General features: G+C 41.2%; 11 protein-coding genes and 2 long non-coding RNA genes across 49 annotated transcripts in view; 5 read left to right on the forward strand and 8 right to left on the reverse strand.

Annotated features, from left to right (window-relative positions):
• PKP4 (plakophilin 4) overlaps nt 1–3,595 on the forward strand; it is a 222,781-nt gene extending 219,186 nt beyond the window's left edge. The window contains exon 22 of the mRNA XM_075829313.1: nt 2,577–3,595. Coding sequence (XP_075685428.1) covers nt 2,577–2,825 — 249 coding nt within the window. The 3' untranslated portion in view covers nt 2,826–3,595. The remainder of the gene's footprint in view (nt 1–2,576) is intronic.
• Nucleotides 3,596–41,366: 37,771 nt separating this feature from the next.
• On the forward strand, nt 41,367–49,454 carry DAPL1 (death associated protein like 1). Its single transcript, XM_075831094.1, has 4 exons — nt 41,367–41,496; nt 46,499–46,595; nt 48,253–48,313; nt 49,243–49,454. Exons 1-4 carry the CDS (start codon nt 41,442–41,444, stop codon nt 49,360–49,362), a joined length of 333 nt encoding a protein of 110 aa, XP_075687209.1. The 5' UTR covers nt 41,367–41,441; the 3' UTR covers nt 49,363–49,454.
• Nucleotides 49,455–53,970: 4,516 nt separating this feature from the next.
• On the reverse strand, nt 53,971–54,622 carry LOC142656211 (uncharacterized). Its single transcript, XR_012849623.1, has 2 exons — nt 54,423–54,622; nt 53,971–54,340 (listed from the first exon to the last, which is right to left on the reverse strand). It is a non-coding gene; the product is annotated as an uncharacterized LOC142656211 (long non-coding RNA).
• A 17,503-nt stretch (nt 54,623–72,125) lies between these two features.
• TANC1 (tetratricopeptide repeat, ankyrin repeat and coiled-coil containing 1) lies at nt 72,126–253,862 on the forward strand. Of its 3 annotated transcripts, none has more exons than XM_075829316.1 (27): nt 72,126–72,193; nt 141,049–141,118; nt 156,806–156,994; nt 174,367–174,471; nt 179,836–179,966; nt 181,384–181,573; nt 189,781–190,041; nt 197,107–197,232; nt 197,921–198,202; nt 199,057–199,208; nt 199,443–199,674; nt 201,484–201,650; nt 204,653–205,260; nt 207,455–207,563; nt 209,660–209,782; nt 213,760–213,996; nt 224,320–224,505; nt 228,132–228,210; nt 240,739–240,872; nt 243,405–243,528; nt 244,874–245,049; nt 246,190–246,322; nt 248,590–248,681; nt 249,599–249,745; nt 250,822–250,893; nt 251,079–251,179; nt 251,780–253,862. In XM_075829316.1, exons 2-27 carry the CDS (start codon nt 141,061–141,063, stop codon nt 253,110–253,112), a joined length of 5,547 nt encoding a protein of 1,848 aa, XP_075685431.1. In that variant the 5' UTR covers nt 72,126–72,193; nt 141,049–141,060; the 3' UTR covers nt 253,113–253,862. The 3 variants fall into 3 exon arrangements, with proteins under 3 accessions (XP_075685431.1, XP_075685429.1, XP_075685432.1); XM_075829314.1 differs by having other exon boundaries at nt 72,151–72,863; XM_075829317.1 differs by lacking the exon at nt 250,822–250,893 and having other exon boundaries at nt 72,151–72,863.
• Nucleotides 253,863–257,838: 3,976 nt separating this feature from the next.
• Nucleotides 257,839–278,233, reverse strand: WDSUB1 (WD repeat, sterile alpha motif and U-box domain containing 1). Of its 2 annotated transcripts, none has more exons than XM_075829319.1 (11): nt 278,154–278,233; nt 271,436–271,843; nt 269,943–270,127; nt 268,416–268,508; nt 268,241–268,334; nt 265,628–265,661; nt 264,324–264,364; nt 263,087–263,193; nt 261,351–261,530; nt 261,114–261,254; nt 257,839–259,233 (listed from the first exon to the last, which is right to left on the reverse strand). In XM_075829319.1, exons 2-11 carry the CDS (start codon nt 271,831–271,833, stop codon nt 259,055–259,057), a joined length of 1,452 nt encoding a protein of 483 aa, XP_075685434.1. In that variant the 5' UTR covers nt 271,834–271,843; nt 278,154–278,233; the 3' UTR covers nt 257,839–259,054. The 2 variants fall into 2 exon arrangements, with proteins under 2 accessions (XP_075685434.1, XP_075685433.1); XM_075829318.1 differs by having other exon boundaries at nt 261,351–261,536.
• A 5,031-nt stretch (nt 278,234–283,264) lies between these two features.
• Nucleotides 283,265–525,261, reverse strand: BAZ2B (bromodomain adjacent to zinc finger domain 2B). 19 transcript variants are annotated; one of them, XM_075829323.1, is made up of 40 exons: nt 524,951–525,261; nt 455,691–455,732; nt 413,380–413,452; nt 398,774–398,876; nt 369,570–369,716; nt 351,797–351,976; nt 343,934–344,092; nt 343,394–343,578; nt 342,427–342,615; nt 338,862–339,254; nt 329,979–330,591; nt 328,450–328,719; nt 325,055–325,115; nt 323,331–323,439; nt 319,836–319,937; nt 312,036–312,246; nt 311,247–311,339; nt 311,079–311,140; nt 310,066–310,131; nt 308,501–308,566; nt 305,641–305,685; nt 305,009–305,041; nt 303,087–303,152; nt 302,342–302,482; nt 301,303–301,557; nt 300,783–300,997; nt 300,626–300,700; nt 299,593–299,827; nt 298,058–298,120; nt 297,820–297,964; nt 296,674–297,329; nt 295,127–295,394; nt 294,780–294,935; nt 293,430–293,587; nt 291,101–291,411; nt 290,563–290,698; nt 287,123–287,269; nt 286,623–286,882; nt 285,656–285,799; nt 283,265–284,855 (listed from the first exon to the last, which is right to left on the reverse strand). In XM_075829323.1, exons 5-40 carry the CDS (start codon nt 369,712–369,714, stop codon nt 284,702–284,704), a joined length of 6,567 nt encoding a protein of 2,188 aa, XP_075685438.1. In that variant the 5' UTR covers nt 369,715–369,716; nt 398,774–398,876; nt 413,380–413,452; nt 455,691–455,732; nt 524,951–525,261; the 3' UTR covers nt 283,265–284,701. The 19 variants fall into 19 exon arrangements, with proteins under 19 accessions (XP_075685438.1, XP_075685436.1, XP_075685435.1 ...); XM_075829321.1 differs by lacking the exons at nt 398,774–398,876; nt 413,380–413,452 and adding an exon at nt 377,628–377,757; XM_075829320.1 differs by lacking the exon at nt 398,774–398,876.
• On the forward strand, nt 334,627–342,614 carry LOC142655331 (uncharacterized). 2 transcript variants are annotated; one of them, XR_012849476.1, is made up of 4 exons: nt 334,627–334,708; nt 339,056–339,169; nt 340,774–340,868; nt 342,444–342,614. It is a non-coding gene; the product is annotated as an uncharacterized LOC142655331 (long non-coding RNA). The 2 variants fall into 2 exon arrangements; XR_012849477.1 differs by lacking the exon at nt 340,774–340,868.
• A 36,753-nt stretch (nt 525,262–562,014) lies between the features above and the next one.
• Nucleotides 562,015–591,825, forward strand: MARCHF7 (membrane associated ring-CH-type finger 7). 5 transcript variants are annotated; one of them, XM_075829344.1, is made up of 12 exons: nt 562,015–562,190; nt 573,091–573,257; nt 575,651–575,809; nt 578,329–578,509; nt 582,976–583,125; nt 584,180–585,106; nt 585,206–585,284; nt 585,819–585,988; nt 586,851–586,960; nt 587,359–587,472; nt 589,954–590,002; nt 591,732–591,825. In XM_075829344.1, exons 2-12 carry the CDS (start codon nt 573,099–573,101, stop codon nt 591,764–591,766), a joined length of 2,133 nt encoding a protein of 710 aa, XP_075685459.1. In that variant the 5' UTR covers nt 562,015–562,190; nt 573,091–573,098; the 3' UTR covers nt 591,767–591,825. The 5 variants fall into 5 exon arrangements, with proteins under 5 accessions (XP_075685459.1, XP_075685458.1, XP_075685456.1 ...); XM_075829343.1 differs by having other exon boundaries at nt 584,180–585,284; nt 587,359–587,466; XM_075829341.1 differs by having other exon boundaries at nt 562,016–562,190; nt 584,180–585,284.
• A 2,718-nt stretch (nt 591,826–594,543) lies between these two features.
• On the reverse strand, nt 594,544–603,226 carry CD302 (CD302 molecule). 2 transcript variants are annotated; one of them, XM_075829348.1, is made up of 6 exons: nt 602,943–603,226; nt 601,768–601,875; nt 599,833–599,955; nt 597,706–597,873; nt 595,670–595,696; nt 594,544–594,880 (listed from the first exon to the last, which is right to left on the reverse strand). In XM_075829348.1, exons 1-6 carry the CDS (start codon nt 603,070–603,072, stop codon nt 594,699–594,701), a joined length of 738 nt encoding a protein of 245 aa, XP_075685463.1. In that variant the 5' UTR covers nt 603,073–603,226; the 3' UTR covers nt 594,544–594,698. The 2 variants fall into 2 exon arrangements, with proteins under 2 accessions (XP_075685463.1, XP_075685464.1); XM_075829349.1 differs by lacking the exon at nt 601,768–601,875.
• A 15,119-nt stretch (nt 603,227–618,345) lies between these two features.
• LY75 (lymphocyte antigen 75) lies at nt 618,346–697,739 on the reverse strand. 2 transcript variants are annotated; one of them, XM_075829346.1, is made up of 35 exons: nt 697,559–697,739; nt 686,554–686,922; nt 676,967–677,137; nt 674,631–674,795; nt 663,138–663,248; nt 661,237–661,380; nt 660,915–661,100; nt 660,131–660,285; nt 659,709–659,819; nt 656,510–656,598; nt 656,237–656,403; nt 651,222–651,418; nt 650,021–650,163; nt 648,755–648,833; nt 647,573–647,641; nt 645,729–645,852; nt 644,150–644,185; nt 643,782–643,969; nt 642,402–642,460; nt 641,154–641,227; nt 640,343–640,485; nt 639,289–639,394; nt 634,733–634,893; nt 634,513–634,642; nt 632,942–633,168; nt 632,642–632,804; nt 632,022–632,177; nt 631,752–631,871; nt 626,136–626,330; nt 625,326–625,549; nt 624,679–624,850; nt 624,034–624,192; nt 621,385–621,507; nt 620,335–620,502; nt 618,346–618,756 (listed from the first exon to the last, which is right to left on the reverse strand). In XM_075829346.1, the coding sequence occupies exons 1-35, from the start codon at nt 697,668–697,670 to the stop codon at nt 618,593–618,595; spliced, it is 5,160 nt and encodes a 1,719-aa protein (XP_075685461.1). In that variant the 5' UTR covers nt 697,671–697,739; the 3' UTR covers nt 618,346–618,592. The 2 variants fall into 2 exon arrangements, with proteins under 2 accessions (XP_075685461.1, XP_075685462.1); XM_075829347.1 differs by lacking the exon at nt 686,554–686,922.
• Nucleotides 697,740–712,653: 14,914 nt separating this feature from the next.
• PLA2R1 (phospholipase A2 receptor 1) lies at nt 712,654–757,784 on the reverse strand. Of its 3 annotated transcripts, XM_075829350.1 has the most exons (28): nt 757,613–757,784; nt 752,721–752,885; nt 750,385–750,498; nt 749,474–749,617; nt 747,998–748,186; nt 745,455–745,615; nt 743,500–743,604; nt 742,142–742,248; nt 741,075–741,244; nt 740,104–740,312; nt 737,877–738,022; nt 736,746–736,830; nt 735,983–736,115; nt 735,525–735,560; nt 734,199–734,356; nt 733,611–733,672; nt 730,029–730,144; nt 727,917–728,071; nt 726,213–726,321; nt 724,178–724,308; nt 723,161–723,290; nt 721,498–721,736; nt 720,461–720,629; nt 719,390–719,521; nt 718,455–718,568; nt 717,098–717,274; nt 715,613–715,651; nt 712,654–714,519 (listed from the first exon to the last, which is right to left on the reverse strand). In XM_075829350.1, the coding sequence occupies exons 1-28, from the start codon at nt 757,695–757,697 to the stop codon at nt 714,311–714,313; spliced, it is 3,789 nt and encodes a 1,262-aa protein (XP_075685465.1). In that variant the 5' UTR covers nt 757,698–757,784; the 3' UTR covers nt 712,654–714,310. The 3 variants fall into 3 exon arrangements, with proteins under 3 accessions (XP_075685465.1, XP_075685467.1, XP_075685466.1); XM_075829352.1 differs by lacking the exons at nt 749,474–749,617; nt 750,385–750,498; nt 752,721–752,885; nt 757,613–757,784 and adding an exon at nt 748,433–749,458; XM_075829351.1 differs by lacking the exons at nt 712,654–714,519; nt 715,613–715,651; nt 717,098–717,274 and having other exon boundaries at nt 718,461–718,568; nt 720,461–720,571.
• Nucleotides 757,785–760,245: 2,461 nt separating this feature from the next.
• Nucleotides 760,246–810,116, reverse strand: ITGB6 (integrin subunit beta 6). 2 transcript variants are annotated; one of them, XM_075829354.1, is made up of 12 exons: nt 809,923–810,116; nt 807,817–807,982; nt 806,374–806,535; nt 805,349–805,444; nt 797,072–797,161; nt 782,693–782,827; nt 779,809–780,217; nt 778,555–778,777; nt 774,026–774,121; nt 771,583–771,704; nt 762,158–762,321; nt 760,246–761,364 (listed from the first exon to the last, which is right to left on the reverse strand). In XM_075829354.1, exons 1-12 carry the CDS (start codon nt 810,099–810,101, stop codon nt 761,281–761,283), a joined length of 1,926 nt encoding a protein of 641 aa, XP_075685469.1. In that variant the 5' UTR covers nt 810,102–810,116; the 3' UTR covers nt 760,246–761,280. The 2 variants fall into 2 exon arrangements, with proteins under 2 accessions (XP_075685469.1, XP_075685470.1); XM_075829355.1 differs by lacking the exons at nt 774,026–774,121; nt 778,555–778,777 and having other exon boundaries at nt 771,583–771,702.
• Nucleotides 810,117–897,498: 87,382 nt separating this feature from the next.
• RBMS1 (RNA binding motif single stranded interacting protein 1) lies at nt 897,499–1,148,136 on the reverse strand. Of its 6 annotated transcripts, XM_075829360.1 has the most exons (15): nt 1,026,066–1,026,406; nt 1,021,980–1,022,058; nt 983,987–984,162; nt 953,213–953,271; nt 947,156–947,247; nt 933,136–933,293; nt 932,852–932,931; nt 922,764–922,879; nt 921,143–921,201; nt 919,084–919,177; nt 914,159–914,209; nt 908,900–909,010; nt 904,526–904,606; nt 904,046–904,130; nt 897,499–898,436 (listed from the first exon to the last, which is right to left on the reverse strand). In XM_075829360.1, the coding sequence occupies exons 2-14, from the start codon at nt 1,022,034–1,022,036 to the stop codon at nt 904,053–904,055; spliced, it is 1,212 nt and encodes a 403-aa protein (XP_075685475.1). In that variant the 5' UTR covers nt 1,022,037–1,022,058; nt 1,026,066–1,026,406; the 3' UTR covers nt 897,499–898,436; nt 904,046–904,052. The 6 variants fall into 6 exon arrangements, with proteins under 6 accessions (XP_075685475.1, XP_075685476.1, XP_075685472.1 ...); XM_075829361.1 differs by lacking the exons at nt 1,021,980–1,022,058; nt 1,026,066–1,026,406 and adding an exon at nt 1,147,820–1,148,136 and having other exon boundaries at nt 921,155–921,201; nt 922,773–922,879; XM_075829357.1 differs by lacking the exons at nt 1,021,980–1,022,058; nt 1,026,066–1,026,406 and adding an exon at nt 1,147,820–1,148,136 and having other exon boundaries at nt 922,773–922,879.
• Nucleotides 1,148,137–1,153,433: the final 5,297 nt, after the last annotated feature.

Below are 1,153,433 nucleotides of genomic sequence, written 5' to 3' on the forward strand. Positions count from 1 at the left end.
ATGTATTTGAAACGGCCTGTGTTGCAAATCTTCGTATAACACTCTCTAGGCTTTGGTGGTGGTCCCAGCAAGACTTTTTCTGGCATATCCTATCTGGTGGAAAAACCTCACCAGGGGTTGTCCAGTCTAGAAAACCCATTTTCATACAATTTATTAGGGAATTATGAGTTAATAAAGGGGTGGAAGTCCTCTGTTCAGGATCCTCATCCCTTCACCAGAGTAGAGAGCGGTTACAAAAAGAGTCTTTTGCTTTGGAGGACCTGTCCTGCACTGCGTTACACAGACAACCCATTGATATGAAAGGGCACTGTGTAATGCTTAATTTTCCCTAGGGTGGCGCTGCAGGGAAATTGAACACTTAATGCCGGGTTTCCCCACAGATTACATCTGTTTGCTGGGGGACACTTTGTGATCAACTTTATTGTCAAGGGGCCCTCCTAACAAGTAGGGATTGACTAAAGAGAAGAACCCCTTTAACACCCTATGGCCATCTTAGAACTACTGTAACATGCTGGGTGTACATGCATTTTGTACTGAGTTGACAGCAAAGAAATGAAAATGCACCTAGCAGGCTCCATGAATACAATAGTAATATCATGTACACATCAGTATGTAATACACAGCAGAGAGTTGTAAGAAGTGCCCTGATCCAATGTATAATGTTATCCCCTCCTGAATCATTCACAGTGAACATGAACGTTCTTCTCACCCACTGTTTCCCGGTGTAGGACGTTAACATTTTTACAATTGGACCAAGTTGAAACTTACAGGGGTCAGCTGAACGAAGAGGCCGCAGCATGTGCTGGAGCGCCACAGCCCCTTCATTCTACTCATTAAACAACTTTTAAAGTGCTTCATAGGAAAGGAGTCCGCAGCTTTGTAGAGGCCTTTAAAGTCATCTCTAGTATTTGTTTTGAGCAGTTTCAAGTGAAGATTGACATTTGAACATCCATTTTTATATTACTTTTCACTTGTCCGTTCATATTGTACTGATCCTGGGGTTACCTCTTTTTGTACGCTAATTCCACGGCATTCTGTAAATTTCTGTTCTTAGCGCTGACCTCACATTTCTCTCGTGCCCCCTGCTGGTTCAGTGTCTATACAGAGCACTCTGGTTTTGCACTCATGTAATGATGTAGTGTTTATATCAACCACTGTACCATAAATAAAGCTGTATGGATTTTAGCTAGAGAAATAGAGCTCCTGTAAATAGTCCCATTTTCAGTCCGTGTTCGATCAGCATATGTGAAAGATAATTTGTACCATGTAATTCTTCACTTCCCCTGTGGGGGCACTGCAGAGAAATTGAACACTTACATTTTAGGTAACGTGAGGTCCCAGCAGCGGGACACCCTATGATCAACATATTTTTAGAGGGCCCTTCAATGGGCTTGACTGTTATTAGAACAGCACTTATACGGTAGTAGTCAGGGTATGGGAACGTGTGTATTTTTCAATTGATGTCAGCAGGTCTGCTGTCCGCTTGAAACTAAGATGTGAAGTAAACCAAATTTATAGATTCTAAAATTCTAGCTCTGTTTTTATACTGCCTGGAGCGATCATTAACTAATATCACTGCTACATACTGCCGCTGTTTAATCATTAAACAAGTCGATAAAGTTATTTTTGTTTAAGTTGGATAATTGAACCGCCTTCAGCACTTCGAAATCATCATGTTCCTTGTCCTATAATACAATTACCGTAGATATGAGCTCTAGTTTTGGAGGTATATGGTCGGCTAGGGCTATGCAGAGCCGCATCACTCCCATATTTAAAAAGACAGTGCATTTCTCCCCTAACTTGCTGGAGATGCTGCTTAAGGCTCTGTTCACACTTGCGTTATACACGGAAACCAAAATACATAACCGAATCTGTCAGATGGCCGGCGGACCTCATTGACTTACAATGGTGTCGGTCAGGATTTCATAGTTTTGACGGGAAGAATAGTGTTAAATTCATTACCATTCGTGCAGACGGACGCTCTGAGAACAGAGCCACTGACGGCAGTGTGAACATAACAGAAAAATAAACACAGCTTTTTCTCATTTATTTTCTCACCGCAGAATAAACTGAACCAAAAAAATTCAAAATATGAGGCCTTAAGCATCTCAGGGGGGCAGAGCTAAAGATTTCTAATAGATGATACGGTGCATGGCTCGCTATTGTTCTGGGAATCCGCTTTCTAAAATGATGAATCAATATTTTTATGGGTTGCCGCATATGAGCTGTAAGAAACGTTCAGCAAATATCTGTCATCTGTGATCATGAAAGGACGCTGGCGCTGTCGGCCACAACATAGAGCTTTTCTTAGCGCCATCTAGTGGGGACTTTGGGAACGTGCGGTCATTTTATGAAACTACTGAGTAATATATTCTTTCATAAAACCAAGATCAGCGGAGGATATTCTGCAACATTTCAATCATAAAACAGAGAGACAATGATGACTTTTGAGGATGCTAGAGCTTTACCAGACACCTCAACCTCCATCCCACTCTATTGTTTCTAGATAAAGAATTCAAAACAATATCCGCTTCCATCTCTTACTCGAATAACATTGTGTTTTTTTATTCTCCCAGCCTCACCAGCTGTATTATAGCCCTGAAGATTCAAATAGGAAAAATTATGACTCCTACCGGTTGTATTTGCAGTCTCCGCACAGCTATGAAGACCCGTATTTTGATGAGCGCGTTCAGTTCACGTCAACAACCGATCAGAATGCACAATATGGACTGAAATCAACCACAAACTATGTTGACTTTTATTCCACTCGGAGACCTTCCTACAGATCAGAACAGTACCCGGGGTCTCCGGACTCATGGGTGTAAGACCTGGGGAGGGCGGTCAATAGACTCCGTACTAGTAATCATGCTTGACTTGATTTTTTTGAATGGCCTTATTTGCAGTTTTTTACGGTTGGAAATAGAAAGTGGAATAAAAAAAAGAAGGACCATGTTGGACGTGGTAATTTTGTTTCAGAAAGTTTAGCCTGGACGAAAGGAAATGAAGCAAGAAGGGTGTTTTTTGTTTTATTTTTTTATATATATTTTTTTTTTTTTACTTTTTTTTTTTTTTTGCGGTTTTGGTTGTAGCTCTTGCTGCTTGTAGTTCTGTAGTTTGGTGATGGTGCAAGCTATGTGAGGGAAGGTATGCGATTGATGAAAAAAAATGATTTTTGGGGGAAATGTCTATGGTCAAATGAAATCTTGATATTTTTTTTAATGTGAATAAAGTCTCGTTCCAATTAGTTTGTACAGAAATATGGATCCAATGAATGCTTCTTTGTTTTACTGTTACTCAATGTCGACCTTGTATGCTATCCTGTCTTGTAAATTATTCTCTCACCATTGTAAATACAGCAATGCATTACCAGTCACGGCTGCCATCATTTGTATTGCAGAGTGTCATTTGGAATCACTGAAAATCCAGAGTTGTAAATCACGATATTAAATGCTAACATTTTTACACATAGACTCATTTAAGAATAGAAGATAATCTATACGTTTTGTCCATTCCCTGCTCTTTCATAAGTCTCACTGCCATTTTCTATGCACATGGAAGATGAAATAAATGTGGAGATATCATCCACGTAAAATCAGCCTGTGTATCTGTCTGCTCCTCTGTTGGTCAGAGTCTTGTGTATGTGTTCTGTGTGCCCGCTGATGGCTCTGTCTTTCTAATGAGGTCTAGTAATTAAATGTTCATTTTACATCATGTGACCGCATGTAAAGTTAAAGGGATTCTGTGAATGTCTGCTTTTTATCACCATTTTGTTTTTGTTTTTTTACATTTAAATAGGTCCAAAATGTTGTCCTGAGAAATCTACATCTTCATATGGGTTGGAACAGAACGCCAAATGCCCAGAATCCTTTTACACAAACAGTTAAAAGATAACATTCTCACTACCTACAGCCACCACTAGGTGGAGCTTACTGGATATGCCTCCCATCTAATGTGACAATAAATCTGTATGCAGTAAGCTCTTAGAGGAACCCTAAATATGGAAAATGCTGAAAATTCCTCCCTTAATCTTCTCATTTCTTTTGATCCTGTGTTGTCTTATATTGCAATTTAAACAAGTATAATTAAAGACATTTTCTGTGTTCTAGGAGATCAGCCATTTCCCACCCTCCATCTCCGTACAAACTGTTGTGGTAACGATAATAGCAGCCATCTTTGTCACCCAGCTTTCCTTGGTATCTCCCCCCTCCCTGTAGTACGGGACATCACACATCACATGCCTTTTATCTCCACTGCTCCCTGCTCTCCCCCTCCCTTCTTGTCTCTGGAGGGATCATGTTTCAAATGCTGGGCAGCAGAGTATACCGATAGAACAGCAGAGAGGTTTCTTTGGGCTCATTCAGGCGAATGTAATACTCGTCCGTTAATCGACCCATTAATTTCAATGGGGCTATTCAGACATGCGTGAGTTTTCACGCAGCGAGTGTCCGTTGCGTGAAACTCACTGCGTGTCCTATATTAGTGCGTTTTTGCGCACCTTGTTGCCCATTGAAGTCTCTGGGGGGGGTGAAAAACAGCACATGACATCCATGTGCTGTCAGTGTTTCACGCATCAGCTACAAAGAAATGCAGAGAAATGAAATTTAAAAAAAAAAAGAATGCTTGCACGGACGTGAAAATCGAATGCCACACGCATGCCAATACGTAACACACACTGATGGTATAGGTCCTTATTTTCTACTTTTCTTAATTTTTAGATCCGCTAAAAGCTGCTTATGTAATTTCCATCAGGACCCCTGTGCATAAGTCCTATTAGGTTTCTGGCGGTCCCAGCCCACTCATGCATTAATTGGTCGCCCATTCATTCGACTGGCTGGCATGTAATGCTACATTTGTACTGCAGAGACCATACATGGCCAGACGTCGCTTCCCCCGGATCGCCATCCTAGCTACTCTTTTAAAAGGGTCGCCTTCTTGAGAACTCCTTTAAATTGCTGGTTTCATGATCGTACAACTTCAGGCCGAACAAAGTTTACTCATATCTTCTGACAAAGACTACAGTCACATGATTTCAGAACAATGAAGTTCTATGGGTGTATTCACGTGGCTGTTTTTTTAACGGCCCGGGAATATTGGCCGTCAAAAAAATAGGACATGTCCTATTTTTGTCCGTTTTCACGGCCAGGCGGCTCCCATAGAAGTCAATAGATCAGTTTTTACACATCACAAGATCTCTAATCGGGGACTTGTAGTCTTGTAGATAGCACCCCCCTGCCTGATGATAGCAAGCCCCTCGCCCATCCCCCGTAGATAGCGTGCTCCTGTAGCTCCCTGTAGGAGCGGAATCCCCTGTGCCAGACTCCGCTCTCCTGACGTCACTGTTCATATATGGACAGAGACGTCAGGGGCTTCGTCTGAGGATTCCGCGGCCAGAGGGATTCTGCTCCTACTGTGAGCTATCTACAAGGGGGGGGGGGGGTTATATGGGGGTTGTGGCACGATCTACAGGGGACACTGGCGCTATCTACACGGGCTCTGTGGCACCTGGCACTTTATATGTGGGCAATGTGGCAACTAGGTTGGCTTTGGCACTTTATATGTGGGCCATGTGGCCCTATGTGGGCATTATCTATGGTGGGCACTGTGGCCCTATCTACATGTGCACTGTGGTGATTTCAGGGGTTTGGGACAGAAAAAAAACCTTTTTTTTTTTTAACGGCCATTAAAAACGGACTGACGGCCTGGAAATGGATAGAAATTTAGAGACCCCACTGCAAAATGGCATGAAAAACTGACAGTTGATGGCCATTTTTTTTTCCACTGTCGTGTGAATGTAGCCTTTGTGTATTTACATAGTGTGTTCACGCCTGCAGATAACCCTGATCTCTGCTGAATGTTGGGGATGTGCAGTTCCAATAAAAGATGTGAATTTGCAGAATTCTATGGATGACTAGACAGGCTGCCCCCATACATATTAGAGAGTCAGGGATATGAGATTTCATGAGTTCTGAGCTGGCCATTTACATATTGGAATATATATGTATATGTACATGTATTCTTAACCCCTTGGCAATGCATGACGTAACTGGCATACTCGGCGGATGTCGGCTGTATGTTACACTTTACTGCAATTGCCAGGATCAGCGATAACTCTGAACCCAACCGTTTCACCACTTCGATGCTGTGGTCAATAGCGACCGCAGTATCTAAGCAGTTAGAAAGAGGTGGGGGCCATCCAACGCCCTGACGTGATTGCGGTGTGCCGATGGTTGTCATGGCAACCTGGGGCCTAATGAAGGCCCCCTAGGTCTGTCATCATTGTGTTTCTAGGAAAAGGAGCCAGTAAAAATGACAATACACTGCATATAAATATGGTATCGCTGTAATCATATTGACCCATAGAATAAAGTTAACATGTAATTTTTAGCGCAAGGTGAACAATGGTGAAAAAAAAAAAAAAACAATGGAAAAAATCAGTTTCTACCACATAAGCATTTTTTTTTTTTGCCGTTTTCCAGTACATTATATGGTGCAGTACCTTTCTCCACTTATCAGACACCTTTCCCCCTCCTTCTTATGCCCTTTTTGTAATTGTTCACAGACTCTCAATTCACTAAAGAGATACTTCTTCAGTGAGGCAGTGATGAGACGGATTATCAGCTTCACCGAAAGATCAGGTTACATCTGCTGCCCATAGATGTCTATGGAGAGCGGAGGAGGGACACACACGCTCTGCTCTGCTCGTATATCACCCCAGTGCTGGATTCTAAGCTATGCTTCTCATTGCTGCTGTCTCATCTACTCCATGCTGCTGTATCTGAGGGTGTGCTAAAGAGAGAAGAAGGATTTGCTGGCAGACAGGAGAGGGGGACGAAGGATCTTCAGAAAACACCCCCCCCTCTTCTGGAGTTGAGCTCATGCAAAACTGACAATTGAATATAGATCCTGCAGAGGGGGAAAACTGCTAATAAATGCAGGATACAAGTCCTATTGTGATCAGAGACTATTATTACTCATGAACACACACGGTGACTTATTGTGAGAATTCATCTGAAACAAAAATGACACTAACTCAATTCAGATCTGCTACATCTATAGATTGTGAACGCTGCCCCCCCCCCCCCCCACGCACTGCATTAAACATTTCAGAAACTACCAGCTAGCATCCGTCGCTCAGGTTTGAACTTGCTTGAAGTATGTAACATACAGGCGCGTCCTGTCATCTCCAGTCAACTGTGATTAGAAATTGGAAAACACTGACGATAAAACACACAATCACCTTTTAGCACTAAGCCACAGCTTCTTAGTCACGTTTGTTAGAAGAGGCCTGTGTACTGACACGTTCCTGGTTTTCATGCTTTGTTGTGTCAACTCAGCTGCACCTCTTAAAGAAAAGCTAAAGCAGAAAAAAAAAAATCCTCTTCTGATTTCATTGCGCCAAGTCAAAAAAAACAAAAAAAAAACATCTCACTCTGGATCCAGACCTGGGAATTTCCAATCAATTGCTGGGGGCACATCATCAGTTTGCACCACTAGGTGACATTGCCACCTTATCCAGGAGTAAGGAGCTGCAGTATGGTCATACACTCCCCGCAGTGCCTGTTCCATTCTCAGGTGCTGCCTAGCAAACATAGAAATTCAATAAATATTATTTGGGAAAGGTAATAATTACAATGGGGGAACTCTGATTAATTTACTTTAAGAATATTGACACAATAAGAGGCAGTTAAAGATCGCATGAAGTGTAGATATGAGAAGTGTGGGTGTGAAAATTGCTACAACATGAGAAAACACATCCTAATTAATTCAGATCAGTATCAAAGGGGCTCTCACTGAAAGTAAGCCAAGCACAGAGTGTACCACTGCTGGGACCCCAATGATCAGCTGTAATCTGCAGGGAAACAGGCAGCAAGGGTTCAATTTCCCTGCAGCGCCACCACAGGAGAAATGAAGCATTACATGGTGCTTACAGAAAGCAATGGGATGTTCATGTAACACACAGACGTGCTGGGTCCTTCAGCGGGAGAGACGCACTTTGTAGCTCATCTGAACGCTGGCTAATTGATGAGGGACTCCCATCTATTAACTCAAAATTTTCTGATATGATATTATGGGTTAAAACGGACAACCCCTTTAAACTTGCTGTGCAAACTTTTTATCAACTCACTCATTGTTTCTGGCGGTCTGGATAAACGTGTTCTATGCTGGTTACCCATGAGCCCACATACACTTCAATTTTAACTTTTTCTGGAGACATTCTCTGCCTTGAGTATATCCCATCCAGCACATCCTATTGTAAAATCCAAGATTTCATTATCACTGAAATTCAAATCTTAGGGTATGTTCACACGCAGTGTTTTCAGGCGTATTTTGGGGTGTAAACGCTATTGAAATGCCAACAAACACCTTCCCGTCGAAATGAATGTGAAAAAAGTTTGTTTAGTTCAGATGGGGCTAAACCATAGGTTTCTTTTTGTTTGTCAGGGTTCCATTCATGGGTTCCCCTGACGGAAAGATCCAAGAGAACCCATAAACGGAGTCCCGACTGTCACGATCTGTGGGTATGTGGACCCCCTGGGCCGTAGCGGGATAGCAACTGGCCAAACAGTGTACCAAGTAAAGACCATAGTCCAAGCAAGGGTGCCTGTGGTAGTACAGACAGTAGTGGTGGCTAGGCTCAGATGGGACCTTGGCAGCAGACACCAGGCGTGGTGTAATCCAACACGACTCCAACTCTTTTAAGGCACAGGAACAAGGTAGCACGGGATACAGGTAGCAGGAATGGGAACAGGAAAACACTAAGGGACCATTTGCTAGGCTGACACGGGAAAACAACAACGCTCAGGCAATGAGTGAAGGAGCAGGGTCCTTCTTATAGTCCAGGGTGATTAAACAATTCTAAACATGTGTGCGCGTGCGCACCCTAGTGGTCACTGCAGGCCAGGACAGCCGCATGAGCTGGCATCTACGGGAAGGCGTCGGCAGGATGAGAGGAGTCTGCAGCTGCGGACGTTACACCGACGCAGATGTGAAAGAAGCCTTACTTTGTCCTCAACTAGGGACCTGATTAGGACATGGGGTTTAGGTAGATAGGACATATCTTGTCTTGCTAGGTCTCCGTTGCAGCAAAACCTGTGAGCATGCAAAGGTTGTTTTTTTTTACCTCACAGTCATAGACAAATCAGAGTAAGCTCCTCCCCTTTTTCCAATTTATTGTTTCATGTGCACTAGCACTGGAGAGAAGGGAAGGAGGGAAAGAAAAAATGGATGCATCCTAGGATACGTACTAAATGTATTTTTTTATAAAATGTACTAAACAAGATGAAGTAGGATATCATGGTAAGTAGGTTGGAGGTTTTAATTTTATCTTTAATACCCCTTTAAATAAACTTCCTTAGTGTACATGCAAGTTGTCTTAATGTGGTAATCCAGACAGGTGGTAACCCGTTAAACATGCTAAATGGTGTTTCTAACCTCCTGGGAGCAAGTCTGGGAAGCAAAGTCTATAGACCTCCTGCTGGAAAAGAAAGAATAACATTATTCAGGACTGCAAAAATCTGTATAAATTAGATTTTACCAGAAAACAGTTTAATGCTAATCATTTAATTCAGACAAGGTGGAAAAATAATTGGGAAAATATGAAGCAGAACACTGTGTTCCAGGTGAGATGGGTCACAGATATGTAGTTGGGACGGATGAAAAAGCAGAACCAGCTAGATGTAAGAGGCATATAGGTAGACGATTGAATTGATCTTTCATTGGTCGATTACCTAGATAGATAGATAGATAGATAGATAGATGTAATGCGTCCATACGTTTTTTTTATAATGAATTTTAATACGTTTTAGTCTCAATTATAGTGCCATGAATCTGAAGCATCACAACTTTTTCTGCTTTGAGGTAAAGATAGGGGAGTGTAATGTATCTAATGCCCTATACAATGCTCAGCGGCTACCTGTTTGGATTTGATAGATGGCTCTATAGGGAAGTTCAGATTGCCAACATCTTTCCCACTGCTGATTCAATTTATTCTCTTTTTAAGCAGATCATAAAAATAACATAAGAAAAAAGAACAATAAATGTAGCAAAATTTATAAGAAACTATGTCCTCCATCAACAAAAACTCTTAAAAGCTACATTCAGATTTTATTTTTTTCCTCCCAATACATCTCAAAAATCAATTAAAAATTTCCTATTACTTTGTGTCCACAGCATCCATGCAGACCTATGGGGGTAACAGACTACAAACAAGCCCTGTGTAGTCTGACTCTATAGTCACACTGTCTTCCATTTGTCCTTTTGCCAATTTATCCAATGTATGTGAGCAAGAAATAGGGGGTCGATGGATGAGGGTATGACTGCAAGATCAGACTACACATGGTTTGTTTGTAGTCTGGAACCATGGAGACACATAGGTCTTAGTAAGAGCTGTGAACACAAAACGATGAAATAGAGATGTGGTGGGAGGCCATAATAGCGGCAGCAAGGGGACAGTCAGAAATACTAAAGGTAAAAAATATATTGGGAACTTTATTGTTCTAGTGTTTGGGGCAGAGTATAATCTGCACGTGACTCGTAGCGTGACACTCTTCTCTGCCTTCGGCTCCATTAAGCATAATTTGCATTGGCAGCAGGAAGGATTTTGTGGCTCCATTTTACTTTAAGCTAGGGTGAAACAGAAATGCCCGCCGTGATTTGCTGTAAAATCACTTCATTGCTACAGTGCAAGTTCAACTTCAATGTTTACCAATGGGATAGAAAGTTGAAGGAGCCTTATAAAAATTGCAAAAAATCCAACATAGGCAAACGTCAAGTCTTCCGTGAATCACGGTAATGTCATGATTACAATATAGAGCAATTATAGCATTGTTTAGAGGACGTCCTATATTTATTTCATCATGGAGAAAGTGGTATTGGGTCTTCTTTACTACATTATAAGGATAATTTGATGTAGCATTACATATTCACGTAGTATTGTCTAAAGAGAGGGGGAAAATCGGAAATTCCAACCTGCCCATTTCTACTGCATTCAACGGAGATAAGTGTCGCCAGTAGTGTCTGGCAGCCGATTATCTCCGTGTTTTCATATAAATAACATCCCAAACCAAATGTGCACGTTAATGTGTGGAGCAGTCAGGGAAGATATTTGTTGAGAGAATGTCTGCAATTAATAAGGTTCCCTGAGAAACTACTGTATATTTTCCCTGAAATGCAAATCTGCCTACATTATGCATGGCAGCAATATTGGTTCACACACAACTTTCTCAAGATCAGATAGAATGAAAAATATATTGTATTTTAAAGCACTTAAAAGAAGAGAACTAGTCAAAAAAAGTACTGATTTATTGTATTTTAATTTAAGGTGGTAATCCTCTTTTAATTTAAGGTGGATAGGCAATTTAGTATAAATAAGGATCAGATATTTGGCCAAATCAACACAATCTCAGTAGATAGATGCAGTAACTTTTGACTTCCACGTTTCCAGGCAGATACGTTCTCGTGTCTGCATGACTGAAAGATTTCTGTACCTTTAAGTTCTTGAATAATAGAAATTCCCCAACCCTTTTAATAATCATTGGTTATTCTGGGCTTCCACATACAGTAGATATAATGTGTAAATGATCAAAATGATTGAATCCATTGGACCTGATCATTATCTGATAGGTAGCAATTTATTTCTGTTCTGATCACTGCTATTTCTATGATCACAGTGACCGCATGAATAAACCCATTTTTAGCACCATTTACCTAGTATAATATGTGAATGACCATTAGCTAAAAAGAAAGGTAGTACTTCAGCACTATGGAAATTCAGAGACAACGCGTGACAAGTCCAGTTCTGCTACATCTGTAAAATTCTAATTTAACATAGAAAAATACAATTATTATCCTGTGACGTTGCATCGATTGTGAGTAAATACTAAAAAAAGAACCTGTAACTTTATAGCCTGTAAATAGCGTGAAGATTCTGGTCGGACACATCCCAAATGGACATTTGGTCACAAACAATAGTCAAGTAGGTCTTTGCACAGAGAAAGAGATTGGTGGGTCAGCTTTCTCTATGTGATTGGCTGCCAGGGATTGTTGAGGGAGGGAGAGGACACTTTGTGACTGAGTGGCAAACCAAAGCAGCTCGTGAGAGCTAAGATGGCTAACACCGGTGGCTTTTAGACCGCTTCTACCTATCCAAAAAAGAAAAGGCAACAGAAGTTTTGAGATCAAGCAGCTAAGCTTACAACGTCTTTTGGCCCCATAGAGATTGCCACTACCATGAGCCCAAGTCAAGAGTCAAGTAGAAAGCCTTCGCTGGCTAGGAGATGTTTAGTTCTTTAGGGGTATTTTAAGGCGTTTTTACTGGTGACTGCATGCCTGTTTAAATACACTTTGAGTAGAACTAATCCTCATAAAATAGTAAATCAGTCTGTAGCCGGCAGTCAAACAAAGCAGAAAACTGTCACTACAGACAAATGACTGATAGACGCCACATTCATCTTCTTAATCCCACGAGGAGGAACCCAGCAGACAGTCATTCGGTGAAGATGCTTTCATGAGGTGCAGTCATTTGTCATGGGGATACATATTGCATGTTGGAGTCTACTAATACATAGGTTTAAAGGGTAACTAAACTTTTAAAAAACTTCTGACATCATAGTGACATGTCAGAAGTTTTGATCGGTGGGGCTCTGAGCACTGAACACCCAAGCACAGCCGATCAGAAAATAAGCGGCTCACCCTAGCGCTTCTGCCCCTTTGTTTTATCTTAGTGCTTAGACCCCACTAATCAAAATGTCTGACATATTACTATGACATGTCAGAAGTTTTTTGAAAGTTTAGTTACCCTTTGAAGGCTTTATTTTTCTTACTAAAACAATGTATTATAGTGTTTAGTGCATCTTTGTAATTGGTTTTTATTAAAAATTACTTTTTGAGATACAGCTTCTCTGTATCCTGGGGGAATGATGGATTCTGTGACCTCGGGCTCTGCATGCTTCTGAAAAGCAGAATCCAGCTGTTATCGATCACATCTAAGTTCATAACTTAAAGGCTGTGTAAACCTTTTTTTTTTTTATGTTAAACTTTACATTACCAACCTTAAACTGCACCATTATTCACGTATATATCTAAGTGAACACGTTAAATGAAGAGCATACATGAGGAGCATTTTCTTTGTGTGTGTAGATCATGACATAATGGGAATGGTAAAGCAGCAGAAGAGGTGTGAGCTGACCTTGTGGGAGGCAGTGACCTCTCCTATTGTGCCATTGTGTTAGCCTACCCATCAACATTTGTAACCTGCATTCCTGCCCTAGAGCAAGAAAATGGAGCACAATATTTTGTATCGTAGTTTTTATTGGCCCCAACGTTTCTGAGAGTAAAGGCCCTTTTAGACCGGCCGGTGCAGCGAGCGACGATAAACGAGACATTGTTGATTGGCGCTCGTTTGCTCCTGTCACACGGTGCTATGGATAGGTACGTGCGGTCGTTACTCCGATCACTCATCCCCATACATTATTATCATGTCGGCAGCATGTCTCCCTGTTTACACAGGGGGATGTGCTGACGACAACGATAATATTTTACTTTTTTAAAATTATACGATCAGCAGATGATCAAGCGTTTGCTCGTTCATCTGCTGATCGTTCCCCTGTTTACACAGGGAAATTATCGGAAACGAGCGTTCTATGAACACTTGTCTGCACGATAATCTGCCAGTGTAATACCCCCTTAAGGCCACTTTCACACAGCAGTATTTTGGTCAGTATCTTGCATTAGTTTTTGGAAGACCAGGCGTGGGTCCAAAACATAGAAGAGGTACAAACCTTCCATGATACTTTTTCTTTATGGGTTCGACTCCTGGTTTTGGCTTCCAAATACAGATGCAAAATACTGACCGAAAAGCTGCTGTGTGAAAGTGGACTTAGCCACAGAAGCACCCTTAACAATCTGTGCCAGCCACAAGTGTGCCCCATTAAGTATTTTAGTCTCAGTTTAGTGGTATGGAGTAAAGAAAATTTGCATACTTAGAGGGTGTAAGTTAGTGAGGACAGGTCTGTATGTGACGGGCAGTGTCATGTCATACCTAGGAGAATGGTAGCCCATGTCTTGAAGAGTATATATGTCTGGCCACACACCTGCTCATTCGGGCAACAGATATATCTCCCGACTAAGAAACACTACTTTTGCAATCTATTGGGGCATCTGTAGTGGTTAAAAGGGTTTTCCCACAATTGACATTCATCCCCTATCTGCAGGATAGGTGATGAATGAGTGATCATTGGGCCACACACCGATCACTAGAACCGGGGTCCCGAGCCTCCCGTTCATCCTTACTGCACAACTGCAGTGAGGAGGAGTTTGACTGGAGCGACTGTTGAGCATGCACCCTGCCGCTCCTTTCAATGTCTATGGTGCAAGCGGAAACAGCCGTTTTAAGTATTACCATTGCTCAGTACTAGTAGATCCGGAAATGTTTTCAAATAACCTTCATACACATTATTCAGCAAACAGCAGCACCACGCACCATTATTATAGGTGAATAAAAGTATACTCGCATTAATAATAACCTTCACTATGAGAATTCTCAAACTGCACAATTATTTTCTCCACAACAAATTAGAAGAACACTTCTTACAATATCACAAGGTGCCAGGCAGTCTCCCCAAGCCGGGGATAATTGCTATACAGAATATATTGTGTGCTGACTGTTTCCTTCTGGAGAGGAAATACCAGTTTGAAACCATAATTACATATTGCATCTTGGGCACAACTTATTAATTGAACACTTTATATTCACTTAATTTAAAAAGATTAAATAGATGTGAACTAATATTCCAGAAAATCATAGAGTACCTGCAAGAATACCAGTTAAGGGGTTGTCTGGGTTAGAAAGACCCTTGTAAAATACCCTTAGGGTATGTTCACACGGCCTATTTACGGACGTAATTCGGGCGTTATTGCCCCGAATTACGTCTGAAAATAGCGCCTCAATAGCGCTGACAAACATCTGCCCATTGAAAGCAATGGGCAGACGTTTGTCTGTTCACACGAGACGTATATTTACGCGCCGCTGTCAAATGACGGCGCGTAAATAGACACCCGCGTCAAAGAAGTGTCATGTCACTTCTTTGGCCGTAATTGGAACCGTTATTCATTGACTCCAATGAATAGCAGCGCTAATTACGTCCGTAAGGGACGCGGCGTTCAAGCGCCTGCACATGACGTTACGGCTGAAATTACGGGGATGTTTTCAGGCGGAAACATCCCCGTAATTTCAGCCGTTACGGACACCCTCGTCTGAACATACCCTCATAGGGAATTCTGAGTTAATTCAGGAGGTCTCTTGATAAAGACCCTCATCCACTAATCAGAGCAGAAAACAGATACAAATAGTCTCTCTTTTCTCTCTCATCTCTCTTCTAATTTCTCTTCTCTCTCATCTCTCTCTTCTCTTCTCTCTCTCTCATCTCTCTCTTCACTTCTCTCTCTCTCTCTCTCTCTTCGCTTTCTTCTCCCTCTCTTCAGCTTATTTTCAAGGGACCCGTCTAACAAATAGGAATTGTCTAAAGCGGACAACCCTTTTAAGCAGGGGCATAATGATCATGGTCGTAGGGGCAGCGACCAGGCCTGGAGGGATAGGAGGGAGCAGCCAGCAGCACTCTCTCACGTCTGAAATCAAGCACAGCACCGTCGGCCGTGCACGCAAGCGTGGCGCTGTTCAGTTGATGCTAATGAGTAACACACCGTGAACCATGCCCGGCCGGAGGGTAGGGAGAACTCTGTCACCACCGCATGGCACATCTAGCAGCTGCCAGCATGAGCACCACTCTCTCATGCACAGCCTGCGTTGGATAGTGATGGGATGGTAGAGGGTCACGCTCTCTGTAGGCTGGGCAGCTGGCCCTGGGCTAACTATGCTGGAGACCTCCAAGTCTTTTAGACTGTTTCTAGCTGATCTGGCTGTGCAGGGCGGCATTAAAGATGCATACGGCATATATTACCATGCTTAATCCACAGTAATATAACTTTGTGGTGCGTCCAAGGCGGGTTTTTAAATTTTCTTTCCTGAACAACCTGCCTGCAATGCCCAGCTGACTTAAGCAGCCAATAGGAGCAAAAGTACTGCAGGCTGTTGTGTCTGTGGAGCAGACGGGGGAGGAGCAGCTGGCACTGGGAGAACGCCGCCATTGTGGCACCTTTCACGCTTCATCAGAAGAGCACCGCCTGTGCTAGCCTGGACATGAGATATTTTCTGAATCAACCACTGATCATGGATTTAATAAAGGAGGGGCATTTAAAAAGTCACTTATATTTACTAGGGGTAGGACATCAATTATATTATAATGCACAGGTGCAGGGGATCCGGTCCAATGTTTTCTCTGGGGCCCATTGGATTCTAGTTACACCACAGCCTTTAATTTAGTGAGTATTGCCCTTAGCCCCCCACCATTCAGATCCCCAAATAATACACAGAACAACAAACTTTCGGGTTTTTTTTTGTGTTAGGGCTCATTCACACAGCAGAACTGTATGCACGGAGCCCTTAGGTCACACACTCTACAGCGCTGTATTATTACAAAGTCACTGCGGTCTTGCATAAGCTGAGATATGACAGCAATGTGTGAAGATAGCCGCCGGGAGTATTCCTGCCTACAGGAGTATTCTATGATAGTGAATGATGTCAGTTTCCAAGGATATGCCATCACTTACTAATCATTGTGGGTCTGAATACCGCAACCCCCACCATCCCCAGAATGAAGAGGCCATAGCAATATTTAAAGAGGCTCTGTCAGCACATTATAAGTGGGCAATATTGTACATGATGTGATCGGCGCTGTAATGCAGATTACAGCAGTTTGTTATTTAGAAAAACTGTCATTTTTGACGCAGTTATGACCTATTTTATCTTTATGCTAATGACTTTCTTAATGGACAACTGGGCATGTTTTACTTTTTGACCAAGTGGGCGTTGTGGAGAGAAGTGTATGACGCTGACCAATCAGTGACCAATCAGCATCATGCACTTCTCCCCATTCATTTACTCTGCACATAGTGATCTTACTAGATCACTATGTGCAGCCACATACACACACATTAACGTTACTCAAGTGTCCCGACAGTGAATATACATTACCTACAGCCAGGACATGATGTCTATTCAGAATCCTGACACTTCGGTAACGTTTGTGTGAGATTTACAGCAAGGCAAGCGTAATCTCGTTTTAAATGACAGTTTACAGCGTAATCTCGCGAGATTACGCTTGCCTTGCTGTAAATCTCACTATGAGATCTCACTACTAGATCACTATGTGCTGTGTAAATGAATGGAGAGAAGTGTATGACGCTGATTGGTCACGGATTGGTCAGCGTCATACACTTCTCTCCACAATGCCCACTTGGTCAAAAAGTAAAACACGCCCAGTTGTCCATTAAGAAAGTCATTAGCATAAAGCTAAAATAGGTCATAGCTCCGTCAAAAATGATCGTTTTTCGAAATAAAAAAACACTGCTGTAATCTACATTACAGCGCCAATCACATTATGTACAAGATAGGGAACTTATAATGTGGTGACAGAGCCTCTTTAAGTTCTGCTGCTGCTCCTTCACAGTATTTTCTTGCACAGTGATGCCCCCGGCCACCTAATGTCATCCTTTCGTTCTAATGATTGTGCGGGTACTAGAGGTTGGACTCCTACTGATATCCTAGTGATATGCCATAACATTAAAAGATGGGAATATCCCTTTAACTGGTGGAAAATGCTTACCTAAAGGGGCGTGGCTCAGCTTGCATGACTTGAAAAACAGAGTCGAGAAGATTCTGATAAAGCTAGCTGCCTCCCAGCCGGACATTTGTCTGATCTGATGACAGATAAAACAGATGCCTTCTGAAATACATATGGTCTTGTGTTGTTACTATTTTTCCTTTTAATGGATGGATAAACATACTTGGAAGGGAAGGTTTTATTTTTAGTGAATTAATTAAAAAATGATTGTATTTTAGCTATCGATTGTCCAAATAGTATCGATTTTTATTGTCAATAAAGAAACTTTGCATCTGATTACAAAGAAGTAGCAGTAATTTAATGACATAATGATCAATATTGCGTGAATTACAGAGAAAATTGATTAGTAAAATGGAACAATCCATATCAGGAAGGTAATTCATTGTGAGACCCCAGCTCTGAAGTATGTTTTTTTCTGGCTGTCATTTGTACCTGTCTAAATCTTGTCAATCATTATATAATATAAAGTCTAGTAAATCACACTTGATTACACAGCGCAATCAGAACGCACGGCGGACGTGTAGAACACTTGTGGTCGAACTAAAAAATATCCAAATAGACTTTTAGCCACAATTTAATACATATCAGGAAGGTTTCACTGAACGACTTCTTGTACAGATCACTTGGAGAAAGTGTTCATTAAAGTTCTATCAGGAATTCCTAAATAAAGTAACATGTTATTTTATGTCCTGAAAGTTTTTTTTATTATTGTAGACGAAGTGGAATGAATTTAACTCCTACATTCTTATCTATTTAACTGTATGGGTTAAGGCCTCATGCCCACTTCAGTCATTTTCTTCAGGGTGCTATCCGTTTTTTTTAACGGATAGCACACTGACACATTCATTTCTATGGTCCATGCACTCATCCTTTGTTTTAACGGAACCGTGTGGCCGTTCCGACAAAAATAGAACAGGTCCTACTCCCGTCCGTTTTTGACTGAACAGTCTCTGCCATTCCATTTATTTGGTCCGATGAAACAACGGACTGCACACGGAAGCCTTCTGCGTGCAGTCCGTGTTTCACAGATCCGTCATTAGCGGCCGTACGACGGGCAACGGAAGTGTGCATGAGGCCTTAGGCTGGGTTGGTTCCCCTTTATAGGTGATAGGAGTCTGTGTGTGTCAATGGTGTATTTGCAGAGAAGGAAATGGCCCCTTTTAAGGCAATTTAGCATAAAATTAAGCCCTTTTGTTGTTTAAAAAAACATCTTGCTCTTATGTGTTTTAGTAATGTACTATGATCTGTGTTTATATGGTAATGATGCGCCCGTTACCACCATATGTAATTGTACACAAACCAAGGACTCCTGGTTACAGACTACAAATAAACCATGTGTAGTCGGACCCTGCAGTCTTAGGCCTGATTTACACGAGCGTGTGCGTTTTGCGCGCGCAAAAAACGCTGCGTTTTGCGCGCGCAAAAGGCATTTGACAGCTCCGTGTGTCATCCGTGTATGATGCGCGGCTGCGTGATTTTCGCGCAGCCGCCATCATAGAGATGAGGCTAGTCGACGCCCGTCACTGTCCAAGGTGCTGAAAGAGCTAACTGATCGGCAGTAACTCTTTCAGCACCCTCGACAGTGAATGCCGATCACAATATACAGCAACCTGTGAATAAGAAAAGACGTTCAAACTTACCATGAACTGCCTGCTTCCTCCAGTCCGGTCTCCCGGCCGTTGCCTTGGTGACGCGTCCCTCTCTTGTCATCCGGCCCCACCTCCCAGGATGACGCGGCAGTCCATGAGACCGCTGCAGCCTGTGATTGGCTGCAGCCTGTGCTTGGCCTGTGATTGGCTGCAGCTGTCACTTGGCCTGAATTGTCATCCCGGGAGGTCGGACTGGAGGAAGGAGCCGGGACTTATCGGTAAGTCCGAACTTCTGTTTTTTTTTTACACGTATATGTATATGGCGATCGAAAGTCACTGTCCATGGTGCTGAAACAGTTTAAGTCTTTCAGCACCGTGGGCAGTGACTGTCTCCTGACGTCGCGTACCCGAACAAAACGAGTTTGGCCGAACCCGGTGAAGTTCGGTGCGCTCATCTCTAATTTGACACTCCGTTTGGATGTTTGTAAACAGAAAAGCACGTGGTGCTTTTCTGTTTACATTCATCCTTTTGACAGCTCTTGCGTGATTTTCGCGCATTCAACGCAGTAGCGTCCGTGTGGCATGCGTTGTTTTCACGCACCCATTGACTTCAATGGGTGCGTGTTGCGTGAAAAACGCACGATTATAGAACATGTCGTGAGTTTTACGCAACGCACTCACGCTGCGCAAAATTCACGCATCGTCTAAACTGCCCCATAGAGTAATATAGGTGCGTACGACACGCGTGAAAAGCACGCGCGTCGCACGCGCGTATATTACGCTCGTGTAAATGAGGCCTTACTCCCATCTGTTATCCTATCCAATTAAAGAAAACAAAAAGTAGGAAAGTAGGAAATAGATGGAATAGAGTTTGACTGCAGGATCAGACTACACAGGGTTCGGTTGTAGTCTGTAACCATGAAGACGCATATGTGGAAAAAACTTTTAATCAAGATTATATTTCCACTTACACTTTTTAATTAACGGGGTTTTCTAAAGGGGGTTTTACACAGGACGATTATCGCGCAGATGAGCGTTCATATAATGCTCGCTGCCGATAATTGCCCTATGTAAACAGGGGAACGATTAGCAGTTGAACGAGCAAATGCTTTTGCTGGTCGTATCGTTTTAAAAAAGTGAAATATTATCGTTGTCGGCCGCACTTCTCGCTGTGTAAACAGGGAGACGTGCTGTCGACATGATAATAATGTATGGGGACGAGTGATCGGAGTTACGACTGCTCGTCCCCATCCATAGCTCTGTGTGACTGGAGCAAACGTGCGATGTCTCGTTGATTGGCGCTCGCCTTATCGGCCGGTGTAGAAGGGCCTTAAGAATAAAACATTGATGGCAGCTGCCCAATCAGCAGAATCTACTTGAAAGGGGCAGGTCTGCAGTACCAAAAAACATGAAGCGGTCCCTTCTTTGTAAGGCTGGGTTCATACGACCTATTTTCAGACGTAAACGAGGCGTATTATGCCTCGATTTACGCCTGAAAATAGGGCTACAATACGTCGGCAAACATCTGCCCATTCATTTGAATGGGTTTGCCGACGTACTGTGCAGACGACCTGTAATTTACGCGTCGTCGTTTGACAGCTGTCAAACGACGACACGTAAATTGACTGCCTCGACAAAGAAGTGCAGGGCACTTCTTTGCAACGTAATTTGAGCCGTTCTTCATTGAACTCAATGAAGAGCAGCTCAAGATTTACGAGCGTCACAGACGCCTCGCATAATACGAGGAGCTTTTACGTGTGAAACGTGGCAGCTGTTTTCTCTTGAAAACAGTCTGTCTTTTCACACGTAAATGCCTGCTATCGTGTGCACATACCCTAAAGGTTGGACCTCCATTCATCAAACATTAATTGTCTATCTCTAAATGTTTTAGTCCTGGAAGACCCATTCAATTTTAGGACTATCAGCTTCATTTACAGTGAGAAGTTAGCACAGGTATGCCCCTTTTAACACACATTTCTGTATGAAGCTACAGCTACTTAACCTTATTTAATATATGGACCAATTACACACCAGCTAATACTCAGGACGCAGGCAAAACTTATATCCACAAATGTAATATGTATTAATTGCATGTTTGTTATTTGAAAATACTAAATGGGTGCACCGTGCAAAATGCAGAACTAACCCAAAACACAGGTGGGCAGCGCAGGTGCCTTGTTTACAAAGCAGCAACCACTGGGGATTGAAACGAGAAAGCAGGCGTGGTGCATCTGACAGTGTCTCATGGTGTCACATTGGGGTTTTTCAGCCTCTCAGACCCTTTTTGTCAGCACCATGGACAATATGATTTATCAGTAGAGAAAAATGTGGTAAAATAGATGCAACTTATGGCTACTTAATAAGGCCTGGGCAACACCGAGACTTTTTGTAGGGCTAGTAATGGTTTTAACTATTGAGTGACAGCTGCAGTCCACAAGATTGAATACAGCTCAATAGATTCCTTTGGACTGCAGCTGTAGCTTGATAGTTAAATTCAATCAGTCACGCTACAAAAACTCTCAGTGTAGCCCAGAGACAAGACAACCCTTCGGCTAACAATCAACTGATCGCCGCAAGTCTAGTTTCTACCAGAAAGGTAGTATTATGTGTTCTTTCAAGGACCATGTAATTCACGGCTTCTTCCAGTTCACCAGATCAGGAGCTGCTCTTTGTTTGTGGCTCTCCCCTTAGGGTTATAGATGGGTTTCCCAAGCAGGGAACCCCCACTATGAAGTCTATATGTCCTAATAGGGCATATGGACAGGGGTTGTCTTTATCAGCTGCCCCGTTTCATTTTGCAGAGTCATGTGAAGTTAGTGTCAGTTCTGATAGAAACCTCTGAATGTTCTAAATCTTCTCACAAATATACCTTTTTTGCATTTTTATAACAAAAATATAACATAATAATGAAGTCATACAAACCAGTCACAACGTACACAGCAATTATATTCAGGTTGAATATTAAAGGCATGGTGTCGCCCCAAAAACATGTTTTTTTTTTAAAATTTAAACATTTAGTGTGTGGGTGATTAAACATTGTTCAAATTTTTTTTATTTTTTTCGCGAGTCAGGAAATATTATAAATTTTTTCAAATTTATTATACTACCCATTTTTGGTCACTAGATGGAGCTGTTTGGAGCTAGTTCCCAAAATTGCAGCATTGCAACATTGGGTTAAAAGCTATCGCTCTAGTGAGCTCTCAGCAATCCCCCCTCCTTTATCCTGGCTAGTGCCGGGATAAACGAGGGGTTTGAAAGGTTTAACCTCCTACACTGTGTGTCGCCATTTTTTGAGGTAACCCACAGTGTAGTAGGTTTACATGCAGTAGTAAACACACACAAACACTAACATACATTGAAATCGCTTACCTGCTCCTGCCGCCGCGGCCCGTCCGCTCCCTTTGCTGCCGCTGTTCCATGTGCACTTGTCCGGAAGCCGCGACCGGAAGTAGTAATATTACTGTCCAGCCGCGACTTCCGGTCCACGGGAAAATGGCGCCGGACGGCGCCAATTTCGAATAGGACTGTGTGGGAGCGGCGCATGCGCAGTTCCCACACAGACGCCGTACACGGCAGTCAATGGGACGGGAGCCGTTCGCAGTCCCTATGGGACTGTGGCTGCCGTATTCCATGTCTGTGTGTGTCGTTAATCGACACACACAGAAATGGAACAAAAAATGGCAGCCCCCATAGGGAAAAAAAAGTGTGAAAATAAGAAACAGTAAAACACAAACACACAAATGAAAATAAACGTTTATATTAAGGCACTAACATCTTTAACATATAAACAAATTATTTGTGATGACACTGTTCCTTTAAGCTAGTTGTCAGGAAATCTGCTCTTCTTTCTGTCTTTACCAAAATTGGGAATATTGAAGTAAGAGAAAAAACGGGATAAACGGCGCTGCTTGTAAAGGTACGGTTTATTAGAAGGATGCTACGCGTTTCGGCGCCGGACCGGCGTCTGCATCAGGCATGTCGCAGGGTTAAAAACCACATGTATATATACCAAATACCATAGGGTAAATTACAAACTGATTGGACCAGTTCAGACCAGCCTCCTGGCCAAAAACCGCCAAAAACAGCAGGTCAAAGTTCAGAAGTTGATACAAATAAAGAGAGAAAAAAAAAAAAAAAAAAAAGTCAAAGTTCAGAAGTTGATACAAATAAAGAGAAAAAAAATAAAAATATATGAAAATAGGGAAATGCAATATGCAAACATATAACAAGGAAATAACAATATATCACTAGGATGATTACATAAAAGACATGGATCACAAATCAGAGTGAACTACCAGCTAGTTTACGATAACAGAAATAAAAAATATATATAATTATAATAACAAACATTGCTGAAGTACATACGTGATGGTAGTTTAAGAAAAGGGCAGCGGCCGTTGTATGTTGCCAGGAAACACATACACAATACAATCCGGAAGAGGTAAAGCGGTCTCAATGGAACGCATGGTGGAACGTTGTCAGGGAAACCACTGACAACAAAAATCCCGGAAGTGAAGCACAGTGATACGCATAATGGACCGCAGATACGGGCGATATGCTGGGATTATAAAAACAGGATTTACCTGATTAATACAGTAATGAATTACAATAGAAGATTTAGAAGGACATAATAAAGGACCTAACTCGGGGACATATAGACAATTAGGACGGCAATACCAGATACAATAGCCGAAGAAATTCAATATTGATTTAGACATGCACGAACTATAAATAATAATTAATAATATTATTATAGAGCGTAAAGAAATATATATATATAAAAAAATATATATAGTATGAACAAGCCTCAGCTAATAAAATTCACATAAAATGTTAGGGTAAAATTACATAGCACAATGATAATAATACTTACAACAAAACTGCATAAATGAAGATAGAAGGGTTATTGTAAAATAGTAACATAACGCTTATGAGGAGCAAAATCTAAAAGCAAGGTTAAATTAATCGTCAAGACTTCTATATCATTAATCCAATACGGGAGTATGGTTAAAAAGGAAGGTCAACAGTTATATAAACATAAACATAAGATCATTAATCCAATGCGGACTCTGTAATATCGTTAAGACCATTGGGGTATAACGTTCCCAATTTATATATCCAGAAATTTTCCCTTTGCTTTAATCTGGTAAATCTATCGGGTATATCGATAGGTATTCTCTCTATAGGAGTTACAGTAATAGCGCCAAAGTTACAGTTATGTACAGTGGCACAATGGCGAGATACACTATGTTTAACGAAACCAGTCCTGACATTAAATCTATGCTTATTGATCCTATTTCTAAGGGTTTGGGTGGTACGACCCACGTATTGACGGTCACATGTGCATTGTAATAGGTATATAACATAGTCGCTCCCGCAGTTGAGGAAGTTTTTAATCGGGAAACTTTCCTTGGTATTTACCGATATAAAATTAGTTATTTTGTTCGCAATATTGGAACAACAGAGGCATCTTGGTTTGCCGCAACGATATGAGCCATTAGATGTTAAAATTGTTTTATGAGGGTCACAATTAATTTTCCGTAATCTACTAGGTGCAATTAAATTCCTCAATGTTTTAGCCCTTCTATAAGTGATCTTGGGTCTAGTGGGAATAATACTTTTCATATATTGGTCGTTCTTAAGGATATGCCAATGTTTATTAATTGTTGAACTAATTAATTTGCTTCCTTTGTTAAAAGTAGTAATAAAATTGCAATTAAAATCTGTGGATTTCTCTATACAAGCACTCGGATTAATGCAATCTAATTGTGTTAATGCCTTTGCTCTCGATTCTGCTCCCATAATCAGGCTTGCTGGGAAGTTTTTTTGTTTAAACCTTCTTTTTAATAAATTACATTCAGTCGAAAAATCTTTGTCATTAGTGCAGTTTTTTCTTATCCGCCTGAATTGGCCAAAGGGTACGTTTTTTAGCCAAGGTTGGTAATGTGCACTTTTAAAATCCAAGTAGCTATTCACATCAACTTCTTTAAAATGTGTTTTAGTACTAATGAGGTGACCATTTTTCATAATTGTAAGATCTAAAAAATCAATGTATTCACGGGAAGATGTGTGTGTAAAGGAGATACCATAACTGTTATCATTAAGATGCTCGATAAAATCTGAAATAACTGTCGCCTCACCTTTGATAATAAAAAAGAGGTCATCGATATACCGTTTATAAAATATAATATTGTCCCTAAATTTATCATTACCATAAATATAAAAATCTTCAAAGGCCCCCATGTACAGATTGGCGTACGATGGGGCAAATCTCGACCCCATCGCACAGCCCTTTAACTGCCTATAAAAACTCCCTTCAAATGTGAACACATTGTGTTGAAGTATAAAATCAATGCACTCCATTAAAAAATTGATCTGGTTGTTTGGTAATCGTGGATCAGACATTAGGTAGGTTTGTGATGCCTGCATACCAAGGTCATGGGGGATGTTCGTGTATAATGATGAAACATCTGCTGTTAAAAACCAAAGATCCGTAAAATCATGAATGGTTTGTAAGTGGTACAGCTCTCTAATTAGATCAGTTGAGTCTATAAGATGAGATGGTAATTTAGACACATGTGTCTGGAGATGAATATCTATAAAGTGGGATAGATTACTTGTAAGGGACCCTATTCCAGATATGATGGGTCTACCAGGGGGATTAGATAGGTATTTATGAACCTTAGGTAAGTGGTAGAGGAACGGTGTGGTAGGAAATGGAACAGTTAAAAATAATTTTTCTTTTTTATTTAAAATCTGATCCCTGAAAGCGGTTTCAATAAGATTTTTATATTTAGTTTGAAACAAGGGTATTGGATTACATTGCAGTTTCTCATAGTAATTAGTATCGGACAGCAATCTATAGGCCTCATTGGTATAATCCAAACGATCCTGGATGATAATCCCACCACCTTTATCTGCGGACCGTATAACAATATGGTGGTTCTTTTGGAGATTCTTTAATGAAATACGCTCAGATCGCGTAAGGTTATCCAGAGAATGTATGGGTTGTTCTATTGTTTTAAGATCATTACTGACCAGGTTATAAAAAGTTTCAAGAGCTGGTCCACGGTGGTGGAGGGGATAAAACGTAGATCTAGGCCGAATGTCTACACTGATGGGCTTAGGACAATGGGGGGATAGGACCATTTGGTGTGGGAGCTCAGGTAGAGAATTTTTGGGTATTAGTGCAAAATGTCGTAGGAGTGTTAGTTTACGCATAAACCTATTAAGGTCCATAAAAATTTCGAAGCCATCGGCAGAGGTAGTAGGGCAAAAAGAAAGGCCCTTGGACAGTAAACTTGTTTCATCAGTATTAAGATTATATTTGGATAGATTGAACAATTTTATTGTTTCTGTCTGTGCTTTTTTGGAAGCAGGGAGGGGCTTGTGTCTGCCCCCTCTACATCCTCTGGTTCTTCCTCCAGTTTTCTTTTTATTGTAATCTTTTGTATCCTTTTTTTTTTTTTAAATCAAACCAGTTTTTATTGATAGTACAACCTACATTATAAATCTCATGTATATCTAGTCAATTCCAACAATCAATACATTTTCAGTTTTGTACAGAATATTCAGTTACATTTAACATAACTCCCCCTTCCCTGCAACCGAACTCCCCCCCCCCCCCCCCGCAGTATGTCCATCTTTCCCTGGCTCGTACATTTTCTCTCCCGCATGATACTAATATATTCATAAGCGATCTCCTGATCATGTCCCCTCAATCTGCCTCCTACCTCCCTGCCGTACCATAGTTATGTATCCACTTTCCCCATTGTTTATCATATTTGTGCATTGCCCCACGTTTCAGATATATCCGATGTTCTAACGACACCGTGTGATTAACATATCCTACCAGTTCAGACACCTCCGGGGGATCCGCGTTCAGCCAATATTTTGCTATCAGCTTCCTAGCATGGTATAAAACTTTTTTAATAGCCAGTAATTCCGCCCCATTTCCTCCCTCCTCCCCCATACAACCCAACATAAAGATCTTAGGTTCCAACGGGAAATCCCTCCCATATACTCTCGCTACCATGCCTCCAACCTCTTTCCAGTAGTCATTCAGCATCGGACAGTCCCAGAACATATGCTTTATGTCTGCCCCATCAAACGAACACCTGGGACACGCCTTCGTTGGCCTAAGCCGCATTTGCCATAACACCTTAGGTGTCCTATACACCCTATGCAGGAGAAAAAGTTGTGACCGCCTATGTGCTACATTAATGGACAGCATTTTGGGCGATTCGAGTATCTCCTCCCACTCTTCATCTGTTATAGTCCCCACATCTTCTTCCCATTTGCGTCTGATCTCCCCCATCGGATCTCCAAGGAATTTGGAAAGTAATGTACTATATATCACAGAGATAATCCCCTTAGTGTCCTTTGCCCCCAATACCTGTTCCATCGCTCCCATAGTGGAGCAGCTCAAGTCCACCGACCTACCCTGGGCCTGTGCTGCGTGACGCAACTGGAGATACTGATAGAACATCCGATGTGGGAGCCCAAACTCCTCCTGCAATTGTGAGAACAATTTGAGACTTCCTCCCTCGTACAACTGGTATACATATCTGACCCCTGCTTGTTCCCATTCCTGGAAGCCAGCCAAGATACTAAATTCCCATAGGTATGGATTGTCCCATAGAGGCATATAGTTGGAGCACCCTGTAACGCCAAATATTTTCTTGCATTCCCACCAGATCCTATGTATCAATAGCAAGGTTGGTTTCCCTTTCGCCTCCCTCCGCAACTTATGAGACTCCATGGCCTCTAGTATATCCGTGCATTGACTCAAATAATACACCAGTTTCCCACTAGAGTCCCACTCTTCCCTATTCTTCCAACCTTTAAAGTGTTGCACTTGGGCTGCTAAGTAATATATCCACGCATTTGGAATAGCCAATCCTCCCTGGTCTGTTGGTAATTGTAGTTTTTCCAATTTAATCCTGGGGATCCCCCTTTTCCACACCAAGTCCCTAAACAGATTATGTATTCTCCTGAACCAGTACTTAGGCAACCACACTGGGGCATTATGCACAACATAAAGAACCTGAGGCATCAGAATCATTTTAATCAGGTTTGCTCTGCCTAGCGCTGAAAGTGGTAGTCCTAGCCATATTCTAGTCTTTTCTTTTAGTTTGTCCAGTAATGGTTTTACATTCAGTGCGACAAAATCCTGCACCCTCGCCGAGACCTTAATCCCCAGATATTTAAATTCCTTAACACAAGGTATATCAATTCCCCCCCCCTGCAGTGGCCCCTCTAATGACTTGAGTGGCAATAATGCCGACTTGCTCCAATTAATTTGCAACCCTGAAAATTTACCAAACCGTTCCAATACGGTCATTATCATAGGCAATGATCGATCTATCTCTCCCAGGAATAGCAAAATATCATCCGCATATAGTGCAATGCGTTCCTCCAGGTCCCCACATCGAAACCCTTCTATACCCGGATGTTGCCTTACTATGTTTGCCAGAGGTTCGATCGCTATAGCGAATAGTAACGGGGAAAGTGGACATCCCTGACGCGTCCCCCTCCCTAATCTAAAAGAGTCTGACATCCTTCCATTGGCTCTGATTCTAGCCACCGGTTCCTTATACAGCAATTTTACCCATGTTATAAAATTTCTCCCAAAACCAAACCGCTCCAAAACAGCCCACAGATACCCCCATTCCACGCTGTCAAATGCCTTGGCAGCGTCTAAGGACAGCACTGCTCTACACTGTGTATCTGCAGCATCTGTCTGCAAATTCAAGAATAATCTCCGTATATTAATCGCTGTAGATCTTGATGGCATGAATCCCGATTGATCCGGGCCCACTACTTTAGTTACCACTCTTGTCACCCTGTTAGCCAGAGCCTTTGCCAGAATTTTAACATCAGCGGGCAGCAGGGATATTGGTCTATAGGAATCTGGCTTTGTTCGATCTTTCCCGTCCTTGGGAATGACCAATATTGCTGCTTCGTACATAGTCTGCGGTAATCGCCCCCTGGTAAAACTATCTTGGAACACCTCCAACAACTCTGGCAGAAGCTCCCCCCCATATGTTTTGTACAGCTCAGTGGGTATTCCATCCATCCCTGGAGCCTTTTCATTTGCCATAGAACTCACCGCTTCCTGCAGTTCCTCCAAAGTAATTGGCTCCTCAAGCCACTCTCTCTCCTCCTCCCCCAGAGTAACCCACGTCATTTCCGCCAAATAGTCTGTCAGAAGATCTTCTGGATAATCTACCCTCGTGCGATACAGCTCAGTATAAAAGGACTTCAACACTTCCAGTATATCCCCTGTTTCTCCCACCAGTGTCCCGTCTTTATCCTGCAATTGGTGGATGAACGCACCCTCCCGCTGAGGCCTAGCCATATTTGCCAACAATCTACCCGTCATTTCTCCCTCCTCATAGTATTTTTGTTGCAAAAACAACCTTTTATTAGCTGCTTGTTCCAGCTGATGTTCCTTTAGTAGTTTTTGGGCGACCTTCCACTGGGCCAAAGTTTCTACTGTACTATTAGCAATATGATTCTCCTCAGTTAACGTCACCCTTTCCCTCAGATGTTCTCCCACCTGTCTTGATTTATTCTTTATGATCGTGATCTCCCGAATATACACCCCCCTTATATTTGCTTTCATAGCGTCCCATAGGATATCTATAGGAACCGTACCTTTATTAAACTCAAAGTACTCCTGCAGGCTCGTATTTATTATCTCCTACCCCACTAGGTGTATCCAGAACGGATTTAGCCTCCAGTGCAGTCTTAGCCCCCCCATCTGTGGGCTGGTTCGAACCTTCAGTATCATCGGGGAGTGGTCAGACAATGACCTTGGTAGATATTCCACCCCTTCCACCCCCTCAATCCCTAACCCGTTACTAAACATCAGATCTATTCTGGATAATGACCCATAGGTAGATGACACACAAGAATATTGCGTAGTAGAGGGCCATTTTGCCCGCCAAATATCTGTATATCCAACCTCCGTCATGTATTTCCCAAACCGCGTCAGAGCAGCCTCTCCTACCCCCCCCCCCCTTTTGGAAATTTATCACACCTTTTATCCATTACGTTGTTGAAATCTCCCATTAGTATAGTCGGAACCATAGGCCAACTAGCCAACCTCTCCAACACTTCTCTTATTGGAACCACAGAGTATGGGGGAGGTACATATAGTACCACAATTATACATTCCCAGTTAAACAGTTTACAATGTACCCCTACATATCTGCCCACTCCATCTCTAAAGGAAGCCAAACAGCAAAAAGGTACATCCCTATGAACCAGGAGACTAACCCCCCTCGAGTATGTGGAGTGAAAGGAGTGGAAACTGTGCCTAATCCAAGCCCTATGTGCCTGTTGCACAGTATCAGCGGTAAGATGCGTTTCCTGTAGTCCCATCACTCCAGCAGACTGTCCTTTCAGGAAATCGAATATAGCTCGCCGTTTTGTTGCCTCCCCCATACCTCTCACATTCCATGACAAAAGATTTACCCTACCCCCCATCTAGCCATTTCTTTTAACTGACAGTGGCAATTACCGTTGAATCCAGTGTTAATCAGAGCATACTGCATTTCAAACTCCCTTTCCCTCCAAAACATTTTCCCCCCTCCACCCACTTCCCTAACCCACCCAACTTTACATAAACTTACCCTCCAAAGAGGGCCCGGGCTGGCGAAGAAACCTCCACCAATGTGACTATTCAGCTTCCCATTCACATTGCAGAAATACATCTCTTCCCGCAATATAAACTTAAGAACGTCAAACCTCCCGCCACCTTACCACAATAGACATATAGCATTTCTGTGACTCAAATACCTGATGCTTCAATTAAACTGACATCTCTGTCTCCTCCTCTCACCATTATAGACATATAAACTGCAGACCCACATTAGAACAACAAATAAATGCAGAAAACAGTGCCTTATTCCTCTGCGCAGCTCATCCTTCTCTTTTTTTCATAAAAATCAGAGTCCCCCTTTCAGCCCTCCACCTGATGATCACGCCGCATCTTCCCCTCGATCCTGACGAAGGCGATCTTCGTGACTATCCAGCCATCTCAGCGCATCTTTTGAGTTCTCAAAAAATTGTACGGATCCCAGCGCCGCAACCCGAAGCTTCGCCGGGTACAGCATTGAATATTGAACACGCAGATTCCTCAGTCGTCGTTTAATATCCATAAATTGCATCCTTCTTTTCTGAACCTCTGCAGAAAAATCTGGGTAAAATGACACTTTCACACCATTCACCCGTATATCTTGCTTTTCCCGGGCTTGCCGAAGAATTAAATCTCTGTCTTTATAATGAAGCAACTTTACCAACACAGGCCTTGGCGGCCGTCCAGGTGGGCCAGGGCGAGTTGGTACTCTATGGGCTCTTTCCACCGCAAACAGTGGGGTCAGCGACTCCTTACCAAACACCTCCAATAGCCATTTTTCAAAAAATGAATCCGGGTTGGACCCTTCTACTTTTTCAGGAATCCCCACCATCCTCACATTGTTTCGACGTAGGCGATTTTCCAGATCATCAGCTTTAGATAACAGGTAATTAACATCCACAGCTACCGCATTTACATCCCTCCTCATGGGCAGCATTCTGTCTTCCAATTCGCTGACCCTGCCTTCCACCGCTGTTGTTCGTTCCGAAACTTTCTGTAAATCGTGACGTATGATGGAGATATCCTCCTTAATTCCGCCCACCTGGCAGGTAAGTTTAGCTAGCGTGGAATTACACAGGCTCACCACCGAAAAAACATCCGCCAGCGTGGGTCCCGGCTTATTCAAGCTATGCGAGCCTCGATCCAGCCCTCCTCCTGAGCTGCCTGCAGCATCTTCTCCATTCTCTTCCTCCTCTGACTCCATCTGTGCCCTCAGCGGTTCATACCTAGACCCTGAGTGGCCTGTCTGCTTTTTCCCTCCGTCTGACATCTCTCCATCAGCAGCTGCCTTCATGGGCATCTTTCTGGCAAAACGCTCCAGCCGGGATGCCGCCGCCCCTCTCAAGTCCCTGCTCTCTGCCATCATACACGTGTCGGCGCCATCTTGTAAGCGCAGCTCACCTTCCTCTGCCGCCTTAGACTTTCTGGAACGGGTCATTACAGCCTCCAACAGCTCCAAAGTCGTGTCCACAGATTCTCCTCCTTCTCCCCTCTCCGCACAGGTATGTCTCCGTTAGGATAATTCAGCCACAGGATATGTACCAGGATATCGGCAGCGGGAGCTCCGGTTCCTGCGTCCGCTCACATATGCCGCTAAGCCACGCCCCCCCCATCTTTTGTATCCTTGGAAAAAAGGCAGTGATGGTTTGGGATTTTGGACTTTTTAAAAAAGGCAGAAGAATATCTTGTGATCGGGATATCGGAGTGATCGGGGGTCGGGTGAACTGCGATGGGAGTCCTAAAAAAGACACAGTTCCCAGGGTATTATCAAAAATAGGTTCTAAACCATCCGTGGTCATGTTCAGTGGGTGTGTCCTCGTATGTCGATTGTCCAAAGGGACCGGTAATTTGCCACTGAACAGGTGAGCATTTATGTACCGTTTTTTTTGCTCCTTATACTATTGATCACGCCACTTGGCGTCGTGTCTCCCTTTTTGCTTTTTTTCCTAGTACTAATTTTCGGGCCATTGCTCATACCCCACCTGGGTGGCTTGGATCCCGTTTTATGAGGTACTCCGTGCACTCTTGCCCCATATGAATTCAAGGATAACCGTGCTGGAGACCCTCTGACACTGGCAGCCTCTATTCTACCTTCAACTACTACTCCGGTTTTGCCTTCAACCACTACTCCGATTAACAACGAATACCTTTTTTCGGTGATGGATTTCATCAGAGAAAGAGCTACCACTCGTGATTGTCTTTTCACACAATTGACATCCATGGACTCCCATGGGGATGGGACTGTGCCTGTAAATAACCCCACCAATATTGAGGAAATGAAGAAAATGACTAACTTGTTTCTACAATTGGAGGATCTATTGAAAGAGGAATCCTTCCTAAGCATTGACTGTCGTTTTTTGGACATGTATCTGTCAGAAAAAATAGCCCCTAGGGGCCTCAGGGTCTATTTCAATACCCCGTATCTAAATGATGAAGATTTCTTTATTGAATGGGTTAAAGCTCTGGAACTGAGCAATGCAGGGCTTATCAAATGTCTGCACAAAAAAAGATCTGACATTTGTGCTGGTCTGTCTAGAACTATAGAGGACCTGAGTGAGCAGTTATATTGTTTTTCTGATTTTCCAGATTACAAAAAACTGGAATTATCTACTATTGAACGTCTGCATATATTTGAAAAAGAAACCATTAGCAGAAAAATGAAAAAACTCAAACGTGATAGAGATGATTATGTTGACAACAAGTTGGGGGACTGGACATCTAAACCCCCTCCCACCATACGTCCGCTCATGGACCGTTATAATAATAATTTTAGAAATAAACCTGATACTCCTCGTATTAATTTATCATATTCCCGCAAACGTTTTAAATCAAAACATGGCCTAATTAGAGACGAGACATCTACAACTAACCTTAGCATTAATTTGAATACACCCACCCCTGTAGTCAATCTGAATAAAAATAATGGCACATGTAATCACACCATTCCCATGGCCCTCATTCATAAGTCTGTACCAGCCCAGATTCCTACCGGCCATGCATTGTCCCAATATCCCAATCCCACTAATTGCATAGCTCCTATGAATCTTACTACCACAAATACCAAAAATATGTCCAAAAATAATAACCTATTGGGACAAATACCTCAACATGCATTCAAGTCCGCCAATTTGGATGCTCATCTTAAATTATTTAACCTCATCCCTGACACTCCGCCTAGTCTTACCTCTGATTTATTTTTTGAATCCCCTGTATTTAATGATTCTATTGATGTTGATGTAGCATCACCCCTCCCATCATGCTTGCTGAACATTTCTGTACACGACAATCCGGTCCCTTTGGACAATCGACATACGAGGACACACCCACTGAACATGACCACGGATGGTTTAGAACCTATTTTTGATAATACCCTGGGAACTGTGTCTTTTTTAGGATATTCTTCTGCCTTTTTTAAAAAGTCCAAAATCCCAAACCATCACTGCCTTTTTTCCAAGGATACAAAAGATTACAATAAAAAGAAAACTGGAGGAAGAACCAGAGGATGTAGAGGGGGCAGACACAAGCCCCTCCCTGCTTCCAAAAAAGCACAGACAGAAACAATAAAATTGTTCAATCTATCCAAATATAATCTTAATACTGATGAAACAAGTTTACTGTCCAAGGGCCTTTCTTTTTGCCCTACTACCTCTGCCGATGGCTTCGAAATTTTTATGGACCTTAATAGGTTTATGCGTAAACTAACACTCCTACGACATTTTGCACTAATACCCAAAAATTCTCTACCTGAGCTCCCACACCAAATGGTCCTATCCCCCCATTGTCCTAAGCCCATCAGTGTAGACGTTCGGCCTAGATCTACGTTTTATCCCCTCCACCACCGTGGACCAGCTCTTGAAACTTTTTATAACCTGGTCAGTAATGATCTTAAAACAATAGAACAACCCATACATTCTCTGGATAACCTTACGCGATCTGAGCGTATTTCATTAAAGAATCTCCAAAAGAATCACCATATTGTTATACAGTCCGCAGATAAAGGTGGTGGGATTATCATCCAGGATCGTTTGGATTATACCAATGAGGCCTATAGATTGCTGTCCGATACTAATTACTATGAGAAACTGCAATGTAATCCAATACCCTTGTTTCAAACTAAAGATAAAAATCTTATTGAAACCGCTTTCAGGGATCAGATTTTAAATAAAAAAGAAAAATTATTTTTAACTGTTCCATTTCCTACCACACCGTTCCTCTACCACTTACCTAAGGTTCATAAATACCTATCTAATCCCCCTGGTAGACCCATCATATCTGGAATAGGGTCCCTTACAAGTAATCTATCCCACTTTATAGATATTCATCTCCAGACACATGTGTCTAAATTACCATCTCATCTTATAGACTCAACTGATCTAATTAGAGAGCTGTACCACTTACAAACCATTCATGATTTTACGGATCTTTGGTTTTTAACAGCAGATGTTTCATCATTATACACGAACATCCCCCATGACCTTGGTATGCAGGCATCACAAACCTACCTAATGTCTGATCCACGATTACCAAACAACCAGATCAATTTTTTAATGGAGTGCATTGATTTTATACTTCAACACAATGTGTTCACATTTGAAGGGAGTTTTTATAGGCAGTTAAAGGGCTGTGCGATGGGGTCGAGATTTGCCCCATCGTACGCCAATCTGTACATGGGGGCCTTTGAAGATTTTTATATTTATGGTAATGATAAATTTAGGGACAATATTATATTTTATAAACGGTATATCGATGACCTCTTTTTTATTATCAAAGGTGAGGCGACAGTTATTTCAGATTTTATTGAGCATCTTAATGATAACAGTTATGGTATCTCCTTTACACACACATCTTCCCGTGAATACATTGATTTTTTAGATCTTACAATTATGAAAAATGGTCACCTCATTAGTACTAAAACACATTTTAAAGAAGTTGATGTGAATAGCTACTTGGATTTTAAAAGTGCACATTACCAACCTTGGCTAAAAAACGTACCCTTTGGCCAATTCAGGCGGATAAGAAAAAACTGCACTAATGACAAAGATTTTTCGACTGAATGTAATTTATTAAAAAGAAGGTTTAAACAAAAAAACTTCCCAGCAAGCCTGATTATGGGAGCAGAATCGAGAGCAAAGGCATTAACACAATTAGATTGCATTAATCCGAGTGCTTGTATAGAGAAATCCACAGATTTTAATTGCAATTTTATTACTACTTTTAACAAAGGAAGCAAATTAATTAGTTCAACAATTAATAAACATTGGCATATCCTTAAGAACGACCAATATATGAAAAGTATTATTCCCACTAGACCCAAGATCACTTATAGAAGGGCTAAAACATTGAGGAATTTAATTGCACCTAGTAGATTACGGAAAATTAATTGTGACCCTCATAAAACAATTTTAACATCTAATGGCTCATATCGTTGCGGCAAACCAAGATGCCTCTGTTGTTCCAATATTGCGAACAAAATAACTAATTTTATATCGGTAAATACCAAGGAAAGTTTCCCGATTAAAAACTTCCTCAACTGCGGGAGCGACTATGTTATATACCTATTACAATGCACATGTGACCGTCAATACGTGGGTCGTACCACCCAAACCCTTAGAAATAGGATCAATAAGCATAGATTTAATGTCAGGACTGGTTTCGTTAAACATAGTGTATCTCGCCATTGTGCCACTGTACATAACTGTAACTTTGGCGCTATTACTGTAACTCCTATAGAGAGAATACCTATCGATATACCCGATAGATTTACCAGATTAAAGCAAAGGGAAAATTTCTGGATATATAAATTGGGAACGTTATACCCCAATGGTCTTAACGATATTACAGAGTCCGCATTGGATTAATGATCTTATGTTTATGTTTATATAACTGTTGACCTTCCTTTTTAACCATACTCCCGTATTGGATTAATGATATAGAAGTCTTGACGATTAATTTAACCTTGCTTTTAGATTTTGCTCCTCATAAGCGTTATGTTACTATTTTACAATAACCCTTCTATCTTCATTTATGCAGTTTTGTTGTAAGTATTATTATCATTGTGCTATGTAATTTTACCCTAACATTTTATGTGAATTTTATTAGCTGAGGCTTGTTCATACTATATATATTTTTTTATATATATATATTTCTTTACGCTCTATAATAATATTATTAATTATTATTTATAGTTCGTGCATGTCTAAATCAATATTGAATTTCTTCGGCTATTGTATCTGGTATTGCCGTCCTAATTGTCTATATGTCCCCGAGTTAGGTCCTTTATTATGTCCTTCTAAATCTTCTATTGTAATTCATTACTGTATTAATCAGGTAAATCCTGTTTTTATAATCCCAGCATATCGCCCGTATCTGCGGTCCATTATGCGTATCACTGTGCTTCACTTCCGGGATTTTTGTTGTCAGTGGTTTCCCTGACAACGTTCCACCATGCGTTCCATTGAGACCGCTTTACCTCTTCCGGATTGTATTGTGTATGTGTTTCCTGGCAACATACAACGGCCGCTGCCCTTTTCTTAAACTACCATCACGTATGTACTTCAGCAATGTTTGTTATTATAATTATATATATTTTTTATTTCTGTTATCGTAAACTAGCTGGTAGTTCACTCTGATTTGTGATCCATGTCTTTTATGTAATCATCCTAGTCATATATTGTTATTTCCTTGTTATATGTTTGCATATTGCATTTCCCTATTTTTTTTTTTTTTTTTTTCTCTTTATTTGTATCAACTTCTGAACTTTGACCTGCTGTTTTTGGCGGTTTTTGGCCAGGAGGCTGGTCTGAACTGGTCCAATCAGTTTGTAATTTACCCTATGGTATTTGGTATATATACATGTGGTTTTTAACCCTGCGACATGCCTGATGAAGACGCCGGTCCGGCGCCGAAACGCGTAGCATCCTTCTAATAAACCGTACCTTTACAAGCAGCGCCGTTTATCCCGTTTTTTCTCTTACTTCAATATTACTTTGGCATCTCCACGGGGATTGCGTCCGGGATTGGCAGCAGCTATTGATACAAATTACATGCCGGTAATTTGCCACTGAACAGGTGAGCATTTATGTACCGTTTTTTTTTGCTCCTTATACTATTGATCACGCCACTTGGCGCCGTGTCTCCCTTTTTGCTTTTTTTCCTAGTACAAAATTGGGAATGGATAACACAGGGTATGAGGAAAGTACTATATTAGCAAACTTTTCCTCGGAATATTTCCTACTTTTGTGTCCTGAAACGCGTTTTTGTCGAATATGGAAGGCTAAAAATTCTCCTGAATGCCAATCTGAACAAAGGCAATATGAAATCTATTCTAAAAATAATGAAAACATTTGGGGAAGAAACTTGCTACAGAGAAATTAGTGAAGTTTGTTTCGCATTCATAATATTTGCACTTTACATTTCCTGTGATTCTTGTTTTAATGATGGTGAAGAGGTCTCTGTGCCTGAGGGCTCCTAAGAGATTGCCTGGAGTTGGGAGTGTAGATAAATACAGTTCACCTGTTATGTTACTAATCTGTTCTGATGTTTGTAAACTGAAGGAGAAGCAGCCAATCAGATGACCTCAACAAACTTTAACCCCTTAATACCGAAGGTATTTTAAACCTTAGTGACCAAGCAATTTTTTAAGTTTTTCCATCGTCGCATTCAAAGAGCTATAACTTTTTTATTTTTGCATCGACACAGCTGTTTAAGGACTTTTTTTTTTTTTAATAGTCCCATTTTGGGGTACTTTTAATTTATTGATTAACTTTTATTAACTTTTTTGGTAGGGAAATAGGAAAAAATACTGAAATTTCGCGACTTTTTTGTGTCTTAAATTTACATAGTTTACCTTGTGGTATAAATAGTATAATAACTTTATTCAGCGGTTTGTTACGATTGCGGCGATTTTATATAGGTTTTTATGTTTTACCACTTTTACGCAGTAAAAACACTTTTTTTTTTCTAAATTATTTCTTTTTGTGTCGCCATATTTTAAGAGCCATAACTGCTGACATTTTTGCAGAAAAAGAGGAGGCAGCGGTGCCACTGAAATCAGCCGCCGCCACTCCCTCCTGCAGTATAATTGTACCTGCATCTATAGGACACAGAAACAATTACATACAAAGTGCGCTGAATAACGGGGCACAGAACGTAGCCTTTCAATGATGTAAGTGGCATGATGTCATTGCATTGCTTGCGTCGTTGATTGACGGCAAGGTAGTCTGCCAATCAGCGCCTTTCAATGACGCAACGTTGAAAGGCACTGAATGGCCAGGCAGAATGACTTGCCCTGCTGCTCAGCGCCTTTGTTCAGCCCCAGTAGACCTGCTCAGAAGAGAGCAGGCCTGCATTGCACGAGGACGGCACAGGAACGGGTTTAAGTAAGTATGTAAAGTTTTGTTTTTTTCTGTTAAAAGTGTGATGGGCTATATGTGGAGCACTTCCTACAGGGGGCGGTATATGTGGAGGCTATATGCGGAGCATTATCTAAAGGGGGCACTGTCTACAGGGTGCTCTATATGGGGCACTGTCTACAGGGGGCTCTATGGGGGGTACTGTGTGTGCGTGTGTGTGTGTGTGTGTATGTGTGCGTGCGTGCGTGCGTGCGCCTGTTGTTTATTTTTGCAGACGAAAATCAGACACGCTCATCGGACCTTAGGTTAAGGTCAGATCACACATGAAGTTTTTGGTGCAGTTCTGTCAGCCAAACAGAGATGTAAATACAAAATCAACGTATTAGGACTTGTTCACACAGTGCGGATTTAATTATGATTGTGCATGCTTTTATTTAATCCAAAACCAGAATTGGATATAGGAGAGCTGATCTTTAAGGCTTTACTGTTTAGGTTGCGACCCTAAGGCTACATGCACACAAGCGTGACAGATTTACGTGCGTAAAAAGCGCACGTAAATCTGGTCCGTGTGCGTTGCGTTATTGCATCAGTGTGCTTAGCGAGTGGTATGTCTTTTTATTTTTTTCAATGAAATTGAAGCACAAATTACGCATGTGATCACATGTGCATCCGTCTGCTGTGTGTGGTTTTCACGCAACCATTGACTTCAATGGGCGCGTAGTTGCGTGAAAACGCAGCGATATAGGACATGTAGTGAGTTTCACACAACGGACACTTAGAGCTTATTTACACGAACGTGATATACGTCCGTACAACTCGCGTGATTTTCACGCGCCTCGCATGGACCTATGTTAGTCTATGGGGCCGTGCAGACTGTCCGTGAGTTTCATTCAGCGTGCGTCCGCTGCGTGAAACGCAAGACATGTCCTATATTTGTGCGTTGTTCGCGCATCACGCACCCATTGAAGTCAATGGGTGCATGAAAATCACGCGCACCACACGGAAGCACTTCCGTGTGACACGCATGATTCGCGCAACAGCAGTAAGAAGTATGATTGAAAACAGACAAGCACCACGTACTTTTCTGTTTACAAACATACAAACAGAGTGTCATAATGATGGCGGCTGCGCGAAAATCACGCAGCCGCGCATCCTATGTGATGACACATGGAGCTGTTAAGTGCCTTTTGTGCGCGCAAAACAGCGTTTTTTGCGCGCGCCAAACGCACACTCTCGTGTAAATCCAGCCTTACTGCGGGAAAACTCACGCATGTGTGAACAGCCCTATTGAAATCAATGGGTCAGTGTGCTGTGAGTGATTTCCACGCACAGCACGCGGACGAGTTTTATTCTCGTCTGAATGAGCTCTAAAAAATACATGCAAAATCTGCATCAGATCTGCACTGTGTTAACAAGGCTAAAAGTTAAGACGGATTTGTCTCCTCTCTTTGGCATGCACTTCTACATTTGAATGCATCAAAAAACTGCATCAAAACTGCATGTGTGAATTCAGCCTTTAGATGATCAGACTTACGATCCTATTTTGATGATTGTGTGCGCTTGTGCATAGAACGTAAACATCTCCGTTAACGTGCATGGGCCTGCTTGGCAATTCACATGCACCGATTACTGTTCGATGAGATTAGATTTGTCGCAGTGCACGAAAATATCATAACATATAAACTAAACCGTAGTGTCCTGCTAATAACAATAACACACGGCCTGAAGACGAGTGCAGTTATTGGGCCGTCACCTGCGGCGGCCGCTTCACCTCACCCTTATTTCCTGTATGAGATACTTTTATTTTCATCAGTTCGACTGTAGAGCAAAACACGTAGGGCCCCACTCAGGGGGGCTCCCAACATTAAAATCCCCTTTAAAGTCTTACAGAAATTAACCTGGTCACATTGCATTCCTGTCATTATATGGTTAATGCTCTTTATTATCTTGTATCAGAATGAAATGAAGATTAAAGAATCAGCTGATCCTGAATTACAATCAAAACAAAGCAAAGGCCACAAACCCCTGGAGCCCCCGCCCTTTCCTGTATAAAAGCCCAGGGCCGAGCTGAATGTGAGCAGTAAACAAAGTGTAAGAGAAATAGCAAGACTGAGTGACGATGGCTAAAGAGGGTGTGCAGGTCGCCGAATTAAAGGGAGGTCACCTTCCTGCAGGTAAGTAGGTGCTGCCGGCCCGGCCACTGCGTCAAGTCTTCATTTACTGGTGTGTTTTTGTTTTGCTACTGTCGTGGATTGACTTCATGTGCTAAATTTACCTAGACGGACTCTATTTAATGTGGCTTTGGAGCTTCTACACCCTCCACTTTTGGGTTATGTGGGCTTTTACAAAAATAAAATAAAAAATATTTATATATATATAGTAGAAATGAATATGCATTTAAGGGCAAGAGGGGGGTCAAGTCAATAGTTGTTGCATGTGTTAACCTAGACACCTCCCCCCAGCCCGCCTTGTTTCTGCACACACAGGTTCTCATTTGTTGTGTCAACACACACACACACACACACACACACACACTTTTTTCCTACAACTTGACTGTCCCTTGCTCTTTTGAACAGCAGTAAATCGTGTCTGTGTAAAATGTGACCTACAACATTTTTAAATCTTGAATGCATATGTATTTAGCCCCACCCCAATCAGGAAAATAAAGTGGAGCTTGGGGTTATTCTTGCTATGAGATGCTGTTTTTATCCAGGAACATGTATAGATGAAACGTGGACAAATATTCAGCTCTGTAAACAAGTCCCGAGTTGGCGATCCCTCTGTTGTGGCGCTCAATGAAGCTGTTCGCAGGCCATCTGTCACTGTGATTCCATCAGCTAAGTGAATCCCATTCACAGGCATTGGTGATGTGGATCTAGACTGACATGCGGCTCAGTCTAGGATCTGCAGAGGTCATCACTGACTGATGCAAAAATAACTCCAGTCCCGTGTCTGTAAAGCAAATTTTGTTTTTTACTATTTCATAACACAACTTTATGGGGTTTTTTTCTGAGCGATTACACCGTCCTCATAGCCGGACCTTTCATATTGTGTTTTCAAAGAACACAATCTATTCAGCTATTCCCAATAGTTTGCAAATTGCTGAACCTTGCATTGCAACCGCAACGTAGCAGCTGCGGGGCAGGCTTGTATATCACTTCAGATATGAGAACATTCTGTATCCCAAGAAGCTGCTGTAAGGCGATATGTAAATGTGTAGAACGAATGGAGTTACTCTAAGGATAGGCTCTACTCTAACTGTGAAGAAGGGTGGAGTAAAGATTGTGGAAATATCCTGCAGGGTTGTTGTGGAGAAGCCTGAAATGAAGCCGGAGTTAGTGCCATCACTTGCTAGCACTTTCAAATCTATACCATTTGCAGTGCAGATGGTGCACGCAACCATAAGCAATATATACAGTTCTTCCCCCTCTGAGAGGCGCACTTTAGTTATGACCCAGATGACTGGCAGATACTGGGGTAAGGGCACCTTTTCTTGATATAATGGCTCTGCTTGGACCTAGTAGACCTTATACTGCGTACTTCGGGTCTTGTTCCCCCTTAATCTGCTGGCTGCTCTGTAGATCGGGCCTATAACCCACTATGTGGACTGACACTCCCTTAAGTCTTTCACTAGTGCTGGTTCACCTCTTACCTGACTGTCTTGGATGGTGTTTTCTTTCTTGACTGCCCTGCTATCCTTGCCATGGGGTCTCACACCTACTTGCTCTTCAGGATCTGTTACCACCCCAGACCCAACGGTTACTGACTAGGTCAATCTTTACCAGTCCAACTATGGCTCCTCAGGTCCAGCTCTAAAGCCGTCAATCCTTTGCTCCTATCTACAACTCAATATCCGCTTTTACAACTTCCCCCTATTTGCAGCAACGCCGCTTAAAGAGGCTCTGTCACCAGATTTTGCAACCCCTATCTGCTATTGCAGCAGATCAGCGCTGCAATGTAGATTACAGTAACGTTTTTATTTTTAAAAAACGAGCATTTTTGGCCAAGTTATGACCATTTTCGTATTTATGCAAATGAGGCTTGCAAAAGTACAACTGGGCGTGTTGAAAAGTAAAAGTACAACTGGGCGTGTATTATGTGCGTACATCGGGGCGTGTTTACTACTTTTACTAGCTGGGCGTTCTGATGAGAAGTATCATCCACTTCTCTTCAGAACGCCCAGCTTCTGGCAGTGCAGCACTGTGACGTCACTCACAGGTCCTGCATCGTGTCGGCACCAGAGGCTACAGATGATTCTGCAGCCGCATCGGCGTTGGCAGGTAAGTCGATGTAGCTACTTACCTGCAAATGCTGATGCTGCAGAATCAACTGTAGCCTCTGGTGCCGACACGATGCAGAACCTGTGAGTGACGTCACAGTGCTGCACTGCCAGAAGCTGGGCGTTCTGAAGAGAAGTGGATGATACTTCTCATCAGAACGCCCAGCTAGTAAAAGTAGTAAACACGCCCCGATGTACGCACATAATACACGGCCAGTTGTACTTTTACTTTTCAACACGCCCAGTTGTACTTTTGCAAGCCTCATTTGCATAAATACGAAAATGGTCATAACTTGGCCAAAAATGCTCGTTTTTTAAAAATAAAAACGTTACTGTAATCTACATTGCAGCGCCTATCTGCTGCAATAGCAGATAGGGGCTGCAAAATCTGGTGACAGAGCCTCTTTAACAGCACTTCAAGCTCTGGTCATGCCAACTTTCTCCAAACATTGAACATGGCTTGGTAGGCTAATCAATGCTCTACTAATGGCAAACACCCACCTGCCCCTATTGTCGTGATGATGCATGCTTCTGCCATAATCCTGTTACAGAACGGTAAATGCATTCTTCAAAATGGTGACAGGGCCATACATTCCGGCACCCTAAACTTAGATGTGAACGAGCCAAGCACAAAGCATTACCTATTAAAAATAAAACTGTCAAATGCAGAAAGATGTAAGATGTACACGACTTGTTTGATGGCCAGAATAACCACCCTCTTCTCCAATGATGGCATACATTGCCAGTCGCTGGCCAGTTTCACCGCTGCACTAAATGCCACCTACTGGGGGATAAATTAGATAGCAGCACCAACAACACTCTACTGATATATTTAATGTACAATGATGACCATACATGCACGGCTTCCCTTTTTAATGTTGGGGATGTTGCATTGAGATGTACAGCCCGTTTAGGATTGACATTTTGCCAACAATTTTTTTGCAACCCACGTTCAGGGCAGATTTGCCCCCCAAAAAGTTTGTACATTAGCTTATTCCAAAGCAAATTACTTGACCTGCATGATGGCCGTTCAAACTCCAATGTCTCTTACCACGTGGCTAAAAGACGATTCAGACGTTGCAGCAAAATAGGCTACCTGACCGGTCTTTCTGGTGCTGCTTTTGTTGAAATGTAGGTCTGTGTAGAAAACGCCCTTAAAAGCACCACACCTAAACATGCTACACTTGAAATAAAACCCCACAGGGGTCAAACTACAAAAACCATCACAAACAAAAAAATGCGATGTATAATTATCCGTACGAAACTTTGAAGTCTAACACAAACCTCTGGTGGCCGGCTGTGTTTAGTGGCATTTTGCAACTCAAAAGTGTGAAATTGTGCTTTAGGGGTATAGCTATAGGGTATGCAGAGGTAGCAGTTGCACCAGGTGCAACTGCTACCTCTGCATACCCTATAGCTATGCCCCTAATGCACAATTTCACACTTTTGAGTTGCAAAATGCCACTAAACACAGCCGGCCACCAGAGGTTTGTGTTAGACTTCAAAGTTTCGTACTGATAATTAGGTTAGTGGCATTTTGCAACTGCGGTACATGTGAACGGGACTCCTGGCATAATAGACATTTTATGATGCTAGGAGTCCCTGTAGGTCTATACTTCTGTTCCGTTCTGAACAAAATGGTACAGTACCCTTTGCAAACTCAGTAGTGTGCAAGGGGTGTTAAAATGGCGCATGTAGTCTTAAGGGCATGTTCACACTGCTTATTTTCGGGCCGAAAAACTGCTGAAAAATCGGAAGAACGAGCGTATAAATAAAACACCTGCAAAAAAGTGCATGTCGCCTCTTGAGCCGTTTTTCATTGACTCTATAGAAAAACGGCCGTAAAAACACCACGGAAAACACGAGTTGCTAAAAAAACTGCTGAGAATCAGGAGCGGTGTTTGACTTTTTTTGCTAAGTGTGTGAACATACCCTTAGATTTTGCATTGGGACCAGGAGCTTTAAATTATACTTCAGGTGTGTATCTAGGCTTAAAGGTTTTTTTCATGGCAAAAATTCCTATCACCATTTCACAAGATAAATGTTAGATCTCAGGGACCCCCACAGATCATCTGTTGGTGTTGTACACATGGCAATGTGCATGTCTGTCCGCTACTCCTCACCTTGGATGTGCTAGTGAGGTGAAATGGGATCTAATGATTTCTGGGGGCCCCACTGATGTAACACTTATCATTTACAAAAATAGATCAAACTGATCTGTGAACCAGGCGTAAAGGTGGTTGTCTGATTTGGGAGCCTTCTAATAGCCAATTATAATGGGGCATACAAAAGGGATATTTGTCATTTTAGTCACATAAGGCACGCTTGGTCAGATGTGACTTCGGCCAAGTTTCTTGCTGAACTAATTTTCAATGGCTATTCATTCGTGTAAGCTGATTTAGCTATGTTTACGGTCCCAGATCAGATGTTTGGCTCTTTATCTTATGATGGTCTTTTTGGGCCAGCACGTGGGGGATTTTGTTGGGTCTGAGGGCCAAACTGAATAATCTTTGTTCTGCTGTGGCACTACAGTGTCCCCCTTTTTAACGCAATCTACTCCCCACCGATATGTTAAAACCATGCTGTGGAGATGTTGTAGCCAACTTGTCTATGTAGATGCTTCCAATAGACAACCAGTCGCTGAGGCTTTGACTTGCATCTCGTGAAATATGGGGGTTATCAATCTCTCAAATCCCAGTGGAAAAGTTTTTCAGGATGTCCATATTGAGGCCACATGAGTATAATGTGAGACCTGGCACCTAGTCCAGCAAAACCAGCTAGATGCCATTTTTAAAGCATTGGTGTAAGGAGTCCATTATCTATATGGCTGGAGTTCTAAACTTGGAGACCTCCGACTATAATTCATCGTCTTCAGACTGTCTTTGTTCTCTTTGCAGTTAAAGCCGGGGGAATGAGAGTCTCCAAAAAACAAGGAAATGAAGAAAATGTGACACCTGAGAAAGCGGCAAAGAAAACTCTGTCTGAAAAACCAAGGTATGGTTATGCACCGAAAATTTAATTTTCAAACTTCCCAAGGTGTTACCTGGCCTCGTGCACGTTATTTAATGTCTCCATGCCAGTAGTATGGCGGTGATCATCACACAACCATATGAAGAAAACATCTTGATGGAGTCACGGGGAAAGGGCATCGGTGTAAGCAGATTTTATGTAAAAACCACCATACATGTCGGTATTCTCCCCCCCCCATGCTACTAAACGACTGATATGAATCAACAAATAGTCCAGAACTCATGCAGTACCCATATGGGGAATTAATACCGTACTATACAGAAATTTACAAATGCAGGTTATGCCGCCTGGTCATGAGCATGAGGCCTTATGCGAGTGGTGGCGTTCAGGAGATTCTCCTAGAGCCACCTTCTCGGGCTGGGTTGAAGGAGCATCAGAACGTGCAGGAAAGTCTCTAAGGCCGGGTTCCCACGTAGCGTAATGCGGAGTTTCCACAACTGAATTGTGCAGAAATTCTGCAGCATTTGCTTCAGCAGCAACGTGGGTGACCTTTAGAAAATCATGCCCGCGCTAAAGGGGAAGAAAACGCAGAAAAGGTGTTCTGTGCGAAGCTGCTGCATGTTTGGCCCATATGCTTCATCTTGCAACAGATTTGCCTTGTTGCAGTTTTTACAGTGTTTATGCAGTGGAAACGCAGTAAAAAAAAAACCACGAAGTCCGCAGGTGCCCATATACTTTGCTATAATCAATGTTTAACACTAAAACCGCAGCAGTACTCAGCAAATAAGTGCTACTTGCTGTGGATTTCTATGGAGATTTTTAAACTTTTTTTTTTTTTTTAAGATCCTGTTGCAGAAATTCTACAGCGTATCCTGTGTGTGGGAACATAACCTTAGGCAGGATTCCCACATAGCTTAAATGCTGCAAAATTCTGAGGAAATTCCAGCAAAAAAATGATAGATTGACCTGCGGAGTAGGATCTAAATCCGCAGCATGTCAGTTTATGCTGCTTTTTCTTTTCTGTTGCGGGTTTTCCAATTCAATGGGGATGCAAATAGCCAAGTGTTTTGACTTTTGTGGAGGCATCGCAGCGATTCTGTTGCAAAGACTGCAACTCCATGAAAAAAATAAAAAATTCTACTTGCCCAGAATTCCCTGCTTCCTGGGATGATATTTCATCCCATGTGACCGCTGCAGTGGTCACATGGGCTGCAGCATCATCTAGGGAGGCCAGACCGGACCGCAAAGGAGGAACACGTCACCATGAAAGGCCGGGGTAAGTACTGCGGGTTCCCGGTCGGATATATTGCGTGGTTTTATGCAGTGTATCCAACCTGTGGGAAACCAGCCGAAGGGGCAAATGCACAGCAGGATGCAAGGTATATTATTACTAAGTGATCTTTGCATGTAACGTTGGGGCTTTAAGAAGACTAAGCAGGTAGATGTCCAGCGTAACTGACAGTAACTTAAGATCCACTGTCTTAACTTGTTACAAGAAAGTTCTTGTGTTAATAATTGGCCAATTACATTAGAAGTTCTGCACATTCGAGCCTGTTCTGCAGGATAACGTATCATGACTGCTCATTGAGATGTTCCAGTTCACTGGTCCTTATTAACTAAGGAAAAGCTGTTCTAAAACCTAGTACAATGTCTCTTCTTCCTTCTCTCCCTCCTCTGACAGCTCTGCGGTGAACCTGACAAAGATGCAAGCTATGAATTTCCTTGCTGGAGCTCTAGAGAAGGTCTGTATCTACGAGTGACCCTTGTTGATCAGCACTGGAGGAAAATGCAGGCAAACCCCCCCCCCCCCCTATTTTATTCCATAATCCATCTTCCATACGTGTACGGATGTCCTGGTGAGATCCGATCCTGTGTTTTGGTTCAAAATCCATATGGCAATAACTACTTCCAGCTTTGAATAGTATAATATATACATTAACCTGGTGCAATAGATGTATACAGCGGCAGTCAGCGCTTCTGTTGTACGTAAAACAGGTCATATTGTGACCCTGGTCAATCGCCCATTACCCAGGGAAGATTGGATTTGCTCTTCATTGTGAGCTGTCTGGATTTTGTCTAGTGTAATATATCAAAGATAGAACAGAGAGAAGGCTCCGCCGTTATATTTATGGAGTGAAGCCGCTGTACTCAGATGCTGGAAGGGCAGACTGCTTGATAAGGCCTCATTCACACAGTGTAGTTTTTGAATGCATTTTCTGTAACCAAACTCAGGACTGTATCTTAGATGGAGAAGTATAAAGGAAAGGCTTGTTGGGGCAGATTTATTATTCAAATTGAGCAAGACTTCCGGTGTACGTGTTGTGCGCCACACTTATGAACTGGTTTAGTCACGTGCGTTGATTTCTGCAAGGCCCGTTCAGGGGAATTAAACTAATTTTCAGTCACAGAAAATGTCTTCAACAAAATCTGCCGTGTGACTGCGCCCTTAGGGCTTGTTCATACAGGGCAGATTTTGTTTTTCTGTTTTTTTTTTTTTGTTTTTTTTTTAAATCTGCTACCGCCCCTTCAGGATAGGATTCAATATGAAATTGAACCCTGAAAAGCTATACACTAGGGACACATGAAGAGGACTTTCCCTATACAGTAAAGCTGTGGACAGGAGGTAATTCCTGATTGACTTAATAATACTGAGTTTTCTTTGTTCCTGCAGCTCAGCCATGAATTTCCTGCAGAAGCGGCACAAATAGCTCACCAGAAGCCGCGACCCACAGTGGAGAAGGCCATTCTCCCCAAAAGACTGCACGTTATCCAGCAGCCACGCAGATGTTAGAGCTGACATAGCGGCAGTCCACTAAAGGGTCAACCTTTTGTATAAATCTAGTTTTTGTATCTGTCAATAATAAAGCACTTCAATTTATAAAAGTTTTGTCCTTCCAACCATTCGCCTCAAATACAATATTCTGACATTTGGAACCATGAAGCTCTTGGCAGTATCCCAGCATGGCCGCCATACAGGGAAGCAGAAGACTCTGTACAGGCAACGGCCACTGCAGAACTTCTGGTGGTCTGAGGCAGCCGGAACAGCTGATCGCGCGGGATCTGGCGTCGGACACTCACCGATCATGTACTGATGACCTACCCGCAGGATGTGTCCTCAGTATGGAAAACCACCCCTTGCCTGGACAACCCCTTTAAATGTTATCATTCAGTTTGATTGAGGAACAAACACCAGACATATCTGTAGCAGCCAGAATTGTAACATATAAAGGGACATTCCCACTCGCATGTCCATTGCACCTATGTGAAGAACAGGGGCGTGCGGGTGTGGATCACTTAATTAATCAACATATAATTGTTTTGTTTTTTTGTGCTATATGAAAAAAAAAAATCATGACATAAGATTGCTTCAGGTGGAATATCTCCCTATATGCGGCGTCCAACAGAGCCTGTACGCCAGTGCACCAAGTCTGCGCAGCTCTGTACTAATGACCCGTACAACTCATACTGGGCTTTGCCATGTGCATGAGCCCTAGCTGTATTGCTACACACGAGACCGGTGCCTCTATATTTTTGTTAGGGATATCCATCTCTCTAGAAGATCTAGTCTAAAATGAATCACATTCTTTGGGGATTTGCATATTATAAAAATTGATGCATTTCCCCATGAATGGAAATGTCTCGTTGCACTTCTTCAATATCACCAGGCCCTTTGAATTAGTGATGAGTCCTGTAGCTTGTATTGTGATACCTCAGGAGTTGGGCAAAGTCATTAAGCGAGTGGGTGCGATTATGCCCGCTGAATGCTGTTACAATGTCTGGTCAATGCGCATTATCCTGCTGAAAGAGGCCACTGCTTTAGGGAATACCGTTCGGAAGGGGTGTCCTTGTACCATCCACCTAAATATTGCTACAAATGTGTCCACGTGAATGCCAGGACCAAAGTATTCCCAGCAGAACATTGCCCAGAGCATCACCTTCCTCCACCGGCTTGTCTTCTCGTAGTGCATCCTGGTGCCATCTCTTTCCCCAGGTAAGTGATGCACCCGGCTGTCCACATAATGTAAATATGATTCCTCAGATTTTTCTGCCGCTGTGTTCTAGCGATTTGTAGGGGGGGTCCTCAGTGCTCGGGCCCCCACTGATCAAAACTTCTGACGTGTCACTACAACACGTCAAAAGTTTGAAGGTTTAGTTACACTGTGTGTGTGAGACACCTATGGCTGCTTTCAGACCGTTGTGATGTGACTTCGTGCAGGAGCTATTAATCTATCAAGTATGGAATTGTGTCACATCAGGATAAAGCAGGGAAGCCTAACCAGATGTGAGCCCATTTTCAGCACTAAATATAAAGATTCTGCATGGATCTGTACAGGGCCAGCGGGGATGTGTGACCTGTGCCATTGCACAGGCCGCATCACTCCAACAGGTGGAAGAGGGCGCTGCGCTGGCTCTCTTCCCCTGCTTGTGTTTTTGAAGCGCCTGGGCCCGACAACTCAGCAGCTGCCTATCTGCTGGTGCACTTCTCTCATTGGTGTCGCTACAGTTGTAGTGGTGACGTCGGGCATGAGGGCGCCTGTGCCACCTGCCAGGATGGCCCCCATTGGCCAGCGGCCGCTGTGACTGCTACAGTGGTAGCAACACCACATTCAATAGAATCTACTTCCTTAGGACGCAGATAATATTGAACACTATAGCAGAGCAGTGAGGTATCGCCGCTGTGGACGGGGATTCTGCTTCAGGAGTTGCCCCTGATGTCACTGTGGACAGAGACATCAAGCTCTCTGTCCTGAAGTGGAATCCCCGGCCACATGGGGATTGCGCTCCTTCAGGGAGGGGAGGCTACTTACAGGGGGGCTGTGTGGCGCTACCTACGGGGAGCATCTGTGAGTGGCAGGCTGATGGTCATTTTACTGTGAGTGGGGGGCCGATGGTCTTCAAGTGGTTTCCATCTCTGACCTCTAATTTAAATTAATAGGAGGCAGAAAATACCTGCGGCGCTCGTTTGGAGCTTTTTTTTTGCCTGCGTCTTTTGCATTTGCTTCAGAGGCTTAAAAAAACCCGCAAAATAAATCGTCTAACACTGTCAATTCAAAATGTACTTCAAAATTCCTGAAGGAATTTTGTGGCAGATTTTTTCTGCCTTCCAAAAAAACAATGTGTGTAAACATACCATACGAGTGTAGTGCTTGTTTTTAGCCGTTTTCTGTCTTTCTCTAAACAATTTTTGGTAGGCGTGCCCTGAGGAATCCTACAGCCTATCAAGCGCAGGGACTGGATACCTGCGCAGGCTGGTGTGATGACATCACTGGATCATGCCGGCCTACGCAAGGATCCCGTTGTAGAGCATGTCCATTCATCAAGGGAATGGGGCCTAGGTGAGTAGAATTTTTTTTGGGGGGCTGTATGGCACTGTCTACAAGGGGGAGGTGGGGGGGGGGCATTCATCCAGGCCGGGGTCCTGGGATGATGTTTCGTCCCATGTGACTGCTACAGCCAATCATAGGCTGCAGTGGTCACATGCAATGGGCTGTGTTTTTTCGTACGGAATTCCCTGCGGCGAACAAGGCGGAAACGCTGTTTGCTTTTATGCAGCATATCTGCCCTGTGTGAACATACCTTAAATGAGAAGATTCAACTCTGCTTCATGTGTTATTTGTGAATAAGCTCACTATGTTATAGACATGGAAATTAAACCGGTGCTGAACACAAAGTATGTAATAAGGCGAGTGTCTGAATATAAGGTCATCCAAATATATGTGTGTGTGTGTAATATATATATATATATATATATATATATATATATATATATATATATCTCACACGCTGAATAGTACATGTGCTGCCCAGAAAGTAGGGGCAAATTAATCCATGTACCTGGCTACACACTGATTTTATCGTCTTTACCCAGATCTGGTGGTCATTTGTCTCTTCTTTTACTGGACTGTTCTGACAGCTAATGACCACTAGAGGGAGAGCTAGCCCAACAAATCTATTCTATCTGCTTCTAGTGAGGATGTAACTGCAAATATCCTGTTGTCTGTTGAATTCAGGACTAGTTGTACAACAACAATGCGTCTGAGGCCTCATGCACACGAACATATTTTTTTTCCTCCCGTTAATACGGTTCCTTGGTCACAAGTATTCGACCCGTATTCCACCAGTATTTACGGACCTGTGCCCGTAAATACGGGGTCCGGTGTCACCAGTATTTCACTCGTATTTACGGACCCGTTTTCCCTGCTCTAATCGGCAGCCCCTTCTCTCTATAGGTTCTGAATAGAGAAAAGGGAAAGACCTTTCCGGCAGAGGTTCCGCAGCGATTGAAAGTAAAATAAGTAAAGTAAAAGAAGTTCATACGTCCCTCTTTTGACATCCAGTCCGACCTCCCTGGATGACGCGGCAGTCCATATGACCGCTGCAGCCTGTGATTGGCTGCAGCGGTCACATGGGATGAAACGTCATCCCGGGAGGCCGGACTGGAGGAAGAAGCAGGTAAGTTAACTTTTAATCCTATTAACTCCAGCGGTAGTCACTGTACCGGGCGCTGAAAGAGTTACTGCCGATCAGTTTACTCTTCACAGCTCCCTGGACAATGACTATCCCCTGATGTCGCCTAGCAAAGCTCCCGTAATTACGGGAGCACTATAGACTTCTATGGGCCTGCCTGTGCCGTTATTACGGCCTGAAATAGGACATGTTCCATATTTTTCAACGGTAAGCAAACAGGAAGGTACCCATGGCCAATAGAAGTCTATGGGCCCGTAATTACGGGCGTTTTTACGTTCATGTGCATAAGGCCTTAGATTGTTTTTTTATACCCCCGTATGGTTAAATGAAGATAGATATATATATATGACCAATGGAATTCTGGTTGGAATACTCCTCTGAAAATATATTTTTTTACCTTGATGATAATAGTGTGCAAATGAAGAGGAATAGTAGTTCAAGAAAATGGACAATCGTAAGGCTATGTTCACACGCTTAACAAAAAACACCTTAAACTACAGAGCTGTTTTCAAGGTAAAACGGCTCCTAATTTTCAGCCGTTTTTTTAAGTAACTTGCGTTTTTTGCAGCGTTTATTACGGCCGTTTTTGGAGCTGTTTTTCTATTGTCAATTAAAAATGGCTCAAGAAATTACATGCACTTCTTTTTACGAGGCGGTTTTTACGCAGCCGTTTTTAAAAACGGGCGCGTAAAAAACGCCCTGTGGGAACGGAACGCCATTTTTCCCGTTGAAAAAATGGGCAGATGTTTGGAGGCGTTCAGCAATTGCATTTTTAGCTGTTTTTGGGGCGTTTACAGCCCGAAAAACGGCTGAAATAGCCCGTGTGAACATACCCTGTATATTGTGGTCATATGAAATACAGATTTTCACCAGCAGAGGGCGATTGTAATAATTTCTGACTCCATTAAGATAGTGTTGTATCACCGATCTATAATATTGTGTCTGCTTTTATTATGTATTTGCCATCTATTCCAACAACAGGGAATTGTCAAAGATAAATATTATTTACATCGATTTCTCAGAGCCGGCCTGGTGGCTCAGTGGTTGGCACTACTGCCTTGCAACACTTGGGTCCTGGGTTTAAAACATCTGTATGAAGTTTGTATGTTCTCTCCATGTTAGCGTGGGTCTCCTTTGGGTAGTTCGTTTTCCCACACTCCAAAGACATACCAATAAGTTAATTGGCTTCCTATGATATTGGCCCTAGTGTGTGACAGAGATTAACTGTGAGTCCCATTGGGGACAGGAACTGTTGTAAATGGTGATGATCTTTGTACAGCGCTGCGGAATATGTTGGTGTTCTATAACAGAAAATAAATCTGAGATAAATATTATTAATCCACATCCAAGACACAAACAATAGAATTGTTAAAGAGAACCTGCCTCCTCTCCTGACATTTCTGTTTTATTAAATACTACCGTGTTTCCCCGATAGTAAGACACCCCCGATTGTAAGACGTATCGGGGGTTTCAGGGGGGTCGGCTAATATAAGCCGTACCCCGAAAGTAAGACATATGTCTTACTTTCGGGGAAACACGGGGGTATTGCCGCCTCCTGCCCACTTCCACTCCCACTTAACGCCGAAGGACGGATATATCCGTCCTCAGCAGCTGCTAGTTCGCGCCGGAGGACGGATATATCCGTCCTGTGATAGCGCGGGTACTGAGACTGTACCCACGCGATCAGCGGCAGGAGCACGGCTGTTATACACAGCCTGGCTCCTGCTGCAACTGCCGGAATCGAAGCGCGCGCCGATTCCGGCAGTTTAACCCATTAAATGCCGCTGTCAATAGTGACAGCGGCATTTAATGTGTTTGACAGAGGGGGGAGCTCCCTCTGTCACCCGATCGGCGCCCCCGCAAACAAATCGCGGGTCGCCGTCGGGTTTCCATGACAGCCGGGGGTCTAACAAAGACCCCCAGGTCTGCCTTCAGCATCTGCCTGTTAGGCGATGCCGGAGGCATGACCTAATAGGTTGCCTGTCAGTTTTACACTGACAGGCAATAATGCTTCGGTATACTAAGTATACCAAAGCATTATATATGCGATCGGCACATCGCATAGTGAAGTCCCCTGGTGGGACTAAAAAAAAAAAATGTAAAACAGTTAAATAAAGTTTGTGAAAAAAAAAATAAAAAAAAAAAAAAATATTTTTTTGCCAATGTAAGACATACCCCGAAAGTAAGACATAGTGGGGCTTTTGGGGATAAAAAGAAAGTAAGACACTGTCTTACTTTCGGGGAAACACGGTAGTATTCCCCATGAAATACTGGAGCATCTTTTCTTAGAACTCTGCGTTGTGCCGTTCCTCTGTTATTCCTCATACTAATTTATGAATGATTTGACAACTGGGTGTTAGCAGTTGGGTGTGTCCCTACACAGCCTGACAATGTCCAATCAGTGCTGACAGTGAGACTTTGTAGGGACACGCCCCTTGGACAAGGGGAAAGATAACACCCAGTTGTCAATTTCCTCATAAATTTCTAGAAGGAATAACAGAGGAACGGCACAATGCAAAGTTCTAACAAAATATGTTACAGAATTCTTATTTTATAGGGAACACAAATCTTTACAAAAAAATAAGACATGTCAGGAGAGGTGACAGACCTATAAAAGTTTAAGATAAATAAAAAAAAGCCTGTTTAGTGTAGTGCGTCCGGAGGCTTGAGGTAAATTCTCATTTAGGGCTTATTCAGACGAACGGGATATACGTGATTTTCACGCGCGTCGCACGGACCTATATTAGTCTATGGGACAATGCAGACAGTTGCGTGATTTTTCCGCAGCGTGAGTCCGCTGCGAAAAAGTCACGACATGTCCGTTTTTTGGGCGTATTTCGCGCATCACGCACCCATTGAAGTCAATAGGTGCGTGAAAACCACGCGCACCACACGGAAGCACTTCCGTGGGATGAGCGTGATTCGCGCAACTGCTGTGAAAAGGATGAATGAAAACAGAAAAGCACCACGTGCTTTTCTGTTTACAAACATCCAAACGGAGTGTCATAATGATGGCGGCTGCGCAAAAATCACGCAGCCGCGCATCATACGGGGCTGACACATGGAGCTGTCAAGTGCCTTTTGCGCGCACAAAACGCAGCGGTTTTTGCGCACACTCGTGTGAATCCGGCCTTAATGTTTTAAAAACACAGATGTAGTATTATAGTCGGGTGGCCGGTCGGGGGCAGTGTAAGGGTATGTTCACACACAAACTGAAAAACGTCTCAAATTACGGAGCGGTTTTCAAGGGAAAACAGCTCCTGATTTTCAGACATTTTTTAAGCCACTTGTGATTTTCGCTGCATTTTTTACGGCCATTTTTGGAGCTTTTTTCGATAGTCAATGAAAAACGGCTCCAAAAACGTCCCAAGAAGTGACCTGCACTTCTTTTTCGCGCCGCTTTTTTTACACGTAAAAAAATGCCGCAAAAAACGAAATGAAATCAATGGGCAGATGTTTGGAGGCGTCCTGCTTCCGATTTTTCGGGCATTTACGGCCTGAAAAATGGCCGAAAATAGGTCATGTGAACATACCCTAATAGGGCATTCAATAACTGGTGATCTGGGAAAGCCAGAGGACAAAGGCTGGAATGATCTGGCTTGTGTGATAGCAGTGCGGACACTGCAATAATGCGGGTTCAGGCCTGCGTACAGTAAGGGGTGATGCAGAGTTGCAGCCGCGCAGCTTTGTTTACTAGGAAGCGTCCTCACAGTTTACCTTTCTGTAAATCTTTGAACATTTGGCCAACACAAATTCCTACAATAGTCCAGCTCCAGATCATATCTCTGAACAAACATAAATCTGTTTCCTCTTGATATAAATTTGTTCCGAGCTTCACATTGAGAGCTGAGCAAGAAGAAGTTCTACAAATAAAGAATATGCAAACAACCCACTGGTCCGAATCCAAATAATCCCGCAGTGTATACCAGCAATGAATCCTTTATTGGAAGCTGCTAAGAAAAGTTAGTTGTCCACCCCGGAGCTACAATCCATGAAAAATGTTAAAAAAATCATAAATACTTACAGAATGGAGTTTTTCATTTTAATGCATATCCCTTTAAATCGCAGTGATATATAACAGGCCTCATGCACATTGCTGTATCAAAGCTCTGTAATATGGGCCCATATTGTACATACGTTGCAATAAATCTATGAAAGCAAAAATATATAGAATGTGCCTACCGGAGCTTGATTAAGGTTGGTAGAGACCATAAGATGGCAGCTCCCCATCCCACCTCTTAGTCATGGACTCCTCATGACCCACCAGATGTGGCCACGCATACTTGTGGCCCTCTCCAGTGATGTATATAGGATTTATAGAGCCAGCGAGGCCCCATGCACACGACCGTAATTATGGATGAAATTGCGGACCCATTCCTTTTTATTGGCCACTGACGCATTTTCGTATATTTACGGATGTGTGTCCGTGCCGTAGAAATGATCTGCAAAATATAGAACATGTCCGCCATTGTGTCACAGACTCGCCCATAGAAGTCTATGGGTGGTTCCGCAATTGCGGACGGCTGCGTATCCGTAGCCGTCAGATCCATATTTGCGGACAGTAAAAAGCCTTACGGTCGCATGCATTAAGCCTTAGACTTCAAAAAAAAGAGTACCAAATGCATACGTGGCTACCTCACCACCTCGCCTGAATAGGATCACCAGTCATCAGGGAGGGTGCGTGGTGGAGGCTCCAGGGGTACATGCCCTACCTATAGTCTGGCCCTGGTATTGACCCTAGGGGAGAATATGGCACTTCAGAGGCACCATACGATGGTACAGAGAGTGCCTAGAGGTCCATCCCTGGCAGTTTATTGATAGCGACCATTGATCAAGCTCCTCAAACCAGACACTCTCCCGAGTCAAAGGCTGCGCTTTTCTTGCTAATTGTAAGATATGACACAGTAAATATTTAAAAGTACTGCCGGATTTTTACCGCTTTATGTTGCTGCACTCCGCCAGTTTGGAACGTTGAACACTATTCTAATGATTATATATTAAACTTTAACAACCATGTAGACAAAGTAAAGGGGAAGTGTTCGATGACGTGACATGACTAACCTCTGAAGATGACACCATGTTTCCGTGTAATAGTTCGCCAGTGACGGGGAGGGGTATTTCCTTTATGCTTTCATGAGTCACTTAAAATGGTTATGGGTTAAATTTGGCTGAATATAATAAAGGAAGTAAATACTATTCCCTACTCAAACAAATCTTCAGATCTGATCAATCATTTGTCAATAGACATTGAAAAATGAATTAGTCTCTAAAATTTGCCCATCCGCTGATACGTATATGTAATATAAAGCCCTATTAAGGGCTTGGCCACATGTAACGGTTTTGCTGCAGAAAATTTTCGCAGCATTTACGCATCAACTAGCAGACAATACGCTGTGGAAAATCTGCACCATTTCATGCGTCTTTAGGCTGGATTCACACGAGCATGTTACGTCCGTAAAGGACGGAACGTATTTCGGCCGCAGGTCCCGGACCGAACACACTGCAGGGAGCCGGGCTCCTAGCATCATAGTTATGTACGATGCTAGGAGTCCCTGCCTCTCCGTGGAACTACAGTACCATACTGAAAACATGATTACAGTACGGGACAGTTGTCCCGCAGCGAGGCAGGGACTCCTAGCGTCGTACATAACTATGATGCTAGGAGCCCGGCTCCCTGCAGTGTGTTCGGTCCGGGACTTGCGGCCGAAATGCGTTCCGTCCTTTACGGACGTAACATGCTCGTGTGAATCCAGCCTAACTGTGGAAAATAGTGCAGATTTTGCTGCGTTTTTTTAGTGCGTTTTTTCAAGCGCTATGTGATGGTGACATTTCTTCTTCCTGTGATGTAATTTCCACTCCCTGTAAGAATTTCAGCCGCGTTTCCGCAGCAAATTACGCAGTACATCAGAAAAGCGCAGGAAACAGTTCACTTTCCAAAACAATAATTGACATGCGGAAATAAAATTACACGCCACAGGTGAATTTCTGGACAGAATTTTTCAGCAGCAGGTGGGTGACATTTGTTAAATCCTAACCCAATTTACTGCTACTTTATTTCGCCGCGTATTTTCCATCCGCAATTCCGGACAGAAAATACACAGCAATTACGTTACGTGTTTTCAAGCCCTAAAGGTGAACAGCCCTAAAGATGAACAGCCATTCAGGTTCTCTGATCCTGCAGTCATACTCTGTTGCATTTGTTCCGTGCTTCTTGGTAACCTACCACATGTACACAACCAAGAAGCAATGAACAGATGCAAGGAAGTGTGACTGCAAGATCAGACTACACAGGGCTTGTTTGTAGTCTGTAACCATAGAGACACATGGGTATGCTAGGAGCTCTACAGACAAAGGCATGAGATTTTTAATCAAGATAATTTGCAAATGTGTGCAGAAAAGAATGATTGAAAAAGTGACTGATCACTTGTCAAGGTTTAGTATAGTTTACTTTATATTAAGTATCTTCTACTTCATTTTTAATGCTTAGCATAGTATATATTAGTCAATAAACTATAGTGCAGGTAGCATATTCAGAGATACATGTTGCCTTTTTAGGTGTGTTATCAATGTCCTCCCAAAAAAATCAGATCTTGCTTACTAGTGGATGACAGGATGCGACTGACACATTAAGAGCTTTATGTTCCAGTTGCGGCACAAATGAGACTCCAAAGGAAGATTGACACCAGGCCCCAGTGCTACAGCATGGTTTTCTATGTAAGTTGTTTCTTTTTTGTTTGTTAAAATGAGGTGCTGTGGAATTGGACCATAGGTACTACAAGGAGGTTTTTAACCTCCAGACTGTTTTATTTATTTTACCTGTATTTACCAGTATTAGAGCTCATTCATACAGCAAAGCCACGTGTATCGGCCTTGTACAGTGGCGCATGAAGTCCCTTTTGGTTCGTATCTGTAAGGGCAGGGGGTAGGGAGACGGACAAGTGAGCCCTAATCTACCCGCCACTCTGTCCCTGCCTACTTGCAACGACCCGCCCTAGGCGACGGGGTACAACTGGGCGGCGGTCCTTGCGCTCAGTAAGTGCACGACAAACATACAAAGGAACACAAGCAAGAAAAAGGGGCCGTTGCCCACGGCAACACCGTGAGCAACCAGAGTGGTGAACGAGCCGAGTCAAGCCAGGAGTGTGCGAGGTACAAAACGAAAAGCAGAAGAGTAGTCGGTAAGCCAGGGTCGGTATGGAGCAGGATCAAAAATAGCAGGAGCTGAAGCTGGGCCAGGAAACCACAAGGAAAGAATCACAAGCACCGAGGGACAGGAAGGGCAGGCTTAAATAGACCGAGGGCGGGAGCTAGCTGAGTCTGGCCAGGTTACGATAGGTTCTCCCACTCCTAAGCCTGCCAGCCTGAATGGTGGAAGCAGGAGTCAGTCTCAGGGATGTATTCTCAGGTGCTGACTGATTAGTTCTGGGAGTTAACCCCGAAGCTGTGCCTGGCAGATCCTTTACAGTATCATGAACCAACATACACTTTGTCACCGTATGGTGCTTCCATGAGGAACCATATTCTCCTTAAGAAGCAATGCTTTTAGGTGAGAATACCTCCATAATATGGCATATTTTGGAACATGCCACAATTTTTTTTCAAATAGATTCCATATAAAATGTCTTCCATTAACATGGAGGCATGGCATGAAGTCCTTTTTACTGATGACAGATCCATAATACGGCAGTGTGCATGTTCCTTTACACATACTATGTAGTTTTGAAGCTAACGTGAACATCTATTTTCCCGAACCCTGGAACGCAACAGCTGATTCTGCCTCACTCAGAGCAGGAAATCTCAGCACAATCCAAATCACCTGTCAGTTACTTGCAGTCAATCAGCTTTGTTTCTCTATGTGTGCAGGTGAGAGAACTTCCTCAGGTTTTGTTTTTAATACCACCTTCCACACACAGATTTAATCCCTTAATCTCACCCTTTCCGATGATCCTATGTTGTCTCATATTGCAATTAAAATTCCATCCTATTTTTAGCTTCAAGAACTGCATAAAAAAACTGCATCAAAACAGCAGGTAAGAATGGACCCTTAAAAGGTGCTAGTATTCTGTGCTATTCTTGCCGTCAAAAGTGTCGGAAACCATGACGGAACTGATGACAGGCCAAATCCAGTTGTGGACATAATCTAAGTCTTATTTTGCCATGTTCATCTCGGCTTTACTCATTTCACATTCTAACCTCACCCTCATATCTCCCATCCTTTCTTTTGTTTATAGGACCTAACTCTGCTCATAATCATAGAACAAAAACAAATTCCTGGCGCCCCAAGAAGACGATTTGCAAGCACATTTATTTTACTGTTTGTTTTGCTAGTTACCTCATTAGTGATTGCTTGGCAGAGAGGCTCCGCCATTAAACAAAAACATTCAGAGAGGTTTTAGTATATAAATGTAGTCATATGAATAAAGTCAAGTTGAATTTTGGATCATAGGTTGGCTGTCTCCACTAGTGAGATGTAAGTAAGTTTATAAAGCGGTTTCATTTGTCTGTTTTCTTCCCCTGAGAGCCACATTGTAAGCTCCAGCTGCTGCACTGAGACATTACTGGCATCTCAAACCGCAAGATTTTGGGATAACTCGGTCGTTTCTTATTTGCAGAGATGTACTTTGATCTCCATACAAGTTATCTGCTCCTGGCTGTTTATCTAACAAAGCGTAGGTAGTAAATAGAGAGCGCGCCGTCAATGTGCTCTGAGGCCCTGTCTGCACTGACAGATGTAGAACTCATTAGGCAGAGATATAGTAAGGCATTGCATGCCACATCTGTAACAGTTCCAGAGTTTGAAGAGCTAGCGCTATAGTACCGGTACATAGACGACATATTGTGTATATTATACATACAGCGTGTATTTATATAAAGGAATAAAGAGTGGCTGCTTTAGAAAGTTTGTAGCAATACCATGAGGCCTCTGAGCAGTCAGTTTCATTATCATGAGTGATTTATGTATTTTGTTTTAGTCTTTAAACTAACTTTTTACACAGTTTATGGAAAATTCGATTATATAGATGTAGTGTGCCGTACACAACCTGGAACAGATTGCTTTATATATATAGTAAGGGTAAATGCATATTGAGACAAAAATGTAACGTAACGGAGCCTTGTCCATTAGGAACATTCCATGTAAAGCTGATACCCTGTGTTTGCTGGAGGCAGAGGGGCATGATAAGGGGTACTCTCTTAGGCCCCATGCACACGACTGTAGATTTTGTCCGTAATTACAGTCCCATTAATTTCTATGGCCGATGAACACCTTCCCGTATATTTACGGGAAGGTGTCCGTGCCGTAGAAAGGCTCTGCAAAAGATAGGTGATGTCTATCTTTTGTGGATATTGTAAAGTAGAAACCATGCAGAACGGCACTATACCTCAGTTGTACTATGCAACATAAATGACTTATTGCTCTGCTCTTTACTATATGTCTTCCAAGTTTTAGCAAAATGAGACCGCCAACTATCACAAGCGCACCTACTAACAAAACAATTAGAGCATGTAGGTGTGCAATCTTTTATGCTCTTACCTAGGGTGCACCATCCATGAGAACAGGTGAAGCATTCCCCCAATTTGGACAGGAGAGGTGCGCCATTTCACTTTTTGTTTCAAGGTGACCATACACATAATTTATACAATGAGTAAAGGAATGTACTGCCTATCATCTTTCTGACAACGGCTTGATTCCCTTAGAGCAGATGGAGCGGCAGTCACCTGGCAGCTGCTTCATTCTGTATGATGTGTAGGTGCTCTTTCATTGGATATTGGACTCACGATGTGTCCCATTGCCCAGCTGCCTTAATACACCATGACCCGGTTTAGTTCAATAGGAAATCTTGAAGACAAGAAATAAGAATGGGACTTGTCCTGCAATTTCCAAATATCCAAACAAAATCAGCCGCTATAAACAAACACTGAGTGTTCACCATATTTAGTAAACTTGTGGAGCTCTTTTCATGAATTGTACTAGTTGGTAAGAACTTATATGCTTATGTTTACTCCGTTTATATCCATCGCCTCATTAAGTAATCCATCCTGCTGCTCAAAGAATAAACCTTATAACTGGGATCATTGGGCGGACTACTCCCTCCTGCTTATCTGGACTGAAATCTCTGCAAAGACAAATATAGCGATAGGACACTGTCAATGATATATATTCTTTAGCAATAACCTATGGAGCATGACTGGATTTGGTTTTGATTTTATTAATCGGTTTATAATGTTTTGCCTACTTCTGACCATATTCCCTACTATCTCCACTCTTCGGGTAGAAACACAAACGATGTAAACACTGCAGATTTTCCGCAACGGATTAATTGCGGAAAATCCACAGCGTATTACAGTAGCAGAAGTGTAGGTGAGTTTTCAACAAATCTCGTCCCCACACAGCGGGAAAAAGCCACGAGAAAACGCACATAAATGGAATTTTCTTCTGCCGCAGCATGTCAATTAATGCTGCGGAGTCGCTGCACTTCTATTGCGGGTTTTCCCCATTGAATTCAATGGGGTGGTTAAACCCGCAACAAAGTGGCTTGTGTTGTAACATTTCCACTGCAAAAATCATTAGTAAGGAAAAAACAAAAAAGTTATACTTACCCAGAGTTCCCTTCTTCTTCTCCAGTCCGGGATCCTAGGATGACGTTTCATCCCATGTGAATGCTGCAGCGGTCAAATGGCCTGCAACGACATCCCAGGAGGCCGGACCACGCACAGAGGCGAGGGAGGGCGAAGTATGAACGTTTTTTGTTTTTTTCCAGCGCTGCTTTCCACTGCGGAAATTACACCAAATAAACGCACCACAATCTGGTGCATATTTTCTGATGGCATTCCCTGCAGTTTTCAGTGCGGATACACGGTGCAGCTGAACACGTCGTGTGTTTGTTCCTACTTAGGCCTTATTCACACGAACGTTGAATACGGCCGTTAAAAAATTGGGCCTTCAGACATGCAGTGTTTTTTACGCAGCGTTTCCGTTGCGTGACACTCACTGTATGTCCTATTCTTGTGCGTTTTTTGCGTATCATGCACCCATTGAAGTCAATGGGTGTGTGAAAATCACGGACAGCACACGGACGCACATCCGCGTGCTGTCTGTGATTCACGCACCAGTTCCTCGAAATGCAGAGAAAAAAAAAGAAATGTGCACCAACACTAACATCAACAACTGATGGCACACGGAACAAACACTGATGGCACACGGAACAAACACTGATGGCACACGGAACAAACACTGATGGCACACGGAACAAACACTGATGGCACACGGACACAAAATGGAAAAGCTTGTGTGAATCTGGCCTTAGGGGTGAAAAACCCTAGCAATAATCCTATTGTCGCTGACCAGCGAGGCTACCAGCGTCTTGGGAAACTGACTTGCTTACAATTCCTTAACATTTGCTATTTTGCTGCCCATACTGGGTGTTTTGTATCTTATGTGAGTATGTGATTTGTCATTTATTAGAAAAATTCAATAAAAACATCTAAAACCGACAGTATATGGATCAATCATATCTGATAAAGAAAAAAATGGAACACTAATTATTAGTTACAATTTAACTAAACTTGTATACTTTTTATCTATGATGTTTTAATTTATGTTGTACAGTACATACGTTATCTAAAAATTTATAAATACCTGGGTCTAGGTACCAGATTCCATGACATAAATTGGTAAATGGAGCATCATCTGCAAATCTAGACACAGGATTAGAAAAAAGAAAAAAGTCTGCTCCTTTGCCAGAAATAGTGCCACTGCTTTCCAGTGGCTGTTTCTGGTAATGCAGTTCATAGACCCTTTATTCTAATCACATACAACTCCTTTACAAACTAGATTTTCCGCTTCTTCACGAGCACTCTTGCTGGTGTTGATTGGCAGTGACTAACAGATAGGGTCAGCTCACACGATGCGTAAATCCTGCGGCTTTTCCGCAACGGAATTCATTGCGGAAAATCCACAGCAAATACAGTAGCAGCAAAGTGGATGAGATAAAACAAATCTCATCCACACGCTGCGTAAATACTGAGCGGAAAATCCGCTCAGAAATTTACCTGCGGTACGGAATTTTATTCCCCAGCATGTCAAACCGGCAAAACCCGCAACAAATAGCAGTTGTTGCGTTTTTTTGCTGCGGGTTCGCAGCAATTCCGCCGCAAAAAATGCAATGCTGCTACAAAAAAAATAAAAAAAAATATTATACTTACCCAGGAATCTTTGTTTCTTCCTCCAGGCCGGCCTCCTGGGTCGACGTTTTATCCAACTTTATCCCAGGAGGCTGCAGTTTTTTGCAGCAGACATTCTGTCCAAAAGACGACTGCCCCCACAGTGTGGTGCGGTTTTTCACCCGGAATTCCCTGTAGCGCACAGGGCGGATACGCTGCGTGCTTTTACGCAGCATATCCGCCCCTTGTGAACTCGGCCATAGGGTTCCTGAAGGCAGCTGTGGGGCACCTGAATTAGGGCACAAAGGCACAGTGCATGTACTGCAGTGCATGGAGGAGATACATCGGGAACCCCATGTACAAAAATATTCTCCCCTAGAACCCATGCAGATAAAACCTCTGCAACAAAACTAAAAGATAGAACCCCAACTAAAAACAAAAAAACACATTTTGCCATTAAGACCCATGCGCATGCCCCCCTACACTGCTGTACAGCGTCAGAGTCTGCATGTATGTAGATATTCTTCCCTGCAAAGTCCGATAGAACATGCCACAATTTTATTTCCTGCACCTCTATGGGAGCCCTATTAGGGTAAGGTTACAGGCATCAAATTTGATGCAGAAATCCATGCACCTGCTGCAGAAATAACCCCATTCGGATGTATGGAATTGCCGCGTGTGACGTAATACCAGCAGGTGTGTCAATGTATTATATGAGGGGAAAATGTCTTCGTAACGTTGAATTTTTACAGATTTCTAGCGATATAATTTTTTTCATACATCTAAATGGGGTTTTTCCTGCAGTATGTGCATGGATTTCTGCAACAAATCTGCTTCATGTGAACATACCCTGAAGTTTTTTTGCTTTGATCTAGTACAAATGACTTCTATGATATAAGCTTGTTTGGTCCAGAGTGACAGGTGAGCAAAAATTTGGAATTCTCCTAGAAGCCGTCAGCTCGCCCCAGACTGACCAGCCTGACCTCTGAGAAAACACCACAGATCTAAAGAGCATTCAGTACACGTGAAAAACACTTGAGAATTTGTACCCAGAACAGCTGAAGTTCCCCACATAGCTGCAGTCTATTTCAGGAGCGCGGTCATTCATTGCAGACCACGGCGGACAGTTTTCCTCTCTGTATACATATGAGCCTCATATTGTACCCTCTAACACAAACCTTATGTGTAAAATCTATGTGGCCTCTTCATATGGTCCAGAGCCGTAAACATCACGCTAATCCAGCGAGATAAAATAAAATCATGAGTTTAATCTAAAACTTAATCCTAAAGAATGCTTTGAAATATTAATAACAAGTGAACTGATCACTTACAAATGGTATTTATTCATCATTTTAAAAATAAGGACACTTAAAAGAGGAATTAGAATGAAAAAAAAAAAACAATAATAAAAAATATATATATATAAAAATAAAGACCACAGATCTATCAGTAACATTAGTTGGGTAAGACTTTGCTCCAAGCCAAATTTTAACCCCCTTCGCACCATTATATTGGCATCTGCTGTAACTAATGATTTTATCAGTGTCGGACAACTTTTACCAGGGCAGTCTGGTTTAAAAGAAAAAAAGAAAAAAAATAAATAAATATATATATATATATATATACAGTACTGTATATCAGCTATATAGGATGGGGATACAGAGAGAATCTTGCGCTCTGGAGGACACAGTCGATGCATTACACAGACAGCCCATTGAACTGTATTATACTTCGTTTCACCTGTGGTGGCGCCTTCTGACAATCCCTTTAAATTAAATTGAAATTGGCAATCTTTCCTATTTCTGGCACCCAGTAGACATATAATAATACATAATACTCAAAATGGGGCCCCCTTCCTAGAGTATAGTCACATCATCATCATCACATCCCTATTTCTAGATTGAGTGCTTTTTTTTTTAATAAGGTATGCAGACTTTTTGATGGGTTGTCACTTTTTTACATATGAAAGTCATCATGACTCTAAATAGGTGGTTCAGTCTAAGGGTATGTTCACACGGCAACGCCAATTACGTCTGAAATTACGGAGCTGTTTTCAGGCGAAAACAGCTCCTGAATTTCAGATGTAATTGCAAGTACTCGCGTTTTTCGCGGCGTCCAGTACGGACGTAATTGGAGCTGTTTTTCTATGGAGTCAATGAAAAATGGCTCCAACTACGTCCCAAGAAGTGTCCTGCACTTCTTTGAGGTGGCCGTCTTTTTACGCGCCATCTTTTGACAGCGGCGCGTAAAAAAAAAAGCCCGTCTGCACAGAACACCGTAAGACCCATTGAATTCAATGGGCAGATGTTTGCAGACGGTTTGGAGCCGTTTTTTCGGCCGTAATTCCAGGCGTAAAACGCCTGAATTACGTCCGTAAATAGGGTGTGTGAACATACCCTAATAAATCCTAGTCAAATTATAACGTGTGCTTAAGTCATTTCCCTAGTCTGACAATGCCTATGGCCATCTTTAATAAAAATTGACGCAAAATATGCAATTGTAAGGAACTATACAGGACAATGTAGTTCACATGAAATGCCCAGTTTAAAAGTAAAGGGTTTTTCCTTCTAAAGTAAGTGATGACATATGAATGGAGTTGGGTTGCAGTTCCTTGCACAGCGGGTGGCCGGTAGCGCCGCTGTGCAGAAGAAATGCCATAGAGACCTCTCTCTTCGAGTCAGCGGAGGTTCCAGAGGTTGGATCTCCACTGATAATAATGTATATATCCTGGTGATCTGCCATAACTTTCCAAGGTGGGAATACCTCTTTAAAATTATTCCACCCCTATACATTCCAACAAAGCCAGAAAGTAAATGCATTACTTTGCAATTCCCAGTAGGGGCACAACATCAGTATCTCCAACTTTCCCAGCTGTTTTTGCAGAATATTTAATTTCTGAGAAGTTCTTTGTGTAGATGTTCATGCTTATTAATGTACCACTTCTGTACTTTTCCATACTAGTATCCATTTATTTTCATGTCAGATATGACACATGGCCAACCCCTGTCCAAATGGCCTATTAGATGTGATAGAGGGGGTCCCCAGTGCTGAATCCCCCTCTGTTAGCCAGAGCGGAGAGACGATTGGAGGAGTCATACATTCATTTGCTTTGGGAAATCTTTTCCAGATTTCTGATGCCGTTTTTGCCTCCTATACTGAGCTGAAATATGGCCGTATGCATGAGCCCTAAGGCCATGCTTACACATGCAGTTTTGATGCAGTTTTTGGCTCAGGTTTTTTTAACCAAACACAGAAGGAGGCACAAAAGAAGATGCATCAGTCTTTTCTTTATACTCATCCTTCCTTTTGGATTCACTTCTGGCAAAAAACGGCACAAAGACGGCATCGCAACTGCGTGTGTGATCCTGGCCTAAATGTTCATAGTGGTAATAGTAACCTTTAAATCAAATTTAATAAAAACTTATCCTGCTTTATAAATCTTCAGGATGGAATCAGCTGACGGCTTTATTATACAATATGATGTTATTTACTGTGATATTAGATCTTGCCTCCATACTTAAAAGTCAATGAACTGCTGACATTTCTGGGTCCATTGTTCTAAGCAATGGTAATAGACCGTGACCACCCACTATCTTTTTACTGACACCATCCGTATACTGAGAGGGCTTTGTTCTGACATGTCATTGACCCTGGTCACTATGCGTGGCTGCGGAGACATGACTTTATGTCATTGGGGTCACTGTCAGATTCAGCGTCACATACTCATCATAACTGCAATTCCACCCACAGATCCAATATGTACAATCTACTGAAATAGGGGATGTTCCTGTGCAGAGGAGGCTTATAGCAGATCATCTGTGTCTGAGATATGGAAATCAGATTGTGAGCCTCATTGTGGACAAGGACTAATGTGAACGGTGACAGCGCTGTACAACGCTGTGGAATGTGCTAGCGCTATATAAGCAATGGGAAATAAATATTTACATGAGACTGGACAAGGGAGGGCATGGGGACTCTCAGCTCTGGAAGACCAGCAGCATCCATTCAAGAAAATTGACAGTCGACCCCTTCTTCACTGATGGCAGCTGATAAGGTTAGGACTAGACCAGGGGTCAGCAACCTGTGGCACCGGTGCCACTGCCGGCACATGGGGCGTGATTTTCTGGCACACTTCCCTCTCTCGGCGTCCACCGCGGTTGTGTGATTGGAGGCAATGAACACAGGGAGAGAGGGTGGCGCTTCATTATGCATTTGGCGGCGCTGATCGCCAGGTGAGATAGCAGTGCTTCATTATGCTTGTCGCTGCTGAACACTCGGTAAGCACATAATGCAGCACTGCTCTCTCTCTTAATGTTCAACGTCACCAAGCGCATAATGAAGTTCTGCTCTCTCCTTGTGATCAGCGCCACAAAGACAGAGTTCAATAACTGCTCTGTAAAAGAAAAAGTTAGCAAAAGTTTGCATGTCTCTCCTATGTGCACCCCTACCAAGCTGATGTCAAGTCGTGGCTCTCTCTCCTGTGTGCAGCGCCCCCAAGCTGGTATTCAGTAGCCGCGGTCTCTACTATTTGTACCCCCTATCAAGCTGGTGTTCAGTAATCGCGGTCTCTCCTATGTGCTTCCCTCCAGCTGGTGTTCGGTAGTCGTGGTCTCTCCTATGTTCCCCCCTAGCTGGTGTTCGGTAACCGTGGTCTCTCCTATGTGCTTCCCCCCAGCTGGTGTTCGGTAGCCGTGGTCTCTCCTATGTGCTCCCCCAGCTGGTGTTCAGTAGCCACGGTCTCTCCTTTGTGCCCCTCCAGCTGGTGCTCCATAGCCGTGGTCTCTTTTGTGCACCCCTCCAGCTGGTGTTCAGTAGCTGCGGTCTCTCCTTTATGCATCCCTTCAGCTGGTGTTCAGTAGACTCGTGTGCACCACAGATGGATCATCTTTGAAAGATAGACAGGGATAAAAGTCACACTGAAATGTAAGTTTAATGAACTGATTAACTGATTTATGTCACATATGTGGTAACCATGGGTGCAGCTAGGGTGGGGGTAGGGTGCCCCGGGCGCAATTAAGATGGAAGGTGGGCTGTGTTGCAGTATCTACAAGGGCGGGTATGTGGCACTATCTACAAGGGGGTATGTGGCACTATCTACAAGGGAGCAAGGGGAGCTGTGTGGCAGTATCTACAAGGGAGCTGTGTGGCACTATCTACAGGGGAGACTGTGTGGCACTATCTACAAGGGGTGTGTGTGTGGCACTATCTATAGGGGGAGTGTGGTACTATCTACAGGGGGCTGTGTGGCACTATCTACAGAAGGGCTGTGCGGCAGTATCTACAAGAGGAGGCTGTTCATTATTTCACCATATATTCTCATTAGCCTCAGTTATATAATCTGTTTTAGTCCGACACTGACCTCGTTAATTTATTTTCTTTAAAATTTCTTGTTATGGTAACTCTCTTATAGAACTATATTGCTTGTAAAATGTACAAATGGTTTTATGCTCGAGTTACATTAAAAAAAATGTGGAAAGAAATTGACATCTCATTGACTGGTAGAGAAAACAAACATGGCGAGGGGGAAGGAGATGTCGGGAAAGATGTTCAGGCGGGGGGGTCGCCAAACTGAATCTTTGCCCCGTGTGCTGGATAACCTAGCTACGCCTCGTGGTATCAGTTTGTCTTATATGACTTTCACGTTCGCATGGCACACTGAGAAGTTCATCATTGATTATTTTTTTTTATCGACACACCATACACAAAAGGTAGCCTACCCCTGGACTAGTCTGATGTTTGTGCCAAGAAGCGTGCACCTTTCATGATAACCAAGTCCCACAACCTCCAACCGTAAAAATCACGGACTGTCTGCACGGCCCCGTAGACTAATATAGGTCAGTGCGAGGCGCGTGAAAATCACACGCGTTGCACGGACATATATCACGTTTGTGTAAATCCGCCCTTAGGCTGTGTTCACACATCGTGGCCAAAATGCTATTTTTGCTGCGAGGTGCGGCAAAACCACGTCATTATGATGTGATTTGCAGTATACAAATGCATTTTTGACCGGGACATGTGAACCCAGCCTTACACAAGCAGACGATCGGCTGAATAAGTGCTCACACGAATGCTCGTTCACCTATCAATACCCTGTGTAAACATGGCAGCAATCAGCCGACAAACGAGCATGAAATCTGCTGGTGTTAAAGGAGCCTTAATAGATGCCATATTGCGGATGCATTGAGACACATCCCTTGTCCCATGCAACAAAGTATCAAATTGACACAGCCTTTGTCTCCCCTAAAAATAATAATTCATGTACTTTCTATACAGTTACCTTTGGGGAACCTACAATTTTATCTTAGGGAGTTGCATAAATAGCAATTACCTAATACACTAGTATTATTGAAGTTGCACCTTTTTAGCCACAGGAGCCTTTTAATACTATAGGCACAGGGCTGTGGAGGATGTCAAACCCCCACATTGTCCTGTGGATCCTTTAGCAGATGACAGGTTGCTGTTTATGGCAGTCTGTGTTCTGCCAATATACTCTGGACTGTCATAAACCAATCTGTGTCTGCTGACAGGGGTGTTGGATGCTGACAGGGGTGTTGGATTTCCTTTAGCTGCCCTATGCTGTAGCTTCTAAGGGCAACAACTCTGATAAACTGTAATGTATTGCGGGAATTGCTATTTAAGCAACTGTCATTGATAGTGCACATTAAGGGTTAAACACAGATATTTTAGACAAGGTCGTTTAATAGTATTGTAAACAATACAAATAGCTGCCATTATTATTCCTTTCGCTGAGATGATGATTCTTCTGGAGGGAGTTCACTTTCCTTCCCGTGTCCTTGTTCCGTTCCTTCAATTCTCACCAGATGTCTAACCCGACGTCACTGCGCGCCATCTAGTGGCCGCTGGGAGTACTGCAGGGAGGCGGTACTGAGAAAATCCCTCTCACACAGAGCTGCTTCGTGGGACAGAGAAGCCGGAGGGAGAGTGTGGGATCCCGGGGGTCTGTGCTGACGGGGACGGGAGAGCTCCACAAGGTGATGGTAACTCACAGAGAAGCTGACACTGGGCCGGTGGGAGCAGGGGATCTGTTCCATTAGCAGCTGTGCTGGGAAGTTTGTAAGGACTCTGGAAGTTCTAGAGTGTCTGGAAATCCGAATTGTCTAGGAAGTTTGCAGAGGAGGAGTGGAGTTGCAAATAGACAGTTGGAGTGTGTTGTATTGCTACAGAAGAGGAGCTGATTTGACATAGAAGTGAAGCATTAGGGGGGGGGGTCTTTCTGGGGGTGCATCAGACCCTTTGTTGTGGACCCCTTAATTAGGATCATCCCATAAATCTTCCATTCATTGTGACAGGGCTGAATGTTGTATATTATTGGAAGTGTGTGATGCTATAGAATAGGATCTGACGAAGATACATAGAAGTTATTGGGGTGTCCTAGTAAAACTTCACAACTAGTGTCACCCCCCTCATTCATTTCCTGGGAGCAGCCTCTGTGTATTCATTCAGGAGAGAAGGTAGAATTTATTGGGGTGCCCTAGGAAGTGCATCAGACCCTTTTGTTGTGGGCTTATCACCCCAGAAATCTTCCCTTGTGAGCTGGAAGTCGCAGAGCTCTCCCTCAGGGTGAGACATGCCCCGGCTGAACTCCATCTGCACCTCTCTCCTGTGACCCTCCCTTCTTCAATCATCCGTATCCAGCCCCAGGTAAGACTATGAAACCTCCAGTGCAGGTGCCTTGTCCGGGCAGATTCCTATGAACACTTCTTCATAATTCAATCCTCAGGTGGTAATAGTCTTTCTGCATGGGGGGCCGGGGGTCATGCTTTCTATGCGTCCCAGTAGGGGGTTACGTTGGGTGATTAAACTTAATGATTTGTCGTTTCTGTTACATATTTACTACTGAACTGCTTGTTTTTATGTGTTTAATCTGTTGTGGCATGTTGGGAGTTGTAGTCTCACAGCAGCTGGAGGTCCAGTGGTTGCAGACCACGTTCGTACGTGTGAGACCATCTGTCCTTGAAAACAATAGGCTGCGTAGATTCTTTCCGTCACGGGTTTTGTGTTACATGCTCTGGAAATTCCGTGACATAATGGACCTCAAAAACCGAATGCAAAAATAATCTGCTACGTGTGAATGAATTTTTAGAAATTCTGTTCACGTGTTTTTATTGTGAGTACTGTAGGGAGCAAAAATCTGCAACAAATCCAGCATCTATATATGGCCCAGAAGTTACAGAAACCTGCAATTAAGGCCCTGTTCACATCTGCACCGTGGCTTCCATCAGACGGATCCAAATGGCGGCCAACAGACCCTGTAGAATAATCATAGGTACCGTTACGGTTTCTGTTGTTTTGACGGCAAGAAATCAGATCTCGTTGATAGTCGTGTTATTACACTTTTCGGTTCCTAAAATTGTAAAGTCCGCTTTTGTCCGGCCAGAAATAGCGCCCCTCTTGATTATGGGTTGTGTCTGGTATTGCAGCTCATCTCCATTGAAGTCAATAGGGAACTGCAATACCAGACACAGCCCAAAGTGGTATTATTTCTAGAAAAAAAAAGCAGACCCTTTTTTCTAACCCCAGACAACCCCTTGAAGAATAGTGTGTCAAAAATAACCGCTGTCTCCAATTGTCCGCCAGGCTGTTTTCAAACATCTTGGTCGATATGGTGCAGATTTGCTGTGGTTTTGACCGCAATGTGTGATTACCACGTAAGGCCCCGTGCACACGACCTTGGTCGTAATGACAGTCCATGATTTACAGGCACGGCCAGCCGCTGACAGCCACAAAGTATGGGAGCACGGTCCGTAAAAAGCAAAAAATAGAACATGTTCTATCTTTTGCGGAGCGTTTCTACGGTAAATATACGGGAAGGTGTCGACCTGGCATAGAAATTAATGTCTGTAATTATGGACGAAATCTACGGTCGTGTGCATGGGGCCTAACTTTCATTGATGTGCATCAATAGAAATGATCGCTGGGGCCCTTTTGTTCAGAACAAGAAGCATTGGACATAACACAGGTTATCGGTTTTAGGCTGGGTTCTCATCTTGCAGTTCAAAACCGTAATTTGCCGCACTTTTTGTAAAATTGTGGCAAAATTCTGCATTTAGCGGCACAAACACATAACTGCGACGTGAGAACCCAGCCGTGGGGGCCATGAGATGTTCTGATTGCATTCTCCTAGGGGATTTTCATTGGTTAGTTATTCTTAAAGGGATTGTCCAGGATTTCAAAAACATAGCTGCTTTATTCCAAAAGCAGTGCCTCACCTGTCCACAGGTTGTGTATGGTATTGCAGCCCGGCCCTATACGCTTCAATGGAGCTGAGCTGCAATGCCAGACACAACCCATGGACAGATGTGGCGCTATTGTTGGATTCAAGCAACAATCCTGGATGCAACTTTTGTTCTAATCCTGGTCTATCCCATTTTGTTTTCTTTGTTACACATCCTATCTTAACCCTTTCACCGCTAATCCCTGCCAGCCCTGTATTCCTGACCTCTGGGTAGAAGGGGTTAATCAGTAGTCACAGGTTAATTGCTGCAAGATGTGAGTAATTCCGCCTGTAGGCAACGATCTCCACAAGTGTGACATGTCAGTCTTTTATCCCGGCTGTGGAGAAGCGGAGATTCCTGACATTCCTCCCCGGTGATGATGATGATGATGATGATGATTAGTGGGCAGTTAATATTTTTGAAGATTTAATTGCCCTGTTAAAGCGCTTAAAAGTAACCTCAGTCTTGGCATCAAATAATCGTAGATTAATGGCTGAACTGTGCAATTGTTGGATTATAAACTGAAGGTTTCAGATTACGTTGCAGTGACCGAATTACTGAAGACTTGTTGCTGCATCACGTGTGACGCTGAACGTAAAGGAAACTGACCTTAAATAAAACCCTTGTGTAGTATTTCAATCAGTTTTGCTCTACATTATGTCAATTTTGCAGGTGGCATTTGCTGTACGGCAGTGATGTGAGACTTGCAGCGTTGTTTTCAGTGTCGGGAAGAAGCACCAAATGGGAAGGAAGGAGTGCGCTTATTGAATTGTGTGTCACTTACAGTATTGCACAAATACAGTCATACAATACCAAAATAGTACCGCCATATGGTGCCTATATAATACCACCTAAGGCTTTGTTCACATCTGCGTTGGGGTCCCGTTCTGTCGGAGCTTTCCGTCAGAACGGGACCCTGAACAGACACAAACTGACAGACGGAAACCAGAGGTTTCAATGGTGACGGATTCGGTGCCCGTGGTTTCTGTTTGTCTCTGTTGTGCACCGCTTCTGCCGCTTTGTTTTAGCAATGGGTGGGGGTCTCAGTGCTCAGACCCTCACTGATCAAAACTTCTGACATGTCACTATGACATGTCAGAAGTCTCTTGAAAGTTTTAGTTACACTTTAATTGACCAAATGACATCTGCTCATGCACATGGTAACACAAGCGCCACCCAGCCTTCCAAACACACATACTAAAGACCAAGAGACAATGCAGATGGAATAAAATGGCCGCGGTTTATTAAGGGGTTACATAATAAATAAATATTAAACTTGTAATAAATACCAAATGTTTTAATAAATATTATACCAATAACTCATGACCTTGTCCACCCATAAACTGGGCGACTAACAAGATACCGCGACAATAAAAGGGAGGGGGCGGGGCGATGATGTTCCTCTTCTTCATCCAACTCGGACAGGCAGCAGACCACTCCAAAACCTGGGAATATATATTCAAAATTCCCGCCTTTTTACCAAAGGGAACCAATGACACCAGATTTTACCGCCACATAGGAATTTTCCAGAACTTGTGCGTACCACGACCAAGTGGGTGGGGCATCACTGACATGAACCTGACCTCAGACAGGTAAGTACCAAATAAAAAGAGGGTTAAACCAAATTACCTTTAATTAATGACCATAAAAGGAACTGAAGGAAAAAGGGGGGGGGGGTCGCCGTGTTACCATGAGGGGCTACGCTGTAAACAGGCTAATAGCCCCTATTCATGGCTGTGATACAGAATTCTATGGGCCCATACTGTGCCTCAGATTATTACACGGATGCTGAGAGTCTTTGTTTTTTTCATCATTGATTCTGGAAAGGGTAAGTTCACACGCGACGGACTTGTTGCAGAAATGTTTCCAACAAAAAATATGAATTGGGTTGTTTCTGCATCCGGTATATGGATTTCTACAAGTTCATTCAGATGAATGGACTGATTTTTTTAATTTGCAGAGAATTTTTGCAACAAAATCTGCTGCATGTGGAAATCCATGCAAAACCCAAAAATGTGTTGGTATTCTGCATAGCACACTGTATTACATAAGTAATTGTTATAAAGATGGTGCCACACAGAAGAACTCAGAGTACCTATGGGTCTGTTCACACGTCATAGACGTTCACATGAACCATAAGGCCCGGTTTACACATTGCGTATTTGTTGCGAAAACCCCCACCAAAGTACAGTACAATGTAAGTTAAATGGTTTTAACCTTTTAATTCACCCCATTCTCTTAGTGTAAAAAATCTGTAGCGAATTCTAGACAAGCTGCGGATTTTCCAACCTGTTTCATTCCCTATATATTGCGGAAATGGTGCAGTGAGTGACAGCCACAACAAATTCTGCATCCGGATTTGTAGGCCAGTTCAACAATGTAATATTTACATGATATTTGAGCCCCGCATAAAGGACACGTGGGCGTTCGAGCTGTAGAACTTCTCATTGGATATGTAATTATTTGTAAGTGGCTTCTAACTATATCGTCGTGAGTGTTCCATTTCCTTTGACTTCCTGTCAGTATTTTCATGGCCGCTCGATGTCTACAACACGGCAGATGTGAGTGGATTGTGGAGCATCACGGCTTCTGCCATGTTGTGCCACCATCTACATGTGTTCTATAGGCAAATATTTACACTTTGCCCCTAATGGTCACCAGGTATTTCCTCTTCTCTCTGTGTGTATTCAATAAGCACGTCATACACTCCGATTGTTGGCAGATTACATTGAAGTTTGAATGTGTATTTGGAGGGCCAGAGGTCATCGGGCATCTGTTCTCGGGGGGAAATTATGTTGTTGGCAGATTCAGCTTTGGCAGCCATTCGCCAGCCCCTCTCCTCTATAGGAGGTAATATACATGCTCGGCTGTGCTAAGCTTCCCCCCAAAAAATTCCCCATATCTGTAAGAAATAACAGAATAAGGTTTTGTAATATACTTCGTCCTGAGATGCCACTGCTTGCCTCTGGTCCCTGTTGGGACTGTGAATACACTAGACCTCAGTTAAATGTCACAGGACCACGTTGTCCAGTCGCTGTAGGCTGCTGTGAGTGACATGACATCCCATGGTGCGTATCTTAAGCTGGCCATACACATGGGGTAGCTGTCATCTAAATGCTCAATCGGCTAAGAACTATTCCTTCTGACTCCACTATGGCTATGCAAACATGTTTTGTTTAAATGGTAAAGGCGTCAGTGGTGGATTAAGTAGAACATGGGCTCTGGGCGGTTCCCCAAATTTAATGTGGCCCCCCCTTCGCCGCCACCGATTTGCCTCACCGTGTCTATAGTCAACACCAACTTTTCGGAGATAGTATTGACAACTGAGTGTCTTGTCAAAGGGCTGTGTCCCTACATACTGACCGTTTCCAATAATCGCAGACAGTATCACACTGTGTAGAGACACATCCTCCTGAAAAGGGGAATGGTAACACTCAGTTGTCTATTAGTCTATAACTACACAAATAAATTCAGACCAAAGACCAGACTTCTAAATTATTCCATACCGCAGACCAAACACCTAAATTAAGTTCAGATCCTAGGCCCATACATTAACTCCGATCCCTTACCAGACCCTAGAATAAATACAGACCCAAGACATACCTTAGTCCCGAAACCAGACCCCCTAAACTAATACGGACCCCAGACCAGATCCCATACACTAAGGGCCCCATACACCCGACCGAAAAAATAGTTCGTAATTGCGTTCCGGAATTAAGGTCCTCCATTACGAACGCATTCACTTCTATTGGTCACAGACACCTTCCCGTTTATTTACGGGAAGGTGTCCGGGCCGTAGAACTGTACTGCAAAATATACTTTGTATTTGAGCATGGGCCGACAATGCGGTCGGCCGCCGGCCGTGCCCACAATCGTGGCCCGTGATTACGGGCAAGGCCTTGTGCGTGAGGCCTTACATAGCAGCTCACACTCTTCTCTGTGTAGTATTGCTGCTCCACTATTTGGATTCAAGACCTGCACACATATGGTCATATGACTTTGTCTGCAGGTCCTGCACAAAGCAATTTTGTCACTGTTTTTGATGGGATTTGGGGTCAAAAATGCGTCAAAGCTGCAATGTGCGTTTACACTTTAGCCACCCATGGGTCCCCTAGGAGCCTTGGGCCCTTGTCGGCTGCCCCAATTTCCCCTATGGGAACCTGCCACTAAAGGGAGGAATAAGTCGCTTGTTGTCACTGCTGGCGGAAGTTTATCTCCTGCAGGAAAAAGGATTTCAACATGCCCAATCCTTCTTCTTTCCCCCGACATCTGGCATTGGGGGAGAGTCGGAAGATTTTCATACACATAAGAAATCAGCGGGTTCGGTCTTTTTTGGTCAGCTTTCGTTTGTTAGGAAGCGGAGTAATAAATGATGCTTGTTGGTCAGTCTCTCTTAACCATAACCAAGTGCCTTCTTGACGTCTTCTGCTTCCACTTGGACCATTTACCATCAAAGGCTCGCTTCTGTAGCCGACGACACAATCTGCAGTCATTGCAAAAATATTTTGTGCGTCCCGAGTTATCTGCTTTGTCCTTTAGACGTGTTCCTGAAGGCCTGATGTAGTGGTGACATGCAGCATTGTCTGATATCGCATCGTGATGTTGAGTCATAGAACAATATTTTATTACGACTAAACTTTTCCATGGGATCTCTGCCAGATGTGGGACTGGATCTGCCTTATCCTGTCAACACATATTAAGGAGATGTCCTGACTGGCAGAGGAAGCACGGGATGTTGGTCAAGTACTTAAGGTGTCATTACCTGTAGTGTCTGTTTACTGAAAACATTGTGACGAGGTCAACCTGTTCTTTTTATCTAAAATTTGTGTGAAGTCTTGTCTTAACATGTTCTGGAAGTTGTTTGCAGAAACTAAGCAATGTAACCTGTGTATAGGGTCAGGCCTATATGATAAGCCATAGTATGCAATGATGATGGGCAGACTTACTATTGGTATTGCGCAAGAATTCTGGGTTAAATTGCACCTTCTTTATGGGGCAAATAATTTTAGACAAATTTATCAATGACATGCGCCCAAAAAAAAAAAGTTTGCATCTTGGCCGACTAGGGTAGAAAGGGTGCGTGACTAAAGTAAGGCAAGCGTTGGTATAAAGCTAGAAAGAAGTATCTAAAGATGTGCCAAATTTATTATCCAGCATGAGCCACTATGATAAATTTGGCGCATCTAGTCTAATTCTAAGTTATCTAAATTTAAAGGGGTTGTCCACTACCGGACAACTGATGACCTATCCACCGTTAAGCTGCCCCGGCTTCCTTCTGGCAGCGGACGTACATGCCGGAAGCAGTTGGCTCTGTACATAGCATAGTGGCCGAGCTGCAGTACTGCAGCTCGGCCGCTATTCCGTGGCTGGAGCTAACTGCTTCTGGCATGTACATCCGTTGCTTGGAGGAAGCCGGGGCGGCTTAACGGTCCAGGTGTCTGACCCCTAGAGATCATGTACTGATAACCTATCCGGTGGATGGGTCATCAGTTGTCCGGTAGGGGACAACCCCTTTAAGGCAGTATTATTAAATCTTCCCCATTGTGGCTGAAGTAGCTAGGAAAATTTTCCTTGTGACATTTTGGCGCCAGAAGTGCGTCATTCTCTCTACCTACTTAGGAGCAGATCTGTCCATGAATACGCATAGTAAATTTATTCCCGCCATGAAAAACAAATTGAAGGGGAATTTATTTTGACGCCAGTCTTAATAGACGGACCACTGGAGTAAAATGTGCCTAATTTATTAAGATTAATAACTTAAAGGCAAATCCACAGAAGCTACGAACTGGTGTAAATTTCCGCTATAATTTACATTAGCTTCTGGCATGAACTATAGTAAATTCGACAGGCTGCGGGTGGCCATTTTATTGCAATATAATCCTTGATAAATTCCCCCATTATTTTCAAAGAAATAGAATGTTTTTTGTCGGGCTTGATTTTTTTTATTTTTTTTGGGGGATTATTTTTTTTTTTTATAATATTAGATGTTTTAGTCATTAGTGTGGATTTTTTTTTCAGCTTTTTTGGCTGGTGGAGTTAGATGAACTCTAGACATGGCTCTGTAACCTTCTGCATAACTGTTTCTTGTTCCCACATTTTGCATTTGAATTGTGTGGAGTGGCTGGGAAATGTAATGTATTCCCGTAGACTTGGAGCTGGAGACTGACCTTGTGCCATGTTCTTCTTGAGGCTGTTTTAATACAAAGTGAAAGACCTTGAGCATCTTAATACATGTCAAATAACTGACTCTTTCTGGGGACTTCTTTCTTTTGTATACTGCTCTGCTTTTCTAATTTTTTTTATTTTTTTAGTTGTTTTTTTCTCGGATCACATTCATTATGACATTTGTTACATGATATTTGTTTCTCGTCCTTGGTGCATTCGCAGATATTTTGAAGGTGATGTTGCCTCCTATGCCGTTGTTTTGACGTCCTCTGAATGATGCAAATATCCTTAGATTTCAGCCACAATTGATTTTACCATCAATGTCACAGGAAACATTTCTGAGTTTACTGGTAATAACGTTTATCACAATATAATTTGCTAAATTCTATCTTTAATTCTCTACCCTGAGAGGAGCTTTCTTTCGAGCTCATTATTGCCACCCCAATGGGGGAAGCTACATGCAGCCACTCATTTCTTTCAAGGCAACTTTAGTATTAGCAGAGCCGTGTGTGGGAGGCTCTACGGCGCCATCCGAAGTCCTGTGCAGGTTTATACTACGGAGCCTCAAGGACTCTGCGTGCCGCTGTACCATGCTCTATTGAGTGACGTATGTGCCAACGCTCCTTAGAAGTAATAGTTCCATACATTCGACTTATAATGTATACTCTCTTCTCCGGCTCATAGGGGGTTCCCAAACAGGGACCCACCCTTATGAAGTCCATATGCATTATAAGGGCCCACATGGAACGGCTCACTCTCATATTGTGTGACCATGAATCTGGAATTGCGGTGCCAAATTCGTGGTCTTCAGCTTTTTCTAACTTTCTTGAGGAACCTCTGAAGAACGTTCTTCGTGTCTCCGATAAAACACAGATGCTTGGCTCCTAATCTTCAACACCGGAAGCTGCTGATTTGATAGCTTGCCAACAGACCGATTTAGATGAGATTTATATGAAGTCACATGGGAGATGTAAGGTCTGATACATAGAGGACAAGTCACTACGTCTAAGTGATCAAGCCCATCAGTGAGATCATTCAGGTTTCCGCCACAAATCGTCGTCCTGGTCTGTTTCTGATGATCACTTATTTTACAAGCTTGTGACCATGTCTGTCTGCTACTTTTTGAGTCACTGGAGACTTTCGGTGTAGGGTATAGTAACCCTATGATGTACGGCTTGGCAGTAACATGTCCGTACAAGAATGCAGGTCGGCTACAGTTGGTATTCAACAAAGCAAGTAACAATAAGGTCTGTTACTGCAAAACTCCCTCCAGCAGTATTGAATTCTGTTTATTTTATCACATCTAAAATATTCATGAACTACCTCATAGCAATATAATGCATCACTTCTCACTTGTTGGGTGCAAGATGAGACTTGGACTCCTGGTTTTGTCAAGATTGTAGACAGAGGGAACTTCTGCCTTGGATGGAAGACCTTGCCCGTGCTAGGGGACAACTCCATATTCCTACTGGGGGACACTCTATGAACCAGAATGAAGTCGCTGTTTTTTTTGTTTTGTTTTACGCACATTATAACGTGAAAACCGCAGCGTCTCTAGCCCGTGTATATTAACCGTTTTGGGACCAGGCCCCGTTTAGCCATTTTTAGAATGCGTTCGTTAGATGGCTATAACTTTTTTTGTTTGTTTTGTTTTTTTCTTTTTTTTTTTCTTGGGCTAGCGACAGGAGTCCTGCAATGGTTTTTGAACACAACATTTTTGTTTTTTTATTGTTTTGGCGTTTTTTCAGCTAATTGTTTGATAACATGGGGAAAAAATATATATTTTTTACTATGTAATACTATGGTGTTACCCTTGTACAGAATTTGTGATTGGCATGGTCTACCGTAAATTTTGATATATTACATGCCTGCACAGCAGTTACAGTGGAAATCCGCCCTGTTATAGTGACTACTGTCACAGTTAGAGCTTATTCAGACTAACGTATAATATGTCCGTGCTACGCGCATGATTTTCACGCGCGTCGCACGGACCTATGTTAGTGAATGGGGCCGTTCAGACTGTCAGTGATTTTCACGCAGCGTATGTGCGCTGCGTGAAACTCATGACATGTCCTATATTTGCCCGTGTTTCGCGCATCACGCACCCATTGAAGTCATTGGGTGGGTGAAAACCGCACACGGACGCACTTCCGGGTGACGTGCGCTACAGTAGTCAAAACTATGAATGAAAACAGAAAAGCACCACGTGCTTTTCTGTTTACAAACATAAAAACAGAGTGTCATAATGATGCCGGCTGCGTGAAAATCACGCATCATATGCTGATGACACACGGAGCTTTTGCGCGCGCAAAACACCCACGCTCGTGTGAATCCGGCCTTAGGGTTGTGCTGGATCTAGGTAGAGGCAGTGCTATTCTATACCCATATTGTGTACGTGAATACGGAGAAGACGGTAGCGATGAAAACCACTTTTGTCTCTTCTCCACTGTCTCTGACTTCCAGGCAGCTGAATGTCAGCTGCCCAATTGCTCTAGTAGCTAGCCTAAACCTGTGATAGAGATATATATATATATATATATATATATATATATATATATATATATATATATATTATACACACAGTGGGTGGTCCTCAACCGATTATCAAGTTGTCTTTATTTTGCCGCTGTCTGCTGCTTTTGGTTATAGTGAGGCTGGGTTCACACGACCTATTTTCAGACGTAAACGAGGCGTTTTATGCCTCGTTTTACGTCTGAAAATAGGGCTACAATACGTCGGCAAACATCTGCCCATTCATTTGAATGGGGTTGCCGACGTATTGTGCAGACGACCTGTAATATACGCGTCGTCGTTTGACAGCTGTCAAACGACGACGCGTAAATTGACTGCCTCGCCAAAGAAGTGCAGGGCACTTCTTTGCAACGTCATTTGAGCTGTTCTTCATTGAAGTCAATGAAGAGCAGCTCAAGATTTACGAGCGTCACAGAAGCCTCGCATAATACGAGGAGCAGCTTTTACGGCTGAAACGAGGCAGCTGTTTTCTCCTGAAAACAGTCTGTCATTTCAGCCGTAAAAGCCTCTCACCGTGTGCACATACCCTGAATGTTTGGCAGCAAAAAACTGCTGGTATCCCAATGAACAGTCATTAGTCTGTCCGCCAGCCGTCCAATACAAGTATGCACAAGACAACGAATCTTCTTTGCAAAACTTCTTTCTTTTTAATATATTTTCAAAACAGCAGTAGACACAGTATACTACCAGTGTGATATACTATCACCCATAGTGGCAAAAGTCCATAGAACATCCAGAGTTGTGTTTACTCCATGGAAGCTCGATTAAGCGCAAAGACTCCAAGAGAAGGGGAATTTGAGTGCCACGCCGATGAAACGTTTCTGCTTGAGAAAAGGGCTGGTCCCTGGAAACGCTGCAACGGCGTGGTAAGACATGAATTCCGCCTCTTGTGGCGTCTTTGCGCTTAATCGAACTTCCATGGAGTAAAACAACTCCGGACATTCGATGGACTTTTGGAACTATGGGTGATAGTTTTTTTTTATATACTGTGTCTACTGCGGTTTTGATATTCTATTATAATGAAATAAAAAAGTTTTACACAGCATTCGTTGTCTCGTGCATACTTGTATAAAACTCATTGCGTTCATAGAAGACTGGGAGTTTCCTCTTACCGCACGATACTTTATAGTTGCTACGTATAAATTGGGTCTTGATGACTACTGTTATATTGGCGCATCCGCCACAGGAAATATTGAGCGCATGTTGAGGCAGCACTTAGGCGCACTGCACAGGCAGAGTATACAGAGACCCGTTGCTTCACGCTGCAACCACGAGTGGCATACATAGAAGGGTGGTAGTTACCACACCATAGATCAAAATGCCCCTTCCATTATGGTGCCAGTTTTTACCACCCAGAAGTGAAGGGCTTGATGTTTTGAGCTTTTCATAATCCTTGGGTCAAGTTTGAACCCCCTCCATGTTTACCAACAATGCAGTTCCTCTGGGGAGCAGAGGGGTGGAATTAGGATTGGTCCCCGTCTCTCCTAGTGCCACACAACAACCGCATGTTTTGCCTCTATGTACTGTATGTCCTTGACCACCACTTACACTACAGTATAGGTGATGCGGGTAGTTTAAGTTACAGCGGGCTCTGTATTACAACTTGTAGCCATGTCTTCATGTTCATTATAATAGAAGATAATCCTTTGAAGCTCCAGAAAAGTTCTGATCAACTCTAATTATGTGGGCACTTGTTGACTTTTTGATAAATGTACTAAAATATAATATCCTTAAAAAAAATGCTCAATGAGTTTATATTAAAAAAAATTATTCGCTTTGACAGAAACAAACTTGGTTGCTTTTAGATAAGAGACAGGGTTACGTTATGATGGCCAGACAGGTTTCTTAAATAAGTTCCTCTGAAAAAAAAATGTCTGAAGAATATGACGGACGAGTGTGTGTGACCTGAGGTAGATCAGAATGCGAGACATAAATACATCGCAGCCCATTTTAGCACTAACTGGATTAAATATAGCGGCCGTCTGACCTCGTGGAACAGGCTGTTTTCTCGTTCTTAATCCACTTTGCCCACACAGAAAACTCACATTATATATTCCGAGATATCCACATTTCTATGCTGGATGTGTTTGTTTTATGCCAATGGTATGTCTGGTTATAAATATGAATTGGAGAAAATCTTAAGGCCCTTTTACACGGACATATGAACGCTCGCTCTCGATCATTGCCTTGTGTATACAGAGCAATGAACGCTCGTTTATCGGCTGGTCACAATTAAGCAGCATTAAATATTATCATTGTCGTGATGGAAATGCATGGGAACGAGAGGTAGTTGTAACAATCGCTCGACCCCATACATTACCTGTCAATGCTCCTTGTAAAAGGAGCAAACCAGCGCCGATCAAGCCGCCTTCTTCATATATTTAAGTTGCAAGATAATCGGTTCTCATGGCATGTGTATGTTAGTAAATACTTGTATTCCCCATGAAATTACAATGCTAAAGAATCTTTTTTTTTTTTTTTTTTGTGGGAGAATGACACATTGTGCCTCTGTTATTCCTCCTGGAAATGTATGAATAAATTTGCAACTGGGTTTTACCTTTACCCTGTGTACACACTCTCTGTTTGGACAGTGTCAGTGTGTAGGGACATGCCCTATTGACAAGGGGAATGGTAGCACCAAGTTGTCTATATATTCATACTTTTCCAGGAGGAATAACAGAGGAACAGCGTAATGCAGCGTTCTAAAAAAATAGATGCTTCAGATTTGTTTAGTTAGGGGGAATGCAAGAATTTACTAAAACAAGTAGTTACCCTTTAAAGAAATATCCTGGCGTTTCACCTCTTTAATTCCCCCGTTAGCTCCATCCGCTTCACCACTGGTCTTTCACTGCATGTCCCCAGATGCCTTACAGCAATATAGGAGCTCTGTCTCCTTACAGAACAGTAGATCCAGCAAAGTATGCTGGATGTTCCGCAGCAGCTGGAGTCCTGTGGGTTGCCGCCCCTTGTAAATATTGCAGAGGCAGAAGTCATTTAAAATGAGTGCTTGAATAATTGAAACCCTCCATAATAGAGATGTTTGGCACATAATCAGTGAAAGCGTTTCATTCGAGAGTCTCAAAAGTAATTGGATTTAATAGAAAAAATGTGCAACGGTGGCTATGGAGAAACAATGGGCCTCAGCTTGACTATTTCCATATCTCCCATGTCACTTTAATGGAGACTAGTTGCACCCTCTACTCTGCCAGTAATGGGGACTGGGCACCCCCGTTCTTGGGATTGGGAGTCCCAGCTGTCAAGAATCCCACAAATCAAACCTTTATGGCACATCTAGTTGATATGTCGCAAGTCTATGAAGTTAATGAATAACTTTTTTTTTTTTTTCCGCCTAATAGGCCACTTTAGGCACCCAATTTTAGGAAGTGCCTACATGGAATGTCCCTTTCTTAGCAGCTAGTGCACGTTCTTCTAAATTTGGAGCACGACTTTGAATTCGCATGGTATTGGTGATGATGCATTATGTAGCTTATTAATGACTCAATGTTTTCTGTTTGTGTTTTTTTTTGTTTTTTTGCTACTTTGCATCTACGGCCACATGTACATGACTTTTAGGCCTCATTTACACGAACGTATTATACGCGCGTGCGACGCGCGTGCTTTGCACGCATGTCGTACGCACCTATATTAGTCAATGGGGCTGTTTAGACGATGCGTGAATTGCGCTCATTGCGTGTGCGCAGAAAAAAAACTCACGACATGTTCTATAATCGTGCGTCTTTCGCGCACTCACGCACCCATTGAAGTCAATGGGTGCGTGAAAACCACGCATGCCGCACGGAAGCACTTCCGTGCGAACTGCGTGATTCGCGCAAGAGCTGTCAAACTCCTGAATGTAAACAGAAAAGCACCACGTGCTTTTCTGTTTACAAACATCCAAACGGAGTGTCAAATTCGAGATGAGCGCCCCGAACTTCACCGGGTTCGGCCAAACTCGTTTTGACCGAAACCGGTAAAAAATGTTCGGGTACGCGACGTCAGGAGACAGTCACTGTCCACGGTGCTGAAAGCGTTAAACTGGTTCAGCACCATGGACAGTGACTTCCGCTCCGAAAATCCATGAACCTGTAAAAAAAAAAAGACGTTCTGACTTACCGATAACTCCGGTCCGACCTCCCGGGATGACAGTTCAGTCAAAGTGACAGCTGCAGCCAATCACAGGCCAAGCACAGGCTGCAGCCAATCACAGGCCAAGCACAGGCTGCAGCCAATCACAGGCTGCAGCGGTCTCATGGACTGCGGCGTCATCCTGGGAGGTGGGGCCGGATGACAAGAGAGGGACGCGTCACCAAGGCAACGGCCGGGAGCCCGGACTGGGGGAAGCAGGAAGTTCTTGGTAAGTATGAAAGTCTTTTTTTATTCACAGGTTGGTGTATATTGTGTTCGGCATTCACTGTCGAGGGTGCTGAAATAGTTACTGCCGATCAGTTAACTCTTTCAGCACCTTGGACAGTGACGGGCGTCGACTAGCCTCATCAATATGATGGCGGCTGCGCGAAAATCACGCAGCCGCGCATCATACACGGATGACACACGGAGCTGCCAAGTGCCTTTTGCGCGCGCAAAACGCAGCGTTTTTTGCGCGCGCAAAACGCACACGCTCGTGTAAATGAGGCCTAAGGATCGGTCCTTAACGGATCTCCAATATGGTGGTATTGCATTTCAATGGGCCAAGTAAAGGTACATTGGTATACTGAGATGTTTTCTATGCAGAGTCTGCATAAACATTTCGGAACATGCTCCGTCCGGATGTCGTGTATCAAACCCAGTTGGTACAAATTTGGTCCATAGTAAAACACCCCACATGGATCTATGCTAGCCGCAATACAGTTCTGTTGTACTATGGCCTGAAATGCACTTGGATGTGTTCAGGAGGCCTTAGACACCGGCAAGAGGTTGAACGTTCTGTAATTCTAGTGCGTTTTGTGTGTTCTGTTAATTATATGTTACGTTTTGGTTTGCTTCTGAGCTGGTACCAAGTTTCAGAACATAAATTTGATGGTTTTGAGGCTCAGAAGTAATCACTTTACACGGATACTTCTATTAGTCTTTTCTTATAGTGCCACTATTTTTTCCATCCAGTCTATTTATATTTCAAGTGGCTCTGTCACCACATTATAAGTGCCCTATCTCCTACATAATGTGATCGGCGCTGTAATGTAGATTACGGCAGTGTCTTTTTATTTAGAAAAACTATCATTTTTTATGACCTATTTTAACTTTATGCTAATGACTTTCTTAATGGACAACTGGGTGTGTTTTTACTTTTTGACCAAGTGGGCGTTGTGGAGAGAAGTGCATGACGCTGACCAATCAGCGTCATACACTTCTCCCCATTCATTTACACAGCACATAGTGATCTAGCTAGATCACTATGTGCAGTCACTTACGCACATATTAATGTTACTCAAGTGTCCTGACAGTGAATAGATATCACTACCAGCCAGGACGTGATGTCTATTCAGAATCCTGACACTTCGGTAACGTTTGTGTGAGATTTACAGCAAGGCAAGCGTAATCTCGCGAGATTATGCTGTAAACTGTCATTTAAAACGAGATTACGCTTGCTGTGCTGTAAATTGTCAGGATTCGGAATAGACATCACGTCCTGGCTGGTAGGGATGTCTATTCCCGGTCAGGACACTTCAGTAACGTTAATACGTGAGAAAGTGACTGCACATGTCATACACTTCTCTCCACAACGCCCACTTATTCAAAAAGTAAAACACGCCCAGCTGTCCATTGAGAGTCATTAGCATAAAGCTAATATAGGTCATAACTCTGTCAAAAATGATCGTTTTTCTAAATGAAAAACTGCTGTAATCTACATTACAGCGCCGATCACATTATGTATGAGATAGGACACTTCTAATGTGGTGACAGGTTGTCCTGTTTTTAGCAATCGAATGTTGTTGTTTTTTTTTGTTATTTAAAAGTTACACAATTTTCCAATAGAATTTCTATATTCCTCATGGTTCATAAAATCTCTGCTTGTTGTTCAGTAGAAACATTGATTCTTTACTTCCAGTGGATACAATTCTATCCATGGTCATGTGATGGACACACAGGTACTGGGATCATTACAGGGTCATGTGATGGACACACAGGTGCTGGGATCATTAGAAGACACAGCTCTGATATACATACTGTAACGAGTCGTGCACCTGTGTGTTCACGCCCCTTGTTGGGTGTGTCGAAAAGTGTCTTAAAACGTTAATAAATGTGGCACATAGTGTGTTTAGTGCATGACTGTCTGTATGGGTTCTCGCATGTTTTGTTGGATCTTTTAGAACACAAACCCAACTATTGAATGTAGCGCAATGACAAGTTTCACACCCACTGATTCAGATTTATTTTTTTCCACGCAGCTCTCTTATTTGCTGACTAATAGGCTAACGACTAACGAGTTATTCTATTGTTACACATTCACTATGGGACCTTATGCACTGGCTGTATTATGGATTTATGTTTTATAGATCCATATTCTGGCAATCTTTGGACCCATACTGTACTATTTTGTATTTCTCACAGGTTCATACAAAATCTGTGAGGAAAAAAATTGTGGCATGTTCCGTCACATGCTGTATTATAGAGGTATTTGCTTCTAGGAGATAATACAGTGCCATACAGAGGCACCATAAGGGAGCACAGTGTGCCTACAATCGCATGTACTGCCATACAGGCTCCTGTACATTTTAATCCCACAGAAAAAAATGAGGAAAGCTTTCCCCAACCAATGATCACTTCATGTCTGTCTAATTGATTTCTATGTAAATGCATCTATTATAGGGGCAGTATCATTCCACACAAACAATAGTCAGCTGCAACTTTTAACAGCCGCCATTGTGTCGTAGACCTTGTGCTGCTCAGTACATTAGTGTGGAAGAGTCGCTGTGAATGTTTCAACGTTTTTTATTTATCAGATAATGTCACAATTTTGGATTTGTTACTCCTTTAGATCGGCTCATACCCATTATCATTTAAAAATTTTGGACGAGTCCTTCACCTTCTCTAAACAAAGGTCTATTTAATGAAGAGCCAATGAGTGGGATTATACGAACCAAACAAGAACACTATACAAAAGTGTGTTTTATATAAACATTCCTTGTTGGCATGTCAAGGTGATGAAAAGTTCCAAAACTTCAGTCCCTGGGGCATAGTAAGAGCGCTCTTCACTGTTTTACCTGCATTTTTCACATACCCCTGAGATCAGTCCTTGAAAAGTACTATGTGATAAGAAAGCAAATCCTCTCTTGTATACAATGATGTCAGTGTCTTCCTGTCCAATGATGATGTCATTGCATTTGTGCTCTAAGCATTGACATATGTAGTGATTTACAAGTGGTTCTGTCATCTAAATAGATATTCGTAATGATACAATTATTTTAATTCACTAAATGACCTGGTATGTGTTTTGTTTTTTTTTTGATTGGGTCTTCTTTTGGGACACTATGGAAACTGATCTAATTGGGTAAATATCATACTTTCCAATTTGGTAAAGAAACATAGCCCCTCTAGTTAGTACGCTGAGGAGTGACACCTCAAAGGCTTTTTCCCACTATTACAACTAATGGCATATCGTAGCAATATGTTAATTGGTGGGTAGTATCTTCTGTCCTTTCTTAGTGTTATGCCATAACTTACGCTACGCTTTAACATTGTGATAGGAATACCCTTTTAACTAAATCAAGATGGCCAATTCCATCTTTCCACTTTACTACAAGGTAGGTTTACTCACCGGGGACAGAAAAAGGATGGAGGTTCGTCTCTGATTCGCCTCCTGACCCCACCCTTGTTGTCCCCATAGCATGGTGTGGCTTAAATTTATGCCATATGCCCCAATGATTTCATCTATTAAGTATGACTAAGAACCATTGGTTTGAAACGCGTAAGCGTACTTCCTAGAAAAGTTTCACTTGTTCTTTTAATCGGGTGAAATGAAAAGATTTGGAATAGTGTTCCAGATATTGTCCTTCTATTTCTTCCTTACCTGCTGCCGACACGGAGTCTCCATCCAAGCTGATCGGATCAAAACTTGGTGTCCAAGGATAATGCATGGTGAGCGGACTATAAAAAATTTTTTTCTTGCTACATTAAAGAGGCTCTGTCACCAGATTTTGCAACCCCTATCTGCTATTGCAGCAGATAGGCGCTGCAATGTAGATTACAGTAACGTTTTTATTTTTAAAAAACGAGCATTTTTGGCCAAGTTATGACCATTTTTGTAGTTCTGCAAATGAGGCTTGCAAAAGTCCAAGTGGGTGTGTATTATGTGCGTACATCAGGGCGTTTTTACTACTTTTACTAGCTGGGCGCTCTGATGAGAAGTATCATCCACTTCTCTTCAGAACGCCCAGCTTCTGGCAGTGCAGACACACAGCGTGTTCTCGAGAGATCACGCTGTGTCGTCACTCACAGGTCCTGCATCGTGTCAGACGAGCGAGGACACATCGGCACCAGAGGCTACAGTTGATTCTGCAGCAGCATCGGCATTTGCAGGTAAGTCGATGTAGCTACTTACCTGCAAACGCTGATGCTGCTGCAGAATCAACTGTAGCCTCTGGTGCCGATACGATGCAGGACCTGTGAGTGACGTCGCAGATCTGCACTGTCAGAAGCTGGGCGTTCTGAAGAGAAGTGGATGATACTTCTCGTCAGAACGCCCAGCTAGTAAAAGTATTAAAAATGCCCCGATGTACGCACATAATACACGCCCACTTGGACTTTTACTTTTAAACACACCCACTTGGACTTTTGCAAGCCTCATTTGCATATCTACAAAAATGGTCATAACTTGGCCAAAAATGCTCGTTTTTTAAAAATAAAAACGTTACTGTAATCTACATTGCAGCGCCGATCTGCTGCAATAGCAGATGGGGGTTGCAAAATCTGGGGACAGAGCCTCTTTAAGAATGACAACCACTTCCCTATACTCTGAGGTTAAGGAACATGAGGTTTGCACAGCGCAGTCCTTACTATTTTATTACTAGAATCTGTGCCAATGGCTCTGATCGTTCTGTTTTTTGCATAACACTTTACTGATGTTTGGTCAAATCTAGTATTTCACTAATTGCAAATGCTATTTGAGGAACATTTGCATTGTTACCTGTGTAGTATCTATAATAGAGGAGCCCCAGTAAGACTAGTTGCAATTCAGGTGCTAAAAAAACCCTACCCATGACCACCCACCCCAAAATCAGGCTAGTCGTAACCTCAAGACAACTTATACATCTGTCTTAGTGCCTGAATCGTGCTAAATAACAGCGCTCGCCGCAAAAAAATAAAAATGTCCTACTCCTAGATGTTTCCCATTGTAGTACCCTTGCAGTAGTTCAAGTCAAGTAGTAGCGCCAATACTGTAATTACATCCACATAGAATTAATCGTAAAATAAATCTTGATAACTGCATAAAGTCCATAAAATCTTTCTGATCCTGCAGCAGTGCCCGTAGAAGAGCGCAGAAATCATCCAATCGTGCGTCTTCATAGAAGTGCCTGGGGAGTAGCGCGATAATATCAGTCCCCATACGTATGTGCTATCCACAGCAGTGGCTATATAAATGGGCCAGCCATAGTAATCTCCCTAAAAATGTGTCTCCGTATTTTGTAGACCCAATATCAACAATGGCTTTTTATTTTGATAGACCATGTTTTTGGGTTGCATCTTAATGTGATGGTCTCGCCTCCCGCTTCCCTGATAGGCAAGACAATGACTGCTAGCAACGGGTCAAATAATGGTATTTTTTAGCACTTTTATTATTGCTAATGTAATTCTAAGCCTAGAAATGTTCCTCCAGTTCTGTTTGGGTGATTTGTCGTTGTAACGTCCATCTGTGCTCTCCTGGTTAAGGGAGATTTACAGTGTGTTATGAGGTAGACAAGGAAAGAGCCCAACACCACATGATGTGGTAAATCTAAGCCATATGGGACCAAGAAAAAAAGGAAATCTTAACTGTTTTCAGTAAAACCCTTGTCCCACATTCCTCATAGACATTTCACGATGATTGCTTTTCATTACTCGCACACTGAAGTAATATTTTTTATGATTCTAGGGAGTACTTAACTTGCAGGGAAAAAAAAAAAATTCTACTCAAGCTAAAGACAATATGAAAAATAGTGAAAATAAAACAAGGAAAAATGTTCGCAAATGATTTTTATTTCCTTTTTATAAATCCTATAAATACAAAGTCGAGACTATTATAGCTTCAAGAATTTTAAGTGTATCCTGCACTGCGTGAGGCTGTTCTCCCTGCAGGAAGGAAGTGGAATGGTCCATTATAGGCCTTTGGATCGAGCTCAAGGTTGAGCGTTTTAGCGTTCGTAACTATTTTAATCGTCCCAAATTGTTGGACAATAGAAGCCACGCCCTGGGATTGCCCTAAACACCGGAAATACCCTTTTTAAAGCAAATTAACATAAGCCCACATTTGTTTCCCCCCAAAATGGGGACTGTTGACAAGTATGCAAATGTAGAGTATGTATACTACAAAGGACATCAAGTGCTCAGTTATTAAAAAATTATGAAGCCCCGCATTCACCTCACTATTTTCTAGTCTTCATTCATATTTTCATCAATATCTTCCCACATTTTACAGAGGCAAATAAAGATCTGAACTTTGCAGGCTCCTTGCCTTCTGTCGGGAGTACATGTCCATAATCCGACATCCAATGAAACATAGTGCATTATTGAAAAATTTAGAAAGTGTGCACATATTCGCCAGTATAGAAATAACGATTACATTCGCTCTTTATTCAGGACCTACTCAGAACTGACAGAATACAGAGGCCTAAGATGGATATTGGCTTTGACAATTTGTTGACCTACACCAACTTTTTTGGTAGAAGTTATTGACGTCATCTACAAACTTCATTTTGCAATTTGGGCTGAAATGGGCTTGTGCAGTTATATGGCCTTTGCTTTATAGCTGCTCTAAAACCAAGACCATCATGGTCTTAGATTAGTCCTAGAAGTTTGCTGCTGGAGCTTAAAGAGGCTCTGTCACCAGATTATAAATGCCCTATCGCCTACATAATGTTATCGGCGCTGTAATGTAGATAACAGTGGTTTTTATTTTGAAAAACGATACATTTTGAGCAAGTTATGAACAATTTTAGATTTATGCTAATGCCTTTCTTAATAGACAACTGGGCATTTTTTACCTTTTCACCAACTGGGCGTTGTACAGAGGAGTGTATGACACTGACCCTCTTCATTTATTTTTAGCTGTAATCGCAGCACAGCGTGATCTCGCGTGATCATGCTGTACTGTCACATACTCTCACATTAAGGGCCAGTTCACGCAGTTTTTTTGATGCGGCAACCGTTTTAGAAACCGTGTCGGGAAACGGGCGAATATGCCTCCCATTGATTTCAATGGGAGGCGGAGGCGTTTTTTCCTGCGAGCGGAAAAACCGTCTCGCGGGAAAATGAAGTGACATACCCTATATTCGGGCGTTTACGTCTCTGACCTCCCATTGACATCAATGGGAGGCAGAAAAAGCATATTTCACTGCGATTTTTGCCTACGGCGGTCAATGACCGCGTGCAAAAAAAACGCTGCGAAAATCGGCATGCAGGCAGTGCAAAATCTGCCTCAAAATTCCAAACGGAATTTTGAGGCAGATTTTCCTCCTGCAAAAACTGTGTGAACCCAGCTTAACTTTACTGAAGTGTCTTGAGTGAATAGACATCGCTTTCAGCCAGGATGCAATGTCTATTCACACTCCCGACACTTCAGTAAAGTTTCTGTGGGACTTACTCACACAGCACAGTGTGATCTTGCGAGATCACGCTGTGCTGTCATTCACAGAATCTTTACCGAAGTGTCGGGAGTGATGAATAGACATCGCATCCTGACAGGAGGCAATGTCTCTTCACTCTCAAGACATTTCGGTAAAGTTAATGTGGGCGTATGTGACAGCACAGCATGATCTCGTGAGATCACGCTGTGCTGCGATTACAGCTAAAAATGAATGTGGAGAAGTGTATGATGCTTATTTGTCCGCATCATACACTTCTCTTTACAAAAGCCAAGTTGTCTATTAAGAAACTCCTTGGCATAAATCTAAAATTGCTCAAAATTGATCGTTTTTCAAAATAAAAACCACTGTTATCTACATTACAGCGCCGATCAGATTATGTAGGATATAGGGCAATTATAATCTGGTGACAGAGCCTCTTTAAGGGCTTGTCCACACATAGCGGAATTTCTGTGTATTTTCAATCCTGAATTGCGGACTGAAAATGCGCAGCAGAATACAGTATGAGCAAAGTGGGTAAGATGTAACAAATCTCATCCGGACGCTGCGTAACAATTCCGACCAGGAATTGACCTGCGGTGTGTATTTTTCGTACTGTAGCATGTCAATTCCTGCTGCGGGAAGTGGACTGAATTGCTGCGCACAAAATACGCACTGTTTTCTGCAGTAAAAACCGCAGGAAATGGTGCGTTTTTTCCAGAGCGGAATGTCTGCTACTTTCAATAGAATTGCTACAGAAATTTTCTGTAGCAATTCCATTACACATGGACAAGCCCTAAAAGGGTTGTCCAGAATTCGAAAAACAGGGAAGCTTTCTTCCAAAAAACCATGCAACACTTGACCACAGGTTGTGTTATTACAACTCAGCCCCGTTCTCTTAAATAGAGCTGAGCTACAATACCAGACGCGACCCATGGACAGGTGTAGCGCTGTTTTTTTGTTTTTTTTTTTAAAACGCAGCCATGTTTCTAATCCTGAAAAACGCCTTCAACTTTTTTTTTTATATTGATGTATATGAAAGTTCTTATCGCCTGGTTACTAAAAAAAAAGTAACAATGGCTCCTTAAAGGGGTTGTCTCACTACAGATTGGTACGAGTAACCCCCACGGCGAACAGCTGATATTGCTGGTCGCGGACAGCTGGAAGTTGCTGCAGCGGAAACGTAGTATTACGTGGTGACCTGTCAGGTGAATGGCCTGGTGGGACAAACTATGTAAATTCTACTGTAAGGAACACCAAATTAGTTTATTTGATAATAATAAAAAAAATTATACTTTAAAAAAATAATAAAAATGGGTCGTTTTAGAATATTTTTTTGCATGTGAATTGGCTTTAGCATTCGCTTCCTCTAATGACCAGCAAGGGACTGATCTATTATCATACACATCATAGTCAGAGAGGCAGTGACAGCTGCACACAATTGAGAGAGTGCTGTCTGGATGTCCTGCATTTTATCATATCATTAAAATTCTTCCCCAGTTTTGTGCCTATCTTTACCTTTTGTAGTTTATCTTTAGAATGAACTGTCATCTACAAGTCACCTTGATGTTTGTAATGCAGAGAAGATTAAAAGGAGCCCGCCACTGTGTAAGATACTGTGACTTAGAGAAAATTTACAGCCACAGCCGACTCTGGAGAATCTTGTCTTCTGTGATAGGGGGTAGCAGTTACTTGTATTTGAAGCAATTGGCGGGACCAATATGATAAGTAGACAAACTGCTGGACGTTGCCTCAGCCGTGCCTATAATTAAAGGGTAGCTCTTCCTAAAATGTAATTTATGTCCAATATTCAGAACGCTTCTTTTGCATATTAACAGCTGTTTTTTTTTAAAAAAAAAGTGCCACGTCAGAAGTTTTGATCGGTGGGGGGTCCGAGCACAAGGACTCCCACAGATCGCTAAAATGTAGCGGCAGAAGCGCTCTGGCTTTGAAAGCCAAGCGAGTTGTGTACGGGCTCATAGACTTTCTATTGAGCCCATACACCTTTTCAAGGAAAGCCGATCCGAAACTAAGCAGCACAGCAAGACCGAGCGCGTCTGCCACTTTGTTTTAGCGATTGGTGGGGGATCTTAGTGCTTGGACCCCCACGATTCGAAACGTCTGATGTGTCACTATGACATGTTAAAAGTTTTTGTTACACTTTAGGGCTGGAGCGTCATGTTGACACACTGTCCACGAGTCATAACAAAATGTATCCCTATGGAAAAAAAAAGATGACCTGGCAAACCAAGCAAAAAAATCTGACCTAGTTGCAAGGTCAATTTTATTATTTTTTTCTTTATTTCTTACATTGCGTTACATTGAGACACAATTTTCCTTCAACTCCAGCCCTAGTCTAAATGTGGCAGAGCTGGTGCTTACCACTTCCCTCTAACTGTAAAGGCCCTTTTACACTGGGCAATTATCGGGCAGTCAAGCGTTCATAGAACGCTCGTTGGCGATAATTGCCCTGTGTAAACAGGTCCGCGATCAGCAGCAAACGCTCGTTCATCTGCTGATCGTATCGTATTAAAATTTTTTAAATATTATTGTCTGCTGCACATCTCCCTGTGTAAACAGGGGGACACGCTGCCGACACAATGAAAATTGTATGGGGATGCCCGATCGGAGTAACGAGATACATAGCTACTTGTGACCTGAGCAAACGAGTGCTGATCAACGAGCTGTCTCGTTGATCGTTGCATCTGCCAAAATTAGCCGGTGTAATAGGGCCTTAAGCATCCAACAATATAATCCTGGTGTTTTTTCTGTACTCTATCCCAGTTGATAAGAAGGCGACAAAGGTCATCTCTGAAGTTGACCTGACGGATGCACTTGCATTAGAAGAAGTGTTAGGGGTCATGTGTGAAATCCTCAGGCTTGTGCTGCCTCAAGTTTGGGGTAAAGGTCATTGAGAGAGGCCTCACCCGTGGCACATGTTCTGCTAAGCTTCTGGGAGGTTGAGCACTATTACAATATAAAAATTTAGAGCTCTGTATTTAAAATTTAGAATTTTTTTGTTCTTTAAAGGGTTTGTCCACTTTAACAAAATGTTATTCTTTTTTTGTATATTATAAGTTTAGAACTTTTTTCAATATATTTTCTGTATTAAATTCTCATTGTTTTCAAGATCTCTGCTTGTTGTTCAGTAGGAACATTCATTGTTCCCAATGGATACATTTCTGTCCATGGTCATGTGATGGTCACACAGGTGCACAGCTTGTTACAGTATGTGTATCAGAGCTGTGTCTTCTATAGATTCCAGCACCTGTGTCCATCACATGACCATGGACAGAGTTGTATCCACTGGAAGTAGGGCTGGGCGATTAATCTAATTAATTCTCCTTCAAGTACTCTCACGATTCCGTTTTTTTAACAGAATCGTTGAATCGATTCTTTAGTGCCACCGTGCTGCAGGAGGAAGCTCCTCCTCGTCACTGCCTGGTCCGCCCCGATCTGACTCTGCTTCCCCACGGTACTGCTGTTTTGTACTGAATAAAATGATAAAGTATGGAACAGCAGTTCCGCGGGGAAACAGTGACTCCTCGTGTGTGTGTGTGTGTGTGTGTGTGTGTGTGTGTGTGTATAGCGATTCCGCCCTGCTGTAGATAACCCCTCCCTTACAGATCGACCATCACCACCCCTTTGCAGATCACACCACAACCCGCCACCCGTGCCCCAGCCAAAGCGTCGGCAACCTCTGGCCGGGGATTCAGCTCCTAGTGGTAGCTACAGTGGCGATATCTACAAGGAAGAAGGGGGGTGCGATCTACAAGGGAGTGGGGGTTGTGCTGCAATCTACAAGGTGGGTGAGGCCTATATGTGGGGTTACTATCTACACAGGAGGAGGAGTGCTGCGCTCTACATGTGGGGGTGCTATCTGTGAGGATATGTGGCACGATCTACATGGGCACTGTGGCACTATATTGGTGGGCACTATGTTACTATATGTGGGCACTGTCACTATATATTGGCAGTGGCACTATATGTGGGCACTGTGGCACTATCTACATGGGATATTTTTTTTTACTATTGTGTAACTGAAGCCCAAATGTCTATGATTCCAGGAGTCCCGTCACATGTACCGTGATCGGGCTGGGAAATCGAGATTCAAATCGAAGATCGCCCGAAGTGTTGAAAAAAAAATCTAGATTTTATTTTTTGCCAAAATCGCCCAGTCCTAACGAAGTAAACAACGAATGTTCCTACTGAATAATAACAAGCAGAAATCTTCAAAACCATGAGGGATCAATACAGAAAGTATATTGAAAAATTGCATAACTTTTTTAATTATACAAAAAATAGCTTTTATTTGCTAAAATCTGACATCCCCTTTAATTTTCTCCATAAGGAATCTTTGTTTTTATTTTTTATTAAGATGTCTATAAATTAAATTTAGAATCTGACCAATTTATGTGTTAGGTTCATACCATTATCAGACATTTACGTCAGATGCTACGGAGGAAGCCCAAACAAATACATAAATCAGGCACTTATCGATGCCGGCCCTACAATCTCCTGTCTAGTTGAATGCAGTACAGTTAATTTGTATGAGTGTCCTGCCCAGTAATACGCAGAATGATTACTGGCTTCCTCTCCTCAGTAATCAGATTACCCAGCTCCCTGAATTCAGATAATGCTTTTTGTACTATATGAAGATATATCATAATGGAAACAAACTAGAAAGAATTCCGCTATGGAGACCAATATTGAGCCCACTATTGGCAATCTTCGATTTAAAAAGTGATTTGGTGTCAAGCTGCGGTTTATAAAGCTCAAATATATTTGTCGTCTTTGAACTCCCAAGGGTCATGCACACTACTGTATTATGGCTCTGTACAAACTGAGGCCTGATTCAGACGAACGTGTCAGTTTTGCGCCTGCAAAAAACTGACCGTATTTCATTCATTTCAGTTTCGTGTGGCATCAGTGTTCCTGTTTTTGTTTTTACTCATAATTTCTTTAGCAACTGGTGCGTGAAAAACACATGCAGCACATCGATGTCATCAGTGTTCTGTCCATGTTTTTCACGTACCCATTCACTTCAATGGGCGCCGTGGTCCGCAAAAACAGACCAAAATAGGACATGCAGTGAGTTTCACCTAACGGACACATGCTGCATGAAAAACCACGGACGTGTGAATAGCCCCATTGAATTGCATAGGCCCGTGTGTGTGTGTGTGTGTGTGTGTGTGTGTGTGTGTGTGTGTGTGTGTGTGTGTGTGTGTATATATATATATATATATATATATATATATATATATATATATATTTATTTTTTTTAACGGACAGCGCACAGACGTATAATACATTAGTCTCAATAAGGCCTTTAAGTTGTACAGCATCATAATATGGCACCTATAGTCAGGCCCTACGGTTCCTCTGGTTTCTCACGTGTCGTGTTCTATTGGACTTCTTATTACAGAGCTGTTCTCCTGCTACAGTAGTAGTCGCAGCAAGTGACCAAAAAAAGTATAAGGAGGTCTGTTACATTTTATAAGCAATTGAAGAGATTTCGGTCAGAACCACTTATGTTGTCACCAGAGATTCGCTAGATGAATCTACAACCGCTCCTAAATGATTGGACTGAATTATTCCATGTCTTTGGTCACCTTCACCATGATCAAAGTTTTATTTTTATCCTTTTTTTTATTGTTCAAGAACTGCGTTTTCTTGTGATGTTTTAGTGGAAAAACATTTTTTATGTTATTTTTGTGGAGACCGAGACTGGAATTTTGTAAAATGAACTGGTGAATTCCAGCCTCCCATGGTGAACAGCCACAAAAGGAATGCAAAGCCACTTCTAGTTGTAAAGTAAACAATCCAAGCACAGTAGAGAGAAGTTTTTAATAGTCCCACAAAACTGAACCACAAAAGGGGCAAAGTTTATGCAAATTTTCTTCTAAAAGGGCGTGTTCTAGGTGTGGAACTGGGGGAAGTGCTTAAAGGGGTTTACCTACAGCCCCAAAAAATTGGTTAAAGGCAGGGCCTGTGATAAAATAACTCACGTGGTATATCCCCAGGGCGCTCCATCTGTCCCGCCGGTCTTTGTAACCTGTCCTGCAGTGATGGCGTGCCTACTATATTCACTGACCATTGAGGCGAGTGATTGGCTCCAGCAGTCACGTTCAGGAATCCGGCACGTCATCATTGCAGGACCGCTAACACAATTTCGGGACCACTGGATCGGCGGCGCTAGCGCTGCGGGGGGATATAACCGGTAAGTACATTTATTTTAGTACATTCCCTGCCTTTAGACAATATTTTAGGATGAATATATTGTGAGTAATATTAGCAGCTCTTCTTATGCTGTGTACTTTTGGACGAACCACTCCTTCTAAATAATAATTTTGGGATAGTTTCCTCCATATGATGTTGCAGCTACATGGAATGTGGAATATGCAGTATTTCGGACATATGTTGAAAATCGGGGTATATTTTACTCTCTGCACATAAGGGGTTACCTGTGCAGATTATACATCTGGGAAGAGCTTTTTACGTTGGTCAGTGGAATTAACGAAGAACAAAGCGTTCTCTACGCTTTATGCCAGAAATACCTTAACCTTCAGAGAAGCTTTGTATAGCCTTCTGGTATGTGAAGTCTTCCCTGGGTTACGGGGTTACTTGGAGATGATGGAGCCTGCACAAAACATCAAAGGTGTCAAAGAGCTTTTTATTGCTGGCCTATGCCATGTTCATTTATGGCCAGACAGCACCATAACGTCTACTAGGATATGAGACGTAATTATTTGTAATAACTTAGTGCTCTTGTATTGGAGTCGCTGATGACCCTCACATACAGTATTCTACAGGAATCCATATTCGGGCTTAATTCCATGCATATTAACAATCCTCTATCTGGGATGTGCACTGCTCTTCCTGAGCCTCCTTCTTCTGAATATAATGACAGAACTACACGGACAGTAAAGCTAATCATATAGATTGGATGAATGTTGTTGAATCATACAGAATGTGGATCGAGGGGGAGAGGAGGATCAGGCATGTTCAGCGAAGTATGCATGTTTATAGGGAGGTTGGGGGAAATGGTGGTCGGCCAAATGAGCGTTTGCCCCACAGTGTATGGCCAGCTTTACACATGCAGTACAGTAGGAGAGAAGAAGGGGCAATTTAACTCTGAATAGCAGATTTATGCACATTTAACGTACTATTACACGGCCCGATATAGACCATAAAAGCGAGCACTGATGAACGAGACCGCTTTCACAAGGAGCTGTGATTGGTTATGTATGAAGACCAGCAATCGTTACTACATTCGTCCCTGTGCATTTCCATCATGTCGGCAGCACATCTCGTTGCCGGATGTGCCGCCAACGATGATAATATTTAATGATGCATAAAAGATGCAATCAGCCGATGAACGCTCATTTGCCCAATAATTGGCCCGTGTAAAAGGGCACTGAGGCCTCATTCAGAAGTATGCATTGTAGCCATTTTGAAATATCCATACTCTGAATCTAACACCCAGACTACATGTGGTTCTGCTGAAGCAGACTGCGGACTTGCAGCACCATATGGTTCTATGGTGCTGTAAGTTTGGTTCGGTAGAACCATTGGAGGCCAAGGGTTAACATCTGGAATACAGATAATTAAACATGGCTACAATATGTACTTCTGAATTAGGCCTTTGTCTGTACTTTTTTCCCCAATTTAAAAATTATCACCTATCCACAGGAAAGGTGATCGTTTTCTGATTGCGGGGGGCCCCACCGAGTGTGAGAATGGGCTGCCCAAAATCCCAGATCCTCTGCAGTGAGAAGAGCCTGGCACTATGTTCAATGTCTGGGAGACTGGCGGAAACAGCGGAGCGCTGTACTTGGCTATTTCTGTCAGTTCTATAGACTTTGAATTAAGCGGCAGCGCGCATGTTCAACCGCCGCTCTATTCGATATCCTCCTAACTGCGGTCGAGCATTTTGGATTCTGGTACAACCCCATTAACAGGCAGTGCCTTGAGAAAAAAAAAAAAAGGCAGTGCCTTGAGAAAGCTGGGTGACAACACCATTGACATGAGGCGGGCATTCACAATATGTTCTTACACAGCACTACGATTACTATATGAGGTATGTACTTCCAAGGAGAAGGAATGCTTTGTGGGCCTCTGCTTTCACCCACATACCAGGTCAGTGAGATTTATAGACCTTTTGGAAGTCTGGTTGTTCATTACTTCACATTCCATTTTCATAGTGCGACGACGGCATGACTGGCTAGAGAGCCCACGGCATTGCATTAACCAATGTGTTATTTAATGGTTTTATTAAAGACCGTCTCAATTATTCGTCAGCAGGCCTGCGCGTATGTATGTTTGTTCATAAACCTTCCTTATTTTACCTGATAATACATTATTAGAAATGGGGGAAAAAAATCCATTCTGCAGACAGTAACTCGTGTACAGTATGGACAGCAGACATTGTAATGTGTATGATCCTGTGAGAATAGTAGGGACTGACTTTTATTTACATCTAACACGACGTAATGCTTCTAAGAATGGCTTTAGGCAGCTTATTGACACGCCAGCATCAGGTCTGATTCTTCTCTTGTTCCTGTGAGAGAAAACACGGCTTCCAAATTGTAATTTGATCATTGAAAACACGGGGAACTTGTCTGCATTTTTTTTACAGCCTGTAATTCTCATCCTAAGAAAACTTCTAGACGTGTCAGAGACTGGTCTGGAAATAGCCATAGACCGACAATTAATAGATTTGTTTTTGTACCTCTTAAGCCTCGGCTCTGTTCTTGGAGCGTGTACGTTTCACCTTAAAGTAAAGCCACCTGCCATATGGTGCTTCTGTGTGGTACCGTGCGTATGGAAAATCAGAGGTACAGTATGGAATTTATGTGTTTGAGGACAAAACCAAAGGTTGCTGCAAATAATATATATGGTTAGTGACCGGCCTTCAGTTCTTATGGACCGCAGCATAGAATATACTGTACGTACCATATATGTTACATTGTAGAGCCGGTGTTGGCATATTACATTTATATAGGCCTTTTTTTTTTATTGGCTTTTATGTATATTTTTTATTATTCCACTGAAGTGTGTCTTGATCTCTGACATACTGTATATTCTCTCTGTAAATTGCTTATGTAATTGGAATTATTTTAAACCTCTTTGGAAGTTGAGCAGTCAATCATAGTGATGCCTGTTAGGCTGGGTTCACACACCCTATTTACGGACGTAATTCGGGCGTTTTAGCCCCGAATTACGTCCGAAAATACGGCTCCAAAGCGTCGGCACACATCTGCCCATTCATTTGAATGGGTTTTACGATGTTCTGTGCCGACGGTCATTTTTTTTACGCGCCGCTGTCAAAAGACGGCGCGTCAAAGAAGTGCCTGTCATTTCTTCAGACGTAATTTGGAGCCGTTTTCCATTGACACAATGGAAAAACCGCTCCAATTACGTCCGTAATGGATGCAGCGAAAAGCGCCTGCACTTGCCATTACGTCTGAAATTGCGGAGCTGTTTCCTCCTGAAAACAGCTCCGTGATTTCAGCCGTAACGGACATGTAAGTGTGAACATACCCTTAGGGTGTGTTCACACTTGGCGGATTACCTAGGGATTTTCCACAACGGATTTGATTGTGGAAAATCTGCATCATATTACAGTAGCAGAAATGAGAATGAGGTTTGAACAGAAAAAATCCGCAGAAAAAACATTCATAAATTGACCTGTGTTTTTTTTTCTTTTTAATTTGCATCATGTCCATTCATTCCACAGAATCGCCACACTTTTGTTGCGGGATTTCGCCATTGTAATCATTGTACAAATAGCAAATGTTGCGAGTTTTCCAGGGAAAACCTAAGATTCTGCTGCAAAAATCACAAATAAGAAAAATATATATATGTTTTGTTTAAATAAGAAAAGTCTCTATACTTTCCCCAAGTGTCTTTACGTTCTCCGTCCAGGCCAGCCTCCTGCTCTGGGATGATGTTTTATCCCGTGTGATTGTTGCGTCGCTATTGCAACGGCTTGGGGTAGGTATAGATATAATTACTTTTACGCAACGTGTCCTCCCCGTGCATATAACCTTAAAGTGACATTTTGATTGACCGATCTCCTATTTCAGAGGTTCCAAGGTTACCTCATGGGTTCTGTTCACAGTTGGACGCCCTATAAACCTGTCTAAAGAAGCCTCGTTGTGACTTAATAAAATGAATTCCTTGTGGAATGCCATAAATTGTACAGTATGTGAGGTAAATTCTTGGGCTAGTGATACGATCTACAACCAGTTGTTTGTGACATCTGACATAGTGGCGCCATTGTGAAATACATGCTCACTGACTACATCTAGATATAGTTACCTTGTAAAAAAAAAAAAAAGCAAAACCCCTAATATAGATGTAGCAGAGCCGGGTGTGTTATTTAACTCCTTATTAGTCCATCATTATAACTCTGTGCAATAAGTTGAACTCTAGTCCTATTTAAAACTACAGATAGTACATTATAGCGAATTCTACCACATGACAAACTCAGCTCTGCTACTTATTTGTATACTTTTACGCTCTGTCTGCAAGTCACTTGTTATAGCTCCATCTTATGTGTCTTCTGCTACTATATACAGTATTTTGAATTCATCCCCTGGGACTATGGGGGATGATTTTCCTATTTTTTTTAATTTTTTTTTCCCCTTTAATTGGAATTTCCGTCTAGAATCTGACTTGTTAGCTCCACTGGAAAGTTTGTTTGATGTGTGGGATCCGCAGTTCAAAGGTCAATACTTTGATTTGTTTTTTTTTGCAATTCCATAAAAACAGGTTCTGTTTAAGTTGAGGATGTTTTACTTCATTAAGTGTTTCAAGTTAGATGAAAGTCTTTAGGAGTTGTTTAGATTGTCAGCTCCTAGGTTCAATTGTCTTTTGTTCTTCTTGCTTTTCCATACTGCACCTTCAGGCCGGGTCCACACGGGACAAATACTGTGGATTTTTCCTGTGGATTTGTGCCGGAAATATCCGCCGCAGAATACAGTACAAGGCAAGTGGATGAGATTTGACCAAATCTCATCCAGATGCTGTGGAAATTTTTTGAACTGGAAACAAACCTGTGGTGCAGAGTTTCAAATTGGCGATATAATCCTAATGTTTTGCTGCGGTTTAGCTGCAGACCTGCAGCAAATTCCTCAAGTGCAGATTTTAAATGTGTGTTTTTGTTTTTTTTGCTCTTTAGGAAATCTGCAGAATTCGGTTCGTATTTTAACATTGAAAAGGCTGAACGCTACAGTGAAGATCTGCCGCAGAAATTAACATGCTGCGAATCTTAAAACCTGCACCGCAGGTTCAAATCTTCTCCTAATTCCTCTGCAGATTTTCCATGTGCAAATCCACATGGAAATTCTGCAGCATTTCCATGACGTGGGCACTTAGGCTGTGTTCACACATTGCGATATGTTGCAGGATTTTGAGCCAAAGCCAGAAGTGGTTTCAAAAGGAATGGGAAATATAAAGGAAGAACTTTATGCTTCTTCCTCCTGAATCAACTTCTGGCTATGTCTCAAAAATTTGCAACAAATCGCGTTGTGTGAATATAGCATTATCCATATTGTGCGAATGTTATTGAAATCGTAGTGGCGGTGAATATTTTTGGTCTACGGAGAGTATTAATAGATGTTTTTACGAGAAGAACGTTCTATCTCCCCCTTGCAGGGTAAAAATAAAGTCCAGTTTATAAAAAGAACTGGTAATATAATTTACACCTGTGTATGTGAATGTTTCTGGAGGCTCCCAAAATTTATTTCTGTTGCATATATAGCGCCAACATAATTCTGCAGAGCTGTACGGAAGTTGTCATCACTCACTGTCCCCAATGGGGCTCATAATCTAAACTCCCTATCTGCGTGTTTTTGGAGTGTAGGAGGAAACCAGAGGAGCTGAAAGCCAACAGTGCTACCAAACTGAGCCACCATGCTGCCACAAATGGGGTGACAATGGAGCAACCGTTATTTTTGACTACTATTTTAGTAATCCCCGGGGCTCAACTTTAGGAGGTGCATAGGTACCAGTTGCACCCGGGTCCTGGTGCTTGAGGGGATTTAAATTCCCCTATGCCACATAAGAAGACCTTAGTATTAAGAATGACACTTGGTAGGTGAAGGGACCTGTTACAGTTTTTACGTTGGAGCCAGGAGCTTCAAGTTACACCTCTGAGTAGCCCCAAGTGTTAAAGAGGCTCTGTCACCACATTATAAGTGCCCTATCTCCTATATAAGGAGATCGGCGCTGTAATGTAGGTGACATCAGTGCTTTTTATTTAGAAAAACTATCTATTTTAAACCACTTTATTAGCGATTTTTAGCCTTATGCTAATGAGTTTCTTAATGCCCAACTGGGCGTGTTTTTACTTTGGTCAGCGTCATACACTCCCCTGTACAACGCCCACTTGGTCTAATCAGCGTCATGCACTTCTCTCCATTCATTTACACTGCACTAGCGATATAGTTGTATTGTTATGTGCAGCTTCATACACACACACTAACATTACTACAGTGTCCTGATAATGAATATCCATCACTACCAGCCTGGACGTGATGTTTATTCAGAATCCTGACACTTCTGAATCTTTTCTGTGAGATTCCAGCAAGGCAAACATAATCTCGATTGAAAGGACAGGTTACATTGTAATCTCGCGAGATTACGTTTGCCTTGCTGTAAATCTCAGAGACGCTACAGACGTGTAAGGATTCTGAATGCACATTGCGTCCAGGCTGGTAGTGATGTATATTCATTATCAGGACACTGCAGTAATGTTAGTGTTTGTGTATGTAGCTGCACATAGCGATATAACTATATCGCTAGTGCAGTGTAAATGAATGGAGATAAGTGTATGACGCGGATTGGTCACTGATTGGTCAGCGTCATACTCCTCTGTACAACGCCCAGTTGGTCTAAAGTAAAAACACGCCCACTTGGGCATTAAGAAACTCATTAGCATAAAGCTAAAAATCGCTCATAAAGTGGTTTCAAATCGTTTTTCTAAATAAAAAGCATTACTGTCACCTACATTATAGCGCTAATCTCCTTATATAAGAGCTAGGGCACTTATAATGTGGCGACAGAGCCTCTTTAAAGAACACTACAGTCAACCTCTTCCCAGCCTGAAATAGCTGATAACACAGAATAATAGATTGTATACCACAGGGATGGACAAATTACTAAAATCTTTAGAAACTTTAATATTCAGACAAGACTTTGAAAACGTCAATCCAGTATCCAATTTCTTGGCGCATTGGCTACTTGAAATCTTGGATTTGCTCAGCCTTGGTATAGCAGATGTGGATAGATTACTCTTTGGGAATTGTTCCTTTAGTGCAGGTTAGTTGGTTTTAGATCTAAGTAAATGCTAATTGCGAAATTCGTGAACCTAAATGGACTTCTGATCTTTACTAAAATTTGTTTAGGAGTAAAGGGGGTTTTACACAGGAGGATTATCGGGCGGCGAGTGTTCATATATAACGCTCGTTGCCGATAATTGCCCTGTGTAAAAGGGGAATGATCAGCAGATGAACGAGCAAACGCTCAATCATCTGCTGATCGTGTCCTTTTAAAAAAAGTAAGATTATCGTTGTCTGCAGCACATCTCCCTGTGTAAACAGGGTGACGCGCTTCCGACATAATGGATGGGGACGAGCGATCGGAGTAATGACCACCCGTCCATGTCAATAGCTTCGTGTGACAGGAGCAAGAGAGCGCCGACCAATGATGTCTCGTTAGTTGGCGCTCACTGCACCGGCCGAGTGTTGGCTGGTGTAAAAGGGCCTTTAGTAGTCTGTGAGGAGATTCCTACGATGATTTCATGTCCTATAAAGATTGTATCTGGTTAGAAGACCTTCTGTCTAATTCTAGTTAGTTTTGTTTTTTTTTGTTTTGTTTTTTTGGAATACCTATATGACCAAATACTACATATGGCCTCATGAAAACTTTGTTGTACCGAAGATGTGCTCCAACAATGCAATATTTAGGCTAGCACGGATCTGTCACCTGTAGGATCTGGAAACGTGCATAGAATACTTTTGTATATCATATGTATCACAAGCCACTGGATGAGATGTATGTAAACCAACACCCCTCCATGTAGTCAGCTGAGCCTACATTAGACCCCGGAGATCTGCTCTTTCTATCATTTCCTTAGAGAATGTTTCCCCTTTCCCTTGTGCCAAGGTCAGATCCTCATTTTTAATTAAAAAAAACAAAAAAAAAAACGTATGGAAGATCGGATCTCGTGAATGTGATGTGCATGGGGCCCTACAGTTGCATCTAATTGAGGCTTTTGATTCAACCAAATCCCTGTACAAGTGGAACAATGTGAACTTGTCAACAGGACTGCCTGTCCCGGATTCGGATACCTATGTTTCCTATGTCTTTATGATCCAAAAAACATCAACAATTCACCAACTGAGACTTCGTCCTCAGGCAGGAGGTTATGTCTCATTCTGTATAATCAATTTATGCTGAGAAATACACAATAAAACGTTGTTTCACTCTGCAAATATTTATCCTGCCTGTTTGATTAGGTTTTCTGTTTTGGTTTTATCGCACTTATTCGAAGGCCGATGACTCACACTTAGAATATTCATCTCAAAAGAGAAAGGGATTTTTCTAGGCATTGCGGTGAAATGTTTATTTTTGAGTCAAAAATGTTTAGATCTTCTGCAAGAGCCAGTATGGAGCCCTCGGGACCTATTTTAGACGGGGATGCAAGGAGATTCTTGTTCTACAATTTATCCTGACGCCAGTCGACATCCCAAAGTTTTTCAAGTCCGCAACCAGAGATTTCGGGTGTGTCGGTTCTTCAAAATAGAGCCAATAAAGTTGTAGACAGCTGCTGCCTGACCATTATAGTCCTGCCGCAGCTGCTTCCACAGAGGGAACTTTCACAACAGACAGTAAACCTATTTGTGTGGCTTTTTTTGGGGATATTGAGAGAGCGATTCTGCTACTGTGGATGGGTCTTTGACATTTTTTCTGTACAAGCACAGATGTTTTTGAGTGCACAGAATAGAATTATTTTCCTGTATATAATAAGAAGCTGCTGCATGGAATTATTTTCATGGTGGGAATGATGGTGTCCGGTATGATGGCTGTGGTTTCATGGTTCATGAAACAATCACCTTAATTGTTTTCTTCTTATTTTAAGGCGGGCGTAGAAATTAGATAGCTAAGGTGTCAGCCATGACCCCCATCATAAACATTTGGCTTGGCCAAACATGCAGCTGGTTGGAGATAAGTGGCCGCCTCTTCTGCTGCTCTTTAAAAAACACAAGCCTGACCTACGATTCCCTCAATAGCAGATGACGACTAACCACTTCATCTACATAATATTGTACTGGTGCAAAGAAAAGGAAATGCACTGTGTAAGTAGATTTATGACAAACTCCTACATCCAACGTCCAAACCGTATCGGGGATATTGAAGTGGGGAATTTTTCCACTAGGCATAAGAGGCGTGGGCGATCTTTAGAGAAAAAGAGCTTGGTCCATAGGTGAAGGGCTCTTTCAGACGAGCGTGTATCACGTCCATGTGATGGCCGTTAAAACAACGGCCGTCACACGGACTCATGTATTTCAATGAGGTCGTTCACACGACCGTTGTTTCAGAGGAGCATGTGAAGGGTCCGTGAAAAAATAGGACTTGTCCTATCTTACTGCGTGGCACGCATCCCTTCATAGACTCCAGACCACGCGTCGCACACGGGTGCACCTCGGACGTGAAAAACTTTCGTTTTTCACGTCCGAGGTTGCCGACCCTCGTCTGAATGTAGCCTAAGGCCTTATTCACTCAGTGCAGATTTGCATGTTTGTTTTGTTTTTTGAGCCAAAAACCTGAATTGGATCCTGGAGAGGAGACACGAAGGTCTTTTATATATTATGTTTAGGTTCCGCTCCTGGTTTTGACTTTTAAAAATACCTGCAAAATTTGCATCAAATCTGCACTGTGCGAACACGGCCTAATAGCCAGATTTTAGCTCATGACATGGGAGTTGGTGCAGTAGTTCCCACTTCCCATTTGATGTGTGGCAGCTCTGTGTTTCAATGGACAACCCCTGTCCATATGCCCTATTAGGGTCCTTGGACATCATAGATGGGGGTCCCCTGCTCGAGATCCCCTTCTAGATCCACTAATCGGCTATTTATCTGAATGGCCGCCATGTAATGCCACATTTCTCCTGCAGCGGCCACTGCAAGGGAAGTGTATAGCCAGTAATCTTTTTTTGTAGTCCTGTCTCACTTAGGCCTAATGCACATGATCGTTGTTTTTTATCCGTGTCTATTCTTAATTTTGCCTATAGCACACAAACCCGTTAATTTATATGGCCCCACGCACACGACTGTGACGTTCGCAGATCTCTGTGTGGCCCCGCCAAAAACTCAGGATGTGCAATTTTACTGTCTGTTTTTGCGTATCATGTGAGGGGGGGGGGGGGGTTGGGACAAACTGGTAACATAAGTTATAGCCGCCCTTTTTATTTTATTTTTTTTATTTTTGCGGATCTGTGAATACTGATGCCACATGGATACACTATGGATGTTTTTTTGCTGACAAATGGACCTCAAACACTGTCGTGTGCATTAGGCCATTTATACTGGCTGCTCAGAAACCGGTTAATCACTTTGTCGAGGATTTACTTTCCCTCCTGGCCTTGTCGGCCATGAATCCTTTTTCATGAACTGCACGTGCTGTACTTCCAGCTTTCCTCTCCAGTTGTGCAATCACTTCTGCTATTGTTTTCTTGGTATCTCAGGCTTGAGGCCTTGTCTTATAACCTGTGCGAACAATGCTGGCCGGGGAGGGGGCTTATCATGTGTTTACTTGTCTAATAATAATTTCCTTTCTGTAGCTTTTCACAAGGCTCCGTAATGAATCTTGTTAGAGGAGAGGTCACGGGAGCAGAGCAGACAATCTGTATATACAGACGCGTTTCATTTGTCAATTTTTTATTTTTTATAATCCTGTTCCAGTGTTTGCACACTTCTTGCCTGCAACATGTACATAAACTAGCCGCCGTGCGGGAAATACGAAAATAATTCTAAAAAAAAGATACATATTTTTCTGTCTCCATATTCTGAAACCATAACCTTTCGCTGGATGTTTTTCCTCGATCTCACCAATCGCTATATACTCTCCACATCATTGTACAAATAAAAACTCCACAAGGTTAACAATTTTGCTCAATTTTACAATTCTAATGTGCATTGCCACTGAAACTGATCCACGGAAAACATTCTCATTTGTTTTTGTGCTGTACTTCCGGGGGCACATGTCTAATCTGCATACAGGGAAGCTCCAGTTGTGTGAGGGCAGGTATCTCTAATAAAGGGGCATTCAGTGTATATAGGGGAGGCAAGCCAAGCAAAGCCTAAATTGCTACAAAACCCCTGTGCGATATACCATGGTGAAGTTCAACACCCGTGCCACCAATGAGATCTGAGGTCCTGCATGTGGTGCACAACAGGTGGGAAAACAGACAAAAAAGTTAAACTTGGGCTACATTCAGACGAGCATGACTGATTTGCGCACGTAAAAAAATCGCAGCGTTTTTCCTACATGTCCTGTCCGTGTCGTTGCGTGTGGCTTGCGTTTTTCACGTCTGTGCAAGCACTTGTTATTTTTTTATTTATTTCCCTGCATGTCTTTGTAACTGATGCGTGAAACACGGACAGCACACGGATGTCGTCCGTGGTTTTCACGCACGCATAGACTCCAGTGGGCGACTAGGTGATCAAAAACACACCAATATAGGACATGCAGTGAGTTTCACGCAACGGACACTCGCGCATGTCTAAATATCCCCATTGAAATGAATGGTTCAGTGCGCTGTGAGTTATTTCTGTTTCAATATGTCTTTATTAAACAGTTGAGACATCAGAAAATATATGTGAACAGTTCTACTCGCACACGGACGAGTATTACGCTCGTCTGAATGAGCCCTTACTCTGTTAGTGAGACGGCTGACATTTTATGGCCACCGTGAGTAGTAACGAAAAAGCAGAAATCCCTCATTCCAGTGTTGGGGTAAAGCCACGTTCTCCTATAGATCTTCTGAACCTTATTGTGGTCACTTTTGTAGTTATTAATTAGGATGTTCTATCACACTTTTTTAATATTATACAATATAGTTCATATTTATTGCTCAATTAACCGATTAGCAAAACTTGGACTTTGAATTGTATAAGGGTCCTGGAGACACTAAGGCCTCATTCAGACGAGCGTAATTCTCGTCCGTGTGCTGTGCGTTGAAACAGCACACGGACCCGCTGATTTTTTTGGGGCTATTCACACATGCGTGAGTTTTCATGCAGCGAGAGTCCGTTGCGTGAAACTCCCTGCATGACCTATATTGGTGCATTTTCACGCACCTACTCACCCATTGACTCAATGGGTGCATGTAAACCACGGACAGCACACGGACGTGTTTCACGCATCAATTACATGGGGAAAAAAAAGTGCTTGCAAGTGCGTGAAACACACATGCCATACGCAAAGCGCACTGATTCATAACGCAGCGCACACTGACATTTACACGCGTTCTTTTATCTGTCATGCTCGTGTGAATGTAGCCTTAGTTGTTGTAAACAGCGTCTGGTCAGTAAAGTCAACAGATCTGGAAATTCAATCTATATGTGTTGGTTATGCCTGGGTACAATGATAAGGACGTAGAAAGAATGGGCGCAACGTCCAATTCGGCTACCTCCTTTTCTTTTCAAGTGTTCACTTGAATTGTTTATAACGGCCATTTGTTTGGTGTCTCCATTGTTCATATGAATTTATATTCCACGTAGGACTTTCTATCTAGAGGCATATACATATTGTATGTCAGATATAGTAATTTGCAATATGCATAAAAGCTCTAAAAATTTAGCTCCTCCTCCGTTTTAACTTTTTCGTGCAATGTGGTAAATGTCTTACTGATTCTAGTTACGTCATGTCTTTTTAAATGGTGTCTACATCCCAGCATACATTGCACTAATACAGCTAATTAGGTCAGTCATCAGATGGATCTGTCAGCACCGTGTTGACAGATTCCATGCGGCATACCGAAGAATTTTGAATGCATCATTGAGGCTTGGTTCACACACCCTATTTACGGACGTAATTCGGGCGTTTTAGCCCCGAATTACGTCCGAAAATACGGCTCCAAAGCGTCGGCAAACATCTGCCCATTCGTTTGAATGGGCTTTACGATGTTCTGTGCCGACGGTCATTTTTTTTACGCGCCGCTGTCAAAAGAAGTGCCTGTCACTTCTTGAGATGTAATTGGAGCCGTTTTCCATTGACTCCATGGAAAAACAGCTCCAATTATGTCCGTAATGGACGCAGCGAAAAGCGCCTGCACATGCCATTACGGCTGAAATTCCGGAGCGGTTTTCTCCTGAAAAGTAACGGAGGCTGCCGTGTGAACATACCCTGAATGTGAATTGGCAATATGACCTGATATAACTCAGATCTGTGAGGTCACTCATTATATGTAGGATTAAACTGTAAAATGATCTTCAATAGTAGGACTGCACTTTAGTCAAGCCATAACCATAATAATATTTTAGAACTTCTTATAGATGTTTGATTTGGTGTTTAGTTTTGGGAACCCTAATGTTGTGCCAAATTAGCAGATGTTCATTGCACCATATGTATTGATGAGTATGAATGGATTATTATATAACAGACATATGTACCAGATGGTCTGGAAAATTGAGATGTTTGCTGCTGTATCTGCACAGACCGAGAATACTCTTGCATGCATAGTAGCTAAACCACTTTTGGGACTGAAGGATGTGGAAATTTAATTTCGCACAGGAATCGGAAATCAGATTTTTTTTAAATGCTAAATGTCAGAAAGACCATCTGTTCTGGAGAATGTCTACGATGTATGGTGTTGGGATGAACAGTATTGCAATAGGGACTAGGTTTTATCCAGAGGCTAAAAAATTAAAGGGGTTATCTGATCATGATAAACTCTACTTGAAATTAAGCTGGAAAAGCAATCGCCTTATCGTGTCCGGCTTCTGAAACCCCCAGCGCCAAGTTGGAGCTGAAGCCAGGGTTTGTCAGCAGGTGTGCACTTTGGCAAATAGAGGGGGGTCTCCAGTAGAAGGATTCTCCCCCCCTGACCTCACGCCTTAATAGGGCATATGGAAAGAGGTCATCTTCATGAGACAACCCCTTTAAAGGGATATTCCCATCTGAAGACCATGGAGTATGCCATAAATACCTGATCGGAGTCCCACTGCTGTTTGCGCTGCACTTTCCGTAAAGGCCCTTTTATACACTGGGCAATTATCGGGCAGACAGGCGTTCATACGTTCGTTCCCCATAATTGCCCTGTGTAAATAGGGCAGCGATCAGCACATGCTCGAGCAAACGCTCATTCATCTGCTGATCGTATAGTTTTAAAAAAACTGAAATATCATTGTCGGCAGCACATCTCCCTGTGTAAACAGAGACACGCGCTGCCGACATGACAATAATGTATGGGGACGAGTGATCGGAGTAACGACCGCTCGTCCCCATACATGGCTCCTTGTGACAGGCACAAACAAACGCCGATCAACGAGCGGTCTCCTTGATCGGCGCTCGCTGCATCGGACAATTTTGACCAGTGTAATAAGGCCTTAAATCTCATAGACTTCAATAGAGCGTGCCATGAGCAAGCGCAACAACCAGTCCAATGAATTTTATAGGGTAAGCAGCTGCTGTGAATGGGGGTCACAGCACCCCAATTCTCCGCATAGGTGAAGGTCCCAGTGATGGTCCTGTGGATATTCCATAAATATCACCATGACTGTTTTTGATCAGTAGTTCATTGGCGCCCGGATGTTGCCCTTCTATCGCAGGTCAGGTCTGACCTCTTATGACCGATCTGATGACTTTTATTATTTAAATAAGTTTCTATGTAACATTTGTTTCTGGCTGCATAATTGGCCTTTCTTTCATCTCGCATGTCGGTGTAATTAGGTCATGCCTTAGTCATTAATTACCACAAATTTTCATGCTAAGTTTGGCAATCTTATTGGACTGTGACCAACAGGCTGTTCTGACAAACGTATTAACCTTGTCATTTTTGTCTTGCAGTATTTTACGTACTTGTATAGATGAAAATGTTTATTGGTTAAATCTAAATTTGATAAACGGTCGTAATTTTATTTATTTTTTTTCTAATGTCAATTTTGAGGAAAACTGTAAATGACTTTCACATGCCAAAATAATCTCAAATTGCATTAGAAGTGAAGCATGGAATGTGCTCTATAATGTACAGCATATAGATGTCGTCTTGTTTGGATTTGTAGTGCCAGTGCTGTATTTCATTAGTGAAAATAAAAAACAAAGGCAAACTCCATTTTACTTCTTACATATAGATATAATCTATGTAACAAGTTGTAGAACTGTAAATATAATTATTGATATTTCCTATATTGAATAGCAGTAACACCCTTTATTGCAGAGCTGTATTCACAGTTCTGCTGGTTGTCGTTGGAAACAGTCAACATTCTTGTCCTTCCTATCCGATTAGCGGATCTCCTATAATGCAGGGGAGCAGCTTTTTATTTATTTTTTATTTTTTTGTGTGCGCTGTCTGGTGTAAAGAGAAAAATTCCTGGATTGCAAATAACCATAACAAGCTCTGTGCAGACCCTGAACAAGCAGGGAATACGGGACGATTTAAGTTCAGAGGCTTACAATGTAGCTCCGGACTATAATACAAGTGGTAACTCAGGATTACTGTTCTAAATAATGCAAGGTATTTACAAAGATACTTAACTTGTTAGGGCCCATGCACACGAACGTGTTTTTGCGGCCGCAATTCACCCGAAAATCTGCACGTGAATTGCGGTCCAATTAATTTCTATGGACCCATGCACACGGCCGTGGTTTCCACGGTCCGCGCATTGCCCGGGAGCCTGGATCGCAAAAAGATAGGACGTGTCTTATTACGGCCGCATTTTGCGTTCCAGGCTCATAGAAATGACCGTACATGGCCATGTGCCCGGCCCGTGATTTGCAGGCGAACCACGGGTGACACTCCGTGGCCGTCCGAGACGCAAATCACGGGCCGTGCACACAACTACGGTTGTGTGCATGAGCCCTTCGCTAGATGAACTTCATATGTAAGATGTCGTTGGAAGGTAGACAATGACATGGAAACATAATAATGCACAATGTTAAGCAACATTTAAGAATAAATAGGTCATTCAGTCTATTGATGTCGTTGTCTAGGATAGAAGAAAGGTATCAAGGTTTAGTTTTTTTTTTTGTTTCCCCAGAAACCGCGCCACATCTGTTTATGGGCCATGTCTGGTATTGCAGTTCAGCCCTATTCAATTGCATAATGATGCGCTGCAAGACCAGGTCCTGTTTTTAAAAAGAAAAAGCAGATCCTTTTTTTTTTTAATCCTGGACAATCCCATTAAAGAGGACTGGTCGCCTCTCCTGACATGTCTATTTTAGTAAATACTTGTATTCCCCATGAAATAACAATTCTGCAGCATCTTTTCTTAGAACTCTCTGTTGTGCCGTTCCTCCGTTATTCCTGTTAGAAATGTATGAATAAATTGACAACTGGGTGTTACCATTTGTGTCACTGCACAGACTGACACTGTCCAATCGGTTCTGACAGAGTAAGACTTTGTAGGGACACACCCCATTGGCGAGGGGAATGATAACACCCAGTTGTCCATTTATTCCTAAACTTCCAAGAGGAATAACAGAGGAACAGCACAACGCAAAGTTCCCAAAAAATATGTTCCAGAATTGTTATTTCGTGGGGAATTAAAGTCTTTACTAAAATAGACATGTCAGGAGAGGTGACAGCTCCTCTTTAAAGAGGCTCTGTCACCAGATTTTGCAACCCCTATCTGCTATTGCAGCAGATAGGCGCTGCAATGTAGATTACAGTAACGTTTTTATTTTTTAAAAACGAGCATTTTTGGCCAAGTTATGACCATTTTCGTATTTATGCAAATGAGGCTTGCAAAAGTACAACTGGGCGTGTTGAAAAGTAAAAGTACAACTGGGCGTGTATTATGTGCGTACATCGGGGCGTGTTTACTACTTTTACTAGCTGGGCGTTGTGTATAGAAGTGTCATCCACTTCTCTTCACAACGCCCAGCTTCTGGCAGTGCAGCACTGTGACGTCACTCACAGGTCCTGCATCGTGTCGGCACCAGAGGCTACAGATGATTCTGCAGCAGCATCGGCGTTTGCGGGTAAGTCGATGTAGCTACTTACCTGCAAATGCTGATGCTGCTGCATAATCAAGTGTAGCCTCTGGTGCCGACACGATGCAGGACCTGTGAGTGACGTCACAGTGCTGCACTGCCAGAAGCTGGGCGTTGTGAAGAGAAGTGGATGATACTTCTCGTCAGAAAGCCCAGCTAGTAAAAGTAGTAAACACGCCCCGATGTACGCACATAATACACGCCCAGTTGTACTTTTACTTTTCAACACGCCCAGTTGTACTTTTGCAAGCCTCATTTGCATAAATACGAAAATGGTCATAACTTGGCCAAAAATGCTCGTTTTTTAAAAATAAAAACGTTACTGTAATCTACATTGCAGCGCCTATCTGCTGCAATAGCAGATAGGGGCTGCAAAATCTGGTGACAGAGCCTCTTTAAATCTCTCCTGATAGACGGGGCCCTGTTACACAATTGCATTGGGGCCCAGAAGCTTCAAGTTACATCTCTGTACTTGGATAAGTTTTTATCCAACATACTTTACTACATTGGATTGCCAAGTTAATATTTAATACAGAATATCACAATTTTTATCTCGGGCATTCTACATGGTACGCTGCCCCTCCTATTTAACGTGGCACGGGATGAATACAGTATTACAATTCTACTGTTTCACAGCAGGTGGCCAAAAGACATAGTTGGCCTAATGCCATTGACTTTCTGATGTGAGGAGATGTGATGGGTGTTATACGCAGAACCTGGATTTTAATTATTTCAGTCTTTTTATTTCTTTTTGAAGTAACAGTCTGAAGGGGGAGGGGGCACTGCTTAGAAGCTGATCAAGAATGTGGCTCTTCTGTGTCTTTGCTTTCAGCATGTCGGTGTAAACTTTGAGGTATTGCGAGGTTCATGAGTCATCTTCAGCATGAAAGTCATTAGTTACAGACTGTGGACAGTAAAAAAAGACATCAGATGTCAGACAGTGACACTTATTCCTGACCGCTAATAAATGTGTTATTTTCTAGTATTGGTTCTAAATACGTAAGTTCTATCATGAGTATCTTTAAATCTGTGCGGAGGTGGTGGTGAACTTAAAATGTAACATGTTGATCTATGCATCTCCATGGTAACAGACTACTAAAACTCTTTGACCCACATTAATCTATCAATTTATTTTTTTTAAATGTTGGCGTGTTTTTATTGCAAAAATGTGGGAAATTAATGTAAGGCTTATGGCACGGCCAGGGTTTATTAACCATCTGCGGCAGAATTTTAGATTTTAGTGAAAAGTGGGTGTGGCTTACTGCCTGGCCAGGATTTAGACAATTTTATGAAATGCAACTTTAAAAAAAAAAAAAAAAGTCGCAAATAAAGTGCCATTCCTACCATTTTTTTCATTATTTTTTTAAGATGCTTTGGAAATTTAAAAAAAATAAATATTCTAAGTTGGATGCAAGTGTGTTGTATATGTATAAAGTATTCACATTCGGAAAACCGTTTCGCTCGATAAGGACCCCCTAGCAATCTGGGTAGTCAGACAGCTGCAGGAGAAGTGCAGATTTACATAAAGCCCACTCAAATGAATGGTCATCCATATAATACCTATAATACATGGTTGTGCTGAGTCTTCTAGAGTGGAAGTCACGGCTAATGGATGAGGGAACCCCTATCTATGAGGTCACACCTTCCCGAATAGGGATTATGGGCAGGGATTGTCCCAATGGGGACTGCATCTATTAACTTGTGGTGTTTGCAGCAACTTTTCGGACTACTGTCTTATGTGGATGTGCAGTACCCATACGATTCATTCACATGGTTGTATTGGAAGCCATTGTTTGGGCCAAAATCAGAAAAAAGTTTGTTGTTTTTTTAGAGTTTTCTCATTTTAAATGATTTGGATTCTGTTTTTGCCGCCAAATACGCTGCAGTGTTAATAAAGCCAGAGGTGATCGTATTAGTCTATTTGAATGGCCATATGTTAATGAGTAGCATGTATTAATGATCCAAGCTATCCGAAGTACATGAATTATGCTTGGCGTTAGTTGTAAAGAAATGTCAACAGCCCCCAACCTGCTCATTGATGGTTTCCATCCTGTAATGGTTTTATTTTCTCCACTCCAACTAGTAAAAAAAAAAAAAAGGAAAAATAACAAAATAGTAATAAGGATACATTATGGAGAAGATATATTTTTATATTTGCTAACAGTATAATTAAGGTTAATCAAAGCTGAAGCTTTAATATTTAGGTGGAGATCTTGAAGTGTTCTTTTTTTTTTTTTTTTTCCTATATAAGACAATTTCTGTTTGCCGCAGTCGATGGTAAACGTAAAAGGTCAAATGGGAATTGTGTGATCATGAATTTTTCACCCATGTAAATTAAAACCTGTAGACCATTTAATAAATGTGAATCTTAAACCGGTATCTTCCAACTATCTTTATACATTGCTCAGCTTCTTTTGCTACGGGGTAGGGATGGCCGCCTCTCCTTTGTGCTGTTATAATAGTTTGAGTTTCACTGGAATGTGCTATATCTTCTGTCAGCTGAGATGTCACCTATTCAGCGACATGATTTTTGAAGAAAGGTCTTGACACTCGATGATGGTCTTGTCACTGGGTGATTGAATTTATGAGGCTTTGTATCTGTTTTTGCAGCTTGCCATCTATCCCTTTTTTTTTTTATTTCTTTTTCTCAATATAAATAGAAATTCTAAGACCTGAGAGTAGATATTGTGCTATACGCCCATGCATAGTCTATTAATAAAATATTTTTTTATGGGAATAATAGTCATCCTGAAAGAGATATATATATATATATATATATATATATATATATATATATATATATATATATTCTAAGGTATAGCTTTAACTTGCTGCATAAGGCTATGTTCACACTGCTGGGTCCGTCATACAACAGAACCAAATGGCGCCCGACAGACCCTGTTAAGTTGTAATGGGGTCTGTCAAGATTTCCGTTGACAGCAGGAATAGCGCTGCATGCTATTAAATTGACTGAACCCCCCATGTAGGCTCACATCAGCAGTGTGAACAGATCCTAACACATTTGTTCTAACAGCACTACATCCCCAGGTGGGATTGTGGTCTACTTTCTCGATCTCTCAAATCTATCGCCTCTTACTTGAGAAATATGTAATATATGTAAAGTTCCTGAATTTTCCGTCTTTGAAGTTTTTCCGTTTTCTTGGTCAAACTGATTCGGAATGTACAAAGGAAACAACCACTTAAGGGTTGTCATCCAGCATCATACAGACCATTCAAGGAGTTGTCCAGGACTAGAAATATGGGACTGCTTACACCCCCCCCCCCCCCCAGAAACATGGCCCATGGACAGTCCATGGACAAGATTCGTGGTGTTTCTGGAAAACAAAGCAAATATATGAATAAACCACAAATCGTTCCTGGAACATTACTTCAGAATACAGTGTGTCAATATAAGGGTATGTTCACACGGCCAAATTTCAGACGTATACGAGGCGTATTATGCCTCGTTTTACGTCTGAAAATACGGCTCCAATACGTCGGCAAACATCTGCCCATTCATTTGAATGGGTTTGCCGACGTACTGTGCCGACGACCTGTCATTTACGCGTCGTCGTTTGACAGCTGTCAAACGACGACGCGTAAAAATACAGCCTCGTCAAAAGAAGTGCAGGACACTTTGGACGTTTTTGGAGCTGTTTTCTCATAGACTCCAATGAAAACAGCTCCAAAAACGGACGTAAAAAACGGCGCGAAAAACGCCGCGAAAAATGCGAGTTGGTCAAGAAACGTCTGAAAAGCAGGGTCTGTTTTCCCTTGAAAACAGCGCTGGATTTTCAGACGTTTTTGTTGACTACGTGTGAACATACCCTAAAGGTTTTTTAACAAAGACACTTTTTAATTCTTTTTTCGTTTTTCTGCCATGACACTCAGGCTAACGCACACTGCCGTATCATGAATCCGTGTTGTACAGATCCATAATATGGCTCCAATAGCCTGCCATGTATCTTGGCATGCCTCTTTTATAAAAAAAATATATTGTAGCGTGCTCCAGTGGATATCTTATTATGGAGGTATCCTCCTTTATGGACCCTTATGGAGTCCATGTGCTGCTCTGTGTAGTCTGTGCGCATAGGTTTACTATTTTATGAGCCCATAAGCTGGCATTGGACATTCAATTTCCACTGGGGTATCCCATACGTTTCACCGACAATCTAATGTCTATGGGTACTACCATTGGGTAGAGACAAGAGTCGGCCAACCTCTACTATAAAAGATCTATGGCCAGCTATAACCACCTCATGATGAAAACGACAGCACATAAGACGTTGGTAAATTAAGCAAAGTAAACATTTCCTTTTAGTCGTTATTGTCTTCTGTTTTGGTAACGTTTAATATACTTGTAATATTCAGTCCTCTATAATTAAATTGTCTTTTTTGCTACTTTTACTTTAATATAATTTCTGACCAATACCCTTTTCCCTCTTTGTGACATATGGGCCTTAGTAGATCCAGATCTATACAGGGCTGCCTAGGAAAATAAACCACAATAAGGTCTTGTTAGGTATCTCATCAATCATGGCAGCGCCAACCGATGATTGGCGTTACTAATCCACCTGCAATGGAGCAGCTAAACAGATGCTGGATGTAATCCGCTACGAAAGTTTATCATTTCTTTAAATGTGATCGATGATCATGTTAACGTATGTGGTCGCGTGTTTACATGTGATGTCACGAGTGCAGTATCACAACATTGTAACTTGGCGTTCCCAAATTCCTGAATGGCAAACCTGGCAAGCGATGTAGTTATACATCTCATTTGTATAACGAGGCAGATTTCGGGTTCAGGACGCTGGGAAAGTTGTAAGACGATGAATGTGGGATCTGTAATGGGGGCTATAGTAGTTGACAACGGCCTTTCTCAGAATGAGATGGAATGAAGTAACGGCTGAATAAAATTTGAAACCACTAGACAGAAGAGGACTATTCCAGGACTTTCATGTACCGATTTTATTTTTAGTGGAAAAGCTTCTAGAACAAATATTCTGAATGCATGGGTTGTAAATGCATGGAGGTGTCGATCATGATGGTAGAAGTAGGTTTACAAAATAGATTATTTTGGGATTGAACGTCCCTGGGAGGTAGAGGGCTCCATGTGTGAAGCTAAATGTGTTTGTTTAGTGAGGTGGACCTTGAAATTGCTTTCAGCTCTTACCAAATCCTGCAGATGTTTTAGTGTTTGCTTTAGGCCCTGGTCACACAGAGTTTTTGCAGGCAGAAAATCAGCTCAGTTTTTTTTGTTGCGTTTTTTTTTTTTTTACCTATTTTTTCAACAGGTAAAGGGAAAAACGATGAGCGGTTAATGACATAAACCACGTGTCTTTTCAGTCTCCCATTGATTTCAATGGGGTTTTTGAAGCGGAAAATGCCTCAAGATAGGGCATATCGCTTCTTTTTCCCGCGAGCATTTTTTTTTCTGCACGCCGGAAAAAAACGCCTCCATCTCCCATTGAAAACAATGGAAGGCAATTTCGGCCGTTTTCTGCCGCGTATCAAAGAAGGTGTAAAAAAAAAAACCTCTGTGTGAACAGGGCCTTAGAATCTTTGGGAGAATTCTGGATTGGGTCTTGACAAGTCATGCAGTGTGAGTGCCCTGTGATGTATATCTTATCGCAGTCTATTATATAAACCAATGTCTTCTCCAAACTGTATAGTATATGCGCACGATATTTTAGTTTATAGGGGTTTTAAAATTACTTTTGAGTTGATCGCAGCCAAGTGGTGGTAAGTTTGTCACGAAGTATATCTTCTTTTTTTTTATCCGCTTAAGTCTGTCCCATTCCTATTTAGTATTTGGAATATCGTCTTGGATATTTTTTGGGTTTAATTCTACAACAACAGCTTTTGCACACGACCGAGATCGGGCCATGAAAAACGTCCCTGTGTTGTATTTACCCGTACGACCCCGGTACAGATGAACAGGACTCCTGGCATCCTAGACATTTGTAATGCTAGGAGTCTCTGCCTCCCTACGGAACTACTGTTCCCTAGAGTATCATTTTGTTCAGTACAGAACAGCAGTTCCGTGGGGAGGCAGAGACTCCTAGCATTACAAATGTCTATTATGTCAGGAGTCCTGTTCACTTGTATCATGGCCGGCCCGGGAAATCCGGCAGACTAACAGACTATTTTTTTACGGCTCGATGTCCGTTGTGTGCAAGAGCCGGAAAATAAAGTTCATATCTCTTATATGCAAGCCATTTGGCTAATATGAGGACTAATAATGTATGGGCTGCTCAGCCGGCCCCAGACGCTACTTTAGTGTTTCACACAGGCCAATGATTGGGCAAACGAGCATTCAAATGTGTAAACAGGCCAACGATCAGCCAATGAATGAGCAAACGCTCGTTCATTGGCTGATCTGCTTGTTTATGCAGCCAATAAATGGGTCGCTTGTTGGCAGCACATCTTCCTGTGTAAATAGGGAGATGTGCTGTCGACATGATGAAAATGTATGGGGACGAACGATTGTAGGAACGATCGTTCGTCCCCATACATTACTGATCGTTGAGCCTCACTCATTTTCACAGTCCATATTGGACTGTGTAAAAGCACCTTAGTTGGAGGTGTGTACAGGACTCTCTCAGAACACAAACGAAAAAAATGTCAAGAAGGTAGCGTTGGGTTAACTAAAACTATGTTAATATGTTTCTCCAAGGTATGAAAATGGAGTGGGGACCCTGATAGAACTCGGTTCTCATGTCCTGGGATAGGGTGTTGTGGTGGCTTGAACCAGCAACTGGATAGGAACTACGTTTTGGGTTTTGCTATGGGCTTCCCTCTTTCATGTATACCCATGAATTAAATAATCCCAGATACAATGCATTCGGAAAGTCTTCAGACCGTTTTCATTTTTCCCACATTTTGTTATATTGAGGCTTTGTGCTAAAATAAAAAAAAAGAGTGTTTTTCTCCATTCTACACGCAATACCCTATAATAACAAACTGAAAACAGAATGTTAGTAATTTTTGCTAATTTATTGAAAAGGAAAATCTAAAATTTTGCATTGACCGAAGTATTCAGACACTTTACTCAGGACTTAGTTGAAGCACCTTTGGCAGTGATAACAGCCTCCAGTCGTCTTGGGTATGATGCCACAAGTTTTGTACACCTGGATTTAGGGGTTTTCTGCCATTATTCTCTGCAGATCCTCTCAAGCTCTGTCAGGTTGGATGGGGACCGTCGGTGGACAGCAATTTTCCGGTCTCTCTAGAGATGTTCAAGTCAGGGTTCTGTCTGGGCCACTCAAGGACATTCACAGAGTTGTCCCTAAGCCACTCCTGTGTTGTCTTGGCTGTATGCTTAGTGTGAACCTTCGGCCCTGTCTGAGGTCAAGAGCACTCTGGATCAGGTTTTCATTAATAATATCTCTGTATTTTGCTCCATTCATCTTTCCCTCAACCGTGACCAGTCTCCCTGTCCCAGCCACTGAAAAACACCCCACAGCATGATGCTGCCACCACCATTCTTCACTGTAGGGATGGTATTGGGCAGGTGATGAGCAGTGCCTGGTTTCCTCCAGATATGACACTTAGAATTGAGGCCAAAAAGTTCAATCTTGGTTTCATCAGACCACAGAATCTTGTTTCTCACAGTCTGAGAGTCCTTTAGGTGCTTTTTTTGCAAACTCCAGGCGGGATTTCATGCATCTTTTTTACTGAGGAGAGGCTTCTTTCTGGCCACTCTGCCAAAAAGCCCAGATTGTTGGAGTGTTGCCGTCATGGCTGACGTTCTGGACATTTCTATCTGCACACAGGATCTTTGGCACTCAACCAGAGTGACCATTTGGTTCTTGGTCACCTCTTACCAAGGCCCTTCTCCCCCGATTTAATTAGTTTAGTGGGGCGGCCAACTCTAGGAAGAGTCCTGGTTGTGTTAAACTTCTTCCATTTAAGAATTATGGAGGCCACTGTGCTCTTGGGAACTTTCAGTGCAGCAGAATTGTTTTTGTACCGTTTCTCCGGATCTGTGCCTCCACACAATCCTTTCTCTGAGCTCTACAGGCAGTTCTTTCCTCCTCATGGCTTGGTTTTTGCTCTGATACGCATTGTCAGCCTAGAGACCTTATATAAGGGTTCGTCTTTACAAATCTTGTCCAATCAAATTAATTTACCACAGGTGGACTCCAATCAAGGTGTATAAACATTTAAAAAATAATCTAGAGAAATGGGAGGCTCCCAGAGATAAATTTCAAGTGTCATAGCAAAGGTTCTGAATACTTACGTCCATGTGAAATTTTTGTTTTAATTTTTAATAATTTTGCAAAAATGTCAAAATTAATTAACTATCATTATGAGGTGTTGAGAGCAGTATGATGGGGAAAAGTTGTTGTGTTTTTTTTTTTATTCTAGTTCCATTCCTCAACATAACAAAAAGTGAAAACCGTGAAAGGGTCTGAAGACTTTCTGAATACACTGTAAGTGCAATGTGCTTCAGTGTCTCGAGCAATGTTTCCAGAACACAGTAAACAAAAAGATTTTATCTTGTAATTAATGGAGTATTGACTGAATTATTATTCTAATAGAGGTGCTACAAAAATATAATGGCAACAGAGATTAATAATTCATTATATAAACTGTCGAAACCAGCATCCATTTATTAAGACTTTTCTTTTTTCTTTCATGATAAAATTAAAGCATCCAAGTGCAATCAAGTAATTACCAAAATAAATAAAATAAAAAGTACACTATTGTATGGTCTATAATTTCTCTCTAAAACAAGATGGGTCCCTTGGCACATGCCATAGTGTGTTTTTTTTTAGTTTTTTTTAATTTTCATCCTAAAGTTCCAATTGTAAAAAGATTGACAGAATTGGATTAACAGTCTGAACTCAAAAACATGGTTAGAAGAGAACATAAAAGATCAATAACCGTTTTGCATCTTGGAATAGGCTGTGTACGAGGATTAAGACTGAAACATTGTATGATCTCCGTCCTGAGAATTTTGGAGATAGCTGGCTCTTGGCAGGTAATTTGATAATTCCATCGGTGATCTCCTAACAGAGTACTTATTGTCAAAGAAATATGATCTGCATTGGAAAATACTAAAGAAATAGGTTTTCAAATTATTGTTGTGTTAACAGAGCAGAAAATGACCCATTGTCAACTCGAAGGTAGCTGTTCGAATGTGCCAAGATCATAGTTAGATTTTTATTTATTTTTTATTATTATTTTGCCTTTTTTAAGTTGTGAAATGTATGATTTATATAAAAATGCAAACAGTAAAAGACCTTCCTTTGTTTCATAATTAGGTTTGACATTTTATTAGCAGATTAACCTTCTGCTTTTCTTACAGGTCTCCAGCCTCGCCCTGCTAATAATTACTTTTTCATTTTTAATGTCCTGTTTCTAAAAAAATTTCACATCCTAAGTAAACAAATTAACAGTTGAAAGACATCGCTTGAACTTTTACACTTGCCCAAAGCTTTATGTTTTAAGGAAAAGTTGGCAAATATTTAAACTAAGGATTTAGGGGCATTGAATTATGGTCCTTGGGGATAAGTTTATTAAACAGAGAGCTCTGGAGTATGAAGATGGGGCCTCTTCGAGGAATCTTTTGCAATTTAATATATATATATATATATATATATATATATAATATAAAATTGTTTTGCACATTTGGATGTGGTGACGGAGCAAGTAATGGTGTACTGGACGAGATTGCATAGAGAGACGCTGCAAAGGATTCCTTGAAGTGTTAACATTTTTAAGGATTTTCTTGTGGTTTTCAATGTATGACTGGACCATAATACCGTCCATGGATGAATATTTCCTCAATGGACTCTTTAGGGCCTGTTCACATCAGCGTTGGGCTACGCTATTGTTTCTGCTAAAAAAAAATAAAAATAGAATCTTTACAGAGCGGAAACAAACGGAAACCATGCAATGGAGGCATTACCATTGAAATCAATGGTAATGCAGACGGAAGCTATGGTTTCCGTTCATCGGTACCTCCGGTGGAAAAGTTGAACGGAAGCCCAACGCTGATGTGAACACATCCTTAGCAATAGGATAGTTTCGTAAATACATCTTCAAGTAAAGCGTATTGTCAGTCCAGATTCTATTCTTACTATTCGTACAATACTTAAGATGACACGTTACCTATGTGTGAGTGAAGCTTGTTTGTATGCGTGACATTTTCCATTGTGTATGATTGTCTAGAGCTATTTAGTCCTAAATAAATAAATTTTAATAATTTTTGTTTTTACTGTTAAGGTTTAATGATCCTTTATAGAATGGTGCTCTGTGAGGTATAATATAAAATTTACATTTGCTCACATTAGTGTTTTAGTAGTCTGGAGAGTCGCCTGGTTTCTGTGTGACACTGTGCAATAATCCAGGACCCTTTTATCGGAATGTCGGGGCGGAGTGTGGTCTGGATGTATTTTTAGCAATGATAAGAATGGTATGAAAGATTATCAGGGTAGATATTGTACTTGCTGAACATATGGGGAAAAAAAGGAAGTGAAACAGTAGGGATGGTGACCCTCTGATATTAAAACAAGAAGCTGCTTAAAAAAATAAATAATAAATAAATAAATATATAATTTTTTATTTTTTTTGTCAGGTTATATATGGCCTGAATTAGTGAGGGTGTGTGTGTAAATAATTTTGGATTCTCCTTCTTTTTCTTCTTTGTCTTTTTTTTATTAAAAAAAGAGCATAAAATTTTGATTTTTAGATGAATAATGATGGTACCAAATGAAAAATTTGCCAATTTGAAGTTGTGGCGTAACAGTACGACAGATTCAGATTATTAGTACATATTATTTTTTGTGTATTCCGCACTTAAAAATTAAAGCAATTTGCAGTACGATACATGTGGATGAGGTTTTATAAACCTTATCAACATGTAGCGGAACAAAGTGGCACCAAAATCCAAAGTTAACATGTGGATTTTATTAGACTTTCTTTGAAATCCGTGATGGAAAAACTCTGCACCATGTGGTTTAAGCCTTAGTATTCATAGAAGTGGTAATGGGGTTTCCATAGACTTGAAGGGAGAGAGGCCGATGTGGTGGCTGCCTCACCTGGCGGAACAGAGGTCAATATTTCAGAATTTTATTATCGGCATCCTCATTACAGATCAGCCCTTTTCTTAGAAGGTCACGTTACTATCTCAGAAATGTATTTTTTGGTTTTCGACATAACACCTGGTCTTCTGTGTAATAGTTGAATTTTATAGGAATACATTGTATCTCACAATGTGTCTTTTTCAAAGAGTCCACTATGTGTCCGTCATCAAAACAAATTTCTTGCTATTCAAAAATGGTCATAAAAATGGCGTGAAAAAGGGTTAGGCCCTTTTTCATGCCATTTTTATGACCATTTTTGAATAGCAAGAAATGTGTTTTTTCTTATCGCTTAAAGGGGCCTTGTAAATAGGGTGATGCTAAAGGGAAGCCTTGTTTACATTCACTCTTGTGAAATTTCCGCTTCTCTGAAGATCCGGATTCCCTGACTACTTAGATTTTCCATTATTGCTTCCTAAACCTCTTACTGACAACTTGATGACTGCTGTATTTCCTGGACGTAAATCTCAGAAATATGGTAAAAACTAATTCTTCATGAAGCCCAGAAATAGATCTTCTGTTTCTGTGATATTTACACCTAGGGACCCATACACTGGTCTCCTCAATGCCAATGGTGTGTTGGATCACGGATTCCGTTTTTGTTTTTTTAATAGGAAAATTTGCTTAGTTTATTATTGAGTTATAAGCATAACTTGAAGCCAGTGGACTTTGGTACAATATCTATAGCGGGGTCCACCATCTAACCAACTATGACCTTGCATATACCGTATGGGATCTCTGTACACTAAAACTGAAGTACTTATTTTTTGTATAATATGGTTGGGCTGTCGTTAGCACCATTTCCTTGCGGCACTGGGGTCCTGAGTTCTAATCCGACCAAGGCCAACATCTGCATGGAGTATGTACGTTCTCCTGTGTTTTGCATGGGTTTCCTCCCACAAGGTAGATAAGGAAATTAGATTGTGCGGCTCTGTGGAAGCCGGGACTAATGTGAATGATCATTTCTGTACAGTGCTGGAGAATGTCGGTTTTATATAAGCAATAGAATATAAACACTTCAATTGAGTGTAAATACATTTTGGGCATACTGTATGTCCTGCCTATTTATAGAACCTTTGTGCCAGATTGGTCTAGAGCCCCCATTTTTTTTGGCCCAATTATGATTGCTGCCTCTCCTACCCCTATTGTGGCACTACTGTATTAAACTTTTCCAATTGTTAGAATTACCCCACATGCCCCCTACATGGCCTAAATCTCAAATAATGGATATAACAACTAGGCAAAGATTAATTATCAACTATGGGTTTTATGCACAAAATGGTTACTATGAGAAAAGTTTGAGACATGAGGACCTCTAAGTTTTGGAATAGATAAGACATTGCATCTATTATTCGGCTCTGTTTACATCACGTTTTGACCCTATGTTTAGCGTGTACTTTAGGAAAGCCCCTGAAGTACACGTGTCCATAGGGCTCCATTGTCAGAGGCCAATAGAGTGTCCTTTTGGCCTTTGTCTGGTCGGTATACTGAAAAAAGTATGAATTACGCTATCCCGACGAGAACTTTTCATGATGTATCTGCTAAACAGATGCCATTATAGCCTATGGGTGGCGGTTAAGTTAAACGGATGCCTAACAGTGACATGAGTCACCCATAGCGTAGAATGGTCTCCATTTAATGGATACGTCATTAACTCCCTCGTGACTCGTTTTCATGACGTATACGTTAAGCTGATACCCTTCTAGCCTATGGGTGACGATGCCACTGTTAGGCATCTGTCAAAGCCAACATTTAACGTAGCTTTTACCGGCGCATACGTCAAACCTAGGCAAAAAACATCATGTGTACACAGCCTTAAAGGGTTTGTCAGATGATGCAAACCACCATTCAGTCATCTATTTTAAGGTAATTAAGCACTTTACTAATTTTTATGTTGTCTTGTTAATGTACAGTTAACCCATTTGGTCCGCTGGTCATGTGATGCAGCTTTCTCAAAATCCAATTGTTCCGCTTACATAACACACACATCCCCCATAATGCTGTTCATTGCTGGGTACGTCATCGCTAAGTACACCCACAGACTAGGTGGAAAAGTTGGGCACGCGGAGGTGGAGTAGGTGGGCAAAGTTTATTGAAGTGGATGAGCCGGCCGGCCTTACATTTCACAGGTGTTTGGCCGGATATGAGGAGGGAAGAGACACTAGTGCTGCCACATTAACTGAAATTGACGCTGACCGGAAATGTGCAAGATAGACAACAGAACCGTTGGATGGTATCATAGAAAGTGTCAGAACGGGTTAAATTGCATTTGGGGAATGTCCGGGTGCCTGTACAGAGCTGGTAGCAGTTTAAGGCCTTATTCACACGAATGTGTCCGTTTTGCGCGCGTAAAAAACACAGCGTTTTTCCTGTGTTGCAGTACCGTGTGACATCAGTGTATGGTGCGTGTCTGCGTTTTTTACGCAGTATGTCATGCGTTTTTTACGTCAGCAAACTAAACTGAAGGAGGCGTTTTTCTTTTTCTCATCATTTCTTTAGCAACTGTTAGGTGAATCACGGACAGCACACGGATGTGCGTTCGTGTGCTGCCTGTGATTTTTACGCAACCATTGACTTCAATGGGTGCGAGATGCACAAGTATAGGACATTCAGTGAGTTTCACGCAGCGGAGACACGCTGGGTGAAAACCACAATGTCTAAATGGCCCCATTGAATTGCATTGGTCCGTGTGACGTGCGTTGTTTTAACGCGCGTAACACGGACGTGGAATCCGCTCGTCTGAACAAGGCCTAAACGAAAATTTGAAAACTTTTGGAAAACCCCTTGAATTGGTTGTGCTTGGATTCTACCAATGCTTTACAGATTTGTTTATTCCTGTTCAAGGATTCTAGTCCATTCTGCCCATATGTTCTTTCCCGAACATCTAAACATTTACGGGTTAAAAAAAAGTCCACTTAGTCTTCACATTTGTTCTTTTATGTAAGTTTATGATGACTTGCAGATAGGAAACAGGATATTGACTTTACATGTTCGGTGCTGCAGGCCATCTCTGCTTGTTTCGGATATTTTACAAACTTTTTATATAATTTTTTTTTTTTTTTTTTATTCCTTGTGCTATGATTCACTGTCTAATCAACAAGTCGTTTTTAATGATACTCAAGCAAAACTGTCGTCAGGCTCATATTTATAGCCTGGCCCCATTGTGAATTCCCTACAAATCATAAGTTTTCATGTTCATTCTGTCATAAAACTTTATCAAGCTGCTGTTTTGTTTTATTGCGTCTAAACAGAGCCTGGCTTTTGGTATTTCTATTGTTTTACGTTTTTTATATTTTTATTTTCCCTCTTTTGTGGATTAAATATAAAATATACTAGAATTTCAGTAGACTTTACTGTAGCATTTAACGCTTTTCACTAGGTCTACATGTAATTTTTTTTACATTTTTTATTTTTTATTACATAGAAGTATAAAATATTTTATTACGCTTGTCTCTGCTCAATCGCATTGAGGAGGACATTGATTGGATCTGCGGTACACGAGTACAGCACTCTGCTGTTTCCGTCATTTTCATAGACCTTGAATGGAGCAATGGGCACGTGTTTAAATGTGGCTCCATTCAAGCTCCTCCTCACTGAGGGTGAGGAGATTCTGGGGGTTCAGGGCCCCCGTTCTCGTGATCGGTGGGGGCCCTAGCTTTGGTACCGCCAACTATCAGAAATTCAGTCGACCAGGTAATTTTTTAAATCTGAGAATACCCCTTACGGTTTAAAATGCGCCAAATTTATAACCGTGGCTCATGCTGGGTGATAAATTTGGCACATCCTTAGACACTTCTGTCTAATGTATACCTCATCTTGATTGGCTTATTTTAGTTTACCAAAATGTTTGTGCAATTTGGCGCATATTATGCCACGCCACTTTTCCACTGTCATGCCCCCTTGTCTGTTTTTTTTTGGCGCATTTCACTGATAAGTTTGTCTAAAAGGAATTGTGCCAAAAAGGGGCAACTTAGTCCAGCATTCTGGTGCAAAGACCATAGTAAATCTGCCCCAGTGTGACTGCAGCTTGGTGGTCACTGAGCTACAACATCTCATGTTGCCTGGAAACAAGTGTCCCGGGAATCCCCTGTTTAATGCTCAGTTCATGCAAGAATTTAAAGAGGCTCTGTCACCAGATTATAAGTGCCCTATCTCCTACATAATCTGATCGGCGCTGTAATGTAGATAACCGTACCCTATGAGTACTCTTTAAAGTGTAGCTACCTGTTTAACAAACTTCTGACATGTCATAGTGACATGTCAGAAGTTTGTATTGGTGGGGGTCCGAGCATGGAGACCCCCACCAATCGCTAGAACGAAGCAGCTGAAGCGTTTGTGGGAGCGCTCAGCTGCTTCGTTTTTGTTTGGCTTTTTCCAAAAAGCCGATGTATCGGAATACGGGCTCATAGACTTTTTATTGAGTCCATACACCGATACATTTTTTTTCCGGAAAAAGCCGAACAGACATGAAGCGGCTGAGCGCTCACACGAGTACTTCAGCTGCTTTGTTCTAGCGATTGGTGGGGGTCTCCGTGCTCGGACCCCCACCAATACAAACTTCTGACATGTCACTATGACATGTCAGAAGTTTGTCGAACGTTTAGCTACACTTTAAGTACTCATACGGATTGTAACACTAGTCCGTGGTATAACTGATGCTCTATGTGTATGTATCAGTTATGACTTCTGTCCTCCATGAGGGTGGTTTCACATACAGCTTATTTAAAAAAAATAAAAAATTTACTGCATTTTTTTTTCTGCAGGTTTGAGCCAAATCCATTAGTGGATCCAGCATGAAGAAGTATAAGTCATTCCTTTATTTTTCTCATTCCTTTTGAATCCACTACTGTGTTTGGTCTAAAGAAAAACTGCATGTAACATTTCCACAAAAACTGCAATGTTTTTCTCAAAAAGGTCACTTGTAAAAGTCCTCATTTAGGACAGATGTACCATATTTGACTGGTGTGCATAAAATTCCATATGGTGTTTTAACTGGGCATTTAAGAACATGAATATGGGAGTCTTGTTTTCCCAAATCATTGACCATATAACTTTGTAAATGACCCAAAACCTTTTCTACAGTGAAACCATGCGCAATAAAACCCTGGCCCAGTCCACGCTTGTTTAACGCCTCCATGTGCTAATCGTTGTATTGTTTAGCTATCATTAATCATCTGTATATTTATGTACTATTCCAGTATAAGGTCAACGGCGTGTATATCCTGACCCACGTATAACTTTACACAATCTGTAGTCCTTCCTGCTTACCATACACCCGCCAATTATTTATCTGGACGACAAGAATATAATTATGTATAATACCCATCATGCTGGTCTAGGAGTCATGTGGAAGCCATATAATGCCCCAAAAATACTTCACTTAAATTATATTATTGTCGTTTCTTTGTGTGCGTCCTCTATAACCAGAGCAGATTTGGCTCAGGAAGTCTAAATTACCTTTAGTATGTTCTCCCTTGAATTACAGTTTTCCTTGTACCAAAGGGCAGTTGCCAAGCATGAAAACATAATAATACAACGTGACTCAGAGCACCGGGCGCAGCCTTGCTGATTCAGCCTTATTGTCACTTATATATGTTCATATTCTTCAGGCCGGACCTCTGGAATCCTTGTAATTATAGTCTCCTTGTCCTGCCATTCTTAATTATAGTTTGTGAAAGAGTCCTGCCAACTCGCCTGTTATTCAGTTAAAGGAGCAATTTTTTCTAAGGCCAAAACGTACCTGCCTGTGCTGTAACATGGGTTTCCAAAGAGCTGCATTGTCTATCGCGTTACGTTATATATCCAGGTGTAGAGTGGCTAGGAGCTAGATTTTTCTTTTATAACTATAACATTAGTGGGACTCTACCCAGTTGCCCCATTCATTTGAATGGAAGATATGTAGAACAAGGAGATGCACTTTATCAACCCTTTTCGTATAGAACTTGGTTTTAAGATGGAGGTGGCGAGCCCAACATAGGGGAGAGTGGGTTGCTGTAGCAAGGGCAAAATAGGGCTCCCTTCTGGTGGTGGTGGTTTGTCACTATGCCATTCCACACAATGTTTTGCGACAGTCAGTTTTGTGCTGGTCGATCCTCCTATCCAATGGACCACTTTCCCCTTCCCTTATTTGCGGACACCACTGTCGACAGGGAGCATTGTGCAGGAATGGGGCAAATAGATTTGGACCCCCCTTCAGTCATCGACCCCCCCCCCCCCCCAATAGCAGCTGCCTTGTCTGCCTCTATGGTATGTCCCCCCTTGGGCTCTGCCTTCCAATGAGTTCTGTACAGCATAAGCAGCGAGGAAAAAAATCTGCATCTCCAGCCCAGTTGTTTACCCTGATGTGCAGCTATAGACCCCAGCAGTCCTTGAGTTTTGACCTTGTGAAGGGCAAAAAGAGGCTGGCAGCCAGCTGCTGCTTGGTGCTGCTGTTACCAGGAACTCAATAGTTCCTATTGTCTGTTGGTCGTCTCTGCAAGAGTTGAGTGTAAAGTATTTCTAGTATTCGGCCTGTTATGTATGTGCATAAATGTAATCTTTTTGTGTGTTTACATATATTCCATCTGTTACAGTTGAAGAAACTGGATGAGGTCCAAGGTCAAAGTGTTTAGTCTTAAGCCACCGGCTATTCTTCTAGACGGCTCTGTTTCCATATTCTAATTTGTTCTGTAAAATATTGCATGCATTGCTTTGCACATACTTAGGAATATCCGAAAAGGAAGTTAAAGTACATCCATGACTGACTGAGGAGCAGTAAGTGGACATCCGGGTCTGATCTCAGTGACTCTATTCTATGGAAGTTGCGAGTCCAGATGTATTTGCTTCAGGGTGCGGAGTAATCACAGATGATCCTGAACAGCTAAATGTGACCTGGTCAGGGCTTTCCAAACAAGCCATGACAAACCAATGTGCATAGGAAGATATTTCTTTGCTCATTTATATCTTTAACCGCCACAAATCTAAATTCCATCTGCTCATTTTACATCATTATCGACATTGAGTTTTTGGAACTCATTGGAGTTCAGTCCAAATATTGTCCTAATGTAGAGAGACTCTCTTTATATACCCCAAATTCCTAGTTTTTTTGGGGGGTTTTGGTGATCTTTTTTCCATGCTTATTCCATTATCTCCAAAATTTCCTTCAAGTGCCTACAAGCCAATATTTTATTACTCAAGCTGACCCATCTATGACCATTCTAGAGTCTTCTCAAATTTCAAGAAACTTTTTGCTGGGCATGCCCATTTAGGTTTTTAACCCTAATCCTCCTGAACGCTTCTATGTTCTTATAACGGCTAAAGTAATCTGGCCTAGTAATAAGAAGCAACCCTCTATTGTCATGGGTTCCATTTCTACAGGATCCACAATGGATCCGTTTTTATCCGCTCTGCAATGGACCCAGACTGATCCCATTGATTTTATAATGGGTCAGTCAGACTTCCTTTTTTACTACAAAGACTACCACAGTAGACCTATGGTATTCTGTTCATCAGGGGCAGCGGAAACCTTACAGAATGGAGCTAGGATGCAGTGTAAAGTATGATCCTTCCTTACTAACTCTGGGACCTTGATTTAAAGTAGCCTGGACAATAACAATAAAAAGTAATGGATATTTTAAAGTCCAAAAAATTACTACTTGATCTTACCTTCTAACTTTCCTCCCCAATTCCATCTTTTTTTATATCCTGGGGTATATGTTTTGCTTTGTATGCACTTACAAGGTTTTTGCCGTTTTTCTTGCCACCTTGATTTTTCAATTACCCACCATGCCACCCTGATGGTAATTTCTGCACATGTTTGAAATGTACCCCTCGGTCATTGGCTACATACATATATTAGTACTAGTATCACTATCCATCGATCAGCCATTATCACTGTCTGTTGCAATCTTAGATACAGAAGAACTGTGCCCAAGTAATAGACAGTTTCTATTTTTTTCTATCCTTTTTTTATGTCTCGTACGGCCTCATTCAGACGAGCGTATTGCACGTCCGCGTGCTATCTGTTGAAATAACGGACAGCACACTGACCCATGCATGTCCATTGGGCTATTCACACATGCGTGTTTTTTCATGGAGCATGTGTCCGTTGCAACTCACCGCATGTCCTATTCTGGTCCGTTTTTGCAGGCCACGTCGCCCTTGAAGTCCATGGGCGCATCATTTCCTAAAGAAATGCATGGAAAAAAATAAGTAAAACCAGGAAGTGCTCACAGATGAGAAAAACTGATGACACACGGAAACCACACTAACGCCACACGGGCAGAGATGTGCATGAATTTATTGCATTTTTATTTGGGCTTGGGTGTCGCCTGATGTGGATTAAAGAGAGGACATCTTTGTAATTCAAGCCCAGCACCTGCCTCTCCTGTGTAAAGTGGGGATACAGTGATCCAAGTAAACTGATATACTTGTAATAAATATTCGTGCCATATCCATGAAGGGATGAAGATTCTAGAGCTCCAGAATTAACGTTTGCTTGGTACCATTGTGTTGGTTATTATGGGTTCTTGAGGAATGGAGTCAAACTGCGGTAAACTTGCATGAGATTGAAAAGAAGATAGAATAATCCTTGCAATCCAGTGCGGCCTTAAAGCAGACGTTGTACCAGATATGACGGCGGTCACTATATGGCCTCAAGCTTTAAAGTTCCAGATTCCAACACTAAACACAGGCCGATATTCTGCTAAAATGGCGTAGGGACTATTTTATGGAGTATATTGGATAAACCAGTTTGCTGAATCAGGTCCCAGGTGCTCCTGCTTGTATATAGAGCACATCGGGGTCGGTCACATGATGAAGAGTCGTATAGTCATCAAAGAAGTCTGTGCAGCTAGACTTCCGGTCCCCCAGAAGCGCTAGAAAAATCTAGGAAAATCTCAGAATCTGTGCGACGGAGCACCGGATCTATATCTATCCCTATATACGCTTTCCCTGTATCATTGTCCTTTCATATCCCCCCAGCTATAGGTCGGTTGATATATTAACCAGATATTTTAGCTTCCCCATAAGGTTTTGATATTATTCTTTGTGTTCCCTATAGCTTTGGTGTTTTGCCAGCTTTTTTTGTCCTTCCTTAAGCACAAGACTTCAAAGTATCCGGATTTAGCCTTCAAACGCTGACAGCATGTGGGATGCAGATTTTTTTTTTTCTATGCTGCACCGCCCCCCCCCCCCCCAAAAAAAGTTTTAGAACAAAAAATATTTGGTGTATGTATGATATAAGATAATTGTAGAAAAGGGAAGGCGAGGTGCATGAAGGGGGTTCTAAGGATAGACAATATGTCATCTATTAGTGTCTGGCTGGGTTTACTCCATTGGCAAACTAGACCAAAAGAAATTAGATCCGTTCACAATATACCATTAGATTAGTGTTCAGGGTTCTTATGATCTGGTGTGGATGATTGAGACACACTTGTCAGAAATTGAGGTTATAACAACAGGTTGAAGATTAAGATTCAAAAAAATGTTGCCTGCCGGCAAAAGAGAGCCCTGTTTTCCAACTATTATATAGAAAATAAAAAAGTCTTTATTATATTTGCAACATTCAGTTAATACATAGTTAGATACTAGAGCGTCAATAGGCCTAATTAAATATTAACTCCGCCGCTCTCTGTCATTGGCCCCGATACCCCTGAAGACGCTACATCGTAGCGAAACATGTCGGGGGGGCTTCTACCTTCATTTTAATAATTGTCCTATTGACGCTCTAGTATCTAACTCTGTATTAACTGAATGTAGCGCTCTGTAGTCGTGGTACTTAACCCTTCCTAGACAGAACTCCTACGTCTGGCACTACGCTGACTGCTGTCAGAAATGGACTTTAACTTTTAAATTTTATGTAGTCTGTCCTTGTTGCAAATATAATAAAGACTTTTTTATTTTCTATATAATAGTTGGAAAACAGGGCTCTCTTTTGCCGGCAGGCAACCTTTTATAACTGTATCACGCCCACCCACTATTGGTCCTTCCCTTTGTATTTATTGAAGATTAAGATTCGGCACCGCATGCTCAAAATGTGACTTTATTGGCAAAGCCGTGTGCAGGAGGCTTTACGGCGGCACACCCAAAACCCTTGTGATTCTGTACTATGTGTTCGACCATATGGTGCTTTGTCCGGTACCATAAATGGGAGATATTCCCTGTGTTATATGGTATATAAGCGTGCTGCATTTTTTCTTTTGTGTGATTTTAAGTCTGCGGTATTAGGAGATACAGTAAGGCCCCATGCACCACTAAAGGTGCCCTATTATGGCTCCATACAACGTTGACCTGTGATACAGCCGTGTGCATGAGACCCAAATCATAATACTATAGGCAGTAATATTTCTTTTGAGCCAACAGGGGGTCATAACATAAGTAATTGGCCAACTGGTCTTAGTCTTGTCGTTTCTCGAAAAAAATATTAAATCAATCCAATTTTATTGATACGAACACAAAAATGAAATAACACATTAACATTCACATTACAATTTTCCAACATTGTATACAATTGTTACAGCATATCAAGAAATCCCCGCACAGCCCCCCTCCATATCTCTACCCTTTTGTTTCTAGTACCATTCCTGGTCAGAGCACATTTCTCTTATCAAGGTTCACCTCCACCCCTTCTTTGGTCCAGACTCTGTCACCTCAAGTTCCTCAGACGACTCTCGCCCTTAGTCTGCTCAGTTCAGGTGACAGCACCTCAGGACAGGCCAGCCATCTGCTCCATTGTTTCTCAATTTTTTTTTCCATGCCCCTTTTAGAATATATCTTATACTCCATCAGGATATTATAATTTAACATTCCTACAATTTCCCTCATCCCTGGTGGCTCCGCGTCCAGCCAGTGTTTAGCAATGCATTCCCTCGTTTGATATAATATTTTGGCAATTGCCAGACTTGCCATTCTGTCACTCTCCAATTCTCCCACCGCTCCCAACAACATAACTTTAGGGTCTGCCGCCAACTCCCGACCATACACCTGCTTTATCAGATCCAGTATTTCCCCCCATAGGGTCCTCAGGGCCTCACATGACCAAAATATATGCAATATGTCCGCCTTCTCCTCCGTGCACCTAGGACATTTAGCATCCGCTCTAATACCCATCTGTTTTAATACCCACGGGGTGCGGTACACTCTATGTATCAGGAAGAGTTGGGATCTCCTCTGCGCCAGACTGAGTGATAAGTGACATGTGGACGCTAATATCTCCTCCCACTCCTCCTCTGTCAATGGACCGACATCCAGCTCCCATTTTGCTTTTACCAGCACCATCGGGTTTCCCAGGTGTTTGGACAGTAAGCTCCTGTACGCCATTGAGATCAGGCCTTTGGTCGTGTCAGCCCGTCACACATACTCTAGGACCCCAAGAGCACAGACCGTCAGGTCCACTACATGCGCCTGCGCCTGTAGGGCATGACGGATCTGCAAATATTGGTAAAACATATTGTGCTCCAGTGGAAATAGGTCTTTCATCTGCTGAAACGATCTCAGCCCATTATCATACAGGTGTTGTAATCGCCTAACCCCTGCCGATTCCCATTTTTGCATGCCCTCTAATTGATATAGTTCCCACAAGACCGGATTATGCCCTAGGGGAGTATATTTGGTACACATTCCCACTCCCAGGATCTGTTTGCATTGCCACCATATTTTATGTATCAGGAGTAATGGTTTCTCTAAAATTTAGTTGGCCGATTACACAAGTTGGCCGGTGGGGATCTTTGGTCAACCAGACTCCTCACTTGTTCCAATAGTAGCGATTGATGCCCATCTGAAGTGAATAAGAACTAATCGCCACGTTTGATACATATGCAATACACAGGTCTTTATGTATTCATGTTTGGTTTTCATTTTATTGCAGGACTCAGAGAAAATGTTAAAAGCCGTTTTAAAGAAGAGCCGAGAGGGGGTGAAAAACAGCAAGAATCAAGGTTTGTAAAGCTGCTTGTGATTTGAACATTTGCATTATTGTGCAGAATTATTTGACTAATTGACTGGCTTGGTTATTACTTTCTCTATCCCCGGCCTTGTGTCAGTGCAGAGTTTTCCCTGAGTTGAGTTAAAGTCTTGACGAACTTAGTTGCTAGGGATGTTCTGCATGGTAACCCTATTTTTAATGGCAGTGTATCTCTAGCAACTAATCTGTCTCTGGATAATAAGCTGCTTAGCTCAAAGCTAATGACACTATGCTGGGCAGCGTAGTATTAAGAAAGTAGTTTAGCAGCAGCAACGCAATAGCATGTCCCCACCTATCTAAGGATAGGCCATAGATTTTAAAATCCTGGATAAGCCTTTTAAAAGATAACATGTTCAGTATATACAGCCACCACTAGATGGAGCTTACTGCATACGGCCTTATCTTTGAGTTCAATGTATACCAGTTTGCAGTTAGCTCCCTCTAGTGGCGGATGCAGGAAGCCATCGTTTTTTTGGATCAAAAAAATAAAGCTCCAGGAATTTGGACCAATCGTAAAAAGAAAACAAATAGTATTTGAGGATGGAGATTTACTTTAAACTTTAAAATACAGAAATTTTTTTGTATTAAACAGTTTTCCCATCAGATTGGAGAAGTTTAGTATTTATCCATCGTAGTGATAAGAATTGGATTGTCTACTCTGCGATCTTATTTTCCAGACTGAACAGTCATAACTCCCACTTGCACATAACTTACATATCTGGTATTTTTGTTTGTAAATTTTTTTTTCCCTGTCAAAGCTTTTTATTGCCTTTCTGTGTAGTAAAGAAGCAATAAATCATTATAAATCGTTTGACTTACTGTCTTTGACGCCCTGCCCCCAGCCCAATTCTTCTAAATGGCCACATCTGTCTGTCCTGGCCCAATTTGTGTGTAGTGTTTTATGTCTCTTGTGTAAAGAGAGATGTGGACGTTAAGATAAGCCTCCAGTCAAACATTCCAGTATTTTTTTAAGATATTATTATTATTATTATTATTATTAAAAAAAAATCTTTAGATATATCGTAAGATAACATTGGTGAAGGTTTTGGACCACCATTGGTTACTTATTTTTTGGTGTCTGCAACATGTCTATAGCACATAAACTCAAGGCTATGTACACCTTTTTAAGGATTTTTTATTTTTCTCTCTAAAAATGTATTACATAGTGTTTAATGCAACTTTGCAATATGTTTTTTAGTAAAAAAAATTAACTTTTTGAGATACAACCACTATGTATCCTCAATACATACAAGCTGCATCTTGCGTTGAAACCTGAATCTGTCAGGTCATTAGGACTGACAACGGGTCTTGCATGTCTCTGACACGCAGAATCCACCGGTTATCGATCACATCTAAGTTATGAACTTTGATGTGATCGATAACAGGTGGATCCTGCCTGTCAGACACGCAGGACCCGCTGTCACCAAAGCAGTCAGTCCCGCTGAACTGACAGATTCGTGTTTCCGTGCAAGATGCAGCTTGTATGTATTGAGGATACATAGAGGCTGTATCTCAAAAAGTTAAGATTTATTTTTTATAAAAAACACTTACAAAGTTGCATTAATATCTATAATACATTTATTTTAGTAAAAAAAAAAAAGTCTTCAAAGGTGTACATAGCCTTGTAGTGCAATTCCCCTTTTAAAGGGCATCGGTCACTTGTTTTTTAAGGACATCTATGATACGCTCTAGGAACCTGTTGGGTGCAGTTGTAGTCCACTAAGGACCAGAAACATTGTATCGGGGATAATAAGAAATTCTATTTTTGTCATCTTATAGCCTTTGATCATAAAATGAGGGGGGGTTGTGTTTAGTGGTGCAGATGTACCCATAATCATCTTTATTACGGTATAATACACTTTAAAATATAAGGGTCAGTAAATGAAAGATTTACTGTATGAGAAGTCTTAATGAACTATGTATAAAGTGTAAAAGCGCAGATGTATAGTAACCCATAGCAATGAAAGCGGCTGCCGGTTGAAACTTCATTGAATAAAACGGGTTACTTCATATTCGTAATTTCTTCATATCAAATCTGGTGTCTTATTCTTTTGTTTTTTTTATAACCCTTTATAATAATTATCATACATGACTGCACAGTTACAGACTCCAAAATCCACTTGATGACTTCTGCTGCCGCTTCCATGATAGATTTTAAGGTTGTCGGTGTAATAATTTTCGCATCAAGTACATGGTCTACAAATATACAAGTATTAGCGTGAAGCACAAACTGAAGATGTTCACATCTCTTCTCTTTCTTTTCAACGACTCAGACCAGATGCTAATGTGCTGGCTCAGATATTGACAGTTGCCTAGGGGCACCTGGGTAAATGCTGAAATTTTTGACCACTTTAATGAAATGTTAACCCTCTTTTGCAGAAACTTTTGCATATTTTGTATCTTGTTTGTCTGTTTTCTCCAGACGTTAGTTGTCATTTGGCCCACCAAGTAGGATGAAGGCTGAATGTCTCGAGGCCACGGGGCGTAATGCCTAGAGTGCTGCCAGTAATTATACCATGTGAGGGCCTGGTGTCAATCTGTTGGAGAATTACACTATAAACATGAACTAAAATAGACATAAAATTCACGTTAATGTGTCTCTTTCGGCTTTATTTGGCAATTGCATCAACAGCAAATGCCTAATATATTCGTATCATCTTATTATATATTCTAATTTTATGCCCCACAGCCTGTTGGCAGACACTGGCAGTTTTATGACAGGCTGCGCCTGTAGCTATAGTAGCCTAATTTGTAGGCAAACGCACAGATTTGCGACTACCATAAAAAACGTATTTGCAAATAAAGGAAATCTGTGCAGCTGCCCTGCTCTATTAGTATATTAGTGATATACAGGTGCAGGAAACTTTAACTTGTTTTTTTTCACTGGTTTTTGTTGTCCATTTAAAGTTTGCTACATGTTTGTATATAACACGCATTAAGAATAAAGTTAAAGTTTGCTACATCTGTATAAGTTTACAAAAAGGACCCAGTGCTTTAATTATAGTTGATAGAAATGTATAGATTTGCCTGTTTAGACTTTCCATGACCATTTGATAATCCAGAATATCTGATAATCTGGCACTTCTTGGGTCCCTTTGATGCTGGATGAAAGAAGTTTGACTGTATTTACTCTGACTGCGGTGAATGCTAATGAAACAGTATATTACAGTTGTAGGTGGTCTGGGGAATGTCAGATATCTTCCCTTCTATGATTATCCTAAGGCCACATGCACACGATGCATATTACGTGAGGATTTGCTGCGCCGATTTTTCTGCGGCAAATCTGCAGCGTTATACAGTACCAGCAAAGTAAGTAATCTCATCTACACGTTGCAGAATTTTTCCGCACCTAAATTGACCTGCGGTGCAATTTTGAAAAAGTTTGCAAAACACACGCCAAATTTCGCAGCAATAAACAGACCTATTTCCACATCAAAATGTCAAAACTTCACCTAAAATCTATTAAGTGCGGATTTTAGATGTGAATTTACCTGAGGCTTTGATGTGGATTTTCTACATCAAATTACGCAATGTGTGCATGTAGTTTGACACTTTCCGTCTTTTTTCCTTTATTTGTTGTTTTTTTTTTTAAATGTGCCATCTCAATGACATTATCTTAAAGGAACACTTCATGAAAAATCGTTATACCTAGTAGAGGCCCTAAAGGGGTGGTGCATGACTTCTCTCTTTGGTGTTCTCTTTATTTCTGAGTCGTGCCCCGCCCCTTCAGGTCCTGAAACTGGTGATAACTCTGTTTCAGTTTTCTTGGAGTGTTGCTTTAATTCATCCTCTAAATTATGAATGTGAACCTGGGTTTTTATGAGTTTGACAATCCTTAGGAGTTCGCGCCTTATGAACGAAGTTGAGACCTTTTCCTCCAGCCCCTGCAATCTTGACTAAGACTTTGTCCTTTAAGGGTTGAAAAAAAAAAAAAAAATGGAGACCAGACAAAACTTCTTTTGTTTAAGAAGAAGAAAGTCTCAACTGTTTGTGGTTTGTTGTGTGATGTTCTGCCCGTTTCTGTGTGGCTTCTATCAAATACGACACAACAATTATATTTCAGGCTACTCCAGATGCTAAATCATTGTGTTCCGCAAGTGATCATATTATTGGCATCAAAGATCACCCCCGGGGTTACGTGTATTGCTCCTGTTTAATTAGTTTTTTGTTCTCTTCTTTGCATTGGGTACGTCAAGCAAGCTACGACTTTCCAGCTGTTTTCGTACTGCATGTCCCAGCATGCTCTACAGGCACAAAACCCTACCTGGGGTATACAGCAACATTCTGCATTAACCATGATTAAACGGAGTATACGGTCATACTGTAAAGAGATGTTTACATATGGCTTGTGTAATAAATCTCTAGTAATACATCACTGATGATGAAAATCACATTGGCATAAAGGCACAGTAGGCCTATTCAGTACCGCTCATGACTTGCCCGCAGCCTCGGGTATTCTGAACTAATGAATGAAGTGTATGCTTAGTGTCACTGGGCTTTGCAGAACATGGCCGTTTTTTTTAGTTGCGTGTTTTTTCTTTTTGTTTTGCATTTTTGGGCTCGGTGTCATTTTCAAAATGCCGCAAGGCTTGACGTTTGTTTGTTTTTTCTAGCAGTTAGTGCCATTTTTCTGCCATAGACCGCCATAGTTTTTATTTTTCCTTTTTTTTTAAAAACGCATGTATCTTTGTACGTTGTAGTTTGGTTTTTTTTTATGCCATTTTTAGGGTCTTTTTTTTGTGTGTGTGTATGCATACACAGCAGTCTGCCAATCATCAGCCTGGGAGGCAGGGAGAGGGCAACCCTCGCGAATATATAACGAAGAATGCAGCAAACTCATAGTTCTGTATTCAATCAGGGCTCCTATTGGCCAAACGGCACAACATTTTGTGCACTTTTGGCTTCCAGGAGTACGGACTTGTATCTGTAATGTGCTGCCCTTACATAGGGGCAATATACTCAGCTGACATATCCACTTTAATCATCAAGTATATGCATTATTTCTTCTGAAAGCATCCGAAATTGTATAATGTATGTATGGAATTTATCAGCAACGTGGCGCACCAACCTCAAAGAAATTAGTCCGCACATAATGTTAGACCTTAAAATGAGCAGCAATGTCAGCACTTCGCATACCGTGTGAAAATACATGCCATTCTGTACTTTAAAATATTTTGCACCAATACATGTAAAATGAAATTAATAAAAGAACTTTTGAAAGCAGCTTAGATAAAAACAAAATCTCCTACTGTTTTGTGTTTACAGCTCCTATGCAGACCTATGTGTCTCCATGGTTAGAAGATTACAAATAAATCCTGTGTAGTCTGGTCCTGCAGTCATGCCCGCTTCCATCTGAACCCTGCTTCTTGGTAACGTATATTCTGTAGAGAGTATGACTGCACAGGGTTTGTTTGTAGTCTGTACCCATAGAGACACACAGGTCCTCATAGGAGCTGTTGACAAAACGGTAAGATATTTTTAATCAGGACCCATTTAAAAAGTGTTTTTGTTTTTATTTTAAATGCATTTGAGCAGTAAAAAAAAATTGTACAAATGTATTCATACCCTTGAAGCCGGCTATACACATTAGATAACTGTATGCATTTAATTGAATACTTAAGGATGAAAGGAGATTTTTAGTTTAGTCCCCACATAAGTTCATTGTTTTTCTATGTCATTTTTTGTAAGTGGAACCCCATGAAGTGTGAATGAAATGTAAAAAAGACTTATCACATGTGCTTTACAGAACCCAGCGGAATGAGCTGGTATTGATCATACGTAATACAAGGTTTTTGTTCCTTTTAAAGTCTATCCAGCCCCTCCTGAGTTCTGGCAGCCGGCTTAAATTACACGTCTTGCATGTTTCTTTTATGTCCCCGTTTTATTGGGACTGGCAGAAGGTCAGATGGTTCATTACAACATTCTTAGAACTTTATGGATCCATGCTTGTTCGGGCCTCGTGCAACCACCAGATCTATGGGTCACTTACTGGAGATTTCCTCTAGGACTTATGAAAAAGCACTTATTACACAGATCTGCTGAGTGTGAGAGCCTTTACTTGAGTAGGGATTTCCTGTCGATCATCTGCTAGCTCCAAATTCATTCTGTTTTCACGGGATGAACTTGTATTTTTACAGTTGTCCTATGCTTAGATCCATTTGTCTGAATAAGAACCATGTTTTTCAGTGACACTTTGTAATGGTTATATCTGTTTAAAGCTATTTTCCCCAATTTTCATATGTGACATACTGATGACTGGCGATGTTATACAGATTAAATACTACCTTTTTTGTGAAATATTTTTGTTTTTAGTTGAATAGTATGCATATAATATTTTTTCTTTTTTATTACTTTGGGTACTATCGACATTTATGGTAAACTTTGCCCTACTAAACAGGCTTGTAAGGCTGGGTTCACACACCCTATTTACGGACGTAATTCGGGCGGTTTAGCCTCGAATTACGTCCGAAAATACGGCTCCAAAGCGTTGGCAAACATCTGCCCATTCATTTGAATGGGTTTGACGATGTTCTGTGCCGACGGTCATTTTTTTTACGCGCCGCTGTCAAAAGACAGCGCGTAAAAAAGACCCCCGCGTCAAAGAAGTGCCTGTCACTTCTTGAGACGTAATTGGAGCTGTTTTCCATTGCCTCTATGGAAAAACAGCTCCAATTACGTCCGTAATAGACGCAGCGAAAATCGCCTGCACATGCCATTACGTCTGAAATTCCGGAGCTGTTTTCTCCTGAAAACAGCTCCGTAATTTCAGCCGTAACGGAGGCTGCCCTGTGAACATACCCTAAAGGGCCAGTTTAGGGCAGAAATAGCTGGACACATGTTACAAAAATATAACAATCCGGAAACTATATTTTAAAAATGTGTAACTTTCATTGCACAAAAAAATAACATAAATTGCTAAAAAACGTAAGTCTCGGAGAAACCCTTTAATTTTCCTTTACCTACTATTAATTTTTTTTTTTTATTAGTTCCTTGAAATAATCTCGGCTTGTCTGCCCCATGTGTTTTAGTTTTCTCTCCATCTGATATCTTTTGTCTTTTTAAAAATAAATATTTCAACTATTCCAGCGATGTCCTGCAGTGATTTAATAAGCTGGAATACCAGTGTAGCCTAAAGCTTTGTATCCCGATGTGGATTTATCTTATGATAACAACTATTTTGGGGTGTTCTTTTTGAACATATTAATCATTTCATTCTGGATTCAAACACATAACTACATTCTTAACAAGAATTTGTGAATGGTTTATCAGTCTAGTGGTGCCATCTTATACTAGAGTCATTCAAAATGCTTTTAAGTCCAGTTTGCAGTAGTTAATTTCATAAAAAAATGTTCCAAGAAACCTGGCAATCCATAGAAATAAATCCAACATGGTTGGCTAGGTTGCGTGAGTTTTTCTTTGACATATTGTAGTCACATGCAATTTTACTGGCCATCACTGACGATGCCACGGAGCCCTGTCGATTTTTTTTGGTTTAGTGGTGCCCAATCTATGTGGAGCACAGTCTGTCTGGTGACTATAGCAGTGCAGCACTGACAAAAGCAGAAGCAAGAAATTATGCAAGAAAGCTTCGTAGTTGTGATACTGGTTCTAGGATGAGTATTCAATTAATGGCCTATCTCTAGGGAGCTTCAGTGATCGTCCAGGCAGAGCGACGTACATACAGGCTGTAGCTGGTACTGCATCTCCGCACCGTTTATTGGAATGTGCCGAACTGCAGAACCAGGGGCAGCCACACGTGTACGGCACTGTGCCTGGATAAACCGTGAAGGGGCAGCACGGATTTTCATGGAATCTTTGAGAAAAACCCCCTATGTCACTGGGGAAACAAAGAGGTACATAGAATTTGTGGGAGCAGTATTACGACTCTGTACCACACAGATTCATGATATGGCCATGTGCATGAGGCCTAAGGTTGTGTTCACTAAGTATTTTATTTTGTTTTCTTTTTAAACTACATATAATATAAAGCTGGCCATCAAGTTTAGATTAAAGGAACAATAAACATACCTCCGTTTATCCCCTCTTTTCCCTTGATCCTATTTTGTCTCATATTGCAATTAAAACGAAGACAAATATAAAAAAATGTCCTATGTGTCCCAGGAGTTTACCCACCCCCACCCCACATCTTCCTTCTTCTGTCTGGCTGAAAGACAACTGGCTGCAGTAGGAGCCTCCCTCCTCTACCTTCTGTGCAGTAGGACATGAAGATGATTGAGCCTCGCCCCTTAGTTGTTAATCAGCCAAAAACGGAAAAGAACAGCAATTGTTCTCTGCACAATTTTTAAAAGGAATATGCAAAAGATTCTGTAGACTGACAAGCACTTGAGACACGTTTATCTCCAGTTTACTCTTAGCATTAATTTCTAGGTTCAGTGGTCCTTTAAGATCAGCCACTATATAGCATATCATATGATCAATGACAATCCTCTCATCAACATGCCAGACTGAACTAGCCGATCAGGGGAATGGCTTTTAATCCAAAATGTATATAAAGCAAAAACCAAGTCAATGTGCTTGTGCAATTAAGTGGGAACGATCTACGAGTCACCAAGCATGCTATACCCAGTTTCAGTTGTCGAATGGGCAAAAAAATCCAACATGAACAATCACCTTTTTGGCCGACAACGGATCGCAAAGGATTTCTAAATGTTATTTTCTGACTTTTTCTCGGTCTATGGCCATTTTAAAAAGAGCAAGAACATTATAAAGGTGAAATACTACATGTTAATGATTTGGACTCGTGGGAAATTGTTACCACATACTTCCTATGTCTCAGGACAACTGTGCAGTTAGTATAGATCTTCCTCATGGCGATTTTTCATACTGATGTAGCAAACTACCATGACATGTCAGCCCACAATTGTTGCTATTGAGGTTGTCGAGCAAACTTTAGGCCTCCTATGTAAAGGTTAGAGATGAGCTTTGAAAATTCGCTTTCTATTTCTGTGTGTTTTGTTGTCTCTTATGAATTGATCACTTTTTTGTTTGCAAGAGAAAAATTTGTCAGTAACTCTAAAAAGGAGTGCCACATTTTTCTTATAAAGAAGTTGACAGCCAGGTGTCTCTACAAGTTCATCGGCCTCCTGAGCACACAGTGAATGCTGCTCCATTTAGTAGACCTAAAGGGAATGCAGATTCTATTGTACTTGCATGGGTTCGGAAAATATTGACTCTGTTGCCAGAAATGTTTGCGAGGTGCGTTGCTCAGGAGATCTTTTCCTGTTGCAGCAGAGGAATGGGGCACAGATAAAATACCCTGAGATAGCAGAGCGGATGTAGTGAGCAGATATGAATAGGCCGAGCTGACACATCCCAGAGGTTGAAGGCACGCCAGTGGAATTTGTGAGGTAGCCGTGAAGTACAATCAGTCTGTCAACGTGAAAAACTAATGGAAAGCCGTCTAAGCACAGCACAAATTATCTACATCAGTTGATAATCATGATTATTTGTTGGTCAAAACATTGAGGTTTGTTCATGAACCTGTTTGATCACAGCTAACTATAATTCCTGCATGCAGCAGCGTAGCTGGTGTGGCATGTGCCGTGGATCCCGGGTGTGTGGGACATGCCAATAAACCACTCTCTCTCAGCCAAAGTATTTAAAAAGGTACCGGTCACCATGAACATGCTGCCCTTTCTGTAGGCAGCATGTTATAGAGCAGGAGGAGCTGAGAAGTATGATAATTGTTCAAAAAGCTAAAGGATAACTTGTAATTTATTCATTTAAATTCCTGTTCACTGTGGGCTAATGAGTCTAGTGGGCGGTCCTATTCTGTGATTGACAGCCTTCCCTGTATAAGTGTGAAAACAGAAATAACGGTCCATCATTGAGTAGAACCGCCTACTGGACTCCTAAGCACAGAGTTAGCAGGGATTTAAATCAATGCGTTACCGATTTATTCTTATATATCAATCTGCTCAGCTCCTCCTATTCCATAACATTCTACCTGCAGATCGGAACGCATGTTTGATGCCTTTTAAGGAGCACCTGTCACCACCCGTGACATGTCTAGCATTTTATTCTCCATGAAATAACAATTCTGGAACATAATCTCTTATAGCTCTGTATTCCATTCCTCTCATTCCTCCTAGAAATGTTTTCATATATTGACATATATATATATTATGATATTGCTTACCTATATGCTGATTAATCCCCCTATTCTGTTGTTGCAACAAATCCTTTATCAGCAGTAGAGAGCGAGCACACGTATTGCTCTGATGTATTATTATGGCCATACCATTATATATCTACACAAATAAATAAGCCTTAGCCATAATGAACAGAGGGTTTTAATTTGTAACATGGTCAGCGGGCAAGAGGCTTGCTTCTTCATTAGACATGAATTATCTTGCCCTTAGCGAGTTAGAACTTCTGAATGGCATCAATAGAAAACGTCGAGATCCTGTCACCAGGGCATGTGCCCATTGACCCAACCACCCACGAGATGGAATCATTATGCTACTAGGAAATTCAGCTCGAGCGAGAGAATCAAGACCAAATCACTGTGTAGCTTATTAATTTCCTTTCCTTGTACTTCAGAGGGCTGACATAGACTTAATGGAACATGTGCGGTTGGCCAAAATAGAACAAAAGAGTTTATAGCCCTTTATACGTTCATTAACACTCAAGATTCAAATTACTGGCTGTGTTTTTCCTATGACTTTTTCATCCAAGTCTTTTGACCATCTTTACTGTCCATGAGGTCACCAAAGAAGGAACCAAATGGATTACAACATAAATCTGGCCAGATTTTCCACTTTCTGAAGATGTTGTTGGTCTTGAAGATAGTCGTTCTGGCCAACCATGCCAAAAGTTAAAACAAAAAATGGTTGACAATTGGCAGATCAGTATTTACCTTGCTATGTGACTTGGGCTAGGCTCTCAGTGATGATGTTATGCACGTGTTTGTCACAGACTACTTTTTGAGTATCCCAACAACATAGCCTTACAATCAGACCACATTTTATCAGTAATCAATGCAGAAGTCCAGGTAATTCCAAAGGATTCACGTTTTCTAGTAGCAATATGTCCGCAGCCCAGAATATTGATCTGAACACCTTATCTGCTTGTACTGGGGACTGTAAAGTGATGATTACACCGAATAATCTGTGTAAGCTGCAGCAACTTTAAGGGTATGTTTGCACAGGTAGGATACGCTGCGTAAAAGTACCTGGCGGCCGCACGGAATTCCTGTTGAAGCTGGTAGAAAAGACTGGCCTCCTGTGATGACATTTCATCCCATGTGACCGCTGCAGCCTGTGATTGGCTGCAGCGACTACATGGGGTGAAACGTCCTCCAAGGAGGCTGGTCTGGACAAAGAAGCACAGAATTCTGGGTAAGTAAGATTTTTTTATTTTTCCGAGTTGCGTTTTTTTATTTTTTTTATTTTTTTTATTTACGGTTTTACTTCCCCATTGAATTCAATAGGGAAAGCCCACAACTAAAAAGCGATTACGCAAATACAGTTGACATACTGCAGATTAAAACACTGCACCGCAGGTCAATTTCTGAGCATTTTTCAGCTTATTTATGCAGCGTGTGGATGAGATTCGTTCAAATCTCATCCACTCTGCCGCTACTGTATTATGCTGCGGATTTTCATCTAAATACGTTTGCAGAAAATCCGTATTATTTACGATACTTGTGAACTTACTCTTAAGGAAACGGCTGCATCAATTTTTCTTTTTCCTGGATAAGAAAAAAAAGGCCTTTTACTTTTACAGACTGTTTAGAAATTTACGGATGGCCGGCAACCCTGTTGTGCATCTATTGGGATCTGGGATTTATGTATGTGATGACCATCTAAACAGCACTGCAGAATATGTTGGCGTTATAGGTGTAGTAACTAGATGTATCTAGATCTGTTGCATATATAATTCAATGGCTGCTGCATTTTATATATACAATACTATTTATTCCGGCTCCAGTATAATGTGTGAGGAACCTTGTCACTGCTCAGTGGTGAGTTACTGTAATGTTTCCTCATGCCTTGAATTCCACATTTTTTTTATTTGGGCAAAGGGTTGAAGGAGTTTTGCTTTGTAGATATTTATGACCCATTCAATGATGATTTCTCTTAGGGGTCAAGACCATGCATGCAGAGCAAACGCCATAGTGTCAGCTTGCCCCAGTGTATAAAATGTCACCGCCTTCGCCTGTAGAAGGTTTTTTTTTTATTGCCATACTGCACAAAGGTGGAACATATATTACACCAGTGAAGACAGGCCAAAGGATTGTACTGGGAATGTCTTTGTGAAGCCAAATAAAACAAGCCTAATGCGAAGAATTTCTTTACATTAAGTGCTATTTATTTCCACGTCTTCTCAAGTCCTGTAAATCTTTCACCGCTTCTTCCAAGTTCAGAGGAAAGTCTTGAATCCCGGGCTGAATTAGTTTTTCTATAAAAATGGATTTCCGATTTCCCGTTCCCCCAATTTTATATTCTTGCACTTAGTTGCAGGTCTTATAGTCCCATCCTTGCTTGTTTTACTATCCTTTTGGGATGTTTACTATGATTTTATGAGGTTCCTTTCAGGAAGAGTTTTGCAGCGTTTTAAAAAAAACAAAAACGTAATGATATACTGGAACGGGGGTTCTTATAAGAAACATTTTAGGAAATGTTTATCAGTCACTAAGTTTCTCTCTCTGGGTTTATGAAATTATATTGTAAAGACTATTAACTCTTCGTGTTGTATTATAGTCTAGATGCGCTTAAAGGGGTTATTTGAGAGTAGGAAAAAATAGTTTTCCGGAAACTGCCACTTGTATGCATAGGTTGTGTCTGTCTGGTATTGCAGTTTAGCCCCATTTACTCAGCTGCAATACCAGACATGGCCCATACATTAAAGTGGTGCTGTTTCTAGAAAAGGAGCTATTTATTACTAATCTTATACACCCCTTTTAATATATAGAGCAAAATCCCCATGACCAAGCATCCAAAGGACCATTTTGATGCCAGACTATTATAAAGCGTGTCCGGTATAAAGCAGAATTCTTTTGTTACATACTCCGCAAGATAAGCGCACATGTCCTCATACCATCCATACGTTGGACTCTCTTGGTTTACGCTATTCGCAAAGCACCATTTCGACTCCCGTTATGAGCCTTTCTCAATCTTGGCCTGTTTTGAAGTGCAAAACGAAGGTATGACTAATAAATAGATTAATTGCCACATATGTTCACTCCTTTTACAGCCTGCACCCATGAATGCAAATTCTGCTGTTCTGATGCAAGGATTTGCACTGTGTTCCTTTGGGGATATCCGACCCCAAGTTACCTGGGTTTTATGAGTAAACGGTGAAGTGATGCACTAGGTTATCAATAGAACTTCTATCGATATTTTTCCAGCCTTTCTGTGAATTCTCTGATTTCATTAGATGGGTAAATTGATTAATGCTTTCAGGCCAATCCACTCACCGGCAATGTTTTAAACCGATACCCCCTTAGAGATGAGGGCATAGACCAGATAATCTGTCCTTGTACCTCTTTACAGGAACACCCCGAGTTATACTGATACACGGGGGGAAACGTATTACTTTTATTCTATGCCAGTTTTGTGGCATAGAAAAGTCTTAATTTCAGTTATAAATTTTACTTTTGAGGCATTTGCACCCGTCTCGCTACTTTTACCAAAAGTGGGCGGAAATTCAGAAGGGGGGTGGATCCATCTACGGTCCAACATATATTTGCTATAATTTACGCCAGCATCTGGTACAAGTTATAGCGCAAATGTACGCCAGGTCATATCTGTAATAGATTTGACTTTCTGGGGCACGAGATGCACCTAATTTATTAAAAGGCGTGTACCTCTTAAACATTTTTGTGCACATCTTACTCCAGCGTGTTTTAGATTGACTGACTGGTGTAAGAAGTGCCAGTCTTAACAAAATTTCCGCCCCCCTAAGTGTTCTGGCTTGGGGTCTGAATGGGTGTCACGAGACGCGGATTATAAGGTCATCTAAGAGAATCCTTGTGTCATGCATCGGGGCGTGTATCAGTTTTTCCCGGAGTGTTCCTTTAACTGTATTCAGCATATTGTTGTGGTGAGGTGATGTTTCATTGCCTTGCAGCGTTTTGACACAGTGTAGTGTAAGTAGAGCTGGCAAAAGAAAATAGATATTCCGCCACTACAAAAAATTTTGCCAGTGTCAACCAACAAATATTTTTACAAATAAAATTATCTCAAATCTGTTAAAAAAAAAAATGGAACAGGCCAGGTTGGATTTATTCGGGCTGTTCTAGGTCACTTTTCCATGGACATTGACTTTTCTGCCTCCAGTGTTACGCACCATCGATGACTTTGATGGACAATACGGTCTGATCGATTCTTGTTTCTGATGAATGTTTTGGTTTTCTGTGAGCCGTCAACTTTCTTATGATTTTTATGACCGCGCGTTAGGGCTCATGCAAACCTTCCCTTTTACTAAGCTGTCATACGGTAACCATAGCAGTCTGAGGCTTACTGTACCTTTTGTATTACTCCTATTTCACACAGAGGGTTTTTCTGTGGCATTCTTATGGAATCTACCGAAAAAGTATAATTGAGCTATTCGCTCCTAGAAACAAATCTTCAAGGGGAGATTATCGTACAAAGGCACTATACAGTGGCACTTGGAGCCGTACGGATTCTGTGTCTTGCCCTACACGCGATGAATGATGCCGATTTCAATCCAGCTGTCTTCCGTTTTTCAAATCCATTGATTTCACTGTAAGCTAATCGGAAGCTTCTATTTTGCATCTCAAAGTAATTATTTATCTGATTTGATATCGCTTTTTGTGGTCTGAGTATTTCCATTCATTTATTCATTCTTTTGTTGACCATTGACTTTAGCAATCGATGTAAACCGTTGGTAGTATCTAGTCTAAGGGCTGACTTGTCAGAAGCAAACATTTGGCAGAATTGTCAATACAAATTACATCCACTGCCATTTATTAATCCACACTCCCCTAAAGAGGCTCTGTCACCAGATTATAAATGCCCGATCTCCTACATAATCTGATTGTCACTGTAATGTAGATAACAGCAGTGGTTTTTATTTTGAAAAACGATAATCTTGGGCAAGTTATAAACAATTTTAGATTTATGCTAATTCGTTTCTTAATCACCAACTGGGCGTGTTTTTACTTTTTACCAACTGTTCGTTGTACAGAGGAGTGTATGACCCTGACCAATCAGTGACCAATCAGCGTCATACACTTCTCATTGTTCCAGCCCAGCTTCATTCACTGCACAATCACACTGTTCTGTGGATCATGCTGGGCTGGAACAATGAGAAGTGTATGACGCTGATTGGTCACTGATTGGTCATCGTCATGCACTCCTCTTCACAACGCCCAGTTGGTAAAAAGTAAAAACACGCCCAGTACAAGATAGGGCATTTATAATCTGGTGACAGAGCCTCTTTAAGTGAATTATTCATGTTCTTGGCCTATTCATTACCAGGTCAGTGACCAGGCCATAAGACTTTATTAGAATTCTCTTTTAAATTGTTTCGTTCTGTGATCGCCAGTTTGGCCTGGCTGAGATGTATATGTCCAAAATCCATGTAGTAGCACAAAACTTTTTCTTTATGTATATTTTTATGGAGATATTTAAAAATCTGTTTATTCATTTTTACGTACTTTTATTTTTTCTAGCTGAAGAAAATACACCGCATATTTTATTCACCGGTAACAATGTGGATTATCCAATTGGCAGTCCGGGCATTCAGGAGGACCTGTACAGAATGGGATTTACCAAGGGAGTTTCTGTATCTTTGCCTTCATCTCCTCTGCTGCCCCGCCAGTCATACGCTATGCAGCAAAGAGCTCCCAAGAAATCGCCAGGTATTCGAACGTCACTATTTACTTGTGTGTTTTTGAAAGCTATTCTTACCGCAGGTGTGCTTGTACGCCATTATGGCGAGGGCTCCACAGAGTCCATCGTTATTTGCAAAAGAAATTGCGACATCACCGCTACTCATAGGCGACTACAACGCTTCGCTATGGGAAAGAAAGTTCAAGCAACCTTGCAAAAGTCGCAAAAAACAACAACTTTCGATCAGACTTTTTGCAATGGTCACAGGGCTCCATGCAACTTTTTTTTCCCTATAGGGAAGCATTGAATGCAACTGTACCCATAAGGCACCACTGCAGCTACAACATGGGTTTGTTGCCTCGTTACTGTAGATGTATAATGAAAAGCTATGCAATAACTTGTTTTAATTCCTTACAGGTTTAAAGATCTCTGCTTGCTTTCCCTGAATGGAGACTTTCATTATTTACCTACAGGAGCCAAAAACATTTACATACTTTGACCTGTTCACACAGCATTCATTTGTTACAATGTAACGAAAAAATCCTGGAGTCCAGGAAGAGAGAGATTTATTCTGTACCTGGGGTTAGCTCGCAGAGGATTGATATGTGAGCAATGTGGTCAGGATGGGAATTCAGCTTTTAAATGTAAAAAATGTTTTTGTTCACTGTCAGCAAGCATAGATGCTGAAATGGTGAGGAATTGAAACGCCTAGTATATTAGAAAGTTGCATAACTTTTCATTAAAGGTTATCCCACCATTAAAATTATATTCATCACATAGATCCTAAACATTTAATGATGTTTGCTAATTCTATGCTGTTAAAAATAACATACCCAATGAAGAGTTCTGGCATTTATTTACATAGTATGGTGCCACCTGGTGTTCAAAGTGTATAGCAATGTGCATATCCACCTCCGAGCTGGTGGATGTGCATGTTCAGTCCCTCTCCACATAGCTAGGTCTCTGCATTGTGATCTTCAGTTCACTGCAGTGCAGCCAATAGAAATAGCTTTCTTCCCTGCTTGTCAGGTAAGGAGCAGAGACTCCGCAGTAGTATGACAGTATATCTATGGAAACTCCTTCTCAGGTTGTTAGGATTGTAAAGCTCTGCATCCTGACACTGCACATGCCGATTTAGCCTTTGTTTTTTTTCATTTTTTCTTTGGTTTCTAAGGCCGAATTCAGTTGACCGTAGTACACGTTCGTGTGACGGCAGTTAAAATGTTTTAACGGACCGTGTGAAGTATCCATTGACATATAGAACGTGTTCTATTGTAGTCTGTTTTTCACGGACCCCTCGATAGACTCAAGACTATGGAGATCCGTGAAAACGGGTGCAACTTGGATGTGAAAAACTGCTCTTTTTCACGTCCGTGTTTGTACTCGTTCGTGTGAATCTGGCCTTAAGTAGTGCATAATGTGTATGTCACACAGTATATACCTTCACTACACTGGATGCCATGATTCCTATTTGCTGAGTAAGAAAGGCTTCCTCCACTTCTGCGCTAGGGAGCCGTTCCGTCGGAACAGAGCCCTGACAGACACAAATGGAAACCATATGTTTCAGTTTCCATCACCATTGATTTCAATGGTGACGGATTCGGTGCAAATGGTTTCGGTTTGTGTCGGTTGTGCAAGGGTTCCGTCGTTTTGACGGAATCAATAGCGCAGTCGATCCATTTGTACCGGATTTGTCACCATTGGAATCAATGGTGATGGAAACTGAATCCTATGGGTTCCGTTTGTGTCTGTCAGGGCTCCATTCCGACGGGAAGCTCAGACGCAACGTTCTTAATGGAGCCCTAGCGCAGATGTGAACGAAGCCTAAGAAGGGACTACATTGTCAGCTGCCAGATTGGGAAGGATATTGACTCTTCTCAGAGCCCCTCCCCCAGCAGCACAGATTAGCAGCAGCACCAAGGGTGACACAAGAAAGCAAAGCGAAGGGAAAGGTATTGTATGCTAGAAACACCTAAAATTACTTTAAAACAAATATTAATGGCATTTCTGGACTTTTGGTATAAAAATGAATCACAAGATTACCCCTGTTACAGCAGGCCGAATACTCTGTATGGAAGTTTGCACTAGTGGCACAAGGGTTGTCATAGTATTACTAAAACTTATGTGATTACAGGCACAGCCGTGTGCATGTGGCCTTTGAAAGTTTTTGAACTTTTCATTATTCATGAATGAGCTTTGTTTTCAGTAAACCCCTTGGGCTATTACCAACTCTGACATTTAGAACATATCCATATAATGCGGGTCCCAGCTCTGGTGAGGCAGCCATGGCACCCAGGCATTGAATGAATGGAGAGGTGGCTGCCCATGTGTCCAGCTCTGTCCATTTGTTTCTATGGGAGTTACAAAAATAGCCCTCGCTCTGGAGATAGTTGCGGGTTTCAGAGATATTATGGATATGCCATAAATGTCTGAGTTGGCTAATTTTAGATGTAGGATGAAAAAATGTTTGGAGACTGTAACGGTAAATTCAGACATTGTGGATTTGTCATGGATGTTTGGTGTGGATTCCGCACAAGTTTACGGTACAATACTTGTTGATCGGTTTTTGTAAATTTTCTAAGAAATTGTTACGTCATGTTGTGAATAGATATGAGGATTTTACATAAAAATCTGGATGCTACATCACAACTTTTTTCTGGATGTTTTTGTGGAATCTCAAAGTGGAGAGAGGTAAAAACTTCGTTTCAGTTTGTTTTTAGTGGAAACAGAAAAAATGTGTCCACGTGAAACTGAAATTCTTAGGCAGTTAATCAGCACTGGAGGTTTGTATTACTTCTCCGAGTCACTTGTTGAGTTTAGAAAACACGTTTAATGTACTTGAAGGTTTCTGGTATGAGGGGATTGTTTTAGATTTAAATTACGTGTAAATTTGCCTTTGGGGATTGGGATCCTCAGCTGTTAGTTGTATTATTATGGCTATAGGAGGATTTTTGGACTTTAAATGTTTTGCATCAAGTCCCAGGTCTCTGAAGTAGCAACTGTCTTAAGGTTGAGGCCGTAATGGAACAAGTCTCTTTAAGATTTAGATAGTAATGGAACAGTTTGTTTGTTTTTACAATGCTTTTTTTTATTTTACTCGATTTATAGACAATTTTTTTTTTTTTTCCTTTTTTGGGTTGGAGGTTTTTTTAAATATTTGTTTTTCCACCTCAAAGTATTTTTGTATCCTCTTTGGAATATAAAGATAAAAAATTCTTGTTATTTCCCTATAAAGGTACACATTTACCTGTGCAGGACACTAGCAGTGGTTGACCAGGTTTTTGTTTTTTCTACTTTTAGCCGCAAGGATGGACGCTACTGAAATCACACAATCCATTTTATGTTTTTGCTTTTGCTACGGTTGCTCCATCTTCACAATTTTGGTTTATCTCGCATCAGTGAGATACCCCAATAAGATTTGCAAATCAGAAAAAATACTTTTAGTTAATCATTTTCTAAAATGGCGCTTATGACCGTGTTCACACAGTGTAAAAGTACACAACGTATCCGTCCTGGAACCCGCAGGGAATTCTGCCCGAAAAGAGCGCACCAAATTGTGTTGTCGTTTTTGGGGTGGAATTACCGCTGCAAAAAACAGTGGGTAAAAAATAAAAAATATTTTATGCTTACCCCGTTCTCAGTTGTCATAGCGACACTTTCCTATGTTCTCAACCAGGCTGGCCCCCTGGAGGCCAGCCTGGACGGAGAACAGAAGAAAGTGAAGCTATGACAACGGCCTGGCTTTTTTTGCAGCGGAATCGCAGTTTTTCCCGTTGCAAAAATCGCAACATTTGTTCTTTGTTGCAGGTTTTACCTTCCATTGAATTCAATGGGGAAAACCTGCAAAAGAAAAGCAGCGATGATTCTGAAACATAAATTGACATACTACGCACCGCAGGTCAATCTATGAATATTTTTTGGGCTGATTTTTTTATTTATTTTTTCCGCAGTGTGTAGATGAGATTTTTCCAAATATGATCCACTCTTCTGCTACTGTAATACGCTGCAAATTTTCCGCTATGAAATCGGTTGTGGAAAATCCGTAGAGTTTACGCTACGTGTGGACACACTATCGGGGAGAATATGAGAATAGTTCTTCAAAGCAGGATTTCCATAGGTGACATGTTTATATTGCAGGCAGCAGCTCTGTAGGTGTATTTGGCTTGCTTCATAAGACTATTTGCTAATGGGATTTATTACCCTTAATGACTGTTGTAATAAAGACTTTAGCTTTGATGTAAAGCTGATTTTTCGCTGATTAGACCTTTATGATGGCTGCTGTGAGATAATTGGTCCAAAAGGGAGCACGCTATCTGTGTTTTTTTTCTTCCCCTGAGTGGACTTTGACCTGTTCCTGTATAACATTGGAGGAAGGGCTGGGAAAGGAGAACATGACGTTATTGTTTGTTTTGGATGGACACAGCCAAATCTGTGAATGGATATGATGGGCGGATAGATTTACCTTTTGTTTATTTGTATTTATAGCAAGTTTCTTTTTCCTGGTCTGTTTCTCATCTGCGGAATTCTGTTAATGTTTTGCCTCTGCAGTTAAATGATATTGTTTGTGTTTAATACAGTCAGTCCGCAGGCTACAATCAGAGTTAATGATTTTCCTGGTTTGAAAAAACAAAACAAAACATATGCTGAACTATTGTCGTTTAGTTGAAAATGTTCACAAAGTGGGAAACCTGGTAATCTTATTGGGTTGTTCTTTTGGAGACCGTGAGCCTTAAATGGTCACTAACTTTTCAACAAACTTTTACATAAATCAATAGGGTAAGCGAATATAAGAAACTTTGTAATAACTCCTTTTCTCCCAGTTTACTGGTAAGTGTTATATCTCACGCCAGTGCTGGATTCACAGCTACATTGCTCATTACTGCTGCATGATGTTATATATATATATATATATATATATATATATATATGTGTATGTTTATTAGAGCTGGGCAATTACTCTGGAAAAAAAAATAATTCAGTGCAGATAACCAACATCTTGCGTAGTTAGTTTTTTTTCTTTTTTTTTCTTTCCCCGGTTTCAACTGTCTCGTACCGTATACCACTGTGGCCAGTGATTGGCTGCAGCGATCACATGGGTATACGGTCACAGAATTGCTGCAGCACTGTAAAGAAGGAGCGGAGGTGAGCACTAGAATGGCTGTGCTGGGCTGCTGTGGGATTTGGCAGGGTCTTTTTATTGTTATATTGCATTTCCCACTCTTTGCCACATTTTTGCCGATCTTGGAAAACCCCTTTAATCTACATAAAAAGTTGAGTAATTTAGTAAACACATTGCATTACTTCTCTTGTACTGTGCCGTTACAGCCAATATTAAGCCTCATGCACACGGCCCGTGATAATGGCACGGACGACCGCAGAGTGCCATCTGTGGGCCGTCCGCAATTCAAGGACCATGCACACATTGATTTCAAGGAGCCTGGACCGTGGAAACCATGGTCGTTTGCATGGCCCTTAAAAATGAAGGGGTTCGCAATTCATCCACATTTTTGCGGATGGATTGTGGACGCAAAAACAGTCGTGTGCATGAGGCCTTAGAGTCAAGATCTTCATTAACAATTCCGCAGGCTTCAGAGATAAAATCTCCCAGCATGCCATGCTTATTCAGTGTCTGTACCGAGCATGTTCTGGTAATTTTGGTTTTTGACAGGTGTGTGAATTTTCAGGTACGCTAGTTGGCTTGTGTACCTCAGTGATGATGGGAACCGATGTAAGTGCATTACCAGGGCAGTTCTGCAGAATATGTTGACAGCAATGTTATATAAATTTGGCTACAATAGTAAACCACTACAAAAAAGAACCATTTTTATTATCTTTGTGTGTGTATATAGAGCGAACTTATTTTGCTGCACTAAGAGAATGTACTCATTTGCCTCTGTCCCTTTTCCTTATAATATTCACAGGGGTACACTCACGCTCCACAATACATACGAGTTTGATGGGAAGCTTAGTAACCTGCCAATATGTTTTTGGAGAGAACGCTTCATACATACTTTCCATCTTAAAAATACAGGCAAACTATATTGATGTATGCATATTTTCCATGTGTCTCACAATTGGCAGAACAATCAGATCTGCGATAGTGGCGTGCTTCAGTAAAAGCGGGCATTCCTGGTGAAGGAGCGCTATGGGAGAAATGTACTTTATTCTGGTTGCTGTTTTTTAGAATAAAAAAGGGGCAGATCCGGAGTGTGTGTGGGTGTGTGGGTGTGTGTATGTGTGTATGTGTATATGTATGTATGTATGTATATATATATATATATATATATATATATATATATATATATATATATATTATAACTTTTACTATATTTTCATTAAGAACAATAGACATAATACTTTTCTTTTTTCCACTTGTTGGTGGAACCTCTCCGAAAGAAAAAGAATAATATGGATTAATAACCTTCACAGAGGTGGACAATTTGCTGTCCCAATTTTGTTGAATGCATATCATAAGTATCATATGAAAAAATGCATGAATATTTGGCATATGAAATCACCACGTGCATATGTCTATTGTTCTAAAATTGTTCTTAATGAAAATATAGTAAAAGATATATATATATATATATACTTATACTTATACTTATACATATACATATACATATACATATACATATACATACACATACTCCGGATCTGCCCCTTTTTTGTTCCATAAATATTACGGAGAACTGTATAATAACATTTTTATCCAGGTGGTGGACTTCAAATAATACCATCAAAATGTATTTGTTTTTTTTGAATAACCAAAAAAATTGCACATAAAACAATAAAATCTTTGAAATATCCTGTCAAATTGCTGAAACCTTGACTGTGTCAAATGCAAGGACATAACGAAGGCTCTGTCCACATCTGCGTTGTGAATGGCAGTCTACGGTCCAGACACCAACAGCATCCAATGGACCGCACTGACTAAGGGTTCCATCACGGTGTCTGTTGGTTTGATGGGAAAAAAAAAATAGAACTGCATGCTGTGCAATGTTTTTCTGGCAAATACTATATGACAAAATATGCGACGGAGCCTCTAACACAGATGTGAACAGAGCCTAAGAGTAGTCTTAAACGTGCACCTTTTTTTTTTTTTTTTTGTCGCACTTTTGTACATTTACACCAACTATAAGGTGGTGTAAGAAATATGAATTTGTCTAGTATGCCTAGTGAAATCAAAAACTTGTTTTGCGTGTGGTTAAAAGAGGGGGAAAATGCATCATTGGCAGACTCTGTCCTTTTGTGCTATTGGGGCATATTCATGTCGTAGAGGGAGGACCCCTGCTTAGGACGTCTTTCTATTAGCTGCAAAGAATGGCTCCTCTAAAACAATCGACGTGACCTATGTATTACTCTGTAATGCCACATTTCTCCTGCAGTGGTTTCAGTAGGGAAGATGTGGGGTCACCTGCAGCTTCCCCTGGAGATAACAGGTGGTCGCTGTGGTTTCCGCTGCTGGGTACTGCAGGTTCTGTTCACATCTGCATCTTTCATATGACAAATCCTAACCGCTCCCGACAGACCCCCATAGACTTTACAATGGGATTCGTCGAGGTTCCGCCATGGTGTCAATTGTTTTAATGGCAATAGCACTGCAACCTGTGCTACTATTGCACTCCAATGTGACAGATCTGCCAACAGGCTGTGCAGTGTGAACAGAGCTTTACTCCAACTGGTGGTTTTAAGAATGTGATGCAGGCTGCGCAGTGTGCGTGTAGCCTGTACAGTGTCCATATTACAAACCCATGAGTACTCCATGTGCCACCGTATGATTCCCCTATGACAGGCTGTATTCTTAAGTAGAAGCAATGCTTCTAGAGGAGAATACTTCCGTAATACGCCATGTGTTGGAGCATGCCATGACGATTTTTTTCTGTCAAGTATTCCGTATGCAGCAATTTTTTGATAATTAGGGCAAAAAAAGCCACAGAATCGGCTCATGTGAATACTCCCTCTGAGTAGCCTTTAGCCAAGTGTTAGATAAAGTCAGAATCCTATAAAAGTATTGACAGTCGCAGCACATTCCGATCAAGCAGGGCAGTGAGAACGTCACCTACATGACAGACACTGATCCCTTTGATGTGATAACTCCGCACAAGGTACAGTGTGTGTTTGCTGCACACGTTTGTACCCGGAGAGCTGCGGTCAGCAGTGTTTACCCCGCTCAACCCTGCCGCCCCTCTGTGTTTGGTCAGCTGGCATGGAGAATGACTTGTCCTGCTGTGTCAGCCACAAACCGGCAGCGGCCCAGCACCCTATACTGATGTCCTGAGCTTTAAAGTGACTGACCAGAGGTAAGATTACACATACTTTGTCCTTTGAAGCAGGCGGCAGTCTAATAAAAGACAATGTGTATTTTTTTATCCTTCGTGTCCAGTATTTAACTTGTGTTGTCTGTTGGGGTTCAGCTGTTGACAGCCCTATATTTAGTCCTAATCCAAAGGCTCTTTCTGTCCCTAGCTGGATTACAAGAAAAATAGTCTGATATTCTGTAATATGTTCTTTGTATTTTGTAGGTCAGAAATCCAAAATATCTGTCTCCATATCCATTCCAGTTATTATGTCATTAATATTACACAATTCTTCCATAAGTTGGGAATGATTGTTTTATAACACTGGCCTGAAATGAAACTTTTTGCATGCAGCGATCGGGCCGGTCTGAAGGCATGATTTTTGTCCGATATTTTAATGTTTGACAACAATTATCAATTAAAAAGAAAAACAATTGTTCACTTATTCACATAAGTGTTTTATAACCAGATAAGCTGGAAAACAAGTATAATTTATACAATTATTGCATTGTGCAAAATAATTAGGCCTTAGGCGTTATTCAGCGGCACCATAGGGATCTACGGGGATGCAAGTTTGGTTCAGTACAACCATGGGGGTTCCAGGGGTTACGTGCAGAATACAGACTGTTAAACACTGGTATATTTGGCCTGTCTGAAACTTTTTGCTATTAACAGGAGTATTTATTTTTTATTTATTCATTCTTATTTTTTTAATATATAAAGTGTACTATGTTTCAACAGGTTATATGTGTTCCTTAATATGAGGGATTTGCAGTGTAAACATGCTGTATGTAGGGTTCTGTAAGAGCCAGCAATTCTGCCATCTTGTGGCAGCCATCTTATATACATACATACGTACAGCACACAAGAAAATGGTGACCGCACACTGTGAACACTAATGTTACCTAAACCGCTAAATATAAAGAAATTTGCATTGCTGCTAAATCTACTTACAAGGTTCTTAGTGCACATTTTGATCATATTGTGTTTGCCCACCTGCCACGTCAAGGCGTTCTCCATAGGTGGGGACCTACTCGGCACATACACCCAGAACTGTGACTAAGGCCCCATGCACACGACCGTAAAATCGCCCGTAATTATGGGCCCATTCATTTCTATGGCTGACTGACACCTTCCCGTATATCTATGGGAGGGTGTCCGTGCCATAGAAACATGCCCAAAAAAATAGGACATGTCCTATTTTTTTACTTTACGGACCGTGCTCCTATACTTTATAATGGGAGCACGGGTCGCTGCTAATTACATCGTGTGCATGAAGCCTAAGCCTACATATATCTGGGGGATGGTAGGAACCAGCATTAAACTAATTAAAATCACAGAGGGCAGAATGGGAGGAGTGCAAGAACAAAAAATGGAGGCAGTCACTAACCCCACATATATGAATCACATAAACACAAGTTTGAACAGCACATTCCAACAAAATGAAACAAAACGTGTAGACAAGTGCAAGAACGCCTGTGACTGCAAATTTATATAGCACACAAAAAAATGGCGACAGCACACTGCGAACACCAATGTAACCTAAGCCGCTAAATAATAAATATGCATTACTGCTAAATCTACTTATTGAGGCCTCATGCACACAGCCGTGCCCGTAATCACAGCCCGCGATTGTGAGCATGGCCGACTGCCGCGTTTTCGTGCCGTTCTCCCATACAAAGTATGGGGGCACAGCCTGTAAAAATCGTAAAGTAGGACATTCTCCATAATTTTTGGCACGGTTCTACGGCACGGACACCCTTCCGTAGCGATAGGGAAAGGAGTCAGCGGCCAATAGAACCGGGCGGGTCCGTAATTGCGGACCGTATTGCGGTCCGCAATTATGGAGTTTTTTTTTACGATCGTGTGCATGAGACCTTATATAACTTTTGACCAGTACAATTTTCCCTTGTGGAACAACTTTCTCAAATATTTATTATATTTACCTCCGTTTCTGGGAAAATTGAGCAGCATTTAAATGGCTGCAATCTTCTTGCTTTACCAGTACTGACCACTCTGATTCAGGAAATATGTGGGGACTATATTATGGGAGATGTATTGTCTGCCACCCAACTTTCTCAGAAACCGATATATTACTTAGGATGTTGCTGAATGGATATTTTAACAAGTTGACAAAAGAGGACGACCCATAGACTTATATTTAGGTTGTAATCTGGTTGAGGATCCAGCTATTATTGTTCAAGTCTTTGACGAAGATGTTTTGAGCTGTTGCTTAAGATTTGTTTTCTTATTGTTTCTTCGCTGCGCTGTGTTATGTGCACCAGATAAAGCTCCGTATCTTTATTTGTTGACCATAACGTATTTAAGCTCTTTTTGGCCAGGACAGACATTTTTGTTCCCTTTTTGTGTGAGAATCCGGTCTCCTGGCGACTGGCGTTAGGTTTCAACTTTTACATGGTACAATTTTGTCTCGCAACAGTCGTACTCCAATAAAATGATGTCTGACGTCTTTTGGACCAACAAAAACTTCACCTTCTGAAACTTGGCACTATATAGCTGGAGTCACTCTCTAGCCCACCCTAAAGGTCCAAGACCAATTCCAGACAGAATTATAGTAGTTAGTGCTGTTAGAACAAAGATATTATTTTTAGTTGGTGACCTGGAAAAGTGACAACACCTTTCTGAGCAAGAAATGCGCTTGGAGCAGTTGTCAATTTCCTTCCCCCACTCACCTTAACCAATCATGTAAGGTGCATTACTCAGCATTATAACATACGCCCAGCCCCTGGAATGGGGCTTTGTGGACACGATCATCGAAAATTCCACGAGATTTTTGGACTCCTACGCACAACGTTAAGGGTATGTGCACACGATAGCAGGCATTTACGCGTGAAAAGACAGACTGTTTTCAAGAGAAAAAAGCTGCCTCGTTTCACACGTAAATGCTCCTCCTCGTATTATGCGAGGCGTCTGTGACGCTCGTAAATCTTGAGCTGCTCTTTATTGAGTTCAATGAAGAACGGCTCAAATTACGTTGCAAAGAAGTGTCCTGCATATAATGTATAGAAGTGTCCTGCATATAATGTATATAAGTGCCCTGCATATAATGTATATGTGTCCTGCATATAATGTATATAAGTGTCCTGCATATAATGTATATAAGTGTCCTGCACTTCTTTGCCGAGGCTGTATTTTTACGCGTCGTCGTTTGACAGCTGTCAAACGACGACGCGTAAATTACAGGTCGTCGGCACAGTACGTCGGCAAACCCATTCAAATGAATGGGCAGATGTTTGCCGACGTATTGTAGCCCTATTTTCAGGCGTAAATCGAGGCATAATACGCCTCGTTTACGCCTGAAAATAGGTTGTGTGAACCCAGCCTTAGTGAAAATGCTATGTGAATGTAGCCTAATTGCATACCTCCCGACTTTCAAATATCGCAAAGCGGGACAACAGATGCGGCAGGCGTAGCAAATTTTTCCCCGTTAGGCAAAGCCTCTAACCCTGCCCAATCCCCGCCCATATACACCCGGTTCAGCCCACGCAGTATCATTCTCCCATAATGCCCCCCACACAGTATAATGCCAAATAGCAGCCCGCACGCATTATAATACCCGCATAGCTGCCCCCACAGTATAAACCAATACAGATCCCCACATACAGTATAATGCCGACACAGATGCCCCCATAGAGCATAATGCCCCAAAAGCTTCCCCCATACAGTATAATGTCCCCACAGCTGCCCTGTACAGAATAATGGCCCATACAGTATAATGTCCCCATACAGTATAATGCCCCCCCCCCCCACAGCTGCCCCATACAGTATAATGCCCCATAGTGCCTAATAAAAAAATAAATAAATACTTGTCTATCACCGTTCCCACGATGAGTGGAGGAGATTTCTCTGCTCTCTACTGTGAGTGGATCGGTGCAGACAGGCGCGATGATGTCACTGCGTCGTGCCTGTCTGTGCCAAGCGGCTCACAGGCACTTTACATAGTGAATGATGGAGCAGGGAACTGACTGCTCCTTCCTTCAGCATTGGATTCAACTTTCTCTACATCCTGAGGCTGCAGATTCAGTTGATACTGGGAAATACCACCGGCTGCCCAGGACAGCGGTACATCGGCCAGTTTATGAGTCTGTCGCGTTGAATCCGGGACGTTCGGGAGGTATGCTTAACTGACACGTGCAAAGATATGGACAACCATCCGCTTTTCCATTGCTGCATATCTATAATGCTATGTGCAAACTTGTCTCTGCTCCATTATAGCTTTTGGGCAGAGGCGGACAACAAGCAGCCAGGGAATGCTGCCGACCAAGTGGTCATTGATCTCTGCTCTTATGCTGGCTCGGTGGTGACCGACAGAGCAGAGGGGACAACTCCTTTACGTCTTGTTCACACAGTACAGATTTGCTGCAGATTTTGCATGTAGTATTCAGGCTAAACGGGAATGCAACCTTAATAGAAAAAATATATAAAAAGGCCTTAAATTGTCTCCTCTCGTAGATCCAATTCTGGTTTTGGCTTATAAAATGCATGCAAAATCTGCACTGTGAGTATTTAGTGGAGGGTATGCTGGGACTTTTAGTGCCAAAAAAAACCATTCTTGATGATTTGGCTCCTGTAGACCACAGCTGTTGTTATTTTTGGGTTTTAATCTAGTTTAGATTGAACAATTCTTTATTTTATCGTAATAGAATCGGGTAGATTTTTACTATAAATAATGAGCTCACAGTTCAGTTCGACAATGTGTGTAAAGTGGAATTTTTCCCTTTAGGGGCTGAACGATTGATGGGAGTAAATAAGTAATCTATTTAGGTTACACAAAGCACCATCTTGAGAGCCTCTCTGCCACCTCTTCTGTGGTCTCTGGTGTGTTTAACAGGCAGGAGCAGGTGTCGGATACTCGAGCCTGAGCAACTGCAAATATTAACAAGTGGGGCAATTAAATGGCTGTTTTGTTCTCAAACATTCAGAAAAGGGAACCACGTGAGCAAGTCAATAAAAGTAATCCTGAATTGTGTTGCCACGTTGGCATTTTACAGTTTGAAGAAATGTATCATTGTTCTTCGTGGTATGGGCAGTAGATTTCAGAGTAACAGATAGGGCTCTTGCCTAGGGCAGCGTTACTGGGGGGGGGAGGGAGTTCAGCGGGGGTTAAACTTCTGTGGTCCTAGATAAATGTCCAATATTTATGTGCGAGGTGGTGGGGCGCGCTCATTTGTATTTGCACTTGCTATGATGTAAAGTTCAAGAACTTTTTCACTGGCCATGAAATGGCAAAGCCTCGTTCACATAGGTCTCAATTAAACTGTCTGTTTTCAAGAATGCAACTTTTTGTGGTTGTGTTTTTTTAATATTCTAGAAATGCATGGATGGTAACGCAGTATGGCATTGGCTGCCGGGGGGTTTCTCCCTTTTTCTGCCATCAGCACGGTGCCTATCCAGCTTGGAGAACAGCTATACAGCCTTTTACTTTTGAGGTTGTTAGGTGGAGAGTCCCTAGCAACCAGGCTGTCTCAGGTCTTCAGAGCTGACTTGGCGCTCAGCTGAGCTCAGGGAAAGGTTAAAGGGGCTTGACAGGTCTACATTCACACATTTATTTATTTTTTTTTCTGCATAAAACTGCCCAATTAATCAGATTTTTGTCAAATTACATTTTTTGTAATATTTTTAGATTTGTTTATTATACCGTAGTAGTGCATTAAGGTTTAGACATTTCTTCAAGAATACACATATATTCATGTCTGAGAATCCCACTACTATTCAATTTACTGTACTACGTTTAGTAATATCAGAAAGTGTATATTGTGGAAGATTTCCAGTATATAGACCGGTGATAGTTATATTCTATCATTAGTGGCTTAGTTGCTTTATTAATTTAACCTTGCTGTAATGAAAATCTAAACTCATGATTAAATGAGCATGTAGGTAGGGTAACAGCAGACTTCCACCCAATCTGAACAAGCAGAGATGCAGTATAAAGCATGGGGATTTTAAGTTCTAAAGAGGATTGGTGACATCAATAAATTCACTTGAGCAGCATAGCTAAAATTGGACTCGCCAATCATAGGTCTGCCCCAATGGACAAGAGTTAAAAGGCAATCAGGAATGAAGGACATAAAGAGCTGTCCGCACTTCCCTATCATATTAGGATTTCGTGTTTCCATAGTTTGTCCTGTTTTATGAATATTGTCAAGTTCTCTCCTTGACCAGTAGGTGGCAGCATTACTTGCTTTACCGTGCTGCACAGGAAGACATCTTTTGTGTTCCATTTAATTGCTTCCAGTGATTGTTCCACATTCCTTTCCTTCCGACACAGTCACATAAAGCAACGTATAGTAAACTTTTTAACCATGTGATTAGCGACTGGTGCAGCTGCAGATTCATAAGGCATTGCTGCCTGTTTTTGATGAACTATTTACCATATTACTGACAAATTTTGAAATTGAAAAATGTGTTTTACATGAGATTATCGCTCTAAGGGCATTTTGTTTTTAATTAAAATCCAATAAAAAGTGTTTTTTCCATTTGAGTGAGTAGGATGTTTTGCCCCTTCAGAACTTAACTTAATAAGGCAAATGTGGGAGCTGCTACAGTTTAGCCTTGCATTTCGGTAGCGCTAAATAAATTTTATGTTTGATTTCAACTGAATGGCCACTTTAATAGAGACCCCCATCTAGTAGTGTGTTGGACCTCATATGGCCTTGGGAACTGCAGCAATTGGCGCATGCGGACAGGATATCTTCTGTATTAGGGTAAATATTGGCCATGAAGGAATGAACTTGGTCGGCCACAATGCTTAGGAAAACCCTACTGTTCATATATCCGTCCACAGGTATCTGAGAATCCAGGGTGTGCTCAGAAAACATTCCCCGCACCATTGCTGCACATTCACCAGTCTGAACTGTTGACGCCTGACAGGAGGGGTTCATCGGTTTATGCTGTTTGCGCCAAACTCTGACTCTACCATCAACACGGTGCAACAAATCTGGATTCATCTGAACCAGGCGTAATTTTTGCGCTGCTCAGTGATGACATTTTTGCGCTCTTTTTTTTTTTTTCCACTAAGGAGCAACGAGTTGTGCATTCGGACACGTTAGTTAACGTTTCAGTGTTGTATTTGGCTGCAATGTGATTGGCTGTGCACTGCCTGTTCATCAGAACGATTCCTGACATCCTACTCTTTTGCTGGCGAGTTGTTCACGTCCACAGGATCCCCTTTCGTTGTATGTTTTTCCTCAATCACACCCTTCTCGGTATATTCAACACCTTTGCGCTGGAAAACCCCACAAGGTTGGCAGTTGTTGAAATACCTACCCCGGCTAGGCCTCGTTCCAAGTTGCTCAGATTGCTTGATTTTCTAATGTGGATTCACACCAAAACTGATCCACGGAAAATTTGCTCCCTTGATTTTATGCTGCACTCTGGGGTCACACGTCTAATATCCATAGAGGGAAGCTCCAATTGTGAACGGGTTCACTACTATATTTGGCGGAAATTGGTCTGAACACAACTTTTTCCAATGCGTATGAACGTGTGAGAGAAAAAAGTAGGCGGGGCCTTAGATGAACAACGCCATGCCACGTTCATCAACATAGTGTGTGCTACTAATAATGTCTTCGTTGGGCCCCATTTAGCCAAAATGTTGAAAAGGAAAAAACAGGCCCTGTTGCCGTTAGCCACCAATCACAGAGCAGCTTTCATTTTTTCAGAGCAGTTTAAGAAATGAAAGCTGACTTGTGATTGGCTATGTGACCTGACTATGTAATGTCTGATATTGTTTGTTTCATGTTCCCTCTAAATTGTAAAGTGCTGCGTAATATGTTGGCGCTATATAAATAAAGATTATTATTATTATTGGTTGCTATAGGCAACATGGTGTTTTTCAAAACAGTCAATAGTTGGCAATCCTTTACAAAGTGCTACCTGGCTCGACAGGTATGGACATTTGGGTCAGATTTCAGTCTATATAGTCTATGTGAAATTTGTCATATTCCACGGAAAATAATATAAATGTATATCACAAATACATGATGTATTATGTAAAGAGGGGTGTGTGTGTGTGTGTGTGTGTGTGTGTGTGTGTGTGTGTGTGTGTGTGTGTATGTATATATATATATATATATCTGTTGTTATGTTGCAAATCTACTACTTCTGGGGATTTACTACTAGCAGGGTTATTTACCATTGTAAATCCCTAACAACCCATCCACTCCTACTCTTTATGGGTAATACTTGGTTGCTGGGTTACTGGATGCCTATACCATTGTGTGCGGAGCTTGTGAATGAGCCTCTGTGTTACTTTAGGCTGGGTTCAACTTCACACAGAGTTTTTTGCAGGCGGAATTTCTGCCTCAAAATTCAGTTTGGAAGTTTGAGGCAGACTTTCCTCTGCCTGCACACCGATTTTCGGTGCGTTTTTCGCCACGCCATATTACACCACGAAATACGCTTTCTCTGCCTCCCATTGATGTCAATGGGAGGTCAGAGGCGTAAACGCCCGAAGATAGGGCATGTCCCTTTCTCCCGCGAGACGGATTTACCGCTCGCGGGAAAAGGACGCCTCCGCCTCCCATTGAAATCAATGGGAGGCATTTTCGGCCAGTTTTTGACGAGTTTTGCGGCAAGGTTTCCGCATCAAAAAACTCTGTGTGAACATAGCCTTCGCATGCCTTTTTGTAAAATGTGTAGCAGCTGCTTAAACTACAACTCCTGTCATGAGCCTAGTGGGAGTTGTCACTTTACATCAACAACCAAGTGGCCACCGATTTCTGTCTCGGATACTTAGTCGCATCACCCTCTGATAAAAGATTGAAAAAGTTAAGAGCCTTTAAGTGGTGTGTTTGGACATTTGCCCTTTTCTGGAATGTGTCCAGGACCTCCTTTAGAAGGGCTAAGTAATTGCTTGTCATTTTCCTGGGCTCGTTTACATACCAGGCATGGCTCTGGATGCAGCTTGTAGACGGCTTTGAGCTGTCAGCGGATGGTGAGGGTGCTTCCTTTTCTGCAGTGATTTTTTTTCTTCTTTCCTTGAGCGTAATCTGACTGTGAGAACTCAGGCGACGCGTCATGAAGCTCTCCCACAACCCATCTGGGAAGAATAAGACATGCCCAAACCTTTTTCATTGCAGGGCCAATGAGGAAGCCCAAGTATGTTGAGAGTCCGCGAGTGCCAGGAGATGCAGCTGTAATGCCATTGAGAAAAGTCTCAGAGTTGCCGGACTCCAACCAGAATGGTAAGTGTCCTCCCGTCTTTTTATTCTGCCTCTTTGCACATTTAGGGTTAAGGAGAATTTTCTGTAGTGGAATTCCGCAAAGGAAAAACTTTCCCATGAATGAAAATGCTCGCAGGCAACTTTAGACAGCAACTTTATTAGACTTGACAGCCGTCTCCTATCTTCTGCCTTGTGGAGCATTGCAGCAATGGAAGGGTGGGAAGGCTGGCAGGTTAGACATGGCTCTTTGTTTTATTCAATAGACATTATTCATGTTTTATTTGGCTCCGTCAAAACCTCAACCTGCAATCCCCATGTATTGTAAACTGTGAGAAAAACTTGATTTTCCTGTCCGTGCGGAGATGCAATGAGGGATTAAGTTACCCTGTTGCTATTAAGAATTTTGCTACGGTTGTATTAACACATTTAGCCGCTTAAACCTTGCATGGACTTTAATGTCTGTACCAGCTGTTGCTGCAAATGTTTCCAGCCTTTCGGAACGGGTTAATTTGGGTGGTTAACCATCACGCTGCTGATTGGCATGGAGAACATGGCCTTGAATGGGTTAAGTTGATATGAATCAGACTCCAAGTAAAGTTTGGCACAGCTCAATGGTATTGCCCGGGAACTGCCTAACAACTTAACCTTGGCAACTGAAGTAATAAGGAGATTCTTGCTTTCCTCCAAGCTGTTGGCATCGAGAGCAGGGAGGGGTTAAACAGGTTTCCTGTCCTCTGGAGGCAGCTGCTATCTGTGCTGTGTAGAGGAGTGACTCATGGGAAATCTGTGGTGTGACCGCCTGCGGTGCAGCAAGGGTTAATATTCATGGTTGCGATTATGAGAAGATAAAACGGCATCAATTTTATATATTTTTTTAATTTCCCATAGACCTTTTTTTTTTTTTTTTTTTTAAGCAAAGAAATGTCTGCAAATCTTGCAGTAGTGGAAGGGGGGGGGGGGGGTATCATTTATATTTATAAAAAATGAATTATTAAGACCTGTGCGAGATTGGGGGGAAATATTCAATTGCATATACATTTGTAATTGCAGGAATTTCATTAAATGTTTCATTGGGTCCGGATTTACTGCTCTCTTAGTGTGGCCTAATGATAGTTTATAACAATCCAATAACTTTTTATTATTATTTTAGCATGATATTAGAAGGCAAATTATCAAATGCAGTGTTGAGTGTACTGGAAAGCTACAACCAGCATGTTTAATGTTCTGCGTAGTACGTTATATACTTTGCCATTTTTGCAAAAGTAACAACAGGAGGGGCAGCCATATTGGTTGTCGCCTTTTACATTTGTTGTGCGAAGATGGATGTTTACCACCTATCCATAAGACAGGTAAAAAAATGTCTTCTCTCTGGTCACTAGAATGGGGATCCCAAGCGCGACCTAAGTGAGGAGCTTGAATGGAGCGTTGGTCGAGCATGCGTGCTGCCGATCCATTGACCGTCTGTGGCGCAGACGGAAGTTGCCTGAGTACAGCAATCGTTTGAATGGAGCGGCATTCCTCATGCTCAATCGCTGCTGCATTCATACTCCTCACTGCAGTGGTGCTCAGGACCCCCGTTCGAGTGATTGGTGGGGCCTCCAGGGATCAGACATTTAACATTTACACTGTGGATAGGTGATCAATGTTGATCTTGGCACAATACTTTTAAAAGGGTTCTACAGGATTGAAAAACATGGATGCCTATGTCCATAAACGGCACCACACCTGTCCATGGGTTCTGGTATTGCAGCTCCGCTCCTTTGAAGTTAATGGTGCTAAGCTGCATTACCACTCACAACCAGTGGACAGGTGTGGCGCTGTTTTTGGATGAAAGTGGCCATGTTTTTCTAATCCTACAAAACCCCTTTAAATTGTCATCTCAGAAACTGATGGTAGACTGCTATACAATCCGTTATGAATAGTTTGCACTACTTGCTGGTACTTTTGCAAGAATAACCACAGCAACAGAATAGAAAGACAAATTTTTATAGGAAAATAAAACATTGTCACACTTTAGCTATCGCTCTAACTTTTGATTTGCTCGTTTTTGGCCAATTTTACATTGTGCATGACGGTCTTTAAAAATCTTCCTTATGTAGGATCATTACGTCAGTGGCCATCTGTCGATAACGTGGCCAGCAGGTAGTGATGGGGTGTTTTTTTTGTAATTTGCCACAGCTGGGGAGACAACTATCCAGCCTTATATCCGACACCCATATCTACTTTTTAAGCACTTCAATTTAATCAGTCCTCCTGTGTGGGGAAACACGACTTGCTGACATTCTCTATATATAATGTCTATTCTTGTTTATTGTTACTTGTTACTCTTCAGTTGGGACATGAATTATGCGGTTTACATCATCCCGTCTTTCATCTTCTACCGCTCTCATCTAAACAGCTACTTGTGTTGTGAATCCTCTCTTAAAGGGACACTTGCTGTGTAGTTGAACATAGTCTGTTGTCCTCTGTTATCAGCCGATTTGGTTTTTGACAGGAAGTCCAGAAAAATGTTTGTCCTCAGGATCACAAATTTATCTTACAACTCTCCATTTCTGAGAACCCCCTGAAACATTTACATCTAGACAAAGCGACATTAACTCTGATGCGATTATAATAATAAATCTCCTAACTTTACCCCCATTTTTTCTCAGCAGAGAATATTTCTGGTACCTGGTCCAAGCTACTTTTGTCTCTTTTCTCTCTTTCCTTGAGACACTTCTAGAGTAGAAAGTTCAACTAACTTGTCAGGACGCTTTAATCTGTGCATAATAAATATGAAATGATGGCTGGTGACAAGCCCGGGACGTCTCGCTTTCTTTGTGGCTGCTTTGAAGTCCTGGTTTCGAGGGTTAATTAATTTGCTCTTGTAAGCCAGGGTTTATGCCAGCATCACCAGATCTGACAGGGAGGCGGACGTAATTGGAATACAGCTATTGAATGGATATATGGGGAGCAGGCCGGGACAAGGTTGACAATAAGTCTGCCCCAGTTCTTGAATGCGCATCAGACCCCATGCTATCCGCTAATGAATCTCCTGCAATATACCTACAGTAGATGAAAGTGTACGCTTTCTTGAAGGACTTCTACTTGCTTAAAGAGGCTCTGTCACCAGATTTTGCAACCCCTATCTGCTATTGCAGCAGATCGGCGCTGCAATGTAGATTACAGTAACGTTTTTATTTTTAAAAAACGAGCATTTTTGGCCAAGTTATGACCATTTTCGTATTTATGCAAATGAGGCTTGCAAAAGTACAACTGGGCGTGTTGAAAAGTAAAAGTCCAAGTGGGCGTGTATTATGTGCGTACATCGGGGCGTGTTTACTACTTTTACTAGCTGGCCGTTCTGATGAGAAGTATCATCCACTTCCCTTCAGAACGCCCAGCTTCTGGCAGTGCAGATCTGTGACGTCACTCACAGGTCCTGCATCGGGTCGGCACCAGAGGCTACAGTTGATTCTGCAGCAGCATCAGCATTTGCAGGTAAGTAGCTACATCGACTTACCTGCAAACGCTGATGCTGCTGCAGAATCATCTGTAGCCAGCCTCTGGTGCCGACACGATGCAGGACCTGTGAGTGACGTCACAGCGTGATCTCTGGAGAACACGGCTGTGGCTGCACTGCCAGAAGCTGGGCGTTGTGAAGAGAAGTGGATGACACTTCTATACACAACGCCCAGCTAGTAAAAGTAGTAAACACGCCCCGATGTACGCACATAATACACGCCCAGTTGTACTTTTACTTTTCAACACGCCCAGTTGTACTTTTGCAAGCCTCATTTGCATAAATACGAAAATGGTCATAACTTGGCCAAAAATGCTCGTTTTTTAAAAATAAAAACGTTACTGTAATCTACATTGCAGCGCCTATCTGCTGCAATAGCAGATAGGGGTTGCAAAATCTGGTGACAGAGCCTCTTTAAGTCCCATGCACACAACCAAAATTTTCATCCGTAATTATGGGTGAAATTGCAGACCTTAATTTCTATTAGCAACAGATACCTTCCCTTATGTTTACGGATGTATGTCCGGGCCGTAGAAATGATCTGCAAATTATAGAACATGTACTATTCTTGTCTGCAATTGCAGCACGGACTCGCCCATAGAAGTTTATGGGCGCTTCCGCAATTGCGCATGGCTATGGATGTGTTTTCATAGCCATTGGATCTGTAATTGCGGACAGTAAAAACAGTGTTCATGAGGCCTTAGTAGGTAAAAAAGCTTAGATATCACTTGTTACTCTTGGATAGTACTGATTCTCCTTGCGGAGATTAAACCGGTAGGAAGTCTTAAGGGCAATGCTCCCTGGGAAAAGTATGCAAAATAGTTTTTTCCCTTCTGGATGACTTTCTCTCTAGTGCCACCTATAGGTAACAACCCTTTTATAGAGCCTTAAAGAGGCTCTGTCACCAGATTTTGCAACCCCTATCTGCTATTGCAGCAGATCGGCGCTGCAATGTAGATTACAGTAACGTTTTTATTTTTAAAAAACAAGCATTTTTGGCCAAGTTATGACCATTTTTGTATTTATGCAAATGAGGCTCGCAAAAGTCCAAGTGGGCGTGTATTATGTGCGTACATCGGGGCGTTTTTACTACTTTTACTAGCTGGGCGTTCTGACGAGAAGTATCATCCACTTCTCTTCAGAACGCCCAGCTTCTGGCAGTGCAGACAGCGTGTTCTCGAGAGATCACGCTGTGTCGTCACTCACAGGTCCTGCATTGTGTCGGACACATCGGCACCAGAGGCTACAGTTGATTCTGCAGCAGCATCGGCGTTTGCAGGTAAGTCGATGTAGCTACTTACCTGCTGATGCCGCTGCAGAATCAACTGTAGCCTCTGGTGCCGATGTGGCCGACACGATGCAGGACCTGTGAGTGACGTCACAGATCTGCACTGCCAGAAGCTGGGCGTTCTGAAGAGAAGTGGATGATACTTCTCGTCAGAACGCCCAGCTAGTAAAAGTAGTAAAAACGCCCCGATGTACGCACATAATACACGCCCACTTGGACTTTTACTTTAAACACGCCCACTTGGACTTTTGCGAGCCTCATTTGCATAAAAACAAAAATGGTCATAACTTGGCCAAAAATGCTCGTTTTTTAAAAATAAAAACGTTACTGTAATCTACATTGCAGCGCCTATCTGCTGCAATAGCAGATAGGGGCTGCAAAATCTGGTGACAGAGCCTCTTTAAATCATGATTAAAATGCTGACTGATTCTTCTCCAATGCCAGAGTTTCTTAGGTTTCCTTATGGCTTGATATTGATGTTTATTGTCCACTAAAATTAATATGAAATTATAAATTCCCCAACTGAAGAACATTTACTATTTGAAACTACTTGAGAAGATCTCAAAGTTACTTTGTTTTTGTGTTCTACATCTAGAAGCAGCTCTGGATAAAAACTCAGGTTGTTCTCCTGCTGCTCAGGAGCTCATGACGAGACTGGGATTCCTGTTGGGTGAAGGAATTCCAAACTCTGCTCGAGTATCTATGGATGAGAGGAATGAGACTATGGTAAGCGAGCCTCTGCTCTTTTTAGGTCTAGTGACCCAAGTGTAATGAGTTGTTGTCCGACTGGACCATAGTATAAGGCTGATTGCTATTAAGCTGCATGCTGGACCACATGGTCTATTGCTGCATTTTAGTCCGCACCGGAAGATTTGTCACGAAGAGCCTTCTAAAGAAGGAGTACTCGACAGGTTAAAGTCTCCTTCTAGGCTTTGGAAATAGATGACCGGAATGAATCAACAAATATCTTTTTACAAGGAATGACATGTGATACGTCTATAAGACATGACTGAAACAAATGCAGAGATTGGAGACAGGCTAGAATTGTAAATGAACTACGGAAGGCCTTGTCGTTTTTCACAATTAATCATTTGTACGAGTCTAAGGTTTATTTAATCCAGTAGAAAGATTTGAAAAAGAAAACCGGAACCCTTACAGTAGCGTCTAGCAGGATATATCATGCAATACCTAGATATAGATAATAGGGCTTATGGGATCAAGGCTCATTCGTTTGGATGACCTTCAAATTACTTTTGAATGACACATTTTTGGAATAGACTTTGTTTGAATGAAGTTTGCGGACAGAGTGCTACCGATGCTCTGCATTGGGGAAACCCCTCACCATATATGGACAGTGATGTCGGGAGCTTCTCGACGTATATGTTTAGCGTATGCATGTGGTGGATGCTATACAATGGCATCTGTAACCCATAGGCTCCCATGTTATAAAAAAAATATATATATTCTTTTTGCAGAATCGCTCTGTTTTTTTGCTATTTCATCCAAAGGTATTCCACACATATACCAGCCCGACTGAGATCAGAAGGACACTATTTTGGACTCCGTCGGGCTAATGGAGCCCTATGAACGGGTTTATCGCAAATGTCGGGAGCTTTCCCAACATACACGATAAACGTAGGGCACAAATGCGATGTGAAGGGGGCCTAATTGTCAGGACACCCTTCTAAAAATAAGCAATTGTCCAAAGCAGACAACCCTTTTAAAGTTTTCCCCTTTAATTAAAAAGTCCCCTACAAATTTTAGGCTATTAAATTCTTTTTTTTGTGTGCGTTTGTTTAAATTTGCCATATTAACTTCCCTGATCTCAAATCACGGTTTACTTAGGCCGATATGTCATTCAGTTGTGTGCCAACCTCTGTGGGGGCCTAAATGGCAGCTGTATTGGCTCACAAACCGGTATAACAAAGAAACCGTCTACTTTTATGGGGATTTTATGAAATCGCTTCCTGCTAAAGTTGTCCGTAGGGGCCAATACACACTTCTGTAGTTGGATATGGAAAAAATTAAGACTCAAAAATAGCATAGGTGATAAATTGGTGTTAATAAAGCAATGAGACAAGTGGAGAAAACACATCTAAGTCCTGTATATACATCATGGTAATTAGTTGTTGATTTTCTGCAGTGTACAGTGACAAGTCACGGGATAAGTCCCTGCTCAACGCTGACAAACAGCACGACCTCCCCGAGCACTGCCAGTCCCTGCTCCACGCTGAACAGCTGCATCAGTAAAACTGCCCCAAACAGAACCAGTCCCAGTGGAACCATCAGCAGCCCCAGCTCCACGCTGGAGAGCAAAGACAGCGGCATCATAGGTAAGAGAACCGTGCGTCCTCCATACTATGACTTACTGGTATTTGTTTTGTTTTAATAGTGATGTTAAGTTTATATTACTACAGGCATCATAAGACATTGACTGGAAACTCTTCTGACACCGTGATTCATATATATGGAACTTTTTATATGACGACCCAATCAGATCAAATCCCTCCATAACGGCGGATGTCTCACCGGGCAGCATTGTCAGTGACTACGTCTGCACATGTGTGGCTCTGGTTTTTCCTCTAATATTACTGGATTGATCATAGTTGATTGGCTGTTTAATTACCTCCATTGACCGTTCATTGCGTTGCTGTTGACTTCACTCCAGGCCATGTTCTTCATACATAGAACATCTCTATACATACCACAACCGTTTATTTTTTAGAGAATGGGCCAGGGCTTCAAAATGACTACGATCCTTGATCTCTGAACCAACAAGTCTTGTCCGTGCAGCTACATGTACTGTATGTGTCGCATGTTTTGCAAGGTACTGTGCCCCGTTAACTCCCTGGTGGATTTGCTGGGATCTCTTGGGATATAGGACTACTTTTCTATGGTAACTTATCTTCCACAGTATTCTTTAGTCCTGTACGTTTTTATTTTATTTTAATTACTTTTATTTTAGTAGATCGGAATTTTACGGCTTTGGTGTAACGCTTTGCCGTCTGATTGTGGTTTAGACCTGCAGCTTATTATACATCTTGATATTATAATCGCTTTTTCCAAGCCTTGTCAGCGAAGGATCGTTTAAGCAGACCGGCTAGGACTATAATATAGATTCCCCTCAGTCTTTATAACTTTTTTTTTGTAGAATAAACGTAATTTTTTCAGTGTCCCAGCAGTAGAAATTTCAATAGAAAATAGGTGGTGCTACCAAAATTCAGGTGGTATTGTTTATGTGGTTCTTGGGGTTTGTGCAGCCCTTCATTGACCCCCTCAGAAAACTTCATCACAGGAGGCATAAGGCTTCTTGTCTCTCATAACTCATGAACTGTTCAGATTCCATGTGGGCTGATGGGTTTAATTCTTATAAATTGTGCTCAATCATAGCGGTTTTAATAAGCCCACACTGGGCAGGGGGTATCAGAAGTCCAATCGTATCTCTCAAACTATTATTTCCACACGTAATATGATTTTCCTTGTAACGGCATATAGCTAACATTTGTTAATAAAACCCACTTATTTTTTTTAATTCATGATTTATGGAATGTATTGGTTGGTTAACAAAACATATGACCCGCCAATGAAATGCAAATCTCTTTTTGGTTCAATCAATGGGTAAATATTTTGAAGTGAGCATTCATATGTTGGAGTTATGAAACCTGACTTCTGTGTGGAAATCTTTAAATTATATATGGTTTATCCAGAAAGACTGTAGATCTTTCATAATACATAGATTCTCCCTTTGTCCTTTACATGTTTGCTCTCTTCACCATATCGGCTCTGGAAATTGCTAATTATTAATGCAGTCTACAGATGGCATTCTTTGTGGCATATTTATATTTTCCCACCAGGCTTATGAGGTCTTTAAATGTAGGTGTTTTCAATATAGAAAAGAACATTGTCATTCTGGAGTAGCGCAGAGGCTTAAATTTACTGGTCGGTGCCGGGTTCCTGGCCAGTGGTCCGGTCGGTGCCGGGTTCCTGGCCAGTGGTCCGGTCGGTGCCGGGTTCCTGGCCAGTGGTCCGGTCGGTGCCGGGTTCCTGGCCAGTGGTCCTGTCGGTGCCGGGTTCCTGGCCAGTGGTCCGGTCGGTGCCGGGTTCCTGGCCAGTGGTCCGGTCGGTGCCGGGTTCCTGGCCAGTGGTCCGGTCGGTGCCGGGTTCCTGGCCAGTGGTCCGGTCGGTGCCGGGTTCCTGGCCAGTGGTCCGGTCGGTGCCGGGTTCCTGGCCAGTGGTCCGGTCGGTGCCGGGTTCCTGGCCAGTGGTCCGGTCGGTGCCGGGTTCCTGGCCAGTGGTCCGGTCGGTGCCGGGTTCCTGGCCAGTGGTCCGGTCGGTGCCGGGTTCCTGGCCAGTGGTCCGGTCGGTGCCGGGTTCCTGGCCAGTGGTCCGGTCGGTGCCGGGTTCCTGGCCAGTGGTCCGGTCGGTGCCGGGTTCCTGGCCAGTGGTCCGGTCGGTGCCGGGTTCCTGGCCAGTGGTCCGGTCGGTGCCGGGTTCCTGGCCAGTGGTCCGGTCGGTGCCGGGTTCCTGGCCAGTGGTCCGGTCGGTGCCGGGTTCCTGGCCAGTGGTCCGCCGTGTCGCTCGCCAGTGGTGGGATGGGTCTTTTTATTCTATATTGAATTGGTTAATGCTTGTGTATATTTTTATACTACAGTGTCTCTTTATAAATATATTATGATTTTTTATGTAAATTGGACTGGGAGTCTCAGTGGTAACAGTCTAGTTTAAAAGAGATAACTAAACTGAGATGGGCAGGTTTCCGTTTGATTTTAAAAGCCAATTATCACCTCTATATTATTTTTCTTTATCTGTAATTATTACCGGCAGAGAACATAATAAAATATGCAGAAGCAAATAACGCTCTGCCGACCCCTGAGAGCGTAACTGCGAAACATTCCTTCAGCTAGATTAATGGCTCCTGAAACAAGACCCCTCTTTTCTTCCAGGCAATTTCTTAGTGAACAGGTCCCCTACCCTTTATTATATTGTGGTGCAATAATTTGTCTGCCCCTAAAACTTATGAAACAAGGGAACAGAACATTTGCACATAAAATCCATTTGCTGGTTTTCACAAAGCGAGGCTATAGAGCACAGGGGATTATATGGCCAGACTGACTAAATTGAAGATTATGTTTGGGGATTTGGCACATGTTAGCAGTATATTAGGATTGTAAAAAAAAAAATTTAAACTGGGGAATGAAAGCCGTTCTGTGCATGTAACAGAACAGGGGCAAACATACAGTGACACATTGTGAAGATAAATTTTCAAGTACATGTTTATTTTGCAATACTGAGTTCCCGTTGCTGGTGGACGTTGATGTACAAAGCATTCGAGAAAAATAACCAATAAAAATGATGTTATAACTCAAAGTTTTGCAATGACCATGGAATTTCCCATTTCCTAAAACCAGGCAAGCTCAAGCATAGAAATATTTTCCCTAGACCGCATTCACACTTCTGTATGAACGTGCCATGTAAGGACCATATATCTCATAGTAAAGTCCGGGACAGAATTATAAGGGGGGCTAAACGGGGTAATTGCTCAAGGGCCATAACTTCCAGGTTTCTTCAATCCCAGTAGCAAGATACGGATAATTCATACCTGCAATAATACATTCGTTTTAATATGTGCAGAAGAGGTGATTCTGTATCTTTTATTAGTATTACTTAGGACTGGAGCCCATTGTTTTGCCCACACTGCTAATTAGAAGAAATCCGGTGGTCAGACATGCTTGGTTATTGCCGTATAGACATGGGGATTAGCAGCTTCCAGATACCTTTTGGCAATGCTTATCTCCTGGATGATCAAAGAATCCGATATGCTAAAATCCAACCTGCTGAACCTAGTTTCCCCCTAACAGGAGACACAAGTGTTAATGGGCCGTCCTCATACACGTTAGTTTGTAGTCAGATTCTTTCGCTGAATCTGTTGACCATTATCTAATGCTTATGGTTAGCATAAGCTATCCATGCATTATATGATACTGTGACTACGAAAAGGTCCCCCCAACAAAGTTTTCGCCCAGAGCAACCTTGATCTGGCCCTGAAAAGCAGTATCAAAATCTTGTGATTGTAAAGCAGGGAAGATCATAAAGTTTATCAGAGATACAGTGGAGGAAATAAGTATTTGATCCCTTGCTGATTTTGTAAGTTTGCCCACTGTCAAAGACATGAACAGTCTAGAATTTTTAGGCTAGGTTAATTTTACCAGTGAGAGATAGATTATATAAAAAAAAAAAAAGAAAATCACATTGTCAAAATTATATATATTTATTTGCATTGTGCACAGAGAAATAAGTATTTGATCCCCTCCCAACCATTAAGAGTTCAGCCTCCTCCAGACCAGTTACACGCTCCAAATCAACTTGGTGCCTGCATTAAAGACAGCTGTCTTACATGGTCACCTGTATAAAAGACTCCTGTCCACAGACTCAATGAATCAGTCTGACTCTAACCTCTACAACATGGGCAAGACCAAAGAGCTTTCTAAGGATGTCAGGGACAAGATCATAGACCTGCACAAGGCTGGAATGGGCTACAAAACCATAAGTAAGACGCTGGGTGAGAAGGAGACAACTGTTGGTGCAATAGTAAGAAAATGGAAGACATACAAAATGACTGTCAATCGACATCGATCTGGGGCTCCATGCAAAAGCTCACCTCGTGGGGTATCCTTGATCCTGAGGAAGGTGAGAGCTTAGCCGAAAACTACACGGGGGGGAACTTGTTAATGATCTCAAGGCAGCTGGGACCACAGTCACCAAGAAAATCATTGGTAACACATTACGCCGTAATGGATTAAAATCCTGCAGTGCCCGCAAGGTCCCCCTACTCAAGAAGGCACATGTACAGGCCCGTCTGAAGTTTGCAAATAAACATCTGGATGATTCTGAGAGTGATTGGGAGAAGGGGCTGTGGTCAGATGAGACTAAAATTGAGCTCTTTGGCATTAACTCAACTCGCCGTTTTTGGAGGAAGAGAAATGCTGCCTATGACCCAAAGAACACCGTCCCCACTGTCAAGCATGGAGGTGGAAACATTATGTTTTGGTGGTGTTTCTCTGCTAAGGGCACAGGACTACTTCACCGCATCAATGGGAGAATGGATGGAGCCATGTACCGTCAAATCCTGAGTGACAACCTCCTTCCCTCCACCAGGACATTAAAAATGGCTCGTGGCTGGGTCTTCCAGCACGACAATTACCCGAAACATACAGCCAAGGCAACAAAGGAGTGGCTCAAAAAGAAGCACATTAAGGTCATGGAGTGGCCTAGCCAGTCTCCAGACCTTAATCCCATCGAAAACTTATGGAGGGAGCTGAAGATCCGAGTTGCCAAGTGACAGCCTCGAAATCTTAATGATTTACAGATGATCTGCAAAGAGGAGTGGGCCAAAATTCCATCTAACATGTGTGCAAACCTCATCATCAACTACTAAAAATGTCTGACTGCTGTGCTTGCCAACAAGGGTTTTGCCACCAAGTATTAAGTCTTGTTTGCCAAAGGGATCAAATACTTATTTCTCTGTGCACAATGCAAATAAATATCTAATTTTGACAATGTGATTTTTTTTATTTATTTTTTATATAATCTATCTCTCACTGGTAAAATTAACCTAGCCTAAAAATTTTAGACTGTTCATGTCTTTGACAGTGGGCAAACTTACAAAATCAGCAAGGGATCAAATACTTATTTCCTTCACTGTACATAAAGTGAAATGTGAAATCTTAGGCTGGGTTCACACACACTATTTAGGGACGTAATTCTGGCATTTTAGCCCCAAATTACGTCCGAAAATGCGGCTCAAAAGCGTCGGCAAACATCTGCCCATTCATTTGAATGGGTCTTACGATGTTCTGTGCCGACCGTCATTTTTTTTACGCGCCGCTGTCAAAAGGCGGCGCGTAAAAAAGCCGCCCGTATCAAAGAAGTGCCTGTCACTTCTTCAGACGTGAATGGAGCCGTTTTCCATGGAAAAACAGCTCCAATTACGTCCGTAATGGACGCAGCGAAAGACGCCTGCACATGCCATTACGGTGCTGTTTTCTCCTGAAAACAGCACCGTAATTTCAGCCGTAACGGACGCTGCCGTGTAAACAAGGGGCATCATGGACAACCCCTGACAGAATGCGACACCATGGACGATCAGCAGATTGCCAGGGGTGACGGCAGCCGGACACAGGGCAAACAGCTGATTTTGCCGGGGGAAGACGCCGTCAGCCAGACATTTCCCCAACAGCAGCCACTGCATGGGGAAATGTAGTATTATATGGCGACTATACAGATGATTGACCATCCTACAAGTCCTATAGATGGACTTCAAGTCTGCCAAAATTGGAGCAGCTTGCACAGTGCGGAGCCGTGTGCAGGACACTGTATGGCAGCACACGTATTTAGTACAATTTGGTGGTACGGTCTCATGCACCTCTATGGGTGACTTATTACAGCTCTGTACAACTGTAAAATATTTGCAGACCTTTTGATGTCATTTGCTCTGTGTAAAGCTAAAGATTTATTTCCTTGTGACTTTGGTTTGTGAAGCCATAACTTTAATAGGTTATAAGACCAGTTATCTTCTCTTGCTTGATGTCTTTCTACTACAACAAGGGCCCTAAAATCAGAGTTCCTAGCATGTACTTACTAAGATGTAAATCCACATCTATTTCATCCAGAGGACTAGGCAGACAAGGAGGTCCTTGTTTGAGAGAGAACGCTCCTCTTCAGTCTCATAGTCCGAGGTTTGTTGTCTGTAGTCCAAATAGCTTTAACCCTAGTCCTTTCTATAAACGCATGCCAAGCTTCAGCCCTATTCCTAGCCATGCTATTATACAATGAGTCTGATGAGACATATTTATCAGGAACCGGACACTGTATTTGCGCTGAAATAAATATTAATCTATATTGCGTGATGACGATGGTACACAGTTTACTGTAAAAGAGTGTAGAGGCGCAGAATTCCAAAGGATTTCCAGCTTGTATACAGGTCACCGTGCTCTGTGTAATGAAGTACAGTAAGTGTGGGGGAGCATGGTCCCATTTGGACTTAACAAAAACTAGTGGAAAGGGAGAGGGGATGTCGTTGTCCAGTCAGAGCTTTAATTGCTTATTGGAAAATAGTTTAACTCTGGTTGCTACAGGCATCACACACTTTTGGAATTCCTCATTTGACATGTTGGAAATGGCTCATGTGACACACGTTTCCACTTAGAATTGTAATGATTATGCTTTTTACAGCCTACAGGTGGCGCCGCTGTTACTCTTTTTTTTGGGTAGAATTATCAGGGTGAGGTTTTTGTACTTCAGCCATTTATAGTCTATTTACAGACTATGCCATAGGAGAACGGGGGTTCCCTGAAGCCAGTTTTAAAGCCAAGTCAACCAGCGGCGCCTGCATATTAGGGTTGGCTTCCTCTCGCCAATGATTTACTGAAACCGTATAGGATCCCTTCATATCAGGGTAACTGCATAACGTTAAATCATAGTAGAACTGGTCAGTGCAATGGCATCCTGTCAATGCCAGTTGCATATAGTCAAGAGTTGAGTTCTGCCCCCGACTACTTAGACTATTGACGTAAGGCTGCAGGGAAGTGTCACGTCAGCTGTCCCAGCTCTGCTGAATGGTTGAGAGGGGGGAGAGACCTATGGGATAAGGCCCCATAATGGCACTTAAAAATATTTTTTTTTTTAGCTCATCTTAGAGTTAAGTTTTAAGCAGGGAAAATGGAAAAATTCTTGCCAACAGTACAGATGTAGCCATCTTTATCTTGACTCTTAACGCAGTAAATACACCGTGGCAAGGAACTTTTTCTTTGACTCTTACAATGATTTTTCAATGGCTTTTGGTGCATGATCTCACACTGCAGCAAGTTATCAGACGAGATAAACTTGGCTACATCTGTATGTTATCAAATTTAGTTGCCACCTTGGACTGTATGATATTAGAGATTATAATATGCTTCTCGGTTTTATAATGCGCACGAATAGAAATTCTATATTGTGCGTGTATATTATACTAGACACGGTGAATGCTCATTGCCCACATAGTCTTGCTCCATAAGGATCACTATGACAAAGTGCTAAAAATGAAGGAAGATTTGCACCATTCAGATCAGAGAGAAGTTTGAAGATGAGCGAGTCATCTGGGAATAAACAACTGTATAGATTCTATACTTATTGCGTTAGCCTGAAGGTTTTACTGACAATCCCTCTTGTATCGTGAGTGTGCGTGTACAGCCACAGCCTTCATTTTATTTATTTACATTCCTGTGATGGGAGACCGGTCGTATCGCTGTGGAGGAGTGAGATCTGAATGAGTTTCTGGAGAGTGTTTCTGTTTAGTAGTAGTTATATATCTGTAACGATTTCATCAGCCTTGGATTATAGGTATTATAGGCGCTGCAACCCTGAGCGAAACCTATTTACATCCAATGTCTTGCCGCAGACACTTGAGTGTAGTTTTTCCCACTGAACATTGGATACGGTCTTGATAATGGAACAAGTTTTTTTCTTTGCTCAAACTTTTCCACTTGCCCTTCTATTTCAGCGACAATCACAAGTTCATCGGAGAACGATGACCGCAGCGGTTCCAGCCTGGAATGGAGCAAAGATGGCAGCATGCGGACAGGAGGCCATCCAGGGATAATTCATGAGCGGAGAACAGATAATTGCTCGCCAGTAGTGGAGGAGGAAACCTGTGGTGCAATAGAAAATTTGCCAAAAACGGACTCTTCTACCGTGGAAGGCCCAGTCTCCTACATGCAGAATTGCAGCTCTTTAGTAATGCAACGACCAAACTCCGTGGCAGGTAAAAACAAAGACTTTTTTTTTTTTTTTGGAGTTGTCCAAAGTTTGGGTGATCTTATTAAAGGCCTTATGATCCTAGGAATTGTGTTTCTTCAAAATCTCCTGTTTGCGTCTTCAGACTTTTTATTAGAAATTTCATGATTTCTGTGATTGTATCCATCCACGTCTTGGTCTTTCGGTCACGTTTCTCTGTAAATCGGTCTTTGTTATTAGCTTTATTGTTTTCATTTAATTATCGACTTCTGATTGACACGTTAAATCTAATGGGGTTGTCCAGGATTACAATAAGTTGTTTTTTTTTCTTCTTTTTTCCAGAAATCGCGCCACACTTGTTAATAGGTTGTGTCCGGTATTGCAGCTCAGTCTCACTTTCTTGAATAGTGTGATCTGTAATTACAAAAACAGCCCACAGACAATAGTGGTGAATGGGAAAAAAAATATTTATTCTCATTCAAGTCCATATTATCAATGGAGTTATGGCCGCTTATGCCCCCTGAGTTCTTATTTCACGGCAAACTATTGTAGTTTGGTTGAATTATCAGAAAACCATTTTTATTTAAGTGTAACTCCAAATGTTAGAATATTGGAGATATGATCTACAACATATAACCCATAGACTGGCACCCTATTGCAACAGGACAGTAAGCAAAGGCAAAAGGTATATAAGGGATAATATGGTATAAAAAAACCCCCACAAGAATTAAGACCCATTTATAATATAACTCTATATCAATAAAAACGAATATTGTTGCAGGTAAAGAAAATCTTTCCTCCTTTCTGCGTGCAGTTATTGCCTATAGATACGTTTTATTTTTCTGTAGGCTTTTCCATATTTTGATTTTATTTTAGGGTTGTGATAACAAATGTTTATTACGTGTCCTATTTATCTGTGGATAATATGATATTCGAGGGGTTTTGTCCCAAAACAGCGCCACTCTGGTCCATGGGTTGTCTGGTATTGCAGATCGGCCCTATTCACGTTAATGGGGCCGAGCTGCAATATCAGACATGTCAATGCACAAGAGTAGAGCTGCTTTTGTTTTTTGTTTTTTTTTCTCCACAAAACTTTTAAGATGATTTGTTGATTGACCTCTTTTGTGGACCTCTATATTGTGCTCTATGATATTTTCTCTTTTAAAATCTAGTCGGCTCTTTAATACATGGAATATTCAGCATCTATAGCTTATCTTGTGATGCAATTTAGTAGAATAGATCCGCAGGGCCAAACTGACTCTTCTTTCGAGCACCAGCTCCTTATTAGGCCCCTTCACATAGGGTTGAGGCCATGCACTCCCTCGTATGTGCTTTTTTTTTAGTTTTTTTTTTATCAAAACGAGAATCTGCTCTCGACACGAGAGAAATGGGAACATTTAATATTTTAGGGAATGTTTCCCCCCTCTGCCGAGATCCGATCCACATTTTAACCGGAAAAAGATGTACATGAGAGCGGATCTCTTGAACGTATGTAAAAGGGGCAGGGCGCATGATCACTTTACTCTGTCTGTGCGCCACTAAAATAGGGAATAGGCGACCAGAAGAAGGGCCTACTTTGCCCTTTAGGAGTTAAATTGTAAATTTACCCCCTTTAAAAAAAATAATTTAAAACCTAAAAATGTTTCCGTATTGTCAGTTGTCACATTTCTACTTTATACTTTAATTTAAAAAATAAATGAACGCACAGATTCAGTCCACCAGACGGCTTATGAATTGTGCCCAGAATGAATCTTCATTTAGTAGCTTGATTTTTATCTCCGCTTTTCCCGGAACAATAATTGAAGCTTCTTCAGGTTGATATGAGATAATGTATTCCACAAGGAATTGGCATTTCACGCTGTCTGCATTCTGAAATCTAATGACAGGAGGGGTTGAGGGAGGTGATTGAGTAGCGGAATTTGTTGTATTGCCCAGTTTTTAATTTTGACACTGTTACGCGGTCGCTAGAAGTGCACATTTTGAATGTACTAATTGTCCTGCATTCCTCCAGGATGAGCCAGCATTACTGGGATTCAGTGTCTCTCCGGGGAGGGGATGATGGGAACTGAGTAGGTGTGTGTCGGCCTATGTTTGTTTTCTCTCCCTAACTTATTAAACAGTAAATCTTGTCACTCCCGTACTGGACTTCTGGGCGGCTCGTAGAAAGAGGAGAGATGATTGAGGTGTTCAGGTTCTGGAATAATGGAGATAGGAAGTGGTGACTTCCTCTTTAGTGTTGATTCATGTGTCAACAGATTTAGTTGTTAGGCCTGATAAGCGTTAAAAAACCCAAAACAAAGCTTGATAAGCTGTATCTACATTAGGCTGTGGTCACCTATACATGTTTTTCCATTAAAAATCCCAGTCCTATGTTGTTGCATTTTTCATCCATTAACATTAGTGGGGGTAACATAACTGCTAGCAAGAATTTGTTTGCTGGTTTCATGTCATACTGCATTGCAGTGCATGGAGCACAATTGAAAAAAATAGAAAAAATAAACACGGGTTCGCTCACCACGTTTCCACTGCGTTAGTCCATTCGTTTGTCAAGACCACGGTATGAATGGCAAAGGTGCTCTGAGATATCCCAAAAGAAATCCTGAGTCGACAGCAGGTATACAAGGCAATGAAAAAAGAAAAATGGTGTATCCAGCACTCTTGTGAAAAAAAAAAGGTTTTATTTGGTCATTTTAAAAACAGAACAATTAAAATAATCCCGTGACCACGCTTATGCGTTTCAAACCTCTAATGTTCTTAATCATAGCACAATGATGAGATATAACTAAATCGCCATAGGAAGTATTGACCTTTTTTTTCAGCAGTTAGTAGTGGTACTGTACTACCTTGATGTACCACCTTGATGTACTGCACTTTATACTGTTTTATTATTGCATTCAATATATAACTAGTATGCAGTAAGCGCCTTCTAGAGGCAGCCAAAATAATATTTCGGTAAAAGATTTGGAGCGCTGTATAAAAAATTTAAAAAAAGCTCCAACCACTATAAAAATATATTAAGACATTAATATGCTAAAATTTTTGAATAAAGGTGGACATTTACTTTAAGTGAGCTTATTTAGCATTGTCTGGCAGCTTGTCGGGTGTGAAGACTACATCTCCAAGAACTCAAATCACCAGTGCAAGTATATATACATTAATGTGTGTATATGTATGTGATTTACGTTTAAATTCAAAACTTTATGGTCTAAAATTGACTGGGTCCAAATGCCATACATGACCATGGATATTTTGAGGTTTTTTTTATTGGACATTAAAAACACTTTTTATATGTACCATTCTGGTCCCTCAAGTGTTTGATCTAGTGAAATAGTTTTGTTTTATGTTAATACCTGACCCTAGAGCTATGTTTTATATGGCAATGGTTGTGTGATGTGTGTATGTGGTATAAATACGTTGCTTTTGATACACCCTATAAGCACCTGTTCATTTCAAAGCAGCCCGGCAATGTATAAGAATGTCATGCATGCAGCGTTGCTTCACATAGATAAGATAAGGCAATTTTTTCTACAGATGTAGGTGATTAAAACTGTTTTTAAGATGACATTAATCTTATTTAAATTCTACCCTTAGGCCATACGAGTCCTGGGAAAGTTTAATGTCGGAGAGCATGTGCTCAAAGCAGTCATTTCTGGCTAATCCCTCATAACTTTGCTGAATATGTAGCAATATTGTTGTTGTTTTTTTTACTTTTTAGGTTTGGCCTTTTAGGGAAGTTTTAAAGATTGAGGTTGAATTTTTTTTTTCTTTTTTGTCCTCCCACAATTGACAATTCATGGTTGTTCTGAATTCACCTAACACAATATATAATTTGGTCGTTGTTGGTTTTATTGCACCTTACATAGACCATCACTGACCTCTTTGTATTCTGGTTGACTGGGAGGTATTGATCATTGTCTCAAGGGTAGTGACTGGCACTTCTAAAACCAATTCTGCTGGTGTCTGCTATATTATTGGAGTCATTAAGTGTTATCTGAAGACTGTATTTTCTAGGTCTGAAATGACCTTGCAGTCAACAAAAGTTAGGCCTCATGCACACGACCGTGTTTTTGCGTCCGCAATTCCCCCGCAAATCCACGGGAGAATTGCGGACCCATTCTTTTCTATGGGGCCGTGCACACGACCGTAGTTTTTGCGGTCCGTGCACGGCCCGGGAACCCGGACCGCAGAAAGTACGGACATGTCCTATTATGGTCCGGAGTTGCGGTCCGGGCTCATTGAAAACAATGGCCCGGCCATGTGCATGTGCGGGCGGCTTGCGGCTGACAGTCCGCTGACAGTCCGCAGCCGGCCGACACGAAAATCACGGGCGTGCACACGGCTACGGTCGGGCTACGGTCGTGTGCATGAGGCCTTAGGTTGAGGAACTTGAATTCTACGTTGTTTTGGACATTCCTATTGTAACGTGACACTTGCGGTGGATCGCATTTGCTAGGTGATATCCTAGGCAGACTGTATCCGTAGGATGCAGATATGGTTTCTTTGTTTGACCATGTGGTTCACCTGTCAATATTTACTTATCTGGTTGGCTGACCAGATCTGGTGTCAATGTAATGGGAATCTGTAATCCAGCAAAAATGTGACACATATTTATTCCCCCCCCCCCCCCCTTCTCCGCTGGGCTGCCATACTTCAGATATCCTTTTACAGTCCGTTTTATGAAAAAAAGTTAACAGTGGCTGGTTGACACCTTACCATGCAATATTAAAATCTGAGCAATCCGGGTCGACAACTGAGAGCAAATAAAGTGGTTGGCATCTGTTCGGTCTCCACTCCTTACAGCTGGCCGTACACATTGGATAAAAGTTGGCCGACTGTCCTTTATAAATGCAACGCATACGATTTGTTTGCGATGGCCGGTGGCAGGCTGCTGAAAATGTGATTGGCCAGGTTGGAAACTATGGCATAATCGTCCGTATTTGGCCAATAATTTGCCACTATGCGCCAGGTATTCAGTCTAAAATTGACTCGCTGATCGGCCAGCTTAGTCTCCACAGTTGCTGGTGAGATCGTTCTTTGTTCTCTTCTTACATAACTGAAATATAGCAAAGTTTTGCTACCAACGTCATGAGGACAAATAGGTGATTAGTGGTCCTAAATGCCGAAAATATTTACAAACCGCACTCCTACGTAGAGTGGAGCAGAGAGTTGTTCCAGTTGGTTCCTATTGTGCCTTTCTTGCTGGATAGACCTTTTGTTGAAAGAACGTAGAGATTCATTGCTTACATTTTTAGAGTAACCTTACTGTAATCCCGGCAGGCGGAGTGGGGGAATGTTCAGCAAGACTGGGGCACATCAAAACATTCATCCCTTGAATTAAACAGAACACATGATACATACTTTTATGGACATATGTTTGCTTTTGTGAACAGCGACCAAGATCACAGGGTAGTTGAGGTCGATGTCAACTTGATAAATATCTGTGGATCGTGCACAGTTCAAACAGACGTAAAGCCACCTAGTTAATACAATAATAAACAGTGCACTTTCTTTAGAAGGAGGATGGAAATAACACCACTTATGACATGCTGGCCATGAGAACAGTGGATAAGTGATGAAAGATAATGCGTGAAGACCACCCACCCTCACAGTAAAGTGGGTGGTGAGAAGGAATAGCGAGGAATAGAATTGCAGGGTATGCTGGATTTAGACGGTCTAAAATGGCTTTAAATATCTTTCCGTTTTCTGCTCCCAAAATCATGGTTTTGGTTAGAGTTGGTTGACTATAATACAATAGCATAATATTATACTATTATGTTTTTTTTGTTTTTTTTTACATATACTGTCATAAAGTCAAATCCACATTAATGTATAGTGAAGGTAATAATGTGGTCAGGCCTATGATAAAAATGTGTTATTGTCAGTAATAATGAACTAAAGTACATAATTGTGTGAGAGGGATGGATGTTATGAATGTGAGGTCAACATTTAAAACTGCTACACAGATATCCCGTGGGTAACCTAACAAAACTTTAGGTGGATTATTGGGTAGAGATACTTTGGATTCACACATGTATTATTTGATACCGTTTTTTTTTAAACCAAACCAGGAGTGGATACAAAAGAGGAGGTGTATTTCCTTTACAGATATCCTTCCTTTTGGATCCACTCCTGGATTTGGCTAAAAAAAACCTATTCAAAGTCTGAATGTGAATTCAGCCTTAAAGGGAGTCTGTCACCAGAACCTCATTTTGAACGAACAGTATGCTAATATAGTTCATGCTAACCTGATTTTAAATGGGTTTTCCTTTTTCCCCAGGGTGCCTGCTTTGCATTAAAAACACTTTTACGAAGTTTATGCAAATTGGCATTTCGGTGCAACGATGGCGTCTCCATTGCACCAACATGCTAGCGCCTCATTGCCCTGTCCCTCCCTGCTGGATGTGATTGACGTTCACGCCTGTCCCCGTAGTGTAGTGAACGCGGTGCGTGGTCCTGCATCTTAGTTGGCGCATGCGCAGTGTAAACAATATGTCCGCCGTTGTAATCAGCACTACTGCCCATGCGCTGATGTTCAAAACTAAAACAAAGTTCTGGTGACGGAACATCCGATTTTTCTTTTTTATGGGCCCCATATTATGATCCCACATGATACCACGTCTGCATGCTGTGACCAATAGCCCAACAATTGTGCCGGTAAATTGTGCTCTGCAATATCCTGCCGCCATTGGCCACTACAAGCGAGCCGTGCTTTAATCCCACCTGGATTTGTATGTAGCCACAGCCTAAAACTAGCTGATCTGGTCTGTACTGGTTTTCCCTTTCGTTTCCAGTCATTGGGCTCCAGTTTACTAATATGTAATAATTATTTTAGTTGTATTCATTTTTACTCATTTTGTTTTTTTTATTTGATTGTTATATTGCATCTTTCCAGGGTCTTTAGGCCTTGTTCACTCATTGCGGTTCTGTCTTATTTATTTTGCAGTCCTGCAGCTGTTTTCATAAAAAAGCGCAATGGTTTTTAGCAAACCACAGTAATACTGCAACACAACCACAACCTGTAACACCGCCTTAACGCTTGAAATGTCCATACTGATTGTATCATGGTAGGGATTTTTTCTTTTTTTTCTTCCAGCTACAAGTTCCACAAAATTGGAAGACTTGAGTTATTTGGATGTTCAGAGAAATGCACCACTGAGGACATCGATTCGAATGCCCTGGCATAACACAGCAGGGACCCGTGTACAGCAGGAAATCAAAGGTCGGTTTTATTAGCAGTCCACACTATTAATGCACCTTCTATGTGTATGTCAGATACGTAGTTTGGATCTGTATATAAGTAGTCATTCAGAAGTTTAAATCTTTAGACGTATGTCGGCCGAACCCACCAATTTTGGCTGGACTGACCGATCATCTAATGTCTAAGGCGGCATCGTGACTCACCCCAGATGGCAGATGTCGGCGGAGAGAAGGATCAAGCTGTTGAGTTTAGTTCGAGCTGAGCATGCATGTGTATGGGAGACTGCATGGACAGATGACAGCTTATCCTAATAAAGTTCCATCGATGGGTGGTGGCATGGAAATACTGCAATGACTGTATCTTGAGTTGAATTTTATTGCAAAAATATTCTGCTTCATCCTTCCATCCATTTAGAGGGGTTCCTTGTTGGGAAAGAAACTTCACTTGGCAGATGAAACTAGGTTAGTTTTCACACATCAGGCCTTTCTTGCACTTGACTGCTCTTGGCAGTCTCAGAATAAATTGGCGATATGTACTGGTGCCCCTGTAGTCCGCAGTTTCATTTACTGGAGTTTGATCATATTGCCTAATTTTAATTTAACCTTTAACTGCCCAACTTTGCATTTACATGTTGATTTTTCCGGTCTTGTATTCGGCGAGTGAGGGGTTACCATTTCCTCCTCTATGATTATTTTTATCCTTTTTGCAGCTCGCTTTGTCCCTTACAAGCCACAGGACATTCTGCTGAAGCCGCTGTTGTTTGAGGTGCCAAGTATAACAACAGACTCAGTGTTTATTGGAAGGGGCTGGCTCTTTCAGGAGATAGAGGAAAAGCTGAGTTGTTCAGAGCTGCCGGAGAACCGTGGAGTCGTGATTGCTGGCAGTGTTGGATTTGGAAAGACGGCAATCATTTCTAAGTTGGTGGCACTCAGCTGTCATGGAACTCGAATGAGGCAGATTGCCTCAAATAGCCCTTGTACATCTCCCAAAGGTTCGTTAACTGCAATATAGACCAGTTCTCTTTAAAAAAAAAAATTTAAAAAAAAAGACATCCTTGAGGGTGTTTTTGTCCTCTTCCACCCTCCAGAGTCGATCCAGTCTAGGACAAACTCATTACTTAAGCAGCAAGAACGGAAGTGGCCCGAAATGTGTACTTAACGCCTATACATAGTGGAACCATCTATTTCTTGGTTGAAGATGGAGGCTATTAAATATATTGACTGGGCTGTATTCACCCATAAAATGGCTCACTATTGTTTCTGCAAATGCTAAATTGATTGTTGACCCGGTATATGTTGATATTACCCAGTTCCAGACATACCCTTGACCCATATACAAAAAAGTTGTTGCACTCGGCATCTTTTCATCTCGACTAGAGCTGCTGTCCACGGTTAATCTTGAGGCACCAGGCTTTGCTGTGGAGGCACCTGCTTCTGCCAGGAAAATCTCATACTGTAAATAAATGAATTCTCTCCATGGAAACAACATTAAGTTGCCAAAAGACAAGTTAGACTTTCTCCATTTTGGGATCGTTTCCTTGGCATAACTGTTTGCTCAACCTCCAGGCCATTTATTTTAGATTATTTAATAGCCTCAGTCCTTCCTGCCAGATCCGTACGAAAAAGTCCTGTATGTTTTCCTTTTATAAAGCATGTTGATTTATTAACTGCCCATCCTATATATCATACAAAGTTCTGTTTCTGCCAGTTAATGATTTCACATGGTGTTGGATGGGGGTCGGCCAAGATGTGATATATTTACGTAATGGTTGAGCCCCACGTTTTGCCCCCTTTTTCTGTGTCTTGGCTAAGAACTTCTATTCCTCCTTTATCCTTGTCTGGATAGGTAATGACCATGTCCCTGAGATTCCCTTGTCTCAGACATCTCCGCTGGGCCTTAGTATGTGTGGTGCAAACACTATGAAAACTCTGGGCTCTCGTGGAAGTCCAGAGCACCAAAAAATGATGGATGATTCCCTTAAACATCTGGCTTCAAAGGTATCGCCATTTCTTATTTCATAAGGTTATTCACGTGTTCCAAAAAATAATTACATACATCTCATCTATCGATTTTGGCTATGTCCATAGGGACTTCCATCCATATCTAGAAGACTTTTTAAAATGGTAAATTAGAGCACTACTCTATGGCCCCTTTATCATGGACTGCTGTTTTTAAAGCTCATTATAACATCTTGTTCCTCCATCCTTCTCTATCATGTTTCGTGTCCACAGGTCGTTGCTTATCATTACTGTCAGGCTGACAACACGTACACTTGCCTCGTGCCCGAGTTTGTGCACAGTGTGGCGGCTCTGCTTTGCCGCTCACATCAACTCACCGCTTACAGGGATCTTCTCATCAGAGAACCTCACTTGCAGAGCATGCTTAGTCTGCGGTCTTGTGTACAGGACCCTTTGACTGCCTTTAGAAGAGGAATCCTGGATCCAATGGCAAACATTCGTCGAGGTAGGTGGCATAGTGAAGTGAAAATTCATCCATAATGTAAAAATATAATTATTAGATTGTATATCAGCTGGCAAGAGTTGGTCGAAATTTCTTTGAGATTAACATAATACTTCCCTTAATATAAAGAGGGGAAATTTTCACAGCTCATTCACCGCATACAAGATTAGGCAATTGGAGGGGGAGTAGATATGAGCGGTGCAGAGGTAGCAGTCGCATCTGCGCCCTAGTGCCAGAAGAGGCCCAAAGGCCCTTCTGCCACATATTAAGACGTAAGTTTTATATACCGTCGAATCACATTATCATGACCACCAGCTAATATCCAGACTAACTGCCGTGTGCAGCACGGACAGCAGATAGACGGGTGGGGAGTGACTCAATAAGGTGCTGGTAGGTTGTCTCCAGTATCTGGAGCCTCGCTGACTGCATTGTATCCCACATTTGCTAGAGGGTGTGTGGGGGAGGATCCATAGAGTGAACAAGACGATCAAGGTGGTCCCACAGATGCCCAATTGGTTTCAAGCCTGGCAAATTAGAAGGCCTTGGAAGTCTTGGTCGTGCTCTTCCAACCACTGTCGGACATTTCTAGCCGTGTGACATGTCTTATTGTCTTGCTGGAAGATTCCATCTGCCTCAGGGAAGACAAAGAGCAAAACAGCATGTATGGGTGGACGTGATCTGCAACGATGGATTCATACACAAATCGGTTCAGAGCCTTCCACATGGATAAGTGGGCCCAGAGAATGCCATGAAAAAATTCCCCAGACCATAACGCTGCTGCCACCAGTTTGTGTTTTTCCAGCAATTGTTGCAGGGTGTTTGTTCTCGGATGTTTCTCGCCTGACACACCAACGTCCATCCGTTCGATGAAGCGGAAAACGTGACTCATCGAAGAAGGCAACCCTTTTACAATCATCGGTGGTCCAAATCAGATACTGTGGTGCAAATTGAAGCCTTTTTTTCCTGATGCACATTTGTTACATAGGAGCCGTGACATCCGTCTGCTTCGGAGCCCCATTCGCTGAACTGTTTTAGACACACGTCTGGTAGCCCCATGGTTGATTTTCACGGTGAGTTGCTCCACTGTAGCGTGTCGTTCAGCCCTCGCGCACCTTCGTAGCCGACGTTCAGCTCTCACATCAATGACACGTGGTGCTACGCAGTTTCCATGTCGGTTATTTCCAATAGTGCCATTTGTCCACTTAGGATACTCTTACACCACAGAACGCGAACCGTTCACAAACTGCGCTATTTGAGATATACGGCCACCCTTGGCCCGAAAGCCAATAATCATCCTTTTTTGCAACTCTGATAAATCACCCTTTTACCCATGGCAACAACGAGCGATATGTGTTCAGCCAGCCTATCGCACACCTTATATACCCACCAAGCCAGCCCACGACACATCACTTCCTTCATGGGCTACGCGCTGCCGACGTCGAAAGTAGGAGATGGTCATAATAATGTGACTCGTCTGTGTATATGACACATGGTAGTTGGGGGGGCTTTCTACAGATTTGGCATTGGGGCCCAGGAGCGCCAATTTACTCCTCTGTCCATAGACAGGCAAAAGTCGCTTGTCTACAGACCCCCGTGACCTATCTCTGCGTCCACGTCTGCTCCTAAAATCAGTGTTTCTTGCCAAATTTGTCATAAATTGATCTTTAGGAGTGCTGATAGATCTGCACTTATGGATCACATCTGTAAAACATATATTACATTTGTCCTCCTATCCCCCCCAATATTCTGGCAGGACCCCTTATTTAGAAAATAAATGATGGATCTGGATAATTTATCCTATTTACTCTACAGAGCGGAAGATTCCTGAGGAAGAATTCATTATCTTGGTTGATGGTTTAAATGAAGCTGAATTTCACAAGCCCGATTATGGCGACACCATTGCTTCTTTTATAAGTAAAATAATTCTGTCATTTCCATCCTGGTTGAAGATTATTATGACCGTGCGATCTAATTTTCAGGTAATGCAATGTTCATTTTTGTGTTAACTTTTTTTTTTTTCATTTGCTTACATGTACAGGAGGTTGGCAGCAGATCACCTTTTGAAAGTTGTCTGACGGCTTCCTACGTTTTCTTACATTTTATGAGGCATAGTTGTAGCAGAGCTGAATTTACCATTTTAGGCTTCAGCTCGGCGATCAGCTGATCGCAGCAGTTCTGACTTTAGAAACCCTCCACAAGCAGCTGCTATTAACAAGGTAGCTTAGGCTGATCATACATTGACTGTAATATTACATGGACAGGCCGGGTCTTTCACAGTTAGAGCCGTTGTCTGCAGTGGCTCTCTTCCCTGTCCATTACAATGAGTTATACCAAACGACCAACTCAGCGGAGTTATATACAGATGTAGCAGAGCTATTATTGACCTTGAAAAATGTTGCCTTGTCTTGCATCTGTTTCTTTAACTATATTCCTACTAATACCCGTATTCCTTGTGAAAAAGGTCATTAGGAGGTTATTTGTTTATGGGGCAACACCACAAACCGTAACATGTCAGAGCTTGCTGATGTAGATAAAAGTTTGTCCTGCTAAACCAGAAAAGTGAAATTAGATCAGCCCTAAATTATATTAATCTGACTGTCAAAGGAAGATTTTATTCAGCAGTACCTACAAGTTAGATCATTCATCTTGGGGATATCAGTCTGAAATGAAATCTCAAACTTATTCATAGCAAAAGCTAATTTCTGCCCACTGATTGCCACTTTAGAGACTGTTTAGTGGGTGCAAACGTAACAATCATATAATTTGTAGCATTTTATAGACCCCCCCCACCTCCTCCTATATCCTACTTTTTTCTAACTTACCAAATTTATGTTACCAGGATCAGATTTCACAGGGTTTGTTTGTAGTCTGTTACCATGGAGACACGCACAAAGCTGTAAGGCACCATGGGCACGGCTGGATGCGGAAAGCCGTCCGCATTCTCGAAACATGCTCCCATTATAAAGTATGGGAGCACGGTCCGTAAAATAAAAAAATAGGACGTACTATTTTTTTCGGAAAGTTTCTACGGCACGGACACCTTCCCGTAAGTATACAGGATGGTGTCCCTCGGCCATAGAAATGAATGGGTCCGTAATTATGGGTGATTTTATGGCTGTGTGCATTGGGCCTAAGATTTTTGATTAATAGTTGGTTCATGTAACCAGCTTCACTGCATTGGAACAATTGTTTGCAAAGGTTGACTTTGCCTTTAAAGGGGTATTCCCAACTTGGATATTAATGACCTGCTTACGCTTGCTTGACTGTTTCTGTAACTCTAATGGAAAGAAAATGCAGCCAATAATCCACTCTCCGCTTGGAAGTGGTGGCCTGCGGCTGCCTCGGCGAGTGAGGCAGTGCTTGGGTGACCCCTGTTCCACGTATGTTTGGGACCCGCATCTATCCGACATATATGGCATATCCTGTGGATATGCCATATATTTCGGAGTTTGGAACAACCCTTTAAAGGGAACTTTTCACTAGCCCATACATGTGCAGCTGAGTCACCTTGTAATAGGCACTGCTGCACAAACCTTGTGTCACTTTAAACTATGTTGCTAGCCTCCTCTGTTTTTTAGATATTGGTGCCGTTGTACTTGGTGCCCGATATGTAAATGACCCCCTGTACTATCAATGGGGGGTTTCTTTTCTTGGAAAGGGTAGGTGGTGCGTGATACTTAGTGCTCTGACACTGTCCAATCAGCTACAGACAGTGGCAGAGTGGCTTGTGTTGTGTGATCTTTCTCGCGAGATCACAGTCTTTCCTTCACTGTCTGACGAGCTGGGGAGAGGAGAGCATGCGTGCGTGCACAGCTCTGCCGCCACCACGGAACAGAAAAGGGGAAGAACAATGTGAATGTAAATTCTTCTTCAGTTCCGCAGCGGCGTCTGAGCTGTGCGTGCGCGCACGCTCTCCTCCAGCTCTTGTCGGACAGTGAATAAAAGACTGTGTGATCTCGGGAGAGAGATCACACCGCACAAGCCGCTCTTACAGTCCGTAGCTGATTGGACAGTGTCAGGGTGCTAAGTTTCACGCCCCCTTCGCTTTCCATAAAAAGAAACGCCCCATTGACAGTACAGGGGGTCATTTACATATCGGGCGCTAAATATAACCTAGTTTAAAGTGACACATGGTCTGTGCAGCAGTGCCTATTACAGGGTGCACTCAGCTACACATGAATGGGCTAGTGAAAGGTTCCTTTTAAAGGGTTATTCCAAACTTCGAAATGTATGGCATATCCACGGGATATGCCTTAAATGTCGGATAGATGCGGGTCCCACAATTCTACGCGGACTACAATACAGTTCAGTGGTTTAGTGATAAGTGATAGCAGGATTTGGTTTGCTGTTATGTTTGTATCTAGGAAAGATTTTCCAGTTCATAAGTACAGGAATACTATTAGAAATATTCTAAGTGGGGTTGTCACAATTTCGAGAAAAAGTTTCTGAACCATGGGGAAAGAGTAAAGTAATAGTTTTGCGGACATCATCTCTAGGTAGTCCTGCAAAATAAAAAAAATTCTCAGTAGAAAGTTCTCTGTAATATTGTGTCCGTTATTCTCTGAGCCGCAGATATTATTGTCTTGCTGGTAATCCTACTTCAGTTGCCAAAATACCTCTAAGTCATTGTTGATCCTGCCGATTAGATTACTTGCTCGTGTTTGGCTGCCAGGCAATTTACTAAATGCACTTTGAGGGGAATGGAAAACGGTTTGTGTAGTCTTGGAACAGACAGCAGGCAAAGTGAGCCGGGTTCGTCACATGTCTGATGTCCAACAGATTAATTTTTCATGCGGTAAAAGCAGCCAGCCATCTGCCATTTCTATAAGCCAACTTTTATGCAACCTGCGGCTGTTGATGAACTATTAATTTAAGGCTAGCTAGGCATGCTGGGAATTATAGTGCACTCATAAGTGGAAGGGTGCGATCTGTCTACTGCTATTATAAGGCATTTAACAAATGTGTGCTTATTTAATTCTAGGAAATAACAAGTTCACTGCCCTTGTCCAAGATTTCCTTAGATGATTTCCCTGAGAACAAAGACATTTACAATGACCTGACAGCCTATATACAATACAGACACGGCACTAGCCAGGAAATTGCAAACAATATCTCTTTAAATGGGAAAACAGATGCCACGAGCTTCAGCAAACTGTGCGATCACTTGGTGATGAGGAGCCAAGGGTCTTATCTTTACCTAAAGCTCACCTTGGATCTATTCGAAAAGGGCCATTTGGTCATAAAGAGTTCTAGCTATAAGGTGGTGCCGGTCTCCGTCTCTGAGCTTTATTTGCTCCAATGCAACATGAAATTCATGACAAACTCCGCTTTTGAGAAAGCTCTTCCAATTTTGAACTTGGCTCTGGCCTCCCTGCACCCCATGACGGATGAGCAGATTTTCCAGGCCATCAATTCGGGCAATGTTTATGCCGAACATAACTGGAAAGACTTTCAACAGCGCATGGAACTCCTATCTTGCTTTTTAATCAAGAGAAGGGATAAGACACGCATGTTTTGTCACCCGTCCTTCAGGGAATGGCTGGTGTGGAGGGCTGATGGAGAGAGCGCAATGTTCTTATGCGAACCACGGTAAGGCCAAGAGTGATGCAATAAAGGAATTAAGAAAAAACACTTTTTGTAAATTTGGCAAGTACCTATTTTAATACAAAAGTTTCCTAACAATTAGCTGATCACTGGGTGTCATGCTGCTATAACCCCCAGCCATCGGATGTAATCTGTGGAGGAATCCGATCAATATTCCTGCAGCGTCACCACAGGAGAAATTAAGCAATACACCGTGACCATTAAAGAGGTCCTGTCACCTCTCCTGACATTTGAAATCTGTTTTAGTAAATACTTCTATTCTTCATGAAATAACAATTCTGGAACAGATTTTCTTAAAACTCTGCATTGTGCTATTCCTCTGTTATTCCTCCTAAAAAATATGAAGAAATTGACAACTGGGTGTTAATATTCCTCTTGTCAAAGACTGTGAGCGCTGATTGGACAGTGTCAGACTGTGTAGGGACACACCCCCAACTGGTAACACTGAGTAGTCAATTTATTCATAAATTTGTAGGAGGAACAACAGAGCAACAGCACAATGTAGAGTTCCAAGAAAAGATGCTCCAGAATTGTTGTTTGATGGGGAATACAAGTATTTACTAAAACCAGCATGTCAGGAGAGATGACCGGTCCTCTTTAAAATAAAGGAGTTGTCCCAGAATCAACAATTCTCACCTATCCACAGGGTAGGTGATAATTGTCTGCTCCCTAGGAACCCCACCGATCGCAACAATGGGGGTCCTAAATTCCCACCCACAGTGATAAGTAACTTGAATGGAGCGGCAGTCGAGCTTGTTGTGCCCCCCTCTCCATCCAATGTCTATGGGAATCACGGAAACAGCCGAGCGCTGTACTCGGCTATTTCAGTCATTCCTATAGACTCGATGTATCGGCAGCGCACTTTACGGAAATGCTTTGGTCATTTTGGTCTTTTCCTCCTTTGTTAGTATGTTAAAAAAAAAAATATATATATATATATATATATATATATATATATATATATATATAGTAGCTTGACGGTTCTTCTCATAAACCTTTACCATGGGGGTACGTATGTATATACATAGAGGCATGGAAACAGACTCTAGCCATGAGGTGAGGTTGTTATAGAGGTTTATGGTCTCTTGTAGTAGTATTTGGCTGTTGAGCTGGCCCTTTCTTTACTGTAGTTCACAAGATGTTTCCTATTGCAGTTTTGCTCAGCTAATTTAGGAAACCATTATGACTGGGGCTTGAGCTGAGATCTGACGGCCATTAAAAAGTCATAGTTTCATCACTGGAGGGATGTTTTCATTTCCTTTACTGGAAATACTCTAGTGAAGATTATCCCAGAAAGTGAGTACCGGGAGGTAAAAAAGGGATAATCCCAGTGATGTATGTAGAAAGTGCTTCTAACCTGACAGCTACTATAATGTAATGTTTTCCACATGATAAAGTTTAGATGTCTTCTGTATGTTTTTACTCATTTATAAATGTTTTTAAATATAGGTATTTTTTCCCTTCAATTTGTCAGATTTTTCCATTAAATAAAAATACAAAAACACATCAACATTAATTTTATTTAGCTATTTCTTGGTCATATTTGTTTATGGGAAAGCTAGTTGGCCACTAATAGGACTGCCATTATCTATTCCACAAAGGTGGTCAACTAGCTTTCCTAGACTCCGGAGCTGTAAAAATGCGTCTAGTTATTGATACGCCCCCTGCCTCTTAGTCACTGTTCACACAGAGTTTTTTTGCAGGCTGAAAAATCTGCCTCAAATTCCTTCAGGAATTTTGAGGCAGATTTTGACCTGCCTGCACTTTCTTCATACGGTTTTCGCGGCGTTCGTCGTGGCAATTTTAGCCCGCGGCCACTGAGGACCGAGGGCAAAACACTCAGCGAAAAATGCTTTCTCTGCCTCCCATTGATTTCAATGGGAGGGCAGAGGTGGAACCGCAACAAGAAGGAGCATGCTGCTTTTTTCAACTTTTTTTTTTTTCCTACTGCTAGAGGCCATAGTGGGAAAAAAAACTACGTTTTTGGCGCTGATTCCATTGCGTTTCCACGTCAAAATCAGCGTAAAAAAACTGCTCTGTGAACTGGGCCTTATAGTAAGAATAAGCTAGTCTGGACTCTAAGAAAGCTGGGTGACTACCCCTGCGAGAGTGCAGTCATAAAACAATCAGTGAGTAATTAGTCTAATTGTGTAATTCATTTATTTGTTTCATTATTTAGAAGTGGACATGCCCTCTTAGCATTTATGTCTTCTCGACAAGAAGGGAAATTGAATCGCCAACAGACCATGGAGCTGGGCCATCATATTCTAAAAGCACACATATTTAAGGTATTTTCTGTAAAAATGTCAAATAGAAAATATACTTGTCATACTTGAGTATATGGGAGTCAGGACCCCCTCTATTAGCTGGATTGGAGAGCTGCTGCAAAGAGTAGCCCATTCATTTGAATATCACCGTGTAGTATCACATTTCTATTACGCAGCGCTTTACAGAGGTCCTCTCTTTTACTGTCCCCATTGGGGGACAATCTAAATTCCCTATTGGTATCTTTTTGGGGTGTGGGAGGAAACCGAAGTACCCGGACGAAACCCACGCAAACACAGGGAGAACATACAAACTCCATGCAGATGTTGTCCTTGACTGGATTTGAACCCAGGACCCCAGCGCTGCAAGGCAACAGTGCTAACTACTGAGCCACCGTGCTGCTCTATGTCCTATACTTCTAGTATTGCTACTATTTTTGTTGTAATGGGTTTTCACTATTATATCGTTTTTGAGCTACGTTCACGTGTCTGTGTGTCCCGTCTTAAACAATATTGTGCACTTCAGATATAAATGGCACCATTTTTTGGAATGGCTCCAATAACGCACTGATTATAGATGTGCCCCAAGTGGTGCAAAATCCGATGTATGGCTGTGCACATGCAGAACACGTATCTTTCTGTAAAGGATCTGGATATTCTAGAAATACAGCACCTTTGTTTCTAGCAAGGAAACCATTGATTGTCCATCACATAGAAATTTCAGTCCCTTTTTATATATCAAATATACAGTCAAGCCATTTTTACTTGGCTTTCACAGATATCACAGGCGCCATCCAAGCAAATTAGCATAATATATAACTAAAAATAAAGATCAGTTGTTTTAACCTACATAGGAATGCTACCATTGAGTCAGGGCGGGACGCTGGTGCGGTTTTTAAAAGCGGCACTCCCTCCTGGCAGACAGCGCTCCTTTTGTCTTGAAATCTAAATTGGTCTCAGGTACTTTTATGTATTAATTCTCAATAAGGGAAGTTAATTTGGCATTTTTGCCTTTCTTTTCATGAAAACACAATGGTGGGGGATCAATGGCCAACGCTGCAACATGTACATCAATTAATTGTTCCCTATTATAATAGAGCACATAGAGTGTGTGAGTGTGAGTGTGTGTGTGTGTGTGTGTGTGTGTGTGTGTGTGTGTGTGTGTGTGTGTGTGTTTATTTTAATTCAGTCTATGAGAACCGGAAACAAGATTTAAGTCTTTAGTTTGACATTGTGTGACTTATTATTATTACTACACAGCATTTCCAATAAGAAAAATACCCTCTTAGGGGGAGTTCACATAGAGTTTGATGAGTTTTTGGACGCGGAAACTGCACCAAAAAACATCCGAAAAAGCCTCCCATTGATTTCAATGGGAGGCGGAGGCGTTTTTTCGTGCAAGCGGAAAAACCGGCTCGCGGGAAAAAGAAGGGACATGCCCTATCTTCGGGTGTGTACGCCTCTGATCTCCCATTGACATCAATGGGAGGCAGAGAAAGCATATTTCGCAGCGTTTTTTGCCCGCGGCGCTCAATGGTTGCAGGCGGAAAATGTTGCGAAAATCGGCATGCAGGCAGAGCGAAATCTGCCTTAAAATTCCAACCGCAATTTTGAGGCGATTTTCTGCCTGCAAAAAAGTGTGTGAACCCAGCCAATAAATATAAGTGCACATGGCACAGATCTGTAAGTAGTAGTAGTCTGTTGTGGACCCATAATGTACCTCCACATGCCTCTAAATTGTACAACTTTTTTACAGAGGTATTCCTTTAGGGGAGAATACAGTGAATTACAGGGGTACATGGAGTGCCTATGGGTGCGTTATACGGACCTTTTAAGGGACCCTCTGTGCCGTTTACATGGTCCGTGCATTCAGCTTTGCCTTTGGTTTTCCGCAAATTCTGTTGAGCCATTTCTTAGCTGAACGACAGCAAGTTTTGCTGCGATTGCATTTCCAAGAACTGTTCACACTCCGCATCAGACTCCTGAAATGTCACTGAGCTTAGATGTGCAGTCATACATTCCTTGTGCGTTTAATGCTGCAAATAGAGCTCTATCTGTCAGTCTGAATTTTTGGGAATTTTATTATATTTTAATGATGCACCTTCTTGTAATGATTTTAGGGACTCGGTAAGAAACATGGAATATCCTCCAGCTCTCTGCAGGCCTTGTGGATTGGATACAGCACAGATAGTTTGTCTGCAGCCCTCGCCTCTCTGAGGAACTTGTACACCCCAAACGTTAAGGTAATGTAATAATAAATGTGTCATAAATGAACTTTGCTGCACAGTTGGAGATCAAATTTGTCCACAAGTCCGGATTTGGGGCCTGTTCTCTTTGGATGGCCGTGAACTTAAGAAATGTAACAAGACCTTAGTATATGGTCAAGACATCAGAGGAACTAGAACTGTGTGAGATCATTACTGAGCCGTTCATCCCTCACACTCTACAAAAGTTGTCTGTGCTCCTGGTCCATCCAGCCGGAGCCAAATAACAACGTGATGTATGGCCATTAAACTAAGAGACAGAAAGACTTGTATTCTATAGAAGGTGGTTATAAAGGGAAGAGAATGGGCAGATTTATTAAAAGGGTTGTCTGGTGTCACTCTTGTCCATGGGCTGTGTCTGGTATTTCAGCTAATCCTCATTTAAAGGGACTCTGTCACCAGTTTATTCATTCCCTATATACTAACTAATCTAATAGGAGCTATGATGCTGATAACTACAGTGAAATTTATTTTCAAAAACGTTTATTATTTGCAAAGTTATGAGCATTTTTCTAAATATGCTAATTTGGCTATAATGGCCAAATAGGAGGTGACTTTCTTTTTACTCTGGTCGGTGTAATGTTTTCTGTATGACTCTGTCCAATCATCATACAGATTCTCCCCCTTCCCTGCCCAACAACACAGGATGATCGTATAGTATACAGCTTCCATTCTTGACTGTGTATTCAACTGGTGATCTCTCCGGCTTTCGTATTCCACCAGAACCTGCTGTTCTAGGTGATCCACAGCCCGAGATATGGCTGTTTTAAACAGAACCTTTCACCTGCCCATACATGTGCAGCTGAGTGCAGCATGTAATGGGCAGGGCTGCACAAACCCTGGGGCACTTTACAGATTTTTTTTCTACCTTCCTCCGTTTAGATATCGGTGCCGTTATATTTGGTGCCCGATATTTAATTAACCCCCTGAACGGTCAATGGGGCTTGTAATGGTAAGAGGGCGTGTAACATGGCTGTGACACTGTCCAATCAGCTACGTACAGTATCACGGCAAGAGCTGGAGAGGAGAGCGTGTGCACGCGCACGCTCTCACTCTTCAGCTCTCGGCAGACAAGGACCAGAATGATTTCTTGCGAGAGATCACACAGTCTTGTACTTGTCTGCTGAACTGGCAAGGGGGCATGTCTCTGCTATGGACAGTGCATGCCCGCTCTCCTCTCTCCAGCTCTTGCACTGTCCGTAGCTGTGACACGCCCCCTTGCCAGTTCGGCAGACAAGTACAAGACTGATCTCTCGCAAGATCTCTCCAGCCTGGGTCTCTCACACTGTGTGAAGCAGCTTCATGCTGATAGGACATGGTCAGAGGCTGTGAGGAGGCTCCACCTCATGAGAATCGCTGCTGTTGACGGCCTTTTGTCAAGTATAGGATCATTTGCATATTTAGAAAAAGGCTCATAACTTTTAAAATAATAAACGCTTTGGGACACAATTTTCACTAGCATTATCAGTGTGACAGCGCCTATTAGATTAGCGAGGAGATGGAGCATTACTAAATTAGTGACAGATCCTCTTTAAGTAAATATAAATAAACTGCAATACAAGGTAGCTGATGATGATGGTGTTGTTTTTGGGGGAAAAACAGACTTTTTTTTTTTCTATTTTTATTTTTTTATCCCAGACAACCCCTTTAATACCTCAAAGGGACTCAATCTTGCGACTACCGGAAAAAATTCTTACACGTTGGGAATGTTTGCAGTAGATGTAAGGTAGCTTGCAACCTTCTTTCCTATAGAAAACAGCTGAAGTCATGCCGCAATTTTACTGCAATTGATCTGGTTGTTTATCCCTAGCCTAAATATGTCCTATGTCTAATACGAACTGAAGTTCTAAAACCCATACAAGTTCTCTGCAACGTGGTGCACAATACGGTTTTATTTTGCGCACCTTATTATGAGCCAGATGGCACATGATCAAGTGCATGAGGTTTGATGAGTCGACCATACGCATGAGAGCTGTCAGACAAGAGCTTGTTCGGCCATCAACTCTCTCTCGCGACTCCCACATAAACATGCAATTTCTGACACCTATCAGGTCCAATTAATGCCAGATAAAAATAATTGTACTTTATATTGCTCATCCTGGTCAGCCCTGCATGCATACTGTATACCTGTATATCATTAGGGCTGTGTAGCTATGGATTACAGAATGCATTTTACACGCTTTTCTGTTCTGCACACTGCTGAATTATCGTGTCCTCACCTGAACTAGGCGTCTCGTCTCATTAATTCAGCACTCTGTTCCTTTTTTCCTGTGCTTTCTGTACCTGTCAATGTATAGAGTTTATAATAACATGGTGTTATGCTTATGGGGGGGTCACTCCAACTGCACGTTAATTGCTGTGTTTTGTCGTCGTCTTTTCATTGGTTGGAGATTAGCAGCATCTGAAACTTTATGCCGGATTAGCTAAATCAAACAAGTGGGGCATTCACAAGGCAAAAGAGATGCCTTCCACTCCACTGGATATACCGGGTTCTGCTTTGTGTTCATCAAATATCAGAATTCGGGATAGGTTGCAGGAATCCTATAGCTATGGTTTTATTTTCAGGGTGGAAAGGCTTCTCTGTACTTATACCAAACTCCAAGACTTAATAGAGAATTCTGACGTTTCTTTGGTGAACCTATGTTCCCTTACACATATATATATTCTCACCTCTGTCCTCCCTAACATAGAAGATTATGTGAATGAGACCGGTCACTGCCTCCTTCAAGAGCAACACACTCCTCTCCTAAGTACCGTGATTTGATTGGCTACTGAATGCTCTAACCACACCCATCTTATAGTAAGGAACAGTATTTATAAGCATGAGATGCATATTTAATCCCACTGTAAAATAAAAGTATTATCTTTTGCAAACAATGGGTGGTAAAGTAATGACCGTATGCTTTAGTTTCGCTGTAGCTGAAGAGCTGTAGTTTTTTTCGCATTATAAGTTGCCCTAGGTTAAGTAGAATTTCATTGCATGGAAAAAAACTAAATGCGTATGTTGAGTATATTGTGACAAATCGTACTTCACGTTCTTTTAGCAATATCATCTGCCAAGCTCTGTAGACGTGAAATGTAAAATGCGGTGGAAAAGCCATCGGTCTTCCCCATGGTCTGGCTTCTTCTACTGGAGTAATCTGCAAAGCTGAATGTATTAAATCGCATGTGGCGACTAGGAGTCGGCGAACCTCGTTTTCCCACTTGGTGAGGGCCCCAGTGGAAGGATCTGCATCGATCAGCCATTTATGGCATATTCTGTGGATAAGATTAGAATACCCCTTTAATCATATAAATCATATAAATGTGAAAATTCCTTCAGCCTCTGCATAAGTTTAGACTTTAACCTACTGACCATCAGAGGTTGAATTTGCTCAGGTCAAGTCAATGTGGTTGCCTTCCAAACGACAGGAGTGTATCACTAAGGTTGCCACGTTTACTGCCAATAGTAAAATAGCTGATAACGGAGAACGATTGATTTAATCACCGGCCTGGACGCCTGCTCTGCTGCAGCTCCTAACTCTAAAAACAGTGCCCTTAGGTCGCATCAAACTGCAGTTTGTGAACCTGGACTTATACTGGATTTTGACAGATGGCACGTTAGTAGGCTAGAGCGCTACACTTGCTATATAGCCGCTTAGATCTCTGTTGATGTGTTCTCCAGAAGCTCCTGCATTACTCTTCAGTCCGTCAGGGGAGGATTCGGTTACTTTGCAGAGTCTTGTAACATTCTACACATTCATTGGCTTTGTTTCATTGTATAGAACTCATTTGTCAGGTCTCCCTAATAGACTGAAATGTATTCACAATTCAAGAAAAAGAGTTGAATGTATGATATCTGGCAGCACTGACTATCCCATATACATGTGTGTCTTTAATGCGTTTTGCCAGAGCTTATTTGCAAGATTCATCTACGTATCCAACTATTTTAACGTCTGCCTTGATTTTATTTGCAGGTGAGCCGACTTTTGATCTTAGCCGGGGCCAATGTAAACTATAGGACTGAAGTTTTAAACAACGCCCCTATAGCATGCGTTCAGGCTCAACTCGGCCACGAAGAGATGGTGAACCTTTTGCTGGAATATGGTGCCTTTGTGGACGGGGCATCGGAAAGTGGAATGACGCCTCTGTGCTACGCAGCGGCCTCTGGACACATCAATATTTTGTCTCTTCTTTGCAAAAAAGGAGCCAAGGTAACTCTTAAGATCATCCCTTCTACTCCTACCACCTATGTCCACCTTCCGTCTCATCTACAGGTTTGAAGGGGTGTGATTTGTGTTTCTATTACTTGCCATTTTTAAGATCTTTGTTAGCGGTGAGTGAATGGGAACATTTTAAGTTACTCTATAAGGACCTAATACTTCTCACAGTGTAGTGTTTGCTACAGTTATATCCATTCAAATCAGCTTCGTACATCAGCAGCAGGACATATCTCAATTTTCCTGATAGTTTGCTACATTAAACCTACACTGATATATTGTATCCGCAAGAAGTCCTGGCTGTTTAGCTCACAGAACACTACCTAGGCTTGATACAATTGTAGCAGCCTGTCGGTTATGAGGAGTATTAGGTCTGACAGGTTTTCCGCCACTAGATGTTATACAAGAATATTCCATTTCACTGACCGCAAACTGAGATCTTGAAAATGCTAGGTATATTTAAGAGTATCTAACAAACGTGATGCAGAGACAAGAAACAGACTGTACACCGAAGAATTTTCCTTTCACAGTAAAGTATTTTTTCAGGGTGTGCACGATTGGCTTTTGCCTACAGTGCTGGAATTGATGATGTAAAGAATTTGGAAGTGTTTTTGACAAGTTGAGAAAAGCCAAACTTCTCACCTTCTAGAAACTATGGTAATGTCTTTGCGTAATGTTCTTTGACTGTCTACGTGTTGCTAATTGCAATGTGTGCCGGGGTAGAAAGTGTTATGGAATGCTTATTTTTCCATTATATCCTATCATTGGTCCTTAAAAGAATTAAACGGGTTGTCCAGTCATAAGAAATTGATGGCCTATCCTCAGGATATGCCATCAATACTGGATCGGTGGAGCTCCGACTACTGGCACCCCCGCCGATCACCTGTTTTCGAGCAGCCAGGGAGCTTGTACCAGCTCTTCCTTTTCATTACTGACACTGCTTGTACTGGGATTCCCCGACACAATTGTAGCGCCATTCAAGTGAATACGAGAGGGCTGTAATACTGTGAACCGCTGCTACAAGCGTGTCAGCGATTCATAGTACAAGTAAATAAGAAATGAAGGGGAAGCAGCACTTGTATGAGCGCTGTAGCCCCTTCAAAACAGTGGGGGTGCCGGTAGTTGGACCCTAACTGGTCATATACTGATGGCCTCTCCTGAGGAAATGCCATCAATTTGTTATGACTGGACAAGCCCTTTAATATTATGATTATTAGTTACGTATCAGTAAGGCCCTGTTCACATTTGCGTTGGAGCCTCCATCGCAGATTCCATCAGATTTTCCAGGAGGAATAGCAATGCTGGAAAAACGACGGACACCACGATGGAACCTGATGGACCCATTATATAAGTCAATAGGGTCTATTGGGCGCCTCTGCTATTCATCGTATGACTGATCTGGCTTTCATGGTTTCTGTTATAAACGGAAACCGTGACGAACATGTGAATGGAGCCTTAAAAGTGGGTATTTTTATATTGACCTATGTGAATAATAGGAATTTTAGTGAAATTTTATCCAGCTGTTTCTTAGTTACTCCTCCTTTATAGCAGAAGCAAGATAATGACTATCTGCCATCACAGATTACACAGGGTTTTAAATACTCTTGGTTAACAATGTCCTACCATTTTGTGTCTACCGTTCCTATACAGGACTGTGTCTCCATGGTTACAGACTGCAAACAAACCCTGTGTAGTCTGATCCTGCAGCCATACTCCCTTCCATCTGTTCCCTACTTCTTAGTTACGTATATTTAGTAGGGGACAGATGGAAGGGAGTATAACTTCAGGATCAGACTACACAGGGCTCGTTTGTAGTCTGTAGCCATAAAGATACATAGGTCTGCATAGGATATTTTTAAATCCCGACTATTTGTAAAGTTGCTTTGGTGCAGTGAAGCAATTAAAAAAAAATAAAAAAAAATATTGCAAAGGTGTACGTAGTCTTTAGGCTATGTTCACACGGGGTCTTTTGCCGAGTTTTTTGACGCGGAAACCGCGTGGCAAAACTCGGCAGAAACGGCCCGAGAACGCCTCCCATTGATTTCAATGGGAGGCGTCGGCGTATTTTTCCCACGAGCAGTAAAACTGCCTCTCGGGAAAAAGAAGCGACATGCCCTATCTTCGGGCGCTTCCGCCTCCGACCTCCCATTGACTTCAATGGGAGGCAGGAGAAAGCGTGTTTTATGCCCGCGGCGCTCAATGGCCGCGGGCGAAAAACGGCGCGATAATTGCTGTTCACACGGAGTATTTTGGGGGAGGAATATCTGCCTCAAAATTCCGTTTGGAACTTTGAGGCAGATATTCCTCCCCCAAAATACTCCGTGTGAACATAGCCTTAAAGTGGAGATTTTCTAAAATAAATTGACTTATTTTTTTATTTACCTTTTGTGTAATGTTTTGTTTAACCAAATTCACTATTTTAGAGCTGAATCAATGTGTTTTGCTAATATTCACAAAATAGAACAATTATGTAAAGGAAAACGTCTGCTGAGGCATTGAGCACATAAACCAGTCATTGGTGAACGTTTGCACTTATTCTGTGGTGTATTTAGTGTATGAAGTGTGGAAGGGGACACCAACGTGAACGCCAAGTGCTGTCTATAGTACTGGTATCGCTGCTGTCCTGATTATAGTACTGGTATCGCTGCTGTCCTGATTATAGTACTGGTATCGCTGCTGTCCTGATTATAGTACTGGTATCGCTGCTGTCCTGATTATAGTACTGGTATCGCTGCTGTGCTGATTATAGTACTGGTATCGCTGCTGTGCTGATTATAGTACTGGTATCGCTGCTGTGCTGATTATAGTACTGGTATCGCTGCTGTGCTGATTATAGTACTGGTATCGCTGCTGTGCTGATTATAGTACTGGTATCGCTGCTGTCCTGATTATAGTACTGGTATCGCTGCTGTCCTGATTATAGTACTGGTATCGCTGCTGTGCTGATTATAGTACTGGTATCGCTGCTGTACTGATTATAGTACTGGTATCGCTGCTGTGCTGATTATAGTACTGGTATCGCTGCTGTCCTGATTATAGTACTGGTATCGCTGCTGTGCTGATTATAGTACTGGTATCGCTGCTGTCCTGATTATAGAACTGGTATCGCTGCTGTGCTGATTATAGTACTGGTATCGCTGCTGTCCTGATTATAGTACTGGTATCGCTGCTGTGCTGATTATAGTACTGGTATCGCTGCTGTACTGGTATCGCTGCTGTCCTGATTATAGTACTGGTATCGCTTCTGTCCTGATTATAGTACTGGTATCGCTGCTGTGCTGATTATAGTACTGGTATCGCTGCTGTCCTGATTATAGTACTGGTATCGCTGCTGTCCTGATTATAGTACTGGTATCGCTGCTGTGCTGATTATAGTACTGGTATCGCTGCTGTCCTGATTATAGTACTGGTATCGCTGCTGTACTGATTATAGTACTGGTATCGCTGCTGTACTGATTATAGTACTGGTATCGCTGCTGTCCTGATTTATAGTACTGGTATCGCTGCTGTCCTGATTATAGTACTGGTATCGCTGATGTCCTGATTATAGTACTGGTATTGCTGCTGTGCTGATTATAGTACTGGTATTGCTGCTGTGCTGATTATAGTACTGGTATCGCTGCTGTCCTGATTATAGTACTGGTATCGCTGCTGTCCTGATTATAGTACTGGTATCGCTGCTGTGCTTATTATAGTACTGGTATCGCTGCTGTGCTGATTATAGTACTGGTATCGCTGCTGTCCTGATTATAGTACTGGTATCGCTGCTGTACTGATTATAGTACTGGTATCGCTGCTGTGCTGATTATAGTACTGGTATCGCTGCTGTGCTGATTATAGTACTGGTATCGCTGCTGTCCTGATTATAGTACTGGTATCGCTGCTGTGCTGATTATAGTACTGGTATCGCTGCTGTCCTGATTATAGTACTGGTATCGCTGCTGTGCTGATTATAGTACTGGTATCGCTGCTGTCCTGATTATAGTACTGGTATCGCTGCTGTGCTGATTATAGTACTGGTATCGCTGCTGTACTGATTATAGTACTGGTATCGCTGCTGTACTGGTATCGCTGCTGTCCTGATTATAGTACTGGTATCGCTTCTGTCCTGATTATAGTACTGGTATCGCTGCTGTGCTGATTATAGTACTGGTATCGCTGCTGTCCTGATTATAGTACTGGTATCGCTGCTGTCCTGATTATAGTACTGGTATCGCTGCTGTCCTGATTATAGTACTGGTATCGCTGCTGTACTGATTATAGTACTGGTATCGCTGCTGTACTGATTATAGTACTGGTATCGCTGCTGTCCTGATTTATAGTACTGGTATCGCTGCTGTCCTGATTATAGTACTGGTATCGCTGCTGTCCTGATTATAGTACTGGTATTGCTGCTGTGCTGATTTATAGTACTGGTATTGCTGCTGTGCTGATTATAGTACTGGTATTGCTGCTGTGCTGATTATAGTACTGGTATCGCTGCTGTGCTGATTATAGTACTGGTTTAAACTCCAATGAACTAAATATCCTTTTAACCTTCTCTTATAGTGAAGATCATATTAGTTTTTTAGATCTTAATATTCATAGGGAAGGAAATAAATTAAAAACGACTACATATCGGAAACCAACATCAGGTAATACCCTTTTGGCAGCAAGTAGCCATCATTTTCCCTCTCAAATTAAGGGGATCCCGATAAGCGAATTTCTTCGAATTCGCCGTAATTGTACCGATTTCAGGGACTTCAAAAGCGAAGCACACGATCTATCTTCTCGCTTTGAAGATAGGGGTTACCCCAAGAAAATGATTAAGAAAGGATACAATAGGGCATCTAGGCAGAATAGAGAGGAAATTCTCAAGAGAGGTAAAAAAGATAATAGTGACAATAGAGTCAGATTCATTTCAAGGTATGGGTCCCATTGGAACATACTTCGGAATCTGATGATTAAAAACTGGCCACATTTAATTTTGGATAAAAGAATTAACTCAATAGTTGGGAATGTACCGAGTATGGTCCCAAGAAAGGCCCCCACTCTGAGGAATCTGTTGGTGAGTTCTGAGTTTAAGAGAAGGACCCCAAGTAATGAGAAATGGCTACAGAAACGTCCAAAAGGAATGTTTATGTGTGGTTCTTGTAAATGTTGTAAGTACGTCTTAAAATCAGACACTTTTCTGGATAGTGAACACAAGAGGGAATTTAAAGTCTATAATTTTATCAATTGCCGCTCAACCATGGTTGTTTACTCCATTATTTGCCCATGTGGGAAACAATACATAGGGAAAACGAAACGAGAATTACATGTTCGCATCAGCGAACATATTAGAGATATTACCAAGGGTGAAATGGCTAATCCTCTAGCTGCACATTTTAAAACATACCATGCCCAATCACCAACTGGCCTAAAATTCATGGGGATTTATCAATTATTCCAAGATAGAAGGGGAGGTGATCTTAATCGAATACTCCTCCAGAAGGAAACTATGTGGATTTATACACTAAGAACTTTGAATCCCAGGGGACTAAATAATGAAATTAAATTTAATATGTTTCTTTGAACAGTTGGGGTCTGAGAGACTGTCCTATGTTTCCCTCAAATTTTCAGTATCTTCGAGTTAGCTAGTTTTGGATACAAATAATCTTTGATAAAGGAATATTGGATTAAAGAATGGGACCCTTATTATGTCATCTTTTGAGAATGATCTAGAAAATTGGTTGTGAAACCTTTGGATTTAATGTACATACTCTCGGGTTTTTAATTTTGGAAACCTGATAGTAAAATTCTAATATTCCTTTATCTGGATACCATATTTTCCATATAATTATAATCTTTTTAGTGGTATGATTAGGAGCAAATTTATTCCCAATATGGAATGATCAATTAATTGGATAAATGATACCAAATGAATTAACATAATTTTCAATTTTTGTAATCTTCTATATTGATGGGATTTGAATTTAGCTCTTAATGGGTGGTGGGAATTGGGGATCTTTGGCTCTATTGATGCTGGATCCCCATTCCTGCCCCCCTCTGGAATTTCACGATGGCTCCCATTATTTACCATAGTCTGATATACGCATATGCCTAGTATGATGCAATCTAGTAGTAAAATTATCAAACTAATCTTGATTTTATAGGGATCGATTCTGCTTTGGGGGTGGTGGGGACCCGGGTCCTGATGCCTTAATAGGTAGTGGTTCTCCTTCCCTGCCTCCCCTGAAGTATTATCTGTATCCCAGTTGCTTATGTGTATGGTTGGATATATCCCATATAATATATATTTAAAGAATTGAACAGATTTCATCTTGTGTTATAATGATTTAAGGGGGGATCCCTTATTAAAGAAAAACTTCCTCTATAAATCCACTATAAAATCTGGATGGTAGTAGCTATCCGTATTTACGGAAGAATTAATATTAATAACAGAATTTAGGCAATAATTATATTATTATGTAAAATTCAACTATTGGTCTTATTGTGACCAAGTAGAGACACACCACTGATTGCCCTCCTCCGGATAAATACTGAATTTATCTATGAATTTGAATTTTTATTTTTTTTTTCTGGATACTTTAATTGTTTGTTTGAATATAAAAATACTTTTGCCTGTTATTTAAATTGAGAGATATGTATCATTGCAGTATCTCATGTAAGATTTAAATATATGATATCCATAATATCTTTGTGTGAAACATTATGTTTTCTATTATGGAACCAATGAATGAATTTGGGTCACTATAAATATAGTGGGTTTGGCAGCACTTGTCAAACTGCTCTGAAGAAATCCCGTCCAGGGATGAAACGCGTCAGCTGTTCTAATCAATGGGGCAGGTAGTGACGTCCTAACCCTGCCCAGAGAATACCTGTCCAGTGTTGAAGATCACACGTGGAAAGGAACATACGTTGGAATAATTATCTACCTGGCTGCCGGCGTGCGATTCTGTCCAGTTGGGTCTGTTCCTCTTGGAGTGCCTTTAATTTACCTGAAATATCAGTGTGCGATCCTGCATTGTTGGGCCCTTACCTCCGTGAGTACAGCGGTTATTGCCTGCATGGATCAATAGAGGAAAGTGCCAAGGGAAGCAATGGTGGAGATGTGGATGCTTTGAAATCAAATGTGTGGCCACACAGGCGAACTTCCCTCTTGAGGAGATCTGCCATTCCTTACACTGGAGTTAATTACCTCCCTGCATGGTCTTCCCGGCACTTACTGGATGTCGGAGGTGAAGGTAAAAACCCATATAAGCTTGTATCTTATTTCAAAGTCCAACTGTTTGAGGGCTATGCACTGACCCAAGGGTCTGTGAAAAGACTTCCTATCACCATTAGATTTGAATTGGAATTATCGATCCACTTGATGTAAGAAAGAAGCACGCTTATAACCACATATCGTGAGGCTACTCTTTTATATTGAGAGTCAAGTCATTTTTCATGCATATGAAGTAAAACTTGTTAATAATATCTTTACCAGTTGCTTCAAATAGGTACTTTGGCAATATTGTGATACAAATTACATATATGTTTGGAAACCGCAAGTGTGAACACAGTTCAGCGGTTTCAATTTGGAAATCTTTTTGTAAAAACGTGTAAAACATATACATCATGCTATATATCCATCAGGCAATATCACTTATGATTTGAAGGTTTATTGTATGTTCTTTTCCTGGCCAGGAGAATTCTCTTTTTAAATTGGTCTTTTTTGTATATTTATGTATAAATTTAACTTTACCAGTATTATCTGGATTCAAAAAATAAAATAATTATTTATTTTTACTGAACCCAAGAGTGCCTAGTTGTATTCCTGGATCTTTTTCTTTTCTTTTTCTTTTTCATTATCTTATATCAGGAATGGCACCGTGCCATATTATATTGCAACTTTGGGTTCTTTAGGTATGGTTTGTAATAACCACAATTTCTTTCTTTTTTTCTTTATATAGTACTGGTATCGCTGCTGTCCTGATTATAGTACTGGTATCGCTGCTGTACTGATTATAGTACTGGTATCGCTGCTGTCCTGATTATAGTACTGGTATCGCTGCTGTCCTGATTATAGTACTGGTATCGCTGCTGTCCTGATTATAGTACTGGTATCGCTGCTGTACTGATTATAGTACTGGTATCGCTGCTGTCCTGATTATAGTACTGGTATCGCTGCTGTGCTGATTATAGTACTGGTATCGCTGCTGTGCTGATTATAGTACTGGTATCGCTGCTGTGCTGATTATAGTACTGGTATCGCTGCTGTCCTGATTATAGAACTGGTATCGCTGCTGTGCTGATTATAGTACTGGTATCGCTGCTGTGCTGATTATAGTACTGGTATCGCTGCTGTGCTGATTATAGTACTGGTATCGCTGCTGTGCTGATTATAGTACTGGTATCGCTGCTGTGCTGATTATATTGTGGGGTAATTATACACTCGCCGTAGTCTCGCCCACACGACATGATGTTTACAATACTAGACGGACTGTAATTGAAGCGTGCAGAGCCTACATCCCATGTCTATGGAGCTGGCTCTGTGTATGCCCCATGAGATGTTGTGGTTGACTGTATTGCTGGATTGTAATGCGCCCCTTCCTCTCTAATAATCAGCAGATGTTGTGACTTCCCCTTTTAATGACACTCATTGACGACTGGCTTCCTGTGCTGGTGTTGCTGGTTTCTAAATACTCTTCCAGCTCTTGAAAATAGGGATTTTCTTTTGCCAACATTATTTGTAGAATTCGCTGCAGCATTTCTTGCTGCAGCTCAGACTCTGTTCACACATGCGTCCATGATGGGCATCACTCATCCATTATGATCTGTTATTTGTCCCCCGACCCACCCTCCATTGACTTGAAACCTGACAGGCCCATTAGAAGTCCAATTACTAACATGCTGCTCCTAAATTAAGGCCAGGATCACACTCAGTTTTGATGCAGTTTTTGGGTGTGTTTTTTTTTTAGCCAAAGCCAAGTGTGTTTCCGAAAGACAGAAAGGTATAAAGAAAAAACGGATGCATCTGTTGTCTTTTGCCTTGGGCTAAAAGAAAAAAACTGCACCAAAAACTGCATTAAAACTGCGTGTATGATCCTGGCGAAATCTACTTTTAGCCCTTAGACACACACAAATGTATTTCACGTCCATGTGCTGTCCGATAAAATAACAGACCGCACACTGACCAATGCAATTCTATGGGGCTATTCACACATACGATTTGTTTCAGGGAGTGTGCGTCCGCTGCATGAAACTAACGCGTTTCCTAGCTTGTCCGGTTTTGCGGATCAGACTCACCCATGGAACTCTAAGGGTGTGTGAAAAACACGGACAGCACATGGACGACCTTAATGTGCTGTCCGTTTTCAGGCATCAGTTGCTAAGAAATGTAGAGAAAAACAAAGTAAAACCAGGAAGGTGCTCGCAGAAGAGAAAAACTGACAAGAAAACGGAAACCACCCTGACTTCACACAAACAGTCATATGCATTAAAAACGGTCCTTTTTTTGTGGACGCAAATCGTACCCAGTCGTGTGAATAAGGCCTTAGTATAAGGATTCTTGATCTTAAAGGAGTTTTCCCATCTTGGACATTTATGGCATATCCACAGGATATGCTATAAATAAATGTCCAAGATACGGTTCCCACCTCGGGGACCCGCACCTATCTCTAGGACGGGGCCCCCTAAACCCTGTTCTATCCTGCTCGGCTCCCACTGCTTCCCGGCCACATTCTGATGAGGAGGTCGGGAGTTATGGAAACAGCCGAGCTGGCCGTACTACGCTATTTCTGTAACTTCCATTCTTTTCTATGGGAGTTACGGAAACCGCATAGCTCAGCGAGTTTGGCTGTTTTCGTAACTCCCGACCACCTAATCCGGAAGTGGCTGGGAAGCAGAGGGAGCCGAGAAAGGTATTAGAGTTTCGGGTTCCGCTTTCTAGAGATAGGTGCGAGTCCCAGAGGTGGGAGCCGCAACTATTGGACATTTATACAATAGCCTATGGATATGCCATAAATATCCAAGATGGGGAAAACCCCCTTTAACTTGCTGGTCTCCTTAACCTAATACATAGCGGCAGGAGTTGTGAACAAATGTTTGTCATGGGGCTGAGAAACTGGAAACAACTGAGGCAAAATTTACGAAGTAGAAAATAATACAAAATTATTTCTGACATTTATTATATTTCAGGTTAGATTGGCGTTACACCTTATGAGCATTAAAATTGCTTCTATGTAAATGGTTAAGTTGTCTCCATAGCGGTGAATGACTAAATAGTTTTGTGGCTATGTTAAAGTTTTCTGTCAGATGTTCCTTCAAGGACTTGTTGGTTTTTATCCAATCCAGGTGGATCACATAGACAAGAAGGGGCAGAGTTCTCTGGTGCACAGCGCCCTGAGAGGCCATTGCGACATACTCAAGTATTTATTGAATTGTGACTGGACGTCCTCTAACCAGCAGCCAAATTATGTGAGAAGAAGTCACGCTCTTCAGCAGTCACTGACGGCAGCGGCCAGCATGGGACACACTGAGGTACAGCATTAACCACTACTCATATGTCTTCACTGCTGCTACTTAGAAATCAAGAATTAGCTGTGTCTCAGCTTTAAATCAAAAGGTAGATGCCCAAAACCTAAGGCTGGGCTCACACGTCGTGGTAAAAATTTGTTTATTTCTGTGACCGTGGGTTACTGCAGCTCTGCTTCTATTGACTTGAATAGGAGCAGAGCTGCAGTACTGCAGCACGGCCACTATACAGTGCATGGAGCCTTCTGCTTCCGGCACCAACCTCTGCATAGCTTCCGTTGCCCAGAGAGCCGGATCATCTGATCGGTGAGTCGTCCAGGGGTCGGACCCCCACTGATCATCTACTGATGACCTATCCTTGTATAGGTCATCAGTATAAAAAACAGCCCCCCAACATGGACAACCCCATAAATCCTATTGATTTACACTGTGCATGTCACCCCAAACCTTTGCATACTTCTGAACTCCTTATTGTGGCTATGCTTTATTAGGGCACAGCTCTGATCAATGACTCCACAGTTAACTGCAATGTCTATTGGAGTCTGAGGTGTTCTGATCAAAGGCTTCTGCTCTCCCTCCCCATACTTTACACTGCAGCTATGTGTGCTCAATTTGACTGCTCTGTCTTCGCTCAAATCCAGCGCAGGCCCACTAGGACGTCAGTGCGGAGGTTTTGCCATATGCCTGTGAAAGATATGGATGAATCTGTACAGGATGTTTCCATGGAAGTGGGTGCAAACATTTTTTGGGGTGTTTGTTTCTGCTCTATAGGTTATGGGTGGCATTTTATGAAACAAATTTAAGGGCACACGGATGTATTCATTAGAGAAGGCCAAATTTTTATTTGTAATAAATAAAATTCTCTCATTACTCTGGGAAAACCATTAACAGACCGGTTCATATTTCGCACAGTAGGGATGGAGACAATGAACATTTATGGATGCTGGCAGCTCCGCTCTGAGAACTGACTGCTGTATCATTTGATCTGTTGTGTGATGCAGTTACACTGAACATAATGCCCCCAAAGCTCCAATGTAATCACGGTTTTACCGGCTAAACGAGCTTTACAATATTTATTAGGGCATGACGATAAAAAAAAAATGAAGTCCAGTATAGCACATGTTCTACACATTCTCTAGATCCCAAATCTTGAACAATGGACCCTTTTTTTCCCGGTTTGATTTTATATTTTGGGGAGTGTTGGGGTATCTCATGTGTCACTGCTTTGATTCAATGTTAGGATAAAGTTGACTGTAAGCATCCTACCAAGATAAAAACATGAAAGGGTTGTATGGGATTAGATAAAAGGATACTTTTTTCTCAAAAAGCGCCACTCTTATTCATAGGCTGTGTCTGGTGTTGCAAATGATTGCTTGAGGTCATGATGGCACTTCCTGTTTAGAGAGGGAGGAGAGAGCTGCCCCATTCACAGTCTGGACACAGAGTGTATGCACCATACACTGTGAGCACTGGCTAAAAGATTACTGTGTGAGAGGAGGACGTCTGGGTAGGTATAGGATGAAGGCTGCAGAGAAGGCTAGATGTGTTGTGAGAAGTGCACCACAAGGGTTTGTACAGGATTTGAAAACCATGGCTGATCTATCCCACAAACCTTGCCACACCTGTCTATAGGTTGTCTGGTATTGCAGTTTAGCGCTATTGAAGTGAATGGGGCTGAGCTGTTATACCACACACAACCTGGGAACAGGTTTTGTGCGGTTTGTGAAAGAAAGAAGCCATGTTTTTTCCAATCCTGGACAACCCCTTAAAGAGGTTTTCTAGAATTGGAAAAAACGATCTGCTTTTCCAGAAACAGCCTCACGTCATGGTGGTGTCTGGTATTCAAGTAAATGGGACTGAACTGCAATAACGGACACAGTCCATGGGTAAGAGTGGTGCTGTTTCTGGAGAAAAAAAAAAGCAGATTCTTCTTTGTAATCCCTTATAAGGTAGAGCAATTTTGAGCAGAGTCTAAGGCGCCAGACATTATGTGCCTATAGGCTTCTGAGATGTAGGCCAGTACCATTGCATATTTAAAGTATGTGATAAGCCTCTAAATTCCTAAGTTACCATTGTTTTTTGTTTTTTTTGCGGATCCGAACGACAATCTGTAGTCTGTAGAGTAGCCAGGCTCGCCCCAAATATCTGATGTTGGAATAGATAAGACATGTTGGGTTTTTACTGTCCATTTCTATTATATCCCTTAGGTTATCGCTAGTCTTCCACTGCCTCTAGAATTTTGTATTGAAGTACTATAGTTATCACATTAGTTACATTGATATGCATAGGATATATACATGATAAATGAACTAAATATATAGAATTAAGACGTTGTAAATACCATATTTATAAATTTTTGTTAGGCCTGTCCAAGGCATCATTTCCATTTTGTGCAGTAGGCATAAAAATAGGAGGAATTTGGATGCATTAGGTCTCCTTTTTTTCCAGAAACAGCGCCAATCAATGTGTCTGGTGTTGCATGCTAATGTAAATGTTGCAATACAGACGCTGCCCATAGACCAGAGAGGCGCTGTTTCTGGGGTAAATAAAGCAGGCCCTTTTTTCTAACCCTAAACAACCTCTATAACAGTGTATACACTTCTATCAGCTTTTCAGAAACTTGACATGATCTAGTTCCTTAAGATCACCCAGAAAAAAACAACTGTTCAACAGCAATGTGTCCATGGAAACAATTACTATAACTATGAAACTATTTTGTTTTTAATCTAAGCACATATAAATAGAGGCCCTTTTAAACTATTTGTTACCGTCTTGCGTTAATGGCTAAAATATGTTGAAAAATCCTGGAATATTTTCCATGTGGAATGTGACGGGGTCTCAGCTGTTGTATTTAACAAATGGCTTTATTTGACCTGTTACTATCCTTTCATGTTTAAAGTGAATGCCCGCCCTTGAAATGGTCCAAAATTCTTCGCTAATCATTTTTTTTTCTCTATTTTTATGACTAACTAAGCTCCATTTTTCTGTTATCGTTCTCCAAATCACCCGACAGCCCTTAAAAAATAAACCGAAGTTAAAAAATATAATTCAGGCTGCATGCAGCCACCACTAGAGGGGGCTAACTGCACACTGTTTATACATTATATCAGAAAACTGAAACTACAACTGCTATGAAAATATATTCAGAAAGTGATGAGCACAGACTTTTGGCTCTTACACCAACATGATGTTAACAGCTGGACATTCACTTTAAATCAAAGGGTTACTTTTGTGAACTGCATTTACAGCAATGCTATATATGCTTTACAAGTTAAAGCAATTCGGCTAATAGCGGCGTGCTAGTGCAGGAAAAACCGTACCTGTTTTCTGTTGATGGTGCCGGGAAGAGCAGCCACAAAGATGTCGTTTTCCTTGTGTTGCCCTGTGCCTGCACTCTCCTATTAGCTGAACTGCTCTCGGTGTATTTAGGTAATTGCTATAAATATATTTCCCTGATATATTAATGAAGCTTCCCCATGGATGAACTTTCTCCTTAATTCTGTAAATGTATTTATATAGCCACACATATATTTTTTTTATTGCTCTATGGTGAAATGCAAAGCATCAGCAGACCTTGATATTGTGATCTCTCTATTTAAACCCTTTTATTTTTATTCTCTTTCATTCTCTAGGTGGTGAAATGCCTTTTGAACCATGATAAAGATTACCCAATAGACATCAATGAGAACGATACACTGTGGGGAGAGACAGGTAATATAATTGTATTGCATTGTTTAGTTTACATACTTGGGTGTGTTGCTGTTTAACAGGTGTAATTGACGTCAATTTGTCTACCATTCTGTGCCTGTAATTTGGAGCCGTGTAGAAAAACTAGTGCAAGAAAGAACAGCGGCATTATTTAAAAAAAAAAGGTTAATGCTAAAAGCAAACCTCTCATTGGTAGCCATGGGCCAGACTAATGTTTTACCTCTATGTTCGTCGCATTGCTTTTTACGTCCTGTGGCCAATTAAATTATGGGATTGGCAAAGCAGCAGGAGATGAGTGTGTTGATCTTGTGGGAGGCAGTGACTTCTCTTCTCCTGTGATTGTGTCATACTAGCCATACACATTAGATAATTATTGGTCAAACCTGCAGGACTGGCTGCTCATCTAATGTACATGGGAGGGGGGGCAGCGCGACATCTGCCGTTGTTGGATAGAAGGACATGTTATGTTTCAATCGAGAAGATAAGCTGCTGCCAGTAGAGCGCTGATCTCCCTATTGAAATAAAGATGGCATCTTGGGCGATACAAGCGTGCATGCATATGGGGAGTTGGGAGATACAGCTGTTTGTCAAGTGACATCATTTCAGTATTCTTTATTATAAAGAAAAATGTTCATATACATAAAGTATCATTTCGCTTTTTTTAGCAACCATTCACATTTTAAATCAAACTACAAAGTAAATTGACTTTGCAAATACACTACTTTGTATTTCTTGTTCTGATCTTGAAATAATTCCTTTTCCCCTTTCATATACATGGTTTCAAAATATTGCTGGTTGCCCTTGGAAACAGACCACAGTTTATCTCCACTCTGTTGTCAGATGTGACCGAACACCTGAGCTTAAACTATGTGACTGTCATCTGAGCTCCCACAATGCGCTGCTCTCTGCTAAGAGAAAGCTCGGTTAAATAAACAAAGTATTTAGAAAGTTACTCGACATTGTCTATTTTAACCATGAAATATTGTTTATTATTTTTTAAAAGTAGAGTTTCCCTTTAAATTTAGGAAACTGCAGTTGTTATACATTTTTTCCAACCTGATGTCATAGGTCCCCAGTGATCTGTTACCCAGTGATCTCACTAAGTGATTAATTAGCATGCTAACGAGCACTGGTTCTGCCTACAGAATGGCTTCCTTTACTGTGAGAATGAAGAACAGGTGTGCTATAAACCACTATTTTGTTCTCTACGTCCACACATGTTTCTCCCATCAAACAAGCTGAAACAAAGGAAATATGTTCTGTGATCCAGGTCATCTTTTGACTTTGTCTCTTAATATTCAGTGCTGGCAAAATGTTGCTTTTCCCATGCCACACCTTGATCGGGCGCCCTGTGCTGAATGAATGGCGATAACATCAGCTGATACCTCTGTTGAAACACGACAGGACGAAACGAGTAATCTGCTGTCTACACCCTTTAATGTGCAGTTATTGTGCTGGTTTTCATTTGTTTTTATTGAAGGGATACAAAAAGGTGACGCCACTTAAATAAAAATATACGCTCCCATTATTATTATTTTATGTCTCATAATACAAAGTTATACTTGCATATAAAAATTGGGGCAGTACACAATTAGATTGGTCGGCCAGATTGGATTGCTTCAGATGACCGGACACCCAATTAAACTTCTTTGTTCTGTTTAAAGTGACCAATCCTGCAATTGAGATTGTTCTCCTCTTGTTTAGATATATTTTGCAATGAGTCGGCACAGAATATTGGATTTATTGAGATTAAATTAACATTGATCCCATTTGCTGTTCGCGGTAGAAATCTTTCTCTTTTCTTGAATCTACAAGACTGTAGTACAGACATGGCCACAGACATAAGGAAGTTGTTTGTCTTCAATGTGGCTGCTGGACACCTTTTGCTCCTCTTACATTGGGGAAAACAATAGGATCGGACGAGTCGAAGCTAAATCTGTCAAACCCCCTTATCCTCCCCATTGAGAAACCAGGCTGAATCCTTTGACATTAGATTGTCAGTGCTGAATTTGGCAGGACCCACCAATGAAGTAGCAAAGTTAATTTTCAAAGTGTGGGACTTATAAGGGTTGTCCCAAGAGGTAACATTTATCAACTATCCACGAGATAGGTGATGTCTTTTCACTGGGAGCCCCAGTGATCACTAGAACAGGGGTTCCGGCCCTCCCGTTCCTCCTCACTGCACAACCACAGATAGGAGGAGCTTGAATGGAACGGAGGACGAGAATGAGCCCTGCCACTTCGTTGAAGGTTAATGGACTGATCGAGACAGCCGAGTACAGCAAACAACTTTTTCCGTCTGCCCCATAGACATTTAATGGAGCACAGGGCCCCCAGTGATTAGATAAGTGATAAATGTTGATCTTAGATAGGTTATAACAGAATAAGAAAAAACAGTGCCACACAGGTTGTGTCTGGTATTTCCGCTGAGCTCCATAAAAGGGGTTGTCCGTACATTTATTATTTTTTTTATTGATGGCTTATCCTTAGGATAGGTATATAATATAATATCGGCAGGGGTCCAACTGCCAGCACGCCCCGCCTATCAGCTAACTGAAGGGACCACGGCATTCGTCGCTGCAGCCTCTTCAGTGTTTACCAGGCACAGCCCCGTGCACATTGGTAGCAGCTTAGTGCCACTCACTTGAATGGGTCCTGAACTGCAAACCCAGTCACAGCCGCTCCGGATGTGTACGGCACTGTGCATGTAAACTGTGAAAAGGCTGCGGCAATGTACGCCAAAGCCCCATTGATCATCTAATCGGTGGAGTGCTGGGAGTTGGACCCCCGCCTATCTAGTATGGATGACCTATCCTTAGCATAGGCCATCAATGAATAATGTCCGGACAACTCCTTTTAACTTCAATTGAGTTCAAGTGCATTAAAACACATGGACAGGTGTGGTGCTGTTTTTGGAAGAAAGCAGCCATGTTTTGGTAATCCTGTACCACCCTTTAACGCCATAAATCGACACCAGGACGTGGGGGTCTTTTTTTTTTTTTTTTCTGCTATGGGCCCTCACTTATTCTTGTAGGTAAATTAATTTTCCAGAATTGTAAAGCAATTTTTAAAATTCATTATATTGTGTAGTAATTGATTTTACTAATACAATGTTACTAAAAAATGGATGTAAGTCCCCTGCAATATAATGGCTTGTCCAGTGGTATCGTGAATTCATTGTTCAATAACCATAGCGGTTGAACCCACAGCATCCAATCAGGGCTTTACTTTGTTTCTAACTTCTGTAATTGAATTGATCGCCATGGTCAACACCACTGGTTTTATTATCCTTCGTCTCCCCCCCCCCCCCCCCCCCCCCATCTGAGTCTGGTAAATGAGATCCAAACCTTTCAGCGCAGATTTTTCCTTCCTGTTTGTTTTCCTCTGCCGTAATTTTCTTTCGACATGTATTTCCTGTACAGCTGAAACAACTTTACATGTAATGGAATTGCTATAGTTGAAATCCATTCTGTGGTTAGTACCGGTCTAATGTCCTGAAGATGCTGAATTAATGAGGAAGCCATTTCCTATTTTAGGCGGCATGACTCCCCTTCTGTGAGCAATTCTGAGTCCAGAGCTGGATATAACTAAGAAATGGCGAAATAGAACTTTGACTGATTGGACGACTGAAAGACCTAGAAGTATTTGTCTGTTTTTAGTGCAGCACTTCTAAATATTAGATAAATTTTCTGGGCCTCCTGTGATTGATTATATTGAGGATCTATAAATTTCTAGGGACCAATGTTGTCATTAAAAGGGTTTTCCCATGAGATAACATTGAATGGGAGGAAGCTGTAATACTGTGAACCGCCGCTATGAGTGAGACTGCATTTTTTACAGTATGGAGCAGCGTAAGCGATGAACCGGAAGCCGCGCACGTCTGAGTGACGTGGTCCCTTCAAACAGCTGACCCTCAACAGTCAGATATTGATCGCCTATCCAGAGGATGGGACATCAATTTTATCTTACCGAATAACCCTTTTAAAGGGTTATCCCCATCACAGAAAGATCCCTTCAGTTTTTCCTGGCCACCCACTGTGCAGGGAACTGCATCACACCTACAATTGAGGCTACATTTACGCGAGCGTGACAGATTTACACGCGTAAATGTGGTCCGTGTGCGTTGCGTTATTGCATCTGTGCTTTGCAAGTGGCATGTGCTTTTCACTCACTCGCGATGCACTTTTTTTTTAATGGAATTGATGTGCAAATCACGCACAGCACACGGATGTGCATCCTTCTGATGTGCATGATTTTCACGCACCCATTAACTTCAATGAGTGCGTAGGTGCGTGAAAACTCCTGCATGTGTGAATGGCCCCACTGAGCGCAATGGGTCAGTGTGCTGTGCGTGATTTCACACGGACGAGTTTTTTGCTCATCTGAATGAGTCCTAAGTGAATGGGGCCATGCTGCAGTTCCCTGCATAGATGGTGGGCGCACAAGTGTGCAGGCAAAAACATTAAAGGGGCCACAGCGCTAAACCAGGGTTGCGACCCATTTAATCTCAGGATTGGTGGGGCTCTTGCAGTTGGAACCCCACTTGTCAGAAAGTCATGACAAATATGCTATCGCATTCTGTGATGGGAATAACCTTTTAATTTATAGTGAAATAATATGTAGCCGCCTTGAATACAGTAGAAATCTTTTCAATCCAGTATTAGCGTGACTCGACCGATACTGTATTATCGCATTTCTGGGTTTTTAGAGGGACACACTTTGTATTATAGTGGAGAACCTCTAAATAAAATAGGAACGTAAGATCTGTTATCATTAATTGAATGAATCTCTGCTCATTCGCCTTATTAAAGTTTTGAACGAGATTCCAGATTTTTTTGCACATCTGTGCCAAACTATCAGACTTTTATTGTATTCCACGAGTATCTGCTATTTTAGCGTCTCTCTTTTATGGTCGTATTCTCTAATACACAGACTAAGGCCTTATTTACACGAGCGTGTTCAACGTCCGTGGGGTGGCCGTTGAAACATCGACCGTTCCACGGACCTTTGTAATTCAATGTGGCCGGTCACACAGCTGTTGTTTCAACGGACCGCGTGAAGGGTCCGTGGGAAAAAAGGACATGTCCTATCTTTTTACGCATCACGCATCCCTCCAGAGACTCCTCTATGGGGGATGCGAGACATCGCGTCCCGCAATGCTCAGCACGGATGCACCTCGGACGTGAAAAACTGCCGTTTTTCACATCCGGGATGCGCCATGCTTGTGTAAATAAGGCCTAAAGGAGCAGATTTATTAACTTGTTACTATTAAAGTATTTTTTAATCACTATAAGTTACTATGACCCCGATTTATGAAAGACATCTGTGTGTGGAATGTGCAATCACTGAAGATGGAGTTTATTGCATTTATCTGTTTTGGGAGGAAACCTTTCTAATCATAAGAGCTGACAAAATTGCCTTACAAAAAAACAAATGCTTTCAAAATCCATCTGACCTTTTATTTAAATAAATAAATATATATAACCACGTACTTTACAGAGCCGAAGATAAATGATCAAAGACTATAGATTGGTTACACATGTTCCATGTTTGGCTTTCGATTATTACTTTTAAGAAAATAGGATGTTAGTCGCAGCTTTCTGTATTTTAGTTTATTTTGCTTCGTTAGTTTAGAAAACGGCAGATAATTTACTGGGTTATTTAATGGGAAGTAAAGCAATGAATATATTTTCGCAGGTTTCTGACAAAGTTGCTAATAGTTCTTGCTTTTAAGTTTGTCAATGCATGGAATACATCTTAATAGATTGTGTCTGTTACAACTGGATGCCAAAGTGCCTTTAAAAGGGGCCCACAACTAGAACAAAACAAATTTTCGAGGCAACTTAACGTTCTGCTTATTCTGAATTAATATGGCTGCAATTTCATCTCTTATTTCATCTCTTATTTCATCTTTCATCTCAAGTTCATCTTACCAGGAGTCCAGAACAGTAAGGGCTTGTCCAAACGTAACACAATTGCTGCGTATTTTCCGTCCAGAATTGCGAAAGGAAAATACGCTGCGGAATACAGTAGCAGCAAAGTGGGTGTGATTTCATCCACATGCTACAGCAAAATTCAGTCCAGAAATTCACCTGCAGTGCGTAAATTTTAGTTCCGCAGCATTTCATTTATTGCTGCGGAAAGTGTACTGAATTACTGTGTTTTTCTATTGTACTGCGTATTTTGCTGCGAAAACGCTGCAGAATTTCTTACAGGGGGTGGAAATTACATCACAGGAGGACTAAATATCACTATCACACAGACCTTGAAAAAAACTGACAAAAATCCACACTATATTCCGCAGTTAAAGACGCATGAAATGGTGCAGATTTTCCATAGCGGATTGTCTGCTAGTTGATGTGTAAATGCTGTGGGAATTTTTTGCAGCAAATCTGTTGCGCGTGGACAAGCCCTAAGGGTATGTTCACACGATTAACAAAATACGTCTGAAAATACGGAGCTGTTTTCAAGGGAAAACCGCTTCTGATTTTCAGACGTTTTTTGAGCAACTCGCGTTTTCACTGCCGTTTTTGGAGCTGTTTTCAATAGTCTATGAGAAAACGGCTCCAAAAACGTCCCAAGAAGTGTCCTGCACTTCTTTTGACGAGGCTGTATTTTTACGCGCCGTCTTTTGACAGCGACGCGTAAAATGACGGGTCGTCGGCACAGTACATCATAAAGCCCATTGAAAGTAATGGGCAGATGTTTGCCGACGTATTGGAGCCGTTTTTTCAGACGTAATTCGAGGCGTGAAACGCCTCCATTACGTCTGAAAATAGGTCGTGTGAACCCAGCCTAATTCTGCATTGTTATCCTGTGATACACCCATGCTCCAGTATTGTTGCATGTCTAGCCAGATTATTGCTCTAATGCGGTTTCTGAAACTCCCATATGGTGCACCGCCGCTTCATACAAACTCCTCCTCACCCCGAAAGTGGTGGTGGGAAGGATTGGTCAGGGGCGGGGCAGGATCCCCCTTGGTCTCTAAAGTTCAAACCATTATCAGCCGGATGGTGACCGTGTCCAATTGGTTGTACAAATAAATATAAAGGCAAAGCATTTTTATTTTTTTCTCTTAATCCATCTGTTGCACGTCTTACGCAGTGGCGCCCCAGTCTGCTGCCTACTTTACCTACCCATCATCCTGGCCCTAGGATTGAGGGAATCAAACCCTCAAAGTACTAATCAGTGGGGTCCCCAGCAATCTATAATTTATCACTACCCTGTAGATAGGTGATAAATGTTGTTTGTGTTGAAACCACTTTGTTAACCAGTTTTCCCAGAAGCAGAATACAAAACTGGATAAATATTTTTAACAAATAGTCAAAAAAGGGCATCCTAAGGACTTCTATCCACTGGTGATTTCTTTTTCTTATAGAAGAAATAATCTTTTTTTAATTTTTTTTTATGCCACACCTTACAGTAAAACAATATTTTTATACTTCGTTGTACCCTTACACTCTTACACTGTGACCTTTTTTATAGTATATTTTTCTGTCTACACTCCCAGTACTTGACAATTCCTTTAATACATTTAATCCCATAATGTACATCTTTAATCCGGTAAACTAACCAGGCTTTAGTGTATTTATTCATGTTTAGTTTACACTTTAACAAATGTTTTATCTGGATTGGACGAAGAAGGAAAACCGTATGTGTTGGCAAACACTGTGTGAGAGAGTCTTTATATTATTGTAATGAGGGGATAGATTGTATGGTGTTAATCACAAGTGTTTACGTTAGACTTATTCCAGGGCTGCTAGCACCTCTCTTGATCCTTCTCAGGCTTCGGGCCTACTCAGGATACCAGTCATAGGCTTCTTATTACCTTCCCTTAATCCTGCTGTCAAACTCTTCGCCTTTCTTTCTGGCAGACAAACACATCCTCGTTTTCACAGTCATGTTTTTTTCTGTCAGATTTGTTGGTGCAAGATCAAAGATCTGTCAGATTAGGTCTTCGAGGGGAAGTCAATGTTAGTCACTAAGCAGATACCAGTTTTTATAACCAGATTTTTTTTTAAAAGCTTTTTTTTTTTTTTTACCTACATTTAAAAAATAATGCCATATCCCTATTGCCTTTTAAAATTCTATTTTTTTTCTGGCCCTAGAAGGGTTAGTGGAAATACGCCGGCCAAGAGAGTATCAGATAAGCGTTAGTCCTTAACACAAAAATAGCCGGAATTCCTGAGCATAACTTTGCCATCATACTGTTTATTTAAGAAGTCTGTGGGTAAGCCAGATTCCGAATATGGTAAACTGTATTCAGGGTGGAACTCACAGGCTGCCGCCATCATCCATGGTAAACAACAGGCCATAATTATCGGGAACATTCTTCTACTTTATTGCTGCCCCCACACACCGCCCTCCCTGTATTGCTGCTTCCTGAATTCTGCTTGATTCTTCATTACTAGTAAACCTCCCATGCACATGCCCTAGTGATAAAACAGTTAGATCAACTTCAATTATTGCACTGGTCATTGCTTAAATAGCAGTTCCTAAATAGAATATTGTCCTGCCCATAGAGGCTATTTTAGGACAGCCTGCAGTCTGCTGAAAGATTCTGTTTGGCGACAGATTTCCAATTCTGTACAACTCTTCATGTGTGTGTTACCAAGGGGACGTGGTATTTAAGAACGTCTGGTAGGTTCCCCCTATGTTTTTTTTTTTTAAAATGGGCATTCACTTTAAAACGAAGTGGAAGATCGGATGATGGGGCATTCGTGTAAACGGATTGCAGCCTCCTTGTGGTCTGACACGTGCTCCTTATATGTAGAGAAATGCAGTAGGTGTTTTCTCCATGTTGTCCATAGTCAGAGAGGAGAGGACAATTTTTATTTTTTTTTATTCTTGCATACATCATATTTAAAGAATTAAAAAAAAATAGAGCTTCTCTTTTTATGTCATTTATTTTTTTGTGATATTATAACACCCCTAATTTCAAGTTCTATAGATGTATGAATAGGGGTAACTTGGCCTAGATGCAAAATCTTTACCAGTGACTCCTAACCATTACTTGCCATTTATGGAGCATTGATCCTCAAATGTGGCCACTCATACCTGGATCCAGGGCCCAAGTATGACTGAAACCTCAGCATGAATGCCTTTTTTATTTATTTTTTAGATAAAAATTGTGTTACGGATATAGAGGAGATTATTTATGTCAATGAATTATGCTTTCATGTTTAATCCTGTGAAGAAAGGAAGATCATCTCTCTGGAATGGGGAAGGAGACAGGTTGCTGTGTGAAATTCTTTATATTTGGTTTGGTTTGCAGCCAGATATATAACAACATAGGTCCTGGGTGCACTGGGTTAAGAAAAATCAGAGGCAGTAGTCAGTGATACAAAACTTTTCCAAAATTACAAAAAAAAACTAAAATATATACTATTTTTATCTCGTGTTTTGCAAGTTGTGGCCATCAGGCCCAATGCAGTTTGCACCCTAGCTGTTGGCAGCTGCCCATACCAATGACACCTGTCGTTATCTTATTGAAATTTGATGCCAGGTTCCATTCCTTATCACTGGCAGTTGACACCAGACAAAGTACTTTGCTCCTAGATCAAGACCTTCTAACAGGAATCAACAACCCCTTGCCCAAGCTGTGCCAGTATGGATAAAACGTGAGGGTCCTATTGGGAGCTTTAAATGTGTCTATTTTATCTATGGGCGAACCAGGCCTATCCGTTTTTCACTGGACATCAGAAGCAAAGAAAGCATATACCAGCCTTATAAGCCTTATTCATTCTCGTCCCACTCGCAGCAGGGTTTTCTTCTGGTATTATGGCAGCCTACAGTGCTATCCTTGGCATCGAAAATACCAGAACACCTTGAAGGGGTTTTCCCCTTTGTGTTAGAATGGTCCCTCAGAGTTTAGATGATTACAGGTTGTCCCACTTCTGAAGCACCCAGCAATCCGCTATAATATGTTATGAAACCCAGCAGCAAGTGTTTTCCGTACAGTGCCCCCACAGGAGAAATGAAGCATTGCACAGTTATCAGTGAAATCAAATGGCTGTCTATGTAATGCATGGACATGCTGAGTCCTCCTGAGTGAAAGGCGCACACTGTAGCCGCTCTCTGCTCTGGCTAATAAATGGAGATCTAGACAAAAGACACCCATCTATTTATACAGAATTCCCTAATAGTATTTTTTAAAATGGGTTTTCTAAGCCGGACAACCCCTTTTTTAAGGGTCAATAGGGTCATTCACTAGTATCCTTTAAAAATGGATCTGGCATACCAATCATGATTTCTTTAAATATGGTAGCCATTATGCTAGTGTGAATGGAGCCTTGGCTCAGTGATCGCCAACTGTGGGTCTCCAGCCATTTTGAAACTACAACTCCCAGCAAACCCGGACAGCCTGCAACTGTATTGTAGTTTTACAATGACTGAAGAGAGAGACAGTCAATAGCTGGAGATATAGCAGACAATCGAAGCAGCAGCTTTACTTTGTATGGATCTCCCATTGTGATGGCCTCTAGCCGGACAAGCCGTTCATCTGTGGCAGCCTAGATGATTGCTATCAGAAGCACTAGATGGACCTTCTCTCCCGAAGTCAGGTCATGAATTCCAGTTCCAAGATAGAAAAGCTCTGACTTCAAAAAGTTTCAATCATCAATGTGCAGAAATGTTTTCATGTCCCTCTGTCTTCTAGGTCATCCAATACTGGTATGGAAATGAAAGACTGAGGTTTGCTAATCTGCAAACGAATAAATAATGTGAAGTCAGACACATTAACGAGTCGATTGTCTTTGGCCAACACGTTGTGTCATTCATCTCCCTGTACAATGACACCATAAAATTCTGCACTCGTACTTGGCACCGCTAAACGCGTTTGTAACACAGCCAAATGTTAGCTAAATGGCTTCTTATTGCATTGTAATAATTTGTTTCAGAACGGTGCAAGGCAAATGTTTGGCCTCAATGAACGGGGTTATTGAAAAAAAAATGTCTTCTGTATGTTCTCCAAGATCTGTATTGAAAGGGAAATGAAATGCCAAATAAGAGCACATTATTCTGAGATTGTCATTCTTGTTTGTTCAACCTCTTAACGCAAAAGGCAAAAAGACTATATTGTACACTAAATACACAACCAGTAATGTAGGCAAATGAACCCCTCTTTACCTAAAATGTACTTCCTACATTTTAATATTTAAATGATTTGAAATTATATATGACATTTTTTTGTGTTTTATGAAATTTTGCATGCTTTATGCACTTTTTGAGGATCTGTTGTGTACAGTAATTTCTAATTATTACATAGATTCCAGATTAATCCTTAATTAATCATTAATGAGTAGAAAACCCTCAATTAATTATTTGGGAATTATTGGTGAAGTAAAGGGTTTGTAGAGCTCTGTTCCCATCTACGACTTGGGTTCCGTTTATAATGGAGCCAGGACACAGTACTGGATTCGTTGTACGATGGATACCACTGGCGCCTGAAGGGTCCATCGAGTTCGGTCATGGTGTCCACCATTTCAGTATCCGACTTAATGTGCAAATGCTTGTCTGTAATCGCTGTTAGGTCGCTTACAACAATCGTACCAGTGTTCGCAAAAATTAACATCTGCTCATGTAAATGTGCCATAAAATGAACACGTCACTGCCTCTCACATGGTCAGCACAATCATCTGCTGCGTCATCATGATCTAATTGGTTACTAGATGGTCATTGTTCCTTGACTTAATGACACTGCTCTTATCACATATAGCCTTGCTGTGAGTACAGTCACATTAGTGTACAGGTCACTGCCTCTCGCATGATCAACACAATCTTCTGCTGCTGTCATCATGATCTGATTGGCTACATGGTTTTCATTGCGCCTTCACTTCATGGCACTGCTACTGTCACATATCACTGTGAGTACAATCACATGAGTGGACAGGTCACTGCCTCCCACAGGTTTATCACACAGCTGATGTCATCAATCTCTCAATCTAATTGGCTACAAAGATCTTAAATCCCTGTCTACATTAAAATGGAGGATATCCTGCTGTTTTAGACCACCCATGTGATAGTGCCCAGTACCGGGAACGAAATGCCACCATCTTTAAGTGCATCCTATTTACCTGTAATGTAACTGGTCATGACTATAGGACCTGCCTGTTATATGAAGGGGAAGGCCATACATTTACATTAATTCATACATCACGTCTAATCTCGTCATGTTGACAATTGTTTAATGACTAAATTACAGACTTTCAGAAAACATGTTTAATTCATTCCCACTTGTAATCTCTTTAAGTAGAACAAATTCTACCTTTTATTTAGCACAAGGGCATTGCGAGATTAAATATTTCAGAGCCAGACATTCTCACTTCTAGGATTTATTGAGATTGGCTTCCCACGAGGACCGTATACAAGCTACACAGCGAAAGCGTTAAAATTGTACCCTCAGGGCTCCGAGAATCGTACAACTTCTGATATTTTCCGTATATATATGTATATATTCGTGTATAGATGTATATGTAGGCCTATAAGATGTGGATTTCTGATTACTTCTAATATCCTGTTTGTGCGGTTCAGCTCTTACAGCAGCTGCGGGACGGGGGAAACTGGAGGTATGTGAGCTGCTTCTTGACCATGAAGCCATCTTGTCCCGAGTAAACAGACGTGGCATCTCTCCACTGTTTTGTGCTGTACGCCAAGGACACTGGCAGGTAAAGTAATGATAATGTTAGTGTTGATACTTTGCTAACACCTTTGGCTATTTGACAAGGGCTATTCAGTGTTGACAACCAGTGTCATATACAGTAAAGAGGGTGTCCCATAGCTAAAATCAAAATGTGCTGCTTAATACGGAGCCAGGTTTGCCATCCAGGATAGAATGGCCTGGTGTTTGTTTTTCCCTCAACTCCCTTTCCATGGCCAATTTCCCACCCCTCGTCTGCTAACAATACAGTTTCTCTGGTCTTTACAACCTAATCGCAAAGAGAATTGGCACCAACTAGGACTGTGACCCCTCTCTCCAAGGTGTTGTCTTTCTATGTTTGTATATTCGCGCTTATTGACCATTTATAATTGTGGATCTTTCGCTCAAAGCCTGATACTGATCATAGGGGGTGAAGCAATCATCATTGGAATTCCCTTCTTCATGAATTTTATTTGAGAATTTAATTCCCCAGAATACAAGTATAAATTTACGTTTGGCAAGAATAGACTATCTAGAGGACTAAGATTATGATGATCTGAAGAAAAAATAAAATTCCGGCATTCTTGAGTGTGGAGGAATTTAAATTTTTCGTTAAAGGATTTTCCAGGATTTTAAAAGATCATCTTTACGGGCTCAATGTAAAAATGACTTCTTCTACGTTATACTTGCCAATTCCACATCTCTGGTACGTCCCCATCACTCCTGTTGTTCCTCCTTGCGCACTGACATACTGTCCATAGTCATATGTCAGGTGACTACCAACGCTGGCATCTGTTATGGCGTCACAATGGATGTCCCGTTAGCGCGCACAGGGGAACAATAGGTGCAGCGATATAGCGGAATTTGTAAATATTTTAAAATCCAGGAAAAACCCTTTAATATACTTGCTAATCGGCCCCAAAGTTCATGATTCCATGCACCTCGATCAGGATTCATAGACCCAGAAAAGGGTGAGCTGTTCCTTGTTTGCTTTTTCTTTGAGGTTTAGGGTTATCCCAATAATCCCTATCTGTCTAATGTACCGGCCTGTCTACAGTTAATTCATAAGGAATATATATATATATAAAGTAACCTTGGTGTTTGCAAGTGATGGTTCCTCCTAAAAAGACTAGAGATAATGTATTCCGGTTCCCTCAAAGCTCCACTAAAAAGTGGTCAAATAATATTTAACACAAGAGGTCTCTGAAAAGACTGACAAAAGTCCCTGGAAGACACTGCCATAGAAATTCTAATGAGATAGTCTGGTTCTTTGTGTCCGTGCAGAGTCCCCTTGGCCTTTTCCTTCTTCTATTTATCCTCTTCTAGTGGAGACGGCCATTCACGCCACTTCATACAGTCCCAGGACAATGCACAATGCCGCTATACAACGCCTATAGTATGAGATTCTAATCGGGCACCCGGCCAGGTCACCATGAACATTACCAGTGCTTTCAAGAACAGCATGTCATGTTTATAGCATTTTGCTTCACTTATACATAAGTTTCAATTTCCTGTTTCTTATAAGAATATTTTACTTGGAAAGATAAATAAAAATATGTGCAGAGGTCGAGGGGGATTAGATTAAGAATAACATCCATGTTTAAATGATTTAGAATTCTTTCTTAAAGGGGATTTCAAGATAAATACAGTCTAATCTATGTCTAATGAAAAGTTCTGCCTCTTATTTTCTGTAACATGTGTTTCAACGTCAAAATTTCCAATACCACTGCTTGCTATCAGTGAATTGACACATTCCTGTTGATATCCAGAGGTTGCGGACCTAATCGTGCCAGTTTGCTACAGTTGTATCTAGTGTAGGCAATCCTTTGTTTGCTAAACAGCTTGGACTCCCAAGTTGATACCTACACTGATACATTGTAGCAATCTGCCAGGACAGGAGAGGTGATGTATTTAGTTTACAGACTAATGCCTAAACTGGGTACAATTGTAGAAAACGCTCAGGTATATTAGGTTTATATGAGTGTTCAGCCTGTGATTGTAAACAAGAGTGTCTCTAGTTATTGTCAGCAAGCAGAGATCTTGATAACGAGAATTTGAAACACAGTATATTAGAAAGTTAGCAAATGACCTATCATGCTAACTGTACAATGAAGGAGCTATCTCACTATACATTATATATAGATCCTATACAGTGTGATGTGTATCCTGCATAAATGTAAAATCATTGGCTGACAGGTAGAACCTTTGCATTGGAGCACAGTCCTCTGTTTGGATAAAAATGAGGGGGGGGGGGGTTGCAAAAATGTGAAGAGAATGTGGAGGGGGCCAACTATTCCATATGCAGAAGAGAACCTGTGTTCAAAGCTGCTGTTTCTATGTATGTATGAATGCTGAACCGTGTAATCCTCCCGGGGTCCCTAGATCTATTGTTAGCACTGTTCCTATGGTTGCAGAATACTACTGGGGTTTGTTGTATATCTGCCATATATACACCGCTACATAAAACACATCCTGGGTCAGTAATATAATACTATAGAAGTATCCACGCATTTTTCCAATTTCTCCGTCTCATGTGTCATTTCTTGGCTTCTCTCTGCAGGTTGCCAGGCTTCTCATGCAGCATGGCTGTGATGTGAATCTGTGTGACAAGCAAGGCAGGACTCCTCTCATGGTCGCTGCATGTGAGGGGCATTGTGGGACCGTGGAGTTCCTTCTGTCAGAGGGTGAGAAAATCTTATCTCTGTAAAGAAATGTAAAGCAATAGGCACAATACCGTAAAATCCTAAGTCAATTGCAGTGTTGGAATCTACAGCAGGAGAAGGGTCATGATGGGAAAATGTCTATTATATGCCGCATGGAGTCAAATAGAACTCGACTTTACATTTGCTGTAATGATGCTGAAAAGTAATGACTATTCACATCAGTAGCAAATGTACTCATTAGTAATCCCATTTAATAAGGCAGAGATCACGCTGTCACCTGGTGGTAATAGGCAGGTATTGCACTCTTCAAAGAAAATTATTTCTCATCTGTGCATAGATTTTGACACTTATGTATAAATAATGGGGTTTATTTTATTTACTTGAAAATTATTATTATGGTATTGATTGCACACATTAAAGCTTGTATTTGGGGAGTAAGGACCATTAATTTGCAATATATGTTACCTTTAAGTGGGATGTTGATTATTACTAAATCAATAGATTTTTTGCTTAACAAATGTGGTGACTCTAAAGCAAGGTGCCAAAACTTCACATCTTACAATTCGGTACAAAAAAGTGGGGGTATTACTCAAAACATCCTGTCACCTGTATAGTTAATCTGTGAAACTGTGCTAATGATGGTTAATTGTAACGGAGATGTATACTTCTGCAACCATTTTTTGTTCATCCTACATATAAAATAAAAAAAATGTGAAGCGACTTTGGAATTGGTCTTAATTTGAAAAAAAATCCTGTTTTGTGTACACAGCTGCTCTGCAAACCTGTGTCTCCATGGTTACAGACTACAAACAAACCCTGTGTCCTCTTTTCTAACCTACAGATAGTAGGAAAGGAGGCAGAGGAGTACCACAGAAACTGCAGGTTTAGACTACACACAGGATTTGTTTGTAGTTTGTAACCACAGAGGCACACAGGTCTGCATAGGAGCTGTATACACAATAAAAGGTTGATTTAAAAAAAAAATGTAATCAAGATTATTTGCTATTTTTTTTTTCTATTTTTGATGCATTAGAGAAATTTCAAAATTGGTTGCAAAGGGCTTATAGGTAACTTTTCGAAGTTTCTTCAAATGGCAATTCTACTTAGTTATGTGTTTAAATTAGAGCAGATGCCTCACTATATATACCTAGGCAGGTTTGCGGCTCAGTGGTCTAGGAAAGCTGTGTGGCAGCCATATTTGTTGTTACCCAGTTATACGAGAAACAGATTAACATAAAAAAAAAAAAAAGAGAGAATTGCTGAGAAACTGAAAAAAAAAAAAGAGGATGACCCAAGGACCTCTATTCATTTCTGCTGGAGTTTGACTGTCCTAGAAGCTAAAAAGATGTGATGTTCTTCTCTTCAGGGGCAGACATTGCAGCACTGGACAAAGAAGGTTTGACTGCTCTCAGCTGGGCTTGCCTCAAGGGCCACAAAGCAGTCGTCCAGTGCTTAGTAGAAAGGGGCTCTACTATTGATCAGATGGACCGAAATGGCCGCACACCACTCGATTTGGCTGCTTTCTATGGAGATGCTGAGATTGTAAGTAAAAAGTTAAAAATTTAAATCTCACAAATACGTTGAAAGGTTCGATTGATAGATTAGCCTTTCATCACTGTTTAGGCAACACTCCAGCGCTATAAACACACGAATCCTGCTACTGAAATGCAGAAGTAATCCTGTATGTACATATTGTGCGGATGCCAGGCCTCGGCATTCCTGCTCTAATAGATCCAGTGGTACCGGGAATACATGCCACGTATTTTAAAGAGAAATGCCCTTGATGTTCTCGTTCCGGGGGATGAGCACATCTTTTGTTAATCACGATAGAAGTTTATCTTTCTGTATTTGCGGATGTGGGAGCAGCAGATATTATGCAGAAGAATACATTCCCCACGCTGACATCACACACACGTCTACAGCTTTGGCGATTACGCCCTCCCTCCCTCACTCGCATTTGGTGATAAGAAGTGGAATTTTCTGCAGGTTTTAATAAATCTGGATGATATCTACAGATGTTTTGCCCATTACCTGTTATGATGGATGGTGGTTTGACGCTTTTATTTCATGCCATCATCTAAGAATAATGGACAGGTCCCAGGAAGGGAAGGCTCATGTAATCTATCTCCTCTACCCTGGCTGCTTCGCATTAGGAGATAGCTGCTGGCTGTGGCATTGAGTGCTGTCCATGGCAAGAATCCAATGGCAGCAAATAAAAGCTGTAATATGATTGGCTACCACACGTACGCTTAAAGGGGACTCCAGCTGAAATATCTGAGACCCATGCGATGGTAATATTGGTCGTGGTCCATGAGCTTCGATCTTCAAAACACGAGTTGTGGTGCTTGTAGTTGAGTTGGACAATTCAACGTACTCAAAAACTACCTACTGACACCGAACTACAGAGAAATTCCTTTAATCTGGCATCTGATACTTCAGAAGTCTGATAATCCAGCACTTGTTTAAAGCACAAGACCAGAAGCCGAGAGATCCAATTTACCATGTTCATTTTTGCTCTATTGAAACCCCAAACACCTGCTGTTTGTAGATTTTTGATTTTGGATATTTCCAACACAACGCCCGCACTAGAATACCATTGGAGACTTTATATCTGTTTAAAGCTGTAATCGAGTATAATGTCTGCTGTTTTTCTTCATCTCTATGGTTTTCTGATCTGTTTAGGTGCAGTATTTGGTTGATAATGGAGCGATGATTGAACACGTGGACTACAGTGGGATGAGACCTTTGGATCGAGCTATCGGCTGTCGAAATACTGCAGTTGTTGTGACTTTGCTCCGAAAAGGAGCCAAATTAGGTAACGTCTATTATGCACTATATGTATTATTGCATTACCTGGGACTGAATCCAAAGTGAAGATATGTATATACCTGCTGTTTCATTCTTTTGGATTCCATCTCGGTTGTAGGCAAAAAAAGCTATAATTCTGAGCACCCAAAAGTTGTCAGAGGGCTGGGACGAGGGGTAGGATGCTGCCTCGGGTGTCATTTGGGCTTCCTTCCAATTAAATGGCAGTATGCATTATAAATAAAAATGCTAGGGATTGGTGAGGAAGGGGGACGATGGGTCAATAAGATAAATGATTGTCCATCTCACAGCTATCTTGCTGCACTTCGTGGCCTGAGGGTGAATATCCCTTTAATGGATATGTATTAGGATGTTTTTTTGGTTATAGGTAAACTCCTTTTCTGTAAACCCAGCATGCGCCCACTATAGGGGTACCAGGGTAAAGGTCTGTTAAAGGGACTATATATGTATGTGTATGTATGTGTGTATGTATGTGTGTGTGTGTGTATGTATATATATATATATGTATATATATATATATATATATATATATATATATATATATATATATATATTTTTTTTTTTATATTATTATCCTCACTTTGTTTAGTACCAGAAATAAACACAAAGAATAAATAGAAATGTTCATGACAGATTTACAAGTGGGGATCTAACGAATGCTTGTTAATGGCCCGGCTTCCTGACGCTCCCTATAACCAGTGTTGAACGACATGTTTTATCAGGGTCTGAGACATGCAGATAGTCCCATTATACACATGATTGTATGTAGACGCTGAGCTCACTGTGCTGGAATTAGTCAAACATGACATGAAGCCTCACTTGGAGGAAGTTGATGTAATTTCCTACTCGTATTCCGTCCTTATTGTATTAGGGACATCTGTCGTATCCCTTTATACTCACATTAATGTCCTTTTCACCTCCATGTTTTTAAGGGACCATTTTATATTTAGGGCAGTTCATGCAACTTACCGTTTTTATATAGCACATTTCATGTTCTTGGTCCTGAATGTTGACTTAGGCCGCGGTGGATAAGAATTTGATATCTGGCCAGGCTTCGCTTGTTTGTAAGGGCACATTAGCTGTTCTGCAGGTCTCTATTTCAGCCTGGGTTGCACATAGTAGTTGACCTTTAGAGGTAGCTTGCCCCTCCAAGGAGGCCTACTGGGTGCATTTGGTTGGTATGATGGACCTCTATAGCAGGCAGGCTCAGAGTTGGATAACAGGTTTTGCAAATCCTAGCCAAACAAGATGAGGTGTCATGACCCACTGGAGTCCCTCAGGATTATTTATGTTAAAATATTTTAAGTTAATATTTTTTTGTGGCTGTTACCACTATTTACCTGTAAGGGAAGATTTGTCTTTTATAGGGCAATGGTTAAAGGGAGTCAGTCACCAGAAATTGGCCTATAAAAGCAGCAGCACAGTAACCTAGTGTAGTCTCACCTGAATATAACACGGTTGTTTTCATTTTTCAGATTAGTGGCTCCCTTGCAGTGATGATAACTTATTCTTCGTATGAAAATGAGCTTTATGGAGCAACGAGCGTGTCAATGTTGGTCCAAACAGCTCCACCTTCTCTCCCCAGTCCTTCTCTTCCTTCCTTTGATTGACAGGGCCAGGAAGTGTAGAAGCCGTGATCACGCCTGGCCCCGTATTCTCCTAAGCGCCCACGTCTCGACTTCTGGATCGGCGCGTGTGCAGTACAGCATCCGGGTGTAGTGTGATGTAATTGGCGCATGCGCCATAGAGCCGATTCGACCTGTGAAACTTCAATGCTGTACTGCGCATGCACCAATTCGGAAGCCGAGGCGCGGGTGCGCTCAGGAGAATACGGGGCCAGGTGCAAATACAGCTTTTACATGGCCTGATTCTGTCAATCAAAGACGGGAGGGACGGACTGGGAATAGAAGGTAGAGCTGTTTGGAGCAACGGTGACTACCTAGTTTCTCCAAAAAGCTCATTTGCATGTGAAGAATAAAGTTATTATTGCTGCAACGGAGCCACGCATCTGAAAAATGAAAACCGCGTTATACTCCGGTGAGGCTGCACTATATTACTGTACGGCTGCTTTTATAGGCAAATTTCTAGTGAGACTCCCTTTAAGCCATGCCATACACACTTTATCTATAAATCCATGTATCCGTGCTTCAGTGAAATTGCTTCCTTATCGAACATACTTTTTACTTGCAAGAAGGCAACTTCAGTCTGTGTTCTTCTTCCTTTATTAAAGCCTTGTTTTATTTCTCCTTTCTATAGGAAATGCAGCATGGGCAATGGCGACTTCCAAGCCAGACATCCTAATTATTCTCCTACAGAAGTTGATGGATGAAGGCAATATATTGTATAGAGTAAGTTGACAGTTCACTTGTCTGATTGTAGGGGTCATCCAGGATCAGAAAAAAGTTCTATACCAGTAGGGCATTCTGCGCTGTAAGGCCGGGGCTAGACATAGACTTCTTGTTTGAAGTGAGCAATAAATTGCTGTCCATGGGAATGCATTAGGCTAGGGCTATTTATCTCCATACAGAAAAATCGCTGTCCATAGGAATGCATTGAGTAACTTGAAAATCTCTTCAAAAATCAATCCAGTCAAGCCATTTGCTAGCTTTTTATTTTTTTAAATCTATAAAGCACTACATCCTGGGATTTCAGAGCTACACACTTGTCAGGAGCGATTTTGAAGAGATTTTCAAGCTACTCAATGCTTTCCTATGGACAGCGATTCATCACAGCGATTCTTCTGTAGTGAGATATACAGCCCTAGCCTAAAGCATTCCTATGGACTGAGACTTATCGCTCACTACAGAAAAAGTCTAAGTCTAACCCCAGCCGAAAAGGGGAGCCCTTCATTCGGGACCTCCACCTATTAGCCAGAGCAGAGGATACCAAGAGAGTCTGCTGCTCTGGAGGACCCCGCAGTGCCATGCACTGTCATGGACTGTTCATTGGTTTCAATGGCCCACATGTAATGCCTGATTTTCCCCTGTGACGGCGCTCTAGGGAAGCCAGGTTCCATCACAGATTACAGTAAATCGCTGGGGGTACCAGCCAAGAGAGACCCTGTGATTAGCTTATTTTCCAAGGCCCCTTCTAACAAACATATCTTTTCAAAAGATGTGAACCCCTAGAGGTACCAACCAGGCCTCCAAAATTTAGAAAATACATTTTCTGTGTGTAAAGGAACCATCAAACATAAACAAATGCTGTAAAAGCTGCATTTCATTTATTTATGACGACTTCTTGACATTGATTTTGTTCCCCGCAGAAGGGAAAGATGAAAGAAGCCGCACAGAGATATCAGTACGCACTTAGAAAGTTTCCTCGAGAAGGATTAGGAGAAGAGATGAAAGCTTTCAATGAGCTGCGCGTCTCCCTCTACTTGAACCTATCCAGATGTCGCCGGAAAATGAATGTAAGTATAATAACTTAGTGCTGTTTGCTTCCTTTTGGCAGTTTTTAAAGTATTTGCCAATTTACCCAGTGTTCTATGTAGATTTAGGCTGAGACGGCACAGCAACAGAAGTCAATCTTAAGGGTACGTTCACACGGCCTATTTTCAGCCGTCTTTCGGGCAGTAAACGGCATGAAAAAAACGAAATTTGAAGGCCTCCAAACATCTGCCCATCGTTTAGACGGGGTGTTTTTTTTTACGTGGCTATTTGAAAAAACGGCGCGTAAAAAACGCCCCGTCAAAAGAAATGCATGTCACTTCTTGAGCCGTTCTTGATTGGGTCAATAGAAAAACAGCTCCAAAAATGGCTGCAAAAAACGCATCAGAAATATTTACCAATTCGTGCATCACGACTTTTTCGGGTCCAGCGCCGCCCACATGATCACATTCTGACCTGGTCTGGAAACTGTGCTTTTGAGAAAACCGTAACTCAGAACGAGGCTCCATAGGAATGCATTGAGAGCCTGAGTGATTCCAGACCAGGTCAGAATGTGATCATGTGGGCGGCGCTGGACCCGAAAACAACGTGATGCAAGGATTGGTAAATATTTCTGTACGCCGCACCCCACTGAAACACCAATGTACAAATGGAGGGGGAAAAAAAAAGTTGAATGCTTCTTGCAGTAATGTAGTAAATACATTAGTAAAAGGAAATTTTGTTTTCATTGTGCAAAATATATGTACGTGCCTGGACATGTTGAGGTAAAGAACATGATCCGAGAGGAAAGGCATGGCTCACTATTTGCCTGTTAGAGGGGTTGTACAGGATTAGAAAAACTTGTCAGCTTTCTTTCTGAAACCGCATCACAACTGCCACCAGATTATGTGTGGTGTTGCAGCTCCACTCCATGGACATAAATGGGACTGAGCTGCAGTACCACACACAACCTGAGGACAGGTGAGGCGCTGTTTTAGAAGTTTTCCAAACTTACACAGCACTGCTAAATTTTTATTGGTAGCTACAATAAACAGCCATTGTCTGGTCGAGCGTTCTCTTTGTGGAAGGGCAGGTGAAGGTTATGCTGATTGTTTTACAGGAAGAAGCAGTCACAGAACTCTCCCATTTACAGGATCAGTCACATATCTTTTGTGATGTGAAGGGGCCTCAGGTATGAGATGCTTGTGCCCCAGTCTTTGAGACTTGCCTTGTTGCAATTGGATCGTACATTAATCCAGCTACACCTCCTACCTCACTAATATGTGTGCGCTATAATACTCCGCAGCTTGTATTACTATTGGACCTTGCGGTGGTTACAGTAAACCTAAGCTATAATATGTCTTCTCCTCTGTGTAGGACTTTGGAATGGCTGAGGAGTTTGCAACCAAGGCACTAGAACTGAAAGCAAAGTGCTATGAAGCTTATTACGCAAGGGCGAGAGCAAAACGAAACAGCAGGTAAGCCATGTTTCTATATGTAAATAGTAAGATCTGAATGAGTTGCTTTAGTAGTATTTTTTTTTATTTTACCTATACCAAAAAAAAAATTACTGCTCTAAATATTTGGTTTTTCTCCAGCTCATATTTTCCATCATAATGATTATTTCCCCTTCTGTCTGCATTAGTCATGTTCACGTCTTGGGCTGCCTATACACATAACAAGGTTTTACTGTGAATTGATACGGTTTCCGGCCAAGTGAAACACACGTTTTTGCCGTAAAACAGTGTGCGGTTATGCTACACGGTTTTCGGCTATGCTGCATACAAGCGCTGCGTGTACTGGCATCCACCAAGGGTATTCTGACAAAGTATCTTATGACATGTCCGTGAAATGTCCATTCATTCATGACACTGGTGATGGCCCCGGGCTCTTGGACCCCCACCCATGCAACTTCTGTATGATTGACTTGTCAAATTATTTTGTAGAAATATCCCTTTAACATTTCATTGGTCATATAGTCAAACCGTGATACCCCAGCCAAATCAGCCGTTGGGGTGGAATTATTTTGCATTACCGGCATGATGATGATTTCCTTTTGTTCCTCTGGCTTCTTTTAGGCAGTTTGTCGCTGCTCTGGCCGATCTCCACGAGGCTTTGAAATTGTGTCCCAACAACCAGGAGGTAAAAAGACTTTTAGCCCGTGTAGAAGAAGAGTTTAAACAGCATCAAAGGTCCCAGCAGCAGAAGCAATTCCAGCCACCTCCACCACCAAGCAATGACTCTGATCAAGAAGATGAGGCTATTGAAGAAACACCAGACAGCCATCTGGATTTTGAGGAGATTCAGGAGGAAGAATGTCCAACTTCTGATAAAGTCCCAGGAAACTCCAAACCACAGGATTTGACTAACCACAACAATAAGGTACAGGAGCAAAGTAATCAAAAATACTCTGAATCTCCTGAAGAAACTCAAGTGAGAAATATATGTCTTCAGCAAGCATTAGTACAAAGACCAACAAAACAGGCCCAGATAGTAAAAACCAACCTGCACCTGAATTCCTTGCAATCCATGTCTAGATCCGGGAACAGTTTTTCTACGCCAAAGAATTCAGTTCCTTCTAACTTGGTGCCTTCAAGCCCACTTCCATTGAGACAGTCTTCGAACCAAGCCAGTTTGAGAGGCCCTAGTGCAGATGCAACTCATTCTGTATCTTCAGGGTCTCATGGTCCTCTGTACAGTGAGAAGTTCCCACCTGGACATGCCACCCACAAGCAGCCGGGGGAAGTTATGCCGCCATACAAGTCCTCTGGTTCCTTTGTTTCTAAAACATCAGAAAGATATGTGGGTCTCTCTCCACCTCGGGAGACCCAATCAACATGTAATGAAAAACAAATTGTGTCAGAAAGCAAAAGGATAGCCACACATAGCTTAACTTCAAGCAGTAGTTTTTCTGAAGGTGTTAAAGGACCTGATGTGCGAAGCAAAGAAAATAAGACCAGCCAAATCCTTAGTGCAAGTGAGCAAAGACCACGGAACATACCGTTTATGGGAATCATGGACAAAAAAGCCAGAATTTACCAGCAGAACCCTCAGCCTAGTCGAAGTTGGCAAAACCAGACAATGGACGTAAACCCCAACCCTCCTGGGGCTATTCAGACTGGAAACTTTGACAAGTTGTCTACCAGGCAGGCAAATAGTTATGGAAGTCAAAACAAAACCATGCCAAATGTATATGGAGGCCTTACCCACAATGGTGGTTGCTCTAAGGACACTGAGGAAGGGAAGAGTCAAACATCCAGCCTTAACCAGGATCTTAGAGTGTCCAAGGCGGTCAACCAGTCATACCAAGAAGCCATGTTGAGGTCGCAATCTCTTTTGATTAAAGACACTAATTTAAGCTCGTTGTCCTCTACAAAACCAAAGCGATCTTTCATAGAATCCAATGTGTGATCCACAAATTTAGGAACTGGCAGCCACTAGTTATTATACATTGTGTATCTTGATGGAGGCAACTTTAGTCTGCAGGTGCTCAATTGAGTATCAACTTTTTTGCTGTACAATTGGCTACGTTCATTTAAACGAGAAGAAATCGCATCTGATTTACGGATGGCTGCTTAATCTTTCCTCGGAGAAGCAACGAAAAAGCTAAATTCTTGTCTTTATTGGTGGAATATAGATTTATTTTTAGCATTCTTGGTTAGCGTACTAATGGGAAAAAAAGTCTCTCATATCCTGGAAATAATACCATTAACTTGGCTTTATCTTTTATATGAACATTGTTGGAACAGGAGAGAAGATGTAGCCATCTGCTGCTGGTCAGTGTCCATGGATAGGTCTGTGATCAACGCTTTAGGTTCGGGAGCAGTTTCATAGGAAATAAACTGATCTATGTTCGGAATCAATGCACAAGATTCCATACCTTTCACTGCCGGGTGCAGCTTAAAGACTCCCAACAACTCTGGAGGAACTGTCCGCTACTTGGTCTTCAGAACATTACCAAATCTCAATGTGTATAAAATGAAAAAAAAAAAGAGCAAGTTTTGCTTTGAATTTAAAGAATAAATCACCCTTTATGCCTTTAACAAGACTATATAGAGCAAATGTTCTGTATCCTACTTTATCATGTTTGTCCTTACAATGCATCATCCTTGCTTAGCATGGGGTGTACTTTCATAACTACAATAAAATATTACTATATGACATATGATATTATTTTTATCATACCAGTAGCCCCTATTCAGTCTTCTGATTGACTGCTTTATGTCACAGTACTGCGCTATTTCTTTTATTTACTGGTGCATGAGTAAAAGGTGCTTTAATCCGTAGCGGCTGTATTTGCCATTTTAAAGGGGTTTTCTCGGAATAAAATATTGATGACCTATTCTTAGAATAGACCATTATTAATGTATGAGCAATGGTAGTCTGATCTCCGGGATCCTCAGGATGCTGGTTGGGTTGGTTGGAGCACTGCAGCCCCTTCACTCCTATCTGGGTCGGGCCTCCACCCAGCCTAAGAATAGACCATCAGTACTTTAGTCCCTGAACGCCCCTTTAAGCCCACTAACTGAATGAGTTTAGCACTGGTTGTAGACCTTACACCCGGTTTAGTCAAGGTGTCTCTCAGGATTTCAGTGTAATGGAGTTTAGTTTGACTTGTAAGTAAAGTTTCATGGGGTTGCGTAAAACGCAGTTTCCCAGAGCAGATTTGTAAAAACTGGAATATCAGTGTTATACAATATTCTCATGGTGCCTAAAAGAAAAATACTTATTTGTTTCCAGCGTTAAGTATGTAAGATTATGAAATAGCAGGGCATATTTATTGTGTGTTCAATTGGTGCCTTATATTACGGGGACGAGATAACCCAAATTCTAGTTTGTCCCTATCCAAAGTTTATAAATGTGGGTGACAGGCAGATGATGAAGGTTGTAGTCTGCATGTGGTTTGATAAACCAGGGTTAAGTTTTTGGAAAACCATTTGCCTGAAATGGAGTGGATTATGGAAATGAATGTTTTATTGAAATTACAGTCCCTGATGTTTTTTATAGAGGGGTCATATTAGGTTGTAATATAATTTATGACCATGTAGTTTTTTTGTTTTTTTTCTATAAAATAACCAGAATTTGTTTCACATGTATATAATGTATAACTTAAGCTATACAATGGCCATATATATATATATATATATATATATATATATATATATATATATATATATATATAGCATGCATTTTAAGGCTTCAACCATACTGGTTTTTGCACTGAGTTTAATATATAAATATGGCAAAATATCAGTCCTAACAGTTATTGCACTTTATTCCTGTTTTATACAAACACCTTTAAGGTGCTATCTTAGAGGATAATTGTACATTCAAAGAAAAAAAAGGTACAGGGAGTATTACATGTACAGGGGGAAGTGGTGATATTTTCGAGGGTAATAAGCTTATACAGTAAGATGTTCCCATTGGCTAAACAAAGTGAAGGCAGACTTTTTTTGTGGGTTTAACCCTTGTTAGCATCCCATTAGTTCACTAGAAACGAATGAACTCACTAAAGCCTTAGGGTATGTTCATACAGCGGTAAACGCCCTGAAAAATGGCGTTTCGTTCCCACGCGCCGTTTTTTACGTGTAGTTTGTAAAAACGGCGCGTAAAAAAAAAGTGCATGTCACTTATTAAGCCATTTTTGGAGCTGTTTTTTCATTGTCTCAACAGAAAACCGCCGTAAAAAAACGCTTGATTCTTTAAAAACGGCTGAAAATCCATCTGTTTTCCCTTGAAAACATCTCCGTATTTTACAGCTGTTTTTTGTTTGCTGTGTGAACATACCCTTAAAGGTCCAGCATTCTGAGCTAATATCTTTGTAGCAGAATAATAATCATAAAAGCTACAGAGCTCCAAAACCTCTGCATAAATATGAGTTAGGGTATGTTCACACACACTATTTACGGACGTAATTCGGGCGTTTTTGCCCCGAATTACGTCCGAAATAGCGGCTCAATAGCGTCGGCAAACATTCATTAGAATGGGTCTTACGATGTTCTGTGCAGACGGTCATTTTTTTTACGACTCGCTGTCAAAAGGCGGGGCGTAAAAAAGACGCCCGCGTCAAAGAAGCGCCTGTCACTTCTTCAGACGTAAATGGAGCCGTTTTCCATGGAAAACCAGCTCCATTTAACGTCCGTAATGGACGCAGCAAAAAAGCGCCTCAACATGCCATTACGGCTGAAATTACGGTGCTGTTTTCTCCTGAAAACAGCCTCGTAATTTCAGCCGTTACGGACGCTGCCGTGTGAACATACCCTTACAGTAACTGCACTTTCAAAAAACGTTTGAGACTTTTCAGAATTGTTGATGGTTGGTGGAGGTCTCAGCACTTGGACCACCGTCATTGAAACTAAGGTGCAGAAGTGCTCACAAGAGCACTCTACACCTTCGACTGTGATCGTCACTCTTTGTTAGGCTGAAGAAGAATCACATAGAACGCATATGAGCTCGACTTCAACCTAGCAAGGCAAGCCGGTCACAGACGAAGGTTCAGAGTTGAGCGCATCTGCACCTTTGATTAAGCGAATGTGGGGGGGGGGGGGGTAGGTCTCAGCACCCGGACCGCCACCTATTAAAACTTCTGATATGTCTATGTGACATATAAAACGTTTTTGGAATGTGCAGATACTCTTTAAATTCTAAAATTCTGGCTACCAGCAGTCCCCTCTGGGGGTTACTATATATATATATATATATATTCTTTAAAAATGAAGCTCAGACAGCTATTAAGACATTAATCAACACAGAATTCTGGACTTCATTATAAGGAAGCAGAACAGACCGGTGTTCGGGGAGAGGACATATACTTTACACTGCCCATATTTTTCAGTAGATCCTACCTATAATATAATGGCTGTGGGGGGAGGGGTGCGCCAGGTGGCTTTTTATGGTGGATAAAACAAAATCACTAATTCTCTTCGGTCCATGGCCGGCATTCGTGAGATACTGAAGCTGGAGCTGCAGATGTTGGTTAATTTAGTTTCTTATGGCGCATTTGAAAGTCATTTCTCGCATTCTTTATACATGTTTTATATGTTCACTCTCTCGTGTATGTATATAGAGGAATTGTTTAAAGTTTCTGCTACATTGTTAACACAATTCATAACTGTAAAATGTCGGTCCAGTGTAAAAATGTTAAGAAGTTCACCAGTACAGTACGTTACCATGTCCCTATAGCGCTTATTTATTTTTTACAATTGTTTCCTTTCTCCTCATTCATTGTCTGTAACTGTCCTTTGCACATCTACTGTATTTCCTTAAGGAATTAAACAAAATATATTATCATTTTATTTGATAAAACCGAGTGGCTCGATTGCTTCTGTCTGCTGACGTGAATCACTGTCGGTACTGTGGCTTGTCATACATGTACAGGGAATAGAAAGTATTGTTTAATAGTAGAATCATCAGCATTGCAAATAGTCTGTAGAGACCTGAATCTTTGTTTTCATATATTTTATATCAAATAATTCTCCATTTGTCAGTCATAAAAACCCACATATAAAGTTTAGTATCCTTGTAATAACGGATTGAGTTGCATGATATTTTCCTCCTAGTTTAGGTATAAAGCTGCATTCAGAATTCAAACGGTTATTACCAGAAAACATTGCATTGTGGGAGCTTAGATAACAATTCGGGTATGTGCACACGACAGCGCAAAATACGTCTGAAATGACGGAGCTGTTTTCAGGAGAAAACAGCTCCTGAATTTCAGAAGTTTTTGCAAGTGCAGGCGTTTTTCGCGGAGTCTTTTACGGACGTAATTGGAGCTGTTCTTCATTGGAGTCAATGAAAAACTCCTCCATTACGTCTGAAAATAGGTCGTGTGAACATACCCTCACGTTGTTATGTTTATTCCAGACGGCAGTATTAGGGTATGTTCACACGGCCAAATTTCAGACGTATACGAGGCGTATTATGCCTCGTTTTACGTCTGAAAATATGGCTACAATACGTCGGCAAACATCTGCCCATTCATTTGAATGGGTTTTCTAACGTACTGTGCAGACGACCTGTTATTTACGAGTCGTCGTTTGACAGCTGTCAAACGACGACCCGTAAATTTACTGCCTCGGCAAAGAAGTGCAGGGCACTTCTTTGCCACGTAATTTGAGCCGTTCTTCATTGAAATCAATGAAGCACGGCTCAAGGTTTACGAGCGTCTCAGACGCCTCGTAAATTACGAGGAGGAGCTTTTACGTGTGAAACGAGGCAGCTGTTAACAGTCTGTCTTTTCACACGTAACTGCCTCTCAGCGTGTGAACATACCCTTAGGGCTGCAGCTTAGGCTCCGTGTTACAGCCGCAACACATGGACCTCACACTGTTCTACTGAACCAAACTGCAGCCGTATTACAGCCATTTGGAACAGGCATTAGAGCAAAGCATTTGTATTCGCGTCTGCAATAAATCCGCAAAAACGCGGATGAATTGCAGACCCATTCATTTCTATGGGCCCGTGCCCACACCCGTGGTTTACACGGACGTGTGAGGGCCGCAAAAACTCAGGACAAGTTGTTTTACGGTCCGTAATTGCAGTCCGGCCCCATTGAAATAAATCCACATCTTCTGTGTGCATGGTCTGTGATTGCGGAGGACACTCCTCGAGCTGTCAGGCCTCATGCACACAGCCGTAGCCCAAGTCACATGTCTGACAGCAGAATAGAGATCACTATTGTCTCTTTCCAAGGACAACCAGCAGAATTTTGAAAGCAGATATTTATTTATTTCAGTTACTTATATAGCGCCAAACTAGAACTTGAAAAAAATTAGACCTGCGTTTTTTTTAGTTTTTTTTATACAGGGATGGTTGAAGTGTTGTTGCACATATTACATAAATACAAACGTGTCACCGGGACTGTAAGCCCGCACTGGTCAGTGATCAATATCACAATAATTGATTTTCTGTTGCTTATATGAACGGTGCGGAATCTGATGACACTTTATGCTTTCCCTATGTCTGGTGCACACATAGGAAGCTAAATGACCTATCCGTATGTTTTTGGAGTGTGGGAGGAAACCAGAGAATTCTGAAGTAAATCTACGCAAACAACGGGCGTACCAACTCCATGTGGATGTTCCAGATTCTAACCCAGGACCCCAGTGCTGCAAGGCGACCTGTTCTTAAATTTCAGTGTTTAGAACGATCAACTAGATGATTTTTCCAAAATATACCTGGTATACAGAGAACATGACTTACCGCTGCTGGAATGGTCATGGTTTAAACATTTTTCTTCTATGAAAAGCGGCTTCCATCTGTGAGTTCTGCATTGTAATGCCACGTACAGAAATGGCAGCTATGTTGTCAATTGTTAGTGCTGAAAGTTGCCCGTAGGTAGACACCAGCTTATTTCAGGATAAAATATGACTGTTTCTTGGCTCCGGCCTGATGTCTACCCAGCGGTTCAGTGCCATCTTTAGTGTCCTGTTGGGCGTGAGGAGAAGGTTCTCTAAGGGAAGATTGGTCATGGGACTGGTCTTCTTTGTACTGATCCAGAATTCAATAGCTTTTCTCTCATACGAATAACCATCTGCATTTTTAAGAAGATAAGCATGATTAGGTAGACGGGGCGCCGAACATCGTGGTATAATAAACACCAATGCAGCCGGTTTGTAGGCAATAGCTATTCACATAAAGCGGTTTCTTGATATTTTGTAAGATTGGTGCAATCAAACCCCCCCCCAAAAAAAAAAACCACCAGTAGAGGCTCCTTAACATACATTACACTGTAGGAGGCCCTACTAATGTTGGACTAGTTGATGCGATTGTACCGTCTCAGTGCACACTTTCTACTCTCGAATTGTCAATGTTAGGGTATGTTCACACGCAGTGACCAAAAACATCTGGAAAATACGGAGCTGTTTCAGGCGAAAACAGCTCCTGATTTTCAGAAGTTTTTTTTTTTTTAACAACTCGCGTTTTTCACTGCGTTTTTTTACGGACGTAAATGAAAAATGCCTCAAAACGTCCCAAGAAGTGTCCTGCACTTCTTTTGACGAGCTGTCATTTTACGTGCCATATTTTGACAGCGACGCGTAAAATAAAGGCTCGTGGGAGCAGAACATCGTAATGCCCATTGAAAGTAATGACCAGATAGTTGTAGGCGTATTAGGGGCGTTTTTTCAGGTGTAATTCGAGGTGTAAAACGCCTGAATTATGTCTGAAAACACGTGTGAACATGCCCTCATAATAATGTTATTTCTGGCTATTAGATGCACTCGGGCTGGGTTTTCCGACTAATATAGGTGCAGAAATGCAGCCGATTACAGTTGTGTGAATCTGGCCTTAAAGAGAGAAATTCTTGTTTCTTAAGAATTGGGTTGGTGGACATGACTGGTCCTGACGGGCTGCACTTCCTCCCACTCGATCAGTTCTAATGGCAGCCTGGCCTGGTGAGTTTTTTTTTGTTTTTTTAAATAGCTAGTGACCCCCTGTGAGTGATCAATGTGATGTATTCAGTGGACGATACTATCTTAATCTATGTGTGATAAATTTGTATCACCCCCAAAAAATATTTATACACACACCCTTTGCAAAACGGTATATTTAAGAGTTAAAATGCACCATCCCTCATGGAATAATTGCAACGGAGCTTTTGATAACAGAAAAGTTGTTTTGTGCAAATCATCCATCAGTGTGAGTCTGAAACTATTTTGTGAATTTATCACAGATCTGTCACAGGAATAATCTAAGATGCTCTCAGAAGTCCCTGGTCGGCCAAATGCTTTCATGTGTAAATAGGAAGAAAAGGAACAGGGACGTGACGTGCTAATTAATTGGGGCTGACAATCATTTCCGTTAACTTGTTTTTCAGGCAACCAGGAAAACTTAACTCCTTATGCAACGGCTATTCCTGGCTGATAAATATAATCCTGGAGCTCAAAAAAAGAAAGACAGAACTACTCAGACACAAAGCCAGAGGAGTAAAGGAAAGGATAGCAGTAGGAATGCCTCCCTATATTGCAATGTTGATACTAATTGGTGGGTGAAAAGCTGGGTGACAACCCTTATAGGCAAAGTGATGGGTAGCATTAGTGGTTGTCTCTAAAATCTACCCTTTCCATATGCCCTAATGGGACATATGGACATTGGAGGTAGGACCCCTTCCCTATAAGCCAGAGCGGAGAGTCGATAAATATCCACAGCTCCCGCTCTGGTGGACCTAGCTGTCCGTGTAATACATGGATGGGCTATTTGTTTAAATAACTGCTATGTAATACTACATTTGCCCCGCAGCTGATCGCCATGGTTGAAGATGCTGGACGCCTGGCAATCAGCTGATCGATGGGCCGGCTTAGTTTTGATGATGAGACAACACCTTTAATGGGTTACTGAAGTTTCTTTGTTCATGCCAACTGACTGAAGTCTCTTGATAACTTAAATCAGTTGATCTACTTTATGTAACGTTACCAGATGCAATGACCGGATCCTTCATGATTTCACACGTGATGGGGCAGAGCAGTTCCTCTGGGATGTTAGAAGATGCTGCTTTCATTTTGCTTTTTAGGTCTTCAATTTTCCTCAATATCTTATTTCTCATCCCTAAGGACTCTGCCAAAGCAAACATAATGATCAGGCCCAGTCACAAGTCTAAAGATAACGTCTGTTTCCAGAGAATGTTAAGTTTTCATCCACATTATGTCGTACCTATCTTGAGATCATGCAGCAGAATTGACTTGGTGAGGCCAAGTAATTCTTTACCATCGATGTTGTTTGCGCTGAAGCGCTGTTCTACCTCTGCCAGGCTCTCGTTTGCTAACCACGTTCTGACATCGTCCTCTGTCCAGGATTCAACACGAATCTCTGATTTCCTCCTTATTCTGGCAGCTGGAACTCAAAACAAACCCAACCATAACCTTCATGTGGAGAGTATAGATTTAGACATAACTCATATGTGGTTGGGAGAGAACATTGTACACTAATGGTAAGGACCAACTGCTGGTTAGAAATAATGAAAAGTCATTACCCCTAAACTTACATTTTTCAAAGACTTTAGGGCTCATGGACCTCCGATACAATCATGTAAATGAGCCCATAAAGATGACTGGTGACCATGTTGTCCCATATGTAATCAGTGAATAAGGGTATATTCAGATGTTGCATTTAAAGCCGCTTTAAAGAGCCGTGTCAAAAAAAACACATGCAGTTTTTACAGGTGAAACATGTAAAAAAGGTACTTAACCTTTCAGGTGAATTTAAGCATTGACAATAAGCTGTCACATGTATATACATGAACAATAACACTATATATGACTTGTATCCTGCAGTCTCTATCGCTAATTCTCAATTTTCCCTGAGTTAGTGAGTGGAGTCTAACTGCTATCATGTCTCCCATACACTGCACACATTGATAGATAGGAGAGCAGGATGTATACACGCACGCACGCAGTAGTAGCCTGGAGGACATTATATAGCAGTGTAGCTGTAAATTCAGCACTGTAGTGAGATATAACACTTACTAGAAGCTGTTGCCACATCTGTGTCTCTCTCTCTCACTCGTCTCCTGTTCCCTCCTCCCCACTCCATAGACTTCTATGGGCAGGTGTAACCATATCACTCTGAGCTGATAGCCTGTTTTGTCTTGACAAGGTGGATTTAGCAGTAAATTCATAGTTAGTGAACAGTTAGAAAGGAAGGGGGAGGAATGCCGCCTGATATGTGGAGAGGCTTTTTTTCCCCCTCTAATAAAAATCAATAGTACAAGCAAATATAAGAAACTTTGTAATATATCTTATGAAAAGCTTGTTGAAAGATTAGTGACCATATCATTTAATGTGTTTCACCTGTGAAAACCGCAACCGTATCAAAAACCAAAGCAAATAGTGGTGAAACCGCATGCGCGCATATATATATATATATATATATATATATATATATATATATAATTTATTTTTTTTTAATGGTTTTAACCACACCTCACCATCTAAATACACCTGAAGAGTTTACAGGTCCCCTAAGGTTACCTTTTTTCTTTGTTTTAAGTTGGCAAATATAGGCTTTTGATGTCCTGAAATCTTTCCCACTTGCAAAGCAAATTTGGATTGCAGGACTCCAAGGCAGAGAGGTGTCCTGGCTCTACTGGACATGTGTAACTTTTTAGCCAATCTCATGCCTTCATATGGGAGGAAATGATGGAGACCTGTGAGAAGATTACATTAGTGTACTTTGTTTCAAACAGGATGACGTGAAGGAGAACAATGGTGGGCACATGGTGCTCCCAGAAATGTATGGTCAAGTAGGGTGAATTATTGGCATCCATCGGTCTCCTGACTGCTCTGCTTTGGATATGAACATCCCATTTTTCAAGCTACATTGCTACGAACCAAACTCTTCAAACGCGGATGTGAAATAATTTGGGTTGATCTTGACTCAAAAGAACTAACCTGGTGAATCACTTGTTTGCCCCAATTTCCATATAGTTACCGTCTTGTCCATAGAACCCGTGGCCAGCAGAGGTTGGTTTGGAGCTAATGCACAGGCCGTCACATACCTGTTGAGAAAATGCCACCCTGGTTATATTACAAGCATAACACTAAACCATGCTACACCCTGGCGTAAGAGGTCCTATGACAACTCCATTAAAGAGAGGTCTGCTCTGCATCATGGCTGCATGTTTACCTGGTTCTCCTGCTGTTTCCCAATACAAGAAAATATGACACACACAGAACACCGTGTCTCATTATTCCCCTCTTGGCAGAAGAGCCTGGAAGCTTCTAATACGCACCTAGTGCAAATTCCTTACATGACAGTAACAAATGCCAACGCTGTTGAAATCTTCCCAGCCCTGTGTAACACCGAGTAAGGCTGTTTACATCGTACAGAACAACCTCCGCTAATAAAAAATATTTTAAAGCAATGTATTTTTCTCCATCTAGTTTCTACCCCTTACCCCCACCGATAGGATAGTGGACTCAGCTCAAAAGCTCTTCCAAAAGCTGCTGCAAAGGCATCTTACTCAGCCAACCATAACCCTACTCCATACTGATGAGCAGCAAATACTCCGAAACAGTGCTGTCTACTGATGGGTGTCTGGCTATTAACTGGAGTCATGTTTCAAGGCTCTATAAAAGGGTTGGACATTGACTTACTGGGTAGTCACCTTTAGGTGGCACTAGACACAGTTTTCTTCCTTCTGGGGGAGAGCTATTTTGCATACTTATTCCCATGGAGCATTGCTCTATGGACTCTACACCAGCTGGATCTCCGCAAGAAGAATCAATACCTTCCAAGAGTTTATCCTATTAGGCCCCATGCACACGGCTGTGCCCGTAAAATCACAGCCCGTGACGGCCGCCTGCATTGTGGGGCCGTGCTCCCATACAAAGTATTGGAGCATAGCCCGTAAAATGCAAAGGAACGGACATGTTCCATAATTTTCAGAACATTTCTACGGCACGAACACCCATCCGTAGCGATATGGAAAGGTGTCTGCAGCCAATAGAACTGAATGGGTCCGTAATTGCGGACAATTTTTACGGTCGTGTGCATGGGGCCTTACTGCTGTATTTAATGCAACATCTGTTCCTTGTGGACAAGTTTACATGTACAATGCCACAAAATCATTTACATAACTATAGTAATCACCACAGCTACAATAGTAGTTTGCTGAATTCTACTCACCGTTTGTGATGAGTTAGGAAATGCAGGATGCAACCGGTTTTCTGCAACAAAAAAAAAAACCCACACAATTTTTACATGTTTTGTGTACATATAGGATTTCAATATTTGGTTTTACCTATTATTATGAAGTAGTATAAATAGCAATTTTCTAATTTACACGTGGTGTAAAAAAAAAAAAAAAAACACGCCAGAAAATCGTTCATAAATTGACCTGTGGTGCGTTTCTTTAATCCGCAGCATGTCAATTTATGTTTTGGAATCGCTGGTTTTCTGTTGCGGATTTTCCCCGTTTAATTCAATGGGGAGGTAAAACCCTGAACAAATAGCAGATGTTGCAATTTGCGGTGGAAAAGCTGCGATTCCGCCGCAAAAGATCACAACTCGCAAAAAAGTCTATACTTACCCAGATCTCTCTGCTCCTGCGTCCACCCAGGCCTCCAGAAATGACGTTTCATCCCATGTGATTGCTGCAGCCAATCACAGACTGCAGTAGTCACATGGAATGAAACATCATCCCAGGAGGCCGGGCAGCAGGACGTCAGAGGGACACATCGCCACGACTACGGGTAAGTATGGGCTTTGTTTTTATACCTGCTGTTTGCTGCAGTCGACATTCCAGCCATAAAACGACCCCACAATTTGATGTGGTTTTTCGGCCGTAATTCCCAGCGGGGACCAGGGCAGACATGCTGTGTACTTTTACGCAGCGTATCCACTCTGTGTGAACATACCCTTAAGGGCTTTTTACATCGGCCGACAAATCGGCTGGTGCAGCGAACGCCGATCAACGAGACATCGTCCATCGTTTGCTCCTGTCACAGGGAGCTATGGATGTGGACGAGCGGTCGTTACTCCGATCGCTCGTCCCCATACATTTATTATAATGTCGGCAGCGCGTCCCCCAGTTTACACACCAAGATTCACTGCCGACAATGATAATATTTGGTTTTTAAAACGATACGATCGGAAGATGATCGAGCGTTTGCTCGTTCATATGCTGATCGCTGCCCTGTGTATACAGGGCAATTATCCGCAACGAGCGTTATACGAATGCTCGCCTGCACGATAATCCCCCAGTGTAAAAGGGCCTTTACAGTCCCACTGCTTTTACCATGAAAACACTGCTATCAGCAGGCTGGAGATACAGCGAGATAAGACTTTATTCTAGAAAATATTGGGGCCCTCATCTCACAGACCCCCTATCAATGCCATCTTCTGACATGTTCTCTATAACATATCAGAAGACAGTTGTAGATGCACATACGCTTTAAGGACTTTATTTTAAAACAGAAATAAATACTTACTGCTCCATAAATAATAACCGACTTGTCCACAGACCTGTAAAAATCAAATTAAAGTTAAAAAAACAAAACATAAAAAGCATAACTAGATATCACAGCCGAACACGAGCAAGATCTATGTGCAAAGTAATAATCAACTCTGATCTTTAGTGTGTTCATCAGACGAACAACATGTAATATTAATAAACTACGAATTATTTGACATCAAATACAGTGTTCTGCTATGTAAGCCAAAAGATTCAAAAATGTAAGTCTTTATAAAAGTAAAATAAATCATTATTCAGAAAAAGTAACATATTTCACAAAGGACTGGGTGACTAAAGCGCCTTTTACACTGGCCGACAATGCGCCGGTTCAGTGAGCGCCGATCAACGAGACATCGTTGATCGGTGCTCGTTTGCACCTGTCACAAGGAGCTATGTATGGGGATGTCCAGTTGTTACGCTGATCGCTCGTCCCCATACATTATCATCATGTCGGCAGCGCGTCTCCCAGTTTACACAGGGAGAAGTGCGGCCGACAACGATAATCTTTTCATTTTTTTAAAACGATACAACCAGCAGATGATCGAGCGTTTGCTCATTCATCTGCCGATCGCTGCCCAATTTACACAGGGCAATTATCACCAACTATTATTATATGAACGCTCGTCTGCACGATAATCGCCCAGTGTAAAAGGGCCTTAACTCTGTGGGAACTATAATGGCCGTCATATTGGTTTATACATAACTTTCATAGATTCAGATAAGCCAAAATATCAAGTATCAAAATAAAACGCTTGGATATGAGATCAGTCACAGATATAATAATACACATGTTCCTGTATACACACGTGTAATAGCTGCATTTTAAATAAATGAAAAATATGAATTGGTTGCTGCCCTCTAGTGTCCTCACACAAACCTGCATTTAGACGTTCCCCATGTTCTAATAATTTGTAATGAGGTGCTCATGAATAGATAGGACATATAGATGACTTTATCCCATGCCTCCTCACTTCCTGCTATTTTTCTCTTATAGTACCAACATATTCCACAGCACCGTACAGAGATGGTCACCAGTGCCGTACCTCCAATGGAGACAGACCGGACTACTATTACGGGCTGAGCCGCCTGCCCCACCTGACCAATTGCATGTAATGCCCATGTTACTTCTGTGGCCAGAAACGACACAAGACTCAGCTGGCTGATCAGCATAGTGGCTCGGTGATGTTTATAGCCCACCCCGCAGGCACTGTGGCTCTGCCACCTCCTTTTGGCGCTGCCACAGCCTGGAGGCCACAACAGGTGCATGATTCACTCTTCTCTGCCTGCCTGGACTGCCTGCAGGAGAGTTAAACGCACGGAAGGCGCTTTAGGCTGAGCACAACGTTTTGTGTTGACGTCTTTGTTTTTTGCTTTCCTTGGGTACTGTGTGTGCGGAGAGGGGGGGGACCTCAAGGCCTGGGGCTGCATGAAAGGAGAGATTTGGCTGGCAGAGGGGGGGGGGCCTCATATGGGGCCCAGATCTTTCTAGTTACGCCCCTGATTGGCACCATTCACATCACTCCTGGTCTCACACTCTTACTTCACTATCTCAGACACGTACGGAGTACAATTTCATAGAAAGATGATAAACTTAATATGTTTTTTGGGTGTCGGAGGAAACCAGAGAATCCACTGGAAAGCAATGTAAACATGAGGAGAACATGGAGAGAGCCTCAATACAACTGTTATCATACACGTTAGGCCAGAGGCGTAACTTGAAGCTCCTGGGCCCCAATGCAAAATCTATAACAGGGCCCCCACCTACCATATATCTTTTATAATACTGGTTCTTATGTGGCTGAAATGCTTTTAGGCCCTCTCAAGAAGCTCCAGGGCCCGGGTGTAACTGCTACCTCTGTACCACCTATAGCTTAGGCTGTGTTCACATCAGCGTTGCTTTCCGTTGAGGGGTTCCGTCTGAGGTTTGCGTCGGGTTAACCCCTCAACGGAAAGGCAAACGGAAACCTTAGCTTCAGTTTGCATCACCATTTATCTCAATGGTGACGGAAACTTTGGTAGCGGTTTCCGTCTTTCACCGTATTGACAGGGTTCCGTTGTTTTGATGGAATCAATAGCGTAGTCGACTGCGCTATTGATTTAGTCAAAAACAACGGAACCCTGTTACAACGGTGACAAACGGAAACCTGTCACTACGTTAGGCTCTGTTCCCACTTTGTTTAGGCCTTTGGGCTACGCAGTGACATTTGCCGCGATGCAGGTCGCACGACTAAAGATCGCGGTGTCGTCCTGCCTGCATCGAAGTTAATGAAAGTAAACGTAGCCGCGTTGCGACAGCCGCAGCAGATTCAGATTTTTTGCGACTGTTGTGGCAACCTGCGGGTCAGAACACAGCCACGTTCACTTCCATTTACTGTGATGCAGGCAGGACGACACAGCAATCTTTCGTCATATGACCTGTGTCGCAGCCAAAGTCGCTGTGTAACCCTAGCCTTAATTGGAGGTATACGTTGCCCACAGGACCCCAGGGTAAAAATGCATCTGCATGGTAGACTATGCTATTGCATACAGCAAAATAGATGCATACCGGCCTGGCATATGCCAAAAGGATACCCGATGAGAAAATGCTTACCCAGAGACGACGGTCTCCCCATCGCTGGAGAACGCACAGGACAGGACAGGAGCTGAATGTCCACTTAGTGTTAATTTGCATCTCATGACAAAACCTTTATTGTAAAGACAAAAACCACAAATGATGCAATATATGCATGTAGCTGCAAAGCTGTAACTACATGGATTACCATTACCTTTCTCATCCCCAAATGATATCAGCCAGATTCTTATTTCATTATCTTGACCACAAGAAGCCATCTGAAAGCACTCAATGCCACGTGCGGTGTCTGAATAAAAAGAAAAATTGGCAAAATTTAGATCATTTGTATATACACAGAACATACAGTTTGTCAGTCCAGCTAATATTCATACCTTGAAAATTTCACTCTGTGCAACATCTATACCGGGGGACCCATTTATGAGAACTGGTGCAAAGAAATAGTTCCAGATACGAAGCAGTTCACAAGTTTTAGTGTCCAACCCTCCACTTGTGTGAAGATGGAAAATAACATTTATGGCCATAAGATTAAAGAGGTTTTATGGGGTTAGAAAAGTTTCCAGAAACAGCGCCACCCTTGTCCAACAGGCTGTGTTTGGTATTGAACTCAGGCTATGTACACCTTTGATTGTTTGTTTTTTAATAAAAATGTGTATCAGTGTGATTGGTGCAACTTTCTAAATACTTTTTATTAAAATTTATTTTAACTTTTTTGAGATACAGCTGCTTTGTATACTGTATGCAGGTATTTTTTTTATGCGGATTCTCAACCTTTTATTATCATGTCGTTTTAGGCCCAACATTCTGTGCCGAGTTATTTTGTAATAACATTTTTAAAGGCGGCAGAGCTCGGTTTTCTGATGCAGAGCGTAAAATCCACTGCGTAGACATTAGGGGAAATCTCTACATTTTTCTGTGTCAGTTTTCTGGTGTAGGAAAGTGATGCCAAAAATTGGCATAAATTATAGCAGAAATCTATGCCAGCTCCTTTGAAGTAGCGACTGCGAAACGCGCCTCCGGTGGTGTGTGGACAGGAGTTTGGTCTGTATTATGTACCTCATGTTGTGGTGCATCTAGTGACTTTTTAGTCTCCTACATCTACGTATATACTATCTAGGCGGATACTGTTCCCATTAGATACTGTTTCAACTAAAGGTACTTTTACACAGCCTTATATGGGCTCGTTGATCGGCGCTCGTTTGCTCCTGTCATAAGGAGCTAGTTTTGGGACGAGCGCTCGTTACTCCGATCCCTCGTCCCCATGCATTTTTATCCTGTCGGCAGCGCGTCTCCCTGTTTACACGGACATGTGCTGCCGATAACAATAATATTTAAAGCATTTAAAATGATACAATCAGCAGATTAACGAGCGTTTGTCTTTTCATCGGCTGATCGTTGCCGTGTCGTTTTCCCGATAAAAGGACCTTTATTAAGCTCATCTGCATCTTTGACTTTACATTATATTGAACGTGATGCAGCCAGCTCACTGTTTGCCCTATTGTATGTGATGCTCTTGTATTTTAAATAGTCTGTTATGATGATGTAATAAAACGTTTGCTATTTTGCTAAATCTTGCCTATCCAAAAGACTGGAAAACCCGTCTACTGACATTTCTTTATCTCTTATGAAGTATAATATTGAACCTGCATATTACATAAAACATGAAGCTGCTCAAAACATTGACATTCTTACAACTTTTTTTTACGTTTACTTTTGTACTGACCAATTATCGGTTGTGAAGAGAAGTCGCAGCACGTCACTCCCAGATCATGAGCCTTGTCATTGTATAAACATCGCATGTTCTCATCCCAGGCTGTTAAGTCACCACAGGAGGAACCGGTGATAAAAAAGTTTCCACCAGGGGAGAAGGCACAAGCCACGAGAGAGCCGTCCTTTACCAGGCCTGATCTAGGAGAAAGACACGGAGAAGTTACAATGTAAATCTCATCATACGCTGGATACAGTGCAGGAATGAACAGAGCATTAAAAAACATCCCGACAAGCCGGAAGTTTCCACATTTTGATTATTTTTTTATTGCGAAAGTTGCCAGAATTTAGCAGAAGAGGCACAAATTAATATCCCATAAAAATATACAAAGCAACCTGAAAATAAGTAATAGACCCACTATATGACGCTGTGGTAGGACAGATCAAAGGGCCAAAATTGCACATATATGCGAATGTGGTTTCGTACTCTTCAATCACCCTCTTAGGCAGTGTTCACGTCGCGGTAGCATCACGTTTTTGCTGCAATTTTTCGCTAACCGCAGAGGAGCCTTTTGCATTTTTGCAAAAATCACCGCAAAAGATTTGGTAAAACACACACAGCCATACACTTCGCGCTTGTTGGGGAAATTTCAGAAGACTCTTAGGTGACAGATTCCCTTTTGAAGAGTTTTTTGTTTTTTTTACCAAATACAATTATGACATATAGATAGGACATGCCATAAATATCTGATTGATGTGTTTGCCCTTTTGGATCCCGACTGCCGAAATAAAGAGGTTGTGGTGCCCTTCCGCCTCAGTCAGACATACATGGCTTCATCCTGACTCTACCGTTCAGACAATAATGGTATAGTCTATCTATACGCCATAAATGTATGTGGACTAAAAGTGGTAGGTTTTTTTTCCCTCAAGCAGCTCCACACTTTTTTTTTTTTTTTTAGATAGTTTTTGCCCCATCACCATCTTCCTCAGTTTCAGAAAATGTTAAAGTGAGCAATACGTGGCATTTATAGGTGGGCCTCCCAATGGTGAGACCCTAACCTACAAGTTGAATCACCTGACCCAAAGATCGCTAAGCGGTTTCCATATCTCCCACAGGGCATAATGGAGTCGCACACTGCGGCAGCCACCTCTCCCTGGTATGTCCTCCTCTGGTGGCAGGGGTGGCCAGTGGTAGCCAACTTTTACTGCTTGTACGTTCGTCTGATAGTTGGGGATCCCTTATAACATTGGATTGACTGGGACCCAATACTAGTATGTGGATTACATTGAGAATGTCGGGGATGGACAAAACATTGTAGACTTTAGGAGAAATGTACACTACTATGGAAGCCAATGTGACTTTTTGGTGACATGAATAAAAAACAACCCAAAAAGGATCCAATGGCAAGTTTCGTGACACTTTGGTTACCTGGTTCCAACACATGGCAGATTTGAGGCTTGGTGAGGATTGTGATAAGTGTGGTTATTACATCCCTCCAGAACACATACCTGTGCAATTTCAATGATGGGACATTCCATAACACCACGGAGCCGTCCGCAGCGCCCGACGCTAAATACAGGGAACTTGGTGAAAACCCGCAGACTCTGACCGGGCTACTGCTCGGCTGCTCCAAAGAAGCCAGAATCTGCCCATTGCACATGTTCCAGACGATCGTTTTACCATCTGTTGAACACGAAGCCAGGACGGCTTGATTAGGAGAAAAGCAGCAACAATGAACGGCGTACGTGTGTCCTCGCAGCGGTGAAAACGATACCTCTTTAAAGTCATTTAAGGAATAAACCCGGATAGTTTTATCCAAGGAACATGTAGCAAGAAGAGAGTCCGAGAAGGAACAGCTGTTTACGTCGTCTACGTGATCCGCCAGTGTCCTGATTAATTCCACCATTTTACTGAATCTGGAATACAAGTACAAGAGATTTGGTTAACTAATTATTTTGTATATGCCAAGATAGAGGCCAATGGCACAACGACTATGTGGCATATGTATACCAATGGCTACAAAGCTTTCAATTAACATATTGGTACTAAGTTTTGTTTTTTTGCCAATGGTGATACAAGGACCGGCCACACTATCTAAGCTCACGCCTGGTTACTTCATGTATGATATTTAATAATGCCCGTAGCCAACAATGCCCCTACACAGTGATGTCTGGAAAGAATTTACTTGATGAAAATCCCCTCAAAGTTTCACTAGGCCTGAGCGCCCAATGATTGTGTCCCACAAGACTTTCTTAAAGGAAACGTCCACTGGAAAAACATTTTGTTTGTTAAAATAGGTCTGATTCATTTTATAATATTTTTAGAATAGTCAATGCTCCATTTATCTGATACAGAGCTTCAAATACTCTGCATAAACATAGAACTAAAGGGGATCTGTCACGTTCTCAAACATAGCAAACCAGCTGGAATCTTACCGGCCACTGCAGCAATGGTTTCCTATTACTGCCAGCCACCCACGTTCCCTGCAATCGGACCTGCTAGTTTCGGTGGCCTGTAAGAGTAGACTGTCAAGTGGGTGGTCCCCAGCGCTCCCTGTCAATCTCAGAGATGGACACTGAGCGCTGGGGACCGCCCACCTGACAGTCTAGTCTTGCAGGCCACCGAAACTAGCGGGTCCGATTGCAGAAGAACGTGGGTGGCTGGCAGTAATAGGAAACCGGCATGGCAGCGGCTGGTAAGCTATGGATTAGGCCTCGTTCACATCTGCGTTGGGGTCCCGTTCTGACGTTCCATCGGAGCTTTCAGTCAGAACGGGACCCTAAACAGACACAAACTGACACAGACGGAAACCAGAGGTTTCCGTTTGTGTCTGTTCAGTGTCCCGTTCTGACGAAAAGCTCAGACGAAACGTCAGAACAGGACCCCAACGTAGATGTGAACGAGGCCTAAATATGTTAGGGGATGTGGCAGATCCTCTTTAAAAGATAGACACCTAGCAGTCTCCACTAAGGGGAGCTAAGAGCAAATTATTAAGGCTACACGGCGACTTTGGCTGCGACACATCTCTGTGTACCCGAGTGCATCGCGTGTAATTAAAGTTAATGTGGTTGCATTGCGACCTGTAGGCTGCTACAACTACCGCAAGAAATCCAAACCTGCTGGATTTCTTGCGACTCTGTGGACAATGCGACTACAATTACTTTAATTACGTGCAGGGACACACAGGGATATTTGGCTGCGAGACCAGCCAAAGTCATCGTGTAGCTCTAACCGAATACATAAAACTCAATAATAAGTTCCCACAGTGAGAATTGTATCATTTAAAGCGACCCGCTGGTCAAAAGTGTAAATTTGACTATACATTGCAAATGTACAGTACAATCATAATACATAGCGTCCACCTTCTGAACGATCCCGCCACCGTTCTGGTCCCCCATTGTCATCTTTCTAAAATGGCCACCACAGTCTCAGACTTCGCTATGTAGAGCGTTCTTAGAGAGTCTGAGATGCCCCCGACTCCGCTGAGCTCCTAAGGACCATCGCCGATGATGCCGAGTGGGCGTGTCTCAGACTTCCTAAGAACGCTCTACATAGGGAAGTCAGACTGTGGTGACCATTTTAGAAAGATGACAACGTGGGACTAGAACACTGAAAACGGTGGCAGGATTGTTTAGAAGTAAAGCACCAGGTATGAAGAGTATACATTTGCAACGTATAGTCAAATTTAAACTTTTGACAGGAGGGTCATTTTAACGTCTATGTTTATGGAGTGAGTGATGAGGTGACATGCTCAGAGCTTCAGTAGTCGTGAGCACACCTGTGATGTACGAATATGAAACCACCAAATTTAAAAGAGAACACTGGATCAGGAGTTACCACTCACTTAAAGGGGTTGTCCGAGATAAAATGACTGTGTTAATGTTTGTAATTTATTAATGTAAATACATTTGTAATATTCTTACATTTTCCAAATTGGCCCCGTTTCCAGATCCTGCCGTGGGGTACTTGACGGGTGACGTCACTCTCTGGCCGCTGTGTTGATCTTCAATTCTTTTCCAGGTATACGACACGTCACTTGTGACGTGCCGTGTATGGGCTGTTCTGTTGTACCGCAGAACTGCAGGAACCGCGAGAACAGCAGGGACAGCGCATGCGCGTTACAGGCGGTACAGCTGAACAGCCCATACACGGCACAAGTGACGTGTCGTATACCTGGAAAAGAATTGAGGATCAACACAGCGGCCAGAGAGTGACGTCACCCGTCAAGTACCCCACGGCAGAATCTGCAAACGGGGCCAATTTGGAAAATGTAAGAATATTACAAATGTATTTACATTAATAAATTACAAACATTAACACAGTCATTTTATCTCAGACAACCCATTTAAGTGAGTGGTAACTCCTGATCCAGTGTTCTCTTTTAAATTTGGAGGTTTCATATTCGTACATCACAGGTGTGCTCACGACTACTGAAGCTCTGAGCATGTCACCTCATCACTCACTCTGTAAACAGACGTTAAAATGACCCTCCTGTCAAAAGTTAAAATTGGACTATACGTTACAAATGTAGTCATCATACCTGGTGCTTTACTTCACTTTGGAAAATGTAAGTATATTGCAAATGTATTTAAATTTATAAATTACATGCATTAACCCAGTCATTTTATCTCTGACAACCCCTTTAATGTTGTGATTTTTTTATTTTTTTTTAAATAGAGAACCACAAAAGTATACGTCTCTCTTTTCTTTAGGATCCAAAGTAGCTCCTGTCACTGTCCATGTGTGTTGTAATGTATGCACACTTGATATATGCTCTTCACCTATTCTATGACAACAGTTGCATAGGTCAACATATATCACATAACATCCCAATAAATAATGAGCAACGGCCATTAATACCCAACTTTTTCTACTGTAGGGAAACTAATTTTATTTTTCCCATTCCTAGGAAGAAACTGGCATGGAGGAGGGCGAGGCATTCCATAATTCTTTGTGACCCCTATGTTCTTGATGAGCTTGATTACTGAATTGCCTCTTTCCATTACATCTTTACACAGTGCAGATTTGCTGAAGATTTTGTATGAATTTTTTTTTATAATATTGCTTTTAGTGTGATATTAAAATAAATGTTATTTATTTGTGTTCTTTTGCCAAAAACAGAATTGGATCCAGCTGTTTTGAAGATGCCGCAGCGCTCATGCTGCTTCTCCTTCATTCCGGCGCTCTTGCTGCTTCTCCATTCCGGCGCTCATGCTGCTTCTCCTTCATTCCGGCGCTCATGCTGCTTCTCCTTCATTCCGGCGCTCATGCTGCTTCTCCTTCATTCCGGCGCTCTTGCTGCTTCTCCATTCCGGCGCTCATGCTGCTTCTCCTTCATTCCGGCGCTCTTGCTGCTTCTCCTTCATTCCGGCGCTCATGCTGCTTCTCCTTCATTCCGGCGCTCATGCTGCTTCTCCTTCATTCCGGCGCTCATGCTGCTTCTCCTTCATTCCGGCGCTCATGCTGCTTCTCCTTCATTCCGGCGCTCATGCTGCTTCTCCTTCATTCCGGCGCTCATGCTGCTTCTCCTTCATTCTGGTCACTGCTCCGTACTGTGAATCACTGAGACACTTGAAGCGGCTGCTCACAGTATTACAGGCTTCTACCATTCATAGGAGACGGCTGTAATACTGTGAACCGTCGCTACAAGTGTGTCAGCAATTTACAGTATGAAGCATGTAAGGAATGAAGGGAAAGCAGTGTCACATGAGCGCTGCGGCCCCTTAAAAAGAGCTGATCCCCGGGTGGCTTTCAGCAGCTCGCGGAAAAAAAAAAAATCAGCATGTCCTTTCTTGCTGCGGTTTCCGCCTCTGACCTACCATTGAAATTAATGGGAAGCAGAAAACCGCATCGAAAACCACGGCAATAAAACGCAGATAGGTCAAATTCTGCCTGCAAAAAAACTCAGTGTGAACAGGGCCATACAGTGGTTTGCACTGTATAGGGATCAGCAACTTTTTGTTGTGCAATATGTGCTGTAAATCTGGGATGGCTGGACACAAAGACAAACATTCTTCTATGTAATCATTCGAACAATACTGTTGCAGATGAGATGTTTTATTTATTTTGAGACATTTGTGCAACATATCAGGCTTTAGTACACACGATCCAACATACGGCACCAATTTATACATCTGCGTGCTGATTTATTTGCCAAGCGCCATTTTATCCAATGGAGATCATTTAAAAAATAAAATGTTCTATACATTTGAGGTTGGTCCATTAGGCAGATAAAATAGATGTGTCACGCAGGCACTTAGATTATCAGTATGAGAGTTTATTATCGGCCTTATTGATCATTTTTGTCTGTTCATTCATTCGTGCAACATTATTTGAGGCTTACACAAAGAATCAAGGGTCAGCAACCTGCGGCTCTCCAGCTGTTGTAAAACTACAATTCCCAGCATGCCCTGACAGCCTTTGGCAGGAATAATAAAGCTTTGGTCAAAGCATGCTGGGAGTTGTAGTTTCACAAGATGTAGAGTGCCGAAGGTTGCTGAACCCTGCTATACACGATTCAGCACATACATGTCTTCTGGCATAAATATCTATACAATTACGTAAATTCAGTCTGGGAAAAAGTGGTGTGGCTTTGATGTGCAACGTAGGCTTGTGCTACACGGCGACTTTAGTCACATTACAACATCGTACGTAATGCCTGTGAATGTGGTTGCGTAAGGTCTGGTTCACATTTTTTTTCTTCAGTTGGAGGTATAGGTCGGGAAGAGTCCTGACGCATGACGGAAGGCAGCAACATATCCCACTGTATAGGCATTCAATGGGATACGTTGTCCGAACGCCCAGTGCAGAGTGCTACTAGAAGCGCCGTGCCTGAGGAAGCTGCTGACATCACTGTCCATATATGGACCGTGATGTCAGGAGCTACCATGCCGGAGACCTTGCAAGCGCTCTGGCCGGGGACTCCGGGCCTAGAGAAGCCCTTAACTATATGGACAATGACGTTAGGAGCTTTAAGATCCTGAAATCCCTGGCTAGACAGTTGGCAACTCTCTGGCAGGGGATTCTGCTCACAGAGGATTCCCTGACATCACTGTCCATGAATAGACAGTGACGTCAGGGGCTCCTCCAGTCTGGCCAGAGCGCTACCTATGCTCTGGCTGGGGAGTCGATAGAAGAAAGCCCCTAACACCAATGTCTACATATGGACAGTGACATCAGGGGGTTTCACGGGCTGGAATACCCGGGACGGAGGCTACCTGATGCTCTTCCCAGGAACTCCTGCAATTGGGAGGCTCCCCGAAGTATACGTTTAACATATACCTTTTTGGGGGATCCCTCACGATGAAATAACCTAGTATACCACACTATTTCATCTTCCACAAAAAAGGTACCTAGTATACCACACTATTTCATCTTCCACAAAAAAGGTATACGAGCCAAAAGGACATTCTTTTGGCCTCCGCTGGGCTAATGGAGCCCTATGGACACGTTTAACGTAAACCAAAAAAACCATGATGTGCACAGGCCCTAACTACACGCTAAGTGACGCGACCACGACAAAATCTGCTGGATTTTTGGTTGCAGAATGCAAGTGACTTTTCCACTATAGTAAATCGCATTGGGGTGTTTTATGGATGTTGTAAATCCTAAATCGCATGCAACGCACAACCAAATCACACCCTAAAATAGTCATGTGACTTCAATGTGAAAAACTAGACATTCGACATCACGCAACCATAGACGCCGGGTAGCCCTGGCCTTATACAAGTCTGCAGTGACCGGCGTCAGGTACAACCAATTGCTACACTGTATTCTTTCATCAAAGCGTGACGTCTTGGAGAACGCAGAGCAAAATACACTGTAATAACCTACTAATATATCGCTACGCGCTGCGCCAGTATCAGGAAATGTGCCCGCTTGAGACCTGTCTGACTTGACTATTGCTTATTCATTATATTATCTATGCATTGGGCTCCATGTAGTTGTTGCCTAGTAACAGCATGACCTACAGACTTTCATGTGGTAAGTAGCGGGCATCTGGGGTTGCACACTACTTAGGATAGGGGTCGCTGGATTAACGATCTGGGGCTCACACACATGCCGCACACAATAAGGGAACGTTTATATTTAGCTCGGTAATGCAAAACATTCTAGCCCGGAAACGGAAAATATCGACTAGAATAAAGTAAGGAACGGGTAAATCCTGTCCCTATCGTCGCGTCGCCAAGTGGTCCAGTCCAGACCACCACTACGCAGCGCACTCACCTGACGGAGCGGTCCTCGCCAGCAGTGGGCGGGGCGTGCGCAGCAGTGAGGGACACGGAGATGACGTCACTCCCATACCTCCCTGCGTTCTGTGTCAGTATCAGTCTCTGTGATGATAGCGGAGTCACGTGGAGCTCTCCTGTGTGGGTCATGTGACTCCATGTGCGGGCAGGATACACAGCAGCCAGTTATGTAACCATTGTTTTCTTTGGAAATATCATTTTTTTTGTTTCTTTTTTTAAATTTAAGTGAATGCAGGTTTATTTATACATTTAAAGGGACCTTTCACTGTTTTTGTCTAGGAACTTGTCAACAGGTGTATGCTGCCCTAACTAGGCATTATCTTTCAGCGCCCCACCCCATCATAAAAAAAATGACCCATAAAAAAGTAAAATGCCCCATAAAAAAGTATAATGCCCCATGTAGTGCCCCCACACAGTATAATGCCCCTTTAGTGCCCCCCCCATACAGTATAATAATATTTAATAATATAATATATTATAACCCCTTCAAGGACAGTCTTTTTTCCTCTAATTGTGCCCACACTGTATTATGCCCCGCTAAGTGCCACACACAGTATATTGATCCCTCTAGTACCCCTACACAGTATAATGTCCGTTTAGTGGCCTCTGCACAGTATAATTCCCCCCTCCCCTGGCTGCCACATACAGCCCCCCTCTTGTATATAGTGCTCCCTGTAGATTGTGCCATAATCCCCCACCTCCTCCTTGTAGACAGTGCCATACATCCCCCCACCACCCCCTTGTAGATCGTGCCATACCGCCCCCCACCTCTCTCATGTAGACAGTGTCATAGAGCTCTCGACCTCCCCCTTGTAGACAGTGCCCCCAAATAAAACATTTTTTTACTCACCTAGGCCCCGTTCCTGCAACGAACTGAGCTGCTCCACGACGGGATCCTTGCGTAGGCCGGCGTGATCCTGTAGCCTAGTTCAGAGTTTCCCAACCTTTTTGGACTCGAGGCACCCCAGAAAAAAAACTTTCCTCAGGGCAAACCTACCAAAAATAGTTTAGAGTAAGACAGAAAACGAATTAAAACAATCACTACACTCGTAGGGTATGCGCACACAGCGTTTTTTTGTTGTTTTTTTGCAATTTTTTTCAGCCGTTGAAGCTAATGCAAAAGACGCAGGCAAAAAAGCTCCAAAAGAGAGCCGCAGGTATTTTCTGCCTCCTATTAATTTCAATTGGAGGTCAGAGGTGGAAACCAATTGAAGACCATCAGCCCCCCACTCACAGTAAAATCACCATCAGCGCGGCACTCACAGTAAAATGACCATCAGGCCCCCACTCGCAGTAAAATGATAATTAACCCCCCACTTACAGTAAAATGACCATCAGCCCCCAACTCACAGTATAATGACCATTAGCCCGCCACTATCACTAAAATGACCATCAGCCCCCTTGTAGGTAGTGCCACACAGCCCCGTTGCAGGTAGTGCCACACAGCCCCCTTGTAGATAGCACCCCCTTTCCTATAGATAGCGCCACTGTAGCTCCCTGAAGCTATGGCCGGGGATTCCGCTCCTGGACAGAGTGCTTGATGTCTCTGTCCATATATGGACAGTGACATCAGGAGCAACACCTGAAGTGGAATCCCCGTTCACAGCGTTGCCGATGCGCTGTGACCGGGGATTCCACTCCAGGAGAAGCACCTGATGTCTCTGTCCATTTATAGACAGTGACATCAGGGGCTTCTCCCGGAGTGGGATCCCCGGACACAGCGTCTTAGATTCCACTCCAAAAGAAGCCCCTGACGTCTCTGTCCATTTATGGACAGTGACGTCAAGGGCTTCTGGAGTGGGTTTCCCGGTCACAGCGTCGGCAACATGGACAGAGACATCAAGCGCTCCTTCGGCAATATGAACAGAGACCTCAAACACAGCGTCGGCAATATGGACAGAGACATAAAGCGCTGCGTCCAGGAACGGAATCCCTGGGCCACACAGGGATTCCGCTCCTTCATGGAGCTACAGTGGTGTTAGTAGGAGGCAGAGCAGGGAGATACCTCCCTGCTCTGCTATAGTATTCAATAGTATTTGCGTCCTAGGGACACAGATACTATTGAATGTGGCGTCGCTACCGCTGTAGCATCCACAGCGGCTGCTAGCCATGATGGGGGCCCGTCCCGACGGGCGGCACGAGTGCCCTCATGCCCGGTGTCGCCGCAGGGCAGGGGAAGGGAGCCAGTGCAGGCACAGGTCGTACACCCCTAAGACCGGCCCTGCCAGAGACCGAATTCTTGTGCAGACTCTACTCATGAGCTGCGGCTAGCCCCGCCCACCGGCCGCTGATTGACAGGTTTCTCCCCATACTGTGCATAGGGTGAAAGCTGTCAATCAGAGGCGGGAGGCCAGGGCTAGACGCAGCAAATTAATATTTTTAGGTTTTTAATTTTCATTGGAAAGCCGTAACTTTTTTATTTTTCTGTCGCTATAACTTTATTTGGGCTTGTTTTTTGCAGGAGTAGTTTTTTAATTTAACTATATAATGTACTGGGAAACTAAACGGTTTTTACACCGTTCGCCGTGCAGTAAAAGCAACAGGTTTACTTTGTTCTGCGGGTCATGGCGACATCAAATTAATATATTTTTTTATGTTTTACCACTTTTACAAAGAAAAAACTATTTGATTATATTTGTTTTTCCGTGTGTTGCCATATTCTGAGACCCATTTTTCCGTTAATGGAACAGTTTGAGGGCTTGTTTTTTGCGGAGCGAACTTTAGCTTTTATTGGTACTATTTTGGGGTGCATATGACCTTATGATCACTTTCTATTAAATTTTTTGCGGGAGATGACAAAAAACGGCAATTCTCTGATTCTTATATATATTTTTTATGCCATTCACTGTTTGGGTTAAATAACATTATATGAGAAAAGTTCGTACTTTTACGGACGCGGCGATACTAATTAATTTTTTTAAATTTTTTTTACATTACTTTAGGGGAAAAATGAAAAAAGTTTTTTTTAAAAACTTCATATTTGTGCGTATGGTCATTTTTACTGTGTCCTATTAAGCCCTGGCAGAGCAGAATGGTGGCAGACCTGGGGGGCCGTGATTGGGCTCCCAGGACAACCATCAGCATCCTGCAATCTCGCCATGATGGGCAAATGGGAGGACGGCGGGGGACCCTCTCTTTCTAACAGCATAGATGCTGTGGCCGCTATTGACCTTGGCATCTGAGTGGTTAAACGTCCAGGGTCGGAGTCATCTCCAATCCTTACTGTAACATACAGCTGACAACCGCTGTGTATGGAGCAGGCTCTGCTCGTGAGCCTGATTAATACTCCCCCTTGGTACAGTTACATCACATGTTGCCAAGGGGTTAAAATAGACATGGAGGGAAGGTGTACAGCAGACTTTCTCAGGACAACCCTTTATTTAAATGCAGCCACCTTGGCAATAAGCTGATCGCTGCATGTCCGCTGTTACCCGATGATCAGCTGTTATGTGGGATTCTGCAGGCACCCACGCATTCCCAGGCTGAAATGTAGTGTTACACAGCGCCTATTCATTCTATAATGTAATATATGGTGGCGCTGAGTCCGCAGACCATTCTAGCCATACACTGTAAGGGTATGTTCACACAATTAACAAAATACGTCTGAAAATACGGAGCTGTTTTTTGAGCAACTCGCGCTTTTCGCAGCGTTTTTCACTGCGTTTTTTACAGGCCATTTTTGGAGCTGTTTTCAATAGAGTCTATCAGAAAACGGCTCCAAAACGTCCCAAGAAGTGTCCTGCACTTCTTTTGACGAGCCGTCATTTTACGCGCCGTATTTTGACAGCGACGTGTAAAATGACAGTTCGTCTGCACAGAACATCGTAAGATCAATTGCAGGCAATGGGCAGATGTTTGCCAACGTATTGGAGCCGACTTTTCAGGCGTAATTCGAGGTGTAAAACGCCTCCATTACGTCTGAAAAGAGGTCGTGTGAACATACCCTCACAAAGCATGAGATCAGGGTTGACCTGACGGGATAACCTCTTTATGATATGGTTTTAGGGAGAAAGAAGATGTGGCAAATGTTTTATGCATAAGTCCCACAATCAAGTTCTCGGACTACTCCCTGCCACTGATGAAGGACAGAGCGCTCATCCAGCCACGCATGCCCAGTGTACAAGAAAACAAATACAAATACTCAAACCCCCGCCTTTTCTCTTCTACATTGTTGTTTTCCACCAGGAAGAGACATCCATACCACGTGTTTCACCCGCGGGATGACAAACCCTGCTCTACAGACTTCCAGCTATGTGGTATACTTTCCTGCGTGGATGAGAGTCCGAGTTGGTCTACTCTTTTTAGGAGAGGCCCCAAGACAATCTGTTATAAACCCAGTATGCGACCCCTGCTTATTCTCCCAATGTTAGTAGTCCCCTGCTTTAATTTTTATAAATTACCTGCCTGAAGCCAACACTAGGGGTATTTTTCCTATATGTTATACTCCTGGATAACTCTTTAATGACTAGAAGTTGGCTATTTGTGCCGTTATTTGCACCCAGCATGGCTCAATTGTTTGCGCCCAGTTATTTGTAACCTGTATGGCCTATGGAGGAGTTGCCTATTGTGGATGTGGCCAAGTATGCGACCACAACATAAAGTATTTGTTGTGGCTCACTACACTGTTCACACTCACCCCATAGAAACCGCAATTTGACAATGGACAAACTATATAGTGAATGGTCATCCATGGAGCCGCCAGGAAAACAGCTGAGCGGAGCCGACAACAGAAGACTATCAACAGTTGTTTGACCCCTTCCAGTTGGACATTGGTGGCATCGTAGCAATATGCCACCAATATCTGTTGTGAGACAACTCATTTAACCATTTCCTATTTGAGAATTACGTTGTTTTTTTTTAGATTTTTCTATTGTATTGACATGTGAAGTTTATGGCTTTGTTTTTTTTTGTCAGAGGAAATAATTTTTTTCTAAGTTTAAAAAAACAAAAAATAACCACAATAAGAGACTGCTACAAAAAAAACCTTATGTGAAAACAGCCTTATGTACTCCCAGTGATTTCACTATATAAACATGGACACATTTTCCGAAACACACAAAACACACCACGTTTTGCAAAACAGTCGTTTATTGTATCCGTGCCACACAAACTAGTGAAAAAAACTACCCTTTTCACAACAATTTTGTTTTAAATAAAACAACTTCAAGTACAATTGGTACAAAAAATGTCTGATCTCCTTGCCTCTGACAGGCCACCATACCACACAGTAGATAAAACACAGTGGTTACAAATGTCTTTGTTGTATTTTTTTTCTTCTTTTAATATCTTCATTTCGTGGCGAGGCGAATGACGGGAAATGCATCTATGAAAAAATACTGTGTGTAGGAAATTTGTCACACATTTAATTTCACATGGATACAAATGAGTATACTTTTTTTCAGGCCTACTTGGCTTCAAATGATATAACAAAACAAAAAATAAAATAAAACAAACATAATAATAATAATAGAAAAAAAACATGAAAGAAACCCATATAAAAAAAACAACATAAAACAACAAAAATAACAAACCACAATATATCCCCTACACCCTGTTTTGAAGGCAGGCACTACCGATATTAGGGAGACTCCACAGTGTTGGTAGAGGATACTGTACAAGTTATAGGTTAATATTTACCTAACTAAAATAAAATGCTACAATCCTTCTAAAACAAACATCATATGCGATGCCTGCAAACGATATGTACACATCATACAGATTTAAACAATACTTAATATAAACAATAGTGAACAGTATATACATAGTTCTCCGTTTGTCTTTACCATCTTGAAATACAATTTAACTATATGAGTGATGCAGCAACTTATATTTCTATAAATGTACTTGTAACTTTACAGTAAAGTCCCGTTTCAGTGCCGTTTCAGCACATCTGTGTAAACAGTTTTACTTGGCTTTTTTTTTTGCTTTTTTTCTTGTTTTTTTTTTTCATTTTACTTATTTTTATATTTTATTTCTTGACATTCTTGTATTTTCAAGATTTAAAGCAATATTCTTTAAGTCTTCCTTTTCACAGAAAACGAAGATTCGGTCTGCTGTTTAATCATAAATAATTCATAAAATTAAATACATTCACTAACAGTAAGCTACAAAATAATAAAAAAATAACAAAATAATAATATTAAACAATAAAAAATAGATATTTATTGAAAAGGAATGGGTAACCATTTCCTCAGTATAGCTCTGGTGGATGAAGAATCAGTGCGTTTTGATACATTTTATTAGCTATTGCACTATGATACCCTTTTTATTTTATTTTATGTTTAGGTTTTGACTTTAGTGTACGATACTGCACTACAAGACAGTAGTAGTTGATAAAACGCACACGCAAACACAATAAAACAAATAAAAAATAAAAAAGGGTTGTGGTCATCGTAGGATTGATGTTAGAAAATATGACTCGTACTGATGACGCCTCAGTCTTACATGGTCTCGATTTCTCGGGGTGTAGCTATCATTCACATTGCTGGTCTTGCTGTTATCAGGATAAAGTATCATCTAATGGTTTCAACTCATGTTGAAAATCTCCGTCCATCTTTTTTCAAAATGTATCCTCATTTTGTGTCCAGCTCTACCGATTTCAGAGTCGTCTTCATTGTATGTTTCACAGTTGTTAAAGACAAGTCTGATGTCAAGAGCAAAACTCTCAAAATTTGGGTATCTGTTGGAATATACAATATACTGTATCATCATTACAATTAAAAAATTTGTCTCTAAATAGGATTTCCAGTTTTAAAGGCTATGCACACTTTTTTAAACTATTTATTTTTTATTTTTTAAATAAAGCGGTATATCAGTGTTTTTGGTCCAACTTTGTAATTAGTTTTTATTAAAAACTATTTTAACTTTTTCAGTTACAGCTGTTTTGTATCCTGGTTACACAGCAGCTGTATTTTGCAATGAGACCTGAATCCGTCAGATCAGCAGGACTGACGGGTTCAGTAACAGCAGGAGAAACGCAGGATCGAGCTGTTATCGATTACATCTAAGTTCGTAACTTACATGTGATCGATAACAGGTTGCTGTGGGCAACTACTCCACCTTTCCTTTGCATCTCTTTTAATAAATCTCCCCCAGTGTATTTAATGTTTTCTTTAAAGTTGTTATATATATATATATATATACATATATATATAATTATTTATTTTTTGTCTGCTTAGACAGTATAGTGTTGATATCCAGCTGTACAATAGAGCTGCAATCTAAATAAATCCCCTGCCCTCTAATGAGATGATGCTGCTGACTATGTCCCAATATACACAGCAAAGTTTGCAACAGGAAATGCTAGCTCATTGTGAGTTCTCCATTGGCTAGTGTGAAAACTGGAATATTTCAAGATTTTCTTTTATAGGTTTACTTGTAAAAAGTAATAAAAATAAAAGATAACAATAAATGAGAATTAGAATAAAAATGTAAATCAAATTTATATAGTTGGGCTGCTGATAGCCGGACCACACTTACTGGCCATTGCTCAGCTTTTCACGGATGGTTGCAAAGTCCATAGGTTTCTTGATGACTTTTTTGTAACCAGGAACAAGTTTCAAGTTAACAGGAAGCAAAAAAGGCCAGGCGTCCTCATGAGACTCCATCTCAGACAAGATTACACTAAAAAAAATAATAACACCATTATAAAATGACACTAGTGTGTTATGTATGTAAAAAAAAAACAACAATTTTTAGGGAACTAAACCACTGGTACTAAGCCACTTTGACCTGTTGGTGTTGAGGTGACCTCTAGTTATACATTAATCAACTTTGGTCACCATCATAAAGCTTCAATTTATCGTGTCTCGTACCTAACCTGTAACGTATAACAGTTCCAGATAGTTCCTAAAAGTTAGTTATCCTGTTTAACTCAATAATAATCTTGATGCAGAAAGTTCCTAAACTCGGGAGAGACATTTATTATGTGACTTCCATTTTCCCATGATATGCCATAAATGTCACTTGCTAGAATACACCCTTAATTTTATGGAAATGTGAAGGAAAACTCTATCACAGAGCTCCGACCCTTATAAAGATATGAAATTATTCAGCGTAGCATTTTGGACAGGGATAGGGGATACATGTGTTTTATGGGACAACCCCGTTATAAGCTTTCATTCTTTCTGCCACCACTAGGGGTAGCTCACTGCTTATGAATTTATTATTGAGTGCAATAAAAAGTTGGAAAAACACCTTTGCAGTGAGCTCCCCCTAGTGGCAGCAGCAGGAAGCCATAATTCTATCATGTTACACTATGGATGTGTGAAAGGGACCAGGCGATTGGGTGCTCTTTATAAAAAAAAACAGAGCCCCAACCTTTATAAGAATTCTGGATTTATTTATTACCGGTAATTAAATTATAGGTAAACTTGCCTGTTTCTTGCCGGAGACCACCACTAACCTCTCTTCAAGTCAGTGGGAGAAGACCGATAACATTTCTTACCTACAAATAGTCAGATCCTTAGACTCATCCTTGGCTGAGGTTTTAGATTTCTTTGATGGTGGTGAACCTTCCTGTTTTGCAGGACTAACGTTCATTTCATCCGCTTTTCTTTTTTTGGAGTCCTTGCTACCTTTTTTGCTTGAACCTCCAGTTGTGTCCTCATCTTCGGCATCCCCTGACGCTTTCTTTCCTTTCTTCAATTCAGAAGCCTTCTTCACTTTTAGATTGGCCTTCTTCATTTTTAAAGTATGTCCACTTGCCTATGATAAAATGCAAATTACACACAGTCCACTGAAAGGATAAGCCAATGTGCTATGTAATGGATACTAAGCCCACGTGGCAAGTTACTGTATAGAATGATAGGTAAAGAAACTGTATTGTATTCTGGGATTTACTAATGGCAGCGAAAGCCCTTCTTAAAATGTAACTTTTATTAAATTATAAATACAATGTATTGTATTCTGTAATCATAACATCATTATGGCTGAAATGACTCGTACCTTAGCGATACAGGCAGGGCAGAACCAATCGCCTTCTGGAATAGCAGTGATTTTGGGCCGATGGCAGTAGGTATGACATCCTTTATCACAACCATCACACAAAAGCAGCAATTCTTCGTTGTCTCCTTTGCGGCATATTTGGCAGTACTGCAACACACGTACAACACATGAGGATACAAGCGATGGGACATGTACATATTTATATCTGCAGATCTGACAGCTAGTAGCACATTCATATCTACAGTATGGGCCATTTACTCCGTCCAATAATCAACAGCTCATGAATTCATCAGACTATTCCTTAGTTATAGATTTAGCAAAAACGAGTTTATCATGTCGTTTATCTGAATGTCATTTTTGTTTTTTAATTGTAAACGCTGGCAGGAACATACTTGTTCTACATTATACAGGGAAATCAAACGAAATATTAATTAAGAAATATATTGCAAAGAGGATTCATTTTAAATGGTCTGAGTACAGATATAAGGTTTATTAAAGATAGAGATCTACTTTGAAGTGAACCTACAGCCCAGACTCGCGGTATGAATTATGCAAGAGTCATTGTAAAATCGTAGGATTACTGCGATTTCAGTGTCAGATTTTCTTAAATGGTCGCAAAGTCGCTCACTACTACTTTTTCTCCCATAGGAAAACATTGAATGGATTTCAGGTTTTAAAGGGGCTTTCTAGTTTAAAAAAAATATATTTTTATATATACCCTCTAAGTGAATTCTGAGTTAATAAAGGGGGAGGGGGGCGGTCCTCAGTTCAGGATCCTCATCTCTTGGTCAGAGTGGAGAGCAGTCACATAGAGCGTATCTCGTTCTGGAGGGCCTGTCCTGTATTATGCAGACAACACATTGATTTTAATGGGCACTATGTGGGGTTGTCCAGTCATAAGAAATTGATGGCTTATCCTCAGGATAGGTCATTAATATCTGATTGGTGGGTGGTCCGACTCTTGGCAAAAGGCGATCAGCCGTGAAGTGAATTGGAGAAAGCTATAATACTGTGAACCGCCGCTACAATTGTGTTGGCAATTCACAGTATGAGCAGTGAACGGAATAAAGGGGAAACAGCGCTCGCATGAGTACCGCGGCCCCTTCAAAACAGCTGATCGGCGCGGGTTCTCGGAGTCGGACCCCACCTATCAGATATCGGTTAGATCTGATAGGCCCCCAAGCAGGGGGCCTATCCGTCAGATATTGATGGTGGCGCTGCCATGAACTTGAACACTTACTGCCAGGTTTCTCCACAGATTACAGCTGATGACTGGTAGTCCTAGCAGGGAGACGCTTTATGATCAGCCTATTGTCATGGGACCGTTCTAACAAATAAGGATTGTCCAAAGCGGAGAAAACCCCTTTAAAGCACACATCCGATTATAGAGAGCTTCTGAAACGTCTCACAGCCTAATCATTTGCACATAGCAGCTTTAGCTTTTAATGGCTTCTTCCTGCTATACATAGTAGAATTGAAGACTATAATTCTAATCTATGATTGTCTTCAACTCTCCATTTTCACCAATTTTAAACCTATACTTAACCCTTTCATGACCAAGGGTCATTGATGTTCCTGTGTCCAGGTCAAATTTTCCATTTTTGATATGCACTTCTTTATACTATAAGATCTTTGGAACCGCTTTGAATATCACAACTATTTTACTTTGTTGTTTTTACAAGACATATGAGACTTTCATTTTCAAGATTAGTTTAATTAATTCAGTGTTTTTAATTTTTATTATGAGCAGACAAATCACTAAATATTTTTACTAAAACACACTTTTTGGAAATTTTTCATGTCTATCTATCCATATATATATTTACACACTGTAGAGCTCTGTGACAATTAGTCCTCTTCTCTCTACGTCACCCTGCATCGCTATGAGGGGAGAGTGAAGAGGGCTATAAGGCTATAGACACACGACCGTGAAAAAAATGGCAGTCAACAACGAATGAACTGTCAGTTTTTCATGGCTGTTTTCAATGTGTCTCAAAATTTGAATCCATTTCCCGGCCGTCTGACCGTTTTTAACCGGCATTTGACATCCATTTTTTATGGACGTTAAAAAAATGGATGAATTTTATTTGTTAGAGTTTTTTTGTCCCCACCCCCTGAAAACACCACAGTGCCCATGTAGATAGTGACGCAATACCACTGTAGATAGTGCCCAATTGCCCGCATAGATAGTGCGAGTGCCCACATAGATAGTGCCCACTGTAAATAGTGACACAGTGCCCACATAGTGCCACAGTTCTCCCGGTAGATAATGCCCACATAGTGCCACACACAGTGCCCATGTAGATAGCGCCACAGTGTCCCCTGTAGATAGTGCCAATATAATGCCACAGTACCCATGTAAATAGCGCCACGCCCCCTGTAGATAGCAACATCCCCGCTGCAGATAGCACCCCCCCCCCCGTAAATGGCACCCCCTTCCTGTAAATAGCACCACTGTAGCTCTTCCTGTAGGAACGGAGTCCCTTTGGCTGAAGATTCCGCTCCCACAGGAAGCCCCTGATGTCTCTGTCCACATATGGGCAGTGAAGTCAGGGGTTAACTCTGCATTCCGCTCCAGGAGTAGCCCCTGACGTCACTGTCCATATATGGATAGTGACACCAGGGGCTTCTCCAGTAGCGGAGTCCCTGGCCAAAATGTCGGCTGGGGATTCCGCTCCTAGAGAGAGCCACTAACGTCATTGTCCAAATGGACAGTGACGTCAGGGGCTCTCTCTAGAAGCGGAGTACCTGGCCAGTCAGATCTGACAACGGGGATTCCGCTCCTAGAGTCAGTTCAGGTGGCGCTATCTACAGTGGGGGATGCGATGCTACAGCGGGAATGGAGAGACGGCGGGGACTCCCTCTAGGAGGGGTATCCTCAGCCAGAGCGCTGGCCGGGGATTCCGATGCTAGAGGGAGCTTAGGTGGTGCTATCTACAGAGGGTTTTGTGCTGCCTACAGGGGGTTGTGGGTGGCACTATCTACAGTGGGGGGTGAATTCCGGGGCTCTCAAAGCCCCGGCCTACATGAGAGTGCAGCGCTGCTCACACTGAAGCAGCACTGCACTCATTAAACCCGTACCAGGCTGTCAACATTTATACACGTGGTAACTGCACGGGGCATCGGCAGTTAGAACGTATATGGCAGTCGTAAAGGGGTTAAAAAGGACCTGACAGCTTTCTCCATTTTAGTAAATATTAGCATTCCAGATGAAATAAAAAATCTGGAGCATCTCTTTTTAGAGCTCTGATTTAAGCTGTTCCTCTGTTATTTCTCCTGGAAATGTATAAATAAATTGACAACTGGGTGTTACCATTCCTCTTGTTAATAGGGCGAGTCCCTACACAGTCTGACACTATCCAAACAGTGCCTACAGCATCAGACTGTGAATTTCTTCATTGATAAGCAGCAACAATAGTCAGTTTGACAACCCAACTTACAACTTTCATGATAGATTTCTCCCAAGCAATAGATTTCTGCAGCTGCTGTATGCAGAGTGATAGTTGTGCAGCACTGCGGGCCTCACAAAGCGCTGTCCTCCAGATCTTCAGACCTGGGGCAATATCATCTTCAGTCCTGCAGAACAGATAATCGAAAAAAAACACATGAGAATAATGGATTTTCCTCAGAACGGAAAATAAATAAAAATCACGTTGAAAGCCAAGCGGTGACAAAACGTAGATAAAAGCCAAGATATACAACATTAAAGCAAATTAATCAAATATAGAGCACAGGTTGCCTAAGCCAAGATACTTAGTGATAATAATATACAAGTAAGGTAGAGGCTAAGCATTGACTTCGCAGGATTTTTGACATACAGAACAAAAGTTATAGTACAAAAGCACCATGCGGGATTACGTGATTGTAAAAAGACACAAGAAAAGCTACAGAAAACAACAGGCAGGAAATAACAAGCTCCACCGAGCAAAGAAACACAGTGATTGGTTATATATATATATATTAATTTTAATGACCTACCCGTCACCATCACCACTAATAGATGGTGCAGGAGCAGGGACAGTAACTGTGCCCACATTATCCAGTTTGATCTGAATGGTGGTACTTAAGGGGCTCTTCAGATACCTTCTCTCAATGTTCCTCTCCAAGTCAGTCAGCCTGGTTACAGCTATATCTAGTGGGTTGTCACTCTTCCGTTCTATAGCATATGAATTGCATTCTTCATCTCCTGTGTGGTCTCCATCATGTTCCTTATGCCATTTGGCATCAGGTTTATGTTGGTGATAAACCAAGTCTTCCCTTTCTGAATCGAGCTCCGGGCACATCCAGCCCTAAGCAGCGAGAGAAACGTTAGAAGAAATACTACAATTTACTTTTCCGCTATATTTTCAGCTACCAGCAATCCTGGGGGGGGGGGGGGGGAGAAGTTATAAATCACAAATCAGAAAAGATGAATGAAGGAAATATCAGACTAAGGGGTGTGGACCGAATATGATATTTGGTCCACATTGTCCCCCATTTGGTTGAGTTCATTCCACGGAAAATCATTTTACCAGTAAATTCTGGTTGTATATTGTCCATGGCCGATTAGGACAACCAACAAGGAGGCTTTAATTCGTCTTCGTTCACTTTTGCAGCACAACTTTTTTTTTATTGCTCCAATGCATCTTTATTTGGAAAGTTGCTTCACTTTTTTAATTTAAGAGGCATAAAGCCATAAAAAAAAAAATGGTGTTACAAAACATACCCTTTGGATTTAAAGAGAAATATAGGCTAAAGAACACATTAATACTGACACACCCATAGAACATGTTTCAGAATATAAAGGACCATAAGGGTTCATTCACTGGAACGGGATAATAGGCCGTGTGACGTTTTTAATGGCCATGAAACGGCTGCATTAAAATCAATGCACTTTTATGGGGCTATTTACACGGCCATTTTTTTTTAGCAGACCCTGTGAACAGCCCGTGAAAAATAGGACATGTTTTCACGGATCCCTAGATAGACTCATGTCTATGATGGCTCTGTGAACTCGGGTCGTGCACGGGTACAAATCGGCCATGAAAAACTGCAGTTTTTTGTGGCCAATTTGACACCCATTCTTGGGAATAAGCCCTGAGGATGATTTAGCAGCCCTGAGGATGATTTATACTCACTGAACACCAGAAACATTATAAGGCCTCCAAGGAGGTAGAGCACTTGTTTAATTACTCTCACGATGACAACCCTTGTCCATATGCCCTATGTAAGAATGGATCCCACTCTGGCAGACTTGGACCGACCATGGTAGGGCATTCATTTGACTGACTGGCATGTAATGCTACATTTCCCCTGCAGCAGCTGGGGCCAATGATCGGGCAAAAGAGCATTCCAATAAACACTCGTTCCCGATCTTTGCCCTGTGTAAACAAGGCAACGAACCGCCGATGAACGAGCAAACATTTGTTCATTGGCTGATCTGCTTGTTTCTGTGGCCAAAAAAATTGGTTGCTAGTCTCTAAGTAAACAGGGAAATGTGCTGCCGACATCGTGGAAATGTAAATGTATAAGGGCAAACGATTATAGTAACAATCCCTCGCCCCCATACATAACCAATCATTGCTCCTTGTGAAAGAAGCAAATGAGCGCTCGTTTTCACAGTCCGTGTAAAGGACCCTTAGTGTCTTTATGAAACACCCCCTTTAAGAGTATCTTAAAGATTTCTGTGAATCATAGTGAACGTTACAAGATCGCTTTAACGGCAAGAGCATTTTCCCTTAAAATGAAAACAGAACACCAATAGTGAAAAGAAGTTCATTTACCCTTCTTTTTTTTAAGTCAGGTTTCTCCGTAATAAAATCTGTATGGGTGCTGTATAGTTTGTGTTGGGCTACGGTATCTTGGGCCGACCAGAGGAAATGATTCACCCTTCATCTATACAGAACATGTATTTCTACTTTTAATTGCATCAAAACATTTGTTGTTATCATTGTACATACAAAATATATCATTAATAAGGTTTAATAGGCTTTTTGCGAATAATCCCATAAGAAATAGACCCTGGAGGCAAGTGATTAGCTCCAAATTGGGTTGTCTTCTGATTGACATTTGGGGCCAATTATTGTGTCAGATACTGGGCCTCCTTGAGGATCATCTGCTACTCTTATAATTAAGCCCCATACCAGTGGTCCCCAACCTGTGACTTTGCAGCTTTTGCTAAACTACAACTCCCAGCATGCCTGACAGCCTTTGTTTGGATAACCACAGGTTGGAGACCGCTGCTTTATATCATACTACAGTTTAAAGCAAAACCTAAAATAAAAAATAAAAAAGCAGTCCAGTCTTTTTGACAAGGAGAAACTCTTGCCTTCACTTGCAGACTAGCGGAAGCCACTCTCCTCTCCAGATCTTCCACCTGCTGAAGAATTGCGATATCCACCTCCATCTCCTGATCCTCCATACACCAGTTCTCCACCACATCTCTTGTCACTTCACCGTGTTCTAGTCCTTTTGTATCTATGACAGCTATATGACGAACAACAGAAATAGAACTAATTGAAGGTCATCATGATCATTTGCGACATATACAGGATCATTTGAACATTTTTATTTTTTCATATTCACTTGTACAGATTGGTTAACCTCTTATCATATTACTGGAATCATGGGACATCCATTGATTTTAATGTAATCTGACTGTCCTCTACTGTACAATCCATAGCAAATGACGTGGCCCAACTGGGACATCATTTTCTATTTTTTTTTATAAGGCTTTATTTGTATTTTTGAATGGAACACAATAAAGAAAACAGTGACAACAATTTCGCTCCAGGAGGAGCCCCTGACGTCACTGTCCATATATGGAAAGAGAGGTCAGGGGCTCCCTCTAGGAGCGGAATACCCAGCCAGAGCGTCGGCAACGCTCTGGCTGGGGTTTCCGCTCCAGGAGGAACCTCTGACGTCACTGTCCATATCTGGACAGGGATGACAGTGGCTTCCTCTAGGAGCGGAATACCCGGCCAGAGCTTCGGCATCATTCTGATTCCTTTCCTGGAGGAGCCCCTGACGTCACTGTCCATATAGGATTAATGACGTTAGGGGCTTCTCCAGGAGCGGAATCCCAGGCCAGAGCGTCGGCAATGCTCCGGTTGGGATTCCGCTCCAGGTGGAGCCCCTGATTCCTCGTGCCCCCCCACCTTCCCTCCTCGTTGCGCCCAGGGCACATACCCTGCCTGCCTCCCCCTAGCTACACCACTACTTTATGTCTTAGTCTTGTTGTTGTGAATTAAAAGGATTCAACTCCATAAGAGACCACAATCTAAAGGGGTAGTCCACTTTAAACAATCCCATATAGTTAGAAGGTTCCCGCAATGATAAGCTGATCACATGATTTCCTACTGCTGAGATTGTAGAGGAATCCAGCTGGAAGTGTTAAATTCCCCTGCAGTGCCACCACAGGTGAAATAAAGCATTACACAGTTCCTATTAAAATAAATGGCAGGTCCAGGTAATGTACAAACATGTTGGGTCCTCCACAGTGAGAGACGCTCTTTGTATCTGCTGTCTGCTCTGTCTGGTAGATGAGGGTCTTGAACGGGGAATTCCACTCTATTAACTTAAAATGTTTAAATTCCCTAGTAGGCTATTTTAAAATGGGTCTTCTAGACCAGACAACCTCTTAAAGCAATAATACTGTGTGTCTACAAACATCACTTACAATCTTTATTTTTCAGGCAGGCTTGGATGATGTAGTCTAAGTGCTTCTGAATTTGTTTCTGTAAAGACTTCTCTCGTATCCCTCGGAGGTTTAATACTTTCAGTAAAGATTTCAGATCTTCTGGATCTCTGATTCTCCACCATCCAAATTGCATTTCTAAAAAAAAAGTAGAGACTATAGGGTTAAATGGATTCCATATTTTTCAATATGAAAATTATTCTTTTATATTTACTGTCTTAGAGGGATAAAAAAAAATATGAAAAATAACGTGTGTCATATAAGTTACATAACCAAATGCAGTACATGCTAATTTATGTATAAAACCCCCCACAAAACACTGAATGTACCTTGTGGAATTGGTCGAGGGCTAGGAAAATCTACTTGTTTGGGTGATTCCACAGCAGGAGATGGGGTGCACACTGACTTGTCATTTTGTGGTACAGGAGATTCACTCTTGCTGGTTTGAGCATTTGGGGTGATAAAAGTGTGCCCGTTTCCTTCAGACATTCCAAGTCCTAGACTCGCCATTGTAGAAGAAAAAGGAAGATTTCCGGGCACAACTGGTGACGGCCATCCGCAAAACTGAAGTCCCATCAGAGGTAAACCATGCTTCATCTAGATGTAAAAAAGTGGAAAAGAGAGGTGAGTATTTATTTTCTTAATCTAAACAAAAAAATTAAACATGAAAAAAAAAAAAAGACAGGAAAATAAAAGATCACACATTACATGAACGGTCTGTGGCACATTCTTCAGATGCAGTCCCTACTAGTCCCCATTCTGTCTGTCAGAGATCGAGCTACTAGACCTGTCAATCTACGGTGAGGACTGGACTTCTGATAATGTCAAAGCATTAAAGTGGTTGTTTCGGAGAAGGCGATCTGTTAGGAAAATATTACTTTCCCATTGGGTTCTGTGGCTTTCTATATAGAACTTAAAGGGGTATTCCTATCTTCAAAATGTATGACATATCAACAGGATATGTGCAAAACATTCCTGATAAGTGCGGATATCAGTTGGGAAGTGCAGTGTAAAAGAATCCCTACTGATCATGTTGCTCTGGAGAATCATTATAGCGAAGATATAAAATATGGGCTTTAAAGGAACATTCCATGTAAACTGATACAGTTAAATTCACTGAGTGCTTGAAATACCTCGTTTGTTTTCCCTAGCAAGGTTTTGATTAGTCACTGGTTTATGTCTTTAGAGATATTTACCTAAAGACATAAACTGATACAGTGTGTGGGCCAAGGGGGCGGGGCATGACACAGGATTTAAAGACCACCAAACAGAGAATACTTGTGTCATGCCCCACCCCTACAGGCCTTGCACATAACACAGTGTATCAGTTTTGCCAGGAGTGTTCCTTTAAAAGCTGACACCACTTTTACAGAGATTTTACTGCAATGACATTTACAGTTTTTCTTTGTGTGTCCTTAGAAACAGATTATAAACTTTATCATGTTCTTTTATGAAGCTGTATTTTACAGTCTGTTGCAAAGGACAAATAGAGAATTTTAAATCTCTGTGAATATGGATCTACATGTTAGGCTGTGTTCACACGAGCATGTTACGTCTGTAATGGACGGAACGTATTTCGGCTGCAAGTCCCGGACCGAACACACTGCAGGGAGCCGGGCTCCTAGCATCATAGTTATGTACGATGCTAGGAGTCCCTGCCTCGCTGCCGGACAACTGTCCTGTACTGTAATCATGTTTTCAGTACGGGACAGTAGTTCCACGGAGAGGCAGGGACTCCTAGCATCGTACATAACTATGATGCTAGGAGCCCGGCTCCCTGCAGTGTGTTCAGTCCGGGACTTGCGGCCGGAATACGTTCCGTCCATTATGGACGTAACATGCTCGTGTGAACCCAGCCTTAATGTGAACTACTCACCTGAAGCGGAGACAATGTGTATGGACTGAGTCCCAAACTATTCTGAATAGAAGAGGAGTTCACAACCGGTGATGGCATTGGTGAAGGAGATTGAGAACGTTGCTGAGACTGGCTGGTAGAAGCCAATGACGTGGAATACTCTACGTGTGTTATTGAAGTGTCATCACAGGGCGTCCGGGGAAGGAGACTGAACCATTGTCGGCTCTTGTCGGTCAGAGTTTTCAGCAGCTGTTCATTGGGAATTATGTGAGAGTTGTAAAACTTTCCAGAACCGCTGACTACAGGACTGAATGGGTTCAAGTCTGTCTTTTCAGGATTACATTGGGAAGTGCTGGCCTGCAGGTTGATGGGTGTGCTCCTAGCATTATTCTGGAAAGACACAGAGCAGCCGTTTGGTGAAACACTTGGTTTTGGGGTTACAATGTCCATCTCAGAGGGCATTTTGGCTACTTCTAGCAGTTTGCTCAATTTAGAAAAAGATCCAGGTTTTTGGAGGAATAAATTGGTGCTGTCTTTATCCTTGAGACATTTCTGCTCCCCGATACCGGCGTTCACACAGTTAGGTTTCTCATCAAAGCTTTCAATTGTTTCTTCTTTTATCTGGATATTTTCTATTTGGCGTTTCTTCTCCTTTTCTTTTGCCATTTCTTCTGGACCTATAGAGAGGTTAAAACATAAACATCATATTAATGATAAATATTGGGGTAAATACATTGCTGAAAGATTTCCTGTGTACATAAAAATGATTTCTTGATTTGCAGTATGCACACAGTTCAATTAATGTTACACACTTTTACAGAATCTATGCAGGGGTGTAGCTAGGGGGCGGTCGGTGGCGGGGTATGTTCCCCGTTGCTGAGGGACAGAGTGCCAAGAAGCCACTCTGCCCTGGTCAGGGGATTTAGATAGTTAGAGTATTTAGGTACTGGGCTGAAACTGAATATTTACCCTGGAATAAGGAAAGCCTAGCCACGACTATGGCTTATGTATGTGCAGTTAGTGTTTTCTGCAGAATGCCTTCGTTTAACCGCTTGACTTTCTCTCTTTGTGACCACAGCTTCAGTAGAAGTAGCATCAAGGGGCTATATTTATTAAATACTTTTATATTTTTCATAAAGATAGTAATAGGTTCATAATAAGCCTCACCTTCACCGCTCTCCATGCCCTCCACAAATATACCGCCACACTGGGGAAGGATCCAGTACCTACGCCGGTACCGATCTTGCCCAAACATCATAGAGCGCAAGGAATGCGATGATTCAAACAACTTCTTCCTGTACTGGTTTTGTTGCTGTGAAAACAAGATATGGATTTATGAGAACCTCTCTAGTTCTAGCATGTAAAGCCTTTGAGCAATTGGGAAGCAATGAAATCCATCAATTACCTTCAGCAGTTTTTCAATTTGTTTTTCCAGTTCCTCTACGGTAGCCGTCAGATCTCCATCGTCCTATAGTTAATAAAACAAAGTATATTGAAAAAAGGGCAGGAAATTACATTTATTTAATCCACATTTATAGTAAAGAACAGCTTAGCCATCCCACCAACTCCCCAGCCATCCCTTCTCCCTACCCACCTCTTTTGCCCTGTGGTATCTGGTTTTAATAGCAATCACAAACAAAAAAAATATCATACACATCGTAGTCACATATCTGTCTAGTCAAGTCAGCCATTAATTATTTTGCAATGTAGACTTGTAGATAAATGTAAAGTTATGTATCTGGGTACCAACAACCTGCATGCATCATATGTCCTAGGGGGAGCTACACTGGCGGATTCACTTGTTGAGAAGGATCTGGGTGTACTTGTAAATCATAAACTCAATAACAGCATGCAGTGTCAATCAGCTGCTTCAAAGGCCAGCAGGATATTGTCGTGTATTAAAAGAGGCATGGACTCGCGGGACAGGGATGTAATATTACCACTTTACAAAGCATTAGTGAGGCCTCATCTAGAATATGCAGTTCAGTTCTGGGCTCCAGTTCATAGAAAGGATGCCCTGGAATTGGAAAAAATACAAAGAAGAGCAACGAAGCTAATAAGGGGCATGGAGAATTTAAGTTATGAGGAAAGATTGAAAGAATTAAACCTATTTAGCCTTGAAAAAAGAAGACTAAGGGGGGACATGATTAACTTATATAAATATATTAATGGCACATACAAAAAATATGGTGAAATCCTGTTCCTTGTAAAACCCCCTCAAAAAACAAGGGGGCACTCCCTCCGTCTGGAGAAAAAAAGGTTCAAGCTGCAGAGGCGACAAGGCTTCTTTACAGTGAGAAATGTGAATCTATGGAATAGCCTACCGCAGGAGCCGTCGCAGCAGGGACAGTAGATGGCTTTAAAAAAGGGTTAGATAATTTCCTAGAACAAAAAAATATTAGCTCCTATGTGTAGAAATTTTTCCTCCCCTTTTCCCTTCCCTTGGTTGAACTTGATGGACATGTGTCTTTTTTCAGCCGTACTAACTATGTAACTATGTAACTATGTAACTTAGTGAATGTCAACGTTCATAAGATGATGGCAGTAAAGCCCAAACTTGAAGCTCTCCACATCACTAACATTGACAGTAAAGTTGATCCTTCTTGCCTTGCACCTGGGCCCTGGAGCTTGAGAGGGCCCATACGGCCCTCTGCCACATAAAAAGACAGCAGTATTATACAGTATTTTTCATTTTGGCCCAGAAACTTCAAGTTACACCTCTGCTTCTTACTGCTATCTAGTCATTAGGTGCCAAATCAAGGTGCCGAGGTTATTTACTGGTAGGAAAGGTCTAAAAATGGCTGTAAGATAATATAAAGGAGTTATCTATTATATAGTTGACAATATGGGTGATTAAATAAATGCATAGTTTCCCGTAAATGTCAATCCGAACAACTGGACACAAAGTTGTAGCGGCACAATTCCCATTAATGTGAATACCTCATCATCACAACTCGGAGACTTTTTCCCTTTTTTATCTTCATCTTCATCGTCGTCTTCTTCCACTGGATCATCGGTGTCATCCTCATCGTCATCATCAAAGTCACTATCTGCACCCTTCCGCCTGCGTTTTCTGCCAGGTGTGGGGGTGCCCAATGAGGGGTGCTCCTCTCCTCCTTCAGGGCCTGCAATGGAGTCACGCTTTCCAGTCTTCTTAGCATGTATTATTCTAAGCCTATGAGGTATTGAAATAAAATTATAGTAAATCTGTTCTATGAATGACTTACCATTCCAATTCCTGCGTAAGTGCACATTAATTCACGTTGCACCGTAGAGCAGCGGAATATTGCAACGTTATAATTTGAGACCGGATCTTGAAGGGTGTTGCTCCCATAATAGACTTTAATTACATGTCAATCATGTATGTCATTCGGACCATGTTGGTGGAGAACCACTGAGTATGAACAAGTCAATAGTCCATTAAATTCTATGGTAGTTATGCTGGATCCTTCATAATTCTCAACATCTGTGAAGATCGCAGATGCCAGACTCCAAACTGTGTCACTATAAAGATATTTTTATGTCATTCAAATCTGGGTAAATTCCTTTTTCTGAAGACGCTTATCAGCAGAATGCTCTGACCTCTTGCCAATCCTCCCATTTACTACCATGAGACTAAGGGCAGAGTCATATGCACTGAGCCTGTACAACAGTGCATGGAGGCTGTACGGCTACTACGGAGCTGCACAGCCTCTGTGTGCTGCCTTACAGGCTACGTTGGGGGTCGTATGTACAGAGATATTCTTCCCTAAAAGCAATGGCGTGATTTATTTTCTGCCAGATTTTTATTAAATCCATTAGAAAAAAATCTCTGTATGCCTCCGTATGTAATCAAAGGCATACAGAGGTATAGTAGAGTCCCCATGCCCTTCTATGGGAGCCCGATTACGTGATTGAGCCATAATACACATAAAATAGAAAAACATTGTAATTAAAAATTCAATAATTAAAAAAATAAATCTGAAAAACGTACTTGCGAAGCTTGCCTTCAACCATCCACTTGTCTCTCCTCAGGTTGGACATGTGGTCTAAACTTTTGTCAATTTCACTAAAATTAAAATAAAAGAAATGACTTGATATGTGACACAAGGCATAAATGTAATGAAGATAATTCATAGAAGGGCAATTACCTAACAACAATTTTGCTACAGGCAAGTTCGTTAACTAGAAAAGCAAACACTGATGCCTTTTCAGCTGGGGTATGTGCTTGGAAAGACACGGTCTTAAGACTTTCAGTAAACTCAGTCTGCCCACAATGCGCTTCCATATAGATCTGAAGGATTTCGGACACGTTGTCACGATTGATGCCAATGTTCATCAAATGTTCCCCAAGAGACGTTTTAGCCTTAAAGATAAGATCAGGATAGAAAAATAAAGCTAAAAATACAACAAATACATTTCACAATATTGCTATAAATCTAAGTAGTACATATTAAAACCCAGTTTAAACCGACTGCCATGAATAGCTTTGATAGTTCACTGGCCGTGTATAAGCCAGGTCAAGAAAAAACATGGGCACAGGTGGAAAGAAATGGCACAGATGTTATGGTGTGTATACTCGCCTTCTCCAACAAAGATGGAGAACTCATTGGCAATTGTAGGATAGTAATTGGGTTATATCTAATTGCTGACAAAGCTGTTATACTTTACCTTGTATCCTGGAGGAACTCCAGGATCACACACGGCTGCAGACAAGAGCCTTACTAGCAAATCTTGAATTTCTCCCAGGCTGTCCCCCATATTTAATAAGCCTTCTTGAAAGACGCTCAAAGATGGGATATCGTTATGGATGTCAAAGTTCAAAACTTTTCCAAAGTTACGTAGGAACTGTACCACCATGAGACAGTTGGAGAATGTGCTACCAGACAGGACCAGTCCCGGGATACGTGGCAGTACTGGCAAGGGCTAGAAAATGAAATGTGAGAAAATATCTTTTTAATGTAAGCATAAAACTCTAAATCTGGCAATTGACTGACATTTCTACTCCTTTTAAGGGAAGATCTTATGGAGATATTAGAAATAGGCTTGTGCAATATTGAGTGCTTCAGGTTGCCAGAAGTGCTCAATAGCTGGCCATGATAGGAGCGATTCTCAGCCAGATTCTTCCATCAGACCAACAAATTGCACTATGTATGACCAAGATCATGGATACAGTAACTTCAATCCACAGTGGAAAAGTAAGGACAGATCAGTCACGTTGTAAGGATAAAGCCGTACTAGACAAATACCAATTTTAGGAGACAAAATAACAGTGACCTACTCATTAAGGTCAAGTTTCTTCAAATTTTTGATCACATAGGTGGAACAATCAGCTGGCTTATTTTTTTAAATCAATAGATTTTTATTGAAATTTTACAACTTTTTCCAACAGTACAAACCAAATCTCGGTCCAATGAACACGGACCCATACGAGGAGCAGTACACACATGTAATAGCTCTCAGCTGGCTTATTAAGATGCTGCTGAAATGCAGAGAGGAAGAAGTTCCCACTCACTACTCCACCTACTTGACCAAAAACCCAATCAGGAACAACGCAGGGCTGAGTTTTGGATTGGAAGAGATCTAGAAACTAATCAGCTTCAGATATCTTCTGAAAAGAAAACGAACCTCTACAAATGAAACTGAATTCTATGGATGAAACATATCAAATGTTTGTAGGGTCTGTACTGGGAGGTCTCCATGTTCATACCTTTTGGTCGGCCAAACACATATCTTCAGTTGGCTTCTTGAGTTCCTTGGCCAGCTCTAGTTCTATTCGGCGTTGTTCAAGTTTACGTTCTTTATTCAGGCGTTTCTCATCTTGTTTTTCCTGTTTTAAACGCTCTCTCTCCTATAGTAAAAAATGACAATAAAAATTCAAACCTTTGTTAACAGAGTTCTCCGCTTAGGACTATCCCTACTTGTAAGGAGGGATAGTCCCCCTGCTGGAGTTCCCAGCAATCATCTTAAATTTGTCAGGAAACCTGTCAGTAAGTGTTTTGTTTCCCTGCAGCGCCACCACAGGGAAAATTAAACATTACACTGTACCCATTCAAATCAATGGGTTGTCTGCGTAATGCAGGACAGGATAGGTCCTTCTGGAGCGAGAGATACTTTTTGTATCCGCTTTCCACTCTGGTCTAGAGATGAGGATCCTGAACAGCAGACCCCCCTCTAATGACTCAGAATTCCTTAATAGGATATATGAAAATGGGTTTTATAAACTTATCAAACCCCTTTAATATTAAGAAAAAATATTGGTCTACCTAATAGCAAACCACTACTCCAGTGAGTCTAATAGTGGCATACAACTTTTACACAGTTTGTCCTTTCTTGAATATTGCACCAATCAAATTTTTTTTTATTAAATAACAAAACTGTAAAAATTGTATGGACTATATGGACCTGTTTGGAACATCTATCGACCTGTTTAGATATCGATCACCTTCACCTACCTCTGCCTTTTTACGAGCTTCCACAGCCTTTAATAGCATTATGTGCTGTCTCCTCCTCTCTCGTTCCTAGCAGAACAAATGCAGAATAAGATACAGAAAGCTAAAAAACACCATTAGAAAAACAACAAACAAAACACAAGGAAAATATTTGGTGGACATGAAGCTGAGAGTTGCAGATTTAGCGCTGACACTAGTCACATTGAATGCTATAAATACAAGGCACATAAGGTCAAGTTGTGCACGTTTTAGTCAAGGTTTAGAAAGCGGGTACACAATCATAAGCGGTAAAAGTAAAGCAATGAAAAATGAAGACGGTGTAAAAAAACAAAAACATTGCACAAAATATACTCATGGTCAGTTGCAGCATAATGTTCCGTTGTAAGGTCACTAACAGGATAGAAAGCATAAATACCGGCTGAAAAGATTAACGGAAATGGGCAGGTCACCTCATAGCTGTGTTTTAAAGGCTATGTCCACCTCTGAACACCATTTACACTTTATGTATAAATATATTCTACATGCAAATTTAAGTGACTTTATAAATACATTACATTAATTATCATCAACTGATCCGGAGTTAAAGCCTGTATTATAGTCAGAGCTGTATTTATAGTTCTACTGGTTGCCATTGCAAAACAGACAGCAAGCTTGTCTGTAGTCAGATCCATACCAACTTAGCTGAGCTGCTTAGATTACTGTACAGTGCCTGGTCTAAAGACTACACTTCCTGGAAGGCAAATCATTAGAGCAAGCTTAGTGCAGACATCAGCAAGGAATGCTGGAAGATTTCAGCTCTGAAGCCTGCAGAATTGTTAATGCAACTCTGGACTATAATACAGGCCAGATCAATACAAGATAATGTAATGTATTTCGAAAGCTACTCAACTTTCTATGTAGATTAATTCTATATGTAAACTCTAAAATGGTAAAGATGGACATACCCTTTAAAATATCCCATACACATCTTCATTGATATCACTTGCAGAGCTGATAAGCCATGTATGATGGTTTAGGCCACAAAGCGCCGGTGACATGTCCATTTCCAGCGCTTAAGCCCTGGTTTGTGACAGCTTATCCGACTAGGAGTCTATTTGCCTAAATTGAAGTTTCGCCCCTTAGCGCCAGTTTAAAAGATATGTTAGAAAACTGCATAGTTGGCAATTCCCTAATACAACGTTTTGACCAGAATACCCCTTTTAGCCACATTTCTGTTTTACTGGGCTGCTGGGACTTTCAAATTCCCAAGGTTTTCTCTGCAGACCTGTCAGCAGACTACAGGCTGTAGTTTATAGCAGCTTGTAAGTCTACAAAGGCTGTGTCTGCTGATGGGTCTGTAGATCTATAATAATAATAATATTATATTAGGGACTTGCTATATATATGTGTATGCAAACATGAGATCTATTTATGAAGAATATATATATATATATGTATGGCTGGTATACATGCATGAATGTAAAAATAAAAGGATTATCCAACTGACGCTCCTTTTATGCACTGCATAAAGTTAGTAACGCTGCACCTTGTTTTCTGTCTTAAAGAAGGGAGGGATTGTTTTTTTACTGTAAGTCTGCCTCTCAATAAATACATCTGGAGCAATGAATTGTTAAAAATACAGGGCTAAGAATTTCGAAAGGAAATGTTATATGGTTTTTTTTTTCTACGCAAAATGTGCACGGGCACAATAATGTAAATATATTCCTGTCAGCTTAACGGAAATGCAGCCTTTAGATCAGTTATTAGTCTATCCTGGGTTAATTAGCGGATGTATGCAATGCACTGCACTGTTAAGCCATGCAGGAGGAGATGTCATATGCCAGCAGCCAGTGCTACACTTTATGCATTGCTAGGACAACCATATCACAACCAAAAATAAAAAAAAAATCACGATGCGGTGTTAAGACGTACAAAAATAAACATACCCATACCATATCTAGTCTATGCCTCTCCAACTCCTGGTAGAAAGAGTTGGCACATCATTATGAAACAGAAATAAATGCAGATTATAAAATAACCATTTTTGAAGAAAACAAAAAAAAAAGTCAAATTACACCCAGCAGCTCCCAAAACCAAAGCAAGGAAGGTAATATGTAAGCAGGAAATACGGTGTAATTATTAAAGTAATAGTGCGGTATTTCATTATATTGCTGCTAGAAAGTAGTTCAATACATTATGTATGTGGTTTATAGGATCAATTACCATACAAAAAAGTTTACAGTCAAGTATCTGGGTGCTAGTGATGTCACTAAGGTATAAAGAAGTGAGGCTCCTTTAAGAAAATTAGAGCAAAAGAAATCAGGCATGGTTCATTGCAGCCAATAAGATCACAGCTTCCATTTTTATCCGATTGGTTATAATGGAAAATGCCTTCCTTTACACTAATTTACATAAGGAGGAGCCACAGAGTCATGTGACACAATGATGTCATTAGTTGGATGTTGAGTTTGAAAAAATGGCTGCTTCCAATAGGATATAAGCAAGTAGTACACTTTAACAGTATTAACATATGTATGAATTTTAAGGTAGTACTAATGACCATAAGAACAGTACAGACCTGGTGCTTCAAGAGAACTGCCTGCTGACGTCGCATTTCCTTCTCCTTAAAAAAATAAAAAAACAAGCAAATATTTTATATCGCCATTATAAATTATTTGATTTATTTATTATGTAATTAAATAAAATAAATGCAGAAATAATTGCATATCCCATTCTATATAATGCAAACAACACACATTGCACGTTGCATATTTTTCATAATATCTCAAACTGCCTTAGCGTTAACATGCAAGACTACAAGAAAGTCCAAATATATTCTGCATATACATTAAAATTGTGTGTAAAATAAAATATTAAAAAATAACATGCTTTTGGAAGAGTCGAGAAACAGTGTATGCTACAAGCACTTAATTTGAGTAAAACTAATAATCAAAAGCAATATTTCAGTTGTCGATGTTCCATAGCTAGCCAGCAGATGGCAGAGGAGGGCAGCATCTTACCCTGACCAATGCAGCCACTAGCCATGATACTGATGTAACAAAGCGGAATTTGTCATTTGGCGCAATGTGCTATGGTATAGCGATGCGTTATCTTTGGTTTTGTATAGGACTGCAGAAACACCTACTGAATTATTTTTATTACAGAGAATATTAGAATTATATAAGAGAAACCGGAAAATGACAAATTCAGCTCTGCTACATTTGGCCAAACCTCAAAAACATTGGACTTTATGTTTCTGTTCTTCTGTATATTCAGAAAAGTACTTTATCTGACTTAAATATATGGTAGTACTGATGGGTTTGCCATTGTTCATGTCTTCAAAACATAATTTTATAGTAAATTGAGATTAGACATTAGAAATAAAAATGGCAAAATAAAGTTATTTTTGTTCGTTAATCAATCTGCTTTTCTGCATTCAAATGCTGTACAAAATCTTCAACCCGATAGAGTGCGGCCTAGTAAATGAACAAATTCAATAATACTTTGGGCAATTATCCGGTAAACATGGACGCCATCACTAGGGTTAGAGACTATCACATTCACACGAGTGCTGTACATATAGAAATGAATGAAACTGGTAAAATATCCATGTACACACAGGCCTCATCCATTCATTAGTAAAACATATCTGTAGATGGAAAAGTATACATGATGGCCTAATAATATATATATATATACATACAGTCTACATTAGTTAGAAGTGTCGTCTTCTAGCCTGTTCGAACTCCCAGCAGGACATGTTTTAAGAATTTTCTTTCTACTCATCCAGGTAGATAGCACCCTATCCTGTTTTATGTAAATACGGCTCAAAGGGCTATTTCAAAAATTGACAATTATCACCTATCCATAGGATAGGTGATAATAGTCTAATCGTTGGGGGCCCCGCCTTCAAGACCTCCACCGATCGCGATAACAGGGTCCCCGAATCCCCTGTTCATCCTGACTGCTCGACAGCAGTGAGGACATTAAATGAAAAGGCGGTCGAGCATGTGTGCTGCCGCTCCATTCAACGTCTGTAGAAATGACGGAAACGGCCGAGTACAGCACTCAACTGTTTCCGTCAGTCCCACAGACATTGAACGGAGTGGCGTGCTCAAGCTGACGAAGATAGCGCTCGGAAGCCCCATAGAAATGAATGGAGCGGTGGTCGACAGTGCGCAGTAAGGTAAGCCCGTTCTCCTGATCGGTGGGGGAGCCAGCGGTCGGACCCCAACCGATCAGATATTTATCCCCTATTCTGTGGGAATAATGATTCTGGGGAAACCCCTTTTAAATGGGACTACAAGTAAACCTACTAGATTTATTACATTACTATTTATTCGCTATACATGCCACTCACAAGATGTGATCAGGACTTGGGACTGAAGGGTCTCAATGCTATTCTATGCTTTCTGGGGTTGGGGACACATACAATGTACAATCACTGTGTCGGTCCCATATTATTTTTGGGTTATTATTAAGCACAGACACAGTAGGTATCTGGGGGGGGGGGGCAAGACCCAAGAGAGGGCTATAGACTTGAGGCAGTAGTGTCTGTATCATTTAGTCAGGAGCTACATGATGACGTCCGCCTGGCTCCTGTGCTGCTGCAGTATATGATTCTTTCCTGGGGGTCCCATGATTTTGCTGTTTAATCCAGGATATGTGTCACAACCACATTACACCTCACCTGTTAGCAGGCAGATGATATACAGCGCTGTGTGATGCTATTGTAATAAGCTGTAGCATTTATACTTTAAAGGGGTTTTCCCACCATAAACATCGATGACAGATTGACAGGATATGCCATAAAAGTTTGATTGTTGGGTTTCTGACTAACTGCAACCTCAGTCTATTCCATATTCCTCACAGAGAATAATGGAGAGTGTCATCGCATGCATAGCCTCCTCTTTTCTGCAAAAGGGGGACATTATTGGTATGTCATAAATGTTTGTGATGAGAAAACCCCTTCAAGTAACATAAAGTGAATTGTCCACCACATTTTATTTTTAGGTCAAAAATCCTGTGCAACCACCACTAGAGGGAGCTTGGGAGCTTATGGCATAGCTGCAGCATGCCATAAGCTCCCCCTAGTGGTGCATTCAGGAAGACAGAAATGTATCAGTTAACTCAATGGCTGTGTGTAGGTAAGCAGGGGATTTGGAGCTCTGTTTCAGGGAAATTGAGCTTAGACTGCCATATAGATATATTATGAAGCTATTCAATACAAAATTTTGGACTTATGGTGATCAAAGGTGGACATTCACTTGAAGTATTATTGTGGCCCCTTTATGTAATACAATTTGACTGTGTGGCCCTGGGCCCTTGTACAGCCCTGCTCTAGATTCTAGCAAAAGCATGTCACTCAGTCTAAATGCCCTAATCAAAAGCAAATCAGAAAGAAAACGGTTGCAAATGATGCTCTTATCTAAACTAACCTTTATGCGTTTCTCGGCCTCCAATATTTTGGCATTTGCTGCGTCTTCTTTCTTTTTCTTTTTAGCCTGTGCATGCAAAACAGGTCTCAAGGTCATGCAACAGCACAACTACAATCTGAACACTTTATCAGATGCTAGAGAAAGCCTCATGTCCTACTGGGTGACAGAACAATACAGGACATACAGTAGTGCACAATAGAGCCGTACTTCTCCTGCATGCTAATGTGTATAGTCCGCTTGCCAATTAAATAATGGGTGTGCAGATAAAGGTCAGACACCCTTCATACTAACGCCCCGCCGGCACTTTCACATCATCCTAAATCAGGCATTAAATATTATGGGGTTAGACATATAATGTGTTACGATTACATAACCCGGCCTCTGCATTGTCATTCATGTACAATAATCAATCAGCCATAGAAAGGATCTTACATGAACTGCAACACAAAGTCTCTATCTTTCCAACAACAGTTTTGTCTTCAGATCACAAAAAAAGAAGACAAAATAAACACTTGACACTTCTCCTTTTTATAGGATCCCTTCCTGGTGTTTCGCAAAGGAAAACTCTTCTCTTGAATGACATTTTACAATATTCCACCGTTTACATTTACATTAAAAGGTGAGAAACCTATATATATATTATTTCAAAATTCTGCTGGACTCCTGAGACTCCCCAGAGCAGTGTATTGTGGGAGCTCAGATGACAGTAAGGGTGCCCATACACATTGGTCTTCCAAAACCGAGGAGTCTGGCAGCTGCTTATTCCCCTATCCCCAATGTAAACACATGCACTCTTGGCCGTGCACGTGTATGGGGGATACGGGAAGAATAGGTGTAGAACAAATGAGCATTCTACCGACAGCTATTGAAGGAGCATGGGTGCCGTTTAGCTGGCCATAGACATCAGATATTTATCTGCAGGTCAAGCTAAAGTTGCCCACACTCATTAGATGACAGTCGAATAAATCTGACGATTTTGACAAAGCCGTCCTACTTTCTAATTTGTATGGGGATGTCACAACTCTTCCCCTTCCCGGATGAAAAAGTCGGGGGAAAGAAGGATATGGCATGTTGGATTTCAACATGCCCGATCCTTTATTTTCACGGGAGATAAGCCACCGCCAAAGGCATCGACTTGTTCCCTTTTCCCCATTGAGTACACATGCTCGTCTGACCGAACCGAGTCTGCAAGCGTATGGCGGAGGGAGACTCAAGAGGAATAGCTGTCTGCCAAACAAGCATTTGGCCGAAGCTATCTAAGGTCTGTGACCACCTTATATTTGGTGAGTTTTGTTGACAATCTGATGTCTTTGGTGATCATACAAATAAAAGTATCAGTAAGATTGCCTTTGGCTCCGCAGTATGAACCCTCCGGCACTCCATGTACCTCTATACGGGATCTGCTGTGTGCATAAGGGCCTAAGCCTGAGTGTACCATGTAACTCAAGTACCACTGCAGTCTGTATATACCGTTCAAGCTACAATGACAGTACCCAGTAAGTGCAATTAAAAGAAAGTCATATAGAATATGGATTAGACAGAAAGCAGCGGATACTCCCTTATACCTCCAGAATTTGTTGGGCACGTAGTTCTTTTTCCATTCGTATCTGTTCAATTCTCTTGATTTTTTCCTAAGAAAGAATTATAAGAAAAAAATAGTAACATTTTTTTTAAATGATGCAAATACCTGTCACAATGGCTCTAATCACTCCAAATTAAAAGAACATTTCCACCTAAAAAAGTTTTAAAACTGTAATACCACTATTTATAATTTAGAACTTTTTTTCTCAGAAAGTAGGGTGCCAAACAATATGGCTGCCATTATTACTTTTGCAAGGATTGTTATCAAGCTTTCCCAGTCTCCTGAATGGTAGCGCTACCTAGTTTTGTAGTGAGTGGGGGATGGGGCTGGGAATGGGCAAAGTATCCCACAGTAAGTATACAACTTGCCATTTGATTTTTGGGGAGATGTTCTTTAAAGGGGTTATCCGGTTTCAGTAAATTGGTACGTTACACAATTTTCCAATATACTTGCTGTATTAATTTCTCATGGTTTACAAGATCTCTGCTTGCTGCTATACTGTGTTATGCCTAGTGCAGGACTTGAAGGGATAGCACATGACTTTCTTTGGTGTGCTTTGAATCCCTGTGTCATGCACCGCCTCCTTGGGCCCTGCACTAGGCATAAGACAGTGTATAGGACTGATGTGACCAGCACTGATCCCGAGAATGGACAAGCTTTTGATCCAGCTTCTGGTGAAGGGAAGGCCGCATATATGAGAGTTACAAAAAGTGTCATTGTCAGGATCGGTGGAGTCATTGCGGCTGGATCCACACCAATCAGTATTTTATGACATGCCCTTTCAACATGTCATACAACACTATATTGAGAGAACCCCTTTAGGAAATTGATATTTGATAAATTTGATGTTCAGGTCAGTAGGAGGACTCCACTAATACACATGGAGGACTGTGAGGTTTCCAAATTCTACATTTTGATGGTCAGATAACATCTCTATTTGGCAAAAAAAATAAAAATATTACGCTCTAATATATAAAACTTAACATAAAATGTTACCTGTTGCTTCATCATCTTAATTTGTTCCTTTTGTTTCCGTTTCTCCTCTGCAGCCATAATAGCTGGAACACAAACATGGCGGCATTTAATGGAGGCAGATTATAATGGAACATGTTGTAACATAATAAATTAGTAACATAATACAATAAATAAGTTCAACATTTGTACCTTGCTGTTTCTTTGCTTCTTTCGCTGCTCGTACTTGCTCTTGTCTCTGAAGCTTTCGCAGAAGTTTTATTTGTGCGGCCTGCCTGGCGATTTCTATAAAACAGATAAAGAGAAGACACCATGAAACAGGCAGGACTCATACTTATTTTAATTAATATGTGGTTAGAGCTTCTTATAAAGCGTAAAAGATTTGTAGTCAAGGCCTTGTTTCCAGGCACAGGTTGTGCCAGCCTGCCATTCTACACAGGCGACGAAGAGGGCACTGAATGGTTCTCATTTTGTGTGACACTATTTATCAGGATGCTACATACACTATTTATATGGATACCATGTGGAATTAACTAGGCGTTATATGAGCTATTTTTCTGGGCACTTTGTTACCGTTTGTTTGAGTGCAGTGTGACTTACGGTGACATTCATGCAGTATAGTGTTGTGTCAGTCTTGGAAGGTAAGTCACCTAAGCTAAGTCATTTTAGAACTGTCGTCAATGTAGTCAGGTGGCACAATGATCCTGAAAAAATTGTTGAGGCGTTGCCATTTTGCTTAGTTCTTGGACCATCAAGGTCATATCTATGGGTATGTTACTGGTCATAGCTATACAGATAGCAAAAGAAAGAGTAGTCACACACACACACACACAAACACTTTAGGTCACCCTAAACCTCTAACTATACGATACTTCCCAACACCCCATGGGTGTAATGACTGAACAAGCCAAGAAATAGCACAACAACTCTTGATGCCGATTACCCTGGTAATTCAGGGAGCTAAGGTTGAAAAACACTTACCTTGGGCTTGGAGCTTTCTTAAGAGCTTGGCATCATCATTTACAGCAAAGTCCGGGTTTCCCACATTTGGGGGTCGTCCTTTCCTGCGTCTCATCCGTGTTTCCTCTCTAGCAAGCTGCCTCTCTGGATTCGGCGGTCGTCCTCTACGTCCTTCCATTGCTCTGATACGTGGAACAATTTCCTCCTCATTTAGAAGACACCATTGTAGTCCCTTAAAAAAGACAAAGAAGGATCAGTGTGACTACAGGAGAGAGCCTCTGCCACAACAACTACCGACACAATGCACATGCAGTAATAAAGCTCATGTTGTGCTTATTGCAGCAAGTAACTAATGATTTTATATGTGAAATATGCTGGAAAGGAGCGTTGTATTCAATACTTAATATTCCTAAGTCAAGTTTATTTAAAACAATGAATATATAATGAAATATAAATGGGGTATTACAAATGTGCCAAGCAGGGAACCTTTACCTATGTCAGTGTTCCCCAACAAAGCTTTTCTGAAATCCTGGGGCCCTCGGAAAAGGTTTAGTGGTTTTCCAGAAGACAGAAGCAGCAGAGTTGCCACTTCTACAGTAGGGAAGGCAAACCTATTGCAGCCGGCTCAAGATGCGTAGCATGGGGGCATGCAATGCAGTGGACAAATCTTGGACAGAATATAGATTATAGAATGCCTTACCCGCCTCTACACCAAGATTTTTTTTACAATAGAAATAGGAGAAGGGGTTCCCTGGAAACAGGAGGATTTTTTTTTAGGGGTTCCCCCATGGTAATAAGGCTTGGAATCACTGACCTATGCTGAAACAAAGCAATAAATACTACTGCACTCAAAACTACTTACTTGGTTTTGGGTGGAGATAATATATAAGTGTAAGAAAACTGTTCTCACAAAGAAGGAAGATCATCATGGTGGAATTTCTTTGAGATGACATCGAGTTACAGTAATTAATATAATAATAAGAGAGACCATGTTCTGTTTATCAGTATAGATAATACCATACTACAAAACGTATCCATGGATCTGACGGATAAAGAACAGGTAACTTTTATAAAGCCCGAAAGATGTTACCTATGAAAATGCCGGGTTTACACCACTGTATTATGCAGCAGTTGCCGTTGGCTCAAAAAAGTCTTCAGGGATAGGCCAAGTAAGCGATCTTGGTTCTTCTGCTTATTGTCTAAGATGGCTCACAGGGGGGGGGGGGGGGGCTGCCGAATATTCCCATTGGCATATGTAAAGTGCTTTAACCTAGCAATCAGATCTTCACAGGGCAAGGGGCAAATGTATCCACAAGTTTACATCTATACGTTTCTGTCTGTTTTTTACCTAATAAAACGTATAAGTTTTTGTTTTTTTAAGTGAACAGTGATAGAAAAAAACCAAAACCAAAAAAAACCTGATAGATTTACTGTATGTAAACGGATACAAACGTATAGCATTACGTTTGCATGCGTCAGTTATTGGGATCAATGCTAAAAAACCTTACGTCGCGTATACCTGTTTTTGAAGTACAGAATAGCGCAGCAGACTACGCTTTTCAGTACTTTCAAAAAACAGTATTCCAATGTAAACCATGACAAACATAGACCGAATGGATGCTATTTTGGTCTACTTTTGACCCATTATAGTCTATGTATACGCCGAGCTATACGTTCTAAGTTTAAAAACGTATCTGCCCGGTGGATAGCACAAACGCAATGTGAATGGGACCTTACAGGTGTCCTGCTTTCAAGGGGTCTGTCTCAGTGACTGACTTGCTTTAAATAAAAACGTAAGGGAAAACAAAAAGTTGTAAATACTCAATAAAGATGATCAAGTCTAATAGAAGCACCATTAAAAAATTATATATATTATAGTACATATTGTTTTCTGGATCTATTTTTGGTTTGCTTCAATGATTTACATACAATATCGACAATGTCTTATAAAGAAATTTATACTGATACTAAAGGCAACAACATAATGGGGCTTGATAACAAAAACTCCTTATTATATAAGAAAATATCAAAATACCCAATGCATAGTTTAAGGGAAGGCTCACTTTTAGTGGAATCCTTTCCATTTATATATGGTCAATTCATGTTCACTGCCCATATAATGTCAATGCACATATAAGGGACACAAATATATATATATATACTCCCTAGTGAATATATACTTACTTGCCGCAAACGTGTCATCCTCAAGGCCAATTCCACAGCCTACCCAACCCCTTATGCCAGGGCTAGACAAACTTCAGGAACCAGATAGCCAATGTGGTCAAAATTTAGTTGGTGGCACCCAACTTTTTGCATTGTGTCCTATATGTCTGTGGAAGTTCTTATTGCTGAACAACTAAAAAATAAAGGGCTTCTGGAATGGTTTAAAGGACTCATAAGATCTACAATAATTTGTGCACCCCTGGTTTATGCCATGTAATCCACAAGTTAAAGGGGGTTTCCAGTCACATAAAACTTTTTAAAAACAAGTGACTGCATTACATGAACCAAAAAAGTTCAACTTTTCTTTTTAAATCAGTTACCGCTGTGGCCAGTGATTGGCTTTCGGGGTCATGAATCTGGATGAAAAGTCATTACTGGAGCAGCGCCTACACAGACTAGGGAGTCAATTTTTTGGGTTATTTTAACACATATCCAATTGATTTAATAAAATGTGCAGGGCTGCAGAAATGTACCCACCCACCACATAAGGCCCAAAAAGATTAAATACATTACAACATATATTTTTCTCTGAAATATTTTCAGCTCCTGGTCACAGAGATGGCCAAGTCTTATTTTTTATTATTTTTTTTATTTTAACCTGTTATAATATATTTTTTTCTCCAGTTAATTTCCACTTTATGAATTCATTTGGTAAATGGTAAAGCACAGGGGAGCTGACTTGTGTTTCCCAAATAAGATTTGTCTACGCAGTTAATTATTGTTCAGTGACTTGTTTTTTTTCACTGGATTAGCTGAACATAAAAATGCAAAGTGATTCTTGTGTCCTTTATGTGTTTACCGTGATCTCTATGCACTAATGTGTTTTCTATAAATTATGTTTTCAAGACTTAATGTTAAAGTTTGAAGGAAATTTGCAGTCGTCACCTATAGTAATTAATCACATCACGGCTCTTATTTACAAAAATGAGAGCTGTAATCGGATTGTAACAATATTGTAATATTGCTTTATTTGCAATAGATTTCATAAATCTTCTTCAATGGGGAAATAAAAAGCAAAACATATATGCTCAATTGTAAAAATTATTTTAGAATGGTACAGTTTCTTATAGAATGGAATCGGCAGAAAAAAATAAAACAAGTATTGGAATGTTGTATTTTTCGGTCTACAGAATTAACCAAGTAATGCCAAATGGATCCTGATGCTGTCTGAAGCTCAGTGACCCCTTCAGAGATGCTTGGCTTCAATTTGCAAAATACAATTGGATGGAACCAAAGCAAATATATGGGTCATATGAATCTTAAAGGTTAGTTTTTGAAAAAGTTTAACTTTTTAAAAATGATAAGCCTAACTGTTTTAACAATTGTATTATTAACATTACAGAAATTGTCTGCATTCGACAATCCCTTATTGTTAAAAGGGTCACCTGACAATAAGATGATCATGGTGTGTCTGTCTGCTGGGACCTACAATCTGTGGGGTAATCCAGTAGCAAGTGTGCAATTTCCCTGAAAGTCCACCAAAGGGGAAATTAAGCATTACACAGTTCCTAGTGAAAAGAATGGGACTGTCTGTGTAACGCACTGATATGCCGGCTCCTCCAGAGCGAGGGACGCTCTTTCTAGCCCCAGTCTACTCTGGCTAATAGATGGCGGTCCTGAAGGGAGGTACCCTTCTATTAACTCAGCAACCCTGACCATATTCACCCTTTATTTAATCTGCTCATAGATATTAAAGAAAAATTTCTGCAGATTTAACAATTGGGATCCTACTGCATCCTAATCTCCATATGGCTGGTACACTGATGCTCGACATCTGAAGTCATCATAAGAAAAGATTGTACAAGTAAGGATATTACTGTTCGATTCTCTTGTTATCCTCTATAACCAATGTTCTCAACCTGTGGTATGTGTACTCCGGGAGGTACATGTCATGACTCTAGGGGGTACCCACACTGTCCTCATGCTGTGCTTTGATACGTGCAGTACAGTATATGATGATAGCCTGGGGGGTACTTTGATTAAATTTATTTGAGTAGAGGAATACTTGGCTTAGTAACGTTGAGAAACATTGCCTTATAAAACCAACACTGGTGTTGTGTCACGTGCCCATCTTCCTCAACTACATAGATATAACATTCGTAGTAAGCCTCAAATGTCCACGTTAATAGATGATAGTCTTAGTTGTCCAAAATATCTATTATGGTTCAATCACTGGACAGGTTTCTTCTTCACCATTAGCTTAGTACTACTTACCCATATATTTTGTCTGCATAGTATACAAGTCCGAAGAAGAGTATGACAATTAAGAACAATAGGTGCCCTGACCATAGGGAAACAGCAACAACTGGTCTGTCACAACCTAGGGGGAATTATAGAGCCTCGTTTCCTATATTAAAGGAGTTGCCGGCTTTGGACGATCCCTACTTGTTAAAAGGGTCCCTCGACAATAAGCCGATATCAAAGTGTCCCCCATCTGGGACTCCCAACGATCAGCTGTAATCTGTGTAGAAACATGGCAGTAAGGGTATGTGCACACGACCTATTCTCAGACGTAATTCTGGCATTTTACGCCTAGAATTACGCCCAAAAAGACGGCTCCAATACGTCTGCAAACATCTGCCCATTGCTTGCAATGGGTCTTACAATGTTCTGTTCAGACGAGGTGTAATTTTACGCGTCGCTGTCAAAAGACGGCGTGTAAAATTACACCTGCGTCAAAGAAGTGCAGGACACTTATTGGGACGTTTTTAGAGCCGTTTTTCATTGACTCCAATGAAAACCAGCTCCAATTACGTCCGTAAAAGACGCCGCGAAAAACGTGAGTACTTGCAAAAACGTCTGAAATTCAGGAGCTGTTTTCTCCTGAAAACAGCTCCGTAATTTCAGACGTATTCTGCGCGGTCGTGTGCACATACCCTAAGTGTTTAATTTCCCTGAAGCTCCACAGATGATATTAGGCATTACGCAATGCGCATTCGAATTGGCTGTGTAATGCAGGAGAGGACAGATCCTCCTGAGAGAGAGAGAGAGAGAGAGAGAGAGAGACTCTCCTTGTAACCACTCTCTACTCTGCCCAAAAGAGAACGATCCTGAATCGAGAACCCCCTCTATTAACTAGAGAGAGAGACTCCCATAATGGGGCATGTGCAAATGGGTTTTCTAAACTAGACAATCCTTTTAAACTACCACAACAATACCAACATTTGCCAGTAAAAGTCTGCAGAGATGCTAAACAAGAAACTATCATACCGTGTCATAGTAGGATAAATGGAAAATGTTCTTATCACACCACTACTGCTCAGAACGATGCGAGAAAGCAGATCACAACTTATCATCCTTTACAAGGTCTTTCCTGTAATAAGCCCAGTCACTAACGATGCTGCTCACATACTAAAAACTGAAGATCAAAACATGAACTCCTATCATCTTTCCCCAAGTAGTCTTCTAATCAGGACCAGAATCAAAGGCGCAGCATCCATCTTTAAAGCTTCCGTTTCGCTTAGATGTCTTCAATATATCGTCTTTAGTTTTTTCTCTTATTATTCTGATAGTTCCTTGTCAGATCCTCCAGCATTTTCTAACTTCTAAGAAGTCTCAATAAACTATTTCACAGTGCCCTTTAAATGCTGGCCCAGCGGAGTAAAGTACACCAAGTAATTGAGTCTGCTGACCAAATGTTATTAATTGTAATGTAACAAGTAGAAATGGGAAGAAATCAGATCAACGCTATTCAAAGAGTCTGAGATCTATGGAATACAGAATTAACTAATAAAAGCTCTATTTGCTATTTACTTCATTTACTATGCAATGCCACAAGCCTATAGTATTATTGTGGAGTACTCTGAATCTACATCTAACTTTTTGTAGTCTCAGTCATGGAGGAACAATACCCATGAGATGATCACCAAGAACAGCTGATCCTGATATGTGTGTAGTGTTCATCAGCATGAATTAGCAGTAAACATGAATATTGGAAGCAAGGTCGATGGGATACCTTGCAGCAAGGATGTACGTACCAAAGGGGGACTTAAAGGCCCATGGTGAGTGGGAGCCTAATCTCAGGCTGGCTCCAACTTGGGTGATATGAGCTCCCCCTTTCCATTGGGGGTCGGATAGCAAGCATGAAACTATCTAGGATTTGGTGGCTATGGTACGAAGAGCGGATACTTTTAGATTGGTAAATTGCCTATTTTATCTCTATTTCCAGTACGGCGAATCAAAACTTTTTGAGGGAGAAATCATCTATAATTAAAATACATGATATTAACACCATAAAGGGTTGCTGCTTTTTTGTTATGTAACTTTGTACATGAGACCTTATCTCTGAACAGGTCTTTAAAGCAATGAATGGCAGCCTAGCATTACTTGGACACCTATAAACAAATACAGTATGACACATAGGTGCAGGATTTTCAGAGTCTACCGTTGCAATTACTTTATAATCTATGCCCATGATATCTCTTATTTTTTTGCCCAACACATTAAAACCCACACGCTGCCTATCTTATTTATAGGTTTATTGAATAAAAGCCCATGCTTTAATTGTACCAAAAGTATTTAGCATTTAGTTTTCCTAGCAATGAGACCACTTTCTGCTTGAGTGACTACCATCTTTGTACATGCTGAATATACAGAAGTGGTCACACAAAGTTTCATTTGCTATACAGGGAACTCCCTCTTTATGTTGTACAGACTTGTTTTTGGTCCCTCCCACTAGTCAAAAGAAAACATGAGAACATTGTACAAGGAATCATAAAGTTAAAAACAAGCTAGACAATGGAGTAAGTTTGCAGTAATAAGAAATGTAAGTTATGTGCTATCCGTCTATTCACTAGAAGGCTTTGAAAAGACTTGTAGCGTAGCAAATGGAGACAGGGTTTTATAATATTTTCAGTTGACTTTCCAAAATATTTTTCACATGTCAAAAGAAGCAGCCACATTTGACACCATTTCTTATTAGGCCCCATGCCCACGAACGTATTTTTTCGGCAGTAATTCACCCGCAAATTCAATGGGCTCATGCACACGACCGTGGTTTCCACGGTCTGTGCATTGCCCAAGAGCCTGGACCGCAAAAAGATAGGACATGTCTTATCACGGCCGTGTTTTGCGGTCCAGGCCCATAGAAATGAATGCACGCGGCCATGTGCATGGCCCGTGATTTGCGGGCGGCCCGCGGGTGACACTCCGTGGCTGTCCGAGCCGAAAATCACGGCCGTGCACACCACTACGGTCGTGTGCATGAGGCCTCAAAGTTATAAAATGAAATTGCAAACATCAAAAAACAGACACAAAACAGTACTAAAGACACACAAATAACAGCACATTCTACTACACACATGAACAAGCGAAAGATATTGTGATAATAGAATAAATATCACAATGTCAAACAACTAAGCTTATATTCCAGCACGTGAGCAATGTTCCCACTAAGCCGATCAATCTAGAAATGAAAGAGTTAAAATGAACACTGGAGAATCTGATGTTCGCCGCCGCCCGTGGTTTTAACACCTACATTAGCAGCTTGTTCAGCTTGGAGGGAACAGTGATAACGAGTAGCAGAGAAAAGCCAGATTTCTGGGAAATATGACTTTTTAGCTACATTTAGGCTAGAACTATGTGTTTTTAAGGGGATACCTGTGGTCCATCTCTGGCTTCATAGAAGTCCCCCACTCTTATTTTTGCACTGAAGCTGAAATTGTCCCTTGTGATATCCATTATTCCATTTCTGCTGAGATACTGAAAAAATCACAGATTTTTTCACTTCAGGATGTTATAGCACGACAGCCCGTTTGTTGCCCTTCTCCCGGTCACACACACAGGAACACCAAGGTAGGACACAGGAGCAGTTTCTGCATTTACCCACATATACAGGACACGATGGTACACAGAACCAAACTCATTAGGACTACACTGTGACATGTACAGGAGACACGGATACAAAATATTAGTATTTATAGTATACCTCCGTTTTTATTTAGATATGCCATCGGGACATAAGAAGTTTTCTTTCTTGGGGGTCCATGAACCTGGATCCCTCATTGTTTTCTAAAATGAAGTGGGCAAACGTTGCTCTTGCCAATGCTGAGTCCTTGAACTTTTAGTTCGGGGATCTCCGCATGAATTTGACCTGGCGCTCATAGACATTATTGGAATTGTAACGAGTATGGTTTTTAAGCGGGATTTCCAGGATTTTACATTGATGGCCTATGTCTAAGATAGACCATCAATGTGTGATCAGTAGGGATCCAACTTATGGCAGCCACATGATCAGCATATCTGCAATACCAACACAGAGATGTATTTGTCCATGTGAGCGGGTATGATACTTATGATGGGTCCCATTCATTATGATGAGCGGTAGGGGATCAGACCTTCACTGATCACACATTTATGGTCTACCCTATAAAATGTAAAATCTTGAACACTTTTAGAGCACTGGAGCCCCTTCACTCTAGAAATCAGTAGTAAGCCATAGTAGAAGCTCTTCCAGGCATACTGTGACCCATAGTTCCACAACAGGAGGAGGTTAGAAAGTTGACCAAGCCTTCTGTACAGAAGAGCTGACATAGTTGGTGATTAATTACATTTATTTTTAAGCTACAAGGAGAACTATAGGCTAATATCTGTTCAGATAAATATGTACCCCTCAGGAGGGACGGCAATGCTTGATGAGTATTAATGGAGGAATTCTGCACCAAAATACTCATCTAATACGTTCACATTCCGGATCCAATGAATGTGAATGAGTTAATTTTATACCCCATTCACGTGCAGTGGAAAAAATACGTGCAGATTTTTGTCCATGCCGCAGGAAAAAAATAAGTGACATTCTGAACATTTCCACGGATTCCGTATAGAAAGGCACAGGACTAGCCCCATTGAAATACAATAGGTCTAATTCACGTGCCAATCCGCTGGCAGATTTGCGTCAGAAATCCGAGTTTGAGCCTTGGATTTCTACTGTGGATTCTTTGTAAAATATACAACATGGGCAAATCCTGAACGCGTGAACTTAGAATAAAGGAGAACTACCAGAAAGTCTATATTTAACCCCTATAGTATCTAAAATATTTTAAATATTTTATCTCTGTGCTGAGTTATCAAAAGTTGAAATCACAGGCTGCCAATCCGTGTCCTCAAGATAATTCTATCTCCAAGTTCCCTGGCAGCTAAACACCATTCAGCCATAACATTAAAACCACTAAAAGGGGAGCATATAACATTGATTATCTCGTTACAATGGCGCCTGACAACAGGTGGGATATATTAGACAGCAAGTGGGCAGTCATTTCTTGAAGTTGGTGTGTTGGAAACAGGAAAAACGGGTCAAATGTAAGGATCTGAGAGACATTGACAAGGACCAAATTGTGATGGATGTATGACTGTGTCAGGCAGGTCTTGCGGGATGTTGGAGGTGCAGATGTAGCCGTCTTTACCTTGACTTTTAGCGCATTGAATAAACAATGGCTAGATCTCTTATAATTGACTTTTTCAATGACTTTTCAATGGCTTTTGTTGTGTCATATCACGCTGCAGCAAGTTATCAGAATCAAGTTAAAGATGGCTACATCTGCATGCAGTGCTTAGTACCTGCAAAAAGTGGTCCAACGAAGGACAACCTAAGAACTGGCGACTTGGCCATGGGCGCCAAGGCTCATTAATGCACGAGGGGAGCGAAGGCCATTTGGTCTAACCCCACAGAAGAACTACTGTAGCATAAATTGTTGAAACAGTTCCTGCTGGCTATGATAGAAAGATGCCAGAACATACAGTGCATCGCAGGTTGCTGCATTTAGGGCTGCGTAGCCCTAGACCGGTCAGAGTGGATCCCTGTCCACTGTGGGCACATGAGCATCAGAACTGGACCACAGAGCAATGGAATAAGGTGGGCTGGTCAGATGAATCATGTTTTCTTTAACATCTTGTGGATGGACGGGTGCGTGTTCATTGTTTACCTGGAGAATCAATTCCACCAGGGTGCACTATGGGAAGAAGACAAGCCGGCGGAGGCAGTGTGATGCTCTGGGCAATGTTCTGCTGGGTAACTTGGGCCCTGGCATTAATGTGGATGTTACTTTCACACGTACCGCCTACCTAAACATTGTTGCAGACCAAGTAAACCCTTCATGGCAACGGTATTTCCTAATGGCAGTGCCCTCTTTCAGCAGGATAATGTGTCCAGTCACACTGCAAACATTGTTCAGGCATAGTTTGAGGAACATGACAAAGAGTTCAAGGTGTTGACTTGGCCTCCAAATTCCCTAGATCTTGATTCGTCGAGGATCTGTGGGATGTGATTGTACATAAAACATCCATGGAGGTCCCACTTCACAACTTACAGGACCTAAAGGATCTGCTGGTAACGTCTTGGTGACAGATACCACAGGAACCTTCAGAGATTTTGTCAAGTCCATGCTTCAACGGGTCAGAACTGTTTGGTGGCACAAGGGGAACTAATTACACAATGTTAGGCAGGTGGTTTTAATGGTATGGCTGAACATTAGTGTTATCATAGCAACATTGGACTTCAACCAATCACATTTCTTCTTTCATTTTCTTAACTGTGGTAAAAAATTAAAGCTGGATTCCGATTAGTTACCTTGAGGACTAGTGTCCTGAGCTGCCAGAGCACTGGTAAGAAGTATTGTTTGGAATTTTGTAGCAATAAAGCTGCTTTGATTGGATATCCGCATTCTCAGCTGGATTCTTATTGGTTACCATGAGCACTAGTATCCATATTATAACACTGATCTGTCAGACCACTCAGAGAAAGTATTGTGGGGAATTGTGTGAAAACTCCACACAGGAATAAAATATTAACAAAATGTTTTGCCGTTATAAAACACATAAAAGTTGCTTTACGACAGATCATCTGGTAGTTCTCCTTTAAGGGTCAGCTTGCATCTAGATCATAAGAACTAAAGACCTTTCCATCACCCTCTACTGTGGTGGGTTCTGCAGGTCAAAGTTTAAGAATATACTGTTCAGTGTCAAAGAGAAAAGAGTGAAAGAAACATAATGCACGTAAATATCCAACAAGACAGTACAGGAAACATGCACGTATGGGGTTGCGCTCCAACTCAACCAGGTACGTGTGTCCCCTGATCCCCGAGTCACAGACAGTTTTACCTTCATAACTTCTGGATACTGACGGAATTTCTTTCCACACGGGGCAAAATAAGTCACTTCTCCCTGCAGCCTTCCACTGACGTTCTTTAATCTTGTTTCTCGTTGCCAGCTACAGAAATGATTCACAGTGTTACATAAGATACAGAGGTGTCATACCTAAATCAGGTCATAGGGAAAGAAAACTCAACTTTACATAGTCATATTTAATGAAACAACTGTGAAGCCAACGACAGACAAGTTCATCTTTACTCTTAGTAGCTAGCACAAACCAACACATAAAGGGGCTGTATGATTGAATCTTACTATGGATCCTTAGCACTTTCATCCTGTCTGCCTGAGATTACTTTCATCTAGCGGTTTCCACCTTGACATTTACAATTTGTCTTACTACCATAATGATAATCACATTATTATTTGCAGAAATGAAAATCAAGAGATTAAAATCACTATATTTTCAGTCTATTGTAATTAGCTTATGATGTTTTAGCATTATTTGTAATTGAAAAGATACCCCTAGGACCCGCAACTATCTGGAAAATGGGGGTCCCCCCATCTATTCATTCACCACCAGGATGCAGTGACCACCTCACTGGCAGAACGAGGGTCAGGAGATATGCCATAAATGTCTGAGATGGTATTATTATCAGAACAGAATTTTGGACCTAAAAAACAACAGCGTTAAAGGGTGGAGAAATTGGTGGCGCTCCAGCCACTGTGATTGCTTAAAAGAAGTGGCACCTGCACGAAAAAGGGCTGTGCAAAACTTGTTGGCTTCATTCATGGTTCACATGTTGGACCCACTATAGTCAATAGCCAACCATGACCGGAGATCAAGTGGCACCCAGTGATCAGCGGCGGTCATGGTGTACAGTGATGGCATATCCTAGTCTATGCCTTTAATGAATCTAAAAAAATAAAAGGTGATAATTCTGTTCAAATAAATTTGAAAATGAGAATTGCTATCAGTAGGTGTCCCATAAAAAAAATCCTTCTCCCTTACTCAGCTCTGTATTAAGGGTCTTTTACACCGGCCGACAATAGGCCGATGCAGCGATCGCCGATCAACGAGACATCGTTGATCAGCACTCGTTTGCTCCTGTCACACGGAGCTATGGATGAGGACGAGCGGTCGTTACTCCAATTGCTCGTCCCCATACATTATTATCTTGTCGGCAGCATGTCTCCCTGTTTACACAGGGAGATGTGCTGCCGACAACGATAATATTTAACTTTTTTAAAACGATACGATCAGCAGTTGATCGAGTGTTGACTCATTCATCTGCTGATCGCTGCCCTGTTTACACAGGGCAATTATCGGCAACGAGCGTTATATGAACGCTCTTCTGCACGATAATCACCCAGTGTCAAACCCCCTTTACTGTAAGTATTCACAATCATCATTATTTTGCTATTCTTCAATATGAAACCTGCTTATCTTGGCTCAGGCAGTATAATAAACTTGTCACTAACTCTTGTCAGACAAGCATTAATGAGGTGAAAACATTCAGTTTCACTGTAGGCTGTAAAACAAGATACCTCTACTAGTCTGGAGAAGAGACGCTTATGGGGAGATCAAGTGGCCAATGTAGAAACTACAATATTTATTTTTACATTTGATAAATAAAAGTATATACTGACAACAAATGAAACATAGTTGCTCTACAAAAAAATGATTTCAAATAATACGTCATTTTCTGATGATAATGTGCCTTTAAATAACTTACCCATACTCCAGTGGAACACGCAATTCATGCTCATCAGTTACTCTTCGCCTCTTGGCAGAACCTTAAAAAAAAGTTTCGTTTAGATATTAATATTAATTGTATGTATTTTAGGCTTCCATATCGATATTAAACTATATGCATGGTTTTTCTTTTATAAAATTATTATTGGCACCAGCTCCTAACGTGAATGTATTACAAACAATAACATGATTATATAGGCTGTCACCTATACTTTGGATAACGGGACCCCCCACTACAACACCACAGGTGTCCAGCAGAGGGCTCTACCTCTGGCCTACACTGGGACACCATTGCACTGAGCTAACAAGTTCATGACAAATTATCTCAAATTGGCTCTTGCTGGTTGAAAACTTTGTTCGATATGAGATGACATAGATTTTTTATAAACCAATTCATTTTAAGGGGCTTCCAGTAGCAAACATTTATACATTGTGAGGACAGTGATCCTTTAAGCATACTATATGCTTCCGACCAAAAATTAAAAGGTAATATATTTTTGTACTTTTTAATTTTTTTTAAATATTGCATGTTGCCTATCAGATTACAGCTATAGGTCATTGATAAAGACCATTCTATTTGAGGGCATCTAAAAAATAGCTGAAAAAAGAGAAGCTACGGCTTGTCAGTAGATCTGCATTCACTAAGGCCTGGGCTACACCTACACTTTTTGTAACGCTACTTATTGATTTTAACTCTTGAGTGACAAGCTGCAGTCCACAAGATTGCATGCAACTCAATGTATTTATTTGGACTGCAGCTGTAGCTCAATAGTTAAAATCAATCAGTAGAACTACAAAAAGTCTAGTTGTAGTCCTGGCCTAAATGGTCCCCAAAAAGGTTGCCTCTGTTGTATGCTAATTGTTATCCCTGTGTCTGATTGTTGAGAGGGCTGAGGGACAATACATAGCATTCAGCTTCTCTGGTGGCAGCCTTCAGAATAAGCATTTAACTGTAACTAATTTTCTATGACATTTAACAGTTTACATTTACGGTACATAATGACTTTGCAAACATTTGACTTTATTATTTTTGTAACAATTTTGAGTTTTTTTTCAGTTGTTTTCTCCATTCACATACATAGCAAAATTGTAAAATTCTGATTGGAACCCTTGGAAACAGACAGCGATTTATCATCACTTTGCTGTCAGACTTGTGACCTAACAGCTGAGCTCTAACGGTGTAACTGTCATCTGATTTCCCACATTGCACTGCGCTCTGATAACAGGAAACCAGCAGGATTCTGAATTTAGCTTCAGGCATGAATGGAGAAGAAAACACTTGTTATGTAGTCGATTTTAAACAGTAAAATGTTGAAAATTCTGTTTTAAAATGTGGAGTTTTTCTTTAGCTTTCTGGAACATTGTATCAATGGCCACACAATGGATCTGCTAGGTGTTATATGTGCTGAAAATCAGGCTAAATCAACTTTCAGGTGACTTTTCAGAATAAGCTGTCATATGTGTGTAGATGAGGAACACTATTTTTGCCCATTATATTACTTGTATTCTGCATTATATCTAATTCTCAGTTGTCTCTGAGCAACTGGACGCAGCCTAACTGCTATCGTGTCTTCTATACACTGCACACAGAGAAGATGAGACTCCTGATCTCCTATCTCTATCTATCACATATATATATATATATATATATATATATACAGTGCCCAGCCTATAGTTCCGGAACACCCTCATAACTTTTGAACGGCTCGAGGTAGAGGGTTGAAATTTGGTCAGATTTAATGGGGTCATAAATCTACCAGTTAACCCCCTAAAAAAAACACCCCTACCCCCTTGGCGGAGGTGGGGTGGACGGGGGCAGCAAAATCTTAAATGGCTCGGGGGGTCGAGTGGGGGCTCATTTGAAAGCTCTTTTCAATACAATAACTATGCTGCAAACGATTTTGAGATAGGATTATCGCTGAGATATTTAACGTTAAAGTTATCATCTTCATTATCGGCTACCGCCTGGTGTTAGCATTACCCAAAATGTACCGAGTGGGTAAAATCCTAAATGTGTGTGGGCGCGTGTGCGTGTGAGCTTGGGAATGTCACATCAAGGTGACTTTAAATTATGTATTATTACAATCAGCCTCGGCGATATAAAATGGACCTCGTCTACGTAACATGATTTCATGTGTACACATTTTGGTAGTGGCAAAAGCTTGGAAGATCTGAAGCAGCCCTTGTAGATCTACAGGTCTCAGGAGGAATAGTGAAACCTTTTTGGGACTTTATTAATTTCCTATCTGCATACGTGCTGGGGAAAGGACATTGACGGAGGACTTTTCTTCTAGGTTGTGAGTCCTTAAACTGTAAGGGTATGTTCACACGCCCTATTTACGGATGTAATTCAGGCGTTTTACGCCTCGAATTACGGCCGAAAAAACGGCTCCAAACCGTCTGCAAAGATCTGCCCATTGAATTCAATGGGTCTTACGATGTTCTGTGCAGATGGGCTTTTTTTTTACGCGCCGCTGTCAAAAGACGGCGCGTAAAAAGATGCCCGCCTCAAAGAAGTGCATGTCACTTCTTGGGACGTAATTGGAGCCGTTTTTCATTGACTCCAATGAAAACCAGCTCCAATTACGTCCGTAAAAGACGCCGCGAAAAATGCGTGCACTTGTCAAAATGTCTGAAATTCAGGAGCTGTTTTCGCCTGAAAACAGCTCCATAATTTCAGACGTAATTGGCGTTGCCGTGTGAACATACCCTTAGAGCGGTATAATACTTTTATTTTAGAATTATAAATGTGTAGCAAATCCAAGCAATAGGTAAGTTCCCAATAGGTAAGTTCCCTTTTAAAGATTTGCTAATTACAAGTGTTCCTGTCTAGGGGATGTGAGGGAGTGAAGTCTCCAATGTGAACAGGCCCTAACTAAAATAGACAAGAAACCTTCACTTGGCTCCTGTATCCTCCTGGAAGTGAAAAGAGGTGTACTGTACCTATCCCACAGTAAGGGTATGTTCACACGCAGAGTCAAAAACAGCTCCTGATTTTCAGATGTTTTTTGTGCCACTCGCGATTTTCGCTGCGTTTTTCACGCTAGTTTTGGGAGCTTTTGTCTATAGAGTCTATGGAAAACAGCTCCAAAAACTTCCCAAGAAGTGTCCTGCACTTCTTCGCGGCCTTTTTTTTACGTGTAAAAAAACGCTGCGAAAACGGCTCAGTCGGAACAGAACGCCGTTTTCCCATTGGAATCAATGGGCAGATGTTTGGAGGCGTTCTGCTTCTGATTTTTCGGCCGTTTTTCGGGCAATTACGGCCCGAAAAACTTCCAAAAATAGGCAGTGTGAACATACCCTAAAGCTACCCATACTGTAGTGGTGTCGTGAGCATGCAAAAGAAGACTATAGGAAAGGATAAATATTAGATACCACATGGCGTGTTGGGGCTGAGAGTTGCAGAGGAGCTGTGGAAGTCAGAGGATTGTGTATCAGGGCACAGGGCGGCAGGAGCAGAGCTTGGACTCTTGATCACTTGCAGGTTCAGAGGTGTGGAGTGGGCTGTGATGCTTTTTGCTGTGCTGTTTGCAGAAGAAGTCGTTTTATTAAACTTCAATTTCTCTCCTTCTGTATCACTGTCTGATTCATCCTTATCATCATCTTCCGATCCCTCCGAGTCGGATTCTGAATTGCTGTCGGACTCTGTTTGGAAAAACAAGTCAAATTAGCCAGCTCATGTTTAGACTCATGCATAGAATAGGATGGAGATGGTGAGACTGTCTGTCAAGAGAATCCAAGCTGAGCCTTGCAGCCGTCTCTTGAGAACTACTCCGATCATCATTGGCCATTTCATGGACCAGAGGACATATCAGCAGATGCGTCTGTGTACCTTATTTTCATAAATACCTACGGGAACAAGTCACAGTGCTAGCTGCAACTTATACCTATAGTACGTTTATATAAATGTGATGTATATACAAATTTATCAAGCATGATAAGGTCCAACCTAAAGCTGGCCATACACGAGATTTTGGATGACCGGAAAGGCCGATTTGGACCATTTCTGCCAACTGCCGATGCCTTTTCATGACACTGAAGACAGATATCCGTGGAAAATTTGATCTATGTTGGATTTTTCGGTCGCTCTTGTGTGCAGTCCTTGGAAAGTCATTCCTGCCAAACAATATACACAACATGCGTTGCATACACAGGGTACAACCGTTTTGGAGACCATAGTTTTTGTGGTCATTACAAAAGATTTATTAAATGAAATTGTACCCTAAAACACAAGGACTTTTTTGGTGACTAGGTCTTTTTTTCTATTGCCGTGTCATCCTTATGGGAAGCCCAAAATGGTTGGGGCCATAGCTGATTGCTTAAGTGTCCACAAGAGAACCATTTCAATGCTACTAAGTTTTTATGCACAAGTTAACGCTTGAGGCTCCATGCACACGACCGTATTTTTCATCCGTAATTACGGACCCATTCAATTCTATTGGCCACGGACGCCTTTCAGTATTTTTACGGATGAGTGTCCGTGCTGAAAAAATTATAGAACCTGTCCTATGCTTGTCAGTAATTACGGCACGGACTCTCCCATAGAAGTCTATGGGAGCTTCCATAAATACGGACGGCTACGGATGTGCATCCGTAAACAGTCTGTATTTACGGAAGCGTTGCTAGGCAACATGTTGATGAAATCATTTGCAACCTCCCTCTTTTTTTACGGATCCGTGTATACGTATCAAATACTGATGCAATACGGACCGTATTTACGGACACCCGTAAAAAAATGTTACACCATGTATCACACTATGGCCCGTGGGTCTTTTGCAAAGGCATATTTTTGGGTCTAAACAGTTCAGGAGCTTCAGACCCATGTGGATATATAATAACAAATCTTTAAACAAATATTTTTGCTAAACCCCAAATCGAATTCTAAATAAAAGTGTGTTACAAACCTGACTGACTGTCTGAATCATCGTCTTCATCATCTTCATCTTCCTCTTCATCATCTTCATCATCATCCTCATCGTCATCTTCTTCATTGGAATCATCGGAGTCCTTGCTGCTGGGGATATCAGAGTCCGTTCCTCTGAACTTGTCTAGTAAAGACTTTGCAGCATTTAAATGATCGGATGTTTTTATTGCTGATGAGTTATTATCCAGAGTTTTCGCCTTACAAAGATTGTGTAATAACGGGGAACCGCTTGGCCCGAGGACTGATTTGCTGGATGAATTCTTTTTCAAACAGGAACTCAGATTGATTGGAGTGGAAAACTGGGCGCTAGTTGAAATCGATATATTTTCACTTATTTTATTTTCCCGCTTTGATTTGGTGGTAAGCGCCAGGGGGGCATCCTGCATAACACAGGGAATGACTCCATTTGGCTGGTGATTTCCCAACAAAGCGTTTGTTAAGAAGGGATTGGAGTGATTATTCTCTAAGGATTGGTGTTGGTGACAGTTAGAAATGGGACTGGGAACTGGCGGTGATGCAATTGTCTTTTTCTGGTGCTTGGAGCCGTCCTGTAACTTTTTTAGTTGTGCAGGGAATGTCTGTTTGTGGTGATCCTGTATGGAAATAAAAAAATCTTCTGTAAAGAGACGGAGATTGGATTGACAAAAGTCAATAAAATCTAATAAAAGTCACCTACCCTCCACGTAGGGGGTCAGCGGTGGATAAAGCAATAATTAGGAGTATGTATCATATCATGGAGACATGTCAGAAGATATAGCCCACCACTGATCCCCAGATATTGGTTGGAACGTTGGATTTCGGTATTGGCATGAGCAAATCTCCAACATATCTCTTACAGGGAGCTATTTGATTTTATGGTTTTTCAGAGTAAGTGCTGTATGGGATATAATGAGCTACAGACATTTCCTAATGTTATTACTGCTGAAGAGGTTAAAAAAATGACTGAGAAACTTTTACGTTATCTTTTGAGATGTCTGACATAGCATGTCAGAAGATAAAGATAGATACTCCCTTTAGAAGGAACCGGTCACTAGAATTTAGGGCACTAAACCACCAGCGTGTTGTTAGGCTGGATTCACACGAGCACATTACGTCCGTAATGGACGGAACGTATTCGGCCGCAAGTCCCGGACCGACCACACTGCAGGGAGCCGGGCTCCTAGCATCATAGTTATGTACGATGCTAGGAGTCCCTGCCTCGCTGCCGGACAACTGTCCCGTACTGTAATCATGTTTTCAGTACGGGACAGTAGTTCCACGGAGAGGCAGGGACTCCTAGCGTCGTACATCACTATGATGCTAGGAGCCCGGCTCCCTGCAGTGTGTTCAGTCCGGGACTTGCGGCCGAATACGTTCCGTCCATTACGGACGTAATGTGCTCGTGTGAATCTAGCCTTATACTGCTGGGGGTTTAGCATCCGAAACATGTCCCTCTCAAAACTGTCCGTTTTAGCATTTTGTAAAAAAATGAGTTATGACACAGAATGCGCTATATGTAAATTTGTAGAGAAGAGTCCTGAGATGAGTCAAGGTGTACTGGTCTTGGCTTCATCTGAGCACTGAGCATGTGCAGGAAGCAATTGGACTCTTCTCTGGTAATTATTTAGTTGGACTCTCTAATGAATAAGGATTTGGTCCTACTGATTTCTAAGCACCAGATGAAATATGTTGGGTCATAACTATAGGGTTGCAGAGTTTGCAGTTACACCCAGGCCCTGAAGCTGAAGGTGGCCCAAAAGAGTAGGACTGCAAGTCCAAGATATGCAGGGTATGTTTGTAGTCTGTTACCATAGAGACACATAAGTCTGTATATGAGCCGTAAACACAAAACAGTAGGAAATTTTAAATCAAGATGATTAGCAAAGTTGCTTCATTTTTTATTTTTAGATATAATAGAGTAATAAAAAAATAATAATGGTTGTGAAGGTGGCTCTAACCTTTAAGTTGATCAATGAAGGAACCATGTACTAGTATAGTATCTACAATAAACATGTCTGTCACACAAAGCCTAGGGATGTAATGTATCTTAGTTCAGTTCCAGGAAATTCGCAAACCAAATTAAAATTCCATTTTCACAGTGATTTTAATACGCTGAGCACAATTATTACTTTAATTATCATCTTTCCTTTACAATCTGCCAAAATATTACAGTGTTTAAAAAAGAGCTGCCAGCTCTCCTGACATGTCTGTTTTAGTGAATACTTGTATTCCCCATGAAATAACAATTCTGGAGCATCTTAGAAATTGCACTGTGCCGTTCCTCTGTTATTCCTCCTGGAAATTTAGATAAATTGAGAACTGGTTGTTACCATTCTCCTGGTCAAATGTCAGACTGTGTAGGGGCATACCCCAACTAGTGACACCTAGCTGTCAATTTATTAATAAATGTCTAGAAGAAACAAGATAGGAATAGCACAATATAGAGTTCCAAGAAAATAAACTCCAGAATTGTTATTTTAAGGGAAATACAAGTAATTACTAAAACAGACATGACAGAAGAGCAGACAGATCCTCTTTAACGTAGGATCCATAAAACATTTACCAGTGAACCAGTGAATATTGCAATCTAATTTCTGTACCACATATATGCACATAAAGACACACACATACCATAGCAAGTCATCTATTCTGCCAGTAAGATAATGGAATGGGAAAAATTTACAAATGTCACGCAGATGACGCCTAGGTCAGGCAAGAATCTCACAGTCACAATGTGGCATCCACCACATCACTGCAGCATGAAAAGTAGGCAGCTTCATTATATACTTTCTGTTTCAGTTCCGCACCATTTTCAAGATTTCTGCTTGTTGTCAGTGAATGAAAACATTCTTCTTAAAAGGAAATTGTCACCTTTTTTTAGAAAGAATATCTAAAGTTCCATGGCCGTGACCACATGACTCCTCTTCCAAATCAGGCCAAGAAGAACCTTAGTTTGCATACATGAGTTCAGGAGGCTGTTCAGCAGGTGCAATAACACCCTCTGATGTGATTTAGAAAGAGCGTCTAAAAGATGTCCGTTTTTAATCAGGTCATATTTATATAGGTTTATTATATACTCCCTTTAATGTTCTGAGACTGGACACCCACACATTAAACAATGAAACCACAATGAAACTTTATTTAAGACTAGACAATCCCTTTAAGGACTTGTTCCACATGTAGGAAAGTGAGGTGTTGTCATTCCTCTTCTACCTCACCGAAGTGAAGTCTATGGGAGATCAGACAGCGTTTGGAAGATTTGACCATATGCTTCGATGCATTGGATCGTAGTCCCAGATCAGTTCCATGGTTTGGGGGAAAAAGGACGACTGCATCTCTGAAAAAATAAAATACATACAAATGCCCTAGAAGTATTATTTTACTATCTAGGACTTTCCCATAGTGTAAACACACAGATGTGCAGGTAAATACATTTACCATTGGAGCAGAGATGAGACGGAAGGAAAGGGATGGCATGGATTTTGTCCTCCCTCTCCTGCACCGAAAAACTTGGTGGTCTGAAAGCGTTGTGTAAAAATCCCTGTAGGAGCTGTAATGGTGGCCATATGGGTTGTCATCCCGCATTCCCAGAAAGCAACTTGACAGAAGAGGACGACTCAAGGAGTTTTTAATTGTAGGGAGGGAAGATCCTTAAAGGATAATCTTTAAAGGGGTATTCCCATGTTAAGCATTTATGACATATACATGCTCACCCCCTATTGGGCTCTATTGGGACTGCGGGTGCCACAAATCGACAGACTGGGGTCACTGTGGATATTTCATAAATGCTGAAAGGGTTACCATCTAAAAAGGGTAATTCTCACCCATCTCCGGAACGGGGGTCATCCGACCACTGTCCACATCCGGGCAGAGAATCAATAAAGAGGTGGCCGCACATGTGCATAGATCTCTCCATTGTTGGGAGTTACGGAAACAACTGTGCCCGCTTTCTCAGCTGTTTCCATAATGCCCATAGGAATCAATGAAGAGAGCCACGTGGCCACCTCTTTATTGATTCTCTGACTGGGTGCGGTGGTCGCCTCACAAGGGAAGGGACGATGGTCCGTTGGAGATAGGTACGGGTTCCGGAGCAACTTTTAGTAATTTATGGCATATCTCTTGGATATGCAAAATAGGAATACCCCTTTAATAATCAATTATGTCTAATTATGCAGACACTTGTACACTTATAATTTTAAATGTTACTATGCAAAGTGCTCATTGGTTTCAAATTAGACTTCTGCAAACTGTTCACTATTATAAAATATGGACTGTGTGCGTGCCTAAAAATAAGAAAATATCCTGCGTAATGTTACACGTGATCCTTCCAGGGATAAATGGCTTCTCACTATGAATAAAAAGACTTCAAATTCCAAGTTTCTATACAAGACGTGATTGCACTTAGTGATTACGAGCCCCCTTACTGATTTAGAGAACGCACAAGAGGGCAGGCTCGGTTAGGGCTAAAACACGAAATGTCTCCCACGGGGTAATTTGAGGTAACACCATGTTCCATTCAGTTTATCTTTTACAATGTTGGAATAGATGATTTTCTCAAGAGTCATTATCTGTTGAGATTATTGTGATGATTTATGAGTGTGTCACAATCATGAAGGCAACACAGCCATTTCCTCAGCAAATAATTCCCATTTTGAGAGAAATTTCAGCAACCAGCTCCTGTAGTCTGGTGTCAGCAAAGAAACGGCGTGCTACTAGGAGGCCGGTGATGAGGTAGCTTTCTGCTTTATTGGCTCAGGACAAAGGGCAATCAGATAAAGTGCTCCCTTCTCTCTTGAAATCCAGCCTTGTCCCCATCTTTTAGCAGACAGGGATAGTCATTTTCTTTAAGATGAACTTTGAGCTGAGACTTTAAAACATTCTTGTAATTCCTGAGGAAAAAATGTCCAGCATTTTCTTTTTTAAGAATCTGAATAAACCCTTAGGAATTTGTATTGATTTCTCAAGACTTCGCCTGAGGCAAACAACACTGATGACAACATTTTAGGTTAAATATTGTCGTCTTCTTCTTCACTGCTATGCACGACCGTGCCCGCAATCACGGCCCGCGATTGCGGGCACGGCCGGCCGCTGACTGACAGCCGCAATTTCGGGCCGTGCTCCCATACAAAGTATGGGAGCACGGCCCGCAAAATGCGAAAGAACGGACATGTTCCATAATTCCCGGAACATTTCCACGGCACAGACACCCTTCCGTAGTGCTACGGAAAGGTGTCAGTGTTCAATGAAAGTGAATGGCTCCGTTTTTGCGGACCGCAATTGCGGTCCGCAAAAACGGAGGTTTTTTACGGTCGTGTGCATGGGGCCTGTCCTATGTGTGCAAATGAGCTCTCCTTCCAGGAAGAGAGAACACTTGACTAGGGATATATAAAGCCTTGACTAGGGATATCAGCCAAACCAGAGACACCCATCTGTTATTTTTCATGGCTCTTTATTGGGTGGGACTTTGACTTACAGAGTAGCTACCCAATAGGTGGCAGCAGAGACACAGTTTTCTTCCTTCTGGAGGAGAGCTAATTTGCATACTTTTCCCAGAGGGCGTTGCCTGTAAGATTCCCTTCACCAGCTGGATCTCTGCAAGCAGAACCAGTACCTTAAGAGTTCTGAATGTGTAATAGCCATATCAGAGGATGTTCACAAGTGATCTGGTGACAGTTTACACACTACAGTTAAAGCTTTGCTAAGGGCCTGTTCATATCAGTGTTGGCTTTCCGTTCCGGGGTTCCGTCGGAGGTTTCCATCGGGTGAACCCCGCAACGGAAAGTCAAACTGAAACCACAGCTTCCGTTTCGGTCACCATTGATATCCGTTCGTCACCATTCCGGCAGGTTTCAGTTTTTCAGACGGAATCAATAGCGCAGTCGACTCTGCTATTGATTCCATCGTTAAAACGGAAACCTGCCAGAATGGTGACGAACGGAAAGCATTAGCGATGTTTCCGTCACCATTGATATCAATGGTGACTGAAACGGAAGCTGTGGTTTCAGTTTCACTCTCCGTTGCAGGGTCCACCCAACGGAAACCTCAGACGGAACACTGGAACGGAAATGTGAACAGGCCCTTAGGTATATTTATAATATGGTAAGGCTGGATTCGAACACATTTACTAGTTTTTGCTTGGCATTCTTTTTTTGCCCAGAAACTCTGTATGTAACTAAAATTTTTTGTGAAATATGAAAATGACTATATACACAGCATTTTGCGTTGTGGCGTTTTTTTGTAGCACTTTTTAGGTCAATGACATTTTTTTCAAATACAGCATGCTCTGGGTATAGTCGTTTTTTTCTGGCGCCTTTTCAATAGGCCTCTTTATAGGACGTCAAAAAACGGCAGGAAAAATTCCTGTACAAAATTACACAAAATAAAAAACGCCACCAAAACTGGATATTAAAAAAAACACTTGAAACCCATTTTTCAAGACTGGAAAACCATGTCTGCTTTCTTCCAAAACGCCACACCTATTAATGGGTTGTGTCCGGTATTGCAGCTCTGATCCATTAAAGTGAATGGGGCTAAGCTGCAATACCATACGCAACCTGTGGGCAAGTGATGTGCTCTTTTCTTAAACCAGCAGCCATGTTTTTTTAACCTCTTTAACCAAATAACAAGCTTATTCTAGGCCTACCTCACTACATTTGGAAGTCCAAAGAGGACACATAAGGTTTTATGAGTGTTTTTTTATACTCCCTTGCGGCCGCAATTTCCCCGAAAATCCACAGGAGAATTGCGGCCCCATTCATTTGGGCCATGCACATGACCGTGGTTTCCACAGTCCGTGCATGGCCCAGGAGCCCGGAAAGAACGGGCAAGTCTTATTACGGCCATGTTCTGCGGTCCAGGCTCATAGCAAATAATGGCTAGGAGCACGGCCCACAATTTGCGGGCGGCTTGCGGGTGACACTCCGCCCCCGGCCGACCCGAAAATCACGTCCGTGCACATGGCTACGGTCGTGTGCATGAGGCCTATGACCTTCAGTTCAGTTTTTCTGCAAGATAAGATATCGACTAGAATGGGCCTGAAAAATTCCAAATAAATTTATAATTGTGCATTGATGTAATCATGTCTCCTATACTAAACAATTCTTTATAGTGTATATAGAACCTGTGCAGCCGGATGTAATCACATATGGATGAGCGCAAAGTTGTCACCTGTAAGGAGGTCGGCCCAAGCGTAACTTTTTGCATCAGAGACCAGTAGGTTCAAGTTATGACCATAGCTAAACCTCTTGAACATATTGAAGATATAATATAGCATTTGAAAACGAAAGAACATGCGCCAAATTTATCACATTGGCGCACGCTGTATGATAAATTTGGTGCATCTAGACATGGTAGACACTTTTATCTTCCTCATGTTACCGCTTGGCTGGCGTGCTTTTATTTATTAATAAATCTGGCGCATTTAGCGACTCCTCTTAGCCACACCCTTTTTTAGACACTTTTAAAGACTGGAAAGGTGCAAAAAAAACGTTAAAAACACATAATACATTTTGCACATTTTGCTTATTAAATCTCCCCACTGTATAAAAACCAAAATTAGACCTAAAATATGTCAATTTGAAATAAAAGCAGAGGTATGCCCAAAAGGGCTCTGGGTCTTAATTGAAATCTAATATTATATAGATAAACATTTATGAGGCACTTTATGCCTCGGGCCTCGATTATATTTCCCCAGTGAATAGACAGGTTCCATTTTCATGAAAATGAATTCAGTAACCAAAAAGGCCTGCTTGGTTTATCTTCTATAACCATTGACTAATAAATGCAGAAAATATCTGAAATACCCATTTTGTCGGTAAGAAGCTATTTTTCCTATGCCAAGTTTCCTGTTGTGAGACATTGAATTGCACAGCAGGAATCTCTGAGCTATTTTAAGAGTGCGCAGAGTTACAGATATCTTGTGGCAACGCTGCTCTTTAAACATTTGTAATTTTAGGAGCTACAAGGTGCAAAATATATATTTTTATTTATTTAAATATATATATATATATATATATATATATATTTCTATCTATCGCCATACACAGTATGTACTACAAGTAATTTTAAAGTTATACATGTGTTAGAAAGCCACAAGTCTTCAGATAAGTATCACTAACACATCATAGTCCCTCATAGAACAGAGCAAATTCCAGCTTCTTAATCCAACTCTGACCCAAGATTCACCTTTTTGGATTTTGCTAAATTCTTTCATGTATTAACACATTGTGACTCTTTCTAGATATGGGATGTGTATGTAAAATGTCTTGATATAGGGATCACTGTCCTACGTATAACATCTGAGGAGAAACCCATACAGAAAATAAAGCTAGAAAAACATGCTGGATTGAACCCCTTCAGGATGAGGACAAATTTTTGGGCTTTTACCTCTTTTAGCCTTCTGTTGACATAGCTGTACGTAGGCCTTTTTTTCTGTGGGACAAGTTGTATTTTTTAATGGGGCGATTTTGCGTGAGCATTTAACTTTTATTCATTTGTTTTATTGGAAGAGAATGCTATAAAAAGCAATTCCGCCGTTGTTTTTTTTTTTTTGTTTTTTTTTTTAAATCTTATTTTATTGGGGTCTTTTTTTGTCCCACTACGGAACTTTAACTGATGATATTTAGTAAAAAAAAAATAGAAGGCAAAAATAATGCCTATGTATTCTAATTTATTATTGCCTGTCAATGTAAAACTGACAGACACCTATCAGGCGGGTAAGGCAGGGCCTAATAAGGTCTTAGTAATGGCAGCCACTGGGTTTCTTCAGTGGGGATGTATATAGGACAATACCCTATATATTGCTGACCTGCTTCAACATGTTTGTTGCAAAGATTCAATTTTATAGCAATGCGGAAAAAAAAAAAGAAAAACAGAATCATCCTACCCTTTTAATTCTCAAGTCGCTGGGTTGCGGCATGGGTTCTTCAGAGGTATTTTTGTTCCCTGGTTTGAGTCCATCAGAAGAGGTGGCTCCAAGCTTCAAGCTAGCATTCTTATTGGATTGATTGAGCAAACTCAAGGGTTTGGTAGTGGAGACCAGTCCTGTACATTGTATTACACTTGTGTGTTTGTTCACAGCCTCCTCCTTGGCCTGAGAGCTTTGGAATATAAAGGGAAGATGCTGGGACAAAACCTGAGGATGTTTTTGCTGGGACTGGAATGGTGAGCGGTTCTGGGAGTCGGGAACAAGAGGTAACTGCTGGTGTACACGTTTCTCCGGCAACTTCTCCACTTGGTTTCCATCTGTTTTCAGGTCAGGGATGTTATGAATTAGCACCTAAAAATAAATAAAGGAAATGTCCTATTTCTTAAAGAATAATGACACAAATACACAGCTGGACTCCTGACACCGGCCCCGGAATCGTTCCTGTACAAACAGAGTAAATGCAACTTTCTTTTCCATTGTATTCCAAAAGAGATTCTACATTTTTAGGACTATGCGGCGGTAGAATTTTCACAAAAGAAAGAATGATGGCTAAACAAATCACATCAAGTAAAATCTGTGTATGGGGCTGATAAAAAAAAAAAAAAAAAAAAGAGAAAAAACCTTTAGGCCCTTTTCACTGGCCAATGATAGGGCAAACAAGCATTTATATAAACGCTCATTCCCGATCATGCCCCCATTATCAGCTGATCTCCTCGTTTGCGCGGCCAATAAAATGGTTGCTAGTCGGTAGCAAATATCCCTGTATAAACAGGGAGATTTGCTGCCGTCATAATGGAAATGTATGAGGACAAACAATTGTAGTAACTATCACTCGTCCCCATACATAAACCGATTATTGCTCCTTGTGAAAGTAGCAAAGAAGCGCCGATCAACGAGCGGTCTCATTGATCGCTACTTATTTTCCTGGCCCATATTGGGCTGTGTAAAAGAACCCTTAGCCCACAAATGTCGTACAATTAATTGGTTGGACTGAAACCTTGGACATCCGGTTCTTGTAGCTGATGACTGCTCTAGAGAAGAGACTTTAGCCTTATAAGCAAATAAACTATTACATCATATGACTGTAAAATTCCTAAAATCGGAAAAGCCGGAAATACCCCATAGTCTGGTGTTTTCCATACTATTAGGGTATATGGACATTATAGAGGGAGTCCTCTCTCAGGACCCCCATCTATTATATAGAGCAGAGAGCCCCTAAGTAAGAATGGCTAACCCTTTGGCATACTTGGCCTGGCCATGTATTACATTTGAATGGATGCCATGTAATACTATATTTACCCTGCAGACAAGACTTCCAGCAATATCAGCCGGAGTTTCCAGAAAACGGATCCACAGAGATCAGCTTAATGACAAAAAGGGGTTGTCTTCATGACAGATCTACTTTAAGCCAGGTTCAGAGACAGTAAATGCTTTGTGGTTTTGCCGCTGTAGTGTTTACTGCTCAGGCCAGATATGCAATATTAGGGTATGTTCACACATAGTTTTTTGGCACTGTTTTTGACGCAGAAGCCGCAGTCAAATCTGACAGAACTGCCGACGGAGGCGCTCATGGCAGTGTGAACAAAACCTAACACATTCATACTTTTCAGGTTCTAGCAGTAAATATATGGCTCATGCACAGAGCTGTGATACGGCCACGTGCATGAACCCTTAAAGTCCGTCTGATAATCTGGAATGTTTTATAACCTAGCAATTTTAGAATCCCAGATTAAATAAAATGTACTACATGGGTACAGATTAGGCACAGAGAAATGTCAAGTGTTATGAAATACTTTTATGATTAAGGTGAGTTAAATAACGACTTATTAATATTAATTTATGGAGCATTTTCTCTAAATGACTTTGTCAGCTTGAACTCTAATCACAGACCTGGATCAAGAAGTTAACCAACAAATGGTAGTGAATTGATTAACCGATTGGGGCCAGCTGAGGAACACTATGAGGGTAATTTGCCAAATTCAATATTGATTTGCTTGCTAATGGACCAACAGACAAGGGGCTGTACCAGTGACTCCATAAATTGACTCCATAAATTGTCTTCTGAATGCTATGATTGGTGGCTGCTAGGTAACTCCTCACATCACTCAGCTTACTAAAACTAAAATGTAATGTCCTTATGTGTCTATTTGGTACGGGTTCACTAGTAGTTGCCGAGTAGGAACTGAAGATGGCCCTTTAAAGAGGACCTGTCAAAATAAATAAAACTGGCAGCATACATTAATTCCTTCCTGACTCCTGATTCAAGAGTACATTTTTTTAATGTGAGTGCCCCCATTTCTATGGCATGGCCCCCCGTTATTTATGGTGTTCAGTATGTTAATTGATAAATTAATTGGCAACTGGGAGGTCTTCCAAAAGGGGCATGAATCTGTCACTATCCAATCCACTGTCCTATTCTCTCTGTAATGATAACAGATTGCAGCGTGATGTCGTGAGATGTTGTAAATCTGACGAGATCACTCTGCTAAAGCCGCTCTGAGTGTCCAGTCAACCGGGACAATCTGACAGAGTGGCTCGGATTCATGCCCCTTTGACACTTGTCTGTGGATACTTCCCAGTTGTCAATGTATGCATTAATTAACATACTGGGAGCTAAAAATAACAGGGATCTTAGCAGAGTAATGGGGGCACTTATAGAAAACAAATAAGGGCTCTGGAATAAGGAGTCAGAAAGGATGCTGTTAGTTTTATTGAGAACCTATGAGAACAAAGAAGCTACCATAGAGGATCAGTGCTGAATCATAGTTGTCTTTATTAGACAACCCTTGTATGAGTGTTATTGCAAACTTTTAGGCCCCATGCAAACCACCATGCACGTAATCACAGTTTGTGATTACGGGCACGGCCAGCTACGGACAGTAACCCGCATTTGCGGGCCGTGCTCCCATTATAAAGTATTTCTACGACCCGGACACCTTCCCGTAAATATACGGGAAGGTGTCCATGGGTCATAGAGATTAATATTTTGATCTGCAATTACAGTCCATAATTGCGGACTAAAGTTGCAGTCGTGTGCATTGGGCCTTAGTCAATATCGGAGAGTTTCATCCACCTTGACATTTGGGACTTCCTGACAGCAGATGCCATTTAAAAACAAGACACCTATCGATTTCAGACTCTTTGTTTACCTGCAGTAGCCCTAGCTGAAAACAGATTATTATGAGGCGGAACAACCCCTCAATCTCTCGCTAAGAAGCTTTTGCTGGAGATTGGACCAACCAATCATTGTTTCCCCAAGTCTTCCTTTCCCAAGATTAGAGGGAGGATATGGTCTTGACTCCAGTGGTCCCAGTTTTAAGCCAAAGCTGTATGCCTCCTTTAGCCCTGAGCCCTACATAACAAAATACCTAGGACTGACCCATGTGAGCAATTTGTTATGTATGGAGCAGGACTGCTGGAGGTGTTATCAAGCCACTTTCTTAGGCAGGTCTTCTGAATAACCCACAGGCTGGTGGGTGTTTCACACGGATCTCATTTGGAATATAGAGTGTAAGATTTGTACCTTGCTCTTCTTTTTAGTTTGTGCTTCACTCTCAGACTCTGAGTCGTCATCATCACTCTCTTCTATGCTTTGGTCCTCTTCCTCTAAGTCATCAGAATCGCTGCTACTTGCTCCATCACTTGATGTATCGGAGGAAGACCCGGAATCGCTGGAGCTTGAACTTTCAACCGTTTTTTTCCTTTGTTTTTGCTGCAGAAAATTAGAAAAATAAATAAAATGATGAGCAAAATTATGCACATTTTAAAATTAAACATAATCCTTAGGGGTGTGACTGAAGGTGGGGGTCTGATGAGGCATGTACCCCGATGCTGGGAGCCAAAGAGAGCAACAAACCACTCTGCCTTGGTCAAGGTAAAGATAGAGGGCTAGAGCAGGGAATCGAATCTTTGCCCCAGGTGAAGGAAATTCTAGCTACAACTCTCCCTTAGTTAACTGCATTAACTGCTTTGCATTAATAATTATCCTATGCAAATGACAAACATAGTCCTATTTGCCATTTTCCTTTGTGTAGTGGTATCCTGACAACTGATTTTTATGACAAACCAGGTGTCAAGAATAATACACGGTCCCTATTTTTAATGGAAATCAATGAGAATTACTGAAATCTATCAGTTAGAGCACTTGTGAGTTTACATAATTCCCATTGATTTGGACTTTTTGATATCATTACAATTGAATTCCTGAATTTAGCCCTATAAGAAGTTTTTGGCTGCCATGATATTCTTGATGGCAAGTAAGTCTAATAAATGTTCGACCCAACTAAATCGACCATTTACACTCCATGATGCATGCATTATACTGTAGATAGGAGCGCTGATTTTCAGCCGTAATAACCGAATTACTGATGTGACCAAGGCAATCGTTCCTTTGTGGCATTACCCGATGGTGGGAGCTATGTCATAAGCTCTTACAGAAAAGGTCAGAAAACTGAAACATATTTAGTGTAATTCCCATGAGTATACCAGACCTTATCTTTATTCTTTTCATTACTGCTATCTGATTTGCTTTGCTTCTGGCTGCTTGCACGGTTCCCTGCTCCGGAGCTGGCAGTCTTCACCTGTCCCGGACTATTAGTGGTAGTGGTTGATAACATAGAGGTGCAGTTACTGGTCACTAGTGTAGGGCTACCTCCATTTATAGATCCATTTATACCTGTAAATATGAAAAAAAAACAGGTTATGATCCACAGAAAACGTATAAAAAGTTAAAAAAAATTGCTGTAAAAAGGAAATAAAAAGTCCTCAAAACGCTAAACAAAAGAGCAAACAATAACCAAGTGCAATTACATTGTAAGAAATTGATTAAATGTACTCAAGGCAAACATGAATTACATTTGTATAGTATAACTAATAACTGTAATTAGAATACTTGTGACTGATTAAACAGCAATAACTATAATTATAATGGATGTTTATTTGATAAAAACTCCCCAATTATTAATCATCAAGTTCAATGATTAACGCAGAATCACTGTCCAACTAATACACATGCACAGTTTATGCCATACCCTTCTCGGTTCCTCCACGGTTATTTTTACCAGCGCTCCGTAGATGAAAGGAGGAGTCATGATTCTGGGATGGCGGACTAAATATAGGTGGGATTCCAAGCAAAGGCGGGAAGAAAGCAGCGCGGGTGTGTGGATCTGTCGCTCTCCACCATTCTGCACCTCGAAATAAAAGGGAACTACATTAGATACAGAGATTACATGGACATCCAGATATAACTTAGAATAAATCATGGAGTTGCTAGATTCTTATTGGACCATTCACCGTCACATCAAGGCAGCCATATAGAGAATGAATGATCATTAAGGATCTATACAATGTGATAACTTGCCCTGGATAAACACAAAGTTAAGTTATGGTAGAGTTAAGGAAGCAACAGTAAGTCCACATGTTGCGTTAGTGATGGTGCGGTGGGCAGAGTTTACTGATACATAAGAGACAACTAATATGGTGACAGGTGAGCTTGCCAATGTAGCAAAATGCCAATAGCTAAATAAAATAAAAATGTATTTACAATCGACTATCACTAATTTCTCATTTACCAATATATGGCCATGTTTATATTTGGGGTAGAAATTCAATTTAAATGGAAATGTCACAAATCAATGATTGGTAGGGGTTTGCCAACGGGATCCCCACGATCTACAGATCGGGCTGCTGCAATCCCAGTTTCTATGCATTCTATTGTCGAGACTGGTAAGGATTCCAGTGGCAGCACTTCCACCAGTGATGTACATGGAAGAGAGGGGGCCCCATTGCAAAGAAGAAAATGGGCCCATTATTGTGGTGTCAGGTTTTGCCACCCAGGACAGAAAGGCTTCTGTTTTGTCTGCCCATCCACAACTCTTGGGCCAATTCCCCAGCACCTTCTGCACTACAAATGATGCACAGCTACCCAATAGAGAAGGGAATGAGACCAACCATGGCTGGACCCCTCTCTATAACAGTTGCATAGCTTGAGACTGCCATTGTCTTCAGGAAATAGCAAGGTAGAGTCCAGCGCAAAAATGATTCTTTAGAAAATGAAAGGTTTAAAATGGAAGCATGTTCCAATTTTATTTGAGATGTAGTAAACTTGGGAAACAATGTCCCACAACGAAAGGTGGATGTAAGAGGTATGCGTTGCCAACGCGTTTCAGACGGCTTCCGCGTCCTTCTTCACTGCCATTGTCTTGTCTGTTAGAAATAGGGCCCATTACTTTATCAGACCAAGGATTGAAAGAAGAGCAAGTAAGAAAATTCACATGAAGCGGGTGTGATGAGTTGGCATGTTTTATTTTACTATTACATCAAAGTAAGTTTCCTGCTGATATTCCAGGAATGGATGCATTATAATGGCTTGTGATTTGTGACACTCTAATAGAGCCTGAGTGCATTTCTATGCAGAATGTGGACAGAGAGATCACAATTTCCATAATATTTTTTTTTTTGTGCTAAAATAGGCCGGCAATGACTTCTGATCAGGACTCTGGTATTAGACAAGACGCCTCTGAGGCTTTCTATACATATAAAGGAGGATAACGGTATAGAACATAGATTCAGCCACTGTACAAAGCCTATTAGAACGAGGCTGTAGATTACAATATATACAATGGCTCCCTAAAGGGTAGTACATACTCAATGATTTCAAATGTCTTTGGAGAGCCGCAGTAACAAGTACCATTCATTTCCTCCAAAGAGGACAAAATAAGTAGCAACAACAGCTGGAGATTTGATAGCTTCAGAGATTGTATGTGTAAAACCTCTGGGGTGCCCGCGGCACAACATAATATGCCCTCCGAGGTAGAACAACAACTCCGTGTATAACTAAACTTTCTTACATAACTTATCAAACAAAAATAAGCTGTCTCGGAGGAAACAAGTAAAATACTTCTCCTGGGTAACTGAGACTAGAATTTTTATGTTCCTTACAATGATCGAGACGCTGTCTTATTCTAAATAGGAGGATTTTTTTTTTAATGATGTTTCCTTAGATGTACCGGTTTCTGTAAAATATTTTTTTTTTTCACAATATGGAGCAAATAATAAGATCTCTCTATTTTACCCCATGAAGGAAATCCATCACTTTAAGGCCTTATTCACACGAATGTGTTATACGTCCGTGATACGCACAGACCTAGGTTAGTGAATGGGGCTGTTCAGACTGTTAGTGATTTTCACGCAGCGTATGTGCGCTGCGTGAAACTCACGATGTGTCCTATACTTGCCCGTGTTTCGCGCAGCACGCACCCATTGAAGTTAATGGGTGCGTGCAAATCGCGCTCGGCACACAGAAGCACTTCCGGGTGCCGCGCGTGATGCGCACTACAGTTGTAAAATAAATTAATGAAAACAGAAAAGCACCACGTGCTGTTTGTAAACATAAAACCAGAGTGTCATAATGCTGCCGGCTGTGCGAAAATCACGCAGCCGCGCACCATATGCTGATGCCACACAGACCTTTTGCGCGCGTAAAGCGCAGCATTTTTTTGCGCACGCAAAATGGACACGTCCGTGTGAACAAGGCCTTAAGAGAACCTTTCACCTGACCATACATGTGCAGCATGTAATAGGCACTGCTGCGCACACCTTGTCTCACTATAATTTTTTTTCCTAGCTTTCTCCATTATTTAGATATCGGTGCCGTTATATTTGGCGCCCGATATTTAAATAACCCCCTGAACTGTCAATGGGGCGTGTAATCGGCAAGGGGGCGTGTAACATCGCCATGAAACTGTCCAATTAGCTAGGACAGTGTCAGAGCAAGAGCTGGAGAGAGGAGAGCGTGTGCGCACGTGTACGTGCAGCTCCGCCGCCACCATAGAACTGAAGAGAAGAAGAATGTGAACTCTTTTTCTTCTGTTCCATGGCGGCGGGAGTATCTTTGGCAGCGGCATCGCAGCTGTGCGCGCATGAAGGGGGCAGGCACGCGCTCTCACTCACTCTTTAGCTATCGTCAGACAAGGACAAGACTGTGTGATGTCTCGCGAGAGATCACAGTCTTGTCGTCCTTGTCTGCCGACAGCTGAAGAGTGAGTGAAAGCACGCGCGCGCATGCTTGCACAGCGCCGAGCTGCTAGTGCGCACGCATATGCTCTCCAGCACTTGCTGTGACACTGTCCTGTAGTTGATTGGACAGTGTCACAGTGATGTTACACGCCCCATTGACAGTTCAGGGGGTTATTTAAATATTGGGCTCCAAATATAACGGCACTGATATCTCAATAACGGAGGAATATAGGAATTTTTTTTAAAGTGCCCCAGGGTTTGTGCAACCCTGCCTATTAAATGCTGCACTCAGCTACACATGTATGTACAGGTGAAAGGTTCTCCTCAAATCATTTCCAAGTAAAATCTAGTCAGCCAAATTTCTTCCTTATATCTGTTTATGATCCATTACAGCTGCTATATGGATTGTTACCCTTGTATATAGGGATTGTTATATTATCAACCAGCTTTTTTTTTAATTTTGAGAGAAATGTTCCTTAATTAAATGTTCTATAAAGTGTAAGGCCAAGATTATGGGTCCACTACACCCCCCAATCTGACCTACCTGAGGGACATAGAGGGAATACTTCTTATATAGATTCCCGATTTCTAGAAAGATGCTTCACAGATAAGTCAAACTTTTGTAGAATGTAAGGGAGGGGGGAAGTATTTAGAGCCTTTAAGTCAAAGGGGCTTACAACTATGAGGCATCATTTACACGAGCGTAATATACGCACGTGCAACACGCGTGCTTTTCACGCGTGTCGTACGCACCTATATTTGTCTATGGGGCCGTGCAGACAGTGCGTGAATTTTGCGCAGCGCGAGTGCATTGCGTAAAACTCACGACATGTCCTATCTTTGTGCGCTGTTCGCGCATCACGCACCCATTGAAGTCAATGGGTGCATGAAAATCACGCATGCCACAAGGAAGCACTTCCGTGCGAACTGCGTGATTTGCGCAACAGCTGTCAAACTCTGAATATAAACAGAAAAGCAGCACGTGCTTTTCTGTTTACAAATATCCAAACGGAGTGTCATAATGATGGCAGCTGCGTGAAAATCTCGCAGCCGCGCATCATACGCTGATGACACACGGAGCTGTTATGTGCCTTTTGCGCAGGCAAAACGCTGCATTTTTTGCGTGCACAAAACGCACATGCTCGTGTAAATCAGGCCTAAGGCCCAGTTCATACAGATTTTTTGGCGCTGATTTTGACACGGACACCGCATTGGAATTAGCACCAAAAAGCACCCCAAATCTCAAATTTCAATGGGAGGCAGAGGCGCTTCTTTTCCCAGGCTCAGAATGCCGGCCCATTTTAGCACAAATAAAAAAAATATTATGGAAATTGTGATCTCTGTCCACATTCTGCATAGAAATGCATTCAGGCTGAACCTCCATTTAAATCAATGGGATACAGAAAAATAATGCTGGTTTGCTGCATTTTTTGCAAGGGAATTTGCATTTGATTCATAAAAAAAGCCTAAGGAAAGCGGCAAAAAACGCCGGCATTTCAAAATCTGCCTCACAAATCCTTCAGAAAATTTGGGCCAGATTTTTTTCTGCCTGACAACAACTTCCATACCTTAGGGATTTCCTCCATATACCAGATTGCATGTAAAGGACTGATGATTGCCATGGCTTATAATTTATGATGCATTACAATCCACAGAAATTAGCACAACATTTAAGGCGTTGTCCAGGATTAGAAGAACATGACTGCTTTCTTCCAGAAACAGCGCCACACCTGTCTATAGGTTGTGTCTTGTATTGCAGCCTCACTCCATTGACGTAAATGGGACTGAGCTGCAATACCCCACGCAACCTGTGGACAAATGTGGCGCTGTTTCTGAAAGAAAATTGACATATTTTACTAATCCTGGACAATTGCTTTAAAAGGAGCACAATGATGAGCGTCTCACTATTGATAAACTAGCTGTCACATAACAAAGTTCTCACATCCTTTTTTTTTTTTGAACAGTTGCCCTATGCTGTCTATGTCCACCTGGGTATTGGTTCCTTACAAGCAACCTTTCTAGAGGCCCTGAACTTAAAGTTAAATGAGCCCTAAAGAGCTATGGGGTCCTTAGACACTACCCAAATGGTCAAGTCATGCCTGGTGCTGTACGTCTTGTAATATAGTCTTTGGCACCATGTAACCCCTGAGTGCTGAGGTCTAAGATCATTCTAGATCATTCCCCCCTAGTCACTCAGCTGTTCACTCCTATCAAGTCTTTACATATCAATTCAGCCGTTTCTTTCTACAGCATATCCAAGTAATATACCGCGAGACAAGAGCTGACACTCTGCTTTCTTACAGCCCCGAACAAGTCTACGCAGATTTACTTTTTATCAATTTGAAAAAGTATCCTCAGATATAACTAAGAAATGACTAAGGGCAAGCTGCAGATTTGTTGCAGAAAATCTGTCCCATACATCTGGACGTGGTTGTTTCTGCAGCATGTGCATGGATTTCTGCAAGGCCCATTCTGATGAATGGGACAGTGGCTTAAATGTCTGCAAAAATCTGCTCCATGTGAACAACTAGGGTCTTGTCCACACGTAACCGAATTGCTGCAGAAAATTTCTGCAGCAATTCCGCAGAAACTAGCAGGATTTCCGCTGCGGAAACCCCGCACTATTTCCTGCATTTTTTACTGCAGAAAATGGTGCAGTTTGTGTGGCGCTTTTCTCAATTTTGGGAGATGTTGACATCTCTTTTGAAAAACGCAGCAATTCAGTCCACTTTCCGCAGCAGGAATTGACGTTCTGTGATACGAAAAATACGCACCGCAGGTCAATTTCTGGTCGGAAATTTTCCGCAGCGCGTGGATGAGATTTATTAAATCTCCCCCACTTTGCTGCTACTGTACTCTGCTGCGTATTTTCCGTCCGCAATTCCGCTACGTGCGGACAAGCCCTAAATGTTTTACATGTTATAAGTATTTTTTTTTTATTTAAGCGAAATCCTCTTTTACTTGCAAACTATGAATTAGAATTTGGCGGGTTGCTTTTTTTATGTACAGGTATAAATCCATGTGGCAGGGAGGTTTATTGTCATGCTGGAAGAGGATAGAGGACATGGGTGATGAAAAGAAGCAGCGGGAACACCATAGGTTTATGTCTGATGCCTCTTTGTGACTGGCATCGCTCTGTGGGCGCTCATTTAAAATCAAAACTGTAGGAGTCAGAAGCGCGACTTCTGCTTATTTCTGTCTGTTCATGTCCTATGTCCAAAAATTCACAAACCCGACAAAGCAGGTAAACTGCACTCCGGCAGGTCTGTGTGTTATTCAGGTAAGTTCACTACTCCACCCATTGTTATTAACATTGTGCGATTAAAACTTTGTTTCAACAAGAAAATGAGAAACAAAAAAGGAGAGAAACAATATGACCAATACAATGTAATAATAATTATTATAATAACACCAGGAACATTATTTCCTAATAGGCCCAATTTTATACAATAGTTTGGTAAATTGCCAGTTTAGCCCATAAACATTTTAAGGCCAGGTTCACACACGCAGTTTTGATGCAGTCTTTGGTGCATCAGTATTTTATTTTTAACTTTCCTTCCTTTAGGATCGAATTCTGGCTTTAACTCAAAAAACGAAGCAAAAAAGTGCATCAAAACTGCGCGTGTGAATCTGGCCTAAGGCTTTCCTTCACACGCACTTTTTGTGTGACTTTTTTGGGCAAAAGTTTTTTAGTAAAATTGTACATGCTGGGTTTTTTTTTGGGCATTTTTTTAGTGGCGTTTTTCAAAATAGTGTATTTTACTACCTGCGTTTCTTTATGTGCCGTTTTTCACATTGCAAATCATGTGATTCAAAGACTATGTGATGCGAAGATTCCTCTTTGTAACTCGTGCTTTTTTTCTGAAAAAACGCCACTAAAAACTCCATAAAAAACGCAACACACATTGACACAGGTTTTTTTTTAAAAGAGAAAAAAAAATATATTAATATTTATGGCACAAAAACGCCACTAAATGATGCAAAAACCGCCGAAGCCAAGCTTGCTGCAATTTTGGAAAAACGCCACTGACCCAAAAAACGCAAGATAAAATTAAGATTTGACAGACTTGACAGCAGAAGAGTCATGGGCTTATATTTACTAGTGATATTTTTTCTCTTTATTTTAGGGTTAAATGATCTTTAAAGGAGTATTCTAGCCATTATACCATGGATCATGATAAATGTTAGATCCGTGGTGGTCTGACCACTGAGACACTCATGAGCACTACATTTGTTGACCCCTGCACCTCCCCACGAAGAAAGCTGTGGTAGGGAAGAGTGTTGGCCAAGCATACGCTGTGCCCCTACACACGCTTAACAAAAAACGGCTGAAAATACAGAGCTGTTTTCAAGGAAAAACAGCTCCTGATTTTCAAACGTTTTTTAAGCAATTTGCGTTTTTTACAGCCGTTTTTTTTGGAGCTGTTTTTCTATTGAGTCAATGAAAAACAGCTCCAAAAACTGCTCAAGAAGTGACATGCACTTCTTTTTACGAGGCGTTTTTAAAAAAAATGTGGCCGTTTTTATAAACGGCCGCACAAAAAACGCCCCGTGGGAACGAAACGCTGTTTTTCCCATTAAAATCAATGGGCAGATGTTTGTAGGCATTCAGCCCCCACATTTTTAGCCGTTTTTTGGGGCGTTTACGGGCCGAAAAACAGCTGAAAATAGCCCGTGTGAACATACCCTAACGCTATAGGAGGTACGGAAATAGATATGGATAATGATATATGGAAATGGCTGGAATATTCCTTATCAGAAACAAATCTCTATATATCAGCAACATTTGCTTAGCTAGACCACCAGAGCTGATCAAAGTAGTATAAACGGTTAAGTGTTATTATATTATATACTATAATGTTTAGTTCCAATATTACCTGGGAAATGTGCTAACTGGGGATGTGCTGCTAAGGCTGTGGGTGCACCAAGCGTTCCCAAACCACCAAATTCGGAATGTCCTGAGCTGGCTGCGTGCAGGCCGAAGAGTGGGTGGCTGATCATTGGAAAGGCACTGGACAGATTGAATGGTTGATCTCCAGAAGCTCTGAACAAGTGTCCTAGAAAATCAGAGACGAATACACAAATTAATTTAAAAAAATCTCACACAAATATACTGTACAGATTTCAGCTCCATTAAGATAGTCCTCCCGAAAATTATCAGAACCTCTGTCTAAACCGTCTCTTTACACACATGGATAATCTCCATCCATAAGAACAATTATAAAGGAAAGTAAATGCCCTTAACACTACACATGTATTTTTCCATGCGATCATCATTAACGTGCCGTGATTGATTTGTAAAAAAGTTTTTGGTGGCTCAGATAAAGATTGGACCTCAGATAATGATTGCACTTGATGGGTTTGCTCATTTATGTCCATAAACTCATAGTCACTTTATAGAAGAAATTGTGACATCTAAACCCAAGTGTCGACAATGGCTCACAGACACGATCATTCTCGAATCTTCATCATCACATCGTAACCATCGCATGGAGATTGTCTTATGATTGTACCCTGCATAATATCTTTGTCTTTATTGTGCCAACATATTCTACAGGGATTTACAATCAGGGGAAGAAATAAACCTATAAAAATAACAAATGAAAACTATCAAACAATGACATAAAATTAGAGTGGGCAGTGACCATAAGAAGGGGGTGAGGCGAGTGACACAATGGGTACTAAGTGCTGATTTTGTCCAGTGGATCAGCCTCTTGTATGTAGAACAAGTGGCCCTAATCTCACCCCATCAAAGTGTCATCATTACCCAATACTAAACTCATGAGCAACTTGAATAATGATGAACATATTACTTGGCATGTCTTCTTTCTTTTCCTACGTTCTACAGCAAAATGTTGCCCATGACCCCCTCTATTTCTCTTATTTCTTTGCCTTCTCCCACCACCCAGTAGTGAATTTTCTTCAGATTGTCCAAAACATCCTGGATCCATCTTTGGATACCTTGTGCTATTACTCTAGCCATACTGATGTTTAACATTTATATGAGTATTCTTTCCACATTCATGGCTTAGCCATGGTTAAATATAAAGAAGTTGTATGAGATGTGATAAAGGGTTTGTTTGTTTGTTTTCTCACTCACAGCCCATGAACATGAGTGGCACAGTTTCAGCAAAAAAGTGGATTTTTATTTCTAATCTCATACAACTCCCTTTAAAGGGCTTTTTCCGAGAGCAAAAATAAATTGGCTTAAGGCAGGGAATGTGATCAAATAAAAAAAGAAACATGGCTTATCCGATATACCTGTGCTACAGTGGTCCCACCGGTCTTTGTTAGCTGTCCTGTACTGAACACATGCCGACTATCCACACATGATCGCTGCACCTCTGCTGAGGCCAGTGAGTGGCTACAGCGGTCATCTGCGAGTAGTAACCACGTCATCACTGCAGGATAGCTAACAAAGACCGGCAGGGGATACACCAAATGAGTAATGTTTCTTTTGTAATTTTATCACATTGCCTGTTTTAAAAAAAAAAAGAATTGACTCTTGGAAAACCCCATCTTAGGCCCCATGTACACGGCCGTACCCATAATCACGGCCCGTGATTGTGGGCACGGCCCGCCGCGGACAGCCATCCGCATTTGCGGGTCATTTGCGGGTCATGCTCCCATACAAAGTATGGGAGCACGGGCCGTAAAAAGCAAAAGAACGGACATGTCCTATCTTTTGCGATACACTTCTAAGTCCCGGACACCTTCCCATAAATGAACGGGAAGGTGTTCGTGGTGAATAGGTCCGTAATTGCGACTGTAATTACGGACGATTTTAACGGTCGTGTGCATGGGGCCTAAGTATATACTTTTTTTAAAATCTCACTTAAATTCCACTTCAATATTGAATTAAACAGACAAAAACTTTAATATTAGTGCCGCGGCGGTATTTAGCTTGCTCCTGATATCCCTGGCAGCTGAATTTGCCAGGGTAAATTGCCTTCGGCTGTTCACTAGCCAATCAAATGAATGGCTGCCCATGTAAGACGTGGGCAGCCTGAGTACACAGGATCTGCGTCTTAGTAGCTCTGAGATGTGGACACCCCCTCTATGATGTCATCATTTCTTAATAGGATGATGATGGGAAATCCCCTTTCATAAATAAATATTTGCTGCTACCAATAATATTTTGCCTGGCGAATATGCCTTACCAAAAAGATAACCTAAAACCTCAGAAGACTAAAGGCCACTCGGCCGGTGCAGTGAGCGCCAATCAACGAGAAATCCTTGATCGGCGATCGCTTGCTCCTGTCACACAGAGCTATGGATGGGGACGAGCGGTCGTTACCCCGATCGCTCACCCCCATACAGTATTATCATGTCAGCAGCTCGTCTCCCAGTTTACACATCAAGATGTGCTGCCAACGATAATCTTTTACGTTTTTTAAAACGATACGACCAGCAGATGATCGGGCGTTTGCTCGTTCATCTGCTGATTGCTGCCCCTTTTACACAGGGCAATTATCGGCAACGATCGTTATATTAACGCTCGTCTGCCCAATAATCGGCCTGTGTAAAACCCCCTTTAGTGTCCAGATATTCAGTGCCCATCATATTTTTATTTCTTAGTAGAAGTAACACTCTTACAAATACAGACACTACACTTGCAGAACGACTTTTTCAGCTTTACATTGAATATACAATATTAGAAAATGGGTATACAATACTTAAAAAAAACAAAACAGGGATGTAATCTGCAGATTTAATAGGATTAAACATTCATCGTCTTGAATGCACGCCAAGTGTGCAGAGGTTATAGTTTATTATATAATACGCCAGATAAGCAGCTGGGAATTGAAGCTCATTGTCTAAAATGCTGAAGTAAAATGCTTGCATGTAGATTATCAGATGATGAAGAAGAGCTGTAGGCTACTAATATATCATTTTATAAGCCTTATTCAATTTTAAGGAAACCTGAGCATTTCTAGGGGTTGTGGGATTACTGTAAAACTTCAGAGTGACCCCCAACATAAACTAGCATGGTGGGACCTGTAGTTAGACAGCACTAAGAAAGCCACTCATAGACATGCCTGGAGGTTCCTGAGCCTCAGTCCAAAAGTTATACTTTGGTCTGCCAACGAGTTGTCAAATCATCACACACCGTCATATAGAATGGCATCACTCTGTATAGGACCTCCAAAAACACCAAAATGCTATGCCACTGGGGTGACAAGTACTCCTTCTGCAGTACTCAGCTCAAGCTAAAACGCAAGAACAGACTCCACATCCTCTACGTGCATGCAATTTGGTAAGTGGGTTAAGCCAGTTCAGCGTTACATAAATCTTACTCTTACATTTCCATGAATAGATGCCATTAGTGTCAGTCACCCAACTTTTCACTGAATAGCATATAAATTTGCATTATATTGCATAACAATGCAGATGTATATGATATTCACACACACACACTATACAAACATACAGATTTTCCCTTTTAGAGACCAAGCAACAGTACTACCACAACAGTGACAGTCACAGTGCTCCAACAAGACAGCCAGTGCCCTCCACTGTGCCCCATTATAAAGGCTACCACAGTAGTCAGATTAGAGACTGGAAGTGCCCTCCTTGTGCCAGCCATAGTGCCTAGAAGCGTTAACCAAGATGTTTCCATAAATACCAGCCAGAACACTATAATATTCAGCCGCTGTGTCCAGAAAGGCTATCAACTATATCCACATAAGTGCCAGCCACACTAACCCCATAAACATCAGCCACATTAACCCTATAAGTGCCAGACACAGCACCCCTATAAGTATCAGCATCAGATCCGCCTTAACAGAGCAGGAATAGCCTTTTCCTAGTTTCTTCCATGCTCCTGCGCGGTGGGATGTGCTCACGCCTGAAGCTCAGAGATAAATCGGCTGAATTGAACAAAAAGGAGTAACACTTGATATGATCGGTATAGACCAGACAAAGTTAGTACAGCACCTCCCCCAATAGGGTCTACAATAATAGCTATTACCCCAAATCTGTTACCCCAGGCAAAACTTAAAGCTCTTGGGCCCCAAAGCAAAATCTGTTACAGGGCCCCCACCTACTATGTGACAGCTCAGAAAGGGCTGAAGAAAATCTATTTTCTTTCCTTTTTTTACTTGTCCTCTTCTGTTAATTTCACGGCAGCTTTTACGGCATGTCTAGACAGAGGTCTTTGCATAGGCTGAATCCTTACAAAACAACAACACTAATTATACCATGGACTCTTAATACTTCTGTCCATCTGCCCACGTTACAGAGCATTGCAGATAATGCTAGTTATACATTTATGGTGACAAAGGAAAATACCTACTTAACTTTCATAGCAATTAGCTTTCATCTTAGCCGTATTCCTGTAAAGCTCTCTCTTGCTATAATTTAGAGTTTGCAAAATAGATAAAACATCCCCAGGAAATGGAACAATAAGAGAGCGCGGCACAAATATGGTTTCAACGAGATGCTACACTGCAAAACCTGAAACAGCGGCTGCTGAATCGTTTTCAGATTTAATAAAGTGAGTGGATTTCTTATACAAAATATAATCCCAGAAAACATGCAAAACAGCAATACTTAAACAATGAGAATTCTGCGTCCATAATCAAAAGCCCCCAAAAACTGGAAAGTGCAGGGTCAGAACAGCAAAGTGTTTTTTTGATAATCTAAAATATTACTGAAGAGCATCTATAGGGTGATATGTAGGACATGATAAAATGTCAATGACTGTATTATTACACAGAGAAAAAAAAATAGCCACAGTGGTAGCAGAGCGGAGTTTTTTTGTGATCTCTCATAGAAACCCAGGAAGACAAATTGTGCAGTTGTCTAGCCCTTTTGCTGCCGGAGGTAAAAAGTGAAATGGCGCCCCACCCAAATTGGAGATGGGAAAGTGCAGGGGTGGACTGTATATGGCAAAATGCTGCCCCATTCAGTCAAGGGAGAGTACTGCGTGAGGTAAAGTTCTCGCGTGTGCTCGTGGATCGGGCATCTCTGGTCTTCTGAAGAATCTACCGTTTATAAGAATTTCAGGCTTCCGGTGGTGTCTCTTTCCAGGGAAGAAAATACAATGGACAGGTTGGAGTTTACTTGCTAATTCCATAGCTGAGCTAAACATGTATGATTATGGAGTGATCTGTGGTGGTAATTACATGGTAATTGCATAGCACTTGTATGTCTTGTCATACTGAACACTGTGAAAAAAGTTGCTGTAAGGTTTCTACGCTGTAACAACTTTTGGCTGTTATGTTCATGATGCACTTTTATCTACACCAATAAATGTGTCAGTCAAGGGCAGACTTACCATAGGTGCAACCTATGGTCTACCGGGTAAATAAAGCCTTAAAAGAAGAGTCCTACTGCCTATACAATTGCATGTAAGGAGCTAATGAATATCAATGCTTGCAATTACTGGTAGATTGTTAAAGGCTAGTGTATGTTAATGAGCTGTTGGGGAGCAAGTGGCCCATATACTGCCCTTGCACAGGGGCCCTCTGCTGTTTGTGTCCACCCCTGGTGTCAGCCATACGTCAATTGCATTTCCCTCCACAGGTGTGTGTTGGCAGGTGCATCCAAACAAAAGATTGACGGTGGGTAAAATAATTTCCCATAGTACCCAAATGCAACAAAAGGGGGATCCCAACTGGCCAGCACAGAGTACCAGTGACCCTCCATGAGTTTAGGGGCAACGGTTTCTCCAAAATGGCTTTTCAAAGGTATATATTTATACAGATTTTACATTAGACATTACACATACAGGTTATTAATACAATTATTAGGGCCTGTTCATATCACCGTTGCCCTTCTGTTGGAGGTTTCCGTCGGGTTAACCCCTCAGCGGAAAGCAAACGGAAACCTCAGCTTCTGTTTCCCTCACCATTGATATAAATGGTGACGGAAACCTAGCTAATGGTTTCCATCTGTCACAGTTGTGACAGGGTTTCGTTGTTCTTGACGGAACCAATAGCGTAGTCGACTGCGCTATTGATTCCGTCAAAACGACTGGACCCTGTCACAACGGTGACAGACGTAAACCATTAGCTCGTTTCCATCCCCATTGAGTTCAATGGTGAGGGAAACGGAAGCTGAGGTTTCCGTTTGCTTTCCGCTGAGGGGTTAACCCGACGGAAACCTCAGACGGAACCTCTCAACGGTGATGTGAACACAGCCTTCAACAATAGTAATCGCAGTCTGTAAATAAATCTTTTAACATAACAATCCAAGCACTTTTTTTTTTTTAACTAAAAGTAATCTTTAAAATTTTGTTTCTGATTTTCTAAGCGGTGCTTGAGCTTCTATTAATTAACCTTACTCCTTATTTAAGTTACACCTCAGTTCTTGTAGTCCTTGACTCAAACACATCCTTTAACGCACTTCACAACACACATAAGATGCACTTAAGTTTAAGACAAGTCTGAGGCTGTCGATAATATTCTAATAGAATACTTAATAATATCTACATAACATTTCCAAATTTGACATAAAAAAGTTATAACATTATTCATCATGACAATTTCTTATGTTTGATTGTGAGAGAATTTTTAAATTGCACCAATTATAGCCATTCTTTTAGGTGATTTTGTCTTCCTGGGTTTCGTTACACGGTCGCATCTGAGGTCCATATTCCCTTAAAAAAAAACAACATTTTTTTTGCCAAGAATAGAATTGAATCCCAGTAAAGATATGGTTCCTTTCCTTCTTTATCCTGCTTGGATCCGTTCATTTTTTAACAAAAAAAAAAAAAGGAAAAGAAAACACGAATCTCAGACAGACTTTTTAATCTGAGTTATGGGCATCGTCCTAATCCATTTCTAATCCATCATATTGTCTGAACAGATGTCTGGCTATTTGAAGACACCTTGGTCATATGGCTTTTAGGTTCAGTTATACTGTTTCTGTAATAAAAGTGATTTTTCATGAATAAAATATAAAGAGGCGCCATAGCCTCTTCATTGTACTGATCAGCAAAGATCCTGGGGGTCGGATCTCCAAGATCAAATATTGATGTCCTATCTTAAGGGTAGGCCATCAATGTTTTAGTCTTGTAAAAATTCCTAAAAAAAGGGTTGTATGCGTTGGACAGTCACTTTTTATTAGAAGGGTCTCTTGATATTAAGGGGATAACAGGGCGTCTCACTGCAGGGACCATCAGTGATCAACTGTAATCTGTAGAGGAGATCGGCAGCAAGTGTTCAATTCCCCTGCAGCTCCACCGATGGGGAAATTAGGAACTGTGTTTGAATGCTTATTAAAACGAATGGCCTTTCTATGTAATGCACATTAGTCATTATATTGCATTTGTTATCTCATGTGTTTTAATAATTTACTTTATATACCTCGTATTTTTGTAAAAATTTGCCCCATTATGGAGAATAAAAAGAGAGCTTGGCCGCCTTACAAGTTTCTTCTCATATGACACATAAATATTTATTTGTTTTTAGAACCGGGCTCGAAATTGCAGAATCCAGGGACAAGTATATATGTATATATGCGAGGACAAATTCTCTGCTGATCAATACTAGATACAACAACATACAAAACATCTAATTATATAAGTGACATATAACAAACACATGACAGCTTTAGATACGGTACATAAAATGTATAACTTCGGTCATTCAGTTTTATATCTGATATATGAAGCTGTGCACAGGTTAAGAATGAAAGCAAACCTTGTTGTGTAACTTCCCAGTTTCACGTCAAATACAGAACTTTGTTATAAGCCGAGCTATTATATGCTGTATTATTCTCACAGAGGTGGGGTCATGTACACACCCAGAGCACTTCCTCACATAGATGAATAAACAGCTTCCTAATTCCATTGCCACAATATTAAAGTCTGTGCTTGTTTAAGTATGGCAAATTGTACGGTATCCTATACACAAAAGTAAAACAGGTAAAGTGACTATAATGAAGGCCTGAGGCTTATTCACCATTACGGAATATCCGCAGACTGTTGAATATGACCAACCTATATAATGCATGATATCATGTCATAATCCGAGAGGATTGGGCATACAGTACATATTGGGTATACAAAATAACAAAACTATAACACACATGTATCACATAAGTGTAAGGTTATTATGTAAGAGGAATAAGGGAGCAGTCACATGCCGCAGATTCTGTTGCAGAAATTTCTGCAACTGAAAATCAATTCCATGAATATGGTTGGAACTTGCAGAAATCCATAGTTATTCCTTGAAATTATACCTGTGAGTTGGATTGGTCCAAATACACAAAATATGACCTGCTGAGGCATTCGGTTACCGCAGCCAGACTCGAATAATGAAAATTACTCCTCCATTCCTCACTTCACTTTAATTGAATAATTTATTTTAGAACAAAATCGCAAAATAAAAGATGTAAAAAAAAATTATGTACAGACCTTACTTTAAATAGACACAAACTTTTCAAACAACTTATGCTTATATAATAGTATACCTGATATAAAACAACTTTGCCATTTACTTTCTGTTAAAATGTAGTGTTCTATCTATGCAAGTCCTGTGTGAAGTTACTGCCACTAGGTGTCTCCTTTCCTGTAATCTGCTGCCCAACCCTTGTTGTTAAGCATTGGCCATCCCTAGTTACAGGGCAGAGGAGACGGACCGCGGAAGGTAGGGGTCTGTCATTTCACTGTGCTGCTATAACTTTCTATAGAGAGGGGAGGGGGGAGCAGGAGGATGGAACAGAGAGAAAGTTATGCAGCGTGTAAGTCTATGGAGGGCTGATGAGTAGGGAGAGGAAACAGGAGCAGAGAGAAACACACAGAGACACTGCTGCAGCTACTAGTAAGATTTCTATATCACCCTAGTGCTAGATTCTCAGCTACACTTCTCATTACTGCTGTATAATCTTCTCCATGCTGCTGCAGCTCCTATATATATATATATATATATATATATATATATATATATATATATAGCGATAGGAGAGCAGGATTCTCCTCTTCTATGTGTGCAGTATATAGAAGACATGATAGCCATTAGGTGCCACCCACTAGCTTTGAGACAACTGAGAATTAGAGATATTGTCTGCAGAAGGGAAAACTGCCACAGAATGCCACATACAAGTCATATAATGGCCAGAAATAGTGTTATTCCTCATGTACACACACGACAGCTTACTCTGAAAAGTCACCTGAAAAGTTAGGTACGCTTTACGGCACAGTCTATGACATGAACTATGATACAAGATCGTGCAAATCAATATTACAGAGGACCACACACTGAACTTTTGCATTTCCTGAGACAAGTCCAGTACCAGCAGCTGTGCCTAGCGGTCCAGAAATCCATCAGAGATGTGACTAGTGAGAAACAAATATGACTACTCTTACCCCTTTCCTCCCCCTGCCTACTGGGATTCGTTAAATTTTGAGAGGACCTGGAGAACCTTTCAGGCTCTAGCCATGACTTTAATTTATGTGTATTTTACTTGCTTTGTCTGCTGGTTTATGTGACAGCATAGTCATAATGGACAATGAATTGAGGTGTATCTTCCCCTAAGTTCACCACTCGCAATCAAACGCCAGAGGTCGATAAAACGTTACTATAGGCTTATAGGGGAATCCTGTTGTGAGGTGTCCCATTAAGAAAACAATATGAATAGGTTGAGTCCAATATAATCATCCACCCTACATTTAAAGGTGTTGTTTGGTTTAGAAAGCCTAAATACTCTATTAGGGATTTCAGAATTTATTGAGAGGTTCCACTCATTCATCTGTTAGCCAATCCGAGAAATGGCTACAAAAAGTGCCTCTCTGGAGAACCCAGCAAGTCTGTGTATTATAAAGACAGCTTATTGATTCCAATGAGTATCATGTAAAACTTAACTTCTTCTGAAGCAACGCTGTATCATTAAATTAGATCGCTCCATTGTATACACACACACACACACACACACACACACACGTTTGTAAAAGGAAATGTGTCATGAGAAAATAACCTATTGTTTAAATGAAGTTTTTATGTTAGACATTTTTTTTTAAAGAAGTTTGGGTGTTTTTTTTTTCTCTTTTATCTTTATTAAAAAAAAATCTTTAAATCTTGCAGATTTCATATTGGCCGCTGAGCCTCATAATAGACTGACCCATCATGTTCTGTAGAGATCACTTCTCAGCAGTCATATCATTATCATCACAGGTAGGATTAAAATGGCAGGTAGCACCTTTATATAGATAACACAGCATCGACCATTCATAATAGACTGATCTTTCCTGTTCTGTAGAGATCACTTCTCAATAGTCATCTCATTATCATCACAAGTAGGATTAAAATGGCAGGTAACACCTCTATATAGATAACACAGGATCCACCATTCATAATCGACTGATCTTTCCTGTTCTGTAGAGATCACTTCTCAGCAGTCATCTCATTATCATCACAGGCAGGATTACACTGACTTGTAACACCTATATATAGATAACACAGGATCCACCAATCATAATAGACTGATCTTTCCTGTTCTGTAGAGATCTCTTCTCAGCAGTCATCTCATTATCATCACAGGCAGAATTACAATGACAGGTAACACCTCTATATAAATAACACAGGATCCACCATTTATAATAGACTGACCCATCCTGTTCTGTAGAGATCACTTTTCAGCAGTCACCTTTATTATCATCACAGGCAGGATTACACTGACAAGTAACTCCTATATATAGATAACACCGGAACCACCATTGACAATAGGTGATGGATACAGCTCCCGTCCTCCACCTCACTGCACAATGACCTCTGCACAGGTCACAAAGCATGCCTAGAAAATTCCCATAGATGTCAATGGGTTCCCCCCTGTTCACAGGTTCCTATTATTAATGTTTCTGCTATAAAGCAGATCTCTAAATGCTGTTAACAGCAGCTCAGCAAGATGGCTGCTCCCATAATCATGTACAGAAAATAGAATTAAAAAAAATCTACAATCAAAAAATAAAAATAGATCAGAAAAAAAAGATTATGTTTCACTATCTGGTTTTAATTATGAAAAAAAATATATAAGCGATACATTCCCTTTAAAGCCCTGTAAACACTCGGGTTCTTCGCTCAGGCAGATATCATCTATATCTCATTCCTCAAAATGAATGAATTTACACGTTGTGTCGTATTTTACAAAATTTCCCCCGTTCTATCACAATTTGTCACAAATAAGTTGCCGGTTTGCTTTGATCTTTATGTGTATAGAATTTAAATGGCATCATTAGTCATACGCGTATACTTAATTAGTCGATATGCAGTCACTTGAAGGAGCTAAAGTAAAAGGAAAACATCAATTTTCAACAGAGGATACAAATACCATGTTACTTTAAAGGTGACTGCATCTGCTAAAAACACTACATGGAAAATGTAGGACCATTATATGGTATACAAGAATAAGAATTCGAGGTCACTTTGGCTGCATTGCATGAAAGAATCTCTTCTTTGTAAACTCATAAATTATTTGTTGGTGTAAAGATGAATACGCTACAGTGAGCCAAGATGTGTACCAGAAAAGACATATCAGGTTTATCTCCGAATCCAGCTGAGGAAATCAGCTTTAGATCACAAAGCAATCACTCATTACTAGTCCGAAATGTCAATGTTACACAAAGCAGAACTGTATGCAGAATGACTTCTACAAAGAACTGATAACATGCACGGAGTAGGAACCGACTGCAGGTTAAAGTGGCAGTAAATATCTTTATATTGGGGGTGGTCATTGTGGGAGAAAAGACTATCAGCCAATGTGTACAAAAGCAATGAAATATATAATCATACCCACAAGAATTCCCATTTGTATGTATTTTTTTTTTTTAACAACAACAATAATCAAATTGAGGGCTTGTGTACACAGGCGTATTATGGCTATTTTAGACCTTCAAGCACTATATGGGGTCTTCACTGTACCTTCTTATGCCTCTGATTTCATTCTGTCGGACAGAAAGAAAAACATGCCATATTCTATCAGACACGATATGGAAGTATTCTCTTCTAGAACATCACTTCTGCGGGAAAATATCTCCGTACGGAGGCACCATATGGCAGAAAACGGAGTGCTTACAGTTCTGTGCCACCGAGCTGCAGGGATATACACATGGATCTGCTGTGAGTCTGAGGCCTAAATCTAAGGACTTGTGTACACGACAGACTCCGTGTGCCGCCGTACAATGCCCAGTCGGTTGCCGATGTATGGATCTTCCCAACGATAAGGGAGAAAAGCTCAGCATCTGATGGAGAATGCCACAAAAACCTTATGAAATCGGAGGCATACGGAGATACATTTAATAGGAACCCTATTACAGCTCAGTACAAAACTGAGCCATAATACGGCCGTGTTCATGAAGCCTAATTCTGTATGGCCAAACACATTTAATAGCATTTTTCTGTTCAATGAAACATGTTGTCCTCCAGATTTTGTGCTTACGACCCATTGCTAGTGGCAACAACCACATGTGGTGCTCTTCCTGTCTGGCAGCATGTGCCCACAGTCGTTTCTCGAGGTCCCAATCTGAGTCTTGAGAGTATGTCTATGCAACACATATCCACAGTACGTGTAACGGCTGTGGTCACGGACCGCTGCCGTCCCTCACCTTCGGACGGTCGCGACTGCAGACTCCTGGCTTCTTGCCAGCATCTCCCTCCTCGGCGATGACCGCTCGCGCGGCTGTCCTGCTCTGAACGGTTTACTAAGTTGCACGGGCGCTCGTCCCCGGCCTTAAAGGGCCAGCGCGCGCATACTAAATGTTCCCTAACCAATCCCCAAATCATCCTGGACTATAAAAAGGGCTCCGCCCTTCCACTACTACTGAGCATTGTTGTTGTATTCCCATGTTAGTCTTGCAAATGGTCCCTTAGTTGTTATCCTGCTCCCAGTGTTCCTGTATCCTACTACCTGTATCCTGTATCCCGTAACTGTGCTTGATCCCGAGTTATATCTAGTGTTGGAGTCATGTTGTCATCTGCCACATTCCGTGTCTTCCGCCATGTCTGCTGTCATCTACCGTGCCAAAGCCTCTGCTACACCTTGTGTCTGTCTGGACTGTTACAGTAACTTCAGCATACCACAAGTTTGTGACAGTACGTCCATAGCACACCGTGTATTCAGACTCCAAGAAGCATTACTAGAGGCAAGATTTATTCCGAGAAGATAAGCAGTCAAGGGGGCACCACCTGCATGCTTACTCTATACCAACTGCACTTTACAGGGGGCAGCTCGTACTGCTTATTCACTTTAGATACTTTTATATGTGATAAATCGTTCCGTATAAACACGGTTTATCTGTAGGTGAACCAAAGATGAATCTACACTTAAGAATACCCATCCCTGCAACCAGTTATCTTGTGTACCAAAATCTAGAGCTCAGTTATATATTCCTAGAGAACCCCTCTAAGGAAGTCTGCAAATTTATTTTGTACTGGATGTCAGCTATAATCTTTAAATAACTCCATATAAATATATCATTAAAAACTCATCATTTGCAGGTTACATCTGTTCTTCGGCTGACACCAGGCATGCCTTCACACCGCTCATTTTGTTCTGTACAAATACTCTGGTGATTTAGAGATGTTTTGAATGTTTTGGTCTCCTGAAGGACCCTTGATAATGTCTGCCTGTGTGTTATCTCTGATAGTTGTAATGTACCTAGAGACCGCATTCTTTTCAGACAAGTACATTGAAAGCCACAAAGCCAGTATTGAGCCTTCATTTTCTATTGAATTCTGAATAATCTTAAAGCGACACTGAAAAAAAAACCCCCAAGAAAACAAAAATTACCCTCAAAACGTAAAGGAATAATTCAATCTTTTAAGTAATGGCACACCGCTAGACATGCTATCACTTTATGATCGGTGGAGGTACGACCTCTGGAACCCCCAACGATCCTGAGAATGAAGGAGTCACAACGTTGCAGCCCCTTCATTGTGTTTCCCTGAATAGCGGCGCCTTGGCCATCCACTTTGCAGGGCACTACAGCAGGCCCTATTCAAGTGAAGTGAAGTGATGTGCAAGGAAAAGGTAGAAGTGTACGCAGTGCTAAATCAGAACTGCAACCCCTTCATTCTCAGGACTGGTGGGGTCCAGAGGTCGGACCGCCACCGATCATAGTGATAGAATATCCTAGTGTTATTCTATCCCTTTATAAGACGGGAATACCTCATTAACATGATTCTTCATTTTCTTTTATCCTGTTCTACTCAATTTGGTAGTTACAAAAAGAGACAAAAACACAAAAAAAGTATTTTTATGTGTCCTAGGAGGCATCTATTTTTCCCCCATTGCTAGTGCAATTAAAATAATGTTTCAAAACTGGGCGGGGGTTCGTCTGCTTTGTGTGCAGCAGGAGACAGAATGCTGTAGCATATACCCACAATCAAACAATCTGAATTCCACCCCTTTTAGGTAACTCCACCCATTAACCTTTTCTTTTCCAAAGAGGACTAGTAGAATTTATGCCAGATTTTATATGAGACAGTTTCCGGAACTTGCAAAACGTATCACAGATTATTATATAGGTCAATTTTTCCCTTTTTAAAATTTATTGTAACGTTTAATGTCACAATTGTAAAAAAAATCCTTTGTTTCCCTGAATCGACAGTAACAGGAATATATATATATATATATATATATATATATATATATATATATATATTGTGACGGAAAGCTTGCTTCTTCAGTGACACTAAGTGAATTTATGCGGTTCTTCCTGTACAGGGAGAATATATATTAATGGCCATTTCCATTAAGGACTTCTGCTGACATCGGTAAGCACTTTGCACATGTCAGTAAAAAACTCAGGATCTTTTTTTTCCTAAGCTGCTAACATGTTTCTTTTAATAGAAGGTAAAAATAAAAGTAAAAAAACAGCAGGCAGAATTGCTTACATGTTCCTTTCGCAACGGTATAAAAAACCACAGTGCTCAGTGTTGTGCAAATGCACTTGCACATTAAAACAGTTAAGAGGGTGCCGAAAGTATGTTTGTTTTTCCTAAATTAGTTCTACGTACGTTGCCGTTTAATGCTGGAGTAGTTTAATGACACGTCAATAAAACGCCAAGATGTTAATATAGTACTTCTGTCTCTGAAAATGTCCTTTGAGATTAAATAAACGGCTTTTATGGTAATATAAGCAGCACAATGATAGAACAAAAACTAAAAATACAGAACCGAAAACCATACAGAATACAATTTTGAGATCAGTTGCTCAGAGGTAGATTTTATTTAGGGCCACCTGGTTGCAGAGTCATTTTTAAGATGTAGGGGTCCTTTCATCTACTATAATGACCAACATGCTAATATATGTACACACAAGTGCACAAACATAAAACCATTATACGATGATGATGATAATAATAATAATATGCAACAATGTTGGTCTAAAAAAGTGAAAAGTAAGGTGATCTTTGATCTGTCGTAAATTTTTAGAGCTCTCCATATTCTTGAATATATAGCTTCACCAAGGGAAATGACAATCATAAAATAAACGCTTATAGAAAAAGTGATTCACTGCGTTATGCCTATGGGCGCAAAGCATGACACAGGGATTTTTTCCCTCAGGCCCTGTACTATATGGAGGTGGAAGAAGGAAGAGAAAGAGACACAAACAAGCTACCCATACAAGTCTAAGGATGTGGGATAGGGAGGAAGAAACAGGAAGAGAAAGAAACACAGACAAGCTGCCCATACAAGTCTATGGAGGTGGGAGCAGGAAGAGGAAGTAGGAAGAGAAATATAAATAGACAAGCTGCCAATACAAGTCTATGGAGGTGGAAGCAGGTGGAGAAAGCAAGAAGAGAAAGAGATACAGACACGCTGCCAATACAAGTCTATGGAAAGGGAAGCAGGAGCAGAGTGAGAAACAGAGACACGGACAGAAGCTGCAGCAGCTTTCTGGTAAGTTATAGCCCATCCCACTGCTGGATTCTCAGCTGCGCTGCTCAGTACTGCTATGTAATGTCCTCCATGCTGCCTCAGCTTCTATATATATATGTGATAGATAGAGATAGGAGAGCAGGAGTCTCCTCTTCTGTGTGTGCTGTGTATAGAAGATGTGATAGCCTTTAGGTTCCACCCACTAGCTCAGAGACAACGGAGAATTAGAGATAGAGCCTGCAGAGGGGAAAACTGTTAAAAAATGCAGAATACAGGTCATACAATGGTCAGAACGAGTGTAATGCCTCATGTACACACAAATGACAGCTTATTGAAAAGTCACCTGAAAGGTTAGGTACGCTTTAAGGCTCGTTAATGTGAGAGTACTCCAACATATGAAATATACATAGAAAACCATGCTTTCTCTTTAAACACTTTAGGAAATTTTCTTAAACAAGGTAATGTTTAATGCATTTCACTTATCCATTCCAGGCGTTCTATTTAAAAAACGTCTTTATTTAAATGTAACTATTGAAATACTCCATAATCCCCGATGAAACACATTCCTGTGGGCAGAGTTTAGTTCTCAATAGGTATATTAAGCTCATGATTAATGTTCTAGCAGAGAGCTGACATTTTAAATACTGTTTTTCCTGTAACGTTGATGAGACTTATTCCCTTCTGAAATGTCACTGTGAACAGGCAGCGCACGCACAGAAATATACATAAATAGAGGTAAATAAATGATTAGACAGCATTGTGTGATAGATGAGATATATAAAACCATACAGAAGTACCAAATAGAAACACAGTCAGCGCTCATTATCTAGGCTAATACATTGTCATTATTTCATTAAAGAAAGGTTTTAGGATTTAACAGGACTGGACTGAACAGTTGGGCGATTGCTCGGCAGTATCGATCAATATGGAGCCAAGGAGCTGTTATTGGGCCTGGTAACTAAGGCGACTTCTCCATTCGCAGACAATAGGGCCCAGCTAAAAACGTACCTTGGAAAAGTAAATGCACACCCTTTAACACCGTTTCCTTTTTATCTAAACAGGTTTACAATTCTATACTGATTCATTTCTCAATATATCTTTATAGCGGTTGGAGCTTTGTTTGATAGAGAGCTCTAAATTTCCTGCATAAACATAGATTTAAAAGATAACATGCAGACTACCTGTAGTCACCACTAGATGGAGCTTAGGAGCTTATTACGTAATAAAGCTGTATGCAGAAAGCTCATAAGCTCCCACTAGTGGAGGCTGAAGCAGCCGGATGTTATGTTAAAAATAATCCTCTATGTAGGGGATTTGGAGCTCTGTATTAGAAAAATGTGGCTATGCCTGCTAGAAATATATATTAAGAAATTAATCAGTTCATAATTTTGGCACTAAAAATGACATGGTGCTAAAAGGTCAACATTACCTTTAAAGCAAACATTATTTGGGACCTAAGCTTGTATATTAGGGAATTGCTTTCTCATCAGTTCTCTAACTTGCATCAATTACCTGAATTGCCCCCTGTTGAAATGGAAGGGATTTAGGCAGAACCATAGCTATACGAAGAGTAATGGGAATGAGAGTAGCACTTAGGACTATGTTAGGAATTGCTAATAATACAATTCTATGTATTATTATATTATAGTTCTATTATTGTCTGAACGCTTCAAAAGAATTAACATGCCCAAGAACTCAGTGGTATCAGTGCTATTTATGAAATGAGGACAGTAAGTATTAGGATATAAATCATAGCCTGGGAGTGAAAATTATTATTAGTTAGCCCCTGGGTACAGTGTATCTTCAGAAATGTCTAAGAATGCTTACCACAAGCCGTAATTGAGGAGCTCAGAGGGGTGACTCCTGTGGTAAGGCCTCCTTTAGTTACCACTGATGCTACAGATGAGGTGGAAGGCGAGGAAGAAGTCACGGACGATGGGTTGGATGTTGTTATCCTCTCTGCAGACTCCATGTCTGAAAGAAAGCATTAAAAAAGATTGAATATATATTCAATAGAGTAACCTGATAATGACAATTGTCTAACACTACATAAGAACCTGCATCATGTCGAAGGAAGAAGAGCAGAAATAAAACTGGCCATAGATGTCAGATAACCAGTTTAAGAAAATGTATTGTATTATTAATAGGGGAGTCGGGGAAGGTGACTATTGGCCAAACAATTGGCCATAGACATAAAATATCCCTGACATCCCCCGTTTATATTAATAATCTACAGTGTAACCGCTTTGAGACGACCACACAGGTTGCATTAACAATGCTCTCCTAGAAGTGTCGTCCTCTCAAAGAAGATTGTTGGATGAAGAGCTAATTTCCCAGACTCCCCAATAATGTGCCTGTTCAGCTCTATTCAGCTGGGACAAAAAGTATGAGCCAGATCATAACCCAACATGTTCAATCTCTGTACCCCTTCAAAGGGAGATGTCAGGATACAGTTTGGATTCCCCATGGACATTAGATTGACAGTTGATCCCACTGACGTCGGCAAAATCCACCAACAAATATCTCATGGCCCATAGCCAGCTTAAAGGGATTGTCCGCTTTGGGCAATTCCCACTTGTTAGAAGGGTCCCTTCATAATAAGCTGATCACAATGTATCCGCCTGCTGGGACCCCTGTAATCTATGGGGAAACTTGGCAGTAAGTGTTCAATTTACCTGCAGCGCCACCACGGGCAATACTGTGTAATGCAGGATAGGACTGGCTCCAGAGCAAGAGACAGACTTTGTACCCGCTTTTCACTCTGAGATGAGTATCCTGAAAAGAGGACCTCCCTGCTATTAATTCAGAATATATGAAAATATTTTACTAATCCTGTTCAACCCCTTTAAGACTTCAATGTGAGCAGATGCAATCTCTACATGGAAGTTCGCTACTCCATAGGTCCCATACACCACATTTCTTGAGACAGTAAAAGAGTCAAAATCTTTGAAGGCTTGGTGAATGGCACAGGCAATAAATTGTGTAGATGAGACATAGTCACATAAGCATTAATACAATATCATCATACTTTTCTGATAATGGACTGGACATGCCATAAAATTCTGAATGGTGGGGTTCGAATGCTGCCACCCCCATCAATCCCATGCCTAGAGGTGCCTGGTCCCCACTGCTGGTATAGTCTACAGGAGACCAAATTTTCCATTCAACTCAACTAAACCTGTCGAGAAAGTATTTGGATGGATTTTCGTTACACAGATGACTTTTATTGACCTAAATCTGTAACCAGATAGGCCAGTATGTGGATTGGCCAATCCTTTCTTAATAACAAAAAGAAATAAATGTATGTATACACGTGCACAAAAAAAACAGATGACTGGTGACATTTCCACTTATGATTCATCAAAGTCACCGTATCATATTCCAAGGTCATCCTATAAAATTCAGTAACAAGTTAATATGAATCACCAATAATAAAATAAAACTAAAAATAAATAAACTGGTCAGGCAACTAGAGCATTACATAAAAGAATAATTAGCTAGAGTGAAATATTATTGGCCATTTTGATATTACGTGGGCAGATGATCCCCTGGTATATGGTTCATCTGTGTGTGGTCCACAACACCGTTATCTCCGTGGGCTTTGAATGTTCTGCTGTTTATACTCACGATATCTGTACGTTTTTGCTCCAAATAATCCACTTTCCTTGCATACTCTTAAAACATCCAGCATTTAGGATTATTAGCTTCCTATGAAACCCTACCATATGTGAGAACCGCTGAGATAGGGAAATTAAACTGTGATCCCTCTGGGGACAGGTACCAGTATGAGTGTACACAATATTGGATTATCTTGGCACTGTATAGATGATGAGTAAATAATAGTCCCTTATGATGATAGAAGACATTTTGCTGGTCATACAACGAACCTAGAAGGTTGATTTTATAGACATCCCTCGATACTGTTCCCCAAATCCTAGCTGGTGTTTGGCAAGTGGCCTCACATAGACAAACATATCATTCATTGATTGATCTATACAACAAAACTGTTACGTAGTACAGATGAAAAAAGACATATGTCTATCAGGTTTAACCAGGGGAGGGGTGAAGATGTGGATCAAAAAGGTTTGTTCCTCCTTTCTGATCCAGGAATGGGGAAAAAAAAACAATCCATCAAAAAAAAAATTCCTTTCTGACCCCAAGTGGAGATCAGAATGGATCACTATTCAAACATTGCATTGATTGAGGGGGACCTTGTCAACGAGCGCCGATCAACAAGACAGCTGGTTGATCTGCGCTCGTTTGCTCCTTTCACAAGAAGCTATGTATGGGGACGAGCGCTTTCTCATCTCCCCCTCTCCTCAGTTGTCTCTTGCTTTTAATCTTTCCTCATAACTACGATTGTCCATGCCTCTTTTCAGTTATGTTGCTCTTCTTTGTACTTTTTGAAACTCCAGGGCATCCTTTATTCAATGTAGAATTAGATAATAATAAGGGGAGGATGTTATTTCTCTGGGCCATGCAGCTTTGGCAATGTCATGAGTGTGATCACTTGATGGCCATGGTAATAACGTGATTATATCTATGAAAGGTGACGGTGGCTCATCTCGTGTGGATATATCATCGATGAAAGTACAACTCATGAGCCCTTACATAAAACCTCCCAAGATCAGGCTGCTTTGTTTTTTTACTGCTATGATACAAATGATGTTATTTATATAAAAAAGGACAAGTGTAATATTCTATATCTACAGTATATATGCATGATCTCCAGCAGCTGTTTAGGATATAGAGAACATAACACATCTGTCATGCTGCTTGATAGCTCAACATATGGCTGCAGTGTGGAGAATTTAGAGACAGGACTTTGGAAGGTGAACTTAAACGTCATATCATCCACAATACACACGCTTTCACCTTGTAAAGTCCTATGAGCGAGCAGCAACTTTCAAAACCATCAACTCAGAAATACTGGAACTTATTGTAAGGGAACCTAACGTTTACAAGTCTACGCTATTTTGTAGATTGAAGTTAAAATCATAGCAAATTATATATTGAATTCCAATTCGCAGTGGTTCCTATGATTAAAAAAAATTGCTGCTGTCGTTTACCCAAAAAGTTGTCTATATTTTCAATTCATAAACTGTTTTTTTTTTTTTGGGGGGGAGGCGATGTGCTCTTTGATTTTGTGTTAAAGGGGTTGTCCAGTCTAGAAAATCCAATTCCACATACCCTATTAGGAATTCATTTTGAGTCAGAGGGGGACCTCTGTTCGGGATCCTCATCTCTTGGCCAGAGTTCAAAGCAGTTACAAAGAGCATCTCTCGGAGGACCTGTCCTGTCCTACATTATACAGACAGCCCATTGATATGAATGACCACTGTGTAATGCTTAATTTCCCCTGTGGTGGCGCTGCAGAGAAATTGATCACTTACTGCCAGGTTTCCCCAAAGATTACCGCTGATCACTGGCAGTCCCAGCATGGCTATACTTTGTGATCAGCTCATGTTTAAGGGAGCCTTCTAACAAGTAGGGATTGTCCAAAGGGGACATCCCCTTTAAGAAGGCACTGTAGGTGCAGCTTGTCAGATTTGTATAAATAAGGACACATTATGTTGGTGGCATTGGTCTTTAAAAGGAGAAATCCAGTAAAAATGATACTCTGCTATATCATAGATACAGCTAAGAAGATTACATTGGTGAAGTTTTAGCCTACCACCGATTTAGAGAACAAAGGGCTGAATAAAGCACTCAAGCCCCTTTGGCTCCATTTAGAGATTTCTGTTTTTTGGAAATCTTGACAAAGTATTCTAAGCAGACGGTCATTGATTAGAAGAATCGACCTTTGCTTAGAATGTTGAAATGTAGAAATCGCTAAGCAGTGTCAACAGGGTTTAAGTTCTCCTTAGAGCCATTTTGCTCTAAATATCACTGGCAGTCTTAAAATCTGCTCTGATTTTCTGCCGCATGTGATTAGGATTTTGAGAATCCCATTTACATGCACTTTGGTGTGGAATGTCGATACAGAATCCATACCGAAAGAGTGTAAATCCGGCCATACTAATTTCTACACATTGATACTGGGCTAACACCCTCTACACCTAAAGCTGTAATTATTGCAGTAAATCAGCACTAAACTTTAAAAATAAAACTGAATGTCAGTGTCCAATTTTATTACTCTCATGTATTAATTGGGTCATTAAAAGCAACATGAACCTGTAGCATCATCAAGTAACAGGCACAGTTGAAACTACCACATGTGTCAGCTGGAATGGAATGTTTCCCTTATAATCCTATCCCTTTTTTTTTCTGTATCTCAGATTTTCCCTTGTTATATGTTTGGGAAAATGACTAAAAAGTTTAAATACTATTTTTTTTTTAACAGCACAGAACAAAATGAATATAACAAGCAGTTGTAACTTTTGGAAAGTACTGATTCTTCTTGTGGAGATCCAGCTGGTAGGGAGTCTGGGAATAGTATGCAAAATAGCTGTTCATCATAAGGAAGAAAACTCTCTCTACTGCCACCTATAGGTGACTACCCTGTAAGTCAATGTCCGATCCTTTTATGGAGCCTTGAAACATGACTTGGGTTTATAGCCAAACCAAAGATACATATCTGTAGACAGAACTGTTTCAGATTTGTTAGTCCTCATCAGTACAGAGTAGAGTTCTGGTTGGCTGAGTGAGAGGCATTTGAAGCAGCTATTGGAAGGTATTGATTCTCCTTGCGAAGATCCAGCTGGTAGGGAGTCTAAAGAGCAATGCTCCCTGGGAAAACTTTGCTAAATATCTCTCCTCTAGAAAAGACTCCTTACCAGTTAGATCTCTGTAAGAAAAAAAAACAAAACATTACCTTCCAAGGTGCAACTCACTCAGTTAACCAGTACCCTACTCTGTACTTGATGAGGAGCAAAAACTATGAAACAGTGCTGTCTGCAGATAATTGTCTCTGGTTTGACTGACATCTCTAGTCATGTTTCAAGTCTCCATAAAGGGTAGGACATTGACTTACAGGGTACCTACCTACAGGTAGCACTAGAGAGACAGTTTTCTTGCACATCCACAGGATATGCCATAAATGTCAGATAGATACGGGTCCCACCTTTGGGACCCGCATCTATCTCTAGAACGGGTGCCCCTAAACCCTGTTCTAGCGCTCTGTGCTCTGACTGACACGTGTGACTCCCGACCATGAAGAAGAAAACAGCGTAGTAGGAGGAGGAGAGCTAAGTTGTAAGACTTACACAAGCAGAAAGAGATTTGCCGTCATGATTATTTTAGTGATGTTCAATCTTTGCCAAATTAAATCAGAATATTTAAAAAAATATGTTAAAAATTAGCATTTTGTAAATCCCAATTTATAAAAAAAATATATTTTACAAACTGTTGGGGGTCTGAAATTAGAAATAATGCATTGGGCCACATTTATCAAAACTATCCAACAAAAAAGTACCCTATTGCCCATAGCAACAAATCAGAATTTAGCGTTCATTTCATCAATTGCTCTGGCGAAAAAAACACTCAAGTGAACACTCCTTTAGAAAACAAAGTGCTGAAAATGTAATAATTGATATGATACATCACCCGCTTATTAATAAGCTTCTCACATTCGCCGATCAATGAGTCAGGGTTTGTAGAACAACTTAATTTGGCTGCAAAACCATAAAAATCAGTCAGTACGTGTGGTTTAGCAGCTGTCAGTGGTTAATTGTAAGGAGCTGAATTTAAAAGCAAAAATGTTCCTCAAAACCGCACCCCTCAAACCAAAACCGCATAATAAAGGTCTCTGGGTTACGCTTAAGTTCTACGCACCGACAGTTTGTGTAAGAGAAGCGATTAATATTCAGCATTACTGAACACACAGGGTCAGATACATTATTAATGTAGTTAAATTGTTTCTTCACTTTTGAACCTAATTAGAAGATGAAATTACATGAATAACAATTCCATAACATTGAAAGATTAACAGAATAGAAGAATGCTGAAATACAGCAGGGCAGCCGAAAGTGATAGACTGTAGAAAGAAAGACGGCTGCAGGCGATGCAGTTAGTAATATTTAAGCCGGGTTCCCACTTAGCGTAAACGCTGCGGAATTTCCACAACGGAATTCTGTGAGGAAATTCCGCAGCATTTACAGTGGCAGCAAAGTGGATGAGATTTAGAAAATCTCATACCCACGCTGCGGAAAAAAACCGCAGCATAAACGGTAATAAATTGACCTGCGGTGCAGCCTGTCAATTTATGCTGCGTTTTAGTTGATTTTCCGTTGCGGGTTTTCCCCATTAAATTCAATGCAGATGCTAATCCCGCAACAGAAAGCCAAGTGTTTTGCGACTTTTGCAGCGTATTCGCAGTGATTACGCCGCAAAAATCACAACTACGTAAAACAAAACAAAAAACATACTTACCCAGAACGCCCTCTTTCTTCCTGCAGTCCGGCCTCCTGGGATGACGTTTCATCACATGTGACCATTGCAGCCAATCACAGGCTGCAGCGTCCGATGGCATGCAACGTCATCGTGGAAGGCCGGACTATGCGCAAAGAAGACCGAGGGGGTAAGTATGGATGGATTCATTCCACAACGGAAATTCCGTTGGAAAAACCGCACCCCAATGTGGTGCGATTTTTCGAACTGAACGTACTGCGGGTTCCAGGTCGGACACGCGGTGTGATTTTTACGCAGCGTATCCGCCCTGTGGGAACCCGGCCGGGTTATTCAGGTTGTCAAAAATTGATGGCCTATCCGTAGGATAACCCCTTTAATAAAAGTTAGAATCTCCACTAGTTTTTAAAAATGAAGGTCGTTTTATAAATAGAAATCAGCATTCATAGCCATGTTTTATTATAAAGTGTTAAAATAATAGAGCTATACAGTTTCCAAAACTAGCGGCAAATAGTGTCCATTATAGTATAGTGTTAACCAGGGCATGAATAATACCATACAGTATCCAAACTGAGGCGTGACTTGAAGCTCTTAGGCGCAAATGCAAAATTGGTAACAGGGCCCCCCACCTACGATGTGTCATTTATAAAACTGTGCCCCTGTGTCCAAATAATACCTCCATAACCTACAATAAATTGCCCAAGTAATACCTCCAGATCCCACATAATACTGTTGTACACTGCCTTCACAATACTGCCATACAATAGTGTAATAAAATAAATAATACTACAATTTACTACACAAGTAACAATGCTGTACAGTGCTCAGTGCTGGGGTATACTGCCAAAATAGCAATGGCTAAATAATGCTGCCATACACTTTCCAAATAAAAGTGCCATACAATCATATGAGTGCACATCTAAAAGAATCAGCCATAGTGCCCATATAATAGAACCAGCTGTGATGTAATAGCTCTATCCATAGCACACCCATACACTTGTACCAACCATAGTGGCCATATAATTGAATAGTACCAGCCATAGTTCCCATTTAATAGTGCCGCTCAGGAACCTATATAATGCCAGATATAGTGTTCATTTAATAGTGCACATAAAGTGCCCATTTAACAATCGCCATAATGCACATAGAACACTAGCCATAGTGCCCATTAAATACATACTTTGTGCTCTGAAACGGCTCCCTTCCTCTTTTACAGAAAAAAAAGTTAGAAGCAAGAGGCCGATCAGATGCTATGTCAACACTGAGAACACTAGGAAGGTTGTCAGACACTAGAGTTGAGGGTCTCGGTTCTGCAACCCCACACAGGCATAAGATAATGTTAAAAGGCTTTTATATAATGTTTCTAGTAGTTCTCTTTTAAGCAGCTGCTCTCTGAAAGGATGGATCCCCCCCCCCCCACAAACTCATCATTTCTTATGATTCAGGTTAGTGATTGCAATTTCAGCACTTGTGCTTCATAAATCTCAAGCATGACTTGACCTGCTAAGATGTCCACAAATATATCACGCATTCTAATACCTTATATATTTTTAGAGAGATTCTCAAAGTCATCAGGGGCTTGGAGTTGGTTCCTTACAAAATGCCAAGGCAATCTGTTTTTTAACTGTAGTAATCCTTCCTGTTCCAAAAGGATTACCTAGATGCTTTACTGTAAAAAAAAAACATAGCAAGAGCTAAGACCTTAAATCATCTAATGGTCACAAAATACCATTATCATTATTTAAAAAAAACAACAATGATGTAAATCAGTGCAATTTTTCACAGTTAGTGACCAAAAATAATTAGGGATAGCAATTAAGCAAATCAGGCCATTATTAGAACATTTCTTGGGAGATTGTACTAGACATTTTATCATCAGGCGTCACATTATTGTAGGAGGTCATCTATTTTCTAAAATTTGGCATCTCATTCAGTCAACCAGAACCCTATTCTGTATTGATAAGTAACAACAACTTTAAAACAGTGCTGTCTCTGGTTTGTCTATTAACCTGTCATGTTTCAAGGCTCTATAAAGAGTCAATCGATGACTTATAGCAGGGGTCGGCAACCCGTTGATCGCTGACCAGTGTCGAGTAGATCGCAGCCAGGAATCAACCAGTTGTACAGAATGATTATTTTTTTTGCTGTACTGACTGAAGAATGTCCGGGTTGCCATGGAGCAGATGCTGCGCACGTATGCGCCCACTATGGGGGAGACTATTACTAATGGGGGCACTGTGGGGAGCACTATTACTAATAGAGCTCTCTGGGGAGCATTATTACTTTTGGGGACACTATTACTACTGGGGCACTCTGGGGGAGCATTACTACAATTAAGGACACTGTTACTAATTTGGGTACTGTGGGGAGCACTATTACTAATTGGGGCACTGTTAAGAAGCACTACTACTAATGGGGGCACTGTGGGGAGCACTATTACTAATGGGGCACTTTGGGGGAGCATTATTACTATGGTGAGCCCTATTACTAATGAATTTTTCTTCGCACAATTTTTTTATGAAGCACTACTTGAGCACTATTGTTGTCAGCGGCATGAACATATTGCCAAAATTATTTTCTGGAGTACTTACTGGGCATTATTACTGTCAGGGGCACTGACATCTTGGCACAATTATTTTTGGAGAACACTATGTCTGTGGCACTATTACTATCAGACTCACTATTTGCTTGGCACAATTATCTTTGAGGGTACTGTGTGGCAGTTATTACTGTAGGGGGCACTATGTGTGGTACTAGTATTTTCAGAGTTACTATCTGTGTGGCACAAATATTTCTGTAATATAGTATTTGGGGGACACTCGGCAGCATAGAAGGCACAGTATCAGAAGTAGCAGCAGGGTGACACTAGGGCACCAGGATGGGGAGTTTGTGAGAAACCTTAAATGTCTAGAGCTCAAACGCTGCAGAGATGAATTGTGGCTGAAAGAAGCGTTCATGAGGCCTCAAAACTGCTGACAGATTTTCTTTAACTGGTTCAGGACCGGGCTATTTTGAGCCTTCAGGACAAGACACCGTTTAGCCATTTTTAGCACGCGTTAGACGGTTATAACTTTTTTTATTTGTTGGGCTAGCGACATGATTTTTGCGATGTTTTTTCCGTAGACAATGCAGGTTTTTTTTTTAATCATTTTCATACACACCCTTTTTGCTATTTTAGAATTTTTAGGCTTAAAGTTTGAAAATAATAGTAAAAAAATTTGCTTTTTTACATTTTAGCTTTTTTTTTCTGGTAATAACATAGTTTTAGCCTAAAATAGTCCTTTTATTTGTGATCGTCCTTGTCTACCGTAAATTTTAATATCTTACATGTCTATATTAGGGTAATTGGGTCAGGGCTAGCGTTACGACAATGATTGGCGGGAGGGGAAAGTTTTTTTTGGGGGTGGGTATTTTATGTGTAATTATTATAAACATTTTTGCAGTTTATTTTACTTTTTTTTACTTTTATTTTTTTATTATTATGGTCTGTCCCCCAAATGTCAGAAAAGGACTTTATTATTTTTTTTTACTTCTTTTACAACTTGCTTTCCCACTGTAACTGGGGCTGCACAGCAGCCCCAGTTACAGGGAAAATCAGCCCTCTCATAGTGACTATTGTCACTAATAGGGCTGTGCTGGGTCTAGTAAGGCCCAGCAGCAGCCTGCCACAGATCATGTGACAAGTTCAGAGAAGATAGAAGATAGAAGATAGAAGCAGCGAAAACGGTGCTCGCTCGTGCCGTAAATAGTCTATGGCGCGGGTTTTAAGGACCGGTTAATTTAAAAAGTAATATCCATCCAGGGACCTTGTCTTTTAAGACTCTAGCAACGCCCCTGATAACATACACTTCATTCCCCCCATGGTCATGTTACAACTCGGTACAAGTAGATCTCAATACCCACCCAAATTACTACAGTAGATCTCAAACTCGTTAAATTTGCCTACCCCTGACATACAGGAGTAGTAGAGAGACAGTTTTATTCCTTCCGAAGGAAGGCTATTTTGCACAATTTTTTTCAAGGGAGAATTGCCCTTAAGATTGACCTGCAATTTTTAAGAAATCCCGTTTACTACAATGTCACATCCAACCACCGTGGTAAATTACTGCAGGGGCAAAACTGCAACAAAATGTGTGAAAATACCCTAAAGAGAATATATAGTGTTATATTTAAATGTTGTATGTGAACAAGTCTTCGAGGTGATCTTGTCTAAAAATATTCTGAAGGATAATACAAAAGAATTAGCCTGACAAACTAATCAGACCAAGGACTGTACAATGGACTGCAACCTCAGAAAGAACGGATTATTCAGTGTAGGAGTAGATAGATGGTGGGATTCACTGAATAAAAGAGAAGCTAGACAAGAAGTTGGATTTGACTATCAATTTTAAATTGAATAATTAAGAAAAGAATGACATGACAGATATATATGGCGTGAGGAAGGATTTTTTTCCCCCTTTGTGGTCCCTATGGCAGATGGCTCACTGGAGATTTTGCTTTGCTTTCCTCTTAATCAACATAACACATGTCTAATTAATTACTGACCGAACTTATTGAACCCATGTCCTTCTTTAACCTCAGTACATCATTTGTGGATATTTGGGGGCACTTTGTTTTTAAACATCAGATCAAAATGGATTGGAAAACAGATAAAGGGATTTCAATCTGTTTCATAAATCCGCTGTAAAGAAAATTAAAAAATCCCAGAAAACATATCTTTAGAACCATTTGTAGTTTTGTCATTCATAAAAGATGAAAAAAAATAGGAATAGAAAAACTAAATCTTTTTTCTTTAGCAGAAAAAAACCTAAATCCCCCAAAAATATATTGAAACAGATGTAAAGTCTGGGACTTTTCAAAATTGGCAGCAGGGCAGGGGATTGCATAACATAGTAAACGAAAAGATACTCACCCCCTGAAGTGCCTACAGCGCTGAGGTCTCGTTCTCCGCCATTGTGGTCCCAGAAAATCGTGTAGTGGTCACGTTCCGTTCATCGGTCACATGACACTGCAGCCAATAGCCAGTCTCAGAAGTGATGCTGCAATGAACGGCACGTGGCCGCTGAGGCCAGCGATTGGCTGTAGCGGCACATGACCAACGAACGGCACGTGACTCGTGAAGGATCTTCCGGGAACGGAACAGCGTAGAACAGGACCTCAGCGCTGGAGTGGGTTGCACTTCAGGAGATAACTATGATATTAGGCTCAGTTCACAAGCGGCGGATATGCTGTGTAAAAGCACGAAGCGTATCCGCCCTGTGTGCTGCAGGGAATTCTGGGTGAAAAACTGCACCAAACTGTGGTGCAGTTATTCGCCCAGGATGTCTGCTGCGAAAATCTGCAGTACTTAGCCAGGCTGTGGGCAGGCCGGCCTCCTGGGATGAGGTCTCATCCCAGGAGACCGCTGCAAACTGTGATTGGTTGCAGCGGCGGTCACATGGAATGAAGGGTCATCTCAGGAGGATGAAACACAGACTCCTAGGTAAGTATAATATATTTTTTGTTTTCTGAGTTGCGGTATTTGCGAAGGGATCAATGCGAACCTGCCGCAAAAAAAACAACAACTGCTATTTGATGTGGGATTTACAACCCCTTGAATCCAATGGGGAAATCCCGCAACAAATAAGCAGCGTTTACGAAAAAACAATTGACACGCTGCGGAATAAAACTCTGCACCGCAGGTCAATTTCTGAGCGTTTTTTCCGCAGGAAAATCGGCAGTATTTGAGCAACGTGTGAACTGGCCCTTAGACTTCTACAATTCAAGATGCTTGTATGGCGGCACATGGTACCTCTGTAATACAGCATGTGATGGCACATGGCATGATTTTTTTTCCTCACAGATATTATATGAGTGCATGAAATTGGAAGCATACAAAAGGTACAGTATGAGCCTATAAATGTTTGTGGGTGGGGTATTACGGATCTGTACAGCATGGATCCGTAATACAGCCATGTGCATGAAGCCTTAAAGTGAAAGTCCACTATTAAACAATTTTTTTTATCAAACAGGCCAAAAGTCCATGCTGATTAATTTCTTAATCTATCTTTACATACATAGAATTAAAAGATGTCAGTCAGCAGCCACCACTAGAGGGAGCTGAGGAGTTAACTGTGTACTGTGTATCCACAGGGGATACATGTGATCCACAGGGGATTCCCTGTTCTCCTTATCGCTGGGGGTCCAAGCAGTTGGACCCCCAGCGATCACACCTGTATCCCCTATCCTGTGGGGATACATGTGTGACCCCTTTAATGAGAACAATATGCAGTAAGCTCAGGCATCTAGTGGTGGCTGCAGGCAGCCAGCATGTCATCTTTTAATTGTATGTCTATGCAGGGGATTTGAAGTTCTGTATCAGAAAATCAAAGCATTTAGCGGTGCAAAGATATATTAAGAAATTAATCAGCACAGAATTCTGGACTTACAAAATGACTTAGGGTATGTTCACACGCTTACTAAAAAACGTCTGAAAATTCGGGAAGGGAAAACAGCTCCTGATTTTCAGACGTTTCTTGAGCCACTCGCGATTTTCGCTGCGTATTTTACGGCCATTTTTGGAGCTGTTTTCTATAGAGTCAATGAAAAACGGCTCCAAAAACGGCCCAAGAAGTGACATGCACTCCTTTTGCACTCCTTTACGCGCCGTATTTTGACAGCGACGCGTAAAATGACAGCTCGTCTGCACAGAACATCGTAAGACCCATTGCAAGCAATGGGCATATGTTTGTCGACGTATTGGAGCCGTCTTTTCAGGCGTAATTCGAGGCGTAAAACGCCTGACTTACGTCTAAAAATAGGTCGTGTGCACATACCCTAAGTGTTAAAAGATGGACATTCATTTTAAGTGTATTGAAGGTGCATCCATATAAATGTTTTTTATTTCAACCCTCCTACAAGAAAAATAGAAAATCTAATGCAAGACTTATATTTTTCTTGGACTGAGAGGATGCTTGGAATATGTGATATTTTGAATACATATGTAAATGTGAAGTGCAAAATAGATTTCTTCCAAATAACCATCATTAAGAGGATCCCTCTATGCCGTATAATTCCTTCGGTGACTAACTATTACTTAACACCCCTTATCCCCCACCCTACAGTCCCTATTACATCTACAAGAGAAAATAAACCGTTCCAGTATTTACAGAATAGGCCGGATAAGCTTGTAACGTCATGCATTACCAATGATGTTCCACACAAGCTTCAACTTTCTTCCACTCACATTTCAAATGAATATTATTAAGTCCAAGTGTGCACAGCTGTCAAGGTCAATGGAAATATAACATTCTCAGCCAAACAAAATGTCATTTGTATGCAGCAATCTGGACTTGACGGAGAGGTGGATGAAGCTTATCAGGATGGGGCGGTGTGACATCACTTTCAAGAAAACGGGAGAGCTGACCTCTGCGTGCCTGCATTCATGATGTACGGCTTTCTTATGTGGTTTTTTTTTTTAAGACTTTACTTTTAGTATAGTGCTCTTGTCACCTCTCAACAAAAACACATTTTTAGAAGTGTATTTACACCTAAAATATATTTCAACATGAACACAATCAACATCCATGTATAAATATAGTATTAGAGGCAATGAAATATCAGTGAGATCACAAAGCTTTCCATTCAGAGACTAAACTCTTTCTAACCAGCCTATGGCAACTCCATTTACCCGGTCTTAAAAACAGGTAAAGTATTAAAGGGGGTTTCCAGTGCTAAGAAATTGATGGTTAATCCTCAGGATAGGGCATCAATATCTGATCGGTCGGCCTCCGACTCCCGGCACCCCCAACAATCAGCTGTTTTCAAGGGGCTTGTATGAGCGCTGCTTCCTTTTCACTACGGTCACAGCTCGTACTTTGAATCGCTGACACACTTGTAGCGGCGGTTCACAGTATTATAGCCGTCTCCAATTCAAGGGAAAGGCTGTAATACTGTCAACAACCGCCACCAGTGTGTCAGCGATTCAAAGTATGAGCAGGTAAGGGATGAAGGGGAAGCTGCGCGCCGCAGCCCCTTCAATATAGCCGATTTGCGGGGGTGCCGGTAGTTGGACCCCGACCAATCAGATATTGATGGCCTAACAAGGAACTAGTATGGGGACCAGCGCTCATTACTACGATCGCTTGTCCCCATCCATTATTATCATGTCTGCAGCGCGTCTCCCTGTTTACACAGCGAAATGTGATGCTGACAAAGATAATATTTTGCACTTTTAAAACGATACAATCAGCTGATGTACGAGCATTTGCTCATTCATCGGCTGATCGTTGCCCTGTTTAAACAGGGCAATTATTGGGAATGAGCGTTCTGTGAACGCTCGTTTGGCCAATAATTGGTCAGTGTAAAAGGACCTTAACTTGATTAATTTCCCTAGGACGAGGCCAATATAATCAAACATCACTTAAACTACCAGTCTATCATTTTATCACGGAAGGAAATCCGAGAATGTGGAAAAAGTATACAAACATCACAAAGGTCGCACGTGTGGTTGCGATCACATATATGGAACTCAGGGAGGCCATATCCCCAATTCCAATGGGTTAACTCTTTCGAAAACAAAGGGAAAGAAGACTCATGCCACTGCTTTCGCTTACAAGAGATGGTTTCCTCTTAGGGTATGTTCACACGGCTTATTTACGGACGTAATTTGGGCGTTTTCCGCCTCGATTTACGTCCGAAAATGTGGCTCGATAGCGTCGGCAAACATCTGCCCATTCATTTGAATGGGTCTTACGATGTTCTGTTCCGACAGTCATTTTTTTTACGCCCCGCTGTCAAAAGGCGGGGCGTAAATAGACGCCAGCGTCAAAGTAGTGTCTGTCACTTCTTCAGACGTTAAATGGAGCCGTTTTCCATTGACTCCATGGAAAAACAGCTTCACTTACGTCCGTAATGGACGCAGCGAAAAAGCGCCTCAACATGCCATTACACGCCTGAAGTTACGGAGCTGTTTTCTCCTGAAAACAGCTCCGTAATTTCAGCCGTAACGGATGCTGCCGTTTGAACATACCCTTACTCTAGATCTGGGGTCAGTGGCAGAGCCAGAGCGGGGAGAGCTTTATTTAAATTTTTGCTCAGGGTATCCTCATCCCCTTTCCCTACAACCCGATCTACAGAACCTACCAGCTAACAGACAAAGGATGTTGGCTATGATTTATTTTCTCCTGACAATAGACATAGGGATAAGATAGACAGACATATTGCTATAAAGTAATGGCGTACATAATTGTAGCAACTAATGGGAACTATGCCGGATCTGGAGAGCAATTGTAATGTCTTTAAATGTTGGTGATCCTATTCTTGTAACATAACTGAATATATTTTAGCAAGCTAAATGTCTCAGGAGAGGCTGGTCTAGTGTAATGTGTCAGTACAAAATGCAGTTTGTCATGAGAGTTTCACCAAGTTGTCAATCAAAAATAGGTAGATAAAAAAAATCAGCTATCATATGGAGTCATGAATCACAGAGTGTGTGTGGTTTTAGTTCACGTTTAGTTTACGTTCTTTACCTCTAAGGCCGGGTTCACACGTAGCGTAAATACTGTGGATTTTCCGCAACGGATTTAGTTGCAGAAAATCTGCAGCATAATATAGTAGCAGCAAAGTGGATGAGATCTCCACACGCCGCGTAAATGAATAAGTGGAAAAAAACGCTCAGAAATTGACCTGAGGTGCCTTTATTTAATCCGCAGCAGGTCAATTGTATTTGCGTAATCGCTGCTTTTTTGTTGCAGGTGTTTCCCATCGAATTTAATGGGGAGGTAAAACCCGCAACAAATAGCAGATATTGAATTTTTTCCGGCGCAAAAGCTGCGAATCCGCCACAGAAATCACAACTCAAGAAAAAAATCTTATATTTATACAAAATTCTGTGATTCTCGTCTAGGCCGGTCTCCTGCAATCACAGGCTGCAGCGGTCACATGGGATGACACATCATCCCACGAGGTCGGGCTGCAGGACATCAGAGGGACGCATCGCCATGGCTACCGGTAAGTATGTGGCGGTTTTTATAACATGCTATTTTCCGCAGCGCACTTTCTGCCCGAAAAACTGCACCACAATTTGGTGCGGTTTTTCGTCCGGAATGCCATGCGGCGTCCAGGGCGGATACTCTGTGTGCTTTTACGCAGCGTATCTGCCTTGTGGGAACATAGCCTTAGTCTATGAGAAAAATATTACACACCAAAGTTATGGCTAGAGCATGCTGAGATATCCTCAGGTAAATGTGCAATGTGTGAATAAAAAACTTAGAAATTCTCTTTCGCTAACAATGTAATATTGGAGCAGATTTATTAAGACTGGTGTTCACAGGTTTGAGCGAATTGCATCAAATCTATTGGCGCACGCCTCTTCAAAAATGTAACACATTTTGGACTGTTCTAAAATCAGAAAATGAAATCTACACCTGCTATGAGCAGGCGTAGTTTTGCATCAACATTTTCTGACTTTAGTAGTCAATGACTAGATTTACTAGTAAATCTGTCAAAAATGTGAAGACCACGCCCACTCCCAGTAAACCCCACCCACTTTTCCCAGTATTTTCAAAATTGGCAAATTCTCAGAAAGGTCTCAATTTTAAATATGTCGTGCGACATGATTTGCAACCTTTTTAAGCCAAAAAAATAGGTGCAAAGCTATCGATAAATCCCCCATTGAGTTCAGAATTCCCCCCATTAAGTTCAGACAGGGAAACAAAAACTTGATCTGTGCAGGAGTCTTTGGGTCCCTGATTCATATGCTATTTGTTAGCTAGGCCATATAAGTGAACTAAATTAAGGCTTGTTCCCGGTCATATTATGTTGTCAGGAGGAAGGAGCTCCCACCATCACCAATAGTGTCCTATCAGCTATCCTTTTTGCTAATTTTTACAAAATATGAGATATTTTCTAAGAAAAAGCAACAAAAAACGACAAAACATTTTTTACTGCTGAAACCCTCGACACCCGAAGATATATTAAATAGTTTTGCACTAGCTCTGGGGTTAAAAATAATAATAGCCACCACACATGGTACCATGATGGGAAGCCTGGCACTCACGTCTGACACAGATCTCCTGGGGTGAAAGACTCACGAAAATATGCCCTGAATATATTCTGTCTGACACTATCTAAGAATACATGGCTTTCATGAAGATTACCCGGACACGACACAGACACGTATCAGGCAGCGTTAACACATCTGATTATTAGACGTATATCTGAACTTCTACATAACAATACAGAATGAGAACAATATTTGACTGCAGCTTTTTAAAATATGATTTATATGTAAAAGTTGTATTTTTTTCTCATCTTTGGCAAATTGCAAATCAGAACAGACGGTCACCACCAAAATAATCCCTGCAGCAGTAATTAGTAAGGATGAATGGTAATTAGACATCAGACCAAATGTCGATCTATCACTAGCCTTTCTGTCAGAACGAGCCTCGTTGCCCACTGCGCTCCCCGTCTCGGTGTCAGAGAGCCTGCGCCAGTCACGAAATAACATATTCTTAAGAAAATCCTAATGAGACCTTAGCAGAAATGTCCATAAACAACCTGCAGAACCCATGTGCCACTTCATTTTCTGTATCTGCAAATGCCAAATCAGCACTACAAACAAACTTGAGACGAGAAGTCGTAATGTGATCAGAATTTCAGGAAATCATTACTGAGTGTTGCTAACTTGTTTATACCAATTTTCTCTTCATTTATTTTTAGATTTCAAGTTTCCACTAAGGAAAACCAGAGAGAGAAGATCACGATAACCATTAGGCAGAGTGGAAAATGTGTCAGGTTCGACTTTGGTGCAGAATAAACCAATGTTAGAACTAGAAATGAGACGACTTGGTTCAAGTTTTAAAATTGGGAATTTAAAATGTTTATCTTTCAGATATTTTGGATAGCCCAGTGAGTCAGTGGTTAGCGCTGTTAGCTTGCAACACTGGGGTTTTCAGTTGGACCCTAACCAGGGCAACATTGGAGTTGGAGTTGGTATTTCGTCCAGGGTGGCATGGGGTTCCTCCAGTTCTGCGATTTTCTCCTACTGACACATATACTGTTAGGCTAGGGCCACATGGCGACTTTGGTCACGACATATCCAAAAAACCACTGTGTCGCCCTCCATCACAGCTAATGAAAGTTAATTTGGTTGCTTTGCAACCCACAAATTGCCGTGCCTGCGACACCACAGTCGCAAGGAATGCAGACTCGCTGGACTTCTTACGAATGTGGTGTCGCGGCAACTTACGGTTTGCAAAGTGACCACATTCGCTTATATTACTGGGATGTACACAACGCGACACAGTGATCTGTGAACGCACGACTAAACGTCACCGTGTAGCCCTAGCTTAAATTGGCTTCCTTTGAAATGGTCCTCTGCAGGTGAGCCTCTTTGGAGACATGGACTGATGTAAGAGCTGCAGGAAATGTTGGTGTGATATAAATAACAGAAATAAATATTTCGATAAATCGAAAGACAATTGGATTAGTTGATTCTGGGTCCATAAAATACAAAAAACTAAACTGGCAATAGGAAGATCCATTGACTCATCTATAGTTAGGAGAAAGAAGGCCTCATGCGCACATCCTTCACCGTTTTCACGTCCGTTTAAAACGGATCAGTGTGTCCATTGTGACATCCGTGTGGTTTCCGTTGTCACTCCGTGTCCATTCTGTTGTTCCGTTTTAAACGGATGCTGTGCTTCCGTTTTAAACGGTCCGTTAAATTCTATCTTGTGTGTTGAATGCAGGGAACTTTGGCATACCCTGCCGTTGCTTAGCCAACGGATCCATGAAAAACGGACAGCACACGGATGCCCTCCGTGTGCCATCCATTTTTTGACGGACCCATAGACTTCAATGGGCCCCACGGTCACTGAACGACGGACAAAAGTAGGACATGCACTACTTTTGACGGAATGGACGAACGGAACCGTTAAAACAATGGAAGTGTGCATGGCCCATAGAAATTAATGGGTCAGGGTTTTATCAGTTAAAAAAACGGATAGCACCCTAAAGAAAATAACTGAAGTGGGCATGAGGCCTTAGGGTTTCTTGTTTAGAAACCAAAGCTACACCGAGTCTCAGGTCTGGTCTTGAAAATAATGAGAATGAAGTTTATCAATTCCCTGGCTGGACAGTGGCAACGAACACACTTTAGAGAGGTCTTTATTTCTTAGCAAGTTTGAAGCTGGTTATTAGTGGAAATCCCAAAATGGTGACCTCTGTATGATCTGGATCATTGGAAATAATGTGGTCATTGGGAAAGTATTGTCCTACATCTGACCCAGGAAAGGTTGTATTTATAAGGTAACTAGAACATTCACTAGTGTCCTTCATTTTCTAAACACTAAGGGCATGTTTACACAGGGCGGTTACGCTGCGTAAAAGTACACAGCGTATCCATCCTAGAACCCGCAGGGAATTCCAGACAAAAAAAAATCCCCAAATTGTGGTGCAGATTTTGGGGCTTCCTTCTGTTCTCCGCAGCATGTGCAGCGCGGCCTCCTGTGATGATGCTGCAGTCCATGTGACCGCTGCAGCAGTCACGTGGGATGAAACGTCATCCCAGGAGGCCGGGCTGCATGGAGAACAGAGTAACACGTCGCTATGGCAACTTTGGGCGGTAAGTATTGCCTTTTTTTATTCAATGTAAACAAAAAAAACGGTTTGCGCTTTTTGCAGTGGAATCGCAGCTTTTCCGCCGCAAAAATTGCAACATTTGCTATTAGTTGCAGGTTTTACCTTCCATTGAATTCCATAGGTAAAACCCGCAAGTGCAGCAATTGCGCAGCATGACTTGACATGCTGTGGATTAAAAATTACACCGCATGTAAATTTTGTAAATGTTTTTCCGGCTGATTTCTTCCTCAGCGTGTGGATGAGATTTGTTCAAATCTCGTCCACTTTGCCGCTACTGTAGTACGCTGCTGATTTTCCGCAATAAAATCCGTTGCCGAAAATCGGCATCTAATCTACCAAGTGTGAACATACCCTTACTAGATTTCTGCAGTGGCACACGGGCACTTTTTGTGCCTAATACATATTTGCCCCTGGCGTCTAGGTTGTCTAAGAGTGTTGTAATGTCGGTACTTTGGAAGCTCAGGGCAGTAATTTATCTTCTATGATCAGGACATATGTAAATATTATACGTATATATCCTTAATTTAATCTTGGGATTCTTCCTTTTAGAATTTCTGGATATTTGATTCCCGTTATTTAAAGTCCATCAGATCATTTACTATCACCCACCCCACAATCGTTAGTTGTCACCGTCACTCACACACCTAAACAGACAAAGGGTTGTATACTTTAGCACCAATGTCAGCCATCAAAGTTCCACAGCTGTCAATCTCCTTAGTACAAACCATTAGCCAATAGTCAGATAGACCAGATTACGGGAACGCAGCATGTCACAAGGCGTGATTGATGGAAGTGCAGATCGTGCAAGCTACATAGGGAACATTTTCAATACTCTCTGTAAACAGAGCTGCCGGCTTGCTGCCTCTAATTCTAATTTGTGTTTATGAGGCACTTACAGCGAAATGCAAAATTCTATAACATGAAGCAAATTTAAACAGATATAAGACGCTCATTCGAAAAAAATGAAGTACATACTGACTGACAATGTATGTGCTCTGCTTGTTCATGGAAAAACAGTAAACAGAAAGATGAACGTTCACCTTAGGTTGCTTTTCTAGTTTCGTATTTTATCAGTATCCATTCCATAAACAAAAAAAAACAAAAAACGTTTCCCGTTGTTACGTGAGACTCATTTTTTGAGTTCACGGTTTGTTAGGCTGAGTCTAAATATGCTTGAACTGTGGCTTAGTAAGAGGGGTCAGGTGACAGATGCAGATAGATCTCCATGCCCCCGTGAAGACTAGTGATATCACTTGCCACTAAGCAATAGAGCTGCGGGCACTTGTTGGTCATGTGACACCAGCCCTTCTGCTCTCAACCCGAGAGCCGGGAAGATTGGAGCGAATGCCAAGCGATAGAGTATGATAGGAAAAAATACCTGGACATGCGCAACCTTCGGGAGATCAAACCAGAACTGGAGTCCATAGTAGTAAAAAGAAGTTGTTTTTTTTTATAAAAATCTCAGAAATTACACGTATTGAGGTGGTATCACTTCTTCATCAGATAAAATGTTATCTGATGAAGAGGTCATACTACCTCGAAACACGTAATTTATGAGATTTTAATTAAAAAAACAACTTATTTTGACTACTATGGACTCCAGTTCTGGTGTGATCTCGTGAAGGTTGAGCCTATCCAGGTATTTTTGTACCTATGAGGTCTTTTTTCCTATCGTCCTCCACTGATCTGCACCTCTTACCCATGCCAAAAGCCTGATAAGCTGTTGTGCCATTTACACAAACACAAATTGGTGACCATAATCCTATCTGCAGCTATGCGCACGCACTATATACTGTTGCTACATACCGTCCTTCGGGGAGCTCTGCCATTTTGATTTTTTTCTATCCAGTACCGATAGTAATAGAGTATGGGTTCTTTATATTTATTATGCTGGTTTCAAGGTGGAATTGGGTAACAACAGAAGGGAAGTATTTGTCTTCCTGCCAGAGCGATTTTTAGTTAGGTAATTGGTTTCACTTCCAATGGAAAATGTGTCCACAATCTTATTTCATCTCGAAATGTACTAAACTCCACTTTATACTTGGGCGATGAGCCAGCAGGTGTAGATTTGCACATATCCTTTTAAAAAGTCTATGGTCAACTACAGACTGACGGATTCTCAGTTTGCCAGGTGGTAATCGTTAGAGTGGCATGGCACCTTTTTCCAAGTTGATATTGGAGTACAATGCCCCACTGATAATTTACTGCTATCAAGGTGGTCATACACCTTCAACAGCTGCCAGCCAAATGCTCACTTGGCTGACGGCTATTCCTCCCAAACTTCCTATACACATGCACGCTCAGTTTGGAGGAAACCGGACGTTGAGGTCCCCGATCGCTCAGGCAGTCAGCTAAAGCCTGCACTGTAGATATACTATGGCGCAGGCTTTTAGGACCTGGACCGCCGCCGTTTATAAACAGTGGGCAGTCCTGAACCAATAAAAGAGGACCTGTCATCTCTCCTGATATGTCTGTTGTAGTTAATACTTGTATTCCCCATGAAATAATAATTCTGGAGCATCTTTTCTTAGAACTCTACATTGTGCAATTCCTGTTATTCCTCCTGGAAATGTAGGAATAAATTGAAGACTGGGTGTTACCAGTTTGGGGTGTGTCCCTTCAAAGTCTGACAGTGTCCAATCAGTGCTGACAGAGTGAGACTGTTTGGGACAGGCCCCCCTTTGACGAGGAGAATGGTAACACCCAGTTGTCAATTTATTCATACATTTCTAGGAGAAAAAAAAAGAAAAGAACGGCACGACGCAGAGTTTACGAAAAAAAAATATGTTCCAGAATTCTCACTTCATGGGGAATACAAGTATTTACTAAAATAGACATGTCAGGAGAGGTGACGGCTCCTCTTTAAAGTGGTTATCCAGGACTTTTTAAAATCAGCAGCAGGGCAAGGGATCGTTTAAAATAATAAACTGTCAGATACTTAACCCCTGAAGTACCTCTGCTCCAGCACTGGGGCCCCGTTCTCCCCTGCTTTTATTCCCGGAAGCTCCTGCAACTTTCATGTGCCGTTCAACGGTCACGTGCCGCTGCAGCCAATCACTGGCCTCAGCAGTTATGCTGCCATGAATGGCACGTGACTGCTGAGACCAGCAATTGGCTGCAGCGGCTTGTGACGAAAAACATCAGATGACTGATGAATGGCATGTGACCTCTGCAGTAGCTTCCAGAACCGGAGCCGTGAAGAACGAGGCCTCAGCGCTGGAGCGGGGGGCACTTCAGGTAGTGAGTATCTGCCAGTCTATAATTTAATAACATACACTGCCCTGCTGCCGATTTTGAAAAGTCCCGGGTAACCACTTTAAGTCTGGTAACAATGAAAAACCTGTTAACAACCAGTGAGAACATTGATTTTAACAGCAAATCACTAGATATAGATAGATAAGATAGATAAATAGATAGATAGATAGATAGATAGATAGATAGATAGATAGATAGATAGATAGATAGATAGATAGATAGATAGATAGATAGATAGATAGATAGATAGATAGATAGATAGATAGATAGATTAGAAAAATCAAACTATGAGGCAGCATTCCAGTTATAGAGCAAGAGAATGATCCTCTTATTCATTCAAATGCAACATTTCAGCCCTACTCCTATTCCAATGTTTGAGAAAGGCCTCATGGAGTAGGGCTGAAACATTGCATTTGAGTGAATAAAAGGATCTTTCACTTTTTCACAACAATCGGGTGCTACCTCATATTTGGCTTGTTTTGCTACTACTAAGGGACACCATTTGGGTGTCTGCTAAGCATTTGAACCCGATACTACATCAGGCGGTGCTATTTATTATATATATATATATATACACACACACACACACACACACACACACACACAAGTCTCGAACATACAAAACACATTTCAAATGATATGTGCAGTATTAGCCCCTTCATGGCCAGAGGGCACAGAAACACTGCAGACTCCACTCTATGCTTACAGCAATGTTATAATTAAGACTAATTAGAAAGATGGCTGCATTGTCCTATTTTCAGGATAAGACGATTGTCCCTGGTGTTTTTCGGTAAGTAAAGGTTACAATGAAGGAGTTAAACTCACTAAGCCCCCGAGGCACTCTACTGACATGCACAGTAAAGCCTCTTAGTGACCACCAGTCAGAAGAGCCGTGTATGCGTTGAATAAGCCACTACTCTCCCAAAAGCAAGTTATCTAAAATCCCGGTGTTATCACACTAATTCTACAGTGGTTCTGATTTGTCAAAATGAAGAATACATTATAATAAACAATGGTGCATTAAATCTGGTTGAAGACGCACTCATTCATCTTGGTCAATAAAACTGTTTTTAGGAATGAAGGTGGCATTTATTATAACAAAATGCTTAGTTAGAAAAATAATCTGTACACATGATCCAATTTGGTATATTGCGTATCTGCGTATTGTGTATGTTAAAGTAACACTTCATGCAAAACTGATGCACTGTGTTATGTCTAGTGCAGAGCCTGAGGAGGCGGAGCATGACACAGTACTGTCTGCAGAATCCCTGTCAGGCACCGCCCCTTTGGCCCTGCATTAGGCTTAAAACAATGTATAAATTGAACCCAGAGTATTATTTTAATGGTCAATTCCTTTATAAGTAACTTAAGGGGAACTCCAGTTTCCCATCATTATTATTAAATAGCGAGTCCTTCAGACTCTTTAATGAGTTTTTTTCTCCTATAACTTTCATTATCAAGTTAGTTGTTTTTATTTTATTGCTTCCGTGCATCTAAAATAAAAAAATACAGCAACTTTGCGAATTGACTTGATTAAAATGATGCTACCTTTTAGTGTCTGCAGCTCCTATGCAGATCTATGTGTCTCCATGGTTACAAACTGCAAATAACCCTGTGCCATCTGATTCCATAGTAATACTACCTTCCATCTGTTCTTGTTAATACACATTTGGATCAGACTACAGAGGGTCTATTTGCACTCTGTAACCATAGAGACCTATAGATCTGCATAGGTGCTGTAGACACAAATTTTTTAATTAAAGGGAATCTATCACCAGGTTTATGTTGCCCTATTTGAGGGTAGAATAAAGTAGACTGTCACTTACTTTGAAATACTTTGTGGTTTTCATAAAATCACATTTTTCTAGCCGCAGGTCATGAATGTAGAGGACTACTTAGCACACTAAGTAGTCCTCAACCTTTGAGCTGCAGCTATCCCCGCCCACCCGTCGATGATTGGCAGCTTTCTCGCGAGATCACGCTGTGTGTCTGTGCACTGCCAGAAGCTGGGTGGTAACGATGAGAAGTGAATGATGCTGATTCGTCAGCATCATACACTTCTATTCACAACGCCCAGCTAGTAAAACAAGTAAACACGCCCCGATGTTACAAACACAAGACACGCCCAGTTGGAAATAAGAGAAAACATGCCCAGTTGTCGAGCAGAAAGGCTCATTTGCATAAATATAAAATTGCTCATAACTTTGCCAAAAATGATCGTTTTTTAAAAAAAACAAACGTTACTGTTATCTACATTGCAGCGCCGATCACATGCAATAGGAGATAGGGATTTGATCATCTGGTGACAGAGCCTCTTTAAGACTATTTGCAAAAATTGCTTTATTTGTTATTTTAGGGAGTGATTTTAGACTGGTAGGGCAGCACGATGGCTCAGTGGTTATCACTGTTACCTTGCAGCGTCGTGGCCCTGGGTTCAAATCCAACCAAGGTCAACAACCACATGGAGTTTGTATGTTCTCCCTGTGTTTGTGTGAGTTTCCTCCGGGTACTCTGGTTTCCTCCCACACCCTGAAAAAACATACCAATAGGGAATTTAGATTGTGAGCCCCAATGTGGACAATAAAAGAGGACCTCTGTACAGCGCTGTGTAATATGTTGGCGCTATATAAGTAACTGAAAATAAAAAGTAGGCTGGTCTAAGAAAAGTTATGGCCGTGCTAGAGTTTTTCCTTAAGTGTTTCTATCATGAGGATTCAAGATTGGACAACATTGTTCAGATTGAAGTGAAAATTTTAGCATGTATTCTTGTTTAAAATTACAAGATTATTAATATAATTATTAAAGGGGTTGTCTCATCACAGAGACTGAGACCCCCCCAGTGAACAGCTGGGATTGCTATGCATTGTCCCTCACTGAGGGTATATGGAGTCGTTCTGATGGGACACCCCTTTAATAGGCTTATCGTTTATGACTGAATTCAGTAACTATATAATCATAGAGATCATACAGTACCAGGGCACATCTGGTCTAGAACAAATGTAGCCAAATTTTTTTAAAATACGCAAACCTGCACATGTTTCTCCCCATAACTTGTGCATTATTGTGAAACGGCTTAGGTAATCTGAGGTCAGAAAATAAAGCTTGGATTGCATAAGTTAAATGTTTTAGGAAGTTGATGGTTTTGGCTGATTTCAAGTGAATACATTTCAAGACAATTGCAAGAAAAATGTTTTGTACTTTCAAAATGTTTGTGAAGAATGTAAAATACATTCTTTGGTTAGGACTCGATGCTCTATTAATGGACGATCCCCTTGTGAACCGCCCGACCTTATAAAGAACTATCATACATAAGTGATAAATAAGCATATTCTACACCGTAAACCAGATGAAGGGTCACGCTGTGAACTAAAAAGAAGGTAAATAGAGCCACCCTATTTCTTATTTATATACATATTATTTTATTTTTCACCTGAATGACCTCATGCACACGGCTATATTTTAGGCCTGTGTCATACAGATCAGTAATATGGCGCCCATAGTTAGTTAGATATGGGCTCACACTATATAGTGCCTCCGATTTTATGAATTAATGAGCTAAAAAATGTTGCCATGTTCCATCGTTTTTTTTGGTGCGTAATTAGGTCTCTCATTGACTATGGGAATTAGGCGCGTTTTCAGCACGTTTTACTAATTGACCGGGCGCTTCTTATTTTCACACTATATCTTTTTAAACACGAGCGCGTAAAAAAAAGAACGTGTCGTATGTACTACAATGCGCTTTCCCTTTGATGTCATTTTGACGCATTTCTTCGGCGCGTAAAACGCGTCAAAAACTCGTTAAATACACTCCTTGTGAACAAGGCCTTATAAGGAAAACTAACTGGGTGATCCTAGAACCAAACTTTAAAATATTAGGTATGTACTTGTTTAGGCCTCCAGATGTAAACAGGAATTGAAAAATAAATTGTAATACCATTTTGAGAACATTATCCAATAAATCAACTTTGCAGATACAGGCTGATGTGATTGGCTGATGGAGCATGTGTAGGGATTGATATAATACAGACTAAGATACCGCTGAAGTTTTCTGCAAAGCAGTGGAAGGAAGTGGAAACTTCGCTTTATGGCATTAAAGAACACCTGTCTTTAGGTCATATAAGTTGAACTGGTTAACTTACCTGAATCAAACTGTCTCCCCGATTCCAGTGCGGTTTTTTCTGGACTCCCATTCCAGAGATTTGGCCACTGTTGTGTTGGCTCCCTATATGCTAATTTGCTGCACTTAGCCAACAGGGTGGAGCTAGCTTCCCTGCCTCTGATGCGGACCAAATAGCGCGAGGCAGCTTCAGGGTAGCTCACGCCCTGTTGGCTAATAACAGCAAATTTGTATATAATTAGCCAACAAAGCAGTGGGCCATATCTCTGGAGTGGGGGTTCCAGGAAAAAAATAAAAATAGCGCTGGAATCAGGGAGACATTTCAGGTCAGCAAACCACTGCAACTTATATGACCTAGTGACAAATCCTCTTTAAAGGCATTAAAAACGATAAAACCATAGTATTTCAATATCAAAATACTGCTGCTTAAAGGGGTTCCTCACTTATCAAATGCTGCCTAAATCAGTAGCAAGTAGCAAAAAATATCAAATCTAAAATATACCTTTATTAAAGTGGTTTTCTGGAAGTTCTGGCAGCTGCTTATAGCATAAAAAGCACCTTCTCACCTTTCAAATCCTCCGACACTCCAGCATTGCCCGTCCAGTGTTCCCCGCCATTCTGTTTACATCGCTGAAGTGATGCCATGCTTTACGGAAACATGACCTCTGGGGCCAGTGATTGGCTGCAGTGGTCATGTGTCGGTATAACACGCCATGGCTGCAGTGATGTAAACAGTAACCAATGGGAGTCTACTGGAACGGCTGCAGTGTATAGTGTCAGCGGATTCAGAAGGTGCTTTTTTATTTTATGCTATTAGCAGCGGTTAGATTTTTATTTTTTAAGTCTTTAAAATCCTTTTGAATCTTCTGCGGTTTTCCTGCACTTTTTGGGCCTTCCGGCTGCTCTGGTATCAAAAACACTTGTTGCCTTATCTTAAGAATTGTCCTGTACAGTCCAGGACAGTCACTTTGCCTTCTCTATAAGCCAACTGTTCTCTCTGCATGTCTCTTCCCAAAATATATTGTTCCTAGGAAATAGCTCTACCCAAGTTCATGAAGTAGTACAATAAACTAATCTTTATCAAGGAGGAGCAGAGCAATAATCACATATGCAGAGGAGGAGAGGGTGCAGAAGACATCCAGATCAGGGGCGGACATACCATTGGTGTAAGCTGTGCATCTGCACAGGGCCCAGTAGGCGGAGGGAACCCAAGCTTTGGGTGTGTTAGGGGCCTGTATACTGTTCTTGCATGGGGGATCTGTGCTGTCTATGTCCGCCCCTGATAAAGACAGTGCAGGGGAATACATAGAGGGTAAAGTGACTATCCTGTAGAGCAGAACAATCCTAAGGAAAGCCTTACAAGTATTTGATAGGCTACAGCTGCTGAAGAGCACATAAGGTACAGCAAAAGCGTACAAGACTAAATAAGGCTTGGTTCACACTGTGCATTTTTGTTGTGCTTTTAGCATGCGTTTTTTTGTTTTGGCTGATGAACTCCCATTAAGAGACATGGGAGTTTATCTACCAAAACGTTAAAAAAGCGCATACTAAAAACGCAAAGTGTGAACCCAGGCTAAATGTACAGTGCAGATATGATGATTTTTTTTTGCTATTTACTATTTATTGGGCAGCATTTATGATAATTACAGAACCTTTTAATTCAACTAAATGAAAATCAAATGATACTTACTGTATCATGATAATCCTACATGAGCACTTGAGACATGTTCATGAGATCAATGCAGAAGCTTCAAATCTGTCCTGTTCCGGGGCTCGTGGCTTTACCCCTTTCTCTAAGAGGGAGAGCAGGGAGAAAAGACTCATTGACTGTCTTCTTTAAACCTCTATGAGAGCATTTGCCAACTTCCTGAAAGATTTAAGTCAATCTTATGTATTTGTAAGGTATAAAAATATTTGCACAACACCCCAGCAAGTGCTGAACATATGTTGCACAATTCGCAGCAGAATGCTAGCTGTCTACTTCTCCACATTGCAATGAGTAAGATGAAAAGTAATGCTAGCAACACTATCACTATCATAAAATGTTATATATAAAATAAGAATAAAAATTACTGTATGCAGGAAAGAATTATTGGTGGGGCCCAGATACCAATAGCGGCATCCTGGTTACATGATTACAATTCTCATTGCACAATGATCGTTTTTCCTTCCAATTCAATCTTGAACCACTGTAACCTACTTTACCACTACCTTATCTAAAACTTGGAGACAAAAAGACGCATGTCAGTTCAAAATGAGGAAATATTCCAGAAGAGATGAGAAAAGAGTGACAAAGACCTTGGGACTCCAACACACCACAGAAAGATCTATGACATACAAATTATGGTGAATCTTCCTGGGAGTGGTAAAACTGCCAAAATTACGGTAAAGCTGAGCATACACATAGAATAAAAGTTGATGTAATCCACTGATTTTGGCGGGTTCTAAAATTGTATGAGGCCTCTGTTAAAGGAAAGAGGGATCGAGAATGCTGAATTTCAATAGACCGGATTGTTTGTCTTCGCAGGGGATAAGTCGGCGCAATAGGGGTCTGGCAACGGCTTATTCCCCTCTTCCCATTGAAATAAACATCCTCGATGTTAGAAATGATAAATTATCCTAGAAGGATATCTAAAGAACTGCTGGTTTCTCTAGCGTCAGGTATGGTCATGTTCATAACTGTACAATATGAAAGGAACTGGGCAAAAATGAGATCCACGGGATAGTAAGAAAAAAACAAACTCTAAATGATGTTCTAGCCAAAACATTTCTACAAACAGATGAGTCAAAAGTGGAAATTTTTCGACAACACAGGTCCTATTGTGTTTGAAGTAAAATTAAAATACAGGCATCCACAATAACAGCATTATTCTAGTGTTTGTGTGATGGTTGGTGGAAGGCTTTGCTATCTTAGAGCTCATGTCATGGGGCCCGTAGATACTGGGACTGTCAGGGGGTCTACAGAGAATGGTGTGGACCCACTGTGTCACCAAGAGATTTGACATATGGCTAATATTGGGAGCAGAGTCTGAAATGATGACTAGGTTTTCACCATTTAACTTCCATATGGAGATGTGGCCTTGGTTGCTACCCCCAGAGTAGTCTCCCTTGGCAAAAGCCAATGTGGCAGGCGTGGTGCAGAAACAGACAATTTGCAGGGTCAGATACAGAATAGGTTAAAGGGGTTGTCCACTACTGGACAACTGATAGGTCAGCAGTACATGATCTGTGGGGGCCTGACACCCAGACCCTGCACTGTTAAGCCGCTCCGGCTACCTCCGAGCACCGGACATCCATGCCGGAAGCAGTTGGCTCCGGCCACTGAATAGCGGCTGACCTGCTGTACTGCAGCTCTGCTCCTATTCAAGTGAATAGGAGCAGAGCTGCAGTTCAGTAGCACGGCTGCTATGCGATGTACGAAGCCAACTGCTTCTGGCTCCGTACATCTCATAACGGGCCATAACATCGGTGCCCGGAGGTAGCTGGAGCGACTTAGGGGTGCGGGGTCCGGGTGTCGGACCCGCACCAATAATATACAGACAACCCCTTTAAGGCAGATGAGCACTTATGGTTAGTGGAGCCAAAGGTCAGAGAAAGCAGCAGAGGGTCGTCACAGGTAACAATCAAGAGGTCAGGGTAGGCGGCAGGCAGGGATGGTACAGGCAGAGATCAAACACAGGTAATCCAAACAAATGATAAACCGGGTATCACTAGCAAGCTGAGAGGAACCTAATTGCTCAGGAATAGTAGTAGTGTGGGTAGAATACTTTTATAGTCTGGGAAGGCTGTGTAGTAATTTTGCGTAAGGAAGGGTCAGCACGCACACACTGGGAAGAGGCTGAGATGCAAGATGAGAGCGGCCGCGATAAAGGCCATGAACAAACCGGAGAGATGGAGGGACGCAGCATTGTCCAGGAGCCAGAAGATGCCGTGGAGAGGTAAGTATACAGCAGTGGCAGGGAGTGGCCGTCTTTACAACCCAGACAACAGAAAAGAATCATGAATTAGTATCCCCAAAAAAAAAATTCTACTTAAATTTTACTTTCCTTACCCAAAATCTTCAATAAAAGAAAACAAATTAAAGAAAACAAAAATCTTTTTTGTAATAGACCCCATTAAAACTTTGGTCTCCACTACAATCATCTCTGTGACCTCTCTTCTTCTTACTTGTCCCTGGAAACCTTTATATATGGTAAGTAGCTTAAATGACCTTTTTTTTTACTTAATACAAGCTGCAACAATTCCCCCACACCCTTTCCTGACAAACGGATGATGTGTCTCTATGCCAAATGAAATATAAAAAAAAAAAAAAGTGTCAGTTCTACAGTTAAATTGTGAAATGTCTTTGTAGCTATTGTCCTAGTTAAGGAAAGCACAACAAAGAACATTTCCTGTTTCTGAGACCATACCTAAGAATTAGCAGCGATTCTCTGTACTCTACATGCTTTGAGAATCACTGATCGAAATATAATTGCTTCTACACCCTTCAAAAATCAAAATTGGTATTAGAAGAAAAAAAAAAAAAAAAAAAAAGAATTCTTTCTTCATACAGAAGCGGAAGAAACGGTGCAGCGACAATAAGACAGCAGGAGTGTGCGCTGTGATTTAGCTTTGACTTTTACCTATTAATAGTAATAATATTTAGTATTTATATACCGTCTCCCGTTTACTAAAGCACTTTGCAATTATGCTTCGCAGGCATTAATGTGGCTCCCTCTAGATTTATGTCAGCTTATGTCTACGGCTCTGGGCTGAATGGCAAATACTTCTGTAATAAACAAGGTAAGTGACCTGCCCAAATGTACAGGGAACTGTATGTCTTCATTCAGGTGAATCACTGTAGAAGCTTCTCACAGACAACACCCTCTCAGATAAACTAACAATACAAACAGTCAAAAAGACAGAAGTTTTTAAAGTGGAACGTACTACACACTTCAACTTATATCTTATGTTTATAGAAATACTGCACAGGCCAATTTAGAAGAATTAGGGTCCTTTTATACTGGCCAATTCTAGGCTGTAAAAATGAGCGCCGATCAACAAGACAGCTCGAAGATCGCAGCTCGTTTGCTCCTTTCACATGGAGCTATGATCAGTAATGTACGGGGACGAGCGATCGTTTCTACGATCACTGGTGCCCATGCATCTCCATCATGTCGGCAGCAATGATCAGGAAGGAGTGTTCATATGAATGCTCGTTTATCCGATCATTGGCACGTAAAAGGCTGTTCGCTCCAAATCCTGGCCGCAAAAAGTCAGGACATGTCATTTTACGGTCTGTACTTGCGGCACGGACTCGCCTATCGTGCATGACCGTCCCTGCAATCATTTTTGCGGATCCGTGAACACTGAAGACACACAGATACACTATGGAAGGTTTTTTATGAACCGCAACGGATTCGTGATTTTGCAAACTGCAAAATCACTACAGTCATGTGCATTAGGCCTTAAAGGGGTTGTCTCAAGATTAAAAGTTATCCCCTAACCACATGATAATAGGTGATAACATGCTGATTGGTGGGGGTCCGACCGCTGGGACCTCCACCGATCATGAGAATGGAAGTCTAGTTCCTCCAAATGAAAAAGAGCGGCAGGTCACTGTCCGAAGGACTGCCGGAGATAGCGGAGTACAGCTCGCGGCTATATCCGCCAGTGCCATAGAGAATGAATGGAGCAGCAAGCAGTAATATTATTACTTATATTCAACATATTGATATTTAACTTATCCTGCATGACCAAGGAGTCCCTGCTGCTCTGTACTACAGAGCTATAGGCACTATAGGTGCTTACATGTGGTGCTCCGTATGTGATAGCTCTGTAATACATCATTAGACAGAAAGAGCCTCCATATGCCTCCCTAGAAATATATGTGCAATGAATTATGGTTCTGTAAAACTCGAGGGCCGTAATACAGTTATGTGCATGAGCTCTTAAGTGCCACGGACTGGTTTGGATCCTGTCCTGTTGGATCAGGAGAGATTTTCCCAAAACCGTTATACGGCAATGTGCAGGGAGGGAGTTGTGGGACAAATTCACACAAAGCTAAATATCCTGTCAGTAAATTTTTAGAGTAGGAAGAACCCAGGGCACTCGGAGAAAACACACGCAAACACAAGAAGGACATATAACTTCAGGCAGATTCAATACCAGGGATCCAAATCAGTAAGGCAGAAGGGTTAACCACCAATCCATCACCATTATTAATATTAATAGACTCTTTCTTAATACATTAATTTTCTTTTAGTCTCAAGTCACTGACTTTATAGGATTTATAAAACATCATAACCACCTTCACAATGCATCTTGACATTTTTGGATGTATACGTAGACCTACCCACACGTCACAATGGTTAATCTCAGTGCTGTAGGCATAACACAGGCAAATCACCCGATTTAGAGATGTATCTTTATCTAACATATTTTTATTCTTTATCTTCAATGTATTTTGTCTTACTAACATCCTGATAATCCTTCTAACAATAATGTCAGGTACAGTTATGCTAAATAATTCTGGATTCACACATTCAGCGCATCAACAGCAACAGTGAAGACAGTCCTGGATACTCTTTTAGGTCTGAAATAAGAAACTTTAGGAACATTGTGGAGCTGGGCAACATGTTCGAGTCAGTGGCCAACTGCCCAAACATTACTATTGTTTTCTTAATTTTGTGAATAATTTTGATAGATCGATGGATAAAGATCTTCCCAGGTTGCTTATCATTATTCTGGCTTTGGCATAATCACCAACGGTTGCTAGATAAGAAGGTGCCAATAATGCAGGTCCTTGACCAACATCCACAATTCTAAGAATTAATATATATGAAAAAACAATAATTGAAAAACATTTTAATGGTAATTACCCCAAAAAATCTAAACTGAACAACTTCTAAAATTAATAAGACATTTACATGAAAGTATTTGGTTTATCCAAAAATGCAGTATGAAGGTGACGGTCCACCAACAGTTCCTATGGGACCCAGCTACAATGGCCAGTCTAATTTGTCCAGCATATCACACGGTTAGACCACCATGACCTAGATTTGCAAAAAAGGCGAAGTTCAACTGTTTATGGAATCCATTCAAATAGCAATTTTGAAGGAGGAATGATATTGGTTGGTCACCACCATGTAACTTTCCGAAAAGTTATAGTATTTAAACAAGATAAAGTCCATGCATAAGACAAACCTCATATATATCTGAATGAATATCACAAAAAGTCCATTTGCACTTAGCATATCGATAGCAATTACAGGGGTTGTACAAGATTTGAAAAACATGGCTGCTTTCTTCCAGAAACAGCACCACTTCTGTCCATGGGTTGTGCCTGGTATTGCAGCTCAGCTACATTGAAGTGAAGAAGGCTGAGCTACAATACCACACACAACCTGTGGACAGCTGTGGCACAGTTTTTGGAAGAAAGTGGAAACTATTTCCTAATCCTATACAACGCCTTTAAGTGTCTTAATAATTGCTTTGAGAGAAAAAAAATAATCTAAACGCAAGTTTTCTAATTCTTCACATTCCTTGTCTAGAATTGTGCTTTTGTTTTCTATAGGACTGCTTCAGAACGATACCTTTCTTTGCCAAATTCCTGACATTTTCGCAAATATACAGTGTGCAAAGTATGTTTATTTACCATGTGTTACTAACTAGATATTTCTGCTTGTTACTATGGAGAGGAAAGTGGAAGAAAGGAAAGCAAGCAGACGTAAATGTCCATGACACTATAGCACCAGCTGCCCATTTTAAAGGGGTTGTCCAACCTTTAATAAAACATACCAACTGAGGTCATGTCGCTCCTAAGCCAATATCTGACTGCAACGGTGAAGTGACGGGATGTCAATGTGGCACAGAAGTTAAAGGGTAACTTAATGTTTGACAAACTTCTGACATGTCATAGTCACGTCAGAGGTTTTGATTGGTGGGGGTCCAAGCACTGAGACCCCCACCAATTTCTCTAAAACGAAGTGGCAGAAGTGCCCATGTGGGCGCTAAGCCGCTTTGTGTCTGTTCGGCTTTTTCCGGAAATCAATGTATCAAAGTATGGGCTCAATAGAAAGTCTATGAGCCCGCACTCCGATACATCGGCTTTCCGGAAAAAGCCGAACAGAAATGAAGCGGCTGAGCGCTCACACGAGCGCTTCTGCAGCTTCGTTTAAGCAATTGGTGGGGGTCTCAGTGCTCGCACCCCCACCAATCAAAACTTCTGACATGTGACTATGACATGTCAGAAGTTTGTCAAACGTTTAGTTACCCTTTAAAAAGAACCGTCAGGTGTGGGAACATGAATCGAGGGCACTGCAGGCATTGTAAAGGGTGACTATAGTACATTTTGTTATTTTTAGCAATATGGAGACTCCTTTCCCACATTACTTATGTTTAGATAACCCTTTTAAAAAATATTTGCACCGAAAGGAATTGCTGGTCTATTAAAGGTGAACCCTTCCTTTCATTTTTTTAATCTGGTAATTATTAACGTAACCCAAAATTATTGAGAAACTTCTTTGAAAAATAATGATCTAACTACTGACCATTTGGACATCTAAGCAGGGCTGAGGGTCCAGGGTCAGAAGGGGCCCACAGCCCCTCAGGCAGATCTAGCACTTGGTTGAGACTAGGACACTGTCACGGTTCAGAGCGATAATTGAGAATGACTCTCATCCATTTTTTGAAGTGGCCGAGGCACAGCGTAGCACTTTTTGCCATAGATTTGTACAGTTACGTTGCGTGAAGCAGTGCAATCTGCTGCCATTTCTGCCAACTGCCATAGGCCTCTACAATAAATCGTTGGAAGGAAAAGATGTACGTGAGAATCGTTAGTATTATAGACATAGATGGCTGGTGTTTCTGCTATAGGCAAGCACATTTTTAAAGTCTTCTTTCTATCTATCTAACTATCTATCTAAGAGTTATAGTGCTGGGTCTGCAAAATATGCACTATATAAATTAGATAAATGCTTCTAAAATGCATCATATCTATGGTGATTGATAAGAAGCCAATGACCATTATTGCCCAGGTGGGTAAAAATCCCTCTCAGTCCATCCTTGGTTTAAAACCTTCTTATCCCAAGAAGTACATTTTGTCAAGACTAGGCTTATCCTAGGCAGGTCAAACTTGTTGGCTGATTGATTGTAATGAGATCAAATTAAGTTTGGCGGGCCAGATCATAGGGGCATGCTCTTTTGAACTACCGTAAAATTTTGATTCAGGCAAATGGGACTATAATTTAGTCCATTAATTTCGTTTTGATTGCCCTGGCTGTAGGTTCTCATTCCCCACGTGATGTGACAATAGTAAGACCAATGGTTTGATTACACATCTAGCTTATGACCGACTCCTATGCTTTACCTTACTATAATGTATTCTGTCAGACCATATAACTGTTCTGTTGTAGTAGCAATTGTTCTATTATTGTCTTACAATACCCAAAAATGTTCTTGATATTTTGCCTGTTTGATATAACCTTTTCAAAACTTTTTTTTATAAAAAATGATTGAAACATAAAACATCATAAAACATCAACAAATATACACAAAATATGAATTTAGATATTTGATATTTCATTTATATTAATTATGGATGAGATGGAGCATAGTCAGCATATCCTGCCACCATATGGGGGTACTTTTGTTCTTAAATATTTTCACCCCACCCCATTAAAAGGTCAAGCAGAATCAAAAGTATCCATTTCCCCTTGAAGCTAAAACTCAAGAAAATGATGATACTTTCCATTAAATATATGGTACACAACCTTCTGGCAATAAGGTGCAATGTAACCGCTATAACTCTGAGCTCTATATGTCTTGTTATTCGATAGCTACCACAAATGATTTAAGACTCAGAACACCAAATGCTACAGAATATAATAAATTAAATATAGTATAACAATGTCACAAATATGACCTCAGGAGACATTGTGCAGCCATGAAACATTATAGGCTTCATGAAAAAAAAAAAATCCTTAGGTTGCTTTATTAAATTAAAAGCTGAACAGCAAAGTGGGCAGATTAAATATGGAGTAATTATAAGTGTAAGCAACATAGAAACGTGAGATAAAATAAATCGGCAGCTCTGAACCATTAAAATTCACTGTAACCACTAATTAGATGAAAACATTAAGGCGAAGGTTACAGAAATGAAATCAAGAGGAGAATTTTTATTCTTTCTCCTATGAAAATAATTATAGTGTTATTTTCAGCCCAAAAGCACTGAAAAATAAAACCCATTAAAATATATTTGGTAATGGTTGGTAAAATATTTCTGCGCTACAGCACAACATATCGCACTTACAAAAAAATTCAAAAGGAGCTGACATATTTACAAATATTTGGATATATTGATACTGATCAATAGAAACTAGAGTGGAAAAACATGAATAATAAAAAAAAAATTGTATTGCCTTCATTCATTCATCTTTAGCTATACTGAGATTTTGCGAACATTTTATAAATTTACATTTTGTAAAGAAATCAGATTTTTTTTTCAGAATTTACATACACTTTAAGAGGTTTACGCCAGTTTTGTGGTGTAAAAAAGTAGCACATTTTGCGCTAAAATTTGTGACTTTTCAATTTTCTTGCCACTTTCTGAAAGTGGCGAGACAAGGAACTGATTTAGCCAAAGGGTTGGCGGGGCCACTGATAGAACTACAGATTTATCATAAGTTACGCCAAAAGCTGGTGTAAGTTATGGCGCAATTCTAAAGCTGTTCATAGCAGGCGTAGATTTGCATTTCTATCGCACGGACAGTCAAAAATGCACCGAATACATTAAGAGGCGTGCACGTTCCGTCTGAGCTTTCCGTCAGAATGGAGCCCTGACTGAAACAAACGGAAACCATTGGAAACCATTGTTTCAGTCAGGGCTCGATTCTGACGGAAAGCTCCAACGGAACGTCAGAATAGAGCCCTGATGGATATGTGAACGAAGCCTAAAACTGGCGTCTGAAATTATAATCTTAATATATTCCCCCCATTGTCTTCCGATGGTCAAGAACTGACCTTGGATAACGACTGGTCAAAGCTCTCTAACTTTAAAGGGGTTATTTCACTAAGACAACCCCTTTCCGACATCATAGAGTGGGATCTCTCGCTCAGGACCCACCTGTATGACGCAGAGCAGAGAGTCGCTAACAAGGAGCGGCGCTTGGCTAATTAGCTAATAGAACCGTATAAAGATTACAGCCGAGTCATAGATATGACGGCAGCCGGTCAGTCACTGGTGGGAGAAGCGGGAGGAGCGATACACTCATAAATACCGAGCACTCTGACTGTGAATACGCTGTATTCTTTATCAGGCTCGTGCCGTTTGGGCTAATAGTAGAGCAGACCTGTCCCCATACTATGCTGTCCTTACGTAATACAGAATAGTATGATGATAGATCTGCTTTAAGTTTGTAAAGGGGTTAATATCATTACTTCCACACTTGCTGTGGTAAATAAATGACATTTAATTTGATGCATCTGTAAAGTTTGAACATTTTAACTGGACACCTTCTTTCCATGCCAGCGACAAAGGAAATTTTTTATTTTTTTTGTACAATATGACACTTCCATAAATATTATACACCATTTTATCTATGTGTGTATAAACAGAAAAATTTCAGAAGAACCGGTGGTCAGTACCAAGTGTAAAAGTAGTATCATCCAATCCACTTATAATATTAAAGAGGACCTGTCACTATGTCATATAAGTTCAACTGGTTTACTGACTGTTTTTTTTCCTGGACCCCATGTTCCAGAGATATGGCCCACTGTTGTGTTGGCTCCCTATGTGCTAATTTGCTGTAGTTAGCCAACAGGGAATGAACTACCCTAAAGATGCCTCACGCTGATTGGTCAGCATCAGAGGCAGGGAAGCTAGCTCCACCCTGTTGGCTAACTACAGCAAATTAGCATAGAGGGAGCCAACACAACAGTGGCCATATCTCTGGAAAGGGGGATCCAAGAAAAAAAAAAGAAAAACAGTGCTGGAATCAGGTAGACAGCGCTATTCAGGCCAGTTAACCAGTTCAACTTATATGACCTAGAGACAGGTCTTCGTTAAAACCACTTGCTAGTAAATTATTTAACTTTTTGTCTCCCTTTAAATAGTTTTGCATTGAAGCCCCTTATTTCTTATAAAAGGAAGTAGCATTTAAGGAAAATCCCTTGAACCAGCATAGTACATGGCCCCGGAGCACCGGTCCTTCCAGTAAACTGCACTACCACTCCTAAAACCAGAACCGTGCAGTTCCACCGATACTCTTCCTGGACCACCAAGGTGCTACCTGTAGTTTTCCCACAAAGAAATCCCATATACCATTATTCTGAAGGCCAAGCAGAGGCTTAACCTGAAGCTCTTGGGCCAAATGCAAATCTGTAAGAGGGCCCCAACCTACCGGTGTCTTCCCATCTGTCGTCCATCCTAATAATGTAGATTACAGAGCTGACTTTGTAACTTTTGTGCAATGTCTGCCCTAGAAATCAATAATCTTTGCCAAATATTTTATCGTTTACAAGAGGTTTCCGATGAGAAATGTATTATGTGAAAAACCTATACATGAACAAGCTTTAGGAGTGGCGTAACAGTGTGCACATATTGTTAATGTGGGTGAATAATGATGTCATTAAATGTAACAGGAAATGGTGACACTGCTATTGCAATTGCTACAACTCATATATATGACTGTACTAAAAGTGCACCTCCTCCCACCTAAAAATAAAATAAAACAAGACTTACATTGATAAGGACGTCTTTAATATATTTAATCAGAGGATTTGATTCCATTTTAAATATATTGCAGCTGAAATCCTGAGGTTTGTGCTGCATGATGTGCAGAAATAGTTTAAAGGGGTTGTCCAGTTTCAGCAAATTAATGTGTTGTTTTTTTTTGTATAATTAAAAGTTATACAATTTCCTAATATACTTTCTCTATTAATTCCTCACGGTTTTCAAAATCTCTGCTTGTTGTGATTCAGTAAGAACATTCATTGTTTGCTTCCAGTGGATACACTACTGGAAGTAAACAATGAATGTTCCTACTGAATCACAACAAGCAGAAACTTACATTGTGATGGACACACAGGTGATGGACACACAGGTGCTGGGATCGTTACACGGTCATGTGATGGACACACAGGTGCTGGGATTGCTATATGGTCATGTTATGGACACACAGGTGCTGGGATCATTACACGGTCATGTGAAGGACACACAGGTGCTGGGATCGTTACACGGTCATGTGATGGACACACAGGTGCTGGGATCGTTACACGGTCATGTGATGGACACACAGGTGCTGGGATCGCTATATGGTCGTGTTATGGACACACAGATGCTGGGATCATTACAGTTACAGTATGTGTATCAGAGCTGTGTCTTCTAACGATCCCAGCACCTGTGTGTACATCACATGACCATGGACAATATTGTATCCACTGGAAGTAAACAATGAAGGTTCTTACTGAATAACAACAAGCCGAGATCTTGAAAATCATGAGGAATCAATACAGAAAGCATATTTGAAAATTGTATAACTTTTTATTATACAAAAAAATAACATACATTTGCTGAAACCGGACAATTCCTTTATGGGCGGATTTACACGAGCGTGTGCGTTTTGCGCGCGCAAAAAACGCGGGGGTTTTGCACGCGCAAAAGGTACATAACAGCTCCGTGTGTCATCACCATATGATGCGCGGCTGCCATCATTATGACACTCTGTTTGTATGTTTGTAAACAGAAAAGCACGTGATGTACTTTTGACTGCTGTTGCGCAAATCACGCGCATCCCACGGAAGTGCTTCCGTGTGGTGCGTGTGATTTTCACGCACCCATTGACTACAATGGGTGCGTGATGCGCGAGAACGCAGAAATATAGGACATGTCGTGAGCTTTACACAGTGGACACCCGCTGCGTAAGAATCACGGACTGTCTGCAAGGCCCCATAGACTAATATAGGTCCGTGCGAGGCGCTTGAAAATCACGCGCGTTGCACGGACGTATATCATGTTCATAGCGCACACTCTTCTCAGTTTCTACACAGCGTGCAGCGCAGATCTCAGGAGGTTCAACTGCAATATCTTGAAAACATTTTTAAACAAAGCAATATTTGCTGAAGAAATGTATAGAAAATAACTTAAGTGAGGTCTTATTTTATATATTTTTGAATGGAAGCCAAGATAGTAATGAACAGACCCTAAAACTCCTGTACACTAATTTATTACGCCTGTTTTGTACGGAGCCATAATATGGCATCCATAGAGGTGAATGGGGCCTAAGTGTACTTTTGTTTGTTTCAAATGCCATATAGCGGAGGTATTTTCACTGATGGAGCCTGTTCGGCAGCACACAGAGTCTGTACGTCTCCCCACTGGGGAGTTGTAAGGCCACCGTGCACACCGTTCTGTAGAGTACATGGGGCTTTTACCTGCAATGTGTGAAGTAATTATAGTTAAAAATAAATAAATATCAAAAGTCCCAAATTCACGGCAAGACGGTTCCCTCTATCTTTAATGATAGTCCATTTATATTAAAATGTGTCCGAAGAAAATACTCCACACAACAGCAGCTCACAGTCTGCGGTTTGAAGTTAACAAAGTTAATGATGTAGCCAATCAAAACACTAAGGGGCAGTGACATCACTAAGTGACATCACCTCAGAGCTGACATTAAAGTGGACAACTTACAAATTTAAAATGCAAAACCTGAATATTCAAATGTGGCGGCAATTAACTTTCTATTTCCCCATCTCACAGTCACAGGAAGATGAGATGTGGGGAGCTATTTGATCTGGTCCTTACACTAAAAGAGTATTGGTCAATGGTGATTTTCTTCTGAGTGAATTTAAAGGGAACCGGTCACTAGATTTTAGGACACTAAGCCACCACCCGTATGCCACTACACTGCTGGGGTTTAGGGTCCTAAACATGCCACATTTAAAGAGGTCTGTTTTAGCATTTGGGCAAAAAATAAGATATACTACAGCGTGCGTTGTATGTAAATTACCAGAGAAGAGTCCTGGGATGAGTCCAACGGCTTCCTGCACATGCTCAGTGCTCAGCTGAAGCCGAGGTCGCTACCCCTGACTCCTCTCAGGACATCCGACAAAAGTATACCTTTTTTTTTACATGTTTGTTTAAGATCTCTCACCATATATCTCGGGATATGTCGGGTTTAGGGATAAATTAAAGGGTTATTCCTATCTCAAACATTAAAGGCATATCCACAGGATATGCCATAAATGTCTGAAATATATGTGGGTCCCAGCTCTGGGTCCCGCAGCTACATTGAGAATGGTGGTCCAGATGAGGTGGAGAATTAGTGTAGAAGCGGTCATGCATGCGCGCGGCTCTTTCCATTCTGTTCGATGGGAGTTACGGAAACGGACGAACAGCGCTTGCTCCCATAGAAAAGAATGAAAAGAGCATGCGAATGCATGACCACTTCTACATTTAGGCTGGGTTCTCACGCAGTGGTTGCAGTGTGTTTTTTGCCATGACTATCACAAAATTGCAGAAAAACCGTACGTTTTCTGGGTTTTGCTGCAATTCGGTGGTAATTGTGGCAAAAAAAAAAAAAATGCACCAACAGTTTTAAATCCCAGAAAAAAAAACTTTTAAACTGAACTACATTAAAGGTGTTGTACAGGATTAAAAAAAAATGGTTATCCTCTTCTAAAAACAGCGCCACACCTGTCCATGGGTTGTGTCTGGTATTACAGCTCAGCTCTATTGAAGTGTATGGGGCTGAGCTGCAATACCACACACAACCTGTGGACAGGCATGGCACTGTTTTAGGAATAAGAGCAGCCATGTTATTCTGAACAACCCCTTTAAGATGAACATTGTAGCTCCCCTGCCGGAAGCAGCTGACTGGGGAGGTTCACAGCAGAAAGTTCACTCCCCCCCCCCCCCCTCAATCAGCTTCTGGCAGGGTGACCCATAACATAACAAAGTGTACTTTTTGTAGAAAGTCCCATAATACAGAATATGTAATAATCTGGTACCTCATATTCTCTTAACGTTGAATTAGAGGAAATAATTCGATAATAGAATTAGGTAAAACATCAGTAAAACATCACAAAAATTACATCAAAATCTAACAAAAACAAATTTCGCAGAATTCTATAGTCAAGAACAAAAAATCTAAAACTTTCATTCTATTAAGAGAAAGTATCGTAGTCCACCGCACTAGACAATACACGTCGATTCCCTTTAAACTACAACAAAAACATTCCAGTCGCGAATGATAAAGAAGAAAATCACAAATCCCCCCCCCCCCCTATATGGAAAAATATATTTCGGGTGCTTACTGTGGCCAGTGGATTATTCAGGAAGTAGCCATGACTGAGCAGGGTGAGCACTCCACAACAAGGCGAGAGAGGTCTTCAGTTAGGAAGGAAGGATGAAAGAACATATTATTATGATGTCCTGCTTTTCCTGACCCCAGAGGTCAGCAGATGTCTCAGAGAGCGTTATATTAAATGCATGAGAGCAGAAGCCATTGACAATGATCTGCTTGTTTGCACAACAAGTATGCATTTAATGCAATCCGCTTCTTGTATCTCCCTGCCTGTGTCTCTCTCTCACTCAGAACATGGCTGTCTTATTCAGAGATTAGCAATTATTGTAATGAGACACTGTCGGATGAGGGTCAAATAGTGCTTCCTGCAGTTTACACATCTTGATTTCCTGGTAAACAGACTGAAAGGCAGGTGGAGCAGTAGGATTAGCTGCAAAGGGATAGTGCTCGCATCAGCACAACTCTGCTACACGGGCGCGCCGGTGAAGTGGGCAGTTTTCATACATTGCACCGTTTTATTTAGCTAAAAGAACAGAAAAAAAAAAAGGAAAAGAAAATGTTAGAGGCTCTCGCAGCAGGAAGGTGTATTCAGGATACAGCCAGACAATGGCTACAGTCTGTGTGCACAGGGTATAGACTCACACACAGGACCAAGCCACTCAGATAGTAATTGGGTGTGTTTTACAGCCCCGTATCTTTGCCTTCTGTCTGCACTTGTGTATTTGACGTGCCAGGGGCAGCTCGGGTTACGCAAATCTGCTTCAGATACATTACGGCTGGGTTTATAGGCGACGACGTTACGATAATTTGTTTGTTTGGGTACTTTTTACAGGCAGCTTATGACACTATTGGAGGAAATTTTTGTAGCAGGTCAAAAAACATCTCTCTTCGATGGATACGGTTAATATTACAGCAATTTTTACAGCATTATTCTAAAGTCTGTAGCAAAACACGGGATGGGGTCATGCAATAGGGCCCATGTGGTATGGATTCATAATGTGACATCCACAAACGTTTCAGGGCCAATACAGAGACCGACTGAAAAAGAATTGTGGTCTATACCAATGCATGCCATGTTACGGAGGTAATCTCTTCTAGAAGCAATGTGGAGAATATGGTGGTAATATACAGCAGCACACACAGTGCCTATAGGTCCAGACTCGTAGGGACTACATGGTCTGTGCCCACGGCTTTGCCATGTGTATGGATCGTAATGCTGGGTTCCCACAGGTAACAATCTTTCGAGAGTCCTGATCAATCATTTTTTATTTAATCATGAGGACGTTCATCTAAGCTTAACATTTTCAAATAAAGATATGTTTCTGCATGAGAAGAGTTTTTCTTCCAGTGGCCATAATGAAGTCTTCTCTGCCGCTAACCACTCATGTTACAATCCTACTGGTAATGGTCATCAGCAGAAACACACTTTTGACGGCGTGATTAACTTTTTAACTGTTGGCAAAGATTGTTTGGCTGTACACTGGGCGATTATCGGGCAGACGAGTGTTCATATAACGCTCGTTGCAGATAATTGCCCTGTGTAAACAGGTCAGCGATCAGCAGATGAACGAGCAAACGCTCCATCATCTGCTCATCTTATTTTTAAAAAAATGTAAAATATTATCGTTGTCGTCAGCACATCCCCCCCCCCCCGTGTAAACAGGGAGACGCGCTGCCGACATGATAATAATGTATGGGGACGAGCGATCGGAGTAACGACCGCACGTACCTATCCATAGCTCCGTGTGACAGGAGCAAACGAGCGCCGATCAACGATGTTGATCGGCGCTCGTTGCGCCAGCCGATTATCGGCCGGTGTAATAGGCCCTTAAGACAGGAAAATCCTTTTTGGTAGTGTTAGACTAAAATTGATCTGGGTCCCCAGGGCACTAAAGGTAATGGGCTCCTTATCAACCACCATAGCCATGATACACACGATTTGGATAAATAAAATGCATTTGGGGAGCACTTAGAACTTTATAGAGGGCTTTAATGGACCAAGGGGTTATGGGCCCCTACTTTTTGGCCTAAAATTGGTGCCTATACTAGCACCATGAGATTATTTTTAGCCTGTAGTCAAACCTGACAGCTGTGTTCAATTCTCATTTTCCCTACAGTCCCAGGGAAAGGAAAACAAAGTATAACAGGACGCCCGTTGCAACAAATGTGTGTCCATCACGTCCATTATCTTTAATGGGTACCCTGTGGTTTTCTAGGGCCAGGAACTACAATGGATGTAGCTCTAACCTTTAGCCAATATGAAAGGATCCCAAGATGGGGACCGCACTCCTTTTGCCAAAGATGAGCTAATAAGCATTGTACTATTTAGTTTTTAGTGTTTTAGCTGTAGTATTTTACTATAAATGAGCATAAAACATGATAATCAATCACACAATGTATAGCATAGGGGATGCACTAATGATATCTTCAAATGCATTCTGCTAAAACGTAAAGCATGGGGGATGGTGGTCACAATGGTCAGGAGAAGAAAACAAAGACACAGAAAACACTGAGAGTATCTGAGCAGCATTAACGCAGAGGCCCTTGCTACTTAATTATCTGGAATCTCATAGAGCTCTGATCACATCCCAGTTAACGATTAAATGATAATAACACAACCTACCGGGAGAAGAACAGAAAGGCCTATTTTTATCTGGCTTGGCTGGGGACTACTGTCTGCATTGAAAGGCCTAACAAGACATTATAGGGAGTCTCAAAGTCAGTGATTCTAGATATTCCAGTTAAATTAAATACAATACTGACATTTTTTGCAGAGATAAAAAGTAAAGTAAAAGAAAACATTATTTTAGTAGAGACTTCCTTTTGTAAAGGGGAAATACATGGAGATAATGCACAGAAAACAAGTATTTATACACCCTGTCTTGCTAATTCCAGTAGGATAAATTGTTTGCTTCACACCATAAAGTAGATTTGATGTCAGCAACAGCGCCACCTGCATGCTAAAAGAATAACTGCCCTATGACACAGAATGCAGTCTGTCTGTTCACTAGCAATCAGTGGCATTATACATAATATATAATATAATATCACCTGTAAATATACATATGTTCCTAAAATATCCTCTATGGAAAGTAATTTAATATACTACATAACTATATCTGAGTTATTTTGATTATCTATACATAGCCGTCTCGCGTTATTCCAAGTACAGGGCCTGAAGGGGCAGTGCATGAAATATGGATTGAAACAACACCATAGAGAGAATCCCACCAACTACAACTACCCACTGCTGGATCACATGGGCTTAAGGTCCTTTTACAGGGGCCAATGATCAGGTGAACGAGCAAACGGCTGATCGCATCCTTTTATGTGGCCCAAAAAAATGGTCGCTAGTCGGCAGCACATATTCCTGTGTAAACAGGGAGATGTACTGCCGACATGATGGAAATGCATGGGGACGAGCGATCATAGCAACAATCATTGCTCCATTTGAATGGAGCAAATGACCACCAATCGACAAACTGTATTAGTGATAAACACTGTCCATGTACAACCACCGTAAAGGTACTTTTACATCGGCAAATTTTGGCCGATGCAACGAGCACCAATCAATGAGACAGCTCGTTGATCGGCGCTCGTTTGCTCCTTTTACAATGAGCTATGTATAGGGAGGGATGAGCGCTCGTTACTCCGACCGCTCGTCCCTATACATTTCTATCATGTCGGCAGCGCGTCTACCTGTTTACACAGGGAGATGTGCTGCCAAAAATGATATTTTGAGATTTGAAAACGATATGATCAGCTGATCAACGATCGTTTGCACAGGGCAATTATCGGGAACGAGCGTTCTTTGCCCGATAATTGGCGAGTGTAAAAGGCCCTTTAGAGTTGATCTGTGGATCCGCTGATAAGCCAGTCTGACCCTGCCGACACGTTCACCTACTTGCTACATCAGGTTGGGGACGGACAATGACTTCAGCTGTACAATGTCTGGCATTGGAGGGAATGCACATAAATTATAAGTATCAGATTATGCCACATTTTTTCTCAAGGATACAAAAAACCTCTATATGCCTCTGTACAGGTTCTACCCTAGCAGGCTATAAGCTAACATATTACAGATTCATAATACGGCCATGTATATGAGCCCTATGGGTAAGACGATTTGCACAGGTTCCCACATGGTTTATATCTGTGATCTCATATACAAAATAACCACACAGTCTTACATAGAATTGAATAAGATTTTTCTGACATGTTATTTTTTTTCCTTACCCCAGCATGCCCTATATCTGATGTTTTTGAGATGCCCCCCCCCCAAGTGGGACTGACCATATTTAAAAAACACGATCACAGTTTTTACATGCGGTACCGCAATGTCGTTTTTATAGAAGCAGTTCTAGAAATGTTTCTAAAAATGTTTTTCAAAAAATTGTCCCGACTAATCACAGCGAAGCCATTGCAAAAAATATATAAACATGTGATATGAAGCTTTTTTATATTGTTGGAAAGCTTTTGACAAAAACTCTAAAGGGTTTGTTCACACGGTGCAAATTTTGTGCTGTTTTTGCATGCAAAAATACAACATGAGACTGATTAAGTTGAGACTATAAAATATTTGAGTTGATTTTGTGTTTTATGTATAATTAATCCTTGTATATATACTGTACACTATTGTGATTTCCGGCTTCCATATTGGCAGTATGTTATCTTGTACCAGATTCTCTGCTATTATTTAGCAACCTAAAAACAAGGCAGATTATTTCGACCTCCCTGCATCATGCTGTAACGCTCTGATGTACTGAAGGAAAGCAGTGTTTGCTAATGAAAGACTTGTGTATATGAATATTCACATCACGATATGCTTTCTAGATTGTTCAAGTCCATTTCTATACAGATTTTCATTGCCGTCACCAGTCTACCACCGACTACTGCAGAGAAAGATACAGATAGCAACCCAAAGTAACCCAAAAGGCTGCTGTGCATTGTGCCCTGGTCACAAGGTGGCACTGAGGACTCTATAGATTTAAATCCAACCATGCCAATATCTACATGGGGCTCGCTGGGGGTTGGAAAATGTGATTGTAAGCTCTTCAGGGGGCAGATGTGGATGTAAATGAATACAGTCTGTATACAGCTTTGTGTAGTATGTGGAGACTATATAAATAAAGACTGCTAAATAAAATAATAGAAGAATAAGACAATAGACACATTTTTTAAAAAGTAACATGCAGCATTTTTTTTTAATTAAATCATCTATTTATTTATTTTTCAACATGTAACCAAAAAGATACACGGATATTAAATAGGACATACTAATATAACAAAATATTGTCTATTTTTTATGTTGTTTTTATACCTAAACCACCCATCTGGGAGAAGAAAGGTGAAGGGGAAAAAAAAAAAAAAGGATTACATTGGTTGGCATTGGACGGGTCAGATATTCCACGGCAAAGCGAATAAAAACAGCTAGTACCTCCCTTGTGGAGGATATTCCTTTTGACCTGTGGATGTACGTTTTGTGATACCTGTTGTTAGCTAAGGAAAATACATGATAAATATCCTTAGTATATTATAAGTAATGCAATGTATCACCATCGTACTCAACTTTGTAACAGATTGCACATGGACTTCTACATGGCCATACTGTACATCAGTATGCCTCCAATTTTCTACTAAGGCATATGAGGGCATTTTTCTGTTATAGTCCATATAAATCTGACAGGCGTAGTATTATGGAGGTATTTTCCCTCGAAGCATTGTGGATCAATTCTATATGTAAACTAAAATGGTGCTCAAACTTGAACATATAGAGAGTTCAAATATTATTCACATTATTCATAAAACACTTGTTAATGGGGTTCTGAATTCCATCTCAGAAGGATACAGAGAGATTATGAGAATGATTAACATCTGTTAAAGGGGTTATCCGGGATCTTAGTGGCTGCAAATGAAATAAATAAAACAAAAAAGCAATAATTTCCTATCCTTGCCCCCGGCGATAAAGCTCTGTCGCTCTGGCGGCAGCCCCTGGTGGTTGCTTACATGTATGTAGCATGTAACCACAGACAATCAGAGGGCTCAGCGGGGATCTCTGGTGATGAATCGTATTTCTGGCATAATGCCAGAAATACAACCTATGACCGCTGAGCCCCACGAGGAGACCTCTGATTAGCTGTAGCAGTCACATGCTACGTGCATGTAAACAACCACCGGGAGTGCCACCGGACCGACAGGGCTGGATCGCAGGGGGCAAGGATAGGAAATTATTGCTTTTTTATTTTATTTATTTCACTTGCAGCACCTAAGAAAACATTTTCACTTCCCGGATAGTATACGTTTACCTCCCTTACGTCAGAGGAAGAGAGGATCAAAAGATTAAACGGTAAGCAACGTTAGAATAACTATTGGGTTTCCGTTTTGTTTTTTTTGACGGAAGCAAAAGTGCAGTCTGCAGAACTTTTGTTTACGTGAAAAAAAATGGAAACCTAGCGAACGGAGACAAACGGAAAGCAACTGAAACAAAAGAATTACCATTTAAACCAATGGTAATTCTAACGGAAGCGTTGCTTTCCGTTTAATCTTTCGATCCTCTCTTCCTCTGACGGAAGAGAGGTAAACGTATACTAATGCTAGTGTGAACTTAGCCCAACCCCTTTAAGTTGTTGCCACTGTTACAAACAGGGGCGTAACAAGTAACCATGGGGCCTCATAGAAAAATTCATTTTTCAGAAGCAAGTTCATTGCATGGAAAGCTTAGCATTTATTTGTCTCTCTTTGTCATTCCCAAATGAACAGGGATAATTAGGGGTGTTGCTGGGGAGGGGTTGTCGGGTCATGTGTATTATCACATTAAAGGGATAATGAACTTAAAGAAGTTAAAGCACAGGCATCATGCTCACAGTAATATCACAATACATGGATACTGAACACAGTGATGTCATATCATGGGAATAATGCATGCTGCTGTAGAGGGACTGTCAGGGCATGTGATGTGCCCCTGGTGCAGTAATGTCACAGTAAAAGGATAATTGACTCTTTAAAGTTACAGCACAGGAATTATGCGAACAGTGATGTCACAGTGTAAAGATTAGCTACTTAGTGAAGTTACAGCACAAGAATTATAAAACAGTGATGTCACAACACCAGAATAATGCATACACTGATGTCACAGTACAGTGATAATGCACACAATAAAGCATTTAACATAGTTACATCACAACATAAGAAAAAAATATACACATAATGATGTCACCGTACAGATACAATGCAGTGTTGTCACATGCAAAAAGTGATGCTGTGGAGTTATAATGCAAATAACAGGGATGCAGCAAGCAACCATGGGGCTTCATAGGAAAATTTGGAATGCAATCCCACTCAGTTTCCCAATCCCCTCTGAGTGAAGATGGCCTCCCTTAGCTGTTGGGCCCCATACCAGCTGCAATGCTTGCTATTCTGGTAGTTACACCCATGGTTGTCCATGTGCATTACTGCAGATTGTTTTCAAGTCCAATACTTGTTCTGACCAATGTATCAAGTTTCCATCTGGTGAGATCAATCCTTTTAGAGCCATAGAGATGACAATTATCCTTAATCGTTGTTTAAGGTCTGATCACTATTGATTATCACTTTATCTACGGCCTGCTTAAAACAATAATGTTACTTTTGGAAGCAAGACAGTCAGCAGTCTAGAAATCCTCCAAACTGCAATGGTTTACAGTCCATCATAGTGTGCTCAATTCCCATGTGTGCTCAAATTTCCATAAGCTCCCATCCTGGGCCTCGATTAATTTACTTGGGTGCCACGGCTCACACAGACTTTGAAAACAAAGCTCTTTCATTTGCAAGTGTCTCATATGCTCTGAATTGCATTAATTATGCAACACTGGTATATGAAAGATCACCTGCACCTCTACCAACCGTGGATTTATACAGTATTAAACCGGGCGCGCTTCTGAGCGTAGTATTATAATATTTCCTTCAATTTTACTAAATCAATTTGTTTGCGCAATTATTGTATGTAATGATAACATTATTTTTAATTTTAACAGCGGATGAAAAGGCTGCACCAGCGTAGTAATGTGGTACAGTAGTTTCTTGACAACACACAACAATTTTCTTAAAGGAATTCTCTGGGCAAAACTTAAAGTGGCCATACACATGAAATAAAAGTTGGCCAAACGTTTCCGACTCAACCATAAACTTGCACGATCAGTCGAGAGAGCCAGTTTAACTTAATGACAAGAAGGGAATTAGCTGCTGCCAGTCACCTGTCAGCAGCTTATGTCCCGTGAGAACAAATAATCGGGCATGTTGAAAGCCAACATGCCTGAGCTTTCTTTCCCCCGACATTTCCCATCGTGAAAGAGTCAGGAGTCCTCCATACACATTAGATTTTTGGCCGATCTCACAGAAATCATCAGGTTCAGACAAGTTTTGTCTAATGTGTATGGGCACCTTTATAACATTGGGGCAGGTTTACAAATACTGTATAAGTTTTAGACAAGGCAGTCAGAAGATGCCACAAATTATTATTATAGTGGCGTACGCTGTATAATAAATTTGGTGCTAGACACTTTTCTCTTCCTTATACCACCTCTTGGATGGCTAAGTTTATGCCAATCTTTTGTGCCAAAATTTTTGTACCAAAATTTTGGTGTACGACGGTGCATATAACCCACGCCCCCTTTACCGCTAAGCCATGCATTTACTTGCTAATCCATACCCCCTTGTTAAGCACGGTGCAAAAATTGTCTAGAACAGTTCATAAATGTGGCGGTATACACCAGAATTTTGGCACATTTTGAATAGTAATTTTCCCCCACACAGGGATTTTCACTATTACATGGTGGAATTAAAATATCCATCCAGACGGTTCTCCGCTCTAAAATTGTAAAAAATTAATTCTGCAGTAAAAATGTATGGCAAATCCTTAGAGATAGAGAAAGGCATGAGTAATCTGAGACATACTGGTTGCTAGGGATGTGCTGCCTGACATCCTCATTGAAACGACTGTGGTTGTTAGGCATTATGTTCCTAGAAACCAGTCTGTGTCAGACATTTCTCAATTGATCAGTTTAGAGCTGGATTGGCAATGTGCTAACAGTAGAGAAGGAGAAAAGCAGCTTGGCAGCAGTCATACCATGCCTTTCCCCATCGCTGGATGAGTAATTAATCAGGTATTTCTAAAAATAAATTCACATGGAGAATCACTTTAAGTGGAAACATTTCTTGATAATAAGACTGAGCAGCACAAAGAAAATAAACAGAAAATAAAGACGTTTGCTTTTCTGTACTGCTCCATAAACTATACTGCTTATTCATAGATATATATATATATATATATATATATATATATATATATTCACACAAACACACACACACACACACACACACATATACATGTACAGCCAATACTATGTGAATAGTTGGCATGAAGCGGAGTGGTTGGTTAGCAGTTGGAAGTGTGGCACTGGAGCCATGGATTAGATTATGACAAAAGTAACATCTGCATGGATTTTGTGGGTTCTCCCCATGTATGGGCTGTTCACTTCTTGGTTGGAGGCTCCGTTAGGGGCGTCCGTCGCAGATCCGGACGAAAATCTCGGAAACAATAACGCAGCTGGATTATTTTTTGTGGTAAAACCACGTACATCATGACGGAACCTATTAAGGTCAATGGGTTCTGTTGCCCACCGGTGATGTCCTTTGTGCAAATTAACAGGTGCTTCACGTTGGGTTCGTGGACCCACTGGGCCGTATCGCCTTGGCGCTGGCCCAGGATAGTACTGGATACAGGATACAGGAACAGTGAACACTGGCAACTGTGAATCACTAGGAGACCATTTGCATAGACAAACTTAGGGTATGACAACAATGCTCAAGCGTGGAAGGAAGGGGCTGAGCCCTTCTTATAATCCAGGGTGCTATGGGCTAATTAAACATAAAAGTCTGGTGCGCACGCAGCCCCTTTAAAGGGAATGTGCCGCGAGAATTTATTTTTATTTTTTTTAGTTAATTATTATTTAAGTGATTACACATTGTTTTAATTTTTGTAATTTTTTCACAAGTCAGGAAATATTATAAATTAGATTCTAATTTATAACATTTCCATGTGCTGGTCACTAGAGGGAGCAGTTCCCAAAATTGCAGTATGGTCAATGTGGTAAAGCAACCTCATTGTTTTATGCTGCAAATTTGGGGTAGAAACACTCGCTCTAGTGTCCTCGCACAATCCCCCCTCCCTTATTCTGGCTAGTGCCAGGAGAAGGAGGGGGTTGAATCTTCAAACCTCCTACACTGTGTGCCATCCCATTTTCTGAACGAATGAACAGTGTAGGAGGATTAGATACAGTGCTAATCAGACAGTATAACACGAACATAAACGAATATAATACACACATCACATACACAAACATAACTTAGCTGCTCCGCCTCCGCTCCTATTCCTTGCGTCTTCACTTCCTTGAACATATGGCCGGAAGCCGTCATCTGACTGTCCAGCAGCAGCTTCCGGTCCACATGAGAATGGCGCCGGATTTCGCTCTGCTAACGAGCTTAGTTTTGGTCTGTGTGGGAGCGGCGCATGCGCCGTTCCCACACAGATGGCGTACGCTGCATTGAATGGAACGGCTCCCGTTCGCATTCTCTATGGGGATGTATGTGCCGTATTCCATCTCTGTATGTGTCGTTAATCGACACATACAGAGATGAAAAAAAAAATGGCAGCCCCCATAGAGAAGTAAAAGTAAGAAAATAAAAATAAGTTGAACACACATAAATAAAATGTATTTTAATATCATACTAAAAGCAATATTATAAAAAATAAAATAAAAATTATGACACCTTTCCTTTAAGAGCGGGCACGAGCGTGCGCGCGCACCATACGGGACCCGGCCGAGGTGATCGGAAGTGAGCGCTGGTGTCTCCTGAGGAGGAGACTGGGGCCAGCGCTCGCAGATCCATGGCTGCGGGCGTCAGAAGGTGAGTGAGTCTGACGGCCAACGGCCATTGGCATGACATAGGCTACTTAAGGTAGCCATAATGCGGGCACATTTAAGCATCTATATTAGGTCTACAATACCAGGAGCTTAGATCACCATAGTACACATACACAACAATATAGGGATGAACGTTGCCTCAGGCCTTCTTCACATACATTATTTTTTCTGCGTTTTTAAACACTTGTAAAAAAAACACCATAAATTTAATCTCTCTGCATGGCATCTTAGTATCGATCTCACCCGTTTAACCCCTCAGATGCGGTGCTCAATAGCGAGCACCGCATCTGAGTGGTTTTGGAGAGAGGGAGGGAGCTCCCTCTCTCTCCCACCGACACCCGGCGATAAGATCGCCGAGTGTCTGTGTCTCCCATGGCAGCCGGGGGCCTAATAAAGGCCCCCAGGTCTGCCTGTAATGAATGCCTGCTAGGTCATGCTGGAGGCATGACCTAGCAGATGCCTGTCCGTTTTAAACGGACAGGCAGTAATACACTGCAATACAAAAGTATTGCAGTGTATTATAATAGCGATCGGAGGATCGCATAGTGAAGTCCCCTAGTGGGACCAGTAAAAAAGTAAAAAAAAACGTTTAATAAAGTTAATTAAAAAAAATTTTGAAGTATTCTACCCTTGAAGCAAAACACTAGATTTACACAATGTGAAAATCTGCTGTAAGATCAGCAATAAATTGTCATATATTAACAAGAGTATTTACATGCATATTTACAGTGGATTTCACCTCTCCCAATAGAGTAGATGAAACACGTCACAAACTCTGTGACACATCCACAGCAGAATTAAAAAATCATTTTTTTTTTAAAAGGCTTTATTTTCAAAACTTGTACAAATATACAAGTTAGACATACTACGAGACTTTAAGATAGACAGCATCACAGTGAATACAGAGTCAATTCAGAACAGATACAGTATATTGCACATAGAGGATTTACAAAATTCCCATGGCTCAATGTCCCAACCCAGTCCAACCTTACATACACACGCATTCATCCTAGTGCCCCAAATCTCCCACCCGCAAGAACCTCTGCCACTCATGAAAACTGCAGCTAAACCGCAGTCTCCAGAGTCTCTAACCACCGTGACCAAATTTTACCAAATTTATCTGGACATCGTCTGCTTAGATATAATTTTTGATACATAGGTATACATAGGTATATATTTGTTCACCAATTGCTTCCAGTGTATCAAACTCGGACCTTCCGGATTCTTCCAAGCCATAATCACAAGCTTCCTAGCACAGAAAAGTACAAATCGAAAAAATATCTTATCATAATGGTTTGGTATGACTTCATTCATAATACCCAAGAGACACATCTGAGGTGTAAGGAGTCGCGGAAAATCATAATGAGCATGTAGAAACTCCACTACTTCCGACCAAAAGGGAGCCACTCTGGGACATACCCACACACAGTGTAAATAAGTACCCACATCCAACTGGCAGCAAAAACAGCTATGCGAGGTCAATGCCCCCATCCTGTGGAATCTGACGGGTGTGTAATAGATCCTATGTAAAAACCGAGACTGTATCAGAAAATCCATTCCACTTACAACCGAGTCAAAAAAAGAAAGTTCTACCTTCCTCCAATCCTCCTCCATAAAATCAGGGATATCTCCCCTCCATCGCGTAAATGCCTTATCAAAGGGTCTTTGTCCCAGGGAGGACAACAAGGTGTAGACCTGGGTAAGGACCTTGGAAAGAGCCGGAACTCTAAGAAGGTCGTCCAGCCTAGAGAAACCCACCTGAGGTGACATAGAGCCAAATTGGGCACACCAAGCATGACGCAGCTGGAGATAATGGAAAAAGGCCGTCCCCGGAATGTCAAAGCTATCCTGAAGTGCAGAAAAGGATACAAAGCCAGAGTCTGCATTACAAACCTGACCCCGAAATTTGACCCCAGCCCAGGACCACATCACCGCTCCCGGGAGGAACTCAAGATGGGACAACAAGGGATTATTCCATAGTGGAGTCCTAGGTGAGTATGAGGGAACCTCCGAGACCTTTATCAGAGCATGTACCGCCCTTCAAGCCACAACCACCGTACGAAGCGGCAGTGGCAAGCTCCCATTGGATTTAAATCTATACAGCAAGTTTGTAAGACTCTCACAGGAGGACATCAGTGCACCAGCCAGTGCAGTGGCGGCATTACTCAGATCTAGGTCTATCCACCAACACGCAATCACTAATTGAGAGGCTAAGTAGTACATATGAAGATTTGGTGCCGCCATCCCCCCCATTCTCCTAGGGGCCTGCAGTAGACTGAGACTGAACCTAGGCACGCCACCCTGCCAATAAAACGATCACAGTATACCATCAAGCTGTTTAAAGAAACGTCTAGGTAACACAACTGGACAGGTACGAAATAAATATAAACATTTGGGTAAGTATATCTTTTTAAATAAGTCAATCCTGCCATATAGTGACAAAGGGAGGTTTTTCCATGTACCAAGACGCTTCTCAGTAGCCACAACCAAAGGGTTAAGGTTGAGTTCACTATACTTTGACACCTTAAGAGAGACCCTAATCCCCAGGTAGGTAAATTGGGAAACGATCTGCAGGGGTACAGGAAGACTCCGTCCGGAGCAATAACCAGGAGTAAGGGGAAACATAACAGACTCAGCCCAATTCACCGATAGGCCAGAAAAGCTGCCAAATACATCTATCATTGTAAACAGAGAAAAAAAACCTGTTTTTAGACCCATTGTACTGTACTTGATTATGTGATTATGACCTTATACTTATAAACGCTATTTTTGCATCCACTTGTTGGAAAAAAATAAATAAATAAAAATTGCATAAAAAAACTACACTGTGTAAACCTGGTCCAATAGTCAATTCCCACTACAGCACATCACACATGAATATAACAACAAGATACACAACATAAGAATAAATATATACAGTACTTAGCATATCAATAAGCAACATTAAAAGAAAACATTGAAAAAATCAAGGCTGAACATATCTGCTGTCTAGTAAAATGCAAGGAAAATAAACCAGCTCAGGAGCATCTCCTCGGGGAGGAATACATACAATTTCCAATGAGTGTTTTGCTAGGACCAGCACATACATGGGCAGGTGGCTCATATTTCTTATTAATCACCATCACAACACAAATTTTGCTTTGGCATAAACAGAAAGAAGGCAGTGAAGGGAAAACGATCCCTCACCGGCACTGTGGTCAGAACAGAAATATTCGCAGCCAAAAATACAATGGTGAATCATAACCATATTACCGGTCGGGGATTTGTCCTCTAAATTTAGAGTGTTGAAATTAATTTGCAGTCTAGTGCGACCTATAATCTCCAAGTACTTTTAGTGGTATTTACTTGATATCAGTTGTTATAAGATTGGCCCAGACATGCAGAAAGTGGTCCTGTAAATTTACAATTGGGTAACCGATATTCTTTTACAAGAGCAGTGGAATGCTTTTGACACTGCTGATGATTAATACCATGAGTAGGTCTAGTTTTTAGGGGTCCATTGGATTTGAGAAAGCTCTCCTAGCATGGTTGCAGACTTGATAAGACCTTATACCAAGGTCAGAGACTGGTGGAAGAACATTTACAGTATTTATTGTTTGCTTTCCTTTTAATTGCTCTTAAAGTGTATCTGTAACACATAAAGACGATGCTGTATTGTACAGCAGAGGGCCACAGATTATTGGTAAGGATGGCCGGGAAGGAGATTCAGCTTGGATGGGAAGCGGATGCGTAGAGATGCCCCAGTTCCGACATGTGTGTGCAGAGCTGTTTTGCAGAGAGGGAGACAGCCCGCTACAAGAGCTGCTTTACAGAGAGGGAGACAGCCCGCTACAAGAGCTGCTTTACAAAGAGAGAGACAGCCCGCTACAAGAGCTGCTTTACAGAGAGAGACAGCCTGCTACAAGAGCTGCTTTACAGAGAGAGAGACAGCCTGCTACAAGAGCTGCTTTACAGAGAGAGACAGCCTGCTACAAGAGCTGCTTTACAGAGAAAGAGACAGCCCGCTACAAGAGCTGCTTTACAGAGAGGGAGACAGGCCGCTACAAGAGCTGCTTTACAGAGAGGGAGACAGCCCGCTACAAGAGCTGCTTTACAGGGATTGAGACAGCCTGCTACAAGTGCTGCTTTACAGAGAGAGACAGCCTGCTACAAGAGCTGCTTTACAGAGAGAGAGACAGCCCGCTACAAGAGCTGCTTTACAGAGAGGGAGACAGCCCGCTACAAGAGCTGCTTTACAGAGAGAGAGACAGACCGCCACAAGAGCTGCTTTAAAGAGAGAGAGACAGCCCGCTACAAGAGCTGCTTTACAGAGAGAGAGACAGACCGCTACAAGAGCTGCTTTACAGAGGGAGCACAGTTTTCCACTCCTTAAAGGCTGCTTCCACTTCATTTCAACCTGCTCATACTGTGAATTGCCGACACACTTGTAGCGGTGGTTCACAGTATTATAGCCATCTCCCATTCAAGGAAAGCAGTGCTCGCATAAGCGCAGCAGCCCCTTCAAAACAGCTGATCGGCAGGGTTTTCCTGAGGAAAGGCCATCAATTTCTTAGGACTGGAGAGGGAGACAGAGAGGGAGACAGCCCGCTACAAGAGCTGCTTTACAGAAAGGGAGACAGACCGCTACAAGAGCTGCTTTACAGAGAGGGAGACAGCCCGCTACAAGAGCTGCTTTACAGAAAGGGAGACAGCCCACTACAAGAGCTGCTTTACAGAGAGGGAGACAGCCCGCTACAAGAGCTGCTTTACAGAGAGAGACAGCCTGCTACAAGTGCTGCTTTACAGAGAGGGAGACAGCCCGCTACAAGAGCTGCTTTACAGAGAGAGAGACAGCCCGCTACAAGAGCTGCTTAACAGAGAGGGAGACAGGCCGCTACAAGAGCTGCTTTACAGAGAGGGAGACAGCCTGCTACAAGAGCTGCTTTACAGAGATTGAGACAGCCTGCTACAAGAGCTGCTTTACAGAGAGAGAGACAGACCGCTACAAGAGCTGCTTTACAGAGAGAGAGACAGGCCGCCACAAGAGCTGCTTTAAAGAGAGAGAGACAGCCCGCTACAAGAGCTGCTTTACAGAGAGAGAGACAGCCCGCTACAAGAGCTGCTTTACAGAGAGAGAGACAGCCCGCTACAAGAGCTGCTTTAGAGAGAGAGAGACAGCCCGCTACAAGAGCTGCTTTACAGAGAGAGAGACAGGCCGCTACAAGAGCTGCTTTACAGAGAGAGACAGCCTGCTACAAGAGCTGCTTTACAGAGAGAGAGACAGACCGCTACAAGAGCTGCTTTACAGAGAGAGAGACAGCCCGCTACAAGAGCTGCTTTAGAGAGAGACAGCCCGCTACAAGAGCTGCTTTACAGAGAGAGAGACAGGCCGCTACAAGAGCTGCTTTACAGAGAGAGACAGCCTGCTACAAGAGCTGCTTTACAGAGAGAGAGACAGACCGCTACAAGAGCTGCTTTACAGAGAGAGACAGCCTGCTACAAGAGCTGCTTTACAGAGAGAGAGACAGACCGCTACAAGAGCTGCTTTACAGAGAGGGAGACAGGCCGCTACAAGAGCTGCTTTACAGAGAGGGAGACAGGCCGCTACAAGAGCTGCTTTACAGAGAGAGACAGCCTGCTACAAGAGCTGCTTTACAGAGAGAGAGACAGACCGCTACAAGAGCTGCTTTACAGAGAGAGAGACAGCCCGCTACAAGAGCTGCTTTACAGAGAGAGAGACAGACCGCCACAAGAGCTGCTTTGAATAGAGAGAGACAGCCCGCTACAAGAGCTGCTTTACAGAGAGAGAGACAGACCGCTACAAGAGCTGCTTTACAGAGGGAGCACAGTTTTCCACTCCTTAAAGGCTGCTTCCACTTCATTTCAACCTGCTCATACTGTGAATTGCCGACACACTTGTAGCGGTGGTTCACAGTATTATAGCCATCTCCAATTCAAGGAAAGCAGTGCTCGCATAAGCGCCGCAGCCCCTTCAAATCAGCTGATCGGCAGGGTTGCCAGGAGTCAGACCCCCACCGATCAGCTATTGATGGCCTTTCCTGAGGAAAGGCCATCAATTTCTTAGGACTGGAAAACCCCTTTAAAACTAATACCATTACATCTTTCTTAAAGGTTATCAGCCATATTTCTCAGACTCATGAATGATAAATCTGCCTAGTTATGCAGTGATATAGTCCCTAGTCCCCTATCTCTCCATAACTAGGTAAATTTGTCTGATAAATAAAATTTTTACCAACTTTACAGAAGAAAACTTATTGGTTCCTATTCTAGCATGTAATGTGCTGTAATTGTCAAAATAGTCAGTCTGCCCAAAAAATGGTTGCCTCCAGTGTTTGTAAGTGTAAGGATATCTTGAACACAAAAGACAGTGTTCATCCCCGTAAAACATAGAAGAGCAAGGATAAATGCTTAGCATCTGCAGTGGAGGTGGATCAGACCTAATAGCAATAACATAGATGCCAAGATGACAAAATGATGGCTGATAAATATTGTTCAGATGCGCAAAGCAATGGGAAAAAAAACCGCGGCTACCAGAGAATTGTGTTCATTTATCTCCACACTTACAGCTCTGATGAGGTAATGGATATGGATGGACAAATGTATAAATAGAATGCAAAGAAGGTCTGTTTAGCTGGCAGTAATGTGATCTGTGACATCGAAAACGTGCAAAGCACAAATGAGAATCCATTTGGAAGACATATCACCAACAATCAATTTCTTAAAGGTCAATACCAAACGGAAAGCCAAGTTTTTCTTCCCCCCCCCAACCTCAAAGCATTGCAGCAATTTGCATATGCAAAAAATATATTTAAAAGATGCGCATAAAGATAGCAGTAAGAAGAATTAAAGACATTACCAGCACGGGAGAATTCTTTCTTTTTTTTTTTTAATCTTTAATTCATAAAGAAACAGCCAATTCCACAGAGACGTACACAGAGGCTGCAAATAAAATGACAAATGATTAATGAAAGAGGTGTCGCAGAGCTTTCATTTTCAGGTTCTTCAGATTTTACCTTCTAGTTGAGATTTTCATATGATACCTTAAAAAGGTCTAAAAAAATAATTCCTAGCTTAATATTACCATGCCATCTAAGAAAGACTTTGACTCAGGGGTGTACAGTGAAGGAAATAAGTACTTGATCCCTTGCTGATTTTGTAAGTTTGCCCACTGTCAAAGACATGAACAGTCTAGAATTTTTAGGCTAGGTTAATTTTACCAGTGAGAAATAGATTATATAAAAAAAAAAAAACAGAAAATCACATAGTCAAAATTATATATGTTTATTTGCATTGTGCACAGAGAAATAAGTATTTGATCCCTTTGGCAAACAAGACTTAATACTTGGTGGCAAAACCCTTGTTGGCAAGCACAGCAGTCAGACGTTTTTTGTAGTTGATGATGAGGTTTGCACACATGTTAGATGGAATTTTGGCCCACTCCTCTTTGCAGATCATCTGTAAATCATTAAGATTTCGAGGCTGTCGCTTGGCAACTGGGATCTTCAGCTCCCTCCATAAGTTTTCGATGGGATTAAGGTCTGGAGACTGGCTAGGCCACTCCATGACCTTAATGTGCTTCTTTTTGAGCCACTCCTGTGTTGCCTTGGCTGTATGTTTTGGGTCATTGTCGTGCTGGAAGACCCAGCCACGAGCCATTTTTAATGTCCTGGTGGAGGGAAGCAGGTTGTCACTTAGGATTTGACGGTACATGGCTCCATCCATTCTCCCATTGATGCGGTGAAGTAGTCCTGTGCCCTTAGCAGAGAAACACCCCCAAAACATAATGTTTCCACCTCCATGCTTGACAGTGGGGATGGTGTTCTTTGGGTCATAGGCAGCATTTCTCTTCCTCCAAACACGGCGAGTTGAGTTAATGCCAAAGAGCTCAATTTTAGTCTCATCTGACCACAGCACCTTCTCCCAATCACTCTCAGAATCATCCAGATGTTCATTTGCAAACTTCAGACGGGCCTGTACATGTGTCTTCTTGAGCAGGGGGACCTTGCGGTCACTGCAGGATTTTAATCCATTACGGCGTAATGTGTTACCAATAGTTTTCTTGGTGACTGTGGTCCCAGCTGCCTTGAGATCATTAACAAGTTCCCCCCGTGTAGTTTTCGGCTGAGCTCTCACCTTCCTCAGGATCAAGGATACCCCACGAGGTGAGATTTTGCATGGAGCCCCAGATCGATGTCGATTGACAGTCATTTTGTATGTCTTCCATTTTCTTACTATTGCACCAACAATTGTCTCCTTCTCACCCAGCGTCTTACTTATGGTTTTGCAGGCCATTCCAGCCTTGTGCAGGTCTATGATCTTGTCCCTGACATCCTTAGAAAGCTCTTTGGTCTTGCCCATGTTGTAGAGGTTAGAGTCAGACTGATTAATTGAGTCTGTGGACAGGAGTCTTTTATACAGGTGACCATGTAAGACAGCTGTCTTTAATGCAGGCACCAAGTTGATTTGGAGCGTGTAACTGGTCTGGAGGAGGCTGAACTCTTAATGGGTGGTAGGGGATCAAATACTTATTTCTCTGTGCACAATGCAAATAAATATATATAATTTTGAAAATGTGATTTTCTTTTTTTTTTTTTAAATAATCTATCGCTCACGTGTAAAATTAACCTAGCCTAAAAATTCTAGACTGCACCATAATTGGGGGGGCTTAGTTTAATCTCTACTATGGAGCCCCCCCTCTCTTCTATTTACACCACTGACAACGGAAGAGTGAATGGAAGGGTAGGGATGGAGGCTTGGCCCTCCAGCCCATGGCCACCAAGCAGTTGCGTGGTCTGCCTCCATTAAGGAGACACCACTGTTTTGGCTAGAGGCATCCATGCATGTGATCGAATTTCTGCGAGCATCTTTGTTAAGGGGGACATTATCCTGCAAGTGCAGCGCCACACCATTGGAGCCCCCTCCTCGATCACCTCTTGCTCCTCCTACAAGTTGATAGGCAAAAGAGAGTGGAGCTTCTCCACGCTGCCTCCTGCAGTACAAGGGTAGGTACTGTAAGTAGCGGCTAACTTATTTACAGCAACTTTCTGCATTGGATCAAGGTAGTCAAGTGGAGATGGTTCCTGACACCTAAAGAGGGCGCTCTGCCTGACACCTATTGGGACACTCTGACTGTCACTTTTATGGGACCACATCAGGTAGCTCTGCTCCTGTTCTCCTGGCCTTGGCTGTCTAGTGATATTTGACCCTCTGAAGGAATGAAAAACCCTATACGAGGCCTCCATAATGTTACCACTGATGAAGCATATACAATTACTGCACTGCAGCAATATCAATGAGCTGAATACGCACCATTAAAATCACTGGTGAGTTACGAGAGGTATTTTTATGATCTTCTACATCAATATCATACGTCTGTAAAATAATGGCTTCTATAATTATGGGTTGCCCTATTAAATTCTATACGACAATTACATCTAAAGATACAACTATGGCAGACCTAGTGTAACCTAAATGTATCTATGCATGGATGAAATCTGCATTAGGGATGCCTTCTTTTCATTGTGACCTTTATGCTTTGTGGCATTGTGTTTCATTCACTTCTGTAAGGGGGAAGTGAAGAGAAAAAATGGCGGCCCAACGCAGCTGTCCCTATATTATAGCCCTCTCTTCTGTGTAACATTCAGACTATAGGGTCTACACTATCCTGTGTAATTGCCCTTTAAGCATTAATGTTTCACCGTACATCTAACTGCCTGCGATACATACAATTCCCGGCAGCATCAGTGCAAATTAAAAAAGCACATATTATATTTTTCTAGCAGCTGTGATCAGCTCTTAAGGGCTTCTGGTAATTACAAGTAAATCCATGTTAGCAACATGCAAGAAGACATTTTGTCAAAAATGAAACAGTCAATAACTCCTTTATTAAAAGTGACCACAGAGATAATGATTTTCGTAACAATTCTGACCTTATGATTATATAGGTATGATGTTACATTGTATCCTCTTCACACAATATCTCCGCAACTGTACAATGTTAACGGCATGCTGTGTTGTCCCTATGGCTTTGTCATCATTAAAAACCATGTTATCTTCACTCCAGTGCAAGGGCGTATATACCATAGAGGCTGCCACGGTAGCTGCTATGGAGCTCATGAAGGGGTCCCAAATCAGATTATCCCATCCGTCTTTTCCGTTGGAAGTGTGAACCTGCACAAGGCTCCTTCTCCATAGGGACATACATTTTAGCAAATAAGGAAGGGGAAAGTAGCCGAAGGACCACAAGTCCCATTTGTTCTGGAGCAACAAGCACCAGACTGTCCCGTTACTGGGGTGACATGAAGAACCACCAGGTGGGTCCTCATTTTTATCTTGCTATGGGGGCCATTCATCTCTATGTCAGTCCCTGCTCCAGTGATGGGAAGTGGCAGCCATATTGCTCTTTCCCTAGAGCCGGACTTCTCCGCTGTTTCTGTAACTACTTCAATGTAGTGCTGCCAATTCTTCACTAAGTCTGCTACTATATGAGGATGAGCCAGCCGCCTTGAGTAGATAGATAGATAGATAGATAGATAGATAGATAGATAGATAGATAGATAGATAGATAGATAGATAGATAGATAGATAGAGGTGAATATAAAGACAATATGCAGCTCATTTTGTGTTTCCAGAATGTTTCTTGAAATAAATAGATGCACAGAAGTGTTAACTGGAAGGACAGTGAAGTCTATCTCCTCACATAAATGAGGGCGCACACACTCAGCCTTTGAGAATACAATATTCATTTTGCTGCAGAAGAACAGACATTGCATAACAATGAGATTTGCTAATGAAATCAACCATCAACCTGGAATACATATGTATTAAACCAAGACCTCAGTGTCATTTCCTTTTTGCATCATTTCTCTGCTCACTGTTTTTTTTCCCCCTAAACCTTTCCATATTTCTGCCTCTATTGCTCCAAGCGAGACATTTTGTAAATTCCGGGGAGTGGATGACTTTCTACATTTACAGGGACAAAATTGCCAATTGTATTTATGCATATTGCACATGGGGGAGGGGATATAACAACAATGGAGGCTGAGAAGAGAACGGGGGAGGGTCAAGATGCTGCCCAAATCTGGGTTATGTACTAAGCAGCACTCAAGTGACGGGTCCTTTAACCTTTTTTTACAACTGTGTATTATTCATATCAATTTTGAAGTCAAAAATGCAAAAACACTAAAGTTAGTAATGAATGTATCATATAATAATGACACAATACAAAAATTGTTATCATTAGTATTTTTTTATAGTATATACTATTTAAGTACACATGAAGTGCTATAAATGTTATTGTGGTTCTCTGGGACTGTATAAATAAAGTTTATTGACGAGAGCACAGGAAGTAGTCACACTTTTTAAAGTATGTCTCAGTTTGGTTCCCAAACCCTAATTTCAGGGATTCAGGGACTGTGGTTTAAACCCTTAGGCCCATTGCACACGAACGTGCTTTTGCGGCCGCAATTCCCCCGAAAATCCACGGGAGAATTGCGGCCCCATTCAATCCTATGGGGCCATGCACACGACCGTGATTTTCACGGTCTGTGCATGGCCCCGGAGCCCGGACCGCAGAAAGAACGGACATGTCTTATTACGGCCGTGTTCGGGCTCATTGAAAATAATGGACGCGGCCATGTGCACAGCCTGCGATTTGCGGACGGCTCGCGGCTGTCACTCCGTGGTCGGCCGACCCGAAAGTCGCGGCCGTGCACATGGCTACGGTCGTGTGCATGAGGCCTAAGGAGTGCTTGAGTTTACCTCTTAAATATTTACGGGGTGGGAACCCTACCCAAAGCACCCAGAAAAACCTGCAGAGTGCCACAGATTTTGATCATTATTGAGACTTTGTTATCGGCTGTGGTAAAAATGTGTACGATAATCGGAACGGTCTTACCATCTCTGATGTGTCGATGGTTTTCTAATGGGATAGAAGGGTTAAGTGGCCCTTAAAGCAATAAGGAAGGGCCAACTCCACTGTCCCTATATTACCCTTTTTGAGACCTATTAATCCCTTGGCCTAAGTGGGGAATTTACCCTAAAAAGGGCGACCCCGTCCGGAACCTGCCCTTATGTCTTGTGCGCCCTATTAAAGCCTCATAGAAGCCCCCTACACGAGTCCCTACATGTTTTGTCCGGTGATGTTTTCCAGACTCTTAGGCCCCATGCACACGACCGTGCCCGCAATCACGGCCCGCGATTGCGGGCACGGCCGGCCGCTGACTGACAGCCGCATTTTCGGGCCGTGCTCCCATACAAAGTATGGGAGCACGGCCCGCAAATTGTGAAAGAACGGACATGTTCCATAATTCCCGGAACATTTCCACGGCACTGACACCCTTCCGTAGTGCTACGGAAAGGTGTCAGTGTTCAATGAAGGTGAATGGCTCCGTTTTGCGGACCGCAATTGCGGTCCGCAAAAACGGAGGTTTTTTGCTGTCGTGTGCATGGGGCCTTACTCACTGATGTTGGGTGTTGCACAGCCATAAAAATTTTGCATTGTAAACTGCTTCATTTGGGCGAGATTAAGTACCTTGTCCAGTTCTCTCAAACGTCTGACCACACAAATCTTTATTCCAGGATAGCACAATAATCTGTAGCTCCTTGACTTCCATTTCACAAGCCGTGTCTCATACAGGATATACACATTTTATTACGTTGCTACAGGTTCACATTCTTTTTCTGTACAATTAACTGGACACCAGTTTTCTAGAATCTGCACAATGACTGCAGGAGACAACAGATTTGCTGCTATGACAGAGTTTCATGGTTAGGCCCATATGTTCAGCCTCACTCCATATGTCCAAGCGTATTATGTCAATGCTCGCACAATATGTCCCTGCACTTGCATAAATAATACATATAAGGACACTCACTAGATACTTAAAGGCTGTGTACACCTTTGAAAGTTATTTTTTTTTTAATTTTCAGTATCAGTGTGTTTGGTGCAACTTTCGAAATACTTTTTATTAAAAATTATTTTTACTTTTTGAGATACAGCTGATTTGTATCCTGTATACAGAGCAGCTGTATCTAGTGCTGAAACCTGTATCCGTCAGGTCAACGGGTTCAGTGTCAGAGGGTCCTGCGTGTCCGTGACACGAAGGATCGAATTGTTACCGATCACATCTAAGTTCATAACTTAAATGTGATCGATAACAGCTCGATCCCCCGTGTCAGACATGCAGGACCCGCTGACACTGAACTCGTCAGTGCCGCTGACCTGATGGATTCAGTTCTCAGTGCTAGATACAGCTGCTCTGTATATAAGATACAAAGCAGCTGTATCTCAAAAAGTAAAAATTATTTTTAGTAAAAAGTATTTAGAATGTTTCACAAAACACACTGATAGACATTTTTATTAAAAGGAAAAAAATAAACGATTTCAAAGGTCTACACAGCCTTTAAGAGAACTTCTAAACAAAGCATAAAGGGTTGTGCAGTTTAGACAACTCTTTCTAGAGTTCTTGATCCCTCTTCCACAACTGCATGTGGGGAAAGGGGGTTTCATAGTTGGGACCCCATGCGATCATCTGATAGCATTAGGGAAGCTGACAATGTAAATGATCATGTTCAGATCATTATCAGACACCCATCAATGGGTGTCCATGATTCTCATGGTCTTCCAGTTTAGATGCGGCTCTAACATAAGTAGACTCCTAATTTAGGGTACACTCTTTTCTATTAGTTAGGCATGTGCCATGGGAAAACAAAAAAATGAAATAAAAAAAATAATAAAAAAATAAATAAAATATATATACACACACACACACACACACACACACACACACACACACACACAAATATATATATATTCACACACACACACACACACACACACACACACACACACACGCTCGCGCTTGCGCACACACACACACACACAGACAGATATACATATAATAATCACATAAAATATATATATATATATATATATATATATATATATATATATATATACATACATACATCTACAGAAACTATGCATACACACAGAAATATACACACACATATATATATACATACACAAACACACACACAGATATACATATAAACACATACAGATATACATACATTATAAAGATACACACACTGTATACATATATACATACACTCAATGGAAGTTAAATATCAGCAACCACCCATATTACATCATTATTATCATGTACCTATGACATGTGGCAATTTTTTTATTTTTACATCAAAATAGTTTCATCCCTCTGGTTTAACCCATATATCAGGTACAGTATTTTGCTTTCACAGCCACCAACAGATATCTACATTGATCAAATCATTAAGATATTCATAGAATAAACTGGTAAATGGCTTAGTATGCAATCCATTTATGCTAAATCAGCAATAACCGTAGAGAATTGTTACCGTTAATGGCAAAAAAAACAACAACTTTATTGGGATTGTACATTAATGTAAATAAATCACTTACAGCGGCTAATATTTCCATTTAAAGAGAAAATCCTATTAAAAGCATCTGTGCTGTGTATTTCTACAAATACCAGTGGCTATAAAAGATCACTCTTAAAATAGTGGCAGTAAAACATATTTATGCCGCTTTGTAATGAAACAACTCAATTTGTACTGAATTATGGGTCTGCCATTTCTCTACTTTTAGGTGATAGAAAGGAAGGACAATTTATTAAAGCGCAGGAGAACTCTGGAACACTGGAAGGTCACAGGCAGTGAGCAGAGCTGCGAGCAAACACAGCGACGATGCTCCAAAGCTGCCATTTTTCTTCCTCGACACAGACTCCATCTGCCACAGACCCATTTGTGGCCTCCGAGTCAGAATATCAATGATATCTAACCATTCTGCTAGTCTGCTTTCACCTTGACATCACCTCTGAAATACACAGAAAGCTCAGGCTCTGCATCAAGCTCTGGGCACCGGCTTTATCTGGTAGACAGAGGATTTCAGTGTCATACACATTTACAGTGTTGTGTTAACAACGAGAATGTATGGATGGCTGAGTGAATATTAGATAGAGAGAGAGAGAGAGAGAGAGAGGAGAGAAAAAGATAGATAGATAGATAGATAGATAGATAGATAGATAGATAGATGATAGATAGATAGATAGATAGATAGATAGATAGATAGATAGATAGATAGATAGATAGATAGATAGATAGATAGATGATAGATAGATAGATAGATAGATAGATAGATAGATAGATAGATAGATAGATAGATAGATAGATAGATAGATGATAGATAGATAGATAGATAGATACAAAGCCCAGCAGAACTGTCAGCATGTGGATGCAAGTTCTGAGGAACAGACCAAAGTTCCAAATACACAGAAATCGAAAAAATGAGCAGCAACTCCTAGGATTCGGGTGAAAAAAAATGGGTACTTTATTGCCCGTGCAACGTTTCTGCTCCGTCCGCTTGAGAAAGGCTCTAGTGGACGGAGCAGAAACGTTGCACGGGCAATAAAGTACCCATTTTTTTCACCTGAATCCTTGGAGTTGCTGCTTATTTTTTGATAGATAGATAGATAGATAGATAGATAGATAGATAGAGAGAGAGAGAGAGAGAGAGAGAGAGAGAGAGAGAGAGAGAGAGAGAGAGAGAGAGAGATAGATAGATAGATAGATAGATAGATAGATAGATGTGTGAGCCTAGTGCCAAGACAAGTGCTCAAAACAACCAAACAGATAATTGCTCCTACTTTCTAATCTTCATTTGCAGAATGACAGCTGAGATTTGATGGGTGGTGATGGGTGAATTTGTTGGCACTAGACTTTATAGACAACCTTCACTATTAAACTAAACCCACTGTGGGGTGATCAATACTTTAAATAATACCAAGTGGAACCTTATTTAAACATGATGCTCTTGTTGATGGCAATGTGCCATGTACTTTAAAATGTTACACAACACTGAAAGCATCGGGCATATGCTATGAAATTGTCCTTCATTTGTGCGGTTGTGTTAGCTGTGTACTAAGCGGTGTGAGAGTGGGGCCCATTTCTATTTTGCTATGGGGCCCTATGATTTCTGTGCACTGGTTTTTTTTTTAATAAGGGAATAGTGTATCACTTTCCTAAATATTTAACATTTTATGTATTTTTGGAATCACACTCCTTTAAAATAAAAAAAACAAGAAAGAAGAATACCAGAGCAGTAAGGCGTGCTAATATGTGCAGCAATACAGTGCACATTACTAGTGCCATTATTCTGGAACATCACAGACTGCAGCACATTATAGAGAGACACATATTTGTAACATTCTAGGAATATTGCACGTTAGCAATGACAAAACAGAAAACAATGCACAAACGTGTAGTAATTATGTGCGTGATTATTAATACGACTGGAAATCTCAATTAATTTGTTAGCTTGGGGCAAATGATAAACTAAGCGTTACATGATTAATAAAATCCCTACAGCTCCAAATAAATTGTGTAAATAAATAATTGTATTTTGTCTGATTAAAAATCTCTGTTTCCCTGATGAAGTTGTGTCTTTCTCAACAAATACATTTGCATTCCTTCCTTTGTTTACTTATGTACAATCAAGGGCAAGGATTTAAGTATACATATTCCTCTATGTGTACACATAGTAAATGATTTGTATAGTAAATATGTAGCTATATCATATATATAACTGTGTGTGGGTGTGTATATATATATATATATATATATATATATATATGCATGTCAATGTGTGGATACATAGTAAATGTATATATATATATATATATATATATATATATATATATATAAAACTGTGTTTGTGTATATAGCTATATATATATGTGCATATACATATTAAATATAAAGCTGTATGTGTGTCCGTGCGTGTATATGTGCATCTATATGTGTGGCTACATAATAAAAATATATATATGTGTGTGTGTGTGTGTGTGTGTGTGTGTGTGTGTGTGTGTGTATATAGTAAATATAGCTGAATATTATATATAACTATATAGGTGTGTGTGTGTGTGTGTTTTATATGTGTATACTGTATACATAGTAGATATATAGTCATATAATATATATATAACTGTGTGTGGGTGTATATATACTATTTTCATGTATATGTGAGTATACATAGTAAATATATAGCTATCTAGTGTATATATAAGGGGATCTATATATGTGTGTGTGTGTGTGTGTGCGTGCAAATACATAGTAACTATAAAGCTATATAGTGTGTGTGTGTATATATGTGTGTGTGTCTACACATATTTAATATGAGTATATATGTTATTTTAAATGCAGGTGTCTTGGTTCACATGTATATATACATACTGAATCTCTATACGTCTCGGTTTTGTGTGTTTTTTCCTGAGCACATTCATCTATGATGTTTTGTAGGAAATATTGCTATAAAATGAGGTTAAACCGTATTTTTTCTGCTTGCAGGATTTCAGTAATCAGTGTCAAAGCAAATGACTTTATTTTGTGTCCTGTCTGCGCAAACATATACACATAAATTGCCATTTTAATTAGTGGAGCTAATTACTTGTGACTATCAGCCCCGCTCATAGATCTCCAATCAAGGGCGAGAGTCGCGGCTGGAATTTGTGGTGACATCAGTCAGACAGCTTTTGCTGGCAAATAAATCGTTTATCAGGCTTACTGTACAGATGGCGAATAGAAGGGCTTATGCTTGGCATTGTCTATTGTGGGTTAATAATATTAATAAGGTTTATAAATCTTGTATATTGTATTGTTTGAATTAAGAAAATGATTATTTATATATGGATACATGTTATAAAAGATATATATATATATATATATATATATATATATACATACACACACACACATTTACACATACAGAAATACACACACACATAAAGTACTGTACGTTCACATTATATCCACATATATATATTTTTATATATAAAAACGATATATATATATATATATATATATATACATATTCACACAACATAAAATAAGCACAGTTACATAGTTACATGTGTATAGTATATACATACACACATTAAATACATTCACATTATATGCATATACACAACACACACATATAAAATAAACATAATCACACGCACACACACTATATATATATATATACATAAACATATACACATTCTAATATATATTTCTTGGTTGAATTCAAAAGGTCTATGGATCCATTTAGTGGATTTGGTGAACATCCGGTAAAAATTGCACTTTTTAGAACTCTGATGTTTTCTATCCTATTAAAGGGGTTTTCCCATAAACAACATCTGTGGATAGGTAATAAATGTCTGACCGGTGGTGGTTCGACTACTGGAACCCCAAGTGATCACGATAAGACGGGTCCACGAGTCCCCTGTGTGAATGGAACTGACGGCTATAGCGGACTACAGCGCTCTGCTCTCTATTAGCCCTATAGACAGTGAATAGAATGGTGGTTACGCATGCACACCACCGCTCCATTCACACAGGGGACCCGCACTCTCGTAATCACTGGGGGTCCCAGCGGTCGGACCCCCAGCGATCAGACATTTATCATCTATCCTGTGGATACGTGATAAATGTTGTTTATGGGAAAACCCCTTTAAACAATAGAGAAAAAATTATCCATTGTTGATCTGCTCTTCCCACGAAAAAAATGGTAACAGATTTAAAAAAATAAATATTATATATATATATATATACACACACATACATAAATATATATATATATATATATATATATATATATATATATATAAATATAAATAATTATTGTCCAATCCAATGTCCATCAACCTTAAAGGCAAATACCCTTTTATTAGAATGGTCTGTCAATACAAGCTGGTTATGGGGAGTGCGACTGCGAGAACCCACAGCAATGAACTGTAATCTGTGGAGAGACATTTTAGCAAGTCCTCAATTTTTCTGTAGCCCCACCATAGGTTAAATTAAGCATTACATTGTTCCCATTGACATCAATAGGCTATTAGTGTAATACATGTAGAGAGAGGTCCTGCAGCGAGAGGGATACCCTTTGTAGCGGCTCTCAGCTACCCTAATAGGGTGTTTGAAAATGGGATTTCTAAACCACATTATATCTTTCTGTTTAGCGGGATGCATGTGTTCGTGTGTGGGGAATAATATTTATTTCTTCAGGGGGGGGTGTTTGTTTATTTTAAAGGGTTTGTCCACCTTCTGACAACAGATGACCTATCCACCGGATAGGTCATCAGTATGTCATTAGTGCGGGTGCGACACCCGGACCCCGCACCGATTAGCAGCTCTGGTGACCTGCGGGCACCGGATGTTGTGGCACATAATGCTATGTATGGAGCACGGAAGCAGTTGGCTCCGTACATTCACTTGAATAGAAGCAGTACTGCAGCTCGTACACTATTCCGTGGCCGGAGCGAAGTGCTTCTGGCATGGATGTCCGGTGCACGGAGGCACGGGACCAACTGATCTATGCGGGGCCCGGGTGTCAGACCCCCACAGGTCATGTACTGATGACCTATCCGGTGGATAGGTCAAGAGTTGTCAGAAGGTGGAAAACCCCTTTAATACTCTAAAATAGATGTCAACATTTCTTATAGAAATACTAACGTGGATGAGGCAAAAAAGAAAATAGTATAAATACTAAATTAATTATTCTTTAGATGCCAATCCCGTCCCTTGAATTTATCTGATCACCCCCCCCCCCCCAACTCCCCGGGACCCTTCACAACACCTTTTACAAATGGAGAATACTGAGGAGATTCTTATTTAGAAAGGTTACTTAGAAAGCTGGATACATTGTTTGTGACATGAATAAAAATTAACAATTCACTGCAATGTTAACATTTCTGGTTAGCAGAGTGTGTTTTCTTACAGCTAATGTGACTCGCATATTAAACTGACACCACAAACAGACGCACTGAGTGGTGCTAAAAGTAACATATGTATAGGTAGTGATAAATACAAACACAAATCACGGGCATCATGCACAAATATCAAGCGGAGTGTATGAACACCCAATACCCAGGATACTGGATGTGTGATCCTCTTTATGTGCTTGTATCTGTTATTTATATAAACCGGGTCCCTATGACACCCTCTGTTACCCTCTACGGCAACAATCTGTAATCTTAAAGGGGCTTTCCCACTAGAGGAATTATTGGTATATTAAATAGATATGACATCAATGTCTGATCGGTGAGGGTCCGAATGCTAGGACTTGTCCAGACAATGTCTAGAATGAAGAGGTTGCAATGCATGGTAATGCACCCTGGTCCATTCATTTTCGGCACCGGATAGGCCGCATGCACACGGCCAGTGTCATCCGCGCGCTGTCCGGAAATCATGGATCGTGTACACATTGATTTCAATGAACCCGGACCGCAAATGCAGCCCATACAATGACATATCCTATTTTTTGGCGGTCCGGGCTCCCGGCCAATGCACGGACCATGGAAACCATTTTGTGTGCATGGGCCCATAGAAATGAATGGGTCCACAATGCATCCGCATTTCTGCGCAATTTCATGTGCATGAGGCCTAAGAGTCCAAGTGTTCAGACTTCCACCAGCCATATATATACCATTAATGCTTAAACTGGTTTCCTTTTAAATAAAAAACATGATGATTTGACCATACAGAGCAGTATGCAAGTCCAGGTCAGTTATACTTACCTATAGAATGCATTGAATTGTATCCTTGATGTGAATGTTCACGTAATTTTTAGGTCCAACATTCTGTGTGGATTAATTTCTCAATATATCTTTATAGCGGTTGGAGACACATTTTTCTGATACTGAACTCCAAATTTCCTGCATAGACACCATTAAGAGGAGATTGCTGCATATTGTGTTATTACTGAGTTCAGTGTATAAACAGTATGCAATAAGCTCCCTCTGGTGGTGATTTCATGGTGCCAGAATTTTAACATTTAAAAAAGCACTCTGGCGAAGAAAAAAAAATAAATCCTGCCCATTCCTCTGTAGGTAAGCTAGGGAGGTGTTTTGGCTTACCAGACACTTTATTTGACAGTTTCCTGCTCCGTTCTGGCCTGCCGTTTGGCCATGTGTTCCCCACTCTGACTCCCTGAAACCTACAGTGTCTGCCATAGGGACCGGAGGTCAGTCTCTCACTGCAATCCTATGATAGCTTAATGTAATTCTCATAAGTCTTGCGGTGAGAGACTGACCTCCGGGACCCACAGCAGACTTTGTAGGATTTAGGTGATCGGAGTGGGGATCACGTTACCCAACGGTGGCCCGGAACAGAGCGGCTCACTGTCAAATACACCTCACTACCTTTTACTTAAATACATTTTAAAATGGAAAGGGGGGCTAAAAATAAATTTGCAGGAGACTTGGAGCTCCAACCGCCTTAAAATTAAGTAACAACCTGTGGTGGAAGCTGTGACAGCTAAGAAATTGATAGTCACCTAGATGAAACATCCTATATGTGGGTTTTTACTGTATATGTAAATTTTTCTTTTTTAGGGAACACACCGGGCTAAACTAATACAATGTGTGATGCCTGGTGCAGGGCCTGAGGGGGTGGTGCAAGTCACAGGGATACTCCTTTTGAAATTCTTTGAATCTCTTTGTCAGGCCCCTCCCCTTTGGGCCCTACACTAGGAAAACCACTATGGGGCAAATATACTAATTCTGTCTAATCTTTAGGCAATATAAACTTGAAAAAGACAGTCATAAAATGCGCAGTCAGAAATCAAAGTGGTGCATGCTGCATGTTAAATTTGGCGCATCAAGCTAGACATGCGAAATTGGTGGTGCGATTTCAGTACACAGCATTGCATTGTAAGCCCATTTCCCGCTAAAACAAGGCCCCTTATTGAGCATGTTGAAAAAAAGTGGCTAAGATAGTTAATAAATGTGACGCACAGCATGTATGCCAAAATTCTGACGCATTTTCCATAGTAAATCTGCCCCATTGCATAAGCTTTGCATGAAGTGTTCCTTTAAATATTGTTAAGAACTGTGCATAGAGGATAAACTAAACACACAGACCCATTTTAAACACCTTTGCCGAAATAACAGTTCTGTTTTGAAATGACTTTGCTAAGAATATTTTTGATGAAAGCTGTAATTGTAGCCTTGCTGCAGCATAATGTAATTCTACAAGTTAAAATAAATATACAATTACTACACCCTGCTATAATAATTACAGACTCTGAAGTTGTTACAAAGGCAATGTGAGAATTATATTCTAACAGCTTTATATCATTTCAGAAAGTCATAAATTAAAAATTAAGCTTTTTAAATGCAAGCTATTTTTATATGTGGCGCAATTCACAATGGTAAAAAATCTGGTAAGAAATTACTTTTTAAATCATACATAAGTGTGTCTGTGGCAAAATAATACAACGTTAGTTTGTGCAGCATTCAACTTTTTTAGAGCAGCAGTTTGGTCACCAGAGCTGCACTTCCTATGGAAACAAAATGTAGCAACAGGAAGCCATTTTGAATGCTATGGAGACCTGTCTTTGGTCACCAGGTCATTCATCAGTATACACATTTATAGAATGCTCTCCAGTCCGCGTCCATCAATCTTGTGTCATTTACCTTCTGGTATTGGATTAGTATTCATGAAGACAACACTCTTCCACTAAGCCTCTGTTCACATATGCGTTGGGGTCCCGTTATGACGTTCCGTCAGAGGTTTCCGTCAGAATGGGACCCTGAGCAGACACAGACTGACAACGACAGAAACCAGAGGTTTCCATTTCCATCACCATTGATTTCAATGGTGACAGAGCCGGTGCCCGTGGTTTACGTTTGTGTCTGTTGTGCACCGGACCCGTCGTTTTGCCGGAAGCAATAGTGCTAACGCTATGCAATTAAAAATCTCATTGATTTCAGTGGAATTTTTAACGGATACGTTTTTATCCCCTATTCTGATCTAAAAACGGATCAGAGTAACGGATTATACAACGTAAGTGTGAACTTAGCCTTATTTTTATTAAAAAGGAAATAAAAAAGGCGATCGGTTATGTCACCTCCCAGACAGAAATTCACATGATCAAAAACACAAGAGAAGAAAATGATTGCACAAGATTTCGTATGTGGGTTGCAGACTATTATAAGAGCCTTTACCCTAGCAACATTTTCACACAGATGACACTTTTATACATGTGTCCTGTGTATATATAGAGGCGCCTCTAGATAACCTCATTTCTTGTAACCTCATCACAATCATTGAACATTGGAAACACATACTGTAGTTGGTGTAATATTACAAGATACAGAAACATCAAGTCTATAAAACACTCAAAAGGAATTGTTCCTTATCATTAGCATGAAACAAATATTGCCTTGTCACATGTAGTCACCAGGAGTCTGCAAACAACCCTCAAGGTTAAGATAATATCTATGAAATGAGAGATCATCAGTGTTTAAAGGGGATAATACAGGAAAAAAACTAAAACAGCTGGTATTTTTTAAACAATAGTGCCACACTTGTCCATAGATTGTGTGTGGTATTACAGCTGAGCCCAATACCAGAAACAACCCATGGACAGGTGTGGTGCTGTTTTAGGAAAAAAGCAGTCATGTTTTTTTAATCCTGAACAACCACTTTAATGTGTGATCAAAGAATTACTGACTCTAGGAGCGGAATCCCCTTTGTCAGATCGCACTAGCCGGGGATTCCGCTTCTAGAGGGAGCCCCTGACGTCACTGTCCATTCGGACAGTGACGTTAGTGGCTCTCTCTAGGAGCGGAATCCCCGGCCGATACTCTGGCCGGGGATTCCGCTACTGGAGAAGCCCCTGGTGTCACTATCCATATATAGAATGTGACGTCAGGTGCTGCTCCTGGAGCGGAATGCCCGCTTTAGCAGGGGATTCCGCTTTTAGAGTTAACCCCTGACATCACTGTCCATATATGGACAGAAAGATCAGGGGCTCCCAGTAGGAGCGGAATCTTCGGCCAGAGGGATTCCGTTCCTACAGGGAGCTACAGTGGTGCTATTTACAGGAAGGGGGTGCCATTTATGGGGGGGGGGTGGCGCTCTCCGCAGAGGGGATGTTGCTAAATACAGGGGGGATGGCGCAATGTACAGGGAGGTGGCGCTATTTACAGGCGGTAACACTATATACAGAGGGTGTGGTGCTATGTACAGGGGGTGCTATATACAGGGGGTGTGGCACTATCTACATGGGCACTGTGGCATTATATTGGCACTACCTACAGGGAACCCTGTGGCGCTATCTACATGGGCACTGTGTATGGAATTATCTACAGGGAGAACTGTGGCACTATGTGGGCACTGTGGCACTATTTACAATGGGCACTATGTGGGCACTGGCACTATCTATGTGTGCAATGTGGCACTATCTACAGTGGTATTGCATCACTATCTACATGGGCACTGTGGTGTTTTCAGGGGGTTGGGACAAATAACCCCTAACGATTAAAATTCATCCATTTTTGTAACGTCCATGAAAAACGGACGGCAAATGGTGGTTAAAAATGGTCAGACGGCCGGGAAATGGATTAAAATTTTTAGACACATTGATGCAAAACAGCCATGAAAAACTGACGGTTGATCCGTTGCTAACTGACATTTTTTCCACAGTCGTGTGTCTATAGCCCTCTTCACTCTCTCCTCACAGCGATCCAGGGTGACGGAGAGAGAAGAGGACTAATTGTTTCAGAGCTCTACAGTGTACATATATATATAAAGATAGATAGATAGATAGATAGATAGATAGATAGATAGATAGATAGATAGATAGATAGATAGATAGATAGATAGATAGATAGATAGATAGATAGATAGATACATGATAGATAGATAGATAGATAGATAGATAGATAGATAGATAGATAGATAGATAGATAGATTGGTTTGAAAGATAGATAGATAGATAGATAGATAGATAGATAGATAGATAGATAGATAGATAGATAGATAGATAGATAGATAATTACCCCCAAAAAATTCTCATTTCTAGTGATTTGTCTGCTCATAATAAAAATTAATTAATTAAACTAATTTAGAGAATTAAAGTCTCATAAGTTTTGTAAAAAAAAAAACAAAGTAAAAATAGTTGTGATATTCAAAGCGGTTCCAAAGATGTTATCGTTTAAAGAAGTGCATATCAAAAATGGAAAATTTGACCTGGACACAGGAACATCAATGACCCTTGGTCATGAAAGGGTTAATTTAACTCAGCTATATTTGTAGATCGTACTGTTAGGAGCTACAGCAGAGGCTTCTTATCTATCTGTATCTATATTCACACTTTATATAAAACCACATTAGAGGCCATGTTTTGGGAGGCTTTCCCTACCAGAGTAGTTACTATATAACTCCTTATCTTGGCTTCTGTTTTTTCCTGTGGTCCACAGGATCACAGTCGAATTGGCCTTATGTCCATCTTTCTGAAATGTTGTTACCAACTATATGTCAAGGTATAAATCACATTATCAAATACTCTTGTTCTTTTAGGTAAAAAAGGATGTCACCTCCTCACATATCATTAAAGGAGTGGAACTGGTGTAGGAATCCAAGTGCACAAAGGACCAGAGTTGTTGGCCTGTAAATGTGTTAATATTGTTCCCACTTCATACGTGTTGGGTGAAAGGTCTTTTGACCTACAATGAAGATGGTTGATTTTCTCTTATATTTTCATCAGAATTTTTCCAGTCTTACATTCTAAAGGTGGCTTTACACGGCCAGATTTTCTGGCCGATTATGAGTGCCGATTGATGACATGGCACCTCGATCGGCACTCGTTTAGCTCAATTTTTACAGAGTAATGTTCGCAATGTCCCCATCCATTTGCATCTTTTTCAGGAGCACATCCCCTGTATACAAGGGAAGATTTGCTGCAGGCAAGCAACCATTTTTTTTGGCCGCATAAACGATGTTGATGAGTGAGCGTCTGCTCGCTCGTGGACTGATCACTGCCCTGTTTACACAGGGCAATGATCATGAACGAACGTTCGTATGAGCATTCATTGGTTCAATTGCAGGTAAGCAGATATACAGTACGACGGACCCTTAGTCTCCATATCTAATTGTCTGGATGATTCTAGTTGAGTGTTACATGGGTTCAGGAGAAAGGGTTATTGGAGATATCTGCAGTCACACTGTATTTATTCTGTTTTTGAGCAGAGCTAAGCTGAACATACACATAAGATAAAAGTTGTCTGAACCCTCTGATGTCGATGGGATTGGCAATTGCTTTACGTAAATGAGGGCGACCTGACAGTCCCCAAATGGGTTTCAACATGACTTAAGACCCTTTTGTACAGGCCAATGATCGGGCAAACGAGCATTCATATGAACGCTCATTCCCCATCACTGCCCTGTGTAAACTGGACAACGATTAGCTGATGAACGAGCAAACGCTCGTTCATCAGCTGATCGTATAGTTTACGCAGCAGAAAATATTATCGTTGTCGGCAACACTACTCCATGTGTAAACAGGAAGACGTGCTGCCGACATGAAAGTAATGCATGGGGACAAGTGATTGTAGTAACGATCGCTTGTCCCCATTCATTACTGATCATAGCTCCTTGTGAAAAGAGCAAATGAGCATCGATCAACAAGCTTTTTGCTTTTTTTTCTCCTGGAAGATAAACCACTGCCAGAAGTTGGGAGTGATAGCTGTCGGCCAAACAACCTAGTATAGACGTCAACAATCTAATGTGTATAGTCAGCCTTAGGCTGACACTGACAGTTTAGGCATGACACTATGGAGACAAAGGAGGAGGGTGGAAGAATGACTGTCAAGCACCTCTGGCACTACTAATCTCTAGGGAATCAATAGAGTCAGGCAGGAGAAAACACAAGTTGTCCAATTCATTTTACCCTGACATCAGAGATGGGTCTTGTAGCCACTTTAAACATTAGATTGGAGATTGGACTGGCCCAACAAAGACACGGCCAACTTCTGGTGGACTCAGGTTTTGACACTGTAAGCAGGGACGTAGCTATAGGGGATGCGGAGATATTATTCACACCTGGTCCCTGGTGTCTGAGAATACATGTGCAGACACTAATAATACAAATGGTGCATGGTAGTTGGGGGGCACTGTTACAGATTTAGCATTGGGGCCCAGGAGCTTCAAGAGCCACCTTTGAATGTAAGGCTGGCTCAACGCCACGTCTGCGGTGAACCTTCATCGTATACCTTAAGAAAATCTGATGTATTCGTAGTCTTTAATAGTCAAATATCAATAGACATACATTTGGCTCAATTTTAATGAAACGTGCAGTCGACTATGCCTTTCAAAACAACTGTATGCGAAAAATAAAATAAAAAATGGCACAAGCAAGGCATACATTTTTTTTATTTTTTTTTTAAAAGGGAGTCAATGGCGGACATATGCAACTTGTTGACAGACATTTTAGACCTTGAAGATCAATATTAGGAAAACGCTGGTTTCGCGGGCCATGGATTCAGAGTTTACAAGTATTCTTTTTATTAGACTTTTCTTGCATAGAAAATATGTTTCTATTGCATTTCAGTGTCACAGGATTGTTGAAAGGCCCATGTGCAAATATCCCTGCAGGAATCCTGAAGACATCCTGAAGAGCCCTTGTTACTTTCTATATAAGAAAGAATACAAAGCACATATATATATAGTACATATCTCTCTCTAGTTGCTGCATTCCTTAGAATATTCTTTTGTTCTTCCTAGCAAGCTTATTTTAACCCCGTGACTGCCTGCGAGGTCCTGAGTGTAATTTGCGAGCAATGTGTTATTTGTCTCTCCCTGATTAGCTGGGCCCCAGTTCTAAGCCTGGTATACATTTGTCAGCATTCATAAAAGAAAACCAGAGCAGAGTACATGTGTCTTCAATATGTCGGTGACAGAGCGCTATTTTCACTTATAGACCTCTCACCATGTAGAAATGAGGAGGAGAGGTCAGTATTGTGACACGGTGACGGTTCTACAAGTTATGACTTATTCCTGACTATAAACAAATGCATTTGGATTGAGTTAAATTATGAGATGAATAGAAAACGTACTCATAGGAATATTTATATATTCTTTACGTAAGTCATGTTGCCTCAGGTTTGCAGAAATCACAATCGGACATCAAAATTCTGTTTTTTTTAATGTTTTTTGCACCTTATTTTAGAATGGTATAATAATAGCATTGTGTACTATGTAACGGTTTACACCGGGGTCCTCCTAAATTTCATTTGTGGTTCTTAAAAAAAATGGCTGATCGCAAATATTTAATAGAGGCTCCCCCTATTTAGCAGCTTTCCCTACATGCTGACAGGCCAATCGTATGACCTGACATTTACTGCTGAGCAACACTGAAATGGATTGATCTGAACTCCCATTAAACAAGTATACAAGCTCCGCCCCATAGATTTGTTCAGAGATCGGCAAACCCCTTAGACCCATTCATACTTAAATCATATACAACCAAGTGCATATATTATAGCATGGAAGTTTTTCTATATTTAATTATGTATAATTGTGACAACAATGGAGGTTTGCGAGCTGATAACCAAACTTGTCCCATAACTTATGGACCACTGTCCTGAGTAATGCACATGCCTGACAGGAGGTTACGTAGGGTAATGGCAGAATTCCCCGCTTTAGAGATCTACAACTGGTGCCAAAGAGATTTGGGCAAATAAATTGTGCCACTGGGCCCCTTCATTCTGGGAATCTGTGGGGTCCCAGCTTACAAAAGATAATTAAATATGCTTAGGAATAACTGCTTAAAGTGGTTGTCCACTTAAGACCATCTCTGCTTCTTAGAAGGGCCCCTGACAATAAGTGGATCACAAAGTGTCCCCCTGCTGGGACCCCAGTGATGAGCTGTAATCTGTGGGGAAACCTGGCAGTAAGTGTTCAATTTCCCTGCAGCACCACCACAGGGAAAATTAAGCATTACACAGTGCCCATTCAAATCAATGGGTTGTCTGTGTGATGTAGGACAAGACAAGTCCTCCAAAGCAAGAGACACTCTTTGTAATTGCTCTTCACTCTGGGTTTGGTAGATGAAAATGCGTTTTCTAAACTAGACAACCGCTTTAATATAGACCAAAGCTCTGTGTGCACCAAAAAACATAGAGGTACAGTATGAGCCCATAACAGACTATGGCTGACTTTTTACAGATCCGTACAACACATTAAATGACCAAGTACTGCATATCTCACCAACCTTTTTATAACGTTTTGCTATGGTTCCCATTATTCAGCAGTGTTTTTTACGATCACAGTATAAACATTTTATTGTTTTTGGAAACTAACTTAATATGAACACTGTCCCTTTGTTTAAACACAAAGAGATTTAATCACATTTGGCAAACGCTTTATCTGAACTCCCATTTATTAATAAAATGATTCTGTAGTGTAGCCTACATTGTAAGGCTTGATCCCACTTTTTCTTGGAAGTTAGCAGGCTAACCGAAGACACAGACAGAGAAGGTCTTGTTGCAAAAAATTGCTTCTGCACGTAATCTTTTTTCTAAGAAAATGTCTCACTTTTCTTACATATGCATAAAAATGTGTCACGATTTATGAGGAATATGTCTCATGTTTGTCAAGATCTGGCAAATGACTGGTTATGTATAGAGCTCAAACTATCTATTTTTTATTAGAAAGCCCAAGATTGATCTTTTTTCACCCCAAGTGCGAAAAAAGTCATGTGCACCACAAAAAAAGTGCAACTAGAATACAGTCACAAGCTCTCTATGAAAGATGAAAAAAACACAAAATAACCTATTCCCTAATCCTCAGAGCCAGAATGTCCTGCAAGGGTTAAGGACAAGTGGTCACCAAAGCTTAGGGTGACCCATCTGGCTCTAGCATCTGCCTAGGCTGCCACCCAAGCATCCCACAGAGCTCAAAAGCTAGGTTTGGTTCCCCAAGAAAGGGGAGCTGGGCTGCAGTTCGGTGAGGAACCTAAAGGGCCTTTTACACCGGCCGACAATCGGCCGATGCAGCGAACGCCAATCAATGAGACATCGTGGATCTGCGCTCATTTACTACTGTCACCCGGCGCTATGGATGGGGACGAGCAGTCGTTACTCCGATCGCTCGTCCCCATACATTATCATCATGTCAGCAGCGCTGCCGACAAAGATAATATTTCTCTTTTTTAAAATGATACGATCAGAAGATGATCGAGCTTTTGCTCGTTCATGTGCTGATCGCTGCCCTATTTACGCATCGGCAACAAGAGTTATACGAACGCTCGTCTGCACGATAATAGGCCCCTTCTCCAGACCATAAAGAGTGACACGGCAGTACCATATTTTTGGGTGTATAAGTCCTACTGCAAGATAAGATAGAAGAAAACATGAAAAAGGCATCCACAACATTGCTACAATACCTAATAGTCTAAAAAAAACTATTCAGCTTAGAAGTGAAAATGCAGTGGACACATATTACACACGAGCCTGTGTCTGGGAATGGCCACCCTTGCGTTCTATATTGAGCACATCCCTGTTCCACATATAAAGTAAGTGATCTGCCTGAACACTCTCCTCTTTATCTATTTTGCATTAGAAGGGTTGCATGCCTGACTTGTGATTGTCTTATTCAGCTCACAATGAAGCAAGCGTTGAGCTGGCACAAATCCGCATAAAAGGAAAAGCAAACAGTGAAAAGCAAAAACACTGAAGGATATATAAAGGACTGGCAAATTATAGAGAACAGCTCCTTGCAGATATATCTTTTTTATATCATCAGCTGACAAAATATTGTTCAGAAGTGAGGGTTGCAATGCAATTTCAACACATCTAAATGAGCTTGGGGAAAGATGTATCATCCTCTGAAGATCCAAGACAAACATTTGCTTTGTCGCCACATCATCACTTTAGAATATCAATGCCCTTGGTTTAAGTTGCCCATAGATAATAGATTTTTATTGGCAAATCCCTTTGTTTTCAGGAGGATCTTCCACGAATCTGATGACTATGGGCCAGATGCCTGATTCCTAATATTGGTGGAAACATAAATTGGACAGGATGGATTATTTCTGTCCAATCCTGTTGGATTCTCCTGGAGATAAGTGGTGACAGCCAACCAAGTTTATGGGCACCTATAGTGTAAGCACTTCTCAGCAAATTCTCATATTTGTCACTATATAAATGTTATTGTGTAATGTTGTTAAAAAAAACAACGGACTGAGGATCGGCACGGATGAGTGGTGTGGAAACAGCACAGAATCAATAAGCTAAGTATATTGCAATCTGTCTTGTTTTCCCATTTTAGAGCTTATTTACAAATCCCATAAAACCCCTTTAAGTGATGTCACTAAGTTGGGTGGTGATGTCACCTGTTCCCATCTAGACTAAGATACTATCTGCTACTATTGAACCATATCTAACTAGAGCATGACTAGTAGATTACTGAGTCAAAACCCATGAAAGGGTGATAGTGCAAAGAACCCCCCCCCCCCCTAAAAAACATAAACAACAACTTGTATAAAATGTTTACTTACTTAAATGTAGTCAGTTCTGTGACATCACTCTTGTCTTGCACACTGTAACAAAAACATACAAGAAGATCAAGTAACTAAAGATACAGATACAGTATTTCTTGTGTTTTACATTTAGTTGTCTTAAAAAAAAAGTTTTTCATAGTTAAATGCCCCCTGAAATAAATTTATAACCCAACATTTGTGACAAAACTCTGGATGCAGCAAAACTTTAATATTATTTCATGGCCCATTGCAATATTAAACCACTATCAGCAATAGTCTATAAGTCTTCGAATAGTAAGTAATTATGGATCCATTATCATCCATACATATATTATTTTTGTCGCCGTACTCCGCACCACTGGGAGTGCTAACCACCTTTCACATTGCAGGGCCCCCCATTAGAGGGTATTGACTGAGGGTCTCGATGTTGGGAGCCTCTTCTCAGCAGTTTATTGTGATAGAGCGGATATGTAAATACTAGTCACTGAACAAATCCCTAAACTTTACCTAATAAAAGAAGAGGGGACACATATTACCTCTATTAGCTAAATATGTCTGCTGACAGTCATTTTTAAAGTGAACCTACATTTTATAGGGGTTGTCTGCTTTCAAATTAAAGTATTTCACTGTAAAATCATGTGATTTGTCACAAGGTTGCTTGAGACTTTTTGTTTTCTGCAACTTTTGGATGATGCCATATCGCGGTGCAGCTGTAGCCATAAGAATAGGGATCAAAAAGAAGTTGCGCCTGAATAACGTAGCATCATGACTTCAAGTCTTGACATGGGAGAAAAAAATTCTTAATTACCTTGTGATTATAATAAAAACTCAGAATATTTTGCTATATTTGCAAGATTGCTTGCAATTTATCTTCTCACGGGGAGCAATAGAAGTTGCATTGCAAGTTATAATAAAAAAACTTTTAAAGTGAATCTACACATTAGGCCCCTTTCACACTGCATTTTCCTTGTACGCTTGACGTATGTGCCGGGAAAACTCCCAGTGTGGATGTCAAACGTACCTGTAGGCTTTCATTACACCAACGGAGGCCAAAAGAGCGGGTTTTTTTTTTGCCTCCCTCGGGCGGCATACATCGGGGATACAGTCTTTTTGGCTGCATAGAATAGCGTATTCTAGTCATCCAGTAGCGTATACTAGGCATCCAGTAAAAAAGGAACGTATATGCTAAACGTATGTTTTTTTTAACATGGTAGCCTATGGTCACTGTATGGCATCCACCACTAGCCTCCGATAAAAGTTTACATTGGATACCTACAGTGACGTAACTGGACAGTTATCACTGGAGCTTCCCCGTGTAGCAGAGTGAGTCTTGATGGCCGCCCTGCACGCACAGTCACTACAGTTCCTCTAGGATCCTGAGCCAGAGGTGACTCCCCTCTCTTATTTCACCCGACCTCATTCCAGTGACCTTTGTGCCCCCCTATCCCGTCCTAAAATTCCAGCAGACACCTCTGCCCTGCACGGGGAACCTCTACCCACAACTGTGCCACACATATGTGAGAAATCCACACCCACCCGCACGGCGACCCAAATATGCCCCCTTTAGAGGCAAGACCTTCAAAGCAGCCAGAGTCCCCAACTCCTTTTTATCTCCGCCCAGGGTGGCTAAGTCACTGGGAATACCCCAAGGAAGCTCCAGTGACGTAATTGGCCATATATGATAAATAGCTATAGAGATTGTCATCCAGCTTTCCTAGACTCCTGAAAAGCAAATCTGCCCCTTATGCAGTAATAATGGAGAGGTGGATGTACATCTGCTTAAATACTTAGACATGTCATTCAGAAGTCTAGAAAAGGTGGATAACCAGCCATGCGGGAGCTGTATTGGATTTTAGACGGAAACACTCTTGAATTAGGAAAATGACAAGCTCCTGAGAACAATACCCTCATTTACAGTATTATACAATTGCCATCCTTTGTTTAATTTCCTAGCTATAAAACACTGTGGCTAATATGCACAAATAAATTATATTATAACCAAGCTGACATCAATTCTTTCTAATTAGCGATCCACGCAATGTCTGCAATTCAACTGTATTTAAGGCTTACAATTATACGCCAAACAGTGAGGAATGACTGTCCAACTCCCATGTAATGAAAGGGTTAAAGAATCTAATCACCCACATGATACATTTTACTATGCAAAATAATACATTTAGGGTGCACCATTAAATTGTCAGCCAACATGCCCGCTGTAAAACATGCCATAAATAATCCCAGTACATCTGCTGCACGTTAGCCAGCCCTGAAACACAGGGCGTAAAGCTGCAGAGCTGGCAGGGCACTGGACTGTCTCTATGGCGGATCCTCATAGGATAGGAAATGCGAATCAGGAAGTTATCTATTCCACTGTACAGGGCACAAGGACAATGCCAGAAAAGTTTCCAAAACGGACGTGTGAAGGAGACAGGATTGTCTCTCATTCTACATGAAAAAAAGAAATCACATTTTATTGTAAGTCTTCATTTAGAATGATAGAAAGGTAAGTGACCACTAAATTATCAGTTCTTATTACGTCCTATAAGTCTAGTGCTCCACGACGATACAGTGACCCCATAAGTCGCAGTAAAAGAAAATTCAAAGCAGAGGATTGAGCTTTCTTCCCTGTTTTGGATCCAGACAGCCCCTTTCCATATGCCCTATTAGACATATAGAAATCATAGAGGGAGGTTCTCTGTTCATGACCCCTTCTATTAATCCACTGTGGCGAACCAATGCCACTGCAGGAGGCTTTCGCAGCAATACCAGGTGATCCCTGAGGATAATAGAAGCTGGGCCTGCAGTGATCAGTTGATCGCCAGGATGGCCTCTTCTAAGAAGGGGTTGTCCCATAAGATCTTGTACACATATTACAGGTTTAGTGCAGTTTAGGTATTCTCTTCTTAAAGTTAACACCAAGAATTGATCTGAAACAGAAAAAAAAGTCTGCTTTTTCATCCAAAAAAAAAGAATGGCGCCAAACTTGTATTGTGTAGACAAGGACAAATAAAGCAGCTTGCTATTTTACATGAAGGGAAACTCCAGGAGGAATGTTGAGTTTCACAAATAATTTTTAGCCATGCCACTACCTACGTTTTTCCGCTTCTGCATTGGATAGTGAAGATCTGACTTTCATATATTTTTTTTTTATAATGCAGCTACTGTTTTTCTGTCAAAAGACCGGGATCAAATTCGGGCTACAGTGGTGCAGTAATACCACTATAGCACCATAAGTCTATAGCGTACATGTGAAAGAAAACTTTATACAGCTACATCTATCAAAAAGTACCATAAGGTACACAAATAAGCAGTGCTGTACAGAGACGAAACGGAGATCCCTAGCAAAGATCAAAATGGGACTCCCAATAGGGTGCTGAATTTTGCCACCCATTAAAGCAGGTGTTTGTTTCTCCCTCCACTCTCTTTTTATGACCCTTGGGCCAATTCAATCATAACAATACATTTCCTTTGGAAAGGTGAGTCCTGCACAGGTTCACTCATTACCAAAGGGAAAAGTACCAGATCTGGGCCAGCTCTCTCCAACGGCTCTACAGCAGCCACGTGGTCTGCCTCTATGGTATGTACGCCTGTGCAAATAAGGGAATATGAAGCCTTGTAGATGCTGGAGGCCCTGGGGTATTTGTTCCTTTTGCTCCCCCTATAATATGGCCCTCTCACCGCAACAACGTATATCTCCTATCCACAGGATAGGTGATAAGTGTTTGATCGCTGGGGGTCTCACTGCTGGGACCCCCACCAATCAAGAGAATAGGGGTACAGAGTCCCTGTATGAACGGAGCGGCAGCTCACGCTGTACTCGGCTATCTCCAGCAGTCCCATGGAGAATGAATGGAGCGGCAGAACGCATGTGTGACCTGCCGCTTTGTTCATACAGGGGCTTGGGAACCCCGTTCTCTTGATCGGTGGGGGTCCGAGCGATGGTACCCCCAGCGATCAGACACTTATCGCCTATCCTGTGCATAGGTGATAAGTTGTAGTGATGGGTAAACCGCTTTAAGGCCCTTTTACACGGGTCATTGATTGACTGAGTGAGCGCTTCTACGAACGCTCGTTCCTAATCATTGCCCTGTGTAAACAGGGAAGCAACTAGCTGATGAACGAGCAAATGCTCATTTATCGGCTGATTGCATCTTCTATGCGAACAAAGAAATGGTCACTATTCTAGAAATGTGCTTCTATTGTGATGCAAATTCATGGTGACGAACGATCATAGTAACAACTGTTTGTCCCGATGCATTACCAATGATTGTTCCTTGTGAATTGAGCTAACAACGCTGATCAACGTGTTGTATCGTCGATCGGCGCTCGTTTCCAAGGCCAGTATTGGGTTGTCTAAAAGGAACTTTAGACCTGTTTTCTATTGGTAAACACATGTAAATATATGCAAATTATGTCTTGACAAAGACTCCCTGTGTGAATGTGACCTTAAAGATAAGCCAGTTTTCAAAAAGTAGCTCTGAAGGTGGAATCTTACTGTAAATATTCTTACATTGCAGTGTCTGTATTTCAGTGGACACCAAATGCTCATTTATCTGTTGAACAACTTTATGTAGAAGCGACCTAATTTAGCCTTAACTGAACATCCGCCAAATCTCAGCCCTGCAACGGGAAATCAAAACTAAATGTCATGCCGCTGTCTTGAGAACTTTTGGCAGAGACAATGGAATATTTACTTAGAAATCATATTTATGATACTTCTTACCGGTATTAATATTATTTTCGGAGCACAACACGTCTCTTTACAGGCACACACTTTGGGCGGCAGTGTCTTTTATTAGTTAATAAACAAAATGATAATTAGGGAATTATGTATTCTCTCTGTATGACCACATCAATACAAGACAGCTAAAAATTAACTACAGATTCGAAATATTTAGAATTGAGACAATCCATCTAAATACTTCCAAGGTATCAGCCTAAGCTTAATAAAAAAGAAAAAAGTGATAACTGATGCCACGAACAGAAAATGTGTGGATGTCAATCAATTCCACAGCATCATCTTTTTACCTGAATTCAGGTAGAAATATCACAGGAACCTTTTGCTTCTTATAGGTGTCCAATAATACAGGGCTTCAAATCCACTGCATAGACATAGATCTAAAATTGAACATGCTGGCTGCCTGCAGTCACCACTAGGGGGAGCTTAAGAGTTTACTGCATACTGTTATACATTGAACTCAATAATAATACAGTAGGCAGTAAGCTCCTAAGCTCCATCTGGTCGTGGCTACAGGCAGTCGACAAATTATCTTTCAAATCCATGACTATGCAGTGGATTTGGAGCTCTGTATTAGGAAAACGAAACTCCTACCGCTATAAAGACATATTAAGAATATAATCAGCACATAAATTTGGACCAAAAAATGACATGATAAAAGGTGGAGACTCACTTTAAGAGCTTTTTCACATGGTGTTTGATCTCAACAAACAATTACACTGCTAAATATCATCTATAGCTTTTTATTGGTGAATGTACTGCTTCTCTTTCCTGTAAGAGGTTAATGCAATCAGTTGTTTGTACTGCAGGAGAATGTATACATCACTTTTCCTGGCCCGACCCGTGAATTTATTTGCCAAAAGACAAAAAAAGTTAAGAGTGGTAACAGCGAAATCTGAGCTATAACTATGGAGACAAAGCAATGTTTATATTGTAACTATATGGAATCAATTCAACACCATTGAAGTATAAAACATGTCTTCTCCCTCATACTAAAGAGTTTTCCTCTGTTTTTCTAATAATCCTTTTATGTAGGCCATTGAAATGGTTAATGCAGATCTTAGCGGAGATAATATATAATTGGATCATCATAGACGCTGCCTGTTCCCTTCCACACCGTTTGGATGTGTCTGCATTTTCAATTTAAATGATACTTTTCTGTATTCTGCTGAACCCGTCGGCTGCTCTGAATTTAAAACCATTTAAATAAGTCACCCATTGTTCTTTGTACTAATCTTATGTCTGGGGAAATACTTAAAAATAGTTATTAGTGGTTTGGACAAGCTTGGGCAACCTTCAGCTGTTGAAGAGCCACTTTTTTATTATCTGTTATTCCTATAATACCGACATATTCCCCAGCGTTGCACAGAAAGTGCACTCACGGCAGTCCCTATGCCCAGTGATACTCACTATTGAGTGATAGAGCCAGTTACATAGAAGACAGAACGTACAAGCTCCATACACATGTGGACTAGTCGATTCAAACTCAGGGCTGGAGGAGTGACCACCAAGCCCTGGTGATTGCAAAATTCTCATAATATTCTGGGCATCAGATGCCACACAACTTCTGCCACGTGTCACGAAGACAGGCTGCCTTTATAATATCATACAAGGCTCTGATCACACTGGCATGATGGGTTCTGTTTTTTTCAGATCTACTGTCACTGTTCTAACTGACCCATGAAGCTGGCCATATACACTAGATGAAAGTCGGCCAAACCCGCTGTTTTTGGACGGATGGGCTGACGATCTGAGGCTCTGTTCACATCTGGGTTGTGGCTTTCATTTATAATAGAACTGTGACTTAGGGCCCGAATTTGTCGCATAACGGATACCAGCAGCACCCCAAGTCTGTCAGGTTCCGCCATAGTGTACGTAGTTTTGACACGAAAAATAGTGCTGCATGCAGCTCTATTTTTGCAGTTAGAATGTGAACATAGCCTTATGTGTATGGGCTAGCCTGATAGTCCTCTAATGGTAGATGTTGGGAAAGAAGGAATAGGTATGTTGGATTTCAATATGTCCAATCCTTTGTTGCCAGGGGAATAGGCTACAACCTGACGTGTCTGGAACGGCTTCCTGAAAAGTGTAAACCACCCTTACCTTTGATTGAATGTGGTTAGGGACTCCAATTCTCGTGAAACCATTTCAAACCAATATCGTGAAATGCTAGCAAAACCCCTTACAAGCTGCAATTCACATCACAACCACTGGGTGGCCACACATAGACACATATAGACATCTGGTGATAAAGTTTTTTTTTAAACACATTTATCAGGATATGTTGAGATATGGGGGAAAGATAAGGAAGGACACATCTGTAGTTACCTTCCCCCACACATGTTTTAGAAACTTGGCTGCTTCTTGAAGGGAGACTTATCATAGTGACATCACGTTCTACGATAATGGTTCTGTTCTGAACTGCGTGGTTACTACGGATATACACTAAAGAATGATTACTGACCCTTAATATAAGCTCTACAGGCTGACAATCCTACAACGCCCTCCTAAATATATGATGTCACTACATACAAATGAATACAAATCTTCAGAGGGGAAATGGAAAATCTACACTACAGGAAGAGAACTATTGTGTTTTCTGTACAATGGAAGATTCTCCTACATTACTGAAACAGTACAAATTATTTATGCTACACAACCAGACATAAAGAGATATAGCAGAGCTAAGTTAATCTCATATGCTGTAGTGCTGAGTTTGTAATTTAGCATTGCTCATACTGATATCATGATATTTTATCAGTGGTTTTACATAGAACTGCTTAACACAGAGCATTTTTACAGGGACAGATTTAACTCAACTTCACCTGCACAAATATACACACTTTTATCCAAAAGTGTTACCCTCCGCATTCATATTAAAAAAAATTATATAGTAACAGGTAAATATCTATGCAAGTAGCAGGGTGGCAGCGGTGGCAAAGTGGCTTTTTCCATACATTTCTATTGGAGTTACGCAAACAACCGAGTCTCATCTGTTTCCTGAATGGTGAGGGCCGTGCATATACGGGGCCACCTCTACATTCATTCTCCGCCTGTATGCGCTCTACACCCAGAATTGGGACCCACACCTATCGGACATTAATGGCATATCCTGTGGACATGCCATAAATGTCTGATGGTATTACCTTTTAATATTGGACTGTATTCTTTACTATTTAGACCACATGCATATTACGCGTGGATTTGCTACGCAGATTTTCCTACAGAAAATCTAGAGCATAGTACAGTACCAGCAAAGTAGATGAGATAAGTAATCTCATCTATATGTTGCAGCAATTTTTTACATTTGCAGCAGGTCACTTTATCTTGCTTTTCTCATGATTGCATCTGACGAGTTTATTACAAAAACACACTAAAATCTGCACCTGTAAAATCAGCACCTAAAATGCATTAAAAACGCAATATTAAGTGCAGATTCTACCTGCGGAATTACGTGCATTTATCTGCGGTTCTGATGTGAATTTTCCGCATCAAATTCCGCAACGTGTGTATATAGCCTAAGGCCCCATGCACACGGCCGTGCCCGTAATTACGCCCAGTGACGCCAGTGGCTCCTCCTGGAGCGGAATCCCAGGCCAGAGCGTTGCCGATGCTCTGGCTGGGGATTCTGCCCATATGGACAGTGACATCAGGGATTCCCTCTATGAGCGGAATCCCCGGCATCGATCTGGCTGTGGACTCTGATCCAGGAGCAGCCACTGATGTCACTGTCCATATACGGACAGTGACGTCAAGGGCTTCCCCGGGCTCAGGAGCGGACCTTTTTTAACAGTCCATTTTTGTTAGGAGGGTCTCTGACAATAAGCTAGTCACAGAATGTCCCGCCTTTGGGACCCCCTAAAGATCAGCAGCAAAATGTGGGGTAACCTAGGATCAAGTGTTTAATTCCTCTGCAGCACTACCACAGGGGAAATAAAGCATGACGCAGTGCTCATTTATTTAAATGGGCTATGTAATGCATGGACGTGTTGGCTCCTCCAGAGCAATTTGTAGAATTCATCCACACTGGCTAAGGGTGGATTTACATCGGTAGTGTGAAAACACTTTCTTTTTTTTTCGGTTATTGACCATGTGGTTTTTACAGATAAAACACGTTTTGAGCCCCACATATTTCGACTACACGCCACACTAGAGGCTCATGTGAATCCACCCTAAGGCTGGGTTGCCACAGTGCAGATTTGCTGAAGATTTTGCCAGCATTTTGTAAGCAAAATACAGAATTGGATCTAAGAGAGCAGACCTATAAGGCCTTTCTTTATATATTTCTTCTGTTTAGGTTCCGTTCTTGGTTTTGGCTTAAAAAAACGTATCCTAAACTGGTGACCGCCGCTGATTATCTCAAAATTCCCTAATCGGGTATTTTAAAATGTGTTTTCTGAACAAGACAACACACACTCTGAACATATCTACAAAAAATAGAGAAGTTAATACAAAAAATTCTGTTAAAGGTCTGTGAAAAATATGTCATCTGTAGACACCAAATAATTCTTGGGTTGTTCGTCCATGCCAAGTCCCCCTACATTGACATACATGTTCAGCATGGTATTCTTATGAAGGTGTGAGTCACTGAAAATCCAAGTTGTACCCACAAAAAGCCCACAGATATGTATTTGCAGCTTTACTGGATCATTTGTATTTAATCTACCCTATTATATAAACCCACATATGACCGCAGTCCATCATATGGCTTACATATAGCATGACATCACTACGTTACATCACAGATAATGGGTACCCATTACAGATAATCATTTAATACAGGTTACCTGGGCACACTATTGGTATAACTACCTCAAATGTTTTATAAATAGTTTTACCTATTGGGTAGATGTAATGGCAGGAAGGAGGTGAAGGGAACAAGTGAGCCCTAATCTACCCACCGCCCTGTCCCTGCCTACTTGCAACGACCCGCCCTAGGCGACGGGGTACAACTTGGCGGCGGTCCCTACGCTGTCTAAGTGCAAGGGAGTACAAACAGGGAACACGCAAGGGAAGGGGCAGTAGCCCACGGAACGCCGCGAGGAAACGGAGCGGTGAATGAGTCAGTCAGGATCAGGATGTAGTGGAGTATACCAACGAGAGCACGGAGCAGGAAGCAAGCCAGGGGCAAAGCGAAGCAGGATAAGCGGAACTGAAGCAAGGCAGAAGCACGGCAGAAGCAGGCTGGAGCAAGGCAGCAGTGGGGCCAGGAATCCAAGAAGAATAACAAGCAATGAGGAAGAGAACACGGCAGGTATAAATGGACAGGGGGTGGAGCTAACTCCGACTGACCAGGCCGCGATAGGCTCTCCCACTCCTGAGCCTGCCACCCTGGTTGGTGGGAGCCGGTGTCAGTCTAAGAGGTCTGACCTCAGGTGTCGACTGATTAATCCCGGGAGTATACACAGACGTAGTACCTGGCAGATCCTTTACAGTAGAGCTGTCATATAATGATGACATTTTCTCCTGCTCCAGCAGCGCAAATATAAGCAAACACTGGGATTTTTGTGTCTATCATGTAATCGAGCTCACTGTATATAAAATGGGGAATTTGATAGTACCGGGGTTCTGGAGAGTGTTAGTAAATAATGCCTTGACTGCAAATGAGAAAAATATGCATAACGATAAGTGAAAAAAAAGCGAAAGTGTAAAAAGAAGATAAAAACAAATTATTTATGACCAAATATTTATATAGTGCCAAAATATACTGCAGCGCTGCACAGACAACAGACCCTGAGTCCCTTTACCCCATGAAGCTCTCAACCGTAGTTCCCTATCTCAAGCCCGCATTACACATCATTACTACGGACTTCCAACAGTTCTAAAGGTGCTTTCACACGTTCCGTCTTTTTTAATTACCGCTCATCAAAACCTTGTGTCTATTACCGCCACTTGCTTTGATTTTGCTCTGCGTTTTGGCTGCACGCTTTTACAGGTGAAACAACTCGTTTCACCTCTGGAAGCTGTGCAGCCACAAAAACGCATTGCAAAACAGCTGCAATTTTCCGTTAAACGTGCACAGTTTTGCTGAGCCGTAATTGGTCACGCGGAAAAGAGATGGGCGCATTCGGCACATATAAAGAACACACTAACTGGCGGGCTGGAGGTCTCGTTAAAATATAGGATGGGCCAGCGCCATCTGCAGCACTACTCTTGCTGTAAAAAATACTGGAACCACGAAACCCAGATAGAAACCATTATAGTCAATGGAAGGCGTCGTGACCGTTTGGATCCGTGGGAGAACGGATCCGTTACAGCATCATGACTTCCCAAGCTATGAGGCGCGTGTCGAGAGAGCAAACGAGCATCTGTCACCAAAGTGCTCCTTTTTATGGTATGGACCATATATTTTGTGCTATGTGAACAATATTCAGTACTTATTGCTTACACTGTGCTCCTCCTGAATATTTTCTGTTGTTTCTTACTCAAAATGGCCGTTGATAAATATTCATGAGAGTTTCTGCCTCTATCTAGTCCTATAAGCTGACAGCTGACTGGACTGTTACGTGACCTCACATTCTTTGCTGAGCAACAGTGAACGTGATTGGCTGAAGAGGGTTTTCCCTATAAACCTAAAAATGCCCGTATATTAATAAAATAGAGGTTCATTCAAGTGATCATCAGCATTTAGTCAAGTATGTGATATTTACGTACAGAGATATTTACAGTTTTCTGTTTTGCTGTGGTCGCCATTGTTGAAAAAGTGCAGCAATTTTGGTTGTCACTTTCAAAACATGTTGACAGCTTTCCATCAGTTTCTGATGAGATATATTAAAAGATGACAACCAATATAAGCTAAACTTCCTGTTCTCACGCTTTAAAAAATGGCCACCGCCGTACGCCTCTTTAAAGCACTCAGTGAAGCCCCAGCCTTTGGGCCTCATGCACACGGCAGACTGTGCCTCCATATAGCACCATACTACACAGGTATTTCTGAATACCTCCATAATACGACATCCGATGGAGCAGGCCACAATTTATTATTATTAATTTAAAACTCTGTACGTCTTCTATTTCAATACAGCATAGCTCCATAGACTTATATCGGCGCCATATTATGAATATCTACAACTCGGCGGTTGTACGAAGCCATATGAAGGTTATACAGAGCAACTATAAGGTCCTCTTCGGAGATATAGATCGGGAGAAACTACGCAAGCCTCTGTCGTATGCCACTGTATGCGCATACAGCGGTATATGTTGTCCATAGGCTTCCATTGTAAGAAGAAGTAAACTGCGCGGTATACGTCTTTGTACTCAATACCTACTCTACTATTCCATACAGCATAAAATAATGTATACTGATGTATACCAGCCGAACGGAGCCACAAGGACATTCTTTAGGCCTCCATTGACTGAATGCCGGACTATATATACGTTTAACGTATACGCCAGAAGCTTTCCCGGCACATATAGTAAACGTACACTGCAAACCAAGTGTCAAAAGGGGCTAACGCTCTGTTTATGCTAAGTCATAGCTTCTGTTTATAATGGAGCCATGGCAGCCATGCTGGATCCGTTATCAAATGGATACCAGCGATCCCTGACGCAGCCCATTGACTTTAATGGGGCCGGTTGGGATTCTGTCTAGTATTTTTGACAGCAAGAATACCGCTGCAGAATGCGCTGTTCTAGCCGTCAAAACTACTAACATGGTGGACAGAAATCCTGACTGCAGAATGCAGATGTGAACACAACCAGGAGATAGAAACATCTCCTCTACCTACCACCATTACAAAGTAGTTATCAACACACCACTGATCATATAGTGTCGCGCCATTCTAGATACTCCATCATGATCTGGAAACTTTTCACAATGTCTGTGAACTGAACTCTTTGTACATTGCTGCATAGTTTCAGGATTCGACATTTAAGTAGATATGTATCTTATTATTCTACAGCTGTTTATAAAAAAAAAAGGTTTCTAGGTCCTGGAATCTGCAAAAAAAAAAATATTCTGTGCCAGTAAAAATCTGATCTCAGACATTTGCAATTAAATTCACTCACATTTCTTCAGCCTGTCTATTTTGCTTAAATTATGCAAAAAACAGCGCACAGCCGGAGAACAATTTCGACAGTGCTGATAGCTGAGGCTCTGACTTCAGCTGGAATGAATGAGACTCAGAGCAAACATGGAGGCCCGGATTTGCAAAAAAAAAGGGTAATAATTTCAATATTGGCCAACAGCTCAGCTTCAAAGCATCCTAAATGGCATTTTCGTGCCTGGAACATGTTGGATTTGACCTGTAGCGCTGAGGATTTTATACTTGTCCCCAGGGTTTCTAACTCCTTATAACAATCTTCTGGCCCAGGAGAAACTATGGATACAGAATAAGACTGGCACTCCAGACACGGTGTCCCAGCCAGCTGCCATTTACATAATGCAATGTTTAAGCTCTAAAATTTAGGCCTGTTATGGAAGTAAAACGTTCAGGCAATGAAAGTTTTTCAACTCCCCTTACGTTAGGGCTCATATCCACAAAGGAGGGAGAAGAGAAACTTTTCCTTCTTCGTCCTGCTGAGATTTATTCCTGTTTATGGAGAAAACGTACATGCGGTGGTAGCTAAAATACACTAAAGCAAATGATCCTTTAGAGGGGATGTCCATTCATATGTAAATATAATTTAAAGGGATATGCCATAATTGTCTGATAGATGCAGGTCCAAGTTCTGGAACCCGCATCTATACCCAGAACGGGGGTCATCACATCAGGCGGGACGGGGTATCCCATTCCTGAGATAGATGCAGGTCCCTGAGCTGGCCACTTAAGGCATATCACCTGGATATCACATAAATGTCTTCGATGTAAATACCAAATTAATGATTGTATAATGGAGGGTTTCTAATATATGCAAAGTTTCTCATATACTTTGTGTTTCAATTCCTCATAATTTTCAAGATGTTAGTGAATACTGCCAGTGAACGGAAAAATTAATTGTTGACATTCAAAGGTTTAAAACTGGCCCTGGTCTTGTACTGGACACAGATGAGGGTTTGTTACAATATATTGATACTTATATTGATGCATTGTAAAAATCTATTTTCATTTACCAAGCAGAGATATTGAAATGGTGGTTAGCTTTCATTAAAATAAGGTTAGATAAATTACAAATGTGCCTTTAGATAACATATAATAATATATTAGGATGTTGCATAAATAGGGCATCGATAACATAGCCTTAGGCTCCGTACGGCCGTTATACGACACCCTACAAGTCATGGACCTCTACGTTTTCATATGGAGGTTTACAGAGGTATTTTATGTCAGATTAGTAGGAATAAAGTTGTGGCATGCCCACTTGGACTCCATATGTACAGAGGTTTTCTTCCCTAGCAGCATGTCTCTGTAAGTAGGACACCCAACAGGGCCCGTATGGCAGTTCATAGAGTCCATCTGGCTCCGCACTTTAATGGATCCCATTTATTTTACAAGTAGGAGACTAAGGGACCTTTTACATGGGCAAATGATCAGGCAAACGACCATTCATGTGAACGCTGGTTCCCGATCATTGCCCTGTGTAAACAGGGCAACGATGAGCTAATTAACGCTCAATTATTGGCTGATCGCGTCGTTTATGCAGCAAGAAATATCATTGTTGTCAGCAGCAAATTTCCCTGTGTAAACAGGGAGATGTGCTGCCAACATGATGGAAATGTATGGGTAGGAACGATCGTAGTAAGGATCGCTGGTACCCATACATAACCAATCATTACTCCTTGTGAAACGAGCAAATGAGCGCCGATCAACAAGCTGCCTCATTGATCAGCACTCAGTTTCACGGCCCATATCGGGCCATGTAATAGGTCCTTAAGGCCTCATACACACAGCAATCTCCTATGGCTCCGTACTATGGCTATGTACTGTGGAGAGCTGTATTACGAGGGGAGAATACAGTGTTGGATAGAACGTGACACAATTTATTTTTATGTCACATTTTTACGAAAACAGAAATAAACAACTCTGTATAAAATCAGAAGCTTACAAAAAACTGTAGAGCTCCATAGAATCCTAAGGACTTGTTCACACAGTGCAGATTAGCTGCAAAGAGCAGACGTATAAAGCATTCCTTTATATATTTCTTCTGTTTAGGTTCTGTTCCTGGTTTTGGCTTAAAAAAATACATGCAAAATCTGCAGCAAATCTGCACTGTGTGAACAAGGGCTATGAGTGTTGTATTAAAAGCTTCATACAATCCGATGGTTGTGTTATGGGAACTCCCCTGCTTTTCAATGAATCTATTCCAATAATGACATCTTAAGGTGCTACCCTCATATATTCTTCTTGCTCCACCAATGATAACCCAGCACTTTAACATCGCCATATAGTTACTCAACTCAATAACACCAACTTCCTTCAATGCCTCCTTGTCATTCAAGGAAATACTGTGAAAAGCAGAGTTGTCATCTTTTGGGTGGGGGGCACAGTTAAACATTTTGCACCAGAGCCAAACTCTTACTACTTCTTCACCTTTGGCCAACTCCACTACATAGAAGGGTTTACAGATGGCTCTCATTGAGTAGAATTGTACTGCGCGGTACAGCAAACCATTAACAAAAAATGTAAAAATCTCGCAGATTTTCAGAAAACGCATGTCGACGCGTTTTGTTGCCCGCATCTTGGCGGCGCTGTAGCCGCTACGTGTGACCCCAGTCGAAGTATTTGCCTTTACTACTTTATTCTGGAATCCCATAACAGACTTTTTTTTTTTAACAAAATATCACATATCTGACAATTAGGGGACAAACTTTTGAAGACCTATCTTTGTGGCTTGGGGAACTTTGGCACTTCGTAATGTTACCAATTATTAATCAATCGATGGCTGCCTCCGGGCATTGGCTGCACTTTCAACAGACACAGAAAGTCCATAGATATAATCTAAACCAAAATAATAATCCCGTATAATGGGTAACTATTAGAAACAGCTTGTCAGACTTGTACTTGCAAAGATTTCAAAGCACAAATCATTCCCAAACACTGTAAAGAAGTACCTGGGTGGGAGAGTCGTATGGGGGGGGGGGGGTGTATCCATCGCTCCTCAAAGTTTCTACCTTTAACAGCGGGGCCTCAACTTTACAAAAACAAGTGAGGTCTTATGAATAATAAATATCTTTCCAAGCTGAAGAAAGTTTCTTTAGGCAAAAGATATTTTCCATTTCGGCTCACAGCTGTGAAACATTAGCATGCTTTTGCATTATCGTGTCTTTTCAACAAACATCTTCCCATGCGCCAAAATTGACTATTGGGGTTTGAACTTTCACTGCTGTGTATGATGGACGCTGCAGACAGAATCCAGCCGTGGTCACGTTCTTGTAGGTTCCTCTTAAGAGTATTGCTAAAGTGTCCAAGTTGGGCTTTTAACTAGTGATTTAATGGAAGGTCAGAGCAGAATGACGGGCTTTGTTACACTGACATGTTGCCACATGAACTGTTGCTGGGAAAGTCTGGCATTTCGTACTTACCTGTGCAGATGTAGAGCTCAAACCTACACAGGGCCTAAGCACACAAATCACATCAACAATATGAGTTACACTAACTGGAATCATAAAAACCATAATCAGAAATAGATGAAGAGATCTGTATAACCATCAGTACTGACGGATGCATAGACAGTACTGACGGATCCATAGACAGTACTGACGGATCCATAGACAGTACTGACGGATCCATAGACAGTACTGACGGATCCATAGACAGTACTGACGGATCCATAGACAGTACTGACGGATCCATAGACATTCATAGAACAGACATAAGATCTATAGACTGAGTCAGGTTTCCTTTTTTTTTTTAACTGGGCAGCGAGTTATGTTATTCCGGCTTTCAAAGAACAATGGAAACTGATGGCAAAGTGTGAACAGGGCCTTGCATAGGTAAAACATGCTGGATGACAATCAATAATGGCGGTGCCCACAATCATGGAATGGCATATACAGGGTGGGCCATTTATATGGATACACCTAAATAAAATGGTAATGGTTGGTGATATTAACTTCCTGTTTGTGGCACATTAGTATATGGGAGGGGGGAAACTTTTCAAGCTGGGTGTTGACCATGGCGGCCATTTTTAAGTCGGCCATTTTGTATCCAACTTTAGTTTTCTCAATGGGAAGAGGGTCATGTGACACATCAAACTTATCGAGAATGTCACAAGAAAAACAATGGTGTGCTTGGTTTTAACGTTACTTTATTCTTTCATGAGTTATTTACAAGTTTCTGACCACTTATAAAATGTGTTCAAAGTGCTGCCCATTGTGTTGGATTGTCAATGCAACCCTCTTCTCCCACTCTTCACACACTGATAGCAACACCACCGAAGAAATGCCTCCCGATCTGACCCCCTTAGACTTTTATCTTTGGGGTCATCTGAAGGCAATTGTCTATGCTGTGAAGATACGAGATGTGCAGCAACTGAAACTACGGATACTGGAAGCCTGTGCTAGCATTTCTTCTGCGGTGTTGCTATCAGTGTGTGAAGAGTGGGAGAAGAGGGTGGCATTGACAATCCAACACAATGGGCAGCACTTTGAACACATTTTATAAGTGGTCAGAAACTTGTAAATAACTCATGAAAGAATAAAGTAACGTTAAAACCAAGCACACCATTGTTTTTCTTGTGAAATTCTCGATAAGTTTGATGTGTCACATGACCCTCTTCCCATTGAAAAAACTAAAGTTGGATACAAAATGTCAGACTTCAAAATGGCCGCCATGGTCAACACCCAGCTTGAAAAGTTTCCCCCCTCCCATATACTAATGTGCCACAAACAGGAAGTTAATATCACCAACCATTCCCATTTTATTTAGGTGTATCCATATAAATGGCCCACCCTGTAGATCTGCATTGTTATTTCGGGTTACATCTCATTGATTTCATAACCTACACTAGAAAAATGTTAGTGGGAATTTGATTGGTTGCAAAATAATTAATTGTATTTTCTCTAATGTGTTTTTTTTTTATTTTTTTTTTTCCATGAGATGAAACAGCCTGAAAAGTACACATTAAGCTTTTTCCAGAATTAGCCGCGTGCTTTGTAAGCATCAAACTCGTAAGTGCCAGAAGGTCTGTAATGGATTTCAAACATACTGTTTGTTTTGGGCTTTTATAAATGTGAACACACATCCATGCCATCACCAGTAAAGTCCTCCTGCCAAGAACAATCTCGTTATATTACAAAGATAACATATTAAGACATTAGCAACTCCGGACTGTGTGCTCGGGTAAGTGTGTGTCTCAGAAGACTGGATAAAACAGATCTATTCACAAAATAGGGATCCGAATAAACCAGACGTATGAGAAATTATTCTATGAATCAAGGTATTTTGCAATGAGGAGTCACAATTGAAAAACGAATTCTACGTCTAGTTACAGATCACCCTAAAGGCCGTGTTCACACATATTTCATGCGTATTTTTGCAGATACATAACAAAGTACAGTAAAGTGCAATTCTAAAGCGGATCTATCAGTTTTCCTATGCTACCTTATCTGAAGGCAGGGGATATATAGTTTATTATGGCATAATTCAGTATTTTCATGTATAAAGCGGCTTAAATGCTGCCTGGACTTATAGAGGAAGCCTGTGAGTCCTGCTATCCCCGCCCACATAGAGGAATTGACAGCTCTCCCTATAAACAAACTCATAGAGGAAAATCTGTCAATCACTGTGTGGGAGGGGATAGCAGGACTCACAGGCTTTTTACTGGCAGCATTAAACAGCTTTCTACATAAAAAAATGAAATAAAATCATATAAAACTATACATCGCTAGCTCAGAATCTTCCCCTCTATCATATGCTGCCCTCAGATAGGCTAGCATAGGAGACCTGACAGAGCCACCTTATTAATTGCCAAGAAAACAAAAGTGATTATTAACTGTACAGTAACACCAAGGGTCCTTGTACACAGCCCGATATGGGCCGTGAAAACGGGCGCCGATCTACAAGACAGCTTGTTAATTGGTGCTTATTTGTACCTTTCACAAGGAGCACGATCGGTATGTATTGAGACGAGCGATCGTTACTAAGATCGTTTGTCCCCATACATTTCCGTTATGTTGGCAGCACATCTCCCTGTTTACACAAGAAGATGTGCTGCTGACTAGCGTCCATTTTATTTTCTCGGTCATCGGCTGATCATTGCCCTGTTTACACATCGAGAATGAGCGTGAATTCGTATAAATACTTGTTTCCCCAGAGTCTTTGGCCCATGTAAAAGGGCCATTAGTTTACACTGCGGTCGGATATTATATTCTGAAGAAAGCCCCAGGCCTCCAGGCATACAGTTGCATGCTTCTGTCATTGACGCCCACACAAAGATACAGAGAAAGTCATTCTAAGCCTTATTGCCTTTTGCCGTTCATTGACAATTCTGCCTTGACCTGAATAATCTAAGACAGACTGGTTGCTAAGGATACGGTGCCTGACAACCCAATTGAAAAAACTAGTAGTTACGCAGTGAGTCCTTAACAACCAAATAAGACTATTTTAGCTCAAAGCTAGACCGGACTCTGCCAATAACAAAAAAGGGAAAAGCCGTTTGGCAACTAAGGCAATGTTCCTACAACAGTACCACAACTGCAAAAGAATGGATTTTCCGCTTTTTCTTTTTAGATCCAATCCCTGATTTATTTATTTTTTAAAGGGGGTGGAATATGTGCTGTACCGCAAAATTCTGTGTGGGAATACTTATATACTCTTTAGATAACTATTACTGGTAAATTACGTACAATGATTTGCTCATCATAGAAAACCCTTTAATACGAGAGCCACCAAAGTGATCACCTGAGACCGCCAGCCAATAGCTAATATAATACATGACAGCCCAAGTCCGCCAAAACGAGCGCCGTTGCTTGTAAGCTGCTCCTGATTGGACAACCTCTTTCATCACAAATACCGGCCAGACTTGTAAAAACATGATATGGTATTTGAACCAATGAGTCTAAGACTACGAAGCCCATAACAAACAGGCAATTTGGGAAAGAGTCTATGACCAAAACACAAAAGGAATCTGATGTTCTGCAGGTCCAGATATATTCTGAAAAGATGAAATAATTCTCACTTTGTAGCAAGGAACACTAAGGCTATGTTCACACGGGGTATTTTGCCGAGTTTTTTCACGCGGAAACCGCGTCGCAAAACTCGGCAAAAACGGCCCGAGAACGCCTCCCATTGATTTCAATGGGAGGCGTCGGCGTCTTTTTCCCGCGAGCAGTAAAACTGCCTCGCGGGAAAAAGAAGCGACATGCCCTATCTTCGGGCGCTTCCGCCTCTGACCTCCCATTGACTTCAATGGGAGGCAGGAGAAAGCGTATTTCTCGCTGTTTTATGCCCGCGGCGCTCAATGGCCGCGGGCGAAAAACGGCGCGATAATCGCCGCGAAAATCGGCGTGCAGGGAGAGGAATATCTGCCTCAAAGTTCCAAACGGAATTTTGAGGCAGATATTCCTCCCCCAAAATACTCCGTGTGAACATAGCCTAATACTAAAAGTCACACACCAAGAGCCTCTATTTTACTGTATGGTTGCTTGTACATTGCACAAGAGACTCGTACCTCTGAAAGCATGAAAGAAAAGTAAATCACTACGGCGAATGTTTGCTGATTTTAGCAACTCCATAATCAACGGTTTACTGCAAAAACAAGAATGAATGTCTGTCGACCTGCAACGGCATAAAGCAGCGTAATGAGCGCAGTTAATGGCCTGTGGTGTTTATCACTGATGAAAATCTTTGCAACAAATATTAATGCCGTTGGCGTTATTTTAGGGCTGGATAAAAAATATTGCACATTGTAACAAAGTATTATCGATAAATCAAATTATTATGGTTTCTTTTCTACAGCAGGAAGGTGCTGCAATATTTATAAAAGATTTGCTTCTGGTGTGTTAATGAGTGGGACATTCTACAGAATAAATATAATAATCATTTTTATTAATAATAAAATCAAGTCCTTTTTTTAGTGCACTTCACTGCCCAAATCATGGGCTCGCTAAGCGAGACCTGGCAGCATTTACAGACTTTTTACACTAAAGCACGGAATAATAAAACGATATGCTCACGCTTAACGCAACGCCCTCCAACCAATGAGGCCTCCTGATAGGGAGACGTGACAGATTCACTTTAAATTCTCTGCTACTGTGCAGCAGGTAGTGTCAGCAAACTATAGAAATATAGAGGTTCTTCTCCTATATTTATTTTTGACAAAATCAGATTTACTGGGTTTTCCACTTTGGACATTCTTTATTTTGTTAGAAACTGATCATAAAATATCCCTCGGCTGGTACTCCCAGCAATCCGCCGTAATCTGCTTGGAAACTCTGCAGAAAATGAAGAATTACACATCAAAATGAACGGAAAGTCCAATTATTGCATGGACGTGTTGGGTCCTCCACAGCAAGAGACCTTCTGTGTAATGGCTTTTCGTTGTGGTTAATAGATGGAGGCCCTATCAGAATCAGTGGACCACTTACTATTAGTTTAGAATGCCCCGATGGCACAAAAAATAGTTTTCAAACAAAATCTCTTTATTAACGCAGAATGAGATAGGGAATGGCTTGGTATTACTGATGCCAAGCTGCCTTTCCCCTTTTCTAAAGGAGCTAAGTAATATCTGACAGACTGGTTGCTAGGGATACACTGCCTAACAACCATAGAATTTTCAATAGAGTGGTCAGGCAATACATGTATAGCAACCAGTTTGTCTCAAATTGTGCTGGTCTTCAGCTCAAGAAAGATTGAACTAAGGGCTTATTCAGACAAACGGGATATACGTCCGTGCAACGCGCGATTTTCACGCGCGTCGCACGGACCTATATTAGTCTATGGGGCCGTGCAGACAGTTGCGTAATTTTTACGCAGCGTGAGTCCGCTGCGAAAAAGTCACGACATGTCCGTTCTTTGAGCGTATTTCGCACATCACGCACCCATTGAAGTCAATGGGTGTGTGAAAATCACGCATACCCCACGGAAACACTTCCGTGGGACGCGCGTGATTCGCGCAACAGCTGTGAAAAGGATGAATGAAAACAGAAAAGCACCACGTGCTTTTCTGTTTACAAACATCCAAACGGAGTGTCATAATGATGGCGGCTGCACGAAAATCACGCAGCCGCGCATCATACGGGGCTGACACACGGACCTGTCAAGTGCCTTTTGCGCAGGCAAAACGCCGCATTTTTTGCGAGCGCAAAAAGCACACGCTCGTGTGAATCCGGCCTAAGAGAAACAATCTTGTCGCACAATGGCCTGCGACTTAATGACACCACATACAAGCCCCTTGATGGTGGTCTTCATTGTGTATATACTGCCATATGGCTACATAAGAATAGGGGTTGTCTATATCCAGACTTCCCATATGCAGGTCTTTTATTATCTGAATTTACCGGACTAAAAAGTCATGTACATCTGAAAACAGAGGAATAGATGTAAACAATAATGTTCAGACTGCGCAATGATGTACATAACATATTGTTCAGGCTTTAAGAACAAAAATAAATGACATGTCGAGAATTCTAGCATCTGGCGCACAACTGACCGCAAAACTGCCCACATCTGTTGTCATATCATATGTGTTTGTTTTAAAAAGTAATCACTTCTAAAAGGGTTAACCCTTGAGGGTATCTTCACACGGCCTATTTTCGGCCATTTTTCGGGCCGTAAACGCCCGAAAAACGGCCGAAAAATCGGAAAGCAGAACGCCTCCAAACATCTGCCCATTGATTTCAATGGGAAAAACGTTGTTCTGTTCCGACGGGCCGTTTTTTTACGCAGGCGTCTTGAAAAACGGTCGCTTAAAAAAAAGGCCGCGAAAAAGAAGTGCAGGTCACTTCTTGGGACGTTTTTGGAGCCGTTTTTCATAGACTCTATTGAAAACAGCTCCAAAAACTGTGCCAAAAACTTCTGAAAATCAGGAGCTGTTTTCCCTTGAAAACAGCTCCGTATTTTCAGACATTTTTGAGTTTGCGTGTGAACATACCCTAAAGGGAAATTCAAGGAGACTTGTCTCACAGATTCAGACTGGCTTCTTTTACCATTTCAATTTTTATCTTTCAGCTTCATGAATAGGATGCCAAAACGACATGAAGACTAAGGCTTCATTCACATCTGCGTTAGGGTCCCGTTCTGACGTTCCGTCTATGGTTTCCGTCTGTTTCAGTCAGGGTCCCGTTCTGAAGGAAAACTCTGACGGAACGTCAGAACGGGACCCTAACGCAGATGTGAACGAAACCTAAGACTACATTCAGGCGAGCGTGTCCGATTTGTGCTCGTAAAAACGCAGCGTTTTTCCCACATTTCATGTCCGCGTGCGTTGCGTATTGGCATTAGTGTGCTGTGCATGTGGCATGCGTATTTCACATCCGTGCAAGCACTTCTTTTTTTTAATTTTATTGATTTCTCCTGCATTTCTTGAGTATCTGATGCATAAAACACAGACAGCACACGGATGTCGTCCGTGTACTGTCCGTGGTTTTAACGCATTTATAGACTTCAATGGGCGACTGGGTGTGAAAAAACGCACCAATATAGGACAAGCAGTGAGTTTCACGCAACGGACAATCGCTGCGTGAAAACTCATGCATGTGTGAATAGCCCCATTGAAATGAATGGGTCCATGTGCTTTGAGTGATTTAAACGCACACGACACGGCGCTAGTCTGAATGAGCCCTAAAACCTACACAAGTAAAGAAGTACAGTGGTGAGAGAGAGGAAGAAAAGCAATGTAACAATACATAATGAGTCACAAATGTTGTTCAGGGTCTGTGAAAAGTTTGGTGATACCACCAACAATGCCACTGTAATGCCTACCTATAGTGATGGTCAACTTTACAGAAATGAATAGAAATAATGTACTTGAAACAAACAAGATTATTTGTATGTGAAAATGTTAATAAAATAGAATAAATCTCTGCTGTTTATTGAAGACTGCAATATGTAAGGCCCTGTTCACATCATGTTTGGTCTTTCTGTTTGCAATACCATTGATTGCAATGGTATTTTTTTTTGTTCAGTTGGTTTCAGTTGGCGTCCGTTGTGCTAGGTTTCCGTTTTTCAGACGGGAACAATAGCGCAGTACACTACGCTATTGTTCCCGTCGGAAAACAGAAACCTAGAGCATCGAACGCCAACAGAACCAAAGAAAAAAATACCAATGCAATGATGGTATTGCAAGCGGAAACGCTAGTTTCCGTTTGTGTTTCTGTTCATCTGTTCCTCTGACGGAACAGATGAATAGAAAGACCAAACGTGATGCCTAGCCTAGTTGCTGCTGACGGATCTCTGACTGGAGATGCTAAATGCAAGTGACTTGATGTTTATCCCAAAACATTCTCAGAAACGAAGACTAAAAAATATTTGTGTGGACAACGAAATGTTATACCATGAGGATCGGCTCGGAGAAGAGGAAGTCACTGACACAATTGTGTTTGATGTGAAGCAGAGAAGCCGTTGACTTCAGGAATTTAATTCAATGCTTCCAGAATGTAGGTAGATAAACTTCTGGTGCTACAAATGTTTTGGACAATAAGTCTAAGCATCGCCTGCTATCCATGACCAGAGGGCCTCAAATTATCTAAATATTTCTGGAAAACTGTAGTACAGCATATAAAAATCACAAATTCCAAGAGGTTCATTCCTTATATTAGCATAGTAAACGGGCGCATGCAACTATGCTTGTCCTGTAGTTAACTATGGCTTCAAAATACACTACCGTTCAAAAGTTTAGGGTCACTTAGAAATTTCCTTATTTTTGAAAGAAAAGCACAGTTTTTTTCAATGAAGATCACATTAAATTAATCAGAAATACACTCTATACATTGTTAATGTGCTAAATGACTATTCTAGCTGCAAACGTCTGGTTTTTAATGCAATATCTACATAGGTGTATAGAGGCCTATTTCCAGCAACCATCACTCCAGTGTTCTAATGGTACATTGTGTTTGCTAACTGTGTTAGAAGGCTAATGGATGATTAGAAAACACTTGAAAACCCTTGTGCAATTATGTTAGCACCGCTGTAAACAGTTTTGCTGTTTAGAGGAGCTATAAAACTGAACTTCCTTTGAGCTAGTTGAGAATCTGGAGCATTACATTTGTGGGTTCGATTAAACTCTCAAAATGGCTAGAAAAAGAGAGCTTTCATGTGAAACTCGACAGTCTATTCTTGTTCTTAGAAATGAAGGCTGTTCCATGCGAGAAATTGCCAAGAAACTGAAAATTCCCTACAACGGTGTGTACTACTCCCTTCAGAGGACAGTTTTGAGAATCTGGAGCATTACATTTGTGGGTTCGATTAAACTCTCAAAATGGCTAGAAAAAGAGAGCTTTCATGTGAAACTCGACAGTCTATTCTTGTTCTTAGAAATGAAGGCTATTCCATGCGAGAAATTGCCAAGAAACTGAAGATTTCCTACAACGGTGTCTACTCCTCCCTTCAGAAGGCAGCACAAACAGGCTCTAACCAGAGTAGAAAGAGAAGTGGGAGTCCCCGCTGCACAACTGAGCAACAAGACAAGTACATTAGAGTCTCTAGTTTGAGAAATAGACGCCTCACAGGTCCTCAACTGGCAGCTTCATTAAATAGTACCCGCAAAACGCCAGTGTCAACGTCTACAGTGAAGAGGCCTTCAGGGCAGAGTGGCAAAGAAAAAGCCATATCTGAGACTGGCTAATAAAAGGAAAAGATTAATATGGGCAAAAGCACACAGACATTGGACAGAGGAAGATTGGAAAAAAGTGTTATGGAGAGACGAATCGAAGTTTGAGGTGTTTGGATCACACAGAAGAACATTTTGAGATGCAAAACAACTGAAAAGATGCTGGAAGAGTGCCTGACGCCATCTGTCAAGCATGGTGGAGGTAATGTGATGGTCTGGGGTTGCTTTGGTGCTGGTAAAGTGGGAGATTTGTACAAGGTAAAAGGGATTTTGAATAAGGAAGGCTATCACTCCATTTTGCAACGCCATGCCATACCCTGTGGACAGCGCTTGATTGGAGCCAATTTCATCCTACAACAGGACAATGACCCAAAGCACACCTCCAAATTATGCAAGAACTATTTAGGGAAGAAGCAGGCAGCTGGTATTCTATCTGTAATGGAGTGGCCAGCGCAGTCACCAGACCTCAACCCCATAGAGCTGTTGTGGGAGCAGCTTGACCGTATGGTACGCAAGAAGTGCCCATCAAGCCAATCCAACTTGTGGGAGGGGCTTCTGGAAGCATGGGGTGAAATTTCTCCCGATTACCTCAGCAAATTAACAGCTAGAATGCCAAAGGTCTGCAATGCTGTAATTGCTGCAAATGGAGCATTCTTTGACGAAAGCAAAGTTTGAAGGATAAAATTATTATTTCAAATAAAAATCATTATTTCTAACCTTGCTAATGTCTTGATTATATTTTCTAGTCATTTTGCAACTCATTTGATAAATATAAGTGTGAGTTTTCATGGAAAACACAAAATTGTCTGGGTGACCCCAAACTTTTGAACGGTAGTGTATGTGTATATATATATATATATATATATATATATATATATATATATTATAGATACATATATGCGTGTGTATATATGTATGAATATATACACTATAATAAATATATAGCATATGTTTATACACACACACATCTATCTATGTATGTATATAGGTTTTCAAAAAATAGGCAGAACTCCAAAAGGTTAAAGTAGAATAAATGGGACTTTATTAGCTCATATGTGCAAAGTTTCAGCCCACTATAAAGACCCCAGTATATTGGGCTTAAACGTCGCACATATGGTCTAATAAAGTCCTATTATTCCTACTTTGACCTATTGAAGTGCTGCCTATTTTGTGGAAACTTAGGGCTTGTCCACACACAACGGAATTACTGTAAAAAATTTCTGCAGAAATTCCGTTCAAAATAGCAGACATTCCGCTGCTGCAAAACCGCACCATTTCCTGCGTTTTTGACTGCAGAAAATGGTGCGTATTTTGCTGCGTTTTTCACAATGCAAGGTGACATCTACTCTGAAAAACGCAGCAATTCAGTCCACTTTCTGCAGCAGGAATTGACATGCTGTGGACAGAAAAAATGAAGCAATTCCGCATCGTGTGGACGAGCCCTTGTGGATTGGAAGGACATGGAGTCCGAGTCCTGACACTTGCACCCCTGCCAGAGGCTGGAAACTGTGTTATTCCCTTTTCTGTGTATATATAAAAATAGCAATATCATTCTATATAATAAAATATATACGAGGCATAGATGACAGATATTAAGAGACAAAAGCATCAAGCACAGTAAAATGCAGAAAACAGATCTAATGAAGCTGAACCAGATAATCCTTGTTTTCCGTTTAAAAACGATTCCTAGAAATATCAGCTGTGACCTAACCCATAATATCTGAAGATAAATTATGAACACTACCCTCAAAGATGATCCTCGTAAAAACCCTGTAATATACAATTTTCTCAAATGCAATTTAAAAAAAGAACGGAACAAAATACAAAGTGTCTTGTACGACGGCAGAGGCTGCAAAAAGGTTCTTCAACTGTATCTCAGGCGGTTTCTCCTTTATCCTTTTTTTTTCTTTTCGGCTAGAGATTAATGTGTCATGGTGACCTTTACATGTTACTTCTTCAAAGCCTTTATCATTTGGCGCAGCATTTAGTCAAAATTAAATATTTAAAATTAAAGCCGTCCTATGTTGCCAACACAGCTAAAATGAAAAGACCTCTCGGTAGCAGCAGTGACTAGACTTTAAATAGGTAGATCAATATAAAGGAAAAAAAAAAGAGGAAAACGGATAGAAAAAAGGACTCCGGGCATGTGTGAGGGGAATGGTTGATAATAGCTTGCAAATCACTATGTGCTAGATGTAACCAGCTGTTCTTAAATTATGAATATGCAACCAATTCATGTAAAGCGCCAACTCCCAGTACTATCTCTCCATACTGGTCCCAGTGGCTTTTGTTTGTTCAATCCGTTATCTTGGTTAAAGATACGAATAGTCTGAAGCTTTAGAACAAACAGGAGTAGAGTATTGGCATTTCGTGCGCGAGGCCCATTATCACAGCGGGGATTGTCAATCACTGGAACATCTCAGGCAATGACAATGATCTTCTAGACAAAAAAAAAAAAATCTAAATCTCCGCAGTAGACTTACAGCCTCTGCTGCCAACCTAATGCTTTTCCGCTACAGCCAATGAGATTCTGTCAGCCCTGACCCGCCGAAATACTTGCATGGAGCTTCAAACATTTAAAAACATCAATCATAAAAACAAAGACAGGACATTGAATTATACAGTATTAACCTCCAGGGTTTGCATACAAAGACCTTAGATTTATTTATGTCCCAGTGCGTTAAGAGCTTCAGTACACCGTTCTTTACACCAAACCGGCTGCCAATTTGATGAACCTCTCTGCCCTCAGCAGGAGTGCAGCGTCTTTGATTAATGAGTGCATGCTGGTGGAAAAGTGTAAGGACGCAAAACAAGGAGGGGGGGGGGGCACAATTATTTCTCTGCACAATCATTGGGCCAATGCAATATTCTCAATCTTCGCTTTAAAATCATTTTCGCTATTTAAATCCGGTGAAATGGTTTAACCCATCATTTCCCAAATTTACCTTCATTTACTCAAGGGAGCCTATGGTCTTGACACCTCATTAAATATGGTCTATGTAGGAGAATGCATAATGAAGGCCTTAAAATAATGGATGGTATGGATTAAATAAAGAAAAAAAATTACACGCATATATAAAATATACTGTATATACAGTATACAAATATACAGTGAGAGATTCTGGGGAATTATGAAGCAAAAGTCCCAGCCCATACGAATTACTCTATTAGACTGTGTTCACACGGGATGGATACGCTGCGTAATAGCGTATCTGTCCTGGGCGCCGCAGGGATTTCCGGACTAAAAACTGCACCAAACTGAGGTGCACTTTTTCGCCCGGAATTTTCGTTGCGGAAAACTGTAGCACTTAGCCGTCTTGCTAGCAGGCCGGCCTCTTGAGATGATGTTTCATCCCAGGAGGCCGCTACGACCTGTGGTTGGCTGCAGCAGCAGTCACACGGGGTTAAGCGCTCATCCCAGGAGGCCGGCCTGGCGGAAGAAACACAGACTTCTGGGTAAGTATGAGATTTATTTTTTTCCTAAGTTGCGTTTTTTGCAGTGGAATTGCTGCGAACCCATCGCAAAAAACGCAACAACTGCTATTTGTTGCAGGTTTTAACTGTCGATTCAATTCAATGGGTAAACCCTGCAACAAATAAGCAGCATTTACGTAAGTACAATTGACAGGCTGCGGAATAAAATTCTGCACCGCAGGTCAATTTCTGAGTATTTTTTTCCGCTCAGTATTTACGCAGCGTGTGGATAAGATTTGTTTTATCTCATCGACTTTGCTGCTACTGTATTTGCTATGGATTTTTCGCAACCAATTCCGATGCAGAAAAACCGCAGTATTTACGCAAAGTGTAAACTGACCCTTACAGTAAAAACTCTCTCGTCCTGAAATAAACCCGAATTTTGTTCGTTAAGGCTACATTCACACGAGCGTATGAGATTCACGCGTGTGAAAAAACGCGCGTGAATCTGGTCCGTTATGCATCAATGTACTTTGCAAGTGGAATGCGTTATTCAAGCACTCGCAAAGCACATCTTTTGTTTTTTTCAATTCAATTGATACACAAATCACGCACCGCACACAGATGTGCATCCGTGTGCAGTGTGTGGTTATCACGCACCCATTGACTTCAACGGGCGCATAGGTGCGTGATAACGCACCAATATAGGACATGCAATGAGTTTCACGCAGCGGACTCTCGCTGCGTGAAAACTCCTGCATGTGTGAACGGCCCTATTGAAATCAATGGGTCTGTGTGCTGCGTATGATTTCCATGCGCAGCACACAGACGTAATTCACGTTCATCTGATTGAGCCCTAAGTCTATGATGAAAATGGAATTCATCAAACTCACTCACTAATTGGTTCATGTGATTAATTTATATCCATTAATAAGAAATGTTTTATGAAACTGGTTTTACAGAATTTACATATTGAGCTGATAATAAATGTAAATTATTGCCTAAATGTGCTCCAGCTTTATCATATACACTATGTGGAATATCGGCCCCTGGGACTGAATTTCAGGGACTATAGCTGTGAGTGGGGTTTGGGAGCTTCATAGCAGTATATATTGAGGAGCTACATATACAGATCTATAGTAAGCACTAATGCAATATAGACATATATACAGTGAAGGAAATAAGTATTTGATCCCTTGCTGATTTTGTAAGTTTGCCCACTGTCAAAGACATGAAAAGTCTAGAATTTTTAGGCTAGGTTAATTTTACCAGTGAGAGATAGATTATATATAAAAAAAACTAAAAAAAAACCAGAAAATCACATTGTGCACAGAGAAATAAGTATTTGATCCCTTTGGCAAACAAGACTTAATACTTGGTGGCAAAACCCTTGTTGGCATGCACAGCAGTCAGACGTTTTTTGTAGTTGATGATGAGGTTTGCACACATGTTAGATGGAATTTTGGCCCACTCCTCTTTGCAGATCATCTGTAAATCATTAAGATTTCGAGGCTGTCGCTTGGCAACTCGGATCTTCAGCTCCCTCCATAAGTTTTCGATGGGATTAAGGTCTGGAGACTGGCTAGGCCACTCCATGACCTTAATGTGCTTCTTTTTGAGCCACTCCTTTGTTGCCTTGGCTGTATGTTTCGGGTCATTGTCGTGCTGGAAGACCCAGCTACGAGCCATTTTTAATGTCCTGGTGGAGGGAAGGAGGTTGTCACTCAGGATTTGACGGTACATGGCTCCATCCATTCTCCCATTGATGCGGTGAAGTAGTCCTGTGCTCTTAGCAGAGAAACACCCCCAAAACATAATGTTTCCACCTCCATGCTTGACAGTGGGGATGGTGTTCTTTGGGTCATAGGCATAATTTCTCTTCCTCCAAACACGGCGAGTTGAGTTAATACCAAAGAGCTCAATTTTAGTCTCATCTGACCACAGCACCTTCTCCCAATCACTCTCAGAATCATCCAGATGTTCATTTGCAAACTTCAGACGGGCGTGTTTATGTGCCTTTTTGAGCAGACGGACCTTGCGGGCACTATAGGATTTTAATCCATTACGGCGTAATGTGTTACCAATGGTTTTCTTGGTGACTGTGGTCCCAGCTGCCTTGAGATCATTAACAAGTTCCCCCGTGTAGTTTTCGGCTGAGAACTCACCTTCCTCAGGATCAAGGATACCCCACGAGGTGAGATTTTGCATGGAGCCCCGGATCGATGTCGATTGACAGTCATTTTGTATGTCTTCCATTTTCTTACTATTGCACCAACAGTTGTCTCCTTCTCACCCAGCGTCTTACTTATGGTTTTGTAGCCCATTCCAGCCTTGTGCAGGTCTATGATCTTGTCCCTGACATCCTTAGAAAGCTCTTTGGTCTTGCCCATGTTGTAGAGGTTAGAGTCAGACTGATTAATTGAGTCTGTGGACAGGAGTCTTTTATACAGGTGACCATGTAAGACAGCTGTCTTTAATGCAGGCACCAAGTTGATTTGGAGCGTGTAACTGGTCTGGAGGAGGCTGAACTCTTAATGGTTGGTAGGGGATCAAATACTTATTTCTCTGTGCACAATGCAAATAAATATATATAATTTTGACAATGTGATTTTCAGTTTTTTTTTTTTTATATAATCTATCTCTCACTGGTAAAAGTAACCTAGCCTAAAAATTCTAGACTGTTCATGTCTTTGACAGTGGGCAAACTTACAAAATCAGCAAGGGATCAAATACTTATTTCCTTCACTGTAAGTGAAAGCAGTCTCCCCCAGCAGCTATGGTGCGAAATGTGTAATGCAGAATCAGTTACATCAGCTCAATATGTAAAAAAAAAAACTAAAGAACCATAGGTTGCCCACTTTGGACAATCACTTTTTGGCAGAAAAGCCCCTGACAATTAGCTGATTAAATGTTGTCCCACTGCTTGGACCAGCTGTGATCTGTGATTGAACACAGCATCAAGTGTTCAATTTCCCTGCAGTGCCACTGCAGGTGGAATGAAGTATTACACAGTACCCTTTAAAATCAATGGGCTGTCTCTGTAATTCACAGACTGGATGGGTCCTCCAGTATGTCAGATGTTCTTTGTAGATGCAGTAGCTGCTGCTGTAGAGGCTTGAATAAGGGACTCACATAAAATCAGACTTCCCTAAATAAAGCGCGTGGTATAATACCTGTGCAATATACAAAAATCCAAAATAATTTCCCCATGGCTGGCCTGGAGTTGTGGTCAGCTAATTTAAATAACCAAAAGCGTTCCAAAAGTTACGAAAATATATCTCTGGCTTAGCAGAGTCTAGTCTGTTTGTTGGGTTTCATTACTCACTAGAAATTAGAAATCCTTTTGCTGACATTACAGGATTTCTGCAAATAGAAACAAATGACACAACACGGGATGTGAAAAGGAGTGTATGATCCATATTTGGAATTTGTTAAAACATGATAAAGTGTTATTAGTGCCTTTCCCTTCCCCTATCCATTAACATGCAGCACCCCCTCAGTGATTATTTTGTTATTTTTGCCGTAATTTTTTTGACAAATTCGCCGCAAAGACCGCTATTTGACCTCGATGTATGAACGCAGCCTTATAATCAGGGAATGGGTAAAAAGATAATAAAGACTCAGCAACTTATTTTAAGTCGGGCTCTGCCTTGGAGACACTTTAAAGAGAATATCTGAATTGCATTGTCAGCAATTCTCCAAATACAGATGTAGCAGTGCTTAATTTGTCATTTCACTTTCTGAGGCTGCATTGTTTTTGCATCGTGACAGCTCATATTATGTAGTTTAAGAGCCAGAAGTCCTATGTAAAACACACAAATAACACATGGTAATATCATGATGAGTTGTGCCAAATGACAAACTCATCTTAACTACATCTGAAACTCCACCCTGCAACAGCTTGCATAAATGGTGCATGCCTGTATTATGATAATGTCATCTGAAGGGCAGCACAGTGGAATCTGAAATGCCCTACAGCAGTGGCATAGTGGAGGTAGCAATCAAAACTGGAAGAAATGCCAACCTGCCAAGTGATATATGAAACCACAAGTAGGCCGAGGGAGGCGTGATAAGCTATCATGTGAACTGTACAATGCTGCATATATATAGTGGTGGGGGCCAAGATACAAGTTTTGCTGAGATTCCTCACTGCCCGAGCTTCTTTTTAACTGTGACCCCCATATTCATCCATTGCTTTCATGTAACATAAAAAAGACTATTGTTAGTCCACATATAATCCACTGAACCCTTCAGTCTTCTCAGTACAAAGTTCTGTTTTTATATAATCTTTATATTTGGATCTTTTTGTAAGAGTAAAATTTAAGCTTCTTTACTTCTGATCTGACCTTGTATGATGTATCTCCCACACTAAGTCTGCAGTATTTAGACTAAGGCCGGATTTACACAAGCGTGTGCGTTTTGCGCGCGCAAGAAACCTTGCGTTTTGCGCGCCCAAAAGGTACTTAGCAGCTTCGTGTGTCATCACCTTATGATGCGTGGCTGTGTGATTTTCGCGCAGCCGCCATCATTATGACACTCTGTTTGTATGTTTGTAAACAGAAAAGCACGAGGTGCTTTTCTGTTTTCATTCATAATTTTTACTGCTGTTGCGCGAATCACGCGTGTCGCACGGAAGTGCTTCCGTGTGCTGCACATGATTTTCACGCACCCATTGACTTCAATGGGTGCGTGATGCGCGAACAATGAACAAATATAGGACGTGTGGTGAGTTTTACGCAGCGGACACACGCTGCGTGAAAATCATGGACAGTCTGCATGGCCCCATAGACTAACATAGGTCCGTGCTAGGCGCGTGAAAATCACGCGCGTTGCACGGACGTATATCACGTTCGTCTAAATAAGCCCTAAGGATGAAACTAACATTTCCGTATTATCCATAAAATTCTGCCTTCCACACCAAGGTTTTAGTAATCTTCTTCAGTGGATGTCAGCAATTTTATGGACAATGCATAAAGCTAAGTGGAAGTCTTAGGATATGTTCACACGCACTATTTCAGACGTAATTCGTGCGTTTTACGCCTCGAATTACGCCTGAAAAAAAGGCTCCATTACGCCTACAAACATCTGCCCATTGCTTTCAATGGGTTTTACGATGTTCTGTTCCCACAAGGTGTCATTTTACGCGTCGCTGTCAAAAGACGGCGCGTAAAAAGGTGCCCGCGTCAAAGAAGTGCATGTCACTTCTTGGGACGTTTTTGGAGCCAATTTTCATTGAAAAACAGCTCCAATAACGTCCGTAAAATACTCTGAGAAAAACGCGAGTTGTTAAAAAACGTCTGAAAATCAGGAGCGGTTTTCAGGCGAAAACAGCTCCGTAATTTCAGACGTATTGTGCTACTGCGTGTGAACATACCCTTACACATAAAAATGTGCTTTTTCCCAACAAACACAACATTTCGGAAAAGTGACATCCTTAACAAGAATATTCCTTGGAAAAAAAATAAGAAACACCTGTAAATATAAGTCATTGAGTTGTCCGCAGGACAATTTTCCCAGATTCTGGAATGACAAATCTTCAAGGTTATGCAGTGATACATCCCCGGTCCCCCTGTTGTTGCATAACTTTGTACCATTTGCCTTAGAGAAGGCTATTTAAGCTTTCCTGGAAACAGATATAACTAAGAAATTCGATTTTTCTGGTGTTAGCTGGAATGTTGAGAGGTGGCCACACGTGCACTGAAGTCAATGGGAATTAGAGATTTATGTGAGGGAGGGCAATCCTGGGTTACTGTAGCTTCCAATGATTTCAATGTTTATAGATAGTGTGAAAAATACTTTTTTTTGTGGGGCGCTTTCGTACGAGGTTCTTAAATGATCCACTATAAGTATGACGAAGACCTCAGTTGGAGGTTGAAACGTGTAGCACCAGTATTTTTATGTATGTATACTAATAAATCATAATTTTTTCGAATGCTTATGATGGATCATTTAAGAACCTTGCACGAGAGCGCCCCACAAAGGAGTATTTTTCACACTACCTATCTACGAATTATTGGACCATGGGGCAAATCTCCATCCATGGAGCCAAACACCCAGGGTCAAATTCGGAGGCCTGTCGAGAGTGCCGAAATAGGGGTACAGCATCCCAACCTGCTCTAAAGTTGAGTTGTGCCAACGATCTGCACAACTTGATCAGGTGAGTCAAACCAGATTCACTTATCTTTTCCACACATTATCCCCGATGGTATTACCTTAGAGGAGCACCGTTTTCTCTCTCTTTTTGTTTTCAATGTAGAAGTCATTATACATAGGCAGCCATCTCTGCTCCTGTAGTAAGGTAACTAACAAATAATGATGGGGTGAAAGAATAAAGCTTGGAAAGGGTCTCTACTCTACCATGGATGTGAGCTTAAGACATCAAAAACTTAATTATTTTGGTCTTCACCCTCCCATGTGTCTTTCCTTCCTTTCCTTGGTGTCCTAGTGATCTGCATTCAATTTTCCACTGCCCCTCTCATCATCATCTATCATGATTGTTAACTGGACCTCCCCTCTCAGTTAAGATGGGCATTATAAGCTACTGGTTTCAATAGCAGCTACTATACCCAGGTAGTTAATGCCCTATTACACCGGCCAATTTCGGCCAATGCAACAAGTGCCGATCAATGAGATAGGTCGTTGATCGGCGCTCGTTTGCTCCAGTCACAAGGAGCTGTGTATGGGGACAAGCGGTCGTTATTCCGATCGCTCGTCTCCATAAATTTATCATGTCGGCAGCGAGTCTCCCTGTTTACACAGGGCAATTATCGGCAACGAGCGTTCTATGAACGATCGTTTGCCCGATAATTGCCCAGTGTAAAATCCCCTTAACTCTCATAGATTGACATATCATAAAAGTAAGATCAAGTAAAGTACAGTGAAGGAAATAAGTATTTGATCCCTTTCTGATTTTGTAAGTTTGCCCACTGTCAAAGACATGAACAGTCTAGAATTTTTAGGCTAGGTTAATTTTACCAGTGAGAGATAGATTATATTAAAAAAAAAAGAAAATCACATAGTCAAAATTATATATATTTATTTGCATTGTGCACAGAGAAATAAGTATTTGATCCCCTACCAACCATAAGTATTTGATCCCTTTGGCAAACAAGACTTAATACTTGGTGGCAAAACCCTTGTTGGCAAGCACAGCAGTCAGACGTTTTTTGTAGTTGATGATGAGGTTTGCACACATGTTAGATGGAATTTTGGCCCACTCCTCTTTGCAGATCATCTGAAAATCATTAAGATTTCGAGGCTGTCGCTTGGCAACTCGGATCTTCAGCTCCCTCCATGAGTTTTCGATGGGATTAAGGTATGGAGACTGGCTAGGCCACTCCATGACCTTAATGTGCTTCTTTTTGAGCCACTCCTTTGTTGCCTTGGCTGTATGTTTCGGGTCATTGTCGTGCTGGAAGACCCAGCCACGAGCCATTTTTAATGTCCTGGTGGAGGGAAGGAGGTTGTCACTCAGGATTTGACTGTACATAGCTCCATCCATTCTCCCATTGATGCGGTGAAGTAGTCCTGTGCCCTTAGCAGAGAAACACCCCCAAAACATAATGTTTCCACCTCCATGCTTGACAGTGGGGACGGTGTTCTTTGGGTCATAGGCAGCATTTCTCTTCCTCCAAACACGGCGAGTTGAGTTAATGCCAAAGAGCTCAATTTTAGTCTCATCTGACCGCAACAGCTTCTCCCAATCACTCTCAGAATCATCCAGATGTTCATTTGCAAACTTAAGACGGGCCTGTACATGTGCCTTCTTGAGCAGGGGGACCTTGCGGGCACTGCAGGATTTTAATCCAGGATTTTAATCCATTACGGCGTAATGTGTTACCAATGGTTTTCTTGGTGACTCTGGTCCCAGCTGCCTTGAGATCATTAACAAGTTCCCCCCGTGTAGTTTTCGGCTGAGCTCTCACCTTCCTCAGGATCAAGGATACCCCACGAGGTTTTGCATGGAGCCCCAGATCGATGTCGATTGACAGTCATTTTGTATGTCTTCCATTTTCTTACTATTGCACCAACAGTTGTCTCCTTCTCACCCAGCGTCTTACTTATGGTTTTGTAGCCCATTCCAGCCTTGTGCAGGTCTATGATCTTGTCCCTGACATCCTTAGAAAGCTCTTTGGTCTTGCCCATGTTGTAGAGGTTAGAGTCAGACTGATTAATTGAGTCTGTGGACAGTAGTCTTTTATACAGGTGACCATGTAAGACAGCTGTCTTTAATGCAGGCACCAAGTTGATTTGGAGCGTGTAACTGGTCTGGAGGAGGCTGAACTCTTAATGGTTGGTAGGGGATCAAATACTTATTTCTCTGTGCACAATGCAAATAAATATATATAATTTTGACTATGTGATTTTCTTTATTTTTTAAAATATATTCTATCTCTCACTGGTAAAATTAACCTAGCCTAAAAATTCTAGACTGTTCATGACTTTGACAGTGGGCAAACTTACAAAATCAGCAAGGGATCAAATACTTATTTCCTTCACTGTATCTGTTCTTATCAGTGGTCGAAAGACCATTGTGCAGGATGTATCTACGCAAAGGTCGTAGGTCGTAAGTGCTGATGTACGCTGGGGGGCTTAAAGGCCATGAGATCAAAGCCATAGACTGAAAAGTTTGGAACCCAAGGTACAGAAGTGCCCCGTGGACTTCCTAAATTTTTTAGGGATAGGGTCCTACTTTTACACTTTTGAGTGCTCGGGACATCTGGTGCGGGGTTAAAATCGAGAATTATTTTCAAATTCCAGTCACACGGCTGGGCCATAGTTTACGCAAGTTTGTCATGGTGCACTGCTCTTATGGCTTGCACTTTCTGATGGCCTGATTGGTGTGGGGTCCTTAGGTCCTTCACTCCCATGTAAGGCTTTGTTCACATCTGTGCTAGGGTCCCGTTCCGACGTGCCGTCTGAGCTTTCCCTCAGAACGGGACCCTGATTCTGCCATAAACGGAATCCAAAGGTTTCCGTTTCCATCACCTTGAGTTTCTGTTTGTGTCAGTCAGGGTCCCGTTCCGACGGAAAGCTCCGACGGAACGTCAGAACGGGGACCTAGCGCAGATGTGAACGAAGCCTAAACTGGCTCTCAATTCTGGAGGAGTCAAACCTAAACTTCTAGGTCTGGGGGATGCTTGGGCGGCAGATGCCAGAGCACACATGGGTTACCCTACGCTTCGGTGAAAGGTTGCCACTTGTCCTTTACCCTTGCAGGGCCTTCTCGCTCTATTGGTTATGTAATAGCCCTTCCCCTTTTCAGAGAGGGCTTACGATAGACATCCTAGTGCTTTTTTTTCATGTCACTTTTATTTGCACTTGGGTGGGAGAAAGTATGTTCCCGAGCTTTCAATGAAAAAACGTCACAGTCATAGGAGCACCTCTTTTTTATAAAATGTCCACTATATCCAAATACCACCGTTTTTTCTTCTGCTTTATACTTGAAGGTATATTTTTTTCTACAGAATTTGTCATTTACATTTTTTGCAGTGTCAGTTCTACTGATATTATTTCTTGTCATCTTGACTCCTATTCCAAAATGATATAGATGTTAGTAGAATTGCACTTTGAGTTAAATACAATATTGATCCTAATGAGATATCCACGGACCTAGAAATCAATAAGAGACCTGCAGACCTTCATTGAGAGGTTTGATCTAAAAAATCCTAATGTACATTTAGATAGTGAGCAAGACAAAGAAGCCCAAGATGTAAAGACACAGAAAAATGCAATATTCTTCAATTATTCAATACAAAAAGCTTCCTGAAAGCTGCGTGACTCCATTAAAAAGTAAATCCGTGCAAAATTTATCACTCTATTTTTACATTGTTATTGTCAATTTGTTTACCAGTGTAGCTTGCTCATTGTCATCGGCTGCTCATGAGAGCTACACTATGGCGAATAAGATCTTCATTCCAGTAATAATAAATTAAGGGATTGTCACAGCCCCTCCCACTAATACCATATTGTATACAGTACAATTTATTTATACATACATAATCTCCTAAACTCCCCCAAGTAGTAGCTGCAGGCAGAATTTTAACATTTAGTTCTATGTCCATGCAGGTGGACATTCACTTTATAGGGTAACTAAACGTTCAGAAAACTTTTGACATGTCATAGTGACATGTCAGAAGTTTTGATTGGTGGGGGTTCGAGCACTGAGACCCCCACCAGTCGCTAAAACGAAGCAGCGGAAGCGCTCATGTGAGCGCTGAGCCACTTAATTTGTGTTTGGCTTTTTCCGGAAATCGATGTAGCAAAAGACTATGAGCCCTTACACCGCTACATCGGCTTTCCGGAAAAAGCCAAACAGAAACGAAGTAACACAAGCTCTTCTGTCTCTTCCTTTTAGCAAATGGTGGGTGTCTCAGTGGGGGGGCCCTTGGGTGGGCCCAATCGGCCGCTGGGTGCGGTCGCTGCCGTCTTTACGGCATCACTGTCCATGTATGAAGGAGTAATAGGCAGAGCGCTAGCAGCTCTGCTTCAGGACTCCGTCTCTGGGGAACCCCCTGACATCACTGTCCATATATGGACAGTGTTGTCAGGAGCAGAGCAGTGGCCCAGGCAGAGTGCTAGTAGCGCTCTGCCCGGGACTGTGGCTCTGGGGTTGCCCCTGACATCACTAGCCGTATATGGACAGTGATGTCAGGGGCTTCCCCAGAGCTGGAGTACTGGAGCAGAGACTTTACTAGCGCTCTGCCCAGGACTTCATCTCTGCTCCGGACATCACTATCCATATATGGACAGTGATGTCAGGAACAGAGCAGGAGTCCCAGGCAGAGTGCTAGTAGTGTTCTGCCCGGGACTATGGCTCTGGGGTTGCCCCTGACAACACTGTCCATATATGGACAGTGTCGTCAGGGGTTTCTCCTGAAGCAGAATCGTCAGCCAGAGCATTGGCAATGCTCTGGCTGGGGATTCCACTCCTAGAGGGAACCCCAAAGGTGCTACCCACAGGGAGGTAGGGAGGCTGTGTGGTACTACCAGGGAGGGGGCTGTGTGGCACTACCAAGGAGGGGGGCTGTGTGGCACTACCAGGGAGGGGGGGCATGTGGCACTACCAGGGAGGGTGGGCTGTGTGGCACTACCAGGGAGGAGGGGACTGTGTGGCACTACCTGGGAGGGGGGCTGTGTGGCACTACCTGGGAGGTGTGGGATGTGTGGCACTTCCTGGGAGGTGGGGGATGTGTGGCACTACCTGGGAAGAGGGGGCTGTGTGGCACTACCTGGGAGGAGGGGGCTGTGTGGCACTACCTTGGAGGGGGGCTGTGTGGCACTACCTGGGAGGGGGCTGTGTGGCACTACCAGGGAGGAGGGGGCTGTGTGGCACTACCTGGGAGGAGGGGGCTGTGTGGCACTACCTTGGAGGAGGGGGCTGTGTGGCATTACCTTGGAGGAGGGGGCTGTGTGGCACTACCTGGGAGGGGGAGCTATGTAGTAATGCCAGGGAGGGGGTCTGTGTGGCACTACCTGGGAGGGAGGCTGTGTGGTACTATCTACAGAGGGCACTAAATTTATTGGGGTACAAACTGGGGCCTAACTTCTATATGGGGCATAAACAGGGCCTAACGTATTTATGTGGGCACAAAGTGATGTTTTCTGCCATTTTACTGCCGCCGTGAGTTCCCCCGCAAAGGGTCCTACTAAGTGTGTGTCGCCCCAAGGGCCCACATAAACCTGGAGCTGGCGATGGATAGATAGATAGATAGATAGATAGATAGATAGATAGATAGATAGATAGATAGATAGATAGATAGATAGATAGATAGATAGATAGATAGATAGATAGATAGATAGATAGATAGATAGATAGATAGATAGATAGATAGAGTGAGAGATAGATAGAGTTTTATTTTTTTCAAGCCAGTGGTATAAAAAAAACTTTTACCTAGAGCACAACAACTGTACTGATACATTTGTTATTGATTATTTCTCGGCCACTACATCTGGCAGTCTTTTTCTGGAATCTTGTTTCAGCAGTAAAACAAGCAAGAGACGCACACAAGTAATTAATGGGAAATTCTCACGCAAGCACATTCTCATCAAAATCACGGCAACATAAATATTAAAACTGTACATAAAATGTAAACTACTTAAAGGGCAAGCACTCCTTTTAATACTCAAAGATTATGTAAAGGATTTATCTTGTTAAAACACAGTCTGATTTCCTGAGCTGATCTATTCATTCTCTTCTATGTTTTTCCCTCAGTTGACAATCTTGGTCACTCACACAAACCTCAGTTTATAAATTATTTGTGCTTCTATATTTTGCACCAAATTAGGTTAGCATGCCAACACTGCACAAAAAGACTAATTTACAGATGTCCCTAATTACAAACATTATTATAAAAGAAAAAAAAGTGGTAATTGCAATAAATGCAATCTGGGGTGCACAGAACATTTACATTTCCTATAGCTTGTTGTGACAATTGGATAAAACTTAAATGGAACCAGTCACCTTCCATTTTTTCATCTCGATCAATTACTCACAGTGGCCTAGTTTTCATTTTTATATCTGTTCTTTAAATAATATCCAGAGTGGTATTTTCAGCGCCTATATAGAATGTTTCTCACCATGTTAAATACATTAACATTGAGCAGGCACGGCAACAGCAGCACTTGGCCTAATAAGCTCCTTCTCTAGTGCCCTGCTAGTGAGTGCAGGCAGGAGCATAAAGCCAGACAGTCAAAATCTTGTATAAGATTAGAACGAGGCAAGAAGAGCCAGTGGACACAGCCTCGGAGACCCACTCTACGTGAAAGTACAAATGTACATCCATGAAACCACATGGATTACTAAATAGTCACAGTCAAGAGCTTAGAAAGTAAAGAAAACCTTCAAATCTGCTGGGTCTCTGAGTGTAAAGATCCAATTTTGGCCGATGCAACGAACGCCGAACAACAAGACAGTTTGTCGATCGGTGGGTGCTCATTTGCTGTCAAAAGGAGCTAGTATGGGGACAAGCGCTCGTTACTCCGATCGCTCGTCCCCATACATTATCATTTCGCCAGCACATCTCCCTGTTTACACAGGGTGATGTGCTGCCGACAACGATAATATTTTTCATTTTTAAAACGATATGATCAGCAGATGAACGAGCATTTGCTCGTTCATCTGCTGATCGCTGACCTATTTACACAGGGCAAATATCAGGAACGCGCGTTCTATGAACGATCATTTGCCCGATAATTGGCCCGTGTAAAAGGGCCTTAGGAAAATGTTTCACTAAGGCTTCATTCACATCTGCGCCAGGGTCCCATTCCATTGATTTCCGTCGGAACAGGACCCTGACTGACTACGCTATTGATTCCGTCAAAACGACGGAACCCTTGCACAACTGAGACAAACGGAAACCATTGGGACCGGATCCGTCACCATTGAAATCAATGGTGATGGAAATGGAAACCTATGGTTTCCGTTTATGTCTGTCAGGGCTCCATTCCGAAGGAAAACTCAGACGGAACGTCGGAACGAGACCCTGGCGCAGATGTGAACGAAGCCTTAAAATGGTAATATTACCAAAGATAGGGGGTAACAATCCTCTTGATATTGAGAAGACAGTAGCAAAAAGGTTTGTTGTGGTTTGGTTTTTATTTTTGTTTTTTTTTAAAGCTTGCCACATATTAAGCTGATGTACAGCATTTCTGAAGTCAAGAAGAACACAATGTCACACAAAGAAACGTTCCAAATTAGTGAAGGCCCCATCTCACAAAGGGGAATGCAGAACATGATGGAGGGTGCAGAGGATAGTCTGAGGATGCAAAGAAATCCCACTGACCAGAGATTATTATTATTATTTATTTTAAAGTGCCATTAATTTTGGGGCAATGTAAAAAGGAAATACAGAAGGTTTTAAATACATAACATGAGGCAAAAAAAAAAACACAAGTACAATCTTAATGAAAGATAGACTGGTACAGATGGAGAGAGGACCCGCGAGAGGTTACAATCTACAAGGGAACGAGACAGTAGGTGACGGAAGAAACGGCTCATATGGTAGTGTAGTGGCAGCAGGGTTATTGTAGGCTGTAAGCTTTTTTGAAGGAGTAGCTTTCAGGTTGCTTTTTAAGGTTTTTGATGGTGGGAAAGAGTCTGATGTGTTGGGGTAGAGAGTTTCAGAGTTTGGGGGAAGCATGGGAGAAATCTTGGAGACAATGATGTGGAGCAGAAAAGAAGAGAACAAAGTAGGAGGTCTTGTGAGGACTGGAAATTACGTGTGGGTAGGAGAAGAGGTCAGACCTGTTTGAAAGAGACAGGTTGTCGACTGCCTTGTATGTCATTGTTAATATTTTGAACTGAATTTGCTAGGCAATGCGTAGCCAGTGAAGAGGCCAGTGTAAAGGCGAATGGCAGAGGTCGAACAGTTGATGGTGGATTGGAGGGGTGCAAGAGTGTTGGGAGGTCACATAGATCGAGGTTGCAGTAGTCTAGGCGGGAGATAATGAGGGCATGCACAAGCATTTTTGTTGACTCGAGGTTGATGAAATAGTGTATTCGAGAAATATTTTTGAGGCGGAGGCAGCAGGAGTTTGTAAGGGTTTGGATAAGCAGTTTGAAAGACAGGGCTGAATCTAAGGTTTTCCAAAGATTCCACATTGTCTATTATTACATTAAGTAAGAACACTTTAAGGATTGAGAGTGAAGAGTGACATTGGTGGATACATCCATGAACAAACAAAAAAAAGTCTTGTCCTTGTCTTGCACATTTTTTGGTACTGTTCCTGGAGAAGACTGTAAGACAGCAGCTCATATATTAATAAAGCTCCATGGCTCTGTGTTTACAAGGTGTTTAGTTTTAGCAACTAGAACACTTGAAGAGCCACAAGGGGTTTCAGAAAGAAATGTCAGCCAAAATATTGATAACATTACAGCGTTTACATTTAACTGATGCAAAATCATATTTACTAATTATACCGGATATAGCCCCAACATTTTGAGATATTACAATGACTAGATCAAGTAGCGTAACCATAGGGTAAGCAGATATTACCATCGCACCTTTGCCTACTTGTTCCTCTGCACGATAAGACACCAACACAGTTCCAAACGGAATTTTGAGGCAGATATTCCTCCCCCAAAATACTCCGTGTGAACATAGCCTAATTCGGCCAGAGAGGTTTTAACCTGATGTGATATGTTACACATTTTTATTTAGTAGTTTTAACGTTAAAGTACGGAAAAGCCGTTTTATTATTGGGTCCCACGCAGTATTTGTGTTTTCTGACATTCTCTGTCCAGTGGTGAAGTTGTTTTAAATAAGAGCAGGAGCGCATGTCAGCTCTCCAGCCGCAGTTGTACAAGGAAAGAGAAACAAAGCAGTCTGTGAGTTTTTGGCTCTTGGAGGCATCCGTAGTTTTAACGGCGGAGAGAACGAGCGTTCAGAAGGAATGCTGGAATGGTAGAGACAAGGAGGACATTTCAGTACTTTAACCACGTGCAGTGGTAAGACTGACAACAATATAAACTGCAGCATTTGCTCTACTGTATGGTCTCCAAATGTGACATGCTACTTAAATGTGAAGCTTTGAGTCTATCTTTGCCGAATATATTCTCCAAAGTTTTCTTGCTACCTGTCTCCAGACTATACACATTATTAAAGAGAACCTTTCACCAGCCCATACATCTGCAGCTGAGTGCAGCATGTAATGGGCAGGGCTGCACAAACCCTGGGGCACTTTAAAAAAAATTCTACCCTCCTCCGTTATTTATATATTGGTGCCGGAATATTTGGTGCCCGATATTTAAATAACCCCCTGAACTGTCAATGGGGCGTGTAATGGCAAGGGGGCGTGTTACTATGGCTGTGACACTGTCCAATCAGATACTGACAGTGTTACAGCAAGACCTGGGGAGAGGAGAGCGTGTGCGCGCGCACTCTCACTCTTCAGCTGTCACGATCAGTCATCTGACGAATCGGCAAGGGGGCGTGTCACTGCTACGGACAGTGTAAAAGCTGGAGAGAGGAGAGCGGGCATGCGCGCTCTCCTCTCTTCAGCTCTTGCGAGAGATCAGTCTTGTACTTTGTCTGCGGAACTGGCAAGGGGGCATGTTACTGTCACTGTCCGTAGCAGAGACATGCCCCCTTGCCAGTTCAGCAGACAAGTACAAGACTGTGATCTCTCGTGAGGTCAGTCTTGTCCCTGTCTGCCGACAGCTGAAGAGTGCGCGCGTGCAAGCTCTCCAGCTCTTGCTGTAACACTGTCCGTAGCTGATTGGACAGTGTCACAGGCATAGTAACACGCCCCTTGCCATTACACGCCCCATTGACAGTTCAGGGGGTAATTTAAATATCGGGCGCCAAATATAACGGAACCGATATCTAAATAACGGAGGAGGGTAGAATTTTTTTTTCAATTGCCCCAGGGTTTGTGCAGCCCTGCCCATTACATGCTGCACTCAGCTGCACATGTATGGGCAGGTGACAGGTTCTCTTTAACACTATGACAGGCTCTGTTGACACTAGCATTAATGAGCTTCTTCCAGGTTTTCATCAAGCTCGCCAGTATTTTAGATGACAAGAATGGCGTCATGAGGACACGGATATAGTTAAATGTGGCGCTTGCCTGGAGATTCAGGGCACCGGGCATAAAATACAGGGCATATGCCCCGCGTTCCCGATGCTAGTTACGCCCCTGGCCTTCAGAATTACGCTTGCCGTCAAAAATACCGGAACCCGGAAAGAACCCATTTATCAGGATTTGCCAGTATCCACTTGATAATTAATCTGGCATCGCTGTCATACCTCCGTTATAAACAGGAGCCATGATGCTGTGAACAGAGCCCAATTACAGAATTCGCTGTTGAATGTATCATGCATTGACATTGCTATTACTGTGTTGCTTTCCGTTTGTTGTAGATGAATCTAGTCCTATTGCTGCGCTATAAATGTGTACAAATTGCTGTGTCCATGAATATATATGCAGCCATACCCTGCGCCGTCTGCCTCTCCCGTTATAAAGAGATTTGCAGATTTCTAAGCCATTTAACAAACAAAACACCATTTCAGCCCAGTTGTGTGCCAAATTACTTGGAAAAAACAGCACTTACTGAAAATGTACTTTTATGCATTGATCCCACCTACCCTCGCTGACTTCAGCAAAACACCAGGAAAGTCAAATTACTTACAGAGCAGCAATTCTAGAGAGGTCGCTCCTACAAAACTTGACTCATTTGTCTGCAGCTGTAAATATTGGTTATAATGATCTACACATTCTGTAATCCACAGGACGAAAACAGAAATGATGTCAAGGATTTAGGTATGTCATTAGCTTACAACACCTCCAGGCAACTATTTTGTGGACTGCCCAAATGAACAAGCGGATTCCCTCCTATACCCCCCGATTTCTCACCTCTTCTTCACAATTGCTAGGCTACAAAAAAAAAAGTTAGGGGTGGTTTATTCATATAGTCATTGTTTTAGGGCCATAAGTATTATCATGGTGAGTTAATTTAAAGAGGCTCTGTCACCAGATTTTGCAGCCCCTATCTGCTATTGCAGCAGATCGGCGCTGCAATGTAGATTACAGTAACGTTTTTATTTTTAAAAAACGAGCATTTTTGGCCAAGTTATGACCATTTTCGTATTTATGCAAATGAGGCTTGCAAAAGTACAACTGGGCGTGTTGAAAAGTAAAAGTACAACTGGGCGTGTATTATGTGCGTACATCGGGGCGTGTTTACTACTTTTACTAGCTGGGCGTTGTGTATAGAAGTGTCATCCACTTCTCTTCACAACGCCCAGCTTCTGGCAGTGCAGCACTGTGACGTCACTCACAGGTCCTGCATCGTGTCGGCACCAGAGGCTACAGATGATTCTGCAGCAGCATCGGCGTTTGCAGGTAAGTCGATGTAGCTACTTACCTGCAAATGCTGATGCTGCTGCAGAATCAAGTGTAGCCTCTGGTGCCGACACGATGCAGGACCTGTGAGTGACGTCACAGTGCTGCACTGCCAGAAGCTGGGCGTTGTGAAGAGAAGTGGATGACACTTCTATACACAACGCCCAGCTAGTAAAAGTAGTAAACACGCCCCGATGTACGCACATAATACACGCCCAGTTGTACTTTTACTTTTCAACACGCCCAGTTGTACTTTTGCAAGCCTCATTTGCATAAATACGAAAATTGTCATAACTTGGCCAAAAATGCTCGTTTTTTAAAAATAAAAACGTTACTGTAATCTACATTGCAGCGCCTATCTGCTGCAATAGCAGATAGGGGCTGCAAAATCTGGTGACAGAGCCTCTTTAAATCAAACAGAGAAAATACTTCTCGTCGGCCCATAATTCACACATTGCTGAGAATGCAGCCTAAATCCTTTCATAGAACTATTGACGTTTCCTACTGTGCCTCATTCATTGCACTGAAAGCTCACAATAGGTCCCTATATAAGCTGCAGTGATCCAAAAACCCGCAGGGCAACTAGAGCGAATTCAAGTTCCCTACCGATGTCCTGCAGTTGCCAAATCAGAGTACAGATGTAATTTAATGCTTATATTCTGTGACTGAGCACTTAGATAGACTGTTGTGATGTACTAATAAACATCACAATAAAGATACATATCATAGACTGTTGTGACGTACTAATAAACATCACAATAAAGATACATATCATTATAGCTTTTGGAGCTCCATTCGTCTGATACAGAGCTCCAAATCCCATGCGGGACATAACGTTAAAAGATAAAATCCTGGCTGCCTTAAGCCACCACCAGAGGGAGCTTAGGAGCTTACTTTTGGTCCGCTTACCGTATACTTAAATTCAGGAAACCACGCTTGTAATACATCGGTGCTTCGGACACAGAATCCACGTCGGTAGTAGATAGTAATGCATAAAAGTAAGGTACGACCGACACATGTTCCAAGTAAAAACAACTTTATTTCATCAGGCTAAAAAATTAACTAAAATTTCCCCGGAAAAGAAGCTTACACGTCTTACTAAAGCGTCTTTTCCTGGGAAATTTTTGTTGTTTTTTTAACTTGATAAATAAAGTAACTTTTTTTTCTACTTGGATCGTTTGCCGGACATACCTTACTTTTGTGCATACTGTTTTATTATGGAGTTCAATCTAAAAAATAAAAAAAAGTCTACGGTAAACTCCTAAGCTCCCTCTAGTGGCAGCTACAGGCAAACAGAATCTTATCTTTTTACTCTAGGTCTTTTCTTGTGATAGAGAGCTCTGTATAAGAAAAACGTAGCTCCGACCCCTATAAGGATATCTTAAAAAATGAATCAGCACAGAATTTTGAACCAAAATTATGTTCAAGGTTTCACATTCACTTTAAGCTAGGCATCTGCTAGAATAAAATTAGATTAAAGCCCTCATTGGCCCACAGGGACCTACATGAGGCAGCACTAAGGAAGAGAGCAGTAATATATAATAGACACTAAAAATATTGCCGTTCCAAAAATAAATATATAAATCAACAAGTCCGTAGGAGAAATTGGTATTTTGCAGTAATAGCCTACATATATAGACAACTTATACATTTTACGAGGAATAAATAACACAAGGTTACAACTTTCTACAAGAGACCCCTACAGTATATATTCTAGCAGAACCCTTATTCAAAAAGAAGTCATGCAAGGTGCAAAAAAAAAAGAACGAAATCGTTAGCTGCCTACGATCAGTAAACAAGAATCCTAACAAGTCCTAACACCTCTTTGTTCTAACCAGGGCCATCAGCCGGAAAGAAAAGATCATTACTTTAGAATGTGATCTTCCAGGCCTTGTGTTGCTACAGAAAAAATAGCAACAAGATATTAACAATTGCAGTTCAAGCTGGGAGTGACTGTTCTGTTTCAATTCAATGACACCACTAATGGCTTCTAAGCAGCTCCCTGAAATCTAGCAGCTGTCAAGTCAATGCATCACAAGAAACGGTTATGCACTCCCATAAGAAAAAGCAACACATCAGGATGTTTGGCAAAACATCTGCTCCTCTCTATTGCAGAATCAAAATGTATAGAAACAAAATAACAAAGGCAGCAATGAAATAAAAGAAATATCTATAGTAAATATCTGCCAGGATTTATTTATATAAATGATTCACAATATTTATTCACAATAAGTGTTTGCATATTATACAATCCACGTACCAAGTAATCCTAAAGCCACTAGAAATGTGTATCTATGCAGGTATTAAAGTATTAGTGTGGATTAGGACATTATTAGGTTTTTATGGTAGATCTATATAGAAAAGACAACAAGAATGTGAAAACAATGGAAGTTTTTGGAAAGATGGAATAATCACTGTGATCCTAACGTGCATTTGTCATGTGACAGGTATTCCTTAAATAGGGGCGTCTAAATGATGCCCCTGAGTATAATCACCAGGTGCTCATGGAGTCCATTGTCATCCACCCCCATGAATATGAGTTTTCTATTTTCAAAGGTATGTATGCCCTTGAATATAAAATAATGTATCTAAAATAAAAAGTACAGCAACTTTGCAAATAGTCCTGATTATAAACCTACCGTTTTATGTATACCACTTCTATGCAGACCTATGTGTCTCCATTGTTACAGACTACAAACAAACCCTGTGTAGTCTGATTCAGCAGTTATACTCTCCTCTATCTGACCGCTATTTCTTAACATATATTCGGTAGATTAGCAAGAAGATGGGGACAGATGGAAGGGAGCATGACAGCAGAATCAGACTACGCAAGATCAGGTTGTAGTCTGTACCCATGGAGACACAAAGGTTTGCATAAACTAAACAGTAAGAGATTTGTAATCAAGACTGCAATGAGTACTACAGAGAGTCATCATCCAGCCATGTCTAGAATCTATAGTAACCCATACATCAATTCCTTCCTATTATAAATGTTTTAGTAACCTAAGGACTAAGGTATTTGGGCACTTTTTCTTGTAATTAGATCATGAAAGTCAAAATTAGTACAAGATAATTAAATCAAAGTATTCTTCCTTTATTGATCCCTGGCAGTTTCTGTAGAATGATGTTGGTACTAGAAAACTGCACACACCATTTTCTCACACTACACATGCCATAGATCATAAATTCTGTATTTGTTTACATAGAGCATGTCTACATAAGAGTTACATATGCCTCATACAGGTCAAGCATGTCCTTTCTATAACAGTTCAATTAATTTTCTATAAAATCCTATTATACTGTAACGGACATGGGGCTGTTACATACTCAGCACCATAAAGTGTAGGCAGCTGCATCACTACTGCATCTATAAAAAAACCAAAAATGAGGCGTCACTACGATTGGTGACAATGAAAAGGATCCTGGCACGTCAATTGTGCAATCCGATCTTCAGGCAGCATATTACAGAGCAGAAAGAACTGAGCAGCTAATCTGGGTTTAAGAGTCCAGTGGGCGGTACTACTCAGTGATTGGCAGCTATTTCTGTATTCACACTCATACAGGGAAGGCTGTCTATCAATGGTTGAGACCGCCCATTGGACTCTTTAAGCCACAGTGAGCAGGAATTTCAATAAATGAATTACAGGCTCTCCTGAATCTTTTTAGACAAAACTATATATCAATCTGCTCAGCTACCCTCTACAACATTCTACCTGCATTTTTACAACATGTCAGGCTCCCTTTATGATGTATGTATAGTCATGTTACCATAACGTCTGTAGATAGGCAAGAAGAGGGTTCAGAGGGAGTAACACATGACTACAGGATCAGACTGCAAAGGGTTTGCTTGTAGTCTGTAACCATGAAAAAACATAGGTCTGCATAGGAGATTTATACACAAAACGGTAGGTTATTTTCAGAGGTATACATAACCTTTCAAGATTTAGTTCTAGGGATTTTTCCTAGAACTGCATATGAGAAAATGCATTGCTGAACCGCACAGTGGTTGAAGGGGTTGTCAACTACCTGACAACTGAAGACCTATCAACCGGATTGCTCATCAGTATCAGAATGGTGGGGGTCCGACAACCGGACACCGCAACAATCAGCTTCACCGGCTGTTTTCGTGCACCGGACGTCCATGCCTGAAGCAGATGGCTCCGGCCACGGAATAGCGGCCGAGCTGTACTTCTTCCAGCTCCGTACATTGCAGGCACCCGAAGCAGCTGATCGGTGCGAGGTCCGGGTGTCGGACCCACACCAATGATATATTGGTGACCTATCCGGTGGATAGCTCATCAGTTGTCCAGTAGTGGACAACGCCTTTAAGGGCCTGTTCACATCAGCGTCAGGTTTCCGTTTATGGGTTCCGTCAGATTCTATTGAAATCAATGGTAATGCAAACGGAAGGTATGGTTTCTATTTGCCTTTCCGTTGATGGCTTCCTCCGACGTAAAGGTCTGACGGAACCCGTCAATGGAAACCGAACGCTGATGTGAACACACCCTAATTGAGATTTTCTACATGATATATTTCTTAAACATAAATATTGTACTTATTCATAATAATGTATGGATACATAAGGTTCCAATCTATAAGTATAATTTATGAATCTAAGGTATCTTTCACATAGCAGTATTTAGGTCAATATTTTGCATCAGTATTTGGAAACCAAAACTAGTAGTGGTCACCAAAATACGACAAGGGTACACATTTTTTCCATTACACTTTTTCAACTTGTAGGTTTCACTGCTGGATTTAGTAGTTTCACATACTACCATGTGAAATTGGGATGAGGGTACACATTTTTTTTCATCTATACATTAGAAACATAATGTGACAGCAATAGATGAAGGCCAACGACATATCCCTTATCTACAATCATAGTTTATAGTTAATGTTTTGTATGATATTTCCAGTTTCAGCAGGAAAGCAATGTACAATGTTTTCTATCATGTCACGGAAAGCTCTCTTCATTGTTACTGTCAAATACTGCAGAAATACACTGACACAGTTTTAACTGACGAGATTGAATAAAAGACACAGGTCCATCGAGTTCAACCTTTAATGTGTTCCCAGAGGGCACTAAACACATCAACAAAGAGCGGATTTTAACAATTTTAAGTTGTAGAAATAATTAATATGATAATTTTATTCTTCATGGATCAATATGCTGGGACACATGCAGACCTATGATGAATGTGCTGAGATTTCAATCCCTTTCTATCCGAGCTAGTAAAACCAATAAAGCAATTTCTACACACATTTTTTAAAAGAGCCTATTGGGTTTATGTAAAAAATACACACACACACACACACGCACGCACGCACGCACGCACGCACACACACACGCACACACACACACACACACACGTCTGTCTGCTCCTTCCAATCTTGATCCAACTATGGGTAAGAAATATCACAATCCAGTCTTTAAAAGAGACATTGTGTGTTTAATACATATAGCGATTTACATGTAGGTTTTGCAAATGTGCCACCAATAACTGTCACAAGCGGACTCGTCCACTGTGAGACACATATATATATATATACAGTCCAAAGGCAAATGGACACAGCACTCCAACATACCATAGATTAGGCCATGTGCTCGTTGCCAGGGGATGAATCAGTTCCCAAATTTCAATACAAAATGACCATAGAGCAAAATAACGGCACCAGGACTTCAAGGTAGATGAAACAGGGTGGATTTTTTCACCTCAAGTGAGCGATGTTTCGGCAGATGCAACTGCCTCTCTCAAGCTAGAGAAAGGCAGTTGCACCTATGGTAATTTTCTATGTATATATAAATGTATATATATATATATATATATATATATATATATATGTGTATATGTTATCCAGAATGTAAGTGTACATGGTATGAGAAACTGCATTTTTGGATCTGTGTCTGCTGTGTCCCGTAGGGTGCGCGCGCACGCTCGTGCCCGCTCTTAAAGGGCCAGCGCGCGCACATGAAGAAAGTCATCATCATCAACACACATGATTTCCTGGACTATAAGGCCCCAGCTCTTCTGATCTTTGCCTGAGCATTGTTAGTATTCCCAAGTCTGTATTGCAAATGGTCCCTTAGTGTTTCCCGTTGACCTGTGTCATCCGCCACGTCCTGTGTCATCTGCCACGTCCAGAGGGATTCGCCACGTCTGATGCAACCTGCGGCACCTGCTGTCATCCGACACGTCTGGAGTTACCTGCTGCACCCATCTCCATTCGTGCCAGAGCTGCGGCCACTGTCTGGACTATCCAGGTACCCTTGTGCGGGACTTTGTATTGCCTAGAGGGTCCACATACTCACACACCGTGACACAGGGCTTCTGTTCAGGGTGAATAAAGCACCAACCCTCACTAAATATTATTACTTGAAACTTCAAACTCACATGTCTTGTAGATGGGAACTTTGGAAAGCACTGGAGGTAAATTGGTGCTGGAGCCACTTGTGTAATTGCCCCTTTTGCCCTCCCTATAATCTGGCCTCTTTCTTACCACTAATAGAAGACCCATTATTTGTCTATATAAAACAAAATTACCTGAGAAAATGAATATTCCTTTGTATAATATCTATAATGTTTTCCTTGAAGTAGACTTACGGTCACCTCATCCAAAAAAAAAGAGAGAAGAGGGAAACTTCTAAAAATGTCTGGACTACTTTATTAGGTGTGTTCAGATAGAAGCACCATCACCTTTTGCGCTTGCTCAATGCATCTGTCATTTGTAATCTAGAGACACATTTCAGGCTCTGTGTCCCATCACTCACACTGAAGTTGTTGAATAACATTGCACAAAGACATCTATATTTCCTTAAAGAAGAAAACCAGGACACTTGTAAGACACTTATTTCCCCATCCAGCACTCCGAATTAATGTGGTTCATCTAAAATCATGCTTTGAAGATATTCACAAATAAATATATGAAAAATTTCCTAAGTCTAAAATTTTCCGAGTAAGGAAGTAGCACTCCCTTGAGAAATATAGGTCAGTCAGAAGCTATGGGAGGCCAAGATAGACTCTGAAAGCTGAGGAACATCTACACATGGGATTACCTCATACAAGCTGTCAGCGCTATAATTAATATATTTTATTTCCATTGTATATAGTGCATTAATTAAAAAACTGCTAATACAGAGTCCTGCTCAATTTGCATATTGCCCCTCCAGGACAGGCAGTCCCTGCAGGAAAACAGATGCCCTGGATCAAGTATATATATATATATATATATATATATATATATATATATATATATATATAAAAGCTCAAATCCCCCCTGGATGGAACCTCCAGATTGATCCTTAAAAGGGATCTGTAGTGGTTCATGGCCTGTTAGGGAGTAAAAGGCTCAAGGCAAATGGCTCCCTCCCTGGAGAATAAGCGCTTAATGTACTACTATATTGACTGTAAATAAAACATAGAGGGTATAGTACTGGCAGGTTCTCTTTAAACCCTTAATGAACGCCCATTCGCTTTTTCACGTGCAAAAACGTCACTGTGACTTAAGCCCATCACGGGTGTCCCGTATTGGCTAGAGTGGTTGTCAGTAAGTCTAAAGATAGCTGGGCTCCTGCTCTAATGGTCGGGAACTAAGTTACCTTCGATTCTGCCCATTTAACCTTTTAAATGCCGCAGTCAATAGCGATCGTGGCATTTAAGTGGTCTCAGAGTGAGGGGGCTCCCTCTTCCACACATTCGGCACCTCCTTGGGTTGCCAAAGGTTTGCATTAAAGAGACTCTGTCACCACATTATAAGTGCCCTATCACCTACATAAGGAGATGGGCGCTATAATGTAGGTGACAGCAGTGCTTTTTATTTAGAAAAACGATCTATTTTCACCACATTAGGAGCAATTTTAGCTTTATTCTAATTAGTTTCTTAATGCCCAAGTGGGCGTGTTTTTACTTTAGACCAAGTGGGCGTTGTACAGAGGAGTGTATGACGCTGACCAATTAGTGACCAATCAGCGTCATGTACTTCTCTCCATTCATTTAGTCAGCGCATTGTGACCCTGCGTTATTCACTATGTGCGGTCTTATACTGACATATTAACGTTACTGAAGTGTTTAGACAGTGAGTAGACATTCCTTCCAGACAGGACGGGACGTCTATTCACAATCCCTGCACTTCGTTAACGTTTGTTTGGTACTTGTTTTTTCATTATCCTCATAAAGTTAATCAATAAATTATATGAACCCCAAAATGGTGCCCTTAAAAAAATCTGAATTTTCCCCAAAAAAACATGCCTTCACAAGTTTGTCTACAGAAAAATAAAAAAGATATGGCTTTAGAACTGCAACTGAAACAAAAGAATTGCTCTGTCATGAAGGCCCAAAATAAGGCGGTCACTGAGGAGTTAAAGGGCTTTCAGTAGAAAATGTTTACAATTCTTAGAGGAACACTTCAGAAAAAGATGAATACAGTGTGTAATACCTAGTGAAGGGCGGGAACATACAAGGCATGACTTCCTGTTGTATGAGTCATTCACTGCCCCCTCATGCACTAGGTAAAACACAATCAGGGAGATCAAAGCTGGTGCAATGGAAAAGTGGAGTAGGTGCTCATAGCAACCAATTATATTCCAGGTCGCTAAATCACTGGAAACCAGGGACAGGAAATTTCCGAAAATACGTTTCGGGGCCGATTCTATCAAATCGGGCCTGAAATTCATTTAGGTCTGAATAAATTCACAATCAGAGCACTTACGATTATACAAAAATATACTCACCACCTCCCCTGGTCTTCCGTAGCAACGCATCCCTGCCGGCAGGTGAGACGACGTCGCTGCAGGGGAGGTGGAGAGTATAGGATTTTTATTTTTTTTTAATCTTCTCTTCTCAACTTTTTTTTCCTGTAATCTGAAAAACGGGGGCCGGCACTAGCAGGTGGCCGACATTTTGATGATGCGTGCGCTGCGAACCCTGAAAGCTTTGGATTTCGACTAATTCAAAACTTTTGGGAAATTGGGATCGAATTCCATTAGAGCCAAATCAGTTTGCTCATCTCTACCCGGGACACTAAACCACTGGAAATCAGTGGCCACAGCCCTAAAACTGTGGAAATCGGGAGCCGCACTACTAAACCATGGGGAGCCAGGGATTGGGCACTTAATCACTGGATACCAAGGTTTAGGACACTAAAGCACTGGACACCAGAATCAGGCCCGACATAACTGGCAACCAGGACCAGGACACAAAACCACTTGACATAATTCTGCTAGCTTTACTTTTGGTGCCAAAAGAGGTCATCCCATCTTTGATTTATAGTATATATCTCATATTATATAGATCACTTTCAGGTCATGGAAAGACATCACAGTCTAAGGGTATATCTTCTAAAGATTGGGGGAAGAAAGTCTTAATTTTAATGGTTACTGAACTAACAAAATTGAGGTTGCTAAATTGATGTCTGATTGAGTTTTTAATTCCATTTTAGAATCTCAAGTATAACTACAATTTCTTGTGATAAATTATTTACACGGATAAACTGTTCCAAACTGCACCCAGGAAACATATTAAAGCTCACTGACTTTAATCTACATTTAGTCACTGTCTGCTTATGTTTCTGCTTAACGTCAAAAATTGCCTTTCGATAGAACAACCTCCAGTATATTCACAAGTATAAAAATGCATTGTGTAAAGTTTTAAAAGCAATGTAACGGTTGTTAAACAGTGGATTTCAATGGTATTGTACTGTGGGGAGATTTCCATCACTAACGCTGAAGGGGTTTGGATGTTTTACAAAGCGGGGTGGCCCTTTCAAATTAGAAATTGGCATTCAAATTCAAAGACCATCACTGATATAATTTTTTTTTACATTTTTAAGATGGATTTTCCCTTGAATAATTTCATAGTCCAAGAAGGTGTAACACGTTCGGTGGTCATATGAACTGGTGGCCAAATATTTATGTCTATGTCCAACTTGGGAAATATTTAACACTTTTGAAAGAAGTGCATAGTGTCTCCCCCTACGGGAGCCGACTAGTATTACATAACAATCATTATATGAACTGTATGTTAGTAGCAAAAAAAAATCCATGTGGAGCTAAGTGCATGCTGTGGATTTTCAAATTCGCATGTAAAGCAAAGGTTGAAGTCTGTGGCAAATCCGCAGCAAAATCTGCATACGGATTTTGGCATGGATTTGCTGTGGATTTTGCGCCAAAATCCACTGTGGAAAACTTCAACTGCATCTGAATGTACCCACATGATGGAGCGGATATGCTTTGAAATTAGTTTGTTACATGTGGAGTTCGATGTGGATTTTAGTGCAGATTTCACCACATGCATTCAAAAGGGTGAAATTCGTTGTGAAAATCTGCAACAGAATTGACATGTTATGGAAAAAAAATCGGCAGTATATCCTTAATTCCACACTGATTCTTTCTACTACAAGTGAATCAGGTTTTTAAAACACCATCCAAATGTATTGTACTGTAAATTACTGCAGAATCCGCACTGAAAATCCGCAACAATTCCCCAGCATGTGAATTCACCCCTAGGCTTCTTCCATGTTATACTTCGGTTTCCTTCTACATTTTAAAATCATACTAATAGGTTAATTGGCTTCTTATGAAATTGAACCCAGTATGTGTTTGAGATAGGAAAGTCACATATGTGTAATCCCGGTGTCACAGAATGTTAATGTGAATTATTGCAATTTTTCTACAGAACTGCGGAATTGGTTTACTCTATAAAAATAATGGGAATTAAATGAAACTTTATTACATTGATACAAGGGTGAACTTTCTTTGATATCTGTTATCTCATGGATGTGTTTGTCTCTGGATTTTCATCCTGTCTATTATACTGTTATGGATCAGTGAGATTTTCCTGCATGTATAATTTACAACAATCTGCTCCAAATGATATTTCACTATTTAAACATTTCCCTGTATCTAGAATTTCACATAATTGGCAGAGAAAAATTATTTCTGCAACAAAAGATATTCTCCGTTTTTTTTTTCCACTCAACAGGGAATTAAAATGAAGTATCACATACATCTGGCTAAATTTAAGAACGTCAGGCTCTTCTCTTGCAAGAAACCTAATCTCTGTTAATATTTTTGCTGGTTTCTTGATTTGCATTGTATATAATTTGTATTGGATTAGAAATTCAGGGCTTCATCTGACTATATTAAGGACATTAAAAAGCAAGTGCATATGGAATACAGTGGTGTTGTCCTTGTCAACAGTCCAATATTTAATTTTATTAACCCGGACGTAGTTAAAGATTTGCCGCATCATCACTCACTACAAGGAAATTACATCCTGCCCTTCCTTGGGTTATAGCTACACAGACCCCGAAGGCAAAATCACTTCTATGCCTGTCTCAGTGATGGACAGCCTACCTGATGTACTGGGGTTGACGGTTACAACATTAACATTTAAAGAGGAGTGTGATACAATACCAAATCTATGGGTTTTATATTCCTGGGGCTCATCTATTCCTGAAGTACTATCCCTACAAGGATTCTGGTTTTACGGGAACTAGTAGTTCCTACTAAATTACTAATGTTCTGGAAAGTAAATTGTTGGATTTTTCCCCAAAAAATCCTATTTGTGTCAGATTTGGATACACTAGTAAGATGTTCTGTGAACGACTGAAGTCTCTTTGAAATCATCAGGGTCAATACAGCTTTCTTGACTTGTGTCACAAGACAATGTTGTGTGATTATTCTAAAATAGCGAAATATAGCTAATTTATATGGACGCAATCTTTTATTTTGGTGCACGAACACCCCCCCCCCCCTTAAAATAGCAAAAAGACTATCAGATATGTACATCATATCAGGGTCAACAGAGCTAATCCCAATGTATCTAGCCAAGGAGCCCACAGATCCCAAAACTTCTTGATTTTTCCTCGCAAATGTAAATTTACTTTAGCAATGTATTCATCCACTGTAACAGGTGTTAGTGACTTCCAGTGGAAAGCAATTAGTTCACGGGCTAAATATCTCGAGATAGCTAACCCGTGGCTCTCTTATCACAGGTGCCCCAGCATCACATCTAAGTAAGTAAATCAGAGGAACTCCATCTAATTGTACCGCATATGTTTTATCAATGAGGTCAAGCACATCTGTCCAATACCTCCTTGAGCGTAGGCAATTCCACATCAAGTGAATTAGTCCAGCTCTAGGTGATCGGTGGCGGATAGATCATCAGATCTAAATTCCATTCTAAACAGTAAGGCCGGTGTTTTATTCACCTAGAGAAGGTAAATATGAGATAATCGATGAGCCTCACTAACTGCTACTATTGGAGCGTTTTAAAGAGTGTCCGACGATTGGTCATCGGTAATAGGCCTGACATCACTTTGCCACTTAGGCCTCATGCACACGACCGTAGCCGTGTGCACGGCCGTGATTTTCGGGTCGGCTGGCTGCGGACTGTCAGCCGCGGGCCACCCGCAAATCGTACGACATGCACATGGCCGCCGTCATTGTTTTCAATGAGCCCAGACCGCAAAAGATGTCCGTAATAGGACATGACCGTTCTTTCTGCGGTGCGGGTTCCCGGGCTGTGCAAAGACCGCAAAAACTACGGTCGTGTGCATGGCCCCATAGAAATGAATGGGGCCACAATTCTCCCGTGGATTTTCGGGGGAATTGCGGCCTTAAAAACACGTTCGTGTGAAGTAAAATCCGATTTATGTGTGGCCGGTAATATAGGAGACAGCTGATTTTGAGAGTGTACAGCATGTCTCAGTTGAAGGTACTGACAGAAGCTATTGTGAGGCAAAGCATAATCTTCTCTGATTTGCATAAAGGACTTGAAAGTCCAATATGAATAAAGCGGAGACATATGGGTCACCTCCTTACTCGTCCAAGCCTCAAACCATGTCAACTTATTTAACTCAGATTATACAAAGTTTGGCCATATTGGAATATGGTCCGTGTATCCTTTAATACCTGTCAGAGTGCAAAGCTTCTGCCACAGTTTATGAATGGCAGATAAAGTTGGAAAATGCTCGGGCATGCCAACAGATGCATAATCTGAATCAAGTACTGAATGATTTGACCCAATGTGAATGGCGCTATCATTTCACCCCATCCTCGTAAATGCTGTAACTTCACAGCTAAATAATATAGCCACAGATCAGGTAATGCAAACCCATCATCCTCCTTTGATCTTTGTAAGGTGTCCAACTTTATCCTGGGAATACCCTATTATAATACCAGGTCTCTAAAAATAGTATACAAACAAAATGACTCATATAGCAATTAAAGTAAGGGGCTAGGTGCTATGCAAGTAAAGCATCCTCCCTAAGTACCAAAAAAAGGGCAACTCCTATATATACATATATAGACTGGGGGAGAGAAAGGAGCATAGAAGCCAAATATTATAAAAATAAATAGTTTTATTTAACACATAAATACACACAACATATTTTAAAAAGAAGGTACAAAAAGACAAGAAGACTCTGTAGTTCCAGTAAAGCACAACAAGAGAGACTCCCTAAAAGTGGTCCAGGAGAAAGTTTCAGACACTCCAGGTGATAAGTATGGGGTGTGGGCAATGAACTAAATGATATGCATGGATAGATATACCCTAACATGGTACAACCTGTATAAGCAGTGAACAGGGTTAGAGAAAAGAGTAGATCACTAGTGACCGTCACTAGTAACTTGCACGTTGCCGCTGTGTGGCCCGGCCTCGCTCCCGCCCCTATTGGCGCACTGCGCATGCTTGGGATCCCTGTACGCGTCGGGGATTCCGGACATGCGCTATGGCGCTGGGGGCTGGAAGTGGGGCATGCCTCACTTCCGGTTTTCGGCAGAGGATGTGCGCCGTGATCTCCTGGAAAGAAAAAATAGTGAGTTCACCTGTGGCTCACTGCATATAAGGCTGTCCCCTCTTAGACACGTTAACACCCCTTGAGGAAGCATACCGCGAAACGCGCGTTGGGGTTTACCTGCACGCCTGACCGACTTTCCTATTCAACGCTTTATGGGTAAGACTCTCCTTTGACAGAGGGGTGGGGCTGATTGATCAATCTGCGGACTGACTGTTACTAGTGATCTACTCTTTTCCCTAACCCTGTTCACTGCTTATACAGGTTGTACCATGTTACGGTATATCTATCCATGCATATCATTTAGTTCATTGCCCACACCCCATACTTATCACCTGGAGTGTCTGAAACTTTCTCCTGGACCACTTTTAGGGAGTCTCTCTTGTTGTGCTTTACTGGAACTACAGAGTCTTCTTGTCTTTTTGTACCTTCTTTTTAAAATATTTTGTGTGTATTTATGTGTTAAATAAAACTATTTATTTTTATAATATTTGGCTTCTATGCTCCTTTCTCTCCCCCGGTCTATATCTCTAAAAATAGTGTTGTGTCCATTGTTAACGATTATGTCTAGGTTTAGAGCTATGTTCTAGGTGATGTTATTCTACATAAGATGTTACGGATTAGGACTATAAAGAAGCATCTTACTAAATAATGGTGAAAATAACATAGGTGGACATACAATAATATCCTGAGTTGTTTCCATTGACCTTTAAAAGGATTGCTTGTTTGGACATCCCTTGTTTATAATGTGGGGCCCCTGGATATCAGCTGATATTGTAAAGGGGATACACTGGTCAAGCACTTGAATTACCTGCAGCGACATTGATTGACTTCTATGGACATCAACAGTCCCAAAGCAGAGAGCACTTGACATGCCACTAAGTGCTGGCTAAAAGAAAGGGTACTGAGCATAGGGACCAGGCCCATCATTTCGGACAATCAGTGAAGTACATTAAGCCCAGGTTCATACACATACAACATTTCTTTCTGTTCTCGAACTGGGATCAGATCTAAAAGAAAAGACGGGTATATGGTCTATAAATTCTGTCCTTGCGTGGACCTATATTCATTGTGCGAAAGATCAAATTTTGTAAAACCAGATCCATGTTCTTCAACAGTTTTCCATTACCTTTTATACATTACCTTAAATACAGCTGAATACACAAGCTTCTTAGCATCATATGAAGATGTAATAGATAGGGTTTGCGTGACTATGAAGTGTCTGAACTTTCATAACCAATACAGTACATTTAATAGTGTAGATCTAAATCCGTTCCAAAAGAAAGACAATTCAGTAGCAAAAGAGTTGTTTCAGTCAAAAGTAGGGACTTTTTCTCCAAAAGAGGGACACAAAGAGTTTTAAATTTTAAAAAAACTAATAAAACATTTCATAGTCTACTAAAATCACTGTAGATTATATATTACGATAAATAAAAAAGAGTGATTAGGCAAAAAAAACAAAAAATAACCCAAGTGTAATATTGTCCCTAGTGTTACATTTTGGAAGTACAGAGACTTGGGTTGATAGGTGTGAAATGACCACATTATAACAATTTGTGACAATAAGCATAACCTATAACATGGTATTACAGTACGTGCATGAGTTCACAAGTACATATGGAAATAAAAAATAGACAACTGCTATGTTTTTGACAAAACAGGTGTTATCAGTTTTAGATAACTCTTTATTATATGCTCTATTAGGGCATGTTAAAGTTCACCTATCTTCATTATTTGTTGTTTGTTGTTTTTTACAGAAATCAGTAGTACATATAAATACACGTAACTTTGTAATAAATCTTATTGGGGGGAAGTGAAATCTTTGTCACCATCCAATGGAATGTATTTCCCCTTTCCCTGGCTGGAAGGTAATAGAGTGAATAGTAGACAGGGAAGAGGGGGATGCTGCTGCATTCTCTTTCTGTGAGACTACATGCTGTGAGAGGGGAAGGGGGTCAAAAAGGGGAGATGTCTGATACCCTGTGATCAGCTTATCATCAGGGAACCCTTCTAGCAAAAAGGAAATGGCCAAAGCATACAACCCTTTAAGAACCATAAATTAAGAAACTATGGCTTGAGTACTTGAACTGCACTCTTTCTAGGAAGTTCGAAGCAACTGAGGATAAAACATAGTGAAATACTTGTTACTTAAAAGTAAAATTAAGCATAACTGGCGGTCCGTGCTTTCATAACATGCACTTTTCGTCTTATACCAACAGCATGGTATTCGCTGTCCTAGAGCGGTGACCACATCTACAAATGTTAAGAAACAGACGTTGCTCAGCTTAGACTTTCAATGCAGCAGAGACAAATTGGTCAGTTGGCACAATTCATGGTGATATCACCATGGGTTTCCCCAGGACTTTAGGCAATCCTACTAAGTTATCTTAGAAAGTTATCACAGAGCCATAAACAGTTCAGTGATCATTTCAGTTCTGCTGCATTATAACTAGTTGCAGTTTCGAATAAATTCTAACCACTGAAGTTACTCTAAGTAGAGAAATAAAATAAAAAAAAGAGCAAAAAGTATATAGCAGGAAGGCTTTACACGATGCAATAATATGTATAATTCGACAATTTTCAACTCATTTTGGTAGTCGATTACAATCATCTCAAAGTGTAAAGACTTTCAGACTGGCACATCTTTAGGAGTACTAAGATTAGCAAATCGCATTCAATTGTCAGTGGTCTTGCAATTAAAATGGGTGTTGCCATGCACAATGTTGACTTTTCTCCACGTGTCTTTGCCATGTGACTAAAGGTCCTATTACACAGCCCGATACGGGCTGTGAAAATGGGCGCCGATCAACAAGGCAACTCGGAGCAATGATTGGTTATGTATGGGGACGAGCAATCGTTACTTTGATCGTTCATCCCCATATATTTCCATCATGTCGGCAGCACATCTCCCTGTGTACACAGGGAGATCTGCTGCCAGTAACCATAACATTTATTACTGTATAAATGAGCAGATCAGCCAATAAACGAGCACAATTAAAGGGAACGAGCGTTCATTTGAACGCTCATGTGCCCTATCATTGGCCCGTTTAAAAAGGCCTTGAGACTTTAACTTCTTTGCAATATCGAATAATCATTACATGTAAAGGAATGTCATATGCTTCCTTCACAATCAGAAGCTACAATCGAACAAGCAGTCGAATCGCTGAATTGTAGGCATTATCGAAGCTTGTAAAGGATTACCACAGGAGTGTATTGTCCATGCATTTGCACCACTTGTCTGTGTGTGTTATTTAAAGGGGTTCTCCACTTCAGAAAATCCCTACTTGTTAGAAGGGTCACTTAACAATAAGCAGATCACATTGTGTCTCCCTGCTGGGACCCCCCAGAGATCAGCTGTAATCTTTTGGGAAACCTGTCAGTAAGTGATCAGTTTCCCTGCAGCGCCACCACAGGAAAAATGAAGCACTATACAGTTTCCATTCAAATCAATAGGTTGTCCATATAATACAGAACAGGTCCTCTAGAGCAAAATATGCTATTTGAATCCACTCCACTCTCCCCTCTGTCCAAGAGAACAGGGACCCCCTCTATTAACTCAGATTTCCCTAATAGGGTATATGGAAATGGGTTTTCTTTACTGGACAACCCTTTTAACTATCCTTTGTCAATGAAATTGCCTTTCAAAATGGGATTAGTCACCAGTTTGTATGAGGAATTTATTATGACACACCTGAATTCTTTTTTATTTTTTGCTTAATTGGTCAATTCATTTCTGTTAAAACCCCCTTTAAGGCTGGCCATAGATGGGTAGATATTTCTTTGATGCCAATGATCAGTGAAACACCCACTCTTGCTCATACTTATACCCTCTATGCCAGTGAGATGTTGTTAGCATCATGTTTGATTCTTTTCAGCACATAATAAAATGTGGAATATGGTCATTTTCCTATTATATGAATTGTTAGCAACTCCCCCTACATGATCCCAGAACTAAAAATCAGATCAAGTAGGACCAGTATAATAGAACTCTGCTAGATTAGACCCTAATGCCCAAATGTTTTGTGTGTCTGACATTTAGCCATAAGGAGATAATCCATTGGCTGCCTCTGTTCCTGTGGGCATCAGAGGCATTCACACATTGGTTTCATTGATCCCATTGCAAAAGTGATATAGTAAACAATGAGCTCTTGTTGAGTTCCATCTAGATCACCGCTTGATAGCATTGCCTTTCCAGAGAGGTCCACTACTTGTCTATACAACGTCTTACTCTTAAATGCATGTATTTTACATATTTCTAAGTTGGGCCTGAAAATTTTATCCTTTAGTCTTACCATTACAGACTACCATAGATTTTTCACCAAAATTGTAGATGGTAAATGATATGTATATTATTCCCATCACCATATGATTGTGTTAGAATAACTTAGTATCCTACAAATGCTTCGATAATTCCTAATGATATGAACAATTTCACACTTGATTAGTCCTCTACTGAAAGTCATGCACACATAGGCAACCAGATGTTAATGTTCCGCATAAAGAATTATTGTGCATCAACCACTCAGGACTAATCAGATTGACAAAAAATTTCCATTATTACAGGATCGTGACCGACAACATAGAAAAAAAATGATCTAAATTTTTTTTAAAGAAATTGCAAATATTTTTATTCAATTGGATCCTCTGATCTTGGGATCACTATATCTATGTATAACAGTAAAAAAAATTCTAACAGTGTACTATAAAGGGCATAACACAATACCAAGCAGGCCACATTGGCATTTCTGCTCCTTATAAACGGTGGTGGCTACATTACCCTTGGAGATTGAGAAAGTAAGACCTTTCAACACAGAAGAACTGTCTCCCACCCATTACTAACAAATTTTAGTTCCTTAAGACATTGAATTTCCAAAAGCTCAGTTGATCTGAGGTGATACATCTAAATGTAAATTATCCTCATCCCTGGCCTGAGGCCTAACAGAAAAAAGGGAGTATTTTGTGCTTATCGTCACCGACGTACAGGTGTATCAGACTCCTTGAAGAACAATTTCTTTACTTGAAAGATCAGGGAACACTAGACTAGGTAACCTAAGCTAGGTCACCTGGATGAAAAATACAGGAAGAATGCCAGGTGTTACTGACTCGAACTTCTTTACTCTACATGTAGATCAATATATTTATGAAATATGGTGGAAAAGTATGTTTTCCACCAAATTTGCCAAGCTGACGGCTAACATCTAGCTAACTACTTTGGCTAACACTGTAAGGCCTTGTTTACACGGCGTGTATTTGACGCGTTTTACGCGCCAAAAAACGCATCAGAAAAACACATAAAAAACGCATGCTCTAAGCTTTCCATTGACCTCAATGGAAAAACGCATTGTAGTGCATACGACGCTTTATTTTTACACTCACGTGTTTAAAAAACACGTTGTGTAAAAAAAGAAGCGTCAGGTCAATTCTTGGCACGTAAAACACACCAAAAATGTGCCTATTTCCCATAGTTAATGAGAGTCCTAATTACGCACCAAAAAACTTGAACAAAACGCGTCAAAAAACTATTCTGGGAAACTGCTCCTCAATGTTAGAAAATCTGTAGCAATACCTATTTTTAGAACAGTTTCCCTTCAGATAAGGGAAGGGTTTACCAACAAGGATTAAGGAGAAGCCTGGAACCTGGTTAGGGGTTTCCTAGAAGACAGCAACAACAAGGGCAATCACTTGAACAGAAGGCAAGGGCTAGGTGTAAGGGTTCCTTAAGGATGCCATCATTTTTTCAGGCGTTCCCTATGGTAACACGGTTGGAAATGACTGGATTAGGACATCTTCTTATTACCTCCTCCTACAAGGGCCAATCAAGAGGCTAGAAACGAGCAAGTGCCCTACCCTATAACAAAATATTTAACATCATAATACATATAGGAGCAAAAAAACAGGCTTAAAAACAAGCCTGATTAATTTGTTATGTCGTTTGAGACATTTTTTTTAACACATCAGTCATTCATTTTCATGCCAACATTTTTTATGGAAACTAGACGCTATACATGACCCATAGACTTTGTTATGATAAAAAGATGATATCATGATTGATAGAGCAGAAACCCTCTAGTAGATATTTACATTCTGTCTGGTGTCATACAGACTTCATGTTAGTATTATGTAGGGGTTCTAGTCTAAAGAGAGATCTATTTTGATGCATGGGTTAATGATAAATAGAACAAAATAGTTAGGATTAGAAGGCTGGTTTATGGGTCCTTAGGTAATACATAGACATCTATATTCAAAAATGCAGGTTTCATATTATGTCCATCTGATTTTATAGTATAGAAACAAAATCAATAGGTGCCATTATCAAAAACCCACCTTTATACTTCAATGTTTTTAACAATTGACACATTTGTCATTTAATATTAAATTCATAATTTAAATATTAATTTAAATGATAAATGTATATATTATACATATATACATTATATTTGTTTTGTTTCTTTTTTAATCCACCCACCACTTGAGACTAATATATATATATATACACATACAATACTTAAATGCTAATTCATGTATCCATTAACAAATGAATGAGCAAGGAACAAAAACATTTACGTTTTCATTATTGTCTGGTTCCAGCACTTCTTATTGATGAGCCATGGAGTGTTTTATTAAGAGCGGTCATGTGACCGGTAGAACTTTTTATAAGACAAAAAGTAGGTATTGTTCAGGAAACAATTTTAAGAACACTGAAGTTGATTGTATTCTCTTCCCACATGGGCTGAGGTAAGGCTGTGTTTTTCTAAGGAATCCTGCATGCAGCTCCCTGCTTTTAAACTCAGATTTCACAACTACCCATGGATTAACCCCTAAGTCACCGGCAAGTACTAAATACGATGAGAAAAAAGTGGATTCCCCTAAACAAGCCACTAATTATTGATGAAGTTAGTAATTATATAAATATTTGATCATTTAACGTTTGCAGCATCAGCGTCTATTCCAAAAATAAATAAAAATTATTTTTTTATATAAACACAACTATCACATGTCTCACTACAACATCACTCACTACACATGGTAAACTCAATCTCTAATAAAAAATTAAAAAAAACATTCAACAGACATGAAATAATTAAAGCCATGCATTATACATTAAATAATTCAAGGTCAGACGCAAAAAAAAAAAAAAGAAGGAAATAAGTTATGTGCAGCCATCTGTATCACATAAGCAAATACAAAGAATGTGCATAAAACAATGAAATGTAGCTAATTAGCAAATCTTATTGCATTTTCAAGCCATAAAAATTGACAGGTTTGCAAAAACACATTTAAAAAAGGACAATTTCATTTCACGTCTGGTGCAGTATTTCCACACCTGTTGTAAATGATTGAGGACGCCGACAAAAAATTATTAGGAAAAAAAAAATAAATGAAAAATTCTGAGTAAAATAGATTTTTATAAAATGAAAAAAATAAAAAAAAATAGATGAAAAAAAAATGTTCAAACTTTTTTAAATGACGTCACTTTGTGTATTGTAAACTTTGGGCCAGATAAATATGACCAGTCGTGATTCTTAGCCTCTAATTTGCAAAAAAGTCTGAGTCCCCAAATAAATAAATAAATAAATAAATTAAGGAATCTTGCATATAAAATTATACAAGATGGCGAGTAGCTTGTTGTTTAGAGGGCAGGGGAAAAAAAGGAGGAAAATGGAGGATATTGTTATATACACAAAGGGATAAATTTCAACAACTCAACCAGTCAGCAGCTGCTATGCTGTTCAAGGAAGGAACACAAAAGAGTAGGAGAGATGAAGAGGGCAGTGCAGGAAGACAGCAGTGATCAGATGCTCCATATACAGAACCCTCATTCACCCCCCTGATCCTTCCTATCAATCCACATTACTCTCCCTGGCACCAAGCCTGGAATTTGTATGGTGTTGTTGCGGTGATTTTGGCATAAAAATCACTTTATAGGTAGGCTTACCTCACTTAACCCCTGAGATACTAACCACTATGCAAAACAGAAGGTGGGGTTATTTGCTTTTAGTCAACACCCCTTTAACCCTAAGACGTGTAGCTTTAAATAGATTGGAATGAATGGGACATTTGGGGGGCTGGATAAGCCAATCGACAGCATTACCACCAGTTTACGGTTACTGGCAGATGTTCCTGGCATTGAGTTGCAAGACATATGGGATTTGTGAAAACTGAATTACACTTAAACACTGGACTGATTCTCTCAACAACAAATGCTCCCTCGATATCTGCAATTCCACGTGAACTACGAGGAATATGGACATTCACGGCGAAAATACAATTTACTTAAGGACAGGAAAAAAGACCTTAAAAGCCTAAATCATTTTTTATTAAGAATTGCTTAAGGGGGAAAAAAATGCTGAAGGGGTTACCTCCCACCGCCAAAATGCTGAAGGGGTTATAACACAACCTCTTAAGAGCAAGAAGGGTAATATAAGTGTCCTATTGCCAGAAGAGGATATGTTTAGGAGCTGGGTGCCTCATACCTTGCTGATAGGCACCTCAGGGAGGGGCGGAAAGGGAGCAGTAGGGTTAATAAGGGAATACTGAATGCAAGGTCCCATTTAGCTAGCAGAAGCCTCTGGGAAGAAATGCAGAAAAATAAACAGAGAGCAGATAGCAGAGTGCAATAGGAGAGATAGGAGAGGGGCACAGGGAGGGCACGCATTCACCTTCTCATGTGCCTCCCCCTCCTTAGACTACAGCACCCCTACTGATCCCATAGAGAACTGTATAACAACACAGGGAACCCCCCATGTATCCAAACAATCCTTCCCCTGTTTGTTGGGACCCTTATAAGTAACCCATTGATGTGATCGCCTTGCCCTGCTGCAGCTTACTGTTCACTCACCTTATGCCCAGGGTCTCCTCCTTGCCAGGGATTCAGGGGGGTGAATATTTTAGGGAGAGGTGATGGAAGGTTATCTCTGCTTTTCCTTGCCAGTCTCTTTTTGTGTGCTGTGTCTCTCCAGGAGCTGTGGGAAAGGACATAAAGGAAGAGGGTGTAATTGTGCTCCCTCTATGTGTGTGTGTCTGTTTAGTTCCTTGCAGCAGATTGAAGGAGATTCTTCTCAAGGTTTTTATTCAGCTTCACTTCAAGGCAAAGCTTCATGAACCAAAAGTGACGTCAGCCAACAAGCCTCTAACAATGAAACTTGCTGTTAACCAGAGAGCCTGCAAAGGAGGAAAAATGTTTATTTGCTTGTTTTTATTTCTAAGTTTATCCATTTAATTTACTACAGCAATCTGCACTGATAGAACGCAAGAGACCATGTCATACCCATCATCTCATCTAACGATAAACTCAGTATATAACATATGTAAAAAAGGAAATTTAAGTAAAAGTGTACAATATATCTTTAAAATTGTGATGTCAACTTTGGACATAATTCTGTTTCATTTTACTTTTTTTGTTGGAGATATGTTAAGTAATAATTATAAGCTCAGCAGTTAAATGTCACTTAGATTTTTTTTAAATAATATTTTAAAAAAATAAAAAATATATATATATATTGATAATCACAAAAAAGTTGGCCAAATTTAATTTTTACTTCAAGGTTTACATCAGAAAATATTATTACTTTTATAGTAGACATACATGTAAATAATGACTTTATATTACAATTTGTTTTATTTATTTGATTGATCTGTTGTTTATTATATTTTCTTAATTGTGTTAATAACATTTTATATTTCGGAAAATTTTAAGGAGAATAATACTATATTTTTGTCTTTATTTCTCAACTTCTAACAACTTTAATCTAAGGATATAAAGCTAGGTGGACACCACTTTCGGCAATTACATCTGCCGTTGACTCCCATTAACAAAAACGTATCTGAGCGGTAAACTTTGAGTTTGTATAGAGTTGTATTTAAAATTTTAGTCAACTATGCTTTTCAGTAGAGTTGAGAATGCGGTATGCCAATGTAGAGCAGCCAAACGTATTCCAAAAGGACAACCTTTTGACATGTATTTAACTATTTAAGTTTATGGACACGTCGGCATATAGATCGGGAGACTTTCCTGGTGCATACGCCAAACATGCCCAAGAAATGTGGTCGATTTAGCCACCTCTTCAGACTGCCTACAAGTTTATAAAGTTGCATAAATGAAAACAAACAAAAAACCAGGTCATTAAAATGGCCTGTATAACGTAAGCCTAAAACTTTCCATTTTTTTTAAACTTTCATTCCACCCCCATGGAATGGATTATATAATTGGGGTGCCCTGTTTTGCCAAAATGTCCTTTATCATAAATAAAGATTGCACTCTGCTTGACTGTTTTTACAACTGCTGTGTGTAAGTGATACTGTGGAGAAGAGAAAGCAATGAAGAGAATAAAATGAAAGGTCGTACAGAGAGAGAGGAAAGAAATACCAGTGATCAGCAAAAAAAAGCTGTGGCTGCCTTGAGTAATGCTTTTAAAGTTGATCACATTCTGTCCTATTGTGGGTATTAATGTTGTGGACCTGCAAGACTGGCTATAAATACAGTAATAACGTTTTAGTTTCTACTAAAACAGGAAATGATCCCTCCTCCATTCCTCCGTCTCAGTAACTGGCTCTTCCCAATCCATCTCTTGTGCAATTTAGTGAAATAAGGTCACACACTGCTGCACCTCCCAGTTAAAACCTCTAAACCTATCACTTGTGGTTAGATATTTTTTTTTTTTTTTAAAGTTCACACTCATGTCAGGTTAGGCCTAGGGTTAAAGTACACAAAGGTCCTTCATTAGATGACTTTAAAAAAAAAAAAAAAAAAAAAGCCCATTTATATAATTCATCAGCAAATGTCAACATCTCGGGATGAAAAATAACTAAATTATCATTTATTTATATGGATAAGTTAAATTTTTTTTTATAAATCTCATGTTGTTTTCTGTTTGGCTCTGACTGTGATTTTAATTGTGCTGGAGGATCTTCATTAGTTTTAGCACATGGGGAGATTTTACAAAGCTCCTTCATTAGAAAAAAAAAAAATGCCTTGCCGAGTAGGTCTTTTGCATGCAATGAGAATGTCAGCCTTACCTCGGTCATTTTGTAACATAATAAGTGTAAGCACAATGATTGCAATGCAGAAAGCGGGGGAAGGGCAAAAAAAAACAAATCCTGTTTTAATGGGGTCGTTTGAAAAGAAAGATTCTCATTTCCTAGTCAAAACAAAATGGAATCTCAAATTCTAGTCTGCATCGGGAGAATAGCGTTATTTAAGGAATGACTTGCACTGGTAATTAATATTCTTTTCATTTAGCTATTTATTTTTTTAGAATATTTTTTTTTTGCACTTACATCCATGAAAGTGCTCACATCTTAACAGCATCTGGGCTTGCATTTATTGATTATTTTTTTCACTGCCACATTCCCGGAATACAGATTTTAATCATTTCAGTACACCACACTCAGTAATTTCATTAAAACTGGAACCTTCCATCCCTGGAAAAGCATTTAATTTCAATGACACACGATTCCTCTCTTAGTAGCAAAACTGTCTCAACAGTAAAAGCTGGCCTAAGGTTCAAATGCATAATTTAATCCTGAGTTTCCATGCTTTGAATTCCTTTGAAGATATAATTTGACTAACTACCTAATAACTTTTAATAAGGACAACGGTTTTGTTATAATATGTCATTAGTGTATATTTAATTAACTTCTAGACCGGGCTCTGTCTATATTGCACTGGGTCAGTACTTTGCTAACCTCAAAATTTAGTAATAATCTTCCAGACTGTAAACTGAAGTCCATTGATATCAATGTCAATATAATTAGTTGTCTTATGTTCAAAACATTCTACAAGAAATCCGGAGGTTGCATCATAATCAGCCTCAGCGCACACTGGGTTTAAGTCCTTCTTTAAGTCCTTCAGTTCTTAAGGTGGCTATACATATTAGATGTAGGTCGGCCGAAGCCACCGATGTGTCAGCAGGATCGGCCGACCATCTAATGTGTGTGACGGTGTCCCGTTTCTCGTCCAATGGTAGATGTCGGAGGAGACGAAGTTCGGGCATGTTGGATTCCAACGTGCCCAAACCTTTTGTCTGCAAGTGGATAAGCCGCTACCTGAGGAGTCTTGCAGTGGCTTTACTTCTCCCTTTTGAAAGCACATGCAATCTATTCCACAAAAAAAATAAAAAATTATCCATCAAGTTCAACCTTTTATACTCAAAAACTCCAGCTGAGTTAACTTTTTGACATTGGGCTATCCCATAGGAAAGAATGGAGACATTTATCGATACATTCATAAATGGATCCATAATATGGCATTCATAGACTTCTATAGGCCCATACTGTACCTTTGTGTACCTCCGATTCTACAGACACACATATTTCTTGACAATTTGTGAGAAAAAAATTGGGTAATGCTCCAATGCATGTTGTACTATAGAGGTATTCTCAAGGAGGCACCGTAATCCGTTATGTACAGACTAATAGAGACTCTTTGTGCCGCTGCACAGGAACCATGCATGAGCCCTAAGAGCCAGTTTCCAATAAGGACCCAATGAGGTTTAAGGGCAGTCTGGCTTCTTTTTATTTATATTATGAAGAGTAGTTGAGGATTATTTAAAGTCTTATAAAGTGCTACAATATCAGACTAGAATCCTTACATTAGAGAACTTTTTAGAAAAATTTCATAAAGCAACACGTGAATCTAATTTTAGTCGTTAAACTGGATCTGTCACCATACTGCGCTGTTCTGTTTAAAGGCAGATTATTATGGGTACTGGTCCTCTTTTTTTATTAGTCCAAATAGCTGTTTAGCTATTAGCAGATAAGAGTATATAGCGGACTCATAATTATGAGTCTGCTGTATTTTATGAGGGGGGCATTCCCCCACCTCCTCCCACTCGCTTCACCTGTGACTGACGGCCGCTGTGTATCTACATGTATACACGGCTGCCATCAATCACTGTGAGGAGAAATGGAAGTCTCCGCTCATAAATATACAGCGGACTCATAACTATGAGTCCGCTGTATTCCTTGTCAGCTGCTATTTGCTAAAAAGCACAATACATTTTTGCGCCGTTTGGGCTAAGAGTGCGTTTAAACAGGACAGTACAGCATGGTGACAGATCCACTTTATATATGCAGGTTGTAAAATATGATCTTTAGCAGTTTATTCCTCTCAGGGCTCATACATTCTGTATGGTATCCTTATGGGTCATAACGGTACAGTATGGGTCCATAGAATTCAATGGGTTCTGTATTACAGATCCGTATATCATGGATCTGTAATACATTGTTGTGCATGAGGTCAAAAGCAAATGAGCTAACAGAAGGCAGTCCCATGTTCACGACTCTCATCAATTAGCCAGAGAGGACTCTAGCGGACTCGGCACATACATGCTTTACATGGACTGCATTGGCTTTAATAAAAGAAATGTGTAATTTCTCCTGTGGTGGCGCTGCAGGGAAATTGAACACTTATTAACAGGTTCCCCCACATATTACATCTGATTGCTGAGAGTCTCAGCAGCAGGACACCTTGTGAAAATCTTATTGTGGGGAGACACTTCTAACAAAAAATAAATTGTCCAAAGTGGACAACCTCTTGCTCTTTTACACGGGCCGATGATCGGGCAAACTAGCGTTTATACGAACGCTCGTTACCGATCATTGCCCTGTGTAAATGGGTCAACGATTAGCCAATGAACAGGGAAACGCTTGTTCATCGGCTGATGGAATCTTTTATGCAGCTACAAAAATTAACAATTCTTGGCAGTACATCTCCCTGTGTAAACAGGGAGATGTGCTGCCGACATGTTGGAAATGTATGGGGACGAATGACCGTAGTAAGTGCTCGTCCCCATACTAAACGATCATGGTTCCGTTTAAAGGGAGCAACCAGTGCCGATGGACAAGCTATATATTTTTTAAAGTGATAAACACGGGCGATATTTCTTCCCGTGTAAAACCACCCTAAATAAAGTGCAATACAAGAAACCTGCAAGTTAGAGCATTCCTAGGTTTCTGTAATTTCCATTTATTTCAATGTAGAGGAACCAGTATGCACAGCTCATTCTTGGGATGGTTGGGGATCCAGGTGCAGAACTCCCACCAATATGACTTTTATGACATGTCTGATGTCTGGCATACCATAAAGCGTTTTCTGGGAAAACCTTTTTTTAAATGCAAATAAAAAAGTCATGTCAATTCACAATACCAGAGTAATCTAAAGGCTTATGTCAGCTTGCCTTTATATGCTTGGGAATAAATTGAAAGGAGAAAATGACTACACTCATCATTATATGTTAAGAAGGTTGGATTGTAAAATTACTGATGCAGAATAAATCATTTTTGGACACAATAAAACAATATGATAATAAATATGCTGTCAGGAATAGTATTGATTTTACTATTATTAGCAATTTAAAGAGGAATAAGCCTTATCGTTCATTGGGATTTCCCTGGAATTGTATTAAAAATCTGATTCAATAGAAGTGCGGAAATAAAAATAAAAAAGTAAATAATAAAAAGAATAATAATAATATTTATAAAAATAATAATTTTATATATATATATATATATATATATATATATATATACACACACACAAATATATATTACTTGTAATTGTTAGGGTATGTTCACACACACTATTTGCGGACGTAATTCGGGCGTTTTAGCCCCGAATTACGTCCGAAAATGCGCCTCAATAGCGTCGGCAAACATCTGCCCATTCATTTGAATGGGTCTTACGATGTTCTGTTCAGTCATTTTTTTTACCCCCCGCTGTCAAAAGGCGGGGCGTAAAAAAGACGCCCGCGTCAAAGAAGTACCTGTCACTTTTTGGGACGTAATTGGAGCTGTTATTCATTGACTCCAATGAAAAGCAGCCCCAGTTACGTCCGTATTGGACGCGGCGTTCAAGCGCCTGCACATGCCGTTACGGCTGAAATGACGGGGCTGTTTTCTCCTGAAAACAGCCCCGTAATTTCGGCCGTTACGGACGCTGTAGTGTGAACATACCCTTAGGTGTATTTCCAATTATTTGTTAAAGGCAGACTATTACAAAAATTTATGTTTTGTTGCAAAAATTCATATTTTAATGTCGTTTTGGCTTTCTATAATATAGACAAAAAGAGGATTTAACATATCCAGATCCCAGGGTAGATGTGGGCTATCATGCGGGCTGTGCTACTTCAGTGCCGGAGTGCTTTTCCCTTGTGTACTAACTCAAGCAGAAACAGAATGAACATGACTCCAGTATTGGGAAGAGAAGGGGAGGAGAGAGCAGGAGGTGTTATTGGGTTGGTGACTGGGTGACCATATCTCCCTGGGTAAAATACAATGCAGACGAAGAGACCAGGAACAATTATGAGCCCATGCCAGTTTTATTATTTGGGCGGATATATAATACATGTTGTCTTTTATAGAATAAATGTTATGTGTATATCTTTCTAGGAAAAAAATGCTGCCCTATAATTATAATAACAGACACATTTTTACCTTCTCTATCACATACAAAATCAGGGCTATAAATCAATTTTCTGGCCTCTTTTGCATATTTTGCATATTCATTATTATAGTCATTACCATAACTAGCCTTATTTCCACTTGTGCATAATTTATGCAAGGTTCAGGGCGTCCACATGGAATATTTAGAGTGGCGCAGTTTATTTATAAAAGAGGTATCTCTACAGCCGTCACAGATGATTCTCCAAACACCTGGGGGTTATGTCGTAGAGATGCAAAATCAAACATCTACTACCCATGACCTCTTGTCGCATTTTAAGCCTCTGTAAAATTTTATAGCTCCATGTATTTTGCTGGTGACAAGAGCAGTTACACTGCATTCTAAAATATGATTTACCGAATAATATGACAAGGCCACAGCAGCAGAATCCTGTTTAAAATACAAAGCAGATGCATTACAGTAGGTTTCAGTCAAATATACTGTTCTACACATTGAATGTATTTACCGGCTATGGGGGATGTCAGGCTGTGATTCCCAGCTGTTACTCAACAACCACTCCCATGCTCCTTTGCAAGGTAAGCCTTTCTTATGTTAAAGAAGAACAAAAACATCCAAATTGGCAAGTGCCGTTTTTTTTTTTTTTGCAAAAACTTGTAGTAAATGAAGTGGTGTAATGTCCATGTTATACATGTAAATCATGTGGCATACAGTTTACAAGGAGATTGAATAGCATACAGCTAACATGGACATTTAGGAAAGATCTCCATTATCTAATTTTTTAGGAACTGTTCATAAAAAATGTATGTTTAGTATTTTTTATATATTTTTTTAACTAAAAAAAAATCAGAACTTACAAGGGTTCATATTATACTTTAAACTGATAGGTGGCATCTGTATGGGAATTTTACATTGAGATTTGTTGCCGATTTTTCCGCAGAAAAATCCATCCGTGTTGTGTATGAATTTTGCCGCGGATTCACAGCGGAAATCTGCAGCATGTTCTGATATCTGTGTGGAAAAGGTCCTGCAGCATATGGATGAGATTTGTTAAAAATCCACAGCATTTCTATCCCATGTGCAGGGAGCATTAGGACTCATGCACACGTTCCGCGATTACGGACACGGCCAGCCGCTGGCGGCCGCGGACAGCCATCCACATTTTCGGCCCTTGCTCCCATATAAAGTATGGGAGCATGGACATGTCTGCAGACATGATAGAAATGTATGGGGGCGAGTGATCGGAGAAGCGAGCGCTCGTCCCCATACATAACTTATCATTTTCTCCTTGTGAAAGGAGCAAACGAGCACCGATCAACGAGCTGTCTCGTTAATCGACGCTCGTTTACACCGCCCATGTCGTGCCGTGTAAAAGGACCTTTAGGTTCGTATCTGACTAATGGCAACATCTGAATGGAGTTTGTATGTTCTCCCCGTGTTTGTCTGAGTTTCCACTCGGTTCTTCAGTTTCCTCCCACCCTTCAAAAACATACAAATATTCCCCATATAATAACATTTCTGAAACATTTTTTCTTATCATACTGTGGTGTACCATTCCTATTACTCCTCCTGGAAATGTATGAATACACTTACAACTGGGTGGTACCATCCCTATGTCACTAGCACATGTACCTACACAGTCAACACAGATTGGACAGTATTAGACTCCCGACATTGAGAAGTTAATGGTAGCACTTAGTTTTCAATTTATTTACACGTTTCCAGGAAGAATAACAGAGGAACATCACAATGAGGAGTACTGAGGAAAGATGCTCCAAAATTGTTATTTTAAGGGAAATATAAATATTAACTAAAACAGACATGTCAGGAGAGATGACAGGTCTTCTTTGATTGTTTTTTTTTTTTATACAATTTGTTCCTAGTGCGTGTCTGAAGTAGGCAAATTACTGTACATTGTGAGTCACATTGGGGACAGCAACTGATGGCAATCTCTGTACAGTGCTCCTGAATATGATGCTATTTTTTTTTTATTATTAACCCCTAAAGAGGCTCTGTCACCACATTATAAGTGCTCTGTCTCCTACATAATGTGATCGGCGCTGTAATGTACATAAGAGCTGTTTTTTTATTTAGAAAAACGATCATTTTTGACTGAGTTATGACCTATTTTAGCTTTATGCTAATGACTTTCTTAATGGACAACTGGGCGTGTTTTACTTTTTGACCAAGTGGGCGTTTTGGGGAGAAGTGCATGACGCTGACCAATCAGTGACCAATCAGCGTCATACACTTCTCCCCATTCATTTACACAGCACATAGTGTTCTTACTAGATCACTATGTGCAGCCACATACACACACATTAATGTTACTCAAGTGTCCTGAGAGTGAATAGACATCACTAGCAACCAGGACGGGAAGTCTATTCAGAATCCTGACACTTCGGTAACGTTGGTGTGAGATTTACAGCAAGGCAAGGGGTGCAATGAGCTGTTAGAGGGGGTCGGCCCCCTCTTTCTAAAGATTTAAATGCTGCGGTCGCTATTAACTGCAGCATTTAACGAGTTAAACTAGCGGGCTCGCGCTTGTTACGCTGAAGTGTCGGCTGTAACAAACAGCTGACACAGGCATCGTATGGAGCGGGTTCACTCCGTGAGACCGTTCCATACTTCCCCTACCCGACTTTGGCGTATGGATACGTCAAATGTCGGGAAGGGGTTAAGGACACAGCCTGTTTTGGCCTTAAGGACACAGCCAATTTTTTTCAAATCTGATATGTGTCACTTTATGGGGTAATAACTTTGGAATGCTTTTATGTATCCAGGCGATTCTGAGACTGTTTTCTTGGGACACAATGTACTTTATGTTAGTGGTAAAATTTGGTTGATATATTCAGTGTTTATTTGTGAAAAACCCACTCATACCTTCTGATGTTTAGATATTCCTCATTAGATGCATAGTCATTTTCTCCTCATTTTTCTATACATCCGGGCATTGCCATTCCACATGCACGATCATTTCCCTGTGGGTCATTTGAGCGGTTTTTGACTTCCCTAGGTTGGCTGACGCTGTACGTTTTTGGTCTTTTTCATCTGACCACACTGTCTTTATCTCCTTATGTGGTCCATTCGTGTTTTATATTCTGTGATATTTGTTGTATTATTTCTTAATAAAGATTGTTCATTTTTCTATATTATATAGTTGACTATCATTTTAAGGGCTATGTCCCTTTGTTGTTCGCTTTTGGTTGTTTATTTGTGAAAAACACCAAAATGCAGAGATGCAATTTTTTAAATTTAAATGTATTTGCTTATAAGACGGATAATAATACCACACAAAATAGTTACTAGTTAACAGTTCCCATATGTCTACTTTATGTTGGCATTGTGTTTTAAAAGTCCTTTTATTTTTCTAGGACGTTACAAAGCTTCTAACTTTAGCAGCAATTTCTCACATTTTCAAGAAAATTTCAAAAGGCTATTTTTTCAGATACCAGTTCAGTTCTGAAGTGGCTTTGAGGGCCTTATATATTAGAAAGCCCCCATAAATCACCCCATTTTAAATACTAGACCCCTCAAAGTATTCAAAACAGCATTCAGAAAAATTCTTAACCCTTTAAGTGTTTCACAGGAATTAAAGCAACGTAGAGTGAAATTTAAAATTTTTCATATTTTCTTTGCCAAAATTCATTGGTAATAATTTTTTTCCTTAACACAGAAAGTTTTACCAGAGAAATGAAACTCAATGTTTATTGCCCAGAATCTGCAGTTTTTAGAAATATCCCACATGTGGCCCTAGTGTGTTAATGAACTGAAACACCAGCCTCAGAAGCAAAGAAGCACCTAGAGGATTTTGGAGTCTCCTTTTTTTTTAGAATATATTTTAGGCACCATGTCAGGTTTGAAGAGGTCTTGTGGTGCCAAAACAGTGGAAACACCCCAAAAGTGACCCCATTTTGCAAACTACACGCCTCAAGAAATGTATCTAGTTAGTTAGTTGTATAATTAGCATTTTGACCCCACAGTTTTATTTTACTAAACTTATTTGAATTAGTCTGAAAAAACAGACATTTTACATTTTTACACGGAATAAATAAGAAAAACCACCCCAACATTTGTAAAGCATCTTCTCCTGATTACGGCAAAGCCCCATATGTGGTAATAAATTGCTGTTTTGGACCCACGGCTGGGCTCACCATGGAAGGAGCACCTTTTGAATTTTGGAGAGCAGATTTTGCTGGAAAATGTTTCAGTGCCATGTCGTGTTTGCAAAACAGTGGAAACCCCCCAAAAGTGACCCCATTTTGGAAACTACACCCCTCAAGGAATGTTTCTAGGGGTATAGTTATCATTTTGACGCCACACGTTTTTTGCCGAATTTATGCCGTGAAATTGAAAATCTAAATTTTTTTCGAATAAAATTTAGTTTTAGCTCATATTTTTTAATTTTCACAATAGATAAAAGAGAAAAAGCACCACATCATTTGTAAAGCAAACTCTGCTGAGCACAGCAATACCCATATGTGGTAATATACTTCTGTTTGGACACGGCAGGGCTTAGAATGAACGGGGCGCCATTTGACTTTTCAAGCTCAAGTTTTGCTGGATTGGTTTGTGGAGCCAAGTCGCATTTGCAAAGCCCCTGAGGGGCCAAAACTGTGACCGCATTTGGGAAAGTACACCCCTCATGGAATTTATCTAGCGGTACGGTGAGAATTTTGACCCCAGTTTTTTTGCTGAATTTATTGGAATTAGGCAGTGAAAATGAAAATTTACATTCTTTCCACTAAAATGTTGCATTTTGTTCATTTTCACAAGGAATAAAGGAGAAAAAGCACCCCAACAATTGTAAGGCAATTTCGCCCGAGTACGGCAATACCAGATATGTGGTAATAAACTGCTGTTTGGACACACGGCAAGGCTCAGAATGGCAGGAGTGCTACTCGGCATGCAGATTTTGCTTGATTGTTTTTTGTGCGCCATGTCGCATTTGCAGAACCCCTGATGTACCAGTACAGGAGAAACCCCTGAGAAGTGACTCCATTTTGGAAACTATACCCCTCAGGGTAATCATCTAGGGGTGTAGTGAGCATTTTGTTCCCACAGGTGTTTCATAGATTGTATTAGAATTAGGCAGTGAAAATTAAAAAAATATGTAGTTTTGCAATTCTATTTTTTTTCACATGGGGTAATAGGAGAAAAAACACACGATTTGTTACCCAATTTCTCCCGAGTACGGCAATACCCCATGTGTGGCCCTAAACTGCTGTTTGGGCACATGGCAGAGCTCAAAATGGAAGGAGCGCCATTTGGCTTTTAGAGCGCAGATTTTGCTGGACTGGTGTACGGGCACCATGTCGCATGTGCAGAGCTCCCTTAGGTACCAGAGTAGAGTGTAAAACCCTGAGAGGTGACCACATTTTGTAAACTACACCCCTCAAGGCATTTATCATTTGCCTGGACATATGACAGGGCTTAGGAGTGAAAGAGCAAATGCGCATGTGAGGCCTATTTTGGCGATTTTCGCAGCATTGGCCCACAATTGCAGGGCTCTGGGGTTAAGTAGTAAAACAAACCCCAAGTAGTGACAATCATTTTGGAAACTGCACCCCTCAAGGCATTTTTTAAGAGTGTAGTGATCCTTTTGAACCCACAGTTTTTGTTTTTTTTATTAGAAAAGATGGTGCAAAGAGAAAATTGCAATTTTCCACAGGTATATGCCATTTTAGTGCACAATATGTCTGGTCTACTCACCTCCTGACGCCCGCAGCCATGGATCTGTGAGCGCTGGTCCCTACCACCTTCCCAGGAGACGCCAGTGCTCAATTCCGCTCCAGTCCGCTGTGTCCCGTAGAGTGAACGCGCACGCTCGTGCCCGCTCATAAAGGGCCAGCGCGCGCACATGAAGAAAATCATCATCATCAACACACATGATTTCCTGGACTATAAAGAAGGCCCCGGCCTGTGTGATCCTAAGAAGGCCCCGGCCTGTGTGATCCTTGCCTGAGCGTTGTTAGTATATCCCTAGTCTGTCTTGCAAATGGTCCCTTAGTGTTTCCCGTTCCAGTTGTTACCCGTGCCCTGTTACCTGTTCCTGTATCCCGTGCTGTGTTCTTATTCCTGTGCCTACTAGTTGGAGTCATGTCTACTGCACCTGCTGTTGTTTGCCACGTCCTGTGTCATCCGCCACATCCTGTGTTATCTGCCACGTCCAGAGGGATTCGCCACGTCTGACGCAACCTGCGGCACTTGTCATCCGCCACGTCTGGCGTTACCTGCTGCACCCAACTCCATCCGTGCCAGAGCTGCGGCCACTGTCTGGACTATCCAGGTACCCTTGTGCGGGACTTTATATTGCTGGGGTTCCCTGTTGTTTGGCCAGCTGCCTCCATGCTACGGCGGTGCGGCCTAGTGGGTCCAAATACTCACAAACCGTGACACCGCGTGGACGCATGTGCACGTAAACTGCTGTTTGGGCACGCTGCAGGGCTCAAAAGGGAGGGAGTGGCATTTGGAGCGCAGATTTTGCTTAGTGTTAGTTCTGTTTGGGGTTTCGCTGGTATTTCAGTTTATAATGTGGGGCATATGTAAGCTGTGCGGAGTACATCAGGGCATAATAAGAGGGTATAATAATGCGGTAAATAAATAATAATCCACAGATATGTGGCCGGTGTCGCACTGATAAATAAAAATCTTATCCGCTTTTGGAACGCTCTGCACATTTTGCATCGCCATATTCTGAGAGCCTGTTATTTTTTTGCCACCAGAGCTGTGTGAGGGCTTATTTGTTGCGGGACAAGCTGTAGATTCATTGGTACCATTTTGGGGTGCATGCGATTTTTTGATCACTTTTTATTTAATTTTTTGGCAAGAAAGGTGACCGAAAACCAGCAATTCTGATGTTTTTTATTCTTTTTTTTACGGCGTTCACCATGCGATATAAATGACAATGAATACGATTATGGCGATACCAAATGTATATAGTTTTTTTATGCTTTGCAGCGTCTGCACAATAAAATCACTTTTGTTTCAAATAATTTATTTTTTGTGTCGCCATATTCTAAGAGCCATAACTTTTTTAGTTTTCCGTCAAAAAAGCTGTGGGAGGGCTTGTTTTTTGTGTGACGGGTTGTAGTTTTTAATGGTACAATTTTGGGTAACATGCAACTTTTAGATCCTTTTTTTTTATTCTGTTTTGGGAGGAATAGTGATTAAAAACCAGTGATTCTGGAATTGTTTTTTATTTTAGTTTTTTACAGTGTTCACTGTGTGGGTAACTTAGCATGATATTTTTATATCTCAGGTCATTACGGACACGGTGATACCACATATGTTTACTTTTTTAAATGTTTTCCATTTTTTCCTATAATAAAAGACTTATTATAGGAAAAAAGGCTGTTACTGTTTTTTTAACTTGAAACTTTTATTTTTTTTACAAAATTTTTATTAACTTTTTTAAACTTTTTTTTTGTCCCACTAGGGGACTTGAAAGCATGAAGCCCTGATCACTATTCTAATACACTGCACTACCCACATAGTGCAGTGTATTAGAGCTGTCAGCTATTCACTGACAGTATGCCTATTAGGCTTCGCCTCCCGGCGGGGCCTAATAGGCTTCCGTACTAGGAGGCCATTGTTAGGCCTCTGTTTGCCATAGCAACCATCGGCACCCCCCGCAGGTGCCTCTGGTTGCCATTAGCAACTATAGGGTGCGATCTAACCACATAGATGCAGCGATCGCTTTTGAGCGCTGCATCTAAGGGGTTATTCAGCTGGTCGTTAGAGCAGGATGTCAGCTGTGACAAACAGCTGACACCCGCGGCCATGGCAAATATCAGGGGTGCCAACAGGCTAGAAGCCACGTAGATGCAGCGATCGCTTTTGATCACTGCATCTAAAGGGTTAATCGGCCGGATTGGAGCCTAGCTCCAGTCCTGGCTGTTACAGCGGGGTGATGGCGCTGGCTCAGCTTCTGAGCCAGCTCCATAACATACACATTCTCAAGGAGCTGTGATTGGTCAGTCTGCTGTGACTGAGCAATCACAGCGATCACCGGCAGGGGACCGCTGTGATTGGCCCCCTGCCGTCTTACTGTGTCGATCAACTGTCATAAACAGTTGATGGTACAGTTCTGTCACTTTGTCCTTTGACAGGGTGACAGTTGTTAGCCAGGACACACCGGTACGTCCTGGTGCCTTAAAGCACTGCAATACAGGACGTACCGGTGCATCCTGGTGCGGCAAGGGGTTTATAATAATAATAGGCAATAAATAAATAAAAACGCCTCTAAAGCCCTTTGGTGCTGGTCTAAGTACTTTGTGACCTGGAATCTCTGACACTGCATGAGCTTATTTCCTAGCAAACCTGTCAGGCAATGGTTTTACAGTTATACCAGAGAACAAGTTGCCATAACCTGTTTGTTCATTATCTAAACCATCATCGAGAGCTGTGTATCTCTGCAAACATTTATTTTGCTATAATTATTATTATTGTTTTTAACGTGTAAAACTTTTTTGTATTGCTGTTGCTCTCATTGTCTGAATTATTTGTATATCTATGCCTGCTTTGGAAACGCAATCTCTGAATTAAGTCTGATCAAGAGGACATCAAAAGCCTTTACGTATGTCAGTATTATAGGATTTACTTTGCAAGTAGGAATATCCTCCAATAAATATGACTACCTGGTGGCAAGGCTAAAAACACCCCCACCATTCACACATAAGATTACTGGTGATGGATTCTACCATCTAATGACTAGTGTGGGCACCAGTGACATCAGCTGGTGAAAATTAGTTGTCCATGTTGGATTTTACCAGCCAATTCTTTTGTGCCCTCCGCCCTACATTTCAACCTGAAATCAGTTGCATGAGAGGTGTTAATAAACCTCCTCCCAGGTTCCATAGAGATTGATATGTTAATGGGGGATCAGGGGTGTTAATTGCCAACTAAAAGGTCTTTCGCCTCGCAATCATCTAATGTGCATGGCCAGGTTTACTATATTGCCTCCTATTTGTTTATAGCCTGAGCTATTTCACATGTAATTGGTCTCTCTTCAATAACCATCTCTTCATTTATCCTTACTGATAATCCCACTGATCAATAGATATATGTGAAGGTCAAAGGTGTCAGAGTGGATCACTTCTATAAAATATCCATGAGGAAAAAAGAAATAGCTTGTGGGCACATGACTCAGGCAGCTCTGGACAATGCTTTATACATATTTCCTTTATTACCATAGGTCATCTTTCATTTAACATATATATATATGCTAAAAACATATGAATCATTGAATGTATTGAGCAAAATACCTATATAAATGTAATAAATCTCACAGAAACATTGGAAGAAAGAGGACAGTGCAGTCAGACCTGGCACCACTGATCACCAGAAGGCAGTAAATAATTTAAACCTTTTCATCTCTGGCAACTGCAGAACTTCTTAGGTCGGGGCTATAACATTGATGATTTTCATATGTTGTCATGCAGTAACCATATCAGGTTAGGGCTACAGATAGGGTTGCCAATTTTTTCACCCCAAAATATTGGCAAGGTTTAGGATGTTTTTACACGCGCAGTAAAAAAAAATCCCCGAAACCAGAGGATGTAAATACACCCTATAAGTGGGTGTGGTTTTAAGGGTATGACATCACACAGTGTGATATGCCACATATTCTTCTCCTCCAACCTCCGCTCACAGCTCACGTGGCTGCACAGGCCGGCAGTGTGCCCATGGCTGTAGCTGAATGGGAGTTTCTCTGGCACCAGCCTTCTTGTGTAAATACTATCTGGGCCAGTGGTTTACCGGCCTGATGGCAACCCTAGCCCGACACAGTGACATGACAGTGGCATCAGATTGTGATCTTGAGACTATCCGCATTTTCAGCCAACAGTGAAAATGCAGCTTACATGTCCAAGAGGAACAACAGATAAACATGAAATAAATATTAGCCAACAATGGAATGCGTATGGGACAGTACAACAACTGTATATGTTGGATTTAAACATCCCTGATCCTTTGTTCCACTGGGACATATGCAGTGCCCATGGTGTCACAGCGGCTCATCCCTCTCTCCCTATGGCAGGGCTGATGCAAGTTCATGGGGGAGTCAGGGTAGTTAGCTGTCGGCTGACAGTTATCTAATGTGTAAATACAATGATTGTTATGGGTATGACAATCCTAGGCTGCAGAGGACGTAGTCACAACTTATCCCTGCTGTCTGAGGGGGCCGAAAAGTTTATCTGCCACACAACACCAGAAATATAAAGAAGAAGTACAGAGGCATTTCCTAATAACAGTATAACAATGTAGACAGAGCTATCGCACTTTACAATCCATACTTCACTATGATGACACACACACACACACACACACACACACACACACACACACACATATAGATATATAGATTCTAGACACTGCACACAACAGCACATTAAGTTTGGGGTCCAGGAAGCTCAAGCAATACATATGAAATATATAATGTAAATATGCATGTATATGTGGAAAAAGTTAATCATTATTGCATAGTATAACAAAATTAATTGTCTCTGAGTATAGTGATACATTTTGAATTGTCAATTCAAAGGCCGAAGCATTTAAAGTACATCTGTCCTTTTCAGGTCAAGTAGTAGTACTTAAGTTTTTGACTGGAATACAGATGTCAAATAAAATAAGGATATCAAAAATAGATAGATGAACAGACAAATAGAAAGGGAACGAACGAAAGAAAGATTGAAGTGATTAAATGATAAGTAGATAGAAAGATAAGAGATAAAAAGATATATAAAGAGGTGATGAATAGATCATAGACAGACAGATCTTTGATAGAAAAGAGATATATATTTAATCTTTTTTCATTGCATGTCTTGCCTCAATGTGAGAGAAGCTATTAAATTAATATACAGGTATCTGGCACTTACACGCTGGTTACTCCCAGAGGTCTAGCTGATTCTCCTGGGTCCCATTGCAAAAGTGATACCTGAGCCTACTAACTAACTGGCACAACCAGTCAGTGTATTACATTCTTATGCAAGGCACCTAATTCTCCAGCTGGTGTTTTGTTGCTCAGTCTGCTTACTTTAAATACATCGGGTGCAGTTTATTAAGACTGGCGTTTATATTCTTAATAGTAAGACAAATTGGAGTAAACTGCGACACATTTATTAAAATATTGCATCTTCCAGTGAGGCCGTGCGCCATACAATCCCCCTACATCAGCGATAAAATTTAAAAAAAAACAAAACACATACTAACCTCCTCTTCTGCTCCTCTGGGTCCCTTCATCATTCTAGCGCGGCTCGTACAAGGTCCTAACGCCGAGAGTGAATTCCATTTTAATTATAATAAATTTGTCGGGCCACTGTGGTCCCGCCCCTTTCCCCTGAAGCAACGCCTCCTTGCCACAAAAGCAACGCCTCCTTGCCTTGGTGCAAAAAGTCACTATCTGAAGCGCAAATTGCGACTTTTAGGCTTGATATATTAAAGGTTGATATATTAGCCCCATAGTGTGGTCGGTAGTTGGGCTGACCACCATGAATTTTGTGCTTAGTTTAGTGACTAATTTATGCAGTGTCCAATCCCTTGTGAACAAGTGAAATTTTCTTTAGTGGTCAGTGATTGCAACAACACGTTTGCATTGCTTGTTATGGAGGCAGCTGGCACCTTGCATTGTGCCCTATATCATGGGACTTATAGTGGTTCACTATAGATTTACTACTGTACCCGGGCCTAGAAAGTGTCGGAAACTGCACCAAATGTTGGTGCAAATTGCCGCAATTTCATGTTTTCACCTCGCTAGAAACTTGTTAAAAGTGTTCGAAAAGGGAGCATAGCTTAGCTGTAAAGGGGTGTGGCTTATGGGCAAGTGGGTGTGGCTTAAGGTGCCTTATTGTGCGTTAAAAACTGTGCACAAAATTCTGGCGTAAAATAAGGGCGGATTTACACGAGCGTGATATACGTCCGTGCAACGCGCGTGGTTTTCACGCGCCTCGCACGGACCTATATTAGTCTATGGGGCCGTGCAGACAGTCCGTGATTTTTACGCAGCGGATGTCCGCTGCGTAAAACTCACGACATGTCCTATTTTTCTGCGTTTCTCGCGCATCACGCACCCATTGAAGTGGGACATGCGTGATTCGCGCAACAGCAGTGAAAAGTATGATTGAAAACAGAAAAGCACCACGTGCTTTTCTGTTTACCAACATACAAACAGAGTGTCATAATGATGGCGGCTGCGCGAAAATCACGCAGCAGCGCATCATATGGTGATGACACACGGAGCTGTTAAGTGCCTTTTGCACGCGCAAAACGCCGCGTTTTTTACGCACGCGCTCGTGTAAATCCGCCCTAAGTAAAATCAAAAGTGGTATAAGGAATAGAAAAGCGTCTAACAGGTCATGCAAGGTGCGTCAAAATTATCATGCAGCATGCGCTACTGTAGTAAATTTGGCTCATACTGTGCCTGTCTGGTCTAAGTTTACGCTGTCTAGATGGCATTAGTAAATGTGGGCCATTTTTCTTAGTTACCCTTATTGTAAAATCTCCTCCTTCTTGGGGTTCGATGTTCTGTATAGCAGCTTTTACAAACGATAGTATTTGCACATTATTTATTTGCGACATATGTATTTCATACTACATGGTACATTCTCAATTCAGTTTCCAATTTCCACTGTAAAGAAAAGAATTCACCTTTTGGCTGAATGTTAATAGCAGCAATGATACGAGACTGAATATGGCAGCAGCGACATAGATAACTTTCCATCAAAAACTCCATCGCTAGCGCAGAGACACTGTCACTTTCTAAGTAGTGTTTTTTTTCTTGGCGGTAAACCATGATTGATAGAAACGTCAAAACGCAAGTGTCCCTGTTTTACAATTAAAACTTCAAATACCAGGCTTTTAAAGGCCACATAGTTTTGGTGCCCAGGGTGGGGGAGAATTGTTTGTACTGCCGGATGCTTGTTGATTGATTATTTTACCATATGTATTCATTATTTATATACACTTGAAGAAACGTGAAGACAACGTGAAGATTGCTGGTAGGATACATAAGATACATATGGATTAGTGGATTTCTGCAGCAAGAGTGGAAATTTGAGAATGAGTCTATGCGGCAATAATCATTTCCATATTTGTTTTTTCCCCAATGGGGAAGAAGGAAAGCCTATTTCTTGATAACCAGTATGAGGGGTAGGCAAAGAAGGATAGGTAGAAGATAGATATGAGATAGATAGATAGATAGATAGATAGATAGATAGATAGATAGATAGATAGATAGATAGATAGATAGATAGATAGATAGATAGATAGATAGATAGATAGATAGATAGATATAGACATTAGATAGATAGATAGATAGATAGATAGATAGATAGATAGATAGATAGATAGATAGATAGATAGATAGATAGATAGATAGATAGATAGATAGATAGAAGGTAAAAATTGTCCTGCTCCAGTTTCACTCTTGATGGTATACAATAATTGGGTACACCTGTACTGAAGGAAATATAGCTGGTATGTTAGTTTGATGTGTCCTTAATTGTTTTGTTACTTGCAGGAATGGATTGGTTCACAGACCATTAAAGTTGAAAAGTTATTAAAAAAGTGGACTGATTTTTATTTAAAAAAATGAATAATTAGTTCATAGTAAAACCTATTTTGTCCCTTCACAGAAAAGTGACATGAGCCTAAGGCCAGATCCATCCTCCATTGTCGGCTAGCACTGTGAGCCTTGAGGAGAAAAATAACAGGATGGGGGATGGGGGAGAGGGCAACAAATGTTGCCCCTCCTCTCAATGGAGCCCATAAAGTCCACATGGGGCTTCATAAGAAACAAGATATTTGCCTTCTCCTATAGGTCCTTTCCAAAAACAGATTCAGCACGTTACACGAAAGGGATCACGGAACTTTCTTTAGATGTAAAACTTTTTGAAACTTTTTGGGGAATAGCGGAAAAAGATATTGTAACCAATAGTAAAGTGTTTTGCTATAATTCCAATGATCAGTGAGAGATTTATATGTCTTTCCTACACCCCTGACAATTGGCAGCATTTGCAAAAAAAAACAAAAATGGAAGCCAAAATCTTCCAAAAAGTGCAATAATATTCGAACTCTCACAATACTTTCACTGTTGCTATAGGAACAGCATATCTTATTTCACGCACAACAATGTAAATACTTTTTTCACCCGCTGGCATTTTTTGGCTAGAGGCGCATTGCAAAATGTAGGTTTTGTATTTTTACTGAAAGAGATCCAAAGGGGTTAAGATCAGTAGCTTCCAATGCAACTTTTGATGTTTGTAAAATGATTGCCGTTCTGGGGCACTCATCCATTTTTTTCCTACAGAAAGCTTCAGTTTTAATGTCAATTTATTCCTAGGCCTTTCTATTAAAATCAGTAACTATGGAGACAATCTTTTTTGTGCTAATTCGTCAGAAAACTATTCATCCTGAAAGGTGCTAGATGAAAAACACGAAGCATGAGGGGCATTTTTTTTTATTATTGATTTAAAGGGACAGTACAGTCATAACTGTGTATAATTTATAATCTTGATTGGCTTTAAAGAGGTCTGGGTTCTTGTCTACATTTTGTGGTTAACACTTTCCACAAAAACGTTATTTTTTGGGAAATGCCAATACATTATGAAGATGCAGCAGCTAACCCTCAGTTTTTATTCTTTGGTCACAATGAATTTTTACCATACATAGCTCTTTGTGAAAGGAGCAAAGAAGCGCCCATCAACCAGCGGTCTCATTGATCGGCACTCGTTTACACGGCCCACGATGGGCCGTGTAAGAGGACCATTATTTCTTCCGACTTCCTCATAAACCTGCACGCTCAATCTAGACCTCACTGCAAGTGAGGTCCAGATTGTGGAATAGTGGCAGGAAGCATAAGGTATACGATAAGATATACATACTAAAATACTTCGGTTCAAAGGTTTTTTTCCCAAAACACTGATTCCCGCACCAGAACTGAATATGGGACGGTTTCGGTCATAGATAACCATGGAGAGGTGGGCATGAGTTTCCTTTGCGTTATCACTCCTCCTCTTTATACAACCACTGTTTGCACTTAGCCAGTTTGGGAGTGTGTTTCTGCAGGTCTTATGAGAAGGACGTGTCAAGGTCCTTTTACACAGGCCAATGATTTTGTACGAACTTTCGTTCCCGATAATTGCCCTGTGTGAACAGAGCAGCGATCAGTCAATGATGAACGAGCAAACAGTCATTTATCGGCTGATCAGATTTTATGTCGTCAGCACATCTCCCTGTGTAAACATGAGATGTGCTGCCGATAAGATGCAAATGTATGACGACGAACGATTGTAGCAACGATCACAGCTGTTTTGTCGATCGGTGCTCGAATAGGTGGTAAATACTGGCAAAATATCTGCCTGTGTAAAACCAACTACGGTCATAAGCTCTCATCCAATCAGAGTAGCTGTGAGAATACTCGGTGACACTAATTGGTGGAGAACTGCTTAACAGGGATCTCCTCCTGAAGTACCGACCACATATACTTCTCAAAAGGACTTCAGTCAGAAGTTCCGCACCTTGAAACTGCACTTTGGGCTTCAGGGTGGGGGGGGGGGGCTTTTTTAAAAAATATTTTATTCCTTCTTGATTATGGGATCTGTGTGCTGTCCGTTTAAATAACTGACAGCCCACTGACCCATGCAATTCAACGAGGCTATTCACACATCCGTGGTTTTTCATGTGTCCGTTGTGTGAAACTCAGCGCATGTCCTTTTCTGGTCAATTTTTGTGGATCAGACTCGCTCATTTAAGTCTATGGTCGGGTTAAAAAGACAGACAGGATACGGACGACATCCGCGTACTGTCCGTTTTTCACGCATCAGTTGCTAAAGAAATGCCTGGAAAAAAAGATATGTAAAACCAGGAAGGGCTTGCAGAGGAGAAACACGGAGGAGAATAACGGATGACACACGGAGCCACACTGACGCAAATCATACATACTTGTGTGAATAAGGCCTAACACCCAGTATCCCACTACTCTCCATGTGTAAGTATAACACTAGTTTTTGATTTATAGTTTTAACCAGGAAGCTCAGGATGAACAGATCTATAGGTTTCTCCCATATAGGGAAGTACTGCAGTTAATGGAATTATTGGAGGACAAAGAAAAAGTATAATTTAAATGCAAATATTATTATTATTTGTTTAAATATCAGGAGTAAGGCCCCATGCACAGGAACGTATTTTTGCGGCCTCAATTCACTCGCAAATCTGCGAGTGAATTGCGGCCCGATTCATTTCAATGGGCCCACGCACACGACCGTGGTTTCCACAGTCCGTGCATGGCCCAGGAGCCTGGACCACAAAAAGAACAGACATGTCTTATTACGGCCGTGTTTTGCGGTCCAGGCTCATTAATGCCATCTGCCATGTGCACGGCCCCTGATTCGCGGGCGGCTCACGGGTGACACACCGCGGCCGTCCAAGCTGCAAATTACGGCCGTGCACACCACTACGGTCATTTGCATGAGGCCTAATGAAAGCTGAAACCACAGTTGCACTGTGAGGCACCCCAGAATACTTTTGTTGCAATTTGTGAGGGTTCATAGCTTCTTCCACTGTGTACCCACGACGGGTCTATTGTAATATCATTGTTTTCTTTTTTTTTTTCTCCCATGTGCCAGTCACAATATTATTCATGGTTAATAATTGCATATCTTATCTTATAAGCACCTCTTGCACATTTCAAGAGGAACACATTTTCTAATTCATTTATATAAGGTGTTTCTAAGATTAAAGCAAGAAAGTAAATATTTAGAATTCTCAGTGTGAAGAAAAGCAATCTATAATGGGGAATTAATAACCATCCCTACAATGGAAGAGAAGTAGTGTTGATATGAGGGAAGATGATAGATAGATAGATAGATAGATAGATAGATAGATAGATAGATAGATAGATAGATAGATAGATAGATAGATAGATAGATAGATAGATAGATAGATAGATAGATAGATAGATAGATTTTTTATTTTTATTAAATCAGTAGGGCTATTATTCCATTATAATATATTCTTTTTTTAATGTCGTAGTTGAAAACCAGGCTGGACTTTGGCACTGCATGGGTTAATCAGTAAACGTTTGTGTTTGGGGCCTGTGAAGTAGGTTTGTACTTTCACAAAGAGCTCAAGAATCTTTTTTTTTTAAAAATTCGTCCCCTTTGTGTCCCCCTCACTTCCCAGCTAATCCCATACAGACCTCGGCTCCAGGCTCACTGTGCTACAATTTAGTTGCAAGTTTGTTTTGCAGAAAATCAGGCCCAGACATTTGACATGTGATTGCTTTTCTGCTTTGAATGTAAATTGTACTTTGTGGACAAGTGAACACATCCCCCAGGGGCATCTGCCTCGGGCTCCCAGGAGGATTTCCACATACTGCGTTGTGCTGCCTTCTATGACACTAGGAAGTCACACACACATACAAAAATAGATAGCATATAATATGCAGTAGTGTGATCCCCTGTAAACCACAGAACATTTTGTAAATATTTTAAATCCATTATAAATCCAGTTTAAAAAAATCAAAAGAAGGATCAGGAATATCTAGGACCGTGATCGCACTACTGAAATCACCTAGGATCAATCAATCCTTTTTTGAACTGAGGGTATTTTCAAACGTTGTGGCCAAAATATGGTTGCATATGCCTTCTAGGTTTGGTTCCTCAGAACCACGGGGGCTCAGGGTCTCGCAGCCATAATTCAGACGCAAAAATGCATCTGTATCACAGCCTGAAGCTGGCCTAAAGGGGCCAGACACCTTAGATATTTCTCCTGAACCTCACCACACACATGCACGCTCAGCTCGGTGAGTGTGCACTCAATGACAAGAGAGGAATAAGACACCTTCGGCAGTGGCTTAGCTCTCATGGATGGCCAGTCCTGCCGAAATTGGCAAGTTCGGCTGACGTTCATCTAATGTGTATGGCACCTTAAGGCTGGGTTCACACGTGGCGGAATTTCACTTGAATTCCGCTGCGGACACTCCGTAGCGTTAATCCGCAGCGGAGCCGTTTCTCCATTGACTTCCACTTCTATTTAGAAGTGTTCGTTTAGACGATGCGTAAAATTCCGCTGCGGAGCATAGGCTGCGGAGCGGAATTTGGTGTCCGCAGCATGCTCTGTCTGTTGCGGAGTTGTGGCGGACTGGTTGCGGACCCCTTAGCGGAATTTCTCCATTGACTTCAATGGAGATTCTAATTTCCGCAATGAAGTCCGCAGCTGTCATGCACATGTTATGTGTGCTGCGGATCCGTCTTGCTTTTTTGACATGACATTTCTTCATTCTGGCTGGACCTATGTATTTCTAGGTCTACAGCCAGACTGAGGAAGTCAATGGGGCTCCCGTAATTACGGGAGCGTTGCTAGGAGACGTCAGTAAATAGTCACTGTCCAGGGTGCTGAAAGAGTTAAGCGATCGGCAGTAACTGTTTCTGCACCCTGGACAGTGACTACCGATCCCAATATACAGCAACCTGTCAAAAAAATAGAAGTTCATACTTACCGAGAACTCCCTGCTTCTGTCTCCAGTCCGGCTTCCCAGGATGACGTTTCAGTGTAAGTGACGGCTGCAGCCAATCACAGGCTGCAGCGGTCACATGGACTGCCGCGTCATCCAGGGAGGTCGGGCTGGATGCCGAAAGAGGGACGCGTCACCAAGACAACGGCCGGTAAGTATGAAATTCTTTTACTTTCACTAGGGAAAGTGCTGTCCCTTCTCTCCATCCTGCACTGATAGAGAGAAGGGAAGCACTTTTCCCGCAGTCCGCAGCAGCTAGTCCACATCAATTTACTGCACATTTTGGGCAGATCCGCCGCAGAATCTGCAACGTAGATTCTGTGCGGCATTGATTCGGACAGTTGCGGAGGAAAACCGCCACGTGGGGGCATGCCCTGAGGTTGCTAACATTAGCCTTGGAGGTGCATGAAATGTGTACATTTTGTTTCATGCGCCGGTGATTTTGCAGTAATAAAAAACTCGAAGTGTTTGATATTTTGCTATAACAAAATAGCGTCTGCATGTACACCTTCGATTTCATGCACCCCCATACGGTTACACCTACGGACATGACGCACAATATCATATTGCGATCTGCTGCTGCGCCACTCTTGTCTTTTGGGCTTTGTCTGGCTTTGCAACTCTATTCAAATGGATCATGCTAAGCTGCAATACCAGACACATCTTATGCACAAAAGTGGCGCTGTTTCTGGAAAAAAGCAGCCATGTTTTTCTAGCCTAATGGAACCCCTTTAATAATGGAATTATCAGGAATTTCCTAAAATAAAGCTATAACGTAAATCGCTTACTTTACGAGTGGGAGAAGCTTCTTTAAAATGACATATCCTACACTGATGAGACTTATTAGGTGAGGAAGAGTCTCTCATTGTGAGGAAGTAAAATCTTTAAAATTCTGTTTTTCAAATTTTTATTTTTATTACAAATGAAGATAAGAATACCGCTCTCATTTAGGAAAATAAAGCCTTCTAAATAGAAAAAAAGAGGCTTATATTTTCTATTTAAAATAATAGCCTTGACATCTAGGTGACACCACGGTGTTAGCACAGAATGCAGATGAATTATCTTCCAGCAAAGCAACTTATTTGCATATAGTGCTAATATAATGATAGTTTGGATGAATAATAGATACAAGGTGCCAGGTCGAGTGTAGGTGGTCAGACACAAAGACTCAAAACTGAATACAAATAGAAAGAAGAAAAAAAAGCCCACAGACCAACATAGGCCAGCCATTAGTGATCAATACAACCCCATCGTACTCTCTGGAGGGCAAATAGGTTACGTGATAAACTATTCAGTATACAATGTATAGAAATAAAATACTAAATACTTATAAATCCTTCCGTTTTCCACAATTCTGTTCAGTCCTTGTTTGTTTGTTACTGGAAAAGCTAGATGACAACCAGTATGTTCATCATTAAAGCTTCCACATGGGTTGTCACTCAGCTTTCCCAGGCTCCTGAATGGCAAATCCACCTAGTTATTCGGTGGACATCCTCTGCTCCTATGCCATTTTATAGCTAGACAGATTAGCCATTTAGGAATCTGGAAGAGCTGTGTGACAACCCTCATGGAAGCTGTAATGGTCACTATATTTGCTGTTATCCAGCTTTCCAGAAGCAGGAATAACAAGAAAATGTTTATAAAACTGACAAGAGAACTTACATCTATTAGTATAGGATTTTAGGGGTATATACTTTATGTATGTCGCATGTTCAGGTTTTATATGAGTGTCGCACTGTAGCTGCAGTTTTCATGTGCAACGAAAAACTAAAACTGCGTATCGTTTAATGCTAGAAATTGCTAGAAATCAGATTTTGAACAAATTACATACATGAGCAAAAATAGAACCAATGACATATTACGTTATCTATACTGCCACCTAGTGTTCATGTAATAAAACAGATAAGTGTAAAAACTAAGCATTTATTTACCTAACGCATGCCAAGATAAATAAGTACAAATTCAAGAGCTTTTCCAGGAAGCCCCTGTAGATTTAGGGCTCGTCCACACGTAGCGGAATTGCTGCGTATATTTCGGGCTCTTTTACATGGGCCAATTAACAGGATAATGAGCATTCACAGAACGCTTGTTCCTGATTATTGCCCTGTGTAGCTGCCTAAAATATCATTGTTGTCGGCAGCACATCACAGGGCGACGTGCTGCCGACAGGATAGAAATGTATGGGGACGAGCGATCATAGTAACGAGTGCTTGGCCCCATACATGGTTCCTTGTGAAAGGAGCAAATGAGCGCCGATCAATGAGCTGTCTCGCTGATTGGCGCTCGTTTACACAGCCCTCGTCGGGCCGTGTAAAAGAACTTTAAGAGCGCCAATCACAGCCGAAAGTGCAGGGCACTCAGCTCAGCGCTTCTGCACTTTGGTTTCAGCGACGGCGGGGTCTCAGCACCCGGACCCCCACCGATCAAAACATCATGTCTCTATGATATATCAAATGATTTTTGAAAGTGCAGTCAAAAGGGGTGGTCTTCTCAAAGAAGTGGTGTTTTGAGGAAATAGCACTGTATGTGCTTTTCTATGGTCGTAGTCTCACTGACACTAATAATGAGATAGACATTTGCTTGTCCTCTGACCTGTGAAAGAATTTGCCTGGAACTTTCTAGATTTATTATTGAAGGCTTCCGATAATATGAAGCACACGTTATGATATCCAGATTATTTGGGTAAAGCTGGTCATAGATATTAGACCCCTACAATGTTGATGGGATCCACCACAACAATCTAATATATATGGTGACTGATCGAAGTTGTCCTGAAAATAAGAAACAAGGATCTAATGGATTGGATTTTACCAGTCCGATCCTTTATTTCCAATGGAATTCAGACACAACAAGAGTGTCTGACAGCCGCTTATCTCCAGCCTATTGAAATAACAATCACTGAGACAATCGTGCATATTTATGGGGCAGTCAGTGCTCTTAGCTGACATTCACAGTTGCTCGGCTGGCAGCGATCACATCTATAGATACATTATTATCATTATTTATTTATATAGAAGAATTTGACAGACAAGACACGGGTGAAGTCATCTCTTTAGCAACGTCAACAGTTGGCAACGCAGCCATACTGAAGCGGCTACTTGTCATAGCTTTGGGTTTTTCGGCACAGGGTTGTTACGCAAGATTGCCTCGGAATGTTCTCAGCACAGTCTGTCTTATGGACTAAGGCTATGTTCACATCTGCGTCAGGGCTGCGTTCCGACGTTCCCTCGGAGCTTTCCGTTTCCATCACCATTGATTTCAATGGTGACGGATCCGGGGCCAATGGTTTCAGTTTGTCTCCGTTGTGCAAGGGTTCCGTCGATTTGACCGGATGAATACCGTAGTCGATGTATTTATCCCGTCAAAACGACGGAACCCTTGCACAACAGAGACAAACTGAAACCATTGGCCCCAGATCCGTCACCATTGAAATCAATGGTGATGCAAACGGAAACCTACGGTTTCAGTTTGTGTCAGTCAGGGCTCCGTTCTGACAGAAAGTTCAGACGGAACGGAGCCCTGACGTAGATGTGAACGAAGCCTATCATGAACGACTTCAGGTGACACATCAGCCTGAATGTCCCTTATGTTGCCACTGTACATTCTTCTGTTCATTCTCCGGGTAAGAAGTAATAATGGTCACCATATTTCTGGAAGATCCCAAAGAAGGTCAAACTGATTATCAGGCGGATGTGCGGCCGAGGTGTGCCGTTATTACAGGTGATGTGCCATCCGGCTATACAGGAGATATGAGATATATTATATATTAAAGTTACTGCCTACAGAAACAAAATGCAGCATTCCCATGTGATATTAGATTTTACAACTATTCACTACAACAGCTTGGTTATCCATAGAAGTCCGTGAAAATCTGTCATAACCACTGGAATCACACAGCGGGTGTAATGTTCATATAGCGGGTATTGAATGTCACAATTGGCTTTGTTGCTTTATGTAAATAAAACTTAAATGGACACTAACTTGTCAAAGAACTTATGCTGATCTAATAGTATACCTGATACAAATCAACTTTGTAATTTTACTGACCGTTAAAATGTTGTTTTATTCCTTCCTGTCCACCCCCTGTTGTCAAGCAAAATCTGTCCCTGGTTACAGAATAGAATTGATGGACTGCAGAAGGTGGGGGTGTGTGTCTCTTCATTGCCTGCCCATACAAGTCTATACAGAGGGGAGCAGGAGTAGAGTGAGAAAGTCACAGGCTGCTGGTAAGAATTCTATGTGACCCCAGTGCTGGATTCTCAGCTACACTGCTCAAATAGGAGAGAAGGATTTTACTCTTCTATGTGTGCAGTGTATAAAAGACATGATAGCAGTTAGGCTCCGCTCACTAGCTCAGAGACAAATGAGAATTAGGCCTCATGCACACGACCGTAGCCATGTGCACGGCCGTGATTTTCGGGTCGGCCGGCAGCGGAGTGTCACCTGCGAGCCGCCTGCAAATCGTCCATTATTTCCTATGAACCTGGACCGCAGAACACAGCCATAATAAGACATGCCCGTTCTTTCTGCGGTCCGGGCTCCTGGGCCATGCACAGACCGTGGAAACCACGGTCGTGTGCATGGCCCCATAGGAATGAATGGGGCCGCTATTCTCCCGTGGATTTTCAGGGGAATTGCAGACGCAAAAGCACGTCAGTGTGCATGGGGCCTAAGAGATAGAGCCTGCAAAATGGAAAACTGCTAAATAATGCAGAATACAATACAGTGAAATTCCTTTTATCAGGGATCAGTGGGACATGATAGATGCTGGATTATCAGATTTTCTGGATTACCAGATGTAATAGAAAACTTTTTTTCAATCAGAGGAATTCCCTAATTGCCTCTCTGCTCTGTCTTTTGCTTCTAGTAAAATTCCTTATTACATTGCAGTTATGTTCCAGAAAAATAGTGCAGACTTTCTGGATTATCGATACTGATAACATAATAAAACTAATTTTATAGAAAAATGAAAAGTTCTGCAACTTTTCAGTATAATTTATATTTGAATTTTTTGCTAATAATGTCTCTGCTGGCTATCAGTGAATGGAAACATTATTTGGTATAGCCAAAGGCTGAAAAACCTGTACAGATACTTTTCACAGCAGAGACTCTAGATCAGGGGTACTCTTGTTTTAAATGCACCTTTTTATCTTATCTTGAACAAAAAAACAGTACATTTCAACAGGATACAAAAAAACGTGACAGTTACAGAAATCGGTGCTCAATGGTCCAGAAATCTAAATAATTTGTCATGGAACAAAAAAGTCCTATTCTCTGATTTAATTATCTATTGAGTCTCCATGCAAGTGCCTAAAGACCTCCTATGGGGCGCAGGAAAGACTGCGTCATGAGACATTTCGACACACCATAGGAGGTCTTTAATAGTTAATGTAGGCCCTTGTATGAAGACTCAAAAGAAACCCTCCAATAGTCAAGTATATTCACTCATCTGGCATATATGTGGTCCAGAGGATGCCGGATTTTTTTAACATTGCTGCACAATGATTAGAGTAACTGCACTTTCAAAAAACGTTTCATATTTCATAGACATAAAAGTTTTGATCCGTGGGGTCCGGTTGCTGAGACTCCTACCCCACCGTCCCTGAAACAAAGGTGCAAAAGCGGAAAGCTGAGCGCCCAGCATCGTTGACTGTGATTGGCGCTCCTTGGAGTGGCGTAGCTATAGGGGTCGCAACTGTGACCGGGCCCCTAAGCCCCCGTTGCCACACAGCGGGGACTGCGCTGGTCCCGCTTCCAGCTGAATCTGCATCCGCAGGATGCACATTCAGTTGGGTTCAATGCTGGAGCCTTGCTCCAACATTCACTGTGCCGCGAGCGGCTCGGCGCAGGCAGTCGCTATATAGTGACGTCATCACGCCTGTCTGCGCCAAGTAACTCACAGCACAGTGTAGAGGAGGTGAAGGATCCTCCACCCGTCGTGGGAACGGGGATAGGTAAGTAATTATGTTATTATTTTTCTATTAGGTACATACATATGGGGGCATTATACTGGGTATGGGAGGGGGGCTCATATGGTAGCTTCTGAGGGGGCAGTATACTGTATGGGGGGCATTATATTGGATATGGTACAGCTAAGAGGGGCATTATCCTGTATGGGGCATTATACTGTATGGGACAGCTATGGGGGCATTATACTGTATGGGGCAGCTATGGGGGCATTATACTGTATGGGGGCATTATACTGTATGGGGCAGCTATGGGGGGGCATTATACTGTATGTGGCAGTTATGGGGACATTATACTGTATGGGGGGATTATACTGTATGGGGCAGCTATGGGGGGCATTGTTCTGTATGTGGCAGCTATGGTGGCAATATAATGTGGGGGCAGCTATAGGGGCATTATACTGTGGGGCAGCTATGGGGGGCATTATACTGTGTGGTGGCATTATACTGTGGGCAGCTATGGGGGCATTATACTGTGGGGGCATTCATGGGGTCAGTCAGGCAAGGCAGCTGGGCATAGGCGTGCGCAAAGGTCTGGTGGTGTTGGGGAGGGGTAGGAGGGCCCAAGCTGAATTCTTGCACCAGGGCCCATGAGCCTTTAGCTATGCCCCTGGCTCCTTGTAAGGCTAAAGACTGCTCACATAGAACGTCTATGAGCTCGTCTTCAGACTAACGGGGACCGCCGATCACAGCCAAATGTGCAGCGCTTTTGCAACTTTGTTTCAGTGACAGTGGGGTTCTCAGCCCCCGGACGCCAACAATTAAAACTTCTGATATGTCTCTGACTTCTAAATTTTTTTTTAACAGTGCAGATGCTCTTTAAAGTGTAAACTTAAAACGAAACTTTTAAAAACTTTTGACATATCATAGTGACATGTCAAAAGTTTTGATTTGTGCAGGTCTGAGCACGGAGACCCCACCGATTGCCAAAGTGAAGTGACAGAAGCGTTCGGGTGAGCGCTGTGCCGCTTCGTTTCTGATTGGCTTTCTTTGGAAAGATGAGCGATTGGTGTACGGACTCATAGACTTTCTATTGAGCCCATAAACTGCTCAGAGGAAAACCGATCAGAAACAAACTCTTCTGCTGCTTCGTTTGAACGATTGGTGGGGGTCTCAGTGCTCGGACACCCACCAATCAGAACTTGTGACACGTCACTGTGACATGTCAATTTTTTTTTAAAAGTTTAGTTACACTTTGAGTTTTATTTACATAAGACTGGAAAATACCAGGAACTGACATAACCATATGTGCAACCTGTGCGACTGAGCAGAGGCCCGCTACCTCCTAAAATATAAAATAATACTAATGTCATGTCTAATAATTAGTAGTGAATTGTAATTCACCAAATAAAAAGTCTTATTTGTGAGGGATTTACAGGAGGCCTGTTGGTGAGTGCGGGGCCTATATACCGTTCTTTACACAAGGGTCCACTGTGTCCGCCCCGGGAAACTTCGACGATATACTACTAAAAATTCTTTGGTAAATAGTGAAAAATAAAAACATCTTGGATTGTGCACTCTGTCAGTGAGGCCCATTTACCTCTATAAAAGAAAGTCATGATAATTATTTCACATTCTCAGAAATCATCGCTATCATCTTTGAGCTTCTCCGGGATAAAATATTTATATTTTTGTGCTGTCCTTGATGTTTCGTTGCCCTAAAATGCACATATGGCCTTGGTAAGGAAGGCATGAGTCACATGAATAATATGTATCTCTCATCTGCTATGTGTAACCTGTTGTGGCCAGCTGTCAAATGAATGTTTTTCCAAATTCCAGAGGAAAGCAGAGGTCCTGCAGAAACGTTCCCTATTGTCTCACAGATATTCTTTAATATTTATTTAGAAGATAGGAAAACAATGTCTAACTGATATAATACAAACAGAATATTACCGGACGGGGACATGAGTCAGATAAGAGGTACAAAGGGCATTTGCACCTACAATAATAATAAAAAAAAAAAACCCAGTTAATATAAGGGCCCTTTTACAATGTCAGATATATGCAGATCGATGATGTAGCAGGCCGATCGATGCGATCAGCTGACAATCGATGGATCCTTTTACACAAGCCAATGATCGGGAACGAGCGTTCTGTTCTACCGATCATCGGCTGGTGTATAATGGCCTTTAGTCATCCTGTTAACGGGTAACTAAACTTTTAAAAAACTTTTGGCATGTCAGAAGTTTTGATCGGTCGGGGTCCGAGAACTCAAACTCCCACTGATCACTAAAACGAAGTGGCAGAATCACTCGTGTTAGTGCTGTGCCAATTCGTTCCTGATCTGCTTTCCTTGGAAAGACGAGAGAGCGGTGTACGGGACTTTCTATTTGAGCCCATGCACTGCTCCGAGAAAAGCCGATCAGAAAAGAAGCGGAACAGTTCTCACCCGAGCACTTCTGCCTCTTCGTTTTAGCGATCAGTGGGGGTCTCAGTGCTCAGACCCCCACCGATCAAAACGCTTTTAAAAGTTTAGTTACCGTTTAAATATGCTTCTCAACTCCTTCTTATTTATATCTGCTTCTGGCAAAGCTGGGTAATAACTAATATGGCTGCCATTACAGCCAGGTGTCACCCACCTTTCCCAGACTCCTGAAAGGCACATGTGTAATCCTTTACATTTGTGATTTAGTGGTAAGTTTAGCACACAATCTGTGACATGTATATGTGAATTCTTCTAGGTGTGGTAGTTCTTGCATACACACGCTTACAGAAAAGTGACAGGCTGCCAGAAATAAAACAGGTTTGATAAGAATTGTTCTGAACTAAATGCAAGACGTGACTTCCCCCAATGTAAACACGACTAAAAGAAACGCACACACGATGACGACAACCAGGTCCCTGTCATTACTGGAGATCCCATCATAGAGCCTGGTACGATACTCAGGGAATGCATTTTTTGTTGAATTTTTCCCTTTTGAAGTTAATGTCGAAAAAGATTTAAAAAACTTGAAGGCTGCAATTGCGGGGGAACAGGATGCACTCAATACCACATATATGTAGTATTTTATGTATGTAGCACGTTCATACCCAGTGCTGTAAAGGGCCTATGTGTGTGGAAACAAATACGGCTGCTTTGTTACAAAAACAGTGCCACACATGTTCACAGGTTGTGTGTGGTATTGCAGCTCAGCTCCATTTACTTCAATTGAGCCGAGCTGCAACACAAAACACAACCCATGGATAGGTGTGGCGGTGTTTCTGAGAGAAGTAGCCATGTTTTTCTAATTCTGGACAACCCTGTTAACATTCCCACCCAAAAAAAAGTAAACCTCAGCTGTATGTACCCAAGGTGATGGGAACAGGGCCAAACAATAGGGATCATTGTCACAGCAGTTACCAATAGCAGCCAACCAAATTAATGTACATGTCTGAAAATGGTTTGTTATTCGCAATGCGTTCACTTTTCCTCTAAACCTGTACCATCGAATCGCACATCTTGTGTCACTTTATTCCAATGAAAAGCCGTAGACATCGTATTTTTCATGGCAGTTTATATGACAACCCGATGTCCAAGAGGACTGGCAGTGAATCCCCAACATTTCCTGTTAGGGCTCGTCCACACGTAGCAGAATTGCTGCGTATGTTCCGTCCGGAATTGCAGACGGGAAATACGCAGCAGAATACAGTAGCAGCAACGTGGGTGAGGTTTTTACAAATCTCATCCACTTGCTGCCTAAATATTCAGAGCAGAAATTGACCCGCGGTGCATATTTTGCGGAAAGTGACTGAATTGCTGCGTTTTTCAGAGGTGATGTCACCATCTCCCAGCGTTGAGAAAAACGCAGCAAAATACGCACCATTTTCTGCAGTTAAAAACGCAGGAAATGGTGCGTTTTTATCGCAGCGGAATATCTGCTACTTTCAACAGAATTGCCGCAGAAATTTTCTGCAGCAATTCCGTTACGTGTGGACAAGCCCTTAACCCCTTCCCGACATTTGTCGTAAGTATACGACATGGCAAGCCAGTGCTTCCCGCAAAATGTTGTATACTTACGCCAAATGATTGGCACCGGCTCAGAAGCTGAGTCGGTGTCATCATCCCCGGATGTCAGCTGTATCTGACAGCTAACATCCTGCTGTAACGGCGGAGACCGAACTTAGCTTCGATCCCCCCCATTAACCCCTTAAATGCAGCCGTCAAAACTGATAGCTACATTTAAGGTGTTTGCAGGTCATCGACACCCCAGCAATGAAATCGCCGGGGTGTCGGTGGCTGCAATGGCAACCGGAGGCCTAATACTTGCCTCCCGGTGTGCCTAGCACGGAAAACTTCTGTGCTCCAAAAGCCAAATGCCGCTCCTTCTCTTCTGATCCTTGCCGTGTGCCCAAACAGCAGTTTAACCACATATGGGGTATTGCCGTACTCGGAGAAGTTGCTTTACAAATGTTGGTGTTCTTTTTTTCCTTTATTTGTTGAGAAAATTAAAAATTTTGAGCTAAAGCTACATCTTATTGAAGAAAAAGGTTTTTATTTTCACTGCCCAATTTTAATAAATTCTATGAAACACCTGTGGGGTCAAAATGATCACTACACCTGTAGATGAATTCTTCAAGGGGTGTAGTTTCCAAAAAGGGGTCACTTTTTGGGCATTTTCATTGTTTTGTCCCCTCAGGGGCTCTGCAAATGTGTCATGGCCTCCAGCTAAATTTGAGCTCCAAAAGCCAAATGGAGCTACTTCCCTTCTCAGCCCCGCTGTGTGTCCAAACAGCCGTTTATTACCGCATGTGGGGTATTGTTTTACTCGGGAGAAATTGCTTTACAAATGTAGTGGTGCATTTTCTCCTTTTGGTCCTTGTGGAAATTAGAAAAAATTAGCCAAACCTACATTTTCTTTGAAAGAATGTAGATTTTCATTTTCACGACCTATTTCCAATAATTTCTGCAAAAAACCTGCGGTGTCAAAATGCTCACTATACCCCTAGATAATTTCCTCAAGGGGTGCAGTTTCCAAAATCTTGTGGGGGGTTTCCACTGTTTTGGTCCCTCAGGGGCTTTGCAAATGCGACATGTCCTCCAAAAACCATTCCTGCTGAATTTGAGCTCCAAAAGCCAAATGGCGCTCTTTCCCTTCTAAGCCCTGCCGTGTGTCCAAACATCCGTTCATGACCACATGTGTGGTATTGTTTTACTCTGGAGAAATAGCTATACAAATGTTGTGATGCTTTTTCTCTTTTAGTCCTTTTGGAAATTAAAAAAAATTAGCTAAACCTACATTTTATTTGAAAGAATGTATGTAGATTTTCATTTTCATGGCCTACTTCCAAAAATTTCTGCAAAAAAACTGTCCGGTAAAAATGCTTACTATACCTAAATAAATTCCTCGAGGGGTGTAGTTTCCCAAATGGGGTCAATTTTGGGATGCTTCCACTGTTTTGGTACCACAAGAGCTCTTCAAAGCTGACATGGTGCCTGGGTGGTCACGTGACGTCGCTATGGACAAAAGATTACCACAAAAAGTTATCATTTCAATAGGAGGGGGCGGGGGGTTTCATCAGGGCGGTTTGTATGCCATTGACTCCAATTTATATATATACACGTATTCATTATTTTTTGTATACAGTTGCAGCCTGGCATCCAGTGAAAACCATTTAATGGCCGACAATCCGGTAAAGCAGTTAGACAGTTTTGGCTGACAGTTATCACATGTCTATGGTCAGCTTTAGGCCCGACATTGTATTTTATGGCGCATAAATGGTGATTTGTGGCAGCTGTGACATTGCGACTGCATTTTGTACCATATTTGAGGACGCCGTGCGTTTCCATGGCTGCAACTACAATAATCTTAGCCGAACATATACGTTATTTCAATACAGATACGGGATAAGCGGCTTTCAGATAGCCATGACACTGATTATCTTATTGGGAAACAAAATCCTGTCAGATGCTTGTTCCCCTTACAGGATATGGCTGTTTGTATCTCTGACATTACATCTCTGAGGATTAGACCTTACATATATTTCCACTGCACTTACAATTCAGGGAGGGAGAGGTAACGTATGACTTCACTTCTCATTTCCGGGCATTTGCCAGTAACAAACATGGCGAAGGAGGCGTTTGGTGCCCGGATGTAGCAGGATGTCACGACGTGTGGTGAGAAGAAGGCGGTGAGAAACCGAGAAGGAGTCAGCTGACCGGCGTGTAGGGGCCCGTACACAATAAAACGAAGACGCCATATTATTTTTTTCTTCAGGACGGGCCGAGGTGGGTGAGATATGTTGGTCTGGGAATATTGGGGAGTATGTTCGGCTGCTGGTAGTTTAAGGGCGGGATTCCTGCCAGATTAATGTCGTGTTTGTGCATTTCTGTGTCTTCTCTAGGGCTGACTTTTACCTCATGGTGACAGCTCAGGCGAAGGAGTGTGGATCGACCTGAGTATCCCTCCCCTTCCCCCTCCATTTGGTGAAAGCCAGCTCGGGCTCTTGCCGTGGCGTGGACTACTCCACTCTTCTCTCGGAGGGGGGTTGTTACAATGTCGTAATGTCATTTTCGGATCATTTACTTATAAAATAAAAAATCACTGACAAAAAACGCTTAATAAAAGTCGTCCCTTTCCTGTCAAGTTGCGAAATAATTCTGGTCTGTTTCTTACTTTGTTAGAATTCCGGCTAACAACATGGCCGCCTATACACAACTTTCCTACAGTCCTTACAGGAATTTACGTTCAGATGTGTTATCTACTCCTGGGAAAGCTGGGTGACAGTCAATATGGCTGTCTTTATAGAGCCCACTGGGCGTTGTCACGCAGTTTTTAGCCATGTTTATGTCATTTGGCAGATTACAGTAACTTCCTGTAATGGTGGCCGTGTTGGTTGTCCCCCAAAGACAAATTTTACACAACTTGACAGGAAAGGGCGACTCGAGGACCCGTATTTATCGACCTGCTGGTTGTGGTGAACCGTCGTGCTCATAAGTTTATGTACGTCTGGCAGACTTTATTAGCATTTACAGTTTTTTTTTTAAAAATGCGTGGTCCTGCAAAAGTTTGTTCATTTAAGAATGTTGGCCAGGTGCGGCGACTTATTGCAGAATTGCGTGTACCCGTATATTATACCCTAATAAGGGTGTCCGTACGCGTAGTCGCTGTGTAGCTCTTGTACAGGTAAAGCGCGTGCTTTTAGTGTATTACCCGTGCAAGCTGCTCAGCCTAAAACCGCATCGTAAAACTGCGTGCGGTGCAGCTGCTACTTGTACGGGCACCCTAAAGGTGGCCATACATGTTCGATAAATGTTGGCCAAAATTTTGATTTCGGTGGGACAGTCTGATGTGTATGAGTGTCCCGGCCTCTACTGACGGCAGAAATCGGGGGCGAGAAGGATTGAGCTGTAGGATTTCGGCATTCTCCATCCCTTTTTTTTTTTTTCGTAAGGAGAGAAGCCGCTGACAGAACCCGTGCACGCTTTACTGAGTGTACATATGGGGGTGGGGGATCGGGACAGCGATCTAAGGCATTAACTTGGAAACCGTGCCGGCATGGTTGTCGAAATGATTTTGATGGTTGCGTGGTGTTACAGGGAAAATTGCTGCTACCTGGCAAAATGGTGCAGCCATCGGGGTCTGTTTGTTAATGGCTGCGCCATTTTGCAGGTCAGCAATTTTCCCTGCAATACCGTGCAGCCGTTAAGGCGACATACACACGTTGAGAAATTTAATGTGGAAAATCTGCATCAAAAGCACAGATTCCACAGGTAAAATTCGTACTTAAAGGGGTTGTCCGATGGCCACTAACAAAAAAAAAAACCCAACAACTTCCCAAACACATCTGAAATGTTTCCCTAGTGTTAATACCTCCTTCTCTACCTAATAAACACATTTTAGTAGCAGTAAATAACCCCCATATAACGCTCTCTTCTGGTTTGAAGGCGACACTTGGGCACCTCAGAACTACATATCCCATCATGCCTTTCACTTGTCTCTGCAGCCTAATTCCCACCCTTTATTAAATCCCCAATAGGTCCGCCCCCAGCCTGCGTTTCATCCAGGCTGCACTGACTTTGCTAGTTACTGGAGCAAAGGGAAAAAGCAAAGGATCTCTGGGCAAAAGTAGCGTGACTTTATAAATCAGGAAATGGATAAAAAAAAAAGATATCCAAATATTGAAAAATGCCAAATTCTGTTCAAACTCTGATGAAGGGGATAATTAAGGGTTCTGTGAATACGAAGCTACGGTCAGGAACACCCAGGATGTTTTCAAATATGACGGCCCGAAAAATTAGTTTAGATGCCATTAGAAACCCACAAGAATCTGCAATAAGGAGATACTAAAAAAAAAAAGCATGGAATAGTTGTCAGAAAAAAAGGGCACAAACTAAATGGCCCTCTTACAATATGCCGAAAGCCTCAGGAACAAAATTTGAGTAACGAGACTAAAATTTAAAGAGGCTCTGTCACCAGATTATAAGTGCCCTATCTCCTATATAATGTGGCTGTAATGTAGATAACAATGTTTTTTATTTAGAAAAACTATAAATTTTTGACCAAGGTATGACCTATTTTAGATTTATGCTAATGACTTTCTTAATAGACAACTGAGCGTTTTACCTTTTGACCAAGTGGGCGTTGTACAGAGGAGTGTATAATGCTGACCAATCGGTGTCATACACTTCTCTCCTTTCATGTACTTGCAAGATCACTCTGTGCTGTCACATACACCCACATTAACTTTACTGAAGTGTCCTGCCAGTGATTAGACATCACCTCCAGCCAGGACGGGATGTCTATTCACAATCCTAACACTAACGTAACGTTTGTGTGTGACTTACTCACACAGCACATCGAGATCACGCTTGCTGTCATTAGGTCCCACACAAACGTTACCCAAGTGTCGGTATTGTGAATAGACATCGCGTCCTGGCTGGAAGCGATGTCTCACTCAAGACACTTCGGAAAAGTTAATGTGGGAGTGACAGCACAGTGTGATATTGCAAGATCACTGTGCTGAGTACATGAATGGAGAGAAGTGTATGACGCTGATTGGTCAGCGTCATACACTCCTGTACAACGCCCACTTGGTCAAAAGATAAAAATGCCCAGTTGTCTTTTAAGAAAGTCATTAGCATAAATCTAAAATAGGTCGTAACTCCTATGAAAAGAAGCACCGCATCCCTACAACGAAGCATAGAAGTTTCTCTACTGTTTTTAGGGGGTGAGCTACAGCGGTACAGGAAATTTTGTAAAATTTGATGGTAGGATGAATGCAGTATCTTATCAGGAAATATTATTGGAGAATTTGGACTTTCCAACATGACCATGATCTGAAACCAGGCCAAGTCGACCCTTCAGTCGCTGCCAAAAAAAAGTTATGGTTCTGGAGGGGGTAATCAGGCTCTTGACCTGAATAGCATTGAGCTTCTCTGGGGAGAACTCAAAAATGCAGTTCATGCGAGACAACCAACGAATTCACAGGATCTGGAGGCTTTTTTTTCCCGAGAGGAATGGGCAGCTTCATCACATGAGAAAACAAATGCCAAAAGAGGCAATCTAATTTGTAAAGTCCATCTAGCGTGTGTGTCGGGAAAGCTCCCAATATATGTGCGAAACATGTCCAAAGGGCTCCATTAGCCTGACTGAGACCTAGCCTGATTTAAGGGATGGAATAGTGTAGTAGACAGGATATGCATATAAATGTTGGATAGGGGTCCCGCACATATTTTTAGAATGGGGTGGAATGACTCATCCTACCTTGTGCTGTTCCCTGGCCACTGTCTGACAAGGTGGTCGATTTTAGTACCGAAACACGAGAGCTATGCAGGTTGTTAATCTGGAGCTACAGAAACCACTCGCTACGCTACATAATTCCTGAAACTCCCATTCACTTCTATAGGAGTTACGGAAACCGTGTAGCACAGCGAGCTCTGCTGTTACTGCGCTCCCAACCACCTCGTCAGACTGCCCGGAAAGCAGCAGGAGAGGAACGTGGTAGGGCGGTAGTCGGGGATTAATGTTCGAAAGGTAGGTGTGGGACCCAGATCTATTACATATTCCTGTTATACCTTGTGGATATGCCATAAATAAGATAGGAAAACTCCTTTAGGGCTCCTTCACGCACAGAAAATGTATTTTTGTAAATTGCATCTAAAAATCGCTAGCTTTTTTCAAATGTAATGTAGTGTTTTGTTTTTTTTTTGTGATTTTGTACATGCCCTTTTTGCCTATGGGAAAAACTCCTGAAAAAAACATGCTGCGTTTGGGGAAAAATTGCCTCAAAATACCACAAACCAAAACGCGGTTGTGTGTGGTGTTTTACTAGAGACTTTAATGTAACATCTGGCTGCACTTAAAACCATGAAAAAAAAGCCACGAAAAATGTAGCAAAACGCTGTGTGAATCCCGCCTATGGGGGAGTTGACAGAGTTTTTTGATGCAGGAAACGTGCCAAATAACGGCCGAAAATGCCTCATTTATTTCAATAGGAGGCGGGGGTGGTTTTCTCCCGCGAGCGGTTTACCGCCCCGCGAGATAGGGCATGTCCCTTTTATCTTCACATGTTTACGCCTCTACGCCCCCATTGACTTCAATGGGAGGCAGAGAAAGCTAATTTTGAGGCAGAAATTCTGTCTGCAAAAAAACTCTGTGTGAACATAGTCAAAGAGGCTCTGTCACCACATTATAACTGCCCTATCTCCTACATAATCTGATCGGCACTGTAATGTAGATTACGGCAGTGTTTTTATTTGGAAAAACTATCGTTATGACCTATTTTCGCTTTATGCTAATGACTTTCTTAATTGACAACTGGGCGTGTTTTACTCTACTCGCTATGTGCAGCTACATAAACACACTATAACATTACTCAAGTGTCCTGACAGTGAATATACATTACCTCCAGCCAGGACGTGATGTCTATTCACAATCCTGCCATTTCTGTAGCGTCTGTGTGAGATTTACAGCAAGGCAAGCGTAATCTCGCGAGATTACGATGTAACCTGTCATTTAAAACATCGCTAATAGTTTCCGTTCATCACCATTCGGGCAGGTTTCCGTTTTAACGACTGAATCAATAGCTGAGTCGACTGCGCTATTGATGCCGTCGGAAAACCGGAAACCTGATGGATTGGTGACTAACGGAAACCATTAGCGTTGTTTCCGTCACCATTGATATCAATGGTGACTGAAACGGAAGCTGTGGTTTCACTTACCGTTGCGGGGTTCACCCGACGGAACCCCGGAACGGAAAGCGAACGGTGATGTGAACAGGCCCTAACTCTTTTGAATGCGACAATGTAAAAAAATAGCTTGGTCATTAAGACCTAATATAGGCTGTCACTAAGGGGTTAAATTATACCCATTTAATGATATCACATACAAGGGGGCGACTGCAGGTTTATACCACGTTAAGGCCAGTAATGCTTGAGTCCGATTGTAACATACTTATGTAGTCTGAGGGAGGAGAATGAGCTGTTTGTTCTCATGCTGAGGCTTCTGGTGTGAGAGATCAAATGTCCAGAGGCAGAGAGCGCGCCTGTCCCTACCCGGACTACAGGAAGCCGTGCGCCTGCTCATACTGGGAAGCTGTTTATATTTAACTCACCGCCCCATTCCTGACAATCCTGTCACCCTGCTCCAACAAGACGCTCAGGAAGAAATCTGCTCTGGGACTTTATACTGGTAATTTCCTAAACATTGCAGGCTCTGTGGGGGGCTAGCTGGGCTCCAAGGGCACAGGCGTGAACTTGATTGTAAGAATGTAGATGTTTTTTGTACAAGAAATATCAAAGTAACTTGTTTTTGTTATCTTGTGACCTGAGAAAACGTAACTCTTCTTAGATTAAGTGTTGTGTTACTGCCTCAACAGGAAATACAGCATTGGGGCCCGGTAACAGGAACGCTCATGTTTTACTGCGGCTTGCTTTTACAGAAGTGCTTACGTGATGCAAGTGTAAAGCTCTTATATTGCCTGGGCTCCGTGCAGCAAGGACTTTTAGAATACTGGACAGGATTTGCATTTTTGTTTAAAATTGCCTGTTTTTGTGCTGCATATTTTTCCCAAGTCATGAGACGTGATTATAGTCTAACTTCTTGTCCTTTGAGTTCTTAATAGATGATTGGTTTTTGATGTTTTAAATTAGCACTACTAAAACACCTCTCATTAAAGGGGTTGTCCAGTTCAGAAAACCCTCAAATGGGGTACCTGGGTTTTAGTTCTTCATTCCTAGAGCAGATGGTATGTTCACTGTGTAAATGCTTGAAGGGGTTGTCCTGGATTAGAAAAACATGGTTGTCTTCCAAAAACGGCACCACTCCTGTCCACAGGTTGTGGGTGGTATTACAACTCAGCCCCAGTCAATTCGGTGGTGCTGACCCGCAATACCAGACACAACACATGGACTGTTGTGATTGTTTTTTGAGGACAGCAGCCATGTTTTTCTAATCCTGGACACCTTTAATTTCCCTGGTGGTGGTGGTCTGGTTCAGTAGCTGCCAGACCCTGCTAGTACTGAATGATCACACTGAACTGATAGAAATCCAACCTGTCCAATCGCAGGAATCTCTGCAAGCGCCCATAGATCTTACGATATAAGCAAAACAGAAATCCAATCTTTCTCGCTACCTAGATTCCTTGTACAGATGTGCCATGAAAGTCTGATAACGGCTAGAGGTATTATTGACTAAAAATCCTGACTAAAAAAGGCCTGTCATGATGGCCACTACTTGCATATTAGTGGCTCTAAGCAAGTGGCAGTAATATTATGGCCTAGCCTTTCAGGATGGTAGTTGGACAGATTTGAGTTAACGTCCTATATTACTTTCCTTAGTACAGTGTAGAATTGTTACTGGGGAGTCTACATCTATTATTATATATATTTTTTTCATTCTCCTTTTTGAGTCTGATTAAAATTCTACAGTAGTTGGTTTCTCTAAAGTATGTAAAAATTGGGGTTTCAAGGCAGTATGTGCGATAGGGACGAGGGACAGAAAAGGTTTAAAGAGTGACTGCACTTCAAACTTTTGATATGTCGTAGACTTATCAATAGTTTGTGTCGGTGCGGAGACCCCCTCTGTTGCTGAAACGAAGGTGCAGAAGCACTGATATCGGTAATGCTTAAGACAAACTTGTATATGTACTATGAGAGCAGTCTTCAGTGTGATAGGCTGTGATCAGTACTCCCTAAGGTGCAAATCGCTCAGCTGAGCGTTTCTGCACCTTTGTTTCAACAATGGTAGGGGTCTCCTCATTTGGACCCCCCCTGATCCAAACTTTTGATATCTATCATGACAACAAAACTACCCTAAAGTGGTTGTCCCACAAAAAACATGTCCTGTGGATAGGCGATACAGGAGTGTGATCGATGGGGGTCTGACCGCTGGGACCCCCATCAATATGAACGGGGGACTGAAAGTCCTACCAAGTGCTCCATGGGACTACTGGGGTCTCTGTCCAGCAGCTTAATGAATGGAGGGCTGATTGCGCTTGTGGGCATGGTGACCGGCAAGCCATTAATTTTTATGAAGCTGCTGGACACAGACCCCAGAAGTCCCAAGCCTCTCATGGAGCACTTTGGGGGACTTCCAGTTCTCGATCGATGGAAGTCCCAGTGGCTGGACTCCCAGCAATCACACATGTATCCCCTATCCTGTGGATAGGTGATACGTGTTTTGTTGGACCACCCCTTTTAATGTTGCCTAACTAAAGCTATGGTAAGTAGAAGGGCATTTAGCAAGGTATATAACGCAACGACCATTGAATTGTGAATATATCCTAGATCATTGATTTCCCACAATCCAAAAACTTACTGATGGGCTTTTTGCACTCGGCCATAATACAGAACTTTAATTCAGCACCCATAAAAATAAAAAAAATGTATGGGCCCGCCCTACTGTACAGTATGAGTTTGCCACACAGGAACTGCGGTGTACAAAAGGCCATAGGGTAAGTGGCTTTTTCAGAAATTGGCCCCTGTGGGTGTCGAAGATGAGGACATTGGATCAAGGATTGATCTGAGTCATTTAGGGATGCATCGAAACTTCTATACTGTTTTGATACTCTGCATCCCCAAACGGTTTGATACCGTTATTTTGTTACTTAGCTGTGCGGCCGCACAGCTCAGTATTGTAACACATGAATATATGAGCGCGGGGCTGCGGCTGTATAATACAGCAATTGCCGTGCTCCTGAGTCCTGATAACAAGTGCGTGGGGTCAGGATGATGCGATGTGGCCAGCGCTGCACTAGTGAGCAGCGGCACTGAAGACAACATGGCGGGAGCACTACAAAACACCCCCCGTGTTCTATCTTCAGTGCCTGAACCGCCGCTCATTAGTGCAGCGCCGGCCGCATCACCTCATGCTGACCGCGCACTTCCTGTCAGGAGCGGGGCAATGGCTGTATTACACAGCCGCAGCCCTGCTGGCGGAGATCAGAGAAACCTCATCTCCGCTGTTATTCCCCTGAATGCTGCGATCACAGCTGACTGCAGCATTCAGGGGAAAATGAGAAGGGGGATGCCCTTTGGATTGCGTCACAGGGAATTCCTGTGACGCGATTGAGGGACATACCATATATGGGCAGACAGCCCAGGGTCCATTGTCCAGGGCTGTCCTACCATATTTCCTGTTAGGGCATACTTGGGTATGTCCTAACAACTGCCTGTGTACTATAATGTACTGTAATATAGATCTATGCCAGTACATTAAAGTTTAAAAACTAAAGTAAAAACATAGTAATGTTAAATAAAAATAAAAAATCCATACACCTTTTTTTACAATAAACATTCAAATAAGTCTCAATACATAAAATATACACATTCGCTATTGGCGCGGCCGTAATAACCCGCACAAAAAATTTTTTGCGTCATTTATGATGTGTACGCTGTAAAAACAAAACTGCTTTCTATCACTTATTGTGGGGCACGAGGTGTGATGAATTTAACCTCTATGTGCCTCACATTAATAGTAATTAACCCCATCATGTACCTTACATATTAACCCATTATGACTGAGAAACATGATGGGGTTAATTACTATTAATGAGGCCCATTCAAAATTCCTCATCACACCTCGCGCCTCACAACAAAATGGAAGAACTTTTTTTTATTTTTTTATCACTGTTGGCAAAGTATCGAAATCGCAATACTAAACGAAGTATCGGTATCGAAGTCCAAATTCTGGTATCGCGACATCCCTAGAGTCATTACAATCTATGTTCAGCGCTGTGGAATATGTTGTTGGTACAGGAAATAAGTTAAAAAAACAACAACTTTGAGGTTGATTTTTATAGTAGCATTTTTTTTTGTGAACTAATCTAATCCTCACGACTGCTATGAGGCTGAATAATATACGTCATGACCCTTTCCCCTAGTAGAGTCCAGCCCTGCAGCTTGCTGCGCTGATCAACACTTGACCGGCGAGTGGAACCTGCGAGGGCTGATGCAATGTTCTCCGTACAGAGCAACCTGAAACTGACACAGCCTTCTCAGTATCTGTTTTGCTCCCAATGTCCTAGATAAAATGGCCTAGGTCTTCTAACTTTAGCACTTGGAAGTTAGCATGTGTGGTTCAGGTATATACTTTAAATATATTCATACTTTGAGAAGACGCATGCTCTCCGGCTAATTCACGAACTCCAGACTTTCTCCTAAGGTGTTACCACTGGTACTAGGATGTTACCTATCTGGGTATAGAAAGTAGGTCAAAATAATGCAGGAGTGCATTGGAAGGAAGCTGTAGTGACAATTGGAAGTTGATAGCTAATGTTAAAGGGTTGTTGTTTTTGTTAATCCAGTGTACTATGACAGCTAAAATGTTATGTTTCCTAAATACACTTTATAAAAATAAAAAACAATATTCTCTCAAGCCTGGATCCCCATCTTGCTCACTAGCCCTGAAGCCGTTCAATAGTTCTGCACATCGCACGTAGTCTATGCTGCTGTATAGACTTAAAACTACATCAGGAGTTCGCACATGTTCAGAGCAGCAGTGCAATGACCTCAACCTATCGCCGCTGTCCTGAACTGTCAATCAGATTGGGCACTGCCCACCACAGAGAGGAACAAACACAAGTCTAAAGCCAGCGACTTCCCTGGAGTGAAGGTTAATTCCGAGATGGGAATACCACTTTAAGGCCATGTTCCGAGGTGGTGGTGGGAAAATTCTGCTGTGAATGAACACAAAAATCTGCAGAAGTTTGTTTCGGATTTCACCATGTGCATTGTGAAGCGGAAATGCTGTGGATTTTCACCCAACACAATGGGCATGCTGCAAACTTGAAAGTCTGAATTGTGCCCTGATTTCCACATAGACCTTTACTGCCACGTGTGTTTGGGGTTTTGGAAAATCCCCATCCACAAGTATTGTACTGTACATTTTGAGAATTTTTCATTGCGAAACTAAACCAAAAATCTGTAGCGCATCCACTCTGTCTCAGAGGCATAAAGAGCTTTTCCTGTTCGTAAAAACATTTCAGGCAGGACAAGGATCTCACACCACAGTTTCTGTGTCTCCCATATAGAATAAAGGAGAGCATGGCCTCCTATTTGTCTTTAAATTGTGGGGGTCCCAGCCGTATGACGCCCTCCTGTTCTGCCATAAAGGTCTATGGTGGGACTTACTTTATTTTTAGTATAGCGGTTGTATCGTTGTTGGGATATGCTGACAATGGCTGATTGGTGCTGGTCGGAGCAATGACACCCACCGATCACTAGAATGAAACGGCAGTGGTGTTAGAAAAAAAGGTGATCGGAGACATCCTTCAGACTAGGCATCACAGGCTTTTCTAGCACCTTATATTGCTGAATTCTAGCTTTTGGCACGCTTAGCAACATACCAATGTCTACGATGAGGAAACTTCTTTAAAGCAAATACTGCAGGGATTGGCATACAAATGTATCCGTGTAATTTTATGGGGTTGTGTTAGTGGGTCACAATTATGGAGTAAATAGAATGTAATAGGTTTACCTGTAGTCCTATGTAAAGCCACATGAGTTATTGTAACATGAGTTGTGCAAAATGAAAGCTCTGCTGCATCTGTATGTTGGTAGCATTTCTAATCCCTAGAATCACTGATCTTTATCAATGTAATAATTATCATAGTTTAACAGCTGCAGCTGCAGGGTACCAGTAGGAAACTTTTTTTATATATATTATTTTTTTTATTTTTTTTTTTAGGCACAGAAATGGAACCCAAGCCATCAAGATTGCCCCGGCGGATAACTGTTCAGCCTTCCCCTTCTTCTCCCATAAGTGCTCGAATGCTGAGAACTGGCAGATTAGGCGGCCATAATGAAACCTATCGTGTGAGAGACAGCTCACTGAGACATGACTCTGACTTTCAGGTAAATTGACGTTAATATTTAGTACTGCTGATAACACATTTCTACACTATCTACAGAGCTGTTCTTGTTTAATTTCATTATGAATACTTGAGAATCACAGATGCCCTAGACAAGTGACTGCATTACCACGAGGCAATATATCGCTGCTCATCTACTATTTATGGTAGTGCTCTTGTTGCATTTGCCAGGCTAATATGACCTGGCTTTCCTTTAGAAGTTACTTACTGTTTTATAATTTCTCACGTGTCAAAAGTTTTGACCGGTGGGGGTGTTGGTGCTGTCCTCTTCCGTTTTCTGTAATTAAAGGGGTTTTCCCAAGAGGGACTATTATGACCTATCCACAGTTTCTCTAGAATGGGGCCCATAAACCCCATTCTACCTCTTTGCGTTCCGGCTGACTTCTGACCATGAAGGTGAAAACGGCGTAGCCCGCTGAGCTACGCTGTTTCCGTAAGCCCCATAGAACTGAATGGTCATTACGGAAACCGCATAGCTCGCATGCTACACTGCTTCCGTAACTGCCGTCCACTACTATAGGAGTTACAAAAACAGCATAACTCGCTGAACTACGCTGTTTCTGTAACTCCCGACCATGTAGTCAGGAAGTGGCTGGGAGTCGGCGTGAGCAGAAAATGCTAGAACAGGGTTTAGGGGGCCCGTTCTAGAGATGGATGCGTGTCTCACCTCTGAGACCTGCACCAATCTGACATTTATGACATATGCTGTGGATATGTCATATGTCTCCGATGGGAAAACCCCTTTAAGGTTCAGAAGTGCTGAGCACTGTACCCCTTCGGCTATGATCAACCTTATGCAGTTTGCAGATATTCTGTGGCCTATATACCTATAACCCCCACCTCTCGCGCCGATCAGAGTCAAAGGGCCCAGCTGATCAAAAATGTATTTATTTCCTCTCTCCTGCTGTGCTTCTTTTTTTTTTTTTTTTTTTTTTATCTAAATCCTTTTTACTTGACACTTTGACAAACTTGCCAGAAAAGTTTTGTTAGTTCTAGTCCTTTTTGTTGACTTATCTCTTGAAGCAAGAATACACACAGGATTGGTTTCTCTTATTGTGTTCTTGGAAAAACAGGTCAGGTATTTGAAACTGCGACTCTTTCGACTTGGTACTGTAATACAGCCCTAAGTTTATGGCCCTCCAAAGGATGAATTGGTTTCTCCGTCAGTGTGGAACATTTAAAAACCGACCGCTGTACTGAAAGATACCAATTCATGTCATATAATCAATATCTGGATCAAACCTCATATCTTCTGCGTGACAGACAAGGTAAGTCTTGTTAGAATGTTTTTTTTTATTCCAACCTTTTAACCCTTGATTACATTTCTTCTGTGCTTACGTGCATTGGTTTGTTTGAAAAGCAAAAATATATGAAAATACTGTATGCTCAGGTGCATTGAGCCAGGTAGCTAAAAATTTCTAGAAATGTGCTACTGGCACCTAATGTTTAAGGCAATTCTATTCATGTATATGAAGGTGCTTATTACCTGGCCACTAAAGTCAAATTGCCCTGGAGTGGTCTACAATACAAAATGAATTATTCTGCAATATATATGGAGGCAGAACATTTGCTACTTCATGTATCCTTTTAAATGGCAAAAATCCATGGTCGGTTCACAAATCCTGGTCTGAATTCTGCGTATTTACATTACTGCAGGTGACCTAATGTTTTAGCTTTCTAGACCTTTTTTACATGGCCTTATACAGGAATGTCTTGTCTTCCATATTACATTAACACCCAAACAGCCTGCAGTTCAAACAAATCAAACTTCGGTCACTTTAGTGGTGGTGACCTAAGTTTGGTTCAATTTAACTGCACGAGGTGTAATACGTATATGGTAAAATGCCCCAGTACAATGGCCCTGTAAAAGAGGCCTAGAACTAATGCAGTTTGTTTACTGAATGGGGACTCTGGTGTCGACCGTTTTTAAAACATGTTTGTAATTGTTAGATCTCCCTTTTACTTGCATTTTAACTTTACACACATTGATGTCACATGTCCACTTCAAGGAGGATTCTGTATTGAATTTTATTTCCTACCTGTGTATATAACTTAGTTTGACTTTCAGTAAATTTGTCTAAATTGTTGCATAATTGGCTTCTAAGGCTGCATGTAGGTACAAGAGCTGATTGTCATGCCTCTCATTCCTTTGACAAGAACATTTATTTGTCCGTTCTGCAAACTACTGGAATCGTGTGCTATGAATAGTCTTATAGATCAAGTTAGTTTTTTGCTCTCCAAAAAAACTTGCCAGATCTTGCCATCTTCAACCGTCCTGATCCTTCCCTCCCCCACCAGAGTTTTCTTGTAAATGTGTAAGGACTAACATGAAGTCTCCTCTCAGATCAAATGTGACTTGTGACTCTCGTTATCCAGGATTCTTACCCATTGCGGACTTCAAGCAGAGACTGGACTATTAGAGAGAGGGATAGTCTCGAGCATTCCTGGAAGACTCCTTCTCCTACTTACCAGCGCTGCTCAGGAACATATGACCTCCCTTTATCTGGTAGTTACTTGGCAAACAGGAGCAGAATTGTAAGTGTCCCGTAATTTAATTTCTTTTTTTTCATTCCAAAAATCCGGTGTGTTGCAATTAACGCATTATGTAGAATACAGACTCTGTATTTATCATCAGGACAATGTCCCTTATAAACTGACCTCTGTACAGTTTTCTGTTGAGCTAATCTAGAGGGCACTCCTACCTCGACTAAAGCATTCCTCAAACCGGAAGAGCCTTTCATTACTTTTGTAAGTAGAGCTTAGGAAAGATGTTGTGGCCGCCTATGTGGGTCAGGGGACCTCTTTTGCAATGCCACTTATTAAGCGCTGCTTTGCTTACAATTGCACCTCATAGAGCAACTTACAATTCCCAACTGCAAACTAATACAGGTCAGTATTGTAGAACTAAACATGGACCACACACCCACTTGTTATACTTTGATTTATAGGTGCTAGGCAAAAATGTATAATCCTGAACATTAGGTTTTATTTTGATCAAATTGTGTAAGCCCACTTGCCACTTCATGGCAACCTCTTTAAAGTGGGTCCCTACTCTATTGGTCATAGCACTGCGTAGCTGCCACCAACACCTCTCCTGCAGAGGGAGCAACCCAGAGGCGCAAAAGCGAGTGGGTGAACAAACTAATACACATGTGGGGGAGTCACTTGTTGAGAAGGATCTGGGTGTACTTGTAAATCATAAACTAAATAACAGCATGCAATGTCAATCAGCTGCTTCAAAGGCCAGCAAGATATTGTCATGCATTAAGAGGCATGGACTCGCGGGACAGGGATGTAATATTACCACTTTACAAAGCATTAGTGAGGCCTCCTCTAGAATATGCAGTTCAGTTCTGGGCTCCATAGAAAGGATGAAAAATACAAAGAAGGGCAACGAAGGTAATAAGGGGCAAGGAGAATTTAAGTTATGAGGAAAGATTAAAATAATTAAACCTATTTAGCCTTGAAAAAAGACTAAGGAGGACATGATCAACTTATATAAATATATGAATGGCGCATACAAAAAATATGGTGAAATCCTGTTCCATGTAAAACCCCCTCAAAAACAAGGGGCACTCACTCCGTCTGGAGAAAAAGGTTCAACCTGCAGAGGCGACAAGCCTTCTTTACTGTGATAACTGTGAATCTATAGAATAGTCACCGCAGGAGCCGTCACAGCAGGGACATGTAGATGGCTTTAAAAAGGCTTAGATAATTTCCTAGAACAAAAAAATATTCGCTCCTATGTGTAGAAATCTTTTACTTCCCCTTTCCCATCCCTTGGTTGAACTTGATGGACGTGTCTTTTTTCAACCGTACAAACTATGTAACCCCTGGCCCATGTGACTGGCCTTGAAGCCTGTGTGTCCTCCGTAGGAAGGGCAGTCACAGTTCAAATTGTATCTGTATTATCCTTAATACAAAAAGTACAATCTGTCCTATATTTTTACATCAACGTTTAATGCTCTACTGCCAGCAAGTCAGAATGCAGTATATCTGCTCTTCTGTTGCAAGCCTAATTTATCAAGCCAAAAGTAGGAAGACCAAGTAGAGGAGCAGAGGCAAGGGCTCCAATACCATGTAGGCTTCTACTTCAGGGCTGTGTGGTGCTGCCCCACTATGGGTTGTTAGTCACTGTAATCCTTCTTAAAATATATCAAATTCACCATGTATCACAGCCACATTGCATGTCATATATATGCAGGCCCATGTAACCGTGCTTTAGCTATGATGTGGGGTTTGTATTACTCCTCTATCCCTTGTCATCTGCTTCACACCTCTGAGCTCCAAAATAGCCTAAAGAGTTTTATATAACTAAAATGAAGCGTTAAATGTGCTCTGAATTTGCCATATACGTGGGCTAGATTTTATGGTGGCCCCTTCAAGTAGTGCACACTTATTGTGGCTTTAAGACCAAAAAAAGGGAATTTAATGTAAACTAGTCTATTCCTGTGCAAAGTTCTTTATTGAATTGCAAAAAAATCCACTTTTTTTTAAAACAAAAAATCTAATGTTAGACGCTAACTATACTTTGAGGACTAACGTTAAGGATTAAAATTACCCGAAACCTCTTGTGTATTGAAGGTATTCCAAAATTCTTTCATTGCTTGCAAATATCATTTAATAGCTAAATGGTTAATACAGTACAGCTAATGCTTACCTGTATTGGCCAATGAGCAGCTGAGGTTTGACCGTATTTATTGGTCAGCATTGCCTTATTTCAGCTACATCATGTGGGTCAGACAATAGGATCTACACTAGATATATGGGATGCTTTGGAGCAGTGTTCCTGTCTCTGGCAGAATCCTGATTGGCCAGTTTTTGGTCAGTACCAGGTCTTACCAGGTGTCAAGACCATGTATTCTCTTGACATCCGATCCTGTCATAATACTCACATGTCACAATGGCCTGCAACAGAGCTGCCTAGACTAGCTGTTCACTTAAATGCCACAAACATCAGGTTTCCTCTAGTCTAAAATGTACAAAGCTTCTGAAGATGCAAATTGATCTCTAATCCCAAATAAAATCGCTAATGTAACTGACCTCTTATTCAGTCTACAGCATCAACATCTCAGCCTACTTGGTATGATCCATTGGAGAGATCTCAGAGCACTTACTCAGGACTGCATAGTCAGCAGCAAGACTGGGATTCTAAAAGACCAAAGCTGTCTTGTTCTGGACGTACCCCTCTGTCTAGTGTAAGAAGCACTAGTTCAAGCTACACTTCTGTTCCAGGTATACCACCTAAACCACTAATAGTACTGACTTTTTTGTTTTCTACTTCTGAGATGCTGTTTCTCCATCACAAATGTTGCAAGGTTTTGTCTTTTTTTTTAATAGTAGTTTTCCAGACTAACTCTTATCACGTATCCATAGATCTCGGGGAGCCCCCCCCCCCCCCCCCCCCCCCCGATACTTAAGCTGGCCATACACCTTAGATATGTTGGCTGAATCCATCAATTTCGGTTAGGCGGGCCAATCATCTAATGTGTGTCCCAGCTCTCCTGACAGCAGATTTCAGGGGAGAGAAGGGTCTGGCATGTTAAATTTCAACGTGCCCGATCCTTTTTGTTCGTTAGATAAGCCACTGCCAGTCTAATCTGGCAGTGGCTTTTTACCGGAGTACTCATGCATGCTTGGCCGAGTGTGTATGGGAGCACCCACCCGCTAATACCAGCATGACTATGGTGAGGAAGTGGCACGGTGTGGCTGTACACAACACTACGGGAGGCATGAAAACATCCAAGCGCACTCCTCCTTCTCCTTGCACAGATGTTCTGGAGGAACAGGGGCCTTGAGACACCTGCACTTGTCTTGATGGGTATTCCAGTAGTGGAGCCCTAAGTGATCTAACATTTATCATCTATTCTAGGGTTAGGCAATAAATGTTGGGGGGGGGGGGGGGGAGTCTCTCTTTTTCGTTTATCATTGGGGGGGGAGACAAAGCACCGTGGGTATAGGCTGCTGACACTAGAAACAAAGTCTTTTTTTCCACTTATGCAGACCGTATCCTACCCGCAGACTGGCTAAATTTGTTTTAGCCTAGTGTTCGTAGGAGGCAGATATCGCCTGATACGCAGGTATTCTGCTATTGTGTTTTTAATTTTCTTTCTTCGCAGGTGGAGTGACCGTTACCCCTCTGTGTGAGGTTACTGAAGAAATGGCCCTGTGCTCACCCAAAGACTCTGGAGGGTGAGTATGAAGAACTCCATCCTCCTACCCCCGCCCTGCCTCTTTTCCTGGGCATTTTGGGGGGCCTAAAAATTTGGGTGGCCTGGCAGATGTCATCCCCCATCTGGGGTAAATGTTTATTGGGGAGTGACTTTGCATCAGGAGACAGCATCCTGCTCTGTCTACATAGCCCCTGTTTCCATGCAGTGCTCTAGCATCACATTAGTCAAGCGTGCTGGCGCCCATTCCGGATACGACCTTCGGTTACCTAAAAAGATGGGTTACTTAGTCTGATTTTTGTACCCAACGAAATTGTACCAACTTGTCTGTGTGCGGAGGTTTCGCATGGAATACCTGCGGTCGGCGGTACAATTGCGATCAACTTTTGTGATGCGTACCTCCCCATTCCCATTGCAAAGTTCTCCCAGCGCTTGCTTCGTTCTGGTCATTTTACAGTTTGTCGCCCTTCTCTTCAGGCTCTCCATGGGTCTTCAATGTCCTGGCGACTCATGGCGCTTCTCTGCTCCAAGTGACTGTCAGCCCTTACCTGGTTGACCTCTTGGAGAAGGACACCCTCCTGACAGGACAGTCTTCAGTCTCCACATCATTCTGGACACGTTTTAACGATTAGGCTGGATCGTCAACCAGGAGAAATCCTCCCTGGTACCTCCTCAGAACATGGAATTTCTGGGAGTGAACTTCAACTTTATCTCCTGGATAACATGATAAAGACCCTTTTGGGCAGAAGTGATCCTCCTTTGCCGGAAAACTCCACCTTGCATATTCTTCTGCATGTGGTTACTGGGCAGGTTGGTCTCCAATTTCAAGGCAGTTTTAAATGCCTAATTCCACTGCAGGCCTCCAGGGAGTGTTCATTTCGTGATGGGACTTCTCTGGACAAGCAAATTCTTCTGACCTCTCATTCGTCAGGCGATGGGCTCTCCAGCCATTGTGCAAGGTCGGTCCTTCCTGCCCCTCCAGTGGCTTGTCATTTCAACAGAACCAGGAGCCAATTGGCTGTGTGGGTGTCTTCTCCAATTCCTCTATGGGCAGAGAATAGTGTACCAGCATTATCAGCGGTCCACATAGCAGGAGTGAACTAGCCTGCAGATTTCCTAAGTCTGAAGAAACTGGACCTAGATGTATTTTATCACCTGTGCAAGAAGTGGGGCATATCGGACGTGGATCTCTCCATGTCACTACTACAAGGATCCAACCGGTCACCAGGACTAGGGATTCTAGGACAACTGCGGTTCACGCCCTGGCCTCTCCATGGGCATTCCCATAAATATGGTGGTGCTGGACTAGTCTCGATGGGCCTGATACGCTGACCTAGTCTGCCTGCTTGCAGATGCAACCTGGCATCTTCCAAGGTCCAGTGTTCCGCCCTACTTTACATCAGCTGCCTTTAACAGCGTGGCTGAAGCTGCAGTTCTGATGGCCTGAGATCTTTCTGAGCCAGTCATTTGGATGGTGTTGAAGGCCAGGAAGCTGCAATCTGCCAGGGTATACCACTGCACCTTGAAGACTTTTTTTTTTTCTCCCACTCAGGTGGCATTGACACTGCGGCAAGCCGCAGTAGAAAAGTCTTGCACTTGCCCCCTCTCTTTTGTGCGTAGTCCAGCCTTCTATGATGAGGGAGCAGGCCATGTGAAGCTGCAGCCTGTGATTGGCTGCAGTGGTCACATGGGATAAAATGTCATCCCAGAAGGCCGGACTGCAGGAAGAAACTGAGTTCTGGGTAAGTGATTTTATTTTCCTGAGTTGCGATTATTGTGGCGGAATCGTTGCAATTCTTCAGCAAAAGTCGCAACACTTGGCATTCTGTTGTGGGTGTTGCATCCCCATTGAATTCAATGGGGGAAAAACTGCAACTGAAAAGCAATGAAAATTACATGCTGTGGATTTAAATTCCACAGCCCGAGCATGAGATTTTCTAAACCTTTGCTGCTACTGTTAATGCTGCAAAATTTCCGCAAAGAATTCCGAGGCAAATTCCAGTGTTTACGCTACGTGGGAACCAGGCCTTAAGGGACAGCTATCAATCCATTTTTCCTGAAGGGATTCACTGCATCCAAAGCCAGCATTGCACGCTAGACGCGGTCTGTTTTCAAAGGCTATTGGTACAAGGCCAAAGTTCCTGTTCTTTTGGGTTACTGCCTGTTCTACAAGGGCTGATGGGGCCACATGGGCAGGTCAGACATCAAGCCTCTGTTGCTCAGGTCTGCAAGACTTCTACCTGGACTCTGGTGCACACCTTAAAGTTTTCTCAAATGCATTCTTTGCCCCCCCCCCCCCCCTCCATGGTGCCATGTCCCAAAATCATGCAAATGAGAATTTGGATTTTTGTATGTACTGTGACATCTTTTTATGGTTTTATTCATTGGACACCCATCCAGTCCTTTTTTTTTTTTTTTTTTTGGGTTGGAACCGGTCCTGGCTCTACAAAAATCCAATTTTAACACCATGTCTTATTTAGGTCCAACATACTGTGCAGTTTCTGAATACATCTTTAGGGTAAGCACAGCACACACTGGAATCTGGACGAAGACTCTGCATAAAACTACACAGCATATCTGCCCTGGCTGCCGCTGGGAGTTATGTCAGAAAAACGACACCAAATTGTGTTGAGGTTTTTTTTAAGGTGGCATGTTCGCTTTGGAAATCCTGCGGCAGAAAAAATAAATAAAATTTAAACATACCTGCCCATAGTCACGGTGACATCTCTATCTCGTAGCCCAGCCTCCTGTGATGACTCCGTTGTTCACGTGAGCTTTGCATCAGTCACATTTCATGGGATGAAACCTCATCCCGGGAGGCTGCGCGCAGAAGAGGATCGCATCGCTTGGACTTCTGCATGGTGTAAGTATGGTCTTTATTTTAAAATTTATTTAATATTTTTACTACTGTGTGGATGCGACTTGTTCAAATCTCACCCACACTGCTGCTACTGTATTACGCTTCAGATTTTCTGCAATGAAATCCATTGCGGAAAATCCGCAGAGTTTACACGGTGTTCCTACTCTTATAGATGTCCAAGCTGTGTGGTGTTTGTTTTGGGGGTGTTTACTTTTTCATTTTTTTTAAATTCAAAGCCTTTTGCATAGTCCATAGATAAAATTATTTTAAATGTGTAAACGTACGTGTTGCAGACTGACAGACATTAAAGAAAAAAATTTAGAGTACTGCTTTTTATTTTATTTTTTATTAATTTGCACATTGAAGTATCGTCTGGCACTTATAGGCCATGTAGCATAAACACGGCAACATTTCCAACCGGACTTTCTGTGAATCCATACAGCAGTCACTTTCCAATTTTTGCATATTTTTTTCCACAGGGTGAGGATGAGATTCGCTGTGGAACTGCTGACCAGAAATCCTGCAGTGTTTAATCTACATGTGAATTTAGCCTTTTTTGCACTGTACTTCGTTAAAAAAAAAAAAAAAGATTATTAAAAAAAAATTTGCTATCCAGTTTTTTTTTTTTTTGTAATAGGCATCATCCTTAACTGTTATTTTTTCATTTTCAGATACGTCAAGCAGGTATGGGCGTTTTCCTAGGACTCCTTCTGTGATGTTTAATTCTGATCTTGCAAGTGAGCGTGAGAGAGAGAGAACAGACACCTCTTCAAATGGACTTATGGATTATGGACATCGAAATAGTGATTCAACACCTTCATGTAAGTGCTTTAATTTAAAAATAAATAAATAATTATCAACCAATTCAAGATGCAATAAAGCGTGTTCTGCATTTTGTGCTTCTCTCCTTGCATAGTAATATGGTATGTTCCCTTTTTGAACACCAGTTTACTGTTCATGTATCCTGTGCTGGGGCGACATAATGGCAGTATGTTTTAATTCTTGGTTTTCTATGCAAATTAAATTCCTTGGCGCTCGTTTGCCTTTAGGGTATAGTTTGTCATATATGTGCCTGTGGTTAATAAAATATGTAATTTTTTGCAATTTCTGGAAGAGCTGCCTCATTTTTTTTTATTTTTTTTTTTGGAGTAGCTACTGGAATTGTGGGACACTGGTCTTGTGTCCTATCAAGGCTTTTTTACACCCTATTTGATCGTTTGACAACAGTGAGATCAAAAGTGTGTGTGTGTGTCTGTCATCTCTAAATTTAGGAGCAAGTCCTTTTCTGAAAACAAAGTTAAAATAAAAAGATCATGGTGTGGATTCCAAAATAAATGGTCAACAAATGCAAAGGCTTTTTCCATTGAATAGCTGCATATACGCAGCAAAGACCATGAGTGGAAACCCCCCCCCCCCCCCCCCTTATATTTCCGCTTCAAAATTTAAAATTACTTTACTCCCCTCTTCTGGCTGGTCTCTGTGCAGCAATTTTTCTGTGACTTTTCATTACACCAAAATAAGCACGATTTTTGGCTGAAATTCTCTGGAATCTAGGCATGACTTGGCTGCAGAATCTTTGTGGCAAATCTGACCTAGTGAACATCTGCCGCCTCTGATATGAATACTAAACCACTGACTGCAAACTAATATCTAGTAAGATGGTAAGGAATTGAAACATAAAGGTTATTCTAAAGTTGTAGAACATTTTTTATTTCTACAGTGAACACCAGTTTTGTGTAAGTAAACCTTAATCAAAGGGGAACATGCACTGTATTAGTCAAATCTATCAGGTCCCAATGTTTTCTTTGGATTGTTTTTATATTGGACAAACTTAATTTACAGTTTTTGTTTTTTTTGTTTTCCCCTTTGATGTAGATCTTCAGGATCGAGTTTCTTCATATGCACAAGGCGCACGACCAAAAGAGAGTTCAGTAAGCACAGTTCGACTTAATACATCTATCAACCGCCAGTTGCCTTCTCCAAGTTCCTCATTGCTCAACAGAGATTCCAGCAGGAGTTCAAGATCTGTTACATCTAGGGACCTACGTTCCCCACAGAGAGACGGTTCACTGGACTTTCGCCATACTTCTAGTAGAAATGAAGGCACTGCAAGGACTACATCAGGAAGAGTGTCCCCTGCTCCTCAAAGGTCTAGTAGCGAACAGAATACAGATACTGAAGGCAGACGTACAACAAGGCATTTGCTTTCTCGCCTTGCTTCTAGTATGTCTTCCACCTTCTTCTCTAGGCGATCTAGCCAAGATTCCCTAAGTGGAAGGTCAACTGAAGCAGAAGATGCACATTCAAGTTTACATAACTCTTCTCCTCAGCCAGTAGCTACACCTGCCAATACCGACACACCAGAAACTAGGCCTTCAGAACAATCTCAGGGATTTGCATTTCTTAGACGGCGGCGATGGGGCTTGTCATCAGTGTCTCCAAATCAAAGTTCTGATTCTGATGCTGAAAGCTATAGATCAGAAGACTCTGAGACTCGGACTTCTGGATCATGGCTGCCTTCATCTCTTAGGAATAGATGCACACCTCTGTTTTCCAGGAGACGACGGGAAGGAAGAGATGAAACATTCAGAGCATCATCTACCTCTGATTCTAGTAGGATGCACAATCTTTTCAGGAGGGCATCTCAAGAAGATTCTACACTAGATGAAGTACACCCGGTCGCAAGATCAGGTGCAATTGTTGACCACACTTCACTGTTGTCGTCGGACTCTCGGAGCGGCAGTGCTCAGGCTGCTTCTCTAGCAGAATCCCTTTTCAGTAGGAGAAATTCAGGAATATCAGGCATGCTTCCTAACTCCTTTTTACATTTCTCAGTGCCAGCTGCACTTGGGAACTCCTTATCAGACAATGTCATGATAACCGTAGACATTATTCCCTCAGGTAGAACAAGTGATGGACAAGAAAGTGAAAAGTCTGAAAACTCAAGGGACCCTGAGAAGCTTAAGAAAATTCAAGAAAGGCAAGTGTTCCAAAAGAATATATTTGTCCGGTATTAAAAAAAATAATATTTATGGCCACCTTGCCCTATTCAAATTTAAGACATAGAAATGGAGACAGACAACCCCTCCCTCTCACATCGACTTAGTAACTAGAATTAGGGAAATACGTACAATGGAACATATGACGGCCTCTATTGACAATGAACTGGACAAGTTCAAAGTGGTGTGGGACAAGTATTGGATACAGGAATCTCTAGATTAGGTCGTTGGTTGAGCTCCGACTATCCCTTCCCCCCCCCCCCCCCCCTTTAATCCCCTGTGTCTTCTCCCTGATGTCTTGTTTGTCTATTGAAATTTACTGTTTTGCCATGTGAATTGCATGGCCCCCCCATGCAGCTCTAAGCCATATGTATATTTTGAAAATTTTCAATAAAAACACAGTTGAAACCAAATTTAAGACATAGGTTGGCTGAACCTGACCATTTCGGTGGGACTGGCCTACCATCTCCATTATTTATTTATATATATTTATTTATTTTATTTTTTTTGTTTAGCCTTCTTCTGGAGGACTCTGAAGAGGAGGAAGGTGACTTGTGTAGGATTTGCCAGACTGGTATAACCACTCCAACCAATCCCTTTATCGAGCCATGTAAATGCTCTGGAAGTCTGCAGTATGTTCATCAGGACTGTATGAAGAAATGGCTTCATTCTAAAATCAACTCTGGTCAGTTTTCTCATGTTGAAATGTTAAAAAAAAAATATATATATATATATATATATATATATATATATATATATATATATATACTCAACAGTTAGGAAGATGTTTCTATCCATGTGATTACAGAGGATCTGTAATTTATTCGTAGGTTAATAGTTATTTGGGCTGTAGCATATAGTACAAGAAGGCTTTAAAACTAAAATTTTTGATGTGCGGCATTCACAATGCCGCTCTAGAGACTGAAGTGTAACTAAACGTTTAAAAAAAAAAATTGACGTGACCTAGGAGGCTTTGATCAGTCGAGCAAAGACTCCCACCGTTCGCTAAAATTTATAGCTACACAAGCGCTTTCCTCTGAGCGGTGTATAGGCTCAAAAAAAGTCCGTACACCACTCCGAGGAGAGTGGAGAAAGCCGTACAGAAACAAAGTGGTGCAGCGCTCATACGCTATGTTTTGGCGATCGGTGGTCTCTGTGCCTGGGACCCAACCGATCGAAACTTTTGACATGTCACAAGTTTTCAAAATGTTACTACTTTAACTAGTCTGTTCAACTCTCACACAAACAGTTAATGTATGCAGGGTGAAAAATACTTTTGTCATATGGTTTGGGTGGCAGGCCCAGAGAATTTGGCATGTCCCCATCAGTGTTACCAGTAGAGCAGCCAACCTTTGCTGTGAGACTGCTGGGCATTGCAACTTACCCTCCCACACATTAAGCTGACAGGTGTTGCATTGGCTTTGGGTGACACATGAATAATCACATTGGGTTCTGTTTGACATAGGGATATATATGGCTGGAGAGAACAGATGCCGGTAGCCCCTAAACCTTGTATCACGTTTGTGTAACATCTGTATTTATTTCAGGTTCTAGTCTAGAAGCCATAACTACATGTGAGTTGTGTAAAGAGAAGTTGAATTTGAATTTAGAGGATTTTGACATACAAGAACTTTACCGGGCCCATGCAAATGAGAGGGTGAGTATTATTTATCATTTAACTTCACAGTATTGATAGATTAAATGGTAATAAGCCTATAAACACTGGATGTTGCTTCTCTATAGAATTGTCAGCCTGTTGCTGGCACTTGTACCATAAAGTGTGTAATTCCCTGTACCTGTCAAACAGAAGATGGGGTACTCAAGAGAAATGTTTGTACATTTTATATCTAACTATTGCTATATAAAGCAATCTCTCCAGAACTATTTAAAAAATTCTCCAGCCCGTGTAACATAAATATGGTCTGTACACTTTGACCTGTTCAGGATTTCCCTGAAAGTGGAGGAGGAATATGATTCGATGACCAAGTTTAGCTGCATAGCTATTTTGCACAACTTTTGCTCAATTAACCCTTGCACTTATTTATTCTTCTTTAGGCTGAATATGAATTTATAAGCTCTGGCCTGTATCTAGTTGTCTTACTGCACCTATGTGAACAGCGCTTTTCTGACATGTTGGGAGCTGCAAATGAAGCAAACACTCGGGTTAGAGTGAGTTCATATACTTCAACATTACTACTACAGTTTGTTTTAGGGTTGTGTCCATATTGGAGTTTGGACTTCGATGCCGATACTTCATGTAGCATTGCGATTCTCTATACCAAAACAATACTCTGCCAACAATAATAAAAAATGTCCTTCCATTTTCTGATGTGAGGCATGTGATGAATTTGAACCTCCCATGTCCCTCACATTAATAATTAAGAGCCTGTTCACATCAGTATTCGGTTTCCTTTGATGGGTTCAGTCAGATCTTTCCATCAGAGGAACCTATCAACGGAAAGGCGAAGTGAGACTATAGCTTCCGTTTGCACTACCATTGATTTCAATGGCAATACTTCCGCTGCAAATGGTTTCCTCCGTTTGTCTCCGTTTCGTAAGGTTTCCTTTTTTTTGGGGGGGGGGGGGGGGCGGTACCAATAGCTTAGTCTACTATGCTATTCCACCAAAAACACAGAAACCTTACGATCAGAAACCATTTGCAATGGAAGCATTACCATTGAAATCCATAGTAATGCAAACTGAAGCTATGATTTCTGTTTGCCTTTCTGTCGATGGATTCCTCTGGCGGAAAGGTCTGACGGAACCCATCAACTGATACCGAGCAGGCCGAATTCCATGTTTCTCAGTCATAATGGACAACATTAGATTAATGTGAGGTACATGATGGGGTTAATTACTACATGGAGGGTTTACTACTATTAATTACTACATGGAGGTACTAAATTCATAACACATTGTGCCTCACATTAAGTGAAAACTAATTTTTTTTTTTTACAGTATACACATGATAAATGACACTAAATTAGTTGTGCTGGTTATTACAGTTGCGACTATACTGAATGTATATTTTATGTATTGAGACTTTTTTTTAACGTGTCATAGGCACTGCTGCACAAACCCGGTCTCCCTTTTAATAACGGAGGAGGATAGAAAGATAATTAGATATCCGTGCCGTTATATTTTGTGCCTGATGTGTATGTAACCAAAAATAGATATTGGGATGCACTCCTCAATCAATTGGCGTTGTGCTAGTAAGGTAGGGACGAGAATCCCACAATATTGAAAATATACAACCCCAGCACTCACAGAGGTACGTAAAAGATCCAGATGCAAACAAATTTAAGTTTTATTGCAACAAAAGATGGTAAAGTTGAGGTGGAAAGCGACACAGGGAATATCCGGCGGACAACCCATACCAGTGATATCGTCTTACAGCGACCGTGACAAAGGCCGAGGTTCGGCCGAAACGTCTTTACCAAGTCGCTTTCCACCTCAACTTTACCATCTTTTGTTGCAATAAAACTTAAATTTGTTTGCATCTGGATCTTTTACGTACCTCTGTGAGTGCTTGATGTGTATGTAACCTCCTGGACTGTTAATGGGGCGTTTCTTAAATTGTAAATGGCAGTGTGAGTGATAAATTACACACCTCCCCCTGTCAGTAGCTGATTGGACAGTGTCAGAGCAATAAGTTACACGCCCCCCCCCCCCCCCTGCCATTTAGAAATCAAACGTCCCATTGACCGTCCAGGGGGTAATATACAGATCAGGCTCCAAATATAACGGCACCGATATCTAAATAATGGAGGAGGAGGATAGAGAAATATTTAAAGTGAGACCAGGTGTATGCAGCAGTGCCTATTACATGGTGCACTCAGCTGCACATGTATGGGCAGGTGAAAGGTTCTCTTTAAATGTTACTTTTTTTTTTTCTTTAAACTTTTAATGTATTGGCATATATCGATATACTTGTGGACATGCTTAACTGCCTGTGTACTAACGGGGAATATGGTCAGATAACCCTGTGTCCATTGAAGGACCCCTGGGCTGTCTGCCCATATATGGTATGGATTTGATTGCATCACAGGGGTTGCCTGTGACGCAATCCAAGAGGTATTCCCCTTGAATGCTGCGATCAAAGCGGATTGCAGCATTCAAGAGAATATCGGCAGAGATCAGAGGTTTCTCTGACCTCGGCTGTACTACACAGCTGCAGCCACACTAACGGCAATTGCCCCGCTCCTGACAACAAGTGTGCGCGCATGGTCAGCATGAGGTGATGCAACAGCCGCTTCATTAATGAGTGCCAGCACCGAAGACAGAACATGGGGTGTTTTGCAATGCGCCCTGCCATGTTCGGTTTTCAGTGCCTGCCCCACCCCTCATTAGTGCTCCACTAGCCGCATCACCTAATGCTGACCGCACGCGCACTTATCAGGAGCAGGGCAATGTATGTATTACACAGCCGCACCTCTGCTCTGACTACATTCATGTTACAATACTAAGCTGTCAGGCCGCACAGCTTGGTACAGAAATATGAATGAATAGTTTGAGGGTGCACGGCATCAAAATAGTATCGCTGCATCATGCAGCCCTAGTTTGTCAAACATTTCCTCAATTTGTCCAATGTCATTATTTGTCTTGTATGACTATATTAAAAATATACTTTTCTGTACATTTGTCTTTCAGTTCATTAATCTTGCTAGGACACTTCAAGCACACATGGAAGATCTTGAAAGTAAGTAGTGCCACTTATATGGCCCCAGGCAGACTAAGGACCAAATGCATGATAAAAGGCAATCATAGAAGGTTACATATCCGGATATAAAGTTTAAATTCTTTAAAGTAAGACTCCTATGCTTTTATATCCTAATAAAGAGAACCAAATCTAACCATAGCTCTTCAAAGACTTGTATTCACACACATGGTTCAACATAATATGCACCGCATGCTAACCAGCATCTCCAAGAAATCTTGGAATTGCCAGGATCAGAATATCTGGTCTATGTACAAGCAGAGAAAGTGGAATCAAACCTTATTGAAGGGGTTTGTCCATTGGGGACGTTTATGGCGCATCCACAGGATATACCTTAAATGTCAGATGCGGCCCGCACCTATCTGATTAGGGGACCCCGTTCTACTGTTCTAGTTGCCTCCTGGCCGCTTCCTGATTACATGGTTGGGAATTACGAAAACGGTGTAGATCGCTGAGCTATGCGATTTTCGTAACTCATAGACGTGAATGGCTGTTATGGAAACTGCATAACTTGCGTGCTACGCTGCTTCCGTAACTGCCGTTCACTTTTATGGGAGTTCCGGAAACAGCGTAGCTCGGTGAGCTGTGCTGTTTTCCTGATTACATGATCGGAAGTTACAAAGTGGCCTGGGAGGCAGTGAAAATGGAGAAAGGTAGCACAGGGTTTAGGGGGCCCTGTTTTAGAGCAAGGTGTGGGACCCACACCTATGACATTTATGGCGTATCCTGTGGGTATGCCATGAACGTCCCTAATGGCCAAACCCTTTTAATGATGTACCCTGGGTCTATAGTACAACAGACTACATGCATCTCTTGTGCCAGAGAAATATAACACAGAAGCCGATTACAGTTTAGTTGATTGATTTGTAGCGGGTTACTATGGAAATTCTTCCAAAACTGGTAGTTGGTTAAGCGTTCTTAGGCACGGATACTTCACTGTGCTTATATACCCATTTCTTAAAATTGCGATGGGGTCTGGTTATTGTTTTAGACCCCCCTCTTGTCTGCAGCATGACATGTGGCATAACACATCCCTTTTAGAGCTTCAACAACTTCAGGTTTGATGCTTATACCACACTGGAGGTGTAACCGATCTTAATGGTTTCCTTCTGCAATTGGTCAGTGGGAGAAATCCTCTGGTCCCACAAGCAGCTAGTTGGATGTCAACGTAAAGCTCTTGCTCATTATACAGCCAAGTCCTGGTTCGCCAGTAATTACATAATTCTATTATCCATTCGGTGTTCTGCTGGAACAGTTGGGTGGCCCAGTATTAGACACATTTTGACCTCGGGATAGGCCATGTCTAACACAAATGCTGAGTAGGTCACCTATTATACCATTATCCTATTCATAAACTGCAGGTCCCCTTTCATATGGTCCGTCACTCATGGTGAAGTGAGGAGTCCTACTGGATTTGTCAGATTTTTAACAAATTCTTTTGTTCAGCACCCATGAGGCCAGTCTTGCTTTCCGGCATTTTTACCTCCACATTGTTACTCCATCCCTGCTGGATTTTCCAGACACTGACTTTTGGGACATTGTTTCCTTCTATGAGGTTTTACCCATTCAAAAGGGCTGCCATGTGCTTGGTGGGCTCAACATTAGTCTTACAGTTCATAACATCATGCAACAAACAAAACATATAGTTCTAGGAACCTCTAAAACGACCATGACGGGTTTACAAAGTCTTATATATATTTTTTTTTTTTAGCTTCAGAGGATGATTCTGAGGATGAAAGGGTGTGAAGAACAGAACCTTCGTGAGACTTAACGACGCCTTCAAAATTAAAGTCCATTCAATTGCATATGCGCAACATTGTCTTATTTTTCTTCAGGATACGCCAATGCTTGGCATGCCTGTTGAATCATTCACTATTTTGCCCTCTTATTCACTTGTTGCACTTGAGCAATTTTCTAATACCGAATCTCTAACAAACGAATCCCGTAAAGACCCAGTACGGCATCTTGAACCTTTAATTCTTATTTCCTGCCTTTGTTTTCTTTGTATGCTAAAATCTGTGACTGTTTGCTGCAATGTGTCTTGTTTTTGTTTCTTTACATGTGATTTAGCCTGACCACCTGCTCATACCGTTTTTAATTCCGCCATGTCAGCTGCACATAGTGGAGGGGCACAGCAATTCATGAGTTAACCTAATCAGTTCTGTTGATCTGAAATGGCCTCGCTGAGACATGAGGCACTGTGACACTGAAGCCTCAGTGATATCCGTTATATTGGTAGGTCAAGCCAATATTCAGACTACCAAACTGCCTCTGCTCTATAAGTTATGGGTACTCAAAAAAAAAAAAAAAAAATTAAATCCTCTAACCTATTAATGTGATCACTATGGGATGAAGTCCCCATGCCTTATATTGCAGGCTCTTGTTTTATATGATGTCTCGCCTCCAGTGTTGACTGTTTAATATAAGAGGATTTGTACAGCTGTTTAATTATTTTTTTTTCTTTCTCGCCCTGAACTGCCTTGTACTGACTTGGTAAGAGGCAGTTCGTTGGAAATTGTGACTTGATGATGACTTTTTATTTCTTTTTTCCGGATTCAGTATATAGCACATTTTACTATAAAATAAAAAATTAAGACTTTGCAAAAATATAAATGCTAAAAATTTTAAACACTTGTAATTGCTAAAATTGTAGACCCATGTATATTCACTTGAAATGCACATTTGATGTATTAGTTGTATGATAGAAAAAATAAAGAACAATGTATGGATGTGGTGACTCCTTTTATTTGCCTATTAACAGTACTGAATTTGATTCTTAGGGCATGTTCACACGCTGTGTTTTCAGGCATATTCCAGGGCGTAAACACAGACACCTGATACGGTAGCTAGACGCTTAAAACATCTCCCCATTGAACGAAGCTTTTTTCCTACTGAATTCAGACTGGGTTTTTTTTTGTTTTTTTTTAAACGGCAGAATAAGAAAAACGGCCCAACACTTAACACCCCATAAAAAGGAGCATGTCACTTCCTGGGATGTTCTTGGAGCTGTTTTTTCATGGTCAATGTAAAAACAGCTCCCAAAATGTCTAGACAAAAACCCCTCAAATGTTTTCTGCTTCAAAAACAGTGGAAAACCATAGGCTCTTTTCTCTGGAAACTGCTCCATAATTTTCAGCCATTTCTGACTTTGCTTAAAGAGGCTCGGTCACCAGATTATCAAACCCCTATCTCCTATTGCATGTGATCGGCGCTGCAATGTAGATAACAGTAACGTGTTATTTATTTTTTATTTTTTTAAAAATTATCATTTTTGGCCAAGTTATGAGCAATTTTATATTTATGCAAATTAGCCTTTCTAATGGACAACTGGGCGTGTATTGTGTTTGTAACATCTGGGCGTGTTTACTTGTTTTACTAGCTGGGCGTTGTGAATAAAAGTGTCTGTCAGCATCATACACCTCTATTCACAACGCCCAGCTAGTAAAACAAGTAAACACGCCCAGTTGTCCATTAGAAAGGCTCATTTGCATAAATATAAAATTGCTCATAACTTGGCCAAAAATGATCATTTTTTTTAAAAAGAAAAAAAAAAAACCTGTTACTGTTATCTACATTGCAGCGCCGATCACATGCAATAGGAGATAGGGATTTGATAATCTGGTGACAGCCTCTTTAAGGGTCTGGTCACAGGGCTCAATTTCTGATGAATTTTGAAGTGCGAAACGCTCGGCTTGCACTCAAGTACACCTGCCACAGCTTCCAATTGATTTAAATGGAAAATATAACGTCTCCTATAAGCCTTTAATTCAGCAGCTAAAACTTGTAAAAAAAAAAAAAGTGAGATGACACTTGAGGCGCTTTCAGGCTGATATTTCCATTGACGCTACAAGAAATTCCTCAAAATGCACTTTAAAATAAACTTTCAAAAAACAAATGCTTTGAATCCAGGTTTTTTTGGAACTGATTTTCAGAGGCGGTCTTCTCTTTAAATCCATCTCGTATTTTTCTGCCTATTAAATATAGGGCATGTTCACACGGCCCAATTCCTCCATAAACTCTTATCAACAAACAGCTGAAGTGTCTAACTTACACAAATGGGGAGCTGCCCAGTAGACTTTTCTCAGGCTGGCACATAATACTGGCCCCCTTGCTATGTTTAATGCTAAAGCACTGCCAAGGGATATAGAGATAACATAGCTGATCATTGGAGGACCTTGCTGACTGGTTCCCTTTTTAAATTTCCCAGCATTACCTGCTGACTATTTATGTGCAGGGTTTATTCTGGTTATTTACATTCTGAGAAGCATATAGTACCTGTTGTGGTAAAACTGTCCCACCACATCTTTTACATCGGATTATACGACCTCTGGAAACACAGCAATGACCACCTGCAAAGCTTGTAACTAACCCCATCTGTAGAAAGTGGAAATGCTTTACTTGGTTACAAAAAAGGTTCTATAAACTGTATGATGGGCATATCCACCTTTTGAACACTATCGATGTGCAGTACCATGAAAGTCACTGTAGCCCTTACATCACCTAAATCAAACATCCCAGAGCTCTTGTTGATCAAAATAACCATTTGTGATTCATCTTTTATTTGCACTAGAAATGTGGACCGTTTGCTGTAGTCAACACAGCCGTGCCCTCACTCCGCCAGTATGGAGTTAGAAGACCGGTTTACTAAATGTTCCCACGATAAGTGGTTTGTTTTTTTTCAGGCATAGGCTTCTCTCTCCATTGTATCCACCAGAACCGCATCATCGCTGTATGGGAGAACTTCAGCCCTGTGTAGTCCATTGGACCAGTTCCTCCTCTTGTGAAGTAATACGACTATGGGTAATACTAGGGAAATTATGGTAAATGTAGTGATCAAAGTAATCATCATGGCTTTCTTATCTGTAAAAGAAACAATGAAAAGTTGTGTATAGTATGCGAAGTCTAAAGTCTGCCTAAATTTTTTTTTTAAATTTGTAACATTTTATTGCTCATTACGGTTTTGACTGGACCCTATGCTGGATTTTACACGCTACTGACATAGCAGGTTGTGATGAGGTCCATAACTACTGATTTCTACCTACTGCAGACAAACTGAATAGACAGCCCTGTAGATCCCATGGGCTGACTGCAGAGGGATTCCCTGCTCTTTTGATTGTGTCAATAGAAGCACGGTGACTTGTTCGAGGAGACTGCCCTTTGATCACGCCGCGGTCACAGACCGTGGCAATCATATGGTTAAACAGCTGGGGTCCAAATGTATTCAGCAGGCTGCTCTAAGATCAGAAGCTGTGAGTTACGGCTCCTGCTTAGAGGATGAGCGCCCACAGGAGTGCTCCTCAGCTTCTACAGCAACGCCAAAAGAAGTCGCTGTAGACTAAACACCGCCCGCCATCAAAAGACTGGGCGGTCGTTAAGGGGGTAAACTTCTGCAATGGAGCCATGCTTCTGAAAGAGGAAAACCGCATTCTATTCAGGTGAGGCTACACTATATTACTGTGCTGCTGCTTTTATAGGGCGATTTCTGGTGACCAAATCCAACATCTATTTTGCCTGCAGCCACCACTAGAGGGCAAAAAAAATGCCTTAACTTGTTGACCAATTATCGTAATCAAAGGTTTAGGCTAATGTGCGTCTATGTATAATTTACAATGTATTACAAAAACAGTAAGGGAAAAAAAGTGGTCTTACCAAATGTGCGGGTTTCTTTTGGGACATCTAAAAAGAAAAAGTAATTATACATTCTCACTTTTAAAATGTATATATTTATTTTTTTATTCAAATATTTCATGTACATACAGATTTCTAGTTCTAAAATACTAGGCAGCGCTGGGTGTGAATCCAACCAAGACCACCATCTGCATAGAGTTTATAGACACGCCCTCTAATTGTGTAGGTTTCCTCCAGGTAACCCTGTTTTCCTTGCACAGGATTGATTTCCTATGAAATGACAGAGACTGAGCTCTGTTGGGGACAAGGAGTAATGTGAATGGTGGCCATCTGTGTCGCTGAGGAATATGTTGGTGCTATAGAAGCAACATTAAGTTGTGAGAACTTCACATAAATGAGTGCATAATACTGTACCCACCTACCAAAAAGGAAGGGAGACAATAGTCTAACAAATGTTACAAATGAAATTTCAATGGGCTTTACGATGTTCTGTGCCGACGACCTGTCGTTTTACGCGTCGCTGTCAAAACACGGCGCGTAAAAATACAGCTTCGTCAAAAGAAGTGCAGGACACTTCTTGGGATGTAATTGGAGCTGTTTTTCATTGACTATTGAAAACCGCTCCAAAAACGCCTCAAAAGAAGCTCCAAATTTCATTTTCAGCTTCAAAAACGCCTGAAAATCAGAAGCTGTTTTCTCTGAAATCAGCTCCGTATTTTCAGACTTTTTTTTGTTAAGAGTGTGAACATACCCTTACTGTCTTCACAGTGTACTGGGGCTTGAATTCAGCGCTCGGGTGTTTTCTGACGTACTGTCTGGACCCAAAAAGAACAATCTTGCCTTCATTAGTCCATAAAATATTGCGCTATTTCTCTTTGAGCCAGTCAATGTGTTCCTTGGCAAATTTTAACCTATTCAGGGCACGTCTTTTTTTTCAACAACGGAACTTTGCGGGGAGTCTTGCTGGTAACTTGGCGTCACTTAATCGTCCTCTGAAGTTACCAGCGGGTACTGCTACAATCAGATCTTCTTTGATCTTTCTGGAGGTGATCATTGGCAGAGTGTTTTCCATTTTGGCTATTCGTTGATCCGGTCGCACGGTAATTCCCCGCTTCCTTCCGACTTTCAGGTTTTGGTTGCCGCTTCAAGGCATTTGAGATAATTTTAGATGCACTTCTCTGTTTTTCCCTCTCCAATCAACTTTTTAATCAAAGTACATTTTTCATCAGAACAATGTCTGGAACGACCCATTTTTCCCAGGATTTCAGAATGAAATGCACTATAACGAACGTGTAACATTTGCCACCCTCCACAATTGACACCACTTATTCCACGGCTATTTTTTTTGTACAATCCCCTTTAACTAATGATTGCAGCATGCACGTCCTAATTGTTGGCTCTGTTTTTTTTCTATTACACTTAGGGCTCATTCAGACGAACGTGATTTTCACGCGTGTCGCACGGACCTATATTAGTCTATGGGGCCGTGCAGACAGTTGCGTGATTTTTACGCAGCGAGTCTGCTGCGTAAAAGTCACGGCATGTCCGTTCTTTGAGCGTATTTCGCGCATCACGCACCCATTGAAGTCAATGGGTGAGTGAAAATCACGCGCACCACACGGAAGCACTTCCGTGGGACAATCGTGATTTGCGCAACAGCAGTGAAAAGGATGAATGAAAACCAAAGCACCACGTGCTTTTCTGTTTACAAACATCCAAACGGAGTTTCATAATGATGGCGGCTGCACGAAAATCACGCATCCACGCTGCTGACACACAGAGCCTGTCAAGTGTCTTTTGCACGCGCAAAACGCACACGTTCGTGGAATCCGGCCTTAGGGTATGTTCACACGGCTTAGAAAAATACTTTGTATGGGAGCACAGGCCAAAAATGCGGGTGGCTGTCGGCAGCCATGCCTGTAATCGCGGACTGCCATTACGGGCAGGGCCATGTGCAGGGGGGGGCCTAAGAGGCTTATGCAAACAAGCATATTATATCATATATAATAGAAGTGATGGATGCACTAACGCCATAATACATGTATACAAATACTCACATTTACACAGGGCTGCTGATTCAGTAAAGTTATCACAGTCCGTGACGTCCCACAGTCCGCTCTGTGTGTTCATTTTCACGCAAGTGTTTAGGTTATTATCAGCTAATTGTACCTGTCCCCAGTTGAGGAAGGTTACTTCAGACTGGTCGTACCATTTCAGGGAGTTGTCTGTAAAAAGATACAGGATGAATATTATATCCATGCAAGTAACAGCTCGTCAGAGGCGGACATACAACATGTGCAGCTGTACAGGGGCCCCTACAGACAATTGGGGCCAATTGCTACTATAAACAAAAAAAAAAAAGAGCACTGTCTATTAGATCACATGTAAGGTTCTGCACTCCTAGCTATCCATGTCCAGGCCCCTGTTCATACAGCATTTTGTCTGCGTGTATTTTGGCATGTTTTATGCGCCAAAATACACATTAAGGGTATGTGCACACACACTAATTACGTCCGTAATTGACGGACGTATTTCGGCCGCAAGTCCCGGACCGAACACAGTGCATTGAGCCGGGCTCCTAGCATCATACTTATATACGATGCTAGGAGTCCCTGCCTCGCTGCAGGACAACTGTCCCGTACTGTAATCATGTTTTCAGTACGTGACAGTGGTCCTGCAGAGAGGCAGGGACTCCTAGCATTGTATATAAGTATGATGCTAGGAGCCCGGCTCCCTGCACTGTGTTCGGTCCGGGACTTGCGGCCGAAATACGTCCGTCAATTACGGACGTAATTAGTGTGTGTGCACATACCCTAAAAAACACCTGTCTCTTTTTTTTTTAAAAAAAGCATCACGTCAATTCTTGCCGTGTTTTATGAGTCAAGTATTAGGGTATGTGCACACGAGAACTGGCTTTTACGTCTGAAAAGACAGACTGTTTTCAGGAGAAAACAGCTGCCTCGTTTCAGACTTAAAAGCTCCTCCTCGCATTATGCGAGGCGTCTGTGACGCCCGTAATCTTGAGCTGTTCTTCATTGACTTCTTTGAAACGTAATTTGAGCCGTTTTTCATTGAAGTGTCCTGCACTTCTTTGACGAGGCAGTCATTTTACGCGTCGACGTTTGACAGCTGTCAAACGACGAGGCGTTAATGACAGGTCGTCGGCACAGTACGTCGGCAAACCCATTCAAATGAATGGGCAGATGTTTGCCGACGTATTGTAGCCCTATTTTCAGACGTAAATCGAGACATAATACGCCTTGTTTACGCCTGAAAATAGGTCGTGTGAACCCAGCCTTACATTGAATTCAATGGGAGGCAAAAAAACATCATAATACATATTCAATAAAAAAACAGCGCTTTTGCTGTTTATTTTGCATATTTTTTTCAGGCTCCAAATTACGCCAGGTGTTCACAGCCCAACAATAATTGGGTGACTTGCACACCATGGGGGAGCCATAAATAAAGTAGTCTAGCACCCCACTGTCGTCAAATTAGTAGTAAGAAAACAAGGGGCCCATATAGTGTTTTTTCACTCTGTTATTGATGTCCGCCCTTGTGGCTCATGGCCCTATTATATCTATATTTAGTGCCAAGGGTGGGATCGGATCATGTCTCTGGAGCTCAGGAAAGATTTTCCTGATTTCCTAGGACTGAGATCCATTCCCGTCCTAGGCAATAAATTATATACAGCTCATAAACGGAGCCCTGAGGGCTTTTTCAGGCGTGCGTTGTAAAACTTGTCTCATTAGTGGAAAAAGTGAAGATTTTACATTCCAGTTGAATCCGTATTGTGTCAGAGCGCATTCCTTGAGTCCGTTTTTAACGTCAACGTAGAATCAGCGATCATCCATTTTTCACGTCTGTCTAAAGAAAGACTGCTTTTGATTTTCCATCATCTCGTAGCAATACACAAGTGACGCTTTCTGAGTTCGGTCCGTTTTTCAGTGTGCAGTCTGATTTTTTGAATGACCCATTGACTTGAATGGGCGAGTCTAATACGAGATTTGGACGGACCAAACTAGTTCATCTTGAGATTTATCTGCATGGCCCGCGTGGAAAATCGATCTTGTGGGTGAGTCCATTGACGAATGGGTCAGTGTGTTGTCGCTTGTCTGAATAGGCCCTAATACTGAATAATAAATGTTGCAGTGGTCAGAAGTGCGGTTGTATAAGTAACTTACCATCGCTGTCATAGAACAGGCCCAGTAAGACTTCTGGAAGGCCTTTCCATTTTGTTTTAAACATATTAACCAAGAATGAATTCTCCTCCTTTGAACTAATGCTGATAATGTCAGCGCCAATATCTGAGAGAACAGAAAGATGAACACATTTTACTACTTTATTTAAATTTTGCTATATACATTTTTTTATAGTTTTGGGGGATTGGTTTAGGGATATGGCTAAGCTTTGTACTGATTTCTTAGCTCTGAAATGCTGAGGTCTTTCAATAAATCAACAAATTATCAGAACTAATAAAGGAATCCGCTCTGCTATTACACGCACACACACCTTAGATTTACAACGTGGGTTTAACGTACTGGACCACATGCAGTAAGTTTACAATGCCTGGTCCTTAAAGGGCTTTTCCACCTTCTGACATCTGATGACCTATCCACCGGATAGGTCATCACTACATGATCTGTGGGTGTCCGACACCCGCACCCCGCACAGATCAGCTGGTCCGGTGCCTACGTGTGCGGGACGTACATGCCGGAAGCACTTTGCTTTGCCCACGGAATAGCGGCCGTGCTGGAGTACTGCAGCTTTGCTCCTATTCAAGTGAATAGGAGCAGACCTGCAGTTCTGCAGCATGGCCGCTATGCAATGTATGGAGCCAACCTCTTCCAGGCTCCGTACATAGCATTATGTGCCATAACATCCGGTGCCCGCAGGCCACTAGAGTGGCTTAACGGTGCGGGTCCAGGTGTCAGACCCGCACCAATTATACACTGATGACCTATCCGGTGGATAGGTCATCAGTTGTTAGAAGGTGGACAACCCCTTTAAAAGGGGTTGTCTGCTTTTGACAATCCCTAAGCTGATCCCAAAGTATCCCCCTGCTAGGACCCCCAGCAATTGAGCACTTACTGCCAGGTTTACCCATAGATTACTGCGAATTTCCCAGCAGCGCCACCACAGGAAAGTTTAAGCATTACACAGTGCCTATTCAAATCAATGGGTTGTCTGTAATAAAGGACAGGTCCTCCACAGTGAGAGACGCTCTTTTTAACGGCTCTTCAATTCGGCTAAGAGATAAGAGTCCTGAACAAAGGACCCCCCTTTATATATTCAGAATTCACTAATAGGGTGTATGAAAATGGATTTCCCAAACTAGACAAACCTCTTAACTGGTTACAAGATGTATCTACAGTGCTGCGGGATGCACCATGCGACTATATGGATGCTTTTTCTTTTACGTGCCCACCCCCCATCCTCTCCTCCGTTCCCCAGTTTGGTGTTTTGGGGTCAAGGGCTGTTTAGTGGATGCAATTAAATTCTGTAGGTCTGTTAGGGCATCACATTGATCATTATTTAGGTCCGTCATAGTGACAGGTTCTTTTAATGGGCACTAAAATATAAAATCATGGATTATAAGGGTATGGTCACATGCACTGTTTTTAGACGTAATTCAGGCGTTTTAAGCCTCGACTTATGCCTGAAAAAACTGCTCCATTACACCTACAAACATGTGCCCATTGCTTGCAATGGGTTTGGCGATGTTCTGTTCCCACGAGGTGTAATTTTACGCGTTGCTGTCAAAATACGGCGCGTAAAAAGAAGCCAGTGAAAAAGAAGTGCATGTCACTTCTTGGGACGTTTTTGGAGCAGTTTTTCATTGACTCCATTGAAAAACAGCTCCAATAACGTCCGTAAAATACGCCGCGAAAAACGCAAGTTGCTACAAAAACGTCTGAAAATCAGGAGCTGTTTTCGCCTGAAAACGGCTCCGGATTTTGCTAACCGTGTGAACATACCCTAACAGTGTGTCAAGTCCGGTGGCAGAGAAGTAATGTCCTTGATCCTTCTAGTGGCAAATATTTTTTTTGAAATAATATATCGTAGGGTTTGTGGGATTTGCAGTTTACAATCTGCTGCAACAACACAATATTTGTTACCTTTGCAAAGTTTTCGAGCAGACTCAATGCTTAGTGAATTCTTCTGTGTTACATAGACAAATGTATAACAACTGTTGTTGAACTGATCCCATAATGGAGAAAGACACGCTGCATAACGGAGGAAAACATATAAAACAATCAGCTATTTAATTGTGACAAAAAGCAGTAATAATTTAAAAAAAAAAAAAAAAAAGACTATATAGTTTGCTATTTGTAATAGTGTTTTTGAGGCAGAAACCGTGTTGGAAACCACACCAAAAAAACGGACAAAACCGCCTCCCATTGATCTCAATGGGAGGTGGAGGTGGAGGCGTTTTGCCACCCGGGGGTGAAAGAAAAAAATGCTCACTAGGGAAAAAGCGACATGTTCTTTTTTTCCTGCGGTTCCGTCTCTGACTTTAGGTACTCCTCCTTGGTTCCAGTGGTTTGGCGTCAGTCAACTGCCAGTGTGCTCAGGTACACACAAACACCTGCCGGCAGTAGGAATTTGTGCCGGCTCTTGCTGCTTGTGAACCTTGACCTATGTTTTACTGACCACTATCAGAGAAGGACTACTTCTCGTGACCAGTGCCATCAATTTTGGAGCGTGCAAAAGTATTTTGTTTACCCTTTAATTCCCTACCTATGTGTGTGCCAGTGCTCAAGATAATAATACTCATAGTAGTCCCCATAGTGCCATGGTCCTTATCAGAGACTGCTCAGTTCTCCACAGTCAGCAGCCAAAAAACTTGTGAGCAGCCTCTGAGTGCTGTTGCGGGTAACATCCTCTTCCTGTACCCATCTCTAGCCACACAGATATCCTTCTTCTGTGTAGATCTGGATTACCGATTTTTTTTAAGTGTGTGTGCGTGTGTATATATATATATATATATATATATATATGCTAAAATGCTGTCCCCTGCAGTCAGAAAATTCGCTGACTGAGTAAATAGCTCTTCTCATCTTCTGGTTACAATTAGGCTGCATCGTCTACAATTCCGGTCATTCTTTGGATTTTTTTTATTATAAAACTCCCTTAGACCTTGATACACCAAAGTTCAAATGGGGCAAAGGTACCGGATCATCAGCTGTATTGGTACCAAGACTATTCTGAAGGGATAGTACTGATTATATGGTGTTCTGGTTTATACAAAACATGGTAGTAACATCTAACTGAGCCATGTGGTATCACTTACCCTCTCCTCCTTGTCCAGGGACAGACTGACCAGACACACAGCAGACAGCGGAGCACAGACATAGAAGAATTGTGGTCCTGGTCTGTCTTCTACTGACCTCAGCAGCCAAAAAAGACAACATTCTCCTCATACTGGTCGAAGATGTCCCCCCTTAATCTGGAGCAAGAGCTCAGAGGAGCACAATAACAGCAGCGCAGTCAGCTGGCCGGAATCTTTCACCAAATATCAATTGCACAATAATGTGAAAAACAACTTCTACTCCGCCATTTCTGTGAGTGAACAGGAAGGAGGGGGACGGGGATGGGACACAATTACTCACTCTTTTGTAAACATTTTTAGTTTAAAGATATATTACACCTATTTGTATACACAAGTCTAGCTTTTAGGCTATGTTCACACGGAGTATTTTGGGGGAGGAATATCTGCCTCAAAATTCCGTTTGGAACTTTGAGGCAGATATTCCTCTCCCTGCACGCCGATTTTCGCGGCGATTATCGCGCCGTTTTTCGCCCGCGGCCATTGAGCGCCGCGGGCATAAAACAGCGAGAAATATCCTTTCTCCTGCCTCCCATTGAAGTCAATGGGAGGTCAGAGGCGGAAGCGCCCGAAGATAGGGCATGTTGCTTCTTTTTCCCGCGAGGCAGTTTTACTGCTCGCGGGAAAAAGACGCCGACGCCTCCCATTGAAATCAATGGGAGGCGTTCTCGGGCCGTTTTTGCCGAGTTTTGCGAAGCGGTTTCCGCGTCAAAAAACTCGGCAAAATACCCCGTGTGAACATAGCCTTAGGCTGGGTTCACACGTGGCGGAATTTCACTTAAATTCCGCTGCGGACACTCCGCAGCGTTAATCCGCAGCGGAGCCGTTTCTCCATTGACTTCCACTTTAAATTTAGCAGTGTTCGTTTAGACGATGCGTAAAATTCCGCTGCGGAGCATAGGCTGCGGAGCGGAATTTGGTGTCCGCAGCATGCTCTGTCTGTTGCGGAGCAGTGGAGGACTCATGGCGGAATTTCTCCATTGACTTCAATGGAGATTCTAATTTCCGCAATGAAGTCCGCAGCTGTCATGCACATGTTGTGTGTGCTGCGGATGCGTCTTGCTTTTTTAACTTGACATTTCTTCATTCTGGCTGGACCTATGTATTTCTAGGTCTACAGCCAGACTGAGGAAGTCAATGGGGCTCCCGTAATGACTGGAGCGTTGCTAGGAGACGTCTGTAAATAGTCACTGTCCAGGGTGCTGAAAGAGTTAAGCGATCGGCAGTAAGGGTATGTTCACACGGCCAAATTTCAGACGTATACGAGGCGTATTATGCCTCGTTTTACGTCTGAAAATAGGGCTGCAATACGTCGGCAAACATCTGCCCATTCATTTGAATGGGTTTGCCGACGTACTGTGCAGACGACCTGTAATTTACGCGTCGTCGTTTGACAGCTGTCAAACGACGACTCGTAAATTTACTGCCTCGGCAAAGAAGTGCAGGGCACTTCTTTGCCACGTAATTTGAGCCGTTCTTCATTGAAATCAATGAAGCATGGCTCAAGGTTTACGAGCGTCTCAGACGGCTCGCAAATTACGAGGAGGAGCATTTACGTGTGAAACGAGGCAGCTGTTAACAGTCTGTCTTTTCACACGTAACTGCCTCTCAGCGTGTGAACATACCCTAACTGTTTCTGCACCCGGGACAGTGACTACCGATCCCAATATACAGCAACCTGTAAAAAAATAGAAGTTCATACTTACCGAGAACTCCCTGCTTCTGTCTCCAGTCCGGCCTCCCAGGATGACGTTTCAGTCTAAGTGACGGCTGCAGCCAATCACAGGCCAAGCACAGGCTGCAGCGGTCACATGGACTGGCGCGTCATCCAGGGAGGTCGGGCTGGATGCCGAAAGAGGGACGCGTCACCAAGACAACGGCCGGTAAGTATGAAATTCGTTTACTTTCACTAGGGAAAGTGCTGTCCCTTCTCTCTATCCTGCACTGATAGGGAGAAGGGAAGTACTTTTCCCGCAGTCCGCAGCAGCTAGTCCGCATCAATTTACTGCACATTTTGGGCAGATCCGCAGCAGAATCTGCAACGCAGATTCTGTGCGGCATTGATGCGGACAGTTGCGGAGGAAATCCGCCACGTGTGGTCATGCCCTTAAAGTGGAATTTGGCTAAATAAAAGACTGAAAGTAATAAAATACATGTAAAAACAAAAACATAATAATTTAGAAATACTTAGTCCCCCAATCGCTATATAGATGTGCACTCGGCAGGGTTCACTCTTATCGTCCCTAGTTTTGTCAGTTCCATCCAATTACATCAAGGTGACCGATATAAACAGGTATCGAAGCAAAAAATAAATAAAATAAAAAGCCCTAACGTGCTTAACACTGATTTTACGGTTCTGTTCTTGCCCAAATCTTCCCTCCCACATAACTGTGATAAATTGATGTTTATGCCTCTTTCTAAAGCACCGCGGTCTGGTCTGGACATTATATCTAGGTGTGGAAATCATTAGCCGTCTCTGTAAAGGGTCGGGTTAATCTAGTCAAACTGATAATTTTGCCAAAATGCCATTCCTTGGTGCAAATTCCTTAACATTTTTTTTTGGGTCAGTTCACACGTAGTGTAAGTTCTGTGGCTTTTCTGCCACTTATTTTGTTGCGGAAAATCTGCAGCATAATACGGTAGCAGTAGAGTGGATTAGATTTGAACAAATCTCATTTACACGCCTGGTAAATAATGAGCAGAAAAAAAGGCTACGAAATTGACCTGCGGTGCAGTATTTTAATCCGCAGCATGTGGATTGTATTTGCGTAATCAATGCCTTTTTGTTGCGGGTTTTCCAAAATGACTTCAACGGGGAGATAAAACCTGCAAGAAAAAGCAGATGTTGTGATTTTTGTGGCAGAAAAGCTGCGATTCCACCATAAAAATCACAACTCAGGGAAAAAAAAATAAACCTTACTTACCCGGAATTCTGTGGTTCGTCGTCCAAGCCGGCCTCCTGGGATGACGTTTCAGTCCATGTGACCTCTGCAGCCAATCAGAGACTGCAGCGGTCACATGGGATGAAACATCATCCCAGGAGGCTGGGCTGCAGGACGTCAAAGGGCGGGTTATTTTCTTTTCTCTTCTGTTTTCCTTGTGGGACATTCTGGCCGAAAAAACTGCACCACAAAAGCGTGACTCATCGCTGAAGAGGATAGACCTCCATTCCAGTCTTGCTGTGCACCACAAAAGCCTTTGAGACCAGTGGCATGTGGTCAATGAAACACAGTCCTACAGGCCTACAGTTGGACGCCTGGCTCGTAGCCCAACGTTGTGTTAACGTCTACTGATGGTTTCTGTCGTCACTTGTTGCCACCCTAGGCTTGGGATGTGACGTCCAATTTCACTCGCAGTACAGAATGGATCACTACGCACCAGGCTTCCAATCAGACGATCCGTTTGTGCAGAGGTTCGCTTCCGCGCACCTCTTGCGGTCATTCCCGTTTGTTGTTGAACAGCACTGACATCTCGGCCTAGGTGCGTAGCGATCTGCCGGACTGATAAACCAAGGGCTCTCCCTTCAAAGATTCTGTCCTTCTCAGTTTGCGACAAGTGGCAATAACTGTCATGTCGACGAACAAGAGGAATCGCACAATCATCCCACACCACTTGATCCAATTTGAGGTTTCATGTGGCTGAAAAACGTCGACTTCAATCTGGCTTTTATGCACACAACCCCCCCCCCCCCCCCCCCCCCCCACATGCCACAGATTCGAGCTAGGTGCTTAAAAATGTGATCATTTGCAGATTTTAGTGCCAACTGCTATTTCCCCGATTTGCATAACCTTACAGCTCCTTCTTGGTGTTGCAATTTCAATGTTGAGGAGTGTATTTGGCTGGACAGATGACATGCCCATGAAGTACAGATGGCTATGACATAACTTCTATTTCATCGATAAGGTTCTTTATGTATGTTCCATATTTTTTTTTTTTAAAGTTATGATTTATATTTTTTCTTCTAAAATTAAAAATCATCTTAAAAAGCGCCACCCAATTTAAACCGCTAAGGAAAAACCAGCACAGGCGGAAATGACTAGTTTAGGGATCTCCTACCCTTTGACGTTTGCTCATACGTTTCCAGTTTTTTTTAACACTTCATCAGGTTGCAGACAGTCAAAATTAGAATTTTCTTCTCGATTTTCCTTTCTTTATCATTCTGAAGGCAGTAAGAGAAGGCACAGAGGTGTCAGGGGTCTCTCCCTAGATTTCCCCTTTTAATTATTTTTCCTAAGCGGAGCACCTGACCCGAAAGCGGCGAACCCACAAAAACATCCCTCTCTGGGCCCAGAAACACCCTAACAACCACCACCATCAACATTAACCCCTTAGTGACCAGCCCATTTTAGGCCTTAATGACCAAGCTATTTTATTCGTTTTTCTATAGTCGCATTCAAAGAGCTATAACGTTTTTATTTTTTCGTCTACATAGCTGTATGAGGACTTGTTTTTTGCGGGATTAGTTGTGCTTTTTAATAGCACCATTTTTGGGTACATATCATTTTTATATTAACTTTTATTAACCTTTTTGGGGGGGGGGATTATAAAAAAAACCTGAAATTCAGCCATTGTTCTATGCGTTTTTAAATTGACGCCGTTCACTATGCGACGTAAATAACATGTTACCCTTATTCTATGGGTCGGTACGATTACGGCGATACCACATATGTACAGGTTTTTTTATGTTTTACGACTTTTGCACAATAAAAACACTTTTGAACTAAAATTATTTGTTTTTGCATCGTCGCTTTCCAAGAGCCGTAATTTTTTTATTTTTCCATCAATGTAGTGATTTTTTGGGCTTGTTTTCTGCGGGACAAGACGTAGTTTTGAATGGTACTGTTTTGGGGTACATGGGACTTATTTATTCATTTTTATTATGACTTTTTTGGGGGGCAATGGAAAAAAATTGCAATTTCGCCATGGTTTTTTGCGTTCTTTTTTTACGGTGTTCACTTTGCGGTTTAAATTACATATTAACTTTATTAATGGAGTCATTACGGTCGCGGCGATACCACATATGTGTACTTTTTTTTTTTTTTACACTTTTACTAAATAAAACCACTTTTTATGGAAAAAAATGGTTTTATTTATTTTTTTACTGTACTTTTTATTAATAATCTTTATTTCACTTTGATGACTGATTTTATTAGTCCCACTAGGGGACTTTACTGTGCGATGTTCCGATCGCTGCTATAATGCTCTGGTATACTTCGTATACCAGAGCATTATTGCCTGTCAGTGTAAATCTGACAGGCAATCTGTTAGGACGTGCCTCCGGCGCGTCCTAACAGGCATATGTCCAGGACAGACCTGGGGGCTTTTATCAGTCCCCCGGCTGCCATGACACCCCATCGGAGACCCGCGATTGCATTCGCGGGCCGCCGATGGGTGACAGAGGGAGCGCACTCCCTCTGTAAACAAAGTTAAATGCCGCGGTCGCTATTGACGGCGGCATTTAACGGGTTAAACGGCCGCGATCGAAGTAAACTTCGATCGCGGGCGTTGGAGCAGGAGCTCAGCTGTCATCAGACAGCAGAGCCCCGGCTCCTGCCTGCACGGGAGACCCGTGCAGGACTTAGACTAGGCTGACGTGAAAAGGCGTCAGCCTAGCCTAAAGCCCATTAGTGAATCACGTAAAAAGGCGTATTAGTGGTCACTAAGGGGTTAAACTGCAACCAAGTGATTTGTCAAAAATAAACATTTCTTTCCAACGTGTTTTCACCCCCATTAACGTGACTTCCTTAGGGGACACAGTCAAAAGAAAACAGACAGTGTGTGGTATCGCGGTAGTGGGATGCGTATACCTCATTTCAAAACTGGCACCATTCAAAGCTCTCTGGTCATATGTATGTTCAAGTTTTACTTTCCAGCCCTGATCAGTGAAATACACTACCGTTCAAAAGTTTAGGGTCACACTGAAAAAAAAATGCTTTTCTTTCAAAAATAAGGAAATTTCTATGACGATAACATTAAATTAATCAGAAATACACTCTATACATTGTTAATGTGCTAAATGACTATTCTAGCTGCAAACGTCTGGTTTTTAATGCAATATCTACATAGGTGTATAGAGGCCCATTTCCAGCAACCATCACTCCAGTGTTCTAATGGTACATTGTGTTTGCTAACTGTGTTAGAAGGCTAATGGATGATTAGAAAACACATAAAAAACCTTGTACAATTTTGTTAGCACCGCTGTAAACAGTTTTGCTGTTTAGAGGAGAAATAAAACGGACCTTCCTTTGAGCTAGTTGAGAATCTGGAGCATTACATTTGTGGGTTCAATTAAACTCTCAAAATGGCTAGAAAAAGAGAGCTTTCATGTGAAACACGACAGTCTATTCTTGTTCTTAGAAATTAAGGCTATTCCATGCGAGAAATTGCCAAGAAACTGAAGATTTCCTACAACGGTGTGTACTACTCCCTTCAGAGGACAGCACAAACAGGCTCTAACCAGAGTAGACAGAGAAGTGGGAGACCCCGCTGCACAACTGAGCAACAAGACAAGTACATTAGTATCTAGTTTGAGAAATAGACGCCTCACAGGTCCTCAACTGGCAGCTTCATTAAATAGTACCCGCAAAACGCCAGTGTCAACGTCTACAGTGAAGAGGCGACTCCAGGATGCTGGCCTTCAGGGCAGAGTGGCAAAGAAAAAGCTATATCTGAGACTGGCTAATAAAAGGAAAAGATTAATATGGGTAAAAGCATACAGACATTGCACAGAGGAAGATTGGTAAAAAGTGTTATGGACAGACAAATCGAAGTTTGAGGTGTTTGGATGACACAGAAGAACATTTGTGAGACGCAGAACAACTGAAAAGATGCTGGAAGAGTGCCTGACGCCATCTGTCAAGCATGGTGGAGGTAATGTGATGGTCTGGGGTTGCTTTGGTGCTGGTAAAGTGGGAGATTTGTACATGGTAAAAGGGATTTTGAATAAGGAAGGCTATCACTCCATTTTGCAACGCCATGCCATACCCTGTGGACAGCGCTTGATTGGAGCCAATTTCATCCTACAACAGGACAATGACCCAAAGCACACCTCCAAATTATGCAAGAACTATTTAGGGAAGAAGCAGGCGGCTGGTATTCTATCTGTAATGGAGTGGCCAGCGCAGTCACCAGATCTCAACCCCATAGAGCTGTTGTGGGAGCAGCTTGACCGTATGGTACGCAAGAAGTGCCCATCAAGCCAATCCAACTTGTGGGAGGGGCTTCTGGAAGCATGGGGTGAAATTTCTCCCGATTACCTCAGCAAATTAACAGCTAGAATGCCAAAGGTCTGCAATGCTGTAATTGCTGCAAATGGAGCATTCTTTGACGAAAGCAACGTTTGAAGGAGAAAATTTATATTTCATATAAAAATCATTTTTTCTAACCTTGTCAATGTCTTGACTATATTTTCTAGTCACTTTGCAACTCATTTGATAAATATAAGAGTGAGTTTTCATGGAAAACACAAAATTGTCTGGGTGACCCCAAACTTTTGAACAGTAGTGTATATATAAATTTGTTGAGGCCCTAAGAGCCTAATTGAGGTTCTCATATTTTATTCTGAATTGGGGAATGGACTATGAAGTAGCTTACCTGGTATACATTAATGACGCTGTAGGTTAATCCCTACTAGCCTCAAGTGCATGTTCTCCAGGACTAAAGTGAATGTGGCTTGGAACTTGGAAGGATAAGGCTAAATTCACACTTGCGTTGTATAATCCGTTACTCCGATCCGTTTTTATATTAAAATAACTGATAAAAACGGATCCGTTCAAAATTCCATTGAAATGAATGGGATTTTTAATTGCATCCGTTAGCATCCATTTGCTTCCGTTGTATAAGGCTTCGTTCACATCTGCTTCGGGACTCCGTTCATGGGTTCCGTCAGAGCTTTCAGTCAGGGGAACCCATGGACGGAATCCAAACTGAAACCGAAGGTCAGGTTCACAGCAGTCAACTGCGCTATTAATTTAGTCAAAACAACGGAACCCTGTCAGAACGGTGACAAACGGAAACCATTAGCAACGTATCCGTCACCATTGAGATCAAGCGAAGGTTTCCGTTTGCCTTTCCGTTGAGGGGTTCCCCCGACGGAAACTTCTGACAGAACCCCCTCAACGGAAAGCAACGCTGATGTGAACAGGCCCTAAAAGAAGCCTTGTTTTTTTTGCTCTACCCATTTGCAGACATCATTTTGCAAATCAATTAAAACTCTATGGACAGGAAAACAAATCTCTCTGATAGCATACCTCTCAACCATCCCGGATTCTGCGGTACAGTCCCGAATGTTACCCCGCGTAGACAAGGGTATCTCCCGCTGTCAATTGTATCTGCATCCGCAGGACGATGATACAGTTAAACCAAATGTTGAAGCAAGGAACGGTCAGCTCAGCATTAGTTCAGAGCGGAGGAGCAGAGGGAGCTTCTCCGCTCGCAGAAGACTCCCTGGGCACAGTGCTATGCCCAGGGAAGCCCTTATCCATATATGGACAGTGACGTCAGTGGCTCCTCTGGTGCAGAATCCCCGTTGCCAATGCTCTGGTAGGGGATTCCGCCCCAGGAGTAGCCCCTGACGTCACTATCCATATATGGCCAGAATCCCTGGCCTATGCTCTGGCTGGGGATTCCACTCTTAAAGGGAGTCCCAATGGCGCTATCTATAGGGACGGTGGCGCTATCTTCAAGGGGGTGTGGCATTATCTACATGGGCACTATATAGGGGTGCTATCTACACGGGCACCAGCTACGTAGGCACCGGTATTAGGGGCAGCTAAGGGGACACTATACTGTATGGGGGCAACTAAGGCGGCATTATATTGTGTGGGAGGCACTATGGGAGCATGATATGGTGTGGGGTGAAATGGTGTGTATGGGCGGGGATTGGGTGGGATTAGAGGCATGGCTTAAAAGAAAAAAATGCAAAGTGCACTGCATCGGTTGTCCCTTTTTGTGACACTTGGAAGTTGGGAGGTATGGGGATAGGAAGAAACAGGAAGTGACCCCCACCAGACATTCTATTGCCATTTTGAAGCTTTGGGAGAAAATTATTTTATTTTTTTTAGCTTTGTCATAATGGTGTGAATAGATGAATGTACTTATTATACTCATGTACACTACTCATTTATAGGCCCCCAAGGAAAAAAGAAATTAAGAGCCTAGCAACAGAATATCAACTAAACAAAAAAGGGTGCCAAAAAAACAGATTCTTAATAAATTGATAAAAACTGATGCGTCTGTTTTTATTTTGATGGATGCATTAAACTAATCCTTTAAAAAAATAAAAAACTGACAATATACCATCCGTTTTCATCAGTTATTTTAATACCATCCACTAATCTGAAAACAGATCAGAGTAACGGATTATACAACGCAAGTGTGAACTCAGCCTAAGATTTTTTTTCTATCTAGTTAATGGAGAATATTCTACATCACAACGTGTACATGTAATACTTATAAATCAGGGGTGTACAGCCTTTTCTGGCTAGAGGGCCTCTTCTATAGGCCGAATTTATAGCATAGTGACAACATATGCCATAAATGTCTGATAGGTGGGGCTTCCACTTCCGGGACTCCCAACTATGAGGCTAATGAGTGTCTCCAGCTCCTTCATTTGGCACTGCAGAGAGAAGGAGACGAGGTGGCTGCACATTCCAGCTACACTTTGTCCCCATAACAAAGCCAGCCACACAGTCGCCCCCCCCCCCCCCATTAGTCCGATCTCTGACAGCAAAGATACGTTAGCATCCACCAGAGGGCGCTCACATGTATAGTTTAAGACCTGCATGAATATCTATGATCAGTGCAGGGTAGAACGGAGCTGCCCTCTAATGACGACACCGATCTCGCCACTGAAAGGACATGGCTGTCCTTAGACAGCGGTGTCTTTCTGAATCATTGGGAAACAGGCCGGCTGTTCATTGCAGACAGATTTTATTCTGCAGCATTGAATGTTTTGTAAAAGTCTATTCACTTGCATCTTTGCTGCACCACACAAATCGCTGAAAACTTGTGTGAACGTAACTAGGATCTCATTGTAATGAGGTAACATTCTGGCTGTCTGGTTTACAATGGGCGACCTTACATTCCTCCAGTACTATTATATTTGGGGTTACAATACCTTCGTAGTTATGTGGGTGCTGAAATAAACAAAATACTGCAAATTTTGGTATAAAAACATGTTTAATAAACATGGGCTTGGCATTTTTTTTAGTGCGGGGGGCACAGGATTTACTAGACACAGGCTTAATATACTGTTCTTTATACATCGGACGTACAAGTCAAATACAAGCGGACATTTCCCTTATAAAATCACTTCAAATTCAATTCATTTCTTTTTTACTGCAATAGTCTTCCACCGCCTGTTAGACTGGATTCACAGTTTTGCGGTGTTTTAGTGCGTTATTTGATGCTTTTTTTGTGTGCAGCCAGATGTTGCAGATGGGAACGGAACGCAGTTTTTCCCATTGTAATCAATGGGCAGATATTTGGAGGCGTTCAGCCCCCGTATTTTCAGGCGTTTTTCGGGACGTTTACGGGCCGAAAAACTGCTGAAAATAGGCCGTGTGAACATACACTAAAGGTGAATTCACACAGCAGATTTGTTGCAGGCATTTCTGCAACTGTTCCATTCATCTGAATGCGAATTGCAGAAATCCATTTCATGCTGCAGAAACAAACCCATTCAGATGTATGGAATAGATTTTTTAGTTGCAGCTATTTCTGCAAAAATCTGCTGTGTTAATTCGCCATTGAAAATAAAAGCCTGATCTCATTATTCAGGTTGACCGTGAAATCAGAGATAAGCGATAAAGTGCACAATTTATTATTTTTTATTTTATTTCAATGGGTCCAATATTCTGTGCGGATTAATTTCTTAATATATCGCTAAACTATAAATTCTGTCTGTCTGTCTGCAGCCACCACTAGGGGGAGCTCAAGAGCTTACTGCATACACTTTATATATTGAAAACAATAATAAAACAGTATGCAGTTAGCTCCCTCTAGTGGTGACAACTAATACACAGTTCGATTAACATGAAAAAAATACCAAGACAATTTTGTTATTTTTTTTAAACAATGGATTACTAAAAGAAAAAAAAAATAGATTAATACAAGCAGCAGTGGTGCCTCCCCAAAAGTTGTGTCCTTTGTGCAGACAATAGGTTAATTAAAAACAAACCCTTTTATTTTTACCTTTCTATATTATCTACAGTGCAAATGAAGTGTTGCAATACCAGCCTCAGACTATGTTGATGATGGCATTTCAACAATGTATAGCAGAGGTCCCCAAACTTTTGTACCTTGTGAGCCACATTAAACTTTGACGGATGGTCGGGAACCATTCAGTAAAAAAAAACAAAAATTGGATGGAGAAACAAGAAAACACAAAATTACAAACATTTCAGTGTAACATTTGACACGGTTTGGAGTAGTAGGATAGGTCTACCATATTGTCAATGTGCATGTTGTGTTTTGTTCGAAGAGGATAAGTCGCAGGTAGGGAATCCCATTCTATACTAACTGCATACGGTTTAATAATTGAGTGTAATGTATAAGTGTAAGCTCCTGAGCACCCCCTAGTGGTGACTGCAGGCAAACAGAATTTGATCATTTTAATCATGGGGGAGGGGAATCTGTATTAAAAAAAAAATTATATTAAAAAACAGCTTCTATTGATAAAAAGCTAGAAGAAATTAATCACAGAATTATGGATCTATTTGGAAATAGGTTTCACCTTAACCCATAGCTCGTATACTTTTTTACCATTTATAAGATTCCAGTAGTCCCAAATTATTTCACAACAGGAAATCAACACATCCAATTAATAAAAATACGATTTTATACAAAGTAACATATATGCACAACTTTGTATTTATTAAAAGATAAACCCCCAAACTTTTCACTGATTTGTTCTATTGGCGTGTCTTTATGTGCTTTTATATACTGGTAAGTTTATAAGAGCCCTTAGCATTACGTATCGATCGCTCTTGTAGAAAAAAGTATTAGATTTAGAGGAAGAAGTTGAAGGCTGAATATATGCATAGTGGACACGTAAGCAAGTTATGGCTTTCCATTTTTTTGTGCATTTACAAGTTCAAGGCATAGGGGGTCCTATAGTTGACCACCAGCAGGAGCTCCTCCTTTTGTAGAAGCTAAAGGGATTAAAATTGACTATTAACAGAAATTAAAAATATTTTTTATTTTTCTCCATCACTCTAGAAACAGCGCCACTCTTGTCCATAGGCTTTGTCTGGTATTGCAGCTCAGCCCCTTTTAAGTGAATAGGGAGGAGCTGAAATACCAGTCAAGCCATGTTCTAGAGTGACACTTTTTTTTTTAGGGAGATCAAAAAAAATAAACTTTATTTCTAATCTCATACAACCATTTTAATATTCCATATTATTCAACATACACATCACACCCTGCATCTACTGTATATGTTAGCCTAATTTAAGTTTGTTCTTTTGTTGGAATGAGCACTCTCTAAGCTACTACTGTGTAATCTATATAGACGGGACCCGGAAGGTATGGTCTCCATACATTGAGATATATATATATACACACACACACACAGACCACATACTAGGATATGATGTGTGTCAACAAACAGCGTGGTCAATGTCGGAAAGCCAATTGCCAAGTGTTTAAGTCAAGGCATCCTCAAATTATAGGCACTGTTTAAATATTGCACGTGTCTTACTGAAACATAACAGAGTTGTTCAAAGCTACTAAGAATTTGTAAGCAATATCCTAAAGCTAAACTCCATAATCCCCAAATCACAGCAGGTTTCCTCCTAATCTATGCTACTAATAAATATTCAGATTTACACAAAAATAAAACTTCTTCTTTTGTTGTTACAGTAGCATTAAAAAGAAATAAAATAGATTACATATTTAGAAACACACAATTTGCTATACATAACATACACACACACACACACACACACACACACACACACAGTACAATTCCTGTAATCTGGCATGGATGGGACCTGATAGGCTCCTAGAGTATCAGATATTCAATAAAAGTAATTAAAGAGGCTCTGTCACCACATTATAAGAGCCCTATCTCCTACATAAGGAGATGGGCGCTATAATGTAGGTGACAGGAGTGCTTTTTATTTTTAAAAAAATCAATCTATTTTCACCACTTTAATTAGCATAAAGCTAAAATCGCTAATAGTTTCTCAATGGACAACTGGGCGTGTTTTACTATTGACCAAGTGGGCGTGTTTTTACTTTAGACCAATCAGCATCATGCACTCCTCTCCATTCATTTCCTCAGCACATAGGGATCCTTTTAGATCACTATGTGCTGTCTTATACGAACACATTAACAATACTGAAGTGTTTAGACAGTGAATAGACATTCCACGGGATGTCTATTCCCAATCTCTGCACTTCGTTACTGTTTCTGTGGTAGTTACAGCAGAGCAAGCGTAATCCCGCTGTAAATGACAGGTTACAACGAGATTACGCTTGCTCTGCTGTAACTACCACAGAAACATTAACGAAGAGCAGGGATTGGGAATAGACATCCCGTGGAATTTCTATTCACTGTCTAAACACTTCAGTATTGTTAATGTGTTCGTATAAGACAGCACATAGTGATCTAAAAGGATCCCTATGCGCTGAGGAAATGAATGGAGAGGAGTGCATGATGCTGATTGGTCACTGTTTGGTCAGCGTCATACACTTCGCCCCACAACGCCCACTTGGTCAATAGTAAAACACGCCCAGTTGTCCATTGAGAAACTCATTAGCATAAAGCTAAAAATCGCTAATAACCTGGTGAAAATAGATCTTTTTTTTTTTTAAATAAAAGCACTGCGGTCACCTACATTATAGCGCCCATCTCCTTATGTAGGAGATAGGGCACTTATAATGTGGTGACAAAGCCTCTTTAAACCTTTAAGAAGGCCGCACAAAATAAAATGTTAACACAAAATATTCTTATATTAGTGGAATTACATAATTGTTTCTCTCTGTCTTCTTGTAAAATTCTACATTATACAGCAGTGCTCTTGAAAACATGTGCTGGATTATCAAATGCCAGATTAATGGAATTTTACTAAGAGATAGATGTAATCAAATTATCTGCAGAGTATTTCATTTGTTAGAGCATCAGTTTGTGGTGTAGGACTTGTCTTCCAACTGCAATTTTAGATAGGAAGATTATGCATTTTCTCCAATTAGAAGGGAAAAGGGGACAACCAAGTTTTGTCTTTCAATTAGTATTCAAGATGCCATTTTCAAGATGAGCTATTATACCATATATCATAGGTACAATAATAGGTATATAAACTATGGTCGGATAGTGAGGTATTTTTGAATTTATTTCTCCAAATTGTGGCCTGACAATACCCTCGATTGAAATGAATGGTCCTAGGAGGAGGGTATTCTCAGGCCACACTTTGGATAAACTAAGAAATACCTTACAATCTTACCATATTTTATATACCAATGAATTTGGTGAGCATGTGGGCTGTCATGTTTGCATCTTCTTCTCTCTGTCTGACTATGGTTGCAGCGCTCCATCTTATAAACTAGGGATAGGAAGATCAACGCTAGAGTACAAACTGCTGCACGAACATATTACTGCGCAGACTCAGAAGAGAAGGAGCAGATATTTTGTTCCGGAGGGTCAGTTGTTTTAAACTAAAAGGGGTTATCCGGTCTAAATATGATGTGCAGATGGTTTTAATGCAGTAAGATTAGTCACTAATGTGCTGTCTGTAGCTGAAATATCTCTGTAAGCCAATCTCACATGCAATCACCGGACCATGATCGTGGTGTCTACCTCCTGTTTGTGACATCCCTTAGACATGGTTATCTCCCCTCTCCCACTCCATGCAGCATGGGACTCACACATCACATGCCACTTATCACCCCTGCTTCCCCCCTCCCAGTCACTGGAGGGATCATGTTTCACAGAGCTGTTTCTCAGTAACAAACAGTGAGTAATTACAGCACTACCTTACACACCCTGTAATAGGGGGAATGCGGACAGCTGCACATAGAGGCAAATTTGTGTTAAAGAAAAGAAATCATAGGATCTGCAGTCTTTTACATGGTAATCCTGCCCACAGAAAGCGCTGACAGCATCAAAAACAGCAGTTCCTCACAGAACTGGGCAAGATAATAAAAAAAAATATAATATTTCTGAGCTATGTTACCATCACCTTGTGAGCATTCAGACACATACAGGTACTTTTCTGTATTTTTCATACCTTGGATAACTACTTTATATGGAGAGGACTATATCTCCATAATTCCACATAACTTACATTTGTAATTAATTGTACCATACAATTTTTGTTTTAGAAATATTCTAAACCATAATTGTTAAAAGTTAAAACACCTCCAATATTAAAAAAAAAAAAAAAAAAAAAAAAAGCTAAATTGTAATAACCATAAAGTTCTAGATTTGGCTTGGAGAAAAACAATTAAAATATTTATCAAATATCCAGAAAGTCCCAACACACTGGTTTTTCAGTTTCATAGCAGTGTCCAAAAACAAAAATAATAGATCTGTTGGAGATCTAGTAGTAAAAACAAAAACAAAGTTTCCATCTGTTCAAAAGAAAAATACAAGTAAAATACTTAAAACAGTCCTAAGAATAATCAATCATAGACTCCATTTGATCCTCTGCACGCCGATACCGAATTGAAGAGGAAAAAAGATTTCTCTTTCTGTAGAGATAGACAAGAAATCCGATGATGAGAACAAGAATCACGGATACTGCAAACGCAACCGCAAGTCCTATTCCACTGGATTCTAGGACGAGATGAAAAAAAAAAAAGAAAAAGAAAATAAGCAAAGTTAAACAATCCCTTGGCTTTTGCGAATAGAGGGGGGGAACCAATCTGGAGATACAACCATCTATTCTCTCAAAAAGCCCCAATATGGCATTTTTGAAGAGTTGTTTTAAACTACATAATCTCTTTAAAAGGGTTTATCATCATTTTAGAAAAAGTGATACCCCCCCCGAAACAGCGCCACTCTTCTTCAAGGGAGGTGTCTGGCATTGCAGCTCAGCCACTTCTAATCTCAGATTCTCCCAATGCTTAAAAACCTGTAAAATAAATATCCACATTTAAACACTACCTGCAGCCACCACTAGAGGGACACTGCTATACAGTGAACTCAACAATGAGGCAGTTTGTATTGAGCTCCTCCTAGTGGCGGCTGTAGGTAGCTAGAATGTTAGGTTTTAAAGAGGCTCTGTCACCACATTATAAGTGGCCTATATTGTACATGATGTGATCGGCGCTGTAATGTAGATGACAGCAGTGTTTTTTTATTTAGAAAAACTATCATTTTTGACTGAGTTATGACCTATTTTAGCTTTATGCTAATGAGTTTCTTAATGGTCAAAAAGTAAGACACGCCCAGTTGTCTATTAAGAAACTCATTAGCATAAAGCTAAAATAGGTCATAACTCAGTCAAAAATGATCGTTTTTCTAAATAAAAAATACTGCTGTAATCTACATTACAGCGCCGGTCACATTATGTAGAAGATAGGGAATTTATAATGTGGTGAAAGAGCCTCTTTAAACTTATGTTTATGGCGGTGAATTGGAGCTCAAACAGAGCTCCAACCACTATAAAGATATATTAAAGAGAACCTTTCACCTGCCCATACATGTGCAGCGTGTAATAGGCAGGGCTAAACAAAGCCCCTGAACGGTCAATGGGGCGTTTCTATCTAACTAAATGGCAAGGGTGCGTGAGGTCTTCGCTCTGACATTGTCCAATCAGCTATGGACAGTGTCAGGGCGGCTTCGCACTGTGTTCCCTCCTGCGAGAACACACACACAGGTGGTTCTGCAGCGTTCTTTCAGCCTGTGTGTGTTCTGGCGGGAGGGAACACAGTGCAAGCCGCCCTGACACTGTCCATAGCGGATTGGACAATGTCAGAGAGAAGACATCACGCAGCCTTGCCATTTAGTTAGATAGAAACGCCCCATTGACCGTTCAGGGGCTTATTTACATATCGGGCGCCAAATGTAACGACACCGATATATTAATAACGGCGGAAGATTGGAAAATAATTTCAAGTAAGACAGTGTTTGCTTAGCACTGACTATTACATGCTGCACATGTATGGACAGGTGAAAGGTTATCTTTAAGAAATTAAAAATCGGTGCAGAATTTTAGACCTAAAAACGACATGATGATAAAAAGTGCACATTCACTACACATGTAGTATTTTGGCACCGGTTTTACCTCTTCCCTCTGGTTTCTATAGAAAGAATAAGGCTTCCTAAAAAGAATAACCTGGTAAAAGAAAAATGCCAGGCTCTAAAAATAAAACCAAGAGATCAATTTTCTGACATCTTGAGAGGACTTACTCAGGGGTGATTTGCAGACAACTCTTCCATGACCTGGTGCACATGGTACTTTACTCCACGTTCCTGTCTGGGGCAAGAATATAACACAGGAGCCTGTTCTTTCATTCTGTGGGGCCCCCCAGTTGGTATACTGCATAGTGGAGCCATCGAGCCATACAGACTTTTGACCTAAGGTAAGGAGGAGAGACACATTTTAAATACTAACTTTATTTAGCAGTAATTTACAGAGATTCATTTAAACCCTTCCCCGCCCCAGAGGAGCTATAACAGCCCATGAGCTCAACTGTCCATATGTATCATTTTTATAGAAAGGAGTACCATCTTTTAGGCTCAGTTCAGAGTTTTTCTACATTAATATTGATGCAGAACCGCGTCAGAAACAGTGCCAAAAAACGTCTGAAACCGCCTCCCATTGACTTCAATGAGAAGTGGAGTTTTTTTCCGCGGCGGCTTTTAGGAAGAAAAAGCACCATGCTCTTTCTTGCTGCGGTTCTGCCTCTTGCCTCCCATTGAAAATCAATGGGAGGCAGAGAAGGCGTTTTTTTGCCCGCGGTGCTCAACGGCCACGGGCGAAAGCCGCGGCAAGAAAGTGAAGGCAGGTGAAGATCTGCCTCAAAAATCTTGAAGGTTTTTTTTTAAAGAGACTGGCATTCCATAGGGTGGTTGAGACGGGTCATTGACAAGAGGGGTGAAAATATGGAATATGTCGGCTCAGAAAAAAGATGAGATGCTTGTCGGGCACACAAGAGATGTTACACTAGGCAAAGGTTTATTAGATAAAATGGCTACTGGGCACATGGCCATAAAAGGTTTCTCCCTCAGGCAGTAAATACGCTATAAAGAAAAAAAAAAAAAGGGAAGAATTTGATCAATTCCATAAATCAGTCAAACAATAATTTTTTACCAAAACTTCCACAGGGATTTTTCATTGGAAAACTTTACAGAGTGTACTTGGAGAAAAGAAAAAGGCTGTACACTACATGAGATGCCAGTAAAGATTTTATTATAAAAGTTTTTTTTTTGTTTTTTTTAAATTTTTTTACTTCTTACCAGTCGAGGTGGAATTTACTCCAAGCCAAATTCTGCTGGTCAAATACGGATCAGCTTTCAGATATCTGCTTACAAATGCATTTTCCTCTTCATCATTTATAGTCAGAAGAGTGGCGGTGGGATCTGTAATAAAAATGACATAATGAAAAGGAAAAATAGGTGAAATAATCTTCTGATCTCCTTCTTCTGAGGGTACACTCGGCGTCCCAATGAGATAATTCAAATAATCCATCGTCCAGTTATACAGAACATGGTAAACGCTGCTGTTATGACTGATCCCACTAATGTGCCCTGTAGTGTCAGAATCGGTGATAACCAGGGGATTCTTTGGGTCAATGGGAGTCTTTCCGACCCTGGAAGATAACACTGGAGGGTCCTCATGAGCTCCAATATCCAATGTTTACCAAAACAAAGGAGCAAAGTCACTACAGAGTGTCAAATGGGGGTCCAAGATTATGTCCCCACAAAAGTCATCTTCTGTCAGGTCAACAAATTGTCGAGCTCAGTGGGCCTTTCTTTAGGACATTGTATGGGATGTAGAATACTAGAAAAAAAAAAAGGGTCTTCTTATTTCCCCAGAAAGTGACACTCTGGTCAACCCTTGGCCTCTATCTGGTATTGCTCTCAAGTGAATGGAGTTGTGCTGCAATACCACACACAGCCCGTGGACAATAGTGGCGCTGTTTCTGGAAAAACAGAAAGATTTTTCTCTAATCTCACACAACCCCTTAAAGGCTATGTACACGTTTAAATTTTTTTTCCTTTTAATAAATATTTGTATCAGTGTGTTTGGTGAAACTTTGGAATTACTTTTGATTAAAAATGAATTTTAACTTTTTGAGATAAAGCCGATTTGTATCCTGAATACAGAGCAGCTGTATCTTGCACTGAGACCTGAATCAGTCAGATCCGTGGGGCTGATGCGTTCAGTGTCAGCGGGTCCTGTGTGTCGGACACGCAGGATCGAGCGGTTACCAATCACATCGAAGCTCATAACTTAGATGTGATTGATAATAGCTAGATCCTGCGTGTTAGAGACCGGCAGGTATTGCTGACACTGATCCTGTGAGTCCCGCTGACATGACAGATTCAGGTCTCAGCGCTAGACACAGTTGCTCTGTATACAGGATACAAATCAGCTGTATCTCAAAAAGTAAAAATAAAAAGTAATTAGAAAGTTGCACCCTGCTTAGACCCCCAGAGATCAGTTGTAATCTGTGGTGAAAATTCTTAAGCAAGTGTTCAATTTTCCTACAGCGCCACCACAGGGGAAATAAAATATTACACAGTTCCCACTGAAATCAATGGGCTGTGTGTAATGAATGTGCATGTCGGTTCCTCCAGAGTGAGATTCTCATTGTAGCAGCTCTCTCTTCTGACTAATAGATTAGGGTCCTAAATGGGAGATACACATCTGTAAGCTTAGAAATCCCTAATATTGTATTTTAAAATGGGCTTTCTAAATCAGACATCCCCCAAGATCTCTTTGTTAAATCCAGCCGTAGCTCCCCTTACATCACCAGCCGATAAATCATCGTACAATAAGAAATAGAATAATATTAGTTTAAAAGAAGCTTTTGTCAATCTTAAAGGGAACCGGTCATCTATATTATGCTGTCCTCACCGATAGCAGCGTAATGTAGTGACAGGCATGCCGATTTCAGCGGTCTGTCACTTATGTGTTAATGTGAACCCTTTTTTGATTACTCACATTCACAGTCCAATAGAATCGCTAGATATGGTTACGATTCCTTTATTTGGTCAATGTGAACCCTTTTATGATAAAATTACATTCACAGACCGGGCAGCGCGCCAGATAGGAGTCTGGCGTATTCATGAGCTGCTGCTAGTTTCGACCACTTTCTACTGATTAGCAGATGTCTCTCCATTACTGTGCAGGGGGAAACATCTGTCAATCAGTGTAGAGTAGGCAGAACTAGCGGAAAGTGGGCAGAACTAGAGGCAGCTCATGGATACTCCGGACTCCTCTCTGGCGGCGCTGCCCTGGCTGTGAATGTAATTTCTCATAAAAGGGTTCACATTGACCAAATAAAAGATTAACCACAGTAACATATAAAACAGTGTTTGCACTGAATTTCATGCCCAACTGATCAAACGGCCACTTGAGCAACGACACTGCTGACTCAACAGATCTGCCTTCATCAAACTGCACAAATGAGCTGACAATTTAAAGCGGATCTACCGCAGTTTAACATAAACTATACAAAAAGTGCATTACAAAAACAACTCTGCATTGTATATACAAAAAAAACAAAAAAAACTTCTGTTACCACCAATGTTTACATTACCAAGCAGCTCAGCTCACTATAGAGTGAACCGTCATTCAGTCTATAGACGTGTGTGCGCACTTGCACTGCTCTGCTGTATACAGCCACAACCTAGTCAGAGATGCATATAAAAATATAGATTACTAGGTTCCCTACATATTGGCACAAGCATACCCATATACCATGATATATACACGAAATTGTGCAAAGGTGGCACTAGAGAAACGGTTTTCTTCCTTCTAGATTTGAGCGGTTTTGCATAACTTTTCCCATGAAGCGTTGCCCTAAAAACTCCCTACAATGGCTGGATCGCCGCTAGGAGAATCAGTACCTTCAAAGACACAGGAAATTGATAACATACCCACAGACTGGCACTTTTTGCTGGCCTCCTCATTGCTATACACAGAGTAGTTGTAAATCTTTACATCAAAACCATAGCAGAAATCCTTGTGACGGACCCAGTGCCCGATGCCCGGTGTTTTGAGACACAGCTCATCTTCGCTAACAAGTTTTGACTGCACTGGAAAACAAAAAGGATTTACATAAAACCATCTAAAACATGACAAATCTGTGTGAGCCAAAATTATTATTACTACTACTTGTTAGAAACTGAAAAGTGCGAAGAACACATGAAATCTGACCAGTGCCTTACCAACACGTTAAAAGTACGACATCAATTGTAAAAAATAAAAAAAAAGTATAGATAATTTACATAAACAATGTCATCATTTTAGGACTTAAAAGCATTATATACATTTCCTTTAAAACTAATTTTATTATACTAATGTGACCACTAGAGGGCAGTACATTATATACAATATTCTCATGCTAACATGACCATGAGGGGCACTGTTTTATTCTAGAATATCACTTTTTAAGTACTTATATCCAATCTAAAGTAGTACCAATTAAATTGCTAAATATTCTTGAGGATAAGACTAGACTGGAGATCCTTATAAACACCAGGTAAAATGATAAAAGTATTTTCACCTTAATTACGACTTACATGAAGATGCAGATTTATAACATATTGCACCATCTAGAGGCTCGCTACAGTTATTCACGTTCCAGACTCCTTTTGTATCCAGGAAAATGCAGTTTCCGAGATTGAGTTTCTTTTCAAAGTGTTTAGTTGCATAGTTGATTTCTGTACCATCTGACCATTCCATACCGGTTCCCTATTAGCCAAACATATTTATAGTAAGAATTCCAAAACTTTTTAAAGTTCCCACTTTTGAGGGCATGAACTCTGAAGGAAAAAAAAATTAATCGAGATCGGTACCCAGGAAGGCTCATGTCATACTGTTCAGCACATAAGACAGAGATCACATGTGGCATGGGTGCAGTAAATTAATGAATGGGGGCAGAAGGGAGGATTAGTGCATAAATTTGGAGCAAAAATAGATTTTAGATATATTCTTTTGGCACAAACAAGCGTTTGAAGGGATTGTCCCACGAGAATAAACCCATGACCATATGCCATTGTGACCCTCTTCTATGAGCAAGGACGGCGAACACTTTGGCTACCCATAACATCCCTCAGTGACGATAGGTGATCGCCAGGGATTTCAGAAACTGGACCTAGTGATCGACTGATCGCCATGCCAGGCTCATTTTTAGAAGAGGTAATCGTGGTGAAATTTCAGTACTTACATCATTATTCCACAGTCCAATCCACAGTGGAAACCCATCTTGTCTCACAATATGCTCCAGAAATAATTGTTGGTTCTCATGGTGTACACTGGCCAGAAGACCGTCGCTCTGTTTGCATTCCTTCACTGCTTCAAACCACGTAAGTTTCTTTTTTAGAACAAAGTATGTGGAATTCGAATAGGGTATAACAGGTGGCATTGGCGAAATGTAATCTCCATTTTGACCTGAAACGGAGAGAAAAACATTACAAATGACTGAGTTCATTGCAGATAGATCTCAATATAGTGACATTTTGTGTGTAGAGAAGACTAATGACACAGGAGCATATAGTCATTTCTTAAGGTCATTAAAGTGGAGGACTTAACAATTGGGCAATTAGTTAGTGCCCTTGAGTCTGTGAACCTCCAGCCGATATGGGCCAATGGTGGTCTTCATGGAGCAGGTCACTTTTTATTCCATTGATAACTTTTCAATACGCTTCTAGACAATTGGCTGATTATCTGAGATTAGGTGACATCATCGTTGTGCAGGCAGTATGGTCACTAGATTCAGCCCAGGGCCTAGGTAGGTCTCAATCCACCCCTGGATCAGACATATGATTGCAAAAAGGACACTAAAAAAGGGCCCACAGTTATTGCGTATGGTCACATTACTATATACATCTCCGACCCCATCCTTATTCTCCCTCTATAACTCTATTATGTAGCATTATTTAGTCACCTGCATTGGGCACACACTCAGCCAAAATAAAGCCTCCAATTCATTAACGGCTTGCAGTCTACATACAAATAAATATATTGTCGGAGTTACCTTTTTCAATTTTGCAGGCCACAATAGAATGTTGTTGAAGGTATACCAGTTGAAAATCCTTTGGATTGGGATAAATATCCCAAAAGCCGTCAATTCTCATAGCTGCGTAAAAGCTGTCATTTGTCACAGTTGGTCGCCCCTCTCTCCAGTTGGAGTATTGTACAAAGGTCTCGTCATGCCAGCGAAGACCATTGGCTGGGAAAGGAACAACGGTTTATATTGAGACCAATGAAGTTTAACTGCAAATTTAAACATAATTTGGTCTTTAGGTCCAAATTCTATTATAAATATATTTTTTATAGGGAGATGGCACTCTATTTTTCTGAAAAAGAGCTCCATGTCATCAGAATAGTCAGAGTTAAATGATAATATTCTGGCTGATTGCAGTCACCACTAGAGGGCCACCTAGTGTTGGTAGCAGGTAGCCAAAATGTTATCATTTAAAGCTACTGTATGTCTGTGTGAGTTGCTTATCAGAAAAACTATGACTACATACATTTAAAATGATTAAATAACTATAGAATTATGAATATATTTAGATTAAAAACAAAATGGAACAAACGTTAGACATTTACTTTAAAAGTGACCAAAGAGGAAAACTCTCTAGTGCCATCTAGAGAGCTCTCTATGATACTGCCTGATGAAGGAGCCGGTACGGCTCCGAAATGCGTTGCTTTTATGATCACAATTAAAACCCTTTATTTGCACAACCTCAGCGTTACTTTTGGACATTCATTACTGGGTACCATTTAAAGGATTTTCACGAGTAGGGAACAGCGCCGCACCAAGGCTTCTTTTTAGGTATAGCTTCCTAGGAATATAGCTATACAACTTTTTTCCTGTACTGTAACCGGACGAAGTTTCGCATCCGGACGAACCCACAGCTTGCGGCTTTCCTGGACTTCTTACATTCCCTTCTACAGGGATGCGGTACTCCTAGCACGACATCACCAGGTGAGCACTATTCAATAGTCTCTTATTCTTGACAATTTCAAATGAGGGATAATGCCCTATGTTTGCGCCATTGTGTATTTTTCGCTCTTTAAGTAAACCTCCATACCAGCTGTGTCTCTTTAATGAGAACCAGGACCCCTCGCGCATGAAGAAATATACTGTGTCAGATGCGAAGTACGATGAAAACTGAGACTTGTAATGATAAACTATGCAGTACTTATCAACCCCCCAGTCACAAAGTTATTAAAATGGTGAACAGATTTATGGAAAGTTTAAAACACTGATCACATCTAGGGGTGATGTTCAGGGCATACACTAGAAAATCTTCCATCGTATGCATTGTAAATGAAGCCCTATACTATACCTATACCGTACAATGGCATAAATTGTAGTATAGCGCATGGTACAAAACTTTATGGGCGGCGGCTACATTTTCCTATACAGTAACATTTTTGGCACTAAATAGCACTCTTGCCATTCGATGGGTGTATAAGGTTCTGTGAACATGTCCATTGACAAAAAGTAGTGCTGTTTTTGGTTTTTTTTTAATACTTGACAACACCTTTAAGAATGAAATATCCATATTTATTTATTATAGGCATAACAGTGCGTCAGTTTTGGATAGTGTGTCCTTTTGAAGAAGTATTCCCAACTTAAATATCCTGTGGCTATGCCATAAATATCTAATAAAAAGTCTGATACATGTGGGTCCGTGCTCTGGGATCCGCACCTATAGCGAGAACGAGGGTTACCCGACTGCAGATTAACCTAGCTGGAGATTCCAGGCATGGACTAGTGGAGAGAGGGCCGTCTATTTCCATAACTCCCATACAACAGACCGGAGAGAGCCACATGCATGCACGGCCCTGTCTCCACTGGTCATAGCCTGGAATCTGCGGCCAGCAGATTCCAGACGTGACGGGGATCGAGTGACCCCGTTCTCAATATGGTCTGTGGCTCCCACAGCTATCAGACATTTATGGCATATCCTGTGTATATGCCATAAATGTCTAAGCTGGGAATACCCCTTTAAAGGGGTTGCCCACTACCGACAACTGATGACCTATCCACCGGATAGGTCAGCAGTATATGATCCGTGCGGGTCCGACACCTGCACCGATCAGCCCCTCCGGCTGCCTCCAGGCACCAGACGTACACGCTGCAAGCAGTTGGCTCCGGTCATGGAATAGCGGCCGTGCTGCAGTACTGTTCAAGTGAATAGGAGCAGATCTGCAGATTGGCAGCACGGCCGCTATGCAACGTACAAAGCCAACTGCTTCCGGCTCCGTACACTGCATACTGTGCAATGACATCCGGTGCCAGCAGACAGCCAAAGCAGGATGTCGGACCTGCACCGATTATATACTGAAGACCTATCTGGTGGATACGTCAGCAGTCGTCCGGTAGTGGACAACCCCTTTAATTTCTTCCCATATTCTAAAAACTCTATAAACTTCAACATGCATTTTGCGCACATATTTTTATACAACCATGTGAAATGCCCCATAGCTGTTGGCAATGTATAACGCAGCATTTGAGCTGGGCTTCCTTCCAAACTCTATGAAGGAGAAAACCATAACTCGGATATTAAAACAGGAGAAATAAGCGGCGGATCCAGAATCTTCTAGACCAATATCCCTGTTTAATTATAAGGTACTGACAAAGGTGCTTGCAAAAAGGCTGCTGGCTGTGATTCGTAGCTTGATCCATGGTAATCAGGTAGAATTTATACCAGGGTCTTCAACTGCAGAGAACATTAGAAAACTATTCTGGGCCTTGCAGTGCTCTTCTACGGCCTCTGTTCTTGTGGTGGTCTCACTAGACATGGTCAAAGCTGCATCGAGTGGAATTACATTGGGCTGAAGCACCTCGGCTTTGTCCCAAGGTTTATGGCATGGGTGGTGCTGTACCAATACCCGGTAGCAAATTTAAAAATTAACAGGCAATTATCGGACTCTTTTCCATTGCAAAGACTCGGCAGGGTTACCCCCCCATCACTTCTCAATCACCTTATTTACTTTGGTGATTGAGCAGTTGCAAATCGCTCTAGACTGGATATAACAGGGTTTACATATATGGGATAGGTTCTAAAAACAATGTTATATGCTGATGACATTGAGCGGTTTTTTCCAGCCATGCTGAATAATCTCTGGGAAAGGTCCTAAAGTTAATAAAATTACAATGGCAAGATTTTGGGAATTAAGACCGATGCCAATAAATCCACAGTTCTAGAGGTGGATGAGATTCAGTCAAATTTATGTGGACTGACTGTTCAGGGTTAGGTTAAATATCTGGGAATACGGATCACTCGTGGCTTCACAAGATTATATTCTGCTGAATGTTGCATAATTAATTAAAATACTGGGTGATGAGGCCAGTTCCTGGAAGCACCTCCGCCTTTCGTTTGCCTCGGATTTTTTATGCTCTTCAGAGCTCCCAGATACGGGTTCCGGAGTCAATATTTGCTACGCTGGATTCTATTAGCAGATATATTTTACGGTGTGTGGAAAAACCCAGGATACGTTTGGAGTCATTAACAGCTCAGCCGAAGTTCCCCCCGACTTGAGATTCCAGATTATAGAAAATATATTGTAGCCTCTCAATTGTAGCAACACATTATGACTGATATGTCTAATCTCAAACACGAATATCTGAAGTTTAGTCCTAAATTTAATGGTGCATATTCGATTTTTTTCAGATCTTGAAGCAAATCTTTTAGTAAACTCTAAGGGGGTAAATCTCCCCACGGCCTATATGTTGCAGAGCTTGTGGGATACAATAAAAAAGGATTTGGAAATTACGGGTTTCAAGAACGCAAACCCTGTCTGGCATGTATCGAAGGGCGAAATCCATCTCTTCTGGTGGACACACAATTTTTTTTTATTTAGCACAAGTTACTGAGAATAAGTCTATTAACACTTCTGAGCAATTGTTGCTCATGAGAGTTCGATCGTCCAAAGATTTTTTTATTATTCATAGTTAAGGCACTCTATACAGAGAGATAAGGCATGCTCCCCCATGGTAGATTTTCTAAGTAATTCTTCAAAAACAGGAGCCATGGCCAAAATTTATGGTTTTCTACAGAGGCTTAGGGAGGGTATTTCTGCGGTGGTTTTTTTTTTAAAAAAAAGGAAAGCTATCTGTCCGGAGTTGACCGAGGCAGATTGGACTGCTGCTTTGAAAGCTGTATCTAAAATCACCCATAATCCCTCACTGCTTTCATCACAGTTGCTTATATGTTATATGGTGTATTACGCTCCTAAATTGTAGTTTTCTTGGGGTTTTAAGGAAAACTCCAATTGTCCGCACTGCAGGTCATCATCCGCGGATTTGATGCATCTATTGCGGGGATGCCACAGACTGCATCGATTTTGGCAAGAAATGTTATCTCAATTATGCTTTGATATTGAAGTTGCAGCAGATCCTATTCTATGTATTCTAGGGTCAGATGTAGATTTGGTTGGGCAGGCTGAGCAGAAGATCGTCTTATTGGGTTTACCTTTGGCTAAAAAAATGTATATTCCAAAATTGGAAAGGGCATAAACCCCCTACAGCTTCTTCCTGGGTACACCCTGCTGTTAAGCCCCTTGAACCTGAGCTCTTTAACATTCAGTGGAAGACACATTTTTAGATCTAGTTAAGTTGCAATCATTTATTGAAATGTAGATTTTGTTTTTTTCTTCTCTTCTTCCTGGCTTCTGAAGTGGGAGGGTAGATGGGTGATGTTTCTATTTTGTATACGTTGTTGGTTAAGTATTCTGTTATATTGTATAATTCTATATGATAGATGTTTTACAAATGTAAATGTGAAAATAAAAAATAACTAAAAAAATTAAACATTGAGGCTCCTATTCATTTCAATGGGAGTCGGACACATATTTTTCCCGCTAACTGATTATTTCAGCTAGCGGGAAAAAAGAAGCATCCTGCTCGATATGCGGGTGGATTCCACCAGAACGTCCCTGCCAATGGCAGGAACAATTCCGTGGAGGATTTTCCGGCGGGACCTGCCATGCAAAATCCGCCATGTGAACTAGCCCTAACTTTGGCTCTGCAATATGGACCATAAAAAATATGGATGAGACATGGATGCAAATGACACTCTTGGGAAATTGGGTTTCTACCCCTTTAAGCTATTAGGAAGCTTCCGCTACATAGTGATTGTAAAAAGTATAAAACATCATTTAATAAAAACTCAGTGATAGATACTCTGGGCATTATCTTACTTTTGCAGACACCAGTAAGAACCTGTAGGTGGCTGGCCTTAAAGAAACTCCTGCCCTTAACAAGCGCCGATATATAAACTGTAAGGGGATGAACAATCGATAATACAATAGTTCTGCCCCATACAGTTTGCATATTGACGGCAGTACATCCCGTTTACACGGGGAAATGCTTTGCCAACAACGATGATTTTATAAGCCACAAAAAAGATCCAATCAGTCGACAAACAAGCGTTTGCTCGAATGTCGGCTGCTCATGGACATGTTTACATGGGCCAATAATTGGGATTTAGCCTTCGTACAAATGCCCATTCGCCTGCTCATTGGCTCGTGTAAATAAGGCTTTACTGCTGGCAATTTTGCCATATTCCGACTAAGAATTTCAGATCATTACGATAACTTCTATGTGTAAATAGTCAAATAAATAATCAAGACTTACCACTATCATATAGAAGTCCCAACCAAACCCACTTGGCCAGATCAATGTACGGCTGAAGATGATTAAAGACAAATGTATTTTCATCCTCATCTCTGATGCTCAGGGCATAGGCATCCGGGTCTGCAAGACATTGCACTTGGTAAGCTCATCAGTGGCCAACAAGAGGACTATACAAATAAGCGAAGAAAATAGCGGCAGTGCAGTCAATAGATTTCTTTTTACGCTGCAGAGCCACTGATCGTGTAAAAAAAGATTAATGCAGATACATACGGAGAGTATGGCAGACATATCGTGATCCACTTGACAGCCATCTTGTATGTGTTAAAAGGAAAGCATAACAGCTATTTCTGTAGGGAATCCATACTGTGTCCAGAAGCCTATGAGGACAGTCAATGTGCTTGGTGGGAGTCTGATCTGCAGGCTTTTCTGTAAAATATTTACAAAAAATGAATTAGCATTAGGGGTGCAAAAAGACAAAAAATGATCAAACTAGTATTTAGTGTAAAAGTCTATGTCATGGTTCAGTTATGCAATTTTCTAATATACTTTGCGTTTGACTTCCACATTTTCATAATAACTGCCTGCTGTAAGTGAATGGAAACTTTCCTAGGTAAATCCAGGGGCTGGAAACCTATGTTGATCATGTTCAACTGACCCAGGAGCTCTGATACAGGTTGAGCTGTGCACAAGTGTCTGCTGGATCAGGAAGTTTTTAGCATCTGCATATAAACAGCAATGTTCACATTCACTGGCTGCAAATAGTGTTTTGAAAATGGTGAGAAATTTAAAATGCAAAATATCTTCAAAGTTTGCAAATTCTGCATGCGATAGTTTTACCTGTAACCAGGTAAAAGATATCACCAACATTAAAAAAAGGGACAAAAACTTACCTGGTGGAACATAACAAATGGCCCCTGGTAGCTGGATGTCACAGCCGTCTGTTTTCCATGTCCCATCCACACCAATAAAAGCGCAATCCTCCTCATAAGCTTCTTCTGACCATCGATTCAGACTAACCAGGCTCCCGTCTTGCCATCTGTAGTGGATTCCGTCCTGAGATTGTAATGCATTAGAAATTTGCAAAGTTTACAAAACAAAAATAAGAGCTAAAAGAAAAAAAAAATACAATACACAAAAAAAGTCATACAAAAAAAGTCATACAAAAAAAATAACAAAAAAAAACAACTTACATCATGGCTAGAGAGTCCTATCCACATTGCTTCATCCACTTGACTAACAGTGATTGTGAGAAAGGAAAGCTGGTATTGGTCCGTTATACTGACCAGCTCCATGTTTTTGCTTTTACATTCAGACAAAGCTTCAAACCAGGTCATACTTTTTTGAATGAACTTATACTTTTGTCCATTGTACTCCAAGTCTTCCGGAACCACAGTCTTTGCAGTTGTGTCAGTCTCATCTGAAACAGATTAAGGAAAAAAAAAAAAAAGTAAGGCCATATTCACACGGCAGGGATAGTTGGCCGTTTATTTAACAGCCGCATTAAAGACAATAGACACCAAATGCGGCTATTCGCACGGGCGATTTTTTGACAGCCCGGGAAATCGGGCTGTCAAAAAATGTAAAATCCCATAATTTGGTAAGGCTCCCATAGTAGTCTATGGGGCTATGTAAAACACGGCCGTCACATGGATGTGATCCAAGTGACTGTCGTGCTTTCTGCCGCTTGCTCTCCTCCTCACAGTGCGAAGTGCATGTGAGGAGGAGGAGATTTGTTTTGCTGTATGTAGTGCCACAGTCCCCTTGTAGATAGCACCCCCCCCTCCTGTAGATCTCCCACTGTAGCTCCCCGTAGGAGCAGAGTCCCTCTGACCCGGGGATTCCGCTCCAGGATAAGCCCCAGACATTACTATCCATATATGGACAGTTACATCAGGGGCAACTCCTGAAGCGGCATTCCCGACCACAGTGTTGTTGACGTTCTGGCCAAGGATTCCACTTTAGAAATTGCCCCTGATGTCACTATCCATATATGGACCGTGACATCAGGGGCGCTACCTACAGGGGCGCATCAACATCTGTGAGTGCTGTCCGAATTGCTGAGAAATCAGCCAAAGCTACGGTACATGGTTCAATGGTCGTGAGGACATGGAAGCAAGTACAAAATAGCAGAGAAAAGCCAGAAACCCATGCAAAGCTGAGAGACCAGACAAAGCTCTCTATACTCAAAGCAAGAGAAAATGGTGACTGGGCGATTATGTGACCTTCATGTGGGTGTTTTTAGTGGGTTTGGATCAAAATAATTGACAAATGAAACTCATCAGTTTTTTAATTGGACATTAAAAATAGAAACACGGCCCTGAATAGAAACGGAACAGATGCAAAACAGTCAAGAAAAATGTCCCAAAACGGCCGACACATGGACCCGGTCGTGTGAATAGAGCCCAAAACTTCCTATACTTAGATCTAAAGTGATTAGGATAGGTCATCACTATTAGATTGGTGAGGATTCGACTCCCGGCACAACCACCGATTAGCTGATTAAAGGGGAGCTGTGCTCCAGTGAGCTCTGCGGCCTCTTCAATGCTTACCAGGCACAGCCCCATAAATTCGGTATTGGCTGTGACTGCAGCCTCTTTGCAAATAAAATTGTTGTGAAAAATCCTCAAAAACATGCAGCATCCAATACTGTGCACATTATATGTAATTATTACCATACTTTTACGTGTCAACGGGGAGGGGAGAAAAAAAAAACAAAAACTTTTAACACGTCGCTCCTTTCACAGAGAAGTTACAATCATACCTGCATTTTTTTGGCAGACTGACACATATTGCTGATCTGAACAAGCTGTGAAGTCCCAGGTTCCAACAAATGACGATTTGGGATTATTCAGGAAAAAGAGACATTGCTGATTTTTTTCCATGTTAAAAGGCTAAAGTGAAAAAAATAAATAAAAAAATTAGAATGGGAAAAAGAACTAATCCAATCTAACAAACCCCAAACGTCTAAACACAGCCCTTACATCATACTGGAACCTCTTAAGTCTTCCTTGTAATAGCGGATGGAAGTTTGTATACGTGACATCAGCACCGTCAACCCAACTGTTCTTGTGTGCATTCAAGGCGAGTCTGAGACCAATCCAGAATTTTGGTTGCAGGCTTGGACTCAAGTGCGTGATAAAATCTAAAATAAATACCGACAACAAATCTTAAAAACCAGAGCTGTGCAAGATCCATAGGTGTACCGAAATAACCCTGACACCCCACCTCAGTTCAGGGGGGGCTGTGGATTGAAGTGAAGTGCCATATTTGCAGCCACTTTAACGAATATAGAGTAAAATGCCTTTAATTTGGCATCAATGGAACATGGTAGGTGCCAGATTATCAGAAATTCTGGATTATCGGATAGTCATAGACAAGTACATAAGCCTCACTTGTAAGGGTAGAGAATCTTCATGCAGAAAGCCCAAAATAAAATAACAAAATCTGATGCTTCGTTTTTAATTCAGAGAATGTTTGTGCATTACACGAACAAGCCATTGATTTTGAGGGACAAAACGTCACACTTATTTTTTTTTTCTCTCCCATCGGCAGAGTTTTGGAGGTGCGAGGGTGTGGTGGTTAAAATTTTTATTTTATGTTTATGTATATGCTGGATCATTTTTTTCTTCTGGATACCAATAAAAAAAAAAACAAAACGTCAAATTATTCTTTTCAACTATTAGCTGATGTCAACAGTATCTTACAGAAATCTAATGTGCATGAGATTTGTACCACTGTCCCCTGGTGTCTGCTGTTGGGAGAAACAAGGTAATGTATTTTGTATTTTAACATGCCTGATCCATTGTTCAACTGTGGGATAAGCGCCGCCAAATGTATATGACAGCTGCTTATCTGCTGAAGGGCAGTGGTGGCTCCTGTACAGGTCTGGTATGTATAGAAGGATTTAATTCATAATGGAGGCTGATCAACGCAATAAGTCATGAGTTTTTCATGATAAGTGGCGTAACCACCGCTGTAGAAGTCGCTACAGGGCCCGCGGCATGAGGGGGCCCGTGCCGCCTGCAGACATGCCCCCCCATATGCCTGGTGACACCGCTAGCAGCCTTTACGGGGCCCGCGGCGCGGAACCACTAACATTTATGGGCCGGGCGGCACGAGCCCTCTCATGCCCGATGTAGTCGCTAACACCAGAGGGGGCCCTCTTGCAGCAATTGCACCTGCGTCTATAGCCCGACCATTCAGCGCCTTACAATGACGCCGATTGGTGGGGCAAGATGACTTGCCCCGCCAATCAGCGCCTTTCAACGACGTGCCGCTTGCGTCGTTCAGCTCCAGCAGAGCTGCTCAGAAGAGAGCAGATCTGCATTGCCACCGGACGGCGCAGGAACGGGATCAGGGTATGTAAAGTTTTTTAGTTTTTTTCTACTGAAACGGTGAGTGGCATTAGCTATAGTGGGGGGCTCTATCTAAATGGGGTGTCTATATGTGGGGATGTGGCACACTATATGCAGGGGTGGGCTATATGTGGGACACTATATACAGGGGTGGGCTATATGTGGAGCACTATCTACAGGGGAGCTATTTGTAGGGCACGGTCTACAGGGGTGGGCTATAAGTGGAGCACTATCTATAGGGGAAGCTATATGTAGAGCAGCACGGTGGCTCAGTGGTTAGCACTATTGCCTTGCAACTCTGGAGTCCATATGTGGGCACTATCTACAGTGGGCTGTATGTGGGGCACCATCTACAGGGGCTTCTATGTAGGGCACTATCTACAGAGGCTCTATGGGGGTCACTATCTACAGGGGGGCTATGGGGCACTATCTACAGGGGGCACATTGTGTATGTGGGACACAGTGTATGGTACGATTATTATCATGGACACAGTGTATGGCGCTATTATATTTAGGAGGTGTTGAGAATTTTATCTTCATTTATAGGTGCAGAAATGTTTTAAAAGTCAGAAGCTGAAGACATCTGAGCGGAAAACTGCAGAAATTGGCTGTGGCCAGGAGAAATCCATCATAGAGATCTGGACCGGAGGGAGAAGAAAAGAGAAAAAGAACTAGAAACTGAGACGTCACTGGTGAGTCACTTAATGTAAATGTTTATTCTGCCTCTAATCAGTACTGTAGTCACTGTATGATTTGCAGCAAGATGATGGGTGGTAGGATTATTTTTTTTGTGAAACAGCATCTCCCAGTATATCATTACCATTGTTCGGGCCTTGCTGGGAGCTGTAGTTTTACGCCGTACAAACCTATGCGGAAGGGGTTGCATTAAATTGAGCTGTATGTGTTCTGGTGTTGTATATATGTACGGAGATTGGTTCTGGTGCTGTATATATGTATGATCTTGGCTCTGGGGCTGTATTTATGTACGGAGCTTGGTTCTGGGGCTGTATTTATGTACGGTGCTTGGTTCTGTGGCTGTATTTCTGTACGGAGCTTGGTTCTGGGGCTGTATTCATGTACGGAGCTTGATTCTGCGGCTGTATTTATGTACGGAGCTTGGTTCTGGGGCTGTATTTATGTACGGAGCTTGGTTCTGGGGCTGTATTTATGTACGGAGCTTGGTTCTGGGGCTGTATTTATGTACGGAGCTTGGTTCTGGGGCTGTATATATGTATGATCTTGGTTCTGGGGCTGTATATATGTACTGACCTTGGTTCTGGTATTGCATATATGTACTGAGCTTGGTTCTACTGCTGTATTTATGTACGGAGGTTGATTCTGGTGCGGTATGTATGTACTGAGGTTGGTTCTGATGCTGTATATATGTATTGAGCTTGGCTTTTATGCCGTATATACGTATGAGCTTTGTTCTAGTGCTGTATTTATGTACTGAGCTTGGTTCTAGTGCCGTATATATGTCAGAGCTTGATTCTAGTGCTGTATATATGTATTGAGGTTGGTTCTAGTGCTGTATTTATGTACGGAGCTTGGTTGCGGTAGTGTATATATGTATGAGCTTGGTTCTAAAGCTGTAATTATATCAAATATAATTATAATAACAAAATTGAAGGGCAGATGGAATAGTTCTCAATTCATTGTATATTTAATGGCAACCTGTCTGGTAGTTTTAACCCCTTGAACCGCCACCATGCGGTAATACAGGACCTGACAAGATTTCCAAATGTATGTTTTTTTCAGATACACAAAATCTATAAAAATCAACTTTTAAAATGGCGCACACTATATGCGAATTACTCATTAAAAGGTCATGGGGAGGTGCCGCTATCCTGAAGAGTCACATAGTCCTGCCTCCAAACACACCTTTCCATCTTTTATTGACATCCCCCTATATGACGCAACTTTCTCGGATGCGCCATTGCCTTGTACTACTTGGGGGGCTGTGTGGGTGGCACCATATACAGGAAGGGGCTGTGTGGCACTATCTACAAGGGGGAGATTGGGGGCGCTATCCACAAATGGGGTGTGACACGGTCTACAGGCGGGGCTGTATAGCACGGTCTACAGGGGGGCTGTATGGCACAATCTACAGGGAGCACGATCTATAAGGGGGGCTGCGTGTGGCACCTGGGGGGCCCCAGTCAAGAGTTTGCTATGGGGCCCACTCTTTCATAGTTACGCCCCTGTTCATGATGTATACATTAAACGGATGCCATAATAGCCTGTGGGTGAAGGATGCCGGTGACGGATACCTGACAGTGGCCTCAGTCACCCAATGGCTATTTTGGCATCTGTTTAACATATATGTCATGTTAACACTAAACGGGTGCCATAATAGCCTATGGGTGTTAAGCATCTAAAGAAAAAAAAAAGGAGTGAGGTGAAGCAGCACAGGTCCCGGTGTATGGGATGGTGTCACATCGTCCTATATCAGATAAACCCCAGCCGATCGACTACAATGTTTTCAGTGTTCGGACAACAGCACACATCTCTAATAATGTCCAATAAAAGGTATTTATTCATCAAACAGCATCAGCAAAACAGCAACGTTTCGACCCTTTCATGCATATAGGGTCTTGAGAAACACCCTATATGCATTGATGGTTTAAACGTTGCGGTTTTGCGGATGCGGTTTGACGAATAATTACCATTTATTGAACATTAGATGCATGCTGTTGTCCGAACACTGTTGGAATTACCGTTGGGCATCTGTCACAGCCCGTTTATCGTTTACGTGGGGACCCTTTGGCTACATACACACATTGCGTATTTTGCTGTGGAAAATATGCATCAAAACCGCAGGAAATTCGCAGGTAAAAAACCACCTAATTGCGCGCTTTCACGCTGCAGGTTTGGTGCGTTTTTCCTTAGAACTAGACCGATCTAATTCGCAAGTGGAAACTCAAGATAACTCGACATGCTGTGAATTTTAAAACACGCACCGCAGGTCAACAATTTATGTGTCAAAAAAAACCACAGCGTGTACATGAGATTTCTTTTGCTGGTACCGTATTGCTCTGTGGATTTGCCCGCACGTAATACGAATCGTGAGCCTCTCTCGGCATTTACGCAAAACAGAGGCCATAAATGTCAACAGGGTCTTACAACGACACCAATAATCATCAACTTGTTTAAGTACATTTTACATAGTAGTCACTCCTCACCTTGTTCGTGTTGGTTAGAAATTGAAGGAAGCGTGCCTCCAAATGTAATGCAATATTTAGATGCTTCAGAGAACGTTAAGTTTTTCTCAGGAACTTTTACAAAGCACTAAAAATAAGACACAAAACATCAGTTCGTGTTAGTCATACTGCTGTAATGATGTTCCCGGGTATAGATATAGCAGACGATGAGACAAAACATGAGGCAATCAAAACAGATTTTCAAAACCCAAACTTTGCACACTTCACTAATAAACCGACCAGAACAGGTAACGGTCCAGTCCACCAATAAGAACAAATAAAGTCAGTTTAACTTTACTGCGCTGATGGTCAGGGATATCAATCTACTCTGTCTTTTATCCACACCATGTGTCAACCGGCATCCACCTACAAGTCAACTGTGTTGAAGGAATGCCCCGGAAGAAGCCGATATCACGAAACCCAAGGCTGGGCCAGAGACTGGCACGCCACATACTTTTAACTTGATGTGCTTTTTTTATGTTGTTACTCTTGAGAGTATAATTAAAAAACAATTTTATTCAATGCGATTTGTACAGTGCTATTCTATTTAATACTTCAAGGCAGCTGGTATTTTTTTTTTATATCAAGTAATTTTTTATTTTTCAGCAAAAAGAAAAAGCATTTGGGATACAACACAACACCCCAAATACAAATTCCCTCCTTTACAGAGACGTTGTCCAGGACCCACTTAAATACCAGCTGCCTTAAGATGCGGGGCATCTTAAGGCAGCTGGTATTTAAGTGGGTCCTGGACGACGTCTCTGTAAACCAAAGTCCAGATATACCTGGTCAGAGCAGCACTGGATGCGTTCAATGCCTACCGCATGGTGTGGAAAGGCGTATTCATTTTGATATTATTGACCGTCAAATCGGTAAAAAATAAAAAAAAAGTCAAACATTTGTTTATGATTAAAACATAAGAGCTTGACGTCCTTGCCAGCAACAATTTAGTAGCAATACAGCAATATACAAATTACATAACAACCCCAATTTTTTTATTGTAAGTATCTAAGAACCCGGTCATTCTCTCGTGTACCTTGTTTCCAAATAAAGTCCATTTTTCTGGACAGCTTCCAGAAGTGTTGATTACATTGGTTTGTACCATTTCCAGGAGAGAAAAGTTTTGACTTTTGCATACAAACGGGAGTCTTTCATTGCAGTTTATAGGTTTAAATTGGTCTGTGGAATTAGAACATTAAATAGGTTAAAAAGACGACGACATTAGGCCTGTGTTTACATTAGGACATACAAAAAAAAAAAAAAAATATCAATGCCTACCTGCGGTTAGTAGAATAGAGTGCTTACCTAACATACTTAAGGAGTAACTAAACGTTCGACAAACTTCTGACATGTCAGAAGTTTTGATTGGTGGGGTCCAAGCACGGGGACCCCCACCAAACACTAAAACGGAGCGGCGGAAGTGCTCGTGTGAGCGGTCAGCGGCTTAGTTTCAGGATTTCTTATTTCTCCACATTTAATACGTCTTTCCTTCATTTTCTTTATATGAATGTGGCTCACAGGGTACTAGAGGTTGGGGACTTCTGCACTATACATATACCTGTAAAACGTTGAACTGCCTGTTGCACCACTAGGGGCGCAATCTTTATACAGATGGACACAACTCCCATTGACCTGAGCTGCATACAGGTTGACCTAGTGGTAGCAACAGGCCACAGAAAAATTCTTATAAATGTGTGCGGGAACAGAGTTGCTGTGCTTTGTGCTAATAAATGGGAGTACTGTAGTGGCTTTGCCTATTCAAGTATCTTAGAAAAAAAAAAACAACTAAAAAAACACACAGATCATTTACGCCTCTGTAAAATCGGTAGATAACCCCAAAACTTTACCTGGAAAATGGTCTAAAGCAGAAATAGAATGGCACTCTCTGGCACTTGTGCCCAACACTCGATAAAGAACAAACCTAAAATGTAAAAACCGATGATGTAAACAGGACAGAAGCAGTAAAAATCTGATTCATTTTGTACTATTCTGCATTTCAAATTATTTTTTTTTAAATAAATACAAAACGATAAGAATCTGATTGATTAAAATTAACTATATGTAAATAAATGCACATTTTACAATTAGATACACATAGGGTTTTTAGAGATCAGTAAACAGCATACAGTTAATTGTATCAACGTAAAAACAAAAAACCTACGCACATTCCGATATACTACTACATAATAATAAAAGGCACCTATACATAATTTGTGGGTTGTATAAGCAATGATCCCTGACATCTACTAGAGTCAGTGCTCTGGTACCACACTTCCGGTCACAGATGTTTGGTGCCGATGTTGATGCTAAAACCACGTCGGAATCAGCGCCAAAAAACTTCCGAAAGCTGCATGTCCTTTCTTGCCGCGGTTCCGGCCTCTGACCTCCCTTTGAAATGAATGCGAGGCAGATCAAATCCGTGGCACTTATTTCTGAGCATTTTTTTCTTACAGCCCATTAGATTCAATGGCCGCAGGCAAAAAACGCTGCGAAACACCACAGAAAAATAAATGCAGGTATTCAAAATCTGCCTCAAAATTGCTGAAGGCAGATTATTTCTGTCTGCAAAATACTCCATGTGTACAGGGCCTAAGGACTGTTTCACACCCATCATTTTTTTTTTTTGTGTGGGATCAAAAACGCTGCAGCCAGAGATTAGTTAAAGATTGATCGTGAAATATGAGAACGCCTGCATACATTTTGCTGTTATAGCATTTTTGGGGTCTGTGGCTTTTTTTTTTCCCTCAAAATGCAGCATGCTTTAGGTATGCCATTTTTTTCCATAGACTTCTCTACAGGACATCAAAAGTGCCAGGAAAATGGTATGTACAAAATGACACGAAAATAAAAAGCGCCACTAAAAATGCTCGAAAAAATAAAAAGCCTAATAACAGTGATTTTTCATACATTTTAAAATGCATAAAAATTTATAATACTGTCCCACAGAAAATTTGTCCTGTTTTGCTCTTAGCAACCAATCAGTGCCCAGCTTTCATTTATTAAATTGCTCTGGAAAAATGAAAGCTGAGAGCCGATTGGTTGCTATGGGCTTAGAAAAGAAAGAAAACAAGAAGGGATGCTGAAGTTGCACTTACGGATGGTAACCTTTAAAGTCAGATGACTTTATCCACCAGTTTTGCAGTATTGCCTGGAGCTGAGGAGAAACAAGAAACTAAAATATAAAAACAAGTAAATATCAGGAACCTCAGACCCAAATTTTTTTTTAAATAAAATAATAATAAATCACTCAATATATAAATACACACATGTTCAGGCTAGAATAGAAACATATGTGTGTTGTGCTTCTCTCCTTGCTGAACGATGTTATTTTTGGATGACACAAACCTCGGGCTGATAGTATATTTCTTGGCAAAATATTAACTTAGGCGTCATGTATATGGATCTTGAATACCGCAAGATCGCCTCCTTCGGGCTTCTACTGCGTGCCTGCGATTTTATACTGTTTTTTGTCACAGTAAGGCTACATTCACATGAGAATGACAGATTTATGCACGTAAAAAACATGCGTAAATCTGTCCGTGTGTGTTGCGCTTGGCATGTGTTTTTCACGCACTTGCAAGCACTTATTTCTTTCAATGTAATTGATGCGTGAAATACGAACAGCACATGGATGTGCGTCCATGTGCGGTCTGCGGTTTTCAACGCACAACACACAGACGAGAATCACGCTTGTCTGAATGAGCCCTAAAAAGAGGCGCAGTTCTTACAAGTTACAGTTCAGATATGCGAACGATGGCTCGCTCACACGTGTCGGACAGAGACAAGAGAACTCCTCCCTGATAAAAGGGTAACATATTATTTCCTGGCCTAGCAGAAGGTCTCAACTGGCTGCTCACTGAATGCTCTGCTCCACTCTCACGTAGGAAGGCTCCTGCCAGTCACCCACTGACCTCAGCAATGCACTGCGAACCTGTCTGTCAACCACACAGCGGTTCTCCGACTCAGCAGGAAGACATCCGTCCATTCCGCGCAACTCAACTTCCGCAAACCAACTCAGACACAGCAGCAGCTCCCGCAGCAGCTCCATTCCTCAGCTTTTGTCTGCGCAATCCGGAACTCATAATGGTTTCAGGGGTCTTCACGTGCTTTGACATTTTCGGACAGCCTAGAGATGCTCTGAGAGAAGTTCTTAGCACTTGGTAAATATCCAGGTACTCAGCTCTGAACCGCAGGGACCACTTTAGGGGAAACCTAGTATTATATGCCGTCCATTTAAATGATTGGCTGATCTTTTAATGCATGGATGGCCAGGTCCAGCCATCTAGAGTCTAGAGCGAAAGGTAGTCTTTGCAAACACACTGGCATTAGCTACTAGAGTGGGGTCGTGAGCGGGTGACCTACCTACCATGCCCATTTGTCCCCGAGGTTATTGTGATGGTATAAACCGTTTAACAGCAAAAATTGAAAGCACAAGAAAACAGTGAAATGCCAAATTTCTAGACAAAATGTTTTACCGAAAATGTTCCTTGTTTCTTCAAACGTTCCTGTATGGCTTTCATGGTGGTTAAAGAATCTATAGTTGCCAATTCACTGCCATTGCTGGCACAATAGAGGGCAGCTTCCTTGTAGCCTAGTTTTGCATCCGACACAAACCAATATTCATCACCTTCAATGATAACTGCAGAACTCATTCTTTTCCAATCTAAATGGACAAAATAAAAGACTGAATGTAAAAAAAACAAAAAAAACCCACAACAAAACCAGACAAAGCACACAAAAACAATCAAACACGCAAAAACCCCACTGTGTTTCTAATACTAGAAGGGTTTAGTGCTGGCCAATATAGTGAATAATGCTTTAGGATTAATTTGTATTAAATTACCTGGTTGATACCAATCTGGGTTTTTCAGAGGGGTACCTAGAAAATGTAAAACAATACATGAGATGCTGAATTCTATACAAATTTATAAACAAATATCATCTAGATCTAAAGCCGCGTAACTTTGTATTTCTTGTACTGCCTGTGTTCTAGTCCAGAGCTGCACTTACAATTCTGCTCATCATTATTGGAGACAGCCAACGGATACAGTTCTAACAATTTAACCAGGCTCTTTTAATGCCTTGTTCCGTACCGCACGGCATTCTGGGATCGTTTTGTTTTTTTTACTATGTCTGATTACTGTACAGTGACTTTGGCTCCATGCACACGAACGTGCTTTTGCAGCCGCAATCCCCCCGAAAATCCACGGGGAGAATTGCGGTCCCATTCATTTCTATGGGCCCATGCACACGACCATGGTTTCAGGCACATAGAAATTAATGCACGTGGCCATGTGCATAGCCCACGATTTGCGGGCGGCCCGCAGGTGACACTCCACAGCCGTCCGACCCGAAAATCACGGCCGTGCACATGGCTACGGTCGCGTGCATGAGGCCTTACTTTTACAGCCACAATTCCATGTCCAGTGTCTTCACAGACCTTTCTCTGACCATTTGTATTATGCAGAGATCAGAATCCGGATTCTGTAAAATTCAAAATCTCATGATCAGTAAATTATTATTAATGCAACATATTTGCAAAGCAGATCAACTTTTTATGTTCGGTTGATTTTATCTATGTATAGCGAACATAAGCTTTAAAAAAGGGGTTTTCCACTACACGATCCACAACACATATCAGTGCCCTGAAACGAGATGTCCCATCTCTGCTGTATACAATCATGAGAAGCCACTGATTTGAATGACACGTTGTCCACACATGCGCTAGGATATGCTATTGAAATTCATATATGATGTCTGTTGGAATGGAAATCTCCTATTAAAACTAAGGTCTGGCTGTGTATTGATTGCTGGTGTCTCTGAAGGCATCGTGTCACTTAAAAGGATTATTACATCTTCGAAAGGGATGGCATATATCTCTCGAAGAAAGTCTAATAAATCGGTGGAGGTTCCTAGAGGTTGGACCTCCACCGATCATAATGTGATGGCATATCCTAGCGATATGCCATCACTTTATAAAATAAAATACCCCTTGAAAGAGATTTTCCCACCAAATACATGTATTACCTATTCACACGGTAGGTGATAAATGCTTCAGTGCTGGGGGGCCCCCCACCACTAGGACCCCCCAACGATTATGAGAACTGGGGTACCAAGTCCCCATTCCACATCACAACTGTGATGTGAAGGAGTTTGGATGGAGAGGCAGACAAGAATATGCGCTGCCGTTCTATTCATATGACAGCCAAGTCCCACCATTCTAGTTATTGGTGGGGTCCTAGTGATGAAACATTTATCACCTATTCTGTTAATACATATTCTTAAAAAAAGAAGGTTAAAGGTTCTCTGCCCTCTGGGATCTATTCCTGCTTGTGCAAAACAAAGTAAAAAAACAAAGTGAATGGCATGTTTAAAATGTAACGTGAAAGCTCAGCATTACTAGGATTCAGCAGGAATCTTACCTTTTGGAACCTGGCACACAAAATCGAGTCGCGAATCACAGTGGAACGGTTTCAGTCTGAAATTTGTTTCAGTATGGACCAGGTCCATAAACCCCATCCAGTACATTCGTTTGGGCAGATTGAGCTGTTTTCAAAAAAAAAAAAAAAAGAAAATTGTAACTTGAAATCCAATCAAAGTATAGACAAATGGAAAGATTAAAACATAGAAAGTCTGAAGACGGACTCATAGACTTTCTATATGAGCCCGTCTTTAGGCATACTAGCATTGCCGATTGCAGCTGAAGAGGCAGAGCTTGTTCGTTTCAGTGATTGGTGGGGTCTCGGCTAGGGCATGTCAAAAGTTTCCCCAAATGACAAGTTACTCTTTAAGGAGGACCTGTCTATTTTAGTAAATACTTGTTTTCCCCATGAAATATATTTTCTTAGAACTCTGCATTGTGCCCGTCCTCTGTTATTTCTCCTATTAATTTATGAATAAATTGAAATCTGGGCATTACCATTCTCCTTGTCAAAGGGGTGTGTCCCGAAACAGTTCCACTGTCAACACCGATTGGACAGTTCAGTCTGTGTAGGGACACACCCCAACTGGTAACACCCAGTTATAAATTTATCTATAAATTCCCAGGAGGAATGGCAGGGGTACAGCACATTGTATTCGTACGAAGATAAGATGCTCCAGAATTGTTATTTCATGGGGAATATTTTTTTTTGCTAAAACAGACATGTCAGGAGAGCGACAGGTCCTCTTTAAGGCTATGTTCACACGGAGTATTTTGCAGGAGGAATATCTGCCTCAAAATTCAGTTTGAAAGTTTGAGGCAGATTTTCCTCTCACTGCACGCCGATTTCGCGGCGATTTTCGCACCGTTTTTCACCCCCCGCGGCCATTGAGCGCCGCGGGCATAAAACCCCGCGAAATACGATTTCTCTGCCTCCCATTGAAGTCAATGGGAGGTCAGAGGCGGAAACGCCCGAAGATAGGGCATGTCGCTTTTTTCCTGCGAGGCAGTTTTACTGCTCGCGGGAAAAAGCCGCCGACGCCTCCCATTGAAATCAATGGGAGGCATTTCGGGCCATTTTTGCCGAGTTTTGCGACGTGGTTTCCGCGTCAAAAAACTCGTCAAAATACTCCGTGTGAACATAGCCTAATACTGTATTTCCCCTGGAAGTCGGTATAACAAGCAATAAGCTGACAACTATCCCATTTACCCCCAGGTTTAGCATACTGAATTCAGTAGGTGGTTTCCGGCAGAAAGTCTTCTAGCCCACGATTATTTCAGCAACTTTTAATACATCATTTTATGTTTTTATGAGTTATGAAATATGTGGATATATTTTTTTTTAGGTAATTCACTTAAAGGATTTTTCTTTTTACGGTCCTGTTGCATAAAAACAACTTAATTGTGCCAGAGAGTCGCAAATACTGTAAAACTCAATGCAATGCTATGACAATTGGCATGCAGTAGTCGCCTGACTCTCCAATGCCAGCGCTGTTGGTCGCATAACCAACATGAGGATGTAGGATGGTAAAACCAGAGCAAGCTGGACAGGTGGAAAGTCTAATGAATATTCATGAAGCACTGTCGGTCTGCCTCAAACTTTTTAAACAGTAATTGCTGACAAAGTTTGTAGTCTGTTGCTAAGGAGCAACCGACAGAATTTTACACGCCATTCAGAAAATCTCAGCAAAACCAAACCTACACTTTATTAATGACTTGCATTGAGAAAAAAAAAAAAAAAAGTCTCATGGAGTAGATGTGTCTTCCGATGCTTTGCAACCCTTGAGTGCAGCCAGCATCAACATATGCAGCCAACAAGTACACTGCTCACTCATGGCTACCCACCTCAAATGCAGCACAGTCCCGGAGAGAATAGTCTTCTTCCTGAAATTCATTCAGCACTGTAGAGGAAATCTTTGGAAGAAAGATACCACATGCTTAAAATACATTTGTGAAGGAAAAGCATATACATCTAAATGGGGGGGCACGGAGAGGAGAAAAAAAATATGAAAGCCAATGGGCAGTGTGGTTGAAAATGCCCGATTTGCCTGCTGCAGGTCTTCTCTCCTCTGATGCAAGGCTCTGTTTTAATAGTGAACTTCGTAAGCAGCATATTTAAAGTAGGGGAATATCCGCCTCTAGTACTGGATTATTCGCAGAATTGGATTTCAAGGTGCGCTCACGTATATTGGGATAATGGGGTGAGGTAAGGGAGGGTTTGTAAAAAAAATTTACATTTGTAATTTTATAATTTAAAAAAAATAAAATATGAGTGTATTGTAATGTATGGTCTATATAATTTACTTTTATGTATGGGCTACTTAGTTTTCTTTTTTCTGTCCTTGTATTCTTTTTCTTGAAAAGGTCAATAAAAACTATTTGATTTAAAAAAAAAAAAGGATTGAAGTGAAGCCGCACCTCGTGCAACTCTGAAGACATTACAGCATTACGTATTGCTTATATGTTATTATGGGCTACATCTCTTTGGCAGTGAGGAGGTTCCAAGAATAATTTGCAGAACTGCAGGGAATTTTAAAACACAGATTAAGGCTCTCTGGAATTTACTTGTTGCTCCTGATAAAAGACTGTGCCCTTTCTAAAAAAAACATAGTGAGTATTGACAAGAGGCCAGTTAGTTGTCTGTTGTAAAATCAGCTGACAAATGTAAATAAAATGTGGCTAATTTATGGAAAATGTAAATGGAATTCCAGTTGAGGTCTACAAATGATCTCCAAGCCACTAACCCACGGGTTATACTGACCTGGAATTTATTTTACCAGATCATTTATTGCAGCTAAGATCATAGTAGTCTAAGCTGCAAAGCAAATCTCGGGTAGTCTTAAACACTCCCACATGCTTTACACTGCAGCTCTGATTATCTATGGTGTATAAGTACAAGCTCACCAGAAAGTCAATGCTTGTTGAGAGGTTTTCCCTTACGAAAAGATAGAACGATTAGAAACTGAGAAAAATAAGACTACAGGTTTCAGTTTAAAACATCATAGATGAGAAAAATTTTCAACTTACTGGATGACCATCACTCCATTCCCAGTTTCCCAGATTTCTTTTATTTAAGCCCAGCCAGATCCATCGTGTATTACTGGTACTAGGAAGAGAAAATGAAATATGATTAATATTATGTTATATAATAACATATAAAAATTGTACCAGACCTAAACTAAGCGCTATCTCCAGGGTGGCGGGAGGGGAAAGGAGTTATAACCCGTAAAGTTTTGAAAACTTCAGTAAAATATTTAGCGGATTAAAAAAAATATTTACATATTGCACTTTAATTAAAAAAAAAAAAAAAAAATCCATAACAAAGAGAAGGGGTCTAGCCAGTGACACCCAATGAGATGCTTTCTTATAATATGATGTCAAAACGATGGCTGGAATCAGAGTAGCGGAAATGGGTAACAGTCATTTTTCTTTGCATAGCTTTTTATAGAAAACCCCCGATGATTTCCAGCCTTCTAAAAACGTGGTTATATTACACACAGTACTGGACCTTTATGAGGAAAACACATAACCGTGCAGCAATATTATCCTATAAGAAATAAAAAGTTGGTGGTGATCTTGCGACCGTCACATAAAAACCACAGTAGTCTTTCCTTAGACGGTTGCAAGGTCACTATTTACCCACAATTCGCGAGCGACTACACTTCACTTTGGAGTGGATTGATTGGGGTCCCAGCAGCAGGATAACTGTAATCAGTCAGAAGTTGGGGGACCCTTCTATCAAAAAAGGGCTTGTCCAAAGCGAACCGTTTTAATTGCAATGTGTCATATGGTTTTCTAGTAGAGTTATATTTCCCCACCACTTAACTAGCCATGCTGATCCCTGATCGCTGCCTACAATCCTAGAAAGTCCACTCCAAATATGAAAATACGGACAATCTGAGGCACTCTCCCGCAAAGTCAAACATCTTTGTAAAGATTCGACCCAATAACAATAAACCTCATTAAAAAAGGGACGGTCTAAAATATCAGAGCCTCTACTAACTGATTTTGCCGTCAGCTGATCATTTCCCCTGTATCAGCCACTGAAGGCTAAATATAGTATAACACGGCAGTCATTCAGGAGAATGGCCGTCCATATAATAGAACATAAGCCGCTGCTTGTAGGTGGGCTCTACCCTCTTTTCCATAGAGAATAATCCTGAGCGGGGGATCCCCATCTATAACGCTCAAAAGCCCTAATAGGTCATATGGTCAAAATGATTTGGTGATCAATGGCATAGCATTTAACGGCAGGAAAACAACAGAGCTATGGATAAAAGAAGACAGACGTACTCCAATAAAGACTTAAGGAATGAATACAAGTTGTTCATGTCTTGCATATGTGAAAAACTGACAAGATGGCCGCCAAACTCTTCACAAATTCCCTCAGCTTCCTCCCACGTCCTCTGCCTCAGAAGTCTCTCTTTATGAAACAGCTGTGAAGAGAAACACAAAGCCCACATAATAAACAAGGAAAAAAGGCAACACAGATCAGTGAAATTGTTTCATTCCGCAAATTATTTTTACATTTATTCATCAATTTTAACCTAGGAGTGACAGGAGGGAAAAAAGTGAACTTCACCCTTCGGTTAGGCCATCAATATTAGATAGGTGGGGTTCAGGCTCTCGGCAACCCCACCGTTCAGCTATTTGAAGGGGCCGCAATGCTCGCACTGGAGCCGCAGCCTCTTCATTGTTTACATGGTTCTCCTTTTTGTTACATTCATAGCGGCTGTGCAAGGTATTGCAGCGTTGTCCCATTCAAGTATCCCGGCCCCTTTAAACAGCTAATTTACAGGGGCGCTGAGAGTTAGACCCCCACTAATCTAATATTGATGGCCTATCCCAAGTATCCTGTATACAGAGCAGCTGTATCGTGCGCTGAGACCTGTATCTGTCAGATCAGCAGGACTGACAGGTTCAGTGACAGCAAGTCCTGCATGTCTCTAACACGCAGGATCGAGGGGCACCGATCACATCTACGTTCATAACTTAGATGTGATAGATTACAGGTGGATCTTGCGTGTCAGAGACATGCAGGATCCGCTGACACTAAACCCATCAGTGCCACCGACCTGACGGATTCAGGTCTTCGTGCACTCTGCATACAGAAAACAAAGCACGTGTATCTCAAAATGTAAAAATAAATTTTAATAAAAACAAATTATAAAGTTGCACAAAACACCGTAATTGACCTTTTTATAAAATATATAAAAAAAAATCCCTTTCAAAGATGTACATAGCCGTTAAACTATAAAACCTAAGTACAATATAAACAGATTTGCTGACCGCGACTACTTTTAATAAACGGTGTTGAACTACAGCCGGCCATAAACTTGAGATAGAGGCGAGCCGAATGTTCGAGGGATTTCTCACTGGGATCAAATTTCTATAACATTTTTTATTTCCCCTCACCTTTATCCAAGACAGCAGACCTCATCTATTATATACAGTAGTGGAAAGATATATTCCAAGTTATAAGAAAATCTCATACTTTGTAGCAATACAAGTCTGTTCCAGGCTCCCAGCCGTCAGGGCATGTAGTAGGAGGGGGTTTTGGGGTCTCCTCCTTTTCTGCTGCTCCAATCCTTTTTTTGCAGATTGACAGAGCTTTGAACGCTTTGCAGTCTCGGACATCCCACTTTCCAAGAGATGCTCCAGTGGCCATAGCTACACAACCTCCGGCGAACGCTGCAAAACAAAATTTTCAACACCAGTTGCAACAGATCCATAGAGAAAAAAATTGATGAAGTTGTGTCATCAGGACATACATTTTTTTAGAATAAAAAAAACCCAGTGACCGCCTGATCACTGCAAATCTGACCTATGAAACCTCAGGCCAACAAGTGATAACTCCAGGGAAAGCTGCCACTTTGCCCGCTACGTAGCAAACCATGCAAAAGGTGCCCAGGACAAGTTTGCTGGTGCGAGAGCGACTCTTTGTTAGCGGCTCTCCACTATGGTTTATATAGAGGCACCCCTAGCGTGGGACCCCCCCCCCCCCCCTCTATGATGTCTGGAAGTCCTTCTATAACACATAGAAAGGGAGTTTCTTCAAGTCTATCTTCAGGGCCCCTGGTTTATTGGTTTGTTGTGACCATCCCATTTTCTCAAATCTCAACCATTGTTACTATACTACAGAAGTCTTTATATTGATCATTCATTTAGATTGTGAACGGATGATTGTCACTCATTTACATGCAGGGAGCATCATATATTACTGCCAAATCAGCACAAAGGACATAACAGAAAAATTGGAACATATCGAATAACAATATAACAAGCATATTCAGGATCCATATTGTACGGATTCCGAATACGCAGTCTATAAATGCTATATATATGGGTGCACAGAGTCCGAGAGAGAGAAGAAAAACAAAACCCCCCCAAAAAGATGCTCCACGACATGTTACGTTACAAAATATGTACGGAGCACACAGACCGCAATGTTCATATTACAGATCTGAGTTGCCTCCACACTAAGGCCCCATTCACATGAGCGTGAATCACGTCCGTGTGCTGTGCGTTGAAACAATGCACAGCACATGGACCCATTGATTTCAATGGGGCCATACAAACATGCGTGAAACTCACTGCATGTCCTATATTGGTACGTTATCACGCACCTACGTGCCCATTGAAGTCAATGGGTGCGTGAAAACCACGCACTGCACACTAATTCAGTTGAAAATAATTTAAAAAAAATGATGTGCTTTGCAGGTGCGTGAATAACGCATGCCCCTCGCAAAGCACACTGATGCAGAATGCAACACACACACACGGACGGACCCGATTCACGCGCGTTTTTCCCACACGTAAATCGGATATGCTCGTGTGAATGAGGCCTTAGTGTGCATGAAGCCCTACCTAATACTTCCACCTTCTGAAAAGAATACTTCTTTATTTCTGTTGCATGTATAGCGCCAACATATTCCTCAGCGCTGTATAGATGTCATCACTCACTATCCAAAGAGGGGCTCCGTGTCTAAATTTCCTATCTGTATTTTTTTTTTAAAAGCATGGGTGGAAACAGGAGTACCCGGAGGAAAAAACTACGTAAACATAGGGAGATCATGCAAACTCTGACGCAAATCAACAGTACTAAACGCTGAGCCACCATGCTGCCCATGCAGCGTAGCAAAAAACGTAGGGTTGCTTTGTAAACATGGATTCTGACTCCTGGGTAACTTAGAGGGAATGTGTCGCAAAATTATTATTTTTTTTTAAGCAAGTTACTTAGTTCTATTATATTTTTTAACCCCTTAATGACCGGGCCATTTTGCACGTTAATGACCAAGGATTATTTTTTGTTTTTTCACGGTCACATTCCAAGAGTCGTAACTCTTTTTTTATTCCGTCGACATAGCCGTATAAGGGCTTGTTTTTTGCGGGACGAGTTGTATTTTGTAATTGTACCATTTTTAGATGCTTATAACATGTTGATTAACTTTTATTAACTTTATTTTAGGAGAGAATTGAAAATAAGCAGCTATTCCAGCATTAATTTTCACGTTATAAATTTACGCCGTTTACTATGCAGCGTAAATAACATGTTAACTTTATTCTATGGATCGGCACGATTACGGGGATACCAAGTATGTAAAGGTTTTATATGTTTTTTCTACGTTTGCACAATAAAAACCCTTTTAGAAAAAAATTACTTGTTTTTGCATCGCCGCGTTCCAAGAGCCGTAACGTTTTTATTTTTCCGTCGATGTGGCCGTACGTGGGCTTGATTTTTGCGGGACAATGTGTAGTTTTTATTAGTACTATTTTGGGGTACATAGGACTTATAGATTAATTTTTATTTTATTTTTTATGGGGGGAATGGGAGAAAAGAGAGAATTTTGACGCTGTTTTTTGCGTTTTCTTTGGACGCCGTTCATCCGGCGGTTTAATTAATATGTTCATTTTATTGGTCAAGTTGTTACGAACGCGGGGATACCATTTATGTGTATGTGTGATTTGTTTTAACCGTTTTACTAAATAAAACCACTTTTTGGGCCAAAAAAGTAGTTTTATTTGACTTTGACAAACTTTATTTAACTGTTTTACATTTTTTTTTTTTAGTCCCACCAGGGGACTTCACTATGCGATGTGCCGATCGCATATATAATGCTTTGGTATACTTCGTATACCAAAGCATTATTGCCTGTCAGTGTAAAAGTGACAGGCAACCTGTTAGGTCATGCCTCTGGCATCGCCTAACAGGCAGTTGTGGAAGACAGACCTGGGGGTCTTTGTTAGACCCCCGGCTGTCATGGAAACCCGACGGCGACCCGCGATTTGTTTGCGGGGGCGCCGATCGGGTGACAGAGGGAGCTCCCCCCTCTGTCAAACACATTAAATGCCGCTGTCACTATTGACAGCGGCATTTAATGGGTTAAACTGCCGGAATCGGCGCGTGCTTCGATTCCGGCAGTTGCAGCAGGAGCCAGGCTGTGTATAACAGCCGTGCTCCTGCCGCTGATCGCGTGGGTACAGTGTCAGTACCCGCGCCATCACAGGACGGATATATCCGTCCTCCTGCGCGAACTAGCAGCTGCAGAGGACGGATATATCCGTCCTTCGGCGTTAAGGAGTTAAGGCCTCATGCACACGAACGTAGCCATGTGCACGGCCGTGATTTTCGGGTAGGCCAGCAGCGGAGTGTCACCCGCAAATCGCGGGCCGTGAACATGGCCATTGCCATTATTTGCTATGAGCCTGGACCGACAAACACGGCCATAATAAGACTTGCCCGTTTTTTCTGCGGTCCGGGCTCCTGGGTCATGCACGGACCGTGGAAACCACTGTCGTGTGCATGGCCCCATAGGAATGAATGGGGCCGCAATTCTCCCATGGATTTTTGGGGGAATTGCGGCCGCAAAAGCACGTTCGTGTGCATGGGGCCTAAGGTTTTTTTTGCTGTATTTTTGTTTTCTTCTACAATGTGGAAAGTATTAAAAATTATATAATAATTTCACATGTTTTCCTATGTTGTCCAACAGAGGGAGCACTTCCCATACACAGATTCACTGAAATTAGATAGTGTATGTCGTTCAATATTCAATATAGTTCACCGCCTGGAAGAACGATTAAAAAGTAAGTTTATTGGTTAAATTCATAAAATTGTGGCTCTACTAGCCGTTGATGCCAGACCAGGCTAAAGCAAGAGATTGCGACACGATAGGTGGTGTGGAGTGATAAATGTCTCCTTCACCCCAAAGAAACCACCTATCTATTTATTGTATAATAACGCTATATCTTTGCCATTAATAATTGTCTATCTAAATCCTAAATCCTACGCGTTTCATCATCACATGTAAAGTGATGCTTCCTCACGGCCAATGCATCAGTGCCGTGCATGCGTCTGGAGACTATGAATCAGCACAAAAACAGTGCTATCCAGTGCTGTTATATTGTTATCACCTCGATATTTGAAATAATCCAAATCTATCAATCCCTGAGGAAGCATCACTTTACATGTGATGATGAAACGCGTAGGATTTAGGATTTAGATAGACAATTATTAATGGCAAAGATATAGCGTTATTATACAATAAATAGATAGGTGGTTTCTTTGGGGTGAAGGAGACATTTATCACTCCACACCACCTATCGTGTCGCAATCTCTTGCTTTAGCCTGGTCTGGCATCAACGGCTAGTAGAGCCACAATTTTATGAATTTAACCAATAAACTTACTTTTTAATCGTTCTTCCAGGCGGTGAACACTTCCCATACACCTACATATCTACACCTTATCTGCAGCCAGTCTTCTCTAAAATTGCGCCAGCTTTCCCCCTAAAAACCAGCTTCTATGCTGGTCGCTCTGAACTGCGCATGCACACTACAGAGTGTGACGGCAGAGGACGTAGTAAACCCCCGTTCGCTATGTCCTATGCCCTGTAGCTGCCGTATTCCATCTGTGTATGTGTCGTTAAGAGACACATACAGAGATGAAATAAAACATGGAAGCCCCCAGTAAATGAAAAAAAAACAAACAAAAAACACCAAGTGAAAAAATAAATAAAGTACATATAAAATTGTATTAAATAAAAACAAAATAAATATTGTTTTTTATGACACCTTTCCTTTAACTATGTTTAAATCCCACCCGAGCTACCATAATGCATTGTTCTCTGTTAATAGGAAACAGCAGAAATCTAAATGTGGCTTTGAACATGAATGGAGAAGAAACAATCATGTAACCCGAAATCCAATAATCTAAATAAAGCAAAGTATTTACAACGTTGCTAAGCATATTACATAGATTTAAACTATGAAAATGTGTACAAATTTACTTTGAAGTATTACTTCAAAACTTTTTTTAAACTATATAATAAATGTTCGATAATCAGATGAAGTTGTCAGTTGTTGCCAATAATGTTAAAAGACTAATACAAACATAATCACAATGTTTTTCAGGCTTTTTTGATTTAGAACATTTAGGGCACTAGTCAGTCATTCAACTTTTCCAAAAGAGACACCCCAACTTTTGTAAGAATAAATATGAAGTGTGGGTTTACCTGGCTGATGGGTGTTCCAGTTGGAATAGGTGGGGTCTGTAGTTCCGTTCGCCGTCTCCCAATAATAATCTCCAGTACTATTCACATCTCGTAAACTTGTCCAGAAATATTTCCCCTGAACGTTATTCTGCTTTCTTATTAAGGAGTTTAGGAACTCCTGTTCAAATCTGACCAAAGGTTTAATGATAAAATATTAGTATTTAAAAGCTTCCGATCAACTTTCAGTCACATATCAAGTCAGTAATGAAAAAAAAAACCAAAAAACAACATTACCTGTTGGTAATTGTGAGGTCGCACCGCTCTTTAAATGACACTTCGGTCATGTTGATGAGGTAGCAGTGGTCTCCATGTTTTCTCCAGTTCTACAAAGCAAAATAAATAAATTCAGATTACTTTTTTGATAAACTAACATCTTCTGATAGAGATTACCCACTATGTAATGCACGTAAGCCCTGTCGGTGCTTTTTACTGGCTGAGGGGGGGGTCATGTGGCTCCTTTTCTATATTTGATAGTCAATGGACACACACACCCACGTGGTTAGCTGTAATAGGTTAGTGGGTGTCTGCTTTGGTTGGCGGGGACCCTGTGAGGATACCTTGTTGGATTTTTCTCTGACTGGCTCCCTGCCACCCCCAGCAATGTCTCTTTATATCCGAAGAACAGCCCTACTCAAATTTTGAGTGGGTTCAATAATGGGCTAGCTTCTCTTTTTTTGAGGGACAATAATTAGTTCAAGTATGTACTTGGTATTATTATTTTCATTTGATTGTATATAGTCTGTATATTCTACTTTTCTCTTTTTTTGTGTGTTTTTGTGGGTGGGGGCGGCACCTTTCTATGATCTTGATAGCGTTTATTAACTATGAGTAATGCTCAAAGTCCTATTGAATTGCTAGGATTTTCTGAATTATAAGGAATATGAAGTCCTATTGAATTAGAAGTGGGAATTCACAATAGATTGCATTTATTGCTAATTGTAACATTGGTTGCATGATTTTTCATCATAAAAGTTATGTTGCCTTTAACTGTGATACTATATAAAGCATTGATGATAGTATGGTAACTCAGTAAATCTGAGGAAGACCCAGATGGGATGAAACGAGTTAGACAATGAACATGGATGTGAGTGACGTCATCACGTCGTGTGTCAACCCGGTGTGGTGGTACGAAACATGCGGGATTACCGGCACCTAGGTGTTCACAGCCTGGACGCCTGCCACTGATCCAGAATACACATTACAGTTGGGACCCAACTCTCATTTGAAAAGCAGCAGGACGAAGGTCTAAATAGACGGTAAGAATTCATATATACCCTACTATTATTACTGTACATGGCGGACATCTCCCTTACCATCTTTCTATGGACTATGGTTTGGAATAACACATGAAATTTTTTTGCTTGGTCTTCTACAGATCTAAATAATTGGTGATATTCCCATATTTGTACACGTATGTATACGCCGCCAAATCCTTTTTGTATTGCATTACCTGGCCAGGTAATGTTTTAAATGGTTATATTATCCTACTAGGATAGTCTGGGAAATTGTATTTATATTTCTCACTGAATAAATCTCAAAGATTTTTTTCTACCCCAGTGTGTGCTGGATATAGGTCCTAGGATGTAGTTTGTTTTTTCCTTTAGGGTATGTTCACACGCTGAACAAAAAACGGCTGTAAAATACGGAGCCGTTTTTTATGCATCAAGCGTTTTTTTTTTGTCCGTTTTTGGAGCCGTTTTTCTATTGAGACAATGAAAAACATCTCAAGAAGTGACATAGTTCGTACAGTTAAAAAAAAAAAAAAAAAAAAAAAGACACAAGTCCATCAAGTTCAACCAAGGAATGGGAAGGGAAAAATTTCTACACATAGGAGCTAATATTTTTGGGTTCTAGGAAATTATCTAAGCTTTTTTTAAAGCCATCCACTGTCCCTGCTGTGACGGCTCCTGCGGTGACTATTCCAAAGATTCACAGTTCTCACAGTAAAGAAGGCTTGTCGCCTCTGCAGACTGAACCTTTTTTTTATCCAGATGGAGGGAGTGCCCCCTTGTTTTTTGAGGGGGTTTTACATGAAACAGGATTTCACCATATTTTTTGTATGTGCCATTAATATATTTATATAAATTAATTACGTCCCCCCTTCGTCGTCTTTTTCAAGGCTAAAAAGGTTTAGTTTTTTTAATCTTTCCTCATAACTTAGATTCTCCATGCCCCTTATTAGCTTTGTTGCTCTTCTTTGTATTTTTCCAACTCCAGGGCATCTTTTCTATGAACTGGAGCCCAGAACTGAACTGCATATTCTAGATGAGGCCTCACTAATGCTTTGTAAAGTGGTAATATTACATCCCTGTCCCGCGAGTCCATGCCTCTTTTAATACACGACAATATCTTGCTCGCCTTTGAAGCAGCTGATTGACATTGCATGCTGTTATTTAGTTTATGATCTACAAGTACACCCAGATCCTTCTCAACAATGGACACCCCCAGTGTAGCTCCCCCTAGGACATATGATGCATGCAGATTGTTGGTACCCAGATGCATAACTTTACATGTACCTAGATTAACCTACATTTGCCAAATGGATGCACAAACACTTAGTATGCTCAAATCCGCTTGCAATTTACGAACATCTTCTATAGACTGAACATTACTACATAGCTTGGGGTCATCTGCAAAAATAGAAATAATGCTATCAATCCCATCCTCTATATCATTAATAAATAAGTTGAATAATAGTGGTCCCAGCCGCGTTAAAAAAAACGCCCTGTGGGAACGAAACGCCGTTTTTCCCATTGAAATCAATGACCAGATGTTTGGAGGCGTTCAGCTTCCGTATTTTCAGCCGTTTTTCGTGCCATTTATGGCCCGAAAAGACGGCTGAAAATAAGAAGTGAACATACCCTTATAGTCTTTTTAGCCGAGACGTCACGTATAGAATTTGGATATACTTATTGCATCTCTATTGGATAGTCTCTATCTTTGATTAATTTTTAATCTTATGTTTCACCAAATATGATTAAATAACAAAGTGCCGAATTCTGTGTTCTCATGGGAGATAAGCCGTCGCCAGAGGCGCTTGGCAGCTGTATATTCCCCTCTCCACATTGAGAACAGATGTCAGAGCCGAGCATGAATGTGTATGGGGGAGGGAAGAGTCAGTAGGAATAGCTGTCTGCCTTATTCACATGATCGTATCAGATTCGCATCTGCAAAAAAAACAGACCATTTTTCATTCATATGACTGTCCGTGTTGTATCAGCGTGGTTTCCGTGTATCATCAGTTATTCTCGTTTGTTTTTCCCCTTTCCAAGCACTTCCTGGTTTAATTTTAATTAACTTTTTTTTCTGCATTTATTTAGCAACTGATCTGTCACGTAGCAGAAAAACAGAAAGTCGAACGCTGGTGTGAACCCAGCCTAAGGAGGGATTTATTTTTGTAACACCAGGTACTGCATTTATCTTGGCAATTTACCTGATCTTGAGGACATCCCGAGTCAGAGTTGGTGGCATTCTTTAGTATACCAGGTTTCATGCATATGGACTTAAATTTCGCCAAACAATTTCTGATGTGCCAGCGACCAGTCTGTTGGAGAAAAAAAGAAACTTTTTGCGCTAAAATTAACATATATTTTGTTTTCCTGGAAATTCTCTAGCACATTAATCTCCCAAAAAATTCATAATTATATTATAATATATATATATATATATATACACACACACACACACACACACACACACACACTTTACCATAGCTCTCCGCAGTAATGATCGCCAGCTACTGGGCACAATGTACAGTGCTGCTAAGACAAGGTCACGGGGAGGCAGAAGAATCCCTATTTGTGTACAATCAGATCATCATCCCTACTTGCTCCAGATATAAAAACAAAAACTCACCTGCCCTGAAAAGGAGACACAGTTCGGAGTCACGTTGACTACCGGTAATGGTTCATTTTGGTCCCAGTAGGTAAATTGTGCATCTGTTCCATCAGACCACTTAAAAAAGTGTGGGACTGACTGACTTTGAAATCCTGACCAAACATTTTCATTTTCTAAAAAGGGGATAAAAAGTTATAAATATTTACATGACACTTGATTAAAAAAAAATAAAAAATCCTCTATTAACTCTGAGAGTAGCGATAAGTGAAAAGTGATTCCATTGGCTAAAGTTTGTTCTTTTAAGGGTGGACCTGAGAGTACCTGTCCATTCTAATGACATGTAAATACTTGATTTTCCCATAAAACAACAATGCTGGAACATCTTTACTTATAACTCGGTTATGTCGTTCCTCTGTTATTCATCCAGGAAATTAAGAAATTGTCAACTTGGTATTGCTATTCCACTTGTCTAAAAGGTATGTCCTTACACACTGACACTTCCCAATCAGCGCTGACCTTGTCAGAGTTTGTAGGGACACACCCCACTGACATGGGGAATGGTAACACCCAGGTGTCAATTTATACATTTCAATGAGGAATAACAGAGGAACAGCACAATGCAGATTCCTAAGAAAAGATACTCCAGCATCGTTATTTTATAGGGAATACACACATTTTCTAAAACAGACATGTCAGGAGAGAGACAGATCCTTGTCGGAGCAAGAAAACAGTCACGGAGCCACTCCTAGTAGACGACGATATGCAAATGATACAGATTAGTATTCCCATTAACACCACATACCGTTTTGAAACTTTGTCACCACCAGTTCGATATCCGCCAGAGAATGAAGGCTGATTAAACTTCCATTCTCCCGATTGCAGGACAGTTTAGCTTCCTGCCACGTGTCAGGCTCTTGTAACATGTAGCAAAACCCATTGTATGCCATCCAGTTTATAGAGCAATTCGTTTCAGAGTAATGCCAATAATCTGCAGAAGAATCAGAACCCCAAAAGGAAACATTAATACAGCAAGGCAAATAAATAATAAAAAATTTTCTCATGAGCATCCCCAATTTTTATTTAAAACAAAATAGGAAAGTCCCAATTTTGTCCAAACAACGTACCCACAGGTTCAGCTTTGGTCTCATTTACTTCTTTCTTACAAACATACGGCAGTGCAGCTTCACATGGAAAGATATCATATTGACCCGAATACACATTAAATTTTCCACAACTTGAACCATCTAGAAGTGAAAATGCAGTAATTCCTAGAATAAAAGTAATAGCAAGGGTTAATGTGTTTGCTGGAAATGGATAGGTGTATGGTATTGATCGGTCATTGGCAAAGGACCAGTGCGGAAGACAACCAACTAGTCCCAAATTTTCTTGAGGCTTTAGATACATCATAAGACACAGCTTAGATTCTTTGAATACTATTGCAAATGGGATTATTCTGGGGCTTGTATGTCAAAGCTTACATAGCATTTCTCCTTAAAATATAATCACTAGTTCAGTAGTTTCTTAATCATATCGGGGGCCTGGGCACCCAACAGGGCTGCCATTTCAGCAACCAGGCAGCGGTTGCCACACAGCAGTCCGAGACTATGGAACAGCATTATGGGATATAACCTTCACTCCTGTGTATCTGCAAACATGGTCACAGATGTTACTCATGAATCTAGATAACAGCCCCAGTGAGATTGGTGGTCAACCATACACAATATAGAGGCACATGGCTGCTATGGGGTCCTTGGAGAGAAGGGACCCAGCGCTGGTTGGCCCCATCCTCTTTGCTACTGGGTAGTGAGAACCTGTGCAGGACTTCCCTCTACATAGGAACTACATTAATAGCAAACTTGTGAACAGGATAAATGGAAAGACATGGAGGGAAAAAAACAAACAAAAAAACGGCCCTTCTGTCCTGGGGAACAAAAAGGGGGGCCATTTTAATCCTTGCTATGGCCCCACTCTATTCCATGTAAGTCACTGGACTTAAGGGAACCTGTCACCAGCATTTCACCTATTAAACCAGAAATACCTGGTGGTAGTGGGTGAAAAATCATTTCTATATAACCTATAATTGTCTTCTTAGTCGGCTCTGTAGCTTTAGTATTCAGTTTTTTAGTGTTCCTGCACTGTATGCGAATGAGCATAAAAGAGTCAGATCTTCATTTGAAGAGAGTCAAATCTTCGTTTGGAAAGAGTCATATCTTCATTCCTCAAGTCTTTCCGAGTATACCCCGCCTCTTTACTTTTGATTGACAGCTCCTTCGCCTTCCCCCAGCACACAAAATCCCGCGCTTGTGCATTGATGTCCTCCTCTGGGGGGTGCGCACAAAGGGACACCGCATAATTACGATAAAAGGCGCAAAACGTTTGCAGACCGATATTTACAGTCGGAAGAGGAGTTTAGGAGCGGGGATAACGGCAATGAACTTTTTATAGCAGCGGCCAGTGAGGGAGAAGTAAAGTTCAATAGGTGAAATGCTGGTGACAGGTTCCCTTTAAAGTGTAACTGAAAGTTTAAAAAAACTTTTGACATGTCATAGAGACATGTTAGTAGTCTTGATCGGTAGGGGTTTGAGCCCGGAGACCTCCACCAATCACTAAAACAAAGCGACAGAATCACTTAGACTCAGACTTTCTATTGAGCCCATAGACACCGCTTGCTTGACTATACGAATAAAGTCGACCAGAAACCAAGTGACAGAGATTCAGTCGAGCGAATAAAACCTTAAAATAAACAAAACCAATAAAATGACTATACTGAACATTGATAGAAGCCTAAAATACAATATAGCAGAGTCTCTCTACTGTGCCATATACCATTTGATATTCTGGTTCTGTGCATTACCAGGGTCATAATTGGACTGTGTGGCCAACTGTTCACAAAAAGGAAGGATTGTGCTAATTGAGAACGAGAGGTCTAACCAACCATAATTGTTGGGTGGTGGGGGGGGGGGGGACGACGACTTGACGGTGTACGGCCGGCTTTAGGGGATACGACCTATTTCAGTTGATATACCTTCATCCCAGTTGATAAAATTCAAGGGACTATTATCGGACCATTGCCAGCCACTATTGCTCTCCAAACGATTAAGGCCGATCCATATGGCATCTGGGAGACTTTCCGCTTCTGGAATATAAAAAAAAAAAAGTTTGTTAATATATATTTTTAAGATTGCAATGTTTAAACAGAAAACAAGAATGGCCCCCTTTTAAACAATAGCTCTTCAATTAAATGTAAAATCTTTATATTTGTGTAGGGCCCAGCTAACATCACACTATGGCCCTCCGTTTGACGTATACCTCAGATGGGAGGCTATGACATATCCAACGTTATAGACATTACAGAGAGGTGTCATCTGTAGGCTCCCATTGTGAAATAAAATGCATATTGCTCAGTAACTTTTTCTTTACTGTATATCATCTCCCCTGCCAATTACGCCTCCTGAGGAGAACTTTAGTGAAACACGCGTCGAGGCGGCCGGTTACACTCCCTATATACCCTCTCTGGTAAGCCACCAAATCACTTCTTGTATCTTTTTGAAATCTTCAAATCTTTCAAAAGCCTGGTCATACCTTATTATATTCACATACCGATCATGGAAATAGTAATTTGTATATAAATCTAGACCTAATAACACTTACTATATTGTTCCACCTGGTCTTTGATTTTGCACGTGCACAATATTGCACTCACCTATAACTAGTCCTATCCAGGTACACACAGACATTCACACGTCTGTTGAGTAATAGAAGTGCGGCTACCGACATTCATCTTTCAGCCTTTTCATTACCGTTGGCATTATTGCATCATCTCTTATTTTACTTCTTCTTAATGTTACATATTCATTAGGATCATGAATCCAATAAAGATGTCACAGTATTGATGTTGCATTATCGGAGTGTGTACTGGTTCAGAGTTGTATCCATATCCTTATTCCATTCTGTATTTTACATTTCATAAATTTTATATTTTAAATTTATAATATTCTGCTCATGGTGCATTTGTGGATTTTAGGACTTCTATTTTTTTCGAGTTGGTTTAAATATATGCATGAAATTGTTCTAAACCACTGTCAAATATTTTGGGATCCTTGTCTAAGTTGTTCATGTTTATGGAATGGCATAGTCTACTACCACTATCCCATATACTGTACTCTTAGTCAGGTTAATGGAGACCTATAGACTTGGTATGATAGAAAAAAGCTCCCGGCCTACATGCTAACTCGACATGAACAGTGACTTAATCTTCATTAACTTTTTTTTTTTTTTGCCTTTACCCTTTATTTTTCAGTTCATTTTTTATGTGTAGTGTAGCAAAAAAAACAAAAACAAAAAAAAAACAAAAACCTGTTGCTACCCGAAAACTAGCAAAAAGCTAACCAGCTTTGTATACGGCCATATGCAAAATATGGTACCATACAGCACGCTTTCCAAATGTGCAAACTCACGGCTGAAAGTTCCGACAGAAAAAAAACTAATTTTTTTAAGGTGTTTTTCCCACTGTTGCACATTTACTTTAGAGGATAACAATGATCGTATGGTACCTGTAAGGATGCAGATACAAAGATTATCATTTTCTACTACTAGCAGGGGAAAACGCACGTCCATACAGCATGTGATGCAAGATGCCAGAACGGGTAAGGATTTGTAATATGGTTGTGTGCACGAGTACTTATTGTAAAGTCTCATGAATGCGGCACGGATGCTTTACGATGGTACATGGACTCCATATGCTGACATACAATGCTTAGTCAGGTGCCGTATGTACAAAGCTCAGTACAAATGGCATCTGGAGATACAGTAAAGGCCCCATGTACTTCAAACAGGTGCCCTATTATAGCGCAGTACAAAACATTGTCGTAATATGGCCGTGTTCATGTTTTGCACAGACTCGTACATGCCACAATATGGTGCCCTTACGGGCAAAAGACGCTCATAAACTAGCATCGCAGATTTTTTTCTGCCTCTTCCATTGATTTAATTGGGAGCTCAATAGCGGAAGCGGCTGCCGTTTTTTGGCGCTGATTCAGACACGGTTTTCGTGTGAAAAATCTCCTTGTGAACTGACCCTTAGACATACCAAAGTCAAAATTGCAACAAAAATAAAAGGGCATCATAAGGTACATGTGCAGCAGCAGCTAACCTTCTTATGGATGGTTTCCATGATAAACAAATAATTTTCTACACTAAAAAAAGTGTAAAAAAAAAAAAAAAAGCGTAGAAAAAAAACAAAAAAAATTAAAAATGAGTAAGAAACCGCAAAGCAGAAAAAAAATAAATAGAATATGGATAGGTTTAAAGCAATGATGTTGGATTTTACTTCCGATGAATATATGATCAGCGTTGGTGAAAAGTCCGGCTTTACATCACAATATATTTCAAAAGTACGAATGACTCATCAAGTCCAAAAGTCCCTGGCACACAACAGGATCATGAAACATCATAGCTATAAAAGTCACAAGACTGAAGAAGTTGTGGCGCAACACCCTCCATACCACAAATATATTACAGAGAGTTAGTAAAATGATATAGGCACAAAATGGCAAGAAGAAATAAAACTTGTACAGTACAGTCAAACCCCTTTCAAAAGACCATCTCTATGAGAAGACCATCCCTTTATCTAGACCAGTTTCCTGTGACAAAGTAAGTGGTAACGAGCCAATCAAACCCACATCCCATTCGGAACATTAAAGGGGTTTACCCATCTGGGACATTTATGACATATCCACTGGATATGTCAAATGTCAGATAGATGTGGGTTCCACACCTATCTCTAGAACGGGCCCCCTAAACCTTGTTCTACTGCTACGTGTTGTAGCTGAAAAGTGCGATTTCTGACCATGAATTATGGAAACAGCGTAGCTCGCTGAGCTACGCTGTTTCTGTAACTCCCATAGTAGTGAATAGCATTTTCGGAAGCAGCGTAGCATGTGAGCTACGTGGTTTCCTGAACTACCTCTCAGTTTTATGGGACTCACGTAATTCATGGACGGGAATCACGCGCGTGAGCCATAACAAAGTGGTAGAACGGGGTTTAGGGGCCCCGTTCTAGAGATAGGGGTGGGTACCAGAGGCGGGACCCTTATCTGACATTTATAACCTACCCTGTGGATAGGTCATAAAAGGTCTCATGGGAAAACCCCTTTAAAGAGGCTTTCCCAGAATCATAAATTATCACCTATGAACAAGATCGGTGATAGTATTCGGATAGATGGGACCCAGATTGTAAGGACAGGGTCCCGAACTCCCTGCTCCTCCGCATTGTGGAGGACATTGAATTCAGTGGCGGCAATTTTTCAACCTTTGAAAAGTCGCAAAAGGGCCCAGAAGTTGCAATTTGCATTAAAAATTGTAACTTTTGACCATTTTACAAACCCCTCACTTTTGTAAAAAAAAAAAAGAGAAGGAGTTTGGCTTCCCAATGGGGGCGTGCCCACAACAGCCCATTAAATTTATGCCAGCAAACAGGCGTGAATTGTAGGGAACATCTATGCCAGCTCCAAGATTGCACTCTGAGGGGCGTAGCGGGGTAGAGGCCAGTGCTGGTCTCCATACCTTGCCTTCACTCCACCTTCCCATCGGATGGTTAAGATGTGACGCAGCGCTCAGTAAAGTTTTTTTTTTCAAAAAAAGACAAGCCAATTGAAAGAAGATTGCAATGGTCTACAAAAATAAATGGTTCTATTCACATTTACAGAACATTGAGGGGATTCCTACTAAATTTCATTCGCTGGGGATATCAAACCACAACTGTAACAAGGGACATGAGAATTGCTTTCATTTTCTGGTCATGGAAAACAAATTTCTCTTTACGTGGAGGTCTGTTCTCCCACGTTGTACAAAACAAGTCCAAAGGCGACGACACAGCATCTTCCATATACAACCTTTTATTGATCTTACATCAGCATACGGGCAAAGAAGCAAGTTTCGACCCTATACTGTATGTGGCTGTTTTTTTTCTCAATCTTAAAATGGGTTGTCCAGGCACAGACAACTGATGACCTATCCACAGGATAGGTCCAGTATATGATTGGTGGGGGTCCAACACTCAGACACCGCACCAATTAGCTGCTCCGACTGCCTCCGGGGACCAAATGTCCATGCCGGAAGCAGATGGCTCCGGTCACGGAATAGCGGCCAAGCTGCAGTACTGCTCCTATTCAAGGGAATAGGAGCTTGGTTGCGGTTCTGCAGAATGGCCGCTATGTAGTGGTCGGAGCCATCTGCTTCCGTCTCTAAATACCATGCATAACGTCCGGCGCCCGGAGGCAGCCGGAGCAACTGATCGATGCGGGGTACGGGTGTCGGACCCCCACCAATCATGTATTGAAGACCTATCCTGTGGATAGGTCATCAGTTGTCAGGGTGTGAACAACCCCTTTAAGAAAGACCCAGCTACATATAGGGTCATTCCTTCTTTGTCTGTATGCCGACGCGAGATGAATAAAAATATCATATATGGAGGATGCAGTCGCCTTTAAATTCTCCAATATTGTGCTGTACAAAAGAAGTCCAGAGGACCACCCTGATTTGCCACTGCTCATCCCACTTTCCATAGCCTGGTGCTGTCTGACTCCATATTTGTCTTGTTCTCCCATGTGGTCAGTTGTCCATATTGAAAACAGAGTCATGTATGAAATGAAGTGTGAGCAAGAACTAGATGTGTTGCCGATAGCAACCGCTGACTCCTGCCTTTTTTTTTTCTCCATACATGCAAAAAAATAAAAATAATCTTGGAAACATTACCAATTTTCATCTGCACTAGTTTTTGTCCACGAGGCCCAAAATGCTTGAAGCTTTTGGGAGCACCTTTTAAACGAGACTGGACCACTGTCAATCAGGTTAAAAAGTTATATTTACATTTTTTTTACCGGACATTGTGGACAGAGAATTTCTCTCAAGAGCCTTTAAGAGTTTGTCTGCTTTGGTCAATCCCTACATGTTAGAATGGTCCCTTAACAATTAAGCAGATCAGTGTGTCACCTTGCTGGGACCCCCAGTGATCAGCTGTTATCTGTCGGGAAACTTAGCAGCAAGTGTTCAATTTCCCGCAGCACCACCACAGGACGAATTAAGAATTACACAGTGCCTATTAAAACCAATGGTTCTCTGTGTAATGCAGGACAGGATAGATCCTCCGAGCGAGACGCTATTCCTAAGAGAATTTCCCTCTGTTGACTCAGAATTCCCTAATAGGGTATATGAAATTGGGTTTTTATAAACCGGACATCCCCCTTTAATCCTGAAAATGGTTTAGGAGAATAGGCGAAATGTCACCGTGCATAAAGTTGGGTAAATAAATTGTATATTTTGGTTTGAAAATTTAGGCTGCTTCTCGCCGATCGACTTGTATATTACATATTGTTACTGTATGTGACCAAATGATGGTACGTGCGATCATTAGGGCACACTCTGTTTCTTTATCCTTGGCAGCACCCACTTTACACCAGGAGATATACTGCCAACGACCAAAGATGCGATCATTTGACATACGAGCTCGTTTGTCAGCGGATTCCTGGGCATGTTTACACGGGGCTAGGGCTGGGCGATTAATCAAAATAATTTGCCATTTCAAGTTAGCACAATTCTGGATTTGCCCAGAATCATGAAATCGTTACAGGCCCCACCGCCATAGCAGGAGAAAAAACACCTTTATTAGCAAGCAGACACGCTGCACCGAGCATCTATTTCAATGAATGCCGACAATGAACAGGAGCAGCAGTGAGAGGACTCGGGCTCGCAGACTGTGCGTTCTACTGGGAGTCCAGAGATTGATTGTTTTAGTTCCGTTCTCCCGGGCAGCTTTTTAACCCATTCAGTTACTGCTGCACTTCAAGGATTAAGAAGCTATAGCTACCCTATAGCTTTAAGGGAATGTGTCGCTGGAAATGATTACTTTATTTTTTTCAGTTAAACAATTAGTATTTGAGTGATTACACATTGATTTTTTAAATTTTTTCACAAGTCAGGAAATATTATAAATTAGATTCTAATTTATAACATTTCCATGCGCTGGGCACTAGAGGGAGCAGTTCCTAAAATTGCAGCATGGTCACTGTGGTAAAGCAACCTCAATGATTTATGCTGCAAATTTGGGGTGGACACACTCTCCTCTAGTGTCCTCACACAATCCCCCCCTCCCTTCTTCTGGCTAGTGCCAGGAGAAGGAAGGGTTTGAATCTTCAAACCACCTACACTGTGTGCCACCATTTTCTGAGCGACTGCACAGTGTAGGAAGATTAGATACAGGGCTCAGCAGACAGTATCACACACATCACATACACGGACATAAATGACCTGCCGCCGCTGGTCTACGCTCCTATTCCTTGCGCCTGAACATATGGCCGGAAGTCATCATCTTACTGTCCGGAAGCAGCTTCCGCTTCACATGAAAATGGCGCCGGATTTCGCTCTGCAAACGAGCTTCGTTTTGGTCCGTGTGGGAGCGGCACATGCGCCGTATGCTTCTGAGAACGGAACGGCTCCTTTTCGCATGAATGTATGTGCCGTATTCCATCTCTGTATGTGTCGTTAATCGACACATACAGAGATGAAAAAAAAAATGGCAGCCCCCATAGAGAAGTTAGGCTATGTTCACACGGAGTATTTTGCCGAGTTTTTTGACGCGGAAACCGCGTCGCAAAACTCGGCAAAAACGGCCCGAGAACGCCTCCCATTGATTTCAATGGGAGGCGTCGGCTTCTTTTTCCCGCGAGCAGTAAAACTGCCTCGCGGGAAAAAGAAGCGACATGCCCCATCTTCGGGCGCTTCCGCCTCTGACCTCCCATTGACTTCAATGGGAGGCAGAGAAAGCGTATTTCGCGCTGTTTTATGCCCGCGGCGCTCAATGGCCGCGGGCGAAAAACGGCGCGAAAATCGGCGTGCAGGGAGAGGAATATCTGCCTCAAAGTTCCAAACGGAATTTTGAGGCAGATATTCCTCCCCCAAAATACTCCGTGTTAACATAGCCTAAAAGTTTGAACACAGTTAAAATTAGAACGGGATAACAGAAATAAAATTTGTGTTTATATCTTATTAAAAGCAATATAATAAATAAAAATTAAAAAAATCATGACACCTTCCCTTTAAGCCTTGAAATGCAGCAGGAACTGGATGGGTAGTTTTCCTGATCTTCGGTTACGATAACGGCAGCAGATAGCAGTGTCAGTGGAGGAGCCTCAGTGCTGGTGATATACAATGCAGGGGGGCGGTTACTAGTTCTGCGTAGTACTGCTGGTAATAAATCTAAGAGACTTGCCACAGACGTTATGTCCAAAGAGCAGTCATAAGACACATGCAGACTGGAGGCAATTTATCAATCTTTCTACACCAGAAAAGTCACAAAAAGGGCCCAAAACGCACAATTTGCCAGCCAAATTCCAAATTGCCCTTTTTGCGCCACCCATGACACTTTTGTAGAAAGGGGCGCGACCTCTAGGAAACAGCATGACCTCTGTCGACCAACATATTTATTATAATATACGCCAGGCTAATTGTAACGTAAGGACACGTTAAAGACCCTATTACACCGGCCAATTTTGGCCGATGCAACGAGCGCCCATCAACGAGACAGCCCGTTGATCGGAGTTCATTTGCTCCAGTCACAAGGAGCTATGTATAGGGATGAGCGCTCGTTACTCCGACCGCTCGTTCCCATACATCATCATCATGTGGGCAGCGCGTCTCCCTGTTTACACACCAAGATGTGCTGCCGACAACGAGAATATTAAAGTTTTTTAAAACGATACAATCAGCAGATGATCGAGCGTTTGCTCGTTCATCCGCCGATCGCTGCCCTGTTTGCACAGGGCAATTATCGTCAACGAGCGTTCTATGAACGCTTGTCTGCCCAATAATTGCCCAGTGTGAAAGGGCCTTAAGCGTGTATGTCTGCATCTTTCCAGGCGTACCCGCTAACTGTAGGGAAAAAATTTATGTGAATGGGACCTGTGTATTTGACCTCAGGTCTCTCTGTTCTCCTGCTTCTCATATATGCACCACACCATATATACTGTACATTGTTTACTAGCAATGTACCATATATACCCTATCTTGGTTTCTTTTTCAGTTTAACAAAAATCTGAAAAATGTAAAATCATTCATAGTGTTAAAAAAAATATATAGATTATATTTTTGGGCAAAATCGCCCAGCCCTACACAGGGCAATGATTGGATTGGGATAGAGCGGTTCGAAAGTGCTCTTTTGCATAGTCATTACAGCTTGTATTACAGCCTAGAGCGGTATCCAAAATTCTGATGGCTGCTATGGGAAACCATCAACAAGCTTGTAGACACAAGAGCTTTTCCAAACTCCCATAATGCAGTGAAACAGCTTAGCCCACATCAAAATTATTGAATTATTATTTTTTTTACTTTGGAACCAGTCAATCGGATCAGGATATAAAAAAGTACATTAGGTGGGCTTCTGAGCACAGGGACCCTAACTATGGGCAAAAATGAGGAGCTCAAAATCTCCATTCTTGACAGGAGAAATGGGTGAGCAGGTGTTGTCCCTCTCCATAGAGATGAATGGTACTGCTGTAAATAGTCATATGCTCTCATTGGGCCGTTTCCGAAGCTCCCACTCTACAGCATTGGGGTGTTGAGGGGGTTCAATCCTTCTCACAGCTCGCTATGTGAAATTGAAAATCTGACCACATCCGGCCAAAATATTGCACCATGGGAGTTTGAATATAGAAATGTTGGTTCGCCACACATCATCAAGTGCATGTCGTCAGTCCAATACCCACACTTTAATAAAACTTCAGCAAACATTTGGGTAGATTTCTATTGCACAAACTGAAATGCGGTCGGGGAATGACTCAGTAATAATAACAAACATTTAATTGTGTATCGAAGATTTTCCAGTTGCTTATTAAGCAGATACTGGCAAGTTTAAGCAAACAGATTGACACGTGTTTTTTTAATTTTATTTTCTCCTGAGTTCACCCTGTTCACACTGTGGGTTAAAAAAATGCGGATGGTGCCAATAGGCAGGTCCCGCCAATTTTCATGGGACAATGACTACAGGCCTGCCAGACTTATTGCACATAGATCACTTAGAATCTCACTTTCCCATTCAATTCTAATGCTTTACTCAAGATGTGTTCCACGATTATAAGGGCTGTACAAAAAGAGGAAGCAAAAAAAACAAAAAACAGATCTTTAAAAAAAAAAAAAAAAAGGGAAGGTGAGGAATTACAGTAATACAGGAAGTATAACGAAAAAATGGTTTCACTTTTAAATACACACAAAACAAAACCCACATTAATTTGCTAAAACTGGACCAAAAAAAATGCTCCTGTGTCAACACAGTTGTTAATTTACTCATGCATTTCCAGGAGGAACAACAGAGGAATGGCACAACACAGTTATTAAATTAAAAATAAAAAAAGTGCTCCAGCATTGTTATTTTATGGTGAATACAAGAATTTACTAAAAACAGAAATGTCAGGGGAGATGGCAGCTAATCTTTAAACTAACCCTTGCCACCCTTGTCCATAAATATTTTCCAGAAGAGCGTGTTACTGGAGCAATAACCATCTATTACAGTTGGCAGGGCTATCAGAAGTTTTCATGTGACTCCAGCTGCACTTGACATAATAATCATGCGTATGGAGGAAGTTGTAAAAGTGAACGTTATATGGGCCGGATTCAATATAAACCAATTTATAATGGGGGGAATATTCTTTCAAACCCTCAGTTTGCAGTACTAGGGATGGCCTGAAAGTGGCTTCATTTATTGCCCATATGTGTATGTAAAACATCAAGGTGCTTAATTGGTATTCGATTTTAAAACACAATTATTGGGGGAGATCTAGTCCAATTATAAAAAATCAATTCTCTATAGGATTATTATTTCAGGAATGCAAATAAGGCTGTATTCACTCTGTGCATTTGTGTTGCATTTTTAACAGGTGTTTTTTGGTTTTGGTTGATGAACTCCTATTGAGAGACATGGAAGTTTATTTACCAAAACCCTCCAAAAAAACTCATGTTAAAAACGAAAAAAAAATGCAGTGTGAACCCAGCCTATATACACACACGACAGTGAAAACAGCCGGTTTTCAGAACAATAAAGTTCTAGGGTCATATTCACACGTACATTTTTTTTTTTTTTTTTTTTTTTTTTAACGGACTGTAAATACTGGCTGTCAAAATATAGAACATGTTCTATTTTTGGCTGTTTTCACGGCCCGACGCCCCCTATACAAGTAACCGTATCAGTTTTTCACGGATGGCCGTGTGAAAAACAGATAGTTTGATCCAATTTTAACAACCAATTTTTTCCTGGTCGTATAAAATATTACGTCATATAGCTTAATTCTAACACCTGCCAATGATTGGTCCCTGGCAACCGCTATGGGTGCTACAAAATGGTGTTCACAGGTCCTACCAGGACTATAAGGGTGTATTCACATGTGCAGAATTTGCTCATGGTTTTTTATGCAGTTTTTGAAGCCCAAAAAAAAAAGCTTCAAAAACCTGATCAAAACCTGTACATGTGAATACACCCTTACTGTAAGGAAAATACAGCCTTGGTAATTTGAGAGGCAGCACTAGCACCAATCTCTCTGCCAGAAGGAAAGAGGGATATACAACACGGACACAAGATGTAACAATTTAGTACGGCGATGGATGGTTAATTTCCTTCTATACTCTGTATTAAATTAGATTATGAATTATTGCGCAGAATGCCGGATTATCCAGAGATGTAATTTCTATTCTACCTGCAATGACCTTCTCCCCCGGTTTCAAGAAATATAGGATAACTGTGAAAGTGATTAAAATATGTTTATTGATTCCATTTTAACGAGTACGGCTATGAGACTCCCATTTTATATGGAGACTCCATCTTGTGTCTTAAAGAATCCATTTAGTGAATAAAATCAACTGTTGCTTTAAGACAATTATATTAGTGCTGATTTTTTTTTAGGTTTTTCAGCTAGCTATATGTCTCTGAGTTCTTAGCCTAAAGTTTGCTGCGGACGGTGTGTGTTTGACCTTGGGGGGTTGCAATTCTATGAAAAACGTCTTCATAGCGAATGAAGAGGAGTGAGATAATAGTTCACTCTGGCCTGGAGAAAATAAGGATACATTTAGTAGGAGAGAACAGGGCAAAGGCTATTGGATGCTCAACTGGCAATGTGGATAGAAGGTGCAGAGACGGTGTAACATCGGTTTCATGAGAATTCTAGTTTTACATTTGAAATGTATTGTATGTCTGTGATTGGCTCAATATGAAATATTCTCATTGTATGCTATTGGATGAATCAGAGTTATTGTCACATTGCCTCCGATTGGTTAACCTCACGCCTATACCCTTTTTGAAAGATATTATTGTAATTGTTTGATCAATAATGGTCAGAGGAGTATGTTTTAGCATACAAGCAGGGTCTCTGTGTCTCTCCGATATATCCTAAGATTTGGATCTGATAAGTTCCCTGAGTGAGCGTCTAAAATTTCAGTCTAATATATTTTGGGCCATGATTGCTTCAACAGTACTCACCAGTGATAAAATTTAACTCCTCTGGACTGGATATGCTCAATAAATCGGCACCCTGGCTTTGACAAGACAAATACGCTTCCTTCCACTTCAGGACAGAGTTGGCATTAAACTGGTAGCATTGCTGGAGATCTGAATTCTGGATCCAGGAGCCATTACAGCCGCTCACTACAGAAGGAACATAGTAAGTTAAAAGCGTTGTAACCCCAAATAACACCAATATATAATATCTTTCTTCAAATTTCTTGTAGCAGCTGGCTGTCCCCGCTTACGCCAAATTCATACATTGAATTTAATGGTAGATCATCCATACAGGAATTTGTTTGGGAAGTTTTATCCTTTTACTCTCCCTCTGGGATATGTTCCGGTTTCAAAGGGGTTTGTCTGAACCAGACAAATCCCCCGACTATGGTAGACTGTACAAAACTGTACGATAAAAAAAATTTTGGAAAAACATTACAAGAATAAAAAAGGAGAAAATCGTATATGCTTGCAATTAAAATTACATAGTTGTCCATCGCCGCTGGTTTACATTGGCCCGTGTATGAACTAGGCCTCAATGGATGCGGTGTCCATAGTGACAAAAATACAGTATATACATTGGCTCAATGGAGAACGGCGGTGAAGGACTAAATAAGGGTATGTTCACAAGGCTTTTTTTCAGTCTAATTTTGTAGCATTAACGCTCCGAAATACACTTGAAATAAGCCTGCAAACAGTTTCCCATTGATTTCAATGGGAAATACACGGTGCCGTTCACGAGGCATATTTTTTACGCTGCCGAATTTTTAAAAAAAACACCTTGTAAAAGGAAGTAGCATATCACTTTTTGAGCGGATTTTCCATTGTCACTGAAAAACGACACATCCCAGGATCCCCTAGAAGGTCTGGAGCATGCAAATTGAGAGGAGGTGGATGGCGCATGCGCTCTCACGCTGCCTGGCCGAGAATGACAGGAGTAGGAAGAGGGCTGCCTTAGAAATGGAGACGAAGTGGTCATGTGATCGATGACACACCGACACCAAGCGGAAGGGGGAGCAAGCCCTCAGCCCCATGTGACAGTGTTGGAGCGTCATCACTTGATAGAAAACTACAGGGATTCCGGCACCACGTCACGGGGTCCTCAATTCGTGATTCAGAATGGAATTCAAAATGACACTATTAGTAATGGAGATGTATTTTTCTGATAATATTAAACGGTTAACAATTTTTATTCCCCGGATAACCCCTTTAGTTGCAAATTAACATGAGACGGGACTAACTGGTTGCAGAATTTCTTGTATGTACCTGGTTTTAGGCCTCATGCACACGGCCGTGCCTGTAATCACGGCAAACCGATACGGAAAGGTGTCCCTGGCCAATAGAACTGAACGGGTGTTACGGTCCGCAATTACGGATATTTTTTTTAGGGTCGTGTGCATGGGGCCTTACTACATTTTTTTGCTATTCAGTTCTAGCAAATGCTTGCAAGGGAAACCACAACTTCAGAACAGAATGTGAAACCCGCAATCTTTTTTTACATGTGGTCAATGAAACAACAGCATGTCCTAGAAAGTACAAACCTCTGGGTCCAGAACACGAAAAAGGAAAAGAAAAAAGTTGAATTCTGACCTTAGACCCTTCCCGTCCTGCCATGTACTGTTATGTCGCAGTGGGAAGGTAGTTAATGCAGCGCTATTATGGCAAGTGCTCAGGAACGGAGCCGGCGCTATCGTTTGCGGGCATCAGCTGTAGAGAACTCTGATCACGTCCGTTTAACCACATAGGTGCCACAGTCAATGCTGACTGCAGTATCTAAGTTGTTAGACAGCGGGAGGGGGCTCCATCTGTCACCCCATCGGCACCACGCAAAAATAGAAAAATATGCATTCGGTATTAATTTAATCGGAGCGGCCCACAGAATAAATAAAGTGGTCATGTTATTTATACCGCATAGTGAATTCCATATAAGCAAAACAAAAAAAACAATTGGGAAAATGCTGTTTTTTTTCTTACCCCCCCCCCCCCAAAAAAAGTTAATAAAAAGTTATACAATAAATTATGCGCCCAAAAAAAACAAAAAACCTTGTCCTGCAAAAGGCAAGTCTTTATATGGCCACTTTGATGGAAGAATGTTAAAAAAGTTGTGGCATTTTCTTCAGCAATGGAAGAAAAAAAATAAAAAAATTCTGCGTCCTTCGGTCCAAAATAGCTGCCCCCTAATAGGGTTAAAGGAGTTGTCTCGTGAAGACAACCAATGTACATAATGCCCCATTACAGCACATGGACTTCACAGGGGCCCCTAGCAATGAAAAGACTGGTACCCAGATGTCTACATTGAGGAGAGAAATCCATCTAACCTGGCTTTAAGCAGTTTCCCAAAAGAACATTGTCATCAAAGTTTAGAGAGGTCGCACACCACTCCTGATCTTCATCATCATCGTAGACACAGTCGTGATACCAGTTCCCCTTATAAAGGAAAGGAAATTCACAGGGTTTTCCAGAAGAATTCCTCCCGGTTGTATACACAACTAAAAGAAGAGCAGAGAAAAAAAATTATTAGGACTTACGTTAAAGCTCGACCACTTATATACTGCAAAAAAAAATAAGAATGTATAACCACCATTGTTCAATTTTCATATGTACATATGCAAGACTGCACTATCTGCAGGGCCCCCAGTACTGCTCATCCAGGCCCTCCTGATTCATGAAAAGAAGGTTAGAACTACAGTGAAGATTGCACGCAGGCAAAGTAGCGGCAGTGGAAGAAAGGGCGACCGCTCCAGTTTGGGCTCATGATCTGGAATGTATTAGCAGTCTACATACTATATATGGAAGCTGGCAGCTCAGGAGTTTCAGGCATTTAGTACATGGCAATTATGGTTTTAAATGGAACATCAATTGGCTATGCTATAAATGCCTGATCGGTGGGAATTGCTGCAAAACCCACGGGTCCCAAAAGGGAGGAATGGCAAGTCCCCCATTCTTGGTTTAAACCCCTTTTCATTTCTTACTATGTCTTTACTGTAGTCGGAGCACTGTGCTTCTAATACACAACTTCAAATAATACGTATACACATAGATTTAAAGGGGTTATCTGGGACGTTAAAATTGCTGGCCTATCCTTAGTCCATCAATATTAGATCAGTGGAGTCCGACTCCCGTCATCCCCGTGGATCAGCTGTTTGAAGGGGCCGTGGCAATCGTACGAGCGCTGCAGTCTCTTTATTGTTATCATTTTCGTTTGTACTTGCACACGTAGTTACAGTCATAGCGGCTATGCAAGGTAGTGCAGCACCGTCCCAATCACCTGAACGGGTCAACGCTGCAATACCTTGCACAGCCACTACAAAAGTAAGGATGTGTGCTGCGTGAGCGCTGCGGCCCTTTCAAGCAGCTTATCGGCGGGCCTGCCGAGAGTCAGACCCCCACCGATTATTGATGGCTGATCCTAAAAATAGGCCATCAATTTTAAAATCTTGTATAACCCCCTTAAATAATACAATTCTGGCTGACTACAGCCACTAGGTGGAGCTTACTGCATACGGTTTCGCTATTGCGTTCAGTATATAAATAGTATGCACTATACTCCGAAGCTCCCTCTAGTGGTGGTTGCAGGCTGCCAGGAATATAAAAATATTGCTGCTCCCAGAAACCATGCTACTCTTGTCCATGAGCTGCATCTGATATTGTAGCCGAGTTCTACTGAAATAAATAGGACTGAGCTGCAATACCAGACACAGCCTATGGACAAGAGTGGGGCGGTTTTTGGAAGAACACAACCATGCCTTTCCAACCCCTTTACTTTATTAATCCCAATACATTTTTCAGTTAAAAAAAAACCCCAAAAAAACGGCATATAAAAAGCAAAGACGGACAAAAAAAAAAAATTTGATAAAAAGTGGGCACTGTATAAAGTGGGGAGGTATAAATTAAAAGACAATAAAGGAGGAGGGTTATGAGGGGGGGTGGATCAAGACATCCAATTGGCACAGAGCACTCAGAACAGCTCATGCAGCACACCAGGAAAAACCCACCCACTTAAGATAGAAAACGTACACTTACAGAACCCAGCAGAGGTGAGAAGATACAAAATATGCAGGTTACACAAAAAATTTCGGGACCGCAGCTGCACTGCACATCTACAGATGCAGTACCATTGCAGTAAGGGTTTTATTTTTTGGAACGATCAGGATAGTTGTAATTTAAGGGCCAGTTCACACTGCGTATTTTTGGCGCTAATTTTGAAGCGGAAACCACGTCGGAATCAGCAACAAAAAAAACGTCTTTTAGCTGCTCATGGGGGGAAAAAAAGCGGCATGTTCTTTCTTGCCACGGTTTCGACTGACCTCAGATTAAAATCAATGGGAGGCAGAGAAAGCATTTTTCCCAGTGTTTTTTACCAGAGTAGCTCAATAGGCACTTTATGGAAACCCGCCGCAAGAAAGTACAGGCAGATTTTTTTCTGCCTGCAAACTCTTGTGTGAACAGCGTCTAAGGGGGTGGGAGCAGGAATGTTATTGCAGTGTTGTATGTTGTACAAGTTCCACTCCCTACTCTTGTCCCTTAACTCAACCATAACCACGCTCCTACACACACATCAAAAGGTAAAGCAGTTGCCAAGAAATAGTGTTATGCAGCATCTACCAACAGTTGCTAAATAACACTGAAGCTTTCAGCAGTTTCAGCCTCATTCACACATTGCAGATCACTTGGACAGTATTTTACATCAGTATTTTAAAGCCAAAGAGAAGTAGTATAAATATTTCCATTATATTTCCTCAGTGTTTTGGATCCAGTGCTGGTTTGGGTTTACAAATAATGATCCAAAATACTTACCCAATTTGCAATGTGTGAACGAGGCCTTAGTCTTCATCTCAGGTATATGTACCAGTCTTATTAAAAAAAAAAAAATAATTAAAGGGGTACAGCACAAACTCTCCCCCCCATACTTCGCACGTAGAATTTAACTTCTAAATGCATAAAAGGTTTACTTCAGCAGCAGCCATAGGACCCAGAAGTAAGGCCTCACGCACACAGCCATGCCCGTAATCACGGTCTGCGATTACGGGCACGACCGGCTCGGGACAGCCACCCAAATTTTCAGCCTGTGCTCCCATAAAAAAGTATGGGAGCACGGTCCGTAAAAAGCAACAGATAAGACACGTCCCATCTTGTGCAGAGGCTTTCTATGGCCCGGACACCTTCCCGCAAATATACGGGAAGGTGTCCGTGGTCAATAGAAATGAATGGATCCGCAATTACAGACGAAATCTACTTAAAAAGAGGATGGGTGTCACTGACCTCACTTACATTTTAGATCACTTTATGGAAAAGGCCAGGCAACAAGTCACTTCTTTACACGGCTATTAATTTATTGCTGCTTGTAAGACCTCACACACACGGCCGTAACCGTGTGCATGGCCAGCGATTACAGCACGGACGGCCGCGGAGTGTCATCTGCAATTCACGGACTGTGCACACATTGATTTCAATGAGCCCGGCCCGCAAATCCGGGCTCCCGGCCAATGCACGGACTGTGGAAACCACAGTCGTGTGCATGAGCCCATAGGAATGAATGGGTCCGCAATTCAACAGCATTTTTGTGGATGAATTGTGGACGCAAAAACACGGTCGTGTGCAGGAGGCCTAACCTGGTTAGTAATTAGTATATATTAGGGTATATTCACACAGTGCAGTTTTTGAAGCCACAACCAGGAGTGGACTCAAAGAGAGAAAAGTATAATCTTTCCTATATTCTTACTCTCCCTTTATGAGCTACTCCTGATTTTGGCTTCAAAAACTACATAAAAAAACTGCACTATGTGAACAAGGCCCTAGAGTGTGGACATAAACTTTTTTCTTTTGTGCTCTCAATACAGTCATGTGATAGAAGATAAGGAATGGTTTTCTAGAGGAATCCTTGTAGGATTAATGATGGAGTACATTGCATTGTATATATTCCTAGGTATAAGATTTGGCATAGAGCCCATGATTTCCCAGCTATGACCTTCATGGTATACTGCATAGAATTATTTTGCAAAACATTTCTATTTTTAGAAAATACCTTGTGATTGAAAAATAATATTAAAGCATAAAAAGGAAGGGAAAACAAATGTTACAGGTTCCTCATTCCACATATGGGCTTGCAGTTTACGTAAGATCATGTTCACACACTGCACATTTTGCACGAATATTTCAAGCCGAAACCAGGAGCAAAAGCGAAATATAAAAAGGAAGGAATAATAGGTCTGCTCTCCTGGATCCAATTCTGTTTTTGGCTTAAAAAAAATGCATGCAAAATCTGCACTGTGTGAACAAGGCCTAAGGCCCAATGCAATCGACGCGTATTACGTGCGGCAAATCCGCAGCAAATTAAAGTGCCAGTATAGTCAAAAATTAGAGGAAATCTCATTTACACGCTGCAGTATTTTTTTTCGGGATGGAAATTGACCTGCAGTGCGTATTTTATAATCCGCAGCATCTCCATTTACAGTGCATTTCCACTTGCGAGTTGTATCTGCCTAGTGCAGAGGAAAATCGCAACAAAACCCGCAGCATGAAAACGCACCGAAAAATGCATCAAAACCGCACGATTAGGTGCATTTCTTACTTGCGAATTTCCGATGTATTTTCCGCAGCAAAATACACAACGTGTGCATGTATCAGAGTGCATAGCAGTTTTGGCTCGTCAGTTTCACCCAGTTTAAAGAGTCTCGGTCACCACATTATAAGTGGCCTATATTGTACATGATGTGATCGGCGCTGTAATGTAGATTACAGCAGTTTTTTATTTATAAAAACGATAATTTTTGACGGAGTTATGACCTATATTAGCTTTATGCGAATGACTTTCTTAATGGACAACTGGGCGTGTTTTACTATATGTTGTACAGAGAAGTGTATGACGCTGACCAATCAGTGTCATACACTTCTCTCCATTCATTTACACAGCACTAGCGATATAGCTATATCACTATGTGCAGCCACATAAACACACTATAACATTACTGCAGTGTCCGGATAATGAATATACATTACCCCCAGCCAGGACGTGATGTGTATTCAGAATCCTGACATGTCTAGCATCTGTGAGATTTACAGCATAGCAGGCGTAGTCTCGCGAGATTACGCTGTAAGCGGTCATTCACAGCAAGATCTCGCTGTGCCGTGCTGTAAATCACAGAGAAGTGGTCAGGATTCTGAATACACATGACGTCCTGGCTGGAGGTAATGTATATTCATTGTCAGGACACTGCAGTAATGTTATAGTGTGTGTATGTGGCTGCACATAGCGATATAGCTATATTGCTATGTGCTGTGTAAATGAATGGAGAGAAGTATATGACGCCGATTGGTCAGCGTCATACACTCCTCTGTACAACGCCCACTTGGTCAAAAACTAAAACACGCCCACTTGGCCATTAAGAAAGTCATTAGCATAAAGCTAATATAGGTCATAACTCCATCGAAAATGATCATTTTTCTAAATAAAAACCACTGCTGTGATCTACATTACAGCGCCGATCACATTATGTACAAGATAGGCCACTTAGAATGTGGTGACAGAGCCTCTTAAACTCAGGATAGTTAACCCCTTCCCGCATTATGACATGCACGTACGTGACTGATCGCACAGGCACAGAATTCCCTTGCAGAAATACTGCAGCGTTTACGCTATATGGAAAACCAGCCTAAGGTCCAGTTCTCACAATTTTTTGGCGCCGATTTTGAAGCGTAAAACGGAGTCTGAATCAGCGCCAAAAAATCTCTGCAACCGTCTCCCATTGATTTCAATAAGAAGCGGAGGCGCCGCACACTGTTCCGCCTCTTACCTCCCATTGAAATTAATGGGATGCAGAAAAAGCGTTTTTCGCAGCGTTTACCCATGAAGCTCAATGGCTGAAGGAATTTTGAGACTTTTTTTTTTTTTCCTGTCTGCAAAATACTCTATGTGAACAGGGCCTTAGGGTGCAGTCACATGTGGCAGATTTTGTTGCAGAAATTTTCTGGAAAATCAGTTAAAGTCATCTAAAATCCACACACCTGTTGCTGAAACTACCCCATTCAGATGAATGGAACAGATTTTCATTTACAGAATATTTCTGCAACAAAATCTGTCTTGTGTAAATCCAGCCTAAGGCTACGTGCACACAGGGCCGGAATACGCCCTAGCGTTTACAGTGAATTCTAGCCGAAAAAATGCATTAAATTGTGATGCAGTTTTTCGGCCGAAATGTCCGTAGAGCACCTAAAAAAAACAAAAACACATACCCTCTGATGTCCTGCAGACCTGCCTCCTGGGGTGACGTTTTATCCCATGTGACCACTGCTGCCGGTGATTAGCTGCAGCGATCACATGGGATGAAACGTCATCACAAGAGGTAGGTCTGGACGAAGAAGAGAATTCTGCATAAGTTGCGTTAATCAGCTACCAGGAAAAAGAAGCCTCCGACTCCCATTCAAATAAATGGGAGGCGGAATTTTGCGCTGGAATCCACCTGCAAAACCCATCATGTGAACATACCCTAAGATTTCCGGTTGTAGATGGAACACCTTGGACCTGGTCCTGACCCGTAATGAAATATGTATAATTAAAGTAGATCCACCCAAAAATGTCTAATTGTTGAAGTGCCCTTTGTTTACCATAAACACGCTAAGTGTTGGGGTGGAGATCGATTTCTAAGTACAGGTTCACCTTTGTTCAACTTTTTATGACTATACAGCCATTTCCTCGACAGTTTAAATGCTAAAACTCTGGCGGACTGCAGCTGCCACTAGAAGGAGCTTAGAGCATATAGTTTATACAATGAACATAATAAAACTGTAGACGATAAGCTCCCTCCAGTGGTGGTTGAAGGTAGCCAAAAAAAATAAATAAATAAATTACCATTTACTCTGATTCTATGCAGGAGGATTTGCAGCTCTGTATCAAAAAATAAAAAGTCCCGGCCGACATGAACACACATTAAGAAATCAATGGGTACATAAGTTTAGACCATAATATAACAGGGTACTAAATGGTAAACATTCACTTTAAGATTGCGTTCATAGATTGCACCTTTTGAATATGGATCCTAAAGGGGGAGGAGCTGGGTTCACACAGAGTTTTTTGCAGGCAGAAATTCTGCCTCAAATTTCCGTTTTGGAATTTTGAGGCAGATTTTGCTCTGCCTGCACGACGATTTTCGCTGCGTTTTTTGCCCGCGGCCATTGAGCGTCATGGGCAAAAAACACAGTGAAATACGCTTTCTCTGCCTCCCATTGATGTCAATGGGAGGTCAGAGATGTAAATGCTCGAAGATAGGGCATGTCCCTTCTTTTTCCGGCTTGCAGAAATCAATGGGAGGCATTTTCGGACGTTTTTTGGCGCGGTTTCCGCATCAAAAAACTCAGTGTGAACTGACCCTATACTGTTTTGGGCACAAAATACAACACTTGAACTGAACCAAAATGTCACCGTAAGTTGTGCAAGAAAACTTTTTAGCTACAAAATGCACAGTGCTAAATACATCCAGAACAAAGTTTATCGCCCTCATCACTTATATACTAATCTAGCCGCAGCCTGCCTGTGACTATAGTTTATTAAGCATAAACCGCAAATCAAGGTAAAGCACAAACCTCCTGAAAACAACTTATAAACAGCGCACCGGAGACAAAAAGCTTGCGAACAAAAGTTTTCTAAGCAATAAATAAAACGCACCCACACATATATAGACTTCTAACAAAACTGACAACAGTACTAAGGTGCAGGCAATAAAAAACGATCTGTAAACATACAAGATCACCCCGTACAGAGTCTGCAGAGGAGGCTGCCAGAGAAATTCAGGGGAAAAAAAACAATGCAACAGCATCGGAAACATGAAAACTGTCCATCGGACAATGGTCTGGCTCCCCTATAGAAATCAGATGTTTGTGACGTACGCCAGGAAAGCTCCCGATGTACACGCTAAACGTGCCCATAGGGCTCCATTAGCATGACAGAGGCCAAAAGAGTGTCATTTTTAGAATCCGTCGGGCTGGTATACAGAAGTGTCCTCCCTTACTTTCTCTATAAATTAGCCAGGATGTATGGGGGCGAGATGTTAAACAAACATGTAATAATTTTTTATTTTTTTTGAAAGTATATTGACAGGCACCATCCGTTACACGCTCACACTCGAAAGTTAAAATATACGTCAAAAGTCATCCAGTAAAAAAATGTATATGTTAAACGTTTTTGTTTTTTTTTAACACGGAAGTCTACGGGCAAAAGGCATCTGTCAGCAATCCTTCGCCCATAGACTCCCATGTTAAAAAAAACATCTGTAAGTCAGTATACCATTTTTTTGAGGTATGGAATAGTGTAGTAATTTTCACTATTCCATACAACGGGATCCTGTAAAAAAAACGTATCTGTTAAACATATCCTATAATAGTCTATTGGTGATGGATGCCACTGTAAGGGCTTATTAATACAAACGGGTGGCAAATCGAACGTGAAAAACACTCGTTTTTCACCACCGATTTGCATCTGTGCAGGACCCATTTTCACAGATCCCTCATAGACTTGTCTATTGAAAGATCAGTGAAAACGTGCAGAAAAAGGACACATCCTATTTTTTCACAGGCCGTTCACACGGTCCGTTAAAAAAAAAACAAAACAAAAAACGACAAAAAACAAACTGCCGTGTGAATAGCCCCATAGAGGTACATTCATTTTAATATAACCGTGTGACAGCCATTAGAGAGAAGAAAAAAAAAAACAAAAAAAAAAAAAAACTTCCTCCAGTAGTCACAGCAGGCTCCCCCTTCTGATCACAGCAGAGCACCGCCCTATTGTAAGCTGCTGTACGTAGCTTCCTGCATCTATTATCAGTGACCAATGCAGGAGGCGCGTACAGCTTTGTCATTATAGGTTTTTGGTGGCTTCTGCTAGGAGAGATGGAGCTTGATGTTGTCAGTGACCGCATCCAACTCCATGTAAATCAGCACCAGATGAAAGAACTTGGCCGCCGAATTAAGGGGCAGGAAGCAAGACCCGCGGATTTTCGAGTTACTGTGGCGACCTGATTTTGTCCAGATAGATTTAATCTAGAATCCGATCAGACAAGTAATGGTTTCTGGCACAGAAGTGCTAGATAATCTGGAATCTCCCACAGAAGACGGAACAGAGATAAAGGATTAGGGAGTCACATTATATTATAAAACACAGTGCTGGTAGCAGATGTGATGTAAAAGTTGTATTTGGGACGTTCTTGCCAAATTCTCTACCCCAATTTCAAATATATTTTGGCAACAAAAGCTGTCAACTATCCCAAACAAAGAAAAAACCTGTCTGTTAAAATTCACTGGAAATTATATACCCTGTGCTGGACCAAAGTTACACAAAACTTCCTTTAACTTATTAAATTCAAAAATAAACAATATAGTTATACCAAGAAATGAGACTGTGTATCGCCAACAATATAGATAAGACTTTGTTCACACCTCCGTTAGTTTTTTCCCATCAGGCTTGAGTAGTTTATTGACGGTCAGAGTAGCGTAGTATGCTGTATTGTTTCCAGCAGGAAAAAAAAATTATACCTAACAGAAACAGGACAGATCCATTATAAGTGAAAGGAGAAAAAATAAAACTGGTCTGTCAGAACTGATATCAGTAAAAACGGAAATCATCACGCATGATACCGCGTAATTGAGATTACACATGATACATATTGCTGATAAAGTGCAAGTGCATAAAAAAATATCAAAGTAGAAACCATATAATACAGCAAACACCAGACCTAAAAAAAACCAACATATATAAATAGTAAGGTATGAATCAAAAGCAAGTGCAAAGTATTGGTAAAGTCCTGCGTTCACCCACTCATTAGACAGTATATCTGTACGGTCTCTTTTTAAATTATTTTAACATTTCTGATCTGAATAAAAATATTTATCTATAACCCCAAATAACCCCACATACCATGGTAAGGAATATCACATATTGCCTCGGCTTTCCCGTTCTGTCTCCATTCATCCTTGGTCTTCATTGTTACAGTGACACTTTTATTCTTTACACTTAGTCCATATCCGGAGGCACCAGACACACTGCGACCTTCACAACGCCACCACAACATTAGCGTGGAGTCACAAGAGTCCAACTTCACAGGATCCTGAGGTTTAGAAACGTCAACTCCAAGGCACTTTTGAGTTCCCAGGTTGAAGAGACGATGACCGGAGCCCCATTTCCAGAATGAATTATTGGTTTGCGAGCAATTTGCGATGGATAGCCGATCATTCTCCGCTGTAAGGCACTTATTGGACTGATCGTGGAGAATTTCAAACGTGTGGTCTACAGAGAAAAATAATGTGGGAGTTTAATACAAATATTATGCAAAATGAAATAAGAGAGGATATAGAAAATCAGAAGTTGGCTGTGGGCCCTGGCCACCAGGGGGGGATCACCCTTGCGGGACCTGGCCACCAGGGGGAATCACCCTTGCGGGACCTGGCCACCAGGGGGAATCACCCTTGCGGGACCTGGCCACCAGGGGGAATCACCCTTGCGGGACCTGGCCACCAGGGGGAATCACCCTTGCGGGACCTGGCCACCAGGGGGAATCACCCTTGCGGGACCTGGCCACCAGGGGGAATCACCCTTGCGGGACCTGGCCACCAGGGGGAATCACCCTTGCGGGACCTGGCCACCAGGGGGAATCACCCTTGCGGGACCTGGCCACCAGGGGGAATCACCCTTGCGGGACCTGGCCACCAGGGGGAATCACCCTTGCGGGACCTGGCCACCAGGGGGAATCACCCTTGCGGGACCTGGCCACCAGGGGGAATCACCCTTGCGGGACCTGGCCACCAGGGGGAATCACCCTTGCGGGACCTGGCCACCAGGGGGAATCACCCTTGCGGGACCTGGCCACCAGGGGGAATCACCCTTGCGGGACCTGGCCACCAGGGGGAATCACCCTTGCGGGACCTGGCCACCAGGGGGAATCACCCTTGCGGGACCTGGCCACCAGGGGGAATCACCCTTGCGGGACCTGGCCACCAGGGGGAATCACCCTTGCGGGACCTGGCCACCAGGGGGAATCACCCTTGCGGGACCTGGCCACCAGGGGGAATCACCCTTGCGGGACCTGGCCACCAGGGGGAATCACCCTTGCGGGACCTGGCCACCAGGGGGAATCACCCTTGCGGGACCTGGCCACCAGGGGGAATCACCCTTGCGGGACCTGGCCACCAGGGGGAATCACCCTTGCGGGACCTGGCCACCAGGGGGAATCACCCTTGCGGGACCTGGCCACCAGGGGGAATCACCCTTGCGGGACCTGGCCACCAGGGGGAATCACCCTTGCGGGACCTGGCCACCAGGGGGAATCACCCTTGCGGGACCTGGCCACCAGGGGGAATCACCCTTGCGGGACCTGGCCACCAGGGGGAATCACCCTTGCGGGACCTGGCCACCAGGGGGATCACCCTTGCGGGACCTGGCCACCAGGGGGATCACCCTTGCGGGACCTGGCCACCAGGGGGATCACCCTTGCGGGACCTGGCCACCAGGGGGATCACCCTTGCGGGACCTGGCCACCAGGGGGATCACCCTTGCGGGACCTGGCCACCAGGGGGGGGATCACCCTTGCGGGACCTGGCCACCAGGGGGGGGATCACCCTTGCGGGACCTGGCCACCAGGGGGGGGATCACCCTTGCGGGACCTGGCCACCAGGGGGGGGATCACCCTTGCGGGACCTGGCCACCAGGGGGGGGATCACCCTTGCGGGACCTGGCCACCAGGGGGGGGATCACCCTTGCGGGACCTGGCCACCAGGGGGGGGATCACCCTTGCGGGACCTGGCCACCAGGGGGGGGATCACCCTTGCGGGACCTGGCCACCAGGGGGGGGAATCACCCTTGCGGGACCTGGCCACCAGGGGGGGGGGGGATCACCCTTGCGGGACCTGGCCACCAGGGGGGGGGGATCACCCTTGCGGGACCTGGCCACCAGGGGGGGATCACCCTTGCGGGACCTGGCCACCAGGGGGGGATCACCCTTGCGGGACCTGGCCACCAGGGGGGGATCACCCTTGCGGGACCTGGCCACCAGGGGGGGGGGATCACCCTTGCGGGTCCTGGCCACCAGGGGGGGGGGGATCACCCTTGTGGGGCCTGGAAGATTCAACACGTAATAAATAATTTACAGACACCTTAGCGATTGGTGGTTTAACCCCTTCCCGACATTTGACGTACATGTACGTCATGGAAAGTACTGACTTCCCGCATCTTGCCGTACATGTACGTCAAACGTTTGGCACCGGCTCAGAAGCTGAGCCGGTCCCATCATCACCGGATCTCAGCTGTATCTTACAGCTGACATCCGACTGTAACGGCGGGGACCGAAATTAGCTTCGATCCGCGCCATTAACCCCTTAAGTGCAGCGCTCAAACGCGATCGCTGCACTTAAGGTGTTTGCAGCTCATCGGAACCCCAGTAATGAAATTGCCGGGGTTCCGGTGGCTGCAATGGCAACCGGAGGCCTAATACTGGCCTCCCGGTCTGCCTAGCACCGAAGCCGGTCAAGATCCGCCCGGCGGCGGAGCCTGATCGGCTTCCGTAGCTGCCGGCAAGATGGCGCCGGGTCAGGAGCTGATCCGGCGTCATCAGCGGTGGAAGTCAGCTGTACTGTACAGCTGACATCCACCTGTAACGGCAGGAACCGGAGCTAGCTCCGATCCCTGCCATTAACCCCTTCGATTCAGCAATCGAAAGCGATTGCTGCATCGTAGCGGTTACAAGCAGATCGCCAGCCCTGACAGGCAATCGGGACTGGCGACTGCTGTTATGGCAACAGGAGACACAATGGTCTCCTGCTCTGCCATTACGGAAGCCGATTTAGGCCCCGCCGGGAGGCGAAGCCTAAACGGCTTGCTGTCAGTGAATGACTGACAGATCTAATACATTGCACTACATAGGTAGTGCAATGTATTAGAAAAAAATAAATCTGACCGTTGGACCTTCAAGTCCCCTAGTGGGACTTGAGAAAAAGTGTAAAAAAAGTATAAAAAAGTGTAAAAAAAAGTGCAAAAAATAAAAGTTTGAAAACAATAAAAGTTTCAAGTAATCAAATAACACACAATCCCCCTTTTACTCTTATCAAGTCCTTTATTATTGAAAAATAATAATAAACCATATGTATTTGGTATCGCCACGACCGTAACGACCGGAGGTATCAAAATATTATATTATTTATTGCACGCGGTGAACAGCGTAAAAAAAACCCGTAAAAAACGTTACCAGAGTTTGTTTTTTAGTCACTTTGCCCTACAAATATTACAATAAAAAGTGATCAAAAAGTCGCACGTATCCAAAAATGGTACCTATAAAAACTATAGCTCGTCCCGCAAAAAACAAGCCCTCACACAGCTCCGTCGACAAAAAAATTAAAACGTTATGGTTCTCACAACTTGGCGACAGAAAAAATACATTCTTTTTACAAAAGTAATTTTATTGTGCAAAAAGTTGTAAAACATAAAAAAGTTCTATAAATGAGGTATCGCCGGAATCGTACTGACCCGCAGAATAAAGGTAACATGTAGTTTATAATGCGTGGTGAACTCTGTATAAAAAAAAACCAAAAAAAGCTGTGCCAGAATTGCGTTTTTTGGTTTACCTGGCATCCCAAAAAATAGGATAAAAGGTGATCAAAAAGTCACATGTACCCCAAAATGGTACCAATAATAACTACAGCTCGTCCCGCAACAAACCAGCCCTCATACCGCTACGTCTATGAAAAATAAAATTAGTTATGGCTCCAATAAGTCAGGAAATAAAAAAATATGCAGTTGTGCCCGAGGAGAACATTTCTTCTGTTTCAAGAGGCGATTTATCAAGGACCTAAAATTAGGGAACCAGGAAGGGAGGGCCCAATCATATCCGATGGAAGCGACGGTGCCCGTATTATACCAGGATAATACTTTCCCAGCAAAATTCCCCAAACTACAAAGGCGCGGAGTGTGGACCAAAAGGGGGATAAGAAATGACACCATTTATCAGTGCGACACCGGCCTGTGCAGAAAGGATTGCTTCACAGCGTAACACACATCTATGGATTATTTTTATTTTTTTATACCACCTGACTATGCCCCTTATATACTCCGCCCCGCTTACATGTACCCCCACATTATAAAACACCAGCAATACTCAAACAAATATAGTACCAAGCAAAATCCGCTCTCCAAAAGCCAAATGGTGCTCCCTCGGCCCTGAACCCTACAGCGTGCCCAAACAGCAGTTTCCTTCAACATATATGGCACCGTCATACCCGTGAGAATCCTTTTAACAATTTTTGTGGTGTGTGTCTCCAGCGTCATAAGCTGGGCATGACATATTTGCCACTGAATGGCATATCTAGGGAAAAATATAAATTTTTAATTTGCACCATCCGCAGCGCATTCATTTATGGAAAAGACCTGTGGGGTGAAAATGCTCACTACACCCCTTAATAAATGCCTTGAGGGGTGCAGTTCCATAATGGGGTCACTTATCAGGGGTTTCTTTTTATTATTTCACATCTGAGCCTCTGCAGTTGTGAACCAATACTTTGTAAATCGCCAAATTAGGCCTCCACTCCGCATGGTACTCTTCACTTCTGAGCCCTGTCATATGTCCAGACAAAAGATTAGGGCCACATGTAGGGTGTTTCTAAAACCGGGAAACACCGCATAATAATTAGAGAGCTGTCTTGTTATGGTGGCACAAGCCGGGCACCACATATTGGCATATCTATGGAAAAAAATCCCATTTTCACTCTGCAACATTGAGCGCACACTAATTTCTACAAAACACCTGCAGGGTTAAAATGCTTACTACACCCCTTGGTAAATGCATTGAGGGGTGTAGTTTACAAAATGGGGTCACTTCTGGGGGGTTTCCACTGTTTTGGGCCCACAGGTGCCCAGAAACCAATCCAGCAACATCTGCACTCCAAATGGCGGTCCTTCCCTTCTGAGCCCTGCCGTTTGCCCAAACAGCAGTTTATGACCACATATGGGGTATTGCCGTACTCGGGAGAAATAGCTTTACAAATGTTGGGTTCTTTTTTTTCCTTTATTTGTTGAGAAAATGAAAAAATTTGCGCTAAAGCTATGTCTTATTGAAGAAAAAGGACTGTTTTTATTTTCACTGCCTAATTCTAATAAATTCTATGAAACATCTGTGGGGTCAAAATGCTCACTACACCCCTAGATGCATTCTTCAAGAGGTGTAGTTTCCTAAATGGAGTCCCTTTTTGGGCGTTTTCATTGTTTTGTCCCCTCAGGGGCTTTGCAAATGTGACCTGGCCTCCGCAAATCATTCCTGCTAAATGTGATCTCAAAAAGTCAAATAGTGCTCTTTCCCTTCTAAGCCCTGCCGTGTGTCCAAACAGCCGTTTATTACCACATGTGGGGTATTGTTTTACTCGGGAGAAATTGCTTTACAAATTTTGTGGTGCTTTTTCTCCTTTAGTCCTTCTGGAAATGAGAAAAAATTAGCTAAACCTACATTTTATTTGAAAAAATGTAGATTTTCATTTTCACAGCCTACTTGCAAAAATTTCTGCAAAAAACCTGTGGGGTCAAAATGCTCACTATACCCCTAGATAATTTCCTCAAGGGGTATAGTTTCCAAAATGGGGTCACTTGTTTGGGGTTTTCACTGTTTTGTCCCCTCAGGGGCTTTGTAAATGTGACATGGCCTCCGCAAACCATTCCTGCTAAATGTGAACTCCAAAAGCCAAATGGCGCTCTTTCCCTTCTCAGCCACGCCGTGTCTCCAAACAACCGTTTATTACCACATGTGAGGTATTGTTTTACTCGGGAGAAATTGCTTTACAAATTTTGCGGTGCTTTTTCTCCTTTAGTCTTTGTGGAAATGAGAAAAAAAATCGCTAAACCTACATTTTCTTTGAAGAAATGTTGATTTTAATTTTCACGGCCTACTTCCAATAATTTCTGTAAAAAACCTGTGCGGTGAAAATGCTCACTACACCCCTAGATAATTTCCTTGAGGTGTCTAGTTTCCCAGATGGGGTCACTTTTGGGGGATTTTGACTGTTTTGGCACCGCAAGAGCCCTTCAAACCTGACATGGTGCCTAAAATATATTCTAACAAAAATAAGGCCCCAAAATCCACTAGGTGCTCCTTTGCTTCTGAGGCCGGTGTTTCAGTCCAGTAGCACACTACGGCCACATGTGGGATATTTCCTAAAACTGCAAAAACTGGGCAACAAATATTGAGTTGCATTTCTCTGGTAAAACCTTCTGTGTTATAAAAAAAATTGTATTAAAAATGTATTTCTGCAGAAAAATATGAAATTTGTAAATTTCACCTCTACTTTGCTTTAATTCCTGTGAAATGTTTAAAGGGTTAAGACATTTTCTAAATGCTGTTTTGAATACTTTGAGGGGTGAAGTTTTTAAAATGGGGTGACTTTTTTGGGGTTTCTAATATATAAGGCCCTCAAAACCACTTCACAACTGAACTGGCCCCTGTAAAAATAGCCTTTTGAAATTTTCTTGAAAATGTGAGAAATTGCTGCTAAAGTTCTAAGCCTTGTGAGGTCATAGAAAAATAAAAGGATGTTCAAAAAACGATGCCAATCTAAAGTAGACATATGGGGGATGTTAATTAGCAACAATTTTGTGTATTATAACTGCCTGTCTTACAAGCAGATACATTTAAATTGAGAAAAATGCTAATTTTTGCAATTTTTCGCTAAATTTTGGTGTTTTTCACAATTAAATACTGAACATATCGAGCAAATTTTGCCAGTAACATAAAGTCCAATGTGTCACGAGAAAACAATCTCAGAATCGCTTGGATAGGTGAAAGCATTCCGGAGTTATTACCACATAAAGTGACACATGTCAGATTTGAAAAATGAGGCTCTGTCAGGAAGGTCAAAAGTGGCTAAAGAGGGAAGGGGTTAAAAAATCAAAAGGTGAGAATGTGATGGATATTTCCATCATTAGCATCATTGCTGCCAGCGAGCAGTAAACTTTCTTCCGCTGGGCAAGAGTTGTCAGTGTTGCTAGGCAGCAATGCCCTTTATAACTGTAAATGTCGCTACCAGCACTTACAGACTGTGCCACAGACAGCAGTAATCGTTACAATCGCTTGTCCTGGGAAATTATTATGCAATTAATTTGTTTCCAAACGATGGTAACAATAACTGCCCAGTGTAAATTGATAAAAAGATTAACCACAAACTCTAATTTTTATCACGGATCTTAATCCATAGATGCAAAAATTAACGCAGCGGGCGGTGGCATTAGCAACGTAAATGCTGTTCCAACGCGACGATCGTTCATTGGTGGTTTGAAAAGATTTTCTGTTTAAATCTGGTTTTATTGTTGAAATACCATGTGGGGAATTTGTCACGTTTTCTGGCGTAGAAAAGCTGCAAAAAAGACACCAAGGCGCAAATTTCAATGCACATTACGCTACTCTTGCCACTTTTGGAAAAATAGGGCGTGGCTTAACAAAAGACTTAACACGACCCGGCAAAGTTATTATAATGGACGTAGAAAACTGGTGTGAATTAAAGCGGAAATCTATAGATTTAGTTCTGTGGGGCATAGGAAGGTAGTAGAGGTACTTTACACCCCCATCGGACAATTAGGCCGGAATCACACGAGCGTGTGCATTTTGCGCACACAAAAAACGCAGCGTTTTTTTGCACGTTGCACTTCCGTGTCAGTGTTGGCTGCGTGATTTTCACACATATGCCATACTTATGACACACGGTTTTGAAAAATAAATGAAGTGCTTTTATTTTTTCCTTCATTTCTTTATCTACTGTTGCGCGACACACGGAAGTGCTTCCGTGTGCCGTACGCCATTATCACACACCCATTGACTTCAATGGGTGCGTGATGCGCGAAAAATGGCCATGCATTGGACATGTTGTGAGTTTTACGCAGCGGACACACACTGCATGAAAATCACGGATTGTCTGAACAGCCCCATTCACTAACATAAGTCCGTGCAACGCACGTGATTTTCACACGCGTATCACGGATGTAATACACATTCGTGTGAATAAGGCCTTATATATATGTATACTTACCTCACTACTCCTCCCCTGCAGACCCCCCTCAGGCCCTCACTACAGGCTACGGCTCATACAATGTACTAATGCCGGGCAGCGTCAGGACGATGTATGTGACGTGGAACTGAGGACGTTGAGCGCAGCGTCGCATAAACGGCACGGATGCTGCTTGGCATCAGAATTTTGTCGCGGTCTGTAGTGAGAGCCTAAGGGGAGAAGCGAAGAGGAGCGGTGAGGTGAGAATGCAATTTTTTTAAATTTTATGTCTTATGGGAGGGGGGGCGGCCAAGGTCAAATGCGACAGGCTGGCGTACGAAACGCTAGTGTTAGTAAATTTGCCCCTATAAATATACATTGTGCCATGATTGGTTTTGATGCCCAGTAAACTTGATTGTAAAGTGTAATTCTAAATACCAGATTAGCAAACTGTATTACTTCTTTAAATAGGACCGGTCACCGCCCTGCTTTTAGTAACTTCTTGCATTCTCCATAAAACAACAATTCTGGAGAATCCTTAGTTAGAACTCTGCATTTTGTCATTGCTCTATTATTCTTCCTGGAAATGTATGGGAAAAAAAAATTTGACAACTTGATGTTACTATTCCCCTTGTCAATAGTGTGAGTCCCTACACAGACTAAACTTGTCAGCTCTGATATGACAGTGCCAGAGTGTTTTGAGACACACACCTACTGGACATGGGAAATGGTAACACCCAGTTGTCAATTTATTTACACATTTTCAGGAGGAACAATAGAGGAATGGCAGAACAGAGTTCGAAGATAAAAATGCTCCAGAATTATTTCACGGTGGACAGTTGTGTGTACATATTTTCTATATTCTGACATTCTATAGAGGCACGTTAGACGATGATATAGATGGGGGTCTGGGTGCTTAAACCCCCAATGCAGTTCGAATAAAGTCTGCTGCTTTTCTATAGGAGCTCTGCCCCCCACCCAGGCTCCGATTACCACGATTCGGCTTCATGCCTTCAGTTTGGTGGTTATTGATTGATTTACCTGGTTGGATATTTGCTGAAACAACACTAATGCTTTCCCACAAGAGTTATGAACCCCAACGAATATCAGCAATGATTATTTCACTTTTTCAAGCTCGGTACTTCTATACGTTACACGCACAGCACATGTCATTACTACTATAGTGTTTCTCCTTATATCCACCACTCGGCAAACACAAGGCAAGTCTGAACAAGAAGCCTCGGCCAGGAAGGGTGTGTGTGTGTGTGTGTGTGTGTGTGTGTGTGTGTGTGTGTGTGTGTGTGTGTGTGTGTGTGTGTGTGTGTGTGTGTGTGTGTGTGAACCCGGCGTCATCATCATATTGTCGTTATTTACTGGCACGTCAGTGTCAGGCGAGGCCGGGCACTGCTGTCAGAATCATCTCCAGGGCATTACCATTTAGAAGGTGTGAGAAGAGGACTCAAGGGTGGGGCATTGAGGAATGTGGCACCACAACTGAACTTCGCCATACAACAAATAAAATGGCAGTAAACTTCTGTAAATAACAAAACTGATAAATTTCAATTCTTTTTAATGCAATTAAAGCACTGATCCGTTGCGGTCCATTTGTCCACAAAAAACTTTTGTTGTGAATCGGGTGTCATCAGGATTCATAACAAAAAAAAAATGTCACCAGTTTGTGAAGCCGCAAAACCGGACCGTAAAACGACTTGTCCTGACATTGGCAGCCCCCACACGAATCCATGATCACGTTCGTGTGCATGGGGCCATAGAAATTAATAGGTCTGTGACCCATCTGCAAAACTTTGTATAGCACAGACAAAAAAAAAACAAAAAACTATAGTTGTGTGCATGGGGCCTAAGTTCACGTTGTCTAAATCTTACCCAGTTTAGTCAATCTGCCCCATTGTCCTCCATCTACAAAGTCACAACGCTACAAAGTAGCGGTAAGTGGCATGGGCAGTATACGTTATATATCGTGTCGCATTTAAATGTTTATGTTCATTTGTGGACTAGCACCCTATGGACTGGAAACCACACAAATCTGTCATATGACATTGGCGGCGGGTGCGATGTACAGACCCATGGAAACAATGCTTAGGAACCTCTTATGGACCTCGGGACATCAGCGCTGGCGTTCCCCACATTGTCGGTATGTATGTGCTTGCACATGTATACACAAGTTATGTTCGTAGATGAAGTAGATGTCAGTCCAATAGTCCAGGATTTACGATAATGCAGCAACTTGTCTATGCCCAGGACGTCACATTACGAACCGTACTTGTGTACACACAACAGGGGGGGGGGGGGGGGACGCCCTAATTTGGATTTTTTTGGTGAGCACATGACTCAGCTATACGTCACGTATAAAAAAAACAAAAAAAAAGTTGGATATATCACACGACGCCACCATTGTCAAGTCTGCAATTGCTTCTGAAGTATTCAAACCACACATAAAGGTCATGGCGAAATAGAATTACACCAGATTTCCCATACATCATAAAATAATATTATTATATATGCCAGTAAGAACTTTCATGTTCTCAGACACATTAACCCTTCCCATTCCACTGCTCTATGTGACCTCAGGAACCGACCAGCACAACCATAACCTCTGATCCTTACAAACATGACATGACTTCTCTATCAGTGATGTAGTAGAGCTGAATTGGTCATTTAACCCTTGGATAAGAAGTGCATTGTGAGAACTGTAAAATAATATCATTGTAGTTGGTTTACCAGCAGTCCTATGTAAAACAGAAGGGCCAAATGACAAAGTCGCCTGTACTATATTTGTACCTAGAAACACAACACAAAGAGCGTGCAAGTTACAGGAGACCATGCAAGCAGGAAAGTGGAGGCAGCGCAGCGCACAAGCTACAACATACGTGAGAGATATAATGTAATACTGTTACCTCCGTGCAGAGACGAGGCAGAGCCTGGCACAACCGTCCACACTATCAGCACCAGGCACCGCAGCCGCTGCAACCACCCGGCTCCCATTATAAACCCACCCGACCGCACCATTCACAACAACAGACAACACCCTCCTCCCAGCACTTTGGAGATAGACTGCAAGTCCCCGCCCGCACAACGGCCCTGACAGCCGGGCAGCCACAGGATTTTTCTGATTGGCCACAAAAACGCGTCATCTGTTGTCATGTGGATATTTCCAAAGAGTTTGCCGACCGACTCTCCTGAGGCGTTCAGGCTTGAGGCGGCCTCTTTATCTCTAGAAATCTCTTCGCTAATACTTGTAATAAATGCAGCAATATTACACAGCAGAATGAGATGAGACATATCTTGTAAAATAAGTAAATAAATAAAAACCCAGTTAACCCCTGCCCGCCGCAGCCCCTTTTCAGATTTTCATTTTTGTTTTTCCTCCCTACCTTCCAAAAGCCGTAACTTTTTTTATTTTGCTGTCGATATAGTCCTATGAGGGCTTGATTTTTGCGGGACGAGTTGTAGTTTTTCGTAGCACCATTTATTTTGCCATATAATGTACTAGGAAACAGGAAAAAAATTATTTGTGGGGTAGAAAATTAAAAAACCAGCGATTCCTCCATTGTTTTTTGCGCGTCGTTTTTACGGAATTCACTGTGCAATTAAAACAACATGTTAACTTTATTCTCTGGGTCAATACGATTACGGCGATACCAAATATATATAGTTTTTTCTATATTTTACTACTTTTACAAGTAAAAACCAAAGTGTAAAAAAGAAAATGTATTTTGTGTCGCCAAATTCTGAGAGCCATAACTTTTTTATTTTTCCGTCGATTAAGTGGTATGAGGGCTTATTTTTTGCGGGATAAGCTGTAGTTTTCAATAATACCATTTTGGTGTAAATGCGACGGTTTGATCACTTTTTATTTCATTTTTTGTGGGAGATGAGGTGACAAAAAAATAGAGATTCTGGCGTTTACAATTTTTTTTTACGGCGTTCATCGTGCGAGTTAAATAATGACATATTGTAATAGTTCAGACTTTTACGGACACGGCGATACCAATTATGTTTATTTTTTTTTTTTTTTACTATGCTCTAGGGGGAAAATGGAAAAAGGGGGTTTTTTTGAACTGTTAATATTTTTATTTTTTTTACACAAAAAAAACCTTTATTTAACTCATTTTTACTTTTTTTATTAGCCCCCTAGGGGACTTCAACCAGCAATCGTTAGATCGCTTGCACGATATACTGCAATACTAATGTATTGCAGTATATAGTGATTCTGACAGGCATCTATTAAGCCCGGAGGCAGGGCTTAATAGGTGTACAAAGATGGCGGACCTGGGGGCCTTCATTAGGCCCCTAGGCAGCCGTAGCAACCATCGCCCCCCCCACAGCGATTGCGTTGCGGGGGGCGCGATGAGCTGTAAGAGGGGGTTGCCCCCCTCTTTCTAACGATTTAAATGCTGCGGTCTCTGTTGACCGCGGCATTTAACGAGTTAAACGAGCGGGATCGCGCTAGTTACTCTGAGGTGTCGGCTGTAACAAACAGCCGACACCGGCATCGTATGAAGCGGGTTCACTCCGTGAGCCCGCTCCATACTTCCCCTACTCGACTTTGGCGTATGGATACGTCAGATGTCGGGAAGGGGTTACGTGGGGACCAAAAATTATTAGTAGAGTACCCACTGCAGTATGTGAGCACACTCGCTAATATACATTCCGGTCCCCCGTCGCACTGATTCTGAGATTTTCATAGATTTTTATAGCGCTGCCGGGGGGGGGGGGGGGACGACCGGAAGTCTAGTTGCACAGCCTTCTTTGATGATGATACGATTCTTCGTCATGTGACCGGCCGCACTGTAGGCTATGTACTCGCTGTACTAATTCTCCTGCTCGTACATAGAGTACAGCACGGCCGGTCACATGACGAAGAGTCGTATCGTCACCAAAAAAGACTGTGCAACTAGGTTTCCGCTCCCCCGGCAGCGCTATAAAAATCTCAAAATCATTGCGACTAAGGACCGGAATGTATATTAGCGAGTGTACTCATATACTGCAGTGACTACACTGCTAATCATTTTTGGTCCCCACATAACCCCTTTAATGGGGAATTCCCATCTTGGACGTTTAGGTCACATCCTTGGGAAAAATGTCTGATAGATTCGGCTCCCACCTCTGGGACCTGCACCTATCTCTACAAAGGGTCACTCTGACCGCCATCCTACTTTCTGCCGGTGCCAGTGTCGCTGGCCTACGGCACTGACGCTGCTTCCGGAGTTCAGTAGCAATGAAAACAGCGTAGCTCGCTGTGCTATGCTGTTTCCATAACTCCAATTTACTTCTATGAGAGTCCAGGAAACAGCATAGTAACATGCACTCTGCTGTTTCCGGAAAACCCTGTCACCTCGTCAGACAGTGGCCGGAATCCAGTGACAGCGGCAGAATGTAGGAAGGGGGTCAGGGGACCCCGTTCTAGAGATAGGTGTGGTGCAGGCCCCAGAGGTGGGACATACAAGTATCAGACATTTATGGCATATCCTGTGGATATGCCATAAATGTCCGAGATGGGAATAACCCTTTAAGGGCTCAGCTACTTTGGGCGTTTAGGACGCAGCAATTTTTTTTGTTTTATCATCACTGCGTTCCGAAAGCCATAACTTTTATATTTTTGTGCTGTATGAGAACTTGTAATTTGCTGGACGAGACGTGTAATTTTTGGGGAACATATAATGTATTAAAAAACTTTTAGTATTTTTTCAGGGCGCGAATTGAATGAGCAACATTGCTGTGTTTTACTACTTTTGCACAATAAAAACACTTTTTTTTTTTTTTTAAATCATTTGTTTTTAAACTTTTTTAATTTACCGTTGGTGGAGCTTCACGAGGGCTTGTTTTTTTCAGGACAAACTATAGTATTCAGCAACACCATTTTGGGGCACATGGGACTTATTAATTAACTTTTAGTACTTTTATTGGGAGAGGATGATAAAAAAAAATTTCCTTGTTGTTTTTTTACAGCCTTTAACCTTGCTGGATAAATAATGCGTTATGTTTATAGTAGTTACGTTTGCGTCAATGCCAATTATGTGTACTTTTTTAATTTTGTTTTTATTTTTTTTACATAAACCATTTTGTAAGGGGATAAGGGTAAACTTTTTTTTTTTTTCAATAAATGGCCTTATATTGCCCTTGTTATAGAGAAATTCCAGTGAGAAGAAAAAACATAGTTTCCTTTTGCAATTATTCAGTAGGGACTTTTTTCTTCTGTTGCTAAGCAGTGGCTGTGAATAAAATGCCCCCCCCCCCCCATATGAAAGTCAACATTTCGCACAAATCCACCCTACAGCAGCATATTCAGATATTTAAAAAAAAATAAAAAAAAAAAAATATATATATATATATATATATATATATATATATATATATATATATATATATATATGTATATATACGGCGCACATAACAAATTATATGCCACTTTTTGAGTAACCCTAAAGTTCCTATACGAGAGCAAGCCACAGACAGATGACCCCATAAATGCCAGCCACAGATCCCCCCCCCCCCCCTCATAACTATGTACCAGCCATAAAAGCTCCAAACACTGCCAGTGGAGATGGGTAACTTGAAGCTTCTGGGCTCCAATGCAGAATATGTAACAGGAACCCCCCCCCATCTACCATATGCCCTTTATAATACTGGTGTCTTTTTATGTGGCAGAAGGGGTTTTGGGCCCCCTCAGGCTGTAGGGCCTGGTTATGACTGCTACCTTTGCACCCCCTATGCTATGGCTGCCATCCACAGATGCCCCACATAACAATGTGACAGCCACATATGCTCCATAAAACTGTGAGATTGCTGATGCCGCAGGGCAGGCAGTATTCAATTGTATTGGCTTCCTGTGGGCACAGATACTGGGCCAGCTCAAGGTATGGAAAATCTTAAAATAAAATCTGACCCTGCACAGATGCAATTGGATGACGTGGTACAGGGAGTTGTGCTTCTGGTTGACAGTGAGGCCTCTGCGCCCTAGGCGACTGCCTATATCACCTACCCCTTGTCTTGACCCTGCTTGGAGGTCTAGGGTGGCAGGTGAAGCTTATTTATACAGTCCTGGCTGCCTGGGAGAGTAAAATAGCAGCTGGGACCCAGCGCCAGTCTTTCCCTAAGTGCAGCGTGGCTCAGATTCATAAATACACCCTGCCCCACAGTTTCAGCAAGTCTGGCTAAACCTACATTCTTCGGATGGTTGGTTCAGTCTGGTTTTCTGTTGACTCTCCCGGTTACTGTCACATTTCATCTATATTGTGTATATATAATAAACACTAAGCTTGTACATTGCTGAGGACATTTATATTGCCACAAAACCGTCATGAGGTAGTGATTGTACATGAAAGGTGAATATACTTTTCAGCTACACTGGAGCAATGAGGCGGGCTCTCCAGCCCATCACCCGACAACGGATCGCTATGCCATAATTATGCCTCCACCTTGGAACTTGCCTTTTAAAACCTTAAGGGACAGAAAGACAAGACATTGAAAGACCACAGTAAAAAAGCGAAGGAGTAGAGGCGTGCGCAAGGGGGTTTCTACGAAGTTAAAGCTACCCCTTGTGCTCCGTTTAACTGTATCCGCGTCCACAGGATGTGAATACAGTTGAATACTATAGCGGAGCAGCCTACCGGTCATACACTTTCATAGGTTGCAGGCCACGGAAGCAAAAAATTTTCAGAATCCCTCCTATTTGTCCGAGATCCCTAAAGTGCGACAGCCACTGATGCCCTCATACACGTCTGAGCCTCAAATTGCTCTAAAACCCAGTAAGGCATGGTATGAGGGGCAGAAACAGACAGTCACTTAGGGCATAACCCAACTTTAATGAACTAATTAACACATCTCATGGTCCCCTGTCCAGGCAAGGATCAGCTTGTTACACCATATGTTCACAATTTTTTTTATACAAGCCTAAAAAAAATACAAACAAGTAAAGCTAAAAAAAATAAAAAGCTCAGAAATATGTTCAACTGCACCAGAATTGTCTGTTTGGGCGCCTTATTTTCCTGGGCCCCTAATATCAGTACCACCTGTGCTGCCCTGATGGCGGCCATGTTTGCACCGCAGAGGGCCCGATGTAACTGCATCATTTTTCCTGTGGATGAAGCGACTCTGACGACTGCACCTATAATAGTTCCAGCCATATTACCTGAGTAACCCTTTAGTGCCTGCCATGGTTTGGACTGCGCAGAGAAACTTTAGCACTGATAGGTATTGCAACAGATTTTGTGAGTGGTCCATTCACAGGATACAAGCCATCTGTATTGTAATGACAGCGTCTGCAGGATTTTTAGCAGGTTTTATTATCAGATTTATTCCCACTTGTAGAGGAAGCAATAATTATCTAAATACAATTTACTGACATGATATGTACAGTGGCTGCAAACAAGATCTTCATGTTATTATTTTCTTCCCCCTTTTCTATGGCAATAGACTCCAACAAATATCTGTGAAGACAAAGGCCTCATATGATTAAACAAAATAGAAAGTCTCTGAATTTTATAATTTTACTTAATATACAGGAAGAATTTCATCAAGATGTTTTCAATTAAAAATGTAATTTTCCCTCTTCCAGATGACAAGTTTGTTATAAGATTATAAATGACACTACCAAACATGGTTTATCCGAATATAGTCACAAAATAAACCACAACCTTTCTAAAAATTTCCAATAAAACGAGAATTGTATATTTGTCATGCAAATTAAACACATACATTTCTAGATGCAGAAGTTTGAAATCTGTCAAGTTTCTGCAGCTCACGTAACACTCTTATTCTGCAAACCTCTCTCTAGTATGGTGGTACCTCGCTCCTGCCCATATTGACCATGCTGTGCCCAAACTGTCCTGCCCAAATGTTTTAGTGGTAAGAGTAGAGGACAGAGCAGTGGCAGAGCCCAGTGGCGCCCCAGAAATGTTGGGAGGATGTAGCGCCCTGTGCACTCGCACAGGTCGCACTCCTCTAAGGCCGGCCTTGTACAGTAGGAGCGGTGGCTCAACATGTGTAGGGCCCTCTTCACTGAAGTATATGTAAATTACATATACAGCTTAGCCCACAACTCGCTAAGACTTCAATGGAGAAAGCCAGACACATGCATGACCCCCTCTTCTTGGCTGACTAGGATTGTCAAGCAGCTGTCAGGAGACCCCATTTTTCTAAGATGTTTGGTCCCAGAGACAAACAGTGTATACTGCACAATACACATATAAATAATTACTACCAGTTCCACGTGACTGGCCTGCATAAATATAGGAACAGAGCCTCTTTTGGACCCACTGGACATCAAGTTCTCTTGATCCGCTTGTGATTGTAAGAGCCAGATCAGAAGAACTGTCCTGGGCTGGAAGCCCGGGTGGTGCACGCCCCCTAGGTCTCCAAGGTAGGGGAAGCCCTGGAGCAAGTGTCCGATGCGCCCTCCCTATTCTACTAATATGCTGCAAGGTAAAAAGGCTATGAATTTGGGTGTACAAACTAAATTATAATATCATTGGTCACAATTTACACAAGAAGCAATTAGAGGCCCTACTAGGCAAGAAGATAGAGAAGACACCCAAAGCCTCTGATGGCTGATCTCCTGCTTTTTCTGAAGTCAAGCGCTTCCTGGATTGGTATATGCCTGATGGCTTTTGTTGAATAAGCGAACATGTGTTCTGTGGATATGCTATAAATGCCTAAAATGGGAATATCCCTTTAAGACCACAATTGGACATTCACCTTTAAGGCAGTATTTAAATAAAAGAAAAAATGTTTTTAATTTTAGATCAATACCAAATATAATTTGTGGTGACAACATGGTCCTGATATCTAAACAAAGTTTTGGCAGACATCTAAAATAACATTCATAACAATGAATTCATTCAGCAAATATCCCATAAAAGCAGATACATCGTCATGATGTCATGATTGTTAGTTAATTAAAACCTTGAAATGTCTGCATGCTATAATGCTTCAGTCATGAATATTATTAAAGAACATTTCCACGTTAAGTACAAACAATTGCCGGTATGAACAAACACTTGAGTGGTCTTCATATACCAAATTGTTAAAACCTCTGTTTCTTATGTTAATTTCGGGTGGGAACCAATATTACGACCATTATCACTCCCCTAGGATTTTGCAGACTACTAGATGGCAGATTTGCCAAGTTATGCAGTGATGCATCACTCGTCCCTGTGTCATGGCATAACTCTGGTCCCTTCAGAACGCTTAGAAATCTTAGTGACAACCCCTGAGGAATTTGTAATATTGGCTATATTGGTACTAATCCAGTTTTTCCAGTAGGCAGGTATAGCCAATAGAAGTTTTAACAACTTGGAATAAGACAAGTCAAGTCTTTGTTCATAAGGTAATTGTAATTATTTCAATTGTAACTAAACGTTTTTATAAAAATTGACATATCATAGTGACATGTCGGAAGTTTTGATTGGTGGGGGTCCGAGCACTGAGACCCCCACCGATTGCTAAAATAAAGTGGCAGAAGTGATTGGGTGAGCGCTGTGCCGCTAAGCTTCTGATCGACTTTCCTTGGAAAGCCGAGCGAGTGGTGTATGGTCTTGGCTTTCCAAGGAAATCTGGTTAGAAACGAAGCAGCACAGTGGTCATCCGAGCGCTTCTGCCACTTCGTTTTAGCAATCGTTGGGGGTCTCAGTGTTTGGACCCCCACCATTCAAAACTTCTGAAATGTCACTATGACATGTCAAAAGTTTTTAAAAATTATAGTTACCCTTTAAGGTGGAAATGATCCTTAATAATATTCATGCCTGAAACCTGATAACATGCAGACACATGTTAGGATATAGACACAGAAATTGCAAGGTTTTACTTAACGAACAATGATGGCGATATATCTGTTCTTCTGAGATATTGGCTGAAATAACTGAATAGAATTTGTAACGCTTTTCCATAGGTTAGGAAATATGGACGTCCTAGAGGGGATTTTTCCTGCTTAGGACCCCTCTCTATGAACCATTAGAATATCAGCGTGTTATACTACATGTTACCCTGTAACTTCCCTGAGCAAAATCAACTGTCTTTGGATCAGTAATTATATTAAAGGGGTTGTCTGTGATGAGCCTGTTTAAGAGAGGACAATGACTGAATGATATATACAAAGTTGAATTTCTCTTAACCCCTTCAGGACCAAGCTCATTTTGGCCTTCAGGACCAGACCCATTTTTTCAAATCTGACATATTTCACTTTATGTGGTAATAACTCCGGAACGCTTTTACCTATCAAAGCGATTCTGAGATTGTTTTCTCGTGACACATTGGACTTTATGATAGTGGAAAAATGTGGTCGATAAATTCAATATTTACCAGTGAAAAACACCAAAATTTGGTGAAAAATTGCAAAAATTTGCATTTTTCTAAATGTAAATGTATCTGCTTGTAAGACAGGCAGTTATACCACACAAAATTGTTGCTAATTAACATCCCCCATATGTCTACTTTAGATTGGCATCGTTTTTTGAACATCCTTTTATTTTTCTAGGACGTTACAAGGCTTAGAACTTTAGCAGCAATTTCTCACATTTTCAAGAAAATTTCAAAAGGCTATTTTTACAGGGGCCAGTTCAGTTGTGAAGCGGCTTTTAGGGCCTTATATATTAGAAACCGCCAAAAAGTCACCCCATTTTAAAATCTTCACCCCTCAAAGTATTCAAAACAGCATTTAGAAAGTTTCTTAACCCTTTAAACGTTTCACAGGAATTAAAGCAACGTAGAGGTGAAATTTTCAAATTTCATTTTTTTTTTGCAGAAATTCATTTTTATTCTATTTTTTTTGTAACACAGAAGTTTTTACCAGAGAAATGCAACTCAATATTTATTGCCCAGATTCTGCAGTTTTTAGAAATATCCCACATGTGGCCCTAATGTGATAAAGGACTGAAGCACCGGCCTCAGAAGCAAAGGAGCACCCAGTGGATTTTGGGCCTCCTTTTTATTAGAAAATATTTTAGGCTCCATGTCAGGTTTCAAGGGCTCTTTCGGTGCCAAAACAGTGGAAATCCACCAAAAGTGACCCCATTTTGGAAACTACACCCCTTGAGGAAATTATCTAGGGGTATAGTGAGCATTTTGACCCCGCAGGTTTTTTGCAGAAATTATTGGAAGTAGGCCGTGAAAATAAAAATCGTCATTCTTTCAAAGATTATGTAGGTTTAGCTAATTTTTTCTAATTTCCACGAGGACTAAAGGAGAAAAAGCACCACAACATTTGTAAAGCAATTTCTCCCGAGTAAAACAATACCCCACATGTGGTTATAAACGGATGTTTGGACACACGGCGGAGCTTAGAAGGGAAAGAGCGCCATTTGGCTTTTGGAGCTCAAATTTAGCAGGAATGGTTTGTGGAGGCCAGGTCGCATTTACAAAGCCCCTGAGGTACCAAAACAGTGAAAACGCCAAAAAAGTGACTCCATTGAGAAAACTACACCCCTTGAGGAATCCATCTAGGGGTGTAGTGAGCATTTTGCCCCCACAGGTGTTTCATAGATTTTATTAGAATTGGGCAGTGAAAATAAAAAAAATCCTTTTTCTTCAATAAGACGTAGCTTTAGCTCCAAATTTTTAATTTTCTCAACAAATAAAGGAAAAAAAGAACCCCAACGCTTGTAAAGCAACTTCTCTGGAGTACGGCAATACCCCACACGTGGTCGTAAAATGCTGTTTGGGCACACGGCAGGGCTCAGAAGGGAAGGAGCGCCATTTGCTTTTGGTGTACAGATTTTGCTGCATTTGGTTTCTGGTCGCTATGTTGCATTTGCAAAGTCCATGTGGGACCAAAACAGTGGATCCCCCCCAGAAGTGACGCCATTTTGGAAACAACACCCTCAAGGTATTCACCTAGGGGTGTAGTGAGCATGTTAACCCCACAGGTGTTTTGCAGAAATTCGTGTGCACACGATGTGGGAGAATGAAAATGGGAATTTTTCCTTAGATACGCCAATATGTGGTGCCCGGCTTGTGCCACCATAACAAGACAGCTCTCAATTATTATGCGGTGTTTCCCTGTTTTAGAATCACCCTACATGTGGCCCTAATCTTTTGCCTGGACATTCGAGAGGGCTCAGGAGTGAAAGAGTACCATGTAAAATTGAGGCCTAATTTGGCGACTTATAAAGTATTGGTTCACAATTGCAGAGGCTTTGATGTGAAATAATAAAAGAAACCCCTGAGAAGTGACCCCATTTTGGAAACTGCACCCCTCAAGGCATTTATTAAGAGGTGTAGTGAGCATTTTCACCCCACGTGTCTTTTCCATAAATGATTGCGCTGCGGAAGGTACAAATTAAATAGTTTCCCTAGATATGCCAGTTCAGTGTCAAATGTCATGCCCAGCTTGTGCCACTTTTTTTTTTATATACACCGTTCACCGTACGTTATAAACTACATGTTACCTTTATTCTGCGGGTCAGTACGATTCCGGCGATACCAAATTTATAGAACTTTTTTATAACTTTTTGCACAATAAAATTACTTTTGGAAAGAGAATGTATTTTTTCTGTCGCCAAGTTGTGAGAGCCATAACTTTTACATTTTTTCGTCGATGGAGCTGTGTGAGGGCTTGTTTTTTTTGCGAGACGAGGTATAGATTTTATCGGTACCATTTTTGGATACATGCGACTTTTTGATCACTTTTTATTTCAATTTTTGGAAGACAGTGACCAAAAAAACAGTAATTATGGCAGTGTTTTTGAGGTTTTTTTTTACGGCGTTCACTGTGCGGAATAAATAACATAATATATTTATAGTTCAGGTCGTTACGATCGCTGCGATACCAAATATGTATGGCTTTATTATTTTTTTCAATAATAAATGACTTATAAGGGAAAAAGGGCGATTGTGTTTTGTGTTATTATTTGAAACTTTTATTGTATGTTTTCCAACTTTTATTTTTACTTTTTTTACACTTTTTTTTTACACTTTTCTTTAGTCCCACTAGGGGACTTGAATGTCCAACTATTTGTTTGATGTTCTAATACATTGCACTACCTATGTAGTGCAATGTATTGGAACTGTCAGTTGTTCACTGACAGCAAGCCGATTAGGCTCCGCCTCTGGGCGGGGCCTAATCAGCTTACGTAATGGCAGACAGGAGTCCATTGTTAGGGCTCCTGTTGCCATGGTAGCAGTCGCCAGCCTTGCCATCGCATGGCAAGGCTGCCGATTTTCTACAAACCTCTAGGATGCAGCGATCACAATGGATCGCTGCATCGAAGGGGTTAATGCCAGGAATCGGAGCTAGCTCCGGTTCCTGGCGATAGATCGTGGTGTCCGCTGTAACATACAGCGGACACCCACTGCTGATGACGCCGGCTCAGCTTCTGAGCCGGAAGCTGAGCCGGCGCCATCTTGCCGATGTTACCGGAAGCCTCCTGGGCCCCGCCGACGACGGGGCATAGGAGGATTCCGTTACAGGCTGATCGGGAGGTAAGCATTAGCCCTCCGATCGCCTTTGCAGCCACCGGCAACCCAGCGATCACGTTGCTGGGGTGCCGGTGGCTATAAACTCCTCACATGCTGCGATCTCTATTGAACGCAGCATGTGAGGGGTTAATCGGTCGGATCGGAGGCTAGCTCCGGTCCTGGCCGATACCTCAGGGTGCCAGCTGTAACATACAGCTGTCACCCGGTGGTGATGTCGCTGGCTCAGCTCCTGAGCCAGCTTCATCTCCATGACGTATATTTACGTGAAAAGGCGGTAAGCCACCGATTTTAATGACGTATATATACGTGATCCGGCGGGAAGGGGTTAAACCATCTATATTTAATGTTGTATTATTATAGTTTGTGCATCTCCTCTTAAGGTGTCTGAAATCCTGTAATAAATCTTATATCATAAGAGGTAAATATGTAAAGCAGTAAAGTGTAAGTTAATGAATGACCTGATATACAACCTTTGGTGGAAGAACAAGTTTTTCAATGTTATAACTACCCAGCATGATATTGCTTTATGTTAGCTTTATATGTATTGCATCTATCTCTCTATCTATCTATCTATCCATCCATCCATCCATCCATCCATCCATCCATCCATCCATCCATCCATCCATCCATCCATCTATCATCTATCTATCTATCTATCTATCTATCTATCTATCTATCTATCTATCTATCTATCTATCTATCTATCTATCTATCTATCTATCTATCTATCTATCTATCTATCTATCTATCTATCTAACCCAGAAGACAATATTACACTTAATCCGGCACTTGTTTCTAGCACAGAACTGCAACATAATGGTTTCACAAACCCAGAAGAATGAGCAGAGAACCACTCAAGAAATTCCTTTGATTAAAAAACTCATTTAGTGTATGTTCACACAGGGCGGATATGCTGCGTAAAAGCAAACAGCGTAACCGCCCTATGCGCCATAAGGAATTCCAGCTGTAAAACCGCACCAAATTGCTGCGAAAACCGTGCACTGAAAAAAAAAAAGGATACTTACCATGGCGACGCGTCCCTCTGACGTCCTGACGTTTTGCAGCCCTGGGATGATGTTTCATCCCATCTGACTGCTGCAGCCTGTGATTGGCTGCAGCGGTCACATGGGCTTAAACATCATCCCAGGAGGCCGGCCTGGATTAAGAAACACAGAATTCTGGGTAATTATTAGATTAATTTTTTTCTGCATCGCATTTTTGGCGCAAAAAAAAAGGCAACATCTGCTATTTGTTGCAGGTTTTGCCTCCCCATTGAAACCCGCAACAAATAAGCAGCGATTACACAAATACAATTAACATGCTGCGGATTAAAAAAACGCATCACAGGTCAATTTCTGAGCGTTTTTTTCGGTTCAGGATTACGCAGCGTGTGGATGAGATTTGTTTAAATCTCATCCACTTTGCTGCTACTGTGTAAAGCTACGAATTTTCCGCAACTAAATCCATTGTGGAAAATTCGCAGTATTTCCGCTACGTGTGAACTTACCCTTATAGTGTCAGATTTTGTGTTTGGACTTTCTTCCTGAATGCTCTCTTTCTTTATTCACTTCTATGGGACTTACGGAAACAGCATAGCTGAGCGAGGTCGGTTTTTTACGTACTACCGACCACCTCGCCAGTCTGCCAGTGTGTGGCCGGAGAGCAGTGAGAGTAAAAGAAGGTAAGACGGAGGTCAGGGGGCCCTGTTCTAGAGATAGGTGCGGGTCCGAGAGGTCCAAGCCATGACAGATATGAAGGATCTTTTTCTTAAATGGATTTCACTTAAGCCTGATTTGATTTAATTGATTAACAATGTGGCCCATCATTTGTCCATCGTTGGGTTCTGGTTTCGCAAGAATAGCGCTGCAGACGGAACTATTTTTTCTGTAAAAAATATGTGAACAGCGAAAGTGTTCTGAAGAAAAAGGTTTGTTGGGGGTCTGTTTGGTAGCCATCCACCATCACATTTATTATTCCTATAGAGTCCCTTATCAATTGTTATATTAATACAGATGCCTTTAACAATATCGGTGTCAATTAAAAAATCATACAGAATTTTTGGGCATAATTACATCAACATATACAGTAACTGCAATAATGCAATATTATATCCCAAAGAATCAAACCTTGTATTATTTGCTGCATATTGTCTCTTCCAGGACTCCCTTTGGGGGATCGATAACTTACAATCTTTCTTATTCCTGCATGTTCTGCACCCTTTCCTTGAATGATTTAATTTGCACATTCTTCATGCTTAATATTTACTCAGTGGGAAGGACCTGTAGACGACAGCGTAGCATGGAGAGGCAGTCTATTTTACAGCGACGGCGTCAGACTGGCCCATTAGAGGCTCATAGGATTATTTTGCAGAATCAGGTTTTAACACAATAGTGGGGACCTAAGTGCGGACATACTGAACCCTATGTGCAACCTATGTAGCTACAAAGGGCCCAATAGGTTAGGGTGCCCACTGCTCCCTCAAAAGCAGTGTCTTACTGTCTATTAGATTGCATGCAAAGGACTTACTGTTATACCTGGAGTCACATATGGGCGGGTGCTCTATGATGAGCTGTTGGACAGCAAGGGGCCCATATACTGTTCTTATACACGGAGCCCTCTGCTGTCTGTGTCCACCCCTGGGGGCCTACCACAACTGGGACCATGAAGTTCCAACTTGATTTAAGGATTACTTACGGCTTGGATTTACCACTATTTTGGGTCAATTTACAAATAACCTAGCGGTACATATCCACTTGTAGCTGAAGAGTGCGCCCTCAAAATAATTTCCTCTTGGGGCCTATATGTAACCCATTCCCATACTGTTCTCTTCTGACCACCTCATTACATTTAACGAAATATATTGACTTCAGCTGGACATACACATTAGATAAAAGTAATCTGCACCACCTGATAGGATCAGATGACGGCTGATGCTCTCGGCCGTTGAATTTCAAAATGCCCGATCCTCTATCCTCTGTTCCTGATGGAAGAAATGCTGCTGTCAGAGGGGTCTGGGAGCATCTAATTCCCCTCTCCCCATTGAAATAAAAATGCCCGTCGGCCAAGCGTGCATGTTTATGGTGGAGTTGGGTGAAATAGCTGTTGGCCAACAGCTACTGTATGTGTACGGACAGTTTAAAGGGTAACTAAACGTGACATGTCAGAAGTTTTGATCGCTGGGGTTCTGAGCACTGAGACCCCCACCGATTGCTAAAACGAAGCGGCAGAAGCGCTTGTGTGAGTGCTGAGTCGCTTAATTTCTCTTCGGCCTTTCTCAGAAAGCTAATGTAGCGGTGTACGGGCTCATAGACTTTCTATTGAGTCCGTACACCAACTGCTTGGCATTCCGAAAAAAGAGGAACAGAAACGAAGCGGTTCAGCTGTCACACGAGCGCTTCTGCGCTTCGTTTTAGCGATCTGTGGGGTTCTCAGTGCTCAGACCCCCAGCGATCAAAACTTCTGACATGTCACTATGACATGTCAGAAGTTTGTTGAACGTTTAGTTACTCTTTAATGGTCATGCACTTACACTGCAGAATACACTAAGCAGGGCTATAAGAGAAGAAATACACATAAATTCAGTATAATATGGTTTACTAATGATGCCGGGTTCACAAATGTCCGGCGTAGTTTCTCTCCGGTGCAGTGTAGAAATGCCAGAAGAAAACTGATGCCAGAACTGTCCCCATGCTTTCCTGTGGGAGTAGTTCTGGCATCAGTTGCATCCACGTTAATGCCGGATGTCTACATTTGCCGGACAGAAAAACTGTGCATGCATCGTTTTTTTCTATTTGCGCAAAGTACACAAAAATATCATCAGTTGTGTCCAGCTCAGGCTAAAACATATGTGAAGCCAGCCTTAAAGGAACACTAAACTTCGAAAATGCACAAAAAAAAATAAAAATATACCCACAATTCCTCCCTTAGGCTCTGTTCATATCTGCATTCGGGGTCCCGTTCTGACGTTCCGTCTGAGCTTTCCGTCAGAACGAGACCCTGAGCAGACACAAACTGACACCGACAGAAACCAGAGGTTTTCGTCTCCATCACCATTGATTTCAATGGTGTCGGAGCCGGTGCCCTGGTTTCCGTTTGTCTCTTTTGTGCACCGGATCAGTAATTTTGCCGGAAGCAATAGCATAGTCGGGCCTTAGTCTTTACCTGATCCTATTTTGTATAGCACTTTAATTAAAACTGAGAAATATATAAAGAAATCTTCTTTATGTGTCCCAGAAGATCAGCAATGCCCCTCCACCTCCTCAATATCCCATCTCCGGCTGTTACAACAGGCTGGAGCAAAAGCCTCTCCCTCTGTCTTGTCTGTAGTAGGACACAAAGAGAATTAAACCTCGCCCCCTCGGCCGTTCCGCAGCCAAAAATGGTACAGATCAGTAGGTGATTCAAGGGGTGGTCTAGTTTGGGAAACCCATTTTCATAGAGCCTATTAGGGAATTCAGAGATAATAGAGGGGGATCTTCTGTTCATCTCTTGGCCAGAGTGGAGAGCGATTACAAAGAGCGTCTCTCTCTCTGGAGGTCCTGCATTAGATAGATAACCCATTGACTTGAATGAGCATTGTGTAGTACATAATTTCCCCTGTGGTGCCGCTGCAGGTAAATTGAAGACTTACACTTCGTTCACATCTGCACTGCTTTCCGTTGGAACGATACCCTGACTGACACAAACGGAAACCAAAGGTTTGGTTTGGTTTGGTTTCTGTTTGTGTCAGTCACGGTCCCGTTCCGATGGAAAGCTCAGACGGAACGTCGGAACGGGACCCTAGCGCAGATGTGAACGAAGCCTTACTGCCAGGCTACTCCAAAAATTACAGCTGATCACTAAAGGTCCCAGCAGGGGACACTTCATAACAAGACCCTTCTAAGAAGTATGGATTGTCCAAAGAGGACAACCCCTTTTAACCCTCTGCAGGTTTCCTACAAGACTGTTTATTTTAGGAACATGCAGACTGCTTACATTGTGGACAAGTGTATCTCCTGTTTATTTTTAGCATTTATTTCCAGGTTTAGTGTTCCCTTAATTTATTTATTGAAGTGGAGCTATACTTCTAACTTACCCAATATATATATACAGCAAAGGAAAATATATCAAATCTTTTTGAAACTGTGAAATGGTTTAGGTCTTCAACAACAAATTCAAACTATAATATTGAAGTGTTTCAATTGATGTCGGCAATAAATTTTGTTTTGGTAAGATCTTCTTGCTTTTTGTCTTGACTATTGGTTTTCACTTTTATTTAAGTCTGCAATAGGAATGCATAATTCTGCATCATCAGTCTCTGGGCTGGAATGTGTGCCCTGTATTCTCTGGATGTTGTGGCTTGAAAAACATCTCTTCCTTTTAAGCAGATACCATGAAAATATTAGGAGAATGGATACCACAACTGTTGATACCACAGCAGTTGGTATAATGAAATGATTTGTCGCTACAAGAAAAACAAAAACTGGATTATTATAAAACTAATAATAATAATAATAATAATAATACAAACTACGGCAAAGATGCATGCATGTCTATAAGGGTATGTTCACACGCTGAGAGGCAGTTACGTGTGAAAAGACAGACTGTTAACAGCTGCCTCGTTTCACACGTAAAAGCTCCTCCTCGTAATTTACGAGGCATCTGAGACGCTCGTAAACCTTGAGCCGTGCTTCATTGATTTCAATGAAGAACGGCTCAAATTACGTGGCAAAGAAGTGCCCTGCACTTCTTTGCCGAGGCAGTAAATTTACGGGTCGTCGTTTGACAGCTGTCAAACGACGACTCGTAAATAACAGGTCGTCTGCACAATACGTCGGCAAACCCATTCAAATGAATGGGCAGATGTTTGCCGACGTATTGCAGCCCTATTTTCAGACGTAAAACGAGGCATTATACGCCTCGTATACGTCTGAAATTTGGCCGTGTGAACATACCCTAAGTCTGTATCTGGGATCTGTAACACAGGGATGTCAAATATGGCGCACATAGCCTTCAATTCATGGGTGTTCACAGAACAGAGCCATAGCAATGGTTAAATAGGGCCCCTATTATGGCGCTGGGTTTCCCCAATCAGTACAAAAGGGCTTGCGGTTTGTTTACCCCTTCAATCTTCTTCTATGACATTTGGGCCAATTCTCTATCCCCTTACTTGCAATCGTGCAGTACATAGGTTCTTGACCCTTAATAGCAAAGAGGATGGGACCAGCTAGGACTGGACCGCAATTCTACAGCTTGCTTACAAAAGTATACATATTAATAAAATAGTCGGTGTAGCTTTAGGGGGTACACATGTTGCAGTCGGACCCAGGCCCATTATAAATGACACATTGTAGTTGGTGCCTTTATTACAGGTTTTGCATTGGTGCCCAGGAGCTTCAAGTTACGTCTCTGATTAAAATCATGGCTACTACTTCCTTGCATGCCGCATGCTCTCTGCCATGTATATGTATATATATATATATATATATATATATATATATATATATTACCACAGCTTGTAAATGTAGCAACTGTAAAAGTAGAAAAAAGAGACTTACCTTTGTAGATATTCGTCATAAAAGAGGAAATCAAATTACCTAGAGAATACACAGAAATATAATTTATAATGTGTAGAGCATAAGCATTGTATGGAACCAAAATGGGGTTTTCCCAGGTTTTTAATTGATACGATACTTTGTATTTCTATTTCTCACTATTTACAAGATCTCTGTTGGCTTACATTCAGTGGGAAGCTTTCTTGTTTACTTCCAGAGACTGAAAAATTGTCCAGGTTATGTGTTGATCACACAAGTGCCGAGCTACTGAATAAACAAATCTATAAAGTTGCTCTAGAGTGGAAAGGGCTATTGTCATCCAAGAAGATCGCCAGGATCTGCCATCGCTTCATGATCCCATAAAAGAGATGGAAGCCTCTACAGAAGTTTCTCTACACAGTGCGGGTCCTGTTCACCTGCTTTGCTGCATTTGTTGCATTACACCGCGCAGAAAAGTAGACGGGAACTGCACTGTGTAGAGCAACTAGTGAAAGGGCTTTCACTACTCCTTTCTCGGGATCTGTGGGCGTCCCAGAGGTTGGGTGGTCAAGAATTTCCTTTAATGTGTACCTGTCAGCAACTTTATGCTGCCATCTCTGAGGGTTTGTCACTTATGTGTGAATGTAGTTTTGGAGAACTTACAATTTATTTGAGAGCGCTGTGAGAAAGGCGTATTCATGAGATGCCGCACCCCCTGCTCAGCCGCTGCTGATTGACAGCTCTCTCTTTATTACTGTGCATAGAAAGAAAGCTGTTAATCAGCGGATGGAGGGCAGGGAGAGCGGTAGCTCATAAATATGCCAGACTTCTTACTCGCAGCGCGCTGCAACTATTAAACTGCAAGTTCTGTAAAAGCACAATCACACATAAGTGACGGACCACTGAAACCAGCGTGTCTGTTACCACTTTATGCTGCCCTCAGAGAGGGCAGCATAAATTCGCTGTCACGTTCCCTTTAAATTACTATACTGACAGTTATACTATATACTGTACATATTTTGTGGCATGTATTATATTTTGATATCTTCTTAAGCTTCGTTCCCCATTAGGGACCTCCATCACAGATCTGGTCAAAAATGGCCAACAAAATAGCGCAGCATCCTGCGCTGTTTTGTCCGGTAAAACTATAGGTTCCGTCAATGGGTTCCATTGGGCGCCGATGGTGTCCATCATGCATTGGATCCAGTGCTTCCAGTATTTTTATTTTTGTAGTCCTATGATCAAGCAGAGCAACGGAAACAACGAACGCAGATGCGAGCAAAGCCTTAGATTGGTTTATCTTCACATCCTGACATGTAAAAGTCATCTGACTTAGTAGTCCCTTGTGCCCTGTAAAAATTTTGGTAAAATTGGAGGAGGAGAAGAAGGAAGGATATTCCTTTTTAGCACCTTTCCACTCCTGCCATCTATTGCTTCACTTTCTGGACTGAAACTTGAGCAGCAAATACAAAGTGCTGAGTCTGATGACTTTTCAGAAGAAAAATGTACCTTGTTCTTGTTTGCAAACAAAACCTCTCCTCTCATAGCACTGGGCAATCCTCCATGTACCATCATCCATCCCCAGGCTCACACAGTAGTCACCAACTAATCCATTAACATCCATGGTCTCTTCATTCCACTTAGAATAATTTACTGATGATCCATCTGACCAAGCTACTTTTCCTTCTAGGTAAAAAAAAAGAAGAAGAAGTCTTCTTGCAGGTAATGACCACCACAGCCACAATGTCCCAGTTATTTAATAGGGCACACTAGGGGCATAGCTAGTGAGGGGTTTGCGGTGCATGTGCCTCAGGTCCTAGGCACCAGGAGGGCCGGGGTATTCGGATAGAAAGCTAGGGCAGTAAACTGATGCTTTGCCCTAGGTGAAGCTATAACTCGGGGACACTATGCTTCTTGCCATAGAGTCGTCTAGCTCTCTTCCTGCAGAGACGTTGTGGCTAGGTGGCAAGTCATGACACTGCCGTTTGCTTCCTGCGCTGGAATACCAGTGTCATTTCTGCTAGTAATATGGAGGCTGGAAGCTGGGTCACAAATATTCAACGAAATAGCTTATACTTGGGGGGGGGGGGAGAAAAAAAGTCATATAATAATAGGAAAAAGGATAGGGTGTAGGGGAGCAATCTCTTTTTGCAGCCAAAATATTTTAACTGTGGCCACACCAGAATTTTGGGGTTATTGATGGAGTTGTATAATATTAAAGGGTGATTATTTTTTAAAAATGTCATCAATCAAAATGATAAAACTTGGTGTGAGGCCACATGCATGAAATACCTGTTGGGGAAAGGATAGTTTAGCCAGCAGTTATCACCCAAAACTCCCCTATAAATAGACACTGTTGAGTTAAGGCCCTTTTATACTTGCTAATGGTCAGCAAACGAGCGATCATATGAACGCTCGTTCCTGATCATTTCCCTGTGTGAACAAAACAGCACAACGATCAGCCAATGAACGAGCAAATGCTTATTCATCGGCTGATCGCATCTTTTATGCTGCACTAAATATTGGCGTTGTCGGCAGCACATCTCCCTGTGTAAACAGGGAGATCTGCTGTCGACATGATGGAAATGTAGGGGGACGAATGATGGTGGCTCGTATAACTGATCATTGCTCCTGTCTCGTTGATCGGCGCCTGTTTTTACGGCCCATATTGGACTGTGTAAAAGGACTCTTAGCTGAAAATACCAAAGGAGGAATGGGAGCGGGTGGGGGGGGGGGGGGGGGGACAAAGGATTGGATAGATTAAACCTGCTGTTGGATAAATATTTTTGGGATCGGACAACAAATATCTTATGTGACTAGAACGACCAGCTGCAGTATTTGGTTTGAAAGTTTTGGTTCTACTTACTACCGAGGGGGATGATTCTGTTTAACCATATTGACTGCACTGAGGTCAAAGTCTTCACTTCATATCGAATAAAGGATTCTTCTTCTTCATTTAATATCGTAAGAATTTCACCACCTTAAGGTGCAACACAGAGAAATGTAAATATATAAAAAGCAAAAATAAATGGATAAATGTGATATTCCTTTGCTCTTTATTTGGATTCTGTTTACTGTTCTGTCAGTCTTACACATAAAATAATGCTTGGTGTGGGGAGCAAATGGAGCATCTCCACCAACAATACTATAAATGTACAGATCATTCATGTCTTAAAAGGAGATTTTTTTCAAAGAAATTGCATTAGATGCCGTCTTCCTAACCATGATGCTTTGTAGGGAAGTGACAACCACTCTAAGCCCAATTCTGGCTTAGACAATCAGTTTTCACCAAGCAGGAACTTTATGAGTCGATATTAATATGTAACTTGTCTGGACTAATATCCGGGTTAGTACCAGATAGGCTATGTAGAATATTCCTGGCTATTTCTATCTGATTGGGAGGCTTCATTTTAAAGTGAAACTAAACGTTCAACAAACTTCTGACATCTCATAGTGACATGTCAGAAGTTTTGATTGGTGGGGGTCCGAGCACTGCGACCCTCATCAAAGCGGCAGAAGCGCTCGTGTGGGCGCTCAGCCGCTTCGTGTCTGTTCGGCTTGTATTGGAGTACTGGCTCATAGACTGTCTATTGACAGTCTATGTTTTAGCGATTGGTGGGGGCCTCAGTGCTCGGAGCCCCACCAATCAAAACTTCTGACATGTCACTATGACATGTCGGAAGTTTGTCGAACGTTTGGTTACACTTTAACAATATGGAGTATGTATTCCATATGCAAATTTCAGCTGTACCATTTGTAACAACCACAACACAAAGGAGATAAAGAGTTCACACAAATTACCTTGTTGTTTGCAAAGTTCTTCAGCTGTATAAAACTGTTTGTTGTGTAAAGCGGTATAAAAGCTGTAGCAAAAGTCCTTGAACAGGATCCATTCTTCTGGGCATCCCACAATGTGATGATTATATTTAGTACCTGTTAGCAAAATACTCTATTAGACTAGACAAGGGGCATGCAAGCTGTGAACATAGGCAATAAAAATATGGGAACTGTAGTCATGAGTTTAGTAATCCCACCCCGAGCAAGCCCTAGTAAAACGAAAACACTGCTGTACAGAGCTGGGCATGATAATGAAAATAAAAAATAAACTTCTTATAAAATATGGTGGCATTATCTGCATAGTATTCACAGATGTATAGGTACTTTTATGTGTTTTTCATAAACTTGGAAAACCCCTTTAAGGGCATCTCTAAGCTGATAAAATTTTGCCTTCCTGAAGTTCAATGCCCGGGCTCCTAGCATCATAGTTATTTATGACGCTAGGTGTCGCTACCTCGTTGCGGGACAACTCTCCCGTACTGTAATCATGTTTTCAGTACGGGACAGTTGTCCCGCAGCGAGGCAGTGACACCGAGCGTCATAGAGAACTATGATGCTAGGAGCCCGGCTCCCTGCAGTGTGTTTGGTCTGGGAAATGCGGCCGACGTACAGACTGTATATCACGGACCAAACACGCTCGTGTGTGGGGCTCCATAGACAGTATTAGTTAATGTGGGCCAATGTGTTAACCTCCCACATGTTTCCTGAAGATAGTCCCATTTTTTCATTCAAATGCACCGCTTTTCAACAATTCACACTGTAAGTGCTAAAAACTGGAAATGTTATTCGTACTATGGTGGAATATACTTGTTCTGTTTAAGCTGAGAACAAGATTTAGAATAAATGGATATGCCATTTCGCGTCATAATAATGGAAACTAAATGAAGCAACAGCAAACTATCATGTAAGTCTGGAGCCTATTACCTAAGTTATACTTGTGAATACTCTATACACTTTGGGTGCTCTGTTTTTTGGGCCTTGATTGCTAAAAGTGCAAAAAGCTAAAAACCACCTGGACGATAATGTGATTATTACCTGATGATGAATGACAAAGTGCCCCGTGCAGTTCTGTATCACAATCTTCAGCTCTCCAATACCCAGTAGTGTCAATGTACACGCAGCTTCCACCTGATGATGGCTCCTCATCTGCCCATGATGTAAACAGAGACATTGAGCCATCGATCCACATAAAGTCATCACTAGTCTGTTGATATACATAAATAGATTTCACTTAATCCCACAGCTAGAATACATATTAAACATATTTGAAACTCTTAATCTGTGTAACAATATATAAAGAGTTTAATATGCTATTCCAGTAGACCCCCATAGATTAAAGGGCTTGACAGATCCTTAATATGCCCTGTTAAGGCATATGGACATCAACAAGTAGCGTCTCTCGCGCTGGAGGACTCAGATGTATTACATTACTACTGTTGCGGTCACTACAGGGAATATCAGGCAGCCGGTTGCATCTTCCCCAAGCAAATTCAGATGTTTTCAGGGGGTCTCAAAAGTCATCCGATCCCCACGGCGACTCATATTGTCATAGATGCAGCCTTACTGCCTAGTGATAATCACTTATTTTAGAAAAAAGTTACGCAGATGGCCATACAATTATGATAACTGTCAGCTGCTAGCGCTCTGCCTGGGACTCCTGCTCTCCTCCTGACATCACTGTCCATATATGGACAGTGATGCCGTGGCAACGGCAGCGTCTGCACCCGTCAGCCGAATGGGCCCCCCCCCAAGGGTAGTTGGCCCCGGCACTTGCCCGGGTTCGCCGGGTGCTGACGCCGGCCCTGTCCAGAACTACAGGAAGGTTATATATACTGTCACACTTACACTAGTAGAGCAGTTTGAGAAAGGAAATAAGTAGGATGCACAATAGCTCTGCACAACCATGTGGCTTTATATGCCCTTCACAGTCTGAGGAAAGCTGGATATCAATTGGCCCAGCAATGCCGGCTGAACATAATATCGAAAAAACTTCATACAAGAAGACACTCTCATATTTGCAGGTAATATATATATTTTTCTCAGACATTGATGACTACAGTATATTCACTTACATCGGTACTATAAGATCCAATCCAATGAGGATATCCCAAGCGATGAACAAGGATGGTCACAAAGGCCTGGTGATATTGATCAGTAATGCTAACCAAATTACCCCCATATTCTTGACAAGCAGTGGAGGCCTCATACCAGGACATGTTGCCAGATATTATTCTGTATGTTTTATCTCCATACTCCATGGTCTCTGATACCGGGAACATATCAGAGCTATTGACAACATGATCAAAAATGTCTAAAATAATACAAAAGTGTTTAAAAAAAACAAAAAAAATAATAATAATAAATTACTATATTTCATAATTTTGTACACCATATAAATCTATTATTACCCTAATAATGAGAATTATGATATAGTATTATATATAGTTTGTTACTTCTTGTGATAAAACAAAATAAGTCTGAATTCACACCTTGTTTTAGGAAAACAGTCAGTATCTATGCCTGGAAAATCTCCCGACATATGTGTCTAGCTTTCCCATAGACTTTTAGCCAGTGTCACCGGTATATGTCGGGATACCTTCTGTTACGTACCTCGCCCGATTCTAGCTCTGCATCCAGGCGAGTGGACGCGGCTCCTGCTGATGGCTGCATCTGGTTGATGGCAACCAGATGCTTCCTCTACTGCTACCGTTTTCGGCCAGGACCTCCCTGGATCCAGCCATGGCTCTTCTATTCTTGCCTGGCGGTGTCACATCACCAGGCAATTAAAAAAGGATTTAGTCAGCCTCCAATGGTTGCCTGCTGATTTCTTTCCTGGCTCTTGTTCCTGTGGGTTACTATTGACTACTTTGTTTGAGACTAATCCTGACCCTGGCTTTGTTCCTGACCATGCTCCTGTCTTGTCCTTCGGATTGCCTGCCTGGTACCTATTGTCTTCCTCCTGGCTATTAAACTCTATGTGAACATACCCTTACCCTTGGCTACGTTTCTGACTAAACTCCTTGTCCCGTTGCATCCTGACCTCTTTCCTGGTGGCAACCATTGGCTCCTTTCCTGACTATGTTACTACTACATCAGCGCTAATGCCGGCAATCAGTGACTATTCTGGGTACCGGGACCTAGGGATCTTCCTGCAGCAAAGTCCATACCTCCTTAAGGGTGAAGACTTTAGGATCCCTTAGAATCCAAACCCCAGTCTAGTCAGTGCCAAACCGATTACGGCTTAGAGAATACACATTTCCGGTACATGACCATAACACCTTGCCTCAACTGTATTGTAGAGCTCAGTCAACTATGCTTTTCAGTACAACTATATAAAAAAAATGAGTTTTTCTAATGGGAGCCATTGGCAGACATATGGAACTGTATAGGCATACGACTGTGGCAAATGTTTTTCCCACTATAGGAAGTGATGTCATACTACTAGGATATGCCATCACTTCACTTTGCTATAAGAATCGGTGGGGTCCTGGAGGTCGGACCTCCACTAATAAGAATGTTATGCCATTTCCTAGCGATATGCCATAACCCTTTAAATAAATGCTTTGTTTTATTTATTACATCTTGTTTACTGATTATTAGATAATAATAATAATAATAATATAAAGATTATAGTACAAAAAAAAATGCACAGCACTATGTATTTCATAAACTTCAGCTATTGATCCTTGATAATAATTAGAACATACATGTCAGTAATTACTCCTGGTATATTACCTTGTCTTTTCTCACAAATAAATCCATAGCCTTTAGGACTGCATTTTTCAAGATACCATTTTCCAGTTGGGTGAACATTATGATTTGCTGATATCAGAGCACATAGTTGGTTCTGGTCATGTACACCATTCTATAAGAAAACAATTTCACAATTTGCCATTTAATCAATGGAGTAAACTATTAATTCAAAGTTTTATACATAGAGTTATATGCTGAAAAAAATATAACAAGTAGACAAATTCTAAGATATTAGGCGTCTTTCACACTACCGTTACTTTCATTTACCTCTCTTCCGTCAGAGGAAGAGAGGATCGAAAGATAAAACGGAAAGCAACGGTTCCGATAGAATTACCATTGATTTCAATGGTAATTCTTTTGTTTCAGTTGCTTTCCATTTATCGCCGTTTGCCAGGTTTCGCTTTTTTTTCATGGAAACAAAACACCGCAAACCCAGTGGTCTCCTGGGATGAAACGTCATCCCAGGAGGCCTGCTTAGAAGTTTTCCGCAGCGGACACAGTTTGGTGCGGTTTTTAGGCAGAAAATCCCTGAGGCCAAAGGGGCAGATACCAAATACCGCGGCCCTGTATTGTTCCACGGCCCGGTAGTTTGGGATCACTGCCCTAAAGTACTAATCCAAGTAGGCAAATGGGCATGACTAGGGGAATAATGTACATTAGAGAGACCGTTTTCTTCCTTCTGGAGGTGAGCTGATTTGCATACGTTTCACAGGGAGCATTGCCTGTAAAACTCCCTATACCAGCGAGGTCTCCGTATAGAGAACCAGTACCTTCCGAGAGATTAAATAATCAGCACAGAAAGTTGTACCAGAAAACCACATGGTATTAAAAGGTGGATGATCACTTTAAAGTATAAATTGTCAGCAATCTTAGAAACAATGTCAATAGTAAGAAATTTAAACTATAAGAATTTTAGCAAGTAAAACGACGTAAATTGAGAATAGGTTCGCACCAGATACACATTGTTATTGACTGTACAGTATAGAGATGTACACTTACATGTGCATATTGAGATGGGGTCCAATTATTGTATGTTTCTACAGTGCCATTTTCCCATAAATCATAGTCATTTTTGCCGACTCCGATCCAAAAACCTTTCTTCTCCCCAAACAGCTGAATAACTATAAAAGCTAAAGGGAAAGGTCATTTGTAGCAGAGATGAGATGAACGTTTATTACTAGAATATCCACCCTACGAGTGGAAAGAATGACCAAATATATAATAATAGACCTAATTTTGCCACAATTACAAAAAAATTTAATGTTATGGTAAAAATGATATGTAGCATGGAAACTTTGAAATTTACAAAACGATTTTGTCATTTTTGGATTTGGTGTTCATTAATAAGAAACTTTTGACCTATTATTGTGGTTTCCTTATTAAAAAGACAACATTAGTAGGAGTCTATGATGCCCATTTTTTTTATTGAAAGTCTGAGATTGTGCTTTTTGTCACCCAGATGCTACGAAAAAAATAAAGGAGGAGGGCTGCGGTAAACCTATCCCCAACTCTCCGGGCTAGAAGGAACTACAAAGATCAGTGATGGGTGGCCTTCCCTCGCCAAAGCTTACAGCGAACCCATCTTGCTCCTGGACTGCGGTTGTAGGGTGGAGAGGCACCTGATGGCCACACCCGCCCCCCAAACCTCCAGGAGGGCCACCCAAAAGGGCACGGCACTCTGAAACATCTATGTGAACACACAGTGACATGAAAAATAAAGAAAAGTGCCATGCTCAGCCAGCCAAGCCTAATGGCTGGCGAGTTTAAAAATTCCTCATATTTAAGCTAGTCAGAAGCCTGAGCTAAAATAAAAATGTGTGCTCAAAAGTAAGATGGGCTTGGGGAGGTGCACCGTCAAGATGGTTTACTATCCCCAAGTGACTATCAGGTGCCCACCAGGTCACTTCAGCAGGGGCACTTCGCACCTTGGGCTTTCAAGCTACCTGACCAAATAGCATTAATCAAAAGGCCTGGGTAACCTACAGAAAGCCGTTGGGCCAACCTCTGTACACTCAGGACTAAACCTCCTTACGTGTAGTGTAACTGTCTATAACCAATGGCTACTATCAGACTACTAATAAAAACAGATACTACACTTGATCTTAGTCAAAAGGTCCAGTTCTGTGTGAGGGTTCACAGATCCCAAACATATTACTTTATGGCATGTCTCACTGGAAACAAGCTCTAGTTGGCACAGTTGAAAATGTCTAGAAGAATGCCATAAAGCAGTAGTCTTCAACCTGTGACTCTCCAGTCTATTTTTATATAGAATATGTTTAGTTTGTCTATAGACAACCTGGGCGGAGTGTTATCAATGGTAAAGAGCCTTTTACACCGGCCTACAATCGGCCGGTGCAGCGAGCACCGATCAATGAGACATCGTTGATTGGCGCTCGTTTGCTCCTGTCACAAGGAGCTATGGATGGGGACGAGCGGTCGTTACTCCGGTCGATCGTCCCCATACATTATTATCATGTCGGCAGCGCATCTCCCTCTTTACACAGGGAGATGTGCTGCCAACAACGATAATATTGAACTTTTATAAAACGATACGACCAGCAGATGATCAAGCGTTTGCTCGTTCATCTGCTGATTGCTGCCCTGTTTACACAGGGCAATTATCGGCAACGAGCGTTCTATCAACGCTCGTCTGCACGATAATCGCCCAGTGTAAAACTCCCTTAACAAAGGAGGCATAAATATGAGCAGGCAAAAATGCAAATTACACCACATTTGTCAAAAAGACGCATGTGGCAGGATATATATGACGCAACACATTTGGCACAGTGTATGTCTTTAATAAATTTGCTGCATTTTATGACTGCTCTTAGCCACACTCTTTAGTCTAGACACATTTTAAAACTGTCAAGGTAGGTGTAACATGACTCTATAACACATAATAAATTTGGCGTCACCATGTACATCTAATAATTGGTGAATCTATTTAAATCTATGTGACCTGTTTTAAAAAAAGTGTCGATATTGCATGTTATATCAAGCTGTTTTCTAACAGCATTTATCTATTAGAAATTACCTTGTTCTATTTCATTTGTAATTGTGACAAGACCTCCGCCATGATCCCTACAGAAGTTAGAAGCCGAATACCAGTCCATCATAATTCCATCTTTGTATATAAAGAAGCACTATAAAATAAAAATGATAATAATAAAATAATGGTATAAATAAATTAATGATTGAATGTATTGGTTGGGCTCTGTTCATACCACGTTTGGGTGGGGAAAATCTCCCAACATATATGCCGGGCTTATAGCCTGAACGTATTCAACAGTATGCCACATGGTTGCATTTATCCGCCATAAAAACACCTATACCGGCCAAACATATTCCAGTACATAATGCCAGGACACTCTTTGGGCATAAGTACAGAGACAGCATTGAAGGAGAAGCAGCGCTCCAGCGAGCCCCCTCGAAACAGCTGATCAACTGTGGTGCCGTAGGATTTATGTATACAACAGTAAGGGGGACGTCTGGTATAGTTTGAGGCACACAGTCGAGATGCATGGGCAAAGAGTTCTCAGTGCTGTCTATGCTAAAGGGGTAGGTCCCTTTATCGATATCAAACATTCCCTAACATGTTCCACCCAATCTTCTATGAAAAAATACTGAAATACTCTGTGTTACTGTGACCTCTCACTTGCTTCAATTCCCCTGTGTACCTAATGATACTGTCATGCCCATGGCCGCGGGCCGTCAGGCTCACTCACCTCCTGACGCCTGCAGCCATGGCTCACTTCCGCTCACCTCTGCCGGGTCCCGTGCCCGTGCTCTCGTGCCCGCTCTTAAAAGGGCAGCGCGTGCACCGGACTTATGTTTAATTAGCCAATAAGCAACCTGGACTATAAGAAGGGCCCAGCCCCTTCCTCCCACGCCTGAGCGTTGTTGTCGTACCCTAAGTTTGTCTATGCAAATGGTCTCCTTGTGTTTTCCAGTTCCCAGTGTTTCCGTACCTGTATCCTGTAACCTGTATCCCGTGCTATCCTGGTCAAGTACTGTGCTGAGCTGAAGTCGTGCTGTGCTGTATACCATGCCTGTCCTGCTACACCACGCCTGTCGTCTGCCTGCTACCTAGTCCCAGCCGAGCCTGCCTTGCTACTGTCCGAGCTGCCACATGTACCCTATACGAACTATAGACTGTAACCTGCGCCGTGTTGGCCAGCTGCAATACCGCTAAGGCGGTACGGCCCAGTGGATACACGAACCCAACGTGACAGATACTACCACAGTCACATACAGTCCTATCCGCTAACATTATTACATTAGTTGATGCAGAACCATAGTTAGGCTTTCCTTCACCTGGGACAAAGATTTAGTCCACTGTATCCTAATTCCCCAGCCTAGACAGAGTAGCTCGTTGGCTCTTGCCTGGCACTCAATCCCTGGGACATTTACCCCACCTGTCGGCCCCTAGCAATGCCCATGAGTGGATGGGTCACTGCCACAACATTAGCAAGTTCATATCATGAAATACGCTGTGCTGCTTGGGGAACCTTGTTCTTTTCATAATCTTGGTTTCTGCCTGTAACTGGCCATTTATTTTATATTCCACAATTCACATTATGACACTGCCCCTGTCAAAGAAACATTTCCTAAAACTTAAAGAAAAATATGAGCCGGTTAATCCCAGCAAGTTTGTGACAATAAAAATACATGCTATGGGGTGTACTACAACACCCAGGCATTTCCAATAATGTGCATACAATTCATGAAAGACGGCAACCTTGTTTCCATAGTACAGCCAGTCCTCAGGACATATCCCATATTCCTGGTCATGATCACTATCCACTGGGGTGCTGTGTTTTTCAATTTTGAAGATTACTGTTGTTTTACAGATGGCTGGATTCAGAGACAGACAATCTGAATTACTCCATAGCCCTAAAAAATACAACATATGGGGATCACTAATAAAATATTATACATTATGCAATCCCAACCACAGACTCATCACTTACCACCCACACTACAGGTTGGTTTTGACGAGCATCGTGTAGTATATTAAACATTCCCGTCATTGTTATCCAACACTTATAACAAAGCACGTCTGAGAAATGTTCCATGTGTTCAGATATGTGGAGGGGGCGTAATAATAATACTAAGCATATTACCATTTCATCTACACCACATGCAGTGAGTACAATTTTGTGCTTTCTATTACAGTTAAATAAGTCCAGAATTAAAAAAACATAGCTACTTTTAAATAGGGCCACACCTGTCCACAGGTTGTATATGGTATAGCTGCTCAGTTTTATTCACTGCAATGGAGATGAGCTGCAACAGCTATCAGACACAGCCCATGGACAAGTGTGGTTTCTGAAAGAAAGCAGTCATGTTTTGCTAATCCCATAAAACCCCTTTAAGGTCCCATGCATTTGGCTGTAGAACAGATCCATGTTATATGGATCTGCGATACGGCACTTATAGTCTTCTATGGGCCCATCCTGTATCTCCACATCCCTCTGATTTTATATGGAGCACTATACATATATACTATATATATATATATATATATATATATATATATATAATGTGAGGAAGTTCAAAGGTGACAACAACCATATATAGCCATCATAGCTTCATAGAGGGTTATGTGACCTTTGCAAAGTAGGCCACTGTCTGACCCAAAATACATGTACCACAAGCAGGGCCGGCGTCAGCACCCGGTAAATCTGTGCAAGTGCCGGGGCCCACTGCTCTTGAGGTGGCCCACTCGGCCACCGGGTGCTTTATGCTGCCCACTTTACATGGCGGGGTACAGTGGCGAACTGGCCCACCGGGGGATAGGAGGATCCTCTGGTGGGCACAGGCACCAAACTGCATCGGTAAGCTTTGCTTACTTATGCAGAGCAGAGAGCCATTGGCTCTCTGTCCTGCAACTCACAGACATAAGGGACATCAGCGCCCTGACATCACAGACAGGAGTGACAGGACCCATCAGCTGGTCGTGGAAACGGGTAAGGTTAGTTTTTTTTTTTAAATTGGCGCAAAGGGGGGCCTAACTTCTACATGAAGGCACAAACTGGGGTCTAAATTCTATATGGTGGCACAAAGTGGGCCTTGCTAATATATGGTGGCACAAAGGGAGCCTAACTTTTTTAGATTCGGTATCTAGTTTCTGACGTTTTACTGCTGCCGCATGAGTTGCACCTCAAAGGAACCCACTAAGGATCTGTCGCCCAAGGGCCCACATAAACCTGGAGCCGGCCCTGACTACAAGGAATGCAGAGTGATAACAGATGTAGGAAGTAATCTCTCCTACAGCAACAGATTTCTTAATTTTGCCATTTGGCCCGCAGACATAATTGAGTGTGAATGTTCACCTTCTAATATCATGTCATTTTCAGGTCCAAAAGGATGTGCTGAATAATTCCTTGATATATCTTTACAGTGGTCGAAGCTTATTTTTTCTAATACTTTGCTGCAAATCGCATGCATTGACAGAGATTTAAAAGATAATTTGTTGGCACCTACAATCACCACTAGAGGGAGCTTACAAGCACACTGCATACCGTCTTATCATAAAGTACAATTTATAACAATATGAAGTCAGCTACTAATCTCCCTGGTGGTTTTTATGTTTTTTGTTTTTTTTTAATCTATGTCTTTGCCGGCGATTTGGTGTTGCGTAACAGAAAAACACAGCTCCAACCACTATAAAGATATATTTAGAAATCAGCAGGGAATTTTGCAACTATTAAGATTAAAAAACACTAAATTATATTCAGGGTTGCAAATTCATTTTAAGGAAGTGATGGGGGGTGATGACAAGCACAGGTATTATGATTATACAAGGCAATTGACATTATACATGCAACAAGGCACAACCTATACCGACCTGTATCAGATTCTATATGGGTGCACTGCTTGTCTCCCTTTGTTATATTGCTGTTGCTATTAGTCTGTGGATTTGATTTCCAGTTAGTGTATATTACAGATGATCCGTCTCCCCATCTGCAGCCAAATATAACAAACAGAAATTACGTAAGAGGCTTTTCTCACAGTATCCTGACCTGCATGGTTTGTACATAACGCACTACATTTTCTTATATTGCAGGACTGAGTTTATTTTTGGGTTTAGCTACGACTGCACATACTGTATCAGTTCTCAAAAGTTCTCAAACTTCTAGATATTGATTATTATAAATATCTAAAATCTAGATCAGTGATGACCAAAGAGCAGATTGCGATCTACCGGGAATCTGTAGATCTTGATGTTAGGCCACAAGGCTGTTTTCTATACAGAAGTGAGAACGCTGCCTCCTTGTAGGTTTGTGTGCCAGTCTCCAGCCTTTTCCAGCCTTCTTCTTTGCATTGGTGAATCATATACACTCGAGCACAGGGGAGGAGGAGGATGGTCGCGTATGAAGAAGACATGGCTGTGGAGTAAGGGCTATTACTATTATGGGGCGACTGGGGCATCTAAAAATGGGGCATGCAACAAAAAACAAAACGTTAGCAGCGCCACATGTGCCTTTCCATAGTTTCCTGGTAGATCACCTCACTGAGGGTACAAACACACAGAACGGATACGCTGCGTAAAATTACACAGCGCATCCGTCCTGGAAGCTGCAGGGAATTCTGCCTGAAAAACTGCACCAAATTGTGGTGCAGCTTTTCGGGCAGGATATCTGCTGCGGAAAAACTGCAGGAATAAAAAAAAAACGTTTATACTTACCGCCCACGAGTTGTCATGGTGACTGATGCTGTTGTTCATGTGACCGCTGCAGCCTTTAATTGGCTGCAGCAGTCACATGGGAAGAAATGTCACCCCAGGAGGCCGGGCTGCCGCTCAGGACAGAGGATCGTGTCGCTAAGACAATGGTCTGGCGTAAGTATAAGCTTTTTTTAATTAATTTAAAATTTTAAAGAAAAGCTTTTTTTTTTTTTATTTGCCATTTTTGCGGCGGAATCACAGTGTCAAAAGTTGCAACACATAGCTCTCTGTTGCGGATTTTACTACCCCATTGAATTCAATAGGGAAAACCCGCAACCGAAGAGCAGCGATTCCGCAGCATAAATTGACATGCTGTGGCTTAAAAAAAAAAATGCACCGCAGGTCAAGTTATGAACGGTTTTCGGCTGATTTTTTCCCCTGTGAATGGATGAGATTTGTTCAAATAGCATTGACTCTGCTGCTACTGTACTATTCTGCGGATTTTCTGCAATCAAATCCGTTGTAGAAAAACCGCAGTGTTTACGCCCAGTGTGTTCCTACACTCAGGCTTCAAAAATAAGTAGATCTGACACTGCAAATGTTCAGCTACTTCTAATCTACGGTAGATATTCTGGGCAAAATCCTTTGAACTTTCACTTCCACCGTATCTACAGAAGAAAATGGTTTACAAGCAGATTCTAGTGCATTAAAAACGGCTATAATGTATAGTATAATTCTATATAAAAACTGCTGTAATATATAGTATAATTCTATAAAAATACTGCTGTAATGTATAGTATAATTCTATAAAAATACTGCTGTAATGTATAGTATAATTCTATATAAAAACTGCTGTAATGTATAGTATAATTCTATATAAAAACTGCTGTAATGTATAGTATAATTCTATATAAAAACTGCTGTAATGTATAGTATAATTCTATATAAAAACTTCTGTAATGTATAGTATAATTCTATATAAAAACTGCTGTAATGTATAGTATAATTCTATATAAAAACTGCTGTAATGTATAGTATAATTCTATATAAAAACTTCTGTAATGTATAGTATAATTCTATATAAAAACTGCTATAATGTATAGTATAATTCTATATAAAAACTGCTGTAATGTATAGTATAATTCTATATAAAAACTTCTGTAATGTATAGTATAATTCTATATAAAAACTGCTGTAATGTATAGTATAATTCTATATAAAAACTGCTGTAATGTATAGTATAATTCCATATAAAAACTGCTGTAATGTATAGTATAATTCCATATAAAAACTGCTGTAATGTATAGTATAATTCCATATAAATACTGCTGTAATGTATAGTATAATTCTATATAAATACTGCTGTAATGTATAGTATAATTCCATATAAAACCTGCTGTAATGTATAGTATAATTCCATATAAAAACTGCTGTAATGTATAGTATAATTCTATATAAAAACTGCTGTAATGTATAGTATAATTCTATATAAATACTGCTGTAATGTATAGTATAATTCTATATAAAAACTGCTGTAATGTATAGTATAATTCCATATAAAAACTGCTGTAATGTATAGTATAATTCTATGTAAAAACTGCTGTAATGTATAGTATAATTCTATATAAAAACTTCTGTAATGTATAGTATAATTCTATATAAAAACTGCTGTAATGTATAGTATAATTCTATATAAAAACTGCTGTAATGTATAGTATAATTCTATATAAAAACTTCTGTAATGTATAGTATAATTCTATATAAAAACTGCTATAATGTATAGTATAATTCTATATAAAAACTGCTGTAATGTATAGTATAATTCTATATAAAAACTTCTGTAATGTATAGTATAATTCTATATAAAAACTGCTGTAATGTATAGTATAATTCTATATAAAAACTGCTGTAATGTATAGTATAATTCCATATAAAAACTGCTGTAATGTATAGTATAATTCCATATAAAAACTGCTGTAATGTATAGTATAATTCCATATAAATACTGCTGTAATGTATAGTATAATTCTATATAAATACTGCTGTAATGTATAGTATAATTCCATATAAAACCTGCTGTAATGTATAGTATAATTCCATATAAAAACTGCTGTAATGTATAGTATAATTCTATATAAAAACTGCTGTAATGTATAGTATAATTCTATATAAATACTGCTGTAATGTATAGTATAATTCTATATAAAAACTGCTGTAATGTATAGTATAATTCTATAAAAAAAACTGCTGCAATGTATAGTATAATTCTATATAAATACTGCTGTAATGTATAGTATAATTCTATATAAAAACTGCTGTAATGTATAGTATAATTCCATATAAAAACTGCTGTAATGTATAGTATAATTCTATGTAAAAACTGCTGTAATGTATAGTATAATTCCATATAAAAACTGCTGCAATGTATAGTATAATTCCATATAAAAACTGCTGTAATGTATAGTATAATTCCATATAAAAACTGCTGTAATGTATAGTATAATTCCATATAAAAACTGCTGCAATGTATAGTATAATTCTATATAAAAACTGCTGTAATGTATAGTATAATTCTATATAAAAACTGCTATAATGTATAGTATAATTCGATATAAAAACTGCTGTAATGTATAGTATAATTCTATATAAAAAACCTGCTATAATGTATAGTATAATTCTATATAAAAAAAAAAACCTGCTGTGATGTATAGTATAATTCTATATAAAAACCAACTAGAAATGTATTGATTTTCTTTCAAATACCTTTGGAATCCATCATATTCATCCACCAGTCCAATCCACCATTTCTGCTTCTCTTTCGACATCTGCAATGTATAGTAACTGTATGCTTACTATAAATAGAATTGTCTTGTGGTCTCAAAAGCATTTTTGCAATTGGTGAATGGTTGAATAACCTGACATTGTAGGGAGAAAGTCTCAGACGTAACCCTACAGGACACAGGGTCCATAGCAAAACATAACTTCAAGATTTCATGGGACGCCCATCATTTATTGACCTCCTTTTAAAAGGACATATTGGACATTAAATAATGTCACGATATGGATTCCAGAGGAGTATATACCAGCACTAGGTATCAACCACAAGCTGTTTTCATTTATAGGATGAATAAACAGGCTTGAATATCCATGAATATTGAAGGAAAGATTACAAAAATAAATTAAGTTGTTGTTTGCAGTCACTCTTCGTTGTGGCTTATAAATGTAACCTCCAAATGTGGGAACCCCCTTTAACTCAAAATTTCCTGATTAAAATTGATTATCTAAACCAGACAACCCCTTTAAGAACTTTTTTTTTATTCTCTCTAATGTATGTTTGTTACATGTTGTTACCTGCTTTATTCTCCTATGTATGAAAGTTTGCTCAGCCTCAGTAAGTATGGAGGATACTCCACTTCGCATCCAGTCACAGATAAACTTTGCTGAAGCAAAATCAGCCTTGAAGTCATAAAAACAATAATTATTTCCCTGATGGAAAACCCATGGAATATCTAAAAGAGAAAAAGAATGTTTTCTTTTTACACATTTTGCATCACAATATACAATAACACTCTTGATTCAGTAAATACTGAGAATTACACTAATAACAAAATTTAGATGACTGAGGCCCCATGCACATGACCGTAAAATCGCGGACCGTGATACAGTACGCAGTTTTACGGACCCATTCAGTTCTATTGGCCGTGGACACCTTTTCGTATCGCTACGGATGGGTATCCGTGCTATAGAACTGTGCCGGGAATTATGGAGCATGTCAGTTTTTCCGTGTTTTACGTGCCATGCTCCCATACTTTGCGGCCGTGCCCGCAATCTTGGGCCGCAATTACGGGCACGGTCTTGTGCATGGGGCCCAACTGTAAAAAATACATTTATATACAGTAGAATTATATACATTGGTGTGGCAGCAAAATGTAACACTGGGTTCCACAAAAAATTACAGCTGATAGCTGAAACCCAGTTATCAACAAGGCTGGACTCACACACAGCATTTTGCTGTGTTTTTGTGCATTTTCTGTTTTTTTAAATGGCGTTTCTTGAAGAGGTTTTGTTTTTTTTTAGTGCATTCCAATTTATAGTAATATAGTTTATAGACGTTTTTCTTATAGGATTCTCAATGGAATTTCAAAAATGACAGAAAAAAACCATGTACAATTGCAAAAACAGGGGTCCTGACTACTCGACCACAGAGAGAAGGACTTTGAATGGAGCGGCAGGTGAGCTTGCGCATTGACTCTCCATTCAAAGTCTATAGGAATCATGGGAACAGCCTAGTGCAGCGCTCAGCTGTTTCCGTCAATCCCATAGACATTGAATGGAGCAGCAGTCGAGCAGTGAGGTGGAACAGGGGGTTCTGGACCCCTGTTTTCGCGATTGGTGGAGGTCCCAGCAGTGGGGCCACCAGCGATCATAGACAATTATCACCTATCCTGTGGATAGGTGATAATTGCCGATTCCGGGACAACCCCTTCAATTTCAGGGGAACCTCCTAACAAAAGGAACTGTCCAAAGCTGACAATGCCTTTAAAGGGGACTTGTTGTGTTTTGCTACATTTTCTTTTGAAAGTTTCCATTTGAAATGCACAAGAGATACACAACATATCTGGAAACTAATAGGGACAACAATTCAATAGAAAATAAATTATACTTTTCCAACGATACCTTTAATATGCCACTCTGGGTTCTTGGGAAACACTCCTGAGAGAACAAAAATGTTATATTATAAATAATGGTGTGGGAAAGTGAAGTGAAACACAAAAACAAAACTGAATACTTAAACAAAACATACTAAACTGCCCAACCTGATATTTTGCTGCATGCCACTTGTTGGCAATGGTGTAATCAGTGCAACTCCTCCCTTTTCCATGCCAGGAGGAGGGGCATTGACAACTAAAGGCGTGTTTGACATAACGCTCACATCAGTAGTAACAAGGAGGAATTTGCTGCTGGACTTCCCAAACTCATCCCAATGCTCTTGCGTTTGTTTACACACAAACGATATAGAAATCAATAACGTTTGCAATGATGATGGTAAAGCAGTTACAGGAACATTAGTAATAAAGTGAAATGTACATTAAATTGATATATACTGCAAATATATAATTCAATTAGTAATTTACCTTTTGGAATTTTGCAGATCCACTCTACATGGGCGTTGCAATTCAACAGCACTAACTGCTTATTAGCCCTGTATGCCGCACAGTTCCTTGAAACATCATTAGGATATATATCATGCCAAAATGACGACACAACCTGCAACAAGTGAATTATAGTATAGTAACTCATCTAAGTATAATAATCAAAAGTAATGGGCAAATTCATATCTATCTATCTATCTATCTATCTATCTATCTATCTATCTATCTATCTATCTATCTATCTATCTATCTATCTATCTATCTAATATCTATCTATCTATCTATCTATCTATCTATCTATCTATCTATCTATCTATCTATCTATCTATCTATCTATCTATCTATCTATCTATCTATCTATCTATCTATCTATCTATCTATCTGTCTATCTGTCTATCTATCATTTTTATTTCCCTCAATTCAAATGATAAAGATGCTTAAAAATACTAAAACCTTAGCATTGTGGACACATATTTCACCTTTAATACATGAATCATGTCCCCTGGCCCCCTAACATGCTGGGACTTTTTAATTTAATCTGGATTATGTATTAATAGATTTGTTTGTTTTGTTTATATGGCCATGTACTGTTTAAAACACCCATTGACTTATAATGAAGTAGTCCGTCAGGTTTCGGTTTGGGTTCCAGTATTTTTGATGGTTTGAACAGAGCTACAGTCTATGCAATTCTTGCCGCCAAAAACATACTGTTGTTGTAAGCAATTTAAATGACCCTCACACTTACCGGGGACCCATCTGACCATTCCCAAGAATCTTTAGCAGATGGATTCCGTTTATTGAACCCAATCCAAAATTCTCGTTTTTTATCTCTGCAAGGAAAGAATAAACAGATCTTTTATTATTGGTCATATCTAAAGTATAATTTCACTTATTACAACATTTCACCGTTTAAAGGGGAATTTCATCTTTAAAATGTTATGTTTATGGCTAAGCTGTGAAATCACTGCCTCTTGGTACTATGCCATTTTTTGAGGTATAAAAAAATCTTAGGGTAGATATGTCACTGCGTCTGAGTATTAAAACTGGAGTGAGACCACATCCATATTTGTCAGTAGTTGCCCCAAAATCAAAAACAGACAAAACAAATATTTTTAAAATGCTACATTTTTCATAATCATGGTTTTACCGTATGTGGTTTTCTGGCTGCATCTTTTCTTTATTAAATTCAATGGGTAAAAAATAAATAAAAAATGCTCATATGATCCATGATGACAGCACGTATTGCGGGTGGTTAATGCTCATGTAATCAAGTCATGTTGTAACACAGAAGCCCATTCTGACTCTTTGAGCAGTCGCCAGTCTAGATAATTCCCCATGTTGTTTCATAGTTCCAGAGGATCCTTCGTTGGGCCCAGGTTCTGATACATGAACGGGTCCAAAGGTCCAGCAGAAGAAAACCTCATTGAGAGCCGACTTTGGAGCCAATTTGTTGCCACTAGATTATTTTTCTTATGGGATGATTCACATATAACTAATGAGAATTTATACACATGTTCTGTATGTGCAAATAAAAGATGGATGTGCACATGTTCTCTATAGTTGGAGGGTGGGTTCTTGGAACCATTTTGGGGGGGGGGCACAAGGAATCAGCCTACAGTCGGGACCATCGAAGCTTATGTAAGTGCATTGCAGATTAAGGAATCTCTACTTTTTTAGTAGCTGCGGAGCTGCGTCATACTTGATGGGCAGAGTCTCGTTGCCTACAGACTCTTCTTCAGTAGGTGTTGTTTGCAGTCCCAAAAAAGTGTCTCATCTGTTAATAAACACTGCACAAGTCCCTGGTGACCGTCTTCAAGAACCTCCTACTCCAGTTTGTAAGTTGGGTCACAGTAATATATACTATAAATAATTTTACCTATTAAACATGGTGCTCAAGAGTTCTTTAACAAATTCTTCTTCCGCTAAGTTTGATAAGCTTGCGAGATGCGCTCCAAAATCTTGGCACAGATCTTCAGCTTCCTGCCAAGTTCTTTTCCTCATCAGTTTCTCATGATGAAACACCTGGTTTTAAAAAAAGGAAAAAGCTAAGACATCTCCTTATATAAGGCCAAGATCACACTTGGCGTCTTGCTGAGGATTTTCTCTAGTTTTCTCCCTGTTTGCAAAACTCAAGATCTTCCATAAACCTAATTGATATTTGTAAATGTCCCATACACGTCTTGTATTAGAAAACAAAACATTTGCGTACCTTCCAACATTGGAATGACCATTCGCAGGAGATTTCAAGCCCCACCCTTAATTGACGCAGAAACGGCCATAGGACATACCCCAAACACTGATTCTGAGGAGAATTAGCATAAGCCCCACCCCTATTAGGGCTTGTCCACACGTAACGGAATTGCTGCAGAAAATTTCTGCAGCATTTCCGCTTAAACTAGTAGACAATCTGCTGCGGAAAAAACGCACCATTTCCTGAGTTTTTTACTGCAGAAAATAGTGCAGATTTGATGAATTTTTTTCAAGTCTGTGAGATGGTGATATCTCCTCTTGAAAACGCAGGAATTCAGTCCAGCTTCTGAAGCAGGAATTGACATGCTACGGTACGAAAAAATAAGCACCGCAGGTGAATTTCAGGACTGAAATTTTCCGCAGCATGTGGATGACATTTGCTCATTCACAACCACTTTGCTGCTACTGTATTCTGCCCCGTATTTCCGTCCGAAATTCCAGATGGAAAATATGCAGTAATTCCGTTACGGGTGGACAAGTCCTTAAAGAGGTTTTCCCATAAGAGACATTTATGACATATCCACAGGATATGTCAAACATGTCAGATAAATGCAGATCCTACCTCTGGGACCCGCACCTAGATCTAGAACTGTGCCCCCTAAACCCCGTTCTGCTGCACTGTGTTGCGGCTGAAGCAAGAGATTTTTCCGACCATGAAGAAGAAATAAGCGTAGCGCGCTGAGCTACACTGTTTTCGTAAGTGATGGGAAAACCCCTTTGAGGTTCCTTTCGAGGGACAATCCCACAAAAAACGGGACATTCATTTACTAAACACGTCAAAACCACATGTAGTTCCTGCATTTTTTTCTGCTGTCTAAACAAGTGAACTTCACCTATGGGTGTATTCATACATGGCGGTTTTGTCACATTTTTGCTGCTGTGGTTAAATTAAGGTAGGGGTCAGATGTCACATTGTTGTGAATGTTATTTTATGAATTACCATTCGCATAGCATGTTTTTTTCCCTTAAAAAAGGAAAACCACATGTAGTAGCTGCAACTGTGGCCTCTATACGTGGCCTCTATACGTGTTACCGCAATGCTCCAGAACTGTAAAGGAAAAGCTGTATTAAAAAAATGAAGAAAAAAAGTGCGTCAATGGATGTGGCTTCAGTGCAAACACTTTCCTGCTTGAACCGGCACCTGAAACACTGTTCATCATGACCTTCCTGGTTCTTGATCAGAAAGGCAGGATTACAAGGGAGGCTGACACCACAGGCAGAGCAATAAGAGATAGGGAAGGGAGGGTGATCTTTTATTCATGTAGGAGGCCAGGATACAGGATTTTTCAGGAATAAGAATAAGCTATCAATGTGGGATTAGTGGGGGGTCCAACCGCCGGGCAATGACTGATCAGCAGAATATAGGTGCAACGCCACTTGCTGGAGGGCCACAGACTCTTCATTGTTGTTTGGGTTTTGGACCACCACTGATCACACACTGATGGCCCATCTTAAGGATAGGCCATTAATGAATATTCCTGGAAACCTTTAGACAGATGTCTGGATGCAACACTATACTAAATATTACCCTATAGAATCTGCGGTTTAAAGGTGGGGGAAGGAATTCTGATTGGACTGGGGGGTCGGGAAGAATGGGGCATGGGATGAATGGGGTGTGAATGTTGGTTTCTTGTGAGACATTGCAAGGGCGCACTTCACTATTCCTAATTCATTGGTGAAGTATGTTCTATATATGCTACATCTCTTCTGAAAATATTATTGCATTATTTTGCCTACCAGATGCTGTGTAATTTGTCTTGTTTCTATTGTTTTATTTACTGTACTTGTTTGTACTTTAACAAATTGTAAACGTTTTGGAAGAATAAAGCCTTTTAAAAAAAAAAATATATTACCCTATAGCAATGATGTAGATGTGGTTCTGTTTCCCAAGATGGTGCGCAAACTTGGTCCATATTTCCTTCATGTGGGTTTGATTCCCTCTCTACATCAGCTCCTAGAGATTTTTTGCACAGGGATTTTGCAAAGAAGTCTTCACAGTCCTTTACTTTCCAATGACCCATAGAGAGCCCACTACTCAGAACAACACAACCTTCATTATGACCTATATAAATACACAACAGAAATTTAGGGACTAAATGTAAGCTGGATAGTGTACATTTTGTGAGAACTCTTGACTACTAGTCATCAGAAATAATGTTTAGATCTAAAGTACCAATATTTTTCTTATAGCGTAATCATTGTCTCCAAATTCTCTTTTAGAAAATTAAAGTAAATGTCATTTTTAGGTCAATTTTTCTGTGCCAATTAATTTTATAATGTATATTCATAGCTTTTATAGTTTTTCTGATACAGTTTCAAATCTTTACCATATATTCTGGCTGCCTTTGCCACCACTAGAGGGAGCTCACTGCCTACTGTTATCATTGCATTTTTAATATACTCTCTGTAACGGTTCTTCGCAGTTTTCAAGATTTCTGCTTGCAGTCATTCAATAAGTACTTTCATTGATATCTTGAAAACTGTGAGTAATTGATTCAAAAAGTATGTTTTTAAAATGTATAACGTTTCATTTTACAGTGACTAAACTTTATTTGATGAGACTATAATATCCCTTTAAGTTATAGAAGATCATTTTGACTGGATTATTCAATTACATGGACAATGATGTTGTGTTATTTGCCCAGAATGGACGGCAAATGTGCAAAGTTTCTAACTTCTAAAAGAACCTTAACAGGTGATGTCACATCTCGTGTGTATATATATATATATATATATATATATATATATATATATATATATATAGTACATCAGTAGAATGGCCATGCCGTCCCATGATGTTTATTCCCCTGTAAGATGCACTCACTTGGCTCCTGGGTATCCCAGTTGGTGAAGCTCACATCCCTTTCCTCTTTACCGTTCACTAACCACCTGTACTCTCCAGTCTTGTTAATGTCTTGAAGTGCAATCCAAAAGTAAAGGTCTCCAGGTATCATCCTACTAGATATCAGGCTGTTAATAAAAGCCTGTTCAAACCTAAAGTAAAGAAAAAAACAAGTTCGGTTTCATGTTAGGTCTCATGCACACGGCCGTAGCTGTGTGTACGGTCCTTGATTATGGCACGGACGGGCTCCGGTGTGTAATCCGCAGGCCGTCCGCAATCACGGACTGTGCACATACATAATGTACATTCATTTCAATTAGCCCGGACCGCAAATGCGGACCGTATAATGACATGCCCTATTGTTTTTTTTGCAGTCCGGGCTCCGGGCAATGCACGGACCATGGAAACCACGGTCGTGTGCATTGGCCCATAGGAAAGCATGCATTTTATACTATCCGCAATTGCGTATAGTATACGGCCGCAGAACTGTGGTCGTGTGCATGACATCTTAGCCAGTTGAAAAAAGTTTTATTGCTCTCAGTAAGGGCCTGTTCACATCAGTGTTGCCCCTCCGTTGAGGGGTTCCCTCTGAGGTTTCCGTTAGGTTAACCCCTCAGCGGAAAGGCAAACGGAAACCTCAGCTTCCGTTTCCCTCACCATTGAAGTCAATGGTGACGGAAACCTAGCTAATGGTTTCCGTCTGTCACCGTTGTGATAGAGTCCAATCGTTTTGACGGATTCAATAGCGCAGTCGACTGCGCTATTTGTTCCGTCAAGAACAACGGCAATGAACCCCTCAACGGAAGGGCAACGGTGATGTGAACCTAAGAGAAACAAAATAGCAGTCTTGCAGATATTATACCTTTAAATCGCAACAAAAATAAATTATGTTAAACAACAAGCTTTCGAGACAACTTAGGTCTCCTCATCAGGCATCGTAAGTAGCATGCCTGATGAAGAGACCGAAGTTTTCTCGAAAGCTAGCAAAAATGTATGCATGCACTTAAACTTTATATTCTATGTTAGTTATGTATAGAAGTAGAGCAGACCTGTTGGTTATAGTTGCTGGGGGGCAGCTTGAATCGCTAACAACTTGCAGGAAAGTTTGATCTCGTAAGTCAGTCCCATAACAGTAAGCACCATGCCTCACCCAGTTCTGTAATAAAAATTACTTCAATGAAACAGTAAATAAAATCTTTATGCAAAAATAACTTAGCTAAAGCTGTCTGGGCGGAAGGAAATTTTGGTAAAAACACCTTAGGGGCTTTTCCACCAGAACTACCTGACCAGTGGAGGTATAACTCCTGGAACATCCACCTATCCCAACAGGGCCATAGCCCTTTTCGGACCAGGTGTTATGGAGGCGATTGCAAGACAGCCCTGTTCAATTTCAATGGTGCTAATTTGCTAAGTTTCTGCACAGTGTCAGGTTGGGAGTGGCCCAGTGCAGATATACAAAAATTATAGTGGACACTGTGGTTTACCAGCTCTGCGGTCCTTCTATTCTACAGACTGTTGAGGTCCTAGAAATTGGATAATTAATGAGTTATGAGTTATAAAACACCTTTAACTTATTTAGTAATAGTGACATCAATAAATTCAAAGGTACACTTATTGATCACATTTCTAGGGTTAGACATGTTGCACTGCACATGGTTGGCCTATAAGAATATCATATGTTTATACAGTATTTTAACCCTGGTGAAGGTGACAACTGATGCCCTAAAGATAATCTGTCATACCTCCCGTCCTCTATAGAGTACAACATCAAAATGTTGGAGTCGCAGAATTGCTCCTCTATGGTGTTTTAATGCAACACAACATAAAGTGGTTTCCAATCTGCAGGAGAATGACAGGAGAAGAAGCTATAACTGCTACGCTGTTAGGGGATGTTCACACGCTGTGTCAAAAACGGCTGAAAATTACAGAGCTGTTTTCAGAGAAAACAGCCTCTGATTTTAAGCCGTTTTCGAAGCTGAAAACATTTTTTCAGGTGTTTTTTCTGGATGTTTTTGGAGCTGTTTTTCTATTGACACAATAAAAAACAGCTACAAAAAGTGACATGCTACTTCTTGTTCTTTAAAACGACTGCGTAAAAAAACACAACGTCTGAACGAAACAACATTTTTTTCTATTGAATTCAATGGGCAGATGTAGGCAGTTAGCTACCGTTTTTTCAGGCGTATTTTGGGGCGTGTGAACATACCCTTTGAGTTTGTTTGCTTCATTCACTTCATTAAAGGAAGAGTTAGTCGCAATATCTGCCCAGTCGTTTGTCGCACATCCACCTGAACCTTACAGTCCGACAGGCAGATATAAATATAGATCATTTAAAGCATGTTTATCAAACCGGATTGGCATAAACTGGGTTTTCTGGGTTAAACATTTGCTTGTTCACCTAATTTACCTCTGCACACTGTTCATCAGTAACCTCCATTATATCAGATAGACCGGGTTTCTGACAAAGCGAAGACAGTTTTCTGCTGCAAGGTGTCACCTTCCAGTTTCCATCCTAAATCAGAATAGGAGCATTGTTTAACGATATATATATACATCACAGCCATTTCAGCAACCACATTGGGGTGGTCTCCCAGCTTTCCCAGAATGGTGGATAGCGAATCTGCCTAGTAGCTGCTGCTTTGCCTTATAAAAATAAGTAAATTTGCTGTTAGGAATTGTAGAAACATGGAGAACCCTTGTTAGATGTGCAATGAGGTTTATATGGTTTCTTATCCAGTCTTGTCATAGTCTGTGGGGTAGACTGAAGGGTTTATGTTTCAATCTTGCACCTCCCCCTCCTCTCTTTGCTAAAACTAAGAGCTGAATACAGCAAAGCTCTCAGGACTGGGGACTGGAATTTGACCCATTGCAATCAAAACATGGCACAGATGTTCAATGATTTCACTGAGATGAAATCCCATCCAGGAAAGAGAACAGCTGATTGAAAAAGTCTTTCTTGTATCAAGAAACCCACCACCCTATATCCAGCTTATCTGAGGGGGACCCAAAATCTGAAAAGGTTTTGGCAATACTGGAGGTACCTTAGACTGGGGTTACAGGGCAAAATTTGGGTCATGGTAAATTTGTGGGATGACCGTGACATAAATGTTATCCTATGTGAAATGAGGTAATAGGCGACATTGAGGCCATTGCAAAAAGTTCAACCCAGTTGCTTTAGAATTTTTTATTGACTTATATGGGGGAGTGTTGTGGGCATGCTCTGTGATGTGTGCAGTAGTTACTGTGCAGGGAGGGGATAGATGATGGTGAGCTGTCTCTATCACCAATTCTCAATGATTTGAGCCTGTATTCAGGCGTGATTGGATCCAGGGTGCACCAGGGCACTTTTTTCAGCTGCCAGGGTGCGGCAGGGTGCTCTAATTAGAGGCCCCCGGGCACTGGATTTTTTTTTTACTAAAACAAACTCCTCTGCTGGCACCCGCAGCCTAGGAGCTCTCCCGGCACTCACATGATCGCGACGCTAGTTGCTGATGAGCCACACTAGCGCTGCTGTCATGTGACATTGTGCTACATGCTTCGTTCTGTGGGAGCAGGCCTAGTCAACAGAGGCCAGGCCTGCATCGCTAGGGGACAGCATGAAAACAGGGATAGATGAGTATGTTTGTGGCTACTTTCTACAGGGGGCACAGCTTGTGGCACTATTTTCAGGGAGCACTGCGTGTAGCACACTTTTTGGTCAGCTACTATCACCCCTTCAGTTAACACTATCATTAATGAGGATGGAAGCTTCTTTAACCATGGAGGGGTCACTGCTGCTTCGGCAATAATAGCGCTTTGCTGCTCCAAAAGTATGTGCACTATTGACAACAAGCAAGACTGGCCTCAAGCATTTGTCCCTTTGATAACAAGCTACTCCTGCCCAAACACACAGCGTAGAAATCATGCAACAACTTACCACAGTCTCTATTTACACCGCCATGCCCTTTATTTTCATGAGCACACTTCCAAATATCATGCTAAATGGATAGCCCATCCTACGCTGATAGCTCTTCCTACAATGCCTCAGGCCCTAGAGCCCTAACACTTTTTTTGTAGTACTACACCCCTGCCCCCACATTACCTACCTCTAGCTTTATAATAGAGGTGTTACCTTTCATTGTAATCTTGCCCTTTAATGATAATGAGATGACTGCTTACCCTGCCTCCAGAGTACACATCTCTACAAAGCACCAAGTGTTAGCCTATTGCGAGTGCTCAGTGGCCAGTGGTCCCTGTGCAAAATGTGTCAAATCAAATCTGAGATACTGAAAATAATCAGCTATTGAGACCTTTCATGCATTTCTGCAGAATGTACTAAAACATGAAATTCTAAAAGCAAATAAAAGCAAAACTTTATCTTACAGCTCGTTGTGCCGACACGCAGAAGTCACTGCCCTCTAGGCTGATGTTGGGTTCATGTCTCTGCCAAGATGTCAAGGTCACTGCTGAGGCATTGGACCATTGAAACTCAACAGGATCCCTATTTTTAGAACTCATTCCAATCCAGATTTCATTTACGTTTTCTGGAATAATGACAAAAATTCAGCATCGCATCTTACCACGCAGAATAAGAACAATTACAATTATACATATTTGATAATAGGAGAGAGTGTGCAGGAGAATGTAAGGGCTCATACACACAACTGTCACATACAGTTAGATCCAGAATTATTTAGACAGTAACACAAGTTTTGTCATTTTAGCTGTTTACCAAAACATATTGAATATCCAGTTATATAATCAATATGGGCTTAAAGTGCAGACTCTCAGCTTTAATTTGAGAGTATTTTCATCCTAATTTGAGGAAGGGTTTAGGAATTACAGCTCTTTAATATGTAGCTGCCTCTTTTTCAAGGGACCAAAGGTAATTGGACAATTATCTCAAAAGCTATTTAATGGGCTGCATGGGCTATTCCCTCATTAATCCATCATCAATTAAGCAGGTAAAATGTCTGGAGTTGATTCCAGGTGTGGCATTTGCATTTGGAAGCTGTTGCTGTGAACCCACAACATAAGATCAAAGGAGCTCTCAATGCAAGTGAAACAGACCATCGTTAGACTGAAAAAAATTAAGAAATCCATCAGAGAGATAGCACAAATGTTAGGAGTGGCCAAATCAACAGTTTGGTATATTCTTGAAAAAAAAAAAAAGAGCGCACTGGTGGTCTCGTAAACTCCAAAAAAACTGGATGTCCACAAAAGACAATAGTGGTGGATGATCGTAGAATCCTTTCCACGGTGAAGAGAAACCCCTTCACAACATCTACCTAAGTGATGAACACTCTCCTGGAAGTAGGTGCATCAGTATCTTAGTCTACCATGAAGAGAAGACTTTATAAGAGCAAAAAAAGAGGGTTTACCACAAGGTGCAAACCATTAATCAGCCTCAAAAATAGAAAGGCCAGATTAGACTTTGCCAAACAACATCTAAAGAAGCCGCCCAGTTCTGGAACAGCATGAAACTAAGATCAACCTGTACCAGAATGAAGGGAGGAAGAAAGTATGGAGAAGGCTTGGAACGGCTCATGATCCAAAGCCACCACATCCTCTGCAAAACATGGTGGGGGCAGTGTGATGGCATGGTGGGGGCAGTGGGATGGCATGGTGGAGGCAGTGTGATGGCATGTACCTGCATGGCTGCCAAAGGCACTGGGTCACTAGTGTTTACTGATGATGTGACTGAAGACAGAAGCAGCCGGATGAATTCTGAAGTGTTCAGGGATTTACTTTCTGCTCAGATTCAACCAAATACAGCAGGTTCATTGGACGTCGCTTCACAGAACAGATGGACAATGACCCAAAACATACTACGAAAGCAACCCAGGAGTTTTTTAAGGCAAAAAAGTGGAATATTCTGCAATGTCCAAGTCAATCACCAGATCTCAACCCGATCGAGCTGCATTTCACTTGCTTAAGACAAAACTTAAGGCAGAAAGACCCACAAACAAGCAACAACTGAAGACGGCGGCAGTAAAAGCCGGGCAAAGCATCACAAAGGAGGAAACCGAGCGTTTGGTGATGTCCATGGGTTCCAGACTTCAGGCAGTCATTGCCTGCAAAGGATTCTCTGCAAAGTATTAAAAAAAAACATTTTATTTATTGTAATGTTAATTTGTCCAATTACTTTTGAGTCCCTGAAATGCGGCGGCTGTGTAGAAAAATGGTGTCAATTCCTAAATGTTTCACAGGATATTTTTGTTCAACCCCTTGAATTAAACCTGAATGTCTAAACTTCTAAAATTCTAGGAATATATGGTGATATCCTGAAATTTGGTGGCATGCTCCATCAGATGTCATATATCTGACCAAATTTACTGAAAATACTGCTTTTACGGGAAAAATTATTCTACCACACATATAACTATTGGGCCCACAACAGGGGGCAGTGATTGTTGGGGGCTCACTACTTAAACCCCAGATTCTCAAGAAGAACAGACTAGTTTTAATCCCATTTGCAATGTTAAATCAGGATGCATGTGCACGTTCTTCCCCCAGGGACTGGGACTTAAAAATACTACAGCCTCCATAATTTATAATGGTACTCAGGATTGTTGGAGCGTCCCAATGGTCGTACCCCCACAAAAAAGTTTGAAGTGATTGTAGTAGACGCAGCAGGCATATTGGGCGGTACACTTGCTGATGCAACCATACAGCGCCCAAAGCTTCACCAGTTTTAATTAATAGGATCTGTACAGGACATGGTTTTAGGCGTCAGACTGTTGCGTTGTACTGCTTGCAAATAAGTTGAAATCATAGTGACCCTTTGGATTTGACTAGTGGTGTGTATATGTAAAGAGGTCACATTGTAAATCCCATTGGGGACGATATGTATATACCTATTATGACAGATTATGTCAGCGCAATATAAATAAAGTATAAGAAATAAGAGATATATAAATTCTCACCGTGATCAAGGAAGTGAACCAAAAATTCCACATCTGCCAACGAGTTCACGCTCATTAATTCCCCTCCATCACTGTGACAGGCAGCAGATGCCTCAGACCAGCCTAAATCTTCTTTCTGGAGTTGACAACAACGCTGGTTGTAAGGGATCCAGTCAGACTCGCACTGTGTTGGGTAGTACTTCCAGTTCTCTTTGATATGTCATGAAATGCAGAGGACACATCCATTGACATCAGATTATTATATTTAATATTAATACGACTATTATCTTATATCACTTATACTTCCATGTAAAACAATAATTATAATTGATAATGATAATTACAGATAGTTCTACTTGATTCATTGATTCCCAATCCATGGTTTCTTAAATCTCAATTTAACATATTGATTATCATGGCCACTTCACCCACTCCATCCTTTTGCTGTATACTCACCTTTCTTCAATCCTCAGTCCCTTCTCTGTCCAGGCAGATGCCGCTCCATTCCTCCGGGCCATCTGGCTCACGGTCTTCTCCACTGACGCTCCCCCACTGGTCCACTGCCATCCCATATTCAACGAGCATTCTAGGGTATATAAAGTACCCCACTTCTTTGCTCTGCAATTAGGTTTCTTACTAGTCTGATAGTGCTTCTCTGCTGGATTACCATATCGGATTAACCGTTATCAACTCTGCTTAGATATGACCTCGTCCTGTGTACCGCCTGCCCTTACCTTCTGCCCGTCTTCCGTTATAACTGTACTCTGCCTGCCCTAACCCTCATCCCTAACCGTGAGTGATTGTCTGCCGCCTGCCCTGAATTCTGCTACTACTTACTGTGAATCTTTCCTACTGTTTTCGCTAATTCGTCTGTTCACATAAGCCATTGCCAACGGGACTTCTCTGGGGGCAGTGACCTGGGAATTCCTAGCAACCAAGCCCACATCTCCATACGGAGATTAAAGGGTGAACACCTGGGAATCCCTTAGACTCCACTGCCCGGATTAGCCCCAGGCCAAATCCATTAGTAATCCGTTGGCCTTGTGACATTGATTCGCCCATCCAAAGAGTCAAACTGACAAATCAGCAAAACTTGAATCTGGTGAAAACATTTGCTAATCTCTTAAAATAATGTACATGTATGAGAAAGGCCAAACTATACCAAAATGTCTTCCATAGAGGGAAGTGATGGTCGACCGGCTTGTTGCTTAACCCATCTGATCCTTTGTTTCCCCAATGAGATTAGCAGCACAAGAGATGTCTGGTAGCTGCTTATGTTATTATAAGCTCAGCTAGGCTTTCCTTCAGTTTGTTGCCCTAGCCCTGTATCTAAAAAACGGGCAATGTAGAGTGGCTTGTTGGTGCTGCCCCTGTCAGCAAGCTCTCAGAGCATATGCCCCACCAGCACCCAAGAACTTCCCACACCCAGCTACGTCCCTTGTAAACAGAAGTAGATGCAAACTAAGACAATGCAGATTATAATTTTTCAGAACTCACCATAGACTTCATGTTGTCTTGGCATGAGATACTTTTTACAAACATAAGGAAGTTTGGATTCACATTCAAAGCTGTGCCATTTGTGTTCTCCTCCTGCATAATACGTCCCACAATGTCTCCTCTCGTGGTACCAAGGGCTGAAATCTGCACCATAAACAGTCAGAAAAACAGGGTTTCCCTATACAGATATATTATGAAATGAATCAGCACCGAATGTTGGACCTAAATATGGAAGATTGGACATTACCTTCAATAAAGGTGTAACACATTTGGTGGAGGTCTCAGTGGGGACCATTCTGAGCTTTGTTATAGGGAGATTGAGAGCTATCACTGTATGTACGCGTAAACAGAGATCACTGTCAATCACTGAGTAGGACCGCCCACCGGACTCCTATTATTCTGCTTAGCTCCTCCTTCTCTATAACACACTTATCAGGTTCACTTTAACTTTATTGACCATTGACTTTTACCTTGATTTTTACTTTTTAAGTAAATTTTACTAAAAGATCTATGTATTCCAGTGCATTATTACCTGTATTTAAATAAAACTAAGGTAAGGTATATAAGGTATACCCTAATAGGCATTCTAACAAGATGGCCATAGGTGCCTTTGCTGGTCCCTGAGCTTTACAAATAAAACCATCAGCCCTAGTGATATTGATGCCGGGGCTAATAAAGCGATAATGAAGGGAGCCCACCTTGTAGGTGCCACAATGACTATTGATCAATAACAGCTGCCCCACTATGTGTAGTTGCATTAACACAGCTGTAGTGCCCACAAGATCACAATGCCACACACATATGGTAAATACTTGACGCAATAATATTTAACAATATGTCTCTTCATTGTAGAATAGGTATTACCTTATCTATTTAGTAAACATATTACTCTATATACTATGAATTCATACTTGTTTTCCAGTTAACAAATGCCAAGGCTGTTCCATCGGACCACTGCCATCCAAATAATCCATCCAATTGGTTAAGGCCAGTCCATAACATGGTGTCCACATTCTTCAACTTCTCTGCATCGGCCGTAGAGAACAAATAACAGTTATGAATTAACTTTGGAATATCTCATTTTCTAGTTTTGCTTTTTTTGTTAGCATAAAAAAAAAATGAATTAACTTAAAATAAAAGTTGAGAAATTCTGCAGAAATACTTAATAACTCTGTGCACCTTTAAAAGGGATTTTTTTTAAAAATCAGTGTGTTTGGTGCAACTTTATAATTAGTTTTTATAATTTTTTTTTTTTACTATTCTCTATACAGAGCAACCTTTATCTTTCGCTAAGACTTGAATACGTCAGTCCTGCGCACATGACGGGTTCAGTGAAGGCGGGTCCTGGGTGTCTCTGACACACAGAATCCACCTGTAATCTATTACATCTAAGTTATGAACTTAGATGAGATGGATAACAGGTGGATCCTGCATGTCAGAGACACGCAGAACCCGCCTTCACTGAACCCATCAGGTCCACGGGACTGACGGATTCAGGTAATAGCGAACGATACAGCTGCTCTGTATACAGAATACAAAGCAGCTGTATCTCAAAAAGTACATTTTTTTTTTTTGTCAATTCTTTATTTATTTAAGGGTTTTCCAAAAAAAAAAGGAAAGATACAGAAATAAAAAAGGAAAGAGAAGGGGTATCAGATCATCTTCACAATGCGAAACATCTATTACTAAAATAATGCATCTCAAACAATATAATCAGGTGTAATAATGTGTTTTGAGAAAACAATAATGTGTTGATCTTAAAGAATATGGCATTAAATCCCTTGAATCTATATATGCAAGATCTGGTGAGTAGATGGCTTGCCTCAGGAACAAGAGCTTATGAAGATGTAGATGGGGGATCAAGCTGTAGTCTTAGGTAATAATTTGGACATATCTACAGATTTATAAAATTGTATCCAATTGTCCCATATATGTTGGAATTTGTCTAGGTCGTGGTTTAAAAGCCATTTAGTTTTTTCGTACGATTGTACGATTGATGATCCCGAATATCTGCGAACTTACACCTTTCTCATTTCTCATACCAAATAAATTCAGATCCTTGAAACAGACCATTTCTGATAACCCAACATTAGCTACCTTAGCGGTAAAACATTTAATTAAAAACAACAAAATTGTAAACCAACTAACGGATTTGCCCGAGTTCAAAGACTCAAACTTAAGTGATCAAGACTCCAAAACGATCCTGGAAGCAGTCAGATTGTTTTCACCAGAGATTACTGACTCAACAGCATACAATTTATTGTCAAAATTCGGTCCCCATCCAAAACCGATCAAGAGTATGATTTTGAAATTATATAAGTCCTTATTACTAACCTCCGATCCACCTTCCTATATCTCAAAATGGGAGAAAGACTTAGATACTAAATTCTCAGCAGAACAAACCAAAATAATCTTAAACCACTCTCAATCCTTCTCAACCTCAACAAGAATCCAGGAACTTAACTATAAGATCATAGCGAGGTGGTATAAAACTCCGGAGGTTCTGAATAAAATTGATCCGTCTTACTCTCCCACTTGTTGGAGATGTGGAACAGAAAAAGGCACTCTTTTGCATATATGGTATAAATGTCCCCTAATACTCCCATTTTGGCAAAAGGTCCAAGTCATTTTAAGAAAATTTCTAGCCAAAGACATTACCCTTACTCCAGAATTAATCCTACTCAATTTAGACGTGTCGTATCAATATATAAATTGCAACTCTACTTTGCCACATCTTATAAGTGCAGCAAAGACCTTAATAGCTAGACACTGGAAAGAGGTTGATCCCCCTACAATCACTGAGTGGTTAAAAGAAATAAATATAATACAATCGTAAAAATTATTTTTAATAAAGACTAATTATAAAGTTACACCAAACACACTGATTGACCGTTTTATAAAAAAATAAAATAAAAATCCCTTTCAAAGGTTTACCTAGTCTTTGAAGGTGTTTTCCCACAAATTACACTAATCTCCTATCCACAGGATAGGCAATATCTGTCTGTTTGCTGGGACCCAACCGATCACGACAACGGAGGTGCTCTGTCCCCCTTTTGAATAGAGCGACGGTTGGACATGCAGGCTGCCGCTCCATTTAGCTATCGGACTGACGGTGCTCTCCCTCCACAGAGCAATTCCCTAGGAAATACTCTGTTACTGATTAATATTGAGTAATTAGGATTTTTTTTTTTTTTTTTCATTAAGACTTAGTCTCATCGAAGAGGATTACAGCAATCATTACACTTACTGGAAATATAGTTCTGTTCTGCCAGATTCATGATACTTAGCAAATCACCCCCTTGAGATTGACAAGACGCACGAGCTGCTTTCCATGAGAGAACAGATTGTAAGTTGAACTGGTAGCAAATATGTGTGACATTGTTTTCCTCCCATAAAAGATCACAGCCATCACCTAGGAGCAAAATAAATAAACAGGGCTTTATTTGTATTTTAGGTAAAAACCAAAAGTATATGTTAGTACCCTAATCATAGCAGCATACAAAATCTGTAACATGACCCCTACGTACCATGTGCCAATTATAATGTGCCCCCCACCTTCCATGTGCGACTGCTCATACTGCATTCCCTATAGCGCTAAGAATTGTAGAAGGATCTTCAAGAATTGTAGTGTGTAAAAGAAAAACTAATTTACCACTGTCAAAATCAATGTGTTTCTGCTTAGTACATCATTACTATAGTAAATAAATGACCCTAAGGAGGTCCAACTGTAAATATCATGTGTACCCTGCCTTTATAATTACTAGTTATATTTAAAGAGGATTTGTCACTAGTTTATTAGTTCCCTATTTCCTAACTAATCTAATTGACGCTATGATGCTGATAACTACAGTGTGATTTTTTTTTTTTTAAACGTTTATTATTTGCAAAGTTCTGAGCTTTTTTCTAAATATGCTAATTTGGCTATACTTGCCAAATGGGAGGTGATTCTTTTCACTCTGGGTGGTGTAATGTTTTCTGTATGATGCTGTCCAATCAGCATACAGCTTCTCCCCCTTCCCTGCCCAGCAACACAGCGTGATCATATAGTATACAGCTTCCATTCCCGACTGTATTTTGAACTGGTGATATCTCCGGTTGTTTCACAGCTAGATGATCCTGGTGTCATTTGAAAGATTAGAATCTCATCTTTCATATGACACACGCTGTCCTAGGTGGTCCACATCCTGAGATATGGCTATTTGAAGTGATCCCCCTTCCCTCCAGCCTCAGTCTCTCACACTGTGTGAAGCAGCTTCATGCTGATAGGACAGCATCAGAGGCTGTGAGGAGGCTCCACCTCAGGAGAATCGTTGCTGTTACCTCCCACTAGTCTAGTATAGGCTCATTTACATATTTAGAAAAAAAGCTCATAATTTTAAAAATAATAAATGTTTTGGGACACAATTTTCACTAGCATTATCTGTGTGACAGTGCCTATTAGATTAATGGGGAGATAGGGCACTACTAAGGCTTCATTCACATCTGCGCTAGGGTCCTGTTCCGATGTTCCGTCTGAGCTTTCTGTCGGAACGGCATCCTGACTGACACAAAGGTTTCCATTTCTATCACCATTGATTTCAATGGTGATGGATCTGGTGCCAATGGTTTCCGTTTGTCTCAGTTGTGCAAGGGTTCCATCATTTTGACGGAATCAATATTTCATATTTGTCAAATATTTGTCACGGATGCAAAAAAGTTTGTTTTTGATAGGGGTCCTCTGGGACTTAGGATAGGCTATCAATGTCTGATCGCTGGCCATTGGAACTCTGGAACACCAGCAGATCAACACAATGAAGGTTCCTGAGTGCTTCAACGAGTGTTGTGTCCACTTCGTTATTTACATAGGCACATCGGCTAGTCCGTACGAGCAACTGTGCTTGGTACGGCAGATTATCCTATTCACTTGAATGGAGCTGAATTGGATGGTCTCCAGTACAAGGCACAGGCACCCAAATAGATGTGACTATGTCCCTGTGTAAGTGAAGTGAACATTGTGCTGATCGGCAGGGATAGGGGAGGTTGGATACCCACTGATCAAACATGGATGGCCCATCCTGATCCTGATGAAAAAAGTTGTGGACCACATGTGATGATGGTAAGATTTCCGACGTGGTTAGAATTCTTGCATTTGTTGCGCAACTTATGACCCCATAGGGGACCGCTGAAGTTGCATGCGAGTCTCGTTAATGTTGTCATTTTAATATGTCTCAAGAGCGACTAAAAGTCATCATGGAGTCCTAGACTTAAAGCTAATAATTGGCTGCGCCATCTTTAACAGCAATAATTACAAAAATATTTCATATAATTTGATATCAGTCCTTCCCATCGCTTTTTAAGAAATTTTAGCTCACCGGTCTTTGTTTTCATTCACACATTAGAAGGTTTTTCTGCATGAAGTGCAACTTTCAAATAATGCCACAGTATCTCTAGTGGGTTCAAGACAGGACGTTCGGGTAGGTCAATGCACAACTTTAGTTTGGCTTCTCGACAGTCATTGTGCTATAGACTCTCATATCATTTTTAGATTTAAGGACCAGACATCCTCTTTTCAGCTGACCACACACATTATATAAATGGCTGATCCCACTGATTTCAGCAGGATTGGTCAGCAATCTAATGTGTGTGGAGGCAGCCCAATACATTCGATTTTAGCATGATTTTTTTGTTTTTGTGTCACGGCATTCAGAGAGTCATATGTTTTTTATTTTTCCATTGACGTAGCTGTAGAAGAGCTTATTTTTTGCGCTATGAGTTGTAATGTTTAACTTATTTATTAACTCTTTCTGGGAGGAATGGAAAAAAAACAGCAATTCTGCCATTGTTTTTTTTTCATTCGAAATTTTGTGCCATTCACGGGATAGATAACATTATACTTTTTTTCTATGGGTTGGTACGATTACAGCAATTATACTAAATATGTATAGTGTTTTTTGTTTCTTTTTAAGTTTTGCTACTTTTGCACTATAATTGTACATACAATGATAAAGAAAAAAAAGATTTCCATTGCCACATTTCAAGATCCCTATCTTTTTATTTTTTTGCGTCGATGTAACCATATGTGGGCTTGTTTTTGTGGGTCGAGACATATTTTTATCAGAACCATAAAATATGGTTCATAATTTATTATGAATCAACTTTCACTATATTTTGGGTGATGCAAAAAAAAAAAGCAATTCCAGTTTCTTTTGCTTTTTTTTAGTTTTTTTTAATTTAGCTCTCATGCAGTTTAAATAACGTTAGGCTTATTATACGGGTCATTACAATTCCGACTATATCATACATATGTATTTATATTTATACCCTTTTGCAAAATAAAACCTCTTTTAATAGAAAAATGTTTTGTAAATGCTTTTTTAAAAAAAAATAAACGTAAGGAAAATTTATTTATTTTTTAAATGCAAGTTTTGTTTTTTTTTAAATTTTACCAATAGCATAACATCTATAACAAAAAGGAGCCATTTGCTTCAAGAGACTCCTGGGGACAAATATGTATAATGGAAAATCTACACGATCAAGGTAGGGAAGTGGAAAAGGATAGAGGGAGAAGGCACTCCCCACCGGACAGGACAGGTGGAGATGCGGCTTTATTTACTTACCAGTGGAGAGAAGCGGACCAGGTGATGGTAAGGTGAGCATTGTAAAGTGCCATAGGCAGCCGGTGTATGGGCAGGTCGAGTAATTCAGTTAGTTTTATAGAGTTCTGTATAAATCTGAATTCTGGAAGTTAACCCAGTCCCACCAGGTTGAGCTATATCGTCAGGGGTTTTAGAAAATAATTCCTACATTCTGTGTAGAAGACAGATTTCCATGAACCACTCCTCCAGTTTAGGGGGGTCACGACTTTTCCAATGTCTGGGTAGAACATTCTTTGCCACCTGAATTAGTTAGCGTTCTAGCGACCGCTTGTATCTTGGGATACTGGTAGGTAACATGAAGAGAAGAAGGGCTTCGAACGTATAGGGAATAGATATGAATGTCATTTTCTCTGTCAATTTGAGAACCTGGGTCCAGAATCAATGTAGTCCCACTAAGGAACTTCCCAATATGATCATTTGATTGCTTTTCTAACGATTTGGTATACTCAGCACACCAAAGCATTATTGCTGGTGAGTAATAAACAAACAGGCAATCTATTACGCTGTGCCCTTATACAGTCATGGCAGACTTGGGGGTCTTTGTTAGGCCCATTGCTGCCATGGCAAACCATTGGCGCCTTGCTATTGCGTCGATGTTTGACAGAGGGAGCATCCTCCCTATGTCTAACCACCTAGATGCTGTTGTTGCTATTGACCACGGCATCTAAGGGGGTGAAACGTCTGGGACTCGTTACAACGGGATGTCGGCTGTATATTGCTGTGCCCGCACCATCTACTAGACTTTACTTAATATCTATTAGCAGGAAGGGGTTGAATAAAGTTTTTTTAGGCACTATATGGGGGTAATATGAGGGCTGTAGTTGGCAGTATTATCTTGACACTATATGGTGATATTATGTGGGCTGAAATTAGAAGAAAAACAGTCTAAAAAAAAACCTGTCCTCTTTATTGGGAACCTGTCAGCAGTTTTGAGGCCTCAAAATTGCTGACTGGTCGATATAGGGGAGGGGTAGGGCATTTTATACTTTTTTCTCGGTCATGCAAGTTGCATGACTGATAAAATTATGTTCGAATCCCCCGCTGAGGGAGACCGCTAGAGCCAACACTCAGAGCAGAGGGCCAGGGCTGGCAGCGTGCAGTGAAGGAGCACTTTAACATCAAGTCCCGCCTCAGTGGCACTTGCGATCGGCGGGCTGGGGAAATGAAACCTCATCTTTTTATTCATGCAATTTGCCTGACCAACAAAACAAGGTACGTAAAAAATGCCAGCCCCCTCTCCTATGTCACCCTGTCAGAAGTATTGAGACCTCAAAACTGCTGAGAGGTTCCCTTTAACTATGGCCCCATTTTTTATAAACCCGGCCCTGTGTAAAGATCCCAAATGTTTACCGTAGTAATAACAATAATTATTTACTACACTGTTAGTATAAATGTTACATTATTCACGTTTTATCAATAATATAATATAAAGAAGGGTGAGAGTTACTTTGTATATAGTAACAGATCCTTAAAATTCATGTACTTTAGTATAAGTTAAACTCACAGATCTCCATGGGGAGTTGAGCAGAAGTGTAAGGCACCAGGATCCCACATAGTAATCCAGTGATATGAAGCAATAGTGCAGACATGATTGAAGAACTGCAAACTTAACACAAACTTGGAAGAACAAATGCAACTCAACCCAATATAATAGACGCAGCAGCTTTCCCACAGACAGCCGGGGTGGAGAGGTATGCTGGAGGATGTGGGCTGAGTTATAGGGACAGGAGGAGCTGTGATACTTCTCCTATTTACTGGCTGACCGTAGTTCTTCTCTCCTATCACAATGTTTATAATTCTCATTGGCCAAATCTTGGTTATGTTTGCTTTTGGGAAAGCTGGGTGACAACCAATATGTTGACATTAGGGCTCATGAAGGGGTTGTCAATAAGATTTCCCAGGCTCCTGAATGATAAGTTTATTTACCTGTACGACTATGCAGATTCAATATTCAGGAGACTGAGAAAGCTGCATGACAACTCCTGATGATGATAAAAAAATCTCAGCAATATTCCCGGCTGGAATTGGAAAGTCAGACATACCCACGGCTGAGGTTATGTATTAGATGAAAGGATTTCTATTGTCTTGTGTCTATACAAAAGAAATGAGCTCTGGTGCCATCTAGCAGCAAAAACTATAAGTCCTTCTGCCTTCTAATGATTAGATAGATAGATAGATAGATAGATAGATAGATAGATAGATAGATAGATAGATAGATAGATAGATAGATAGATAGATAGATAGATAGATAGATAGATATGAGAGAGATAGATAGATAGATGATAGATAGATAGATAGATAGATAGATAGATAGATAGATAGATAGATAGATAGATAGATAGATAGATAGATAGATATGAATTTGCCCATTACTTTTGATTATTATACTTAGATGTGTTACTATACTATAATTCACTTGTTGCAGGTTGTGTCGTCATTTTGGCATGATGTATATCCTAATGATGTTTCAAGGAACTGTGCGGCATACAGGGCTAATAAGCAGTTAGTGCTGTTGAATTGCAATGCACATGTAGAGTGGATCTGCAAAATTCCAACGGACGGACGGACGGACGGACGGACGGACGGACGGACGGACGGACGGACGGACGGACGGACGGACGGACAGACAGACAGACAGACAGACAGGGCTGTCAGGAGACATTTTGTCTGAAACCTTTTTACGTCAAGCGGTGTACTTTTAACCAATGAGTTTTTGTCATTTACTGCAATAAAATGTTTAATTATTTGCCATGAACAAAAATACAACACAAATCATAAATATTCTTTAGTAGAGTTTATTTAAAGTAAACTAATCAACAAACAAAATAAAGACACATTACAAAAATTAGTATTTTGACTTCAAACAAGGTCCAGCCTCCAGTCAAAATGTAAAAAATATCACAAAATTAAATTGTAACACATCTACAGTAAATGATCCACGGATCACACTATAAAACAAAGTAGTCAATGCTGTACAACAGTAAGTCCAGCTAAGCTCTTATCGCTCCCACTGGCATTCATACAATCCAGTCTTATCTGTCTCTCTACATTTTACAAGGATTGATTATTTTGCAGACATGACTAAAGGTGGCCATGCGTATTAGATTAATCTCGGCCGAACTTGCCGATTTCAGTAGGATCGGCTGACCATCTAATATGTAACGGGGCCTCCCAACTCTGGATTTCAACATTCCAGATCCCTTTGTTCTCAAGGAGATAAACCGCAGCAGAATTTAGAATACCTGCACACTTGGCCATGTAGAGCGTACATGTGTATGGGGGGGATAAGGAGGAATAGAACGATTGTTCGGCCGATGTGTATGGCCAGCCTAAGGTTGCTGGTACATTAGAAACAACTGTGATATAATAACGTGTTAAACGGATTTGGACTTTTTTTTATGGTAAAACCATAAAGTGTAGCTCAAACTTTTAAATTTAAGGTGTTTTACCATAATCAATATTTATCATTTATCCACAGGATAGGTGATAAATATGTGATTGGTGGCGTCCAACCGCTGGGACCTCCACTGATCCTGAGAGCGGGCTTACCTTGCTGCTCCTGTGAGCATTATATGAATGGAGCGGTGCTGCGCCTGCTCGGCCACAGCTCCATTCATTTCTATGGGGCTGCCGAGCGCTATCTTTGTAAAATATAGTAAAATTTTGTCTATTTTCAAGTTGATTTATTTTTATTTTATATGCATCGGTTTGGCTCTTAAAGGTGGACATATCTTTTAGGCTGGGTTCACACGACCTATTTTCAGGCGTAAACGAGGCATATTATGCCTCGTTTTACGCCTGAAAATAGGGCTACAATACGTCGGCAAACATCTGCCCATTCATTTGAATGGGTTTGCCGACGTATTGTGCAGACGACCTGTAATTTACGCGTCGTCGTTTGACAGCTGTCAAACGACGACGCGTAATTTGACTGCCTCGGCAAAGAAGTGCAGGGCACTTCTTTGCCACGTTATTTGAGCCGTTCTTCATTGAACTCAATGAAGAGCAGCTCAAGATATACGAGCGTCACAGACGCCTCGTATATTACGAGGAGGAGCATTTACGGCTGAAACGACGCAGCTGTTTTCTTCTGAAAACAGGCTGTCATTTCAGCCGTAAATGACAGCTAGCGTGTGAACATACCCTCAAAGCTAATGATTGAACAATACATGGAAGTTTTCTCTGGATTTCCCTGACTTGGGACCTTGCTGTGTTAAACAAAGTGCTATGGCTACAGAAAAGCATAAATAGCTTTACCAGAAAATTAATAAACTCGACCTAAATGTCAGCCATTGAGTGAAAGTAAGTGTATTAAAGGGGTTGTATGAGATTACATAATATTAACTGCTTTCCTACAGAAACAGCGCCACTTTTGTCCATGGTCTCTGTATGGTATTGCAGCTCAGTCCCAGTCAAATAAGCTGTTACAAGATTGGTCTGTTTCTGGAAGAAAACAGTCAAGATTTTGTAATTTCGTAAACCCCCTATCAATATACACAGACAGTATATTATCCATTTAAATTAAATTGTGCACAGCTACAGACGGTTAACCAAAATTTGGCAGCATGGTCAAGAAGCTAAGAGTGAAATTGGTCAATATGACCAGTAATAAATCTGTGATCCACTCTTTACAGACTGTAAAATATTAGCCATATGTGCAAATGTCATTAGCTCTGTATATAAGGCTATGTTTACATCTGTGCAGTGGCTTCCATGCATAATGTTTCTTCTAATAAGGACCATTGGGGGACTTTCAAGGTTTCCATTGATTTGATGCCAAGAATAGCAAGAAGCACTAGCCGTCAAATCTGACAAAACTGCTGACGGAGGATCCAAACGTCAAATGGCATTATAACCAGAGTCAAAAAGAAAAAGAAGTAGCTCCTCTAGAGGGCGCCATATGAGAGATCTCAATTATATTGTTTCAAACACAAACATGCTCGAATCCAGTGGTCTCCCACCTGTAGCTCTCCTGTTGTTGACAAACTACAACTCCCAGCTTGTTCTGACATCGGCAGGCTGGAGAGCCACAGGTCAGAGACAGCTGCTCTTAACTAAGCCTTAGGAGACGTCCAGAATGCCAGTGTAACACTATGGGTCTCAGTAGTCCCTCTAGCATAAATACAGTCTTAAGCCTTGAAGTGCACAAAGTCAGCCAGGATGAAGATGTTGTCACAGCGCCCTGCTGTTTGACTGTTTGTAGGTGACATTTTTAAATGTAGTAGTAGAACCTCTGAAAAGCGGGTTGGTCCCCTCCTAAAAGAAAACAAAACAAAACAAAACACAGGTTACATCATAAAGATTTTACACTGAAAGGGACACTACACCTAAAGACAGTGATCTGTTGGCTAGATTGTCTTGATTGTTGCCTCTTGATATTCCTTGCATTAATTGCTTAATTAGTCTCAATCTTTTGGCTCCCTATATAAGCCTGGACTTTACACTTCCTCCTTACCAGACTATTGAGCTTCCTGCCTGTAGTCTAGTTCCTTGTTACCTCTCTACAAACTTGCTGCTTATTTGCGCACCAAACTTGGATTGATTCCTGACCTCGTCTCAGGCTATAAACAATTGCTGCTTATCTATGTAGTACATAACTTGGACTGTTTCCTGACCACATCTCCCTGTCTCATGCTACAAACTGTTACCGCTTATCGGTGTGCCGAACCCGTACTTTTACTTGAGCAATTTTGCTGTTATCACCGTCCTGCCTGATAATTTCTGCCACTGAACTCTGAATCTGCTACAGACCTTGACACTGTGTTACTGTATATGTGGGGAAGAGGGCTATAACTCTACATGGGTGCATGTGTTTGTCTCTGTATTTGTATATGGGGCTTTAACTGCATATCACTGTATATATGGAGGCATGTGGCTGTCTATATTTGGGGAGCTTTCACTATACAGTGTATGTTACTGGGGGCTATTATTTTATGGTGGCCCATCTCTGACACGATATATGGGGAACCTGTTGATGACATTGTAACTAATGTTCTGCTATATAGTTCTACCCAGCATATACTAAGGATTATTATATTTGTATACATACCGGCCAATGGGCTTTTGCTCTTTCTGCTTCAAATTTCGCAACTTCTTTACGATCATGATATGACACCAGTAATTTCCATATACACAGCAAAACTATACCAATCAGTGCAATAGCGATTGAGACTCCCACAAGAATCATTGGGATGTTTGGTGGGGATGGACAATCTAAAAAGAAAGACACAAAATTAAATTGTTTAATATAAGTCATCATTATAGAACACATAATATATTGTTTGGTGTCAACCGATGTCAGTAATTAGAGGTTGTTACACAGCTTTCCTAAGGTCCTGAGTGAGAAATCTGCCTAGTTACGTTGCATAACTTATAGATTTGTCATGCATACTTCATCCTATTTGATATAATAGGTTATGATTTTTCTTAATAACCCCCCCCCCCCGCCCACCGCCATGTACATCAACCTTCCTTTAGAATTCCCCATCTCTATCTTTTTCCTCCATCGTCATCTTTCTTTATGCTGAAAAGCACGGAAACCTCAACCCAACCTCTGTCTATGTGTCGTTACTCAGTGACTTTGTGACTCAACCATTGATCAGCACTTGGCACGCTCATTTGCAGCAATAATTGGGTTAGTACTGCTGGTGTGAATAGGGGAATCCCAGTGATAATCTCTCTGGGGTTTCCAGCTCACCCATAAGTGTAGCTCCGGCTGCAAGAATATCACATTGTCTTTTATTCATGGGAACGTTAATTGCAGAGAGTTTATTACAAAGGTTGCATGCTGATTCACCGGAGCCGGGTGATATCACTCGTGGTCTGACTCTATCTTAATACATAATACAGGCAGATATAACAGAATTTGCCTCCTCACCCTTAAACTGAACTTGTAAATATGAAATGTCAGATACCATGTTTTATGGATATCACCATAGATGTAGCTGTTATGGGCCTAAGGAGCCGTCCAGGATTAGGTTGGTTCCTTTACTTGCCCTGATGGGTGGTCTAAACGTCTTCCCCTCTCCACGAGTACCACAATGTAAGGCCCTGTTCATATCACTTTTTGTCCTATGTTTAATGTATACGCTGGGAAATATCCCCGACATCTACATTAAACGCAGTCTGTGGCTGACGACTTACAGTGACATCCATCACCATAGACTTTATGGTATCCATTAAACAGATATATCATGAACTAGGGCTCATGACATATACAATAAACGTATAGCACTATAGTCTATGGGCGACAGATGCCACTATTAGGCATCCATTTAACAGATCCGTTACCCATAGACTATAATGGTATCCGATTAACGTATCCGTCATGGAAGGCTATTGGAAAGCTCATAACGTATATGGTAAATGTGTACCTGTGACGTCTTCCATTCAGTGGCATACATCACCCATAGGCTCCCATGATAAACAAAAACTTATACCGGATGATATACTTTTTTTTGTAGGATCCCGCTGGATGGAAACTTTTACTACACTATTCCATCCTTCAAAAAAAATAAAATATATACACTGATGTATACCAGACAAATGGAGGCCAAAAGATTATTTTGGTCTCCGTCTAGCTAATAGAGCCCTATGAACACGTTTAGCGTGTACATGGGGAGTTTTCCAAATGTACACGCTAAACGCACATCACAAACGTTATGTAACAGGACCTAACAGGGGAAGGAGAACTTGCCTAAGGGGTAAATAAGTTCTGTCCACTATGTGGGTAATGTCATGGTGTAAATCAGCATCAGTAATGATACAGGGGGTGGGGATTTGAGCAATTTGATTCTTGATATAGGTTTCCCTACCTTCAGTGTCTGTCGTTCTACTTTATAACAAAAACCACAACGCACAATCTGATCTGAAGCGTTGATCTAGTCCGGGAGGAAGATCCACACAGGATAAAAGTCTAAATCTGGCACCTGCAGCCCAGCCCCACACTTCAGAATTCCTGTTACTTCTAGGACTCGCTAGCTGACACCCCGCTGATACATTGGTTGCTAGGCAGTTTATTTCTAGCAACCAGTCTGTCTCACATAACCAGAGAAGGAGTGACGCATCTTATTAGCAGTAGTCCCATGCAATCCCCATCCCAGGCTTTGGTGTTTTTTCTAAAAATAAATTAAAAAAGGAAAACCTCTTTGAGGAAACACGATTGGCCCTGTTATGGGGTCACTGGGCAACTAAAAATAAAAATTCTGGGTGCTGTGTGCACCTTCCCCTATTTTCCATTTACAAGAAATGCCATGGATTCATGATCTGTAATCATGATAGAATGTTTTATGCCTAGTGTAGGGCCTGAGGGGGCGGTACATGACACAGAGATTCAAATAACACCAAAGAGAGATCTGTGTCATGCTCCTCCCCCTCAAGCCCTGCACTAGGCATAACACAGTGTATCACATTTGCCCAAGGTATTCCTTTAATCAGTGGTGTGACGGTCACAGGGGTTAATACAGCGACCAGACCAGTAGGAGTAGGGGGCCTACAGGAGGTGGTCTGAGATGCTCAGCATACAATGTCCAGACACCACGGACAAGAGAAGATGAAGGAGCGATGTCTAAAGGCTTTTTATATATGTGTCTGATCTGGGGGGGATTGATTTAGCGGCGGTCTGATCGAGGGGGGTTGGCACTCCCTGGATAAGTCCCTGCCTTTAATCACTTTTTTAAATTCTTAAAGGGGCATGCATTGAAATTTAAAAGGGGTTATCCAGCAAAGGCCAAATGTAGTCCCCAGGGGGATCGACTGCTAGGGAAGAGGCTGGCACTTGAACATTTCCTCGCAGAGGAATATGATATTACACAAGGTCAATTTACGTGAACTAGTGTACAGGTCGAGGTGAGCTTGCCAGAGCAAGACACACACTAATCCAGAGGGGAACTCATTCTCTTCTTCCTAATAGGGCATATAGACATGGGATGCCCTTAGCTCGTTTTTTAAGGGTTTTTCATAAATTCACCACTAGATGTCACTAGACACTAACACAGCCACATTTAAGAGAGAAATGGTTATTTAGTCATAACTTTCTTTGGTACAAGACACATGACACATATTGTAAGTTCATTTCTTATGTTCATATATGTTATATTAATAGACCAAACAAATAATAAGAATATAATGACATCATGAAATTCTACAAACTCCATATTGGATGCATGATAGGACTACATTTCAGCTATCTAGCTATTGTTTTAAATGCTCCAATCATTCATCATAGCATTGAATATAACCCCAATGATGTGACGGGACGTGCCCTTCATTTTTCAGGTTAATGTCCTGCTAAAAATAAGACACGTTGACGATAATAAGAAACTCTTGAAAGCAATGTTAAGAAAAATATCTGTTTGATGGCTCTCGTCATTCTACAGAGATATCGAAATGCTTGCACAACATTCCATAAGCTCAAAGGGTCTCATTTCGGAGCTGTAGGAATTGATCAATGCGCCATATGACACCTTCGCTTTAAAAGACAGCTGGTGAATGCTCACAAATGAACAGACTTATGATTTCTCATGGGATTTTGTGTCAAACAATACAAGGGAAGGACTGAGATTTACAGAAATACATTTCAAAGTGCTTCCCGAGACAAATGCCGCTACAGCTAGGTGCCCGCTTAACATCAAATGTATTAATGGACGGAGTAAAAGTCAGCAGTGGGAATTATGGTATCATATGAGATGGGAATGTTGTCCTATGGCTGTATGATATGGACATGTGCGGGAGGACTGTTATGCGATATTAGTATTAACACTGTGGGTGGTCTTGCTGATGATGATGATGACTGGCCACATTATCAAAAGACTAAAATAGATTCAAAGGACATATCTTGGAGTTAGAAAATCCAGATACTTCTTTAATGGATGATGGTTAGTGTTAAATTTGACAACTGACTCTTTTGTGGGGGTAATATCCCTGAAATGAGTATGATCACGACTATGAAGGTTCACATATTGTTATGCTACTGAACGATAGGTCTGAGCAAAATATAGGTGCTGAGACTGTTACTGTAGATAATGTCTACTGCTCTGCATTAGCTAATACTGTGCAGTGGTCCAACTGATAGTCATTATGGGCAACTGTCTTATAGACCGACCGACATTAAAGGCACATTTGGGGATGTTACATTGATGCCCTATCCTTAGGAAACACCATCGATGTATGATCGGTGTATAATCGGCAAGATAACTTGGCTGTATCTGGTTCTGCAGTTCAGCCTACTTCACTTGAATGGGCTGAGCTGCAGTACCAGCCACAGCCACAGAGGGCACTGCTGCACTTTGGTGGAGCTGGACGGTGTGTGGGGGGTCCTGGGGATGGAACGCCCAGCGATCACACATTGATGGCCTATCCTAAAGATAGACCATCAATTTACAATTCAAGAAAACCCAATTATTGGGGTTCTAAACATTGATGTAAAAAATTGTGGTTTATGAAGTATAACTAGTACTGTAACTTTATAAGATGGCGCCATATTCTCCGCGGGACTGACGGGTTTAGTGAAAGCGGGTTCTGCGTGTCTCTGACACACAGAATCCATCTGTTATCGATCACATCTAAGTTATGAACTTAGATGTGCTCGATTGCAGCTCGATCATGTGTGTCAGAGACACGCAGAACCCGCTGACACTGAACCCATCAGTGCCGCTGACCTGACGGATACAGGAGTCAGCGCAAGATACAGCTGCTCTGTATAAAGGATACAAAGCAGCTGTATCTCAAAAAGTAAAAATAATTTGTAATAAAATGTATTTAGGAAGTTGCGCCAATCACACTGATGGACAATTTTATTGAAAAACAAACACAAAATAACCCAAAGGTTTTTCAAAGGTGCACACAGCCTTTAAAGGGGTTGCCTAGGATGAGAAAAACATGGCTGCTTTCTTCCAAACATCCGCACCACACCTGTCCATGGGTTTGGTCTGGTATTGCAGCTCACTTCCATTGAAGTGAATGGGGCGGTGCTACAATACAACACACGGCCTGTGGACAGGTGAGGAATTGCTTTTAAAAGAAATCAGCCATGTTTTTGTAATCCTGGACAACCCCTTTAACCCCTTCCCGCACCTTGACGTTAATAAACGTCAATGTGTGCAGTAACTTCGCGCACCTTGACGTTCATTAACGTCAGTGCTTTGACAGTTAACCGCCGCGCGGCGCTACACCGCAGCGGCGGTTAACTGTGCAGGGTGTCAGCCCTGCTCTCCCTGTTGCCGATCAGCGGCCTGTCGCCGCTGAAATCGGCAATTAACCCCTTCGATGCGGTGGTCGATTGCGATCCCCACATTGAAGAGGTTTACAGCGGATCGGCAGCCCCCCACATGTATTTGCGGGGGCTGGCGATCCTTCTCACGGCAACCAGAGGCCAGACAATGACCTCCGGGTTGCCATGTACGGAAGCCTCGGAGGATCAGCCTCCGGCCGTTCCTCCTCTGCTTCATGTCAGTGTGACAGTTACGTCACAATGACAGTTACAACACATTACACTACGTGTGTAGTGTAATGTGTTCCAGCAGCGATCAGAGCTGCAAGTCTAAGTGTCCCCTAGTGGGACAAGTAAAAAAAGTAAAAAAAAGATAATAAAAATGTTTTGAAAAAGTGTAAAAATAAAAGTTAGAAGTGATATAAACAAAGAATGCTTTTTTTCCTATAATAAGTCTTTTATTATAGGAAAAAAATTAACACGATAAAAAAAGTACACATATTTGGTATCACCGCGTTCGTAACGATCCCGACTATAAAACTGTAATATTATTTTTCCCGCACGGTGAACACCGCGAAAAAAATAAACGAAAAACAGTGCCCGAATCACAATTTTTTGGTTACCACCCCTCCCAAAATCGACAATAAAAAGTGATCAAAAAGTCGCATGTACGCCAAAATGGTACCAATACAAACTACAACCCGTCCCGCAAAAAACAAGCCCTTACACCGCATTTTTGACTGAAAAATAAAAAAAGTTGTCGCTCTCAGAATACGGTGACACAAAAAAGAATTTATTTTATAAATAAGTGATTTTTATTGCACAAACGCTGCAAAACATCAAAAAGTTATATACGTATGGTATCGCTGTAATCGTATCGACCCGCAGTATAAAATATAATGGTAATTTATAGCCCAGGGTGAACGCCATAAAAAACAGTTTCAGAATTGATGGTTTTTGGTCACCTTGCTTGCCAAAAAATTGAATAAAACGTGATCAAAAAAATTTCTAGTACCCCAAAATGGTACCAATGAAAACTACAGATTGTCCCGCAAAGAATAAACCCTCACACAGCTCCGGTGGAAAAAAAATAAAACCGTTCTGGCTCTCAGAATATGGCGATGCAAAATGTGCAGTGTTCCAAAAGCGGATAAGATCGGGCGCCTTTTATCAGTGCGACACCGGCCACATATCTGCGGATTATTATTTATTTACTGCATTATTATACCCTCTTATTATACCCTGATGTACCCCGCACAGATGACATGTACCCTGATGTACTCCGCACAGATAACATGTACCCTGATGTACCCCGCACAGATTACATATGCCCCCACATTATATATTGAGACACCAGTAAAACCCCAAACAGAACTACTACCAAGCTACATCTGCGCCCCAAAAGCCAAATGCTGCTCCCTCCCTTCTGAGCCCTGCAGCGTGCCCAAACACCAGTTTACGCCCATAGATATGGCATCGCCATACCCAGGAGAACCCCCTTAATATTTTATGAGGTATTCGTCTTCAGTGGCACAAACTGGGCATAACATGTAGTGCACTAAAATGGCATATGAGTGGAAAATTGTAATTTTTACTCTGCACCATCCGCTGCACATTAACCCCTGCGCGCACCACAACATAGCATGTCGTAGTGTGGGGGGGGGGTGATGCATGGAGCGTCTCACGTGAAAAATAAAGCATTTAAAACGGCAAAATCACTGTTTTTTGGTCACCTTAGCTCTACCTAAAAATGTAATAAAAAGTGCTCAAAAAGTTGTATGTACCAAAAAATGGTACCAATAAAAACGACCGCTCGTCCCTCAATAAATAAGCCCTCACACCGCTCTATTGACTGAAAAATAAAAAAGTTGTGGCTCTTGGAACGCGGGGAGGAAAAAACTAAAAAGGAAAAGAAAAAAATGGATCAGTCCAGAAAGGGTTAATTACTTTCTAATGAAAAACCATTTATGACCACACGTGGGGTATTGCCGTACTCGGGAGAAATTGCTTTACAAATGTTGGGCAGCATTTTCTCCTTTATCCTTTGTGAAATTGAAAAAATACAACATTTTAGTGGAAGAAATGTTGATATTCATTTTCACGGCCTAATTCTAATAAATCCTGCAAAAGACTTGTGGGGTCTAAATGCCCACTATATCCCTAGATAGATTCTTTAAGTGGTGTAATTTCCACTTTTGGGGGGTTCCACTGTTTTGGCCTCTCAGGGGCTTTGCAAATGCAACATGGCACCCAAAAACCATTTCAGCTAAATTTGATCTCCAAAAGACAAATAGCGCTCCTTCCCTTCTAAGCTCTGCTGTGGGTCCAAACAGCCGTTTATTACCACATATGGCATATTTCCGTAATCGGGAGAAATTGTTTTACAAATGTTGGGGTGCTTTTTCTCCTTTATTCCTTGTAAAAATTAAAAATGGCTACCTTTTTTCAGAAAAAAAGTAGATTTTTACCTTTACAGAATAATTCCAATGAATTCAGCAAAACAACTGTGGCATCAAAATGCTAACTTTACCCCTAGAAAAATTCCTTGATGAGTGTAGTTTCCAAAATGGGGTCACTTTCCGGGGGTTTCCACTATTTTGTTCCCTCCAGTGCAATTCAAACGCGACACGGCACTGAAAACTATTCCAGCAAAATCAGAATTTCAAAATCCAAATGGTGCTCCTTTCCTTCTGAGTCCTGCTGTGGGTCCAAACTGCAGTTTATTACCACATATGGGGTATTGCTGTAATCGGGAGAAATTGCTTTACATATGTTGGGGTGTTTTTTCTCTTTTATTCCTTGAAAAAATAAAAAAATTCTACGTTTTTTTCAGAAAAAAAGTAGATTTTCATCTTCACATACTAATTCAAATACATTTTGCAAAAAAACTGTGGGTTCAAAATGCTAACTATACCCATAGATAAATTCCTTGAGGGGTGTAGTTTCCAAAATGAGGTCACTTTTGGGGGTTTTTATTGTTTTGGCCCCACAAGACCTCTTCAAACCTGACATGATACCTAAAATATATGCTAAAAAAAAGGAGGCCCCAAAATCCACTAGGTGCTTCTTTGCTTCTGAGGCCTGTATTTCAGTAAATTAGCGCACTAGGGCCACATGTGGGATATTTCTAAAAACTGCAGAATCTGGGCAATAAATAATAAGTTCCATTTCTCGGGTAAAAACTTCTGTGGTATAGAATTTTTTTTATTACAAATGAATTTTGTAAAAAAAAAATGACATTTGTAACTTTCACCTCTACTTTGCTTTAATTCCTGTGAAACGCCTAAAGGGTTAAAACACTTTCTGAATGCTGTTTTGAATACTTTGAGGGGTGCAGTTTTCAAAATGGGGTGATTTATGGGGACTTTCTAATAAATAAGACCCTCAAAGCCACTTCAGAACTGAACTGGCCCCTGTAAAAATCGGCTTTTGAAATTTTCTTCAAAATATGAGAAATCGCTGCTAAAGTTCTAAGTCTTGTAACGTCCTAGAAAAATAAAATAATGTTCAAAAAACGATGCCAAACTAAAGTAGAAATATGGGGGATGTTAACTAGTAACTATTTTGTGTGGTATTACTATCTGTTTTACAAGCAGATACATTTAAATTTAGAAAAATGCTAATTTTTGCAAATTTTCTTCAAATTTTGGTGTTTTTTACAAATAAATATTGAATTTATCGACCAAATTTTTTCCGTAACATAAAGTACAATATGTCACGAGAAAACAATCTCAGAATCACTTTGATAGGCAAAAGCATTCCGGAGTTATCACCACATAAAGGGACACATGTCAGATTTGAAAAATCGGCTTCGTCCTGAAGGCCAAAACAGGCTCAGTCCTGAAGGGGTTAAACCGGGCAGCATAGTATGATGACAGATCCGCTTTTAACATCCAATAGAATATTTCCAGCTTTTTACCACTTAGAACAGAATTGAGCTGTAATATACGGTCGTATGAATGAGTCCTAAGGGAATTTTTTATTATTTTTTTATTTTGGTTTTAGTGTGTAGTAGAGGGTGGCCTGTACACTGATGTTTTCGTGATGTTATCTGACTTTTCTTTTATGCTGTATATCTGCTTATACTTGTTAATGAGTAAACTTGATAAAACTCATTTCTGTTCTCCGCGTCAGCAGCAAATGAGACAAGATATATGCGTTAAATGCCAGTATTGTATTTGCCAACTATTTTGTTAGGCAGAAGCCATTTGTCACATTTTCCCTCCTTACATTAAAATCCCTGACAGACAATATTAAATGCCTACCATTTTGGCGTATGTTATAAATGACTTTCTTTCCTTCCTCATCCGTCGCCATCCTAAATGTAATAGTACATTCATTTTCACCTTGCATGGTGCACAAAATAGATTTATCCTCTGAGAAATCTGAAGGGAAGAGAAGAGAAAGAGACAGGACAAATAAAATGCATGACATCAAAACAACAGCCTTGATGGATTGTCATGTCAAGGCGAGCTCGCCAATGTTTGAGACTGAAGTCCACAGACAAAATTGCCAGAGAACGTTCAATATTTTCTTGTATTTTCCTTGGGATAGAGGGAGAAATCTTAGCCTGGCTTAAATTATTCTTGTCTAAGTATATCCAGCATATGTCAGTCACCATTGACCATGTAATGTACTCGGCGGTGAGAAAATGGCTTCTCCATTCAAGAGACCTTTACTATGAGCCTTGTAAAGGGCCGGAGGCAAATAATGGCCTCATTTTGCAAACATTGTGTTCTCCATTACTTCAGAGTTACCTGAAGACACTGGAGTACAGAAATAAATTCTTATATGGAAGCATTATAATACCCTAAGGCGGCCTCTTACTATGCATGGCTTGGCATACATTGTCACAACAGTTGGAATCAGTTAAGTTAAGAAAACAAGGAATGTCAGCTCGGTGTAATTTGACTCGCTTGAAGAAAAAAGTTATTTATGGTTAGGTTCTTGCTCTGTATTGCACTTGTCCCTGTTTGGTGGCAGCTGGACGTCAATGGAATCCTGAATGTGAGAGCCTCACCTATAATAACACCTCCGTCTATAAACTACTATATGCAAAAATATGCGGGATCTATGTGTCAAGTACATGACTGGAATATCATTTTACACCGCATTAAGGTTATTTATTAAAGGGTAACTAAACTTTCAAAAACTTTCGACATGTCATAGTGACATGTCAGAAGTTTTGATCGGTGGCGGTCTGAGCACTGAGCACTGAGACCCCCACCGTTCGCTAATGAGAAACGGCAGAAACTAAACGGCTTTTCTTGGAAAGCCGAGTAGTTGGTGTACAGGCTCATATCGTATTGAGCCAATACACCAATTGCTAGGCTTTCCGAGAAAAGCCAATCAGAAACCAAGCGGCTCAGCGCTCACCCGAGCGCTTCTGCGCTTCGTTTTAGCGATCGGTGGAGGTCTTAGTGCTCGGACATTGTGGGACAGTGCTACTTAGATACTGTGCAGTATATTATTAAATATGGTGGTGGTGGCAGCACTGTATAGCTTTGTTATATAAGAAACTGTACATGGCCAACATGTGGCACTGTTATTTGGGCTTATACTGTATGGCGCCTATAATTAGGCACTGTATGGTAGGGTTATCTGTTCACTGCATGACAGCAACGCAGGGGAGATAGATAGCGAAATATATATATATATATATATATATATATATATATATATATATATATATATATATATATAAAACAGCATAGGACGTAGTAATAGCACCAGAACTTTGAGGCAGATGAAAAACAGGGTGGATTTATTGACCTCAAACACAGCAACGTTTCGGTTCAACAGGAACCTTTCGCAACCTTTCTGTTGAACCGAAACTTTGCTGTGTTTGAGGTGAATAAATCCACCCTGTTTTTCATCTGCCTTGAAGTCCTGGTGCCGTTACTACGTCCTATGCTGTTTTATATTTAAAAAGTTGGGGAATTGATTCATCCCCTGGTGACGAGCACATGGCCTGATTTCCTGGATTTGTGGAATGCTGTGTTCATTTGCTCTTGTTTCGTGTATATATATATATATATATATATATATATATATATATATATATATATATATATATATATATATATATATATTTTATTTATTTATTTTTTTCCCTCTTTTCTGCTATATTCTCCATATAAAGTAAATTTTTCAAGATTCTAATTAAAGAGGATTGGTCTGCTCTCCTGACATGTCTGTTTTAGTAAATACTTTTATTTTCCTTATAATATCAATGCTAGAGCATCTTTCTGTGGAACTCTGTTGTTCTGCCTGGAAATGTATGACTTAATTGACAACTGGGTGTTACCATCCCCTTGTCAAGGGGCGTATCCCTCACACAGTCTGACACTGTCCAACCAGTGCTGACAGCATCAGATTGTGGAGTGACAAGGGGAATGGACACACCCAGTTGTATTAATACATTTGCAGGATGAACAATAGACGAATGGCACAATGCAGAGTTCTAAGAACAAATACTCCTACATTACTAAAACACTGTTTGTTGGCCGTTTCCAGGTAGCTACTGAAGATTTTTTTCTAAACTGATTTTCTTTATATAATATGAAATAATTTTCCCGTTATATAATTATAAAGCAGTAATAAGCATTTTACACAAAAACGGGACAGTTTCCAGTTTACCAATTTCAGGGAACTGTTCTCATACTCTCACATACAATTATAGGCTTACTTTCTGGATTCCTGGATCCTTCTTCTTTGCTGATAGAGGAATCCACCAGGTCACATGTCTCTGCACATACCCCAGTTTGCTGCTCCTCTGAAAACAGATGGCATTCAACACAGGGCCTGCATAAAGCAACACACACAGTTCATTTATCTCCGCCTGTCAACAAGCACAATAAAAAGTGGATCTACAAGAGTCAAAAGTTCTGCTGCGCACTTTTTACAGACGTATAATATTCATTGTCCTGAAAAATAACTTGATAAAATCCCCCTCGTCTGACATTCCCTCCGTCCTTCCATATGATTTTGAGACAGTCCTGCAGGCTACATAAGTCAGACACTTGTGTATAATAAATTGCGCTTTAGTCATCGTACCTGAATCTCATGCATAGTCATTTTTCAGAACTCAGATGTCACGTCTTGACTTGTGACTTTGCCCTTGTCACTACCTGGAGGCTCTGAATTCATCAGACATGTATTCAACTCAACACGTTCATGAGACGATCTTGTATATTGGACAGTACTGGGAATACATGAGTGGTTTCACTGACAGGACCCAGTTATCAGTTCACGTAAATGGGGAAGGACTATAAATACAACACATCAGGGGTGGTATTTCTATGCCGCTCATGTGCATTCATGTGGTTATAAAAAAATGCATAAACTATTTTTCTACCAAGCTCTACACCCTTGTCAATATAAAATCTGTAAAATTTTAAATGTATAGCCTAGTACTTCAAGCCAACAGTTAGGGCGCTTTCGCACCCAGCGTTTAGTGACGTATTTTGCGGCGTTTTTTTGGGGCAGTTTTTTCTGCATCTTTCGGGGGGGCTAAAACGCTGCAGTCAGATGTTTTGAAGAGTCTATAGCAAAATATGACAATATGTACATGCACAGCGTTGTATGGCTTTTAGTGTTGTTTTTGGGGTCAGTAAGCGGTTTTATCAAAACGTGGTATACTGAAGATATAGCATTTTTTCTCCATAGGTTTTTCAATATAACTGCGAAAACATCTATAAAAATGCTTGTACAAAAAGACACAATTAGAAATGCCAACAAAAATGCATATAAAAAATGGCATGAAAAAACACTTCAAACTGCAGGTGGAGGAGGTCTTAACCCCTCTGCGCACTCGGACGTGCCATTACAACTTAGCTCTTAATTTTTTTTTTTCATAAAACGTGATCAAAAAGTTGTATGTATCAAAACATGGTACTGATAAAAAACGAGTCGTCACAACACTCAATCGATGAAAAAATACAAAAGTTATGGCTCTCAGAATGTGGCGACACAAAACTAAAAGTTACTAAAAGTTTTTTTTCTTTAAAAGTAGTAAAATATAAAAAAAACTATATAAATTTGGTATCACCGTAATCAAATTGAGCCACAGAATAAAGTTAAGTTGTCTTTTTTACCACACGGTGAAAGCTGTAAAAATAGAACCCAAAAAAGATCAAGGAATCACACTTTTTTCCAATTTCCACCCGCAAATTTTTTTTTTCAGTTTCGCAGTAAATTATATGGTACTTTGAATGCTACCAATAGAAACTACAATTCCTCCCGCAAAAAATAAGCTCTGAAACCGCTCTTTTGAGAGAAAAATAAAAAAGTTATGGCTCTGGGAAGGTGGAGAGTAAAAAACGAAAATCAAAAAATGACTCAGTCCTGAAGGGGGTTAAAGGAGTTATCGCACCACAGATTACCCCTATAATACAGGAGCTGCCACAGCGTTCAGCTGATTTTGCCAGGAAAGCAGTAGCCAGACAGCCATTTTCCGTGCTTTGGCCATTGTAGGTAAAATGTATTATTACATGGCGGTACTTCAGATGAAGGGCCGTCCTTTAATACAAGTCTGCTCAAGTCCACCAGGACAGTTCTCCATTCTGGCTCTTAGAGGGGGTCCCAAGTGGGGGGCCATCACCTCTATGACATACATATACCTTAATAGGTCATATTGGCTGGGGTTGTCATAAGCTAATGCAATCCAACATTGTGCCACTGTGATATTGTTGTTAGGGATCTGCCAGGTACTTCATCTAGCTATACTCCTGGGATTAATCAATCCACACCTGAGGCCAGACCTGTTCGACTGACACCATCTCCCACCAACCAGGGTGGCAGGCTCAGGAGTGGGAGAGCCTATCGCGGCCTGGTCTCTCGGAGTTAGCTCCGCCCCCTGCCCTTTATTACCTGCCCTGTGCTCTCCCTCAGTGCTTGTAATTCTTTTGGATTCCTGGCCCCACTGCTGCTTGCTCCAGCCTGCTTCTGCCGTGCTTCTGCCTTGCTGCAGTTCTGCTTGACCTGCTTTGCTTGCCCTGGCTTGCTTCTGTCTCCGTGCCCGCTTGGGTGTACTCACTTCGTCCTGGTCCTGACTGTCCGTTCGCCGCCCCGTTTCCTCGTGGCGTTCCGTGGCTACTGCCCCTTCCCTTGCGTGTTCCCTGTTTGTCTTCCTGTGCACTTAGCCAGCGTAGGGACCGCCGCCCAGTTGTACCTCGTCGCCTAGGGCGGGTCGTTGCAAGTAGGCAGGGACAGGGCGGTGGGTAGATTAGGGCTCACTTTCCCTTCACCTCCTTCCTGCCATTACAATTGTTCTATTAAATGTTGAGAAATGCTCATATGCCTATTTAATATCTATCCCTAATATCCAAGGACAAATATAAACAATATGTAGATTTTCTCATTTTAGCAAAATAAAACCTTCCTTTTCCCTATAATGGAATCATCTTTCAGATTCTCTTTATATATTACAATCTAAGAAATAATTTAAGAAAGTGGAACTTTTTAGCTCCTCGGCCCCAATGAAAAGACTGCCATTGGGCCCTCACCTACCATGTGCTATTTATAATACTGGTGTCTTCTTATGTAGGAACTGTAGACCCCTCGAGCACCAGGGCCAGGTGCGACTGCTGCCTCTGAACCCCCCTATAGCTGCACCCCTGAATAATGACGAGTGACCACCAATTTTAAACAGTGCAGATTTCAACCAGATCACACCATTTAAATACATCAAATCAGATTAATATTGGTCAGAAATTGCTGAGAAATCTGAGTATAAATAAAGCTTTATTTGTCACGTTGAATAAATGCTGGTCTTCGAATAAATGTAATATTATTACATTTACATGTAGAATCCGGACCTCCCCGCCATAACATGCCCGAAAACCCACTGATGCCATTGATTGGCTGCAGCGATCATGTGGGTATAGGAGCATGTCATCGCTGCGGCCTTATCAACAAATAGTGGCGGGGAGGACCGAATCGATACGCTTGAATGCTGGGGGTTCTTTTAGATGAATAATGGCTCTTTTTAATTTTATCGCATCCCCGCAACCACATTTTAGATTAACTCAGACAGAAAACCCCTTTAAGAAAACCCACATCACCCATGTGATAAAATAAATGCCCACCTAAACGTCTAGCAGCTAATTACAGAAAAAAAAAAAAAAAAGTGGCTCAGGATTTGCTATTAGTCTTTGAAGGGGTTGTCCCACAAAACACATGTATCCCCTATCCACAGGATAGGAGATATATGTGTATTCGCTGGGGGTCCGACCGCTGGGACCCCCAGTGATAAGGAGAACGGGGGATCGAAAGTCCCCTGCATTGCTCCATCAGAAGAATGGGACATCCGGGGTCTGTGTCCGGCAGCTCCATAAAAATGAATGAAACGCCGGTCACGCATGCGTACAAGCGCGACAGGCGCTTCATTCATTTCTATGGAGCTGCCGGACACAAGCGGGAACCAGAACCCGGATGTCCCATGCTTCTCATGGAGCAATGTGGGGGGCTTTCGATCCCCCATTCTCCTTTTCACTGGGGGGTCCCAGCGGTCGGACCCCCAGCGATCACACATTTATCCCCTATCCTGTGGATAGAGCATACGTGTGTTTTGTAGGACAACCACTTTAACGTCATTGTTGACAAATGTTTTACCACAAAGAAAACCTACTATGAGGAATCTGCCAAACTCCTCATGGTACCCTTTGAGTATGATATAAGGGAACGTGTAATCACATCTGAAAGGGATTGTCTGGTTTAGAAACCCTATTTTCATATATCTTATCAGAGAATTCTGAGGTAATAGAGGGAAGTATCCCCTCTTCAGTATCCTCATCTATTGGCCTGTGTCGAGAGCAGCTATAAAGACAAACCCATTGATGTAAATGGACACTGTGTAATGCTTCATTCACCCTGGGGTGGCGCTGCAGGGAAATAGAACACTTACTGCCATGTTTCCCCACAGATCACAGCTGATCGTTGGGGGACGAATAGGTTATTGTCAAGGAACCCTTTTAACAAGTAGGGTTTTTCCAAAGTGGTCAACCCCTTTTTTTTAAGGTTTTGACTGTCAATAGGCTTTAATTTACTTCTAGTTTTTATAGGCCTGGGCTACTTTGATATCCCACTATAACCCTAAATTATACATAGCAAAAAGTTATATTTTCAGTTATATTTTCCATACAGGACTTTAACGTTTATTTTTAAGGATATGTAAACAGTGTACAAAGATGGAATTTACCATTAAATATAAGAGAATTGGAAGGTTAGTACTTTACCTCTGTGAGTTGCAGGGATCACCACACGTTGGGCACTTTTCACAGGTATCTCCGGAAACACCTTTGCTGTTACAGATGCATCTTCCACATTCACATCTACCTCTCCCGCTACACAGGGTTCCAGTTTCAGAGATGCAGGGGTCGATATTTGATGTGCAGTTGCAGTATTGTCCAGTCCAGCCGCTTTGACAGATGCACTCTCCACAATCACAGATACCATGACCTACAGATACGACAATAATAGGTCAACTCACGGACCTATATTTACAGGCATTTTTTCCCCTTTTATGCAAATTGTTCCTTAACCCCTTAAAGATGTGGCGTACTTTAGGATTTAAGGATGCAGAGATTTTTTTTTGTTTTTTCATCACTGCATTTCAAAAGCCATAACTTTTTAATTTTTCTGTCGACGTAGCTATATGAGGGTTTGTTTTGCTGGATGATTTGTACATTTTTGAAGTTAACTTTATTCTATGGGTCGTTGACATTATGGCCATTCCAAAAATGTATATTTTTTTTATATTTTACTAGTTTTTCACAGAAAAAGCACCTTTTTATTAAAAAATTATTTGTTTGTATGTAGCCATGTTACGGGAGACATTACTTATTTATTTTTTCGTTAACATAGCTTTGTCATGGCTTGTTTTTTTTGTGGTACATAGAACTTATTGATGAACTTTTATTCATTTTTTTTGAGAAAAAACTGCCTAATACAAATATGCCAAGCATAAATATTCCCAGGAAAATGCATCCATATAAATATCCTAACTACCCTATTCATATGTGCCAGCCATAGAAGTGTATATACTGTACATGTACCCACCACAATATTACCTAGACATTAATGTAAGGCACAGTGTGGGAATGGGTTAAAGGGGTTTCCCAACCTTTGACATGTATGGCATATCCACAGGATATGGCATGAATGTCTGATAGGTGGGAGTCTAACCTCTCCCGGACCCATCTCGACCTTGTTTTTCATGACCGATATGTTACACTACAGGGGAATATTATGGTTGTAACAGCTGATTGTGGGGTTTCTGAAGCCTGAACCAGGGCAATTCAGTCTGAACAGATGGTAAGTTTAATAATTTTATTTTTACATTAGCAACAACTACAGTACTACTGCCCCAAATAGCCAAAAATATGGATCTGAAGGGTGGGACAGCTGTAATTTTTTCGTAGAATTATTTTTAATGTAGCCCCACCATGTCAATTTTTGCTAGGACATTTCTTTTAGTGATCAAAATGTACCTCCACAAACAAGTCCTCCGTGCCTCACACATGAAAAGTCATCGCATTCACAACGAGGTCCATAAACCCGTCCATATAAAGAGGGATTGCAAATACATTGTCCACAAAAACACTCCCCCCGTCCAGAACACGTATCCAGTTCTTTACAGGAGCTATTGTTCAGCGATGCTTCGTTGCATTCGCATTGGGCTCCCAAAAATCCAGGTTTACAAACACAAACACCGCATTCTAGAGTGCCGCTTCCCAGACTGCACTCGGCGCTCTCCTCTTCAGCCTCAGCCTTACAGGAACAGGAGCATTCCGACTGAATTTCAATCTCCAGGATGTCTTGCAGACCTACAGGCTTTATTATAATATGCCTTGTTTGTTTTTCACAGGTGGTTGAGCTCACAGTCACATTGAAGGAAACCTGAAAGTATACACAATATAATATATGAACTTGTACGACAGCTATACATATGAAACATGCACTAAGGGATGCTTACTACATATGGATTTATACAACTTGCATTAATTGGGAGCTTTATAAATCTGTATGCAGTGAGCTCCACCTAGTGGCGGGTGTAGGTAAACAGAATTTTATCATTCAATTAAATGATAGTGTGCAGGGAAGCAGCGGGTGCAGGTTAGCACCAGACCCCTTCTCACTAAGGGGGGCTCATAGTGTGACGTGATCTGCATCTATGTTAGGTAAGCTATAGGTTCAGCCCAGAAAAAAAATTACATATAGTTTTCTCCTTTATTTCTTTTCTATCTTTGTGATACCCTGTTCCATTGACAATGAGTTTGAACATATCAATAGAAAGACACTGAATGCTAAAATACATTACCCCAGAACAATAGTATACACCTATAGGTGGCCATAAACTAGTGATCGGCCAAAACTACAGATTTAGAGACTTGTGTGTATCACTCAGCAATTTTTTTGTGCACCGACCAACAACGACCAACTCCACGTCCATGTCTAGGACTTAATCTGACGTGTTGGATTTTTTCAGTATTTTGTCATAAGCAATCATTGAGACTATACAGAAATCATAGTTCTGTACAATTGATGATACTATATGTAAAAAACATATTCCAACAAATTATGTCATGAAATTTATTCGCAGCCAGACAAAGGCGTGCTCCCAGGCGAATGCCTCCTGGCCGAATGGTGACAAAGAAAGTGTCTGTTGGCTGAGCATGGCAAAGCTGATGTCATAAGTTAAATTGCATAAACTTTCCTGCACACAAAAGATTTTACACAGATGTAAATTTCCATCTTTTCGGTGAAAAATTGTGACATATTGGTTACGATCATTGGTTTTCTCAACCGATGCTGATCGACTACGAATGAAGAGTTGGCGAGCGTTCTGCCATTCAAAACTACTAATGTCTGGCTAGCTTAACTCATAGACATTCACATATAGGTGTAATTACTTGGAATTATATTATTTTTTGCAGTTTATCTAACTTGAGTATCAAATCCTGCATGATCACATTTTTTCACTAGTGTGAAGCCAGTATGTATTTATGCAGCAATTTGATCTGAACCTATTGATTTGTGAACATTAAATACCAGCTATATAATATATTTTCATGTATATCAAAGGCTATGTAAACCTTTATTTTTTTGTGTCCCCCCCCCCCATAAATAGATTAGTCAGTGTGATTAGTGTAACTTTGTAGGTATTTTGTATTAAAAATTACTTTTACTTTTGGAGATACAGCTGTTCTGTATTCTCTATACAGAACAGCTGTATCTTTTATTTGACACTGAATCCGTTAGTACCGCGGACCTGACGGTTTCAGTGTCGGCGTGTCCTGACTGAACCTGTCAGGTCCGCGGGACTGACGGATTTAGTGTAAAATTAAAGATACAGCTGCTCTGTATAAAGAATACAGAACAGCTGTATCTCCAAAAGTGAAAGGAATTTTTAATAAAAACTATTTACAAAGTTACACTAATCACATTGACTAATCTATTTATTATTATTATTAATATTATTAAAAAAATAAAATAATGCTCTCAACGTTTTACATAGCCTTTAATCTAGGAGTCTAGTAAGATTAAAGAAACATTCCAGGCAAAACTGATACATTGTGTTATGCCTAGTGCAGGGCCTAAGGGGGCGGAGCATGACACAAAGATTCTCTATTTGGTGTTAATTGAATCCCTGTGCCATGTACGGCCCCCTCAGCCTTGCACTAGGCATAATACAGTGAAAAAGGTTTGCATAGAGTGTTCCTTTAAGGCAACTGGAGGTGACACAGATTTATTCCCTCTCACAGTAGGTTTCCTCTTAGGAGTTATGTTTGAAAACTAATGTGGTCATTGATGTTTTATGCTTCTAGAGTTATCCCAGATACCTGGAACCAAGGATGTACAACTAAAGAGGCAGCCTCTGCAGTGGATATCTGATGGATGGGAAAGGGATGCCAAGCTCAAGGTAGACCTTACCCATTTCCCATGGGATGTGTGAGTCTGCACCAGCCTACCACTATCCTGATTTGCAGTGTTATCAAGAAAGTGAGTAGGAAATGGCATGAAGGTAATGCCACCTACAACAGGAGGAGAGGGGGCAACAAGCTCCAGGCCATCCTGTTGTGGAATGATAGGGTGTAATGGAATGAACCAGCAGGGGGACCTGCTTTGATTATTCTATGGGGCATCCTCTTTTCTATGATGGAGAGATAGATAGATAGATAGATAGATAGATAGATAGATAGATAGATAGATAGATAGATAGATATGGGATCGATAGATAGATAGATAGATAGATAGATAGATATGAGATAGATAGATAGATAGATAGATAGATAGATATGAGATAGATGAGAAATAATTAGATAGTATAGATAGAACTTTTTATATATGTTTTTAAATTGATGCCTTACTTACCCTCTCTCCGACTTTAATTCTCTGGCACTTTTTACTATGTGGGGTGTTTGTTTCATTGTTACAGTTTGCAGTAAAGAAAAGGTTAAGTCCATCTGTGTCTCCTGATACCTCAAGCTCAATTTCCGACCTAAGTTCCTAGGCAAAGAGATGTGATTCAGCAATATTGCAGTGAAACATTAACATTTAGCTACTATCTGCCAAAAGGTCAGCAATTTCTTACGGCCCCTTGTGAATGAGTATGTGAGTCACCGGTGCCTTAATCACTGCTAGGATCATGGTATTAATGGTAAAAAAAAAGAGTAAGCACTTTCCACATTGCTTGCACTGCGCTGTTTACACTGTGTAATTGAAACTCCAGGCAAAATAATGGGAATTATCCTACTACAAAAAGTCGCCATTTGGGAATACAATATACGAATAAAGCAAAATGTGTCTTTTTTCTAGACATGTTACATAGATTTTAGAAAAATCTATCTATCCATCTATCTATCTATCTATCTATCTATCTATCTATCTATCTATCTATCTATCTATCTATCTATCTATCTATCTATCTATCTATCTATCTATCTACCTACCTACCTACCTACCTACCTATCTATCTATCTATCTATCTATCTATCTATCTATCTATCTATCTATCTATCTATCTATCTATCTATCTATCTATCTATCTATCTATCTATCTATCTATCTATCCATCTATCTAATCCATTCATCTATCTAATCCATCCATCTATCTAATCCATCCATCTATCTAATCCATTCATCTATCTAATCCATCCATCTATCTAATCCATCCATCTATCTAATCCATCCATCCTTCATGAACATATTTTTGATTGCTTGAATAAAATGGTAAACTATTTACTTGTTTTGCAAAAAATACACAATAGTCAATTGATCAGGAAGGACTGTATTTGTTGCATTGCCATCATTCTTTATTCCAGGAATTCAAACGCAAAACACACAAATCCATATAGTAATGAGTCTGCACCATGAGTGTCAAAGTCATCATTCGTGATACAGATCAACAGACATTAGGTAGTAGGTACAAGAATAGTAAATGGGCAAATGCATGAAAACTTATGTGCACTGGTCATTGACAGTGCCTATAAATGTATCTTTATGTCGTTTCGAAAAAAAGATATAATAGGTCACTACAGTATATGCAACACAGACTGTAGTCAAAACGAGTTGACAAAAGAACATTGACAATACTAGATAAACTGTGTAAAATACCTGTTTTAATATTGCAGCCACTTTGAGGCTGGTAGCAGCCCTGCTGTCCATAGTAATCCAATGGTGTAGTGGCAGCCTACAAGAAGGTGATTGGTGCTGCTTGTTAGAGATGAAATCACATAGAATGTGTAGGAGCCCATCTTCAGCCTAAGGCTACATTCACACGAGCGTGACAGATTTACGTGGGTAAAAAACTAGCGTAAATCTGTCCGTGTGCGTTGCGTTTTTGCATCGGTGCGCTTTGCGTCTAACATGCGTTTTTCATCCACTTGCAAGCACTTCTTTTTTTTTTTCAATGTAATTGATGCTTTAAACACGGACAGCACACGGATGTGCGTCCGTGTGCTGTCCGTGGTTTTCACTCACCCATGGACTTCAATGGGTGGCCAGGTGCGTGAAAATTTAGGACATGCAGTGAGTTTCACGCAATGAACACACGCTGCATGAAGAACAACACATGTGTGAATAGCCCCATTGAAAACAATAAGTCTGTGTGCTTTGCGTTGTTTCAACGCACAGCACGCGGACGAGAATCACGCTCGTCTGAATGAGCCCTAAAAAGGAGTGCCTATCACATCCAAAAGTGAAGGGCCCTTCAGCTGAGTGCTTCGTTTTACTTCTGGTGGTGGTCCGGGTGCAGAGGCGCCCACCGTGGCTGAAACGAAGGTGTAGAAGTGCTCAGCTAAGGACCCTTCACTTTCAGCTGTGATTAACAGCTCATAGACACTCTATGTGATTCCGTCTCAAGCCTAACAAGCAGCGCCAATCACAGCTGAAGATGCCGGACGCTCAGCTGAGCGCTTCTACACCTTCATTTCAGTGACAGTGGGGGTCACAGCAACCGGACCCCCATCGATCAAAACTTCTGATATATCTCTATGACATAACAAAGGTTTTTTGAAGGTAGCTGGCCAATGTCTGCTTGACACATTTGCAGGGGCACCTGAATATTTGTATACATTAAGTACTTCTGTGGTAGGTATATGTGTATAGCACTACTGTGGCTGGCACATATAAATAGATATTTAAACTTGACATATTTGTATGGGCATTTCTGTGCTTGCCATTTTTTAATTTGGGCACTACTGTTGCGGCATGTGCCAAATATACCTATCCTTCTTTCATTGCTTCCAAAGCCCGGAGGTATACAAATCATCTCAACCTCACATTTTACACATAATACCACACCTATTATCTGCAGGGGAATTCTGACATCTACTTATCTCCATGGTTTCATCACTCCTTTATGGAATTGTAAAGTCTTACCCCATTAAGCTAAGCCTTGACACATTCCATAAGACAATCAGGTACATTCATATTGGTCTGAACAACGCTTATTGTACACAATATAGTCCTCTCATATGCATGAAAGAGAAGAATGTCGTTCTGTTTTTTCAATAAAATCATGATAGGAAATTCTCGGTACGGTGGGAAATCTCTCTTCATACTAGACTACATAGAATGTATAGTTGCTTTCTTTCGGAAACATCTGTAATGAAGGAATTTCTGTCAAGCTTGAGCATGTTGACCTGGTAGATTACTCAGAGTGCAATGCCCTGAGCCATAAAATTACTTGAGTTTATAGTCATCTCCAGCAGATCCACAACATAACAAAGTCTTGGCCATTGAAAATAAAGGCCCTTTTACACGGGCCAATGGGCAAATGACAGAACTCTTGTTCCCAATCAGTGCCTTCTGTAAACAGGGCAACAATCAGCCGATGAACGAGCAAACGCCTGTTTATCGGCTGATTGAATCGTTTATGCACCCTAAAATATTATCGCTTTTGGCAGGACATCTCCCTGTGTAAACCGGGAGATGTACTGCCGACATGATAGAAATGTATGGGGAGGAGTGATCGTAGTAATGAGTGCTTGTCCCCATACATAGCTTGTGAAAGGAGCAAACAAGCGCGAGCGCCGATCAAAGAGCTGCCTCGTTGCGCGGCGTTCGTTTACACGGCCCACGTCGGGCCGTGTAAGAGGACCCTCATAATATGAGCTTTAATAGTATCTCATAGCAAATAAAACATCAGAGTTGTATAGTGTATTTATTAATATTAAAAGAACATATGTACATTCAGTGGCCACTTTACTAGATCACCTGTGCACTTGCTCGCTCATACAAAAAAGAACTGGAAGCCACACAATGCACAAAAGCCTGAAGACTTGGGCAAGAGGTTCAGTTATTGTCCAGACCAATTACCAGAATGGGGAAGAAATGTGATTGTGTGGTCATGGAATGATTGATGGTGTTGCATCGTTGGTTTGAGTCAGGACCGGTACAAGAGGTAGGCAGAGTAGGAAGCCATTGAGGGCATCATTGGTAGTGGAAGCAATTGGACACTGTATCCGTGCTGCTGATAATGCTGTAGGTGTAGGCTTTGAATGGGTGCCTACTTTTAGTGCGTTAGTGAAGTTCCAATACTTGTCACACAGGCATAGATTTGACAGGCGCCCACTATAGCCAAACAGTGCTACCTGTAGAGCAAAGCGGTTGACGCACGAGAGCAAGCGTTGGGAAGCAGTGTAGATATGTATGTATAATATAATACATATAAGAAAGGTGAGGGATGAAGCAAGACAGGACCTGCAAGAGTCGGTAGACCCTACAACAATTACATCATAGGGTGGTCAGATAGATGTAAGGTGCGGAAAGGGGTCCCTTTTCTTAAGTGTGGACTCATTTAAGACTGTTGCCTTAATGATTATCGGGCAGACGAGCGTTCATAGAACGCTCGTTGCCGATAATTGCCCTGTGTAAAAAGGGCAGCGATCAGCAGATGAACGAGCAAACACTCGATCATCTGCTGGTCGTATCGTTTTAAAAAAGTAAAATATTATCATTGTCGGCAACACATCTCCCTGTGTAAACAGAGAAACGTGCTGCCGACATGATAATAATGTATGGGGACGAGCGATCGGAGTAACAACCACTCGTCCCCATCCATAGCTCCGTGTGACAGGAGCAAGCGAGCGCCGATCAACGATGACTCGTTGATCGGCGCTCGCTGCACCGGCCGAGTGTCAGCCGGTGTAAAAGGGCCTTTAAAGTAGGAAATGTTATGTGTTTGCCAGCTTCAACCCTTTCTTTGTTTCAGCAAAATACTTTATCGATGATAATGACTGTAGGGCTGTGATACTATGTTTATTGCACTGTGTTATATCTGCAGTACCTGTGGTCATGTAATCATTCTGTGCAGGTCCTCATGTCTGTGTCATACATGACATGCTGTTGTTGTCAACGCAGTGGTGATTCTCTCTTTTTTGGCGGGGAGGTGCAGCCATAACTAAGGTGGCAGGTTTTTTTAAAGTGCATCTGTCACCAGCATTTCACCTATTGAAATCTCCTCACCCCTCGCTGGCTGTTGCTGTCAAAAGTTCTTTGGCATTTTCCCCTCTACTAAACTCCTCCTCCGACCGTAAATAATGGTCTGCAAACATTATGCCCTCCCACCGCCGAAAACTGTCATTTCCTGAATGCTGAAATCTCATCTGAGATAGCGCGCATGCGCCTGTCATGTATGTTCCAACGCCCTTCCTCGCTTCGTCCAGGCCTCAAATCTAGTTACTGCGTATGCGCCGCTATGGTGTCCCATTTTGTGCCTGCACCAGAAAAGGACATTGATGCGCAAGCGCAGGATTTCATGTGTGTAGGGGGAAGCGAGGAGCTGTCAATCAAAAGTAAGGAGGTGGGGTTAACTCCGAAAGGCTTGAGGAATGAAGAAATGACTGTTCAAACAAAAATATAACTCTTTTTTGCTCATTAACGCATTCAGTGTGGGAACACTAAGAAACAGAATACTAAAGGTACAGAGCCGACTTTTATAGGTTACATGAAAACGATTCACCCACTACCACCAGGTATTGCTGGTTTAATAGGTGAAATGCTGGTGTTAAGTTAAACTCTTCAGTTTGTGGAGTGCTGAGGCGTAAGGACGCTGCACTCGCACATTTAGGAGGAGAGGAAAACTGGCAAGCATATTGTGCCTAAGTAAGTAACCATTACGTTTAAAGGGTCTTTTCAGAATAAAAGTGAGTTAAGTTGCAAAAATTCTGTTATGCTCGTGCTACACTATCCCTTCTGTGGGGCGGACACTCTCAGACCCCTTGCCCAAAGTACACGGTCACACATAAAAAATGCACATGTGTAGATGGGATGGAAGCGGAGGGAAATGACAGCCAAGTATTATAAATAAGGACATTAGGGATTGGTGTTGGAAAAAGGAGGAGTAAGGGGGAAATTTTATGAGCTTTAGGAACATTTGTATTTGAGACATGAACTACAGCTGCCTCATCCAAACAAGCCTTTCATAGTTCATATTACCCCTTGTAGCCTTTCATCTAAATACATGGAAAAGTCTTCATTTTGTGGTGTCATTCTACTGGCAAGACAAATAACAATTCTTATCTCAGCAAAGATAACACATAAAGAGCGGTAATTGCTGCACTTGAAACGTTCTCTTAACAGACTAAAAACATCACAAACCACATTTTATGATGGAGTGTCCCAGTAAAACCATGGAAAAGGATCATGCCATTCATACACAGTCCCAGAATAACTAACCCAAAATATTCTTATTATGAGAAAATAAAGGGAAACAATTGTTATAGACTGCTTACCAAACAATATTATGATCTGTGATGATCATATTTTTTAAAGGGGTTGTCCATTTTGTTCAAATTCTTTTTGTTAAGAAAGTCCTCCAAAGACAATCTGATCACAGGGTGTCCTAATGCTGAGAGCCCCACAGATCAGCTGTAATTTCTGAGGGAACTGAGCAACATATGTTTAATTCCTCTGCAGCGCCACCACAGGGGGAATGAAGTATGACACAGTGCCAACTGAAATCAATGGGCTGTTGTAATGCATGGACGTGTTGGGTACTCTAAAGTTAGACAGTGTCCTGAATGAGAGAACCCCTCTAATAACTCCGCTTCATTTCAATTTCTAGTTACACTCCTGCCACTTTATGGATAATGTATATAATTCTCATCTATGGAACCCCCACCTCTTGGAAGAGTAGGGGTCCCTTTACGGCAGTTTGCCGATATTACCAGCTGAGAATAAGTGAACAGATAGCAATGCATACATGGGGCTCACGGTTTTTGAAGTCTAAGGGCTCTTGCAGATGACCGAGTGCCACTCGGGCCGTTTTTCACGGCATGTGAGTGGCACCCGATAGTTTTCACGAACCCATTCACTTTAGGACCCGACTCTCCGATCCGTGGAAAAATAAAACATGTCCTATCTTTCCACGGATCACAGACGGGACTCGGGCGGCACACACAGTCGTGTGCAAGAGCCCTAAGTGAGTCACATAACTCCCATAAACTTCAGTGGAGAGGGCATTGTGAATGTGTGGCTACCTCCTCGATATTTGGTTGCAGCAGTAGGTCTGATGGGTTCCTGGTTCCAGGAATGAGATGGAGGCCCAAACACAATTTTGTGCCCAGGGGCCTCCATCAACCTTAATGCAGCCCTGAGTGCATCCATTCATTATACAGTCAGATCATTCAATGGGTGGTGTAGAATACACCATTATTTCTCCTGCCGTGGTACCATTGAAAAACCCTACCTTCATTTTCCTGAGCATCAGTCAACCAGAAATCCCATAATTAGCTGTTATGAGTGCTACGACTATGGCCGCAGCAGTCCAAGGAAGGATCATTAAAAAAAATATATTCACAAATACCCAGGAAAATACCCAGGAAAAAAGCGAGTGAAAGTTTCCAGTAGTAAATTATTTTTGAGTGGCAGAGATTTTGCTGATACATCCCATGTGCTATGAAAATTGACTTCTTTGTGTTATCTGCAGCTTGTTTCACACATGCTGCTTCTTTTTCATAATACTCAATGTGAAAAGTTTTAGCGGTTAAAAAATAATGTACAAGTTGTTTTTTGCTACAATCAGCGAGCTGGAGCATGCCGCGATCATGCTGTGACTCACCCTCACTACATACGTAATCATTGCTCATTGCACAAATATTTAGAAAATGAAGTCGCTTGTACTTTTTCTTCTCAAGTTTATACAACTAGAAGAAATGATTGACTTGTAAGATGTGAAGGTAAAATCAGAGTGTATCACAGTATTGTTACCTGTGTTACCTGCCAACCCCACAAAGTAAACATCCCTATAAACAATACATAATGATGAGTTGGTGAATTCATTCATAGTATGCTAATATATGATATTAACGCTTCTTCTTCCATTACCTTTATGTCTTCTTCCTGTGGTAGACCAAGTTATACTCCTGACTCCCTCTTGTAGCTAGCTCCAGAATAAAGCAGCCGTTTTTATCAGCCATGAAAATACCACTTAGGCCTAGTGTACATCACATTTTTTACTTCCGTCGCCATCGGAGGACCCGACTAATACCTTTGACGGAAGGTTGCATGGTATCCCACTCTATAGGCTTACATTGGGATACTTTGCCTAAACCCCCCGGTCAGAGCGCTATCTGAAGCGTTGTGCCCAGGGAAGCTCCTGACGCCACTGTCCATATTTAGATAGAGATGTCAGGAGCTTTACAATGCCAGAAGTGCTCTAGCTGGGGACTACTGTCCTAGGGAAGCTTTACAATACCGAAGTCGCCAGGCAGAGCATTGGAAGCAGTCTGTTCAAGGACTCTCGCCATTGGGGAAGCTTCTCTTGCCAGGACTAAAATCCCTGGGCCAAGCGCTACTTGATTCTCTTCTCCAGGACTTCGACCCTAGAACAGCTCCCCAACATATATGTTTAACGTACAAAAAATAGGAAGCAGCCCTCCAAAAGTATCAAAAATGATTTATTCACCACCACATCTTAGTGCAACATTTCACCCTCACATTGAAGGCATTTTCACGCATGTTTAATGTATATATGTGGCGGATGTCATACAGTGACATCCATCACCTATAGGCTCCCATGTTACAAAAATGTATGCTATGCAGGATTACTAAGAATGTGGGATCCCTCAGGATGAAACAGCGTAGTCTACTAATCTATTCCATTCTACAAAATAAGGTATACTGACGTATACCAGCCCAACGGAGGCCAAAAGCACACTCTTTGGCCTCCAATGTACATGATAAACGTAGGGCCAAACTATTATGTGAACTAGGCTTTAGTCACACAGAAAATAATGAATTCTCTATGTCTCCGCTGTTACATTTAATGGTAGACTGCTATGGTGGACTGAGAGTAAAACAGAAGAAAATGTGCACTTTTCGTTTTACATTTAACACTATAGTAATGGTTCAGTTCCTTTGATTAGTTTTTTGATACGTTTTTAAAATTGATTTATTCCACTCTGTCTGATCTCTATCTGGTTTCCTATAGTAGGGTGACAATCCATATAGCTGCCATTGTAGTTTTCCAAGGGGTTTTCACCTAGATGTCCTTACGTCCCTATTTGCTTTACACAACTCTAGCACCACCTCTACAGGTGCTGTAATTTCTTTATTCTATACTGTACCTTCATACGAATCTGATTTCATATGGAGGCAAATAGAATTTTCAAGTGTCGGAATCTGACAGAAAGAAAGTTATGGCATGCTCCATTGAATGCCGTATTATGGAGTTATTTTCCCCTGGAAACATTCTTTCTAGGAAAAAATAGCATGGAGCACCATACGGCATCAGACAAAGGGCCTACAGCTTCATAGTACAGAAACACAGGGACTTCGTGTATGCCATATGCATAAGGCCTTATTGTCCAGAACTGAATTCACAATTGTGATGGTTGCTACTTGAACCAGCTGATTAGCTTGTGGGCGGCAGACACATCCCAAACAGCTTAGCTGAGCTCATTTAATAATTTAATGCAATGCTCTGAGCTGTACTGCATTCTGGGAGAGAGTATTTAATCTTACATTAGATCACTGTACAGTGCCTGATGTAAAGGCTGTACTTTCCAGAATACAAATCACCAGAAATTAAGTCAGCAGGGAATGCTTGGATCGATCCGACCCTTCGGCTGCCGCTGTGCACCGGATGTTTGGAGCGGTATGCAGTAGTTGGAGTTTCAGTAGTTTGAGCCGGAAGCAGATGGCTCCAACCACTGCATAGCGGCTGTTCGGCAGAACTGCAGCTCTGCTCCTATTCTTTAACCGAAGCCACCTGCTTTCCGGCAATATCGTCTGGTATCCGAAGGCAGCCGGAGTGTCGGATCGGTGCGGGGTCCGTGTTTGGGACATTCACCGATCATATATTGATGACCTATCCGGTGGATAGGTCATCAGTTGTCGGAAAGTGTAAAGCCCCTTTAATGTAGTTCTGGGTGAAATTAAATATAATACAGGCTGCAGGTCAAGACAAGCACAAGATTAGTAAAGCAGTGGAGAACAAGTCAAGAAACAATAGGAGACTATAGGTGACCAGCTGAATGTTTTAATTTAAAGGGTAACTAAACTTTAAAAAAACTTTTGACATGTCATAGTGACATGTCACAGATTTTGATCGATGGGGGTCTGAGCACTCAGACCCCATTGATCGCTAAAACGAAGTGGAAGAAGCGCTCAGGAGAGCGCTGTGCCACTTTGTTTCTGATCGGCTTTCCTCGGAAAGCCGAGTCAGCGGTGTACGGGCTTATATACTTTCTATTGACCCTGTACACCACTTGCTCAACTTTCCGAGAAAATACGATCAGAAATGAAGCAGCACAGTGCTCACCCGAGCGCTTTTGCCACTTTGTTTTAGAGATCGGTGGGGGTCTCAGTGCTCGGACCCCACCGATAAAAACTTCTGACATGTCACTATTGAAAGTTTAGTTACCCTTTAAGATAAATTAGACATTAGAGGATAGGGATTATCCATAGTGTCTTAGGATACCTAAATTTCTGAGTGAGCAGAAATGTCGCAAATTGTGCCAAATTGATCAAAATGGCACACATGACATAACATATTTAGCGCAACTCGCTTTCGATGCTGGACATATTTCTCTTCATTACGTCAGCTTTTCAGAGCACAATCTTTATTATCACTATTTGCTATATAGTTATTGCTACTTTAAAGGGTTATATGAGAAAAGAAAAAAAGGTCTTCATTAAAGAGGCTCTGTCACCAGATTTTGCAGCCCCTATCTGCTATTGCAGCAGATCGGCGCTGCAATGTAGATTACAGTAACGTTTTTATTTTTAAAAAACGAGCATTTTTGGCCAAGTTATGACCATTTTCGTATTTATGCAAATGAGGCTTGCAAAAGTACAACTGGGCGTGTTGAAAAGTAAAAGTACAACTGGGCGTGTATTATGTGCGTACATCGGGGCGTGTTTACTACTTTTACTAGCTGGGCGTTGTGTATAGAAGTGTCATCCACTTCTCTTCACAACGCCCAGCTTCTGGCAGTGCAGCACTGTGACGTCACTCACAGGTCCTGCATCGTGTCGGCACCAGAGGCTACAGATGATTCTGCAGCAGCATCGGCGTTTGCAGGTAAGTCGATGTAGCTACTTACCTGCAAATGCTGATGCTGCTGCAGAATCATCTGTAGCCTCTGGTGCCGACACGATGCAGGACCTGTGAGTGACGTCACAGTGCTGCACTGCCAGAAGCTGGGCGTTGTGAAGAGAAGTGGATGACACTTCTATACACAACGCCCAGCTAGTAAAAGTAGTAAACACGCCCCGATGTACGCACATAATACACGCCCAGTTGTACTTTTACTTTTCAACACGCCCAGTTGTACTTTTGCAAGCCTCATTTGCATAAATACGAAAATGGTCATAACTTGGCCAAAAATGCTCGTTTTTTAAAAATAAAAACGTTACTGTAATCTACATTGCAGCGCCGATCTGCTGCATTAGCAGATAGGGGCTGCAAAATCTGGTGACAGAGCCTCTTTAAAGACACTAGGACTGAGCTGCAATACCAAACAAATCCCTAAAACAAGGGTGGCGCTATTTCTGGAAAAAAGGCAACCCCTTTTTCTAATCTCATACAACTTCTTTAAGAAAAAAAAAAATTAAATAATTGTATGCTTTATTTTCATGCCCTATCCTTGAAATCTGACTATTTCCACTGCTACACTGCCAATACACCAGGCAACTACTGGTGGTCTTGCATTTATGACAATCCAGCATCTTGGTGGTTACAAATGTGCTGGATTATCAGAATTGTACTGTATAAAGTTGTAAGAACTAAAATAAAAGCACAGAAGTAAAGCTATGTGCGCATAAATAAAATCTCAAATTCCGAGGCATCCAAATGATAAACTAAGTTAAAGCCCCCTGCCTGAGGTTTCCAGTGCTGAGTATATTACAAGTAACTGCAGTCCTTCAGCAAATTGCTAAGAAATTAAGAATATATTTCTTCATATTGTAGGTTTTTCTTCTAGTTCGATTGCAGGAACCCGGGGCTTTACAACCAAAGTAATTTAATGAACTCTTCTAAAACCAACTCTTATAGCTTCGACACTGATATTGGAGAACGCGCTCCGTGGCCTAATGTTCCTTCTTTCTCTTTTTCAGAAGCGACTTTCCTTTGCATTTCTAAATTGAATTTCCCCTCTCCCTGGCTTCATACTGACTTAACAGCATTATAATAGTCTTAGTCATGGGCAGCTTTATTTTGTAAGTCTGGCCCATTAACCAGCTGCTGCAGATAAAATACTGTGTCATATTATACAGCCATTAATGTCAAATGTGATTACATGGCCAAGATAGGAAGGAGAGAGGACCGGTGGCTAATACAAGCCTCTAAAGCAGAAGGCTTGAGTTCATTACTAACGCTGCATGATTCAACATATCTATATTGGTTTTGCCACTGTAGCACTTAAACAGAAAAGCGATTTGTATCATCTGGATCCACATGAAACCAAATAGTCCAGTAATGGAGTTTTTAACCCAGTTCTCACCAAAGTGATGAGCATAGCAATACATAGGATAAGAGAATGGCCCTCATACCTTAAGTGGAAGAAGCAACGTTTGTATTATCCTATTATATCTTTCTATATATCCTTTGAGATAACATTTATAGCTTAAACATTATGGTGGAAGGAAATCGATGTATTCCCTAAGTGTATGTTCACAGGGTGATTACTATGCAATAAAATGATATGTAACCCACAAAGCTTTTGGAGAAGGTGTTGCAACTTTTTATGTTCCTGCTAGGGCAGTCTTTTTTAATAGAGGAGGTCATCCGCTTGGAAGTCAGGACACTCATTGAAAATCACAGCCGGGGGCATAGCGAAGAGGGGACAGGCAAGGGATATGCCCCGAGTGAAGATTTGCTCACACCCCAACATGATCGTAGAGTCGCCAGGGGGCCAACTGAATAAAAAGGGGGCAATCAGCTTATTCTTTGGGGGAATTTTCAGCAATAAGACCTGCTGTAATTAACTGTTGGCAAGGAGACTTGCAATATGAGTGGGCACAACCTTTTTAAAAAGCATAGGGAACCATATCTGGTCTGTGGGTTGCTTGACGCCAGATCAAGGAGTTAGCTTGACTTTAAAAATGCATTGCAAAAAAAGATTGAAAGATTCAATCATTTATTATATGTCCCGCATTTGCATTGCTCTGATCTAATTTCCTCAGAGACCCATAGTCATCTCCGTTATTTTTCAGCATCGTGCTTCCTTAAGGGGCTGCAATCAGTTGTAATCCGTGAGCAAGAGTTCAATTCTCCTGCAGCGCCACCAGAGGGGAAATGAAGCATTACATCGTTTCCATTGAAATCAATGGACTGTCTGCAGAACGGATGTGCCCAGTGACACTCTGCCTGTTCTTCCTTATAAATAAAAGTGCTGATTGGGGACCCCACCTTAATTAACTTAGAATTCCCTATTCTGTAAATAGATTTTCTAAACCATACAAGCCGTTTAACCAACCTCAGCTTTTATATGAACCACTTAGTACTGCAAAATGAAAACATGATAGATTTGAGTACTTTGCATTTATAAGGTTTATAAAATCCAAATATGTACATGATGCACTAGTTTGGCCTAAGGGATTTTGTAATTCTGGAAATGTTTTTAATTTACTAATATACGAAACATTAGTGTCAATTACTTCTCCTGGCTGTAGAGACTGAACTATGGTGATGAAGTTCCTATAACAAGCAGTGGTAACATTTAACAACTCTCTCCAATGTATGTTACAGGCTTATTACCAAGCAATATAAAACCTACAGTATTCATTAACATCTGTACCTACTATATATTCTATTGTATATGCCTAGTGTTGCCATTAGGGTATTGATTCTTCAAATGGCAGGACAATGGCAAACTAAAAAAAGGACTTTTATGCACTGAAAACCTTTGTTGCAAAATTAGGTTCAGTTCTCACTAAGGTAAGAATATAGATCTGTCCTCACACACACATATACTGCAGTCCTGATTGTAGACATGAATATACATTTCTGTCACTAACCATAATTTTTTTTGTACGCCATATTTTATTTGCTATCTAGTGGTGGTCAACCCTCCACATAACAAGGGCTACAAATGTTGCCCTTGACTTCATCAAAGAGCCACACATCATTATCAGTCACGACAGGGGGTAGATATACCCACATATAGAGCTTGTTTACAAGGCCATATTTGTTTGTGGTGCATCCATATAATTTTTTTTCTGCCAAAATCTGGTGTTATTGGCAAAACATATGCATAGGGCCATGTAAACAAGCCATTTAATGGTGTGTCCCAATCCTGGCCCCTCCAGAAGAAAATATTCTGAGATACCTCTATACAACTATATTCCAGTAGCAAGTGACCTACTCCGCTGTCAGCTTCTTATAGGATTGTCTTCTGCTGGACCCCTGGCCCCTGAGCCTGGGCCCACCAGAGAATCCCCTGGTCCCCTGGTTGACTAGTACAATTCTGCATGCCATCAAATAATACCTGCATAGCTGGCGTTAGCTCCAGGCATGCTTGGGCAGATATCAGTGACCATTAGGCTTGGAGGTCCAATGATGATCTGAGTAAACATTCTCTATACTTGTCAAGCCAAGGATAGGTTCAACAGGTAGTCCACTGAGCATCACTTGAGGGCTCACATTCTACTAGAGTAAGCCCTGAATTTGTGTGCCATATTTTAACAATCCTGTGCACCAAGGCCATTTACAGTATCTAAACTGTCTTACAAAAAATAGAACATTATCATATAACTAGAAAAAAATCTTCAAATTACATGCTATACAATAATATAAAATCTTACTTTGTATGCCGATAAAATCAACTGTAATACATTTCCTGAATCTTTGTCCAGTAGTCCTACAGTGGCTCCAGGTATCAGTTTGGCATATTTCTGTAATAAACAAGGAAAATATATTAAGACTGAAGTGCCCACTGTAAACTTTTTACAAGAAATTACTTATACTGTATATTTAGCAGGGGTAGACTCAGCTGTCGGGCAGTACATGAGGGCTCAGTAACTGATGGGACTCCATGTAGACAATGGGACCCAGCTCTACTACCGATGCCATGCTCAACTGATTTTGACATTCACCTGGATGATCAAGTGAGCGTCTCATAAGCAACATCATGTCCCCTAGTGTGGTGATGTTATTGGTCCCATCATATGGTTCCAGGGCAGTGCCAACCCTCCCCATTACCAGAGACGTAATTATTTTGATAGTTGGTATTAAGATCATAAACCATACCACCTCCATGACTGTCCACATCCACCTCCTTCTCAATTTTCAATTTCAGAATGGAGAGGTGTTTAGTGGGTTGGTGTTTTTTTTTTTAAGTTTTTGACTTTTGTTTTGTTTTGTTGTAGTTATTCATTTAATCAGGAATCAATATGTCTTGCATAAGTAAAAAATAACGGTAAGTCTACTTATAAACATACAACATGAGTAGACCTTAGCCACACAGTGATTAAAAAGATGCAATAACAAGGTGACATCCAGTATTGTACCCATGAGATGAGTTATACAATGTGTGCGACTCAAAGCAACCACAACTTAGAGTTGTACAGAAATTTCTGCTCACTACAACTTTTTTGCCTCACAACATGGTCAAGTGACTGTCTCATTCCAATAGAATTGTTGTATGACATACATTGGTCATATGACACACTGATGTCTATTGGGAAAAATCTTTAAGTTTTTGAAAGTGTCACTATGTAGCGACTTCAGGCAATATAAAAAAAATGGAGACCCTCTCAGTCTAATTGGATGAGAGCAGACCATGTGGCCTCATACATGGCAGCTTCGAAGAAAAAAAGGAGTTGTAATGTGGTCTGCTCCTGGTCATTGAGACTGAGAGAGGTCTTTATTTTACATATTTATAAAATACTGCATTTCAGAGGTTGCCGTGTAGGCCCAACCAAACAGTGAGCTGAAGACATTGAAAAACTGGCAAAGTCAGAGTCACAGAAGATCTAACAATGAGACAATCAGCATGATAGAATATTATAAAAAATAGGTGAGAATGACTCAAATTTTTTGGTTTGGTAAGTTGCTATCTATACAACATTTTGCAAATTACAATAAAAATACTAGACATTTTTAAGAGAATCCCATCCAAAAGTGGAGTTAGCCTCATTTGGAAAGTGATGGCATATTACTAGGATATACCATTACTTTTTGATCAGTGGGGGTGGCAACTGACCAGCTGTGCATAGAACTGCAGCACGGAAAGTGTTGCAGTCCCTTCTTTCTATGGATCAGTTAGGTTCCCGATAGTAGTACCCCTACGGATCCAATAGTGTATTTGCCACTGTATCGGTTAAAAAAATTATAATAATTCATTAAAATTCACAGATACAGTCAAGGCGACATTTTGGCCATACAATGGCCTTTCTCATGCCCCTACTGATCAGAAAGTGATGTCATATCCTCATGATATGATATCACTTTCTGAGTTGGGAAGAAACCCTATGAAAATTGGCTTTGAAAGTTGGATCAGTAGACAAAGTTTGGTAATTGTTTAATTTTTATGTACACAGAAATTGGCCTTTTACTAATAAATTTTGACGGTCATTTTTGCCAAAGTAACAGCAGGAAGCGCAGCCATATTGTTTGTCACTTTTTAAATAGCTTCTCCGACACCGACTACATCTGTTATTTTGTTGTCATGTTCAATAAACAACCAAAAAAAGTTTACCACCAGTTCCTGAGAACCTCATTTCAATATGTCTGCACTTCCTGTTGTCCCTTTTCTTAAATTCTCCACCACAACTAAATATAACAATGCTAATATCTCTGTACAAAACAAAAACTTGATAATGAAACTTTGGCTATCACTCTCACTTGTGGTTTAGCAATGTATGCCCATTTATATGTTTTGGGTGGAAATTCACTTTGAGCACCTTTAAGTAACTGTATGAAAGTGGATTGTTAAGTTGAACTTGACCCAGACGATTGTTACAGATCTACAAGGAAGTCAAACATGTCCGCTTTATGGTCACATAATTGGGCATTCTATTTAGTCCGGAGTTACAGAGAATCTCATCACTGTAAAAGAAGAATTTCTGAGAAAAGAAATATAATGTGTGTCTTAAGCGATACCTAAGAATTTCTTTCTGCCAACATTCCTGGAATACTATCCCAACTAGATCGTTACTATTTGTCTTGGAGCCCTGCCTGAAGTCATATCCGAGCTACTTTGAAAATACAAATATTTCTTTATATTCAAATGCGTGTCATCTGCCCGGGCTGTCAGTGCAGGGAAGGCTGTAGATAAAATGTGTTCTACTTGAGAACTTCTCTTTTACAATCTGGTAAACGCAGTCATATGTTTGTTTCAAGAATACTTGGATATTGTGGAGCAGATGCTTCAACAAATTTGGCTGTGAAAATATTTCAATACTTTTTTTTACGGTTATTATCCCAGTAGCCAGATATGGTTTTAGAATCAGTTTCAGGATCTATCTATAAAAGAAATTCTATTTCATATCCAGACAAATACAATTCCTAGTATAACAAGTCCCATTCTGTATTACCGTATATTGTTCATTTAATATTTTTTTTCTAGTTACTTATATTTTTTTTATAGCTACATATTTTGCAGCACCATACAGAAGTTGTCATCCCAATAAAAGAAACTATTAGCCTCATGCGCACAACCTGATTACAGTCGGTTTTGTCAGGGTCTGTATAACGGCACCTATAGACTGCAATGTTCCCATATTGTAGCTCACTGTGCCCCCGATTTTTCGTTTCAAACGGTATTTATTAGTTCGAAATTGGGTATGGAAAACAAAGGATTACAGATGAAATATAATGACCCTACACAGAGTGCACACCCGTTTGTTTTTAAGGAGGTACACAGAGGTTTCTCTCGTATTCATATGCGAAAACAATAACGGTATGCCATATTGCAGAGTTTATCTCCCTTAGGCCTTATTTACACGAGTGTTGCGCACCTCGGACGTGAAAAACGACAGTTTTTCACGGCCGAGGTGCATTTGTGCACGGCGCTGCGGGACGCGATGTCTCGCATCCCCCATAGTTCAGAGTCTATGGAGGGATGCGTGATGCGTGAAAAGATAGGACATGTCCTATTTTCCCACGGACCCTTCACACGGTTCGTTGAAACAACGGCTGTGTGAACGGCCACATTGAATTACATAGGTCCGTGGGACGGCCGCTGTTTCAACGGCTGTCCCACGGACGTTTTAACACGTAAGTGTAAATAAGGCCTTAGGCGTTGAAACAACGGCTGTGTGAACAGCCACAATGAATTACATAGGTCAGTCCGTGGGACGACCGTTGAAACAGCGGCCATCCCACGGACCAATGTAATTCAATGTGGCCATTCACACAGCCGTTGTTTCATGGACCGTGTGAAGGGTCCGTGGGAAAATAGGACATGTCCTATCATTTCACGCATCACGCATCCCTCCATAGTCTCTCATCTATGGGGGATGCGAGACATCGCGTCCCGCAGCGCCGAGCATCGATGCACCTCGGACCTTAAAAACTGTTGTTTTTCACATCCGAGGTGCGCAACGGTCATGTAAATAAGGCCTTAGAGCATTGCTATTGGAGGGGAAGGGTCCCATACCGAGGCACCTTTTGGCAACTCATGGAGTGCCTACAGCTCCATAAATTTATGTGTACCACAGCTTATAACCCCTAATAACAAGAGTGTTTTAATCCTAAATGACCAGAGACGTTTTAGTGATTTTTCACACGTGGTAACAGTTGTAAAAAAAATTTGGGGGCTTCCAAAAAATATTTTTTCTTGACACAAAGGCATGTTCTTACTCAACTCTATTAAATAAAATTGTGCTTAAAGTTAGAAAAGTAATTTTTTTTGCATTTCTTTAATTTTCTTATTTAGCAAATTCACACTAAAATAACGTTCCCCACATTTTGTTGCAGTCATTTTGATATATAATATGTACAGTCTTAGGTGATCGGGGTGGCTATGAGTACGGTTTGGGTTAGTGTAGATGGTATTTACATATATATTTTTTTACAATGAACGATCTCTGGGAGACATTCAGACTCCACTCTTACTAGGGCATCCATAAAAGCCGCAGTTACAGGGTAAAACACCCCCTGTACTGACTTAAAAATTCACTTGAATAGGAGCAGAGCTGCAATACCGCCGAACAGCCACTATCCTTTTTACAGGAGCCATCTGCTTCCAGCAACATCGTCCGGCAGCCGGTGCCAGATCGGTGCGGAGTCCGGGTGTCGGACACGCATCGATCATATACTGATGACCTGTCCGGTGGATAGGTCATCAGTTTTCAGAAAGTGGACAACCCCTTTAAAAAATTCACAACAAGCAACTTTTTCTTATAAGATTTCTTCCAATGACAGCTGAAACAGCAACAGATGTAAAATAAGATAACATTTTCATTGGTGGTTGCCAAGTATGGGACATATCAAACATTAACCATATTTTTCTGATTATTTCAGAATCTCTAAAGTAAATTGAACATGACAGCTCATGCTCAAATCACATCTGCTCTATGGCTCCACTTCCATTTGTCATTCAATGCATATTACGAGATGGGTCACAGAATTATTTTCTCTGTAAAAGGAAATGGGAAGTAGATTGTTTTTGTTTTTTTTGTTTGTTTTTTAAGTAATAAATAGTAAAATTAAGTAACATTTTTTGTTGAAAGAATGTCTGTTAAAATAATTGAGTTTCCTCAATGGTTATTTTTTTTATTATATAGCACAATATTTCTTCTTGATTTGAGTAGACAAAGCATGAACTTATGGACTAAGTAAGCAAATTTCGCTGCTAGTCCTCATTCATCAAAACTGTCTCACATAAAAATTCCCAAGTTTACATAGAAACAAATCACATTGCAGCTTTAATTTTTCTAGAGCAGCTTAAAGGGGTTTTCCCACAATTATAAATTTTCACCTATCCACAGGATAGCTGATAATTTTGTGATCGCTGGGGACCCCATTGATCGCGAGAACGGTGGTCCCAAACCCTTGATCCTCTTCACTGCTTGACCAAATTGACCAACGAGGCGGAGGTAAGCATGTGCTCCTGGGTCAACCGACGGTCTAATGACCTAAACTAAGACATCATAGGGATCAGGATACTGTGACTTTGGCTCATTAGACCTGTAGTCAGGCCAGAATTTGTGCCATATTACACTCATGTGAAAAGGGTCTCAATCGTTTGGGCATGTTGACGTGACGTTTTTCTGAAAATACCCTAAGGCCTCCAGCATACAGGCGTGTTACAACTCTGTTTTGTACAGTGCCTTAAAGGGAAGGTGTCACAAATTTTTTTTTTTATATGTTATTGCTTTTAGTATGTCATTAAAATAAATAGCATTTATTTGTGTTTTTGGGTTGTACTTTTTTCTTTCTTTTACTTCTTTATGGGGGCTGCCATTTTTTTTTTCATCTCTGTATGTGTCGATTAACGACATACAGAGATGGAATACTGCACATACATCCCCATAGAGAATGCGAACGGGAGCCGTTCCATTCACTATAGCGTACCCCATCTGTGTGGGAGCGGCGCATGCGCCGCTCCCACACAGTCCAAAAGGAAGGTCTTCGGCAGAGCAACATCCGGCGCCATTTTCATGTGGACCGGAAGCCGCGGCCGGACAGTAAGATGACTATTTCTGGTCGCGGCTTTCGTCCATATGTTCAGAAGCAAGGACTAGGAGCGAAGGGAGCGGAGGCAGCGGCAACGACAGCGGCGGCGGCAGGAGCAGGTAAGTTATGTTTGTGTATGTGATGTGTGTGTATGTTCGTGTTATACTGTCTGATTACCACGGTATCTAATCCTCCTACACTGTGCATTCGCTCAAAAAATGGCGGCACACAGTGTAGGAGGTTTGAACATTCAACCCCCTCCTTTCTCCTGGCACTAGCCAGGATAAAGGAGGGGGGATTGTTTGAGGACACTAGAGCGAGTGTGTCTTCTCCAATTTTGCAGCATAAAGCATTTACCACATGCCAATGCTGCAATTTTGGGAATTGCTACCTCTAGTGACCAGCACATGGAAATTTTATAAATTAGAATCTAATTTATAATATTTCCTGACTTGTGAAAAAATTAGAGCAATGTGTAATCATTTATATATTAACAGTTTAACTAAAAAAAATAATATATTTTTCTAGCGACACATTCCCTTTCAGAGGGCAACCATAGAGGTGCATGGGGCCTTACTTTGTCTCCATATGCCTCTGATATAATTTGAAGGAATATAGAAGTTTCATCGCATGCCATATTACGAGAATATCTCCTATATATTGCATCCAATGTAGAATGATATGGTGGCATTGTGGCTTCGTAGTGCTGTGGACTCTGTGTGGTGCTTTTGTACACAGTTCTGTCATGTCTATGAGGCTGTGAAACAAGATTTTTGTTTAGTTGAGTATGAGGCCGTAGGTTGTTTGTATTTTTCCCTTTTCTTTGTTCCACACAACACAAGCAAGCTTTACTGATTACAGAGGCACAGGAAATATTGCTCATTATATTCTCATTTCAGTTTAGATCCAGCTTGTCCAAGGGAAAAAACACCATTAATCAAAGGCTAATGCAATTCTCCATATTAAATCACTGTGTAGGCTGGATGCACCAGAGCAGCACACGAAGCACAACAACTGTAGCTACCCCCGCAGAAAACATAATGTACAGTCTACAAAATCTAGGATGGTTACTATTAGAATAAAAGCTCATTCTTAAAGGCTATGTACAACATTGCAGGGCTTTTATTTTTTTTAATAAACAGGTCGGTTAGTGTGTTTGGTGTAACTTTATAAATAGTTTTTATTAAAAATTATTCTTACTTTTTGAGCTACAGCTGCTCTGTATCCTGTAGACAGAGCAGCTGTATCTAGCGCTAAATCCTGCAGGTCTGTGTGACTGACGTGTTCAGTGACAACTGGTCCTTTGTGTCTCTAACACGGGGGATCCACCTGTTATCTTATCACATCATGACAGATTACAGGTGGACCCTGCATGTCATTGACATGCGGGACCCACTGACACTGAAACGGTCAGGTCCGCGGTACTCATTGATTCAGGTAATAGCGAATGATACAGCTGTTCTGTATAGAGAACACAGAACAGCTGTATCTCCAAAAGTAAATTATTTTTTAATAAAAACTATTTATAAAGTTACACACTGACTAACCTGATTATTAAAAAAAAAATACAAAAAAATGCCCTGCAATGGTGTACATAGCCTTTAAATGTAGGACCTTTTCTGTGCGTTACGTGATGATTGTACAATAATCTGTTGAGTAAAATTAATGCACATTTTGTCTTCAAAAAATAAAAAAGGGTGGCATTTCTGAAGTAGCAGTTCCTAAGATAATACCATTGGTTTTGCTCCCTCTATAAAGTATAAGCATTTCAATAGAATAGAAACAGGGGCAGGGGCATATATATCGTAATGAGGGCCATAAATGGGGCCTCTCTCTCGGTGCTAAATCAGACCCCACACATTCCCATCTGGCCCGAAAATATTTTTGAAAAGTGAATTGTTTTGGGTCCATACAGACATTTTCGGTTGAGGTAAAACGCATCCAAAAAACGCATTTATTTTTACTACAATTTGATGCTTTTTGATGCACTTGCTATTTTTACCGCAAGCGCATTGAAAAATGCACCAAATCGCAGTAAAAACACATGCAGTTTTCGGATGTGGCTTTCCATGCAAGTTTTAACTGCACTTCAACCCCAACATCTGAATGGATCCTTAGTCACATAGGAATATGCATCATATACTGTATAAGCCAGTGACATATATAAATGAAAAGGCAACATTGAAAAAATGGTGGCCTTCACCTTCCGATTCTTTTCAGTAGGGAAGGTAGGGATGACTCTTTTGCTGATTGCACCTTCTTTGTTGCAGTAGAAGTAGAGAATTACAAACAGTAAGATATTTAGATATAGATTGAAGCCAACCTTACTTGAACCTCATATCTCCATGCCCCGAGCCTTTACAATGAGCAGGCTTCTATGACGCATCTCTAATATTTTGTCTGGAATAACAAGGGACTGTAAAATGTGAAATGCAATGTCAAAAAGTGTTTGCTATTACCTGGTAAAGTGGGACTTGTTCTTGAGTGACAGCAAATATTAGCAGAATATTATTCTCCACCAACTTCTCTATCAGCTGACCAAGTGTTGGATATTCCTGCAAGAAGTCAGAAAGCAAAATGTATTCATTCACTATTTATAAAGATATGGAAATCCTCTTACTCATTCAGATCCATATTATTGTCCATTATATAGTCGTATAGTAGTATGGGGTGGAGTAGTGAAGACTTTCAGCTGTTTGTCAGCCCAATGGCTGAAAAGATTTAAAAAGTGACAACCACTTTTCTGTGCCAGAAATTTATGCAAAGAAGTTGTCAGTTCCCTTCCCCCATTGCTCTTGTTGGGTCAAATGTAATTGAATGACAAGATAAACGACAATAAGCAACCATGTCACCACTGTACTCTACCACATCACCACTGTACTCTACCATGTCACCACTGTACTCTACCACATCACCACTGTACTCTACCACATCACCACTGTACTCTACCACGTCACCACTGTACTCTACCACGTCACCACCGTACTCTACCATGTCACCACCGTACTCTACCATGTCACCACCGTACTCTACCACGTCACCACTGTACTCTACCACGTCACCACTCTACTCTAACATGTTACCACTCTACTCTACCACGTCACCACTCTACTCTACCATATCACCACTGTACTCTACCATGTCACCACTGTACTCTACCATGTCACCACTCTACTCTACCACGTCACCACTCTACTCTACCACGTCACCACTCTACTCTACCACGTGACCACTCTACTCTACCACGTCACCACTCTACTTTACCACGTCACCACTCTACTCTACTCTACCACGTCACCACTCTACTCTACCATGTCATCACTCTACTCTACCACGTCACCACTCTACTCTACCACGTCACCACTCTACTCTACCATGTTACCACTCTACTCTAACATGTCACCACTGTACTCTACCACGTCACCACACTACTCTACAGTGTGGTCTTCTAATTGTAACCCTTACAACCAGGATTATATTTTACCTGGACAGTTGACATGGAGTATTCATTACTGCTGTCTAGATGGCATTGACAATCATTTGGAATGACAATACCGGCCAATTTGCTATCCATGCCATAATGAGAATCCGCGTCGGTCACAAATACCAGCAAATGCATTGATCCATTCCTCCATCCAATTCGGTCCTACATTAAAAGGAAGTTATTTTGATATAGTGCTAGATAAAATTTGCATAAAGTGAAACATTCAACAAAATTATTAATGGAGAAAGCAAACCAAGTATGTGCATTTAATATACCAGCTGCATTCAATTCTTTCTGCCATTGTAATGTTATAAGGTTCCAGGACAATGACACCCACACTGCAGATTCCATCAGTTGTCAAAACCATGACCCTCTTTCATATCAGGGTAAGCTGCAGCAAGTAATTGATCCCACCTTACCCAAAGCAGTGACTTCTTATAGGCAACTAAGGGATCGCCAATCACTGTCCCTGCACACTGTACACTTTTATATTGGAAACTTGCTATCCAGTACCCAATGCCCAATTAGGTTCCAGGAACAGTCTTGCACTTCCCGCCACCAATTTTCCATGCACACGACCGTAGTTTTCATTTGTAATTAGGGAATCCATAATTACGGATGAAATTGCGGACCCATTTATTTCTATAGGCAATGGACACCTTTCCGTATATTTACGGATGTGTGTCCGGGCCGTAGAAATGATCGGCAAAATATAGAACATGTCCTATTCTTGTCCGCAATTGCGGCGCGGTCTCGCCCGTAGAAGTCTACGGGTGCTTCCGCAATTCCGGACAGCTACGGATGTGCATCCGTATTTGCGGATCCATATTTGCGTACAGTAAAATCCATTATGGTCGTGTGCATGAGGCCTAAAAGTGTGTACTGCATAAGTCGAAAACCCACTGCCGTCTGAAGAAACGCATTCCCTCTCCCACCCTATAGCCTAAATAACTGGAAAAAACATTAAATTGGAAGAGTACATTATGATCAACGTTTATTTTTGTAATAACTTTTTTTTTTTACAATAATTTGTCTATTGTTTAGACTATACAAGTATGCCTATGTTCTCACTTGGGTTATGGTCCATTTTAATTGCTCTCTGACTGTCAAAATAGAGTAGCCTATAAAACGAACCCCTGACAGACTCATTATGTGTCAACAGAATCCTCCGCGATCCAGTAGGATCATTTACAAAGTGGCACAGTTGGTGGGATCTCCAGTGATCCTGAGAAGGGGCCAGCTGGTGGGGAACAGGCGGCACATGCTCAATCTTTTCTATTGGGAGTTATGGAATGGGCCCTTTCACATGCACAATGAAATGTTTGGGTATAGAGGTGCTCCTCTAAGTCCTCTTAGAAATGTCACAGGTTCCTACTGATCTGACTGTTGCTCTATCCTGAATACTGGTTCAGTAAGTATTCAATACAATAGAAAACTACTTACTTTGCAAACAGCTGCCTGCATAATGGCATCAAACCCTCCTTCGGGTGTATCAATATTTGCTGATATTCTTTGCTTTTGCACTATGTTATTAAAATTAGCTGTATTGTGAGTCAGTGATAAAACATGTTTATATCCAAAGGTTGGTAAGCAGTCCACGGATTCTCTACTGTAAAATGCAAACAGTCATGTAGTCATATGACATGAAATGTTATTTAAATATGTATTACACAATACTTCTGTATGGCAAGTCTGCCCTGGTATGCAAAGATACAATCGTTACTCTATCGCTGCATAACTTTGCTGCTCGGGACTGTAGAAAAACTTAGAGACAGCCCTTGTGAGAACTAAAAAAAATGCTACATTGGTTCTTACCCGGCTTTCTCAGAAACAAATATGAATAGAAACAGGCTAATAGAATTTAAAGGACTGCTCCAGGCAAAACTAATGCACTATGTTATGCCTAGTACAGGTCTCGAGGGGGCGCTGCATGACGCAGGGATTAAAAAGGCAAAATAAGATTAGTCGTGCACCACCCCTACTGGCGTTGCTCTCAGTATAATGCAGTGAGGCACATTTACTAATATTGTCTATATTGTAGTAGTGAAAATTAAGGTCCCATGAGGACCCATTAAGAGCTTACTGCATATGGATTCATACAATGAACTAAAATATAGATTTGTATGCAGTCAGCTTGTCCAGGCAGACATCATTTTATCATTTAATTCTACTGCTACTAGTAGCAGGACTAGATACCTCCCAACCGTCCCAGGCGGCCGGTGGCATGTTCCAGTTTCAACTGTATCTTTATCCTCAGGACGCAGATACAGATGAATACAATGTTGGAGCAGGAAGCCGTCAGATGTGAGTGGTTTGGCGCAGGCAGGTGCGATGCAGCAATGTGGGGAGACACTATGGGAGCATAATACGGTGTGGGGGCCACTAAGGGGGCATTATACTATGTGGGGGCACTATAAGTTATTATACTTTGTGGGGAGGCACTATGGGGGCATTATATTGTGGGGAGGCTCTTTGGGGTATTAAACTGTGGGGGGCACTATGGGGGTACTATACTATGTGGGGGGCACTATCGGGCATTGTACCGTGTGGGGGGCACTATGGGGGCATTATATTTTGGTTAGGCTCTTTGGGGGTATTAAACTGTGTGAGGCACTATGGGGGCATTATATTATGTGGGAGGCACTATCGGGCATTATAATGTGTGGGGGCACTATGGGGGCATTATATTTTGGTTAGGCTCTTTGGGGGTATTAAACTGTGTGAGGCACTATGGGGACATTATATTATGTGGGAGGCGCTATCGGGCATTATACTGTGTGGGGGCACTATGGGGGCATTATATTGTGGTTAGGCTCATTGGGTGTATTAAACTGTGGGATGCACTATAGGGGCATTATATTGTGGTTAGGCTCTTTGGGGGTATTAAACTATGGGGGCACTATGGGGTATTATACTGTATGGACTGAACTGATTGTGTATGGGCGGGTTTAGAGGTGTGGCTTAATAAAAAATAAATTGTAGCAACGCACTTTGTTGCGCCGCATGAGTTAACGCTATGCGACCATAAATCTACAATCTCATGCACACGACATAGCCCTGTCAATAAAGGCTGTACTGATCTATTAGTTCAGCGCCATAAAGCTCCATGTACTGCCTTGCAGAGGTTTCTCAACCCTTACAAGTAATATTTTTTTATTCGTTACTTTGACTATCTCATAATCCATCTGATACAGTAGGTATTAGTTCCCCTTAATGCCAGATTAAAGGAATTTTACTGTAGCTTAATATGGTGCATTACAACAATGAAAACAATACACTGAATAGCAAAATACTAAACAGATAAAAATCAATAAAAATTAAAAAATATTTCTTTGATAACTACAATTCAAAGTGCAACTATCATATTTGTAATTTATATTCCATATGAAAAATGTATTTGGATCTTAGTGACTATTTTGGCAATAGACGCTGTGTTCATTTTGTCATTGCTGGATAAGTCACATATGACGAACACATTATATGTCACTACAATTAATCACAATCAACAGTTATAGGAACATTATGAGTAAGGGTGAGTAAGTTTCTTACTGGCAGGGGTTCTCAATATCCTTTGGAACAGTTTTTATATACGGAGAAACTGGCTTTTCCACAAATGTCCCAAATCCCAGGCGGAAGTTACTTGTCAGATTGGACATTTCCTTAGAAAGTGTAGATCCCAGTTGTTGTATGGTTCTCAGATCATCATTCATGGAGGCAGAGAGGTCCATTAAGTAATATAAGTCTACTGGATAATCTTCACTTTGACGGACATCAACTTGAAATGTAATTGCATTCCCTGGAGGAATTAATGGACAGGGAGTTAGAATAAAAGTTTTCAATCTGTATAGGTATTGGATTTCCATATTAATAGAAATAAACAGTAAAATTCCTTTCATCCGGTATAAATGGGACCAGATGTACTGGAATATTTGTTCTGAAATCCCAAACTATATAGCAGGTTTTTAGCTGAAAGCAAATGCCAAATTATGAGACTTTTTGGATTTTTGGATGCCGGATTAAAAGAATTGCACTGTTATAATAATGGAAATATTAATAATACAAATAGTAATTATTATTATTATTACTACTACCACATGTGAACCAGTATAGGATAGTACTACACATGATATTTTTGTATTGTAGGTGGAGAGGCTGAGTTTCGCCTATGGCGTAGCTAATGGCGGTGCAGAAGTAGCAGTCGTGACAGCACCCCTACTTCAGTGGGACCCCAAAGCCCCCAATACTACATAAGATAACGGAATTGAAGAATGTGCTGAGGCTTAACTGTATCACATCCAGTAATTCAGGGGTGTAACCGGGGAGAGTATGGAGGGGCATGTCCCCTTGGAAGTGCTAAGAAGCCACACTACCTATTTATATACAGGGCAAGTGAAAGGTCCCGATGTAAAGGAAAGCCCAACTTATAGCTTACCTGGCCTCAGTTTAAGGACAAGCTTCTGTGGAGTGATCTGTCTTACATGATCATTGTTTTTCTGAGCTCCTTCTGGAAGAGGATTATTCCTGCGCGTTTCTACCTTGGATTTGGGATATTCAATATTGGTTACTGGGCATCCTTTAGAAAGTAGCACTTCAGGGGTGTCACACCGAGCAGTGACTTCTAGAGGATCTGTAAAATTCTGCAAAAGTAAATATAAACCAATAAACAAATATAATATAAAAATCTGTGACTTGCACTGCTTATAACAAAACAATATAACGACTAAGCTCAATCACTACTATCTCAATGTATTGACTATTGATGACTAAGGGTCTGATAGCAGTGAATGATCAGTAAGTCCCTGGCGCCATCACTGAACCACCCATGATGTCATGAACGCGGCTTAGATAAGAGAAGCGACTGGCACTTTTACACTTTCACTACCAAAGATATATGTAATATATCCTGACATTAAATGATTGTCACCACTAGAATATAGAAGTATCATATTAAAGTCCATAATCTTAGCTTTCAAATAAAACCAGTATCAAAGCTCTTGGGGAGTAGCACTCGTTTGAAGTCTGCGAGCAGGATGAAATTCCAAGTTCTGTGTCTGTGTAGGGGAGGAAGGAAAACTGCAAGTGAGAGCAGAAAAAAAATGGAGACCAAGTATTAGTGTGATCTCTCCCCTGTACAGTCTTCCACTCTCTGATTGTTATACTTAGGGGGTCTTTTTTTTCTACTAAATGGGAGAAAAGATGAGGAGTTGCACATCTAATCACCCTCTATGCAATTTGTCGACTCATGACTTGAATATTTACCTGCACCTGGATCACAGAGATCTTTGGTCTCTTCAGGTATGATTATTTTGTGACGATATATGCATAAATGCAAAGGCAACAAAAGAAGCTAAAATATAAAAGCTACGATATAGCTGGATCCTACCGAAATATCCAAGTAAAAACCTCTTCTCTGTAATCATAGGCTTTTATGTTCTTATTCTTTATAGCCATAGGGAATCCCAACCCTTAATAACGCATTTCCCAGAAGTACAAGGAGATGGTAAGATCCTGCAATGATGAGGTCTGGACATCTCGGGGGCACTCCTTAACTTCCGCCCAGACAATAATATTGATTCATTTTCCATTCTCTAAAGCAATCTCAATGTCTAATTCTGTTGTATTAGATGAATGATGTTTTTTTTCTGAGGCAGGAAGTGAATCTCACAGTGAGTGCCCTTAAATGGCTCAATGAATTCCTCCTACTGTTTAGTCTGACCGAAGAAATTCACTGAGGGATGCTGTAGTAAGAGGTTCATGTCGGATGATTTGCAGTCAGTAGGAATATCTGAACTGTGTGAATATTCGACAATACGGCAAAATACATTTTAATGATTTGTGTATTATTGTCAACAATATGAGAAAGCCATGTATAGTGTCGGATTGGGCACCTTGGGCTCAACTGAGAAAATGGTCTAAGGTTCAACTCTTCTACTGTACAAGAAAGTACATGATCAGTGTAATGACGGGGGGTAGGGAAACGGACAAGTGAGCCCTAGTCTACCCGCCACTCTGTCCCTGCCTACTTGCAACGACGCGCCCTAGGCGACAGGGTACAACTGGGTGGCGGTCCCTGCGCTCAGTAAGTGCACGACAAACACGACAAACATACAAGGGAACACAAGCAAGGGAAAGGGGCAGTCGCCCACGGCAACACCGTGAGCAACCAGAGTGGTGAACGAGCCGAGTCAAGCCAGGAGTGTGCGAGGTACCAAACGAAGAGCAGAAGAGTAGTCAGTAAGCCAGGGTCTGTATGGAGCAGGATCAAAATAGAAGGAGCTGTAGCTGGGCCAGGAAACCACACGAAAAGAATCACAAGCACCGAGGGACAGGAAGGGCAGGCTTAAATAGACCGAGGGCGGGAGCTAGCTGAGTCTGGCCAGGTTGCGATAGGCTCTCCCACTCCTAAGCCTTCCAGCCTGAGTGGTGGAAGCTGGAGTCAGTCTCAGGGATGTAGATTCAGGTGCTGACTGATTAATTATGGGAGTTAACCCCGAAGCTGTGCCTGGCAGATCCTTTACAATCAGTTTAATTGTGTAGTAGGATTACGCACACAGGTCACAAAAAGCGATTAACCCAGGGTCGAACTGGCCCACCAGAGACCCAGAGGACCCTCCGGCAGCCCAAGCCCTGATACAATAATGGGCCCCATAGGTCCAGCAGTAAACAACCCAACTTGGAGGTGACTTTGGAGACAATCACCTGACATTAGGGTCGTTTTCTTATGGGTTGATCCACAAATAACGTATTAGATCTTATTGATGATATGTCCTACGTGTGCAATAACAACAAAGATTATAATGCCCATAAAAAATGACAGGTGCATGTTCTGTATAGATAGAGGGTGGCCCTCAGAATAATTTCCACTGATGGGTCCCAGGAACCTCAGCCTGGCACGGGATAAACCTCAGCAACAAGTGATCTGCTTAACTTACATTTCCCTGTCAAAAGGGTATAGACACTCAAGGAAAATGTGGAAATGATTGTGAATGAACTCTTAATAGGTGACCCATCATCCCCATGTTTTAACCGGAAGAGTCTTCAATAGATAATTCAATCTAAGTTTTACATTTGTAATATTAAGGATTCCATAATTGCTGGACTATGACGTCCTGGGTTAAAGGATTTATCCTTTCAATTAACGCAGACCTCAGTCCCCCAAAAATGCAAAAAATAGCTAATACTAAACAGGGAGGAGCGGTGCTCTAGCAGTATCTCACCCTCAGTGTGCCTGTTGGATTACATGCTATGAGAGGGGAGGTAACAGGAGGGAGGGACATCTGATTGGCTCGGGGCACACAGAACAGCTCTTACATCACACCAGGAAGACCCGCCCACTCAGCAATGATGGAGAGAAAATATAAATTTCTAGAGACTAGCAGAGGGAAGGAAAAATACCCTAAATATAAAGGTTGCACACAACTTTTTAGGCTTCACTACATCTAATATGCATCTACAATGGTCTAAGGAAGGATTGTGTTTTTTTTATTTGTAACAAAACGGATGCTTTAAGAGAGCTTTGTTTGCTTGTTGTGAGATATAACATGTTAAAACACATTTAACTGTACACAAAGCTTATTAAAGGCTGTAGATGGTGGGTTATCCTGCTGCATCTAGAAACAGTCTGCAGAATTAAAAATGCCTAGGACAGCTGCAAAGAAAGCTGACAGAAACAAGGAGGCCGTACAGCAAGCATTTCATAGTAACATGATATAAAAGTACAATTCTTGTCATGCTACACCAGTTCACAGATTTACCTTTTGAGAACACCATGCACAGTGTGGTCCTAACTTCAGGCAGTCTTCACAAGTCATTGTACTTCCCAGAGAACAAGTGCCTAAATTCCGGTAGAGAAGAGAGGGACATGGAAAAAAATTTAGCGTTTAATGGGCCTAACTTTTTTTTTAAAGGGGATCCATATTATTTTTTGGTAATTTTTTTTCTTTGTGCTATTTTTATAGTAATATTTTTCTCTTTTTAGTGTTATTTGGGGTGAATATTTATTTATTTTATTTTAAATATTGCAAAATCATATTAAAATAAAACATTAAAATTAGTTACGCTTTCCATCATGGTTACTTTGACATAAGACGTATATAGTTTAGGTTTTAAGGTAAGCTATGGGTATGATGTGGCTGAATTTTTTTTAGTTTTACTTTATCAGTGTTTTTATTTTTTTCTATTTTTACTACTTTATATACTGTACATTTTCTTTATTATTTTTTTATGAAATTCAAATTTACATGGATTTTTTTTTACAAAACCTTTTCCCCTACAAATGGGTCAACCATAGGAGACCCAGTTAATGTAAAATAAATAGCCATCTGTGGTAACATTCAGAGGGCGTCTTGCAATCACTGTGTGTACAAAAACATAACACGCTGCAGATTTTCCATTCGCAAATCCGAAAAAAGAAAATCTGCAGCAATTACTCTACGTGTGAAGATAGACTTAAAGGGCAACTAAACTTTCCAAAAACGTATGACATATCATATTGACATGTCAGAAGTGTTGATCGGTGAGGGTTACTGAGACCCCACCAATCTCTAAAACGAAGTGGCGAGAGAGAGAGAGCGCTGAGCCGCTAGTGGTGTACGGGCTCCTATACTTTCTATTGAGTCCGTACATCAATTGCTCAGCTTTCAGAGAGAACCGATCAGTAAGAAAGCGGCACAGCGCTCACCTGAACGATTCTGATGCTTCGTTTTTGCGATTGGTGGGGGTCTCAGTGCTCGGACCCCCACCAATCAAAACTTATGACATGTCACTATGACATGTCAGAAGTTTTTTAAAAGTTTCGTTACTCTTTAAACTCCCCCACAAGCCCCGCATACACAGAACATAAGGGTATATTAAAGAGTTGTTATCCAATACAGTTCTACACTTATAACTTGTACAGGACAAGAGGGGGCGGTGCTTGACCAAAGAAAGAATCCCTGTGTCAAGCACCACCCACTCAGGCACTGCACTAGACATACAGTAACACAATGTATCAGTTTTGCTCCTTTAAGTAGTAACTGACAGTGTAAACGTATAGGAGGAAACCTCATGTATGCATAGAATCTCAGAAGAAGTGTCCTTGTTGCCCAAATCAGCAAAGCAGAGCTCAGCTTTGACTTTTTAAACTATCCAGGATAAATGATGACTAATATGGACAACATATGCACTTTTTTATTTATAGCTATTTTTATGTCCCAATTTAAAGTCACAATTCCTGTGTCCCAGCCCCAACAGTTTATTGATGTGGTGGGAAATTTACTTCCTCTACATGAAAGAAAATCCATATGTAAATTCCAGTTAGTTTTTAACTTCCCTTTGGCTGCTGGTTTTTGTTTTTCACATATTACAGCTGGAAATTAACCTGGTTGTGACCGGCAATTCATTGTATAAAATGTATAATGTACACATGGAAGGGGAAGTGCATACTCTCAAATTGCACCAAATCCACCGACTTAGGCCTCATGCAGTGCCGCAATAGGGCACCCATAGAAGTATATGGGGCCTTTACTGTATCTGCATATTCTTCGTCTATATTCCATAGGAATCCAACAGAAAAAAAATTGTGGCATGCTCTATCGGATGCCATATGTACAAAGATATTCTCCTCCAGAAGAGTTGCTTGTACATGGGAAACCACACACAGCATTTTATGGCGACACATGGTTACCTATACCGCTCCATAGTATAGAGCCATATGGAAGTTTATGATCCGCCATACAGCCTCCGTTCTGTGTGCATAAGGCCTTACTCAAATCATGTGGTACTGTTTTAGGAGCCTCTGGCGTTCAATTGTGGTAATATGAACCCATAAGTCAGGCAGACCTGCTGAGTATCTGATAGACATTTGCACCCCAAACAGGGGCATTATAGTAAGCACTTTTGAAAAAGCAGTGAGACAGTCATTATATGGGCACTATAAATGGCATTATATGCATTACACAGCAATATTATTCTGGGCTTCCTATGGAACTATTATTTTATCATTGTATGGCGCTATTATTTCATCATTGTATGGCACTATTATTATATCATTGTATGGCAGTATTAGTTTATAACTGTATCACACTATTTTATCATTGTATGGTACTATTATTTTATCACTGTATCACACTATTATTTTATCACTGCATCACACTATTATTTTATCATTGTATGGCACTTTTATTTTATCACTGTACAGCGCTATTATTTTATCACTATATGGCACTATTATTTTATCATTGTATGGCAGTATTATTTTATCACTGTATGGCACTATTATTTTATCATTGTATGGCACTATTATTTTATCACTTTATGGCACTATTATTTTATCACTGTATCGCACTGTTATTCTATCACTGTATGACACTATTATTTTATCATTGTATGGCACTATTATTTTATCACTGTATCACACTATTATTTTATCGCTGCATCACACTATTATTTTATCATTGTATGGCACTTTTATTTTATCACTGTATAGCACTGTTATTCTATCACTGTATGACACTATTATTTTATCATTGTATGGCACTATTATTTTATCATTGTATGGCACTATTATTTTATCACTGTATCACACTATTATTTTATCACTGCATCACACTATTATTTTATCATTGTATGGCACTTTTATTTTATCACAGTATAGCACTATTATTTTATGACTGTATGGCACTATTATTTTATCATTGTATGGCAGAATTATTTTATCACTGTATGGCACTATTATTTTATCATTGTATGGCACTATTATTTTATCATTGTATGGCACTATTATTTTATCACTGTATGGCACTATTATTTTATCACTGTATGACACTATTATTTTATCACTGTATGGCGCTATTATTTTATCACTGTATGGCGCTATTATTTTATCACTGTATGACACTATTATTTTATCATTTTATAGCACTATTATTTTATAACTGTATGGCACTATTATTTTAGCATTGTATAGCACTATTATTTTATCATTGTATGGCACTATTATTTTATCACTGTATGGCACTATTATTTTATCATTGTATAGCACTATTATTTTATCACTGTATGGTGCTATTATTTTATAACTGTATGACACTATTATTTTATCATTGTATAGCACTATTATTTTATAACTGTATGGCACTATTATTTTATCATTGTATGGCACTATTATTTTATCATTGTATGGCACTATTATTTTATCATTGTATAGCACTATTATTTTATCACTGTATGACACTATTATTTTATCACTGTATGGCACTATTATTTTATCATTGTATAGCACTATTATTTTATCACTGTATGACACTATTATTTTAGCATTGTATAGCACTATTAGTTTATAACTGTATGGCACTATTATTTTAGCATTGTATAGCACTATTAATTTATAACTGTATGGTGCTATTATTTTATCACTGTATGGCACTATTATTTTATAACTGTATGGTGCTATTATTTTATCACTGTATGGCACTATTATTTTATAACTGTATGGCGCTATTATTTTATCACTGTATGGCACAATTATTTTATCATTGTATGGCAGTAATTGATCACTCTATGGCTCTATTATATGACCACTTCATAGCTCTATTATTTGGTCACTGCATTTCACTGTTACTTTATTAGTATATGGCAGTATTATTTGAGCACTGTTTAATACTATTTTGTGGGGATTGTATAGCCAGGTTATTTGAATAGTATAAATAACGTTGTTACTGTATGGCTCTGTTACTTGGGGACTGTTTAGCACTGGGCAGTGTATGTCCTATTATTGGGGCTCAAATGCTAAAAATGTTCCAAATTCAACTTACTCGTGACCACAAATAATCCCTTAAAACAATATACAGTCACGGTTCACTTATATTATAAACAGGTTACAACGTCTATGGAACGTCAGTATGTAAACAATCTCTAGGTTTGCCTGGGGTTACCCCAATTTGTTTCGACAGCAGTTTTGTAGAACACATTCCACAATATTATTTATTATCACATGATGCCGAAAATGAAGTACAACAGAATGAAAGTCTACACGTATTGTATTCACTTCACATATAGCCTATGCACCATTTTCTGTGCCATGTCATTTTGAGATGTAAGTGCAGGGACTGAAAACAAAGTGAGAGTTTCATACAGAGCTCTATTTGTACTCATGTTGGTTTTGTATTTAAGAATGAAGATAAACATCTTGATACAGATGTAGCAGAACTGAATTTGCCTGGGCTGCAGTCCTAAGTAAGAACTCAGAAAAAAAGCACTCACAAATACATGTGGCGATTGACAGACTCTGATCTACTACATCAGTATGCGCTACTATAAAACTACAGCACATCACCTTAATAATTAATCTCGATCTTACCTTGTACATGAGATTTTCCATGCAGAAAGAAAGCTAAGAGCCAAATCCATTCAATCCCCATTCGTTTTTACTTCAGGCTAGGCAAATATAAGGAGACATAAAAGAATAAAAATAAGATTTCAATTGTCTTTAGTTGCAAATAATAGTCTTGAAATATCTATTGATGACTTTTTTTTTTTTATATGACTTACATTCCTTGTATCAGAAAAAGCAATTACTTGGAAAATTAAGTGCTCAAGAAAACAGGTTGAGCTAAGAACGTAGGTTTACAAGGAATGAAACTTTTCAAGCAGGTACAAACACCTTTCAACTTGGACGCATCCACTTCCTTGTTTTCCTTATAAGGAATCCAGGTACACTACCTAAAGAAGGTGGGGACAATCGGCCAGGTAAAAGGACACTTCTCCCAGTCCTAAAGACCACATGTTTTTTCGTAACCTGCCTCTTGGCACAGTCCTAAGGTTACAGCTCACATTTCAATCAGCACAGTCAAAACTTTGTTCTTACACTTTCATCTGCACAATCCCGGTAGGAATGTGGATTTTTTTTAACATAGTTTAGGCGTTCTCTTTACTTCAGTTCAGGCCCACAAGGATTGATAAGGGCTTCAAGTGCAAAAAAAAAAAAGGGTTAAAAGAAGATCGCATTAAGTTTGCAGTGCATGCCGAACCCTACCCAAGACTTTAAAGGATAATATTTTTTTTATATCAAGCCATAAGCAGCGATGCACAAGTAACTATTATGATTGCTTCCGTGCTTGCCAGATTTAATAAGCCGAACATGTGATGCAGATCAATTTGATTCTGTGTAAGATGTCTTTGTGGCGCTTGAGTCCTGGAGAATATTTTTCTAAACCGATATGCCAAAAAAGATTATAGGAATATTTACTGTTTTTCCTTTATTCTGCGGATGTGCCAGGTATTGATGTCAAAGTGCCTTTTAAAATTGGAGATGGCATCGTGCCCAGTGTTAATAAGATCTACATTTCTGTACGCTGCCTGAATACACAGGGATCAGCTTGAGACCAAGCACATGAGATACTAAAAATGATTAAACCTCGAAGTCTCTCCCTGCTTGGCAATTCCATCCAGCCCAATGAGTTGTAGGATCGTAGAAACCTTGGTTCACCTTTGAGTAAAATGGAAATCAAACTCTGAATAGTAAAGCAATAAAAAGTTGTGTTTCTGTAAATGATAATTTATGTACTGAGAGCAAAGGTATGGCTCTTAAAGCGAAGCCTTATCTTGGAGCCACGGTTATATATATATATATATATATATATATATATACATATATATGGGGGTATTGAAGAAATAGTAGTTATATAATATAATGTGATCCAGGCTATCATCAGGGCAGTATAAGTAGTTCTGCTTTTCGGGACCCAGGCGAATAAGGGGCCAAAACTCACCTATTGGCTGCCACCCACCTGCTACCTACCAGTTGCTGTTTTAAAGGAGTTGTCCAGTCATAATAAATTGATGGCCTATCCTCAGGACAGGCCATTAATATCTGATTGGTGGGGTCCGACTCCCATCACCCCCACCGATCAGCTGTTTTGAAGGGGATGAGGTGCTTCCCCTATTCAAGTGAATAAGAGAAGGCTGTACTACTGTGAACCGCCACTACAAGTATGTCGCCGATTCACAGTACGTGCAGATAAGGAATGAAGGGGAATTAGCACAGCGTCCCCTTCAAAGCAGCTGATCGGCAGGGGTACCGATAGTCAGACCTGCACCGATCAGATATTGATAGCCTATCCTGAGACAAGGTCATCAATTTCTAATGACTGGACAACCCCTTTAAGACTACTAAGTTTCACTTCTAAAATGAATGTGCCCTATTTAATGGGTAATTGTCATGTCCATGGCCGCGGGCCGTCAAGCTCACTCACCTCCTGACGCCCGCAGCCATGGATCTGGGAGCGCTGACCCCAGTCTCCTCCTCAGGAGACGCCAGCGCTCACTTCCGCTCACCTCGGCCGGGTCCCGTAGGGTGCGCGTGCAAGCTCGTGCCCGCTCTTAAAGGGGCAGCGCATGCACCGGACTTTCATGTTTAATTAGCCCATAGCACCCTGGACTATAAGAAGGGCTCAGCCCCTTCCTCTCACGCCTGAGCGTTGTTGTTGTACCCTAAGTTTGTCTATGCAAATGGTCTCCTAGTGTTTCCCAGTTCCCAGTGTTCCCTGCTCCTGTATCCTGTATTCTGTATCCTGTGCTATCCTGGTCAAGTGCCGTGCTGAGCTGAAGTCGTGCTGTGCTGTATACCACGCCTGTCCTGCTACACCACGCCTGACGTCTACATGCTGCCTAGTCCCAGCCTAGCCTGCCTTGCTACTGTCTGAGCTGCCACAGGTACCCTATACGAACTATAGAGTGTAACCTGCACCCTGTTGGCCAGCCGCCATACCGCCAAGGCGGTATGGCCCAGTGGGTCCACGAACCCAACGTGACAGTAATGATTGGCAAACCTGGTGCCCAATGTGGTTCCCCCTCATTTCACATAGGTGTAAATCCACAGGCCCCAATGAATATTCTGTTTTCCCTCCCTTGGACCCATTAAATATTTATTATGTGCATGAGAAGCAGAATAAAGATCATATTATTCTCCTATGTATTCACCAAATGTACATAATAGGGTACAAGATGGAGGTTGATGCAGATGACAGGGAGTTTAGGGGGACTACTTATTTGCCTGTATAGGATCCAGATCTATATAGTATAGATTTATTATTTTTATTATTATTATGATTATTATTATTATTATTATATACCTTTTCAAAATGTTCTATAAATAAATACAGTTCATTCTAATAAACTCTTTTTTTTTTTTGGGAAATGTCAATCCACTGATTTTCTTCATTGTGATCCCTTTTCTAGACAGGTTGAAAAAGGAAGACGTAAATTTGATTAACCCATTGAGACACGTATGTTCTCACTTGGAATGACCATTCACTTTTTTTGTCAGCTGATAAACTGAAAACTAGCTGAGATGAAACAGACTGTCACATTGTGAAACCCTTTAGACTGATCGTAATGATATAAAGATGAAAGGCTAATGGTTTTCTTGAGCATGTAGGATGAGATACAGTTACCGTTCACTGTTTCTCACAAACAAGACAATGCTAGAAAGTCAGCTCTGAAACTCAATGTAATACTTTGTTTCTTGGGGAAATTACAGTTCCATAGGGATTTGCAAGCATTTCCTATGGATCTGTAATACAGATTTGTAGGGGTTTCATGTCCTAATGTAAGGGCTCAATGAAGGCATTAGTACTAACTTAGACTTTCTTTAGGCAAAAAAAATAAGCCCTCGCCAATACTAAAGAAAATTAACAGCAGGTAAGCGTTACACATAATTTAAGGATTAGTATAACTTTTAATATTCAAAAAATAACATCAGTTTGCTGAAACCGGACAACCCCTTTAAACCCACACAGTGGACACTTGTTTTGTGAAATCACATGGTGCATCACATGATCCCTCTTAGCCAGTCAGCATCTCGGAAAAAGATTATGTGATGTAATCTGGGACTATTGTTTCTGGAGAGCTGTAGAGTGTATGTCAGAGCTGCTAACTCTAATACATACATCCCAACATTTAAATCCTCATTTGCAGGACTTTATTAATCCCCATCCCATTACAGCCAGGTACGCCTACAAAAGCAACTGGGTATATGTTTCATTCAGCCACGCCCCTTTGATGTCTGTTTTGCGGGACAATCACATGAAAGACGGGACAGTTGGGACAGTATGCTGTTAGGATATCACATTAGAATTCTAAAATAACGTTTGTTCTTTTGTCAGTATAAAACCCCCATCAGATCATCAGATAATGCACCCCTGGGTGGCTGAGGGGACCCAGAGGCCATGGCCCCTACTTCTTTGCATGCCACATGCTGCCCGCCATGCTTATATACATTACTACAGCTCGTAAATTTAAAAACTATAATTGCAACAACAAAAAAAAGTAGACATCTTGGTAGATATCTGTCACGAAACAGGAAATCAAATAACCACATGAGACTAAGTTTATATGCGACTCATTTTTTTCCATTACAGATCTCTGTCACAAATCTGCAGTCAAATTTGCAGATACCCAACTGCAAAATAAATCACATATGTATTTTAATTGAAAGCCCGAGCCGTGCTTTATAGTTACATAGTTACATAGTTACATAGTTAGTACGGTTGAAATAAGACACATGTCCATCAAGTTCAACCAAGGGAAGGGAAAAGGGAAGGAAAAATTTCTACACATAGGAGCTAATATTTTTTTGTTCTAGGAAATTATCTAACCCTTTTTTAAAGCCATCTACTGTCCCTGCTGTGACGGCTCCTGCGGTAGGCTATTCCATAAATTCACAGTTCTCACTGTAAAGAAGCCTTGTCGCCTCTGCAGCTTGAACCTTTTTTTCTCCAGACGGAGGGAGTGCCCCCTTGTTTTTTGAGGGGGTTTTACAAGGAACAGGATTTCACCATATTTTTTGTATGTGCCATTAATATATTTATATAAGTTAATCATGTCCCCCCTTAGTCTTCTTTTTTCAAGGCTAAATAGGTTTAATTCTTTCAATCTTTCCTCATAACTTAGATTCTCCATGCCCCTTAGTAGCTTCGTTGCTCTTCTTTGTATTTTTCCAACTCCAGGGCATCTTTTCTATGAACTGGAGCCCAGAACTGAACTGCATATTCTAGATGAGGCCTCACTAATGCTTTGTAAAGTGGCATTATTACATCCCTGTCCCGCGAGTCCATGCCTCTTTTAATACACGACAATATCCTGCTGGCCTTTGAAGCAGCTGATTGACACTGCATGCTGTTATTGAGTTTATGATTTACAAGTACACCCAGATCCTTCTCAACAAGTGAATCCGCCAGTGTAGCGCCCCCTAGGACATATGATGCATGCAGGTTGTTGGTACCAAGATGCATAACTTTACATTTATCTACATTAAACTTCATTTGCCAAGTGGACGCCCAAACACTTAGTTTGTTTAAATCTGCCTGTAATTCATGAACATCTTCCATAGTCTGAACTATATTACATAGCTTGGTGTCATCTGCAAAAATAGAAATAGTGCTATTAATCCCTTCCTCTATATCATTAATAAATAAGTTGAATAATAGTGGTCCCAGCACTGAACCCTGGGGTACACCACTTATAACCGGGGACCATTCAGAGAAGGAATCATTGACCACAACCCTCTGGATACGGTCCTTGAGCCAATTCTCAATCCAATTACAAACTATATTTTCTAAACCTACAGTCCTTAATTTACCCATTAGGCGTCTATGGGGGACAGTGTCAAATGCCTTTGCAAAGTCCAAAAACACTAAATCCACAGCGGCCCCTCTGTCTAGACTTCTGCTCACCTCTTCATAAAAACAGATTAGGTTAGTTTGACAACTTCTGTCCTTAGTAAAACCGTGCTGGCTGTCACTTATAATGCTATTTATTGTCACATAATCCTGTATATAGTCCCTCAATAGCCCCTCAAACATTTTCCCCACGATGGATGTTAAGCTTACTGGTCTATAATTACCCGGGGAAGACCTAGAGCCCTTTTTGAAAATAGGCACCACATTTGCCCTGCGCCAGTCCCTTGGCACTATACCAGTCACTAGAGATTCTCTGAATATTATGAAAAGGGGGACAGAAATAACTGAACTAAGCTCTTTAAGAATTCTAGGGTGTAACCTATCTGGTCCCGGAGCCTTGTGCACATTTATTTTATTTAATTTAGCTTGGACCATCTCTACATTCATCCAATTCAGTATATCAACTGATATATTAACAGCACTGGCACCGGCTACATCAGCTGCTCTTTCTTCTGTTGTCTTTCTCTCACCCAAGTGCATAAAAAGTGCAGAGGTGCCACACAAAAAGTGCACAAGGATGCGGTCTATCCCAGCCCTTCTCTTAAAAGAGAGAGGCCCCCGCATAACCATTCCCCGACCCTCCAAACCATAGGCCTAGAGGATCGATGATCCCCCCTCGCCGAAGCTTAGGGAGACCCAAACACACTCCAAGGCTTCTACCTGGGCTGCCACCCCAGTGTCCACCTAGGAGCCTGCATACATAACCCTGCCAAAGTCTGTAATATTCCTCATTGGTATTCCAGCCAGTGTGAAGACTCTGCGAGGGCACTATGCAAAAGGGGCTCATGATTTTGGGAGGGAAGACCTTTAACTCCTGCAGTTTTGTCTGGTATAGTTGTATAATTTTAAGCAAGGGTGGTTCTGCTTTAAGTGGAGGAGTATATATGTGCCTAATGAGAGGCCCCCCTTTAGAACGCATAGCGTGGGGGACACATGGGATCACTTCACACCCCCCCTGTTTTCCCCCTTTTTCTATCCTTCTTTTCCCTTATTTTGTTCTCTTGTTTGTTCTATATTCTTGGTATCTTCGCACACCCCTTCTGTGGGGTGTGTTTTGGTATTTACCTTGTTCTGGAAGTTTCCTCAGGTTGGGCCTTGTGACCAGGCAGATGTTGGCAACAGTCCAGGGATTGGTTTGAGCAGCTGAGCGGCGGGAAATGCTGGAGTATAAAAGGCCTTGCTGTCTGGTCCGATCAGCAGTTCGTCTGAAGAAGAAGCCGTTTGAAGCAGCCCCGCCCACCCTCCCCTTTTTTCATGGACAGAATCCCCGTCGCGGTGTTTGTTAGTGGGTTTATTTATTATTTATTTATTTAAGTTACTTATATAGCGCCAACATATTACGCAGCGCTGTACAGAGGTCCTCTTTTTTACTGTCCCCATTGGGGGACAATCTAAATTCCCTATTGGTATGTTTTTGGGGTGTGGGAGGAAACCGAAGTACCCGGAGGAAACCCACGCAAACACGGGGAGAAGTGGGTTGTCGCACAGCTAATGCTGTGTGGACAAGTGCTTATTTATTGGACATTTCAGTATTGGACATTATCTATTTAATTATTCAGTTATTCAAGTTGATTATAAAGATTTATTAATATATTTGTTACCCATAATAAACACCACAGCCTTTTATTTCCAATGATTTGTATGATTGTCTTTATTTATGGTATTTCTGGGGGTTGCGTATGTTATCCCATGTTACTGTGGGGAGCGTGGGGTTTAAGAATAGTTGTAACTTCCGGTCTCATCTCTCTTTTCCTTCTTTCTCTCACCGGAAGAACTGAAGGAAACATTTCCGTCCCACTCGCTCTGTTTTAATCACTATTCTATATCTCTTTATTTAACTATTACGGGAATAATTATGCATTTATTATTGCACCTGTGAGTTATTTGTTTGCCTTTGTATTTCCTTGTATAGTTGGTACCATGTACAATTCTATTATGTTTATGATGAGTTAAAGTTGGCTTTTTCCTTCTAAACCCAAGGGAAGGGCCATCCTTCATCCATGGTTCCCTGGTGGTTTGCTCCTTTTTTCCTCTCCTGAGTGCTGTAGGATGACTCTTCGTGAGTCGGAGGTTTGCCGTGTTTTTTCATAGCTTTTGCTTTAAAATCGAAGTTATACGTTCATGGCATTGAAGTAAGTGTACAAATAAATGGTAGACAATTTTATCACAGAAAGTATTATAAGTTTTATGGCATATTTTATAAACTTTTTACGTTTGAGGAGTCAGGTAGAAGTTGCAGGCAAGTAATTTTGGTGACCTGGTGGTTTAGTTGTTTTAGTCCTGTGATTTAAATAAAGCTGTGTCAATTTTGACATCCAAAACAATAAAAGCGTTTTGGCCATTTATTCCAGAGTTTATGTTTATGTAGTTTGAGTTGTTTTAAGGTAGAGTGAGGGTCTACCCCATATCCGAAAGTCATAATTATGCCATGAGGACCTTGTGTACGTAGTAATGTCCCATCACATGGCAGCATTGTTCAGTTGCTTCCTTAGGATGTTACATCCCTATGAACGTAACGTCACGGTGGCAAATGTCACTGCTGTCCACAGCCATTAGACAGTACAGCCGCAGTACATGAAGAATGCAACTTGCATCCGTGTGCGGGAAAACATCTAGAAAGTCTGACAGAAATGATATTAGACATTTTTTTCAAATTTTTGAAGGTGTCAGGGTTTTTGTTGTCTCATAAAAATTCAATACATATCTTTCAAGGGGTAAAATCCCCTGCCTACCTTGACGCAGCTATAAACTTTAATAGCACGGCATATAAATTGATACCGTTCTCATTGAACTCAATTTGCATTTACCAAAATGTATCAGTCATGAATCAGGACCATCAACCCTAATAATATTTTTGCACATGGATATCCATACTGTTTATTTAGCTGGCCTGTTATATACTGGTGACAATGAATAGACAATCTACTGGATAACAACTGGGGACATATGAAAACCTTAAAAAATATTACTGTTGCCCATAATTGTTTCTATCTTCTAATCAGGACTAGTGTAATGCCGGAATCTGTTGATTGATATAAGCAATACCTTTTTTTCCTCTAAATAAGCTTTCATATATATTATGATAGATCCACATGTCCTACCTACATAAGAGAACATTGGTTAGTGTTTAATGTCCCTCCAGCACCTTCAGTGCAGGTCTGGTTTTAAGGAGTTTCTAAGGACCAAAGTAAAACCCTCCAGTATTATTTAGCGGTGTATGATGGTATTATTTTTAATAGAATGTCGTATTATGGGGAAAATACATAGCAATATTATGTGGCCTCATTAAGGAAGTATTATTTGAATGCTGCATTTTATTTGGGCACTTTATATGATAGTATTGGGCTGTCTTGGCACTATATGGCGGTATTATAAGTGCTGAAGTTATAAAAAATAATTTAAAAAATGGCAAGAAAGGGGGCACCTATTTTTCTTGTTGCACTTGACCCATTTTCAATAAAATGGGCCCTTTCTGATGGAGTATTTCCTTATAATTAGAATTGAGATGCAAGGGGCAAAGCATGACACATTGTAAATTCTGCCTGAATGTGGTCAGCTAGGAAAGGCAACAACTTTTTGGAGAGTACTTCCCCTCTAGAAGGCAATTTTGGGTGGTAGTCTCAAGGATATTTCAATGTAAATTTCTGATTTGTTGAACATGCGTCCTCAAGGTCCCTTTAATCGTCGGTTTCCACTGTGACAGAAGGCCCAGAACCTTAATTGTTAAAGGTATGATGAAGATGTGTTGAGATGGAGTTAAAATTTGACTTATGCTCAGCCAAGTGTATAACTTGCACCAACCACATGAACTTTACTCTCTTCACATTGTCAAAGAAAAAAATCTGTATGCAGCTACTTCCATGTTTCTTTATGGGAATCATAGACTCCTATTTCCCATAGGGAAGCATTGAAGCTGTGCCGCGATCATGATTTTACTGCATCTTATGGGCAAAGTTGTTTTGTCATGTAGCCCTAGACTAAGGGGTAAATTGATTAAGACTGGCATTTTACTAGTCCTTCTCAATGAATTAGAATATCATCAAAAAGTTAATTTATTTCAGTAATTCAATTCAAAAAGTGAAACTCATATTATATAGATTCATTACACACAGAGTGATCTATTTCCAGCATTTTTTTTTTTTTAATGTTGATGATTATGGCAACAGTTAATGAAAACCCAAAATTTAGTCTCGCAGAAAATTTGAATGTTGGGTAAAAGTTGCAGATTGTAGACTCATGGTGTGACACTCTAATCAGCTCATCAACACAAAACACCTGCAAGGTTTCCTAAGCCTTTACAAGGACTTGTGTGTTGCTCAGTGTCCGAAGTCCTGTTATCAGATGAAAGTAAGTTTTGCATTTCATTTGGGAATCTCGGTCCCAGAGTCTGGAGGAAGAGTGGACAGCAGTCAATCCAAGTTGCTTGCGGTCCAGTGTGAAGTTTCCACAGTCAGTGATGGTTTGGGGGCCATGTCATCTACTGGTGTTGGTCCACTGTGTTATATCAAGTCCAGAGTCAACACAGCGTCTAGCAGGACATTTTCGAGCACTTCATGCTTCCCTCCGCTGACAGCTTTATGGATGGAGATGCGGATTTCATTTTCCAGCAGGACTTGGCACCTGCCCACACTGCCAAAAGTACCAATATCTGGTTTAATAACCACAGTATCACTGCGCTTCATTGACCATCAAACTCGCCCGACCTAAACCCCATAGAGAATCTATAGGGAATTGCCAAGAGGAAGATGAGAGACCAGACCCAACAATGCAGACGAGCTGAAGGCCGCTATCAAAGCAACCTGGACTTCCATAACACCTCAGCAGTGACATAGGCTGATCGCCTCCATGCCACGCCGCATTGATAACACCTCAGCAGTGACACAGGCTGATCGCCTCCATGCCACACCGCATTGATAACACCTCAGCAGTGTCACAGGCTGATCCCCTCCATGCCACGTCGCGTTGATGCAGTAATTCATGCAGAGTCGGAGCCCTGGCCAAGTATTGAGGGCATATACTGTACATACTTTTCAGTAGGCCAACATTTCAAAATAAATTTCAAAATATTTTTTACAATTGGGCTTATTTAATATTTAAATTTTCTGAGAGACTAAATTTTGGGATTTTATTAACTGTTACCATAATCATCAACATTACAAGAAAAAAAATGCTGGAAATAGATCACTCTGTGTGTAATGAATCTACAGAATATGTGAGTTTCACTTTTTGAATTGAATTATTGAAATAAATTAACCTTTTGATGATATTCTAATTCATTGAGTAGGACTAGTATATGCCAGTAATAAAAGAAAGTGCAATGGAGTAAATTGGGCCAAATTTATTAAAAGGCACAAGCCTTCTAATAAACTTGGTGCAAGTCAGAAAATAAAATCGTGCACCATCTGTCAAAAAGGTAGAGACCATGTCCACTGACAAGTGCTGGGAAAATGTTTGCGCAAATAAGACATGTGCAATGATTTACGACTTTTTATTTTTTTTAAAGCGCTATGTACATCTTTAAAATCGTCTTATTTTTTGTTTTAAATAAAAATGTCTATCAGTGTGTTTGGTGCAACTTTCTGTCAGAGACACGCAGGACCCGCTGACACTGAACCCGTCATTGACACTGACCTGACAGATACGGGTTTCAGTGCTAGATACAGCTGCTCTGGACACAGAATACAAAGCAGCTGTATCTCACAAAGTTAAAATCATTTTTCATCAAAAGTATTTAGAAAGTTGCACCAAACACACTGATACAAATTTTTATATAAAAAAAAGAAAAAACTATTTTAAAGGTGTACATAGCCTTTAACCCGTTAGTGACCTCCCCATAGTGTTTTTACGGTGGCCACTAACAGGCTTCATTCAGATGCAATAGCCTTTTTACGGCACTGCATCGGAATAAGTAAACAGAGCAGGGAGCCATTAAATTTCCCTGCTCTCAGTTGCCAGAGGCAGCTGAGGGCTGGGGACATCCCTACTCGGACGTGTGAGATCGATATTAGTATAGATCTTACCCATTTAACCCCTCAGATGGGGCGCTCAATAGCGAGTGCCGCATCTGAGTGGTTTTGGAGAGAGGAAGGGAGCTCCCTCTCATCCCACTGACACCCGGCGATAAGATCTAATAAGACCTAATAAAGGCCCCCAGGTCTGCCTGTAGTGAATGCCTGCTAGGCTATGCCAGAGGCATGATTTAGCAGATGCCTTTCCGTTTTACATGGACAGGCACAATACACTGCAATACAGAAGTATTGCAGTGTATTATAAATGCGATCGGATAATCGCATATTGAAGTCCCCTAGTGGGACTAGTAAAAAAGTTTTAAAAAAGTTTCATAAAAAGTGAAAAAAAATGAAAAACCCACTTTTTCCCCTTACAAACTGATTAATTATTAAAAAACTAAATAAAGTTAAAAAGTTACACATATTTGGTATCGCCGCGTCCGTAACGACCCCAACTATAAACTTATTACATCATTACGACATTCGTCGTAAAAAATAAAATAAAAAAACATGCAAAAATTGCTGTTTTCTTTGAATCCAGCCTAAAACATAATGTGATAAAAAAGTGATCAAAAAGTGATCAAAAAGTCGCATTTACTACAAAATGGTACCGATAAAAACTAAAAGTCGTCCCGCAAAAAAAAAGCCCTCATACAACTGCGAAAAAATAAAAAAGTTATGGCTCTTCAAATATGGAGATGCAAAAACAAATAATTTTGAAAAAAGTGTTTTCACTGTGTAAAAGTAGTAAAACATACAAAATCTATATAAATTTGGTATAGTTGCAATCGCAACAACCCGCTGAATAAAGTTATTGTGTTATTTATACCACACGGTAAATGGCATAAATTTAGAACGCAAAAATGTGTGGCAAAATTGCAGTTTTTTTTCTATCCCACCCAAAAAAAGTTAATAAAAGTTAATCAATAAAATCTTTGTACCCCGAAATAGTACTATTAAAAATTACAACTTATCCCGCAAAAAACAAGACCTTATACAGCAATGTCGACGCAAAAAAAAAAAAAGTTATAGCTCTTAGAATGAGACGATGGAAAAACGTAAAAAATGGCTTGGTCATTCAGGTCTAAAATAGGCTGGTCATTAAGGGGTTAAGCCGAATAACAGGCGAAAAAAGCTGTTGATGAATTCCCCCTCATAGTGTTTGTGATTATAGACTTATTAGATTGATATGAAAGTGTATTTATTAGGTTTAAGAACTAGGACTGGAAAATCAATAAGTCATATTGGTCCTAATGATCCTTCAAGAAATTTTAAGTCATATTTCATAATCAAACACAGGTGATGTGCTGCCGACAACGATAATATTTCACTTTTAAAAAAGAGATGACCAGCAGATGATCGGGCGTTTGCTCGTTCATCTGCTGATCGCTGACCTGTTTACACAGGGCAATTATCGGCAACGAGTGTTATATGAACGCTTGTCTGCCCGATAATCGGCCAGTGTAAAACCCCCTTTACAGTAGTCAACACCAGAGTGTATTATGTATTGTTATCAACTGATTGATAGGAGACAGCAATAATATATCATGAAAATGTCACTCTTTCACATGCTTTTGATTATGAAATGTGACTTCAAATTTCTTGAAGGATCATTAGGACCAATATGACTTATTGATTTTCCAGTCCTATTTTAAACCTAATAAATACACTTTCATATCATTCTAATAAGTCTATAATCACAAACACTATGATGGGGAATTCATCAACAGCTTTGCGCCTTTTATTCAGCAGGCTAGGTACACCTTTGAAATTATTTTTTCTTTTTTTTTAATAAAAATTAGTATCAGTGTGTTTGGTGCAACTTTCTAAATACTTTTGATTAAAAGTTATTTTAACTTTTTGAGATACAGCTGCTTTGTATTCTGTGCCCAGAGCAGCTGTATCTAGCACTGAAAACTGTCAGGTCAGCGTCACTGACGGGTTCAGTGTCAGCGGGTTCTGCGTGTCTCTGACAGAAAGTTGCACCAAACACACTGATAGACATTTTTATTTAAAATTAAATAATAACGATTTTAAAGATGTACATAGCGTTTTTAAAAAAAAATAAAAAGTCGTAAATCATTGCACATGTCTTATTTGCGCAAACATTTTCCCAGCACTTGTCAGTGGACATGGTCTTTTCGACAGATGGCGCAAGGTTTTATTTTCTGACTTGCACCAAGTTTATTAGAAGGCTTGTGTCTTTTAATAAATTTGGTTCAATTTACTCCACTGCACTTTCTTTTATTACTGGCATATACTAGTCCTACTCAATGAATTAGAATATCATCAAAAGGTTAATTTATTTCAGTAATTCAATTCAAAAAGTGAAGTTCACATATTCTGTAGATTCATTACACACAGAGTGATCTATTTCCAGCATTTTTTTCTTTTAATGTTAATGATTATGGTAACAGTTAATAAAATCCCAAAATTTAGTCTCTCAGAAAATTAGAATATTATATAAGCCCAATTTTAAAAATTATTTTTAATACCGAAATGTTGGCCTACTGAAAAGTCTGTACAGTATATGCCCTCAATACTTGGTGGGGCTCCGACTCTGCATGAATTACTGCATCAATGCGGCGTGGCATGGAGGCGATCAGCCTGTGGCACTGCTGAGGTGTTATCAATGCGGCATGGCATGGAGGTGATCAGCCTGTGGCACTGCTGAGGTGTTATCAATGCGGCGTGGCATGGAGGCGATTAGCCTGTGGTACTGCTGCGGTGTTGTCAATGCGGTGTGGCATGGAGGTGATCAGCCAGTGGTACTGCTGAGGTGTTATCAATGCGGCGTGGCATGGAGGCGATTAGCCTGTGGTACTGCTGAGGTGTTATCAATGCGGTGTGGCATGGAGGGGATCAGCCAGTGGCACTGCTGAGGTGTTATCAATGCGGCGTGGCATGGAGGCGATCAGCCAGTGGTACTGCTGAGGTGCTATCAATGCGGCGTGGCATGGAGGGGATCAGCCAGTGGTACTGCTGAGGTGTTATCAATGCGGCGTGGCATGGAGGGGATCAGCCTGTGGCACTGCTGAGGTGTTATCAATGCGGTGTGACGTGGCATGGAGGCGATCAGCCTGTGGCATGGCTGAGGTGTTATGGAAGTCCAGGTTGCTTTGATACCGGCCTTCAGCTCATCTGCATTGTTGGGTCTGGTGTCCCTCATCTTCCTCTTGACAACACCCTATAGATTCTCTATGGGGTTTAGGTCAGGTGAGTTTGCTGGCCAATCAAGCGCAGTGATACTGTGGTTAGGTGCCAAGTCCTGCTGGAAAATGAAATCAGCATCTCCATAAAGCTTCTCAGCAGAGGGAAGCATGAAATGATCGATAATGTCTGTAGCAGTGACACGCTCCCTTGCCAGTTCAGCAGAAGACTAATCTTGAAGGCTGAAGAGTATCTTCGTGCAGACATTGTGGAAAACTCCGCTGCGGACCATAGGCTGCAGTGCGGAATTTGGTGTCCGCAGCATACACTGGCTGTTGCGGACTTGATGCGTACTTGTGGCGTAATTTCTCCATTGACTTCAATGGAGTTGCAAAATTCCGCTATGAAATCCGCAGATGTTATGTGTGTTGCGTTGCGGATTGCTTTTGCGAACAGGATATTTCATCATTTTGGCTGGACCTATGTGTTTCGAGGTCTATAGCCAGACTGAGATGGAATGTTTTAAAAGAGAGCAGGATGTACTCTTCACCTGAATACGCAATGACTAATCCGCAGCATTTTACTTCACATTTTAGGCAAAGGAATCTGCAACGCAGATTATGTGCGGCATTGATGCAGACAGTGTCTGCAGAAATACGCCACGTGTGACCATGCCCTAACACTGTCCATATCTGATTGGACAGTGTCACAGCCATAGTAACACGCCCCGTTGACTGTTCAGGGGGTTATTTAAATATCGGGCGCCAAATATAATGGCACCGATATCTAAATAACGGAGGGAGGTAGAAAAAAAATGCAAAGTGCCCCAGGGTTTGTTCAGCCCTCCCCATTACATGCTGCACTCAGCTGCACATGTATGGGGAGGTGAAAGGTTCTCTTTAAGTTAAAAGCCCAAAACCGCACACAACAGATGTGTGTATTAACGGTACTATCACATAGTATCACGGCGGCAGTTTTCATTTGTAATTATGTTTTGTCCAAATTTCATCTTGAAGGCACCTCACAATTTAAAGGGAACCAGTCATTGACATTATGCTGCCATCACTGATGGCAGCATAATATAGTGATGTACATGCTGATTTTAGAAGTCTACCACTCATTTGCTTTGGTTAAGATTATCAGACCTACATGAAGAGTCCGGGCAGTCCCGCCATAGATTAGTCCGGTGTATTCAAGAGCTGTAATGAGCTTCGCCTACTTGCTGCAGATTAACATATAGGGGACATCTGTCAATCAGCGGAGAGTGGGCGGAGTTCGCGGCGGCTCATAAATACGGTAGGGCTGCCCGGACTCTGCAGGTAGGTTCTCATAAATGGCTTAACTTTATCAAATGAGTGACAGACTTCTAAAATCAGCGTGTCCTTCACTACATTATACTTTCCCTTTAGGGAGGGCAGCATAATGTTAATGACAGGTTCCCTTTAAATATTCAGATTGCTTTAGAGGGGTATTCCCAGAATTGATAGTTATTACCTATCCACAGGATTGCCTGAAAGCTGGGGGCCCCACTGATGGGACCTCCATGGATCGCGAGAACGGGGGTCTCGAAGCCGCAGATTCTCCTCACTGCTTTACCGCAGTGAGGAGAACATTGAATGGAGGGGCAGACGAACATGCATACGTCGCTCCATTTAAAGCCTATAGGAATGACAAAAACATTTTTGTCCATTCCTATAGACATTGAATGGAGTGGTCGGTTCATGCTCGACCGCTGAGAAGAAAGTGGGGGTTTGGGACCCCCATTATCAGGATCGGTAGGGCCCCCAGCGATTAGACATTTATCACCTAAGGTGTTTATAGGTGATATCTGTCGATTCTGGTACAACCCCTTTAAAGTTAAACTATATTAGATGGTATTTATAAATAAAGAAAACCAATGAAAATGAGCAAAACTGCCCTAAGTAACCACTGTATGGATTTCTTTCACCTTCCTTGTAGTATAGGTTAGAAAATGAAAGATATTGTTCTCTATAGCCATATTGAGGTAAAGTAATCTAAGGCTCTGTTCACATAGGCGCTGTCCATCACTGCATAAATAGCTTAGTCTGCAACAGAAGCGCCTGAACCCCTACGCAAAACCTGACGAAGCCATTATAAATCACAGGAATTTGTCACAGGGTCATGCCCGTCATGGCTGCCCAAGAGCAGATGTCATGATGGTAAAGGGAACAAAACCAATCTCCATGTGACTGCTTTGGGGTAATGGACGGGTAGTTTTGCAGATATAAAACAACTGCACTTATCTTCACATATATATAAGCTATCTGGTGTATATGAAGAAACTTTGAATTTACCAGATGACTCATTAGACTTTACTGATGATATTTTCTGTGTTCTGTATAGATAGGGGATGGGCCCTAGTGGGCTGAGGGTACCCCAAAACTAACACCGTATGGACAAATACATGTTTCATGTCTATATAAGTGTGTGAAAAGGAAACATATCCACCCGATTGGAAAAATAAATGCTGACCCCTCATTGTTCAGTATGGGTATGCCAATAAGGCACTCTTGGCATACGCTGGGTGAATGGGGTCCTATGAATATGTACGATGGGAGCTTTCCTGGCGCATATGCTGAAAAGGCTCTAACATTATGTAAACATTTTTGGGCATTAGAAAGGTTATCTTTTTGTTTTTGGCACAACGGGGCTGAGTTATGCTATATTTTAATGACTTTATGATAACATTATATTTGTGTACTGTGGATAAATTAATTTATATGTGGGAGTATTATTTTCTTCTTTATCTGATGGATTTATAGAACTCCTCTAGGTAAGAGATGTAACTGTCTCTTCATTATTGGTTTCAGGGACAGAACGCAGAGCGTATATACACATTTCAGTCATATTAGACAGCTTTTGGCTGGATACATGCACTTGGGTGACTATGCCAAGCAGACAATCATTACCATTGTGCCGTAAGGCATCAGTGACTAAGTCGTACACATTTCACTCTACTTGTCGGGTTGACTTTGAGAAATACTGTAGTAGGGGAAAAAAGCAAGCAGAATGGACATGTGTCAGCTGTTCTCCAGACAAAGCTCGCAGACTATATCAGAAATTAGATTTTAGAGCAGACAGACTTGTTTTTTAATCGTAAACTTGGAGACATTGGAAGCAATGGCAAAAACTTAATTAAGGGTGTATGAACCATTGTACTCCATTTTACAGTTTATATCTAAATATAATCTATATGAGTGGAGTAGCTTGGTAAATACACTGCATTACTTTACCTGTACTGATCCTGAGTTACAGCCTGTATAAGGCCACGTTCACATGTGGCAGAATTTTTCCGCTGCAAATGTTGGTGCAGATTCGGGGCAATTACGCAACGAATTTGCAGCAACATTTGCATATTTGACAGGTAATTCAGACGTTGCAGATATCACAGCGGACTTGACACAGATTTTAGTTTTTGCATTGCAAAGGCTGAAATCCGCTGTGAAATTCCATTGCTTCTCCGCAACATAATGAGCGTGCTGCGGAGGGAAAATTCTGCACCGCAGCCTGATTTCCGCACAGTTATTTTTCGCAACGTCTGAACTACGTTTCCTAAAAATGTAGAGAAACAAATGTAAAAAATGGCTGCTGCAGAATTCCACTGAGGACTGTCGGCAGCGGAATTCGGCAGCAATTCTGCCACGTCTGAACGTGGCCTTTGAGTCCAGAGCTGCATTCACAATTCTGCTGGCTGTCATTGGAAACAATCAACAAGTTTGTCGTCAGACACACCCCTAACAGCTCAGTTAAGCTTCTGCGATGCAGTTATTTTTTTTCTGTACAGTGCCTGGTGTAAAGACTATTATTCCTAGAAGGGAAGTCACCAGAATAAGCTCTGTGCAGACACTGAACAAGCAGGGGATGGTAGGAGATTTTTAGCTCTGAGACCTGCAGGGGTGGATCCAAAGACAAGGAAAAGTATTAAGGAAAGACTGATGAATCTCCTCTCTATTATATCCACTCCAGTGTTTAGCTTAGAACACGGCCACAAAAACTGCATCAAAATGAGCATGTGTGATTTCAGTCTAAAGGGAATGAATCAGAAAATGATGCATTTAAATCAACTTTTTATTATAAAATATTTTTTGGCTGTTTTTTTTGTTATTTTATGGAACTATTAACATAAAAAGCCTTGATATATACCAGTTTTCACACTGACCCCTAGAGCAGTCACAATAGGTTGACAGTTCTTGTTTTCCGTAGCTCACCTGTCAGATTTTCTGTGTAGACTGTGACAGCGACTTAATGACCGCTCTATCATGCTGCCTAGTAAAGGCTGGATAGCTACACTATACATTATATACACATACAAGGCTCTGTATGCAGCTCCAATGTCACTCTCTAGTATTTAGGGGGAGGGGGCTTTATTTCATTTGTTCCTGGTGGCTGTCATTTCTCTGTCAAACGTCCATTTGTTGAAGCTGCCATAAAGCACACAACACCCTGCTGCACTGCCTATACAGACAATACTAGAAGAGTGTGTATCCAATATGGCAGCCCCAGGGGAAGTTTACAAATAAAAATAAAATAAAAAAATAAATAGCTACAATATTAAAAAAATATATATAAAAAAAATAACAGACATATTAAGAGGGAATTTATGAAACACTCAGCGACAGTTTTCTTGTGTACAAAAGCCGCAATCTGTGGCGGAATCTGCAAACAGGGCCTAACTATGCAGGGGATGACTACTATTCTATCAAATAGATAAAGTGAATTCATGTACTAGGCTTGGCAGATCACTCTCTTGTGAATACTGTTGTTATAGGGTTAGACTGTTAGGCCACATGCACACGGCCGTGTTCAGTCCGTGATATACAGACCGCATGTCGGCCGCATTTCCCGCACCGAACACAGTTCAGGGAGCCGGGCTCCTAGCATCATAGTTATGTGTGACACTAGGTGTCCCTGCCTCCCCACGGGACTACTGTCTGCAGGGAGGCAGACTTTCTTCTGTTTAGGTTCCATTCCTGTTTTAGTTTAAAGGGCTTATCCCACCAAAGCAACGGATCATCCTATTCCCAGGATAGGTGATAAGTGTTTGATCGCTGGGGGTCCCACCGCTGAGACCTCCACCAATCCAGAAAACAGGAGTACCGAGTCCCTTGAATGAACGTTGCACACATGTGCTGCCTCTCCATTCATTCTCTATAGGACTGCCATAGAGTCCGCCGTACCCGTGTTATGGATCCTTGTTGTAGGAAAATGTCATACAACGTCCATAGACTACTATGGGCCCATACAGTACCTCTGTGTGTCGGGTATGGAGCTACACAAAGTTTTCTTTGATGGATTCATACGGAACATGAAGAAACAAAATTGTGCCATACTCCACCGCATGCCACCGGGGACCGCATTTGGGATTGCACAAAGCACATCAGCCATCTACGTGAATGGGTCACCACAGGGGGCCTGGCACCAGAGGTTTGTAATCACCACGGATGTAAATATTAATTATACAGCAGTAATATTTAGACTTTATATACAGAGCTGCTATTTGGTCACTGTAGGTAGCTGTTATTTCAGCACAGTATGGTGGTTATGTGTCACTGCTACTTAAACACTGTACAGTAAGTATATTATTTTTGCAGTATTCACTGGCAGCAGTATTTTATAGCATAGATATTTAGGCAACTGTATTAAAGTATTATTTGGCCACTATTACACACTGTTATTTGGGCACCTTATGCCACTTATACAGATGTGTCCATCCTTACCTTTTCTTGAATTTGGTTAAGGACTCATCATGAAGCAAATTCAATACAATATCGCGACATGATAGCAAAACCCTTGACAGGCTGTAATCCACATCACAACCACTGGGTGGCCACACATGGACACATATAGCAGAGACATCTCGTGACATTGTATCACAAAATCAAAGCTGGTCATCTCGCGTCACACATCTCAGGATATGTTGACAGAAGAGAAACGGTACATAGGACACATCTGTAATTAGACATTATATGGCATGGTTATTTGTACACTGTATGGCTGTACACTATATGGGTGTAGGTGGGGGGTGCCAACTGAAAAAAGCACTGCAAAGGGCATTATTCAACATAACCTAAGACCAGCATACCCCATTATGGAGATATTCTTCCCTAGAAGCATTACTTCTAGAGGAGAACACAGCGCCTCACAGAGGAACTATACAGCAACACATGGAGTAACTTTGGGTCTATGTTATGGACTGCCTAGCCGTATGCATGATCACTTATGTCTTTACACAGTCCACACTCTAAAATTACCTATGGAACCTTACTGATTCAACTCACGTGGATTGGAATCATTTTTGGCTGGCCTCAAGGGTACAATAAAATATTATTAGGATGTTTTCAAGCTGCTGGCTCTGCTCTGGACTCGCTGGTTACTTAATTATAGCGATCACACTTTCTTATGTCGAGAATGTTGAAGGCATTGATCTTCATAATACTTTATTTTAAAGGAGGTTTTACCGGGCCGCCTCATTTAGTGAAAGCTCTTTATTGTAGCCATGTTCTCTCCATGTGCAGCCTTCATTGCCTTGACCTTACTTTTTCATCGCTGAACTGCTAAAGAGACAATCAATGGATCTGACCACAACATTAGGAGTGGAGAATGTGAGAAATGGTTGCTGCTATCCATCAGTCTCCTAAAACACTTCAGGGAAATGGCGTCCCAGCTCATGAATAAGTATGCGGCTAAAGAGCAGTCTACCTGTCTGAGTCTCATCTATAACTCGCCCCCCTCTTTCATTACAGTCCCATATCTCTCTGTCAGAGTCAATGACTATGGAGGTCTCGCCGCTTTTAGTGTTTTGTCTGCCTGAATTGTTGGCTTTGTGGGAATTTAGAAGAAGATGCAAAAATAGCAAAATGATTTAGAATAGTTTGTTGTGTCTTGCAAACAAACTTCAGTTTTGCAACCTGTGAACGTGGATTTATGTGAGATTTAAAGGGAAACGCTTGTTTAGAACCACTTGGAAGAGGTTTTATGAGATATACAAAAAAAAATGGCTTCTTTCTGCCATGTACAGAACCACTTCTCTATGTAGGCGGTTTGTGGTATTGCAGCCCATGGACTAAAAAGGTGTTGTTTCAGAAAAAAACAGCCATGCAGCTCTATTGCTTAAAAGGATGGAAACCTTGATAGACCCCAACATACAAAAATATAATCAATGGGGTCTGTCAGGCACCGTTGGTATGTGAACAGAGCCCAATATGTCATGAGATGGATAAAACCACATACATAATCCATGAGAAAAAAAAGTCGGTTTGCCTCCCTATAAAATCAGGGGCACATAGAGGTACAGTATGGGCCAAAGCAGGCTATGGGCACCGCATTACTTATCCGGACAACACAAATCTTTAATACTGCTGTGTGCATGAGGCCTCAAAGTAATTTTTCTGTAGTAATAACAACATTTCTGATAATATTGATGCATGCAAATAGCAAGAATAAGGCTGGGTTCACACAGAGTTTTTTGCAGGAGGAAAATTTCGTTTGGAATTTTGAGGCAGATTTTCCTCTGCCTGCATGCCGATTCTCGCTGCATTTTTCGCCCGCTGCCATTGAGCGCCGCGGGCATAAAATGCCGCAAAGTACTCTTTCTCTGCCTCCCATTGATGTCAATGGGAGATCAGAGGCATAAACACCCGAAGATAGGGAATGTCCATTCTTTTTCCCGCGAGCTGGTTTTTCCGTTTGCGGGAAAAAACGCCTCCGCCTCCCATTGAAATCAATGGGAGCCATTTTCGGCCGTTCTTTGGCGCGTTTTCCGACGCGGTTTCCGTGCCAAAAAACGTGTATAAAAAACTCGTACACAATACAGTATCAATAATAATAATAATAATAATAATAATAATAATAATAACAACAGTAATAATAGTAATAATAATGATGCAATAGTATAATCAATAGGAATACAATAGTAAAATCAATCTTCTATCGATACCATAGACATTCTTATTCAATATGAGTCCATTAATGCTTTTCTCCCGTCTATTTCCCTTTTGCCTCCATTATCATAAAGATCATTGAGAATTTTAATTCTGTAACACAGTCTTTGCAGGCATCAGAGACATACATTGGCATGACTGACGGGTCCCTAGAGACAAGCAAGTGCTTTAGCTAATGCATCGTGTTTCAACTAGCTGAAATATTATGTGATCCGCCTGCACATCTAGAATTTATTAACTTACATATTAACTTGGGACCTGAGGAATATTGAAAAGCACATTTGAAAAAGTATAATTTGAGTTAGGGGTAGGGTTGGAGTTCGTGCTGGTCTTGGAGAATATTTCCCGGGTTTAGTACAGATAGTTCCATGAAGGAGGAATGGAGCAGTGGAGAGTTGTCTGTGGTTCATTATTTTAAATCTCGAGATGGAATTCTATCCTTAAGGGGGCTTTACAGTTTATGTCAATAAGGCCTCATGCTTCTGGGGGTGAATATGTTGCCCACAGAGACCATACGTCCGCACACATAGTGCCAGCAGCTCCCTAACCGAGAACTCCAGGGATTCCGTGTGTCCGTGCACACGTACCCAAGAGCTTATTCACCGTGTAAAAAAGTTATGCATTTTTCTAATATACTTTATTTAACTTATTTTAAGTTCTAAGAACCCTGATTGCTGTCAGGGAATTGTTAACATCCAGAGGCTGGAAACCTATACTGATCATATGCTTTTCACACCGGTGTAAGGCTTGTTATGTGCATCAGAGCTCACTAAACGCATCTTTTTTACATTGCCTGTACAGTTATATGCACTCTGTTGTTCCCTGTTATCAGTCATTTCAGGAAAAGAGGTTGAATGTGGTGGTTTTTTTTTTGTGGGGTTACTAGAAGGAAATCTAAATACGCCCTGCAATCTCCCTAATTTATCTTACATATCTCCAGTTCTGAGAAGCTCTAGATTCCTTTACATACAAATGCGTGTGACATTAGCAGCTGGTTATAAACTGTACATTTATAAACGTTATTTCGGTTAAGGGGCCGTCTCAATTAAAGAGGACTCATCATCTCTCATTCTCCATGAAATAACAATTCTGGGCCATCTTTTCTTAGGACTCTGAATTGAGATGTTCCTCTGTTATTCCTCCTGGAATTGTATGCATAAATTAAAGACTGATTGGACAGTGTCAGACTATAGAGGCACACTCTACACACAAGTGGAACAAGAATTCCCAGTTTTCAACGTATTCATATATTTCAAGGAGGAATAACAGAGGAAAATCAGAGTTCTAACAAAAGATGCCCCAGCATTGCTATTTAATGGTGAATACAAATATTTACTGGAGAGTCGCCAGATTCTCTTTCAATCTATCCACTGTGACAGGATTCTAATTTGAAAACTTGAAATAAAGTAAACTCTCCATATTTGCAAGTTATACGTTCAGTTTTATTTTGGATGGTCATGCCATAACACTTCCCCTTTAAATCTTAGTAAATGGATTTTGTTCAGGTAATATAATGATCAATTCAGCTTTCTAAATTGTTAGATTAATCTGAGTTTTCAAGCCATGAGTCACTGTCTACCGTACTCAGAAGTGGGTGGATGATAGTAGTTTCATGTGTGTTTGTTTTCTCCAAGCCTTGTGGTCTTGTAGACGTCTTTATTTGAACACGGTATCTTGGCACTGATATTGTCTTTTTACAATTTCCTCAAGAACTAGACCAGACGTCATAGATACAAAGTTGCACATTGATACAACAAATTCATCTGTCATTTATTGTGAAAATACAGCCATATAGTTGTATGTATGAAAGATACTAAACCTAAACCAATGCAATTACTATTCAGGTGGAAGGTGTTGCGGCTTTGTAATAAAATGTTATGATTTACTGGAGGCCAGGGCTACATTTCAGTACATTTTGGCTACATTTAGTCCCGCACAGGTTGCAGTGAAGTCGCGTAATTACAGCAACCGCATCAGATTTAAGTGAATGGGGCTGAGATGCGAGCTGCAGTACCATACACAGCCCATGGACAGAAGTGGCGCTGTTTCTGGGGAAAAAAAAACAGATCATGTTTCCACTCTCATTTAACTTTTATAATGTATTACGTGCCTAATGGATTAACTACTAATTACTTTGCTCATTGTTTATTTTAAGGAAGATGACCACGCCAAATGTCAAATTGACCATATATCAGTAAGGCTAGATTCAAACGGGCATTGCGCATCTTGGACGTGAAAAACGGCTGTTTTTCACGTCCGAGGTGCATCCGTGCTCTGCGCTGCGGGGTGCGATATCACGCATCCCCCATAGACTAGAGTCTATGGAGGGATGCGTGAAGCGTGAAAAAATAGGACATGAACTATCTTCTCACGGACGCTTCACACGGTCAGTTGAAACAATGGTCGCGTGAACGGCCACATTGAATTATATAGGTCCGTATGACGGCCGTTGTTTCAACGGACATTTAACACGTTCGTGTGAATAAGGCCTAAAGTTTGGTAATTATGTTTGTTGTACAGAGAACTTGGAATTTGTTTAATAAAGGGAATGCATAATCAGAGAATGACGTATTATGTGAAAGGGTAACTAAACTTTTAAAAAACTTTTGACACATCATAGTGATAGGTCAGAAGTTTTGATCGGTGGGAGTCCGAGCACTGACCTCCACCGATCACTAAAACGTAGCGGAAGAAGCACGTAATTGAGAAAGCCGAGCCAGAGGTGTATGGGCTCATATGGAAGTCTATGAGGAAAGCCGATCAGAAACGAAGTGGCACAGCACTCACTCGAGCGCTTCCGCCGCTTCATTTTAGCGATTGTGGGGGTCTCAGTGCTCGGACCCCCACCGATCAAAACTTCTGACATTATTCCGATATATGATCCAAAAGAAATTATGTGGAATTAAACTCCAACAATATATCAAACCTATATAAGACTTTCAGGAGCATTATGACCACAACAAATATGGTAAATTTAAAATAAACATTATATTGAATTCATTAAAATCTTAAATAAATGATAAACAAATGATACAACAAAAAAATCCAGGTATGGCTAGGTATCAACAGCAATGACTGGAGGGCAAAAGTGGATACAGACACAATACACAAATAGGAACTGGCCTAGTATCATAGGAATAGGCATTATTTAAAATGCCTAGAATATTATGAACCACTAATCTCTGGATATGAAAGATAGTTTAAGAAACTTTTTCCGATTCGCAATGAGCTTCCTCAGGAGGCTTGTCACTATGACATGTCAAAAAGTCTTTCAAAAGTTTAGTTACCCTTTAAATCACAGGTATATATATATATAAATAAAACAAAGAAGAAGCAGCACCATTCCTTCAGTGTAGGGTGCAAAAGTACCCGTTCAGACACACGACCAGTGTCCCAAATAACCAGCACACTCCAAAATACGAGACAGCACTCCAGTTGTAGTGAAAAATAGGATCACTTTAATCACCCCTTGCAACGTTTCAGCACTACTCCATGGGGCCTTTCTCAAGCCTTTTCACTACAACTGGAGTGCTGTCTCGTATTTTGGAGTGTGATATATATATATATATATATATATATACATATACACTATGTGGGCACTGTATGGACAAAAGGTCCATAAAGGCATGGTTGGTGTGGAAGAACTTGACTGGCCTGCACAGAGCCCGGATGTCAACCCCATCCAACACCTTTGGAATGAACTACAACGGGACTGCAAGCCAGCTCCTCTTGTCCAACATCAGTGTCTGACCGCACAAATGCCCTTCTGGATGAATCGCTAAATATTTCAACACACATTCCAAAATTTCGTAGAAAGCCTTCCCAGAAGAGTGGAAGTTGTTTTAGCTGCAAAGGGGGGGGGGGGGGGGGGGACGACGACTCTATAGTAGTACCTATGTTTTTAGAATAGGATGTCATAAAAGCTTCGGTGGGTGTAATGTGCAGATGTCCCAATACTTTTGTCCATATAGTGTACATATTGGTTTTGGTTTTTTTATTATGTAACTATCCACAAAAAAAATCTTGAAATATTGCCGTTTTGGTCAGCTGATTGGTCAGCCTCATACACTTCTCTGTACAACGCCCGGTTGGTAAAAACTAAAAACACGCCCAGTTGTCTATTAAGAAACGAATTAGCATAAATCTAAAATTGTTTATAACTTGGTGAAAAATGATCGTTTTTCAAAATAAAAACCACTGTTGTTATCTACATTACAGCGCCAATCAGATTATGTAGGAGATAGGGGACTTATAATCTGGTGACAGAGCCTCTTTAATTATCAGCTTTGCTGTATAAATTGTGACAGTATGAGTAGAGTCATCTCATTATCATTAGATGGTGGGTGAATTAATGACAGCTCTATTGTATTGCTGGAGGCCTAGATAAGGCAGGATAGCAAGACTATTCACTATGCATACAGATAAGGCTCTCCTGTGACTCTCTGGTGAGGGGCTCTTTGCCATCACTTCCTGAAGACTGTATCAATCTATGACATTTCTCTGTCAATTAACTCCCATTCATTGCAGTAGCCATAAAGCACACACACTGCTGCCCTGTCTATACAGACGGTACAGGAAGAAAATGTGTTCTTCCAATATGGCGGGGCAAGGAAAGCTTTTAAAAATCAAAAATAAATAGCTACAAGATGAAAAATACATGAAACATTCCCTTTATGTTGTGGCAAAAGTGTCTACAAGAAGTAAAGCCATATTGTTTGTCACATGTTAGTTTAACTTTACAGTCACAAAAAGTAATAGCACATCACTAGAACATGCCATCACCTTCTTATTGGTAGGGGTCCCGACAGTCAGATCTCCCACAAGTCCAGGGAAGTAAGGGCCCCTTCATTTAAGTGAATTCAAGTGAATAGCGTTGTAGCCCTTGTATTCTCAGGACTGGTAGGGGTCCCGGCAGTCGGAGCCCTACATACCGATATGATCACTTTCTGTGATAGGACAACCCCTTTAACTCAGAAACTAACAATCAATTGTCATGTTGTCCGCACTTTGTAAGTGAAAGTGATAAGAAAGTGACAATTTTACCATCAGTTCCTCTGAAAATAATTCATGTCAAAAAGTGTGTTTTATCTTTAATTAAATGTGACATTCGTTTTCATGAAAAGTATAAATAGCTGCCGGGCGCCATGACTTTAGCCTTATGATTCCACTTTGAGCATTTGCTGAGCTTGGTTAATTCAACTAAATGAAGTTTGAGCAGATCTAAAAGCTGCAGCTGTTCACTTTGTGTTATTCTAAATAATTCCATGTCTAATTTCTGTAGGACCATGAGGTTATGTACCGCTGAAGGGATAGAGATGGCGAGCGTATTATTAAATACTTGTTTTACAGTTCATGCTCTGAAATGTTATACGCCATTATTTTATTTGTTTTGTTTGTCAATACACATCTACTTTTTTTTTTCACTGAACAGTCACCATGAATGGGGATATTATGGGGTTAAAACATAACCTTTAATGCTTCATTATAAAACATAAAGCTGGAACAAATGATAATAATAATAAATATAATCTCGCCAGACTGGTCAGGACCACCTTCTTCACGCTGAGGGGCACGACCAGTATGGGATACAGGAGAAGGATGTAGGCAAATGCCGTTGATAGGTAGTTCCTATCTAAGCATATAAAATGCTGATTAATAGCAATAATGTACAATCTAGTAATTAGCAAATCTAAAGTTACGCTCTGGACAAATTTTCATAATTAGTAAAATGGTCCTAGGATTATATAACATACCAGTTACATCACTCTGATCTCTCAAATGCAAGTTTCCAAGGTGCCCTGCACACTAGGCCTCATGCACACGTCAGTTTTCTGGTCAGTATTTTGCTTCAGTATTCGGAAACCAAAACCAGTAGTGGAACATAAACAGAGAAAACCTATAAAGGAGAGATTTGCTCCTCTTCCGCGTTTTGGAACCACTCCTGGTTTTGATTTCCAAATACTGAAGCAAAATACTGACGTGTGCATGAGGTCTATGTCCTTAAATCCACACGAAATAAGAAATTGGCTTCATGTTACTGGGCTGTAAAGGAGAGGTTGTCAAAATTACACCTCAATAGCTGACATCACTTCCTGCTTTGCATCTATTGGCTAAAACTGAACCTCACAGACTTCCTGCTCCGCCCACCTCCTGCATGCCCTCTGCACATAACACTGTTAATACTGAGAGCTCTCTGCTCCATTTTAGCTGCTTCCTGCTTTATTTGGATCAGAAAGCAGAAAGAAGTACCTGAAAGGTGTAGAGAGCGGCCTCCGCCGGAGAAATGTGTTATTACATGGCACCTATTGAAATTAATGGCTGACCATGTATTACATGATCAAGTTGAGCTTTCCAGTAGAGCTCTCCACTACAGCTATGAAGTTCATATGTCAAATGTCCTAATGGGACAACCCCTTTAAAGGAATGCATGGAGTGTGCAGTACAAAAAAAAATGATCACACTTGGGGTTTGGAAAAAGACGGTTTAGGGGTGACATGACTCCTATGTACAAATATATCAATGGTTGTGCTGTGTACACTGTGGGCAGGGTCAGCAGTCAACTCATTATCATCACAGGGCAGGATTACAATGAAAAGTTACAGCTCAGAGATCTTTCTTATGATATTTTCATACCTAGCCTTGTGACATGACAAGGGGGCATCCACTACATCTAGAGGAAAGAAGGGGGTTTTTACTGTAAGAGCAGTGTGATTATGGAACTCTCTGCCACACAATGTTATGTTTTTGAATGACTTTAACAAGGGTCCTCAATCCACGGATTTATTCTGTTTACTCTATTGCAGTCAGGAAGATTTTTTCCTTATATGAGGTTATTGGCAACTACTTTATAGGTGTTGGTTTACCTTCCTTTGGATCAACACTGTAGGATAATAGGTTTTACTTGATGGAAATCACAAACTAGGTTACAATGTTATTGTCATACTGCCATCAATTTATCATCCAAAATGTTTTAAATAATGGGCCTCTTCACAATTTACTTTTGGGGTCCGACCATTTTTGCTTTCAACCTTGAAGTCCAATAGGTTAGGCCAATAGATATATGAGCTGGGGGTATCCGGGACATACAACTATATCAAATGGAAACATCTATATAAATATTTCATTCTAGAACCACATGAAAATGAATGTCAGTCACAGTAAGCTGTATGTAAGGCCTCATTTACACGAACGTATTATACGCGCGTGCGACGCGCGTGCTTTGCACGCATGTCGTACGCACCTATATTAGTCAATGGGGCAGTTTAGACAATGCGTGAATTGCGCTCATTGCGTGTGCGCAGAAAAAAACTCACGACATGTTCTATAATCGTGCGTTTTTCGCGCACTCACGCACCCATTGAAGTCAATGGGTGCGTGAAAACCACGCATGCCGCACGGAAGCACTTCCGTGCGAACTGCGTGATTCGCGCAAGAGCTGTCAAACTCCTGAATGTAAACAGAAAAGCACCACGTGCTTTTCTGTTTACAAACATCCAAACGGAGTGTCAAATTCGAGATGAGCGCACCGAACTTCACCGGGTTCGGCCAAACTCGTTTTGACCGAAACCGGTAAAAAATGTTCGGGTACGCGACGTCAGGAGACAGTCACTGTCCACGGTGCTGAAAGCGTTAAACTGGTTCAGCACCATGGACAGTGACTTCCGCTCCGAAAATCCATGAACCTGTAAAAAAAAAAAGACGTTCTGACTTACCGATAACTCCGGTCCGACCTCCCGGGATGACAGTTCAGTCAAAGTGACAGCTGCAGCCAATCACAGGCCAAGCACAGGCTGCAGCCAATCACAGGCCAAGCACAGGCTGCAGCCAATCACAGGCTGCAGCGGTCTCATGGACTGCGGCGTCATCCTGGGAGGTGGGGCCGGATGACAAGAGAGGGACGCGTCACCAAGGCAACGGCCGGGAGCCCGGACTGGGGGAAGCAGGAAGTTCTTGGTAAGTATGAAAGTCTTTTTTTATTCACAGGTTGGTGTATATTGTGTTCGGCATTCACTGTCGAGGGTGCTGAAAGAGTTACTGCCGATCAGTTAGCTCTTTCAGCACCTTGGACAGTGACGGGCGTCGACTAGCCTCATCAATATGATGGCGGCTGCGCGAAAATCACGCAGCCGCGCATCATACACGGATGACACACGGAGCTGCCAAGTGCCTTTTGCGCGCGCAAAACGCAGCGTTTTTTGCGCGCGCAAAACGCACACGCTCGTGTAAATGAGGCCTAAAGCTCATTTTTATTTTATTTTATCATCAATGTTAAAAAACACCATGTATAAAATAGCTGTGCTACAATCCGTCATGTCCATACACCCACCAGTTGTATCCCACCCTGCTCCGTATTCCAAATTCCTATTAACATTCTTATCCTCTTAAGTCTTCATTAATAAGAGTGGGCGAGCATAGTTAGCATCCCTGGCAGCAATATTATGTTATTAAATTTTATACATTTTGACACCAAACTCTGAGAAAGATCTACTGTATAATAATAAATCTCTTTCTGTGTATAGGTCTTATCTATCTATCTATCTATCTATCTATCTATCTATCTATCTATCTATCTATCTATCTATCTATCTATCTATCTATCTATCTATCTCTCACTCTCTCTATATCTATCTATCTATCTATCTATCTATCTATCTATCTATCTATCTATCTATCTATCTATCTATCTATCTATCTATCTATCTATCTATCTATCTATCTATCTATCTATCGAACTATGATATTAATTTTATGATATTCGTAAGAGGATCTGCCAGTAAGTGGGTGGTAGTGATACATCTCAAATAATAAAACTGTATATGTGCTCATGAATGTATAAATAATCTGTTCTATGTTTGCACACTGTTTGCCTTTTTAGGGAAGCAGTTTGTGCTCAGAGCTACTTTTCTTCCTCTATCTGACAACAGATTTTTGTAACCATTGTTAGGGCAAGTTTTATGGCTACCAACGTGCATACATACAGACTATTCCATGTGCTCTCCTTCAACTTTCCTCTCTTGGTGTCTATCCCTCATGTGTATGTTACTCCCACCTGTGCCTGATTTTAAAGAGATCCTGTCATCTCTCCTGACATGTCTGTTTTAGTAAATACTTATATTCCCCATAAAATAACAATTCTGGAGCATCTTTTCTTAGAACGCTCTGTTCTGTAGTTCCTCTGGTATTCCTCCTAGAAATCTATGAATAAATTTGCGACTGGATGTTACCAGTAGGGGGTGTGTCCCCAACACAGCCTGACATTGTCTAATCAGTGAAATAACAGAGGAATGGCACTCAGTGGCTGGCTCAGTGGTTAGCACTGTTGCCTTACAGCGCTGGGGTCCTGGGTTCAAATCCAACCAAAGACAACATCTGCATGGAGTTTGTATGTTCTCCCTGTGTTTGTGTGGGTTTCCTCTGGGTACTCTGGTTTCCTCCCAAAAAACATACCAATAGGGAATTTAGGTTGTGAGCCCCAATGGGGACAGTAAAAGAGGACCTCTGTACAGCGCTGCGTAATATGTTGGTGCTATATAAGTAACTGAAATAAATAATAAATACACTGCAGAGTTCTAAGAAAAGATGCTCCAGAATTGTTATTTCATGGGGAATACAAGTATTTACCAAAACAGACATGTCAGGAGAGATGACAGCTCCTCTTTAATAGTACACAATATTAAGCATTTTAACCAAAAAACAGTTGCCTATAAACTATTATACATTGGCAATAGTCTCCTAATTTAAAGAGAACCTTTCACCACCCCGGACCTGTGCAGCTGAGTGCACCATCTTATAGGCGCTGCTGCACAGACCTTGGGGCACTTTGATTTAGCTTTGTACCCCCGGATGAAGGCATTTCACCAAAACGCACGTCGGGTCTGGCGTCTCCCTCAGGTGCAGCATCATGGGTAGGTTTCTATCCTGTCTATGATGATCATATGGACGTGTTTCACAGCACTGATTCAGCTAACCTGTGTAGGCTCTTCTGACATTATAGTAGTACACATATTTTTTTAGTAATGTATGTGTGATACACCTTCTTTATTCATTTTGTTTTCACCCTTTACCTAGGGTCTCCCTTGGCCTCGCAGGTATGTTTGTGTATTTCACCATCCGCTGTTTCTCATGCTCCCGCCATATTATCCTTTGCATATACTCCTTGCATAGACAGACGCTTTTTCATGCTTTGCATGACTCATCTTTTAAACTATTTGTATGTATTTGAATAAAGCATGTTTTGAATTTTTTCATACTCCATGTGTTAATTGTAGCTCCTTTTTGTAGGCTATATATGAATTAGATTTGTAGTCTAAGCCGTCCTGGAGATATCGGTGCTGTTATAATTGGCGCCCGATATGTAAATTAGTCCCTGTACTGTCAGAGGGGCATTTCTGTAAATGGAAAGGCAGGGGGTTGCGCTAGTCAGAGCTCTGACACTGTCCAATCAGCTGCGGACAACGCCAGCGTAGCTTCTACTATGTAATCTCTCTGCTGCATGTGTGCGCAGGCGCTCTCCTCCTCTCTCGCGAGATAGCACAGTCTTATCAGTAGCAGGAGATAGGAGGAGAGCGAGTGAGCACACACGCAGCAGAGAGATCACACAGTAGAAGCCGCTCTGGCACAGTCCACAGCTGATTGGACCGTGTCAGAGCTCTGACTATCACGCCCCCTGCCTTTCCATTACAGGGGCAAATTTACATATCAGGCGCCAATTATAACGGACCGATATCTCCAGAACGGCTTAGACTACGCAGCTAATTCAAAGTGCCCCAGCAGCGCCTATAAGATGGTGCACTCAGCTGCACAGGTCTGGGGTAGTGGAAGGGTCTCTTAAAAGAGGCTCTGTCACCAGATTTTGCAACCCCTATCTGCTATTGCAGCAGATCGGCGCTGCAATGTAGATTACAGTAACGTTTTTATTTTTAAAAAACGAGCATTTTTGGCCAAGTTATGACCATTTTTGTATTTATGCAAATGAGGCTTGCAAAAGTACAACTGGGCGTGTTTAAAAGTAAAAGTACAACTGGGCGTGTCAGCATCATCCACTTCTCTTCGTTAACACCCAGCTTCTGGCAGTGCACAGACACACAGCGTGTTCTCGAGAGATCACGCTGTGACGTCACTCACTTCCTGCCCCAGGTCCTGCATCGTGTCGGACGAGCGAGGACACATCGGCACCAGAGGCTACAGTTGATTCTGCAGCAGCATCAGCGTTTGCAGGTAAGTAGCTACATCGACTTACCTGCAAACGCCGATGCTGCTGCAGAATCAACTGTAGCCTCTGGTGCCGATGTGTCCTCGCTCGTCCGACACGTTGCAGGACCTGGGGCAGGAAGTGAGTGACGTCACAGCGTGATCTCTCGAGAACACGCTGTGTGTCTGCGTTCTGAAGAGAAGTGGATGACACTTCTATACACAACGCCCAGCTAGTAAAAGTAGTAAACACGCCCCGATGTACGCACATAATACACGCCCAGTTGTACTTTTACTTTAAACACGCCCAGTTGTACTTTTGCAAGCCTCATTTGCATAAATACAAAAATGGTCATAACTTGGCCAAAAATGCTCGTTTTTTTAAAATAAAAACGTTACTGTAATCTACATTGCAGCGCCGATCTGCTGCAATAGCAGATAGGGGTTGCAAAATCTGGTGACAGAGCCTCTTTAAGTCAGTAAAGTTATGCCACATGAACTGTAGCAGGAACTGATCCAGAAACCAGTGTGATAACATTTCCAGTCATGCCTGTATCTGTACTAGACACCAGGGTGACTGAGTAGTCTATCAATCCACCAGCTCAGAGAAAGCCAAGTCACAAGTAACACTATGAGCTTTGATGTATCAGGTTCCTGCTCGCACTGTTGATAAACAATATATTGAAGTAGAATTTGTAGCGTAGGTGTTAAGTAAGATGTTCAGCGACAGGTGTGAGAGTAAATGAATGCCAGGCTTTATTCATGGATGACTTAACGATTGCTGCACAGCAGCTGCTTTCAGGGAAACCTCTATAATCCAGCTTCAATATTTCCACATATTATAGTTTAGTCCTAGTAAACTGTCTGCTTTCTGATCTATCTATCTATCTATCTATCTATCTATCTATCTATCTATCTATCTATCTATCTGTCTGTCTGTCTGTCTGTCTGTCTGTCTGTCTGTCTGTCTGTCTGTCTGTCTATCTATCTATCTATCTGTCTGTCTGTCTGTCTGTCTGTCTGTCTGTCTGTCTGTCTGTCTGTCTATCTATCTATCTATCTATCTATCTATCTATCTATTTATCTATCTATCTGTCTATCTATCTCTCTCATATCTATCTATCTATCTATCTATCTATCTATCTATCTATCTATCTATCTATCTATCTATCTATCTATCTATCTATCTATCTATCTATCTATCTATCTAGCAATCTATCTATCTATCTATCTATCTATCTATCTATCTATCTATCTATCTATCTATCTATCTATCTATCTATCTATCTATCTATCTATCTATCTATCTATCTATCTATCTATCTATCTATCATCTATCTATCTATCATCTATCTATCTATCGCTTTTCTAATCTATCAATACATATTTTATCCTATCTATTTTTCTATCTTTCTCTCTTTTTCTTTCTTTTTTATTTATCTTTCTCTCTTATTTCTAATCTATCTTTCTGTTTTTTATCTAAACTATTTATCTATCAATGTTTGTATCTAAACTGTCTGTCTGCTGTCTGTCTATCTATCGCTTTTCTAATGTATCGATGTATATTTTATTCTATCTATTTGTCTATCTTTCTCTCTTTTCTATTTTTCTTTCTTTTTTTATCTATCTTTGTATCTCTTTTCTAATCTATTGATCTATTTTTTATCTAAACTATTTATCTATTTTTTTTATCTGTCTATTGCTTTTCTAATCTATAAATCTATATTTTATCCTATCTATTTTTCTATCTTTCTCTCTTTTCTATTTTTCTTTATTTTTTATCTATCTTTCTCTCTCTTTTCTAATCTATCAATCTTTTTTTATCTAAACTATTTATCTATTTATTTTTTGATCTAAATCTATCTATCTATCTATCTATCTATCTATCTATCTATCTATCTATCTATCTATCTATCTATCTATCTATCTATCTATCTATCTATCTATCTATCTCTATATCTATTTTCTTTCTTTCATTTTCTTGAAAAGTGCAAGTCAGGGGAGGGCTGCAAGAAACTCAAACAAAATAATATAGCATAGCTGTAAATCCACCTAGAGAAGGCCATACAAAGAGGGCACTAGTACAGAAGGCCACCGTGAGGCTACCAGGAGACCTGTGAGCTTCTAATTTGGCACAATAGCCTGCAATATCATGATATATTTGGGGTTTTCCATAGTACAGCAATTAACCTACTGAGTTATCTTAACTGAATGAGTTATTATGGTGCACAAAAGACCAATGAAATGACAGCTATACATATGTGACACATGAATGTGTCAGACTACTGAATATCAGACAGCCGTCCAAAGAAACACTTGCTGCCAAATATAATCCAGAGAAATACCTGCCATGAAAAGAGAAAATGTTTTCCAGGATTAATCCGTGTGTTCCACCATAAATTTTCTAAAAAAAACCACCTGACCACATCAAATAGTTATTTACGGGGCTACAAACTTTCCCACATGAGTAGAGATGAGTCACTGTATGCAGCACCGCATGGGTCCAAGGAGACTCCTGCCTGCACATCAGGCATTCCGACACTGACACGCTCCATGATAATAAGGCACAGACCGCTCTATACATCACCCTCAAGGACTGAAGTGCTTACACTAACAGGTTATAACATTTATTTAAAAAAAGTATTGAAACGTACACAAGAATAAAGGTGCTTCTACAGTCCCTACTATCGGCATAGATTTTTGTGGGACAAATACTGCTTTCTTACTGTTCTTATCTGGAGCTGGCATATTTTTAGTGTGTAGAGAAAAAGGATTGGAAACAAAAAAATATATATTATTTTTATGTTCTGCGTTATTTACCCCAAAAATAATTTCTCCCCTTTATAACATTGCCAAAAATGTGTCTAATGTATGATAACGCTATAGTGACGAGAAAAATACAAGAGCATATAGGGCTGGGGTAGAACAGACAAAAATTGAAGGCCAGGGGTAATTTTTTTTATGTTTGGAGTGTGATATGATGTATTCTTGGGGTTTGCCAACGAACCTTATTTGCAAAACATAACGCCTGTAATGTCGGGGTAGGGAGACAGACAAGTGAGCCCTAATCTACCCGCCACTCAGTCCCTGCCTGCTTGCAACGACCCGCCCTAGGCGACGGGGTACAACTGGGCGACGGTCCCTATACTCAATAGGTGCACGACAGACAAACAGACAAGGGTACAAAGAAGCCAGGGAATGGGGAAGTTGCCCACGGGGACACCGTGAGCAACAAGCGAAGTGAACGAGCCGAGTCAAACCAGGAGATGAGCGAGGTACAAAAACGCAGAGCAGAAGAGTGGTCAGTAAAGCCAAGGTCAAACACAAGCAGAGGATCAGTAGTTCAAGAAGCTGCAGCAGGGCCAGGAAACCAGCAGAGAAGAATCACAAGCAAAGGAGGAACAGGAAAGGCAGCTATAAATAGACAGAGGGCGGGAGCTAGCTCCGTCTGGCCAGGCTGTGATAGGCTCTCCCACTCCTAAGCCTGCCATCCTGGGTGGTGGAAGATGAAGTCAGTCTCACAGACATAGAAGCAGGTGCAGACTGATTACCTATGGGTGTCGACACAGAAGTTGTGTCTGGCATATCCTTTACAGTACCCCCACTCTTATGAGGGGCCACCGAACCCTTTCTAGGTGGACCTGGTTTATTGGGGAAACGAAGGTGGAACCTTCTGGGCAACACCCCAGCGTGAACATCCCGGGCGGGTACCCAAGTCCTTTCCTCAGGCCCGTATCCCCTCCAATGGACCAGGTACTGGAGGGAGCCTTGGACCATCCTGCTGTCCACAATCTTGGCCACCTCGAATTCTACCCCCTCAGGGGTGAGAACAGGGACCGGAGGTTTCTTCGAGGGAGCCAAGGACGGGGAGCAGTGTTTAAGGAGGGAGGCATGAAACACGTCGTGTACTCGAAAAGACGGGGGCAACTCCAGTCGGAAGGAGACAGGGTTAAGGACTTCAATGACCTTGTATGGCCCTATAAACCGGGGAGCAAACTTCTTGGACGGAACTTTAAGGCACAAATTTTTTGACGATAGCCACACCAGATCCCCGACCACAAACAAGGGGTTAGCAGAACGTCTTCTATCTGCCTGAGTCTTTTGTATGCTCTGGGACGCCTCTATGTTCTTCTGAACCTGGGCCCAGACTGTGCACAGTTCCCGATGAACGACATCTACCTCGGGATTGTTGGAACTACCAGGTGAAACGGAGGAGAACCGTGGATTAAACCCAAAATTACAGAAAAAGGGGGAGACCCCTGACGAGTTACTGACCCGGTTATTAAGGGAAAATTCGGCGAGGGGAATGAATGAGACCCAATCATATTGACAGTCAGAGATAAAACACCTTAAATATTGTTCTAGAGACTGATTAGTCCTCTCAGTTTGGCCATTAGTTTCAGGATGGAAGGCAGAGGAGAAGGACAGATCAATCTCCAACTTTTTACAGAAGGCTCTCCAAAACAATGAAACAAATTGTACCCCTCTGTCAGAAACAATATTGACAGGGACCCCATGGAGACGCAGGATGTGTTTGACAAACAAGGTAGCTAACGTCTTAGCATTGGGTAGTTTCTTGAGGGGCACAAAGTGGCACATCTTACTGAAGCGGTCTACTACAACCCACACCACCAACTTGCCTTGAGATGGAGGCAAATCAGTGATGAAATCCATGGAGATATGGGTCCAAGGTCTCTGGGGAACGGGCAAAGAACATAGTAAGCCCGCTGGTCGGGACCTGGGAGTCTTGGACCTAGCACAAACTTCACAAGTGGCGACGTAGGCCTTAACGTCTTTGAGCAACCCAGGCCACCAATAGTTTCTGGCAATGAGGTGCTTGGTACCCAGGATGCCTGGATGGCCAGATAGTGTAGAGTCATGATTTTCCCTAAGTACCCTTAGCCGGAATTGCAGGGGAACAAACAGCTTGTTTTCAGGAAGGTTCCTGGGAGCTGAACCTTGATCAGCCGCAATTTCAGAGACTAAATAAGAATCAATAGAGGAAATGATTATACCTGGAGGCAAAACACAATCAGGATCTTCCTCCGAAGGAGGGCTGGCCATGAAGCTACGCGACAGTGTATCAGCCTTAATATTTTTAGACCCAGCCCTATAGGTGACCAAAAAGTTGAATCTGGTAAAAAAATAACGCCCATCGAGCTTGTCTCGGGTTTAGCCTCCGGGCAGATTCTAGGAAAACCAGATTCTTGTGGTCGGTAAGGACCGTTACCTGGTGCCTAGCCCCCTCCAGGAAGTGGCGCCACTCTTCAAATGCCCATTTAATGGCTAAGAGTTCGCGGTTGCCAATATCATAGTTACTCTCAGTGGGTGAAAACTTCCTGGAGAAGTAGGCACAGGGGCGGAGATGGGTGAAGGACCTGGTACCCTGGGACAAGACAGCCCCCACTCCCACCTCAGACGCGTCAACCTCCACGATAAATGGCTCCATTTGGTTGGGCTGAACCAGCACTGGGGCCGAGATAAAGCACTTCTTAAGGACCTCAAAAGCCTAGACAGCCTCAGGAGGCCAGTGGAGGAGATCAGCACCTTTGCGAGTGAGATCCGTAAGAGGCTTGGCGATGACCGATAAGTTAGCAATAAATCTCCTGTAATAATTAGCGAACCCCAGGAAGCACTGTAACGCCTTCAGGGAGGCAGTTTGGACCCATTCCGCCACAGCCTGGACCTTGGCGGGGTCCATGCAGAATTCATGAGGAGTGAGGATTTGACCCAAAAACGGTATCTCCTGCACCCCAAACACACATTTTTCGGTCTTAGCAAACAGTTTGTTTTCCCGAAGGGCCTGGAGCACCTTCCTGACATGCTCAATGTGGGAGGACCGGTCCTTGGAAAACACAAGTATGTCATCAAGGTACACTACAAGGAATACCCCCAGGTAGTCTCTTAAAACCTCATTTATGAAATTCTGGAAGACCGCGGGAGCATTACACAACCCAAAGGGCATTACGAGTTATTCGAAATGACCTTCGGGCATGTTAAACGCAGTCTTCCACTCATCCCCCTCTTTGATGCGGATAAGGTTATAAGCCCCTCGTAGATCAAACTTAGAGAACCATTGGGCTCCCTGAACCTGATGGAAGAGATCAGGAATCAAAGGAAGGGGATACTGGTTCCTTACAGTGACCGTATTCAAGTTTCGGTAGTCAATGCATGGCCTAAGACCACCATCCTTCTTCCCTACGAAGAAGAAGCCAGCACCTACCGGAGAAGTAGAGGGGCGAATGTAACCCTTGGCCAGGCATTCCTGCATATACTCTCTCATGGCTTCACGTTCGGGACAAGAGAGATTAAATATCCTACCCTTAGGGAGCTTAGCTCCTGGTACCAAATCAATTGCGCAATCGTATTCTCTATGAGGTGGTAACACTTCGGAGGCCTCTTTAGAGAAAACATCAGCGAAGTCCTGAACAAACTCAGGTAGAGTGTTCACCTCCTCAGGGAGAGAAATAGAATTAACAGAAAAACATGACGTCATGCATTCATTACCCCATTTGGTAAGATCCCCAGTATTCCAGTCAAACGTGGGATTATGCAACTGCAACCAGGGAAGGCCTAAAACCAAATCGGACGATAATCCCTGCATCACCAGTACAGAGCACTGCTCCAAATGCATGGAGCCAACAAGGAGTTCAAAAACGGGTATGCTGTGTAAAATAACCATTAGCAAGAGGAGTGGAGTCGATACCCACTACCGGGACAGGTTTAGGCAAATCAATCAATGGCATTGCTAGAGACATAGCAAATTCCACAGACATAATATTAGGAGAAGACCCTGAATCCACGAAGGCACTGCCGGTAGCAGACCTACCACCAAAAGAGACCTGAAAGGGAAGCAAGATTTTATTACGTTTCATATTTACGGGAAATATCTGTGCGCCCAATTGACCTCCCCGATGGTCACTTAGGCGCGGAAGTTCTTCCGGCTGCTTATTCTTACGCCTAGGACAGTTGTTCACTTAATGCTTGTCATCCCCACAGTAGAAGCAGAGACCATTCTTCCTGCGGAACTCTCTACGTTGTTGGGGGGGGACACGGAGGCCCCGAGTTGCATAGGTACCTCCGAGTCTTCCGTGGAAGAACGAAGCAACGGAACCTCGGGAGGCATCATGGGGGAGTCAGAGGAGAAAACACAAACACGTTCAAGACGTCGTTCCCTGAGACGTCGGTCAAGTCGTACCGCTAAAGCCATAACCTGATCTAGGGAGTCAGAATAGGGATAGCTAACTAGCAGGTCTTTCAGGGCGTTCGACAGACCCAATCTAAACTGGCACCTTAAGGCAGGGTCATTCCACCGAGAAGCTACGCACCACTTCCTAAAGTCAGAACAATACTCCTCAACAGGTCTCTTACCCTGACGTAAGGTCACCAGCTGACTCTCGGCAAAGGCAGTCTTGTCAGTCTCGTCATAAATGAGCCCGAGAGCAGAAAAGAAAAGATCAACGGAGGAAAGTTCAGGGGCGTCAGGAGCCAAGGAGAAGGCCCATTCTTGGGGCCCGTCCTGGAGCCGGGACATAATTATACCCACCCGCTGGCTCTCAGAACCAGAGGAGTGGGGCTTTAAGCAAAAATAGAGCCTACAACTCTCCCGAAAGGAGAAAAAAGTCTTCCGGTCCCCTGAGAACCGGTCAGGCAACTTGAGGTGGGGTTCAAGAGGCGAGGTGAGGGGCACTACCAGGGTAGCATCAGGCTGGTTGTCCCTCTGAGCCAGGGCCTGGACCTGTAGGGAGAGGCCCTGCATTTGCTGAGCCAGGGTCTCAAGGGGGTCCATAGTAGTGTCAGGGACCAGGGTAGACTAGGTATATGGGCTTGTGATTATGTAATGTCGGGGTAGGGACACAGACAAGTGAGCCCTAATCTACCCACCACTCAGTCCCTGCCTACTTGCAACGACCCGCCCTAGGCAACGGGGTACAACTGGGCGACGGTCCCTACACTCAATAGGTGCACGACAGACAAACAGACAAGAGTACAAAGAAGCCAGGGAATGGGGAAGTTGCCCACGGGGACACCGTGAGCAACAAGCGAAGTGAACGAGCCGAGTCAAACCAGGAGATGAGCGAGGTACAAAAATGCAGAGCAGAAGAGTGGTCAGTAAAGCCAAGGTCAAACACAAGCAGAGGATCAGTAGTTCAAGAAGCTGCAGCAGGGCCAGGAAACCAGCAGAGAAGAATCACAAGCAAAGGAGGAACAGGAAAGGCAGCTATAAATAGACAGAGGGCGGGAGCTAGCTCCGTCTGGCCAGGCTGTGATAAGCTCTCCCACTCCTAAGCCTGCCATGCTGGGTGGTGGAAGATGGAGTCAGTCTCACAGACATAGAAGCAGGTGCAGACTGATTACCTATGGGCGTCGACACAGAAGTTGTGTCTGGCAGATCCTTTACAACGCCATCCTTTCTATAGTGGTAAATGTAATTTGAAGCCACTTATTTTGCATTTTTTGTTAGTTTTGCTTTTGACTGGTCCCCTGCACTTCCGCTCCTTCTTCCTGCAAAGCTCCATTCTGTGGACGGCAGAGGGCTAGCGGTCACATGACCCCCAACAATCTCTCCAGACTACATTTCCCATAGTTCTTCTGTGGGAAGAGCACGTTCCAAAGACTTGCCTTCTCTCATCTTAGTAAAATGTGCTGAATCCCAATCCCCGGAGTGACTTTATGAGTTCTTCACATTTACTATTGTGATTGGCCGGGAAGACGGGCAGAATTAGTGTTTTCTGAAGGTCATGCTCTTCTAATCCAGTACATCTAGTACATCCAACGGGCTACAGCGAGGCAGGGTCACAGCGCATGTGCTGGCAAAGCACGTTCACGAGAGGGGGAGCCGGCCACTGACAGAATCTATGGTCAGCATCTATAGAAGCGACCATAAATCGAAGAAGTCATCAATGGCAACAAAAAGACACAAAAGGACTCCTGAAAGGGAAAAGTTATGTTGAAACTCAGAAACGACTGATTTTTTTTAAATACTTCTTATTGAGAAAAAGATGTACATTTACATTCCATATAAATTCAACTATGATCATGTTTGTAGGCAAACCCCTTTAATGCAGAAGCACCTGAATTGATGTTAAAGAAAAATGTATTTGTCGCTTAGGATGTCTAAGACATTTCTGCGTATTGGATCTGTTGTATAATGGATACCACCATTGTGGTGTCTATGGTTTGGATGGGAAAAATACCACCGAATGCCTTGAATGTGGATATGAACAGTGCGTAATACTAGTACATATAGGTTTGGGGGGGGTGTGTATGTCTTTATTTTGGGGGATCAAGGAGAATCAGTATATTCTGAGGGATACATACTGTATGGTATCTCACACAGCCAACTAGAATCCTACTCTATACTGATGAGGAGCAACTACTCTGAAACAGTGCTGTCTAGAGATGGGTGTCTCTGGCTTGGCTGAGAACCTGAGTGAAGTTTCAAGGCTCTATGAGGGGTTGAACACTGGCTTACAGGGTAGCTACCTATAAGTAACACTAGAGAGACACTTTTCTTACTTCTGGAGGAGGGCGTATTTTTGCATATTTTGTCCCAGGGAGCATTACCCTAAAGACATTCCCAGCAGCTAAATCTCCACAACAAGAATCAGTACCTTCCGAGAATCTCTATATATACAACAATGATATGTGATACATCTCAACATGTCTGACCTTGCATTTTAAAGGCAAAGTGGCGAAGGGGGCAGAAAAAAATAGGGAAATCAAGGAAGACTAATAACATATGGAGATTATAACTCCAGTGCTGCTTGATTTCATTGCATTTACACTTTTTTCCATGGATGTCCCCTATGTATACATGGTTTAAATTGCAAAGTTTGGAATTGTGCAGATGCTGGGATTTATTTCTTATTTTTTGCATTAGGAGCCTATTGATATGAAAGCTCAGTATAAGAGTAGGAGTTACTATGAGTCAACAAGAAGAAAGTGGAACATCTGATGACTAGGTAGACAAGCTGGAGCACAAAGGCTTGTTCTGAACTCGTGGGATGAATAGCCACTCACTAAAACCACTTGTTTATGATGAGTAACTGAACACCTGTTGTGACGGGAGAGGTGATGAGAGAAGAACCCACTATGAACCCACTGGCACTGATTTACAGCAGTCCTGACATGCACTGTAGACTGTGTACTCCTTTATCATAAGCAGGGCCGGACTGAGACAAAAAAGCAGCCCTGGCACACAAGCCCCAGCAGCCAACACACTCTGTCTAAAACCGGCCCTGGCCCTAAGCCCCCCCAGTCACAGCACACAGCGCACGTCGGTCGATTCGGTCCAAAGTGATTTCTGTTGAATGTCCAATTACCGCACTTTCTTATGAGGTGACTATGCATTCCGGTGGAGCAGCTAGCTCACAGCTAATGTGCTCAACATTCAGCTTTCCCCCTTCCCCATAGAGCAACACCTACGGGGTGACGGAACGTGATACTTGATTGAGTGATAAGTATATTGCTGAAATTTGCAATAATGTTCTGTAAAAGAGAACTGGTTCAGCCGCATAAGTTACTTATGCAGCAACTTCCTCACTACACTGCCTCCACCCAGCAAGGTATCCTCTCAGACAAGGCCACATTTCAGGATTTGAACCAGGGTCCACACAGAAGACACTGCTTAAGCACCAGACCACCAGCTCAGGGTGATCTCTGAGCTTTCTTATTGTCCCCATAAGGCCAAATGTAAACGTCACTTACAGCAGGAATAAGAACATATCATCTTTGGAAGAATTTGTTGCCAACAGTTGAAAGCAGAGGTAGCGCACTGGTAAATATCTCTGCTAATAAGTTAGAGGCGTAAGGACCATGTGAGTTCGATCTCCAGCCTTAAAAGCAGTTAACCCCCAATCCACCGTGCTGTCATGTCCCAATGTCATCCAAGGTTTTTCTTGTTGAAGGTCCGATTACCCGTTTTTAAGAGAGGTGAAAAATGTTTCCTTGTAAAGCTGCTGTGTAGCTAGCTCACAGCTTGTGTGAACTGCGTTGAGTGCAGGAATCACTTCGGTACAATGTGGGTTCTAACCCCCATGTTGTCCTCCTAGTGACCTTATGCAGCGCCCCCTTTCCCAAAGTGCCACCTATGGAGGGATGTATTATGATACCTGTTTGAGTGATGAGTATATTGCTGAAATCTACTATATAAATACGGCTGTCTCAAAAGAGACAGCTGCATAAGTAACTGTCTTTACATAATTAACTTTATTATGCAGCAGCAATCTCACTGCAATGCCTCCACACCACTATAAACACCACCCAGCAAAGTACCATTTTGGAAAATCCACACATCAGGATTTAAACCAAGGACCACACAGAAGACAGTCACTGTTTAGACACCACTTAATCACCTCACCACCAGCTCATGTTAGCATCTTAGCTTTCTTATTGTCCCCATAAGACCAAATTAAATCATTACTTCCAGAAGGAATAAGATAATGTCATCTTTGGAAGAGTTTGTGGCTGGCTCTTGACTGCAGAGGTAATGCACTGGTAATGTTCTCTGCTGATAAACTAGAAGTGTGAGGGACATGCTAGTTCTATCCCCAGGATCTCCTCCTTGTGTCTCAGTTTTGAAAGTCTTTCACCAGTGCAGGTTCACAAGGCGAAGCGTCCTTTTAAAGGAGAAATGCATTGCCCTGTTGAGCGTCAGCTGCTTGCCAAAATTGTTGGAAAAACGTCACCAAGCACAAGCAACAAATTCGTATAAGTGAGGAGACCATCACCTATCACACAAGCAGCATGCAGGATTCTTTGAACCTAGGGACATGGGCTAAATCCATAGCAAACCAGGCCTAGGCACTTAAGCCACCACGCTATCATACTGCCCCCCTCCCCCAATGTGATCTAAAGTTTTTCTTGTTGAAGGTCCGATTACCAGTTTTTAAAAGATGTGAATAATGCATCCTTGTAAAGCTGCCGTGCAGTTGATCCGAGTTGAGTGCAGGAATCACTCCTCTGCAATGTGGGTTCCAATCCTCCTGGTGAGCTTGGGCTGCTCCCCCTTTCCCAAAGTGCTATCTATGGAGGCATGGATTATGATACCTGTTTGAGTGATGTGTATATTGCTGAAATCTGCTATATATATATATATATATATATATATATACACGCATGCAGCTGCATAAGTAACTTTCTTATGCAGCAACTATCTCACTGTGCTGCCTCCACACCAGTATAAACACCACCCAGCAGAGATCTCTTTTAGACAAGGACACACATCAGGATTTGAACCAGGGGCTGCACAGAAGACACTTACTGTTTAGGGTGCAGCTAAAGCACCAGACCACAAGCTCAAGTTGATCTCAAGACTTTCTTATTGTTCCCATAAGACCAAATGTAATCATTACTTCCAGCAGGAATAAGAACATTTCATCTTTGCAAGAGTTTGTAGTGGGCGCTTGACAGCAGAGGTAGCGCACTGGTAATGTTCCCTGCTGATTAGTTAGAGGAGTCAGGAACATGCAAGCTCTTTCCCCAGGATCTCCTCCTTCCTTGTGTCTCAGTTTTGAAAGTCTTTCACCAGTTTAGGTTCACAAGGTGAAACCTCCTTTTAAAGTAGAAACGCATTGCCCTGTTGAGCATCAGCCACTTGCCAAAATTGTTGGAAAAACACTGTAACCTTCAAGCAACAAACGTGTGTAGGTAAGGAGACCACCATCTACCACACAAGCAGCATGCAGGATGCTTTGAACCTAGGCTAACTCCATAGCAAACCCAGCTTAGGCACTTAAGCCCTGAGCCACCACACTGCCATGCTGCTGCCCTCCCTATGTGATCTAAAGTTTGTCTTTTTGAAGGTCTGATTACCCTTTTTTTTAAAAGAGATGAAGAAAAAAAAAAGTCTGTGTAAAGCTGGCTCACAACTTGCGTGATCAAAGTTGAGCGCAGGAATCACTTCTGTACAATGTGGGTTCTAATCTTCACGTTCTCCTCCTGGTGACCTTGGGCTGCTCCCAAAGTGCCATCTACGAAGGGATGGATTATGATACCTGTTTGAGTGATAAGTATATTGCTGAAATCTGCAATAATCTACTATATAAATGCAGCTGTCTCAAAAGAGACAGCTGCATAAGTAAATTTCTTCATATAAGTAACTTTCTTATGCAGCAAAAATCTCACTGTGCTGCCTCCACTCCACTATAAGCACCACACAGCAGAGCTCCCTTTTAGACAAGGACACACATCAGGATTTGAACCAGGGTATGCACAGAAGACCCTCACTGTTTAGGGTGCAGCTTAAGCACCAGACCACCAGCTCAGGTTGTTCTCAGGAATTTCTTATTGTTCCCAGGAATTTCTTATTGTTCCCATAAGACCAAATGTAATCGTCACTTCCAGCAGGAATAAGAACATGTCATCTTTGGAAGAATTTGCAGCTGGCTCTCAACACCAGAACTAGTGCGCTGGTAAAGTTCTCTGCTAAGAAATTAGGAGTGAAGAATGTGTGGGTTCTATCCCTTGGATTTCATCATTGAAGGCCTTTCACCAGTGCAGGTGAGGCAGCCTTTTGAAATAGAAATGCATTGACCTGTTGAGCGTCAGCTGCTTGCCAAAATTTTTGTCACCCTGAAGCACAAGCAGCAAACTCGTATAAGTAAGGAGAACACCACCTACCACACAAGCTTCGAGCCTAGGCACATGGGTGAAATCCAAAGCAAACCTGGCCTAAGCACTTAAGCCCCAGGACACTGCTGGGTCATGCCCCAATGTGATCTAAAGTTTCTCTTTTTGAAAGTCCGCTCACCTTTGTCTTTTTTGTTTAAAAGAGGTGAAAAATATGTGCCCATGGAGCTACTGTGCAGCTGGCTCACAGCTTACGTGATCTGAGTTGAGCGCAGGAATTGCTCCTGTACAATGTGGGCTCTAACGCCCATGTTGTCCTCCTGGTGACCTTGGGCAGCTCCCCCCTTTCCCAAAGTATCACCTATTGAGTGATGGATTATGATACCTGTTTGAATGATGGGTATATTATATTACTGCGCTGCCTCTGCACCACTATAAACACCACCCAGCAGAGTTCCCTTTTGGACAAGGCCACAAATCAGGATTTGAACAGAGAAGACACTCACTGTTTAGACACCACTTAATCACCACACCACATGGATTGTGCTCAGTTTGGTCTCCTATCCCTCCTATTGTCTCCATAAAACCAAATGTAAACGTCACTTCCAGCAGGAATAAGAACGTCATCTTTGCAGGAATTTGCAGCTGGCTCTTGACAGCAGAGGTAGTAAACTGGTAAAGTCCTTTGCTGATGAATTAGATGAGTCAGGAACACGCAAGGCAAGGCGTTCGTTTAAAAGAGAAATGCCTTGCCCTGTTGAGCACCAGCCGCTTGCCGATTGTTTGGAAAACTTTGTCACCTTTAAGCACAAGCAGCTCACTCATATAAGTAAGGAGACCGCCATCTACCACACAAGTTACATGCAGAAAACCCAGGTACATGGGCTAACACCGTAGTGTTCCTGAACTCAGCACTTTAGCCCTAAGCCCCCCAGTCACAGCACTCTCATGAGACGATGTGGTCAAAAGTGACTAATGTTGAAAGTCAGATTACCGCGCTTTTTTTTATGAGGTGAAAAATGCGATCTAGTGGAGCATTCGTCCTGCAGCTTATTAGTTCAGACACAACAGTAAATTCCACTAGCACCTTATTAGTAAAACTCTTTATCGCCGGCAGCTGAAAAACATATTCGCAGGACTGACGGGCTTTTTTAAAAAAAAATTATATTTCTTGCTAAAGAATGGCAGGAGACATCATGTCTCCACAGGAGCGCTTCTTTAACGGGTGTAGGAACCTCAATATAAATCAAGTAGAAAAATAATGACACAATCAAGTTACAAAGACGTGATATTTTGTTTTTTCCTTTTTAAAGACTATCTTAAAGACTATCTTGACAGAGCAAATATAAAGCAAGAACATTTTTTATTATTTTTACATGGAAAGAAAGCCAAACAACAGGAGGCAAGATGAAAATTTTAGGCACAACTCCAAGCAGTAAAGCCCATTTAAAGTACATATGGTCTTGTCCCCCCCCCCATCACCTTCATTTATTAACCATTCTTCTCCACACTGTACGGAGCCATCTGCTTCCGGCTCCGTACATCGCATCATGTGCCATAAGATCCGGTGCCCGCAGGCCACTGTGGCGGTTTGACGGTGCGGGGTCCGGGTGCCGGACCCGCACCGATGATATACTGATGACCAATCCGGTGGAAAAACCCTTTAACGGATTACGTCTAAACCAACTTTCTGTACCACTTGTTAGAGCCGGGTCACCATAGATAACACATCTGAGAACAGTTTTGAGACCGACATAGATTTTGGTTTTCACAAATTTTTCTGCTTCAGGGTTTTTAGATCTTTTAGTCAGAAGTTTCTATGGTTACTGAAGTACAATTATAAACATTTAATAAGTTTTTAAACTTTTATTCACAAATACATCAAGTTTATGCAAAGACTCAATATTTACAGTGCTGACCCTTCTTTTTCAAGCCATCGGCAATTTGCTCTGCCATGCTGGATGTCAGCTTCCGGGCCAAATCCTGACTGATGACCAATTCTTACCTAATCAGTGCTTGGAGTCTATCACAATTTCTGTGTTTTTTTTTGTCCACCCACTTTTTGAGGAGTGACCACAGGGTCTCAATGGGATTGAGATCTGGGGAGTTTTCTGGCCATGAACACAAAAATTTAAAAGTTTTGTTCCCCGAGCCCCTTACTTTTCACTTTTGCCTTGTGTCATGGTCCATCATGCTGGAAATAGCATTGTTCATCACCAAATTTCTCCTGAATGGTTGGGAGAAGTTGCTCCTGGATGGTTGGGAGAAGTTGCTCCTGGGTGGTTGGGAGAAGTTGCTCTTGGATGGTTGGAAGAAGTTGCTCTTGGAGGATGCTGAGATACCATTCTTTATTCATGGTAGTGTTCTTAGGCAAAGTTTTGAGACAACTCCCTTGGATGAAAAGCAACCCCACACATGAATGGTTTTTAGGATGCTTTACTGTTGGCATGACGCAGAACTCATGGTAGCACCCACCCTTTCTTCTCTGGACAATCATTCTTCCAAATGTCCCAAACAGTCTGAAGGGATCTTCATCAGGGAAAATAACTTTACCCCAGTCCTCTGCAGTCCAATCCTGGTACGTCCAGGACTGTCCTCAATGTTTTTCTTTGAGAGAAGTAGCTTCTTTGCTGCCTTCCTTAACACCAGGCCAGTCTCCATAAGCCTTTACCTCACTGTGCGTGCAGATGCACTGACACCTGCCTGCTGCCATTCCTGAGCAAGCCCTGCACTGGTGTAGAACCGATCCCATAGCTTAATCCTCTTTAGGAGACGGTCCTGGCATTTGCTGGACTTTCTTGGGCGCCCTGAAGCTTTCTTCACAGCAATCAAACCTCTCTTCTTGAAGTTATTGGACATGAATGGAGAGGCGTGTATGACACTGATTGGTCAGCGTCATACACTTCTTTACAACGCCCACTTGGTCAAAAGTTAAAAAACGCCCAGTTGGGCATTAAGAAACTAATTAGCATAAATCCAAAATTGTTTATAACTTGCTTAAAAATGATCGTTTTTCAAAATAAAAAACAGTGTTGTTATCTACATTACAGCACCGATCAGATTGTGTAGGAGATAGGGCACTTATAATCTGGTGACAGAACCTCTTTAAAGTAATACTTTTCTTCTTCTGTTCTACTTCCATGCTCTGTACTCTCACGATCTCCTCCATCTCGTTTTATGTGCTCAATTTTCTCCCTCCTCTGGTCACATGTAACGAATAGTAGTTTGCTACCAGCAAAAGCAACAGTAGTAGTGGAACAAGAGAAGAGTATGGTGCTGTCAAGAGTTGCATTTTCCTACTGTATAAGCAAACTAGGTATTTGCCTATGACATGGATGATTGGAAGACAGCACCAAAACCAAACAGCCTTCATTTTATTTGCGATTATTTGTTACCAGGCTGTAGATGCAAATTTTGGGAAAATGCAATAAAGACTGCAAGTATGTCTAGTTTGGAATTAGAAGATATATATTATTGGGAGAAAATACTCACTCAGAAATTTTAAATCTAGAATTTGCAAATGATAACTAATAGATCATCCTCTACTAAAAGAAGAATATTCATTGATGTTAGATAAATGATCAATGTGTGATTGGTAAGGGTTGGTTTACTTGAATGGGGCTGAGCCGCAGTACTAGCCACAGCTGCAACAATGAAGCGGCATTGGCACTCCAGCAAGTGCAACAGCCTCTTCCTGCTGATGACTGGTGGGGTATTGTGGGTCATACCCCAACAATCACACATTGATAGCCTATCATAAGGAATATTCCAGGGAAAACCTTTTTAGTTCTATGACTAAAACAATTGACGAATGTTAACACTCTTGTTTAGACTGATACCCCAATCAGGATATTAACATGATTTGACCCAGAAAATTTCTTGCTACAAAACTGACGACTGTGCTAAAAAAATCAACTATAGATCAGGAATGTTAACCAGACCATAGTAAAACAGTATTTAGATATCTTGAGGGTCTTTAGGTAATGAATAAAAACCCCAGAGACTTCATGAGCTGTGTTTGCTAGGATTTTAGTTTTTTATTATTATTAATTTTTGATAACTAATCATCCGCCTTCAACTTGAATATAATTCTCACTACCTTGTGCCATTGGGCATCCCCTTACATGCAACCTCACTTTCAGTGGCATATTACATTTCTTTGTTCCCGTATTCACTTAATGACCCTGCCTCTGCTACATGCAGACCTTTCTTAGCCAACATAAGTGGATGGGTCACTGCCTCCCAAAGCATCAACTCACTCTCCTCTTGAAATGCTCTGAGTGTCAGGAAAAAGTGGAACACATTAGTTTTTTGACGAGTTTTTTGGTGCAGAAACCGCTCTGCAAAACTCGTCAAAAAACGCCCAAAAATGCCTCCCATTGATTTCAATGGGAGGCAGACGAGTTTTTTTACCACGAGTAAAAAAAACTCGTCGTGGTAAAAATAAGCAACATGACCCATCTTGAGGCGGTTTCCGCCTCCAAAACCCCATTTCAATGAGTCAGAAAGAGGAAAAAAAAAACCTCGACGAGTGTTTTGATGAGTTTTTGTCAAACCACTGTGCAAAAACCTACTGGAGCAGTTTTTGCAGGAGAAATTTTCCTCCTGCAAAAAACTCAGTGTGAACACAGCCTTAGATGGGAAGTTTAAGAAAACTCTATGTAGTTTGGGACCAGTATTTGTGAGTGTATGAAATATGTTGTCATAATTATATATAAAAAAAGTAAATATGGAGTGGACAAAAAGTCAATAAAAATTGCTGTACAGCAAGGACTGGTTATTATAGTCGCATCATATTTGGTTATTAGCCTCATAAAGAAAACAATGTTTACATATGGCATAACGACTGCCGTTGAATCTGAAAACCGCACGTTATTGATATTTTTGTGTCATATCTCCCAACTTTGAACGTTGGCTCATAGTATAATTATACCTTGGGTGCAAACTCTCTGTTCTTTTTTAAAATTAAGGACCTCCTAAACCTGGTCTGAAGAAAAAGTACCACTTACAGGTCTCCTAAACAAGATTGCCTGAGTCTCTCCATCATGGCATACAAATCACGTATGCATTCCTTTTCTTTTAGTCTGCAAAGTATTTTACTTGTTAGGGTATGTTCACTCGCAGAGTCAAAAACGCCTAAAAATTACGGAGCTGTTTTTAGAGAAAACAGCCTCTGATCTTCAGCCATTTTTAAAGCTGAAAACGTTTTTTTTCCAGGCATTTTTTTGGAGCTATTTTTCTATTGACACAATGAAAAACAGCTCGAAGAAGTGACATGCTACTTCTTTTTACGGGTTTTTTTTTTTACGTGCCGTTTTTTAAAACATCAGCGTAAGGTAACACCCTGAGCGAAACGCAGTTTTTCCCATTGTGTTCAATGGGAAGATGTTTGTAGGCGTTCAGCTACCATTTTTCCAGCCTATTTTGGGGCGCTTACACCCCGAAATACGCCTGAAAACACAGCATGTGAACATACCCTTAGGCTTCATGCACACGACCATGCCCGCGGGCAGCCGGACGGTTTTACGGGCCGTGCTCCCATTATAAAGTATAGGAGCACGGTCCGTAAAATTAAAAAATAGGACATGTCCTATTTTTTTCGGCCGATTTCTACGGCACGGACACCCTCCAATAGACACACGGGAAGGTGTCAGTCGGCCATAGAAATCAATGAGACCGTAATTACGGAACGTAATTATGGTCCGTAATTACGAGCGATTTTACGATCGTGTGCATGGGACCTTAGAGTAGAAAGCCTTTTCTTACTGTAGCCTTGGATTTGAAGTTGAAACCATTGTCAGCCATTTTGGAGATTATGGGAAGCTATCTTTTGTCACCATGTCAACTGGGTGATTACGACTATACACAGACTCTCTCAATCCTCCTCAAAATTGTTGTTAATCTTGTACGTGTTAACCCACCAAACACAACCCTGTGCCTATATTGATTAGTACATGAAGGGAAGACACTCCTACATTGAGTTAGTAACACCCATATGATACCTCATGGGAACTAGGAATGCACTCTACTCCTCAAACAGAATATAACTATAATAATATGGTAAGACATGTATTTTTTTTAAATAAATCGACAGCATTATTATATAAACTAATAACTGGAAATATGTTCTAATGCTATACTAAAAACTCTGATGAGCTAATAATTCATTTATTTAAAAAAATTGCAAGCAGCAAACATAAGAAAGTAAAAAAAAAGTTACATATGATATTGCAAAAGCAGAAAATACATTAATAAAATATAGAAATAACAACAATAATAATAATAATAATAACAATTATATAAAATGAAAAATAATAGAATTGAATGTCTAAAAAGACATAAAATACTAAATAAAAAAGAATTATGAGTACATATGCTCAAAAATATATCTGCCAAAATAATACAGATGGCATTGTCTCTACACTGGGCATACAATATTAAAAGTAGAATGAGCCAACTTACCTTCAAGTTCTCTAATATCAGAAAAGACTCAAATTCTGCAAAGAATCCATTCTGAGCATTTCCTTGGCGTGCGTAATCTATTATCCAATCTTGATGCAAACAGATTAAACGCGCTCAGCTACTAAGAGTTGAGATAAAACCAGATTAATTTTAATTCACTTCTCAGTGATTTTGTGATAAAACACATCATTTACCAGCCTGTCGGGATCAAGTACAAGTGAATCAGAAAATGCATGCTCAGTCTTAGGCCAAGTGCACAGTTAAAATTAGACTAGAAAATGTGAGTAGAAACCACGGACTGACAAATGGCAAAGTTATGTCAACCTAGTTTGTATTCTTAAGTTATGTGTACTGGGCTCCTCCTGTGAGCTCCCTTATCTCCCAGCCCCCATGGTCAGGCAGGAGAAGATCTGGCTTGAGCATGAAAGGCCAGGAATATAGATAAAAAAAAGTTTATTTATAACATAAGCAGTGAGAGCAACTCACATAAGATATAAATAAGTGAATACAAAATGATTTAACTTTTAAAGGGGTCGTCTCATGAAGATAACTACTGACCATTTGTCCTATTAGGGTTTGGGGTCTACCTTAGCAAATCCATTTTAGGGTGCAAAAAAAAAAAAGTATCACAAACAGTGATTCAAATAAAATGTTTCCTCCTATAAGTTGTAACTTGTAAGGACACATTACTTATGGGATACAGCTTTGGCCAAGGGGCGTAGCTATGGGGGATGCAGAGGTAGCAGGTGTACCTCGACCCTTGAGCCTAAGAGGGCCCAAAAGCCCCTCAGTCACATAAGTATTATAAATGATATATGGTAGGTGGGGCCCTGTTATAGATTTTGCATTGGAGACCCAGGAGCTTCAAGTTACACTTCTGGCCACCTCAGTATTAAAAAGATGTATCAGAGCTGAACAGACTAATTAGGTTAAAGTGTAACCGTTATTTCATTTATTTTACCATAACTCAATAGTAGAAGTGGTGATAAGAAATGTTTAATAAATCCTATTACAGAAAAATGCAGCTTTATCAACTCATCAGACTCCTCTCCTCCTCCCCCTGCCTCCTCACTTATCACTCACTCTCAATTCACTTGTAAAATCCATCTTCAGTGAAACAGAAATGAAGACTATTAGCTCACTGAGGGATCAGGTTATAGCTGCTGTCCATAGAATTCTATGGAACTGGGAGGAGCAGGAGACACAGACATGCTGCTGCAGCTAGAAGTAAGTGTTTTGTCTCACCCCAGTGCTAGATTCACAGCTACACTGCTCAGTACACTGCGTAATGTCCTCCATGATGATTCTTCTAGTAAGTGTTTTACTGTCTCAACCAATGATGTACTATAGTAAAATACTTACTAGAAGCAGCACCAGTGTATGTCAGTCTGTCTCTGCAGCTGTTCCCTCCTTATGCTCCCCTCTCCATAGACTTCTATTGGCAGCATCTGTAACCAAGCTGATCCCTCAGTGAGCTGATAATCGTCTTCATCTCTGACTCACTGAATATGGATATTACAAGTGAATTGAGAGTGAATGATCAGTGCGGAAGGCATGGAGGAGGAGAGGAGTCTGGTAAGTGGAGAAAGGCATTTTTTCTGTAATAAGATTTAGTACAAAGTTTCTGATCCCCGCTTGCACTATTGATATATGGGTAAAACTTTTGACAGTTACACTTTAATAAACGGAACAGGAAAGCTGTCAGACAATGAAAGGTTTAAGCATCAGCAGTGAATAAATAAATATTTATAAATATATACATGTCAGTCCTAGAAAATGGCATATGACTTGTTTGTCCCAAGAACTTTGCAACAAACTAGGTGACATTATTTAGTGTAGATGTTTTTATTACAGGTATAGAAAAGGGTTCTTTACAGTTAGAGTGGTCAAACTTTGTAATGTTCTACTAAGAGGTAGTAATAGCAAAAACTATATCAGGTTAAAAAAAATGAATTATAAATTGTTCTTACTGTATGTTTTATTATATCAAGATTTATAATTAATGGCAGGGGGGATGGATTCGTAGCATCCCTTTTAAGGTGAAATATATCTCAATTTCCCAGTGGATCAAATAGCTAGATCTGAGAAAGGGTTAACCTGATGGACCTATGTCCGGGGCCGGCCTTGGGTGTGTGCGAGCTGTGCGAGTGCACAGGGCGCTGCACCCTCCCAGCATGTAGGGGGCGCCACTGGGCTCTGATCTACTCTGTGCTCTGCTCTTAATTACACACACAGAGTAAATAAGAGCCGAGGAGCAAGAGAAGAGGAGGAAGCTCCACCCACAGCCCGTCCTGCAAGAAGCCTGTGATCCTTTCAGCAAGGAGAGATGGTAAGTGTTTCAAGGTGGTCTGTGTGTCCCTATGTGTATATGTGTGTGTGTACAGTATGTGTCTCTGTTTGTATGTGTATATGCTACAGTGTGTGTGTGTGTGTGTGTGTGTGTGTGTGTGTGCGTGTGTGTGTCTCTCTGAATGTGTTTATGTCTCTTTGTAAAAGTGTGTTCAATATTAAAGTACAACAGATAAAGCAAAGATATCTGTGCTGCCCCCTATATACCCTGCTGCCCCCTACATGTCCTGCTGCCCCCTATATACCCTGCTGCCCCTATATACTCTGCTGCCCCTTATATACCATGCTGACTCTATATACCCTGCTGCCCCTTATATACCCTTCTGCCCCTTATATACTCTGCTGCCCCTCATATACCCTGCTGCTCCTTATATACTCTGCTGCCCCTTATATAAGCCTGTGTGTGTGTTTATATGTGTCTGTGGGTATAGTTATCATCTACTACATTATCTGTAGTCAGAGAGTTATCACTGTGTTATCAGCAGTGTTACATAGGACTGCAGGTAACACTACTACATTATCTGTACTCAGAGAGTTATCACTGTGTGTTATCTGTGGTGTTACACAGTGCTGTAGGTAAGAACTACTACATTATCTGTACTCAGAGAGTTATCACTGTGTTATCTGTTGTGTTACATAGGACTGCAGGTAACGTCTACTACATTATCTGTACTCAGTTATTACTGTGTGTTATCTGTGGTGTTACATAGGACTGCATGTGAAATGTACAAAATTATCTGTACTGGGTATATATGGGTCTGTTTGTGAATGTGTCTTTGTGCTTGTATATATGTGCCTTTTATGTATTCGTATATGTTCCTGTCTGTGTATTTATCCGCCGGTGTGTGTGTGTATATGTGTCTGTACATCTATATATTTACCTGTATGTATATATTCCAGATGTGTGTATGTATATTTGCCTGTATGTCTAAATATCTGTCTTTATGTATGTACAGTATATATGTTCCAGTATGTGCATGTCTATATATGTGGTTAATTTTTGGTTTGTGTAGGAGGCGGCAATAAAGAGTCCCGCACAGGGCGCCAGCCAACCGAAGGCCGGCCCTGTGTGTAACTATGTAAAAGGAGGACATCTGGTAATTGATATATACTTAAAACAGGACATTGCTGTCTATGTAATTCCCTAGTATATACGTTTAGGTATTCTATATAAAAAGATATACAATTTCGTAAACACAGCTTTACTCGTCTTCTAATGGTTTCACGTTTCAATGCCCATTCACATGACTGAAAGCTTCTGAGCTCGTACCTCCCATGATTTCCTTCTAGTTGTGTCTGTGCAGCACTCTTATGATTTGTATTATAGAAAGAGTAGCTGTTACTCCTGCCACTGCACAGTAGAAACTCTGCCAGAATACAATGCAGCAGAAAGCCCTGCATAATGGGATATATGCTAAGGGTATGCCTGACATCTGGTTACAATAGCAACCTACAGAAACCCGCATTCATATACTGCATGCTGTAACTAATGTTCAGTACAATAATTCTAAAAGTATATACTGTAATTCCAAAGCTCCAAAAGGGTCATTCCCTTCTCATAAAGTGATGGCATATTGCTAAGATATGCCATCACCTTCCAACGGGGGTCTGACCTCTGAGATCCCACAATCTTGAGAATAAAGGGGCTGCAGTGCTGCAGTTTTGTATGTAGATTAATGATGTTCACAGGTGAAACACGGGCTCACAAGGGCTCATGCACATAGTTGTAGGGAGCCATAATATAGCACCCATAGGAGTATATAGGTCTCTACTTTATCTGTCCATTAACCTACTCTCCCATATCTCTATCGATCTATCTATCTATCTATCTATCTATCTATCTATCTATCTATCTATCTATCTATCTATCTATCTATCTATCTATCTATCTATCTATCTATCTATCTATCTATCTATCTATCTATCTATCTATCTATCTTGAAGGCAAAGGGTGGTCACACCAAATATTCATTTGATTTAGTATTTCCTTCTGTTCATTAATTTAGAATTTTGTTAATTGATAAAAAAATTATTAACTCTTCTATTTTTGAAAGCATTCTTACTTTGCAGCATTTTTCTTCAACTGTCTAAACATTTGCACAGTACTGTATCTGTCCTATCAAGCTATCTCATTGTGTATGTAAATCTAGCAGGGGATACATTTCCAGTAACTTGGAGTAATGTAAGGATTGTGTAATGTAATGACAGATTTTATAAGTTAATACAAGCAATGTGTTTGTCACGCTTTAGGATTCACCTGTGTTGGTTGTGGGAAATTACTGTGACTTCCTGCTCGATGTATAATCTTGTATGAGCTGGCTTACATAATGGGATTTGCATTTCTGCAGAGAGGAACACACTAAATCCGTTTTATTTTCTGCCAGATTATGAACAAACAGTAATAGCAATTGAGAAATTCCCAGGCACCATACACAGGAAATCACCAGTTACTAAATCATCTATTATCCACAAATGCTGATAATGTTGACATTCTCCGAATAAATACAGTTCACATTCATGTTGTTTATATGTGATAATATAGAACAGTTTTCCGGCACTTCTCACTGTACTCGTAGTGTTTTCATCTCAGTGGCAACCAACATCAAGGTCAAATTTGGAGATTTTTGCTGATATCCTTGATTCTTGATCCTTGATGTTATCTAAGAGTATCTGGACTATGTTAACTACAAGCACTGTTTTCAGATTACTCATCAAAGTGGGTGAACCTAACCATGTATATTAGTGAAAAGCATCTAAAGCAATTCCCTCATGTAATTCCATCACAATCTCACTCTGTAAAAGGGTTGTACAGGATTAGAAAAAAAATGGATGTTTTATTTTAGAAACAGTGCCACACCTGTCCACGGGTTGTATGAGGTACTGCAGCTCAGTCCCATTCACAATAATAGAGCTGAGCTGTAGTAACAGACGAAACTCATGGACAGGTGTCTCGCTGTTTTTGGAAGAAAGCAGCTATGTATTTCTTATACTGTACAACCTCTTGACCTGATTCTATTTTACATCCCGTATTATACCCTAGAGCTGCACTCAGTATTCTGCGTGTACAATACAGGCTGTAACTGAGGATCAGTACAAGATAAGTAATGTAATGTATGTACACAGTCACCCACCAGCAGAATAGGGAGTACAGCTCTAAAGTATAATACAGAATGTAACTCAGGATCAGTACAGGATAAGTAATGACATATATGTACGCAATGACTCCACCAGCAGAATAGTGAGTGCAGCTCTGGAGTATAATACAGGATGTAACTCAGGATCAGTACAGGATAAGTAATGTAATGTATGTTCACAGTGACTCCACCAGCAGCATAGTTTGAGAGACAGTGATCTCCATCACTACCAAGTCTGTTAGCAGAATACAGGCCACTACTTACAGTGGCCTGTATTCTGCCAATAGGGATAAAGACACAGGTCGTCCCAAAAAAGCCTCTGTCCAGTAATGCGATGCAGGGAAAATGTTAGAATTTAATTTTAAAAAAAGCAACACAGACCCCACAACCAGAGTTCTTCTGGCAGGGACTACAGGTGACCCTCGGAGGGATGGCTCTGTCATTCAACAACTCTCATCCAATCAGCGTTTTCTCAAGAATGCATTGCACTGACTTTGAGTATCCAACCAATCAGCTGAGAAGCCGCGCACTATACATATTCAGCCGATCCGAATGCCCAATTTACATAAGGTGCCTCAGAGGCAAGTACTAGCTGGCTAGTTTTTCTATGGCCATTTTATGATGTAAGTTGAAGGGTTCTGTCCTGGGGACAGATTTCTTCTTTACAGCAAGTGATTATAGGATGTTCAATCTGCTGTACAAGAGACTCAATCTTCATGCTGCACAGGCTTGTTTTAGGTCCATCTTATTCTTGTGACAAGATGTTCACACTTGAGTCAATGGGGTCCGGAGAGTTTTGTGGTCTTTTTGATGGCAAGAATAGCAGTCTGCAGCGATATCCCTGCCGTCATAAATACCGGTATCCTAGTCCGTCAAGATATGTCGGTATCTGTTTGTACACGAATCTTGCATAGCTATCATAGTTTTGTTATATATAGAAATCATGACGCAAGTGTGAATGGAGCCCAACATTTAGTACATGTGGATGATTATTTGCTTGAAATTGAACTCGGAAAGTTTTAGAACTCAGGAACACGTAGGCCCCATGCACACGGCGGACCTTGCACATACAAGATGTGCATTGACGCGAAGTAGACTTGACCCCAAACGCGGCCTGTAAAATGACTTTTTCTATTTTTTTGAGGTCCAAGCTACTGGCCAACTGGAAACCAAGTTCGTGTGACTCGTGTGCATTGGTCCATATAATAGAAGGTGTCCAATTGCGGTTAGTATGTGGACCGTAATGCAGGGCCATGTGCATGAGGCCTTATTGTTTTTCCAACTGTCATAGATACATATTTCATATGAGGGTGTAGGGCTAACATATGTGGTGCTATATAATGTAAACTTATTCAGCAGCTCTTGTACAAAACATGATTAATGTAAATTGTTTCAGATGGTCGTGGACACTTCAAATGGAAATGAGAACAGCTGAACAAAAGTGACAGAAATACCCCTCATGTCTGGGCAAATCCTCTGGTGTGAACTTATGTATAGGTCGGATATAGGACAAACATCAAAGTACAATATGACATTATAACTTTACCATAAGCACAATAGGATATTAGCTGCGGTCTCCAGTGACAACGTGAATGGGATGAACATCTGAGAATATCTTTATCATAATGAAAAATGGTTTTATATTATCCAGTTTATGGAAAAAAAAAAAGAAATAATACTTTAATTAAATACGAGATTCTCTTGTTCAAGGTCTTGAGGCTGATCTGTGAACTCCCCCCCAAAAAAGATAGAAATATTTCTAATTCCTTTCATGAAGTAGGTGCTCAGGATGGACAGTGTTAGGGTTTGTTCACACGACAGCGTCCGTAACGGGTGAAATTACGGGGATGTTTCCGCCTGAAAACATCCCCGTAATTTCAGCCGTAACGGCATGTGCAGGCGCTTGAACGCCGCGTCCATTACGGACGTAATTGGCGCTGCTATTCATTGGAGTCAATGAATAACGGCTCCAATTATGGCCAAAGAAGTGACAGGTCACTTCTTTGACGCGGGTGTCTATTTACGCGCCGTCATTTGACAGCGGCGTGTAAATATACGCCTCGTGTGAACATACAAACGTCTGCCCATTGCTTTCAATGGGCAGATGTTTGTCAACGCTATTGAGGCGCTATTTTCGGACGTAATTCGGGGCAAAAACGCACGAATTACGTCCATAATTAGTGCGTGTGAACATACCCTTTTAGGGTATGTTCACACGCAGTGTTTTAAGACGTAATTCGGGTGTTTTACGCCTCAAATTACGCCTGAAAAAAATGCCCCTAATACGCCTACAAACATCTGCCCTTTGCTTGCAATGGGATTTACGGTGTTCTGTTCCCACGTCGGTCAAAATACAGCGCATAAAAAGACGCCCGCGAAAAAGAAGTGCATGTCACTTCTTGGGATGTTTTTGGAGCCGTTTTTCATTGACTCCATTGAAAAACGTCCGTAAAATACGCCATGAAAAACGATAGTTGCTACAAAAACGTCTGAAAAACCGTATTTTCAGACGTTTTTGGTCACTGCGTGTGAACATACCCTAATAGAGAAAAGGTACTATGCACACCAATATGGAGTTATTTATCCAAACAAATAATTTATTTATAGCCAGTGACAGTGCGACGTTTCGGTCAATACCATGACCTTCCTCAGGCACTTTCGTCAATGCTTTATGCTGCGTGGATGGCGCTGTAAGCTTGGCGGCTAACCGCTATAGTGAGGCTACGCTACTAGCTCCACAAAAATTATTAAGGGCAGATAACTTTTTGGGGCACAATGAAAAATCCCAGAAGACATCCAGCAGACACACAACTTTCCATCTCTGTACCGCTTCAGCTCTGGACTTCTTTTATGTATATGGTAGTCACTGCTCTGCAGTCCGGCCATCTGTCTGCTTCAAATCATGATCCTTGAATTTTAGATTTCACGCTGCTTTCTCTACCTCTGTGCAATCCCATGATGCCTCAGCACTGTCACTCTCCTCCTGACGGACGCAGCCATGGGTCTGCGAGTGCTGGCCCCAGTCTCCTCCTCAGGAGACGCCAGCGCTCACTTCCACTCACCTCAGCCGGGTCCACAAAAACAAAACACGATAGTGCAAACATCTGCAGCACACACATCGGCTCTCAGGCCAATATAAGGTTCCACAATAAGTACAAGAAGAACAATAAGGTATATCTGATACGATAATTGAAACGGACGACCTATGCATCCTGAACCCGCAGCCATGCACAAAGTTCCTGGCAGTGTTGATCCCCATTTTTCTTTGCCACTTCCTGACCGCTATGACGGAGACGCAGGTACCTGTCGTGGATTTTTTAACCAGTGCCAGATCCACTTCAGCCTGTATTCAAGGGCATTTTCGTCTGATGGCGCAAGGGTCGCTTTCATCATCTCTCTTCTTACTGGCCAAGCTGTTCATCCAACACATCTTCCACCTGCACGGCTTGCCGCAGCATATTGTGTCTGATCGGGGGGTTCAGTTCACCTCGAAGTTCTGGAGAGCCCTCTGCGGACTCCTAGGTGCAAAGTTGGACTTTTCCTCGGCCTACCATCCTCAGTCCAATGGTCAGTTCGAGAGGATCAATCAGATCTTGGAAAACTAGTTACACCACTTCATCTCCAAGCAGCATGATGACTGGGTGCAGTTGCTCCCGTGAGCTGAATTCTCTTGCAATAATCACACTAGCGAGTCCACACAAAGACACCGTTCTATATTGTCTATGGCCAACACCCACAAATTCCTCTCCCCGTGCCTGATACGTCCGAGGTACCAGCTGCTGACACGGCTTTTAGGGACTTTCTGCAGATCGGGCAGCAGACTCGATCCTCCAACCTGCTGGTGGTCGACCGCATGAAACGGAAGGCGGACACAAGGAGATGAGAACCTCCTCAGTTTCTTGCTACTGTCCGAGCTGCCACAGGTACCCAATACGAACTATAGACTGTGACCTGCGCCCTGTGGGCCAGCTGCCATACCGCCAAGGCGGTACTGCCCAGTGGGTTCACGAACCCTATGTGACAAGCACACCATAGCATGAGCAGCTAGAGCCAATACCAACTCTGCCTGCTGGGAGGACAGTGCGATTATCCTTACCTCAATATTCGCCTATATAAGCTGAGGATATAAGTATAACAGTCAGGAGGCTGAACTGTGATCTTCTTCATTATAACTGTGTGACCGGTGTCAGTATAATCCTCCTCAGTGACAGGAATTGTGTGCCCCATGTGGAGAGCCTGTGTGTAACAGTCTATGCAATTTCATGACACAGGAAGTTCTAGTGCCTGTATAAGTTACACCGGATTATTCCCATTGACTCAAGTAGAAAAAGAATATAAACTAAGTCTGATTCACACTGTAGCTATGCAACGGCCCCAATGTCACTATTTAGTGATGGAAGTAGCACAAAAAATAAAAAAGGAACAGGTAAAAGACTGACACATGAAATTTCTAAATGGAACACGTTTCAAACTTTATTATGCTTGGTTGGAGTTTCCCTCTAATGTACTTTGTCATAGGCTGCCAGCCCTATTGATTTAGAGTGAAACCAAAATAAGAGAAGCTAACTACTTCCTCTCTCACTGATACACACTATAGAAGCATATCTCTGTACAGTGAGAGGAAGAGGAGGGAGTGCGCTCCCTCACTAAGCTTGACAGTTGAAAAGATGGGTGACCAGTTACCAGAAATGTAACATGGCTGACATTAGCTGTCAGACAGCTACTTCCTGTTCCATAAATTAAAGTGACACAAAAACTGCACATAGTTTTTAGTTTTGGCTGTAGACATATTTCAAAAGCTTATAATGCAGTCGTGTAGCAATAAGGGTTACAGAAGTTACATTAGTTTGGAGACCCACCACCTCTCTTGACAAGGATTTTGTGTTTAAAAAACGTCTTTCAACTAACACTTGTCATGAACTAGTCCATCTTTAAATGACCTGGGCACTCCTATGCTCATACCATGTACCGGTGTACCCGGCTCTGTCCCTGTTCTGTTCACAATGGTTTCCTGCTTGATGATATTCCCAGTTTTTTAGTCAGAGGACACTGGGATGTTGCAGTGTTCTGTCTTTATGACGGTTAATAAATCATTGTGATAGACAATGCTGTATGTAGATGTAACATGTGGAAGAACGTAAAATATTTTGATGGTGAGGATGATGTACGTTGGTCATGTTAAGGGTGCAGTGTTCAATATCTGTACATATTGTAATAAAATGTTTTATCGTGTCTGTGGTTTATACAATACCATCAGTATGGAGTTCTATGTCTGCTCAGGGTGTAATACATATTATTATAAATATTTATGGCGATAAATGTCAGCGGGATTGGCAGACAATCTCATGTGTATGGGGACCTTCTGACTGTCTCCCGACATTTAGGGACTGGGAATGTTGGACTTCAACATGCCTGATCTTTTCTGCGGAAGACAAGTTGCTGCCAGACTTGTCTGAAGGGAGTCGGAATTAACAGATGTTGGCTGAACAAGCGTTCGGCTGCCAGTTATCTTGTATGTATGGTCGGCTTTATTCAAGGCATGTTGTTTAAGCTCAGTATACTAAAAAAATAAAAAAAAATAAAGGGGGAGCCACATTCATTTTAGGAAGTCTAATGAAATGGCATAACATTATATTCATACTGGCTTTAATTCATGAACCGAGAGCAGTCAAGAAAGTGGAGTACATGATGTGAGCCCAATTTATCATGTGCTTTAAGCCGGATTCACACGAGCGTGTGCGTTTCGCACGCGTTGCACTTCCGTGTGTCATCAGTGTTGGCTGCGTGATTTTCACGCATATGCCATGCTTATGACACGCGGTTTTGAAGTTTAGAAAAATAATCGTGTGACCCAGAGTGTAGAAGTGCGCCCCGACGCGCGTTTCGCTTATAGCTTTCTCAAGGGGTAAACAACTATAGTATCGGCACCCCTTGAGAAAGCTATAAGCGAAACGCTTATAAGCTACACTCTGGGTCACACGATTCTCCTCAATATGGGTAAGTGCATGCACTGGATTCATAGGGACACTTGCTATTTTTCTAGGAACACTAGTTTCCTTATGCAAACGGTCTAACGGTCTGGTCTGCTGTACTCTTTGTATTTGCATCTCATTATTTATTTTTTATTGATGTACCCTGTGTAGGAGTAAAATCGATTATCAATTTAAATTGTATACTCTGATATGACTTAACATTCCGTTTAATATTGGTATTTGTGACTTAGTCAAGGATTCATTTTTAGATTCTCTGTTTTTTGTAATTCTGTGTATTTATTATCAATAAAGATGTGTAATTTCTTCATATGTGGATATATACGGACTCTTTTTCTCTGGTTTATTATGAGGAGTGGGAGAGCCTATCGCAGCCTGGCCGGACGGTTCTAGCTCCCGCTCTTGGTCTACTTATACCTTCATTTGCTGCTTGTCCTTTGCCTGTGATTCTCTTGCTTCCTGGCTCTGCTGTTCCTGCTGTTACCATTGACCTCTGCTTCATATTGACCCTGGCTTGACTGACTATTCTCCTGCTCTGCATTTGTTACTACGTACACTCCTGGTTTGACTCGACTCGTCCACTACTCTGTTGCCCACGGTGTTGCCGTGGGCAACTGCCCCACTTCCCTTGCTTTTGTGTACCCTTGACTTGTTTGTCTGTTGTGCACATATTGAGCGTAGGGACCATCGCCCAGTTGTACGCCGTCGCCTATGACGGGCTGTGCAAGTAGGCAGGGACTGAGTGGCGTGTAGATTAGGGCTCACCTGTCTGTCTCCCTATCTTGACATTACAATACTTAAGCAAAGAATAGTGCATGTAACTGTATGTGCTCAGATAGTGGTCAACTTTGGTCTATAACTCTGTTTACACTAGCATCATGGCTTCTGTTTATAATAGAGTCACGACAACTGCGCCAGATCCATTTTCCTCTGGACTTTAAATAGAGTCAGTGTAACCAGTATTTTTAACAGCATGAATAAAACTACAGATTATACTATGCTTGCCGTCAAAACTACTGGAAAGACTGACGGCAACTCTTGAATGCAAGTGTGAACAGAGCCTAATATAGCAGGGAGCTGATTCTGCAGAGATAAAGAAAGATTTTACAACATTATGTAAAACTAGTTGAACAATCTACAGCGCTGCTAAAACTTAAAACAAGAACTAAACTAAAAATACTTATTAAAATGCATGTACATGGTCCATGACTTGTAACCCAGTCTAGGTAATGATTTACTATTATTGTTTATAGCTAGCCTTACCTTCATCTGGGAAGTTTGTTGCCCAAGCCCTGTATTTTAATACCCTGGCCAATGCTGACTGGCTTGTTGCCAGTGGCAGATGGCCACAAGGTCCGTTATGGGCGGCCCAAAGACCACATCTTAGTTTTGCCATGAATTACGGCAAAAACCGCAACAAAACTGATGGCCCCTGGAATAAATTGTATCCGCGTCCGAAGGACGCGGCTACACTTGACATCACTGGCAAGGCAAGGGATCCGTCGGTTCCCTTGCCCGCCCTCCTTTAATGTAGATGGCACGATTATCTTCGGTTATAGGTGTGGAAATGATGGAAAGGTGAGGAGCCGAAGACATCGGAGTGGCAAATCCTGCAGAAATGGGTCATGGCCGGGAGAATTTGCCATGAAGTCTGGACCGGATGAAGAAGAAAAGAGGAAAAGAAAAACTACTAGAATATGAGAAGTCATCACCTGTGAGTCACTGGATTGATAGAGAATCTGTCACCTCTCCTGTTATTATAGGAAAACCTTGTATTTCACGAAAAGTCTTTGTGCAGTCCAGCACTGATAGACAAATGGGTGTTACCATTCCCTTTGTCAGGAGGACGTGTCCCTGCACAGTGTGATACTGTCAGCAATGGTTGGAGACTGTCAATATGACAGGGGGGGGCATGTCATCTAGGTGTTGGCCAGGGCTAGTGCAGCGAACTTAATCTTTGCCCCGGGTGAAGGTAAACCTTAGTACAACTCTGAATAATGTGTATATATCAATGTGGATATCCTTATAGATAATAATTACAATCATATCTAATAAAGTTCTATCTAGAGCTAACAGAATTAAGCAGACATGTATCATATTATTAGGTGCGGCAAAATCTGAACTGTGTGATTGTATGAGGTTGAGTCAAAAATTATTCGCACTCCGGTTATATTAAAACCTCTGCCGCACTGTCTTTCCGAACGAGGTCGCTGTCTCCCCAGTCACTGCTGTGCAGGTTTGAACATGTTACGTCTGTTTATTTGTGACTGCGATGCGAGAAACAATGGCTGCCCCACTTGTGATTTGCATGAAAGAAGAGCAGTATGCAGTAATTAGTTTTTTTTTAGTGGTATGAGGGTGCGTCTGGTGCCGATATTTATCAAAGACTTTGTGCACAGTATGGAGAAAGTGTTTTGTTGCGAAGAAGTGTGTATGAATGGATAGAAACGTTCAAGGAAGGTCGCACAAGTGTCAGCCCTGCAGAAGGAGCCGGACGCACAGGCCACGTCCACGACTGATGTCAACATTGAGCGCGCAAGTGAACTGATTTTATTGGAGGGACTGTCACCTGTTTGGTCCCTTAAAAGAAGCCCTACGAGGACAAAGATTCACGTCTGATGAAGAGGTGAAGACAGTGATGACTTCATGGCTCGCAGCTCAGCCTAAAACATTTTGGGAATACGACAGTTTGTTGACAGATGGACAAAGTGTATTCAAGAGCAGGAGATTGTCAAAATATGATGTATTTGTCTTTCCTGAAAGTTGATTAAAATAATTTCTACATCAGAGTGTGGATACATTTTGACTCACCCTCGTAATTGAATGCACTTTTGTAAATGTAGATAAGAAATGTATAAGTGTGTAGTTTACTATTTAATTAGTTGCTTTTATTTACTCATAGATTGTAAAATGACCATACACAATGTTATATAATCCCAAATCTCTTATAAAAGAGATAATAATTTGCTTTTTTTCACCAATGTAATACAGTCGTGAGTCAGGGAAAGCAGAGACCTAAAGAGTTATTACTTAAATCTGCATGCCCCCTAGTGTAAGCATTTAGGTTACCACACATTTAATGTACACAGAAATGATAACCAATTATTCATCAGATCATCGGAATCCTTTAGATTGAAAGCTCCTAATGGGGAGTGCTCTCGTATTGATTCTTGTAACTGTTTTTTTTTTCTATTTTAGATGTTATTGCATTGATCACTGTACGTGGCCTTTTTTTTTAGGCATTGTTCACCTTCACATTAAAAGGGTTGTCTCAGCATAGAGATTGGTGGCATATACCACGAAAGTCCGATCAGCAGAGATTATCACTAGAACAAAGTGTCAGCAGCGCTAGGAAACCATTTTACGCCTTCTCCGGACCGCTCCTCCAAGCTTTTCTTTTCTCTTCACCAAGGCGACATTGTAGAAAAGTTGAGCGGAACGGACAGTAGACAAGGTGGCACTGCACTTTCCTAGCCTCACAGCTACTTCTTTATAGGAATCAGAGGTTATAGCTGTTAGATTGCCAGTAGTTTAAGTGCTTTTATTGTTTAATCTGTTTTTAAAGGGGTGGTAAACACAGAATTAAATAGAAGCAATAAAGATGACTGTTACGACCCAGTAGCTAATCTCTTTGTTGATAGTTTCCTGGTAGCAGTAGGAGATTTTTTTCACAGTGTAAAAATTTAAATTTAAGAGTTTAAAAATATATTTCAATGGTTTTAAAGACTTAGTGGCAGCTGTAAGGGCATATGCACACATCCATTTTGCAGAAATTCTGAGGTGCGAGACTCTGTACGGCACCCATAGAAGTGTATGGGGCTATATTGTACCACTATAAACAGGAGCCGCAGGGAATCTATGCATACAGACCTGAGGGCATATTGGGAGTTGTAGTTCTGCAACAGTTAAAGAGTCACAAATTGGAGACCACTGTTCTAAGGTCTCATCCACACATAAATAATTGGGCACAATTGTTCCACAAAATCCACTGTGGCCAAAAACACCCACCATAAGTTTAGATTCTTTAAATTTTCAGTGTCAGAGAAAAGACAGCTGGAATCCTATCGGTGACGAACTGCTCCATTGTTCCCTTACACAAGTTCTGAGAAATGTTTTGTTTTTATATATATATATATATATATATATATATATATATATATATATATATATATTTTGCATTAAATTACGTGGTCTCTAGAGAATGCATAAATTGCGGTCTCATGAACATCGGCACAGACCACCGTTAGGTGATTAAGGCATTTTTAATCGAAACTGCCTGCTTTGGAGAAGTCTTCCTGAATAGAACTGGCTCAAATATATGACAAACTTAGACGTCTTTCACGAGACAGTATTTTGCTTCAGTATTTGTGAGCCCAAACCAGGAGTGGGTCCAAAACACGGAAGAGGCGCAAATCTTTCCATTATACTTACTTAGTTCCATTCCCGATTTTGGGTTACAAATCTCGATGCAAAATACGGACCAAAATACTGCCGTGTGAAAGATCTAAAAGTTGAATCTAATAATAATAATAATCTTTATTTATATAGCGCCAAAATATTCCTCAGCACTTAACAATTCAGGGGGTACATTGTACAGACAATATCAGACATTACATATTGCCAAAACTAATTTACATTTCAAACAAGAGGAGTGAGGACCCTGCTCGCAAGAACTTACAATCTATGAGGAAGTAAGGGAGACACAAAATGTAAAAGAGCTTGTAAAGTACAATGGTCCAGCCATCTTTTATACATATGGGATAGTACAGATAAAGCTAAATCAGCCAGTCGCCAGCCAGTATCTGTGTGTGACGGACATGAAGTGTATTAGCAAGGAGTGATGTTGGGAATTAACCTGATTGTCTGGGGTAACGCATTCCAGAGAACTGGTGCAGCACGAGAAGTGGAGACGGGAGTGGGAGGTTCGGATTATAGAGGATTTTAATCTAAAGTTGTTGGCAGATCTTGGAGCGCGAGTAGGGTGCTAGACAGAGATGAGGGAGGAGATGTAAGGAGGTGCAGCACTGGGGAGAGCTTTGTGGGTGAGAGTAATATGTTTGAATTTAATCCTGAAGGGTATGGGTATACAGACTGGCACAGGGTAGAGGCGTTGGTGTAGCGGTTGGTCATAAATATGAGCCTGGCTGCTGAATTAAGGATAGATTGGAGAGGGGAGAGTTTAGTGAGTGGAAGACCGATTAGTAATAAGTTACAGTAGTCAAGACCAGAGTGAATCACAGCGACAATGGAGAGTTGTGGCTGTTTCCACAGTAAAAAAAGGCCGGATTCTGGAGATGTTTTTGAGGTGAAATTGACAAGAGCATGAAAGTGATTGAATATAAGAAGTAAAGATCTGAGTTAAAAATAACTCCAGGACAGCGGTCGTGCTGCCTGGGATTTATGGTAGTGCCACACACGGAGATGGAGACATCAGGTTTAGGGAGGTTAGTAGATGGTGGGAACACAAGGAGCTCAGTTTTAGAAAGATTCTGTTTCAGATAGAGAGAGGATAAGATGTTGGAGACAGCGGACAATCAGTGGTATTTTGTATTAGAGCAAGGGTGATGTCATGGGAAGAGGCATATAATTGGGTAGAAATAGGGAGGAAACCTCCAGCTCACCGGTAGTTGCGTCTCCAGACACTTCGCACGGATCCCCGCGACGGCCAGCGGTAAAGACAGCAAGAAAAAAGAGAGGATGGTCCAGCGCAGTGTCAAATTTAAAAAGGAAGTATAATTCCCAATTTTATTGGAGATACGATTAAAAAGCAGAGGGAGACGCAGTCTCAAGGTGGATGTAGTAGCGGGCTGATAGCCTGAGGCAGCTTGCGAGAGGGAGTGGAGGAGGTGTGAGGGGATAGGGTCACTAGGACAGGTAGTGGGACAAGAAGAAGAAGAAAGGAGCCTAGAGAAGACTTCTTCTGTTATTGGGTCAAATGCTGAAAGTGAAGAAGAGGGAGTGCAGAAGGGAAGGGGATCGATGTTACTAGGGGACTGGGAGATAATATCATGCCAGATGTTGTCAATTTTAACTTCAAATAAGTGGCCAGGTCTTCAGCACTGAGATCTGTGATTGGCATCTGCACTTTAGGACTAAGGAGGGAATGAAAAGTATCAAAGAGGCGTTTTGGATTATTAGATAGTGTGGAGATGAGAGACGTGAAATAGACTTGTTTGTCTCGGTGAAGGGCAGAGTTGCAAGTTCTCAGCATACATTTGTAATGGAGGAAGTCTGCAGCCAACTGAGGGACTTGTTATCAAATACAAGTACTCCTGTGTCCTGAATGGCAAGGGGATAAGGACGTGGTGCCATCATGGTTCCCTGCATGTGTCTCATGTTACATAACACTACTCCAGTAAGACAGGTGGAGCATTCACAATAATGTTGGTGTCCGTTCCTAACTGTACATCAAATGTCCTGGGGTCTGCCTGTAGTAAAAGCTATGGAGTAAACAAAGAATGGTGAGGGTCTTGGATGAAAGGTGATGATAGAGGCAACATTATGTAGTTAAATCCATCCTTCTACTTAATCCAAATAGATACATTATGGAGGCTCAAAGAAGGAATAACATGTTAGGCCCTGTTCACACAGTTTTAATTTGCAGATGGAAAAATCTGCCTCAAAATTACTTCAGGAATTTTGAGCCAGATTTTGACCTGCCGGCAGTACACTTTCAGAACCTCTTTCTCTGGTGAATGAGAGGTCAGGGACGGAAACGCCTGAAGAAAGGGCATGTCACTTCTTTTTCCCGTCTCCTATTGAAATCAATGAGAGGAGTTTTTGGCAGCTTCTTGGCGCAGTTTCTGCGTCAAAAACAGCATCGAAAAACTCCCTGTGAACAGGGCCTTATACTGATCAAATTTTCAGCGCAATTGCTGCATGCGTGATCTTATAGACCTGGTAGCAAAGGGTGAGGCTGAAGTGGTTGAACCCACTAACGCATACGATTAGTAGTGTGAATAATATCATGTATGTCCATAAGGCATTTATGGACATGCAGTGTAGTAAAGTCAAATATAAAAGTGTATGTAGAGGCAGATCATATACTATTAATGGTGGTGGGATTTATTTATTTTTTGTTGTTGCTTATTTCCAACTATAATCTTTTGCTTTATTACACTCACACTTTTCGGTCACATAATATACTTTCATTTTATTTTTTCAGTTCTAAAATTACCAGGGTAAACTCTTCAAGCGACACCCAAATCTACTGGTATTTTTTTTTTTAGCACAGCTCATGGGAGCACCTGTCATGTCATGTGTCAGCTTCTAATGGTCTGGACAAGAAAGGCTCTTGCAGCCCCCAAGTGTCCAAAAAGTGTTATTACTACACCATCCGCCTCCGATGTACTAAACAGATTTATATTTTTAACCGTTTGATCCTCTTTAATTATTACACCAGCTAACTTGCTGAAAAAATGAACAACATTTGTAGTAGATTATCCTAAATAAATTGCGCATTGAGTGTTTTTGCTTAAAATATTTTTTTGATTATTCACGTCCCTGGTAAAAATAATCCAATCTGTACTAATTAAGATGATCATTCAAAAACACTCCAAAAAATTGGAAGAGATTTTCTTCTGCAATTTTTCAAAACTCTACAATGGATTTTTTTTTAATATTTGGTCACTTAAAGAGGCTCTGTCACCAGATTTTGCAACCCCTATCTCCTATTGCAGCAGATCGGCGCTGCAATGAAGATAAGAGTAAAGTTTTTTTTTTTTTTAAACGAGCATTTTTGGCCAAGTTATGACCATTTTTATATTTATGTAAATGAGGCTTTCTAAAGTACAACTGGGCGTGTTTAAAGTAAAAGTACAACTGGGCGTGTATTATGTGCGTACATCGGGGCGTTTTTACTTCTTTTACTAGCTGGGCGTTGTGTATAGAAGCATCATCCACTTCTCTTCACAACGCCCAGCTTCTGGCAGTGCAGACTTACCTGCAAACGCCGATGCTGCTGCAGAATCAACTGTAGCCTCTGGTGCCGATGTGTCCTCGCTGGTCCGACACGATGCAGGACCTGGGGCAGGAAGTGAGTGACGTCACAGCGTGATCTCTCGAGAACACGCTGTGTCTGCACTGCCAGAAGCTGGGCGTTCTGAAGAGAAGTGGATGATACTTCTATACACAACGCCCAGCTAGTAAAAGAAGTAAAAACGTGCCGATGTACGCACATAATACACGCCCAGTTGTACTTTAGAAAGCCTCATTTACATAAATACAAAAATGGTCATAACTTGGCCAAAAATGCTCGTTTTTAAAAAACAAAAAACGTTACTCTTATCTACATTGCAGCGCCGATCTGCTGCAATAGGAGATAGGGGTTGCAAAATCTGGTGACAGAGCCTCTTTAAGTATATATTCCAAGCTAAATGATTATCTACAGTGAAACAGAGTCCATAAAGTTTGTAATCAATACAAATAGCTTTCCAATTAGCCATTTGATCATTGTAGGCACGTAGATTATATATATATATATAAAAAAAAAAAACACCATGTATCCATCGTAGTGGTCAGATCATTTCTACGTGCAGGATCAGAAGAGGGGTAAATAATGTTAATGGCTTGACTGTTCCACAAGGTTCATTCAAGATGCCGGAAATTCCTTGGTTCCACTCGGAAGAAATAAAAGTTGCTTAAATTTTTGTATCAAAAAGGACTATTATTCACCTTCGGACATACAGTATCCAATATATTATCTGAATGAACAGTGGTGTGACTTGTATTTTATAATATAGTGGCCAGCTGTCATGAATCACCAATAGGGTGCGCTCACATGTGGTGTACTTGCATTGTATTTCCGCAGCCTAAAAATATGCTGCGGAAAACTACAATATAAGCCTATGTGAAAAATATTGTGCAATGCAAGAACTGAAGAAATCCGTCTGCGTTGCAGAATATCGTTCTCATTGCCATATATTGTGGAAATACAATGCAAGTACGCCATGTGTGAGCGCACGGTTACAGTACAACTAGATAGCAAGATCGTGAAAATGTCTAAGCAAGTGTGCTTAGCCTTTATCAGTGGGTTGTGTATTTCATGTCTATCAGCCACAGGGATCATGCACATGGCAGAACCATGTGCACGAAGCCTGTATGGGGGCACATTTAGTCCCAACAACTTTGTAGGGACTCTGTGTGCCACAGTATGGTAATGTATTACTGAGATACTCGCGTCTATGGAAAAATATCTCCATAACACAGCATCTGAGGGGACATGCCATGCTTTTTATTATATGGGAATCCGTAAAAAACTCAATATTAACTCCTACGAATAGGAGGTACTGTATGGACTTACACACTTTTGTAAGTGCGGTATCATGACTCTGTATAACTTGCAGCTTGTACCGTGCCGTAATGTGTGTGCATGAGACGGTTTGCATATATCTTTCAAATAATTAAAAAAAATTAAGAGATTTCAGCTTCAAATTCTCCACCAATTTTAATTTTTTTCCGAAAACAAAACTGGATTGCAACAGGAAGGAGAAACCACTGGGGAATAATTTCCTTCTTCCAATGTTATACACGTGATGACAGAGCTTGACAAATGTAGGATGAAGATGGATCGATATTTTTGTCTTATTTTAGTTAGGCCCATTGTACATTTTTTGGAGCTTAGTGGTTCCCCGGCCAGGTCTCCTGTGCAACATAAGTTGTTTTTTTCAGTAGTGTGCAGCACCTGGTTATTATCTACTTATGTGCCTTTTATGAACAAGAACCCCATCATTCCATACAATTATGTAGACATCGTTACAGTAACTGAATAAAAAAGCCCTTGGACAGCAATTGGTTTTGTGTTTTTTTAAATTTAAAAACACTTTCTATGAACACGTGCACTCACGTTACCCAAGCGTGAATATTTATATCTAGGCCCAGCTCCAGGTCATTGTGGTGGAAACTTCGATAATACGCTGGTAATCATTTTGTTCAATCCAGCAGACTGGATAAGTAAGATAGCACTTATAGCTGTGAAGACCGTTGTATTTAGTCAGCCAAAATTAGCCAGATTGACCGGCAGAGTGTAAGCGGCACTTTTAGGGCTCATTCAGACGAGCGTAATACTCGTCCGTGTGCTGTGTGTTGAAATAACTGACAGCACACGGACCCATTCATTTCAATGGGGCTATTCAGACATACATGGGTTTTCACGCAGCGAGTGTCCGTTGCGTGAAACTCACTGCATGTCCCATATTAGTGTACCTAGTAGCCCATTGAAGTCTATGGGTGCGTGAAAACCACAGACAGCCCATGGACGGCATCCGTGTGTGGTTCGAGTTTCACGCAGCAGTTACATAGAAAGGCCGAACAGAGAAATAAATAAATAGAAAAAGTGCTTGCTCGGACGTGAAAAACGCATGCCACACGCAAAGCACGCTAATGCCAATACGCAATGCACACGGACATGAAATGTAGGAAAAACGCTGTTTTTTATGCGCGCAAATCGGACAGGCTTGTCTGAGTGTAGTCTTACACGTGTAGGAAGTGGAGGAGGGTAGCTTCCAAACCTTCTCTTTATTCCTCTTATGTCCTATGTAGGTTTTCTATTTGAATGTTCAAGCATATGTAAACGAGTGCAGCCCCCCGCTGTAAATGCAGCCCTCAAAATATTCATACTTCAAGCACTGAATAACGGTGTGTTTATCAAAAAGTTAACTTTTTGCATAGTGCTGTTAAAGGGGTTGTCCGCTTTGGGGAATCCCTTATTAGAAGGGTCCACTAACGATTATCTGATAGCAGGGTATCCTTGCTTCTGGGACTCCTAGAGAGCAGCTTCATCCTGTGCGGGAACCAGCAACTGTTAAATTTTCCTGCAGCGCCACTACAGGGCAAATTAAGTATTACACAGTTCCCATTTAACCCCTTAATTACAGCCCATACTTCTTTTGACGGCTGTCAATGAGTGTACTTATGCCACAGCAGCGCCTTTTCACTGATGTGTGTCAGAAGGCACAGGTGTTGGACAAAGACAGCCTGGCTCCTGCTCTAACAGCTGGATCGGAGATACCACAGATACCGACCGTTTAACCCCTTAGATGCCAATAAGTCCCTCTTATCTTCTTTGGTCATAAAGGCCAAAAATAGGATGGTCACGAAAGGGTTATATCAATTGGCTGCCCATGCATGTAGTGTATGGACATACTGGGCCCTCCAGAGTGAGAGAATCCTCTCTGCTCTAGATATTAAATAATGGTCTTGAACATCGACTTTATAAAGTCAGAGTTCCGTAACAGGTTATTTAAAAATGGCTTTTCTCAACCAGACATCCCCCTTTAAGCACTCTTCATAAAATTCCAACATATAATATAAAAACAAAACATACAATACATGTGCGGGGGAGGGAGGGGACGACCACAAAATACAGGTGTTTATATAGTCTAAGTTGTATGAATAGAGAGTAATGTGTAAACTAAATCAATACTTGTAGAACATCTTCACAAAGTGTTTAATATCTTTGATGAATGTTTTGTTTCTTAATTTTTTTATATGTATGTAATACCACCCCCCTCCGCACAAAGTCATGTTCAAAGAATTATTGTGCAGTTACAGATTTTGTACATTTTATGATTTTTTTTTTACATTTCTGTAAATAAACAAAAAAAACTCAGTTTTTCTTTTGGATCTTTTTTTATTCAAAAGTTTTCAAAAGAAACAAAAAACAGAAAAAAAAGCTAACAATCTAATCAAAATTACAGTTCAAAAATTTTATTTTGGCGTTTAACAATAACTACAGAGTTGTCTTGAACCGGACAAATAAGTTACCACTGGCAAGTTTGTGGCACTAGTAAAACAAAAATAAAAAATTAACTCTCTTGATCATATAGATATCTCTATGAAAATCTTTTTTCAATCTGTACAAAAGGTCTTTCTTCATAAATTAATTTTTTATAATTTAATGGCTGTCTACTATGTGATGTTTAACTGATTTTTTATATTTTTTTTTATGTACAGAGGTTATGTTTTTTTTATGTTCCAAATCTTACCCAGACAAAGTATGGCACCTTGTTCAGACACCTGCAGCACTGTTTTATTCTCCGTAATAGATCTGTATGATGGGACTACTTAAAATATTGCAATCAATAATCTAATTGTCATGAACAAAAAACAAAAAATACATTTAGAAGAAGATTTTATAGAAGAAAAATTGCTGCATGTCTGAACGTTAATTCTTTACTGCTTAAGGGGCTGGTTTAGCGTTGGTAATTATTAAACACGCACCAAAGGTGTTTCATTAAAGCAATTTTAAAACAGGGAGCTTTGAACCAATTATACCACAACTTTTTTTTTTTTTATTCCTCTGCAAAAAATAAAATTAAGAAAAAAAAAATAACACAATACACTTATTGTGAATATGTATTTTTACTAAAATCTAAACTCAGAGCAGCAATTACTTTTGAAACTATGAAATGTCTCCACTGGCTTAAGTCAAATACATGCAGTTTTAATACTAAAAATACTTAAAATAGTAATAGAAAATCATAAAAATAAAACAAAAAATGTCTTTAAAACTGCTTAGGCCTAGCTCCAGCTAGGAGGATTTGGTCAGTGGAAACAGGCAGTGCCAGCAACCTGTCCCAATAAAAAAAAAGGAAATAAAGTTTTGAGGTAGATAACTGATCACACTGCTGACCAGGCAAGTACACAGTTTTGGAAGACAACATAATTTTTTTCCTTTACATATGCTATTAAAATAAAACCATAAAAGCCATAATAGAAGCAGTGATTGATCTAATGTGTTACTAAAATGGTGTATAATATATAGGATATACACACACAAAACTAAAATGCAGTATTTGGCCAATCGGAAATTTCATAGTTTCAAAACATGTTTTTTTTATTTATTTTATTTTTACAATTAATACTTGTAGTGATGACGTGAAGTGTGGCACTGCTTGGATCCAAGTCTTCCTTCATGCTTTTATATTGTGTCCATACATCTACTAAAACGATTAAAAAAAATGCAAATGTACAAAAAAAGGCACATTCTCCTAACAGCAAACTGGTCCGGCAAAAATAAAGAGTACAGAAAAATGTCATGCTGAGAATAATCTGGAAGATTGGTTACTGGCTCTTTGTTCTTTGGTAAAGTTACCTTTAAAAGTGCCAAGTCTCTTTTTTTATTATTATTTTTTTTCACCTAATAGAGAGCTAGTACCCAATGCATTGACGATTCCACTTATATCTCAGCTTTTTTTTTGTTTTTTTAAAGTCCTTTAGCTTTTTGCCATGATGCTGTAACAGCACTTTTTTGTTTGCTTGGTTTGAGCACAATCAACTATCTAAAGCACTATCATTAATTGTATAAAGAAACAAAAAGAGTGAGAAAGGGAAAAAAAAATAATAACACATTCACTGACAAATCCCCAATCCCATTTCCTATATTCTACTTACACTAAAACATCAAGTTATCTGGGAAAAAAAAAAGCAAAAAAGTTTTTACATTGCATCTTACAGCAGATTTCCTAAAATCGCTTAGCCTACCAGAGCAAATTATTGGCATAAGGCCTTACAAACAACTGATTTTATTAAAACATCCCAGTCAGAAAATGTGTTTCACACAAAACATTGTCCCTCCTCCCCACCCACCCACCGCTTTTCCACTACCATACATGTTACGTGAAAAAAACAAACCATAATTAAAAACATCTACTACACATTAAAAAGCCAAATTTTCAGCAATTTTATTGACTACCTTTTAAAAGCCCTATGCTGCTGTTTTACAAGGCATAATCGACCAGCTCGCTTGGTCGAAGCAATCTACACTGTTTTTTAAAGTTTTGTAATTTTTTTTTTTTTTTTTTACATATTTTTTCTAGTAATTACGAGGAGGAAAAAAAAGCTACAGCATTAAAAGTTTTAAGGCAAATTGGAATTCATTGAAAAAAGATAAGACACTTCACGCTATGAGAAAAAATTACAAGGAGTCAGAACGGACAGCAACTGCAACACTGCACTACAGCAACACTCACACTGCAAGCACAGAGGCATCACAAAAGATGCCTTTTTTTATTGTAACCAATTAAAAATTTGAGAAACCAGGAATATTTAACTTTGCTATGACCTGCTTCACTGGTTTCTTGCCAAGAAAATAGTTAACCTTCAGAAAGAAACAAAAAAAAAATAAAATCACAAACAGAAGAAAACCCAAAACATAAATCTCATCAAAAATGGAAAAAAAAAATAACACAAAAAATTTCTGTCATGCACAAGTATTCAAAGAAATGGCCACGTGTGCATACCCAGAGATAAACTAATAGTCTGTCTCTTTTTGTGTTACTTTACTTGATAAAAAATCTCATAATAAAATAAACCTGTTCAGGGGAACAGCCACTAGATGAATTGAAGGTTTTTTTTATGCACCTCATAGAACTTATAGCAAAAATAGTTCGAGTTGATTTCATTATAAATAACAATTTTTTTCCAAGAACCTGTGCAAAACTGTCAATTCATAAAGCTTGATTGTTCAGAAAAATCCGTGATTGTTTCAGCATCTGAACCTCATTTCCCCCAATCAAGGTCATCGTTCCATCTGTAAGAAAAGGAAAATAAAATGTAACAGATATTTCTATATCAGCACCTTAAGGCTGGGTTCACACATCAGTCAAAATGTGTTTTTTGCCGCGTTCGTGTCCCCCGCGGCTTTTGACCGGGATGTGTGAACCCAACCTAAATACACCAACTTGTACCAATTTCACAGTTATTAAATTACAGATCATGTAGGTAGATATACATTACATTATTTAAGGTTAAAATCAATATGACAAGGCCAGCTTCAGATAATGTAATGGGCAGAAACGCTTTATGCCTCATGCACACGACCGTTGTGCCACTCAGGCTGTTTTTGACGGCATCCAAGTGGCACCCGATAGTCTTCACGGACCCATTCACTTTAGCGGATGAATCGGGTCCATGAAAAAGGGTCCGAGTCTCCGATCCGAGGAAAGATAGAACATGTCCTATCTTTCCTCGGATCACTGACGGGACTCGGACGGCACACAAGGTCGTGTGCATGAGGCATTAGGGTCCGTGTTATAGCTGTAGCACCCGTACCCCTCGTGGTTATACGGAAGTGGATGTAGATCATCATAGAACGCATTACAGCTGCTTGAATCTGCCTAGCCAAAGGCAAAGACGTAATGAGACAACTGGTCTAATTCCCAATATTGTCCCATGTTTAAGGGCTCATGGGTATTTAATGCTTACCGCAATTACTTCTAAATAAAGCCTCTAAGGCCGTAATATGGTTGAATTCTAGCATATTTTTTCTTATGGTTTCAGCACCCGGAGCCTCACTTGTTCTACTGAACCAAAATTATATCACTGTAGGGTTCTATCGCGATTAAAGAGGCTCTGTCACCACATTATAAGTGGCCTATATTGTACATGATGTGATCGGCGCTGTAATGTAGATTACAGCAGTGTTTTTTATTTAGAAAAACGATCATTTTATGTTATCGGCGCTGTAATGTAGATTACAGCAGTGTTTTTTATTTAGAAAAACGATCATTTTATGTTATGACCTATTTTATCTTTATGCTAATGAGTTTCTCAATGGACAACTGGGCGTGTTTTACTATATGACCAAGTGGGCGTTGTGGGGAGAAATTTATGACGCTGACCAATCAGTGACCAATCAGCGTCATACACTACATTACAGCGTCGATCACATCATGTACAATATAGGCCACTTATAATGGTGACAGCCTCTTTAAGGTTTGGTTCAGTAGAAACGCTTATGGTCTGGGTGTTGTAGCCATAAGAAAAATGTTAATATGTGGCCGGGTGAAACCAAAGTTGTGGCCACAATCCAACGAACCTCCTATTTATTTTTTTCTTTATCAGAATGTTCCTCGGGAAGGGGACCCATGATTGTTCGCATCGTGGTCACTTTCGCTCAGATCTACTGCACTTTTGCATTTTCTTGGGTGATTTGTAAAGTTTATCACTTCAAATTCAGAAAATGATTGAAGCAAAAATAGTAAGTGTAAAGATCGATAGTTTGACGGAATCAATCGTTTTTGCTTCAAAAGACACAATGGTCGTTAACAATTCAAAAATCATTCAATTTGTGAAGGATTATTGTTACGTCTATGGTTATCTCAAGGGTCTACATATAGAAGCGACTCATTAGTCCCAAAACATGTCATCCAAGCTATAGCTATTTTTAAAATACCACAAAAGTTCTAAACTCTCCAGCCATTAATGGGTTAATAACCTTCTATAATTACCATCACAATTTTTGCCATACTGAATGTTAAGGATTGAATACCTTAAAATGACGCAGCTGCCAACTTTACAAACATTTAAAAAAAGTCAAGCAATGGAATAGTAAGGGTGCAGTCACACGCGGCAAGTTTTATTGCAGAAATTTCCTGCAACTGAAAATCAGTTCCATTGATCTGAAAGGGGTTCTTTCTGCAGCAGGTGTACGGATTTCTGCAAGTTCCATTCAGATGAAAATGTCTAGGATCACATATAATTATGAACAATATTCCATCACTAGATGGTGCTATTTTAGAAGACCCTCTATATTGCTAATACAATAGTTTCAAGGGGTTGGGAAAGGTTTTGAAAAAAATAAAAAAATTAAACTTTCCAAAAAGAAAAAAAAATGCTGATAGTTAGTGCAATAGTGCTATTGAAACAGAAAATGGGGGTCCTGTGACACATCTGCCCTCTCAGGGACAGTGCCTGAACAAGACAACTAGATGTAATGGGAATCGCAACATTAGCATTCGTGGTGCACTATATCACATCCCCTAATTGCCACTTTGTGGGCTGTTTAGAGGGTGCTATTGTGCCTACTATTTCAGTGCAGAAACCATAACCTAAATTGGCCTGTATATATAAACATAATTTAAGCTATTTTTTATAAGTAAAAAAATAAATAAAGAAAAAGAAAGTAGGCCTAGCTGATTTTTCTGCTCACCAGTACACTAGCGCCCCCTGTCGATGTTACTGATACTTATCTATCTAAGGAATCTTCTTTTTTTCATCTATTCCTAATTAACTAATGTATGATTATTTCTAATGAATGAATATATATATATATATATATATATATATATATATATATATATATATATATATATATGCGCACTCAAGCGAAAGATAAATTGAACTTAACACCTTTTTTTATTCTAAATTTATATTCACTAAGAATGATATCGTCTTGGGCATGTGCGCAAACAAATATTATGACTTACTAACTATTACTTCCGCTGAAATGGAATGTCTTGCAGGAAAACAAATAATTGTTTGACTATCCATATATCTGCACAAAAATCTTGAAATATTCCACTTTTCACACTGCAGAATACACAGTAAGCGAACATTTTCTGTTTTTTGCAGCTTACTTATCAGCTTTGCTGTGCAGACCGGGACAGCGCCAGCAGAGGGCGGGGGTGGGGGATTTAATGACAGATCTATTGTAGTATAGAAAAAGGAGATAAGTGTGATCCAGCGCAAGAAAAGAATAATTCAAAGTATATTAAAATGGAATCTTGTTCCGATTTTATTGAATATAAAAGTAAAAACAGGGAGAAATGGTCACTCAGCCATGACTAAGGACGAGGAGATCGTCTGAAACGCGTAGGCTACACACACCTATCTTCTTTTTATACATCCACCTTTCCTCTGTGGGAGTAATGTCTCCTTGTTTTTACTTTTATATTCAATAAAATCGGAGCAAGATTCCATTTTAATATACTTTGAATTATTATTTTCTTGCGCTGGATCACACTTATCTCCTTTTTCTATACCTACCAACGTGTGCCGACACAAGGATCCGGGCGCAACAGGCATTGGAAATTTTTCTGCCCTAAGGTGAGCTGGAGGTTCCCTCCCATCTTTTTTCTAGATCTATTGTAGTGTTGGAGGTCTAGATAAGGCTTGATAATAACACTGTGCATACAAAGCCATAAGCAGTTTCCCTGTCACTCTCTGATCTCTGGGAGACAGGACTGTACTCCATCACTTCCTGAGACATTTGTCCGTCAATTTTGTATCCATTCATTGCAGCTGCCACAAAGCACACACGCCTTGCTGCACTCTATACACATATAAAATAAAGAAAAAGTGTGCATCTCCATTCTTGTTGCCACAGGAAAATGTTCAACAATAAAAAATAAATATCTACAAAGATTTCTAAAAAAAAACGAACACAACTTTATTTCTGTTCGACAGACTTATAGGGTTATTCCCATCAAGGACATTTATGGCATATGAACGGGATATGTCGAAAATGTCTGAAAGATGCAAGTTCCAGCTCTAAGACCCGCACCTATCACTAGAACGGGAATCACCCGACTAACGTACCGCCTGGTGACGCAGCGCCACGCGCTGCATCCCAGCGGAGACTCAATGTAGTGGTGGCAGCCCACATAGTGTTTGCTCTTTCCATTAAATCCTATGGAAGTTACAAGAACAGCTAAGCCAGTTGGCAGAGTGAGCTTAGTGTTTAATGCAGCGATACTGACGGGCAGCTGGATATACTGATGTCACTTACTGGAAATGGTTTTTGCTGCTGCAAAACTTGTAGTCCTGATAAATGGGATTACTGAGAACAAACAGACTATCGCGGCTCCAGCTCACATTATCCAGAGTAATACAGCTATTTAGAGAACAGCCGTGTTGAGTGTCTGTATACAGATGGTTGCCATTGTGACAAGCAGCAAAAGGATGGACGGCAGCTCCCAAGATTAGGGCATCTCAGCAACGCTGCTCACATAAGCCATGTCTGAACTCACCTGACCCGTCTACCCTACGTGAATATTTTGCTGACAGTTACTACAGAATACAACAAAGTCAGTGCAGCTACACCCAAGCAGCATCAACAGCCTTAAAGTGGTATTCACTGCATTAATATACCTAAATAATAGAAAACCTAACATTTACTCTCCTTCTCTTACACCGTACCTTAGTAAATATATTTGGGAACCCCTTATAGTATTCCCATCATATAATGTTATGGCATATAGCTAAGATATAACATAATGAAGAATGGTGCGCATTCGACCACTGGGACCCCTCTGATCCAGAGAATGAAGGGGCAGAAGCATTTTCAGTTTTTTCCCTGCACAGCAGCGCTCCCAGCCACCCACAGTGCAGGGAACAGAAACACAGCTCAATTCAAGTGAATGCCGTTCCCTGCACAGTGGCAATCCTGGAAAAACTTTACAGCAACCCCTTCATTCTGAAGATCTATCCTAGCGGTATGCCATCACTTGTAACTGTGGGAAAACCTCTTTTAAAAAGCGATTCCCCTAATCAAGTGTTATTTGCAGAATCACTACCATTAGCAATCCTAAAACAGAGCAAGACGCCCAGGGATATCCGTATATCTCTTTCGGCTTCCCTGATATCATTCAGCAGGCCTCCATTTACAGTAAATGGGAACACAGACTATAGAATGATTTAATACGTTCACAGCTTTACTGATGGAGAGCAGAGCAACCGCTGGAAATCAGAGATTCCTCCTGGTGACCCGCTTTATTTCCAGATAGACACTGCCAGTTTCATGTATTACAGAATATGTTAAATAATTATTAGATTGACCACTAGAAGTGACGGCACATTGGTAGGATATACCATCAGCTCCTCATCGGTGGGGGTCCAACTACCATCCAAATGCCCAAAATCAACTTGGTGCTAGTAGAGCGATGTGCTGATTTATAGTTTTTCCCTGCACAGCAGCGCTCCCTTGATTCACTTGAATAGAGCTGCGTTGCAGTTCCCTATACAGCAGGTGGATGAGAGGGTCACCTTTGAGGTAAAGAGCTGAAGGGATCTCGATCTCTTCGTTCTTGCCTGAGGTTATATTTCCCTATAAGAAATTCTAACTTGCGACCGTCTAAGAAAATCAATCATATTGGATTTTTTTTAGATGGTCACATGTTCACTCACAACATTACTTACATAGGAAAACAAGGGGCCGAGGTGCGATACTATAGCAATGTCACTGCGAATCCCGGGCGATGCAGTGTCACTGTGAATCCCGGGCGATGCAGTGTCACTATGGAACCCCAGATGAATACTCCTCCCACAACCGAGGTTGGTCTCATCCCTACAGTACGTATATTAGTATGCACCTTTACACTTTCCATGTGCATTATTAAAATCCATAAACATAATAATAACCTTAGAGTTACTTGTTTTGTTGATAGGTGTACTGCGAATGATCACTAGAGGTCTCTACTGTCACTGGCTGTTGACCATTGGGCTCCTGCAAAAAGTAAAAATATATTAGCGTACGTCTATGAATGAGAGTAATATAAAACAAAGCAAATAAAAGGCACGTGTACAATGGCGGAACACGCACCATAGAAAGAACCAGATGAATACGTTTATTCTCTTTGTTATGCAGTTAAATGCAATCTATTGTCCCCGGGAGTAAATAATGGGATGTTTTAAGCCACACTCCCATTGCGTCCAGGAAGGACCACCAAAACACCCTACAAATTTTCAGAGGCCTTGCACCCCCATTAAGGCCTGGTTTCCGGGACAGTCCTGGGAACAACGGGACTGTTGGCAGTTATGGTATGATAAGTTCTGTGTATACATATCTGCTTTATGAATGAAAAGCTGTTATTGATTCCATTATCAGATGCCCATACTGACCTCAACAGAAACTGCAGCTGTCTGGACGTGTGTGTATTGTGGTATGTACGCTCCTTGCATAGCTGTTGTTGCGGGCATATACTGGGAAAACAAAATGGAGAGAAAAAAATTATAAAATCTGAAACTTTATTTGGGAAGATGGCAGCAAAGAGAAGAATTAATATATAAAAGGGGATTTCTAGGATTAGAAAAACATGTCTTCTAGAAACAGAGTCACAACTGTCTATTGGTTGTGTCTGGTATTGCAGCTTTGCTCCATTGAAGTGAATAGGGATGAGCTGCAATGCCAGACACAACCTGTAAACAAGTGTGGTGCTACTTCTGGAAAAAGCAGCCAGGTTTTTCTTATCCTGGACTATCTCTTTAAAGAGGCTCTGTCACAACATTATAAGTGCCCTGTCTCCTACATAAGGAGATCGGCGCTATAATGTAGGTGACAGCAGTGCTTTTTATTTAGAAAAACGATCTATTTCCACCACGTTATTAGCGATTTTAGATTTATGCTAATTACTTTCTTAATGCCCAACTGGGCGTGTTTTTACTTTAGACCAAGTGGGCGTTGGACAGAAAAGTGTATGACGCTGACCAATCAGCGTCATACACTTCTCTCCATTCATTTACTCAGCGCATTGATCCTGCGTTGTTCACTATGTGCGGTCTTATACTGACATATTAACGTTACTGAAGTGTTCTGACAGTGAATAGACATTCCTTCCAGCCAGGACGGGACGTCTATTCACAATCCCTACACTTCGGTAACGTTTGTGTAGGATCTATAGCAGAGCAAGTGTAATCTCGCGAGATCACGCTGTAAATGACAGTTGACAGCGAGATTACGCTTGCCCTGCTGTAAGTGCCACACAAACGTTACTGAAGTGTCGGGATTGTGAATAGACATCCCGTCCTGGCTGGAAGGAATGTCTATTCACTGTCAAGACACTTCAGTAACGTTAATATATAAGTATAAGACAGCACATAGTGATCTAGCAGGATCCCTATGTGCTGAGTAAATGAATGGAGAGAAGTGTATGACGCTGATTGGTCACTGATTGGTCAGCGTCATACACTCCTCTGTACAACGCCCACTTGGTCTAAAGTAAAAACACGCCCAGTTGGGTATTAAGAAACTAATTAGCATAAAGCTAAAATCGCTAATAACGTGGTAAAAATAGATTGTTTTTCTAAATAAAAAGCACTGCTGTCACCTACATTACAGCGCCAATCACATTATGTAGGAGATAGGCCGCTTATAATGTGGTTACAGAGCCTCCTTAAGTATATATTTATTTCTCACATTCTTGGTAGCAGAAATAAAGGCTAGAGCTCCAAAGCAACACGGCCCCGCCAGCGAATTGCGCTAAAATCATAGCATTACCACAACTCGTGCCTCAACTTGAATTTTTTCTTTAATTGTATAAATCAATGATTAAAAGTATTTTTTGCCCACGGGGGTGCAGGGAGACATCATAACTAGTCATAATAGCTTTACCTTGACGAGCAAGTTGTAGTAATATCCTAGGTGTTGTGCCAGTCACCATAATTGTGTCACCAGCTATGGGTTTGGTATAACTTAATTATATGAGTCATAAGCCAGATGGGGGAGACCCATTATACGCATAGGTGTGGTATCATTTTAACAGTACACCACTCCCTGATTGTGTCACTCAGCAAAATCTTTTTGGCTAATGACATCTCGAAGGCTAAATGAGCTCAGATTTTATAGGGAATCCTTATGAATGACGGAAGCTTATCACATTCTGCAAAGAAAATGTCAAAGATACAATGGCCTTCCGAAAATTACAAAAAATTATAAAATATATAAGGTAATTCCTGAGGGCATACAATTTTTTTATTCTATTATTTATTATTATAGTATAAACAGATTCCCATCAATGAATACGAACTGCAATGGTGGTTAACTTCAGGAAAACTATAATGTTATTTGAGATGGCTATAAGAAATGTTAAAGGAGTTGTCCAGGATAAGAAAAAATTGAATTTTATTGTTCCAGATGCAGCGCCACTCAGGGCTCTGTCTGGTATTGCACTTGAGTGATTAATGCTGAGCTGCAATACCAGACACAGCCCGCTGTTTCTGGGGGAAAAAAAAATATGACCATTTTTATCTAATCACAGACAACCCCTTTAACCCCTTAACGCCGAAGGACGGATATATCCGTCCTCAGCAGCTGCTAGTTCGCGCAGGAGGACGGATATATCCGTCCTGTGATGGCGCGGGTACTATGACTGTACCCACGCGATCAGCGGCAGGAGCACGGCTGTTCTACACAGCCTGGCTCCTGCTGCAACTGCCGGAATCGAAGCGCGCGCCGATTCCGGCAGTTTAACCCATTAAATGCCGCTGTCAATAGTGACAGCGGCATTTAATGTGTTTGACAGAGGGGGGAACTCCCTCTGTCTCCCGATCGGCGCCCCCGCAAACAAATCGCGGGTCGCCGTCGGGTTTCCATGACAGCCGGGGGTCTAACAAAGACCCCCAGGTCTGTCTTCAGCATCTGCCTGTTAGGCGATGCCAGAGGCATGACCTAACAGGTTGCCTGTCAGTTTTACACTGACAGGCAATAATGCTTTGGTATACGAAGTATACCAAAGCATTATATATGCGATCGGCACATCGCATAGTGAAGTCCCCAAGTGGGACTAAAAAAAAAAATGTAAAACAGTTAAATAAAGTTTGTTAAAAAAAAAAAAAAAAAATTACAGTCAAAGTCAAATAAAACTACTTTTTTGCCCCAAAAAGTGGTTTTATTTAATAAAACGGTCAAAACAAATCACACATACACATATATGGTATCCCCGCGATCGTAACAACTTGACCAATAAAATGAACACATTAATTAAACCGCCGGATGAACGGCGTCCAAAGAAAACGCAAAAAACAACGGCAAAATTCTCTCTTTTCTCCCATTCCCCCCATAAAAAATAAAATAAAAGTTAATCTATAAGTCCTATGTACCCCAAAATAGTACTAATGAAAACTACACATTGTCCCGCAAAAATCAAGCCCACGTACGGCCACATCGACGGAAAAATAACAAAATGACGGCTCTTGAAATGCGGCGATGCAAAAACAAGTAATTTTTTTCTAAAAGGGTTTTTATTGTGCAAACGTAGAAAAAACATATAAAACCTTTACATATTTGGTATCCCCGTAATCGTGCCGACCCATAGAATAAAGTTAACATGTTATTTACGCTGCATAGTAAACGGCGTAAATTTATAACGTGAAAATTAATGCTGGAATAGCTGCTTATTTTCAATTCTCTCCTAAAATAAAGTTAATAAAAGTTAATCAATATATTATAAGCATCTAAAAATGGTACAATTACAAAATACAACTCGTCCCGGAAAAAACAAGCCCTTATACGGCTATGTTGACGGAATAAAAAAAGAGTTACGACTCTTGGAATGCGACCGTGAAAAAACAAGAAATAATCCTTGGTCATTAACGTGCAAAATGGCCCGGTCATTAAGGGGTTAAGTAAAGAAATATAAACACAAATAAATAAATATGCATTTTATATTTTGAATGCATAATATTATATCACGGCGATCCATCCATATTGTGAAATTAGTTTGTAATTTCCCTCTTCCAGCCTGTAGGTGTCACGATTTGCAAAAAGGTCTATGGAGGTATTTCATACACAGTAGCATCATATATAAGGCAATGGACAAATACATTCAAAGACATTGCTGCACAGTGACACCTACAGGCTGGAACGAATAACACACATTATAATAATTTTAACTTATTACACCACTGTGTAAGCATCCACCAGATATTATACTGAGAATTAATTTGAAAGAATGACCCATACTATTTAGAAACGTTCCCATTTTAATAACAACCAGAGAACAACAGGTTCCCTAGTCTTTCCATCGCCAAGATGATATTTAAATGAACATGGGGGATAACGCAACAGCTGAATAAATGATAAGCTTCAGATGGAGCTTAGAGAGCAGGTCTAATTTTGGAAGTTACAATGAATTCAATCAGCCTCCCATTATCTGCTTCCCCCTCTGAATGTGCATGAAAAAGTCATAAAACACACAGGCTCAGTACAGCGTCTGTTCTGATCATTTCCGAGCCGGCAGTTATTTTGGAGACGGTGAGCTCATGGATCCCTTTGCCACGTAAATCCCACCTCTCCGAAACGTAAAATATGCATCAGATCCAACATGGCCCAGAAACAAGCCGTCTGTGTCAAGTGAATTACTACATAGAGAGCTGGAAGAGAGACGTGTAATTGAGCTTATTATATGCAGCCATGTTGGGTGAATATAATTCAGAATGCTCACAAAATGTTACGATTTTTGTATCTGCATGAAGTTAAGTATTGAGTTGGACACCTACTGTTCCACTGCTGCTTAATGACAGATGACTCATCTGCTGGGTCATGGGGCTGATCATCGATGCCGGCTGTAGTGACATGGTATGGTCCATGGAGGGAGTTAACACGGCCCCCTTAACAAGGAAAAAACAAGACATGAAACTATGCATAGACATTCACAAAAAAAACAAAAAAAACTCAGTATCCAATTCTATATAGTGATCCTGTAGAGCAGAGGAAAGCAACATTTATATAGCCAATATATCATTCACCATCCAATTTACAGTAAATTAAAAGGATACCTGCACAATTTACATCTAGATATAATATCATAAAATGCTATTCAAATACTTTGGTTTACTTGTAGTTTTTATTAATCTTTTAATACTAATTTTATAGGGTAGAACTGAATTTTGAAATCTGCTGTTATTGGAATCGGTCGACGCACTATTGACAGACACACCCCTAACAACGTAGCTGACCTGTTGTACTGCAATGCTCGGTGCTGTACTGCCTTCTGGGACAACTAGTCTTCACTATCTTATTTGTTACTGTTGTAAAGACTACACCTTGCAGAATGCAAATCAGAAGAACGTGCATTTACAAGTCAGATAAGAAGTGTGCGGAATTGTCACTAGAGCTTTGGATGATCCTGAATTATAGCTTATGTTTATATAAAAAAGGTCTCAATCATTCAGCGTTCGCTTCTTTCGCACATCTTTAAAATGTACTTCGGTCCAAAATTCTGTAGTGATTCATTTTGGAATGTTATACAAACTGATTGTCTGACTTGATAAATGATATAATTCTGGCTGCATGCAGCAGCCACTAGGGGGAGCTAATTGCAAATAGACATACATCTAGTATTGAAATCAAGGGGAGCTGTATAAATCTGTAAGCAGTGAGCTCCTTCTAGTGACAGGTAGCGGTTATGACAGTCTCACGACAAGCAAGGGAAGCAGTTTTGTGAAGACACCTGCCCACCACAAACCTCATAGTAGTCGTGTGTTTTCCTTCTGCTCATTGGCTATGAGGAATAACAAGGACTTGGTCAGCTGGCTACTTTATTAGAATGGAGTCACACCGCCGTTTAAGCGATTCTTGAGCCAAGAGTGGTGTGCTGACCACTATAAAGTGCATGCTTGTTTATAGCCCCCCACCCCCGCTCTGAAAATGTATCAGTAGATTACTTTTAGTCATTTGCATCTAACAGATTTCGTAATTTAGAGAGATGAAAGATTCTCTTCTTTTTCCTACTAAGGTTTTTGCCCAGGAACTTGTCTGATTCTTCTTTAGATTCAATCTATTTCATCAATATCTTTGTTGCAGGCGAGTGACTATTCAGTGTTTGCTTTTCATTAGGAGAGCAGTCAGTTGATATATTTAGGAATATCTTTCAGATGACATCACTGTGATCGCTTGTAGATGCCTGTAATAAAGTGTCTCGTAATAGATATTACGGCTCTGCTTATGGAGACAGTTCTTAGAATTGCCGTAATCTACATTTCCTAACACTTCATGAGTAAATCTTTCATCACCCATTGCAAAGTTATCTTAATTGGCTATTACATACATACAACACACACACACACACACACACACACGCACACACGCACACGCACACGCCACTTTCTTAGAGACCCCCATCTAGTGGTGCAGGCCTTCAGAACACAGGCCACTTTCTTAGAGACCCCCATCTAGTGGCGCATTGGACCTCCTTAGGCCTTCAGAACCGCAGCAATTAATTGTGGCAAGATTCTACTAGGTGTTGAGATAGTACTGCAGGAATATTGGCCCATGCGGACAGGATAGCTACTTGCAGTGGCCGCTAAAGTTTCTAGTGCCAAATTCTGGCCCTCCCATTAACAAGATGCGACATAAATCTGGATTCATCTGACCAGGCGATATTTTTCCACTCAGTAATTAATTGCTCAGTAAAATATATATATAAAAATACAAAGAGCAGCACCAAGGAAGAGATTAATTCCTTTTTGGAAGGATTGTGTGTGCAAGCCGGGCCACGACCTGCGGTCCCAAAACGTAGAAATCCAAATCCAAATCCAAAGAATAGGCAGAACTCTGTCTGTCTGTCTGTCTGTCTGCCTTTCAAGAAGGAAATTGTCAAAAGCATGGTTTGTTGTTTGTGATTCAAGATGAAAGTTGGTGTTTAAAATGACAGGAACTTACAATCGTACTTTTTTTTTTTCGGCAGGCTCGTCTGTAAAGGCTAATTCTTTTAGGTTCTAACGGTGTCCATTTAACAACCTACATAATCACTAATTGGGGAGCTGCAACGTGGCTTTATATTTAAAGGGCTTGCCCACTTTCGAGAATCCCTATTTCTTAGAAGGGTATTGTGACAATATGCTGATCACAAAGTATCGCCCTGCTAGGACAACTAGCAGTCCTCTGTAATCTGTGGGGGAACACAGCAGTAAGGGTATGTGCACACGATAACGGCAAATACGTCTGAAATTATGGAGCGGTTTTCAGACGAAAACAGCTCCTGAATTTCAGACGGAATTGCTCGTACTCGTGTTTTTCGCAGCGTCCCTTACGGACGTAATTGGAGCTGTTTTTCAATGGAGTCAATTAAAAACGGCTCCAATTATGTCCCAAGAAGTGTCCTGCACTTCTTTTGATGAGCCGTCTTTTGACAGCGACACGTAAAATGACAGGTCGTCGGCACAGTACGTCGTAAAATCCATTGAAAGTAATGGGCAGATGTTTGTCGTAAAACACCTGAATTACGTCTGAAACTTGGTCGTGTGAACCCAGCCTAAGTGTTCAATTTCCCTGCAGTGCCACCACTGGGGAAATTAAGCATTACACAATGCTTATTCAAATTAATGGCTTGTCTGTCTAAAACAGGACAGGTCCTCCAGAGTGAGACACGCTCTTACCATAACTTACTTAGTTACTCTTACTTATTATCGCAATCCATTCTGGCCAACAGATGAGGACGGGGAATATGGAAACAGGTTTTCAAAACAGGACAAACCCTTTTAGCTCAATTTGGCCGTTCCGTAAGCGTGGGCTCATCAGAGAATCAGCAATGATCACTCTTATGGATTTACGGAATAGATCATGCTGCACTGACTCTCTCCAATGGTGAAAGCTAAATTACCTGCCCTTTCGAGCATAGTTTAGGCGGTCTACTTTTTGCCTTCTGAAACCTGATCAGTTAAAGTAACCTGGCCTAGTAATACGGCTGATTTAAAGGGGTGTCCCAGGAAGGCAACCCCATCGATAAAGACTAATCAGTTGATCGCCATGGGTCCGGTTCCTGGAATTCCCAGCGATCAGCTTTTATTTTTGGATAAATAGGGGAAGCTCCAGTTTGCTATACATTTCCCCTGCAGCCGCCCTAGAATTCCCTCACATGAAACAAGTGGAAACTATTTAATGGATGGGATAGGCAAACCAGTCGCTCTTACTTAGCCGCCCCCTCACCATTGGTTAAAGTAGAGGGAGCCAGCCCTTTTTTAATATTGCAAAAGAACGAGGCAATTAGTGTCTTACTGATGTATTTTTTTTTCTACTGACCTACCAGGCTGATTACTGACCTAGCCCATAAAATATCTACCCCACATTGTTCGAAGAAAAGAGGTGCCCTTTAATAGTTTGCCAGTTTAAGAAGAATCCATCTAAGATCGTTTAGCTCTAGTGAGCGAATAGAACAGATGTGAAAAATGAATGGTCCCGAGGCTAAATGAATGTATATGTGATGGTGTTTACTCAGAGAGGTGCGTTCCCGGCACTTTACAAAGAAGAGCGCATGTATAAATAACAGATTCTGGGCAGGTGAAACAATCGCCTAATTTACAGTATGGTTCATAGCCAGTGGATCGCTTTGTTTGTCAGATGCAGAACTTATGTGCACAGAGTATTGTATTAAGGGCAAGTCAATTTCATTGCTATTTCATTGTTTTCCTTCTTAGGATTTCTAATGTCGTAAGGTGCATGCTGGGAATTATACTTCACCTGCGTCTGGCTGGAGAGCCACAGGCTGCCAAACCTGCGCTTAATTAGAATCTGTCACAAGGGATCCTGTTCCTAGTTTATCACCTCATTACATACTATCAAGTCTAACTATGTATCCAAGCCTAAGATACATGCGTGATATTTGGCGGCTTAATCTCACTACTAACATCTCAATCGTTCCTTCGCCTCTCCTGGTACTTATTTCTGGCTATACGTCTTGCTGCTTTACACCGTATGATCGCAAAAAATATTGACAAAATTGCTGAAGAGTCCTAATATTCAAAGCAGCCTGAGATCTAATAAATTAGGAATAAGAATATTGAATGCTGCTTTGGATGTGACTGGAGTATAATCCATGATGCAACTCCAGAACAACCCAACATAAATAAAGCTATTAAATATAATTTAAAGTGCAAAAACAGGTTTAAAAGTGGTATCCTATTTTAAAGGAAGTTGTTGTGTTGCTTGTACCATTTTTTAGAAGGCCAAGAATGGTATGAGGGATTCTTATAATTTGAGGTTGTATGAGATGGGTTTTTTCAGATACAATGCCACTCTTTTCATGGTCTGTATCTGGTATTGCAGCTCAGCCTGATCTTGCAGTAAAGCTGTTAACCGCGCTGTATTTAGAGTCAGTAGAAAAACTTGGGCAACAATGAGTCATTAGCTTGTGGAGAATTTACTACATGTCTCAGCCGGGCTCATTTATGGACTATATTAGAAGTGCAGCCAAGTTAGGTTTACAACTTCTTTAGCAACTGTTTAGTGTTAAGAACTGCTCAGTTATATTTTACGAATGACTTACAACTGTTGGCAAGTATTCAAATTAAAATAAATAAATAAAGAGAATTGACCTCTCCTATCGGTCTGTTTTTTTCTAATGGGTCCAATATTCTGTTCTATATAATATAATTCTATTGGTACACACAGTAGAGGTCTAACCCCCCCTCTTCCCTTTACTCTGCTATAGTTATATCATAGAATTCTGGTTGCCTGCAGCCACCACTAGGGGGAGCTTTCTGAAGACAGATTATTTTTTAATTCAATAGATCCATCTTCTGTAAGCTTCACCTAGAGGCAGCTGCTCAGACAGAACTTTTTATGGCTGCGTAAAGATAAACTGAAAATTAGGACCTCTGAAATAGAAAAATGGAGCTCCGATCGCTCTAAAGATATAATATTAAACAAAAAAGCAAAAAAGATGCCTGGACCTATTGATATGTGAATTGTCACAGTTATTTTCTAGATGTGTTGTAAAACGGTGTCACTTGATATTTTAATAAATTAGAAGAACTTACAGCATGCTGCATGATGTATGGCTGAGGCTGCATCCAGGAGGGACTTGGCACCTAGAAAAACACAAAAGACAAGCACTGTTGCATTAAGACTGCCTGTAAGAATTAGAATAATAGACCTCTCAGCTGTGCCCCTCACCCCAAAAAGACGTACTTTTCAAATTTACATTATCCATGTAAAACAATATCTAAAATATGACAAAGCTTTACTAGGACTACAAGAACAGAAAAAAATCCCTCTTTTCATGACTTTGCAGTTTCTTTTTATTTTTGGGGTATTTTTCCCATTATTTTTTACGTTTATGGTTGCCATTTTTTCATGGTAAACACACATGGTTTGAAAAAGTGTAAATTTCGCAACACTGAATTCTGATTTTCTTGTGTAAATCATTTTCTATTACGATGTTAGACTTAGTCACTAAAGATCACTTCTGGGGAATCATAACTAATATGTATAAATAAAAAAATCAATTCCCCGCTGCAGGCGATATATTTCTAAGGCTCTCAATTACTATGATATTTCCGTGGACAGGCACAATCATTTGCTTTCACTACATATAATGCCCACAGCAGTCTATGGATCCATACAAGACGTTTTAAGCATTTAGGAGAGTTTCCTACTTGTGTTCTTTTGAGGGCATTTACTTGTCCGCTAATGTCCCAGATTGAAAAAGTAATGACATTTATGTTTATTGCCCGCCCCCCCCCCCCAAAAAAAAAACACTCCCCCAAAAAAACACCCCAGAACTGTGCATAAATCTGCTGGATATCATAAAGCTCTTAAGATTTCCATACACATTAGACAAAGTTCGGCGGGATTAGCCAGCGATCTAATGTGTATGGGGGCCTCCTGACTATCCCCCGATGGTAGATGCGGAAAGAAGGATCAAGCATTTTCATGGGGGAATTGAGACAAATAACTATTCGGCTGACAGTTGACTGACCTAGTCCATCTTGAAGGAACATTGCATGCAATACAGGTAATAATGTAAGGCCAGATGGGAAGAACGGGTACCACATTGTTTTTTTGCCCCCATTTTATATTTATATTTTTTAAATAAGCCCTTTGTGCAGAAAAATAGAATAGTAGGAATCTTTCCTAACATACATGAAAATGCAGCATCCAAGAGTATAGATCATATATACTGGGAAAAAAATAAATAGATGAAAATAACATCCCAACCCCCTCACTGCTGTGGACCATATATTTTATTTTACGAAAGAAATCCAAAAAGTAGGTGAAATCCAAAACAAATCATTGCAGAGTGGAGTGTGGAGTTTAAAATTCAAATCCAGGATTTACATATGGCTACTATGGGGTCCTTAGAAAGGGGTCCCAACCCCGGTTAGTACCAACCCTTTTGCTACTCGGGTTTGGGAACATGTGCAAAACTTCTCTCTCCAGAGGACCCGCCATTAAAGCAAGCAAGGGGGTGAGGAATCGGCACAAAGTGCATTGAAAGGAAATGAAGTGGTAAACAAACACCAGGCCCTTCTATTCCAGTAGGCAAAACCCAGCATCGTAATGAGCGGCCCATTCTGATCTACGCTCTCTTCTATGTACGCCACTGGTAAGCCACCAAAAATCCCTGTACATTATTTCTACTTTGCCATCTGTTTTGGAGATTGTATAGTGCGGAGGAACAGAAGAAACCAAGTCTGCTCTACGTCTAGACACGGTAAATAGAACATTTTGTAATTCTTTAGCGAGGATGGTAAAAACATAAAGGAAAAAATGAACATAAAAAGCATATTGTGTCTAACATCTGCATGAATGCTACAATAATAGACAATTGAAGAAAAGGAGCACCGACACAAGTTCTATGTAAAATTCCCTTAAGGGTTTTTGTTTTTTAAATTAAAGCGGGTGTTTCATTTGTGGGCTTCAAAATGATATATGACCGTGTCTATGGGTAGGACTTACCCGCCATTTTTTTTCAGCAGTGCTGGCTGCTTCCAACCTCTACACCATTAGGGCACACATGTGATCAGAAGAAGTCTTAAATCCACTTCCTGTCTCATTACAAGCTCCCCCATGCTTTACATGGCAGCTCTGCTCTTTTAGTGTGACTACTGTACACAGGCTTACCAGGGAGTCAGTACATGGGATACTGATTTTCATCACAGTAAGGACAGAAGTATTATAAACTACAAGTAACATTACCCACCAGTCCTTCTTCCCCTTGATATTAAACAATTATGCTCCTAAACTTATGGCTATTGTGCAGCAATGTAGATTATAAAATAACCAATCTTAAAGTAACACTCCAGGCAAAACAGACACTTATGTCTAGTGACACAGAGATTCTCTCCATGGTGTTCTTTGAATCACTGTGTCATGCTCCGCCCCTCAGTTTTGCCTGGAGAGTTCCTTTAAAGCAATATTAACCCTGTCGTTACAATGACGATAGAATTTTTGTAAGTAAAGAGCTGCAATCTAATGGTTACGTGTTTTGCATGCCAAATGGCTGCCTTCATTGAGGCTATAGCAGGTACTCTACACAGGACAAACAACACAACCAAAAGGACTAGATTTAGCAATGTAGGCCACAGGCAAACTCCAAGTCTCGTGAGGAGAGGTCTAGTTGAACGCCACCCCTGCCCACATCACAGCTCGAAAAATACATATTACTGGTGGTCTGTGGCCAGTCCTTGGATCCACATTTTAATTTGACTTGTAAATACCAAAAATACCATGGAAGTTTTTAATCTAAATCATAAATTACCATTGTCTATAAGAAGAAGCTTCAGTCAAGTTCTGACCACGAGTGTTCTAGGCCAAACCATGTGGTTGAAAGCACAACCCAATCTACTCGTCTCTGCCAAGTACAGAGAATAATGAGTCTCCCTTTTTATGAGCTGCCATGGCATGGAAGCCCAGAATATGATCTGAAGCATTATTATTATAGATTTTTTTCTTTGTAAATCTCCCTATTTTATTTGCATGATATTTTAAGATTTTGTTTATAAAAAAAATGATTAAAATTCTTTAAGTGCTGTAACTGGCAGGACGAAATGTCTTTAAACTCTATATAACCGTTTCCTGGTTTGGCGTGAGAAAGAATTTTCGGGGCCTCTCAGCTTTTATTATGTTACTATTTTTTGGACTAATTTGTCTGTGTTGCATGACTATATATTTCCAACTAGACAAATCTATTGTGTGCTAAAGCTTCTTGGAATTCGACATGAAATGCTATTTCTTGGGAAGGAGATTTGCACCGCATAACTGAACTCGGTTTTTTTAGGACGGCCTTGAGGATCTATGTCATCACGCCGTAATTTCTGACATTTAGAATACACTGGTGGATTGGCAGTTTATACATTAACATATGAAGGAACTGAATTACCTGTAATTCCTTTATAAAAGTTAAATAAAATAAAATATAATATGAAAAATAATTACCTGAGCTGTCCATGTATTGCACGGACAACCATTCATCTGAATGCCTGCTATGTGGTATTACATATTCCCACTGCAGTGGAAATGCATAGCCTGCTCAATCTTCCCCCAGGAAAATCAGTTTTTTGAAGGGAGCCGATTCCGTGGCGATCAGCAGATCACCATCAAGGCTCTCCGATTAATGGGGTCTGTGATAAGACAAGACCTTTAAAGGGTTTTTTCAGGAATATCCATTGATGGTCTATGCTTAGGATAGGCAACAATGTGTGTTCGGTGGGCGTGCGACCCTTGGTTGTGTCTGGTATTGCAGCTGAGCTCCATTCGCAAATGGGTCGAAACTCGGGATGAAACGCAGTACCAGGCACTGGTAACGAATGCAAGGATGTGCCGATGTGTCTGTGTGCTAAATCGGCCTATGGGTGGGTGTCCAGGAGGCTAGGTTAGCAATGTGTATTCCTGAAAAAAAACCTTTAAAAAGGTATTGTTTCACCATAGACAACAGCCATGATGGTGATCAACTGATCGCCAAGGATTCGGCTCCCTACTAACAACTGGTTTTCCTAGGGGAAGATTCAGCAGGCTATGCATTTCTACTGAAGGAGAGATGTAATACTACAAGGCAGGCATTCAAATAATCGGCTATCCATGTAATACATTAGCAGCTCAAGTAATACTTGGTCGGCCATTTTGAAAAGGTGACAACTCTATTGATTGTCAAGCATGAAGTGCTAATTTACCAAAAATCTAATTCAAAATTGAGCTATCACAGGGACCTTATTTTTCCCCTAGCTGTTGTTCATTGAATGGCAGAATTCAGCAAAGAAAAGTAAAGAGTAAAAGGGGCGATTTGGAATCAATCAGTCCCGATTCTCATCGAGGAGGTGGCATGCAAAGTTCTTCTTTTGAGTGAATGGGGTTACGGAAACCTACAAGCGCTTTCAAACAAAGGGTTTCTGTTCACTCTTGGAATCAGTGGGAATCCCAGTTAGTAGAAATTTCTTTAACAAATCTGCCACATGTGAATATACCCTTAATCGGCCCCTGCTGATCTGACTAATCAGTCATGGATATGATTTCTGGAAAAAACAAAACCTTCAAACTCATATACTGCTCCATTATGTCTGTAATGGTAGCTCAGATACAATTACCATTATTATCTGCATTACAGATATTCCCTCACAAGAGTGTACTAGTCCGGATAGACCATTGAACATAATAAATTGATTTCCTTGTAGGACAATAATAATATTAATCACAAATTGTCCACATGCAGGAAGGGGCTGTCAGCCAACACATTGCAGGCCCAAGCAAGCAAAGAAGCTCTGGAAAGCCGAAACTGGGGCATGTAATAGATCAAAGTGAACGACTACAATGCACAAGACACGGATCTTTAATTATACCAATTTAAGTGATAATGGACTCAATCCCGCAGCCCAGTCCACCTTAATGAGAGTGATCTTTGTTATCACTGCTGAAATTAGCAACCTCATTCAAGCAATTGTGGCCTCTCAGGTTCTGTGCAACCTACCTGGTAAGTTGAGACGGGAGATGCAATATATGGGGTGATGGATGTTTGGGTAATCATCCTGTTTGTGGCAATGCTGTATGGTGGGGGATAGAACCTGCAACAACAAAATATAAATATGTCAAATAAAAAATAAAAAAAGCAGCTCAAAGGGGTTGTCCAATCATGAGAAATGGCCTGTATCTGATCTGTGGAGGTCCCACTCCTGCTGATCAAGTGTTTTGAAGGGGCCGTGGAGTGGGCGCTGATTCCCCTTCATTACGGATATTGCTCGTACTGAGACACGCTTGTAGCGGAGGTTCACAATAAGTAACATCCACTGACCCACTGTGTTATATCCAGTGCAGGTCCTGAGGGGGGGGGGGGGGTGATACACGGTACAGAATTACGCTCTTTGGTGTTCTGTGAATCCCTGTGTCATGCACCATCCACTTAAGTCCTGCGCTAGGCATAACATGGTGTATAAGGTTTGCCTGGACTGATCCTTTAAAGAGACTCTGTCACCACTTTATAAGTGCCCTGTCTCCTATATAAGGAGATGGGCGCTGTAATGTAGGTGACAGTAATGCTTTTTATTTAAAAAAACTATCTTTTTTCACAACGTTAGGAGCGATTTTGGTTTATGCTAATGAGCTTTCTTAATGCCCAAGTGGGCGTACTTTTACTTTCGACCAAGTGGGCGTTGTACAGAGGAGTGCATGACGCTGACCAATCGGCATCATGCACTCCTCTCCATTCATTTACACTGCACTAGCGATATAGATAGATTGCTATGTGCAGCCTCATACACACACTATAACATTACTAGTGTCCTGATAATGAATACACATGAAATCCAGCCTGGACGTCATGTGTACTCAGAATCCTGACACTTCTGACTCTTTTTTGTGAGATTCCAGCAACGGATACGAAATCTTGCGAGATCACGGAGCTAAACGAGATTTGGTTTCACTTGTCGGAATCTCACAAAAAAAAAAGAGTCAGAAGTGTCAGGATTCTGAGTACACATGACGTCCAGGCTGGATTTCATGTGTATTCATTATCAGGACACTAGTAATGTTAGGGCTTGTGTATGAGGCTGCACATAGTGATATAACTATATCGCTAGTGCAGTGTAAATTAATGGAGAGGAGTGCATGATGCTGATTGGTCAGCGTCATGCACTCCTCTGTACAACGCCCACTTGGTCGAAAGTAAAAGTACGCCCACTTGGGCATTAAGAAAGCTCATTAGCATAAACCAAAATCGCTCCTAACGTTGTGAAAAAAGATCGTTTTTTTAAATAAAAAGCATTACTGTCACCTACATTACAGCGCCCATCTCCTGATGTAGGAGACAGGGCACTTATAATGTGGTGACAGAGTCTCTTTAAGTGGAATCTTAGGTATCATATTAAGTGGAAATGCTCCCATCAAGACAACTATTATAGTGAGGAGTTCCAACTCTATAAGTCTAAGAGGGGAGCTTCCTTATAATGGGCACCCTGTAATACTAATGCTGGGGGAAGTTGGACGAAACTTCCCCCGGCATTAGCAGCTGGTTGCAAGGGGTTCCCGGAGTCAGATCTGTGTTGATCAGCTGATCGTTGGAGTGACTGTATTTGGAGAAGAGTTTGTAATAATTAGTGAACCCTTTTTAAGTTATCAACACAAAGCAGACGCATTATTGGCAGATCACTTCTTCAGATGGATGAGCCAGTCTCACTGAGTTTAGTGAAGTCTCATTAATATTAATGGTGTTGTTCACCTTTGCCTATCCAACAACACGGCCAAAGGTAAAACTAAAACGGCGTGGACTAAAAAAAATAAACAACAGTTTCTCCAATGCTATATTCCTCGAGGTATGCTAGTGAACCATGTCTGGGTAGAAGGCTAATCAGTGAAAACACCTTGACTTACAAGAAGAGGGAGGGGCTTCTTACAGAATGGGTGTGGCTACATGAAGAAGTGGCTGCTGTGCCATAATTGGCCTCAAGTTTGCCTTGTTAGTACTGGAAGTTATGGTACTTCACTACATGGACAAAACAAACATGAAATAAAAAGTTTAGAGTTGGGAAAATCACCTTCTGACATACCCATTTTGAATAGCAGCAGTGGGATCATAAGTCAGCGTCATGCCAGCCTGTGGAGAAGAAATACGTTCCTGTAACTATCTTGCAGAATATATAGAAATTAATTTTTAAAATTAAAATATTCAAGTAAAGACATCTAAGGATTTGCAAATTTTCTCAATTTAAAGGGGAACTAAACGTTTGACATACTTCTGACATGTCAGTGACATGTCAGAAGATTTGATGGGTGGGGGTCCGAGCACTGAGATCCCCACCAATCGCTAAAACAAAGTGACAGAAGCGCTCCTGTGAGCGCTCAGCCGCTTCGTGTCTGTTCGTTTTTTTCCAGAAAGCTGATGTAGCGGTGTACGGGCTTATAGACTTTCTATTGAGCTCGTGCGCCGATACATTGATTTCCGGAAAAATCCGCGCTTCTGCCGCTTCGTTTTAGCGATTGGTGACCCCCACCATTCAAAGCTTCTGACATGTCAGAAGTTTGCCAAACGTTTAGTTACCCATTAATCTATGCCTACCAAATATTTTGCTGGCAGTTTCTGGTGGAATCATATACAAAAGATAACTAAATTTTTGATCATTTGAAGGCCCTGTCCCCGTGTGACCAAATTTTTTTTTTAATGCTAAAGTGCATCTAAATTATTATTTTTTAATAAAAATGAATCAACTTTGCAAATAATGTTGATTAAAAATCTCCCACCGTTTTGTGCATACAGCTCCTAAGCAGACCTATGTGTCTCCATGACTACAATCCCTGTGTACTGGCAGTCATATTCCCCATCATCTATCCTTTATTTCATGCTAACCTACCAAACGCACGCTACCCATAACGTATTTTACAATTACAAACCAGCCCAAAGATTTCCTCCTGAAATCAAAAAAGCCCCAAATAACTAAAAGCGTTCCCTTCTTCTGTAAAGTGGTTCACAAACGCAAATCTGCTCAAAAGGATAAATACAATTTTGTGATGAATTTTTTTTTTTATTGCTCCAATGCATCTTAAATATAAAAAAAAGCAGCCAGTTTGCAAATAGTCTCGATTAAAAATATCCTACCGTTATGTGTATACAGCCCCTATGCAGACCTATGTGTCTATGACTCAGGCTACCAACAAACCTGGTGTGTAGTCTGATTCTGTAGTCCTGTTCCTTCTGCCCCTCTTCCTACGAACTAAAGAATCAGACACATAGCTCTGCATAGGAGCTGTATACACAAAACGGTGTTCATTTTTTTAAATTTATATTTTTAAGACTGCATGCAAAGACTAAGGTTTGCCATTCAGTAGTCTGGAAAAGCAGTAATGGGGGCCATACTGGTTGTCACCAGCATACCCAGATATACAACCGAGACATGGCTGCTTAGATTTTGCAGCAATGTAACAGAGGAGGACATTTAACTCTTGTTTGCGGAGTTAAACCTCATTGATGTGAAAAGGTCAAAGATGAGCATGAAAGGGAAGCACAAGCAAATTCCCAGTCCAAGCAGCTGCAGAGAGGAGGGCACCAGCCTGTCACACACACCCAAGCCATGGTTGCTCCAAGCCAAGACGTCTTGGGTGAGTCATGTTTTTAAGCTACTCATTCATGCCCCCACCCTGAAATTTTATGGAAAGACTTACAAGTCTCACCTCGCCCTCTCTCGGCCAGGCTCTTCCATTCTGGACGTATTTGTTCTGGGTCTGTCTTTTCTTCTGTCCTCCATCTGCAAACTTGCACAGCAGGGCTTCTGTGGGAGCTGCAGAAAGGAGCAAGGGCAACGGAAAGTTAGAGATAACCCATCTATCATGTATCCTCATCCGTTTCCCTCAGGAAAGAGACACCGAAAACTCCTCCACATGTTAAATATGTTAGCAAAGAAGAGGCAAACCATATCCCCTTATACAATTATAGCCAGACCTTATAATACTGAACTGGATCTATTATTTATTCTGCAAGTTATTTTGTAGTTCTAGCAACGGACCCTAGTTCACAGCAGTTACCCCACCCCACCCGGCCATATTTTCCCGTAGGGGCACGTGTCAGGTATGAGGTTTGACGACATCTGCAGAATAATGTTGACTAACTAGTTGCAGAAATATAAAAAACTGAACTTTTTGCAAAGGTAAAAAGTGGGGCCAACTACGTAAGACAACCTGTAAACACAAGGTCATACGTCAAGGAGCCATTGAGCAGTCAACAGTTTTCTAGGCAGAAAATGTAAGGTCATTGACATTTTGTCTCTCTCCTGGAGTTTCTCTTTAGTAAACAATTTTCTTTTTCTACCTTTTTTTATTGCCGTTTTCGCTTATTTACTTATTTTTTAGTTCATTTTTCTATGCAGAACATGTTGCTTTCTGGAAACCATCAACAAGGTGCTGTTGACAGATATGTATTTTTATTTGATACTTTAAAGGGAACCTGGCACCAGTATTTCACCTATTGAACTTTACTTATCCCTCACTGGCCGCTGCTATCAAAAGTTCATTGCCGTTATCCCCTCTCCTAAACTCCTCCTCCGACTGTAAATAACGATCTGCAAACATTTTGCGCCTTTTATCGTAATAATCCGGTGTCCCGTTGTGCGCACACACCAGAAGAGGACATCAATGCACAAGTGCGGGATTTTGTGTGCTGGGGGAAGGCGAGGAGCTGTCAATCAAAAGTAAGGAGGCGGAGTAAACTCGGAAAGACTTGAGGAAGGAAGATTTGACTCTTATGCTCATTAGCATACGGTGCAGGAAGACTAAACTGAATACTAAAGCTACAGAGCCGACTAAGAAGACAATTATAGGTTGTATAGAAATGATTTTTCACCCACTACCACCTGGTATTTCTGGTTTAATAGGTGAAATGCTGGTGACATGTTCCCTTTAAGTGAATTATGGTCTCCTGCCGTGGATGGGTTGTGGGTCTGATTGGCTCATTAACACCGTAATACCCACTGCAGCCTAGTTCATTAACAACCAATGCAAGTATTATATATTCATATGTTCTAGCAGATCTATTATGTCTCCTATGCTGTATCATAGAGCAGCAAAGGATAGAGTAGAATAAGTAGAGCTCGGGATATATAATTTTCTATGATTTTATTTAGCTTTTTTATATGTTAACACGCAGCCTACATAGTACCAGAAGAAAGCCTGTCAGTCCTGCTTCCCCCACCCTGACAGTAAGTGACTGACCGCTTTTCCTGTACGCTTGTATAAAGAGAAAGCGGTCAATTCCTCTCTTGGGTTAGCATAGAAGACCTGATAGATTTGCTTTAATCAGACTATTTGGATGTCCATGTGTTAATCAACTGAGCTGCAGGGTATATGTTCGGGTACAAAGGTCATAACTAGAACTGAAAAAGATTAATAAGATCCATCAACAGCACCTAGTCTACCTTTTGACAGTTTCCAATTAACTATATATGATTTTTCTACCCTCTACATGGTAAAATAAAAATGAGAATAATTATAAAGAAAACAGACAATTTTAGTACAAGATCAAGCTTCATTTTTAGGCAACTGCACTAGAACGTCTATGAATAAAGTCCACAAAATGCACCATTGTGTAAAAACCTATAGAAAGTGTATAGATTTACTTGGAGGTGCCCAGGACTGTGTGCCCTCAGGCTCCAGCAGTATAAATTCAGCTGTGACAGTCGTTAGCCACCTCATTTGTGAGAACCTTCAGTCAGCCCGGCCTTCATCATACTTAATTTATGGTTACAGTCAGTAAGCAGGAGCTTCCCTTGACATCAGCCTCAAAATTGTTACATAGTCAATTAACACATCAGTCAATTTGCAGATTTATATTCATGTTAGGACACATCTTGCCAACAGATCTGCTACAAAACAAAAATCTCATAATATCTTGCACCACACAAGTCATTGACAGCACAAAATAAACGAATACATTATTCATTATGAAGGGTGAGAAAGAAAAAGCAATCACTAAAAGAGTCCTATCCTGGAAAAAGAGCAAAGTGGGCGTAAAATGTTGACGTGATGGGGGTTGGTGTTATAGATGGATTCATAAAGAACATTGCAGTTCTCTTTGGGGCTAATTTAAAGCTTGTGGCCCGGTCGTCCCTGTTCTCCAGCTTTAGCTGACATCTACAGAATGCTCCTGAAATGATCCCAGTCAGGATACCTGCTGAGCGGTGTACCGAGGGGAGCGCAAAACAGCTCAACGAGACTTATTATTCCATTTTATCCACTCTCAGTTCAACCTCCGTGAATGTACTGCAACCTCAAGCAAGCGCATTTCCTAACAAAGGGCTGGTAGAGACCATGTCTACATCCTGACTCGTATCTGGCAGAGTTTTAATTGTGAAGCTATATCTAACGGAAACAAAAATCCACTGCATTCTTATTAACAATCAGTTCTTAATGGCTGCTCAGTCAGTGCTCGCTCTTATTGGCAAGAGGGGCAGCTGGGAATAAATACAGTGTCTTCAGGGAAGGATATGAATGTATTATTAGAGTGAAGTGCAATAAAGAGCTGGACCAAATTTACGAAGATGTAGGGGGGGGGGGCAATAAAAAAAAACATCGAATATTTGAAGACAATTGGCTGCATTGAATTTTTTTGTCCTAATGTATTACTAAAGCTATTGTATGGGGTAGTGAAGGAAAATGTTGTGTAAGGTTTGGAGTAAGGAAATATGATACAGGCACTTTTCAGATATTTTTTATAAATGTATCCGATTTGCTAGTTTTTATTAGTCAATGGCATATGTAGCAACTTAGTATATCATTTTATTATCAGAATCACTCCCTGTGGCAGTGGAAGTCTTCACATAATAACCTGTATGGCAGCGGTGTACATAAAAGAGATGTGACCCCCCATTGCAAAGATCATAATAAGCCCTTATTATGTTGCCAAATTTTGCCACCCAGAACAGAAGTGCCTAATGTTTTTTTCCTCCTTCACATACTTTTAATGATACTTTGGTCAATTTTCCACCCCCTTGTCTGCCAACAATACAGTTCCTCCGAGGATCGGTCCTGCAAAGGGTTCTTGTCAACCGATAACATAATGGACGGGAACAACCAGGGCTGGGTCGCCTATCTCCATAGCAGCTCATCTCTAGTCACTACTTTATCTCACATCTCTAAATTTTGTCGACCCTCAAGAAACATTTACATACGTGTGGAAGTTATTTGTAACGCTTTATTTAAAAAAGGGATGGACTCATCAAGACAACCCTGATTAACAAAGCTGGGACAGCAATCTACTGATCACTGCGGATCTGGCGATCAGCGGTCATTGTCAGGGGAAGTCGCGGACGGCCATATATTTCATCTGTAGAGTTACATACTGGCATTTCCAATAAATAGCAAAACATGTAGTTGGTGGCCAGGCAAAATCTGCTAGAGGGGGATTCCCAAGTGCAATACCCATATTGATGACCTCTATTATGCCATAATAGGACATGTGAAAAATGGTTGTCTTATTGAGACATCCCCTTTAAGTTTCATGGCCTTTCTTTCTTTATATTGGATTTTATGTGCAATTACAACAGCTTCACCACACCAAAAAAGTCTATAAGGCTATAAAAGTATCTATATAAAATTTTTATATATCCAACACGCCTCAAAATGAATATACACTTCATGAGAGGCGTTTCTGCAAATACTCAACCGGAATGAAAACATAAAAGGTTGTCTTGCGACAATTCCAATATAAATTACCCCCTATCTGTATGACAGGGTAACGCCAATAGTGATTCTAGCAAACCTACAAGAGTAATGTAATGATGTTTCATATCCTTTTTTGCAAGTAGCTCATAAATCTTTTCCCTTGCCCGGCACATGCTATAATTACTAGCAGCTCGGGTTCTCTATCTGGGAGGTGCACCTATTGATGTATCTATGGTGAATCACATACAATTACATTTATTTCTAAATTACTCATACTGCTGATTCACAGACCTGAGAAATACAGGCTTCAAATTCCCCTGGCGATGGCATTAGGAAGGTGTACAAACATAAAAACAAGTCATTATCCAGAATAATAAAAAAACTTTTTGTAAAGATAAGCCCTGGTCAAGACTCTTGAATTGTAAAAGGGAACATTTTTTTTTTTTTTACAAACAAGATGTTTGCTTTGGACAATCCCTGTTTGTTAGAAGGGTCCTCAGATGATGAGCTGATTACAGGGTGTCTTGCTGCTGGTACCACAGCAATCACCTGCGATCTGTGGGGGAACCAAGCAGACAGTGTTCAATCCACCTGCAGCGCCACCACAGGGGAAGTGAAGCATTACACAATGCCTAGTAAATTCAATGGACTGTCCATATAAATCATGGATAAGTCAGGTCCTCCAGAGTGAGAGACGCTATTTATAGCTTCTCTCCCATAAGGCGAATAGATGAGAGTTCTAAATGGGGGACTACCCTCTATTAACTCTTCCCTAAAGATGGCATTTTAACATTTTCAATTGAAAATGGTGTAATTACATCTTTCCTGTTCTGATTGGTGGGAGTCTGAGCACTGAGATATATTCCACACACGGATAGTCCCACCTCTGCCATAAAAGCAGAAAAAAGCCAAAAGGGGCACAGTGCTCCACTAAGCTTTTTCAGCCCCTTTGTTCTATCAATCAGTAGGGATCTTGGCATGCCGACCACCACCAATCAAAAAGTTTGACACGTCAACTGTTTTTTAGAATGATGGTTACCTTTTAAATATATAGCTACGGTACTTCTCTCCTACCAGGGGGGCACGAAGGCAGAAGTCATCTCTGTCTAAGTGTCATACTGTCAAAGTGTCCTGGCAGTTATACATGGCAGTTAGACAGGGTCAGTGACAGGTAAGCTGCATTACCAAATCAAACAAACTATCACACGCTCTAAATATTAGAATACTAACTATCTGTAAACAAACATGTTTGCTACCGCCCTCAGCATTATAGCTGCTCTTGGTTTACAATCCTATCGCCCATTTAAGCCTTTCCAAAAAAACAATCCACATCAGTCCCTCTCTCCTTGCCTCGCCCATGTACAGCTCCCATGCACTATTCACTTTCCTCAGTCAACTTAACCCATCTCATCCCACTGCCCAACATAAAAAAACACTCACATAAATCACAGAACCATCTGCTGTCTCTCTCCATTCTCCTGCTACTAGCTGCAGGGGACATCTCTCCTAACCCTGGTCCTCCCTTTTCTTCTGCCAAGCTTAACCACTTACCTGCCACACATAGAAACCCTGCAAATCTTCTTACCATTCCCTGTATGTCTTCTCCTGTCTCTTTTAACTGTGCTCTCTGGAACTCTCGGTCCGTGTGCAACAAGCTCACCTTTATTCATGACTTATTCCTTTCTAACTCTCTCAACCTTCTGGCTCTTACGGAAACATGGCTACACCTGTCTGACACTGCTTCCCCTGCTGCTCTATCTTATGGTGGTCTCCAGTTCTCTCATGCCCCTAGACCTGAGAACAGGCAGGGTGGAGGAGTAGGTATACTTCTTTCCCCACACTGCACTTTCCAGGTCATTCCCCCGGTCCCCTCACTCACATTTCCCTCTTTTGAAGTCCACACCCTCAGACTCTTTCACCCTTTTTCCCTCCGAGTGGCAGTTGTCTACCGCCCCCCGGGCTCACCCCGCCAATTCCTGGATCATTTTGCTGCCTGGCTTCCACAATTTCTATCCTCTGAAACACCCACTCTCATCATGGGTGACTTCAACATCCCCATTGGTAACCCAATCTCCTCATCTGCCTCCCAGTTTCTATATTTAACCTCGTCCCTCGGTCTGTCACAACTTACTAACTCTCCTACACATGAAGACGGGCATTCACTTGACCTGGTCTTCTTCCGGCTCTGCTCAGTTTCTGACTTTATTAACTCTCCTCTCCCGATTTCTGACCACAATCTTCTCTCCTTTACTATCAAATATTCTCTGCCTCCTCAGGTCATCCCTACGTATCATACATACAGAAATCTACATGCCATTAACACTGTGAAACTCATAGACAGTCTACAGTCCTCATTGTCCCCTATCTCTTCCCTCTCCTGTCCCAATCTGGCTGCCAAACTTTACAATAACACTCTCAAAAATGCATTGGATGAAGCAGCCCCCCCCACACTCCGTACCACCCGACAAAGATGACGACAACCCTGGCACACGCCTCAATCCCGCTTTCTTCAGCGGTGCTTGAGATGTGCCGAACGACTGTGGAGAAAATCGCATTTGGATGCAGATTTCCTCCATTACAAATTTATGCTCAAAACTTACAACTCTGCCCTTCACCGCGCCAAACAAGTCTACTTCACTTCTCTCATCTCCACACTATCTAACAATCCAAAACGCCTCTTTGATACTTTTCACTCCCTCCTTAGTCCTAAAGTGCAGACGCCAATCACAGATCTCAGTGCTGAAGACCTGGCCAATTATTTTAAAGTTAAAATTGACGACATCCAGCATGATATTCTCTCCCAGTCCCCTAGTAACATCGATCCCCTTCCCTCCCGCATTCCCTCTTCTTCACTCTCAGCATTTGACCCAATAACTGAAGAAGTCGTCTCGAGGCTCCTCTCTTCTTCTCGTCCTACTACCTGCCCTAGTGATCCTGTCCCCTCACACCTCCTCCAGTCCCTCTCCCCAGCTGTCACTAGTCACCTGACTAAAATATTTAACCTCTCTCTTTCCTCTGGTATCGTTCCCTCCGCTTTTAAACATGCCATTATAAACCCATTATTGAAAAAAACAACTCTTGACCCATCCAGCGCTGCCAACTACCAACCAGTCTCTAATCTGCCCTTCATCTCCAAACTCCTGGAACGCTTGGTCTACTCTCGCCTTATCCGCTATCTCTCTGCTAACTCCATTCTTGACCCCTTACAATCTGGTCTCCGCACTCTACACTCCACAGAAACTGCCCTTACTAAAGTCTCAAATGATCTCTTGGCGGCTAAATCGGACGGTAAATCCTCTCTCCTGATTCTTTTGGATCTCTCTGCAGCCTTTGACACTGTAGACCACAAACTCCTACTTAACATGCTCCACTCTATTGGCCTCCAGGACGCGGCTCTCTCTTGGTTTTCCTCCTATCTCTCTGACCGCTCGTTCAGTGTGTCATTTGCTGGTTCCACTTCTTCTCCTCTTCCCCTTGATATCGGGGTTCCTCAGGGATCAGTCCTAGGTCCGCTGCTCTTTTCTCTCTACACAGCTCCTATTGGACAAACCATCAGCAGATTTGGCTTCCAGTACCATCTCTACGCTGATGACACCCAATTATATACCTCTTCCCGTGACATCACCCCTGCTCTAATACAGAACACCAGTGATTGTCTGTCCGCTGTCTCTAACATCATGTCCTCTCTCTATCTGAAACTGAATCTTTCTAAAACTGAGCTCCTTGTGTTCCCACCATCTACTAACCTCCCTAAACCTGATGTCTCCATCTCTGTGTGTGGCACTATCATCACTCCTAAGCAGCACGCCCGCTGACTCAGGGTTATTTTTGACTCAGATCTTTCCTTTACTCCTCACATACAATCACTTTCACGCTCCTGTCATTTTCACCTCAAAAACATCTCCAGAATCCGCTCTTTTCTTACGGAGGAAACTGCCAAAACTCTCATTGTTGCTCTGATTCACTCTCGTCTTGACTACTGTAACTCATTACTAGTCGGTCTTCCCCTCACTAAACTCTCCCCTCTCCAATCTATCCTCAATGCAGCAGCCAGGCTCATCTTTATGACCAACCGCTACACCAATGCCTCTAATCTGTGCCAGTCACTGCACTGGTTGCTCATCCCCTTCCGAATAAAATTCAAACTTATTACTCTCACCCACAAAGCTCTCCACAGTGCTGCACCTCCTTACATCTCCTCCCTCATCTCTGTCTACCACCCTACTCGGGCTCTACGTTCTGCCAACGACCTTAGATTAAAATCCTCCATAATCCGAACCTCCCACTACCGTCTCCAGGATTTCTCTCGTGCTGCACCAGTCCTCTGGAATGTGCTACCCCAGACAATCAGATTAATTCCCAATATCCACAGTTTTAAACGTGCCCTGAAAACACATCTATTTAGACAGGCCTATAACATTCCCTAATCTGACTCCTTTCCATGGCCCTCCTTTTAGATTAGTCATCAGAATAAGATTCCCTCACACTCCTTCTCTTCATGTCCGTCATACACGGATACTGGCTGGTGACCGGCTCATGCAGCTTTATGTTACCACCGCATGTGTATAAAAATGGCCGGACCATTGTACAGAACAAACACTGTTACACTTTGTGTCTCCTTTACTTCCTCATAGATTGTAAGCTCTTGCGAGCAGGGTCCTCACTCCCCAGATTTGAATTGTAAATGAACTTTGTCACTATGTAATGTCTGATACTGTTTGTTTCATGTCCCCTCTAAATTGTAAAGTGCTGCGTAATATGTTGGCGCTATATAAATAAAGATTATTATTATTATTATTATTACCAGACAAGTGTTCCAATATTTTCCTTGAAGAAACCACGGAAGGTCAGCCTTCCAATGTTACTTTACCAAATCATTGAACCAGCGAAAACTTTAGCTATTTAACTTTTTAACAAACTTTACATAAATCAAAAACACCAACGAATATAATAAAATATGTAATATATCTTATTAGAGAAAAAGATCCTTCTTTCTTCACTTATCAGGCTCCCTCTCCCTTTCTAAGTATTCACTCAGTCTGAATTTCAGCTCACTGAAGGATCAGGTTACAGCTGCCCTCAGAAGTCTATGTAGTGGGGAGGAGGGAGCAGGAGCAGAGTGAGAGGGAGGCAAAGATACACATAGAAACACTGCTGCAGCTACTTGAACACGACCGAGTGCCACACGGGCCATTTTTCACAGCATCCGAGTGGCACCTGATAGTTTTCACTGACCTATTCACCTCAGTGGGTGAATTGGACCCAACTCTCCGACCCCTAGTAAGATAGAACATATCATATCTTTCCACAAATCACGGACGGGACTCAGAATATAAGTCATATAATGGCCAGAAATAGTGTTATTTCTAAGGTACACACGTGTGACAGCTTATTCTGAAAAGTCACCTGAAAAGCTAGGTACACTTTATGGACTATGTCCACCTTCGCAAATAATCTTTTAGTGCTCCAATGCATGTAAAATGAAAAATAAAAGCAACTTTACAAATAGTCTTCATTAAAAATATTCTATTGTTTTGTGTATACAGCTCCCATGCAAACCTATGTATTTCCACGGTAATAGACTACAAATGTATCCTGTGTAGTCTCAACCATCGGTGTCTTTCTTGAATCTGTCCCCTACCTCTTGCTAATGTACATTCAGCAGATCAGCCACACATTAGGGACAGATGGAAGGGGGAATGACTTCTGGATCAGACTACAAAGGATTTGCTTGTAGTCTTACTATGGAGGCACATAAGTTTGCATAGGAGCTGTAGACAGAAAACAATAATACATTTTTAATGAAGACCATTTGCAAAGTAAACTAAATTTTTTGGTTTAGTCACATTGGAGCAATAAAAAAAATAATCACATTAACGATACAAACAGCTTATTCTTACAGTGTTGCATTGATCTAAAATAGATAGATATTAATTAAATCTATAGACATGGATATATAGGAGGGGGGGGGGGGTTACCACATTTGAAAACAAAAATATCGACTCTGCACAAATTCAGTTTAGTTCAGCTACTTGGTGCGTCAGCGTCTTCAAAGCCGAGACTTTAAAACACTATCATTATTGATGAAGAATACAAACCTGATACACCAGGAAGTGTCTTAATAAACTTTCCATTAAAATGATTGATGACGGCTTCACATTTCTCTGTCGATTCCATCCTGCAAGTCAAAAAAAGGCAAAACTAATATCAAGTTGCGAAAGCAAAAAAATGTGAACTATAAAGTGTACTTGTCACATACAGCTCATGATAAATTGCAACAACGTCCCTGAACGTAATATTGGAATGTGTATTATGTAGTGGAGTACTTGTTCCAAAATTAAACTTCTATGTCCTTTTTTTGACACAATATATGAAGTCTCACCTGGCAAATCCAACCCCACGACTGGTACCACTGGAATCACGGAGTATCCTTGTAGATATAACCTGTCCGAATGGCTTTAACATATTTTCAAGCTCTTGCTCGTCCATCGATAGAGGCAAGTTGGATATATACAGGTTTGTTGGGTCTTGCTCCTGTTGCTAAGAAGACAAACAAGATCGATAGATTTAGAATTAAATTATTACTTTGAATAAAAATTAGATTTCCTTCAACAATTCAGACACTACTACCCCACAGTGTTTTTCCGAATGTACTTGTAGAATTTATAATGTTTACCAATCACTTAACATTGCCATATTTTTGGTACTTAAATTAAAGTAAGACAACCTTTAGGAAAGGATTTGAACCCAGAAAGTTCTGTGCCCCAGGAAGCAACTCTTCCCACTGAGCTAACTGGTGCTGCTGGACAGGTCCACTGCGGAATTTTTTGTCTAGTTTTTTTTTGACACTCTGGATTCCTTGCCTTGATTTCCTGATTGGTCTCACCCTTTTGGCTTCCTATAAAAAGTCTGGCCCCTGCACATCGCAATTGCCACACAATATTGATCTTCCTTCCTATAGACCAGTTCCTCTATGCCTCACGCTGCAACCTATTTCTGCTTATTCTGTGTACCAAACTTGGATTGTCTCCTGACCACGTAAGAAAAAATATTTTTGAAAGAGGCATGTCCCCGAGATGGTATCTAAATGGCTGAAGATCAGAAAAGATGGTGCATGACTAGTTAATGCTATTGATTGGACCTTTATAGAGGGTGGTCCTGAGTTCGGATCCCCATCCTATGTTAAAAATACCCTAAAAACTGTTCCAAATCACGGTTCATAGACTAAATAATAAATTGGCAGCTCAGTCGTATCAGTATAAAATCTTCTAAAGAGTTAGACATTTGAACACCTAGGATTTTCTTCAGAGATATTGCTTTGTCTGCTTTGACAGAAGTCACAACTTAAGTTCTTTAAATGGAATCTATAATATTTAAGTCATTTCTATTTTAAGGTTGTAAATGGCGCTCTAGACTACACATACCCACATATGAACATGATCAATAACCACGTAGCAGGTTAGGGGAGTTTCTGCTAAATGTATGTCACTGGAGTCCACATGGTTTATACTATAGATACATACTGTACATATATTGAAATAATAAAACTAATTTGTGGAATATAATAATGAAGGAGATTTACCAATGCAAGAAAAAAGTGGAGGATTTGTCCAAAGCAACCAATTAGATTCCAGCCCTATCAAAAAACTAAAGACCTGCCTGGCTGATCAGGGCAATCATCCTGTACAAAGTTGGAAACTTGCTCTATGACCAACGATAATAGATTGAGCACTGCTTCATCTCTAAATCCAAATATTGTCCTTCCGTTACTATAAAAGACCAGATGTTTGACCAAATTAGTTGGCATACAGTTTATAATCAGTCTGGTTTTTAGAAGGGAGATGGCATAATCCAGTGCAGATTTCCCCATCAACAGTAGTGGTCAATGTGGAGAGATTCCTTCTGCCCCATGCTCAAAACAGTTGGGAGGCAGCGATCTACACCAGCATGGGAGGCTGCGAACAGTAAGGGCTTGTCCACACGTGGCAGAATTGCTGCGTATTTTCTATCCGGAATTGCGGACGGAAAATACGCAGCAGAATACAGTAGCAACAAAGTGGGTGAGATTAAACAAATCTCATCCACACGCTGCGTAAAAATTCCAAGCAGAAATTAACCTGCGGTGCGTATTTTTCCTGCTGTGGATAGTGGACTGAATTGCTGCGTTTTTCACGGGAGATGCCAACATCTCCCAGCATTGTGAAAAACGCAGCAAAATATGCACCATTTTCTGCAGTCAAAAAGGCAAGAAATGGTGGGTTTTTGCCGCAGCGGAAAGTCTACTACTTTCAACGGAATTGCTGCAGAAATATTCTGCAGCAATTCTGTTACATGTGGACAAACCGTATAAAGTTTTTTTTTGTTAATTTCGAGTTCAATTTAACCGCGATAAACGATACGATCGGACATCTGAGACAAACATTCTGCACATTTTATTACAAAAGGCGCTTAAAGGGGTTTTCCCCACAACGGATATGTATCACCTATTCACATGAAAGGTGATAAATGTCTTATCACTAGGGGTCATCAATAGAATGGGGGTCACGAGACTCTTATTACTTCTCTCTGCACGATCGCAGTGATATAATAATTAAATTATACATATATTAATATAAGTGTATGCACACTGTTTCTGAGAATAAAGGATCTCTTTGCCTTTTGAATTATGACCGAATGTTTTATTGAACACAGATAGAAAAAATGCTCAGCTTATAGGAGGGAGAGATTTTCTTTAAGGGCATGTGATATTTCGGCAGCACGAGTCAGCAGAAAGCAGACGAGAATATGAAATTGTTTGAATTCCATGATACACAAGCCTTGTCACTTCAAGATGAAGAAGAAAACCTCAAGAGAGGGAAAAATACATTACACTGCCTAAACTCAGGTAAAAACCCTTTATACCAAGTAAAGTTAGAGCGGAGACCACCTTTTAGTATGTGTAAATTATAATACGGGAGCGCTGGGTAATTATCCTCCATCAATGCTGCAAATATCCCTTTGTACAGAGAAGTCCACACCCATTTTACTGAAGCTTTATGTCTGCAATTTATGCTGCAAGCAAAATATAGGAAAATATAATGTATAACAACGATATGACAATCAGTGCAAACCTCACTAAAACATCCGGAATATCCACCCTTGAACACCATTTAAATAGAGGCACAATCCTGAGTGAAATAATTTCTTAATATATTTTTATACTGTAGAAGCCAAAGAGTCTCATTTTCGAAAACAAAGTTAAATTATAAAATTTAAGCTGTCATCATCCGCCACTAGGGGGAGCGTAGGAGTTAACTGCATACTGTTAATACATTGAACTCAATGAAAAAAATAGTATGCAGTAAAATCTTTCTAGTGGTGGTGGCAGGAAGACAGAATTTAGGCATTTAACTCTATGCAGGGGATATCGTACTCCAACTGTTAGCCCCAAAAAACGACATGGTGTTAAATGATGGTCATTCACTTTAAAAGGACACTACCACCGGTATAAGACACCCCTGGATGGTGTCTTATTACATACCCTAATGATAATGTAGAACTATTGGGTGTAGATGGTGCCCAATAAACACTCATGAAATACTAATTTGCTCTTAGCCATTCACCAGAGCCGATAATTGAATTGACAGGCTCCCCTGCGGCTGTGATGTCTAAGAAGCAGGAAAGGCCCTGTATTTATGGAGTCAAGGGGGTGGAGCTTGCCTCTTAATTGGCATTTTGTGCCCACTAAGGCTGGATTCACACGAGCATGTTCGGTCCGTAAAGGACGGAACGTATTTCGGCCGCAAGTCCCGGACCGAACACACTACAGGGAGCCGGGCTCCTAGCATCATAGTTATGTACGACGCTAGGAGTCCTTGCCTCTTTGTGGAACTACTGTCCCGTACTGTAATCATGTTTTCAGTACGGGACAATAGTTCCACGGAGAGGCAGGGACTCCTAGCGTCGTACATAACTATGATGCTAGGAGCCCGGCTCCCTGCAGTGTGTTCGGTCCGGGACTTGCGGCCGAAATACGTTCCGTCCTTTACAGACCGAACATGCTCGTGTGAATCCAGCCTTATTCAGAAAGAGTAGGACACTGTTCAGATTCCCTAATCCAAAGAAAGCCTATCCTAATGGCATGAGACAAGCGCACTTAAGACACAGGCATTTTTCATTGGCTCCTCTACACCAGCTCTGTGCTAAAATCGAGATCAGTTCTGAAGGCTGCAGAATTATAAATGCAGCTCTGGAGGACAGTAACTCAGGATCAATGTAAGATAAGTATAGCAATGTATTTCCAAACTTACTCTACAAAATATAAATACATATGTTTTAGGATACTGATTAAGGGTGAACATACCCTCTAAACTGGTATAATTGGTATAAACTGGTATAATTGCTTTTGAGATCGTGTTTTTTTTTCTATGCACTTAAATGAAGAAGCACTTGGAAGAGAGGCCTGGATAGCGCTGCTCTGATATGTTGTTTTTATTGACTGCATACAAATTCAATGCCATTCATTTATTTGAATTTACTTTATAGCCGATGCCTTCAATACAAATATGTTAATATAATATCCTTAACTACGACTGAATTGCGCATAACTACCTTATTTCATTTTATTAATGCGTCCCGGCACATTGATTATTTTAAGTTTTAATTTTCACATCTATTTCTGTACATAAACATAGTATTCATTGCAGACTGCTGGAGGCATCAATGAGTTTGACAGATCAGGTGGTCAATGAGAGCTGGTGATTGCCATTTCCTCCTTTATGTAACATAATTATTAGTGTTGGTTATATTATCATTTAAAGCTATGATTTTCTGCTTCTTACTTAAAGACTTAAAGATTACATTGGAGGTGAAGAACAGAACTCTTGCTATTAGCACTAGCACTCTAATCTGAAATCCCAGGTGAAACAGCAATGATTTACTTCTCAGTAAATTGTTCAGCAAATGGATAAATTAACTCCTAGGAACCCACAGCACTTTGTTATAGGCTGTGTTCTATTGACATTGCTGACACTATTTTTTATGTGCTTTGTTTAATAAAAATAAATAAAAAAATAATTAAAATAAGTAATATAATTGTATGTTAGTATATATAGTATAGACGATGTATACATATTTAGGCTGGGTTCACACGACCTATTTTCAGACGTAAACGAGGCGTATTATGCCTCGTTTTACGTCTGAAAATAGGGCTACAATACGTCGGCAAACATCTGCCCATTCATTTGAATGGGTTTGCCGACGTACTGTGCAGACGACCGGTCATTTACGCGTCGTCGTTTGACAGCTGTCAAACGACGACGCGTAAATTGACTGCCTCGGCAAAGAAGTGCAGGACACTTCTTTGCAACGTAATTTGAGCCGTTCTGCATTGAAGTCAATGAAGAGCAGCTCAAGATTTACGAGCGTCAAAGACGCCTCGCATAATGCGAGGAGGAGCTTTTACGGCTGAAACGAGGCAGCTGTTTTCTCCTGAAAACAGTCTGTCTTTTCAGACGTAAAAGGCACTTCTCGTGTGCACATACCCTTACATGTCCAAAGGATGAAAATGAAAACATCCATTATTTACAGTGCTGGCTGAATTCAAAGAATTTGGGGCAAAGGTTACTCTTTTTTTTAGAATTAAAAAATCTTATTTCTTAAACAAAAAAATATAAACCTTTTGCAGTCAGTTCATATTCCTATATAAAATATTTTTTAAATGCATTTCTATTTTTTGGGTTATATAACTCTTCCATTCTAATGGAAGGACAGGTGAAAGAACAAAAAATCAAAATACAATTTGAGGGTCACTATTGCCTCCATAAATCACTGGTGGGCCTAGCCTCAAGTCAGATGCAGTCTACCCTTATTTTGATTGTTCTGTCCCCTATTATGATCAATTCCATTTAAAAGTAAACTAAAAATGGATTACAATGAAGGGGAGGGGGGCACTGTGGACAAGTTTACTATTGAATAAACAGGCTAAAACCTCGCTTGATATCCAGTTGGTTCAAATTTGTTGGAGATAAAATTGATATTTAAATCCTCTAAAGGCTCCACAAGCAAAAGAAAATCGAAAAAAAAATAGATTATAGAAACAAGTCAGGTAAATAGTAATAACCAAAAAGACGGGGAAAAAAGGTGCTTCTTTGGCCATTACAGTAACTGTAGCTGAAAAACATTTCCCGGTTCTCGTCCCATGTTCTTCCAACTCACAGCAGACTGTTACGCGGGTGTACAACAGAGCGGGTGTGTTCTCAAGAAGTAGCAGAGTGTATAGGAAGAGAAAAAGAAGTGATTCAGCTCAGTTCATATTTAGTTTCAAGACTGTGCACTCCCTCCTTCACTTTGAAGTTTTAAAGTGTAAAACTCTGTAAGGAGGTATTTCAAAGAGCCGGCTTTGAACCAGTGCCAATGTGGGAGCCAAGCCACAAAAACACGACAGGCTGAGATAGTCTCACCTCTGGAAAACATGCAAGGATTTAAAGGGCCTGACTCATTTCTCTTACACAAACTGTATTACGAAAACATCCTGAACACACCCTTTTCAGCAAAAAGTTACAAAATTCATTGAGTAGACCGTGAAGAACACAAATGCACTTTCCTTTTAGAACACAGGTTTCCTTGACATTCTGATGCGAGTGACTTACAATTGCTGCAAAATGTGAACACCCTTCCAGTCCTACGGATCAGTTCGGACTATTTAACAGACATTTAATGAAGACATGTCACCTCTCCTGAAATGTCTGTTTTAGTAAATACTTGCGTTACCCATAAAATAACAATTCTGAAGCACCTTGCCTTAGAATTTTGCATTGTGCCATTTCTCTGTTGTTCCTCCTGGAAATGTATAAATAAATTGACTACTGTGGCTACAGGGAGTTACCATTCCCTTTGTTGATAGGGCGTGTCGCGACACATTCTCACATGGTCCAATTAGCACCAGTGTCAGGTTCTGTAGAGGCACATCCTACTGCCAAGGGTAATGCCCAGCTGTCACGATTTATACATTTTCATGAGTAATAATAGAGGACGCTGTCATGTACAAACTTCCATGCTGTATGTCCTTGGTAGCAGCTACAAAAATATGTTGTATGTCATAACTAAGCCGTAATAATGCAATAACACAAAGTCAGTAGCTTATCAGAGGAGAAGCTAATATCATTCAGACATATAAGTAGGTCTCAATATTTCTGGACGTTCTCAAAACGGAAGATATGCGAGCCAAAAAGGTAAAACGAGACATTTTTTATGGACTTCTTATTAGTAATCCTATTCAAGAACACTACGGGCAGCTTTACCACAACCTCTAGTGTCTGACAGCAGAAAATAGAGATTGTACTGAACCAAAGAGAACATCAATTTTAGGCTGGGTGCCTCTTTAAATATAACTTTCTGCTATTCTAACCAGAAATGCCCTCAGAACAGGTAGATGACAAAATGCAAAACAGGACGCTGACAATGCCTCCATGGCGACTGGCAATTGATTCTATGAGCTCATGTTAAGACTTCTGAGGTGAGAACGTCTTACTACGATCAGTCATTCAAGGCCAAGGTCTCACAATACTGAAGTTCCAGCATGTTTATCATAGGAAAATACATCATCTATGAATCAATATTGGTGTACCTCGACCCAAGCCTGGAGATCAACCTGCCACAATGTGCAAACAAATGGACCTGGACAATTATTGTAGCATTGGATCAAGAGTCAATAGCCTCTGATCAGAAACATTATACTAAAATGACCGGTATGGGAGAAAATTGACTGGGGGGGGGGGGGGGATTTTTAAGCAGAGATGAACCGAATTAAATGTACTTCCAATGCTGATCACACAATGAAATTTATTTCCATCGTACATCCGATAGTACAGAAATTCTGGTAGTCCAAACATTTGCTCATTCACCTGCTGATTGCTGCTCTGTTTACACAGGGCAACAATCAGGAACGAGCGTTCTATGAATACTCGTTTGCTCGATAATTGGCCAGTGTAAAAGGGCCTTTAAACTTTCTTAGTTAACGTGGGCCATCGTTCTTAAAATTGGAGCCTGGCTAGCTAAGCTTCATATTGGGATACAAAGGATTCTATTTGACTAGTTGCTGTAGAGTAAGGGTATGTTCACACGGCCTATTTACGGATGTAATTCGGGCGTTTTTGCCCCGAATTACGTTTGAAAATAGCGCCTCAATAGCGCAGACAAACATCTGCCCATTGAAAGCAATGGGCAGACGTTTGTCTGTTCACACGAGGCGTAATTTACGCGCCGCTGTCAAATGACGGCGCGTAAATAGACGCCCGCGTCAAAGAAGTGACCTGTCACTTCTTTGGCCGTAATTGGAGCCGTTATTCATTGACTCCAATGAATAGCAGCGCCAATTACGTCCGTAATGGACGCGGCGTTCAAGCGCCTGCACATGCCGTTACGGCTGAAATTACGGGGATGTTTTCAGGCTGAAACATCCCCGTAATTTTATCCGTTACGGACGCCCTCGTGTGAACATACCCCAACAGTGCAGATTCTCAATATTTTTCGGCCATATTGTAGTTTTCCAATCACCTTGGAAAACCCAAGTGGTATTATTCCATCATTTTAAGGCATCAAAAGAGAGGACTTCTCCAAAACAGTACAGACAATAGTCAAATGTATATTATAGCTGACACCTCGCCCTGACGGCCGGAAATGGTGATCACTCTGAACCCGGCTGTTTAACCACTTAATGTAAGTTCTAAGGCATTAGAAAGAGAGAGAGGGGTGTCCCATGTTACTCCATCGGCCCTCCGTGAAGCGATTGCGGGGTGCCAATGGTTGCCATGGCAGCCTGGGAGCAGAATAAAAGCCCCCAGGTCTGCCATCTTGGTGCTCTGATTAAGCCCTGCCAGAGGAGAACAATCGCTTGTTCATATGCCCTTGGCGAACTAAATGTTTTTTATTTTTTTTAAATCATTAACGTTTTCACACACATTATATATATATAAGCATAATTAGTATCATCGCATCAGTAAAGGTCTGAAGTATTACACCAACATTATTTATCCCGTGATGGCTGTAAAAAAAATAATAAAAAAAAAATGCCAGAATAAAGAGAAGGGATCAAATCAAAAAGTCGTATGTACCAACAAAAACTACAGCTAACCCCGCAAAAAATAAGCCCTCACACAGCTCCATCGACGGAATATAAAGTCTCAAAATATGGCGACACAAAACGATTTTTTTTTATAACAAATTGTTTTTATTGTGTAAAAGTAGTAAATTTGGTATCGCCGTAATCATATTGACCCGCAGAATAAACAAAACAAGTCATTTTTACCATATGGTGAACGCCATAAAAATGAAACCCAAAAAACAATTGAGGAATCGCTGTTTTTTTTCTATTCCAATCCAAAATATTTTTTTTTCCTTTTTTCAGTACATTAAATGGAGCTGTTAAAATGACAACTTGTCCAACAAAAAACAAAGCCTATACGACTATGTCGATGGAAAAATAGAAAAAACTAACAAAACAAAAAAAAAACGAAAACTGAAAAATTGCTACGGCAGCAAGGGGTTAATGATACCATCAAAAAGGCAGTATGTCAGTCTTTTACATCAACCAAGAACTGTATGGGACTGAAAAACACAGCGAGATCTTCTCAAACTAGACGTTATTCACATACAGTACGGCCCAGCAATCTGCGAGCTAAGCATTGTGGGAGATGTAGGTCAGGATGACGTGGTAACGGTCATCAGCCTCGTGCAATCCCGAATATAATACGAGAACTAAAAAATCCCAGGCTAAAAACAGTTATTCCCGTCATAGTTGTAAAATAAGAAGCTGCAACCCCTTGGCACAGGTTAACACAATGAGGAGGAACAAATGAATGTTTAAAAATGCATAAAAAATATCCTCAGTCATCTGAAAGAAATTAACGAAACCTCCCTGTGCGTGTGGAACGGTTCCTAAAACACAAGGAAAGAAAAGAAGAAAAAAAAAAAAAAGAGCGACTTGGCACAACTGCTAAACATCTGTTTTCTCTTGCTTGGAGTAGGGTCACCAGCAACAGATCACTACTGACTATCATGTGACCGGCTCCGCTCCCTGTGGGGACGATCTCCGGGAAGATACAGAAGAGATTAGAGAAATGTCCGTGCTCTCACAGAGAAAATATGCTTCATCTCTAGATGTGTCTGCTTCTAATTTATGTTCCAGCGATATTCTACATGTGAAAAAATATCATACTGGTAACACTCAGATGTCAATGTATTCATACATTTCAAGGAGGAATAACAGAGGAATGGCACAATGTAGAGTTCTAAGAAAAGATGCTCCGGCATTGTTATTTCATGGGAAATACAAGCATTTACTGCAACACGTCAGGTCAGGACAGTACACAGGTCCTCTTTAACCCAACTGTAAATTTGTTCACGCGTGCAAAACTTTTTATTAGTGTCTGTTCACACCAGTGACATGTCTTTTGTTACTGACAAAGTCAAGACTTATGACAAATCTGTTGTGAAAGAGATCACAGTGATTTCTAAAAGATTTCTTAGGTTTTGTAGGATAAGTGATTCTCTTATGCCTCAGAGTGGACCTTGGGCGCCCACTGGGGTTGTCAGGGCAAACTTCCTTTTGCCTGTTATTTCACACCGAATAGCCACCTCTGTAAATTGGAACCTGAGGGCATGCGTTGAAGAATGATACCAAGCAGACAACTGTTGGTACAGATCCTCCCTCAGTCAAGTAGGAAGTAAGAACTAAACTTTATTGAACAAAGAACACAATCTGATCCATAGAGATGTGGGACGTGCTTAAGCCCCATTGGCTCCTCAGCTGTAAGTCCATCTGTACACTCCTCTTGCATTCCAGGGGCGGTGTCTCCATAGGCGTGTCCCTCATGCAGCCTCCATTGTTCCATAGATTCGATTTCTTTGTGTAATATACTGATATAAAAATAAGGATAATATTTTTGCAAACAATATACATGGTAATGATCCCTGACAGGGCCAGGACCTGGGTGTGTACGCACCCCCAATGGTTTTGCCCCAGCTTGGAGTGGAAAGTTCAGTACATCAATAATGGGTTTCCAGATTCGCCTACGCATTACAGTAGGCTGGAGATATAGGCATTCGTGTACATTGCTTGGTACATTAGGCATAATGCTTGGAAGTTTCTTGCAGAGGCATCATGGGGGATTCAGTCACGCTGTGATCTCTGACAAATTGTTCTGTAACAGACTCATTTGTAGTTGTGAAATGATCGTACTTTTGTACTTGAAAGGTGCTGTACAGATTAGGTTTTTTTTGTCTTTTCTGCTGTTTAGCAGACAATTACTTTGAAGCTGCTCCTTTGAAGCTACATACTCTGTATATAATGAGTAGCGGCTTTGTACAATGTGCATCTGTTGACTTATTTATGATGGCAGGTACCAGCAGCCTCCAAAATACATTGGATTCCACTAAAGCTGGAGATCTCAAGGCCATAAATGGGCAGATGTCTCACCCGCACCAATGGTTGGTGGGTCCATCTGATCCTTAAACCTCCCGCTTCACTACATATGATATCTCGAAGATCTCACATGACCAGAGAACACCATCCGTCTTTATTCTATGGATAAAAAAATGGACGTACTTTGCTCACTGCATAAAGATTTTCCAACATTTTTGAAAATCTGCATTTGCAATAATGGAACATTCATCATCTACATGGTCCCATTAGGCTAGTCAGAAATTTGGGATATGTCTGGATGACCGGCCTGATTTTCATGCCGACACCACACAATGGCTTGATGATTCACTCTGCAGAAGAGTCTTTGGCCAATACTCGGTTGCTTCTGTATCGCCCAACATGCAGTCCGTGTCTTTTCTCTGCTTTACTAGGGCACACTAGTGACTCTAGTTTAGCTACATTGTCTATTGACAGGCTGACGTAGTCTGATATTCCCCTCTTGTTCCTTCTGAGGGTAGATCTACTATTCTGTCCCTTACCCTGCTTTACACTGCAGCTCTGCTTGTTCAAATTAGATTATTTATAGAAGTATAAATCCAACACAATGTCACATAGAGTAAATGCAGTCACAGCTAATCTCCATTTCAGCAAGAAGAAAATGCTAATAAAACTAAAAGGCAAGTTAAGCACCAATGAGAAAATGTTTACCAGGTTTTTTTTTTTACCATAAGTGATAAATGCTGCAAATAAGGCGCAGAAAAGCAGGGACGCTGTTTGTAGATGCCTAATAATAGTTATTAAAAAGCTACAGATACCTATGTGAAGCATTCATGTTTATGGGGACGTCAGGAGGTAGCGGTTAGTCAATTGCCATCTTATGTGTTAGGCCAGTGTTACTTTTGCAAATCAACAAGTGAATGAGGCTCAGCTGCAATACCAGACATAGCCTATGGACATCCGTGGCACTGTTTCTAGAAGAAAAAAAAGCAGATCCTTTCTTCTAATCCTGGACAACTTCTATTATGTCGCCGATGGTTAGCTTTACTTATTACAGATATTTTTTTAACATATATTTTCCTGTGCTTTAGAATCTGACATTAAAGAAAGATGAACAAATCGGCAACTGCTTATAGTGTAATATCTACGGAAAGACTATAGATCTTGGCTGGCTTGGAGCCTGCCTTACAGATGGGCACCCATATCTCACAACACTCCACTGTAGCAAGTTCGGCTGGTGTCCAGTACAACAAACCTTGATTTATAACACCCAGATGGTTGGCGTAAACTGCAGAATGCCGAGCTGAAAATTCACATCTGTGAAGTTCATGTATTTAAGTCTATCTGTCTAGGCCTCCTCTCCCAGTGACTTACATATGGTTCTCTTTTCTGTAGTCTTGGCTGATCTCCAAGGATGCCTCTTGTATTAGAGGTTTAACACTTTGCGCTCCAACAGAAGTGTATGACAGACTTCAAATTAAAAAAAAACTAGCAAGAAATAGAAAGCTTAAAAAATAAACAAACCTGTAAAATACTAATTCTGCCCCATACATTGAAAGGAGAGGGGTGGGAGTGTGGTAATTTGTGACATTTCTTTTGTCGACCCCATTAAGGGAAGAAAATGACCTGCTGTCTAAATCAAGTTTTCATGTTAAACTTATTCTTTGAGAATTTTTTTTTCCTTAATATTCTATGTTATTACCTATATATATATATATATATAATATAAATCCTAAAATCTTGCAGTTTTCACTTTGGCCACCGAGCGTCACAATACACTAACCCTTCCTGTTCTGTAGAGATCACTTCTCAGCAGTCGCCTCATTATCATCGCAGGCGGGATTACACTGACAAGTAACACCTCTATATAGATAACACAGGATCTACCATTCATAATAAACTAACCCTTCCTGTTCTGTAGTGATCACTTCTCAGCAGTCACCTCGTTATCATCACAGACAGGATTACAATGACAGGTAACACCTTTCCAGCAGGCTCCAGCTTATATCGATCACATCTTAATTCATAACTCAGATGTGATCGTTAATAATAGGATCCTGTGAGTCAGAAAATGGCAGAACTCACAGTCAGTTTAGCTGAACTGACGGAATTGGCTGAAAGAGAACAATACAGCTTCTATATATACAGAATACATAGAAACTCTATCTTAAAAAGTAAAACCATTTTTGATAAAAGTGATTAAGAAAGTTGCCTAACAAAACAAAATTGCTTATAAAAGGTGTACATAGCCTTTAAATTTATCCTACTGTGCTAGATCACGACAGTTGACCACACAACCAGCAAATTGCTTTGGACCAAGCCTTGTGTGCATGCCTGATAATGGATAGGACAGGCGTATACGGAGTATAGTCGTTTTCTGCAAACTTGTGTTTAGGGTGTAGAAGAGGTTGCTGCCCATTACTCCGTCTTATTTTTGCAGGCATAGGCACAAAACTATCAATCGGGAAAATGGAGCAGATTTCTGTAAATTTCAGTAAACGCAAGTGCACTGGGTAACAAGGGTGCATTTTGTTACGCCAGGTTAACAGTGAAACACATGACATAGGGTATGTCTAGCGTCTGGGAGCTCATATATATCAAATGCCCACACTGCCACTTATAGTACATACACAGTAGAGTTGTATTATCCATTCTCTCTTTATAAACGATAAAGACTAATGTAGACTACTGGTTTGCGGTAAGGCTTTTAGAAAGAGCTACATTTGCTTTACTTCATATTTCCCTACCAGTCATCCATGTTAAATTTTTTTTTTTTTTTTTTTACATTTCCTAGTCAAATTTAAAAAAAAGATGGAAAAGTCAAGAAAGTAAGAAGGACGGCAGTGCCGAAAAAGTGTAGGCCGTCATTAACACAATTTAAAGAAAAGGCCAACTGGGAACAAAACACAAGGGAACGAAACATGTTTACAAAGAAAACAGAAGCAACTTTATCCCCCCGACACCTCTCCAGCAGGAAAAGATCTCGACACTTATTGAAAGGTACCTTTGCCATCTGTGCTTGGACTCCAGTCGACTTCAGAGCAGAGACCGCTTTCTGAGCAGCTGCCGGGCTGTCAAAGTCTACAAATCCATAACCTGCGGATCATAAACATGACAATTTATACACCTATCAAAAGGAAGACGACTGTGAACACAGATGCTCAATGCATCACAATTCTACTGGCGGACTGTGCAGGCTGAGGGGGAATACATTAATACTAGTCAGCTATGGAATCTAGAAAATAAATGTATCCTTGGAGTAATATACTAGACCAGTCACTTCTAAATCTGCCACAGCGAGTAAACCCCGAATTAAAGAGCGGGGGACTCGGACATGTAACCCTTGCCGTTATACTACTCGGTGAAAAAGAGACCTCAGGAGCATGTGGAAGGGTACAAAGTGTGAATGTAATTCTAAATTAGGATTTTCAAAGACTAAGTTTACACAAATCAATTGCAACTACGGTATAATGGATCATGCTCAATCGTAGAGATCATCACAAAAGGCAAATGTCCAAAATAATCAGATCCATTGAGGTAGGTCATGATTGGTCTTGTGTTGGGAAATGCAGGGCTATAAAGAGGACCTGTCCACTCTCCTGACATGTCTGTTTTAGTAAATACTTGTATCCCCCATGAAATAACAGTTCTGGATAATACTGTTATTCATACTGGAAATGTATGGGTAAAATGGCAATTGGGTGTTACCGTTCCTCTTGTCAATAGGGTGTGTCCCTAATGGACAATGCCAGACTGCGTAGGGACAAGCCCTATTGCCGAGGGGAATGACAATGGCCAGCTGACGATTTTATTCATACCTTTCCAGGATGAATAACAGAGGAACATCACAATGCAGAGTTCTAAGAAAAGATACTCCAGAATTGTTTTTTCATGAGGAATACATGTAAATACTAAAATAGATACGTCACTGGAGCGGACAGGTTCACGTTAAGTTGTTAGGTTGGAAACACTCAGGGAAATCTACTGCATCGCTGGGGACCCCTTTCCTCGGCAGGTGGGTGTTATCATTTACAATGTTGAATAGAATTAGTAATAGTTTGATGATTTTCTATTCCATTAATAGAAATGGTCAAACTGGTCAATCAAGAAAAATCGGTCTGTATCTAATTAATATTTTAGAATAATCGTTAAATTGCCAACAAATATTAGATTATTTTTCGTAGAGGCTCAGCCATAGATTTGGCTGCCATGGGCGATGGTGAATGAGGGCCATGGTAGTCATCTAAATTTTGCCTCAATGTAATGACCATACGAATAGTTAAAATACTAAATAATGGGAATAAGCATAAGAGTCCTAAATCGGAGCACTAACAACCATAATGAGCGGCTATGTATGTGACCAAGATAAGCCACCGCGGAGGCACTGTCAGGAATAATTGCAGGATCGGTGCTGACATGGTCAATTAAAGCCATAGTGCCAATTACTTGTCATTTCCAAGGACAGCAGCCAACTCTATACGGCTGGATAGAGCTGCAGCTTAATATTTAACATTCCTCTCAGAAAATGGACATGCTGCAATACATCTCAGTGCTGAGGAGGATTCTAATTAAAAGGAAAATTTACTGCAGAGGGAAGAGTAAATCTTCCGCCTCAGCTGTCTATTCCTAACAAGTTTCTTCATATAAAAAAAAAATCCCAACTATATTTGTGTATGTGTGTCAGGTCTTGAAGTCGCTGAAATTTGTGGTCATTTTCTACCGGCGTGTGGAGCCTCTTCATTAGCTCAAAAAGAACAGATTGTAGTAAAATGTAGGACCCCGCTCCTAGAAGGAAGGACAAGTTCTACAGGAGCCAAACTGTAAAAAGAAATGTTAGAAGGAACCTGCCACCGGGAGAGGCCCCTTTACATTTATTACACCATGTAGAATGTTTAAATACGTATACTATATGGATAAAAGTATTGGGACACACCTCTTCATCATTATATTCAGGTGTTTCATTCAGTCCCATTGCCACAGGTGTATAAAATCCAGCACTAGCCATGCAGTCGCCTTTACAAACATTTGTGAAAGATCAGGGCGTTCTAAAGAGCTCACTGAATGGTAGCGTGGTCCTGTAATAGGATGCCACCGTTGCAACGACTTAGTTCCTGAAATTTCTTCCCTCCTATATATTCCACGATCAACTGTGAACGTGGAAGTTTTTAGGAACCACGGCAACTCAGCCACAAAGTGCAGACCACGTAAAATTACAGAGCGGAGTCACCGAGTGCGGAGGCACATAATGCATAAAAGTCACCCATGCTCTGCTGAATCATTAACTGCAGAGATACAGCCTCCTGTGGCAAGAAGATCTGCACAAAAACTTTGCACTGGGAGCTTCATGGCATGGGTTTCCATGGCCGAGCAGATGCATGCCAACCTCACATCACTAAGTACAATGCCAAGCGTCAGAGTGGTGTAAAGCCGCCGCCACTGGACTCTGGAGCAGTGGAAATGTGTTCTGTGGAGGGATGAATGACACTTCTCTATCTGGAAGTCTGAGGGACGAGTCTGGGTTTGGCGAACGCCAGGAGAATGTTACGTGCCTGACTGCATTGTGCCAACTTTAGAGTTTGGTGGAGAAGGGATAATGCTATGGGATTGTTTTTGTGAGCCAGGCCCTCTCATCCAATATCAGAGTCTGACCTCACAAATGCTCTTCTGGATGAATGGGCAAAAATGTCCCTCGGAACCACTTCAAAATCTTGTAGAGATCCTTCCAAGAAGAGTGGAAGCTATTCTAGTTGCAATGGAGGGACCAACTCCATATTAAAGTGGTTTTCTCATCAAGGACATTTATGGCATATCCGCAGGATCCGTCATAAATGTTAGATACATGCGGGTCCCACCTCTGGGACCCGCACCTACTGTTCTACCTTTCTGCATTCCCGCTGCCACTTGTGATTTCGGACCAAGTAAGTAAAAAAACATCGTAGCTTGCTGAGCTACGTGGTTTTCAGAACTCCCATAGGAGTAAATGGCAGTTATGGAAACAGTGTAGCTCGCATGAGGTGGGACCCACATCTATCTGACATTTATGGCATATCCTGTGGATATGCCATAAATGTCCCTGATGGGAAAACCCCTTTAATGCCTATGGATTTAGAATGGGATGTCCTCAAAATCCCTGTAGGTGTAATGTGTAGGTGTCCCAAGACATTGTCCATATAGTGTATGTATGGCCTAAACGTCATATGCTTAAGCATATTATGAGATACCAAAGTCGGATAGAGCCAAAGTACCAAAGCCTGTCAACGCTGCCCAGTATGGAAAGTATTGATTCACCCGATACCGTAAGAAAAGCTGATGGCTTTCAGCAATAAGGCCTCTTCTGCATTGAATGATGGAATATCCCTAGGATCAGTGAGTGTCCGACCCCTGGCACCCCTGCTGATCCAGAACACTAAGGCAGTGAATATGGCAGTGATGCAATTCCCTTGGCCGGGAGCATCATTGTACAAGGAAATACTGAATAGAAGCCACATCGCTTATTTAATGTTGCAGCTCTTTTATTCTGAGGATCGGGGGGTTCGAGCAGTCGATCATACTGATCTGACATTACTTAATATAGGAGGAAATCGCCTTTAAAGGATAATTTTTATACAAATTTGACTGTATATCCCAAGAACACCATTCCCCTGCTATGTCAGACTCACAGGTCTTTAGAAAGCTGCGATCTGAGGAACTGTTTGATAGGTGCTCACATTGTAGAGCTGCTTCAGTAGTCCCTGTATTTTCCTGTGATCACCCTGGTCACATGTGATTATTTCTTGACTGATAGCTCCACAGGATTATTTAAGAAATTAAATATAGATTTAATTGGACTCTGCAGAACCACTAATTTACTAGTTAGGAAAAGAAATAAAAACAGCAAAATTAATCCCTCCATGTAACAGGCAGATACAGGGACAACTACAGCAGCTCTACAATCCGAGAACCCCACCTTACAACACCTCATATCTCAGCTCTCAGGACCTCCGTAAATATGACATCGGGTAGTAAGACATTCAGGATAACTGCTGTCAAACTTAAATGGTTAGGTACTGACTATAATTAGGCTATGAAGATCACGTTAAAAAAAACTTGATGAATTTGCCTTCCCCTAAAGACTACAGAAGCGATCAGCGGTGCCCGCCAGAAAGTCTGCTGCTGCTTACTCATGGGTGAGTGGTGAAATCAAAATCATCTGACTGAATTCTTTCCTGTGCCCAGTCACCCCCTCCCCTTATTGACATAAATAGCCAGGAACATGACGCCTTAGTATGTAAGGTCTCTGCCGCCCACCCATGTCACTGGGACAAGATCTGTTTAAAACATGGTTAAAGTGAGCAGCGGGTTAATGCAGAGGTTTCACGTGATGATCGCCTGGAAAAAGAGGTCTGCAATGAATACATTGCTAAGAAAAAGGAGATACCCCTGTTCCTTTTAAAGAACACAATATATAGCAATGGAGAGCCTGAGCATGTCATTAAATAGTGCTTAAATTGACCCCTTCCTCATTAGTCCAGCCAATTTGCACAATGTGTAATCCTGTCAAATTTTTAATACTGCAAAACTGTCTCCGTGAGAGGGAAAGAAACTGCCTGTGCCGTATATTGTCAGGATCTCAGTGTGGCTTATTTCTATTAAAAAAAATGAAATTTGCACAGTAGTATTTTTTATTGAATTATACTGCTATATATGTTAAATAGCGACAAAGCAAACGTCAAATGCTACTACAGTTTTTTGTAGGGGCAATATGTACCAAAAATAGGTCCCTTGTGGCACATATATGTCCGGTGCTAAGGTGAGGAATGAAGCGGCTTGCTCTGCTATTCCGCACTATAACAATATGTACAAACAACTGATACAAAACGTAGAGCAGATCTATTGAGAAAGGGAAAAGCAAAAATAAAACACACATTTTGAATCGGTTATGCGGTGTTCATGCTATGTTCCCCAGTTTATACACTGAACGTTTTCATAGGGCCCTATAAACCCGTTTACTGCCAAAGGACACTGTTTTGGCATCCGTTGGATGAGGGTCTATAGGGCTCTATAAATACGCTATGCTGCGCTTTCCACAGAAAAACATGGCAGCCTATGCATGACTTTATGGCATATGTTGTGGCTTTACGTATGGCACAAACGGGAGATATCCAAGCCCTCACGCAGTGTGAATACAGCCATAAAGTGCCGTACACATTAAAAAAAAAAAAATAGCACATGCATCAACTGTATAAGCCAAACATGCTGTCAATTAAACCTAATAGCCTGGCTGCAGGACATATTCTATAAATGGTGCCACTCACAACTAAACTGACCACATCTGGTAACGATCTTGGTCCACTTGGGAGATTTAGACAAAACATAAAATCTCATTGCACATAAGGGATTTCATTCTGCCAAAAAACTGGACGATGCGGCCTCCTTATAAGTGCCCACAGGGGTAATTCTCTTATGTTCCTACCATCCTGAAGTGTAATCTGCCTTGTTCTGTGGTTATATCGAAACGTAATCACAGCATAACTAGACAGAATTTTTTATTCAGGTGTCTAGAAAATCTGGACGACAACCGCTGTCGGAGCTGTAATGGTGGCCGTAATGGTCACTCCGCTTCCCAAAGACAAATGGAACAGCCAAATAGATTTTTAACAACTTACCAGAAGAGGACGGCTAAATAATTTTTGGTTTTAGGCGGAAATGTTTTTAAGCTTTAATTTAATCTATGGAAAAATACTTAGTCTGCATTCAGGGAAATCTGTATTCATGTTTCATTGGTCTGCTGTGCCTAGAGCATCTGCAAAGCATGTTAATGTTTATTACACCCCAGCCTGCTTCTTGCAGGTGGGTTGGCTGGTCGCCCCTTTGTGAGTAAAAATGTACCAACGTAGAACAGCCCTATAATTCCATATCACCTGGTATAGCCTGTAGGCAAAAGTCTGCAGCCAGTGCCACAAAACATTACATTTTATTGCTTTATATACACACAGTTTTTTGGGGTTTTTTTTGCGACTTTTTGTTTTTATTTCTTCTATAAAAAGCAGTGCAACAAAGTATCATCACTATGGAGACATACCTTTGCACTTGTTTGTAGTCTTATCCAGGATCGCTTTGGTGGAAACAATCTTGCCATATCTAAAGAAACAAAATAAAGTCAAATTATTAATCTTGTGAAACATCAGTGATTACATATAATATGAGGTTAGGATGATGATACGTGACCACAGAACAAAACATGAGCATTTCTGCCGTGTGACAAGATTTCCCAATCCTACATTAACATGCATGTTGGGCTTAGATAAAGATGCACTTTAATTCTATGGAGATGAGGGGTTTCCTTGGATCTATGCCGCCGCTTATCTAAGCGAATCTCCACCAGACAAGAAAAATCAACTTTTTCCAATAAAAGAATGAGGAACGCCTAACCAAAAATAGCTACATAGCAGAAGACCCCTATATAGCAAAAGGCTATGGATAAAGCCGGCAATACGCGTGGGCTTTTCATACCCACATGGAGCCACGAGTATACTGGACTATTTGTCAGATGCTTTACTTTTGTACCTATTTGATACTTTGATATTTGCCCGGGTTGTTTCCATTTATATGCATTGCCTTTATTATATTCTTTTTCTCACGTTAGGTTAGTTGGGGTAAGAGGCGTATCCTATGGTTCATTATATATTTTTTTTTTCTCCTCTAACCCAACCAGGGTTTAGGACTGGGGTCATGGACATGTTTGTGCAGCTTTAATTCTTTTAAATGTGTTTTTTTGTACTATATGAGGTTGTATAATAAAGATATTAAATTTATTATACACTCTCCCCCAAAAAATGTATAACAATTTTGACATATGGGGTCCAGCACTATTTTTTGCATAAATAAGGGCCAGAATCAAACAATAGCCAAAGAAAATAACATTTAAGCAGTAGCTACACGGTGACATTTGGTCGCAAGCAAGTTGAAGTAGAAATCCCTAGATTATCATAGCCGCGACCTTAGTGTTTCTTTATGGGAAACGTAGTCTCAGGGACCTTGCAACCATTGCCAAATGTCTGACCATTTCTGACTTTTATGTCGCAAGGTCACCCGCAACCTTATTTGCGAAAAATTGAGGTTGCACTTTTGTAATCCCAGGACTTTTCCCACAACTTGCATGTGGACATGTGTAAATCAGACTTTGTGACACGATTGTAAGGTCTCAGAGACCTTGTTTACCCTATTGATATACTAGGGTTATGTAAAGGTAATACTAGGATTTGACCGCAACTCCAATGTGGCGGTGTAGCCCGACCTGAAACCAAGAAATGTAATTTAGAATATAACTGCACTATTCGCTTTCCCTCACCGATTAATTTTGGCTTATATAAAACAATCACAGCTTCCTCAGGAACCAAAACAGACCCAAAAGCAAAAATGCAATTTGTTCTGGTACAGAGAAGTGTCCGACACATCATTAAATGGTTAACTATGTGAACAATGTCTTTTGTAGGTTTCATTTCCTCTTATTACCCATCCTCAGCAAGATAGGAGTTTGTGAGAAGGCCCGGCCCTACATTCCACGGCATGACGCCCAACCCACGTCCGCTGCTTCACTCTGGATTATATCACTGACAGGAACATGGCTTGTACACTGCTGTACTTGTCCACACTCCGGATAATCCTGAGAAACCAATAGTGATTGTTTGCTTTAAATATAATGACAATAAGAGAAGCTAATCGTACTGTTTACATTGTTCTGGTATCTGCCCTTTCAATTAAACTATGAAAGCATCGCATTTCTTTCTTCCGTAAAGGACGCCATGAAGGTAAAGATTGCAGGGTCTGGGGGAGGGGGGATAATGGAGGACAGTAAAAAAGCGACAACCACTGCTGAACCAGAAATGTGCTCATAGCAGATGTCCCCTCCCCCACATAAAGCCTGAAAGAAACACAGTTCTTAAGGTGCCCATACTCATTAGGCTTTGTTCACATATCTGTCAGGGCTCTACTCTGATGTTCCGTCTGTGCTTTCAGTCAGAATAGAGCCCTAACTGAAACAAGCGGAAACCATAGGTTTCCGAGTCCATCACCATTGATTTCAATGGTGACGGATCCAGTGCCAATGGTTTCAGTTTGTCTCAGTTGTGCAAGGGTTCCGTTGCTTTGACGCAATGAATACTGTAGTCGACTGCGATATTGCTTCCATCAAAACAAAAGAACCCTTGCACAACTGAGACAAACTGAAACCATTTGCACTGGATCCGTCACCATTGAAATCAATGGTGATGGAAACGGAAACCTATGGTTTCCGTTTGTTTCAGTCAGGGTCTCATTCTGACGGGAAGCTCCGACGGAACATCAGAACGGGACCCTGACGCAGATGTGAACGAAGCCGAAGGTGAACGTCGGCTGAACCTACTGACTATCTAATGTGTATGGCGCTGTCCTGACTCTCCCCCAATGGCTGTTGTCGAGGAAAAGAAGGATCACGCATTATGGAATTTAACGTGCCCGATCCTTTGTTCTTACACAAGATAATTCACTGCAAAAGGTGCCTGGCACCAGCATAAACCACTCTGCCCATTGAGCACACAGAAACGGTCATGTGCATGGGGGGGGGGGGGTCGCGATAGTCTTTTGTCCGACAATTTCCTGAACTTCCAGTGCATTTCAGTAACCAGAATTTGCCAAACTGCTAGTTTGGTGGGCCCATGTAACCATCCTTGTCTCCGAACCTGCCGAATTAATTAGCTAGAGCATCATATTAGTTGAAATAATGGTTTTATTCAAAGCCTAGGTTTACTTGGTAGATATTTGCTTTATTGGCATGTCCCCTTTTGGACAATAAATTGCCATAATATTAGTTAAAATGTAAAAATTATTTTAAATACTTGACTTATGTTGTACGGATTGTGAGTTGATATTTTATTCTTCATTCAAGCCCGAGGCAACACATGTGAACAAAGCCTTAGTCTATGTATGCAGGACGTTGTGTTTGTCAGCAAACAGCGTGGTCCATGTAGTCACAGTGTCTCAAGGGCTGAGCAACTGTGGCGCAAAATCCATTAGATTTGACGAGAGGAAAAGCACTGCATGTAGCACTATTCTTCCCGTCACAACGTCGGAGACCGCAATGAGATTCCAACGGACCCCATTGTAAGTCACGGCTTCCGTTATAAACAGAAGCCACAACGCAGATGTGAACAGAGCCTAAATCAGCACACAGAGACTATGCTACAAAAGTTAAAACACTTAGGCCTCATGCACAAGACCGTAGTGGTGTGCACGGACGTGATTTGCGGCTCGGACTGCCGCGGAGTGTCACTGGCGGGCCGTGCACATTTCTTTCACATTGCATTCATTTCTATAAACCTGGACCGCAAAACACGGCTGTAATAAGATATGTCCTATCTTTTCGCGGTCCAGGCTCCCGGGCAACCATGGTCGTGTGCATCGGCCCATAGAAATGAATGGGACTGCAATTCACCTGAAGGATTTGCGGGTAAATTGTGGCCGCAAAAACACGTTCGTGTGCATGGGGCCTTAAACCATTTGCTCATTTAATTTAATCCAACATACATGTGACTTTAAATATTCTGGATTATGAGATGGCCATAGAACAGTATATAACACTTATTTGCAAAGAACCTTCTGTCCAAAAGAAGCTGCTAACACAGTATATGCTCCAAACATCCCCTAATTTACTCTGCCATCTGATCATGGCCTTATAAGATTTCTGATCATCATGCAGTTCTGTAATAGAAAAAAGTGCCGGACTATTGGAATTTCTGGACTATTGGATGTCAAATTAAAAGGAATTCTGCTGTACTATTTCAATTGAGGAAAAGCTAGTATTTAAGCATGACCACCACTCCGATTGCAGTTTGCAGGGCACCGCAGCTGGATTCATGGATTGCCAGGCACACCTGCCTTCTGTTTCCAGGCCACAAAGACCAACAAGATAACACACACAGGAAAAAGCCACCTTTTCCTTCCTCCAGGGATAACATTACAGCAACAACACCAAGCCCCTGCAGTAAAAACACAACATAATGAATGCATCGGGGCCAATCACAGACGCCGTATCAGCAGCCATTTTCACTGAAAGCGTGCGTACTGTATAAAGGATCATGTAGACGGCACCATGGAGGCTGTACAGGGTGTCAGCCTCTCTGCCCTCCCCAATTGCCTTTTCCCAGAAACGAGTGCAGCTACTTATTAACAGAAAGTATATGTTCTCTATACAAGCATGACCTTCACTTGCAGTGGGCAGCGAGAGTAAGGGTATGTGCACACAACCTATTTTCAGGCATAATGGAGGCGTTTTACGCCTCGAATTACGCCTGAAAAGATGGCTCCAGTACGTCGGCCAACATCTGCCCGTTGCTTGCAATGGGTCTTACGATGTTCTGTGCCGACGACCTGTCATTTTACGCGTCACCGTCAAAAGACGGCGCGTAAAATTACGCCTGCGTCAAAGAAGTGCAGGACACTTCTTGGGACGTAATTGGAGACGTTTTTCATTGACTCCAATGAAAACCAGCTCCAATTACTTCCGTAAAAGACGCCGCTAAAAACACATGCACTTGTAAAAACGTCTGAAATTCAGGAGCTGTTTTCTCCTGAAAACAGCTCCGTAATTTCAGACGGATTTGGCGTTGTCGTGTGAACATACCCTTAGGGTAATGCAGATCCCTCACCCAAGTATAAGGACAATATGGTACCGAACAGTTATGACGCATAGACCTTACCATCACAAGAAAAGCAGTAACAAAGTAAGAAAAAACCTCCTGCACACATCTATTTTATGAATGACAAATACAAAAAATAAAATAAAATACATCACGGTTTAAAAGATCCGGGCCCTATCCGATATGCTCCGTGAACAACTTTTCAAGACTTGTCCAGTACATATTTTATCCTTGGGCTGTTTTAGTAGGTTCTCTTCTGGTCATATGCACAAATTCTTATTTTTGATCTCCCCTCAGGCAGGAAACGTGACAGATTTGTTTACATTACATCTAAGAGCCGTATATATTACCATCAATGGCATCTGTGCGCTGCAAATTCTAGGAAATGACAGAAATTGTGTCAAGGTGAAGACACAATAGAGATAGAATTTTAAATATGCACGCAAAATATCTCTGCGAAAATGGAGCCTAAGTTTAAAGCGTACCTCCACTTGTACGGATCAGACAGAATAGGTGCGAGAATTAGTTGGGAAGCCCACCAAGCACTAGAATGAAGGTGCCCATAGTGCCCTTCCAAAAAAGTTTGTCAGAAGGACTGAGGAGTTGGAGAGTCAAAATCACTTTTGGGTAAAGTCGGTAGAAATGGAACGACTACAACTCCGTCTTAAAAATATGAAATATTATATATTAGTATTGTATCATTTATTAAACGTATAGTGAGTTGCATACTTAGGCTAAGTTCACACAGGGTCTTTTGCCGAGTTTTTTGACGCGGAAACCGCGTCGCAAAACTCGGCAGAAACGGCCCGAGAACGCCTCCCATTGATTTCAATGGGAGGCGTCGGCGTCTTTTTCCCGCGAGCAGTAAAACTGCCTCGCGGGAAAAAGAAGCGACATGCCCTATCTTCGGGCGCTTCCGCCTCCGACCTCCCATTGACTTCAATGGGAGGCAGGAGAAAGCGTGTTTTATGCCCGCGGCGCTCAATGGCCGCGGGCGAAAAACGGCGCCATAATTGCTGTTCACACGGAGTATTTTGGGGGAGGAATATCTGCCTCAATATTCCGTTTGGAACTTTGAGGCAGATATTCCTCCCCCAAAATACTCCGTGTGAACATAGCCTTACAGTAATTTTAAAAAGTTTGTTGATCCTAACTTGTATTCCAATAAATATATTTTACGTTCTCTCCCAGCAACCTGATTATTTACATAGTTATTATTTTTATTATACATGAGTCATTTATAAAGGCGTCGGAGCCGGACAGTGGAAATATAGAGGAGTCAGAGTAAGAAGTTTGGCTTACCAACTCCACAGCCCTGGTCATCAGTTGTATCCAGCTCAGGGAAGAAAATAAACAAAAAACTGCCCCTTATATACAGAATTCACAGATCTGTCACCCAAAAGGGCATGGTGTTTAGAAGAGTGCCTTGGGCCCCTTCCTTGCAGGGATTAGTGGTGTTCCCTGCTGATGGACACCCCTTTCCCAGGGCCAGGGGTAACGTACAGTATTTTCCCATAAATCTCTATAGCAGCCATTGCAATATGTGATGTGAACTAGGCCTTATCCACACGAGTGGGTCCAATTTGCGGCTGCCAAAAAAATTGCCTTTTTTTTATGCATATGCGTCAGTGTGGTTTCTGTGTGTCATCTGTTTTTCTTGTCCGTGTTTCTCTCCTGCAAGCACTCACTGATTTTTCCTTTTTCGCTGCATTTCTTCTGTCACTGATGTGTGAAAAACGGACAGCGGACTGATGTCGTCCGTATTTTTCCACATACCAATAGACTTAAATGGGCAAATTTGATCCGCAAAAATGGACCATAATAGGACATGCGGTGAGTTTCATGCAACGGACACACACACTGGGAAAACACGGATGTGTGAATAGCCCCATTGAATTTCATTGCACAGTGTGCTGTCCGTTATTTGTACAAGGACGAGAGTAAGGCCAATAACATGAGATTTTTGTCAGAAAACACATAGACTAGGTCTAAAGAGACAGCCTGACTTTGGGGAAACCAGTATTTAGACAAGTGGTATTTTAACCTGGTCAATTCCATGTGATAAGCAGTGCCAGAGGGCTCTGGAAGCCACTTATCTGTCTTCTTACATAGAAATAACATGTGTGTTCAGCTGAGCTGTTTGGGGCAGGAGAAGGCTGAACAATCGTTCAACCGAAAACTCTTATGGTTACGGGCAGCTTCAAAAACATCAGCAATAACACAGGGAGGATTTAACGCTTGGTTCCTGTTCTCAGTACAAGTTTGTTTGTCTTGCTTCTTACACCACAGTTAGAGACAATACTACAAAAGGCAAACACCCATATGACTCTCCTAAGGGCAATGTTGCTTGGCAAGCGCAGATAATTAAGAAATACTATTTTGCTGTCATCTTAATGGGGCCCGCCCAATGGACCTCCAAGTAGCTGAACACTTCTCCTTATAAATGTATTGGTAAGGGAGCGTGCTTTGTAATTAAGTGGTTAAACTAGACAAAAAAAAATCCTGGAATAAAACCATAAAAAATAAAAAATAAATGCAGGCGTGGAAAAATACAGCAGTGACTCCAAATTTGTACTGATCACCACAAGAGAATGTTTTCACTCAAGTTTTTCCTAGAACAGGAAACCGGCTGAGGCCTACGTATTTGTAAGTGGGATGAGTAATATAATCAGATGTGCATACCCTTAAACGGGGAGGAAGGGGGGCAATGAACACGGATAATGAGAAGCAGAAAATGGATGTTAGAACAACCACAAATGTCTTCTAATCAAAGCAAATGAATTTATAAGTAAATTTATTTTTAAGAGCATCTCCCAGCGTCATCCGGATAGCCGGACGGGGCCCTCATGTTGACTTCAGCATGACGTGCCTGCATAAGCTCACAGTGTGGTTAGGCCTCGTTCACATCTGCGTTGAAGGCTCCCTTATAGCCCTCCATTGCATAAGGGATCCGGCAAAGCATGCAGCACTAATGTTTCAGGTAAAAACACAGACACCCCAGACGGAAACTTGAAGGAAGTCAATGGGTTCTGTCGGACGCCGGTGGTGTACGACATGCAACGGAACCACCGCTAACGGAGCACAACAATGGAAAGCCGAACGCAGGTGGGAACTCAGCCTTCGGCCTCATGCACACAGTTTTTACTGTCCGCAAATACGAATCTGCAAACACAGATGTGCATCCGTAGCTATCCGTAATTGCGGAAGCGCCCATAGACTTCTATGGGCGAGTCTGTGCCACAATTGCAGATAAGAATAGCACATGTTCTATATTTTGCGGATCATTTCTACAGCCCGGACACACATCTGTAAATAAACGGAAAGGTGCCCATGGCCAACAGAAATGAATGGGTCCGCAACTTCATCCGTAATTACGGATGGAAACTACCGTTGTGTGCATGGTGCCTTAATCATTCGATCCCTAGAATATGAGATCGAGGTGCTATATAATGGGTATAACTTTATGTGCCAACAGCTTATTTTGCTAAGCATAAAAAAATCTGCCTCCAAATCCCTTCAGATTTTTTGAGGAAGATATTGAAATACAAGCGGTTTTTTATTTAATTAAGGAAAGGCATAAAAACGGTGTTCCAAACGAACGACATGCTTTTTTTCTGCCTTCCATGGATTTCAATGGAGGTTCAGAAGTAGAAACCGCTGTAACATAGGGCATGAAGCTTTGGGGTTTTTTTCCTGCGAGTGGTCAACAAACACCAAAGGAAAAAAAGACCTCTATTGAAATCTATGGAAGAAGATTTGGGGCGTTCTTTTTGTGTGGATCCCGATGCAGTTTCTGCTTTAAAATCAGTGCAAAACAAGGATGTGTGAACTGGGTTTCAGTGTACACCGCTAAATATCTAAAAAAAAAACCAATACGGCAATAAGAGATAAAGAGCCTGATTGGAGTGAGTATCGTAGATCTGCGTTGCCCCTTACTGGGCCAAGACATCCCCTCAGATGAATGAGTACAGGCAGTCGGAAGGAGCAATCACTTGAGCCCAGCTCGCCCGATAAGAAGTGCTGGGATTGCCTACGCCGTGGTGATTCGTGAATCGAACCTGTTGGATCTTTGTTTCCTCCCAACCGGACAATCCCTATACTACATATCCTCAAGTCAGAGGGAAAACATTTTCATCCACCCCCCCCCCCCCACATCCCTTCTAACTTCTGAGTCCACACACTTTTCCTAAGACTCCCGGAATCACTGCAGAAATCCAAGAGATCTCCCTGATGCTCAGAAATAGAAAGTTAATGGTTTGAAAGAATTCATGAATTCCCGGTGCTAAATTTAACAGTCTGAACAATCAGTGGGTGCCTTCTGCAACCACACCCATAACCGTACAAAGATGCCAGGCTCGAGAGCACGGGAGGGAGCGTGGAGTGAAAGTGAAGGGTGTTTGTGCTCTCTGGTGCAATGAATGTTGGACACAAGAAGTGCATTGTTCCTGAACCCAACGCGTCTCCATGTACAATATCCTTCATTAGGAAACATTTGTGCCATTCTTGCATGTAACCGCTGCTGGGAGGAGGAAGGGCTGTGTAGCCTCTCTGTCTCTTGTGCTAGACAGTAAACAGGCTGACTCCTTTGCTCTCAAGTACAAACAGTAAAGAACATCTGAGCATGTAAGCAAGTCATTTAGAGAACATAAAATGTGGAATAATGTAAATGCCACCTGCTCCATGGCAATTAAAATAGAAAAAAAAAAAAAAAAAAGGTTTTCAAAATAGACCCTTTTCCGCTATGAAATGTGGTGAAAGAGTTTTGGAAAGAAGCATAAAACCGCATTTGCACTTAGTAGCGCAGGCCAGCTGATGAATGCATTGATAACAATAGAGAGAGTCCGAGAGATACACGAATGATGCCATGTTATAAGTAGAAGGAGATCAAAATTAGATATATATATAAAAAAAAATTATTATAGATCTCTTTTTTTATATGTGTGTGTATATATATATATATATATATATATATATATATATATACATACACACACATACACACACCGCATTCCAAATTATTATGCAAATGTTATTTTTCGCTGATTTTCCTAAATAGTCGATGCAAATGAGTCAGTATAATCTTCAAGCCATCAACCGTTGGAGTATAAAACTTAACAGGCCAAGTTACATGTTAACATAGGACCCCTTCTTTGATATCACCTTCACAATTCTTGCATCCATTGAATTTGTGAGTATTTGGACAGTTTCTGCTTGAATATCTTTGCAAGATGTCAGAATAGCCTCCCAGAGCTTCTGTTTTGATGTGAACTGCCTCCCACCCTCATAGATATTTTGCTTGAGGATGCTCCAAAGGTTCTCAATAGGGTTGAGGTCAGGGAAACATGGGGGCCACACCATGAGTTTCTCTCCTTTTATGCCCATAGCAGCCAATGACACAGAGGTATTCTTTGCAGCATGAGATGGTGCATTGTCATGCATGAAGATAATTTTCTTCTTCTTTTTGTACCACGGAAGAAAGTGGTCAGTCATAAACTCTACGTACTTTGCAGAGGTCATTTTCACACCTTCAGGGATCCTAAAGGGGCCTACCAGCTCTCTCCCCAGGATTCCAGCCCAAAACATAACTCCGCCACCTCCTTGCTGGCGTCGCAGCCTTGTTGGGACATGGTGGCCATTCACAAACCATCCACTACTCCATCCATCTGGACCATCCAGGGTTGCACGGCACTCATCAGTGAACAACACGGTTTGAAAATTAGTCTTCATGTATTTCTGAGCCCACTGCAATAGTTTCTGCTTCTGAGCATTGTTTAGGGGTGGCCAAATAATAGCTTTATGCACACTTGCAAACCTCTGGAGGATCCTACACCTTGACATTCGCTGGACTCCAGAGGCACCAGCGGCTTCAAATACCTGTTTGCTGCTTTGCAATGGCATTTTAGCAGCTGCTCTCCTAATCCTATTAATTTGTCTGGCAGAAACCTTCCTCATTATGCCTTTATCTGAACGAACCCATCTGTGCTCTGAATCAGCCACAAATCTTTTCTCAGTACGATGATCACGCTTAAGTTTTCTAGAAATATCTAATGTTTTCATACCTTATATTGCACTATTTCACGCTTTTCGGCAGCAGAGAGATCCTTTTTCTTTCCCATATTGCTTGAAACCTGTGGCCTGCTTAATAATGTGGAACGTCCTTCTTAAGTAGTTTTCCTTTGATTGGGCACACCTGGCTAATTATCACAGGTGTCTAAGATTGATTACAATGATCCAAAGAGCCCTAAGACACAATACCATCCATGAGTTTAATGAAAAATCTAATAATTAAATGTTTTTGACACAAATCCAATGTGCATAATAATTTGGAACACTGTGTATATAAAAAGATCTATAATAAAACATATGTATATATATATATATATATAATTGATCATAGATCTCTCTATATATGTGTGTGTATGTGTATATATATATAAAAAGAGAGATCTATAATAAAATATATATATATTTCATTATAGATCTTTATATATATATATATACACATACATACATACACACACACACACACACACACACATATATATATACATATACACACACGCACACACACACGTCGAGTCACATTATTATGACCACCAGCTAATAAGATCCAGACTAACCGCCGTGAGAATGCATGGACAGCAGCTAGACGGGCTGGGAGTGACTCAATAAGGTGCTGGTCGGTTGTCTCCGGTATCTGGCGCCATGCTGACTGCAGTGTATCCCACATTTGCTGGATCATCCGTCTGCTTCGGGGCCTCATACGCAGTAGGGTTCGCTGAACTGTTGTCTTAGACACATGTCTGGTAGCCCCCTGGTTGATTTTCACGGTGAGCTGCTCCACTGTAGCGGGTCGTTCGGCCCTTGTGCACCTTCGTAGCAGACATTCACCTCTCACATTAATGGCACGTAGTGCTACGCAGTTTCCACATTGGTTATTCCCAATGGTGCCCTTTGTCCATTCACGATACACTTTCACCACAGCAGCACGCGAGCAATTCACAAACTGCGCTGTGTGAGAAATACTGCCACCCGGGCCCAAAGCCAACAACATCCCTTTTTGCAACTCTGATAAATCGCCCCTTTTTCCCATGGCAACAACGAGTGATATGTGTTCAGACAGCATATTGCCCGCCTTGTATACCCACCAAGCCAGTCCACCACACATCACTTCCTTCAGGGGCTACACGGTGTGTGTGTGTGTGTGTGTGTGTGTGTGTGTGTGTGTGTGTGTGTGTGTATCTTCTCATATAATGTCTACGTATGTGGTTTCTATGTTTTTTTGTACAGTTATCTCTTTTAAAGAGGTCCCTAGGATATGTTATCAATGTATGATCGTTGTTGGTCCGACTACTGAGACGACCAAAAAATTCCAACGATGAAGCTAAGCCCCATTCACTTCACTGGGACTAAGCTGCAATACTAGACAACAACCACAAAGGGGCTGTGGCACTCGCTCTCACTGTTGTCGGCCATAAGAAGCCCATTTTACTTTGCGCAAATGACTTTTAACCAAAAGACAGTCGGTCAAAATCTGGACCTGTCCTATTGGCTTCGTTTATTGATTGATTGGCAACTAAATGGACACTATAATAAGGGTTAGAAAACCTACAGCATCCCTTACAATTCTAATACTCCAGTATATAAAGAGAATATATCTAAGTGCACCATATATAAATATATCTTCATTACATATAATTCATCACAGCAGGAAAAAAAAGAATGAAAAAAACACCTAATAAATAATTAATGGCCAATGTAAGGGGCAGTTTCCTGTGTAATTAAAGAGGACCTGTTACTTGGTCATAAGTTGAACTGGTTAAGCTGACCTGAATAGAACGGTCTCCCTGATTCCATTGCCGTTTTACTTTTTTTCCTGAATCCCCCCCCCATTCCAGAGATATGGCCCACTGTTGCGTTGGCTCCCTATAGTCAACAGGGAGTCAAACCACAATAGATAAGGATTACCCACCACACCCCATATTGGACTCCTATAACACACTGTCCAGCACCCCAACGCGCATTTCGCAACAGCTTCGATTCCTAAAGCATCTACTGTGTGGACCGGAAGTCAGTCTCTCTATTCATTCTTAAGAGAGCCTCGAAGAAAGTTTTATAGAAATAAATAGAAACAGACTTCCGGTCCAGACAACAAACTCTGTAGGATTTGGTGAGTCAGAGCGGGAGTCCGACGGAATGACAAAGCAGAGGCTGAAAATAGCAGATGTAGCGCTCGGTAAGTATTTTTAACCGCATCATCCGTTAAGCAATTGCATTTACAAACGGGGTGAAAACTATTTTTGCGAGTGCTTCTTTAAAGGCTATGTACACCTTTGAAATAGTTTTGTTGTTTAATTTTTTTAAATAAAATTGTCCATCAGTGTGATTGGTTCAACTTCCCAATTACATATTATCAAAAATGTTTTTACTTTTTGAGATAGAGCTGCTTTGTATTCTGTATATGGAGCAGCTGCATCTTGCGCTGAATCCTGTATCCGTCAGGTCAGCGGCACTGACGGGTTCAGTGACAGCAAGACAGACACGCAGGATCGAGCGGTTAACGATCACATCTAAGTAACTTCGATGTGATCAATTACAGGTGGATCCTGCAAGTCAGACACGCAGGACCCGCTTTCACTGATTCAGTCAGTGCCGTTGACCTGACGCATACAGGATTCAGCGCAAGATACAACTGTTCTGTATACAGAATTCAAAGCAGCTGTATCTCAAAAAGTAAAAATAATTTTTAATAAAAACAAATTCTAAAGTTGCACCAAACACTGACATTTTTATTCAAAAAAAGGAAAAGAAAAATCACTTTCAAGAGGTTAACGTTTTGTAGTATTTGCTTCCCCTAACGGCTATGTAAGAGAGAAAATGTAAAAGGAAAACTAAATCTAAAAATAAATGATAAAAGTAAACAGGAGATAAACTTGCAAACAGTGTTTGTCATGGTCAGGGTGGGGCTTAGCACAGTGGGTGGGGCTTAGCACCGTGGGTGGGGCTTGGGTGTCCTATTGCAGACAGAGCAGTGGGGCAGGGCTCCTGCTAGAGCCATTTGCCTTACAGTTAGACACAGGTATGTGAGGAGAAGGAGGAGAACAACTGATCTCCAGGAATTCATATAGAAGATTTCATTATATATTTCCCACAGACAGTTTTCATTGCAATGCGAGATGGAACAGGATTAAGGAGACGAGGATATTAATTCATTTTGCGGATAGGTGGAGGATAGGCTTTTAATGTTTTAGTCATGGAAAACCACTCTAAATTGAGGAAAGCCTATTTTTATTTTTTTCTAAATTTTAGTATTCCTTTAAAGAGGCTCTGTCACCAGATTTTGCAACCCCTATCTGCTATTGCAGCAGATAGGCGCTGCAATGTAGATTACAGTAACGGTTTTATTTTTAAAAAACGAGCATTTTTGGCCAAGTTATGACCATTTTTGTAGTTATGCAAATGAGGCTTGCAAAAGTATAACTGGGCGTGTTGAAAAGTAAAAGTCCAAGTGGGCGTGTATTATGTGTGTACATCGGGGCGTTTTTAATACTTTTACTAGCTGGGCGCTCTGAAGAGAAGTAACATCCACTTCTCTTCACAACGCCCAGCTTGTGACAGTGCAGATCTGTGACGTCACTCACAGGTCCTGCATCGTGACGGCCACATCGGCACCAGAGGCTTCAGTTGATTCTGCAGCAGCATCAGCGTTTGCAGGTAAGTCGATGTAGCTACTTACCTGCAAACGCTGATGCTGCTGCAGAATCAACTGTAGCCTCTGGTGTCGATGTGTCCTCGCTCGTCTGACACGATGCAGGACCTGTGAGTGACGTCACAGCGTGATCTCTGGAGAACACGGCTGTGTCTGCACTGCCAGAAGCTGGGCGTTGTGAAGAGAAGTGGATGATACTTCTATACACAACGCCCAGCTAGTAAAAGTAGTAAACACGCCCCGATGTACGCACATAATACACACCCACTTGGACTTTTACTTTTAAACACACCCACTTGGACTTTTGCAAGCCTCATTTGCATAACTAAAAAAATGGTCATAACTTGGCCAAAAATGCTCGTTTTTTAAAAATAAAAACGTTACTGTAATCTACATTGCAGCGCCGATCTGCTGCAATAGCAGATAGGGGCTGCAAAATCTGGTGACAGAGCCTCTTTAAGTGTCGGTCTATCAGAAATGCTATCAGATGCCAGACTAATGGAATTTTATAGCACAAGAATCAACTTTATTTCTTGCTTTTCTACATAATGCATAGTGCATCAAGTAACAATAATATCAATTTGAAATCAGGGTGAATTTCCCATTTTCCGAGCTAGACCATGTTTTAGGAAACGGCTCATTCACCAGAATTTCAAAGAAAATGACATCCAACCACTACAGAAAGAGAAAAGGACATTCTGCAGCTGGTGACAGCAGAGTAAATTAGCTATTTAATTTCTTTTAACGCGATCACATTGAAAGGGTTACAGAACATTGCCAGTACCAAAGCTCTTTGTCAATCAAACACAAACACTGCAAAATAGGCCTATTCAAGCCTCGAGTGTGTATTTAGTGAGCCACCGAAGTGTACACATTTAACACACTGAATGGCTTGAATGACACAAATGTGTCAGCTAGCCGTACAATGAATAACAAAAGGCGTTCAATACCCTGAACATGGACAACAAACTGTACAATTGCACATCTATAGAATGCTTTGTGTAGCGGGTCTGCGGCTCATTACATATTGGAACTGTTTAATCCACGAGTGCCAGGGCTGCTCTTTTTGGTATTCTGGTAAAATGTAGACAAAGCTGGCATCGGAGACGGAAAAAAAAAAGAAATGGTTGTCGCAATCAAATTACGTCCTAATGCTTCATTTTTGGTATGAGCGTCAGAGACATATCAGGACGGAAAATGTTTTTATTTTAAGGATAAAAAAAAATCATCAGCATGAGACCTCATGCACATGGCCATATTACAGCTCTGTTTTATATGGAGCGGTTATAGGGCAACTATAGATGTGCATGAGGCCTTTATGTATCTCCAATGAATTCGGTTCGGAACCAGCAGGTAAAATATTATGGCATGTTGTATTGCAAGCTTATTACAGAGGTATTCTGCCCTAAAAACATTGATTTCCGGTGGAAAATATCCCCGACGGAGCATCGTATGGTGGCACACTGAGCACGGGACGCTGTGTGACACCGTACAGCCTCCTGCATGAGGCCTTAGAAAAAAAATTGGCTGCTATAATGCGTTTTTCTGACATGCTCACCCTTTGGTATGATGTAACAATAAAAGTGATCAAGCTCTTTGCTCTTCGCCGTTAATGGGTCGCTCTCAGCCCAACTTACCATAAGCAACGAAACTAGACAGGGGTGCCTTTTGTCACCCCTATTATATATCTGGGTCATGCAATGCCTAGCTAGGGTCCTACGGACCAATGATCCCATTCAGGGGGTGAGGATGAGTGACTCTGTATGTAAATCTCATGACCAGACGGACTATCAGCTCACTAAGGGATCAGATTACAACTTCCCATAGAAGTCTATGGAGAGGGGAGGGTGGAGGATAGAGTGAGGGAGACGCTGAGAGACACACAGAGACGCTGCTGCTGATTCTGCTTCCTGGTAAGTGTTATATCTCAACACAGTACAGGATTCACAATACGGAATCACAGCTACACTGCTCACTACTGCTGTATAAGGTCTTCCATGCTGCAGCAGCTTCTATATATATGTGATAGATATAGGAGAGCAAGATTCTCCTCTTCTATGTGTGCAGTGTATAGACAACATGATAGTGTGTGGAGCCTAACTGCTATCTCAGAGACAACGGAGCATTAGAGATAGAGCCTGCAGAGGGGAAAACTGCTAAATAATGCAGAACACAAGTCATATAATGGCTAGAAATCGTGTTATTCCTCATGTACACACATATGATCTCTGTTCACACTTGCGTCACAATTTCCATTTTTACATGAGCCACGACAGATCTGTTATGATCCATCATGATCAATTAGAGCCTTAGTCTGAAAAGTCACCTGAAAGGTTACCTATGATTTAAGTGAGCAGATTCCAAATTTGCACATCTTGGAATGCGTCAAGCTAAGGATATTATTTAGGCTCAACTTTTTCTAATGGAGGACATTAAGTGCTCATTCAGACTAGCGTGTTCCTCGTCTATGTGCTGTCCGTTAAAATAGCGGACAGCACACAAACCTATGCATTTCAATGGGGCTATTCAGACATGCGTTAGTTTTCATGCAGCGAGTGTCCGTTGCATGAAACTCACTGCATCTCCTATATTGCTGCGTTTTTGCGGACGTGGTCGCCCATTGAAGTGTATGAGTGCGTGAAAAACACGGACAGCACACGGACCACATCCGTGTGCTGTCCGGGTTTCACACATCAGTTGCTGAGAAATGCAGAGAAAAAGAAAGAAGTGCTTGCACGGATGTGAAAAACGGATGCCATACGCAACGCACACTGATGGCACACGGACATGAAATTCAGGAAATACGCTCAGTTTTTTTGCGCATGCAAAACGGACACGCTCGTGTGAATGGAGCCTAACTTAGATATTTCTAATACGGTAGTATTTGAAATCCTCACAATATTCAAGATTTCTGCTTGCTGTCATTGAATGTTTATACCCAGAGGCTGAAAATCTGTATACAACTAATATCCCTCAGAGTGTTTGCTACAACTGTACCCAGTTTAGGCATTAGCTTCTCGTCATATAAGGATTATGTTTTATCTACATAAAACTTGTCATAATACATAATATCGAAAACTGTATTTTCAATACCTCTTGCCGGTGACAGATTCTCTAACACGTTCTGAATTTATGGTGGCAGGTGACGTTTAAACAAAGAAGGGAGAGACTGAATGACAAACTACATGAATGAATTAATGAATGACTTAAATAAACTTGGTAAAAAACAACATGTCCTCCTTTCGTCATTTGTAGGCAGAATCACAATTGTGTGTCATGTATACTCCCATTTCTTTAGTATATCTGATTACTCTAATTAGAAATCTTGTGCTCCAGGTTATTTATGTTCCCATCTTCCTTCCACGCAGGTTTTATGCCTGGGCTGTGAATCATCGAGAGTAAAATTAAATTTAGAACACTGCTTGCTTTCGGATGGCAGTGCACAAAGCAAACATAGGGTTTTGCACAGACATAATTTATCTGCTAACAAAGCCTCCTGCCTGGTGTTTTAAGGTGTATATTTGACCACGATATTGATGCACCGAGAAGGTAAGGTGGAGGAAGGGACAAGAAACATTGTTTTTGTATAATTTGTAGACTTTAGAATAAAAAAAAAAAAATAGAAAGGTTTCTAGCTCTAAAATATACTGCAATGCACAGAATTCTCTTCCTGAACAGCAAAGAATCATGGGAATAACTATTAAGGGATTGTCTGCCCTCTAGAACCAAATTTCAAATAATACCCCATTAGATAATTCTGAGTGAATAGACCCCGTATCGGACCCATACTAGACTATTAGCCAGAGGAGAGATCAGCTAAAAATATATCTCTCCCACACTGGAGGACCCACTCAATGATTGTCCATCGTGAAGTCTTTATTACTTTATTTCCCCTCTGGTGGCGCTGTAGGGAAACCATATTTAAAGAGTAACTGCAATTTCATTAAACTTTGGTATGAGACATATCAGAATCTTGAATCGGTGGGGGTCCGGGTGTTGAGACTCCAGCTAAGCGCGCTGCATCTTCGGCACTACTCATCAGTGACGGGGCTCACAAAGACGTTATGCAAGATGACTTCAGCCCAACAGTGAGCGTCATTCACCTCCAAAAATGCAGAGCGCTCAGCTGGGCTCTTCTGCATCTTTATCTCAGCAATGATGAGGGTCTAAGTAGGGGACCCCACTGATCCAAACTTCTGATATATCTCTATGACATATCAAAAGTTTGATGAAAATGCAGTTACTCTTTAAGGGTCAGTTCCCACTGAGTTTTTTCGCACTGATTTTGATGCGGAAACCGTGCCAAAAGACGGCCGAAATCACCGGAAATAACAGCAGCCGGTTTCCGCCTCTGACCTCCCATTGAAATCAAAGGGAGGCAGAAAAAGCCTGCAGCACTAGTTTGAGCGTTTTTCGCAGCATTTTTTGCTGTGGTACTTGCATTAGCGTCAATGGCCGAGGGTGAAAAACATGGGGAAAAAAAACAAAACACAGCCAGCAGATCAAATTCTGCCTCCAGATTTTTCTGCCTGCAAAAAAACTCAGTGTGAACAGGGCCTAATAATAATAATAAATGATTATGATGAAGCACCGGATGGAAAATCTGCAGTTGCATCTACTTTTTTTTAATTTATTTATTTTTTAAAGGGTCATAGAGTCCGTGTATTCATTTCCTAGCCTAGTCTTTGTACACCAGTTACATAATAGATTTTCTTTTTCCTATGGTTTTAAACAAATGGGTGCTTCTGATAAGAAAATCAATATCTTCACTTTAAATAATGCAACAAAGATCCTGGTTGTCCACTAAAGGCATAAAGTCATAAATAATATATGAGGATAATAGCCAGAGACCGGAGGAGTTGGGGGTGTTAGGGTCTTCCATTAATAACTAAGTACAGGCACTCGTGGGGGTAGCGTGGGTAAAGAACAGTTTCGGCAGATACAGATGAATTTAATTGTCCCTGAAGAAACATTACTAAATGTCATTGACTATCACAGTGGTAATTTAGAGCCTTTTATTCTAACAATATTTACTCAAGCCGCTCAATCATTAAGACAGGGGGAGAGGGTGACGGTGCTATAAAAACACACACAAGTGGGTATACTCCACATACCGCAACCTGCGGGCATATTTCTTTTGTAAAGCTCTTCAAAAACCCCTTGGCTAAAGGAATAGGACAAAAGCTAGAGGTTTAACTCTAGTCCGACTCTGCTATGGGCAACTCAATTCCAGATGTAATAATTACATATTGAAAGAACCTGATTTATTCCTATGAGCTAAGACTCTGTTCACACTCCCATCCAGAGCCTCCGCTAGGGGGGTTCCATCACTTTTGACGGCAAGAAAAGGGTAGCGTGCAAGGCTATTCTTGATGTTAAAATGGAGAAGAGAATAAAAAAAAAATGGACAAGATCACTGTCGCGGCTCCCAGAAGTATACGGATCATCAGGAGTATTTCAAATTTTCTTTATTTCAGATGCATAAGTGACACATTTCAGGTTTGTACCAACCCCCAAAACACGTAGTTTTTTTGCTCCTAAAATCAAGAAAAATTGAAATACTCCTGACGATTCGTGGACTTATGTGGGCAACAATCTCCATTTTTTTTTTCTTCTCCATGGATGACTCCTCTCAAACAAGACCCGGGGCAGGGACGGACTAGCCACAGATCCTTTACTAACCTATTATAAGGCAGCATCTGTGGAAGTAGTGCCCATCAGAACACCACCGATAGGTGAGCATATACATTCACTCAGCGCCAGCTCTTGTTCTTTGCTTTCTTTTGGTAAATATATTAAAAGATGGACAGATGTTACACAGTCTCTTTCCCACTGATATCTGCTGTAATTTAGTCTTAATTTCCAGCCACAAGTCTTCAGAATGATATATGACAAAATCACAGTGAAACTGCGCAAATGTATTATGCAAATGTCTCAGTATGGAGGAGACATGAACTTAGACAGCAAACATTACCACAGAGAGACCTTTATTCCTATAATATAGTGAAATCCAATAATCAGGCAAGACTTTTGTTGCATTATGAAGATTCAATGCTCCATCCTAAAACAGCACAATGGTCTGCAGGGGTAATTATATCTCTAATTGTATTACTTTCAACCAGCAGCTGTCCTAGTTTAATCCAATTAAATGACTATCTTCTACCCACTGCAGTGATAAAGCAACATGCAAAAAACATAAACCCAAGCACAGTATTGGCTATGAGACGACTTTATTGGAAAACAGAATATACAACAATATTGTATCACAATAACTGATCACACAACAGAATCCGTAGACAAATCCCATTCAAAACAAACAATTCGCATTAAGTACGGAGATGTCAGAAAATTTAGGTAAGAACTAGCTGAACCCTTGTGTCTTACAACATGGAAGGAGTTGTTGCACGACATTCACATTTCATAATCAAGCATGATATGTCACCATGTGTGCAAGTCAATGCAATATTGATACAACAGCCACCAAGACACTGGAGTTACCGGCCGCTGTTGTGTGGTCTAACACAGTTGCGCCAAAGTGGCACTCAAGAAAAGTGGACAGTAGTGCAGTTCCATAGATTTCTATGGAGAATAAGAAACTGCACATCTCAAAGTCACAACCTTCAATTCAAGTCGCTGCATACGGTGACCCACCTCTGATCTTATACAGGAGCTCAGATATTCCAACTCTACTAAATATGTGCATTACCAAGATAACGTGTCCAAAATAACGAATAATAGGTGTTTGTACTTGTGGATCTACTTTAAAGCTCCAAATTTCCTGCGTAAAATGATAAAACTCTGGCTGCCTGTAGTCACCACTAGGGGGAGCTTAGGGGCTTACTGCATACTCCTTATACATTGAACTCCATAATAAAGCTGTATATAGTTATAGGCCCTAAAGCCCGCAATAAACACGCATCTGAACTGCTAAAAACCTCCGATGCTGTTCATTTGTTGATTATATTTTGTATCAAGATCTGGCAGAGATCTGCTAACAATTAAAACTAGTAATTCTGATAGTATAATCATAAAAGTTAGCTAGAGATGTATGATAACATTGGAATGAACTAATTATGTTGCAAAAAGGATCTTTGCATAGTCTAGAGTGGGACATTTTCAGTGTTTTTTTGTGAAATGCTACAATTGGGGTTGGGGGGGGGGGGGGTTAAGAATAATTTTTAATTAAATCCAATACATTTTTGGACAATTTTATTTGCTCTCAAGATGATTTGATCATCACAATAAAAGATAATTGTTCAGCTAAACCCTGGTTGGAATGGCAGAATAATATTGCCACTTTAAAACTAAGCAACTCAAAAGGAAGTCGGGAACATTAAGCAGGGAGTTTCGTAACCTTTACAGTGAAGAATCCACTCTAAACAGTCTCATGAATACACCTGAAAGACCAAAAGACAAATGTAACAGTATGAGAGATTGACAGCCGTTTTTTTTGTCTCGAACAAAAGCATAATAAAAAGTGTAGCGGGACGGCGGTGAGGGAGGCAGTGAATGTGCGGGTCAGAGCTGGCATTTTATTCAGCTGAGCAAACAGGCGATGAATAGGGAAGCTTTGCAGCAACACTGGATCAGACAAGCGCTACATGGTCAGGTCACCAGCACTGGCCCCTGGGGGGGGGGGGGGGGGGCTTCAATATACTATTCCAGCAGAACATCTGCTGGCCTAAGTAAATAGGGTGAAGGCTCGGGAATTCTCAAGATGTCCCATATAGAAGAGACTAAGCTATTTGTAGAGGAGCATATAGTGCAATGTTCCTTTGTAGAGTTAGTTTCTTAATATTCCAAGGGCCATCATTACAAGTTATGACAACAAAAATTGTTAAATATTTAAGAGATTCTCATTGTAATTATTAATTTCTATCAGCAGATGGTCCTTATGTTTCACTCACATTTAGGGCTTTCAGGGCTTCCCAGTAGAAGGGCCTTCAGCACTTCCAATTCCAGCGAGGACAGATTGGAAGAAGGTAGTTGGTATTCATCATAGATTTATGGTTTTTAATAAGCAAGGTGGAAACCAACACCATGAAAAATTTTATTTTCCAAAGCTCCATCTTTGGAGGTTAATCATTCCTGAATATATATCAATTACCAAAATCAGTCCTTTGTAGGAACAATTCATGAGATCATCAGCTGCAAAATTACATTCCTTATGGCTGCCTTTTAAGCATCATGAAAAGTATCAAGGTTGGTAATGGCAGCCTATATTCTGCAAATGGTTGAAGCAAAGAGGGGTGTCTCAACATGGTCACTCAGAAGAGTGGAGGAGGAGATATAATGGGTGTTTCTGATGGGGTTGGAAAAATGTTTGCAATCCCAATCCAATTTTGTTATGGATTCAAAAATAGAGTCTTTGAGACAGGTTTATCTTTTTGGTCTGATCAGGTGAGACATCTGCCTAATAATGGCTGACCTGCAGTGCACTCATATGTCCACCCTAACGTTACAGGATCATGGCCTCATTTTGTGGTCTCTATAAAACAATTAGATGGCCATTCTATTCTTTGTTTTATATCACAGGAAAGACGTATATTAGGTTGGCCATAAAAACGAGATAGCGGTCTATTGCAGCTCTGCTCAATCCTGATAAGAGCCTGAGGATTGTGACTCACAACGCACCAGATAGACCTGAAGTCAATGACGACTGTTAGGGGGGTTTTACACAGGGCGATTATCGGGCAGACAAGCGTTCATAGAACGCTCGTTGCCTATAATTGTCCTGTGTAAACAGGGCAGCGATCAGCAGGTGAACGAGCAAACGCTCCATCATCTGCTGGTCGTAACGTTTTAAAAAAGTAAAATATCTTTGTCGGCAGCACATCTCCCTGTGTAAACAGGGAGAAGCGCTGCCGACATGATAATAACGGTATGGGGACGAGCGATCGGAGTAACGACCGCTCATCCACCTTCCATAGCTCCTTGTAACAGGAGGAAACTAGCACCGATCAACGATGTCTCGTTGATCGGCGCTCGCTGCACCGGCCGATCATCCAGTGTAAAAAGGCCTTTAGAAAGAAACACTGTAAAGCAAGACCTTTTGGTGTCATATGAACTAGGAGATATGAGGAGGGGGCTTTGATCAGCGCAAAGATAAACCTTGAAATTTTTTTTTTTTTAAAAAGTGTTCATATTTTTCTAAACTAAATGAACTGACCATTAACTTATTTGAGGATGAAATTGTGTAGCCAGGGAGAAGGGAAATGAGAAAAAACATCTAACACTGGAGGACCCAACACATCTGTGCATTATGCAAACAGCCCATTGATTTCAATGAGAATGGTGTAATGGTTAATTTTCCCTGCAGTGGCGCTGTAAGGAAATTGAACACCGGTTTCACCACAGATTACAGCGGATTGCCAGGGATTCCAGCAGTGGCACACCATGTAATCTGCTTATTGTTGGGTGAGCTTTTTACCCAAAAAGTTTATAAAAACAGACATCCTCTTAAAAAGAGGGACTGCCACCTCATGACATGCCTTTTTTTTTTTCAAAAATACTTGTATTTTCCATAAAATAAAAATTCTGGAGCATCTTTATTTAGAACTCTACATTGTGCAATGTATAAATTGACCAGTTGGGGGAAGGGGTGTTTTACACAGACTGACAATGTCCAATCAGTGCTGAAAGAGTAAGACTATAGGGACACACCCATTTAACAAGGGGAATGGTAACACCCAGTTATCAATTTATTCATAAAATTTCTAGGAAGAATAACAGAGGAATGGCACAACATGGAGTTCTAGGAAAATATGTTCCAGAATTGTTATATCATGGGACATGCAAGTATTGAGGTGACAGGTCCTCTTCAACTATGTGTGTACATTTCGTTTCAGGGCCATAAACATTGCATAATTGCACAGTTAATTGGTCTGGAAACCTCTCTAATCTGGAATGTGACAAAAATGGTAAATTAGTAGGAAATTACCTGTCCATCTCTTTGGTTCAGCAGCAGGTTGTTTAATGTGGAATGTGGCCTCGGGCCTTGGTATGATGAATTGAGAACGGGTGTGAATATTATTGATATGTTAAGGAGGAAGATAGCAAAAACCCTACTACAAACCAGGTGTAATTTTTAATAATCTGGGACTACAATGATCCTGTCCATACCAGATTATCAGAATTTTTCTATGCAATATAAAAATTACGAGAGACCTGTATTCCAGATAAATAAAACAATTACATTTGCGCCAACACTACTTAATATTAATATACAGAAAAAAGAAGGTTCTCCTTTGCAGAAACAGTTTCAACCCATAGATTTCATACTTATATTAAGTGCATAATACAATTTAAAAAAGTTGTCCGGTGTTAGAATAACATGGCTGCTTTCTTGCCAAAACAGTGCCACACCTGTCCATGGGTTGTGTCTGGTATTGCAGCCTGGCTCCATTGAAGTGAATAGGGCTGAGCTGCAATTCCACATACAAACTGTGGACAGGTATTGCTCTTTTTTTGGGAAGAAAGCAGCTATGTTTTTCTAATCCTGAACAACTCCTTTAACTCTTGACTGCAAAGCCAGTGGTTCCCACACTTTTTTTCAATCATTCTAGGACCTTTAAACTACACTAGAACGTGGAATTTCCGCTTCTGAGAGAGTTATTTTTATTTTCAAATCCTAGTTGCTTTGGGAAGTTCTTAAAGGAAAATGTAAAGGTTAACATGATACTGAATTACTAGCAAGTTCCCCTATAACCTGCTTACTGTTCTGTATCTCAAGAGCTTTCTCATTGCAAACATTAGAAACATCTACAGAGAAAAAGGTTTCACTGATCCTTAGAATAGAACAAAGAAATACCACATCTCCCTGGGGAGCAAAGGATTGGACAGGACAAAACCTATTTTGCCCATACACGTTAGACTTCTGTCCACCTTAAATGTTCTTTGGTCCAAAACTTTGTGTGGATTAATTTCTTAACATATTTATCGAGGTCAAAGCTCTATTTTTCTGATACAGAACGCCATATCCTTTACATGATCAAAATAAAATGCCAAAAAATTGGGCTGCCTGCAGCCACCACTAGATGGAGCTTAGGAGCTTACTGCATACGGTTATTAAGTTCTATGTAAGAACTGCTGTGATCTAAGCTCCCCCTAGTGGTGGCTCCTGGCAGCCAGAAACTTGTCTTTAAACTATTTATCTATGCAGATTTATTTTATTTATTGTTGTTTATATAGCACTAGTATATTCCGCATAAACGCACATTGATTATTACTCACATCAGTTACAATCCGCCAAATTGGGAAGTATGATTGTAAACCCAATTTCATAGGAAGCCAATCTATTATTGTATGTTTTTGGAGAGTGGGAGTAAACGCACGTAGATACAAGGGGAACTTACAAACTCCATGTAGATGTTGTCCTTGGCCAGATTTAAACCTAAATTCCCTAAGCCACCAGGCTGCCTCAAAAAAAAAAAAAAATAGAATACATTTTTGGATGTCAATTTCTGTAATATACTAAATATAAATAAAATCTGCTCATAGATCACCAATCGTCAAGACCTTGTTGGGGGCAAAATTTGTGCATAAAGAACATTCAAAATTTACAATATGGTGACTTTTCATAGGAAAAACTTGCTATTTTATTTTTCAAAGCCTCCTCATAAAAATGACACTACCATTAATATACCCTTCCGATAACGGTTTGATTAAAAAGTCGCAGAGATTATTTGCCTTTCTTTGTCTATTATGCACCTGACATGATCGGCTATAATTTGAGAAAACTAATTTTCTTTTATTGTCATTTCAGTCTATGGTGGATTTATTGTTTGCTTTAGTGAAGTGCTGTAGAGAGGACAGAGCGAGGGTATCTGTCCCTTTAATCATAAGCCCTTATGATCTTGTAATTAAAAAACAAAAATTATCATCATTTCAGCAATGGAAAGAACGGCAAAAAAAAAAAAAATGAATTCACAAATGTGAGCAAGGATATAACATCGTAATTCTCTGTCTAGACAAACTGCAAGGTCACTCGCTGTAGACGGTCTATGAGCTAATTTTTCATTAATCCCAATTGCTTTGGACTTTTAGGAATGAAAAATGAGGCAAAATTCTGCAATATTTAGCAAATTTGGTAAAAAACAAAACAAAAACTATTATAAGACATAGGTGGCTTATGGAAAAAGAAAAAAAGAGCGGTATTGCCGTTGCCCACCCATTAAATCCCAATTTTATGATCTGCACTATAAAATAGCAGCTAGGCCGATCGGTGGCTCAGTTATTACTACTGTCGCTATTGAGGTTCTTGGTTCAAATCAACCAAGGGCAACATCTGCATGTTCTCCCTGTGCCGGTTTTGGTTTCTACGGCTTCCCAAAATATATACATACCGAAAGGTTAATGGACTATGAAATTGGACCTAGTGTGTAAAACAGGAACATTAGACTGCGAACCCCATTAAGGACAGGGACTGATGTAAGAGATAACCGTCTCTGTACAAAGCTGCGGAATATGTTGCCGCTACATAAGCAATGGAAATAAATAAATAAATAGAATCTGGTTGCTTTGGACACTTGGCTTGTCCATCTAGGCCTAGGGCATTGCCAGTTTGTACAGAGTAATGCAAGATGGCTGAAATATTACTTCGTTTCAAATCTTTTTGGGAACGTTTATGGAGGGGAAAAGGGCTGCGTGGTGTATTTCTCCAGTCTGTATTCCTTTACCATTCAGCTGATCGTCTGGCTTCTGAAACCCCTGGTGATCAGCCATAATGGTCGACAGAATCGGTGACCATTAGTACATTGTGTGGTGGCCAAAAAGTAGCATTACATGAACGCCATTGAAAAAAAAAAAAAAAGGCAGTCCAAGTAATATATTGATAGGTGGGGTCCGCCAGAACAAGACCTGCTCCCTACTGTTGCTAATAGGTTGGCATACTGAGCAGAGCCCGCTCTCCTCTAGGATGCCCATAGGGCATATTAGAAAGGATAGTCTTGATGAGACAACACCCTTAAAAATAGAAAGGTAACAGGTCATCTTGAACTAGAAAAATCAGAGCTGGAAACCGGTCATGTACAAGTCCACGTACTAATCTGATCTACGAATTTAATATAAGACATGACTGAGCAATACATGGGGAAGGCAATTTATTGACACAAGATTTATTAAAAGAGAAGTGAAACTGTAAAACCGTATCCGGGAGGGAAACGTTAGTTTCACTTCTGCGAAGGATATATATTGTTTTCACATAGACCAGATACACCGAAGACATAACAATGCCTTGAAATCACTAACCTGCAAACTAAATGGCTGCCTTCTGCACTCCAACGAAACCGAAAGAAAACTAAATCACATTCGACGCTTGAAGTAACCACACCAATTTTTATTAATTTTTTTCTTCAGAATTTAGGAGATTGCTGAAACATTATGATCACCACTATGTCGGCTGCCTCTAAAAATCTTTAGAAAAAATATTGAAGGGGGAGGGTGGGTAGACAACCTTCGGTTATGTTCTCATGTGGTGTATCTGGCTTGTTTTTTTTTAAATGACAGAGAAATATTTTTTTGAAACACATAAAAACGTGCAAAAAAAATTATTCAAAGAAAAATCTGTGGCGTAAATTACACGGGTGAACATACCCATACAATCTGCTACATTCTAGGCAGCCATTGCAAAAAAAAAATCCAACAGATTTAGTCCACCATTATTTTTTTTTAAATGATAGAAAAATCAAGCAAATCATAGTAAGCGTATAAAAAAATAAAATACAAAACAAAATACTCTTCCTATGTGGGTTTACAATAAGCCACAAAACTTTTAATTTAGTGATTCATATCATGTAAATAACATCAGTTTACAATCTGTTATAGACACAAACAAAACCCGGAATGCTGCTTTAATTTGTCATATTTCCTGACAATTTGATTATTTTCTAACTTCTGCACACATACACGCAACTGGACAAATATCCTGACTGTAGGGAGATGCTGAAGACAGACCACACACATCCTTCTATAATGTATTATGTGGTGTACAGAATAGAAAGTATCAGACAGCACTTCAATTATCCTGCACTTAAGAAAACCCATTTTCGAATATTCCATTAGGACATTCTGAGTAGATTTAGGGAGGGTCCTTTGTTCAGAACTTCCATCAATTATCCAGAGTGGAGGGCGGTTACAAAGAGTACCTCTGTCTCTTGTGGACCTAGCAGGTCCATGAATTACCTGGACAGCCCATTGATTTCAACAGACGTTATGTAAATGTTTAATTTCTCCTGTGGTGGCGCTGCAGCAAAACTGAACCCTTGCAGCCAGGTTCTCCTGCAGATTACAGCTGATCACTGAGGGTCTCAGTAAAAAAAACAAAAAATACCCTGGAATCAGCTTCTTCTTCCATTAAATCAACTTCAACATAAACGGATTGTCCAAAGTGGACAACCCCTTTAATGATCATTTAGGACATCATAGGGAAGGTAATACATGTAAATATTCCTAGAAAGTTCTGGGTAATAATTTATAAAAGACAAACACGATCAGTTTGGCCGTGTATAAGCAATGTGAAATGGACGTTAGAAAATAGATCGCTACGCAAAAAAAAAAGTTGTCAATGACTGAAAAAACAACTCCTTTCCAAGTGAGGGGTACACAAACCAAACCACAGCAGGGGACGGCTCTCCTTAACAAATTGTAGGTTGAGCCTCACTTAACCATATGTTTTTAAAATGTGCCATCATTACTGTAAGTTTGTCAAGTTTTTTTTAGGTCCCCAGTAAAGTTTATAGGTTCCATAATATATATATGTATATATTGACGTTGCTTTTGAATGCTACTTGAGATTGCCAAAATATCACAAAATCAGCAAAAATTCTCTTTGATATCTTTTAATTAGAAGAACCAACATATTTCTCAGCAGTTTACAAAAGGTTCTCACACTGCTCAGTTACTGCTCCCAACACAAAATAAATGAGCTCTCCCTTAGGCCAAATACACACACGCACATTAGGGCTAATTACAAGGAAGCAGATTTACCGATTAGCATTGAATCCCTACTCTTAACTTTTTACTACTAAGGACTCATTCACACGAACGTGAATATCGACCATGTGACGGCCGTTAAAACAACGGCCGTCACACGGACCCATGCATTTCAATGGGGCTGTTCACACGACCGTTGTTTCAATCGAGCATGTGAACGTTCCATTGAAAAATAGGACATGTCCTATTTTCCTGTGTGTCACGCATCCCTCCATAGACTGTAGTCTGTGGGGAATCCATGACAACGCGTTCCGCACGGGTCCAACTCGGAAAACTGGAATACTGCCGTTTTTCACGTCCGAGGTGGGCTACGTTCATGTGAATGAAGCTTACAAGTTCACAAAAATTAAGTCAATTTTCATGTCATGGTTAAGTTTTATTTTTTCCCAAAAAATTGGGCCCTTTCACAAGAAGTTAAAAAAAAAATGTCTTTCCAATAAATTTGTACCACCACCAGTACCACCACTTTATTTTTTTTAACTTTACATCTATAATTTACCGTTAAAATTGCGGTTGTAGAAAGTTGTAATAATAGGGTTATAGAACAGAAACTTGCAAACTCCTGCACCAGCCCAAGAAATATTTCCTTTAATTGGTTTCATATTTATGTAGTAAAATATTTTAAGTATATAACCTCATCAGACTGGGAATAAAAGCACAGAAATTCAGACAACCAAATCTGGAAGAACAGGTGCTTTGTAAGGCCGTGCAAGGGTCTACAGACCAGGTAAACATGTGGCATTGAGAGGAACCACCCTCTGACTTATAAGCGCACAGTAAGTGTTTCCATAACTCGCAGCCTGGGAAAAAATTATTGACGTGTAAACTAACACCTAATGTAGGTACAGGGTTCGGAGTAGCGCTGGAGTCATGGAACGCGGCCATAGAGTTCTGCATCTGCATTAGACACATAACTTTCATAGTGATCAATGTAAATCATTGCTGTAATAAAGGGACAGTGTGGGGACCAGATTCAGATTAGTACTGGGCGACCAGTGTAAAAAGAAAAAAATGAAAAAAAATTATTCACGATCATTTGATGCACGAGCATTAGAAGATCTTTAGTGGACAATTATCACCAATAATCTCTCAATTATCTTTCAACGAGAGTGGGTAACTGGAACCAGAGACTTTTTAGGTTACTTGTCTCCTAGGGAAACCATAGGGATCATCAGAAGAAAAATCCAAACCCATTTCGTATGGATGTCGTGGTTAAGTCCAGGAGCTTCTGTTGGCAACTATACACACACACGCGTTTCTCAAGGTCGACAGTTCTAAGACCTCAATATGTGGTCCAGAAACGCAAAAGTACCTTGGCAATTGTGGACAATTTCGTCTCACTGGGGAGAAAAAAAATGAGCTCTGCGGAGAACAATCTAACGTCTATGGGTAATTTTACTACTGCATCAAACGACCAGTCAACATGGCATGAATTCGAATACATTGACTTCGACAAATCATAACTTATTGGGATACTTACGGTTGGCAGAGCTTGACTAGGTCCTGGTCTGTGGTATTTGGAAGGAGTCCTCTAATATACAGATTCGTTTTGCTTAATTGATCCCAACCAGAGCTGCTACTGCTACTGCTGCTGTTGTGGTTGCTGGTCGTGCTTGGACTTGGAGGAGCCATGGGATGAGCAGGCACAATGGGTTGCTGAAAAAACAAAAATATTATTTATTACATAATCCGAAACGTCATTTTATTCAATTTACCCTTTCCCATTAGTGTCAAATGTAAACCCCAACAGAAGTATTCCCAGTTTTTAGCATATGGGTGTATATATTCACATATATACACACACACACACACGCACACGCACACGCATTGCTGGGGTTATAGGGCACATGGGTTGGCAATTAAACAACAAAGTCAACTGCAATATTGTACAAATATTATCAAACACAAGTGTATCCGACTGTTTACAACATCAAAAATGATACCGGCAATTTGTCTGTAAACACCGCTAAGCAGAAAAGTACACAATCAATCTCTCTTAGTATATGACAAAAAGTAATGTGCTTATTATCCCACGGAGAAGAAACGAGCTAAGAGCGCATAGAAGTTGGCGACTTGTCAGTACGTTGCAGTATCTTGCAGCATCGCCTTCCATTTTGGTCCATAACTGATGCATTGCTGTGCACCCATAGGCTCATTGGAAGAAATTAACAAGGCCTTAACATGATGGCTGCTGGTTACAGATTTTCATCTAAGGCTGCGTGGTGCTGTTCCTCTGTTATTCCTACTAGAAATGTATGAATATATTGACAACTGTTTATTACCACTCCCCTTGTCAAAAGGGTGTGTCCCTACACAGTCTCACTGTCTGCACTGATTGGACAGTGTCAATCTGTATAGGGACACACCCCTAACTGGTAATACACAGTTGTCAATACATTCATAAATTTCTAGGAGGGATAACTGAGGAACGGCACAATGTAGAGTTCTAAGAAACAATGCTCCAGAATTTTTATTTCATGTGGAATATAATTATTGACTAAAACAGACATGTCAGGAGAGGTGACAGCTTCTCTTTAACACTCCATAGCTGGAAACCATCCATAGTTCTATAAGGGCTGCAAGGATAAAGAGAAAGCGTAAATGAGTCATGTACCATTTTTAGTAGTGGAGATGAAGAAAATGATATATGATCGGCGATACAACGTGACGTGTATGAAAACACTGTGTACCACTCTATAAAAGCAATACCCTTCTCAGAGCTAAAACGAGAGCACACACACACACACACACACACACATTTTAAAGGTTTCCAAATACAGAAATACTTAGCAATGGTCGCTGGGAAGTGAGGGAGCCGGATCTCTGTTCTAACACGAGCAAAGCGTATGAGCGAGACGCAGAGGGTCCTTCATTAGACCAGACAATGTCACAGATACAAGCAGAGGACTATGTATAGCAGAGGGAAGAAAAGGCCTGCAAATTGAAAATAATTCAATTGACTTCTGCAAGCCATGTGTCATTGGTACTAAGTCATTACTACGTGACTGCAAAGCAAAACCACTGACGAATAGGCTACTGGAAGCTGGTCGTGAAAAACGTGTATAACATGTAATAATATATACAGTAGATGGTCTACTGGATAAAGCAAGACTGGATATATTCCAGAAGGTAGGATCTAATGTACTTAAGATGGCACCTAACGTATGAGTATCATTCAGTCAGTGACCCCTTAATAAAGTGCAGTGGCCTATTTCTCGCCATACGACAGACCATGAAATGGCAAAAAGGTGGGAAATAGAAAAGCAAAAATCAACTAAGAAATTGCAGGTCTGCTGGGATGGTGGGACTACAAACAAATCCTATAAAGACACCTTCAAACTACGTGCAGTTAAAAAGACAAATAGACAAAACCCAAAGGGGGGGGGGAATAAATCTAGAAAAGTCGCAAAGTGCTGGGAAAAAGGGTGTGCAGGGCTATAAGCGGGCAAGCCCATTTGCAATCCAACACATTTCTAGTTTACGCCTGAACCTGGCATAAATTGTAGCAGAAATCTTAGCTGGCGTAGATTTTACTCTGTGGTCAGGGTTGTAACAGGGTACAGACCGCCCCTGTAGTGCCACCCTCCTCACCCATGATCGCAAAGATTCAAATAGGCTATAGGAAAATAAATTTAAGAAATCAGCCCGCGACACCTACAAGGGCCTGACGTTGGGCAGCATCAGGGCCTTATTATGGGATTCAGATTCAATCCAAATTGCCAGATGGCAAGAAAAAAAAAAAAGGCCACTCATCTCAAAACATAATAAAACTAATCTATAACTTTTTTTTATTCCTGCTAAAAGTTAGGCAGCATTTATGTTCGGTTTTAACCTGTGTGGCTAAGTCCATCCGAAAAGTTGCTGCGTATTTTCTAATATTTGCCTGCCAACCGGCAGTGAGAGCAAACATATATGTGACGCAGCACACAACATCCTGATGCTGGATGTTGTGTGCAGTGTGACTGCGTCCCATATAACGTCCAGACGCTGCTCGACTTCAAATTTTCTGCGACTTCAAATAATCTGAGCTGTAGAAATCCATGCACCTGCTGCTGAAACAAATCTATTCAGATCAATTGAACGGATTTTCAGTCACAGAAAATCTGCCGCGTGTGACTGCACCCAAACTCATTTAGTCTCCTCCGCTCTTGAATCTCAGGACTGCGCAGGCAGTGTGCACATGTCCGGCTGCTGAATGTCTGTCTCTGGCTTTCTACTGCCTTGCCTGCTGCAATCTCCCACCGGGCCCCCCGGTCTTAGGCTGGGTTCACACGACCTATTTTCAGGCGTAAACGAGGCATATTATGCCTCGATTTACGCCGGAAAATACTGCTCCAATATGTCGGCAAACATCTGCCCATTCATTTGAATGGGTTTGCCGACGTACTGTGCCGACGACCTGTCATTAAGGGTATGTGCACACGATGAGAGGCTTTTACGTCTGAAAAGACAGACTGTTTTCAGGAGAAAACAGCTGCCTCGTTTCAGACGTAAAAGCTCCTCCTCGCATTATGCGAGGCGTCTGTGACGCTCGTAAATCTTGAGCTGCTCTTCATTGACTTCAATGAAGAACGGCTCAAATTACGTTGCAAAGAAGTGCCCTGCACTTCTTTGCCGAGGCAGTCAACTTACGCGTCGTCGTTTGACAGATGTCAAACGACGACGCGTAAATAACAGGTCGTCTGCACAGTACGTTGGCAAACCCATTCAAATGAATGGGCAGATGTTTGCCGACATATTGTAGTCCTATTTTCAGGCGTAAATCGAGGCATAATACGCCTCGTTTACGCCTGAAAATAGGTCGTATGAACCCAGCCTTACGCGTCGTCGTTTGACAGCTGTCAAACGACGACGTCTAAAATAACAGCCTCGTCAAAGACGTGCAGGACACTTCTTTGGACGTAATTTGAGCCGTTTTTCATTGATTACAATTAAGAACAGCTCACAAATACGGCCGTCAAAGACGCCTTGCAAAATGCGAGGAATTACGTCTGAAATAACGGAGCTGTTTTCTCCTGAAAACAGCTCCGTAATTTCAGACGTAAATGCAGTTAGCGTGTGCACATACCCTTACACTATAAGGGTATGTTCACACGCTTAACAAAAAACGTCTGAAAATACGGAGCTGATTTCAGAGAAAACAGCCTCTGATTTTCAGGCGTTTTTTAAGCTGAAAATGAAATTTGGTGCTTCTTTTGAGGCTTCTTTTGAGGCGTTTTTGGAGCTGTTTTCAATAGAGTCAATGAAAAACGGCTCTAATTACGTCCCGAGAAGTGTCCTGCACTTCTTTTGACGAGGCTGTATTTTATGTGCCGTCTTTTGACAGCGACGCGTAAAATGACAGGTCGTCAGCACAGCACATCATAAAGCCCATTGAAAGTAACGGGCAGATGTTTGCCGACGTATTGGAGATGTTTTTTCAGACGTAATTCGAGGCGTAAAACGCCTCCAATACGTCTGAAAATAGGTCGTGTGAACCCAGCCTAACCAGTTATGACGCTGCTGACATTCCTAGAGCTGGGTGGGCCTGGCAATGGAGGAAGTAACCTGACTGCGCACACACTGTCCTATTATGCGATAAATACGGAGACTTGCTATTGCCGGTACAAGTATTTTACATTTACAGGCCTACACGTATGAATACCGGCTATGCTGGGGTTTACTAGCCTGGTGCCAACCCTAGCCCCAGTAGGCAGGCTTCATGTATCAAAACGGTCTAATACAAAAATAGGCCTTGTAGCCCATGGCAACCAATCACAGTGCAGCTTGCAGGTTTCCAGAGCAGTGCAAGAAATTAAAGCAGAGTTCTGATTGGTTGTTATGGGCTACAAGGCTAGTTTTTTCTGTTAGACAGTTTTGATAATTGAGGCCTAATGTACCTTCCGCTACTAGAGGCCTACTTGTCAGTTAAATTAGGAAACAAATGCATTTGAAATACATATTCAGATTCCTGAATAAATTATTGCAGACCACTAATGAAGAATTTCCATGCGAAGGACGTTTTATCAAATCTCAATGGAACAACCAACCAAGGTTCCTGCCGCATCTTCAGTTTGACATGAAGCTATAGGGAGCTTGCAATAGCATTCAAATGTTGTCAAATTATGCCAGCGACTAAACTATTGTATATGCAAAAGAGTAAATCCCACTCTGTAAAGGTGGGCATAAACAGATTTTTCAACTCCAAACACACACAAAGAATGATAAATGGAATCCAAACAGAAGTGCGTGAATTATCCACATAGATGTATACAATCGGTGTGTATATGGTCATCTCTAACAGCTTGAGATGCATCTGTCAAATAATCTGGGGAGGGGTGGGGTAAATTAGCTGGAACCCCACCAATGCCGTGAAGTTGAACCACAGACTATAATCAGATTTGTCATGCAAGAGGATTATTAAACTGGAAAAGCCCTATTAGACAGTCAATGAACAAGCTCAAAAGGGTTGCCTGGTTTAGAAAACCATTTTCCCAAACCCTATTAGACCATTATGTGTTAACAAAGGAGAGGTCTCTCATTCATGTCTTCCATCAATTAGCCAGATTTGAGAACGGCTAGATAGAACATCTCTCTCTCTGGAGGACCTGACATGTCTGTGCATTACAAGGGGCACCCTGTAATGCATCATTTTTCCTGCAGTGGTGCTGCAGAGGAATTGTTTACTTGCTGAATTATCGGCAAATCACTGAGGCTCCAAGCAGCAGGACACCCTGTGATCAGCTCATTTTTTTTAGAAAACCCTTCTAAAGTGATGGTCCAAAGGGAACCCCTTTAAATTTTAGATTACCTTATAAGCAATAGCTCAGTGCATTCTCAACATCAAGAACCCCCCTCTCACATACAATAAGGAATATTCTTTAATACATTTTTTTACTTTTTTAACCAGCAATTTGTACATTGCAATATTTTTCAAGTTGCAGGTCTCATGAGTAGGATTCATTCATTATACTAAAGTGTCACACTTCACCATAAAAACAGAACCTTTACAGCCAGAGGCCATCGAGACCAGATGACAATTATGATGATCCTAACAAATTTTACTTTATTGCTAAATCTAAGTGTCAAAGCAAGGTCCAAATAGATATAATCGTAAAGCACACGGATTGGATGTACTACACTAAGTAATATGTATGTTTAGAGCTTAACGGAATAAGGAAATATAATTACACGTCAAATTTGACAAATTTCTACTCGATTAACTCAATGGCGTCAGTCAGTAATTTAGAAAGACTATTGAGAGGGCACTGAACCTTCTCATTAAACTTTTTCTCATACTGCATATACAGGCGACATGTGATTTTGAATGGTGATAGAGGAGCACTTTGCATCCAGGCATTTTTCAAGTTGTCAAACTTTAGAAAGGTCATTATGTAGCTCGACTTTCTATTTCTCTACTGACCTGTTCTTTTCAGACCTACAGACCTGGTTATATCTTTAAAATATTGCATAAAAAAAACTTGCTCATTCGATTAGAAATCATATTTAACTCAAATAGTATCTAAAGGGGTATTCCCATCTCGGATATTTATGGCCTATCCGCATGATGCTGAGCTTTTAAAAGGGGACCTTCAGGGGCGATTGCAATCCCATGCGGATCAATCCTAAAAGTCAGGGATCCCTTTCTTATGGCCAATATCAGACCACATGCACGCAGCAGAGAATGGAGCCTATACAGCGACACACAGAGTCCCTACAGTTCCCCACTGCAAAACCATAGACAATCAATGCTTCTATGGGAGAATATATCTGTGTATCTGCAATATGGCATCAGATGCCACATGGTAGAATTGTATGAAACTGAAGGGCATACGGAGGTACAGATTGAGCCCCCAGACTATTATAGGTGTTGTATTACGGCTCGGTACAACGTGTATTCTATTCTACTACACTTAGTATTTTTTTAAATAAAGTACCAAGGCCCATCTAAAAGTTAGAACAACCCGCTGAAAATTATAAAGAAGTCACAATGCCATTATAAAACGCATTATTGTGATGCATGTACCCTCATTTATAGTCAACTGCTATTTTTCTTACACCTGACTGCAAAAAAAATACAAACGTCTGATAAACTAAAAAGCAAAAAAGACAACGACTAAAACCATAATCCTATATAATTTCAATAAGAGCATTAGAATTACACACAGCATGTGTTAAGTTTAATCACAAACAGGAGGAGTTTTTGTATTACAGTTATCAACCAGTTATACGCACGGTAATTAACAGAAATCACAGTGCCGAACAGCCATTGAATTCTACAACCATGCCGATATTAAAAGGGAAAAATAAAAACGTTTCGGCTTCCTGGACTACTGAGGATTACAAACACAACATGATGAGCCCCTAGGGGGTGACATGCCTGCCTGGGGCGCTTCCATTTTTAGGAATAGCTTTCCATGGTTAATATAGCTCAGTGAGGCGATCATGAGGATATTTGTTGAGCATGATAAACTAGGATAGGTTCCCTTCACATATTTCTCTATTGTATGCGCGTCTAGAATTTTACTTGACAGGACATAGCGCTCTAGCTTCCGCTAGCCTTTTGCACTGAGTGACTGCGTTCTGGTGCAGAAATGTTACTTATATAGAATACCCACATCAATTTTCTTTTGAAACCAAAGTTGGCCAACATTTCCACAGCCAGCCGTAGACAGGGATAGGGATAGATAGGGATAGGGTGGTCAAAGTTTCTGACATTTATAAATCTTTGTCTAAAAGAGATTTCCATAATCATATACAGCAACACTGGTGACCATAGACATCAGATACTTGGCAGATCCAGACAATTTTGGTCCAATCTGTTGACAATCCGAAGCTGGTCTATAGTCGAAAGGTTTTCTTTGGCTGGATCCATCTAGAACCGAACGTCGATGGTGAAGGGTAGGAGTGGTCTATGACAAGCTGAGGTGTTGTCTATGGCCAGCTTAATGTTTATGGTTTCAGCAGATCTAATGTCTATGGTATCAGCAGTTTCTACCAACAAATATATAATGTCTATGACCAACTATTTGTCAATGTAGGCAAAAGGGAGAGTGCAAATGTAAAGCTCTGGTGCTAACCAAATTTAACTCAACCAACCATTCACCATTTTCCGCCAAGATCATTAGGTTAATGCTATCTGATCCTACTAAAATTTAATGGATCAGACAATAGTCATAAAATATGTAAGAGCAGCCCACAACAGATCCTATAGCCCACATTTACGAAGGCTGGCATTTTTTTTTTTTACACCAGTCTAAGTAAAGGAGGTAGTTGGAGTGATTTGCACCAAGTTTACTAAAAGGCACACATCGCTTAAAAAATATGGCACATTTTCACCTGTCTAATAGTCCGGAAATTAAATCTACGCCTGCTATTAGCAGGTGTAGATTTGCGCCATCACCATATATCCACCCTCAACATCTGGCCTATACTATGTCTCCTTAGGCTGGGTTCACACGACCTATTTTCAGACGTAAACGAGGCGTATTATGCCTCGTTTTACGTCTGAAAATAAGGCTACAATACGTCGGCAAACATCTGCCCATTCATTTGAAAGGGTTTGCCGACGTACTGTGCAGACAACCTGTCATTTACGCGTCGTCGTTTGACAGCTGTCAAACGACGACGCGTAAAAATACAGCCTCGTCAAAAGAAGTGCAGGACACTTCTTTCAGACGTAATTTGAGCCGTTCTTCATTGAACTCAATGAAGCACAGCTCAAAATTTACGGCTGTCAGAGAAGCCTCGCAAAATGCGAGGAGGAGCATTTACGTCTGAAACGAGGCAGCTGTTTTCTCCTGAAAACAGTCTGTCTTTTCAGACGTAAAAGACAGTTCACGTGTGCACATAGCCTTAGAGAGCACACCCACTTCTCCCGTCCCTTTCCAAATTTAGTAAGTAACTAAAAGATTATGTCGCTAAAACGTCACACGTCATTTTAGTCGTGCAGTTTACAGAAAAACCTGGAGGAAACCGCTTTCTAAGTGTCGGACAATCTCTTTAGTAGCTTCTGTGTATGCAAAGGCACCAAACATTGAGGTTTTTGTCACAAGATCTTTGGAGGTCTTTGAAAATATCACCACTAGTAAACAATATAGGTCATCGATGTTCTTTAACACTTTAATGAAAAATATCCCTGCAACACAAATCGGCTGCTTCGTAGCTTAGTTATGATATTGATTGCTATTATAGTTGTACTTTCTATTAAGTATATGTTTAAGTTGAGAAGAAATCTTTGAAAAAACAAAAAAATTATAGAAGTGAATTGTTTCTTTATACGTTCTGAAAGCTTCTCGTCAAATGATTTCCCCCTTGAGGCTAAAGATAAATCATGTGTCTTCACTTTACTAGACCAGTGTTCCAACTTCCAAGTGTTATTTATGGAATAGAATGCAGCTAAAACTGAACCTAAAGAGGGATCAACGATCCCTATAAGATTTACCAGGAATGCATTTCAAAAATTTCTCATGTTAAATTAATGGAAATTCCTCTTGGGAACAGAAATTAACGCAAGATATATCGAAGATTGTTCTCACCATAGGGATCACAGATGGACTCTAAAGGGGGTTTTACACTGGGAAATTATCAGGCAAACAATCATTCATATAACGCTCGTTGCCGATAATTGCCCTGTGTAAACAGGTCAGCGATCAGCAGATGAACGAGCAAACGCTCGATCATCTGCTGATCGTATGGTTTTAAAAAAGTTAAATATTATCATTGCCAGCTGCACATCTCCCTGTGTAAACAGAGAAACGCTCTGCCAACATGATAATAATGTATGGGGACGAGCGATCGCTCGTCCCCATTCATAGCTCCTTGTGACCGGAGCAAACGAGCGACGATCAACGAGCTCGCTGCAGGGCCATAACTCTCGTCCAAAATCTATTCTGCTCTACTTAAAGCTAGATGAATGGGACACATCTCTTACTAAAAGCTCCAACGATGACCTTATCTCAATGATGGTTCTGCAGGGCCAAATGAAAAGCATAAGTAGATGGACTTGTCTAGAAAGCTAATAAGCCTATAATAAAAGTCTAGTAAAATTTGTGCTGGTCATACCAGTATAAAATGGACTTCTACAAGGACTCTAGTAGACATAATTTTTACACAGCTTCACGTAGGACTATGTTGAGTGTGTATATGACAAATACAGAAGACTTCAAGGTGCGTTTTTAGGTGTGTGCAATGTAAAATGTCAGATCTCATGCTCATCCATATCGACAGATACCTTCGAGCTTTTGTCAACCATGAAATTAGAGCATGACTAAATACCAGAACCTGACCTATATGCTCAGGACCCATCCCTGTCTTGGCTTTAACATTAAGACAGCTATATATCGTGAAACCACTTCTGGTCAGGAGTTAAATGGGTGTAAGCATGTGAATTAAACCTAAAACACAACGTTCTTTGTGTGTAATTGTTCCTGGAGGTTCCCCGAACTGGAACGTCATGAACATTCAGGCAGAAATATTTTTCTAGACTACCGGTCGGTAATCACATTGAAATAACACTACATTAAGCATCTCCCCAAGATGAAATATCTGCTTAAAGTGTAGTTCAAACTAACTTATGCCATAGACATGTCCAAAGAGAAGACCAGAGGTGAGACCCCTGAATGGCCCCAGGAGTGATGAAAATGGGTAATAGATTATAATGCATTTTAATGGCTTTTCTTAAACTATTCCGAATGAAACACAGAGGACAGCAGAAGCCAAAGGGCACAGAGCCTCACCAATGACAACGTCTGACAGGTGTCTATGTCCTTTACAGAAGTTCCCTGCTCTTTTCTAATTGCTTTACGTACTTGGCACTGAACCCTGCTCTGCTACGAGATCAGAATATGCCTTGAGCATATTGCTTTCTCCCACACAAGCAGGCGTTTCCCCTGCAGAGACAAGCAGGAAAAATGGTTGTCCAGGATCAAGTGCAAACATATACGATATGGCTTCTAAAACCAGGAATCCATTCTACATATGGTAGTTTTCCCTAGAGGATTATTTCTTCATACACAAAAATTTTTGGATAACAGATTGTAAACTCAAATACAGTCCCAAAAAGTGTTGTTTGATAACCCCGCCCTCTTTTTGAAAGGTGAAATAATAATACGAATAATAATAAAAATACAACATATTACCATAAATTAAGTCATACCATTCATCTGATCTCTATGCAAGGGTATGTTTGTGAGACCGTACTGACCTCCAAGGAAGTCATGAATACCACACCCCACGAAAGTATAAGTTAGCCGAGCATTAACCGTGCATGTTTATGGCCAGCCTAAAACTGGCCATGCACAGATCCCATTGTGATTGCCAGCCTCTTTCGTCAATCTCATGTTATTATAGTGACAGAATGGTTTCCCCCCTCCATGTCTTCTACAAGGCAAACTAGCCTGTGCATGGTCTACAGTATGTTGAGTATCTTTGACTTTTGCAAAAAAAAATAAGGAATGCAAGCCGAATATTGATCACAGATTAACTGACCATCACCATCAATCTATTTCAGATCTGAAATGATTATCTATAATAAAATGCTGATGATCTAATTATCACATTCTGCATGACACAGTGACATGCTCTTATGTATATATTAAAGCTACTCCATTCTTTGGGGATGCCAGAGTGTTCGCAACGATACTCCAGGGATCAAGAGATGGAAAAAAAGATAGGATAGAGTCTGATGCAAAAAGAGATAGATATGACAGATGACAAGTTCTTCAACAATGAGATGACTTAAAATGAGAGCAAAGGAAAAAAAATATATCTTGATTGACAAATCTTTCAAAACGCTCCGACATCTAAGCATGAATGTTAGATTAGTTTTTAAATCACCATATTATGTTATAGGAAGAGTTTAACGGCCAGCTTTATGCAAGTAAAAAAATTACTAAGTAGAAAATTAAATACATATTTTGTATTAGTAAAAAAAAAAAAAAGCAATAATAAAATAAAGTTTAAATAAAAAAAATAAATAATAATTATATATATATATATATATATATATATATATATATATATATATATGAATAAAAAGATTCGAATTAGATTGAGAAAAAAAACAAGTCAATCTAATTATTGTTATTCATTCTGGACCGGATATCCACAAACGAGTAGGTAAAACACCCAATTCTCATCCTCAACTATTGCTTCCCTAAAATTGCTTGCAATTCTCAAGGGCGGGCATATGATGGACAGCATGACGTTCTGATTATAAAGCATCTGGTCTCTGTTAACAAGGTCCTAGTTTGGCAACAATGAAATCCACCTACAATACCAGGGCTTTGTTATAGTGTCCAACTAGACTAAATAGTTTCTGCAAGTACAATTATTTCCAAGCAATTTTTTTTTCTATGAGTCACTTCCATTGAGAGAATCATGGGCGTCATACGACCATATTACTCAGTCTCAAATTCACAGCAGAGAATTACAACAGCATATTTTTTTTTGCTCTTACAGGAAATGTATATACAATTATAATTTATATTACATAATGATATCCGGTTACGGGCACCTGCGAACGAGATGTGGAATTACTGTATTACAAAAGTAGAAATTACAGCAGGATCTTTATCAAAAGAGCCCTGTGGCTAATCAATAACATGACGGCTATTATTTCCAACCTTGCAATGGATCCTCCATGGCTAAATTCTAATTATGGAAAACTGTAACCTGTAAAAGAAAGCATACATGGCGCCCAAACGGAGGGAGACCAATTGAAAATATATAAAAATATTATATATATATATATATATATATATATATATATATATATATATGTGTGTATATATATAATTTTTTTTGTATTTTTTTTATTCTTCTTGTTATAAAAATTTCAAAACCATTGATCAAATATACATATATTTTTTTTAAATCAAAACATTCTGCAGCCGTTAAAATTAAAAATATACATATTTTATTTTTTTCATATATACTAATGAGATGAACACAGGTGTACTATCACAGGTGGTCACTTTCAGAACTGTTCATCAAGGAATAAGTCAATCTACTAAATTGGAAATCCGCTACGCAAGAAAATGCACGCCTGAAAAATGAGATTGACTGAAGCAAATCCTACCTACAGGGCCTATGAACAGTTGAGTTATCCTGCCTACACAAACGCTGGGCGCAGCCTTGAGAAGAACTTGATTAATTCACTCTTCAGATAAGCGGCTGCGGGTGAACAGGATTATGATCCCATTGATGTGTGGCCATGCCTCCTCTACACTGTTTAGCCTTCAAACACACAATGGACAAAGGACAAATGACAACTTGTTTAAAAGGTCCGTAAAGATCAATGGGGGAGATCAAACGGTAAGCTGGCAAAGAATCAATTAAGATTGATAGAGAAAATGCATTTCAGTAAATAAAGATAAAGATGAGACTAGTATAGCGCAAAAACAAAAATGATATACATACCTGCGTAAGTAATACAAAGAGGCACAATATATATACACACACACACATATATATATATATATATATATATATATATATATATATGCGCGACTTAAGATTTTCACTATTATACACAGTTTACACTGTCAAAATACAAAACATGATCTTAGCGAGGGGCCCCCAATAAATTGTACCCACAGATAGAAAAGAGCTTTTTTATTTGTCTTTAATTATTTTTTTCTGCAAGCTTCCACAATTCCATGCATTACAGCGAGCTCCATCTGGTGTAGGTCAAGATCACTTTCCATTTCAAGGCTCCTGGTGTATGAATAGAATTCCAGAAGTACCAAACTGCTACACGTTTCTCCACACAGACCAATAGGGGAGAAGACACATAACAATGAGCATATATGTTTTAAATGCAGATCATTAAGGCTCTGTTCACAACTATGCCGTGGCTTTTGTTTATAACATGATCCAATGTGCTACCAGGTACGTCGAATGGCAACAGACACCTCTGAGTTTTAATGGGGTCCGTCGGGTACGGTTGAAGTGCAGTTTTGATGGAAAGAACGACGCAGCATGAAATCGAATGGAATTTGCTATGGAGGTTTTCAAACTGAGCTTCCAAAGCAAATGTGTCGACAGACGAATACGGATACAGGATATTAAATGCAAATCCCTCCTTGCGTTCGGCTGAGGCATTACCAAAAAGAGGGACCTGAAGTGATCATATGCATAGATTGTCCACAGGTGTCCGCCATTAGCAGGAACCAGTCTGAGTGGTACCAGAGATCTCCATTTGGAAACCACTGTGTTAGCCCAAAATAACCCGGAAAGGACAGAATAACCTTCAAGGACAAAAACAAAGATTTTAATCAGCGAACTCCACATAGAAGTCGCTTCTTGCAATTGGTTCCACTTTACACCACTCCTTACAAAACGTCATCATAAACATGGACTAGAGGATTTAGTCCTACAACTGAAAAGAAAAAAAGAAAATAAAGAAAGAAAAAATTCTGAGATTAAATGAATGAATGCGGGAAAAAATTACAATTTGGAGTGGATGGTTGGCACTAGAAGACCATAGCCCACACCTCTGTCTAACTACAAAAAAAATCAACTGCTAAAGAACACTGAAAAAGTGTGCGGTCACACGTGGCGTATTTGCCTTGCATTTACGCAGCGTAAAAATACGCTGCAGAAAACGTTACAATGTAAGTCTATTGGAAAAATATTCTGCATTTCCCATTGGACAGTGTACAGTTTTCTGCAGCGCATTTTTACGCTGTGCAAATACAAGGCAAATACGCCACTTCTGCCCTTAATGCTTGCTCGTTGGTTCACCCTCCCTGATCCTTTCCAAATCTGATGTGGTAAAGAGCATTAATACTTGACCCGGCTCTCTGCTTCTTGCTATTTAAGCCTTTTCTATGCTACTTCTATCTTTAAAGGGAAACTAAACTTTCAACAAACTTCTGACATGTCATAGTGACATGTCAGAAGTTTTGATTGGTGGGGGTCCGAGCACTGAATCGCTAAAACAAAGCTGCAGAAGCGGTTGTGTGAGCGCTCAGCCACTTCGTTTCTGTTTGTCTTTTTCCGGAAGCCGATGTATCATAGAGACTTTCTATTGAGCCCGTACTCCGATACATTGATTTCCAGGAAAAAGCCTAACGGAAACTAAGCGGCTGAGCGCTCACACCACCGCTTCGTGTAAGCAATTGGTGGGGTCCGAGCACGGAGACATGTCAGAAGTTTGTCGAACGTTTAGTTACCCTTTAATAAAATTGCCATAATTTTATAAATTGGATACAGGGGCCACAGGCTTATTATTATTTTAGGCTCTGTTCATATCTGCTTCGGAGGCTCCGTCAGAAGCCAGTGTCGCAAATTTAGTCTTTTCTGCAGGACAAATAGCGTAGCATCCTGAAGATGCGCAAAATTTATCACAGTGGCGCACACTTATGATAAACGCCTTCTAGACACTTTTCTCTTACCTAAACTAATACTTGGTCGGCTTGGTCTTTGTTTTGCGCATTTTTCAACACAATCTAAATGCAGACAGTAATAAATCAGCCCCATTACGCTTGAAAAAAGGAGAAAGAAAACAAGAAACAGAAAACCAGCAACAAGATGGAAGGAAAAAAAATATATTATCATCAAGAATATGCCTGCGACAAACCTAAATAGGGCTTTAAAATGTGAAAAATCCACAGCACGTGAATTTATGCTGCGGGTTCACGACATATTTGTTATGGATATTTCCTATTGAAATCAATGGGGGAAGGAAAAATTCTGCAGCAAATGGAAATTGTTGCAGAAATTGCCGCAATTGTGCTGCATATTCGCAACAAATTCCGCAAGATTCTAAAAAAAATGACACTCACCTCTCATAGTGCAACGGGTCCCAGCTATTCCAGTCGTGTGAATAGGCTGCCTCCAGCGATGATGTTTCATCACATGTGAGCTCTAAACTAAAGCCAATCACAGGCTGCAATTACAGGAGGCAGCCTAGGCACACACCGGCCAGAAGAGCAAGGACGCATTGCCATGGGAGCGTCATCAGAGGTGAGTATCTTCCATTTTACGCAGCACTACGGACGAACATCCGCATACCATTTGGTGTGAATATTCGGAGAAAACAGTCGATTAAACTCTGTAATAAGAAAAAAAACATTTCTAAATCCCAACAGAACTGTGCTGAATGTTGAACTCACAAACCTCCTATTGACCAAGCTAGAAAGCAATATTAGCGTGTGGATGGCTTCAATTTATGGTACCATTCCAGCCCATCCACATCCTCCTCCTCATACACGGAATATCAGAAACAGAACAAGTGTAGTGATGAACAAGATCTCCCTCAGACAGAGCATCTGGTTCTTTGGCAAGTGACGGTGTATTGGTGTCACAGTAATTGTTGATGGTTGTTTGTCATAGGGTTAGGCCACAGATGGGTTTTCTGGCTGACAATATATCCGGGAATTTATTTCCGACTCATTCAATCATGTTCCAAAAACAAAAAAATGTAATGCTACTATGAAACAAATATGTATATTTTTCATTCTTCCTTATAGAACTGGGTTAACATCTAATAATGTTCTGGCTTCCAAAACAAACAAAAAAATCACCTTCTGTACGATTTTACAACATTTTCATTGATTCTTCTTTAAAGCCCACTTTTGCTAAACAAAAATTGGAAAAATTAAGAATGGCTACACTTAAAGGGGGCTGCCGACTAAAACCCTGAACGATTAGCGGTCATCTGTAGGCGGCTACTTGGGAAAATGTAATATTAAAACAGCATCCATTCAAGTGAATGGGCGACTACGTAAAACACGGTCACTCCGAGTCCTCCACTGCAGCAGTTGATTTTACCAGCAGCTCTCTACTCTGGTTAAAGGAGGAGGCCCTGAACGGAAAACCCATCTCTATGACATCTCTATTCCCATATCAGAACAACCCCTTTAACTCTGATAATCCATTACGCCCCCAATGTCATTCACTGGGGTTTAGGAAGCCAAGATACAGGGACTTGTATGGTGGAAAACTGTGGAGTTCGCTTTCTGTGTACCAGTCTGCGCCATAGAGTGGCACTGGCAGGAACACCAGGGATTTTCTTTCCCCAACAAAGTACAGGGTTAATGACCCAAACATGTTCTGTAAAGAAATAAAATCCCCATTGTTCCTTTCAGGTCACAGGGAGGAAGAAATACCGCAGCTTATAGCGTGAGCACCTCAGCAAACAGCTCCCCGTATCTCAGATACCAGCAGAATTTTCAAAGCCACTTTCTAAATGATTGGAGAAAACAACCTGCACAATATGTTAGGGTTAAAAGGGGAATTAGGCTTTAACGTGATACTTAGGGGGGATTTGTAAACTTTCGACACCAGTTTTATGCTCTAAATTGTGACTATTGGCCTTTTTACACACTCATCACTTTTGTTGCAAACGGCTGGCTGGGTAAAAGGGGCGGGGCACAGAGGCCTACACTGTCTTATGAAATGCCAGCTCGTTCACGAACATTGCCCTGTGTAAACAGGCCAACAATCAGCCGATGAACGAGCAGACGCTCGTCCATCGGCTGATCGTATCGTTTATGCAGCACAAAATATTATAGTTGTCGGCAGCACATCTGCATACAGGACCCACGTCTGGCCGTGTAAGAGGACCTTAAATAAATTCCCCCCTAAGTGTAGAAACCTTATAAAAAGTGCAGCTGCAGATATGCGATAAAGTGATCTGGGGGGGGGGTGTGACGACATTTTTCTGTACTTCCGATCAATAATCCCATTAACCCCATCTTGAAATGGAGATTTCGGACAGACTTTTCACATTACCCGCATGTATGGGCCTGGTATACTTTACCGTTTTACTAATAAAAATGAATCAAAACAATAAATTGGAATATAACACACAAGCTTGAGGAAGGCTCCATGAGGAGAGGAAATAAAGTACCCCTGAATTTTCACTTAATCTACAGAGTGCTGCCCATTTCTTTGCTGTGTATATATTTTTTTTTACATTTATTTATCTATGTATCTATCCCATTAAAACTGCCTTTTCTATATTGGCATTTGACTGCATATGTAAGTATAGAAGAAAACATAAAAACAGCCGACAACATCATCTGTTATCAGAAAACATGAAAACACCTAGAGCCAAGCGGAGAGACTAATTAGTGAGATTTGCGGTCGAGTGCCAATGGATCGTTTCAGACGGAACAGATACATTCAGATAACATGCCAGAACTGTGCCATTCACACAGACGACGGAGACTGATCTAAGGTCCTTCATCAAAACATGTTATTCTGCTATGTACAAGAGCAGTCTTCCATTTTTTGGTGGCCACCCTCTAGCCAAGGCAAAACTTGCCTTTAGTTGGTTTCAGGGAGTCTAAATACGGTTGCATTATATTGTCTGGATTATGGAACACCTGAACCTCCACAGGTCTACTATACCAATCTCAAATAACAGATGAACTCCATGGAGATCTAAATTCGGTTCAGTAGAATCACGGCGGGTCCGCATCTTGCAACCATAGTATGGACATTAAAAAAGGCTGCAAGACTCTTACAGAGGTCGACAATTTAACATAAACTTTAGGAATCAGTTCGCCCCCTACAGTAGCCAGTTGTATTTTTTTCTTAGTAGCCAGGCCATAACAGAAAACAATCTAAAAAGTTGGGAGCCGGCTGTAAATTTATAGGCACATTTTTTGCCTGGGTTTTGGGATTCGTTCAGTGCAGCTTTAAAGATATCAATATCGGTATCTTGAGATACCCTCAAATAGAAAGTCTATTTTAACCATGTTTTTGGACAGGCGGGCACTAACAGATGAACAATGGATGATCGCTCTAGACCTTCGTTATCTTCTTTGGGGGCAACTCTTGCAATGACGGCCAAGGATGTTAAAAACAATGCAGATTACCAAAATTATTTCTGATAGTTGTGTCACGGTTACAATGAATCGCTCTCGTAGTACGGCTCAATACATTGAGGTGGAATAAAGGGTCTTTTTACACCGTCCAATTTTGGCCGTAACAACGAGTGACTATCAACGAGACAGCCCGTTGATCGGCGCCCGTTTGCTCCTTCCACAAGAGCTATGTATGGAGACGAGCAATTGTTACTACAATCGCTTGTCCCCATACATTTCACGTTTACACAGGGATATGTGCTGCTGACAACGATAACATTTTCTGCAACAAACAACACAATCGAGTTTGCTTGTATACACAGGGCAATGATCGGGAACGAGCGTTCAGATGAATGCTTGTTGCCTGACTACTGGCCCATGTAAAAGGGCCTTTAGTTGCACGAATAAGCTATAACAAGTCTTATCTCTGGGTAGAGTTAAAATCTTGGATAGACATTTTTACTTGAAGAACCAACTCCATGGGTTCCTTATATCCTCACCTGTATGGCCTCATACACACGACCGTAGCCATGTGCACGGCCGTGATTTTCGCGTCGGCCGGGTGGCAGAGTGTCACCCGCGAGCCGCCCGCAAATCGCAGGCCGTGCACTCTGCCGCGCCCATTATTTACTATGAGCCTGGACCGCAGAATACGGCCGTAATAAAGGCTTGCCCGTTCTTTCTGTGGTCCGGGCTCCTGGGCCATGCACGGACCATGGAAACCACGGTCGTGTGAATGGCCCCATAGGAATAAATGGGGCCGCAATTCTCCCATGGATTTTCGGTGGAATTTTCGGCTGCAAAAGCACGTTCGTGTGCATGGGTCCTAAATCCGAGCTTTCCTCAAACATTTAACTGACACTTTTTTTGTTCTTCGAACACAAATGTAAATGAACTTACCAAGACGGCCTTCAGCAGGCTAGTGGTTAAACTTGTACAATACAACCACTTTATGGTCAGAACAATACGTCACAGCATGAATCCATTTACTCGAGTGCTCAGCGGAACAGTCAGAAAACAAACCGGAATGCATTTTTCTTTTAAGATCTCGCAACATGGAACAACTGTCAAAGAATTTGCTACAAGAGTCTAGGAATAAATTTTCTTCTAATGCAGCCACAACATGAAATTCCAGCTAGTGATAGTTTCGATAAAAATTTAGGACGTTACAATCTAGGTTAGAGCTCTCATGCGTATTTGATACGAGATGCCACTCTGAAGTAAATCATAGCAGGCTGTTAAGTAATTGTTAGTTCCCCCCAAAAAAAATGAGGTTCCCAAAAAACACTTAAAAGAGAATTCCACTCAAAACAAATTAATAAACTCCCCTCGTATATGGAATCTTAAGGGTTTATGATGGTTCTATATCTTCTTATCTCTGACCTACTCATGCACCCGACAATACTAGACACAACTAATGCACCCAACCACACCCAAAGGATACTGAACAATAAAAGAACGGGAAAAGGGGCTGTAATAAGAAGGGCTAGATGTGTTACGTCCTAAAGCACAATCCGAAATCTGTCATTTGGGTTCAAATATCTTTTGTATAGTATGCAGACAATATAATCTGGACCCCAGATACAGCTAACAGGGCTATAGATGCCAACAGACGTTAGTGCCTATATACTGTGCATCTATGATAACCGAACGATCATTGACTGGGGGAAATGTGTTTCATTGGTAAAAAAATAAAATAAAAATTAGACAAGGACATTTCTCTGCAGATAATTATTAATTCTATATTTACAGCCCACATTGTATATTAGCCGGGATTTAAAGCAACCCTCCGGTCCCACAACATTTTATATATGACGGGGTATTATGGCGGTATATTATCCGGAGCCCTCCAGTTGTGTTCCCCTGTCGTGGATCCACCGCTTTGGGGTCCCCTCTGTGTTGTCCCAAAATGGCCACAGCGCTTTATAGACGAAGTCTAAGACACTCCCAAAGCGGCCGATCCCTGACAGAGGGGTGCAACTGGCGGGCCTCAGGTAATATAACTCAAAAATGTCATCACATTTATAATTTTGTCCTGCGGCCAGAGGGTCTTTTTCATTTTGCAGGGCCAATGAAAAAGTTGTATTGTGATATTGGTATGACTGCGAAGAGATAATACGGGAAGTTTATTCTTTCAACCTCGACTTTAGTTTGCAGAACTAAAAACATACATAAATAAGCACCGAGCATGAAGATTTAGGAGCACTGATGCCAGGGGGATTCCAGAACACAACCACACATGCAGGGATTCTAGAAAAATGTCTCATTGAGATGCGGAGATTCAGACTAAAAGAAGACTGATACTTTTATTCAAGGAGACTGAAACTTGGGGATTTCAGAACATTGGAAAAAATCACAACACAGTTGAATGCCATTGCCTTAAAGGGAATATGTCGCCCAGCTGATTTTTATTCTTTTTTTTTTTTCTAATTAATACCAGATACTGAAACACATTTTTTTTTCTAATCCGTTTTTTTTTTGGGGTTTGTAGATTGTGTTACGCTATTTTCTGTACATGATTATGGGGGCAGCCATCCTACAAAGAGCTGCTGCGATGTTAACAGAAGTTTACAGAAATGATTTACAGCAGCCACATAGACCAAAGGAAACAATAGTCGGGAGATGACCCATTGAATCTACACGAGAGTCTTCTAGTCACGCTCCGAGACCTATGCAGAAGTCATTATTCAGGGAGGGAGACGTGTCCGTCCCATATTGTCAATGATGGATCCCGAGTTATCTATACAGAGGTGTTCTCTTTCGTTGTAATCCTGCCTGTGAGGATAATGGGATTGACTACTGAGAAGTGATTTCTACAGAACAAGTGTCGGACTATTGTGAGTCTCTGCAGCCAGTGTAAAAACTTAGACTTCAGGATTATTTTAAAATAATAACATGAAAAATTATTTAATAAAAAAACAACCTTACAAAACATGACCTATTGTTTAAATGAAGATTTTATTTTCAGACAATACATTCCCTTTAAGTTGCCACTCCCTCCAATAGTAGAGATCGTGAGACATAGGTTCCTACTACACAGCCAGTCATGGGTCATGTAAACGAGCGCTGATTAACGAGACCGCTCGTTGATTGGCGCTCATTTACCCGATCATTGGCCCTTGTAATAGGGCCTTTACACAGGTCTTAATCGCAGGCGTTACTTTAAATTATGAGGCCCAATGCAAAATCTGTAACAGTGCCCCCCACCGACCATGTGCAAATTATAAAACTGGTGTCTTTTTATGGGGCAAAATAGACTTTGGGCTTTGGTAGAAATGCAGATGTCCTCTTCTATATGGTCATTGTGATTCTAAGTGCAGGTTATGAAGGGCATTGGCATTGAGAGGTATTATGTACACAAAAGTTTACTGTCTTATAGTGAGTTGTCCGCTTAAAATAATCCCTTTTTATTAAATTGGTCGCTAAACCATAAGCGGATTATGGGATGCCCTGATGCTGGGAGCCACACGATCAGCTATGATTTGTAACGGAAAATGGCAGCAAATGTTCAATTTCCCTGTAGCGCCACCACAGGAAAAAAGTAGAATTGCACAGTTCCAATTGAAATCAATGTACTATCCAGTTATTTCTCTTCTGAAAATTTAAATCAAGGGTCTTTCATAAAGAAGCAAGAAATGATCTTCAACAAGGAATGCCTCTCCCTTTCGACCCTTTAAACACACATTACAGAAATAATTTGCGCCACAAATCGAACACCAATCAACTAGAATTTGAAGAAGAATTCCACAACTGTTGATAATGGACTTTAACCATTAAACAAACAGTTCACTATTGTCTAGCGATCTCTATATGCAGCACTTGAGAATGTGGGGCTGCCCAGAACCGCTTTGCTCTGAACGATCCACCCAATTTATTTACTAGCAAACTGGATTACGCAAGCAATGCCAAAAATAGTTTCAATAGCGAGCAAAGCCCTCGAGAGGAATGTGGCGTCAGTTCTGGCGTACATACAATTTGTGATGTCAGAATACTCAATAGAAAAGGTGAACTGTTGCGTACCTGGCCTAGAGATTATCTTTAATGAGTAACCAATTGTGAACATTTAAAAGTAAATGAAACTAAGAAATAACCAGTAATACCAGCCAGTAATTGTAAATGAGGCATACCACAAGCTCTTAAAATAAATGGTCATACAAAACGAATAAAAAAAAAAAAGATATAAAAATATCTGCCGTCTGCACTTAACACACTTTAAATGAATAAATGGAAGTATAAAATACAGAAAAAAACTAGCCACTAAATAGTGTTTGAAAAAAGAAAAAAAAAAGGATATAAAAGTTATATAGCCAATGTGGATATATCATAGGTCTCACCCACCAACATCTAGTTGAGAAGACATCTGCCCCTCTGTGTACCCCATATTGTATATTGGCATGACCACATTACTTGACACATCCTTTAATTTCTTTAGAACAAACAAGATAGCGCTCGGTTATTACAGAAAACAACTAGTAGCAAACTCTGAATGTTTAACAACATACATTTCTGACCATTAGAAGATCCTACTGTTTCCCCATACGTGACCCGATTGTCGAATCAGGCCATCTAAAATGTCTTTATGTACTATATATCATCCGATTGCTCTTGGAGGGTTCAAATAATTTATTTTTATGCTTTAAGAACATTAGCAGAATACAGAATGACACGACCGTTTTATATTCTGCTTATGGAGCAGCAGACTGCCTCTGTGCACTAAGTGGCTGTCAGGTAAGGAACAGGGAGTTTGAGCTTCCTATTGCATCCCTGTTTTATTAAAGGAAGCGATTCTAAAGAATATATATATTTATTTAATAGGGAATTACTACTTATGCTTACGCTTTCGACACAATGTCACGTTCTGAGAGCAAAACTAACGGACATGTTTATTTTATGAAGGTTACAAGATCCCAATTGAATGAGCTTTTTCATTTTTACGTTTCTTTATCCTTTTCGAGCTTGCACAGTAAATTTACACAAAGCTGTTCCGGGAAGGTTCACATGGCAAGGCCAAATGTATAATAAATCCATGCTTACAAATTCTATACAATAATACTGTGGCTGCGGTTCTCTAGGAACCAAGGATGCACACAAGAATTGCGAATGTTCAATATTTGACAGACCTTCCCAACTGGATTAACAATAAGAGCACGGGATGTATTCCGAGTTGACAGTACACACAGGCACCGCTGTTCCTTTAAGCGAGGAACATGATATAAAGCTAGTGAGCTGGGTTTGAATCACTTCAATTCACATGATTTTCCGACATCCTTTTCACATCAAATCTGCAATCAAATCTCTCGAGTCCGGTATCTGTGCCAGCCACTCAGCAGAAGACAAACTTAAATGAGCCTGAATATCATAAATAGATTTAAAAGGCTTTCAAAACCATTTCAAGGGTCCGCGGCTCTTAACATAATAGTCTTCAAACAACAAAAAATCCCTAAAGGATAGCCACAACAACCAAAACAGGACATCAATCACCGCATGCTGGGGCCGACTGACCACCCATGATTATTCTGAATGGAAAATATGACAAATCAACATGGCCTGTATCCGAAGAGGTGACACTCCCTGAATAGTACTTACCCAATGGCCTCCAGCAATTCCAGAGGTGATGATGATCTATTCATTAACGTGATAAAACAGATGTCAGGAAATAAAGATAATTTCCTTATTACAGGGTTCGCATCTTGGAAGGTCAATTCATACTCAGCCATAACCTGTGCTGAGTAATCACAGTACATGGCAAGATAGGCTACCATACTATGACTTGGACAACCAAAGGTGACCTCCTAATAGAGGTAAAGAAGGTATCGGGGCCAATTGGCAAAGATGCGGGATCTATACAGGAGGTGACTTGGTCAGACCAAACTTTCCGCTGGTTCTATATACATTTATGATATACCGCTCCAATATATTCTGCAGCTCTGAACCGCAAATATTTTCAATAACGTTGGTCTTGATTCAAGTGGGAGCTCTGAAAACTCATTTCCCTATCTGGAGGCACAGACACACACATAGGACGCCAATTAAACCTTAAAATGTTTCTCATGATGGAAAGCAGAATAACCCACATGAACATAAAAAGGGCATACTGACCCCATACCCTGGTTAGAGTCAAACCCATGGCCCCACTGCTGCAATGCAGCAGTGCTCAACACACTGAGCAGGTATACAGCCATATACATAGGGGAATGTGGGGCTGCTAACCTAAGCATTTTCTGAAAACAGAACATTTTGCGGAATCATATAAGTCAATCAAATTATTTACGCCTAGTATGCTATCAGGGCAGGGTATGCTGGGTGTTGTAGTTCCGAAACTGCAGGAGAGCCATAGGTTGGGGGCAACTGAAGTATAGGTAGCAAAATGCTCTGGCAGCCTGTGGTATACTGACACGTACAGGGGAACAACTCACACATTGTCCGCCCCACCTTATTCCTTTGTTATCAATTATCGTTTTTAATCTCGGCAATAAAGCTGGTGAACACGGTACTACATGAGGTAACCGGCCAAATGAGAAAAAATTAAGTATCCATCCTTGGAAAATCAATAGCAGAAGCAGCACGATCTTAACCTTGTCATCGCATCAAGCCGGTATAAAGGAACAGATGACATCACCCTGTATTCACCGCTGCACACACATATTAATGACATCATCGTGCCTGTAATGCAGCAGAGGAATAAGGAATTAGTACGAAGACGATGCAGATTTGTTTCATTCTTCTACCTTGGCTATGACAGATTTACCCCTACAGTCTGTGAGGGCGTGGGTGTCAAGAAAATAGTTTCTGAAAGAAATGTCTGCATGTTTTGCCAACTTGTTCATAGTGCAACAATTATCCAATCTGCGGGGAAAGACGGCTTCTCTTGGACCATTTCTTTGTTGCAGAGACTTTTGCTTGCACAAAAGCATAAGCAGGAAGGAAGCTGGGAGTTTCCAGGACTCAAAATGAAACCTTCATTACATAGACAAGTCAGAATTTCATATAAATGTTGCATTTTATGACATTAAAAAGAGGGCGAGACATTTTTGTAACGGTAACGGATAAAAAAAAATTGCTTTGTCCCGTAGGAAATTCAGAGTACAGTTTTTGCAATACAATTTAGACCTCATTAAGACCAGTGTTTAATAATCCTAAAGCAAACTCTTATTCCTATAGTGCTGATAGTTTAGTAGAACCTCAGGAGGTCCACACATTACATCTGGAATACGAAATGTTATAGCAGATCTGTCACTATAATATAATGCATTTTTTAAGGGCATCATAGGACATGGACAGGTCTGTTTTAGCATTAGCGCAAGTGGCACAAAAAATATTGAATCTGCTGTATTCCTCCTGCCCTTCATACCAGTGACTAATGGCTGCAGTGGATCTGCATATATAAACGACGGCCATTAGTTACTGGTCAGAGGTGCGGGGAGAGGTCTTAGTCATGGAAACACATTTTGTAAATGAAGCATCTCTGGTGATTCAGGACTGAGCAAAACATTTTTTTTGCCAGTATGTTAAACATTCCACCATAATCAAAAATGCGACTTGACGATTATCGGATGTAATGGGCCCATTCTGTACGTCTGGCATGCCGCATCTCATGTTGGATTACAGAAATACTCTCCCCTAGAGTAATTGCTTCTAGTGGAAAATATGGTGACCCCCATTTGGGTACCATACTTTCTATGGGTTCATAATGCAGCTGTACAAGATCCATAGACAAGGATTTAACCTTGAGCCCTTTTCTTCACCTTTCAAGAAACACTGTTCTGGCTACCAACATAGCGCCAACATATCAAGCAGCACTGTACACAGATTGCGAGCCCCAAGGACTGACGCGATTTACTCTCCCTATCTCATGCATACGTTTAACTAGAGTCAATTTGATAGGAAGCCCATTATACTACCAGTATGTTTTTGTATTGAAGTCAATGTAGACATGCTGGGATAGAACATACAACCACCATACATTTCTTGCCATGATCAGACTTGGGTCAGCATAGCTGCCAGGTAACATCTCTGATGCCCAATACTGAATACTAGTTCTTGTGTCTCAACAACTTAAGAAAAAAAAAATATATTGTGACTTACTTGATAGGATCCCTTTAAGTGTAGATCACGGCTTAGAAGTCTAAAATTCTATATATCATTGTAGACATAAATGTATTTGTATTGTATATGTAGCATGTACCTATATCCATGAGTTAATACTTGTCCGGTTTTGCACAACCCAAAAATAACTGGGTAATACTGCTGGTCAGACGACTGTAGGTCTTATTACACCCGGTCTCTTCTGATGAAGATAGCCTCAAGCCCCGTTCAACAAGGGCCGTCACAGATTATCTTTTGAATTTCTCCTCCTGAATAATAAGGGATCCTTAGTCTGAGTGGCATTTTATGGGGCAAGATATCCATTGTATACACGGAGACGTACTTCCATATTGTGCCTATGTTGTAGTGTTTATGGACAAATTTATGCATTATAAAAAATAAAAGCATTCTTAGGCCTTGTACGCATCATGTTTCAGCCTTAAATTTGGTGTATAAAGCTCAAGGGGCACAGGGTATATACGGAATGTATCCATAGGGCTTCATTCCCAGACAAAGACCAAAAGGGTGTCCTTTTGGCCTTTGTCGAGCTGGTATAGGCCGGTATGCCTTCTTTTTTTGCTGTACAGAAAATAGTTGTCTGCTACACTTTTCTATGCAGAGGCATATCGCAAAAAAAAATAATTGTGTGGTATACATTATTTATTTATTTGACATGGGAGCTTACCGGTGACATGCCACTGAACGCCTATACAGTAGCATACTTCAGAGGTATAAGTCTGGCAATATTCCCGACGTATGGCTCAGACGCCTTATTCAAGTCATAGAAAGATCCCTAAAGTTATCGTTGGAATCATTTTAGAGTAAAAATTTCCAGATTCTGGGCATCTAAAGATGTGATAAAGATGTGATAGTAATTTTGCCCTAAAGCAACACCAAGTAGATAAAAAAAATCTATTATGCATGAACCTGTAAGTTTCCAGAATGAAGGCTAGGTAGATTCTCAATGGAAAGGATCGGCAAATTGCTCATTCAGAGAAGATTGTTCCATAATTTATATGCTGGTACAATACAAGTAATTGATAACTAATAATGTAGTACTGAGCTGTAAGTGCATCTTTGCCAAAATAATAACACTTTACATGTCCTCATAAGACGACTCTTCTCTTTTTCTGTATAGGATCTCATGTCTGAGCTCCAAGGCTGGAGACAGGCACTTACAACAATTATCAGCCATTGTGGAGCCTACGGGCAACGGTCTTTGGTCATCCAGTCAATAAACAAGTATTGAAGTATATAGAAATACGTCCTGCACTCTTCTTCCTCCTCTTATAGTCTGCCATTCGTGTATATGTTACTCCCATAGTAAAGGGGTTGTATTAGATTAGAAACAAGGCGCTGTTTTTTTTTCTAAGGGTGGATTTACATGTGGCAGATTTTGGTTGCAGAACTTTCTGCGACTGTCCCATTCATCTGAAAGTAAATTTCAGAAATCCATGTGCTTGCCACCAAACCAACAGGATTCAGATAAATGGAACATATTTCTATTCACAGAAATTTAACAAACCGCGCCGCTCTTGTCTATGAGACGTGTCTGGTATTGCACCTTAGTTCCAGTGACTTGAATAGGGATAGAACCCATGGACTATAGTGGCGCGGTTTCTGGAAAGGAAAAAAAAAAAAACTGGAACCTTTTTTTCTAATCCTGTAAAACACTCTAAGTCTGGGTTCACACGACCTATTTTCAGACGTAAACGAGGCGTATTATGCCTCGTTTTACGTCTGAAAATAGGGCTAGAATACGTCGGCAAACATCTGCCCATTCATTTGAATGGGTTTGTCGATGTATTGTGCAGACGACCTGTAATTTACACGTCGTCGTTTGACAGCTGTCAAACGACGACGCGTAAATTGAATGCCTCGGCAAAGAAGTGCAGGGCACTTCTTTGCCACGTAATTTGAGCTGTTCTTCATTGAACTCAATGAAGTGCAGCTAAAGATATACGAGCGTCACAGACGCCTCGTATATTACGAGGAGGAGCATTTACGGCTGAAACGACGCATCTGTTTTTTTCTGAAAACAGGCTGTCATTTCAGCCGTAAAAGCCAGCTAGCGTGAACATACCCTTACATTGCCCACACGCACACTGGGAGACAGCAATACTAACGCCTCTTCTTAGGATTTCCATTCATTTAAAAAGACGACAAAAAAGGTAAAGAACAACCTATAGAACGAGACATTCAATACGTACAAGAGACATCATAGTCTAAGTCCTCCACCTTAAGGTAAAGCTACCCTTTGTAAAAGTGATGTTTCCATTATAAGCGATGCCATATCGCAAGAATATGCCATAATTTCATGTTCGGTGGGCATCCGACCTCTGGGATTACGTCAATCATCCACTGTGCAGGGAACTGCAATACCAATCCATTTAAATTCTTTTCATTCTGAGGATTGGTGGGGTCCCGGCAGTCTGACCTCTACTGATCATCAAGTTATGGCATATCCTAGTTGCATGCCATCACTTGTAATAGTGGGAAGACCCCTTAAAAGAGGATATTAGAATATTGTATGAAGAGCAATTTTGTAATCCCTTGTTACTATTAACGCTCCCTATCCGAGCAGGGATTGCCCTGCAGGAGTAGTCAGCGGAATTAAGGTGACCATACACCTTCAATAGTGGTCGGCCGAACAGCTGTTCCTCCTGACCTTCCCATTTGCACTCAATTCGGCCAAGCATGTATGTGTTCTCAATGGGGAGAAGGGTATGAGTCATTGCCAGGCACCTCTGTAGGCGGCTAATCTCAATTGAGAACAAAAGATTGGGCATGTTGAAATTCAATATGCCTGATCCTTTTATTTTTTCCAACATCTGCCAAATGAACGTCGGGCAAACATCTATTACACATTAAATGATCGGTCAGTTGGCGGGTTCAGCGAACATTAGTCTAATGTGTATGGCCACCTTTAGATCTCCTGCAGAACAAGGGCGGGGAGTGTGCCCTTCAAGTAATTATTAGACTGCTCTTCTAAAGGCAACACAATATTGGAACTCTCGTGGATACAATCTCCAATAAAATCTAAAGACAAACAGATCAGGGCTGATTTCATAGGAAGCGAAGAAGCCTAACAGCAAGGTAGTCCTTAGGTTGATCGGAGTCATGTGCAGTACTTTCTATTGATGTCTCCGCTTTATGGTGTACCATATAGTGCCCAAGTAATGCAATCATACAGTGCTGAAATAACATTGCGGCAAGTGTCTTCAAATAACACTGCCATACAGTTGCCTAACGCTTTCCAATCAATCAAGTAGGCAATGTAGCTGCATCTTGTGCAGTTCCCTGTTCATAGCTGTGGGCAAGGAGTGCGGAACTGGGGTGCAAGTTCTGGCTTCCCAGGCTACAAGGCCCAATGGCGCCCCCTTTAGTAGTGACATGGACATGTGATGCACCTTGTGCTATCATACAGGTCGTGCACCCCTATGGCTGGCCAGGTCTATAAGTATGTTTTGGAGGGAGGAGACCCAAGAGAACATGGATGGACTTGAACTCTGGTCCTGCATTTCGGTAATATTACCAAGTGCGCCACCTGTGTGCTTCACATACAATATGTCCTGTCTCACAGATTAGCGCAGTCTGGCAGTCGTCCATATAAATTACTTTTTATTTCGCATACATTGCTCCTAGAAGACATTTTTCACATAGAAAAAGAAACGTATTACAGGTGCATTTTTCGCTGCCAAGTAGCTCTTATTTCTGGAATTATTTACAAAACCCTTGCGTCCGTTTCTGAATAGATGCCAAGGCAGTTTCACCAGTGACACTATATAAAATCTGTTACATCTGTAATCCTTCAATTAAAAAGGATTGCCAGGAACGAGACAGTCTCTTTATCAGAAAACCTGATTAGTCATTATTTTGTTCCTGCCGTCCTGCAGCGCGCACATGCAGACACTATTGAACACAATAGATTTATAATAAAGCTGGTAATAGTCCTTTCACACCGGCACATTTTGGCCGCAACAACAAGCGCCGATCAACGACACAGCTCATTGATCGGTGATCGTCTCATTACTACGATCGCCCGATACATTTCTATTATGTCGGCAGCACATCTTCCGGTTTACATAGGGAGATGTGCTGCCGACAACGATAATATTTTCTGCTGCAGAAATTATACGATCAGCCGATGAACGAGGGTTTGCACAGGGCAATGACCAGGAACGAGCGTTTCGTGAATGCTCGTTAACCCGATAATTAGATCGTATAAAAGGGCCTTTACACTCTATCCAAACAGACAATGCACATATAATCTGCAATTCTAGAGACTTTGAATCTGTACAGTAATACTTCCGATAATCTGGAATGTTGGGGCTGGTACAGCGAGCTGGATTATCAAAATACCAGAATGGAAGTTGCACAGATGCAAACATTTCAACAAGCGTTGAAAAGACCTGGTATTTAAAGGGGTTTTCCAGGACTTTGATATGAATGGTCTATCCATTGACTAGGCCATTAATATCAGTGGAGGCCTGATTCCTAGCACCACACCCATCCGCTGAGTGAAGGGCCCGCGGCAAGTGAATAGGAATGAGCTGCAATATCTCACAAGCGCCACAGCCCCTTTAGCCAGTTGATTGGTGGGAGTGCCAAGAGTTGGACCCCAACGAGTCCTTCGTTCTTTACAGGCACAGCGCCATACATTTTGTAGTGGCTGTGCTTGGTATTGCAGCTCAGGCTCATTCATTTGAATGGGAGGGATGTGCAGAGAACTGAAGTACCAGACACAGCCATTACAAAATGTGTAGAGTGCAGAGAATGCACAAGAATACCCAGGGACTTTCCACTTCTTCATATTGTGCATTTCAAGTAAGATATGTACCACTGCTTAAAAAATTTCAAATGATATTAGAAAAATACGGTTGCCCTATTCCAAGTGAATTTAACTCAGTTGAAAGTCCAGACACAGCCCATGGACAAGAGTTGTGAGGTTTTGATTAAAAAAAAAAAAAGCATACCCTTTTTGCAGTATTGAGGCTCGACTCCACTGAATTGAATAGAGATGAGCTGCAATACCACACACAACCTGCGGACAGGTGTGGCACTGATTTCGGAAGACAGCAGCCATGTTTTTCTAATCCTGCAGCAATTCCAGGAATAACATTATATAAGGGAGTAGCTACTTATACAATTTCTTGATGTATTGATCAAATTTCTACGAAAGCAACCCAGCTTTCCTAGGATATGCTCAGCCCCTTGTTAACTACAACATCAATGGGGATTTACCAATAGTATTGAAAAAATAAATTTAAAAAGTTGCAGAAAATGGCGCAAATTGATCATTATAGCACACGTGGCATAATATATTTTGAAATTTAGTTAGGCAAACCCAAAAACGTTGCACGTCTTTTAAGAAATTTGTTGTATCGTACGACTCCTCTTAGCCATGACCCTTGCTCAACTGTTGAGGTTGGTGTAAAAATGATCAAAAGCATATAATAAAATTTGGTGTACGCCATGGACTCCATTTGGACGAATTTTTTGGGGTAAATCTCACTCTATGATTTGACAGGATTGAACATTTGCTTGTATCTGGAACAGCTAAGTAAAAACAAGCATAACTATAACTCCGCCTAATAGATTTTTATTATTATAGTTTTACTTATTTTTTAGGGATTATTCCAGTTACAGACAAATATAAAGAAACGTACAAATTCCAAGACTCTAAACATGACACATAACGCACATTAGCCAGATTTCTAAAAACGACTTCATAAATTTTTTCACAGTCAATGACAAAGACTTCCTTTCACAGTCTAGAAGAAACAGTAGGAACCTTCACAGTAAAGAAAAAAAATGGAAAAAAATCAAACATGTAACATCGTATCTACCCACGATGTCGTAAATCATTGTCACTAGCGGCTCTGTACATCAACGTGCATCTGAGTATAAGCAAGTATCTGAGAAACTGATGATCCTTTCCCTGCTTCACAAGGCAAATTAGAAAAGAAAAAAAAAATGAAAAAAAAATCTTGTTCCGGGAAGGGCTGCGTATGAGAACATTTTAGCCTGGTCCTATGGGAATTCTACAAGCAATTCTCTGTACACTGCAGGTCTTCTTGACCGGAACGACTTCCATGATCTGCACTGGGTGGGAACTCCAGCTGCTTTGAAGAGGGATTTCCAACATCTGTTCCACAATTACACAACATAAGACAGAACAGGGCTGTGGAGTCAAACCTTTGGCCACATTTTTTTCCTTGCCAAATAGGACAGATTTTCAAAATAATTCAAAAATATATTAGAAAAATAATCCATTATTGCACACATATCAAAATTAAAACAAAATGGAAACCCACATTTCCCGATATGCAGATCACATCTGGCATTTCAAATCGCTACATGATTAAACCATTTTCTCTGGCCTAATAGTTATTATTTTTGGGGCAATTGTATGAAATGCACTGGAAATTACTCCACCGGATACAAGGACATTCATTTGGGGACATGTAACGTTGCACTTATGCTGCTGAAGTTAAATACTGCACGGAAAGTTAAAAAGTGTTTAAAAAATTATTTTGTTTTAAATTAATTGCAGGACAGAATTAGTTTTTTATTATAATATATATATATATATATATATACATACTTATTTTTTATTAATGGTGTTTATATTTTAGGCTATGTTCACATCACGTTTTTCCCTACATTTGGCGTATGGCTGTGACGAATGCGTTACAGTGGCAGCCGTCACCCATAGATTATAATGGTATCCGCTTAACGGACACGCATGAAAAAGGAGTCATCAGAGTTCATGTTGTATCCATTAAACGAATACCATTCTAGTCTATGAGTGATGGATGCCACTATTAGGCAGCCGTTTAACGTATCCACCACCTATAGGCTATAATGGCATCCGTTTAACGGACACATCATAAAAGCTATTGAAAAGCTTATTTCGTGTTTGTATAACGGATAACATACAGTGGCAATCCAGCACCAATAGGCTACCATGTAAATAAAATAAACAAAAGCAAAAAGGACACTCTTTTGGCATCCATCTGAGAAAGGAAACCTATAGACATGTTTATCCTGTACATCGGGGTGTAAGGCCAAAACAAACGTGATGTGTACAGGGCCTAAGAAGGGACTGCTCAGTGACCAAATAACATTTGTACCCACAGCACAGTGGGCGTGGCTTAGCAAGAAATGAGGTGTGGTCTAGCAAAAAGGGGTGGATCCCAAAAATGCAGTAAAATTTTGGTGCAAAAGAAAAAGAATAAAAATGGCGTCTACTAAGTCAACCAAGAGATGGTATAAGGAAGCGAAAAGTGTCTAACCTGTCTATCTAGATGCGCCAAAATTACCATACAGCGTGAACCACTGTGATAAATTTGGACATGGTCTAATAAATCGGACAAGTCTGAACATTTTTCGTTTTAGGACTGTATGGAAAGGAGGGATGAGACTACGGAGATCATAAATATTTTTTGCACTAGAACATTTATCGAGTAGAATGGAAGCCACGATCTCTGACATTTTTTAGATAATTTAGAAATTCTTCATATTAAAACTACAGTCTTATAAAACGTACACATTTCAGTATTACCATTTTTTTTTTTTTTTTAAACCATGAAATATCTTTCATGCAAGGCTTACTTTCCTGCAGGATGCCACTAATAATACTGTCTGACGTGGAACATCCGCACACTGTAAATATCCCTAAAAGCTCTTATCTGTTTAACACATATGTCAGGGTCCTGCCCTGAGTATTTCCTGCTCCCTGCCTCTTTAAATGTTATGGTTTCAGTGTTACAAATCATTTTTATTCTCTGCTGCCCCAGGTTACCATAGGAACTACAAATTGCATGGGGCACTGGGGAGGCATCCGTTCTAACTTCCCGGGAATTTAATATTTCAAATACACAAAGCGGAGCAAACTATCGGATGACTATTCTGTATGGCTTTTACACAAATTACATGAAGGGCCATAAGGCCATGAAAATAAAATAAAAATCTGAACCAAAAATTGTTCCATTAGTCGTCTCTACTACATGAAATTCTAAAAAATGTTAAAATAAAAACATTTATTACTCTTTTATTTATATCACCCCAACATGTTCCATAATGATATGTACAATATATATCCAGTCACAAGCGAACATTTCAATACATATATTTTTATTGTGCATAAAAAAAAAAAATAGGATAAATAAAATTACACATACTCTAATAAATATATATATATTTTATAATAAATACATAAGCAAAATTGGTCAGCACATTCCAGCAAATAAATAAAAAAAACGCGTACAGGTGCAAGTACGCCCAAACAATAAATACAAAAAAACAAACAAACGTGTGTATAATAATAATTATTTTTTTATGCACAATAAATTTATATATATTACTTTAAATGCAAAAATAGTTTGTGGAAAAATGGGATTATAAATCAGACGGAGAATTTACCTTTTCTTGACATACTAAATAAATGTATAATTTACCTTGACAAGAGTGATTTTTTTTTTTTTATTATTTAAAATATATATATATTTTGCTGTGTCGTGAAGTGCAAATAATCATCTTAAAAATCTAAATAGGACCACAAATACATTTTTTAAACCACCTTGTTAGATTGCTAACATTTATTTCATGTTGTCTAACCACATATTCTGCAGAGCTGCAAACAAAAAAACAATAAAATAAAAATAAAAAAAAATAAAAAAAATATATATATATATTTTTATTTTTTTTAAAGACAACCTCTTGTTTAGCCGTAATGGCTATTGCTATGTCATCATTCACAACAAGAACACTTCCAGTAGACCTAGAGAGCATAAAGATAACCATTTCCATGCGGAACTGTGTGTAAACAGAAAATTCTTCAAAGAGGGACACACAAGTGGTGGGGGCGTTAAGACTTAGTGCATCAGTTTCTAACAAGGCCAAACAGTAGGAGATACTGCAAAATTCCTCGCGTGTGGTAACGCCCAGTTAATCTGCTTGAAAGCCGGGCTAAAAAAAACACAACATAAAATCCTATCTATTCAACCAACAGTAGAACTATAGAATAAAAGCTCCAAAAATATATTCTATTATCAAGAAATAAATATAAGAAATGCAAAGGGAATTTTAGACTCTAAAGCCCCATGCACACGAACGTAAAAAATCTTCGTAGTTGCGCACCGTAATACGGTCTGCAATTACGGACCTGTTCGGTTCTATTGGCCGCGGATACCTTTTTGTATCGATACGGATAGGTGTCCGTGCCGTAGAACTGTACTGCAAAAGATAGAACATGTTCTATCTTTTGCGTTTTTTACTTTGTATAGGAGCACGGCCCAAAAATGCAGCCCGCGGCCGTCGGCTGGCTGTGCCCACAATCGCAGGGCCGTGATTACGGGCACGGCCGGGTGCATGAGGCCTCAAGCAGGATTTTTTTTTTCGCTGTTATTTTGCAACCTAGGCTTGCTTACCTTTTTATCGCCTCTTTTGAACCCTCCCCACCCCCCAACATGGGGTCAGCAACTAAGCAAACAGATTACAAAGCAAAGAAATCCAATGTAACATTGGATGTTTGCAGGGCGACAAAAGAGTTAGGGATGTTTTAGTAAAAACAGATGGAGCTGACCTTATTCCTCATGATTGCAGAAGTTTTAGATCCCACAAAGCCCTAATTGGATTTCCTGTAAATCACACAGCTATGAATGTCAAATGTGATGGATTTGGAGTATGAAGAGCCCTGTAATTCTGTTCATGTATAAATGTTTACTGCCAAACAATTTTTCCCGCCAGTCCTCCCTTCTGGGATGGGATTAGGGACATTGAATATTTTGGAGTACAGTGGTTGCTTCATTTACAGCTGGGACACTGACTAGGAGGTGCGGTGGGAGTAGTCGTCTTTCCCGGTCACCCTGGATATAACCCCATGAAATACTGTCGATTTCCACACCCTTTTGGGCAATTCACAGAATGGGATGTGTGGGACATGTAACTGCGACTACATATGGTACATTCTTGAAAAATCCCAATGACAGAGTGAATTGATCAGGACATGGTAATAAAACTTTTTCTCTCTTTTTTAAATTTACATCCTAATATATATATATATGTGGAACACTGCAGAAAATTGTTATAGGATTCACCAAAAGCACGTTAACATACGTTTCTTATATTTACAGTGTACTTGCCAGTCTAATACATAAAAATAAAAAAATTCAATGGGGAAGTTTTTTTCCCCGGATGGATCCAAACATACACCTTATGCCACACATTTGGCCCCAATGATTTCTATTGTAAAACAAAAAGGTTCTACAGAATATACATTTTCTTTGAGGTGTGAAATAAGGTAGAAGATATGCTATCCAGTTCCTTAAAAGAAAAACCAGACAAACAAAACTTTTGCCAAAATGATACTTATTTTGGCACACGTTTCCCTGCAAAGATCTTAATTTACTGCGGAATTCTTCAAAATATTCTAATGTCCCATAGACAAAGTACTAAAACACTGACAACTTTTGGATATACACTTTATCAACTACTGGAAATTCACTACTAGGACCGGTTTGGGACCATAAATACATTATTATTATTAAGGCCAGGTTTACACAGTGAAGTTTTTGATGGATTTTTGCCCAAAGTAAGGAGTAGATCCTGAAGAGTGGATGGAAAAGTATCAAAGAAAGAGGTGGATATATATATTAAAAAAAAAGAAAAAAATTGTCTGTGTGATCTATAAGTCAAAAAATAAATTCTATGGCCAACTTGGCCACCAGTAATATGACAAGGAGGAAGTAACCGCTACTCCAACTCTTATAGGATAAAAAAAATGCTGAGCAGAAAAAAAAAAATTACATAAAGATTAAATATTGCCTTTTACATAAAAATAATGTATTAGAACATTTTGGCAAGTGTGTTTTATCTCAATAGATGGCATAAACTTTAATTAAATTCTCCACAATTATTTAAGATTTATGTTTAATTAAAGAGGTGCAGCGCTTAAAATAAAAACTTGATTCAAATCAAAAAAGTTTTCTCTTTTTTATGCCACAGATTTCAAATTAAAAGCAAAAATAGACTTTAAATTAAATTGAAAAAAAATTCTCATAAAAATTCTCCAATATTGCTGACCTGTAAAGTAAGAACAGATACTTTAGCCAATGTGGCCCATTAAATATATTTCCATGTCAGTATTCCTATCTTTTTGTTTCTTTCTTTAACTAAAATAGATTTAAACATATGTTCCTATCAATAAGGAAGACAGGAAATCCTACAGAATAGAAAGGACTTCAGGGGTCAAAAAGTCTTTGGCAATGAAGTGCCTTCCAGGAAAGGATAATGTCTGTTCCCATCACAATCTGCATTCTGAGACTTAAGACACAGCTTTAACTACAGTCTGTCATGTATAACAGTGGATAAAAAAAAATAAAATAAAAAAAAAAGTATTTTTTATTTTATTTTAATAAAATAAATTTTTTTTACATTTCCCAAAAAGTCCAACGGATTAAACCTCATAAATATAAAATACATAAAGTTATTTACCAGCTTTATAAAATTCTAAAAAAAAATATATTTTTTTAATTGAATAAGCGAAACGGTATTATTATTTAGTTAAGCTAAAATGTTTAATACCTCTGGAGCAAGCTCAGCACCTGTCATCACAGGACACCTTATCCATCCAGCATGCATTATCCAAAGCGGTCACATGAAACTAGACAAAAAGACCAATATATTACAGTTATAAAGCAACCCGATACCTTCTGATGGACCTGCATCACACAATGCAAAGAGAGTCCACCCGCTAATGCATTCCCATTAATATTTGATAGGCAGCCCTCTAAAATACGACAATACTTTTCTACCACACAGAATTGAGCAGATATTTTATTATTCCGTTTTGTATTTTTGAGACAATACTGTTTTATTACGCTCTTAGGCCTTATTCACACCAAAGTGTCCGTTTTGCGCGCGCAAAAAACGCTGCGTTTTGCGCGCGTAAAAGTTCTGTGTGGCATGAGTATTTGGTGCGTGCCTGCATGATATCCGTGCATATGGCAGCGTGATGACACTCTGTTTTTATGTTTACAAACATAAAAGCAGGAGGTGCTTTTCTTTTTTCATTCATTTATTTTACTACTGTAGCGCGAATCACGCTCGGCAACACGGCCAAGTATAGGACATGTCGTGTGTTTTACGCAGCGCACATACGGTGCGTGAAAATCCCGGACTGTCTGAACAGCCCCATTCACTAACCTAGGTCCGTGAGACGTGGGTGATTTCCACGCGCGTATCACGGACGTAATACACGTCCATGTGAATAAGGCCTTAAGGTAGTATGGCTTTGATTTAAACAGTAACCTATAAGAAGCAGTCACAAGAGGCCTCACCATTATTCCCAGGCTATGTACACAGGGCAAAGCTGTCACTTCTCCCTCCCTGAATGATGAAACTCATGCACAGAGAGCTCTAAAATAAACTAGAATGTAACATTTACCTTTAGTACATCTAGAGCTATTTAATGATGTTTAGATACACATTAGATCCTCATCATTATTCTGTATGTACAAGCAATGATCATGGCCACGGAAACAACCACGGTGGAATTTTTATTTTATTTTTTCATTTACGTTATATTCTGATGTTGTCTGTTTATGTTCCCTCTGAAGTAAAGTGCTGCGTAATATGTTGGCGCTATATAAAGATTATTATTACTTTAGCAATATCTATCTTGGCTTTTACATATAAAATCGAGTTATCCCAGAATCCCTCATCTCTAAATAAAAATCCAATACAATGACCGACCATAAGAAAAAATATGGACTAGACGGAGGATGGCCATTGGTTAGGTCAGGGACTGTGGGGATAAGCCGATGTGCATTGCTATTTGCTCATTCGTTAACTTTTTTCAAAGGGGTCCCTTTTTTTTTTGCCTTTCTTTTGCTCTTCTCTTTTAACTTGGTGTATACTGTTCTTGCCTTGGAGGATATATGGGAGGTATGAAGGGGAATATTTGGGGGCATTTTGTTTTTCTATTGCAATAATGTCCTGATATAATTGTTTTTTGCTATCTTTTTTTTTTTTTTAAAAAAAAGAAAAATTATGCCGGAGAGAGTCACACGTGCCAGTTGATGTCGCTTTGTTGAAGTGTAAGCCAATATGATACAGTTGTTTGGCTGCCAATCTGACCCTTGTATACAAACTGTTAGCCAAATGGTAACAAAAAGGAGCTTTGAAGCAAACGCCGCTGGTACCCTGGCAAAATAATGCCCGCACATTCATTTTCTGCCCAGTGCAATGAATGAAAAAAGGGAAGTCTGTGTGTGCTGCTGATTCACAGGGTCTCTGAATGTAAAAGGAGGAGTGTATGCACTAAATCTTATCTGCATACACAAGGCTAGGCAGAAAACTCACATCCGCACACGGTACAGCCCTTCCAGTAAGAGGCCTCACCCTCAGCAGTTTTTTTGTTGTTTTTTTACATCTCAATGCTAACACCCTGTGGTGCACTGACAACAAACACACGCACATACACAACCCGAAGGGTGAACCACTTAATTAAGTTACAGGTGGAGTGAGAAAATACTGTACACCCTGACTAACAATGTGGCCTTTCCATTGTAGCGACGGAGGGCAGGGTGTGTGATACAATGTCATTTTATGAGGTTTCTTTGTTGCGATGAATGAAGTAACAAAATATTTTTTTGCTATTTAAAGTAAACATAACAACAAACTAAAGAAAACACAAACATATGGAAGTTACATAAGCAAAGTATGGGCATTATTGTTTGTTTTTCTTTTTAATAAATAAAAAAATATAGTAAAATAAATACCTAACATACACCTGGCATGCAGATCCAACTGCAGATGTATTAAAGCATCTGAGACAATAATATTATTTTATCAAGTGAGCCTATACACAATAAAAAAATGCTAATCCTCCTGAAGACAATTTGTTAAAATAATATATATATATATATATATATATATATATATATACACACACACACACACACACACACACACACTAAAGGAATATCACCCATCTACTGGTTTACAACTATAGGTAGAACAGATGGTTTTACAGTATTGACCAGATTGAATCTAGAAGATTGCATTGGGTCTGGCTAGAAACATTCACCAATGTCATATTATCAATTACACAAGCCTATAATACTCATTGCTGTAATACAAGACAAGGTGACCGCAGCATATGCCCTGAACATATTACTGTATCCCAGACATAATGGACTATACATCACACTGTTCATATACATTAGGGATATCAGATCACTTACAACCTCCACTGTTCATATAATGAAGATTATCAGAGCCTATAGATACCACACAGCCAGCAGGACATATGATCACAAGGATTTTCCAATGACTCAGTACAACCAAGAGAGCAGAGCGTCTTCATAGTCCCACAGAAGAGATCCCTATAGACCTGGCTCACCCATATAGAATATATATATAAAATCTATCTCTCTCGATATATAGCCCACTCAATGCATTATAGTGTATAGACTCCAAATCTATGGACCGTATATCCCCAGTGTCCATATACAGTCAGGAGTCAGGACAATATATAAAAATCTGTCCATATAGACACATGGCATACATATACCCTATTCTGCATAATCAATACATCATATTACTAGTATATACAGAAAGTTGGATTCTACATAAGATGCTGTGTCTTATATCCAGCTGCCCATGTACAATCAGGACATCAGATCTGCAGCAGACCCATCCCCTATAACACAGGATCACAAGATCGAACATGATCCCAAAAAGCCAAAGGGTTTGCATATAGACCTCATTATATTGAATATATCGTATACTATACACAGTCCATATCATAAGCAATGCATCATATTATAAAGACTCCAATTCTATGTCCCTTATATTCCAGAGTCCATATACATTCAGGACACCCCATACGATATAACTGTCCATAAATACTTCTAGCAATGTATTATACTGTATATATTCCAGCACATCAGTGCATACATAAATACCACACACAATATACAACCAGATCAATCCCCATACTAACATAAGATCACATCTGTACAATCAGGGCATCGTATCTGCAACACACCAATGAGATCATATATGTAATATTAAATCTGCAACAAATCGATTCCCTATATCAGTACATAAGATCACATCTGTGTCATTCAGATCTGCAATTTGCCCTCCCCTACAGTAATACGAGACCACATCATCAGATTCGTGACCAAACACATCTGTACAATCAGATCTGCAAAGAATTTACTCCATAATAACGCGTCTGTACAACCAGATCTACATTAGATCGCAATGTAATATCAGATCTGCTGCATATCTGTCTCAGGTAACACAAGATATCGCATCTAGATCTGCAGCAAATCACATCTGTACATCCAGATCTGCAACATAACATACCCTCTATTAACTCATGAGATCCAATATGTACGCTCAGGTCATCAGATCACATATGGAACCCAGAACAGAAAATTACATCTGTACAACCAGACTTGCAATACAACATACCCTCTATGAACCCATGAGATCCAATATGCACGATCAGGACAGTAGATCACATCTGTACAACCAGGACAGCAGATCAAATCTGTACAACCAGGACAGCAGATCACATCTGTACAACCAGGACAGCAGATCACATCTGTACAACCAGGACAGCAGATCACAGGACGACATGAAGCTTTCTCTCACCTGCTTCCTATACGGGGTTCTTACGGGATTACTGCTACTTGGAAAAATCATTCCCGGTCCGTGCTCGGATCCTGTAACCTTGCTGTGCCCGTGTGTATCCTCCAGCAGAAATAAAGGCAACTTTGTATGTAAGTTTCCCCAACTCCGCTCTCCGTGCAGCCCGGGATACAGGGCGGCCACCAACCCGGCCGTATCCCCCCTCACAGCACGTTACACAGCCCGGCCGAGCGACAAACGAAAGCCCCTGTTGTTGTTGTTATTATTATTATTATTATTAATTATTATTATTGTGTGTGCCCTGGCGCTCCGCTCAATTGGCCGACACTGCCATCAAAGCGACTTCATTGATCTGCCAGAGACTTCCCCGCAGAGCCGATCCCACCTACCACGGGATGTACCAACACACAGCGGCAGGGGTGACCTTCGTAACAATATCGCCTATTGTTCACCGTTTAATCCTCTCATTTCCTATATTCATGATGCTAAGAAATAGACAAGGCCTAACGGACAAGGCAAACTGCAGAAAACCGCTCACTCGCTCTGCCAAACCCGTGTGAAGCTGAAAGAGGCTGCCTCAACCACCCCCATGGCCGGGAATGGTAGGTTCTGCCAGGCATACCACACATTCCTCAGTGCAGCCATCACCTCCTTCCTGTACTCAGCAGTGAGAGCGGCGGGCAGGCGGCGGAGAAGGGGGGAAATGCTGGGGACTGGAGGCAGATTTATGTGAAGATTTAGGGACTCGTTCTAAGTCTCATCCACTGTACAGGACTGGTAAATCAGAGCAATTCTCCAAGTCCTCAGCTGCTGCAGAACTTCTTCAGAAGATCAAACGTGAATGCATTTGTTTAACTCTTAAAGGGTTCCTTGCATTTTAGGATTTTGCAACTTTTGATAAAAGTTGTTTTTTAGTAGTTAGGAATACCAAGTTGTGTCTGTGACGCCCAGCGCTCACTAAAAGGCCTAAAGGACACCCACAACACCCATTGAGGGAAATATATTAGGACTGGCATTAAATTAATTTACATCGGCGGAAAATGCTCCTAATATATTGAGAGGCGCACCTTTGGCGGTCTGCGTCAGAAATGAAAAGCTATGACTTATCAGCATTTGCGTCATAATTTACAACACTTTTTGGCGTAAGCTGGGATAAATCTGTCGTTCTTTCAGAGGGCCCCACCCATTTACTATAAACTCGACTCTTTTTGTGGAGCGAAAAGTAAAAGGTTGCAAATTTTAGCGCCAAATTTTGCAACTTTCCTATACCATAAAACTGGCGTAAACCATTTAATATTTCCCCTCCCATTGATTTTAAAGGAGCAATGACCACCCAGGAGTTTCATAGACTATTCTATTGTCCCATTGATTCTCCTAAATGTGAATCGCTCATTCACTACGAATCTGGAAGCTGGCAACATTTACCATCTCACTGATACCTGGAGTGAAGGTAAATGGCCGGGCATCATCAGCTCCGATGAGTAGGTTACTATAAAGTGTACGCTCCGCTCCTGAACCCCCACAAATACCCTAAAGAAAGTGATACCACTACTAATACATGAACACTATGACTGACACCCTTTTCCTTTAAAGAGCAATGTCTGCGCAGAGTCAAGAGGGCGAGTTATTTACCAAGTGCCCAAACCATGGGCATAACTACCAGGGTAACAGGTATAGCATCTGCTATGGGGCCCAGGAACTAAGGGCGGCATCACTACTTAGGCTCCATTCAGACGAGTGTGTGCAACCTCGAACGTGAAAAACTGAAGTTTTTCACGTTTGAGGTGCAACCGCGCGGGACGCGTTTTCACGCATCCCTCAAAGACTAGAGTCTATGGAGTGATGAGCGAAAACGCAAAAAAATAGGACATATCCTATTTTTCCACGGACCCTTCACACGCTCCGTTGAAACAACGGCCCCATTGAAATACATGTGTCCGTGTGACGGCCGTTGGTTTAACGACCGTCACATGGCCGATTTACACGCTCGCCTGAATGAGCCCTTAGAAGTGAGATGCAGTTAGCGATAACTCGATGATTTTGAAGCGTTAGTGTAAGGCCACATGGAGCGAACCTGATCTGGCCGCGACGAGGCCAGCAACCGCGCCGGCACCATGTTCGGCACGGCTGTCACACAGCCTGTTAATGGCCGCACGTTATTACGGGTAAAAGAGCCCTTTACTTGCAAAATCGTGCGGCTATAAACGGTGCATTAATTAATGGCCTCACGATTTTGCAGGGAAAGGGACGTTTTACCCGCAATAACGCACAGCCATTAACAGGCTATTTAACAGCTGGGTTGAACTTGGTGCCGGCATTGTTGTTGGCCGTGGCTGGGTCAGGACCGCTCCGTGCGGCCTTAGCCTTACCTCAGGGTACTCAGATTTCCTCACACCCCAAAAAGATTGATAGGGTAACTGGCTTCCTATAAACTTGGCCGTTGTGTGCGTGTCCGATATATAGAAATTAGGCCACGAGCCCCACTAGGGACAGGGAGTGATGTAAATAGTGACAAACTCAGTACAGCGCTGCGAAATAAGTTGCCGATATATAAGGAATAGGAAAAATATGATAGAAGAGGAGAGTGGGGAAAAAAAATGCAAATCACTGGGGGACAAAAAGTGGGAAAGATACGGGACAGAGTGCAGAAAAAAACAGTTATAAGCCTTACCTGATCTTTAGGACCCCATTCAAAGTTTTGCTGCAATAACCCTATTACCGGAATCCCCTTGTTCAGGGCATCAAGACCCCCGCTGATGAGGTGACACTCATTACACGCCACCAGCATCTCTGTCCCTTGATTACACAGAGGAAGATGCCTGCTGGTTTGCAGCAATGAGCAGAGACTCTAGAACAATGTTCACACGTTGAGGATTCTGTTCGGATTTTGCGCCTAAATCATGGCAGAATCTGTAACACTTCTGCCAGTATTACTGTCTAAAGGATTTTATTTTATGGCCAATTCGCGTCCTCCTCCAAAAAGTCAGCACAGAATAATGACCTCACTGCGGCAACACTCGCCATTCGTGCACCACGAAACCTAGAAGTTTTGGAATTTGCAAATCTGAATCTTTTGGGTAATTCTAACCAAATAAAATTTGTTTATTTGCTCATCTCTACCTTACGATTTTCAAGTATTTTTTATTTTTTTTAAGCAGTGCTTATTTGCTGGGAAAGGGGTTGGTCTTAATGAGATAACTGCTGAGAATTGATCTCTACAGAACAGGAAGGGTCAGTCTATTATAAATGGTGGATCCTGTGTTATCTATATAGAGGTGTAATCCTGCCTGTGATGATAATGAGAGGACTGCTGAGAAGTGATCTCTACAGAACAGGAAGGGTCAGCCTATTTAATAGTGAGCTCAGCATCATCTGTCATATGTGAAAGTGGCTCGGGATCTAGAAAAGGTTGGGGACCTCTTTACTGCTGTATTGATACTGCAATGTGGAATATCTGCAGCCCAGTTTTGGCCACATTACAGGTTTGGGCACTACAGTTTGGAGCAATGCAAATACTCAGAGCAACAGTATTATCTTAAGATTGCTACTAAGTTTACTTTTAATGTTCATTTCTAGGATTGTACTGAAATATAGGAAGGAGCGTGGGGTCACCAAGTTCCTTTCTTCTCTGCAACTTTTTGGCTTCCCCTTCTTTATCCTAGGAATTTATTGGATGGCAGCCAGACACAAACCAGGGCACAGGATCACTCCTTCAGCTAAGGGAAATATTGGTCCTTAGCTCTCAGGGCTTTCTGTCACTTTGAAATGGCTAGAAAAGAATGACAGTTTTACCATCAGTAAAATCTGAGAAGCGAATTCAAAAGGTGACAACCAATATGGCTGCACTTCTGGTTCTCAATTTTATGGTCGGTACAACTGGACAGAAAAATGCAAATACCTCTGTAAGCAAATAAAAGATTAACCAACTTTTACTATCACTCTGCCTTGTGATTTACGAATATATGGCCAATTAAATTTTTTGGCCAGAAATTCCTATTACGAGGACCAGATATGGTTGTTTGTTTGTTTTTTGCAATAAAGGTTTTTATTTGGTTTTACAATATAAACAATAAAGATATCAAGTACAAAGGATACAAACGGAAAAGAAAAAGGAAAAAGCAAACAGGTCTACTTGAACCGTGATTATCCAATCACATATATCAAAACAACAATACGTCAGTAAAGTAAAACAAGAATGGCAGTATAAATGTGAGAGACATTAGAAACATCAAGTAACTGGACCAGTACTGAACCAATTAGCTCTCGTCACCTGAGAAGGCAGTGAAACATAGTGGGAGAGCTAGAAAAGCCAAATAGAAAGAGGGGGGGGGGGTGGAGCAGGGGAAGAAATAAGAAGGAAAACATTTTTAAAAATTAAATAATTAAATAAAAGTTAAATCATACACTTACGTGGCCAGAAATTGAGATGGTGAAGAACATCAGGCCTGGGCAGCTATGAGACCAGCGTATTCAGTAGAGGAGATGAAGTGGAGCCAAAGGGACCACGTTTTGTCAACTGCCGCAGTTCGTTTCCTCCCGAAGGTTGTCAGGTGTTCCATGCGCATAATTTCGCTAACTCTAGATAACCATTGAGGACAGATATGGTTTTTAACGGTAGTTTAAGGCCTCATGTACGCTTCCGTCAGCCGTTGTACGGCCGCTAATGACGGTTCCGTCAAACACGGGCCGCACACGGATGGCTTCCGTGTGCAGGCCGTTGTTTCACAGACCAAATTCAATGAAAAGACAGAGACTGTTCCGTCAAAAACGGGCAGGAATAAGACCTGCACTACTTTTGACGGAACGGTCCCTTTAAAACAACGGAAGTGTGCATGGCCCCATTGAAATGAATGTGTCAGGGAGCTATCAGTTGAAAAAACGGATAGCACCCTGACGAAAAAAACCTGAAGTGGGCATGATGCCTTAGGGGGCCTTCCCACGTTGCAGTGGCCGCATGCTGACGTACCAGCATCCACAAACCGTTGCCTACGGTTGCACGTTTTTGCTGTAACTCGGTGGTATTATTGCCAAAATCGTACGGCCACTGCATATGGACGTGGGATCGTACCCCAACCCAGGAAAAGCACTGGTATTGTATCGAAGGAGAACGTTTAAACCCTATTCAAAAATAAAGAACGATATTCAGGGACTGGCATCAGTGCCATGTTCCAAAAGTTCAGCAGCAGCTGCAAATAGCACCCTACTCCATTGACCTCTGTCACAGACAAGTGGTCTTCATGGTGGTCTAATTGTTAAAAATCACACTAGCTGAGCTGTGGAGCGGACAATGACCACCAAAGACAGCCTGTCCTTTGTATCTGCTTGGCTGTAGTCACCTAGATACTCAGTTTAGTTTACATTGACACTACCCTCCATATGTTAGAGACTTACCTGCCATTAAACATAATGCCTAGCTACTAGTAAAAGAAATTAACCCCTTCTTGTAAAAATAGAATTGATAGGTATGAAACTAATTCCAATCTGCCTACTTCTACAGATCTATTATTTAATTTGCATAGGGCATAGACTAGATAAAATGGATTTGTGGGATCCGTAGTCAAGGGCATGCTATCCCTATTAGAGGTCACATGGATTGCTGGGCTTTAAAATCCACTGACAACAGGGATTTAATATTTTTTTTTGTGAAATCCAAAACCAGCAAGAAGTTCATGACCGAGGAGTGTATATTAAAAAAACGCACTGTATTTATAACTCATAATATGTACCTACATATTATACAACTACATGCTCTTCTTAGGCATAAATAATAATAAGAAAAATCAGACACAATGAGCAGGCTGGTAAGCAGACCTATTGGAGCTTATAAGGTCACTGAAGCTGGAAATGAGATTAGTTTCAATACGGCGTGATATGAATGGTACAGTATGGGCACACAGTCAGATATTAATAATATGGTAATAAAAAATACCTGTGGTTTTGCATGCTAAAAGGAAATCAGTTTGCAACTATTAATCTTCCAGCTCTGCAGCATTCTGGTACTAAAATCCTGAACTCATTTTTTATAGGGTACATAAAAAATTCTGCAGGAAAACGCACCTGCCGTATTGTTGGAAAGAAACCCATAGATACCTATGCAATATTATAATGTCTTAGAAAAAGTCAGGGTCCCTTACAGCGAATGGTTCGCATCTGGAGTCGGGCAAATGTCAAGTTTCAGGGGTGCTATAGATTTGGCCTCCGTCAGGCTAATGGAGCCCTATGGGTAGCCTTAGGCCATATACACACGATGCGCATTACGTGCGGATTTGCTGTGCAAATTTTTCTGCGCCAAATCCGCAGCGTAATACAGTACCAGCAAAGTAAATGAGAATTCAAGTAATCTCATCTACACGTTGCATCATTTTATGCATCACGTAAATTGACCTGCGGTGCAAATTTTAAAATCTGGAGCATGTCAATTTATAATGCGTTACCGTCTCAGAATTGTATTTGTCAAGTTTATAAAAAAAATAAAAAAGCACCAAAAGCCACTGCATAAAACCTGCACCTGTTTCCGCATCAAAGTGTAAAAAATGCACCTTAAAAATGGGTTAAGTGCGGATTTTACCTGCATTTATTTGCGGTTTTGATGCGGATTTTCTGCACCAAATTACGCAACTTGTGCATATTGCCTTAGCGTGTAAGTCGGAAGCTTTCCTGCTATACAAGCTAAATGTAGATCAAAAACGTAATGTGAATAGGGCCTTCCATTATAATATACCTTGTGTTATAATTTAGTCCCTGAATGTTTATCATGGGGATTGCAGCTGTTGAGGAGGAATTGTTTGCACACTTGAGCTCCTTGCAGGACAGATTGCCCATGTATGCTCTCTATTGATGAGATATGCAGTTAAATGGCCAAGCCGGATTTCTACAATTTTCCCTTTAGATTCGGTCCGTTAAAAGATAACTGGTAACTGCTGATCCCTCTCGTCACTGCAAACATGCTGGAATCTTAAAAAGAACTAAAGATCCATATTTGCTCCGCGTTGATCCTGTAAAACATTGCTCAAAAAAAAAAGAAGAGAAAAGAGTTGCATACTTTCCTAGTAAAGCACGGAGTCTCCCTGCATGTGTTCCTCCATGCCTGTCCTATGTCGCGGGTGGGTAGGCGGATGTGACATCACAATCCTCTGCCGTCCCCTCCGTTTTGCGGAGGCCTAATAGGCATCAGCACTCTCTTCCAGGGAAGCGGTAGTCTAAAGTCATGGTGACATCCCGCGTTACAACTACCACTGTAACTTCATTAGCCGCTAGCCCCATTGGTCTGTGAATAAAATGTCAGGGCTGAATATAAATCTGGGCTCCCGAACTGCCCTTCTCGGTCAAGTAGATACATTTCTTTTCAGCCATTTCTTAGTCTATATCGGTTTATTAGAAAACTGGGTGACAACTAATATGGCTGTTATATTTCTTGCAGAAATAGTCCTAAAATAATAACATGAATTATTTTTTTTTACAAAAAGAGAACGTTTTAAGGACTTCTATTTACTTGTGATTGTTGGGAATTAGAGTGAAATGCTCTTTATTTCTCAGTAATTGCATAGCACCAACATATTCCACAGCAAAGTACAGGGATTGGGGCCATATAACTTCTCCATATATTTTTGGAGTGCAGGAGGAACATGAAACAGCCTAAAGGCCCTTTTACATGGCCCAATTATCGGGCAAACAAGCGTCCACAGAACGCTCGTTCCCGATCTTTGCCCTGTGTAAACAGAGCAGCGATCAGCAGATGAACGAGCAAACACTTGTTCATCGGCTGATTGTATTTTTTTAAATGCCCGATATATTATCGTTGTCGGCAGCACATCTCCATGTAAACAGGTAGACGTGCTGCTGACAAGATAGAAATGTATGGGGACAAGCGATCGGAGTAATTAGTGCTCGTCTCCACACTAGCTCCGTGTGAAAGGAGCATACGAGCGGTCTCATTGACCGGCGCTCATTGTACCGGCAGCGTAAAAGTACCTTAAAGCAAGCTCGGGGAGATGAAACAGAACCGGGGACAAGTGTGCTAATATTTGAATGACACTCCACTGTATTATTGATCACATACATTTGAAAGATTTCCATAATTAATAAAAAAAACACGTCTTAATATTCCAGAATATTGTGTTAACCATCGAATAGTACATGTGCAACAGACAAGATATAACACAAGGTAAAAGCTATAAAATAAGACATGAAAAAATAGACACCGGTGGATCTGTCCTAGAACAAAACAACATTTGGATTATGGATGATGAAACAATGAGGGTGGGGGACGGGGACGGCTGCACTAACTCACCTAACAATTAGCGCCCACTAAGTTTAGCTCTAACTCCCTAGGATATAATGCTGTAACACGTTCCCTCCTTGGAGACACTCTCCAGCTGTACTCAAGAGATCGGTATAATACATGTATAACAAACTACTGTAGCACATAACACGTACATACAACAAATATACACAAATTGAATAGAAATATGGTTCAATATTTCAGTCTCCATATAAAAGTCTTTATACAAAATATAGAAAAAAAATGTAAATGCATTTCCATAAAAAAATAATAATATTATATATATATATATATATATATATATAACCCCCCCCCCTCAAATATATTGGCTTATAAAATACTGTTCAGACTTTTTTTTTTTTTTAGTTATAGCGGTTTTGTTACTCTAAAAATAACAGGAAATTGCAGTCATTACATTTCCTAAAGGGGTTGTCACCTATTTTTATAGATACATTTCATTGGCTATGCATTGATACCTTGTTTTGTCGCAGTATTGCTTGATAGATTTGTAGTTCAAGAGTCTAGGAAAAATAGAAGACAAGCTGAATATGACCTGTAACGGCTGCTTTTTCTGTTTTCTTTGCCTTAAAGGGTAACTAAACTTTTAAAAAACTTTCGACATGTCAGAAGTTTTGATTGGTGGGGGTCTGAGCACTAAAACCCCACTGATTGCTAAAATGAAGTGATAGTGCTTAATTTTAGCAATCGGGGGTCTTAGTGCTTGGACTCCCACCGATCAAAACTTCTGACATGTCAAAAGTTTTTTTAAAGTTTAGTTACCCTTTAAAGATTTTTTTTTTCAAGAAACCGTTTTAACGTAAGGCCTGTTTCCGAGAGTTTGTAACAATTAAAGATTGTTGATCTTGATTAATCGTGTCTACATTTACACAAGGTACTGCTGCCGAGCACATGGCTCTCTGTGGAGTTGATGACAGGTAAAGATTACGTTCATCCTCCAGTTCGCATCGTACTAATGGAAAGGATCAGACCCTCAACCATATTTTAAACCGCCGTTCGTTCGTCTGCTGTTTTAAGAATTGTGTAAATGGGCCTTAAGACATGGCCGAACAGATAGGCTTAAACCTTGAGTGAAATGAACAACTCAAAAGTTAATTTTTTATTGATGTTTTTATTTCAGGTGAAAAAAAGTTAGTCCAATTTAAAAAACATTTTTTTCTGTTGGGTGCTCCACGATTAGCAGTTGTCTGTAGAGTGAGCACAGCTTAAGTGCTCCAAGGAAAACACAACTTAAAAGGAATCTGTCACATTGAAAATACAGTCCGATCTGCCGGCAGCATGTTATACAGCAGGAGTAGCTAAGCAGATAGATATAGATAGATAAATACTTTTGAGGGAAAAGACTCAGTATATTACTTGTAATTTTTGTGTCTAAATCCCTGCTCTATGCTTAGGAGTCCAGTGGGCGGTCCTATTCAGTGATTGACAGCTATCTCTACATACCTGCTCATACTGGGAAGTCTGTTAATCTTTGAGCAAGACCGCCCACTGGACTCCTAGCCATAAAGAGAGCAAGGATTTACAGTATATCTATTAATTACAAATTATACTGAGTCTTTTCCCATAAAATTGCATATCAATCTAATCAGCTCCTCCTGCTCTATAACATGCTGCCGGCAGATCAGACTGCATGTTCAATGTAACAGGTTCCCTTTAAAGGTGAACAATTTGAATCCATTAAAGGGGTTGTCCACTACCGGACAACTGATGACCTATCCACTGGCTCATCAGTGTATGATTTGTGGGTGTCCGACACCCGGACCCCACACCGATCAGCCGCTCTGGTGGCCTGCGGGAACTGGATGTCATTGCACAGTATGCACTGTACGGAGCTGGAAGCAGTTGGCTCCGTACATTGCATAGCAGCCGTGCTGCCGAACTGCAGCTCTGCTCCTATTCACTTGAACAGTAATGCAGGTCAGCCGCTATTCTGTGGCCGGAGCCAACTGCTTCCGGCATGGACGTCCGGTGCCCAGACGAGCTGATCGGTGCGGGGTCCGGGTGTTGAACCCCCACAGATCACATACCGATGATCTATCCGGTGGATAGGTCATCAGTCGTCCGGCAGCGGACAACCCCTTTTATACCTACAACATCAATCTTTTTCAGTAGGTGCTCCCAGTATGGCATCACACAGAGTCCTTTCAGGACCGTATTACAGACTCATAGGTATCAGGAGGTAACAAATTCTTCCCTAGAAGTAATTTTCAAGTAGGAGAATACCTCTGTAATCCGGCATGTGATGCTATACGCCACATGGGTTATGGGTGCTGTAATAAGGAACAGTAAAATGGCATTGAGGGTTATAATTAATCAAGCAATGAATGACGTGTCATTTATTGAAGAAAGGTTGAACTTGATGGACCTGTGTCTTTTTTCAAACTATGTAAAACAAATGAGGCCTTGGAGTGTCCATATGCACTAGATGAAAGTCAGCCACCGGGAGCAACTGATGGTGGAAAGAAGGATAGGGCATGTTGGATTTCAATATGCCTGATCCTTTATTCCAGCGAGAGGTAAACCGCTGCCAGAGGTGTCTGGCAGCAAATTATTCCCATCTCTCTACTAAAAACACAGCCAAGCCAATCGCGCATTTGTATGAGGGAGTTGGGAGGACTAGTTGGTGATTGGATGAGCAGGAAGATTTGGGATATGTTCATACAGGGCGGATATGCTGCGTAAAAGCACACAGCGTATCTGCCCTGGGCGCAGCAGGGAATTCCGGCCGAAAAACCACACCAAATTGTGGTGCAGTTTTTGGGCCGGAATATCCGCTGCGGAAAGCTGCACGTAGAAAAAAAATCAACAACATATACTTACCCTCTGACGTCCTGCAGCCTGGCCTCATGGGATGACGTTTAATCCCATGTGACCACTGCAGCCCGTGATGAAATGTTATCCCTGGAGGCCAGACTGAACGAAGAAACACAGAATTCTGGGTAAGTGTAAGATTTTTTAAATTTTTTTTTATGAGTTTCGTTTTTTTGCGGCGGAATCACTGCTTTTCAATGGGTAAAACCTGCAACAGAAAAGCAACGATTACGCAAAAACAACTTACATGCTGCGGATTAAATAACCGCACCGCAGGTCAATTTGGGCGTTTTTACCGCTCATCATTTACGCAGCGTGTGGATGAGATTTGTTCAAATCTCATCCACTTTGCTGCTACTGTATTATGCTGCAGATTTTCCGTAACAAAATCCATCGTGGAAAATCTCCAGTATTTACGGTACGTGTGAGCTGATACTTGTGGTGGAAGCAGCTCTTGGCTTTATTTTATAGCGGAGAGTTCTTTCTATAACCTAAACATAACTAAACCGGGCGTATAAAAAGTGTTATCGAAAACGGAGAAACCCATGATGTGTATTGAAAAGCCATAAACTTTAAAAATCCATTCTCCCACCCGATCTGACATTGGGCATGGAGAGATGCAGGAAGCACGATAGGATCTGGGAACGATTTTTTGGGGTGTTGTATGGTTGCCCTGGCAGCTATAACACCCAGCGTGTTCCCTGCCTCTAACCACATCCCAATGGGGCAGAAAAATGGAAATTATAGGGACCCTTTAGGCGACTGATTGTCTGGATCTTGTCTAATTTGCTCATACATGTTCCAATCAAATAAAATTAGATAGGCAGCTGAATCTGGTTGTGTATAGACTGCGATAGATGTGACTGATTGAATGTTATGAGAAATTCTCTTTAAGAAGCAATTTGCAGATGTAGTTTAGTGGCCCTGAATGCAGAAAACCACAATCATTTATCAAAATGATCATACAAGCGTGCGTTCAGCTGAACTCCCAGAGGTTCTGCAGCAGTTGTAATGTATAATGAATGACTCATTAGTGTAACCCAAGGGTAGATGGCGGTGTAATCTTAGGGCAGATTTTCTCCACCTTTTTCTAAGAATCCCCCTGTAATCGCCATAATCAAGATAAGGTGGACAGTTCACTGGTGCTGCTCCATCCCATTTCTATACTTGGAAGAGGCAGCCAAGCATTTAGTGAACCACAGGTGTAGCAGAGCTGAACTTGTTATTTAACCCTTTGGGACCATGTTTTATGCATATCATTACAAGAGTTAAGATAATGTATCAGCATTCATGAGAAACCACAGAAGACAATAACTTGTGACAATCTGAGCTCTGCTACATATTTAAATAAACACTGGAGGGTCAGCACTATGTTTTCAAATAAAAACAAAAACACCTATTCAGCCAAGGCCACAACATTGTTTGGCCTTATCTAATGAGACATTTAGGTCAATGTAAGTTAATAAGAGAATTCAGAATGCAACTCATATTGATTCTAGCTGCTGTTTTATTTCTCATGCACATAATTTACCAGGAATGGGCACTCTGAGACATTTGCCATTGCCTATATTAGGGCCTGTTCACATCAGCATTGCCCTTCTGTAGAGGGACTCCGTCAGAGGTTCAGCCGACTGCACTATTGATTCCGTCAAAACAACGGAACTCTGTCACAAGGGTGACAAACTAAAACCTTAGCAACGTTTCCGTCACCATTGTGATCAAAAGTGAGGGGAACTGAAGCTAAGGTTTCAGTTTACCTTTCCGTTGAGGGGCTAACCCAATGGAAACCGCCGATGGAACCTCTCAACGAAAGGGCAACGCTGATGTGAACACAGCCTTAGGTTTCGTTCAAATCTGCATTGTGGCATCCATTTTAGTGGATCTGTTGAAATAAAAAAACAAAAAACGGACAGACTGACGGATGCCAGACAATGCAACAGAAGGTAAAATATGTTGTTTTTTTGACTGATCAGTTTAACGGATCCGTCAAAAAACTGACTTTTCTTTCCGTTTGTGTCAGTTTATCCTCAGTTATACTCAGTTTTTAACGGATCCCATTTTATCTTTGCATCTGTCATGCTTCGGGCCTGTTCACATCAGCGTTGCTTTCCGTTGAGGGGTTCCTTCGTAAGCTTCTGTCGGGGGGAACCCCTCAATGGAAAGGCAAAAGAAAACCTTAGCTTTCGTTTGCATCACCATTGATCTCAATGATGACGGAAATGTTGCTAATGGTTTCCGTTGGTCACCGTTGTGACAGGGTTCTATTGTTTTGACGGATCAATAGCGCAGTCGACTGCGCTATTCATTCCGTCAAAACGACGGAACCCTTAAACAACAGTGACAAACGCAAACCATTTGCACCAGATCAGTTCCCCTTGAAATCAATGGTGATGCAAACGGTTTTAGTCAGGGTTCCGTTCATGGGTTCCCTGACTGAAATCTCAGACAGAAACCATGAGCGGAGCCCTAACGCAGATGTGAACGAAGCCTTACTTACGTTCTTGTGGTCCTCTAATGGATCCACTAGAACGGAAGGCGCAACGCAGATGTGAACGAAAACTTATAGAGACCTAAAATATCTGCAAGACCCTTAAAGGGGTTTTCCGAGATCCCAAGAAAATTTACGGAATGAAGAAAATAGAATAAAACAATATAACCTATACTCACCTGACAATGGCGGGGCTGGAGCGGCAGTGGGTTTGTCAGGTGAGCATAGATTATTTTGTTATTTTATTCCATTTCATCCAATCAGTACATTTTCTTGGAATCTCAGAAAACCCCTTTAGGCGGAGTTCACACTGGGCGGATATGCTGCGTAAAGTCACACAGCATATCCGCCGCAGGGAATTTCGGGCGGAAGAACTGTGGTGCAGTTTTTCGCCCGGAATATCCGCTGCAGAATATTGCAGCATTTAGCCGGCCTGCTAGCGGGCCGGCCTCCTGGGATGACGTTTTATCCCAGGAGACTGCTGCACCCTGTGATTGGCTGCAGCCGCGGTCAGATTGGATGGAACGTCATCCCTGGAGGCCGGCCTCAGGGAAGAAACACAGACTTCAGTGTAAGCATAAGAACTTTTTTTTCTGAGTTGCTTTTTTAGTGGTGGAATCGCTATTTTTTGTGGATTTTACCTCCGTATTGAATTCAATGGGGAAAACTCGCAAAAAAAATAAGCAGCGTTTACGCAAATACAATTGACATGCTGCGGAATAAAATTCTGCACCGCATGTCAATTTCTGGGCAGTTTTTCCACAGCGTGTGGATGAGATTTGTTCCATTTCATCCTCTTTGCTGCTACTGTATTATGCTGCAGATTTTCCGCAACTAATCCTGTTGCGGAAAATGTGGAGTATTTACGCAATGTGTGAACTGACCCGATTGTCCTCAAATATAAAACCAATGGATCAGCAACCTGTGGCTCTCCAGCCGGGATATAACTACTACTCTCAGCCAATGGCTGTTAAGGCATTTTGGGAGTTGTGGTTTCATTGCAGCAAGCTACAGATTGCAGACCACTCGATGAGATTAAATGACCCTTTGACATCTTAAACAGCAACAATCGCTTTTTATTATAAAGATCGCCACAAGATAAGCAGATCGCAAGGTGTCCTGCTGATAGGACCTCCAGCAATCTTCTGTAATCTGTAGAGGAATCTGTCGGCATCGTGTCGGCCACATCGGCACCAGAGGCTACAGTTGATTCTGCAGCAGCATCAGCGTTTGCAGGTAAGTAGCTACATCGACTTACCTGCTGCTGCAGAATCAACTGAAGCCTCTGGTGCCGATGTGTCCTCGCTCGTCTGACACGATGCAGGACCTGGGGCAGGAAGTGACGTCACAGCGTGATCTCTCGAGAACACGCTGTGTGTCTGTGCACTGCCAGAAGCTGGGCGTTCTGAAGAGAAGTGGATGATACTTCTCTTCAGAACGCCCAGCTAGTAAAATTAGTAAAAACGCCCCGATGTACGCACATAATACACGCCCAGTTGGACTTTTACTTTAAACACGCCCACTTGGACTTTTGCAAGCCTCATTTGCATAAATACAAAAATGGTCATAAGTTGGCCAAAAATGCTCGTTTTTTAAAAATAAAAACGTTACTGTAATCTACATTGCAGCGCCGATCTGCTGCAATAGCAGATAGGGGTTGCAAAATCTGGTGACAGAGCCTCTTTAAGTGTACAATTTTCCTGCAGCGCCACCACTGGAGAAATGAAGCATTAAACTATTACCATTGAAATCAAGGAGCTGTTTATTTAATGAATGGACGTGGTTGAGTCCTCCAGAGCAAGAACCTCTCTTCGTAGTCACTCTCTGCTTTGGCTAAAAGATGGGGGCACTGAATGAGGAACTCCCCTTTGTTTAAGATTTTCTAGTTTGGTATTTGAAAATGGGATTTCTAAGGCTAGGTTCACATATGCACTAAGTCCCCATCATGGTTTTTGTCATTTTTCACTGCATCACATTTTTTGCCATCAAAACGACAGAAACCTCGATGGAACCCCATCAGTGGGCTCTGACGGTCACCCTTGGATCTGTCGTTATTACTAGTAGTCGTGACACTATTGTTAACAGAGCCTTAACCAGACAACTGTAGCTCTCATTGATTTTATTGATTGGGGAGGTGGCCATCCAATGGAGATCGGTGGTGCCCCCTGCTGCTGAAACCCCATAAATATGACTGTTTAGATGTATTGCATTGGTTTATTAAAAGTCTATTATTGGAAATCATGGATATGATGATTGCATCCAGCACAGAGTTACATTACCTAGTAGTCGCTTTTTAATCCGCCCTGATTTACTTTCACTAACACTTCCTAATTCTGTGACTAGATAAGCAGATAAGTCCACAATGCTACTTTTATCCAATTAAATGCATTTTCATTTCCTTTTACTTCCCTTATTAAAGAGGCTCTGTCACCACATTATAAGTGCCCTATCTCCTACTTGAGGAGATCGGCGCTGTAATGTAGGTGACAGCAGTGTTTTTTATTTAGAAAAACAATCTATTTTCACCACGTTATGAGCGATTTTAGCTTTATGCTAATGACTTTCTTAATGCCCAACTGGGTGTGTTTTTAGTTTTGACCAAGTGGGCGTTGTACAGAGGAGTGTATGACGCTGACCAATCAGTGACCAATCTGCGTCATACACTTCTCTCCATTCATGTAATCAGAGCATAGTGATCTTGCTAGATCATGATGTACAGTCACTTACTCACACTTTAACGCTATTGAAGTGTCTTGACAGTGAATAGACATCACTTCCAGCCAGGACGGGATGTCTATTCACAATCCCGACACTTCGGTAACGTTTGTGTGGTACTTACAGCACAGCAAGCGTAATCTCGCGAGATCACGCTGTAAATGACAGCTTACAGCGAGATTACGCTTTGCTGTGCTGTAAGTCCCACACAAACGTTACCGAAGTGTCGGGATTGTGAATAGACATCCTGTCCTGGCTGGAAGGAATGTCTATTCACTGTCAAGACACTTCAATACCGTAAATGTGTAAGTAAGTGACTGCACATACCGATCTAGCAAGATCACTATGCGCTGATTAAATGAATGGAGAGAAGTGTATAACGCTAATTGGTCACTGATTGGTCACTGATTGGTCAGCGTCATACACTCCTCTGTACAACGCCCACATGGTCAATAGTAAAAACACGCCCACTTGGGCATTAAGAAACTAATTAGCATAAAGCTAAAATCGCTAATAACGTGGTGAAAATAGATCGTTTTTCTAAATAAAAAGCACTGCTGTCACCTACATTACAGCGCCAATCTCATTATGTAGGAGAGAGGGCACTTATAATGTGGTGACCGAGCCTCTTTAACTAATACATTACAGATGCTGAACTGTTACTTAGCAAACACAAGAGAATACGTTGCCAAGTTTTATTTTATGGTGTACATCAGTAGTGGATGACCTGCGGCTCTCCATCAGTTTTAAAACGTAATTTCCCAGCATGTCCTTCCAGGTTCTGAAACTAGAAAACATTTTGTTTTTTTCTATTTCGGAAGTCACATTCACAAATACAAAGCCCTTGGTGAGCCCAGGCTCGTAGACTTTCTATTGAGCCCGTACTCCGATACATTGATTTCCCGTAAAAAGCAGAACAGAAACAAAGCGGCTGAGCGCTCACACGAGGGCTTCTGCCGCTTTGTTTTAGTGATTGGTGGGGGTCTCAGTGCTCGGACCCCCACCAATTAAAACTTCTGACATGTCACTACGACATGTCAGAAGTTTGTCAAACATTTAGTTACCCTTTAAAGTATAGGAAATTTGTCAGGTTACAATGACCCTGCCCCTTAAAAGGTGTCCAGAGCAGCGTGAAAGTGTCAAAAGTCGTACATTTTTAATTTGCTACTTTTTACCGTTACTAAAAAGTGTTGTAGACCTGTTAATAGATTCCCCCTATGATCTTATAATTGGACCACAACACTCACTGTAGATATAAACCAGAATGTTAGTCAAGAACTATAGAAGCACTGCTTATCAACCTTTTTCTAATGGGGCCTCACTATTGGTCATAGGCCGAGCACAAAATTTGTAAAAATGACCTTAATTTATCTTAAAATGTGTCTCCTAAACCCAGCAGAACATCAAAATCAGCACAAAAAGGAGTCAATGATGTTGCTAAACTAGAGATTGTAGCAGCCAGGGATCGGCCTTTGCAGCATATAATCACTTGTGAAATCTGCCTCCCCAGCTGCACCTCACCAACGACTAGGGGGTACCTCACAGTTCGAGAAGCGCTGCTTTAAGGGCGATGTCCACTTTACACAATTTTTTATTTTTGCTTCAGTGCATCTAAAATGAAAAATAAGCTACTTAATGAGGACGGTCTAAAATATCTTACTCTTTTCTATGTACAGCTCCTGTGCAGACCTATATGACTCCATGTCTACAGATTACAAGTAAACCCTGTGTGCAGTTTGATTCTGCAGTCATGTGTTCCTACCTTCCACCTTTTCTACTGTCTGTAGGTTAGCAAGACGAAGGGGCAGAGGGGTGGCTTAATACACAACTGCAGGATTTGTTTGTAGTCTGTTACCATGGAGACACAATCTTGATTAAAAATATCCTACGGTTTTGTGTACACCGCTTCTATAAAGACCTATTTACTAAGTTGCTTCATTTTATATTGTAGATTCATTCAATCTAAAAATTGGCTGCAAAACTACACATAACCTTTAACCCCATTCCAACATTTGAAGTACATGTACATCATAGTCGGGTAAGGGGGTGTATGGGGCGGGCTCACAGATGCGGTGGGTGTCAGCTGTACATTACAGCTGACACCTCGTACTAACGGCCGGGATTGGAGATAACGCCGATCTCTGCCATTTAACCTCTTAGACTCTGCGGTCAATAGCGACCACGGCATCTAAGCCGTTAGACAGAAGGACCCTCTGTCACCCCATTTTCTGCAATGTTTTTGCAAAGTGTCGATGGTTGTTGTGACATCCTGATGGCCTAGAACAGGCCATCTTTTAACCAATTGATTATATATTGTAATAGTAGTAAAGGATAAAAGAAAGACATAGATTTGTTTTTTGCCTAAATTGTATTAACCCGCAGAATAAATGTGACATGCAAGCTTTACCGTTCAGTAAACACCATAGAAACAAAAACGCAAAATGGAGGAATTGCTGTTTTTTTTCTATTCCACTCCACAAAATAGTTTTGAAAAGTTTCCCAGTACATTATATGCCACATAAATGGATCAATAAAAACTACAACTTGTCCCACAAAAAAGAAAAAAAAATGATATCACTATGGCGATGAAAAAAAAAATAAAAAAAAAAATATGGTTTTTGGAATGCGGGATGAAAAAAAAATAAAATAAAAAAAAAAGGCTTAGTTGGGAAGGGATTAAAATTTTGTATCTGCATTTGTGGCCAACACGGGTACTGGTGTTTGTTTCATGCAGCTTTTTAGTATAGGTGGCTGCATGGACCTGCTACACCCATAAGAACCCTATGTACATAGTTTAGACAGCTGTACGGATATGCTAACGAAAAGTTATCACTCCCCTATATTCATGGTCCCCATTATCCACTCTCCAGAAAGGAGTAATAAAAAGTTTTTTAAAGCTGTCCATACACGAGAAAAGCCGGCCTCTGCAAATTTAGCGGGACCGGCTGACGATCTTATGTGTGTGTGGCCTCCGGACTCTCTCCTTAGGGCACATATTAATGGGAAATAGGGATCAGTCAGATATTTTGGATTACAATATGCCTCATAATTTGTTCTTGTTCCCACGGGAGATATGCCGCTGCCAGCAGCTTAATCCTCTCTCCCCATGTTTAGCCAAAATGTTATGTTTTTCACCCCACAATAAAATGACCTAACCTAAACTGAACTTTTGATGTGTTATATAGACAGCCGAGAAGACCACATTCCCAACGTAATATTTGTGAGAAAGCACTTTTGATATCAATGGTACTATAGGTGGGTGTTATGTTGGCGATCTACCAACATCCGAGATGGGGTTTATGCATTCTTTAGAGTGGTGCAGCCCCTACATTTTATGACAAGTCATACTTTTAAGTATAACCTATGGAATCTCTGCAACTATTGTCCACAAAAAGTGACATTTTGAGTGAATTTCCCCCAAATTATGTTTAAATTACAATAAAGAGATATGAAAAAAACCAAAAACTGTTCAATTTTATATAGTAAAAGAGAATTAGTAATATGTCTAATTATAATGTATATTGAATCCTGTTCTCAGTTCACTGCACATTTTACCATAATGGTTTTGAGGAGTGTGTGATCTACAGATACCAGGTTATTTTTAGCCACTTTATTCCCTGTACAATGAATGGAATTACTAGACTCCGGATTGCAATTATTGTAAACTGCAGAACTTTTTTTTAATGAGCCAATAAAATCAGGACATCCTTTAAATGCTTTGTTATGGAAATTAGAATATATTTTATGCAACGGCATTTTCAATATCTGTCTAACAAGGTTTGGAGGGATTGAGCTAATTTGCATATTCCAGAATTTTGAATACGAGTTGTGAGGTCATCATTGTCCTATACTGTGCTGCTCTCAATGGTCTGCAGCCTATATAGATGTATGTATATTTACATTTATACATTACACAAACCACACACTGGTTTGAAACCTTAGTAATAAAAATTATTTACCACGTTGCATCTAGAAAAGATCAATTTCTACAGGGGTTATTCATACACCCCACTCACTTCACCCTACTGCCACATCCATAGCCAATAATAATCTTTTATACTTACGGCATAACTCTGCATTGCCTGTGGATAGGTCACTGTCTTCTACAAGATCAGCACACTCCTCTCCTGCTGCAGTCATCATTCCTACCATCTGATTGGCTACAGGAAGTTATAAACTATGTCACATGCAGCTCTATCATCACTAATAGAATTACATACGTAAATAGGTCACTGCCTCCCACAAGAACTTCAGCTCACTCCTCTACTGCTGCTCTCATCATTCCCATAGGCTTCCGATGACTAATAACTGACCTAAGCAACAACAGATGGGCAAAAACAAACAAAACCTCTTAATCCAAGGTGAATATTTAATTTAATATACTGTACTAAACAAAGTAGGATTTTGATATATTTATATCTGACACCAATGGTGGATGAGGCGTCTGTCCAACTTCAAATCCTCTATCTTTCACCTCCAGTATCGTATTAATTTTGCGTTGCAGGGGCCTTAAACCCACGTCAAGAAGTTGGCAGGGCATTCTGGGACTTTTAGTTCCCGAGCTAGAACGTTACAGGTTGAGGATGCCTTCATTAGATTAAATAAATGTCTGATCTTGACTATATCTTGAACCCTTTGCTCAGTCTCATTTTCATCCATGTGATGAATGATATAGTATATGATATAGTATAGCTGTCACCAACAGATATGAACTTCAGTCACAGGGAACAACGGAGTTAAGGCTCCTACTAGCGCAGCATGCCGTGTCCGTTAATTATGGTTCACTGGCTCCAGTCCCGAGATCTACTATAACTCAGCAGTCGTCTCCATTTGATTAAATTACAATCAAGTGATGCAGCTGCTTCGTGTATTGGAACCAACTTCAGCCCTGCTGTCAAAATGTCAAGGAAAATATATAACCTCATAACTAAAAACAGTATTTTTATTTATGGCAGTGACTTTATTTAATTGAAGAACTAAAAAATATACGCATGTCATTTTACAAGATATTGTTTTGTTTTTTTTAGACTTAATTTATATATATATATATATATATTTTTTGTAAACAGTATTAACAACCACACAAAGATGGTTGAAATAGTAAAAATATAGTACCAGAATAATACACAATAAAATAAAAGTCAATGTAATGGCTGAAAATAAAAACCAACATCCATTTTATGTATGTTATGTATGTAGTAAGATACTTGTCGATGGAACTTTCTGACTTGGACTGGATCCTCCATCAATCTCGCGGGTATAGGGACACCTCTAATGAACGGCGCCAGGGGTGTCCCAAAAACCACAGTGAAACAAAATGCCTGCTTAGCCAAGCTGAATAGGCATGTTTATAGGAGGAGTCGGGGAAGATAGTGGTCATCTAAATGATCGTTCAGCCAACAGCTTTTTTATGTATAACCATCGGCTTATTTATTTCCAGTGTATTAGCCTTTGACTTAAATTGGCCTCATTCTTGACTTATATCAATTAGCCACAGAAGAGAGCAGGCTACAAAGCATTTTTCTCTATGGAGGACCAAGCAAGTCAGTGCATTACATAAACATTCAATTGATTTCAATTGGCACCATGTAATGCTTCATTTTCCCTGTGGTGGCGCTGCAGGGAAACATAACACTTGCTGTCCGCCTTCTTCACACAATACAGTCGATCGCTGGACCCTTCTAATAAAAAGGGATTATCGAAAAAGCAGACAACCCCTTTAATTATAAATCTATCTGCTTTCTGATACGGGGAAATACATGACTGGTGGGGTTAGCATACATCATGTAGGGAAGGCATTGAGAGTGGCATGCCGTACAACCTTCTAAACTTCACTATGAAGTGTGATAACAACTAAGCTTTACATTCAATTAATTCACATAGGCAAAGATGGAGGATGAATATGGGACATGTATTATCCTATATGGACAAAATATATTCCAACAGCTAGTCTATTGAAGGACGCTTTCTATATTCTATTTCTTATTGTCTGAAAAAGCTAATAAGATGGAATATATAGTGTGTCTGGGAGTTCCAGCTTCTCAACAGCTGCGGAGCCATAGGTTGGAGACCACTGCTTTATGATTTTCTTGCACATTTCTCATGGTTTAACTCCATCGAATTCAACAGGGGAAAACCAGAGTATACAAAACCACAAATAGTTTATCTTAGAATAAGCTCTAGGGACATTTCGAAGACCTGCTTCTTCAGGGAAAAAAATGCCGTAAAATCATGGTAAAAAATCATGCATGGAAGTGCGGTAGCTCTCTTAAATACTCTTTAAAGCAATACAGACACACAAAGATATCGATTTTATCTGACTGACCACCTACTGGGTAGTGTCTGTGCTGACAAAGACCACTTAAAACATATTCTGTCAGTTTTAAGGATGCATTACCTTGGAATAATATAGGAAAAGTGCCAAAATCTTCATTAAAGCAAATTTTTTTTTAAAGAATAATGTCTTGTATGCAAATTAGACAGCTTTTAGGTCATGGTTATCCATATGGGTGTATCCAATGCACTAATGATATTCCACCTTTCCTCTTTGTTTTGTATTCTTTAGTCCAGAAACAAAAGTATTAATGTACATGGGGTGTTTTTACCTTACTGTAATATATTCAGTAATGTTTATTGCCCTGTTTGGTAGGGAAGCTGTAAATTCGGGATACAAGAAACGAAGGCCTCATGCACATGGTATAGCAGTATACGGACCCTGTATGTCGGTACACGGCATCCCTATGGGTCCATGTTATAGACCCATATTATAGACCCATTCCCAAACCATGTGCCTTTGTGTGCTTCATATGGAAAAAACAAACAAAAAAAAAAACCCTCTGTATCAGAGCAGAGGCACATAGGGTCACAGTATGGGTCCATATATTTTGCACGGATCCATAATAAGATTGTGTGCACGAGATCTAAAAGCCTAAAAAGTTTAATTGACTCTTCTATAAAGTAATGTAGGGCTCAGATGTTCGCACTGAACCTGACCATACCAGGGACATAAAGTTGTGTAGGTGAGAGATAAGGAAATTGGGCAGTGGGACGGTGATAACCCCACACCATTTAACATTTTTTTTATATAAAAATGACACATTTGTTGTTCCTTTAGCCACAATATTACTGTTTACCTGGGGGCCTGAATGCCATTCCTTCAGCTGTCTGCAGGATTCCAACAGCAATTAGACTTTTCATCTTTGAAACCCCCTATAGCTGCCGAAGGACGTGAATTTAATGATCATCCCTTGTTGAAATCTGAACGTTATTATATGACTAATGGGAAGGGACCAAAAACATAAATACTGTAATTTTCAGATAGGACATTGAAATAGTCTTCATTGTTACCCTCAGTTATTATGGACAACTCAACCCCCTGTTATATGTTCTGAAGGTTTCAGAACATCAATAGCAAGAAAAATAAAAAGCTTACGATTATTGTGATTTTCAATGTCACACCACTGAGATAATGCACACAGTGATGTCACAGTAAAGGGATAATGCACACAGTGATGTCACAGCATAGAAATAATGCAAAAAAGTAATGCCAGAGCACAGCGATAATGCACAAAGGGATGTCAAAGCTTGGAGATAATGCATGCAGTGATGTCACAGCTTGGAAATAAGGCACACAGTGATGTTACAGTACAGGAATAGTATACCCAGCAAAGTTACAGCTCAGAAACCAAGCAAACAGCGATGTCACGGTAAAAAGATACTGAACATAGTAAAGTCATAGTGTAAATATAATGTACAAACTGATGTTACGGCATAGAAATACAGCAAGAAAGTGACACCATAGCACAAGGCTCTTGTAAGGTACTGAGGTGGCACTAGAGAGACATTTTACACACAGTATGAGGAAAATGCATAAAATAATATCACAGTACAGAAATAATATCCTTTTCTTGCACTCCCTATGAGTGGATGTGGACCCTCTTACTGGGCCCCATAGCAGTTGCGATGTCTTGTACTATGTGATTGTACTATGTATGACTCAACCATAAATCTCATCCTAAGGATGCAACATGTAATTGATTCCAGTTAAAGGCTAAGACAAATGTTTTTTTTTATGTTAAATGCTCTTTTCCTGCAATAAAATGAGCAATTATACAATATAGTGTTAAAGATAGAGAACAAGACGAAATAAGACAGGATTGTTAATGTATCAAAAATGTAGAGGGAATCTTGTTATCTGTACCTACATTCACAGATAAAAATCAAACTGTCTCCTGATCTGCAAATACAGTAGAACAAAAATGTACAAGGACCCAACTAATTTCTTTCACGACTTAGAATCTGTCATTCTTTGCATAAGGTCACCAATTGGAAATGACCCCTGTTATTCTAGATGTCACATCAGCTGACTAAAGGTTAGAGTTGAACTGACCTCATTCATTTTTAGAATTAAATACAAATAAAACAATAGTAAATTCTAAGACATATATTTGGATCCAGTACTTAGTCATAGTTGCTCGATAAAGCTCTGTTCACACTGGCAGAATAGGCTCCATTTTTAAATGATCAATGACAGATCAGTTTAGATTTGTTTTGTAACAGATCCCACTCACTGGAACTCACGGGAGGAGTAGAATCTCAAGTGCCTTAGGCTTCATTCACATCTGCGCTAGGGCTTTGTTCCGACGTTCCATCTGAGCTTTCCATCGGAACGGAGCCCTGACGGACATAAACAGAAACCATAGGTTTCCGTTTGCATCCCCATTGATTGCAATGGTGACAGATCTGGTGCCAATGATTTCCTTTTGTCTCCGTTGTGTAAGCGTTTCGCCAACTACAGTATTTTTGAAATTCTTTATTTTCAAGACCGAAGAGGTCCATTTTGTAACAAATGGGGTACAGAGTACATAAAAATACAGAAAACAAACAGTAAATATAAATGCGGCGTACATATACTTATACATAAACAGTTGTATTATGAAAGCAAGCAGTCCCATATAAGGGAGTATTCAGGAAGACTCCAGATCTCCTACACATAGGTCTGGTTCAAATGCCCGCCATGAAGGACAAAGAGCAAGAGAAAAAACAATTAGAAAGAAAGAAAAAAGAAGGGAAGGGGAGCAGGTGAAAGTATGTGGGATGGCCCACCAATACATCCCTCGGATCAGAGAGCGCTAATCAGGCTGCCGAGAAATATTTTATTCTAGCATAATGTCATTGTAGGAGTCTGAATCCTGAAAAGCTATCCATGGAGACCAAGTTTGGCTAAACTTGGTGTTCGAGTCATTGAGGATGGAAGTCAAGTCCTCCATATGCATAAGGTCGTTGACCTTTAAAACCCAGAGGGACAGTGTAGGAGGAGAGGAATCTTTCCATCGTAATGGGATACAGTGACGAGCTGCTATCACTAAAAAGTGAAGCAGGGAATGTTTGTAGACATTCACCGGAATGTTGCAGTGATGAAGAAGGAAGAAGGCCGCGTCCAAGGTTATGTCAGTGTCTGTGACCTCAATTATCACCCGTTTAACGCCTTCCCAGAATGAGGTGAGAAGAGTACATGACCAAAAGGTGTGGAGAAGGGTACCAATTTCCCGCCCACATCTCCAGCACATAGGGGATGCTGTAGGGAAAATACGGTGTAAACGGGCCGGGGTCCTATACCAACGAGACAACAATTTGAAGCCCACTCCTTGATATCTTGTGCCAATCGAGGTCTTATGGGCCATAGTAAGGATATGCTTGCTTTGTTTTGTAGAGAAGGAAATATCCAAATCAGACTCCCATTTAGAAAGATAGTCGGGGGAGGGGGGGTAGGTCATTGGGGTCCATAAGAAGTTTGTAAATTGTGGACAACGTGTGCCGGGCTAGATCAGTACCAGCACAAAGGTCCTCCAATGGAGTCCTATCTGTTTGATAGGAAGCAGGGGGCGAAATAGAGGAGCAAAAGTGTCGGAGCTGAAGGGATCGCCAGTATCCTAATGGAGGGAGGTCAGGGACCTCAACCATTTCTGAAATAGAGAGCCAAGCCGTGCCATTCAGAAACTGAGCTGCTCTAAACTTCCCCGACGTCCGCCAGGAACGAAAGACTGGATCAGTCATACCGGTGGGAAAGGAGGGGTTGCCCAAAACGGAATACATTGGGGAATGTAATGGAAGGAAGGATGTTCTTACTGCGGCAAGGGAGCAGCATAGCAGTGTTGGACCAATGGTAGGGTGTTGACGTAAATGTTTGAGTTGGCTCCGGTGCAGCCAGGGGATGACCGTAACAGGCGCCGATGAGAAACTTTGCTCCAGGCCCACCCAAGGTTTAAAAACCGCATGTCTGCACCAGTCAACTACCCGTGAGAGATGAGATGCAAGCCAACTACAGTATTTATCTAGAACCGCTAGGTAAAGCGCAGATCCAGCCTTTAACTACAAACCCATGTATTCCAATTTGCATATACAGTAGTGTTTATGGCTATGGATTCTGTAATGTAGAGGTTAGAAAGTACCACCACATGATAATCTGTTTGGTGAGTAACCCAACCAAAAACTCAAAACTCCAGTACTAATAAACAAAAAGCGTCTGAAAATCTGAATTTACAAATTTTTGAGAGTGACTATTTTTAGCACAACGATAATGTACATAGGAATTCTAATAATCCAATTAATTTAATGGGTAGTTTTTTGAGGTCCTTTGTGTTTTGCTGTTTTTACCATGCAAATTAATATAAAATCAGCTGGACCCCTGGTGACTTTTTTAGATAATGCTGTCCTTTTTGTGAACGAACCTTACAGGGCTATTAGGGCATTGTAATGATACCTTTTGTTTCGGTCATGCAAGGACCGGAAAGATGCATGACCGAAAAATCTATTTTAAATTCCTCCGACGCTGTAGTTACAAATGCCACTAAGGTGGCCCCGTGATATGCAAGGGCTCCTAGCTTCTCCTTAGAGAACTCTGCCAGCCTCTGCCCTCTGCTCTGAGTGATGGCTCTAGGGGTCTCCTGATTGGGCGCTAGAGCCATCACTCAGAGCAGACAGTGGCACATGCGACCGCAGTGCCGGGGGAATTAAACGTCGATTTCTCAAGAGTGTAAGGGTATTTGCACATGGTGTTTTCAGGCATTTTTCGGGGCGTAAACGTCCCGAAAAACGGCTGAAAAATCGGAAGCAGAACACCTACAAACATCTGCCCATTGATTTAAATGGGAAATACAGCGTTCTGTTCCAACGGGGTATTTATTTTACGCCTCGTTTTCCAAAAACAGCATGTAAAAAGACGCCCTCGAAAAAGAAATGCATGTCACTTCTTGAGCCGTTTTTGGAGCCGTTTTCATTGACTCTATAGAAAAACAGTTCCAAAAACAGCTGTAAAAAACGTAGCGAAAAACGCGAGTGGCTTAAAAAACATTTAAAAATCAGTAGCTGATTTCCCTTGAAAACAGCTACGTATTTACAGACGTTTTTTAGTAAGCGTGTGAACATACCCTAACAGGTATCTTTACAATGCTCTCCCCTATATAGCACTGTCAGCAGTTTTGTGGAGTTGAAACTGCTGACAGATTCCCTTTCAGGAGCTGGGTCATGAATCAATAATTCCAAGCCTAGAGAAGATATCTACTGCATTTCACTCCCAAGTAAAAGGGGACAAAATAACAACCCCATTAGTCACCACAAAATGGCACCCATGCGAGTTGTCATTTTTTAACCACCAGGTGCAGGATCCATGAAGAAGCCTGGACTGTTACTGTAGTCCAATTACTGATATACTGCATGATGTTAACCTTCTCATGGTGCATATCTCATATATAGACGTAGTTGATCCATAGTATAAATCTTAAGTGCAATATCAATAATTGTACTTCACAAAGGCTTATACATTCTATACAGAAGGGCTACTCAATCCACATCCATTAGAATATTCTGCCTTAGCACTTCAATGTCATTATATGTTGGGGGACATCTGTACGCAGCTTCTTATGCAAATAAGGATGTAGAATAGCAGCAATGCTTGTAGTGCTGCCGGCAGCTAGATTAATTGAGGAAAGCATCCCCCCCTCCCTGAAAGGGGTCTCTTCCCAGGCAACATCCTGTTCACGAGAGATTCCCGGGGGACAGTTGCAGCTGTGTTACGAAATAGAACACAAAACTGGCCGCATAGTTTACACATATTGTACTATGCACAGTGGGAGTCGAAGGCTCGAATGCAAGGTTTTATGCCAAATTATTCACATTTGGTGATAGTCTATTAAGAACCTTTAATAATGAAAGGATGCTAAAAAATGATCACATAATAATGTTTATGTAGCTGATAAAAAAAACTCTGCTAGCTCCAAACTGCCACGATCTGTGGGTATGCGGACCCACTGGGCCACACCGCCATAGCGGGATGGCAGCTGGCCAAACTGCAGTGTACCAAGTCAATATATATAGTCCAAGCACAAGGGTGCCTGTGATAATCCAGACAGTAGCACGGTTAGGCACAGATGGGATCTTGATGGCAGGTGATGCAGACGAGACAGAGAACACCAAACATGGTGTAACACAGCAGACATGGCAGAACTCGACTTCAACACTATAGCGGGCACAGGAACAACTACAACACGGGATACAGGTAGCAGGGCACGGGAATAACGGGAACAGGATAACACTACGGGACCATTTGCAAGACTAATAGAGGAATACAAACAACGCTCAGGCAAAGAGCAAAGGGGCAGGGCCCTTCTTATTGTCCAGGGCCCTTCTTATTGTCCAGGGTGATCATGGGCTAATAATGATATTTTACATGTGCGCGCATTGGCCCATTGGCCCATTAAGGGATCACAGCAGCGCTCACTAGACCATGGCTGCGGCCGTCGAGGGGTGAGAAATCCCGACGGTCCGCGGCCATGGACGTTACACAAACATTATCTGATAGGATAGTCATAGGGGTGAGTCATTGGATGACATATATCTTGATTTTTCGAAAGCACTTGATACTGTGCCGCATAAAAGATTGGTGCATAAAAGGAGAATCCTGGGACTGAAAATGTGTGTAAGTGGTTAATAACGAAAATAGAAAACGGGGTGGTTATTAACGGTACATACTCTGGTACCCAAATAGTAATGGTGATCTGAGGGGTCAGGATTGGGTTCTATGCAATTTGATATATTTGTTAATGACCTTGTAGCGGGATTGCACAGTAAAATTTATATTTTTGCAGATGATACTAAACTTTGTAAAGTAACTAATACAAAGGACAGTATTATTATACAAATGGATCTGGAGAAGTTGGAGGCTTGGGCAGAGAAGTGGCAAATGAGGTTTAACATTGATAAATGTACGGTTATGCACTTGGGAAGGGAAAAATACGTGTCACCATTACATACTAAATAGGAAAACACTGGGTAAAAATGACATGGAAAAGGACTTCGGAATTTTAGTTGGTAGTAAACTTAACCGTAGCAACCAGTGTCAGGCAGCTGCTGCCAAGGCAATGATGATCATGGGTTATAAATCTCTAGTAATACTGCACACAGGATATGGTCTACAGTTTTTGGGCAACAGTGCACAAAAAAAAAAAGACATAGTAGAGCTAGAATGGGTGGGCTATAGTTCACAAAAAGATGAAAATTAGGGTTAGTTTAGAAAAAAAAGACAGCTAAGGGGTGACCTAATAACTATGTATAAATATATCAAAGGTCAATACACATATTTCTCTGATGATCTATTTAGACCCAGGACTGTTAACTTTAAAAACGTTAACTACATAGAGGAAAGAATGTTTCTACACAAACATAGAAAGGGATTCTTTACTGTAAGAGCAGTGAGACTATGAAACTCTCAGCCAAAGGAAGTTATGGTGAATTCACTGAAAGAGTTCAAGAGAGGCATAGATCTTTCTTGAGTATAACAATATTACAAGTTGTGTTTATTAGATTACTGAAGATGGGTCGTTGATCCAGGGATTTATTCCGATTGCCTTATTGCAGTTGGGAAGTATCTTTTTCCGTAGGATGGGTGAAATTACCAACACCCTGACACAGGGTTCATTAGACCAGTAGATTTGTCAGGATGTCTAGCGAAACCCGCGTTGAGGTGTCAGGCCTCCTTGCCGCTTCTCACACATAACTATGTCTAAGGGTGATTCTTTGTTACTTCCGCCTCAGCTGGCTCTTTTTTTTTTGAACTTATAGGCCATTTGAGTAGCTTTTAAATTGGATATTACACTATATACTGGTACTGGGTATTTCCTTTGGGAGCCCTATTGTATGGCTATTATTATAGACTATACAATGTGTGCATAAGCCTATAGTTTGTGTGTTATTTTCATGGAGGTGCATTCCGTGTATTTGGGGCTTGTCAACGTCGTATGCCCACTTTTTCTCCATCATTTTAACTGACTGTATTATTGTCATATTGTCATATATTGTTCACTTTTTTTTGTGTTAAGAAATTGGATATATATTATTTCAAATGATCTTTTGGGCGTTTGTATTCCCTATGGTCTATTGTAGGTTTTAATACTTGAAAAGGAGCCCCTTTACCCTCTTAAAGCCCTGTTCACACAGAGTTTTTTTGCAGGTGGAAAAATCTGCCTCAAAATGTCTTCTGAGCACCGCGGCCAAATAACACAGCGAACCCCGCTTTCTCTGCCTCCCATGGATGTCAATGGGTGGTCAGAGACGGAAACACCCGAAGATAGGGCATCTCTTTCTGATGAGCGTTTTTTACTGCTCACGTCAAACAAACGCCTCCACCTCCCATAGAAATCAATGGAAGCTGATTTTGGGCATTTTATGGCGCCGTTTACGACACGGTTTCCACGTCAAAAACAGAGCCAAAATACTAAGTGTGAACATACCCTAATAGGGTTTTTCTATAAGTCTTATGTCTTTTGTTGGCCTTACAAACTGATACTATGATATTTGAATAGAAAAATAACATAGGAGGCCACTACAGGAAATTCTCTTGTGTCAGTGAATTAAAAAGTTGAATATTAAGACTTCCAATTAATAGATCATGTTACAGTTGCAAGAAATAGTATGTGAACCCTTTGGAATTTCCTGTATTTCTGCATTGATCAATAATAAAATGTGGTCTGATAATTGTGACTTGGAAAACAAACACAATGTAACTAAACTAAAAACACACAAGTAGTTGTAATATTCATGTCTTTTATTGAGCACATTGCATAAACATCCACAGTGTAGGGATAAAAAGTAAGTGAACCCTTGAATTTATTAACCTGTAGATCCCCCTTTAGCAGCAATCACCTCCACTAAAATGTTTCCTGTTGCTACAAATAAAATTTGCACAACTTTGAGGATTTTCAAAGGTGTTTCAGTTCATCCATATTTCTGGAAAGACTTACATGCAGAGTCCTCTACACGTCATGGCACAGGATCTCGATAGGGTTACTGACAGGGCACGACTATTCCAAAACACAAATCTTTTTCAGACATTTAGTTGATTTACTTGTATACTTTGGGTCATTGTTTTGTTGTATCACCCAACGTCATCTTGAGATCATGGACTCCTGCCATTACATTCTCTTATAAAATATTTTCATACATCTTTCAATTCCCTGAATGATCACAAGGCGTCCAGGCCTTGAGGCAGCCCCAAACTATGATGCTCCCTCCACCATACTACACAATGGATATTCGGTTAAAGAGCTCTGGCAACTATGGAACCAAACCAATAGTTCCTAACTTTCTTAGCTGAATTCAGAGTATTCTGACACCAAAAATGATATCTATCCCATAGAATATCTTACATATCTGAAAATCAGGTCATCTAAAGGCAGATCCTTGAACTCTCCTTTTCTGAAACGAAATACATAAAAGTTGTATGCGGCGAAAGCCATTATAGCCGGGAACTGGAGGGAGATAAGGACACCTATCTCAGAATGGAAGAAAGAAATTAATTCAATTTGCTCTTTTGAAAAAACTAAATGGTCAATAGACCAAAATATTGATAGATTTCATAAAACCTGGGACATTTGGTTATATCTCCAAGACCATACAGCTTTAGACCCAGTTTGAAATTTGGTTCCATTAAAGCACTCCTCTTTCGGATTCTTTCACATAACAACGGCCCTTAGACTGTCCCCTATGACGAACTTGATTAAACCTTTGTAATATCAAATATTATACGATCAAAACTACAACCAGCAGCAGAGGCTAAAGTTTATGCTTTTTGATACATTTGTTTGAATGCAATGCTTTACCTTCCCCTCTCTTCCCTTCCTTTCTGTACCCACTCCCCTCATCCATCCCCATCCTAACATTTACTGTCTGTGAAAACCAAAATAAGGAATTTACAAAAAAAAACATGTTGGATTTTAACATAGGGGTATCGGAGCGGCTTATTCCCTTTTTCCCATTGAAATCAAATGTGCACGCTCAGCACGCATGTTTATGGTGGAGTCGGGGGGAGATAGCATTGCATTTGTATGACCAGCTTTAGTCAGCAATGGAACTAAGTAATTGAGGAATTTAATAAAAACTGAAGAAATAAGGGTTAGTCCATTTGGACAAGGGAGTGCATTCTGGAGAAAAGAACATGGGTTTAGCACATATCTTAAAGATGGGAGTGGTAGATTCCAGCTCTCATAAGCAGATGAAGACAACCGTCTTTCTGTGTTCTGTGTGTTTTGATCTGGGTTTTCTTCCTTAAATTGTGGTTTTGTCCAATGTAAAACTTTCCAGAGCCTTGATTCATCGCAATGGTTGTCAAACTGAACACTTTGAAGACTTTAAAACTATGAAGCTTGACATAAGGTAGACTTTTTTGGGTCTCCACATCCAATTCTTCTTGTAGGACTACAGGATTTCAGCACTCAACAAGAAGTTCATTGATGCTCTCTAGCAATAGCGATTCCTTAACACAATAAGTAGTGAGGCTTCCGATTTGCCTCTTGAAAATCTGAAAGTTTCTTTAGAAGATTCTTCACAAAATACTTCATTAGAAGAATCTTACGTCAGTTTTAAAGGGTAACTAAACATTCAACAAACTTCTGACATGTCAAAACTTTTGATTGGTGAGGGTCCAAGCACAGAGCGACCCCTACCAAATTACTAAAACGAAGGTGCAGAGGTGCTCGTGTGAGCACTCAGCCGCTTCGTTTCCGTTCGGCGTTTTCTAAAAATTAATATAGCGGTGTACGGACTCAATAGAAAGTCTATGTGCCCGTACTACGCTACCTCGGCTTTCCGGAAAAGGCCGAACAGAAACTAAGCGCCTGAGCGCTCACACGAGCACTTCTGCTGTTTCATTTTAGCGATTGGTGGGGGTCTCAGTGCTCGGACCACCACCAATCCAAACTTCTGACACGTCACTATAACATGTTCAACAAACTTCTGACATTTAGTTACCCTTTAAGGTGCCCCGGCAAAAAATCGTGCCGCTTGATGTTACCCTAAATATCATGAACGCTTATGGTAAGTTCACCATTTTGCACCTACAACTTCTGAAAAGCAATTTCAGATTCTGAAATGGTCTTGGTACATTGGCTAAACTCAAGATGACATTACACAAGCATGAACGAAATTATACAGCAATGGTATAGTCATGTCCTCCTCTAACAACATGTTCCTTAAAGGGGTAGTCCCACCATGACAACCACTTTTCAGTTTAAAGCCAGCGTGGCGTGGGTTCGGCGTCAGAACTACCTGGTGATCAGATGTTATTGCCAGCAGCTGCAGGGAAAATATAGTATTACATGCCAGCCTTTTAAATGGATGGCCAACCATGTAGTTCATAGATGTATGACTGTTGACTTACTGCTGAGACAACCACCCTTACTCCTAGTGGATTTTAATTTTGTCTGAAATAAAGTTGGAATATTACTTCCTTTTAACGAAACAGCGCTGAATCAAATTCTTCCGTTTCTGCTGTGTTTGTACCGTGTGCCGCCACGTGGATCCGTACGCAGTCCAAATCTGGACCTACATACTGGTGAGCTGGAGGAATCCTCCTAGAAGTTCACAGATGTACTGTGACTGCAAGAGCAGGAAATGTTTTTTTTTGTTAGCGGCTCTTTGTGCTGGCCCATAGAGGAGGTCCGGAGCTCGTCCATTTGCTTTAATAGGTCTTATAAAAAGGGGTGAGGCCACAAAAAAAAACACAAAACAAAATGCCTTGCGCATAGAAAAAACCTGCATATTGCATATAAAAAAAGTTAATAAAACCATTTAACTGTATTAGCAGCATTTTTAATACACGAGTCTGAATAAATCCTTAAATCTAATCTGATTTCTGCTCAGTCAGATAAATCCAGAATTAAATAAAATAAGACACATGTTTAGGTTCTATGTGGTGAGGAAATTAAATAACAAGCTCTAATGGTGACCATGTCTAAATAAATTCATAGATTGTACACAGTTGTGGGATATGGGTAATACGATGGTTTCTTGCATGGGGTGATGTGTTTAATAACTAGAAAAACACTATACAACTAAAGTATCCTAGTTCAACCAGGAGGAATAAACATGTGACTAGAGAACGCTTTAACCATTAAGAACAGAAATGTAATAATCTGACACACTAAAAGCAATTGATTTGCTGTAAAAGTAAAAAACTAAAAAATCTAAAAGATCATATAGAGAATGTTCAGTATTATTCTGAAGAAAATATAATTTGTGCTTCTTGCATAAAACAGACATGCAATCTATTAGTGATGCATGTTAACCCTTGTAACAGGAACCCTATCCAAAAAAAAAGGTCCTAATTGCTCCCAAATACGAACAGACTGTAACTTGACTCGTATGAGAATTGCTCACATTATGTCAGTGGGAAAATATGTTCACGTCAAACACTTTCACGGAGTGCCTCCTCTCAAATCTTGCTGGATATTTTCTGATGTGATGCAGGCCCCAAACGAAAGTCATACAGAGCAGAAGAGATCAAATCCAGTCGGTTACATTATACCTTAATAACAGACTTTCACGGTTGTGAGCAGAAAAGACCCCTCCAGCATAACCAGGGAAAGTTTGGTGCTGATTACATTTAAACACTTCCAGCCCATCTCCGCTTAACTCACTACAAAGTTGTCAATGTTCTAAAAAGTTTTTGAAACTTCTTAGAAATGAGCATTGACTGGATTTTAACTGATGGGAGGGGTGAGGTAACCGCTATAGTTATTTATTTGAAATGTATGATGGAAAGAGAAAAATTATTCCAAAAATATTTATACAAACTCAAAACAGCATAATTTATTGTGTGGTTAGGAAACGATGGAAATGCCTAAATATAACCAAAGATTTAAAAAAAAGCTTAAAAAACAACCTCAGACAAAACTCAAAAAGATTGCTCACCTCTCAAGTTTGCAAATCATAGGAACGGTCCCAGAATCAGGATGCTCCCTTTAAGGCCTCATGCACACGGCCGTGCCCGTAATCACAACCGCCGATACCCGCGGGCCGCATTTTTGTGCTGTGCTCCTAACAAATTATGGGAGCATGGCCCGCAAAAATCGGTAGGACATGCTCCATATTTCCCGGCACGATTCTACGGCACAGACACTCTTCCGTAGCGATACGGAATGGTGTCAGCGGCTAATAGAACCCGGCGGGTCCGTAATTGCGGACTTCATTGCTGTCCGCAATTACAGAGTTTTTTTTTCACGGTCGTGTGCATGGGGCCTAAGCGTTTGTACCATCAGGTGAGCTGATCACCGCAGGTCTGGCAGTTTGCTGGGGGAAGCCGCGATCAGCCAGGCAATAGCTGTATGGCCATCCATGTAAAACATGGACATATTGAGTCTGCCAGAACGGGAGCCGATTTTACAGAGCGGCTCTCCGTTCTGGTTTATAAAGGGGGATCCCAAGTGGGCGTAGTATGGACAGGGTTCATCTTCACGTGACAACCCCTTTAAACAGCTGTTTATTGTTATTTACCCCATACAGGACAAAATGACTTTTCCTTACCTTTTTTTCCCCCTCACAATCTATAATGTTTACATAGATTAGGGATCTTCCCTGTAATTTAACATATTCCACACCAGATAGAGGATTTTGTACTCATCCAAGAGAATCTTACTGATGTGTGGTATCACAAGGGTTCACCTGACGTGCTTCCTCTTGAGCATGATAACTAAGGGGCATGCAACACTAGGTTTTGTGTTCAGCTCTGGATCATGTTAATGAATTATACAGAGGTTGGGGTGCAGATCAGGATGCAACTCCGTGCAGGTGCTAAGGGTATAATGATCCAGAGGAACCAGGCCATGTAAGTTATGAGAGGCAGGAGATAACCCAACATAGGCAAAACCAGTATTTAATTATTTTTTTTTGGTCTGGAATCTCTGACTTAAAAGGGGATGTCCACTCTGGAAAATCATTTTTGGCTACTCATTTTTTGTTTTTTGTCTCTAGACAATAAGTAGGGTCTCCAACTACTAGAATCCCAGCAGTCACCTGAAATCTCTAAGGGAAACCAGTAGCAAATTTTTTGAACGGCAATGCAAGAAAAATTAACATGGGCTAATTATCGGGCAAACGAGCGTTCACGTGAATGCTCGTTCCTGATCAATGCCCCATGTAAACAGCACAACGATCGGCCGATGAACAAGCAAACGCTCGTTCATTGACTGATCATATAGTTTATGCAGCACTAACTATTATCGTTGTCGGCAGCGCATCTCCCTGTGTAAACACATAGATGTGCTGCCGACATAAAAGAAATGTATAAGAACGAGTCATTTTAGGGATGATCGCTCGTCCCCAAACATAGCTCTTTGGGAAAGGAGCAAACGAGCGTCGATTAACGAGCTGTCTCGTTGATCGGCGCTAGTTTACATGGCCCATCTCGGGCTGTGTAAGAGGACCCTTAGAGACATTAGAGTCTTCTGATACCATGATCTCTGAATGCTAAATATAGGCAGTTAGATTGTGTGGTGTGTGTGGCCAACATTACATATGAACGGTTGATCAAATCTGCCACATATAAGCATTTCTTGCTGTAAATACCACCACTTAACAGCTTGTGGTCATTAATAATAAGTAGCATCTATACGCAGGTTTTGATTTCAGATTTGTATTCTGCACAATGACACAGTAGTGATACAATGTGCTGCTCTTTAGTTACTATAGTGGATATAAAACACCCCCAAGCAGATAGATGTCTACATTGTCTAATAGGAAATCCAGGTCCTGCCCAGACATGCAACTCTAAGATCTAGAGAAAACAAAAATAGGAATAATTTGCATTGACAAAACCTTTTTTTTATTTTTATAGAAAAGCAAAATTACATGGAGTCGGAATTGCTTTATAATTGTTTCTATTGTTATCATCATTATAATATAACACTATAAATAAGGTTATAGAGATGTTCTAATGGTCTAAAAGTAAAGCCAGAAATATAGTTAAGAATATTCCACTAATAAATACTGTACGATAGGTAACACAACTTCTCATTCTCACCTAGGTGACCAATGCTTCTATCTATGAGAAAAATTTCTTGGATCCCAGGTCTACAATCTCCTCCCCAGTGGGTGCCCCTTTTCATCAGCAGCCATTGGTAACAATTGCAAAAATTCATGAAATCTTTATAGATAAAAGTTAGGAGTAGAACAACTTGTACTAAAAAAAACTCATAGCTTAGAGAGTTTCAATGTCGCACTGTCATAAGAAGCAACCATTCAAAAAAGCAAGTTTGACAAATCTTTGCCATGCTAGATCTACATCGACTGTAAAGGCCCTTTTACGCATGTTCATACGAAGTCTCATCCCCAAACAGGGCAAAGATCAGCCGATGATCGAGCAAACAATTTTCTATGCGGCCAAAAAAATGGTCGATAGTTGGCAGAACATGTAATGCATGGGTACGATCGATCTTAGTAACGATCATTCGTCCCCATACCAAACGATCATTGCTCCTTGTGAAAGGAGCAAACGAGTGCCGATCGACTGTATTGTTGATCTGTGCTCGTTTTAAAGGTTGTAAACACGGACAATATCTGCCCGTGTACAACGTTCTTAAGTGCAGTGATACCGTCTAAGAGACAAAACAGCTCAGCCGTGGAGCAGTAGAGCACACAAACTCAGGGAATGAGAATGCTGAGTGCAAAAGTGTGGAGCACGTCAAAATACTCTTCATCAGGATATTTATGGACTGGGTTTCCTTGGCTGAGCAGCTGCACACAAGCTTTAGTTCCCCATGCTAGGCATTGGCTGGGGTGGTGTAAAGCACACCATCATTGGACTCTGGAGTAGTGGAAATACTTTCTCTGGAGTGATGAGTTAAGCTGCGCCATCTGGCACATTGATGAATGAATCTAGGCTTGATGGATGCCAGAAGAATGCTTCTTCTCTAATTTTGTAGTATTCAGGGGTGGACTTTGAATGATCTTAGCCCCAGGCATTACATGTCATGGGCCCTTCTTTCCCATTCTTGCACCTAAAGTTTAAGGAGTTTTGTAACTGGGGGCTGTGGGTCCCTATGGGACCTTGGGCAGTACCCTAATGCTTAAATCGTCAGTCTGTTAGCTGGTAGTATCAACTGGTAAGTTTGGTTGACAAGGAATAATGATCTTGGGCCATTTTTTATGGTTTGGGCGATATTTTAATGCTCCAGTAAAAAACATTTGGGGAAGACCAGTACCTGTTTCACTGACCCATGTGCAAGAGTGAAGTCCAAGATTTTTTTTTTTTTCAGTATAGAATAATTTGGACTGGCCTGTGCAGAGCCTTCTATATCAAATATATTTGGGATGAATTGGCACTGTAATCGCAAGCAAGGCCACAACATCAGTGTCCACTTCACCAACACTCTTGCCCCTATAGGCCAATGTAAATTTTTCCCCAAAAAGTCCTGGAATAACGGTATAGGAGGGATGTAAACATATGGATATAATGTTCAGGTATAGTGCATTTGTTTTTACACCCCCTTCTATCAAGTAATGTTACAGATCATCGTCCACAGTAGTTCTCTACATTCTTAAGGTGAGACACCTTAGCCACCCAGCCATGTAATACTGTGTCACTGCGCCTCCGTAATTTCAATATTAAACATATAATTAAAAGTAAACACCTCTTAATCAGGGTGTGGCTTCCAATGTGAACATTTTTACAAGCAAAATATTGTAATAAAATCTCTTTTTAATTAAAAGAAATAAATCACGCTGGTGTGTACTTGGCTGATGTTATTGAAAGTTAAAAGTTCAATGTATAGCGTACAATGCAAAACTTTCATTTGTTTTGCATATATCAGTAGTACACGTGATTATATTAAACTTTGTAATCTACATTTTATGAGGAAAGTGACATCTCCCTCACCTTCTAGCATCCTGTAGTTCCCTTTTTCCTGACTTTAGTCTCTGGGTAACTTTTCAGAAACCTTATTAGGTCTAGGGTAAAAGGAGACAGGGAGGAAGGGGATGCAGCTGCAGTTTTTTTTAACTCCATTTCATTGAAACAACATAAGGGAAAGAGTAGAGGGGATTCAGCAGGGGGAGATATCCGATTGGCTCAGAGCCTCCAGCACAGTTTTTAGATCAAATCAGGAAAACTTAGCAAGCACAAAGAGAAAATATGAATTCGTCTATGTTCACACTGCCATTGGCAGTCCCAGCAGATTTGATGGGAAGAATAGTGTTTCATGTGAAAACACTGTTCTTCCTGTAAAACAACGGGAACCGGCGGACCCTATTGTAATCAAATAAGGCGCGTCGTGCAACAGATCCAGCTATGTGTCGTTATTTCAGATGTGTGTGAACGGGGCCTTACAGAAACCAGTAGAATGTTGGTTTTCCCTGGGTGTCAAACACTTCCTGTTCCCAACAAAGTGATCAGTGGGGGAAGAAAAGCTCTAAGATGGGTTGAGCTGTCCAGCTAGGAGCCCCTAGTATTTTGCCATATGGCCAAACTAAATAATGATAGTAAGTACTTTACTTTTAACAAACGCCTACTACAATCCTCCGAATAGACCTAGAAAAAAAAAATCTGTATATTCGAATTCACATATCTACAGCGTGAAGTAGTAAGGTAACAGTTAAAAGAGAAGTGAAAGAGAATTAACTAGAGCTCGTCTTGTGGATTGACAGGAAATCCGCTGAGAAGAATCTTGTTTCCTTATGTGTAACATTCTTAAAAGGAGCCCATGGACATTAACTAAAAGGCAGTGATGACTTATGATTTCTAAACATCCAAAAACTTATCAGACTTACCTTATGGAAGGTGCCCAAGAAAGAATGTTGCAAGAATCATCTTAACGTTTCTAAAGTTCTTAAAGTTCCTAACCACCTATGTAGGTTTCCTCCCTACAAACCATCATCTTCTCATTTAACCATCATCTTCTCATTTACATTCTCCATGACCTATCAAATGTACCTAATAGCCATTCCTCTTAGATAGGAAAGCCAACAGAATCTTCCAGACAAAGGCAAAGCACAATTAGCAAAATTGTCTCTGTTTTCAGCATCTGTATCAGATGTTTGTCATCGGGACCCCTGTATGGTTCCAATGTGCATAATATGGCATATGGATGGGCGTTGTGGTAATGAAACAACCCCTTTAATGTGTACGGTACAGCCCATCTGTCCTCCAAGATTTGCAATCAGGGGACTAAAGAATCACACATGTTGCATTTCTACATGACCAATTCTTAGTTCCCCCTAGAGATAAGCGCTGTAAGCAGGGTCGTAGCTAATGGCTCATGGGCCCCGATGAAAAACTTCTTCTTGGGTCCCCCCAACTTTTTCTCATGGCCGACGTCCTGCAGCTTTCAGCTGCATCGTTGGGTCTCCTAAGTGACCGAACAATACAGCACTAGCAGCCAGGGGTGTCGCTAAGGTCTTAAAACATCTGGGGAGACGGTATATCTAGAGCACTACGACCCTATAGCTATGGAAAGGATTAGATACAGTAGCTCAGCAGTCATTTATCACACATGATAGGATAAGATATAAGACTCCGCTCACTGACATTTCAGCTCCAGCGCTAAACCCAGGAAAGGTAAGTATAAGAATTGCTTTGCTTTTTTATTTGTTACTAATTTTTTTCTGCGTTTCTCTTTTTTTACAGGTTCGGTTGTTGGACTACATCGGATTTGAGGACTACTTCGATGACTGCTTTTCTTTTTTATAATAAAATGCTTAATGATGATTGTGTGGTGGTTTTTTATTTCAGTAAAATATTTTTCCTATGTCCTGTATTTTTTTAAACTTTATTACTAGCGCCTTAGTAATGGCCACTGGCTGATTGACAGTCTCCGTTACTAAGGCAGGAGCTTAACGTTAGCCAGTGAAAAGGCTAGCACTAACCCCCATCATTACACCGGTACCCACCGCCACCAGGCGTACCGTGAAGAGCCGGGTGCAATCCAGTACCCGACCATCTTTAGTGATGGCCGGGGACTGGGACGGCCGCCGGTACTATTAGACTGGGAAAGGCCAGAAACCTTGGCCCTTCCCACCCTGGTAATGCTAGCCTGCTGCTGCTAGGTGAATTAAGGTGAAATTAAGGTGAAAAAACCCTTCTCCCCGGCTAGTCGGCCCCAACCTGTAAAAACTAGTGTGGCTGGTGCTTCTTGTTACATCTCTGGACGCCGTTGTTCATCTGTTGATCCATACAATAATTGTCCAAACAAGGTTGACATCATTGTTCAATAGACATAAGGTAAACCACAAATCTCTCCTTTGTTTTCATAGGTGTGTTATAAGCCCTTCAACCGCTGATGAACTAATTCTAAGTATCACCCCACCAGCAAACGCTTGTTCATCAGCTGATTGCATTGTTTTAAATGCGTAAACTTTTATCGTTGTCGGCAGCACATCTCCCTGTGTAAACAGGGAGACGTGCTGCTGACACAATAGAACTGTATGGGGACGAGCGATTTGAGTAATGAGCGCTCGTCCCCATACTAGCTCCTTGTCAAAGGAGCAAACGAGCGCCAATCAACGCGCTGTCTCATTGATCGGTGCTCGTTTACACGGCCCACGTCGGGCCGCGTAATACTACCTTAACACTGGCTTAAAGCAAAAGAGCAAACGGTTATCAAGCAGGCTAGCTACTGCTGACGGATCCGGTTATGTGTCACCATCATTTGACCATCATTATCACAAATATCCTTTTAGCGTGATTAACAAAAATATGCCTTGTATCTGCATTATGTATTCATGTGTTATTGAGCCTGTGTGCCCTCGGTATTCTTGTATTAATACTACAATACAAAGAGTACTATAATGTTAATGACAATAAGACCAACAGGTCACTCAGAACACTACACCCTTGTGCACTTAAAGTGCTTAGTAGAGCGTCTAATCCAAAGATCTGTCAGCAGCTGCTAGCCTGGATGTTGATAGTTTCCAGGTAGCAGTGAAAACAGCAAAAGAGGTCATGTAGATATATTACATAGATCCTAGATTTTACACTTAGTGACTTGTAAATCAACATATTATTTCAGAAGGGAACAGTAGTCAGGATTTTTATTTTTGTCTTGGTGGGACCATTAGATCTGACAGGTTCTTTGTAATGATTGCATGCTTTGAACATCTGTGTATCAATGACGGACAGAATACTGATGAAGAACTAGTCACTACAGGACCTCCTCATCTGCGCACAAGAAGCAACGTAGAAATGATACTTTAGCTGCACCTGGATGCAGCAGACTGTAAAAGTTCTTATCTCATTGTAAAGATAACTGTAATCAACCTGAGTAGTTTCCTGCTGAAATTGTGTACATAGAAAAGAAGCTCAAGTCAATGAGAACGGGGCTTGTAAAACTCACAAGAAAGATTCCAGATAGTCTGTGTTATAACCTGCACAAACTATCACGAGATTGGCGGTATGCTTCTTTTTAATTTGATCTGGCACCATATAAACTATAAACTGGACGGTAATAGCAACACTACAAAACTGCAGTGGATCTTAGCACCAACTAGTCTTAGGGTATTCAGCATACACTATTTGCACTGGTTTCAACATGGGTGCACTTTAAAGGGGTATTCCAGCCATTAACATTTTTTACCTATCCACGGTGTCCGTTCAATGCTATGGTAAGTACAAAAACAGTAGAGGGAAAATTGACCCTACTGGATAAAAGGTGAAAAATGTTAAAGGGCAGGGATGTAACTATAAAGAGGGACAGATTTTGCGGTCGTACCTAAGACTTGGAGCCAGAGGGGGCCCAAAAGGTCCCTCTGTTATTTTTTAGAGGGAACGAGTTCTACAGCTGACCCATAATAATTGGGGACCCCGTTACAGATACCTCATTGGGGCGCTGCAGCCACTGTGCTCTAGCAATTGGTATTGCTCTGCCCTGAGTCCTTCCGACATATCAGAAGATAGATTTTCTGCACATTCACCTTAAAAGGGGTTGTCTGCTGTGGAAAATCTCAATTTAGAGATCGTGTCAATGAACAATAAGCTGATTACAAAGTGTACCCGTGCTGGGACCTCCAACAATGAGCAGTTATTTGTGGAGAAACCTGTCAGTAAGGCTACATTCACACGAGTGTGAGCGATTTGCGTGCGCAAAAAATGGAGCATATTTCCTGCATCTCATGCCCGTGTGCCATCAGTGTGCTTTGCGTGTGGCATCAGTTTTTCTTCTTGTCCGTCCAAGCACTTCCTTTTATTTTAAATTTCTCTGCATTTCTTTAGTAACTGATGCGTGAAACATGGACAGCACACGGAGGTCGTCCATGTGCTGTCCGTGTTTTTCGGACCAATATAGAACATGCAGTGAGTTTCATGCAACGGACACTCACTGCGTGAAAACTCACGAATGCCTGAATAGCCCAATTGAAATGCATGGGTCCGTTTGCAGTCAGTTAATTAGACAGACAGCACACGAACGAGCAACACGCTCATTTGAATGAGCCCTAAGTGTTACATTTTCCTGCAGCCCCGCCATAGGGAAAATGTAGCACTACAGAGTGCCCATTTAAACCAACGTGTTGTCTGTGTAATGCAGGACAGGACAGGTCCTCCAGAGCAATGGATGGTCTTTGTAACCACTCTCCACTGGCCAAAAGATGAGAATTCTGAGCTAAAAGGGGTTTTCCACCTTCTGACAACTGATGACCTATCCACCAGATAAGTCATCCGTGCATGATCTGTGGGGGGTCCGACACCCGGACCCCGCACAGATCATCTGGTCCGGTGCCTCCGTGCACCGGATGTACATGCCGAAAGCACTTAGCTCTGGCCACAGAATAATGGCCGAGCTGCAGTACTGCAGCTCTGCTACTATTCAAGTGAATAGAAGCGGACCTGCAGTTCTGCAGCACGTCTGCTATGCTATGTACGGAGCCAACTGCTTCCGAGCTCCGTACAGATAACATCCGGGGCCCGCAGGCCACCAGAGCGGCTTATCGGTGCGGGGTCCGGGTGTTGGACCCACAGCGATGATATACTGATGATCTATCCGGTGGATAGACGGGAGTTCTCTGTTTGGAATTCTTTAATAGGGTATATAAAAATAGATTTTCTGAACTGTACAACCTTTTTAAAAGAAGTTGTAGGAGTTTAAAAAACATGGCCTCTTTTCTTCAGCACCACACTTATCCATGGGTTGTGTGTAGTATTGCAGCTAACACCTATTAACTTGAATGTGGCTCAGCTCCAATACCACACAGTACATGGACAAGTGTGGATTCCCAGCTACACTGCTCCTTACTGCTGTTTAATTTTCTCCATGATGCTGTTGCTTTTGGGGGTGTGCTACTGAGAGATCGGAGAGCAGGATCTTTTCTTTTCTCTGTGGGCTGGGTATAGGAGACAAAGAAGTTAGACTCTGCCCACTCTGGAGCAAAGCTCATGGACAAATGACAATTTGAAAGAGTATACAGAAGGGAAAAACGAATGAAAATGCCATATACAAGTCGTATTATGGCCAGAAATACTGCTATTTCTCATTTACGCACATGGCAGCTTACTCTGAAAAGTCACCTGAAATTACAGTTACTCTTTAACATGTTGTGTTTTTTGACAATTTATGTTGAGCACCAACATATTCAGCAGCGCGCACTTACACAGATTTACAATCACTTCCTGTACCTAATGGGGCTTACAATCTTACTTCCCCTGTTATACCCATGTGGGACAATTTTGAAAGGAAGTCAATTAACCTACGAGTAAGTTTTGCCAGTTGGAGGAAACCAAAGTGAACACGGAGAACATACGAACGTTACTTGGATTTGTACCCCAAACCCCAGTGTTGCAAGACAACAGGGCTAAACACGGACTCAATAACATGAAGACACTAACATAAATGCAACAAACACACGACAGTAGACCTTACTGAGCTGGGGGGGGGGGGGGGGGGAGAAATTTTTTATCATTGGCCCATTACATAAATCTTTTACATGGTCTTTGCACCTCTTTCCTCTGGACTTTTGTTACTTTTTGAATACACTTAAGAGCGCAGTATGTAACTCTGTAGCATAACATAAGTACTTCATTTGTGAGTCAGTCCAGGGCAGCAAGGCATGAAATAGCAGAAAGTAATCGCTTACTTTCAGCGTTCAGTTTAGGTTACCTTATCTGTCTGACTACTGTGAGTGACACACACACACAACAATGCAACATTATGTTAGAAATGCAAACAGCTATGCAAACTGATGTCGCCTGTGCAGTTTACAAATTCCTCAGAGAATGATGACACAAAGTCTATTCTACAGCATACATGCCTCAGTTCCTCTGAGCTTCCGTTTTAGTCATTTCCTTGATTAAAACCATTTTACTGAGAAGAGACACTACAAAAACAGCATGACAGCGAGGAAGAAAAACCTAGACAGCCATTAAAACAGCGACTTCAGTTACCTTTTTAGTGGGGTTTTGGAGACTATAACCTTGTCCTAATCCTGCGTTCGGCATAGGCAGCAGCATTTGTTGTTTTTTTTCGTATTTTGGCCAAATAGCACAAGTAAGAGAACGTTGCAGGGAAAGTCTGGGCTCTCTTACAGGGAATTTGCGACTCAGCCTTTTTACAATGAGTGGGGGGAGCAGAAAATTGCTGTAGGGACATGAAGGTCAGGAACAACAAAGGTCTCAGACTAAGGAGAAGCCACCAAAACCTGGGAGTGAAATCAGCATAAAGACTGTATCTTCCATGAACCTCTCCACTGTGCCAAGGAAGGTCCGTATTAACTCCATTATATCCAACAGAAGATCATATTTGCTAAAGAGCGCTCTATGACCACTGCAGCAGAGACGTCACTTGAAACTCCTGGGACCCAATACTAGATATGACCCAGGGCACCCGACTTATCATGTGCTATTTATTATACTGGTGTTTTCTTATGATGCAGAGTGGCTTTGGGCCACTACAGGCACTAGGGCCCGGGTGAGTCTGCCATACTTGCCAACATTCCCGAATTTACAGAAACAGTCCCGGCAACTTACTGTCCCGGGGGTTGTCCCGGCAACTAATACATTCAATTGTATCTGCGTCCTCAGGACACAGATACAATTGAATACTATGGCAAAGCAGGAAACTATCCGCTTCCTGCTCTGTCATTCACTCATCCTGGAGTGCCAGAATCCTCGGCCAAAGCGTTGCCGATGCCCTGGCTGGGGATTCCACTCCTAGACAGAGCCCCGACTTCACTGTCCATATAAGGGCAGTGACATCAGGGGTTTCTCCAGAGAAGGAGTCCCAGAGCAGAGACTATACTAGCGCTCTGCTCCGACACTCCTGCTCTGGGGAAGCCCCGTTACATCTCTGTCCATATATGGGCTGTGATGTCAGGAGCAGGAATCCCAGGCAGAGTGCTAGAAGCGGATCTGCTTCGGGACTCCGGCTGGGGAAGCTCCTGACATCACTATCCATATATGGACAGTGATGTCAGGAGCAGAGCTGGAGTCCCAGGCAGGGCATTGGGAGTGCGCTATACGGGACTCCTGCTCTGGGGTTGCCCCTGACATCACATTCCAGCCCAGAAGGATCCCCTGATGTTGCTGTCTATGGACAGTGACGTCAGGGACTCCTCCAGCAGAGAAATCCCCCGAACAAAACGTGGCATCTACAGGAGGGCCCATGTGGCACTATCTACAGGAGGGCCATGTGGCACTTTCTACAGGAGGGCCATGTGGCAGTATCTCAAGGGGGCACTGTGGAATACTCTACAGGAAGCAGTGTGTGGCAATATCTACAGGGAGCAGTGTGGAGCACCATCTGCAAGGGGTACGGAGCGTGGCAGTATCTACGCTGGTTTTTACACTACCAGTAGTGGTCAGCACATATCGCCTAGCCCTAGTGATAAAGTGAGACATCACCTGCCTGTATACAACCGGAAAACCAGAGAGAGATACTGGCTACCAAAATATTTGTCAGCCAAACAAGTTGAGAATTAAGCCATGCCCCCATAAGACCCATCCACCAAGGACGCCACACCCTAAGTGTCCCTGGAATTTTTTTTTAAATGTTGGCAACTATGGTCTGCTACCTGCGCATTCCCTATAGCTACGCTTCTGAAAAACAGGTCTTATCCAGTCTTTTTTAATGTTCACCGTGTTCCAAATTATTATGCACAGTGGATTTAAGTGTCATAAACATTTAATTATTTAGTTTTTCAATTAAACTCATGGATGGTATTGTGTCTTAGGGCTCTTTGGATCATTGTAATCAATCTCAGACACCTGTGATAATTAGAAGAAGAACCGTGCCTTCCGTTGCAAAATTACCTTCATGCATGACAATGCACCATCTCATGCTGCAAAGAATACCTCTGTGTCATTGGCTGCTATGGGCATAAAAGGAGAGAAACTCATGGTGTGGCCCCCATGTTCCCCTGACCTCAACCCTATTGAGAACCTTTGGAGCATCTTCAAGCAAAATATCTATGAGGGTGGGAGGCAGTTCACATCAAAACAGAAGCTCTAAGAGGCTATCCTGGCATCCTGCAAAGATATTCATGCCGAAACTGTCCAAATACTCACAAATTCAATGGATGCAAGAATTGTGAAGGTGATATCAAAGAAGGGGTTCTATTTTAATATGTAACTTGGCCTGCTAAGTTTTTTTTTATTGAAAGAGCTTTTGATTTCTGTAAATATGACCTCCTGATGCTGCAAATTCAACAAATTAGGATTTTAGTTCTCTTTACAACATTTAAAATGTTTTGATCTCTGTTGTGCATAATAATGTGAAACAGTGCATTTTGAGTTTTTTACTTCTAAAAAAAAAATCTGTTATCATTAGGAGATTTGTTCCATAAAATTTGCATTATACTCCAACGGTTGATGGCTTGAAGATTATACTGACTGTCATTTGCATCGACTATTTAGGAAAATCAGCGAAAATTTTCATTTGCATAATAATTTGGAACGCGGTGTATAAGCTAAGCTGATCAAAAATATAGACCTAACATTTTAACTTTCAGTATTTAAGCCTTTTGAACACAGCCGATAGAGCGGCACATGGAGCCATTCTATGGTGCCTACGTGGGCAGTTTTCTCCCCTAAAATCATTGCTCAGTAATACAGCATCATAAAAAATGCGACTATTTTTTTTCCTTGGAAATATTATATAAATTTGTGAGAAAAAAACCCCTCTGTATGCAGTCATATAAAATCGGAGGTATTCGGTGGTACAGTAAGGGCCCATAGTAGTTTAAGGTGTGTCATATTACGTATCTGTAGGCATTATTCTGAATTTTCAATTTTGTGTACATAAGCACAAACAATTATTACTGTATTTGGAAGAACAGATGTCTACAGGCAGTAGATTGAAAACATAACATGAGCTAGTACGGACATAACATATAATCATGGGGCCCCTATAAAAAGATATTTGGAATGGGGCCTACCTCACAACCTGGAATTACTTATTACCGGCGGCAGCAAAGTCACTAGAAAGTTCAAAATAAAAAACCTGGTTGCGAGTTAGAAAAGGAAGAGAAAAGAGACGTGCGCAGGTTTGGGCCGCTTAATCCAGCTTCACTGCAGGTCACATACGCTACATGGATAAAAGTATTGGGTTACCTACACATTACAATTACAAGAGCTTTCAAGACATCCCGTTCTAAATCCATAGGCATTAATACGGAAATGGTCACCTCCTTTGCATCTACAACAGCTTCCACTCTTCTCGGAAGGATTTACAAGATTTTTTAGTGTGTCTGTGGGAATTTTTGCCAGAAGACTATTTGTGAGGTCAGACTCGGATGTTGGACGAGGGAGTCTGCCTCGCAGTCTCTGTTCTAGTTCATCCCAAAGGTGTTGGATGGGGTTGAGGTCAGGGCTCTGTGTGGGCCAGTCAACGTCTTCCACACCAAACTCACCCAACCATGTCTTTATGGACCTTGTTTTGTGCATTGGGGCACAGTCATGTTGTAACAGAAAAGGGCCGAACCACAAACTGCTGCTACAAAATTGAAAGCTACAATTGGCAAAAATGTCTTGGTATGCTGAAGCATTAAGATTTCTGTTGACTGGAACTAAGGGGCCTAGGCCAACCCCTGAAAAACAACGCCATTACATTATCCCTCCTAAAGGCAGGTAAAGTTCTCCTGGCATTTACCAAACCCAGGCTCGTCCATCAGACTGCCAGATCGACCAGCGTAATTCATCACTCCACAAAACACGTTTAGGGTATGTTCACACGCTAGCTGTCATTTACGGCTGAAATGACAGCCTGTTTTCAGAAGAAAACAGCTGCGTCGTTTCAGCCGTAAAAGCAGCTCCTCGTAATATACGAGGCGTCTGTGACGCTCGTATATCTTGAGCTGCTCTTCATTGAGTTCAATGAAGAATGGCTCAAATTACGTGGCAAAGAAGTGTCCTGCACTTCTTTTGACGAGGCAGTCATTTTACGCGTCGTCGTTTGACAGCTGTCAAACGACGACGCGTAAATTACAGGTCGTCTGCACAGTACGTCGGCAAACCCATTCAAATGAATGGGCAGATGTTTGCCGACGTATTGTAGCCCTATTTTCAGGCGTAAAACGAGGCATAATATGCCTAGTTTACGCCTGAAAATAGGTCGTGTGAACCCAGCCTTATACTGCTCCAGAGTCCTGTGGCAGCGGCTTTACACCACTCCATCCGGCACTTGGCATTGTGCTTGGTAATGTAAGGTTTGCATGCAGCTCCCCAGCCATGGAAACCCATGTCATAAAGCTTGTGGGCACAGTTTTTGTGCGGATGTGAATGCCAGAGGAGGTTTTCAGCTCTGCAGTTATTGAGTCAGCAGAGCGTTGGCGACTTTTATGCACAATGTGCCTCAGCGACCCCGCTCTGAGTGCACATTCAGACGTGGCGGAATTGCTGTTGAATTCCCGCTGCGGACAGTCCGCAGTGGAATTCTGCAGCAGCCGTTTTTACATTTGTCTCTATACATTTTTAGGAAACTTAGTTCAGACGTTGCAGAAAATAACTGCGGAAATCAGGCTGCGGTGCAGAATTTTCCCTCTGCCGCATGCTCATTACATTGCAGAGAAGAAGCGGAATTTCACTGCATATTTCAGCCTTTGCAATGCAAAAACTGAAATCTGTGGCAAGTCCGCTGTGATATCTGCAACGTCTGAACTACCTGTCAAAGGTGCAAATGTTGATGCAGATTCGTTGCGTAATTGGCCCGAATCTGCACCAACATTTGCAGCGAAAAAATGTCGCCATGTCTGAACATGGCCTAACTGTACTTAGTCTCCACTTTGTGGCGGAGTTGCTGTGGTTCCTAAACGCTGCCACTTTGCAATAATACCACTCACTGTTGATCGTGGAATATCTAAGGAGGGAAGAAATTTCCCAAACGTACTTGTTACAACAGTGGCATCCTATTACAGGACCACGCTGGAATTCAGTGATCTCTTTACTATTACCCATTCTTTCACAAACGTTTGTAAAGGCGACTGCATGGCGAGGTGCTGGATTTTGTACACATGGCAATGGGACTGAATGAAACACCTGAATTTAAAGGGGTTGTCCCAGATAAAACGACTATGTGTTAATGCTTGTAATTTATTAATGCAGATACATTTGTAATATACTTACATTTTCCAAATTGGCCCCGTTTCCAGATGCTGCCGTGGGGTACTTGACGGGTGATGTCACTCTCTGGCCACTTTGTTGATCTTCAATTCTTTTCCGGGTATACGACACGTCACTTGTAACGTGCAGTGTATGGGCTGTTCTGTTGTACCTCCCGTAACGCGCATCCGTGGTCCCTGCTGTTATCTCAAGAACAGCAGGGACTGCGAAAACAGCAGGGACCGCACATGTGCGTTACGGGCTGTACAGCAGAACAGCCCATACACTGCACGTCACGTCACAAGTGACGTGTCGTATACCCGGAAAAGAATTGAAGACCAACACAGCGGCCAGAGAGTGACGTCACCCATCAAGTACCCCACGGCAGCATCTGGAAACGGGGCCAATTTGGAAAATGTAAGTGTATTACAAATGTATTTACATTAATAAATTACAAACATTAACACAGTCATTTTATCTCTGAGAACCCTTTTAATTATTATGAGGTGTGCCCCTATACTTTGTCCATATAGTGTAGCTTATTGTTAGTTAATCCGGTCCAGTGACTATAAATGAGAATTTCCACCTATAGACAGGTAATACACCTCTTATTGGACTAATCAATGCTGGAAAGAATATGGTGTTCCGAAGGGTATGTTCACACGGCAGCATCCAATATGCCTGAAATTACGGAGCTGTTTTCGCCTGAATTTCAGATGTAACGGTATGTTCACACGCCCTATTTACGGACGTAATTTGGGCGTTTTACGCCTCGAATTACGTCCGAAAAAATGTCTCCAAACATCTGCCCATTGAAATCAATGGGGTTACGATGTTCTGTGCACACTGGCTTTTTTTTTTTTTAGGACCACCTGCGTCAAAGAAGTGCATGTCACTTCTTGAGACGTAATTGGAGCCGTTTTTCATTGACTCCATTGAAAAACAGCTCCAATAACATCCGTAATTGACGCCGCGAAAAACGAGAGTACGAGCAATTACGTCTGAAATTCAGGAGCTGTTTTCGCCTGAAAACAGCTCCGTAATTTCAGGCGTATTGGACGCTGCCGTGTGAACATACCCTAATTGCTCGTACTCGCGTTTTTTGCAGCGTCAATTACGGACGTAATTGGAGCTGTTTTTCAATGGAGTCAATGAAAAATGGCTCCAATTACGTCTCAAGAAGTGACATGCACTTCTTTGACACTGGCGTCTTTATACACGCCGTCTTTTGACAGCGGCGCGTAAAAAAAAAGCCCTTCTGCACAGAACATCGTAACCCCATTGATTTCAATGGGCAGATGTTTGCCGGCGGTTTGGAGCCGTATTTTCGGACGTAATTCGTGGCGTAAAACGCCCGAATTACGTCCGTAAATAGGGTGTGTGAACATACCCTAACTGTACTGCATTAAAGAGAGGACTTCCCTTTATCTAATTTTGTACATCAGTGATGATGCTTTATTCTTGAAAGGAACAACTTGCATCTGTATCGTGATTTTTTTTTTAGTTCATGTGTAAATGTTCACAATGAGAGCTACTGTAATAAACATATTTCAGTGACTGAAGTTTATTAGCAGCAATGTGCCAAAAATTAGAGGACGAAATTTTTTTCAGAAACAGTGCCACATCAGTACACAGGCTGCGTCTGGTATTGCAGGCCATCCTCATTCAAGCGAATGGAGCCGAGCTGCAATACCAGAAATAAGCCATGGACAGAAGCAAACCTTTCCTTATCCTGGACAACCCCTTTACGATAACAATAGAACAAAATAGTAATACACACGGGTCTGGCCGTTTTCTAGTGATAGTGGCCTGAAGGACAACTTTTGGAATTGCCCCCTTCTTCTGACCCCCTGACTCTGCTAATGTTGGAAGTGTACTTTGATGGCTCTTTGCTTTTGCTTGCTGAATCTCACCATGAACATTGTTGTGGAAGGTACGTACACGCACGCACGCACGCACACACACACACACACACACACACACACACACACACACACACACACACACACACACATCATAGTTTGCATACGAGTTACTATTTACCTTGCACAAGGAATACACACAACTGCCATTTATGAGAACATGTAACTACTCATTAAAAGTTTCACAGGAGGGATACATTAGGATGTTCACCAGGTGGAAGATTTATTGCAGCTAGTAAAGTTATTCTTGAGGCCGGAGCGAATGGCCACATTCTGTAAAAATACATCCACAAGAATGACCATGAAGCTATCGTTTCGTATTTATCAAGGCAATGGCGCCAATTTGACCAGTCATATTAATCGGCCCTCCCAACATTTAACACCTACGAAATAGCCATATTTGTCGGGAAATTCAGCGTGGTTTTCAGGATGATTTATGAAAGCATTCTGTACACCCGGCTGTGTGTTACTATGTGAATGTAGTGTATCGGGCACACACCGATTGAGGAATACAGAGCAGCTACTGAACTACACCTCAATTGACGTATGCCCGATACACTACAGTCACATCCTAAGGCCTCATTTACACGAGCGTATTATACGCGCGTGCGACGCGCGTGCTTTTCACGCGTGTCGTACGCACCTATAATAGTCTATGGGGCTGTTTAGACGATGCGTGAATTTTGCGCTGCGTGAGTGCGTTGCGTAAAACTCACGACATGTTCTATATTCTTGCGTTTTTCACGCAACCTGCACCCATTGACTTCAATGGGTGCGTGAAAACAACGCATGCCACACGGACGGTCCTGCGTTGCATGCGCGAAAATCACGCAAGAGCTGTCAAAAGGATGAATGTAAACAGAAAAGCACCACGTGCTTTTCTGGTTACAAACATCCAAACGGAGTGTCAAATTAGAGATGAGCGCACCGAACTTCACCGGGTTCGGCCGAACTCGTTTTGACCGAACCCGGCAAAAAATGTTCGGGTACGCGACGTCAGGAGATAGTCCCTGCCCACGGTGCTCAAAGACTTAAACTGTTTCAGCACCATGGACAGTGACTTTCGATCACAATATACATATACGTGTAAAAAAAAACAGAAGTTCGGACTTACCGATAAGTCCCGGCTCCTTCCTCCAGTCCGACCTCCCGGGATGACAATTCAGGCCAAGTGACAGCTGCAGCCAATCACAGGCCAAGCACAGGCTGCAGCCAATCACAGGCTGCAGCGGTCTCATGGGCCTGCCGCGTCATCCTGGGAGGTGGGGCCGGATGACAAGAGAGGGACGCGTCACCAAGGCAACGGCCGGGAGACCGGACTGGAGGAAGCAGGCAGTTCATGGTAAGTTTGAACGTCTTTTTTTAGTCACAGGTTGGTGTATATTGTGATCGGCATTCACTGTCGAGGGTGCTGAAAGAGTTACTGCCGATCAGTTAGCTCTTTCAGCACCTTGGACAGTGACGGGCGTCGACTACCTCATCTCTATGATGGCGGCTGCGCGAAAATCACGCAGCCGCGCATCATACACGGATGACACACGCAGCTGTCAATTGCCTTTTGCGCACGCAAAACGCAGCGTTTTTTTGCGCGCGCAAAACGCACACGCTCGTGTAAATCCGGCCTAAGGCCTTCTTTTACACGAACGTGTTAAACGTCCGTGGGACGGCCATTGAAACAGCGGCCGTCCCACGGACCTATGTAATTCAATGTGGCCGTTCACACAGCCGTTGTTTCAACGGACAGTGTGAAGGGTCCGTGCGAAAATAGGACATGACCGTTCTTTTCGCACATCACGCACCCCTCCATAGACTCTCAACTATGGTGGATGCGTGACATCGCGTCCCGCAGCGCTGAGCACGGATGCACCTCGGACATGAAAAACTGCAGTTTTTTATGTCCGAGATGCGCAGCGTTCGTGGAAATAAGGCGTAACATAAAGCCTGGTGGTATTCGAGTATTACTAAATGCATCCTATTGAGTCTTGTGACTGTTGTTTCGATCTGTCCTGCTCTCTGCTCGGGCTCATAGAGGGGGGGGGAAGGGTAGCGGCACCCCACTCTATGACGTCCATAGTGACAAGGGTGGTCTTTAAAAGGTGTTGTTTCATAATGTTCATGTGTTTTTCATACAAATTTGGGTAAATCCACCCTTATAATAAATTTGCAGGAATATCAGAGAATTTTAACTCTTGAGCGAAGCAAATATAATATTTGGTCATTGAAGCTAAACATTAACTCTTTCTTTTCTGTACTCTTCAATATAGTAGAAACATGGGTCCAAAGTGTAGTAATGACCAGCAACATTATTGGCTTGACTAGACGATGGTTTGAGTAAGCCAGGAGAAGATTAGTTCTATATTATATTTCTAGTTTAAGGTCCTATGTCCATGAGTGTATTCGGGATCCGTGTTGTAGGAGTCACAAATATGCTATATATAGTATTCATTGGGCCACTGCTAAACCTCTATTGTAGTCCCCATGAATGAGGCCGTAATTTGTGGCGTATTTTTATTCCACGTGTAAATCCACCCTAAGCCCTTGTTCCCACAGTGAAGATTTTGCATGCATTTTTTTCTAGGTCTGATCTCCTGAACCCAATTCTGGTTTTGGCTTGAAAAATACATGCAAAATCCGCAGAAAAAATTGCACTGTGGGAACATACCCTTAAGGGCTTTTTACATCGGCCGTCATCGTTGATCGGCGATCGTTGCTCCTGTCACATGGAGCTATGGATGGGGACGAGTGCTCATTACCCCGATCGCTTGTCCCCATACATTATCATCATGTCGGCAGTGCGTCTCCCAGTTTACACAGGATGATGTACTGCTGACAACGATAATATTTAACTTTTTTAAAACGGTACGACCAGCAGATGATCGAGCGTTTGCTCTTTCATCTGCTGATCGCTGCCCTTTTTACACATGGCAATTATGGCAACGAGCGTTATATGAATGCTCACCGCCCGATAATCGTCCAGTATAAAACCCCCTTTAGGCATCTGGATGTCCATGAACTTTTGCTGGAGTAGGATCCATACTACAGTTTAAGCTCCCTAGGGCCATGTTCACACAGTGCAGTTTTGCTGCAATTTTTAAATACGATTTGACACCGTAGCTAAAGACCCTATTACACGGGTCAATGAGCGGGCAAATTTTTGTTCATGTGAACGCTCGTTCCTGATCATGGTCTTGTGTAATCAGGGCAACAATCAGCCGAAGAACGAGCAAACGTTAGTTCATCGTCCGATCTGCTCTTTTATGCAGAAGTAAAAATGATCGCTGTCGGCAGCACATCTCCCTGTGTGAAGAGGGAGATGTGCTGCCGTCATGATGAAAATGTATAGGGACGAGTGATCGTAGCACCGAGCGCTCGTCCCCATACGTATCCAATTATTGCTCCGTGCGATAGGAACAAACAAGCGCCGTCAACGAGCTGTCTCCGTGATCGGCGCTCGTTTACACGGCCCATGTACTCACGGCCTATGAGTAGATGCTAAACAAAAGAAAAGTATAAAAAGGAAAAAAAGAAATCTAACAAATTAAGTAACTGCAACAAAATTGAATTGTGTGAACTAAGCCATTGAGCAGTCAGCAGTAATACTAGCAAACCAGATAAACATCACACAGGAGAAAGCCACAAACGAGGATGCACTTCATTGGATATGAACATTCTGTCTCCTACATGGACAACTCCTCCGTGTGACTACTAAATAGACAGGGGTCACAATGTCATCCCTTTAATTAGTGTCTACCAGCTGGAGGGGGGGACGACTGGAAACACCGCAGTGGGGGAGGGTAAAGGACCAAAAGGAATGCAAACTGTGTAACAAACCCTACCCCTTAACAATTTTATCTTGGAATGCCAAAAATGTGCACTTCAACCGGAAAAGCAGAAACATGCATGGAACGCATTGCATAATTATGTTTTATTCTGTGTTTACCCAGTTGGAAACCATTAAAAACATTAATTGACTTCATGATAGTCGGCCTCACACCTTTTTATTCAATGTTTTTGCAAATAAATTGCAGCAGACTGCAATTAGACACATCAAAGAGAATGACAGCATGACAGCTATACATTATGGTAATTAAGTGTCACTTATTTAATGGATATTTTCTTTAAAGGGGTCTTATACGCGCGCTAATAATTGTGAAAATTTTTATCATCTGAGCAAAGTGAGAGCATTCGAAAGGCCAATGCTAGCCATACACAAGGGATTTTTCACTAAATATTCTTAATCGTTATTTTTATTTTATTTTTATAATTTTTATCATCATTATATTCTGCAGCAGGGCCTGGATAATAACTAGTCAGACTAGGCTGCCACCTAGGGCACTATTAGAAGAAGTTGTCCACTTCCGAATACATAGCCGTCATGCCATAAAATAAAAGGTAACGAGGCTAACTAATAGCCAGTGTTAAGTTCTGTTTCCCCTGCACAATCTGTAAGGCTGAATTCACACTACGTTTGCAGTGTCCACCTGGTGGATGCCCCAACAACCTCCTAGTGCATATGTAAAACATATCCATGGGGCTCCATTCACCCAACGAAGGCCAAAAGAGTGTCCTTTTGACCTCAGACGTTTATATGTTAGTATAATATTTTACAACTACATGGAATAGTGCAGTCTGTGTAAGGATGTAAAGAAATTATTACATAAATGGGTTCCCCGAGCATTTTATATTGACGGCCTATCCTTAGTATAGGCCTTCAATATTAGATCGGTGGGGGTTTGACTCCTGGTACCCCCACCGATCAGCTGACTGAAGCAGCCACGGCTGTGCCTAGGTTTGCAGCTCAGTCCCATTCAGTTGAATGGAACCGGCACTCCAATCATAGGTACAGTCGCTACGGGAGTGTATAGCGCCGTGTCTGTAAACTGCGAAAAGGCTGCAGTGATAAATGCAGCAGCCCTATCATTTAGCTGATCAGCGGGGTGCCGGGAGTTGGACCACCATCAATCTGATATTGATGGCCTACCTAAGGATAGGCTACCAATATAAAATGCCTGCAGAACCCCTTTAACCATTGCTTCTAGATGTCTGCGCAAATACCTCCAATACTGCTGCCACAATTGCACAACGTTGTACCTTTAAAGTTTTGCTGTAGGTTATAGGGTTCAGTAAATGAATGATTGTCAATCCAACAACGGTCATGCAGAGGGTCCGGAGTGGTGGAGCGCATATATAATACCCTGCCTTGGAACCAAGAGAGTTTGTCCGGTCTGTTTTTCAGGGCTTGTACAGAGAATGCGCTCATGGTGGCCCCTGTCCCCAGTGGGGCTCAAATTCGAATTCCTTATTTCATAAAGAATGAACTAATATTATTGATTAAGGGATTCAGTCACAAATAAAAGTAAAGCTTAGGCCCCATGCACACGAACGTGATTTTGCGGCCGCAATTCCCCCGTAAATCCACGGGAGAATTGTGGCCCCATTCATTCCTATGGGCCCATGCACACGTCCGTGGTTTCCACGGTCCGTCCATGGCCCAGGAGCCTGGACCGCAGAAAGAATGGGCATGTCTTATCACGGCCGCGTTCTTCGGTCCAGGCTCATAGGAAATAATGGACGCGGCCATGTGCACGGCCCGCGATTTGCGGGCGGCTCACGGGTGTCACTACGCGGCCGACCGACCCGAAAATCACGGCCGTGCACATGAGGCCTAAGACTTCACAACATGTTTGGACCACATAGCGATGTGTTACATTAAATTAAAAAAAGTACCCTACAAAAATATGTAATATTAAAATATTTGATACATTTTGTAATTATACGCCTAAAATATTTTCATTAGGTCATTAAATATACAGTAGGTATTTTTATTTATACATGTTCCAATTGGTTTAATGCATAATTAAAAATATAATAATAATGTCAAAAGGACACTTTAGGATTTTTTGGTCCCATATATACCATTGGAAACTTTAGAGTATTCATGTGTACATTCTTTTTGATATTCAAATATATACATGTGATAAGAATATGGCCTGAAATCCTCTCAAATTCTAATAATGTAGGTAACCCCAATATCCCTCTACCGACCATGTCACTCCCACTGCAATACAGACCCGGAGTTAGGGCTTCCAAAGATGTTGTATTTCCCCTATTTTAAACGGTCTGTATTTTGGCGGTAACATTCAGCCCCCCCGGTCTTCTGAACACCACGGTGAAGGGACCTCCACGTTACGCCCATAACACAGATTGTTAAATAGGAGTACAATACATATGCCTGTGGAAGCTTTTATCAGGAGCCGTCATTTTCTAAACCCCATTTATTTATAACCTGTTGCTTAATATGATAGGTTAATAGGTTTCCGGAATACATGTAGGAATGTAGGAAACCCACAGAAACACGGAGAACATATAAACTAAATGCACATGACGTTCTCGTTTGTATTCGAACACAGGACCCCAGTGCTGCAAGGCAACAGTACTAACTGCTGAGCCACCATGTTGCGGGATTGTGGAAATCCACATCTGAATCACCGGTGGATTTATTATTAGAGTTCAGGCGGCTGACAAGGGAAGGCAGGGTGGGCTTCCTTGTGCGGCTTTCTATAAGGCATCTGTGCCGCTAAAGCCACATTTGTACATTGTGAAATGTTAGCACTATCGGTGCTCATTCTGTTTAGGGAATTTCATACTTATGCTACAACCCCTACAAGTATAATAAGGAGATCAATCCAAAAAAGGAACAGTCTACCAAAAGTAATAAACCCTCAAAAGTTCTCACGCAAATTTTATAAGTGCATGTTCCCAATCAAACATCCTTACTCTTGGAAGCTACACCAAGAATTCTAATGAAACATTGACATCCAAATGGTCAATTTATGATGTTTACCTAAATACTCTAAGCAGGTCAAATAATTAATGGTGCTAATTCAGACTTGTCAACATGGCATTTCCCATGGGAGAGACGTAAAGCACAAAGGAAGCTTTGAAAGCAGAAACAAGCTGTGGACCTGTTAATATAGACAGAGTGTAGGTTAGGAACTAATAAAAGATGTTAAGGATTATTGACTGGACTGCCTGGTCTTGTGTTTGGTGCCTCCCGCCAGGAGAACTGGAATGGTGTGCACGGACCACTAAAAATTCCATACGTGTAATAATGTATCTTCCATTTGGCTCACTAGCGATGATTTTTGTACACTTTATAAATATAGTAAAAGAATCTGTACTTTAAAAAAAATAAAAATAAAAAGTCATTATACTTCTCTTCTCATACGGAGTTATTTTGAGTTTATCGTTTCTAACACTCAGCATACAGCTACGCACTATGGCACCATATTACAGAGATATTCCTACCTAGAAGCAACGATTCTTTGGGAGAATACCTCCATGATACGGCTTCCAATAGAATGCTGCGCCATTCTATTTGAGGCTGTATTATGTACCTTTCAGTGCAATTCTGCCCGTGATGATAATAAAATGACTGCTCAGAAGTGATCGCTACAGAACAGGAAGTGTCAGTCTATAATGAATGGTGGATCCTGTGTTACCTATATAGAGGTGTTACTTGTCAGTGTAATCCTGCCTGTGATGATAATGAGATGACTGCTGAGAAGTGATCTCTACAGAACAGGAAGTGTCATTGTATTCTAAGGCTCACTGGCCAGAGGAAATACTTCAAGATTTTAGGATTATTGTTTAATACAAATAATGACAAAACAATTCTTTAAAAAAATGTTTAACATAAAAAATTTGTTGTCTCATCAAAGACAACCCCTTTTAGTTTGAAGTCCGCCGTGGCCTACCAGGTATTTTCCCTGCCGTATAACATTTCATAGCCATCTATGTAAAGCATAGATTAGGTCCGTCAGAATGTGGCGTGCTCTTATAGAGAGGCTCTCTAGTCTTAGAGGGGACCCCCACACCTATGACGTCGATATGCCCTTCTAGTATATAAACAGTAGTTGTCTTCATGAGACTCCTTTAAAAAAAGGTCCAATCTTGATTTGTCGGGGATTAATCTTCTACTTCCCGTGTAATTCAACACTCAACGTTACCGACAAGTAACCTGTACCACTAGAATGCCATTTCCATATTATACTTATAATTGTGATGCTTTTTTTGTGGAAATTTCAGTGTGTCCCCCATTCCTCTCCCCCTCTGTCTCTTCAATCAATTTAATTAAACTCCAGATCCTTGGAATATGTGCTACACAGTTTTGTTGTGTTACATAACAATGCATCTATAGCACCAAACTGTGAGCACACGGTTTTATCGTTTTAACACTTTGAAAACTTAATTTAGTTTAAGGACTGATTCGAACACTTAAAAAGTTTTTTTTTCCCCAATATGGAGGGACCTGGGAGGGGTTAATAAGAAAACTGTTAATTCAGCCAGCGAGTAATTAGGCTGCCTGATTACTAACACTCCTCCTGCTGTGTTAATTTCTCTCTAATAGTCCATAATTAATTTCCTGAACTATTTTCTGAGTTTGTGACTTAATGCACCAATATCCACACATGTGTTCAAATAAAACAGTCAGCTTAAGTGCATGGACCATTATTGCTGCATTTTGTTAATTGGACGGGGAAAGGGGAACGTGATCCTGGTTTTAGTTCGACTGAAAAAACAGAGTGGATTCTAACTGTGAAATTAAATCCCCACCAGGCAGCTGTAATCACAGCTCATTATACAATTCTAATGAGGACAAGTATTTCATATGTCGTCAAGCTGTATCCCCAAAATTTGGAGAGTGGTTCTGTATGTAAGAACTAAGTAAGTGCGGCTCCCTCTTTGGCGGACTCAGCCCATTTATGCATTACATAGCCAATCATTCATCTGAACGACCAGCATATAATGCTACATATCCCTTGCATTAGTCGCTGTATAGCCAGATAAGGCTTCCTCTGGTGAGAATAGTTGATCACTGTGGGGTCTAGGAGCCAGGCCTACTGCGATCAGTTGATTGAGGGAGCAGCTATCTTTTGATAAGGAGTTTAAAGGGATTGTCCCAAGATTAAATGTTATCCCCTAACCACACAATAGATGATAACATGCTGATCGGTGGTAGTCTGACCGCTGGGAGCCCACAAGAATGGTGTTCCCGTTCCTCTGAATGAATGGAACTTCGGGTTGCGCATACGCACAGACGGTCTATGGAACTGCCAGACATAGCAAAGTTCAGTGCTCGGCTATTTCCGGCAGTGTCATAGAAAATGAATGGTGCAGCAAGATACATGCGTGACCTGCCACTGCATTTGGAGGAACGGAAACCCCATTCCAGTGATCGGTGGGGGGGGGGTCCCAATGGTCGGACCTTCATCGATCAGCATATCACCTATTCTGTGGTTAGGTGATCACTTTCAATCTTGGGATGACCCCTTTAATAATAACAGCGTAAAGGAATTTTCCACTTTTCCAGTCATTTGATATGTTGCTAATCATAGATGTGAGGATTATAGTTCATGAACAAAAATTTTTTAGGGTTGTTATTAATAGTTACCAAAAACGGTTGGTTAGAACACTTATTCTTCATCAAAACTTTTCTTGGTCATTAGTGGTAAACACTAAAATGTAATGTTTACTTTACTATTAACGTGGGCCAATGCACAATAATTCACAGGGAAAACTGGCATTTTATCTATAGCCATAACCATTTCTCAGCATCAAGCAGGGTAAGGTGAGGAATCTCAAGACGTTTGTTTTTATATTTTAAGCGGAATGAGGTCCCGTCAGGGTCCCGTTCTGAAGTTCCGTCGGAGCTTCACGTCAGAACGGGACCTTGACTGAAACAAACGGAAAGGTTTCAATGGTGACGGATCCGGTGCCAATGGTTTCCGTTTGTCTTAGTTGTGTAAGGGTTCCGTTCGTTTTGACTGAAACAATACCGTAGTCAACTACTCTATGGATTCCGTCAAAACTACGGAACCCTTGCACAACGGAGACAAGACAAGCATCCATATTTATTAAGTATTTGTTTCATTGTAAGTCCGTCCGGAATAAAGAAATATAATTTATTTACAATAACGGCCGTCAGCCATGGGAGCGCCCCACATAGGAGCTCTTTTGTTTTATACCTGATCCTGTAATTAAGAAGGAAGACATCTTATAAGGATTTGTACATGTCAAAGGTCATAGCACAAATTGTGAACTATAGATTCTGTATCATTGTCCTCCTTCAGCCATGCTGCATCATTTCCATTATAGGCTGTTTCTATATGTGCAGTTTTTGCTGCGATTTTGCTAGAATTCTTCATTCATTTTTTTAAATCAAAATCACAGTTAAATGTTGTTTTTTTGCAATTTTTACCAAAAAGGCATCAAAAATTGCTGCCAAGACGCACATGTGAATAAACCTTATATGTACATAATAGAACAATCATAACTTATGTTAAACGTGCATACAGAGAGTTTGTATAGCCTCATGAAATGCCTGATTTTCCTTGTGGAGATCCAGCCAGTAGAGAGTCTTTGAGGCAATGCACCCTGGGAAAAATTATGCAAAGTAGCTCTCCACCAGAAGAAGGAAACCTGTGTCTCTAGTGCGCTTTAAGGGGTCAGACGTTGACTAACATGTTCACCTACGTGAGTTTGTAGAATGACCTAAATATCTCAAGATAGTGGCAGCTAATAGACCTGTCACCTATGAAGGACTTGTTAGGGCTCGTCCACACGTAGCGGAATTGCTGCATATTTTCTGTCCGGAATTGCAGACAGAACATACGCAGCAGAATGTAGTAGAAGCAAAGTAGGTGAGATTTAACAAATCTCATCCACACGCTCCGTAGAAATTCCGACCCAAAATTTACCTGCGGTGCGTATTTTTCGTACTGCAGCATGTCAATTCCTGCTGAGGAAAGTGGACTGAATTGGTGCGTTTTCTGAAGAGATGTCACCATCTCCCAGCATTGAAAAAAACACAGCAAAATATGCACCATTTTTTTGCAGTAAAAAACGCAGGAAATGGTGCGTTTTTTCCGCCGGAATATCTGCTACTTTCAACGGAATTGCTGCAGAAATTTTCTGCATTCATTTCGTTACGTGTGGACAAGCCCTATATGTGATCTTGATTGGTCACCACCAGAACAACAAAAGAAACTGTACATCCATCATGAATGTTGCATTTTTTTGTGCCCCATTGGTAAATTATTTCCTACCAAGAAGTTTGATGAACCAATAGCTAGATCAATAAGCAAACGTGATTAAAAAGGTAAAGAGGGAGGTCAACTCTCAAAAATACTCCTAAGATCAGGCCTCACAATCCTACAGTAGTCACCGGAATCTTTATTGTTTTCAGACTTTCACACAAGTTACACCTTTAGGTAGTTTTATATTTTTGATTGAGCGACCAACCATAACAGGCGCAGCACTCAGCTCAGTTTCCTTTTCAAGCGTTTTGGACTACTCTTGGAAGAATTTTCATCTGAAACATCTGGCCATTGCTTTCAATGGGTTTTACGATGTTCTATTCCCACGAGGTGTCATTTTACGCGTTGCTTTCAAAATACGGCGCGTAAAAAGACGCCCACGAAAAAGAAGTGCATGTCACTTCTTGGGACGTTTTGGAGCCGTTTTTCATGGACTCCATTGAAATACAGCTCCAATAACGTCCGTAAAATAGGCCGCGAAAAACGAGAGTTGCTACAAAAACGTCTGAAAATCAGGAGCTGTTTTCGCCTGAAAACAGCTCTGTATTTTCAGACGTATTTTGCTAAGGCGTGTGAGCATACCCTTACCATAAAGGGAATTATGTTAATAAAATAGCAGGTAGCCAAAAATGTACCCACCTAGTACTCCTGAATTCACATGTGGCGTAACTGTCACTTTACGAATGTAATGTCTGTCTTTTTAAAGCTCAGCTGTTTACTATACAGATTCTCCTGCCTCCAAATTCAGAAGCAGAAAGTGTTTTTCATATAGAAGATCTTGATAAAGTGGTTGCTTTGTTCATACCCGACTTCTTTCCCATTCTGGTGGTCACAATGCAAGTTGCGATTGATTGTCACTAAAGTACTGCTAAACAGTGATATTTCTGCGTGAAATGTCCCGGAAGGGCTCTAGTGAAGTTTCTCCTATTACAGTGTTTGAAAAGATGGATGACCAGAGGTCCTTGACCAGAGTCACTCAAAAAAAAAAAAAAAAAAAAAAGAGTCAGGTTTGATCTAGAATTTTGACCAATTAAAGCATTTTTATTAAATACCTTGTGGCACATATCCCGCTAGTTTTTTTGTTATATCCAAAAGGAATTCTTCATGGGTAAGTATGTGCTAGTAAGTTAACAAGTAGAACAATAATTTCTTTACCATTGCAAACCATATTTTTATTATAGAGTTTTTACATAGTAGAGAAAGGTTTTGTTTGAAGTATACAGCTAAACGTCTTCGGTTTACTTCATGTTGCTGGTATCAGATTTGTATTTGGCATGAAAAAAATCCAAAGGAATTTGCAGAGAAATGGACGTTTGTAATGTCGGCTTCCCAACACAGACTCAATGCCTAAAATAAACCTGATAGGTACGCTCTCAGATGTTACTTGCATGTAGCTTCTACCTGCAAGGATATTTATTTTGGATAGAAACAAACTATTATTGTTCACTCTTCTGTATATACTTTGATAGCAGGAAAATTCTGTAAAATGGGACTATCCTGCTGAATGTGGGGGATCGGTTATACATCTGTGTGGGTAGACATGTATCGGGAGACCGGGCAAGTATGAAATTACAAGACCTTTAAAAGGTTTTCAACCTGTGGCTTTTAAACCACCACAAAATTCTTTGTCCAATTTAACCATTCCCCTGTTCCAAATATTTTATATACTAAATTAGTTTCATAAACACATTTGTGGATCAACAGCCGAAGCAAGAAAGAAGATACAGAGAACAAGTTCCTTTCATAGTCCATACCAAAAAACTGCAAACTAATACTTTACATGAGATATGTTTGACTAAGGAAGGAAAATGTCTTGTTGTAAACTACATGCAGTTGTCATTTCCAAGCTCCAAACCAAGCAACTTCTGCCCACTAAATGTCAAGCTTTCCCAAATAATGAGTTCCAAGCTTTTCAGAACATATGTTCAAAATATTTCTACTCAAAACACACAAAAAAAAAAAAAGTTTCACGATTACAGAATCGGGTTTCGCTTTGAAAATCTTTCCAGTCTCCGTTGCTGAATCACATGTAGTTTCGTAAAAGTTAATTTATCCTGAAATAAAAAATATACTGAATCACAAAAATGTTGCTATTTTATACCCACTAGAAAGCATTCGTTATTATTATGTTGTACAGTTCATTAGATACATTTCTCCAGGTATCAGTTACTTTCTTTCTCTCTACTTGAACATCTCGCTGTAGGAGGAACACGCTTTTCACACTGCTATATATTTTGAAGGGAATGGGGCCTCCACAGAGGAAATGCCACAAGCTAAAATCACAGGAAGTAATCAAGACCACAAGAGACATCTACTCTAGAATATATATCGGAAAGTTTAAGAACAGGAGAAAAGGAAACAAAAAGTCCAATTATTTACTGGGTGTTCTATTGTTTAATACAAAGGCCTTGCCCTCTCCTTATAAGCAATCCAATTTTTTCCCTAAATATTTGACAAAGTTTTGAGGTTGTCTTTGTAGAAATTTTGTTCATTTAACACTGTCTTCTAACAGTGGAAAATGGGACAAGTATACAAAGAAACAATCCCAGTGACCACTAAATAACGCAGAGAACTTGTAAAAGCATTTCCACAAATAAAAAACTTGAATAAATGTAAGTCGTTGAGTTGACCTCTTTTGCAAAGTTGCTAAAAAATGTATTCGAAAAAGTTTATTAACAAAGGGTTTTCTCACTTTTGACAGTTATGTTATATGTGCAGCCTACAACTTGAACCCCCACCAATGAGGATAATAGGGGCCCTACACCACATTCTGTAAGCCAAAATGACCAGCGTGCTTGATCGGCTGTTTTTGTAATTCCCACAGACTACAATGGGGAGAGATGCATACAGGCATAGCCATACGTCTACATTTGATCGCTTCTCCTTGGCTTGCAGAGTGTGGGTCTGAATGAAGAAAAGACCACCAGAGCAGGATCAAGGTTGGCGGAGATCCCAGAGCAAATCATTTGCTTTTATTTTTATATATTATGCCTGGGTCAGTTAAGCTGGTCATACACATTACAGTAGATAATGGTCTGCAAATCCTGCCAATGTCAACACCAGGACCCACCAGCAACCTAAGTGTCCCTTAGTGTTTGCGGTATGTTGACGTACCGGATCCTTTGTTGCCCCAGAGGTGCGCAGAGCTGGGGGTATCTGGCATCTGCTTATTCTCATCTCCCTACTGCATTAAATATGAACACTTAAACACTGGACAGGGCCATCCTTTGGGCAGGGAAAGCGGGGCCCATGCCCTGGGCCACGCTCTTTCCGCAGCCTCCATACACTTCTTTCCATGCTCCTGAGTCAGGTCCTATTTGGTTCCGGGCACTGAAGAGGAAATTACAGGACCCAGCGCTGCCCCCGGAGCCAAAGAGGACCCAACTCAGGTTTAGATATATACTTACCCTCCCCACTTCTATCAGGTGTGATACGATCTGCTGGGGCCCTGTTCTAAGCCTATCATGTGTGATACGGTCTACTGAGCTGCTGTATTTAAATCTATTATGTGTGATACTGCCTGCTGAGCTGTGTATCTAAACCTATCATGCGTGATAGTCTGCTGGGACCCTGTATCTAAACCTATCAATGTGTGATACTGTCTGCTAGGGGCCAGCATCTAAGCCCATCATGTGTTTATGAAATTAATAAATCAAACGGACAGCATGGAGTCACCCCCACAAATACTCCACTAGTGAGTTGCCTGGTAGCTGTTGGTCCCCCTGATCTATTGGCAATCAGTCCGGGCTGTGTAGCGCTGGGTCTGGTGAAGTAATTGGGGGCACCCACGCTGTTCATTTAACTATTTACTGATTAATTCTTTAACAGAGCACCATGATGGTAAAAGTTTCTGCCATTCATATATTTATTTGCCTATGCTGTACTGTAAAATTCTCACAACGTTGATTTTTGTGAAGTGCAGGGAGGCCCCACAATAAACCCTTGCTCTGGGCCCCAAAAAGGCTAATGACGGCCCTGCCTCTGGAACGCTTATAGTTAGCAGTGCAGACAGATTGACTATCAGTCCTGGCTCCGATGTTTTGCTGCTTAAAGTATCTAGTAAGCACTTTAGGGAACTTAGACATTAAGGCCCCTAAGTGGTAAAGGCCCTTGGGCAATTGCCTTTTTTGCCGTCGCTAGAACCGGGTCCTGAAGAAAATCATTTGACTAGCATTAGATATTCATTAAATAGCTTAAATATTCATTGCCTGGGCACTTCTACTCTGACCAAGATGGGGTTATTAAACATAAAAGCGCTCACAATTTATTTGGTAACTCAGTAAAAAGTTGACAATTTTGTTTGTTCATTGCTCCGCTACACGGACATATCTTAATTTATGATGTATAAACCGATGACAGGTTCTCTTTAACCAGGGACTTCCTCTTTACTGCTCAGATTAGTGACATTGCTTTGTCATGTCAGAAAGAAAGGAGAATTACATTAGTCAATATTGTGAAGTCAGGGCAGAGGTAAAGTTAGGAGACTAGATCACATGGGCCACCCAGGAAGTTCTGGCATCACATTGACCTGCCGACTCACACCCACCAGTAAATACCAATGCCACTTGTTGCAAAACATTTCCCTGAACTTTAGCATGTCCAGTGATGATGCAAAAAAAACTGCAGAGATCCTGTCATCGGACTGGTCTTCAATATTAACTAATGTTGTCAAAGGCTTTTTACACCTTTGAAAACAAATTAATTTTATATATATATATATATATATATATATATATATATATATATATATATATATATTTGTGATTGGTGCCGCTTTGTAATTCCTTTTGATTAAAAATAATTTTTACTTTCTCAGATACATCTGCTTCGTATCCTGTATACAGAGCAGCTGTATCTAGTGCTGAGACCGGAGTCCGTAGGGTCAGCGGGACTGACTGGTTCAGCGACAGCGGGTCCTGCGTGTCTCTGACACGCAGGATTCACCTGTTATCGATCACATCTAAGTTGTGAGCTTTGACATGCAGGATCGAGCGGTTATCGATCACATCTGAGACACGCAGGACCCGCATTTACTGAACTCGTCAGTCCCACCAACCTGACGGAGAGTGGTTTCAGTGCTAGATACAGCTGCTCTGTATACAGGATACAAAGCAGCTGTACCTCAAAAAGTAAAAATAATTTTTATTAAAAAGTAATTACAAAGTTGCACCAAATACACACACACACACACACACACACACACACACACACACACACACACTAAGGCTGGGTTCACACGTGGCGGAATTTCACTTAAATTCCGCTGCGGACACTCCGCAGCGTTAATCCGCAGCGGTGCCGTTTGTCCATTGACTTACACTTTAATTTAGCAGTGTTCGTTTAGACGAGGCGTAAAATTCCGCTGCGGAGCATAGGCTGCGGAGCGGAATTTGGTGTCCGCAGCATGCTCTGTCTGTTGCGGAGCAGTGGCGGACTCATGGCGGAATTTCTCCATTGACTTCAATGGAGAGTCAAAATTCCGCAATGAAGTCCGCAGATCTTATGTGTGCTGCGGAGCGTATTGGTTTTACTACCATGACATTTCTTCATTCTGGCTGGACCTATGTATTTCTAGGTCTACAGCCAGACTGAGGAAGTCAATGGGGCTCCCGTAATGACGGGAGCGTTGCTAGGAGACGTCTGTAAATAGTCACTGTCCAGGGTGCTGAAAGAGTTAAGCGATCGGCAGTAACTGTTTCTGCACCCGGGACAGTGACTACCGATCTCAATATACATGTATCTGTAAAAAAACATATAAGTTCATACTTACCGAGAACTCCCTGCGTCTGTCTCCAGTCCGGCCTCCCAGGATGACGTTTCAGTGTAAGTGACGGCTGCAGCCAATCACAGGCCAAGCACAGGCTGCAGCGGTCACATGGACTGGCGCGTCATCCAGGGAGGTCGGGCTGGATGCCGAAAGAGGGACGCGTCACCAAGACAACGGCCGGTAAGTATGAAATTCTTTTACTTTCACTAGGGAAAGTGCTGTCCCTTCTCTCTATCCTGCACTGATAGGGAGAAGGGAAGCACTTTTCCCGCAGTCCGCAGCAGCTAGTCCGCATCAATTTTCTGCACATTTTGTGCAGATCCGCAGTACAATCTGCAACGCAGATTCTGTGCGGCATTGATGCGGACAGTTGCGGAGGAAATCCGCCACGTGTGGTCATGCCCTTACACACACACACACACACATGTAATATCTCACACACACACATTTTTGAAGGTGTACATAGCCTTTAAGTTGATATCACCTACAACAAGGAGGTACACTAACTAAACCAAAGTTCATATTAGAATTATATCATCTGTATTAGAAAGACATCAAAATTTAATAAAATACAAAATGTATAAAACTAAACTTTGTATGCGGAGTAGCCATACATTCATGATACAAAGAGTGACGTAGCGTTGTACATGTTTGAGGGACTTTATGAAGTTACACGTAAGCAAAAACAAACGTAAATGTCCCTGGTAGTCACAGGCTAGATAATAATAGACCGCAAACAGACCGGATTAGCAATCGCCTACCCAATATATGGGGTCTAATATGATCTAGCCTGTAACATTTGACCAATGTATGGCACGGTTATTTGAGCAACACACTGTATTGCGCTTATAATAAGGCGCTGTATGGTATTGTTATTTTTACACTATATGGGGGGGGGGTGTTAATAGAAGGTACTGCACAGGGCAACATCCAACATAAGGCCGACATATCTTTCTTTTTCTTTTCTACGGTGGTTTATTGACTTCTAATATTTCAAAGACAAGTGAGATGACTTCAATAATCCATATAACATCTATATGGTTGCTGACCCAATATTAAAGAAAACACAGTTATTGCCTTAGCACATATACGAGCGAAGCAGGTAACGTTTAGTGCAACATTGGAGCCGTAATGGGGTTCAGGGGTTTTTATGACCATTAAACCACCCTGCCCTTACATATTGTATTTAACAGTAAACAGATTCCCTTCTGCTCTGTTGTCATGGCCTATGAAATATGTTGAGCGAAGGTTTATCAAAGTGATGCAAAGAATAATTTTTTTTGGTTCTCGGACATAAATCTGCTTTCAATTTGGACATGAAAAAAAAACAACTTTATATAACTCAAAATTATATTTGGATATGGTATTGATAGCTGAATACAAGATATAAAAATAAAACATATAAGTGATAAACTCCTTGCATAACACTTTTATGATGCGGTCATTTGTCTTTCAGTTTGTTGTATGTTATATCTACCTGGAAACCATCAGTAAGTTGCTGTTGACAGATTTGTTATTCATATTATGCATCTTTATTTATTAGTTTGAGTGTAAATAGTGATCTGTTGATGTGCTGTTAGTTTGATTATGTAAATAAGGCTATGTTCACATCTGAGTCAGGGGCTCCGTTCCAACATTCTGTCGGAGCTTTCCGTCGGATCGGAGCCCTGACTGACACAAACTGAAACCAAAGGTTTCCGTTTCCATCACCATTGATTTCAATGGTGACGGATCCGCTGCCAATGCTTTCAATTTGTCTCCGTTGTGCAAGGGTTCTGTCGTTTTGACGGTATAAATACCGTAGTCATCCTGTCAAAACGACGGAACCCTTGCACAACGGAGACAAAACTGAAACCTTTGGCACCGGATCCATCACCATTGAAATCAATGGTGATGGAAACGGAAACCTTTGGTTTCAGTCTGTGTCAGTCAGGGCTCCGTTCCGACGGAAAGCTCTGACGGAACGGAGCCCTAATGCAGATATGAATGAAGCCTAACATCTAAAAAGAAGCGGTTTGGTTTAGAAAACACATTACTGTATTAGGGAATCCAAGCTAATAGAGGGATCCCCCGTTCAGGAACCTATTAGCAAGAGCAGAGAAACGCTACTAATAGTGTTTCTTACTACTGGACATATAGTCATAACTTGTTACTTATTCTGAAAACATTTTTACATTAATTTATTGGCCCAGAATTTGTGATCATGATGGTTTATTGTGGGATGCTAGATTAAAATATTCTGGTTAGGCTTTCTAGGCAAGGTAGAAGTAGTACCATGCGGGCAAAGGGAAGTGACTTTTAGTGAGAGTCATTCATATTACCAACGCCAAATCTGAACAACCTTGTGGTTCATTTTAATTTGACTTTTCCGACATCCTTCACAATATAACTTAGCCCTTTTACATGGATCAACAATCGGGTGAATGAGCGCTTGTACGAACACTCGTTCCGATCATTGTCCGGTGTAAACAGGGCAACGATCAGCTGATGAACGGGCAAAAGCTTGTTCATCAGGCTGATCAGATCTTTTATGCGGCCAAAAAAAAAATGGTCGCTAGTCGGCAGTACATCTCCCCGTGTAAATAGGGAAATGTGACGCCAATATGATACAAATACATGGGGATGACCGATCATAGTAAATATCGTTCTGTCCCATACTTAATGATAGTTTAACGTCAATGGAGCCAACGAGCGCCAATCGACAAGCTGTATTGTCGATCGGCACTCATTAAAGGTTGTTAAACACGAGCAATATCAGATTATTAAGTACAATCGGATCAATTCTAAGCTACTTCTCTTTGTGACCTTCCTTACAAGTAGACATGGAGGATAATCTGAAGCGGTGTTGATAAACACTACAGGAGAAAACAACTGGAAGACCGCCAAGAAAGGATCCCTGAAAGTGTTGCCATCACTAGTAACGTACACAGAAGAAGGACCCCATAGCAAACTGGGCCGTCCATTATGGTGTTGTGTTTTGCCACCCAGGACAGAAGAGCATTTGTTTCCCCCTCCACTCCCTTTTCAAAACCCTTGGGCCGATTCCCCACCCCCTTGTTTGGTAAAAATACAGTTCCTCTAAAGAGGGAAATCCTGCACAGGTTCTCATCATTTGATAGCTAAGGGTTTGGATTCAACCAGCTCGGGGCCCCCACTCTCCAAGAGCCCCATAGAAGCTGCATGGTCAGCCTCTATATAGTGCTACCAGACCTGTTGACAAAGTTTTACTGTCATTTAACAAATTGTTGTTTAATTACATACTTCTAACTATCAAGAGACATTTGCAGTGATTTATCTCAGCACTTACAAGGACTAGCCAAAGTGATCTACATTAATGCCTGGTTGCTTCCTATGAGTAACCACTCATTTGCGATACAATTTATTACAGTCCATACCCTCCCCCAAAACCTAAATTACATCCATTAATTCTATTTATTTATGAGGGTTCGGCAGCTGCACCTGACTCTGAAGCAAATTTGTATCTTAAAAATGAGAGTTGCTTTTCAGTTGTCTCTGTCATATATTGGGTAAATCCATTTTATGGGATGTGACAACTAAATGGAAGTTTCAATTGTTAAATCTAATTTTCAGCATGTTCATTTTGTAACGCAGTCGGGATATGCAGGTTTTCATTGAATGAATGTATAACAACTACGGGCCCATGCAGATGAACGTGTGTAAACTCGGACGTGAAAAACATCAGTTTTTCTCATCCGAGTTGCACGCGTGCGGGACCCGTTTTCACGAATCCCTTATAGACGAGTCTATTAAGGGATCCGTGAAAACAGACGAGAACATCTAATCCAACAAAATATATTGCACTATTGCTTGGCCTGAAACCCTAACTCCTTCCACAGCACTGTCGCCCTTGTAGATTATCCCTAACGCTCATCCAATAATCTGCACAGATATCCTCTGGGGTTATGATTTGATTAATACTAGGGGAAAAAAAGAAGAAAAAGAGAGGAAAAAAAAAAAGAAGAAAAGTGTAACATCTAATGACCTACATAGAAAATTAGAATGAGCCATAATGAGGATTCTAGGTTAATATTAAATTATCGTAATGGATTTTGTAATGTTAGGCCCCATTAAAATTAAATCCTCATTCACGGTTGAAATTTTTTCTTGCGGATCTCAGCGAAGTCACATCAGGTAAAAGATGGATGTAATTCGGACATCATAGAACGTGTTTTTTTTTTTAACCCTTTTGCTGCCAGGGGACTTTGCACCTGTGGTAGCCAGGACATTTTTACACTATTGACATGTACACACTAAATTTTATAATAAAAAAAAACAAAAAACAAAAACATACTAAACCCCTATACCTATATTGCCTGAAAGTAGACACCTGGAAAACACTGTCACAATGCCATTTAGCACTTTATACACATGCAACTGTGTGTCAAAATGTTATTTTTCATTAAAAAATATGATATTTGTGGCATAATGCATGACCCAAGTAGAAAATAAGATGTACCACACATACAAAAATAAGAAGTTCAAGATGTGCAGAGTTCATACATACCACTTAGGCTTATTTCTACTTATACATAACTTCATAAAAATCACCAGAATTGAAGAGACCAAATATCTGGTTTTAAGCTGGAAATTTAAAACAAGTAACAACCTGTAACATTCAGGGATTACAGACCTTAAAAAGTGAGTGCCCCCCAAAACCTATGCATTTCCTGAAAGCAGACATCCTTACGATTGCAGTTATGTTGACGTGCTGTTGGCAGCCATGTCTACCTTCACGTAAAGAAAAAAGCATTAAATATACATTTCTGCCTAAAATTCACATACAAGCAGAGGCTTACACACAAAAACAATGTCAAAATAAGAGATCAAGGTGAGTAAAATTCATATATACCTCATACGTCTATATCAACAAGTGCTTGTGCTCTCAAAAACGCTGTCAATATTGCCTGTCATCCATCCACAAATGTGTTAAAAATGTTTACTCACATGCAATCCACTATTATGCTACCCGCATCTACATTTTTTTTAAGGTGCATAGCATACCATGTATGAAAATAAAACTTTATATATATATTTTTTTCACATAACCACCTTCACACAACTTTGCATCAAGCTGTCATTATAAGCAAAAATTGCACAAAAATTCAACTTTGCAATTAAAATGCGTAGTCAAGCAGACCCCTTATGCAAACAGATTCCCAGATCCTCCTCCTCTCCCTGAATGCTGCCAATACATCCCCCTGCCACCCTCCGCATGGGCTGAAGTGAGAGCTGCAAATATATGCAGCTCCCACTTCAACCAGCTTTAACTCAGGCTAGATTGTAGATATAATTCTTATTTGGAAATTAAGATTCTAAGAAATGCCTCCCTGCTAGAAAGAACGAGATACGTATTTGGCAACCGGGAAAGGGTTAAAAAGGGTAAATATCTTTAAAAAAATTACTTTTGACAACCCCTTTTCATTAGAAGCGTTCCCTGAAAATAAGGTGATCACTGTATGTCCCGCTGTAAGGACCCCCAGTGACAGACTATAATCTATGGGGAAATCCAGCAATAAGTGTATAATTTCCCTGCAGTGCCACCATAGGAGAAATGAAGTATTACACAATCCTTTGAATTTAATCATATTATAGTGGTCCTCTGCGATCTTTGTAGCCACTCTCTGCTCTAGTTTATAAATTAAACCCTACCTATTAACTCTAAATTGCCTAATTGGTTATTGGAAAATAGTTTTTATAAGCCAGACAACGTCTTTAAAAATGTGTTGCCCCACTATTAAAATATATTAAATTGAACAGGTCAGTGCTTCTCAAACGGAGATGGGCCTCACTGGTATTATGCCCATCAGTTTTAGGTGAGGTGCAGCTGGGTAGACAGTTTTGACAGGAGTAAATATAGACAGCCAAGGCCTTGCACTGGCTGAGCAAATCTCTGGTTTAGCAAAATCACTTTTTTGTGCCTTAAAAAAAAAAAAAATTGTCATGGACTACAAATAATGGTGAGGCCCAATCATGCCATGATCTGATTAAAAAAATATTTAGAAGCCATGGTATAGATCCTCAAAAACCAACAATGTTTGTCATTTACATGCAATTAAGAAAATTATGCATTAAGAACTTATCACATTTACTTACAGAGTATGGTGCCACCTGTTTTATGCAATATGCACATCCATTTAATGAACTAAATACTAGTGGACATGCATGCTTAGTTACTCTCCCCACAGCCAGGTCTCTGCATAGTGATCTTCTGTTCAGTGCTTGGTGTCCTGCTTGTCAGGGAAGGAGCAGAGCCTCTGCAGCTGCATGGAAATATAGCTGAAGAAACTTCTTGTGCGAAGAAGTAAGAAGTGACTATATAGTCAGCTGGTAAAGAAGACTAATTCTACTCAGAGTCCATATCCCAGCAGCACAGATTAGCAGCAGCACAGAGGAGACATGGAAGCAAAAACATTATGAAAAAGGTATTTTTTTTATACTAGAAACAATGCAAATTACTTTCAAATGAAAAAAATAAATATAAAAAATGAATGGGATAACCCCTTTAACACCAGAAAAAGGTCACAAACCGTTCCAACCATGTAACATATTCACATTAATGCTATATGGTATATGAGGAATATCTTGCTCTTATGACAGTCATCTGCCATTTAACACTTACAGTATCAATGAAGAAAATTACTTTGTACCACTTATAAATAGTCCGCATACAATATGCACCAGGTGAACATCTAGGAATTATCTGCTCTAACATTACATTAAAGAGGTTGTCTGCTTTCAACCCCCCTTTATATTTTCCCTGTTATGGCATGTGGATAAAAAAAAAAAAAGAATGGGGGGGGGGGGATCTGCCTGATTGTGACTACTAGCCAGGGAGAAAAGTTGTTGCAAATAGCAGCTCTCCCTATGGAGGACCCAGTGCATTACATGGATGACCCATTGATTTCATGTAATGCTCCATTTCTCCTCCAGGGTCGCTGTAGAAAAAGCTGGCCAACTCCTCGGAAACCCTGTGATCTACACATTATCAGGGGGCCATTCCAAACTGGTCAACTCCTTAGTAATTTTATTGGACGGTAGTTAAGTACATGCTATTTTATTGGACAATAGTTAAGTACTGCGCTATTGATTCTGTCAAAAACAACGGAACCCTGTCACAACGATGACAAACAGAAACCCTTAGCAACGTTTCAGTCACCATTAACATCAATGGTGATGCAAACGGAAGCTAAGGTGTCCGTTTGCCTTTCTGTTGAGGGGTTAACAACGGAACCTTACTGCTATCATTCGATGGCAGGAACTATAATAGGGTTAATTTCCGTTGTTTAGGACTGATCCATACACATGACAATCATCGATCGTAAAATTATTTGGATTGCTTATTATAGTCTTTAAGTCCATAGCCAGATTTAAACGATTCCTGACATTATATCTTTTCCCAAACCTTCCATAGTAAATGTAATTAAATGCCCCTTCATGGGACATTTAAGCCAGAAACAGACCATAAAACATCCCAGGACCACCCACTTTGAATAACCTACACCACTTTTGAGGTTTGTTGTTCTGGTTGGGGGGGGGGGGGGGGGTTATGGCCAAAGGAAGTTGGTTGGGATAAAGTGTGGAAAGATGATGCATTGTATATTTGTGAATGAAGATACAGTAGCAGATCTTGTGTGTGAGGCAGCTTGTATTTTAGGTAGTAATGGTCCGGAAACTCCCGAAATTCTTCTTGCCGAGGCATACTGGAGAAGTAGGGTTATTACTAAAAGTTACTTACATAATATTTATCACTTTGCTCCTATATACTGTTATTTCTCCAAGAAAACATATGGTCTTTGGCTCTGTACTTAATTAATGCCATTAACTGCCGGGTCACCAGAGGTTGTGGAGGGGTTTAGACACTGACTCGGTGACTCGCTTTATTAGACATCAAAGGCATTTCTAAGACATTTGGATTTTCAGTAAGTGTTTTTATAAACAGTAAAATGTGTTGCAGAACCCTCTAGACACAAAGTAATAAAAGGCGATTTACAAACCATTTACACAGAGCGGTTATCATTAACACTCAATCTCTTTGCACTGGTCACTGCTGGACACATTCGCTTAATTCCAATCTGAAATTTATTTTAGGGACAGAAGTTAAGGAGATCCTGTCACCGCTTTTCCCCTAAGAAATAAACATCTGGAAGTATACAGCTTTTCTGGACCAGTGTTTCCCAGCCAGAATTCTTGATCAGAGATTCCCAAGAAGACAACCGCAGTAATAGCTCTCACATATTTTAATTTAATGAGTTTTCAAAGAAAAAAAGCTTTAATTGTCCCAATGTAAAAATTACACACAAAAAAAAAATCAATAAAAAAAAAAAAAAAGTATAAAATTAAGACAGGAATATACAAAAGGTTAAATGAAAATGTTATCACATATTGGGGCATATACCAATCAGAGTTAGAGCGTACCTAACTTTTCAGGTGACTTTTCAGAATAAGCTGTCATATGTGTATATATGATTAATTTCATGATTTCTGGCCATTATAGGACTACTGCATTTTTAGCAGCTTTTTCCTCTGCAGGCTCTCTCGAATTCTCAAGTTTTTTCTAAACTAGTGGGCGGAGACCAAGTGCTATCATGACTCACATACACAGCACATATAGGAGAGAACATCCTGCCCTCCTATCTCTATCTATAAAAGCTGTGGCATCATAGAGGAGATTATACAGCGGTAATGAGCAGTGTAGCTGAGAATCCAGCACTGGAGTGACATAACCTACCAGCTGCTGCATCATCTATCTGTGTGTGTCTTACTAACTTTGCTCCTGCACCCTCCTCCCCTCTCTATAGACTTCTATGGGCAGTAACATCTTTGTCTCTCTCTCTCTGCTCCCCCTCTCCTCTACATATACTTTTATGAGCAGCGTGTGTGTCTCTCACTGTTGGATTTTAACAGACCGAGTGCTGGACATTATCTTCTTCAATATATCTACCATTTGCATCTGTTACCAAAGCAGAGTCGTCCATGTCTACAAGCACCAATATGATTACAGCGTGGTGTCTAAAACAACTGAGGTGCACAGTGAGCGGACTAGTATTTTTTAGTAGGTGTGGTTAAATTTTTGGGATTAACAAAATATGGCCCACATTAGGTCAGAAGGAGAAAAGGTAGTGAGAAGAGTAGTAGTGAAAGCAATAATTTTCTTCCAACATCCATCTAGATCACCAGACATTGTCCTAGGTAGTAGAGGGGTCATAGATTCCCATTTTTGTAAATTCTACATGTAATAAGGTGAGAGCCATTATACATATGTAGGGTATTCTTAAAGAAACGAGCTGAAGGCAATTATTTATAAGACTCCGCAACAGCCTGGACAATTAATGAAGTCTCCTGCCCATTCAGTGAAAGTAGTAGGGGCTGTAGAGTAATCTAAGGGGGTATGGAGGATCTTGTAGATGCTGCACAGATGTGTTAGGTCTACTATACCAATTCCACAAGTATATATTCAACTTTATCGTTCAGGAAAGGGTAACTATGGACACATAAATCTCAGTATGGACATATCACTTCCTGCAGCAGTTGCCACGCCAAAACCACGTTGGGTAGCCACAAGCAGATTAGCCCTATTGAATGGGACTAATCAGTGTGTGGATCTGCGGCAGATAAAATTGCAACTCCGCGGCAGAAATCTAAGGGTCAGCCAAATCCAAGTCTGATTTTTCCATCCTGTGAACATAGCCTAAAAGATCAAAATGGTCATTGACCCGTAGCCTATCTACCAGTGCTGACATTGTAATTGCAACCCCAATACGTTATGTTTTCCTTAGCCTTGTACAGGTGATCTGATTATTGTCAGGACCTCAGGATTGCCACAAATGTTTGGTCATTGGGAGGTGCTTAAATCATGACCTTTTGGGGGTACGCAAGGACTGGAGTTGATAAACACTGACTTAGATCACCAGATTTATATACTGTATGTAGACTACTCAAGCCCCACAGTGGTGCTGATCTTGGAAGAGGGTGCAAACCAGCACCAGGAGTATGGACCAATATAATTTAGGGCACCCCTCATCTTATACAAAGTGAAGAGGTTGCTCACCAATACATGTAAGGCCCCATGCACACGACCGTAATTTTTCATCCGCAATTAGGGATCCGTAATTGTGGTTCAAAATACGGATCCATTCAATACTATGGCCCACGGACACCTTCCCTTATATTTACGGGAAGGCGTACGGGCCGTAGAAGTGACCCACAAAAAATAGGACAATGCGGGTTACAGTCCGCGGTCGTCCGTGCCGTAATCATGGCTACGATCGTGTGCAGGGGGCCTTAGAGCTTCATTTGAATCCGGTTGCATTCAGGCTACAGGATAACAGCCTGCATTAGTCCACGTAAATGCTTGGGAGCAGGGATTGCAATGTTGCACAGTAAAGCTCTGTTTTCTGGGTTGCTGGGTAATAGGTCTTTACGCAGCTAGAAAAGGACCTCTCTAATGTTTACTTAGCTTTTGGCAGGCACGAGGTTGCTATTTTTAAGATTTCATTTTTGTACCAAGTCTGCTATCTTAATACACAGTGGATACCTATGAAAGCACACACTGACCAGGAAAAGGAAAAATGCAGCAGTGATTTTGTAGATCGTGTGATTACAGAATTACCTTCAGCGAGAGATTCTCCATGATTACATTTCACTGTATAAGCCAATACATAATGCAATCAGAAGATACAAGTGGTTAACACAGCTGCGGAGTGAATGCTGCAATTATAATGCCTCGTAATAACAACAGTATACACAATCTCAGGAATTGAAACACCATGACAGTTTTTTCCAGCAACAACCGTTATTTCATTGGTCTTGATTAGTAGATTGTGTTATAGCTTGTGCCAGCGATATACTGTGTACGGAGTAGAAAGAGCCCAATAGCAAAATTCAAAATGGTGCCCCCTCCTGGTGCTGGATCATACCTCAACACCCTTCCTATAGTTGGCAAACTGTCCTGAACTTGCTGGGACTGTCCCTATTTTTTAAGGGCAATCCCGGCAGGAGCGGATTATTCCAAAAGGTAATGGCAGATATAAAAGGTTAACTAAACGTTCAACAAACTTCTGACATGTCATAGTGACATGTCTGAAGTTTTGATTGGTGGGGGTCAGAGCACTGGGAACCCCACCATTTGCTAAAATGAAGAGGCAGAAGTACTCGTGTGAGTGCGCAGCCGCTTCGTTTGTTCGGCTTTTTCTGTAATTCAATGTATCGGAGTACAATAGAAAGTCTATGAGCCCATGCTTCGATATCTCGGCTTTCCGGGAAAAGCCAAACAGAAACTAAGTGGCTGAACGCTCACACAAGCACTTCTGCCTCTTCGTTTTCGCAATTAGTCGGGGTCTCAGTGCTCTGACCCCCACCAATCAAAACTTTTGACATGTCACTTGGACATGTCAGAAGTTTGTTGAACGTTTAATTACCCTTTAACTACTCACTTAATATGAGCTAACAGATTTGGCGCAAATTAAATTCAATCTGAATTTACCAAAGTTTCGTATTCGCTAAAAATCCCAAAATGTTGAGGTTTGCAGTGAACGAATCTGCAAGACTGTAACTGCGGGCAAGCGTCAGCGCTATTTCACAGATTAGAGAGAAAAAAAAAAGGCACTCACCGACCGGTCTCCTAAGATGACGATGTTTTGTCTTATGTGACTGCTGCAGCCAAATCACCCTTGCGATATGCGGCAAATTTATTCGGACTAAATCAAAATTTCGGAGGTCGATACGATAGAATTTTGGGAAATTCGCTAATCTTTATTACTCACCTCTCCTCTCTCCCAGTGCTGTGGAATAGGACATCCTGATTCTGCCCAGGTTTGGGGTATGAATTATGGGTTCTTTGCTGTGGTATGGTCGTCTGAATATTGGGGTCTTGTCTGGGGGTCGGAATATTGGTGTCTAGTTTGGGGTATGGTCTGAGGCCTCAAAAGGTTTGGAAATTTTGGGGTCCGAATTATGGGGTCTGTTCCAAAAGGGCTATCCAGGCTTTATTAAAACTTTAAAGTAAAAACAGCAAATGCTATCTGAGATCACTGTTGAGAGAAATTCACTTACCCCTGTAAGGTCCTTATAGTGAGGACAATATACTGTAAATATTTGAAAAAACAAAACTCTGCCAAATCCCGCCCCATGACAAGTTACGCCACTAAAAACTGCACCCTATAACAAGCCACATCCCGACAAACCCCACCTTATAACAAGCCACACTCCAACAAACCCCACCCTACAAGAAGCCACACCCCGACAAACCAGGCCCTGTCAAAGCCTGAGTATCTCTAGAAAAGGTTTTCAAATGTTGGCAATTATGCCTTCCATCCGGACACAGGATTTCCTTGCATTAGGCTTCGCTCACATCTGCATTCAGGGTTTCTATTGTTCTTCTCAGTCATAGTAGCGGAGCAACGAAAATACTGGAAGCGCCGGATCCATCGCATGACGGAGACCAACGGAGCCTGATGAAGCCCTTTGACTTTAATGGGTTAAGTTGCGTTTCCATCTTGGTGTCCATCGTTTTGCCGGACAAAACAGTGCTACATGCAACACGCTATTTATTTTTAGCAAAATATACATAAACCAGGTTGCAATATAAATTGGAATAGCATGGCGTGACTGTTTGGATCCTTTGCACTTCTCTGCTGCCAATATAAAGCCAATCTCAGCTGTTTAACCCTTTAATTGCCGCAGTCTGTGACCGCGGCATGATCAGAGGGAATTCCCCTCTTTGATCGCATCACCGGGATTCCGGTGATGCAATCAAACTCCAGGGAATCCCTCTGCAGTCAGCCCATGGGACCTAGAAAGGACCCCAGGGCTGTCTGTTCCATTTGCCTGCTGTTCGGGCACACTATGTGCTGCCCTAACAGCAGCCTGTGTCACACAGTGTAATGTATTAGCATACAGGAGTATGCTAATACATTACAAGTAAAAAAATAAAGTTATAAGTAAAGTTATCCCTTAATGGGATTAAAAAAATAAGTAACAAAAAAAATGAATAAATAAAAGAGTCCCAAAAAAATATATTTTATTGAGTTTATAGAGTTTGGTGCGGTTTTTAGCCCGGAATTCCCTGCGGCGCACAGGACGGACACGCTGCATGCTTTTACGCCGTGTATCAGCTCCGTGTGAACCCGGCCTTACTGCTCCGTACAACTCGAGCTTGTATGAAGCTGTTTTTTTTTAATTTTATCACAGACACAAGTAAACCCAGATCACTATAAGCCCAGCTGAAGCGACAGTCTGCTTTAAGATGAAATGTATTAATAATGGCTTATGAACATTCATACAGTCTTTCCCTTGATTTTATGCTACTCAGATTCAGAGTCTATCCATACTCATTACTGGAATAATATGTTCTCCTAGCAGCGTTTCATCTGCATTCTGTCTGTCTAATGAGTATAGATTTCCTGCTGCTAATAAAACAGTTCCTACTGCGTTTTCTAATGATAATCAGATTTTAAACCAATTTCCGGCCTTCACAAATATCAGTGTTGCTGGTTAAACAAGTATTAGTATTTAGTAGTTTATGGAACCATTTTATATGTTCGCAGTTTATATGGTTACAATACCAGACTTCTGTTAGTTGTGTGTCCTCTATAAGCGGCAAACTTCGAGGCCCTTTTTGGAATATGTGTACAATGTAATATAATATATTTCATACAAATTACAATGGAATAAAATATATTCTAATTCAATATAAATTGCTACGACTACTATGGGATTTTGTCCATTTTCGAGCACTTCACGCTTCCCTCTGCTGACAAGCTTTATGGAGATGCTGATTTCATTTTCCAGCAGGACTTGGCACCTGCCCACACTGACAAAAGTACCAATACCTGGTGTAATAACCACAGTATCACTGCGCTTGATTGGCCAGCAAACTTGCCCGACCTAAACCCCATAGAGAATCTATAGTGTATTGTAGAGAAGAAGATGAGACACCAGACCCAACAATGCAGACGAGCTGAAGGCCGCTATCAAAGCAACCTTGGCTTCCATAACACCTCAGCAGTGCCACAGGCTGATCGCCTCCATGCCACGCCACATTGATATCCTCAGCAGTGCCACAGGCTGATCGCCTCCATGCCACGCCACATTGATATCCTCAGCAGTGCCACAGGCTGATCGCCCCCATGCCACTTCATGCAGTATTTCATGAAAAAGGAGCCCCGGCCAAGTATTGAGGGCATATACTGTACATACTTTTCAGTAGGCCAACATTTCGGTATAAAAATCATTTTTTAAATTGGGCTTATATAATATTCTAATTTTCTGAAAGACTAAATTTTGGATTTTCATTAACTATTACCATAATCATCAACATTAAAAGAAAAAAAATGCTGGAAATAGATCACGGTGTGTAATGAGTCTATATAATATGGGTTTCACTTTCTGAATTGAATCACTGAAATAAATTAAATTTTTGATGATATTCTAATTCATTGAGAAGGACTAGTATATATATATATATATATATATATATATATATATATATATATATATATATAGATAGAGAGAGAGAGAAAAATATAGAGCGCAGTAACGGCACCAGGACTTCAAGGTAGATGAAAGCAAAAGTGGATTTATTTCACCTCAACACAGCAACGTTTCGGTTCAACAGGAACCTTTCTCAAGCCATCATGGCTTGAGAAAGGTTCCTGTTGAACCGAAACGTTGCTGTGTTGAGGTGAAATAAATCCACTTTTGCTTTCATCTACCTTGAAGTCCTGGTGCCGTTACTGCGCTCTATGTTTTTCTCTATTGGATATTGGGGAATTGATTCACCCCCAGGTAACGAGCACATGGCCTGATTTGTTGAATTTTTGGAGTGCTGTGTTCATCTACCCTTGGACTGTATATATATATATATATATATATATATATATATATATATATAGTGTATTTGTGAATATTTGAAAATGGAACCATATAAAAAGTCTTATCTGTACATTGGAAAGTGACAGATGATAATATAAAGTGAATAGCATCAGTTCTGCTATCTCAGCGTTTGTTGCTCGGTAGCTGCCACAATAATCTTTGTAAGCATGAGTGCTACTGTGCCGAGAGCAAAATAATTTCTATGAAAATGGAAATGCTTTGTTCAGATTTTCTTTCTTTTTGTCTTTAAACCGGATATGTGACAGGTAAAGAACATATAAAATCCACTGTAGTATGGGAGTATAGGGGATCTGATGAACACCTCATCAAAATTTAAAACAGCTCCAAGGCTAAACCAAGGATGAACTAGTAAAGTAATAGGGGAATTGTGTAGTTTTAGTGGAGTTTAAAGAGAAACTCCAGCAAAAAAAATTGCCATTCACAAAGTACAGGATGACGTGCTGTATAGAATCGCTGTATTCTACTGATGCCAAGTGAAAGGGAATGTATCAGAAAATGACATTATTTAAATCAGATTTTTTTAATAAACATTTTTATTTTTTATAGGACTATCCATATAAATAACTATCCAGAATAATTCCACTGGATCACACACACACACACCAAGTTTCAGCAGCGGATTTCTTTTTTAGCTTTACTATGTAGACTGGGATAAAATTAGCAGAGTCATCTCATCATTACCAGAGGGCATAGTACTGTTGTATTGCTGAAGGCCTAGACAAAGCAGGATAGAAACGCTAGAGACCGTACACATGGATAGGGTTCTGTATGCAGCTCCCCTGGCACTCCTTTAGGACTTTTGCTCTATTGACAGTTTTCGGACCATTAATTCCCATTCACTGCAGGCACTATAATGCACAACTACATGTCGGTACTCACGTTTTTTTACCCATTGAATTAAATGGGGAAATCGCAAATGCGGATGACCGTCCACAGCCATCTGTGCCCGTAATCATGGACCGTGATTACGGGCACGGTCATGTGCATGGGGCCTAACACTCCAGGTAAAACCGATACATTCTATTATGTCTAGTGCAGTGCCTAAAAGGGCGGAGCACGACATAGGGATTCTCTCTTTGGTGTGCTTTGAATGCCTGTGTCATGCCCCGCCCCTTCAAGTCCTGCAATAGGCATAATGTAGTGTATCACTTTTACTTGGAGTGCTCCTAAGCACCTTAGACAACACAAGGAAAAAAGATGAGATGTTGTATCAAAGCTCAAAGCACTGATAGAAGTGATGCAATTCTATGCAGCATGTTTATAGCAAAAGCCTCAAGAAATGGATCTCGCCACAAAACAGTAGATTTGCATGTCTGTGGTGACACTTACGAATGGTTTTACACTAATAGCACTAAGAACAAGTAAGCCCCTGAGGGAAATGCTGCACAAGTGAGCATGATCTAATCCCTTATGCAGCAAATTTACACTATTAGGCCTCATGCACACGATCGTAATTTTTATCTGCAATTACAGATCCGTAATTGCAGATAAAAATACTGATCCATTCATTTCTATTGGCCACGGACACACTCCCGTACATTTAAGGCTGTGTGTCTGGGCCGTAGAAATAACCCGCAAAAAACTGGACGTCTTATTTTTTACATTTACGGACTGTGCTCCTATACTTTTTAATGCAAGCATGGCTCGCAAATGCAGTCGATAGTTCGCGGCCCGTCCGTACAGTATTTACTGACTGTAAATAATGCACTGTTGTGTGCATGAGGCCTTAAAACCTACAAAAAAAATAAATAATCATTCAGTTGAAAGTCCCGTCCCACTTGCATAAATAGGGATTCCCTTCTATAATATTATTCTCAGAATCACACCCTTTACCTCCAGCATTATAACACATATATTAAGGTGTAGAGAATTTCAGATTTCCCATAGCAGCCCTGTCCAATTGTCAGCAGACGACCACTTATTTAACCTGTTAATGGATTCCGCACTATAGGCTATTGTAAAACAGACTGAGGTTCCCATGTACATATAGTGTTGATGCCATATGCTTCAGTTCTACACAAAAATTAAAATTGGCTATATATTAATAAAGAAGAATTAGAAGCAGTAGTCAAAATTTGGTAATTATGTTTTCTATAATTAGAAAGTTATTGCCATTTTTGTGGCGGCCATTTCTGCAAACATGACAACAGGAAGTGCAGCCATATTGGTTCTCACTTTTACATCAGCTTCTCAGAAACTGATGAACATTTTGCATGTTTTATCAATCACAAAGTGTTTATCATCACACGCTCGGGACAAAAATTCAGGAAGTGACAACTAATATGGCTGCAATTCTTCTTCAGGTTATACTATAGGGGTGCAATTACACATGGACTCATGTAGTGAAGTGGCCATTGGACCCCTCAGACACCAAAGGTGACAGCAGTACAATAACCGGCACTTGGTAGGTGGACGGCCCTGGTACATATTTGGCATCGGGAACTTGTTACGCCTCATCTAATTGGCTAGGATATTGGTCCTAGTAGACTTTTTACTGATCATTATCATTTTACATTTGGGGAAAAAACTTGTACACCCGGGGAAAACTAATGCAAAAAACAGATGTTTTTAGTCAAATTCGAACACTGGATCCCAATGCTAACCACAATGTCATTGTGCTGTCCATTGACTCATATGACCCATTGCATCCCCTCCCCCCCCAGTTCTGAGAAATATACTGGTGCGAGGAACATAGAACCAAACATCAACAACATGTTTGTCACATTTAATGACTATTTTATAATGGGGATAGAGGGAGGTTTACAGGACCAGACAGTGGAGGTAATAAATGTGGTCTTCATATTGAATACAGCCATACAAGTCATTATTATAACTCTTCATTTCTTTGGTTGAAAATTTATCAATTCGGTTTCTTTTCGGGTACACGGTGAATGTGTGTAAATATTGAGTCAGAGGCTGCTCATGCGGACAGTCAGGTTAATATTTAAAAGGAGATTTAACATGAAGATGCCTTGTATGAAACTCATGAGGATATAGAGATATGAGAGAGATATGAGGATATCTTTTTTTATTTTATTATTATTTTTATTTTAACGACCACCTAAAATTGCTATGAAAACTAGTCTTAAGACATGGTCATTTCAAACAAAAGGCAAATATACATGGATATAAAGAAATGAAATATCGATCACTGAAATCTCGGTCTTGGCTCAAAGGTGGTCTTCTCAAAAAGATGATCTTTTTGAGAAAGTTTTACTCAGTATATAACACATATACCAACACACTACATGCCATAGCAGCCCCCACTTTTCAGAAAAAGTCTCTCCACTAGATTTTGGGCATGGATGTTGGGCAGTAAGTCCTCACCCCCAGTTGGAGTTACATTTTATCCAAAAGATGTCCACTGGTGTGGAGGTCAAGACTGAGTAGACTAGTCGAATTCTTCCACACAAAACTCGACAAACCATTTTAAGTCTGGTGGATGCCAGAAAACAAATCAGAATGCAAAAATGTCAGTCTCCGCTGAGAATCTCTGGATTGTAATGTGCTTGATTCTTTGTACACCAGGAGATAAGCGGCACTTGCTTGCCGGTCGCTTCTCCCTCTCTCTTTCTGTGAAAGTAAAATTGCACACCGTTTATGAGAGGAACAGAGGTAGATGGTCGGGTAAAATAAGAGCTATTATGGAAGGAAAGGGGGCACCAACTCCATATTAATGGTAGGCAGGGGCATAGCATGTGCCCCAAGGCGCAACTAAGAGGGAAGGAGGGGGGGGGCGACGCTCTATCCCCTCACATATATGGACAGTGACGTCAAAGGCTCCCTCTGTAGCAGAATCACCTGCCAGAGCCGCTCTGGTAGAGGATTCCACTCCAGGGGGAGACCCTGACATCACTGTCCATATATGGAGAACATGGACGTCAGGGGCTCCCTCTGGGAGCGGAATCCCCGGCCAGAGTCTCGGCACTCTGGCCGGGGATTCTGCTCCTAGAGGGGCGACGCTCTATCCCCTCACATATATGGACAGTGACGTCAAAGGCTCCCTCTGTAGCAGAATCACCTGCCAGAGCCGCTCTTGTAGAGGATTCCACTCCAGGGGGAGACCCTGACATCACTGTCCATATATGGAGAACATGGACGTCAGGGGCTCCCTCTGGGAGCGGAATCCCCGGCCAGAGTCTCGGCACTCTGGCCGGGGATTCTGCTCCTAGAGGGAGCCCCTGACGTCCCTGTCCATACATGGACAGTGACGCCAGGACTCCTCCAGGAGAGGAATCTCCATCCAGAGCGTCGGCAACCCTCTGGCTGGGGATTCCACTCCTATAGGGAACTCATAGATCCGGCCTAAAAAACAAGAAACAATAGAGCATGCTGCGCTATGGTTTCTGGTAAAATGATGGACACCCAGACAGAAACTTAACGGAACCTATAAGTCAATAAGTTCTGTTGGGCACCGACGTGATCAGTTATACAACGGAAGTGGTGCTTCCCATCTTTTCGTTGTTCTGCGCCTCTGGCGGAACAAACATGGACGCCAATGTGAATAGGCCCTTACACATAGTAATACCACAACACATTGTACCAAATTACAAACTCTGCTCTTCTACACCTGTATGTGACACTGTACATTTCATGCCAGTGCCTTATTTTGTGCTTAGTGTTAAAACTGCCCCAGAGAACACAAGGCTGCCTAATTTATTATTTTTATTAAAGAGAACAAGTTCTATTCTAAGCAAAGTGCAGTGTCACCTATATTAATTGGTCATTCCTAATATCTGCTGAGAGTGCGGATCCCTGAAGGGTAGACGGAAAAGCAATTAGTGCAAATTATATTCGGTGCGCTCCTCAGCCTTAACCACAAATGGAAGTAACATCGTGTACAAGTCTAAACACAAAGAACTAAAGACAATAATTCAATGGTTATAAGGTCACTGGGTAACATACCATATAAATATGATGTATGTTTTGTTTGTATTTAATTATGACTATGCAAATGCAGCAGAGCTGAAGTTGTTAATTCAGTACAGATGGGTTTGTAATTTACTATATCTCATTGTGATATTCCAATGTTGTATACATAGAAAACAAGGGGCCCTATAGTAAAGATAAATATGGGCACTGCATATATTTCACTTCTTAAAGCGTTTTACAAATGGATAAATACCCCTCATTCCCTTGTGCTGAATAGGGGCAGGAATAAAATAATGCCCCAACATTGGTTATTATTCACTTAGGCCCCATGTACACGACTGTAAAATCATCCGTAATTGCGGACCGTAATTACGGTCTCATTCATTTCTATGGCTGACCGACACCTTCCCGTATATTTACAGGAAGGTGTCCATGCCGTAGAGACCTTCCATAAAAAAATAGGACATGTTCTATTTTTTTATTTTACGGACCGTGCTCCCATACTTTAATGGGAGCACGGCCCGTAAATGCGGATGGCTGTCCGCGGCTGTCCGCACCCGGTCGTGTGCATGGAGCCTTAAAAACGGGAAAAGACTCAAGCACCAGGGAAGCAGAAAAAATAATGGATCTGTTGGAATCTATTAGGCTGAATCATAGAGAATGCAGCTGCATCTCCCTGCTCCCCTGTCTAGTATTTACGATTTTATAATAGATAAATTAAATAAATAATAATAGATTATTTTTATTATAAGGTTTTACATTTACAGAGCCTGAAACGAGAACTACAGACTGCTGAAAGGTGAGAAAAATGTCACTCTGTTTGGGGTCTGTTGACTCAACTTTTTTTTTTTTTAACCATGTAGGAACAAGCTTGTTCAGCTAGTGATGAAAATCATGATGCGGAAACATAGTCCAAGCGTACATTCCTTTCAAAGGCCATGTATACATCTGATTTTTAGTTATATACGTTTGCCAAATGCATCCACAAGCTTTAATTGACCTGAAGTATGGCAAAAGAATGTGCTTTTGGCGTACGTTCGAGGGGTAAGCATTGGGATACCAATTGTTTTCCTGTACGGAAAAGACCAGTCAACTACAATTACCCAAGTCAACTACCCAAAATGTATACTGCATATGCAACTGTTTGGCATACTGTAACATTTGTCTGGGCTAAATATTTTACGCATACGTCGGGAGATTTTCCAGACAGAAATTTTCCGAAAAATAAAAAAAGAGTGGGGTATAAAGGAGTCGGACCACTCATGATTACCACCTTCATGTTACTAACCAGTCTTCTCATTTTCTTATTATAAAGACCGTGATCAAGCTTACCTGGAGGATAACGAGACAAGGAACACGATACAGAGAGAGCAGAAATCTTATTTTAGGTAATATCGATTTTTCCCTGCTTTTATATAACAACATTATTGCAAAACTAAATTGAATCACAATCTTTTTTTCTCTGCGCATAAAATATAACAGCAAAACAATCAGCCTCATAACAAACATAAAACGGATATAAACAAGAACAATCACCGCGATCCATAAACTTATAGAGACGTCTAGTCCTGAAAGCGCTACTGATAAAATATTATAATCTTAGCTTCTCGCCACTTTGCTCCATGATAGACTAGGACAGTTATAGAAGTATTGGGTAAATAATATACACAGGTCTGGTCTTCAAAGGAGTTGCCAGAGATTAGAAAATAAAAGGTCTAATTTATTTTTCAAAAACAGCACCATTCCCGTCCATCGTCACTGATTGGTCAGCCTCATACACTTCTCTTTACAACACCCACTTGGTCAAAAGTAAAAACACGCCCAGTTGGGCATTAAGAAACTACTTCGCATAAATCTAAAATTGCTCATAACTTGCTGAAAAATGATCGTTTTTCAAATTAGGGCGGGTTCACACATGGCGGAATTCCACTTAAATTCCGCTGCGGACACTCCGCAGCGTTAATCCGCAGCGGAGCCGTTTCTCCATTGACTTTCACTTTAATTTAGCAGTGTTCGTTTACACGATGCGTACAATTCCGCTGCGGAGCATAGGCTGCGGAGCGGAATTTGGTGTCCGCAGCATGCTCTGTCTGTTGCGGAGCAGTGGCGGACTCATGGCGGAATTTCTCCATTGACTTCAATGGAGATTCTAAGTTCCGCAATGAAGTCCGCAGCTGTCATGCACATGTCATGTGTGCTGCGGATGCGTCTTGCTTTTATAACTTGACATTTCTTCATTCTGGCTGGACCTATGTATTTCTAGGTCTACAGCCAGACTGAGGAAGTCAATGGGGCTCCCGTAATGACGGGAGCGTTGCTAGGAGACGTCTGTAAATAGTCACTGTCCAGGGTGCTGAAAGAGTTACGCGATCGGCAGTAACTGTTTCTGCACCCGGGACAGTGACTACCGATCTCAATATACATGTATCTGTAAAAAAACATATAAGTTCATACTTACCGAGAACTCCCTGCGTCTGTCTCCAGTCCGGCCTCCCAGGATGACGTTTCAGTGTAAGTGACGGCTGCAGCCAATCACAGGCCAAGCACAGGCTGCAGCGGTCACATGGACTGGAGCGTCATCCAGGGAGGTCGGGCCGGATGCCGAAAGAAGGACGCGTCACCAAGACAACGGGCGGTAAGTATGAATTTCTTTGACTTTCACTAGGGAAAGTGCTGTCCCTTCTCTCTATCCTGCACTGAATAGGGAGAAGAGAAGCACTTTTCCTGCAGTCCGCAGCGGCCAGTCCGCATCAATTTTCTGCACATTTTGTGCAGATCCGCTGCAGAATCTGCAACGCAGATTCTGTGCGGCATTGATGCGGACAGTTGCGGAGGAATTCCGCCATGTGTGGTCATGCCCTTAAAAACCACTGCTGTTATCTACATTACAGCGCCGATCAGATTATGGCACTTATAATCTGGTGACAGAGCCTCTTTAAGGCTTTTGTCATGTAGTTTTGTAAAATGTCAGGCAAAAAATAGAAAAAATAAATAAATAAATATTTAAAAAAACAAACAAAAAAAAACAGTGAAATGTTATAAAAATTTGACTTGGAAAATGGAAAGGTTGTTCACTTTCTGGGAATCAGATCCAAGTCTGAGGTGGGCATCTCTAGTTCCTTCCTGCCCCCAGGACCAGATTTGACTCCTTCACACACACACTGTGGGGGATATTATTATTCATTCTACGCCAGTTTGCGTTTTTGGTGGCGTTTTATTATTTAGTGTCAATTTGTACATGCGTGTTTTTTCTTCCATTTTTAAGTCCTATACAGAAACCTATTGAAAAGACACCAGAGGGAAAAAAAAAAAAAAATCGCCATACCACAGCATCCTGCGTTTTAAAAAAAGAAACAACGCTACTTACCACAAAAATACCAAAAAAGCAAGAACACTGTGTAGGCTCTCTCATATTTTACTTTAGACTTTAAGGCTGAGTTCACACGACCTATTTTCAAGCTTTAATGGAGGCGTTTTACGCCTCGAATTACATCTGAAAAAACGCCTCCAATACGTCGGCAAACATCTGCCCATTACTTTCAATGGGTCTTACGATGTACTGTGCCGACGACCTGTCATTTTACGCGTCGCTGTCAAAAGACGGCGCGTAAAATAACAGCCTCATCAAAGAAGTGCAGGACACTTCTTGGGACGTAATTGGAGCCGTTTTTCATTGACTTCAATGAAGAACAGCTCCAAATTACGTCCGTAAAAGACGCGGCGAAAAACGCCAGTACATGCAATTACGTCTGAAATTCAGGAGCGGTTTTCTCCTGAAAACAGCTCCGTAATTTCAGACGTAAATAAAGTTATCGTGTGCACATACCCTAAAGTAGCATCTAACTGCAGTGTTTTTGACCAGGGAGAAAAAAAAAGGATTTGAAAAACCCCACCGGAAAACACGGGTAAATGCAATGCTGTGTCTGAATCTAGCCTAAGAAAAGGGTTTAGGTCGTTTTTCTAACAGATTTGCACATATTTATTATTAGATTTGGTCATACTAAGCATGCATTTTTATTCCAATGGTGAGAGGGTAATAAGTCGCTGATAGACACCACTGCCAAATCCTTTTTTCAGGGACAGCACACGGTGGCTCCCTGGTTGGCACTGTTGCCTTGCAGCACTGGCGTCCTGGTCAACAAACGCATGGCGTTTGTGGGTTTCCTCCAGGTACCCCACTATCCTCTTATACTCCAAAAACATACTGATAATGTTTTCCCTATACAGTTAGCCCTGAGTGGGTGTGTGGATGAGATAGATAAACTGGACGGTGTGCCCCACCGGGGACAGGGACTGATGTGACTGTGCAGGAATAGGTAGGCGCTCTAAATACAACAAGGAAATAGATCTGTGGTCGGGAGACCATTGGGCTTCCCCATACAAATTGGGTCAGAACACAATCCCATTGGAATTGGCTGGTTATCGTCCAACTATGATCTAACGTGCTACAGTCTGAGTCTGAACACACATTACACAACTTACACAAGTGGGGAAAAAAAATCTGATACAAATGACATAATACTTCAGTGAAAATATATTAGTCTTTTGCTATTGCTTCAATATTTGGATTGCGGGAACATTTTCCATATTAGTGAACAATAAGAACTTTATTACCTGATACCGATTTCCACTTAGCAGATAAAATAAAGTAAGAATGAACGTCTTAAGTAATACAAATGAGCCTGTAATTGCTTTTCCTTAATTCATAAATGTGTTCAAGCACAATTGGCTGATTTTCCATCAGGTTCAGTGTGAGAATTGTCCGTGTCTGCCAGCTCAGACAAAACGGTATACGGTTACTAATGTATGTGCCCCCGGATTGTTTGTATTAAAACTTTCAAGACTGACTAGAGCAGGGGTACAATGGGGGCCTTTTAACATCACGCTGACATGAAAGAGCAGTTGAGCATTGCAGTTTAATTGTGTGTTCCCCAATGCTAGGCAACGGTCCAAGCCTTATTGTAAACATTGTGAGCGCTGTCAAGTGCGGCAGCCATACGGCGGCAGGATGGAAATTCTCTATTTTCATTTGTCAGCACAATTTACTTACAATTATTTACACTTAAACAATTTTTTTCCCTGAATAAGTGAGGTAGAACAGGAGCGGCCAATAAAATATATTTTATACTCAGTCCTTGCATTTGCCTTGATATAGATTGCAGATTTCAGCATGTAAATCACCTGTGGCTTCTAGTTATTATGGAAATTTTACTCCCAGCATGACATTGCAGCTCTTCTATGCCTATGCTTGGCTGAGCATGCTGGGAATTCTAGTCCTCTAATAGAGATTCAAAGGTTTTCAAAAACACGACCTGAACAATATTCATGCATATATATTTAGACATGTGAAGCCATTTTAAATTGATTATGCCATTATTAAATATCATATTCATTGTATAGATCATAATTTTTTTTTTAAAAATGTGCCTTTTACAATGTGGCTAAAAAAAATGATCCAGTAAAGGGTTATGACATTCTTACATAGTATGGCGCCCCCTGGTGTTCAAATTGTATAGCAATATACATGTCCACCTACTGAGCCGACAGCTGATGGACACACCTGCTAAGTCACACTCCCCATAGCCAGTTCTCTGCATAGTGTACCTCTGTTCACTGCAGAGGAGCCAATAGAAATAACTTTCTGCCCTGCTTGTCAGGGAAGGAGCAGAGCCTCTGCAGTAGCATGGCAGTATAGCTGAGAAGACTCCGTCTGCAGGGCAGAACTATAACATCAGGACTATATCATCAGCTGCCAGAAGAGGAAGCAGACAGATTCTGCTCAGAGTCCTTTCCCCGCAGCACATATTAGCACTGCAGGACCAGCAAAGGGGGGCACATAGAAGCAAACATTGAGAAAAAAAATATTTTTTTCATGCTAGAAACTACTTTAAGGCTGGGTTCACACGGAGTATTTTGCCGAGTTTTTGGACGCGGAAACCGCGTCGCAAAACTCGGCAAAAACGGCCCGAAAATGCCTCCCATTGATTTCAATGGGAGGCGTCGGCGTTTTTCCCTCGAGCAGTAAAACTGCCTCGCGGGAAAAAGAAGCGACATGCCCCATCTTCGGGCGTTTCCGCCTCTGACCTCCCATTGACTTCAATGGGAGGCAGAGAAAGCGTATTTCGCTGTGTTTTATGCCCGCGTCGCTCAATGGTCGCGGGTGAAAAACGCTGCGAAAATCGGCTTGCAGGGAGAGGAAAATCTGCCTCAAACGTCCAAACGGAATTTTGAGGCAGATATTCCTCCTGCAAAATACTCCGTGTGAACATAGCCTAAAACAGCTATTAAGAGCATTTCAGAACTATTGGCATCAAAATGATTCATGGAATGACCCTTTTAACTTATATGTTAGTGAAAGGGCCAGATTATAGCATGGCAAAAGGGGAAATTGCCCCAGGGCCTCTCTGTCAAATAGTAGCCCTAACCAGCTCATCCTCAGCACATGGCCAGCTTTTCATACCGCATGGCTTTGGTTGCGACCGTTATTTAGGTAGTTGATTAGCACTGTATTGAACTTATGTGTTTTTGTGAGTTGATTGTATGGTACTATTATATGACCTTTAAGCATAAAACTCAGATACAACTTTATTATTAAAAAAGATTAAAAAAAATATGGAAAATATGATAAAATAGAGCGTACAACCTTCACAGAAAAAAAGAGGGAGAAAGAAAACGCACTGTAGGTGAATTGGGTACGAGAGACTGCGTCAAGGTCCGTCACGTAAGACATACAATGATGGAGTTAGTTAGTGCAGGGCCACCCCTACGAAGCATTGGCGAAACGCGCATCGTGTGCGTGGGTCTGGTCCTTCTCTGGCACTGGTAATCTTTCTCACTTGCTCTATGTTACTATGTATGCATTTCCCACTTAGGATGGATTATATGTATTTGTTTCGCACATTATGCGTTTTTACTTGTGTACCGTGATATTTGTCTATTATATACATTATTTATGTTCATCATGATTTACCTGTGCTGAGATGCATTAACTAACTACATCATTGTAGGTCTTACGTGAAGGACCTTGGCACAGTGTCTCGTACCCACTTCACCCATCGTGCTTTTTCTTTCTCCCTCTTTTTCTATGAAGGTTGTACGCTCCCTTTTATCATATTTCCGTATATTTTTTATCTTGTTCAATAATAAAGTTGTATCTGAGTTTTATGCTTAAAGGTCGTATTGTTCCTCAATTGGTTGTCATTGAATTTGCTGCACACGAGCCATTTATATATACACATGGGTTCCCTATTAGGAGATATATGGTACTATTATGTAGGCATTGCTATGTGAGCACCCTATGATACTATTATTTAGGTAGTTTTATATGGGCACTCTATGGCATTTATATATTGGTATTATTTAGGCACAGAATGGTATGGTTATTTAGCCAGTACTATGGCAGTATAACTATTGCGGGATTGGAGCCTCTTACATGTTTTGCACAGGTACCCCCACGGACCTCGATTCTGCCCTTTTAATGGAACTGCATTAGTTCCATTACATATGGAAACGACTTGGAAAATCATATTCTCCCCTGATGCCATCAGCAGAATACAGGCATCTGTTAAGGCTCCTGTATTCTGTGAATAAAAAATACAGGCACTATAAACCTAGCCTATATTCTGCTGAAGGATATATTCCCTATTAGGCCCCATGCACACGACCGTATTTTTGTCCACCCGTAAATACGGGTCCTTGGTCACACGTATTCGACCCGTTTTGCACCAGTATTTACGGGCACGTTTTCGCTGCGAAATTACACTGCAGTAATCGGCAGCCCTTCTCTCTATCAGTGCAGGATAGAGAGAAGGGACAGCCCTTTGCGCAGAAAAAGTCTAATAAATTCATACTCACCCAGCCGTTGTCTTGGTGACGCGTCCCTCTCTTGACATCCAGTCCGACCTCCATGGATGACGCGGCAGTCCATGTGACCGCTACAGCCTGTGATTGGCTGCAGCGGTCACATGGGCTGAAACGTCATCCCAGGAGGCCGGACTGGAGGAGGAAGAAGCAGGGAGTTCTGGGTAAGTATGAACGTCTTATTTATTTTTTTACAGCTTTATCTATATTGTGATCAGTAGCCACTGTCCCTGGTGCTGAAACAGTTACTGCAGATCGTTTAACTCTTTCAGCACCCTGGACAGTGACTATTTACTGACGTCGCCTAGAAACGCTCCCGTAATTACGGGTGCACACACGTAGTCACCCGTAATTACGGGAGCCCCATAGACTTCTATGGGCCTGCCCGTGCCGTAATTACAGCCTGAAATAGGACATGTTCTATATTTTTCAACGGCACGGGCACCTTCCCGTATGCATACGGGGAGGTACCCGTGGCCAATAGAAATCCATGGGCCCGTAAAAACGTGCCGTAATTACGGCCCGTAATTACGGGCGTTTTTACGGTCATGTGCATGAGGCCTAACTCAGTCCAAATTGCAAAATGAGCAATTCCGACAATAAAAAGTAATTTAGGTAAATTTCTGATACTGTAACTCCCTAATACATTAAAGGGAATGTCCCATCAAGACACTATAGAATCCCTGCTCGGGATCCTCCTTTATGAGTCTGAGTGAAGAGATGCTGCAATGTGTGGTTCTGGTCTGTCAGACTGTACACAACCATTTTAATTGGTCCCAGAAGTGCAGGTTTACCATTGGTGACTATACTTTGATATATTAGGGAATTACATAGAGGTGGTAGAGCAGACTGAGCCAGAGAAATGGAGAAGGGGAAACCTGGGAGGAGAAAGAGTTAAAGGAGTTATCCAGTCATAAGAAATGGATGGTCTATTCTCCGGATAGGCCATCAATATCTGATCGACACCCCTGCCAATCAGTTGTTTTGAAGGAGCCATGTAACTCGTACAAGCGTTACTTCCCCTTCATTACGGTCACTGCTTGTACTGTGAATTGCCTACACACTTGTAGCAGCGGTTCACAGTATTACAGCCCCTTCAATACAGCTGATCGGCAGGGGTTCCTGGAGTCGGACCCCCACCTATCAGAAATGGATGGTCTATCTTGGTGGATTTCTTAGGACTGTACAACCCCTTTAAAGCAGAGGAGGAGGAAAATAGGTATGAAAACTGCCATGAAGCAGTCTTTAATATATACACTCATGGATGTAACTATAGCTGTAGCAGCCATATCAGCTCAAAAGTTTGAGGAGGTCCACTCAGGTGCAAGAATGTTGTTGCTTTTTGTGGGGAATAACAATTTGATGGCTTTCTGCTATCTGGGCTCTCTGATAAATAGCACTATTATCCACACTTTTAATTATTGCTGCTTATGCTGCTGTTTCAGTTTTCGGTCACTAGATGATGCGGCCCCCCCATCTCATTTTGCTATGGACCCTATGAGTTCTAGGTGTGCCCCTGTATACCTTGATGCAGCGCCCTACTCGAAGCTCCTGTGCCCCAGTGCAAAATTTGTAACAGGACTCCCGACATACCAGGTGTCATTTATAATACTGGTGTCTTTGTGTGGCAGAAGGGTATTTGGCTTCCTCTCAAGCACAAGGGCCCATGTTCGACTGCTACCTCTGCACCCCTTATAGCTATGCCCCCCTGCTTTGATAGAAAATGTTCATTGACATCTTATACATCCGTTAAAGACACTGAATATATGCAAAATAAAGTCAAACTTTACACTAGAATATTTTACATTTTCAAAAACATCTGCTGATATTTCCATCAATTCAACCCCATACACAAAAGGGAATTCAGCAAACGTCAAACAATCTGGACGCTTGTTATCAGCAACCGCTATGTTGAACATTACAAAGGAAGCCTTATTTAAGGACATCACTTGAGTAGCTGCTCTTTAAAGCGTTGAGATTTGGACATTTTACAGTTTCTGTGGATTTTTTTATTCCTATAAATCTTCGTTCACAGAACCGGCCTTTTTATGCTGCACTGGAATGTTTAAAGACGGCCGTTCAAAGACGAGTGCTAATTGCAAGAACTCTTATCAATGGAATGCAAAGTAGCATTAGCTGAACTCCATCCTCTGAATTCTATACCAGGGTAAAAGGGCAAACAGTTGAGACTCTTGCATATTTGGCCAGCTGCCTGTCTATTGGGAAACCTCATTGGACGCTGGTGAACATCATGCTTGTGGTTTTTCGGACTGGAAGAATGCATTGCTGAATAAAAATACTACAACAACAACAACAACCTATTTGAGATAAAATAAGAGGAAATAGGTTGTGTCTAAAATATACATAACAGCTAATGAAGACAGACACCCAGGCTCCATTGTCTAACACATGTTCTATTTAACCAACACACCCTCCTTGGGACATATTCGCCATCTCTTATGTTTCAATCAGGAGATAGATTCAACGGCAGCTTGAAGGGGTTGTAGGAGAAAAGAAAAACATGGCATCTCTCTTCCGGAAACAGTGCCTTGTTGGTCAGGAATTGCAGTCCATCCTCATTCAAGTGGATAAGGCTGAGCTGCCATACCATACAGAGTCCATGAATAAAAGTGGCGCTGTTTCTGGACGAGAGTAGCCATGTTCTTTTTATCTTATACAACATCTTTAAAAGGCTTACGTGGAGACCGAAAAGTATTAGGTTAGCTGTATGTGAGTACACTGCTGATAGACATTCCGGTCCCCCGTCGCGCTGATTATGAGCTCTTAGTAGATTTTTATAGCGCTGGCGGGGGATGAAGTCTAGTGGCACAGTCTTCCTTCAAGACAACACGACTCTTCGTCATGTGACTGGCGCTGCTGTACTCTATGTACAAGCAGGAGCAGTAGTACATGGAGTACAGCGGGGCCGGTCACATGACGAAGAGTTGTGTCGTCATGTAGAAAGACTGTACAGTTAGACTTCCGGTACCCCGCCAATGCTATAAAAATATCAATCACTGCGACGGGGCACCGGAATGTATATTAGCGAGTGTACTAACATACTGCAGTAAGTGCACTGCTAATACTTTCAGTCCCCACATAACTCCTTTAAAGACAAACTTAATAGATTAAATACATTATGGAATTGCATAAAATAAATATCCAATGCGATCATTGTACGGGAAACATCCTCATGAGCATTGATAATAACCTATATGGGGATTTATATTCCATACATCATCAGACATGAAAGGTTTTACTAGGTGTTGCCTTCTGCTGGACCTTTGGGCCAACTATTGTGTCAGTTCCTGGGCTATCAGAGAATCCTCTGGTCCGCCTGTCCATCCCATTATCCATGTAAGGGACCTAGGCCAGTCTGAAATAATTTGTCTTTTTTTTAAATATGATCAACCTAGTTGCCATTATCTCAATTGAGCTGATTCCAGTTTATATTATATTCCGATCAGTCATTTACATTTCAAAGCATACAATTAGTCAGTTGATGAAACCGGCAGGTCATGGATTAGAATAATCGCCCCCTTATTACTAGAGCGTATATGATTTATGCAGTGTCCTTTTTCATATTTTGTCAAACAGGAAGCTTTATTAATCTTAATGTATCAAAGGAAATGGGTTTCCACTTGGATGGGGCAAATAGGGAATCCCTTTTATGTTTAATTTGTATAATAAAACCATGCCAACAACTTTAAACAAATAAAGAAGACGACGCAGCGTGTGGTCTTGTTAGGAGTCTTCAAGGATTGGAGCATGAATAATTACTGGAGCCACAGAATTGTCTCATTCTCAGGAAAATATTCATAGCTGAAGACAAGGGTAATTAAATTCTTGAGACAGCATTTGAAATTCAAGTATCTGTTGAATAATGTCCCTCAAAGACAAGATGTAGCTAGTTAATCAGATATTTTAGGTGCTACTTTAAAATTGCAATTTTGGATGGATGGAAAAATCAGAATCCTATACACATACATACATACATACATATATATATCAGGAACAAAGAACAAGCAACAGCACCAGGACTTCAATGTTGGGGAGATAGCTTGAGAAAGGTTCAGGTGTGAACCGAAACGTTGCTCGTTCTTTCCACCTGGTGGTGAATAAGCCAACATCTCCCCAACATTGAAGTCCTGGTGCCGTTGCTTGTTCTTTGTTCCTGCTATTTCATTCCAAGGAGTTGATTCATCCTTCCAATGGTAACGTGCACATGGCCTGATTTCCAGTCTACATTGAGTGCTGTGTTTCTTGCATCTATTTGACACACACACACACACACACACGACAGCGGCACTGAAACACAATTAAGGAAAACTTTTAGGGGGGATTCACACGAGCGTGTATTCGGTCCGTGCGGGCCGCGTGGTTTTCACGCGGCACGCATGGACCAATACAAGTCTATGGGGCAGTACAGACAGTCCGTGCTTTTTGCGCAGCGTTTGTCTGCTGCGCAAAATGCGCGACAGGTTCAATAACTCTGCGTATTTCGCGCATCACGCACCCATTGAAGTCAATGGGTGCGTGAAAATCACGCGCACCACACGGAAGCACTTCCGTGGGACGAGCGTGATTCGCGCAACAGCAGTGAAAAGGATGAATGAAAACCGAAAAGCACCACGTGCTTTTCTGTTTCCGAACATCCAAACGGAGTGTCTTTGCGATGAGCGAAGCCGGACAAGCGTACCGAACTTCACCGGGTTCGGCCAAACTCGTTTTGGCCGATCCCGGCAAAAAAATTATCGGTACGCGACGTCAGGAGATAGTCACTGTCCATGGTGCTGAAAGAGTTAAACTGTTTCAGCACCATGGACAGTGACTTGCGATCCCAAAATACATTAACCTGTAAAAAAAAAACGAAGTTCTAACTTACCGATTACTCCTGTCTCCTTCCTGCAGTCCGACCTCCCGGGATGACACTTCAGTTCAAGTGACAGCTCCAGCCAATCACAGGCCAAGCACAGGCTGCAGCCAATCACAGGCTGCAGCGGTCACTTGGACTGCTGCGTCATCCAGGGAGGTGGGGCCCGATGTCAAGAGAGGCGCGTCACCAAGGACGCGTCACCAAGGACGCGTCACCAAGGCAACGGCCGGGAAGTTCTCGGTAAGTAGGAACTTTATCTTTTTTTTTTACAGGTTTTTCGCTGTTGTGTTCGGCATTCACTGTCGAGGGTGCTGAAAGATTTAGCTCTTTCAGCACCTTGGACAGTGACGGGCGTTGACAAGCCTCATCTCTATGATGCCGGCTGCGCGAAAATCACGCAGCCGCGCATCAGACACGCATGACACACGCAGCTGTCAAATGGTTTTTGCGCTCGCAAAACGCTGCGTTGTTTGCGCGCGCAAAAACGCAACGTTCGTGTGAATCTCCCCTTACTTGTAAACGGGTGCCAAGCAAGTAGTCATGATCCAAAAGACTATACTGATGTCCAAAAATAAATCTTGCAGCACTCCGGTAGGATAGATGAAAAAAAGTGTGGTTTATTCAAGCCAACATACCAAGGTGCAACGTTTCAGTCCAACATTAGGACCTTTTTCAAGCATGCTTTCTCTTTTTTTCATCTATCCTACTAGAGTGCTGCAAAATGTATTTATATATATATATTCCAACAGAGAAAGCAGCAGCACTCAGTCCCAGCAAAGGAAAGCTTACATATGTGAATGGGTGCCAGTAAGCAGTCCAGATCCAGGGACTGTATCAATATTCAAAGAAAATAAGTCTTGCAGCACTCCAAGATTTATTTTCTTTATATTATATATATATTACAGTTTATTGACAAATTCCAGCTTGACGGAAGCCAAAAGGACACTCTTTTGTCCTGAGTTGGGTGATGGTTTCCCTTTGGATATATTTGGCATATACGCCAGGAGCTTTTCCTTGCATATACACCAAATGTACGGCTCGAACGCAGTGTGAACAGAGCCTAATACAGTCATGTGTCACAGCAAACACAGACGGGTTAAAGATATCCGTACTACAGAGCCACATGTATAAAGCTGCATGCAACATATTGCTCTGTAATACAGCATCCAATGGAGCATACCACAATTCTATACAAATCTGACCAAAATTTGCATCCATGTGAAATCAGAGCCATATGGGAGGTACGGTAGTGCCTCAAAGAAGCCGATAGGGGCAATTTATTAATTTCATACCCCAGTCTTAATAGTAAGAAAAGTTGTAGTTCACTGCGACACATGTTTTAAGAGGCAAAAGTGTCTTAAAAAATGTGTTGCATCGCCCAGCTGGGCTGTGTGCCACAATTGTGATGCAGCGACCGTGGCCATGCGTCATCAATTCCCCCTACACCGGCAATAAAATTAAAACAAAAATCAAACATACTCACCTCACCTCTCCCCTTCTCTCCTCCAGCTCTCAAATCACTCCAGTGCCATTCAAACAAGGTCTTCACACGAAGCAGCCCCAGGGCCTTATATATCAACGTCATCAGTGCTGTGTCGCATACAACGTACTGTTGCTGCCTGGCGTCATTATGTTGGATGAGGCGCATTGGAGTGATGAGGGAGCAGAGGAGTGGTGAGGGGAGTATGATTATTATTATTTTTTTTTCCATTTAATTATCCAATGGGGGCGGTGGGGTAGTCTGATGGGGGGGGCAAGGTAGGGGCTCAGCGTGGGCCTCTTCCTTGCTACGACCCTAGACTAAAAGCTACACCAGCTTGGAGCTGGCATAGATTACCATTGTAATTTATGTTAGTTTTCTGGCGTAAATTATAATTTGTTGGGATGCTGTAGCCCGCCCCTTTCCCTGAAGCCACTCCCATTTCCACAAAAGCAGAAAGTTTGGCACAAGAAAGTCAATGTTGCAATTTGCGCTGCAATCTATGACTTTTGGCACCTTTGCCTCTTTTCTATGTGAAAAACTGGCGTAGGAAGTTTTATAAATCAGCCCGTACGAGTGCCCTATTACTGCTCAGTACAGCTCGTAACACAACGGAGCCGCGTGGATGAGATCTAAGAACATTTCTGAATTTTCTACAGTTCCCGCTCTACAGAATCTGGTGTAGCAGCAAAAACTAGGAGTCTGCTCCTTCAGGAAAATTGTGTAAAAATTCCTAGAACAGTTTGATCAGCAACGCGCTCTATAGGCATGATGCTTCCTGATTGCAGGGGCAGGCAGAAAGGGGGTGAATGTTTGGGGGAGAAAGCAGCATCCACTTGCTATTGGTTGAGGTGGGATCATGTGGCCTCACCCCAACAGTATGGCTAGAAGTGCGTGGCCTGCGCCTCTTCTTTAGATTCCAAATTGTGCGTTTGACCCTTTCTTTATTGTAATGGTTTTGTTTTATTTTTTTAGCGAGCATAAACAAAAAGCAAAAAGTAGATTTATAAACAAATAGTTAAATTTTTTTAGGCATAGGCCTTGTTCACATCTGCTTCGTTGTTTCCATTCTTCTGCTCCGTCAGTGGAGCAGAACAAAAAATAACGGAAGCAGCGGTTCCCTTGTACGACGGACACCATTGACTTTAATGCGTTCCATCGGGTGTCAGTGGTTTTACATAAAACAATAGCGCAGCATAGTGCTCACAGGCCTTAGTTATTAAAAGGGTTTTTCATAATAAATATTTATCACCTATCGACAGGATAGCTGATAAATATCGGATCGGTGGGGGTTCAACCGCTGGGACCCCCACCGATCACAAGAACAGTCTTACTATACCATTCCTGGGAGCACCATAGGAATGGAGCGGTAGTGCGCATGCTAGACCACCACTCCATTAATTTCTATGGGGCCGCAGAGCACTACCTTTAGCAGGTCCTATCAGTGCTAACAGGGTGTTCTTTGACAAGGCGAATAACATTGGAATAATACAATGCAGAGTTCTTAGAAAGTACGATCCAGAATTGGTATTTTACAGGGAATACAAGTATTTACTAAAATTGACATGTCAGGAGAGGTGAGAGGACCCCTTTAAACACCAAAGGAGGACGCCTCCACGTTTACCAGCTGTAGATATTAGCATGCAGCCATGTCCTAGTTATTAAGAAGCAGTAGACCTGTGCTGGGGGCGCTGGAACTTCATGGTCATAGGTGCTGAAATCACATTTCCAGTGAGGAAATTCTCATGTTTACACTGAAGTTATTCAAATAGACAAGGGTAATTTGCTCAGCCTTTCATTTTAAAGAGGATGTTTAAGGAGGTAGAGGAGTGTAAAATTGAGGATAATGTTACTTGCACTTGTTAAACATTTTGAACATAATCTAATTTGGCAGCATGAAAAGAAATGACTGCATTAAATGATACATCTATATAAATGAAGACACGGAGCGCCGTAAAGGGTTATCAGGATGGAGCGGATTCAGCCATTTCCGATAGATTTATGTTGGCAGCCGGCGGTTTAGCTTATGAAAATGAAAGATTTCTGATCACATAATATTCAATTGAGAGACTTAAAAATAAGTACATGAAATTAATTTTAAAACTAATTAACCTTAACGGGAAAAAAAAAGTAACGCCGGAATATGAAAACCTATTTTTTATCCTAGTAAGTTTCACAGGCGTCAACCAGGATTAGAACAAAGGTTCTACTTTTCTTCCAGAAACAGCGCCACTACGTTCTATTGGGTTAGTCTGGTATTGCAGTTCACCTCCATTCACTTGAATTGGGATTAGCTACAATACCCAACACAGTCCATGGACGAGAGAGTAGCCGTTTCTGGAAAAAAAAGTAGACCCTTTTTTCTAATAGTGAGCAACCCCTTTAAAACAAAACTTACATGTAAACATATATTTTATAAATGTAAAAATGTTGGTATTCATATTATTTTGTTTGAAAGATGGTAACGTGTCTGTTAATTTTTTTTTTTACCATGACTTGTAATTCTTTTAGGCCTGCGCCACATTTTTGATCAGGTTGTGTGCCCCATATAGCAAAGTGGGAGCAGGGTTCTCCCCTCAGTGTGACTAATGGCTCCTGATTGAAGGTGAGAGGGTCCTGCATCATCAGATATAAGCCTCCATCTACCATTCAAGAGCCAGAAGTCAAAGCGGGCGGAGAGCGTAGAGAGATACTTCCACTGGGCCATGGCTTGGTGAGGGCCACTAGCCATAGCCTGCTACAGTTTGTAGTCCGGTTTCAGGCAAGGCTAAGAATGTCTGTGGCAGGTTGTGGTCAGAATGGGAAAGAGATGGTGCTGGACCCCATGTAGGTGTGAAGGCCCAGGACAAATGCCCTCCCTATATGTCGGCTCTGGTGTTGATTAGCCGTAACATGTGGGGAGAATGTAGCAGTAAGTGTTCAATACCCCTGCAGTGCCACCACAGGGGAAATGGAGTATTACACAGTTCTTATTGATAAAAGTTGGCTGGTCATGTAATGCATGGATGTGCTGGGTCCTCCAGATCGAGAGCTGTTTTATGTAGCCACTCTCCACTTTGGCCAATAAAAAAAAAAAACTAGGATCTATTAATTCAGAATTCTCTAATAGATTATTTAAAAGTGGGTTTTCAAAATCTAGACAGTCCCTTTAAGGGGTTACATTACATAAATAAAACATGGCTGTTTTCTTTCAAAAACATAGTCACTCTTGTCAATGGACTGTCTATGGTATTGTAGCTTAACCCTTGTGAATTGGTATGAGCTGCAATACCAGACACAGCCTATAGACAACCCCTTTAATATTTTCACCCCAGATAATTAGACTACGCTTACAGATTTATAGTTTGGATCACCTACTATACCTCAAATATGTATGTTCTATGTATAAGCGCAATATATTAGGCCTCATGCACAGGACCGTAGCCGTGTGCACGGTCCGTGATTACGGCACGAACTGCCCAAGGAGTGTCATCCGCAATCACAGACCGTGCACACACACAGGATGTGCAATGACTTTAAAGGAGCGCGGACCACAAATGCGGCCCGTAAAATGACATCCTATTTTTTTGGTGGTCCGGGCTCACAGACAATGCACGGACCGTGGGAACGATGGTCATGTGCATTGGTCCGGAATTGCGGATATTGTGCGGCCGCAACACTATGGTCGTGTACATGAGACCTTAGGTAGAAATCTTTAAGATATACATCATTTTCATTCAATTTAGCTTCTTTGAAGTATAAAGCTACTGTATGCAGCATTTCATCTTACCCACTGTAACAAGGAGATGGAGTAATGCAATTTAAGATTTCCTAATTGCAGTGAAAAAGTGCAAGATATGTTTTCAAAATGTCATTGACTGCAATAAAGGATCAATAGTAAATACTTTACCCAGGAAGTAGACTTTCAGAAATGGCCCTTAAACCTTTTTGCGAATCCTAGCATCATTATCAGTGTGTGCTATTAGGGACTATCTCCCTTTTCAATTATTTACACAACACATAAGCCAATTGCCAATGCATTAGATAGAAACCAACGCAAAGAAAGATATCCAACTTCCTAATTTCCGGGGAACTAAAAGAAAATGCAAATGTGCATAAAAAAAAACGTTTTACCTGTATCTCTATATATTATTCAATGACCGCAGCGGCTTTGTGAATCGTTAGGGTATGTTCACACGCTTAACAAAAAACAGCTGTAAATACGGAGCTGTTTTCAAGCAAAAAAAAAAGACCCTGATTTTCTGCCGTTTTTTAAGCAACTAGCGGTTTTTGCGGCGTATTTTATGGCCGTTTTTGGAGCTGTTTTTCTATTGAGACAATGAAAACGGCTCCAAAGACGACTCATTTCTTTTTACGAGGCATTTTTTTACGCTGGCATTTTTAAAAATGGCCGTGTAAAAAAACGCTCCGTGGGAACGGAATGCCGTTTTTCCGATTTAAATGAATGGGCAGATGTTTGGAGGCGTTCAGCCCGTGTACTTTTAGCCGCTTTTCGGGGCGTTTTACGGACAGAAAATAGGTCGTGTAAACATACCCTAAGGGTATGTTTACACGCTTAACCAAAAACGTCTGAAAGTACGGAGCTGTTGTCAAGGGAAAATGGCTTCTGATTTTCAGACGTGTTTTTAGCATTTTTCGCTGCGTTTTTTACCGCCGTTTTTGGAGCGGTTTTCAATAGAGTCTATAAAAAACAGCTCCAAAAACGGGCCAAGAAGTGAGATGCACTTCTTTTTCGCGGCCGTTTTGAAAAACGGCCGCGTAAAAAACGCCCCGGCGGAACAGAATGCTGTTTTCCCATTGCAATCAATGGGCAGATGTTTGGAGGCGTTCTGCTTCCGATTATTCAGCCGTTTTTCGACATGGATGCGTAATACGGTTGCGTGCACGAAGCTATGATGAATTTTTGGAACATTTGTCATCACAGATATATGACGGGATTCACATCTAAAAAACACTGGAGGGAATTGAACAACTTTTATATACCAGTTTTCTGACCTAGAAATGTCGTAAGCGGCTCCTAAGTTTCTGAAATTGTGACTTTTAGGCCATTTCTACCGCTCGCCACTTTTCTAAAAAGTGAATTAGAGTATAAATCTATTACAGCACTTCGCCTAAGTTTAAACAAATCTATTAAGAGACATGCGCCTGTTAAGGGTGCATTCACATGTAGCATATCGGCCTTGTATTTCTGCTGCGTAAAACTGTACAACGTCCAATAGGAAAAATATTCCGCAACTCAGACAGATTTCTCAATTTCTAGTGTTGAAAATATTTTTCCCATTTTGGCCATGCAGCAAAAACGTGGCAAAACCGCACCGTGTGAATACACCCTATGAGATACTTGGTTAACGGATGGGTGGGAATGTAGTTATAAAATCCCAGCTCTAGTTGGCACAATTCTTTGGTTAAGTCCAAGGGGGAGGGGGGCAACATAACAATTCTCAAGGCCTTTTGTTTAACTGAGCCATAAAAAAGAAAAAAAAACAACATTGAAGGAATTTAACATCAAAAAAGAAAAGTAGGAAGAAGATTATGTTTAGTTCATGGTTTTAGAAGCAAAAGGTTCATTGTTGAAATAAGGATGTTTTCAGTCAAATTACGGGAAAGTAGAGTAATATTATTCTTCGAGGTTCCAAGAAAGGTGTTAACATAAAGACTTTTCTTGGAGTGAAACACGGAATGAGACACTTTCCTTGTCAAATAAACCGTATAAAGCTCAGAACAGGCCCTGGCTAAGAAAGAATGGCTGACGACCAAAGTCTCCTCTAGTGTTCTTCTCTCTATATTGGAAGCCAAAAGAAAGCAAAACACTAGAACGTATTGGGTTTATTATGTAGTTGGCCGATATTCAGTTGTAGAAATCGTGGGAGTTTTATGTGCGTCAATAAAAGGAAATCAATTCCATATTACAAAGCTAAAATTGCAAGAAACAGAATATTCAGTCAGAATTATATTTTACAAAAAGTAACAGATTTGAACATATATAAAAAAAAAAAAAAAGATGCAAATGTTAAGTCCCTGTTCACATCTGCGTTGGAGCCTCCGTTGCATACAGCGCTTGTCCGCCCTTCAAAACACCACCACGACGGAACCTGACAGACCTTATTATAAGTCGCCGGCAGTATCTGTTGTATGACGGATCTGGCACTGCATATAGTTTCCGCTATAAACAGAAACCACAACACAGATGTGAACAGAGCCCAATTCATGCATTTTATCTATGCTATCTATGTTCCAGAAGATAAACTCCACTAAAAGCTATGTGACAGCTGGAGCACCTATTCTTAGCACGAAGGCATTTGTGCTGTTCCTCTGTTATACCCCCTGGGAATTTACAAATAAATTGAAAATGACTCATTCCCAGTCAATAGGCTGTATGACACGGTCAGCTCTCATTGGACAGTGTCAGAGTGCCTCAACAGAAAAGAGAACACCCAGTTGTCAATTTATTTGTACATTTCCAGGAGGAATAACAGAGAGACAGAAAAAAATGATGTTCTAAGGGTTCTAAAAAAAAAAAAAAAAAATGCTCCTGGATTTTTGTTTCATGAATGCAAATATTTACTAAAAAAAGACATGTCAGGAGAGCCGTCCAAGGCTGCTCCTTTGTAGGAGGATTAACCTTTTGGGATGTTCTATGGTAGTGAGATATGCAAATATCTGCAAATGTCATAGGACATGTAAGAAGTCTGATAATAAGACAGTATGGGCGGGGTCTGGGAACTCCCCCCAATCGCTAGAACTGTGGACCTCTTTCGAGCACAATGCACCCTCCGCTCCCAGTGGCCCCTCTTGGCTCTACTCAAGAGAGATACCCTGTCAGGCCATATGGTGGAGGTCCCATCACACAGACCCCACCTGTATTATCTTCTAACAGGCCTCTATGAAATGTGAGAAAATCTTACCTTTAGGCCTTATTCACAAGAACGTTGAATACGTCCGTGTGACGGCCGTTAAAATAACGTCCGTCACACGGACGCATGTTTTTCAATGGGACCGTTCACACGGCTGTTGTTTTAACGGACCGTGTGAAGGGTCTGTTGAAAAACAGAACATGTCCTATTATCTTCCGTTTTCACGGATCCCTCCATAGGCTCAAGTCTATGGAGATCCGTGAAAACAAGACCCGCACGGGGGCACCTTGGATGTGAAAAACGTCACTTTTTCACGTCAGAGTTTCCCGACGCTCGTGTAAATGTAGCCTTAGGCACCATGCACACGACTGCAGTATTTACAGTCTGTAAATATTGCACGGACGGGCTGCGGAGGGTCACCCGCATTTGCAGACCGTAAAAGGAGCACGGTCCGTAAATGCGAAAAATAGGACATGTCCTATTTTTTGCGGCTTATTTCTACGGCCCAAACACACACCCGAAAATATACGTGAAGGTGTTCGCGGCCGATAGAAATAAATGTGTCAGTATTTTATCCGCAATTTCTGATTCGTAATTGCGGATAAAAACGACGGTCGTGTACATGGGGCCTAAGAAGGCCTTGCTGTGTTTTGCAGTAGTAGCTTTAATGGGCCTATCTCCATTCTCTAGACATATACAATAAGTTTTCCCATGAATTTGGCTCTGGCCGGTGTGTGTAGGTTTGTGTTTTGCCTGATATATTGGGAGCCTCATAAGGACTTCTGTGAGTGAACACATTCTGCCGCACACACATCAGTGAGTCATTTGGTAAATGCGTTGTTGGATAGCAGAAAATGTCACAAATGATATGAGCCATAGTTATTAAACAGTTTTGAACGGCGCAGATGACACCAGAGCTAACATCTTTAAAAAGGGGCATAGTTCACGGTAATTCATCTGGCGCCAAGAATATAACCTGGAGCCGAAAGTGTAAACTGGCCATACCTCTCTGACATTTTGTTATACAGACAACATACTTATCAACCATCACTGAGGAGTAAAGAGAACGCAGTGGCAAAAAGAAACAGTTTGCAATAAAAAACAAGAACACCATTATTAATCCACGGACCACCCTACGGTATTCTGCAGGGCGTCTTCACTTAGGGGGCTCATGGCTATCTGGGTAAACATATTCTAAGATTTCCAGGGAGTAGACAGAAAGCCCACTGACTGTCTCCCAAAGGCCCACATACACCTGGAGGAATAGGTTACTGGTAAAACTAATGTGCCCAACACTGTAACAGGCAACCGTGGCGCCCCATAATAAAGCCTGTAATGGAGCCCCATTCTCTCATGACCAGCAAGTGAGCTCAGGACACAACATTTTATGATTAATTTGGTCTCCCGTGTATTTTCCACCTTTCATTGGTCTCAGTTATCTGCATTTAATTCTCCACTGCCCTCTTTCATCACCCGTAGAGATCACTAATGTCACCCGACCAGGAATGGAGTTGGGCCCTCTTGGCTCCTGGACCATATAGCAGCTGCTATGATAGTTACCCCCACGGCCCATGCCAGCATTAACTTTTTTTGGAACCAAGTGTAAAACAATAGGTGTCGAAACAAGACTTGGGAAGCATGAAATTCTCTCCCTGACCGGTCAGAACATGTAACAGACACAGCAGAAAAGAACTATGAAGAGTTTCTTAGTTGACACAGCTGTTTTGTCAGTCAGCTCAGGAAAGATGATGTCACGCATTTTACAGCACATGGAGAGCATTTTTGGAAGCTTTAGCTCTCCTTTAATGTCTGGTTCTGCCTCGCTGATGCCAGTATTCACAATTCCTAACAAAGCTCATCTGTATCAATGGAATGGATTCTAAACACAACCACCGGCATGATACAGTATTGTAGATACAGAAAGATTTAAGGGTCCTCTTACACTGTCCGACGTGGGCCGTGGTAACGAGCGCCGATCAACGAGACAGCTCATTGATCGGCGATCGTTTGCTCCTTTCACAAGGAACTATGTATGTGGATGAGCGCTCGTTACTACGATCACTCGTCCCCATACATTTCTATCATGTCGGCAGAACGTCTCCCTGTTTACACAGGGAGGTGTTCTGCCGATAGCTATAATATTTTCGGCTGCATAAACGATACAATCAGCTAATAAATCAGCGTTTGCTCGTTCATCGACTGATCGTTGACCTGTTTACACAGGGCAATGATCGGGAACGAACCTTCTGTAGACGCTCGTTTGCCCAATAATTAGCCCGTGTAAAAGGGCCTTAACTTTGTTATCTAATCATCTCGGAAACCCATTACGTCAACATCTGCTATTTCCCTTAACGGCCCTGTTGGCCGACGTCTGCAGGACTGCAGTGACTAGGAATTGGAATTCCCTGCAGCTGACCCGTGTTATTAATCAGATGAGTGATTTGGAAATAATAATTTGGATACAAATAATGCAATTTCCTAAAAGATAAAAGGAACTTACCTATAATCCGATAGTGGGAATATACTGGGGAATTGCCATCTGTGCAATTAATAATGTACAGACATTCGTTAGTTCACTCAATGTAAACAAAGGTAATAGACTTTTGCATACGTTTGCTGGAAGGATTAGAAGCTCCTCTCTAAATATGAAGTACAGCTCTGCCCTTATGATAAACTTTTCAGAAATCAAATCTCCACTATTGAACATAATGCCTGCGACTTATCTTATATTCAACTTATCAGTCACACGTCAAATACTCCATTCACATTCAAAATTCTGCTGGCTTTTAACTGGAATCAGTCAGCACGGATATGCAGAACCCTAGCGTTTTAGCTAAGCTTTTGTAGTGTACTCTGTTACAGGGGAGCTATAGTTTGTTGCTGCTATTAAATGGGTTGTCTCATTATAGAACCCCTTTAATATGAGAACAGTGGCAGCGATCCAAAGACCTCGACACACAGCTGAAGTTGCAATCAGTGGCTCATTTCCTCAGCAGATGTTAATATTACTTTGAGCGAACAAGGAACATGCAGAAGTATGAATGCAGCTCTGCATGTGAATGTAGTATAAGGCATGCACTAACAGTGCAAGATAAGTCAAGCAACATTTTATGTAGATTTAATGAAAAATGAAAGGGAAATTCCAAATTTAGACTTCCATGGCATATCCACAGAACAATCTATAAATGTCTGATAGATGCGGGCCCCACCTTTGGGACCCGCACCTGTATTGAGAACAGGGATCACCCAACACCTGTTTTCATTGGTGAGGCGACTGCTGGCCACAGATTGCAGATGGGATCTAGTGGAGATTGGGCGGCTCATTCGCGCAGGTGTGGCTCCCCTCATTTTACTTTATTGGGGTTACAGAAACCGCCAAGCAAGCACTGCCCTGCGGTTTTCGAATCTCCCATACAACGGAATGGAGAGAGACGCGCGTATTCGCAGCCCCCACCTGTAATGTGCGGCCAGCGGCCACTTCACTGAGCAAAATAGGGGTCAGGTGATCCAGGAGAGCAGACTTATATAAGGATTCCTTTATATATTTCTTCTGTTCCTAGTTTTGGCTTAAAAAACAAATGCTAAATCTTCAGCAAATCTGCAGTGTGGGAACCCAGCCTGAGCAAAACTTTAAATCGAGTTATAATTTTTTTTGACAAATCATTAGAACATGTAATTACATGAAACTTTGTAATATATCTTATTAGGGGATGTTGTGGTTTCACTGTGGTCATTTTATAAATGGTCAGAAACATCTTTAGGGCATGACCACACATGGCGGAATTCCTCCGCAACTGTCCGCATCAATGCCGCACAGAATCTGCGTTGCAGATTCTGCAGCGGATCTGCACAAAATGTGCAGTAAATTGATGCGGACTAGCTGCTGCGGACTGCAGGAAAAGTGCTTCTCTTCTCCCTATTCAGTGCAGGATAGAGAGAAGGGACAGCACTTTCCCTAGTGAAAGTCAAAGAATTTCATACTTACCGCCCGTTGTCTTGGTGACGCGTCCCTCTTTCGGCATCCGGCCCGACCTCCCTGGATGACGCTCCAGTCCATGTGACCGCTGCAGCCTGTGCTTGGCCTGTGATTGGCTGCAGCCGTCACTTACACTGAAACGTCATCCTGGGAGGCCGGACTGGAGACAGACGCAGGGAGTTCTCGGTAAGTATGAACTTATATTTTTTTTTACAGATACATGTATATTGAGATCGGTAGTCACTGTCCCGGGTGCAGAAACAGTTACTGCTGATCGCGTAACTCTTTCAGCACCCTGGACAGTGACTATTTACAGACGTCTCCTAGCAACGCTCCCGTCATTACGGGAGCCCCATTGACTTCCTCAGTCTGGCTGTAGACCTAGAAATACATAGGTCCAGCCAGAATGAAGAAATGTCATGGTAGTAAAAACAATACGCTCCGCAGCACACATAAGATCTGCGGACTTCATTGCGGAATTTTGACTCTCCATTGAAGTCAATGGAGAAATTCCGCCATGAGTCCGCAACCAGTCCGCCACTGCTCCGCAACAGACAGAGCATGCTGCGGACACCAAATTCCGCTCCGCAGCCTATGCTCCGCAGCGGAATTGTACGCATCGTGTAAACGAACACTGCTAAATTAAAGTGAAAGTCAATGGAGAAACGGCTCCGCTGCGGATTAACGCTGCGGAGTGTCCGCAGCGGAATTTAAGTGAAATTCCGCTATGTGTGAACCCGCCCTTAGTCTAGAGGGCTTTTTTTTAAACCCCTTCGTTCTCAGGATCGATGAACGTTTTAGGGGGTCGAACCCCACTGATCATATCCTAGCGATGTGCCATCACTTTATAAGATGGGAATAACCCTTTAATGATTTACATGAATTTATATGTAATAAAATGATATAAAAATGACTGATCCCGAACAGTTCTAATCTTCCCTTACCAATGGGCTGCCGTTACATTTCAAGGACATCTACTTAGAAATGCATCACATACCAGGCAATTCCCATTTCCTGCACTTTCCCTCCGTATACAACTAATTATGTAAAACGCCAGGGGCAATGTTCTATCATCTCGCCTTCTTTATTAACTGTGATATGATTAAGATCTGAGGATAAAGAAATGAGCGACATATGCTCTCCAATACTGCGCCGCGTTGTTGAATTGTAAATTTCTCGAAGGTGTGCTGAAAGTTCCCCATGCATGTCGGTGAAATATTAAAACATGCAGGGATCAGATACACAGCCCTCATTACACGCTAACAAAGAATATTCTGCCTTTCTCAGCAAAACGCTACATATCTCTCCGGCACCACATATGAATGCCAATATGCTGATACCGGGAGCATGCAGAGGCATATCTAATGGCGGCACGACGCTGGAGCTCTTACAGGCGGCATCTCCAGTCTCCATTAATAAATGCTCACTGTGGACCCATTACATTTCTGATAAATATCTATGAGCTTCATTTCTGGCACGCTTTGTAGTTGGATGATTATTGCTTTTATTATAAAATATTCAGCCTGTTTCTAAGTAGATTGTACACTATGTTCAAAGGTTACTTACTACTAGCTCTGTTAGTATGGCAAAAATATATCAAATATTTTTTTCATAATTGTAGTGCTTTAAAAGAATTGTGAATTTTGCTGATCCTCCGTTATTCCTCCGGGAAATGTATGAATAAATGTACAACTATTGCCCTTGTCAACTGGGCGTGTCCCTGTACACTCTGACACTGTCCAATCAGTGCCGACAATGTAAGGGCGGGTTCACACATTGTCTAAATGTTGGGGTATCTTCACACGGAGTGTTTCAGCCTTTTTCGGGCCGTAAACGTCCTGAAAAATCGAAAGCAAAACGCTTCTAAACATCTGCCCATTGATTTCAATGGGAAAAACTGTTCTGTTCCACCGGGGCATTTTTTTACGCGCCCGTTTTTCAAAACGGCCGCGTAAAAAAACAGCCGCGAAAAAGAAGTGCATGTCACTTCTTCAGCCATTTTTGGACCCGTTTTTCATAGAATCTATAGAAAAACAGCTCCAAAAACGGCCGTTAAAAATGCAGCGAAAAACGTGACTTTGATTAAAAAAACTTCTGAAAATCAGGAGCTGTTTTCCATTGAAAACAGCTCCGTATTTTGAGACGTTTTTTATTTTGTGCGTGCACATACCCTGACGCTGTTGAACCAGCCTTGAAATCCACAACAAAATCTTCATGTGTTAGGCCCCATGCACACGGCCGTAATTTTGATACGCAATTATGAACCACAGTTGCGGATCAAAGTACAGACACATTCATTCCTGTTGCCCACGGACACCTTCCCGTAAATTTACGGGAAGGTGTCCGGACCGTAGAATGGCTCCGTAAAAAATAGTACATGTCCTATTTTTTTATTTTACGGACCGTGCTCCCATGCTTTATAAATGGAGCACGGCTCGCAAATGCGGATGACTGTCCGCGGCCGGGTGCCTTACATTCAGATTTAAGCGTGGATTTAGATGCAGAAACAGTACTATTTTCCGCAGAGTATTGTCTGTTAGTTGATGCATAAATGCTGCCAAAATTTTCTGCAGCAAATCTGTTACGCGTGGACAAGTCCTAAGGGTGTGTGCACACGTAGTGTTTTCAGGCGTATTTCGGCGCGTTTACGCCTCTAAAAACGCCTGAAAAAACAGAAGCAGAACACTTACAAACATCTGCCCATTGATTTAAATGGGAAAAACGGTGTTCTGTTCCGACGGGGCGTGTTTTTACACCTCATTTTCAAAAAACAGCGCATAAAAAGACACCCACGAAAAATAAGTGCATGTCACTTCTTGAGCCACTTTTGGAGCCGTTTTTCATTGACTCTATAGAAAAACAACTCTAAAGACGGCCGGAAAAAAATGCCCGGTCGGAACAGAACGCCGTTTTTCCCATTGAAAAATGGGCAGATGTTTGAAGGCGTTCTGCTTCCGATTTTTTCGGCCGTTTTTGGCCCAAAAACGGCCGAAAATAAGCCGTGTGAACATACCCTAAGACTGGTGTAAGAAACACCAGCCTTCGTACATGTCGGTCTAAGGATCCTAGTCTAAACATAAACCCCAGGTATAAAATTCATGGTGAAAATCCGGCTCATGCTTTTCTCTGAATTCTTTCCTATATAACCGATCACAGACCTTTTGATGCTTCATCAATGAACAATGAAACATTTTTACTCATTTTAAATATTAACACAGTCCACTTAGTTCAGACCTTCAAAAGATTCTCATGAAAATTTTATTCCTATGGACAGGACAGGAAAGAGGGTCAGTGTGCTGTGAATGGGAGATGGACATTTTACGGAGTATATTCACTGTCTATTTAAAAGGGGTTGTCCACTTTCAGCAACTTAGTGTTATTTTTTTTGTATAAATAAAGCTAAACAATTTTCCATTATACTTTCTGTATTAATTCCTCACGGTTTTCAAGATCTCTGCTTGTTGTTATTCAATAAGAATATCCATTGTTTACTTCCAGTGGATTCAATTCTGTCCATGGTCATGTGATGTACAAACAGGTGCTGGGATCGTTGCATGGTCATGTGATGGACACACAGGTGCTGGGATCGTTACATGGTCATGTGATGGACACACAGGTGCTGGGATCGTTACATGGTCATGTGATGTACACACAGGTGCTGGGATCGTTGCATGGTTATGTGATGGACACAGGTGCTGGGATCGTTGCATGGTCATGTGATGGACACAGGTGCTGGGATCGTTACATGGTCATGTGATGGACACACAGGTGCTGGGATTGTTACATGGTCATGTGATGGACACACAGGGGCTGGGATCATTAGAAGACACAGCTCTGATACACATAATGTAACTAACGATCCCAGCACCTGTGTGTCCATCACGTGACCATGTAACGATCCCAGCACCTGTGTGTCCATCACGTGACCATGTAACGATCCCAGCACCTGTGTGTCCATCACATGACCATGTAACGATCCCAGCATCTGTGTGTCCATCACGTGACCATGGATAGAATTTAATCCACTGAAAGTAAACAATGAATGTTCCTACTGAATAACAACAAGCAGAGAACTTACAAACCGTGAAGAACTAATACAGAAATTTTATTGTAAAATTGTATAACTTTCAATTATACAAAATAATTGTATTTATTTGCTGAAACCGGACAACCCCTTTAAGGAAACCCTAATAAATGGATGGAGGATTAGCCAGTAGTAGTAAAAAAGTTTTTCCGTCACTTTCATATTTCCTATATTATTGATAGGCTATTCATACTAAAGTCCCGAAAAACCCTTTAACAAAAAAAACATTTGTGGATTTCAGTCTGACACATGTGAATGGGGCCTGAGGCTGAATTCACACACGGCGGAATGGCTGCATATTTGTTGTATGGATTCTGCACAGAAAATCTGCAGCAATTTACAATACAATACATGTGAATGGGGTTTTAAGAAACCTCATCCACATGTCGCGGAAAGAATCCAGGCAGAATTCAGGACATGCTGCAGATTTCGAATCCATACTATGTCAATTCTGTAGCGGATTTTCACTGCTGATTTCACCATTTGCAATTCATAGGGAGAAATCCACACCAAAATCTGCATGTAACTCATGCAGATTTTGGCCTGGATTTGTCACAAATTTGCTGTGAAATCCACAGCGGAAAAAGTCTGCAGCGTGTGGCCTTATAGTCCATTAGTATCCACAGCAGCTTATATATTTCTTCAGTGTAATAATATTACAAGTTATAATTATTATATTACTGGAAATGGAAATAATTTGTTTCCTAAGATGAGGAAAATTGAGTTTTGCCTCATGGGGTTTTTGCCTTCTTCTGAATCTACTTTACAGGACGACAGGCTGAACTGGATGGACTTATGTCATTTTTCAGCCTTATAAACTGTGTTACTAATTCTGTTGACTTCGGAGCTCAGTCCTATCAGCATCCCTTGCTGGTTCAATGTCTGCATAGAATTTACTCTGGTGACTTGCAATCTTTTATTTACAGTAGGGGCTGTAATCTGATGTAGGAAAAACTAACTGTCCCCCTGCATTATAGGAACTCCGCTAAGGCTATGTTCACACCTGCATCGGTGTGTTCCATTGTTCTGCTCCATCAGGGGAGCAGAAAAAGTGAATAACGAAAACAGTTCTGTTGCACAACGGACACCGCCGACAGAACTCATTGACTTTAACGGATTCCGTCAGCTTTCTATGAGGGGGTTTGTGATTTTACTGGCAACAATAGAGAGCTATTGTTTCCAGGTAATCCCTCCGGATCTGCGAAGGAGGTCCCTAATGGAGCCCCCAACGCAGATGTGAGCAGCGCCTCTGCTGTTAGGCCCGTGTCTGACAACAAGCTTGGTGACAGTTTTTCCAAAAACATCTAGCAGAAAGCAGATCGCAGCTCTGGAGTATAATACAGTCTGTAGTTTAGGATCAGCACTGAATAAATAATGTACAAAGTTACTCAACTTTTTATGTAGATTATATTTAGATATAAACTGTAAAGTCATGTTCACACGTGTGCATACCCTTTAAGCATTAATACTGCCAGCCCGACAAATGTATCTATGTGAGTACAGACAAAAAAAGAAAAGAAAGAATTGTATCGTTGCAAGCAGCTGATATGAACAATACTCCATGGTGCTGCATTAGCCAAAATCAAAGTGGATGAGAGAGAGAGAGGCCCCTGCAGCATCAGCTGGGCGAGGCGGTCCTGATGCCCGACACCCATGTGACTTCTCTCGAACACCAATATAGAAGATTTCCCTATAGAACGGAGCTTCGGACGAGAGCAAAGTTAGGTCATCCCTAGTACTGAGCACCTTCTCATCCACCAGAAGTCACGTGGTTTAGTTGAAGGTCAATAATGTAATTTTAGGCATAACCCAGCCGGGTCGGTTTTATCAGTGATTCAATCTAAAGAAAAACCAAATCTGATGTGTACTCAGTCCTAATGCAAAATCCGTAACAGGATCCCCCACCTACCACTTATAATACTGTGTCTCCTTATGTGGCAGAAGGGCCAGGGCCCGAGTGTGACTGCGACCGCTGCACCCCCTATAGCTACTCCGCTGCAAGAATAATGATAAATGAAGAACAGCAGTTTGAAGGCGTACACCCCCAGGTAGTTAAAGGGTTACGGAAAGTTTGCGTTCACAGGTGTTGTGACAGGGTGGACTGTGACCTTACAATGCTGACAGGCCACATGACCGTGGATTAGGGTCATTTAAAAGAGAAGCGTATGTATTTATCTATGTACAGGGATATACGTAAAGATTATATTAGAGAATTGCATCAATAGCAATTCCATAAAATCATGTTATGAAGCGTGCTCCATGGGAGGGCTGATAAGCCATTCTGCCTTGGCCAGGATTTTTAGCCACAAGGCTAGGGCTGCAAACTGAATCTTTGCCCCATGTGAAGGAAAGTCTAGCTACGACTCTGGGCAACCCCGGTGAGAGCCGTAATAGCAGCCATATTGGTTGCCATCCAGCTTTTCCAGAAACCGATATATAAGAAGGGTTAGAAGACGACTCAAGGACTTCTATTTATAACGTTCCTCAACGTACAACTCATATAGAACGGAGTTGTCAAATAGTGACCTCCGTGCTCTCATTTCCAAGAAGTTCTGCAGTAGCTGAAGGTTTTGAATGAGGCGACAAAGTGTCTGTAGCAGCAGCATCCATGAGTCAGTTACTTTTACTGTGAAATGACAACCGCACTCATAAACCCGCTGACAATAGCCCCATGACACACACGTCCCAGGGACATAATAAATCCCATGTATGCGACATTGCAAGCCAAAGCATTTTTATCTCCGTAACCAGACTCCCTCCGATGTCTCCCCACCCCCTTGTAAGGGCTCCAAGAATACGCTTCCAGGCGGTCTACCAGTCATCCCTGGCACAAATGTCATCTTTCTGGAATGCCGGTCTATTCTAAGGTTTACGGTAACATCAGGTAACAACGTAGCCTACCTTAGCCTGCAGATACTGGGGGTAGTAGTAGGTAGTGTACTGGGGGTACATCTGCTGTTTCCACACTTTTCCCATGTAGATAGAAAGATAGAGATGCAGTGCAGATCCCAAATCCCAAGTTCTCCTCTGTGGCTGTCCTAGTGCAGCAGCAGCTGGTTGGTATCTGCTATTCTGCCAACACAAACCTCACCCAAGGAGAAGGGCTCGCTGACCCCCTCCCTCCCTGGCAGCCAGTGTGAGTGCAGCTCTCTGAGGAGTTTCTCCAGTGGGCAGGTAATGCTGTTTGATTTCATGCAGCAAGCAAACCCCAGGAAACAATCAATAAAGTCTGCAGCTTTCTGTTCAGTGACAGGCAGCAGGGAGAAAGACTGGCAACCAGGGAAAAATACTGGGGGCTGGGAAATAGGAGTGGCTGCTTTAATTATAAACCCAGAGGTGTTCACGCTGCACGCTTCATCATTCTGGCAACTATGATGCCAACTTGCGACAATGTCCTCTACCAAACATCAAATACTGGAATATACGGATGTAGCAGAGCTGAGTTTGTCATTTGGCATCATTTCAAATCATATTGTGTAATCTGTGGTTTTACACGGTAAACTTTCTCCGAGATTTGTTACAACGCACAAAGGATGCAGCCCCAAAGAGTTAAATGGCTAATTCAGCTCTGCTACATCCGTGTGTTGTGGTAACTTCTCTTGCCCCATGTATAGTTTCCTGTAAATTAGATTTTTCTGGCGTTTGTTCTTTGACTGACATAACTTGTGCTAAATTGACAGAATAAATTTAAAGAGGAATTAGCATATAAAACTGAAATGCAAATGACGTGTGTGCAGAACTGGTCTGTGCATGTATTTCAGCCGAGGAAGCGATTTCTCGGATTTTATTTACACATTCCTTAATGAATAACAAACAAGCGGAGCTTTTTATAATGCTCTTGGCGGATATTTTTGGACTGAACCCGCTTTCCCGATTGTGAACGTCGTCTACCAGGAGCAGGAGATTTATGTAAATGGTGGTGGGTGTTGTAGTGGTGTCAGAAATAAACACATTTAAGAGAATTTCCATGCAAAACATGTTTGTACAGGGATACAATTGGCAGATCTGTACATAGAAAAAAAAATCTAAATATAAGGCTCTGTTCACATTACGGCTAGTCTCTGTTCCACCAGGTTTCTGTTCCTTTTTGAGAGCGTAGACTGCTGCTCTTCTCTTGCAGTTAAGATGCGGTTAAAAGCACATTTAAAAAGCATCCGAAAATGCATGCATTTTTACCGCGACTTTCTGTCAAAAAATTTGATAGGACAGATGCCGCAGTCAATTGCCCTGCAGTAAGAGACCTTGGTGTCGGAGGTTTGGATCTGGGTACGCATGGCTGGCGCTCCACTGTGCCTTGTTATGACATGTATAATATGTGAAATGCGGAATGGATGCTGTATTGTTATTAAAATGTTGTAAACTGAATAAGAACAAATTAAAAAAAAAAAAAATGCATGCGGTTTTTAGATGTTTTTTTTTTACTAATCTCAGGACAATTTCCGACCATACCAATACCAGCCGAGGAAAGAAAGAAGAAAACCTTTCTAGATCGGAGTGGATCAACGAAATCAGCTCCCCCAACCTGACCGAGCACAGGTCATTTCCACCCCGATGCACCACCAACACAGTCAGCCCCGGCCGGTGCCTACTTAAATCCAACACCTCGGGCAGTGCCTGCAACAAGCGGAGACCCCTCCAATGAATTTCGGCATCCCGAAACCCCAATCCCAGTCCTCCTGGCCAAACAGCAGCTCGGCGTTCTGCCCAAAACACATAGGAATGACCGATGATCCACACAAAAGGACGAAAACCTATAAGAACAAAAGGAAATGAGTGCAAAATAAGATAAGGACGCACATAACCTGCAAAACATTTAGACCGCCACCGCTCGATGCCGCGCACCTCATCATCTGGCAAGCCCAACTCACTAGCCATTGTGGCCACCCCTATACGGAAAGAGTGAGTCCCATAATCCCGGGGGGTGGGGTGGGGGAACCCGCATAGCATAGGCCCTCCGAAAAGCAGTTGAAAATGTAAAACACTTAAGGGGAGAGCCATCTACATGCTCCAAAAAATTACGCCCAAGCGTATGAAGATGCAACAAAGCAGACGCAGTCGCAACCGGGCAAGCGGCCCCCTCAACCGGCCTAAGCGAAACCCAGGAACCGCAACCAAAAGCATCCGTCTTAGAACGCCTGATATGAATACGGACACCCGCAGGGGAAACCACTACAACACAAGGCCGTCGGGGCAAGGCGCAGCCATAGGCACCAATTCCGAAATCTGCAGAGCTCCGAAAAAACATAAAGAAAACGCCGCAGAAAACGAGGCCGTGTCGTAAGGAGAAAAACAAACTATCAACTGCTGCAACAAGGAAAACGTAACCGGACGACGCGACTTTCGCCTCGTGGTAGATTTCTTCCATCCCTTTAAAACACCCCGCTCGCGCAACGCCGACAAATTATCCAAAGTGATAGTAGTACGCAGCGTGGCATCCTCCCCCGGAATTCTATCACCAGCAGAGCTTAACCAATCCCTCCATGCATTACCATAAGCAGACCAGGTCGAAGGCACCAAGGTAGATCTCACTAAAGGGACCAACTGCAGTCCAGCATCCACCACAATACGTCCGGGCAGTGGGTCCCTACTGGTGCGGCCTGCTGGCAAAGGGAACGAAAGACCTGCCAATTGAAACGAGACAAAACATCAGCAACAGTATTTTCAACTCCAGGAATATGGCGAGCCTGAAATTGAATATTAAATTGCAAACAGCACAAAACCAGATTACGAAGTAAAATCAAAACAGGACCAGAGGAGGAAGTAAGATGGTTAATAGCAAAAACAACACTCATGTTTTCAGACCAAAAAACAATCGACCTGTTAGAAAACAACTCCCCCCACAAGTCGACCGCCACCACTATGGGAAACAGTTCCAGCAACGACTGATTTGCACACCAACCCCTGACCCACCAAGAGTCAGGCCAAGAGTCAGCACACCAATGCGATCCAAAGATCACACCAAAACCAACCGCACCAGCCGCATCCGTGAACAATTCCAACACAGAATTGGAAACAGAGGGAGCATGCCAACATGTTTGGCCATTGTAATCATCCAAAATGGAACGCCAAACGCGCAAATCTGCCTTAATGGAGGACGTAATGCGAGCAAAGTGGGACGGAACAGAAACCCCACCCAGAGTCGCCAGGGACAATCTCCTAGAAAAAAACATGGCTCATCGACATAATTCTGCATGCCAAGACCAACACACCCAACAGTGACTGTATTTGATGCAATTGCAAATTACGAGGGGATAACGCCAAATCCAAACTGGTACGCAACTTAACAGTTTTCTCCAGAGGCAAATGAAAAACCATTTGCGAGGAATTGATCTCCCTAAAAAACGCAACACAATAACAGGGCCTTCAGTCTTCTCTTCAGAAAGAGGGACCCAGAAGAGCTGAGCTATGTATTGGAACGACCTCAACAAGAACAGACATTGAGACGAAGAAGCCGGGCTAACAAACAAAGAATTGTCCAAGTAGTGGGTCACAGCACCACAACCCAAAACATCGCGCAGTACCTACTCCAAAAAAGAGCTAAACACTTCAAAATATTAGCAAGAAATTGAACAGCCCATGGGCAAACAAATGTCATAATACAAATACACATCCAATGAACAACCTAAAAGATTAAAACAATCCGCGTGAACCGACAGCAAGCGGAAAGTGCACTCGATAGCTGACTTTGCCATAAGGGCGCCTAGGCCCACCCGACACACCAAATCCACTGCCCTATCAAAAGACACATACGACACCATCACAATATCCCTGTTAATGCCATCATTCACCAAACTCCCTCTGGGATAGGAGAGATGATGAATGAGGCAAAATTTACCAGGGTCTTTCTTTGGAACTACTCCAAGAGGAGACACCCGAAGGTTATGAAACGGTAAATCCCGGAAGGGGCCGGCCATACGGCCCAACTCCACTTCTTAGAAACCTTTTCCCTAGTCACCTCTGGAAATTCCGAAGGTTTCCGAGCAAAACAGGAGCAGCTTGAAAAGTGAAATGTATAAAAAACAAAAAACCTAAGCAAGGTGGACTCCGCCATCTTGGGGTAGTGGTCTAGCGATGGGAACATCTTGCGCACGCGCACCGGAGTCCTCTCCCCTACCAACACCTGTGGGGCGAGAGTGGGCCCCGAGCCGCCGCGAGCATCTAACAGTGGAATGCGTTCCCCCGCAATTGGAGCATTCGTGTTTAAACTTACAAGCCCCATAGAACCGACAGTGGCCCTCATTGAAGATCCAGCAAGACCCTGCTCTACGCAATGCCCCAACACCATTGCTTGGGCCCGGTCCACCGGGGGCAGCAGAAGTGGAGGCGACTGGCTGAAAGGGGCGCTGGGTCAACATGAGTCACAACCAAACGTCAGTTGCCTTGGTATCCCAACCAATATCAGGCCTCTGAGCCAGCCTTCTCCGGAACTCCTCATCGTACTTCCACAATGCAGTTCCCCCGTGCGATATGTATACGCACTAAAAATTGCTTGAGTTTTCAAGCACCTACATGCCCATTGAAGTCAATGGGTGCGTGAGAACCATCTTGGGTTTCTAGTTGATGTGAGCTTAAAGGGGTTTTTCCGGGGTTAGAAAAACATGGCTGCTTTCTTTCAAAATCTGTGACACCCCTGTTCATGTGTTGTCTGATATTGCCGCTCAGCTCCATTGATGTGAATGGGGAGGAGCTGCAATACCACACATGACCTGTGAACAGTTGTAGCACTGTTTTTGGAAAAAAGCAGTCATGTTTTTCTAACTCTGGACAACCCCTTTAACATCCTGCAGAATTATGAATGCTTTACTGTATTGTGTCGATTACTGCAAAATTAATGTGTTACTGCAGTAGAGTAAAGGATATCTGTCACCTCTCAGTAAATACTTGTATTATCCATGAAATAACAATTCTGGAGCATCTTTTCTTAGAACTCTGCATTTAACCGTTCCTCTGTTATTCCTCCTGGAAATGTATTACATTGACAACTGAGTGTTACAACTTCCCTTGTAAATGTGGCGTTACCCTACACACTCTGTAGTGTCCAATCATTGCTGACAGTATCAGACTGTGTAGGTACACACCTAATTGGCAAGGGCAATGGTAATACCCGATCCTTTTCAAAAATATGTTCAAAAGCAGAATTATTTTTTTATATTTTAGCCTGCTTCATCCTGGCTATCGAGACCCCCAGCAAATAGCTGATTTTGCAGGTTTCTGTCAGCTTGTCATTTTCCCTCTGGTGCCCACTACAGGTGAAATGTAGTATTACATGCAGCCATTTAAATGAATGACCCTCTGCATGAATGGACTGGGTCTGCCAGAGTTAGAGCCACTGGATCATAGAAAGGGGTCATGATTGGGGGAACATTGACCACATCGTCAATATTCATGAACTTTTATCAACTTTGCAGATCCGTATGACAGGAATACAAGATAATATAAAATGGGACCCAGTGGACGACATTTCTAAGAAAAAAAAAAAAAGAAAGCATTTCAAAAACTGGGCTATAGAGCAATT

Source organism: Rhinoderma darwinii, chromosome 6, assembly GCF_050947455.1.
Source record: "Rhinoderma darwinii isolate aRhiDar2 chromosome 6, aRhiDar2.hap1, whole genome shotgun sequence".
NCBI lineage: Eukaryota > Metazoa > Chordata > Amphibia > Anura > Rhinodermatidae > Rhinoderma > Rhinoderma darwinii.

Coding starts and splice junctions, on each gene's coding strand:
- BAZ2B (XM_075829321.1), bottom strand. CDS start 369,714: ATGGAGTCTGCAGAGAGGATAACAACATCCAACCCATCGTCCGTGACT. Junction 312,247..319,835: donor AAGCCAGAGATGGACCACAG/GTATCCCCTTAA, acceptor GTCTTTTTTAAG/GGACTACAATGGTGTCTTCT. Junction 311,340..312,035: donor AAGAAAGCTCCAAGCCCAAG/GTAAGTGTTTTT, acceptor TCTGTTTTATAG/AAATCGCCAGGCAGGCCGCA.
- RBMS1 (XM_075829356.1), bottom strand. CDS start 1,147,894: ATGGGAAAAGTGTGGAAACAGCAGATGTACCCCCAGTACACTACCTAC. Junction 932,932..933,135: donor CGTGGGGTTGGATTTGCCAG/GTGAGACTTCAT, acceptor TTTGACTTGCAG/GATGGAATCGACAGAGAAAT. Junction 904,607..908,899: donor CATTAAGCAGCAGTGGAACA/GTAGGTGTCCAA, acceptor TTGTTTTCCCAG/TATATGCCCGCAACAACAGC.
- LY75 (XM_075829346.1), bottom strand. CDS start 697,670: ATGGTGCGGTCGGGTGGGTTTATAATGGGAGCCGGGTGGTTGCAGCGG. Junction 661,381..663,137: donor TTTTATCAACTGGGATGAAG/GTATATCAACTG, acceptor CTTTTATTCTAG/GAATTACTGCATTTTCACTT. Junction 621,508..624,033: donor CAAAAAGTGCCAGTCTGTGG/GTATGTTATCAA, acceptor TTTTTATTACAG/ATCCCACCGCCACTCTTCTG.
- WDSUB1 (XM_075829318.1), bottom strand. CDS start 271,833: ATGGTGGAATTAATCAGGACACTGGCGGATCACGTAGACGACGTAAAC. Junction 265,662..268,240: donor GGGGAGACCGTCGTCTCTGG/GTAAGCATTTTC, acceptor TGATTTTTACAG/GTCTGTGGACAAGTCGGTTA. Junction 261,537..263,086: donor GCAAACAAGTGATTCACCAG/GTTAGTTCTTTT, acceptor GTTTGTTTTGAG/TTCCAGCTGCCAGAATAAGG.
- CD302 (XM_075829348.1), bottom strand. CDS start 603,072: ATGAGGAGAATGTTGTCTTTTTTGGCTGCTGAGGTCAGTAGAAGACAG. Junction 597,874..599,832: donor CCTGTTCTATGACAGCGATG/GTAAGTTACTTA, acceptor ATCTTTTTACAG/ACAACTCCCTGAAATGGTAC. Junction 594,881..595,669: donor AAAAGAAACCCGCACATTTG/GTAAGACCACTT, acceptor TTTCTTTTACAG/ATAAGAAAGCCATGATGATT.
- ITGB6 (XM_075829354.1), bottom strand. CDS start 810,101: ATGGACCTCTCTGCCTCCATGAATGATGATCTGAGAACCATACAACAA. Junction 807,983..809,922: donor GATATTGAGAACCCCTGCCA/GTAAGAAACTTA, acceptor TGCATTTTACAG/TAGAGAATCCGTGGACTGCT. Junction 805,445..806,373: donor ACTCCATGTCAACTGTCCAG/GTAAAATATAAT, acceptor GACTTCTTGCAG/GAATATCCAACACTTGGTCA.
- PLA2R1 (XM_075829350.1), bottom strand. CDS start 757,697: ATGTCTGCACTATTGCTTCATATCACTGGATTACTATGTGGGATCCTG. Junction 741,245..742,141: donor CCAGCAACTATAACCAACAG/GTCTGCTCTACT, acceptor TCTTTACTTTAG/GTTTGAACAGGCTTTTATTA. Junction 715,652..717,097: donor TGTTTGCAAACAAGAACAAG/GTACATTTTTCT, acceptor TGTATTCTCTAG/GTAATTTGATTTCCTCTTTT.
- MARCHF7 (XM_075829341.1), top strand. CDS start 573,099: ATGGAACCCAAGCCATCAAGATTGCCCCGGCGGATAACTGTTCAGCCT. Junction 578,510..582,975: donor AAGCTACACTTCTGTTCCAG/GTATACCACCTA, acceptor TTTCATTTTCAG/ATACGTCAAGCAGGTATGGG. Junction 583,126..584,179: donor TAGTGATTCAACACCTTCAT/GTAAGTGCTTTA, acceptor CCTTTGATGTAG/ATCTTCAGGATCGAGTTTCT.
- DAPL1 (XM_075831094.1), top strand. CDS start 41,442: ATGGCTAAAGAGGGTGTGCAGGTCGCCGAATTAAAGGGAGGTCACCTT. Junction 46,596..48,252: donor ACTCTGTCTGAAAAACCAAG/GTATGGTTATGC, acceptor CTCCTCTGACAG/CTCTGCGGTGAACCTGACAA. Junction 48,314..49,242: donor TTGCTGGAGCTCTAGAGAAG/GTCTGTATCTAC, acceptor TTGTTCCTGCAG/CTCAGCCATGAATTTCCTGC.
- TANC1 (XM_075829316.1), top strand. CDS start 141,061: ATGTTAAAAGCCGTTTTAAAGAAGAGCCGAGAGGGGGTGAAAAACAGC. Junction 209,783..213,759: donor TGTACACCCCAAACGTTAAG/GTAATGTAATAA, acceptor TTTTATTTGCAG/GTGAGCCGACTTTTGATCTT. Junction 243,529..244,873: donor GGAGTTCCTTCTGTCAGAGG/GTGAGAAAATCT, acceptor TCTTCTCTTCAG/GGGCAGACATTGCAGCACTG.